The sequence below is a fragment of the Homo sapiens genome, chromosome 16 (genome assembly GCF_000001405.40).
Source record: "Homo sapiens chromosome 16, GRCh38.p14 Primary Assembly".
NCBI classification, from domain to species: Eukaryota; Metazoa; Chordata; class Mammalia; order Primates; family Hominidae; genus Homo; species Homo sapiens.
In genome coordinates this window covers 62866423-64019855 of record NC_000016.10, presented here as the reverse complement: position 1 = coordinate 64019855, position 1153433 = coordinate 62866423, and the positions used below count along the sequence as shown (strand labels likewise).

The 1153433-nt window shown below is 36.2% G+C and overlaps 4 long non-coding RNA genes and 2 pseudogenes across 9 annotated transcripts, besides 8 other annotated features; 4 read left to right on the top strand and 2 right to left on the bottom strand.

Annotated features, from left to right (window-relative positions):
* Positions 1-171308: 171308 nt before the first annotated feature.
* On the bottom strand, positions 171309-172811 carry LOC105371309 (uncharacterized). The gene is made up of 3 exons (XR_933670.2): positions 172657-172811; positions 172429-172543; positions 171309-171488 (listed from the first exon to the last, which is right to left on the bottom strand). It is a non-coding gene; the product is annotated as an uncharacterized LOC105371309 (long non-coding RNA).
* Positions 172812-263934: 91123 nt separating this feature from the next.
* LINC02165 (long intergenic non-protein coding RNA 2165) lies at positions 263935-289619 on the bottom strand. Of its 3 annotated transcripts, none has more exons than XR_933668.3 (4): positions 289544-289619; positions 289206-289380; positions 288367-288446; positions 263935-265250 (listed from the first exon to the last, which is right to left on the bottom strand). It is a non-coding gene; the product is annotated as a long intergenic non-protein coding RNA 2165 (long non-coding RNA). The 3 variants fall into 3 exon arrangements; XR_243458.5 differs by lacking the exon at positions 263935-265250 and adding an exon at positions 287881-288073; XR_933667.3 differs by lacking the exon at positions 263935-265250 and having other exon boundaries at positions 285485-288446.
* Positions 265444-265644: a silencer, noted in NCBI's record as "peak2614 fragment used in MPRA reporter construct". NCBI's record gives its function as "represses an SCP1 promoter by STARR-seq MPRAs in K562 erythroleukemia cells {active_cell/tissue: K562}" and the evidence as "EXISTENCE:reporter gene assay evidence [ECO:0000049][PMID:32103011]".
* Positions 367258-367886: an enhancer, noted in NCBI's record as "NANOG hESC enhancer chr16:63685874-63686502 (GRCh37/hg19 assembly coordinates)". NCBI's record gives its function as "activates a minimal SCP1, AML or CMV promoter by ChIP-STARR-seq in primed H9 embryonic stem cells {active_cell/tissue: H9 hESC(primed)}" and the evidence as "EXISTENCE:reporter gene assay evidence [ECO:0000049][PMID:30033119]".
* Positions 401810-914145, top strand: LOC105371308 (uncharacterized). 3 transcript variants are annotated; one of them, XR_001752232.2, is made up of 6 exons: positions 401810-402163; positions 488552-488631; positions 685189-685256; positions 714436-714509; positions 900491-900533; positions 911413-914145. It is a non-coding gene; the product is annotated as an uncharacterized LOC105371308 (long non-coding RNA). The 3 variants fall into 3 exon arrangements; XR_007065221.1 differs by lacking the exons at positions 900491-900533; positions 911413-914145 and adding an exon at positions 872959-874357; XR_007065220.1 differs by lacking the exons at positions 900491-900533; positions 911413-914145 and having other exon boundaries at positions 714436-718860.
* Positions 505773-505920: a silencer, noted in NCBI's record as "fragment chr16:63547840-63547987 (GRCh37/hg19 assembly coordinates)". NCBI's record gives its function as "represses an EF-1alpha promoter that drives an FKBP-Casp9 reporter gene in an ReSE screen in K562 erythroleukemia cells {active_cell/tissue: K562}" and the evidence as "EXISTENCE:reporter gene assay evidence [ECO:0000049][PMID:32094911]".
* Positions 630864-631467: an enhancer, noted in NCBI's record as "H3K27ac-H3K4me1 hESC enhancer chr16:63422293-63422896 (GRCh37/hg19 assembly coordinates)". NCBI's record gives its function as "activates a minimal SCP1, AML or CMV promoter by ChIP-STARR-seq in naive H9 embryonic stem cells {active_cell/tissue: H9 hESC(naive)}" and the evidence as "EXISTENCE:reporter gene assay evidence [ECO:0000049][PMID:30033119]".
* On the top strand, positions 668708-669097 carry RPS15AP34 (ribosomal protein S15a pseudogene 34; annotated as a pseudogene).
* Positions 838768-839481, top strand: UBE2FP2 (UBE2F pseudogene 2; annotated as a pseudogene).
* Positions 899050-899549: an enhancer, noted in NCBI's record as "H3K4me1 hESC enhancer chr16:63154211-63154710 (GRCh37/hg19 assembly coordinates)". NCBI's record gives its function as "activates a minimal SCP1, AML or CMV promoter by ChIP-STARR-seq in naive H9 embryonic stem cells {active_cell/tissue: H9 hESC(naive)}" and the evidence as "EXISTENCE:reporter gene assay evidence [ECO:0000049][PMID:30033119]".
* Positions 899550-900051: an enhancer, noted in NCBI's record as "H3K4me1 hESC enhancer chr16:63153709-63154210 (GRCh37/hg19 assembly coordinates)". NCBI's record gives its function as "activates a minimal SCP1, AML or CMV promoter by ChIP-STARR-seq in primed H9 embryonic stem cells {active_cell/tissue: H9 hESC(primed)}" and the evidence as "EXISTENCE:reporter gene assay evidence [ECO:0000049][PMID:30033119]".
* A 7013-nt stretch (positions 914146-921158) lies between the features above and the next one.
* On the top strand, positions 921159-963079 carry LOC105371307 (uncharacterized). 2 transcript variants are annotated; one of them, XR_933665.3, is made up of 4 exons: positions 921159-922913; positions 929534-929594; positions 951901-952103; positions 959446-963079. It is a non-coding gene; the product is annotated as an uncharacterized LOC105371307 (long non-coding RNA). The 2 variants fall into 2 exon arrangements; XR_007065219.1 differs by lacking the exon at positions 959446-963079 and having other exon boundaries at positions 921159-929594; positions 951901-953330.
* Positions 1065217-1065511: a silencer, noted in NCBI's record as "tiled region #101; HepG2 Repressive non-DNase unmatched - State 24:Quies". NCBI's record gives its function as "represses a minimal TATA promoter and a strong SV40 promoter by Sharpr-MPRA in HepG2 cells {active_cell/tissue: HepG2}" and the evidence as "EXISTENCE:reporter gene assay evidence [ECO:0000049][PMID:27701403]".
* Positions 1149580-1149739: an enhancer, noted in NCBI's record as "active region_10936". NCBI's record gives its function as "activates an Ori minimal core promoter by ATAC-STARR-seq in GM12878 lymphoblastoid cells {active_cell/tissue: GM12878}" and the evidence as "EXISTENCE:reporter gene assay evidence [ECO:0000049][PMID:35858748]".

Here is a 1153433-nt window from a genome sequence, read left to right as displayed (position 1 = left end):
CCACATTGGTTTCTTTATTAGGTACAGTTGTCACACGCAAATTTTTAACACAGGATCTTCATTTCTTTCTTCATTCTTAACGGTACTGGTTTATTAGTTTGAGTTCTTGTTGTATAATGGGAATGACCATATATAGTACAGAGACTGGAATATACCAAGCTATTAGAAACTCTACATATAGAGATTAGAAATGTATTTTGTTTCCTCATTCTTGTTCTTGCTCCACCCAGCTCTGTGCCCTAGAAATCAGGGCCTCGTAAAGAGTATCAGTGGACTTTCCATCCTCTGGCTTCAAGTTACATGGGCAGAAAACAGTGGGTGGCAGGAATGTCGTAGGGGAATAATTCCATTGACTCCCTTCATACAGTGTCACTGTTGGTTGACTGCATCTTTCTAATAAGGGTCACACTTCTTGTCAAGCAGTCCTGGCCATGTAGCTACCCTGTTTAACCCTTTTTGCTTACCCTTCCAGCCGAGAGATAGTAAAGTTTACCCACTATTACTAGTCCCATGGTACAACATCGCCATTTTCTGGTTTCCTTAAACCTGACGACAATTTATAAATAGTTTGTTTATTAAACTCTCCTTTACTATCCAATTTGAGTCTATACTTGTACAACGAATAAGTAAAATATAGGTATCACATTCAAGAGTAGTTTAACATTATGACACTAATTATTTAATCCATCAAAACAGTGGGTCAATAAAAATCACTTGAAGAGAGACATTGAAGACACTTTTAAAATTCAAAATCCATACTTACTGTAAAATGTTAGTAAAGTAATAGTTATCTTCCTTAATGCAATAAAAATGAACTTTAGAAAAAGAGAAGTTGAAAAACAAGCATTATTAATAATATAAAACAGATTAAAAGCATTCTTTAATGCAAATAATTAAGATGAAAATGACTAATCATCGTTATTACTGATCTACATTCTATACATAATCTTCAATTAAACCAGAAAAGAAGAAAATCACAGTTTTTTTTTTATGTTAAGAGTACAGTTTTTCCGGTTTTTGAATTACATGATTTTCCACCTGGGAAACCCAACAAAAGTAGCTGAAATAAAATAGGCGAAAATAATCAAAAGCCCAGTAATGGACTTGATAACAAAATTAACATAAAATTAACAACTTTCCTGTTTACACTCAAATAACTGATTAGGAAATGTTATGTAATCCCGTTTATGATAGCCATGATCAAAACAGTTCGGGGTATAAAATCTTAAATATCTACCAATGAACAATTGAAAAAAAATGCATTAGAATATTTGAGACTGTGGAGTAAAAGCTCCCATATTAGTTGATAAAAATTTAAAAGTTGGAGATGGAGTGACTTTGTCAACAATAAAGCACTTTAATGATTTGCTCCACAAAGTTATCTCTACAAGACCATGAGACTTGGCAATCAGAGGCTACTTTTTGCATTATGTATTCCCAGAATCTAGCATCTAATGTAATGTAGAAACTAAAAGTATGTTTGTTGAATTAGTGATATATGTGAATTAGTAATTGAATAAATGCATGCATGCATGTATACTGAAAGAGTGGATAACATGGCAAACGTTCAGTTTCCAGTTCAAGCTATCTTTCCCTGAAAACAGAAATTGTATATGAAATAATTATTGCATAAATATTTGAGATTGTGCAGCTCTACCAAAAATAAAAAAGGACTTACAGTGGTTGGGTTACTACCTCCAAATGCCAATACTTATCACTAGATTGAAATCAGGATATCCCCAGAAATGTAACATGCAAGCTTCATATTTAGTAAGACTCAGAGAAAACTCATTCAAACTCTGCAGTGCTCATTTCTGATTTCCCTTCAGAGTCCCTTTGGGAGACCAGACACAGCTGGAAGCCACTGTAGATGTCAGAGTGAGACTGTCACTTGAACTAAATGAGGCTAAAAATAAAGGGAATGGTGCTGCCACGTGAAGGATTAGCCATAAAGGACTCAGGCTTCCCTAAGAATTAGTTATCTCTAAAAAGCTGTTTGAACTGATACTGTAAGTGGGAAGAAATTCTGACAACACAACATAAGGGATTTTCATAGAGAGATTAACTGTATTGGTTCATGAAACTCATATTTCAGTGGGTATAGGAAAGGTTAGAAATTTTAGGTTTTATTGAAAAGAAAACTTTTTCAAAAATTAGACCCAAGTTTGTCAAAAGGTGAGAGATTTAGGAATGAATATTTAATTATTTATTATTAAGTCTTAGAGTAGGGTGAAGCTTAATATATACCGGGGTAAACATAATGTTTTGGAACTAAAAGACCAAGTACAAAGTCCCGCCTCCCACGCTGAGCTATGTGGCCTCTGTTAATTCATTTAACTATCCCAAGTTGTGCTTTTCTTATCTAAATGATAGAGTAATAATGCTACATTAGCTGTCTTAGGGCAGATTATTCAGACAATTGTAAAAGAATAATCAGATTAAATATTCTTTCTAAAAAAGGATGTCCTTGCATTCCATTATATCGAACATGGTGGGCTTGAAAAGAATTATAGATCCCAGCCCCTGCCTGCTGGGGTCTTAACTCTAGTTTGGAAAAGCACATTCCCATTTCTTAGACCACCCTACCTCCTTTCTCCATCCTTCTTTCCCCCTCCATTTTCCTGCTTGCTTTCTCTACTCATGCACACATTTATTGAGCACCTGCTGGAACCTGAGCAAGGTGAACAAGGCACACCTACATTCACATCCAAAGCCTCTCATTCACTCCCACCAAATAGTGTGGGAACCTAGTTCATCACAGTGTAATTCCAGCATTTTCTTAAGAAATTGATATTAATTCCTCAAGTTCCCCCATCACCCTCTTTTACATTTCTATCTCATGTTCTATATCCTTACAATTTATGTGTATACCTCATGCTTATTTCTGAATATAGTAGTACATGTGTGCTAAAAAATGAATACGGAAATTTCCTAATAATTTAGTATCAAGGGTAGTATTGTGTCTTCACATACAAGCATCTCAGTTTTGTTTGAATAGTTGGAGAGGCAGTAGAGTTTGATGCTTTATAAGCTAGACTTGCATAAAATAATCTGTCTCTGAATCCCAATGATATCATTAGCAGCTGTGTGACCTGGGGCACTTTATTTAGCTCCTCTCTCTCAGATCACTTAACAGAAAATAACTGGGCACAGTAACAGTACCTAAACCAAGGAACTGTTATTAAAGTTAATGGATTAACATCGCTAAAGAGCAAAGAATAGTGTTTGGCAAATAATAAAAACAGTAATTAATTATTATATAACAATATACTTATTAGTTATATATTAAATCTGAAATATATGTGTTTACTATATATATGCATATATACTTTTTCCTGTATAAATAGAAAAAGAGAGAGAAAGCAAACAACTATATAATGTAATGAACATTATTTTCCAATAGAAGAAACCTTCATTTTTGTATTACAAAATTATTTCTTGAGTGTATACTGGGTGCAAGCTATGTATTTAGTGCTAGGGATACAGGTATAAACAAATAAGATGTGATAAGCATGCAACCGTGACAATGAAGGATTAAATTCTGAGAGCCAAACAAAGAAATCAAGCATGCATAATTAAGGCTGTCAACTAATTCCTAAATTTTATTTGCACTTTAACTGTTGTTTTTGTACAATGAAGAAGCGCTAAGATTAAGTATGAAGATCTACTATGAATCAGCAAAATGCAGGAAACACCATTATATGAAGAAGCATTCTCAGCCATCTTTCCCATTTTAGAAGACATCACTTTACTACTTAATGAGTAGTTTTAAAGGATAAATGAGATTATATACTCATGTTTTTAGCTCCCTAAAAAAATCATTATCAATGCTAAGTCCACATAAATTACTTTAGAAGAAATAGAATAGAAATGGGGCTAGTGGTTACCAAAGTTAATCTGGGTGTAGAATTTGGCATCTATAAAAATGTATATAATGAATCCTAAAACTCTACCCTTCTCCCCAAATTGCCATAACAGACATCAGACTTTTTCAATAAGGTCCATTAGCTAGATCTGTAAAACACTCTTAGGAGAAATACTGATTTTCAGTACATTCCTCAAATTGGGTAATTTGAGGGGTAATTTAAGAGTTTTGAAATCATTAAGACTACTTAATCCAATTATATAGCTTCTGCTTCACAATTACTACTTTAAATTTTCTTTTGCCTATCATAAAATGTAGCTTTTATCTATATTATTTATAAGTGTAAATAAAAGCAAACCAACAATATTTTTTCTTTTTTGGGGCCTTTATGTAAGTAAAAACATGCTTATTTATTGACCACTCCATTTTCAATTTGTAGAAAATAAAAAGGAATACTTCTCATAAGATACATATTCATAAAATAGAGATCTAGTACTACAACTTGACTAAATTTTTGAATCATTCTCTGCTAAGTGTCTGTAGAAAATCAGGTACTGTTTTCTTTATAAGATTGTTTTCTTTGATCATGGCCCTATATTTTATCCCTAGATCAAGCTGTTTTATTAGATTTTCTCGTCTGCTTTCATTTGTCTAATACCCTGCTGTTTGCTTCACTCTCATTAAATGTTGCTGGTTCCTAAAATGCTATCAGTTTCCTTCACTTTGGTTTATCATGGTCTTAAGCTGTTTTTTTTTTCTTTCTTTCTTTTCTTGTTTTTTTTTCTTTTTCTCTTTTTATATACTGAATTTCTGTTTGCTGAAGAACAAAATTAGAGAGCATTTCCAAAAATGCTCCCTGCTACTTATTGAGACATCTAAGTTAATGTCCAGTTAATTTGATGAAAAAATAGTCAAATAATTTTTCAAATGCGACGTGTAATGCAAGCTACACTCCCACAACCTTTTGATTCTTTTTGTGGTGAGAGTTTAGGGAATATGGAGGGAAATTTAGGTTACTGCAAAAAAAAAATTTTGGGCAACAGATGTATAGAGATTCAAATTCCTGAAATGCACTGATACTTCTTATTACGATGGGAACAGTCATAAGTGCCCATTGCTTCCAGCCTAATCACAGGGGCAAGTCTGTTATGCTACAAAACCATGGTTAAAGGAAATCACAGCTTGGAGACCTAAACATACGTGATGAACACTTCTTGGAAAAGAAGAGATCCATAGCTGCTTTCATGTCTGGTAGAGTGGTAACAGGTGGAGAAATGTGCTACAGAAAGTGATTGGGAGAAGAACACCAAGCTTTGATCAAACCTTAATGGCAGCATGTGAGCTGACATGCATCCCTAGGAAACTCAGCTGAGGAGCAAGCCTGTAAACATCCACTGATTCTTTCCCATGTTTCTTCACTGAATCCAAGAGGGTAGTATGCAAAGTATGGTGGAGGGAAAGAAACTGAGAAAGATTCCCACCTGAGGCATAAGGAACCTTCACAAAGGGGGAAGGTGATAGGCACCTGGATGTTGGGAGAAAAGAAGGAGAGCCCAGAGAAATCCTTCTGAAAGATACCAATGCTTTGTCCCTTAAAAAGTCCCTTAAAGTCTGGATAATAGATCAGAAAGAGATCCATGGATATAGAAAGTGAAAGCGAAGAATGGAGAAAAGGAAGAATTCACCAACATTACAAAAATATGACATCTGGTCTGTAAAGTGGAAAGAGATTTCCTGTTTCGGAAACCCAGTAGTTGTGAGGTAACACTTAAAGACATACCCAGAGTTGTGCCAGTGCTCAGATCCCATGCCCAGCTAAGGAAAAGCACTGTCTTCAAAATATTTTAGCCAGTAGTAAACTGAATGTAACTAAAGCTGCCAAAAACTCTACATGCATCTCTAATATAGATTAGATTGAGTCAGCCTACATAATAGTAGCCTGAAAGAAAATAGAACTGTGTTGGCTCCTACCCCTCACTGGGGTTAAATCATAAATACTTCAGTCTTTACTGTTTTCTTAACACATTCTCTCTGACATATAATAAAAAAGAATGTCTGACAGAAAACAGTCAGCAGAATTTGACTCAAAGTCAAGAGAGTTTACACAGTAAATAAAAGTAGACATAGAAATAGCCAGATAAGAGAATTATCACAGTGGGATTTCAAAATAAAAATGAAAAATACATTAAATGATCCAGGAGATGGTAGACCACATGTATGAACAGATAAGAAAATTTCAGATAGGGGCACAAAATAGAATGTTATAAATTAAAATATAAGATGTTAACCAAAAAGTGTATAAGGCAAGTCTCAAATGAGCAATTTATTTAGCGAAGGTTGAGGATGCTCCTGGAAAAAAGAGCATCACAAGAACATCCGTGATCTTTCCAAATGGAGTCTTGGAAACTTCATTTATTTATTTATTTATTTTTTGAGACAGGGTCGTATTCTGTCACCCAGGCTGATTGCAGTGGTGCAATCATGGCTTACTGCACACCCAACATCCTGGGCTCAAGCCATTCTCCCACATCAGTCTCCCAACTAGCCGGGACTACAGGCATGAGCCACCACACCTGGCTAATTTGTTTTTTAATTTTTTGTAGAGACAGAGTCTCACTAGGTTGCCCAGGCTAGTTTCAAACTCCTGGACTCAAGTGATCCTCCTGCCTCAGCCTCCCAAAGTGCTGCAATTGCAGGCATGAACCACCATGCCCAGTTGTGGGTTTTCAGTTTTTTTGTTTGTTTGTTTGTTTGTTTTTGAGGCAAGATCTCACTATTTTGCTCAGGCTGGTCTCGAGAGATCTTCAGTATTTAAAAGGGAAAGAACAAGCAGGAGAGCAAGAGGATAAGAAAAAGAGGGAGAGTAGGCATCGAGGCAGATGGTTACATTTGTATGAGACTCATTAGCCTAAGTAAATTGACATTTTACTTGTGAAAAGAGAAAGTAGGAAAAAAGTCAGTTATCCATCGTCTCACTCTCTGTAATTCTACATTTTACATAAGATAAAGCATGCTAAAAGAGGGAGTAGAGGAAAAAGCAAATCATGAATTTGTCTCAGGGTAGGTGGAAGAATGGTTTCTAGTCTTATCCTTGTCTTACACCTATGAAAATAAACTGGTAATTGACATTGTCAGTGTGAGATTCAACAGAACGTGATTTTAGGGCTGGTTCCTGGGGGGGACGTGTATCCTGAAAGTTGCAGAGGCTCACAGGGTACTTTCTGGTGAGAAGTTTGTGAGGGAGAGCATTTGGGGAGACATGTGGCTTTCCATCATTGTGGAAACCTGGCTTATGGATAAAGCTATGACACAGAGTTGTAAAATTACAGCTGTTTGGGAACAAAAGGAAAGCAGTATTGTGAGACTCTGTTCTCAAGCTTAAACTTTCTTTCTGTCATAATAGCTTAGGGTCCCAAGATTCTATTTTCTTTCACAGAGGTATCAGAAATGAAAAACTCATTTGAGAGATTTAGCATCATATCGGACACAACAGAGAAAAGAGGCATTGTATTCGTTTTCTATTGCCATGTAACACTTATTACAAATTTAGCTGCTTAAAATAACACACATCTATTATCTCACAGTTTCCATGAGTCAGTAATCTGAGAAATGGCTTAGATGAATCCTCTGCTTAAGGGCTCACAATGCTGCTGTCAGAAGCTTGACTAAGAAAAAGATCTGCTTCCAAGCTTCCTCAGGTTACTGGCATAATTCATTTTCTTGCAGTTATAGGACTCATGGCAGCTTGCTTCTTCAAAGCCCACAATCAACAATGAATGGAGGGAGGGGAAGAAAGAGAGAGAAGGACACAGATGGAGGAAGAGAGACAGGAACTCTAGCACAGTGGATAACAGAATATTATGTGATCACATTTCTGTTGGTCAGAAGCCAGTCACACGTTGTATTAGTCAGTTTTGCGTTGCCATAAAGGAATACCTGAGGCTGGGTAATTTATAAAGAAAAGAGGTTTATTTGTCTCATTGTTCTGCAGGCCATACAAGCATGATTCCAGCATCTGCTCCTGGTGAGGCCTCAGAAAGCTTACAATCATGGCAGAAGGTGAATGGGGAGCAGCGTATCACATGAGTGAGGGAACCAGAGAGAGGAGGAGGTGCCAGGCTCCTTTCAACAGCCAGCTCTCCTCTGATCTCATTATCTTGGGGAGGGCACCAAGCCATTCATGCGGGATCTGCCCCCATAACCCAAACACCTCCCACTAGGCCCCACCTTCAACACTGGGGATCACATTTCAGCATGAGATTCAGAGGAGACAAACATCCAAACCATGTCACAGTTCCTAACCATACTCAAAGGCTCAAGGAAAGAGGTTTACACAAAGGTGTGGATACCAGAAAGAGGAGCTCCTGAGGACCACCTTCGAGTCTGTCAAAGCAATCAGTGAACTTCAAGAGGTCAACTTAAAAAAATCCAAATTGAAACAACAATATAAAACTCTTCAAGATCTGCAGCACAATGTTAAACTATATAGCAAATGTGAAAGTAAAGCTCCCAAATTAGTGGAAACAAAGAAGAGAGCAGAAGAAATATCCAAAAACATAATAAAGTTTCTAAAACTTGAATGATTTTTAAGTATCAATGTACAAAAAAAACCTCATCAAATATCATTCAGGATAAACACAAAGATAAAGAAATCTTGTCATACCATCTGTAAAATGCTGAAAGCCAAAGATAAAGAGAGAATGTTTTAAGTCAGCCAGAGGGTAAAAAATGAGTTATTTTAATCAGGGAAACAATGATAAGAATGGCAGCTGACTTCTCATCAAAGACAAAATGTAGGACAGAAGATAATGGAAGGACATTTTTAAAGTAATGAAAGTAAATAAAAACGACCTCACAACCTGCAATTCCACAGGCAATAAAAATACACTTCAGAGCTGAAGGTGAAAATAACATATTCAGAATCACCAGAAGAGAATTTGTATTAATTACAAAAAATAATTAGAGAGCTTTTTTATTCTTAAGGGATATAATATCAGAAGTAAGTCCCAGTCTGCAGAAAGAAATGAAGAGCATCAGAAAAGAGAAATAAGTAGTTTAAAAAACAAGAATTTTTTTGTATTTTTAAACTTCATTAAATGACTTTTATCTGTTTAACAGAAAAAGCGATACCTATATCTTATGAGATTTATAACATACGTAGAAATAAAATGCATGCCAAAAAGCGCAAAATTGAGAGGAAAGAGAAATTAGCTATAATTTGTAATATCCCAACATTATTTATGAAGTAGCAAAATATTATCTGATGATAGTGTGATATGTCAAAGATGCGTATTGTAATCTCTAGTACAGCCACTAAAACAGAATAGTTTTAGCCAAAATGTCACAGCAGATCTAAAATACAAAGGGTATATATGCATATCTTTAACTGATTCACCCAAATGAAGGAAAGAGGGACAGAAAAATGAAGCAAAAATAAGGCATATAAAAACAAATCACAAAGTGGAAGAATTATGCATAAACATATCAATAATTACATTAAAAGTTAACGGACTCGCCGCAAAAATTAGAAGGCAGAAATTACAGTCAGTATAAAAAGTAAAGCTCTACTATATGCTGTGTACAAGATCTACAGTTTAAATATGAAGACACAAAGAGATCAAATGGAAAATAATATGACATTCAATAAGCTAATCATAAGAAACCTGGAATGGCTGTGTTAATATCAGATAATATAAACTGCAACACAAAGATTAGTACAAGAGAAAAAGGAAATTTTATGATAAAAGAAAGAGGTGGCTGGATGTGGTGGCTCATGCCTGTAATCCTAGCACTTTGGGAAGCCAAGGTGGGTGGATCACCTGAGGTCAGGAGTCCGAGATCAGTCTGGCCAACATGGCAAAACCATGTCTTTACTAAAAATACAAAAAAATTAGCCGAATGTGGTAGTGGGTGCCTATAATACCAGCTACTCAGGAGGCTGAGGGAGAAGAATCGTTTGAACCCAGGAGGCGGAGGTTGCAGTGAGCTAGGATGGCACCACTGCACTCCAGCCTGGGCGACAGAGCGAGACTCTGTCTCAAAAAAACAACAAAAAAAAGAAAGGTATAAAAAGGCATAGCAATCTTAACTGTGCATCTTAGTTACGGCTCTTATAACAAGAGTACCATAGGGCAGGTGGCCTAAACCAGGGGTCCTCAACCTTTGGGCCATAGACCAGTCCCAGTCTGTGGCCTGTTAAAAACCAGGCTCCACAGCAGGAGGTGAATGGTAGGTGAGCCAGCAAAGCTTCATCTGTATTTACAGCCACTCCGGATGGCTCACATTACCACCTGAGCTCTGTCTTCTATCAGATCAGCAGCGGCATTAGATTCTCATAGGAACATGAACCCTATTTTGAACTGCACATGCAAGGATCTAGGTTGTGTGCTCCTTATGAGAATCTAATGCCTGATGATCTGTCTCCCATCACCCCAAGATGGGACTGTCTAGTTGCAGGAAAATAAGCTCAGGGCTCCCACTGATTCTACATTATGATGAGTCGTATGATTATTTCATTATATATTACAATGTAGTAATAACAGAAATGAAGTGCACAATAAATGTAATGCACTGGAGTCATCCAAAAACCATCCCCCAACTCTGGTCTGTGGAAAAAATTGTCTTCCATGAAAGCAAAAATGTTGGGGACCACTGGCCTAAACAACAGAAATTGATTTCTCACAGTTCTGGAGGGCAGGAAGCTCAAGATCAAAGTGCCGGCCCATTCAGTTCCTGGCGAGGGCCTGGTTTGAAATGGATGCCTTCTTGCTCTTTCCTTGCATGGCAGAGAGAAAGGTCATCTCCCTGGTTCTCTTCTTATAAAAAGCACAAATCTCATGAGGAAGATATCCTCATGACCTAATTACCTCCTGAAGGCCCCACCTCCAAAAACCATCACATTAGGGATTAGAGTTTCAACATATGAACCTTGGAGAGGCACAACATTCAGGACCTGGCACAGTGTAAATAACGAATACCATTGATTAAAAATAGGGAACTAAAATTGAAAGAAAGAAATATACAAATCAACCATGACAGTTGGAGATTATAATAATCTTTGTCTTTTAGTAATTGGTGGAGAGGTAAGAGAAACACCAATAAAGATACAGAAAATTTGAACAACAGTATTTTAAACTTACGTGATGTTTATAGATATCATACCCAACAGCTGCTGAATACACAGTTTTATCATGTGGAAATAACAAAAGCTGAAATACACTTCGTGCTGATTCTTCAAACAAGTTCCAAATATTTCAAATAATTAAAACCACAGAATATATTCTCTGACCATCACAGTATTAAAGTACAGATATAAAAGTAGTAAAGTACAGATATAAAAGTACAAAAATTTAGAAAGTCCTCAAATACTTGAATATTAAGCAATACACTTAAGTAATCTATGTATTAATAAAGAAATAAAAGTAGAAATTTGAAAATATTTCAACCTGAATAATACTGGAAACTCACCATATTATAATTTGAGAAAAAATGGTAAAAGAAGTACTTTGAGAAATTTTTTAAGAATGTAAATGTTTGTATTTGAAGAGAAGGGTGTAAAACCAATAAAGCTTTTACCTGGAGAAGATTTTTAAAAAGCCAATTAAAATCAAAGTAGAAAAAGGAAACATTAAAACTGTTCTATCTATGCTAAACATGAATTTATACTGCCTCCAACTGTAAGCCAGTGAGTAACACAAGCATTCATTCTAACCTTCTCCCCTGACTTATTCGTAACTTCTCTTCTTCCTCAGTGAGAAACCAGGTTCCACCCCCACCATTCATTTACTTATATTTTCAACCCTAGTGCACATGTAACATAGCTCAGAATTGTTGACCGATATTTCCATGAGAAACAAATCTGCCAACTAGAGTACAATGTTTATATAGTTTATTTTTTCTTAAGTCCTACACAAAATCTTGTATGCAATCCAACATTCAAAGAAAAGCCTATCTGCTTGGGAACAGAAGGAAAGTAACTTAGGAATTTATGAGTCCCCTAAGTTCCCCAACTCTGGAAGCAACTAAAATGTCCTTCAAAGGGTGAATCGCTAACCAAACTGTTGTATCCTTACAATGGAATACTACTGAGTAATAAAGAAGAATAAACTGCATGGATAAACCCAAACATGGATAAACCCAAAATACATTAAGTGAAAAAAACCAAACCCAAAAGTAAATATATTGTATGAGTTTACTATCATGACATTCTGGAAAAGGCAAACATAAAACAGATTTAGTTGCCAGATGTTTCCAGTGGAGGAGTTGTTGGCAACAAAGGGAATGGACAGGGAACTTTTTTGGGTAATGGGACTGCTCTGTGTGGTGCTGGGGTGGTGGGTACATGACTCTGCACTTGGCAAAATTCATAGAATCACAAAGAGTGAACTTTAATTTATGCAAAGTTAACAAACAACCAGGATGTCTGGGGTTCTAAAGCTGAATAAAGACTTAGACCACCCCACCCAAAAACATACAACTATATTACAAATTATATTAGTCGGCTTGGGCTGCCATAAAAAATACCACATTCTGCCTGGCTTAAATAACAGAAATTTACTTATCATAAGTAAATTTGGAAGCTAAGAAATCAAAAAATAAGGTGTCAGCCAGTTGGGTTTCTGATGAGGACTCTCTTCCTGGCTTACAGATAGCCACCTTCTTCTCTCTGTGTCCTTATATTGCCTTTCCTTAGCAGTGTGGAGAGAGAGAGAAGTGGGGGTAGGGGGAGGGGGAGGAGAGAGAGAGACAGAGAGAAAGAGAGAGAGAATGTCTCTTTTTCCTCTTATAAGGCCACCAATACTATGACCACATCCTTAGACTTCATTAAACTTTGATTACCTCCTAAGAGCCCCACCTTCAAATATATTCAAATTGGAGTTAAGGCTACAACATAAGAATTTTGGGGGTACACAATTTAGCCCATAGTATGAGCACACCTCATTGAAGGAATTGGGGAATAAAGAGCTGACCTAAGTAACCTTGGAAAATGATGTTTTTGCTCTTTGACTGGAAATAATAAGTTTAAAATTAAAAATAATTTGGTAATTGATACACAGATTTAAAATGTTCCTTCATTTTCTCCCTTCTCTCCAAGAATTGTTATTAATTTGATGGTGCATCTTAAAATTTATGGCATTTAGTGTCTTACAGAGATTAATTTTATAGCATCTTTAAAGCTTCTAGTACATCCTCTAACACAGAATTACCACTTAATTAATAGTAGCTGTTTACACTTCTTAAACCTTTAACGTAGTTAAAATCACAGTGTGTATACAATTCTGTACTCTGCTATTTGCTATATTTGAATGTCTCTTTGTTTTGATGGTGATAATAGTAATAATAAATTTTATGTTATAGCTTTCCATAGAGTTGATGCACAATTATTCCCCTATTCTCAGACATTCAAATTACATACAGTTTTGTGATTTGTTGCAATTTCCTTGTGGACACATAAAACTGTTTTTGAGTACCTAAGCTTAAATGGAACTGAAGCATCAAAAACATGCAATAAATAAATTTATTTTGAAATTTATCTTAAAAGTTAATTTTGAAAATAATGACAGATGTGGATAATTATACTTGCTACTTCGCTAGGAAATAATTCTCATGGTCTTTTAAATGGAATTCTTAATATTTATCCTATTTTTCCATAGTTTAATCAATCTCTATCTCACCTCATTAACCATTTATCATAAAATTGTTATTCTTTATTTTCTTTACTTCTAAAAACAGCTTCGTTGAGATACAATTCATATATGAATTATGATTCATTTAAAGTGTGCAATTCACTTAGTGTAATGGCTTATGCCTGTAATCCCAGCACTTTGAAAGGCCAAGGCTAGGGGGGATCACTTGAGGCCAGGAGTTGGAGAACAGCCTGGGTAACATAGCAAGACCCCATCTATTAAAAAAAAAAATTACCGACTGTGGTAGCACGTGCCTGTAGTCCTAGCTACTCAGGAGGCTGAGACAAGAGGATTGCTTGATCCCAGGAGTTTTAGAGGAGTTCTAGGTTACAGTGAGCTATAATCACATCAATGCACTCCCAGCCTGGGTGACAAAGAAAGAACCTGTCTGGGAAAAAAAATAAAGTGAACAATTCAATAGCTTTTAGAATATTTGCTGATATATTGCAACCATTACCACAGTAAGAGTTATTTAAATATTATGAATGCATGTCTTATCAGATATATAATTTGGAAATATTTTCTCCCATTTCGTGGGTTGTCTTTTCATTTTCTTGATGGTGTCCTTTGATTCACAACAGTGTTTAATTTTAATAAAGGTTAATTTTTTTTTGTTCCTCCTGATTTAGATATCATATCAGTAAATCCTTTGCCAAATTCAAGGTCATGAAGATTTTCCTGTTTTCTTCTAAGAGATGTATATGTTTAGCTCTACTATTTAGATATATCTATTTCGAGTTATTTTTTCTACATGGTGTGAGATAAAGGTGCAACTTCATTATTTTACATGTGGCTACACAATTGTCTTAACACCACTTGCTAAAAAGATATTTTTGCCCATTGGATGCTCTTAGCACCTTATCAAAAATTGATTAAGCACAGATGTGTGGGTTTATTTCTGGAATCTCAATTCTATTCCATTGATATATATGTCTACTCTTGAACTAGGACTGTCTTGATTACCATTGGTTTGTAGCAAGTTTTGAAATAGGGAAATAGGACTTCTGTTTTATTAATCTTTCTCCAGGATTGTTTTGGCTATTCTGGAGTCCTTACAATTACATAGGCATGTTAGCATCATCTGGTAAATTTCTGCAAATAATTCTACAAATCTTTATCATTTTGGGGGAATATTGCCAGTTTAGCTATGAATATGAATATTGAAGACTTAAGTCTTCAAATTCTTGAATAAGAGATGTTTTCCCAATTATTCAGAACTTCTTTGATTAAACAATATTTTGCAGTTTTGTTTGTTTTGAATTATTTTGATAATTTACCAAATATTTCATTCTTTTTGATGCAATTATAAGTTGAATTTTCTTCATTTTTTGAATTTTCAAGTGTATAGAAATATAATTAATTTTTACGCATTGATTTTGTTACCTGAACATTTGCTAAATGTGTTTATTAATTCTAATAGTGCTTTGTAAATCCTTTGGAGTTTCTATATACAAGATCATGTCATCTTTGAATAGAGATCGTTTATTTTTATTTCTTTCAGTTTAGATGATTTTTTTTTAACCTGATTTTCTTGGCTATAACCTCCAGTACAATGTTAAATATAAATGGCAAGGGTGGATTTTTCTGTCTTACTTTTGATCTTAGGAGGAGAGTATCTGGTCTTTCACCATTAAGTATGATGTTAGCTGTGGAGTTGTTATAGATGTCCTTTAGCAGATTGATGAAGTTCCTTTCTTTCTGTTCCTCATTTGTTGAGTAATGTTTATCATGAAAGAATGCCTATGTGATTTTTGCTTTATTCCATTCATATAATGTATTAAGTTAACTGATTTTCAAATGTTGAACCAACATTGTGTCCCTGGGATAAAGCCCACTTACTCATGGCGTATAATGTGATTTATATGTTGCTGGATATAATTTGCTAACATTTTGTTGAAGATTTTGTGTTTATATGCACAAGATTTATTGGTTTGCAATCTTCTTTCATTGTGATGATGTGAGAGGAGAGAGAAATCAACTAGGCAGATAGTTAGGGCAAGGGTCCTTGGTAGAATTTTGTTCTAACAAAAAGCAGTCTCTTTTCTGACAAGAAGCAGCCCAAGAGGTCATTTTTCCCTCAGCATAGAGCAGCCTGAAAGATAAGGCTGCAAACACAGATAAGGAAGGCAAGCTCTAACACAGAAAGGGGTCTCCTGTGTGAACAGACAGACAGACAGTGGGCCCCAGTAAGCACAGTTCTCTCTTTTCTTGGAAATCCTCAGACAAGGAGGCTTGTGCAGGGAGAGGGCCTGCAGCAGCACCCATAAGAAGAGTTACCCTGAACCAGGCACATCCACTCGAAGTGTTCTGCCCCGCCCGTTCCTTTTGTTCATTTTTTTACACCAGAGCAGCAGGAAGAGATAAACAACATGGAGTAACTCGGTCTAAGAAGTCCACCTGCGCACTAGAAAAGGTAGAGGCGGAAACTCAGAAATTCGCGCCTTAGGCAAATAAAGCACCCCTCCCCTCCAGCTTTTCTATAAAAACTCTTGGGCTGGGTGCGGTGGCTTACACCTGTAATCCCAGCACTTTGGGAGGCTGAGGTGGGCGGATCACGAGGTCAGGAGATCAAGACCATCCTGGCTAACATGGTGAAACCCCATCTCTACTAAAAATACAAAAAATTAGCTGGGCATGGTGGTGGGTGCCTGTAGTCCCAGCTACTTGGGAGGCTGAGGCAGGAGAATGGCGTGAACCCGGGAGGCGGAGCTTGCAGTGAGCAGAGATCACACCACTGCACTCCGTTCCGGCCTGGATGACAGAGCGAGACTCCGTCTCAAAAAAAAAAAAAAAAAAAAAAAACCACTCTTGCACTTCCCTTGTAAAACGGCCACCCATCTTTCTGGAACCCCTCTCTGCTCCAAAGAGCTTTCTTCCTTTCGCTTATTAAACTTCTGTTCTAACCTCACCTTTAAGGTGTCCGCGTCCTTAATTTCCATGGCCATAAAACCAAGAACTTCGGGTGACACCTCAGACAAGGAGGCCAGTTTTGATGACTTTGTCTGCTTTTGGTATCAGGCTAATAATGGCTTCATAAATGAATTGGGAAGTGTTCCCTCCTCCTCTATCTTTTGGAAGAGTTTGTGAGGAATTGGATTTGATTCTTCTTTAAATGTTTGGAAGAATTCAGTAGTGAAGCCATCTAACCCTGGCATTCATTTCTTTGTTAATCGGTTGTTCATTTGTTTTTTGTTTTTGTTTTTGTTTTTTAATTTTATTTTGTAATAGATACTGTGGGTATTTTTTTTTATTAGTGCTTCAATTTCTTTACTTCCTATATGTTTATTCGTATTTCTCCTTAATTTAGTTTCTGTTTCTCCTTACATTACTTTCAATAGTTTGTGTCTTTCTAGATATTTTGTCCATTTCATTTAAGTTATCAAACATGTTTCCATACGGCTGTGTATAGTATTCTTTCATTATCTATTTTTATTTTTTTAGTATCTAGTAATAAGGTCTCTCATTTCCAATTCTAGTAAAGTGAGTCTTTTTTCAATCAGTCTTGTTAAAGATTTTTCACTTTTATTGATCTTTAAAAACAGCTGGTTTTATTGATTGTCTGTATTGTTTTCTGCTCTCTATTTTATTGATTTCTCCACTAATATTGATTACTTCTTTTATTTTCTTGCCGGGAATTTAGTTTGCTGTCAATAAGTTATTGATTTATTTCTTATTAATACAGATATTTATAGCTATAAAATTCCCTCTAAACACTGCATTTACTGCATTCCACAAGTTTTGCTATTTTTTGTCTTTATTTTGACTTATCTCAAAGCATCTTCTGTTTTTTGTTTGTTTGTTTGTTTGTTTGTTTGTTTGTTTGTTTTTTGAGGCGGAGTCTCGCTCTGTCACCCAGGCTGGAGTGCAGTGGCGCCATCTCGGCTCACTGCAAGCTCCGCTTCCCGGGTTCACGCCATTCTCCTGCCTCAGACTCCCGAGTAGCTGGGACTACAGGCGCCCGCCATCACGACCGGCTAATTTTTTGTATTTTTAGTAGAGACGGGGTTTCACCGTGTTAGCCAGGATGGTCTCGATCCCCTGACCTCGTGATCTACCGGCCGTGGCCTCTCAAAGTGCTGGGATTACAGGCGTGAGCCACTGCGCCTGGCCGTATCTTCCGATTGTTTAAAATTTATTTTTTTTCTCAGTGGGTATTTATTAATGCTTTAATTTATTTGCACGTTACCCAGTTTTTTTTTAGGCTTTTGATTTTTAATTCATCCCATTGTGGTCAGAGACATACTTTGCATGATTTCAATTATTTTAAATGTGGAATTCTTGTATGGCTTATTATATCGTCTGTCCTAAAGATGTTTCAATGTACACTTGAGAAAAATAAATACTCTGTTATTTGGGGATAGTGTTTTATACGTGTCTGTGAGATCTAGTTCTCTAATAGTGTTGTATAAGTCTTTTGTTTACTTACTGATTTTCTTTCTAGTTGTGCTATCAATTATTTAAAGTGAGAATTGAATTCTCCAACTATCATTGTTGAATTGTCTATTTCTTCATTCATTTATGTTTGTTTTCAATTTATTTCAGTGCTCTGTTTTTAAGCTCATATGTTTATAATTGTTTTGTCTTTATCATAGAGTGACCCCTTTATCATAATAAAATTTCCCTATCTATCTATACTGAATTTTTGGTTTTTTAAAGCCTAAGTCAGGTATCAGTATAGCTACTCTTGCTTTCTTGTAGTCCTGTTTTCTTTTTTTTTTTTTTAATTTTTGGGACAGAGTTTCACTCTGTCACCCAGGCTGGAGTACAGTGGCGTGATCTCGCTCACTGCAACCTCCGCCTCCTGGGTTTAAGTGATTCTCTTGCCTCAGCCTTCCAAGTAGCAGGGATTACAGGCACTTGCCATCACCACCTGTATAATTTTTGTATTTTTAGTAGAGACGGAGTTTCACCATGTTGACCAGGCTGGTCTTGAACTCCTGACTTCAGGTGATCTGCCCGCCTTGGCCTCCCAAAGTTCTGGGATTACAAGCGTGAGCCACCGTGCCCAGCCTACTTCTGGTCCTGTTTTCTTTACATAAATATTTTTTTCCGTTCTCTTACTCTTCATCTCTTTATACTATTGAATCTAAAGTGTATGTGCTATGGGCAATGTAAAGTTGAATACTGCTTTTTTAAAATCAGCCTGACAATTTCTGTCTTTCAATTGAGTCATGTAATTTATTCACATTTAATGTTATTATTGATACAGTTGGAGTTGTACCTGTAATTTGACTTCTGGTTTTCTATATGCTTCATGTTGTTTTTCTTTTCTATTCTTCTTTTATTTTTTGCACTAATTAAATATTTTCTAATGTAGCATGCAAAATTCTTTACTAATTTTTACCATATTTTTGAGTTTTTAAGTGGTTATTATAAGGTATATCATGTGTTCCTTAACTTATTCAAATCAGCTTCTAATTTATATTAGCTCAATTCCAGTGATTTTTAGAAATGTTACTCATTAATAGCTCTATTTCCTTTCCCCCATGTTGTCATACTACTGTCTTATCTATTATATCTGTTTATTGTTTCTTGCCCAAAAATACATTGTTAAAAGTATCGCTTTACCATATATAGTCATTTTCAGGAAAATACAGCTCTGTTCTCTCTCATCTCATTTGACTCTATTGGCAAATACATTGTACCCATATTGCATTTCCCTGTAATATAAGCCCAAAAATTCATTACACACACACACACACACACACACACACACACACACACAAATGGCTTTTAAGGCATTTAAGAAAAGAAAGAAGAAAAATAGGCTTTTTTGATAGTTTTTTTTGTTTAATAATTATGTAATTGCCTTTATTGGGTGTGTGTGTGTGTGTGTGTGTGTGTGTGTGTGTATTAGAATTACTATCTGAGATTACTTGCTTTTAGCCTAAAGAATTTGCTTTAGTACTTGTTATGAGGTGAGTATCCCAGCAACATATTCTTTTTCTTTTTGTTTATCTTGAAAATACTTCATGTTGCCCTTATTTTGGAAAGATAGCTTTGTTAGAAATACAATTCCTGTTTAGCAGGACTTTTTTTTTCTTCTGTTTTTCCTTGGCCACTTTGAGAATATTATTCACTGCCTAGTGTGGTGTCCTGTGTTTCTGCTGAGAAGTAGCTGTAAATTTTATTGGTGTTCTACTGTAAATAACTAGTCATGTTTTTCTTACTGCTTTCAAAATTTTCTGCTTGTTATTAACTTCCAGAACTTTAACTATGCTATGTCTGCTCATAAATCTTTTAAAACTTATCTTTCTTGGGGTTTGTTGGGCTTCCTAGATGTGTAGGTTATTGTTGTTTGTTTTGTTTGTTGGCAACAGAGTCTTCCTCTGTCACCCAGGCTGGAGTGCAGTGGGGCGATCTGGGATTGCTGCAACCTCTGCCTCCCAGGTTCAAGCGATTCTCCCACCTCAGCCTCCCGAGTAGCTGGGATTACAGGTACACACCACCATGCCCAGCTAATTTTTGTATTTTTAGTAGAGACGGGGTTTCACCATGTTGGCCAGGCTGGTCTCAAACTCCTGACCTCAAGTGATCTGCCCACCTCAGCCATCCAAAGCGCTGGGATTAAAGGCATGAGCCATTGTGCCAGGCCAGATTATTGTTTTTATGTGGGAAATTTTAGCTACTGTGGTTATTTTGAATCGTTTTTCTGCTTTATTCTCTCTTTCCTCTCTTCCTTGTGCTTCCATGATATGTAAGTTGATGTAATTAATGATGTCTCATATATCTGTGAGGCTGTCTCTATTTTTGCTTTTCATTCATTTTTCTCTTTGTTCTTCAACTCACATCATCTCTGTTGATTGATCTTCTGGTTTGCTTATTCTTTCTTCTGCCAGTTCAAATCTACTGTTGTGTCCTCCGAGAGAACTTTCCATTTCAGTTATTTAATTTTCAACTCTCCTTCAATTTGAACCCTATTTCAATTTTCAAATTGAATTCTATTTCAATTTTCATAATTTTTAAAAATATTTTTATCTTTTAATTGATGTTTTCTAGTTTATACAACAGTGTCATCATACCTTCCCTTCTTTAGCTTTAGTTTTCTGAACAGTCATGAATATATATCTATATAATGGCTCATGTGGAGTCCTTTTCTGTTAATTCTGATATAGTTTCTCTCACAGGCAATTTTTGTTGCCTGTGTGAACACTGAAAATTTGATCCAGGTCTCAGTTTATTTAGAAAGTTTATTTTGCCAAGGTTAAGGACATGTGCCCGGGCCACAGCCTCAGGATGTCCTGATGCAGCCTCAGGAGGTCCTGGCTACATGAGCGCAAGGTGGTCAGAGCCAGTTTGGTTTTATACATTTTAAGGAGATATGAGACATCAATCAACATATGTAACATGAACATTGGTTCTGTCTGGAAAGGCAGGACAACTCAAAGCAGGGAGGGGCCTTCCAGGTCATAGGTAGATAAGAGACAGAAGGTTGCACTCTTTTGAGTTTCTGATTAGCCTCTCCAAAGGAGCCAATCAGATATGCATTTATCTCAGTGGGCAGAGGGGTGGCTTTGAATTGAATGGGAGGCAGGTTTGCTCTAAGCAGTTCCCAGCTTGACTTTTTCCTTTAGTGATTTTGGGGGCCCAAGATATTTTCCATTTACACCTGTTTTGTTTTGTTTTGTTTTGTTTTGTGCTGGTGTATGGGTAGTACTTTTATATTTAGTTAGATGCGTCACATTTTTGCTGTTGTTGTTAGAAACTGGATGTTTTAAATAATACATTGTAACAGTTCTGGATATTGTCTCTCTCCGATGGTTTGTTATTGTTTCTGTTTATTTACTTGTTTAGTGACTGAATGGTTTGTTTTGTTAAAATCTATTCCCCCCACCCCCACTCACCCACAGTATTCAGCTTTTTACACTCCTCCGAAAGGCCCAGCTTTGTGTATGCCCACATCACCCTAGGAAGACAGTGGGTTTGGAAGGGCTCTCTTCTCTTTCGCTGACTCCACTGAGCTGTTTTACTCTATTAATTGTGGGCTAATTGCTCTATTGTTGTCAACAATGCCCTGTGGCATACATTGCTCTACAAACAAATCCAGTCCAAATCTGGCACTTTTGAAGAAATTTCTTTTTTATTTTTTATTTTGAGACACAATTTCACTCCATCAACCAGGCTGGAGTACAGTGGTTTAAACTTAGCTCGTGGTACCCTCAAATTCTGTGGATAAAGTGATCCTCCCACCTCAGCCTCCCTGAGTAGCTGGGACTACAGGCTTGCACCACCATGCCCAGATATTGTTATTTTATTTTTTGTAGAGATGAGGGTCTAGTTTTGTTGTCCAGGCTTGTCTCAAACTCCCAGTCTCAAGTGATCTTCCTACATTGGTCTCCCCAAATTCTGGGACTACAGGCATGTGTACAACACGGAGTTAATTTTTGAATTTTCTGCAGAAAAAGGATCTCACTATGTTGCCCAGGCTGGTCCTGAACCCCCAGCCTCAAAAGATCCTCCTGCCTTGGCCTCCCAAAGTGCTAGGATTACAGGAATGAGCCTTGGTACCTAGCCCTGAAGGAATAATTTCTAAGAGCAGTGTTTGATTTTTGTTCTAACCCAATGAAGTCTCATCTGAGCTGTCTTGTTACCTGATTTTTCTCTGCAAGCTATCAGACCTACAGTTTGGCTTGTATCTTGAATCTGGTCCCAATTGCCTTTCACCACAACCTCCACTGTTTTTTAGAGCACCTTTAGGCTTGAAATTCTTCACTCTCTGTTGCAAATTAAATCAGGTCCTTTGGGAACAGATTAGAAGCTAACCTTTCTATAGACTCATTCTTCAGGAAAGATCTCTGGAGTTCAGAGTGGGAAGAATAACAAGCTTCTCTTTAAGTCAAGTTCTTAACCTATAGCTGAGTACTCCACAGGGAGAAAGTGGAAGCCTGAGCCTTCCTCAGATTGTCTCTTGTGGCATGGGATCACTACTTCATGAGCTGGGTAAAGAGTAAGTAAAGCCCAGTGTTCTCAACACATTCCATCTAATATAGAAACTTTTTTTTCTCAAGTTGTGTCTGGGAAGAAGAAGGCAGTCCCCACCGCTCAACTATGTTCCCCTGGGACTTAGCTTCTGCAACATGTAACGGGGATAGAGTAAGAAACACGGACGTCCTGCTTAACCCAGGAAAAAATATCTTGTTCTGATTACTATGGGGAACAAGAACTCAGTGTAGTCTTAATTCAAATATTAGAGACTCCTGCATTTTTTTGCCTATTTTCATATAAGTTCCTGAACAGATATTTCTTCATTTGCCGTTCACCCTTAGGGCCACTTTCAAAAATAGTTCTCACCTGTTGCACTGGGGTGTGTAGCTTTTCAGGCTGCCATTCCAGAACCTTGCCCAAATTACTGTTCTTGAACAGTATGTTAAAGGGATCCCACCTACCTCCCTGTGATAATAATGTGTATCCCTTTTCTATTCCCTAACAGAGACCAACTGTAGGATCTGGGTCCTGTCAAATTCCAACTTTATTATTTAATAGCTACTTCTTTTTAATTGAATGATACTTCTGCCCTTCATTTTCATCATCTGTAAAATGGAGAACCACTGCAAAAGAGAACACTAAAGAAGAATCCTATTGATGAGACTGAAAGTACATTCATAAATAATATTGAAATCAAGGCAAATAAAATAAAGCAGGCTCCGAGATCTGTGCCTGTGGACCTTACTAATCCGTTAAAAGCCGTTTTGATTTTACTTTGGCTAAGCACTAAAGTGTCTTGAGTTTTGAAATAGATTTGTTGCTTTTCAACTTATAATACTGGGAATTGACAAAAAAAAAAACAACATTTACATAGGTCCAATTAATATAACAAAGACCTAAATTCTTTTTATTTTGATACGATTTATTGGAGATATATAGAAATCAAACTGGGGGATACTAATTATCTTATACTGGAGCTTTAAACTCTACATAATTTATCTCAATGTCGTAAAATCTAATTCTTGGCCTAGTGTAGTGGCTCACGCCTGTAATCCCAGCACTTTGGGAGGTTGAGGCAGGATTGCTTGAGTTCAGGAGCTTGAGACTAGCCTGGACAACATAAAGAGACCCTGTCTCTACTAAAAATAAAATATTAGCCAGGAGTGGTGGTACATAACTGTAGTCCCAGCTACTCAAGAGGCTGAGGCAGAAGGATCATTTGAGCCCGGGATGTTGAGGGTACAGTGATCTGTGATTGTACAGCTACACTCCAGCCTGAGCATGGAGCAAGCTGATCTCTAAAGAAATTAAAAATTTAAAAATATCTTGTTTTTCTTATTAGTAATGTCAAAGTATTTGGAATTCTCTTCCACTTTTTTTTAATATGAAATAAAGACATTTCTGTCACAAGAGATTTCATATATTTCAAGAACACATAGCTGCTAATTTAATGAGAACACATTAAAATGAGAGGTTGCAAAATGTAAATTATTATGGTCAAATGAAAATTTTGTGATCACACAGAACACTGGATGGGCACGTACTCTTCTTTGTTTGCTAGAGCTTTAGTAGTTGTTTCTACTCATGTTAAAAATGTTTGTATATATGTCTAGTTGCAATTTCTTTTCCATGCAGTACTCCAGATACCACACAAAATAAGATTACTAGTGGGTACTCATTGTTGAACCACAGAGTGCATTGTAAACCAGATACACATTTTCTCCCATGCCATTCCTTCTGCAGGTTTTTCTAGATTCCTTGGTGGATACTTGTATCTTGTGTTTATTTTCCTCTCCTGCCTCAGACGTGATGCCTGGTGCTGACTTTTTAATTTTTTTTTTCTTACCAGAAAGTACTGAGCTCAACTGAAACAGTGATTTTAAATAAGCAGTGTTCATGGTTTTGTTGGTTAGTGTGTCTTTCATTTTCTGGCCCATTATTGAACTCCTTTCCTAGTTTTACTATAAACTTTAAGTTCGATGGGAGAAGGATCAAAGAAGACAAAAACACAACGCATTCCAGTTAATTCAAACAATATTTCGTGAGCACATCATGAACTTAGTCAATGTGATGATCATCAAAAACACATCTTCAAATAATGCGTAACTAGTCCTTTGCCCTGCCCTCAAGGCGCTAAAGATCTGACAAGATGCTGTCTTGCTGGCCGCAGGAATCTGGAGTTCAGAACGGAGGTCTAGACACAGCGGGAGGTGACATGAAAAAGGTAAAAGTAGATATTATAAAGAGAGAATAGGAAGATAAAAAGCCAGAGAAACCTGGGAGCCAAAGGCACATGGAGCTAACATGGTTGAACTGAATGTGCATAGGAAGGGAAAATGCTAAACTAATTGTTACATTAACATATTCAGAGCGTCAGGGAAATAGGCATCTTACAATCTCCCATTAATAGTCGTGAATTTACATGTAATACTCTAGTTGGGGACTGAAGGCTTTCTTCAGAGTAACTCAAGCAGGCTTCCATATAAACATACACGTTGTCAACTCCCCCTCTCCCCCAATTAATTTGTCATCTCTTAAGAAAGGAAAGCACACAGTTCAAACTTTGGATATCTTTCCTCGCTTGTTCCCTGGGGCTAAGTAACTCTATATATATAGTTTTCCCAATAAATCTACTATATATATATATATTTATATACATACATATATATATTTATATACATACATGTATATATATACACACATACATATATATATACACACACACATATATGTACACATTGTTTTTCCAGTAAGTCTCTGGAGCATCTCTTATGGGCCATGCCCTGTGCAAAGTACTAAGTATACTACAATGAACAAGATCTTCCAGCCAGGCACTGTGGCTCATGCCTATAATCCCAGCACTTTGGGAGGCCAAGGAGGGTGGATCACCTGAGGTCAGGAGTTTGAGACCAGCCTGGCCAATATGGTGAAACCCCATCTGTACTAAAAATACAAAAATTAGCTGGGCATGGTGGCGGGCACCTGTAATCTCAGCTACTTGGAAGGCCGAAGCAGGAGAATCGCTTGAACCCGGCAGGCAGAGGTTGCAGTGAGCTGAGATCTCATCATTACACTCCAGCCTGGGCAACAAGAGCAAAACTCCATCTCAATTAAAAAAAAAAAAAAAAGTTTCTTGCCATCATAAAGCTCGCAGATCTGTCTGAAGAAGTACGTATGATTGAACTGTGCTTTATTTCTGCTCTCCAATATGGTAACCACATGCCACATGTAACTATGAGCATTTAACATGTCATGTAACTATGAGCATTTAACATGTCATGTAACTATGAGCATTTAACATGTAACCAGTGCAACAAAAATTATGTTTTTTAAAAAGAAAAATTGACTAATTTAAATTTAAATAGCCACGTGACTAATGACCACCATAGTGAAAAGCAGAGCTATAAATTTCGTTTAAGATACCTGTGGCTATACCATAATCTAGAGTGTGGGCCCTTCAGTTGGATTGCTTGGAGCCCTGATGTTTAGCTAACCTCTATTAAAGTCCAATATAGGAGACAAAGGAAATCCATGGCACAGGACTCAGCAATCCATTGCTGCTTCAAGAGGAACAGGCCTTCTTTTTATTTACATTTATATTAGTTACATTTCATTGAATAAAATAACTTTTAAAATATTTACCAGCTGATGAGCTTGAAGCAATCAACCGTGATCTAAATTGGATCTCAGTGTCCTGATCTTTAGTGTTATCTAATGAAGAGAGTGTTGTGATTCTTAAGTCAACCTAGGCCTAAGAATCCACTTAAAACCTATTTATTGGAAATGTAGTGGTTTGAGTAGTTACAAAGCATACTATACGTAGAACTTACATATGTGATATTTCTCACCCGATAGATTTTCAAGCATTGAAACCCATCATTTAGTATGATTTATATAAATTCAATATGTGTTGCTTTTTATATAATTATACAATTTTCCATCCTTGTTGTGTGTATAAATGCATCATTGTATAAAAATCCTGTCATCACATGAGTTTCTGGCAACAGAATCACTGATCCAAAAAATAAGACAAGCTGATTTATGTCTTCCTAAAGTGTCCATGGGCATGATACAATAACAATAATTTAGAAATAACTTTATGGTCGTAAAATACCATTAAGATTAATCTTCAACTGTTCTTCAAAACAATTGTTTAAAAAACTAAAACATCTTCTGGAAAAAAAAAATACAGGGACTTGGATGGTATTCAGGGGATTCCTGGTAGCTGCTGTGATTTTAATCAATTAATTGAGAAAAGTAGGTAATGCTTTACTATAGAAATGGCTCACACAAGTATTATTTCAATGATGTCTTAGCCTTGCACAGAGCAAATATATATTGCTGGGAATTATTTTTAAAGTAAGATAACTATCAGGAAACCAGTCTAGAAATCTGTCTTTTTCACTTTTATTTAAAATGATGTTGTAAATTAGGCTTACTCTGATAATGGAAGCATATAGTCAATTCTGTTAACATGTACAGCAAAACAGTATATCTTCATGACGGTGTTTAACCCATTATACATAATAATGCAGAGTCCAAAAATTGAGTTCAGAAATTGCTACAAACCAACTTGGTTGTTTCAGACCAAAAACTTAAATTATCTCTATTTATTCATGCCATTACCTTTCAAGTAGGCAGTTGTATTTCCTTGAGGATGGAGAGCTTAAGAATAGAAGTGATGCCCATTGAATATTGATGTGATAAAAAAAATACAGTCCTTCCTCTTATGTGATCTTCCTACCTTTCCTAATCATACTCAACTGTGCTGTTCATGCCTCACAAGTCAGTTGAAGCACTTACTTACAGTGGTTTCATATCAGCATTGATAATACTGAGTTTCTAGAGCTCAACTTCATGTTTTATCCGTAAGTCTCTGGATTGAAAGAGAATAGAAAAAGGGGAGAGAGGAGAGGGGCGAAAGAGGAGAGAAGAGAGAGAGAAAAGAGGAAGAGGAGAAGAGTGGAGAGAGAAGGGAAGGAGGGGGAAGAAGAGGAGGAGGAGAAAAACGAAGAGGAATAAAAGATGAAGATGGAGAAGGAAAAAAGGAAGGAAGGAGAGAGAGAAAAGGAAAGAAGGAAAGAAAGGGAGAGAGGGAGGGAAGGAAGGAAGGAAGGAAAAAGAGGGAGTGAAAGGAGGAGGTGGTGGAGGGAAGGAAGGCAACAAGGAAGAAATTCTGTAGAGTCAAGAAACCAGAATTGGAAATAAGCAAAAGTACACAGCTATGGCATACCATAAGAGCACTGTGGCTTTCAGTGAATTTCCTCTCTGTGAATGTTGCATACTGAGATGAAGGCACTGTGGTAGTGGCTAGGAAAGTTTACACTAGACACAATTTCTTCTTGAAAGATATGTACCATATCTTAGTTCTTAACACATTAAAAGAGAACAGAAAAAGGAGAGGGAAGAGAGAGATGTACACAAGGCTGTGATCACAGTGAGGGCAGGATGTCTGTCTAAATTTTTGACCACTGTATTCCCAGTTTTTAGCACAGACATTGCTTAATACTTAACAAATGTGTGTTAAATGGTGACTGTTGACTAAATATTTCTTCTGAAACAGGTGCAGAGATCAGTACAGTAGAACAAGAAATATTGAATTTTTTTGTTCTGTTTTGTTTTTTGTTTGTTGGTTTGTTTGTTTTGAGACGGAGCCTCGCTGTTGTCCACCCAGGCTGGAGTGCAATGGCGTAATCTCGGTTCACTTGCAAACTTCGCCTCCCAGATTCCAGCAATTCTTCTGCCTCAGCCTCCCGAGTAGCTGGGATTACAGGCACTCACCATCACACCCGGCTAATTTTTGTATTTTTAGTAGAGACGGGGTTTCACCATTTTGGCCAGGCTGGACTCAAACTCCTAACCTCAGGTGATCCACCCGCCTCAGCCTCCCAAAGTTCTGGGATTACAGGCGTGAGCCACCGTGCCCGGCCAATGAGAATTTTTTGAATGGACTATATCCAACTACATGAGGTTAATTAGCTATGTAAAATAACATGATGGCATTTCTATTTGAATCTAGTTTTTATGACTGCAAAGTAGTGAAACAGAAATGCAATTCAAATCAACGAGCATTAAAACACTCTCTCCTTAACCCTACTTCTCTCCATCTTCTTGAATATTTGTTATCTTGATACCCCACCTTTAAGCTCCCATTTTTTTCCAGGCCTTGGTTTAGACAAAAAGCCCATCATCCAAAGGCCATTACAATTCAATCATATTGTCTTAAAACTGGTCTCTGCATATTACCTGGAATATTAATAAATAAATTATTACAATATTGACAATATATTAAGGAGAATAAAAGTTTCTTTAATGAAGTATTACTATATCCAACATTATTATCAAATCATTGTCATTAAATATTAACTGATTATATATACACATAAGCCATTATTATTAATGTAATTCAGAAAAAAACTACAATAAATTTCATATTGTTACTATTATTAAATACTAGAAAAACTGTGATATCGCTATTATTAAATATACAGAAATAGGTAATTTGGAACACTTTCTCAGCCCATTCTCCCAAATACTGTCTACTAAAAACTGGTAGTGCTTATTATACTCATCTACATAACCAATACCCTTAATGTTCATAAACACTATATTAACTATAAAATGAGACTATTCATGGTCACTTGAACTAATTTTTAAAAGTTTGTTCTAGGGAAGTCACTGTCCCTGGATTGCACTGGTAAATTTGTCTCTGATTTTGTTCATTTTGTCCATTGCTCTAAAGTATTTGAGCTCTGCATTGCATATGACTCTTCCCAGTCTTCACTGTGAGTGTTTACGTGACTTCGCTTTTCGTAGAACAAGGCCACCAACTCTATCCATTAAATTCCAACTTTCAAGTGCCAAACATATTTGCAGAAATATTTAGTTGCCTATAAAATATTACAGCTTTTAATATTAAACTGGTGGACATGCTTGAATATGCTTGAATATAAGCATTGAATGGGTAGACAATGATGAAATTTAAAAATAATTCTATTTAAGAGAGTTACCTTTTTCTGCAAGCTTTATGATTGTTGCCTGTTTATAAAAGATCATCTGTCAACAATATAGGCTGAAAGAAAAATACTCTCGTAAGAGTTGTATCTCAAATTCATTAGATACATTTTCATGATTAAAATTATTTCCTATTTAATGGTCAAACTTTTACTTATTAAATTATCCTAGATTTTGAGTCTGTGTTACCAGCTCTGTGTTAAATCATACATTGAAAACTATTCTTAGACGATGCATAAAGCGACTGCAAATGATTTTCTGAGAACTGGCTAACATCCTTGTCTGAGTACAGTCTCCTCTTGCAACACATCAATTAGATAGAAAATACAGATTTAAACTGCTCAAACTGAAAATCATAATTAGTATTTTTAAAATCCTAACCATTCAGAAAGTCTTTAGATTGAATCATGCTTATAAGTTAACAATTATAAATACACACACATATACATTGACGTATATAATACATACAATATAATAATTGTAATAATACAATATAGCTGTAATAATTATGATAATACAATATCATATACATATATCTTCATAAATTCAGAAAAATCTACATATTCTTATAATTCGGAACCTATTAAGTTCTGTGTGCCAAATTGTAAGGACAGCTGATATCATTTAGTGGAACAAACACTGCTGGGGGCCAGATGATCTGATTTTGTCTGTTTTATTGTTCACTATATTTTAGTTCTTGGAGAAGTTCTTTTAGGTGTTTGCACTGCACTTTAGTTTTCTTCTTATGTGAAATGGGGGTAATAAGCCCTACCTCAAGGGTTTTTTCATAAGGATTAAATAAAATGGCATCTGTTAACTTTTTGCAGAGTAAATGGCACATTGTAAGAACTCAACAAATGTAAGCTTACTCCACTCATGAGTTACTGGGCAATCAATACTACATACAACACATGGCTTCTGGCTCAAAGAAATATACTGACTACTGATACAAAAGTCAAGGGAGGGGCCAGGCACGGTGGCTCACGCCTGTAATCCCAGCACTTTGGGAGGCCGAGGCGGGTGGATCACGAGGTCAGGAGATCGAGACCATCCTGGCTAACACAGTGAAACCCCGTCTCTACTAAAAATACAAAAAAATTAGCCGAGCGTGGTGGCGGGCACCTGTAGTCCCAGCTACTTGGGAGGCTGAGGCAGGAGAATGGCGTGAACCCAGGAGGCGGAGCATTCAGTGAGCCGAGATCGCGCCACTGCACTCCAGCCTGGGCGACAGAGTGAGACTCTGCCTCAAAAGAAAAAAAAAAAAAAAGTTAAGAGAGAATCATAGAAGAAACTGAAAAGCCACTCAGAAGGGAAAAAAAAAAACCTGCCATTGTCAACATAGCAGTAAAGGCTTCCTTCTGTATTAGGAATTAATGGGAGGAAGAAACGGTTTTCTAGAATAGCCTAGGGTAGCTCACTGGTAGAAGAATTTAGTAAATGGGTCAGATTTGGGTAGGTAAAAATAAGCAACAACTGAAGTCACACATAGGAAAATTAGGCCTCTGTTTTTGTTTATAGTCATAATGTCCCAATAACTTTTACCTATTGAGAAGTAAAAGTTAAAAAATTTTTGCAAAATAAGTTAGAAGAAGCTGTTTCTTTTGAAAACTTAATACTGAAGAAGTCCTTGGCAAATATTACATTCATAGCCATGTTCAATAAGGAAGAAAGAGACCAAGTAGGAAAAAGTCAGTGGAGATTGTATGCTGATAACATAATTCTGTGGATAACTCCTGATTAGACGTGGTATCCTCCCTTAGCCACACGTTATCTAATGACAATGAAAATGAGCTTTCTCCATCTTTAAGCCTCAGTCTCATCATCTGTGGAATGATGTTGTTGCAATTCAGAACCCTTGAATCCCTTGCAGTTCCAGTACACTTTCAGAATAAGCCCAACTCCTATTGCCAAAAACTCTTGGCTATCCAGTGAGCTGTGAAAAGGAAACCTATTAGAAACTAAAACACAGGAGAGAGGGTGAGATAATTAGGTGAGCAAGCACAACAGGGAAGAGTTAATAAGAAACACTGTGCATCAGAAAGCTGGAATTTAAAACCATGAAATCAGTTCCAAATGAGAGAGAGACAGAGAGAGAGAGAGAGAGAGAGAGAGAGATGGCCTTTAAGACAGGAAGTAAAAAGATGTATCTAAGTTCACCATTAAAACAAATACTCACTACCTCTTTTCAGGATCCTTTTTTCTAGGACACTTTCTCTTAGTTAATAGATAAGTGTGACTAGAAGTGGCCTCTAGAGAATGAATTAGAGGTTGCTATCACTGTGAGGGAAAGGAGGACTCCCCCATTTCTCCCCCATTTCTCACCCTCTTAAGAACAACCTTGAGAATATTTTCAAAACCACACAAAATACTAATAACATTCTAGGGAAGTTTACTTAATAACCACAGGTGACTATCCCCCATATAATAAGAATTGATGTTTTATGGGCTATTCAAATGCTATCACTTAACTCTCCTCCTTCAACTGTCCTGTAAAACTTACAAATTGCATTGATCTTGGCCACACGGTAGATACAACTAAATGAAAAGAAAATTGTAAAAGAACAATCGTCACTTAATGACGATTATTCTTAATAAGGTTTCAGTGACAGCATGGTGGTTCTGAATTTGTCATTATACAAACTTATAGCTCAGGTCATTATATTCTCTTTTTAATATTCTTATATTAGATGTTAATATTCATAGGTATTGATATTTCATATCAAGACAAAGACAACCCTTCTTTATATGGTTTTCATCATGGTAGAAACGGTTTCACTTTTCTTTCATTTTGTTATCCCCCTCAATTTGGGAGGATTTGGGAGGAAAAAGTTTTGTGTTCTGATTCCATTAATTGGAATATGCCTATTTGACATTTTGTTTTGGGTTTCGGTTAATGTGAAAATCTTGAGCTTACTGTGCTTCATCTTCGTGTTAGCTACTATAAAGCTTCTTGCTGGATTTGTTCTCCACTTGGTTTGTTTCGGGGTAGGGTGAGCCTCAAAACAGCAGCTTGAAGAACAAGGCATTATTTATGTTTTTCTCATGTATTTGGGCAGTTAAACAGGCCAGGTCAGTAGCTTAATTGCAATCCTCACAATCGTTCAAGGACCCAGGCTCTTTTTAGTTATTGATAAGCCACACATAGTTCCAATAGGATTATCAACATGTTTGAAGCAGAGTCATCACCATGTGTGGTTTCCAGCAGGTGAGAAAAGGAAGGAAATCATGGGGAAAATGGTGCAGTGGTTCATGCCTGTAATCACAGCAATTTGGAAGACCAAGGCAGGAAGATTCCTTGGGCCCAGTAGTTCAAGACAAACCTGGGCAACACAGCGAGACCCCATCTCTACAAAAAATAAAAACCTTAGCCAGGCAGGGTGGTGCACAACTGCAGTCTCAGCAACTTAAGAGGATGAGATGGAAGAATGGCTTGAGTCCAGGAGTTTGAGGCTGTAGTGAGCTGTGATTGTGCCACTGCACACTGCACTCCAGCCTGGGTGACAGAGTAAGACCCTGTCTCAACAAAAAAAAGAAAAAAGAAAAAGGAAGGAAAGAGAGAAATAAAGAAGGAAAGAGATAAAGAAGGAAAGAGAAAAATCACATCATGGAAAATTAATGCTTATTGTCATAAAGTAGAAGTTTAAAACTGGCACACATTACTTCACACCAAATCCCACTGTGAAAGATCACCACCATGATCGTATGAAGATCCCTGGGCTGGACTATTGAATGATGAGAGACCATATGGACACAGGCAACAGAGAAAGTTGCTCTGACAATTGCAAACACCAACAGCCAGACCTATGACTAAGGTCAACTTGGATCTTGTGGCCACAGGAGAACCTCCAGAAAATTTCAGCCACATCACTGATCTCAGATGATACCAGCAGAAGTCAAACTATATTTCAGAAAGGAGACTGGGGAATAATGCTGATGGATCTAGCTAAAATTCTCTGTGAAAGATGTGGATTTTTATAGACGATTAATAGTCTCTACCTCACATTCCTTAAACGGTAAGTTGGTAGTAAAAGTAGTTCTGGCTTTAGGCGGCAAGGGAAGGGATTGGGGAATATTTTCTGATTTACTAAGCTGATGAGCTCTCTCTTGTAAATCCTAGTTTCCAGAGAATGTTCCATTCCATTTGATCTACTAGACAAGACTTAGCATTGAATCTATGCGTTAAAAAACAAAGTAGGAAAAATTTGGCATAAATTGGCTAATATGACCGCAGAGGAGATTTGTATGAAAATAGAAAGGATATACACAGAATTCAGGCTTTAGGAAACTAGTTGTCTCCTGGGTGGGATGATCATGGCCAAAAATTATCGGCCATAGGACTATGGGTCAGGGTTTGAGCATATCTTGTAGGACAACGCAAAACACACAAGTAAAAGTGGGGGTGATATGTTCTTGGACAGAAACTCAAAATATGCATCACTTGTGAGTAAAGAGTGGAGATAACAAATGGTAAGGGAGGAGGGATTTAGGGTCAATAATGAGTGTTGAAATTGTCCTGTTGGGAACTTTGTGGGTATTATTGGTCCATGTTGGTACCAGAACACAACATTCTTGGCTAAAGTGTGGGTGTGTATATGTGTGTATTATATGAGTGGCTTGTGAATCTGTTGAAGTGTATGTATCCTTTCTTATGGGGACAGAGGGAAAGGAAAGGGCAAATGGATCTTCCATTTTTATTAACTACCTACTCTGGCCTTAGCACCATGCTCAATTATTTTTTATAGAAATCTCATTTAATTCATACAAATGAAAAAGTAATATACATTTCTTTATTTCCCATATGAAGTTATGTGGCTGAGGTCACTTGGAAGTCAATAAATTATGGCCCTCTGATGCCAAAGCTTATGCTTCTTCAATTCTAGGACACTGGCTCATGCTTGTATTGTTCAGTCCAATAATTTAGCCTGAAGAAGAGATGTCTAGAGATGCTAATATACAAATAGCATGGACATTAGAATTAAGGACAACAAAAGAGAGTGCTGAGAACAAAAGCAGAAGAGCCATATTTGAAAACAAAAATGAAAAATATTACTAAGGATTTAAGAAAGCTGGCTGGATGCAGTGGCTCATGTCTGTAATTCCAACACTTTGGAAAGCTAAGGTAGGAGGATGACTTGAAACCAGGAGTTCAAGATGAGTCTGGACAGCAAAGCAAGACCCCATCTCTACAAAAAAATTAGATTTTAATTTGAGCCCAGAGTTCGAGGGCACCACTGCACTCCAGCATGGATGACACAGGACACAGAGAGACCTTGTCTCTACAAAAAAATAAAAATAAAAACTAGCTGAGCATGGTGGCTTGTGGCTGTAGTCTCAGCTGCTTAGGAAGCTGATGGGGGAGGATCGTTTGAGCCCAGGATGTCTAGCTGCAGTGAGTTATTATTGTGCCACTGCACTTCAGCCTGGGTGACAAAGTGAGACTGTCTCTTAAAAAAAATAATAATAATTAAGAAAGCATCCTATTTGAGATGGCATTTTAACCAATCTCTTAAGATTGATATCTGCATTTGACGAATCTAACACCTTGTTCCATGTTCTTTGCCCAAGGCCGTACTTGACTCAATACCATGGCAAAGATTCAAGTACTAACCCCCGAACTAGCTGGCTCAAAAACTCTTTGTCAATAAGTAATATGATCTAAATCAGATGAAAATATGCTTTATACTTAAAGCACAGGAGCCTCTTGAAAGAGTTAATTTACTGTAGTGCCAAGAAGGAAGCAGGACTACCAAGCCAACCTTTATGGGAGACGTATGTGAGATAAGTCTGACCTGACTTTGGGGCAAGTTTAATTGATCTGAGAATTTGTCTTTTAATTGATAAAATGGGGATGATAGCACCTATATAAATGCCTGTGAGGATTGTCAAACATATATATGCTGGCTTTAAAAACTGCAAATATATAGAAGGCATTAAATATAGTGTAATTCATATCCATTTCATTAATGTTGCTATTTCAAGTACAAAATCAGCTCAACTTAGCCTATGCTAGAATATCTCTAATAGTCAGGAATGATGGGTAATGGGAACTCTTGATTCAAATTAGCTGACTTCAAATACTGACCCTTCCCTACCTCTCTGATGTAGGGCAAGAAGACACTTTGTCTCCCATGCTTCGTTTTACTATGCATAAAATGGGGATAATAAATATTTACCATATCATGTTGCTATGATAAGTTAAGGGTAAAGCTCATATCATCACATTTATCACATAGTAAAATCTATAACATTGGTATAAAATATATGCAATTTTTTTTCCAGCATTAGTTTAATTAAAGATTCAAGGTCACCATCCATCCAGGCTGCACATTTAATCACCTGGAATGTCTTCTACTGATGCCCAGGTATCACTCCCAGAGCAGGGCTATCTAATAAAAATATAATGCAGATCACATATTTAACTAAATTTTCTAGTAGCTACCTTAGGAAAAAAGTAAAAAGAAACAGGTGACTAATAATATATTTTATTTAAACCAATGTATTCCAAATATCATTTTAACATGCAATCCATATAAAAATATTGATTTTAAAAATATTCTTTCATATTGTTAAAGAGAAATTCTTCACTGGAAACTTGTTAAAAAGAGAAAGATAGATATTATTCAAAAATATTACAATAAACAAGTGATTGAGCTCAACTCTGAATACAACCTAGACAGCTGGCAAATTACAGCCAATGAGCAGAATCGAGGGGTCAGTGGATAAAAAATTTTTAAGAGGCAAAGTCAAGTATAGACGAATTCTTGCAAAACTGGTTCAACAGGTTTCTTTCTAAAGGCAGGCCAAAGACATTAAGGGTAGATGGGGAGAAACTTGATCAGAAATCAAGGGTGATTAGCTACCAAGGGTGGAGAGATTCTTGCTAAATTAAATTAGTAGGATTTTTACTAAAACTGGGCTTGGCAGATTGGTTAAGGAGAGGGCTCAAGAACAAGACCTAGTTGAAAAGATTGCTCAGAGGAGCCTGTGTAAAGATAGTTCAAAGTCTTTGTCAGCATATTGAGTCTTTGTCAGTATATTGAGTCTGTCAGTATATCGGTTGGTTTCAGAGTAAATATTTGAAATCCAATGTGAGTTTTACACTTACAGTGCATCTTAATTCAGGCTTCTCACCTTCACCTGCTCAGCAGTGGTCCTGGGCTAGTGGCTCCTGTATGGAACAACGCAGTCCCAGAGACTCCAATTCATTTTTATCTAAAGTAGCTCCCAGATATTCTTATTTATTTTTTTATTTATATATATATTTTTTAATTCTTGAAGTGATACATTGTGCAGCCATATTTAAGAACAAGGATTTGCTCCAGCTTGCATTCTTCATTGTTGCTTTTATGAACTTTTGGGTTTTTCTAGACCCAAAACGTCACCAAGAATTTTGTAACACATTTTGGCACTCTGTCATGTTTAAAACCTTCCTGGCCTGTTTAATGACGTGTGAATTATATAGGAAAGTTCTATTATAAATGCAGTACACAGGTTATTTCAGGAAATCAGCATGCCCTGAACTTTTTGAGCTCTGGCAATGAATCCTGTTGATATTTAAAACCAAGCATATGTTCTCAGAAAATAAACTAAAACTGCAGCTTTGAGAAAGCTGATAACTTCGAGTAAATCCACTGTTATTTATCAAAGATGAAACTCATCACTACATTTTAGATATCGAAAATACCCTTTTAAATGAATCTTTATAGTGTTAAATTGAGTTTAGCCTAAATTTGCCTCTTTACATATTTTAAGTTCAACCTAAAGGTTTCTCTTTACCTAGTTTACTGTAACCTAACTGGATGTGTAAGCAGATTTTAACCTACCCCTCTTTTTTTCTTTTTTTTCCAGAGATAGTCAACCCCTTTGTTGCCCAGGCTGCTGCAGAGCAGTGAGCAGGTCATAGTTCATTGCAACCTCAAATTCCTGAGTGATCCTCACACCTCAAATTGTAACCTACTCTTGTAACAAATAGCTTACTTTCAGCCAATCACGGTAGCCGGTTTTTGGCTAATCACAGGGTCCCACTGTTCAAACCATATTCAAATAAGGCAAACTCCAAGCCGTAACCAATCCAGTCGTTTCTGCTCCTCACTTCCCTTTTCTGTGTGTAACTTTCCTTTTTCTATCCATAAATGTTATTCAGCCATGTAGCGGCTCCTGAGTTGTTCTGAACCTATTCTGGTTCTGGGGGCTGCCTGATTCACAAATCATTCTTTGCTCAATTAAACTATTACATTTAATTTGTCTAAAGTTTTTCTTCTAACAATAGAAACCTGAGTTTCAACCCAAGTCATGTTCTGCACAACCCATGAATTAGAGTTTGAGTATGTACTGCTTTTCAGCCTTTCTAAGTTTCTGTTAATTATTCTTGTGTAAATTGGGCTATGTAATAACCACCCCTGGAAAGCTCCTTTTTCCTCCCAGAGCTGGAGTTGCATTTCTCAATCACAAGCACAAAGGCTGTTTTATACACAGGCTAGTCCTCAACTATTGTGTAACCGTACACAAAAGCCATTAGTATTCCAGAGGGAGGATTTGTGTTTTGTGTTCAAGGAAGCTCACATTAGACTCGAGATCTTAATACTCCTTTGAGGCCTCTCAGGCCCCCATGGTGACTCTTGAAAAGGCTTTTATTTCTTCAACATATGTAAATTGCAAAGGGTGAAGTCAAAGTGATTTAAAGCTAACATCTCCTTAGGAGTTCAGAGGAGACAGAGGCTTTATGAAATGAAATAGTAGAGAAAATTGAAGTTCCAACATTTCAATATAATGTGATCATGAAGATGGAAAATAATATTTAGTGAAATTAAAAGTTCAAGCTCAGAATGTACATCACTCTTAATCTACATCTGTTCCTTTTATTTAATTTATCTGACATGCTTCGATCCTTTCAAGAGAATTCTCAAACAAGATATATTGGATAAAGGGATATTAGTGAGATGACCTTGGGGTTCACATTGCAATTTATGCAACACTTTTTAAAGAATGTTTGTCAGGCTTAGATGAGAGCGTATTTTAAAAGAGCATGTAAATAAAGGTTTATTTAACACACTTAAACCTTTACCAAAGCTTTGCATTGTCATTTGGCATAATATAATGATTTATAGTGATAATCCTCACTTTGTTCTTTTAAATTTCCTCAAATAGAAGAATCGCTTTTCTTCTTAAAAATTTAGGTGGCAGATAGATAGATGATAGATAGATAGATAGACAGACAGACAGACAGATAAATGTATCACAGCTGTGAACTACTCTCATTTGAGAAAGTAATTGTGCTTAACATTCAGTGAGAAAACAGCAAAATGTGTTTTCTTTAGGTTAAAATGTGTTTTCTTTAGGCTTTATGAGACGCTAGTGTTGATGTTTCATCTGTTCTTAGGCACTGTTGTCACAGGTCTGCATTGCACTGTATTCTTAAATAGAAATCCGACTCTAGCAGCAGTGTGTTTGCGTTGCTGTGTTGTGTGTTAAAGAGGAATGCAAGCCCTTTATTCCAATTGTATAAAAACAAAGCAAAAAAGGAAAAAAGTGGATCTGCTTATATAGAAATGCCCTTCTCACTCAAATGGCCTACAAATAAAAAGGCAAACTGTATAGAGAACCCTTGACATAACTAGCTCATCTTAGAAAAATACTCCATTTTATATTTCACAGGGCATTTTGCCAATAAGAATAAGACTTTCTGCATAATAAACAAATAAAAAATAAAGATTGCATCCAACCAGATAAGGCCACAAACAAGCACACTCTTAACCACCAGTTCTCTGAGAGGACTCCATGACTATAAAAGAGCAGGCCTTCAGCAACTAAAAATGGTCATCTTAACTGACATCACACTTGTAAGAGTGTGGCATATGCCACCAAAGGCTCTGCCACCTCAAACACTCTTCCCTGAAGACCAATTGACCACCTGGCCCAGACCAGGACTCCTTTTGTCTTCTTAGCTTCCCCTGGGCTGGTTCATTAACGCTTTCTCCTGTCTCCTTTTCTCTTGACTTTAAATGTTACTTTGTTTGTTGTGGAATGTCTATAATATTTATATATGAGTTAAGTATACTGTTACGTGTGGTTTGCAATATTGACTGACTTGTGGAGTGTCTTGCATGTTCCTGTGGCTCTGACCTCTGAGTGAATGGGAAGTACCAAGGAGAATTTTGCCTTCTTGGAAATTCCATGTTGCTCATGGCTTTTGTGATTGGAATAGCATTAATAAGAACCTGACATTGTGGCAAGAAACAAACAGGTATGCACCTGGTTATCTCTAACTTTGCACCTCTTGTGACACAAACACTTCCAAAAAGTTGGGGGTGGCAGGGGGTGCAGAATAGAATCAGTGATGTGTTTAGAAAACTGGAATTTTTATAAACATACCTGACTAAATTCAATACTGTAATTTTTAACCCACATTTACTACATATGAAGATGTTACACGGGTTCCAGTATGATTTATTTATTTATTGTTTCATATTCTTTTAAGAAAGATCTCATGTGTACCTACTATGGGTCAGAGTCAGGGCCGAGTTCCAGAGGTTGAATTAAAAGCCCACCAGAATAAAGAAAATGTGACACATATACACCATGGAATACTATGCAGCCATCAAAAAGGATGAGTTCATGTCCTTTGCAGGGACATGGATGCAGCTGGAAACCATCATTCTCAGCAAACTAACACAGGAAAAGGAAACCAAATGCCCCATGTTCTCACTCATAAGTGGGAGTTGAACAATGAGAACACATGGACACAGGGAGGGGAATATCACACATTGAGTCCTGTTGAAGGGTTGGGGGAAAGGGGAGGGAGAGCATTAGAACATATACCTAATGCATGCAGGGCTTAAAACCTAGATGACAGGTTGATAGGTGCAGCAAACCACCATGGCACATGTACACCTATGTAACCTGCACTTTCTGCACATGTATTCCATAACTTAAAGTAAAATTTTAAAAAAACCCACCAGACAAAATCCCTGTCTTCATGGAGCTTAAAGCCTAAAGGAGGAAAGAGCCATAAAAAATATGTAATTTAAAAATAATAAAGGCTGGGTGTGGTGGCTTATGCTTGTAATCCCAGCAATTTGAGAGGCTGAGGTGGGCAGATTACCTGAGGTCGGGAGTTTGGGACCAGCCTTGTCAACATGGTGAAACCTCATCGCTACTAAAAATACAAAAATTAGCTGGGCATGGTGGCATGTGCCTGTAATCCCAGTTACTCTGGAGGCTGAGGCATGAGAATCACTTGAACCTGGGAGGCAGAGGTTGCATTGAGCCAAGATTGCACCACTGCACTCCAGCCTGGGCAACAGAGTGAGACTCTGCCTCAAAAAAGAAAAAAAAAAGAAAAAAAAAAGCAATAAATAGAATATAAGCACCGGTGACTACAGGTATAAAAGGTATGAGCTATAGGTATAAAAGGGCTTAGCTTACCCTGGGGAAATCAGAGAAGTCTTCCTTGAGGTAGTGACTTCTAAAGTAAGCGCAAAAAATTGAGTAGGAGCTTTCAAACAGCTACTTATGAAGAGACATTTTTCAAGGCCCAGGGTTCAAGGCTAATGTTAACAAAGAAAGCCGAACTGTAAAATATTTAGAGGTTTGTTCTGCGCCAATGAGTGACCATGACCCAGGGAATAGTCTCCAGAGGTCCTGAGAAAGTGTGCCTGAGGTAGTCAGGGTCCAGTTAGGTTTAATACATTTCAGTGTGAGAGAAGTTACAGGCAGACACATAAATCAATACATGTAAGATATGCATTGGTTTGACTTGAAAAAGGTGGACATCTTGAAGAAGGGGCTTACAGGTCATAGGTGAAGGCAAAGATTCTCTTATTGGCAATTGGTTGAGAGAGTTAAGCTTTGTCTAAAGAGTTAAGGTAAATGTTTGAATTAAGGTAAGGGGGTTTGTGAGAGCCAAGGTTCTTGTTATGCAGATGAAACCACCAGGTAGCAGCCTTAGAAAGAATATGGTAAATGTCTCTTTTCAGACCTTGAAGTGTCAAACTCTCCTTTAATCTCTCTTAGATCAACAAAAGACTTAGAAAGGGAAGAAGATTATAGATTCAAATTTAGCATACAAAAGATGGCTTTGCAGGGTTGTTTCAAAATGTGTCAAGAAAATATGCTTTGGGGTAAAATATTTTTATTTCCTTTAGGGTTGGCTTGCTTTCCTGTGATGCCATACCAGAGTTAGATTGGAATTTGGTACCAAACTCATTGCTACAAAGAGTCTGTTTTATCAATTTTATGACCCCTATGTCATAGTCATGACTTAGTATAGAGATCATAAGATGATGAAACAGACTCTCTTAGGTTACTTGGGCCTAAGCCCCAAAAGGGAGAGGGTATAGTGAGGTGTGTCCACCTCCCTTCCCATCATGGTTGGGAGTTCAATTTTTCAGGTTTTACTTGGCCCAGAGTGGGTCCATTCAGTCAGTTCAGGGAGCTTAACATTTTATTTTTGGTTTACACTAAGACCTGAAATCTACACAAGAAACATACATGTACACAAATGACTACATTGCAATAAAAGGAATATTATAATTTAGGCATGAAACAAAATGCAATTAAGATGATGGCTTTTTTATTTAAAGACTAAAAAAAATTTTTAAAAACCCAGCATTGCTTACTGCTTTAAATACATAATGTTGAAAACCTTCCCTAAAAATATACGTTAATATCTGTGCTAATTTGGGTATTTCCATCAGAGCTAACTAGTTGGTATTGTGTCCCTTGCCCAGATTTCCCTAAAACATAAAATTATTTAATTTGTCCCATTTCCATTGATCTTTCTTCCTCTTTTCAAAGTAATTAATACCTTTACCAACTAAGACAATATCTCAAAGCTTGTGGAGGAAATTAAATGGTGCATAGAGGCATAAATATTATTTTAATATTACACACGTTAGATTTTCTTGAAGAAATCTTTAGTAAAATGCTATTGCTTATTAGGGAGTTTTCCAAAGGACTGTTTGCACATATTCAATAAACTGATATACTAAACTTAAGATCACTGAACAAAGTCTGCTAAATATTAGGTTTTAAAATCCATGTATGAAAGATAGGTTTAAGGGACTCATTCTTCAGCCTAAATGTGCAGTTCTAATAACATTGTCCATGATATGTCACTGCTATTAAGAAAGAAGATACAGAGTTCTGTGAAAAGTGAACACATAGTTTATTACAGTTTAAAATAACTTCTCTTTGGAAAAAATTGACATTTTAAATGTTTACAAAAATAATCTCATGATTTTCATTGGTGAGACATGAAAAAGATATGAGCACTGAGAGCTGTATATTTATTCAAATTTTATTCAAACAAAATGAAATTTATTTTCAAATAATGTGTTCATTGATTTAAAATAGACAATATTTTAGAGATCATCTGTTATAAAGTCTAACCTCCTCATTTTGTACACAAGCACTTGGCACAGATAGGTTTATGGCAGGTTTGAGATTATTCTGCTGATTAATAGCGGAATCAGGAAGAGAATTCTCTTTTTCTGACTGTCAATTTGATGTTATTTCCACCTCACAGCACAACTGGCTTCTCTTAATTACTCGGTCCATATTTCTAGGAGAATAACAATCGCTTAGAAAGAGGAAGGGTAAATTGTTGATCTATTCGTGCGTATTCAACACAGTAAAATCAAGCAATAGTGTCTCTAAATAAAACAGAAAGTAAATGTTCATGTTGCATTAAAAAAAAGCTAAAGATTTGTGTAATTCTTTAAGAATCTGCTAAAATACTCAAAAGAATTGACAGTATTCTCTTCTCTTTAGTCTGTCGATCCTGTCAGGAAACTCAGACAATTTAGATAAACATCATGGTTCTAGAAGATTGCAAATCTGTATTGCAGGGCATTTTCGCAACAGGAGGTTTAGTGTTGCTCGGAATTTAACATGTAATTGGATGAATATGTTTAAACTGTCAAAGGCGGTCCTATCTTTACCAAAGAAGAAAGAGGATAAATGGAGCTATGTCAAGACTGTGTTCAGGTAAAAGGCAGATCCAAACTAAAATCTCCTTCATTTGACCTAATCCTATATGACTCAGGGAAATAAGCATTTGCTTTACTGACCATAGCCTGGTGCCTCTCTAGCTCTCTTCCCTCCACTCCCATCTCCCACTCAGATGTTGTCTGTTTTTTTTTTTTTAATTTTTTTACATTTATAACATAAATCTCTCTGACCCCCATCTCATCCTTCCACCTTCAAATATGCACACGTATATCTCCATGAACTTTACAACTTGGTATTTTGTAGGCAGCCCCTGCCTCCCCGTACATGGACAAGTACTTCCAGAAGTTGGCTCTCTTGGTGTTCCCTAATTCTCACTTTAATACCTTGTCCAGAGGACAGTCTAAGCCGGTGATGAAGTGTGAGATCTAGAGCTGGGCCATACTGTTCTGAATGTCAACTCTACCTGCAATGATGAGCTCCTCGGCAAGAGGATTAAATAATAAAAAAGCTAGGTTTACTCACCTGTCAAATGCACACTTGAAATTCTGGGAATGGATGACAGGATAACCACTAACTGAATGAGATTACAGCAGCATAATAAAATGACAGTAAATAGCAGTTATTTGTTATAATCTTGGTATAATCCCAATCATTTATCAACTTCACTCCTTTCTACTCATCGCATTTTATAGAACTCAGATATACCTAACCCTCTTCACACAAATCTAAATTTTGAATCTTGGGCTTTATTATAAAGCTTCTTATTTAAGCACATATTTCACGGCCCTCAATTGAGACCTAAGATAGACCATGGTCTTTCTATTATAGGTCTGTGTAAAATATTTTAATGCTGTTGGCTGGGGGAAAAAATGGGGGGAAAATGCTTGTTGTGATTCAGACTTTCTTTCTTTTTTTTTTTTTTTTTTTTTTTGAGACGGAGTCTCACTGTCTCCCAGGCTGGAGTTCAGTGGCGCGATCTCGGCTCACTGCAAGACCCGCCTCCCGGGTTCTCGCCATTCTCCTGCCTCAGCCTCCCCAGTATCTGGGACTACAGGCGCCCGCCACCACGCCCGGCTAATTTTTTGTATTTTTATTGGAGACGGGGTTTCACCATGTTAGCCAGGATGGTCTCTATCTCCTGATCTCGTGATCCACCTGCCTCAGCCTCCCAAAGTGCTGGGATTACAGGCGTGAGCCACCGCGCCCGGCCGTGATTCAGACTTTCTCAGGTTGTGGTCATATCCTTAAGGTGTAGTGCCATTAAAGGGGACACTGGTTGGCATAGAGAAGCAAACATATTATTTCTCATTCATCCTAGATTTATGGCTGATGCCCCTCTGACAAAAGATTAACAAGAGAAAAGCATACACATTTATTTAGTATAGGTTTTACATAGCACAGCAACCCTTGCCATGAAATGAATACTCAGAGAAATGGTAAACCTGTGTATCTTTTTTACATTTGGTTTTGTGAAAAAGTAGGTAGTCCTATGATCGCATAAAATAGTGTAACGTAATGGTAATAAACTTAACGGTAATAACGTAACGATGGGGAATTTGGCAAGGCTTGTTCGTTCAAATTCTTCTTTATGTCCCTGTATCTTCAGACACAAAAACGGTCTTTTCCTACGGGTATAGGGAGGGCACTATTCACATGAGGGTCTTATGATCTCCTTCAGAGGAACGTAAGAAAATCACTCCTAGGTTTCATGACTGCTTCATGAGACACGCGTGGAAAAAGTTCAAAGAATGACCATCTGGCTGGCTTCAGCTGCTTTCTCAAATGTCAAGGTGTCACATTTTGGGGGTAGTATTAGTTTGTTGCACAAGTAATTGCGGTTTTGCCATTACTTTTAACTGCAATTACCAACCTAGTATGTTTTGAACCAACCTAATATGTTTTGAACTCCATCATTAGAGACCGTCCTAAGTCAGAAGTGATAACCTGATGTCACTTAAATGTAAAGAAAGGAATGGATATGTGATTCCATAAAAGGAAGTTTTGTTTTGCCTTTTTAGAATACAAGGCCACCCCTTAGCACAATAAATATGAGGGATCAATAGTGGAGTCAAGCCTCTGAACTCAAATTGAACAGGAGGGCGAGTGGTATAAAAATATAAAATCCAATTATAAGATTTCTCAACCAGATTAGCTATATGCATAAAGTGCTGTTTCATTTTCTTTGTGTTTTGTTTTTAATTTGTTGTTGTTGTACTGTTAGTGGTGGTTTTTTCTTTTTTCTTTTTTTTTTTTTTTTTTCGTTGCTAGCAGCAGAAACTGACTGTGGCTAATTCAAAAGGAACAAGAAAAGTAAACTAAAGAAAAGGAAAGGAGATAAAAGAAACAAACATAAAAAGAAAACAATTCACCTAAGTTTATGGGAAAGTTCAGGAAGTCAAAGCAAAGCTGAAGAATCAGATCTGAGAAAGGACAGCAGTCAGGAGCTAGGGCAGGTTGGGGATTTAAGGTGAGTGCACCAGGGACAGCCTTCTTAGGGACCACCTGGGATGGAGCATCTACAACACGTGTGGTTCTTACTGCCACTGCTTAAGGTTTACATTTCTGGAAGAATTAATCAGATGTTCTAGTCATAAGTCACATGCATAAGTTTGACCAAGGAAAGTCTAAGCATTTTGATTGCCTTTTTCACAAAGACCTTAAGCAAGTCAAGAAGAGAACCAATTCTCCAAAGGAGAATTGAGCTGCTAACATCAGAAGAGAATAAACATAACTTAAGCCAGCCAAATCAACAAATTAACACAATGACCTTTCACATAAGGATCTGTGCATTCTGAGAAAATCCATATTTGATAATTCTGCTGGAAAAAACAGTGAAACATTACACTGGCAAAGCTATAAAATTATTGTTGAAGGGTGGGGGACCACCATTAAAAATCACATTAAAGCCAATCAAATCATATAAAGACACTGTAGAAAACATTTATATCACCGCATTATCTCAAAATTAATATGTTCCTTTAGGTTGTAGTTTCAACACACCCAATGAACACAAAATATCACAAACATCTCTTGAATATTTATGGGGTGCAAAAATTGTGATCTGCATGGGCTCTCACCACTGGCATGTCACAGTTATTGTCCAGGAGCATGTACCAACTACCTGCCCCTCTATAGACACACACACACACACACACACACACACACACGCACACACACTCTCTTTCTCTCTTTCAGATTAATATACATAAGATTTTCCTTCTTTGATCATTTAAGTAAAATGATTCAATTGTTGCACTTAGTGCTTAGACACTTCTAACGAAGAGACTAAATTCATAACATTAATCTTCAGTTTAACATGCTTAATCCTGAATCATAAAATCACCCATATGTTATTTTTATGTGTTATCAAGGTATATGGGGCTGAATTACATGCCATCTAAATTATTTTTGTCAATTTCTTTGTCATTTATATTATTGAGTTTCTTTTATAATTTTATGTATTTTATTTATGGACTTTTGTTTTCCTTGTATTCTCCAGAATAGTTACTGGAGTCTACAATGTGTGTAAAATTGGGGTGGAGGGAAATGTAGTATTTGACAATTTTTTTTGTCATATTGCCATTACACTGGTAGAATAGTAAGAACACACAAATAATTATGTAGGGACTCATAAGACTAGGAAATAGAATAGTGACTTTTGTTACACACACACACACACACACACAAAAGTCTATGTTATTCGGGCAGATAGAACACTCAGTTTGCATTTTCAGACGCAAACTAGAACTGATATTCTAGCTATGCAAATTTAAACATTATGATTGAGATGTTATTTTTCCTATGTGTAAAGTCGTCATAATTAAAACTTTTCTAGCTACATCGACTAACAACCAAGGATTCAATAATCTCACAAAAAAGGGACATATGTTTTGTAAAGTTCTAGTCATATATTAATTTTAGTACTACAGGGCTTTTTTTGTGGCATTTTGTAAATGAATGTCAGCCTAAGAGGACAGAATTTTACTTGAATACATTTTTCAGGTTTCAAATTCAAAGGTTTAATTTGGAAATGATGTTTCCCTATGTGCATAATACCTTTCCTTCCTCAGTCCAATTCCTACTCAATTATTGAAGTTTCACTAAAATCCAACTTGTATACATTCTCTATTTCCTTCATGTTAAACTGATGGCTCCGTGAGCTTGCTTTGCACATATTGTTAGGGCTTTCAAGTGATAATTTTATGACAGGTAGTCTAAGGACTGAGGTAATCTGTGATTTCACTACTTTGAACAGACAGAGAGCATGGAAAAATTCAGGACCAAACACAAGGGAAATCTAAAAAAAATTATTTTATTTTGGAGACTGGACCAACTTCCATCATTCAGAGAGACAGTGCCCCAAATTTAAATCTGGCTGGAGTATTATTGTTCAGGGAAATGTTGGTGTCATGAGTTCTCATATAACAGCAGCCAGATCATCAGTATTTGCTTGGACAGTACCCATAGTTCCAGGATACATGCCTTTATGGAAGGCAAATGGGTAGATCAGCAGAAATATGGATGCTAAATTAAGACACCAGCAAGTTCATATCCATTGACCATTCTTGAGAAGTTGTGGATGGCTTGACCTCTCTTAGCATCATCAAAATTAGCTATGAAATTGGGATAATTCCTACTCAATATGCCTTAAAATTAATGGAATAATGTACAAGTAGATAATACATTAAAAGGTTTATAATAATATTGGTCCCATCTCTTCTCTGTGTACTACAAAGACATAGAGCCCTGGGTGATATCTAAGGATGCAACTCTAGGCATAGAAGATGAAATGTAGAGTGCATATGAAGAACCAGCGCCCCAGACTAAGTGGCCCGTTTCTAGAGCTACTCTCCAATTCTTTCTTTATTTAACTTTGCAATAATTGATGTCTTGTCTTCTCATGTAAACTCGAACACACTCTCTAAAATGATCTTTCCCAGTAATCAACCTTCATTTTTTATGAGTTGTTGTTTATATAGTAATTCTGTCTTCAGAATCTACCTACATTATGCCAAAATTGTGTCCAATGTTATTGAAAATTTGAAGATGGTCTATACTCCTTTATAAGCAACTTTCATTCTCACCGCAAAGTGAACAACAATGCATATCAACTAGCAGAAATATATTTAAATGTTAACTGTTTCTTTGATTTGGAAGAGATGAATTTTTAAATAAATTGTTAATACAAACAAAGTGGTATCAAAATAGGTAAATAAGTGTCCTCTAGATGACAGGGTAAGTAGTTTGAGCTCTTGAAATATTGCCTGTAGATAAATAATGTTCAGTTAATGTTATTTGAACAATTAATATACATATAAACCCTTTTGGAAAGCATTGTGAAGGTCTAAAACATGAAAGATTGAAACATATTTTATATATTTTGATCGAAGATAGACACAAAAGACATATGTGTTCTTATTTAACATATAAAATTGATTAAAGATATATACCTTTCAATCATATATTCACTGTTCAGAATACTATGCAGCTGCTGAAATGGTAATTGTATGTTTGAAGCAACTACGAAATAATATACGATAAAAATTTGCATTTTTTTCTTGAACTTGATGTTCTATTTCTGCCTGTAATTAAATTTTGTGCTGTTGTAGTTTTTAAATAATTGCCAGACGTTCTTTAGAAAAGTCAGCAAATAGATAAAAAATTAAATATATAGTGTTATTTTGTATCGAAGCTGTTTGTATTTAGCTTTAAACTTAACATTATAAATGTGTTTTCTAGTTTATCTGCAGAGCACTTACAGTTATATTAAGGATTATACAAATGATATTCTTTCATTAGCTGTGCATGAAATGGTAAAGAGATGAGCTTCTTCCAAGATGTGTTATAACTGAAATTCAGACAGAAATTAAATAATTCTTATAAGGTCTACAGCAAAGCCCAACTTTTTGCCTATAATCAAACTCTTTGCATGCAGACACATCAACCAACACTTTCTCTTCAAATTGCAGTTTTTTGCTAAGTCCCAGAATCCAGAAATTTTTTTGTGGCAGAAAACGCGGGTTTTCCTGTAAGATAAACCTTCCAAATCATGAAAGGCAGCAATGAACTCCTTAGACGATTTGGATTCCAAGGCATTCGACATTTTCCTGTGAAGATAACTTACACAATGTTGTGATATAGGGAGTTGAAGTGTTTATTACTAATGATGAAATGAATAATCCCTTACATTAATACCGCACTTTACAGATTACATGGCACTCTAATATTTTGTCTTTCATTTAATTCTCTCAAACACCTTATAAAGGAGGCAGGATGAATTTTTATTATCCCTATTTCATCTGGGTGCAAATTGAGGGTAGTGAGGTTAAGCTAATGCCAAAGCTTGCAGAGAAACTGGAGGGGTTGGCACTTACTCTTGACCTTTGACTTTAAGAACAGTAACTGTTCTTCCTACTACAGTAATATTTCTCAAACTGGGAATCTTTCTAAGAGCAAAAATAAATTAATGATCTATAATTGTTTCTATATGATTAAAATAAACACTCACATGAACTACTTTAAATATCTTAGGCTTTAGCCTAAATAAAATTATGCATAAAATACTAAAACAATAAAAAGTTTCTCATACATCCATTGCACCCCAAAGTAAAAAAAAAAAAGGGTTATAATTTACTGGAATTAAATTATTACTCAGAATGCAAAACTAACACCAACTGCTAACAATAAAGTTTCTTTGAATTGCATAGCATATATTATTATGGGTGTCACATCAAGATTTATTTCTTCCTTACATTGTCTCTTTTGAAATGTTGAGAAAACTTCATCGGTTGAGTTCATTCTGTTCTGGTTCTGGCTTGATTGCATATGATTGTATCTTTGTACCTTTGCATTAAGTTTGTACCTTTGCATTAACCTTTGCATTAAGTTTGTACCTTTGCATTAAGTTTACTTCAGCTTTTTGTGCATTAACAAAATAATACCATTTGATATAAATACTTTCATAAATCCAAATGCAAATTTAGGCGCTGAAATCTGGGGACAATATTCAGTTATATGGTGGGTGATTTGTAGAACTAGGGTATGTTTATACAGTTTATCTGATTACAATCAAAGTGAGTAAAACAAAATCAATGTACAGCGGATATGTATACCTTGGAGAACATTTGTGAAAAACTTCTGAAATTAATATATATTTTTAGGAATGTTTTATTTTATATACTGTGTCTCCTTAGGGTAGAACAATTATTCACTAACTACAGTGAATTTTCCCACCAGGTATCATAACTTGTGCCTAAGTTCTCACACCCCTTAGTGGAATAAATATTATCTGAATCTTACCAGTAGATGGAATGAGATTGAGAAAAGATAAAGCAAATGCTGAAACCAGGGTGTTAAAGTAGATTTATGTGTGCCCCAACTACTTTCTTTCATCCATGTGCCTCTAAGTCTGGGAATGATCTCTGTTTAATTGACCAAGAACAGTTTTGATTTTAGCCAACATCCAGCAAAACATTCTTAACATACAGAAAAGAATATCAAATATTGATTCCTTACTATTAGACACTACTTCAGTAAATTATAGTGCATATAGACCTCAAGGCAACCTTGAGCATGAGATACAGTTTTTAAGTTCAAGGTCAGTACTTACTAAGGCTTTGGGACTATGTTTCTTTGAAACACAAGTAATATGTCTTGATGTTGCTTGCTGAAATGTTTGTTTCTGTATTGAAGGAGAATGTGATGTTCTCAAAATGTTAAAAAGTGTGCCCTGTAGGTTTGCCAGAAATCTGTGGATGTTAACAACATAAAACTTCCAGATTCAATGTAATAAATATTCCAGTACAGTTACACATAAGATAGGACAATGCCCCCATCTGGGACTTATAATTTTTGGTCAGAATTTTAAAATCACTTGGGAAGTGTATATTACAAGGATACAAGTTTACTTACGAAAATCTTTATATCTAATATTTATGTTAAATGAACATAAGAAACTTGGGCTACTAAAATATAATCTAGTTTTTTTGTGCATAAATCATCAAGTCAGTCTTTCAGACAATTTTCATTTAAAGTCCCTTCATTAGTATAAACTTAATTATAAAATTGTATATATAATATCCTATTGTGTATATATATATATTTTTTCCTGTCTTTATTTCACATAATATACAGATTACAAGGTTTTTTTTTTTTTTTTTGGTCTGGTCTAGTCCTATTTCCAGATGGCTGATTTCTTACTGATTTCATAACTCACAACACTGATTCTTACTAAGCAGGTCTTGGCCACGACCCTAGAGACACAGGAAAATGTGATACCCACTCTTACTATAGATTAAGAGATTTTTTTTTTATCCTTTCTCCAGCAATCAAATATTCTAGCCTTACTTATCTCATTCCTGGATAACTTTTCATAAGCACATGCCATTAACATTGTTTACATATATTTTAGCTTTTTCTCTTCAAAGTTCATTTGATTTTTTTCTCAAACCACATTGCAAATGTGTTTACTCTAAATCTGTTACACTGTATACTCAGTTTTCCGGTTCTCAATTTCAACTTCTCTTTTGCTAATTATTCCAAGTAATTGGTGTGCCATTTTCTCTTAATAACATCAAAAGTCTGTTCATACGAATGGGAATTTGGGTCTGATGCTACTAAATGTTGGAAAGTTATTTTTCTTATAGATAGGAAGATATTCAGTTGGACTGCAGATTTTACATCCCACTGGTGCTGATTTGTTAATGGGTATTTTGTCTCACTTCATTGTGAAATTAACAGGATCAGGTACTATGCCTATAGTGTTAGAAGCACAGTATTGAGTCATACTCAATATTCTGTAAAAACTATTTTTATATAAATAAATGAGTATTTTTTATTTATTAACCTATTCATTTGTTCAAGCTATTAATCAAAGCTTCATTTCTGTTGTTAATGTCTTTCAATTGGTAATTCAGTCTAGCTTAGGTTCTTTGTTTGGAAACTCTGTGAAGTTTGTTCTATTCTTGAGTAACTCTGGAAATAAGAGCCTTGTTTTTTCTTTGCCAAAATCTGGCATGCAGTTTCTGCTGATTAATAGTATTTCTAAAATTAAATGATATTTCTAACATCATATGATGTTGAAGACTTATTAGGGCTTAGAAATATCTAAGGTGAAGAAATGTTCAATTTCCAACTTTTTTCCATGGTGAAGATTCTTCGGATTTTGATTTCTAATTCATTTATAATTGTTACGATTTTAATCTTATTATGTTCTAAATTAATTACATATCTCTTGAAAAGTAATCCGCAAAAATAGCTCCCTCTTCCAGCCAAAGTCTATTTGATTGTCATAAAGAAGACTGGACTCTCACCTCCAGCATTCGGGAAATTATATTATTTTAATAAATCCAGTATTTGTTCTACTTTCTATTCTATTCTATAACAATAATCAATTTATCCCTTATAGGGTCATCAATTAATGTTCCTCAACCAGATGCACATACCAGCAATTTTATAATTTTTAATATATTATTTTAAAACTTAATACGGAAACTAATATTCATCCAATTTTTCCATTTACTCCATTATTCTCTATGACATGCAATCGCAGTCATACAGAAAATGAAGAATAGATTAGAAATTAATCCTGAAAGATTTTTGAAAAAGTTTTAAAAAATGATAAATTAAGTTGTCATAGACAACACCAGAGAAAAACATAGTTACCAGATAATGTCTAAGTATTGATTTCTTTATTTTTATTTTACTGTATGTGCTCCTATAGGATTCTCTAATTGTGATGTTTGCTTTCACTCATTCAATTTTGTATTCTGGTTAAATCTGGCTCTGCCTAAAACATGAAAATTGTGTGTTTTTATTTTTTTGAGACAGAGTCTCACTCTGTCACCCAGGCTGGAGTGCAGTGGCGTGATCTTGGCTCACTGCAAGCTCCACCTCCCGTGTTCACGCCATTCTCCTGCCTCAGCCTCCCGACTAGCTGGGACTACAGGCGCCCACCACCACGCCTGGCTAATTTTTTATACTTTTAGTAGAGACGGGGTTTCACCCTGTTAGCCAGGATGGTCTCGATCTCCTGACCTCGTGATCCACCCGCCTTGGCCTGCCAAAGTGCTGGGATTACAGGCGTGAGCCACCGCTCCCGGCCAAAATTGTGTTTTAAAAATAAAAATTATGGTATCATTTTACATTCTTTACTCAAATCGCAACTTTAGTACTTTCTAGTTATACATACATGTCTGATATTTTATCAAGCCTCAGTATATAGAAATGACATTGGAAAATGTCATACATTAGACAGCATCAGAATCACATTGTACCACAAATGGATGACCTTCATATTAAATGTCTAATTATGAATCTAACATATAATAAGGGATTTAATACAATTATTTAATGGTAACTCTTCCAGTGTTCACTGAATTATAAAGACGAAAATCAGAATAGAGAAAATCAATGATAAGCCAACACTATACAGACATGGTTATGTCTATGTTGATGCTTAGTGATATTTATATCTACTTATATCATCTGTGTTCAAGATGAGAAAACAAGAGCAGGAGTAAAATCTAGAGAGAGACATATGTATATAGAGAGAGATTGAGATTTTTGCCTCTTATACATTTTTCTCTTACAGTTTAGCCTGTTGTAGAGTAGAAACATTATAGCCTTGGAGTCAGAGTGTTAGTCTCACCTTTGTGTGACTACTTCCTTTACAATTGCACGGGTTGTGTAGGCTTTATAAATAATTTATCCGAGATCCTCTTTGCTCATAATTAAATTTTAAAAAGAGGGCAGTGAAGGCTAATACTGTGAGAAGTATTAATTATATATATTTCCTATCTATATATTTCATAATATATCCTTCAATATAGTGTCTGAAATGTTGTAGATACTCTCTTTGCTTCATCACGTGCCACTCTGTTTTGTGCACATCAGGCAGTGGTGTTTTTTTCTGAATGTTCATTGCCTATGATGTTTCCTGAGCCAAAGTGGATATGAATTATGTGATATTTACATCTTCTAATGTATTTAGACTTAAGGTAACTTCCTAATTCAGGTATAAAGTTAGCTCACTACGAATCAGTGGAGAATTACATTCATGATCTCGGATATCCCTTGGAAATCTCTTGAGGATTATTCCTGTTTCCATACTTTCTCCTCCTTCTCTTCAGCATCAAGTAGAACTGGTTCACTGAATGCAGCTCTTACCTCAGTTGGTGATTTGTAGAAACATTGAAACCACCATTGCAACATCAATCTATGAGTTACAAATTTTGTCTCCCATAGACAGACCCTCATATTATTTATACATGTTTCGGTTGTGATCATACTGTAGACCATCTTATTACGGACAGAGTCACAAGTGGGATTTCTGGGCTTATTTAGTTTGGTTCAATGGTCTTGACTCAATCTCTGGATCCTCTTAGTATCGTAAATGGATGTAGAAGGCATTCGTGTTTGTACTAATTTTCTCTAAATTCTGACTACATCTCAAGTTAGGTTTCATTGTGCTTTCCAAAATTATTTTAGACCATGTGTCACATGCTAAGTGGAATGTAGGAATACAATGAAAAGCAGGTCCCTGCAGTCTTAGCAGTTAATATTCTAATTAGTAAGTACACGAATCAGTGCATAGTCACTAAGATTAATATGGTGAAGTAAAAGTGTTTTTCTGTGACACTGTATAACAAAAAGATCTGATACAGACGGGGGCCTGAGGAAAGTTCTCTTCAGACAGCTATGTTTTATCTGTTGTTCAAAAGATGAGGAGGTAACTAGGCAAAGGTGGTTGGTGCAATGGAAAGAAGCATATTAAAGGTAAGATATTGTATAAAGCTTCCAAGGCAGGTGAGTGATCATACACATGTTACAAAAACTAAAAAAAGGGATGTATGGGTGGGTAGAACTGATGTTCTAGGAGTACTCAATGGATAATGGGAGGATTAATTAAGCCATGTTAAAATGATGAGGTTTTATCTAAAGATCAGTGGAAAGACATTGAATGGTTTTGTGCATGGAAGTGGAATACAGGGATTTGCATGTTGAATAGATATTTGATAGGGAAAGTGAAATGTGATCCAGAAATAGATATTCAGGGAGGCAAGTTAGATAGAGGATGTGGATATCTAGGAGAGAATTAATCTTATTTTGGACTAAGATGATGAAAAGAAAAATGGGAGAAATATCACAAATAAATACACACTTTAAATCACTATGTATTTTAAAGTATTGGGAACACCTTTTTGGAGTAATGATTCCACCCATGGACAGAACACTAGTGATACCATGCTCAAATTTTGCAGCCTGGTGACTACTACAAATAATATTTTTTTGTTTTTTCTGGAATGGCCCTAGACCTTGAAAAACCCTAGAAAGCTTGAACACCATCTCAGAATCTGCAGAATCTTGAAAATGAAAATTTTGCACTGTGCACCTCATAAATAAGTTAAATGCTGTCTGTAGTTGATGAATCAGGCATGCCACATGTCAGGTTCTGTCAACAGCAAAGAAGACTATCACTTCCTCCCTCACTGCTTAAATAAGCTTAACTTGAATGGACTTTTAAAAGCACTAAGATGAGGTACATTGACTGGAAACTGTAATTGAATCATTCCCATAAATGATTAAGGCAATGGGAAACAAAAGGGAAAGGACTGAAGATTTTATAACCATTTTTGGATGAAATGGAAGCAGCTAAGCCTGCCCCCAACCCCCTGTATTAGGGTTCTCTAGAGGGACAGAACTAATAGGATAGATGTATATATTAAGGGGGGTTTGTTAAGGACTATTGACTCACAATCACAAGGTGAAGTCTCACAATAGCCTGTCTGCAAGCTGAGGAGCAAGGAAGCCAGTCTGGGTCCCAAAACCTCAAAATAGGGAAGCCTACAGTATAGCCTTCAATCTGTAGCCAAAGGCCTGAGAGTCCCTGGCAAATCACTGGTGTAAGTCCATAGTCCAAAAGCTGAAGAACCTGGAATCTAGTGTTTGAGGGCAGGAAGCATCCAGCACTGGAGAAAGATGAAAGCTGAAAGACTCAGGACATCTCTATTCAACTTATCCTGCCTGCTTTATTCTGGCTGCACTGGCAGCTGATTAGATGGTGCCCAACCAGACTGAGAGTGGGTCTCCCTCTCCCAGTCCACTGACTCAAACGTTAATTTCCTTTGGCAATGCCCTCGCAGACACAACTAGGAACAATACTTTCCATCCTTCAATCCAATAAAATTGATACTCAGTGTTAACCATCACACCCCTACAGATAGCACCTTATAGCCTCATCCCAAAATAATAATAATTGTTGACATAAAACAGTTGTTTACTCTGTGTGAGGCACTGGGGTAATCGCTTTACATAGATGATCTTAATCTATTGCTCACAAAAATCCAGTAAAGTAATTTTTAAAACTACTTTTTTCAGATGAAGAAGGAAGTCAAATGGCTTGCCTAAGGTCATAAAGTTTGTAAGCAATAGAGCCATGAAGGCTCATTTTTTTCACACTTAAGCAATACTGCTTTGTGTTATGTGGTTCAGGAGTTCTGATGTCTTGCCATAGAAGTGAGCAGTCTCCATGAGGGAATGTATAGTGTGTATTTGTGGCATCTGCTAATTCAACAGTAACTGAGTAAGCACCTACCATATGCCAAATACTGTGTTCATGTGTGTTCGTGTAGTGAGCATGACAAGTGTAAAGTCTGCCATCCTACCACTTGTAGACAAGCAGGAAAGGCAGAAAATTGAATGAGGATTAGTTTTTAAATATAATAAAGGCTATCAAAATGAAATAACAGAATACCCTAGAAATTTATAGCAGAACCAAGTATCCTACCCATTTGGAGAGAAATTTTGAAAAAGGAAATTGTAGACAGACACTAGAATAGTAACCAAAAGTCGGGCAAGAGGCAAATAAGAGAATGTTTGTGAAAGTTTTCAGGTGAGCAAGAACAGGGCATGTTTTAGGAGTAAATGAGTACATTGTGGCTGGGGAAGAATCAGTGAGAGAGAACATTAAGTGGTTTGATAGGTAAACCAATTCAAGACCATGGAAGACAATGTATGTTATATTAAGAAGGTTAAATTTTCTCCTAAGGACGGTAGGAAGCCACTGAAGAAGAAATAATAGGCATAGAATTTTAAGACTCTGGCTGGGTGTATTGTGTCCAATGGATGAGAGTGAGGGGAGCCTAGATAATCAGTTATTCAGATTTGCAGTAGTTATAGGATGAAGGTGACAGATTACAGTTATCTGCTAGTTAACTGCTAGTTAGGCTGGGAAGAAACAAAATTTGAAATCAGCAAGTCAGAATAACAGTTTTATGGTGGAGAATGTGTGGGCTAAGGGAAAGGAAAGGCTCAAAAAAGACATACAGGTCTCTGTATTGGGTAAATTACTAGATGGTGGAGCTATGCTCTGAGATGAGAAACAAAAAGTATAGGGGAAACGATGACTAATTTCTTTTTTGATCAACCGTGTTTAAGCATGCCCAATGAGGGTATATCTCCAATGGGCATTAACAAATAAGTCTGGAAGTTAAGAATGAGGCTCTTTCTTACCAGAACTGAGAGATGCCTAATGGATCAGGTTGCAAGCTAAGATTGTGACTAGGACTATAGCTAAATGTTTTGGAATTAGGCACAGTTAGGGTTCTGATTTTCTATAAAGAAAACAGATGACATAGATGTTAGCTTTTTGGAAAAGGTAGAGTACAGACTTTAGTTACATAAGGGAGTCTTAGAAGGTAGAAAGGGAAATAATAATACATCTGCCAGAAATTACAACCTATGGGTTGCTCCAACTGTGGAAAGAAAAAGGGAAAACACATTAGGGGATTAAATGGTTAATTTTTGGGAACCTAAGGTAGTTTGACCCCAAAGAAGGCTTGGGTAACAATTTGATAAGGATATGAATAATATTTACTTAATCCCACTACATTACAAATATAGGAGAGAACCATATTAACCCTTGGGTATGGAGCACACTAAGCCTTTGAGTTTGAGTATTCGTAGACATACTACTACTATGCATGAGTTGCAATTGTAGTTTTGAGGTTGGGCACTCAGTGAACTTAGATTAGAGAAGGCTGGATATGGCAGAGGGAAAGTTGTTATCCAGGAATCTGGCTATATCTGGTCATTATGTACTAGTAACTGTGATTGTCTCATGTAATATTCACAAATAAGACAATTGATGCCCTGAGAAATGACGGAACTTGACCTAAGTTAAACTGTTTATGAATGACAAAGCAAGATTTTGGCTTGGGTGGGGAATGGGAACCAAGACTGGCAATATTTAAAGGCTGATCTCTAGGACAGATCAGAAACTGTTTTTCTTGGAAAGTTCCTCCTCACCCAAACAAGTGAGCTTCCTTGAAAACTTAGGCGGCATTCCTTAAAGCCAACATCTTTCCATATTAAAGGCAAATTGCCAGAAACCTGATACATATATAAGTCATTTCTTTCCAAATCATGTTTTAAATCTCGTTCTATGGTGTTTTGTCAATGATTGCCCTCTGACATCTTTTTTCCAGGTTGGAATATTAAAAATAATAAACAAGAGCAAAGTCATGCCCTAGATAAAAAGGGTACAACGTCTAACTAAAATCATCAATATTAATATTTATGGAGAGCTTTCTATCAAAATACTAGCTGATGGACAGGACTTGTATTTTATATGACAGATGAAGATACTGAAGTTCAGAGACTTAATTGATTATTTTTATAAGTAAAATAAAGTGACTTTTTCATCATTTGCACATATCATAGAAAAAGAAAAAAATTCAAACAATTTTACCCATTTAGAGATTATGTTTGGCATGTCTCACCCAACATGTGATGAACTGGCAGAGCCAAATTTCACTTGGGCAACTGTGGCTGGGGGAAATTTTGTAGCTACTGGATGGAAATTTTATACTTACTTATAGCATGCCAGTTATCCATGAGTATTTTCCAGCTTCCCATGCAGTTGGGTTAGAGCCATGCAACCAGCTCTGATTCATGCAATGCAACCAGAAATAATTCAAGTCACACTGGGACAAAGACTATTTAGAGAAAACTTGTCTTCTCCATCTCTTTTCCTCCTCTGTCTCAGTAACCTTGGAAGCTCCACATTAAAGAAAATACTAACTACAAGATGGAGTCACCCTAGATAATTGAATACACAGTTTGAGGAGAGTGACAGAAAAGCATATCTCTATTCTGAAAAAATAAAAATAAAAAGATTAATTGTTCAATTAAATGTTACACTCTTAAGCCACAGAGATTTGAGGATTCTTTGTTTTGCAGAGTAGGCTAACCTATGTAGATGCAAACTATAGATACAAAGCAGCTTAACCTTAGAGACCTTAGGAAATCATAGCAAGTTCCAATGAAGAGAGCCATGCTGTGTATATTCAGACACCATGGGCAGAGAACAGTTATGCAACTGTTGCAAATAAGAGCCTCGTGTTCAAAATCACAGAGTTACGTGATATTAATAGTAAATATTACACACTGAGTTCTTCAAGAAGTTGACTCTTAGATGGATATTTTAATGCAATAAGTTTATTGAGGAGTGTTTTCAGGATCAACATGGTTGAGGAAGTAATAAAACATGATTGAACAAAGAGAAATGTAAACTGAAATGCAGTGATAGCATTTTCCTGAAGTTTTTTACAGGGCCCTCTGGAGCTGAAATGGATTTCCAAAAATGTCTTGAATCAGGTTATGGGTGCCAGGCCTTTAGACCCCACATAGACCAGTAAATTGATGCAGGATGCTGTCAGAAAGAAGGCATGACTTTGTCAAGGCAGCTTAATTCCACTGGGGTTGCATCCCCCCCGCCAAAAAAAAAAAAAAAAGGGAGTTAGCTGAGATTTGTCGACTGTCAACACTCATCTCAGCAGCCCCAGGAGTCATTGTTGCAGTCTTGGAGGAGCACGTATGCAGGGAAGACCATGGAATCCAATACAGTAGGTATTGAAGTGAAGTCAGTAGCCTTCTTATGTGAGCATCTCTATATAGTTGGCAAGTTGAAACGCAAAGATGCCTAGTCTGTAGGGTTTTGTTTGTTTGTTTCTTTTGTAAATCTAGACAGAATATTTCAATGCTGTAATGTGTCCACAACCTTGTAATGGCTCGATACTATGATTAGAGAATTCCTGGCCCAGTCAACTCAGTCATTTGGAGACTATATTGACTTTTTATTTAATTCCACCACATAGTTAAACATAAGCCTGTGACTTTTTGGTGTATGAGAGAAAGGAGGCTCAGCATGTTTTCCTTAATGAAGCATTCTCTTCAGTTCCTCATTCTAACTGCTGATGCAGATCACTATCCCTCCCTTCTACCATCTCTTTAGGATAATAAATCTCTCTTTCTTTTTGAGAAAAGTATTAATATTTAATTGCAAAAACTCTTAAAATGTTGGGAAAATATTAAACTAAGCACTAAATAATGCCCAGGAGAGTAGGCAGCTTGATTTGTGCAGTGAGGTTTAGTTGTTCATTTGCATTTTTTTCTAATAACAGTGACCTACTAAGTGGATCTTTTTCATGTTCTTTTTCAGAAGTAAAGTTCTATTGAATAAGAAAATAAGTAGCAAAAGGGAATATCGGTTTACATTTCTGTTCCAAAGTGCCCTTTGAAACACTGCTTATTTGAACACATTAAATTTGTTCCAAAAGTATTCGGGTCATGCATAATTAAATATGTAGCTTTTAGCAATTTTAGCTCTTCCAAAATATGTTGTATACTATGTAATTCGTACTTTTTACTAAGTATTACTATTTCATCCTTCCAGATGTCTCTGTAATTTGCTATTCAAAGGTTAATTTTATGCGAGTAATGAAGGTCAAGATTTAGTGGAATTTTAAATGATAAAATGTACGTGTTTCAACACATACCATTGTAAAATAAAGTTAGACACAAATATATTCAAGGGATGGCTCAAGATTAAAAAGGATTAAGGGCTATTTTAACATACAAAATTTAATGTATTTTATTGATTATACTGAATTATTTATATCACCAAGGTTATGAGTGCAAAGAAAGAGCATAAGTTCTGGAGGTCAGTCAGTGTCCATGAACAGTAGATTTTTTTTCACATCCACACAAAGATCACTCCCACATTTCATCAGGAATTTTTGGTGTATGGTGATGATTTATTTAACTTATACAAATCTCTGAATAGGATATGCAATACCAAAAAAACTCCCAGTATTAGTAATAATAACAACAACAATGATAATTGTGCCTACTATGTTCAGGTAGTATTTCTAGTATATTCACGTATTTGTCTTCCTTTGATTCTCTCCAAAAATAACAGGTTTGCATCTTATCCTAATTTGATAGGTGAAAAGTCCCAGACACAGAAAGGCTCCATAAGTAGCCTGAGGTTACATGTCTAATAAGAGGCATAGAAGGGTTTTCTTTCCTGACTATTACAGACTAAATATTGTGCCCCCTGCCCCAGATTCATATACTGAAATGCTAACCTTCAATATAATGGTATTTGGAGGTTGGGCGTTTAGGAGGAAATTAAGTCATGAGGGTAAATCCCTCATGAATCATTAATGGGATTAGTGTTCTTATAAATGAGGCTCCAGAGACCCCTCCTGGCTTCTTCCATCATGTGAAGACCCAGCAAGAAGATGACAGTCTACAACCCCAAAGGAAGCCCTTACCAGATACTGAATCTGCACATGTCCTGATCTTAGACTTCTCAGTGTCCAGGACTGTGTGAAAAAAGAAAACAAAAATGTTTGTTGTGTAAGGATCACCCAGTCTGTGGTACTTTTGTTCTAACAGCCTGAACAGACTATGGCACTAACAAAGAATGACCTTAACTTTAGGACAACTTGCTGATTTGTATCTCCTTACCCCCAAAACCCAGAACAGCACTAACAATTTCTTTATTATTTTTCTTCTCCTTTACAATCTTGATAGTCACTAGCGGCACATAAGGGTGAGTGGAAGCACAGTAGATCCTAGGAAGGAAGTGACACAATGTGAGGTACTCCAGAAAGATCATCCCAAATAATATTATTTGCCACTTTAATTATTATGTTACCATAATAAGAAAATTATTTTTAAAATTATCTCCCAAAATGAATAGAGCCTTGATGTATGGTGTCACAATTAATGTTACTTTCTTGAAGTACTATGTTTCAAGGTCTTTTTTTTTAAATTTCTTTATATGGGACATCACAGAATGACACTGAGAGTTAATAAAGGAAAAAGATAAAGATGAATCCAATTCTGATCATATGGATTATGTTCATCTCTTTGCCACTGCCTGATTATAAAGATCTACACCAATGTGCACTCCCATGAAATCAGGTGGTACAAGGCAGTGTAATGATATTTTAAAATAAACATGATAATGCACATGCACATATGTGCACATGCAAACACATATATACGCATTCTCCATGTGTTCTTTATAAAGTAGAAAATAATTCATTGCATGTATTTATGATCAAATATGAAAGATCCACAAGCTTCCACCAATATTGAAAGCAATATTCTTTCTTTCTGAAGGCTAAAAAACATAACAACATCTGTATAATGAAAATATATTTTCACCCTTAGGGAAATATGGATTTATTATAGCAGAGTTCAAATGAAATTCTCAATATCCAATTAAGGCAAACCATGCCTCATTAACTATTGACTTTCACCCATTGATTGAAAATCAAATTGATCAGAGATTAGAGTGGCCTGTTATTTGGAACTTCTGATCACCAGCATAACACTTGTCAAAAACATGTATATTCAATACCCAGCCCTTTAGGGTTGCTTGGATTAAAGTTATTCAATGCAATCTGTGTTCTCTGTAGTTGCGGCTTAACGAGTTTCATGTGGCTGAAACATGCATGTGTTCCTTACTTTGAAGATGAGTCTATCACAATTAGACATATAACAATAATTATTTGGATTTTAGATTTCTCCTTTTAAACAATTAAAACAACAAATTTTTCTTTACGATTCTAACACAAATTGAACAACATACTAGCATTCTGTCATAATTCAGAACATGATTTTTAAAAAATGTTTGAAGCTTTTTTGATGAGGAGGTAAATAGCTGAATGATCACAACCTCTCCCTACCCTCCTTCCACCTCTCTGTCTTTCCTCTGCCAGCCAAAAGACTCTAGAAACTCTTATATGTTTAACTCAGTGCATATGTATACAAGTGGAAATGGGTCAAACAGCCAGTGACAGACAAAATTTAAGAAACAAGTTGATATGCATTTTCAGGGAGAGAAGAGAAAAGAATACATTTAGGAAATGAGGAATAGGGTAATGGAAATCAAGTGCCAACACACACTAGGCTTTTAGAGAGGTGTGTGAAAATTTGGCCAAGGCAGGTAGAGATGGAAATGTGAATGGTGGTGCTAAAAAGATTAAGGACAACTTTGTCCATGAATTGGACTTGCAGAGAGGGAGAAGATTTTTGAAACCATTGATTTTTCCCCATAAAGGGAATTACCTATTTTTTTTTCCTAAGAGATTACTTTGAATATTCAAATTCATTTTTAGCTCCTCTAAGATTGTCAGAAATGATGCATCAACTTGAGTTTATGAAGTTGCAAGCCAATCTTTACCTAATATTTACCTGGCTTATCATCTTTGGCCACTAGAGTCTTGAATGATATAGTCAGCTGGGATACATTAAATCTAGACATAACTTTTTAAATCTTTTTGTATCTATGCTCCTAAGAAGCGTCCAAGAGGTTGTTTCTTCATTAATAGACATTATGTAGATAGAAAGGAGGAAGTATTAAGCTAAATAAATAAGGTTAAACAACTCCCAACAACTTTGCATGATGCAAGAGTTCTCAGTACTTTTCATATATCCTTGGACATTGCAAATCTCTAAAAAGCTAATAAAATATGCATCATTTCTCAAAGATAATTATCAATTATTTCAGCACTGTGTGTGTTCATGCACATGTACATGTGTGACACATGGCATTAACATTATATGAAATATACTTGGGATTGTCTAAATCAGCAAGCACTATTTTTTTTTTTTGAGAAAGACTGAAGTCATATCCCAGACACTAACTATAATTGATTAAATATAAGCTTGAACAGTTTACATATGTGTGCATGAACATATACACACACATACACACAGGAACAATGCAAATACTGTATCTAATACCATTCTAGTATCAGTTTTCAACATCTAATAAAATAACTTTGTGAACTTCTTAGCATGCACCGCTAATTGAAATATTTCTCCCGTGGTCTGGATTACTTTCTTCAGTCCTTGCAATCAACACTATGTTTCAATTTCTTGATGTGTTCCAAAGCCAATTTTGGAGGAACTGAACTTTGCTTAAATGTTTCTCTTCTTTTTTTTTTTCACCTGAATCTGTTTTTATCTCCAAATATGGAATACTCTTAGTCTATCCTACCATTTCAAACTTTCAGACTTAAAAAGCAAGGGTTGTGTCTATTGTTTCATTAATTTTGTTTGCTTTTGTTTCAATTTACAATAGTCTTTGCAATGGTATTCCATCCAGTAAAAAGTGGAATATTTCTACTTTTTTCCATCTAGAAACATCTCCTCTTTTCTGTTCTGTAAAACATAGGCTGCTGCTTTCATCTGAATGCTATAGGTTATAGTTAGTTTAACCCTAATTCAGATCAATTTAAAGGGTGGCATAGTTTTCCAGATTTTGCCTGGAATAATAGTAGTCTCCTGGCAAGAGAGCAACCTGATAGCAGGTCCTACACTGGGCACTCACAGACTGCCCATCAGTAAGCATCATCTCTTTCCAGCTAATTCAGGCATTTCTTAAAACACACTTATGGGGTGAATCATTAAATATCTTCAATTAAGTCAGACAATTATCAAATTTGGAGAATTTACATTTAATAGTTTCTAAAGTGGTGGTGGATGGAGAAGCAGGGGTTATGATTGCAAAGCCTACGTAAAATAAAGCATTAGTTTTAAGTACATTTAGGTACTTAAAACAAAATTGTGGAGCAAATTAAAAGTTATCATAATTCAGGCACCAGAGATAGGTTAAAGTTTGAAATCCAAAGAAACTAATCTCTTTTTCTCCCCCTCTCTTCTTCTCTCTCTCCCTTCCTTTCATTTTCTCTGTCTCCAAAGCCATAGAAATTCTTATGCAGAAATCGTTATTTTATGATGGTTTACTGTTAATTTACTCTTATTATAGAGAAAATTTGGTTATCAGATGTTTGAATTCAACAGGAAATCCACAGATACACTTTTGAACAGAGTTAAATAAGAACTCAAAAGGCCTATTCTAAAAGAAGACATTATCTTCAGCACAGAACTTCTGAATGAAGGAATGTATGAATAAATGAATCACTTGGAGGAAAGTTTATATAAGGACACAGTTCAGGAAAATATCAAGAAGCCTAAATATGGAATCAATTAAAAATAGAAGATTAAAGAAATTTAAGGAGTATACAATCTAAAAAGGAAAAGCTTGAGTAGTTTAAGGAGTTTAAGAATCACTGATTCTTCATTGAGAAAATAACTTTAATTTGTGTGTGAAAACTGCACCTCTGAAGTGGCCAAGTAAGCTCCTACCAAACCAACATTCCTATGTTTAGACTATGAACTCTGAATGAAAATAGAAAAAACAACTCAAACTACTGGAGAGCTAAACATTACTGACACATTGTGGAGTGCAGTGAACACCTAAAACAGGAAATAATTGGAGGGCGTTTCCTCTTTTAAATGAGATTTAGCCTGGGCACAGGTCAAAATCAGTGCCTCATGGAGGGGCTAAAATAGAACACCAAGTATCTTTCCGTTCTGAACAACAACAACAACAACAAAACAGAGAACAGAGTTCTGGGTAACCATAACTACTGAACTACTGACAGTGAGGGAAGGGAATCCCAGGAAAGAGCAAGTCAGAGGCAAGGAACAAATTCTGATCTCTGAAACCTGCATTTGTGAGGTAGATTCCAAGCAGCACAGCTAAGGATGAAGAAACTGACCTAATATTAAAATGACGTCCAAAAGGGTTTGCAGTTCCAATCCAACCAAATTAATTGCCTATTAATATAAATAAGCAGAACAAAACACACAACATTGTTGGGGGGATTATAACATTGTTGGGGGGATTATAATTATCCAAAGTTTCTTTAACACAACATTCATAAATACAACCCTACACTGATCAATTTTTGTTCAAGTGATTTTTATGCAAAAATTACCTCAAAAGTAATCAAGAATTTAAATGTGTGAGCTAAAAGTATATGATATTTGATATGGTTTGGCTATGTCCCCACCCAAATCTCAACTTGAATTCTGTTTCCCAATATTCTCACGTGTTGTGGGAGGGACCTAGGGGGAGGTAATTGAATTTTGGGGGCTGGTCTTTCCCGTGCCATTCTCGTGATAGTGAATAAGTCTCACGAGATCTGATGGGTTTATCAGGCATTTCTGTTTTGCTTCTCTCTCATTTTTTCTCTTGCTGTCACCATGTAAGAAATGTCTTTTGCCTCCCGCCATGATTCTGAGGCTTTCCCAACCATGTGGAACTATAAGTTCAGTTAAATCTGTTTTTCTTCCCAGTCTCAGGTATGTCTTTATCAGCAGCATGAAAATGGACTAATACAATTATTTAAATATATTTAAAAAGTTGGAAAAAAACACCTGTTCATGAAGAAATAAGCAAAACCCTGAGCAAATATAAGATTGAAATGAACTTTCTTGATTTGATACAAGGACATCCACAATAATCTGCAGGTGACTGAAGTTACTTAATAGTGAAATATGCAATGCTTTTCTGGCCAAATTCAAAAAGTAATGCATGCTTACTACCCCACTTCTATTCAGAATTGTATAAGTTGGTCTTAATTATTGAAAAATAAGAGAATAAATTTAATGTCATAAAGATGTGAAAAGAAAAAGTAATATCTCCATTTGCAACTGACATGATTACTCATGTAGAACATGTTAAGAAATTCACAAAATCTTAAAACTCACAATGAAATGTATCACAGTCCTAAATTACAAGTTAATGTATATAATTATTATATTTTTGTATTCTGGCAGGAGTTAGAAAATAAGATAAAAAGTAAACATTTCAACCTAAAGTATCACAAATAATTTGGAAATAAATTTAACAAATATATGAATCTCTTTAGACTCAAAAAACAAAATGATAAGTGAAAATGAATACCAAAGTGAATAAAGAGATATACCATAGTCATGGATTAAAAAACTCAATATTGTCAATATGTCAATTCTTCCATAACGCCAGCAGCCCTTTTCTATAAGTCAATTTAAAAGCTTATTTTAAAATGTATTTGCAGGCACTAAGGGCATAAAATTAAAAAAAAAAATTAGGAGGAGCAAAGTTAGATAAATTATATAATTTCAAGATTTAATATGAAGAAAATGTAATTTCAGAACCACAATATTAGCATAACAATAAATAATTCAGATGTAATAAAAATACATCCCCCAAAGAGTCACTTTATATTACTATTTACATTTTCACCAAGAGCACCAAAGTAATTCAATGGGTAAAGATAGAGCCTTTCAACAAATCATGCTGGATGAAATAGATGTTCACAGGAAAAAATAGCCTCAATCTCATAATACATAAACTTAATTTAAAACAGAAGATAGACCTCAGCATAACAATTGTAATAATAAAGATTTTGAATAAAACATAGGCCAATGTATCCATGTATTTTGGGTACTCAAAAGTTCTTTGAAAGGACACGGAAAGTAATCACCAAAAAAGAAAAAAATAATAAATCAAGTGTCATCATAAAATAAACTTCTGTTCATTGAAAGATAACATTAAGAACATAGATAAGTCACAGGTTATGAGAAATATTCACAATCTATATTTTTGGAGACACAGACAAAGGACTGGTATTCAATCTAAAGAAAGAACTACAATTCAATAATAAAGACAATTGAATAATAAATGAGCAGAGATTTGAACAGATACTTCAAAAACAGTTATGCAAATGGCCAATAAGCATGTTTTAAAAAGCATAATAGCATTTGTTATCAGGTAAATACAAATTAAAATCATAATGAGATAGCACTATTTAGCCACTTAAATGGGTAAAATTAAAAAGCCTGGGTGTTACTCAAAGTCGGCAGGAATATAGTATGACTACAACTCTCATAAATTGTTGGTGGAATATACAATGATGCAACCACTTTGCAAGACTGGAAATTTCTTTTCAATATTAAGCACACATTTCTCTATGTAAGAGACATTCTTCTAGATATTCACCCAAGAGAAGGCAAAAAAAAAAACCCGACATTGGCTTACAAAAAGAATTATAAAAAGGTGTATAATGCTCTATGCATATTAGCCTTAAATGAAAAGTTGCCCAAGTAGTCATCAATAAAAAAATTGACTAAAAAAACACATTATATTCATACAAAAAAAACCATCAGCAATACAAGGGAGTATATTACTGATACACACAATGATATGGATGAATCTCAAAATATTGTGGTAACTGAACGGTGACTTACACATTAAGCACATAAAGTATGATTGTATTTATATAAAATTCTATATCAAACAGAAACAAATCTATGTTGGAAAAATTCAGAAAGGTGGCTGTTGCTGAATCTTTAGGGCATGTGTTAAGATAATTTTCTTGAGTAATATTCTATAATTTGATGTCCACGTATGCATTTGTCAAAACTAAGTAAACATTCACTTAAGTTTTTAGTTTCATAAATTTATCTAAAAAGTAAAAATACTGTAAATAAATATCTTACACTGGGTAACGATGTGAATCCTAAAGTATTTAGTGTACTAATGTAACAATTTACACTGAAATATGTCCAAAAAAATCAAAACAGATGGATTCATGGATAGATAAAGCAATTCATAAATTGATAAATATGGTGTTAATAAAAGTTATAGTAAAATTGTAATTGTAGAATCTGGTGGATATATATGTATTCACTATAAATTTATTTCAACTTTTTTATGTATTTGAAAATGTATAATACGTAAAAAATTGTGTGTATTTTAATGATATATTTTGGTTTTAAAAGACATGTCAGCAGGAATAATTTATTATACATCATGCATTCACAATTTTAAAACGTCTATCTTTTAGGGGAAAAGTAAAAAATTTGCATTAATTTCTACTATCAGTTGCTACAGAAAACCAACTTTGTGAGAGTCTATACATAAACCCAGGACACTATTCTCAACCTTCAGTTTGGGAGGAAGCAACAAACTCTGGTTTTCAAGTCATGAAACAAAATACATCAAGTATCCTAAATATCAAGTGTGAATCTTGCTTTGCCTGACGCCATTTGAATAAAACTTCTCTAACAAACAAAATAGCATCAGAAAAGTACAGAATTTTATAAACAGAAATAACAGTAGAAATAGAAATGTATACCATTAAAATTAGATTCTCTTGTTGACTTGTGTTAAGGTTTAGGGTAGGGACCCTCCATCTGGGCCCCTAACTCCTTCCCCACTGTGGCTTCTAATAAAATCACAATAATTATCGAGGGTTCTCTACATCACACATAGAAATTACAGATCCAGTTTTATTCCCTTGTATTTTAAACAGAACACCAAGACTCAGAGAAGTAAAGTGACTCACCAAGTTCACAAAATGTAGTTCTCTAATTGCCAGTTGAATTTCGATTAAAATAATAATTCAGACTAATATGGTAACAGAACAGTTGCTTGTGTGATTCAGTTTTCACTTTCTTGCAATTATTGGTAGACTAGAAAACATACAGTAGCTTTTCTTCTTCCATTTCCTGAATAACTTAATAATTTTGCATAAGTTTAGAATAGATTAAATGAAGAAGAAAAGGTACTCTTTCCTTGTGTTGTACCTGTGAAACAGTTTCAGTGAATTTGCTTAAATGATGCCAATTCCCCAGTGTTGCTTTTAATAATAATATTTTCTTTTTTTTTTTTTTTGAGATGGAGTCCTGCTCTATCACACAATCACAAAGGCTGGAGTGCAGAGGCACAATCTCGGCTTACTGCAACCTCTTCCTCCTAGGTTCAAATGATTCCCTTGCCTCAGCCTTCAGAGTAGCTGGGATTACAGGCGCTTGCCATCATGCCCAGCTAATTTTTGTATTTTTAGTAGAGACAGATTTCACCATGTTGGCCGGGCTGGTCTCGAGCTCCTGACCTCAAGTAATCTGGCCACCTCAGCCTCCCAAAGTGCTGGGATTACAGGCGTGAGCCACCACACCTGGCCTAATAATATTTTCAAATACCTTACTTCTTCATGCCGAATTCAGTCCTCATATATATTATTCACACAAAAGTTGTTACTGTAAAAAGAAAATGGTCTCAAATATCTAACGCTCAGCTCAGCTCAGCTCTCATTTCCTCAAACTGAATAACTGCTAACATATTTAAGGGCTACCTTTTCTTCATCTATTTGCTTTTTAACCATTATCAGCCACTTAATATGATAGGACAAGAGTACCACCATCTTCACAACACCCCACCATCTTAAGCTTTAAATTTCTGTTTGGCCACCTGGCCAAAACGGCAAATGTCAGCCCTTCCCACAGCTTCAACAGAGCATAAGGGCGCTAATCCTCACAGAATCCTCACAGAACAGCCAGCACTTTGCCAACCCCTCCCTAACAGAATCTTGCTTCGAAGCACACTTCTCCATTGGGCCCTTTAAAAAACCCTTGGGCTGTAAGAGAAGCTTGCTCCTGACCTTGCTGGCCAGAAGCCCTTCTCAGGTTTACTTGCAATTAACCTGTCTCAACTGGAGAGCCGCCTTCTCGCTTCTTCTTCCCTTAGTCTTTCTATCTCAATATGCATAAAGACTTGCAATTTCAGCTATCAAATGGGAATATAAGAACATAAGGGTTAATTTGAAAACCTCGAGAACACACTATACAGATACCAACACATTTCTACCTAAGCAACCGAGCTATCTGCCTTTATCTTTCTGTTAGGGAAAATGTTGGCAATTATATATGATGGAACAGCTTTTTGGTATTTCTACTCTTCTATTGTAATTATTGAAGTTTCACCTTTGAAATCTGAAGGGAATGGACATAATTTCAAGCTTAGAAAAACACAGAACCTCACTTTGGCATATATTCACCCTATTTTAAGAAATTTCCCAATAGATTAAAAAATAGAACGAGTGTTTGTTTGTTTGTTTGTTTGTTTGAGATGGAGTCTCACTCTGTCACTAGGCTAGAGTTCAGTGATGAGATCTCAGCTCACATCAATCTCCAACTCCCTGATTCAAGTGATTCTCCTGCCTCAGCCTCCGGAGTAGCTGGGATTATAGGCACGTGCCACCACGCCCAGCTAATTTTTGTATTTTTTAGTAGAGACGGAGTTTCACCATGTTTGCCAGGATGGTCTTGATCTCCTGACCTTGTGATCCTCCTACCTTGGCCTCCCAAAGTGCTGGGATTACAGGCGTGAGCCACTGCACCTGGCCATGAGTGTTCTAATGGACATGTTTCTATACACGTATTCTGAAACTTTAGCTTCTATCTAAAACACCCAGAGGGTTTGATAAATCACAAATTCCTGGGCCCCAACCTTAGAACTTATTCAATAGTGCTGAGTAAGAATTTAAGAGTAGGAATTTGCATTTCTACCAAGTCCCCCTGGGGAGGTCCCTGTGATCAATACACTTGAGAACTATTGCTTCACACTAATCGCTCTGTGAGATAGATTTAAGTCATTAGATTCTCTTAAAGATAATTCAAAAAGACTTAATGAAGTTCGAGGTTACAGAATTTTTTTTCTCTATTATCCTCCATGCTCAAGTTACATGAACAGAAAAAAAAATAGAGCAAAATGTGTACAATATATGAATTAAATGTATAGTCCATTTATAGAGATTCTATTTGATATTTGAATCTCAAAACATCTGATAACACTGAGATCTAATTATTTTCACTTTTTTTTTCTAATTTTTAAAGCATGATTTTAAACAATGTTGAATTTGGGTGTTTTTGGTTTTTATTTTATTTTCTTCCCTCCTTCCTTCCTATAAAATAATTAAATACTTTTTTTTGTTTATTTGTTTGTTTGTTTTTAAATATTCAGACCAAAGCTGAATCCCATTTGCAGGAGTGTGGCACAGGAATATAGCTTGTAGTTGCTGGAAGTTGGATATTATTACAATGTACATTCATATCCTCACTTGTGAGATTTAACACCTTCACAATGCCAATGGGAAAGCACTGAACAACTAAATCAGTTACATACATATGGAAACATGTCACAGTACTAGTTGCCCTGAAATGGAATGAACACCATAAATGGGGCTTCAAATTAGATGTTTTGAAAAGCGTAATCTTATATAAAACCTTCCATGTCATTTCACTTCACTTGTGACTTGGAAATAGGCGAGCACAGAAATGTGAGGAGGTGGGAAATGTAGAGATGAATTTCTCCCATCATCTTCCACCCCACACTGTGAGTCTATTTTAGTAAGTTTTCTTCCTTTGGAAATGTAAACGAAGAGCTGGTGAGGCTTGGCAAACAGTATAATTTTCATTTGTTTCTTTCTTGCTAAAAGTTCACAAGAATAAATATATAGTTTAAGTCTTTTTTTCTTTTTTGAGATGGAGTCTTGCTCTATTGCCCAAAGCTGGAGTGCAGTGGTATGATCTTGGCTCACTGCAATGTCGGCCTGCCGGGTTCAAGCAATTCTCCTGCCTCAGCCTCCCATGTAGCTGAGATTACAGGCACCTGCCACCACGCCTGGCTAATTTTTGTATATTTAGTAGAGGCAGGGTTTCACCATGTTGGCCGGGCTGGTCTCGAACTCCTGACCTCAGAGGATCCACCCGCCTCGGCCTCCCAAAGTGCTGGGATTACAGGCGTGAGCCACCGCGCTGGGCCACTTAAGTCTTTTTTTCAAAAGACCTGGGATAAAATATAAATAACTGTGCATGCATGTGTGTGTGCATGATGTACATGTATTATATATTATATGTGTGTATATATGTATATAAAATAATATCTTTGCAATAACAAACGTTTTCTTGTTGACCGTGAATATCAGTTTTCTCACATATAAAAAGGATGTGGGAGTGGATTAAATAATTTCTATCTCTTACATAAAATATTTTTATTATTTTTTAATACTTTCCTTAAGGCATGGCAAATGATGGTAAATAAGATATTGGGAACCCATTTGGTCAGTTTGTTGAAGACGGTACTGAACCCATCTGTACATATTTATTTCAGGTGTAAAGCAGTAGCCCCTCACATGTGTGGTTGTTATGCACCTTATTTCCATGATGGCTCTCTAGCAAATAAAGGCTTGTGATTTTTTTTTTCTTCCCCAGATGTGACTTACATATATATTTTTCCCCTATGTGTTTCTGGAAAAAAAAGTGTTATTCCTTCTGCACAATAATGTACAAGTGCCTGAAATAATGGAGAATGCTTCTCTATTCTGACACAGTATGCTCTCATCTTTTGGCAGAAATCCTACATTCTTGGTACTACTCAATTCATTTTAGCCACGGCTGTACTGCTTTTAATCTGACCATGTTTTTTTTTTACTGATGATCCACAACCTTAAAAAAATGTAGAAGAATTGGAACTAAAATACTTGACATATTATGTGAAAACTACTGATGAATGTGACTTTGGTATTTAGTTAAAATTCTAAATTTTAATATAGGTTCCTGATATTTATTAGGTTATATCTATAGCAGTATCAGATTCTTGCATGTTGTAGCATTATTTTACTTATTAATTTTTGCTCTTGAAAAATAGAGTCACTTTTTTCAGCCTCCAACTTTACAAATCCCTGATGAGATCAGTGCTTTCTAAAGCAGAAGGCAATTTTATTCACTCTAAATGAACAATTAGCATAAATTCATCTTTCTTGCATAGGATGAATTCTCCGTTTAGAGCACCATGGTTTATTTTAACATCTTCTGTACACTTCAATAGCTTGAAGAATTCTGCATGCTATTATCCCAAAATGATTTTTGGTTTTCAAATTGCTAAACTTAATAAGATGGGCTTTCTTCATCTCCTGTATTACCATATCATACCTAATGAAGTAAGATGCAACCAATCAAATTCTTGCATGGCTGACCTTTATTAACTGTAATTCAAAAACATGATTTCAGAACGCTCTATCTTATAATGCAAAAAAAAAAAAAAAAATTACGCAAGTAAGATTGCCTCTCATTGGCCAAAGAAATAAAAGGTCCTCTGGAGACCAGCCAAAATTAAGCTTCAAAATATGACAGAATGATAGAGAAACAATGTGTATCCTTCCATAAGATGACATTATTTGAGCTACTTTAATTATATGGCTTTATTGTGTTTTCTTTATTATCCTTGGGTAATGTCAATGTACGCTTGAAAATTGTGATAAAGTATTTATTATATTGACTCTATTCAGTCTTTTGCAAGGAAATACAGTTTCTTCTAAAGACATTCATTTCAAGACACAATACACGATGTCTCCGTTCTTTCATCAAGCATGTTTGAGTTGTATTAAGTATAAGTTACTATATAGGTGTATGGGGAATACATTCAAAGCTCTTTACCAGTCACCTTCTTTTTGTGAGGGACTAATATGAGCACTGGAGGTACAGAGAACCAGTCTGTACTCTCAAGAATATACAGTCCAGGATGAGAAATAAATTGCCATGTTGTGCTTTAAATGGTAAGACAGAATAAATCATTGTAAGCGGGGACATTCTCAGGTTGCACTGTACTTTCTTCTCTTGTTCTGGGCCACTGTGACACTGCTGTACACCCTATTCTTCTTCCCCACTTGCATTCTGAGTGAGTAGTTTTGTTTTGTTTTTGTTTTTGTGTTTTTGTTTTTTTTTTTAAGCCAAAGATTCCCTAACATTAGCTAGTTAAAAATCACAGACCTTTTTGGTTAGTTAGTTTTAGGGATTTTATTATAAATTGCTACACAGATAAAGATCAAACACAAAAATTTAAAATATGGAATATTGCTAATATTTTGTGACTTTTAAATTATTTATAGTCCTAAGTATTTATCCATGAATAGGAATACAAATCTGGCACGTATCCTATCCCAAAAGTAAATTTTTAGGAGAGGCAAAGTTTCAATATAAATAAGTAAGGTGTATCAGTTAGGAATCTAGCAAGAAATGGATGATACAGTCAGACTGAGTAATTGAAAAACAGTTTGTAAAAAGTTATTTATTTAAATAGGTGTGGCAGGGACTTCCCCTTATAAGAAGATAGACTAGACATACATTTCCTTATTCTTTTCTCTAAGGGAACTAATAACCTTGGGCATTGCACTTAAAACAAGCATAAGAAGCCTCGAAAAGGCAAAAAGAAGAAGGCTCACAAACTACACAACTTGGGACTCAAGGAACAGCACAGTGGGGAGTTCCTTTAGTTTTCTCTTTGCCTCATATATTCCCACACTTAGAGGAGAAGAAGCCAGCAAGTCCGAAATGCCATTCAGCACAGAAGAAAAAATACTATAATAAAAGCCTGCTCTTCTAGCCAAAGGACCAAGAAAAGAGTAGCTTAGCAAAACAATATTTACATAATACTGGTGTACTTTAGCCAAACACCAAAGGAAAAGCTGTGGCCCCACCCTCGTTCACACCAGAAAAGGCCCAGCGGAGAAACTAGATGTCCATCTCGTTAGGCTGTAATGAGGTTTCATAGCCCTACTACTGGAGTGGTGTCAGAAAAGCCATGTTGACAGCAGATACTTTCATCCCCATCTGATTGATGTTGAAACCGATACCCACACACCATGCGGGTATGTCAGAGGAAGCCTAGTGATGAATGGGTGTGGGTTTCCTAAATACCAGTTGGGAATGAAAGTCCTGGCTGCTTACATGCCTTTTCTGACACTATCCTCCGTAGCAGAGTTAGGTGCCTGTTTCAGCTTGGCATGGATAAAAGTCTAGGTTCCTGAGAACTTTCACTACTGCACAGTGCTAACAAGGCAATACTCTCCCACCTTACCATTGGTGTCAGTAGAGATTGTATGGGTAGGAGCAAATAAAGTACTTTTACCTTTTCCAGTCAAAAAGTATCAGTGGGAATCCAGGTTGCATACCCCAACCCATTAGTAATGAGGAACAGCCTCCACAGTGTCAATAGAGGCTGACTGGGAAACCTGGAATTCTACCCCACCTGATTCTAATGAGACAACAACCCTTTCTTTGCTAGAGCTCTGTCAGGAGAAGCCAGTTAAAACAAAGTTTAAATAAAGTCCAGAATCTCATAAGACCCCAAATATTCAGATTTCAATTAAAAGCCACGCTTCATACCAGGAATCAGAAGGCTCTTTCTTTGAGAAAGAAAGTCAATAGATGCCAATACCAAAGTAATAGAAATGTTAGAATTACCTAACAAAGATGTTAAAGTAACATACTTAAAAGCAAAATGCTTCAAAAAGCAAGTAGGAAAGTATCTGAAATTTTTTTTAAAAAGATAATTACAGCAAACAAATGAAAAGTTTTGGCAAATAAATAGAAATTATTAAAAAAAGGAAATTTTAAACTGATCAATATGGTAACCAAAACAAAATAGTGAATGGGTGCAGCATAAGAATGAGAGGGCAAAAGAAGGAATCAATAAACTGGAAGAACAAAGAAATTAAACAATCTCAGCAATAGACTAAAGACAACAAAAAAGACTAGAGTATTAAAGATCTGTGAGACAATAATATGTAACATTTGTGTCAGCAGAGTATTTAGAAAGAAGAAAGAAGAGAAGAGTCTTTAGATAGGAGAAAGAGCTGAAAAGTACTCCAAATTATAATATCTGATACCTTCCTAAATTTGGCAGAAGACATAAACCTATAGATTCAGAAAACTGAGCAAATCCCAATTATGATAAACTCAAGTTTACACCAAGGCACATCAGAATCAATCTCTGAAAATCAAAAGACAAAGAAAAAAATCTTGAGAGAGAGAGAAATAACACCTTATAGGGGAAAATAATTAAATGACAGAGAATTTATTACTAGAAATAATAAAGCCACAACAAGATAAAAGTGGCACAATAATTTTCAAGTGCTGAAAGAAGACTATAATCCAGAATCCCATATCCAGTACAAATATCCTTCAAGAATGAAGAGGGAAAACAAGGCATTTTCAAATGTAGAAAAACCAGGAGAATTTATTACCAGCAAGTCTATTCTGTAACAATGGATAAGGTCAGTTTTATAAATAGAAGAAAATGACTGTATTAGCCTGTTGTCACACTGCTAATAAAGACATACCTGAGACAGTAATTTATAAAGGAAAGAGTTTTAATTAACTCACATTTCCACATGACTGGGGAGGCCTCACAATCATGGCAGAAGGCAAATGAGGAGCAAAGTCAAGTCTTACATGGCGGCAGGCAAGAGCGCTTGTGCAGGGAACTCCCATTTATAAAACCATCAGACCTTGTGAGAGTGATTCACTACTATGAGAACATTGTGGGGGAAACCACTCCCGTATTCAATGATCTCCACTTGGCCCTACCCTTGACACATGGGGATTATTACAATTCAAGGTGAGATTTGGGTGGGCACACAGCCAAACTATATCAGTGACAAAAGGTGAATTCCGAATACCAGGAAAGAATTAAGATCTTGATAAGCAAAATATGGACAATGCAGCAATGCATTAGACTATTTTTCCTTAAAATTTCTAAATTATGTGTGATGATTGAACCAAATATTACAGCACTTTTGATGTGGTTTTAAAGGTATGCACAGAAAATACTTAAGACAATTATATTATAAGTGATGGATAATAAAGGCACATAAATGTAGTTGATTTTTCTGTGTCAAGTGTCAAGATACAAAATCAAGGTACAAAAATCAATAGCATTCCTATACACCAATGGTGTCCAAGCTCAGAGCCAAATCAAGAATGCAATCTTATTTTCAAAAGCTACAAAAAGAATAAAATACCTAGGAACACAGTTTACCAAGGAAGTGAAAGATGTCTACAATGAGAATTACAAGAAACTGTTGAAAGGAATCAGAGATGACACAAACAAATGGAAAAACATTCCATGCTCATGGATAGGAATCAGTATTGTTAAAATGGTCATACTGCCCAAAGCAATTTACAGATTCAATGCTATTCCTATGAAACTACTGTTGTCATTTTACACAGAATTAGAAAAAAACTATGCTAACATTCATATGGAACCAAAAGAGAGCCCAAATTGTCAAAGCAATCCTAAGCTTAAAGAATAAGGCTGGGGGCATCAAAACACTCAACTTCAAACTATACTACAATTAATACCAGGCTACAGTGACCAAAACAGCATGGTACTGTTATAAAAACAGAGACACAGACCAATATAACAGGATAGAGAACCCAGAAGTAAACCCATGTACCTACAATCACCTGATCTTCAACAGTCACAAACAATAGGATAAGAACTCCCTTTTCAATAAATGGTGCTGGAATAACTGGCTAACCATATGCAAAATATTGAAACTGGACCCCTTCCTTTCACTATATACAAAAATTAACTCAAGATGAATTGAAGAACTGCATATAAGACCTATAACAATAAAAACCCCAGAAGAAAACCTAGTAAATACTGTTCTAGACATTGGCTTTGGCAAAGAATTTATGACTAAGTCCCCAAAGGCAATTGCGACAAAAACAAAAATTGACAAGTGGGACCCAATTAACCTGGTGTCATGTTGGCAGTCAAAAAGTTTCAGATTCGGGAGCATTTCACATTTCAGATTTTCATTAGAGATGTTTAACCTGTACTAAATAATCTATGGCTCAAATAGGAAGTCTCAAAAAATGTTTTAAATACATGAAACAATAAAAATGAATGTGATATATCAAAATGTATGGAACTCAGATAAAGCAGTGATGAGAGGAAAATGTGTAGTACAAAATGTATACATTACAAATAAGAAAAGTTTTAAATAAACAATCTAAACTCCCACATCAAGAACCTAGAAGAAATAAACCAAAACAACCAGAAAGAATGAAATTAATAAAGAACAAAGACAATAAAATGGATGCAAAAATGATAGATAAAAATCAATGAAACAAACAGCTAGATCTTTAAAAGGTTATAAAATTGAAAAATTTCTAACAAGAGTGATTTAAAAAAGAGAAGACACAGATAATCAGGAATGAAACAGAACACATTATTACAGATTTTGCAGACATTAAAAGAAGGAAAATGCTATGAGTTGCATGACAAAGGTAAACTTGACAATTTGGATAAGATGGGCTAATTTCTCAAACAAAACAAGACAAACAAAAAATCATAAGCTACCACAATTCACTCAACATGAAACAAATATTCTGAACAGTCCCCTATTAAAGAGATGTAATTCATAATTTAAAAACTTGATAAAGAACATCTATTAAATAGTACAGCTAATATTATATTCAATGGTGAAATTCTTAATGCTTTCCCACTAAAATTAGAAACAATGTAAGGATGTTTGCTATTGCTGCTTTAATTCAGCCCAGAGCTAAAAGCTATAAACAGGCCAATAAGGCAAGAAATAAAAGATACAGAGATGAAATAAGGAAATAAATCTGTCTCTATCGCAGATCACACAGTTGTCTACATAGGTAGTTCCAAGAATTTAGAACGAATAAATGCACTCGGTAAGAGCCAATTTAAAAATAAAACTCCCTGAACTAATAAATGGGCTCAGCAAGGTCACAGGGTATAAGAAAATAAGCAAAAATCAATTGTATTCATATATACTAGTAATGAACATGGAAACACATATTAAAAAATATAGCACGATTCACATTGTTTCAAAAAATAGGTATAAATGTAACAAAACATGTTCAGGACTTGTATGCTTCAAACAATAAAGCATAAAACTTTGGCGAAAGAAGTTATAAGTAAAGGTCTAAATAAATTCAAAAGTGTACAATATTTATGGATTGTAAGTCAACATAATAGAGATGTCAATTCTTCCCAAACTGATGTGTAGATTTATACAAATTCTCTGAAAATACCAGCAAATTTGTTTGTTTATATAGGCAAGATTATTCTAAAATTATACAGAAGATCAAAGGAACTAGAATGGTTAAAAAAAGTGTGAAAAGGAATAAAAAGGGAGAAATTATTCTACCAAATTTCAGACTTATTATATAGCAGCAGTAATCAAGACCATTTGATTATCGTGGAGGAATAATAAATGTATGTATCAGTGGAAGCCAGAAATAGACACACACACAAGTGCCCACTTGATTGCAAAAGCAATAGAATGAAAAAATAGTCTTTGTAACCAATGGTGCTAGACACACACATACACATACACAATTGTCAACCTAACTCTCATACCTAATATATATATTAAATCAAAATAGATTATAGATTTAATGTAAAATATAAAACTGTAAAATTTTTAGAACAAAAAGAATTGTGGAAGCAACCCATATGCCTAGCAATAAGTGAATATTTAAACAAACTCTGGTTTATCCCACAGACTACTACTGGGTAATAAAAAGAAACAAGCTATTGATACATATAACAACATGGATGAATCTCCAGAGAATTATGATGAATACAAAAAGTCAATCCTGAAAGATTAGGTACCATAAGATTCCATTTATATGACATTCTTAAATCACAAAAATATACACATGGGAACATAGTATTGGTTGCCAGAGGTTAATGAAGGCATGAGGCAGGAAGGAAGTGGTTGCGGCTTTAAAAAGACAACATGAGGAATTCTTGTGGTGATGGAAATGTTCTTTAACTCGAATGTATCATTGCCAATAACCTGGTTATAATATTGTACTATACTTTAGAAAGATGTTATCGTTGGGTGAACCTGGATAACATCGCAAATCTTTGTACTATATCCTAAAACTGCATGTGTATTTACAATTATCTCAAAATAAAAATGTCTAATAGAAAATTAATTTATGATGAAAAAACAGAAAACAAAAAATAATAATATCCTAGTGATTAACCCAAAACTAGTGAGAACAGAGAGCTTGCCATGTGTCCACTCTATGCCCCTAGGCTCAAAACAAAGAAGGAATTATTCTAACCAAGAGAAATAACTGTATTAAAAAGTCTACACCATAATTAGTATGGCTCAATGAAAGAATATTTCAGGGAGGGAAATGGGAAAATACAGATTCCAGCTTCCCTTTGCTCCCATCCTGTGATATGTGGATAGAATATCCTAGCGGGTGCAACAAATTGAAATACAAAATCAAATGAGTCTATTGGATTAGACTTGGACAGAGAAGCAGGGGGTGTGTAAGCTCAAATAGACTTTGGAAAATCTTGATGCTTTCATTCCAGGAAAAATTTGTTCAGAGATATGCTTTTTGAAATTGTTGTCCACAGGTCTTGGATATACTCATAATATGTAGCTTTTAGTTGCACATAGCAAAACTCAATTCTTTACCTGAAAATGGGAAATATTCAGTTCAGTCTCCAACATTGTAACAGATATTAGATGAGAAAAACAAAATGTAAAACATTTAAAATATCACCTGGAGCAACAAAAATTACCTAATTTTTTTCTCTTATAACCTGTTTCCTTGAGTCTCTTCTCATCCTTTGTCTCTTGCTTACATATAAATTAAGGTAATGAAAATTAATCTATTTTATGCAACCTTCATGTTTATTTTTGCATAGTCTCCTCTAGACCTTGTTTTAAGACGTCTATGACTGTACATAGTGACAGGTATATTGTTTACAGAGACTGATGCCCATATAAGTAACAACAGATATTCTGAAGAGAAGAGAGATTGACTGCTCAGACAGACTCTTGGTGGGTAGCAACTCAACCATCATGGAGGTCAAGGCCTGGATTTAACTCTGCAGGGAAAACAAAATCCCGCCCTACTGGCTACCCACTGAAGTGAAACCTCATATAAATGTAACAAGGAGAGAGTGAAAAAAATGGTCAATATGTGAGAGGCAGAGGCCCCAAGACACTAAAGTGTCAAGGAATGAAAGGAAGAGTAATAGTCAAGATGAGAAGCATAATTAACTGTCTGAAATTCGAAGGTTGGGAACCAAGAAAATGACCACTGAATGCACTGAAAAAAATATTGATGGCCTGCCAGGAGTTAATTGAGTTAGAGATTACATGAGATTATATAAGAATCAATGAGATTTATATCTCTAAAGAAATAAACATCTTAATGTCTGTATATTTGCTATATCATTATTGATCATGATGATTATAATGACAATAATGATGACGACGATGATGTTTTATATATGAAAGTAAGTGTAGTACTGTTTGTTCATTCTTAGAGCCCATTCTTTATCCTCTGATTTTTGGTTTATATTGTCACTTGTTACTATGGTAACTTAAGGAGATAGGGAATACCAGTTTTTAAGAACACACCCTGAGAATTGGGATTCTTCACACATAAACATGAAATTTTTCCAGTTTTTAAATATTTTCTCTTAAAAGTATTTCTTTCAATATTTCTGTTATGCTATATAAGCAAATTACAATTACAGCTGTTCTCTAGACTCTTATTATTCCAGTTCCACTTTGAGGAATTGTATTTATAGTTGGTGGAGGGGTTGGGTATTTTCAAGAAGTTTTAAATCATGTATGTGAAAATTTGGTGTACAAGGTTCTTTTTTTTTTTTTTTTTTTGTGACAGAGTCTTGCTGTGTCGCCCAGGCTGGAGTGCAGTGGCGTGATCTCGGCTCACTGCAACCTCCGCCTCCCGGGTTCACGCCATTCTCCTGCCTCAGCCTCCCAAGTAGCTGGGACTACAGGCGCCCGCCACCACGCCTGGCTAATTTTTAGTATTTTTAGTAGAGACGGGGTTTCACTGTGTTAGCCAGGATGGTCTCGATCTCCTGACCTCGTGATCCACCCGCCTCGGCCTCCCAAAGTGCTGGGATTACAGGTTTGAGCCACTGCACCTGGTCCACAAGAATCTTTAATAAATTAAGCCTAAGAAAAAATTCAAATGAAGTCACAATTATGTGGAAGTCTAGTGGGTTTGGGATAAATGATCCATCTTACTACTTATATACATTGGTACATGGTATCAATTTATTCATTAACTTATTCAACTGTTCACTAAATTGTCATCACTACGGGCAAGCATTCCCTTGGGATTTATGGGGAAGCTACTTAATTGAGCTTACACTTTTGAGAGAGAGAACAACATTAACACATTTCTAATGTAGCCGTAAATGCTATGAAGACGAAGTGAGGGAAAGGTCTACACAGAATAGTGTAAGCAATTTAAGGAGACTATTTTAGATTGGTTGCTGAGGAAGAGCCCTTTAGAGGAGCTGGCATTTCACTGTTTATATGATTGAATGGACGGAGCATATAAAGCTATCTGAAGAGGGAAATATTCTAGGCAGAGGAAGTAGTGAGTACAAAGCCTCTGATAAAGACATGAGGTATTTCCAGAAGCAGAAATACAATGAGTATGGCTAGAGCTGAATAGGAGAGCAGGAGAGTTTCAAGTGATACAGTCAGAGTGATACAGTTAGAGGATATATTATACTTGACCTAGTCGGCCATGTAGGGAATTTTAGTTTTATTCTGAGTGTGATGAGAAGACACTGGAGTGTTTTGAGCAGGTAAGAAACATTGGATTCACATTTAAGGGATTCATCCTGACTGCTGAATGGACAGTACATTGTAGAATAGCAAGAGAAGAACCAGAGAAACCAATTAGGCTATTGAATAGTTCAGATAGGAGGCTATAGTGGATTAGACGAGGATACCGACTTGAAGGTTATGGGTAGATATTCTCTTCTGTACATGGTTTGAAGTATGAATCCACATGATTTTCTGACTGATTAGATGGCTTTGCAAAGAAAAGAGAGAAATCATAATAAGATTTTTGGCCTGAACAATGGAAAGAAAGGCAATGCCAGTATTTAGCTATTACTTGAAATACATATTTTTTGTTTTAGCATCACAGTGGGTGATAATCATCCCTGAAAATCAAAATCATGTTTTGATTCTCAAGGAATGGAATGTATATGCCCAAATTTCTACATTATACATATGGGCAAAAATCCATACATTATGAGAAATGAATTAAGTTTATCAATATGGAGTTTCACTTTTTAACTTTTGAGTTTGGGTTGATGCCTAAAGTCATACACTTAAAAGATCCTATTTTAGATTCAATAGTGCAAGAGTTCATGATAGTATTTTAAGATGTTAAAAAAAATAAAAAAGAAGTTCCAAAATCTATTATCTTTTTATACTGCTTAATAATTATGACTATGACTCACTCAAATCAACCTTTCAAGTAACTTGTCATAAAATAAAGGACAAGTCACAGGTACATTAATAAGAAGTTAGTAAAGAGAATAAATGCATTACCCTGCAGCTTTCACTTAAGTTTAGAACCCTCCAAACTTGTCATTAAAGTTAATTTCTGATAACATGTCCTAAAGTTGCTCTTTCAAATTAATTTTCACCTTATACTTCATATTAAATTCTAAAAAATCTTTTATGATGTGTATTAAATGGTTATAGATTTATAGCAATTCCATTCCAGGTTTTCATTCAAAAAGCAGAAAGATGAGATGTGGTAATTTACATATGGCCATATAATTATCCTGGCACAGAGATTCAGAAAAGACAGATTCCAACTCAGTGTACAATGACACAGAAACGGAAAGAAATGACACACCACATAGCTTTAATAATCACTTCATTATCAATTAGTGTCATGAATAAATTACCTTCTTAAGTGAGAAATTATAGACAGCCTTACATAGCTGAACAAATCTGGCAGTGGATGTCTTCTGCAGATAAAGTAGAAATACTGTATTTAATTAGCTTCAATTTTAGGAGCTGTTATGAAAATAAGATTTTAAAAAAAAAGACAGTTGAATATAAAAACATCTATCTGGTATGTATAACGACACACCTACCAAGACACCTGGTTTTTGCCCCACGGAAATACCTTAAACATTCCTTGATTACATTGCAAAGTCTTTCCAGAAAGCTTAATTTTAAGATTAAACTTGTTTGCCTGAAATGGTTGAACAGAAGGATGGAAGACTAGAAAATATACAGCACGTTTATCAGGCTCAGGTTGTATCCTGATGGCCCATTCTGATCATATATGAGTTAAAAAAAAAACTCTATAAAATGAAAATAATCACAGAAAGTAGCTACAACTTTATTGTAAGGCATCCATGAGTTAATACATATCACACATTTAGATATTAATTTTCCTAATTATAATGCCTTTATGCCAAATTCATAAACATGCACAGTTTTGAATTCCGTAGCAGTGTATATAACTCAGCACAATTAATAGCTTAGAGCCCTCTATCGTCTTCCTGTTTTAGTTCATGCCTCTTTCTTCTAGGGAATATTCTGAAGTTGCTCTAGGAAATAATGATCTTTCCTCCTTCAGGACTAGCCCTTAATATGCAGAGCCATATAATCTCCATGTCAAAAAGGGTTTTAATGGCTATGCTGAATGGCCTCCCTTTAGTAATTTCCCCTCTATGATGACTATGCAAGTAATCACCGGGTTTCTACCCTTCTAGAGCAAGAGAACAGGTTCCATCTGATGTGGTGGTGGTGGAAAAAGAGCACTGGTCTAGCAAGCAGAAGTGGTTCTTCTCTTACCAAGTGATATGGTTTGGCTGTGTCCCCACCCAAATCTCATCTTAAATGTAGCTCCCACAATTCCCACATGTCGTGGGAGGGACTAGTTGGGAGGTAATTGAATCATGGGGGTGGGTTTTTTCCCATGCTATTCTTATGATAGTGAATAAGTCTCATGAGATCTGATGGTTTTATAAAGGGGAGTTCCCCTGCACAAGCTCTCCCTTGCCTGTTGCAATGTAAGATGTTTCTTGCTCTTATGCCATGATTGTGAGGCCTCCCCAGCCATGTGGAACTGTGAGTCAATTAAACCTCTTTCCTTTATAAATTACCCAGTCTCAGTTATGTCTTTATTAGCAGTGTGAGAAAGGCTAATACATCAAGTTTCCTAAGGTAGTGCTCCTTATTACTGTAAACCTATTCTTCGTAAAATTTGAGGAGACTTCAAAGAGTTCATGAAAAAATGGAAATAAATGATAAAATCAAAAAGTATAAACTTTATTTCTCAACATAAGCTCCATCTAGGTCACAACAAAACATGTTGTAAGCCACAACATCAGCCATTTAGTTTAACCCTAAAGAACTGAGAATTCTGAGAGTTTAACCATACCAATGAAGTATTTTGTAAATTATTAACTGAAAAAAATGGGTCATCTTTACATTTTAAAAGAGTATTTTACCTTTTATTTTGTATTCAGGGGTTATATATTAGGTTTGTTACATGGGCATATTGTGTGATGCTGACATTTCTGGTACAGTTGGTCCCTTCACAAAGGTAGTGAGCATAGTACACAATAAATAGTTTTTCACCCCATTCCCCTTTCCCCTCTCCCCTCCTAGTAGTCCCCAGGGTCTATTGTTCCCATCCTTATGTGCATGTGAACTCAATGTTTACTTCCTATTTATAAATGAGAATGTGGTATTTGGTTTTCTGTTCCTGCATTAGTTTGCTTAGGATAATGGCTTCCAACTGCATCCATGTTGCTGCAAAACACATGACTTCATTCTTTTTTGTAGCTGCATAGTATTCCGTGAAATACATGTACCACACATTCTTTATTCAATCCACAATTGATCGGCACCTAGGTCAATACCATGTCTTTGCTATTGTGAATAGCATTGTAATGAACATACAACTTCATGTATGTTTTTTGTAGAATGATTTATTCTCCTTTGGGTATATACCCAGTAATGGGATTGCTGGGTTGAATGGTAGTGCTATTTTAAGTTTTCTGAGAAAACTCCAAACCCATTTCCACAGTAGCTGAACTAATTTGCACTCCTACCAATAGTGTATAAGTGTTCCCTATTCTCCACAGGCTTACCATCATCCATTATTTTTTGATTTTTTAAATAGTGCTGGGATAACTGGCTAGCCAGATGTAGAATATTGAAACTGGACCCTACTTTTCACCATATACAAAAATTAGCTCCAAAATAATCAAAAATTTAAATGTAAGACCTCAAAGTATAAGAATCCTAGAAGAAAAGCTAGGAAATAACCTCCTCATCATCAGCTTTGGCAAATAATTTATTCTTAAGTTCCCAAAAACAATTGCAACAAAACAAAAATTGACAAGTAGGACCTAATTAAACTAAAAAGCTTCTGCACAACAAAATAAATAATCAACACAGTAAAGAGACAGTCTAAAGAAAGGGGAGAAAATATTTGCACACTATGCATCCAACAAAAGTCTGATATCCAGAATCTATAAGAAACGGAAACAAATTAACAAACAAAAAACAAATAATCTAATTAATAATAGACAAAAGGCAGGAATGGACACTTTCCTAAAAGAGACACACTAGTGGCCAAGAAACATGAAAAAATGCTCAACATCACTAATCATTAGATAAATGCAAATGAAAACCACAATGAGATACCATCTTGCAGCAGTCAGACTGGCAATTATCAAAAAGTCAAAAAATAACAGATGCTTTTAAAGACTTTTTAAGCTTAGGAAGCAAAAAGTAGTCAGAAAGAGCCAAATCGAAATTGTAAGATGGATGCCTAATGATTTTTCATCAAAACTGTAAAAAAAAATCACCCTTGTTTGATGAAAGGGATGAACAGGAGCATTGTTGTGGTAGTGAAGGACTCTCTGATGGAGATTTCCTGGGCAATTTTTTTCTGGTAAATTTTTGGCTACATTTCTCAAAACACTCCCATTATAAGCAGATGTTATCATTATTTGGCCCTCCAGAAAGTCATCAAGCAAAATGCCTTGAGCCTCCCCAAAAGCCATTGCCATGACCTTTGCTGTTGACCAGTCCACTTTTGCTTTGACTGAACCACTTCCATCTCTTGATACTCTTTGCTTTGATCATGCTTTGACTTCAGGATGGTACTAGTAAAGCCATGGTTTATCTCCTGTTCTAATTCTTCCAGGAAATGCTTCAGGATATTGATCCCACTTGTTTGAAATTTCTATTGAAAGCTCTGCTCTTATCTGTAGCTGATTTGGGCACAAGAGTTTTGGTACCCATCCAATGAAAAGGTTGCTCAACTCAATTTTTTAGTTAGACTTGTGTAAGCTGAAGCAATTGAGATGTCTATGATGTTGGCCATTGTTTGTACTGTTAATAGTCTTCTTCAATTAAGGCATGAACAAGATGAATTATTGTCTTCCAAATTGATGTAGATGGTCTGCTGCTGCAGGCTTCATCTTCAATGTCATCTAATCCTTCTTAAAATGAGCTATCCATTTTAAACTGCTGATTTTTTTGGTAATTGTCCCCATAAACTTTTGTGAAGCATCAGTAATTTCACCATTTTCCACCCAAGCTTCCCCACAAATGTAACATTTGTTCTCCAATTTTTTATTTTATTTTATTTTTATTTTTTTGAGATGGAATCTCGCTCTGTTGCCCAGGCTTGAGTGCAGTGGTGTGATCTCGGCTCACTGCAAACTCTGCCTCCTGGGTTCACGCCATTCTCCTGCCTCAGCCTCCTGAGTAGCTGGGACTACAGGTGCCTACCACCACACTGGCTAATTTTTTTTTTTTTTTTGTATTTTTAGTAGAGATGGGGTTTCACCGTGTTAGCCAGGATGGTCTTGATCTCCTGACCTTGTGATCTGCCCGCCTCAGCCTCCCAAAGTGCCGGGATTACAGGCGTGAGCCACCGTGCCTGGCCCTGTTCTCCAATTTTAGTAAAATTTATGTTGCTGTGAAAGAGGCTCTTTTCAAGCGAATATCTTATCCTTATTAGTGCCTCAAACTAGACCCTGTTCAGACATGTTATAAAAAGTTTATACAGCTTTATTTTGGTGCAAAAATTTTTGAAATGTATGCATAGTTTTATTATAATATGCATTTTCCATGAACACTTTGAAGAACCGTTACATGCTTGTCTGTAGAAATGACCTCAAAATATTCCTTGAGCACTATGATTCTGTTATCTTGAGGTATCTCATTTCATGTTTTATCCTCTGTTGTGTAGAGTTCTTTAAACATACATAATCAATAATGGAAGAAATGACTTATTTTGATACAGCATTAGTGAGCTATTGTGCAGTCAACAAAAGGACAATACAAATACACATAACAATTTCAGAATAAAATGTTGAATTAGATTTTCAGTGATATGTTACAAATATTTTTAAAATACTTGTTAAAGAAATGGTTATAAAAGAGCATGCAAATATGAACATGCTTATAGAGTGAACAATTATAAGAACTTTCCACATTTTAAACAGTATTTCTATAACTTATGTATAGCCCTTAACATTATGGTACAAGGAAATAGACACATTTTTATATTGAGCCAAAATAACCACCCTGCCACTTTCAACAGACTCTTCTTTTCCCTCTCAGCCCCCTGAGAGAATCTAGTCTCTGTAACATCAGCTTTCCAGTAATTTAAAGGTAAATTGCATACTGGTCTATGTTTTATTTTTTTTTCCCAAATGAAATCTCTGATTTCTTTGGTTATTTCTCTTAGGACATTATTTTTAAACCAGCACCATTTTGTTTTATTTAATGTCCTTTTAAAAGTGAACACAGTCTTCCTGTGGTCATCTGACAAATCCAGGGTTGTCATTATCCTAGTTCTAATGAGTATGCAATTTCTATTACTATAGCTGAAAATTAATTAGCGTTTGAAGTAGCCACATCACATGGTTGACTAGATTTACTGTCATCCTTAGCCTACATTTTTAAACATGCATTGCTTCTCTGCTTTTTTCCCATCTCATATTTTATTTTAATCCAAATAATTATTTTGTATATATTTTTTACGTATTTTTTCTAATTCTTCTTCCCAGTGGAGTCAACAACTTGACTAACTTTATATCCCCTACAAATGCAACTCAAATGGAAAACAAAAAAATTTTAAGCCACCGAAACAGGGGTTATCAAAATTTTGAATGAAAATTCATCAAGTAAGTAACCTTTTATAAATACAGATTTTTAGGCTCAAGTTTAAGAGATTCTTATCAGTCTGATACAAGTGGAGCCCTAGGAATTGCTTTTGAAGGCATTGCCAAGATGGTTTCGAAGCAGGTGACCTAGGGATCCACTATCAAAAACTGTTATCAAAAATAACTATTTTCTGAGGTGTTCTCAGGCACTAATTACACTAGTTATTTAAATAGTTTTTAGATTTCACCAAAGACCCTGCTAAATAGACACGCAGAAGAGCCTCCAAGTCCTGGAATTTTAGGATGGAACTTGCTCACTTAGTTTCTACTGCATACCTGAGCACAGAGAGGTCTGAAATACTTGATTGCATCAAATACTAAGGCTTTTGGTACCTATCTATGAGGATATACACATCTATCAGTATATCCATTTGTTCATTCGTCTAACATTTATTCATTGAGTGTTTATTATGTACCAGGCACTATTCAAGTCTACAACATAAGATGAACTCTTCTTATTCATAAACAAAACTAAACAAGCAAACAAAGCCACAGCTAGTCACCAGCCATTCTTAGACTTTATCACATTAAAGGCATAGAAATGTCCACTCTCATTGTTCTTTGGGTATGAATATATGTTCTAAGCTTATTTCTGCTCTCCCAGTTCTGTCCTATATATTGTTTCCTTGTTGGCTTTTTCATTTTCAACAATCTCTTTAACTCCATACTGCCTTCTCAGGTCTCTATGTGTCATTTTTTAGGGTTCTTCATATATTCAAACAATGATCTATTTGCTCAGATTCACCATGAATATCCACATGCTACAGATCAGGACACATGGGCAAAGAAGAGGTAGATACCTTGGCCAATGGAGCAAAGATACTAAATAGAAGAAAAGTATTAGAATGATGCTCTTACTTTCGACTCAGTCTATTTCCTCATGCTGCTTTCAAAACTGCATGGTGCCTGGCACATTTTCACTTGACAGATGCTCATGATAAAAAATGACGCATTTTGATATGCCCCTGACAATATTAGGCAGTTTAGTGCTAAGACTTATTCCAAGTGAATATTGATGGCTCGATTCAATGTATAAAGGTATTGCATTTTGAGGTCCACACGATAGGTAATAAGAATCCAGAGAACTTGGAGTGAATTGGACAGAAGTAAATAAGCATATAATATCCCTACAGGACCTAACCCTTTGCCTTACGCTCAATTGAGCCTAACCTTTCATGCTCGTTAAGCTATAGCCACACTAGCTTCCCTTGTATTCTAAGAACTTGGACTATGCTCTTTTTCACCTCAACGCTTGGAGGTACATTTGTCTCTACCTAAAATACTCTCGGCCCTCTTCATCGGATGGCTTCTTCTTGTAATTCAGGCCCCCACACAAATTTCACCTTCTAACTGGCATCCTCTGTTGCCTACTATTGATTCCCTCTGTTATTTTCTTTATAGCACTTTAGAACGTCCGAAATAATCTTTATTTGGTTATTATCTGTCTCCCTCACTAGAATATTGATTAACAAGTAGAAATTTTTGATTTATTTGCAAGTATAACTCTATAAAAACAGAATCTGCTAAGCAATAAGCAGTCAAATATAGAGGTGAATGAATTAATGAATATGAAGCTGTTATATGCAAATAACTATGTGTGCTCAGAAACAGAATAAGGTGAAATGAAAGATCACTATATCCATTATCGGAAGTTGTATGTTTGTTTCTTTGAGGTTGTTCTGAGTTATTGCAGGATGAGTAAGACTTGCATAGTAGTTATTAAATCCCATAATGGCTATTTACTTAATCTTTGATTAGAAAAATAAAATAAAACATACTTAAGGATACACTGTATTTCAAGAATATTCCTCCAAATAAGTAACTACTACATATTTCAGATATATTACAATTTTTCATTGTTCAAAATGAAAACACTTATTCTCACATCTAAAAAATTTGCCCTTGAATCACGTTATCAGTTACTATTATTGCTTCTAACTCAAGCTGGCTATTGAAAGGATTAAAGGGAATAAATAAGTATTACATGTGCTAAAAACTTTTGTTTTTCCTTTTCAGAAAGGATCACATGGTTTGGAAATCATTAAAACACACATACACACATGCACATAAAAACGCCCCCCAGAGGCCGGGCGCTGTGGCTCACACCTGTAATCTCAGCACTTTGGGAGGCCGAGGCGGGCGGATCACGAGGTCAGATCGAGACCATCCTGGCTAACGCGGTGAAACCCAGTCTCTACTAAAAATACAAAAAAATTAGCCGGGCATGGTGGTGGGCGCCTGTAGTCCCAGCTACTCGGGAGGCTGAGGCAGGAGAATGTCATGAACCCAGGAGGCAGAGCTTGCAGTGAGCCGAGATCAAGCCACTGCACTCCAGCCTGGGCGACAGAGCAAGACTCCATCTCAAAAAAGGAAAAAAAAAACAAAACAAAAAACCCACATACATACATGCACATAAATATACACACAAGAAATGCAATTTATTCAACAGTAACTCTGAAAAATCTTCCAATTGGTTCCAATTTTATTGATTATGCTTGTATCAGTCTTCTTACATTAAAGGATCAGGTGCTTCTGTTTTTCAAGGAGACGTGGTTAGTATTACGGTATTATTTTATGCTCAGAATAAAACGTTTAAGTTGTATGTGGAAACTTATGAGAAGATACTGAACACCACTCTAAGTCGAGATAAGCCTTCTTCTGAAAGACCTCAGATGGATGGAGACCCAGAAGTGGGTGTTTTAATTGAGGATTTTTAAGATTGAGAATGCCTCTTCAATGATTCAGAGAAACACAAGATGAAAATAATAATTTTATGACTTGCGGGTCTTGGGGGTTACACAGCATGTTTGGAGGCCACACACGTATTTGTTTCGAGGGCATTATCTAAACAGGTTTCCTGCGGGAAGGTTTAATTGATGGTTTAAAGCAAGCAGGCATGAGTTCTAGATGTTCACACTTTAACAGACAGGTGGTCACAGATGTCTATCTACACAGTCCATGTGGGCCAAGAGGGACCATTCAAGTAGGTTATATCTAGTTGTTTCATAGGGAAGTGACAACCAGGAGGAGGTTGTATTAGGCAGATATCTGGATTGACCACCCCGAGGAACTGGGAGGAAGTGTAGAAATAGCCACAGTGTGAAGGGTGACTGACCCCTGCTTCTGGTCTGAGAAAGTTGAACTTATATTTAAAATGGATGTTGATGAGATGGATGCAGCTATCAAAGCTAAGCAGATAAGGGAGCAACTTTAACCAGAAGATGAGGGTGGTGAAGAGGATATCGTAGCAATCTAAAATTATAAGAATTCACTACAGTGAATTTCAAGTGGAAGGTTTCAAAGTCAAAGAAGAATTGTTTGCTGCCAGGTGCAGTGGCTCATGCCTGTAATCCCAGCACCGTGGGAGGCCGAGGAGGGTGGATCACGAGGTTGGCAGTTCGAGACCAGCCTGACCAATATGCTGGAACCCCATCTCTACTAAAAACAAAAAAAAATTAGCCCTGCGTGGTGGTGTGCCTGTAATCCCTGCTACTCAGGAGGCTGTGGCAGAAGAATCACTTTAACCCGCGAGGTGGAGGTTACAGTGACGTCGAGCCACTGCACTCCAGCCTGGGTGACAGAGGGAGAACCTGTCTTAAAAAAAAAGAAAAAAAAGAAAAAGAGTTGTTTGCTCTAGTGAAAGACTATTGTTGCAAATAGAGACTAGAATAATCAAAGGCACGTATCTTTGACAATTGTTTTGTTTATTATTATTATTATTAATTTAAATGAAGATAGGGTCTTGCTATAGGTTGCCCAGGCTGGTTCTGATTGCTGGCCTCAAGCAATTCTCCCACCTCAGCCTCTCACAGTGCTGGTATTATAGGCATGAGCTACCACACCTGGCCACATATATTTGAATTTAAAAGAAAAAAAGTTGAAATTTAAATACCCTAAATTTTAAAAAAATTGAATCAAAAATACTTCTGGTCTGAGACCTGAGATGTCAGAGTCATGCAGAGTGAAACTCGTCAGCAGATGAAATTGTTTCAAATAGGTGTTTCATAGTAACTGACATAGTTCTTGGAATGTAATAAAAGTGTCAACAAATAGATTCCCGTGACAGAGGCCTGCCAGCATACGGATGCTGTCCTGTGAGGGAAAGTTTGAGTGGAGAGGAACATATTGTGATTCCATTTGGTAGTCAGCAGGAGACAGAGATCCTTTGAATTGCTGAGAATAAAATAGACATTCTCATTAGGAGAAAAGCGAGCTTTGACTTGGAAGTTTTCACTATTCTCACCCAATTCAAGGAAGAGAAAGGATATAGAAGAAGAAAAATGTTTCGTCTGATTGAACTCAGATTGATATTTAGTTTCACTAGAAATCATAATGTAAAGTAACAAGTGACTTTGGGCTCCGGCTTCCTGAGGTATGAAGTTTAGCTCTTACACTAACCAGTTCCACAGATCTCTACACACATTTTCACTGGATTTCACACATCATTATAAATCTATTGTAATATAGCATAATGTTTGTTATTTAAATAACATGCAATAGCCAGGCACAGTGGCTCATGCCTGTAATTCCAGCACTTTGGGAGGCCGAGGTAGGTAGATCTCTTAAGCTCAGGAGTTCAAACCCAGCCTGAGCAACATGGCAAAACCCTGCCTGTACCAAAAATACAAAAAGTTAGCTGGGCACGGTGGTGTGCACCTGTGGTCCCTGGTACTCAGGAGGCTGAGGTGGAAGGATCGCTTGAGTCTGGGAGGTGGAGGTTGTGGTGAGCTGAAATTGCACTGCTGTACACCAGCCTGGGTGACAGAGCCAGACCTCATCTCAAAAATAAAATAAATAAATAAATAACAAAATACACATTTATTTTATTTTCCAGAAAATATTTTTATGTAAATAATTATTCCAATATTTAAAAAAATTGGTAGCATTTCTAGACTCACAGATCATACTAAGGTGCTCAAAATTTGCAACATTAATCAAACAGGTGGAAAAGTAATGTTAAGTAGCTGTAGAAAAGTCTTCATTGTAAAAGATGATACTGACTTAAAAAATAAAAAGTTTCCCATTTGAGGAAGTCATCATCATGCAGACAGAATTCAAGCATTCTGTGAGAAATTGACTTGGCCTTTTGGATCTTTGTCAGGTCTAATATTTTGAGTATGTGAAATTACAAACATTTTGTTAAGAAATTGTAATCATATGTAATTATGGGGTACAGAGTGATGTTACGATGTATGTATACAGTGTGTAATGATTGAATCAAGCTAATTAACATATCCATTACCTTAAATACTAATGTGTTCCCCTGTCTAACTGCAATTGTGTACCCTTTGATCAAAATCTCCCCATTTTCCCCACCTCCCAGCTGCTGATAACTACCACTCTACTGTCTGTATCTATGATTTCTACTGTGTTAGATTCCACACATAAGTGAGATCATGTGTATTTGTCTTTCTGTGCCTAGTTTATTTCACTTGGCATAATGTCCACTAGGTTCATCCATATTGTCTTTTGTTTTGTGTGTTTTTTTATTTTACTTTTATTTAAAGTTCAAGGGGTCATGCCTGAGTTTGTTATGTAGGTAAACTCATGTCACGGGGGTATGGTATACATATTACTTCATCAACCAAGTACTCAGCACAGTACCTGAGAGGTATTTTTTTCTGATCCTCTCCCACCTCCCATCCTCCACCATCAAGTAGGTCCTAGTGTCCATTGTTCTCCTGTTTGTGTCCATATGTTCTTATTGTTCATCTCTCACTTGTAAATGAGAACATGGGGTGCTTGGTTTTCTGTTCCTGCATTAGTTTGCTGAGAGTAATGGCCTTCAGCTCCATTCATGTTGCTGCAGAGGGCATAATCTAATACTTTTTTATGGCTGCAAAGTATTTCCTGGTGTATATGTACTACATTTTCTTTATCAGGTCAACCATTGATGGGCATTTAGGTTGACTCCGTGTCTTTGCTATTGAATAGCACTGCAATGAATGTACACGTGCATGTATCTTTATGGTAGATTCCTTTGGATATATACCCAACAATGGGATTTCTGAGTCACATGGCAATTCTGTTTTTAGTTCTTTGAAGAACTGCCACACTGCTTCCCACAATGGCTGAACTAATTTACACCTCCACCAGCAGTGTATATGATGAGATGTCCTGATAGTCTTGATTCTACTTTCATTCATTCAATATATATTGTTGTAATCCATACCCTCATGAAGTTTATAATCTAGAAGAGAATATGGTTAAAAGTACATTTAAAAATATAATTAACTAATTTCAACTTTGGCAAGTGCAAAAAAGTACAAGTGATGTTATAACATAACACAGGCAGGCAATTTTGTTTAACCTAGGAAAGGCATGCAAGATTAACTCTAACTTATAAATAGGTGTTGGTCTAGAACTATGCTTGCAAGGAAGGATAGAGGAAAATAAGTTTAGTCACGAAGCACAGATGTTTAAAAATTTTAAACTGAGAAAAATAAAACTTTCTGTAGCAGGGTAAATAAAAGATAACTCAACTACCTGTTGCGCAGAAGAAGAAAAGGCAGAAAAGTATCTCTAAGTCATGACGAGGGGTTTGGAATTTTTTTTAAGTTCAGTGGGAAGCAATTAAGTAATATTAAGAAGGAGAATGATATAACCAGGGCTGAATTCAATAAATTCTAGTAATGATTAATTGACAGTCATTTCTCCTCTCTTTTTCCATTTCCTCACCTGTAAAATGAGAACATATGGTCATTTTTAATAGTTGCATTTTTTATAGTCTATTATACTGTAGATTCTTTTCTGGCCACACACAGTAAATCAACCTATCCAGACACTAGGCATTTTATGAGTCATGGAAGAGATGTAACATTTAAATTTCATTCAGACCTTGCCATTAGCAAATGTAGTGGTAAGAGGACAGAGCAGGAATTGTAGCTTCCCACTCACTGGCTATATGGGGGCCTGGGAAGTTACTCAACTGCTCAACATGCAATTGCCCTATTTTTTTTTGTTTCATTTGTTAAATGGAAGGATAGTAATATTTTACTGGTAAATTTCTCCATACATGAAGCGATCTTTTTTAATGGCTTATCCCATTCCCTTCTCTGAGACATTTGAAAAATGTGATTCAGTCTCAATTGGAATTATTTCCCCCTTTCATCCTGCCTCCTGCCAATGTCTACCATTTATTTTTTTGTCAAACCAAAGACACTTCCAAGCCTTCTAAGAAAAAAATGGTGTCACATACTCACATGAAGCCTAGATGTTTAAAAATCTTAAGCTGAGAAAAATAAAACTGTCTGTAGCAGGGTAAATAAAAAAGAATTTCACTACCTGTTGCACAGAAAAAAAAAAAGGCAGAAGAGAATCTCAAAAGGTCTCCTGAGTCATGGTGAGGAGTGATGCCTGTGAATACGATGGAATTTGGTGTCATTCATACTTTTGGCGAAGTAGAGCATAGGGGAGTTCCAAATATTTAGGTTTTAAAAATGCAAAACGCAAAACACAAAAAACTAAGGGGAAGTTAGTCATTGCCTAACTTAATAGTCTCATCCTTGAACTGTGCCAAGGCACTACTATTTTTTACTATACCAGTGCTTGTGTGTGAGCCTGAGGATATCTGCACATTTCTGTGTGGTTTGACACTGATTCTCTCTGATCTGAGCTACCATGAAACCCACAGGGCCATCTGTGTGTCCTGTTGACAGGCTGGAATAAAAGCCTTGGCTCAGGTTAAACACCAACTCTTTTTACTCCTGTTCAAATGGGTTTACAATGGTGATTCCTGATCTTTTACCACTGCCATTTGTTTTCATAAAAAGTCAGAGGCTAAAAGAGATTTCTTCCACAGCTGATGTGATGTAATTATTTTCCCCTAGTGTTTCATGGTGAGAGTTTGTCTTCCGTTTACTGACTTACAGCTCTAGTGTTTTACCTGGTTTCATTTAAAGATGTACCTCAGTTTTCAGGGTAAAGAATAAAATACCAGACACAGTGAAATATTAATCACTTGCCCCAAGGGGAAATGTGAAGGAAATTTCGGGATCATAACACTAAATAATATGTTTGTTATATGTTTTGTGTGTGATAGTAATAAAGTTCATGATACATACATAAAAATTTAAATAATTCATTTTCTTCTCAAACATCCTCAGAGAGAAAGAACATCAAAAGTTGACATCTGAACCATAGCATATTTACAAAATGTACTAATAATTAATAAACATCACTGAGATATGATGTTTTCAACAGTTAGGAGGTCAGCCCTTTATGTTTGTACATGGTTCTGTGCCTGTATACATTCCCTAGGAAGGCTTAAAATATTATTTGCAAAAATAATATTCCCCTCTTCCTGATATATTATTTTCGAGAGAGAGTCAGATAAAGTGGACTTTAGAAGGGGTTAAGGATAGAAAGACATAAATTTAATGGTTAAGAATGGAAAGACATACATTTGAGGACCAGATGTGCTGTGAACCCTTTGGAAAGACAGTCTCTTGCTCAATCTGGGCCTCACTGGTGTCATTGGTAACTGTAGAGGATTCAGCACATGCTCTAAAAGATCCTTTCCCAATTTGAATATTTACTAATTTTTTTTGTTTAATCTGTAAAAGCCTCAACAAAAACACAACCAGAGTAAAATATAAGAAACTTAATTTACAAGAACGTTCTGATGAATTTTATTTGTAATTTGTTCTAGACCAGTGTTAATTTTGAAGCATTTAAATGTTTAACTCTCATGACGTTTTACAGAAAATTATTAAGGTTGCTGAAGCAACCAATATCAGAAACAGTAAGTTTTCCATGATTTCATCATGTTTTCTAAGAAGCTTATTGAGATTTGAGAAGAAAGATACTTCAGCCCACAAAATATATAGAATAAAATATAAACCTCATTCTACAGTATTATGTATTCTATGTGCTAGTATTAAAAATCCAATAAAAATAAAAGGTGAAATAGAAAATAAGTCATGAATAAATTAAAAGGACATCAATGTGTTTACTTGTGAACTACCACAATAGTCTCTGAAGATGCTGGCCCTTTATATATATATACACACACATACACACACACACACACACACACACATATATAGAGAGAGAGCATATAATATATGTATCTACATCTAGAGAGAGTATATAATATGTATAATATATGCTGATAATGATATGGACAGTGAAATTCAGACTGATATGGTCTCAGATGGAGATGAGGAACGTGTTGGGAACTGAAGTAAAGGTGACTCTTGTTACGTTGTAGCAAAGAGATTGGCTGCATTTTGCCCCTGTGCTAGAGATTTGTGGAACTTTGAACTTCAGAGAGATGATTTAGTGTATCTGGTGAAAGAAATTTGTAAGCAGGAAGGCATTCAAGAAGTGACTTAGGTGCAGTTAAAGGCATTCAGTTTTAGACAAAAAGCAGAGCACAAAAGTTTGGAAAATTTGCAGTCTTACAATGTGATAAAAAAGAAAATCCCATTTTCTGAGGAGAAATTCAAGCCAGCTGCAGAAATGTGCATAAGTAACGTGGAACTGAATGTTAATCCCCAAGACAATGGGGAAAATGTCTCCAGGGCATGTCAGAGACCTTCACATCAGCCTCTGCCATCATAGGCCCAGAGGCCTAGGAGGAAAAAGTGGTTTTGAGGGCTGGGCCCAGGGTCCCCATGCTGTGTGCAGCCTAGGGAGTTGGTGCCCTGCATTGCAGCTGCTCCAGCCATGGCTGAAAGGGGCCAATGTAGAGCTCAGGCCATGGCTTAAGAGGGTGCAAGCCCCAATCCTTGGCAGCTTCCATGTGGTGTTGAGCCTGCAAGTGCACAGAAGTTGAGAATTGGGGTTTGAGAACCTTTGCCTAGATTTCAGAGGATGTATGGAAATGCTTGGATGCCCAGGCAGAAGTTTGCTGCAGAGGTGGGGCCCTCATGGAGAACCGCTAGGGCAGTGCAGAAGGAAAATGTGGGGCCTACGGTCCCACACAAAGTCCCTACTGGGGCACTGCCTAGTGGAGTTGTGAGAAGAGGGCGACCATTCTCCAGACCCAGAATGGTAGATCCACTGACAGCTTGCACCTTGCGACTGGAAAAGCTGCAGACATTCAATGCCAGCCCATAAAGGCAGCCAAGAGGGAGGCTGTACCCTGCAAAGCCACAGGGCAGAGTTTCCGAAGACCGTGGGAACCCACCTCTTGCATCAACATGACCTGGATGTGAGACATGAAATGAAAGGAGATCATTTTGGAACTTAAAGATTTGACTGCCCCACTGGATTTCAGACTTGCATGGGGATTGTAGCCCCTTTGTTTTGCCAGTTTTTCCCATTTGGAATGGTTGTATTTACCCAATGCATGTACTCCTACTGTATCTAGGAAGTAACTAAGTTGCTTTTGATTTTACAGGCTCATAGGTGGAAGGCATTTGTCTCAGATGAGACGTTGGACTGTGGGCTTTTGAGTTAATACTGGAATGAGTTAAGACTTTTGGGGATGGTTAGGAAGGCATGATTGCTTTTGAAATGTGAGGACTTGAGATTTGGCAGGGGCCGGGGCAGAATGATATGGTTTGGGTCTGTATCCACATCCAAATCTCATCTTGAATTCCCATGTGTTGTGGGAGGGACACAGTGGGAGGTAATTGAATCATAGGGGCAAGTCTTTCCCATGCTGTTCTCACGATAGTGAATAAGTCTCACAAGATCTGATGATTTTATGAAGAGGAGTTCCCCTGCACAAATTGTCTCTCTTTGCCTGTTGCCATCCACTTAAGAAATGACTTGCTCCCCCTTGCCTTCCACCATGATTGTGAGACCTCCCTAGCCCTGTGGAACTGTAATTCTGTTAAACCTCTTTCTTTTGTAAATTGCCGAGTCTCAGGCATGTCTTTATCAGCAGCATGAAAATGGACTAATACAGCTTTTCTTTTTAAACCTCCCTTTTAAAGTAGGGGTAATTATTCTCTTTATTTCTCATGCTTTCACCCTCAAGTTATTTTATTTTTGGCCTATCATCATACTTTTAAATGTATTTGTTTCTATGCCAGCTCCATATTATCTCTGTGTTACATGTTAAGTTAAATTTTAATTGTATTTAAAACTTGAAATGGGTGAGATGAGAACCTAAGAGTTGTTCATATTTACTTAACCCTTACTGTGAACTGCAGACTATGTTAGACACTATACAACATTAACCCATGATATATGGAGTGAACCCAAATTTGTGTCCTATGTTATTAGGAACACAATGATTTAAACACACACACACACACACAAGAGGAGAAGGACATTTTTGTTATTGTTTACTTAGCCTTTCCTCTGATAATTAAGCTATATTTATGAGATGTGTGTCCAATTATAGGGGCTGGGATTAGTGAAAGTTTTTAGGGCATCCAAATAAATGAATAATAACAATTTAAAATGATTAAAATAAAAGGATTGAAAAACTCACATAGAATATAACATAAATTACATTCATATAAATTTTACATTGTCCCACAAATACACCTAAATGCTAATGGTAACACTTACTTTACTTTGTGTGTAAAACTCATGGGATCAGGAATTATATTGTCTCTACTCTTCTAAAATTTTCAGCATAGTTATATTACTTTTACTATTGAAAAGTAATTATTTTAAAATAACTTAAAAATCCCACATGGTTAAGTGATTTCCTTGGTTCAGGAAAAATATTTCTATATAACAGTGTGCTTAGCAATTTTTCTAACTGTGTTTATCCATTCAATTTTAGGCCTGTAGCTGCTCTTTTTTTCAAACTGAACTCTTTCTCAGGAATGGCCCCAGTTTAGCTCAAATCAAATCGCCTGAGAAAAGGGTTTACAATACATTATAGTTGGCCAGTTACAAAACTCCTTGGGTTTTTTTCTTGTGGCTTCTATTGTAGTTTACTCCATATGGTAAACCAATCACTCCACACAGCCCACCTTATCAAAGAGACCTACACAATCTTCCTCTGCACAGTCAGGTTTCTCAGATAGGAGATCATGCCTGTTGAGCAATAACCTCTGCAGATATTCCAGAAGGTCACAGAGAACTTCCCCATCTCTTGCTGCAAGAAGCAGCAATAGAAAACCTACCTGTGAACATTGTCAAATTCAATTGTTTTTAATAAACGCACATGTGCTTTCATGAATAACACCTTATTTTTTAAAAAGTGTTAATTGATGGAAACCAATTTAAAATTAAAGTTACAATTATGGGAAAATTCCACTTGCCTAAAAATACATAAACACTCTACTAGGCTATCTGCATTTTCCATGTACAGACAACAGCATGAAGAACTGACAAACCATAGACTCTGGAATTATAAGAAGCTAGATTTGAGAGACAATGGCATCATTTAGCAACTGGTTATCTTACATTAAAGGTGCCTCAAAAACAAGACTCTGGAATCAGTATGAGAAAGAACAGGTAGTTTAGTTGGAAATGATAACAGGACACACCAGAAGGGAGTAGATAAATGGCAAACAAGAGGAAGAAAATAATTCAGGAGCACAGAGAGGCACAGATGAGTATTAAAGGCAACTGGGGCTCTATTCCATTGGAAAATTCAGGGAAGCATTAGAGAATGTGCTTTAGAGCTACCCCTTCAAAAAAGCAAGAAAGTGCATTACACTTATTCCTATCACTAATTGGTGAAGAGAAATAGGGAAGCTAGTGAGAAGGTGCTTAGTGCATGTGAATGCTCCCTGGCATATAGTTTGTGATATGCAGATGCAGGTGTTTTTTTTTTTTTTTTCAACATTCCAGTTCAAGGTGTTGACTCTGGACATTGTTCAGAAAATCTCTCCTTTCCCTTCTCTTAACTGCTCATCTTTGCCTAGTTTCTAACTAAAAATCTTTGAAAACTGATTGAAGAAGGCATATCAAGTGTTTCCTAAGTAGTATATAATATACATAGAGTATGAGTTCAGGACAAGCCAAAGCTGCTCATGAATGGCAAAGATTGCTCAAAGCCAGTTGGTGGGTCAAAGCCAGTCATGGCCAATCAAAATCAATCAGAGCCAGTCAAGGCCGGTCATAACCAGTCTTAACAGCTCTAGACTGGTCGAAGCTGGTCATAACCAGTCAAGACTAGTCAAAGCCAGTCATAACTGGTCTAGATTTCTCAGAAACACTCATAGCCTTTGAAAGCAAGTCATAACTGGTCTAGATCAGTCAAAGATTATCATAACCGGTTGTCAATTAACTGGACCAACCAGAGCCAGACATAATAGGTCAAAGCTGATCATCAACAATCTAGACTGATCAAAGCCACTCATAACTGGTCATTACCAGTCTAAGATGGCCATAGCTATTTATAACTGGTGTAGAGCAGTCAAAACCAATTATATTTATGTGTAGCTGATCTAGACCAGCCAGTCAACCATAACTGAGCAAAACTGGTCATAATCAGTCTAGACTAATCAGTCTCTCATAAATCATTCATGGCCTGTCAAAGCCAATCATGTCCTGTCTAGACCCATCAGAGGTGGTCCCAGCTGGTCATGTTCAATCAAAGCCAGTCATAACTGGTCAAGACTGGTCTAGACTGTTCAAAGCCAGCCAAGATGGATCATAACCTATCATAACCATTCAGATCCCTAAGATATAATAATCCAGAATCTGTTATTTTCTGTCTTATTTTCAATCTATGAATATTAAAATTTGACAAATACTTTGCGCAAATAAAGTTTTATGTGAATTGGAACTGTGTAAGGTCAATAAAATAGAGATTGTTTACTTTAGGCAGGGGTGCAGAGACATAAATCAACACATACATGTTCCCCATTACCCTATACGTAGACACTTGAGGTACATCTGAGAAACTCTGGAACCCTGGAAATTCATTAAAGTAGGCCTAATCAGCTGGGCTAGTCCATGGCTTCCTGAAGGTGAGGCTAGGGGTGGAAGCAGGCATTTGTACTTCTGAATGGCATTCTTCCCAGTACTCAGTGCAGTGCACCTAAATGCCTGACACAACTGTCTGGTGAAGGAGGTCCTATAAATCTCCTTGTGGGCTTTCATAACACAAATCATTCTGGGTTAAAATTGTTCCAGTAGGATTTAGAGGCAAGAAAAAAGCACATTTCCTAACATGACTGTGAAGATGAATTGTTCCAAGAAGAGACATGTGGTCTCAGATACGCAATATCATAGTATACAGCCTCCAAACAAAGTATACGACAAAGACAGACCACCAAAAAACAACCAAAATAGGGGGAAGAGTTATTTTATCTGGAAAGCAGAGAATGTGAGGCTAAATAAATAAATAAATAGTGTGAAATATGGTAAAAGGAGAAGAGGCCATTACTGTATTACAGTAACTATTATCAATGCCAAAGTTGTAAAAAGGAAATAAACCAATATTTCAGATAACACAGCTGCTACTTCTGGATTCAACATTTATAGAGTTCTAGATTATACTCTATAACTCAGAAAAGGCAGTATAACAGATTTTTTGTGCCCTGAAGTTATTGAAAGGGGATTTATATAACAGATAAAATGACACCATAAAGACAGTATAAAGTAGCTCTTCATTTTTTTTTATTCTGAATGACAACAACACCTATATCAGAGTTTTCTCAACAAAAGCCCAATCACTTTTGAGTCCGATATAGGTTCTCAAGATTCAATACTTTATTGTTGTCAGTGGGTTGATACCTTTCAATTTCTCATAGTTTTGTGAAATTTAGTTCTGCGTAATTACATAAAAAACATAAAGTTTTTATTTTTCACATTTTGAAATCTAAAGGTCTGTATTAATTACCAATGGCCAATACACTTCAGCATTACCAATAGTTTTGAAATCTGTTTAAAGTTTCAAATTAACTTGTTTTCCATGGTTTGACATATTTATAATTGATTTGTCTGATTTGCATGCAGAGAAATGATTATTCGGATTATCATGTATTATTAAATTTCTTGTATCAGTTATCCAACCTACTCATTTAATTACTTATTCAATTATTTAAATATTTGTATTCCTAATAAGTATTTATTGAGCCTCAATTACATGTCAGGCACTGCAATACAACGATAACTAAGGTAGGAAAGATACTTACATTAATGGACCTCACATTTAATTGATTCAAGTTTTAGTTTTGGTTGGTTGGTGTTATTACTAATTTTGTTTTATAGGGAGACTAAATTGTGTCTAATTATCTTGACATCCTTGCAAGGTGGCATTATCATTTCTATTTTACTGGCTTGGAAACCGTAGGCTCAGATAGGTTCAAAGATGTGTATACGGTAAAACTGCCAACTTAGTGACTAAGAAATACATGGAACCAAAGTCTTTTTGATGGCTGAAAAAACTGTACTATCATATCACACTAATCTTAGAATTTTCCAAGGGTGAAAAATGATGACTAAAAGTCTCACAGACTGCAGTAGGTAATTATAGCTTAGCTTGGGAACAGAAATACTTGTAGCTCACTATTGTAGTTTAAAGCTATGACATGGTATTAATAAAGTCACCACACCACTTTTTACTTAATAAATGATAACTTTACAAAGTAAAAACTGACTCTTTTGTGGACACCTCTGAGATTTGTTTTGTCTTTTCCTTCATTCACATGTGAATGTGGTGTAACTTTACCACCCCATATTACATTCGATTTTATTGGTCTAGAATCGAGCTCCTGGCCACAGGCCTTTAAAAAAAATTGTTTTAACATGAGAGTCGAGAAAGCTTTGCAGGAATTGTCCTCTCATAGTTGAAAGTATTCAACAGAAAACTTAAAAAATTGTCAATCATCATATTTCCCAGCACGTGAAGCAGTATCTGCAGAGAAAAAATAATGTGACTTTAAGAGACAAATGTGACTTTAAGAGACAGAAATTAATTTAGTGCCATTCAAGACCTTTATTCCAGTTGTTTTAGGTGTCCAAACTTTTAGATGAAATTTTATTGGATTTTGTAAAACCTTTATGTAGCTTGTTTTTGATACATTTAATGTAACTTAGCTTTACTTTCACTTGAATCTAAGGCAATTCTCACTAATAATGAGGCTGCGTATTAACACACCCAAGTATTATTCTCAGACCTGTCACTTCCTATTTGAGTGAGATTATCCAAGTGATGTCATACCCTCAGTATCTCTTCTCCAATCTGCAAAATCCTTTGCTATGGCTATTACATAGTGACATGAGAATTCAACTGGATATTGGACATAAAAGCACTTGATAACCATCCATCATTTGCTTATGCACATGTAGATAATAAGAAATTAAGCAGTCAAGTATGTGAACACCTTGAATGGCCTCCTATGGTATCATTCATGAGGCCCTTTCAAAGTGTGCATTTCTTTGCTTCTTCAGTCTATTCTCCTCCCAACCTGTACTTCAGTCAATGACTTTTTCATAATTCCCTAAATACCTCCTTTTGCCTTTGCACACACTTTTTCCACTTCCTGAAATGTCACTACCCCTCAATCCCATGCTGATTTCAAGATAAAATTGGTGGCCTCTCTGTAAAGACTTGTGTGACTTCCTTCCTAAAAGCAAGAAGAGATAGTACCTTTCCCACACTCTTTGGAAATTACTGTTTTCTAGAACACTTTTGTAGAACACAATGCTAATCAATAGTTTACTTGCAATTTTTGTGCCCTTGGTTAGAATCTTTGGAGGTAGACACCATCTCTTCTTAATCTTTAATTATAAACATACACACACACACACACACACGCACACAAAGCGAAAGAGGCATTAAATGCAGATTCAAAGTGGATTATTTTTTTCTTGAATCTTCCTTTTTTTCTTCTCCTGGAACACTCCCTCTAATGTTGTGATACTTCTATATTTGTTTTAATTTCCTGGAACATTTTCTTCAGCAAGCGCATTAATATCTCAGGAGAATCTATAGCTTTGTTTAACTTTAAAAGAACTACATTCCTGCTGTCAACTGAATCGTAATGGGACACTAAAGGACACACATGCCTCTATTTATCTTTAGGAGACAACTGCTTTCATTTAACTTTGTTATATTTTAGGAATCTCAATTCAGTTTGGTTTATGCACCGTGTGAGATCAAAAGGGATTTGTTCCACATTTTTCTCCATAAATGATTATTACTTCTCAGTGAGTAAATAAACTAATCATCCTCTGAAATAAGTGTGACCACACCCTAATACTGCTCACTTTTCCAATAGAAATGCTTTAATATATCCAGAATCCATGCTAGATAATTTGTGAAGCAGGGAGATACTGGTATGTAATTACTTCCATAATTTATTGTATTTCATCCTCACACTAATACTATGAGAATTATATTAGCATCTCATCTAACAGATCAATAATTAGAGCCTTTGTCATGATTGAAATCACATGGCTTTTTTCCTTCAAGAAAAAAATGAGTGCAGGGTTGGAACATTGACATTCATTTTCAACAATTCAAAACAAGAAAAATCCTTTCCCTATTCATTAATTTTTGTAGAATCTTATTATCCTCATGTGTCCCTTTCCGACTTGTTAGCTTCTACCTGTCTCATGGGTCTAGCATAACTTCCTTGGCCATTGGTCTAGGTGTGGTACTCTTTGATTCAGCTCCCATGTCCACTTATCTTCAAAAAAATAAAACAAAAGTTATGCTGTAAATCTTTTATATGATGGCCTGATTCTAGTCTTTTGAGCTACTACAAACTAGGAATGAATCCTTATATACTTTGTATTCTTATTACTTGGTACAATACATAACATATTGATTGCATTCAATAAATATTTTTCAATGAATGAAATAATGTATCTTTAATTTCCAAGTTATATTCTCAGCCTTGCAATACTTAATCCTACTGCCTTACCTGATCCTGTTACAAGGTGTGACCAGAAACATCTCCAGATAAAAAATGTTTGATTACCTATTTGCTTTACCTAATATCTAGTACCCAGTATCTAGTACCTCATTTCTAGTATCTAGTCCTACAGAGTGGCCCCTACTCTTTAATTTAAAGCCTGGGCCAAAACCAGGCCCGTTTGAACACTCATGAACTTTTTTTTCCCATTAAATCTATCCCAAGTTATTAGCTTTCCTGGGCAGAGCTTATCTAAAGAAAATAGAAAAAAAATCTAACTTCGTATTTGTTGAGTTGTATGAAAAAAAAACCAAGACATTACTGTCTTTTCCCTTGTATTTAAAATTCCAATGAGTGCATCTCATCACATTGTGTAACCAAAAACAAAATGGAGAAACATCAAAAAGCACATTCCTTTTTGGGACCAGCATGGGGATGGTTAAGATACAGGGTTTATATAAAAATTACTAGGATCGTTTAAACCTCTGCTATGTGGCAGGTGTTCTATGCCTTACCATAGAGAATTCTTATAATAGACACATGAGGTAGACAGTATTCTCCCATGTTAAATATAAAACCAAAATGGGAATCACTGAAGATAAGTACGTACTACAAAAGACAAAAAATAACTCTAGAATTCAATCTCTGTTCTTTGTCCCCAAAGCTCAAATCTAGTCACTTTGACTAGATTATATCCACATGGCAACTGCCAGGATAGTTGAATAAAACTGACCAGTGTGATTATTCAAATTACAGGTTCCTGGGTTCCAGCTTACTGAATCAATGCCTGAGAGACCTCAGGAATCTATATTTCTAAGAATTCTTTTCTTGTTGATTTTATTATGTATGCAGGTTTGGTGAATTGAACTGTATTACTAATGTTCTCTAAAATAAAATTACCTTTAGGTTGTCCAAGTCAATGTAATTAATTTAAATTTGTTCAACAGACATGGAGAGCAAATATGTGCCATGAATTTGTTCAAGACTTAACAACAAAGTGACTAAAACACAAAAACCTCTCAAGTTTTCTGTTTCTACTACTGCTCCCAAGTTTGACCTCTCACAGTGTTCTTTTTCACGTCACTGGCAATTATGCAGTCTTCTTTTTCTTTTCTTAAATCCTCTAGAGTCAACCCGACATAGATAGTAACTATAAAGAACATACGTTTTTTCCAACTTTCTTGAGGTATAATTGACAATTACAAGTTGTACATAGTTAAGATGTATAAATTCACACATCTATAGTCAACTGATTTTTGACAAGGGTGCTAAAAACACACAACGAAGAGAGGATGGTCACCACAATAAATGGTGATAGAAAAACTAGATATCCACATGCAGAAGAGTAAAATTGGACGTTGTATCACATGTTTAAAAAATCAACTTAAAGACTTAAATGTGAGACCTGAAATCATAAGTTTACTAGAAAAAAGAAAAACAGAAAAAAACCTTCTTGAAATTAGTCTGGAAAAGGATCTTTGGATAGGACATCAAAAATATAGGAACATACGTTCTTGAGTCAAATGAGCTCAGCCACAATTGTCTTCTGTTTTGTCCCAGTGTTTTGAGATTGAGAAGTAGCTTCACCACTTATATCCTCAGTTTTTTCTTCTATAAAATGGGAATAGTAATACCTAATTATCAAAGATCTATCTGGATTCATAATGACATACACCAAATACCTAGCAGATTGCCTCATAAAGCAAGTGTTTCTCAAAGAATAAATATTCCTACTAATGGGGTCTTCTGTTCTTTTGAGGTAAAGATGCTGCCTAAAGGAGTATGCATGCATTGATCATAATACTTCCAATATGAATTCAAAGATTTGTCTCATTTGGGGAAGAGAGGATTGTAGGCTGTACTGCAGCTCTGCAGACCAATCCTAGGATCCTTGCTTTTGAGGATACAGAGTGGCTTTGTCAGTGTCATCACTGAAGAGAAAAGAAAATGAACATGCTAGAAATATAAGAACTATCAAAAACAACACATTCTGGAAAATTTCTATAGCAAGACAGGGCAAAGTATTCTATTTAGTCCTGTACATTAATTATTATGAAAATATCTGAATATAACCCATTAATTAATACCACTGAGACCTAAAACTCTGGGAAGTAGTATTTTTCTTGTCTGATTTTAACTCAGTCTTCTATAATCCTTATATGAAATTGGATGAATTACAGCAGCTGAAAAGATAAAGTGGCTGTAAGTTTCTGTAAGGAAAGCTGATGACAAAAATTGCCCTGGACGAAAATACCAGTTATAATTACCAACCAAGTGATAAGGAGGAGGAAGTGCTATTCATCTCTAATTCCAACTGTTAATTACCTAAAAATATATATATTTCTTACTTATATTTTTGGCATATTATGATTTAATGAAAACACGGCCTGTCATAAGTTTAAGAAAAGCACATTCAATTTTTGGGGTATTTTAAATAGTGTAATACTCCTGATGGCTGAGTAGCAGGAGACATACAAGAATAATAGAGGAACAGACAATATTTAGTGTTGTAAAAATACTAATATCCCAAATTAGGTGCCAGATGACAGAATGCTATACTTACTTCTAACTTATTTTACAATTTACATGATAAAATCTGAGCTGCCTCTTGGCAGGGTGAGAAAAGCATTCTGAATGGTTGGGCAGAGCAATTAGAGGTGTGTGGAAGTAATGTCTATAATCATCAGGTAGAAAATAAACTCCGTGCAGGATCGGTCACAAAGGATATACGTAGGTAAAAAATATTTACACAGTGTTATCTCTACTAAAAAATACAAAAAATTAGCCGGGCGTGGTAGTGGGCTCCTGTAGTCCCAGCTACTCAGGAAGCTGAGGCAGGACAATGGCGTGAACCCAGGAGCCGGAGCAGTGAGCCGAGATCGGGCCACTGCATTCCAACCTGGGCGACAGAGTGAGACTCCATCTCAAAAAAAAAAAATTATATATATATATATATATATATATATATATATATGTGTGTGTGTGTGTGTGTGTATTTATTTACACAGTGTTAAAACATCTATTACAGCACCCATCCGTTGTTATGTATATAATATTGGGAGAGATGGCTTTCATCTCTAAGTCTCATTTCCTTGTCTGTGAAATGGAGTAATATAAATATGATAATAAATTTCAAATAATATTCCACAGTATATTATTAATTATAGAGTATATATTGTATATACTTATTTTATACATAAATCACTGAGTATTCTCAAATTATCTTCATCTGTAGAAGAGGATACAAAAACAGAGATTAAGGGGCTTGTTCAACCTCATGTAGCCCTCAGTGGTAAAATCTGAATGTGAACCCAGAAGACAGACACTGATTCCTGCCTTCTTTACTATTACTTAATAGAGTCTCATATACAGTGAATATAAGTAAGAGCAACTGGCAATTGTAACTACAGTGATTATTACCTAGGAAAGAGGATGAATGTTGTTGCTGAAGTTGGTAACCGTCTATCATACAAATACAGATTTCACTAAGACATAAAACCCATACATACACACGCACACACTCACATATGTATGTATGTGTAATATACACGTATACTTCTTTCAGTTAGAAGAGGCATTTGAGTTGAACCCTGAATAATATGCACATTTTCCAAATGAAAAAAAAAAGTGTGGTTGTTGGAGGAGAAAAGGAGGTGGGAAAGACGGTTTCCAATCAGTGGGAACGTTTGTCAGAAAAAGGTACAGAGTCAGGAAAAGACAGATGAAACTAAAAGAAGGTTGTAAAACATAGTCTGGCAGAACCTGAAACATTATTATGTTAGGAAGTGCAAGAGATTATACTTTGCCAGTATTTGACACCAGACACGGAAGTACCAATCAAAACCACTGGAGTTTTATCATTCTATAATTCAATGACCAACCAAACTTTTAAGTAGTAAAATCATGATGTGATTTAAAACGAAATTTTAATAAAATAATGAAGTAAAAATATAAGTAAATTTTTTTTTAGAATTACATGCTATTCATACTACTGAATGTCAACTGGAGGGAAAAGAATCCTTTAGCAAGGGGAATCAGCTGTTGATTTGATTTCTTCCATTTGTCTCTTATCAAATCATACAGCTTCATTTTCTATCAGTGACTATCTCTATTGCTCTTAAGTTTCCTCAATGACAGCACTTCTTCTAGATTTTCCCAGCTTTTTACAGTTTAGAAAAAAACTTCAGAATACTGAGTTCTGTGCTCATGGTAACTGTTGAAAGTGATCTTATTTTGACCTAATGTGTGGGCAGCTATAAAAAGACAGTTTTAAATCTAGCATAGGAAGATGTTCTAATGGAATGAGTTGTACAGTATTGGGGCTTGGTATTTCTGGAGTCAGCCACTCCCTGTGAGCATAGGCGAGGTCAGATGGGAGCACTTAGATTTCAAACTCCAGTGTACATTAAGCATCACTTTGGGAAACCGTCTTAAAATTTTTCTGATTCCTTTATCCAGTTCCAGAAATTTAGTAAGTGTTCATGGATCCCATAAATATTTAAATTGAATAGGGCTCTTAGGTGCTTCTGATGCAGATCAGCTTTTACCCTATTTTTAAGAAACAACATCTTTGTTATTCTCTTTATTCTTTTAACACTTAAACTCAGTCACCAACATGAGCCCTTTGGATCCTGGGCCACATACTCAGAACCAAATGCCACTAGGTGGGGGAACTGTGTAGTGTGATGGGGGTGATGGTGGTGGTATCTAATTTGAACTATACTGTGCTTTCTTCTTTGCCTAGAATTATTTTAAGCTTTAGTCTAATAAGTGTGACCCAGGGCCAGATTATGAAATTTTAAAGGGGCTCTTTCTCCCCAAAACAAGAATTCCTTAAAAATAATTACTTATGTTAACATGACTTTGAGAGCATGAAAAGTTGATTAGACTTTTAGGAAGTTGATCTTTGCTTTACACTCAGAAGGTATGAAAGATGACAGAGATCTCTGTGGTGCAGCTGAGTGTTGACCAAAAAAAAAAAAAAGCCCCACTCTTGTGCCAAGTTCCCATCCTGCCTCTAAGAGGTTTGTGGAATTGATAATATTCTGCAGTATTGTTCCTTTCAAATTAACGGAAAAGATTATGACAAAGATTATAGGCACTCCGACGGGGATGTGGGCTGGGCAAGCATTTTGGAAATAATAGCAGGACAATGATAAACATTGCTGGTGAAGTGGACAAGAGTTTATTTAAAGTGATTAAAACCAGTCAACCTTAGAATCACTATATACCTACCTTTGCCTATTGACTCTTACTCTTCATTTGCCGTTGAAAGTGCGCCATTACTTGCCAGTGTAGTATGGTTCTTTTAGTCTTCGAACCCAGTCTTGTTAACAATCATACCTAGAAAGCCTTCTCTGCACTCAGCCAGAGTAATACAGTAGAAATTACGTGTTATTTTCTAGCAAGTAGAACCGTGTTTGGATTTCAACTGAATCACAGTGACGTATAATATGGAACATGACCTTGTGAGAATTACCTAAATCCTCTAAAATTCAGATTCTTTGTCTGTAAAATAGAAGTAATACAACTATTCTTGTAATATAAGCTTATTTTGTTGAATATCATCCAATATTTGTGAACCTGATTTTTTTTCTTTTCTTTTCTTTTCTTTTTTTTTTTTTTGAGATGGGATCCTGTTCTTTTGCCTAGGCTGGAGTGCAGTCGTGCAGTTATAGCTCACTGTAATCTCAAAGTCCTGGGCCCAGACGATTCTCCCACTTCAACTTTCCAAGTTGCTGGGACTACAGGCATGCACTACCATGCCCAGCTAATTTTTCTTTTTTCTTTTCTTGTAGAGTTAGGATCTTGCTATGTTGACCAGGCTGTGGAAACCAGTTTTTTAAAATATATCTTCCATAAGTACGACCATACAAGAAGTTATATAAACAATACATACTATTTCTCCTCCAATGCTTAATTGATACCTAACATTCACTCTTTAGTCAATTTAATAAACATTTATTGAGTACTTTTTATATTTTAGGCATACTACTAGGTACTGAGATTCACTTTCAAAGAAACACGTAAGATCTTTCCTCTCTTGGAAACATACTTTAGTAGAAGACAGTGACAACAAATGGGAAAACACTTGAGTAAGATGTCAGTGGAATCTATTATTGTTACCTGTTGATTAACTGGTTTCTGAGAGTAATGCCAGCAAGATGGTGGTGGAATAGGACTTTCCAGAACTTGTCCCTTCACAGACACATCAGTTTGAAAAACTGTTCATGCACATAAATACATTCCCAAGAGCAAAGGAATCTGTATGAGACATTACAGCAGCTGGGTATAATGCAGAACTAAGAGAAGACATAATAGAGAAAGTACAAAGGAGTGTTGTAAATTACCCACATCACCCCTTCTCAAACGTGGGTAGCACAACCTAGAGAAAAATATCCTCTGTTTGGGGGAAAGAGAAGAAAATGAGCATTCAAATTTGCTGCGAATTCCAGCATCAGGCCTGCCCCAGTGACACTTGATTCCATTTCAGTGCCCATGGCCCCAAGCTACAGTTTGGTACCCACAGACTCAGGCTCCAGGCTGGCTACAATTCCAGGTCAGCCCCTGTAACCCAAGACTCTATGCTGGCACCCATAAATCCAGCCTCCAGGCAAACCTCACATCCAGGCCGGCCCCAGTGGCTCCAGGCCTCTAGCAGGCCCCCACAGACTCAGGACCCAGGACCTTCCAGGGCTCTAGACCAGCCCCAGTGCCAGGTTAGCCCCAGCAACCCCAGGCTTCAAGTCTGCCCCAGTGCCAGGACAGCTCCGTTCAGTACTAAGCTCTAGACCTGAGTTCCAAATTCACAAATCTCCAGGCTGGCCCTAGTGGCCCCAACTGCCCTTGGGTGCAGGATGGTCACCCACCTCAGGCTCCAGGCTGGCCCTCAGGGATCCAGCCTCTAAGCTGGTAACACTGTCAGACCAGCTTTAGTAACCCTAGGCTCCAGGCCTTCCCTAAGCCCAGATAATTCCCCACCTTCCAGCATATCTGGGATCCAGATAAGTTCCAGTAGAGATACTGGCATTAGCCTGGCCCCAGTGGACCCAGTCTCCAGGCCAGTCACTGTGGGCCCTGAACAAAGACCCACACCCGTGGATCCAGCCTCTTGACCCGAAAACGGAGACTTCTACCCATGAATCCAGTCACTGTGGCTCCAGAGCACAGACCTATACCCATGGATCCAGACTGGCCCTGTGGCTCCACGGTCCAAGCCAGAGTGAGGATCTAGTATCTAGTCCAGAACCCACTGATCCAGCCTTCAGACCAGTTTCCAAAGACAAAGCCTTCAGTAGAACCAGGATCCAAAGCCACTCTAGTTGCCAGGTAAGTCCCTGCAGCCCCAAGCTCCAGGCCAGCCCTTGTGGGCCCAGGCCCTGTACCAGCTCCTGTGGACTCATGCTTCAGTTCCACCCTGTGGACCCAGTCAACAGGCTGACCCAAGTAGATCCCAGTGCCAGGCCAGCCCCCATTGGACCCAAACACAAGGCTAGCCCCTGTGGACACAGGTGCCAAGCCTGCCCACCTGCACCCACCAGGCACCAGATCAGCCAGCCTGAAGACTCTATCAGTAAGCCTACAGGCAATCTCTTCCTGATGGTCCATCTATAATCCCTAGATAGGCTGAATGATGATGGGCTTTTCCTGCCAAAGCCAGTGTGTAAAGACTGATATAGATGCCTACTTCTTCAAATATATAGATGCAAATGCATATTCAGAAGGATCATGAATAACCAGAAAACAGAACATCACCAAAGGAACAAAATAAAGCACCAGTAATCAATCCTAAAGAAATGAAGCTATGGACGGCCTGACAAAGAAATTAAAATAACCATTTTAAAGAAACTCAGTAAGCTACAAGAGAATACAGATAGACAACAAAACAATATCAGAAAATAATACACGAACAAAAATTAGAAGTTTAACTAAGAGATGCCATAAAAAGAAACAGATAGAAATTCTGCAGCTGAAGAACATGATTATTACACTAAAGATTTCCATTGAGAGCTTCAATAGCAGACTCAAATAAGTAGAAGAAACAATCAGTGGACTCAAAGATCATTTAAAATGATCCAGTCAGTGAAAAAAAATAATGAAAAAAGTGAAGAAAGCCTAGAGGACTTATGGGAAACTGTCAAGCAAACCAAGATATGCATTATAGAAATATCAGAAATAGCAGAGAAAGAAAAGAAAGAAATTTTTTAAAGAAAAGATTATTTTAAAAAATGAAAGAAACTGTTTGCAAATCCAGAGAGGAAAATGAACATCCAAATCTAGAAAGCACAAAGAACTCCAAAGATACTTAATTTAAAATAAAAATAAAAGATTATCTGGTTTTGAAATTTTAAAAAATTTAGGCCAGGCACAGTGGCTCATGCCTGTAATTCCAACACTTTGGGAGGCCGAGGCAGGCGAATCACAAGGTCAGGAGATTGAGACCATCCTAGCCAGCATGGTGAAACCCAGTTTTTATTAAAAATACAAAAATTAGCCTGGTGTGGTGGCATGTGCCTGTAATCCCAACTACTTGGGAGGCTGAGGCAGAAGAATCACTTGAACCCAGGAGGTGGAGATTGCAGTGAGCCAAGATCACGCCACTGCACTCCAGCCTGAACAACAGAGCAAGACTCTGTCTTAAAAACAAAAACAAAAACAAAAAAAACAGAAAAGGCCAGGCATGGTGGCTCATGGCTGTAATCCCAGCACTTTGGAGGCCAAGGTGGGTGGATCACGAGGTCAGGAGTTTGAGACCAGCCTGGCCAACACGGTAAAACCCCGTCTCTACTAAAAATACAAAAAAAGTTAGCCAGGCGTCGTGGTGCACGCCTGTAATCCCAGCTACTTGGGAGGCTGAGGCAAGAGAATCACTTGAACCTGGGAGGTGGAGGTTGCAGTGAGCCGAGATTGCATTACTGTACTCCAGCCTGGGCGACAGAGAGAGACTCTGTCTCAAAAAAAAAAAAAAAAAAAATTTAGAGGACTGTGTTGACATAAACCTACAATTTTAGTTGTATGCTTCTGATCCTCTCATCCACACCTATTCACTTCACAAACAAAATCCCAGTATGGACTCTGGTCTTGTTATTTAATGGCTTTAAAGTTTCCACTTGATCTTATGTAAGCAACAGACCACTTCTTTGGAATAGCTGGATAGCTATAGAGAAAGGAGATACCATACCAAATAATGAGTTGGGAGACAATCATATTCTTGTTGTAACAGATAGCTGCTGTGCAGTTCCAAAGAACTTAAAAGCACGTGCACACACATATATTTGTATATGTATATTCATATTCACAATTATGTTTCTATGATTACACACCAAAGCATTGTTTAATCAAGCATTATCTTCAAAAATGAACTTTAAGAATGAAGCACAGAGAAGAGGCTGTAACAACTACTTCTGAAACTGCAGCCTCTCTTCTAGCCACACTTAGCTCAATATATATAACGCTCTCATGTCGATTATCTCCTGTTTGCCTTTCATGTCTAATTTTTTTCCTTCTCTATACTACTCTGTAACAAAGATTTGACCTGTATAAAGTCCATCAATGAGCTTTCATGCTTCTGTGTTAAGGCCGTGTTAGGACAATAGGAAGCCCTGGCAGGAGATTAGGAGGAGAAAGGAAATTGAAGTTGGTATATTTGGGTCCGTAATTTCCTTCTTGCTTTTCATTATGGGCTTGCTGTGCTCTCCACCAAAGGCTATTTTTTTTTCAAAGTGCATTTTTTTTAACACAACACTATATTTAAATTACCATTTGCTACCCTATTCTAGCACAGGACCAGAAATAGTAACAGCTCTTCTAGCACTAGCCCGATGTTTCTGCATCATTCACAATGCAATGCAATACTAAATTACCCTACTATTCACACTTCAAAACATTGTCCCTGTTTAAGTAAACTTTCCTCAGAGTATCCTAATGTGAGTATATCTTGGATCCATTAACTGAGGCAGAGTGTGTGTAACAGAAGTGTGTTGAAATTAGAAATTTAGGATTTGAATCATGGCTACACTTTCTGTATGTGTGAACTAAGGCAAAATACCTGGGTTCTCTGAATTTTAAATCTCTTACACAAAACAAGGATATTAATGTTTCAACTGCAGCATTAAAATATGAGCCAAAGTTATTGTATGTGCAAATAACCTACATGGGGCCTGAAAACCAGTCAACATACATAGTAGTGTTAGCATGTATAGCAATATTAGTAGTCCTTATATGGCATATATCCCTGATTTCACACATTTTATAATATTGAACCAGTAGCTATTCTCAATTTACATTTTACCCTTATAATTCTAATGTGGGGCATGTTGACAATTCTATGAATAAGGGGGTATGTAAACATCTAACACCATACAGCAACTGATTATGAAGATCTACTATTGGAAACATTTTTACAGCTTTTTTTGAAAATGTAAATTAATTAACACTTCAAACATATTTAAATGCCTGATACTTGAGCTGAAAAAGAAATACTAAAGTCTTCAGTTGGAGACTGACTAATTGCCCGGGGAAGACAACTGTCACAGGTAGGGAAGCATCTGTCTATCTTGTAAAATATTAAAAAGCCAAGACTTCCTGTTAAAATGTAATTGGTTTCAATGTTGCAAGTCTTTAAACTTTGTTAATATAAAATGTTGAAGTTTTTTCGTACAGATAATGTATTTATAAATCAGACTAACACAATTATTCGGGTATGGCAATTCTGTGGCCCAGTTTACCACCACGAGCAGTTTCTAATTATATCAAAAGGAAGGAGCCCAGTAGAGGAATTTGTTCAACTCCCAAAGAAATTCAGACCAATGTTCTCATTCTTCTCTAAATAGTAGATACATATATAATAAGATTTTATTTTTTCTAAATTTAGGTGATTTTAGGTCTGTTTTGTGTCATGAAATTGTGGTTATAAATTGTTGCAAAATTATTTAGAGTGCAACTATTGATAAAAATAATACTTCTTGAGTGCCTCCTCTGTATCTGGAGCTAGGATATGCTGCTTTACATGAATGACCTAACTGAATACTTGAAACAACTGTTTAAGAGAGGCATTAATTCTAAATAAGGATTCTAACTCTGGCATTAATTCTAAATGAGGATTCTAACTCAGGCAATCTTATACTAGACCAGTGGTCTTAACCATAAAGCTATAAAGATATACCTACTTTTGTTAATTATATTCCCATCTTGTGCCAAGATAAGATAGTTACCTTTCTATTTTCAAATGAATTGTGTGACCTTGTTTCATTTTGTTCTTGACACTTAGCTTCCAGAAATATCAACTATCTTTATTTTTCAACATCCAATGAAATACTTCCTCAATCTAATGCCATTCATTATTAAGGCTCCCTATCACTTTGGTTGTATTTTGTGATGTTCCTAATGCTTGCCTGGTTCTGGCTAAATGAAGATGATTATGGCGTTTAGTCCTGATGGCTTTTGTGATGACCTTCTATCTTTCTGCATAAAATGCACCCATTCAATACTGATTTTTGGACAACTATCTGCCTACCACTCCTTCAACATTTGAGCTGTGTTATATACACCTCCCAGAATCCTTTTGGCTAACATGGTCAGCCTCACAGAGTATTAGTCATTGCTTCCATGGCCACCATCCACAATGCCTAACACCTCAGTCTTCCATGCAATTACCCACTCTTCCCATCTTTGTCAGTGCTTGTTATCCTGTCCAGGACCCCCGTCATTCATGGAAATGTCACAAGCCCAACCCATTCCCTTTCTCTGGAACATGATCTCTTATCCAGGTTGAGCAACTCTCACTTTAAATGAAAAGTTAGAGTTAATCAATGTATTTTCAGTGGAGAAACATTCAGTTAAATTATTTTCTGAGCTAGCCTTGAATTATAAAGCCCTTAGGGTATCCTCTTTAAGCTGATTCCTGAAATGCAAAAAAGTTGCTATCTCCCCAAGGGTAGGGTGATCTGTATAATAAGGAGAGCTCAGATCTCAAATCACAGAAGTAGTAGAGGAAAAATAAAAGGGGAGAGTGGCGAAGAAAGTAGGGTAGGATTGATGTGGAGTTTTAACACTAATTCTTTAAATAATGTATGGCTTTGAGAGGATGATTTATTCCTTCCCCTAACAATTGATTCACTCTCCTGAGTGAAAAAGGCATGACTTTGTAGCTGACTTTAATCAAGTCTTGATATAACTGAGGGATTTTACATCAGAGACATGCAAACAACTTACATTTGAATATTAGGGATCTAATTCAAAAAACTCAATTACTTATTCCACTGTACTGCTTAAGTCTTCTCTTTCTCTGTCTTTCTATCAATAATTTGTATCAAATCTAATGTTCTCCTTTTGCTTTGTAGTAAAAATTACCTTCAGGCTCCCTATTCATCTCTGTTTACCTTTGGATACACAGACATTGATTATTGTGCTTTATTAAAAAGCAGAAACTATTCTAGGTCTACCAAATGGAGACACAAATCTAGGTACAGAACAGCTAGAAACAGCTTGATAATCGCATACTTCTTCCTCTTTTATTTGCTGGTGTCTCGTAATAAGAACAAAAATTTCATCATTATAATGAATTATTTATGCTTTATAATATAGAAATAAGAAATTTTGAATTTCAGTTTCTTTTCCAACTACCCTCAACACCATTTTGATATAACTACAAGTTAGATATTGTTATCCAAATATCACTAACATGAAACAGAGATTGATTTGCTCAAATCTCACATCTAATAAAGTTCAGAAGTTGGGTTTGAAACCCAGACAGTTCCATTTCTATCTATTTTTACTATATGACATGTTTCCAGTCCACAAAAGTAATCAAATATTCAACATGAACGATGCAGAAAAAAGTAATTTTCAGAAGTATCTTAAAACTGGTAAAGATTGGTGTTAGTTTCTAGCGTGTCATGCAGAATGAAGTTGGAAATGGTCAGAGGTAATTTGTGCACAGATATTACTCTTTCCCTAACTGCATTAGAGTTTCTGAATCATGACCAGAAAATATTTTAAAAGTTCTTGAACTTTGGAATGATACTAGTGTTCAAATTATGTCTCAAATTGTATGAAGTTTATAATTTTGAACAAATAACTTCTTAGAGTTCCAGTTTCTCCCTCTAATAGATACAGATAACACCTGTCCTACAGTACTTTTAAATTTAATTTATTTTTTTAGCTGAAACCTATTCATTCTGCCATGAGGAAACCACACTAGTTTTTCAACAACCTTCTTCATATCCCCCACCTCTCCTCTAAACATCCCCCCTTTTTTTTGACTCTTGCCTTTAGTCCCCTCCCACATCCCTCATACTACTGGGCAAAGAGATGAGGGAGTCTTCTCAGTACCCTTTACAACTGCTTCCTAGAAATTACCCTGCTTTCTCTCTCAAAGCCCCCAAAATTAAATGCTATATTATTATGCCAAGATGCACTCTAACGCTTTTATGGTAGTCGAGTTCAGATTATGAGACCTTCCTCTTTATTGCTTAATGGCATTAATGACTTACTTTCTCTCTCTCAAACACAGCTGCTTTCAAAACTCTTAATGATTGTAACATCTAGGTAGATAATCCCTTCGAGACCCTAGCCTCTCAGTTTCTCTAATTCTCTTCCATTAATCTTGTCTTCTGCCTTACTTCAGTCCCTACACTCCTAGCTCATGTTTGATATTATTAAAAGATGCATCCTCTCCTTAACAGAAACGTTAAGCAGTTCAACCTGCTATCATTCTAGTTCACTTTTAAAATATGCCAACCTTAAATATTCTTCAAACCACCTAGACTTTTAATACTTTGGCACTATTACCCTTTAGTTATCTCTCATTACCCCTCATATTCTCTCTTCACTTCTTTCCAACCTTAGATTCCATGGCCAAACATTATATTTATACCATCAATTCCTTTAGTTCTTTCTCCCCTTTTACTACTCCTCTGCCAAGCTCCAATATTGGGTAACATCATCTTTATTCTTGCAGCTTAATAAAAATATAGGGAGTGAGGAGGCACACAAAACTACTGAGTGGTCTCACTTTAAAATTTACCATGCTAACGATAAGCTGGACCTCAATTTCACCAGACAATCCTATTCTATTTTCTAGTTCATTTTTTTCTTCTATTTCCTACTAAACACCCGTTATGCCTTTGTTGAACTTGAGTATGTCCTACCTCATCTTACTCTAAGCTGATGCTCTTGTCTTCTAGTTCACTAAGAAAAGAGGAAGCAGTCAGAAAATGATGTCTATAAGCTTCAATTACTATATCTCTCTAAACACTGTGTCTATACCACTGTACTCAATCTTCCCTGCTATCACTTTGGATGAATCATCTGGACTCTTAGCTAATGCCATTTTCTCTGCCTTTGTACTGCTCTCCATACCCTGCAGCCTACCCAACGCATCTCTTCAGGAATGTCCCATCTCTCTACCGTGTTATAAAATTTTCCCTACAAAGCATTATAGCTGTCAGCATAGAAACATGGTGTTATTTCTTGCATCTAAATCCATATTAAATACGTCACCCACCAACTATCACCCTATCCCTATATTCTACTTTATAGCAACAATATGCTCTTGAACTCACTTCATTAAAACTCTTGTATTCACCTTCATCTCGATCCATCAACATTGTTTTTGGCAGTCTCCAACAGTCTCAGGATGGCCTAACACAATGATCAACTCTTAATCCTCATTTTATTTGACCTATCAGGTTTATTTGACATAGTTCATCAGATCTTCTTCAATTATCCTCTAGGACATGGTCTGTCTCAGTTCTCCTCTTCCCTCACTGGCTTCTCCCTCCACCATCTCCTCTGCTGTTTCTTTCATCTAATCAGAGTGGAAATAACAGCTTTTCTTCTCTCCTTACACACACTCCACAGCGCCTAGGGTCTGGGTGATCTCATCTACTATGTTAGCTTTAAATACTATCTGCATTGAGTATCTGTCTAGTTCCCTGTTTGAATGTGGACCCTGATCATAAAACAAATATATACAACTGCTTACCCCTGTGGAAAGCTGGATATCTGACTTCTCATCCTCTCAAATCCCATTCCTTCCCAGATCTATTTCAGTAAATAATAATTTCACTCTGTCAATTTCTTTGCCATAAATGGTGACCACATTTTCTCATAATACTCTGTCTTCTAAATGTTTTTCTGTTCTCCTGTTTTTGCTCAGTATTACCCAGTCTATTTTTACCGTAAAGCAAGAATTATCTTTTAGAAACATAAATCAGTTAATTTCTCTGCACAAAGCCTTCCAGTGGCTTCCTGTCTTACTTAGGTTAGATGATTGGTTATGATTGCCTGCAAGAGTCTAATCTCCCCCTACACTTTGACCTTATTTTCCAGAACTCTTTTCTTTTTTCATTTACTCTAGTCACACTGTATTCCTTGCTATTTTCCAAAAACAGAAGCATTTAAACCTAGGGGGTATTCTCTAGATTTATTTGTTTATTCGAATATAATCTATGTCCCTGTTTGTAACTAGACTATAAGCTTTACAAGGGGTAAGGTAAAAGCTGCTACGTTCTCTGCTGCATCTCTAGAACCTTAGAAAAATGTCTACTTCATTGGTCCAATGAGGAAAAGTGTGAATAAATTATTCAATTCTAAAATTAAACATAGTATAATATACACGTAATTTTTCAGTAAACCTCATTTTTTTTTTTTTTTGCTTCCAAGGAAAGGTATCCAGCTACCTTCTGGACATAGAAAAATTGGGAATGTTAGCTTAAATAATTCTTCAGAAAAGTTATATTCACTTTCTGTAGTTCATATTAACAGTATTTCTCTCTCTGTATATATATATATATGTATATATACATATATTTAAAATTTTATACACACAGACACTTCTATCATATAATTTATCTCTATATATAATTTTATATACACACAGACTATCTATCTATCTATCTATCTATCTATCTATCTATCTATCTAGAACATACTTTTCTGGGCCTCCCCAAAAATTAAACAGATATTTGAAATGTGTTGAACTAGTTGTTCTCATAAATTTGTTTTGTGGGAAATCGTGTTATGCCCTTGGTCCAATTCACAACTTTTTAGGTTATCTGACAAGGATGTCTCATTGTTTCTTAATTTAACCTATTCATTTTTACTTCTCATCGAATTCATCTAAGTTCTTTCCACACTCACTTTCTAAGCTATCCCAACCAACTTATAGAAATCAGCAGGTATCTGTCATCTTATTGACATATGAAGGACATTTCTACACCTACTTTCTAGTTATTGCTGCTCTGCAAAGGGAAGGGTGAATGTAGGTCTTGCCATGGGAAGATGAAATGACAAATTGTGTTCCTATAGACAGCGGTAGGAGTGGAAATGTCATATGTGAAAGAGAGGATGTGTTCTAAAGGAGCTTCCACTCTAGGCTGCAGTTAATTTATTTTCTAGAATACATAAAATCATATTTTGCCAAAATAAGAAATAATTTTTCACAAACCTCTAGTTAGTTTATATGAGAAAATCACGTGGCTTCGAATAGCACTACATTTCATAGAAAGCAATCGTTTTTAACCCTGCCCTTATTACACTAAGAGGAGCATCTTGTCCTCTACATCCTCTGCCCCCCTAAATTACTGCACAAAATGTTTTTCGTTAACTTGCTATAAATGGTATCCTATCTAGATTGTTTCTTTGGGGACTCGGGAGAAGATATAAGTCCTCCCAGATATTGTCATCATACTTGTCTTCACACAATTATTAAGAAAATATTTATTCTTTGCTTTCTTTTTCTATCAGAGTATATTAAGTAAATTATTTTAGATCCAATGAAATAACTCATAGTGGTAAAACAATAGGGAAGGTTGTTCATAAGACTGCCCCCTGCCTAACAACTTCAACATCTTTGAAATAGAAGGAATGAATGTGCATTTGTCAAGAAAAAATTGAGACCAGTGAAAAAGACAAGAAAGACTATTGGAGGCTTCTGCAACAGAGGAGAGATGCTGAAATCTGCAGAAACAAAAGGCAGGAGTGTTTTTAAGCACTGGGTAATACAATGGAAAAGTGCTGGAGGACTTTCAGAGGGGAGCTTGGTCAGTGTCACTAGGCCATGATCCATGTTTGCTGATTGGCACTTAATGGAAGTTGGGCTTCTACCCTGTCACAGAGTCTGGGAGATAGGAGTGCTAACTTCCGTAATGATTACATTTTTAAAACATGGCTCCCAGATTCTTGAGAAAGACATTTCTGGGTTGTAAAATGGACAAAAGACTAGAATAAAATTTACATCTCAAAGGAACAGATAAAGACTACAATAGTGCTTTTTCTAGAATAAAGCCACCAGGAAAAATAACATCATAAGCCAATGGCCAGGATGAAAAATATCTGAAGTTTGGTCAAACTGAGGAAAACGTTATAACCATCACACAGAACTACATTCCTGGAAAGCAGGGAATATAATACACACACACACACACACACACACACACACACACACACACGTGTTATATATGTATATATAAGTATAATATACATACTACACATAATATTATATATATATTATGTTATATATGTATGTGTATGTATAATATACATACTACATTCCTAAAATGTAGAGAATATAATATATACATTCCCTATTTATGATATTATGTATATTACTGATTATATTATATAATATATATTCTCTACTTATTACATTATATATTCTTTATTATATTTTATATATATTTTCCTATACTTATTGTATTATATATATTACTTATTATATTATATATTATATATTCTCTACTTACATATTATATTAATATAATATGTATATTATATTCCCTACTTTCCTGGAATATAGTATGCATATGATATATGCATGTACATGTATATAATATGATGTATATATTATTATGTGTGGTACATATATATATATAAGGGTAAAAACATTCCAAGTGTAAAGTGGCCAGCCTAATAGAGAAAACAGATGAGAGGAAGATTCTCTCTCAATTGGTGTAAGGGAGCATGGTCTCCTTAGCCATCCTGGACCACGTAATCTCTTCTGTCAGAATTGCATAAAATGCCTGTGGAAGCCACATAGAACTCCTAGGATTGCCTTCTCAGTTAGCTAGGCCGCAACATCCACAACACTTTCTGCTGAACAAAAATGCTTTCTAACTCTCCCCAGGTCCACCCCACTCACTCCAGACCTCTTTTCCCTAAGGTTGGGCCCACCCTGAGCTTACTTCCCATTTGGGAAAGATGGATGCTCTCCTTCCAGCTCCAGGTGGCCTGCGTCAAGCATCCTTCTTAAATAGCAGCTCACTTCAGACCTGGCTGAGTGCTTTTTAAGTGACTATCAAGGAAATCACTTTAGGGAAAATGTTTTAGGGGCAGGAAAAAGAAAACAAAGCTACCTGTGACAAGACCTTTTGGCTGGTGAAGGTAAGATCAGGGAAGACAAAACTCAGTTCTATAAGCAAATATATTTCTCCCACAACCACCTCTAATTCTAGCTCCAGCAGATTTTTAGTCTTGAATACTGGGAAAATTCCACATGTTTGGAAAATTTCCTCTATCCTGAAAATTATTTTACAATGTAACCATAATAGGCTCATTGCCCAACACACACAGCAAGTCAGTATGACAAGACATCAGGCTACAACAGAGAAAGAGGTTTAATCATAGGGTCACCCAGTGAGGAGATGGAAGGAAACCTCGATTCCATCTCCCCAAAGAATTTGGGATTAGAGAGTTTCAGAGGGGGCTGAACTATGATGATTATTGACTGGTTGAAGAGTGCAGGGTGAAGTCATGGGACAGGGAGAGGAAGAAGCTATATTTGCCTGCTGATCTCATTCTTCTGTGGGGGTCTTCAAACTGGTTGCTGGAATTTGGGGTCTGAAAATCATCTTAAGTGATTCTTAAACAAAAGCCTTATGATTTTAATGTCAGAAATCCTATCTATAGAGACAACGGAGATGCAAGTCATCAATATCTAATGCTACCTGACATTTAACAACAAGGAAGTGGGCCAGAACGCAGGTCTATTGATGCTTAATTATAACCATATTTCTGTCCAGAATCTGGCACGCAATTCTTGTGAATCCTGTGGGGACAGTTTCAATAATTTCTATTTCCAAATGAATGCTAGAATAAATTACTTTATTGGTTAATTAATACCCTTGTTATGATAAGCTGTGGTTGTTTGCTAAGTCAAAGATGTAATTGAATATATATATACACACATAATATATATATGAAATATACTATATAAAATATATTATACATATAATATATGTACTGCCTGAGGTTGTAGAATGGGAGGTAAGCCAATTTGTGGTGAATTTGACTGCACAGCATGTGATTCTATGTGATTTAGGTCACAGCTCTGTGTTTATTTCTCAAGAAGGCGTATTTGAACCTGGACATGACATACAATTGTGATTGCATAGGATTGTATAAACTTGGCTTTTGTGAGAGTTAACAGAGCAATTCAACAAATATTTATCAAATGCCTATTTCTTTACCTCTCTGATCCTTCCTCCATATTCTCAACTAGAGTGATCTTTTTAAATCAAAAACTGGATGGTGTCACTCTTATGAAGTCCCAGTGGCAGGCTGTTTTTTAGCTGTTTCTTTAACTGGACACAGATACTAGAGATATAAAGTGGTCTTCCAGGGTATGCAATAGCATAGGATGAGCATGGAATTGATTTTTCTAAATAGTAGGACACTATAGAGCTTTCATAATAAAGCTAACTAATCATGGTTAAATGCAACATTCACACAAATGTTTGAAGGGAAGTACCATATTTTTAAAAACAAATGAGCTTATTGCTGGCTTTTGAGGCTGTATCTGAAGTCCTCTGAGGAATGCATTCTAGCTATTGTCTATCAAGAATATTTAAATGGAAAAATTTGAGAATCATTGCCTTGGGTGAAATCCAAATTCTTCAGTAATTCACACTAGTCTCTGCACTATTTAATATTGACTATTTTGGCACTATCACCTTTTTACAGTTCTGCATCCTGTTTTATTCTCTACCAGTTCCCAACAACTTCCGGTAGCCAGAATACAAGACTTTGCTTTTGTGCAAACTGTGTTACTCACCTACCATGCCTCCCCTTGTCCTTGCTCTTCCAATATATTTCTATGTGTGCATCAAAACCTTGCTCAGAACCCTGCTTCTCTCTTGAGCCTTGTCTATAAACCTGAAATTTAATGAATTCACTATCACCTCTTTGAAAACGCTGTTACTACCATATACTCTACATATTTTCCTTATTGCCATTTTATATTCTTACACAGGTTTTATACTTTTGATTCCCAAGAACCAGAAGTGTAGTAAGGAGAGAGACCCCATTCTCTCTCAGTAATCCCCATTTCTCTAATGCTTTCAAGGTAAGCATCAAATTCTTGACCAGCTCCCAAGGCCCTAGCCATCTCTCTGCTCTCACCTAGAAAATCTCTCTCCATCCCTCTCTGTGTTCAAACCCTACAGGCTTTCACTCACTTTCTTAATTAGACCGTCTCCCTTTGACTCATGGATTTTATATGTGACAGTTCCTGGATCTCCACCTGGATGCATAGAACACTGGCCAAACTTCACCCACACCCAGTACACTTTCCAGTTAACTTATGATTAGCTTTTGAATCCCAGTGCTGCTAGTGTTTCCTTGAAATAGTTCTTCCTAATATCCCCAGTTATATGCTGCCAATACTTTTTACATTATTGATTCATAGTTATCTATTAATATGAATATTTTCAATAATGTGCATTTTCTTTTCTGTAATCCACCACTGGGAAAAAAGAGACCACACTTATTTTGCTCAGCACTGAATGACTAGGCATTCACCTAGGCAGGACTTGTGGATGCCTTGGATATGAGGTGTGAAGGGGAGAGCAGATTAAAAGAAAGTTATGTTATTTGCCAAGTCAGTGATTTTGATCACTCTTATTGGATGGAAGAGATTGGGAAAAAATAGATTTAGAATGGGTTGGAGAATTATGGGTAATGAGAACCATTTGTACATGTTGTCTTCTTTTATCTACACATTTAAAGAGGTCAAATTATAAATGGGATATATAACTCTGTATTAAATAAGTGAATGACTTCTTGAAAGCTTAGACAAAAGCTAAATAGATAAAGTGATGTTAAAGTTCAATTCATATAAATAGAATTCTACAAACGTCATACATTTTAAGTATCTCTCGATTATTAGGCCATTCCAGCTCTCTCCCAATCACAGTTAAAGCACAGTTCTTTTAACTAGCAATACCAATATAGAGATTGAATTTATAGTTGCTTTGCTCTTAAATTTTTGTCTTCTGATCCCCTGTCTGTATTCATGTGTGTTTCATGCCAAAATAAGAAAGTCCCAGTTTCCAGGAGAATCACAAGAAGCAACCCTGGCATGGGCCCTTATGCAGCATGGTTGTAGTAACTGGAAAAAGTTTAACTTCATCTTTAACCTTTCCTTTCTCCTGTGAATTGTAGGTATGTTTGGGTGTGCACACTGGTAATGAGCTTGGAAGCTCTTGTTTGACAAGATTGTTTGTGGAATTTTGGCACTGTTGTACTTCCCAGTGCACAGCATGAGTCATCTACACCGAGGTTGCCAAGATTACACAGAACCTAGATAACAAATGGCTGCAAAATGAAGTTGCAAATTTAACTATATCCTAATTACAAGGATGATTATACAATATCTTTGTGATAACAGAAGGGCCTGCAAGATGGTACAAAGCACAAAGCAGCTCTAAGTATGAACTGAAGAAATGCTGAGAAAAAATAAAGAAGCATCATGCTTGGGAGAACACTGCAAAGAGAAAACCGTAACACATTTACCACAATCACCTCAAAAGAACAGTAACAAAAACAGTAATAGAAAAAAGAATACCAACAGAGAGACAGGCCAAAGACATTAATTGGAAAAGTTATTGCTTTTGATCAATGTCTGGGAGGTAAGATTTCCTCCAGTTTCTTTATTATCCATTTTTAAATTTTATTTTTTAGATTTCTGAGCAAATTTTAATTCTTTCCTCATATCCATCATTTTTCTTTCATAAAGCCACTTCTCTCTTATAGTAGAACCATATGTCTTCTATATTTGAATCAAATAACATTCCTGCATGACAGTCCTTCCAGTGCACTCTAAACTTCAGGCAAGAATGAAATAGTTCACAAGACAATGATTTACAAAACAGAGTAGGTATCAAATCATTGTGATATAGTAGCCATCCTTCAGTCATTAGCATTTCTTGTAAACATATAACATGTATATATCATAGGATGTACCTGCTGTTACCAGGTACTCGATCTTTTTTCGTGCCATGCATGTAGTATAGCAATGAAAATAAAAATTACCCAAATAATAGTATAATTGATTTTATAAATAGGGATATAGGGGGTATTATAGAAGCTTGATCTTTGGCATAAATATTCATGGGATTGGGTCTTTGAATGTAAAAGTCCAGATTATTTCTTACTGTCAGAGTTAATGGTTACCTCAAATAGACAAAATTTTGAAAAAGAAGAATAAAGCTGAAGCACTCACATTTCCTTACTTTAAAACTTACTACAAAGCTACAGTAATCTAAACAGTATGGTACTAGCATAAAGTCAGGCATATACACTAGTGGAGTAGAATAAAGATTCCAGAAATAAATCCTTGCTATATGATCCAATGATTATTGACAAGGAGAATAAGATCATTCAATAGGAAAAAGACAGTCTTTTCAGCAAAAGTTGAACATAATCAAAGAAATATGGAACTATGTCACATGGCTTTACCCATAAAATAATCAAACCCAGAAGGACAGTTTGCCTGGAATTAAATGTAACATGGTTAAGAAATGCAGGTTCTAACATCATTTAGAATATTGGTGTGGAATGTGTCTTTCTTTTTTTGGTGTTGGTGTCATTTTTGCCATCTTTCTTGATACCCTTATACCAATAATTTGAGAGCTTTCTGAGAATTCCTGGGTAAGATCTTTAGAAATTTTGTGAAGGTTTTATTTATCTTAGTCTCCTAGATCCTATTGGGAATTGAGCATGTATTTCTTAAGAAGCCACCAAGAAATTAACAAGTTTTAAAGAACTAACCTTGCATTGAACACAGATGACATAGAGAACAGGGTCCATGGTTTTTTTTGTTTTGTTTTGTTTTGTTTTGTTTTTTTGAGACAGAGTCTTGCTCTGTCACCCAGGCTGGAGTGCAGTGGCACAATCTCGGCTCACTGCAAGCTCCACCTCCCGGGTTCACGCCATTCTCCTGCCTCAGCCTCCTGAATAGCTGGGACTACAGGCACCCGCCACCACGCCCAGCTACTTTTTTTGTATTTTTAGTAGAGATGGGGTTTCACCATGTTAGCCAGGATGGTCTCGATCTCCTGACCTCATGATCCACCTGCCTCGGCCTCCCAAAGTGTTGGGATTACAGGCGTGAGCCACCATGCCTGGCCAAGATATTTAAATCCTTAATGGCAAACCTAGGCCTAGCGTGGTATCTACATATCTGTACCTCTTTATATCTAAAATGGTATTATTCATGCCAATAGGATTTTAAAAGAATGAGTGGTCATATTTATTGTACTCTCTGAATCTTAGTTTATTTTTCTGTGAAACAGGGAAATATCAAAAACATCCCAATAGGTTATCATACATAACCTATTGGGCATATTATGCATATCTGCATAATAAATAGCAGCCCCTATTATTGTTGTATGATCACGTTTCTACATTTCTGTCTGTTTTTATTTGGGGACTTCTGGAGTCAGAAACATTGTTTTATTCAACTCTCTATTTCCTATGCCTATCATAATCCTTGATGGCCTTTAAATATGCCTTGTACATGATGTTTCTAACAAATGTAAGGAAAAATCCTAAGGTATGTTTCTTATAAAGTTTCTTTATTGATTGAAGTTGCTAGACAGATGATTGGCATATGGCAAGTGCTCAATAAATATGATTTTAAATTATTATCTTCTATTCTTTCCCTGTAGCAGGTCATTTTCCCTGTGTCATTAAAATGGAGAGTTGGTAGTGGATACTTAGTTGATTGTCCATTCTCACCACTAAAGGGGTTTGAGGATGGGTCTGTAGTTTGGGTGAATGACAGTGTCCAGGAAACCTGTCACATATGCTTAAAACACCCAGAGGAAAGTTATTTTAGAAAAAGAAAAACAGAGTATTAACTACAGCTGGGATCATAGATGCATTTGAAATGCAATTATCCTGGCATTGGCTTTTAGCCAGATAACTTGGAACTAATGATAAAGTGAATTTATGTAAACCTCTCCTTTATCTCTTTCCTCCTACTCACCTCCTCTACTTTTCTGGTTAGGCTCTCTCAGAGGAGATCTTAGAGGGATTGGGTTGGGAAGGAAATAATTTATATCTAGACTGGGTATAAGACATTTCATATACATGACTTCATTTAAATCTCAAGATGCTTTATGTCTTATTCACTTAATTCCTGTACTTAATAGTGCAGGAATACAGTACTTGAGGTTCAAAGAAACTAAGCAATTGACCCACACTAGAGTGGCCTGATCACGATTGGAACCTGGGTCTTTCTGTTTTTGAAGTCCTTGCTCTCTCTATGTTACCACTCTTCCCCTGAGTTTGCCATCTGTCTCCATAACATCTGCTCAGGTACTGCTAAGTGACAATTGCCCACATAGTGCAAAGAATATGAGGACAAGAGGTCCTGAATTACTTTGTTAATTATATTTCCCATATCTCCTATGTATCCAGCCAAAGACCATTACACATCCAGGTGGTGACCTTGGAGAAGCAAAGTCTTTAGTTCTCCAGCTTCTGAGGAATGTGGATGACTCAAGAGAAGCCAGTGGCTCCACCAGGGACTGCCATGGGGACTGGTGGACTATATCACTTAGTCCAAAACTTATAATAAAATGAGCTAATTACAGTGTTTCATTTAGCTATTATGGACATTACATATTTTTTGCTTGTGTGAGTTCTTTATTATAAAGAAGAAGAAAAATAGTGTCATCCTTTCCTTTATTTGCCAAGACATATTTTGGCAAAAACAAATTCTGAAAGAGATAATATGGATGTATTTGTTAAGACTTTGGCTGTAAATTAGATAATAAAAGCAGGAGCTTACATGAAAAGGAATGGTTCATGAGCAGGACACTGAAATAATCTCACGAAATCACCAAGCCACCTGAGGAAGGGTGGGCTCAGCCATCAGGGCAGCAGTTACAGAGGCATAAGCCTTTTTGGAGCTCTCAGTTTTGTGCTGTGGTGTCTAACTTCAGGGCATTTTCATAAATCCTAGTTTCTGTGCAAGACAGTTTTTTTGGTGTGTATTTTTTTGGTGGTGTTGTTAACATGATGGAAAACACAGCCCCTGACAATTCTGAGTAGTATAAATTCAGCTTCTGTTTTTCCATCTCCAGTCAGCTCAGGGAGGAAATTATTGGTCCAGCCAATGCCCAGGTCTATAGCAAGGTGGTCAGTGGGAGTCAGAATACTATGCTTGGCCCAATTTGGGTCAAGTGATCATCTGTACATCAGTGAACTACAGAGCAGGGTCAGGTAAGTTCCTAGCTCATCTCCTAACAATTATACAACAAGGCACGGTGCGATCACTAAAGTGGTGTCTGACAGTAGGAGCAAGGGAGCAATGGCAGTGTGGAGTCCACTGGAATATAAGGACAAGGTGCCCTGGACTTCAGTCATTTGTCTTTGCCACATCTTATTTTTCCCTAAAAGGATTCTGGCTCATTCAGCAAGATGGCTAACTTTTAGGACTCTGGCTGCTTAGCTCTATTAAGCAAGGTTTTTCAAGCGGCTGGTGGGAAACTAAGATTCAGTGATGAGCCAAGACCCTTGGGGTATTGCAGCCCAAGTGTGCATTCTGTGTTCTTTTATCCACACCAGAGATTACAAGCAGGGCATAATTTGAAGGACTCTAGGAAATTGCCTGTGCCTAAAGATGTGCTTCTCGGGATCCTGAAATTTTATCAGAGAATTACAAAACTGTTGGATATCAGGGTGGAAAGGAAAATAACCATTTCAGATCTTCTTTCTCAGCTGGCTTTTAACATTTCACATAACCTAATGAAGATCACAAACTTGCTGGTTGTGGGCCACCAAATCCAAACAAAGTCTTGTAGTATCCTAAAATTATTGTTTGTGCATGAACAATTTATAAGTGCCTACCTAATACAATATAAAAACGAATCCTTTATACGACATATATTCTCCATAATCGGTCAGTCCTCACTAATCTGCATTCATATTTGTGAACTGTCTAGACCCTGACCATTTGAATTCGAACAACCAGGAAACCATTTTTTTTTTTTTTTTTTTTTTTTTGAGATAGAGTCTCACTCTGTCACCCAGGCTGGAGTGCAATGGCACGATCTTGGCTCACTGCAACCTCCACCTCCCGGGTTCAAGTGATTCTCCTGCCTCAGCCTCCTGAGTAGCTGGGATTACAGGCATGAGCCACCACACCCAGCTGATTTTTCATATTTTTAGTAGAGACGGGATTTCTCCATGTTGGTCAGGCTGGTCTCGAACTCCTGACCTCAGGTGATCTGCCCGCCTCAGACTCCCAAAGTGCTGGGATTACAGATGTGAGCCACCACGCCTGGCCCAGGAAACCATTTCTAAGAATTCTTTAAGTTTGAGTGTGAAGGCTTCCAGTGGCAGGGAACTCTCTATGTCTGAAGTCAGACTTTTTCATTATCGGCCTGTTTTGATCATTAGGAAATTACTCCTTGCAGTAATATGGGTTATTCCACCCTTTAACTTTCTCATAATGATAATTGTTCTTTTCTCCCATGGCAATCATGCAAGATATTTTCCTTCGTAACACATGGAATAGCTTAGAATAGTTGAAGCTATTATTGCTCCTATGAGTGGCTGTATTTCCACACACTTTTGGATTTTGTAGACCTTTCAAGCTTTGTTACATTTTTTTCTTCTAATATAAACCTTTACTGCACCCGTGTTTTTTTCCCATGTCATCATATCCTTCAGTAACTGACATTCCCTCTCATCATAATTTGTATCTGCTTTGCCTACTAAACTATCTATGGCAGGTAAGGATAGGGTCTCCTTCTCCTTTTCATGACTGTTACTGAATGCCTTCTGCAGTGCCTGATATAATGTAGTTGCTCATTGAATGTTTTGATAATCAAATGAATGAAGAGTAGCTCATCAGAAGCACTGTGAATGACTTTCACTTATCATGCAAATGGGAAAACATCAAATTAAATATTACAGCGAAAAAAATGCTAACTTTGTTGAGAGTTTCTTTTAAAGCCAATGTCTACAAATTGAACTAAATTTTGTAAAATTTTCTATCAGTTATCCAGGGATGCACTTTTGTATTTTTCTACTCTGAGGGAGTAAACTGAGTTGAGTTCCTTTCAATATTCCAGTCTTTTCATGGACTTTATGCCTCTGTCAATTTTAGCATAAGCTCAGTATATCCTTTCTTCTCACTTGCTCCTCATATATAATCTATTGCATTTCCATCAGAGAGTTCATCAAAATTGTTCTTGCCTCTTCATCCCTCTGCTGCTAATGTCCAAAGGTCAGCTAAGGTGAAGATGGCTTGAAATATCTTCAATTTTGATGACTCAACTTCATCATCTGTGGTTTAAAAAATGTATTTATTTATTTTTAAATGGAAAAATAAAAATTGCATATACTTACGATGTACAACATGGTGTTTTGATTTATGTATACATTGTGGATGGCTAAATCAAGCTAATTAACATACATTACCTCCTATAGTTTTTTTGGTAGTGAAAACACTTAAAATCTATTCTCTTGCAAAAATAATAAATCCATTCTCTTCAGAAGAAATGTAAGATTATTTCTTCTGAATTAATTGAGATTTTTCTTATAACTCTCGTAAGTTTATAATTTTTTGATAACTCCCTGATAACCAAAGACTAATGCCTTGGATATCACATTAAAATTGTCTTCATGACCCCTACTAAAATAACATTAATTACATATTTCTTTGGGTGCTTATTTTGAAGTATCTGCCTACTCCATTAGAGAATTTCTTATTCTCCAAGAGGGTAAGGACCACATCTCTTTAAATCTTACTGTACTACAAGCAACTTGTAGAGAAGCAGATTAAGAAAAGTGTGTTGAATAAACGAGTCAGTTAAAATTCCAATTCAGGAGTTTGTCCAAAAATGTAATTCTGTAGTTTCCTATCTAGCACTTTTCACACCCCATCTATTAAGTATGTTTTGCTCTAGTCATTTAACTTATTCTTAGGGGAAAACAAAAACAAAAATAAACAAACAAACAAAAAAAAACACCACTGCCTTTGCTAGTCGATTTTCTCCCTGAAAATTCCTATTTCTAGTTCATATTTTCTAAGTCTCTAACTCCAGCTCATTTTTAAATGTTCAGACTTTGTCCATTTGTATGAAGTTGTCCTAAAGACTCTTATAGCTGTGTTTTTATTAGCCTGTGATATCCCTGTGATACAACCTAACATGCTCAGTGCAATCACTCATTTATATGCTTATTTCCCCACTCCATCTCCCATGATGAAAGCATTAAGAACAGAGAGCCCTTTCTTATTCCATATTCTAACCAGTTAGCAACTTGCTGAGTGCTTAAGTGAATGCTAGGTGGTAGAATTGCTAAGTGAATACCTCAGAGGGTCTTTTTATTTTTTCATATCACCTGTCTTCAGATGATGATTCCAGTAAATGTTGACATAAACTAGTCTAACAGCCCTCAAGATACTTAGAATCCTTCTGTCTTTAAGTTCTAATATTATTTAGAGTACTAGTAAAAATGGCAGCCTAATTTTACAAGAACCATTTAGTTCACAGAACGTTTATATTTTCCTATTTATTTATAAATGTTTCAATAACATTTTTTATTTTTTCTATCCTTTAAAAGAAAAAAAAGGCAACAGAAATTTTCACATTCAATATGTCCCATCTTCTTCTGACAAATGCACCAGAACATATGTCATCACAGAGAAAGGGTGAAGGGAGGGAGGGTGCAGCCTTCACAGGAAGCAGCCCATCAGGCATCCTTAGCCATTTCTGGTAATGAGACTATCTGTGCAGAGAAAACCCAAAGGCTACAAATTGACACATTTCTGTATGTAAATGCTCCCCAAATGCATTGGAATACACCCTTCAAGATGCTGCAGAGCAGTTTTCTAGCCAAAGAGGGTGCACTATATTTTTGTATTCTTTAGATTTATGTCTGTGTGTGTATGAGAGACAGAAAGAGAAATAACAGTTTTAATTTTTTATGACACCTTGGTGTTGACAAACAACTTGACTTTGCAGAATGATATGTAATGAGAAGTATATTTGGTTAGACTGATGATCTTGTTCAATATTATGGTCATTTTGAGATACCTACCACCAGAAAGCTGCGGAAAGAGGCTCAGTATTTTCTCATTTTCTAACACTCCGTGTTTAGTTAATGTGTCTGGCTTAAGATTTGCTCTTTGTTTTCAGACTAAAAAGTCACATATTTAAATTGGAATATGGACTAATATAATATAGAGTCGAAGATATTTGAAAATAAGTAATCTTGGAATAAGTTAATAAACATGGGAAATAATATCATTGCTATCACTACTGGAAACCTTCTTTTCATCCATATTAATAGTCTGACTTCAAAGAGCAAGGGCAATTGAAGAATACTATTATATTTGTAGTTAGCCATCCTAACTTTAAATCCGAAATCTACCTATCTGTATGATGTGGCAAAAAATCAATTAACGCTCTGGAAAGGCTTTCTGATGGGGCCAAAGATGCCTGTCCCTTTTCCATATCCAGGTGGTGCTGAAGAGCAACTGAGACAGTGTAAATGAGTTTTCTATACCAGGAAATATGATGGAAACACAGGCTACAGTAACATCTCAGTGAGAAGCAGTAACCTAGGGCACAGCTGGGGATCAGCCTCACTGGACTATCCCCTTCGACACTTTGTCCTGCCTTCCTGTCTGCTAAAAGCCTGAGATGAACAAAATTCCACTCTATTTGTTTCACTACACCCATTCTAACCACCTCTGAAAAGTTGCTGGTTCTTGAATATTCCACATTTTCAGGCATGAATGTCTTTTTTTTATTTTACATAATTTTTCTCTGCATAAAATACTCGTTTAATTTTCATTTCTGTTCCATTCTCTGAAATTCTGCTCGTCTCCCAAAACTCAGTCCACCTCTTCAAATCTTTCAGTGGTTTTCTTTGAATGCCTCTCCTACCCAGGCAGAATTATGACAACTGCTGCTTTCTTTATGCTTGGTCAGTATGTTGCTTATGCTTCCCGATATGATTTGGCTGTGTCCCCACCCAAATCTCCCCTTGAATTGTAGCTCCCATAATCCCCACATGTTGTGGGAGGAACCCAGTGGGAGGTAATTGAATCATGGGGGTGGGTTTTTCCCATACTGTTCTCCTGATAGTGAATAAGTCTCACAAGATCTGATGGTTTTATAAAGAGCAGTTCCCTAGCACATGCTCTTTTGCCTTCCACCATGTAAGATGTGCCTTTGTTTCTCCTTCGTCTTTTGCCGTGATTGTGAGGCCTCCCCAGCCATGTGGAATTATGAGTGTATTAAACCTCCTTTTCTTAATAAATAACCCAGTTTGGGATGTTTCTTTATAGTAGTATGAAAATGGACTAATGTACCTCCATTATGGCATTAATCAATTATTTTATTATTATTTATTAATAATAATAAATAAACATTTATTAGTTATAATAATAAATAAACTATTATATCTGGATTTTAATGGAATGGGACAGGTCTTAACAGCCATAATGAATTAAATGCCTAATCTGTGTTTGGCAACATATCTACACAATTATAGTTTTAGAAACAACTCAGCTTCTGACTGTGGGTCCTTCATAAATCAAGCAGGAAGTGATTTTAAAATGACTCCATGATGTTGAAATTGGCACTTAGACACTATTTTCGGAGAACTCAATAGGAGGAGCTTTTCTCTGTAACTTGGGAGGACCAGTGAACTCCAAGTTCCTTGTGGGCAGGCACCACACTTGACACTCGTCTCCTTCATACCTCTTAGCATACTGCATGTGGCAGATGCTTAAAGAGTCACGATAGATTGTGATTATCTGCATCAGTTTTTGTTCCTTTTTTGCAGTATTTAAGATGTGAGGTCAAGTCATTATATTGAAGTGTCTTGCTGCTTTACAACATTATACATTTCCCAGGGTGTAGATGCCCAGTGCCTTGTCTGTTAGAGTACTGCCAACATAACAGATGTGACAACAGTTCACAGCTCTTTTTTTTTTTTTTGTCCCCAGGCCACTCTGTTTATGTGTGGTTTATCATGATTAGTTTGATAAATGACTTTAGTTCTTAGGGAGCCAATTGCTTCATCTTCTCTCAAACACAGTAGCATTATAATTGTATACAAAGAAATGAGAATGTTTGTCTGATTCTTAAAAATATGATCTGCATGTCCTTAGAAAAAAACTTTTAATTTGAGAATCTGGGGAACTATAGTGACATTCAGGATTCAAGTAGCTCTGTAACCTTAAACTGAATCTTGAATACTCTTTTTTGTTGAGGTACACTTTTCCTTTTCTTTGAGAACAGGAGCTAAATTTGTTAGATTCCAAAAGATCCATTCATTTGAAAAAGATAAAGGAACAAATATTTACAGGAATGTTACTTATGTTAACTTTAGGCTGAAAATACACTACCCATCAATGTGCAAATGGACAAACAAAATGAGATTCATCCATAAATGGAATACTACTCTACAACTAAAACAAAAAATAATTACAGATAAATGTAACAACATGGATAAACCTCAAAAACATACTAAATAAGTCAGACACAAATGAGTAAATATTGCATAGTTCTATTTATATTCAACTTCAGAAGAGGCATAAAGTAAGACAAAGTACATCAATGGTTGCTTCAGGTTGGGATGGAAGTAAGAATTTACATGCCAATAGACATGAGAAAACTTTTTTTTGTGGTGATGAAAATATTATCAAACTGAATCACGATAATGTATAAACTTACTGTATATAAATATCCTAAGAATCATCAAAATGTTCACCTATGGTGGGTGAATTTAAGTTTTATAGTTAATAAAAAAGTTAAGATAGGCCAAGCGCAGTGGCTCATGCTGTAATCCCAGCACTTTGGGAGGCCGAGGCGGGTGGATCATGAGGTCAGGAGATCGAGACCATCCTGGCTAACATGGTGAGACCCCATCTCTACTAAAAATACAAAAAATTAGCCGGGCGTGGTGGTGGGCACCTGTAGTTCTAGCTGCTTGGGAGGCTGAGGCAGGAGAATGGCGTGAACCCGGGAGGCGGAGGTTGCAGTAAGCCAAGATCGTGCCACTGCACTCCAGCCTAGGTGACAGAGCGAGACTCTGTCTCAAATAAATAAATAAATAAATAAATAAGATAAGAACTAGAACTTTGGAATATATTGCTTCACTTACAATAATCAGTTTACAAAGCCACAAAACACAGGTTCACCAATACTAATATTTTTGGCAAATAAAGTTTAGAAATTAATGTATCTGTCAATGAGACAGTGAAATTAAATCATTCTTTAAAGAGTACAGGAACTATAAATCATTGTAGAAAATGGAAAAACACAGGGTCAGATACAGCAGTTTAATATTTTAAATAAATTACACACACACACACACACAGACACATTCAATTAAATAAAATCTGTTAGCATTTTACTGAAATATTTAGATTTGCCAAAGACAGAATTGAATACTTACAGAAAAATAGTGTTGATACCAGGCATTCAGAACATGACATGAGTTTAATAATAATATTGTAATAATGGTACATTCTATGTGTCAGGCACTATACTAAGCACTTTTTTTTTCTTTTCCTTTTTTTTTCTCTTTTCAACTTTTATTTTAAGTTCAAGGGTACATGTGCAGGTTTGTTACATAGGTAAGTGTGCTCCATGGTGGTTTGTGGCACAGATCATTCCATCACCTAGATATTAAGCCAAGCATCCGTTAGCCATTCTTTCTGATGTTCTCTTTTACCCAACCCTCCCTTTTGGCAGGTCCCAGTGTGTGTGGTTTCCTCCCATATCTACATGTGTTCTCATTATTCAGCTCACATATATAAGTGAGAACATGCAGTGTTTGGTTTTCTATTCCTGTGTTAGTTTGCTGAGGATAATGGCTTCTAACTCCCTCCATGTCTCTGCAAATGACAGTGTTTCATTTCCTTTTATGGCCACAAAGTATTCCATGGTATATATAGGCCACATTTTCTTTATCCACTCTATTATTGATAAGCATTTAGGTTGATTCCGTGTCTTTGTTATTGTGAATAGTGCTGCAATGAACATATGCATGCATGTATCTTTGTAATAGAATGATTTATATTCCTTTCAGTATATACCCAGTAAAGGGATTGCTGGGTCAAATGCTATTTCTGCTTCTAGGTCTTTGATTAAAAAGTGGGCAAAGGACATGAATACACACTTCCCAAAAGAAGACATACATGCGTCCAACAAACACTAAAAAAAGCTCAACATCACTGATCATTACAGAAATGCAAATCAAAACCACAATGCAATACTATTTCATGCCAGTCAGAATGGTTATTATTAAAAGGCAAAATGCAACAGATGCTGGTGAGGGGGTGGAGAAAGAAAATGCTTTTACACTGTTAGTGGGAATGTAAATTAGTTTGACCACTGTGGAAGAAAGTGTGGCGATTCCTCAAAGCTCTATACTAAGTACTTTAAGCACATTATCCCACTCAGTCCTTACAGTAACACTATGATTTAGTACTTCTCACATGTTATGTTTTCAGAAATTGAGTTTCAAAAGGGTAAAATTAACTGGTTACAATTTGAACCTCTTTGACTCCAAAGTCCCTGCACACAGCTTCATTTCCTTATGCTACCCATTTTCTTATTGCCTTTCATAATAAATTATATATTACATATGTGTATATATACACATATGTGTATACAATCTATAGATACAGAGATACACCACCAGGTTGGCAGAAGGGGAAGTTGGATCTGGAAAAAAGAGGCAGCAGAATCATTATGCAGTTCCAAATTCACATTTCGGAGGCACTCATTGCTAATATCAGCTACCAACATGAAGCTTTTCCTGAGGTGTTACCACTCCTGCTTTAACACATGGGTCCCAAAATAGACCAATCTCCCACCCACCTTCTGTTTAGAAAAGCTGAGATCTTTCAAAAAGACTAGTTAACTCAGATTCCTCCTTCAAGAAACCAGGGCTAAGAGGGTGAGCCAGGCATCCTTGTTTGTGGGGATGGGTGTGGCATGATTGTCAGTGGGTGTTGAATTTCATTTCAATTCCAACAAGGTCTCGCATACACACCCACAGGATTGAGGATAGCTTCCTTCACACATATTCTTTTTGCTGTTCAGGAGTATCTCAGTTTCTGGGAGAAGCAGAACCGTCAATCTCAAGCTGAACAGGGCAAAGGATCAAATGTCAGTCAGAGCCTATAAACTAAACAGACTCACTACCAGAATAAAACATCAACATCAGATAACTCAAAAAAAATTAAAAAGATATGAATGAACCAGTAAATAATCTAAGGAAATACTTGACAGTTTCTATTTCTCCATTTGGTTAACGAAATCCCTTCTCCTTCAGGCTGAAAGTTGTCTCATTAAGAAGGCATGGGAAGATCAGTAGTTATAAACAATATTAGTTGTCTTTGTCAGTGATCCATGCTGGCCCAATTACCATTACTCTAAAAAGATTTCAGTCACCAGTTGAGCTTTATAGAAAGAGAAGATCAAAACAAGCTTGCAATTAGACATGTAATTTTAGAGTGTTTTTTTATATTAACACGTTATTTGTGCCTCCTGATAAATTTCCCTTTTGGACTTGTGTAGAGGACAAGCTGTCCTCATTAATAACTTTCTTTTTAACATTATTTAATGTCCAGAATGAGATGATCATGTTTCAAAGAAATTACATACCTTTATTTTGCATTGCAGTTAAGCCGAAGATAAGATGATGGAGGGAGAAATGCTATTATTTGAGCTGCAATAAGGGTACTTTTTAAAGTTGTAACAGCTTAAGGTAAATGTAATCACAGAACAATTAGCAGGTAATTATGCTGTTACTAGTTAAATTCATGTCTGGAGTGAGCAAAGATCCTGAATTTCAGTCTGTGACAATTTAGGTGAATTATTTATTTTCATTGAATAACTATCAAGGAAAGCAAATGAGGCAAGAACAGAGTATCATCCATTCAGCTGACAAAGCTAAGTGTAATAGTCAGACTATATACTAAATAAGTGGAAGTCTATTTGAAAAAGATTATTTACATAACTGTTCCCTTGGAAAACAATTACATGGTAAGATATCTTTTTCCAAAATAATGTTTTAAATTATAGCTTGGCAGTTTTACTTTAAAAAAAAAAACTAAGTTATTGTGGCCAATATACCATTTATCTTGAAGTTTTTTAGGCCTTACCACATTGTTTTCAAACCCTATAACACTTCTGTCTATGAGGTGTGCACATAACTCTTTATTTCCCCAGGGCCTGAAAGATTGCCTAACACATACTGCTTGGTAAATGTTTGTTGAGCAATTGGACTTCATATTCTCCAATCTCTCAGTTATTTCTCCAGTATTGGCTTCTCTGTTGAATGATTTGCTGTTGGGAAACCTCCATATTCTTGCCTTCACAGGGTTTCTAGCCTGGTGGGGTCAAGTGATTCATAGATAGTAAACACATAGATGTATCTCTCAGGTGTGAATTTTTTCTCAACAGATATGTATTAAACCCCCCCTGTGTTACAGGTACTGGCATGGCTACTTTCTCATATGATATGTAATTCTTATAAATGTCTTCCAGGGAGGTTCTCATCTTTTTTTTTTTTTTTTTTTTCCTGAACAGAGGGGTTTAGAGAGGCTACACTGATCAGTGAAAGCACAAGGCCTTTGGCTCTGTCTGACCTGGGTTCTAATTCTTACTCAGTACGTGGCCAAGGCTGTTATTTACAGCTTATTTACAGCTATAATTGTGGATTTTAACCAATTACAATATGGAGGCATTGGGAAAGTTGGTATTAGGTTCATGAATCATGTTTTCATAGAGCCCAGCACAGAGCTTGCCTCATGGTAGGCACACAATAAGTGGAGAATATTTTATATTATTGTTCTCTTTTGGTAATAACACAGTTGTTAATCATGATGACTGGTGAGTTGGCTGCCCATACACGATGCAAGGTGTGAATTAAAATAATGTCTCTTACACTTATTTGCAGAATCAAATGCCAGATCTATTTTTACTTTACATAATCACTTGCTTCTGAGATTAGTGGAGAACACACACACAAATGTGCCCACGCAGGCATGCAAAAAAATAGAAATCATCTAAAACTGGCAAAGTAACCAAAGAAAAAACACATCATATATTTTCTAATCAATATGTTCAGAAAATACACACATCTGACCCCTTCAGGAGTTGCTAATGTATATTACTATGTTAAAATTACTGATAAATTATTATTTTAAAGAGCACAAGCTTTGTTTGTCATATTACCAATATATATGTAAATATCAGATATATTATTGCAAGCAACTAATAGCAGATATTAATATAAATTAACAGATTTATGCACAATTTTAATGACAGCAACAATCACCACAACCGCCACTACCAAAACAACTACCACTGCAACGACAACAACTATATATCTATACTAATTGCATACTATAAGAAGAGTATAAAGTGTAAAACAGGTGGATGCAACAGAGGGAGGTAAGGGAAGGCTTCTCTTTGGATCTGACATTCAATCTTAGATTTGAGGTAAACAGGAGCTAACTTATTGAATAGAAGGAAGCAAAATCTATGAAGAGAAAATGCATTTGTAAATGTCATTGTTCTGTAGTTGTGTGGAGTTTATAATAAATAGAAAGAGAAATATTGGTTTTCATAATAGAAAAAGAAACAGAGCTTTCTTTCTCGAATAGAAGAGAAAAAGAAAATGGTGGTTGATTTGCATCTCCTATTAAGTTCTACTATCAAAACAATGTGTTCTATAATTTTTGAATGTGTAAGAAATATTTTATGAAATGTTCGTTTTTGTCCAGGATTAATTTTTGAATTTAAAATTTAATTTGTAATTAAAATCTTAAATTTTAAAACCAGTCTGGGCACGGTGGCTCACACCTGTAACCCCAGCACTTTGGGAGGCTGAGGCGGGCGGATCACGAGGTCAGGAGATCCAAACCATCCTGGCTAACACGGTGAAACCCCGCCTCTACTAAAAATACAAAAAAATTAGCCGGGCGTGGTAGCGGGCGCCTATAATCCCAACTACTCGGGAGGCTGAGGCAGGAGAATGGCGTGAACCCAGGAGGCGGAGCTTGCAGTGAGCCGAGATACCGCCGCTGACCTCCAGCCTGGGCGACAGTGAGACTCCGTCTCAAAAAAAAAAATAAGGAATCTATAGACAAAATTTTAAAAAAAGAATCTATAGACAAAATTAAAAAAAAAAAAGAATTCTGTAGACAATTTTTCTTTTTTTTTGAGATGGAGTCTCGCTCTGTCGCCCAGGCTGGAGTGCAGTGGCACTATCTCGGCTCACTGCAAACTCCGCCTCCCGGGTTCACGCCATTCTCCTGCCTCAGCCTCCCGAGTAGCTGGGACTACAGGCGCCCGCCACCACGCCGGGCTAATTTTTTGTATTTTCAGTAGAGACGGGGTTTCACCGTGTTAGCCAGGATGGTCTTGATCTCCTGACCTCGTGATCTGCCTGACTCGGCCTCCCATTGTGCTGGGGTTACAGGCGTGAGCCACTGTGCCTGGCTAAGAAAAAAAAAGAAAAAAGAAAATGAAACGAAATCTTCAATTTTCTTTGCATCTCATGTGCTTTTCTCATCTTTGCCGATTCCTCAACATTTTCTTTCTTTGTTTAGTATTTTCAAATATATCTCATCTTGGATTTTTGACTTCTTACTCTTCTTTGAATGAGGCTGGGGGAAAGGGGCATTTTACTCATTTTAACTGTTTATATCTAAGGTTTGGTACTACAGTTTTCCCATGAATCCTCATTATTTTACAGTCATCTACCATAGGATAATAAGACCTAGACATAGGGTCAGAGAGAAACTATTCAAGTCTCTTTTGTTTTATTTCTTTGTTTTTAATTTGGAAATCTACTGAGTATTTTTTGTTGTTTTTGTTTATTTGTTTTGTTTCTTATTTTTCTTTTTAAAGCCTAGTCAACAAAAGCAAAATATCTCTTGTCCTTCCCTTTAACTGGCAGGGATAATCTCAAGGTTAGTAATGTGATATAGGGGAAGAAATCGCAGTTCAATAGAGAGTAGAGTGTTGAACAAAACTTCTAAATAAGAATAATATCAAACATGAACATACCTCCAAATTTTATTGATTTAAAACTTACTGCTATGTCTGCAGGAAGTGGGTGTTATATATGTTTATTAGCTCATTGCCTGTTTTTTAAAAATTTGCTTTGTGTGTTTATGTTTTTTGATTTGATAATAGTATATATTTTTTACAAATGACTGTACTAAATATTGATAGAATCTAATTATATATTATGAATGTTTGGTTTTCTGTCATTACAAAGGTTTTCACCAAAAGTAAGATTTTGAAATATATACCTCAAACACGTTTTCTTATTCATTTAAGATTAATATTCTTAAAATATTGTGTTTATCTGGAATTTATTTTACCGCAGTCTTTTGTCTAAAATCCTAACCAGTTGTTTCAACTGCACTTATTAAAAAAGACATCTTCTCTTGTTGATTTTATATGTTGGCAATATATTCTGAATTCAGTTTATCATTGGAATTGGGATCTCAGATATATTATGTTAACAGCTAATTCCATCTCTATACCAGGACCAAGGGATGTGTGTGCATAACTATGTGTGATACACATGTATGTTTTGTAATTTTACCATATATTCTTGTACTGCATAATGACATTTCAGTTAAAGATGGACCACATGTGTTATTGTGGTTTCATAAGATTATAATATCCTATTTTTACTCATCTTTTCAATGTTTGGATATGTTTATTTTTTATTTTGAGACTCAATTTCGCTATTTTTGCCCAGGCTAGAGTGCAATGACACCATCTTGGCTCACTGCAACCTCCTTCTCCTGGATTCAAGCGATTCTCCTGCCTCAGCCTCCTGAGTAGCTGGGATTGCTGGCCCCCACCACCAAGCCCAGCCAATTTTTGTACTCTTAGCAGACATGGGGTTTCACTATGTTGGTCAGGCTGGTCTTGAACTCTTGACCTCAACTGATCCACCCACCTCAGCCTCCCAAAGTGCTGGGACTACAGGTGTGAGCCACTGCGCCCGACCTTAGATATGGTTAGATACACAAATACTTATCAATGTGTTGCAATTGCCTACAGTACTCAGTACTGTAATATGCTGTACAGGGTTGTAGCCTAGGAGCAATAGGCTATACCATATAGTGTAGGCGTGTAGTAGGTTATACCATCTAGGTTTGTGTAAGTATGTGCTATGATATTTACACAACAACAAAATTGCCTAAGGATGAATTTCTCAGAACGTGTCCCCTTCAGTAAGTGATGTATGGCTGTATATGGTAAAGCTCTCCCCTCCACATTATTCTTCTTTTTGTTCCACCTCCCCAAATCCTGTTTGTATGTTTCATTTTCACCAAATGGACTTCTTAATTTGATTGGAGAATATCTTTAGGGTATTTTTATTGTGAATCTCTTGGATTTATTTGTTAAATTAGGTATGCTTTATGTCTTTATAATAGTGTGGCTTTATATCCATTGCTTCAAGCCTCCCTCCATTACTCTTTTAGAAAAATTAGTGGGAGTGACATGTTAGGACCATGGCAAATAACCTAGGCCAAAAAAAAAAAAAAAATAGAAGATCTGAACTTGGAAAATGGCAAATTGTAGAGAAAAAATAAAGGATTAGATTAACAGCACGTTTCTCAAGTAAACATAATGAACCCCTTGTGTAATTGGTTAAATTTGGGGTTTTAAGAAATACTAATAAACTAATAAGATTCATTTTATTTAAAGAGCAATTGTTTTACTCTAATGTTAATGGTATGGAAGTAGTAATAAAAACAGGGATCTGTGACTTTTGTGGCTATTTAACATATTTTCCTCACTCACCCCTCCCTCTCACAGAGCAGATGGAGAAGTGTAAGAGTGGGTGGAGAGAAAGCGAGTGACCATTATTAAATAAATAATTGTCTATTCAGTTTGCAGAAAGAAAGTTTTGTGTGGCTGTGAGCCTAGGAAGCTTTAAGCTTAATTGTCCTATGTGCAAATAGTAAGAGAGCTTCTAATAGAAATTTATATTTGTGGAAAGTGCAGAGAAATGGCTTCATCTTGGTGAACACTTAATAATTTATATGTCTATTATATAATATTTGATATAAACACAATATCTGCAATACATTTAACTATTATAAAGCATAATAATAAACTGAAAACACCCCAGCTTAAGAACATATACATTATCTATATCTTTGCAGATATTTTTGTGTATTGAACTCTATTTGGCCACATGGGAGGAATATGTGTAAAATTATACTTTATCATTTTCTCTTCCAAATCTGTTTCTCTATTGTCTGTATTTATCTAAATGGCATGCCATCCACCTAATCACATACAAGATCATGTTTAGCTGCTTCTCTTTCATCACTTACCTACTGAAATGATGAATGAAATATAAAATTTGCTTTTTACTTCTGTCTTCTGCAAAACTCTGCAATTGCATCCTCAGAGAATTTTTTTTCCAAGCAAAGTATGTATTTCAAAAATCAACAGAGTGTCATTTTAAAGGCAATCCCTACATTTATTGCTAAAGTCAAGAAACAAAGTTATAAAGACAATTTTAAGGAAAGATAAAAGCATGAGTGGAGTCAATGAGATAAAGGCAAAACAAGTAGAATGAAGCATGAAGATTACATAAAGGAAATTAAATAGAAACAGAGAAATGACAGATAAAAGAATGAAGAAACTAAGAAAGACCTATCCATGACAACAAGTGTGTTTTGATACAAATGTTAAAAGCAGTTGATAATGGGCAGAATGCTGTCTACGTGAGGGGTGAATGCTGAATGTGACGTGCATGTTGCAAGCCCATGTAGAATGATTGGAAGGCAGTTTGAAACCAGACTGGGATGTAAAAAATGGATCAAGATGATAAGATATGGGTTTTAGAATCCATTGCATACAAGTAAGTATGTAAACTTTGAACATGAATTTAAGATGGTTATAAAATTTAGACCGAAATAAAGAAAAAAGGAAGTGACAGTAAGGAAGCAGCCTTATGTAAATAATGAAAGAAAGAGTAACAGCTATAGGATAAATACATTTTCAGAGCTACAGAAGATGTGTAAGAAAGAGCAGATTTGAGAATGTAAAAAGAAAACATTACAATAAATAAAGACAACAGTATAGAAATTATGAGAATTGAGAGGACATTATTATAAAGAATCACTAGGTTCTCTTTCACATTTGAGTAAATGGATTCCATTGGGATATGAGGTTAGTTAATTGCAGGAGGTGAGAATGTAAAAGTGGCCAGTGGAGACTAAGGTCTTATAAAAAACCTGTTTTCATTTCAAGAGTGACATCCCAGCCATCCCAGTATTATTATCTCCTAACAATATGACTGAATTTTCTAGATTGTAGAAATTTTTATTTTAAAAGAAATAACAATGGTCAAGTGGGTTGTCTCATATTATCACAATCTATAGAATGTATCATTAACTGCACACCATGTGTCATACTGATTTTTTTATTAAGAAAACTAATTTTTTTAAAATTAACTTTTAATTTTAGAAAAGTTTTAAAGAAAAATTGCCAAGGCAGTACAGAGAATTCCAACAAATTCCCATCCAATATCCCTTCTCATTAACATCTTAAATTACTCTGGCATAGTTGTCACAATTAATGAGCCAGCATTGATATTATTATTAACTAAAGTCCATACTATATTTAGATATTCTTAGTTTTTACCTAGTATCCTGTTTCAGTCCTAGGATGCTATCCAGAATATCACATCACATTTAGCCACATTACCTGTAGACTCCTCTTGGCTTTTACATTTTCATAGACCTTTCCTATTTTGATGAACTTAAAACTTTGGAAGTGTACCAGTTAGGTGTTTTATAGACTACCCCACATTTTGGATTTTCCTGATGTTTTTCTTATGATTAGACTTGGGTTATGGGTTTGAGGAAGGAAAAACATGGGGATAAATTGCCATGTTAATGATATTATATCAAAAATACCTATTATCAACATTACTTATTACTATTAACGTTAATCTTGCTCACCCAGCAGAGGTACTGTATGAGGCTCCTCCAACATAGTTTGTTTTTTCCCCTTCCCTACTATAGTCTTTAGAAGAAAGTCAATATGTGCAGTCAACACTTGAGGAGGGTGGAGTTCTGCCTCACCTGCTTGAAAGCAGAGTATCTACATAAATTATTTGAAGTTCTTCTGTACATGATATTTGTCTCTTCTCTCCCATTTATTTATCCATCCCATGATTTATTTATGCCAGTATGAATTAATTGATTTTTGTATTATACTTTGGGTTATAATCCAAACCAACCTTATTTATATTATTGCTCAAATTATTCCAGCTTTGGCCATTGGGGACTGTTTCATTTGACTCCTGTGTCCCTTTGAAATACTCCCATTATTTGATTCCATATGAAATTTAAAGTAGCTTTTTCCAATTCTGTGAAGAAAGTCAGTGGTAGCTTGATAAAAGAGCCTGCATAGCCAAGACAATCCTAAGCAAAAAGAACAAAGCTGGAGGCATCACGCTATCTGACTTCAAACTATACTACAAGGCTACAGTAACCAAAACAGCATGGTACTAGTACCAAAACAGATATATAGACCAATGGAACAGAACAGAGGCCTCAGAAATAATACCACACATCTACAACCCTCTGATCTTTGACACACCTGACAAAAATAAGCAATGGGAAAAGGATTACCTATTTAATAAATGGTGCTGGGAAAACTGGCTAGCCATATATAGAAAGCTGAAACTGGATCCCTTTCTTACACCTTATACAAAAATTAACTCAATATGGATTGAAGACTTAAATGTAAGACCTAAAACTATAAAAACCCTAGAAGAAAACCTAGGCAATACCATTCAGGACATAGGCATGGGCAAAGACTTCATGACTAAAACACCAAAGGTAATGGCAATAAAAGCCCAAATAGACAAATGGGATCTAATTAAACTAAAGAGCTTCTGCACAGAAAAAGAAACTATCATCAAAGTGAACAGGCAACCTACAGAATAGGAGAAAATTTTTGCAATCTATCCATCTGACAAAGGGCTAATATCCAGAAGCTACAAAGAACTTAAACAAATTTACAAGAAAAAAGAAAACCCCATCAAAAAGTGGGCAAAGGATATGAAAAGACACTTCTCAAAAGAAGACATTTATGCAGCCAACAGACATATGAAAAAATGCTTTTCATCACTAGTCATCAGCAAAATGCAAATCAAAACCACAGTGAGATATCATCTCACACCATTTAGAATGGCAATCATTAAAAGTCAGGAAACAGCAGATGCTGGAGAGGATGTGGAGAAATAGGAATGCTTTTACACTGTTGGTGCGAGTGTAAATTAGTTCTACCATTGTGGAAGACAGTGGGGCAATTCCTCAAGGATCTAGAACTAGAAATACCATTTGACCCAGGAATCCCATTACTGGGTATATACTCAAAGGATTATAAATCATGCTGCTATAAAGACACATGCCCATGTATGTTTATTGCAGCACTGTTCACAATAGCAAAGACTGGAACCAACCCAAATGTCCATCAATAATAGACTGGATAAAGAAAATATGGCACATATACACCATAGAATACTATGCAGCCATAAAAAAACGATGAGTTCATGTCCTTTGCAGGGATGTGGATGAAGCTGGAAACCATCATTCTCAGCAAAATATCGCAAGGACAGAAAACCAAACACCACATGTTCTCACTCATAAGTGGGAGTTGAACAATGAGAACACATGGACACAGGGAGGGGAACATCACATACCAGAGCCTGTTAGGGGGTGGGGGCTGGGGGAGGGATAGCATTAGGAGAAATACCTAATGTAAATGATGAGTTGATGGGTGCAGCAAACCAACATGGCACATGTATACCTATGTAACAAACCTGTACGTTGTGCACATGTACCCTAGAACATAAAGTATAATATATAAAAAATGACATACTTCCATTATTAAGGGCTTTTCTTCCCTGGCACTTACTTACTTTTCAGTACTACGAAATACTCCGGGCTCACCTTGCATAATTTCTGTCCAGTCATAAAATCAGCAGCTTCTCCAAAGAGTTCTTGTTCCCTTTACCAGAGAACTGTATTAGAAAAACAGATCTCTAGGTTAGATATGCTCATTGTTACTGTAGTATTGATGCATCTATACCTCTCAGCTATCAGAGCATGGACATATATGTTTGTATTCTAAACTCTGTGTATGCACATATCCATAAATATTTCTATATAATCATATGTAGTTATATGAATCCAAATATAACTTCATACAGATATTTCCAACCACGATCCATAACCACATGGATTACTGCAGGCTCTTCTATTTGTTAACCAGCAACCTCCCACTCCGACAGTAAGAAATCTAGCTTCCACCATTGGCCATGTATTTATATAATTGTTTGTTTTGAGCATATCTATATCTATATCTATATCTATATCTATATATAAAGAAATAATACCACATTTTTTAGCCCATACTCTCATGATAAACAGTTTTATCAACTACAGCCTAGTGTTTATGTAGTTTCTTTTGCCTTTAGTGTATTTTAAAAGTATTTTTATTATAGTAAGAACACAACACACGATCTACCCTCTTAAAAGATTTTGAAATGTACAGTGAAAAGTATTGCTACCTATAAGCATGCTGCTGTACAGCAGATCTCCAGAACTTACTCATCTTGCATAACTGAAATTTTATACTCCTTGTCTCCACTCATTTCCAAAGTTACTTACGTAACTTTATATAAAAAGATATTATACCTTTATATAAAAGCGTGCCATATCCTTTCACCCAACATTTATCAGTGAAGTTGCTTCATGTGTTTATACTATATTTAGATTGCTTTGTCATGTTATACATTCCGTCCAAGTATTCCATGACCTTCTCAATGATTTTTAAATTTGCATACATTAAAGTTCACTCCTTGTCCTAAGTTCCATGAGTTTTCACAAATGCACAGCTTCATACATCAACCCTTAGTAAATCATACAGATGCGTTTCACCTAACATGTCTTTTGTGCTTCACCTATTTAATCCCATCTCCTGCTCTCAAACCCATGGGAACCAGTAATTTTCTTTAACCATTATTATAGTTTTGCTTCTTCCAGAATGCCATACAATTGAGAGCACAAAAATGTACCCTTTTTAGACTGGCTTTATTCACGTTTTTGTGCAGGTTTTTGTGTATTTGTGTTTTCAAGTAAGTTGGATAAATACCTGGCAGCATAATTGCTAGATCATAAGTTAAGATCACGTTTTACTTTATAAAAAATTGTCAAACTATTTTGCAAAGTAGCTTTAGCCTTTTGCAGTCCCACCAACAAAGATATGAGCCCCTGTTGTTCCCCATCCTCTGCAGTAGTAGGTAATGTCAGGATTATTTGGATTTTAGCCACTCTAGTAAGTGTGAAGTGGTGTCTCGTTGTTGTTTTTCTAATCTTTAATGTGTGTGGGTACATAGTAGGTGTGTATGTGGGGTACATGAGATGTTTTGATACAGGTATGCAATGTATAATAATCACATCAGGGTAAATTGGATATTCATTTTCCCTCAAGCGTTTATCCTTTGTGTTACAAGCAATCTAATTATACTTTTTTGTTGTTTTTTAACAATGTACAATTAAATTATTATTGACAATAGTGACCCTATTTTGCTGTCAAATACTAGGTTCTTATTTGTTCTTTCTAATTTTGTGTGTGTACCCATTAACCATTTCCACCTCTCCCTGACCCTCGTAACTTTCCCAGCTTCTGGTAACCATTCTTTTTCTCTCTATCTCCATGAGTTCAGCTGTTTTGACTTTTAGATCCCACAAATAATGAGAATCATTAACTTGCAGTTCTTTAATGAGAAATTATGCTTATTTTCCATCTGCACATCTTCTTTGATGCGGTGTCTGTTCAGAGCTTTTACCCATTTTAATTGGTTTCTTATTGTTGATTGTTAATAGTTCTTTGCATATTTTGGATATATGTCCTTTATCAAATATGGTTTTGCAAGTAACTTGTCCTAGTCTGTGGTTTGTCTTTTCAGTCTCTTAACAGTGTCTTTCACAGAGCTAAATTTTCCAATTTTAATAAAGTTTATCTTACTACTTTCTGTTTTTATGGATTATGCTTTTGGGTATTGTATGTAAGACTCAACACCAAATGGAGATTCTTTGGACTTTCTCCTATGTTTACTTCTAGAAGATTTATAATTTTGCATTTTACATTTAGATCTATGGTTCATTTTTATTTCTTTTATCTGAAAGTTATAGTCTACATCTAGGTTCCATGTTTTCCAATGGTTACCCAATTTTTCCATCAAAATTTGTTGAAACAATTATTATTTTTATATTCGATTGCATTTGTTCCTTAGTCATACATTAGTTGATTATTTTCGTGTGGGTCTACTTCTGGGTTTTCCATTCTATTTCATTGATAAAGTGTATTATTTTCCCAATTTCCTAACACTACACCATTTTGATTACTATAATTTTATGGTAAGCCTTGAAATAGGAGAGATAGTGTAAGTCTTCCAACTTTCTTCTTTTTCTTCTCCCTTTTCTTCATCTCCTTTTCTTTTCTTTTCCTTTTTTGTTTTTTGTGTTTTTTTTGACAGAATATTGCTCTGTCACCCAGGCTGGAGTGCAATGGTACGATCTCAGCTCACTGCAACCTCTGCCTCCTGGGTTCAAGCAATTCTCCTGCCTCAGCCTTCCAAGTAGCTGGAATTGCAGGTGCACACCACCACGCCTGGCCAATTTTTGAATTTTTAGTAGAGATGGGGTTTTGCCATGTTTCCCAGGCTGGTCTCAAACTCCTGACCTCAAGTGATCCACCAACCTTGGCTTCCCAAAGTGTTGGGATTACAGGTGTGAGCCACCGTGCCCGGCCTGCATCTCCTTTTTTGTATCCTTTTTCTTCTCCTTCCTCCCTTTTTGTGAACAGAATTCTTTATATAAATAAACATTGTAGGGCCTCCACCTTCCAAAATGTTCTTAAAATGGCCTAGGAAGATAAGAAGGACACTGTTCATGGAAGAGCAGGAAGAAGGTTCAAAAAATAATAACAATAGAGATTCATGAAAGGGCATTGCAGATATAAAGATAAATCAATGGTCAAAGGAAGGGGAATGTAATTATGTGCATTAGTATATTCACAAATTGATTGATATGGTTCTCCAAAATATTTGCTTCTTTTCTGTTTAGACTACATAGGAATTCATCTTAAATGAGATGCACCACATGCTAAGGACTATTATTTATCTGTGTTATCTCATGTAATCATTAAACCAATCCTACTATGTACATATTAATATTCCTTACTTGAAGATAATGCACTGGGGATCAGAGGGGTTATGAAACTTACCCGACATTCTAGAAAGTGCACAAAACCAAGATTCAAAGCTTTGTTTGGCTAACTCCTTTCATGGTATATTTGGGTAATGTTTCCACTTTAATATTGAATGTAGGGAATCCATGGCCCAGAGCTATTTGAGTATGCTTAGCAATGACTTTTTGTTCCACATAATAATAACTAAATGACTTTGGCCAATTACTGTGGGTACAGAGTGACTGCCTGTAGGTGGCTACAGGAAACAAATAGACCACCCAAGTTAGTATAATTGGAGGAAAGTTTAATCAAGGGACTATTTATAAAGTTATGCATGGAGAGCAGAGAACCCCTGCCCCCCCCACCCAAAAAAAAAACAGAACAGAAACCTAGAATTAGTGAAAACAGTGATTTACCTACTGCTAGACCTAAAGAATTGAGGGAGAGAGTGGTTTCTAAAACCTGGAAGGTGAGATGTGGAGGTAAGGCTCCCTTAAGAGGAACAGTGACCTTTATATGAGGGACTCTATACACTTTACTGACTTTCTTCCTTCTACTCCTGCCATTGCCCCCTTTTAGCTAAACCAAAACCAAAGCAACATATCAAGGGAAGTTGCTGATGTGGTCCATTTACTCAGCCTCTCAGGGCATAGAGCAGGAAAGAGAAGGAAAGGGACTAGACATGGAACAGCAGATAGAGATCCAGCAGAGCAACCTCTTCTGTTCTAAAAACCAAGCCTAGGCCACGCATGGTGGCTCAAGCCTGCAGTCCTAGCACTTTGGGAGGCTGGGGTAGGAGAATGGCTCGAGCCCAGGAGTTCAAGAGCAGCCTGGGAAAAATGGCAAAACCCATCTCTGCAAAAAAATAGAAAAAATTAGACTGGCATGGTGGCACGTGCCGATATTCTCAGTTACTTGGGAGGCTGAGGTGGGAAGAGCACCTGAGCCCAGAAGGCCGAGACTGCAGTGAGTCATGATTTTGCCATTGCACTACAGTGAACTCAATCCTGGGCAATAGAGTGATACCTTGTGTCACACATACATACCCCAAGCCTAAAGCATTGTGTTACCTAGTTAATCTTCATATCATTCTGAAATGTATTACACACACACACACACACACACACACACACACCTTGGTGCTCCCCCAAATGAAGCTAACATTCCATTTTAAAAGCTGAAGATTTATATAAACGGTAAATATATTCCCTAGAGAGAACTCAATTTTCACTTTTAAATAAATCACACTTAGTGTTAATTTATATGTTTAAGAACTCATGTAAAAATAAAACAAAACATTGCCAAAGATTTATATATATTATAAATACATACATATACTTTTTGTGTGTGTGCAAAATTTTAATTATCTTCCTTTTATAATTTCTAGGTGCCCATTTTCTTAAATATATTATAAACATCAAACAACAATTTAACAAGCTGACCATTAAATTTTACCTGACATATGCTAGGTAATTTTCAGGTACAATTTAACATTTCAATTCACTCAACAAACGTATATTAGAAGTTCAACATGTGCCAGACATTATGCTATGTCTTGATTTATTTCATCAAACTAAGTCACTTGGATGGATTCTCTGGAGTTATTTTCCAGGTTTAATGGCAGGGGGAGAGGGAAGGCACTATATTAATTTAGATCTCGTAAAAAAGGATTTGATTGACAAATCCAGTGATAATGTGAATGTGTGTAGATGTCAGGAAATAAAAATAAACAACCATTTTCAAGTTAAAAATAACAAACCCTAATTTAGTCAAGACTTGTTTGTGGGCTTTTTCTAAGGCAGTTCGATAGTTCTGATCCTTGCGTAATTCACAACTCCTTTAGAGAATTTTCTTCTCAGTTGTAAATAAAACAACATATTGAAGTCAGTGAGCTAGCATTGTGTAACATTACAATTTATTTCCACATGAGTTAGTCAAGAAAACATGAGCTACAAAGTAAAAGTAGAAAATATACGTGGAAGTATCTCAATTTATGTTAGTGGCAGACTAGCTTAACTCAGAACATCACTATCTCTAGAAATAGCACCTATCAAATACTAAGTTAAAAAATAAATAAAAAATCAAAACAAAAGCAGAATTTGAAAAAAAATATTTTCCATGCAAATTTTGTGGGAAAAAAAAAAGCCTAAAATCAGAAAGGTATGTAGAATATAGGAGCACCAAAACTACATGTATTCTAAATTACTCATCACGAATACATGTTTTGCAGTTCCCTGGTCACTCTGAGCCAGAGCCAGAAGTAAGGACCCAATCCCGAACAGGGGTGAGGTTGTAATATCACCTTCCAATATTGATCCAATATTGATCTGGGGTCTTAATGTCTATGTTCTCAGGGTGAGAGGAAGCCGAATCTATAATTCCTTCCTCCTCTCCTTTGGCCACAATATTTATGTCTATTCTGAGAATTCATAGCCTTGTGATCAAGGGACTCTCAAACTTTGAACAAGATTGGATGCAGTACCGTTAACAGTGACCTTACGTGCCCCTAGGTGCTTAGCAGAAACAAATACACAGCCTCTTTATAGAATAACGTATCAATCTGACTTTCCAGGGACACACACAAAAAATAATTTTGAGGGCAATAGCAAGCAACAACTGCTAGGATTGTAGGGAAAAAGACAAAGAACATATGATAAAACTAACGAAATCCAGGCCATCTACACTGTTAACAAAAATAAAATGAAAAAGGAAGTTAAGGCAAAATTCATTACTAGACATAAAGGAAACTGTTATTGATAATGATAAATTGTGAATTAAATTCACAATTTTAATTACTTTTCTTATCTAGTAATATGGCCTCAAAATATACCAACAAAAGCTGACAGAACTGCAAGAAGAAATATGCAAATTTTAATGGGCATATTAAAAAACATGTTGAAAAATCAGTAGAAAACCTTGATAAAATATTACAAATATTATAACATAAATACCATTATTTAAACATTTAAAAAATTGAGTTTTATAGAACATTGCATACAATAACCACCAAATCAACTTTTTTTTTCAAGCATTCACAGAACATTAAAAAGGTTGATCATGTGTTTGGTGATTAAGCAACTCCCCCAAATTTCAAAGTTTGCCCTCCATCAATAGTGCAATCAGTCAGATTTCAAATGTAAAGATAAAACTAACATTGTGTTATGTTTGGCAATTAAGAAATTCATTGCTCAGGCCGGGCGCGGTGGCTTACGCCTGTAATCCCACCACTTTGGGAGGCCGAGGCAGGCAGATCACGAGGTCAGGAGACCGAGACCATCTTGGCTAACACGGGGTGAAATCCTGTCTCTACTAAAAGTACAAAAAATTAGCCGGGCGCGGTGGCTGGCGCCTGTAATCCCAGCTACTCAGGAGGCTGAGGCAGCAGAATGGCGTGAATCCGGGAAGCGGAGCTTGCAGTGAACTGAGGCAGCGCCACTGCAGTCCGGCCTGGGCGAAAGAGCGAGACTCCGTCTGAAAAAAAAAAAAAAAAGAAATTAATTGCTCCATAATTCATGGGTGAAAAGAGAAAATGAAAAAAAATAGTTTATATTTTGACTTGAGTAACAAATAAAACAAAACATTCCAAAACCAATTTTTATCAAAAGCAATACTTAAAGAAAAATTTAAAGCCTTTTATTTATGCTATAAAAAGGAAAGGGAAGAACAGTTTAATGACCTTAGCATTGGAAACAGAAATTTGAGAAAGTATATAGCAAAATAAGTTCATAGAATGTATAAGGGAAGAAATATTAAAGGTAAGAGCAAGAGTAGGAGGAAGAAAAAGCAAAATATACAGCTCATCAATAAGACCCAAATTTGGTTGCTTGCTTAGTTTTTTGAAGGACTAATAATATTTACAATTCTATAATATATCTTACCAAGAACTTAAAATAAGAAGGTCATGAGAAGAAGGCATGGCTACAGATGATGCAGTGAATAAATACTTAATAGAATAATAATTTTAGGTAGATAAATTTGAAAATACAGATGAAATGGACACATTCTATGCATACAGTTCCAAGAAAAAATAGAAATGCTTATACAGTGATACAAAAATTAAGCAACTATAAAAAGATTTTAAATGTTGATACAAAGAAAATTCCAGTCCTACATTTCTTCAATGAAGAATTTTACCAAATATTTAAAAACTAATTTCAACTTTGGATATATTCTTCCATATATTAATAGAAAGAAATATTTCTCAACTTATTTCATGAAGACAGAAAAACTTTTATCCCCAAAATAAATGAGTAATCATGTTCAGCATTATTGATACAAATATATTAAGCAAAATATTAGCGAAGTTACTCCAGTAAAATATAAAATATGTTAATATATCATGACCTAATTAGTTTTTCCCCAAGAAAGACTTGCTTAATGTTAGAAAATCAATGTGATTAATCACATTAAAAGATTAAAGTGATTCACTGTCTAATTAATTTCACAGATGCATACAAAGAAGATTTATAAAACAATTTAATGTTTCTTCCATTTATGAAAAATAGGAGATTGTGTAGCAACTTGGAAGATAAGGGTTTTTTAAATTCTAATAAAGAATATCTACAATAAAACTTAAACATATTTTGTAGAACATGGAAAACTTTCTCTTTGAAATAAGAAAGGAGAAATTTCTCTACTATTACCTCTTACAATAAACTTTGCATTAGAAATCCCTGCCTGTGCAATAAGGCAACAATAAGAGACAAACTGTATGAGAATTAAAAAAAAACAAACACAGCAAATGAAATTTTCTTATTCATATGTGGTATCATGGTGTACATAGAAAAACTATGGTTCCTAAAAAAGAATCAAACTTTAAAACATTTTCAAAGGAGAAATCAGTACAAAATAAAACAAAATTTAAAAGGAACATTTTAATATCACTAAAAATCAAGAAAAAGTTGTAAATCTAATAAAACATGTTTGCAAAACATTTTTCAGGAGACATTTGAAATGACTTAAATAAATAGAAAGATGGTTTATGTTTATAGATTAGAACATTCACTATTATCAATACATCATTTCTGCCTATATTGATTTAGCGATTCTATCAAGGCCAAACAGAACCCTAATCTTACTGTATTGTTTTGTCCTGCTTATTTTCAATTTCAAGAGCCAAGATGCCATTGTATCAAAACACTTGTATAGAACATTGTATCAAAACACTGTTGTATAGTTGTATAGAACAGATCTTATAACTACAAAACTATAAAATTGTGAAAGTGCAATGATAGAACCAGAATAAACAAATAATAAATGGAACTAAAGAGAGAACCCCCAAAATAGGCCTTTCACATTTGATTTCTGAAAAATATAGGAAGTATTAGATATAGTCTGGGTTTTGAATGAATGAATAGATCTAGAATAATTGGGTATTTTTATGTTTAAAAATGCTTCCCTATTTTATATCAAACCACAAAATCAATCAAAAACAGATTAATATCAAAGGGAAAAAGTATAAAGCATTGATAAAGGATTGTGATTTTGATCTTATTAATAGATAATGCTTGATCAAATATATACATGCAATACCATATCCTCTTATTATCTATCTAGATAACTGCCAAATAATATATATGAATGTTTCCATATTTAAATATGTATAAATATATATTAATGTATTCATATATATGAATAGCTCTTAAATATTCATATATATGAATATATCATATATGTTCATAGCTCTGATATATGCACATACTTTTATTTATACATATATATGCATATGCATGTGTACATATGCATATACTTTTATTAATATTAATAAACTTGAAAATATCAAAGAAAATAAGATTTAGAGTTATTTTTAAAATAAATATCTGTATTCTTCAGAAAAATCAAGATTATGTAAGGCAAAGAAAGACTGAGAAAATTTCCATTTTACAAGAGACCAGACTTTTTCTTTCTTTTGCAATGAAGACAGTAGTGGGGCAATTGAAAAAAAACATTAGATTGAAAAAATTAGATAAGGCCTGTGTTTTAGGTGATAATAATTTAAGAATATTAATTTCCTGATTTTAAGTATACTATGATTATGTAGGATAATTTCCTTGCTATTAAAAAATAAACTGAATTTCCTACGAATAAAGGGGAATATGTAAGCAACATCTTTCCAAATGATTCAGAAACAAAGTGTATGTATGTACCTATTATCCATTTGTATGTGTTTGGAAAAATGTGTACTTAGGTACTTTGTCCATTTTTAAACCAAATTATTTATCATATATATATTTTGCTATGTAGTTGTATGAGTTATTTATATATTTTCAATATTAACTCCTTTTAGAATCATGGTTTGCAATTTTTTTTGCATTTCATAAGTTGACTTCTCATTTTTATTATTTTTTTTTCTGTGCAAAAGATTTTAGTTTGATGTAGTTCCACCATTTTTTTTAACTGTGTTTTTGACATCATATCCAAAAAATTATTGCCAAAAGCCAGTTCTCAAGAGCTTTTCCCTATATTTTCTTCTAGAAGTTTTATGGTTTAAGATCTGACATTTAGGTTCTAAATCCATTTTTAGTTCACTTTTTTGAGTGGCTTAAGGTAGGAGTCCAGCACTGTTCTTCTGCATATGGATATGCAGTATTACTAACACCATTAATTGAAGAGATTATTCTTTCCTCATTGTGAATTCTTGGCTTTTGCCAATGATTTGTTGACCTTAAATATGTAGGTTTATTCCTGGCTTCCTATTCTGTTCCATGAGTCTACTTTGTTTTTGTTTTCATGTCTGTACCATGCTGTGCTAATTACAATTGTGTTGTAGTTAAACTTGTTTGGGTTGATGGTGTCTCAAAGTTCCATAGACTTTCTTCAATCTAATTCAAACTTTTTTCTTTTTCCCTTTCTGACTTGACAATTTCTTATTACCTGTCTTTGAACTCATTTTTTTCTTCTGTATCACTGAGTCTGCTGTTGAAATAGTCTATTAAATTTTTGAGCTAATAAAATTAATGAGAATAAAATTAATTCTTCAGCTGTAGGTTTCCAAAAATTGTTTGTTGAACTCCTCCTTTTGCTCATGTATTGTTTTTCTAAAGTTGATTAGTTAATTATAGTTCTCTGACAATATCTAAGAGGATTATCTTGAATTTTTTTTCAGTCAAATCATAGATCTCTATTTCTTTAGGGCAGATTATTGGAACTTTATTAGTTTCCTTTGGTGGTGTTCTGTTTTTCCAGTTCCTTCTGATCCCTGTATTCTTCATTTGTGTCCAGGCATTTGAGAAAGTGACCACTTTTTTAAAAACTTCAGAGCCTCTCCTTGTTAAGGAACAACCTTCAACATTCAGCACAGCCTGGGGTTCTAGACAAGCAACCAAGTAATGTCCGTGGGCAGGTGGGACTTGCTGCCAAGACTCTAGTCAGGCAGAGACACTGTACACACTCTTGAGGTCAGGTAAGGCTGCCAGCTGGCCTCTCCAGCCAGTCAGCATAAGTTGAACTTCATAATTGGGCATAATCTCAGGCTGGGCTCTGGAATCATTCATGTTTGAGTAGTGCTACAGGCTAAGTGGTATTTCTGGCTATACTCTGTGCTCAGGTAGTACTGCAGGGTGTATGCTGCAGTCAGGTTAGCAGGCAGGGACATTATCTATGCCCTTTAGTAGCATGGATTTGTTTGCCAGGCTTCTTAGTCAGCTGGGCCTGAAGGCTATGCTCCACAGTTGGTTGGGTTATAGGCCGGGCTCCATAGCCAAGAGAGGCCACAGGCTATACTCCATAGTTGAACTGAGCTGCAGGCTTGCTACCTCCCTAGTCAGGGCTACCTGTTGGGCCCAATTCCCAGGCTAGACCATTGGCTGGCTAACTTAGATAGGACTGCTGAACATTCTCCCTTGCCAGATGGGGCCATCGGGCTAGGCTCCATGTGTGGGCAAAATATCTGGCTGGTCTTTCTGGTTGATTAAGGCAACCGATGGGGATACACACGAGCTAACTAAGAGTTAGCTCTGTACACCTTCTTTGTTCCTAGCTGATCCCAGGTGTTCTAGCCTTACCAATTTCACCAGTGCTCCTTGCAGGATGAGATAAAAATGGTTATCCTGGGAAGTTCCCAATAATGCTATGGAAGTTAGATTTCTGTCTCAGGTTCTCTTTTTCCCATGGAAAACCTGTAGCCTCAGGGTATCCTCCTCAGCGTGGTGCTGTGAAGCCTGGTGAATAAGTGGCACCTTTTCTTGGTTTTTGAGCTCCAAGGGGGTACTTCAGCCTTATCCCTAGCTTCTGGGATTTTCACAGAGGTGTTCTTGACTGTGGATAGCTAGTCAGTAATTTTGTGAAGGGAACTAGAGCTACAGATCTCCAGTTCCATCATTTTGCTTACAACCACAAGATATTTAATTATAAATAGTGACAGAAATTAGGTCAACTATAATTTGCATACAGCAATATGGCAATCAATGAAGTCTTCGAAAATATTTTTTAAATGTTTCAGAAATAGCATAGCTAGGAATTGCTTATACATGATAATTGAACTTGTCAAAATTTCTCAGGTATCTGTATACTTCAGTGTTATTTTGAAATTCAATAGAATTTTTTTTGCCTGTTTTGAAGTCTTATGTACATAGTTTACTTGTTTACTGATGCCACATTAAAAAACTTATATTTATGGCTTCCATTCAAAAGAAGAAATCTGGCTACAGCGAGCTCTCATTTCTCCATGGCAAAAATTGGCTAGTACATATATTCTCCAGCTAGCCAAGGTCCCTGCCTCACTTGTGTATATGACTGTTTCCTTCATGCAGTTCACATGCATTCTTGCCACTTGTAGGAATTTTAGTTTATGATTTCTGCTTAAACCTTTCCATTGCAATCTCATATATAGAAAGAAAGAAAGATATGTTTTGTAGATGTTTTGTAGATGAGGACATTGAGTGCTGAAAGCTGATTTGCCTTGGTCAAGGTTACACAGCTATTAATGACAGATTTAGAGTTTGTGACCAGAATGGTGTGTCTGTGAAGTCTCAGGTTAGTTGCTTCTAAATAAAGCAGGTATATACAGGAAATGTTTTTTCTGTACGCTATGAAGTGATTTTAGAAGGATGTAGTAGCCTGAAGAATTGCAAATAAAGAACATTATTATTTCAACCATTCTCATCTATTCAATAAATGTTTCTTCAGTGTCTATTTCATGTTCAAAATCCTGAAAAATAGAAAATAAACTGTAACTTTTCTTCTTTGTGTGAACATGCAGATTATTATATTTATTTTAAAGCTAGAGATAACTTCTAGTGTAGCAGATAAGGTGGTGGGAAATTTTGGGAAAATATGTAGATAATTATAGGCAAAAGTTCAGCATAATGTCACAGTAAATTTTATAAGGTAAGCTTCATGGAAGTACAAAATAAAAATCTAAATTAAGCCTGAAGTCTCAATAGTAACTCTCTTTCTTTCCCTTCCTCCTGCATCCCTTCTGCATGTAGATTATCCCATGTCTTCTCTTTAACAATAATTTATACATTTTTCTCTAGAACTTCCTATTTTTGATCCATGCACCAAAAGTTTCTGTGATAAAATAATATAAATAAGCCTTAAAGATAAGTAGAATACTTAATGGAGCTATTAGCTACTGACAATTGATTTGATTTAATAAAATATAAGAACTATGTAAAATTTGTAAGACAAAAGTAATCAAAGGAAATTTGGATAAAGGAATAGGTAATTCACGGAAGAGAAAAATTCCAGTTGCAAAATCAACACATGAACAAGTGCTTAATCAGGACACACACACACATACACATACACAGACACACAAATTACATGGGTAAACAAAAAGGCTGTAAATATTGATTGGACTAATATAAGGTGGTATGAACATTTTTATAATACTGGAAAAAGTGTAAACATTGAATATTGGTTCCAAAATGTTGGATAAAAATTTGTCACTGTCTGATAAATGTAATAGGTATATCACTACTACTGAGAAATTCTACCTTTTAGCATATACATGTATACTTACGGCAGCATTGTTTTGTGATAAATAGCTAAAAATAAAGTGAGAACAATATAAATGTCCTGTATAGGGGAAAATTTAATGACATGCAGTTTATTGGGAAAATAAATTTTTAAAAATGATCCTGATTGCTGGCAGCTGGTTGCTCACAGTTAGGAGATGACAGGTCAGCAGTATTTCTGACTGAACATAAAGAGTATGCACAGAATATGAGCAGTGCTACCACAGACACCGTGTAACCATGATGAAACAAGAGGCAGATACGAAATCATCAGTGAAACAAGACGGAACAGACACCATGCAACAACCAAAACAAACAACCAAAAAAAGAGAGACACAAAAAGAAAGAAACACACATACACATAAATGAAAAACAAAAACAGTGAACATCATGGTTTTTGATTAACTGGCTTATCGTTTCTTGGAAATAAATTGTATAAACTCTAGATAAATGAAATATAATGAAAACTCTAGCTGCACATTAATAATCCTTCCTCCTATATAAAAAGTAAAAGGTATCCAATCACTGGATTGTCTCTATTTTTTTAATCAGACCCAATTAAAAACTGGCCATTACTTTTCTAAATCTTCCTTAAAGACCCTTGGCACAAGAGAGGCTAAGGATCCCTTCTAATTATGATTGTAGCTTCACTTATTGACTTTAATCATGACACTTATTACACAATTTTTATTACATTGTTGTGTTTCTATGCCTACTTTTTCTCAAGAACTTGAGTCTCTGAGGAAACAGATCTTGTATTAGTTTGGCACCTTGTGCCCAGCACAAGAACTGAAACGTATATGTTCAAGAAACATTTCATTGGCTCAATGAACAAAAGAATGGATTCATTAATGCATTATTAACCAAATAAACACAATCACCAAAGAACAATCTGCATTTTATTCCATGCATACAATGTTGCATATAAAGGAGATATTATAGATGAGTTAAGGACTAAGTAAAAGTAATCTGGTTTTGTTTTTACATTTCCTTATATCATCTCACATCTCTCCTCTCCATAATCCCACAAAAGGAAAGGTGTGGAGATGAAATATAAAAAGATGAGAGATATTGCAGTTTATTGATTTTCAACCATGCAGCCTCTATTTACAACTTCTGAAGCCCAATTTTGAAAGTTGTATGCACAGTAGTGTATTAATTGTGGGGATTATGAAACCCTGTAGCTTGATGTGTTGAAACAGAAGAGGGTTTTAATTTTAGGAGAACTCTCTCTAGATTTTCATGTAAGATAAAATTTCTTGCATCGACCGTGCACTAATGAAGATCAGAATGTTCTCTTAGTGTGATCAGAGCTACTCCCATGTTGATTACCTCTTAGTGAGCTGAGAGGAAATGGAAAAGCAAAAGCATTGATTTTGAAGAAATTTCTCATCTTGCAAACCACATATTACCCAAATAGATTTAGTCTTAATCTTTTAATAAACTGAAACAGTTAGTGATTTCTGCAAATGGTGTCTCAGCTTAATCTCACAGAAGACTCTACAGTTCTGCAGCGGATTAGAAAAGTCTCCCATCTTTCAATATTTGTCTTTGTTCCTTTCAGTAGCTGAATTTCATTCTTATTATCCTCAATGACAAGGCAATTTCAGATGATGAAATTTCTCATGTGAAACCTACACCTTTCAAATAATAATTCACAACTTCAAATTGGATGTGTGTGTGTGTGTGTGTGTGTGTGTGAGCATGAATGCATACACAGCTACCTGAAAGATGACAGTCTGATTTGTGAACATATAATTCATTTTATAGATTAAAATATTTTAGACATAGGAAATGAAACACCATTGTTTGCAAGAAAAGATTAAACTGACATTATTCTCAGTTTCATAATAAAAGATGAAGTTTCAAAAGTAAAAAATAAATAAATAAATAAAAACTTCACATTCTAATCAATGTGGGTGAGCCAGTAATATTAGGTGGGTATGAAAGGCTAGTGCTCCTTTTTTTTCTGATTCTTGTACCTCACTAGTTCAGATGAGCATTATTTATTGCTTAGACCCTATATATATATATAAAATCTTCCTAATTGATTCCCCTATGAAATTTCACCAGACTATCTAACCATCATATCTTTTCTATTAAGTGGTCTTTCTAAAACCACATTAAAAAAAGACTAAAACAAAGATGAAATTTTCCAGCTAATATCTAAAATATTAAAGTTCTTAACCATGTACAGGCATTGTTATGAATGTCACCATCTATTTTGATTTTGACTATCACGGCTTCGACATAGATATGATTCTCCCCTTTAACAAAGGAGGAATCAGAGATTCACAAAAGTTGGGATTTTTAGAATATAGGCTACAACAAGATTTCTCAGTAGCACCATTATTGGCATTCTAGGTTGGACAGTTCTTTGTTTTGGATACTCTCCTGTGCACTACAGCATCCTTAGCAACTTCACTGACTTTCATCACTCTGTGCTAATAACATGCCCTTACCCCTTGATGTGAAAACCAAAAATGTACCCAGACATTGCAAAATATTCCCTTGCCAAATTCCAAGAATTTCCCCCAGTTGTGAACTACTGGGAGTTTAGATGCAGTGTTTCTTTTATAATAAATTAATTCACAGTTAATGATAAAATAGACACTCCCAAATAGCCATTAATTAATTCATTCTTTGATTCAGGGTTGGGACATGTTTAAGAACTTGGACTCAGTGCTAGCCTGCCTTGGTTTTTACCCCAGCTCTGTCATCCACTGGTTTTATGATCTCTTGTCAATTCTCAACCCCTCTCTGCTTTAGGTGGCTCATCTGATTTTGGGAATGATGAACAACACACTTAACCCATAGGTGTGTTCTGAGTACCAAACTAGGTTTTCTACATAAAGATTTTAGAAATAGTGTTTTTCTGGATTGGTAATCATGGTGATCAAGATAAAATATCTCAAAGTTTTCCATTAAACCGCTTTTTTATCCACCCTTACCCTGGGTTAACCATGTCAAAGAGCAGAGAACCCGTCCAGTGAAGTAACCCCATTGAGATGTCAGAAGATATCAGTAAGTGCCTTCTCTATCACCCTCACCAGAACTCCTGCCAAAAACATATCATCACTACAATGTCTGGTTACCATATAACCTGCCGTAATTACTCCTTTCTCATGACACTCTTCAGCACACTCTTATCACTGGAAGGGTTACCAGAGTTGTTACATTTCCAGCAAATAAGAAACAGGGATCTGCTGTCACATCTTTCCTTGAGAGTCTTGGATAATGTCTTATTCTGCATTGTGAATCATTTTCCACTTGCTTATTTTGTGTGAACACATGTGCTGATTCTATCAGTTTTGGCAGACTTTTTAATCTTTCTAGAACTAATGATCTTCTCTTTACATCTTTATTAAACCCTTCTTACATATTTGGAGTGGCAGTGTACATTTATCTGTAGATTAAATACAGAAATGTCTTAACAGAAAAAAAAGAAGGCCCATATGTACTTATAGTTAAGGGCCATGGAAACCTTATATGATGTTTGCAATTAAACCTAAATGGAAGAGTCAGTATTAGCCAAAAATAAATGAATGAGCCAGTGAGAGAATACCCTGGCAAGAGAAAGCCAACAAAATACTAAGTACATGAGTCCACAGGTAAAAAAGCATGCATACTCAAAACACTGAAGCAAAATCAATGTACATATATCGGTGAAATAAATGAATGTTTTGGCATTTGATATATTGGAAGATCCTAGTTGAAGACATGTCTGATTTACGCACTGATTCACATAAAATAGTCCACTCCCACCTTTCCCACCTCCATTCTTTGTTCTTTCTATGACCAGCTCTGTTTCATCTTTCAGAGGTCAGCTCAAACTGACCTCCCCAGAAAGTTCTTCTCTTAATACTCTGCCCTGATATAACAGTTTCTAATAAGTGTTATGGAGAAAATCTCCCAAGAAGAATTCTTTGTTTGGCTGGGTGTGGTGGCTCATGCTGATAATCCCAGCACTTTGGGAGGCCTGGGTAGGTGGGTCACTTGAGGTCACGAGTTTGAGAACAGCCTGGCCAACATGGTGAAACCCCATCTCTACTAAAAATACAAAAATTAGCTGGATGTGGTGTCACACACCTGTAGTCCCAGATGCTTGGGAGGCTGAGGCACAAGAGTCGCTTGAACGCGGGAGGCGAAGGTTGCAGTGAGCTGAGATCATGCCATTGCACTCTAGCCTGGGCGACAGAGCAAGACTTTGTCTCAAGAAAAATAATAATAATTATTTGCTTAACTTTGTATTGATTGTTTTCTAGCCAATACACACAAATTTCCTGAGAGCAAGGATCTTCTCTGTTTTGTTCACTTTTGCATCCCCAGTGCTTAAAACATTATCTGGCGCACAGTTGGCACTCAAAAAACATTTGTTAAATGAACGAATGAGTGAATGAATGAATGGGTAAAAGTAGCCTTCTGCAATGCCACCCACCAGTTGCATTCCAGCAACCTGAGGCTTTACCAACAACTCAATACCCTGTGATGCTAAGGACATCACTCTGTTCAGAAAGGAGAGAAAAAGAAAACTTCCTTTCAATAAGCCTTCCCCCCAATACCCCTTTATACTGTCTTAGTCAAGAATCTGGCTTTTCCATTCTTATCTAATGCCAAGAATAGGTGTGTGCCAGGCCAAGGTATTGTACATAGGCTTAATTTGGAGTTATCTTCCATTTCTGGAGGCTAAAACAGGAGCACTACACAAATTCATTGACAGCAGGAGATTAGGCCCAAACACACATTTTTAAAAACAGAAATTGTTTATACACTAGATTTACATTAAAATACACACAAGATTTTTCTAAAGATCAGTTGCCATTTTGGAGGTTCAGGGCTGTGTGATTTAATTTTTTAGGTAGCTAACATAAGCAAAATACATATGGAGGGAAGCTCTGTTTTAAACGTGGGCGGGAAGCAAAATTAAGTCCTGTACTACGTACCACATTTTAGCTATACTAATTTGCTCAGTTTCATGGGCCTCATTTTTTTTCTAATTATCATTAGGAGTATAAAATGAGTGCATGTGAAGTACGTTTCTTCATGAGTCCAGATTTCTAAGGGTCTCGTATAGTAATATGTACAATTTAAAATGTATTTCCAATTACAATAGTTTCAAAACTCTATGAATACAGTACAATAATGGATTTTTTTTTCAAGCAAAAACCAGCTAAAGTCTAGCTCATATATTTGCCATTTTCATTTCTGACCCCTTTCTGCAGATGTGGGTCCACGAAGTCATGATTCTGCTGAATTCGTTTTCTATTACACTTCCTAGAACAGTGTTTTGACCACGTCTGATTATATAGCTCAACTGGAGTGGAGGAAATTACCCGATAATTTAGAAAAGAATTCCCTTTCAAAGCCTGCAGGAATCTGCTCTTCAATTTAGAAAGAAATTTACAGAATCAGGTTGTTTGTGTGAGTTGTAAGTATTGTTTAGTGTTTTGACCCAGGGTTGCTTGATATGTCATTCAACCAAATATGATTTTATATCTGCCTCTTTTTCCTCCTCTCTGTGATATGAATTCAGATCAACTCAGAATATCTTCTCTGCCATCAAGTCTTGCACAGTCTTTCTCTCTATAGTGTTATTATACATTTCCAGTAAATGTATTCAAACCAGAACTATAATAAACAAGATTCCCACTTATAACTTTGCTTAAAGTAAGAGATGAGAGCATTTTCTATTTTCATAAGACTGCTTTTTAAAGATATTTCCATTTTTAGAAAAAGAAAGAAAAAAATCACAAATGCATATGTTAACAACCTGTGTTGATTGGAAATGCCCGAAGGTGTTTGTGAAATGGAGCCTTCATGAGATCAATCTTACTTCCTTTTATGTCTTAAACTTCATCTTCATTGCAAATTGCCTAGCCCTTGTGGAAGATTGCTGTTGGGCACACATACGAAGAGGTTAATTACTACCTTATCTCCCACACATTTCTCTATTTCACAGCATCTAGGCTTTTTCTCTGTTACTCAGTGGGGATGCATTAGATTTTGTCCTTCAATTGCTGAAAAGGATTCTGGCTCTATACAGAACTTGGAATAGACCTTCCACACAGCATCATCACACTTTCTGCTTTTGCCATGCTCCCAAGATCAACCTTTTAACATGAAATGCTAGGCACTCTATGTTCACCAATAACTACAATATGCAATTCTGTCTAGTGAGATCAGGTTGGTACATTGGCAAAATAAAACATCAAACTGCAATGTCAGGAATGGTCACTCGGCACAGCAGACAGGGAAGAGTGTGGAAAAGGAGATGACTGACTCTTCCTGAAAGGCTTAGGATATACGAGACTGGACTTTGAAAGGAGGCAAAGGGAGGAAGGACATTTTGCAAGGAGGGCATAAAATATGTGAAGCCATGATAACCTCAGAAATATAAGATTTAGTTGGAAATATGAAAACGTATATAATATTTTAGCATCTCAGGGCTCAGGTGGGGGAATGAGAGTATCACATTTGAGAGCAAGGATCAAAACATAGGGATATGTCATAAAATTTTCAGATCTTATCAATCCATATTCACAGAGTAGACCAGAAAAAAATCTTAATAACTATTTATTTCTGTAATAGAAAGAATACAGGGCTTGAAATCAGAAGTCCTGTGTTCTCACCTGCCCACTGAGTTATTTTGGGCAAACCGTCTTCTCTTTGGCCTTAATTTCCTCAACCGAGCAATCAGGACAACATAATCATTAATATCCTAAGTCTTTTTGTAAATTGTATGCAAGTTGAAAGAGTTTTGAAATTTAAAAAATTCCATTCAAATGAATGTTCCTTCATATTACTCATCTACTCTTGAATATTTGACTGCTTACCACGTATAAGGCATGGAGCTACGCATGGCCAATTTATCAGTAAGCAAGACAAGCAGATAGGACTCCTTGTTTTCGAAGCTCAAGATTCTCTTTACTGTCACCTGTAATCTGAGACCTGTAAAAGACAGAGGGAGAAAGTGTTTCAGGCAGAAGAATCAGAAAATATAAAGACCCAAAAGCAGAAATGACATTGGTATAACACACACACACATACGCATCCGCACACACATGTACAGAAGATGAGAGGGGCTGCAGTGCCCTTCAACTGTTGAGTCCCTTGGGAAAGGACTGAAGCAGTGGAAATTTTATATCCAACTCTTATAATTGCAGCTATAGGACATATGGGCCATGAGGCCAGCGGTGTAGGTGCCATGGCTTTAACCTTTGACACCCTCTCACTAAAACAGAAGAAAAAGTTTGTGTTGCTAGGATACCTCCGCATTCTAGATTCTGCAATGCCTTGAGCCTTTGACTCTTGAGTTTTATGTCTTATTTCATCTGTGAAGGTTCTCAGATGAAAGGAGGGTGTCAGGAAGCCCTGCATTGGCATCTTGCTTTGCAAGATACAGATTGACTTCTCTTATTGCTTCTCTCACTTACGAATTCTCCTTTCCTTTCTTCTACTTGGTTGCAGAAGTTCTTTATACAAATGTCATATTGGGTGAACAATGGCAAATGTGTGCTAAGTTAAGTGCCAGTTCTGCCCCATTGTGGCAGCTGCCTAGAAAACTGTGTGAAGAAACATTCTAAGCTAAGGTAAAGGGCACATCAGGCAGTGGGAGAGAAAACTAGTCAACATCTTTATTGAATTAGGTCAGTAACAAAGTGGCAAACTTGGGCTAGATCTTTCTTAAGGAAATCTGCTTTATTACCCCTTTTAAGATTAAAATCACAATCAGATTGCTATGTTCTTGAACATATTTCATTTTCAATATATTTTGTTAGGTGCCAGATAAAAGAAAACTTATCATAGTTGCCTTAAGTAACAAACATTACTGCCAAGAGTGTGGCCTAAATGACCACAGGTATTAATATTATTGCTTATGGTAGTTTTTTCCCTTAATAATAATTTCACATAGCCCACCACTGATATTCTCAGCTTCTTGGACATTAAGCAAATGACTTAACATTTCCTAGCCTGCATTCTTAGCTGTATTATGGGGGTAATAATAGAGCTTACCTCCTACATTTGTGAAAATTCAATGAGAAAATTCCCTTAATATACTTGCAATAAGACTAACACTTAAAAATTCCTTAGTAATTTATTAATAAAATTTAAATATAGTGATGATAATCATATCTCCTATGCTTGTGAAATTAATTCTCCCCAATTTCAACCCCAAAAAGGAGAAACTAGCCAATTCCTAAATCTAATCTCATAAAATAGGGTAATCACATATTTGAGACTTGTTTATTTACTCCAAAACCCACTGGACTTCTCCACCCAGCTGTCATTAGAAGAAGTTAATTAACAAGACATTCATGATTTCTGCCACTCTCTGTCCCTGTTTTCTTTTAATCCAAGTTTGGCTTCCATTACATCTCCTTCCTATTTTGTGTATGTGCTACTTTTTCTCAACTGTAGTAGATGAAACTAAGAGTTAAATCATTCAGAATTAATCTTTATAAGAAAGAAAAAATAATAAAATAAAATATAATTTACAAGATAGCTTAACTTTGTGGAAATATAGGTAAATCTAATCTGAATTGAAAGAGTATTTATAAAACGGACAAATTAGTTTAATGTATAAGTTACTAATTTATTATCTAGGTATCAATTGTTGTATTTCCATGTTTTGACAGGGTCTAGATCAGTGCTGTACAATACAAATAATAGACCAAGATACATACATAATTTAACTATTTTAGTAGCCTCAGTAAAAAAGTAAAAAGAAACCTATGTAGTTGTAACAATATATTGTGTTTAATGAAGTATATGGAATATATGATTCTTTTCAACATGTTGTCATTAGATAATGTATTCATGAAATATTTTAGGTTCTTTATATATTAGGCCTTGAATATGCAGTTCTGCCTTTTATACTGTTAGCATATCTCAATTAAGATGCTGCATCTTCATCAAAGAAACTTAATCTGTACTTAGATTTTCTAAGATTTGCAGCTGAAGAAGTAAATCCGTATGCCCTAGTGTTCCAAACATATTTTAAATTTTTCAGTAGCTGAATAGAGTGCCCCCAAATAATTTTCTTTGGATATTCACATTGACAAAACTAAATCAGCATTTTAAGAAGAACTGATATGACTTTGAAGCAAAAACCAATTAATTTCAAAACTATATATTCCTAGTTAAGTAAATTGACGAAATCTTGGGTCAACTCATTATTTTAAACATCAAATTAAAAGAAGTGTTAAATAAATTGAAAAGCAATACTACATATATCAATATCAAAAAGTATTCATCATTTTCTCTTGTAGCTTTATAGTCAATTTACATGATGCCATTGTTTACAAATACAGTCTTCTGCGCTGATTCTCATTACACAGTGTAGTAAATCATAGCCAATTATCTGTTTTATGAAGAGTTTCAAGTCTAACATAAAGTCTCTTCCATAGCAAAATCATGAATAAGTTTACTTTTTCCTTGGAGCTTCACATTTATCTCTTTAATATTCAGCTTAATGTCAACAAGAAAACATAAAATAGGCTGTTGTTTTTATCTTTGATTATTGAAGATTTGGCAAACATTCTTCTATTTCAAGAAAATTTTGAATTAAAATTAACAGTACAGTAGATCTTTGTGAATTGCTTGACTTCTCAACCAATGACATAGCAAAGAACATGAGACCATTTAATTATCTTTTTATAAGCATTTCTGAAATATTTACATAAATATATCAATGATATTTTTCAGAAAACTAAATTTACTTTTTTTTTTTTTCTGGAGACAAGAGTCTCACTCTATCACCCAGGACAGAGTGCAGTGGCACAGTCTGGGCTCACTGCAACCTCCCCATCCTGGGTTCAAGTGATTCTCATGCCTCAGCCTCCCAAGTAGATGGAATTACAAGCATGCACCACCAAGCCTGACTAATTTTTGTATTTTTTGTAGAGACGGGGTTTCACCATGTTGGCCAGGCTGGTCTCGAACTCCTGGCCTCAAGTGATCCACCCGCCTCAGCCTTCCAAAGTGCTGGAATTACAGGAATGAGCCTCCGCACCCAGCCTCTAAATTTACTGTTGAGTGACACAAGGTGAACATCAGTCTCTTGCTTTAAATTATAATAACTTTAATTTTTAACTTAGCATAGTTGGAGCATCATTCATCTTCATAGAAACTTTGGAAAATAATTGAAATTATTTTTCAGATGCAAACATTTCAAATGTATGTGTGTCATGAGTTCAAATTTTTAGGCCATGAATTGACTTTTTTTTGAATTTGGAAGTCTTTTGATTAAAATGTACTCAGATATTAATTAGGCAGTATCTCTTATAGCAAGACCAAGTTAAACTAATTTTGAGTCAAGTGATAATTGATATTGTTAGAAATATTTTACTTTTTACAGGCAATTATTTGCTGGCTTAATCGAGGATTCGTCATTTTAAGTGAAACTTTTAAATGTTTTCATTGTAAGAAAATTTCAAAATAATTATTGCTTTTGCCATCTGTCTATCAAAAAATGATTTTCTTTTTTCGTGTACAAACCCAACCATTTTTACGTCTGGTCAATATTACAAGGCCATATCATTTTATAAGTCATTATGATTTTTGTCATTATTGGACATTTATTTATGATTTTAAGCAAACAAATTTGTCAATTCTATTCTGACTCTTGAGAGAAACAATTTTTAAATTTTATCTAGTTTATTCTCGTAATTTTTTAACATTACAAACAAATGGTGTCTTCACTCTGCCACAGTAAATTGTATTTGCTATCCAATGTGATTTTTTTGTATATACCTATTTCTCATTTCATTTTTTTCTTCAGTCTTCTACATAGATGATATGGTTTGGCTGGGTCCCAACCAAATCTCATCTTGAATTGTAGCTCCCTAATCCCCACATGTTGTGGGAGGGACCTAGTGGGAGGTAACTGAATCATGAGTGCAGGTTTTTCCCATGCTGTTCTTGTGAGAATAAATAAGTCTCATGAGATCTGATGGTTTTGTAAAGGGCAGCTCCCCTGCACATGCTCTCTTGCCTGCCACCATGTAAGACATGCCTTTACTCCTCTTTCGCCTTCTGCCATGATTGTGAGGCCTCCCCAGCCATGTGGAACTGTGAGTCCATTAAACCTCTTTTTTAAAAAAAATGACCCAGTCTCAGGCATTTCTTCATAGCAGTATGAAAATGGATGAATACAACATATCACAGCTACTCTGCTGCATTTCCACTCAATTATGCATCATGGATATGCTTTTGCTTTAATCTAAAAATGTGTTCATGCTTTTATGCTGGAAACATTTACTTTATATTAAAATAATAAGTACCCCAATATAATTACCAGTTACTATTGCATTGGTGCCACCATAACTCCTGTTTTCTTCATAAACTGTTCAAATAAACGTGTTCCAACACATTAGAGACATACCTACAAAAGGTCATTTAAACTGAAGCAATCTATTAACATTGTCTAGATTAGTGATGGGTTTTTTTTTTTTTTTTTGAGACGGAGTCTCACTCTGTTGCCCAGGCTGGAGTGCAGTGGCACAATCTCAGCTCACTGCAACCTCCACCTCCCAGATTCAAGCTATTCTCCTGCCTCAGCCTCCCAAGTAGCTGGGACTACAGGCACTTGCCACCACACCTGGCTAATTTTTTATTTTTTAGTAGAGTCGGGGTTTCACCATGTTGGTCAGGCTGGTCTCAAACTCCTGACTTCATGATCCACCCGCCTCGGCCTCCTAAAGTGCTGGGATTATAGACGTGAGGCACCATTCCCAGCCAGTGATGTGTTTTACATAATATTTCAAGTAACACACATGTGTATCATGCATACCACATGGAACAATATCTTTTGTAACATATATACATCAAATAAAGTCAAATGCACACCTGAGGGAGCAAGAAAGATACGTTCAATGGAAAAATAAATCATGCTGCTTCCTTTTTTAATGTAAATGTAAATTAATTGAAATGAAAGCAAAATAAGAAATGCAGTTCCTCAGACACATAGCCATATTTCCTGTGTTTGACAATCATATGTGGTTAGTGGCTACTTTCCTGGTTATTCCAGGTCAAGATCCTGTCATAGCTAGACAACAAGGACTTAATAGAGTGGCCATAGGTGATTAGTATCAAGTATATACTTACAAATATTTATAATTATCAAATATTTGCTTTAAACATGCTTTGCTGTGACAAGTGGTTGTAGCCATTTGTTATTTTAATATTTTAATTTTTAAATAAATATATGATATACGTGTGCAGTTTTGCTGCATGCATAGATTGCACAGTGGAAGTCAGGGCCTTCAGGGTATCCATCACCCAAATAGTGTACATTGTATCTATTAAGTAATTTCTCCTCATTGACCCCCTCTCCAAACACCTCCCTTCTCAGTCTCCACGGTCTATGTCCATTCTCTATGTCTGTGTGCACATTATTTAGCTCCCACTTTTATGTGACAACATGAAGTATTTTTCTTTCTGCATCTGACTTGTTTCACTTAAGATAATTGCCTCCAGTTCCACCCATGTTACTGCAAAATACATGGCTTCATTCTCTTTTATGACTGGATAGTGTTCCATTGTATATATGCCGCATTTTCTGTATCCAGTCATCCTTTGATGGACACTTCAGTTGACTTCATGTTTTTGCTATTGAGAATATTCAGATTGTAACCACTTAGACTGAAAGAAAATCTCCACTGTATCATGTTGGAAGAGATAACAGAGAAGCAAATGCATACCTTTAGTTGATTTTGCCAACCTGAGTGCTCTCAGAGTCATTGTCAATTAGGACAGGTAAAAGTTAAAAAAGAACATCCAAAAATGTGGGGGTAGCTGTGGGTGGAATCTCTGTGAGGTAACCTCTCCAGCTTAATTCAGATCTATGATTAAATGTCATCACCTTAGGAATATTCTCTCTTATTACTTCTGTCACCCATTTCCCTTACGTGGTTTAGTCATCTCTGTATCAACAGTCTAGAAGTTTTTAATATATATATATGTGATTTTTCTTACCTTCATTCCCATAAAAAATAACTCCATGGAAACTGAGAGCTGGGGCACTTGTCCCTTTTAAAATTTTCTTTCCAACTTTTATTTCAGGCTCAGAGGTACATGTGGAGGCTTGTTACATGTGTAAATTGCATGTTGTAGGGATTTGTTGTACAGATTATTCTGTCACCCTGGTGATGAGTATAGTATCCAGTAGGTACTTTTTTGATCCTTACTCGTCCCCCACCCTCCACCCTCAAGTAGGCCACAGTGTCTATGATGTCTTTCTTAGTGTCCACTTGTACTCAATGTTTAGCTCCCATTTATAAATGAGAACATGCAGTATTTGATTTTCAGTTCCCACATTAGTTCATTCAGGATAAATGACCTCTAGCTCTATCCACATTGCTGCAAAGGACATGATTTCATTCTCTTTTTTATGGCCATGTAGTGTTTCATATGATATGTACCACATTTCTTTATTCAGTTAACCATTGTTGGGCATCTCGTTAGATTCCATATCTTTGTTATTGTGAATAGTGCTATGATACACGTACAGTTGTATGTGTCTTTATGGTAGAACAATTTATATTCATTTGGGTATGTACCCAGTAATGGGATTGTTGGGTCAAATGGTAGTTCCGCGTTTTTTTGAGAAATCTCCAAACTGCTTTCCACAGTGGCTGAACTAATTTGCATTCCCACCATCAGTGTATAAGTATCCTCTTTTCTCTGCAACCTCACAAACATCTGTTGTTTTTTTGACCTTTTAATAATAGCCATTCTGACTGATGTGAGATGGTATCTCATTTGTGGGTTGATTTGCATTTTCTTAATGACTACTGATATGAGCACTTTTCCATGTGCTTGTTGGCCACATGTATGCCTTCTTTTGAGAAGCAATTGCCGATATACTTTGCCTGTTTTAAATTGAGTTGTTTTTGCTTGTTGATTTATTTAAGTTCCTTATAGATTCTGTATACTAGACCTTTGTCGAACATTTGAAAATATTTTTTTCCCATTCTATAGGTTGTCTGTTTGCTCTGTTAATAGTTTCTTTGGCTGTGCAGTAGGTCCTTAGTTTAATTAGGTCTCATTTGTCTATTTTTGTTGTTTTGCAATTGCTTTTGGAATTTTCATCATGAAATCTTTACGAGGGCCTATCTCCAGAATATTTGCTAGGTTTTTTTTTCCTAGAGTTTTTACAATTTTGGGTTTTATGTTTAAGTCTTTAATTCATCATGGGTTGATTTTTGTGTATGGTGAAAGGAAGGGGTCCAGTTATAATCCTCTGTATATGGTTAGCCAGTTATCCTAGCATCATTTATTGAATAGGAAATCCTTTTCTTATTGCTTGCTTTTATCAACTTTGTCAAAGATCAGATGGTTGTAGATTTGTGGGACTTTATATCTGGGTTCTCTAACGTGTTGCATCAGTCTATGGTTCTGTTTTTGTACCAATACCATACTGTTTTGGTTACTATAGCTTTGTAGTATAGTTTGAAGTCAGTTAGTGTGATGCCTCCAGCTTTGTTCTTTTTGATTAGAATTGCTTTGGCTATTTGGGCTCTTTTTAGGTTCCATATGAATTTTAGAATAGTTTTTTTCTAGTTCTGTGAAAAATGACATTGGTAATTTGACAGGAATAGCATTAAATCTGTACATTGCTTTGGGATGTATGACCATTTTTAATTCCTATTCATGAGTATGGAATGTTTTCCCATTTTTGTTGTCTTTGATTTGTTTCAGTAGTGTTTTGCAAATCTCATTGAAGATATATTTCACTTCCCGGTTTAGCTGCATTCCTAGGTATTTTATTCTTTTTGTGGATATTGCAAATTGGATTGCATTCTTGATTTGGCTTTCAGATTGAACATTATTGTTGTATGGAAATGCTACCAATTTTCCTACACTGATTTTATATCCTAAAACTTTTCTGAAATTGTGTATCAGATCTATATGTCTTTGGGCAGAGACTATGGAGTTTTCTAGGCATAGAACCATACCATGTGTGAAGGGAGATAGACTGACTTCTTCTCTTCCTACTTGGATGCCACTTATTTATTTCTCCTGCCTGATTGCTTTGGCTAGGACTTCAAGTACTATGTCGAATAGTAGTGGTGAGAGTGGGCATCCTTCTCTTGTTCTTGTTCTCAAGGGGAATGCTTCCAGCTTTTGCCCATTCAGTGTGATGTTGGTTGTGGGTTTGTCGTAGATGGCTGTTAATATTTTGAGATATGTTCCTTCAATGTCTAGTTTGTTGGGGATTTTGAACATGAAGGGATGTTGAATTTTTTCAAAAGTCTTCTCTGCATCTACTGAGATGATTATGTGGCTTTTGTCTTTAGTTCCGTTTAGGTGATGAATCACATTTATTGATTTGTGTATATCGAACCTTGTGTCCCAGGAATAAAGGCTATTTAACTGTGGTGAATTTGTTTTTTGATTTAGTGCTGGATTTGGTTTGCTAGTATTTTGTTGAGAATTTTTACATCTATGTTCATTAGAGATTACCAGCCTGGTTTTTTGTTCATTGTGTCTCTGCCAGGATTTGGTGTCAGAATGATGCTAGCCTCATAGAATCGGTAAGGGAGGAGTCCCTCCTCCTAAAATTTTTAGAATACTTTCAGTGAGATTGTTATCAGCTATTCATTTTACAACGAGTAGAATTTGGTTGTGAATCCGTCTGAACCAGTGCTGTTTCTCCTTAGTAGGCTTTTTATTAATTATTCAATTTTGAAATTCCTTATGGGTCTGTTCAGGGTTTCAATTTCTTCCTGGTTTAATCTAGAGAAGTTGTATGTTTCCAGGAATTTATTCATTTCTTCACGTTTTCTGGTTTGTATGGATAGAGGTGTTTGTAATAGTCTCTGAGACTTCTTTTTGTATTTCTGTAGGGTCAGTGGTAATGTCCTCTTTCATTTCTGATACTGCGTATTTGAATCTTTTTTATTTTTTTCTTAATTAGTCTAGCTAGCACTCTATTAATCTTATTTATTCTTTCAAGTAGAAAACATTTAGTTTTGGTGATCTTTTGAATGGGTTTTTGTGTCTCAATTTTATTGAGTTCAGCTCTGACTTTGGTTATTTCTTTTCTTCTGCTAGATTTGAGATGGGTTTGCTCTGGTTTTTGAGCTCCTCTAGGTATAGTGTTCTATTGTTAATTTGAAATCTTTCTAACTTTGTGATATAGCCATTTAGCATTATAAACTTTTCACTGCTTTAGCTAGGTCCCAGAGATTATGGTATGTTTTATCTGTGTTTGCTTCATTTCAAAGAAATTCTTGATGTCTGCCTTAATTTCATTTTTTACCCAAAAGTCATACAGGAATAGGTGGTTTAATTTCCATTTAATTGTGAAATTTCAAGGAATCTTCTTGGTATTAATTGCCATTTTTATTGAGCTATTTTCATTTATTTTTATTATTTTATCTGAGAGTGTGATCGGTGTGCTTTTTGTTTTCTTGTATTTGTTGAGAATCTCTTTATGGCTAAGTGTGTGGTTGATTTTAGAGTATGTACCATGTGCAAACAAGAAGAATATGTGTTCTGTTGATGTTGGGTGCAGTATTCTGTAGATGTCTTTTAGGCTCATTTGGTAAAATGTCAAGTTTATGTCCCAAATATTTTTCTAAGTTTTTTGCTTCAATGATTTGTCTAATACTGTTAGCAAGATATTGAAGTCTCCCACTATTGTTGTGTGGTTATCTAAGTCTCTTCATAGGTATTGAAAGCTTACTTTATAAATCTGTGTGCTCCCATGTTGGGTCCATATATATTCAAGATAGTTAAGTCTTCTTATTGAATTGAACACATTAATATTATTTAATACCCTTCTTTGTTCTTTGGATGATTGTTCATTTAAAGTCTGTTTTGTCTGAAATTAGAATAGCCACCCCTGCTCTTTTTTGTTTTTTGTTTCCTTGATAGGTTTTTCCCTATACCTTTACTTTGAGCTTCTGTGTGTTGTCAGCTGGTTGTTATGTAGACTTTACTGTATAGGGGCTTTATGGCATCAATGACCTATGTACTTAAGTGTATTTTTTTTGGTGGCCAGAAACGGTCTTTCATTTCTATGTTTACCACTCCCTTAAGGACCTCTTATGTGGTAGGTCTGGTGGTAATAAATTTGTTTAACATTTGCTTATCTGAAAATAATTTATTTTCAGATAAGCAAATTTATTTCTCCTTTTTTTATTAAACGTAGTTTGGCTGGATATTACGTTTTTGATTGGAGTTTCTATTCGAGAATGCTGATGACAGGCTCCTAATCTCTCCTGTCTTGTAGGGTTTCTGTTGAAAGTTTCACTCCTAGCCTGATGGAGTTCCCTTTGTAGGTGACCTGCCTCTTCTCTCTAGCTGCCTTTAATATTTTTTCTTTCACATTCACTTAGAGAATCTGATGACTATGTGTCATGGGGATGGTCATCTTGTATAGTATCACTGAGTGGTTCTCTGAATTTCCTGCATTTGAGTGTCAACCTCTCTTGCTAGATTGGAAAATTTTTTGTGGACAATATGCTCAAATATGTTTTCAAATTTGCTTGCTCTCTCTTGCTCTCTATTAGGGATGTCAATGAATCATAGGTTTGGTCTCTTTATATAATCCCATATATTCATGGATGTCTATTAATTCTTTTTTATCTTTTTTTTCCATTATTTTTGTGTGGCTGTGTCAATTCAAAGAACCAGCCTTCAAGCTCTGAGATTCTTTCCTCAGCTTGGTCTATTAATACTTATGATTGTATTATAAAATGTTTGTAGTGAGATTTTTTTTTAAGCTCTATCAGATCAATTTGTTTCTTTCTTAAAATGTCTACTTCTTTCAGCTCTTGTATCATTTTACTGGATTCCTTATATTCCTTGGATTGGGTTTCAACTTTCTCCTGAATCCTGATGACAGTCATCGTCATCCAGGTTCTGAATTCTATGTGTGTCATTTCAGGCATTCCAGCCTAGTTAAGAACCGTTGCTGGGGAGCTAGTGCAGTCATTTGGAGGTAAGAAGACACTCTGGCTTTTTGAGTTGCTAGAGTTCGTGCATGAGCTCTTTCTCATCTGTGTGGGCTAATGTTCCTTTAACCTTTGAAGTATCTGTTCTTTGAATGGGACTTTTTGATTTTATATTCTTTGATGCCCTTGAGGGTTTAAGTGTGGTGTAAGTTGGGTGTATTCAGTCAGTTTCATTTCTGGTCAATTTCAGGGGCCTAAGGCTCAGCTCAGAATTTCTGAACTGCATGATCTTACCCTGAGTGGCTGGGATCAGGCCCACAGATTCATTCTCTGGCCCCTAAAGTTAAGCACCTGCTATGCTAGAGGAGCCAAGGTGGTCCTGGTTTGCTGGCAACAACACTTCAATGGGGGAGTGCCAGCAAAACCTTTTTGTCAGGGCTGTGGCCATGGGGTCTGCACATATACACACACACGGGCCAGTAGTGGTAGGGTGGCAGCACACTGGGATCTACGTACACCCATGCTTTGGCAGCAGGTAGGACATGGGGTCTGTATGTATGTGCTGACAAGAGCAGGGCAGTGGTAGGTTCCTGTGCATGCATGTGAGCAAGTTAGAAAGGGGAGGCTGTGGGCAAGTATGTGCTGGAAGGTACCCATCTGCTGAAGCTGTCTGATGGTTAAGCAGAGTCTCTTGGCAAAGGAGCTATGGTGGTGACCACTGAAAAGTGCCCTGGTTGGGCATGCAAGGATGTGCTACAAGTGGGTGCATCCAGGCAGGGACCCCAGGAGAGGCCAGCAGACAGGGGAGTGCTCAGATTTGACTGACCTTGTCCAATGGGCAAGACATCCCAACTCTGTCCAGGTCAAATAGTCAACAAAGGTCAAAGCCACCTAGAGGATCAGGACAAGCCTTGGGGATGGACGGCCATAGCCATGCTCCACTGCTGCTCTTCCCATGCCAAACCCTCCAGGCTCTGCATAGATCAGAATCTTGTCCCTGCCACCTCTCCTGGCAGCTCTCCCTGACAGCTGAAATGTCTATGGGAGCTGTGAAGGCTCCTACAGCTAGGATTTCAGAGGTACACAGTGAGAGTGGGCCACTCCATGCCTCTTTAATTCATTTCTTCCTAAGAGCCACTCAGGGACAGGAATGAGTTCTGGTGCTTGGCAATCATATGCAGGGTTCCAAGCTTCCTCTCCTTTACATCCAGGGTCTAGATCCCCTCTCTATCCACTCTCAATGCCTTTCTTGTGATAGTCTGCTCAGAGTTTGCCCATCCTCTTGATGGGCTGGTCTCTCAGTAGAAGAAGGTCTTCCAGACTGTGTCTAGTTGACCATCCGGACTCATCTCCAGAATAGATCTTTTCCAAGAAATAGTTTGTATCCTTCCTTGAGGTGTCCAGGAATCAGTGCAGGAGAACTCAATGGCACAGGGACTGCCCATACACTCTGAGCCTCCCCATCTCCTCACGGCAAGTCAGTTGTCACCCAGCATGCGGCTTGTTACCTCTACCCAAACCCGCATCTGCTCATAAAGTGCTCAGGTCACCTGCGATTGGGCCAAGCTAAGCACCCTGTCCACCTGTCAACCACACTCCCTCTGCCTCTTCCCTCCATACACTGCCCAGTGACTCAGCTGACTCTGCTGCACACCAGTGCATATGGCCTGTGATGGCCTGGGCACATCCAAGTGTGAGGCATCACCAGGCAACTAGAACTAGGCACTTGCCAGCCCACCCCAACATGTGTCTTTCTGTCTTTCTTGCACACTGTCCATCTGCCTCGCCTGCCACATCCACCAGTCCAAGGACCACTGAGGTGTGAACTGGCACCACCCAAAGGTGGAAATCAGCCCTTACCCTTTCTACCACCCATGTGCTAAGCCTAGCACTGAGATTTTCCCTTTTGCTCATGACTGTATTCCTCAAAAGTGGAGGAATTTCGGGCCTCTGTTGAGCAATCAATACATACACAAACACCCGTGAAATGAATTAATACATTTGCTAATAATGAATCCTACATGCTTTAAGATTGATGTGCGTATATATGTACACATACATACAAATGTCTGTATCATGTGAACATGTACATTTGTGTATGTGTTTATATATATTTATATATTAATTCCTTTATTCATTGACATATCCACTATAAGAAAACAATGAAATGATAATGTTGAGGAAACAAACTTAAGAGTGTCTGCCTTTAGATAACTTAGAATCTAACTGGTGAAATTTATGTAAATCCAACTATCACCCAAAATGATCATTTCTAGCAATGGTGATTGCTAAGAAGAAAAGGCACACCATTTAATAAGGACACAAAGGACTTCAGCTTTATCTTGAATATCCGGGAAAGCTTATCTCATGAAATAATACTTGATCTGAAATATGGTTAATAAAGATAAGTAGGCAAAATAGAGAAAAGGGAACAGCACAAGCAAGGGCTCTGTAGAAGAGGTCACATGGAGTCCTTAGAGAACTTTCAGAAGGACAGCAGCTGAAGCACAGAAAGCAAAAGAGCATTATAAAGGTGGAGCTATAGAGCCACGTCCATTGTGTTGAGACTTGTGTAGGCAACACTGAGTATTCTGACCTTTACCCTAAGAGAAATGAGAAGCTATTGAGAGACTTCTAAGCAGTGGGTGTATGGTGTTTATGAAATATGCAATCAATATAGATACCTTGGATTAGAGAAGTTATAGCACAGATCTTTTAAGGCCATGCGTAAATGAAATAGCACAGAAACTGCCCCCATCTTCCTAATAGGATATTCACCATGTCAACTTGAAGTTTTGCTTTCCAGACTTCAATGTTTTACCTGTATTATTAAAAAAAGATTATATCATTCCCCAAACAACCACTCTAAATGACAACCAGAACTCAAATCTTAACTGTCCTCTTCTTAATAGTGCTTCTCTGAATTCACACACAGACTTGCATTTATCCTGAATATAGCAATCATACTTAATACTCTGTAACACTAACATAAAGGTAGTATTATCCATCTTTTGCTTCTGTTAAAGAATTATTCAATTGTCCACCTACCCTTTGAAATAGGTGATATTATTCTAATTTTACATATAATGAGCTGAGGCATGGAAGTGTTAAATAACTTGCCCAACTGCAAAGAGCAAATAGAAGCCAGAATTCAAAACTCGAGATTCAGTTTCCAAAGTGTAAGCTTTTATGAACCATACTGTACTGTTTTGCATACAAACCATCATTTTAAACTTCACAAAATGTAATATATACATGTTGTTAACCTAATTTAATAGATGGAAAAACATACCTCAACATATGAAACAGTTTGTCCAAGACTGCACAAATAGAAAGCAGCAGGACTGGGTTCTAAGATTCCCAATGTTAATGGCTACATCCATCTACATGTCTCTAATAAGAAGATGGCTCTCACCCTCCAACATTGTGATCATATTCAAGATTGGAAACTCATAATATACAGCCCTTCCAGAGTTTTACCTGGAAGGCATGTCATTATTATCTTCTATAGGAAAATATACCAGGCAATGGTATGGTCATAAGTCCATGTTTCATCAAATGCATGGTGAAGTGAAGCAGTAGAGAAAGTTATAAAGTTTCTTTAGAATGTATTTAAGCAGAACAATGCCTCAGGATGTAGGCCAGCTAGTGGGGCCAGACATCAGATGAGAACTGGAAACAAAATATTAAAGATATTCATTTATTTCTTCAAATACATCTCTTTTTAAATGACCATGATAAAGTCTAGGGCTAGAAGATAATTTTATATGGGGCTATTTCATCAACAGCAGCTTAAGTTTTCCCGGCTATGCTTAAGAAAGGACCAAGGAGACTAAAATAGAACATAATTATCAGTAAGGTACTTTTAAACTTAGGCATTAGCTTCAGTTAACTACAGAATAATTGTTTTAGAATTACTGAGGGATTCTGTGCTGGATGAGAAATAAACTACAAGGTCACAAGGTTGTAATATGCTTTTATATTCTTTCTCCTCTCTGACCTCTTTTTTGTTTTCACCTTTCTTTTTTCAAAGAGAGATTTAAAGAAACTCATTAGCAGCTGTGGTAAAAGGTTAGAGGCTGACAGACCTTGGTTTAAATTCTGGCTACTCTACACAATAGTGTGACCTTGAACTAGTGAGTTAACCTTTTAATTTCTTCATCCTCAAAAGAAAAAAATGGTAAAAAAAAAATTACTGTGCAAAGTTTTGAATTTTAAATGATATAGTGCTTTACTAAACTATCTCAGACATAACAAGTGTTTCTTGGTAAATGAATGATTGAATGATTTCATGTTATTTCCCTTACATTTTTTATTTCCAAGTTATTTGCAGGAAGAGGCTAAGATAAAAAAAATTGAATAATGATGAAGTAAAGAAAAATACAAATAACACTTGGGAAACCCATCTATGTTACACCATTCTTGCATTCCTGTAAAGAAATATCTGATATGGGGTAATTTATAAAGAAAAAAGATTTAATTGGCTCACTGTTCTGCAGGCTGTATAGGAAGCAAGTGCTAGTATTTGCTTGGCTTCTGGGGAAGCCTCAGGGAGCTTTTACTTATGGCAGAAGGTGAAGTAGCAGGAATGTCACATGACTAGGGCAGGAGCAAGAGAGAGAGAGAGTGAAGGATTTGCCACACACTTTAAACAACCAGATCTTGTGAGAACATACTACTATGAGGACAGCAAAAAGCCATGATAGATTTGTCCTCATGATCCAAACACCTCCCACCAGTCCCCACCTCCAGCACTGGGGATTACATCTCAATATGAGATTTAGAGAGGACATCCAAACGATATCACCATTCTTTTGTAATCAACGTGTTCTTCCTGCCCACTTCATCAACAAAACCAGTTCACTATTGCAGTAAAGAGTTTAATTAACTCTATGCTAGCCATGTAAAGATTGAGTTATCACTCAAGTCATTCTCCCTGAAGGCTTGGAGGTTAGAGTGTTTCAAGAGTAGTTTGGTGGGCAGTTGGCTAGGAATGGGGATTGATTTGTTGAGGTAAAATAATGGAAGTGTTGAAAACAGCCCTCTTGCACTCAGTCAGCCTCAGGGTGAAGGTCATAGGACCACCTGAGTCTTGAATGGTGGGTCTGGGTGGAGTCAGCCAGTCACTAAAAATGCAAAAGTTTGAAAAGTATCTCAAAAGGCCAATCTTAGATATTACAATAGTGATGCAATCTACAGGAGTAACTGGGGGAAGTTACAATTCTTGTGACCTCCACAACAATGGTTGGTTATCTGCTAACTATGCCTGTAACTTAGCAGAGTTCAGGCCCCTCTCATAATTCTACCTGGTGACCTTTTGTTAGTTTTACAAAGGCATTTTGGTTTGGGAAAGGGCTTCTATCATCATCCTTGCTTTATAGTTAAACTATAAAATAAGTTCCTCTGGTGGTTAGCTTAGTGAAGACAGCCAGCCTGTGAGGCTAGAAGCAAGATAGAGTCAGCCATGGTAGATTTCTCTCACTGTCATAATCTTTGCAAAGGCAATTTCAATCTCCCCTTAATTTTCAGCACACTCTAATCCTGAGGTGTGAGTTATGGAGGTGGGAAAAGGCCAACAATCACTCTAACTTTTTCCCTGTTGACAGATAGCATAATAGGGGTAGGGTTTTGTATTAGTCCATTCTCATTGCCAAAAAGAAATACCTGAGACTGGGAAATTTATTAAGAAAAGAGGTTTAATTGGCTCATGGTTCCACGGGCTGTGCAGGAAGCTTGGCAGCATCTACTCAGCTTTTAGGGAAGCCTCAGGAAACTTACAATCATGGTGGAAGGTGTAGGGGAAGCAGGCCAGTCTTACATGGCCAGAGCAGGAGGGAGAGAGAAGGGGGAGGTGCCGCATACGTTTAAACAAACCAATTTTGTGAGAAGTCACTAACATGAGAATAGCACCAAGGAGATGGTGCTAAACCATTCATGAAAGACCCACTCCCATGATCCAATCACCTCCCACCAGGCCCCACTTCCAACATTAAGGATTACAACTTGACATAAAATTTGGATGGGGACACAGATCTAAACCGAATCAGGGATGCTCCCAGGATAAGAGGAGTGAAACTGGTTTTTTAGTTGTCTTTATGTATTCATGAGTGCCTGGCTGGGATCCCAAAGTCTGCATAACGAAAACATTAGTATTTTAAGCACAGATTTAGTACAGCACGTAAGTGAACAGCAGACTATAAGACAAATAATGAGAACTATTATGAATAGCAAATGTCCTAGTTTCAGTAGTCCCTGTAGAACTGACCTGAAGCCTTGAGGGGTTCAAGTGAATGACCTTGAGAACCAATCAGATACAGTGTCATCAGCTGAAACGCATAAACAATGGACAACAACAAGTGTACTATACGTTTTGTCTGAAATATAATTTTTGTCTCTCCAGCTCCTCATTTTTACCAAAGACAAATTGCAGTAGAACCCATTTATTTGCAAAATAAGTTCCAGCCTTATTATATATGGCCTGATTATTTGCATAAAATTCAGCAAGAATAATTACTTGCCATATTAGCTTTTTTGTTCTAAATTGGCTGTGCTGGATTTTTCTTCATATGAAATCTCAGATTAGACCTTTTAAAAGCCTCTTGAGCCCAAAAGAAGCTTTATTTATGTCTGTAGATACTTACATGAATTGGGTGAATTTCTCTCTTCTTGAGGTCCCAAAACAACTTGGGGTTCCTAGGCCTCTCAGAAAGTAACAATTCTTACTTACCACAGGTCAGGAAACCTGTATGGGACAAGGTACAAGGCCAGTTTCTCTAAGGGGCTATTATCATCTCTCTAAGTCAACATCAATTCCTCAAAGCAGTGGGAAACCTGTAATTCCAGTCAAAGCCTTGGTTAACATAAACTTTGTCTCCAATTTTATCCTGTTAGAAATGAAAACAAATTCTTATTGAACTTATACAAATAACTATATTGCTGTAAAGTAAGAATACTCACAAATGATTTTCAAATTCTTGAGAAATCAAATAGAGAGAAAAAAATGTGTTTTACATTTTGCCCACAAGTATACTTTACTCAATGGTTAAAAGCTGTAAATAGCTGAAAATAAAAGTTTTCTTGACTCTGAAAGATGAAACAAAAAGTATCAGCAACACTTCAGGCAAAGAATTGTAAAAATATTATTTCAATCTTTTATTAGTTCAGCCCATGCAGTTAACTCCTGTTCTGCTCAGTATTCATGAACACATTAGCTGTCCATGAGAGTCCTGGAAGTTTTTCCCTCTATTCCAATGGCATAATCTTTACAAACTTATCAGACACCTGCATTCAAGACTACCTGTCAGAGTTCTATAGCTGACAATATAACTATCTTTTGAAAAGGATCAAAGTAAAACAACAATTGTGGATGGTAACAGTCTCAGGCCACCTATGGTTAATAACACAATTGACAAAAAAAAATTTGCTTATTTTTCTGGCATACAACAATTTACCCTAATAATCATAGTTATTCCTAATAATATATACAAAGTCAAATAAAATTATTGGAGTCTCACACAATTCTGGAACATACATCAATAGCACATTTATACAAATACATCCCCCAAAAAAGTCAAACACCATCCTATACTTGACATTGCTCTCTGTATGAATTTAACACATGAAATGAATCAAGCATAACTCTTTTAGGCTTCAGGGGACCTAATAGCTAAAAAAAAAGGTAAATGAAGTTAAAAGGACTGAATTTGGAACTTGAAATTTTGATTTTGGAAGGTTTGTCATATATCAAATTTTAAAATACTTGATATTACAATATAGGAACAGGTGACTCATATAGCTGAAATAATATCTCAAAAAATGTCAAAAAGACAAAAACCTTTGCTCTGACAGAGAGAAGTCTCAGTGTTTCAAACAAGAAGACCCAATAAAGATAGCATGAGGCCAATAGAATCTTTCTTTTCTCTTTTCCCTCTTTTCTTTTCTCTGTAGTTTACCTAAAAGGCAAACAAAGGCCGAGTGCACTGGCTCATGCCTGTAATCCTAGCACTTTTTGAGGCTGAGACAAGAGGAATGCTTGAGCCCAGGAGTTCGAGACCAGTTTGGGCAACAGGGTGAAACTCCATCTCTACCAAAAATACAAAAAATAAAATAGACAGGTATGGTGGTGCATGCCTGTAGTGGTGGCGCATGCCTGTAGTCCCAGCTGCTTAGGAGGCTGAGGCAGGAGAATCGCTTGAACTTGGGAGGCAGAGGTTGAAGTGAACCGAGATCGCGCCACTGAACTCCAGCCTGGGCGACAGGCCGAGACTCTGTCTCAAAAAAAAAAAAAAAAAAAAAAACACTTAAAACAAAAATCTGTCATTATCTGTCAATATTCTCCATGTTACAATCTTATTCAAATGGGAAAACCAAATTTCTCCTTAGCATTAGTATAATGTTAAACCCAATTTTTCATAAAACCTTATATATAATCTATCCGATCTTAATCAGTTTGACCATAAGGTAAGATTTCCATAAACCTTTTACAACTCCACAATTTTTTATTACAGAGCAGATCAGTGCAAAAAAAAAAAAAAAAAAAGAAAGAAAGAAAGAAAGAAAGAAAAACACCTGTTATTTTGATACATGACCCCAGATTCTGGCCCTGCATCAGTGTAGTTTTTATTTTAATATTTGATTTATAGAAAAACTAAATAACCTCCTTGGCTAACTTGCTCACACTGATAGAACTTCTTTTACAAGATCTTTCATAAATCTTCTATAACTTGATTAAACCTTCAGTTTTGTCTTATTATTTTTTAATTTAAGGCAATCTTTAAAACTTCTAAACGAGATAAAATTCCTTTTCCTTAAAAAAAAAAAAGCCATATTTCCATGGCTTCTTGTAACCTTTTCTCAAAACACATTTTCTTTTCTTTATATACTTTGCATGTAGAACTGTTCCTCTAGTAGTCTCACTACATATGTTACAATGCAAACTCCCAGCAACTTTTATTTTTAGTGAAAAACCTGGTAAGTAAACAATAACACTGCGTATGAGATGCAGAGCACAGGATAGGGACAGAGCTTCAGAGAATGTCTCTGGTTCTTTTCAGCATAACCAGGGGACATGGCTAACTACAAATGTCCCCTGACTTTACCTATAATTTAATGGCAGTAAAACAGAAAAGTCAAACAATTATCAAAAAAAGTCATAGAAACAGTTATAACTTTAAAATATCTAGCAAAGACAGTATCTGCCCTGCCTAATTCAGTTTCTAAATTCTGAAGACATTTTTATTTTGTTTCACCAATGTTACTAAAGTCACATGAACTGAAAGGCATTAAAATTTATATTTTTGTGTGAAAATATGTGATTTAAGCACTTGCTTTTTCTTTTAAGCCAATTAATTAGATCTCTTTCATATATTTTGGTAGTGAAACAGCACACACATGACACATATAAATACCCAGACAGAAGCAGATCTGGTGGAAGTTGGAAGATTCCTCATTTGCCCAGTTTTTAAGTTTCTATTCCCTAATTTAGACCATCAGTTTCTTGATTACCTGTTCTCTGCCCTAAACAATTCCCAGCTGGACAACTCTAAATTTGTATTTCTAAAGAGACAATTCTTAGGTGAAACAAGATACAAAATTCATATTTTACCCAAACCAAGGAAAAATGGTGTGAGTAAAAGTTCAATTAAGAAGACCAGGAAAAGCAGACACCCTTACACATGGAGATTTCCTTACAGATGTAACTTTCTTAATTGAATTACTGGATATAGGGTGGAGTCTTTTAAGTAACAGGGCCAAGAAAGCATTCAGTTTCTAGGTCCTAACAGGCAGGGGTAGCTGGAAGGCAGAAGCATTCAGTTTCTAGGTCTTAATAGGCAGGGGTAGCTGGAAGGCAGAACACATGCCCCCAAATCAAGGGTCCCATTTTTATACTAAATCCTGGGTCCCCAAAGAGAAAGTAATGCTAGGGGATGAGAGACTACAGTATAGTTCGTTGTAAGACCACTTCCTTGAGGCTGCCGGGCAACCCAGCACCTATCAGACCACTCTTGAATCAGTCAGTCCATTCCCCATCCCATACCCTCTAGGTGCCTAAGAGTGTGCTGTGTTTATCCAAACACAAAAAGAACTGAGTATCCCCCTTATCACTGCCATTAACCATCCCTAAAAGTGTATCTCTCATGTAGCCTTTATATACCAAGGCTAAAAGTTCTCTTCTAATGCAAAGTAGCTTCTGTTGTACCCAAAATTCAAAAAGATCAGGCAAGGCAATGCAAAGAAAGCAGAGCCTTAGATTTTGAGAGGCATCTCTCCACTTACAACTCTTGGGGTTCCATAAGGAAAACAGAGGTTACTCTAAAACTGGAGTCTGTGGTACCTCTCTTTTTTTTCCCAAGGTGTCCCAGGCTATCAGAAATTCCCTTGGGTTCTCTCATATGGGTATTGATGGTGGCAAGAAGATAAACAGAAGTAAATAGAGAAACAGAATTCAGTGAATTGGGAAGGAAAAAGAAATTTTTTTTTCAAAAAAAAATTAGAGAAAAATCATAAAAGCTTTTTAAATACTTAAATATTGATGTATGTATATATATTTAAAATATATATCTGCTTATATATTTTAAAATATTTATTTATTTATAGTTAATCAAAAAGCTTATACATCTATATGACTTGGATATCAGCTTTTAATTAAGCTTGTTTTTAAACCATGGAGCTCTTTTTAAAAAAATCCTTCCAAATCTGTTATTAATAGACACTAGTGGGGACAAACAGCCAACACCTCTGACTTTTACACCTTTTCTTTTCCTCAAACATATTTTCCCAAGTGAAATCAATAAGTCTTAAGTTATGACTTAACTACAGATGCAGAAGGTGTGGGCAGAGATGGAAAGAGGTTTTTACAGGATCTAGAATCACCCAAAAGGTAGCTCAGAGAAAGAAATTCAAGAGAGGAAATTAGAAGCTATCCATGGAGGGAAAAATAATAAATGACAAAAGTCTCACAACTATCAAACCAGAAGGAACTCATTCCTTAAACCAGGAATTGAACCCTGGTCAGCATGATGAAAGGGCAAAGCCTTAGCTGCTGTGCTATAGCATGGGCAGGTGCCATTGACCTTGCCAGAAGGAGTCTAGGGTAGCCGTTTTCGAGCTTGCAAAAGGATTTTGACTGCTCAAGAGAACTTTCTAAGGCTAGCTATGACATTATTAGGCATCTTCCTATTAATTCAAACCTTTTATTTCAATTGTGGAAAATAAGATCTCTAAAATCCTTTTTATTTCAATAGTATACTTCCAATAGTGACTCAATCTAAAAGCCTTTTTAAAGACCAAATGGTACTTTTCCAGGTTTTTACCGCATAAGGAAGAGATACTTCTAAAGAGGGAGTAGAAGAGGTGTCCCCATGATCCCCAAGAATTCCGTCAGAAATTGTAAGACAAAATGCATTCAAAGGCTTGACACGTTTGGGTAAAAGAGTGAGCTTTCTCGGTAACAGAGGGAGACTCTGCGACAGAGAGATAGAGAGAGAGAGAGAGAGAGAGGAAGGGAGAAAGGCAGAGAGAGAGAGAGAGAGAGAGAAAGAGAGAAAGAAAGACCTCAGACCTCAGTCCTTTCAGACTGGCCACCTGATAGGAACCTGAAAATTCTTGCCCTCCTAATGGCAGAGTCTGAGAAAGAGGACCTCCACATGGTCACCAATCAAGCTCCCAAGGACATAAAGCAAGATGAGAGGGAAACCTCATTCAGTTTTTGTTCAGGACCCTTCAGCAAAGTTGTAACTGAGCAGTCTGCAGGGCTGGCTTGAACAGTAGGCTCATGGAGAACATAGGCCCACATTTTATCTTATGGTAACTCTCTTTATGACAAAACAACACAGAAAGGCAAATTCATAACACAATGTACACCAGATTCACTACAGCCTCAGACTAGTGTCATAAATCCATCTTCCCACTAGTCATAACCTTATATAGGAGACAATCAGTAATTTTTACCATTCACTCAACTGGCTTGCACAGAGAGAGAGAGAGGGAGAGAGAGGTCAAAAGCCCTGCTGGTAAGAAATATTATCCTTTTGCTAGCTTGCCAGGTTTCTGGGTTCCCTTTCTCTGCAGCTTCCAGAAGAGCAAATCTGCTTTTGATAACTCTGTGCGCTGCACCATAGCTGTGGGATCCAAGCCACATTACAAAAAAATGGTTCTTTTTCTTTTTTATGGAACCATAGGCAAAAACATTCCAGTTTTGCAAGTTGCAGCCCAACAGTCTGCCTGAGGGAACTGAGTTATCATTCCCCATTCCTGCCAGAGTGATATACACATGACAAAACACAGACACTAATCACCCTGCTCGGTGCCCAGGTATCAATGTAGCAAGGCTCAAACTTGTCCTTGTTGGTCCTTGGCATCTTTGATCTATTCAAGGTTTGGAGGGATGACCTCCAACCGGGAGTTTAAATGGGTGGTCTGTGGGCAAAATGGAAAAGCTGAAGGTCACCCTGAGCTAGCTTCTGCTAACACTTCCTTCAGGGCTCACCAAATGTGACTGATCAGACAAGTAGGAGAGTCTGCTGGATGTCCATCAGCAATTTCTTCAGAGATCTCCTTTATACATATAAGCTCACACAACAAAGTGAAAACACGCAAAAGGCATTCCAAACCAAGATCCCAGACCAGATTCCAATCCAGAAGAGTATTCTTCCAAACAGGCCCCCTTTTTCTGCTCTAAGTGGGGAGAAATCTCCCTAGCCTTAGATTCTTGCTGAAATCCAGGGAGAGGTGAACAGTCCCGGGATGAGTCTACAGTACTCCAGAAAAGCCAACAGATCAGAAGAAGGAAGGGGGTATTGACTGTGCCTAGAATATTCACTAGACTGGTTTAAAGACATTTTCCAGGAACTTTCTTTCCACTGAAATTAGGCCCAGGAACCATGGGTTGACAGTGCCGGTATGGACAGAGCCAGAGATGGCCCATCAGCTCGTTAAAAATAAGCAACTGCCAGAGTTCACCTCCAGGTCTGTTATTCTGTGGTGGCTGACAAAGTGTTGGCAGGCACCCGCAAGGGGTGACTCCAGATGAGTCCTCAGGTTAATAGTCTCCAAAAGATTTCTCACTGTCCACTGCACAGACAAAACCAAATTACCAGGACTCTGGTATTGCATTAAAAAATGTAATTGACACTAGGGTAGTTATGTGAAAGATAGCATAATATTGCTCAAATCAATCTCGCCAAAGGTTTGGAGGGTTGTTCAAGAAGAATTTGGTGGGCAGGTGACTAGGGAATTAGTGGGGAATGTTGATTGGTTGGAAATGAGATCACAGAGGTATGGAGAATAGTCCTCATGCGCTGAGTCAGCCTCTGGGTGGGGGCCCTAGGACCAGTTGGGTCATGGGTGGTGGTTTTGGGTAGAGTCAGTCAGTGACCAGAAATGTGAAAGTCTAAAAGTCGTCTCAAAAGGCCAATCTTAGTTTCTACAATAGTGGTGTTATCTCCAGGATTAGTTGGGGAAGTTGCAAATCTTGTGACCTTCAGAAGAATGACTGGCTATCATTTAAGCATGTATCTTAGCAGAATTCAGGCCCTTCTTATAATTCTACCTTGTAGCCTTTCATTTGCTTTACAAATGTAGTTTAGTTTTGAGAAGGGTTACTATAACTTTGCTTTAAAGTTAAACTATAAAGTAAGTTCCTCCCATTGTTAGCTTGGCCCAAACCCAGGAATGAGTGAAGATAGCCAGCCTGAGGCTAGAAGTGAGACAGAGTCAGCCATGTTAACTTTCTCTCACTGTCATAACATTTGCAAAGGTGGTTTTACTTTTTCTTCATTTTTCTTGGGCAATGCTATCAGAATTTCCAAGTTATGGAAATTTAAGTAACTATTATTATTATTTTTTAAAAGAAAAATATTATGTCTGAATGTGGCCTGTCATATTCACTTACTTAATTCAGACAGGAATTATCTGGCCCAAATCCTTTGCGTGTAATTGGTGGGTTGAATAAAATGTCTTCCTTGGTGTAATTTTTCTTTAACAGCAGGTAGCCGGGTTTTGGATTCTGTCCCATGTCTAGTTTTTACTTCTAGGCTGAAATTTTGTGAGCACGAAACTACTTTCCATTAGGTAAAATTATACTTATTATGTAGCATTAGAAGAAAAAAATCCAAGTATGTTCAGTGAAAATTTACATCAATTGCTAATAGTTCTTATATCCTTAAAAAATATACATATACCACTTGCCATTTTAGGATTTTTATTTCTAGTATGAAAACCCAAATACCAGATTAATTCAAAGAGCTGTAGCCCCAAAAGGACCTAGCTTCTCTTAATGAGGAGGAACAAACTCTGATTAGTTTTGATTAAATTAGAAGTATCACATTGCTTTCCTGAGACATAATAAGAAGACACATTTTATAGGTAGTGAGACACTTAACTCCACCCTTAACCAGCTGCTGGGCATTACTGATTCTGGTGGAATTTAGCTGTCTTTGGAAATTAACAGAGCTGGATGAAATTAAAGACATTTTCTATTTTTTTTCTGATCTAAAGCTTTTTTTTTAAATTATATTTTAAGTTCTAGGGTACATGTGCACAACGTGTAGGTTTATTACATATGTATACATGTGCCATGTTGGTGTGCTGCACCCACTAACTCGTCATTTACATTAGGTATATCTCCTAATGCTATCCCTCCCCACTCCCCCCATGACAGGCCCCAGTGTATGATGTTCCCCACCCTGTGTCCAAGTGTTCTCATTGTTCAATTCCCACCTATGAGTGAGAACATGGAGTGTTTGGTTTTCTGTACTTGTGATAGTTTGCTCAGAATGATGGTTTCCAGCTTCATCCATGTCCCTACAAAGGACATGAACTCGTCCTTTTTTATGGCTGCCATGGTGTATATGTGACACATTGTCTTAATCCAGTCTATTATTGATGGACATTTGAGTTGGTTCCAAGTCTTTGCTACTGTGAATAGTGCCGCAATAAACATACATGTGCATGTGTCTTTATAGCAGCATGATTTATAATTTGGTGAATGTGACAATTATGTGTCTTGGAGTTGCTCTTCTTGAGGAATATCTTTGTGGCGTTCTCTGTATTTCCTGAATTTGAATGTTGGCCTCCCTTGGTAGGTTGGGGAAGTTCTCTTGGATAATATCCTGCAGAGTGTTTTCCAACTTGGTTCCATTCTCCCCGCCACTTTCAGGTACACCAATCAGACGTAGATTTGGTCTTTTCACATAGTCCCATATTTCTTGTAGACTTTGTTCATTTCTTTTTACTCTTTTTTCTCTAAACTTCTCTTCCCGCTTCATTTCATTCATTTGATCTTCAATCACTGATACCCTTTCTTCCACTTGATCGAATCAGCTACTGAAGCTTGTGCATGCGTCATGTAGTTCTAGTGCCATGGTTTTCACCTCCATCAGGACATTTAAGGTCTTCTCAATGCTGTTTATTCTAGTTAGCCATTCGTCTAATCTCTTTGGAAGGTTTTTAGCTTCTTTGCGATGGGTTCGAACATCCTCCTTTAGCTCGGAGAAGTTTATTATTACTGATCGTCTGAAGCCTTCTTCTCTCAACTAGTCAAAGTAATTCTCCATCCAGCTTTGTTCTGTTGCTGGCAAGGAGCTGAGTTCCTTTGGAAGAGAAGAGGTGCTCTGATTTTTAGAATTTTCTGCTTTTCTGCTCTGGTTTCTCCCCATCTTTGTGGTTTTATCTACCTTTGGTCTTTGATGATGGTGATGTACAGATCGGGTTTTGGTGTGGATGTCCTTTCTGTTTGTTAGTTTTCCTTCTAACAGTCAAGACCTTCAGCTGCAGGTCTGTTGGAGTTTGCTGGAGGTCCACTCCAGACCCTGTTTGCCTGGGTATCACCAGTGGAGGCTGCAGAACAGCAAATATTGCAGAACGGCAAATGCTGCTGCCTGATCCTTCCTCTGGAAGCTTCATCTCAGAGGGGCGCCCGGCTGTATGATGTGGCCTCTATTGGGAGGTGTCTCCAAGTTAGGCTACTCAGGGGTCAGGGACCCACTTAAGGAGGCGGTCTGTCTGGTCTCAGATCTCAAACTCCATGCTGGGAGAACCACCACTCTCTTCAAAGCTGTCAGACAGGGACGTTTAAGTCTGCAGAAGTTTCTGCTGCCTTTTGTTCAGCTATGCCCTGCCCCCAGAGGTGGAGTCTACAGAGGCAGGCAGGTCTCCTTGAGCTGCTGTGGGCTCCACCCAGTTTGAGCTTCCTGGCTGCTTTGTCTACCTACTCAAGCCTCAGCAATGGCGGATGCCCCTCCCCCAGCCTCACTGCCAACTTGCAGTTCAATCTCAGACTGCTGTGCTAGCAGTGAGCAAGGCTCCATGGGCGTGGGACCCTCCGAGCCAGGCGTGGGAGGGATATAATCTCCTCGTGTGCTGTTTGCTAAGACCGTTGGAAAAGCACAGTATCAGGGTGGGAGTGTCCCGATTTTCCAGGTACCATCTGTCCTGGCTTCCCTTGGCTAGGAAAAGGATTTCCCCAACCCCTTGCACTTCCCCAGTGAGGCAATGTCCCAGACTGCTTGGGCTCACACTCTGTGGGCTGCACCCACTGTCCAACAAGCCCCAGTGAGGTCAACCCGGTACCTCAGTTGGAAATGCAGAAATCACCTGTCTTCTGCATCGCTCATGCTGGGAGCTGTAGACTGGAACTGTTCCTATTTGGCCATCTTGGAACCTCCTCTTAAAGACATTTTCTTAGGAGAAACAATTACATGTATTTTTTAATCCCTTGGATGACATTTTCACAGTTCTTCCTTTGACATAGGATAGTTCTTGGCTGTAATTATTACTCCATTGACCCAGAAGCCCACAGAATTTTAACTGTTTCCCTCTAGCCCCCAGTAAAAAAAAAGTTTCCTGTACTGTTATGTAAGAAGTATTGACATAAGGTCAAAAGTCTAATAAAGAAGAGGAAATGTAGAGGCCATCTTGTCCAATATTTCAAGTGAAGTTTGAATCTCCTTAACACACTTAAAGAGGTTTGTGCTAGAACATCTTCCTCCACAGTGACACTGCTACCTTTTAAAAGTATCGATGAACAAAAGGAGCAGTCACCATGACTTTCCCATGAGGTCTTATGTCCAGCCTACACGGCTATATATAACAATACTCTTTCAAAGATGCCTTTTTGTTTCCTTAACTCCACAGGCATGTCAAACACATGAGAGGGTGTCAATAGGCAAGCCATCACTGGGAGGAAGACTCTTGATTTTAGCTAACCATGAACACAAATGGTCCATAAGTTGGTGCACAGCATGAATTACCTTTGAGTACATTCACTCTATTTAAGATCAATGTTTGGCTGGGCGTGGTGGCTCACGCCTGTAATCCCAGCACTTTGGGAGGCCGAGGCAGGCGGATCACGAGGTCAGGAGATCGAGACCATGCTGGCTAACACAGTGAAACCCCATCTCTACTAAAAATACAAAAAATTAGCCAGGCGTGGTGGTGGGCACCTGTAGTCCCAGCTACTTGGGAGGCTGAGGCAGGAGAATGGCATGAACCCAGGAGGCAGAGGTTGCAGCAAGCCGAGATCGCACCACTGCACTGCAGTCTGGGCGACAGAGTGACACTCCATTTCAAAAACAAACAAACAAAAAAAGATCAATGTTTAATAGGCTTATTTTCCTCTGATCCTCTTTCCTGTTCTCCTCTCCCTTTGTTCCTTTTCATCTTTTGGTCATTAACTCAACGTTAGCCTATTCCTTTCTGGAAAGAATCCTTAAGGTTCTTGACTTCATCTTGGAGGACTGACCAAAATGGTTATTCCAGATTCATTGAAATTGGTTCTTCATTAACAGACATTTTTTTTTCTAATATTGGCAAGCTCTACTTTAGATTATACTAGTTGAAGTTTAAATGTATCAACAGAGTTTCTGAATCTTAGTCTACGTACCCACTCCAAGAAATGTGTTGTTTTAACCACGTTTACTTAGACTTCATATTTGTTTATTTGCCATCCATTCATCACAGGGTCTGTTATGTTAATTATATTTTCTTATATTCTTTATTCTTGATGCCCTACCAGAACTATTCAGTTCTTCGAGGTAGTAAAGGGCTCTGCAGAAGTATGAATTTCATATGCAAGCCAACCAGTCGGCAGTCTCTACCCTCCAACTACCCTCTTTATTTAGTTCTCCCACACCAAACCAGTATGTCCCCTGCCCTAAGTCAACCCAGAGTGAGGTAGCAGCCCACTGGAGACTCTCCCTGTAGCCCAGAGCCTGTCAACTGTATTCATATTGGCCAACCTTAAGTTCTTTATTCTGCCCTGCCCTGTCTTTCCTGAAGAAACCCCAGTAGAGGCTCTGCCCTAGTTTTCTCCCTCAATCTTACTTCTTGTCTTGACCAAAACCAGATGCTTCTCCTGTGGCCCTGAATAGCATTGGATGCCCCGTCTTTAGGGAGATATAAGTAGTAAAAATATTTTATGATGATTAGCCTTTCCATGGCATCAATCAGTCACCTTTATAAATGAAGATCCAGGCACAAAACGTGGACAAGAAAGAAAAATAGAAGGAAGGAAGGGTGTTATTATAGGAATAGAGAACAACTAGTTCTGCACCCTCATGAAACCGATAGGACATCTGATGACATAAAATCTACTTCCAAGAGGGCTACCTTTAGACACTCCGAGTTCCAGTCTCATGGATTTGAGAAAGTGTATTACTTCACAATTTTTCCCCTCAGATAAATTCCAGAACAAAGATATCATGCTTATGTATTTGGCATCTTGATCATGTGGTCATTATTTTGTCAGCTGAATTGTCTTGTAAAATCTCATAACTTATTCTTGGTAGGCTATTGTACTAGTCCGTTTTCATGCTGCTGATGAAGACATACCCAAGACTGGGTAATTTACAAAAGAAAGAGGTTTAATTGAACTCATAGTTTCACGTGGCTGGGGAGGCCTCCCAATAATGGTGGAAGGCAAGGAGAAGTAAGTCGCATCTTACATGGATGGCGACAGGCGAAGAGAGTTTGTGCAGGGGAAATCCTCTTTTTAAAACAATCAGATCTTGTTAGACTCATTCACTATCATGAGAACAGCGCAGGAAAGACCTGCCCCCATAATTCAATCGCCTCCCACCGGGTTCCTCCTATGACACGTGGGAATTGTGGGAGTTACAATTCAAGATGAGATTCGGTTGGCGACACAGCCAAACCATATCATCTATCTTTCTTCAGCCCATATGTGTCCCTATCTTCTTCTCCTAATGTAGCCTATTTGAACATAATATGAAGAACTCTATAAGTGAAAACTATGATATAATATGCATTATATAAATATATAGTAATACTAAAATACCAATACTCTTTTTACTAAGGTATAGATTGACCTGAAATTTGTCTTTTTATGTTCTTTTACATACTTGTACAGAGCCTGGAGCCATTTTTCAAAATAATTTGTTAAGTATAAGGAAAAAAAAGGGTGTTCTTCCTAAAATATTTGACTCAAGAAGGATCTTCACCCACTTTTCTTGGCTAAACACATCAAACCCAGAGCTGCACAGGTTCCTGGTGACTAAACTTCTACTTTGTAATAATTGCTGTGCCTGGACGGTGTCTCAGTAGTGACGGTGGGAGGGCTGGCCTGTGGGGTGCCAGGGGTGCTGAAATGCCTTGCTATAGTGTATAGATGTTCCTGTCTTCAAAGGATAGCTGTTGGAGAGAACAGTGTCTGAAAGCGTTAAGAGAATATGCCATGAGAAAATGCTCATTTAAGAATTAGTTATCCTGATAAAACATTACAGAGGCACGGGGAAATAGCAGATTGCTGACTTGAGGCTTGTTAACAAGAATCTGCTGTAGAGATGCAGAAGATCACGGCCCCCAACTAATGAATATTGTAGCAGGGAAATGGCATGACAAGTTCCTTCTTGTTCCAACTGAGCCTGCTTCTTCAAGAACAAAAGGTCAGTTGTGCTAAAGATATTGAGAGAAGCTTAGTTTGGACATGTCTTTCAGTGCACCAGAGTTCGATGGCTGCTGTGGAATTGATTTCTTACACCAAGGCCAGATGGTTGCAGAAAAAAATGTTAGAATATGACACTCTATGCAGCAAGGAAAATTTAGAACAAAATCACTCTCAAAAGAAGATGTGAATCTTCAGTGGGCCACAGAGGTAGCCTTTTATTTAAGAATAAAATTGGCTCAGTGAAATGCCGATCAACCTATTGCATCAAATAGAGTTTTTAATAATAAATAAATCATTATTTAAGTCAAGGATATTTGAAAATAATAAAATGAAGCATTCTTCATACCCAGCTGCTTTTTGGCATTCTGAACAGAATTTTTTTCCTTCATTTTGAGTGTTGCGTGTAGATATATATGTAATTGTATATATTTTTAAAATAGCATTGCTTCATTAAGAAATTTTTTAAAACCCAAATAAACAAAATAAAAGAAAATATAGTTCAACTATCCCTGCATCTCAAAACAGACACTATCCTTTCCCCATGCAGAGCTCTTTTTTTTTTCTTTTATGTCAATCCATATAGATTTTCTTTAGTTCCTCTCTTTCATGTTGGTGAGGGGAAGGAAATAGATTTTTTAATGTAGATACTATTTAAAATAGTTCTTATTTTTCTGATGCTTATAGAACTCTAGGAAGCTAATCTCCCTGTGTTCATGTCCTAAATTTTAACAGATTGTCTTATAGAAGTTACGTTGTACCACCACTGTGTGTTTACACATACAGAAGCACATGTGTTTACAGCAGGTCCTCTAATAACATTGTTTCATTCAAGGTCATTTTGTTATAAAGATCAACTTTAATTTTTTCCCCCCATCAAGGGGGAAGAAATTGCTTCCTGGTCAGACCACTGTCTGGGTACAGTTGACAAGTTCTCCCCATGTTCAGGTGGGTTTTCTCTGGGCACTCAGATTTCCTCCCACATCCCAAAGAGGTGCATTGGCATGACTAAACAGTCCCAGTGTGAGTGAGTGTGGGTGCCCCTTTCAAGGGAATGTCATCCTGTCAAAGGAGGTCTGCCTGGAGCCCCATGCTGCAAGGGATAGGATCTGACCACCCATGACCCTGAACTGAAATAAGCGGGTAAATAATTATCTTACTTATCATTAGTCTTTCTTAAATGTATGCATAGTTCCCATTTATTTCAATGTTTAATATTAGAAGTGTTTTGATCTTTATGTACAAGTTTGGTGATGTTTTCCTGACCAGAAATATGCTGTAAGAGCTTAAGTCTTGTTTATATCAATTAACCTATGGGAAAATTAGTTTCATTATACATTCTTTTCCTGAAAGTCACAATTTCCAAGAACCTATGGATGACATTAAGTCAAGACTTCCTCTGTTTATGTGGTTGTGTGTATGCGCATATGCAGAATTTTAGTGCTCAACTGGGTCATTACAAATTGTTTATTGTTTAGTCCTAAACTCACAATTACAGAAGAAAAAAAGCCTAAATATGTTAAATAATTTTACATTCATGTTTGTAGTAATTAAGGCTAGATATTCCTTTTCACTTGCTTCTTCATTTACCTTTCACAATCAGCTGAGAGCACATACCTAAAATTGATATGTATTTCAGTACGTGTGTAATGTAATGTTCCTTTTAGAATATGGCAAGTGCCATGCTGAGGTAGAGATATTCTAAAATTCACTTTGGGCTCAACATACATCATTATCTGCAAAATGTGTGGTACCAGCAATATCATAAAGGGAAAAAGGTACAGACTGAGGCAACATTGGTTTATAGAATGTCATACAGTATTTAGACATACAGTTTGTAGATTTTTCAGTTTGACTTCTTTCACTTAGCAATGTTGACTTACATTCCTCTATGTCTTGTCCAGTCACCCATTTCTATCACTGAATCATATTCCATTGCATGCATATACCACAGTTTGTTTATCCATTAACACACTGGAGGCCATCTTCCTTATGTCAAATTTTAGCAATAATGCATAGAACTCCTATAAACACCCATTTGCATGTTTTGCATGGACATGTATTTTCAATTAATTTGAAAGGAGCACAATTGCTGAATCTTGTGATAAAAGTATGTTTAGTTTTGCAAGACACTGCCAAATTGCCTTCCAAAGTGGTTGTACCATTTACATTTCTATCAGCAATGAATGAGAGTTCCTATTGCTTCATGTCCTCCCTAGAATTTGATTCTGTGTTTTGGATTTTAAGCATTTTAATAGGTGTATGGTGGTTTCTCATTTTTACTTGCAGTTCTCCAATAAAACATGAGGTTTTCATTAGGGAGCTGCAAATAAAAGTTGGAGTTTTATTTGCATCTTTCATATGCACATCTGCTATCTATTTATCTTCTTTGGTGAATTGTCTGTTTAGAACTTTTGCCTATTTGTTAATTGGGTTATTTCTTCTTGTTGATATTTCTAGGGGGCTTGGGGGCTAGAACTAAGTATTTCTCTTGCTCCAGATTGGTTATTCTTTGGTGCAACTCAAAACTGTAAGGGTCTGGCAAAATAGTTTCTTTTGCAGGCAGACTTTTGTTAAAGAGAACAGAATACTCAGAAGTATTTAAAAACTATTACTTTTCTTTTCCACCTGATAAATATGAGGGGATTTTTTTTTCATTCTGCATACCAAGAACCTAGTGGGGTTCCTGGAGGTAAAACTCAAGAAAGTTTGGGGCTCCCTTAAGACTAGGCCCCCTGGAGTATTTAACTCTCAAGTTTTTTCACACTGAGCCTCCAGTCTTTCACCTATTATGATTTAAGTTTTTCTACCCCATTACTTGCCTCAGTGGCAGGTTGATGCAAGCGGGCTTCTCTGATCAGCAATGACTCTCTGTATTTAACCATTTCTACAATTGTCACAGTCCACACTTTTGTCTTGGGACTTGAGTTCTCCCTTGGACCCAAGAAAAGTTGTGGATTTTCAGTTTCTTCGGATTTTTTCTTCTTCTGTCCATGCAAGTGATAACTTCCAAGCCCCTTACATCTTGAAATGGTAACCAGAACTTTACCATTTTACTTTTAATTTTTCTCCTTTCTTATACATAGTTTGTGACTTTTAGAAAGAGGATGTAGTTGATTTTTTTTTTCCTGTCTGAAAATCTTATTTTTTTGTTGAAGCATTCATGTATTTATATTTAACATATTGACTTATTTTGGTTTAAGTCTATTATTTAAATTTTTATTTTCTCTTAGTTCAATCTTTCTTTGTTTCTTCTAATCTTTTTATTAATGAAATTTATATTTTAGTTATTCAATGTTTCTACTAGTTCCTAAATATGCATGCTTTTACTCTAATATTGCTTGTGTTTTCTTTAAATCACATTGAATATTCTTGACTCTGTAGGGTCTAGTATAAATTAGTAGGTTTACCATTGACCAGAAAATGTAAGTATTTTGGATATTTAAGCTCCACTTAAAAGTTGATTTTCTGTTAATGTTGCCATGTATTCTATTTCTACACATATTTTAAATTTCAAGGGATATTATAGTTTTGTGTAAAATAGATAATATACTTTTAAATTAGCAGCATATTTAACCCTTTGAGATGGTCTTTCTTTCTCTTCATTTCTGATTTTTTGTCTGGGATTTTCTTCTGCTTTCATGCTTGAAAAACATTTTATTTTCTCCCAATTTCTTTACTGTAAGTCTGCTCTTTTCCAATTCTCTAAGCTTTTGTTTGTCAAAATGTCTTTATTTTACTTTTATTTTTGAGGGATACTTTTACTGGTTATAGAAATCAACCTTGCAGTTATTTTCTTTTAGCACTCCAAAGATACTATTTTTTTATATCTGGGCTCCATCATTGTTGCTGAGACATAACCTTTAAAACTTAAAGTGGTTCTTTTTTTGATAATGTATATTTTTCTTTTGTCTGTTTTTAACATTTTCTCTTGCTTTTGGCTTTCAGTACAGTTATATCCCTAAGGTTTTTATGTTTCTTTGTTTTTGTTAGGTGTTGCTTTTGGTTATAGTTTTGGTTTTTCCTCCTTGGAGTTCCTAGAATACATTAAAACTACAGGTTGTTGGTGTTTACCAATTTTGGAATATTCCAAGGAATTAGCTGTTTAAATACTGCTTCTTTGTCAATATCTCTCTCCCTTTTTTGAGTTTCTAATTACATTTAGTTACTACCTGTAACCATTATCTTATTGTCTCTGACATTATTTTCTATGTATTCTTTCACTTTCTGCTCTTTGTGATTCAATCTGGATGTTTTCTTTTGGCAGATTTTTGGATTCACTATTTTCTTTCTTTCCTTTTTAATCTGCTATGTCCGCTCTGTTGATAAATCTACAAACTAAAATTTTATTTTTCAGTTTTAAAATTTCTATTAATACTTAAATATAGATTCCAATTTCTGTTCAAATTTTTCACCTTGTCATCTATTTCCTTAAAAGTATTTGCCACTTTTATATTAAGATCTGATCATTAGAGTGATCTAGGTCCCTGTTTTGGCTTATTACCTAAATTTCTTTACTCATTGGTATTTGTTCCATACAGAGTAGGAAGTTAAAAGAATAAAAAGAAATGTACCTCATAGAGGTTGAGAAGCTCAGCAAAGATTTTAGCAGTTACCTAGTGTTGGGGGAAATATAAATGGAATTCAGAGCCCATTATGGGTTAAGAATCCTGATAAATTCCACAGATACTCAGGTGTGATGTTGAACTGTGCAAGCCCAAGTTAAGGGCAAGCATGATTGGGCTAGATCTTTTAAACACTGGCATCTAGCTTTGAATTAGCTGGATACTCAATTCTAATAAGTATATAAATATATCATCTTCCATAAAAAATGACATCTTACAGAACCTCTTCAGTTTTTCATACATGATATTTGATAATCAATATTTTAAGGTGAAGTAAAAGAGATTAAGAGGGGATTAAAAAAAAAGCAACAGGTGAACAGGTGATCTAAATGCTTTGATAATCTTTTTGATAAGCCAGTATGTGACTGTGGGCAGAAGACTCAGGTCATGTTTGTTCATGCAAGACTCCCTCTTTTACAAGAATATTTTTAAGAAACATGATTGATATACATAGTAAAGAGTTAACAAACACTTGATAATTATAAAATGAAATGTTTTCACTTCAAGGCAATAAAAGTCTTCAAAATGTTTACAAAATTATTTCTCAATTCTATTTGCTGTTGTAGAATATTTTGGTTTTATTTTCAATGCCTCATATTGATCTTGAGCCTCAAATGAGTGGAACAGTGACATACTAGTGATTTGTAGGCATTTCTTTGGACCAGACAAGCATACTAACAGGAAAGCAGATAAACTAGTTCTGCCAATAGATTAAGGAGTCTACATAGAAAGATTTAATCTGCAAATACTTTTTGGTTTATTTCCTGAATTGATAACAATGAACAAGAAAATATTATATCTTTTCTCTTGAACTTCAGAATAAAAACATGTCAAAACATGTATTTGCAGTCACATACCTTGGAAATGTGATTCCAATGTAGATTTTTTGCCTTGGTTCCAGTAACTTACATACAATAGTATTGTGCCTTGAAATAATCCTTTGTTAAATAGGAATATGAAAATGAACTTCCTTTCACTGCCTTTGCTTGCTACTCTATGTGCAGGTTGAAGGCAGAACAAAATCCTGCCACATCATTTTTGTGAACTATTATTCCATTATGAGCAGAGGGATTCAGATCCTGTTAGAATAAATTCACCCAGAATGTTTTTTTTTAAAGCAAAGGAAATTAAAAGTATACTACCAGAAAATATGTTTATAATATATATCAAAATTCTTTTGTTTATGCTTTCTAACTTAATAATATCACAGGAAATAATCTCAAATGTGAACAATTTGAAGAAAAAGATATTTTTTGCAGTCATGTTTAGAATTGCTAAAATCTAAATCCACCTAAGTCATCAACAAGAAACTAATTATAATTCAGCCACGTGATGTCTTTTCATACAGTACTGTATCCGTATTAAGGAGTAATTCCTTTAAAAATGAAAGCCTATGTTATAATTTTCATTGAACAAAGCAAAATAAATGATGATGTAATTTGTATAGTACATCAAAATTATCAAAATGATTTAATATGAAGCGATTGATGATATTACCAGTTGTTTCTTTTGTGTCTTTGTGCAAGAAATGTCGTGTAGCTTTGGGGATAAAAAGAGAAATCTAGTTGTCATTTGGAATCAGGAAGTAAATAATTATTTCCAGAGAGATTTAAAATGGCTTCTACTTTTACAGTGGAGAACATGTAGCTGTTAGATTTATGCATCATTATAATAAATACAGTTTTGGGTTGGAGACAGACCTTAAGTATCGGAGTCCCTAGGTATAGCTACACCATGCAACCCAAAGCTGGTGAACAGCCATGGATTAACGCAAATGTTCCAACATAGATTAGGTCTTCTAGGATAAAATTAAGTGAACTCTGGTCATGAGAAACACATCATTTTATACAAAATCCAGTACTGGATGTCCTCAGTTTGGACAGTAGTGCAGAGCCGCAAACATATCCATGCACATAGAGAGTGAAAAGTGGGGCCAGGTGTGGTGGCTGATGCCTGTAATCTCGGCACTTTGGGAAGTTGAGGCAGGCAGATCACGAGGTCAGGAATTCAAGACCAGCCTGACCAACATGGTGAAACTCCATCTCTACTAAAAATTCAAAAATTAGCTGGGCAAGGTGGCATGCGCCTATAATCACAGCTACTCAGTAGTCTGAGGCAGGAGAATTGCTTGAACCCGGGAGGCGGAGGTTGCAGTGAGCCAAGATTGCGCCACTGCACTCTAGCCTGGGCAACAGAGCAAGACTCTGTCTCAAAAAAAAAAAAAAGTGAAAAGTGGTTTTAAAAATCAGTTGGAAATGTTGTGATTGTCTGTGATCTTTATAAAAATTGTCAAAATGATGAAAACTCTCTTACTTTTGATCACAGATATATCTGGGAAATAAAAAGAAAGTAGTAAATCGAGATTTATTTTGTGTGCTCTAATGAAAACACTGGAGACTTATGCATTAAAATGTTTTATTTCATGCCAAAAAAAATAAACTAATCAGGTATAGTCTGAACTGTGCTTATTCTCTTCTTGTTGTATAATTTACCATATAGGGTATCTTTTCTAGTATTAATAAATTATGATAAACCTTTCTACATTTGGATCTTCCCCAACACTTTATTCTTCATACTTTATATGTCATAAAATGCCGCTGAACTAAACTTTTAAAGGAGCTATTCTTTTACTGTGAAGTTTTTGTGAGTATCATTTCCTCTGGGTTAGTTTCATCTTTTTTGTCACAGACACGTTCCTCATGTATGTGAGTAAATTTACCTTCACTAAGTTTCTCTGACTGCATACCTAGAGTCTCTTAAACTGTGGCAGTGGCAGTGTTCCCATGGTCAGCTATTTATTCTATAACTCCATTTCATGTTCAATTCAAACAAAGTACGGTAAACACTTCTGTCATCTTGTATACATACTGTTGTTACTTCCTCCAGGATGCTCATCACTTTGCTGTTGCCATTTTCAAATATTCTAATCAAATCCAGTTTCACTTTCAATGCTACCACTTTTTGTTTCTTTTCTGCACATTCATCCTTGCTACCTAATTCTTTCTTTTGATTTTCAAATTTTGTAAAATGTTACCATGGGTTCATCACTGGAAGATAAGGAGGTGACACAAGTACATAACTTCTTTTCTATGCATGACCTAAAAAATAGATGTGCAGTGTCCAGTCACTGCCAAATGTGATAAGAAGTAATGTGATTGATCAGTGGATCATGATGCACATTTGCCATTCATGTAGTGATTTGTGGACTCAAGAGTTAACAGTGAAGTTTGTACTTTATGCAATTGCTCACAGTTAATAGACTGTGGTAACGGACATTTGAACTGTGTTGTTGAGGGACTGGTGTGTTATTTTAATAAGGCATTGCCACTGGAATATCCCTATTGAAAACGTACAAAGCAAGGACTGCCTTTAATTAGTTCTGAATGGTAGGATTTGGCTGATTATCATTTTCATCTTTATACATTAATGCATGTGCATATTTTTCAAATTAGGTACTGACTACTCACTTAAGAAGAAAGAAGTACATTATAAAACAAAATCCTTAAATCAACAACCAATTCCTGCTGTTATTTTTCTAATAACCTTGGCTGCAGTTATTAGAAATAAGATGCTATAATCTTACCATTAGAACAGTAAAAGATCTTTTCTAGAAAAACTCACCTGTAACTCAAAAATATGCACATTGTAATCTGTTCCATGTTATCCAAATCACTTAATTGGGTTGCTTTACTTTTCTGTAAAATTATAGTAATGTTACTTACTGTTTTATGGTTGGTATGAGGATACAATGAAATAACAAATGGATAGTTACAGCACAGTACCTAGTTCATAGTGGGTATTTGATATATACCATCAGACATCCCAATAGTCTCTACAACAGAAATATCAAGAGACTGAATGACGTGCCAGATGAAGGTACAGGAAATCTCAGAGTCCACTTCCCCTTGTAGAAAGTTCAACTAAGAACTATCCCCAGACCAGAACATCCTTGCGAAATGTCAACAGAAATTTGTCAATGTCTCATCTCCCCATTTTGTTGTGTAGTGGCCTCTACAAGGCAAAAATTAAAGGTCTTTTCTCACTAGACCATGTGTGAAATCACTATATAATAAAAAGCCTTGGCTCTTATACAAAAATCCCTTTGGCAAGTCTTCTGACGGCCTGGAAAATTCAATAAAAAGGTCTTTCAAGGTATGTTAGTTTAGTCATCAAAAACAATCTAATGGAGCTCCAAAGCACTAGACAGAAATTAATCTGTGTGTGTATAACAGCAACATAAAAAGGAGGCAGTACATTGCAGCCACTAAGCAGGCAAGCAATTCTGGAAGGATTTCACATGATAATAATACTCACAGAGATTTCTCCTTTTCTTTCTGTGCTTAAAAGCTAATAAATGCCTTCTGTTAAATGTCACAGTAACCACATTCTCTGACACATTCTGACACCTTTATGAACTGGGTCTCTATTTACCTTATTGAGCAATGGAAGTAACCTTATATATACTCTGTGTGGTTTAAAATGGGAAACAGTGCCAATAAGACTGTCTCTTCTTTGCTTCTCTATGAGTCCAAGATTAATAGGAGAATATCATCATGAATCAGATACATTCTGAGAAATGCATCATTAGGCAATTTTGTCGTTGTGCAAACATCATAGAGTGTACTTACACGGACCTAGATACCATAGCCTACTATATACCTAGGCTATATGGTATAGCATGTTGCTTCTAGTTTACAAACATGTATAGCATGTTATTGTACTGCACACTGTAGACAATCATAATACAATGAAGCATTTATGTATCTAAACATACAATAAAAATATGGTACAGAAGATTTAAAGTGGCACACCTGTATAGGGCATTTACAACGAATGAAGCTTGCATGACTGGAAGTTTCTCTGGGTGAGTCAGTGAGTGAGTGAATGTGAAGACCTAGACATTATTGTACACTAATGTAGACTTTATAAATACTTTACACTTAAGCTACACTAAGTGCACTAAATGTATTTTTATTTTATTTATTTATTTATTTATTTTTTGAGACAGAGTCTCACTCACTTGCCCAGGCTGGAGTGCAATGGCACAATCTCGGCTCACTGCAATCTCCGCTTCCTGGGTTCAAGCGATTCTCCTGCCTCAGCCTCCTGAGTAGCTGAGACTACAGATGCTTGCCACCATGCCCAGCTAATTTTGTATTTTTAGTAGAGACGGGGTTTCATCATTTTGGCCAGGATGGCCTCGAACTCCTCACCTCAGGTGATCCACCTGCCTCTGCCTCCTAAAGTGTTGGGATTATAGGCGTGAGCCACTGTGCCTGGCCCACTAAATGTATTTTTAAAATATCTCTTTCTTCAATAATAAATTACCCATACCTTACACTGTAACTTTCAAACTTTGTAAACTTTTAAATTTTTTAAATTTATTTGTAAGAATACTTAGCACATGCTGCTGTATAAAAATATTTTTCTTTATATTCTTATTCTATAAACTTTTTTCTACTTTAAAATGTTTTAATTTATTTTATTGTTACTTTTTAAACTTTCTGAAAAACTAATACACAAACATACACATAAGCTTAGGTCTACACAGGTCAGCGTCATCCATATCACTGTCTTCCACTTCCACCTCGCGTCTCACTGGAAGGTCTTCAGGGGCAATAACAAGCATGGAGCTGTCATCTCCTGTGGTAACAATGCTTTCTTCAGAAACAGTTTCTGAAGGACCTGCCTGAAGCTGTTCTACAGTTACTGTTTTTTTAAATAAGGAGAAGAGATAGACTCTAAAACAATAATAAAACATGTAGTATTGTAAACACATAAACCCGTAACAGTTGTTCATTATCACTATCAAGTATTATGTACTCTACACAAATGTGTTAGACCTTTATATGACTGGCAGTGCAGTAGGCTTATTTACCGTAGCATCGCTACAAATACCTCAGTAATGCATTGTGCTATGACATCACTAGGCGATAGGAATTTTCCAGCTCCATTAAAATCTTGTGGGAACACCATTACATATGTGGTCCATAGTTGACCAAAACATTATTGTGTGTCACATGACTGTACTGCTAGATAAATAATACCCTAATATAAGGTCAATATGAAAAATTCCTATGTGAACAAGAAGCAAGAATTTAAGAAAGATCTCTAGATTTACTTTCTAAGAGTGAGAGAAGATAGAACAGGGGGAAGGTAGAATTAATTAAAATTAAATTTTAAGGCCTGGCGCGTGGCTCACACCTGTAATCCTAGCACTTTGGGAGGCTGAGGCGGGTGGATCACAAGGTCAGGAATTCAAGACCACGGTGAAACCCCATCTCTACTAAAAATACAAAAAATTAGCCGGGTGCAGTGGCAAGCGCCTGTAGTCCCAGCTACTCAGGAGGCTGAGGCAGGAGAATGGCGTGAACCCGGGAGGTGGAGCTTGCAGTGAGCTGAGATTGCACCACTGCACTCCAGCCTGGGCGACACAGCAAGACTCTGTCTCAAAAAAAAATAATAATAAATTTTAATTAAAATTAAAATTAGATTCAAAAAGTTAGTGGGAGAGAAAAGCAGAAAAAACTAAGAGAATTGAATAGTTAAAGATTTTGGGGACATCAAGATATGTTTGCTCCAGGACTTACATATGGTTGGAGTTGCAGTGATACAGTGGAGACAGGATATAACTGTTGTGAACCTAAAAAGAAATACTATTTAGTCTTTAAACGTTAAATATTTATGCATTAGTGTCAGATGTATTCAAGTGTCAGCACCAAATACATCACTAATAGTATAATTATTTCAAACTTTATACCAATATATATTCCAGATATTCCACAATGTATGATTATAATTATTATATGCATGTATGCTATGCTTGATAATTAGAGTGTTATCAAGTTAATATGAATTTGTAATATTATTGCAAATAATAATAATAGAGTGTTACCAAGTTAATATGAATTTGCAATATTATTTCAATGCCTAGCAAGTACTAGACACTCTTTAAAGCACTTTACAGGTATAATCTCATTTCATGCTTACAAAAACCTAAGAATTATCTATACTGGTAACCTTCATTTTACAGACAGAAAAGCTGAAACACTGAGCCATCAGAAAAACTACTCATGGCTCACACAAGTGGTAAACATGAGAGTCTGGATTCAAACTCAAGGCATCATGAGTGTAAAACTTAAAGACAACGAAGCAAAGGAAAAGAGTAGAAACAAAATAAAACTATAACATATTGCAAAGATCCCAGCTATACATTAAGTATGGTTATCTCTGCTATTTAGGAGATTACTGTTTCTCTGGAGAAGCAACAGAGATTCAAGAAAGACTCATAATACAAGAAAAATACAACATGAATGTCAAGTTCAAATGAGTCAGACATTGCTTTTAATCATGTGGTGAAAAAGAACTTGAGGAGGTCCAGTGTGAGTAGAAAATTGGAGCAGATGTACATTTATATTCCATTTCTTAGAAAAGGGGAACAAAGTGTCAGAATAGAATAATGCTAAGATGTCAACTTTACCTATCTTTGGTTCTCTAATCGCAGAGAAAACACTTTGAATCAGAAGAGCTGCAACAGTACCTGTCTTAACAATATCATTTACTTTATAGAGAACAATGAGACGCTTGATAGGCACTCAGTTTTTTTGTTTGAAGGCATAGATACACTCAGTAAAAATTGACTTGTTCTTTCTGCAATATTATATTTGTCATTTTCTTAACTTTTGAAGATGTAAATCCTTCCCAGAGGAATTAACATGTGAACTACTACATATTAAACACCAAGTAGCAAATGTCACTCTTAGTATTTAATAATATTTAAAATCCTAAAATCCACCTAAAAGAAATTCCCTGATGAAGCAAATTGGAATTTCCGATTTCACCTCTGACTTCTACTATGGCCATGAAAAACTTTTCTTATCTATGAACAAAGAAAGTTAGACAAATTTTAGCTCCCTTTTTTAAAGGTCCAGATGCTTGAGTCTAGGTCCTAAATTGAATGCATCTTTCCTGGCCTCTTACTTTAAAAGAACCCTTTAGTTGGGTTTTTTATTTAATGGTAAGAACAATTCCGAACAACTTAGCATCCCTGCTGCGTCCATTGCAATTGCTTCCTATTTTCCTTCTGAAAGGAAGATTTAGCAAATTGGACTTTAGGCTTAATGTCCTTCAGAAGATATCCCCTCTATATTTTTTTCTTGATAAACTACTTCAGAACTACTTAATACACCATGAACCAACATTGATTAGTATTCATCTTAGTGTTACACATTTCCTGAAAAATAAAATGGTTGCATGCATTTAGTTTGAAATGTTTTACAAGTTGTTTTAACAGCTTTTGAGTAGTTTCACAATATGATTCCATTTAAGAGGATAGAAAATAATAGGCAATAGAGATAAACTGAAGTAGTAGCTCAGAGGAAGTTAACACTTTAAGTGACAAAGTAACCTGGTGAAAACACATACGTAGTAATTATTCCCAAACTGGGGTGGCATCCAACTTTCTTCACTGGTATTCTTAGCAAGACATTGTTAAGAGGCAACCTCTTGATGATAAACTTTATATTGCAATGCCAGAAGATGAAGCTGCGCATTTCTTGTCTGGGTAAGAACAAGCTAGGGCAGGCAAGGCTTCTGTGCTCTCAGAAGCATTCAGTTCTTAAATCACAAAGCCACTTGCAGGTGTTTCTCGGAATCCCTAACAGTAAATCCTTCATTTTACACTATTGCTAATTTATTTTTCTCTTGCTCTTTCAGTCTTACTTTTGATCTCTTTAATATTACCTTTAGTAGTTATTTTTAAAATAGCCAATTGGAGGTGGAGCAAAATGGCTGAAAAGAAGGCTTCACTAATCACCCCACCCCCACAAAGACACCAATTTAACAACTATCTACACACACCAAATAAAACCTCAGAAAAAAACAAAAATCAAGTGCGCACTCATAGTACCTGGTTTTAACTGCACATTACTGAAAAAAAAAAAAGGCACTGAAGAAGTAGAAAAAACAGTCCTGAATCACCAATGCCATGCCACCCCCACCCCCAGCAACCCCAGCATGGTGTTGAGAGTATTTCTGTGCACTGGGAAAGGGAGAGCACAGCAATTGTGAGGCATTGAACTCAGTGCCGTCCTGTCCTGTTAGAACAGAAAGAAAAACTGGAGGAAACTCAGCTGACACCCACCCACAGAGGGAGCATTTAAACCAGCCATAGGCAGAGGGGAATCACCGATCCCAGTGATTAGAACTTGAGCTTGTACAACCCTTACCACCATGGGCTGAAGAGCTCTGGGTCTCTGAGTAAACTTGAAAAGCAGTCTAGACCATATGAACTGCAACTCTTGGGCAAGTCCTGGTGCTGAACTAGGCTCAGGACCAGTGGACTGGGGGGTCATATGACTTACTGAGACACACACAGGGTGGCTAAGGAAAAATTGGCATCACCCCTCTTGTAAACCCAGGCTGCACAGCTCACGGCTCCAAAAGACAACTCCCCTTCCTTCCACTTGAGGAGAGGAGAGGGAAGATTGAGGAGAACTTTGTCTTGCATCTTGGATACCATCTCAGCCACAGCAAGATAGGGCACCAGTCAGAGTTGTGAGGCCCCTATTCCAGACCCTAGCTGCTGAATGACATTTCTAGACACACCCTGGGCCAGAAGGGAACACACTGCTTTGAAGGGAAGGACCCAGTCCTGGCAGCATTCATCATCTGCTAACTGAAGAGCCTTTGGACCCTGAATAACTAGCAGTAATACTCAGGTACTACAGGGAGGGCCTTGGGTGAGCCTCTGAAACTTGCTGGCTTCAGGGGAGACTCAGAACATTCCTAGCAGTGGTGTCTATGGGGTGAAACTCCTTTTTCTTGAGAAAAGCAGAGGGAAGAGTAAAGGAAACTTTGTCTTGCTCCTTAGGTACCGGCAAGGCCACAGGAGGGTACATCACCAAATGGAGTCCCTTATTCCAGGACTTGACTCTTAGACAGCATTTCTGGACATACCCTGGGCCAGAGAGGAGCCCGCTGTCCTGAAAAGTGAGTCCCAGGCCAGGCAGCATTCACCACAAGCTGACTTGAGAGTCCTTGGGCCTTAACAGAACATCAGTGGTAGTCTGGCAGTACTCCCCGTGGCCTGTGGTGGCAGTGGCCATGGGGTGAGGATCCTCTGCCTTTGTAAAGGGGAGGGAAGAGTGGGAAGGACTTCATCTTGTGGTTTGCGTCCCAGCTCTGCCACAGTGCAATAGAATACCAGATATATTTCTCAGGTTTTTGACTCTAGTCTCTGATTCCCACACAGCCCACAGCACCTCTGGACTCTTCTAGGGCCTGAGAGAACTCACTGCTCTGAAGGGAAGGACACAAACCTTGTTGGCTTTGTGACTAGCTTACTGTAGAGCCTCAAGGCCTTGAGTGAACATAGGCAACAGCCAGGGAGTAGTTACAGCAGGCCTTGGTTGACACCCAGTGCTGTGCTGGCTTCAGGTCTGACCTAGTGCAGTAATAGTGATGGCCACATGGGTACTTGTGTCACTTTACCCCCAGCTTTTGGTGACAAAACAGAGAAAGAAGCTCCATTCATTTGGGAGAAAGTCAGGAAAAGGAACGAGAGTCTCTGTCCGGTAATCCAAAGAATTCTCTTGTATCTTGTCCAATATCATCAAGTCGGCAACTCGATGAGTCTGCAAGAACTACAGTGTTACTGGGCTGGGGTGCCCCCTCAAGCTGATATAGCTTATATCACAATACCCAATTCCTTTATAATATCTGGAAAGCTTTCCCAAGAAGAAGGGGTACAAATAAGCCCAGACAGTCAGACAGTAAAGACTATAGTAAATACCTAACTCTTCAATGCCCAGATACCAAAGAACATCTACAAGCATCATCACCATCCAGGAAAACATGACCTCACCAAATGAACTGAATAAGCCACCAGGGACCAATCCTGGAGAAACAGAAATATGTGACCTTTCAGACAAAGAATTCAAAATAGCTGTGTTGAAGAAACTCAACGAAGCTCAAGATAGCACAGAGAAGGAATTCAGAATTCTATCAGATAAATGTAACAAAGACATTAAAATAATTAAAAAGAATCAAGCAGAATTTCTGAAGCTGAAAGATGCAATTGGAATACTGAAGGATGCATCAGAGTTTTTTAATAGCAGAACTGATTGAGCAGGAGAAATAATTAGTGAGGTTGAAGAAGGCTATTTGAAAGTACACAGAGGAGATAAAATAAAAAGGAATAAAAAACAATGAAGCATGCCTACAGAATCTAGAAAATAGCCACAAAAGAGCAAATCTAAGACTTACTGGCTTTAAGGAGGAGGTAGAGAAAGAGATAGGGGTAGAAAGTTTATTCAAAGGGATAATCACAGATAACTTTCCAAGCCTAGAGAAAGATACTGATATCCAAGTGCAGGAAGGTTATAGAACACCAAGAAGATTTAACCCAAAGAAGACTATCTCAAGGCATTTAATAATCAAACTCCCAAATATCAAGGATAAAGAAGGGATCCTAAAATCAGCAAGAGAAAAGAAACAAATAACATACTATTAAGCTCCAATATGTCTAGCAGCAGATTTTTCAGTGGAAATCTTATAGGTCAAAAGAAAGTGGTATGATGACATATTGAAGTGCTGAAGGAAAAAAAAAACTTTTACCCTAGAATAGTGTATCTGGCAAAAATATCCTTCAAGCATAAAGGGGAAATACAGACCTTCCCAGACAAACAAAAGCTGAAGGATTTCATCAGCACCAGAAATGCTAAATAACTCCTAAGTAACTAAGTTTTAAGGTAGATTGTGCTCAGCAATAGGTTATTAATATACCCTCCAATAAAGTTATTTCCAAACTTCCACCATAGTTCAATTTATATACCTGCCACTTGCAACCACATAGTCCTGACTTGAATATCTTTATTTACCCAATTACTAGCTACATTATGTTGTGCAAGTGACTGTTAAGTTTTCTCACCTGTGACAAGGATAGCAATGTTTTTGCTTGGTGCGGAAGATATGAGGATTGAAATAATGCATTTGAGGTCACCATAGAAAGAATAAATTTAACAAAAATTATTATACCTGTTATTATAAATTAATCTTTTATCATATACTTAGAAGATGATAGGGAATCTGGTACAGAACAGGTGCTTTACTGAATGAATTAATAGAAGTCATTTGTTGATATATTTAGATTAAGATTTGTTTTAGGAAGACACGAATATGATCTAAAAAGAGAATTCACACACATACAGATACACAAAATTATGCATATAGTGTAACCACACGTTCTTAAACATATTTAAAATTAATGCCTGTAGATTTGCATACTTAGAATTTGTTTATCTACTTTAAGTCTCTACTATAATCAGTTAATAAACATTATAGGACATCACATTTATTTTACATCATATAATAGAAATTGATTTGCTATATTCTAGTGAATTTAGCTAATTATGTTCTGCCATATTAATTCAAGCATTTAAAATGTTATTAATAGGAATGGAATAGACAAGTTGAAATGGAAGTGAGCACAGAATATCTTTTTTTTTTTTTTTTTTTTTTTTTGAGACGGAGTTTCACTCTGTCGCCCAGGCTGGAGTGCAGTGGCGCGATCTCGACTCACTGCAAGCTCCGCCTCCCGGGTTCACGCCATTCTCCTGCCTCAGCCTCCTGTGTAGCTGGGACTACAGGCACGCGCCACCATGCCCGGCTAATTTTTGTATTTTTAGTAGAGACGGGGTTTCACCGTGTTAGCCAGGATGGTCTCGATCTCCTGACCTCGTGATCCGCCCGTCTCGGCCTCCCAAAGTGCTGGGATTACAGGCGTGAGCCACCGCGCCCGGCCCAGAATATCTTTTTGAACAGACTATTTAATGAGTCATATCTTTAGATTCACAAAGTGGTATGTCCTTCTATTTTAAGGACCTAGACAGAATTATACCTTATAATCCAAGAATGGAAAAATGATGTTGATTTATTTTATTTTATCTGTTTTTATTGATACATCATAGATGTACAAAGTTTGGGGATACATGTGATAATTTAATACAGTCATGTAATTTGTAAAGATCAGATCGGTATGTTTGGAGTATCTATCACTTTATGTTTTTTTTTATGCTCCATCAGTCAAATTATTATTTTCTAGTTATTTTGAAATGTACAATAGATTATTGTAAACTATATCCACCCTACTATCTATCAACCACTAGATCTTATTTCTTTTATCAAACTGCATTTTTGCACCCATTAATCAACATCTTTTCATTCTCTCTTCTCCCCTACCATTCCCAGTCTCGGGTAACCACAAACCTCCTCTCTATTGTCGTATGATCCACTTTTTAGCTCCCATATATAAGTTAGAACATGTGATATTTGTCCTTCTCTGCTTGGCTTATTTCACTTAAGAGAGTGACCTTTAGTTCTATCTATGTTGACTTTTTATGGCTGAAAACTATTCTATGGTGTATATATACAGCATTTTTCCTTTATCCAATTGCCCATTGATTGATAGTTAGGTTGATTTTATATTTTGGATACTGTGAATAGTGCTACAATAAATGTGAGAGTGAAGATATATCTTTAATATATTGATTTCCTTTTCTTGGAATATATACCCAATAGTGGAATTATGGAACCATATGGTAGATCTATTTTTAGTAATTTGAGGAACCTCCATACAGTTTTCTATAGTGGCTGTACTAATTTACATTCCCCTTTCTCCACATCCTTACCAGTATCTGTTATTTTCTATTTATTTCTTTTATGAAAGCCATTTTTACCTGGGGTAGGATGATATCTTATTGTGATTTTGATTTGCATTTCCCTGGTGGTTAGCGGTGTTGAACTTTTTTTTATATACTCGTTGGCCATTTGTATGTCTTCTTTAGAAATTCAGATCTGCATATTTTTTAATTGGATTATTTGCTTTTTCTGTTACTGAGATGTTTGAGCTCCTTATATATTCTGGTTAATAATTCCTTGTCAGAGGCTGGGAGTGGTGGCTCACGCCTGTAATTCCAGCACTTTGGGAGACCAAGGTGGGTGGATCACCTGAGGTCAGGAGTTTGAAGCCAACCTGACCAACATGGCAACATCCCGTCACAACTAAAAATACAAAAATTAGCCAGGCATGGTGGCGGGCACCTGTAATCCCAGCTACTAGGGGGGCTGAGACATGAAAATAGCTTGAACCTGGGAGACAGAGGTTGCAGTGAGCTGAGATCATGCCATTGCACCCCAGCCTGGGCGACAGAGGGAGACTCTATCTAAAAAAAAAAAAAAGAAGAAGAAAAGAAAAATAATAATTCCTTGTCAGAAGGATGATTTCACAAAATTTTTTTAAATAAGAAGCTATTTTTACTACCTGAATTTCTATATCCTAGTTGGTGAAGAGTTTGGGAAAATCCAAAATCATAGAGTTTAATCAAATGTGACTGACTATGACATATGTCATATGCACATATCTTTTTATTTGGCTTTGGTTTTAAATATATTGGAAAAATAAGACTAATGTCTTTTAACAAAACAATTACTTAGCTAGAAAGCCAACCTGCATAAATAATGTAAAAGGTAAAAAAGCTTTATACAAAATATTATTATTATCCATGGTGTTAAAAATAAAGAGGAAAATAAGGCAAGTGGTCAAAATATAAATTACTGGCTAGATAAAATAAGGTATATACATTTGTGTGTTTTTAGTGCACATTAACCATATTAAATGCATAGGTAATAAAACAGGATATTATTTTAGAAGTTAAGGATACAAGCCAATGCATAATATAATGACAAATATAATATAAAACTCAACAGATATGCAGATACATATTTACACAGGAAAAAATATCTAAAAAAGCCACATGCCACAGTAAAAGCACAAATAAGTTATTTAATCCCACTGTGTGGTTTCCCTCATCTATAAAAGAGAGATACTAGTTTCACTTACTTTGCAAAGTAAGTACAAGGATTAAAAATAATTTACCTGAAACACAAGGACCATAGTGAATAGTCAATTAATTAATTATTATTATTATTGTTTCTATTGCTGGTAATTAGGTGGAGTAATTGGTGGGGATTTATTTCTTCTCTTTTCATCAATTCCATACTAATTACTTTTACAGCGAAAAGCCTATATGTACAAAGAAGGAAACTAGAATTCAAGCCTTGATAATGCCTCTTGTTTTGATGTCAAATCAGGTTTCCAAGACAAGAAATGCCATTCTTCATGTGTCAGGTGATCAATTACATCCTCAATTACACATCTGTACTTTTTCTTTCCTATAAGTAGAGCATAAATTTCTGACAGGGACCCAAACCTTATGAACGGCAGAAAGTACTTGAGAGGAATATGGTCACACGTTCTTAGTCCCATCACATTGAATTTTTCAAAAGTAATGCCAGTTACATCACTTCATCTTCCAGATATACAGCTACATAAATGTAAATGTCACAGCACAAAATATCTAAACTATCCATATAATCAGTGCTTCACAGACAGGAAGGAGACTCAGGGACAGATTCGCCGGGTAAAGCAAATTAACTTTCACCTTCCTGCTATTTTTTTTTTCTTCTGTTGTACTGTTGAAGTTAATTACAATTATTATTTGAAGTGTATTTGGTGGATGAGAAGTTTTCATTCCAATCATCTGTCATTAAAAGTCAGGCCTTCCCCACCAGTGAAAAATCCACCAGGTAACCTTAGAGGTCATATAGAGGTCACACAGCAAGTCACATAGAGGGTGACTTTTTTAAATGATTTTTTTTCTATATTTTTCTGTCTAAGTTCTTCCATTTTCTGGTCTAAGGTTTCTAAAAATGCCTAATGTCAGATAAATCCAAAAGTTTTTACTCAGGAACACTATATTATTATGAAATTTATGAATACCCACATTTTTATTATATGATTCCTATGACTTTTTTCATTGCACAATTAGTTTCCTTACACACTGTATGTTGAAATCAGCTTTCAGTTTTGTTCTGATAGATACTTTTTTAAAAAGTAGACTAGGAGAAAGTTATCATTAAATGTTACTTCTCAATTTAACTGGTATTTACACAAAGAAGCTTTTTCTGATCTAAGAGAATGAGCTTTTTTCTTCCTGTTACACTGTATCATGCCAATTTATGTTTTATCTTCCACTCTTCCTCTGTCATTTAACTGACCATGTTGCCTCTTATCACTGGCTCTTTTCTCCTCCCACCTTTTGGAAGATTTTTCCCCCCTCCCTCTTCAATAAATTAATTTCGCTAATTCTTAAGATCTGAGTTTCATTACTGCTTCCCCATCAAACCTTCCCTGAACTCCATGACTATGGAAAATCTTTTTTTTTTTAAGGGCAGTCACATGAACATGTACATCTATCTCATCCACAGCACTTTTCCAGTTGAATTTTACACTGGTGTATAAACATTTGAATAATATCTTTATCACTATTAGACTATTAATGTCACAAGGGCAAAAAATGAAGTCTGTATTTGCTAACAATTATATCCCTATTGTCAAGGACAGTGCTGAGAACATCGAAGTCACTCAGTGAATAGTTATTGATTGAGCAAATGAAGATTTTTAGCATTAAATAAAACCATATATGTAGAAGATCTGGTACATATTAAGTTATATTTTGTAATTAGAGTAACTTCTTTTGGACGTAATTTGGATTTTGTAAAATATCAAATGATAGTTTATCAAAATCGATCACTATGGGTAGCTAGAGTAAATTACTTTTTAATGTATTACAAGAAATAAGAGTTGACATCAAAGATAGAAGAGGCAGTGATCCTTTTGAAAGGAACAAGGACGAAGTGTGAGCAGTGCATGCAGACTGGCTGCTGCATTGGCAGAATATGTCACCTTCTGAGTGGGATCTGCTGGAAAACACTATATTTTCATCTTAAGTAGTTCTAGAAGATTATTTTTAAAACAAACACACACACATTATGGTTTAGCATCCGAAAAACCACGGATAGTAACATGGATATCTATCCATGAAGAGAAATATTATGTGGTGCAGCAGAAATGCTTTGGGGCAAGATTGATGTGTTTTTGAAGCTGAGCTCTGTCACTTTCTGTTTGTTAGTCTCCTCCCATATAATAGGGAGGCCGTGATACCAGTAATCAAGGATTCCTTACAAAACTAAATTAATATGTTTCTCAAATGTTCTGAGCCACATAGTAACATAGATAATGATCCTTCTCTCCAAAAATCAAACATACAATCAATCAAAGGTAGACATACAAATGTCAGTTAACTAGTTGTCCCAAAAAGGAGGAAAAGGGGCAACATTACATGTTAAAAAATGTAACATCTACAAAGCATATTCATCTGAATCATCTAATATCCTCATAAACAGGCTGAGAAGTTGATGCAAGAGAGGAAACTGAGCTCAGCATGATTAACTACACCGGTCCAAATTCACAAAGTCTTCTTTTCAAAAGAAAGAGGTGAAGCCATAACCTGTGAGGCATATTCAAATTCTGTTGACATAAATATTTTAGTAGATAAACCTACACTCAACAGAAATGAAATCACTTTAAAATTCTAGCAAAGGAACACACAGCACTTTTTTATATTCCTGGTTTTTTTTTAATTTTCTAGCAAATCAATCTACTAATTGTTTAACAAACAAAATAAAAGCATATGAAAGGAAAATTCAACATCAAAGCTATGCAAGGAAGTTATCATCTTGGTAAAACCACCAGTATTTCAAGCAAAGACTTTATCTTGTTGAAGGCATTAAAACATCCAAGTTGAGCAAGTGCCAAAACAAGTTCATGTGATGTAATGAAATTATTTGCTTTTTATGACAAAATGATGAATATTCCAAACTAACCTCAAAAACTTCTAGCCATAGGATCTTAACCTTATAGTTAAGGTCAAAGAAAAAATTATCCTGGTTCCTATTTTTCTCTTTTGTCATCAATATGAATTTTAGATGAGAATTACCAATATAGTATTCACATACAAGGTGACTTGCACAGAGTCAGTGCTCAATTAAATAGCTATTAAGCTGCATGTTAAAGTGTCTCAAAGACAATGCCTGGCACACTTTGAGTGCTCACATTGCTAATTCCCTAAATAAGTGAGAGAATTGAGAGCTTATTTTACTTTTACCAAATTACGACCTGCCTCCTACCATCTAAAATGGACCAAGGCACCCAAATGAATGAAGACAGGTAGCGTAATTACTAATTAAATCGCTGTAGCAATTTACTTATATTTTCTAGCAAGAAATAAACATTTACATAGCAAAAATCTTAACCCAGAAAAAAAGAAAAGAACTTTATATCTAGAATGAAGTAACTGGGCTGGAATACTAATGCACAGAAAGCAACCTAGTAGTGATGTTGGCCAAACCAGAAATGCAGCATATTCATTGAATTCCACTGAAAGTAGAATTGTGTAAGCACTCACTCAGTCTCAACAAGATTTGCCTAATAACAGGAGAGTTACTTTGTTCATTTCTTCAACAAATTTTTTATATGTCCAATTATTTCCAAAGCTCCAGATAGAAATGAGGGAGAGAGCTCAACCTGAAAAAAAAAAAAAGTCCAGGACATTACTATCTTGTGGCATCTGCACCAGAATGGCTATATCAGAATTCCATAAAGGGGACAACTCATAAATGCCATAGAGAAAACACAAAATCTGATATGCTAGTCCCTGAGCAAAGGAAGACTACTTAAAAATTTGTTTATACAATAAACTTTATATAACATTTATAATCTTAAACTTGTACTTTCTTGATGATTCAATTCCGTTACCATAGCAATTTTCATGTATTTCATTAGATATTGATGGGTTCTTTGTATTGTCTGTCATTGTTAAACAATTACAATCTGTACATGCATGTAAGAATAATTTGGATTTAATCTATAATAATTAATATTATATGACCTACTTTTCAAAGCACCTTTCAAATAGCAAACACTTTTATGTTCATTGACTTTATGTTTATTGATAGTAAAATTCCTGAAATCCTGTGATATATAAACCACAGATATAATAATCTGATTTCACAGATGAGAAAACTGAGACTTAGTGTAAGCTATAAAATATGTTGATGCTCTTATAGAAAATTAATGCAAAAGCTGGAAAGGAGCCATATTAGTCGGTGTTCTCCAGGGAGATAGAAACAATGGGAACCAATGTTTCTCCAGAGAAACAGAACCTATATACGTGTGTGTGTGTGTGTGTGTGTGTGTGTGTGTGTGTGTATGTGTGTGTGGAGAGAAAGAGACAGAGAGAGAGAGACAGAGAGAGAGAGAGAGATTTCTTATGAGGAATTGATTTATAAGACTGTGGAGGCTGGGGAGTTCAAGATCTGCAGTAGGCAAGCTGGTAACAAAAGAGGTAAGACTGACGTAAGTTCTGCTCTGAGGCTAAGTGCGAAGTCAGAAGACTGATGTCCCAGCTGAAAGACAACTAAGGGAAGAAAGAATTAATACTTACCCAGACTCTTATTCTATTTGGACCTTCAATGGATTGGATGAGATTCACCTACATAAGGGAGGGCAATCTGCTTTATTCAGTCTACTGGTTTAATGTTAATATTATCCAGAAACATTCTCTGAGACACATCCAGGAATAATGTTTAACCGCATATACAAGTACCCCATGATGCAGTCAAGGTAATATATAAAATTAACTATCACAGGAACCGAGATATCTAGGCATTCAATGGAAAATACAGGGTAATCAATCAATAGTTTTTGATTACTGTGTATACATTATATAGTCCCAAATAAAAGAACAGCTTATGGATGACTTCATATTTGCAAATTTATTTCTAGAAGGAAAGATTCTCTTAGTTTAGCGAATCACAGGAAGTCCAAATCATTGAATCCTCACCACCAGCCTTTGCCTGAGAGTTGTTTCCACTGAGGTGTACAGCTGAAGACTGCTCATTTAACCCGGCCATATGTCTTCTGGTTCCATGCATTTGACCATATGGGAAAAGCACAGAAAACTGGATAATCAGCCAAAAATCTTGGAAGAGTTTTGTTAAAAACTGAGCTTTAACAGTCAACATTACAGATTTGCTGCCTGTTTAAATCTTTGTAATAATGCACATTTGTATAATTTGCTCCCAATGTTTATTCATGGAGCATTTAGTCAACAATATTTATTGAATATTTTCTTGGTGAATTTATAGTAGAGGGTGATGCTAGTGTTAGAGGATAAAATATTATCTATGCCTCCTGGGAAAGTTAAGTGTATTAAGATGTTTTCCTTTAATAAAACACAATTGCCTGACTAGAGATATTGTCTGCCTGCTACCTGATAAGATTCCCTAAGGAAAACTCAGTTTATTCACTTCGGTGTTGTTTCTGGTGCTAATTAGATAAAAACTAGAAGCTGGATATTCTTGGTACCTTCTAAATTTGGACAGACAGTTGCTGACAGGCCACTCATAACTAATACCGCATGAGCTCAAGTTTCATACGAAGGGCATTGTATTATATTATTTTGAGTAATATATTTTCCACATATCCACATAGCCCTAATAAAAATCAAATCAGAGTGTTCAGTGGAGGTGAAATTAGAGAAACTTAAAGGGACCATTTTAAAATAGATATTTTTGTGGTTGGAAAAGTAATGCCTATTAATTAGAGAGCATTAGAAAACCTAGAAAATAGAAATAAAATACAAAGATTGGACCACCTAAATATAACCATTAACAGCCATAGTTATTAAAATATGCTTTTAGTTTATATACATGACATATAAGATATCTAGTATTTATGAACTGCTCTTCTGCTGCAATTTCTGTTCACAACAATTTACATTCATTATCTCATTCCATCTTTTGGACTATCTATTTTTAGTAGTTCTACCTCATAAGTAATAAAAACAAAGCAGAAAGAGATAACTTGCTCTAGTTAGTCATATCTAGTTAAGTAAATAAACTTTTTTGCAGGTGAATTCAAAATGTGTGCCCTTAATTATTATATTCTAATGAATATTTATACTCACAGACATACAAATTCATCCATGTTCATAGCTGGGTATTTCTGTAGAAAGCAAGAGCACTGTGTAAATTCTGTTTGTAATATGCTTTTTACAAAATCGTATTATAAAAACATTTTGTTATTTATGCACTACGTATGTTTTCAGAGTCTTAAATTGTTCTAAAGGATAAACTAGAGCTTTTTGTAACACACATGGTACTTGGATTTTTATTTTTAATGTTTTACTATGATTTTTATGAAGTATGTTATCTCAAAAAATATTTCTATTCTTTTCACTCTTTTAGAAAATGAGTAATCCTTTGGAATACCTACTAAACCATGGTGAGTCCTAATGAATTAGAACAGAAAGGACCTTTTGGGGAATGTGAGGATTCGTGATATCCCAGATCCAGGTTAACTCTTCAGGGATGGTGTTGTCCACGTACTGAGTGCATTTGCTCCTGTTTTGAGCATTGACATATCTAAAAAGAATAGTGTAAGTTATCTTTTTTCCACATGACACTGGGAGAGAAATGATAGAAGGTTCAAATAACCTCTTTAGTCCATGCTGTTTTCTTTTCAGTTGACATATAATAATTATACATGTTTCTGGGATACACAGTGATATTTTAATATATGTAATGATCAAATTAGGTTAATTAGCATGTCTGTCACCTCAAACATCTATTATTTCTTTGTACTGGGAACGTTCAAAATCTTCTCTTCTAGCCTTTTGAAAATACACAATAAATTGTTAACTATGTTCACTCTACAGTACTATAGAACAATAGAACATATTTCTCCTATTTAGCTGTAATTTTGTATCTTTTATCCAACCTCTCTCTTTATCCCTCTCCTCTCTAATCTTCCCAGCCTCAGAAAAACACAATTCTACTCTCTACTTCTATGAATTCAATTTATTTCAGCTCCCACATTTGAGTGAGAACATGTGATGTTTATCTTTCTGTGCCTTTTTTTACTTAACATAATGTCCTCCAGGATCATATATGTTTCTGTGAATAATAGTGAGGCAGGAGATCAGCTGGACTTACTTTGTAGTCACAACTTTGCTAACCAAAATAGGATCTTGTCCTGACAAAGTGAAGATACCACAGGAACCAGCAGATGGCGATGAAAGCAATCCTCAACTGCCCTCACTGCTAATTAGCATAAGATACTCCACCAGCACCATGGCGGTTTACAAATGCCATGGCACAAACCCAGAAGTTACCACCTTTTTTCATGGCAATAACCTAGAAGTTACTTCCCCTTTTCTAGAAAGTTCTAAACAACCAACCCACAATTTGCATTGATCATCCCTCAGTTTACATGTACTTGAAAGTGGGTTTACATGAGTATAAATAAGTTTGCCAGCAGCCCATATATTGTTGACTCTGGGCACACTGCCCATGAGTTACCCCTGCTCCACATGGAGCAGCCCTGGTTCAATTAAAGATTTCCGTTCAATAACACTGGCTTGCCCTTGAATTCTACCCTGAGAGAAACTAAGAACCTACACAAGATAAGCCCCAGTTTGGGGACTCACATGTCCTGCACCATTTGGTGACCATGAGGGGACAAAGAAAGCAAGTGACGGACAGTGACTGATACCATTGTGAGACACAGCAGAGATGGCAGTGATTGGGTGGTAAGATGGCAAGTCAGTGCTGATCAGCAGAGAGGGGGTGAGACTGCAGTGATTGGTCACCAGTGGAGATATGGTGAGGTGGCAGTTGATGGGATGGCAAAACAGTGAGAGGCAGCAATTGGTAAGAAACAGTGAGATGGTGATCAATGCTATAGAGTTGTAACACTAGCCAAAGGCTCCTTTAAGAGTCATCATCTTTCCTGGCAGGCCATGGAGCTGAGCAGATGAGTGAGTGGCCCTAATGCTACTGCCTCATATGGGACCCACTGCTCCATCCATTATGATGAAGCTATAAAAGCAACAATAATACCTCAAATCTCTATGAGTCAACTTTTAATATGACCTTTAGAGTTTAGAACAAAAGGGACAGGGCAAAAGAGGTGAGAAAAAAAGAACAAAAATAACCAAAAAACACAACTAGTAACAGTTGCTTTAAGCCCCTGGCACCTGAGAATTACCCATCCCAAGAAAGTGTTGTGTGATTGGCATCTAGGATAAACAGATAAGAGCCCTCGATTTTCTGGCCCCTGGGTCAGAATCAGTGTGCTTACTATAAGAAAAGGTGCTACTGACAATAATAATGTCCTAACCATCTCTCTGGTGAGAAAGAAAAAAAATAAATAAACTCCCCGTCAATATTAAGGCCAACCTTCTTCCACTAGCCCCAACATGCTGACTTGCTCAAGTAAATTTACTGCAGGTCTTGGGATCTTGACCCAATATTTGTGTAATGTGTGTTTTGTCTAGCATGCTATCAAACTGGCTTATAAATAAAAGGACCCTCATAATTAAACAAATAGGATTAATCTGAACTTGTTAGGCTGAAGAAAATGTGTTTTCTAAAATTTAAGATTTTTACCTAGGTAAATCACTAATGTTTGTAGGCTTTAGAATGGTTAAAATGGCTTTAAATGGCAATTAACTTTTTATTACTTTTTATTAAAAGTAAAAAACTTAAACACATTTGAATAGAATGGATAATTAAATAGTGAACTTGTTGTGTCATTTAAAATCTTAGAATTACAAAATAGTTCTCATGTATAGAATGCCAGTTTCTCATAGGCAGTTCAGAATTTCTTGCTTCCTAGGCTTATTCAAAATGTGCCAAAGAAATATATTTGTTTATTGGTGGGAAATAATTTTTGTCTAATTCAGAAGTTATTAAAAGGGAGGATCGAATTATGAGGGAAGCAGTGAGAAGAAAATAGAGATGTAAAGAATGTTATAGATAAAAAATGTATTTTTTTATGCTTTAAGTTCTGGGATACATGTGCAGAATGTGTGGGTTTGTTACACAGGTATACATGTGCCACAGTAGTTTCCTGCATGCATCAACCCATCATCTACATTAGGTATTTCTCCTAATGCTATCCCTCCCCTAATCCCGCATCCCATGACAGGCCCTGGTGTGTGATGTTCCACTCCCTGCATTCATGTGTTCTCATCGTTCAACTCCCACTTATGATTGAGAACATTAAGTGCTTGGTTTTCTGTTCCTGTGTTAGTTTGCTGAGAATGATGGTTTCCAGCTTCATCCATGTCTCTGCAAAGGACATGAACTCATCCTTTTTTATGACTGCATAGTATTCCATGGTGTATATGTGCCACATTAAATTTATTTTTTTGGTCTGGCATGGTGGCTCACGCCTGTAATCCCAGCACTTTGGGAGGCTGAGGCAGGTGGATCACGAGGTCAGGAGATCGAGATCATCCTGGCTAACACGGTGAAACCCCGTCTTTACTAAGAATACAAAAAATTAGCTGGGCATGGTGGCGGGCGCCTGTAGTCCCAGCTACTTGGGAGGCTGAGGCAGGAGAATGGCATGAACCCAGGAGGCGGAGCTTGCAGTGAGCGAAAATCATGCCGCTGCACTCCAGCCTGGGCAACAGAGCAAGACTCTGCCTCAAAAAAAAAATTTATTTTTTTGCAAGGAAATATCTAAGAAAGAGTAATTTTGTACAAAAAGAATATTGTGTAGTAAATTCTTGTCCTAGGGTAAAATAACTGGTTATTTAAGAAAGAAATAGTATTGGACAAGTCAGAAAGTCAAAGCATGTTGTAGATGGTCAGTGTAAGTGATGGCAGGGTTTATGAAGGGGGATTTATGAAAGAAATTTTGCATGTGATTAAGCTAGCTATAATTAAAAGAAAATTTTTATAATAGAATTTATTAAAAAATGGTCTTCATGTTAAAACCAAACTTTCTTAAAGGATTGGTTCACCAAATTACAGGAAATATTGCTTTTAATGCTATAATCATCGTCTCTTAGTACATCTCATATTCGTGTCTCAAAGATTCAACTGTTATTGTGTCTTGCTTTCAGCTCTTTCTCCCTTTAGAAAGGCCTGGGGTAGGGACAAGGCATGGTGGCTCATGCCTGTAATCCTAACACTTTGGGAGGCCAAGGCGGGCAGATCATGAGGTCAAGAGATTGAGACCATACTGGCCAACATGGTAAAGCCTCATCTCTACTAAAAATACAAAAATTATTTTTGTGATGGCATGTGCCTGTAGTCCCAGCTACTCAGGAGGCTGAAGCAGGAGAATTGCTTGAACCCAGAAGGTGGAGGTTGTGGTGAGTCAAGATTGTGCCACCACACTCCAGCCTGGCAACAGAGTGAGACTCTATCTCCAGAAAAGAAAGGCCTGGGGTAATGGCTCTCTCCTTTAGCTTCTTTGTCAGCTTTTATAACTTGTTCTCCTCCAGTTCTGAGTGTTATTTTGGCCTGATGATAAAATATTTAATCTTAGTGGTCTATAAAAGCGATCTTTCTCCAAGTATAATTTGATTCTATACTCTTGTGTTTTTTTTTTAAGTGTAACTTTATTTTTGGGTTTTGGTTTTGGATTCTTATATTGCTTAAAGGGATTTTAAGTGTTAATCAGTGCCTGCTCACCTCCATTCCTGCCTGGTCTAGAATGTTTAATTGGCTATAAATCTTTGACTCTGTGTCCCTTGGCCAAAGGAAGTCCCAAAGAAACCTGAAAAACTAACTTAAGCCATTACAGGAGACTTCACTATGCCCCCCTTGATATTTAGGCCAGGTTCATGATGCCTTTCAAAAGTAATGAAAACAAACTATTCCCCTTTTCCACAAAGGAGAAAAAATAGCTCCTTGTTCAACCAAAAAATTTAGTCATACTAATAATTATAAAAAATGTAAAAATAAAAGATGCTCTGGTAATAAATTACAACCAAAATAAAAGTGCCTTTCATTATCAGATATTAGTAAGTACACCCATTGCAATTAAACTTCAGAAAGTCACTACTTGAGTACACTTGTCTATGATTAAACCTGTTTCTTATGAGTCCCTGCAGGCAGAAAAGGTGAACTCCATAACCTATACTTATAAACCCTAGAAAACTTAAGGCTGTTTTTTTTCAAACATATAAATAAATAATGTGGACACAGGAGCATTAATTTTTTTCTTGTTTTGAATTTTAATTTTCTTCTTCAGCCTCCTACTAAAGTTTGTATCTTCTAGATTTCACATAAAGATGATGCTGGCACAAGGATTTCAATCCACCCCATTTTCTGATGCAGAAAATTAAGACATCCTTCCACTGAGCTCCTTAGATCAGGTATCCAGAGAAAGTTTACTCCTCCAATGCTAGTCCGGGACTGCACTCATAAAATCAGCAAGAAGCAGTTATAGAAGGTAGACGTCTGCCCTGCTGCAGCCCCATTAATATTAAAGAGGAGTATTTAACCTCTGAGGTAGGGAATAACATAGGAGACAAGCAGAACTTATTTTCTGGTCACAACCCTGCTGACCAAAACAGGATCTGGGCCAGATAGGATAAAGTAAAGAAACTAGCAGCAAGCAGCAAATGGAAATGAAAGTGATCCCTAGCTGTCCTCACTGCTCATCAGCATTAAGACATTCCTACCGGTGCTATGACAGTTTACAAATGCCATGGCAATAAACGGGAAGTTATCACCCCTTTCCAAGGCAATGACCTGGAAGTTATGGCCTGTTTTCCAGAAAAATCTAAATAATCCACCCCTTAATTTGCATGTCATTTAAGCTGGGTTTATGTGAGTATAAATACAGTTACCAAGAACCCATACCTTGCTGACTTCAGACACACTGCCTCTTAGCCCTGCTCCACATGGAACAGCTTCGGTTCAATAAAAGATTGCTTTTGAACAACCCCCAACTTGCCCTTGAATTTTTTCCTGAGAGAATCTTAGAACCCTTACAGGCTAAGCCCCAATCTGGGGGGTTGCATGTCCTGCATCAACAGGATTTCATTTTTTAAAGAGTGAATAGTGTTCCATTGTGTATATATACCACATTTTTTGTTATCTCTTCATTTGTTGTTGGACACTTAGGTTGATTCTATATCTTGGCTACTGATATTTCTTTTCCAAAGGAAAGAAAATCAATATATTTAAGAGATACGTGAACCTGTAAGTTTATTGCAGCACTATGCATAATTGTCAATGTTTTTAAAATCAGTGCTCAGGATTCTAGAGGCAATCCTGGATTCTTACATGTTCTGGTAGGAATAACCCAGTCAACCAAATAACTGTCTGCAAAGGTAAAAAAGGATCATATGTAAAAGAGAGGGAGAGACATAGTGAAAGAGTTCAGAGAAGAAAATGAGTCCTTCAGGTGAGCTGAATAGGAGAACTCAAGAGGAGGTGACATTTAAACCTAGAATGAAAAGAAGCCTCTTTAGCAGAGCTGTACTGTGTAATACTAGTGACAAAGAAGCTTTTTCATTACTGCAAATGTTTGTACACAGCTGAATTTCTAAACACTAGCAATAAATGACTTAAAACCAAAAATTTTGAAATAATTACACCTATAATATCTCTGAAACATAAAACTTTTAGGTATATACAGGATCTGTGTGCTGAAAACTTACACAATTCTGTAAACAAAATCAAAGAAGTTCTAAATAAATCAAGAGTATATGGATTCATGGATTGGAAGACTCAACATAGTAAAGATTTTAATTCTTCCCAAATTGATCTATACCTTTAATGCAACTCCATGAAAATTCCAGCACAGGGAACAATGAGAACACATGGACACAGGAAGGGGAACATCACACACCGGGGACTGTTGTGGGGTGGGGGGAGCGGGGAGGGATAGCACTGGGAGATATACCTTATGCTAAATGACGAGTTGATGGGTGCAGCACACCAACATGGCACACGTATACATACGTAACAAACCTGCACGTTGTGCACATGTACCCTAAAACTTAAAGTATAATAATAATTTAAAAAACTTAAAAAAATTTAAAAAAAAGAAAATCTTTTTTTTTTTTTTTTTTTTTTTTGAGACGGAGTCTCGCTCTGTCGCCCAGGCTGGAGTGCAGTGGCGGGATCTCGGCTCACTGCAAGCTCCGCCTCCCGGGTTCACGCCATTCTCCTGCCTCAGCCTCCCAAGTAGCTGGGACTACAGGCGCCCGCCACTACGCCCGGCTAATTTTTTGTATTTTTAGTAGAGACGGGGTTTCACCGTTTTAGCCGGGATAGTCTCGATCTCCTGACCTCGTGATCCGCCCGCCTCGGCCTCCCAAAGTGCTGGGATAAGAAAATCTTTTATCACTGAGACACGGGTAGGCACAGTATGTCTATAGACGCATGACCAGATCATGCTCAAGCTCATTCGTCATTAGCAGTATTTGGGAATACTACTATAAAGTGTGTTCTTCATTTTATAAAATACAATCTTGAATCATACACATCCTTAACAAATTTTAATAATTTATCACAACCTCTGGATGCAAATTAACATATAGCTGTATGCACAGAAATATAATTTAAGTAATGATTGGAAAAGCTGAATGAAAACATGACAGCCCCAAATCCCATTTAATTCATTTAATCAAAGAAACTATTACATGTGATCCATTGATAAAAACTGATAGGGTTAGATATTTTCAAAACACCATAATCTGGCCAGTGGTTTAGGTAGTAATGAGAAAACCTAATTTGTGGTTTCCAATTTAACAAATGATATAGCAATATTGAGAGAACTATTAGCATATACTGCAGATAAAATTGTGGACTGAGCAGTTATATAACTATCTAGATGCATTTTATTTACTAAGAGCAGTGGGCCTTGTTAACTTCAGTTCTAAGATCGATTTAAGTATATATTATCAATAAGCTGAAATAGAGTTGGAATAATTATCTGACCTATAGAATCTTACTCTTTACTCTTTGGATTTAGCAATCTTTCCTCCTCCTTCTCCTGTCCACAAAATAAAGAGTCTATGAGGTAGACTTTAATATTAAGATCTCTTTTTAGAGAAATTTTCTAAAAAGTTTCTTGACATTAGAAGATTTAGTTTCTGCATCCCAGATCTACTTATTTGTCCAGAACACTAGGTTGAGGCTCTTTTCATATGTCTTAATTCTATTGATTTCCCTAACCCATACCATCTCTGCAATGAGACAGATTTGGGAGGGGTTTCCCAGCAAATAAACATGAGCTTTCTACAAGTATTACAAGTCAGGCATCAGAGCAACATCTGCATTCATCCTCAGCTAGTCAGTCACTGAATTTAATAAATTATCAGGCTTATGTGTAAAGTAGTGTCCATGCCTGATTTTCTCTGACTACCCAGCCAGTGCCTATTTTTATAAGTCAGATAAGAGAAGATAGAAATCTGCTCCTTCTACAAAACTGCAATATAGCAGATATTGATAATAAAGTATTTCTCATGAAATATAGGATTAATTCCACTTGAGAGAAAGTTGGAAGGACTGGATACAAATCTGAGTAATTCCTTTATTTCTTTTTGCTATGATTTATTGAGTGAATATTATGTGCTAGACCTGCTACATGCTGGAGACACAAAAGTGAGCACATCTCATTGAGGACCTGGTCTTCTTGGAACTTACAGACTAATAGGTGGATATACTTTACTATATTCTCACCTAGATAAATGTAGAGTTACAATTTTTATAAATGTTTAAAAGAAGTAAATGATGCTGTAAGTATATAATGAATTCTTTGTCCTCATAAAAGGTTTCCATGAAGCCTTTCTATTGCATCACCCGCAAATTCAAAACAGCTCTATGAATGTTTTTGAGGAGGCACTGTATAAATTACAACTGTCTAATCATGTGCACATAGCAGTACATATAAAATAGTATATATACTAGATACATTATTTAGTATATATTTAGTACATATGAGAATTTTATAATACATTTATTTAGATATTTATATTTCACACATAAGCAACTTCAAAATTTTTTAGAAGAATTTCAACCACTTATTTATTTGATCTTAAACAGCTAAGAGTTATGCGCCTGCATATATTGCTTTCAAAGAGTTTTGAATTTAAATGTGTTGCCATGAAATCATATATACAGTGATATATGAAAAATCATTATAACTGAACACATTATAAACAAATCTAGTGTAATATACATGTCTTAGTCTGTTCTCACACTGTCATGAAGAAATAGCCAAGACTGGGTAATTTATAAAGGAAAAAGATTTAATCGACTCACAATTTCTGATAGCTGGGGAGCCCTCAGGAAACTTACAATCATGGTGGAAGTCACCTCTTCACAAGGTGGCAGGAGAGAAAATGAATGCCAGCAGGGAAAATGCCAGATGTTTATAAAACCATCAGATCTTGGGAGAACTCACAAGTTCATGAGAACAGCATGGGGGAAACTGGTCTCATGATTTAATTACCTAAACCTGATCCTACCTTTGACACGTAGGAATTATGGAGATTACAATTCCAGATGAGATTTTGGGTGGGGACACAGCAAAACCATATCAATACACAACCCCCACATGGAGATGTAGTGTATCCTCCTTGCTAGGGAGGGCATGGGCTGCAGAGTCATATAAATCAATGCTGTATCCTTGGCTCTGCCACCAGTTATGTGACCCTGGGTGAGTTATTTCCCCAATCCAAGACTCAGCGATTTGTTGAATTTGTAAATTTAAAAACAATTAGACTATTTTTAGGCTTATAAATACTATATGAGTTTCACCCATAACAGTGTTTTCTTCTAACAGAGTCTTTTTGAAAAGTTAGCAAACAAGATTATTGTACACTATTGAGTTGGTTCTATTATCGAGGTTACTTTTCTCCCAGTAGAAAACCCACATACATAATCAAATCACATCTCTGGTTTATCAGACAGCCTATCAACTGAAAAAAAAAGTCTTTGTTAACTCTTAAATTAAAAAAGAAGAAATGAGCCTACTTTCCTCCAAGCCAAATTCTAGCTGAACATTTTTCTTTACAACATGGTTTATTGATTGAATATACATTGCAGCTTGTTTGGTACTTCTTTCTGTAACCAGCACAGACAGTGTTCTCCATGACATGTTAATACAGCAGATGCATAGGATTTTTATCTGATGCCCAAAGGAACGAAAGTCTGGAGGTCACCACATGCACTTTTGTTCCTAACATTTGTTTTGGTTTTGTAACTTTGTTTTAAATCCTTTCCTTATAAATGGGTATCAGGAAGTCTGTATTCTAACTCCGGCCCTGCTTTTGTTGTTGTTGTGTGTTGTTGTGTGTTGTTGTTTGCCCCTAGGCAGTTGATTCCAATTTTCATCAGTACCATACGCAGGTTGGATTATTTTGGGATGGTAGATTGATATTATTTCTATGGCATTGTAAAGGAAGCATAAGATAGAATAATAGAAAATAACTGTGAAGCAAGGTACCTGAAAATGGATAAGTTATGTCTTCCATGAGAACAAGAAAGGGACACAAGAGGAGGTACATTGTGCATTTTTTACATCCTCCACTAGCTGCTTTTAAGGGTCCTCGCGGCATAGACATTTTATGATGAAGCTAATCTGTGAAGACAATTAGCACTTTGTTACATCTCCAAGGGCTTTTGGTGGAAATAATATACATTTTGAATACTATTTGTAACTTCTTGTATTCTAAGTGCATAAAAGTGAACTCTTTGAATCATGATTTTTCTTCTCTTGCTTCTGTCTCTCCCTAAATTCATTTCACTTATTTCCAGAAAAACAAACAAGATAAAGAACGCTTGCACATCTATGCTAAGAACATCAAGCTATTTAAGACATAAACAAGTGTGAAAAAAGATGAATTAAAAATTTCTAGTCTTGAGATTAATAAAAATATTAATAATCTACACATACACAAAAAATATATTAGCACTTCTCTCTCTTTTACAGCTACTAGACATTGCTGATAACAACTCCATGACGTGGATATTATCCTTATTTTGCTGGTACATAAACTGTATACAGGAGGGTTAAAATGACTTCTTATGGTCATGTAACTAGTAAGAGGTAAAGTTGACACTAGCCTCCATTTTAACTATCAGCTCAGGATTTCATAGCTTCTAGTTCACTTACTTTCAAATTAAGATGCCACTCTCTGATATTTAAAAATATCTCTATGTGAAACTTTTGAATATATCTCCTCGGACAGCTTCCACTGGCGTCATCAAAGTCTACATAAAATTTTTAAAAATAAATACATAAATAAGTGACATGCCAACGTCTTTGAAAACCCTAATATTCCGTTTTATAAAAGCCATGCCATATAGGAGGATTGCAGGCCTGATAGTCATCCTGAAAATTTTCCAAGGTTCCATGTATGTTAGTGAGACTAAATAATCCCACTTATGACAGGCTATTTTCTCTCTGAAAAATCCTATGCATATGTGCAGAAATGTACTTCAACTTTCTCTCTCTCTCTCTCTCTGTCTCTCTGTGTGTGTGTGTGTGTGTTTGTGTGTGTGTGTAAATTTACATAAGAATTTTGGAGCTTGAGGAATCTTTTTATGGAACCAGGACACCTTTTACCTTTAGATCCTTCATCTCCAACGATAGTCTCTTTGAAAATAACACTAGTCTAAACTGAATGTCTATCACAGGGCCTTCATGTAATGATGAAAACTAAGAGCATCAGAGTTGAGAAGGAAGAGCAAATATCAAAGATGCCAATTTGAGGTGCCTGATATATATTATGTGACAGTGCCTTTCTTTTTACCAACTCTAGACTTCCCAATAAGATGAGCCAAGAACTTCTCTTTCATGGATTGGCTGGTCGCTGCTGGCAATCGAAAGTATCCTTAAGAGCAGAGATGCAAAGATACAGAACTTCAGTTTTCTGGGCCTTTAAGCAACCTTCAGCCTACCAGTGTGATATTTGTGTGTACAAACAGCAGCATCCCAATGAGATTCTGAATGGGAATCTTCAATTACTGGATGGCAAAATACAATGAGAAGTTCTTAACAATGTGAATTATGGGAGATAGAGGATTATTACTCAGATTTATTACTCCAACCTTTACATTTCATAGTCACTTTGAAATGACTCTTCTGGATCCTCCAGAGATCAATAGTGTATCAACAGTATGTGTATTATCATCGTCATATTTTCAATAATTAGTACACTTGAATGTTTCATATGTGCCAGGTACTTTGTTCTAATGATGAATAGACACAAGATGTGTTCGGGAAATATATACACTCTGCTGAGAAAGACAAGGATGTCAACAGAATATGACAATAATCAGTGATATACCCTCTGGTAGAAGAAATATAAACAGGGATTGTGGGAGCACAAAGGACAAAAACATTTCTATGAGTATTAGACTTTTTTTAGCCAATTAAAGTTTAGGAGAGTGCAGAAACTGTTCTAAAAGAGAACAGCCAGTACAAAGACATGGAAGCATGAAGGAACATGAACATTTTCAAATAAACAAGTACATTCGTATATTCAATGTAGATTTACAGGGAATTAGGATTGGGAGGGGAGACTAGAGAGGTAGAGAAGTACATGAGAAGGAAGGAAGGTCCACAGTAAATACAAATAAAGCAACCAAAGTGTTTAAAAGAACAGCTTTAGCCCTTGGTACAATGTGGAGAATGGATTGGATGGTAGTGAGCCTGGTATTGGTTAGGTGTTTTAGGAATCCTGATAAAAGATGGTAAGGACTACAACCAAGTAATAGCAATGAGTCTTAGAGCACTCTTTATAATAACTTGTGATGACATCACATTTGCTATGTGCCTGCAAAAAGTTATTACCATTTCTGAATTTCAGTTTGCGTATACAACCCACAAGATCACCTGGGCCAGATAAATCCCAAAGATTCTTCCTTTTCTAAAATGTGAGACTCTATGACCCATGTATCAGGTATGTGAAGAATTCAAAGCATTCATAGGTTGGCTTTATCCTAAAAACTCAATTGAGTTCATCAATTCAGCTCCAATAATGCAAGTGACAGTTCTGCCTATCTACATTGAGGAACCTAAGTTTATTATGTCTCCATTAATTTCTATAAAGGTGCTAAATTCACAATTTACTTGAATATAAATTACCTTTTTTAGTACAGCTGTGATTTTCTACTCTTACTCCAAAGCCTTCTTCTCTGCACAAAGATCTATCTCTGTGTGTCTGTCTATCAATATTTGACATAATTAAAGTCCTTATTTTTATGGATAAAATGGTTGGTACCCTGCTAAGATCCCATGAAATTCATTTTAGCACATCTTTGGAACCATCATTCAGCTTTTCTGTGCTTTGCCCTTAACGTCTTAGACTTGCAAATTGCTGAGGGTGGCTCTTTGGGCACTGGAGTTTCCATACCCATGGGAAGACCCAGAAACACTTGAGAACTTACCGTCCCCCTTTCCCCAATTCCAGAGTGGCCCACACCCCATGACTGGTGGGGGAGTACAACAGCCCACTTCCTTTCTCTCAGAATGTGGTAAATGCAGGTGTAATTTATTCTTCAAAGCTCTACTGGGGATGATGGTGCATCTGGGACTTCACCTGAAATCACTTCTTTGTTGGCTTCTCTGCCTCCTAGACTGGCTCTCCTCACTCCCTTGCTATTAACAGTTCTTCCTAGGATCATTTTCTTAACACATTTCAGTTATACCTGAATCGTTCATCCAGGCTCTGCTTCTGATAGATGCCAATTTAAGACACCTGAAATGTTCAACATTAGTCTTTTGTGTGGCTTTTGTTAGGCAGTTGACGCTGGAGGTATGATTACAGTATTTGGAAGCATAAGGGACTAATTCTTAAATACTATTATCCTGTGCCTTAGAAATTGATGCTAAACAAGAAAGAGATTGTGAGTAGAAAATGATTCTGTTCAGAAAGACTCCACTAATCACAGAAAACTAGCCAAGTGGAAATCAGAGAAAAGTGTCAGAGGTCACTTAGATCTCTGCAGAGAACATGAACACTGGTGGAAATAAACATTCTAGACACTGTCTTATTTACACAGGCCTCAGTCCTCTCTGGATGGAACATCACTCAAGATGAGCTGCCTTTGTTCACATTCTGTGATTCCCAAATCGATGACTGAGAAATGTGGAGAAAGGAAGTGATAGTCCAGGGAAAAGTAATTCAGTGACCAGTTCTATCTGGTTCTAAGATAGTCTTTGTTCCAATTTTCCAGCCTTGACACTATTCTTGAAAAATCTCTTACTTCTTGCTAAACCTTTCCTTGGTGGCATCATGTAAGATACCTTTCCCTACTTCTGGGTCCCAGAACCAGCCTTTAGCACCAGAACTTTCCATACCTATGTCTGGGAGAGTCCTATGAGGATGCTGTCAACCACCAGAATGTACTACTAAACTATTACATCAAGCTTCATTTACATGTTCTCTTGGAAAAGAGACTACTCAGCACATCTCTGTGTCCTAATACATCTCCATATATAAAACACAGAAAAACAAAACATGACATGACTTGTAGTCTTGCTGCTAAACAGAATTTTCTGCACCAAGCTGTGGCTTGCCATTTTGTAGGTTTAGGCAAATCTATTCCACAAAAGAGAAAAACCTAGATGTGTTAATTAGTGTGTATTAATCATCCCACAATGTAAACATGTATTTAAATATTACATTATACCCTGTAAATATGTACAATAATTGTCAATTAAAAATAAGAATTCAAAAAGAATATCTAAAAAAAGGAAAAATCTGGAGTCCTTGCTATTCAGGCTATTTTATTAAGCAAATGGTTTATGATAGAAGTCTCTAGTGATGCCCTAATCACAAGTTAGCAGCTGAAGTAAATTGTAAATGCATGGTCAGCTTTATTTTTTTTTAAGATTGAGCAAATTTATTCTGTCATTTTATATAAATTAACTCATATCTCTACCAACACTCCAAACAGGGCACATGCCCTCTGTCTTGGATGCATTCAATTTGAAGATGCATTTTTGGTCAAATACATACATTGGCCAGTTTGATATTATAAAATTTGGACTCTGTCTCACAATTGCAACCCACAAGAACTCATTAAGCATATAGTTATTATAATCCTAAAAGAAAAGTTACTCACTTTTGCAAATTCCTAAAGTTGTTCATATATATTATCTGAATATTTTGAGCCAATGCAGATGTAGCTATTCTTTAGAAAGGCTCTTAAGATCGAAGAGCCACTGTTTCTAGGCTCCAAGGGTGGGCCTGTTACAGTTTACATTAATTATTTAAGCATGACTTTTCTAAAATGCCTGTTCTCACATCAAGATGTCTTAACAATATAAATAAATTAGCTTAAGGCTGGACTAGGGCATTAATCTTTATGCAGTGTGAATTGGGGCAAGGAACTATGTCCACATAGGATAGATAAGACCTATTAAGTAGCAGACTTTCAAAAAAGGCGAGATACTTATTAGATGTCATATACACATTTTTCAGTAATATATGAGTTTACAAATAATGATGATATAGATTTCAGAATGCTTTGCTCCTTATATAATACGTATGGTTAGAAACACGGAATATGGAAAGAGTATAAGCATGAGAAAAAAATCAGTTTGTAATCATTTAATGCACCACACTGGTCTATCCTAAAGTAATAGGCAGTTGAAAAGAGTGCAGGATATTCCATTTCTCTCACTGCTCACTTATGAAAAAATATTTGGTTGCTTCCATTTTTCAACATTATGCTAATGAAATGCAAATAGAAATGGTAGAAAGGAAAACTGGATGGCAAGATGAGACTTTCTGCTGGGTTCAACATTTTAGAAAAAAAGCCCACGGCACAAATCTCATTTTCTGTGTGAAGCAAGAAGGTTAAAATTTGTATTTAATCATGGATTGGACTTGCTACAGCTCTGAAAAGCCATCATAAAGCATTGCTAGCGTGGGCACATTTGTTGACCGGATAGTAGCATAGGATTCAATTTTCCACCCTTTGCAGTTCAACACAGATAAAAAAGGAGTGAAATGTATAAATTCTCTTCCCCAAAATGATATTTCTAGTTGATGATATTCAGCTGTATCAGAGTCTGCAAAATTTCTTGGCTTTCCAAAGGCAATGACTAAAAAAAATCGGAAAGTTGACAAGTTGGCAACCTTAAAATAAGTAGAGATAAATTTTTAAAAGAGAAATTAATAAAAATAAATACAGAAAGAATGTATATGTCCAGGGTGTAAACTGTCCTGCTTTTCAGCTGCCCAGGTCCTTGATTCAGCAAGGACCTGGCCAATGAAAGCTCAGTCCTTGTTGGCCCTGAGAAGTCCTGGTTTAGCAGAACATTTTCTCTGAAATAGCACAAAACACCAATGATGCAAAGTGATTCTAAGTTTTTAGGAAAATCCAAGTATTTGGATTTTTCCAGCACCACATGTCACAATCAGGATCAAATGTAGGACCCTGACTGTGATGAGATCGGGAAAAGTGAAAAAGATCCCAGAGAATTGGCAGCAATAGCAGACAGGCATGAAGGGCAAGCAGTGGGGAAGACGGTTAGTGAGGTCACAAAAGGAGGGCTTAACCAGCTAACTGGCAGAAACACTGAGCCAGTTGGAATTAGCATAACTTGGCTGATGGAGAGATCCCAGATGTTAAGCCACAATGGAATCGAATTGTAGCTATCCTCCTTTATGGACTGACTAACTGTACATTTACAATCTCCCAGCATTGTAATTTCATCCATTTTAAAGCAGTTTCACAAATTTTTAAATGTGAGAATTAAAAGAAAAAAATGTTTACCATATATCTGGCTTGATTCTTATCACATAGGATGTCATAAATAAATATTTTCCTCCCATTTTACTAGAAAAGACAGCATAAATTTTACTTAAAAAGTTTATCATGGATTTGCATTTCCTCTGAAATATCAATTTGAAAATGCATTTGAAAACTTTTGAATTACAAAGTGTAATGTCTGTTCATTTACTGAGACTGTTGGGAATATTCAAACCATCTCTTGAATTTATCCACCAGCAAAAAGCCACAACTTTGGAGAATAATCAAATCAAGATAAAATATGCTAAAGAATAGTCCTCAATTCAATTCCAGAAGTCAAATATAGGAGATTAAAGATGGAGACAGAGGGTGTTCCTTAGATTGCCAAGATCTTAGCCGAGGGCCTGTGGCATGGCTAGTGTATGTGCATGATTTGAGAGTGTGTCAAACTTATCATAAAGCTATAAGTCCAGCATCTATGAAACAGGAAGCAAAGACGACTATATCATGACTGCTGACGGAAACCCCAAACCCATTATTCAATCACTTGTTTCTAATCTATTTTTATTTTTACCTGTTGTCTAGTTGAGCTCCTGATACTATTGCCAGGCCTGCAACTTCATGGCAATCGAAAAGAAAACAAAAAAACAAACAGTATTTAAACTTGGCTTTGTTTGACATAAGCACAGATACTGAGTTCTTGAATCTGGAAATAGCCATGATTTCCTTTTACTAGGAATTTTAATTTGGAAGACATAGAAATGAAAATGAAACTACAAAACCCCTGTTTGTGTGTTTCTTTGGTAGCTGTTTAGTGGGGCATTTTATCTAGTCGGTGTGGAATAACCTCAAGCTCCAGGGACCCAAACCCAAGTCAGCTTTCAACATGAGAAAACTCATTTTGATTCCCCCATTTGACAGAGGTGACAAACCTGTGCTGACCTTGGTGACAATTACAAGCAGGAGATGGGCACAGGGTTTAGAAACAGCAGGCATCAGTGAGTCGGTTCTCAGAGGTAATGAGCCAAAGATGAGACTCTCTTTCAATTCCTTTGGGAAATTGCTAAAAATAGAACCTTTGCTGACTATAAGTATAAAACTAAAATAAGGATCTGGGAATATTGAGGCCATGAGATTCAGACATAAATTTAAGACCTGTAAAATGAAACAAATTTCCAAAGGTGAAAAGATTGATTCTTGAAGAAAATTAAACTTGATTGAAAGTGACAACAAAATCCATGTAGCCATGGAGTATCATAGCTAAAAGGTCCCTAAGGAAAATAATTCACCCCCTTGATTTTACGGAGGAGGAAAGAAGCCCCGGAGAGCTTATTTAACTTTCTCAAAAAACTGAAAAAGTTTGAGGCAGAGGCAGGTCTAGAACCCTGCAATTTGGAGTAATAGTTTACAGTTGTATCCCACTATCATAAATTGCTTCCTGTGTAGAAGCTACATGTTGTTATTTTCTTAGATATGATAGCGGTTATATAAAATATTTTAAAGTGATACAGATTATTTCAAATATTGGAAGCTGTATTCACCTTCACTAACATTCAGTCTTGTCCTTGACACATAGGAATCATGACATTCATGGTGTTCAGTGTATGTGTGTGTTGAGTGTGTGGGGTTCTAATAACTTTTTGGGGGGCCTCTATGGATGTAAAATGATTAAGTAAGTGAATTATCAGTTAGTATTCAATTTTAAATCTTGTTGACTAACCCACAAATTTTAACTGAATTAAATGGACTTTAACTCTAGGCATAAAAATACAAAAACACATTCTTGCTTTATGAGCAAAGAAGAAAAGACACAAATTGTAGTAATTTACCAGCTGACCATTCTCATCTTTGGCCCCAGAAAAGAATATTGCTTTCCCTTAGCATGAACATGGCCTTCAGGCATATGTTATGTGAAACTCCACACTGGCCACAGCTTCACTTTGCAGATCTCCATTTTTCCCATGCAAGGGAAATCCAGAGATATAGGGTTTGTCTTGGCATTGTCCTAGTGGAATGGAATGCCCAACATGCAGAGTTTTTATTATACAGTATGCTACTTGTGGCCAAGACATTTATTTGGCTATGTCAATATTTGTTTTAACCTTCTACCATAATAATAATAACAATAGTAACATTTTTGGCTGGTCACATGTTAAACATGAGCAAAGACTATACCTTCTCACTAGTTTTGTCTCGGTAATTAAGTTCTTAAGAAGATGAAAAAGGGAATGTTGTGGGATTTCTGATTCTTGGTTAGAGAAGGAGTTTACCTCTATTTGCCATTATTCATTTTTTTCTATTCTGTTTCTTGAAACAGATGTGATGGTTGGAGAGCTGGCAGTCATGTTGGATAATGAGGTTGAGATCCGTAGCCAGGTTCTTGAGGGATTCCTGGAACCACATCAGGCATAAACTGCCTATAGCTGGCCTAGGTTGAAGTGGAGAGTACTATCTTGTCAACTTAACCCATTGCTTTTTTTTTTTTTTTTGAGACGGAGTCTCGCTCTGTCGCCCAGGCTGGAGTGCAGTGGCGGGATCTCGGCTCACTGCAAGCTCCGCCTCCCGGGTTCACGCCATTCTCCTGCCTCAGCCTCCCAAGTAGTTGGGACTACAGGCGCCCGCCACTACGCCTGGCTAATTTTTTGTATTTTTAGTAGAGACGGGGTTTCACCGTTTTAGCCGGGATGGTCTCGATCTCCTGACCTCGTGATCCGCCCGCCTCGGCCTCCCAAAGTGCTGGGATTACAGGCGTGAGCCACCGCGCCCGGCCTAACCCATTGCTTTAAGTTATATATTGCATGGAGATAAAACTTCTAATACATCACCTTTCATCAGAGAAATGATGATTTCTTATTGGTACTTCTCTCTGGGGCGTCAAACGAAAGCTAATATCTGTCTAAAATCAATGAAAATAGAGGGTCTTATTATTGTTGATTCAATAACTTTGTTTAGGAATTTAGTCCTAATAAATTAGAACAGTGTTTTGGCTGTACCTTGTTGATCAATTAAAAAAAAAAGTTAGTTTATAGCTAGGTGCAGTGGCTCATGCTTGTAATCCTAGCACTTTGGGAGGCCAAGGCAGGCAGATCACATGAGGTCCAGAGACCAGGCTTGCCCACATGGTGAAACCCCATCTCTACTAAAAATAAAAAAATCAGCTGGGCGTGATGATGCATCTCTGTAATCCCAGCTTTTGGGGAGGCTGAGGCATGAGAATTACTTGAATCCCAGAGGCGGAGGTTGCAGTGAGCCAAGATGGCACCATTGCACTCCAGCCTGGGCAACAGAGCGAGACTCTGTCTCAAAAAAAAAAAAAAAAGAAAGAAAAGAAAAAGCTTTTATTCTTGTCACATTTTATAACGTTGTATACTGAACAATACACTCAGTTTTCAAAGGGAGGGGAAATATTTGCCTAAAAATATCACTGGTTAAAATATTAACTACCTTATAATTTCAACTAAAATGTTAGATAATCATCTATAGAACATAATATAAACAAAAATCTCTCTACATTCAACCCAATCAATATTATACCATCATCTATTGGCTTCTTTATTGAATAATTTATTGAGCACCCTGCTCTGTGCCAGGCACTGCACTCTGCATCTTGGATATTTTGCTCTACTTCAATGCTCTTGAAAACCTAGGAGATCAACTTAGTTTTGCCAACTTTTGATTAAGTTCACTTTTCAATGGACTTTAATTAAGGCTTCTCTTGATAATATTACCCTAATTTGCTTGCAGGAATTCTGCATGATCCAGGCTTTCTTTGCCATCCAATATGGCTTTCACATGACATTGAAAGAGAGCAAGAGAGAGAAAAAAAAATACAGGGAGAAAGAGTGAATGCTGGCAACTGTTTGTGTGTGGTTGTGTGGAGGGATGTGTCAGTGCATATGGTCAACCTTACACAGTACTCTTAGATTCTAGAAAGCAACATTTACAAGGGTGTTTGAGTGCTACAAGTGCTGACATCCACTGCCTTAGATTTGTCAGGCTGGTTACAGGGTTGCTTGGGCAGCTGGAGGGTTGCTCTTATTTTTCTGGCACTGTAACTGTACCTCCCGGCTGGGCTCAATATGGTCGGTGACTTTCTCAAGCCCCATAAGACTTTGTAAATTTGAATACTACAAGAAGATCATGAAATTTTAAGACCTCTGTGCTATCTCAGTGTCAGCTGTGCGTTCTTGTGACAGTCTTTGCATCCCCCGCAAATAAATGTATAATTTTAAGACAGTGCTAAGGTCTGGGCTGCCTAGTGTTTCTGTTACCTGGGTTAACACTGATGGATTGGGTAGGCTCTCAGCATGGTCAAGAATCATTCTTTTTGTTCACCAGCCACAGGTACCTGTCAAACCAACTTCATTAATTTGAAATAATAGTGTCTTAAGAGCTGACTGTGTCGAAGTAGTAAAACACCTGAATTATTAAATATCTTAAAATATTTAAGTATGGATTTTGTTTTGGGAAGGTATGTTGCTTTATTCCCTTCAAAAACACAGTAACTCCAGTGAATTGCTAATACTGTGTGGTGAAAATCAACTTTGATATTTAGATGAGGACTGCAAGACTGTTTTACTAAGAGATAAAACTAACTATGTATATTTATGTGTAGCCATAATGTGTTTCAACATTTAGTTTGCTTTCATGTAGTACGTGCCAGGTGGGGGCTTGTGAAAAGTGCCCTACTTAGATATAGAAATCAATTGCGTATAGTTCCAGGCCACAGGCAACAGGATGACAAAATTTAAATGAATAGCATTTGAAGTTAGATTTGGATTCAAAATTCGATTCCTGTATTTAAAACATTTTTGTTTTGGATGATGTGTTATTTCTCTGTGTCTTTATATGAGCATCAGATATTTGTGGAAAGAAGCATTAAAGTCAGTTCCAAGGTCAGGGTATTTGTGTAGCCTTTGTTAGTTCCCTTCCAGTTCATAAGAGAGAGGAAAATTTAATGACCTGGGAATTTGAAGGATGGCATGATCCCTTTTGGCAATCATAGACAGAAAAAGTTATAACACGACAAAGTATTGGGACTAGAGCTTGAAACAGGGATATTCTGCTTGGAGAAGTTAAAATATGAGTAATGTTTGGAAGGGTAAACTTTGGTTGACAAAAGGGAATCATTTGAGAAAAATATTGGAGACAGTAATGCATGATGCCTGTGTAGAATGTGTGCATTGTCAAATTTACTTGAAGCATAATTTAATTATCTGAAACTATTTTCCTCTGCAATTTCTCCATCTTGTTTAAAATCTTTGTTGCATCATTAAGCCTATGTGTTTCATGATATTATTAGACTGGGTATTTCAAATAGCCAGAGCCTGAATTATCACACTTTTTCAGTTAATGGAATCTACATGAACAATCAGTGAATACTGAGCACATGACAGCCTAAGAATAAACTTACCACCTTCACTGCCTTCAATAAGCGCTTGACATGCACAACTCCAGAGAAATAACACAATGTCTCTGTCACAATATCTTTTTTTAAAAAACTTGGTCTTCCTTTCTTTGATATAAATATGCAGAGAATTGTTTATAAGATGAGATAACCTGGCTCTCTTTGAAGTGTTTACAACAAAGATTCCCCAGGCTGTTAAAGAAAGATTATAGAAACTATCAAAGCCTTGTTAATGACCATCAATAAAACTATGGCTTAGTTCATCTCATGTTAATCTAAACAACATTTTGTGATCCAAGGTCAGCCTTTCATCTTGGTTAGGCAATCAAACCATGAATGAAAATTCATTTTAGCAGTTACTGAGTGGCATAGGTGTTGGTATCAGAAAGATCTTGATTTGAATCTTAGTTGTACCACTAACTAGTTTTACACATATAAATATGTTTTTATACATATATATGTTCTAATTTTTATATTTAAAATGGGATGATATCTTTCTCATATAGTAGTAACATTTTCAAGATATATTTTTTTAAAAAATCTGTCACAGGGCCTAATAGTAAGATTTTAGTAATTATTTTTATCTTAATCATGTACAGAACATGTAGTATGTGCATGTATACACTAGACCCAATCACTATCTTAATGGAAATTTATAGTGGAGGAAGGATTCATTTATTACCAATAAATTATGGTAGGGTAAAATTAATCTTTAATAAATTCATAAGTGTAGTTCTGGAAGAGTGCAGATGAAAGAATGATTAATTTGGGCTTGAGAAATTAGGGCAGGCATCCCAGCAGCATTGACATTTGAGTTTAGCCATGAAGGATGAATATTCTAATAATCTGAGAACGAAAGAAAGGGCATTTCAAATGAAGGAACTGCATGGAACTCAGGAACAGGAATAGCAGTCCTCATGAAAATTGGAATGGAGAAAAGAGATTAGTATTATGGTCTCTAAGAGACAATGACATTCCTTATATTTGCTTCCATCTGAGAATCTGCTACAGCTACGTTGCCATCTTTGCCTTCCTCCTTCTCCAACTTACACTTCCCTTACCTCTCTCTTTTTTTTTTCCATTTTGCATTTCATAAAGTCCTGCCACAGCTGTGTTTCCAGAAGACCTATGCTTAGCAAAGGAATCACCAGTACACATCACTAGCACCAAACATATTTTTTGGGAGGAAAAACATACAAATAGAGGAATAGTAGCTCAGTAGCATGCACGCCACCCCTCCAAACTTTAATTAAAGCACATCATAAAGCAGTCATAGATGTTTATACATTACAGGCAAAGTTCCAATGGAGAGTATCCCTGCACCCATGATTTTCTATATATTATAAACACAGGAGGTAGGGAATATTGATATGTTTATATGATGATGGAAGCTCACCGGTCGGGAAAACTGCCTTGCTAAAAAGAGGAAGAAGCTTCTGTACCTCATTGAATGCCTTCAGCTGGTTCCTCCATTTAGCTAACTCAGAAACTTTGAACTAACTGTCTTCTAAGCAACAGTATTCAGATTTGTCTTTTATGCAGCCAGCTTCCAGCTCTAGCCCCAACCATTGATTAAATCTCTGCTATCCAAGTGTAGACTTTCTTTCTTCCTTCCTTTCTTTCCTTTCTTTCTTTCTTTCTTTCTTTCTTTCCTTCTTTCTTTCTTTCTTTCTTTCTTTCTTTCTTTCTTTCTTTCTTTCTTTCTTTCTTTCTTTCTTTGTCTTTCTTCCCTTCTTTCTTTTTTTTGACAGAGTTTTACTCTTTTTGCCAAGTCTGGAGTGCAATGACATGATCTTGGCTCAATGCAACCTCTGCCTCCCAGGTTCAAGTGATTCTCCCGCCTCAGCCTCCTGAGTAGTTGAGATTAGAGGTGCCTGCCACCACGCCCAGCTAATTTTGTATTTTTAGTAGAGACGGGGTTTCACCATGTTGGCCAGGCTGGTCTTGAATTCCTGACCTCAGGTGATCTGCCCTCCTTGGCCTCCCAAAGGGCTGGGATTACAGGCATGAGCCACTGCGCCCATTTTCAATGAGAAGCCTTGATTGTCCTCACCTGGGTTATGTGAACACTCAGCACTCATGGTGTGGTTCAGGGCACTGCAATTAACTTGACTGGAAGAGAAAACCTTATATGACCAGAAATACGAACCAATGTATCTCTCAAGACTTTCCAGAACAATGGGGAAATGATATCCAGAAGGGTATGAAGGAAGAGGTAGCACTGCAAGTTTTAGAGGAATTATAACTCGGTAGCATAACTCAAGAGCATAAAGATATAGTCTGGGAACTAATAGTGAGGATTACCAAATGCCTCGCAAAATGGGGCAAATATTATTAATTATGCATGGTACTGTACTCCTGAAAACTCTTGAGTCTTTAGAGCCTTTCTCAAGCCAACACTACATGCAACCACCACAGATTGTTTCGAGTCGATTTCATTAGACAAAACGTATCTGGCATCCTAGAGTTCTACACTACAGTCATAGAGGAAGTGAATCTCTGTGGATAGTACAGATATAAAAAGTTCTTTAGCTTCTGTGAATCTCTGTGGATAGTACAGACATAAAAAGTTCTTTAACTTCCCCTCTCCTCGTTTCTACCTCCTTGGTGCTTATATTGGTTAAAGATTTTCTGTGATAAAAACGTTAATCTTGCTATGACAAATGGGGATCTACACTTGGTTTTTATTCCTATCACTAGATTCTCATCCTAATTTGTAACAGCAGGGTAAGTGATGAAGGCTGAAGGGGAATATGAAAGGTCTGGACTAAAAATAATTTAAAAATGAAGTTAAGGGGGGAATAAAAATTAAAAAAAAACTGTCTGAAGAACCTAGAATATGAATGTCTTATAAAATACCATACATATATAAAATGGCATAATGATACTGTAATTAAAAACATCTTAGAACATCATTTGGCTTCATTAACATGCTTTATAATCAGGTTTCTGAGCCATACTTGTTGGGTTTGACATAGGAGCTCATATGAGCAACATGGGCTCCCCATTTCTGGAATTACCCATTAGATAAGAGCAGTAAAACACAGGACAAAAAACATGTGTTGATCACATCTCCTTTATTTTCAAACCACAGATCATAAATAAAGATTTCACTTTCAGTAAACTAAATTGAGTACATGGAATCTCTAGATTTGTTAAGTCACTAAATTAATGGAGGGCTCACTAATTCAATATAGAATGTATATACACATTCACTATGTACTCATTTTCACTATTTACCTATATTTACATCAAATAGAGGGTTTCTTAAACTTATTTTAAGCACTTACTGAATAATTATAATCTTCATAAATTAATCATAATTATAAATTAATCATTAACTGATTAACCACAGCATTGGTCTTATTTGATGTATTTGACAAGAAAGAATTATTAATAAAGGTTTTATATTGCTTTGTCCATTGGGGATTTGTCTCTGTGGATTTTGATTGGCCACAAATTCAAATACCCAACATTTTCAGGCTGCTACCCAGATATGTGATTCTAGACTGCTTGGATTTGGTAGATTTGCATAAACTTTCATAGTCTCATTTAATAAACTTATGTAACACTTTATCTAAAAGTTCATTTTATAAACTTTTAAAAAATAAATAAATAGAAGTATTATGGGGAAAGAGCATGTTGTCCTAGATATTTAGATTCCATCTAGATTTATAATTGTACAAAAATAGGCACTTTATTTTTCTCTGTTTTTCCAAGGCATGGAGAAACCTAGGAGAAATAATCCATATATATTCAAATTGCTATTGTAGTTATTTTTGTATGCGAACAATAAAAGAGTTGAAATTGGACTGTAATATTGATTGTTGCTGAATCCATTTGGAAAGCACTAAGTGCACTTGCAATTTAAATAGCACCATTTTATAGTGTTGATTTAATCCTTCATATAAGTATGGTTTACTAGACTTCTAAGAAAGGGAGTATAAATGGATAACGACATATATGGAGTTTAACATTACATACTTCACACCCACAAATAAATTAGATCAAGGGAGCTTTGAAAAGCCCACTCAGAATTGCTCTCCAAGAATAGAATACAAAAGTAGTAATTGATAGCTCTTCGTGGGGACCCTTCCTGAGAATTCCCAATAAAGCATGATAATTACAAACAGGAGATCAAAAACTGGTATACTGTTTCTGATTATTAGAAATTGCTCAGTTTCTCATACAGTAGAGACAGATTATAGCATAAAAGCCAAAAGTGAAAGCCTGTTTTATTTTTGTTTATTTGTTTGTTTGCTCCCCACACTCTGATATACACTAAGCACCAACCACACTGCTTGGCACAAACTAAAAATATTTCATGAAAATCTTAATAGGCTGGTTTTCAAAAAGCAAAGAGCTATGGAAGGAGAAATAATACCTATTTATAGTGTTTTCTTTAAATTTTTGTTGATAAAATAGTCTTTTCAATTCTGCCTTCTAAGATGTTAACTACACATGTTTACGTTTTTTCTTTGCCAGGAATTAATAAGTCGTAGATTTTTAGATGTGTGGGACTGCATTACGGTTCTTCAGAGAAACAGAATAAGATACGTAGATAGAGATAGATAGATAGATAGATAGATAGATAGATAGATAGATAGATAGATAGATAGATATTATGAGATTTGCTCTAGTAATTATGGAGGCTGAGGAGTCCCACAATATGCCCTCTGCAAGCTGGAGAACAAGGTAAGCCTGTGGTGTAATTCAGTTTGAGTCAAATGGTCTGAAAACCGGGGCAGGTGATGGTGTACTCTCAGTCTAAAGCTGAAAGCCTGAGAAACTGGAGGACCACATGTGTACATTCCAGAGTCCAAAGGCCAAAGAAACTGGAGTTCTAATGCCCAAAGGCAGGAGCTCCAGAAAAGAGCAGATTCACCTTTCCTCTGCCCTTTGGTTGTATTTGGGCCCTCAACAGATTAGATGATTCCTCCTCACATTGGGTAATGATGGATCTTCCTTACTCAGCCTACTGAGTAATGCCTTACCAGCTATATGGGTATCCCTTAACCCAATGAAGTTGACACATAAAATAAACGTTAAGCTCTTCAGTAATCCTGTGGCTCAGGAATTGGTCAAAATAAGTCAAAAATGTCATTAATAATACAAAGATAAATGCTTAACTACTGCTTCATAAACTCTGTAACTTAGGAAGTTTCAAAAATAAACAAAAGGCTTACAATCTAAACAAATTACTAAATGAATAAAAGAAGTAATACTCAATAAAGCAAAACTATCAAGTTATAGTAAATATATCTCATGATTATACCACTCTTTATTGAAACAATTGCATTATGTGAAGTTTAAACACAACATGAGCACATGTACATGAATGCATGCCCCACTTTCATATTGAGCAGCGTTTACTACTATGCTTACCTAAGCCTTGCTAAACCAGCTGACATTGATGCTATTGTCCCCCTGAGAGCAGCATCTCATCTCTATCCTGATGTGCAGTATCCCTTCTAATGCAACTACAGCACATTTGTGTTTTTGTTGCTGTGGTTTTGTGTGCTGTTAAATCCTCAGTGGCCCAAACGGTGTTGGATACCTAGTAGGTAATCAATACATTTTATAGAATGAATGAAGATGACAAAATACTTCAAATCCTGTAAGTAACCATTGGTATGAATAAGCTTCACATACTTTCTTGCTCTTAAAGCTGGACTCAAGTCCAAGAGACCAATTCAATATAAGCTTATGTATTTTCCTAATACATTGCTCTATAATATTATCTTACCTTCCACAGTGACTTTTTCTCTGGTGATTATTTAGCAAATAATAATGCCAAATAGGGTCTATTTAGCACCTCCTGTGTATTGTAAGATGTGTTGGCATCTTCTTAAAAGAGTCAGGTGCCTCTTTTCAAGTTATATTCCAGCTATTCTTAACATAAACCATTTATGAAAATAGAATATTGGGGACACAATTATTCTGCCACATCTGAACCAGAACTGACATTTAAGTTGGGTTTCTAGAAGCGCTTAATAACTCTGGAAGTTATTTTCCCAAAAAACTTTTTTTACTTATCTTTGTTACATTTGTTTGTGTCTTGTTGCTTGTTCCTAGAGGCTATTTTTTAGGAAAAAAAAAAAAAAGTACATGGCTTTTATCAGCAATGCAGAAAACAAGAACTTCAGTGCTATTGTTATACAAATTATTTAAATAGAACATATTCTACAGAAAAATATCGAGATTGCAAAATAGCTGTGGCTCCGTGGTTTTGACTTTGGTGACGAAAACTGAATAATCAATGTAAGTACCAGAAACTTTTTTTTTTTTTTTTGAGACGGGTCTCACTCTGTCACCCAGGCTGCAGTGCAGTGGTGCGATCTCAGCTCACTGCAACCTCCGCTTCCCGGGTTCAAGCAATTCTCCTCTCTCAGCCTCCCGAGTAGTTAGGACTACAGGCACACACCACCATGCCTGGCTGATTTTTGTATTTTTATTAGAGACAGGGTTTCACCATATTGGCCAGGCTGGTCTTGAACTCCTGAACTCAAATAATCCACCCACCCTCAGCCTCCCAAAGTGCTGGGATTACAGGCGTGAGCCACCACCCCTGGGCTAGCAGGAACTTTTTAGTAAGTAGGCTTGCACTCTTATCCCTGATAATTTTTAGCTTTGGAGCCTTGACCAAATTACTTACATTACCTTTTGACTCATAGTTTTCTCCTTTCCTAAATGCAATTAAAAATGCCTACAATAAAAGGTCATATAGTTTTGTAGAAAATGTATGCAAACATGATTCTCAGAAAATGATCAGTGCATGACTTGGGCTATTGTGATTGTTTTAGAACCCCCTTTTCTGAAGAAAAGGAAACACTTAATTTATCCCCATTCACATGTTAGCCACTTTCAATAATGTAAGTTGCATTCTATCAAATAATTGGTTCATACTTACAGATTTTTTTCTTAAAAAAATTTTTTTATTAATGCATATGAAATGTACATATTTTTGGAATGTATGTGATAATTTGATATGTTCATGCAATCAAATCTGGGTAATTGGGTAATTCGTCACCCTAAATATTTATTATTTATTTTTATTTTTGCTGGGAACATTTGAATTATTCTGTTCTAGCTATTTTTCTTTTTTCTTTTTTTTTTTTTTTTGAGATGGAATTTCATTCTTGTTGCCCAGGCTGGAGTGCAATGGCAAGATCTCGGCTCACCGCAACCTCCGCCTCCCCGGTTCAAACAATTCTCCTCCCTCAGCCTCCCGAGTAGCTGGTATTACAGGCATGTGCCACCATGCCTGGATAATTTTGTATTTTTAGTAGAGACGGGGTTTCTCCATGTTGGTCTGACTGGTCTTGAACTCCCAACCTCAGGTGATCCACCCGCCTTGGCCTCCCAAAGTGCTGGGATTACAGGCATGAGCCACTGCGCCCCGCCGGTTCTAGCTATTTATAAATGTGCAATAAATTACCGTTAACTATAGTCACTCTAGTGATCTATCAAATACCAGGTCATATTTCTTCCATCTAAATGAATAGTTATACCCATTAACCAACATCTCTATCCCTCCCTTCTCTCAACCCTTCCTGGCCTCTGGCAACCATCAATCTACTCTCTACCTTCATGAAATTCACTTTTTGAAGCTCCCACATCAGGGAGAACATGAGTGAGAACGTGCGATATTTGTCTTTCTGTGTGCCTCGCTTGCTTCATTTAACACAATGACCTCCATGGGTGGACCATGTTGTTGCAAATGACAGGATTTCATTATTTTTTTTACACCTGAGTAATATTCCATTGTGTATTTATACCATATTTCTTTCATCCATCCACTGATGGACACTTAGGTTGATTCCATATTAGGCTATTATGAATAGCGCTGCAGTAGACGTGGGAGTATAGCTGTATCTTTGACATATTGATTTTGTTTCTCTTCGATATATACCCATTAATGGAGTTGTTGGATTATATGGTAGTTCTATTTTTAGTTTTTTGAGAAACTCTGTACAATTTTCCATAATGACTGTATGAATTTACATTCCCACCAACAATGTACAAGGGTTCCTCTTTCTACACATCCTCACTGGCGTGTGTTATTTGCTATCTTTTTTTGATAAAAGACATTTTAACTGTGTTGGGGAAACTAGCGCCACACCACCAGGCGGGTACCCCAGTCCAGCAGAGACAAAGGAGTTAGAAAGAGACAGAATAAGAGTTTAAAAGGCGGGTCCAGGGGACCTGAGCCTCCGAAGCTTGCTTACAGCCCAGAGCTCTTCAGCTCCGCCTAATTTATTGATATACAAGCTCTTTGTTCTTAGGGAAGATGGGAGGGGTAGGAAGGGATGAGGAAAAGGATTAATTGGTTAAGGAGAACTCGTGAGTCATTCAATAAGATGTATAGCAGTGGCGGTTTCTGTGAATTTCCTTGAGCAAAGGCGTGTGTCTAAACTACTTAAGATCTTTAACTTATTGGGAGTGGAACGGGTGGGTGCGGGTTTCAGGAGGGGGAGTGTTATCTCGCCGAGCAACCTGTGGAATTCCGCTGAGCGGTTATGCTCTGGGGGCATAAAGACAGGAAGGCAATAAGGAGACTTTTCTCCCCAGAGGCCGCCCATGGTTCCCCATGGGTGTCTCACACAGGGGAGACCAACTCATCTGGCACCCTGGAAACTCTCTTTCCCACAAACTGGAGTGAGAGGATATCTTATTGTGGTTTTAATTCGCATTTCATTGATTATTAGTGATGTTGAACTTTTTTTGCATATACCTGTTGGCCATTTGTATGCCTTTTTTTTTTTTTTTTTTTTTTTTTTTTTTTTTGACACAGGGTCTTGCTCTGTCACCCAAGCTGGAGTACACTGGCATGATTATAGCTCACTGCAATCTCAAATACTTGGACTCAAGCAGTCCTCTTGCCTAAGCCTCTTGTGTAGCTAGGACTATTGGCACATGTCACAAAAAATTGGTTAATTTTTATTTTTATTTTTTTTGGTAGAGATGGGGGTCTCATTATGTTACCCGGGCTGGTCTTGAACTCCTAGGCTCAAGCCTCCCCATTCTCTTGCCTCAGCCTCCCCAGCTGCTGGAATTATAAGGCTGAGCCACCCCACCTTGCCTGTATGTCTTTTTTTGAGAAATGTTTGTTTAGATCTTTTGCCCTTTTTAAAAATGAATTTTTTTTTTTTTTGCTATTGACTTGTTTGAGATCCATAAATCCTGGTTATTAATCCCTTGTCAGATAGATAGTTTGCAAATATTTTCTCCCTTTCTGAGTTGTGTCTTCATTTTGTTATTTCCTTTGCTGTGCAGAAGCGTTTTAACTTTGTGTAATTCCATTTGTCTATTTTTGTTTTGTTACCTGTGCTTTTGAGATATTACACAAAAAAATCTTTACCCTGACCTGAAGAGCTTCTAGAAGCTTTGTAGTTTCAAGTCTTAGATTTAAGTTTTAAACTCTTTTTTACTTGATTTTCATATGTGGTGAGAAATATATGTCTAGTTCCATTTTCTGTGTATGGTTATCCAGTTTACCCAGCACCATTTGTAGAAAAGTTTGTCTCATTCCCATTGCATGCTCCTGGTGCTTTTTTGTAAAATAAAATAAAATAAAATAAAATAAAATAAGTAGGCTGTAAATGTGTAGATTTATATCTGAATTCTGTATTCTGTTTCATTGGTGTATGAGTGTTTTTATGCCATGCTGATATGATTACTATACATCTGTAGTATATTTTGAAGTCAGATAGTGTGATGCCTCCAGTGTTGTTCTTTTTGCTCAGGAAGGCTTTGGCTATATGGAGTTTTTATGGATTGATGTAAATTTTAGGATTTTTTTCCATTTCTATGAAGAATTAGTTGGCATTTTGATAGAAATTGCAGTGAATATATAAATTGCTTTGGGTAGAACTGTCATTTTAACAATATTAGTTCTTCCAAACCATGAGCTTGAAATATCTTTCCATTTTTTATGTCTTCTTAAATTTATTTCATTAGTGTTTTATAGTTTCACTTGTAAACATCTTTCACTTCTTTGGTTAAATTAATTCCTAGGTACTTTATATTTTTGTAGCTACTATAAATGTGATTGCTTTCTTGATTTCTTTTTCAAATTGTTTGCTGTTGACATATATAAATGCTACTAATTTTTGTATATTGATTTTTTTATCCTGTAACTTTACTGAATTTGTTTATTAGTTCTAGCAGTTTTTTGGTGGAGTCTTTAGATTTTTCTAAATATAAAATCATATTGTCTGTGAACAAGGCTACTTTGACTTCTTCCTTTCCAATTTGGATGTCTTTTATTTCTTTCTCTTGCCTAATTGTTCTGGCCAGGACTTCCAGTATTATGTTTAGCAAAAGTGGTGAAAATGGGCATCCTTGTCTTGTTGCAGGTATTAGAGTGAAGGCTTTTGAATTTTCCCCATTTGGTATGATATTGGCTGTGAATTGGTCATATATGGCCTTTGTGAATTTGAGGTATGATTTTTCTCTGCCCAGTTTGATGAAGGTTTTTTTCATAAAGGGATGTTTAATTTTATTGAATGATTTGTTTAGAATCTTAAAATGATCACATAGTTTTTGCTCTTGATACTGTTAATGTGACGTATCATACTTACTTGTTTGCATATGTTTAACCATCCTTGCAACCTTGAGATGAATCCCACTTGATCATGTTGAATGATCTTTGTAACATTTGATGAATTCAGTTTACCAGTATTTTGTTGATTATTGTTGAATCTATGTTCATCTGTGATATGGGCCTGTAGTTTTCTTTTTCTGTTGTATTATTGTCTCATTTTGGTGTCAGAGTAATGCTGGCCATGTAGAATGAGGTTGGAAGTATTTACTCCTCTTAATTTTTTTTGAAGAGTTTGCATAGAATTGGTGTTAGTTTTTCTTCAAATATTTGTGAGATAAGATTTGGCAGCGAAGTCATCAGGTCTTGGGCTTTTCTTTGATAGGATTTGTGGCTTTGATCTTATTACTTGTTGTTGGTTTTTCAGGTTTCTTATTTGTTTCTGTTATATTTTGGCTTTGATCTTATTACTTCTTATTAGTTTTTCAGGTTTCCTATTTGTTTATGTTATAAACTTGGTAAGTTGTATGTGTCCAGAAATTTGTGCATTTCTTTTAGGTTTAACACTTTGTTGGCATACAGATGTTCATAATAATCTCTAATGATTCTTTGTATTTCTGTGGTCACAGTTGCTATGTCCTATTTTGTTTCTGATTGTATTTATTTGAGTTTTCCCTTTTTCTTAGTTAGGCTAGCTAATGGTTTGTGGATTTTCTTTACTTTTTCAAAAAACAACGTTTTATTTTGTTGATTTTCTGTGTTTTTCTTTAATCTCAACTTCATTTACTTTTGTTCTGATCCTTAACATTTGTTTTTCCTATACTAATTTTGGGTTTGGTTTGTTCTTGCGTTTTTAGTTCTTCCAGGTCCATCATTACATTGGTTATATGGAGTCTTCCAACTTTTTTAACATGTGTTTATTGTTGTAAACTTCTCTGTTAGTACTGTTTTTGTTGTATTCCATAGATTTTGGAATGTTTCATTTTTATTTGTTTCAGAAAATAAATTTACTTTTAAATTTCCTTCTTGACCTATTTGTCATTCAAGGGCATGTTGTTTAATTTCCATGTGTTTGTATATTTTCCACAGTTCCTCTTGTTACTGATTTCTAGTTTTATTCCATTGTGATCAGAAAATATTCTTGATATAATTTCTACTTTTTTAATGTATTGAGACATATTTTGTGGCCTAAAATATGTTCTATTGTGGATAATGTCCCACGTACTGATGAAAAAAATGTGTATTCTGTCACAGATGGGTGAAATTTTCTATAAAGGTCATTTAGGTCTATTTGGCCTAGTGTGTAGTTTGACCCTGATATTTCTTTGCAGACTTTTGTTTAGGCAATCTGTTCATTAATTAGAATGGGTGTTGAAATTCCCTACTACTATTATATTTCAGTCTATCTCTCCCTTTCAATCTATTAATGTTTGCTTTATATACTTGTGTGTGTAGATATTCACAAGTATTAAATCCTCTTGCAGAACTAACCCCTTTATCATCATATAGTGACCTTCTTTGTCTTTTTACAGTCTTGGATGAGCAGTCTATTTTATCTGTATAAATAAAGCTACTTACTCTTTTTTGGTTTGCACTTGCATGGAATGCTTTTTTTCCATCCCTTCACTTTCAGTCTATATCAGTCTTTATAGGTAAGGTGAGTTTCTTGTAGGCAGCATATAGTTGGATCTCATTTCTTAATTCAGTCAGCTAGTCTGTATTTTTTAATTGGAGAATTGAATTCATTTACATTCATTGGTATTATTGATAACTAAGGACTTACTACTGCAACTTTGTTGCTTGCCTGCTTTATTTTGTAACTCTTCCTTTCTTCCTTTCTTAATGCCATTCTTTGCAGTTAAGTGATTATATCTGATAATATGTTTTTAAGGGAGGAGACCACCCCTCATATTGTCTTATGCCCAATTTCTGCCTCCGAAGAAAGAAGACATAAAAACTAAAAGACAGAAATGAAATCCACAGGCAGACATCCCAGCACCACACCCTGGGCCTGGTAGTTAAAGATTGACCCCTGACCTAATCAGTTATATTATCTATAGATTACAGACATTGTATAGAAAAGCACTGTGAAAATCCCTGTCCTGTTCTGCTCCATTCTAATTACTGGTGCATGCAGCCCCCAGTCACGTACCCTCTGCTTGCTCAATCGATCATGACCCTCTCATGCGGACCCCCTTAGAGTTGTAAGCCCTTAAGAGGAACAGGAATTGCTCACTCAAGGAGCTCGGTTTTTGGAGACGTGAGTCTGCTGATGCACCCAGCTGAATAAAGCCCTTCCTTCTACAATTCCGTGTCTGAGGGGTTTTGTCTGCAGCTCGTCCTGCTACATTTTAACTTGTTGAATTTTGTTTTTAGTGTACCTATTATACCTTTTTGCATTGTGGTTTCCATGAGGCTTACAAAAACCAGCTAATAGGTATAGTAAGTTATTTTAAGGAGTTGACAACTTAGATCATGAAATATGTATAAAAACAAAAGCAAACTCAAACCAAAAAATCTCAATTTTAATTCCATACCAAACATTTTGACTTTTGGTTGTCTCTATTTACATTTTTTAATATTGCCTATCTTTTAAAAGGTTGCTGTAGCTACCATTGTTTTTAACAGATTTGTCTTTTAGGCTTTAAATTAGTGTTATAATTGGATTGCACACCACAATTACAGTAATACAGTATTCTGGGGTTGCTTTTGTACTTAATATTACCAGTGAGTTTTATACCTTCAAATGCTTCATTTTTTGCATATTATTGTTTATTTGTTTTTTTTAATTTCATATTGAAGACTTTTTAAAGATTTTTTTATAAGATGGGTCAGGTGGTGGTGAATTGTCACTGTTTTTGTTTGTCTAGAAAAGACTTTATATCTCCTTCATATCTGAAGGATAGCTTTGTTCTATTCTCAAATGGCAGTTTTTTCTTTCAGCACTTTAAAAATGTTTTACTCCCTCCTGGCCCATAGGATTTTCACTGAGAAGTCTGTTGGCAGAGGAATTAAAGCTCCTTTATATGTTATTTGCAACTATTCTTTTGTGCTTTTAGGTTCCTAATTTGTCTTTGACCTTTGAGAGTTTGATTATTATTTATCTTGGGGTAGTCTTATTTGCATCAAATATGTTTGGCATTCTCTGATTTTCCTGTAACTGTATATTTCTATCTTTCTCATGTTTGGGAATTTTTTGTTATTATTTCTTTGAGTAACTTTTCCACCTCTTTCTCTTGTTCAACTCCCGGTAGAACACCAGTAGTTCTTAGATTTTTTTGAGATAATTTTCTGTATCTTGCAGGAGATTATCATTTCTTCTCTTTCTTTTTTTTTTTCTCTAACAGTGTAATATCAAATAGCCTGTGTTTAAGCGCCCTGATTCTTTCCTTTGCTTATTCCATTCTTCTGTTCAGAGCCTCCAATGAGTTTTTCAGTTTAGCAAATTCATTTTTGATTCCTAAGATGTCTATTTGATTTTTAAAAATTATTTCAATTTATTTGTTAAATTACTTTCATAAATTTGTGAATTGCTATGCACTGCATATTCTTAAAACTTCTATTTTAAATTCTTGGTCAGAGAACTCACATATTGCTATCTTGCTATGGTCAGTGACTTTTTTTTTTTGGGTGGGGGAGGTTATGGTTCCTAGTGGGCTGTTGTTTCTCATGATGTAGGTCTGTGTCTTTGCACTGAAGCGCTAGTTATATATTCCAGTCCTCTCTGTCTGGTTTGAATTTTTTCCTTCAATACGTTAGAGGTGTATTTAGCTAACATTGAAGATGCACCTGGAAAGAAAAACACACAAATTACAGTAACACTTGTAATCTATGCTTTTTCCAAAGGGGTTTTTGTGAACTTCAATATTTAAATGGGAAAGAGCAAGCAGGAGGGGAAAAAAAGATAGGGAGGGTAGGCAGTGAGTTAAATGGTTACATTCTCATGAAGCTCTAATTAGTGTATGTAAATCCACATTTTACATGTGAAAAGAGAGAGTAGAGAAAAAAAATCAATTATGCACTGTCTCACACTTAGTATATCTACATTTTATATAAGATAAAGTAAACATATGAAAAGAAAAAGTAAAGAAGAAGTAAAGGAGATGAGGCTATGACATGTGGTTGTAAAATTACAGCTGTCTGGGAAAAAAAAGAAGACAGCTTTGATGACTCAGTTCCCAAGCTTAACTTTCCCTTTGGCATAGTGAGTTTCATGTCCCAAGATTTTATTTTTTTTTCTAATTTTCCCCCATTCTTCAAAATCTTTCAGAGAAAACATTGCAGAAGAAATATATATATATATATGTATATAGTCTTTATGCTTCTTCTCTTTTGAGATCCTGTTTTGGGTAATTTTTTTTTTTTTTTTTTTTTTTTTGAGACAGAGTCTTGCTCTGTCACCCAGGCTGGAGTGCAGAGGCGTGATCTCGGCTCACTGCAAGCTCCACCTCCCAGGTTCATGCCATTCTCCTGCCTCAGCCTCCCGAGTATCTAGGACTACAGGCGCTCGCCACCATGCCCGGCAAATTTTTTGTATTTTTAGTAGAGATGGGGTTTCACCTTGTTAGCCAGGATGGTCTTGATCTCTTGACCTCATCATCCGCCTGCCTGGGCCTCCCAAAGTGCTGGGATTACAGATGTGAGCCACCACACCCGGCAGCTAAAACATTTTTAAACAATTATGTACTTGGCACGTCTGTTTACTTCCTTTCTTAAAATTGTTCTATTTATTTTTAATCCACCTTATTCCTCCTTTCTGCTATCTTTAGTTTCTTTTGCATTGCATTGCATTGCAGCTAGCCTCAGGGATATGTCCTTACAGTCAGGTACACTGTGAAAGCATTTTATCCTGTGGCATTTTCCTCTTTGGAGGAACCCAAGATTTGATGTAAAAATAGGACCCTTGATTTTTGGGGGATCTGTGTTCTGCCTTCCAGCTGTGCTTTCTTCTCACGTATTTAAATATTAGGCCCTAAAATCTACATGTTTCCTTCCCATATTCACCACAGGGCTCCACCAAGAAGCTGGTATTCTAATTAAGAAACAAGCTAAGTTTGAGCACCAAAATATAAATTTCTATCATTTAGCTGACTCCCCTCAAACACTTTTGTACAAAAAATTTACATCTTTATAAAGGTTTCCACTTGGAAGGGTGTCTGCCTGTGTATGTTAGAAACTCATAGCATTGTTTTAAATTTGTAAGTAATACCTTTGTTTAAGGTACTTTTCCTGGACATCTCAACTGAACTTTTACTTATACCACTGTTTTTCCTTGGTTTGAGCAAATGGCAGTACAATATTTAGGCCTAATATTTTGATTCTGTGCTTTGAGACATAAATGTTCTACCTTGCATCACTTACGAGTTGTCCCTTTAGAAATTCAAATTCAGGCTTGCCTAGGGAGCAATTATTTGGGACGGAAAACAGAAAATCAAGAGATAGGGAGTCTAAAGTGTAGGACAGAAACTAAAAACTGGCAAATGAAGAATCTTATAATCTGTAAGATATGCTTCTATTTGCCTCTATGTCTATATATTTATATGTGCCTCATGTATGTGATGTTGCAGTACCAAAAGATATGAGCTGTAATTAATTGGCTTAAAATAAAAGGAAGCACTCAAATCAAATATTTTATCAAAAATATAAAAGCTAGCTCAAATGCCTTTTAGTTCATGGAATTATAGTAATCTTTGGTTAATGAGACAGTTTTAAAATTATTGGTAAGATAAATTATAAAAGACTTCAAAATTTAATTTAGACATTTGGTCTGAATTAGGCAGGTCAGATTTTGTCTGCTGGATGGTTTAATTTTATAAACTACTTCTGTGATATTTTTGATAATTGTTTAACTTGTCTGTATTAGAGCCATTAGATTCTAGGCTGTAAAACAAATGGCCATGACAAGGCCTAGTGACATGTGGAGCTCTCCTGGGCCTAACTCTTCCTCCTGGCTATGCTGGGAAGGGTCAGCCCTTATCTGCAGCTCTGCCCTTTGTCCCAGACTCTGCATCTGATTCATAATTAAAATTTCTTACTTCCTAGTTCTTTCACTAAATATAAGTTAACATTATAACAAATGTATGTAATTAAAACAACTACATATAAGATACAAAATTCTTCATGCAAAATATATAAGGAAAGTAAGATGTGTTTTTAGTTAAAAAAAAAAAAAACATAGTAAGGCAGCATGGGAATGTGGTTTTTGTTAAAGTATAGTAAATTTGCCTAGAGTTTTTTTGTTTTTTTTTTTAAACTAAAGGAGTAAAAAAATGATAGATAAAATTATATGAATATAAAAAGTTAGAAAAAAAGTATATTTATATATAGGCAAGATGATCTCTGAGTATAAGGAGAGGTTATAGCCACCTGCAATAAACTTTCACCTTCTGCTACCAAGTCCCAAAATGAAACACAAAACCAGCTCCTTACCTGAAGATAGAATCATTATTTAAAAAATATTAGCTTCACACAGTCACCCAAATTTTTATTTTATTTGAGATAGTATTGAATTTAGCAAAGATTAATTACTATTTGTATAGTTATAAGGATGCTAGTTATTAGAGTTGTTACTGAAATTCAGCAGTGTATGGATATTTTTCAACTGAATCATTCTATCTTCCAACTTCTCTATGAAGAAGAAATATGGTCACATTAGCTACTTAATGTGCCATACCTAAATATTTGATGAAACAATGGAAAATTTATATGTTTTCAAAAATGAAATGGAATAATGATTTTAATTGAATCTTCAGAAATAAACTATTTTATTTATCTGAGCATGTAAAATGTCAGATTGGAAATTTCTAACCAACTTATTTTTTAATGGAATTAGCCGGATTTTGAAAAAAAAAGTCCTCTAGAAAATATGAAGTATTATCTTGATTTTTCAAGTAATAATGTATAAAATAGTCTTGCTATGACCTTTAATTATTTGGGGGTTATTTATCAAACACAAAATGTCATTCCAGTGATTAGATAATACTGTCAAAGTAATAATTACTTAGGCAGAAATTTGTATGGCAAATTATATAATAGCGTGTTTCTTAGTCCGTTTGTGTTGCTATAAAGGAAGGCCTGAGGGTGGGTAATTTATAAAGAAAAGAGGTTTATTTGGCTCATAGTTCTGCAGGCTGTACAGGAAGCATGGTGCTGGTAGCTGGTGAGGGCCTCAAGGTGCTTCCACGCACGGTGGAAAGGAAAGGGGAGCTGGCATGTGCAGAGATCACATGGCAAGACAGGAAACAAGAAAGAGAGAGAGGAGGGAAGCGCTAGGCTCCTTTAAACAACCAGCTCTCACAGAAACTATGAGGATGCTATGGGGTTGACACTAAGAAATTCATGAGGGATCCACCCCCTTGACCCAACCACCTCTCATTAAGGCCCACCTGCAACACTGAGAATCAAATTTCAACATGAGGTTTGGAGGGTCAAATGTTCAAACTCTAGCAATCATGAAGTAGGTATTTCCGTGTACATAATAAGAAAGCCCTGCATTTTGGGAAGAATTGAATGCAGGAGCAAAGAAACAAGCTAGTAAACACAAGGTGTGAAGATGGAATAGTTAAAAGAACAGGTTAGAATTGCCATTATGGTATGAGAAATGACTGGAAGCCAGATGTAAGATGTATCAGTACAGAAGACATTGGGGTTTTAAAGACTCAATTTATACATAACTGTAGGAAGTAAAAATCAGGGTTTGACAAGATGAGAATGAGAAAATACAATAGGATTTCAAATTTTGTCATCTATCTACTTAGTATCCTTGTCTGGCTATCTTAAGAACTATGCGTGTTACAGTAGATAGCTAGTTGGACATGAGGAAGGCCGAAGCCTCAGCCCCCCAATCAGGAATGTCAGGAAACCATCAGGTGATAGTCAGGCAGTTGTTATACTGTCTGTCTAAAACAATAACTGGTCGCAAACAGCATCAGGGAAAAGCAGTCTCCCAATAGCTAGAAAAAAACAGAAACGGGGGATCAGCAGCTTCCCAATAAAATCTCAGGAATTAGGTGAGTGGACTCAAGCATGGGCATTAAGAGGAACAATGGTGGAGTTTAACTGGTATATGACCTTCTGGGAACATTTGGCTGGTAAGGGAAGAATGCCTCAAGTGAGCATGCATACAACTCTAGGAAACACACTGCACATGTGGCCCCTCTCAGGTGCTGGAAAGCCGCTGTGCATGCAGACAGCTTACCCCAAAGGAAGATTCAGGGGAGGAGAGAGGCAGACTCCGGAAGAATACCAACATAGAAAACTCCAAGTAAAACGTCAAACTGCATATGTCAGTCTCTCAAGTCACACACTTGGCCCTCTTCCAAGTGTATTTTACTTCCTTTCATTCCTGCCCTAAAACATTTTAATAAACTTTCACTCCTGCTCTACAACTTGCCTCAGTCTCTCACTCTGCCTTATGTTCCCTTGGTCAAATTCTTTCGTCCGAGGAGGCAAGAATTGAGGTTGTTGCTGAGGAGAGACAAGAATTGGGTTGACCCATAGGAATTCACCTCTGGTAACATGTGCAGATGCCTTTTCTTTAGATGAGATAAGATTTTGCCTGCAACCCCTACATGTTATGGAAAATTCTAACACCTGCATGCAATTGATTTAATGGGATTTTGCTGATACTTAGCCATAAAGCTTCCCAACAGGAAAGCTACTTTCCTGGAATGGTATACATTCCTGAAGTCTTGGCTCAAGCTTACACTACTTTTTACAATCAGAAGAATTACTGTCAGAAATACCCCAGAAATACTGTCAGAAATACTGACTATACCCCAAGAAGTGTTGCTAAAATTTGAAGTTTATTGCTTCACATCAGTCTATATGGTTTCCTTCCTAAGTTTTAATTACCTCTTGGCTTCATTTGAAGTGTTCCTCATACTGACTAATCAGAACTTCTGTACTGCTCATTTCCTGTCCTTATACACTTTCCATACCCCTTGCCTTTTTCACATATGGTTTGGCTCATTTTGATTTGTCTTTTGGTGAGAGACTCTTTTTTTTTTTTCAATAAAAGTCTTTCCTTCTCCTCTTTGCCCATATGTAAGTGATGTCATGCCTATAAACCCCAACCTGTGCTTGAGTTGCTGTAATCAGCTTCCTTCATAACAGAGGACTGTCTTTCTGAAACTAAAGCTCCAGAGGGACTTTTCTACTACTGAGGCTGAGACTGTTTGTTTTATTACACCCTTTCTGTTCTTTTCCATTTTCTACCTAGCCATGCAGCAAGACTATATTTTTGTGCTCTCCTTGCAGTGAGTTGTGATGTTGTAACTGAATTCTGGCCAGTAGAATATAGGCAAAAATGGCTCTTAAACAACAGCACAACAACAACAGCAACAACACATTCCATAATCCTTCATGATCTTTCTCCCACTGTGCTGACCTAATGCAGGGAAGCTATTGGAGGATGCCAAATCTCTTGGTGATGTCAGATTTACCAGATACAAGATGTAGGGGTCCTTGCTGACTTGAATTGCACCCTGAAAGTGGAAGAGAAATAAATTTCCCCAGTATTATGGCACTGAGCTTTTAGGTTTGCTACCAACAGTTATCTCTGTGAATTATATAGCTGAGCACTACTCGGCCAATAGCCTGGAGCTAGACCTGAAGTTGCTGGCAGACCCTGCACAACTCACTGAACTTGGCTGAACCTTAGCTTCATTAGCTGAAAAATAAGAAGAAATAAAGAAAGATAACATTTACTCTTTCAGCTTATGGTGATGTTATACACTGAATGTTTGTGTCACTTTAACCTACTGTCCCCTCTACTCCATGGTATTTGGAAGAAGGGCTTTTGGGAAAAAATTTACATGAAGATGAGGCAATGATGATGGCATTAGTGGACATATAAGAAGAAGAAGAGAGAGGCCAGATCTTTATTTTTTCTCCACAATATGAGAACACAGGAAGAAGGCAGCCATCTAAAAGCCAGGAAGAGAATTCTCACCAGGAATCAAATCAGCCAGTACCTTAATCTTAGACTCCAAACTTCCCAGACTCTACAACTGAGAAACAAACGTCTGTTGTTTAAGCCATCCAGTCTATGGTAGTTTGATATGGCAACCTGAACTAAGATGAGAAATAAATAATAGACCATTACTAATAATATTTACCACAAGGCCTAGAACACAGTAGATTAGTAAATGTTACTTTCCTTTATTCATTCTGCTTTCCTGGTTAAATATTCCAAGTCAAGTATTTTATTACACATTTTCCTGAAATAAGAGTCAAAAATATTTACTTTATTTTTCTTTAAAATTTAACAGTTTACCAAGCCACATAATTTACACTCTAGTGATTATATTTTTTCTCATTCCTTGCCACTGCCCTGTGGCTTTTTATTTTTAATTTTGAAAGTAGACTCGGTAGTAAAATCAATGGAAAAAAATTTTAAATATCTCTTAACTTAGTCGCTCATGAATAATAAAAGTATTTTATAGTCGGCATTATAATTTTTATCAAGAAACTACTTTATTAACCATTCTACATAATCTGCATTGAAAAAACTATTTCAGGATAACATGGGATGGTGGCTGCTATCACTCTGGCTTTCTTGATCCACCTGAACTCTTAAAGATGGGAAGGTTTCAAGAGTAGACATGCAGATTAAATTTGGCTAAGTATAGTCTTTGCACTGGAAAAAAAATTGTTACTGCCTTTTTACTTTTTATTCCATTAGACTGTGAGTAACTTGTAGATGAGCGCTATTCTTTACAAGTTTGTCAAAAGAATGAATAAGTGATAGACAGACATATACATTTATACTTTGTTTCCTGTTTCTCTGGCTCCCATGTAACTGCATTTTTTAAAAATGCTAATAAACTTTATTTTTTAGAAAAATTTTAGATGTACAGAAAAATTATGAAGATAGCAAAGGAAGTTTCCAAAACTCTAAATCCAGTTTACCCTATCATTGAGATCTTCAATTATTATGGTGTACTTCCCCATAGTACAGTATTGATTAATAAATCAATACTGATACATTGTTATTAAACAAAACCCACCCTTTATCTAAATTTTCTCAGTTTTTCCCTGTTGTCCTTTATGTGTTCCAAAATTCCATCTAGGATATCACACTACATTTAGTAATCATCTCACCTTAGGCTCATCTTCACTGTAACAGTTTACCAGGCTTTCCTTGTTTTTGATGATCTTAATTTTAGGGAGTACTGGTCAGGTTATTTTATGGAATGTTCATTAAATTGGGTTTGTCTGATGCATTTGCTGTGATGAGATTGCGATTATGGGTTATTGAGAGGAAGACGACAGAGGTTGTCATTTCATCACATCATGTTGATGATGCATACTAACAACCTTTGTTATCACCACTGATGTTAAACTTGCTCACATGGCTGAGATAATGTCTGTCAGATTTCTCCTTTTTAAAGTTACTACTTTCTCTCTCTTTCCATACTGTATTCTTGTAAAAGAAGACACTCTGTATAGCACAAACCTGAGTGGGGAATTATGCTCTATCCCCTTTAGGGCAGATTATCTACATAAATTATCTATATTCTGCATGTGACATTTGTCTTTTTTGCCTCATTTATTTATAATGAATTATTATTCATCACTTATCTGTATATATGGGTTCATAAATATTGCTTTACTACTTTGGGCTATTATTCTATCCTACTGTATTTGTTTTGTTGCCTAAATTGTTCCAGCTTTGGCCATCTGAATGCTTTTTCATTTGAATCTTAAGTGACTTTGTTATACCTCCCCCCTTGTGTTTTGTGGGTTTTTTTGGGGTTTTTGTTTGTTTGTTTTTGTTTTTTGTTTTTTTTTTATTCTTTATTGAGACGGAGTCTCGCTCTGTCGCCCAGGCTGGAGTGCAATGGCGCGATCTCGGCTCACTGCAAGCTCCGCCTCCCGGGTTCACGCCATTCTCCTGCCTCAGCCTCCCAAGTAGCTGGGACTAGAGGTGCCCGCCGCCACGCCCAGCTAATTTTTTGTATTTTTAGTAGAGACGGGGTTTCACCGTATTAGCCAGGATGGTCTCGATCTCCTGACCTCGTGATCCGCCCGCCTCGGCCTCCCAAAGTGCTGGGATTACAGGCTTGAGCCACCGTGCCCGGCCTGTTTTTAGTACTTCTTTACATTTGTCACTACAAAATGCTATAGGCTCAACTTGTATATTTCCTGTTCCCCAGTCCTAGAATTAGTAATTTTTTTTTTATAGATAGTTAGCTAGCTATTATGTGGTTGCTTTATAGTGTCAATGGTCTATGTACTTAAGTGTGTTTTTGTGGTGGCTGGTAAAGGTCTTTCCTTTCCATATTTAGCACTCCCTTCAGGACCTTTTATAAGGCAGGTTTGGTAGACAAGTATTTGCTTGTCTGAAAAGTATCATATTTTTTCCCTTTGGTTATATAGCTTAGTTTGTCTGGATATGAAATTCTTGGTTGGAGTTTCTTTTCTTTAAGAATCCTGAATACACACCCTCAGTCTCTTCTGGCTTAAAGGGTTTCTGTTGAGCCTGGTGGGAATACGTTTTAACTGATCTTGGCCCTTCTCTCTAACCGCCTTTAATATTTGTTTTTTCATGTCCACACTGGAGAATCCGATGACTATGTATCTTGGGGATGGTCGCGTGCTATAAGTATGTGGTAGGGATTCTCTCCATTTACTGAATATGAATGTTGGCCTCTCTAGCAAGGTTGGGGAAATTTTCATGGACAGTCTCTTCAAATATATTTTTCAAGTAGCTTGCTCTCTCTCACTCTCTCTCTCGGATGCCAATGAGTCATAGGTTTGGTCTCTTTACATAATCTCATTTTTCTCAGAGGCTTTGTTCATTTTGCTTTATTCTTTATTTCTGTCTGACTGAGTTATTTCAGAAAATCAGTTTTTGAGCTCTGAAATTCTTTCATCAGCTTGGTTGATTCTGCAGTTAATACTTGTGATTGTATTATGAAATTATTGAAATGAGTTTTTTAGCTCTATCCGATCAGTTTGGCTCTTTCTTAAAATGGCCATTTCATCTTTCATCTCCTGTATCATTTTACTAGATTACTTAGATTACTTGGATTGGATTTTTACTTTTTCCTGATTCTCAATCCTATCCATATTCTAAATTCTATTTGTGTCATTTCAGCCATTTGAGCCTGGTTAAGAACTATTGATTTGAAACTAGTGTGATCATTTGGAGATGAGAAGAAACTCTGGCTTTTTGAGTTGTCAGCGTTCTTACAATGGTTCTTTCTCAGCTGTGTGGGCTGATGTTCCTTTAATCTTTAAAGCTGCTGTACTTGGATAGGGTTTTTTGCTTTTATGTTCTTTGATGCCCTTGGGTGTTTGATGGTGGTACAAGGTGTTTTCAGTTGACTGGCTTCATTTCTGGAAGACTGTAGAGGGATAAGACTCAGCTCAGCACTTCCAGGCTGCATGCTGTAACTCTGGTGGTTTGTATTGAGCTCCTGGTTTTGTTCTCTGACTCCTTGAATTTAGGAACCTGGTGCACTGAAGGGGCTGAGGTATTCCCAGTTGGCTGGCCACAACACTCTGAATGATGTTGATGGCTCACTTTGTTGGGGCAGTGGCAGCAGGATTTGTGCTCGCTTGCACATGCCAGCAGTCGCAGCAGTGTGTCACTGTTCACATGTGTTGTCTTGGGTCAGATACCATTAGTAGCGGGGCTGTGACATTCCTGCACTTGCTCACATGAGCAGAGACAGAGCATTGGCAGGAGTGAGGTGGCTGGTGTTTGTGCTTGCACTTGTACCAGTAGCAGCAGCAGCAGCAGCAGGGTCAGGGCACTGGTGGGTGCGAGGCTACCAGCCTCCATGCGTGTATTTGCACTAGTGGCAGTGCTGGTGCAGGGCGGGTGGGGCCACTGGCATCCTTACACGCATTCACCCTGGTAGCTGTGGCTGTGTGGGGAAGGAGAGGTGATGGGATTGCCAGAGTCTATGCACATATTGGCACTTGCAATTGAGGTGTGGTCTGGTGCCTGTGTGTCAGTGGGGAGAGAGAAGACGGTTTGTTGTGCTTATGCCAGCAGCAAGCAGTGGCACAATGCAGTGCATGGGCACATATACACTGGAGGGGGAAGGTACGCTAGGTCAGCCTGTGCCATCCACCAGCAACGTGATGGGGTATGGCTGCGGTCAAGTACATGCCAGCAAGCAGGTGTGGGGGAGGCTGAGGTGGTGGGAGGATGTGGGTGGGCTGGTGTGCATTGGTGGGGGTCCCTCTACTGCAGCTCTCCAGTGGTCAAGTGCGGTCTGCTGGCAAAAGAGCTATGATGAAGGTCCCTGGGAACAGCCTGTTTGACCATCTGAGGCTGTGCTACAAGCAGGCGTAACTAGGCTAGGGCCCTAGGAGAAGCCAGCAGACTGGGAGGCACTCTGATTGGACTGGCCCTATCTCATGGGCAAGACTGCTCTGCTCTCTGTCCAGGTCTGATTCATGCTAAGGCTAAAGTCTTCTAGAGGAGGATGGTGAGCCTTGGGTACTTGTTATTCCAGGCTGTGCTCCACAACAGACATTCCTACACCAAACTCTCTGGGCTCCATGCAGACTGAAGTCCTGTCCTTGCCACCTCTCTAAGCAGCTTTCCTTGTGAGCTCAAGTATCCATGGGGGTCATGGGGTCTCCTGCTGCCAGCATTCTAGAGGTCTGTGGCAACAGTGAGTCACTCCTTACCTGTTCTACTCACCCCTTCCCAGGAGTCACTGGGGGCCACGAACAAGTACTGGTGCTTGTTAGTCCCATGCGGTGTTCCCAGTTTCTTTCCCCTTTAGCCTGGCATCTGTGTCCTCCCTCCACCCATTCTCAATGTCTTCCCTCCAAAGAACTGCTTGGAGTGTGTCAGTCTTCCTGATGTCCCAGTCTCTCAATGGCAGATGTTCCTCCTGCTGTGTCTCGTTGGTCATCTTGGCTCCCAAAAAGCTCAGCAATTTTTCTAGGGAGGCCTTGCCTGTTCCTTTTGTTTAGTAGCAGTATTAGAAACCAAGATCAGGGTGCTGGATGAATTCATTGCTACTGAGGTGTTGTTGCTTCTAGACTCTCTCAGTTGAAAGAACAAGAAAATAGATGTGTGTATACACATGTCTATATTTATACATAAAATCTTCTTTATCCATTTTGATCCAAACATTATTTCATCTTCGTGTCCTCAACTCTAATCCCTATATAATTGTTATAATCATTATAGGCACTTCCACTTACTTATCCCTAAACTCCAACTCCAATGATGGGAAGCCTGGCTACCAGTATGTATTATTTATGTACTTAAGTGTTCCATTACATAATTCTTTTATTTAATTATCTGAATTGTTAAACCTACCTCTATGAGAACTGACTATATCAGCTAGAATACAGTGCTTTTTTATAGTTTTTATTTTCATAGTTGTTTTAGTTTTATAGATTCCTCTCATTTCCGAAGTTTCTTAGGTCACATTTTTCTCTGGCCTTTTCAGTGAGGTTGTTCCATATATTTGTAATCCAGTAGACTGTTTTGCTATTGTCTCCTTACCACATAGGATTCTCCAGACCTTCTAGATTATATTATTTGTAACTTTCCTGCATTAGGGTTCATTCTTTGTGCTGTACCATGCTCTGTGTTTTAACAAATGCCTAATGCCATTTGTCCACAATTTCAGTATCAGAGGAAATAGCTTCACCATCCTAAAAATTGCTGGGTGATTAAACTCTTCAGTCCTCTCCTCTTACTGATCTGTTCGTTGCTTGTTTATTGCTTTTTATAGAATGTCATATCATTAGAATCATGCACTATACAGTCTTTTCAGGCTTGCTTCTTTGGACTAGCAATGGATATTTAAGCTTCATCCCTGTCTTTTGTGGTTAGATAGCTCATTTCAGCTTATTGCTGAATACTCTTCTATTGCATAGATGCACCATATTTAGTTCACCCATTTACCTATTGAAGTTTATCTTGATTGCTTATTACTTCTTACAAACTTTTTGGCAATTATGGGTAAACTGATATAGACATTCATGTGTAGGTATTGGTGTGCACATAGTTTTTAATTTTTTTTTTTTTTTTTGGTAAATAGCTAGGAATTATATTGCTGAGTCATATGTTAAGACTATATTTAGTTTTGTAAGAAATGGCCATACAGGCTTTCAAAGTGGTAATATCATTTTGCATTCCCACCAGCAATGAATAAGAGATTTTGTTGTACAGCATCCTCATCAGAAATTAGTATGGCCAGTGTATTTGGATGATCAAGATTTTTGTTGTGGTTGTGGTTGTTGTTTTGATATTGTCATCATCTTAAGGTCAATTTTTAAAAACAATTCTAATAAGTATGTAGTTGTATCAATTTATTATTTTAATTTACAATCCCCTAACAACATATGATGTTGAACATCTTTTCATTTGATTGTCATGTCCATATCTTCTTTCTTTTATGAGGTGTTCATATCTTTTGATCACTTTTAGTCAGATTGTTTGTTTCCTTATTTATTTTAAGGGATCTTTTTTTAAGTAAAGTGGTGCATATTTTGCATACACATCCTTTATTAAAAACATGTTTTGCAAAAATTTTCCTCTCAGTTTGTGGCTTATTTTTAAGTCTTCTTAACAGTGTTTTTCTTATAGCAGAAGTTTTCATTTTAATAAAGTGTAACATCAGTTTTTTCTTCTTTCATTGATTATACTTTCAGTGTTGTGTCTAAAATGTCCCTATTATATCCCAAGTCACCTATTCTCCTGTCTTTTATTCTAGAAGTTTTACATTTAATGGTTAAGTCTATTATTCATTTCAGATTACTTTTTGTGAAAGGTATAAGGTCAGTGTCTAGATTTGTTTTTTTGAATATAGATGTCTAATTGTTCCAACATCATTGATTTTTTTTAAAAAACTATCCTTTTTTCATAAAATCGGCTTTGCTTCTTTGTCAAAGATGAGTCAGCTATATTTGTGCAATTCTATTCCTGGACTCTATTTTATTACCTTGATTGATGTCTCCATTTGTCAATACCATCATCTTCATTATTTTTGCTTTATATTTAGTCTTCACGCCAGGAAGTGTTAGTTCTCTAACTCTTGTTTTTTCTGCAGTATTGTGTTGCTTATCCTAGGCCGTCTGATATTTCACATACTCTTTAGAATCAGTTGTCAGTACATACAAAATAGAATATTAGGATTTTGATTGGGATGGTGTTAAATCTATAAATCAAATTTCGTTCAGTTTACATCTTAACAATATTAAATCTTTGAATACATAAAAATGAAATATCTCTAATTTATTTGGAACTACTTTGGTTTCTTTAATCAGAACTATGTAGTTTTCTGCACATAAGTAATGCACACAATTTGTTAGCTTTATACCAGTATTTTTTAATCTGGTGTTATTGTAAATGGTATTATCATTATTTTTACTTCAAATTCTGATTTCTGTGCTGATACAAAAAAAATAAGTTTTTCTATATTAACTATAGAAAATATTCAGTGGCCTTGCTATGCTTGCTTATTGTTTACAGAAGTCATTCTGATAACTCATCTGCGGTTTTCCAAATCTTACTTTTGATTCTGTTTACTTTTTCCTTCCCTTCTTTTGTATTTGAACCGTCCGAAATGTTCAGTACAATACTGAACTGAATTGGTGAGATAACTTTCTTGCCTTTTCCCTGTCCTGTTCAGTCTCGTAGCATTTAGTATAATGTTAGTTTTGTTTAATTTTTATTCATTTGTTTGTTTGTTTCTTGGTAAATGTTCTTTGTTAAATCAGGAATGTTTGCCTTTATTATTAATTTTCTGAGACTTTTAAAAATATATTATTGTCAGATGTCTTTTTAAAAAACAATTGATGTAATCATATAAATTATCCTCCATTATCCTGTTCACATAGTTCATTGCAATGATTAATCTATGAATTCTCAACCGGCCTTGCATACCCAGAATAAATCCCACTTGTTGGAGGTATATAATTCTTTTTTTATTTTGTGTAACTTGATTTGCTTATATTTCACTGACAATTTTTTGCATCCAAGTTCATGAGAGGTATAGATATGTATATTTCCTTTCTTATAATGCCTTTGTCTTGTTTCAGTATCAGGATAATGCTGGTCTCATACATTGATTTAAGAAGTTGTCTCTCTGTTTCTATTTTCTGGACAACTTTGTGGAGAATTGGGGTTATTTCTTCAATAAATGTTTGGTAGAATTCACCAGTGAAACGATCTGGGTAGGGGGCTTTATTTTTTGGAAGGTTATAAATTATTCATTGAATTTTTTAAATAGACATAGGCCTATTCAGATTATATATTTATCCACATTCGAGTTTTGTGTTTTATGTCTTTTAAGAAACTGGTCAATTTTATTTAAATAATAAAATTTAAAGTCACAGAGTTTTTTGTAACATTCCATTGTTATTCCTTTAATATCCATAGGGCCATTAATGATTCATCCCCATCTCAGTTCTGATGTTTGTAACTTGTATATTCTCTTTTTTATTCTTGGTTAGCCAAGTTTACATTTATCGATTTTATTTATTTGTTCAAAGAATCAACTTTTGGGTTTGTCTATTTCTTTTACTGTTTTCTGTTCATTAATATCTTTTATTTCTGCTCTAACTTTTATTGTTTTCTGCATGTTTTAGGTCTAGTTTTTGCTAGTTTTCTAAAGTGAAAACTTTTACATTATTTATTTGAGATCTTTATTCTTGTCTAATATATGCACTGGATGCAATAAATTTCCCTCTAACCTCTAATATTGTTATATCTCACAAATTTTGATAAGTTGTAAATTCATTTTGATTTAATTCAATATATATTAATACCTCATATATATATCTCAGTGTATTATATAATGTGAAAATTGTATATAATATATTAACATATCTTAAGTCTTTTTTGTTATGTATGTTCTTTAGAAGTTTTTTTTAATCTCCAGATGTTTAGGAAACTTCTAGTTATCTTTCTCTTTTTGATTTTTAGTTTAATTCCATTGTAGTCTAAGAACATACTTTGTATAACTTCTTTCTTTTAAGTTTGTTAACGTGTGTCTTATTTGCCATAATATGTTCTATGATGCTGAATATTACCTGAGAAGTTTGGGAGAAATGTGTATTGTGTTATTGCTGAATAGAATATCCCAACAAATGTTCATTAGATTAAGTTGATTGATAGTGCCTGACAAGCCAACTATTCCCTTAATGATTTTCTGCCTTCCTATTATATCAATTACTGAAAGAGGCATGGTGAAGTCTTCAACTATAATACTGTATTTGTCTATTAATCCTCACAATTCTATCAGTTTTCATCTGACATAGTTTATCACAATTCTATCAGTTTTCATCTCACATATTTTAATATTCTGTTGTTAGGTGTGTACACCTTTAGGATTGTAGGTGCATACCTACACCTAGGATTCTAATGACTTTTTGGAGAACTGAACTTTTTGGAGAATTGAATTATTATATTAATGCCATATTTATCCCTGACAATTTTCCATGTCCTGAGATTTGCTTTGTGTGCAACTAATACAGATACTCCAGCTTTGTTAGATCAGTGTTAGTATGAAATATCTTTCTTTATCCCCTTACACTTAACATATATAAATATTTGTACTTAAATTAGTTTCTTGAAAACACCATATATTTGGCTTTCTCATTCACCTTGACTGTCTTTTAATTAGAATTTTATATTATCTATATAATAAGTGATTATTGACATATTTGGATTAATATCTATATTTTTAACTATTTCTTATTTGTTACAATTCTTTGTTTCTTTCCAGCCCTCAACTTTTAATGTCATCTCTGCTTCTGATTATTTTATATGATTCTATTTAATCTAATTTCTTAGCATACCAAGATATTTTCTTTTTATTTTTAGTCATTACCCTAGAGTTTACAATATACATTTTTAACTAAGCCTATCTTCATATGAAACTGTAACTCTTCACATGAAAAAATATATTTTATTCTTCTTTCATCTATTATTTTCAGATGCTTCTTCTATATTTATGTAGATTTAAGTTTCAGTTTTTTTATTTAAATCATCCCTAAAGAACTTTTTGAAAATTTTTTTGCAGGACAGTTCTACTGGCAAGGAGTTCCCTCAGTTTTTGTTTGTCATAGAAAGGCTCTATTTTCCCTTCACTTTTGAAGGATAATTTTATTGGGATAGAATTCTAGGTTGGAGGGTTGTTTTTCTCACAAAACTTTAAATATTTAATTCTACTCTTTTCTTGCTGGCACAGCTTCTGAAAACACATTCAGCGTAATGGCTATTTCTTTAATTCTATAGGTAAATAAAAGGTTTATTCCCTGTCTTCTGTCACAATATTATCTTTGTCTTGGGTTTCTATAGTTTGCATATGATACAACTCTTTTTTTTTTTAAATCCTTCTTGGTGTTTTCTGAGCTTACTGAATCTATAGTTTCATGTTTGTCATTCATTTTGAAAAATTCAGTCATTATTACTTCAAGTATTTCTTCTGTTGTGTTCTTTTGTTTCCTGCTTCTGCTATTCCAATTGCATGTCTGTTAGACATTTTGAAATTATCCCACTGTTCTTGGGTGTCTGCTCTTTTTTTTAACTGCATGTTGGAAGGTTTCTACTGGATTATCTCAAGCTCTCTGATTCATCTCTCTGTCATGCATTCTACTGATAAATCTATGAAAGTTCTCATTTCCATGTTTTGTTCTGATTTTTAGGTTTTCTTTGAAACTTTATTATACTTTCCATCTCTCTGAATGCCTACTGTTACTTCTTATCCCTAGTTCTTTGTTTACACTGTATATTCAATTTTTTGCTTTAATGCAGCTCTTTTTTACATATTTGTCACCCACCTATTATGCCAAACAATGTACCAGGTACTAAGGGTATGGAGAACATGATCTATGCACATCTCACTCTAATATAATTTGTTTCTCTGTGTGTGTGTGTGTGTGTGTGTGTGTATGCACACACACACACACACAAGCACTGTGTAGTGGAGTTGGAAGATGTAAAGACAAAAAATGATAACCATATGAATGCAAGCTTATGTCAGAAAATAATATACGTTAGGAAGAAATTGTATCATGTTGGTCTGTTACTGAGGGAGTCTTGTGAAAGGGTACTTTATAATGTGTAATCATTCAAGAATATCATTGTGAGGAGATGACTTTAAGCTGAAATAAAATTGTTTAGAAGAATCCAATCATTTGAAGAATCGAGGTAAAACATTCCAAGCAGAGGAAAGAATGAGCCTGATCTATTTAAAAAGCAGAAAAAATACCCATGTGAGTTGCTAGAACACAGCAAATGCAGTGAAGTATGGTATATAAGATGGGATTTTCAGAGTGTACTGGACGAAGATAAAATAGGGACTTGGAAATAAGGTGACTGCATTTTTATCATATGTAGAAAGGCAGTAACTGGGAAGGTTTAATTATGTGTGTGGGGAGGCTGAAGTTTTCTTAACTGATTCACATATTTCTTATCACTAATAAAAGAAACATTCTCCCATCTGCTACCTCTTAGGTTAGATGCCTACATTTGCCTCCATAAAAATATGAACTTTGCTGGGCGCAGTGGCTCACGCCTGTGATCCCAACATTTTGGGAGGCCAAGGTGGGTGGATTACCTGAGGTCAGGAGCTCGAGACTAGCATGGCCAACATGGTGAAACCCTGTCTCTAATAAAAATACAAAAAGTAGGCAGGCATGGTGGTGGGTGTCTGTAATCCCAGTTACTCGGGAGGCCGAAGCAGGAGAATCCCTAGAACCCTGGAGGTGGAGGTTACGGTGAGCAGAGATTGTGCCATTGCACTCCAGCCTGGGCAACAAGCATACGACTCTGTCTCAAAAACAAAACAAAACAAAACATAAAAAGCAAACAAAAAACTGTAAGATAAGTTTATTCTTTCTCTCCGAATCTCTAAAACTGGCCCAGTGCTTGCATACTAAGTGATACTCAATAAATGCCTATTCTTTCATTTAAATAAGTAGATCTACTTAATTATATTGACAGATTTCTTACTCTAATAAAAGATGAAGGAGACATAAAAGTGATTTGTTCATTCATATCCTGAGATGATGGAGGATATGCCACCATAGTTTGCATACCTTGTTCAGTGCTAGCTATCAGCATGAACAGGTGAGCTGACTCTTTCCTTAGGAATATTATCCATGGTTTTCTCTAAAGCCACCTACTACTCTCTGCCTAGTAGGTCTGAGATTTCAAGGAAATGGATTTTGTGAGAATCACTTATTATCAGAGGCAAAAAGTAAATTAAAGGTTATTTAATCCAGTTCTCCACAGCAGTTTGAAGTTGCCTAACACTAACCCAATTTGGTGATTTTACATTCTATCATAAGGGAGTTTGCTGTCTCCTAAGACAGCCAATACTATTTCTAATGTGAGTTCTTGGCAGTTAGAAGTAGCCATATATGGGCCTCCTAAAAAAATTAGAAAAGAACTCATGCTAGTATTAAGTAACTTTAAATTTGAGAATAATTTCCTTATAATGAGCCTAATTTATTGTTGAATTATAATTTGCATCTTATTCCTGTCTACGGTGGACATAAAGTTCAAGTCCAATCTGTAGCTACTCTGCACATACTATTTTATGAAGATTTCTATTTCTTTCCATAGAATTCTAGTGAATGACTCATGGACACTCTTCAATATGGGACACCACGAAAATAATATAGTTATCTTAATGAGCTTGTGCAATCTTCAGATGTTCTAGAAATTTTTGTGCCTTTAAGAAGGTTGAAGTTCCTGCCTGGTTTTTGAAAGAATAACTAATGCTGGATTGAAGTAATGATTGTGCAATCATTGTGGTGACATTAAAAACAACAATGACCTTGGAGCCAGACACACCTAGTTGAAGTTCTGAAGCTACACCTTATTAATTCTGCAAGTGAGATCAAGGGACTTATTCTTTCAGAACTTCATGGACAATATGAAAAATGAAGACTTGTTTATCTGGCCATTTGTAGGAGCAATAGATACTAACATGGTTTTAAAATTGTAATATTCACACACAAACTATTATGTCATCATTGTTACCTTTGTCAACATTATCATTATCTTTTGTGGTCGTTGATTTCTCATGAAGCACCGAAGTGAAGAAGACTTTTGAAAATAGTAAAGTGACCATGAAGTAGTAAAAGGGGCATTGAAAAGGTGGTGTAAATTATAGGATGTAATTAATGAGTTAAATACATATACTACCTCCTTCATGGTTTGCCAAAATACACAACAACCCCCATGTAGTCCTTTTTTGGTTATAAGCACCTTACCATCTCTTGATCTGTTATTTTTTCACCCAGTGTGTGGTATGAGGCAAAACTAAAATATTTGTTTTCCTTGACAATCCTGAGGATGAGCAAGAATAATATTTTGCTTACTTTAAGAATGTGGAGGCTGGGCGCGGTGGCTCATGCTTGTAATCCCAGCACTCTGGGAGGCTGGGGCAGGTGGATAATGATGTCCGGAGATGGAGACCATCCTGGCTAACACAGTGAAACCCCATCTCTACTAAAAATACAAAAAATTAGCCAGGCATGGTGGCACGCACCTGTAGTCCCAGCTACTCAAGAGGCTGAGGCAGGAGAAAGGCTTGAACCTGGGAGGCGGATGTTGCAGTGAGCTGAGATTGCGCCACTAAACTCCAGCCTGGCAACAGAGCGAGACTCAGTCTCAAAACAAACAAACAAACAAACAAACAAACAAACAAAAAAAACTGTAAACTGGGGTTTTAGAATCTAGAAAATAAATATGAAGTCCCAAATTTTGTTTTAAAGATGAGCTGGAATCCAATTCAAAAATACAGAGAATTTATTGTCACGCTTGTGCCAAAGCTCCTGTCCCTATACAACATGGCTTCTTGCCAAATGTAGGTCACTTGATGCTCCATTTAATCCCATCAGTTTGTGAATATGTCAGTTTCTTACAGTACAAAACAGCTAGAAACTCATGGGTAAGATTGTCTATGTGCTACTGACACACTCAAAGTCCCCTAGGTTTCAATAACCCTTTTTCATCCTGAGGGCAGAGTAATGCAATCATAACAGTTAAGCAGGGAACATATCTATCCCAACCTGAAAAAAAACAGTGAATTCTGGTTTAAATGTTTATTGCACAGAATAAATGTTTGGACACATTCTAATTACATAAAGAATGTCACATTGCTCTAATAAGCTGTCATTCCACTCTGGTTTTAGATATATAGTTTAAAAAGTGAAAGGGTGAACCACCTACAACCCACGGGTGCTTAGTTTCTCTAGCCATTGTTTTGGTAGTGGTGATAAGCTTTTGGACTCCCATAGGGAATACAGACATAGTTTGGTTCAGTAGCATTATCAGGAATGCTAAAAGGAATACTCCTTCAAAGGAGAGAGATTTCTTATACATCTGTATGTGCACATGTATCATGTACTAATAGTGCATAATAATTCCACTACAGAGTATGGCTTCCATTTAGAGAGTAGAAAGAAGATTTGGGTCTGATTCTCTGCCAACTAGTGACCATTTCATGAACTGGAAGGCACGAAGGGGCCACAGAAACTCTGGAAGAAGAAGAGGCTACACTAACTTTTACCAGTCCCTTAAAGGTCATCTATTAATCTTAAAAGAAGAAAAACAAAACAAAACATTCTTTTCTTCCTAGAAACATTGTCTGGCAATGTGCCTATGGTTTTACCATTAGCATGGCAAAATCATGATTTTGCTTTGGGAAAAGCAATGTTGCATACTGCTGGAAAGGTCATTTGGCTTTTGCCTCCAAGAGACATGAGTTTTGTGGCCAAGTGCTCCAGCTCAGGGCATTGTATAGTCATACTAAAGCATCTTAGAGTTCTCATGCATCACTTCAAAATCTTCTTAGTCGTTCATAGTTTCTGTGACAACTGATTTAAGTAGGCCTTGACTAGTTTCCTGGAGGAGCAACTTGAACAGCACATTGTCTTGGTCCATGTTGTAACTATTTCTGTTTCATACTCTGGGGATTCATTTGATGTGTAAAGATGGGACTGTCATAGTAAAAGTCTCTGCAAGCATTCATGTGCAACCTGGAAGTGCGGGCTCATGGACCCACCCTTGGCCAATGGGAACAAAATCTGATAGAAATTTTCCCCCTATTATCCCCAAGGCAGCAAATTTTGACATATATTTCATAAAGCTCTGCAAAAATTCCCAGTGGGACTGGTCACTAGTTATTCACACTAGCGGCCAACTTGATCATCTATCCTTGTATTGGCTTTTATTCCTTCTCTGTGTCACTTACCTGCCCTGTATTCCTATTCCCTGGTATCATATTACCAAATAAATCACCTTCACATAAACATTTTTCTCAGGCCCCAGAAGAAGACACTTGCTTTAAGTCTTTGTTCCTTGAAGTATGGTCTGTGTAACATCAGTATTGGCATCACCTGGGAGCCTGTTAGACGGACAAGCCTTAAGGAGTATCCTGGACCTAGGGAATTTCAACCTACATTTCAGCAAGATCTTAGGTGCTCATTAAAACCTGGTAACTTTGCCTTAAAATTCAAATATCATAGCAGTTTCTATCAGATGACAAATTCAAATGCATCAGAGGCCAGACAAATTATTTAAACAAGTTAAGTTGACTGATTGTCAGACAACAGAGAATATTGGAGTCTTCAAATTGGAAAGCATACCTACTGTGCTATTTAAAGGGTGAAGCCACCACATGAGCATTGAAAACTGGAACCATACAGTAACACAAGTCCCACTTCTTGCAAAATGTTCTAGAGACACAGCAAATAGAAGCTATAAGCACTTTGTGGGCCCAACAAAGACACCTAGAGGTTGTATATAACTTAAAGTCTCCTACATGGCCTCCTTCTCTCTAGACATTTAAGCTATTGTACTTATGAGGCACCAGCAAGTGAAGGGACACTAGAAATGGACAATCCAGGAATTTTGTAAAGGTATCTTTCTAAATCTCAACTTTCTTCCATTTTAAACTTACTAATTCCTTCTACCTCCATATGCTCACTTGTCAAATCCATTGTCATGTATTTCTCAGATTTCTCTCCATGCTCTTGAAGGCACAATCTGGCCTCTCAGTTTGATCTTATTCTATGGTCTTTACTCCATAAAGGAATCAACTGTCCCTTTCTCTTTCAACTTTGTTTGAGGGGATATGCTATCGTAGACCCCACTGGAATCAACTATGACAATCACCTCCTCAGACCTGCTAGGTTTTCTTGAAGGTCAGGAATTATTTGGATTTCCCAGAGAGTTGTTTTGCTTGCTATTGTTACCACTGTTGTTTATGATCATACACTCTGCACATTTTCCCATTTTTGAAATTGAACAAATTCAGTATTAGCCGTTATTTCTCAATAAATACAATGTTACTACATTAGAAGATATTCTAAAAACATGGTGACCATGTAGAAAAACAGCAACAAAAATGTTCCAATTCAAAAAATAAAATGTTCCTCCCCTTGGAAGGGAAAAAATAATCACTGTGCCAGGTTATCACTAAGGATCCTTTAATTTTTGACTTTTCATGATTTTCTCATTCACTGCAATTTATTCTTATCAGCAACTTACGAGGTTCCCTTGGATAGAAAAATGGCATGCACCACGGTAGGATTATTTCCTCTTCCCATTTGATTATGAATTTTGTTATCACAGTGTAAGCAAATTCTACACTAAGCCTTGTGATCTGAAGATGGATAATAAGAATCAGAAAATCAATACTTAGTAAAATAATTTAGCAAAAAAAAACAATAAATTTTTGTATTTGAAGATTCACTTAGTTGTTTGTCTCTCCTTATGAAATTACTTTTGTTCAAGGCCTACTGTGCAGAGAAGGCCTTAGGGAAATAAAGTGGCACATTTTTCATTGTCTTCAAATCTATTTTCTGCTTGAATGGAGTCAGCATTAAATTTAAAGCAAGAAAATCACTCGTTGATGGAAGTCTTAGCATACAAAGCATGGTAGAAAGTTCCACTCACTTCTGCTTGGTCACTCAAGGGCACATATCCTGACCACATAAACATCAGGGATGTGATTTAACACAGCTTGAACACCTAACCTGTACCACAAAAAGAGGAGATTCTTATTTTAAGAACAAGGAATATTGCTATTTTTCAGTAATCTGGTAGAACAAAGAGCCTCACCTTTTCTATGTGAGAGACCTGGCTTTAAATCTGTGCTCTTATACTTATTAGCCATGTGATCTTAGATAACACACTGAACGTCACTGAATATTTTGACTCCTATAATCCCTGGTATTTCTATTATATTAGCATTTGTTTGCACATATACAATTTTTATTGCAAAAAGATTAAGTAAAATCTTTTTCTAAATTTCCAGTATTATATTCTGTGCCCTCAGAGTCCATAACATGTCTGTTCTCACCCCATAATACTTTATCCTACACAAATACCCCTTGAATTTCTAGAGCTAGTAGTCTATTTATCAGATAGTGACCTACATAAATCCAGTGTCTGTTTTTTTACATATCCATTTCCCTAAATTAAAGGACCTCTGGAAATTAGTTGTTCCTTAATAATTATTGATTCTTCTCCTTCTTAGTCCATTTAAATATAATATAGTTGTCCCTTGGTATCCATGAGGGATTGATTTCAGGACACTTCATGGATATTATATTATGCAGATGCTACAGATCCTTATATAGAATGGAGTAGTAATTGCATATAACCTACACATATTCTTCTGTATACTTTAAATCATCACAAGATTACTTATAATACTAATGTAATGTAAATGCCATGTAAATAGTTGTCATACTACGTTGTTTAGGGGACAGTGACAAGGAATATGTGTTTACCTGTTCAGTACAGAAACAACCATTCTTTTAAACTTTTCAAACATTTTTTTATCCATGGCTGATTGAATCCACTGATGCAGAGTGCATGGCTATGGAGGGCCAACTGTATACAGTAGTACTGCCTTATCCATGGTTTTGTTTCCCATGATTTTAGTTTCCCCTGGTCAACTGTGATCTGAAAATATTAAATAAAAAATATCAGAAATAAACAATTTATACATTTTAAAGTGCACGTCATTCTGAGTAGCTTGATGGAATCTTACACTATCCAGCTCCATCCTGCCTGGGATGTGAATAATCTCTTTGTCCAATGTTTCCATGAGGCAGATGTGACTTACCCATTAGTGATTGACATCATCTGTTCCTGATATCCAACTATCAACATCTTCATGGCTCCATGATCCAGGATCATCTGAAGCAAAGGATCCTCCTTTGGCTGTATCCCCGGAAGGTCAATAGTAGCCTAATATTATGTCACAATGCCTGTATCATTCACCTCATTCATCTTATCGTCACAGGCACTTTATCATCTCACACCATCACAAGAAGAAGAAAAGAAAATATGACTAAATTATTTTGAAAGACCACATTTTCATGATGTTTATTACAGTATATTATTATAATTTTCTATTTTATTATTAGTTATTGCTGTTAATCTCTTGTTATGTCTAATTTATAAATTAAACTTTATCATGGTGCATATGTATAGGAAAAAGTAATATATATAGAATTTGGTACTATTCCTTGTTGCAGGCATCCAGTGGGGGTGTTAGAACATATCACCCATGGATAAAAGAGGACTACTATGTGTTCAGTAAATGTAGACAATTTCAAAGTAATATTATCTGCAGATTATATCTAGCTTTGGAGTTCTCTGCTTAAAAGAAAGGTGAGAGAAATAATTCAAAAAGTTGAACAGCATTTTATGTTAGAGAAAGAGCTGTAAACAAGCTAGTTGTTACTAAACAGTGTCTCAGGTTGATGGCTCAGTTTTTTTCTCCTTTTAACTGTGTTCATTTCTCAGAGTAATACGTGTTGCTGGAGGGACAGAAAGGTCATATGTAGCATGAGACATATGTCACCTCCTGTGTCATTACTAGGAGAGTTTACTTTGCCTTGTTTACCTCTTGACAAGCTCCTACTTATTTTCCAATTCTCACTCAAGTAAACTTGTTTCGAGGGTAAAATTCAGGGAGCAGTTCTAGAGGAAGTAAGAAGGCAGCATGGATGGTTTTCAAACAATTGTGCATGTGAAATTCTTTCCATGGGCGAATATTCAGCTTTGTATCCTGCTTTTGAGTGTAATTCATCCAGCTGAGTGACTGCATTGCAAAAATGAGGCCCAGGGAAATGCAATTTGTCTCTTTGCTTAACCCAATATTCTGGTTAACAAAGTTGTTTGATAAACAGTGAATGTTAAATTTTGATTAAGAAGAGAGGCAAATACAAGTAGAAGAGAGAATAACATGATTGAGATTTATTCACCAACTCAGCTAATATTTAATAAGCAATTATTTTATACCATACACATAATTGCTGGAATTTTGGTCCATGCTGTGATGACAAAAATTGTCTAGTTAAAAGAAGAAAGATAACTATGCCAATAATTAAAAATAATTATAAATTGGAAGAGTTGATATAAAGGAAATACATAAAGAATGTAATAACTAACGACATGAGGGAAAGGTAAGGAGAAGAAAGTTCATAGCAGGCCTCTTTGATGCAGTGAAATTTGAGTTCAGCCCTGAAAAATAAAATATTTCTGCTTTGATAAAAATGAAATAACAAGGACTACATTTACCTTTGACCTAAAATAACAACAAAAATCATAAAAAGCAAAATAGATATAGCAACGGTTTTTCATGACATGGGACATCAGGTAACAAAGGCATCAAAAACATCAGGCCTGAGAGATGGCAAACCAACTCAGCAAGTTCTACTATGAGCCTACCTTACTGCCTTTTGAAAGTTTCCTGGCAGCAATGTACATAGTAAAGGCCAGGCTGCTTGCAGCTATCCCCCTGAATTGGGGAGACAAGGCCAAGAACGTGAGATCCGTTGATAGACAGAGTTCCCAGAACCAAGGAACAGAAGAGATAGCTTCACTCAGAGAAAATTATATGTATCTGTAAAGCATCCTCATTAAGTATCAGAGCATCTATGAGTTGCAACAACCTGAGACCAGGGAAAGAACTACCCAGAAATGTGAAAGGTAATAGTGTTGGCACTTATAGAGAGCTGGAAATAGTGCTTTTTCCCAATAGCCATACTGGAAAACTTTACAATTCATGGAACACTGGGTACAATACACAGGGGAATAGCCCTAGACTGAGCACTGATACATTCCCACATAAGAAATGGTAAAAGTAAGACCTGGAAGGACATATGTAAGCATTTCCACATTCCATAACTGTGTCCCAGAACAAGATTTAACAATATTTACAAGAATATAGAAGTAGCCAGCACATACATAGTAAAATTTACAATGTCTGACATACAATAAAAGGTTATTAGGCATATTAGACATGCAAATAAGTAGAAAATATGACTATAACGAGAAGATAAGTAAATTAATTGACACTGACCCAGAAAGCACACAGGTGTTAGAATTAGTAGAAAAGAAGATTAAGATGATTTTCATAACTATTTTATATGTGCCAAAAAATAAGTGGAAACAAAGAAGTTATAAAAAAAGAGAAGTCAAGGGCGGGCGCGGTGGCTCACGCCTGTAATCCCAGCACTTTGGGAGGCCGAGGCAGGTGTATCATGAGGTCAGAAGGTCGAGACCATCCTGGCTAACAGTGAAACTCCGTCTCTACTAAAAATACAAAAAATTAGCCAGGCATGGTGGCGGGCACCTGTAGTCCCAGCTACTCGGGAGGCTGAGGCTGGAGAATGGCGTGAACCCGGGAGGCGGAGCTTGCAGTGAGCCGAGATTGCGCCACTGCACTCCAGCCTGGGTGACAGAGCCAGACTCCGTCTCAAAAAAAAAAAAAAAAAAAAAAAAGTCCAATTTCTAGAGATTAAAATTATAATTTCTATGAAGAAATATACACTGAATGGGAGTTATGGAAGATACAATATTGCAGAAATATAAATAGTGAATTTGAAGGTATAGCAATAACAATCATAAAAAACGAAACAAATATAAAATTAAAATGAAAGAAAAGATAATCTATGAGTTGTGAGATAGGTTCAAATGACCTAATGTACATGTAGTTACAATTCTGAAAATGCAGACAGACAAGAGAAAACTGGCTTCAAAAACATGATGAATGAATAATCTCGAAATTAGTTTAAAATAAAAATAGATCCTAAAATCTCAATAAGCCCCCAGCACTAAGCCCCACAGTAATTGAATTGCTCAAAACCAGTGATAAAACAAAATACTTAAAGGTACACATTATGGGCCGATGTAGTGGTTCAAACCTGTAATCCCAGCGCTTTGTGAGGCCGAGGCAGGCAGATTACTCGAGGTCAGGAGTGCGAGACCAGACTGGTCAACATGTTCCCTGTCTCTCCTAAAAATACAAAAATTAACCAGCCTTGGTGGTGTGCACCTGTAATCCCAGCTACTGGGGAGGCTGAGGCAGGAGAATCGCTTGAACCTGGGAGGTGGAAGTTGCAGTGAGCCAAGTTCACACCACTGCACTCCAGCTTGGGTGACAAAGCAGGATTCTGTCTCAAGTTAAAAGGAAGGGAGGGAGGGAGGGAGGAAGGAAGGAAGGTAGGAAGGGGAAGGGAAAGGGAAGGGAAGGGAAAGGAAAGGAAAGAAAGAGGGAGGGAGGGAGGGAAGAAAAAAGAAAGAAAGGAAAGAGAGAGAGAGAAAGAAAAAGAAAAAAGAGAAAGAGAAAGGTAAAAATGGACAGCAGAAACTTTGTTGGAAATAAGATAAGCAAGAAGATAGTGAAGCGACATATTTAAAGTGCTAAAAGAATAAAACTATCAACTTAGAATTCTTTTCCCAGCAATCATATCTATGAAGATAGAGATGAAATCAATACTTTTTCTGACACACTAAAGAAAAATTAATTAATCACTAACAGACCCACATTTCAAGAAAGGTTAAAAAGTTATCCTTCAGACAGTAGAAAAATCATTTAATCTAAAAATCTACATTTACGCAAAAGAACGAAGAGTAACTACAAAAGTAAATATATAAGATATTTTCTATTATTTTAATCTCTTTAAAAGATAATTGAGTGTTTTTACAAAAATAATTTAGTGGGGATGTTTATTTACATATATAACAGCAAATTCTGTGACTGTAACAGCACAAATTTCAGGAGAAATGAAAGGGGACTTCAACAAGTTTGTGAAAAATTAAATGAAAAGAGAAAATAAAATACATAAACTTTACTTCTCAATACAAGCTCTATCACGGTCAAGACACTTTTGTAAGTTATAATACTAGCCATTTAGTCCATCCCTAGAGAACTGAGGGTACTAGGAATTTAATCATGTCAACATAGTATTTTTTATTTTATACACTGAAAATAAATGGGTGGCCTTTAAAGAATTTTTTAAGATTAGGAAACAAAACGATGTCAGAAGGAGCCAAATCAGGACTGTGAGGTGAGCGCCTACTGGTTTTCCTTTAAAACTGTCACAAAACTGCCCCTTTGATGAGCCAGGAGCATTGTTGCAATGGAGAAGGGTTCTCTAGTAAAATTTTCTCAGGTGCTTTTCTGTTAAAGGTTTGGCCAACTTTCTCAAAACACTCTCATAATAAGCAGATGTCATTGTTCTTTGGCCCTCCAGAAGTTCAACAAGTGACATACCTTGAGCATCCCAATAAACTGTTGCCATGATCTTTGCTCTTGACCATGTCACTTTTGCTTTGACTGGACCACTTCCACATCTTGATTTCCATTGCTTTGACTGTGCTTTGTCTTCATGATTGTACTAGTAAAGGTATATTTCATCTCTTGTTACAATACTTTGAATTAATTCTTCAGGATCTTGATCCCATGTATTTAAAATTTCCATTGAAAGCTCTCCTTTTGTCTGTGGCTCATCTAGGTGCAATGGTTTTGGCACCCATTGGGTAGAAAGTTTGCTCAACTATAATTTTACAGTCAAAATTGTGTACACTGAACTAATTGAGATATCTACGGTGTGAGCTATTGTTTGTGCTGTTAACCTTCAGTCTTCTTCAATTAGGGCATGATTAAATTGAACTTTTTCTTTGAAAATGGATGTGGATTGTCTGCTTCTGTAGACTGCATTTTCAACATTGTCTCATCCCTTCTTAAAATGAATTATCCATTTCTTTGGAGCATTGTTGCAACATAAAATTTTAATAAAGCATCAGTAATTTCACCATTTTTCATCCCAAGCTTCACTATAAAATTGGTGTTTGTTTTTGCTTCAATTTTAGTAGAATTCACATTGCTTAGGTAGGAGCTCTTTTTACACTGATGTCTTCTTATGACCTCAAGTTAGATCTTGTGTAGACACATTACAAAAGGAAGTATGAGTTTATTTTGGTACAAAAAATTTTAAATCCATGCATAGTTTTTTATAATATGTTCTTTTCATGAACTTTCTGAAGACCCCCCAATATACTATGATAAGTTTCTTATATTATGCATGAAGTGATATTATATTACTCTAAGATATATTTTGAAAGGCTATGATGGAGGCTATAAACCCTAAAGCAACCACTAAGTTAATTAAACAAGGAATTGCAGCTAATAAACCAAAAAAGGAGATAAAATAGAGTCATAAAAATTTGAAATCATTCAAAGAAGGCAGGTAAAGATTAAAGAAACCATAGGACAAATAAAAAGCTAGAAATAAAATGATAGCCCTAAAACTAATCACACAACTAAATGCAAATAGCAAATATCCCATTAGATTTTTTTTAAAAACCTGCAAGACCCACCAACATGCTAGCTGAAAGAAATTATCTTTAAAAAGACAAAATTAGGTTACAACTAAAAGAATGGAAAGAGATATACCATGCTAATATTTATCAAAATAAAGTTGGATATCATATTATATAATAGTAATATTTGACAGTATATTTTGGAGCAAATATGTTACTATGGACAAAGATGATCATTTAATAATTATAAAGGAGGCAGGCCTTCAAGAGACTATAACAACCTTAAATATTTATGTACCTAATAACAGAGATTTAAAATGCACAAGTCACAAACCGATAAAACTGCAAAGAGAAATAGACAAATGCACAGTCAGATATTGCAGTATATATCTCTCAGTAATTGATAAGAAAAATACACAGAACATCTGTAAGGATTAAGATTTAGACAACACTTTCATTTGCCTTGACCTAAATGACATTTATGGAACAATCTTTTCTAAAACATGAAGGGGTGATACCCAACAAACTCCAAGACAAAATATCTAATGAAGACCAAAAAAAAAAAATACAATTTTGAATTATTCAAGCCTCTTCCAGCATTAACTTTTACATGCCTGTACTCCTGAAGTAGTCTCTTACTTGGACTCTCTGGGCTTTTCTCATTTGAATCCTTCTTTTGCATCTCTCTCCAAAGATTATCTTCTAACGTCTTTGGTTTTTCAGTTCTCTCTCCGCATACACTGAAGAGATTTGTTCTAGAGCCAGGTGCTGGAAGTTCCATTCATCTACATTACTCAAGGGTCTGACTATATTCCTCATGGACTTCCAACATTACTCCTCTGGTCCTACCAGATTCTGCCATATTCTAAGTAAATTATGTTAATCCTTGAGAGCCAAGACCTTTTCCCCAATTCTTCTTTTCACACTCCTCTTCTCATCACCTCCATGAAATCTTTAATTCTAAAATAGCATCTGTGTACATTTAAGTCCATTCCACATGATTTATATTGAAGTAAAATAATCACATTCCATTTCCCATGACCAAGATATAAGAAATCTGATTTCGAGGGAAAAGTGTTTGAGTAAATATAGTTCAAAAGCTTACTAAGTATAAAAGAAAAATAAATAAGAACTTTGAATACTTCTTACCTGGGATTTGAGGATGCTGTAAAGTGAGATCAATTATTCAAAATTAGTATGTTAACCTAGGAATACAGCTAACGAGGGATGTGAAGGACCTCTTCAAGGAAAACTGCAAACCACTGCTCAAGGAAATAAGAGAGGACACAAACAAATGGAAAAATATTCCATCCTCATGGATAGGAAGAATCAGTATCTTGAAAATGGCCACACTGCCCAAAGTAATTTACAGATTCAAAGCTATTCCTATCAAACTACCATTGACATTCTTCACAGAATTAGAAAAAAACTATTTTAAATTTCTTGTGGAATCAAAGAAGACCCCATATAGCCAAGACAATCCTATGCAAAAAGAACAAAGCTGGAGGCATCACGCTACCTGACTTCAAACTATACTACAAGGCTGCAGTAACCAAAACAGGATGATGCTGGTACCAAACAGACATATAGACCAATGTAGCAGAACAGAGACCTCAGAAATAACACCACACATCTACATCCATCTGATCTTTGACAAACCTGACAGAAATAAGCAATAGGGAAAGGAACTCCTATTAAGTAAATGGTGCTGGGAAAAATTGCTAGCATTATGCAGAAAACTGAAACTGGACCCATTCCTTACATCTTATACAAAAATTAACTCAAGATGGATTAAAGACTTAAATGTAAAACCCAAAACCATAAAAACTCTAGAAGAAAACCTAGGCAATACCATTCAGCACATAGGCATGGGCAAAGACTTCATGACAAAAACACCAAAAGCAATCGCAACAAAAGCCAAAATTAATAAATGGGATCTAATTAAACTATAGAGCTTCTGCACAGCAAAAGAAGCTATCATCAGAGTGAACAGGCAACCTACAGAATGGGAGAAGATTTTTGCAATCTACCCATCTGACAAAAGTCTAATATCCAGAATTTACAAGGAACTTAAACATATTTACAAGAAAAAAACAACCTTATCAAAAAGTGGGCAAAGAATATGAACAGACATTTCTCAAAAGATGACATTTATGTGGCCAACAAACATATGAACAAAAGTTCAACATCACTGATCCTTAGAGAAATGCAAATCAAAACCACAATGAGATACCATCTCATGCCAGTCAGAATGGCGATTATTAAAATGTCTAGAAACAATAGATGCTGGCGAGGCTGTGGAGAAATAAGAACACTTTTACACTATTGGTGAGAATGTAAATTCGTTCAACCATTGTGGAAGACAGTACGGTGATTCCTCAAGGATCTAGAAGCAGAAATATCATTTGACCCAGCAATCCCATTACTGGGTATATACACAGAGGAATATAAATCATTCTACCATAAAGACACATGCACACGTATGTTTATTGCAGCACTATTTATAATAGCAAAGTCATGGAACCAAGTCAAATGCCCATCAATGATAGGCAGGATAAAGAAAATGTGGCACATATACACCATGGAATACTATGGAGCCATAGAAAGGGACAAGATTATGTCCTTTGCAGGGACTTGGATGAAGCTGGAAGCCATCATCCTCAGCAAACTAACACAGGAACAGAAAAGCAAACACCGCATGTTCTCACTCATAAGTGGAAGTTGAACATTGAGAACACATGGTCACAGAGAGGGGAACAACACACACCAGGGCCTGTTGTGGGGTGGGAGTTGAGGGGAGGTAACTTAATGGATGGGTCAATAGATGCAGCAAACCACCTTGGCACATGTATATCTATGTAACAAACCTGCACGTTCTGCACATGTATCCCATTTTTGTTTTTAGAAGAAATTAAAAAATAATAATAATAAAACCCAAAATTAGTATGTTAGAGACATACCCAGTGGTCATGATATTCTGACAGACATTTACATAGGTGTGTACATTTGTGTGCGTATATGCATATGTATATATTAGATAAATCCAAGTTCTGTTGTACATAGACTATAAGTACTTGTGTGAGTCATTTAACTTCCCTGATCCACAGTTACTACAGCTATAAAATGAGCATAACTCCTGCGATGCTGCCCTCATGGGATTGTTATGAGAGATATAACAGAAATAGGACATGAACGGTCTTTGAAAATATGCTCTTTTTTACATGCATGAGAGATTTTTATTGTGTGTATATTTGAAATATAATGAAAGTAATAAGGTAGTGAATTTCAAAATTTTATTTGTAAAACTTAGATATCAAACTAGATGATAATTAATCAAAATGTTCCCAATCTGTCAGTGGTTTATATGAGAGTATTTAGGTTCCTATCCTGGTTATACCTTTTATTGTTTTTGTATTTCACTACCAATTATTGTTTATCGATTTTAAGCTAGTTACTTAACTTCTCTGAACCTTAGTTTCAACATGAGTTGAAGGTAATAAAAATATCTGGTTCAAGAATATTTGTGAGAATTAAATGAGATAATGTAAGAATCACCCCTACAGGATATACACAACTTAATGGGCTTCATATGTAGATATATAGACAAAGGCACAGAGCATGTGGAAATGTAAATTATCTAGCACATTTTCTTGATCATATTAGACCCTTAATTCATTTTGTAATACTATGGTTCTCACTGTTGCCCCCAAGAAACATTTGCCAATATATGGAGATATTTTTGTATCACAGGCAGGGGCAGAAGGGTGCTAGTGGCATCTAGTGGGTAGAGGTTAAAGATGCTGCTAAAAATGCTACAATGCACAGGATAGCCCCTTGCAACAAATTATTCAGCCCAAAATATCAATAGTGCAGAGGTTGAGAAATCCCATTGCAACGAATAAATAAAGCAGCTATGCAAGCTTCTGTTCCCCATATATGTACAGCTTCTAACAAATGAAAAATTTATGTATGCAGAGAGAGAGAAAGAGAGGGAGAAAGAGAGGGAGAGAAAGTAAAGTAGAAGCATACGTTTTGTTATTTACTTTGTCTCTTTTGTTTGCTTATATTTTTTTGGTGGGCTATTCTTTAGTTTTGTCATGGTTAGTGGTCAGCAGGGTCCAATAAAGCAGCCACATCTTATGCAGAAGCTGTGACTACTGTCGTAATAAAACTGGAACATTGTGCCCAGCATGGTGACATTATTCCTGATTCATTTTCCCCTGTATCTTTTTTCTTGGAAGATACTTAAATTATTTCTTAGAGACTTTCTGTTCTGCCTCCATAAACTAAATCAAAATATAGGCTGGTTTGGGGTAGAGATAGGCAGCCTTCTCAGTTTTGAATTCTATTCCTAAAGACACTAGCAGGATTACAACTTTCGACTCTGATTGGTAGGATCATTAATATCCTTTGTAGGCTAATTTCATCAAAATTAAGAAATTAAAATGAAAAACAACCCTGAAAATGTATCACAAATTCTCGTATTCCACATCTAGACGAATAACAATTTCTGGTTGCGTGAGATAGATACCAGATTGTCAATGATAATCCCAGATTCTAAATCCTGTGCACACGACCCATGAAGAGATGCCTGATCTCATTATAAATCAGGTTATTGCTCCTCCGACGAGAATTCATTCAGGTGTGGCAGCACAAATGAACAGAGGTTCAAAGTCACGAAGACAAGTGACAACGCTGCATTTTTAGGGCAATAAACATTACACGAATGGCATGAGAACAGGTATCTAGATGAAAACAGTGGAAGCGTGATCCTGGAAAGAAAGCAGGAAGGTTATTTTATGTCATGTTTTCGTCAGGGAAGTCATCTGGCTATCTTATTATATTTTATGGCAGCAGTAGGGATAGAGAAAAGATTGATTAGCCATGAGGTGGGAACTCACAGTGTTTGTCAAGCATAGTTAATTATTAATAATACTTGGGTGGCTACTTAAGATGAAACGATGGACTTCCCATTGTTCTTAGAGTAAAAGCCAAAATCCTTTATATGATTTGCAAGGGTAGCTTTCTTTCAATGCTGTGCATCTTGCCCTCCACAACTAGGGCCTTTTCTTAAGCTCTTCTTTCAGGCAAAGTATTCATGAAATAAGCTCCTATTTATTCTTCAGATTGTGGCTTAGAATCTACCTGAACATCTTCTCTGATTCCTAAAAATAGTATACGTATCTCTCCTTTATATTACCTATTAAATTTTAATACTATATTAATCAATGCAGTAATTTGGTGAATCACCTACATGTTATATAATAAAGGCAGAGGCTACAACAATCTTAGCTGATCAGTTTATCACCAATGTCTATACATAGTACCTGCTCTTTATTGGGCCCTCAGTAAATACATTTGAAATAAAGAAATAAATAAGTGAATGAACATATGAGTCTACACACCCTTTGTGTTTTCTCAGGCCATTCTAGGCACAGAAAAATATGACAAAATGTGTAAACTGTATTTTTGTGGAAGTATCTCACAAGCTAGTAGGGGCTCTGATATGTGAACATACAAAGCAAAAATAAATATGAAAATAAATAGATATAAGAACAGTGAAGCAGGAGTATGTATAGATATTTGCACCCCTCATCCCCCAGGGAGCAAGGTGTGCATCATCTTCTACCAATTTCAATTTGTGTATCACATTCCAATAAAACCATTCTTCTGTTGTTATTTTTCTTTCAAACAGAACAAATTTGGTTCATTTTAGATCTTTCGTATTCCTATATCACGCTTTTGAAATCTCTGTCTCTCCCACTCTAGCTCCCTTCACTCATTCAGTTCAAGAAAAGGTTCCTAAAAGTTGCCTCCCTAGGCCAGGCACGGTGGCTGACACCTGTAATCCCAGCACTTTGGGAGGCTGAGGCGGGCAGATAACGAGGTCGGGAGTTTGAGACCGGCCTGATCAACATGGTGAAACCCCGTCTCTACTAAAAATACAAAAAATTAGCCGGGCATGGTGGCGCGTGCCTGTAATCCCAGCTACTCAGGAGGCTGAGGAAGGAGAATTGCTTGGACCTGGGAGGTGGTGGTTGCAGTGGGCCGAGATCACGCCACTGCACTCCAGCCTGAGCAACAGAGCGAGACTCCGTCTCAAAAAAAAAAAAAGTTGCCTCCCTAACAACCAAGTTTATGACACTCATCCCTTTTCCCTGGCATTTTTACATTATAACCTTGGTTTTATTATTGTACTCAATATTATCTTAAAATACATTCTTACTTATTTGTTAATTTTTAATTTTTCTAGCCTTTAAGATATAAATGCCATGGGAGAAAAAAAAAGCTTTTTTGTGTGTCTTTTTTTTTTTTTTTTTTGGCATTTTTCTTCCTGACATCTCAAAGAGAGCCAAGGACCTAGAAAACACCCTCAAATATTTTTCGACTGAGTATATGGATTGAGAAAAGATGAATGCATAAGTTAGGAAACTATAGAAATTCTAAAATTTAGATTTGATCTTGCAGGGTGAAAATGGTTTCCTATTCAAAAAGAGAGAGCTAAATCTGAAGCAGAAAAAAAAAGATATACACTGAGTCACTGAGGCATAAAGGAAGTTATGATATATTAGAGGATTGTTGTTGTTGTTGTTGTTAAGCAGGGAAGCATCCCACTTGTCTTGATCAGGGGCCAGAGACAAGGCTACACAAGTAGAAAGGTGAGGGTAGGGCAGATTATGGAAAAACCTCAAAGTTAATGAATGTATCTTCTCTTCTCTAAGCAATAGGAAGTCACAGAAGGCATTTAGACTGCTAAATGAAATGATGCATTTTGCATTTTAGGAAGATCAATTCAGCAGTTGGATGGAAATGAAATGGAGGAGAAGGTGGCTGCTAGCCAAGACACCAGCTAGAAGACTGTTGCCAAAGTCTAGGGCATATTTCTAAAGTGCCTCCTTTAAGACTAGCAGTTTTGTTTTCCTTAAAATATAGACCTGACAATATTTAGTATTATGATCAGCCTTAAAAATGTATCCCTCTCATACTATTTTGTTTCTTTTATTTTTAATGCATTTAATAGCTTTTATTCCAAGTTTATAAATGTAGGAGAATGCAAAGAGACAAAAAAGGATCAGAGACTTTTTAAAGCCTATTCTATTTAATATGCATGTTATCAAAGGTTAAGCTATATAAATGCATTCATAAATAAAGGATAAAGAGAGACCAAGGTAATACACAAACAAAGGCTAAAGCCAGGGTGTAAGGAGGCCAAGAGAAGGTCAATATTACCATATGAGACTTAAGTAGAGATTATAGGATGGCATACACAAAGAAAAAACAGTAATATTAAAATTAAGAGCACTGGTAGGTATCAGAGGACAAAGATGGTCATGAGGGCAAAGATGTTGATACAAATGCAACAACATGCATGAACCTGGAGGGCATTATACTAAATGGAATTAGCTAAACATGGAAATACAAATACTGCATGATCACACTTATATGTGGAATAAAAAAAAAGAAAATTCAAACTCATAGTAACAAAGTGGAATAGTGGTTATCAGGAGCTGAGGGAGAGAGAAAAGTGCAAATATTGGTAAAGGTACAAATTTTCAGTTAAGTTCTGGAGACATAATGTACAGCATGGTGACTGTAATTAATAATAATTCTTGAAATTGTTAAGAGAGTAGATCTCATGTTCTCACTGTGTAAACACACATGTATGTGCACACATACAAATGGTAGGTAAGTGAGGTGACGGATATGTTAGCTTGATTGTGGTAGCCATTTCACAATGAATATATATGTCAAAACAACACATTTTTACACTTTAAATGTATTTTTATCAATCATATCTAAATAAAGCTGGAAGAAAACAGTGTAATGAGCCAGGGACTCAGCTCCATCCAGTCTCCAGTTCTAACTGTGGTCCTCACTAGCAGTGTAACACTGCGTGAGAATACTACTTTCTCTCCCTAGAATTTACTTCTTTTCTCTCTTAAAATAAAGCATTGGTCTCAAGGTGCTATTAAAATTAGGGGTTCCCTGCTTTCTAAAAGACTGCTAGCTAAAATTAGAGCTAGAGGTATGAAAACCACATGCATCATTTCAGGACTCTAAAAGGAGTTCTACGTTTTCTGATGAAAATGCTACAGCAGGTATTGCAACATCAGAGTCCCATTTTATGTCTGAAAATATGACTCATTGTAGTCATTTTGCATTGTTGATAGTTCTGATTAGTGATTATATATTTTGTGTTCATAAAAATTGAAACATTACTGCTGTCTTCAGGTGATTTATTTTGCAGACAAAAGTTTATCATACATGGACCAAAAAGGAAACATAAATAACTGAAAAGATGCCCAAGAGACAGGCTCAGATTTTCAGTGCCAAATGATGAATGACGATCATTCCAGCTATTTTACCTGTTTCCTTCTCATAATGTTTGGGTAAGAAAAACAACAGAGTTTTCATTTGATAGCCTCAAAGAAGCCCCTGTCAGAATATTTCCTTAGCCAGATCCATGAGGCGTTATTATTATGAAATGTTAATTTGTGATAGGCAAAAACATAACTAGGAATCTTGGGGCTCTTTTGTCGTTCTTTCCCCTGAAGTTTCCTATGGGTGGTCTCTGGGATTATAGGAGCTCTGCGTGAGTTTCTCTTAGGCTTTCGGAACTAATTTGTTGACTTTATGGATGAGATAAAATATTCTATTTCCAAAATTTCTCATTTTCCCCAGTGGTGGAAAATGAGTTACTTGGCAAAAGAGCCTATTTTCCTTTTGATAGAAAATAATTTAGAGCATGTAGAAATGTTGGTCTTTGGGAAAGCAAATTTAGAAAGTGTATCTTGGGCATTGCAGGACACTATTTGAGGAACAAATAGAACCTGATAAACTAGAAAAACGTGGAGAGGCAGGGCCGGGCGCCGTGGCTCACGCCTGTAATCCCAGCACTTTGGGAGGCTGAGGCGGGAAGATCACGAGGTCAGCAGATCCAGACCAGCCTGGCTAACACAGTGAAACCCCGTCTTTACTAAAAATACAAAAAATTAGCCGGGCGTGGTGGCAGGCGCCTGTAGTCCCAGCTACTCGGGAGGCTGAGGCAGGAGAATGGCGTGAACCCGGGAGGCGGAGCTTGCAGTGAGCTGAGATTGCACCACTGCTCTCCAGCCTGGGTGACAGAGCGAGACTCCGCCTCAAAAACAAAAACCAAAAAAAAACGTGGAGAGGCATTAATTGGCATGAGAACATGCTCAAGTGCCGTCTGAGGAGTGGCCTGGTGTTACATATGCAGGATCAACACATATTGGACTCTTTTGGAATCATCCTGGTTTATTCCTTCTCTCAAAATCTGACTATTATTAGGGCCTTCACACACTTCAAGAAGGGTCCTAATTTGGATGATATACTAAATATGCACCCTATATACATGGGATTAGGTGCAGGAATGAGGTAATTTTGAAGTGTCTTCAATCGTCTGGGGTAATACCCGAGGTTTGTTGCCTCACGCCAAGGAAATCAAGAACACAGACACACAAGACGTGAGTTTAAGAGTGGAAGTTTAACAGGCAAAAGAGGAAAGCTCCCTCGTGCAAAGGGAGGGGGTTCTGAGCAGATCTTCCCGTTAGTGGGGAGATGTAGTTGATTTTATAGATGAGCTTGAGGAGGCAGTGTCTGATTTACATAGGGCACAAGGGATTGGTTGGACCAGGTGTGCCATTTACATAGTGCTTGAGGAAGCTGGCCACTCTCCCCTAGTCTTTTATTATGCAGATAGGTTCTCTACCTGGCCGGAGCCATGTTGTCTGCTTCTTTACTGCACACTTGGCAACAAACAAAAGGGAAGAATGAGCCTCCATGTTGAACATACCTGGCTTCCAGGTATCCCTTTTCTGTTGGCGCAGCTGCTGGCATTTACTTATGCAAGCTTCCTGCTTGCTTAGCTATGTTTGCAGCTTGATTTTTCAGGCTGCTTTTTGTTAGAAAAGAAATTACTTTGGGGCTGCTTTTTATTAAAAGGAAATTTCACAAAGGTCTCTCTTACCCTCACTATCTGCCTAAATAATTTTTTTAAGCCCTTGTATCAATTTCACAGGCTTCCCACAGCTTGTACTTCAAAACTTGGGTATATCTATTAGGGGCCATATCTCTGTTGTTTGTCACCTTTAGGGTGGTAGCTAACTCTACCTCTTTAATTCACCTGATGCTGATGTTTCATACCTGAGAATTTGATTTGATTTGCCAGATCTAGATTTGGAAAGGGGTTTCCTCTTTTTTTCCACCAAGTAAATAGGAAGAGAAGGGTGGTTACTTTCTCTAGCAAATATTCAATATTTACTATTTGTTCTTCACATTGTTTTTTCTTGGCCCAGCTCTGGTTAGTTATTGTGGAACTGCATGGGTATGGATACCAATTTCCGCCTGTTTTAGACCGTCAGTTTCTTGTTAACACTTTCTAGTGGAGAGTTAGACTTTGGATCTCAACTCTAAAACTGATTTATTCTATCAGTTATTTACCCCTTCACCAGCTGTATTATACTAGAACATCATCAGTTTTAAGTAATGTTCCATTATTTCAACTCCAAAAAGAAAATAGTGTGATATGACATTTTGGGGGGAAAAAAAATAAAAATGTGGGCCAATCACTCACCATAGTACATGACATAAGTAGATATTGATTAAATGTTAGTTCTAATTTTTCCTAATTCAAAAATGCCAAATAGGAAAAAAGAGATCAGGGAATTGACATGTGGCTACTCAGCTTTTGACATTCCTGACTTAAAATATCAGAGTAAAAGAAAAATACCTAGGGTATCATATAAATCGGGCTAGAATCTGATTTTTTGTTTCCTATGATGGCATGATCAAAATATTGGGATATTGGAGAGGCTTGGATTATGTATAAAATGAACATAGCTAAATGATTTGTTAAAGAAAATGTATGTGAATTGTCAGACACATAACATTTGCATAAGATATTTTTCATTTTGCTTTCCTCATTACAGAAAACACACAGGATTTGGAGTAAAAAGTGTGATGCCTTACAAAGCAGAAATCCAGAATATTTAATGCCCCTGCATTTGGTACATTCTAATTCAGTAAGGTGTCCTGCGGTCTACAGAAACTTCTTCATTATCTTAAGAAGAGTGCATTTTTTATTGCGTAGAGGATTACCTGCATGAGGCAATTGTGATTTCATACAAAGTGCAAAGTTGTTTAATAAAAAAGCAGGAATAATCAATGATAATGACTGAGGGAGAATATAAAGTCACATAATATGAACTGTAGTATTCAAATAAACATTAAGGCCTAAATGAATACATATAATGGAAATAAATTAATAAAAGCATACAGGAAGTGACAAACTTAAATAATGCAAATCAGGAGATGTGATTAAGTATAGAGTTTATTCAAGTGCCAAGCTTGAGGATAGCCACCTGGATAACACTGACTGCAAAAGAATGGAATGAGTGCTTGCAAGTGAGAAGTAAAGATTTCACTTATACAGGGAGAGATAGAGAAATTTAGAAGTTGCAACATTTTCCATTCCAAGGCCAATACATAAGTTGCAGCTACGTGATTGGTTACAGTTTGCTACATTCCAAGGAAAATTGCTTTAATGTTCCCTAAGGAGGGTTAATGGGCTCAAGGGGGGGTCTTATCTCTTTCACCTTTTAGTCTTTCCTAATCATCCATAGTACAGGAATAAGGGTGGGAGTTAATCTATAATGACAGAAGCAGAATTTGCAGCTGCATTCTATGTGATTCAGGCTACATAGTCACATTCCTCTCAAGGCTCAAATAATTTAAAGTTTCAACAGCTTTATGTTTAAATTTTTTAATTTCAAATTTCTTCCTTTTCATCAAGATCTTTCAAAGAAAACATCATAGATGAATTCAAGCTGTTTTGGCTCCTTTTATGTTCAGAAGCTTAGTCCCACATCGCTAGGAAGGCTCATTCCTAGAAAGTCATATCCCATAGCAGAAGGAATTTGTCAGGTTATAAAGCTGATGTGGTATAAGACTAATTTAGAGCAACTTGAAGGACATGCTTGTGTGACCTGAATCAGACTACACAGCTGTATCTCTTCAATTAATGCAATTCTTTGCCTGATAATTATTTTGTTTTATTTAGTTTTGCATTGGGTCCACTGCAAACAAATACCACAGCAGCAGTAAAGGCAAAAACAGAACGAAACACAACAAATGATTATAATTCCTAGAATAGGTAACAACTTCTTCTACCAGGGTCCCCAAAATCCAAACAAGCTGCTTAGCCAATTGTTTAGAAAGGACTGGTTATTTGGGTTTTAATGTCAGCCAGTAATTTAGTGATGTTGTCTTATTCATTTGGGATATACACACAACACCCAGCTTTTATGATAGCCCAGCTTCTCACTTAGGCTCCAGTGAGTATGTCTAATGCCATATGGGTCTGTAATGCAGCCTTTCTCATAAGACAAACTTTATTGTTGAATAACAAGATATCCATGAGGTATTGTTTCAGGCTTTTTTCTATAATTGTTTAGGGCATCTATATGCCAAGTGCCATCTGTAGTACCCAGTTGTGGCAGAAAGATAGAAGCTAAATGATTATACAGAATGAACCCGACAAGATTGTTAGTAAGGAAAATGGGCGTGCTTTAAAAGAGTATGAAATATTTGAACCTGTACCTAGGTATAACCTAGAAAATAAAGTCCTAAATAACCTCCTGGTAGCCATGACCATAGACTGGTGCTGCATAGCCAATAGGCTTTATTTGGAGCTAGTGATTAAACACCCAGTCACTCTTCCCACACAATAGCATGTCAATCAGTACTTTTAATATAATGGTGTGGATACACTGTTCCCTTAGGTATCCTTCCCATAATTCTAGTGCTATCGGGCCATGTGTCTTTGATGTGATTCTTTTGTTCCCAATCTGAAGGAGCAAGCTCACTGAGCAGACCAAAAGACAGGGTAGACCAAATAAGACCATCTCAAATTGTGTTCTATCCTCCTCAAATTGAGTGGCCTTATTGCTCAGTTTGATCAATGCTATCATTAAGGCTAAACAATTGGTTTCATTTACCAGAAATCTTTCCCTATATCCTTTACTTTGTAAAGTACTATAATTAAGCCAGTGATGTATAACATCCTTGGTCATATAAGTGTTAAGCACCAATGACTATCCTTGAGAAACAGATATATTTCTGGTGTTCTACCCAATCTTGTCTTGGAACAGAGATACCTACCACAGTAGGCCGGACTCACTGGAAAGAGGCATGAGGCTGTATACCCAACAAGTGGTTTTCTGTAATCCATTAGTCTTGAGCCCATTGCAAAAAAAGGTTTGCTTCATTGGCAACAGCTGATGATAGTAGCAACAAAACATAACGGTGTGGTGTCTTGGAAAAGCTGTCTACCTCAGATGTCTTTTTCTCATCTTTGCTAGTTATGGAGAATTTCCATTGTAGATCACAGGTTTGAGATGAAGTACAAATTGGCAAAGTAACTTTCTTTAAATGGGTGATGTGTAAATAGAAATCAATTACTTTTAGCTTAGCAGCACGAGGGTTAGTTTGAAGCACCTGATAATGTCCTTTCTACCTCGGTTGGAGGGAGTCCTTTAAAAGATTCTGTTTCAAATAGACAAAGACTCCTGGTTGAATCCCAAGGTCCTTGAGGTCCAGGAGCTCACTGTAGAGTCTTGTTCTAAATTACAGTTTTCAGTTAGCTGTTTTTAAGACCACATTCTCTTTTAATATCATTGATTCAAAATTTTCCTAGAGACATTTTCAAAGATCTACCTGTTACAATTCCAAGTGGAGACAGTTGGTGCTTACTGAAGGGAATTAATCTTAGGCTAAGCAAAACTAATGGAAAATATTTTGGCCAAGGAATTTTAAAAACCTCAGTTAATTTTGCCATTTGAGGTTTTCATTCTTATTTATTTAAGACAGCATCTCACTTTGTCTCCCAGGCTGGAGTGTAGTGGCATTATCTTGGCTCATTGCAACCTCCACCTTCCCAGTTCAAGCCTCAGCCTCCAGAGTAGCTGGGATTATAAGCACGTGCCACCATGCCCAGCCAAATTTCTATATTTTTAGTAGAGATGGGGTATCGCTATGGTGGCCAGGCTGATCTTGAACTTCTGGCCTCAAGTGATCCACCCACCTTGGCCTCCCAAAGTGCTGGGTTTATAGGCATGAGCCTCTGCTTCTGGCCTATTTATTTATTTTTGAGAAAAGTTCTTGCTCTGTTGCCCAGGCTGGAGTGCACTGGTATGATCAAGATTCACTGAAGCCTTAATTTCCTGGACTTAAGCAATCCTCCCACTTCAGCCTCACAAGGAGCTAGGACTACAGACATGTGTCACTATGCCTGGCTAAGTTTTAAAAGTTTTTTGTAGGGACAAGGTCTTTCTATATTGCCCAGGGTGGTTTCAAACTTCTGGCCTTAGTCTATCCTCTTGCCTCAGCCTCACAAAGTGCTGAGATTACAGGTGGTCAATTGAGTTTTAATTATTTTGTTTGTGCATTCCACTAATTCAGATGACTGGCAGTGATAGGTATTTTTCATACTGACTGAGTTATTTGCCTACTGAAATGAGCACCTCTGTCAGTATAAAGTTCTAGGGGAACTCCTCAGGTTGGAATACTTTTTTTATCTAAGATAATTTTACTTGCTGCTAAGGCTATTGCTTTTCTGTTTGAAAATACTTCCACTCAATGAGAAAACATACAAACCATCATTAGAACATATTTGCATCCTTGTAATAGTGGTAGATGAATAAAATATAATTGCCATACTTTGAAAAGGCCTTCTGTAAGAAAAGGACCTTAAAAACTATGAAAGCTTTCCTGGGTTATGTTTCAATGAGTTGGAAAATATACTAAGAAAGATGACTATAATTTGGTTAGAACTTTGGGTAGACCATTTGGTCCATACCACCGTCAGTTTCAGAATATTATGTTCCCCTATCTTTCCCAATTTTCTTGTTGTGCTTTTGGAGCTTTGGATTGAGCTAATTTTATATTAGAATCAAATGCTTTCTTAAAAGCTAAAATGGGTTGATTTTCCTGTTCAGATACATTTAGAGCAGCTCTTTAGACCATGTAATCTACTAATTGATTTCTCTTGCTTTCTGCAGTGTTTGACTTTGTATGGCCTGGAATCTTGATAATGGTAATGATTTTGGCAATAATTTGACTTCCAATAATTGTAAAACAAGGTGTCCGCTTTTTTATGGACTGACTGGAAGAGGTCAAAAAGTCCTCTTTGTTTCGTAGTATTCCAAAGTCATGAGCTACTGCAAAAGCATATTAGCTGTCTGTATAAATATTAGCAGTTATTACTTTTGACAATTGACAAGCTCTAATTAATGCTATTAACTCTGCTTGTTGAGCCAAGATTGCTTCTGGAAGATAAGCACTTTCTATTTCCTCAATTGAATATACTATAGCATAACCTTCATGATGAATTCTACATTTATACTTCAAGTAAGATTCATCTGTCAACCAAACATTAGTGTTTATGGGAAATAGGGGTTGTAGGTCTGCCCTGGGAAAGAGAAATTATGTAATCATGTGGCATTTCTTCTGATGGCAGGGGTAGAAGAGTGGCAGGATTTAGATTATTACATCTGGAGATTATAATATGGGGAAAAGAAGGAAGAAGAACTTTTTAAGAAGCCAGCCTAGTCAGTGAATAGCATTGAGTGTGGTACAAGTTTAGAAGCACTTTCACAGAATGAGGAACAAAGACCCTACAGGGGCATCTCATCACTATTTATTTGATTTCTCTGTGCTCTGATTAACAGGGCAGTAGCAGTTATTACTTTCATGCAAGTTGGAAATCCTTTAGCCATAAGGTCCAGTTGTTGACTACAGTATCCGACACATCTATTTTGATTTTCATGTTTTTGAGTCAGAATTCCTAGGGTGTTTCCCTGATTTTCATGAGTAAACAATGAAAACTGAATATTATAATTTGGATATCCTAATGCTGGAACATCTATAAAACTCCTTTTAATGTGTTCTCGTGTTAACTGATTTTTCTCTGTCCATTCCAGGTGGTCTGGCTTATCTCATTTTAAAAGAGTATATAAATATTGAGCTTTCAAAGTGAAATTTGGAATCCAGTTTCTGTAGCATCCTGTCAACCCTAAAAGTTCTCTCAGTTGTTTAACAGTTTTGGATTAGGGAAGGCTAATATTCCTTTTATTCTATACAGATTGATAAAAAGAACTTCCTTCAATACTAGATGACCTATACATCACCTGTTTTTTAACAGAACTAAAGTTTTTCTTCTGAGACTTTGTGTCCCTTTGAAGCTAATTACTGTAAAAAAAAAAATTATTACCTATGGAGGCTTGCTTATTCCCTGAGCAGAGAGTAAATAATCTATGTACTGTATCAAGGTGGATTTTTTAGGGAAGACGACATCAAAAAAGTCTTCCTTTAATATTTATGAAAAATAAGTTGGGCTCTTCATACATCCCTGAGGCATGACTGTCCATGGGTATTGTCTGTCTTCCCAGGTGCAAGAGAATAGAAATTGACTATCTTTACCCATAGGAATGCTAAAGAATGAACTACATAGGTCTCTTGCAGTAACAGTTGGGATGACAGTCAACAATATATGGGAGTCTGGTATTCATAGATGCTGAGGAATAACAATATTATTCATTTTTCTCAGATCCTATAAAAGTCTGACATCCTCTACTCTTTGGTTTTCTTATAGGGAGGATTGGAGTGTTACATGGGCTTGTATGAGATATAATCAAGCCTCTTATTATATAATTCAACAATATAGGTCTTATCCCTTTCAAGGCCTCTGATCTTAGAGGGTATTTAAGGTTCAGAAGAGATTCTGTTAGATCTCTTTGAATTTTAATTGGCACAGCTGAGATAATTTTCCCAATATTGATGGGGGATTTTAACTCCATCAGGTACTGATGATCACATAGTATTTTTAACAGTTCTTGTAATTTTTCATGATTTAACATTTTAGTTACTTCTATGACAATATAAATAGTAATCTGTGAATTAAAAAGATCTGAGTTCAAAGAAAAATTTTTCCAAATGATTCTATTTTGTCTTCTAATTCTAAATACATTTCCCCTTTCTGAGAGAAAGAGATGAGGTATTGTATAATTCTGAAAAGGGTCTCTCTATCAAATGGATAGGGGCTGAGGGAACCAAGAGTAAAATATGTGTTCCCCTAGGGGATCTGACTGAAAATTGTAGGTTGAGGTATACATGCTGTTATAGGAATATTTGTTAATCTCACCATTTGTATTGTTTTGTGATTCTGAAGAATGAGACCTTGTAATAAGGTGGGATTTATCACTGCTAAGGTAGCTCCTGTGTCAATAACAGTTTTGTTCATTTTCCATTTAAAATAGTTTAAATTTACACTAAGGTATAAGTGAGGAGAAAACAGCAGGTCCCTTTGGTTTTCTTGAAACATTCCTATTCTTCCTTTTCTTTGGCCTCTTGTTGTTCTTTCCATTTTAATTTTCTACAGTCTTTTAAAAACTATCCAGGCTTTTTGCAGTAATTGCAAACCAGGGAATGGGTTGGTTCTGAAATGTACTAGGCTGTTTAGGGGATACAGATTAGTTGAACAATTGTTCTAGGTTTAAACTCATGACCGTATTTGCCTTTTCTCTCTATTTATGTTTAGTTTTCCTTTCCTTTTCCTCCTTGGTTAGGGTACAGGACATTTGGTTGGCAGAGTTAACATGGTCATGAGTTTGACAGACAGCCTAAAAGGGTTGTTGTCTCTTTATTATAATTGCCAGTTCTTCATCTAATATGTTTATAAAGTTTGAGTTAAGCAGTGTTTCATTTTGGTGGTAAATATAACTTTCTTCTGACAGGTCTGAATATTGTTTAAACTTTTTTTCCCCAAAATCTTCTATAGTATGTTATTACAGGCTCTTCAGTATTTTGTTGGCTTTGTTATACTTTGTTTCGATCAACTGCTTTTCAGAAAACTCAGGGGAAAACATCTAGTAGAGTTTTGGCAGGATTGTTGGGGCCATTCATGATCTGCTTTAGAAAATTTATTGACATCCTAAAGCATTTCTTTAATTTGCCTTTTCAATCCAATCTTTGCCTTTACTTTCTGACACTAACATGTGAACTCACTGATATAAATCAGGGAATCTGGGATCATACATTCAAATATTTAATTCATATTTCCTAGTAAATCAAATATGGTGCTGAAGAGGATCTGAGAATTCTTTAATTATGTCTTCAAGTTCTATGATGGCCCATGGTTAGTAAACCAAGGCAGGATTTTCTCTAACAGACATGGTGTTCCTGAAATGGAGTTGGAACACAGAAGAAGGAGGAGCAGAAGGAATGGGAAGTGAGTCCCCTGAAAGACGTTCTGTCAGTGGGGCATACAGAGAAGGAGGAGCTGAAGGAAAATAAATTTCAGCAGTCTTTTTCAATTCAGAAATTGTTTTAGTCAATTTTTTGTTTTCCTTCTGCAAATAAATGATTTTATCAGAATGTCTTTTAAAAACTTCTAAGTACCACTGAAAATAACTCTCCCAGGTATTTCATTTTATTTTAGAGATTATTTTCTAATTGAATACACAGATAAACTACTTTAGGTATTTCAAAGATACCCCATTTTGGACATTGCAATTTCAGGTCATTGAGAGTTATGTGAGACCATTTTTCTAAATATTTGCATGAAGAGACACCGTAAGTATTATACATGAATCCAGCAGATGTTTCTAACAATGAGTCTCTTCCTTAAGGAGGAAGACTTGGTTTTTAGAAGTGCGATTGCCATAATTTAGATTTTCCTTTTGAAATTTAACAGAGTTGTCAGAAGACCTAGTGGGAGGTTTTAAGATTGGGTATGCTGCTTGTGGGAATAGCTCCTAAAAAGGTCACCCTTGAGTTGATTCCTCCCTTTTATGTGCCTTGGTGATCCCAAGAGACTTGAGAGGTTTGTTTTGTTTTGTTTTGTTTTTTGTTTTTTGTTTTGTTTTGTTTTTTGAGACAGAATCTCCCTCAGTCGCCCAGGCTGGGGTGCAGTGCCATGATCCTGGCTCACTGCAACCTCCTTCTCCTCCTGGGTTCAAGTGATTCTCCTGCCTCAAACTCCCAAGTAGCTGGGATTAAAGGCACCTGCCATCACACCTGGCTAATTTTTGTATTTTTATTAGAGATGTGGTCTAACCATTTTGGCCAGGCTGGTCTAGAACTCCTGACCTCAGGTGATCTGCCCACCTCGGCATCCCAAAATGCTGGGATTACAGGCATGAGTCACTGCGCCTGGCCGGGACTTGAGTTCTTAAGGTACTAGCTGATCAGCATTTACATGTGCCTCTCAGATTAAGCATAGTTCTCTGTATGTTCTGCTTAAGGGATTTCCTATGAGACCATTTCACGTCATGAGCTATGAGCTCCAATACCCCCATAACACCTCTGTCAGCTATAGTGTCTTTTAGCCAGGAGGAACAATGTCTCATCTTCAGGATGTAGTTTGTCCTCATAAAGAATGTTTATGGCCAGGTGTGGTGGCTCATGCCTGTAATCCCACTACTTTGGGAGGCTGGGGCAGGTGGATCACGAGGTCAGAAGATCGAGACCATCCTGGCTAACACAGTGAAACCCCGTCTGTACTAAAAATACAAAAACAAAATTAGCCTGGTGTGGTGGCGGGTGCCTGTAGTCCCAGCTACTGGGGAGGCTGAGGCAGGAGAATGGCGTGAACCCGGGAGGCGGAGTTTGCAGTGAGCATAGGTCGCACCACTGCACTCCAGCCTGGGTGACAGAGTGAGACTCCATTGCAAAAAAAAAAAGAATATTTATGATTTTGGTCACCAAAAATAAAACTGCAGATTTGTCAATTGAACCTAGCTTCAGAATCTGGCCAGTTTAAAAGATTACAGTTTTTTCACTTAAGTCACAAAGATTATCTTTCTCTTTTTAAAGAGAAATCATTTCCTCCCTGATCAAAATTTTGAATGAGAGAAAAGATTGTAAAAACTCTGAGTAATTGAAACAAACAAACAAAGAAAGAAAAACTTGGCCTCACAAAGTAGTGAAAATCATAAATCTACAATGAGCAAAGTATTGAGAGAATAGCAAATGAAACTTCTACCTTGCAGGTAGCGCTTCTATTCCAACCCCGTCAAAGTAGGAATTTGTACTGCTTGAAAAAGTCTGAATCTCAACCAAGCCCGGAGATTCAAACTAAAGAGGGGCCTTACCAGAGAACCTTGGTGACTCCAGCAAGGTCTCATGAACCAAAATTACTCATGATGGTACCAAGGCTCTTGTTGTCAGTGAAATGATGGGGATGACTGGAGGTTCACTCTGACTCCCTTTTTGGTAACCAAAATGTCAGCCTTGAATAATGAGATTCAGAAAATATGATTAAGTTTAGAGTTTATCCAAGGGCAAAGCTTGAGGATAGGCACTCAGGTTAACTCCGATAGAAAAGAGTCAGCGCTCCCAAGGGGAAGTTGATGTTTCACTTATATAGGAAGAGATAGAGAACTTTAACAGAGTTGCAATATTTTCCATGTGAAGAAATACATAACTTACAGCAATGTGATGGTGACATTTTGCTGCATTCCAAGGAAGGTAGATTGCTTTAATATTCCATAAGGAGAGGTCATAGATTTGGGGTGGTGGTTGTCTTATCTCTAGAGCCTTTAGATCTTTCCTCAGACCTAAAGGTTTTTATTTTTTTACTTTAATTACCTTCCTTTATTTAAATGATCTGTATGGATTTGGTGATGACATTGAAGAGCTCCTGACACAGACTGCAGGGTTTCAGGGCTGATGGAAATCAGGGCTGTTCCATGATTTCCTCCTCCATTTCCATGGGGCCTTCTCGAACCCTAATCCAGCAATGTAGTGGGGCTGAGGTAGCCAGTGGGTATGGCCGATGAGTGTGTCTTTCTGGATTTTGTTCACCATGGCAACCAGGTACCCGATTTTATTTCGGAAAAAGAGTAATTTGGTCCCAAAAAGAACCTATTCCAACATGGACTAAATAATCGTCTTGAAACCATCCTGAGAAATGCTGACATCTGCTGTTACACAACAGAAGAAATGCAAGCCTTCCCAGGCCCCGCCCCAGGGGAAAGTGGAATAAAAACGGCAGCTGGCGTCCATTATCTGGCTGAGAACTTGAACCATCGGCTCTAACAAGTGACATGTAGAAAATGAGGTCTTTCCAGGATCTCCGAGCGGCCGCAGCTCTTCATGGTCTCCAGGTAGCAGCAGATGAGCGCATCGGTCTTCACCTTGTTCCCCCATCAGTAGAAGATTCCTGGCTACAGCTCGTGGTGCCGGCCCACAGAGCACTGGTCCTCGTAGTAGACAATGACCTGCTGGCCCCGGGACCACAGCTGCCACAGCGTCAGCACCTCCTGTCAAAGGGCAGGACCTGTGGTCTCTCAAAGGCGGAGTCACCTTTTCCTGGGGATCTGTATATGCCTTGCTAAATCAGCTCTTGCCATCCACACATTCCCCACATACTTCTGCTTCCTACAACTTGCTGAAATGAATTGATGGAATCTTGACCAAAATTGGATGTGGATTTAACGTCTCAGGCTTCCTGCACACAGGGGAACCTGTGTGAAATCAGAGTGGAGCTGCCACAAGCCAGGAGGCACCTGCTTCTGGAGAGAGGCCAGAGCACCCTCTATGGGCGCCTTGATTCTGTCTGCAGAGGCGGGCAGGCACACGTCTCTTCCTACAGTACAAGAGTAAGGGAGGTAGTTAATCTATAATCAGAGAAGCAGAAGTTTCAGCTGCATGCTACGTGACTTAGGCTACTTAGTCACATTCCTCTCAAGGCTCAAATAATTTAGGTTCCAATGCTTTAAGTTTGAATTATTTAATTTCATAGAACACATAAAAGAAAAAAAATAGTCTGTCCTTTCTCTGGAAACGGAATATTGATGTGCACCATACACAATGTTATGTATGTTCTTTCCCTATTTACTTACAAGAAAAATCAGGTATCCCTACTCTTTCTCCTCCCACATTTCCATTTGTCTGCAGTCACATACTGATATATGAAAAATTCAAATCTCAGAGGCTATTTATATTTCTACAAAAAGTCCTAGAAAGCATTAAGGTACACTTATTGAAGATGTGTTGATGGGGTGACTGAAGATTTACAAACTTACAGACTCTAGCAAGGAGATTTTATTGGAACTGGCAATAAAAACACAACTTGTTTGTAAACCACTGTATTTGCTGGTGGTTCTCATTTTTATCTTGCTCGTATGCAGGTCATTTGTTAAAATACAGTTGGCTGTCATGTTACCTATGCTTATCAACTCAACTGGTAGGAACAAGGCTGAGGCATCTCACCCAATCCCCAGGCCTCAATGGTCCCTGACTGATTCCTCTTTTTCTTTCTTTTATTCTGAGATTTTCTTCCATGTGGTGATGAAGTAAGTTAGAACAATAACGATAACATGGCATCATGAACATATGGTGTAATTAAGGTGTTCATTACTGTGTCAGGTGGATAATGAAAGGCTAATACTTTTCCAGGACATTCTGTGGCATGCAGTATAAATGGCTGCCCCACAGGTAGGTATTGATGGAAAGGTTGAAGTCTACTCTTAGGGGACAGTTTTGTTGTTTTATTCCCATAGCCCTGAGTCAAACACTCACAAAACACACTGATATATTTTTGTTTATTTTTCACTAACTTTGGCTCTTTAGTAACTCAATGGTTTGTCCATTTCTCCCTCGAGGCTGTACAAATATCAGCTCATTTGGTCAGAATTGACTAATGCCCGCTGGATAGCGTAAGTGTTCATGCCCATGTTCCTCTCTCCTTTTCAGTTTCCACTGATGGTTTGGACTTTGGGGATGTTCTTTAATTTCTTCTAAGTTCAACTAGGCAATAGAAAGCACTTTTATTATGTTTATTCAACATTCAAGGGGTTCCATAATGTTAATTTTTCAGGAATCTGGTCCATTGTATTATTGAAAATGATGTCAAATTATTCTGTTTCTACTAATAAACACAATATTTTTAAATAAATTCCAAAAAGAAATGATCATGTACAGAATTTCTTATAAAGTGAATTTCCTGGAAAATTTGTTACTCTTTTAAATCAATGAAATTCTTTCCTGGGGGATAGTACCCATTTCTAGGTATACGATTTCCAATTCTGCAACGCATACCCAAGGTCTTAACAGAGTGCCAAAAAGCTTGTCAATGCTGCCCTGGCTACAGCTCCCACCTCGCTCACCTGGACTTGCCTCATCCTCTGGTAATACAGTGCAGCTAACACTTACCACTTCTCACATTTCTGCCTTATCGTTCTCTTTATCTTGAAAATCTTGCTGTTCTTCCTCATATAATAACATACGTCTGGGTACATGACTCACGTCGGTAATCCAGCACTTTGGGAGGCTGACGGGGGCAGACTGCTAGAGCCCAGTAGTTCAAAACCAGCCTGGGCAACACAGCGAGACTTTGTTGTTACTCAAAACACAAAAAATTAGCCGGGCATGGTGGCATATGCCTGTAGTCCCAGCTACTCAGGAGACTGAGGTGGGAGGATCATTTCAGCCCAGGGAGGTCGATGCTGCATGGTGCGACTGCACACCAACCTGGGTGACAGAGTGAGACCCTGTCTCAAAAAAAGAAAAAAGCAAGTCCAGTGACATCTTCTACAAAAGCTTCTTGGGTTTCTAAAAAAACTCTTCAATCCATATGACAAACACGCTCTCTCTCAATAATTGCCTATGTAACGCTAAGAAAATAATCAAAGCAATGCATACGTTATTATTCTTTAATTTCTCAAACTATATTCCATAAATTATTTTTACAATAATTTTGTATTTCTTAATTGTACATATTAGAGATTGTTCTATATCATATAATATGATATTAACCAAAAAAGCATTCAAGTTACTAGCTTAGACATTTGCTTTGTAGTTGGACAATTTCCTTCTTTGAAGACAGGAGATAACTTGCTCATCTATGTATATGGAGTGCCAACAAGGGTAGCAGTTACGGGGACATTCAGGACATAGTTGTTAAATAAATGGAAGTGGGTTAATTTCTACTCATTAATATGTTTTTATTTCAATGGGTAATGTTCATACTGTATCAACTATCTCAGAAAATTCCACTATTATGTCAATGTTTCAGCTTTTAGGGACAATGCTTTTCACCTTAAATTGTGGAGAAAATTTTGTTGAACTCAATGTCAATGTGGCTTAAAAAATATACGTTAAGGATTTGAAGTACCTTGAATATTGTTTCATTTGAGAAGAGAAAAAAAAATAGAAAGTTACCTCTAAAATTCTCCTGTACAGGCCCAACCTGCAGGCATATAATCAGCTTTGCCTTTCTGAAAATTTCTAGCTAACCTTTAGAAAAAGCTGAGTTTTGGGAGCTCTGCAGTAATAACACAAAGTGTTGCTACTACCATTACGAATTTTGAACAAAGAAAAACTCATGAAATATTTAAAAAGATGGCCTTAGTTACTAAACAATTATTATTTTTAAGTTCATGAATAGAAATGGGATTTTAAGAACAGGAATATTCAAACATAGATACCTCTCTCTTGCTCATGCCTGTTTATGAGTGTTTTTTTCTTTTTTTTTTTTTTTTTAAGTTTCAACTTGCCACTTACTAGTTGTACTGGTTAATCAATTTCTGCAACTCTTTCCCCTATTTTCTTACCTGTAAAATGACAATAATTGTAGTAAGGTACACAGCATAGTATAATCGGAATCACTTAATATTGAATCAGATACAAAAGTTACCATGCACATCCCCTGCCAGATGGTGCAACCCAGAGGAAAGACACTGTCTGGTTAATCAGAGGATAACGGTTTAATTCTGGCTTTGCGGCTAACTCCCTTTTTATCCATTCCCCTTTCATGATCAAATGAGAAGTGTGGACTGAATGTCTACAGAAGCCTTTTTCGTTTCTTCAAGTTCAGCAAGTGCTCGCCGTGGAACAATATCGTATGGGCTTCCTCTGTATCCTGCCAGAGGTGTGGCTTCTCATTGACCTTCATTAAAACTTCTTAAAACACATTCCTTTCACATGGTGTGTGCGCCTGTCAAGAACTTATTGAAAAATCTACTGCTTCAAAATCAGGAAATTTACTGAGGAAAAATAAAACAGCAAGGAAGCGTCTGATGAAAAAATCAATATTAGAAAGAAGTGAGGTGAATTCCAAAATGGCAGCTGCCTGGTAGACCTGGAAAGCAACCAGTGTTTTCTGGAACAAGGAACTGTGAGAGTCTAGATGGAGGTCTTTGAGGTAAAAACAAACACATTTTTAAGAAGTAGCCGGCGTGGTGGCACACACCTGTATTCCCAGCTACTGGGAGGCTGAGGCAGAAGAATCGCTCGAACCTGGGAGATGGAGGTTGCAGAGAGCCGAGATCGTGCCACTGCACTCCAGCTTGGGCGACGGAGCGAGACTCCGTCTCCAAAAAACAAAACAAAATAAAGAGGTAATAAACTATCTGAATTTTTGACAGTACCACAAGTTATTTTTAAAAGGCATTTTAGAGAGCCCTTGGGAAGTATAGAAACACTTAGATTTTCAAAGACTATTGAGAGAATAAAAATGAGACAATATTATGTATAAACAAAACAAAAACTAACACTTGTTCAAAATGTGGAATGAAGCCACAGTTTATTTCTTGGTTTAGTAATAAATACTACTTATATAGATATAGCAATAACAATATAAATATTCATTTATCGGAAAATGGAGACATAATTTATTTGGTAGAAGAGAGAAAGGACAGAAGTGTGAATAAGCTCAATCTACATCTACCTTAAAACAACACATAATGTGGCTGGGCGCGGTGGCTCAAGCCTGTAATCCCGACACTTTGGGAGGCCAAGGCAGGCGAATCACCTGAAGTCAGGAGTTCGAGACCAGCCTGGCCAACATGGTGAAACTCCGTCTCTACTAAAAATACAAAAATTAGCCAGGCGTGGTGTCAGGAGACTGTAATCCCAGCTACTTAGGAGGCTGAGGCAGGAGAATGGCTTGAGCCCGGGAGGCAGAGGTTGCGTGAGCCGAGATCCAGCCATTTGCACTACAGCCTGGGGTACAAGAGCAAAAGTTTGTCTCAAAAAAAAAAAAAAAATACATAGTGTCTAAATTTGATTAGTCAGTCAGGAGACAATTAGAATATACATACTATTTAGATATATGGAGGTAAATAAACATTTTATTACGAATTTTAACCACATATCTGATCTTCAAAGCATTATCAAGTAGACTGTAGAATAACAAATACAAAAGAAATTGTTAATTAATGGCATATGTAGAATGAAATTTCAATCTCATGAAAAACATTGGTAGTAAACATACGTTTTCATCTGATTTTTTTTTTTTTTTTTTTGAAATGGAGTCTCACTCTGTGGCCCAGGCTGGAGTACAGTGGAGTGATCTCGACTCACTGCAACCTTCGCCTCCCGGGTTCAAGCGATTCTCCTGCCTCAGCCTCCTGAGTAGCTGGGATTACAGGCGTGTGCCACCATGCCCAGCTAATTTTTGTATTTTTAGTAGAGACGGGGTTTCACCATGTTGGTCAGGCTGGTCTTGAACCCCTGACATCATGATCCACCCACCTCGGCCTCCCAATGTGCTGGGATTACAGGCGTGAGCCACCGCGCCCGGCCTTCACCTGATTTTTCACAGACACTGTGTATGGTGTAATTTATTATTATTCCGTATTGTAGAGGAAGAAAGCCAGGCCTAAGGAGATAGTGATATTAGCAAGATGATAGTGACAGGAATCATTTCCAAATCTTTTGACATTAAATAAAATGTAATTATCCTTGCAGAGCACTGCCACTTTAACATGGGCTAGATCTCTCTACTCCTAGTTGAGATTACAAGGACTTTGGAGTGCTGCTGATGCCTTCTATACCCACTTCCAGATAAACAGGCTTACTTTAGATACAGTGTCCTGCACAAGTCTCTGGGGTAGTTTGAGGTCAAGGATACAAGCCCTAAGAGCCTCTTGCTATGTTAAACGTTATGGCAATAGTCTTGCAGTTTAACAGATTAAAAAAGCTATATGGCAAACACAAGCATGTTACCACCATACAGTGATTTCCATTGTGGCAGAATTTTATTTGCTGTCCCTGGAAAAATACAAATAATTAAAAACAATCTGCACAAAACTGACCTGACCGGTAATTAGATAATAATTTTTCTAGCTGTGTGTTTGGATATTGTGTTTGCAATTTTCTCCTCCAATGCTTCTGGATATTCATTCACCTTTATTGATTGTTGACAATAGTCATCATTAGCAAAAAGATATTCCAGAGACCAAAACCTCAGTGCTTCTGGCAAAGGAGAGAATGTATGCATTATAAGAAAGCACTCACACTTCTACATTTTTAGTAGTCTGTTTCTATACAAATATTTCAAATAGGATGGAGTCATGGGGCATTTTTCCTCTGGATTATAAACTCCTTAGTACCTGATACCTGATATCTTTAGGTTCTAAGGCTAACTATTACAGTCAGGGATGATAGCAATACAAAAGGAAAATGTCAGAAAGCTATTATTGTGGCAACTTTTTTTTCCCTGGGACACCTATTAACACACAAAGTCTAATACAATTTGACTGCAATCAATACTTATTAATAAGTACTTTTATCTTCTAAATGATACCATTCATTAATCCTTGCATGCATGGATGGATACATTCACCTATTCAGATGTTTAACAAATGGGTACCCACCACATGCCTGAACTAGTTCTGTGCCCAAAGGATACAGTTATGACAAGCATTGTTCGTACTCTTTATATAAGGAGACAGAATGGAAGGACATGGTTTTAATGCAAAATGACAGATGGGATAATCGAAATGGAGGAAGGCCCCAGCTTGAGTTCAGGGTAAACTCAGCTCTGTCCGCTGTGTTAGAATTCCCTGTACGATTAGTACTGCTGAACATTTCTTTTCACAAGAAGGAACAGAGGGAAAATTCAGAAAATTGGACCTAGTTCCAAGAGAAGGGGTGATTCAAATCATGTCTGTATCTTGCTTCTCTGATTGTCCTCCAGCCCAGGTCTCTCCAGTTCTTGCTGAATACTAACTAACGTGAGGACTAACACCAGATGAATGAATAAGAATTGTAATGTCTCTTCCCTCTTCTATGTCGTCTCCGTGAGTCTTATGTTGAGAAAACTGGGAGAGTCAAATGCAGAAGTCAGACAGAGGTCGGACATGGTGGCTCACGCTTATAATCCTAGCACTTTGGGAGGTTGAGGCGGGTGGATCACTTGAGGTCAGGAGTTCAAGACCAGCCTGGCCAACATGGCGAAACCCCATCTCTACTAAAAATACAAAAATTATCCAGGCATGGTGGCACACACCTGTAGTCTCAGCTCCTTGGGAGGCTAAGGCGGGAGAATTGCTTGAACCTGGGAGGCGGAGGTTACAGTCAGCCAAGATCATGCCACTGCACTCCAGCCTGGGCGACAGAGTGAGATTCCATCTCAAAAGAACCAAAAAATGAAAAAGCAGAAGTCAGACAAAGATCAAAGCCCAATTTTACCCTAAGCATATCCTTTATGGGAAATATCTCCTAGAATTTTCATCAAACACAATATCTTCAAGATATGCCCAAATATCATACTGTGAAACAGACCTTAAATAGGTATTACCTGCCCTCTGAGCTACAGGTAGAGGGCACATAAAACAATGGCGAGCCTGTTTTTCTCTTTGGCCTTCAGTAACTTTAAATAAGAATAGGATAACACATTTAAAGAATGTTAAATAATACTAGGATACCACCTAAAACATTCTTGGTTTACCTTGTCCCCATAATTTAGCATATTATTAAATGTAATTTATTAGCTTAGTGATCCCTATGTTAATTTAGAAACTGGGAGGAGAATTAGGGAATATATTCAGAGTCAAAGCAAACACTGTTGTTTTTGTTTTAACAGCTGTTGGGAAATAACAATTTTAAGGAGAATTACAGGCATAAATTGGAGAAGAAATACTACTTCTGATATCCCTTGTATTTCTAACTTAAACACATTTCAAAGCATCTTCAAATATTGATGACATAAAGCTACTGTTTTTACTCTCCCAGGACAAAAATGAAAGATGTTTATCTTACACAGATTTTTGCCTTACTGAACAGTTTTTTTTGAAAAAAGTGTCCTTTCATTGGTTTAATAGCTGAACAAATGGTGCTTTCAATCTTGTGTAATTTGGTCTAAGTATCTGTCATTTCCTAGGATTAATGCCAGATGGACCCTGGGAACATTTCTAAGAGTTCACTGCTAAAATAAAGACAGAGTACAAATACACACCTGGTCACAGGTGATAAGAGTGTGTGGGTAAGAGAGGCATCTGTTCAACAGGAGGCTATGCATGTGGCTTTGCAATAAAGGTATGAGATCGAGGCTGACCTCTTAAAACAAAATGCCACAAAGCAAAAGCCAGAAGGCTGGTTTATCTGTCCTCTTAAGTGACTGCTTGATTCACTTCACTGAGTATTTACTGTCTACTGGGCACTGAGCTAAGCACAGTCCTTACAACGAGGCTCAATGCTCACCCTCATTTTATGGATGAGAAAACAGACTCCAAAAGATTAAAGACAATCCCAGATTCATGTTAAAAAAGATGGCAGAGGTGGGGTTTTAATCCAAAGCCCTCTGATCTGAAACCTATGCATATTCCACTCATTTTTGGAAACTTATAAAATCTTATAATTTTAGGGCTGAAAAGGATGAAATCATTCATAAATCTGTCACCCCTATCTTTCACCAGAATTCCTTCCACAACATCAGCAGGAGATCATCTAACCTATTCAAATACCTCTACTGCTTATGCCTCTGAACATCTTTTCAAACATCGCATATTGTATTTGCTCACTTCTTTGCTCCTTCATCCACACTGCCGCCAGGCTGACCACATATACAGACCACAGGAATGTTTTCCCCTTCCAACCTCTTGATGGCTCTCCTTTGCCTATAGGATACATTGTAGAACACTTCAAAATTTGACAAAAATCTGTCTCTCTGGACTCTTTCTGTTCCCACATATTGTGGACAACAGTGATTAACATCAAAAAATACAGTTGAATTATTAAAATGCATATTATTATTTTAGATTCAGGGGTACAGGTGTAGATTTGTTACATGGGTATATTGCATAATGCTAGGGTTTAGGCTTCTATTGAACCTGTCACCAAAATAATGACCATCGTACCCAATAGGTAGTTTTTCAACCCTACTGCCCTCCCTCCCTCCTCCCACTTGGAAACACTTGGAGTCCCCAGTGTCTATTGTTTCTATCTTCATGTCCATCCATACCTAGTGTTTAGCTCCCACATCTCACAGTATTTGATTTTCTATTTCAGCATGAATTCACTTAGGATAATGGTCTCCAGCTGCATCCATGTTGCTGAAAAGGACATAATTTCAAATTTTTTATGGCTGCATAGTATTCCATTGTGTATATCTGCCACATTTTCTTTATACAATCCACCATTGTGGGTACCTAGGTTGATTGCATGACTTTGCTCTTGTGAATAGTGCAGTGGTAAGCCATGAGTGTAAGAAATTATTTTGATAGAGTGATTTCTTTTCTTTTGGGTGGAAGCCCAGCAGTGGAATTTCTGGGTTGAATGGTAATTCTATTTTTAATTATTTGAGAAATCTCCATACTGTTTTCCATAGGGGTTACACTAATTTACATTCCTAGCAACAGTTTACAAGCATTTCCTTTTCTCCACATATTTGCCAACATCTGTTATTTTTTGTCTTCAAAATCGTTTCTAAATTTTGTGAAGCTTTGCATTCCTGTGTCACTGGTTATCCTTTTTCTGCCTGGAATTGGCTCCCTAGACCTTGCCATCTGTAGAAAGACTATTCATAAATCATAACCCATTCTAATGATCAACTTATTTGAGAAGTCCTGTTAGGTTCTTCAATCAAAATCAGTCTCACTGAACAATGAGTTTGATGTTTATTTGCTTACAGAATTTTGTAACAAAAGAAGCAGCATATCCTGACTTATTTCAACATGTTTTCTTTCCCAGAGGATCGTGAACATCTTGGGGACAGTTTCCATATTATCTTTTGTGCCTCACTGTGTTGCCATATATCCCTGGAACATGGTAAGTAGTATTAGTATAATACTAAGTATAGCTTAGAAATTATCCGATGCGGCCGGGCGCGGTGGCTCACGCCTGTAATCCCAGCACTTTGGGAGGCCGAGGCGGGCGGATCACGAGGTCAGGAGATCGAGACCATCCCGGCTAAAACGGTGAAACCCCGTCTCTACTAAAAAATACAAAAAATTAGCCGGGCGTAGTGGCGGGCGCCTGTGGTCCCAGCTACTTGGGAGGCTGAGGCAGGAGAATGGCGTGAACCCGGGAGGCGGAGCTTGCAGTGAGCCGAGATCCCGCCACTGCACTCCAGCCTGGGCGACAGAGCGAGACTCCGTCTCAAAAAAAAAAAAAAAAAAAAAAAAAAGAAATTATCCGATGCATGAATTTAACTTGAGCTATACAGCTGCAGACAAAGTTATATTTTTCTTGAACTTCATTTTCAATCTATCCCCTTCTGTTTAGGCTCTCATTTCATTATATCTGTACTACATTCTAGCTTGAATTCTTTCTAAATCATTCTTAGGTATACACAATGATTAGCTCATCTGGGTATGGTTATCACATGATTACACCTCCACATAACTCATGCACACACACGTGGAAAATCAAACTCATTGATTTATGAAAATTTATAGACAGTGATAGGCACTAGCTAGGCAATGACTACTTATTAGAAACATTTTCCATGCTAAATATTTATTTAATTTTTAAAAAAAAAATTCTAAAATTCCCACAATGTGCAACTTCACAACATTTTAAGAGTATTTGAAGATTGTTTATAAGGATTTTGTAAAAATCTTTACAAAGCACTTTGTCTTTTTATTTAACAAATTTAACAATTTTATATGATTTAAACATTTGGGGTTTTTTTAGTAAAAAGTTTAAATACTTGAAAAGTGTGCAACTAGTATTACACTGAAAAATATTTGGGGATCAATACATTGCATATGTATGTGATTAAAGTAAAAACTGACAACAGTTAAGATAACAGAAGATGCAATGAAAGAGAAGAACTGTTAAAGAAAAGGAGGGTAGGCCAGGCATAGTGGTTCGCACCTGTAATCCGAATAATTTGGGAGGCTGAGGCAGGAAGACCACATGAGGCTAGGAGTTTGAGACCAGCCTGAGCAACATAGCAAGACCCCATCTCCACTAAAGATAAAATAAAAAATTAGCCAGGTATGGTGGTGCACACCTGTAGCCCCAGCTACTTGTCAGGGTGAGGTGGGAAGATCACTTGAGCCTGAGAGGTTGAAGCTGCAGTGAGCTCTGATTGCTCCACTGTACTACAGCCTGGACAACAGAGTGAGACTCTGTCTAAACAAACAAACAAACAAAACAACAAAAACATGAGAGTGGAATGTCATAGTGCTAGCACTAGTCAACTAACAAAACTAGCAATCTAGGTGTAAACAGCCAATGAGCTGCAGTCAATCTGAATATCCTAGTAAGGGAAGTGTGTATTCCAAATGCCAAATGTAAACACTGAGATGAAAGCTACCAGGGATGAAAGTTAAACATGTGAAATAAATACTCTGAGTTTTCTCCACCCAAACTGTGGAATATCTGAACCATATAACTGCTATTCAAGTTTAAAATAAGAGCTTCTAGAATATTATGTCAGGTTCAGATATTATATAGAGTATATATTCTAGTTTTTGTCATCTATTTCCTACATTTTTCACCTTTATCTTTTCTTTCTCTCACAGGAAAAATACACTTTTTTATTTTTCATTTTTTTGAGATGGAGTCTCGCTCTGTCACCCAGGCTGGAGTGCAGTGGTGCAATTTTGGCTCACTGCAACCTCCACCTGCCGGGTTCAAGCAATTCTCCTGCCTCAGCCTCCCGAGTAGCTGGGACTACAGGCACACACCACCATGCCCAGCTAATTTTTTTTTTTTTTTTTGTATTTTTAGTAGAGACGGGATTTTGCCGTGCTGGCCAGGCTTGTCTCAAACTCCTGACCTTGTGATCTGCCTGCCTTGGCCTCCCAAAGTGCTGGGATTACAGGTGTGAGCCACTGTGTCTGGCCGACACTTTTTAAAATGAGAATTAAAGTAAAACCTAGACACAGGTGAAGGCAGTCAGTAGGGTATATGTCATGAGTGTTAAGACAGACTAACCATCTTTCTTCTTTTAATCCACCTTTGGCTCTTCCTCCTTTATAGCTTCTGATTCCTCATTGCTAACGTTTCATAGTCCCAGCACTAGATAACAGAAAGTAATATATATGTGTTACTGTATTTCAGTTCATCCACATACTGTCTGTCTGCATTTCTGCCCAGAAAGCTACATGCATTTATTCAATCATCAAAAAAAGCCATGGCACCTACTATAGGCAGTAGACTACTATAGACACTGAGTAGATAGAGATAAATAAAAATATTCTCCATCCTCAATGGAATCATAGTATTCTTGCAGAGTGCTAACTTCTTCTGTTTTTTTTTTTTTTTTGAGACAGAGTCTGGCCCCATCCCCCGGGCTGGAGTGCATTGGCGTGATCTCAGATCACTGCAACCTCCACCTACCAGGTGCAAGCGATTATCATGTCTCAGCCTCCCGAGTAGCTGGGATTACAAGCACCTGCCACCATGCCCGGCTGATTTTTGTATATTTAGTACAGATGGAGTTTCGCCATTTTGGCCAGGCTGGTCTCAAACTCTTGACCTCAGGTGACCTGCCTGCCTCGGCCTTCCAAAGTGCTGGGATTAGAGGCCTGAGCCACTGCATCCAGCCCAGAGTGCTAACTTCTAACTGAATGTTAGAACCTAAGTAGAGGAAATCTCAGGAAATGAGAGAGAAAGGCATTTAAGTTAGACTAGAACATATGTTCAGGGAAAGCATTATATATGAAGATATATATATAAGCTAGGTTGTTAGAAATAAATAAGAGTTTTCTCTTTGAAAAAAATTCTCAACAAAGCAGAAGAGCGTGGCAGTTTTACTGTTATTAAAGTATGCATCACCCCTTTTTGACTCTATGCATTACAAATGCTGACTTCTTTATATAATTTCATCTCTCCCACCATATGTGCCCATTAATATTTCAAAATTAAGTAAAAATGCAAATTCCTTTAGATTTGAGGTTTGCTCAACTAGTTAAACTGTGATATTTGTACCGTCATCTTTAATCTGGTAGTCAAAACGTGTAATACATATTCTTTGTAGTGGATTCTGTAGTGTTGCACCAAGATCCTCTCTTCGTGGTCAAGAAAAACTACACACAGCTGCTGGGAATATCTGCTGTTGATGGCCCACAGCTGTGTCTTTCATTATTCGGTTCACTCAGCTGCAGGAAACAGCCTTGTACCTTCTCCTATGGGTGGCCCGCAGTCACGTATTGGCTGAAGGGGAACAGAGGGCCATTTCTTTTATTTAAATTTAGGACAAGTAAAAATATTCTTTATGAGCTGAGCTCCTTTAGACCCATCAAGTGTTAAGGTCGGGTGAGTTCAACACAAATTGGAAGCAGAACAACCAGGATCCAATAAGAAGAATAAAAAGCCCAGGTAAGCTGCAAAAGCAGGCAGTTTGAAACTACCTGCTACTGTTGTGCTTGTGCCTCACCCTCTGCTTATACCTATGTCTATATGGGGAGGTGGATGTTTCTTATCACCAAGTGATGGAAGAGGAAATGGGATGGTGTGGTGTGTTTTTTTTTTGAGACGGAGTCTGGCTCTATCGCCCAAGCTGGAGTGCAGTGGCACAATCTCGGCTCACTCTCTTCCATTGGTCTATGTACCTGTTTTTATTTTAGTACCACACCACTTTAATTGCTATAGCTTTGTAATATAATTTGAAATTAGGGAGTACTATGCCAGCAGCTTTGTTATTTTTTCCTTGAGATTGCTTTATCTATTTGGAGTCTTTCATGGCTCTGTGTAAATTTTAAAACTGTTCATTTTTCTGTGAGTAATATTATTGAAATTTTAATAGGGATTACTTTCAATCTATAGATCACTTTAGGTAGCATAGACATTTTAATTACTCCAATCAATGAACACAAGATACTTTTTCAATTATTTGTGTCTTCTTCAGTTTTTTACATCAGTTTCTTATAGTTTTCAGTGTACAGCTCATTGACCTCCTTGTTAAATTTATCCCTAAGTATTTTATTCATTTTGATGCCACAATAAACAAGATGTCTTTCTTAATTTATTTTTCAGATAGTTTATTATTCGTGTATAGAAACACAACTGAATTTTGGATATTGATTTTGTATCCTAAAACTTTACTGAGCTTATTTATTTTTCACTGATAACACTTTATTTTTCTTTCTCCCCCGCCTTTTTTTTTTGGGTGGTGTCAAAGATAACCTAAAGGATTTTTATGTGTAGATTCGTGTCATTTGCAAAGAGACGGTTTTACTTTTTTCTTTCCTGTTTTGATGACTTTTATTTCTTTTTCTTGCCTAATTGCTCTCCTTAGAACTTCTAGGACAATGTTGAGTAGAGGCGGATGGGAGGGTACTTGTCTTATCTTGTTCATTGTCTTAGAGGAAATGCTTTAAGATTTTCACTGCTGAGTATAACATTAGCTGTGTGTATAACATATATTGCCTTTATTATGTTGAGGTAAATTTCTTCTATATCAGTGTTTTTAGAGTTTTTGCTGAAGGAATGTTGAAATTTGTCAAATGCTTTTTCTGCGTCTCCTGAGATGATCATATCATTTATCCTTCATTTTGTTAATGGGGTATATCACATTTATTGAATTGTATATATCAAAACACCTTTGGATCCTAGAGATAAATGCAATTTAATCAAAGTGAATGATACTTTTAATGTATTGTTGAATTTGGTTTGTTAGCATTTTATTGAGAATTTTTTCATTTATGTGAATCAGGGATATTGATCTATAATGTTATTTTAGTTTTCTTGTTTGGCTTTAGTATTAGGGCAATGCTAGCCTTATAAAATGAGTTTGACTGTGTTGTGTTCTATTTAACTTTTTGAAAGAGTTTGGGGAGACTCAGCGTTAGTTTATTTATTTATTTTTATTTTTATGTTTGCTAGAATTTACCAGTGAAGCCAAGTGGTCCTGGACTTTTCTTTGATGAAAGATTTTTGATTACTGATTCAATCTCCTCACTCATTATTGGTCTGTTCAGATTTTCTCTTTTTTCATCACTTACTCTTGATAGGTTGTAGCTTTCTTAGAATCTATCCATTAATTCTAGGTTATCCAATTTGTTGTCACATGATAGTTCAAAGCAGTCTCCTACGATCCTTTATATTTCTGTGTGATGGTCATAATGTCTCCTCTTTCACTTTTGATTTATTTTGGTATATTTGAGACATGTCTCTTTTTTCTTAATGTAGCCAAAGTTTGTCAATTTTGTCCATTTCAAGAAACCAAGTCTTAGTTTTATTGAACTTTTGTATTGTTTTTCTAGTCTCTATTTTGTTTATGTATTTTTTTATTTTTATTATATCCTTCATTCTGAGGACTTTGTGTTTAGTTTTTTTCTAGTTCCTTGAAGTATTAACTCAGGTTGTTTACATGAGATCTTTCTTGTTTTCCTAATGTAGGCCTTTATCACTATAAATTTGTCTCTTAGAATGTATGAGATGCTTTTCCTGCATCTAATAAGTTTTAGTATATTGTGATTTCAATTTTTATTTGAATCCAAACTTTTTAAAAATAGTCTATTTTGGTTTCTTTGACTCGATGGTTATTCAGAAGTGTATTTGTACATATTTGTCAGTTTTCCAATTTTCCTCATATTCTTGATTACTAATTTCATACAATTGTGGCTGCAATAGATGCTTAAATCATTTCAAAATTCTTATTAAATGTGTTAAGATTTATTTTGTAGCCTAATGTATATTCTATCCTGGAGAATGTTCTTTGTGCACTGGAGAAGGATGTGTATTCTGTTGTTGTGGGATGGAATGTTCTATATATGTCTGTAGGTCCATTTGGTTTAAACTTTGGTTCGAGTCCAATGATTCCTTATTGATTTTTTGTCTGGGTGCTCAATCAATTGTTGAAAGTGGGGTAATGCAGTCATGTACTATCTGTTAGTATTTGCTTTATGTATTTATGTGCTGTAGCATTGGATACATATATATTAATATCTATAATTATTATATCATTTTGTGGAGTTATTCCCTTTATCAATACATAATGACCATCTTTGTCTTTTGTAAAAGATTTTGACAAAGTCTATTTTGACTACTATAAGAATAGCATCACTTGCTTTCTTTTGATTTACATTAGAGTGAAATATCTCTTTCCATATCTCCACTTTCAGTCTACGTGTGTAGTTAAAGCTAAAGTGACTTTCTTTAAGCGGCATATGGTTGAGTATTGGTTTTAGCCATCCGTTCTATGTATTGTGATTAGAGAATTTAATTCACTTTACATTCAACATAATTATTGAGAGGTAAGGACTTACTACTCCCATTTTTTGTTGATTGCTTTTTGTCTGCTTTGTTGATTCTTTGCTTTTTTTTTTTTTTTCCCCTTCCTTACTGTATTTCCTTGTGATTTGACGATTTTCTGTCATGGGATTCTTTGATCCTTTTCTCTTTATCTTGCATTTATCTACCATACGTTTTTGCTGTGTAGATAGCATGAGGCTCACATAAAACATCTTACGTTAGAACAGTATATTTTATACTGATAACAACATTGATCATATACAAAAGCCATGTGTTTTACTCCTCACCACATATTATTTGTTTTTGATGTCATAATTACAACTGTGTATATAATATGTCCATTAACAAATTATTGTAGCTATTGTTATTTTTATAACTTTGTCCTTTAGCCTTTATACTGCAGTTATATGTGATTTATACACCAACATTACAGTATTAGGATATTCTGAATTTGACTATATATTTATTTTTACCAATTCATTTTATACTTCCGTATGTTTTTATATTACTAAGCAGCATTCTTTGGTTTCATCTTAAAGATCTCCCTTCGGCATTTCTTTAAAGGCAGGTCTAGTGGTGATTAATTCCCTCTGATTTTGTTTCACAGGACAATCTATATCTCTCCCTCATTTCTAAAGATAGCTTTGCTGGGTAAATTATTGTTGGTTGGCTGTTATTTTCTGTAAACACTTTGAATATATTATCTCTCTCTCTCCCTGGCCTGTTAAGTTTCTATTGATGTCTACTAAAAGCCTGATAAGATTTCCCTTGCATGTGGTGAAACTCACTTCTCCTGCTTTTTTCAAAACTCTCTGTCTTTGATGTTGACAGTGTTATTATAATATGTCTTGGTGAAGTCTACCTTTAGTTGAACTTGATTGGAGAATTTTTAGCTTCATGTACCTAGATATCCATATGTCTCCCCAGATTTGGCAAGTCTCCAGCCATCATCATTATTATTATTATTATTATTATTATCACTCAAGACAGAGTCTTGCTCTGTTGCCCAGGCTGGAGTGCAATGGTGCAATCTTGGCTCACTCAACCTCCACCTCCCAGGTTCAAGGGATTCTCCTGCCTCAGCCTTCCAAGTAGCTGGGATTACAGGCACCTGCCACTATGGCTGGGTAATTTTTGTATTTTTAGTAGAGACAGGGTTTCACCATGTTGGCCAGGCTGGTCTTGAACTCCTGACCTCAGGTGATCTGCCCACCTTGGCCTCCCAAACTGCTGGGATTACAGGCGTGAGCCACCGCGCCCAGCCCATTATCTTTAAAACAAGTTTATTGCCCTCATTTTGTCTTTTCTCCACTATAATCTCTATAATGTGAATATTAAGTCTATTAATGGTGTTCCATAAAATCTCATAGATGTTTTAAAATCCCTTTTCATTTTTTTTCCATTTTCTCCTATGATTAGACAAGTTCAAATGATCTGTCTTTATATTTGCTGATTCTTCTGCTTGAAGCTCTCTATTGCATTTTTTTTGTTATTTTTTTAAGGTGGTTTATTTTTTTTTTCTTCAACTTTTATTTAAAGTTCCAGGGTACTTGTGCAGGATGTGCAGGTTTGTTACATAGGTAAACGTGTGCCATGGTGGTTTACTGCACATATCAACCCATCACCTAGATATTAAGCCCAGCATGCATTAGCTGTTCTTTCTGATGCTTTCCCTCCTCCAGCATCTCCCAAGAGGACCCAGTTTGTATTGTTCCCCACCCGTGTTCCTATGTTCCCATCATTCAGTTACCACTTATAAGTGAGAATATACTGCATTTTTTATTTTAGTTACTGTATTTTTTAGTTCCAAAATTTCTTTTTGGTTTTTAATGTTTTATATCTCTTGAAATTGTTATTTTTTCTTGTATTGTTTTCCAGATTTTATTATATTGTTTATATGTATCTCATATTAACTGAGCTTCTTTAAACCAATTATTTTGAATTATTCTTAGGGAATTTGTGGAACTCTATTTCTTTGGGTTTGCTTATTAGAATTTTATTTTATTCCTTTGGTAATGTCATGTTTTTCTGATTTCTTACAACTCTTGAAGACTTGCAAAGATGTCTACACGTTCAAATAAATAGTAACCTCTTACAGACCTCATAGATTGCTTTGGTAAGGAAAGACGCTTACCTGTGGGGTGGGAGCCTGGCTGGAGTGTGCTGTGTTACCAGACACAAAGTATGGGGTCATGCAGAGGCTCTCAATCCACGGCGTCACAGTGTCTCATTAACTCAAGCAGCTGGAGTCTGCAACATCTGCATGGTTTTTGGCAGTGAGGGCTGCTTCAGGGGTCTGCAGTGGCTGTAAGGTCTTTTGGGGTCTTCGGTAGCATCTCTGGGATCAGTAATGAGGGGTTAGTGCTACTGGTTGTGGAGACTGGGGACAGTAGTGTATACAGTCTCTGTTGTAGGGGCTGGCTAGCTGTAGGCATGTACATAGCAGCAGGGGTCACTTGTGAGCACATGCATAGCTAGCAGCAGCAGGGTCCTGTGGCTTGCATAGGCTGTTACAGGGACTGGGGCTAGTGGCAAGCAAGTACATGACTGCAAGGGCCATTTCCAGGAACATGTGTGATTGGGAGGGCTGGCAATAGGGGTTAGGCCCGTTATGTGCATAAAGTAGCTCCTGGGGCCGAGGCTAGAAATATGCACATGTGCAGCTGTAAGGGACAGCTATGAACTAGCACATGGTGGTGGGGATTGTTGACAGTGGTTAGATTGGCTGTGTGGACACACAGTGCTGCAGAAATTGGGGCTGGTGATGGGCATGCATGTGTCTGTAGGAGACAGCTTCGTATACCCATACAGAAGTGGGAACTGGGACCACAAGTAAACGTCTAGGCCATTTGCAGACACAAATGCAGTGACCTTGCTAGATTCTGGGGCAAAAGCACACTTGGCAGCACCAGCTGGAGCAGCTCCAGAGAGTGTGGAGGGAGAGGCATGGCTCAGACAGAGAAGGCAAAGAAACTGCAGGGCCCTCCCTGGTAAAGACTGAGTAGTCCACAGAGGCTGTGCTGGCTGTTGGTTTCCTTACCAGTGAAAATTCTTGGTTTCCTCTGTGGCGCAGCTCTTTGTGGTCCATGATGGTGAACCCTGGGGGTTCCTCAGCAGTGAAAGCTGCAGAGGATGCACATAAGCTATGAGGGATTTTGAGGCCCTCAGTGGCAAATGCTGTTGGGATTCTCCGTAGAGTAGACCACTGGAGATAGTCGGGGACCTGCTATGTGGCTGAAACTGATAATCCTTGCCTTTCATCTTTGTTCTTAGCTGTCTTCAGATGTCTCAGCTATTTTAATTTCCCTTGCAATCTGAATAGAGTATAATCAAAGTGGGTCCTTTGGAAAGTATTCCAAAAAGCTAGGGAAATTGGTTACTCATCTTTCTCTCCTTTTCCCTGTGAAGGGAACTCATGGGTTGGGCATTCCCACTCAGTGCTGTGCTGACCTGAGGGATGAGATAATGCAGGGTAAATGAAACTACTTCTTCCTATTTGTTTTGTGCCGCTATTCTCAAATGTGGTTGTCCCACTGTGTTGTTACAGCTTCTTAAATGGACTCCTGAATTCTCTAGGGATATTTTCATTTATGGCTAGATGTCTAATTGTTGACTTTCATCAACAAAAAGGCCCCTAGCACTCACATGAAGGTCTTTCCCTTGGTGGTGACAAAGGCTGGGATCCCCTCTTCTGCTCTCTTGCTGATGTCACTCCTTTTTTTTTTTATTTAGGAAGATAATTTAAAATCTGCAATATCAGAGTTTCCTGTTTGTTGTTTTATAGTCTGCTTTGTTTTGCATTGTTAAAATTTCTGAACCCAGGTAACTACATAGCAATTATGAAACTGAGACTATAGAGCTGATTAGCCTACATTCCTTATGGATTCCATATTAATTAATTTCACACTAAAGAAAACTGATTCATCTTTACCATTGATGCAATCAAGAATTATGCATTTATTTTTTGGAGAGGCTTTGACACAGTCCAAAAAGCCTACAAGAAACTTTAAAAAATAATAATGAAAATATCAAACCATCCTTACCAACAAACACAAGATGATATGTTCATGTTATGGCTATTTATGTGTGTCAACCTGGATATACTATGGAGTCCAGGTATTTGGTCAGTCAACTGGTATGAATGTTGCTGTGGAGGTATTTTTGATGTGATTAACATTTATCTCAGTAGACACTGAATAAAGCAGATTACCCTCCATAATGTGGGTAGTCCCCACAGTTGAAGGTCTTAGAAAAAAAGACTGAGGTCCCCTGAGGAAGAAAATATTCTATTTCCCGACTACTTGCAGACTCAAAATTGCAATATCAGCTGTTTTCTGAGTCCCTAGCCTACCGGCCCACACTGCAAATTTTGGACTTGCCAGCACCCACAGTCATGTGAGCCAATTATTTAAAGTCTCTGGGTCTCTCTTTAATCTCTCTTTCTCTCTTTCTCTCTCCTCTCTCCTGTCTCTCTCTCTCCTTCTGTCTCCAGCCCACCCTCATACAAACGGTTGGTTCTGTTTCTCTAGATAACCCTGACTAATATAGCTCAGTAATAAAGAACAACTCTAGAAAAAATTCCAGAGATGACAATGATCAACTTCTGTCACTGTAACATAATACTACAATTAAGCATGTAGTTTATCAATTAAATTTGAATTATTTATATTTTAGCAAATACTGTGGAGTTGTTTGGTTTTGGTTGCAGGATTTTGTTTGTTTATTTTTTAAAGCACAGTTACATTTTTTAAAACAGGCACTCCAGTATTTTTGTGATGCACTGTCTATGACCATCAGAAATCTATTTCTAGATAATCTGCTTAAGGATTAGAAGGATTAGTCCGTACTTCTTATTAATCAACCCTTCAGCTTTCAATTAATTAAAAACCCGTTTAATTTGAATATACGTGGGTTACTTTTTATCTCTTTAAAAAACAATGAAGAAAAATATTTGTGAAAATGAATCTGGACTTTGTGTTCACAGTGGTTTCTATTTACAGTTGCTTTTAAAATTGAAGGTGATATTGTCATAAAAATGTTAATGTAAATTGGTTAAATTTTTTTAAGTGTTGAGCGTCTTTTAAAAATCTGTGTTTTATTTAGTTTGTGATATGTTACTTGGGTAAGTTATTGCAATGAAAAGGGGTAACTGCATCTTTATACTTCAACTACATTTTTAGAGTAATAATACAAATTACTTATTTTCCAAAAAACACACAAAGAGGTGATTTCCCTCCAGGGAGCTTGAATTACTGTTGATGTAGATCAGTGACAGTCTGTTGGGACATGCCTGGTCCTTGATTCTTGATTCTGAGTGTTTGGAAACAGGAGCAAGACTTACTTTTGAGTATCTCTTTCCTAACTTTAGATATATAATTATGTGTTAAATTGGTCAAAGCCCAGATGTCAGACATATATCAAATGGCCAAATATCAAGATTGGGCATCTGTGTCCCACTAAAGCAGTATCATTTGCCAACCATGCTTCTTGGGTTTTAAGAAGATGCTTGCCATTTTATCAACAGTCACTGCTGAGATAATGCAGTAGAACAAGTTATACGAGAACCTGAAGGAGCTATGGGAAGCGATATAATTGTTTTCCCTCAAAAAGCCAATTTCCTTTTACAACAAAAAGATAAGTGTTGCTTTCCATGATTTCAGTAATTCGGTAACACACCAAATAACTGACTGGTTAACAACTGGTTATTAACAATTAAAGTGCTTGACCTAAAATTTTGATTGAAATGTTGACATTTTCATGGTTTCAGGGAAAATTGGGATTAAATTAAAGCAGCACACAAACCATAATAAAACTTTTTTTCAAATGCATTCCACATCTCTGCTCCTAGTGCCTGCCTGTGGAAGTGTATGAGTAAAGTGTGCATGGTAGACTAGGTAAATGATGCCTAAGATCTGGGATAGCATTGCCATAGAGCTTCATAGTCTAACTCTCACCAGTTCCACAAAAGGCACAGAAGAGTAAGCCAAAGAGCATGCATCTGTAAGTCCTTCTAAATCAGAAACTCGCTATCTCAGAGATAACAATCTGTCCTTCTTGCCTATGAAGTACATCCTTCGGAGCTAGAGAAAGGTGGAACATGGCCCAAAGGTATAACTCTCTTAGAATTCAAAATACATTTATTTAATGCAACTTTCAATCAACTCCTCAAGGAAGGTGAAATGAACTCATTCTATAAGTGGACATACTAAACAAGGTTCTCAATCATCTCTAAACCCAATGGGTCTGACTAGATTAGGGGTGGTAGGGGGAAAAAAGGTAAATGGAGGAAGTACTTTACTAATTCTGTGCAAGGTATCATACTCAGTAATTTTATTTGCCTCATTTCATTTTCAGGCAAAAAATTCTGAAGTTTATATATTATCTTTATGATGCAAATAAAATGACAAATTTTGGAGAGTTTAAATATTTTGCCTATAGTTACAACATGTATCTAGAATTCACATGCATGCATATTTTACCCAACATCCATGTTCTTTCCACGGTACTATAAAGTCTTTCTGTATGACCAGTCAACTCATATACAACATAAGTGGAAAGATTAAGCTTTTCTGAAAAGTCGAAGGACATTGTTAAATATTGGAAGTAACAACATTAAGGACATTGAATGTTGTCCTGCATTGAATGAGGCCATAATTATGTACATCTCTTTTAATGTCTTTCTAGTGACCATAAATTATAATACTATTTTAGGGTATTGTAATAGAAGTTCTAGGTATCCATAAAAATTATAGTTCTTGTCTTCTTGAAAGTACATGGGAAAATTAAAATTTCCTAATTTCCTGAAATTGGGATGATTAAATATCTAATATTTTGTCAATAGAATACATGAGAAGAAGTGGCCTGCCACTTCCATTGATATGGACAGGAGACAGAGAAACAATGGGTAGAAGAGAGTAGTCCCCTGAGAAAGGACCCACCTTCAAGCCTGGAGACCCACGGCCCTACATAGGGACAGGTGTTTCTGTTTTATGCCCCACAGTTGCCTTTTGTCCACCTTGCCCCCTATCCTGTACCCATATAAACTCTGAACCCCAGGTTCCAGAGGCAGATGAGCAGACAAAGAGACAAGGAGGCATGCAGATAAAGGGCAGAATGATGTGACAGAGAAAGAGAGAGGAGGAGGAACATCTGAATGCTGAGAGGAATTCAGCTGGGGGTGGTGGGAGAGGAGTTTGACTGTTAGACGGCCAGGCTCCAGAAGAAGATCATCTCCCCACTCCATCACCATTTCTGGCTCCCCATCCATGCTGCCAAGAGCCACCTCCACCACTCAATAAAACCCCCGTATCCATCCTTTCAGTCCGTGTGTGAACAAATTCCTCCAGGACGCTGGACAAGAGCTCAGGATACAGAAGGCTGTCACACTGGCCCTCTGCCCTTGCAGAAAGGCAGAGCGTCCACTGAACTGGTTAACACTCAAGCCATCCATGGACTGCAGGCACACTGTAACACATGCCCACTTAGGCTCCTGCACCTGTTCCTCTGTATGTTCCCCTTCTCGTCAGGGCTTTGAGCAGCAGCAGCAGTGACCAAACAGGTAGGCCACACCCCCGCCACCCAACCTGTGAGGGGGATCAGGGAATTTACCTGTTTCACCAGGCCAAAGCATTTAATTGACAATATTTGATTTTTCAGCTTTCTCTTTCTGTGTCACAGTGAACGTCACGGCACATGTGTGTGATTGCATCATAAAATGGCATAGGGTGATGTGTGGACACAAACCCACTACCAACTTGTGTTGAAAATATAAAGCTTAATATAGTTTAAAATAAAGTTTAATTGTGTTAAGCTATGAAGAAGTTTGATATTTAGTTACTGCAGCATAGTCTAGCTTCTCCTGATTGATGAACTTAAAATGAATATATTTCTCATTCATTATTCCTTCCTCACAAAGTAGAGAAGTACATTAAATAGCTTATATGGGTAAAACATCAGAAGGAAGAAAATGTTCCCATGATCATTATTGCATTTCATCCTTCCTACAACCTATATTTCATCATCTCATTTTGAAGAAGAGGGTGTTCAGATTCACGGGGGCAAAGGAATTTGTTCTGTACTGCACAGCAATTACCTAGAGTCTGGATGTGAATGCGGATAACTTAGCTTTTAGCCCAGGATTTCTTTCTTTTGTCCTTGGCCATTCCCAGTTCTTAGAGCCAAATCCAATAAATGTGTTTTAGATCTAAATGGACTCTTTTAGTAGGTTTTTCCGTTGCTTTTGACATTATTGATGTTGTCCTCCTCAAAATTCTCTATTCTCTTGACTTCTGTGACACTACCTTTATTTAAATTCACTCTTTTATCTTTCTTTGCTTCCTTCATGGACTTGACTTCCTCTGCCTGTCTCCTAAATATTCATATTTTTATGTGTTCACAGCTAATTTCTGTCCTTTTTTCTAGCATCTCCAACTGGGTGATCTCATTCACTCTTATGATTATAATTCTCAGTTTTATGCTAATGACTTTGTAATTTATAGGCAGGTACAATATTTTTTTTCTGAAATTCAAAGCTCTATAGTCAGTGCCACAGAGGCATCTCTTTTCGAACATCCCAAGGCCACTCAAATCCATTATACCCAAAATAAATGCACCTTCCTTTCCACCTGCAAGTTACATGGTTCCCCGTATTTCAAATAATGTCATTATCATTCACTTAGTCATTTAATCCTGAAGCTTGGATACCACTCAAAACCCATTCATCTTCTTCATCACAACCCAGCCTGTCAAACTGTAAAATATAGTGATTATAACTTCTGGATATTGTAGGGGTTTTGTGCCCATTTTCTTCCTTCTGCCAAAATTCCAGATTAGTTTTGTTGTTGTTTGGTCCTTTCCATTGAACTTCTATACAGACAATAACTAGGCATTGTGCAGCCATCTCCAGCTTTATTTCTCATTCAATCACATTGCTAACAGTGTGCTGTCCTTAGAGCATCTTTTAATCAATTTTATTGAAGTATAGTTAATATAAAATAAAATTCACACACATTTAAAAAGTGTTTAATATGTCTTAATAAATGTAGTTGCCCATTGTATTCACCACCTTGGGCTGCCATAACAAAAGTATCATAGGCTGGGTGGCTTAAATGACAAATATTTATTTTCACACAGTTCTGGAGGCTAGAAATCTAAGATCGAGGTTCAGTTTTCAGTGAAGTCTTTGTTCCTCATTTGCAGACAGCCACCTTCTCTCTGTGTCCTTATGAGAGAGAGACAGAGACAGAGACAGAGAGAGACACAGAGAGAAATAAGAACCTGATGCCTCTTTATAAGTATACTAATCCTACAGAATGAAGGCCACATCCTTATGATTTCATTTAGCTTTAATTACTTCCATAGAGGCCAGATTTCCAAATACAGTAATGTTTTGGGTTAGAGCTTCAACTTATGAGTTCTGGGGGTACACAGTTCGGTCCATAAAACCCATGTTTTCACCACTGTAGTCAAGATATGTAACATTTGTTTAACCATGAAAATAAATTGTGCATCTCTTCACTTTCAACATACTCAGTGTCACAAAAAACAAATGAGACAAAACTAAACTAGTAAACCACTTGTCTGCTTTTGGTTCCTATATTACTTTGTCTTTTTGAGAGTCCATATAAGTGAATCATACAGTGTTTATGCTTTGTGTTTTGCTTCCTTCACTCTGCATAATGTTTCTGAGGTTTATTTGTTTTGTCTTGGCAATCAGTATTTCTTTCCTTTATATTGCTGAGTAGTATTTCATTATATGGAAACACCATGATATCCTTATGCATTCATCTGTTGACTGAAATATGGGTTGTTTTTACCTTATGGCAAAAGTGTATGTTGAAATTATATGTTCAATTATGGTCTGATTACCTTGTATATGTTAGTTTTTATATTTTATTAGTGGGCATCTATAGAAAGAGCAAGGTATTTAACTTCTGAAGGAGTGAATGGCACTTTATCTAAGCTAAAAATCTTACCAAGTCTTAATTTTAGGCTTTCTTTATGCGGAGAATACATCTTACTTGTCTGTGTGATCTTTACTCTGAAGTCACAGCCTTTATTGTATCCTAAATATTGCCATATTGGAAATAAGTTAATACAGGATCCTGTCCACTCTGCCAGGGACAGGATCCCATGTCCTTTCCCATTACCCTTCTCTAAGCACTGCCTGATGACTAATATCTCCCCTGCTTTCAAATCTACAGAAGTTTACTCTGGTAAGGCTCAGGTAATCCATTCTGTACATACACAATATAGCCCTCAGCAACAAACATGGGGGAGACCCCATATGGATTTCTGGGGCCCTCTTTGGTTCACCACTGTCTTAGTCAGTTTGGGCTGCTATAAAAAATTAAAATGTCATAGACTGGTTGGCTTATAAACATCAGAAATTTATTTCTCACAGTTTTGCAGGCTGGGAAGTTCAAGATCAAGGTACTGGCAGATTATGTGTTTATTGAAGGCTCTTTTCCAGGTTGTAGACTGCTGACTTTTCTTTGTATCCCGACATGGCAGGGAAAAATAATGGTCAGAGGCTCTCTAAGATCTCTTATGTAAGGACACCAATCCCATTCATGAGGTCTTTACCTTAATAATTTAATTATCTCCCAAAGGCCCGACCTCCTAATACCATCACATTGGGAGTTAGGATTTCAACATACCAATTTTTGGGGGGAGTGTTATGATCTGACTGTTGTCCCCCAAAATTCAAATGTTGGAATACAATGCTCAAAGTGCTAAGATTAAGAGAAGAAACCTTGTGGGAAGTGATTAAGTGCCCTTATAAAAGAGGTTGAAGGGAGCTTCATTGACCCTTCTGCTGTGTAAGCCCACATAGAACGTGTCATCAATGAGGAACAGGCCCTCGCCAACACCAAACTTTTCGGTGCCTTGATCTTCAACTTCCCAAACTCCAGAAATATGAGAAATAAATTCCTGTTGTTTATAAACCAGCGAGTCTAAGGTATTTATGTTATAGTAGCAGAAACAGACTAATACGGGAGGACACAAATGTTCAGTCTGTAACATACACCTCTCAGACTCAGCTGCCCCATCTCTGATCTCCACGTTCTCAGCTCAGAATACAGCAGTGTCCTGCTCAGACATTATCCCTATATGATGAGAAATTTCCCATAGATAGATATCTAAGCAATGGGTCTCACCTGTGAGCTCCCCGTCTCTTAGCGATCTCATGGTGCACTGCATATTGCCGGAGCCTGAAATACATCATGTATCTTTTCCAGTTTTAGTTTTAATGGTGCAGTTGATGGCTAGCCTGGAAAATTTTACTACCTGAAACATATAATATAATTATATATATATTATTTCATAATATTATTTTATTTTTTATTTTTATTTTATTTTATTATTATTATTATTATTATTATTATTATTTTGAGACGGAGTCTTGCTCTGTCACCCAGGCTGGAGTGCAGTGGTGCGATCTCGGCTCACTGCAAGCTCCGCCTCCCCGGTTCACGCCATTTTCCTGCCTCAGCCTCCCAAGTAGCTGGGACTACAGGTGCCCGCCAACACGCCCGGCTGATTTTTTGTTTTTTGTTTTTAGTAGAGACGGGCTTTCACCGTATTAGCCAGGATGATCTCGATCTCCTGACCTCGTGATCCACCCGCCTCGGCCTCCCAAAGTGCTGGGATTACAGGCGTGAGCCACCACGCCCAGCCCATAATATTATTTTAGATATATTATGTCCAAGCTAAAAATCCCTTAAATTTTATGTATCAAAAACAGCTCGGTATGTTTTTGTTTTTCAAGGGCCTCAATGTTTGACTCCTTGGCTCTATTCTTTAGCCTCTTCTAATCTCCATTTCATGCCTGAAATTTTAAATTGCTTACGAAGACCATGATGCTGCTAGGTCCCATCCATTCCAACACACATTTTATTGTTTGACAACATAATTAATTCCTTGGAAATTGGTTATGATCCCCAAAATGTTTCTGACATCACTTAGATATGTTTACCCAGTGTTTGACAATAGGCTACTGTGAGCACATACAACAACTGAGTTAACAAGAGTTTTATGAATCTCTCCAGGTGTGGGAATATAATCTTTTAAATCTTTTAAGCAGTAAACAATCAAATGTCAGCAGTATCTTTCAGATAAACAAATGATGGCAAGTTCTCCTTTGTTCAAGGTGGGGAGCATGCCTGTTCCTTTGATTGTAATGAATCAAGTATAAGAAAAGCCATTTTAAAAATGTTCTTATGAAATACTAGCACTAAATTGGAGGTCAGAAAAAAGTAATGATCAAATATGTTAAAAATAATAAACTTGGCTGGGCACAGTGGCTCTCGCCTGTAAATCCCAGCACTTTGGGAGGCTCAGGTGAAATGATCGCTTTAGTCCAGGAGCTCAAGACCCAGCCTGGGCAACATGGTGGGGCCCATCTCTACAATTAATTTAAAAATTAGCCAGGCATGTTGATGCATGCCAGTAGTCCTAGCTACCCAGGAGATTGAGGTCGAAGGATCACTTGAGCCCAGGAGGTGGAAGGTGCAGTGAACTGTGATCGCACCACTGAACTCCAGCCTGGGGGACAGTGAGACCCTGTCACAAAATAATAATAATAATAAACTTAGAAGTACACACTTTTAAAGCCTTTAGCATATAAAACTTTGTACATTTCATTCATGTATCTATCAAATATTTATGAATCACCTTTAACATATATAGTACTTACCAGGGATACCCAAAGATGACTGAGGCATTCTTCCCCAAGAATGTCTTTTTAAATTGTTTCCTGAACATATCGTAAGAAAAAACTCTTCTCCTAAATTGAAAAGTCCAAAAGTAAATTCCTTGAAAGACAATCACTTATGGGCGGGAGCAGTAGCTCACACCTGTAATCCCAGCACTTTGAGAGGTTGAGGCGGGCCGATCACAAGGTCAGGAGATCGAGACCACCCTGGCTAACACGTTGAAACTCTGTCTCTACTAAAAATACAAAAAATTAGCCAAGTGTGGTAGTGCACGCCTGTAGTCCCAGCTACTCAGGAGGCTGAGGCAGGAGAATCGCTTGAACTCGGGAGGCAGAAGTTGCAGTGAGCCGATCTCGCGCCACTGCACTCCAGCCTGGGCGACAGAGTGAGACTCTGTCTCAAAAAAAGAGGAAGGCAATCACGTATGTGTATCTCTCATCAGCTTAGCAAAGAGATGAAATGAGAAATGCTAGATTTGTCATCATGGAAGGGAGCCACTTAAGGTAATTTAATAAGATTTTGCTACCACAAAAGCTTAATGATTTAACCAAAAATAACAACAAATAGCATTTGGTTAAAATTTTTCCTTCAAACCATTTTAGTATTCATGTTATTTATGCCTGAAAAATATTTACACTGGACAGACCATGAGTTATTATTCCTGTTTTATGGACAGAAAATTTTGGATTTTGTGAGTATAGGCAATGTCAGCACCTTATCTGTATGTCCTTAGCACTTACCATTTTTATATACATTCATGGTTTTCTGCTTCCAGAACTTGTGACATTTGACTGAGAGTTTTGCAATTGGAGCAGGCTCACCTCCATGGAGCAGCCCAGAAATGATAGGGATTAATACTTCTAGAGCATTCCCTGCTCTGTGATGGACAGGAGTTGGTAGAGAAATGCTCCGGCTTCTTCACTCTTCCTGGGAGACATGAGGTTTTAATTGTCCTTTGCAAACTCCCAAAGATCTCAAGTGGGACTGAACCCTGTTTGCCTACACTGTGACCGGCATTGACTTCCTATTTCCCTACTAAGATATCTAGGATGATTCAAAAAAAAAAAAAGAAGAAAAGAAAAACTTGCTCACAAATTTTTGTCACAGGTCAGCTTGCCGAGGAAACAACTTATGAAAATCAGTAACTACCTTAAATTCACATAGTAATAATTCATGGATGTGGGACAAGAATACATGTCCTACCCACGCATTTTAGTTTTTAGCCCTAAGAATTGAACTCAGATAAAGGTCTTCTTACCAAATTGTCCTTTTCTGTCATCCTCTTATCAAGTGGTTCTTCACTTTACAAATAAAGTGTGGGCATTTAGCTTACATAATTTGACCTCCAGTTCAGCTCTATTTCTCTGTAATATGTGCTAATTAACTATTATTTTTGAAAGACAGTGTAAGTTAATGGAAAAATCAGGGTTTTGAAGTAAGAAAGAACTGAGTTTAAATCTTTTTTCCACCTCTTATTTGCTGTGAATATTAATTTACTATTCTGGTTTTTAAACAAAAGTTTCAGGAGCCTCTTCTATTACATGATGCAAATAATAACAGTATCAAAGTCATAGGATCTTGGTATGAATTAGATGAAATAATGCACATGAAACAACATGGCTTTGTTGGCACTAAATATGTGGAACCTTTTGTTCTGATGATGATTTCTTCTTTGAGAGTAAGAAAAAAAGTATTTTTCATTCAGTTTTGTATTAGTGGCGAATGAATGCTTAGAATAAAATCAAGAGCTGGATTTATTGATCTCTTTGAGTAAAAAGGCAAACTTAAGACTTCTTATATGAAGGAAGTGACTCTGAGTTTTTTAATGCACAGGTAAAAGCTTCAGCAGAACAGAAACCCTCTTACAAACTTTGGGAAATCTGGCTATAGAGCCATCAATTCACAGGCCCAAAGACACTTAGAGAGCAGATAACCATATCTATTTATACCAGTTGGTTTCCCACCGATACTCTCTCTGGCCTCAGGTGACAACATATGAAAGTTGAGCTTATCTGGAAGGCGTTAAATTACTTTTGTTTAAAAAACAGAATAACAATGTGATTCTGTCTAAGCAGGATTATTTATTCCTAAGACTCCATAATGTGCTTCTATGAATAGCCAAGCCTTATAACTTTTGGCAATGCCAGTATAATAGCTATCCACCACTAGGTGACTTCAAGGTTTAAGGTCCTTTATATATTTTATATAAGTTCTTACAATGTTGATGTAATGTGGGTAGGAAAAAAAAAACAAACTTCGAGTTTGTTAAATTACTTTTTCAAGGTCAAACAGCAAATGCTTGACAACAAAGTTTGTTTTAATCCTGCTCTGTGTGATTTTAAAAAGTGCTATGGTGGAAAAATATGATGGGGAATGAAACTTACTTGAGGATTCTGAGAAGTCTTCAAAGAAACATTGATTTTGAGTCTATAATATTGTGTGTTTTGAGTTCGTACTACAAGCCTGGTACCTTCAAACTGTTTTATGTACATCAGCTCTTTCATTTCTTTTAATAAACATGCGTATTGAAGGAACAATGCCATTTTTAGACCACTAAGATATAAATTAGAGGCAAAGAGAAATTAAATGACTTTGCCAGGGTCTTACAGCCAGTAAGTGGTACAGAATTTGGGCCTGAGCAATCTAGCTCAGAATCCAGTAGGCTATGCTAAACTCACTTTTAACAACAAGAGGATGAATTCATGATATGTCTATCATGAAGAAGCAAAAGGAAAGAGGAGATTCTTTTTTTGGGAGAGGGGGAGTGGGGAAGGAGTTTTGCTCTTCTTGCCAAGGCTGGAGAGTAATGGCGCGATCTCAGCTCACTGAAACCACTGCCTTCCAGGTTTAAGCGATTCTCCTGCCTCAGCCTCCCAAGTACCTGGGATTACAGGTGCCCACCACCACACCCAGCTAATTTTTTGTATTTTTAGTGGAGACAGGTCACTATATTGGCCAGGCTGGTCTCGAACTCTTGACCTCAGGTGATCCACCCACCTTGGCCTCCCAAAGTGCTGGGATTACAGGCATGACCCACCGCGCCTGGCCCAGAAAGAGGAGATTCTAAGGAAAGGGAGCAGCATATGCTGCAAGTGAAGGAGTCCTCAACATAAATAGTGGTGTTTCCAAACCATGTTCTATCATGCACTGTGGGCTAAATTACCATTACATTTTGATGGATACATTCAAGAAACAGCTAAATACACTGAAAGTAGCTACTTATTTGAAAGCAGCATCCTTGTGGTTTCAAGAGGAACCACAATTTCTAAAAAGCCTGAATTATATCATGTGCATCTGGAAGGTTTAAAAGTACAAAAAAGAAAAAGAGAAGAAAATGGCATCCTATCTATAACAGATTGCAAGAACTGGCCCTTTAAGTTTATGGAAAACTGATTACTTAGACCCTGGCTTATTTGACCTACGTATTGATTTGCATCTCATTCAAAACCTCTGTCTCACATTTTTTACTTTTCTTTTCTTTTTTCTTCTTTTTGTTTTTTTTTTTTTGACAGGGTCTCCCCTGTTTTCCCAGGCTGGAGTGCAGTGGTGTAATCATGATCATAGCTCACTCCAACCTTGAATTCCTGGGCTCAGTGATGCTCCTGCCTCAGCTTCTGAGTAGCTGAAACTACAGAAATGCACTGTCAAGACCAATTAATTTCTTGTTAAAATATTTTTTAGTAGAGACAAAGTCTTGCTATGTTGCCCAGGCTGGCCTCGAATTCCTGGTCTCAAGTGATCCTCCCACTTCAGCCTCCTGAAGTGCTGAGAAAACAGGTGTGAATCACTGTACCTGCCCTGCATGACTTTCTTAATTTCTCTCTTTATTTCCTTTCTCCCTCTTCTTTCTTTCTTTCCTAAAGAACCTACTTAGACCCAACGTAGAAAATATAGCACACATCCTATCTTTCACATTTATGTATCTGTACTATGTTGAAGTTTCAAATAGCCAGTTTTCTTTAAAACTGAATTTAAAACATAGGGTTCAATTTTTTCCATTTTGAGAATGCATGATCTTTTTCTTCTAATCTCTACTTGTCTTTAACCAATGGCCTGAAATACTATCTTTCATTCCATCATCTCCTGTGGACTGACTGCTTAGGAATTCAATACCATTCTTGACTTCAACCTTATATCATTATCAATCACTATGAAATAAATGACGCCAATAGTTAACAGCTTGAAACCACAACCATTTTACTATATTTCATGATTTGGGGATCTGGCAAGAACAAAAGCCATGACACTTAAAAGGTGAAAAAGAAAGTGTGTGTCTATAAACTCATATAGATATATATGTATATATATAAACACACAGATATAACAGCTAAATATTGTGAATTTAATGTATGCAAAATGTTGTTCTAACACACTGAATTATTTATGAACAGATGGAGAACTCAAACACAGGTATATGTGAATAAATCAAACACAGAGTACATACATACATATACATGTGTGTATTTTTATATTGCACTACCTTGCTTAACATATATTTATGCATTATAAGAACCATTATATAAAATGCTGTATGTTATATAAATATATCTGTAGTAATTATGATAAAAGTATTGCAGAAGTACACACATGCTCACATACAACATTTGGTACAGAAATACTATAATAAATAAGAAAAAAAATTACTGCTTCCCAAGAATGGCTCTATATAGTTTTGAAATATATAAAAATAGACTATTAACAGTGAGATCATAAGAATGATGTGGGTAAAAAGTATCAATATATTTTTACATTGTTCTTCCTTAGTGAATTTACAACCTTTGTGCACATGAATGTTTCTATTTGACTAAATGAATATTTTTTTCTCACTTCTTAATCTGTGTCTGTTCTAGGTTAGTATCATCACCCAGGAATATGACACATGGTTTTTAACATGCACCAGTATTCTTATATGTCTGCCTCATAAAAACTTCATAGTGTTTAAGTACCTAAAAGGAAATGAGGAAAATTGGAAAAATTGCTTACACCTATAAATCACCCAGTGTAGGCTAGAGTATGGTAGGCACTTTACCCAAATCATCTGATTAAATCAACCATGTAGTTTAATAAGACAGATATTTTTAGTCTCCATATTGATATGATAGGTAGACTCATGTCCTTTCTCCAAAGATGTCCACACACGAATCCACAGACCCTATGAATATGTTATCTTACATGGAAAAAGTAATTTTTCAGATGTGATTAAGGTTGTAGACTGATATGGTTTGGATCTGTGTGTCTCCACACAAATCTCATGTTGAATTCTAATCCCCAGTGTTGGAGGTGGGGCCTTGTAGGAGGTTATTGGATCTTGGAGGCAGATTTCCCCCTTTGGTGCTGTTCTTATGATAGAGTTCTCATGAGATCTGTTTGTTTAAAAGTGTCTGGCACTCCTTCCTCTTCTTTTCCTTTTATTCTGGCTATGTAAGACGTGCCTGCTTCCCCTTTGTCTTCTACCATGATTCTAAGTTTCCTGAGGCTTTCCCAGCCATGCTTCCTGTACAGCTTGTAGAACTGTGAGCCAATTAAACCTCTTCCCTTTATAAATCATCCAGTCTCAGGTATATCCTTATAGCAGTGCAAGAATGGAATAATATGTAGACTATGAGATGAGAAGATTATTTTGAGTGAGATTTCTAATTACACAGGTCCATGAAAGAAGGGAACCATTCTCAGCCATGATCAGAGAACAATATAAGTATAAAATAATGATAAGGAAAATGCCGTTACTGATCTCAAAGATAGAGCAAGGGAGACAGGAAAAATAAGTGTAGATGGGCTTTAGAAGATAGAATGGACAAGAAAAAAAATTATCTCCCAGGGCCTCCAATAATAAATGTAGTTCTGCCAACATGCTGATTTTAGTCCAGTGAAACCTGCATCTGACTTCTGGCCTGAAGAACCATACTGTAGTAAATTTGTGATGTTTTAAGCCAGTAAGTTTTTGGTAATTCATTACAGGAGCAATAAAAATACTACTGAGAATGAGACAGAGGGTCAAAGAAGGACACACACACATATACACACATCCCAGACTTAGACATATGAGAGTCTTACTGTAGGCCCCATAATCTCTTCATCACTCCAACTCGTGTTGAGAGACTATATTTTCTCTAGAAGCCTCTCTTTTGTGGATCAAGGACAGATTTTATGGCACTAGAAGACATAATTCCTGCAGCCGACAGGAAAATACCTTCACAGAGTAAAGATATAATATTATGACATCAGATTTTATGGAAGGTGAGTATAAGAGACATCATTTTGAAGAGCATGTCTGTATCTTCTTTAAACTTGTAGTAGAATATATTGTCTATTAAGCCTGATGATGCCAGTTATATTAGGACCTGACTGATAAACACTGTCTTGCTGTTTCCTGAGAGAAGACATTGTGCTAACTGAATTAACTAATAGTACCACAAAACGGCAACCCCATACTGCATTGTGTTTCACATTACCCTTGTTTCTCAGTCCAAAAAAATGAAGAAAAACATTCACAATTTTAAAATATGAGAACCTAAGAATGAATATTAAACAAAATGAATTCTAATAATTAAATCTAATTTCATAGGCTTGATCAAAATTATATCACTGCTTTGTATTAGTATTTTTGTTCTATTTTGAATTTCTCTGTTTTGTGGTTTCTTTGATGTTGAATGCTAACTCAACCATTGTGGATATGTACATATATATGTATCCATGTATATACATAGCCAGTTTTCAAATAATTATATTACATGCACTATAACAATATATGTCACTATGTAATATAAAATTATATTTTGAATGTATTCAATAATAAAACATAATTCAAAATAAATTTTGTGTGATGCCATAGTATATGTGTATGCCTGTGAGCACTTATCCTCTCCCATCTCTCGCCACACACGCATTACATTTAGGCTTACATAGTATTGGAGTTACTGGGTATGACAGAGATTTTTATTTCCAGTGGTGACTTTGGATATTTAGTAGCAATTTTCAAACATGCTATATAGAAAAAGATTCAGAGGCTCCTTGTTCATGGCAACATACAGGCATAATAAGGGATGCTGTGGTCATGGTAGGGGGAAATTGCTGGAAGTAAACATCTCATTTGCCAACTCTAATATAACAATACACATATATTTCTATATTCTGTGGGTTCGAGTGGGTGTATAAGTGTAGTTATTTTATTTCAGGAAGTGATCCTAGGGATTAGGAGTGAGGAATTAGATAGGGTAAAGAGGGAAGAACAAAAAGCCAGTCTAAGGGTGTATTATAAAACTAGTCCTCATTATGGGCATCTGAGCTTCTACATCTCTAAGAATATCTAAGGATCCATGTGGAATGCGTCTCTGAGTTGTGTGAGCAGGGGACAAAATTAAGAGGTGTCATCTGCTGGGCGTGGTGTCTCATGCCTGTAATCCCAGCACTTTGGGAGGCCGAGGCGGGCAGATCATGCGGTCGGGAGATGGAGACCATCCTGGCTAACAAGGTAACAAGGTGAAACCCCGTCTCTACTAAAAATACAAAAAATTAGCGGGGCGTGGTGGTGCGCGCCTGTAGTCCCAGCTACTCAGGAGGCTGAGGCAGGAGAATGGCGTGAACCCGGGAGGCGGAGCTTGCAGTGAGCCGAGATTGCGCCACTGCACCCCAGCCTGGGCGACAGAGCGAGGCTTGGAAAAAAAAAAAAAAAGAGGTATTATCTACTGTTTTGTGTTGTTGTTTAATCCTATGAGTTAAGGATTGACCATGGGATGTAAATCCCTTCCTTGTCCAGTTTCGTACTGCATGGGAATAGATACCTCCAGACATCCCATCCTGTGGCATCAAAGAAACCCTAAGACAGCAAGAGAGAGAAATGTGGCTCAGCTGAGACAAGCTATTCTAAATGTTTTTCTAGAAAACTTGTCATTGCAGCAATAGCTGGAATGAAAGATGGGGTATGAGAGGTGGCAGAAACATATATATGTAGATACAACATTCATATGCAAACCCAGCCTTTTTCAAGAAATGATTTGCCTGACATTTTAAAGTGCGTATGTGAACATCCCAGCACATTTACGCACGAAGGCAAATAATTTCTGTGAATGATTTTTCATGGCTTAAACCAAGAGTGAGCAAACATTTTAGACAATACTTTAATTTAAAATGTATAATTACATTAGCATTATCTAGGGGCATCTTAGTACACTAAAGCAAATTGGACACATACATGGATTAACACTAATATAAGGGCCACGTTCAGAGTTAGAACTCTAAATTCTCTATGGCAGGAGTCTGTAAAAGGCCAAATTATAAATATTTTAGACTTTGCAGGCAATGAAGTTTGTGTTGCTGCTTCTCAGCTCTGCCATCGCAGGAAAAAAGCAGCCATAGACAATACATAGACAAATGGGTGTGACTATCTTTCAATAAAGTTTTATTTACAAGAGCATGTGGTAATTTGCTGAATCTTGGTTTAAATAACAGAACAACATAATGTTTGTAATATAAGGTTTCCAAAAAAGTACATGTTCCGGTTTTTTTTTAAATTAGATAATAAGATGCTTGGAAAATAGAGACAATGAACAGGAATTGCCAGGCACCATCTGAGCATGAGGTATTAAATCCTTTAAAGTCAATGTAGAAAGATAAGAGGTCATATGTTGAGAGTATAGGAAATAGCTCTAAGTTAGAATCAGGAAACCTGACTTCTAATCTTTTGTTTCCTACTTCATCTCTATGATTTTAGGAAAAAACACTTAAGTTGTCTGTACTTAAATTTCATCACTTGTAAAATGGAGACAATATTAGAAACTTCACAAAATTGTTGTGAAAGTTAAATGCAACCATGTGGAAATGCATCAGCTCTGTGCCTGCCATATATTAGGCATTCAATAAATACATGTAAAATCTCAACCAGATATAGCTTGCACAGGAGGTGCGAACATTCTAGTCACTCTCATCACTGAGAATAATCACTGTGCCTACATAATCTGTGTGGATCTGCAGCAATTAAGAAATTTTGTCTAAAATCACACATCAGCTGTGGTACTGTCAGCAACAGCAGCTCTTGCTTGGGGTAAGGTTCTAACAGAGGCCTTACAAAGGAATACCTGGGCAGAAATTCAAGTACTCCCATGACACCAGCTGATTTGTGATGCTTCTCTGAAATGTGGAATAGTATGATTCTGAATCCCACTGCTGATTGCTGTTAGAAAATTTAACAATATTAAACTTTTTGACTTTTAATAAGTAACTTTATGAAGCAGAAGTTACCTTAAGTGCTTTCAAAGCAGAAATATTAGCAAGCAATTCATTTTGGCAAGTAAGAGCATGGCATTTCCCCTCCTCTAAGATTACTGCCTAATGGATCTGCTTCCCTGAGAGACAAGTAACTATGTGATTCACTCGAAATGGACCCACATCCTGGGAAAAAGCCTTTCCAGGAATACATCACTAAAAGATGGGGAGGCCTTATCAATTTGTTCAATAGAGTCAGCTTAGTGGGTTAGGCAGGACTTCCTTTAGAATGGGTTTTGCTTTAATATCGTGGAGGGAGACTTCACAATTGCACCATTCACTTACCAAGGATCAATAAGCTTCATTCTAAAAACTCTTTCATCAACAGCAGGGAGGGGAATCTCCCTACCATTGCTTTCCTTCTTGGCTGCTGTTTTGGAGTGCCTGCTGTTGCAAGGAATGGTATAAGCCCCTCTCAGAAGTGAATGGAATTCAGCATGAAATCACTCTTCTCACAACATCACTTTGAGAAGATATCTCCAAAGTCATTAAAGGTTTTCTAAGTTTTCCTTAGAATACTGCTGATGTGAGACCTGGCAAAGAGATGCAGAGACAGAGCTTGGAGGAAAAAAGAAGCTGGCATCATCTGAATTTACCAAGATCAGGAAAATATTTCAGCAAAAAGTTCTGGGCAGTTTTATTATAATTACACCACTATTCAGTTATTTAAGTGACGTTCTTGTTGCTGCCTTATGATAATTTTTCATTCATTAATTCAACCAACATTCATGGCCACTTATTCTGGCTCAGGTCTTAAACTAAGTACTAGAATTAACATGATAAAGAAAATGCCATCTCTGTTTTCAAGAAGCTCATATTGTAGTCAGGAGGAATACATAAAAAAGAACTATAAAATACATTATGAAGATGGTTATGTAATGGAAATATTTCTTTGCTGTATAACTGACCCTCTATATAAATATTTCTCAACAAATAGGCACAGATAAAAATGGGCATAAAATTTACAATTGTGTTTTTGACAACTTAAGTTCAGAATTTTTCTAAACCACCTGCTGATTGCCGACTTTTTATTTATTCAGTTGACTTTTCTGTTTATTTCTTATTTCCCTTTGACCAATACTTTTTGTCACTGTAACTCAGCGACTATTATCATCTCAACCTTATTGTTTGGAATTTGGATGGCAACAACATATATATTCTGATTTGAATGTTGGCACTATTTCAGACATATTTTTAAGTATCAACATCTGGCATTATATGTCAACTTTTCCTGGAAGAAAAGCAGAACACCCCACCCTTTTCCAGGACATTCATCCTAGGAACTCCCTACATTTATCTATCTCTGCTAAACCCATCAATATGTTAGAAGATCAGTCCAAAGAGGATGGATTAAAGAAAAGATAAGAAGCAAAAGGCAATTGCTAGAGTCAAGATGCCAAATGACAAGGGTCTGAAATACCATTATATAACGATCTTCATAATGTATTTTATACTTATTTTTTATGTATTCCTCCTGACTAGAATATGAGCTACTTGAAAGCAGAGTATTATGGATGGACAGCACAAAAAGATGGGTTATAAAAATATTCAAAAAAATTCAGTTTGTGGAGCCAGTAGGTCATATTGGTAGATAACAAGTTGGCAGAGCTACTCATGGATTGGAAGGTCAGAAGGATTCTGATTTGAAGACATTTATTTGGACATTTTCTGCATAGGCATAATGGCTAAAATGATTACAGTTGCTGAGATTGACTAGGGAGAATGTGCTAAGAAAAGAATGTGAGAAAAGAAGAATATCAGGGATGCAATCTGGAGACCTTGATCATGAACCACCATTCATTCATTCATTCATGTAACGTTTATTGATGGGCAAGATTGGTTAGCCTCAAGCTTCCAATAACAGGGAGAGAGGGGAGGGCCAGGAGAGAGAGAAATGAGAGAATGCAAGAGATACATTTAATATTTAACATCTTTTAAAAATAGGAACAAAATACAAGGCACCAACACCTGAGTTCACTTATGAACTCATCAATTTATGTAAAGATAAACTTAGATAATACCTTTTATTTTGTCTGGCACTGTGCCAAGCAACTAAGATGCAGCAAGTAAAGGGTAGAATCACAGATTTTATGTGTGGTGGCAGAGAGACAAGTGTATGTGTTGTTTTCTGTGTTATCACATGACTTGCCCAAATGGCCATATCTGGCACTTGCTATTTACATAGAATGACGCTTGTAGAATAATGGATATTACAATGAATAATTATAAAAAATAAAATTGGACCGGGTCTGTGGCTCATGCTCTAATTCCAGCACTTTGGGAGGCCGAGGTGGGTGGATCAATTGAGGTCAGGAGTTTGAGACCAGCCTGACTAACATGGTGAAACTAATCTCTACTAAAAATACAAAAATTAGTCAGGTCTGGTGGCACACACCTGTAATCCAGCTACTTGGGAGGCTGAGGCAGGAGAATCGCTTGAACCTGGGAGGCGGAGTTTGCAGTGAGACAAGATCATGCCACTGCACTCCAGCCTGGGCAACAGAGTGAGACTCCATCTCAAAAAACAAATGACAATGTAATAAGTTTCATGAGAGAAGCACACAAAAATCTTCATTGCATTCTGCAATGGAGGGGCTACATGGGTAAATTCATGTGTTAATAAAAACGTAGGCTGGTGTAGTGGCCCACACCTGTAATCCCAGCACTTTGGGAGGCTGAAGCAGGTGGATTGCTTGAGCCCAGAAGTTTGAGACTAGTCTGGGCAACATGGCAAGACCCTGTATCTGTGAAAAATACAAACATTAGACAGACATCCTGGTGCACACCTGTAGTCCCAGCTTCTCTGGAGGCAGAGATGCGAGGATCACTTGATCCTGGGAGGTTAAGGCTGCAGTGAGCCATGATCGCACTGCTGCACTCCAGCTTGGGCGACAGAGTGAGATCCTGGCTCAAAAATGCAATAAAAATAAATAAATAAATAAAAACTATTTCATTCTGCCAGGTACTCCCCCCCTTCAGAAGTAAAACTCATCCTTGGAAACAAAGTAAACAAGATTCCAATTGTGTTGCCCTTTAGACTTTTACTAGAAAAGACAGCTGATGTCATAAGAGATTATAATGTGCACCCTCACCGAAGTTAACCCTCCATCACTTTCCATAACTAACAGACTCTTTTTTTTTTTTTGAGATGGAGTCTCACTCTGTCGCCCAGTCTGGAGTACAGTGGTGCAATCTCGGCTCACTGCCAGCTCTGCCTCCCGGCTTCATGCCATTCTCCTGCCTCAGCCTTCCGAGTAGCTGGGACTACAGGTGCCCGCCACCACGCCCGGCTAATTTTTTGTATTTTTAGTAGAGACGGGGTTTCACGGTGTTAGCCAGGATGGTTTCGATCTCCTGACCTCGTGATCCGCCCATCTCGGCCTCCCAAAGTGCTGGGATTACAGGTGTGAGCCACCGCACCCAGCCAACTAACAGACTCTTATAAGACATAACATTGCTAGCATTAAACAAAGATTCAGATGGTCAGTTTCCAATTGTCTCTCTTATAACAAAGGTGCCAATTTCATCTTTCAATGCCTCAACTCCTACTTATGAAAATGTTGCCTTGTTTAAAGGAAGAAGAAGAGAAAAATATCAGTTGCCTATTTTGTTCAACTGCATACAGTCAGCAACTGTGGTTTTCTGGGCTTATTCTGAACACATAGGAATTATACTGAAGTAGGACTTGTTGGAATGCACCAAAGACAGATGAACAAATGGTTGCTAAGTTTCAAGAGTCTTCTGAATTCAAGGGCCAGTCCAAGTGGGAGCCGATTATACCCACAAAAGACACAATCCTAAATGCCAAATCCCAAATATTGAAATTCTGAAAGATCAAAATCCCTAGGGTCAAAAAATCACAATCTCAAAAGATCAATTATCTGCCAATATAATTTTGAATAAAACAATTTAAAAGTTATTTAAAAGATGATTATTTATATTTTTAGAAGGGGATTCATTTCAGAATCATAAAAACACACAATAAAACAGGTGATAGTAACATACATATTGCTGCAAGCATAGGCACTCAGGTACAGTAAAGACAGTCGCATGGGTGTAATAGTGTAATAGTTATAAGCAGACAAAACATATTTTTAAAGAAATAGGTCAAAGGGAAATGTATAAACAGATATTATTATAGTTGGTAACTGTGTACACCCAGCATCTGAATTATTGTGAAGAACAACCAAAGTCTTTTGATAGATCAATCAAAAATGGCAATGTTGTCACCTCTTCATATGCAGTTAAAGAGCCAAGATCTCTAGAAATTTTATCTTTCATAAATGCAGATGGACAAAAAGGACATCTCTTCATTTACTGAGGAAGTTTCAATGTTTTTATGTACATGCATGATGCTTACACACAAAGTCAATGTTGTGATAATACACTTTTGCGGAATTAAGTTTGCAAAAAATGCATACTACAAATTAGAACTCTCTAAAAGTCTTTAAACAATTTATACCTACACTATTGGAAATAGAGATGAAATATGTAGCCATAGCAAATTACAAAAAAAAAATACTGCTTACAATTTAAAATAGTGAAAAAATACTAAAACCTAACAAGATAATTTGACATATGGAAAAGTGTATTATGGGGATAGGTGTTAGGAAATTGCACGAATATAGTCTGTAAGAGCTGGCCACTTTCATGATTATTAGCATATTTTGAAGTCTTGCATCACAATGAATAGCTGCTTTTTATTTTTTAGGATGTAGTTATCGTCAAAGAATTATTTCACATTATTTTCCACAATGCCCTCCTCTTTGAAATTCTTCTATGATTCGATATACACTGACATGAGCATTCCACCGAATCCACTCAGACTCACACACTAATCTCCTCTCAAAACACCCTCACAGACATACCCAGAATAACGTTTACCAGGTTTGTAGGTATTCCATAGTCCAGTCAAACTGACACCTAAAATTAAGTTCGCAAGTCCGCCCCTTGTCCACTTGGCACCCATATGCATCTCCTGAAACCATACTTCATTTTTAAATAAAGACGATAACAAGGTAATGGTTCTACCTAACATGTTGCCACTATCCTGGGATTGAAATTTTCACGATGTTAGGTGTTAAGGATTTGAGACTTTAGGGATTTATAATTTAGGGATTGTGATCTTTTAGGATTTCAACATTTGGAATGACGGCATTGGGATTGTGTTTTTCAGGATTATGATTCGAACCTGTCCAAGTGAGCAGTGGTCACATTGCATACATGATTTTGTGTCCAACATTCAAAACTACCATTAGTAGATGGTATTTTTTAATATGTGAAGCCATGATTATTATTATTATTATTATTATTATTGAGATGGAGTTTCGCTCTTGTCTCCCAGGCTAGAGTGCAATAATGTGATCTCGGCTCACTGCAACCTCCGCCTTCCAGGTTCAAGCAATTCTCCTGCCTCAGCCTCCCAGTAGCTGGGATTACAGGTGCCTGCCACCACTCCCTGCTAATTTTTGTATTTTTAGTGGAGAAGGGGTTTTGCCATGTTGGCCAGGCTGGTCTCGAACTCCTGACTTCAGGTGATCCACCCACCTCGGCCTCCCAAAGTGCTGGGATTACAGGCAAGAGCCACTGTGCCTGGCCATGAAGCTATTATTATTATTATTATTTATTTATTTTATTTTTCATTATATTTTAAGTTCTGGGATACATGTGCAGCATCTGCAGGTTTGTTACATAGGTATACATGTGCCATGGTGGTATGCTGCACCCATCAACCTGTCATCTACATTAGGTATTTCTCCTAATGCTATCCCTACCCTAGCCCCCCATCCCATAACAGGCCCCGGTGTGTGATGCTTCCCTCCTTGTGTCCATGTGTCTCTTATTGTTTAGCTCCCATTCATGAGTGACAATATGCAGTATTTGGTTTTCTGTTCTTGTGATAGTTTGCTGAGAATGATGTTTCCCAGCTTCATCCATGTCCCTGCAAAGGACATGAACTCATCCATTTTTATGGCTGCATAGTATCCCATGGTGTATATGTGCCATATTTTCTTTATCCAGTCTATTATTGATGGACATTTGGGTTGGTTCCGAGTCTTTGCTATTGTGAAAAGTGCCACAATAAACATATGTGTGCATGTGTCTTTTTAATAGGATGATTTGTAATCCTTTGGGTATATACCCAGTAATAGGATTGCTCAAAGACTTAAATGTAAGACCTGAAATTATAAAAAAACCCCAGAAGAAAACCTAGGCAATACCATTCAGGACGTAAGCATGGGCAAAGATTTCTTGACAAAAACGCCAAAAGCAATGACAACAAAAGCCAAAATTGACAAATGGGATCTAATTAAACTAAAGAGCTTCTGCACAGCAAAAGAAACTATCATCATAGTGAACAGGCAGCCTACAAAATGGGAGAAAATTCTTGCAATCTGTCCATCTGACAAGTGGCTAATATCCAGAATCTACAAATAAACAAATTTACAAGAAAAAACCAAACAACCCCACCAAAAAGTGGGTGAAGGATATGAACAGACACTTCTCAAAAGAAGACATTTATGCAGCCAAGGAACATATGAAAGAAGCCATTTTTAAGAACTTCATACAGTCTGTCTTATGCATATATTATTTTTATGTAGGAAAATGTCTTGGTTACCAGTTTTTATCCAGGTTTTTTTTTCTTCCTGTCGTTTGTCTTTCTTTTCTTCCTATTTTCCTTCTTTCACCAATTATACATGATTTATTTATTATTACAATATTTGCCTCTCCCTGCCACTTCATAAGCTAGAGTGCCAGAATCAGAATTAATAAAATAGGTAGCATAAAAATGATTCTTATTCATATTGCCATATTATTTTTTCCAAGTGTTGCATCCATTTTCTTCCACAGGGATGTGTTTGACTACTTTTCCTCCTGTTTCAAGCACTGAAGATAATTTGGAGTTGAAAAATGTTTACTTGTTTTCCTGCCTTAGAGTAGTCAATCTGGTTTTCTGTGCCAGCCATTTAAATTTTCACATCTGTGTTTTATATGTCGTTAAGTTTTCTGTTTGCATAAGCAAAAACGTGTGACTCCTATGCCCCTCATTCATGTAACTACATATTTTAAAATTTTCCTTTCAAATCTAATAATTTGAAACTGAGATCAATTTGTTGTTTCTTTCAACATTTAGATGTTCTTTGCTTTTTTTTTTTTTTTTTTTTTTGAGACGGAGTTTCGCTCTGTCGGCCAGGCTGGAGTGAAGTGGCGTGATCTCGGCTCACTGCAAGCTCCGCCTCCTGGGTTCATGCCATTCTCCTGCCTCAGCCTCTGGAGTAGCTGGGACTACAGGCGCCTGCCACCACGCCCGACTAATTTTTTGTATTTTTAGTAGAGATGGGGTTTCACCGTGTTAGCCAGGATGATCTCGATCTCCATCTCCATCTCCTGACCTCGTGATCCGCCCACCTCGGCCTCCCAAAGTGCTGGGATTACAGGCGTGAGCCACCGCGCTGGGCCTGCTTTTTTTAATTGTAACTTTCAATGGCAAAATCCGTGATAGCTTTTGCACCGATCTAATAAATATAATGCAAGGTATTGACCACATGCAGTTTAATTTTCCTCCCTTTAACCCTTCACTATGCTGCAGAAAAAGAGGAGTAAGGTGCTATTTATTTAAATGACAAAGAGAACGATAACAAGAAAAGAGCAGACCAATTTTTTCAGCAAATTTGGCAGCTAGAATACAGGTGGAGGAGGAGGAGTTGCAACTGTTACAGAAGAAAGTTAAATCATAAGTGCGTTCTGAGGGGAAAGACAGAAATTGGACAATTTGCCCTGCAGAACCCCTGGTGGGTGGTGGGGGGTTCAGAATTAGAAGGTGGATTGTTGAAGGTGTGAACACAGGGTCTTTACAAATATTCTTTTGTATCTCTCCTGCTTCTCTTTTATCTCACACACCTTAGAAATTACTCCTTCCTCCTCCAATGACTCTTTCTTTTATTATTTAGAGAAATCGGTTTATTTAGGTTTATTATTTAGAGAAATTTAATCAAAATACCTGGGTTCAGCCATACTAGTCAGAATGTGGAGGTAAGGTGAACAGGGGATGGGACAGTTAAAAGTGAAAAAGTAATGATTTACATAGTGTACTGAAGACTATTTCTTCTTTAGCCATTGTTTTCACAACATTTTGGAATTGTGGCTTATTCATACTCAAGCAAGAGATGAGAGGATTCTCTTTTGGAGATACTGAATGACCCAAACACCTCCACATACATATCCCAAATAAAATGTTGGGCTACAATATATAGACTGTAACCCAAGGATAACTAGTCATTAATACTTTCTCTATGCATGTTTTGTTGCTTTATTGAATGGATACCCAAGGACTACTAAATACTTGAGGAAATACTCCAACATGAGAGCGACCAATCAAGCCAATAGGAAATCATAAAATTCAAAGAGCAAATAAAATTATTTTTTAGTTAAGAACATTTCATATAAGTGTGTGTGTGTGCATGTATTCCTTAATCATTAGAATGCTGAAGAGATAACATCAAGAGAAGGTATTAAGAGTAAGCCAAAAGCAAAAATTAAAATATGAAAAGTAGAAGATGCAAACTTTTTTAAAAGTGTAATTGGAAGTCTCAAAATTTAATTCAAGTTTTAGATAGAGATAACAGTAAAAACACAGAAGAAGATACTTGAAAGTGTTCAAAAAGCCTAAAGGAAACAGAGTAATGCACACTCACACACACAGACAAACACACACACACACACAAACACACCATGGTATACAATCATGAAGTTTTAGAACATCAGAGATAATGATCTTCACTGTCTTCTAAATAGACTAACAGGTCATGTGCAAAATAATGTAAATGCATATAGAATAAGACTTGTCAACAGTAATATTGGATATTAAAATATATCACAATAATGCTATCAAAATTCTCATTAAAAAATACTTGAATCCTAGGCTTCTATATCAAAACCAATTATCAATCAAGTGTAAGAGCAGAGCATAAAAGGGCTAAAAATTGTATAAACATCTCTTGGTGGAAAATGTACATTAATTAAATTATGGAATAAATTAAAATGAATACATATAGAAAAGAGGACTCTATATCAAGAGGATGGCAAATGGATTTCCCAGGATATTCTGCAACCTCAAATTTTGATTATGGATTTTGGAGAAAACAACCAATATAAATTTCAGCATTAACACAAAAGGAAGAATGAAGAATTAATTATGCTGTGGGTTAGGACATGGGGAAAATGTTGCTTAGTTCAAGCAAACAAGGCCAAATGATTAAGATGCACACATGCACAGGCTTGTTAGAGCAGCATTTATTGAGATAATCTCATAGGAACAATGATGATTGCGGGCGTGTGGGCTCCTGTTGCTCACTGCTTTCACAGTCAGCACACAAAGACCTAGTAGGACTGGATACCAGACTCTGGGAAAAAGACTCAGACTTTTGTTCTGTGAGAATTTCAATATGTATGAGAGTCAAATCACTAGCCTTTCACCCGGCATCATCAGGAGTTCAATGAAATAGAAATACAATTTCGTGGTATCTCTTCTTGCTATGATAGAGCTCTTTCTGGTGTCTTGCCCTGTATAAGTTCACATATGGCTTCACATATTATTTTACATGAAACTTGAATACAAGTCATGACTTATAATAAAGAGTGTTTGTGTCTCTTAAGTCAAAATCTCACCAGAGGGAATCATATACGGTACCCATTAAGTCACTGAATTTTCTGTTACACAGACTTGCCTACATAGGGTTTATAATCTGAATAATAAAAAATTAAACAGGCAATTCCTGGCCATTGTGATGTAGATTTTGATGGGTGAATCTACAGTTAAGATTTCTGAAATTGCAAAAGTCTGAAAATTAATTAATCCAGGACCATAGTGAACAGAATGATATTATTAGTCTGTTCTTGAGTATGGTGATTAAAAATTATTGTATTAATTTATAATCTTGCATTTTTCCCCAAAATATAAATATATCCCATAAGTGGTACTTGCAAATGTAACTGTCATTTGTCCTGTGACCAGAATGGTTGAGAATCCTTAAATGCAATGATCTCTATCTTTCTTTGAGAGCTTGGAGTGCTATAAATCATAAATTTATGAGACAAATTCAGTAAAAGGGATTTCTTAGCTGATTTTTCTTCTTTAGTTCAGCACTTACATTGTACCAGGCATGGTGCTTGAACCTGGAGACACACAGGAAGAGGCTATGCTCTTTCTTAAGAAGTTTACAACCTGGTGGTGGAGGCAGACAAAATAGACAATCCCAATGCATAATTTAAAATGTTTTCATAGTGGAATTACTGAGATACCTGAATTACAGAGAGGAATTTCCTTAAAAAAGTGATGCTGGGTGGTATTCAGAACTATGAGTTGAGCTATAGATGATGAATATTGTAGGGAGAAGGGGCAATATAGATAGAAGAATAAAGGCATGGACAACATTATCAGAACTGGTCAAAGCATATTAAAGTCAGCTGTGTAATTGCAAGAATAATTTCAGGGTAAGAGAATATAAACTGCCCCTTTATGGAGAAACTGACATCGAAGTCTGTTATAGCTGCCCTCAATTTTATGGCTACAGATTTGCTGTCAGAATTCAGCTGCCTTTAATGAATCAGGAACCCTTTGTGTGTTATTTCACCCCAGAATTGTTCTAAGGGTCAACCTTACTGACATTATTTACCACATATCCTGGCCAGCTTTGCATCTTTGAATTGCAGGTTAAGATAACCTGAAGCTAGCAAAAGAGCTTCCTTTTAAGGCTACTGTGATGAAGATCCAGACTTTCACAGTTCCATTCTTCACCAACTCCCCTCCTTGAAACACATCTGAAGGAAGATCTGAGAACTAGTAGGAAGCCCTAGTGCCAGAGAGGGCCACAGAGTAAGAGCAGATCACAGCCTATGTGGGAAAGGGCCTCATCAAAGTATTGTTTTATTTATTTATGTATCTGTGTATTTATTTATTTAAGACAGGGATTCATTCTGTCATAGCCCAGGCTGGAGTGCAGTGGCGTGATCTCGACTCACTGCAACCTCTGCCTGCCAGGTTTAAGTGATTCTCCTGCCTCAGTCTCCCCAGTAGCTGGGATTACAGGTACCCACCACTATAACCATCTAATTTTTGTATTATTAGTAGGGACAGGGTTTTGCCATGTTGGCCAGGCTGGTGTCGATCTCCTGACCTCAGGTGATCCGCCTGCCTTAGCCTCCCAGAGTGCTGGGATTACAGGCACCTGGCCAAATGTATTGTTTTAAATGCGGATTTAGTTTTGAGTGACTCCTTCCATCTCCCTTGCTCAGCTTGGACTAATGTTAGGATGCTCTTGAAACAGAAGCATGGAAGGGGGCATCAAAGGGTCTCTTCTGCAGCCTTTGAGACTGTTTCCCACACTACCACATAACCTCAAATAGAAAGTTCTGGAAACACAAACCTTTAAAAAAATCAATCTCCCATATCTCTTCGTCTCCTTGCGCAGTGCCGAGTAAATACTAAAATGTTCACTGAATTGATGGTATTGGCAGCTCATTCACTTTATTCTAATTAAATTTCTCTCTCTAGGTGTAAAATGGCTTTTCATTAAGCACATTTCAGATAAAATTTTTTTAGACAGAGACAATGTAGCCACAAAATGAACTCAAATCCTGTTTGGTTTGATGAGTGCATTTTATTATCTACTGTTTGCTAGCAATTAGATACCAAAAATCTGAAGCTTTGTAAACACAAAGGGGATTATAGTAGGGCGAGCTCATCAACTACATGTGATGCTTTTCAAGGTGCTGCAGATGATCTGTTTGTTTTGCTTTGTTGTAACAGATTCTCTAGAGCATATCTGTTCTCTCAAAGGAACTTGGTACAAATGGCATTTGAGTATTTAAGAAAAGAGCCTCAGGACATATAAACAGACTCTCATTTATCCAGAGAAGGTAACCCACTTTGATAATCTTCCCAAAAGATCTTCATGTCAGTTTAGCTGGCGAATCTTGGAAGCTCATATATGTTTTGTCACAGCTGTGTGTGAAATATTATGTAATTAAATTTTACATTACATCAGTCCCAATACATAATAAAGTGTCATCTGGTTAATTCTGGTTTCCAAATGCGCTTTAAAACCAACTCAGAGTAAATATTACATGTGATTCATGCCACAAATTGTTACGTAGGCACGTACTAGCATATTTATGGTCTTATACTGCATGCCAAATTATGCACTAAATTCAAATATGGACATGCTAATTTCCCTTGTGTTGACAATATGAAATTCTAAGCATTATTCTTTAATCAGAACACAACCAGTTCACTGAAGTCGTAAAGTGGACTTCTCCCACATCTGCTTGCTTTATTCCTTTTTCACAAAGAACTAAGTTCATTAATTCTTCAACATATAAGTAGACAAAGGGAAACTTTTAAAGGTTATATATATGTAACTATATAAACAGATCACAAATATTCACAGTTCCATTAAAGAAAGGGGGTAAAGGAATAATCTGGAACAAATATTACTCATCTAATTATAAATGTCTTTGATAGTGTTCCATGCCAAAATTACTAGAAAACTGATGCAGGTAAACAAATGACTTGGGTAAGAAAAAGTACTGGGATATAGCATGGTATCTTAGAGGTAGTCTCAAACCAGAAGAAATGGGGGTATGAAATTAAAGATATACTTCACAGAAAAATAAAGATGTGCCTTTAATTTTATTCTTTTTACAAAATTTAGAAATGACCTGGAAGAGAAAATGGTTTTATTGTAGTTACATTAAGTTTTAGACATTGGGCTATTTGCTTTATACATTTAAACAAAATTTTATTGTCACTAAACCCACCCTAGTTGGCTTTATTTAAAAATTTTTCTCTTTTTGACACGAGAAAACTGGGATCAAGCCCAATCATTGGTATTATAATATTGGTGTAACTACTGAGTGGATTTCAAGATGGAATACAAGTAACAAGGTCAGTGGGCTGTGTATCAAGTTCTCTAAATTCAGTGTATTTGTTAATCAGCACCAAACTATGAGCTCATTTATGTGTTTAACAAACAAAGAGAATCATTGTCAGCAGTTCCTTTGAACATGATGAACACAATGGTGCTAGGGATAGCGGCCAAAGAGTGGTTTGGGAGAGCTTTAGCTCATCACTGCAATCCCAGCATACTATCAACAGGGTACCACTAGGGTAAATTACAATATGAATGGTCCCTCCCAGATTCACACAATGTATTTTAGTGCCTCTGCCTTTAATTTCATAGGTACTGATCCCCAAATCACCCAAGATAAATAAACAATACAAGTGAAAACAGAAAGCTTGCTATGCAAAATGGAGCCTGCAGGAAAGATCTCGAGAACACATATTGGCAACTCTAAGGTCCCCCCATATAGAAATCTTGGATTTTTCAATTTAATGAGCTACTAATACTGATCGGGACAAAACTTTTTGCCTAGATTTTGAGTAGTATCCCTGGAAATCAATCCATTTATTAAACATGTGAGTGTATTCACATGTAAATGTTAGAAAAGCTGTATGCTTAACATTTGTGCCTCTTGCTACATGTAAGCTGTACACCTACACAGACACCACACATGCACACAAACACACAAACAAATACAACCACAACAGTAGCAATAACAAATTTTTGCCATAAAGGAATAAATAATTTGGTTCACTTATATAAGTTTAGAAGTTTGAACATTTGGAAGTTTAAAGTGGTTCTTTGTTATTTATATTTATTCATTCTCATTTGTTCATTTAGTATACGCATTGTATAAAATGTGTTCCAGGTATTATCTTAGACATTATAAATGGAATTGTGGGGAAAAGAAGAGACACAGTCCATTTTCTTAGAGATCTTGCATACTAGGAGATAGGAGTAGATTAAGACAATTTAAAAATTAACTTTTATACAGTATGATAAAAATTTATACAAAAAACAAACAGAATGCAAAGGAAGAAACCAAGAGGGACTCCTAACACCATTGGGGTGTATCAAGAAAGTCTTTATGCTTAGTTATTTTTTATTTTCTTCTCTTCTTTATTTTCCTCCGTTTTCTGGCCTGTCTCGTTCTGTGATCTCTAAGGATGACATCTCCTTGGCTCCCATGCCTTCTAACTTTTGTCGAGTTTGTCCAGTAAGAGGCATTGAATATAATCCCAGCACTTTGGGAGGCCAAGGTGAGTGGATCACCTGAGGTCAGGAGTTCGAGACTAGCCTGGCCAACATGGTGAAACCCCATCTCTAATAAAAATACAAAAATTAGCCAGGCATGGTGGTGTGCACCTGTAATCCCAGCTACTAAGGAGGCTGAGGCAGGAGAATCACTGTAATGTGGGAGGCAGAGGTTGTGGGCTGAGATCGTGCCCACTGCACTCCAGCCTGGGCAACAGAGCAAGATTCCATCAAAAAAAAAAAAAAAAAGAGACATTGAACAATATAAAGTTTGGGATTATTTCCTGCTTTTCTGTGGCTCTGGAAATGACTTATTTTTCTGTGGATACAGTTGGGTAGCCTTTCTCCCAAGCTCTATTTCAACAGAATCTCTAGGTAAATCAGTCACGTCCCTTGTCCCGTACAATTTAGTTGTGAAAACTGCTTTTAGCTATTATTAGTCTGTGTGCAATTCATCATCTCCTTTTTTATTTTATTTTATTTTATTTTATTTTATTTTATTTTATTTTATTTTATTTTATTTTATTTTATTTTTGAGATGGTGTCTCACTCTGTCACCCAGGCTGGAGTACAGTGTTGTGATCTCGGCTCACTGAAACCTCCGCCCCCTGGGTTCAAGCAACCCTCCTGCCTTGGCCTCCCTAGTAGCTGGGATTAGAGGTGTGCCCTACCACACCAGGCTAATTTTTGTATTTTTAGTAGAGATGGGGTTCGCCATGTTGGCCAGGCTGGTCTCGAACTCCTGACCTCAAGTGTTCAGCCCACCTTGGCCTCCCAAAGTGCTGGGATTACAGCACTTTGAGAGGCTGAGATGGCTCCTTTTGATTTCCACAACTCTGCCTACAACTCTCTACATAATTTCTAATTACATTCTCTTTAGTTAAACCCTTTTTTGTTTTCCATCATTTTCTGCTATAACATAGACTGACAGACTTTCTTGATAAGATAAACCCTATATACTCTGCAGATTGTAACAATGAGGAATGTTAGCATCATAGTTAGACTCAAGTTCAGATACATGGTCACATGTTAACAGTGGTAGTTATTAAAATTAGTCTTTCTAAAGCTCAGTCTTTTCATCTATAAAACCATAAGATTTGGAAAACCATGAAAATAAGTTTATATCTTGTCCAGAAAGCAATACGAAGCTACATTTTTAAGCAAAGGGTGTATTTCCTGTTGTATGACTTCAAAAATATTATGCTTGAATTTGTCGTTGAGAGGAAATAATATATATAACCCTGAAAGCTAAAGACCAATACTTATTGTTTTTGTTCTTAAATTTTAGCCAGTGTAATTTCATAGGGGCAGTAAGAGAAGATTAATAAGTTGATGTTGCTTATACAAGGTCATGGGAATGGCTTTTGAGTTCATATATTGAAAACTTAATTACCATTTTGACAGTATGAAGATTGAAACCTTTAAGAGATGATTGAGTTAGAAAGGCTACGCCCTCATGGTGAAATTAATGCTGTTATCCTGGGAGGGGGTTATTACAAAACTGAGCTTATGATAAAAAGATAAATTTTGCCCCCGTTTTGCTCTCTGTCTTGCCATGGTTGCTCCCGCCCTTCTGCCTTTTGCCATGGGATGGCCTTCCTCAAATGCCAGCAATATGCTCTTAGACTTCTCAACTTTCACGACCATGAGTCAAATACATTTTTCTATTTATGAATTACCCAGTCTGTGTTACTCTGTTATAGCAGCAGAAAATAGACAAAGGCAGCGTTCATCTAATTTCTAACACTGTTTTTAAATTCTCTTTCACTACACTAAGTCAACCAATAGAGAAGTTGGAAACATGGTTGAAAGCAGAAATGGGCATGATATTTTTATTAACTTATGTCCTTAATTAATAAAAATATTAATTTTTTAGTGTTGAAAAGTTCTGGAAATTGTAGGTGAATCATTAACATGAGATAAAATTGTAAAAATTTGAAGGCTAGATAAAGATTACATTTCACAAACTTTTTTATGTGACAAGTTGCTACCTCCTAACTAATATTTATATATATAATTGCTTACAAAAATCAAAATGTTAATTGCATAGTTCAATTTTTGCTTGCATGTCATGCTGGACAACCAAAACAGTTAAAAATTTTAGTACAATATATTTCAGAGTTGGAAAACTCTACAAAATTAGCCTATTCTGAATCAGAATTGAATTTCCTGTTTCCTTATTCATATCATTTTAGTGGCCCATCTACCATAGAGTTTTCAACAATCTTTGGACTCAGGGTGAAAGAATAAATCTGATTTGGAAATATCTAGGAGTTTAAGTAGTAAGCATTAATTTACAACTCTATGCCTCACATTAATTTAGAGGTAATTTCAACTAGAATTCATAAAACATTCCAATAATTACATTTTCAATGTTAGTAGAGTTGGTGCCTTGGAAAATATAAATAATTTCACAACTGAAAAGATATCTTTAACTCATATGGTCCAACTAAACCAATTCAACTGGTATATGATGGCAATTTCAATTATGTCCCTGTTTCTAATAAGTCATTACCTGCTAAGCTTCACCATGCAAAATTTATGATGATCTGCAACGATTTTTTTTTCATTTTTTTATTCTAAGAGGTGTAGAGAAATCGAACAACTGTAAAAGATGATGAAAATTTGAGCCTATAACTTTCCACAGTAGATGAGATGGTACATGAAGTATCCCCTGACTATGCCCTCATTTGTGATGTTCGATGAATATGGATTAGCAATTAACCATGGCTACACTCAAAGCTAAGATAAACTATAGGAATAAATTCAAAGTGGATGATGTGGCATGTAATCTGTATTGATCAACTTACCGAAAAGGATCTCGAAACTACTTTCAAATTTAGTGGCTAAAGATATTTCTTGAACTAGTGTTTTGTTTAATTATTTAGGAGCTGTCAGACATGTTGGGAAATTGCTAAGGAAGCAATTAGTCTGGGATAGATTCCAGAAGAACTGTATTTATTTGGAAACTGAAAATAAAATCCATGTTCCAATTTTACAGGATCATAATGTTATTAATAGCTCAATCATTTATCTTTTCTCCCTAGATTTTCATTGTCATTTACTTACCAATTATTTTTTACTGGATGATATGGTTTGGCTGTGTCCCCACCAAATCTCAATTTGAATTGTATCTTCCAGAATTCTCACCCATTATGGGAGGGACCCAAGGGAAGGTAATTGAATCCTGGGGACCGGTCTTTCCTGTGCTATTCTTGTGATAGTGAATAAGTCTCACGAGATCTGATGGGTTTATCAGGCATTTCTGCTTTTGCTTCTTGCTTTTGCTTCTTGCTCATTTTCTGCTTTTACTTCTTGCTCATTTTCTCTTGCTGCCACCATGTAAGAAGTGCCACCAGTTAAACTTTTTTTGTTCCCAGTTTTGGGTATGTCTTTATTAGCAGCATGAAAATGAGCTAATACACTGGACCATGAACACCTTGAAGACAGATACTGTATTTTGAGTCCCTACATACCTCATACATGACACACAGTAGAAGGTAAAGGAACGTTTGTTAAACTGAATAAGGAATCTGGCATTCTCTAGAAGTTTGAAAAGTATAGAATATGTTCTCATCCTACCTATTGGATTTTTCTCAATGATCATATGGATCAGGAGAATCTTTCACGTAAAACTATTTCCAAGCCATAAAGCAGAGAAGAGGAACCATCCCTTTGCTGTTCTCAAATGTTTCTCATAGAAAACTAAAGCTAAATGAAAGTTTGAATATTGTCAATATCAATCTTTCTTTGGGGGGAAGAAGAAACTAAAGAAGAACCAATTTAACTTTTTTTTATTCAGGAAGGTAAAGCCAGTTAATCACACTCATATATATTATCATAATAAGCTCCAATATAGATGTTTATACTGATAACAGACAGCAGAATTTAACAAGATTGAATGTCATTCAAGTCCCAGGTTGTCCCTAAAAAAAAATGGAAGGAATGAAAGGCTACGTTCTTTTAACTAATAAATCTGCAGTTTCTAATGATTTGTATGATATTGTGGAGATGGTATGTATACAATAAGTTACTTGTATTCATCAATATAAGTAAAATAATGTATGTGGGAACATAAATGAATTATTTCCTCACATAATCATGTATTTTTAGGTTTGTTTTCTTCTATCCAGGGACGGTGCTCTCTAAATTTTCAAAAATAACTTAAACAGTCCAGATCCCTTTGGGATTACAGAAATTTAGAAAATTTTCTTAGACCAAATAAAAATGAAGTGTGTCTTGATTTCAGCCTAATTCATACAGGGAACATCACAGAAAAAAATATAAGCCTCAGGCTAGCAATATCTTATTAATTTCTCACCCCGGTGTCCTTCTCCATCTAAACTACATTTCAATCAAAATAATTAAGATATATTGGCTTCTGATTGATGTCTTTGGGTTCTTTTCTCTCACGTTGAAATCTCCAGGGACAGACTCAATTATTTCCATTTATATGTTTATTGTGTATTATTTAGAGTAAACAGAATCAGTACAGAATCAGTAAAACATACACACACACACACACACACACACACACACACACACAGAGAGAGAGAGAGATAGAGATAGAGAGAGAGATAGACATATAAAATAGGAATAAGCTCACATAATTATGGAGGCCAAGGACTCCCATGATCTGTCTGACAACTGGAGAAACAGGAAAGTTAGTCTGAGTCTGAAGTCTTGAGAACCAGGACTGCCAGTGTTTGAGGGTAGGAGAAGGTGGATATCCCTGTCAAACAGAGAGCAAATTTGTACTTCCTTTGCCTCTTTTTTCTGTTAAGGCCTTCAATAGATTGGGGGATGGCCACTCACATTGGTAAGGGTATCTTCTTTATCCAGTCTGTAGATCAAATGCTAATATCTTCCAGCAACACCCTGATAGACACACTCAGTAATAATGTTCTACCAGCAATATGGGCATCTTTTAGCCCAGTTAAGTTGACACATAATATTAATACCACAAGTCATTTCTACTTTTGTTGTTGTTCTTTTAAAGTCATTTTTTACAATAAGTCAGAATTATATTTAAAATATAAATTAAATCATGTCATTACTTTAAATACATTATTCAAATAATAAAAATCTCAACGTTTATTGAACATAAAATAATATTAAAATCGCTTATCAGATTAAAAAGTGTTTGAAACTCTCCAACTAAACTTTAAGCCATTCTCCCCTTTCTTCATTATGTTCTAATTCTCTATTTTTCCTGTGAATTTCCAAAATAATAGTCTTGTTTGTTTGTTTTAGAAAGGTTGGGAATACCCTCTGTTCATCTTGGAATTTCAACCCCATAACTAACTCCTTCATGTTCTAAAAGTCTTCCATTGATTTTCTTTTATTGCTTTTTTCCTCAGGTCTTTCAAAGCAAACCTATCCCAGTAGCTTTCTTTAATTAATCTTTATCAGAGTCGTATTTTGTTTATCAACACCCTAGCATTTCTTTCTTACTATCTAATTGCATGCTTATTGGTTGACCTGTGAATTGACATTCTTTCCTCATAGACACTATGTACTATGAAGTCAGGAGTGATCTTTGTTTTTCTAATTACTATGCATCAATTACGTAAGATAGTACTCAGCATATATTAGGCATGAACAATCATTTTTTGATTTAATGAATAAAATAACTAATGGATCATGGGCTCATCTACTTGGCAATCACATTATTATAAAGATGCCTGAGGGCTGGTATGGATCCAACTCAGGATATATATATGTGCCCATGTCATTACAGTGACAGAGGTATAAAATTGAGGATACAACTTTGAATCATCAACTGTATTCTGCTCCACTATTCCATCTTTATTGGCCCCCAAAATGCCCATGGTTCACAAATATAAATTATCTTTTAATATTCTTTTCAGTAGGCTTATTTTTAAAGGGTTATGAATAATTCTTCTCTGAAATTAAAAAAAGGTTTTATTATATTTCTATTCAGATCTGATTAATCTTCCCTATGAATGTGTGCTAGTTGTAATGTGGTTATACATACTTATATTAATCAACTGATAAAAGAAAGCTGTCACTTTTTTAAAAAGATGCTAAAAGTAATCTTCCCTTCTTCGCTAAGAGTTATTGATTCTCTGTGTATAACATCCTCACAGGAAATCAGATACATGTCATGCTTGGGTAAAACTGCTCAGGGCAAAGTAGCCTCAAAAGATTCCCTGAGGACTCAGAAAGAAGCCCAGACTCTGCTTCCCCAGCACTCTGAGCATGGTACAAAGAGTATCAAGGGGCCATCGTCCAAGCACCGGCAGTGCTTTACCATTCCAGAAAGCAACACAGAACAGACAACCTGTATATGTCTGTACCATAATGTGTAATAAAAATTAATGATAGATAATTTGGTTTAACTAAGTTTGAAAAATATCTCTGAAATATCTGTTTTAAAAGAATTTATTTTCCAAGGCAATTAGAATGATAAATCACTCAAGGTGTATTTATATCAGAATAGAAGAACAGTTTTACTTTGTATTATAAGTTTAACAAATATTTAGTGAATGAATACATATACCAAAAACTATTTTAACCCAGAAAGCATTTGCCTAATCATTCATTCTTCCACCTACCAATTTGTCTTTTCAACTGCTTATTTCACCATGCAAGACACTTTTGAGAAATGACTATTTTGAGGACTGGATGGGACAATACAAATAAAATATGATGCAAACATACTTAGTTCCTACCTCTTTGCAACCCATACCTGGTAAAAATCCACATTCTAAATTAGAGAATAGTATAAAGAAAACTTGGTAACAATAAATAAAATATTTTATGTCCTTGAATGTACTAACTACCTGAGGGAGAGATACACATGGACATATATAACTATGATTCAACTTATTAGATAGGCTAAGAGGTATGTGTTCAGTGTTCCAGCACCAACACTTGCAGTTGATTTAAGCATTTAGAAAATATTTCATGGAATAAGCATCATATGTTCTGGTTGAAGAAAGAGCAAAAATTTGGGTGGAAGGAAAGCAAAGAACACTTCAGCCAAACATAAAGTCCTTTTAACAAAAAATATATAAAGGATAAGGCACACAAAAATTGATAGAAATTTAGTGGTGTCTTGAATATAAAATATGTTGAAATGTGTTGATATTTTGTTGAGCAGGCCATTATAAGTCATGTGAATTTGCTATTTGCAATGGGACCTACCAAACTCTTAGGATGAGTAACAAACACACTTTTCTTTGAGTAGATCACCTTAGTGAAACAACTTTCATTTGTTTTAGACCGAGATATCACTAAAGCAACAACTAAATGTTTTGCTTATCTTATTTCCTAAAAAAGTGAGGTATAAGATTATTTTCTCCCACTTTATAAATGAGGAATTAAGTGAATTTCTGTAGGTTATCCAGCTAGCAAATTACAAATATTAAACTCAGGCCTATTTGACCACCTACACTTGTTAGTTTCTACTAATTTGTGCTAGTCATCTCCTACTTTGTTTCTGAAATTAAAGGAGATGAGAAATAAAACAAGAGAGGAGAATTAATTCCACCATATCAAGATATGGAGAGCGGCTATAAAGAAAAATTTAGTATTTTAAGAGATGAAGTAAAAAGATTTGGGAGAGGGAAGCCGAGGCGGGTGGATCATGAGGTCAGGAGATCGAGACCATCCTGGCTAACATGGTGAAACCCCGACTCTACTAAAAAATACAAAAAATTAGCCGGGCATGGTGGCGGGCACCTGTAGTCCCAGCTACTCGGGAGGCTGAGGCAGGAGAGTCACTTGAACCCCAGAGGCAGAGGTTGCAGTGAGCCGAGATTGCACCACTGCACTCCAGCCTGGGCAACCGAGCGATATGCCATCCCCCCCGCCCCCACCAAAAAAAAGTTTTGGGAGAGTGATTGTATGGGACAGAATCAGAAAAACGAGGATTTCAGAATTAATCCTCCATGGGTTATTAAGTCAAAGTGGAAAGCGATGGGGCTATTTAACAAGATAAGTAGAAGGAGAAAATACATGGAGAATGTATCCAGGAAAATCAATTCACTGATAATTTTTATTTCAAAAGGAAAGATCCAAAAAAATGAGAACTCAAAAAACCTAAAAAAAAAAAAAAGAAATATATCTCTTACATTAAAAATAATCAGGCATTTGATTCAAAAGATCAAAGATTAGTAAACAAATTAATCCCCCAAATCTGCATCCTAGATGCATTAGTAGACACATCTTTACTCCATTTGTTTAGTACACCATCTTTCAGAAAACTACATCCCATGCAATGTGGCCTTAATTGAGCTGAGGATCTTAGCAACCTGTCTAGCTTTGTGAAGAGAAGGTCCTGTGACACAGGGTCTGGCAAAACATAGGTCACTTTCCCATGGTTTTGATTGTTAATTCAAGGGCCGTGACATTGCTCGGGCTGAAAACCAAGTAGAGGAAATGTTTTCTTATGGCGTTGATCTAGAGAAATTCAATAAAGAAGCTCCATTTTTCAATGCAAGTTCTAAGACTGGGATGTTTGAGTATAGACTTATGACATTTTTTTGGCAGCTATATGTGAAAAGCTCATTTCATAGTAAAAGCAGGTAGAGCTAAGCAGAAAGACCAAAAAAGCAGAGTCATTGTCCCTTCAGGACCTAGTGCCTAACTCTGAGATGCTGGATCCTGCAATTCTCTCTTTTCTTCAGGATTGCTTGACCTTGGCATTCTTCCTAACAAAGGAATGTTGGTGAAATCAACCACTTAGACATGTCTTAATGAAAATTGTGTATTTTAGCATAATGGAAACAGTATTACAAACACTCATGCATCTTTGAAAAACTGAATCAGAGAAATGCAAAGGAATAAAATTCAGGATGGCCTCCAATTTCTCCTTGAATAGAGGCTCAGAATATATAGAACATGAAGGAGCATAAATGTTTAAGGAGACCCAAAGAAGTAGGAAGACCAAACTGGATGTGTCTCTTCTATGATATTTGAGATATGTTTTCTGCTTTCCTCGGTTAACATTATAATTCCCCAGTTCAGGCATTGTTACTTATTGTTATTTCTTCTATAATTATCTCCCTGAGAATCATTAAACTGGTAAATGTTCATCTTTCTTGTACCTGACTTTTAGGAAGATTGAATCAAATGAGACAGGACAGTTTAAAAAGTCTAATTTTTATGCTTGGCTTAGGAAGCAAATCTAAAGATATATAAACACAGCTTAAATATTGTGAAGATTGTAACTACATCAAAATCCATATTAACTTCCCACTAAACCAACTCTGACAACATCTGGTCTCTCTTTAAAATCATCATTTGCGTTTCAAAGCCATTACTCATATTTCTCACCAAGTTTGCTTTTTCTTTATCTTCCTCCTCCTCCTCCCTCATTTTCTCCTTCAGATTAACATCCACCCAAAGAAAAAAATAAATAACAAGTACATAAAGACCATGAAACTTTAGTGTATAGCTGAATGATTTAATATAAGTAATCATATGTAGCCATGATCCAGCTTAAAATATAAACTATTCCCAGTATACCAATTAGTAGTATTTTTAATACCAAGCAAGAAAGTACGGTTGTCTCTCCGTATCCATGGGGATTAGTTCCAGGACTGCTCCAGAATATCAGAATCTATGGATGCACAAGTCTCTGATATAAAATGAGGTAGTATTTGCATATAACCTGTGCACATCCTCCTGTATATTTTAAACATCTATAGATTACTTATAATATTTAATACAGTGTAAATGCAATGTAAATAGTTATCACACTGTATTGTTTAGAAGATAATGACTAGAAAAAAGTCTGCACATATTCAGTACAGACAAAAATTCTCTTATGAATGCAGTATTTGCAATTAATATTAAGATCAGAAGGCTAAGTGAAGTATCTCTGATCACTATGTTGTCCCTGTATGAAAGGGGAGGTATTTATATCTCTTAATAAGCTCAACATATGTTATTATTGCTTGTTTATAACAGCCCCATGAGATGCAAAGGCTAAAACTTGAAGTAACCTGCCCCTGTTATAAAGACATGATATGAACGTGGGTATGTGTGGCCATCAATATTTTTCTGTAATACCTCTGGACTCGCAAACCTTCCATTGAAATCTCTTATAGTGCACATCACAGAATGTAGTGCACTATACATATGAAAATCCACTAGAAAGTAACATCTTGAGCTCAAGGATCATGTCTTATTCTTACATTGCCACCACCTTCCACAGAACTCAGAACATAGTAAGATTTTAGGAAAATTTGGGGAAAATATTTGAATGGATGGAAGAAACACCAAATGAAGGAAAATAAGAAAAGTGGAAAGAAGTAAGAAAAGTAGGAAAGAAGAATGTAATAACTATAGAAATATCAGAAATTTTCTGATTCCTTTTTTTTTCTTTAACATGTTGTAAATATGGTGTTGGAAAATCTCGATAGCTCTAAAAAACGATACTGATGAATGAATGAATGGATAAATATACGAGCAAATTAAAAATGAGGAAGTGTAGGTGAAAACTCGGTAAATATAATCCTTACCCACATTCTCCACTTCCACCACCACCTCTACCCATAGACTTCAATGTCACTTCCCAGACACAGTGCATTTCTCTATGTGGACCTAACTTCTATGCTATAATTTCATTTCCTGAATCTCCTGAAAGAACCTAATTGAAAAAAAAAATTATATGCCCAGACCTGCTTTAACTTTTTGCTAAATAACTCAAGAGTGTCAAATTAAACTGTTGGACACTATTACAATCTGTTCAGGGTTGATTATGTAAAAATGGTGGTATATGGCATCTCACACATCTTCAGGAGATCTGCCTTGGTTTGGTGTTCAAAGATTCAGGCAGCATTGAGATTTGAGAATGAAAGCACTACAGTTGCTTAAAAGTTCAGATCAAATTCTATCAAAATGGGACTGAACCATTTTGGATTATATGAAAAGTGAAGAATTATCTTAGTCTTAGACAAATGCTCATCTTTCAAAACAGTCCTGGAAGTGGTGACATACTCCTTTTTTTTTTTTCAATTTAATTGACATTGCAATAGTTTTAAGAAGGGGTACCTTTAATAAGTGATTAGGCAAGAGGGCTCTGCCCCCATGGGTGGAATCGGTGCTGTTATAAAAGGGAAAGTAAGCCCTCCTGTCTCTTTGCTCTTTCATCATGTAATGACGCACCAAAAACGCCCTCACCAGATGCCTCTGGAGGTCATGAAGTCCTCATCTTTGACTTCATGACCTCCAGAACTGTGAGGAAATAAATTTCTGTTCTTTTTAAATTACCCAGCCTCGGTTATTCCGTTATGGCAACACAAAACATACTAAGATAGCACTCAACAAATGGATGCTATATTTTTTGAAGTATTACCAACTAGTGTTTATCACAGCCAGTAAATGTTGGTCTATATCTAGATACAGTGAGCAATAAATTTGACAAAGTTCCAAAGGCCTTTTAATATCTAACAGAAATTTAAAATGTTGTTTAAAAATTACAGATATGAAATTCTCAATTTTTATACAGCCCTAAGTGGCCATGGGACCTGGTAAAAGAACTTCTGACTTATGCAGCCATATTTGTTAATGAAGAGCACTATTCTACCATTATTTGATTTGGATATTTGTCCTCTCTTTTGAAAAACTGGAATAAATATTTGGGATTAAAAAACAATTTCACTTGCAATATTTTTATAGTATCTCCAGAAAGGATTGGAAATATGCCATGGTCAATTGTAAAACTACACTGCTACATATTTAAGTTTTTAGAGAAAACAACAAAATATTAACAGTAATCATTAGAGGGTGGCAATATCATATGTGACTGTTTTCCTTTGAATAATTCTGTGTATGTGCCAATGATCTAGTTAACATATATTGTATCTTTTTCAGGATGTCATGAGGATTAAGATTCTGTGTTACATATCAAAAGGCAAATAGCATTATTTTGCAACTTCCCATGTGATTCTTTCCAACTAGATGTTAAATTTCAAGTAAGCAGCAACATTTCCATTTGTATTAATGAATCCTCCAAATGATATACCATAGGTGTTCAATAAGTCTACCAATACTACAGCCTGGACCAAGATGAGTTTTTGCTTTTTCAGAGCCCACCGGAAGTCATAATAAGCTAGCTAAAAGTAGTGCTAAAATTATCTGTCAAATTGCCAAATAAACAATTACTCCATTTTCTTTCTGTATTCTCATCTTCTTTCTCTCCCTTCTTTTCTTTTCTTTCTCCTCTTTTTCCCCTCTCTCTTTTTCCCTCTCGTTCTTCATGTTCTTTATTTCTCTCTCTCTCTCTCTTTCACTTCCCCTCTTTCCCAATATTTGGTAAGCATTTGTAAATTGTGGTGTATAGGGGGTAAAATATGAACCCATGCCCTCTGCTTTCAGGGAGTTTATGATCTAGCGGGGAACACAGGCTTTAAGCAGTTATAATCACACACAGCATACACATAGATCACAAACTGTAAACTCAAACTTTTTGCCACAAATGTGCAAAGTAAGAGAGTGGGAAGAAATTGGTTGGGGGCAAAGAAATAATCCCAATTAGCAACAAATGGAATGTTTTGCCTTCAAGTAACAAATTAGTGGCCGGTCTTGCTGGTATGTAGGGAGAGAAAAATATGTTGCGAGATAAAGTGACATGATAGGAAAGAGCTAGATCTTTAAGGATAATGGCAGATGTGGAGAATCACAAGGGAAAATAAAGGAATATGAAGAAAAAGCGAGAGTCCATGGAACTGGCCAAGTTAGAAGGAGTTACTCCCATAAGCAATAACTCAGAGGTTAATGTAAGTGGTATTTTAGAATAGTTTTATCAGAAGCAACAGTTCTATTGAAAATTCTTCTCTTGCCAACAGATCTACATCTTATTTGTCCATCAAACTTTAGAGCTATGTAAAACTTATTCTTAGCATAAAACATGAAAATAAAACAAAGAAAAAATAATAGACATTTTGAGATAGTAACCTTGTCATAGCAAAAACAAAAATAGTGCTTACAAGAGAGAAATCTATATGCATACTTGCTTATTTGGATTATTTTATTTTTAACATCATTAATTAATTACTGCTATTCTACACATTCCTCCAGCCATGAAGTCAAGAGCCAACTTGCAGAGCATTGACCAAGTTTTGTGCATCTCATGGCCAAAACCATTTTTTTAAATTAATTTTATGTTGGCATAATTGTAGACTCACAGGCAATAATCAGAAACATAGAGACACCTTTTGTTTACTTTATCCAGAGAAACAGTCTTGCAAAACTATAGTACAATATTCACAAAGAAAAGTTGTGACATTGACACAGTCATAATACACAGTCATAATACAAGCAATTTCTTTTTTTTTTTTTTTTTGAGACCGAGTCTTGCTCTGTCGCCCAGGCTGGAGTGCAGTGGTGCGATCTGGGTTCACTGCAAGCTCTGCCTCCCAGGTTCACGCCATTCTCCTGCCTCAGCCTCCTGAGTAGCTGGGACTACAAGTGCCCGCCACCACACTCGGCTAATTTTTTGTATTTTTAGTAGAGACTGGGTTTCACCATGTTAGCCAGGATGGTCTCGATCTCCTGACCTCGTGATCTGCTGGCCTTGGCCTCCCAAAGTGCTGGGATTACAGGCGTGAGCCACCGCGCCTGGCCACAAGCAATTTCTTTACTAGGATTCCTTATTTTACTCTTTTATAGACATTCCCACATCCCTCTATGTCCCCACATCCATCACTGACAACTGCTATGCTCTCATCTTCACTCCTATGTTTGTCATTAAAATTGTTATATTAACTAAATCACACAGAATGTAACCTCATCATAAGTCTCTATAATTCTCTAGACCACATCAATGTGTTGTGTGCATCATTAGTTCATTCCTGTTTATTATTGAGTAGTTTTTCATGATGCATATGTACCACAGTTTGCTTAACCGTTCCCCTGTTGAGGGGCATTTTGGTTGTTTCCTATTTTTGGCTACTAAAACGCCATGAACATTTATTTACAAATTTTTGTGTGAACATAAGCTTGGATGAATACCCAAGAGCACAGTGCAGTTGATAGATTGAATGATACTGAATGTTTAGTTTTTAAAATAATAACTTACTTGTTTTCAGAGTGGCTGTACCATTTTACATTGCCACCAGAAAGGTATGGGTGATAATTTCTTCACATCCTTGCCAGCATTTGATGTTCACTTTTTTTTTTTAGCCATTTTGATAGATAGGTACGTATTGACAACCCTTTGTGCTTGCATTTCCCTAATAATATTGAATATATTTTCACACACTTACCATCTGTTTTACCTTCATTTATAAAATGACTATTCATGTCTTTTGCCCACTTACTAATTATTTTCAACTGTTGCATTTAAGAGTTATTTATATATTTAGATACTAGTCCTTAGAAGAATATGTAGTTTGCAAATATATTTTCTTTTCTGTGGCTCATATTTTGATACTGTTAATATTATATTTTTTCCTCTTTTTAGTTTTAAAATGATACTCTTAACATGATCTTTTGCAACAAAAATTTTGATGGCAACTAATTTACCATTTTTGTAATTCATTGTCTTTAACTTGTTGAATCTTTCAATCCTAGAACGTGGCATGTCTATTTATTTAGATGTTCTGTTATTTCTTTCATCAAAATTTTGTAATGTTGGGCATGCATATTTGTTCATGTTATGCATATATACTTTATTTCATTTGAAATTATCAGAAGTTATTTTGCGTGTTTAATTTGGATTACCACATGTTCACTGTTTGTTAGTGTATGGAAATTCAATAATTTTTTGCAATTATTTTTATCCAGTGAGGTTTCTGAACTACCTTGTTAATTTTAGGAGCTCATTGCCTTATAGATTTGTTGGCATTTTGTACATAGACAATCATGCCATCTGCATATAGGCTCATTTTATTTCTTCCTTTCTAATATGTATATCTTTTATTTATTTATTTTTCACTTATTTGGTGGCTATAGTTTTTATATGTGGAATATGAGTGGTGATAGCTATAGTTTTCTTACAGAATCACTTTGCTAGTGTGAAGAAGTTATCCTCTGTTATAATTTGCTGAGTGTTTGTTCTGAATAGGTACTGGAAGTTGCCAAATGCATTTTCTGCGTCACTTAATAATATCTCATATATGTTTTTCTATTCTATCTTGTTGATGTATTGAATTAGTTTGCTTTATTTTCAATTGTTGAACCGGCCTTGTATACCTAAAATAAAACTCATGCAGTCAAGCTGTATACTTCGACTTGTTTTCCTCATTTTGAGAAATTTAAAATATGTAATACATAATAATCTGTAGTTTCCTTTAAACGGTGGTATTATTGCTCTTATAAAATGACTGGGGGATTGATTCCTTCTCTTCCATATTCTGGAAGAGATTGTATAAATTTGATGCTAATTCTATTTTGAAACTTTTATAAAATTCTCCAGTGAAAACACTTGGGCCTATTGAAAATATTCACCAGCTATGCATTCGACAAATGACTAATATCCAGAATCTACAAGGAACTCAAACAAATCAGCAGGAAAAAACAATCCCATCAAAAAGTGGGCAAAGGACAAAAATCGACAATTCTTGAAAGAAGATATACAATCAACAAACATACCAAAAAATGCTTAACCTCACTAATTATCAGGGAAATGCAACCCGATAATTAGTGATAATGCAATTAAAACCACAAAGAGAGACCACATTACTCCTGCAAGAATGGCCATAATTTAAAAATTAAAAAATAAGAAATGCGGTGAAAAGGGGACTCTTACACTGTTGGTGGAAATGTAAACTAGTACAACTACTATGGAAAACAGTATAGAGATTCCTTAAAGAACTAAAAGTAGAACTACCATTCCATCCAGCAATCCCACTATTGGGTATCTACCCAAAGGAAAATAAGTCATTATATGACAAAGACACAGGATCATGCATGTTTATAGCAGCACAACTCACAATTGCAGAAATATGGAACCAAACTGTATGCCTATCAACCAATGAGTGGATAAAGAAAATGTAGTATATATGCACCATGGAAAACTACTTATGCATAAAACAGAAGACAAAAATGGCCTTTGCAGTAACTTGGTTGGAGTTGGAGGCCATTATTCTAAGTGAGGTAACTCAGGAATGGAGAACCAAACATCGTATGTTCTCACTTATAAGTGGGAGCTAAGCCATGAGGATGCAAAGGCATAAGAATGATACAATGGACTTTGGGGACTTGGGAGGAAGGGTGGGAGGGGATGAAGGGTAAAAGGCTATATATTGGGTACATTGTACACTACTTGGTGATGGGGGCACCAAAGTCTCAGAAATCACCACTAAATCACTTATCCATGTAACCAGAAACCACCTGAAACTGTTGAAATAAAATTTTTTAAAATTAAAAATGATTAATTTTAAGTTATATGAATTTCACCTCAAAAAAAAAGTACAATCAAAAACATAAAAAATAAATATATCATAAATTAAATGTAAGTAATAGTTATTAAACTATGTATGTTGTCTGTTTTATCTTGGTTGAGTTTTGGTAATTTGCAGTTTCTAAACAGTTGGACCGTTAATTTTTAGTGGTCAAATTTATGAGTAAAGCTCTTACAATATCCCCTTATTATTCTTTTAATGTTGCAGAGACTGTAGTACAATCCCTTGGTTTATTCAGATATTGGTCATCTATGTTTTCTCTCTTTTTATTTATGTATGCTTGTATAATATTCATCAGTTTTAATGGATTTTTCCCAAAGGACTAGATTTTTGTATATTATTTCAGTTCCATTAATTGACAGAGTAGGAGCACTGTCATCTCAGGCAAACACTGCCACTTTAAGTTCCAGCTTAAGTTTCTAGCCTCATGCATTTCAAGGAAATCCCTTCTAACAACAAGCAGACAGAAAGAGCAGACACTAAAACATAGATAGGACAGCTCTGGCACAGAGGGAGATGGGGGGAAAGCCTCTTACGTACCTGCCAGACTTCACCCTCATACAACGGGCCTCAGTAAAACAGTGGGACTTAATAAGCATATTCCTTTCCCTTCAGGTGCACTAAGATAGGGAAACTAAAAGCAGACTCGAGGCCAGGTGCACTGGCTCACGCCCATAATCCCAGCAATTTTGGAGGCCGAGGCAGGTGCATCACCTGAGGTCAGGAGTTCAAGACCAGCCTGGCCAACATGGTGAAACCTGTATCTACTAAAAATACAAAAATTAGCTGGGCGTGGTGGCAGTCACCTGTAATCCTGGCTACTCAGGAGGCTGAGGCAGGAGAACTGCTTGAACCCAGGAGGCAGAGGTTGCAGCGAGCTGAGATCGTGCCATTGCAATCCAGCCTGGGCAAAAGAGTGAAACTACATCTAAAAAAAAAAAAAAAAAAAAAAAAAAGATAAAAGTGGATTTGCAGGTGTGCCTGCAGCTGCAGGAAGACGTATGGGAACAGACACACAACTCTCCCTCCCAGGTAAACACAACAAAGAGACACAGAAGCAGTCCAAGTCTCTGATAAACTCTCGCACCCTAAATCTTTAAAAACTCTTAGTCTGTAAGAGAGTGTGCCTCTGACTTAACTTGGCCAGAAGCCCCTCTCAGGTATATTTTCTCTAAAATAAACCTGTCTCTGATTGTTGAGCCACTTTTCATGTTTCTTTCCTCTTTCTTTAATTTTTACATTCATCTCTTTTATCTCTATTATTTCCTTCTTCTTAGTTTCAAACTATTATACTCTTCTTTTTCTAGCTTCTTGAAGTAGAAATTTAGATTACTGATTAAAAACTCCTCTTTTAATGCATAACACACAGTGCTGTACATTTCTTTTAGTACTGCTTTATCATTTTTCCAAAAGTGTTGATGTATTGTATTTTATTGTCATTTAGTTCTAGAATTGTATTTTCTTTGATACTTCCTATTTGACTTATTGATTATTTAGAAGAGTATCATTTAGTTTTAAATATTTTAATGATTTTTTGTTATAATTAACTTCTAGCTTGATTTCATTGAAGTCAGAGAACAAATTCATTATGATTTCAACTCATCTAAACTCATTTTTTAATGGCCAGGAAAATGGTTATCTTTGAGAATATTCTGAGTTCTTAAAAATAAGTACATAGGCCAGGCACAGTTGCTCACCCCTGTAATTCCAGCACTTTGGGAGGCCAAGGTGAACAGATCATTTGAGGTTAGGAGTTTAAGACAAGCCTGACCAACATTGTGAATCCCTGTCTCCACTAAAAATACAAAATTTATCCAGGTGCATGCCTGTAGTCCCAGCTACTTGGGTGGCTGAGGCACAAGAATCACTTGAATCTGAGAGGCAGAGGTTGTAGTGAGCCAAGATGGCACCACTGCACTCCAGCCTGGGTGACAGAGTGAGACTGTGTCTTAAAAATAAATAAATTAAATAAATAAATAAATAAATATATTCTGCTGTTGTTGTTGTGGCATGTCCCATATATGTCAAATGGACACTACTGGTTTATTTTGCTTTCTAGATCTTGTTTGAACTTGCCTGCTTTTTTTGTTTAGTACTTCTATAGTTACTAATATGGGGTGCTAAAATTCCTTACCATGGCCGCGCGCAGTGGCTCACGCCTGTAATCCCAGCACTTTGGGAGGCTGAGGTGGGTGGATCACCAGGTCAGGAGATCGAGACCATCCTGACTAACACAGTGAAACCCTGTCTCTACTAAAAATACAAAAAATTAGCTGGGCGTGGTGGCAGGCACCTGTAGTCCCAGCTACTCGGGAGGCTGAGGCAGGAGAATGGTGTGAACCTGGGAGGAGGAGCTTGCAGTGAGCCGAGATAGTGCCACTGCACTCCAGCCTGGGCGAAAGAGCGAGACTCTGTCTCAAAAATAAAAAATAAAAATAAAAATAAAAATAAAATAAAATAAAAAAATAAAATTCCTTACCATAATTATACATAGCTATATCTATTTGCTTTTTCAGATTTGTCAACTTTTGCTATATATACTTTGAAGTTCTTTTATTCAGTGTGTAAATATTTATGATTGTTGCATCTCCCGATAGATACTTTTGTCATTATATAATGTCCCCCTTTATCTCTAATAATTTTCTTTGCTCTTATGTCTACTGTAGCTGATATTAATATCATCATCTTTTTTTTTGAAAAAAGTATTGTTTTCATGGTCTTTTCCGTATTATTTTAAAATTAAATCTATCTATGTAGTTATATTTGAAGTGAACTTTTTGTAAACAACACATTGTTGGATTATTCTTTTGTTTCTTTATCCTCCTTTCTTGTCTTTGCTCTGTTTGTAGTGTATGCAGACCATTGATACTTAAGGTAATCATTGATATAGTGAGGCTTAACTGTGCCACCTTATTTGTTTTTGGTTTGTTTCCTGTGTTTCTCTTTCCTCTGTTTGTCTTTTATTGCCTTTCTTTGGGTTATTTAAACTTTTAAAATTATTTTAACTCAATTTATTTACACTGATTTTGAGTATATCATTTTATGTACTTTTCTTAATTGTTGCTCCAGGAATTACATGGTGCATATGTAACTAAATATAACCTACTAATATTGATGCCTTACCACTTTAGATGAAGTGTAGAAACATTACTTTTATTTAGGTTATATATGGCCCCAGACTTGAGAGATAATTGTCTTAAATATTTATTTTGTATACATTGAGCATCCCTTCAGATGGTGTGGTTATTTTAGCTTAAATCACCAAAGATTGTTTAAAAATCTCATTAGAAATAGCATATTCTATTTATCTACTTTTTCTTTAACCCATTGTGATGTTCCTTTCTATCTGAAGCTGTTAAGACTTATTCTTTATTGCTTCCTTTTATTTTGTTAGAAAAAGTCCCTTTAGTCATTCTTTAAAGTTAAGTTTGATAGCAAATTTTTAGTTTTCTTTCAGTTGACACTATCTTTATTTCTCCTTCATTTTGAAGAATATTTCAACTGAATATACAATTTGCAGTTAACAGCTCATTTCTTACAGTACATAAAAATATTGTGGCATTTCTTTCTGATCTTTATGGTTTCATTTATTTATTTATTTATTTGAGATGAGTGTGGCTTTGTCGCCCAGGCTGGAGTGCAGTGGTGCGATCTCGGCTCACTGCAACCTCCTCCTCCTGGGTTCAAGAGGTTCTCCTGCCTCAGCCTCCCAAGTAGCTGAGACTACAGGCAGGCGCCACCACACCCAGCTAATTTTTGTATTTTTATTTTATTTTATTTTATTTTGAGATGGAGTCTTGCTGTGTCATCCAGGCTGGAGTGCAGTGACGCGATCTCGGCTCACTGCAAGCTCCGCCTCCTGGGTTCACACCATTCTCCTGCCTCAGCCTCCTGAGTAGCTGGGACTACAGGCACCCACCACCACGCCTGGCTAATTTTTTTTTTTTTTTTTGTATTTTTAGTAGAGATGGGGTTTCACCATATTAGCCAGGATGGTCTCGATCTCCTGACCTCGTGATCCGCCTACCTCAGCCTTCCAAAGTGTTGGAATTGCAGGCGTGAGCCACCGCGCCTGCCCTAATTTTTGTACTTTTAGTAGAGATGAGGTTTCACCATTTTGGCCGGGATGGTTTCGATCTCTTGACTTTGTGATGCGCCCGCCTTGGCCTCCCAAAGTGCTGGGATTACAGGTGTGAGCCACCGCATCCGGCCTGATCTTTATGGTTTCAAATGAGCAATCTGCTGTTATTCAAATTAGTGTTTATCTGTAAGTAATATGTCTCTCTCTTGCTGCTTTCAGGGGTTTTTATTTTTACTTAGTTTTCAGAAGTTTAATTATAATCAGAAGCATAAATTCTTTGGTTTTAACTTGGTGTATATTATTATGTTTGGTTTTAACTTGGTGTATATTATATTCCTTGAATCTGTGGTGTATGTCCTTTTAAAACTTTGGGAAGATTTTGATCACTCTTTTGTCGTTCTTTTAACCTCACTCTCTTTCCCTTCTCCTTCTTTAACTCAAATAATGTAAAAGTTGGATTTCTTTTTATTATTCTACAAGTCCCTGATATTTGGTTTGCATTTTTTAAATTGGTTTATTTCTCTCTGTCGTTCAGAATGGGTAAATCCTATGGCTATTTCAATTTTACTTCTATTCTTTTTACCTCTAGTATACCATTTAGCTCATCCAGAAAAATTTTTATTTCAGTTATTGCATTATTATTTTATAATTCCAGTTAATTCTTTATAACTTCTGAATCTTTGTTGGTATTTCTGCTTTTATTTGTTTGAGAATTCATAATTGTTTGTTGAACCATTTTTTATGATAGCTGCATTGAAATTTTTGTCAGATAACTCCAACATCCTAATTTATCTCAGTGTTGGTGTCTATTAGTGGTATTTTCTCATTCATGTTGTGATTATCGTGGTTTTTGGAATACTGGGTGATTTTCAATTGTTTTCTCTTTGACATTTTAAATTTTATAATATGAAGCTTGGGATTCTATATAATAATATTTTAAAACTATATAGAGATGTTTTATAATGACCTTTAAAGTCTCCTGTTCAGATTTAGTGGAAACGCTAAATAGTTGTTTATGTTTAGCTTTGCATTGGGCCCATTCCGCATCACACTAGCAAAAGTGAGGCACTGATTCACAGTGCCTTAATACAGATGGGTGGTGTGGAATTTCAGCTGACTTCAGCCCCACAGACACCTTCCCAATAAAACTGGACCCAATGACTTGAACCATCTCACTACTTCAGAGTGAGGGTGTGAGCTCAGCTCCCCACTGGGTCTCTTGCCACCAGGTAGGTAGACACAGAGAGCTGGTTAATATCACTTTTACTGCAGATTGGCAATAGAAAGTCAGCTCTTTGCCAGGCCCCACTGATACCAGAAGTGGGAGGCTAGAAAAGGACTGCAAATAGCCATACCTTACATCACTTTGTTCCATCTTGTTGATGTTGGATGAGAATGGAGGTTCATTTTGCCACTGGGCCTGCTTACATTAAAAGATAGGGGAAAGCACACTGCTCCCTAGCCTATACCCATACCAGCTTTTCTGACTTATTGATGATACAGCTTTCCACAAGACCCCACTGTCACTTCCCTGGTAGTGGAATTAGAACAATATCTGCTTCCACCACCTGGAGAATAGAAGAACAGCCCCCTGCTCAGCCTCATTGTCCCTGCCTCAGCAGAAGACTTGAAATACCAGCACCTGCTTCTGGTGGGCAAGGGATGAAAGATAAAATCCTTGCTTTGTCTTGCTATTCTCACAGGGTTGGGAAATAAAAGCACTGCTGCCTTTTTCTGCAAGGTGGTGTGAGGAAGGGCCAAAGATAACTCTGTGCTTGGCCCCACTGAAAGCATAGTAAAGTATACATTTCCTGTTGGTTTGTGGCTTGTAGTTGAGCATGTACTGCCAAAAAAGAATGTCTTATTTTGGTTAGGTCACCCTCTTTTCTATGGCCAGGAGCAAAAATATTTTATTTGGAGCTTCTTTTATTTTTGCCCATTAGTGGTAAGGGGTTGGAGTCTTCTGCAACTTTCTGTATGGGGTGTATGCAAAGCAATAAAAACACCTCAGGGGATTCACAGAAACGTAATTCAAGTCTTAAGCTTCTTAGGCAGCCAGGCTTTTTTCCACCTTTCAGAGACTATCTATGCTCCTTTATTATGTTATTCCCACAGTTCTTGAGTTGCAAAAAGGAAAACCTAAGAGAGATGTTTAGTTACCACTTTGGACCTAGGGTGGCTAAAAACTTAAGATAATCCACCATCCTTTGTGGTTTAACTGAGACATTGCTATGTATTTTGAAATGGTGTCTTAAGGCCTCCTCAAAATATTGTAATTTCTGTGTTTCATTTGCTTCTTGCTAGGATATTAATATAGATATACTTTTAAAGAACTTCTTGTTTCATTCTTTATAAAAACTTTTCATAAGAAAATACATTTATTTTTTAAACACATACATATACATTCACATGTATTTTCAAAACTGAAATTTACAAACTCAAATCTAGAGAAATTGAGAGAGAAAGATTTTTGAGGGTCCAATCCTCTCATTTAACAATGGAGAATTAATCACCCCTAGGTCATAGTGTAAGACAATGACCAAGACAAGACTGTAATTTTGACCTTGAAAATTCTATGAAGGTTGATGCTTTTCTACTGTAACTTTCTTCTGCGAATTGCAATATTTATACAGTTGAGAATTCCATACCTCTCTATCCATAAAATTGTATTGTATTCAGTGCATTTTTCACAGAAACATACTTCATTTTATACCACACGATTCCTTTTGGTTTTGAACCATAATGATGTAGTATAAAGTATAAATAAATAGCTTCACTTAAAATGCCATTTTCAAAATTACTGCACTTTTGTTCCACAGTGGAAAGAATTTAAGTCAGAGCAACAATGGGTTGACTACAAAGAATATCCCATTTGACACGTATGAGCTCTGAAGTACAAATATATTTTGAGTTATTCTTAGACATGCCCTCTTTCTCTTCAGTGACCAAATAGATTGTCTGTGACAAATTAGTCTAGTCAGGCACAGAATATACCCAGTATTACAGTATTTGCAGATTTCTTTTCCTGCTAGGTATCAAACTGATGAGGTGTAAGTCGTCTTTACTGACTAAAATAATTAGAAAGACCCTTATCCATGAGGAATTTTTACATCACACAAGCCATGAAAGATCACAAATACATTTCCTTTTCTTTCTATGCTAGCATTTCATGGCGTTTTAAAATAATATTAATAATTTATTTCTTACGTACCTTTGAAAAGTTCACTAAGTACTTATGTACATAAGGCAAATCCAGTCAGATATAATTATTGTTGAAGCAACATTCTTTTGGGGGTAAAGGGACTGAGCTCATCTTTGATTAACCCTTCTGGACAACTGGGTTTTTACTTAGTATCCACATATGCTGCCCTCACTATTAGGACCTGTGCTGTCTGTAAGGATTTTAAGGCATAAGGATAACAAATTCATAAACTGAGAATGTCTTGTTAAACTTCATAATGAGAATCAGATGGAATTCACTATGACTTTTATATTGCATAATTGTAAAAGCTAAAAATTGACTATCATCTAACTTATTTTGATATTAAGTGTTAATTCCTCCTCTCTAAAGAACTAGTGGGAATTTTTGGACAATATGGCTGAAACTTGTTTAATGTGGTCTCAATATTTTTGTCTGTTTTTTTCTGTCATCTTTTTGTGTCCCATGTCTCCCTTATTCTACACCTCTATATCTTTACTGGTCATTTTCAAAATCCTTTAGTGTGATTTCAGAATCCTTTAGTATCATCCTTTAGTATGAAACGTATTTTTGGTCTCCACTGCAATTTATAAATGTCCCCTTTTGTTGTAATATTCAATCAACTTATTTCTGTGGATGTTTGCTCATTCAATTAATTTAGCAAAATGCCTCACTCTAGCTATTTATTCAGAAAAAAGTTTCTCTCTATAATTTAATTGCTTCCTCTTGATATTGATTCACAACATTTATTGTGATATTTTATTATAGGGCAGAGTCATACTCTGAATATTGTCCAAGCTGAAGGATGCACCTGTTATTCAACAACAACAAAAACTACATTTCCAGTACACTTTTAAACACCTGGCTACCACTCTTACTTTCTCACCTCAATTCCTCCATTTCATTTTCACTACCCCACTCCAGGAGAAAATCATGTTTGTTCTTTGCTTGTTTGTTTGTTGTTTCCTGTTTCGTCATTGAATGTTAATATTAAGTATTCTTCCATTGTACTATTTCGATTTGTTCTTTTAATGTGAGAGACATATAGGCAAAATTAATCCTATAATAAATGAGAGACAATACAACCTTAGAGTTTAGGTGCATTCCTAAGAGTATTTTGGAATTGGTTTTGCAGTAGCCACCCCCTACACTAACACATTCAATTTATTTCTTGTTGCAGCATTTCTGGTTTATTTAGATCATAAGTAATGAGTCGACCCAGGAAAGATACACACTGCCTAAACTGGTTGTATGGTTGGTTTTACAACTTTTGCAGGCATCAGAATCACTTGGAGAACTTATTCAAACACAGATTTCTGGTCTGCTCTCAAATAATTATTAATTTGTACTATTTTTAGAAATTTAATTCTTTTGACCAGGTTTGCTCTAAGGAAGTGCACTTTACTCAATTCTGGGTAATAAGAAATTAGTTAGCTAGAAAGCGATTCTCATCTGATATAAAACTATAACCTCTTTCTACAATAAACTGTTGCACTTTTACCATGCTTGCTTCTTTCTGCTATGGAGTAAAGATATATTAAGATATGCAACAATCAACTTCAGCAATGTCATGAAACTGTGAGGGGATAATCATATGATATAAACCTACTACTTCTAGGATGATGGAACACAGAGGTGGAAATAACTTGGGTCCTGGATGATCTTATTCAATCTCTGACCTAGCTTGGGGTCGCATCCTTGGAAGTTATAGTTTTGTTATGACCAATAAGCCTCTGTTAATTTAAACTGAAGTTAGTCACAAATTCAGTCACTTTCTATCTCAACATACATAGGTGCTCAATAGTTTAGAGTAACTTGGATTTCAAATCGGATTTTCAAATCCTAGTATACTCTTTTTCTCTTGTAGGCTACTGATGTCTTATTATTGGGTCAGCTATCCCTGCTGTCTATTTTCCCCACATTGCTACCTTTTCCTCCTCTAAAAATATTCCAAACATTGGTTTTGTTAGAGATCCATCAAAAAATGTATTTGAAAAAAGACAACTTTTAAGAAATAAGCATCATTTAAATAATTGCTTATTAAAATGTCAGAACGGAGTCTTATGATGAATTAAACATGGGGATGAGTTTAAAATCTCTAAATCATGGCAAGACAGCTATTTAGGTGCTATTGTTTACTATTGGAAAACATATTCCAGCTGTTCTAGAAAGCATTACAACAGCACAATCTGGCAAAGAACTCTGATCCTAAGCATGTTTTACTCCAGGCTATTGCCTAACATATGGATGGAAATTCCTACAGACATCAGCCTAAGCCTGATTGCACAAACAAGCAGAGTCAGGCATAGCTCCACTTAACTCAGTAACTTGGTATAATACAGTAAGTGTTGTACAGTTTACAACAGTTTATAGTGTTATCTTGAAAATCTTTGCCTGTCACACAATTCAGAGACATAAAGAAATGATAATATCTTCATTCATTTTTTAAACAATTATTTTTGCTGTCAATTTATAATTAGAAAAACAAAGCCTGCATTTTATAGTTCTTAGAGTAATTTTGTATCTGCTATTTCAAACGTGAAACAAATCTGTGCACAACCAATGTGACAGAAAATATCAGAATTTTTCAACTGAAGAGATTGGGAATTGAAATTTTAAAATATTGTGGGAAAAGGATCTTTGAAGGTATTATTTTCTTCTATGAATGAATGGAGCATTCATACAGCAGATCTTCTGGCCACTGGTCTGATATATTTTGCTTAGCAGACGTAGGGACTGGCATGTAGTCACTACTGTAGTCACTGTTAGAACTAAAACTAGAATCCAGATCAACTGACTTTTAATGTAGTGTGTTTCAAACAGGTGATGATTCTTTCCGTGTGACGCTGATATTTGACGCTGAACTATGGTCAAAGGTCTCTTGTACTGTGTCACCAGTGGGTAATTAATACCCTCAAGAATTGCTAGAATGGTAGAGATGGAGGTACTTGTATCGGAAGGCTTGTGCTATCTCTGGGTGAGACCAGCAGGGGAACAGCCTGAATCATAATAAAGCGTATTTGAATTGTCATTCCGTGTCTGTTAAATAATCAGACTTTCTCTGACACAACAGAAGAAATGTTAAACCAGGTAGAATTTCCTGTTGATGAGGCTGTAAAATACAGAAATATAAGTATAACAGAATGATGAGATCACCTCCCCTTATATAAGATAGTTTACCTGCTAGAGGAAAAGTAAATAGTGAACAGTTGCTGGGATGATTCCATTATAGATTTTTGATTGAGATACAAAGGTAACCAAAGAAGGTAATTACTTTACAAAATTTTTTCAAGTTTAAAAAAACTTTCTAAGTTAAGATATATAAGTTAAGAGAATTAGGAAAATGAGCTAATGCATGTTGGTCTTAATACCTAGGTGATGGGTTGACAGGTGCAGCAAACCACCATGGCACACATTTACCTATGTAACAAACCTGCATGTCCTGCACATGTACACTGGAACTTAAAAAATTTAAAACAAAACTAACATAAATAAATAAATATAGACGTTGAAAGATACATCTTATCTTATATGAAATCTGTAGACATAGAGAAAGATCTACCATTATAATGAGTTATTACCTGGATTGTGAAGCAACCCAGTGCATTTTTAAAATATTAATTCAAGTGGCATTTAGTGAGCTTCTCCTTTGCACAAGGCCCAGAGGGAGGCATTATGGTGTATGCAAAGATTACTAATACCTTGCTCGTGTCTCTATTATAGGGTTCATTGTACTGTTGCAAATACGTTTTGTGTTCTTACCAGACAGTGGCTGCGATGGGGGAATCAGACCATAACTGATACTTCTTTGTTTCTGTGGTTCCTGGCCAGTGGCATGATGAAGGGCATATATTTTATTTTTATCTGCCCACAATCTTGTTATTGTTGTCAAGATTAGGAGAGACATATCAGAAGTCAAACAGAGCAAACACAGAAGTCTTTCTCTGAGTTATAGAGACCTTTAAATTAAATGTTCTATGACGGGATAAACAAATAACTCCAGCATATATTCCAACTTTTCTTGTCCTGTTTTACTTGTGTTGAATAAAGAAGCAAAAACGTTCTTATTATGAACTACATTTTATGTAACACTTGTACATAGTAAGACTAAAAATATCAGTCTTTCAATTTATATTAATGGGCCTCATTAATTTTGTACATCATTTAGAAAAGATATATTTCCAAATTGCGTGGGAAAAGTGCTGGTGTGCACAAGCAATAGCATGAACCTGACCCTTCTCCCCCACAATATGATAGAAAACAAACAAGGACCATAGCAGAAAATGTAAGTTTGCATATAAACATAGACACACAGAAAAACACACACAGACAGACACACACACACACACACACACACAAGCATAATTGTTTTTACTAAGATGATAGGAAATATGTAAGATTCATGGTTAAATTGTGTTTGTGTATAAACACACACAGGCACACACAATATTTTTCTTTTCTCAAAGAGGAAAGTGACCATGCTATCAAGATATTATTTTTGAACTGTTTGTTTTCACTGACAGTGAAAGTGTTCACTGACAGATTTTGCTTAAAGACATCTCAATTAACTTTGAAATCTGTGAACCTGGTGACCATGTTGGTTAAGATGCTAATGCTAGATGACAAGTTAGTGGGTGCAGCGCACCAGCGTGGCACATGTATACATATGTAACTAACCTGCACAATGTGCACATGTACCCTAAAACTTAAAGTATAATAATAAAAGAAAAAAAAAAGAAACAGAAAAATGTGGCATAAAGATACTGGCTTATGTACCTTTCAATTGTTGGGTTATTCAGGGATTTAAGCACAGCTTGATTCATGGTCCAAATGGTAGCATCAAGTCTCAAGTCAGGTCCAACCTTGGGTTGCCTTCCTTTCCATTGTCTTCTCTTTTTCAGCCACATAGTTGCTAGAAGGAAGCAAAAACCCTTACATATTCAGAGGTTCAAGTCCATATGACTTGAACATGTTTGGCTTTTTTCCAGAAAGCCCAACATTTATTGATTCCATTGGTTTTATTTGGACATCAGCTCATTCCTTACCTTTAAGAAAAATAACGTTTCCAGCCTAGCTACACAGAAAGCTGAGATGGGAGGATTGCTTGAGCCTAGAGATGGAGGCTGCAGTAAGCCATGATCGTGCCACTGCACTCAAGCCTCGTTGCCACAGTGAGATCCTGCCTCGGAAAAAGAAAAAAAAAAAAAAAGTAAAAGAAATAAAATAAAAAATTTCTAATTGGTCACATTCTGGTTTCATCTCTAGAATTCTGTTGCCTGATTTGAGCCCAAGTTCCCTTGATTATTGTAACTATATTGTCTTGATCAAGCTACTTCATCTTTTTTGCTTCCAATTTGCATATATAAAGGGTAAATAGTAATATATAACTCGTATTTTCAAATAACGTTTGTGTGCCTGGTTTACAGAAATTGCTAGCACACCCTATGTAGGGATGTCTTCAGTAAATTTCCACCATCATTATTATCACTGGTGAGCTCTAACTCATACAAATTCCATGAATTAAGAGTAGAGGATGAACAGACCTCCAAAAGGAAATTGAGTTTTTTTTAAAAGGCGAATAATAGGCCACACCAAAACATATATGTATAGCAGTAAATAGAACTTTATGTGGTTATACTTTATAAAAATGTGTATTACAGCTCCTTTTTTTCAAAATAAAGCCAAAAATAATAAAATAAAAGTATATAAAAATGTACACACAACAAACAGATTTATGGTCATTCTACTTTGCTACTTCTAGTTGCTATTGGGGCAAAGGCTCTTTTACCATTGCACTACGTGGAAATCACTATTCTATTATATTGGGTAACATTTTTTTTGTCAGGAAAATAGTTGCAAGTGGTTAATGGACTTTCTTCATCCAATAAGAAGACTCTAAAGGTAATATTATTAGTTCTTTGGAGCTTGTAATTGGTATATGATGATTGACAAATCTCAAAAATTAAGTCAGTTGAATCCCAGAAAATATTTGCTTGACTAAATCCAAAACTTTTCATGATCTAGTATCAATTTATTACACAGGAATTTATTAATAAAGATAATGATGGACAGTATTTATGAAGAAAATATTTGACTATACTGGGGTAACCTAGTGACAATTCTACTTTCACTAGGGGAAATAATTCGATGGTAAAAGGGCTCTCTGTTATGCTCCTCACCACTCTCTAAACACAAAGATGATTCAAAATTTACTTTGGTCCCAGAATATTTGACATAAGTGTCTTCAAGATTGTGGTGTTTCCACGGTGGTGCCTGAATGTTCTGTACTGTTGTGAAAAGTAATAGTGTTGAAATGCCCTTGCTTTCTACTTCCATAGATCCTGTACTTTCTCGGTTATAGTTGTTATCACATGGTGTACACATTGTCTGTTTACTTCTTGTCTGAACTATCATATTTGAAGCTGTGAAGTGTAAGATAAATGTGCATCTTCCACAACTTTGATCAATGGTAACTAACATGATTGAAGAAACCAAGTAAGTATTCAAGATTAAACGTGAATAAATTATTGGGTAAATGGACATATTAATTTAAATCTTGAGATATTTTAATTTGTATAGACTTGATGCTGGAGAAAATCTTTTAGGGCACCCAGTTCAGCTAATCTCTAAAGAAGAAATGGTATCTTTCTCATTTCCTTTAGTCAGTGAACCACACTACTTAGTCACGGGCACCAAATTAAACTACTGTGGGACAATTCTTACTATTTCATCCTTCTCTTTTTTCCTTTTCTTTTAGAGTGATCCAAATTCTTCCTCCTTTTAAATGTACTTTCCTTGGGAGCAGGATAAATAGTCCCCAGTGTCTCTTTCCTGTTAAATTCTGTTAAATTTCAGGTATTTGTAATGGTGACATGGATACCTTATTTTTATTTATTTATTTATTTATTTTTATTTTATTATTTTTTTTTTTGAGACAGAGTCTCATTATGTCAACCAGGCTGGAGTACAGAGGTGTAATTTCAGCTCACTGCAACGTCTACCTCCTGGGGCTCCTGGGTTCAAGCGATTTTCCTGCCTCAGCCTCCCAAGCAGCTGGGATTACAGGTGCACACCACCATGCTTGAGTGGTTTCTGTATTTTTAGTAGAGATGGTGTTTCACCATGTTGGCCAGGCTGGTCTTAAACTCCTGACCTCAAGTTATCCACCCGCCTCAACCTCCCAAAATGTTGGGATTACAGGTGTGAGCCACCATGCCCGGCCAAGACTTTATCTTCATACCCTGAACAGCTCAAATTTCTTCAACTTTAATACCTCTGATATTGTCTCAAGGTCAATTGTTATAATCATTCAATGAAATTTTATTGGGTATCTGTAAAACATCTCAAAATCAAACTGAGTAATCATCCTGCTTATCCTCCTTTATTTTTGTTCTAATTAAAGTAAGAAGCTAAAACTATTAAATTTTACTACAGAATTTATTGTCTTGAGGTAAGTAGCAAAAGAGAACTCTACTATGGGATAAAATGTCATATTTAGGCTGGGCACGGTAGCTTATGCCTGTAATACCAGCACTTTGGCAGGCCGAGGAGGTTGGATCACCAGGTCAGGAGTTCAAGATCAGAAATTAGCCGGGCGTGGTGGCGGGCACCTGTAATCCCAGCTACTCAGGAGGCTGAGGCAGGAGAATCGCTTGAACCTGGGCAGCAGAGGTTGCAGTGAGCCGAGATCACGCTACTGCACTCCAGCCTGGGCGACAGAGTGAGACTCTGTCTCAAAATAAAAAAAATTTAAAAATTTTAAAAAGACATATTTTTAGTGAGAAAACTATTTATATAGTATTATTATCCTAAAATAGATGCTTCTTGAATATTAAGTTTTTCTTATTCCTGTGGAGAAGCTGTGTATTTCTATGGTGGAGAATAATGTTTGGTTATTATTTAAACCACTACACACACACACACACACGCATGCACACACACACACACACAGACACACACAGTGGTTCTAATGATTTGAATATGATGAGACTATTTTAGAGAATGACCAGATAGATTTGAGCAGCTTACCTGGAAATACAATCTTTTTCCATCTCTCTCTAGCCCTTTTGATACATTTGTTTTGACCACAATTTCATTCTGAGAAATGAAGGTTTAGCTTTTCCTTTCAAAGGACATTAAAAGAAGTGTTTCAACTTAAATTCCCCAAGAATTATCTAGGTCACATTCACAGCCTTTAACTGGCATGATGAAAACCTTTCTTTTTCCCTCAGACGACAAAGGCTATGAAAGTGTGTAGGAAGATGGATAGGGAATTATGGCTTCTCAGTCTTATTCTCACATTTTCTTCAGTCCCAGGGGTGATTTTTCAGCTTTTCAGATTCACAAACTTAATTTCACTGGTTTACAATGTGAGAAGTCTCTAGCCTTGGTGAATTGATTCATGCTATTTTAAAACACAAGAGACTGCTACGGAAACCACAATGTTAAGACTTTAATTTATATTTTTAGAAGTACCTAAGGAAGGAAGCATTAGTGCCTGCTCATCAAAACCATCTGCCCTCAGGAGATAAAAATCATAGGTATCTATAGTTATATTGTTCCTCAAACAAACACTGAACATGGTTATTTAACTTGGAGTCCATTGCTGACGCACACTGACTTTTACAGGAGACTCTGAATTCAGTGGCATCACCACTTTGTATGGAGCCACAACACAAAACTCCCCATTGAATAATTTGACAATTGCCCAGTTAAATAGAAACTCAATGAGAATATCAGCCCCTAGTTTATGGAATACCTCACCTTATTCAATATTGATGGCAGTGGTGGCCATCTGTGAAGACACCGGCTGCTGCAGGGGAGGCACAGCCAAGTATGTGCCCTCCATGGAGCAGGTGGGAGCTTGGAACAGGAGGGAGCCCCGTTCCCTTCCGAGTTGGCAGGGTGGGAGACCCACCCTCCCAGGCACAGCTGCAGGCGCCCAGTCGCGGTTGTGGACCCAGGCATTCCTGTGCTCTCGGGGGCCCAGGAAGCCCCCTGCCCTAGCAAGCTTGGAAGTGCCTGCTCCCTCTGCTTGATCTCTCTCTGCTCCCAGTGCCTGCTCTGATTTCAGAGCAAAGTTGAGGCTGAGACCCCACTGTTGCAACCTGCCCAGGTGTGCACATGCTTGGGAAGGCACTGACATGGCAGCCCCCTGCCTCCGCAGCCCCCTCCAGATTTTGGGTGCCAACAGCATGGGTGGGAGGCCGCGGTGAGGCTGAGAGTGGCTTGGCGCAGGCCTGCAGGCGTCCCTTGGATCAAACAGCTTGGGCGCTGTGGGCATGATTGATGGTGGCAGGAGGCAGAGAGGCTCCCGGGCAGAAAGGGGTGGGTACCTAGTGAAGCCCCAACTTCAAGCCAGGGACAGCCTGAAGCCTGGGGGCTGGGCTGTCAGTTGGGGTGGAGTCCATGGCTTGGAGTGAGAACTTATAGGTGCTTTTTCCAGGCCCGCCCATGGCCACCCATGGACCAATCAACACGCACTTCCTGTCTTCTGAAGTCCATAAAACTCCAGACTCACCCAAACTCACAGACATCTGGGCTGCTAGCTGCATGAAGGAGCTACCCGCTGTGGGTCTCCTCTTTGCTGACAGCTGGACACTTGACAGAATGACCTGCCTGAACTCGGGACCTGCAGAATGATGGGACTGAAGAAGCTGTAACACAAACAGGGCTAAAACACGCACTCTCCTCCCCCTGCTCCCCACCGCCCCACCCACTTGCCACATTGGAGGTGATGAGAAGGAGAGAAGAGCTGTGGCCTTTCAGGGAGCATAGTCCCAGGGGCTCCCTGAGCCAGGGCTGTGAAACCCTCTTCCGGGCACTGCAGTTCCTGGCATCTCCAAACTTCTGAGTGCCACCGCATTCCCCGCGTCCGGATGCAGGTAAGAGGTGACAACGTGCTCGCAGCCCTCGATCGCTCTCGGCGCCTCCTTGGCCTCGGCGTCCGCTCTGGCCGCGCTCAAGGTGCCCTTCAGCCCGCCGCTGCGCTGTGGGGGCACCTCTCTGGGGCTGGCCAAGACCGGAGCCGGCTCCCTCTGCTCGCGGGGAGGTGTGGAGAGGGAGGCGCGGGCGGGAGGCGGGGCTGCGCGCGGCGCTCGCGGGCCGGCACGGGTTCCGGGTGGGCGCAGGCTGGGCGGGCCCCGCACTCCGCCAGCTGGCTGGCCCCAGCTGGGCTTGTTGTGGCGGGGTAGGGGGGTGGCGAGCTCCCTCTGGGCTGCGGGAGTGCCCGGGCTAGGTGCTGCAAAGTCCCGCGGTGAGTGCCACTGGGAGGTGAAGCCGGCTGGGCTTCTGGGTCCGGTGGGGACTTGGAGATTTTCTGTCTAGCTAAAGGATTGTAAACGTACCAATCAGCACTCTGTGTCTAGCTAAAGGTTTGTAAGCACACCAATCAGCGCTTTGTGTCTAGCTAATCTGATGGGGACTTGGAGAACTTTTCTGTCTAGCTAAAGGTTTGTAAACGCAGCAATCAGCAATCTGTCAAAACGGACCAATGAGCTCTGGGTAAAGTGGACCAAGCAGCTCTCTGTAAAATGGGCCAATCAGTAGGATGTGGCTGGGGCTAGTTAAGGGAATTAAAGCAGGCCACGGGAGCCAACAGCTGCAATGCGCTCCGGTTCCCTTCCACGCTATGGAAGCCTTGTTCTTTTGCTCCTTGCGATAAATCTTGCTGCTGCTCACTCTTTGGGTCTGCGCCGTCTTTATGAGCTGTAACACTCACGGGGGAAGGTCTGCAGCTTCACTCCTGAAGCCGGCGAGACCACGAACCCACCAAAAGGAGGAAACTCTGGACACATCTGAACATCTGAAGGAACAAACTCCAGACACACCATCTTTAAGAACTGTAACACCGTGAGGGTCTGCAGCTTCATTCTTGAAGTCAGCAAGACCAAAAACCCACCAATTCCGGGCACTCAGGTACCTCCAGCAGAAGCTGCATGTAGTACATCTGCTCTAGCCACAGCCTCCATGGAGCTGGCCACTGTGCCAGTGCCTGGAGCCACCCAGCTGCCACAGCAGCCAGTGTGCCTGGCTGTGTGCAGTGGCCGAATCCCACGCTTACTCGCCCACACACCCCTTGCCACTCTGCCTGCACCTGACTAGCCCTTGGCAGTTGTGGGATCTGGGCTGGTAGCACGAGCCAAGCACAGCCTGCTGGACCAAGTGGGTGGAACGAGGTCAGTGGGCACAAGCAATACTCAGGCAGAAGACACTGCCAGCCACAAAGGTTTCCAGCTAGCGAAGCAACACCTCAAGGATCCCGTGACAATATCACTGTGCCGTGACTCCTCAGAATTATCTCTGTTTAACTTACTAGATAAATCTAACCAGGATACATTAAAAACTGTACATTTATTCTGGCATTCAGTGAGGGCTAGAAATGATATTGTGATCATAGGTTTTTATATCCTGGTTGAAGCCATAGGTACTTGATGGAGCTTTGGTCTTAGACTTCCTCTTGGTTAACTATAATGGCTTAAAAGAAAGAATGAAACTATGTTCTTTGCTGCAACATGGATGCAGCTGGAGGCCATTATCCTAAGCAAACTTAATGCAGATACAGTAAACAAAACACCGAGTGTTCTCACTTATTAGCGGGAATATACATTGGGTGTACATGGAGATAAAAATGGGAATAATAGACACTGGGAACTACAAAAGAAGGGAGGAAAGGAGGTGGGCAAGGGTTGAAAAACTACTCATGGGATACTGTGCTTACTATCTGGGAAACATGTTTAATTGTACCCAAAACCTCAGCATCATGCAATATACCCTTGTCACAAACCTGCACATGTACCCCTTGAATCGAAAATAAAAGTTGAGGCCGGGCGCGGTGGCTCACGCCTGTAATCCCAGCACTTTGGGAGGCTGAGGCTGGTGGATCACGAGGTCAGGAGATTGAGACCATCCTGGCTAACATGGTGAAACCCCATCTCCACTAAAAGATACAGAAATTAGCCAGGCATGGTGGTGGGTGCCTGTAGTCCCACCTATTCGGGAGGCTGAGGCATGAGAATCGCTTGAACCCAGGAGGCAGAGGTTGCAGTGAGCTGAGATCACGCCACCGCACTCCAGCCTGGCAACAGAGCGAGACGTCTCAACAAAAAAAGAAAAAAAAGAAAAAAGGAAAAAGGTGAAATAAAGGCAACTGTAATAGCTTACTAAAGCATTTCTATAGCAGGCAGGCATATATATTTTTGTTATACAACAAGCAGTATAAATTCTATATCCCCTAAACTTGAATTCAAGACCTTTTTCTCAAAACTAGCTTTATAAGTTGTAGCTCATATCTCAGTGAATGGAAACTTCATGTACAAGATACACCATGTTGTTATAACCCAACGTACTTTTAAGGTTGGAGTACATAATAAAAATACATTTCTTTAATAAAATAGCAATGACTTTGTATTCCTACAACTCATATTGGCATGAGACCCAGTCTTTCTTGGAGACTTGCTCACCAAATATTCCATGGGTCCTACGAATAAACACTTCCCAGAAAGTCTATGGGTGAAAATAATTATTTCCATCAGCTTAAGAAAAAAACATAAAGCCATCTGCTTCCAGCCACACAAGAGTATAACTGTTACAAGACTTTTCTTCATACTGAAAGAAGCTATACAGCCAGAAAAAATATGTAAATTCTCTATGTTCAGACAATGAGCAACAAGTAGCACATGCTTGTAAAATTTTAGAGCAAGCAGATTAGGTGAGTCCAACATATTTCCTGGCTTTCTGCTGTAGGCCTGTAACATGCTTCAGATCAAGGAGATAAAGGCTAGACAGAGCATGTGGAACCAGAAGAGACAGATCAGTGCTCTGAGGTACTGAAGTAGCTACAATGTTGGAGTAAGTTACCAGAGAATAGGGAACTGGAAAGAGAAAGGATACAATTCTGCATGAGCATTTATTATAGATCCTAGGCTGAGGGGTGTGTTGTTTTTGCATAGGCTGAGTCACACGGAGGACTGGCAGAAATGTTAATAAAGAGCTGAGAACTGAATAGAAATAGCAGAGTTTATGTAGGCCTCCAGACATAGAAATTCTGGTCCAGTCAAGGTTAAGAGACCTTATTGAATATCTTAGGCATTTCACTGAAACTCATGAAAGACCAAGCAGGTAAGAATCGCATACTACTTGGTCGGGCACGGTGGCTCACGCCTGTAATCCCAGCACTTTGAGAGGCCGAGGCGGGCGGATCACGAGGTCAGGAAATCGAGACCATCCTGGCTAACACGGTGAAACCCTGTCTCTACTAAAAATACAAAAAAATTAGCCTGTTGTGGTGGCAGGTGCCTGTAGTCCCAGCTACTCGGGAGGCTGAGGCAGGAGAATGGCGTGAACCTGGGAGGCGGAGCTTGCAGTGAGCCGAGATCTCGCCACTGCACTCCAGCCTGGGCGACAGAGCGAGACTCCGTCTCAAAAAAAAAAAAAAAAAAAAAAAAAAAAAAAAAAAAAAAATCACTCACTACAGTTAGAGTCACGTTTTAGAAGCTAGGCCAAAAGATAAAGAGAACTAATAAAAAATAGAACTAAGACTGAATGCTGACCAGGAGATAACAGTCAGTTACCAACAGAATACAATCAACATCCTTTAAGGGAAGATGGCCTCTGGTATTCCCCACAACTTATTACTCCCAGAGTCCAGCAAGTAACAATGAAGTAAAATATAAACCAAGGTTAAATAGGAAGACATGAGTCATACTAAAAGTAAAGTCAATAAAACAGACCCTGAGATGACTCAGATGTTTAAATTAATGGAAAAGAACTTTAACACAGCTATTATAATAGAACTGAAATAAAAACACTTGTGATATATAAAAAATGGAAAATAACAGCCAGGAAATAATAAATATAGAAACATACTAAAAAGTGCAGTATAATTCCAGAAGAGTAATGAGATGTTCTATAGACCGACTCATTAGTGAAACTCATAAAAATTATACAGAAAGAAGCACTTGAAGTCTCTGGAAATGGGCCTAATATCATACAACAAATGAAGAAACATTTATTCAAGAGTGTCTACTAAAACACAAGGAGAAGAGAGTGTGTAGCATTTGAACCAGTCGTTTCTTCCTTATCCTCTCCCAGCTCCCAGTGTGACAGAAACTCCATTCTAGATGAGTGCAGTCAAGAACACAGGAGTTTTACTAACTCTAATTGCCTGTGTAGGTCTACAGTCTCTTCCAATAAATGGTAGGACATCATTAGATACGTTAAAAATACTGAGTTTCAGATGAGTGTGCCCAGGAAGGAGATGTATTATTTTTTCACACAACCTCCACTCATAAGATGGAGAGTCTACCTTGGGCATGGTTCACCATGAATACTGGAATTCTGGTTATTCTTGACCCGGATCTTTAGTAAGGTGGAATGCCCCATGCTGGAAGAGGTAAGATGAAAAGACTAGAGGCTACTGACTTCCCTCTGTCAAATAACCCGTTTCTAATTCAGAGGTGTCATGCTGAAAGAAGTGGGCCATTGTGTCTGTTTCCAACTACAAAGTAGTGATTCAGGGATTTTGCCCAGATGGAGAGACAGGTTACAAAAAGGAGTGCTACGAAACTTCCCCCAAAGAACTGACTTTGCATCAGAATGTGGGGAAGTTAAGCTCAGTGGTTCTTTCAAAAACAATGGAGATTATGGTGAAAAGTAATTAAGAGAAGACTGGTACCTTCATTACAGATGAACTTGCAAACTAACTTGCAGGCTAACTAGTCTATCAGAGAAAACCAGGAAAATAGACTGGTAAAAATAGCCTCCTGAGATCAGAACATATATTGAGTACTAACCTCAAAATGTATCCTGCAGGGGTCCAAATTGAATTGGACAAGCCTGTATAGAATGCATTCCCCTAGACATTGTTGCAAACAAAAGAGCAAACAGCAGGCAATTAGTGGAGCTTATCTGCTACATCATGAGGGGAAGACAGAGAAAAAGAATGCTGAGGAAGCCACTGCCATCTGAGGGTGACTATAATTGTGTTCAAGACTCCACCCTCTGTGGAGCAACATCAGAAGCATTGTACTTAGGGGAAAGAGTAATGACTACAGTAACAAAAGGAGTCACTAAACAAATATACAAGCAAGAAAACATAAGTCTTGGAGGGCTCGGTGTAAGTAGAATTCAAAGTTGCTACAATATATCATAGAAAACATCCTGTTTACAACCAAAAATTGGGAGTCAGGCAAAGGAGAAAGGAAGCCTGGCTAGTACTCAAGACAAAGTATAGGCATTAAAAACTGCCCGTGAGAGCAACTCTGGGTCAGATAGACAGTGACTTCAAAGTAGCCATTATAAAAATGTTCAAAGAACTGAAGAAAACTATATTTGAAGAAGTAAAGGAAGTATATTGGTAATCTCATCAAATAGAGAATATCAATAAAGTAATAGAAATTATAAAAATAGAAGCAAATAAAAATGAGGGGGTTGTAAAACACAATAACTGTTATGAAAAGTTCACTAGAAGTGTTCAGCAATAGACTTGAACTACAAGAAGAAAGAGCAAACATGGAGATAGATTAATAGATATTATGCAGTCCAAATAACAGAGTAAAATAATGCAAAGTAAATGAAGAAAACCTCAGAGAAATGGGACACCATTAAATGAACCTACAGATATGTAACAGGAATGACAGAAAGGAGAGACATGAAGGAGCAGAACACTGTATTTGCAGAAATAATGGCTGAAAATTTTCTAAATTTGATAAAAACCCACCTATACAAATAAAAACTTCACATAGGATAAATACAGACAATTCACCACAGACACATCATAATAAAAGTATTGAAAGCCAGATAGAAAAGAAAATCTTGAAAGCAGAAAGATAAAAATGGCTCATTACTTACAAGGAAATCTCAATGACAGCTATGTTCTCATCAGAAGCAAAGGATGTTAGACGGCAGTAAAGATATTCAACATTTTCAAAAGAATAGTACTGCCAACCATGTCCCAATAAAGTCATCTTTCAAACATGATGTTGAAATAGACATTCCAAAATGTAAACAGAAGTGAGAATTTGTTGTTAGAAGACAAATATGTTAGAGAATTTATGTATTTTTCTGGCTGTATCTTGTAAGAAATTGTAAAGGAAGTTCTTCAGGGTAAAAGCAAACGACCCCAGAGCATAATTAAAATTCACACGGAAAACAACACTGGTAAAGATAATTATGTATATATAAAAGGCTTTATTAATATATATTTATTTTACTTTCTTCTCCTAACTGACTTAAGAACCAACTGTACCAAATAATATACATTTGTATTTTGGAGGTTTTTAACATATAAAAATGTAGTATATTTGAGGATAACAGCACAAATAAAGTGAGTAGAAGAAAAAATGGATTGTGGTAAGAATTTGAAACTAGTAAGAACCATATGGATTTTAAAATAGTTTTTCTAGTTCTGTGAAAAATAGTCAAAACAATCCTAAGCAAAATGAACAAAACTAGAAACATCATGCTACCTGACTTCAAACTATACTACAGTACTACAGTAACCAAAACAGCATGGTACTGGTACAAGAACAGTCACATAGACAAATGGAACAGAATAGAGAACCCAGAAATAAGACTGCACCCCTACAACCATCTTATTTTTGACAAATCTGACAACAACAAACAACAGGGAAAGGATTCCTTATTTAGTAAATGTTTTTGGGCAAACTGGCTAGCCATATGCAGAAAAATGAAACTGGACCCCTTCTTTACACTGTATACAAAAATCAACACAAGATGGATTAAAGACTTAAATGTAAAACCCAAAACTGTAAAAATCCTAGAAAAAAAAACCTAGGTAATACCATTTAGGACATAGGCACAGGCAAATATTTCATGATGAAAGCACCAAAAGCAATAGCAACAAAAGCAAAAATTGACAAATGGAACCTAATTAAAGAGCTTCTGCACAGCAAAAGAAACTATCAACAGAGTGAACAGACAACCTACAGAATGGGAGAAAATTTTTTCAATCTATGCATCTGACAAAATCCTAATATCCAGCATATATAAGGAACTTACACAAGTTTACAAGAAAGAAAGAAACAGCTTCATTAAAAAGTAGGCAAAGTACATGAACTGACACTTCTGTAAAGAAGACGCACATATGGCCCACTATACATATAAAAACTCCACATAGGAGAAATACAGAAAATTCACCACAGACACATCATAATAAAATTATTGAAAGCCAGATAGAAAGGGAACATCTTGAAAGCAGAAAGATAGAAATGGCTCATTACTTACAAGGAAATCTCAATGACAGCTATATTCTCATCAGAAGCAAAGGATGGTTCTCTATTCTGTTCCATTGGTCTATGTGTCTGTTCTTGTACCAGTACCATGCTATTTTGGTTACTGTAAACACTATTTTAGTGAATATGCGGAAATATAAAAACTCTCATACATTGTTGTTTGCATACAAAAAGGTACCATTGTTTCACAAAACAGTCTTCCAGTTACTCAAAAAATTAAACATAGAGTTGTTTGATCCAGAAATTCCACTTCTGGGTATATATCAAATAAAAATGAAAGCAGGCCAGTTGTGGTGACTCACGCCTTTAATAACAACACTTTGGGAGGCTGAGGTTGGGGGATTGCTTGAGTTCAGGACTAACCCGGGCAACATGGCAAAACCCCGTCTCTATAAAAAAATAAAAAATTAGCTGGGCCTGGTGGTGCTTGCCTTTAGTCCCAGCTACTAGGGAGGCTGAGGTAGCAGGATCCCTTGAACTTGGGAGGTGGAGGTTGCAGTGAGCTGTGATTGTGCCACTGCAGTCCAGCCTGGGGATACAATGAGACCTGTCTCTAAAACAATTAATGAATAAAAATGAAAGCATACATACAAACAAAAACTTGTACACAAATGTTTATAGCTGCATTATTCATAATAGCCAAAAAGTGCATAGAACCCAAATATCTGCCAGTTGATCAGTGGATAAATATGTGGTGTTTCAACATGATGTAACATTCAACAATAAACTGAAACAAAGTACTTACATAAGTTATGGCATGGGTGAACCTTGAAAACAGTATGTTATGTTAAAGGAGACAATCACAATAAGCCACATAATCACACATTATGTGATTTTATTCATGTGAAATGTTCAGAATAGTAAAGTCGATATATAGAGAAAGTAGATTTAAGGCTGCCTGAACCTGGGTGAGGAGGGAGAGAGATTGTGTGTGAGTAGGTCGTCAGGGGGCTGTTCCCATAAAAAGTACAGGAACTACTTCAGGGTGATGAAAACGTTCTAAAATTATATATCAATAAATCTGCTACAAAAAAAATAATCCAACACAGCGCTACGCAGTGGGGATGCTGGTCACGTAAGGACACAGTTAAAATAGGCATGCTGATCATGATGACATAAACAAAGCCAAACAAACAAAACCTGCCTTCTCAAAAGCCAAGGAGAGACCTTGCTTTTGTTTTTGTTTGTTTGTTTTCTTCTTTTTCTCATTGCAGAGCTGAAATCACTAAAACTCAGTGTGGATAACTGTCTTGCTATTGGAGACCCACATATCTTGAGCTCCAAAACACTTCATATCAATAGTAAAGCATTTTCAAAAAGTTAGCATGGTTCCCATTTTGAGTTAAGAATTTTACATATAAAAATTTATTTGGTCCTCACAACAATGCTAAAACATAGGCATTGGTATTAGCACCATTTTAGAGATGAGAAAAATGAGGCTTAGAGAGATTAAGCAACCAAATCAATGTCTGATAATCATTAATAACCAGAGGCCTGGTTCTAAATCTGTTTTTTTTCTTTTCTCTCTAAGCTAATTTCTTCTCTTCTGGAGCTTGCTAGTTTCAAATATTGTAACTCAGGAAAAATACTAATCTGTTATAAAATTTGATTTGATAAAATATAATTCAATATGAGAAACATTAATATGCTTGGTAATTTGGGAGAAAAACATTGAAAGCTACTTGGATACGTTGACATCCAAGCAGGGCCTTAACAATATTCAAAATTAGACCCACAGACACAGAGAAAAAGACCATTAGTGCATATATAGATTGTCTTCAATCTATATATGAAAATATTTATGTATATTTAAAACATGCCATGATCTCGTCTTACTGCAGTTTTTAAATAATTAACATTTTATATTAATTCCACTTTCATTTAATCAGCTTTTCATTGATAATTTAAAAACCCTTATACTTTTAGAAAAATCCAAAATATATCTACTAATGCAAGTTCATTGAGTTGTAATATGGAGGCAAAAAAAAAAAAAAGGAAAGGCACTGACACTTCTGTCTAATGGACAGAGATGTAAATGAGCAGTGGTAGATCAAAGGAAAAAAATAAGCACCTGAATTTGAACACTGCCAGCCTGGATAAGAATGAGAGAGTCCATCTGTCTGAGATGGTAGAAATGTGTGACCCCTGGAAGAGATGGAGAGGGATCCTTTAAACATGAGAAATAAAAATGTCACCAAATTTTTGAGGAAATATTACTTCCCAAGAGGAGAGTAATGAAGCAAAAGCAAAGCTCCAACTGCCAATAGCTGAATTATTAAAGGAAGAAAAGTAGAATCTGTGGACAGGTGCAAACTTGTCCAAGAATTGAAGAAGCTTAATCCAACTCTTCAAGAGAATCACAAGGAGCTTCATTTGACTTTTGTCTGGATACCTTAATGGTTCATTTGCTTTAAGATTGTAACATTTTTAAGAGTTCAGTTCTTTTTTTCATGCGTCTCTATTGATTCTCTCCCAAAGAGGAATAGTCACAAATCCATGTCAAGATAGGAAAAATGGGAAAATAAAGTGTCTAGTGTTACACCAGGGCACTCATCTTATAGGTGCTCCCAGTTAGCTACCTCAAATACAAGTATACCTTTGAAAAATTTTCCTAGTAGGTGGAAGAGGATTAAAACTTGCACTTTGGGTCAATAGAACAAGGTTTCATCCTGGCGCTGCAAAAATATTTCATATATGATCTTGGACAAGTTAATCTAAAATCTTTAATGTGGATTTTTTATTTGGAAGTGCCTTTTGATTAGGGTGTATTGTGAAGATTAAATGGAATAAAATATAGAGAGTACAGCTGTTTTTCTCTTTTTCTTTCTCTGAAATGTCTACTCTGCTCTGGTTCTGCCTCTCGGAACTCTCCCCAGAGGGGCAGCTTGAATTCTCTATATCATTTTCCTAGGCTACAGAAGAAACAGTTTAAGGCTAAGGAAGAAGTCAAATTCATGAATTATAGTTTGTTGGCCTATGTATAAAAATAAACAATTTGTTCAACTGTGAACATACAATCAGAGGCACTCAGAAGCTTTATTTATTTTCTTTAATAGTGGTAAACATGTACAATTTACACTATCATTAATCATCTAGATGCAGGAATTCAGAAATGCTGTCTATAATGGACAGCAATCAGTTGTCCTAATTCAAGGATCTAAAATAAATTTAATGCATGAACACATTTATTTCTGCAGTTGAGGAATTCATTAGCTTTTTCAATGAGTCTCTTACATCTGGGAATAGCACAGATTACATAGAAATGCACATATATATTTTTGCATATGTAAGTATGTGCATTAAATATTTTATAAGGTGTTACTGTAGTAACTGTCTTTAATTGACTATGCTGTAACCTTATTTGATATTTATAACAATATATTTATGCATACAGTAGAGTACGTATGTGTATGCATACACATGCATAATTTATATTATTTCACTTATGAATTAAAGAAGAGTTTTATAATTACTGTGGAGCATCCTGTGATGCACTGCACAGATTGCCCTTCAGGAACTAGAGGCTCATTTTTCCATCTGAGGGAGTGCTTCCAAGATGACCCTTAGCTGTCAGTTGTCAGCCCCCTCCGTGGATTGTCTCAGATGTAGAAAACAACATCATTCAGGGGTCGTGTCTCTTTCCTGGGCACCATGGGAGTCCAAAGACTTAGTCCGCAAATCTGAACAGGCATCCAGCTTTCCATCTGGCCAACACCTCCCTTTCTCAGATGCTTATCCTAAGAATTCTCCCTGCGAAAATATCCTGCCTGGTTATCTCTATCTCAGAATCTTTCCTCCAGAGAATAATACTCGAAACAAAGACCCAGAAGGAAGGGTCAGCTGAAATGGCGTAAATATAGACAGTTAAACAAAGGCAACAAAAACAAAAACAAAATATGATCATTGCTTTTTTTGAGGATAAAGAGGAATGGAAAGGGCTATAATAAAACATAGTGAGGGTATCTTCCCTAATAGAGGGATGATGCCCACTTTACATAGAACACATTAGTTAATTGTGCTAGCACTAGAAATTGTTTATTCTGACTATTTGGTTCCGCCTCTACTTAGCTGTGTATCTGTGGGTACGCCGTGTAAGCCTTGGAATACCTATGGTGATCAGGTGAGAGCACTCTTGGCACCTAACCCCATGTCTGACAATAGCAAGAATTAACTAACAGCTAACTAACTAAATAAATAAATAAAAACAAATACATTATAAAAGCTATAATTATTAGATCTTTACAAGTTTATCCACAAAGTAAACTTATATATTCAGTTATTTTTAAGTATCTCAGATGAGCAAATGGATTGATAATGAATCATTTTGAAATTGAGAGGCCTCAAACAAAGGTTCACTTGTACTGAAAAATGCCATTTCTTTCCATTGTTTTCCTACTGATTACCTCTAAGCCAAAATAGACTTTCTTGTTTCAGATAACTTGAAGAAATAAATGATAAACATTTTTTAAACACACAATGAGAAAACATTAAACCAAAACCAGCTATATTTGCAAATATGTTCACCACCCCCAGCTCAAAACAGTAACTTGCATACAAATCACCCCAGATTGAAAATCATAATATAAATGACAATACCACCAATCCTTTAAGTATCATGTAAGCACTAAAGGGAGTTTTATGAAATAACTAATAATACGTGGTGAAAGATTACATCTTGATGTTAGGTGAGAAAATATCAGGATGTATATTTTAAAATATGAAAATTTCTAGAAGAAACCATAACAACTGTGGGTGTGATTTCACCCAAGTTGGAGGGTATGGGTGGTATTATTTACTTCTTTACATTTTTTGAACTTCCAAATTGTTAATAAATGAGCATAGAATCCATTGTCGGAAACATATATATAATTGTCCTTTTTTAATACATTTATTTTAGGTTTGAGGGTACATATGAAGATTTGTTACACGGGTGAAACTGTGTCACAGGGTTTGTTGTACAGATGATTTAATCAGCCAGATATTAAGCCTAGTATCCAATAATTTCCTTTTCTGCTCCTCTCCCTCCTCTCAACCTTCGCCTTCAAGTAGATCCCAGTGTCTGTTGTTCACCTCTTTGTATTTGTGAGGATTTATCATTTAGTTACCACTTATAAGTGAGAACATGCAGTATTTGGTTTTCTGTTCCAGCATTCATTTGCTAAGGATAATAATCTCTAGCTCCATTCGTGTTCCCACAAAAGCCATGATCTCATTCTTTTTATGGCTGCATAGTATTCCATGGTGTATGTGTACCACATTTTCTTTATCCAATCTGTTATTGATGGGCATTTAGGTTGATTCCATGTCTTTGATTTTGTGAATAGTGCTGCAGTGAACATTCACCTGCATGTATCTTTATGGTAGAATGACATATATTCCTCTGGGTATATACCCAGTAGTGAGATTGCTGAGTTGAATGCTATTTCTGCTTTTAGCTCTTTGAGGAATTGCCGTACTGCTTTCCACAATGGTTGAACTAATTTAAACCCTTACCAACAATGTATAAATGTTCTATTTTCTCTGCAACCTTGTCAGCATCTTTTAAAAAAATAATAGCCACTTTGATTTCTAAAGTGAAGAAAAATTAAAAATACAGCTTCTAAATACAGAATTTTAAAAAATGTAGTCAAGGAGGTAAATTTGCTCTAAGCATGTAACTAAACTGGTTGTGGCTGTGAAATGTTAAAGAATGGATGTTAAAGAATGAAGTAAACACTCCCAAAATAACTATGCACTTTTTTGTAATAAAAATCAAAATAGTCATAAAGTCTTGGTTAAAGAGAATGCAATAAGCAGCATCCTAATTTCTTCTAAATTATGCTTAGTTAAATCACTGATTTTGGTATTAAATTAAATCATTTTATAAGAAGCCATATCAGTTCAATATAAATTTTCAAAGACATACAAGTACTAATGTAACAATGCAGGAGATTTCAGAAAAAAATCACTTTAATTCCCTGGGATTTAACTCAGAGTCTTTTTGTCCCTGTGACATATTTTTATTTCAGCATTGTCAGAGAAATCATAGAAACTTGGCTTGATGTTAACATTTTGCTATGAGTAGAAAAAAATGCTTTAATAAATTTTTGGAGGGAGGAGTAGATATATCTAGCTTACATAAAACCGTAAACTTTATTCTAAGACATCCTGTATCGGCAAACAATAAATCACAAAATATTTGTGTTATTTATGATGACAGTATATCAGGAATTTTCCATTCTCAATTGGGAAACTTTGGTACTTCTACTCTCCCTGGTCTAATTTCTTCCAATTTCCCTTATTTCAGAAATGCCTAATATACTGTGGGGTATAACCTTTCCTGACACACATCCAACATATCCATTCCTTATTAATAAACATACAATATTTCTTCAAGTGGAGGGGAGTAAATCTTCCTTTGCTATTTCAGGTGATTTTTGTTTTCCATAATTATGAATAGCCTCATGATTAATAGTGACTTATGTTGATATTTTCATAATGTAAACATAAATCAAGGCATTCGTGAATGGTCAAAATAATTGCAGAAAAAGTATTAATATTTTTAATTCAAAAGAGTCCAATCAACTGGGCTTGGCCTTCCTTCTAGTTTCATATCCCTTGAATTCTGTCCTCAAAATATTTCCAGCATCTTGAAGTCTCAATACCCTACCTCAAATATCTAAAAGTCTGTTTTTCTACCTACTCTTTCTTCTGCCTAAATTGTTCCAAGCTTTATTTCCAGCCACTAAAATTTTTCTTTATTTTCTCAATAAACACAAATGTAATCTCCTGTGTAAAGCCTTTTCTGCATATCCCACTTAGGATTAAATACTTTTATTTTTATTCCATAGAAATTCACATACCTATATGTTAGCATTTGCCAAATTTTACGGTTATTATATGGTTGTGATTAGCAGATTTCTTAGACCCAGTTTCTGCAGATTTGGCTTGGAGGGACCTTGAACTTTGTATTTCTTATGTCACAGTCATATTTCCTTAGGAACTCTAGGGTTAAGATAAATGCAGAATATAGTGGTGCTTCACTTGCTACTTGGTGACACACCTGGTTTTGTAGAGCTGTGTGGTCAGGACAATTTTAAACCTATGTGACTCAAATAGCATAAAAGATTGGTGGAAGCCTGAGGTGGCTTCTTTTCTGTATCAAAGTGACTTGCAGATATCTTGGGTCTTATTTATAGAAGCCATGCATGGCCCATATAGGTGAGGAGATGAAAGAGGCTATGTGCTCACTCTAGAAGCTGTCAGGTCTCTCAATGATGAAGATGCTATACTTGATGCATTTATTGCCCTGCATACTTTCATAAAACTAAGCTAACATAGTGTAAGATGAAAGCTTATTTTTGTTTTATGAATCTGATTGTCTATTGCAAATAAAAACCCATACCATAGCTTTGGTTCTCTAAGTGTATATATATGTATACATGTGTCCCCAAGTAGCAAGTGAGGTTAGGATTGTGGAAGTGGGGATGCAGATGGAAGTGAGGTTGCGTATGGGGATGGGGTGGACAGGAGTGTGTGTGTGTGTATATATATACACACACACATATACATATTTATTATATATTCACATATATATTTATATATACTATATATAATATATGCATATTATGTATATACTCCTGTCCCCACACCATCCCCTCCCCAACCTCACCTCCATCTGCATCCCCACCTTCACAATCCTAACCTCAACCCCATCCTCACCCTATTCCCATCTCCACCCCCTCGTTTCCTCCAACCCCATTCTCACCCCCCATCCCCACCTCCATCCCCATCTTCACACCCACCCTCATCCACTCCCCTACCCTAAACCCTGTCTCCATTACTATCCCCGTTTTCACCCCTGCTCCCCAAGGAATGCCCTAAATGGAAGCATCACCATTTGCTTACATTTCTGTTTTTTAGTAAACTATGTGCTGTGCTGTTTTCTTTAGACAATGTTTTAAATCACTAATCCTAGATGTATCATATATTTGGTTTATAAAATAACTTATTTTTAAAGAGTGCTTTTATAAAAACAGGAAATATGTTGAAAAGATGCTATTATGTTTCCTTTGTTTCTAGTGGTTTTGTTTTGTTTTTCAATGCAATTGTGACCTCTTTTATAAGCTATACACAACCTCTACATCTACTTTGACTCAAACTAACACTGTGGGAAACGTAATTATCCAAAATGACATTCTGTAAACATGCTGTAATGACGTTCTATTATATTAACTTTGTTGCTTCCATTATCTCGATCACTCAAGAGTCCTCCCGAATGCCAAAGGTAAATCTTGTCTCTTACCTTAATGATCCATACACTGAAATTATTGCCTAGATTTTGGCATAATCCTTTGTGAGGTTTGAGGACACAATTAGATAACAGAATCCAGAGACATGTTTTGTGCTCAGCATACAAAAATAGATGATGTAGAAAGGTGAATTTTTTTTAAGTTCATCTTGCTATGTAATTCACACGTTGGCAGATGAATAGGAAGAATATTTAGCCACGGTATTACAGTACCTATTATTAAGAGAGCTGGGGCAATTCTGGCTGAATGCTAGGTAATTAACTATGATTTGGGTTGATTTCTGTAGAATTAAGGCTGGTAAATAGAGAAAATCTTAGAAATTATATAAGACAAAGAGGAAAGATAAATTGTATGCTAGTGAAGATACAAATAAGAATCAGTAGAATGTCAAGTTAGGGCATCATATAGATAAAATGCACCTAATGAAGTAAAAATTAAGCCAGGTTAGGCATAAGTTTAGGGAGAAAATGCTTCCACATTTGGATGAAAACATATGTATGTATAAGTGTATTCAACTTTTATAAATGACCCAAAGCTATTGGAAACTGGAGATAAGTATTAGTCATTAGCTCATTTCATAAAAGAGAGGATTCCTGATTCTGGCAACAAAAATTCATTTGTTTTTCTTTATTCTTTTGGTGTTTACACATTTTGCTAAGAAGCATCTATAGTTTATTTCCAATGCTTAGCAGAGATTGGTCTCAATTTCAGTTCCTAGGGATTTCCAGGCTTTAAAAATTTCACAGAATACTAGCAAGAGAGTCCGTGTATTATTTTTGATGAGGATAAGGGCATATTTAGTTGGGAAATAACAGCAACCCAGTCCCAAAAGCAGTAGAATCATATTTCTAGAGATGATATACAAATGATGATATGGTAGAACCAGACCTGCCCCATGGTAAAAATTAAGAAACAAAACAGTTTTTGATTAAAGCTAAGGTATAAAACATCAACATTTAGAGTGAAATCAACAGAAGTATCAAAGGAATTGTACTATGCTCATTGGAACTCCTCTAGACTCAAAGCTGAAAAAGCAGAAGACAGAAGCAAAATGGATTAAGAGTTCAGAAAAATTACACATTAGACATATTTCTCAGAAACCTTAACATAACTTTTCCTTGACCCTCAAAACAGATAAATGGTTAAGGGGGATGATGGAAAAGTCTGTTATCAAAGTTTTTACATTATATGGATGTCCGTGATTCTCTAGTTTCTAGTTCTAGTTCATGAGTCTTATTTATGTTGAATCTTTCTGTAGCAGAAGAACCTGGTTCATTTAGAATAATGCCAAAGATCTTAGAAACTTTTATCTCTTATTAATAACCACATTTTGAATAAAAAATCCTTAATTCTCTAATTATCTCACTGAGGCATGAATCTCTGGGGACTCTAATTGGACCCAGCATCTTTCCTAATTTAACATCTCCTAGAACATAGTTAACCCAATCTAACTACAGTATGCCCTCTCATTATTTTATCTTTAAACTATTAATACAAAATGGTTAGTATATTAAAATAAATATGTTTATCTTTTTTTTTCTGACCATCCTCATTTTCTTAAGAGAAGAATATTGGGAACAATCACATCACACATTTGTGTTTTTAGCAAACATTTTTCCTGAATTTCTTGAATCACTAATTCCCAGATTTCTACATGTATAAGACTAACTTGATAATGTTGATAAAATGGATAAGTATAACCTCAGATATTCTGAATCCAATATTTTGAACTACAGACTATGATTCTACATTTTATAAAGAAATCTCATGACTCTGATATTGGTGGCCCAGAGACTGTGCCTAGAAAAGCACTTGTTAAAACATAGGCATTGTTTAACCATTTCAAAATTAAGATATGTTATGCACATACTCTGTTTTCAAGGAGCACCCCAGGAAGGAAATAGAAATCCGGGAAGAAAGAAGGCATAAAAGGAACTGTAAGAAGAAAACATATGACAAGAGCGGGGAGAGATAATATAAAATATTGAGTAGAGATAATATAAAATATTGAGTACATTTTATCTTCCATGCACTCTATAGGGCATTTCATATATGTTATAGATTTTAGAAAAATGGAAATGAGTTTTCATTTTTGCCAATGAAGAAACCAAGGTTGAGTTAACTTAATGAATCAGTCAGAGGTCTCATAACTCCTAAGGAGCAGAATATGAATCTCACCCGATGTTAGTGCTTGTAAAATATCAATGGTCTAACCTTGACAGAGCAGCAGATGGGAAAATGTGTACACCTTTAATTATAATGTACATAAGACATAAATAACTCCAAAATACAGATACAACCTACTTACGCGGATTAGAAAGTAGCACAGTGGCTGGGGTAGGGTAGGCATTCAATAAAAGTCATTTTTTGCTTTCTCTGATTGAAGAGGTTAATTGAGGGCTCATTCCATAAGACCAGTGTTGGGCTGGCATAGTGGCTCATGCCTGTAATCTCAACACTTTGGGACACCGAGGCAAAAGGATCACTTGAGCCCAGGAGTTTGAGGCTGCAGTGAGCTAGGATCCTGCCACTGCATTCCAGCCTGGGTGACAGAGAGAGCCTGTTTCTAAAAATAAATAAGTAAATAAAATAAAAAAAGACCAGGTGATATGGCAAACATATTTGGCTTCCTAATTATTAATTTCTTGTTAACATTCATGAGAACAGGATCCGGGTACACTGAAGGAAAGTTAAATCCTGAAAAATCTCAGAGATAAAACCAACTCTTGCTTTTTATGATCAAATGAGTCTCAGACAGTGTAGATAACTTGTTAAACATCACAATGAGTCTCAGAAAGCGTAGATAACTTGTTAAACGTCATTAGCTCTGCTAGCAAGACTTTTCATAACATGTTTCCCCTTTTTCCTCTAATACTCCCCCAAACACAGCCTGACGTCCTTCCATACCAAATGTAGTGAGTATTGTGCCGTTCCTGCTACTCAGATCTTCCCTTTTGGACCAAGGCACTCTTTCTCCAGTGGAAGCTGAAAGTGTAAATGGCAGAGGGCTGTCAGTTGGTCTTCTTTGGGGAATTTTTCCAAGACAGCTGCTTCATCCAAGATGCCCCTTTAATGATGAAGCCTAGCTGCCTCATCTGAAGGCAGGACAACTCTGATGGGCCGACCCATCCCCAGTGTTCCCCAAGCTATTGTGAGCCTTTTACTGCAGCTCAATCACAGTTGAATTCCCCCGTGTCAGACCAACCCTACTGCCTTCACTCCCATACGAGTGTTGATCCTGAGAATTCTCTTAATATGTAAGCCTCCAACTATGAACCTGCTATCCTAGGAAATAGACTTAAGACATCAAATTTTTAATTATTCCCTTGAGGTTCTCTGATTTCCTGTATATTGATGACTATGAAATGCCACCTTTTCCGATAATCTCATTTCAAGGACAGCTTTGCACCCCTCTCTACTTAAATTGTACATTAATTAGCAGGAATTAATGATATATTCATTTATTATAATTTTAGGAATGTTTATTAATGGAAATGTTTAATTATTATTATTAAGACAGTGTCTTACTCTGTTGCCCAGGCTGAGGTGCAATGGTGCTATCTCAGCTCATTGCAGCCTCCACCTCCTGGGCTCAGCAATCCTCCCATCTAAGCCTTCTGAGTAGCTAGGACTACAGGGACTACAGGCATGTGCCACCATGCTTTGCTAATTTTTAAAATGTTCTGTAGAGACAGGGGTCTCACTATATTGCCCAGTCTGGTCTGGAACTCCTAGGCTCAAGCTATTCTCCTGCCTAGGCCTCGCAAAGTGCTGAGATTACAGGTCTGAGCCTCTGTGCCTAGCCAACAAAAAAATTTTAAAAGATATAGATGGAATGCATGGGAAATACCAGGGATGTCCCTTCCTGAGCTGTGGGGATAGTAACAACAGGGTGGTTGCTACCCATAACCCCAAAGGAATGAGAGTAAAGAAAGTATATAGAAGAAAAGCTTGTAGGAAAACCACATTGAGAAGAGGTAGGGCTGTTAGCTGAGGGAAACAGTTCAAATGTACTCTGAAGGGGAGAAACTTAGGAAGTAAATACATTGACACTGAGAGCAAGGTGTTGGGTGTATTTGGAAGGGAAAAATGAAGAGAAACTGACCACAGAGAATAGGTATGTGCTTAACACCATAGATTAATAAGTAGTAATGTCAGTTAAAACCACCCATAAGAGTGTCTATTCCATTATTTGATATACCAAATAAATATATACTATTTTATAATCATGATATATTTCTACATTTAAATCTTAGGAGGATTTTGAGCTTTCTATCGAGAGGGGCTAAATGCTACTCATATCATATTTCTAACACCTAGCACAGCACTGGATATAAAGCTGGTGCTTATGTCTTGTTTATCTTTTACCAAATAAGAGTAAACCTGCCTCTTTCTAAAAAGCTTTTTACTCTTTTCTTTGTATGATAATTTTCAGGGGGATGTACGTGGGGATGTTTAAGAGAGTGGAACATCAGTACAGAAACTCAGAACAGGTGACCAACCTTGGAGGTGAATGGGAAGATGGCTTTCATATCCATAATGCCATTATATTCAGAAAAAAATTTTTAAAAAGTTACATGACTGAGTGGCTGAAAGGAGTTAATGACACAACTAGGATGAAAAATGAGTTTTTTCATTTCTAGCCCCACCAGTTCTTGATAACACATGGTAAGACCTCCTTAAAGGAAAAAAAAATATATGAGTGAACTACTAGTGTCTCCAAGAGCAGACAAATATATTGAGACATCATGTCATTAAAACATTAAAACACAATCTACCTCTCTTTGAAAATAAGGAGGTTACCAAAATATATTGTCAGGGAGAATTCAGCTTTGATGAAAGGAATCAGAATAAACAAATCTCTGATCTTAATTACTCACTGTTGAGTCTATGGCCGTGTGTTGAAAGGATGAAGGAAAGTTCATCAAGAAAAAAAACCAACAAACAAACAAATGAGAGTCATTAGCTCTTGAGAGTTAATCAGATAATTGTACACAAAGTCCTTCTTATTTTAGGCCAGGGTGGAAAGAGAAAGGGAAATATAGGCCTACCAGGGAAAGGCTCTGCCAGGCTTCACAGGCCAAAGAAACAGGCCCCAGATGGAGTCCCGTGGAGTTCTGCCATCTCTTTGGCTGAGCTGAATTGCTGCCATTTGCCTGCATCTGTCAGTGCAAAAAGCAAAATCTCTCCCATCTCACTCTCCTCCTTTTACCTAAACCATCCTCCCCAGCATTTTCAAAATATATTTCATTTATTGTCTTATTATTTCTTAGAGACAAGAGCTGGGACTCCTTCCCCACAAAAAGCAACCCACTTCCCGCTGGATGGGCACTTTTCTGCCTGGAGCAGGTGTTATTTTTAAAAAATACCAAACAAAAATCCTTTAACTACTATAAAAAGCATAGCTTTAGAGGATTTATATAATTTTCAGAGCAAATGGCATTAAGAAATTTGCTCTTGCACCTGCCTACTCTTCAGATTTGCATAAATGCTGGTTGCTGTACCAATGAAGCATGGCATTTGGTTCTATTTAATGCAAAAACAGAGCCCTGTCCATCTGTAAAGCATCTTCCAAAAGAGTCACAGACACTTATTTTGCTTAAACACACAAAAGAATAAGGGAGGGTTTCCAAATTTCATAGTAAAAGAAATTTTTAAAATGCAGAATATTAGAAATTGACAGGAGAAGCCTATGTACATATTTTTGTCTCCATAAAATTTAAGTGTCTACCTGAATATGTTACATGCCAGATACTTGGCGTTTAATTGTGGTAGAACTTCCTTAATAAAATTAATCAAACAAGCCTAGTTTGAAATTTATAATGTGAGCAAATGTTCTTAAATTCTACTACCATCAGTGATGATCTCATCCAACAAATTGTCAAGGACCCAGAGTCTTCAAAAGTTAAAATATTTTAAAAGATAAGGAGAAAAAAATAGCAGGGAAGTTCAAGCTGAAATAATTGAAATAATAACTGCTCTAGGTACATAAAAGAAATATATATTTCTTTACATCTTGCTTCAAATGTAAATCTTTTCATATATGTTGCACAGAGTGAGGTAGTGAGCTTTCCTAAACTTTCATCTCCACTACATGCTATTGCATGTAAATTATTGTGACTAATAGTATAATTATAGTTATATAGCATTCAATATTAGTGAAAACAAATGTATCTTCTATATTTCAGCTTATAGAGTTATCCTGGAAATAAATATAAAAATGTAATTATTCTGCTAAAATGATATCACTTCCCATCCATCACACATAAGAAAATGTTAAAGCTCCATATTTGGGTTTGCTGACTTCATTTCTAACTTCTTTTCCTACTGACCTTCTACCAGCTTTCTTTAAATCACTACTGACATTTTGAGCTGAACCATTTTTGCTGTTGGGTAAAGGAGCTGTCTTGTGCATTGTAGGATGATTGGATGCATCCCTGGCCTCTACTCACTAAATTTCTATAATATTGCCCCACAAGTCATTACAATTAAAAACGCGTCCAGACATTACCAAATGTCCCATGGGCACAAAATTGCACCTCACTGAGAACTACTGATCTGAGTTTCATGGAACTCACATAGATCTTCAAACACACAAAACCATTTACACATGAGTTGTCTTACTTACCAATACTTTTTTTTTTTTTTTTTTTTTGGAGACAGAGTCTCGCTCTCTCACCCAGTCTGGAGTTCAGTGGTATGATCTCAGCTCACTGAAATCTCCGCCTCCCAGGCTCAAGCGATTCTTGTGCCTTAGCCTCCCAAGTAGCTGGCATTTCAGGAGTGTGCCACCATGTCCAGCTAATTTTTGCATTTTTAGCAGAGACAGGGGAGCGCCATGGTGGCCATACAGGTCTCAAACTCCTGGCCTCAAGTGATCCACTCGCTTCAGCCTCGCTAAATGCTGGGATTAGAGGTTTAAGCCACCATGCCCACCCACATTTCTATTTATTCATTACCATCCAACTCATGTGCCTTCGCTTCTGTGAAGTTTTCTATGATTCTTCTAACAGTTAATTCTTTGCACCACCATAGACATATTCCTATTTTATTACATATTATACTGTATTGAAACAGGTTTTGTCTTTTTCATAAATATCTAAATTTATCAAATGTAGAACTTTTATTTTTTTATACAGATTTTGTGTGTGCTATTACCTACTATAATGACTGCCACATGACAAACAAGAGCTTATGGAATATATTTGAAAAGGTGATTGAGTGATCCAGTGAAAACTAAATCAATCAATAAATATTAGTCTATTTGCCACGTCCTGGCACATAGTAGATGCTCAATAAATAAACGTTGAAAGAAAGGATGAATGAAAAATGTAATGTAACGTGACTAAGAATGGTGGGAGCCTGTATAATACAGATGCCACTACAGCAATGAATCCCACAGCTTTCCTGGATAGTCATTTCAAATTATAAAACCTCTCAGAATATTAGCTTTTAAGCCTAAACTAAGCTGTTCACGTGAAAAAGTATCTTCATTTCATTGTGGACGTTCTGAATGAAATACACCCCTGTTTGAATTTATCTATTCTAACCTTTACTAGAATAGAAGATGAATCTTATGTGACCCCGAATAATCTTCAATCCATGAAAAATAATTACAATCCATTTACCTTTTCCTCTCATTCTTACCCTTTTGTCACAGAGAAATTCTATTATCCTTAAATTTTTTGTGTGGTTTAACATAAACTAATGACTGCATATTTGTGCGGTGAGAGTTCATAGTCAGAATCATGGTAAGAATGCCTTTCAACATGAATTTGTATTGTGCGTATTTAGTAGAGAAAATACAGAGAAAGGGAATAAGGTAACGGAATGTTTGTAAACTGTTTCTTCTCTGACATCATGTAAGTCAGAAGTAAGACAGGTCATAGTTGATGTCTGGACCCTTAATAACATATAAATTGGTGAAACTTGAGGAAAAGATAAGGGGCTTGTCTTTATCCTCTTCTCGTTCCATTTCAGTTTTTGTGACAAGCATAAAATAAGCCCCTTTTCTTCCACATGCTCTCGGTGAAGTAGCCACAAAGACTCTTCCTACGTGATTGCTGGGATACTTAGGAACTTTTTTATTTTGATTTGAATTTAATGCATTTCCAAAATGGCAAGGCATTTTGCAGTGACTTGAACATCAGCAGATATAAGTACAGCCGATTAGTGTAGGATGAAAAGATAGCAACATCATTGAAATAAAGAGAAAAAGGATTGGTGAGGCATATAAAGAGAGAAAATTTAGGTACTCATTTCCACTTAAATGTAGGTGCTTAATGATAAATCAAATAGAAGACACATATATATTATTATTATGGGTAAGACCCATTAGCATATAATTCACAAACCAGCTGGGATGTAGCTGAGTTTAGAGTCTCTAGGCACAGTTTGAAATCTTGGCTCATTCAATATATCATCTTTTTTTTTTCTTTCTTGAGCTCTAGTTATTCTGTTTTGGACACTGTATTTTTATATAGTTCTTACAATGTATACCTGTTGATGTAACAGTGAATAAAGATTGCCTTATTTTTGAGAATCTAGTACAGTTTTTGCTTTAGAGTTCTAAAAATAGGGTTACAAATATATATGTGTGTGTGTGTGTGTGTGTGTGTGTGTGTGTGTGTGTGCGTGCGCACCCACCTTTTTAGGTAGGAGCTGAAAATATCAAAAATAGTATTTTCTCCCATAGTCATTTTTCATGATTTTATGACCTTTTTGTTCATGAGCAATCAGCTTTCCTCCTCTTCATGTTATCACATAAATATTGTGTTTGTGAAGATAAAACTCAATGGCTTGATTCATATATCAATGTATCAAATAACTTACACAAAACTATTTTCTAATATTGAAAAGCAAGGGGAAAAGTTATTTATCTCCGAAATTACAATTTGTTTGTGATTTATCATCAATGTGTACACAGTTTCAGAAAATCCCATAACCAGATTTGTTTTTCCAGAAGTAGTGTTGGGAAGATGACGTAATCAGCTTTTCACATTCTAGAAAAATGGTTGCTCTGGCAGGACAACAAAAGGCAGCTTAGAAAACAGTGAAATGCAAGCAGATTGGGAAGCAGTGAACTTAGATTTTAGTTAGACTGTCAGGGTATATTAAAACATTCCAAATGAGGCAAATATAATCACAGTATCTTCTACCGTATATTGAACTGATATTTTACAGGTGTGTCTCTTCTACTTGATCATTCTGTTCCTCTGAATAGAGATCTTGCCATAATCAACTTTATAGCATTTTATGGCACTACCCAGTTGCTGGAACGTAGGCAGACAATAATGATTTTCATTTTTGAAAGAAAGAGGACATGTTTTCACTGAATTTATAGAGTTGAGAAAGGAAAATAAATTTTGAACCATCCGGCCCTTCCCACAAATCACTAATCTAAAGGGAAAAGTCAAGCTGGGAACTGCTTAGGGCAAAGCTACCTCCCTCACAATTTGCCCACAAGGAAATTCCTGTGGATAAAAGACAGACAGAACTCAAAGTCATCCTTCTGAGGTTCACCTGAAACAAATATATATATATATATTTATATAATTTTTTTTAAGCTCGTTGCCCAGGCTGAAGTGCAATGGCATAATCTTGGCTCACCGCAACCTCCGCTTCCCGCGTTCAAGTGATTTTCCTGCCTCAGCCTCCAAAGTAGCTGGGATTACAGGCATGTGCCACCACGCCCCGCTAATTTTTATATTTTTCATAGAGATGGGGTTTCTCCATGTTGGTCAGGCTGGTCTCGAAGTCCCGACCTCAGGTGATCCGCCCACCTTGGCCTCCCAAAGTGCCAGGATTACAGGCATGAACCACTGCGCCCGGCCCTTCTGCCCTATTTTTTATGTAAAAATGCAAACTCACTGACCCAGACTAAACGTGTATTCAGTGGAAGGCTGATCAAGGACTCAAAATAATGCAACCTTTTGTCTCTTATCTACTTCTAACCTGGAAGGCCCCACTTCCAGTTGTCCTGCCTTACCAGACTGAACCATTGTACATCTTACATATATTGATTGATGCCTTATGTCTCCCTAAAATGGATAAAAGAAGCTGTACCCTGATCACCACAGGCACATGTCCTCGGGATTTCCTAAGTCTGTGTCACAGGCGTGTCCTTAACTTTGGCAAAATAAACTTCCTAAATTGAGATCTGTCTCAGATATTTGGGGTTCACATTCATATAACTTGATTTACTCTATGGAAATAGGGTTCATAACATTTACTCTGCCTCTCATCAATGCTTATTCTTATGCGTATATTGCAAAATGTGTGCTCACACATGTGAACACACACACGCATTATTTTCGTTTTTAATTCTCAGTAATTATATGGCAGTTTTCTTGCCATTATTCAGGAAAATGTATTCTACAATTGCTTTTACTTCATAATGAATCCTCTGTAGTGAGGAAGAAGTGTTAAACCATGGAATCTGGAATGGAAATGATGTGACCCAATGAATTAACAATCTCATTTCTTTCCTCTCATTGTACAAGCATCACAAAATTTTCTAATCCCATTTTTATTCTGAATATTCATAGTCCTTTGATTATGAGGGGCTTTTTTTTTTTTTAAGAAAAGAGAAGCTTCATTTGTAGTAGATGTTAGGGTGGGTCTACTTATTCAGAATCACTTCAGGTAATTTAATAATTTACATTTTTTTCATGTGTGTTTGAAAAGTATACTCTGTTACAGTCAATAGGTACTGAAGTCACTCACATCAAACCTTGCCTTCTCATTCCCTCTCCTGTGAAATGAAAAATATGAATCAAGAATTACCTTATCTTAGAGGCTCAGACTGTTAAATTATGCCAATTTTCAAGGCAGCTCAAATGGTTAGATAAAATGTATTTGAAAATCAGCATTTTGTACCAATCACTTGATTCAGTCTCATTAGATAGCATTGCCTTACTCCCAGGCATCAATTAATGCAATGGCTAGAGGATGGATTTCTATATATTCCTGGCCTTACTTTGCCATCAAATTAGGTGCAGAGAAAAATGAACACAGAACAGTAGGCATGCAAAGAAAAAAAACAATTAAAATGACTTTGAATGTGATTATATGAAGCAATAGAAACATTCTGAAGCCAGAGCTGAAGTCATGGGCATCTCAAAGCAAAAATAATTTTATAAGGGATTCATTCATATGGCCCTTGGCTTTTTTCTGGACAAGAAGAGAATCTAGGTAGACTAAACTTATAATTTCAGAAATCGCCAAATGAGCCTTTTTATTTTACTAGTGAGGAAACCTGGGTCCGAGACTTGGTGATAGTGAGTAATTTTTGGAAAGACAGGAGGAACTCAGCAGGAACAGGATAAAAAAACAGATCCTGAGTGTTCAGTACTTGTCACCATCTTATGGCCACAGCCAAAACCAAGTCCCTGCCTCATGCAGACTTTCCCTTGTACCAAACTAGATAAGGGGAAGACATACTGTGCATTTTCTCCAAGGAAAGAGCTCTTCCTTGTTTGCATCATCTATTTAAATTGACCTATTTGTTAAGGGAAGGACATTTGGAAACCCAACATGAGAATATTCACCACCCTATTGCAATATGTTATTTATTTATTTTTCCAAATAATGTTTTTAACAAAAGCAGAGCACTTTTTTAGACAACATATCTTTTTTCCCATGTGTTTCCATGCCATCCATTATGTTGAATGATGTTGATTGTTTTCTAGATTATGAATTAAAATTTATTCTCACTTTCATGCAGGCATGCACCCATCCATCCAAATCTCTACCCACCATCAAAACTGTTGAGCACATCTGATCATAGCAGTCAACCGCGTGGCTCCAAACTCTGCCACTTGCTCACTATGAGACCTTGACATGGTCTTGAACCCTTTTGAACTCAGCTCACCACTCAATTCTCTGATTTGTGATTTTCCTTCTGACACTGTGTTCATCATAAATTTCACCTCTCAGTAATCAGATTTGGCTTCTCGCTCATTCCTTCTTCAAAGAGTTGTTTCTGGATACTTTGTCTCTATAGCAGTTCATCATCTGAGGTACCTATTTAGCTATATATCTACACAGCAATATATAGACCTCTTTTCTGGACACACTGAAACCAGGGTTTAAAAAAAATAAAAAGAGTTGGTCCCCTGTCTTGAGATTAATGAAACTGAATGTTCTTCCAGTAATTGAGAGGTGTGGTAATAACTGAGAAAATAAATGAGATATTGAAGTTTCTTACCTTGATACGCATGCTGATTTCTAACAGGACACAATTTCCCAAAGTTTCAGCAAGTTTTAGTAAAATGAGCACTGTGTCAGTATTTTAAAAAATATATATATTTCTTGCCTATATTTCCTGTAGTTTCTTGGGCATATCACTTAACATCTTTAGGTTTCCATTTTCCAGTAGGAATATAGGGCTGAGAATTTGCTTTGCCTATCTGGAAAACAGGGCGGGATAGGTTGACATACGAAAAAATATTATTTTGTATAGAAACAATTACATTGTCTGTTGTTTAATACCCACTATATCCTTTGAATTTATTTAAAAAAAAACTAACAATCTTTTAAGTATCAAAAAGTTAATATTGCTCTAAATTAGGGATAGGCAAGCATGCATATAGATATTATGTAAATGAATGACTATGGATGAGTTACATTATTATATCTTTTCATGAATTTAGAAAATAAAGAAAGAAGAATTCCAGATCAGTTTCACTACCTGGAGACAACTTTTTATTTTGTAAATTTGGGATTCTGGTCCAAGGCTCTGTGGTCACAGCCAATTAGAAGCCTGGTTTCTTTTTTTGACAGCAAAGACAAGCTGTGAAGGCAATAGTATCCTGAGGCCTATTTCCTAAGTAAACTTAGGCTCTGACTCCTGGATTGTGTTTTTTTGAGGAAAAGCACTCATCCAGCCTCCTATGCTCACAGGACTTTTAAAAATTGAGAGTTTTACAGTCTTTGTTTTCTTATTTCCACGTGTCTTCCATACAACTTAATATATATAAGAAAGGATCATAATTCCTGATGTGTACTGAATGCAGACCAAATTGTGCCATTAAACAGGATGTTCTAAAATATATTATCTTCATAAATCCTCCCCCAAAAACCTACTCGATAAGGAAAATTATACTGTATTTTTAAAAATAATTAAAGTTAAATTTTGAGAGTTTAGGTGGCATGTCTAAAGTCACACAGGTAGGAAGACAGAGATGGGATTGGAACCAGAGATTTTTTGACTTGTAATGTCATGACCTTTTCATGATGCTATACTCCTTAAACAGTTAAGATGGGGAACATAAAGTTTTCCTTAATGAGTCCATATTGAGCTCAGTATACTGGACATGACATTCTTTCTAAGTAAAAATGGAGGTCCGAGTCACTTGGCATTTAGAAAATAAAGTATAAACTAAGACTTTTTCTTAGTAAAAATCACTATTCCTACCCTAAGAGTCCCTTGGAGAGATGAAATTCTGGCTCCTGCAAGGTTGACTAAATAACTTATTCTAAATAAATATACATAGTCCCTAGTCCTGAAGTTTCTGTTTTAGAATGTCCATGCTGAACCCTGAACATCCTCATGCTCTCCTCGCTGCCACCACTGGGCAATTCCCAGGAATAACTGAGATGAGGAATTACTGCTTTATTTTGTACTTTTCATGTCAGATTAGGCCAGATTCATACTTACATGGAAACAATATCTGATATGCTTGCAAAGACCTTAAAACACATTGTGTTATTTTCTTGAGGAGTCATATTTTGGACATCTGGTGAGACTGTATGTTATGGTCACTAAGAACAGGGATACTAAATTCAGAAAGGCTGGGTTGTAATGCTAGGTTTATAACATTATATTTTTATTTCAATATGTTAAGTTTTCTGTGTCTAAGGATAATACAACATCTATAGTTGTAGGCAGATCAAATGAGAAAAGCTATGGTAAGCATTTGACAACCTATTACTGTTATTATGAATGCCATGGGCACCAGTGCTATACCTTTAAGCTACCACCCAAATGATATAACAAATAATCCTCAAACTGAGTGGCTTACAGTAGTAAGCATTTATTCTCACACTCAGTGAAGGGGGTACTGGTCAACTGTGATTTTGCTGAGCCTGTGATGGTCTCAGCTGGGTGGCTTTGTGTCAGGATGCAGATCCAGTTGAACATGGCTCTGGGCTCTGGGTTACATTTAGAACTGTTCCATGAACTTTTGTTTTGGGGCCCAGATTCTAAAAACAACAGGTACCTGGGGCATAGTTTTCTCATGGTGAATCAGTAAGGTGCAAAAGCCAAGTTAAGCTGCACAAGTACATACTGTATATTAATTCTGCATACATCACTTTTGCCAACCTCCTATTGGTCAAAGCAAGTCATACAGTCAAGGACACATCACTTGAGAGGGAAAGTAGAATTCATCAACCTAAGATCAGGGACAGGAAGAGTAATAATAATCTAAACTATCAAAAACTATAATTACAATGATCTCATTTAATAAAAATGATGCTTTTTAACATTTATTGTGAGATTACCATTTTCCAGATATTGTTACACTTTATGTAAATTCTTTTAAAGGTAAAAGAATGAAAAACTACCAAAACTGTTACCGTCACGTGATGAGGACTGTCTTTAACTTTTTCTACTGTGAAAAACACATTCATATTATCACATTGCTTTTACAAGTGGCTCAGAATAGTTTATTATTAGAATAACTGATTGATTTCAGGCCCTGTCCTCAAATTCCTAGAGACATCTCAGATGGGGAAATGTAACTGAGGTGCTAACACTCTGAGAGCTAGGTACTATCTTTAAGAATAAGCTGTCTGGGACCCCAGGAGTGGGTGGCCATGGTGAGTTGATCAGTGCAGCAAATATTTCTTGTATACCATAGTAATCCTGGGCTCATGCCAGATAGAATTTAAAAGTGAGTTTAGAAATACCACAAGTTTTAGTTAAAAAGTTAACAAAAGAAAAAGTAAAAACTTAAAAAAAACTCACATCATAGAAGGGATTAACTGGCAGATTAAATAGATTAGAGTTTATGGTATAGGTAATAGAGAGTAGATACTAACACTGGCTAGCAAATGCTAGGATACATGAGATTAACCTGGGGTATTTTAAATAAATATAACATTGGTCAATTAACTAATTTAATTATAAAGGACAAATTAAAAAATAGAAAAAGGTGATTGAAAATCCTACAAAAATTGAAAACATGTGAACAGTCTCTTCAGTGGCAAGAAAATACAAAAGACTATACGCATTTGAAAGACTCAACTTCAATACTATTAAATAAATGCATAATATAAAAACAGTGTGCTGGCTTTTAAAAAATTCTTTAGGCCGCGCGCAGTGGCTCACACCTGTAATCCCAGCACTTTGGGAGGCCGAGGCTGGTGGATCACGAGGTCAAGAGATCAAGACTATCCTGGCTAATATGGTGAAACTCCATCTCAACTAAAAATACAAAAAATTAGCCAGGCGCGGTGGCATGCTCTTGAAGTCCCAGCTACTTGGGAGGCTAAGGCAGGAGAATCGCTTGAACCTGGGAGGCAAAGGTTGCGGTGAGCTGAGATCATGCCACTGCACTCCAGCCTGAGCGACAGAGCAAGACTCTGTCTCAAAAAAAAAAAAATGGTTTAAAGGAGGAAATACTAACTCATGTTCATCAGCAGCAACAGTGTGGGGCAAAGGATAGTCTCATAAATTCATAGTCAAAATGTAGAATATCCCAGTATTTTTAGACCAAAATATGTCATCATCTATAGAAATTTTAAATATGCATTACCTTTGCTTAGTATTTACATTTACTGGTATTTATCAAAGGGAAAAACAATAACAACAACAATAAAAACAAAAATAAAGCAAATCAAACCTCGTCCATGTATGATAAAAGGCAAGCCTAAATTTTATTGAAATCTTTCAATAGCAAAACTGGTACAGTACTATAAACGTTCACATTTGTAAAGACATATACACTAACATCCATTCATTACATAGAATTCTATACAATATTTAAAAACATTTTTTTTAAAACAGGGTCTTGCTCTGTCTCCCAGTCTAAAATGCAGTAGGGCAATCATAGCTCACTGTAACCTCAAGCTCCTGGGATCAAGAGAGCAACATTTTAAAAAAGATTCTGATCTTCAGAAATATCACAGATAACCCAACATCTTTTATGAATTAAGCAACATTGAGAGTTGTTTTACCGTCAATATTTGTAAGTTCACAGCATTTCAACTTTTATTTTTTTCTTTCATTTTTTTCCTTTGAAACTCATTTCAAATATTTAAAATATGGCTAATGTATTGTTACACTCTGAATACATACAAGACACTGTGAAACTGGACACACATTTCCAAAGCAATAAAGTAAAATGAATGAGACATGTAAACTGTTGGCTTGAATTGCTAACGACTTAAAACTAAAATCAAATCTCCTTTCCAGGTCTCTGTCAAGAAGAACTGCAGTGGCCTTTCCAATTAATTATCATTGATACAAAGTACTTTGAAGTTAAAAAGGAAAAGAGAATAGCTTTAATTAATGCAAGCAACAGACAAGGCACTCATTAACATTGCTTCTGTATCATTTGGTGGAGCACGCTTTTTTTCCTTAAACACTAAAGAGCTAGAGAAACATCTTACCCACTTGTTTAATGCCTTTAATCAAACCTTAATCTTTAGATTCACTCAGATCTGAAACAACTAGCTTTATAAATTAAAATGAGAGCCCTAAATTCTAATTGATTAGTTCAATGTTTATGAAAGCTATTGTGTTTTCTCAGCTGGAGGGCTACCAGGAGAGTTTACCTTCCACATTTTGGGGGGGATGGCAAAGGGAAATGTGTAATTAAAACACAAATAGTAAACGAAACAATGAAAATAAACAAATCTTCAGAGAAATCTGCAAAGGGAGATACGGGTTGTTACCTTTTGCATTAAATCATTGTACATGTATTGATTACGGAAACATAATAGCATAGTTGTTTCAGGACAGTGGGAGGAAAACATGCTAAAATCATCTCCCTCCTACTTGAACTATAATATTTGTTAAATTGTTAACACACTGATATAGAATTTATTCAAATTTATAGATAAACAGAGCTAAAAAAAATTGGCATATCCATTAAAGAAGGAGGCATATGGATGGCCACAGCAATAAGTGAGACCACTGAGGCAAGCTGAGGCTGTGTGGTGTGTATGTGTGTGTGAGTCAGTGTAGGGGCTACTATATATATATATATATATATATATATATATATGTATATATATATATATATACGTGTATATATATACACGTATATATATATGTATATATATACACGTATATATATATATGTATATATATACACGTATATATATACACGTATATGTATATATATATATACGTGTATATATATACATGTGTATATATATATATATATATATATTTTTTTTTTTTTTTTAATGGAGTCTTGCTCTGTTGCCAGGCTGGAGTGCAGTGGCACCATCTCAGCTCACTGCAACCTCCGCCTTCCAGGTTCAAGTGGTTCTCCTGCCTCAGCCTTCCGAGTAGCTGGGACTATAGGCATGTGCCACCACGCCCAGCTAATTTTTGTATTTTTAGTAGAGACAGGGTTTCACCATGTTGGCCACGATGATCTTGATCTTTTGACCTCGTGATCCACCCACCTCGGCCTCCCAAAGTGCTGGGAATACAGGCGTCAGCCACCGCACTGGCTGGATCTACTATTACATGAGTGCCCTAGTCTGTTTTCTGTTGCTAAAACAGAATACCTAAGACTGGATAATTTCTAAAGAAAAGAGGTTTCTTGGCTCAGGATTCTCTGGAACTGAGAAGTCCAACAAGAATGGCGCCTGCATCTGTCTGGTTTCTCCTGAGGATTTCATGCTATCTCATAACATGCTGGAAGGTCAAAGGGAAAGCAGACAAAGCCAAAGGAGCCAAACAGGAGGGGAGACCTTGATTTATAACAACCCTCTCTCTTGGGAACTGATCCATTCCACCAAAACTAATGTCGTCTCTGGAGAGAGAGGATTGACTCACTGCAGGACTCTGTCCACAAGGGTGGAGGCCCCATGGCCCAGTGTCTACCATTAGGCCCCGCCTCTTAGTGGTTTCACCTCCCAACATCTCTGCACTGAGATTAATGTCCCAGCATGAGTTTTGGTGAGAACACTCAAACCATGGCAATAACCAACTTTGAAGCCATCAGATAGGAAGTTAAATACCTCCAGCTTTTTTTCCTTTTAATTTTTGTGGGCACATAGTAGGTATATATATTTATGGGTTATGTAAGATATTTTGATACAGGCATATAATGCATAATAACCACATCAGGGTAAACGGGATATCTGGCACCTCAAACGTTTAACCTCTCTTTGTCTTACAAACAATCCAGTTATACTCTTTTAGTTATTTTTAAATGTACAATAAATTATTGTTCACTGTAGTCATCCTGTTGTGCTATCAAATACTATATCTTTTCATCCTATCTGACTACAGTTTTGTACCAATAAACCATCCTCACTCTCTGCCCTACCTCTACCCCCACTACCCTTCCCAGCCTCTGGTAATCATCATTTTACTATCTCCAGCCTTTTCCTTATGTCTGTCTGTCTATCTATCTATCATCTATCTAGCTAGCTAGCTAGCTGTTCATCTATCTAGCTAGCTAGCTAGCTGTTCATCTATCTAATCTACCTGCCTGCCTACTTTTCTACCTATCTTCCTGAACTACAAGTTTTTCAGGTGTAGGGCAAAAATAAGGCATTATAATCGCTCATTTGCTACCCAAAAAACCAATCGAATTAGGTATTTTCTTTAATTATGTATTGTTCACACTAGACTCTGAATTTGAAAGAAAATGGGGCATTTGTTTTTAGTGATTTGAACATAGAAGCTAGAGCTGACATCTACCACCTAGGCTACCTAGTTACTTACTATTTGTCTTTAGACATGGTACACCAATATTCTAAGAAAATTCAGTTTTGCAGGTGAAGCGAGTACTAGACAGACTACCTGGCTTCCATTTTCAGCCGAAGGAAAAAGGAAAAGGTCAAGCTACATCTCAAAGTATCATCAGAAGTAACAGTTCCTTCCAAGACCTAGAACTGGGTCTTACTATAGTGTGGACTCCAATTCTTAATAGAAGAATGGCCCTACTTTTCATTATTCAGTCTCTTCCGAGATTGTTACCTTGAAAAATGATATTGTTATTTTATGTACTTAGGATCTAATAGATGCAGAATTCTAATGTTTATTTGTTAAATCTCCTTGAGGCTGCTCAGAATAATGGCATTGTTTAGGGACTCAAACATTTTTGTGCTCCGTAGTAACTGATTATTACTTTTCCTTTTTTTTTTACAAGTAGTTGCAGTTTTAACTCGGCTGAAATATGCTATTTTTTGCTTACTTCATAAAATAAGGTGATCACAGAAATTTAAAATTTTATCAATCATTGCAGGTTACAACATCTTTATTTTTCATGTTAAACTTCATGAAATAATTTATATGTCTTCTTCAAGTCCTGGAGACAGAGTTGAACAGTTAGTTTTCTTTGGTTCTAAATCAGTGCTCTTTCCTTTATTTCATACCTTCTCCGTATTTATAAAATACTATTATCTGGATCACATAACATAATGAATGTAAAAGTGGTTTGTGAACTAGCAACTGCTATTTGAATGGAAATAATGATTATGGAACAAGGCGAAATGTGTTCTTTTATTTAGAAGTTAGCAAAATCAGACCCATTTTAACAACTTAATAAACAGATTCTTAAACAACCATAATCTAAATCATTAAATCCTGAAACTGCAGTTTAATGTATTTTTAAAAACTTTTTATTGCATGTCCTTTGCATTCACTTTTCAATTTTGGCATTTTAAACAATGTAAAGATTAAGATATGACTCCTTCTCTCAAGAGTGGAATATTCTGAGGGGAGAAAATTAGGCACATGATAACTGATTTACAGTCATGATAATAATGCAACCACACAACAATTGAAAGTAATATGAATCATTAAAAGAAAGAGACTAAGTCCCAGGAATGAGGCATATAGAGTTTTAGAAAAAGAATCTCTTAAGGAAGTAGCTATTGCCTAAATCTTGAAGAAGTCGTATGATTTGAACTTGATCTCAAGACACCCAGTATCATCTCAGTGATTTAGTGGGGATTCACAAACAGCTGTTCATTTATTCTGTTCCTGGAATTGTGCAAGACATTGGAACTTCAAAATGCAAAGTCACATAGTGCCCTCAAGAAGAGAGACAGACACTTTACAGATAACTGTAATGACAGTAAGTACTAAAAAAAGAATGTGGGCCGGGTGCCATGGCTCACATGCCTGTAATCCCAGCACTTTAGGAGGCCGAGGCGGGTGGTTCACCTGAGGTCGTGAGTTTGAGACTAGCCTGAAACCCTGTCTCTACTAAAAAAAAAGTACAAAATTAGCTGTGCATTGTAGTACATGCTTGTAATCCCAGCTACTTGGGAGGCTGAGGCAGGAGAATTGCCTGAACCCAGAGGCAGAGGTTGCAGTGAGCCAAGATCACATCATTGCACTCCAGCCTGGGCAACAAGAGTGAAACTCTTGTCTCCAAAAAAAAAAAAAAAAAAAAAAAAAGAACATGGACATGGTGTCATGCAATGCAAGTACAGAGAAGGAAACAATTTATTCTTCCTTGAGGAAGAACTAAAAAAGTTAAAGAAGCATTTAAGGCAAACCTTGGAGGATGGTAGAGCAGGATGGGGAGCTACATCCAAGAGGAAGATAGTGTGAGCAAAGATATGAAGGCATGAAATTATAGGGTTTGAGAAAGCATACATATTAATGTTAGAGACAATACCCACCAAGGGCTCTTCTTCTTAGCTCCAAATAAATACTAACATTTACAAGACTATCACAAGCTATGCCTAGCTGCAGCTACTCAGAAGGATTTAGTCCAGGAAGCACACAGCATACTAGCCAGTCAGTATGCCCTTGTAGAAGTCCACTGTTCACACAGCTAGATAGGAAGTATTTTTTGCCAGATTCCCTTACCTCTACCAGGTGAAAGTTCAGGTAATGAAAGAAAACTCATACCTTGAAGGTGTGTAATCCAGCCTAATTTAGAAACTTATCTCCAACATGAGCCAGTATCAATCACTCCAGAGCATGGCTTCCAGAATTTCCACATAGGACATTACAGTTAGAGTCCTCTACTTATGGAATTCCAAAGTTGGAGCTCTAAATCAAATTTTTGTGTGATCTATATATAGAAACTCCAATTCAGACACAACTTAATAATCAGGGGTTGTTTTTGCCATAAGCCATGTTGCTTAATAACACATGATAATCTACCTTGACCAAATCCCCAGAGGAGTGGAGAAAGTTAACCAAAGGTCTTATTGTCATTAGAAAAGGGAGAGAGTTTGTTAACCCACAGAAGACATTACATCTTAAATTTTAGTTTGTAAGCAGAGAATCTCTGTGTTAAATATTCATACTCTCGACCTGAACCTGACTTTATGGATAAACATCAGAAGACATAGGGCTTGCACATCTGAATGTTAAGACACTTTCTAGGAATATTCTGAAGCACACGATGATTTGAGAACCATTGCCAGTGGGTAATTGGAAAAGAAGAGAGGGAAAATGTAGTTTAGATAATTTATTCATTCATCTACTGCACATGCATTTAGTTATTTTGCTGGAAAATGTAGGCAGGATTATAGAATGGGTCTGTGTTCTTGTGTAGAATTAACAATCTTAGCTTTAAAGCAATGGGGAATTTTGTCTGAGGCAACATCATGATAGGATTTCGTTTTTCTTTAAAGGATAATGACTGTATGAAAATGACATATTTGATAAGGACAAATATGCCCCTATTTGGACATATGAAAACAGGTGGGGGATTGAAGAGAAGAGGACCAGCTAAAGTTACATGTATGGTAAGAGTATGAGGAAATAATCAGGTTGATGCTGTGGGTGAGGGAAAGCAGGAAGATCCCAAAAGATCATCATAAGTTCACAATCTTGGTAACGGGGCCTAGGGAATAAGACGGAGAAAGTGGTTGATTATCCCTGACAAAATTATACTTTGGTTTGAGCTGGAAAATGGGTCTCAGAGAAGAGAGATTAATATGAATCTTGTCTCCAAGCCATCTGCTGCCATGATTTCTTCAGCAGTTTGCTTTCCAACCACGTTGATCTATTTCTCACTGAAATATGCCATATTACTTCTAGATGTAGAACCTTTGCACAGACTTTTCCTTCTGTGTGGGATAAGCTCATCATTGTCATCATCAACAGGCACATCATGTGTATATATATAACATACACGTAAACATTATAAGGATACACACATTGCATATATATACACACATTATGTTACATATCACACATTCTTTCTTCTAGGAAATTGCCCCTAATTTCCACTGGAGGAGTTCTCCCTACCCAGTGGCCTCTGGGTATCTTATTCCACAGATTGTAACATAATTTTTTTACAGTAATTTAAATATATCTATATTTTCCTCAAGGTAATAAGCTTCACGAAAGTGGGAAAGGTATCAGTTTTGTGCCTTGCCCAGTTATTGTCACATAATGAAGTCTAGTACATTTTTTTTGAGCTGTCCAAATTAGAAATGAATGTAGTAATCAAATAAGAGATGTTCTGAAAGAAAATTTTAGTAGTGGTTTAAGAAATGTATTATCAGTTTGCACATGAATTATCCATAAGATATCCAAATTTGAAAAATGTTCCATTAATAGTGAGAAGTGGATGGGAGTAGAGATAAGAACCTGAGAGTGTAGTATATAAAAAAACTGTAAAAAGTCTAAAATAATCATGATCACTGAGGTTTTAAATACCTAAAATACAAGAAATAAATGAGTGATGAATGAAGTTTACTGTATTTTGAAGGAGAAATTCCTCAGAAAAGTGTTTGTGAATAAATGTAAATTACCAGTTGTCTTGTAAAGTCTGGTAAGATGTTGACACCACTGCCTTTGTTGAATTCCAAGTTAAACAAAAGAAAGTAAAGATAGTTCCTACCACATGCTCAGTACTTTTTACTGGACAATGCCACTTTCGTAACCTCTTTTAGTCATCACAATAAGATAATTGTGATCCCATTGTCCTCTTTTTGAGAGAGAGGAAGGAAATAGATATCAGAAAGTTAGCAAATTTGCTCATGTAGCACAGTAAGTAAATAAAAATGGTATGTTGCCAAAACAATATTTGCTAGCTCCAACATCTATTTTATTTCAGTAGGTGCATTTTTAACATTTTTCTTGTATTTCTTGATCTATTCAGATACCTTTCAATTACCAGCTCAGGTAGCTTTATATACGTGTGTGTGTGTGTGTGTGTGTGTGTGTGTGTGTGTATGTGTATATCTATATCTATATATATCTATATCTATCTATATATATGTGTGTGTGTGTGTGTATATATATATATATATATATGTATTATATTACACTTCCCCAAGATCAGGATAGTTAAGCCTTTGCAGGTTTTGCTCTTCTTATAAATGGAAATATCCCACTGACTCTCGTATTTTCTTGGGGTTTTCTATAAACAAATATGTACCTGTCAGAGATCCTGGCTGTAGCCTGATTCAGATGAATCAGTGTCATTTCTTTGAGGGCAGGTAGAGTAATGTTTGTGCCTTTTTCTCATCACCTGCTCTCTGCTTCGATTATTTCTAATTTGGAGAACTCTCTCTCCATTCATTCCTCTTAGATCAATCTTTTTTCCCTTGTGCAGGGTGAGGGATCACAGTTCACATACACTCATGTCAGGATGCCAGATTACCAGTTAGCAATTAAGGAAGCTCATTCATAAACAGACATAATCATTCAATTATATGAAAGTCAGAAGAATGATCTCTTCCATGATGCTGGCATTCCTAAGCCACATCAAAGAGGCTGGTATTTATTTCAGATCATTATAGCTTGATGACTGATCAATTTGACCATCTTCCTATTCTGTGGGACAAACAAAAGGAATCTTTGTCTGTATTTCATGGCCATTTATCATTCCTCTGGCTTTCAAATTGCAAGGATGAGATCAAAGAAAGGGGGAGGAGTGGTATTCAGCAGACTAACACCAAGAGCAAAGCATGATTATACCTTAGTGTTTTCTAATTGTTAAATATCACCTCTGCCTACTCTGTATTGTGGAATAAACACACACTGCCACCACTAAGATAACTAAATCCTTCAAATTCTATTTAGATCAAACTCTATTTACTCGCTTTGATTTCAGAATAAAAATAAGACCCAAATAATCAATCCAAATGTGGCTTTCAACTTGTATATTCCTTGACTCTATTGGGAGTTTGCTGTGTAATTTCACCTGGTAACCTTCCTTACCTTGGCGTAAGTTTTCACAAGTATAGTATGAAGGAACGGGGACTTGATTATTTTTGATATTTTCATTAGCAAGGTAAAGACCTAGATTTGCTATTCAAGTAATGCTTCAAATTAATTCACTTGTTATTATAGTTGTTTTAATTCCACAAGCACAAAAGTTATAAATATAAGAAGAGTATGTTATAAATATGAACACAGGGATTTTTCCACCGAGAATATACACCTGTGGGAAGACTTTATGCCCGTATCATTCCCATAAAATGTAAAATCTTGAAGTAAGGTCTAACCCTGTTTTGTTTGTTTAATCACAAACTGCGTAATATGCAGCAAAAGATATGAAAGTCTCACCTAAACCCTCCAAGTCTTCTACTCTCTAGGGATAGCCACCTTTAACAGCAATTATGTATGTATATTTGCATATTAAAATGTATGAAATGTATAGCTTCCTGTGTCTGGATTTACTTTTTTTTTACATTAATGAAGTTGTACATTGTGTATTATTTTGTGACTTTCCTTTTCCCCCCATTTATCAATATGCTTTGCAGTGCATTTATGTTAGAATATATAGAATCTCAATCATTTTCTTTATCAATATATAGTAATTAGTGACACAGTCATTCTTCATCTGTTGATATACTTTGAGGTGTTTAATTCCCTTTAATTTTACAATGACAAAAGTGCTGGGAAATGTGTTATTTTAAAAGTTTAATTTCAACTGGGTATTTACATCTTATTTATTTATTTATTTATTTATTTATTTTTATTTTTTTTTTGAGATGGTGTTTCACTCTTGTCCCCCAGGCTGGAGTGCAATGTCACAATTTTGGCTCACTGCAACCTCTGCCTCCTGGGTTCAAGCAATTCTCCTGATTCAGCCTCCCAAGTAGCTGGGATTACAAGCACAAGACACCAAGCCCAGCTAATTTTTGTATTTTTAGTAGAGACGGGGTTTCACCATGTTAGCCAGGCTGGTCTCAAACTCCTGTCCTCAAGTGATTTGCCTGCCTCAGTCTCCCAAAGTGCTAGGATTACAGGCATGAGCCACCGCACCTGGCCATCCTTTTTATTTATAAGGGACATCTGGTACATGGGTTGTTACTCAATATATACCTGATGGCTAATTTATGGCAGATAATTTTTGTGTTAGCCTAATAATAAATTTATATTTATAATTGTGGAATTAAACCTCTCTACCACTTTTAGGTGTATACGTTATAACTGGAGGGAGTCAGGAAGACAGCATCAATTATGAACACGAGGAAATATAAATAATAGAAAAATTAAGAAGTGCTTTTGCAATGCCTTACCCACATGGAAGAAAGATATCTAGTAGCCCCTTCCCTCCAAATTTCTCATCTGCTTTCAGAAAAACTGAAGGAATTCCAAGTCTAGAAAAACTCAAAGGAAAATGAAAAGACTATTAGGAAATTTCAAACCATCCATCCATCTATTTTTTTTGGCTTATTATTTATTCATTTTCTCATTCATTTCTTTTCCCAGGAAATGTTTCTTAAGCACTTATCATGTACCTGTCACTGTACCAGATGAACAAATTTATATTACTTGTTACCAAGGATTCTAGTAGAAAAATAAAATAAGAAGAAAAAATATTATTTATTGAGCACTTAATGTGTTTCATTTGCTTTGCCATGTTAATTTATTTCTGGTAATAACAGCAGAAGTTAGAATTTTGATTTTAATGATGTGGCTGTATAAGCAGAAGTTCAGAGAATAACTTCTGCCTGTGTATGAGAGTGTAGTATTTGCAGTCAGACAAAATTGATTTTGGATCCAAGCTAAGCCAATAACAAATTATGTGTCTTTCTTTCAGACGTTTGATTTCCTGATCTAGGAAATGGAAATAGTACTAACAAGTCCATCTGGTAAAGTTGAGCTAAAGGTCACACCTGAGACACCATAAATGAGATAGTCATGATTACTGTCACTTTCATTATTGTCTCCTACATTGGACACTTGAAGTGGCCAAGAGCTGTTCAGAGGAATGGAAGCAGAGGTTGACTGATCAGCTTTGCCTTGGGGTCTGGACAGAAGGAAATGCTGCTATTACCTAGCTTAGCTTCTGAGAGCAAGAAAGAAGTCAGAGAGTAGAGAAAAACGTGGTTATGAAAATGTGGAGAATGACTGCCCTGTAGAAATCAGTATCTGTGTGATGGGAAAGGACTCAATCAAATTCAACAGGGGAGAGGGAACCTAAGAGCTAAAGACTCCATACGCTGCAAAGCCCTACACAAAATTGTGAGAATTTGCTTTTACTATTGTTTATGTAAACCTTAGTTTGAAGTTTATGCAATATCCTTTTAGATAGATTGTAATGGGTAATAACCCCTTGCACTAGAATCTCCTCCAGCTGGCCTTGCTAAATATCAGAGCTGAAGACTCACACGTCTGAGAAAGTATTTGCATATAAATGAACTCAGTAGTTATTCTGGACCTTTTGACCTGTTTCAATCTCTGTGGGTGACAACCCTTAGTTATTTTAAATAGCTTTGTTACTCCATGCTAACATGACTTGTATTTTCAAACCTTTAATAAGCCTCTTAAAACACTCTACCTCCAGTCATAAGAGGAGAGCCTGAAATATAATGTCACAAATTCTTTAGAACTTGGGTTTAAATACCAAGGAACAGAGCTTTGGTAGTCACTGAAAATTATGATCCCTATTATTACAGGAACCACCCAATTGTGTCTTTTGAATAAAACCAACTTGTGTGCGTGGGGTGTGGCATAAACCCAAAGATCATACTTTAAACGGCTTTCAACAATAACCCATATAGTTTTGTGATAGGACTGCTATAAAATCAGTTTGACTTTATAACCAGAATTACTGAGATATAGTTGCTTTATTACTTATCATATCTGACTAATTACAGAGAGGATTTTACAAAATGAAGATAAATAGCCTAAAGAAAGTGGAGGGAAATGAGGATATTAGAAGGAAATAGCTTCAAACACTGCAAGATGTTCAATATGCTTTTAAGAATTTTGAAAGTAAAGAGAGATGAGAGAAGGAGAATTGAGGATTGCTTTCTCCCTCCTTTTTTACGTGACTAATCCCTCTTCCTTCATGAGTCACTTCCTTTTATTTTTTATTTCTTTTAACTTTAATTTTTTTAATTTTTTGAGAAAGGGTCTCACTCTGTCACCCAGGGTTGGAGAGCAGTGGTGCGATTATAGCCCACAGTAGCCTTGAACTCCTGGGCTCAAGAGATCTTCCACATTAGTCTTCTGAGTAGCTGGGACCACAGGTGTGCACCACCACACTCTGCTAATTATTTTTTTATTATTTGTAGAGATGGAGTCTTCCTATGTTGCCCAGGTTGGTCTCAAACTACTGGGCCCAAGAAACTCTCCCGCTTCCATCTTCTGAAGTGCTTGGATTACAGGCATAAGCCACTGTGCCCAACATCACTACAGTTTAGAATCTATGCTTATACTCCATTTAGTCTGGAATAGGTTCTCTTCTTTTACTTCCTTCTCATAGGGGACTTTCCCCACCAAAGCACTTTTCACTGTGGGTTATAACATCCTACTTTCTCCTCTGCTGGTCTTCAGGACTGTGTTGTATGCATCTCCAGAATGTCTGGTTTATAACTGGATCTTTAGTGCCTAGCATATAGTTGATGTTCATTATATCTGAATTAAAATAAAGTGGGGGCAGGATTTTATAGTACAGTGAGATCTTAATGTCCTTAGAGTATTTTAATTTAATCTTCCTAAGATTTATTCTCATTATGTGTTCAGTGATAATGTATAAATCATGTCAAAATTCCTGGTCAAAGGGATAAAGGAGTATAGGGAGATACATCCCCAACCATGAGGAGATCATATTTTATGATCTTCCTAGTCTTGTAGTTAGGCCAATGTGTGAGTTTCCTATGAAGGGCTCCTCTAAAATGTATTTTTTTAACTAGAACGTCACTTGCTTGGGAGTAGGATTCGAATCATAGTCAAGGAGAAGGACCAGGTCAAAATGGTGGAAGTGGTCCAAGTGAAATGAAACCAGGGAAAGGGATATTAAAAGAAATTAATTCAGAGTCAAGAATTAGCTCTGAATGCTATTCAGCTGAGCAGATGAATTGAAAGATGATGTTAGAATTTGGCTTTTACCGATATCTCTGGGTGTCACCATTGAAGAGGGTGTATTATGCATACATTAACATTCTAGTTGCATAGTTAGGAATAGGATGGTGCAGATTGGCTTAAATAACCTGTGCATTTCAGGGAATTAGCAGAAGAGACAGACTTGAAAATATCCATTACAGGCCAGTTATAAGTGCTGTTACAGGGACATGAAATAAGCATGGGACGTGGATCAAAAAAAAGACTCTACCTTGAACAATTGGGGAGGTTTTCCCCAAGGAGGGCATTATTAAATGAGGTCATGAAGAAGAGATCAACATATTTAAATAAATAAATAAATAAATAAATAACATCAGTGGTGAGAAAGTGATGCTATAAAATGTGGATTTATCTCTAAGATCTGAAAGATTATATCTTACAGCCCCACCATAGTACCTGTAAATACTTCTTAAATGTCTTAAAGATGTCATGCTTCTTGCTTCAGTACATGGAGGATTAGCACAAACAAGGTGTGCCCTTAAAACTATGGATTAAGTCACCTTAATTCTAATCCTTCATATGCACATAGAATTATCCAGTTTAAAAAAGTGCTGGATCCCCTGTAATTTGTGGCACCAACCTCTTCCCCCACTCCCAAGCCTTCCTGGAGGAGGTAAGGCAAGAACAATTATCTCTAGTCTAGAGAGGAGAAAAGGAACAAGGAATACAAGGCCTTGTCTGATGTTCTGCAAGCTTCATATCCCATGATTCAAAAAAGAATTTTCCATTTGAAACCCTCTGGGTGCTCTGTGTGTGTGTGTGTGTGTGTGTGTGTGCGCACGCATGCAACATGCTATACCTTTCCATGGATCTCTAATGCTTTTTTTTTTTTTTTTTGACAGAGTCTTGCTCTGTCGCCCAGGCTGGAGTGCAGTGGAGTGATCTCGGCTCACTGCCACCTCTGCCTCCTGGGTTCAAGTGATTCTCCTGCCTCAGCCTCATGAGTAGCTGGGACTACAGGCACCCACCACCATGCCCAGATTATTTTTGTATTTTTAGTAGAGACGGGAGTTTCACCATATTGGCCAGGCTAATCTCAAACTCCTGACTTCGTAATCTGCCTGCCTTGGACTCCCAAAGTGCTGAGGTTACAGGCAAGAGCCACTGTGCTCAGCCTCTGATGCATTTAAATACAAACAGTGGTGTAAATGAGAAATTAAAATCTTTCAGAAAATGTAGTTGTTTTATCTTCCAAAAGAAGGATGATAATTTGATAAGGAAGTGAATAAAATAAAATTTAAAAAACCCAAGTGTTACTTAGAGATGGCCCTGTACACATATTACATCTTTTAATACAAAAGCCATAGAAGATAAGTAATGTTACACATCTTTCAACATGGAAACACTGCATTCTAGCTGGTTGAAATTCCATTTTCTTTCAAAAGCAGCATAGATGTTGAAACAAGGTACTTTGTCAGGATTTCAACTGAGATGTAGCGAGGAAGAAACACTGCTATCCAAGTTTAAGGCTACTTTAAATCAGAAAGAGTTCCTTGGAGGAAGAGGAGTCTTTGATGTGATTACTCAAGAGGAGATTCTGGTTCAAATATAGGAAGTGCTTCCTATGAGCCAAAAATGTCAGGCTGGGAGTCAGCAAACATGGTTTCTACTCCCTGGAGTTATCACTAAGTGACCCTAGTCTAAATATGGTCTCTCCTCTATGAATATAATAAAGTGTTTGATAAATTTTTTGTTAACTTACTTTCACAATCTGTATTGGTTTTCTGTGGCTGCCTTAGCAAATTTCTACAAACTTTGTAGATTAAAGTAACAGAAATGTATTCTTTCACATTTCCAGAGCCCAGAAGATCAACAACTACTTCACTAGCATGAAATTAAGGTACCAGGTTTAGTCAGGGCCATTGTCCCTCTGGAGGCTCTTGGAAAAAATCCATCCCTTGTCTTTTCTAGCTTCTGGTAGCTGATAGTATTTCCTTGCTTTTGGCCACATGGGTCCAATCTCTGCCTCTGTCTTCACATCAGTTTCTTCACTTTGGCATGTACAATGTCCTTCTGCCTCCCTCTGACAAGGTCAATGGTCAATGGATTTAGGGCCCTTCTAGATAATCATGGACAATCTCTCCTCATTTAAAACATTTTTCAGGTTCTAAGGACTAGGTAGGGGCCGATATTTGAGTGGCCATTATTCAGCCTATTACACTACTGAACATCTCATTATTATAATAGTTTTAAAGCATATTATAGTGGATAAGACAACAATATCTTGAGCCAGACCTTGCAAATTCCAGGCCAAAGTGCTACATTTTTCTCATTTGTAAAGTGAAAATAAAAACTGAACCTATCTTACAGGCTTGTTATAAAAATTAGAAATACATTACTTGTAAAGCACTCAGAACAGTGCCTATCACATGACAGGTGCCCAGTAAAATCTAACTTTTATTATTAGCTGTTACTATCTTCCACCCATGAAAAGCCTGTGTATATTGAAAGATCTTGTCTACCAAAGACACTACATGTATTCAGTAATATTTAATTTGATTCCCAATGTTTTATTAATCAAAGACATTCATCAGTGCTTGTCAGAGCTGATTCAGCAAGAGATAACCAGTGTGTCCATGGTGAGGTGACATACTCCAGCCAAAGGAACAGGCATTTTACATTTTAACCACTGCATTCATGATCTGAGCCAAAGTTCAAGCTCTTTTAATACTTGTTGAAATAGTGAAAATATCCCCTTTACCTCTAATAAGGGATCTCAACATTAGATTTTTTATCTAAAGATCCCTAAAATCTTACTTAATTACCCATTCTTTTATTTCACATTTTCCATTAATACGCATGGTACCCAGAAGAACAAAAGTAGATATCGTTGAGGATCCTAACCTTAGGCAATGTGGTTTCCTTAAGAAGACAACCACAGCTCCATCATCGCACTAGAGATTCTTCATCAGCCACCACTGGAGAATGTGTGGGAAGATGAGGCTATCAATATGAAAGTTATAATATTTACTGCTGTCCTTTAATATAGTCGTATCAGAAAGCCAGCTCAAAGAAGCTCAGCTATTAATTCCATTGAAATTTACTGCTGCGAGGAGAGAGGCGAGACAGAGCCATGGTCAGCATCCCATGAAGTCTTTAAGAGAGAGACAGAAATATGTTCCTTTTACATATTAGATGCTCGGATGATATAATTGCCAAATCCATCAACGTCTATCTGTGGCTGTTTGGATGAGATCTGACTTACTCTGCAGCACGTTTTACAGCTCTGTAGCAACTTTCATCTCCTTAAAGTCCTTGTAAAAAAACGAGGATTCCTATCCTCGGGAGGTACAGATATCTGACATGAGGGCAACAGTGCTATTGAAAAGAGGAAGTCAAGGCAAATGATCCAATTTCCCACGTGAATGGATTCATTTGTCTCTATGCACATTTTAGTGGGATTAAAATGGGAAATTAATGCAAAATATGAGATATGTGTGTCTTACTTCCTACTCCTAGAGATGGGGCTCCCTGTCTTTTCCATTCTCCAGGGCTGCTGGCACCTACAAGACACCAAGGATGTCTTTCAACAGATGGAGGCAGGTAGGACTCAAATCTAAGTGAAACAGAGACAAGGGATGAGCCGAATTTGCAGACCTATTCTGTGAACTTCAGATAATATGTTTTGAACACTTATCTAATGTTAGGCATTGTGTTTACATGTGATCACTCACAATAAAATTACAGCTGAGAGAATTGAAGCTGTAAGTGGTAAATAACGTAGATAAAACCACATAAGAAGCAAGATGCAGAGTAAAACTCAGAGTTTAGGCTTAGTCTTCTATATCACCTTCTGTGATGTCTTGAACTGCCTGCCTCCTTTTCTTTATTCCCCTTTCTCATTTCCCATTCTCTATGAGTATAATGACACTAATCATCCATATCTATCTGACTGGTTTCTGGCAACTTCATTATCTACACATTCCCCCATCAATAATTTCCAATTTGATTCGGAACACCTGTTTCCCACTTGCCCATAGTACAGAATTATAACCTACTGCAAATAAATTAAAGCATGTGACCTGTGAGTACTACTGAAATCTTGCCTGAGGATACTAACCTCTGACAATCACATTATGAGGACTAGAGTATAAGACAGAATCCATAATTTCACATTCAGATGTGATATTTTCTATATCTCTTTATCTTGTGGGCATTTTAGTGTGTTTTATTATACCCCTATGTTTTATATCTTGTATTTCACTGAATGGTAGAATAGATAAAAGAGGGTACTATAGCCCCCCCTTATCTGTGGGGGATACATTCCAAGACCCCCAGTGGATTTCTGAAACCACAGATAGTACTGAATCCTATATACGCTGTTTTTTTTTTACTATATTTACAAATGTATAATAAAGTTTAATTTATAGAGTATGCACACTAAGAGATTAAAAACAATAATAATAAAATAGAACAGTTGTAACAATATACTGCAATAAAAGTTATGTGAATATGATCTTTCTCACTCTCAAAATATTTTATGTAATATTTTCAGATCATGGTTGACATTGGGTAAATAAAACTGTGAAAAATGAAACCATAGATAAGGGAAACTACCCTGTATTAAAAAGAATAAACAAAATGTATATTTGAATTTCACATGGGATTGCTGTTAGCCATATTTTCATGAGTTTCCATATTTCATCAGTAAACTAGTGATTATAATGCAAACCCAAGGGTCATTAAATAGATTGGATAAGAAAACATTTATAAAGCAGAGAATACTGTACGAGCAACATAGTATGCCCTCAGTAACTCCTAGCAATTTAAAAAACAAACCATATTTTTCTTAATCACAAAGTTTGATTTTTAAAAATATGTATTTAATGTTTCTCAACATTAAGCCACCTTACTTCTGTTTCATCTTCAAATCTTCCTCTGGTACTTGGCCTATCACAGGCATTCCTTATGCAGTGGTGAAATTGAATTTCTGAGAGTTGTTTATACTTCAAATGAACCCACAGAAATTCTTTCTAGTTTGAAAATTTTTGCCCTTATCTAAGATTAAGTCCTTGGAAATTGCAGAGGAAAGAAAGATGGGGAAAATTTCAAGTAGAAAAGAAAGGAGAAAAAAGATTATCTGTGAGATGTTTATCTAAACAGTCTAGCAGTGAGAGTGGCAGGCTGTAGATGATCTTCTGGTAAGGGAGGGAAGATGAATGGTTTCCAGGGAACGCTGGTGCTGTTCCTTAAAAGGAGCCTGCTGAGACCTGAGCTAGCCTTCTTGACCCTGTTTTAATGAAGGAGGAAGGATGGAGAGAATCATAAAAGGAACACGCACTCTCACACTCCTACAACAGTTCTCCTGGAAATAGTGGATCTGTTAAGGCAGCTGGGATGTGAGGATGCATGGTGTGGTAAAAAGCAAATTCGATTCTGTTGCTGCCAGTCAGTGACCACAGACACATTATTTGGTTCTCTGAGCTCTTTACTAATTTGCAAATTAAAGAAAATACCTCCAGGGCTACTCTGGTGGTTAAATAATACAACCTGTATTAAAGCTATGAACGAGTTTATAGATCTATTGTGCCAGTGGCTATAATCAGCTGTGTATTACAGATACTTATTTGAGGCTAAATGTGAAGGATAGTTTTGAGGGGATGCACGTTTACTGCTCTTTATTGAAAACTGACCCTTATCTGAAGTGTTATATTGGTGTCAGTGTGTTTACCATATAATCCTGTTCTCTTGGCCAGATTTCATGGAACCATAGTTGCATACCTGATTTCAATTTAGTGATTCATATTTTTTCTCTCCTACGACTTAGATATGAGGCAAAGGTTTATGTATAGATGATGATGGTGATGATGATGATGTATGTGAATGTGTGTTTGTGCATGTGTGTGTGTCAGAGAGAGAGAGAGAAGAGGAAAGAAGAAGAAAATGAACTTGAAACATCCCATTAATACCTTTTCCTGGGAGCATTCCTTCAATAAATCACTTTCACAAGAATCCCAGTCTTAGACTCTGCTTCTAGGAAAGTCCATTTAAATCAACTGACATGGAAATTACTTGCCGGAGATTAACCAGCTAAAGGTAGATGTAGGTGTCCCTAAAACTCACACTGCAAAGGCCATTATGATTTAAGAAAAAGAGTGGTCTATAGAGTGTGACAAATTTGATCAGACATATTTATCAGCTACTAAGTATTAGACCTTGAGAAAATTACTTAACCTCACTGTGTCTTAGTTTCCTATCTGTAATATCGTTCGCACAGGACTATTTGGAGGAATTAAATATCATACATAGGAGACTTCCTAGATGTCCTGGTATATCATATAAATTTAATAAAGAGCAGCTGTTTTATTGCTATTACTACCACTACTACTGTTATTTCTCTGTGAATGATTCTAGCTCAGGGACTGCTCAAAGCCTTCTTCGGTTGTACAATTTTGCCATTTACAACTGTGTTATCCTAACTTACAGTAGAGCTAGAGTTAGAGAGAACTCTCAAAGTCAGTGGTTAAAATGGAAAAACATTAGTGTAAACACAATTGGAAGAGAAGGGTTGCCATGGTGATGCTTTTGCCAAAGTAATGGAGAGGTAAGTTAAATGGCAAGGGAGGCTGTAAAAAAACGTACCTGAATTTTTAACTGCATTGAGTGTGATGGATAGAAGAAAAATCTCAAATTGTATTTAACAGACACTTATTCTGCCTTTAAAATTTGTATTTGGAAAGAATGTATTTGTAGTTTACTGCTGATGTTACCCACAGAAATACTGATCTATCATTGGCAAATGTTTCTGCAGAAAGAAGATACTATCACATGATGGTTTTAGAATCAGTCATCCTGGGTTTGATCCCTAGTTCTACAGTTTTTTGTTCTCAAGATTTTGTCCATTCACTAAACTAGGACTCACTTTCCTTATATATAAAATGTAAGCAATAATAATGACTGATTCATATACTTGTCTGAGTATCGTGTGACTTAATTCATGTGAAGTATTTAGCAGAGAGCCTGGCATTTCGTGAACATTAAGAAGTGCTAGTTATTATTATCAAATTGGCATCATCATTGTTGTCATTATTATCATTATCCTCATTATTCTGGAATAGTAGAGCTTGAGCAGTCCTGGGGGATCATTTAGTTAAATTCCATCATACTATAAAGATTATTTGCCATATATTAGATCATGGTCTTGGCTTATACATGAAAAATTAATAGTCTCTGGCCTTAGGGAACTCATGGACTGAAGGTTCCCTTATATCCAAAAACTTTGGGCTGACACGGTGACCCACATCTGTAATCCCAGCACTTTGGGAGGCCAAGGTGGGCAGATCACTTGAGCTCAGGAGTTTGAGACCAGCCTGGGCAGCATTGCAAAACTCTGTCTCTACCAAAAATACAAAAATTAGCTGGGTGTGGTTGCACATGCCTGTTGCTCCAGATACTCCGGAGATTGAGGCATGAGAATCACTTGAACCTGGGAGGTGGAGATGGCAGTGAGCTGAGATTGCACCACTGCACTCCAGCCTGAGCAGCAGAATGAGACCCTGTTATTAATTAGTTAAATTAAGTAAAAATAAAAATACCAAAATGTAAGGAGTTTGAGTCTTAGTAGAGCAACTTGCTTAGCATTGTGCCTGACATAGAGTAGGCATTCAATAAATATATGTTAAATTAATCAGTGAATAGAATAGTAACTGATTTAATAAGTAGGTTGATGGGAGTTTTGAAGTAGAGCTCCAGGGCTCTGTGCAGCATAACACAAAGATCTAACCTAGTTTGTGGTTGACATCAAGGAGCACTTCCCTAACCATAGAGGAGTTATTCTCTAGCCAATGAGAAACCACCACTTTGACTGGCCCCTTCTTCTCTGGCAGTAATGACTGCTGTGGCTTTCTCAGGACTGAACAGGTAGAACCATGGTACACACTTTGCCTAATACATACCATGATATCATCTTTCAATTATATCATATTTCTTTAGCTCATTTACCTAGTCCAAAAGTGAATGGCTTGATCCCTGTTTCCTGACCCACTAACCTATGGCTTCTCACTGACTCTAACTTACTCCCAGGAGCTACAAGTAAATTATATCTACTGTGTCTTTATGGCTTAGTTCTACTTAGTCACAAGTTAACTCGCCTTCACCTCCATCTCTTTACTCTCTGAGAAGACATTTGTTTTAAAACTCTGCCATATATTAGGGCTTCTAACGATACTCATCTGCTACAGAATTTTGGCTGGATATGAAAAAGATACATGTAGTGATCTAGAAGGGAAAGTTTCATAGGGAAAATTTATTCTAAGGTGCATTGTTCACACTTTAATAGCTTTTTTCATAGATTTCACCTAAATTTCCACATAGTTATATAAAACAAAACTAAAATTTAACAAGAGGGATAATTTGAAATGTATAACTGGTAAACAAGGTGAAATTTGAACTTACTAAACAATTGCTTTTTCTACTGAGCATTTTGAGAATCTGTTTGCTAGGTAGTTGTCTCCCTAATCCTGAGTAAACAGACATTCATGTGTGCACACCCATGTGGTTTGTGTGTGTGTGTGTGTGTGTGTGTGTGTGTGTGTGTGTAGTATTTAGGTACAGGGATTAGAGGAACTTGATCATTGTGTAGCCCTTTTATTAACTAAGTGAATTATTTCTTTGTAGATTTCATTGTTATGACCCCTTCCTTCCACATCATTCCAGAGCACTAATCCATATTGAGCTTTATCAGAAATGTTTCTCCCATGTGTTCTGCCTTGCTTGACATCCAAATGACTCCTGCTATACTTGGCAGCTTTGGGGTCCCAGGAAAATAAGTCTTTAGCTGAGAACTCTGGCTTGAATACTGGCTAACACATTGAACTTTAACTTATGCAAATCTGCCCATAGCTTTTCTTCCTTTATAAACTGTGTTTCCATTACTTGTAGGGCACAGGGCTGCATAGTAGTGGGAACACCTTCATTCTGACCATATGCTCTGTGATTTTGTCTCCATTACTTGCTAGAAAGCCCATTACATTAATCTCAGGTTAAGAAACCATGGTTTATTGGACCCTCAATTTATGCATAAATAGATATTAAATTATCTTTTCTCTATTATTTCGAGGAAATGGGGAGTAATCTAATGTTTTATTGGTTAGAGATGTGTCAGGTGCTATGTTAATTACCTTTACTTCCTTTACCTAAAAATGTTATCACAACAGCAGGACAGATGTGTCTGCCTATTTTACAAACAAGAAAATATTGTTAGAGAAATTAAGTAATCTGCCTGACAACATATGAATGTGTTATTACTGGCAGAACAGTATGTTAAAATATGCACATTCTAGATACAAGAGTTTCCAGCTTCCATAGAACCATAGAAGCAAAGACTTAAGTTGAAAACACAAGTAACCAAGTGCATAGGATTTAAAAATGGTGAAATCAGGATACAAACCAAAAGTTTCAGTTCTGTTCTGGAGTTGTTTTCATTTATGTCCTGGTTTCACTAAGAATAAAGCAGGTGCTTACAGACTGAATATTTATTTGCTCCTCCCCACCATTTATATGTTGAAACCTAATCCTCAAGTGATATCATATGGAGGCAGGGCCTTTGAGAAATGATGAGGTCATTATCCCAATGACCTAAGAGTTAGCTCTTGTAAAAGAAGTCCCAGTGAGCTCCCATGTCCTTTCCACCAAGTCAGAACACACCAAAAATACTAGAAAGCCAACTCTCACCAGGGATCAAATCTCCTGATACCTTGTTCTTGGAATTCCAATAATGTGTCAATATATTCCTATTGTTTATAAGCCACTCAGTCTGTGTCTTCTGTTACAGCAGTCTAAACAGACTAAGACAGCAGGTAAGAAAAATGGCTGCTTACTTAAGAGTATGACCTCTAGAATGAAATAAAGGTATTCAAATTTCAGCAGTGCCACATGCTAGCATCGTGAACTTTGGCTAGTCAACACTTAAATTAGGATATTGATACTATCTAAAACAGAGTCTATTTAAATATATGATTAGGCATACAAGGTACTCAGCATAGTGCCTAACATATAATTTGTGCTCAACAAATGGTATTTGTTATTACTCATTATAATATGATTTAGTTTTGATGAAACTGTAAATAACTATGAGTGTATAGAAGGCACGTGATGGTTGAAATTAAAAGAAAGCCTTGCTGTTGAAATGATGGAAAATGCGCCCCACCCCATGTGTTTATTATGAAGGTGTTTATTACTTTCTTAATGGGATATTAATCCCTGTCAAGGATTTGGAAGCAGATTAAATGACCTCATCATTCCACCTAAGAAAGTCATTTCTTCTGCCCAGGCTTCCTGCTGAGCCAGCATCTTTCAATGATACTCATGCAATATTTAACCAGTGTAGGCACTGGAATACATTTGATTCAAAATGGCCTTTTCCTTAGAACATACATAATCCAGTCAGAAATTTTTATTTTCAATTCTCAGCCAATACAATTACCAGTTAATCACAATAGTGATTGACCTCTGTTGGTTGGATTATACCATCTGAGAAATTTTACATATATATTTTCTAGTTTTAAATACTCTTAAAACAAGTATTTAATCCTGAACACTTCTATATACATTTTAAAATAATAATATTGATTGGGGTAGTGTGTCAGGTTGTTCTACTGTTGCCATAAAGAAATACACAGGACTGTGTAATTTATAAAGAAAAGAGAATTAATTGGCTCACCATTCTGGAAGCTGTACAGAAAACACGCCACCAACATCTGCTTTACTTCTGGAGAGGCCCCAGGGAGATTTTACTCATGGCAGAAGGTGAAGTGGAATCAGGCAGGTCACATGGTAAAAGCAGGAGCAAGAGAGAGTGGGAGGTGCCACACACTTTCAAACAACTGGACCTTGTGTGAAATTACTCATTACCAAGAAGATGGTGCCAAGCCATTCATGAGGGATCCACTGCGATGATCCAACACCTTCATGATCCACCAGTCCCCAACACTGGGGAATGCATTTTAACATGAGATTTGGTGAGGTCAAGACCCAAACCATAACAGTAGGTAGATGTTTATATAATAGGTCAAGTCCATTATTATTGCTGACTTTAAAAGTGCTCTCCATATACTATAACTTCACTTATCCACACGTATACATACATGCTTATTGATATAGATTGGCTGTGTGTCCCCACTCAAATCTCATCTTGAATTATAATCCCCAGGTATTGGGGGAGTGACCTGAAGGGAAGTGATTGGATTGTGGTGGTGGTTCCCCGACACTGTTCTCATTATATTGAGGGAGTTCTCACCAGATCTGATGGTTTTAAAAGTGGCAGTTTCCCCTGTGCTCAATCTTTCTCTCTTCTTGCTGCCATGTAAGACGTGCCTTGCTTCCCCTTCACCTTGCACCTTAATTGTAAGTTTCCCGAGGCCTCCTCAGCCATGCAGGACTGTGAGTCAATTAAACATCTTTGTTTATAAATTACCCAGTCTCAAGTAGTATCTTTATAGCAGTGTGAAAACAGGCTAATACAGAGAACTGGAACCAGCAGAGTGAGGTACTGCTATAAAGGTAACTTGAAAATGTGAAAGTGACTTTGGAACTGGATAACTGGCAGAGGCTGGAAGAGTTTGGAGGGCCCAGAAGGAGACAGGAATATGTGGGAAAGTTTGGAACTTCCTAGAGACTTGTTGAATGGTTTTAACCAAAATGCTGATAATGATATGGGCAATGAAGTCCAGGCTGAGATTGTCTCAGATGAAGATGAGGAACTTATTGGGAACTGGAGTAAAGGTCACTCATGCTATGCTTCAGCAAAGAGACTGGCAGCATTTTGCCCTGTCCTAGAGATCTGTGGAACTTTGAACATAAGAGAGGTGATTTAGGGTATCTAGCAGAAGAAATTTCAAAGCAGCAACATATTTAAGAGATAATTTAGCTTATTCTGAAAGCATTTAGTTATATGCATTCACAAAGAGATGGTTTGAAATTGGACCTTTTGTTTAAAAGGGAAACAGAGCATAAAGGTTTGGAAAATTTGCAGCCTGATCATGTGGCAGAAAAGAAAAACCCATTTTCTGGGGAGGAATTCAAGCAGGCTGCAGGAATTTGCATAAGTAAAGATGAGCTAAATGTGAATAGCCAAGACAATGAGGAAAATGTCCTCAGCGCATGCCAGTGACCTTCATGACAGCTCCTCCCCTCACATGCCCAAAGGTCTAAAGGAAGAATAAATGATTTTGTGGGCCAGGCCCAGGACCCTGCTGCTCTGTGCAGCTTTGAGACATAGTGCCCTGCATCCCAGCCACTCCACTTCCAGCTGTAGCTAAAAGGGGACAAAGTACAGCACAGGCCATTGCTTCAGAGGGTGCAATCCCCAAGTGTTTGCAGCTTTCACATGGTGTTGTGCATATGGGTGCACAGAAGACAAGAGTTGAGCTTTGAGAGCCTCTGCCTAGATTTCAGAGGATGTTTGGAAATGCCTGGATGTCCAGGCAGAAGTCTGTTGCAAGGGCAGAGCCCTCATGGAGAACCTCTACTAGGGCAATGCAGAGGGGAAACGTGGGGTTGGAGCCCCTACACAGAGTACCCACAGGGGCACTGCCTAGTGGAGCTCTTAGATGAGAAGGGGGCCACTGTCCTCCAGATCCCAGAAAGGTAGTTCCATCTACAGCTTGCAACATGCACCTGGAAAAGCTGCAGGTGCTCAGTGATAGCCTGCAAAGCCAGCCACAGGGGCTGTGCCCTCCAATCCAGAGCTGCCCAAGGCTGTGGGCACCTGACCTTGCATCAGTGTGCCCTAGATGTGAGACATGGAGTCAAGGAGACTTTGGAGCTTTAAGATTTAATGATTTCCTGGCTGGATTTTGGACTTGCATGGGAGCTGTGGCCCTTTTGTTTTTGCAAATTTCTTCCATTTGGAATGGGAACATTTACCCAATACCTCTACCTGCATTGTATGTTGGCAGTAACTAACTTGCTTTTGATTTTACAGGCTCATAGGTGGAAGGGACTTGCTTTGTCTCAGATGGGACTTTGGACTTGGACTTTTGAATTAATGCTGAAATGAGTTAGGACTTTGGGGGACTGTTGGAAAAGCATGATTGCTTTTTAAATATGAAGGGGATATGAGATTTTGGAGGGGCCTGGGGCAGAATAATATGGTTTGGCTCTGTGTCCCTACCCAAATCTCATCTCAAATTGTAATCCCCATGTGTTGGGGTATGGGTCTGGTGGGAAGTGACTGGATCATGGGGATGACTTTCCCCATGCTATTCTCCTGATAGTAAGGGAGTTCTCACGAGATCTTATGGTTCTCAAAGTGGCAGTTTCATTTTGGACAATACCAGTATAGAGACAGGGTAAGTATTATCTTCAGTTTACAGACCAAAAACACAAAGATCACATAATTTTAAGTAAATTGATTAAACTCCCATATAGTAAGTTGAATAGAATGTACAGTTTTTCTTTATTTTTTAATTTACGTACTTATTTATTTATTTATTTACTACAAATGCAGTGCACTTTTCAAACTACGTGATTTCCCTTCTCCCCAATTACAAGAGTGTAAAATAGGGTATTGAAGCAGAGATCATATTGAAAATTATATAGTGAATGATCAAATTCATTTGAGCATCCAAACACTTGCTAATTTCATCCCTAATATATGACATGCCCCATATATAAAACGTCAGTTCAGATGACAGCTCCATATAGCTTTTTACACCCTTTGCATGCAAAATTAATGAAAGACATTTTAATTGTACTCATTTTCTCAAAGTTAGGCTATAGTACATTACATATTTAGGGACCGGCCTTGGTGTTTACCATTAAATTTGTTCTCAGTCTCTTAATGTACTTTCTGCATTGCCAGCGCCTCTCCGTAAAGCTCTTTGTTTCAGTATTACTTGAGTCTATATCTGGTTTATTTTGAGCTGTGAAGCTACCCAGTCCTGGTTTGCAATCTAGACATTAGTCATATGGACGTGCAACATTATGCTAATCTCTATAAGCCTCAGATCCCTTATTTATAAAATGTCAATAACAATAACACCTGCGTCACGTAGATATAAAGTTTAAGTGAGATGAGGCCTACATATGTTTTTAACAATTTTATCTATCAAACTTTCTCAGAGCTATCAAATTTAACTCAGCAAAGGCTCAAAACTATTATCCAGGTTTCACAATTGTTGGAAGAAGTTTTGTTTCTGTTTAAGTTTTTACACCTTGATATAAAGATCTTATGAAGAAAGGTTTTGTAAAATAAAAAAAATCAGCTGAAAGGATGGACTCTTAAGCCTTTGTGATATTGACAGGTTATAAATTATTTCCTCCAAGGTGAAAGAGAATAGTCACTAAGAAAATTTTTAAAAAGAGCATACCTATGGGATTCTGGTATATAAACATTTGGTCTGGGAATGGAAGTATAGGGCCATTTTGGTCCTTGGGGAGAGAGTAGGGTATGGATGGGAAGCTAAAATGGCATGTTTTCCATACACTGAGTAATTTATACCTTTAGATGTTCTGTTAGTAACAATAAAAGGAACTGTGAAATGACACTGCTGAGACAAGTTATGAAACTACTTGCTATTTACCAAGAGTGACAATGGTGTGGCCCTGTGGTGGTGCTGCTTTGCAGATGAACATAACACTTAGAAATGAAATAGAATACAATTGCCCTTGTGTTAGTCTGTAATTCTTAGGGCTTGGCTGTATTGATTGCACTGGGGATATGGAGCTGGCTTACTCATTCCTTCAAAGATGATGAATATATATGTTTGTGTGTATGAATGTATGTGTGTGCGTGTACATGCATATGTATAAATAAAAAATATATATTTTATAATATTTAGGTGTTTATTAGTTTATGCATATACACACATACATACACACAGCACACAGTCCCTAATTTACAATTCAACTTATAGTTTGACTTATAATTTTTCTAATTTACTATGGTGCAAAAGCAATACACATTCAGTAGAAACTCTACTTCTAGTACCCATACAATCCCTCTGTTTTTCATTTTCAATATAGTATTCAATAAATCACATGAAATATTCTACACTTTATTATAAAATAAGCTTGCTTTAGATGATTTTACCCAACTGCAGGTTAACATGAGTATTCCAAGCACGTTTAAGGTAGGATAGGTTAAGCTATGATGTTTGTTTGGTTGGATGTATTAAATGCATTTTAAACTTAAGATATTTTCAACTTATGATAAATTTATCAGGCCATAGCCCCATAGTAAGTTGAGGAGCAGGTGTTTGTGTGTTTGTGTTTGTGTGTGTGTGTATGTGTCTGTCTGTGTGTGTGTGTGTGTACACTATCCATCACCTAGTAGATTCTTGTTCTTTGACAATCTGAGACCATCTACACAAGAATAAGGAATGAGAATTAAGCGTACATTTGAAATGGACAGAGTCATGGACTATTCTGATTTTCATTCCCTTTTGGTTTCTCCATTGTCTCTTAAAAGTTTTCAGGTTTTGTAAATTTGCATCAAGATTCTCATCTTGTATTCCCTGAAGAATTTATACCACCAGGCCAGGTGACACACTCCTTAAAATTCAAACCACATTCAAGTGTGATTGCATTTACAAAACCAGCATTGCAATGAAGTTATGTTGCAGTTTAAAGAAGAAAGTTCATCAAAGATGTAGTGGTATTAGTGGTATTGTCTCCTGATCCACCCAACTTATTCATTTTTACATAAGCAAGTGAAATATTTTTCTTCCAGAGCCTAAGATTTTAAGATTTTTAAGTCATTCTTCATTAATAACCAAGATATTTCATTCTGCAACTAAATCCTTTCTCATAGTTTCATTGAATAAAAAAACCATATGGTTCCATAGGTCTGTAAATAATATCATATGGCATTTGAAGGGGAGAGACTATACCACCTTTGTTGCTCTCCCTTTCTCTATCATTTTGCAGCTCTAAATTATGTAAATTCTACCACGTAAGTGAGTTGAACATCACCACTGAATTCTGACCATTCTGTCACTACCCTATTTGAAGACTCCATTATTTCACCTTAGGCAAGTCTAATAATCTGTTAAGCTATCTTCATTTTATCAGTTTCATTCTCCATCCTCACTTCCAGTTCTCTTAGTTCACTCTCCATCCTTCAGAGTGGGCTGACTGAGAAACAAAATAATGACCAGCTCATTTTCTTGTTCTTCCATCATCCTTGTCTTAATATCTACAAGAAAATAAAAAGTGCGAGCATGTAATGCAAAACATCTAAACATGTAATGGAAAATGTCTGTTTTGTCAAAGTCTAGTTGTCTTGCTTCATCTTTTACTGCTCCTGAAACATTTAATAAATTAGTGAATGAATGACTCAGTGAAAGTATCTCAATTTTCAGTATGCTAAATCTTTGTAAATTTTACAAACGCATGCATCGATACTCTCATATTTGTGGAATAAATTGTAACTGGCATTCAAGTCACTAAAAATGGCAGGAGTATCCAGTCTGTCACTCTTTCTAGTTCCTTCTTTAAAGGCTTTAAAATCAACAATATTGGCTTATTGACTATATGCTTCATTTCATTACTGAGAAATTTCACCATCATATAGTGGAAGAAACAGTTTAGGAAATGAGAACTTCTAACGTTATTATTCAAATGTTATTATATTTTATTGTTTTTATATGCTCATTAATTCTTTGGAATTTTTTTCAATGAAAAACAAACAAACACATAGTAACTTGGCTTCAGGTTAAATATATAGCACCAGAAACATATCTCTGTAAATAAGCAAACTTTAGTGGAAATACTGTTAAGGGACCCTGTTTCTCCGTTCAAACTCTTGCCTTTGTTACTGTCAAAAAGAAGATGAAAGAAAAAGAAATCTTGATAAAGATAAGAAAACTGAATAAAAAATTGTTGGAGGGATTTAATTTAACTTGGGAATAATTGTTTTATGTAGTCCAACAGAGGGTAATTTAAATTCACAGAGAGTAGGGGATACATGTCTGACCAAAAGAAGCAATGTAAGGCTAGAGTTACTCATCACTTAGAACCTACAGACATTAAGACACCTTGCCAAGAACTCTAAGCATATTAATAATAGAAACATGGTGTAAAGATTTTGTCCCATTAATTTTTAAATGTTGGGACTCTAATATCTGGCCAGAGATTATTATTAAAGGCAAGCAAACTTCAAGGTAAATAAGATCATCCTATCATCTAGTTTTGGCATTTATAGGACATAGCTGCATAACCGTGTCTAATTAACCTAATATATCTAATTTTGTGTTCACTCTGGGCCAGGCACTATTCTAAGCAAAGTGCCTACTTACAACTGCAATCTCTCTAGAAACCTGAGCTCTCTGTATAACACTATTAAACTAATGGCATATCATAATGCATTATTGGATTCTGGTATCTTCATTTCTTTGTTCTGTCCTAGAATGCCTCCTCCTCCAACCAATCTTTGTATTGAGCAAGTTGACTCCTAATCTTCTGTAAGGTCATAACTCCTTTCACCTCCTTCAGGATGCCTTGCCTGTGTTTGAATTTATTGATGCTTTCATTTCTCTAATGTGTCACTCTAAGTAAATTGGCACTGTTTATCACATATATATATATGTGTGTGTATATATATATATATATATATATCTCAGAGTCTTAGAGCTAATTGCTTCTTTCATGTTTTCATGTTACAAGTTAAGAAACTTTCATTTTCTGAGTATAAGTAAGTTGTCAAATGTCACAAAATGAAACTAGGATTTAAAACCAATCCTCAAAACTCTCCAGTGAGTAAGCGTCCATTCCTTACTGTACAGCAGAGAATTGGGTTTGGTTAACTCTGGCTTTTCATGCTCTGTGTTTACTTTGCCTTAATTAGGCTTTCCAAAACTTGCGGTTTTTGTCTCTCATTCTTTATAAGGAGTAGTCACACATACACCTAACAAATACAAAAAATGAATACTTAACTAAAACACCAAAAATTGACTGTATATATATTGTTCTCTTTCTAACTTATTGTGAGCCTGGCTTGAGTAATGCATGTAGTGTGAAGCTAAAATCTGCACTGCTGTTATATCCACATACATAGCTGTTATTTGAAAAGAAAAAATTCTCTCAGGAGCAGACTAGCAAAGTTAAATTGGAAGGAGAATCAAGACCTAACATCTTATGTAAAATGAATGACTTTGGAATAACTATACATTGCATTGATATTTAATATTTTACAGATGCATGTATTCTATTTGTATGTGCTATTACTCGAACAGAAGCATTTGATGAAATTCCTCCCTCAAGGTCTGGAGGGTTTTTTAAATTTTCATGTTACAGTGAATTTCTCAGATCAAGTCAAGGGTAGCAAGAAAAAAAATGGCTCTGAGAAATTTTTTTTGGACCTTCTAATACAGTTAAAGTTGTCTCTATTTTTCAGTTACTCAATGTCTTCATTAAGGTCATCCTGTCCTTTAAAGCACTTATTGATTTCCACATATGTTAAAGAAAGAGGACTATGGGAGTTATGAAGTGTTAAGTTATCTGGATTCTTCAAAAATTCTGTCTTTGGATATACTAACAATAAAAATTGTGTTGTTAATTAACGTATACATTAAATTAGAAATGTGGATGGCTAGGAGGATATATGGATGAATGTACTGATGGGGTGGATACTAGTATTCCACTTTTAAACATTTATAAAATGTTTTGCTCACAGCAAATGCCTGTGAGTGTTAGGGTCTATTTCTATTTGGCTCAAAAAAAATGCCTGAAAGTGTTAAGGTATATTTCTATCTACAGATTATCTATCAATCCACCGATCTACCTATCTTTATCAATAGTGGTTGTATTTGGGAGGTAGACTTGTAATTGTTTTTTCTTATATTTCTTTTAGTTATTTTATAATTAACATATATTCATTATCTAATCAACTATTGTTTTAAATTACAGAGCACTGTGGAGAATTATGCATTTAGTTTTTATATAACAGCATTTAATGGGTATTACATGTTTTAATTCCTAGACATTTTTAGATGCTACCGAATTTAACCCTGAATATTGCGTTGTGATTTTAGCTTTCTAGTCTTCATAATATTAAATGACTTGCAATTTGGCTAAGTCCAAATCTCAGTTGATCAACTCTGACTCACTTCCTTCATCATGTCTACCCTCAATGACTGCAATTACAAACTAACATCTCCTTGCTGTCCTTCTGATCCCCTATAATCTCTTTTCACACATATATCTAAAGGGCTACCTGTCCTTGAGGACACCAGCATGGTTTCTATTTCAAGACTTTTGCTTTAGCTCTTCTCTTCACCTGGTGTAGTCTTCCCTGGACCTTTGCATGGCTCAGTCCTTCATTTTACTCAGGTTTTGTTTGCAGAGGACAATCTTGACCAGCTTTTCTAAATTATCCCGTTCACTTTTGAAAGTCCTTATTTCACAATCCTTTTTCTGTCTCCATTATATTTTTGCTGAGTTAATCAATTAATGAATTAATTGCTGGTGATTGGCTCTTTTTCCTATTTGAATACACTATCTTCATGGATAGGGACTTTTGTTTCTCCATCATCATCATAGAATATGGCTCTCATGTAGTACTGACCTGACCTGTGTTTGTTGAATAAATTAATAAATAGAGAAACTAATATAATTCATTGTTTTCTATCCAAAGCAATTTTCAGACTGATAATATATTCAATGTTTATAATACCCCACAGAGTGTAAACTTGCTATTTTCATTTTATAAATGATGAAAATGAGGGATAAGATTGTGAAACAACTTGCACTTGTTACGTGGCTGTAAAGTTCAGATCTAGATTTCAGAGCCTGTGGTTCATAATGTCTTCTGCTGTCTTCTCTGCTAACGTTCCTTCATTCAGATCTTTATGTACCTCAACTGTAAGGTAGATGTTCCTAACTTACTGAACTCATGGCAAATTATACCAGGGATTTCATAACCACCTAATTCCAATACCTCTCGAATAGGTTTGAAATTTTCATCAAGTAATCAGAGAGTAAATGTTTCCATCTTTACATAAAAATTGAAAATCATGAAAAATATTCCTTAATGTTGCTCAGTTTGGACTTGTGACTATGCAGAGATTCCAGAAATTTGTATGGATATCTGGAATTTCTCCAGTTAGAGAAAAATGTACCAGTCTAAATTTATTTTTATATTATGGTAGAGCAAATATTCTTGTAGGTATCTAGCTATGCATGTTTTGTTTTTACACAGATTAGTAGAGAAGTAATGTCCTATTGCACTGGTATTTCTAGAAGTCTATGTCTTAAAGGGATTTGTTTTTACTATGTATCAGGCCAATTTGACACTTGACAGCACATAAAAGAAAGTTTTTATACTGCTCATCTGTATACTTAATTTAATTGATCAATTGTTATCATTGAAGTGGGACCCAAATTACACATGCATCCATTGTCATCTTTATAGAAATTGTTAGAGTTACCACTCCTGAGACACCTGCAATAGATTCAATTTTTCCTTGTTGCTGCTCCGAGATAGCTTCAGGCTTTGGCATTATATTGTTCTTGTGTGCTTAGTGTTGCTGTAGTCCTAAGATGACAAAATTCTTAATTTTTCTCTTCTTTTCCCAGTGTTACACAATTTTTAAGTTGAACCACATTCCTCAAATCCTCAAGACAGAAATCTGTTAGTCATATCTCATTTTACCTTCTCTTTTTCTACATTCAATCAATCAGAAAAGTTTGTCAGTTCTACAAATCTATATTTGTATTCATATAAACATTCACATCCACATCACATACCTATATCTATATATCTACATTTCTACCAATAGCAATAACTATGTCTATCTACATATATATATAAATATATAAATGTGTTTGTATATTCAAGATCTGTTCCTGTCACTACATGTTACCATCAAAGTCATGCATTTTATCTCAGTAAAATAGCTGTAATAAGTTCTTTACTGTCTCTTCACTTTTTTAACCCCCAGCTATATCTTCAATAATCCATTTTCGACCCAGAGTAAAATTACTTTGTTTTAAAGAGGATACTTTTTTTCATTTAAAATTTGTTTTATTATACTTTAAGTTCTGGGATACATATGCAGAATGTGCAGGTTTGTTACATAGGTATACATGTACCACGGTGGTTTGCTGCACCCATCAAATCGTCATCTACATTAGGTATTTCTCCTAATGCTATCCCTCCCCTTGCCCCCCACACGACAACAGGCCTCAGTGTGTGATGTTCCTCTCCCTGTGCCCATATGTTCTCGTTCAACTCTCACTTATGAGTGAGAACATGCAGAGTTTGGTTTTCTGTTCCTGTGTTAGTTTGCTGAGAATGATGGTTTCCAGCTTCATCCATGTCCCTGCAAAGTTTTATGTTACTTTTGGACTTAACACATTCCATGGATTTCCACTGAGTCAAGAATAAATGTATATTATTGACCATAGATTAAAAGGTCTTTTCTACTTATCCAATTCTTTCTCCGCTAACTATCTGATACGGTTTGGCTGTGTCCCCACCCAAATCTCATCTTGAATTGTAGCTCCCATCATCCCCACATGTCATGGAAAGGACTCAGTGGGATAATTGAATCATGGAGTGGGTCTTTCCATGCTGTTTTCGTGATAGTGATTAAGTGTCACGAGATCTGATGGTTTTATAAATGGGAGTTCCCCTGCACATGTTCTCTTGCCTGCTGCCATGTGAGATGTGCCTTTGCTCCTCCCTCACCTTCTGCCATGATTGTGAGGCCTCCCTAGCCATGTAGAACTATGAGTCCCTTAAACCTATTTTTCTTTGTAAATTACCCAGTCTCAGGTATTTCTTCATAGCATAATGAGAATGGATTAATACATTCCCTTTTAGTTGTTTGTTACTTTTTCTTTTTGAGTACTATTCTATTGTTAAGATTTACCACAGTTCACATGGTCATTTTCCTGTTGATTTCCATTCTGCTGTGAACACTCAGAAAAATTTGTGAGGACACATGTAATTATTTATCTTGTATAAATAATTAATTATTGAATATAAGGTTTTCACTTAATGAATTAACTTAAGGTTTCACTTAATGACTATAAGGTTTTGCTAAGGAAATTTTCTGCATATTTTCAAAATGTCTTTATTCCGTTTTGTGGTACACATAGAAAGCCTTTGCAGATGGACACTGCACAAATAAACTGTATAAATATAACCAGTTTTATTTATTTATTTATTTATTTAGTTTTTGAGATGGAGTCTCACTCTGTCACCCAGGCTGGAGTGCAGTGGTGCTATCTCGGCTCATTGCAAGTTCCACCTCCCAGGTTCACGCCATTCTCCTGCCTCAGCCTCCTTAGTAGCTGGGACTACAGGTGCCTGCCACCATGCATGGCTAACTTTTCTTTTCCTATTTTAAGTAGAGGCGGGGTTTCATGTGTTAGCCAGGATGGTCTCAATCTCCTGACCTTGTGATCCGCCCGCCTTGGCCTCCCAAAGTGCTGGGATTACAGGCGTGAGCCACCACGCCCGGCCTATTTATTGTTTTATACCTGGATAGATCATTAGACAGAGCCATATTACTAAAGTTCAATTATCAGTATCTAGGACCTCAAAATATTAAGGTGTTTTCTTTTCTTGGTGTGGCATTTAATAATAAACACTGCACTACCTGTACTGTTAGATAGATACTTTGAATGAATGCTTTGCTTTGAAAATGCATGTGTTATGCTCGAGCTGAATTTATCTTGTATAAATACCTAAACGTGAAATTCTGGGTTATAGGATAAGTATATAGTCTAGTGGATAAAGGTCTAGATGTTTGTTGTATCATTTTGCGTTCCACCAGCAATGCATTTATGGTCTAGTTTTTCCACACATCTTTCCTAATAATTGGTGTTGTGAATTTTTAAAATTGTATTCTTTTTACAATAGTATATATAACAATACAGTAGCTAAATCTTATTGTGATGTTAATTTACATTTTTTTTCTGATGGCTTAATATATTAAACATCTTTCCTTTTTGACCATTTCAATTTCTTTTGTGAAGTTTCTACTCAAACCATTTGCTGATTTCTATTGTGTAAGTCAGATTTTCACTCTATCCTTTTCAGAAGTAAAAGGGCCTTAATAGTATTACAAACTGCCAAATAAAATTTAAATTATATTTAAAAAGCCAAGTATTTTACATATCACCTAGCTGCCATTTAGAAGAAATATTTAAGGAAACACAAGTGTTGTAACTATTGAATTGTGATATAAATTGGATCTAGTTCAATTTCCTTTACTTCAGGGATTCACAATATCTTATTTTATTGCACAATATAGCCTCGTTTCAGTAAATTAGTGAGATAAGGGCAAGTGGCTTTCCTTCCTTTCTCTAGCACCGAACTATACAATAACTTGCGCATTTTGTAAATGAGTACTTTTTCTGTGAAATGAAAAGAGGAAATCATTTCCTGTACATCTATTGAATCCTAAGTACTATATTAGTTATATTATATTATTCACTTTTTAATACACAGGACAATATAATTGTCATTGTAACCATTTGCCAAATGAGGAAACTGAGATGATATGAGTCACTTACATTGCCCATGGCCAAATGACTGGTAAATAAAAGAACCGAGATTCATACCAATTACCTACCTGCCTTTGTGAGCTCTTGGTCTTCTCTCAATATTAATCAGGATAGCATCATCCTTTTGAATGAAGTGGTTGTCCACCTTCATGTGAGCATGTCCAGTGGGATGTTCAAGAGTTTTTGTTAATTTGTTTACTTGTTTTTGCTATAAAAGCTCAAAATTTGTTATATCAAATGCTTTAAGACTTTGCTCACTTAATTAATATAAGGTTTTGCTAAGGAAATTTTCTGCATATTTTCAAAATGTCTTTATTCTGTTTTGTGGTACACATAGAAAGCCTTCGCAGATGGACACTGCACAAATAAACTGTATAAATATAACCAGTTTTATTGTTTTATACCTGGATAGATTATTAGACAGAGCCATATTACTAAAGTTCAATTATCAATCTCTAGGACATCAAAATACTAAGATGTTTTCTTTTGGTGGTGTGGCATTTAATAATAAACACTGCACTACCTGTACTGTTACATAGATACTTTGAATGAATGCTTTGCTTTGAAAATTCATGTGTTATCCTCAAGCTGAATTCAATTTAGCTTTTGTTCTGACGGATGGACAAGCTCTTTCACAGTGCTAATCCTTGCTCAGAATTCTCACTAAGGGCTACCATGTCAACTCTTTTTGGTTCCTGTGAAGAATACATGTCCCTATGCTTTGCATTTATTTGACTCTGGAAGGAGTCAAATGAGATTGGAGAATAATTTAATTAATGGTGTTTTTAAGGTAGAAAATAAAGTCACAACTAACGGATACATTTTCCTATGACTGCAGAATTGATAATCACAAAAATAGTATCTGAATACAAAGTCAGCAGGAAAATAGAGCAGTCTAAATATACTTATTGTAGGTGAGAACACTGGGGCAAGTCAAGAAAGACCCCAAACAACATAGGCAACACTGTCTTGATACTGTACCAATTATAAAAGGCTAGAGTTAGCAATGTATGCATGAAAACATAAACTCCCCAAAATTAGAACAGCCACTCAGTCAGTCTTAAAAGAATCACTTATATTATGATAGAAATTATTTCTATTAGCACATTAGGGCTCAATTTCAAGGTATGAGCATTATGATATCATTCCTCCATTCCTAGTACATCCCAATGTATGCTCTGTGATCACTTATTTAATGAGTCTATTTTTTAAAAGAGAAAGATATAGAAATAAAATTGACACTGATTTTTACTCATCCAGTTTGTGCCAACCCCGATGTTCCCATAACTAGCTAGATGACTTTTGGCTTAATGCTGAATGTTTTATCTTGAGCTTATTTCCTTGTCTGTTAAATAAAGTTGTTTTCTACTCAAAACACTAACTTATTAAGAAAAAGTAGTATTTATTCAGTAAAATGAGTTTGGGGAAACTCTGGGTAATGCCCATTTGAAAAATTACAAGAATCATTAATAAATTAAAGGGTTTAAAAATCCTGAAGGTAAAGGCATATGTTGCATATTAGTTAACATTTTTCAAAGCTTATTTGATAAAGACATTCATTTGTATCTGCCTTCTATAATACCTGTTAATGATGCATTAAATGCATTTCCATCAAAGAGGAACAGTTTGCCAGCTCTCTTTCCAGATGATGTATTCTAAGATTTCTGACTCTTCTCCCATATGATTCAGTATGTTACCAGATTCCATTTGGATATTCAATGAGTGAAAGAAATTACTTCCTTCCTAATTGTCACTGGTGAATATTCCTAATAACTTTACAGAGTGGTGGAGGTTTTTGACATCGAGACTCATCCTTTGAAAAAACTCAGACCAAAAAATAAGTAAAGCACCCAAAATGCATCATAGAACTAAATGTAAAATGCAAAACAATGAAACACCTAGAAGACAATGTGGGAGAAGATCCAGATGATATTTGGTTTGTCAATGTGTTTTTAGATACATCACCAAAGGCATTATCCATGGAAAAAATAATTGATAAATTGAACGTTATTACATTTTTTTTTTAAAAGCAAACCGAATGACACTGTCAAAAGAAAAGGAACATGCCACAGAATGGGAGAAAATATTTGCAAAAGATCTATCTTATAAAGAACTATTATCCAAAATGTATGTACAAACTCTTGAAACTAAACAATAAGAAAATAATCTGATTTTAAAATGGGAAAAATATATGAACAAACACCTTGCTATAGAAGATATACAGGTAGCAGAGAAACATGTGAAAAGATGCTTAACATCATACATCTTTAGAGATTTTGAAATTAAAACACCAGTTAGGGGCCGGGCACGATGGCTCAAGCCTGTAATCCCAGCACTTTGGGAGGCTGAGGAGGGCAGATCCTGAGGTCAGGAGATCGAGACCATCTTGGCTAACACGGTGAAACCCCGTCTCTACTAAAAATACAAAAAAAAAAAAAAGCCAGGCGTGGTTGTGGGCGCCTGTAGTCCCAGCTACTGGGAGGCTGAGGCAGGAGAATGGCGTGAACCTGGGAGGCAGAGCTTGCAGTGAGCTGAGATCGCCCTACTGCACTCCAGCCTGGGCGACAGAGCAAGACTCCATCTCAAAAAAATAAAAATAAATTAAAATAAAACAGCAGTTAGATATCACTACACACCTATTAAAATGGCTAAAATCCAAAGCACCGCAAACACCGACTGCTAGTGAAAATGTGGAGCAATAGAAATTCTTATTCATTGCTGTTAAATATGCCATTTTGGAAGACAGTTTGGGAGTTTTATTAATAAAACAAAAGATACTCTTGCTATATGATCCAGCAGTGATGCTCCTTGGTATTTATCCAAAGGAACTGAAATCTTATGTCCACACAATAACTTGTGTATAGATGTTTGTAGCAGCTTTGTTCTTAATCGCCAAAACCTGTAAGAAACAAATATTTCCTTCAATAGACAAATGGATAAGTAAATTGTGGTACATTCCAGACAATGAAATATTATTCGGGACTATAAATAAATGAGCTATTAAGTTGTAAAAAGACATAGAAGAAAATTAAATGCGTATCATTAAGTGAAAAATGCCAATCTAAAAGCCTATCGTACTATATGATTCCAACTCTATGATATTCTGGAAAAGGCAAAACTATGGAGACAGTAAAAATAGTAATGGTTATCAGTAATTTGTAGAGTGGGAGGGATGCATAGGTGGAGCACAGGAGACACTTAGGTCAGCAAAAGTGTTCTGTATGATACTAGGGATGGTGGATGCATGTAACTGTATATTTCTCTAACCCATGGAATGTACAACACAGAGTAAACCATAATATAAACTAAGGACTTCAGGATGATGATGTGGTGATGTTGGGTCATCAGTTCCAACAACTGTACTCTCTGGGGCATGATGTTGATGGTGGGGAGGTTGCACATGTAGGGTGAGGACACATATGGGAACTCTGTTTTCCACTCAACTATTCTGTGAAATTAAAACTTCTCTAAAAAATAATGTTTACATAAATAAATAAATACTTCCATAAAATCCAAATACGGATGACTATTATACAGAGAATAAAATTCATCATGTATTTTTCCATTGTACCACCCTGATAAATAGAGTTCTTTCAGATCTATTAAAAATGTTTGAATACAATAAAATCAAGGATAATTCATTAATGATACAAAAAAAAGTCTCGACTTCTCTTCAACATCATCAAATTGAATCATCTGCCATCCTGATCACTGGGTGGCATTAGGCCTCAGCTTTTTCATTTATAAGATGAGCAGTTTAGACTAAAAATAAACAAGGGTATCTTCAGCTCCCTTATTGTATTTTTTTGTTGTTGTTGCTGTTAATAATCCTCCATTTTGCTAGCCTGACCAATTTTTTTGTACCATTGAAAAGTACATTGAAAGGTAGGTTGATGAAAAAGTAATTGAGGTTTTTGCCAGTAAAAGTAATGACAAAAGCCTCAATTACTTCTGCACCAACCTAACAATAACTTATAAGAAAATATGTAAGAATATCCAAATATAAATAAGAATATAATAATGTAAGTTTCATTGAATGATTTTGGAGTGGAGCTTTACTTTCATCACATGATGATGATTGAAGGGATTAAAATATTACTTAGTCAATTTCAGCAATCAGAGTTAAACCCATCTCTACTTTATATAACTACAGATTAGTTTATGGACCTACACAAATTCTGCAAATTATTTGTTAATAGAATCATTTTAGAGTTGTAAAGCTGAGCATCAGAGTATTTAAGGAACTTAAACGAAATCACAAATCTAGAAAAGGAAGAAATGACAATTCAGTTATTATTTAATGTCAAAATGTGTGAAATTTCAGATACAATATACTATATCCAAACTATATAGCAGTGTATTTTGTATGTCAATATGCCAAATATATCAATACATATCTATCCTAAATAGTCAATCAAAGAGACACAAATACTTTCTGGAATTCATCTTGGGTTTCAAGAAATTATTAAATGTCTTGGAATTCAGAGTCAGGTTAGAACCACAATCAGAAATATATTCTCATTTTGTTTTAGTTTTGTTTTACACATTGTTTAATTAACTTATTAATGAGTAACTAAAATATATTACATAGTGGTCCAAGTACCAGTTCACAACAATTCACTGTCCTTAGCTATTACAAAAAAAAAAAAAAAGAGCCGTTCTCATATTTTTGATGACTGGCTATTGTCAAAGAGATTCAAAATGCCACATGTCAGTTTTGGAAAGAAAACTCAAGGTTACCTTTGAAAAACATTTTCATTGAGAACAACAATAATGATCCCAGTGCTGCCTAACATATAGGATCCTAAACTCATAACTTCTCCTTTTGCTTATTATAGCTCCATAAATTTTGAAACATTAGTAATATCGTATAAATGAGAAAATTGCTCAAAAATATTAAGTAGACTACCTTCATCACAGATTCAAGATGTATTGATCATATTCTTAGGATTTTAGTCTCTCAGCTAACATATCAACCCCAAATTATTGCATGCAAACTGTTCATATTACTGCAACTTAAAGCATCAAAAGTCTTAACATATTTTCTAGCCAAATTATCACTGGAGGCAACACTTGACCTTTCAAATGGTATGTGACTCTTCAAAACATTTTAAACATTTGTTTATACATCTTCTTAAATTTGATCCACATATTTTGTACTACATGTGGTTTCACTTTTTAGGTAAACTATTTGAAATATTACATAAAATAAAACACAGAAGCCTTAGTATACAGCTTGCTAATTTATTACAAAAAGGAAACACAACAGAAACACATGTTACCAAAACCATGAACATAACAGAACTCAAGGAGCCTGCCTGAATCACATGATACAGGGTTTGCTCTTTTGTGTTTAGTCTCTTTCACACAACCTTATATTCATGAGATTTATATTTATAATTGCATATAATATTAGATTCTGCATTCTCATAGCTGTATATATTATATGTATATGTCACCATTTATTTATCTATTTTATATTCTTGATAAACACTTTTAAATTTGGGACTATTATGAATATCGTTGCTATAAATATTTTTGTATATGCCTTTGTGGTACTTAAGTATTTCTCTAGCTTCTAAATGTAAGTCGTGTTGCTAGATCTCATATGTCTGATTTTAAAAGATAATCTCAAACACATTTCTAAAGTCGTTATTCCAAGATGAAAGTTGAAATTGCTCCATATCCTCACATGCTTAGAATTATATTAATTTTAGTCATGCAAGTGGTTTAGTCATGTAAATTTATTGTATTTTTAATTTCAATTTCTCTGTAGATCAGTGACATTGAGAAACTTTTCACCTATTTGTTGAACATGTAGTTATACAATTTTTGTAAAATGGCACTCAAGAACTTACCAATGTCTTCCCTCCCTTCTCCCTCCTTCTTTTTCTTTGTCCTTTTCCAACTGCTTTGCATTTATGTTTTTTATTGGTGAGAGTTTCATATATGTATGAGTATATATATTCTAGATAGGAGACCTTTGCCAAATATATGCTTTGCAAATGTCTTTTCTTACTTGGTGGCTCCCATTCTCATTCCTTAAAGGCATCTTTTGATACAAGCTGAAATTTTTATTTTTAATGTAGTTCACTTTCCTTTTATGGTTAGCACCATAAAATTCACTATGTGTTAGCAGTTTTTGCCCATCCCAAGTAGTGAGTTAATTATTCTATATGTTGCCTTCTAGAATCCTTATTGCTCCACTTTTCACATTTAGATCTATAAACCATCTGGTATTTATTTTGTTTATGACATGTGGTAGGAGTATAAATTTAATAAATTCATTTTGTCTAATACAAATACACAAGTGCATGTTTACTATTTATTGAAAGGACATCCATATTTCTAATGCTCTGAAGTGATACATTTGTTGTGAATCATTTTACTGTACACATGTGGGTGTGCTTCTGATGTGTCTATGCTCTATGTTTAACTTTAGACCATGTTACACTACTGCCTTAATTAGTATGTCTTTATATTGTCTTGATATTTGATAGTTTAAGTTATCCAGCAACGTGCTTTATAAGGATCTTGGTTGTTACTCATTTCATTTGCATATAAAATGTAAAACAACTAGTGGATGCACAACAAACAAAAAAGACAAAACAAAACATAAAAATCCTTGTTGAGAATTACGTCTTTTAAAAATAGATTATTCTAGCCTATTATATATTTATTACTTTATTTTAGTCTTCTTTGTTCTGTCTTTCTCTTTCGCTTTGTAAAGGTATTGCATATCTTAAAAATTACATTTTCCTTGAGTGTTTGATGTTACGTTGATACTATTGCAACAGTTACCCTTTCTTTTTCCATTTCATATTCTGATAGCTTGTTGCTAGTGCATGGAAATGGAATACCTAATTGTGTAAATAATGGAGTTCTTAATTTCTGTCTTTCCCATCTCTGTCTATTTTTATCTGTCAATAGAGATAGATAGAAATAGACATATACATATTTTTTTCATGTTTTATTATATTGGTTAGATTATCTGATAACATTTTTTTTTATAAAGTAGCAGTAATGGAATCCTTTTTCTATTTCCCAGTCTCTGGGAAAATTTTCAATAATTTACCATTAAGTACAATGTTATCTGTAAAGTGTTTGGTGCTTGTAGCATCTCTTTATCAGATTAATTTTCCTCTTATTTCCAGTTCATGTGGAGCTTATTCATAAATGGGTGGTGAATTTCATGAAATGCTTTTTCAAATGGTTTGAACTAAGCACATTTTTGGTATGTGGTAAATTGCATTGACTGAAATTCAAATGGAAACAATCCCTACTGCCATATTGTATATCATCTTGTTTAGATAATACAGTGTTCATTTTTAATGTTTTATCAAGATATATCCAATTATGTGCATATGAGACATTGACTTGGAAATTTTTATTCTTCCAACGACTCTGGTATTTGAATCAATACATATATGCTACACACTGTATAATTTTGTTTAAGACTGGTGCTATTTATATTTTAACTATTTGAGTAACTCATAAGTAATGCCATCTGGATCTGGAATTTTATTAGTAGGAAAAGTCTGACTTAAATATTATATTAGCTTACTAAATATAGTCTCTTCAGATTTTCTGCTTCTTGTGTCAGTTTGGCATTGATGTTTTTCAAATAAAGTATCATATTAGCCATAAAAATTTTTATAGGTTTTAAATGTCTTTAGGATTTTATTGATGTTCCCATTCCTGATGCTGGTAATTTTTGTCTTTTCTTTCTTTCACAACCAATAGCCATCCAATTTTGTTTTCCCAGAGTTTTCCTTTTAGATACATAGTCTCTACTTCATTTGTTCCTGCTCTGATTTTTATTTCATTCCTCTTAATATATCTAGCAGTCATTCTGATTTTTATCGTGACTTTTTTTTGTGATCCATGCGTCCTTCAGAATGTTCTTGCTTAATCTTCAATATTGGGGAATTTTCTAGGTATATTTCTATCACTGATTTTAACTTAATTATATTGTGTTAGGATGTTAAACTACGCATAATTTTAGACTTTTAAAATGTGTTCGGCCTTAGCTTATGGTCTAGCATATAGCCAGTTTTCATAATATTTCTAAATACAGTAGATAAGGATATGCATTTGCAGTTATTCTTTGCAATGTTCTATATATATCAGGTATAGCTGGGAATAATGACTAGCACCTGTAGTCGTAGCTATCAGGAGGCCAAGTGGGGAGAATCACTTAAGCCCAGGTGTTCAAGACTGCAATGAGCCATGATTGTGCCACTGCACTCCAGCCTGGGTGACAGGGTAAGACACCATCTCTAAAACATAAATAAATAAAATACAAAATATATATGTCAGTTATGTAAACTGCATTAATTATTGTGCTACTATTTTATGATCTTAAATTTTTTTTGTCTTTTTAATTCATCAAATATTTATAGAGATATGTTAACTTATTTTTCTAAGAGTATGAATTTTTCTATTTTTCCTTTTAGGTCAGTGAAGGTTTCTTTCCTATATTTTAAATTATGAGCAAATAAATTTTTAGATTATTATATCTGTCTGATAGATTTGTTCTTTTAACATCATGAAATGCCTCTCTGTACATCCTGCAATATGTGTTGCCTTAAAGGATAACTTTTCTAATATTAGCACATTTGTGTAATTTTATGTTAATCTCTGCATTGCATATCTAAATCTAAAAACTTTTTGTTATTATACTTAAATTTTGTTTCTTATAAACAATATGTCATTATGTTGTTTATTTATCTAGAATCTAGACTGCCATTCATTGTCTTTTAACTGGAGAAATTACAAGTATTTGGTATAATTCAGGAGTGTCCAACCTTCTGGCTTCCCTGGGCCACAATGGAAGAACAATTGTCTTGGGCCACACATAAAATACACTAACACTAACAATAGCTAAAAGAAATTACAAAAAAAAGAAACATAATGTTTTAAGAAAATTTATGAATTTCTCTTGGGACACATTCAAAACCATCTTGGGCCGCATGTGGCCTGTGGGCCTCGGGTTGGAAAGGCTTGGATTTATTTATTTATTTGTTTATTTAATTTTTAAAAATTATTATTATTATTTTTGAGACAGAGTCTCACTCTGTCTGCAAGGCTGGAGTGCAGTGGCACAATCTTGGCTCACTGCAACCTCTGCCTCCCAGGCTCAAGCAGTTCTCCTGCCTCAGCCTCCTGAGTAGCTGGGATTACGGGCATGTGCCACCATGCCCAGCTAATTTTTGTATTTTTAGTAGAGATGGGGTTTCACCATTTTGGCCAGGCTGGTCTCGAACTCATGACGTTGTGATTCGCCCGCCTTGGCCTCCCAAAGTGCTGGGATTACAGGCGTGAGCTGCTGCGCCCACCGGAAAAGCTTGGATTTACAACATTTGTGTTCAAAGTACTTCAATTATATGTTTTTATTTGTTCCAAATTTTTTTGTTTTTATTTATTTTCTCTTTTCTGCCCTTCTTTAGATTTACCTATTACTTTTATTTTCTTACACTCCTTAGATTGTTAGTTATATATTATTTTATTATCATTATTGTTACTGTTATTGTCGTGATTGGTGGTAATGATGTTGTTACCTATATCTCATACATATTATATATTATTACTAATTACTACCTTTCAAATTCCCAGAGAGTGCAAAGGTCTTACAGCCCTTGAATTCTTTCATGTGTGTTGTTTCTGAGATAAACATAATTTCTGGAGATAGCGAATATTTTTATTCATATATGACATAGAGGTTCACATCTACCCCTTGCTCTAGAGGCCTAACCCATGGCTTTTGCCCACCATGTAGCTGTCAATACAGTAATATAGCAATTATATTTTTTCTATTCCTCTTTTGATAGGCATTTAGTTTCCAGAGTTTCACTACTAAAGCAATTCTGAAACGAATATCTTTGTGCCTGCCTCATAGTACTCAAGAGGCTTTCTGTCAACATTGGGTTCATAACAAGAGGGAAACCATATTAGTTATTATGGGGTCTTTCTAATCTTTTGACAGCAAGTTAAATTATGATTGGTAACTAGAAATCACTTTGCGTCAGTAAACAGTAATTGGAAGTGACTGTTTTTATTATTGTTGTTTTTGCTTACTTGTTTTCTCTTAATGTTATGATTTGCCACCTTTCACCCTTATTCCTTGTTTACTATTTTAGCTCATTTGTGTTCTCAAATTGCATATTGCATAATCCTTTCCTCCAATGGAAACAGAAAGAGCAGAATGCTTGCCACTAGTTGGCAAAGTTTTGATTCCATTGCAAACCATGCTTTAAAGGTATTTCACAGATGTCATCCATATTATTCTTCAAAGCAGCCCCATAAGAAGAGTGATGCTTATTTTACTTAAAATTTTAGGAAGCAGATTAAGAGACATCCGACATTCTTTCAAATTACCAGTTTCACTTGAAAGCTCACTCATTTTCCACACCACTTGCTGAAGAAGCCCACTCAAGGGAGACTCCCTCTGCTCTGCATCTGTTCAACATCTTTAGGCCAGAGAGAAATTTTAGGGGCAATAAAACATGCCCTTTTACCCCACATAAAAAAAAAAAAAAAAAGTAAGACTGCTTTGGCACAGTGTGGATCATTGTTTAATAATGAATGTCTGTAAAACATCCTCACCCTTATCTGTGCGTTTTTCCCCTAGGACCTCTGTAGACCATGAATCTAGTGGGGGTAGACCCATGGGCAGATCTGGTTATACAGCCTCACTTTATAAATGAGGCTGTCAAATTCCAATCATTTGACTGGCTTTGTGGCCGGACAACCTGTGAAGAAATATATTTCTTTTTCTTTTTTTTTGGATACTGTTCAAGTTATCTCATCTCACAATAAAACTATCCATAAATAATGGCAATACTTTATTTTCACAATAACTTAGACTTTTTTTCTGTCTGTGAAATCAGCATATACCTATTGTGGCAATAGAATAAAAATACACAAAAATATGAAGACAAATGCATTTAGTATTAAAAGTAAAACAAAATATTTACATTTTTGCTTTTATTTTCATCCCTCATTTATATTATGTACTTTTTGTTTTCTGAGACAGGGTCTTTTCTTTTGGAGTGCAGTGGTACAATCACAGACTCATGATAACCTCTGCTTCCTGGGGCTGAAGTGATCCTCCTGCCTCAGCCTCCCAAGTAGCTGGAGCTACAGGGGCACACCACCACTCCTGACTAATCTTTAAAATTTTTTTTTAGAGATGAGGACTCACTGTATTGTTCAGGCTAGTCTCAAGCTCCTGGGCTCAAGCAGTCCTCCTGCCTTGGCCTCCCAAACTGCTGGGATTACAGGTGTGAACCACTGCACCTCGCCTGCCTACTTTATTTGTAGTTTGAGTATTTACTCAGTTGAAATCCTCTTGCATTATTATTATATTTTGCTTCCTTTTCTTGATGTGAGAAGCTTTTCCCCATGTTCACAAATTCTAAATTTTTTATAAAGTTCAATTTAAAGGCACTATAATATCCTCTAACATAGATATATGCTACTTAGGTTATTTATTGCCTAGTTATCATGCATTTAATGATTTCCACTTTTTTTCAGTTCTAAAGAATGTGGAAATAAATATCTTATCATATAAATATTTCTCCTGGTTTTACAGCATTATTATATATTTATATTTAGGGATGTAGAATTTCTGGGCCAAAGGGAAAATTATATTTATGCTATATGCATTTTCTAAAAATGCGCATTCTGTAAAATTATGCATATAATTTTTAGTTTGGTGGCTAAAACATAGGCTGTGTCATGATGGGGAAGGGATCAAGGATCAACAGTCAGACAGAACACAAGATTATCTGAGGCAGGGGTAAATGAAGTGTGACACTGGCCCTTCTTATAACCTTGAAATCCCCAAACATAGGCAGTTTTGTGCTCTGTCTTGTGAAGGAGACAAGGTTCTCATGACGGAGCTATCTACATACATATTAAGAATATCATCTTTATTCTTTGATTTTCTCCCTACCCTGTCCTAACAACTTGTATCAGGCAGCACCACTGTCCTGCACTCTTATTCTTAGCTCAGACCTCCCTTTCTCCTTCCAAATATGCATGCTGAGCCTCACTATGTTTGTGGACAATCAACAATTACCTTCTCTCCCTTTAGGGTAATTTCTTTGCTTTGAAATTGCAGGAAAACCTTCATTTAATGTTTGCATTTGGTTGAAAAGCCTGAGAAGCCTCAGCAAGGACAAGCAAATGAATGTAAAATAGAGGAGGAGAGATGGAACAGAATAAGAAATAAGATTCAGTAGCATTGTTTTCTTTTTCTTTTTGAAAATCAGAGAAACACAGACACACCACCCATACGTGTGGGTCACAAAATCAGAAATTCAAAGATGATGATTTTGAATATCAATGTAAAAGTTAGTCAGACAAACTCAGACAGAATGCAGATGTTTCTCATTTATATGGGTGACTTCTCTGACTTAGATAAACACATGAAATGCTGAATGCCTCAGTGGCAGCCCTGTGTGTTCAGTTCTCTGTCTATAGATACAATTTAGGATGAGAAAGAAAAAATGAGAGAGACCATTTGTTATCATAATTTGCTAATGTTTCACAAAAGATGACCATTTAGTTTTTAATTAAATCTTATAGGACTTACTACCCTCATTTTTTAGGCAAGGAAATTGAGCCAGGTCAAATTAAGTAAATTGCCCAAAATTCTCACTGTTTTTCCAAGTAATTTTAAAGAGTGACATCCAGAAAATCTGTGACTTCTAGGAATACATTTAGAAAAACATATACCAGAGGGTTTAATTGCAGCATTGTTTTTAACAGCAAAAATTGGAACTAAATACACATCAATTGGATACAGATAAATAAAGTATGAGATATTCATGGACCAGAATCCTGTGCTGTAATTGAAGTGAATGAACTGGCAATGTGTGCACCAGTATCCCCAAATTATAATATTTACTAAAAAAAGCAAAATGCTGAATGATTCATGCTGTATGATAACATTATATAAAGTCTGAGAACATGAAAAGCAACTGCAAACATAGATTATAGCTGCATAAATAAATAATAATAGTATAATAAACATTTGTAGGAATGGAATAGAGAAAAACATTAGGAGATTGATTACATTTGAGTAGGGAGATGGGAATAGAATCAGGGAGAATTTACAAAGGAAATCACAATTCCATTTTAATAACCATGAAGCCAATGGCAAAATCTTACCATTTTATTTAGTCAGGCTGTGGCACTCAGATGTTTATTATATTATTACTTTAAAATAATTTTACTGGATAAATTATTGAAAAGTAAAGGATTGAATGCAAATAGTATTTCTCAAATAGGAAGACAAACACCCTGCCTCCCAATTCCCTTTGTTCCATGTGAAAATCCACATGTGTTTATTCTACTTCAAATCAAATAAATCTGCATCTGTGGAGAATATATGCAGAAAAAATACTCTTGTATACAGGCACACACCACACACAAACAAAACACCACCCTGAGATATGTTGTGTGTTATTGCATAAAACATTTTGAAAACCATAGATCTGAAAGAACAGTCATTGAATTATTTGGAGCCAAACAAAGAATAAATATTACCCTAAGGACCTCTTGGATTATCTATTCAACTTAACTCTTAAAGAGAAAAATGTAAAAAGAGAACAATTAAAAATCTATTGCCACAGTATAATTTTTAGCCTTGCTCTGTCTACATGCTTAATCTCTGTCCTTGTTCCTCTATAAAAAGAGAGGAATGGAGTAATCTATTTCAATGGCATTTGTTTTTAATGAAATTATCAGTAAACCTGAATCATCTATGGCTTCCTAACATTGAAAAGTGATTATATCATTTCATTTGCTGTATCAAGTATTAATTAAAGGTTTAGCACAAACTATGCACTATATTAAAGCTCAATTCAACACTTACTAGAGACCTGCCTTGGTACCTAGATGTGGGACTGTGTGTAGTTCTCTATCTCAGCATGAAAGAAAGAGCAGGGATAAGATCCATATATTATGTGAGACATAATCCCAACAAATCATTGCAATCACTTTGAAGAATAAATATATGTCTCTCTTTTTTTACAGTTGAGGAACCTAAAGCTTAGTTATATTAAATAGCTGTTCACGGGTATGAAACAATAATATGAAAAAGCCAGGATTTGAATTATGTCCTACAAAGTCTAAACTCAGGCCCCTTACGTTGTAGTTAGTGTTGTTAGGAGCAATGATAATTGTTCTTAACCTGATATTGTCAGATTCAGCCTTCTGGTACTTGCTGGAGCCCTAGTTTATCACAATTGATTTGTAGTGCTTCTTGAAAATATTTCTGATTCTTCCATTGTGTGACATTCTAAATTTCCCCTGACTACACCTTCCACCCCTCCTGTTAGAGTACCATGTTGGAATTACCTTCTGTAGCAACCTTAGCTGTGATATCCCCTATCATTTTGAAATGAACACCTTGTCTCAGAAATCTCCACTTATTCCAAGATTCTTAGACTCCGGGCATGCACTGATACTAAAAACAATTTTAGTGATCACCCCAAGATGTTCATTCAAAGTAAATAAAATAGTACTCTTACCCTTGAATGTCTTAGTCTCATAAGAGAGAATAGCATATAATTACCAACATAGGCAGTGCACGATGTGAGGCACAGGATAGGAATTCCTGTCATTTACCAGTTTAGAAACATGCTCATGTAGATAACATGATATTCTTTCCTAGAGGGCCCTGAGTTGTCACTATAAAACATTGTTTAAATGCTGTCAAAATCAACTTTTTTAGGAAAAGTCAAAGACCCCTATGGATCTGAATATATAAGACGATTATGATGTTGAGAAATAATATAGTGGAAAAAAAGCCATAGATCATTCTACTTTCCACTGTGGGTTATTTCTCAGTTCCTTCTTGGTAACTTGGTTTTCCTTTTTTTCCTTTCTGCTAATGTCAGAATCTCAGACTGTCCTGGTAGCTGCCTCTTTCTGTTCTAGTCTTTGCTAACTCCCTAACTACCACCCTGGATATATAGAGTCTTTGTAGTTTTCCAAAAGGAGAAGAAAAGAACATGTAAAGATTTTTTTTTCTTTTTTTTCTTTTTTTTTTTTGCACCACATAAAACATCTAAAACCTCCGAATCTGTCATCCAAATTGTAAACCTGGTGAAATTCTATCTGCTTTTTAACTCTCTTACCAAACAAAGGCATACCTCATTTTATTGTTTTTCACTTTATTGTGTTTCAAAGATATTGCATTATTTTACAAATTGAAGGTTTATGGCAGCCCTGCATCAAGCAAGTCTATTAGCACCAATTTTCCAACAGCCTGTCATCACTTTGTGTCTTTGAGTAAAATTCTTATAATTCTTTTAATATTTCAAACTTTTTCATTATCATTATACATTTATGGTGATCTGTGATCAGTGATTTTTCATGTCAATATTGTAATCGTTTGGTGGGGCATCACAAACTGTGCCCATGTAGGAAAGTGAACTTTGTCAATAATATCGTGTGTGTTCTGACTGCTCCACCAATCAGCAGTTCCTCCATTTCTCTGTCATACCTTAGACCTCCCTAATTCCTGAAACACAACAGTATTGAAATTAGGCCAATTAATGACTCTACAATGGCCTCCACGTGTTCAAAGTGAAAAGAAGAGTCACGTGTCTCATTCTTAATCAAAAGCTAGAAACAATTAAGCTTAGTAAGGAAGGTATTTCAAAAACCCATACAGGACAAAAACTAGACCTTCTGGTCCAATCAGTTGTCCAAGGTGTGAATGCAAAGGAAAAATTCTTGAAGGAAACTGAAAGTGCTACTCCAGTGAACATACAAGTTAAAGAAAGCAAAATAACCTTATTGCTGATGCGGAGAAAGTTTGAGTGGTCCGGATAAAAGATCAAACCAGCCAAAGCATTCCTTAAAACAAAACAATCTAATCCAGAGCAAGGCCCTGGCTCTCTTCAATTCTATAAAGACTAAGAGGTCAGGAAGCTGCAGAAGAAATTTTTGAAGCTAGCAGAGGTTGATTCACGAAGTTTAAAGAAAGAAGCTATAGACACAACATAAAAGTGCAGGGTGAAGCAGCAAATCTTGATATAGAAGCAACAGCAAGTTATCCAGAAGATCTAGCTAAGATTATGTTGATGAAACAGTCTTCTATTGAGAAAAAGATACCAACTAGGACTTTTATAACTAGAGAGGAGAGGTCAATGCCTGTCTTCAAAGGACTGACTGACTCTCTTGTTAGGGTCTAATGCAGCTGGGGATTTTAAGTCAATGCCAGTGTTCATTTACCATGTCAAAAATCCTAAGGCCCCTAGTAATTATACTAATTCCACTCTGCCTGTGCTCTATCAATGGAATAACAAATCCTGGAGGACAGGATATCTGTTTACCACATGGTTTCCTGAATATTTTATGCCTACTGTTGAGAGCTACTGCTAAAAAAAAAATTCTTTCAAAATATTACTGTTAATTGATAATGTACCAAGAGCTCTGATGGAGATACAGAGGGAGATTTATTTTGTTTTTATGTCTGATAACACAGAATCTATTCTGCAATCCATGTATCAGAAACAATTTTGACTTTAAAGTCTCATTATTTAAGAAAGACATTTTGTAAAGCCATAGCTGCCATAGGTAGTAATTTTCTTGATGGATCTAAGCAAAATACAATGAAAACTTTCCGGAAATAGTTTACTATTCTAGATGCCATTAAGAATATTCATTATTCATGGAAGGAGGTCAAAATATCAGCATTAAGAGGACTTTGGAAGAAGGTGATTCCAACCTTCATGCATGACTTTGAGGGGTTTAAGTCTTCAGCTGGAAGAAGTAACTGTAGATGTACTGGAAATAAACAGAATACTAGCATTAGAAATGGAGCCTGAAGATATGACTGAATTGGTGCTATTTCATGGTAAAACTTTAATAGATGAGGTGTTGCTTCTCATGAATGAGCAAAGAAATTGTCTAAGATGGAAACTACTCCTGGTGAAGTTGCTGTGAATATTGCTGAAATGAAAGCAAAGGATTTAGAAGGTTATATAGTGTTAGTTGACAAAGAGTGGCATAGTCTGAGAGGAATGACACCAATTTTGGAAGATGTTCTACTGTGAGTAAAATGCTATCAAACAGCATCACATGCTACAGGGAAAATTTTTGTGACAAGAAAGAATCAACTGATGTGGCAAACTTTATTGTTGTCTTATTTTAAGAAATTGCCACAACCATCTCCAGCTTTAGCAATGACCATCCTGATCAGACAGTGGCCATCCACAGTGAGGCAAGACCCTCTACCAGCAAAATGAATGCAACATGCTAAAGGCTCAGGTGATTGTTAGAACTTTTGTAGAAATAAAGTATTTTTTAACTAAGGTGTGTACACTTTTTTACACAAACTGCTATTGCACACTTAGTAGACTATATGTAGATTTAATAGACTTATGATATTTATAAACACCAAAAAAGAAAAAAATCTGTGTGACTTGCTTTACTACAATATATGCTTTATTGTGGTGATCTGGAACTGAGCCTGCAATACCTCTGAGGTATGTCTATGTTGACTATCTGTGATGCCTTTTGTCATCACTATTAACCATGACTATTACACTTTGCTATAATAATTGTGTTATTAAACAAAAATTGTTTCAATGCCTGCCTTCCCTTTGTACTATAAGCATTTTGAAAACTGAGGTTATAACTTATTTATCGTAATAATTCCAGGACAAACAGAATACACAAAGTAGGTGGGAATTGAACAATGAGAACACATGGACACAGGAAGGGGAACATCACACACCGAGGCCTGTTATGGGGTGGGGGGAGGGGTGAGGGATAGCATAGGAGATATACCTAATGTTAAAGGACGAGTTGATGGGTGCAGCACACCAACATGGCACATGTATACATATGTAACTAACCTGCACATTGTGCACATGTACCCTAAAACTTAAAGTATAATAAAAAAAAAAGTAGATGCTAAGTTTATATTTGTTGCAGACGAGTGTCAAAGCAAACACTAAGTTTTCCACTTTTAAAATCCCTTAAAGAAAATACCACATTTAACTTACGCTCTATAGATAGTTAGTGCCTATAACCTCAAGGAGACAATTTTCAAACAATAAAATTATCATATACAGATAAGTTAAAATGGTTTTGCAATCTAACAAGGGTTTTGTAAATCTATACCCTAAAGTAAAATGAAAACTTTCTCTAGCTTCTGACTTCTGAATTTAGTTATTAGGATGAGTCTCATGATTCTTCCAGATCAATGTTTGAAATGGATCTCATTATTCTCCCACTGACTCTACTACTCCTTCTGTAATTCTAACCAAGTCCATTTTCAGTTCTTGGCTGGCTGAGGTAAAGAATGGAGAATAATTGGTGACCACTTATTTTAAATGGACAGTTTGCATCTGGGGACATTTTGTGATGACAGTCCTTTTACTAGGACTCAGTACCTCACAGCACAAGCACATGTAAAAATAATCACATCAATTCATAATAACAACTAAATGGATGTCTTAACACTTTTTCAAATTATTCAGTAAGACAAAGACATGAGAAATCACAATACACATAATATCACAATCTTAATAAACCTCTCTCATTGTGCCAATCATTGTGTCAAGCACTGCATACATCATCTCTGATGCTTACAAAGCCTTTTGCTATGGACATTATTACCCTTGTTTTACAAATTTTAAAAAACCTAGGGTTCAGCATCAGCTGGAGTGATATCCTAAGTCTGAATGACAAGATGTGGCAGAACAATGAAAGCCATTTTGTTTTATTGCAGAAGGGAGGTTCAGTATTTTTTTAAATTTATTTTTTTCCTTTTAGGTCAATGCACAGAAAGAAATCTCTCTCCTGACTTTAGTACAATGGCACGATTGGTGGCCACAGTCCAAGGATGGTTGCTGGTGAGTAGTTACAGATACCCCGAGACACAGCAGGAGTGAGTAATTGGGTTTATGATGGGCAGCGACTCTGGTGTTCACTGCAAGCTAGCACTGGTGTTTTCTGGATGACCTTTGTTAGCTGTGCGAAGAGGTTTCCTTTTTTAATGCTGCTGCTAGATGTCATTAGTAGCAATGGCTGTGAATTTTGTCTTGTCACTTGCACTAACCCCAGAAGAGAATTTTCTAAGGGACCTATATCAGAGAAGGTCACTAGCTCTTTCTGTCATCAAACTACTGGCTTGTGATTAGAAAAGGCAGGTGGGACGTCAATGGAATGGTAAACTGTAGATTTGGGAGAACACAGGAGAGTAAATTAGAATTAGGCTTCAAGACCAGGAAATCAAGACTACTATTGATCAGAAGGACAAATAAGTGGGGGCCAGGAGTAGGGAAGAGGGAGTGTTATTTTGTTCTCCTTTTCCATCAGAAAGACAAATTAAATTTTACAGTGTTGCACCAAATACATTTAGGTATTGATTTTGAAATCTATGCTTGACATTTAAGATAACAGAAAAGATACAAGAAAAGGGATGGGGATGTCGCCCAGGCATATGGTAAGATGATGGTCTTTTATCAATAGTGATTTTAAAGATCTTCATAAAAGTGGGGCACAATGTGGATATTAAAACAATTTCTGCTTTTGGTCTTATGTGCATTATCTCAAATATTCTTCTCAAAAATCACATTGGATCTCACAAGGCGTTAGTTCTTCATTGAGGCTGTGAGATTGTGGCTCACTGAAAGGGAAAAATTTCGGCCCTAGAATTGAGGCTGTCAGAGCTCCCTCTACTGCCTCTCCTTAATTCTAAAACCACATAGCTGTGTTCTGGTGAAAGCTAACAAACTGATCCAGAGGTGAAGTGATTATGGGATTTTCCTGATGCCATTAAAGTAAGAAAATATGTGGAAAGAAGTGCTTCCATGAAAAGTGTCTTTTCATGGAGCACATATTAAACTGATTAGAGAAGGGGAGGGTGGAAGAAGTGCTAATGCCTCATAGGCTTAAGGATTTTCATTGTTAAAATTGTGCTTCATGTTTAAAAAGAAGTCACTACTAAATATATGTGCCTTTAAAAATCTTACCAATTTAAGCAACTGTATTGCTGGCATTTTAATCTCTTTGAAGGACTTCTAAAGATGACAGACTTTCATATGTTTCTAACATTTGAGAAACTCATGAACAAAATTTCCAAAATGCTACCCTTTTATAGCACACTAGAGGATACATACATCTGTCATTCATTTTTATCTATTTGATGATGGGGCTATGTTCTGAGAAATGCATCGTTAGACAATTTCATTATTGTGTGACTGTCACAAGGTGTACTTACACAACCTAGGTCACTTAGGCTATGTGGTATAGCCTATTGTTCCTAGGCTATAAATCTATAACATACATGTTACTGTATTGAATATGGTAGACAATTGTAACACAATGGTAAGTATTTATGTGTCTAAACATATCTAAAAATAGAAAAGATACAGCAAAATTATGGTGGTATAATCTTATGGGACCGCCATCATGTATGTGGTTTCTTGTTAACCAATACATCCTTATGGGCCTGGCGCGGTGGCTCATGGCTGTAATCCCAACACTTTGGGAGGCTGAAGCGGGCAGATCACTTGAGGTCAGGAGTTCGAGACCAGTCTGGCCAATATGATGAAACCCTGTCTCTACTAAAAATACACAAATTAGCCAGGAGTGGCAGGAGGCACCTGTAATCCCAGCTATTCGGGAGGCTGGGGCAGGAGAATCACTTGAACCCAGGAGGTGGAGGTTGCAGTGAGCCGAGATCACGCCATTGCACTCCAGCCTGGGAATCACAGAGAGACTCCTCAAAAAACAAAAAAACAAAACAAACAAAATCCTTATGTAGCACTTAATTATATAGCGTTATGGTGAGCCCTACTATATGACAAGCTTCTTAAGACTGGATTCAAATATTATCTCTCTGGTAAGTTTGTCTTCATAGCTTCCTTGTCTTTCCAGCAAAATTTATTTTCAAACAATGTTCCCACTGCCCACATTTTAAAACCTTAAATAGTATGTAACTAAATTTATTCCACTTCCACTGACTGCAGTCTTTTAAAGGGTGTTTCGGAAAGTAAGACCAGTGTTCATAGGATCCAAGCCAGGAAACCCTGTATAGGAAGGACCTGGACATGATCAGGAACTGTTCAGTTTGCCTGAAGCACCAAAAGAGAGGCGATGAGGAATGAGATGCTACTGAAGAAGTGTACAGGCCATGATTGGTACTGGGCCACAAAGTCTATGCTAATCTTTGATTAAAAAGCAGTGTAAAGCAAAGGAAAGGTTTTAAGTATAGACATGCTGAAATGGGAAATGATGGGACTGGTGTTTTTAAGATTCGTTAGCCATGGTCACAAGAAGGGGGTGCAGAAAAAAGTAGTTGAAAGCTCTAAATAATGTTTCTTGGCCAGGCAGAGTGCCTTACTCTCCTAATCTCAGGGATTTGGGAGGCTGAGGTGAGAAGATCGGTTGAGCCTACAAGTTGAAAAACAGCTCGAAAAACATGGCAATACCCGTCTCTACAAGAAAATTAAAAATTAAAAAAAACTAGGCAGGAATGGTGGTGTGTGCCTGTAGTCCCAGTGACTTCAGAGGCTGAGGAGGGAGGATTGCTTGAAACTAGGAGTTCTAGACTGCCGTGAGCTAGGATTCTGCCACTGCACTCTAGCGTAGGTGATAGAGCAAGACCTGCCCCCAAAATAAATACATACATAAATTAATTAAATAAAATAAATAATATTTCCTATCTTCAAGACACTTTCAGTATGATATGTTGGAGGTGACCTGTAATGCATGTTAAATAAAGGATTTTATTTATTTTATTTATTTATTTTTTGAGATGGAGTCTTGCCCTATCGCCAGGCTAGAGTGCAGTGGCGCAATCTCGGCTCACCGCAACCTCCGCCTCCCGGGTTCAAGCAATTCCCCAGCCTCAGCCTCCCGAGTAGCTGGGACTACAGGCACGTGCCACCACACCTGGCTAGTTTTTTTGTATTTTAGTAGAGACTGGGTTTCACCATGTTGGCCAGGATGGTCTCAATTTCCTGACCTCGTGATCCACCTGGCTTGAACTCTCATTTACTGGCACCCTGCCCAGTAAATAAAGTATTATGTAATGTAAATTTTAATTACGCTTTTAACTTTGAAGTAGTTGTAGATTGGTGTGCTGTTTTAAGAAATAATACAGAAAGATCTCACATATGGTTCACACAGTTTCCCCCAATAAAAATCTCTTATAAAACTAATACAATAATATCACAACCAATATATGCTATTTGTACACTCAACATACTGAGCATTTCCATCACTGCAAAGATCCCCTATATTTCCTTTTTAAAACGAAACTCCTTCCCTCCTGCCCAATATCCTCTTTAAGCCCTAATTAGGTCTCTTCTTCATCTCTGTAAATTTGTCATTGCCATAATGTTACATGAACGAGATAATACAGTATATAGCCTTTTGGAATTAACTCTTCTTCACTGAGCATAATACTCTGGAGATCCATCTAGATTATTGCATATATCAATAGTATGATCTTTTAAAAATTGCTGACTAGCATTTAATGGTATGGATGTATAATAGTTAATGTCAGCTTTCATCCATTGAAAGATATCTGGGCTGTTTCCAATTTGTGACTGTTACGAATAAAGCTGCAATAAACATCCATGAAAAAGTTTCACGCTAACACAAGCTTTCCTTTATTTGGGGTAAAGGGTGAAGAGTACAATTGTTTGGTCTTGTGGTAGTTGCATTTTAAATTATTTAAAAAACATATTTTCCAGTGTTTCCATGTCATTTTAAGTTCCCATATGGAAAATATGAATGAATCAGTTTCTCAGTACCCTCATCAGCATTTGTTGTTTGTCTATCTGTCTATCTATCTATCAATCATCTATTTATCATCTATCTTCTATCATCTATCTATCTTCTATCATCTATCTATCATCTACTATCATCTATCTATCTTCTATCTATCTATCTATCTATCTTTCTATCTATCTTATCACCATTTTAATAGATGTTTGATGATGGCTCATGTGATTTTCATCTGCATTTCCCTAACGGGTAATAATATTGAACTTTTTTTTAATGCGATTATTCATCTTTGGTGAAATGCGCTTTATATCCTTTGACTATTTTCTAACTGGATTTTTTAAAATGTTGAGTTTTGAGAGGTCTTTAGATAGCCTAGAGACTAGTTCTTTAATGGAGGTATAGTTTATACATTTTTCTTCCAGTCTGTAGCTTTTCTTTTCATCCTATTGCCAGAGTCCTCACAGAGTAAAGTGTACTGATTTTGTTGAAGTAGAGTTTATCAATTTTTCATGGTACGGATTGTGATTTTGGTATCTAGTCAACGAACCCCAACCTTACCTCTTCCATAGCCCTTGATCCCAAAGATTTTCTTCTGTTTTTTTTTTTTAATAATTTGTATTTTTTTTAAATTAACTCTAGAATCTATTTTTATTTAATTTTTATATAAGATGTAAAACTTAGATTGAGGTTCATTATTGCCTGTGGAGTTTCAATTGCTCCTGCACCATTGATTTAAAAGTTATCTCTACTGCATTTAATTGTTTTTTACATTTTTGTCAAAAATCATATGTACATATTCATGTGGTGTTAGTTCTTGGCCCTCTATTCTGTTCCCTTCAACTACATGTCTTTTCCTCCAATAATACTACAGAGTCTTGATTACTGTAGCGATTTAATAAGTGTTGAAATGAGGTAGACTTTTTCTTTCTCATTTTACTCTTATTTTTCAAAATTGTTTTAGCTATTCTTGATTAGTTTCCTTTTCCTATATATTTTAGAATAATCTTGCCTATATTTCTAAAAGTTCTTGTTGAGATTTTGATAGCAAATGAATAAAACTTTTATATCAATTTGTGGATAATTGATATACTACAAAGTTGAATCTTCCAGTCTATGAACCTGAATTTCTTCATTTATTTACATCTTTAATTTCTTTGATCAGCATCTTGTAGTTTTCAGCATATTACTCCTGCATGAGTTTTTCAGATTTATATGTAAGTATTTTATTTTATTATTTATTCAATTTTGGTATCCACATATTTATTGCTAAATAATAGGAATAGATTTGATTTATGTAAGTTTATCTTATGTCATGCAACCTTATTGAAATCATTATTGAATACATTTTCTTGGTAGGTTTCCTGGAATTCCCTATATAGACACTAATGTTATCTGCATATTGAGGCATTTTATTTGTAATTTGCATGCCTTTTATTTTTTTTTGCCAGCCTTATTGCACTGTGTTGTAAAAGAGTGATGAACACAGATAATCTTTCATTGTTCTCAACCTTAGTAGGAATGCATTCAGTCTTCTATCATTAAGTAAATGTAAGCTGTAAGTTCCATAAATGCTCTTTATCAAGTTCAAATGTCTTCTTAATCATTGGCTTAGTCATTTTATGATGTCACTTTAAAATCTTTGGAAGATAATTCTAATACCTCTGTCATCTCAGTGCTGACATCTTTTGGTTGTGTTTTCTGTTCAATTCGTGATGTCTCTGGCTTTTTGTATTAGATGTAACATCATGGGATGTGCCTGTGGCCTTATTACTACTTGGCGTTGGTGAAAGTCCTTTACTAGGCTTCCTCTGACACCACCCCAACTGGGAGGTTGCCGAGACCAGCTCGGTCAGGGAGACCCTAACCTAGCGGCGCTAGAGGAATTAAAGACACACACAGAGAAATATAGAGGTGTTAAGTGGGAAACCAGGGGTCTCACAGCCTTCAGAGCTGAGAGCCCCAAACAGAGATTAACTCACGTATTTATTAACAGCAAGCCAATCATTAGCATTGTTTCTATAGATATTAGATTAACTAAAAGTATCCCTTATGGGAAACGAAGGGATGGGCTGAAATAAACGAATGGGTTGGGCTAGTTATCTGCAGTAGGAGCATGTCCTTAAGGCACAGATTGCTCATGCTGTTGTTTGTGGTTTAAGAACGCCTTTAAGCAGTTTTTCTCCCTGGGTGGGCCAGGTGTTCCTTGCCCGCATTCCGTAAACCCACAACCTTCCAGCGTGGATGTTATGGCTATCATGAACATGTCACAGTGCTGCAGAGATTTTGTTTATGGCCAGTTTTGGGGCCAGTTTAAGGCCAGATTTTGGGGGGTCTATTCCCAACAGGAGGTGAGGGGTGCCTTGTTACTGCTGGCATGGGGGTGCGGGGCTGGAAGTCTAGGCTGACCATATGTCTCTTCTGATACCATGTGAGAAGTGGAGATGAAAGCTACCATGTGATAGCGATGAAAGTTCTGGCTCACTTTTCTGATGCTACTCTGGTGCAGGTGTTGGGAAACGTCATTCCAGCGTGGTAAATGAGGTGGAAGTCTAGATTTATCACTCCAACTCTGCTAGTGTTAATGAGAGTGGGGCCACAGTTTTGTTGTGGTGTTTGACTAAAGTAGATTATTTTCTAAAATGTTTCTTTCTTGCTAGAAGTTCCTTTTCTGGCCTTTCAGCTAAAGATAGCAGACTTTAATTGGGGATTTTTGTCTGTAGCCGTTGGCATTTCTGGGATGGTGGCTTCTTTAGCTCTGGGTCTGGGATAAATAAGGTGAAAAGGAAACCCAAGGAATTCACTACTGTGGCATTCCTTAGGCCCAGGGTTCCCCAGCACTCTTCTCTTCTTCTCTCCTTCACAATGTTTTTATATGTGTCTTATATATAATGCCCTAGGTTTTTAGTTGTACTTAGCAGAAGAAATAGAACAAAGTATATCTATTCATCTGTTCTGTGTTTCGAGAAAGGAAATTCTCAAGAACACACATTTTCATAAAGTCTAGACTCCTTTAGCAGCTCTTGTGAGATAAAGCAAGAAAGATATCAGTGTTAGAATACATAAAGTGAAGAAAAAGAGGGTGTTTGAAGGATTTCAAACACAGCAAACATTTTGAGGACCAAATATTAGTTTATAAATATGTGATACTGATTGCAAACCAAGAGTAGCTTTACTTGATAACGTTAACCATAGCTTTGTAAACTTCATAATGTGAGCCTTGGCTTTGTTTGCTTGTTTATTTATCCTTAATCACTTCAGTTCTGATACTTCATATATTTCTAATTATTACATATTGATTATTTTGAAAACACCTACAGTTAGAACAAAAGGCATTATAGGACTGTAGTATTTTCAGGATTGATGTTACAGAAAACAAGGAGAAAGAAAATAGGGAACAATAAAATAATAATTTCACCCTTTTAGAGAGAAACATGTTGTTGATATGCTGAATTACAACACATTCTATGTATGTACTGCAATACACAATGGCAGAAATGCAACTGTAGTTGTTATTAAACATCAAATATTTTACTGTGATGCAATCACATTATGTTATAGAGGAGTGAATGGCATTTTCAGTTTTTCTTGGGCACTCGGTGCAAATCCAGTTATATTAAAAGCCAGAGTTGGAAAATCAATGTGGCACTTTGCTGGTTGATTCCAACGTCAGTGAGAATTGTTAAGACAACAGTCAAGGATCTAACAGTTGTACTTAATGAGATCCAATGAGACTCAATTTGATCTGTGGAACGCTTTTGGTCCATGCTGACACTCTAAGGTCCATATCAACAAGTGAAAAAGAAAAACAATTAAACAATTCAGAATAGTAGAAAAAGTCTGCTTTGTACCATAGGTAAACTTGTTTAGGTAATGTAGAAGAACATGTTGTCTAAAATATGCAGAATGATATTTCATTACCACATGCTCTTGTGGTATCTGGCCAGAATGGAGATTTATTTCTCCTCTCTTTTGTTACTGCCTTAATCACAGAATGGAGATTTATTTCTCCTCTCTTCTGTTACTGCCTTAATCAATATATTGTAACAGAAACGACTTTGTATAGGATTCATAGCTATGTTATTAAAACAGCATACCTTTGGGAGGCCGAGGCGGGCGGATCATGAGGTCAGGAGATTGAGACCATCCTAACACGGTGAAACCCCGTCTCTACTAAAAATACAAAAAAGTTAGCTGGGCGTGGTGGTGGGCAACTGTAGTCCCAGCTACTCAGGAGGCTGAGGCAGGAGAATGACGTGAACAAGGGAGGTGGAGCTTGTGGAGTGTGAATGCAATTAGGAGTCAAAGTACACCTGTGACATGGGAAAATTATTTGATCTGCTGAACACTGGTATTCTGCTAAAAAAAGAATATCTATTGTTATGGTTGTTATACAAATTAAATAACACGATTGCCATAAATTGCTTATTAGAGGGCTGTGGATATTCTGAACATGAAATAAAGCTTGATATCCTTTCTTCTTTGTATATTTAAACATAACTGTGATGTTTGAAGTACAGTAGTCTGCCCTTATCCATGGCTTTGCTTTCTGTAGTTTTTTACCTGTGGTCAACCATGATCTGAAAATACTAAATGAAATATTCCAGAAATAAGCCATTCCTGAGGTTTAAATTGCCCGTTCTTCTAAGTAGCCTGATGAAATCTTGCGCCATCCCGCTCCTTCCTGCCTGGGATACAAATCATCTCTTTGCCCACTGTATCCACGCTGTAGAGGCCCCCAGAACATTAGACTTAGGAGGCTTCTTGGTTATCAGATCAGCTGTTGCACCATCACAGTGCTTGGGTTCAAGTACTCTCCACTATTTCAGCAATCCCCTAGGGGTCTTTGAATGGTTCCCCTGTGGGAAAGGGCAAATCATGTAATTTAGATAGTCTGATAATAGAGAATGTGAACTTCATTGAAAATAGGTAGATAGGTTATGTTAAGAAACTTTGAATTCAGGCTTCAGGGAGCAAAACAGTGCTCTTTTACTTGTTTTAATGCTGCTGATAGAGAAAAAAAGACAATAAAGAGAACCCTTTAAGACAATCCTTTAAGGTAAATGTTATGGCAAATCAGAAAGGGTAGAGAGAAAAAAAATGAAATTTTTGGGAGAAGAAAGGATGACAGTAAAAAGTCGAAATGGATTCATCTAAGTCTAAATTTGGAGGACATACTTAGGTCTCAGAATTGATGCCTGGAGAAAACAATGCACTGAAAATCACATTAAACAACAACAAGAGAAAGAGAAAGGACAAATTAGCTAATTCTAGGGTCTCGGGGTTAAAAGGTTCTGATAGGTTTATCTGAAATCTGGCACTTGAACGTCTATGAATACATAGATTCCCATGTATTTAAGTGGTATCCCAAACCACTGAGACATCTTTTTCCATTTCTGGTTGTTTTAAGTGTTTGCTTTCCATTATATCAGTATGTTTTCCTGAATACATAGGGCATTTACTCTGTTTTAGAGTCACAAAGATAGCATGTTATTCTTTCCCATGAAACACTGTGATGGTTTAAGAAAATCGCGATCTTCATTAAGGGTTTTCTTTTTCTTAGGAAAATCAAAATGAAAAAGTACTTTCAATGACTGCGTGCAGGGCTTGCTTCGAAATCTTCTCACATCCTGATATCCTTCCTTCGGACATGCTCTGTTTGCACTAAGATAATTGAGTAACACGGAATATATATGTGATTTACAAAGTATAAACAACAGAAATTATGACTGTGACTTTACAAATGTATTCAATATAGATTGTATTTGTTATTTATAGAGTGTATAGGTCTGATTTTGTGACTTCAGAAATACAAATTGTGATGACTGTCAGGGTATAATCTTGGCATTCTATTAAATGACTATTACTTGAATTTAGAAATGAATTTCAGTGTACTAAAGAAAAGTTGGGGGAAGGGTTTTATATTATAACATGTCTTGAAAAAACACTTCTCCCTCATTTGCTAATTGATAAAAACATTTTTAAAAACAGTGATCACAAGTTCACATGTTGGAGATATTGCTTTGATTATGGTTTCTTTAAAACTCTCGTGATTATTTTGTATTAACAGTGAGTAAGAAACTCAATTGGTCACGGACAATCGATTATTATTTGAGAGATGATTATTTGATAAGCATTACTGCTACATTCTAGAATTTCACAGTCCCTGAGAAACTGATTGATGTAAATGATGACTGCAGTTGTGGCTAAGAAAGAATTCTAATATAAAAAGATATTTCATGTGATATTGACCCATTTCCCCCTTTCAATGTAGAGTTTTTTCAGGAATAGAGGTTTCCCTATATAACATGTCAGAAAAGACAAACATCCCAAGCTAAATTATTGTAAAATATAATAAAGATATTATTATGATGTTGCAAAAAAGTAATTATCTAAGGCCTTTGACTAAAGAATGGGAAAGCTGAAATTTGTGAGACACATCTGGTATAAAGCCCATTTCCTGCTATACTATTTTATTTTTAAAACACTTTTGTTTCATTATTGTAGCAGAACCAACAATAGAAATGCATTTGAGTTGTTTTGTTTTTCAATGTAAAAGGAAGAAAATTATGCTTTTTTTTTTTTTTTGGCTATCCGAATGCCAGATTTCAGATAAACTAAAAGTGAAAAATACGTACTAAAACAAAAAGAAATGCAAAAGGCTAAGAGTTTATTAAATAATGCTTAGTAAGTTCCAGGGTGTTTTAGTCTCATGGTTGAAAGCGCCCATTTTTATAGATTAGCAACAGAAGCTGAGGATCAGAACTAAATATATATTTTAAATGCTATGGATTTACTTTATTCCCATGACTGAAAGGATATGCAGTAACTATGGAAAAGAAAAATAAATGCATTGATTCCAGATATTCCTGACTTATACATCTTCACTTAATAGCTTCACTTATTAGAATTCTTCACTTATTAGCTTATATGAGAGCCTGAATTATCTTTTTTTTTTTTTTTTTTTTTTGAGATGGAGTTTCTCTTTTTTGGGCAGGCTGGAGTGCAATGCCATGATCTTGGCTCACTGCAACTTCCTCCCCCCAGGTTGAAGTGATTCTCCTGCCTCAGCCTCCTGAGTACCTGGGATTACAGGTATGCACCATCATGCCCAGCTAATTTTGTATTTTAATAGAGACAGGGTTTCACTATGTTGGCCAGGCTTGTCTCGAACTCCTGACCTCAAGTGATCTGCCCGCCTCTGCCTCCCAAAAGTGATGGGATTACAGGCATGAGCCACCACGCCCAGCCGGGAATTCTCATTTTTTATGAGTATTACAGGTGAAATATCCAGACACCTAACAGGGCAGAAGACTCATTTTTATCAAAGAAATAAAAATAAATTTTTGTTTTTTTGGAAATACTGTGTAAAGATTCATTGTAAAATTTTCCTCAGCATGTTAACAGAGAAGGTGTTCACTCTCCTCTGTGCATTTTTTTTCCAGTTTGAATTGACAAGGAGCCAAGTTTCTCTTGAAGGCACAGAGTAATCTATATTGAAAGATTCTTATTGGTTGAAAAAGGTGCGGAGGGCAGAGTTATCTCGCTTTCATGGTGATCCAATCTACTTTGTTGGCACACTTAGATTCTGATCTACAGATGCTGTTTAGAACTGAAACCAAGCATACTCTTTACATGCTATTTTCAAAATTAGAAAAAAAGAACCTGAGTTAATATTTCTATAGTGTTGAGCCTATTTATGTGGGAGCAGTCAACTTCACTAGCATTTAATGCTGGTCAATATATTAGAATTCCTTAGCCTTGTTCACTTATTATTTTTTCTTTTCTTTTTTTTCCTTTTATTTTACAAAAAGCATTCTGTGAACATCTGATAAGTGCTAGGTTTTGTGTACCTATACATAAATCAGGAACAATACAAAAGTGTAACTATTTTGAGACAACTCCCAGCATGGTTGTAGGATAACCTTCATGAATCTGGTCCTCTGTAAAACTGTAACTGTTGACAATTATTAAAAATAAACACATAAAGTGTATGAAATCTATCTTGGGGGCTTGCAGCAAATGAAGGAACATTCCTTCAACAGAACCTACTAAATTCCAATGAGAAGAGTGAGGGTTAGTGGAACATGACCCATGACTCACTGCTTCACTCTTCTTTACCCCAGATTAACATTATAGAAACTCCAGGTTATGTGGGCAAAAAAAATGAGGCTTCCTCCTTCTTAGATCTCAAGTAGGCACTATAGCATCTCATCAGGAGGAATAGGCCACCAGAATTTTTTATTCCCACCCCTCAGTTTCATATTGCAGAGAATAAGCTTCAGATGAATGAACCCAAGAGATCAAGGGCTCTGTTCTTACATCTATCCCACACTCATATAATGGAGGTCCTATCCAACAAATAGCAGATCATCATTTCTGTACTATAATGTAAAATTATGTTAGTTTCTATAAAAAAGTATACTAGAATCTCAAAAGTGTATCTGAATTGAAAGAATAAATAATCAGAAATGCAGAGACATATTGATACAGATTATGGAATCCAAAAGACAATGAGGGGAAAAAACTAAAGAAGAATAATCAGAGCTTTAGAGAAATTTAGGACACCATTAATTAAGTGTGTCAGTGTATGTACAATGAGAGTACCAGAAGAGAAAGAAAAGAGCAGAAAAATACTCAAAGATACAATGGCTGAAAATGTTTCAAATTTTGGGAAAAACCTGAATCTACAAATCTAAAAACCCCATTGAACTCTAAGTAAGATAAACACAAAGAAATTTACATCTAAAAACATCACAGTAAAAATAATAAAAAACAAAAACTATGAAAAATATCTTGAAATTAGAAAAAGAAAACAATTCATATGTACAAAAGGACTCCAATAAAATCAAGAACCAACTTCTCATTAGGCAAAATAAAGGGTAAAAAACAGTTATATGACATACTCAAAATGCTACAAGAGAAGAAAAACATCAGCCAAAACCCAGCAAAACTATATTTTGAAATTAAGATGAAATAAGAGCAATTCATTGTAAATAAAAACTGAGGCAATGTGTTGCCAGCAGACTTGTAAAACATATTAAAGAAAACTTTTCAGGATGAAAGCAAATAAAAAAGACAGTAATTTAAATTCATTAGGAAATGAACCAAACAACACTGGCGTACCAGTAAAGGTACTGTACATAATATTTACCTGCCTTTATTTTCTTAACTGATTTAAAAATCTCTTGTCGGGAAAAATAATTATAAAATATTATATGGTGTATATATTACATAGAGATATATTTTACAATAATAGCATAAAGAAGATGGGTGGAAGCAAAGATGTGTAATTGTAAGCATGTGGCATCAGGTGGTAAATATAATAAATAAGAATAATAAAATAAAAAAGAATAGATGAAGAGAAACAGAAATGGTAAATAAAAGCATAATTTAATAAACTCTAAAAGCACATAAACTATGTCAATAATTACCTGAAATAAAAATTGAATAAATTGTTCAATCCAAAAAAAAATTGTCAGCCTTGATAAAAAAATAAAATTCTGCTCATGTTGTCTACTGGAGAAACCCATTAGATTTAAAAACACAAAAACGAAAAAGTTACCATATGACACAGCAATTTCATTCCTATCTATATAAGCTAAAGAATTAAAAATATATGTCAACATCACAACTTATACATAAATATTTATAACAGCATCATTTATAATAACCAAACAGAAATAATTTAAGTGGTAATCTATTGATGAATGGATGAATAAAATGTGACATATCCCAATGATGGAATATTATTAGTCAGCAACAAAAGAATTGAGATAGTAGTATATGCTACAAAATGGATGTGCCTGGAAAACCCTATGCTAAGTGAAAGAGGCCAAGCACAAAAGACCGCATATTGCACCTTTTATATAAAATGTCCACACCAGTCTCTGGAGATGGAAAGGATAATAATGGTTCCTGATGGCTGGAAATATAGGGAATTATGCAGTGGGACTGCTCAAGTGTACAGGTTTTTTTTTTTTAAGAGTAATAAAAATATTCTAAAATTGGATGTAATAATGTCTGCTCAACTGTGATAATATACTAAAAAAATACCCCACTGAATTGTATCCCTTAAATGGTTGAATTTTATGATATATAAATTTGATTTAATTAGGTCAGGATATCTCTATTGATCTATAATTACTATTCATTATTTACTATTCATTTAAATAAATTTATTTAGATAATAGTATCTATTACTATTATAAATACAATGTTTATATATTTATTATATTTATAATATGGCTACATTGATTTAAAGTGTGGTAAAATATATGTTATAATTTATGAATACATTATTTCCACATATAATTTATATATTATATATTTAATTTTATATATTATACTATAAATAAATTATGTATATAATTTATGTATACATAATTTTAATATCTGTCATTATTTATCTTTATTATAAAAGATACCTGTCTTTATGGAGCTCTAAATCTAATAGTGGTATAAGGAAAATAACAAGGCTACAAAAAAAATCTGTCTGCAAGTATTTTCTTTCCAACCTCTCCATTGGTTTTTCATTTTATTTTGCGTTGCGTTTCATGTTGCTTTATAGCAGGCATGTCTGTGGATTCTGTCTTTGCTCTCTTGTTTTACCTCATTGAAATATTTATAATGTAGAGCTTTAACAGTGTTGAACATTTCTACTGTCAATTTGCATTTTCTTCCGTGGACTTGAGCTCCAATGGCATTCGAAGAGACTTGAATCTGCTCTACTAATTACTGTCTAAAGATGATTGAGAGACTTAAAGCCAGACATAGTACATTAAAGAAAAGCCAGACTTTCTTTAAACCCATTTGCATGCTCGCTTTCTCTCTCTCTCTGTCTTTCTTTCTGTCATCTCTCAGATCCCTTTAGGCATCTGCTTATTTCAAACATTGGATTTAAAGTGCTAATGTGTCTTGATTTCTTTCTCAATCAGTCAATTCTTGGTCCATTAAGCAAAGACTAAAATAAAAATGAGAAAACTTAATGGACACCTGAAAAAACTTAGGAATAACCCTCACTATTCACCAGTAGCTGGGTAAAGATAATTACATAATATTAATCAGAAAATTATGTATACCTTTTCACTTGAAAAGCCCTCGATTTTTTAGTAAAAAGCAAATATCTATGTTTATTAATTAAGCTAGTGTTACTAGTAGCTGTGTTTTTTTGTAGAATTTATTATATACTAGTCTCTGTTTTACTTGCTTTGGATTAACTCATTTTAAAGCTAGTTTTTCTGATAAGGCAACAGGGATTGATTTATGAAAGTGGAGAGAATAGAATCTTTTTTTAGTGATTTTAAAAGAAGCAGTCAAATATGTTGGTACTTGTCTTAGTGAGAGATGGAATCCTTCTCACCTCCTTCCCCTTGAAACCATGTGGGCTCAGGCTGTTTCAACCAAGAGCCTGTAATACAAGCAATTGTACATTAGGTCAGGATCAGAACCCAGCTTTCATTTTTCTCTCAGGTAGTGTCTGTCCTCAGTGATCATAACTGTTATGTAAGCTGTCTGACTGTTCTGAGCTCACCATGTTGCAAGGAAGCTCAAATTATTCCACATGCAAAAAAACAAAAAACAAACAAAAAAAAGCACATTGGTTCTAAGACTACATTAAGAGAAAAAGATGCCCAGCTCTCTCAGACCTGCTCTTCTAGCTCCAACCACCATCTGACTGTAATTACATGTAAGATATAAAGTCAGAACCACCAATCAAAGCCTATCTTGAATTATTCTACCACAGTATTTGTGGGATAGAATAGTTTTTGTTCATTTTAGCCAATAAATTTTGAGATAATTTGTTATTTATCTATTGCTACTCTGAATACTAAGTTCTGTACTTTCTAGTACACCCACTTTATTTACAAAACCTTAAATCTTGATAAAGCCTTTAAATAATACTTACAATTTGCTACTTTACTTGAGATTATTCCAAACAATTTCCAAGATATTTAGAGTCGATTTTAAATATCAGAGTACAGCAGTTCAGAGTCTTGAAGGATGCCAAGTTCCAAAATGCTTACAACTTAGTAACAACTGGGGCTCAGGAGATAGACAAGTCAAGGACTACAAATGTGGGCATACCAGAATACAGGGTCTTTTTAAGATTTCACTAGTTGCAGTTTGTATCATTTATTAACAATGCTATGTTCTTGCCTTAAAATGCATGATCCTATGTAATTTCATTTTAAAAAGAAACCTTACAGACAGTAGTACCTGTCACTCAGGCAAGATATAATAAGCATAATTGCCCCTACATTTGAAAGGTAAGAGACTTGGTGCTGAAAGAAGTTCTTCATTTTACTCATGATACAGGTCAACCCAGTGGCAAAGGCACAATTCAAGTTCACATCTACAGTTATCGTTATGACACAAGTGCTTCTAGATGGGGGAGTAAATAATAAAGTCTCTGTTTCTCTCTTTCTCTCTCCCTCTGTCTCTCTTTAGTGTTTTTCATCCAACAATACCTATGGCTTGACAACTGAGTCCATTTCTCAGATCTGAATGAACCTTACTCCTCAAGGAGTAACACTCCTCCGTACCCAGAAGCAAATACATTGATGTGATGGGTCAGGCACAAAGTTTGGAAAACTTTATTGTCCTAAGGAGATATCAAACAACAGGTCAGTTTAGGTTAAATGAGGTCCATATTTTGTTTAAAAAGATTTTTCTGTGATGATATTAAATATAAATAGGGCCTGAATTTCCTCTGCCAACTCTTCTGTGACATTCACAAACAGATCTACTTCTGAGCTCTAGTAAAACCCTTCCTTCTTTTCCCTCCAAATCTTTGGAGTGATAGTGCCTCCTTGTTTGCTAAATTCTGAGTTGTCTCATATCTCTTCACTAACTTGTTGTTTCATTCATTAGCTATGTAAACAATTTCCTGTAACAAATATCTTTTTAAAATATATACTAGTTTCTTATTTTTTGAAAGGCAGTATAGCTATTACTATTCCCATTTTACAAATTGAGAAAAAAAGAACAGGAGGAGGTAAAGGAAACAGTTTTCCTAAGGTCACGACAAAAGTTATCAAGAGAATCGGGTTTATACAGTCATGTCCCACCTAAGAATATTTTGGTGAACAAAGGACTTTATGTGTAATGGTGGTCCCATAAGATTATAATGGAGCTGAGAAATTCTTATCATTTAGTGATGTCAGAGTGGTCGTAATGGCATAGCACAATCAGTGCATTACTCGTGTTTGTGGTGATGCTCACGTAAGCACACCAACTGCGCTGCCAGTCATACAAAAGTCTAACACTTAAAATTATGTATAGTATATAATACTTGATCATGATAATAAATGACTTCGTAACTGATTTATGTATGTACTATAGTATGATTTTGTTTTTTTTTTTTTTGAGACGGAGTCTCGCTCTGTCGCCCAGGCTGGAGTGCAGTGGCGTGATCTCGGCTCACTGCAAGCACTGCCTCCCTGGTCCACGCCATTCTCCTGCGTCAGCCTCCCAAGTAGCTGGGATTACAGGCGCCCGCCACCTCGCCTAGCTAATTTTTTGTATTTTTAATAGAGACGGGGTTTCACCGTGTTAGCCAGGATGGTCTTGATCTCCTGACCTCGTGATCCGCCTGCCTCGGCCTCCCAAAGTGCTGGGATTACAGGCATGAGCCACTGCACCCGGCCTATAGTATGATTTTTATTGTTATTTTAGAATGACCTCCTTCTACTTATAAAAATAAACGTTAACAATGAAAACAGCCTCAGGCATGTCCTTCAGGATGTATTTCAGAAGAAGGCACTATTATCATAGGAAATAAGAGCTCCATGTGTGTTTCTATCACTGATAACCTTCCAGTTGGAAAGATGTGGAGATGAGCCAGTGATACTGAGGACCCTGACCCTGTGTAGGCTTAGGCTAATGTTTGTGTTACTGTTTTAGTTTTTAACAAGAGTTTACAAGCTAACAAATAAAATTTAAAAATTAAAAATATTAGAAAACTTATAGAATAATGACATAAAGAAAAAATATTTGGTGCAGCTGTCCAATGTGTTTGTATTTTAAGTCTAAAGGTTATTATAAAAATAGTTTAAAATTAAAAAAATAAGAAATTAGAAAGTACAAAATTTGCAATAATATGAGGTTAACTTATTATTAAAGAAAGAAAAATATTTTTTAAATGAATGTGATGTAGCCTAAGTGTGCAGTGATTCTGAAGTCTACAGTAGAGTACAGGAGTGTCCTCGACCTTCACATTCACTCACCACTCACTCACTGACTCACCCAGAGCCACTTCTAGTCCTTCAAGCTTCATTCATAAGTGTCCTATACAAGTGTAGCACTTTTTATCTTTTATGTCATGTTTTTATTGTAACTTTTTACATTTATATATGTTTAGATATACAAATACTTACCATTGTGTTATAATTGTCATAGTATTTAGTACAGTAACATGCTGTACATCTTTATAGCCTAACAATAGACTATACCATATAGCCTAGGTGTATATGTAACTGTAGGTATGCATATATATGTATGAATTTAATTTTAATAATATTAATTTTGTCCCTGAAATATGGAGAGTGAATGAGAGTGTGTGTTAAATTTTGAGGACAAAAAAGGCTTCTTCTCAACATATAAGAATTCCATCAAATATTTTTTTTCCTAAGCTGCTGTAAATGAAGTTATTTAATTTTGGGCTTTGTCTTTTGACTATATGACTATTCAATTAATTATATTCAATTATTATATATATACACATAGAATTATTTCTATTCAATTAATTACATTCATTATTCATTATTCATATATTCATAATAGAATATAATATTGAATAGTAATAATTCTATTTTACAGTGACAATCATATAAATACAGTTATCCTCTTAAAACTGTTTTTCATGATTGTTATTCTTTATTAAGTTGTCTCATTTTTCCAAATAAAACTGTTTCACTGATTTCTCTATGATCAATTATTTTAAAATTTATCCTAGTATGAATATATTTTGTGATAAACTTTTTAAGAAAAATCTAACAACTCAATTTGCTTTTTTATGAAGCTGCCTATACATAGTCCAAAGGGAAATAGATTAGAATTATGTCAGTGAGGATGATGGAGTAAGTATCTCCAAATACTTGTTACTTCATAAAAGAAAGACAACACAGATTAAAATGATCAAAATCAATTCTTTAGAACGCTTTAACCATTTTTTTTGCGACAATCCAAGAAGTGTTTATTAAAAAACAAATACAAAAACAAAACAGCTGAATCTTGGTAGGGGTAATGAGCTTTGTAGTATTCTGTCTTATTTCCATCCCACTCTATCGCCTCCATTGTAGCCTTGGAAACCAGTAGGCCCATGATCACAATGAACGCCAGCAGCCAAGCAGACATTGGCAGGGATAAAACAGGACTGAAGCTTCCCAAATGCTCCACTCCCAGAGAATTGTCATTATTTGATCACTCTGGATGCTTCCTAGGAATTCCCACTCACAGGGAGGATTTCTTGTTTTATTTGACCTTAGTCCTCAGTCAAGGCAAACAGTCATTTCCCTGGAGGGAATCTGTTGAATCCAAAGAGAGATAATGGTTCTGCACCACCTCTTTCTGAGGTAGTGATAACAGCGATAAAAAGAGGCTGACTAAAATACCCGAAAGAGAAGGCTTGGGAATGAAATGTTCATAGCAGGCTTTGGATGAAGCTTCAAATGCAGGTATAGGGTTGTGTGCACATCAAGGAGTTTTAGCATAAAACAGAAAAACCTGAGAATATCCAAGGCTCTCAGCTCTGGTTTACTTTGAGAAAGTAGAAAGTAAAGAATAAGACAGAATTTTATATTTTCTGACTGAGCCTTGAAAGTAAACCTCAAGACACCTAGAACCCTCTGCAAATGCAGGAAGACTTATTGATCAAAGGCCTTTGAGGACATTACTGTCCAACCATTAGCTGACCACTAAGCTAACTTAGCAGAAACTTTAGCAGGTATACACTACAAAGGATAGAGGCGTCATCGAATTAATTCATGAAATTCACTAAATAAGCAAACAGTAATACCGACAGCAATATAAAGTAACAACAGATCAAAAGCTTGGAAGGGAAGAAAATATGATTTTCAAAGTTGCCACATTACATATTTTTAAATAGCTACTTTTTAACAAAAAGTCATTAGATATGCAAAGAAACAAGAAAGTAAGTCTCACTCACAGAGAGAAACAATGCAGTCAACAGAAACTGCATCTCAGGAGGCCCAAACAGTAGATTCAAAGTAAAAATATTGTTGTTAATATTTTAAATTTTATTAATATTCCTAATAAAAAGTTATTTAGAACAGTTATTTGAAATATGTTCAAACAACTACATATAATCATGTCTAAATATAAAACATAAAAATTTAGAAAGAAACAATATCAACAAAGAGATAAAATTTGAAAACAAATAAAAATTGTGGAGTCCAAAAGTACAATAACTGAAATAAAATATTCGCTAGTAGGGGTCTATAGCAGATGTGATCTGGCAGACGAAATAATTAGTAAACTAAAAATGTGTTGATTATCCACTTAACGGAAGAACAGGAAAAAAAAGAAAAATGAACAGTCTCAGATCTCAGAAAAAAAAGAAAGAAAAATAAAAGAAAGAAAAATGAACAGAGCTTAAGACCAAAGACCTCAGATAATATATCATCAGACACAAAAATATATGCATAATGGGAATTTTAGAAGGAGAAGAGATAGGAAATGGGAAAAATTAATATTTGTAGAAATAATGGAATAAATTTTCTGAACTTGAAAGAAAACATTAATCTATAATTAATAGTTAATCTATAATTAATGGATTAATAGATTAATCTATTAATCCAATCATTCATGAAGCTCAATATAAACTTCAAGTCAGATGAACTCAAAGAGATCAACAACAAACAAAGATTGTTGCTAGTACACTTGCCCTATAAGAAATATTCAAAGGAATCTTTCAGGCTTAAGTGAAGTAATGACATCGGGAAATATGAGAGAAAATATAAATGTATTTTAAAAAACACCTTACTGAGGTGTGATTGACATTTAAATAGTGAAACATATTTAGTACATACATCTCGATGAGTTTGGGGATAAGGATACACCTGTGAAACCACCACCACCCCTAAAGAGGGTGTGTCTATCACCTCTCAAAGTTTCTTCCCACCTCCTTTATTATTATCATCGGGGTTTTATGGGTATGTGTTTATTTTTGGTAGGAACACTTTATATAAGATACAGCCTCTTAGCAAATTTCAAGTATACAATGAAGTATTGTTAGCTATAGACATTATACTTTATAATAGATATCCAGAATATATTTATCTTGCGTAAGAGAATCTATGTGTCTTTTAACCATCACTTCTAATTTTTCCCTCTCCCTAGTTCCTGTCAACCACTATTCTATTCCCTGCATCTGAGTTTCACTATTTACTTGCCACATATGAGTAAGATCATACAGTGTTTGTCTTTCTGTCTCTGGAGTATTTCACTTAACAATGCCTTCCAGGTTCGTCCATGTTGTCACAAATGGCAGAATTTCCTTTTTATTAAAGGCTAAATAATATTCCATGATATATATACATAATGGAATTACATATATAATTATAATTATAAAACTGGAATTATATATTATAATATATATTATAATTATATATAACGGGATTATATGTAATTTATAAAAATACATTATTTTTTGATATAAAATACTATTCTTATATATTATAATTTTCATTATATATTCCATTATATATAATAATTCCATTATATATAATTATAATATATAATGAAATATTATTTGACTTACATAAAAAGGAAATCCTTTTTATTTATGTCATCCCATCAATGACTTAGGGTGTTTACATATCTGGCTAGTGTGAAAAATGTTTAAATAAATAAGGGAGTTCCAATATATCTTCAATATATTTATTTCAGTTTACTTGGATATACACCCAGAAGTCATATTCCTACACCACATGAAAGTTCTATTTTTAATTTTTTGAGGAACTTTAAACAGTTTTCCATATGGCTCTATCAATTTACATTTACACTATTGGTGTATAATCATTCCCTTTCTTCAACATCCTTGCTAAACACTTGTTAAATTTATTACTTTTTTAATAATAGCCATCCTAACAAGTGTGAGGTGATATTCATTGTGGCTTTGACTTGTATTTCCGTGATGATTAGTGAGTTAAGCAGCTTTTCATATACCTGTTGGACATTAGTGTATCTTCTTTGGGAAAATATCTATTCAGGTTCTTTGCCCGTTTTTATTTGAATAATTTGGGTTTTGTTTGTTTGATATTCAGTTGTATGAGTTTCTTGTATATTGTGGTTGTTACCTCTTATCAGATATATAATTTGAAAATATTTTCTGCCATTCCATAGGTTGCCTTTTAATTTGGGTTGTTTCCTTTATTGTATAGAACCTTTATAGTTTAATGTAATCCCATTTGTCAGTTTTTGCTTTTGTTGCTTGTGCTTTTGATTTTAAAAAACGTATTGCCAAGACCAAGGACAAGGAGACTTTTTTTCAATGTTTTCTTTTTTTTTTTTTTTTTGAGACGGAGTCTCATTCTGTCGCCCAGGCTGGAGTGCAGTGGTGCGATCTCGGCTCACTGCAAGCTCCGCCTCCTGGGTTCATGCCATTCTCCTGCCTCAGCCTCCCGAGTAGCTGGGACTACAGGCGCCCGCCACTAGGCCCAGCTAAGTTTTTGTATTTTTTAGTAGAGACGGGGTTTCACTGTGTTAGCCAGAATGGTCTCGATCTCCTGACCTCGTGATCCACCTGCCTTGGCCTCCTAGAGTGCTGGGATTACAGGCGTGAGCCACCGCACCTGGCCTCAGTGTTTTCTTCTAGAAGTTTTACAACTTTAGATCTTACATTTAGATCTTTAATCCACTTTGTGTTGATTTTTGTGCACTATGTAAGTGTCCAACTTTATTATTTTTCATGTGGATATCCAGTTCTCCCAATACCAGTTATTAAAGAGATCAGCCTTTCTCCGTTGTGTATTCTGGGCACTTTGGTGGAAATATACTTGGCTTTATATATGTGGGTTTATTTTTGGGATCTATATGGTGTTTTATTGGTCTGTTTTATGCCATTACCATACTGTTTTCATTACTATCACTAGCTAATATAATTTGATATTAGAAAGCATGATGTCTCCAGGCTTGTTCTCTTTGCTCCAGATTAGTTTGGCTATACAGGGTCTTTTGTAGTTCCAGAAGAATTTTAGTAATTTTTTTTCAATTTAGATTAAAAATGTCATTGAAATTTTGATAGGAATTGCATTAAATTAACCATTATACTAGATATTAAATGATTTAGCACCAATATTGAAGCATTAGAGTTTTCTGAATTTGATAATGAGTTTAACTTTACCAGTGAGTTTTATACTTTCATATGTTTTTATGTTACTAATCAGTAGCCTTTAATTTCAGCTTGAAGAACTTCCATTAGCATTTTCTCTAAGGCAGGCCTAGTGGTGATGAAGTTTGTCAGCCTTTGCTTTTCTGGGAAAGACTTTATCTCTCCTGCACTTCTAAAGGACAGCTTTTCTAGGTTAAGTATTCTTAGCAGATTTCTTTTGATTTTTAATATTTGTTTGTGTTTTCTTTCAGCACTTTGAATAGCTCACTCTGAATACCTCACCTTCAATTCCAATCTGTCGTGGTCCACAAGTTTTTCTGTTGAGATATCCATATGGAGCCTTAGGATAGTTCCTTTATGTGTGACAAGCACTTTTCTTTTGCTTTGTCTGTAGCTTTGACAAATTGATTATATTGTGTCTTGGTGAAGACCTCTCCATGCTGAAATTATTTATACTTCTTTGGCTTTTATGGGTCTAAATATTTATTTTCATCTCCAGATTTGAATAATTTCACTTACTTTTTAAAATAAGCTTGTCCTCTTTCTCATTCTCTGTTTTTTTTTTGGAACTTTCATAATTCATATATTGGTTTGGGGGATGGTATCCAATAAGTCTTGTGGGATTTCTTCATACATTTATATTATTTTTTCTTTGTGTATCTCTAAATATGTAATTTCAAATGAATTATATTTGAATTCACAGATTCCTTTCTTTGTGTAATTGAGACTGCTTTTTGAAGCACTCTGTTAAATCTTTCAGCTTAAGCTTTGTATTCCGTAGCTCCAGAATTTATGTTTGGTTCTTTTCTGTAGTTGTTATCTCTTTATTTAACTTCTCATTTGTCCTTGTGTTGTTTTCCTAGTTTAATTTAATTAACAATCTGTTTTCTCTTGTAGCTCACTGAGCTTCTTCAAGATGAATATTTTAAATTTTTGTTAAGCAATTTACAGACTACCATTTCTTTGGTGTCAGCCACTGGAACTTTATGTTCTTCCTTTAGTGGTGTCATATTCTCTTGACTCTTTATGTTTACTAAAGACTTGTATTGACATATTCATATCTGAAGAAGCAGTCACCTTCTCCAGTTTTTTTCTGACTGTGATCACGGTGAGGATCTTTTCTTTCTTTCTTTTTTTTTTTTTTCTTTTTTTGAGACAGGGTCTCCTTCTCTCACCCAGGATGGAGTACAGTGACGCAATCATGGCTCACTGCAGCCTCCACCTCCCAGGCTCAAGTGATCCTCCCACCTCAGCCTTCCCAGTAGCACCAGCATACCCAGCTACTTTTTTTTTTGTATTCTTTGTAGAGACAGAATTTCACCATGTTGCTCAGACTGGTCTCAAACTCATAAGCTCAAGCAATCCTCCTGCCTCAGTATCCAAAAGTGCTGAGATTACAGGTATGAGCCACCATGCCTGGCCATGAAGGTCCTTTTCAAGTAAAACAAACTTTGCTATGAGCCCAGCTTGAGATTCTGGTGATTTCACAGTCCTTTACTATGGTTGTGCTTGACTACTCCTCTTGTTTCCTCTTAGGGGAACAAGTTTTAGAATTATGTATCTTCTCTTGATCCTGTAAAGCCAGCCCTGGTGCTGAGAGCCTCCCATTATTTTCACTAAGGAAGTACTTTGAAGTGCTTAATGTTACGCATCTTGTCCCACACCAGGAGAATAGAGCCACCTGTTAAGATTCACAACTGCTGGTGAGACATGGGTGCTTTCACGTGGAACTCATATGAGCTATGCACCAAGACATGGACTTGATGTTCATAGAGAGAGCCTGTGGGGTGCTGGGAGAATGTGTCAGCTGTCGAGGGAACCCTCAGACTCATCATCCTGCAGGTTTCATGGGTTGGCCTCTTGGCAAAGTCTGCAAGCAGGTTAGCAGGACCCATGGCTAGGTGTCTGGAACCATACACTGGTTTTTGTGTGCTCCATTTTATTCTCCCTACTTCTAGCTGTCCTCAGATGATTCCACTCTGTGACCCCTCAGTGTTCTGGATGGGGTGAGACAGAAGTGAGCCTCCTGACAACATCCTTCAAGGCTGGGAAAGGCAGGTGCTCACTGCTCTGCCACTTTCCTTCATGAGAGAAATTATGGGCTGAGTTCCTTTCTTGGCTGTGTCAATTGCATGGGTGGGGCAGGACAATGCAGGTAAAGTGAAACTGTGCTTACCCTCTTGTTCCACAGGGGTGCTGGTACCTCAACTAGACTGGAAGATTCTCATAAAATTATTCTTATTCATTGGTGATTGCCAAAATAGTTGTTTATGTGTGGGGATGAGAACTGAAAGCTGATATTCCACCATCTTGCTGGTGTTACTCTCCAGCATGAATGCATTTTTTATTGTAACTCTATTTTATCATAATCAGACTTAAAAGACAACTGTATAAATAAGTAATTATTTGTCTGTATTGATGGGCACATCACTTCAGTTTTCTAATACAATTTGATATCAGGAGGCATGATGTCTTTAGCTTTTTTTGTTTGTTCAAGATTACATTGATTGTTCAGGGTCTTTGGGGTTTTCATATGAATGTTAGGATTTTTTTCTATTTTTTTTGTGAAAAAAATGCCATTGGAATTCCTACATCTTTGTTTAATATATACTTATGTTATTTGTGTGACAGTAATGGTAAAAGAGGCAGGGAGAATGAATGGAGCTATACAGTAGAATTGTACACTATTGAAATTGAGTTGGTATTAATCCAAATAAGATTGCTAATAACTAAGATGTTAGTTATAATTCCTAGAAAGTCCACTAAGAGAAAATTTCAAAATGATTGTAAAAAAAGAATAATTAAATAATACTTTAGAAATACTGATATTACACAAGAGAAGGCAGTCAGGAGGGATTGAGGACAAAACTAAATAAGACATACAGAAAACAAATAGCAAAATGGTAGCAATTATTGTTTCTTTATCACTAATTAATTTAAAGGAAAATGGATTAAATTTTCAGGTCAAAATTGGAGTTGGCAGAATAGATCTAAAAACTTAGTAGAACTATATTCCTTTACAGAGACTTTAAATTCAAAGAAACAAATTGATTTAAAGTAAAAAAATGCAAATAAGTATACCATATAGACAGTAACTAAAGGTGCATTAGGGTAGCTACACTAATGTCAGACTAATGGACTTTAAGGTAGAATTTTTTACAGGAAACAAAGTAGTACATTTTGTAATGACAAAAGTAATAATCCATCAAGAAGATCTAACAATTATAAACCTGTATGCACGTAACAACAAATATTCTAAATTCATAAAACAAAAAACTGACATAATAGAAGCAACAATAGGCATTTCCTCTCTAATAATAGAGGCTTTAACATTTTTCTTTTAATAATGTATTCAGTGATTAGACAGATAATAAGCAAGGAAATAGATTTTAAAAGCAATAACAAGCAACTAGAACAAATATATTTCTATATAGCACTCATGTAAAAGTATAAGTATACACTTAATGTTTTTCAAGAAAATATAAATTAGTAACCACAGAAAATTTGGGCAATTCACAAATCGGTGGAAATTAAACAAACAATAAACACAATATAAATAACCAATTGGTTAAAGATGGACTAGTAAGATAATTATAAAATCATTTAAGATAAATGGAAAAAGAACATACACAAAACATACAAAGTTTATGAGGTGCCACAAAATAAGTACTCAGAAATTTATAGCTGTAAACTCCTACACTAAAAAATAAACATATCAAAATCAGTAACCTTAAGCATCTACATTGAATACTAGAAAAGAAAAGCAAACTAAACCAAAGCAAACAAAATGAAGGAAATAAAGAGGCAAGGTTAAGCGGAGATAGTCAAGGCCAGATTCCACTTAAAATGGTAGATATTCGACCTCATAGCTACATTTCTTTTTCAACCTGTCAATCATGATGAAATGCAGACCTGCCAGTTCCTTTAACTATTTAATTTGTTTAAGTAAATATACTTCACAAGAACACACAAGCTGAAGTCATTCTAAGGAAGGGGACATTTGACAATTACCAAACTACCTGCTTGCTTTTTGGCGCACTGGTTCCTGAACACGGCTGCATATTATAATCACCTGAAAAATTAATACTAATACCTTAGGCCAAGTAGAGATAAAGGTGTGTATTTAGGATGGCGCTTAGCATAAGAAATATTTTCTGTCATTGCATGAGTTAAACGTTGACCATGTATTATACCTAGTGTGCTTTAAAATTAGTGTGAATTCATTACTATTTAGATAAAATTTTGTTTCTTTCATTTTCCATTTGATACATGAGTGCAACAAAAGGAGCTATATTGGCCTTTAGTATTTTCCTTGTTCCCGAGGATGGGCTAGAAACACTATAAGTGAAACTCCTCAAATAAGATATTGAAGTACTAAAGTAGATGCAAATGAATATATACATTTGGAAGTCTAATTAGTTGTTAATACTTTGGGATGAGGCTTAGCCTAGTGACTGGAGAAGGCATTACAGGGCTTCTGTGGTACTAATAATGTCTTATTTCGTGATCTGAGTAGTGAGTCTCAGCTGTGTTCATTTTGTGATATTCATCAAGCAGTATACTAATTTGTTCAAATTTTCTGAATGTTTGGTATATTGCAATAAGCAAGCTAATTTTAAAATTCATTTTTAAAAATCAGCACCACATTTTAAATGTCTGCTTTTTCACAAGTCTTTTTCACTTACAAAAGACTGGCAAATGTTCTAATATCTTAAATCTCTGATTATTACTTTTTTACTCTGTACTACTACCAAATGCTAAATTTGAAAGTATGCAATGCATTGGTTTTGCTCTGACACTAACGCAAAGAGTGATGTCAATAACTTGGCAGATTTTTTTTTTAAATCCGTTAAAAATACAAAAAAAGCACACAGCTGTTGACATTAAACTACTGGTGTAAGAATAAATATATGTGAGGGAGAAAAAAAGTCAATGGCTTAACTGAAGATGTTCTCTCTACAATCTCAATGTTTGTAAACCTCTCTTGGCCAAAGGAACAGAAAGCGATCTTCTTTGGCTATTGTGTCTTTTGCTTACTGTACGGGACATCAAAATGCAAGGGATGTAATTTTTGCTCTTGATGGTCTTCTCTATTGCTCTCTAGTTTGTAACCCTGAACTTGTAAGAAGCATATATATGCTTTCATTTTCTTTGTTTTCTTCTCTTCCTGTTTTGGCTCCAGAGAGTTTTGCAGTAAAGAAAATCTCTTAATTTCACATTCTAGTACTAAAATGAGATGAAATCAATCTTACTGACATGACAAGTATTTTTTTGTTTGCCCATTCTAGATGGTTTTTATGGCTCACTGAAAAAATTGGTTTACCTAAATAAGGTAATAGTAATATCGGAATCTGTGCATTTAAAAATATTTCTTAGAGAATTGGGAATATTCTTCCCTGATTTTCTAGGATCATTCTTTCCCACCATTGTAGTTGTCTGCCCAGGACCTTTTTCTTTCTTCATGCTCAGTTGTTTAGAAATTTCTCAGGCCCCATGGATTCAACCTCCATTCATGTGACTTAAGTGCAACCTCAAAGTGTTAGTTTCATGACATAATATCAAAAGAATAATAGTATATATGGGTACCCTATGTATATACTCTGGCCCCTGCTTGGCAGCTCCTCAAATTCCAGTCATTCAGAATATTAGATTGTTAAATGTTTATACTATTTACCATCATCTTAGTTTTCATGCATATTTATGTTTTTTCTCTTTTGTCATGTCACACCACCTTCTTATAATATAAATACTATAATATAAAAATCTTGAGGACAAGGGCTGTATTATTATCCCTTGGTGTCTAGTATTGTGCCTGACCATAGGACACATACACACATAAAATTCTTGAAGAGTAAAACACACGTCCTCAACTTATGCATTATTTTTTGTTTCCCCATCTATGATGCTATTGGCATTGTCATAGTCTCAGAGCCAAGTAAACTCCTCACTATTGTTTATTCCCCACATCCCAGCTTAAATGTGGGTATATGAGTGTACAGACAGGGCAATACTCTTCCGTTTTTCTCTGTCAGTCTCCTAAACCTGCATAATCCAAGAAAGTCTTTATGTAGAGAATATCAGTAATCAGGTTTGAGGGACCCTCCATAGTATACGTTAAATCAATACTTGTAGAATTTACATTATGGAGTAAGTGAATGATATATTCAAAATGTAACTTACCTTTGCCCTTCTAAAGCAACAGTAAACCCCAAAAAACAAAATTCTCTAATTTATAGAATTTTTCAAAAATAGCTTATGATCTGTTGTTAAAATTTCAAGATTGTGCATTTTTCTCACAACTAGACCATATGGACAAACTAAAATGTTAAATGTGGGCCTGGTTTTTAAGCTAAAAGTTATACTGATTCATTTTAGACAAGTAATCTTCTTATGCAAAATATATTTCACATAGTATGTTATATTTGTATTAACTGTTAATACAAATAAAATACAGCAATCAACAATTTTTCTAAGGAAAGAGGGGGATAGCAAAATAAGATATTTTGGTAAAAAAGGAAATCAATGATTATTCAAGCCGATTGTTAAAACATGGATCAGAGATCAGATTTATTTTATAGTATGTCCCAATTTAAAGAAATTCATTAGAAAATTCTAGCAAACCATTTCAACATATGTCTTTTTGGAAAAACCATGTTGCTGAAGAATGAGTGTCATTGCAAAAGAGCATTCAATGTTAATCTGCGAGTTATAGAGTTTATAATTCCTTGGAGTAATATTTGGATCCACAATGCTGTTTGCTTCTCTCAAAAACCATTAGACAATTCAATAGGCAGAGAAAAAGCCAATTCTGTTTCTTGTTCATTAGCATGCCTGAACTTATGTACATTTGATTTTATTCTGGCAATTAAAATATGAATCAGACACATCGTCACCATGGGTTTCTCCATGGGAGACATATACCTTATTCCCTGCTTTATTAAAAGCCATTTACTATACCATCACCTTCAGCTAAAATTTCATTTTGCATTTATTCAGGCATAAAATGCATCAAACTGCCTGATACATGGCAGTAAAACATTTTGTATACTGTCAGTTTCAACTTGTTGAACAAGTATTTCACATGGAAAAAAGTACCTACAATTGGCAGGTTAGTTCCTAGAGTAGAAAAATCAGTACCTAAAGTAACTTTATCTATCTAATTTTCCCAGACTCTTCCAGATACGCCTGAGATCCTTAGTCTAAAATGATGTCTCACTTGTTTGCAAGTAGCTGGGGTGGCCAAATGTTTTTACTATAATAATGGATCAGTATTACCTACTTTAGCTTCCTTTTCAGGAAAGAGGATGGCCCAGGTCCTTGAAATCTGGCCTTTGGTGATTTGGGATTTACAACTTTAGAGAATATGGAAATTACCATCTGCTATAGCTATCTGAATCATTGCCACATTGATCAAAGCAATACGCAATAATGCATAGAACAACTCATGGTTTTAAATCTTCATGTTTTCCATTCAGCCATTCATTCACTCAACAACCATTTACTGATGTAATGGGTATTAAAGTTAGAATGTTAAATAAAATCATTTTCTTATATTTCTGTTTATCTTTTTTTTGTAGGAGAGATAAGCCTGTAAATCAGAGAGCAGAATAACAAATATTTGAATAAGTATAAAATTATTGTGGTAATAAAGTGAAAAGAGGAAAAAAATATAGCCTTGCCTTTAGTTTGAGTTTTCCCAAAAACATGACACTAAGTTAAGGCCTTCAGGACAGGTACTTCAACTGAGAGGTGATCCCAGAAGTTACAAGTGAGGGAGTGGGTAAAATGAGAAAGAAAGGAAGAAAGGGAATAAAATAAAGGGTGTGTTAGTTTTACTTCTGTAAGCAAATGAAGCTCAAACAGTAAGGAGCTGTTGAGAAATGGTGTAGTGCATGCTCATAATCACAGGATCAGAGGACAAGAAGTTGGGCCATCTATACTCCAACTCTCATTCTTTAGTGGCAGGGGCTTGCACCATGGGTGTTAATTTCTCATATTTAAAAATAGAGAACTGCTTTCAATTTAGCGACCCTCAGGAGTATTGGAGAACATCCTTGGACAGAGAAGCAGAGATAGTCAGGCACTTGAGTTTGGAAGCTATCAGCCTGTTGAAAACACATTACAGTTACAGGCAAATTGTATGAACCAGTGTCTATGAACTACACTATTTACAGTATTTTCCATGCCCTTCCCTATGTTAGTATTTAATAATCATGACAATTCGAATGTCAGTATTAATTTTCTTAGTGAATACATATGAAACCAACATGTTTTTTTTGAATCATGCTTTAATTTACTATTTTAGACAATACAAATTTTGAATGGAAGCTTCTTTGAGAACTTTGCTATTGGTCCATGAGCATAATTGAAATGAATGGCTTCTAATATCTTACTGGTCAATGTATACCTCTGTTTTATTGTTTATTTCAACTCCCTCCAACACAAGTGATAAATTTAGAGAGGTATTTTGATTACTGTGGCTAAATGTTGAGGAACATCACCAGACTTCTCAGCTTTGTTATTTCTAGAGAATTATCATTCTAAGATGTTTGCAGAGGTAAAACAAGTTGATCATGTACTGATGCATGAGATATTTCCTGTTTGGCTGTGGAGTCACTTAAGGAACCTAGGACTAGACATGCTGATTTACCTCTGGCCTTGGGGTAAAATTGGGAAGAAATATTATATTGTAACATGGGTTTTGCTAAATAGTCATGCTTGCATCATAATTCAATTCTATATTGACTCTGCATCTTTTCTAGAGGCAAGATTCTTCAAAGCCTAAGGCTGTGCTATCCCTCCTAGCTTTTCCGTCTCCGCTCTCTACACTGCATGATTCCTGAGCAAAAGAGCTGGGACTCTCTTCGTGCTTGGATTATTCTCACTTATTTCTTGCTGGTTGACCTCAATACACAAGACTTGGCATAGCACCTCACAGGTAGTTTGTTAAGTGAATGAATGAAGGACCAGTACTTGCAGCTGTTCTACTCATACTACCACCTAATTCCTCCTATCAGAACACCATAGGAATGGAGTTATATATTCATTGCTTAGCCTCATGCACTCTCATAATATAAAGTAAGGATGAACTAAGCAGATACAGCCAAATCTTGCTTGTCTGAATAAAATCAATTTCAAAAGGATATTATACCTCAAGGCATATTCATGAATTAGCAAGTAATTCAACTTAATAGGAATATGGTTCATATGAAAGAAAATAGATACACATTAGGAAAGGCAGAACATGAAGTTCTTTGGCTGAGAAGAACAATGTTTATTTGGCTAGCAATAGGGAAATACTGATAATTTTAACCCTTAGAAATATCCCAAATTTTAGGATGTTTCAAACTTCTTAGCCAATGGAAATTTTGTACTTTTGATTAAAAATTATGCAATTGGTCAATGTGTACCTCTGTTTTATTGTTTACTTCAACTCCCATGACCCATTGAAAAATCTGACCTGACCAGTTAGAGTTAAATGTTGTCTTCAAAACAAGTATATGTTTTATCTGGTTGCTATATTTTCGTCAACAGGGCTGCTATTTTATGGTACAAGTATTATAATTACCTGATGTGTGTACACTGGTAAACCATCACCACAATAACTTAAAAAAATCCTATTAGAGATAATTTTGGGACTAGGGAACCTGGCTTTATGGGGAAATTCAGGATTCGAAATATTTTATTTAAGTCTAACTGACTCTCACTGGAAGCAGGAGATATCTGTGAAATGCTTAGACAAATGTGGTTAATATAGCCTATCATTAATTTGTCAGGTCTAATTAATGGTATCAGTTACCAGATGAAGAGGGAGACCATTACACTTCCTAGGAGTATAGAAAGGCAGTCAAGGATGCTACAGAAGCCCATATTCTCCCTGGATCACTGGAAGTAATGGGGTGAAAAATAGTAAGTCAAATAGAATACTTATCACAGATTGAGAATATGCGTATTGTTTACTCTTTATTCAACTGCGATTAAGGGTAAGCCCAAACATCTAGGGCTATAGTAAGAAAAAAAATCCAAGCAACGCACTTCTAAGTTATGACACACGGAGGTTAACATCCATATGGATCTTGTCTTTGATTTTTCCTGTTTTCTAATTGTTTCATTCATGTCGATGGTGAGCTAGTTGAATTGATGGGGCACTAAGGATATCTATATATCTTTATAGATATATAGATATACATATATACTACATACATTACATATACACATATAGGCATATATGTATGTATATGTATTTAAACATATACATACAGATATATATACATAATATACGTCATATATAACATATATAATATTTTATGTATCTTAAGCAGACTCAAGATGTCACAGCCTTCTTTTTAAGGCCCCTTGAAGCCTGGCTCCTTGCCAAAACTTTTCCACATAGCTTTTCTGAAGCTGCAATTAATTATAATACTTGTACCATAAAATAGCAACCTTGTTGACAAAAATACAGCAACCAGATAAAAAACATACTTGCTTTGAAGACAACATTTAACTCTAACTGGTCAGGTTCTTACTATAACTTGATCACAATAACACTTCAGTTTAATAAAGTGCAAGCCGTGCTTAGCTCTGTTTTCCTCTTTTTAAAAAAATATCTTTGCTTCGGCTGGGCGCAGTGGCTCACGCCTGTAATCACAGCACTTTGGAGGGCCAAGGAGGGCAGATTATGAGGTCAGGAGTTTGAGACCAGCCTGCCCAATATGGTGACACCCCGTCTCTACTAATAATACAAAAAATTAGCAGGGCATGGTGCCGCGCGCCTGTAGTCCCAGCTACTGAGGAGGCTGAGGCAGGAGAATGGCTTGAACCCGGGAGGTGGAGGTTGCAGTGAGCGGAGATTGTGCCACTGCACTCCAGCCTGGCGACAGAGCAAGACTCCATCTCAAAAAAAAAATCTTTGCTTCTATAATAATTCATATACCTGACTAAATGCTATATAACTGAAGTGGAGTTTTTTTTTGTTGTTGTTAATATACTAACTTATTTTTAGTATTTCCACTACTTAACCTTGATGCCTCTTCCTATTTTTATTCAGTAGGCCCCTTCATACATCCCTTAGTGATTGACATCTTTATATTCAATATATATGACTTTGAGCTAGATATAAATTCACACACATGTATATTTACATATATACAAGAAAGGACATATATGTGTGTATATATTTATACTTGTATATATACACATATATGCTTTCTTTTTGTATGTGTGTATATATTCACTTATATATACACACATGTATATATTCACTTATATATACACACATGTATATATACTTCCATTCCTTATATTTCTTCTCTTTTCTCTTTGTTTTTCATGTCATTACTGTGTTAACTCAGGACTCTATTATTTTTGTTCAAATAATTGGAAGTTTCTCCTGACCTTGTTTCCTGATTCAATCCTTGACCTTTACAATCATTTGACAGACTGTGATTGTGTCAGCCACCTATTAAAAACATATATAGTCCTTGCCCAGCCGTCAGAATCTTTCACTGCTTGAAATAGACTTCACCTTGTTGGCTCTGTCTGTCATTGGATCCTGTCATCATTTTGTGCTCTATCCACATGGAACTTCTAACTCAGTTGCTGTTCATCCACTGGGTTCTATTTAAGTTTTTTTTTTAATGAATATCTTTCCTTTCTTGTTAACTTGTATAAATGTGATTCATCTTTTAAAAATTATTCTAGATTATCTTCTAAGAACCCTAATATAACACTGCACCATAGAAACACTCAAATTTCATATTCTTAAAATAAACTAACTTGCAATTTTTGGCTCTGAATTTTTATTATCTAATTTTCTAACATCCCTAAGTATAGTTTATGCAATTTTAATCTTAGTTTCTTATTTTATTAATTTTTTGTATTTGTCATTGAATGTGACAATATGTACATAAAGCTTTTGCACAATGGCATTGATACAAATCTAGGTTGGTGAAAAAGGGGGTGTCTATACTAATGTCTCTTGAGTGCCTTCTATTACCCAAATACTGCAAGATTTTATATGTATATATTCTAATTAGAACCTCAGAGTAGCCATGTAAGTAGACCATATGATTTATTGTCCAAACAAGAATACATCTTAGAATGTACTGCAAACAACACTTTTAGTTATATCACCGGAAAAACAGAGGTACACTGGATTTTTCTGGGTAGATCAAGATACATAGGCATTCTAGCTATAAGAGATGTGGAATTTTACTTTTCTTAAAGGTAAAAAGCCTTTCTCAAGGGATGGAGCATAAAGGTAAACTCCAGGCAGTCTGATCCAAACTCATACTTTTCTTTCCTTGATCTTTCAAGGCCATGTTATTTTGCAGTAAAAGTCTATTATAAAATTTTTTTGCTATATAAAAAGCCCTAACTTACAATTTTTGTGGTAGGGAGAATTCTAAGATGTCCCTCAAGATCCAGGAACCTGGGATATATGCACTTCATCCCAGGCATTCAAACACTAACCTAGGTGCTCCTGTGAAGGGATTTTGCTGATGTGATGAAAGTCTCAAATCAGTTGCCCTAAAAACAGGGAGATTATGCTGGGTGAAGGTGACCTAATTAAGTGCATCCTTCGAAAGCAGAGCATTACTTTCAGCTAGTCCTAGATAAAGACTTTAAACAGTCTTATTTCTGCTGGTGTGGAAGAAAGCAAACAGCTTTGTTGTGAACTGATGTTGGAAGCTGTCTGGCTAGGCACTGTGAGCAGTGTTGGAAAATGAGATTTGTCCCTGTTAATTGCTAGCAAGAAAATAGGGACCTCAGTACTACAACCACAAGGAACTGAATTTTTCTAACAATCTGAATGAGTTTGGAGTAGGACCCAGAGACTCAAATGAGTTGTGGTGTGACTGACAGCTTGATTGTAGTTTTCCAAAGCCTTGAACCGAGAACATGTCTATACCATGCTTAGAGATATAGTATACCTAAAGAAACTATGAGATAATAAATGTGTAGTGTTTTAAGCTACTAAAATTGTGGTTATTGTTACATAGCAATAGACAACTAATACAATCTTTAGTTATCTAAATAAATTAACAACAGAATGTCTGGATATGGATAAAATCACACATATGATTTGAAGGTGAGATATTAATGAATTCGCATATCAATTATTCATAAAACAGCATCATCATGAGGCTATTCTTCAATGTAAGATATACTGTTCTATACATGTTTAATATAAACCTGCAAAAATTCACATAGTGGAAAAGAATAGGAAAGACACTTACTGGCTATTTAAATGCAAAGCATTTTATTATAGCCTGGTGGTAAAGGTTAATATTATTATTTTCAAGGGGCTTAGGTCAAATGGCACGTTCATAAAATAGGTTTTGTTCTGCAATTCCACTTGAATTTGTAAGCAGCAAAATTGATGAAAATATCCTATAATGTGTATATACTGACTTTTCTTATTTTTAATAGTTTAATTCATGTTCCATCTAGTTTCTTCAACATCAGTTGTCACTGTGCCGAAAATTGTATGGTTAAAAGTCACCTCATTCTGCATAGAATATACAAGCCTCCATTATACTTGCCAACTTCTTATTTAAAAAGTCAATTTAGCATACTGTTTTCCAACTACTCTCTTTTTCTTTGATTCTATTTTACATATATATTTGTCAACTGCAGGGTCTTCTTTTTTGTCATTTTAATTTTAAATTTCTATTCCAATTTTAATTTTAATTAGCACCATTATTTCAAGGCAGCAAGTGTCAAAATTATATTTGAATCTCTGGATAGTTTAAGAAAAGGTAGTTATTTTGTTGAAAATCACCTAAAGCAAGGAGAGGTGTGACCTCTTATAGCTGTAGATTCTAAGTACTTTGAAACGTGATCTTGAATAATAAATATAAAACATACCGTCATATGGAAGATGTGACTATTTGAGTCGGAAAGATATACTTTGCTACATTTATTGGAGATATTTACAAGCTAGCTATTCACAAATAAAGATACTAATCTATGAACATAACTAATATGTTATACAACACATTCTCTGTTTAATATACATGCAGTGCATATGAAGAAAACATTTAAATTACGGCAACAGATGCTTGTTTATACATATTTAGTGCCATTATAAAAAGGAGCCTGGAGAATATACAACTGAAAATTCTCATGTATATGCCCAGTGCTGAGGGAAATGGATTTGATTTCTGGTAATTTAAGAAACCTAATCACTGTCATTAAACAAATAAGGATTCATTACATGCGCAAAAGAAAATCACTGTGAACACAGTAAAACTTGGAAATAAATGTGATCTAGAACTTTAATTTCTATGCACATTTTATTTGAGCACAATTTATTTAGGAGGTTTATGACCTGTGACTATTTCTCAATTTAATATAACTAACAACTCCAATGGTAGGTCTCAACCACTTGGATAATTGGAGTGAAGAGGAGGTTAGCAGCAAAGGGGAAAAAGTCTCTGTATATTAATATCTTGCACAGACACAGTTAAGCTTGGAGGTATCAACTGCTTTAATGAAAGAGGAGGTCATTCAGAGACATAATGGTCTGGTGTATTGAGACATAGAAAAGCCACTATGGAAGGCTCTGAGAAAAAAATAAACTTAATAAATGTCAAGCATAAGAAGTGGAAACCAGCTCAGAGTTCCAATCTTAGGAAAATATCCAATGGTTTCTTAAGCTGTGAATAGCCCTCTCACGCATCAGTCTTGTAGAAATATTATAGTAAGACTTTATATTTAGAGAAGCCTGATATAAATCTCATCTTCACCATAAATGAACTTCCTGACATATGCACAGGTTAATTCTTAAAGCCTCAGATTTCTCACCAGTGACAATGTTTAGTATTTTGTGTAGATTAGTGTCTACAAAAGTCCAGGTAAATTCAATGTATGTTCGTCTCTCTGTTTGGCTCCCTAATTTGAATAGGTGAGGAATAGCCCATCTTTAACAAAGACACCCTCCATGGATACATTTAATAAGAGAAAAATGGAGGTTACCTAGAGACTTGTGTATAATAAACCAAAGGATAGTCAGAAACAACAAAAAATTACCCTTGCAGCTCACTTCAATGGATCATTCTAGAGTATTAAGAATTAGATAAAGTGTCTAAAGAGAAAATGAATGAAGTAAAATGTATAAAAAAGGAGTTAGAAGAAAATGTACCAAAGAAAAGCAAATTTGAAGTTTAGATAAATGTCTTATTTCTAGCACATTTGCCATCATGCTAGAATATGTGGTCAGAATATGGTCAAAAGACGTAGCAATGTATTGTGAAGGAGGTATACGCATGTAGGGACCAAAGCAGGGAAGTGCAATCATCTACTTGTAGACAGAATCTATTAATTGCTCATAAATATTAAAGGAATAAATGAGTAAATGGGTGGATAGATGGTAGGATTGAAGGACGGATGTGTGAAAGCTTTGGTCCCAAATCCCACCTCTGGAATTTTAATAAATGAGAGTTGTGATTTGTAAGGAGAATGGCATTTTCCTACATGATACATGGCTTTATTGCTCTAGGCCAAAGAAAAATGTATAGATGGCTTCTCCATATGCCACCAATATATACACCTGGTTGTTAGATTCTCATATCTCTGTCCTTTTCTAGACATTTCCTCTAGTTGTAGAGTTAGATGCATGACACATATATATGTATGTACACACACACACACACACACACACACACAGTGTCTGGAACTTCCTCCCTAGACTAACAGCTTCAGCATCACCTGAGAAAATCTTAGAATGATATATTAACTCCTGGGCCTTCCTATACCTGTTAAATGAAACACTCTGGGGTGGAACCCAGCAATCTCTATTCTAATACATTCTCCAGGAAATTCTAATGACAATAAAATTTGAGAACCAAGCTCCAGCGCAAGCATGACTCCAGCTTCACTGGATTTTCAACATTTTTAAAAGAAAAACGTAATTTCCTAAAAGATAGAGATAGTCAAAAACAACATGAAATACTTCTTTCCACCCCCAACACCCACTCCTGCATAAAGTCAAGCAAGAAAAAAGTTACAGCGGGTGTCTTGATTGAGTATCATAATTGGAAGTACACTCATGAAAAAGGAGGCAGACAGAAATTTCATTCTAACTACAAAAGCTTATCCAAATGTTCTATTACATAAAGCTCAGAAAAATTAACAGTTGAATGTCTTTTGTGGGCTCCTATCTAAAGCTGAATTTCGTTGGCCACACCTGTCAGCTAAAGCAAAGCTTTCTATCAATGCTTTTCTGAGTTAGAGGGAGTCTATGAAGTTATATTTGAGGATATGAGCACTTTTAATTGCAGGACAGATAGGATATGATAGTATATATGAATACACCCTTTAACCTCTTAGTTGTTTTTCTTGTGTAACTGATGTACTTTTGTGCCCTCTGATCTGAATAGGTAAACCCCTACCTCGAAAGGGGCTGTTTCCAAAGATGAATCACATCCTAAAGGCTGTTTCTGTCAGTACTTCAGAGAGCACAATGTGCCACCTTCTCATTTCAGTTTTTCACAGAACCTACAACCGCTGTGGTTTTCTGACTTCTGCCCAATTTAAATGATCTATCTCACTATCTAGCTGAACTCTTGTTATATCACATGGTAGAATAAAAATTGCCTTGAAAGAACTTATGGTGGGAATATGGATGTTAAATGTGATTCTGGTGAGGTCTCATATGGAAATGAGAACTATGCTGTTGGAAACTGTAGGAAAGGTAACTGTTATAAAGTGGCAAATAATTGGGCAAAATGTATTATTGTGTTTAATGGGAAAGTAGAAATTGAGGGTGATGAATTTAGCTATTTAGCAGAGGAGATTTCTAATTGAAGTATTGAAAGTAAAGCTTGGTTTCTCGTTACAGTAAAATGTGAGAAGAAAGAGATAGATTGAAATATCACTGAGCAAAAGAAACCAGAATTTGAAAACTTGGAAAATTCTCAGATTATTCATATTGCAATAAATTAGAGAGTGCATTCTGAAGAGAACACCAGGAGTATGGCTGGACAATTGCTACAAAAAGAAATTACCCATGATTTAAATCAGCCATATAAACAGCACCAGGAATGGATATTGAACTACATCAGCAAAAACACTGCAATTTTGGACTAAAGAGGACAGAGAGGGGATAAAATAAATGTAGGCTTTCAGACTCTTGGGATTCTCAGGACAGGACAATAGAGTTATCTAGCTATGAACATGTCTTACCCATCAGGAAAAGGGAAGGATGCCCCCTAGGGTGATTCAGTGACAAGGCTGTCTCTGCCTCAGTTTCAAAGTGATCTCTTCCTTGGTTTGGGTTGGGCCAGGCTGGCACTGCCCAGTGATTCAGGAATAAACTGCCACTCAGAGCCTTGGAAGCAGGACCAACAGCTATAGCCTTGGAGATGGGGCCACCACCCACTTAGGGGGTAGGATCCATGCCTAAGGCCATGGGGGCAATTTTGCTGCCCCAGTGGGCCCAGAAGAGTATTCTTGAGCCTTAAGATCTAATGGAATTTGTCTTTCTAGGTTTTGAACTTGCTTGGGACCCATTACACTTTCTTCATTCTGATGTTTCCCTTTCAGAAGAAAGTAGCGTCTTTCGGATGCCTGTCTCACCATTGTATTTTGGAAGCATATACCTTGTTGGTTTCATGGGTTCATAGATAAAGAGAAATTATGCAAAAGATGAACCGTCCCTCTGGCATCATCGATATCAGATTTTGATGATATTTAGATTAGACCATGTGTTTATAGTGGATGCTAAAATGCATTAAGACTTGGTGCTTTTGGGGGTGGAGTAAATGTATTTTTCATATGAAAAATACATACATTTCAGGAGTTCAGAAGGCAGAAAGTTATGAACTGAATTGTGTCTCTCCGAAATTTACAACTTAAAGTCAGAACTCTCAATGTGACTTTATTTGAAGATAAGACCGTTGATGAGATAATTATGGTTAAATGAGGTTATAAGGGTTGGGCCCTAATCCAATACTGATATTCTTATAAAAAGCATGGATGCACATGCACACAAAAAAAAGCACACTAAGAGAAGGTGGCCATCTTCAAGCCAATGAGAGAGACTTCACCAGAAACCAACCCTACTGGCACCTTGATCTTGGACTTCTAGCCTCTAGATTATGAGAAAGTAAATTTCTATTGTTTAAGCCACCCAGTCTGTAATATTCTGAGATGAAAACTAATGTAGATTTGGGGTTATTTTATTCTTAGTCTTATAAATCACCATTCTCCCAGTCTTTAGTGCTATGTTTCCAGGTCCTCCTACCCTTATGTTCTCCTTGCTCATTCCTTTACAATCAATCATCTCAAGAGTCCCCTGTAATATGAATATTCCCTTGAATTCTACCATCAGAATTAAATTTTCCCTAATTGCTATCTTCACATATTGCTATTATGGTACCTACCACAATGTGTTGAAATTATTTGTCTTCTGTGTTTACTGATTTAGAACATAAACTTTTTGAGGGAAATGAAAATTATTAATTCATCTCTTCTTTTTACCATATTTTGTTCATAATATACACCTAAAGCAGGCACTCAACACATTTCAAATGAATAGATGATTAAACAAATAAGTGGCTTACATTGAATCAATCCCTATACAGATAAGTAAGCAGCTCTAAATATACTGTTGAAAGAGAAAGAAAAAGGGGAATTTAAAAAAAGAGCTGACTTTAAATGTTTTTTTTTCAAAAATAGGAATAATGGAGTTATTAAAGTGAATTCCAGAGAACATGTGAATTACTTGACTAATACAAGGTTAAAGTTTCTCTAAAGTAATTATCCAACAGAACAAGTTGAAGATTAAACAAATTCTTTGACATAGAAAAATGAGTAATACAAAGATTGTTGGGTGCAGTGCAATTGGAAGTGATCAAAGCAAAGGTCATGTGACTTCAAAAAATTTCATATAAACTAAGAGACACAGCAGAGAGAGAAAAAGCATCAGTTGTTGTTTTTTTTAATTTTCCTCTGATGGCAAGTGAAATGATCTACATTTCCACAGAGGAAAAAAACATGCTGTCTGGTATCACTCAGTGAGATTCCAGGAGTAGAGAGACAAATATAGTCAATATCTGGGACAAAAAATTGTCTCAGGTCTCATCAGACTTTGGCTCCACCTTTTTGTCATCAGTGTGAGAGCAGCAGAGGTTAAGCATCTTAGAAGTAAGAACCCAGAACAAATAAGAAACAGTTGCTTTTCCTGCACATCAAGAGCTATAGCCGTTGTGTCAAGAACATGATAAATTATTTTGAAACACACATCCTCCTTTTCTGGTTTGACTGTCAGGTCCAAGCTGAGTGACTTTGGATAAATCACTTAGCCTCTTTGAAAGTTTTCTGTGTGGAACTTTGGAGAGAAAGCATCACAAAACACATAAGCCACAACATGCTGTGCCTCCTCTATATACTGCTCACTTTAATCTGTGAAAATCTGACCCAAACTGCCTAAAATATCCAGAATGGCATCAGCTCTACTGACAAAAGAGGGTGGGATTCCACCATTTCAGATGGATGATGAAATGGTTCCACAGCCAGAGAATTGAAAGAGAAAAGAGGCCTCTTTTAAGTGTAAACTTTCTCATCTGTAAACTAAAGATTATCATGTCTGCTTTGTTTCTCAATCAAGTTACAAAGAACAAATAAAAAATAAATTCTGAATATAACATTTATAGCAAACTGTAAAATGGGTGTTAATGTCAATTATTGCAATTGTGACTGTTTAATAATAAACTTGTGAAATTTAGAGACATATACATGTAAGTATTAAAGAAGCGTAAATACATAATATTAGCCTTTGTAGACAACTGGATTTTGATCTAGACATATCTGTGTTTAACCACAAGATTCATTACTTAGCTGTATCACATTGGACAACTTACTTTACCTTTCTGAACCTTTATTTTCTCAACTTCTTATGGCATTTTGATATGCAGGTAGTTTTAAGGAATAAGTGTGATAATACATGTAAAAGACATAGCACAGAGCTGATGATATGACAATTTCCTTCTTCCTCTATTGTTCTGATTTGTTGCAATCTAACCTCAGTATGATTTCTAGAGCTATTACTCTTTGTGGTGATATTTTGAGACAATCCACTTTCTTCTATTTGTCTCAGACAGCCAATCATCTGCACTAAATACATACTACTTCCTGTTTCACTAGGTGGCTCTCATGTTGCAAAGTCATTATTTGGAATGCGTGAATGTTTATTAACGATAATTCAGATTGTGCTTCCTTTTCTAAATGGAAGACAAAAATCTGAATATGCTAAATATGATTCTAACCTAGGAGGACTAAGTAACTCTTCTTTCCAGATGATAAATCAGACAGATACATTCCAAGCATCTCTTTATTCATTAGTTTATATAGTCATATATCCGTGGCTTCATTATACATCTAGGGTTTATCCTTTCGTCTGAGTAGTGGATGTTTTAGTGCATGACTGAAATCCACCTCCAAGAGAAAGGCACCAGTTCTCCTAGTAGTTAAAAGTGTCTGCTGACTGCTGATGGGCGAGGATTTCCCCTGTAATTGCTCTTAACAGAATAAAGTGATTCATTCCTAAGAGTTCACTTTTATGGGAAGGAACTCAATTTAACTGAGTGCAGGGGTTCAAGACCTACCTTCCTGGCTCAGTTTGGGACTTTTCTGAAGGGCCATCCAAGTGACAAAAGTGAGCTGCTTCCAGTAAAATTTTCTTTGTTTTATTTTTATTTTTTATAAAAAGGAATATAACTAGTATCTACCTTTTGAAAATATGGGGAATATCATATGAATTAATACATCTAAAGTACTTTAATAGTGCCTAGAAGATAGAAAGTGTTCAAGAAATGTTACCCGAAGATTACTTAATTTAAATTGTTTGATTAAAAGCTGAAGAGGGCACTTTATTAAGCTTATTGTATTTCTGATTGCTTCAAGTACCATTAAGTGATCCAGCTTACCTATTTGTTTAAAGTAAAAAAGTATTTGGAAGAAGGTATTACTTATCAGAAATCTGTTTTTCACTGATAAAGAATATCTTGCAACCATCAGCTTTTGATTCATTTTCAATCATCCTATGTTTCCATGCACGTCCTCCTGTTCAGTCTTCCAAATGATCTCAAAAGTGTTCTTAGTGAAAGGTGACATTTGTAGACCAAATGAGAACTGGCAATGGTCTCTTCAGCATGATCCAGGAGAAACACTGCGTGGTGGCTAAAGGAGCTATGTGGGGGAAATGCACTGTTGTCTATGCTAGAAGCAAGATGAATTCAGATTGAACTCTGGCCTCCTGGGCAGGCCTTGTGAACCTCAGTGGAAATGAGATGAGCTGTCATTTAAAGTTGCTGCCTGTGACCCTGTCTAAATACTTCACTGCTTATATTCCCATTCCTTATTTGAGAAATAAAGACAAAACTTTATTTTATTTTTATTTTTTTTCCCTGAATGGGTTCTCAAAATTTTTACCAAGTTTACATAATTTCTGTAAAATTACAATGTGTTTTATGCATTGTCCTCAATCTTACCCTATTAGGTGGATGCAGATTTCTGGACATGAGGAAAAAAATGTTTTCCAAATAAGGGGAATGGATATTTAATTCATTGTGTAACTAGACAGGAGACAAGTTGCAGTGACTGGCAGAATCTGGCTTTGGGCATCAAAGAATGCAAATAGAGCTAAGAAATGTTAAGGAATGTGGAATGCATGTAGGGGTAACTGTCCTTGGACAAAGAGTCTTTGCCTTCTGGAACACACCACCACTGATCTAGGTGAGTGCTCATGGGTAATTACTGATCAATCAGTCCTGTTTCACATATATTGACTAAAACATTAACCTATAAAAAGGATAATTTCAAAACCTCATGGAGACATCTGGTTAATTAGAACTGTACAGACAGAGACATTTTCCATGTAATTTCTGAAACTGAATACAACATATGTACAGATATGGTCAATTAAGTGTCTAAGACATTATGGGTTAATAATGGGTCCTTTACTGTTGAAATGCTAAAAAACTTGGTTTAAATATTTAATAAATAAATAAACTCATCTTTAAACATAGGGTTGCAAGAGGTATCTTGTTGATTAAGTATATTCCATTATTGTTTAGTAATTATAATATATATTTGATTATCCATAGTTCACATTAATTAATAATATATCAATATTATTTCAAAAATTAAAATAGGTAGATTAGAGAAAAAATAGAACTCAGAGTTTCTGAAATTATAATAATTATATGTAATGAGTTTCCATAGACTGTGATTTATTTTGGAAAAAGGTGCTCTGTGACAGTATAATGGCTAGCACCATTGGCTACTGAACAAGTATTAAAGGAGCAGGATGCAATGTAACACAGATTTCAACTTTGAAAGAAAAATAAAGTATAATTTCTACAGTTTATCTACTAGGAATATGGACTTCTTAATGTACACAGCACTCCAAACTTTCCTCCAAATAGTGACCACTAGAGCAAGAGAGGAGGTATAGTTAAGTAATAATTAGATTTTGAGGGATGACTGTTCAGGATCTATGAGGACTACATCTTAATCTTACTATTAGGTTGGTGTAAAAGTAATTGCAGTTTTTGCAATTTAGTGGCCAAAACCACAATTACTTTTGCACCAACCTAATACTTGCAAGATTTTTGGGTGAGAGAAGAATCCTGTGCCTCTTGTCAGTAGGGTGAAGGCATCCACAGAATTAAGCAGCATGCTATCCATTTCACTGACTCCGTCTGGTCTATATGTCAGCATTCCTTGTGTACCTGATCTTCCTGTTCCTACTGCCTCTGATATTTAGTAGGCGGCTTATTTAATTAATGCTTGACCCTGAAAATGGTCATCTCTGGATGAATCACTCCCCTTTTGTCTTTTGCTAAGCAACAGAAACCTTCTGAATCCCTATTACTTCCTCCATCTGGTGTGCTAGTTCTAGGGAGTCCTTCTCTGGGCTTTGATGGCTCCAAATACACCATCCATACGAAAGAGGAATCCAGGGAGACAGGAGGTTTTAGATATTTTACTTATTTGCTACAAAATGGTTATAATATTTCTCCCTCCCTGTTTAGTGGTGAACATTAAATAATAAACATATTTCAACTAAAAGTACTTAGCATTGTACTTTTTTATAGATAAAAGTAATTAAATATATAATAATAATATAATGAAAAGGGTCACTTCTTTACATACAATTGCAAAAAGAAGAAAAAACCAGATGCGAATGGGCATGGGAAAATCTGAGTTCACTTTATCTCTTTCACTCTATGTGCCCTTCAACCATTTTTTATCTCTCTGCAGCCTCACCTTCCTTTAATATTGACTCCAGTAAGTTCTCCCTGAAACACTGATATCTATTTAAGTTGAAGAAAGGCCAATACATGGAGAATTTCTGCCAGGCAAGGTTTTAACAGCTTCCTAATTGCTCAATAAGACAATAGCAGCAACAATAGAATAATAATAGCAATGACAAAAAAAAGCTTAATTAAGAAATAACTTGTCGTTGGTTCTGTTTATATGCTGGATTATGTTTATTGATTTGCGTATGTTGAACCAGCCTTGCATCCCAGGGATGAAGCCCACTTGATCATGGTGGATAAGCTTTTTGATGCAGAAAAGGCCTTTGACAAAATTCAACAACTCTTCATGCTAAAAACTCGCAATAAATTAGGTATTGATGGGACGTATCTCAAAATAAGAAGAGCTATCTATGACAAACCCACAGCCAATATCATACTGAATGGGCAAAAACTGGAAGCATTCCCTTTGAAACCTGGCACAAGACAGGGATGCCCTCTCTCACCACTCCTATTCAACATAGTGTTGGAAGTTCTGGCCGGGGCAATCAGGTAGGAGAAGGAAATAAAGGGTATTCAATTAGGAAAAGAGGAAGTCAAATTGCCCCTGTTTGCAGATGACATGATTGTATATCTAGAAAACCCCATTGTCTCAGCCCAAAATCTCCTTAAGCTGATAGGCAACTTCAGCAACATCTCAGGATACAAAATCAATGTGCAAAAATCACAAGCATTCTTCTACACCAGTAACAGACAGAGAGCCAAATCATGGGTGAACTCCCATTCACAATTGCTTCAAAGAGAATAAAATACCTAGGAATCCAACTTACAAGGGATGTGAAGGACCTTTTCAAAGAGAACTACAAACCACTGCTCAATGAAATAAAAGAGGATACAAATGGAAGAACATTCCATGCTCATGGGTAGGAAGAATCAATATCATGAAAATGGCCATAGTGCCCAAGGTAATTTATAGATTCGATGACATCCCCATCAAGCTACCAATGACTTTCTTCACAGAATTGGAAAAAAACACTTTAAAGTTCATATGGAACCAAAAAAGAGCGTGCATTGCAAAGTCAATCCTAAGCCAAAACAACAAAGCTGGAGGCATCATGCTACCTGACTTCAAACTATACTACAAGGCTACAGTAACCAAAACAGCATGGTACTGGTACCAAAACAGAGATATAGACCAATGGAACAGAACAGAGCCGTCAGAAATAATGCCACATATCTACAAACATCTGATCTTTGACAAACCTGAGAAAAACAAGCAATGGGGAAAGGATTCCCTATTTAATAAATGGTGCTGGGAAAACTGGCTAGCCATATGTAGAAAGCTGAAACTGGATCCCTTCCTTACACCTTATACAAAAATTAATTCAAGATGGATTAAAGACTTACATGTTAGACCTGAAAACATAAAAACCCTAGAAGAAAACCTAGGCAATACCATTCAGGACATAGGCATGGGTAAGGACTTCATGTCTAAAACACCAAAAGCAATGGCAACAAAAGCCAAAATTGACAAATGGGATCTAATTAAACTAAAGAGCTTCTGCACAGCAAAAGAAACTACCATCAGAGTGAACAGGCAACCTACAGAATGGGAGAAAATTTTTGCAATCTACTCATCTGACAAAGGGCTAATATCCAGAATCTACAATGAACTCCAACAAATTTACAAGAAAAAAACAACCCCATCAAAAAGTGGGCAAAGGATATGAACAGACACTTCTCAAAAGAAGACATTTATGCAGCCAAAAGACACATGAAAAAATGCTCATCATCACTGGCCATCAGAGAAATGCAAATCAAAACCACAATGAGATACCATCTCACACCAGTTAGAATGGTGATCATTAAAAAGTCAGGAAACAACAGGTGCTGGAGAGGATGTGGAGAAATAGAAACACTTTTACATTGTTGGTAGGACTGTAAACTAGTTCAACCATTGTGGAAGTCAGTGTGGCGATTCCCCAGGGATCTAGAACTAGAAAAACCATTTGACCCAATAATCCCATTACTGAGTATATACCCAAAGGATTACAAATCATGCTGCTATAAAGACACATGCACATGTATGTTTATTGCAGCACTATTCACAATAGCAAAGACTTGGAACCAAGCCAAATGTCCAACAGTGATAGACTGGATTAAGAAAATGTGGCCCATATACACCATGGAGTACTATGCAGCCATAAAAATGATGAGTTCATGTACTTTATAGAGACATGGATGAAGCTGGAAACCATTATTCTCAGCAAACTATCGCAAGGACAAAAAACCAAACACAGCATGTTCTCACTCATAGGTGGGAATTGAACAATGAGAACACATGGACACAGGAAGGGGAACATCACACACTGGGGACTGTTGTGGGGTGGGAGGAGGGGGGAGGGATAGCATTTGGAGATATACCTAATGTTAAATGACAAGTTACTGGGTTCAGCACACCAACATGGCACATGTATACATATGTAACTAACCTGCACGTTGTGCACATGTACCCTAAAACTTAAAGTATAATAAAAAAAAGAAATAACTCATACAGATTATGGTACAAGACGCTGGTAACAACATTCTACTTCATTCTTAATCATCCTGCAGTTCAGTCGTAATCATCCTCCAGGTAATTTTTATGATATCATCTGAGCTAGAAGTTATATCCATCATGAAACAGTAATTTACTGCAACTTTTAAATCTTCACCAAAGGCCATTCCAAAGACCAGAAGCCAAAACTATCCCTACAAGTATTACTGAGACACAGGGCAGAGTACAAGCCCTGCCATTCACATTTTCTTGAGATTTAGGTAACTCATTTCCTTTCTTTCTGCCCTGAAGTCCAAATCTAATTTGAACTAGAAACAGATAATTTAAAAAGTCCCTCCAAGTTTCAAAATACTGACTAAAAAAAACACTTTTAATTTCAACATTAAAAATAAATACATAAAACAGGAATATGAATGTTGGTACCTTATATATTCAAATAAATGTGTTGATAATGGATATATTATGGGCCTTAATTCAAGGATACCATGAAAACAGATCTTTTTACTCCAGGAACTAATAAACTGTGATGTAAAACAATGGATTGGATTTTGGTTAATTAGAACTAACAGCTGACTAAATAATGTCAATTGTTGTGTCTGATGTTGGTTAGGATTTCCACTAAGGCATTACTTGTCTGTGAATAAATAAATCTGTTAGTTCCTTGCTAACTAGGGCATGTTTGGTGTTGTGCTGAGTTTGGTGGGGATACACAAATTTATATAATAGGTTGGCTACCTCTAGAAGCATTCAATGAAGGTTACCAGTTAATAATATTAGATTGGAATCTTAATCCCATCTCTTACTTGTTATATAATTAACTTCTAAAACTTAGTATTTCAGAAATAGGGAGTGGATACTAGTAGGATTTAATAAACTATTGTATTGAATGTTCTTTTAGAGTGGTACATTGAGTCATACCTAGTGAATCATAACAAATACTAGTCATCATCATTATTGTTGTTAATTTTCTGGTTTGAAATAATACATTTTTTTAGAACTTGAGATGTTTCCCTTCACACATGTATTTTGTTTGACTTTCAAATGAATTATCTGAGAAAAACTTTGTTATTTCATTGTAAACATGATGAATTCACAAAAAGAAAGGCATCTGTGATCACTTAGGTGGAAAGTGGCAAGGCGAGTACTACAACCTGGGTCTAAGATGCTATTTTCTGTTTCACTCTGTTTTAGTCCATTTGGACAGCTATATAAAAACAAATGAACAAACAACAACAACAACACCAAAAACCTTATACTGAGTAACTTATAAACATCAGAAATTCACTTACAGTTCTAGAGGCTGGGAAATCCAAGATCAAGGCTCCAGCAGATTTGCTGTCTGGTGAGCACCTGTTACTCATGGATGGCACGTTCTTGCTGTTTCCTCACATGCTGGAAGAGGCCAAAAGTGGACGCTCCCTTCAGTGTCATTTTTAAGAGCGCTAAACCCATCCATGAGGCTGAATGCCTCATGACTTAATCATTTCCTAATGTCTCCACCTCTTAATAGTATCATATTGGGCATTAGATTCCAACATATAAATTTTTGGAGGACACCAACATTCAGGTCATAGTACATAGCATGTCATTTCTCAACTGTAATTGAAAGGATATGCCTCTCCACCATATATGCTTTTTGAGATTGTCTAACTTAGTCAAAACATTGCCTATAGCTATCCTTCAAAAGCCTCTTAAACGACCTTCCTGCATCAGCACCTGTTCTACTTAATCTTTTTCCTGAGCACTAAGCAAGAAGGCAGTGGTGTGTTTGTGTAGCATCAAATGAAGAACAGAACAATGAGGTTTCTAAAGACTGCAGAGGTCACTGTGCATTGGGATGCTTGGGGGTGGCTCTGAGAGGGTGGAAGGCTGAACTATAGTTTAAATAACAAGAGAAGTTCTAACACAAAATATATTATGCTATTAGACTTTAAAGTCTCAGGGGAAATTAGGCAGGTGGATCACCTCAGCTCAGAAGTTTGAGACTAGCCTGGGCAACATGGCAAAACCCCGTCTCTACTAAAAATGCAAAAATTAGCCAGGCCTAGTGGCAGGCACCTGTAATCCCAGCTCTTTAATGTATGTGCAATTACTCTTTCAACTGTTAAGACTGTACAGACATTCAATATTTAACACCTATCCATTATTTGTTGAGTACCTATTATGTTCACAGCCCCTATTCTGGGTTCTAAAATTAGACAGCAAGTAAAGTATACTAGATTTTTTCCTATCATGGAGCTTCTCTTCTAGATCGGAGAATCTGAAAATAAATAGGGAAACAAGTAAGTAAAAGAGAAGATTCATAGTCTGATGAGTACAATTAAAAAAAATAAACTGTGGTGATGTGATTAAAAGTGAGCTCAAGGTCAGGGAATTTGGGAAGCATGGTGTCTCTCGACTGAATTGTCACCAATTCAGTCTGATGGCCAGACATGGCAGTCTCTAGGAAGAGTGTGACAGGCATCAACACACACACACACACACACACACACACACACACACACACACACCACAAAGTGCACAGAGGACTCAGAGAGCTGAAATAGGTTTGGAAGGGTCAAGAGTGAGGTCAGCTAACTACATGCTGGGGGAGAAGGAGATTAGAAGAGAAAAAGTGAGAGAGAGAGCAAAAGATAGGTTCGACCTTTGCATAGAAGTGAAAGTAGTATTTCTCAAACTATGCGCAGTAAAGGGCAAGTGGTTTTCTGTTTTGTTTTGTAATTTCCAATTTAACGTTAGTCTGATAATCTTGCAAAACCCAATAAAATTAAAATAAAACTAGAGTAGTAGTGAGAAATTCTCACAAAATTCATTCCATACTCACATTTATCTTATTATGGACTAGTAATAAGATGTTCACAAACCAGAGCAGGTCTACCTACAGCAATTTACATACCTCTGATTGAGAAGATTTGAAGCAGAGTGTTAATATACTATATAAATATAATAAATATGTATGTATGTAAATGTTTGCGTGCTATATGTTTGTGTGTTTATAAAATCACTGCTGGATCTTACAGGCTAAAGTGATGAGAAATTGAATCCCTATCATTGGCTAGTTGCAGAATTAATCACTTCCATGCCCAGGGATCTCAGAAGAAAGCAGTTTACATTAAAGTTTGTCTGAGTTTTATAGTTGAGTAATAATTTTTAGAAAACCATAAAGCTGATGTCAGAGAAAACAATACTCCTGCCCAGTTGGAGTCTCAACACTCATATTCACTTGTGGGTCTAAGCCCAAACTCTTATTTGTAAATTAATTTATTTAAAATCTGTTCACAAAAAGTGAACAAATTTTAGTTCAAAAGCCTCTTCTGCTTTTGGCTACTAAATTGTAGAAGACATTCAAGATAGAAAAAGGCATGTGAGTAGCTGATCCCAGACCATGTGAATTTGTTTTGCTAATTACAGTTAAAACATGACACAGGAGCCCCATTAGGAATGTTTATATTATTCTCATTGCACGTTGCAGAGAAAGAATCTAAAATTCATAAATATTAAGCAGAATATCCAAGAGCTTGCATAACATTGCAGAACTGAATTTTCAGAAGTTCAAGATCATAATATATACATCTTATTATATATACATTTTATTCCCCTGTGAAACAATAAACTCCTTGAGAACAGTAGTGACTCCAACAATGTTTCACTTGCTGAATTAGTGCAAATTTAACACATAAAGAAATGTTCTTCAGGGCAAAAACTTCAAAGAACTTTTCCAAATTAACTTTTCTCTATAAGCACTGGATTAAGTGATTTTTGCATTTCTAACCTGTAGAAGCCAACAACACACACCCCCATCCCCACCACTGCCACACACACACACCCACACACATGCGTATACCATGTATGATCTGGTGGTGCAAAGAATAGAGCCTACTATTAATTTAAGATTTAATGGTACAGACCCGTTTTTGAGATGAAGGAATCATTTTTTTTTACTCAGTTTTGCAAAGAACTGGATTTTAAAAATTTCATTGAGGATAACTCCTTATATTTATTTAAAAGAATTTTTCCCACACTGAAATATGAAACACATTTCTTTTTACCACTCTCTTCCCACTCATTTCAACATGTACCCCTTATGTTTCTCCAATGAAGAAAATAATGAGAGATTTTAAATTCAAGTCCAGTTGTCATATGTTTTCTATAATTTTCAGGTGTATTTCATATGGCATCATAATCTTTTGCAGTGTTAGTTTAAGAAATGAAAAATAATTGTTTAAAAAGATATAAGGAAAGTGATCCAGATTTGGAAGAATGAAACAATACATTTATTTTGTGTAAAATAAGAAATTAAATGATCAACACCGATTCAATATATGAGGTACTTTTCCTGCACTTTCAGAGGCCGAGGCGGGCAGATCACGAGGTCAGGAGTTTGAGACCAGCCTGGTCAACATGGTGAAACCCTATCTCTACTAAAAATACAAAAATTAGCCAAGCATGGTGGTGCGTGTCTGTAGTCCCAGCTACTCGGGAGGCTGAGGCAGGAGAATTGCTTGAACCCAGGAGGCAGAGGTTGCAGTGAGCCAAGATCGCGCCGTTGCACTCCAGCCTGGGCGACAAGAGCATGGTTCCGTCAAAAAAAAAAAAAAAAAAAAGCCACGATTTCATTTTCATTATACTCTAACAGCATGTACAGTTTTATCTAAAAACCTGTTAGCTCGCATTTATTTGCTCAAAAAAAAAACCAGAATATGAAATTAAGAATTCTGCTTAATGAGAGAGAAGCTTTTACCAAACGTGATGACATGAAATTATGAATTGGTCTTATTTATCTATTTTGAATTCCATATTTTGTTTCATTATGATAGGTATGAGCGAAAATTTTAAATATCCCGTATTTACAGAGTATTTTATGCATTTTAATTTTTTTCATACACATATTTATATAAATACATACATTTAATGTCCAGATCAATTTAGGATGTAAGAATTATTACCCCTACTCAGTCAAACACATTTCTTTTATTTCACTTTTTTAACACTTTCACACATAATGCTTTATTTTGAATATACTAAATGCGAATTCATCATGTAATCATTACAAAATCTTGATGCTTATTATCTTTGTTATATTTATAGAAGGTTCATACCAATGTATAATTATGAAAGCCTAAAAATGAGTTATTTTTAAAATAAAATGTTAAAACATCATAATCAAGAAATTAGAATCAAATAATGTACACATAATAAAGAATACTCATTTTTGATTTTTAAAAACATCCCTGAAGCACTAAGAGGTTAGTTATGTCCAAATTCTTCCACCCAGAAAAAGGCAAAATTGAGAATAAATTGGTTTGTTTTTGGTCTTGCTAGTTAGTTATTTCTAACCCAAATATCCCATAGTATTACTTATTTGGTTTAAAAAAAGTTGACTTCATTCCCTTTATATTTTACTTTTGGTTGCTCAAATACATAAAATTTTTAATGACGCCACTATTTTGTAAGTAATAAACCAAGCATGTGCCACTCAGATTTCTCAAAGAAAATCACTTTCTAAGTGATATTAAAAACTGCGTAGCTTTAATAAGGAATCTGGAAAAAATAATACTTAAAGATTATACATGATATCCTCAGATCTCACATGCCCCATTTAGCTTTTCAAATACTAGAACTGTTGAAATCTTAATAAAAGTTGATTTTATTAATTAAGAGCATTCAAGCCATCAAGAAGATGAAGATGTATTGATTAAAATATGTGTACAATGTTTTACTTGCGTTGGACTTCCCCCATGGAACAATGTTATAAATGACAAGGAAATGCAAACAAAATTATGAGGACACTCTTAATATGACTAATGAATAATTAAAATGAGTAGTAAGGAAGACAAAAAGCATATAGCATACAAGTTACATCTTAGTGCTCTAAACCAAGGGCTTATTCAGTTAACATCTCCTCTTGTCAAATAATGCTAAATCATACTTCATATTAAAACTAAGAATACCAGAAAATGTTTAAGACTATAGAAGTATGACTAATTGTTGTTATCAAATGTGGCTTGTGTATTCTTCTCGAAACCCTTCATTTTACATTGGGTATGCAGGTCTTTCTCCCAAATGCGTTCCATGCTTAGCTAAGATGTACAACCTGTCTTTAAATCAGTGGTTCTTCTCCATTTGCCATGATGCCCCAATCTCTGTCAATGACTGGCTCTATTTTCTACCTTAGGAGAAGACGTGTCTCTAATATATTTTTGACGACCTTATTGTTGTTGTTGTTTTTTATTTCTTCATTTATTTTTCATTAGACTTAAGGAACATACTAAGCATCAATTTTTATTTTGTGTTTTGGGAACGTTCTTTATACTCTGTGAATATGCTTCCTATTCTAGAAGATACCCTAGATCTCAAAGGACCCCACAGTCAGATTTCTTAAAGATACATATCAGTAAAGATCATATATTGTAAATCTGAACCTATTCAAAGAAAAAACTGTATAACAAAATCAAAGCAGATACTAAAAATACCATGATAGCTGTACCAGACTGGTTAAGAGTGAAAGTTTTGTTTAAATCCCAGCTCAGCCATTTAATAACATTGAATACTATAACTTTCAGCCAGGCGCAGTGGCTCATGCCTGTAATCCCAGTACTTTGGGAGTTCAAGGCGGGTGGATCACTTGCGGTCAGGAGTTTGAGACGAGCCTGATCAATGTGGTGAAACCCGTCTCTACTAAAAAAATACAAAATTAGCTGGGTGTGTTGGCGCACACCTGTAATCCCAACTACTTGGGAGTCTGAGGCAGGAGAATCACTTGAACCCGGGAGGCGGAGGTTGCAGTGAGTCGAGATCGCACCATTGCACTCCATCCTGGGCAACAACAGCGAAACTCCGTCTCAAAAACAAAACAATCAAACAAAACTATAACTTTCAAAAAGTTATATAATTTATATTTCATGACCTCCAAAATAAAATTGTTAATAACTAGCTAAGGAAGGCTTGTTAGGCAGTCTAAACTCCCACCTTCATTGAGACACTAGTACTGGATGTTGACAAAGAAATAATCCTGCTAAATGTGTTAATACATATAAATCATTTTAGCTAGTACTTACATGCTATCTACCCAATAATACATATAAATCATTTAGATAGTACTTACATGCTATCTGCCCAATAATTGTTGGTCATTATTGGCACTGGTAGTAGCAATAGGAATAGAAGCAGTTGTGCTAGCATTACTAGTATAATAGTAGTATTAGTTATGATGCTACATCTATAATACTCTATGCTAGCAACATAGTGAATGTTGAATGAATAAATGAATCAATAGATGAGGAGATGAATATTTTTCAGGAACAAATAATATATATGATAATGGAGAAGCAAACAATTTATATAAACTCTCATTTCAAAGTAGTTGGATTATACAACCTAAAGCAACTTAACAGGTTGTATGGTTCAATTCCCTCACCTATGAACAAAACCACTGGGTACAAGAGACCTAATATTCTGTCCAAAGTCACATAGCTTATGGCAGAATAAAGTTTCTTGGATTCAATTATGTGATAAGCCAAACACTCCAGGATGTATAATGCATTTCTCTTATAATCGTGAAAATATTTTGTAATATAAATATAAATTTGAAACATATCTTATGCTTTTATGTATATTATAGTAATAGTAGTATATATGGTATAGTAATATATATATATAACTCACTATGAGATTCTGTTTAAACTCCTGTAATATAATATTCATAAAAGAAAGATTAGTATATGTCTGTTATCATACTATGTTGCCAGAGATTATAAAGTTTGCTTCAAAAAGCAATAGTTGTTTTTATGAAACTTTATGTAGTTGAGAAAAAATGAATAAAATATTGAAAAAAGGTCAGTTTTATATTTATGCATACATTGTTCCTATCCCAAACTCATATGCATATTTCCTTTTAGTGAACCCATAAATATAGGACAACTGCTGATGAGTATTTTGCAAAATCTTGTTTTAAGCTGATGATCAATAACTCCCTGATAATTGGAAGTCTTTTTGATCCAAGGAGCAAAATTAACCGTTGGAATTATCTTACTGGTTAAGCTTATATTCTTATAAACAGGCATCTGATAAAAAGTAGAGAAATGTTTTGATGGTACTGGCAGAGAAGGAATCCTCTGTTCTGTTTTCTCTTGCTCCTTATCTCCAATTCTTTTTAAGAGGAATGCATTAGGCTCAAGCTTAGCTACCCAAATTCCTTGATTCATTAATTATTTCATTCACTCATTCCATAAATTCTCATTGAATGACTTCTCTGTAAAGCACTGTGAATGTGACTGCTAATAAAAAAGTCTCATGTAATTGTAAATTCCAGTCCTTATGGAATTTACAATTAAATGGATCAAATAGATGAGCATCTAATCATTGAGGGTGATCAATAAATGTCATCACAGTAGTAAGTGTACTTTGACAGCTCATAGAAAAGACACCTAACCCAGATATAGGGGACCATGGAATGCTTCCTGAAGAAAATGCCTTCAAAGCGGATACTTGGAGTAGAATGAGCTAAATAAAGGGTATCTTGGGCAGAAGGATCAGCATGGGGTAAAGTCTAAGAGCAGACAGAACACACAATTTTAGAGCTGAAAGGAGGTAACAGTAAGATGTGGGGAACTATGAGAGGTATGGCTAGAGAGATAAGTAGGCATTCAGTGAAAAAAATGTTCTAAGATGTAATAAGGTAGTAAATTGATTTTGAAGCTAACAAGGAGTTTTAGAAAGAAACTAAGTAGAGGAATAGTGTAATTTGATTTGTCAAAAAGTGATCTCAGTAGGTACTCTCAGAAGGAGTGAATTCAATGGATTACAATCACTATGATGCTTCCTGCTTGCCCCAGATTTTAGGGACTATCTTGGAAACGTACATAGATTTTTTTTTTCTTAACTTTTGGCTATTCTGTTAGAAACAGTCAGCATGCCAGTGATTAATAAATAAAGCCCAAGTCATTGAAGCTACCTCCCTCCAGCTCTTCGTGCTTTTAATTTTGTTAGTATGCCTTGAATGTAGACTCATCCTTGGAACTTGTTTCCCTGCATTTCAACTATAGACATTTTTTGTAAATTTTCCAGAGCCAAACTGAGACCCTTTTAGTACATGACTGGTCTTGTCTTTAAGGCTTGGCTTCCAGGGATTTTGAAATAATATCTGTCTTAAAAAATCAATTAGCCAATCATCTATATGGCTAACTATTCCTAACTGTACTTAACACACAAGAAAACCTTTATTAGTACATACTAGGTGCTCATCAAATAATTAATGAATAAGTAATAGTACTTGAAAATAATGGTAGCACAAGAATCACAGAAGCCCAGAACCTTAAAGAGCAGAAACCTAAAGCTCCCTTTATCTGTGATACTAAGTTCTGCAGTTCCAATTATATAACATTTTCTTCAGTGACCAGAAAATTTTTTAAATTGTCTTCTATATTTAGATTTTCACTAGTCCTTACATTCTGCCTCTCTTTCTTCATGAATTCTTCATGTATTATAAATGAAATGCTATAAATATATTCCGTAACAATTTTTTCTAGCTTGGAATTTGATCAGAAGAACACTTTACTTTTGTTTTGATGTAGTTGATGTTTGTTTTTGTTTGTGTTTGGCATATGACTTTAATGTTAGTATAATTTTCATGGATTCTATGAATTGTAATATTGTATGCTTAAATAGGCCTTTTATATCCATTCTAGCCAATGATTCCCTCCGTGGTGCAATCGAACTTTACAACAAGCATTCAAAAGCTAACATATAGATGTTCAAATATTTAAAAGAAACCATAAATATAATCAGTATAGAGTTCACCAATACAAATATCACCTGAGTTAATCTCTGCTACAAGTCTGATCACAATAGTTCTCCTGTCATTGTTTAGATGCTAACATAATATTTATATCCATTTTTGTTTATTTAACATGGGAAAACATGACTTTATATTTCATTGAAAGTGAAATTTGGTTGAGAAAATCTTACAAAATTTGATGTTTCTAAAATAAAAACAAAACGTCTCCCAAGTGATGAAAATATCTGAAATCACTCAGCCATTGAATTCTTTATCCCTTTCTGCCACTAGCAGTATCCTCTCTATTTTTTAAAAAAGTGTTTTGATTATGTCTTATATGTATTCAAATTCTGAAATAGACAGTTACAAAAAGAAAATATAAATTTTCTGTAGTCTTGCCAGTAAGAGATAATTTTCAGAGTATTATTTGTTTAAATCTGGTATAAATATTTTACTACTCTGTTAATACCATCCTAAGGATCTCACACTGTAAATTGTGTTTTAAATATCTTGACTTGGAATCAAAGTCTTTGGAAATCTGTAGCCTGTCTACCATTGTAGCTTCATGGATGTCTCTCTTCCCCAGGACCCTGTGGTCCATCCAAGCTGAATTAAAAGCAATTCCTGAATCCCACTTTGCTTTCTCCTGTTTCCTTGCCTTTGCATACTTGTATACCTTTGAATTATGACTCTCCATCCCCTTCTCCTTCATCAGCTAAGTTCCTATATTTTTTAGCATAATTTTTATCTCTTCTACTTAAGTCTTCCCTCAAACTGCCTGGGTTTTCACAACATTGTCTTCATGACTGTGTTATATGACATAATTCTCTCTAGTACCTTATTCAGCTGTCCTTATAATTAAAATTACATTGAACTCCCATAGGGCTAGGAATTGAGGATTATATAGCAAAATCCCCGGCAACTTTTATATTACCTGCATAGAATGGATGCTATGAGGTAATCGCCATGAGTATATTTTAGTTCATAGCTAGGATGATGAATTCTGTTACTAACTTCCAAAATGGCTGCCACTGTTTCTGATACTGACCAAAGACAGGCTTTTCCTTAAGTGACCCTACAAAATGAAATGTAGTACATATAATCTCCATCCAATCTCATTCTTTTAATATAAAATTGATGTTTAACATAATACTAAGGAGCATATCATGTCACTTTCTGCCACATATATAAACAGTGAGATTACTACAATGGTATAGCTCTCCCACTATCTGGAAGTAATATTAGACAATTAATTTTGGAAATCAAAATTTCCACTGGGACAAAACACAACAAAAAGCTTGGAGAAGAAAACGTTATTTTAGTTGGACTAAAATTACAGCCAAGAGTAGGAAAAACTTCTAAACTACAGACTAATCTAAGATTATTTTTTCAGCATAATGCAGAAAGGTGTAGCATTAAAATTTTAGAAATAAGTAAGTAAATAAGTAAACACATAAAACCACACATCTTTGTGTGTTTTTAAAACGTTTTCTTGTAATGCACTTTCTTATGTGCCTGCTCTTATTATTAGATTAGGGAAAAGAGAAGATAATTAAATATTTTATTCTTTATGATAGACACAAATGTGCAGTGGGAGGCTAAATGTATGGTATCTACCACATACTTTATCTCCACACGTACACATTTATTTAAACTATAAACATTTTGTTTACCGAAAAATATTTTAGAAAGACAGCCTCCTCAGAGAATAATATCTAGAAAAACATTTACCATCTATTCAAACTAGAGATTCATCCATTGAAAAAAAATTGTAATTTTAAGGATTTTAGAGAAACAGGTAAACAAGCAGTTTTCCAACACTATTTGGTAGGTTGGTAGATTATAACAATGGAACACATTTTTCTTTTTTTTGTTTGTTTTTTTAACTTTTATTTTCTGTTCAGGGGTACAGGTGCAGGTTTGTTATATAGGTAAACTTCTGTCATGGGGGTTTGTTGTACAGATTATTTTGTCACCCAGGTATGAAGCCTAGCACCCATTAATTATTTTTACTCATCCTCTCCCTCCTCCCACCCTCCACCTTCTGATAGACCCCAGTGTGTGTTGTGGAATCCATTTTTCAAATAAAATTTTTGCTAGAGTTCAAGATGCAAAAATGATCAATGCCCAGCTGCATTGGAGTGTGAGCATGATGCCAATTACAGTGTGAGTGTGACACCATATCATTTCAGACTATGTGTTATTTACCTGTGCATTTATATCCTCTATTTCTTCAAGTCAGGGAAGAGATCATGTCTCTACATTTGGGAATGTAATTTCGTGTAGTAAACGTTGCAGTTAAACTGAACAATATTTATTTCATAGCTCCTTGCATTTTAGCTGGAGTTTGAACATTTGATTTCTGAGGGCTCTGCTTGATCATTATGAAATGACAAAAATAAATCTAACTTAAAGGAAGAAGTGGAAGTAGCCCTGAGGATAAGTCATGTAAAGTGGGACATAATTAGGCAGTCAATATTGTGGTAATTTTTTTTTCTTTTTCTCCACTATGACAATATGTATTTTATTTGTTTTTTAGCTTTATTTGATCATTATACAGTATATACATGGATCCAAACATCACACTGTATCGCAGTGTATCCTACTGGAGTATGAATATACATATACATTAGGTCAGGGAAAAGAAGAGATACTTAGGGAAAAAAGAAGATAATATCCTAGTAGATACAGTGTGATTTTTGATCCATCTATATATTGTGTTATGTTCAAATCAGGGTATTTAACATATCTATCATCTCAAACATTGATTTTTTCTTTGTGGTGAGAACATTCAAAATTCTCTCTTACTGCTGTTTTGAAATATGCATACAGAATTGTCAATTACAATCACCCTACTTTGCGAAAGAGCATGAGAACTTATTCCTCCTACTATAACTTCGTATCCTTGGAAAACCTCTCCTTCACTCTCCTCAACCCTCAATCTCTCTCTTATCCCCAACCTCTGATAACTATTCTATTCACTACTTCTATGAGATGAACATTTTTAGATTCTACATATTAGTGAGATCATGTGGTATTAATCCTCTGTGCTTGGCTTATTTCAGTTAATGTCTGCTAGGTTCATCTACATTGTCACACATGGAAAGATTTTATTCTTGTTTATTGCTGAATATTATTCCATTGTGTATGTATACTCCTTTATTTTTATCCATTCATCCATTGATGGAAACAGGTTGATGGCCTATCTTGGCTATTTTAAATAGACCTGCAACAAACATAGGAGTGTAGATAGATCTTTGACATATTAATTGTATTTTCCTTTGGAAATATACTCAATAGTGTTTACTTCAAAAATTTTGAGGAGCCTCCATATTGTTGTGCATAATGGCTATACTAATTTACATTCCCACCAACAGTGTGTGTAAGAGTTCCCGTTTCTCCATATCCCCTCAAGCAATGAAGGTATTGTTAAAATAAGAATAAAAGTTTATAATATACTTTGTCAGTGTATAACGTATCTTGAAAATGCCTGTAGTTGCCTTTAAAAAATGGATTTTTCCAGGGAAATCATATTTTTGTTAACTTACAGAAAACCCTACTTAAATAAATCTACAAAGATTTAGAAAGGCTGAAATCCTAGTGAGAAAACTTAGTAGAGAATAGTAATTCCTAAAGAAAATCAATAGGTGAAAGACTAAAAAATAATACGTGTGTGATATCATGTAAGTGTACATATATATGCATTCATATATACAGATGTACATATATAAATATGTGTGTGTGTGTGTAGCTCGGTGAGAAAGAGTGTATGTATACCTAGCACCTGCCATATTGGTACTTGATATGCAGAACCTCAATCATGGATTTCTCATGGCAGATCTTACAATAATTAATAATCATCTCTACTTCTTTGTGTAGTACATCTTCAATTGCTTCTGAACAGCATTTTTAAAAATCTGTCTCCCACAATGCTTTCTGGGTAGTATATTAAATATATGTTAGACGCATTTTTCACATTTAATCTTGAGAGAAACTAGCAAAATGAGAAATCAAGTAAAGACTACAATTATTGTTCATGAACTTTTGATAATATTGTCTGGAAATGTCTGTTCACATTCATATATGAGCAGAAGCCTTCAGGAAAATGGAGACATATTTTTCTTCCATTTAAAGATTGTATTATTTAACATCTATTTCTAAGGTCTTATTTAAAATGACAGCATTTCAAAGGGCATTCTTGTCTGATGTGATGGTAATTTCCTGAGTTGAAAAGCCATTTGTTTCAACAATTATTTATGGAGAAACGCTTTCATAGAATCAGATTGTACAAAGGGTGTGTTTACTGGTAGAACATATAAAGATAACTTTACTCTGAAATGAACAAAATTTGCATTTCTCTGTGATGAACAAATGGACAAAACTATCCCCTAATGTAGAAGATGATGAGATGCAAATAGAAAGAACAATTTTATGTTCTTATGATATAGTGCTTTACTTTCAAACACAGTATCACATCTGAATCTCTTAGAGGCATGCATAGTAGTTAGAGCAGGGCTTTCCACATAGGTTTAAGATTCTTCTACATGATATTACAACTGCTCATCCAAACCTAACACAGCTAACTTTATCATGCCCTATGCCAACGTTCAACCTAATTTCAAACCACTTGCTCACTGCTTAGGTATCATCTGAGGGCAGGAGAAAAATAATATGGGTCAAATGTGCTATTTCCAGGTCAGAACTTATCTCAATGCATTATGATGACTCACTGCTGCTACCACTGCCCAAATATAATTCCTTCATTCTCAATTGTCATAAATGTGACGGATTGTGCTAAAAAATGAAATTAACTACATAAATTATAAAGGCAATATTAAAACAATTCATTCTGTGAAAGTTTGAAATTAATAACAAAATTTTATAGAACAAATTTATACTACTTATTTTGGCCAACTTTATGCTAAATGCCATGCCAAGAAAAGATTTTTCACCTCCTTGACAAATTATATTGCCTAATTTGTTATATCTCTACTTTGCTCTTTATTGTAGTTATCTTGTTTGTGTTAACCATAATTTGCCTCACATTGTTATTTATTCTTTAATTGATTTTCTTTTCTATATAAATGTATAAATCTTAAGATATTCCATAAAAAGAACTACAGCAAGAAAATATGCATCTATAGCAGCAATAATAACTGAAATTACAGAGTTGCATTGTCTCATACCTAAAAAAATAGTTATTTCAAAATGTCACCCAATATTGGTGATGTGACAGACTGGTACATTCATTTACTGGCTGTAGCATTTAAACTATTACATTCCTTTGTAAAGCAATATTGTAGTTTGTAGCAAGAACTATAATGATGTTTCTAACCATCCATCAAGTTATTTCACTATTTTCATTTATCTTAAATATATATTTCAACAGAAGCAGAAACTACATTAATGAATTGCTTCATGCAGCATTATGAATAATACAAGAAAAAAGACAATAATCTAAATTATTCCATAAAGAAAGAATTATTTAATAAATACCATCTGTCAAAATACTAGAAAACATTTCATTCATCATAGAAAGATGACTGCTAATTCTGGAGATCGATAGTTGAACTGGATTGTGTCAAAGAAAATCAGTGTTGGACAGAAGTTAAAGTGGAGTAAACCCATTTTATTTTTGACTATTGTCATAGGGACAGAGAGACCCCAGCACAGAACTGGCCTCCATGCCAAGTATAGCAGAAACAACTGGGGATTTATAGTTCAGAAGCAGAGGAGTTGGTGGATGAAAAATTACAAAGAACAAATATTAAATCCAGTGGAAATTCTTGCTAAACCAACCAAATAGGATTCCTGCTGAAGGCAGGCTAGCGTGATCAGATACCAAGGGTGGGAAGATTTTATCAGGTGTGAGGGTTATCATGTACCAAAGGCAGAGGTTCATGGTAGCAAGGTTATTTGCTATACTGAATTTTACAAGAACGTGTACAAATGAGCCTTAGAGAAAATTTAGAAGCCTAAATAAATTTAGGTCAAGCAAAGAATTTTTGACAGAATCCCCCTTCTTGCTCAATGGAAGAAAATGTATTCTTTTTTTTCTGAATAATATGAGTCTGTTTCTCATTCAGTCACCTTTTGTTCGTTTAGGAACAGCTGACCATCTGTTGAGACTTGGCTTTTGACTTGTGTATTGTGTCACCCATGAGACATTTAATGAAAAGGATACTTAAGCTTATAAAGAGAAGGACAATGATTACAAGCTGAATCAATCTGTATGCACAACTTTGCACACCTTCAGGGATCCACCAGAAGAAGTCCTGGGACCTGTATTATTTCCTCAGTAATTTATGCATAAAGGCCATGATGCGTTGCGTCTCTTAATTCACCTCTGGAGCTTTCCTGATTATTAGAGAAACATCAGAACGATTTTCAGGACCAATCACTTCCAACCACTACACAAGTGCTTCTCTCTTCTGTAGCCAGCATCATATTTATGGCAATGGGGCTGTGAGAAGAGCATACTGGGTTTCTTGCAACTGGTGAATCACTGATTTAAGATCAGTAGTGATATTGTCTAGGGACATGGGGAATTGCTTCAGTAATGAGTAAATGAATCTGTAGTTGAGTGTAACTTCTTAGAGTGATAGATTCCAAGGGATGGTATCCAAAAGATGGCAAACTTTTCCCAAAAATTAATGAGATTATTGATGGAATTTATGCCCAGTTCTGCAGCTATTTTTTTCTAAATCATGTCCTCAGGAACCAAGATCACCTATAAAAGTCTTTGTGATCTTTTGGACACTGCCTTTGTCTTTATAGTGAGAGTAAGGTGAACTGGAGGGGATGGGTGATTACTTTAGAGATGGTTCAAGATAGGAAGAAAATCTCAGAAAAACAAGCAATATGAAGAAATTTATAAGAATGGAAAGATAACAAGATCCAGTCTGGTTGGCTGGTAGCTATCAATAGACACTATCAATAGACTTGGGCTCCACTTACAAAATAAGAATTATTAGTACCTAATCAAGGGTGATATAAATAGTTAGCTGATGTCTGAACATGACCAAAGACTGCAATTTGAGAGTAGGAAAAGGATTTGAAAGAGGTTGTCTATGTGTGTTTCGGTTGAGTCAAAAGCATTAGGCTAGGAGGGACAATGGGGCCACTTCCATTTATTTGAGGGATATCTAAGGAGTCCGTAGCATCTTGGGGCCTTATATAAGATTTATTGATTGCTAGGTAAATGTAATGACAAATGCTCATTTCCAAAAAGGTGCTAGTGGTAAAATTATTACAGAAACAAACCTGTTCCTTGTGAAGATAGATTGGAGTTAGTGTGGGGGGTTTGTCACAATGTAACTGCCCAGTTTAAAATAATGGAGGGAATGGAAGGGCTATAGCAAAACAGATATACTGATTGATGAAGAGGATTGGGGAAATACCACATGTGATCATGGATAAGAATTTGTAATACTAACAGTCTGTTGTATTTTAAAAAATAGTGAAGAGTTGGTCCCAAGCTTTCCAAAGCTTCTGTGGGTGAAGTTGTCTTCCTGAGAGGTGACAAAAGGAAAGAAATGGGGGATGAGCACAGGAGCTTCTAACTTTAAGGACAAGAAAAGGAAGGTGAAGACTAATCTCAGGTGAGAAAAAGTAATGGTGAAGAAAGGGAGTTATTGTGGTAAGAACAGGAAAGTCTCTAGGCAAACAGTAAGGATAAAGAGGCAGGATATAGGCTGGGTTTGGTGGCTCAGGCCTGTAATTCCAGCACTTTGAGAGGCCGAGGCAGACGAATCACAAGGTGAGGAGTTCAAGACCAGCCTAACCAACATGGTGAAACCCTGTCTCTACTAAAAATACAAAAAATTAGCCGGGCCTGGTGGTGGGTGCCAGTAATCCCAGTTACTCTGGAGGCTGAGGCAGGACAATCACTTGATCCCAGGAGGTGGAGGCTGCAGTGAGCTGAGATCTCACCACTGCACTCCAGCCCAGGCAACAGTGTGAGACGTGAGACTCCGTCTCAAAACAAAAACAAAACAAAACAAAAAACAAAACGAAACAGGAAATAAGGAGAGAGGGGTATTCCATTGGATCTTGTTTCATGGTGTTTTGCTCTGGATGTCACCTTGTGACATCATCCAGTTGTTCTGAGGTTCTTGGGGTAGCTGTCTGCTTGTGGCTGTCATCTAATTCTGAGGTCTCTGGAAAAAACCTCAGTTTGAATTCTCCAGTTTGAATACTTCTACAATTTGACTAGCTCTTGTATTTCTTTAGTTGCAAAGCAAACTGAAGGTTGAACATCTTGGAATTTGACAGCAATGGTTGCAATGAGTAACAGTATAAGATCCCTTCCATTAGGGCACAAGATTAGTTTTTCAATTGTGGAGTTTCTAGAATATCAGATCACCTAATTATAAGTTGTGTAAGAATTGATCAGGAAGTTCCAAAGAGAAGGCAGCCTTGACTTAGGGCCTGCAGGTTTTGAGGAATGACAACATTCAGACAAATCAAATTAACTAAAATAAAGTAAATGAATCAACATACATGAAATGTGTACCTCCTTCATGTAAACCATGCTTACCATATGTGATTTTTTTTCTGACCTTTAACATCGTAGTGTTTGCCCTGCCTTTAATTCTGATACTGTTTTTTGACAACGTCATTAGTCAACATCTCTCCATGTTTCTATGTAGTATATCTTGCTAATGTCAATTTCACTGGGCCACAATGTGCCCAGATATTTGCTCAAACTCGAATGGGCAACATTGTGCTCAAATATTTGGCCAAATATTATTATGGGTATGACTGTGATGGTGTTTTTGGATGAGATCAACACTGAATTGGTAGAATGACTAGAAGAGATTTTCCTTCTTGATGTGGGGAACCCTCACCCAATCAGTTCAAGGCCTGAATAGCACAAGAAGGCTGATCTTCCTGTGAGTAAGAAGAGGCTCTTCCTGCCTACCTGCTTTCAGCTGGGACACTGGTCTTTTCCTGCCTTCACTCCAACAGAAATATCAGCTCTTCTTAGGTCTCTAGCCTGCCAGATTTCAGACTGGAACTTAGACTGCTGGCTTTCTTGGCTCTCAGGTTTTTGGACTTGGACTGGGACTATATCATTAGCTCTCTGGGGCCTCCATCTTGATGTCTGTAGATCTTGGGACATGACAGCCTTCATAGGTGACTTTAAAATTCTTTGTACCACATCCCCTCAAATGGTTGTCTAGTTTCTATTTGGCACTACCATAGACAGGGTGCTGGCTACCTGCTGAGGAGGCTTCCAAAAATACATACATATTTTTAGAAAATCACTTTCTTACCTTGTTCAGAAATTTTCCTTTCAGCTTGGCTTATTTATATCATTTCAAATAATTCTTTTTAGATTTTCACTTAACTAGCTCAGTTTTTCGTTTAGCCACCATTTCCTATTACCTTTTCTTATCGATCACAGAATTGTTCATTCTTATTCGTTGTAAATTATAATGCCCTCTTATTTGAAGCAGAAAGTACCTTTTATCAAAGGTGTCAGTACAAGTCCGTGTATCCAGCTTCCTCCTTTGTATTTTCTTTCTCATCATTCATTAATGACATTCTGAGACTGTCTTCTAAATCTTTATAAGTTTCATCTTCCATGTTTTATGAGATACAGAGCCATGTTATAGACCCATCAAAGGCTTCATGATCCCACATTTATGTGAAGCTGTATTAAATGTTCTTTGCCATTTATAAATATTTAAAAAGCCATTCTTTCCCACCTTCTTTTTTATTTTAACTCTGTCACACTCCCTACTATGGCTTTTCTTTTTCTCTGGTAACAAGATTCCTTCTGATTTTTCAACACATATATGTCAAAAACTGAAGCTATGCTCACTATTTCATCTGTGCCACAGGGGACTCTCTCAAGGTTGTTGGCAATTTTAATTAATCAAATGGGTGGAGTTGGAGGCTGCTTTTTTCATTCTCAAGCTCCCGTTACTCAAGACAAGAAGATGTTGAATCAGAATTTTACAGCTTTTAAATACCATTAGAAGATAAGAATCTGAGATCATAAGAAGCCAATTCATTTTGTACTACTGTTTCATTTGTTTAAAAATGCATTCCAATTTATTCATAAAGTGTCCTGATTAAGGGTAGGAGGAGCTCTTAGGATTTTCTGTATTTCTCATTCCAGTCACAATGCTGAGCATAGCGTAGTTGTTCAAAACATGTTTATCAAACAAAGTTACTGATACAGGGTATTTGAGAAACAGGACTAAAACTCAAGGTGTCTTTGATATTTCTTGTATTACAAGAATTATAAATGTAAAAAAATGCAAATGGCAAGTAAAAGAGCTCCATGCTTTTTATTGTAGTCAGTGTATTTTTAATGAAAAGGAAAGTTACTGTATGAAAGGATGGAGCTCTATTAGCATACATTTAAACTTTTTCCAATGTTAGCACTGTATTCTGTTGTGACCTACCACTGGTTCTGATCCCAGTCAGCAAGCTGAGACGTTTTCCTTTGCCCAGCTAAGCCTCAGGAACGCACTCACTCACCAACCCCCTTTTCACCTCTCTTTCCATCCTCAATTTCTCCCTTTCTTTTTTCACATCTAAGTTCTGGACCCTGTGCTGTAATTCATCCAATGCAGCAGCTATTCTCATTCCCTTCTCAATGATTATACCAAGGACAGAAAATGCCCCTAAATTAATCCATCTAATGAGTGGGAAATGCCAAGAATGATCCATTATCACTGCAATTGGAAAATTATAATAGGATAGCTCAGCCTGAGCAACCAGTAAAGCAAATATCCAAAACATACAGGGACGGCCAGATGTGGAAAGCAATCGGGTCCGGAGCTGCCTCAGTGGGGCACTAACTGATTTATATGTCCACAGAGCTATGCCTATCCACCTGTAGAGACATTACCCCAGAGTACCTGTGTGTGCTTATTCTGGGTTTTGAAAAGCTAGATTATGTTCCCTGAGTTGACTCTTAAAAGGTCACTTTACCAAAATGCAATGCCACAGTGCCCTCAAGTGGTCTCAAATGCTTAGAATACTTATTTCCCTGGATGGTAGGATTCTTGCTAATATAAAAATCTTAAGAAATTTGTATGTTTGATTTTCAGAGAAGTTAAAAGATATGAAGAACAACAATAACAGTAGCAGTAGCAATAACAGAACATTAATAAAACCTTCTGTCACATGCTTACTCTCATTTTTTAGTTGGTTTCCTTGATGCATAATTTTATCTCACTTTTCTCCCTACCCCATTCTCTCTTTAATACTCCTGTGTTCCCTTAAGCTCACTCTGTGAAGGTAGCGAAAGAACCATTCCACCCAAGGTCTGTTTTGTCAGTGTTGTAGTCTGATGAGTAAGTAACACTACTTTCCTCCCCCACCAATTGCATGAAATAAACTCAGGAAAAACAGAAAAACAGACTCTCAGGTAAGTAAAAAACAATGTGAAGACAATCATAATAGTATCTTGGCAGCAGATGAATATGTACATTGTATATAATGTAAAGAATAATGCAAATATATTTTAATTGTTGGCTTTATTTGATTAATCAATTTAGCAATTGCATTAGTCATTTAAAAATTTTGTTTTGAATATTTTTCTAATAATCAAGCCTCACAGATTTCATTAGGAAGAATGTAGTGGCAATTTTAAGGATGACTTTTTTTTGAGAAGAGTTAGGTGTACCCATTTCTCTTTATTTTAATTTTAAAATACTATGCAATTCTAGTAAATTCTCGAAGAATCACTGATCACGGAATTATTATCAATGGTAAAAGTCTAGATGTCATGTTGAATAGTAATGAAGAGTAAAAATAAATAAAGTAAGCTAGGTTAGTAAATTGTATAGATATATATGTATATAATGTAAATTACATTTTATTTAGCTTACATAGATATATAATCTCTCTCTCACACACACATCAGCTATACACCTGCAACCCCTTTTGAGAAAGAAAAGAAAAATAAAATAAAAATAATAAAACTGCAGAATATTGTAATTGCATTCACCACAGAAGTGAAGTGGGTGCGAAGTCAAAGTTTGACCAAATAAATCAGACAGTCTACATGAAGATAAAGGATGCTTGTACTATCCCCAAATCCTAAGTCATGATGCTCTTAGCTTATATGAATGATAATGAGAAAAACTAGAATGCAAATGTTTAGGTATTACTTCTAGACCTTATTTTCTTGACTATTCTTCCACCAAAAGAAGAAAGGATTACTTTTTATTCACAAGGAGGAGGTTGAAGTAGCTCAGTAGCTCAACAAGGTTACCTTTTGAGCTGGTCTTTAAGGACACCCATATTACACAGCAGTTTAGAGCAAAGTCATCAGCATTAGATAAACTAGGAACAGAATCCAGACTCTGAAGTTTATTGCCCTGTGAGATTTTTTTTTTTTAACCTCATCTCTTCTTACATAAAAAAATACTTGGGAATACTTACATTGTAAGATTCTTGCAAGAATTCAAAGCCACAATATCTGTAATTCTATGAACCTAAAAAAAAGGCTGGCATGTGTAAGGCACAGTTCCCAATACAGTAAATACTCAACCAGTTTAATTTTAATTTTAATTCAACTTTATTTAAGATCATTTCAGACTAAAGGCAATGCATAAACAATTCATATATGTTGTTTGCCATATTAAGTACATTCCATGAAGTTCCAATCACAGGAAATAGATGAATGTTTAGTTTGGCTTGGTCTAAGTCAGAATAAAAGTGGATAGTGGAAGAAAAACTATTTTTAAATGATCTCAATTTATGGAACTTATTAATGGTTGCATGGTTTACTTGTGTTTTAGTGCTTTCATCTTAAAAACAAGAAAATGAAAAAAATAAAGTATTTAGGAAACTCCTGGGATCATTTCAGTTACTAAAATATTCAACTTATTAATTTATTTGATATATATATTTAAATATCTTAACATATATTTAGTATATAAAATATTTAAATACAAGAGATATGTCACATTACAAAGCCAGAATTAGCTCTCACAAAGTATACTATTATGCTAAATAAGCAGCTAAATAAGTGTTTGAAAATCTCATATTTCCCTCTTGATGGAAATAGTAATTGTAATTATGGTAAGGTAGTACCAAAATCTTTAAAAGTATATATTATATGTGACAGATTCTCTTAATTTTATCAATAAATAGTCAGTGACTGATGGTTACAAGGAATTTCCCTTTTTTTTAAAGAGTTGTTTGCTCACAGATTTTGTTCAATCATATTATCTAAGCATAGCAACCCTCCAGCTGTGCACCACAGCGGATCTACGTGAAGCATGTTCGCACATCACGCCAAGCACTGCGATGCTAGCCTTCCTCAGATCTCTTTAAATGCACCTTCTACTACTTCCATCTTTGCCCCTCTGGTCCAGCTGAATCTCACTCTTTATCTCTGTCTGATCTTGACAGGCCATTTAATATCTCAAGTCATTGCTCTTGCTGTCCTGTCACTATACTGCTATTCTCCTCTTTTTATACAACATCCTATTATCTGCAGCACTCATGCTAACTCTTTTATGTTGACTTCTCAAATCTCCTCAGTCAGATTTAATTGTTCTTTCCCTTGCCTTCTTAGAACACTTGGTGCTTTTCACTAATAATTGTTTTGCTTAGACTTATACAAATGACTCTATCCGTACATTTCATTCATCCATAAATCCATCCACTCATTCACATCTGGTGTTGAAGTAAATATTTGCTTTGCTGTGGGTAACAGAACAGTCTAAGGATTACGACCTCAGCCTTTGATTTCAGAGAGACGTGCCATGAGCTCTTACTCCTTCATGTACCAGTCTGAACAATTTAACTGCTTCAGTAGTTTACTCATCTGCAACATTTGGGCCAAATTCAATATACTGACTTTACATGGCTGCAGAGAAAATTGATTTAAATGTTTTTAAAGCATTTCACCTGGAACTCAGCAAATACTCAATACATGCTAGTAGCTGTCATAACTATTATTATTACCATTATATCTTTATATGTCAACTACCAATTTTATATCTGTCATCTAGACTTCACTCTTCAATTTGAAACTTATACATCCAATTGTCTTCTAAGCAACTCCATTCCGTTATCTAATAGGTATCTAAAATTAACCTCTCAGTGTTGGAACTCCTGACGATTTCCCTAAAACAAAAATTGCTTTCATTTTATCTCCATTAACTACTATATATATATATTTAAAATACTTCTACAAACTTAATGTATTTATTTATTTCTCTCAAATCTGTTATCTAATCTATTGGAAAATCATATTGGTTCTTCTAACAAATATATCTAAGATCTTACCATGGTACTACACTCCAAAGTGCATGAAAACCGCTTTGATCTGAACCACTGTAATTCCTGACCTGGACTATTGATTTTGCTTTTCTGACTGGTCTTCTCGATTTGGCCTTTGTTTACTTAAACATATCAACCAAATATATTTTGCTTTATTTTGTTTACTTTTACCAACTCTGCCAAATTTTAGTTTACATGTAATAAACTACACATAATTAAACTGTATAATTAGATGTTTTAACATAAATATACATCTGCAAGACCATCACCACAATCAAAATAATGATCTATCACCCTCAGAAGTTGTCTTCTACACCTTTGTAATTGGTCCCTCATTCATCCCTCCCTCCCTCAAAGCCAACCAATAAATTGTTTTCTTTACCCCATACATTATTATTCTGAATAACAGAATAAGTAGTAAGGCTGGATCATATAGCAGTGTGTGGATAACTTTTTAGGAACTCCTGAATACTTTTTCAAAGTGGTGGTATCATTATTTTATGCCCACCAGTAGCATTTGAGAACTCTTAACTGTTCAGTATCTTAGCCAAAAGTTGGTGTGCTCCCACACAAATCTTATCTTGAATTGTAGTTCCCATAATCCCCACATGTGGTGGGAGGGTCTAGGTGGGAAATAATTGAATCATGGGAGCAGGTTTCCCCATGCTATTATGATAGTGAGTAAGTCCTCAGGAGAGCTGATAGTTTTATAAGGGTCTTCCCCCTTCACTTGGCTCTCATTCTTTTTCCTGCTGCCTTATGTAGAAGGATGAGTTTGCTTCTCTTTCCGCCATGATTGTTAAGTTTCATGAGGTCTTGCAGCCATGCTGAACTATGTCAATTAAATCTCTTTCCTTTATAAATTACCCAGTCTTAGGCAGTTCTTTATAGCAGCATGAGTATGGACTAGTACAGTTGGTATGCTCAGTCTATTCAATTTTAGCCATTCTACTCTGTGTGCAGTTTTATTTCATTGTGATTAAAATTTACAATTCCTTAAAAAGGGTGGTTCCAACAGAAATAAAAAATAGAACAGAAGATACTAGAGGGTAGGAAGGATTGAGGGAAAGAAGGAATACGTAGAGATTTGTTAAAAGATGCAAAATTATAGCTAACTAGAAGGAAAAAGTTATATGGTTCTACAACACTGTAGGATAACTATAGTTAGCAGTAATATATCATATGGTTTCAAATGGCTAAAAGGAGGATGTTGAATGTTCCTAACCAAAGACATGATACATGTTGGAGACAAGGGATATGCTATACATTATATATATTGAAATATCACCTGATAAATATGTACAATTATTGTGTGTCAATTAAAAAAATAAATGAATTTGCATTTCCATAATGACTAGTGGTGTTGAGGACATTCTTATGTGCTTATTTGATATTCATGTATGTTCCTTGGAGAAGGCTCTTCTGAAATTTTTGCCGTTTTTATAGATTGTTTTCTTTCTTGTTGAGTTTTGAGAGTTCTTATGTGTGTGTGTGTGTGTGTGTATATATATATATATATATATTCATCTGTGTATGGGGATTCGTTCCAGTACCCTTGCAGATAGGAAAAAATCCGTGGATGTTCATGTCCCTTATATAAAATGGCATATTAATTTCATATAACCTACATTCATCCTCCTGTTATACTTTAAATCATTTTTAGATTACTTATAATACTGAATACAATACAATGCCATGAAAATATTTGTTATAATACATAGGTTTTTGTTTTATATTTTTTGTTGTTGTATTGTTAATTTATATTTTAAATGTTTTTGATCAGTGGTTGTTTGCCATTGTGGATGTGGAACCCACAGATACGAAGGGCTGACTAGACATGTACTACATACACATATAGTTATGTATTTATATTGGTTGTAATCTATAACCTTCCTAAACTCTCTTATTGTTTCTACTCTCTTTTTGTAGATTTAATGGGTTTCTCTACACAGACAATCATGTTGTCAAAGTGAATACACATTTTTTACTCTGTTTTATTTTCTTGCCTTATTTTACTGGCTAGACTCTCCAGAGCAGTGACAAAGAAAAGGGGTGACATCCTGATCCTGCTCCTGATCTTAGAGAAAGATAATTTAGTTTTTATCCATTAAGTATGATCTGTTTTGTTTTGTTTAGGAATAATTGTTGAAGTCTGTCAATGTTTTTTCTGTATTTATTAGATGTGTATATGTTGTTTTTCTTTTAAAATTATTAACAAATTAAAATAGTACATTTTATTACTAATTTTTAAATTATAGTTGAAACTTATATTAAATTTAATGCCATTAATTTAAATTAATGTGTTAAATTAAATTAGATTGAATACCACTTGGTCATTATGAATTAGTCTTCTGTATATTATTAGATTCTATTTTTTGTAATGAATTTGTTTAGTTTTAATAGCAATGTAATCACAAATTGAGTTGGAAAAAGTGTTTGCTGTTTAGATATCTGAAAGAGATTATTTAGAGTTGGTATTATGTTTTCCCTAAGTGTTTACACACATAGCTGCTATTTTTATATCCTTTGCTCCTGTTTGTAGATCTGTATTTCCATATAACATTTTCTTTCTGAGAAAGTCTTCTTTAACAATTCTTAAAATACAAGGCTGCTCAGTCTTCTGGCAATGAATACTTCCAGCTTATATTCATCTGAATAAGTCTTTTTATTGTCTGCTTTTTAGAAAAAATATTTTCACTGAGTATAGGTTGATGGTCTCTCCGCTCCTCTCCTCTCCTCTCCTCTCCTTTCCGTTCCGATCCTCTCCTCTCCTCCTCTCCTCTTCTCTTCTCTCCTTTCCTTACCTCCCCTCTCTCATCCTCTCCTCTTTTCTCTCCTCATTTTTTCTCTTCTTATCTATTCTTTTCTCCTCTTCTCCTCGCCTCTCCTCCCCTTGTCTTTTCTTTTCTCTTCTCTCTCATTGCTCTAGTTGTTTCACTCTCTTTTTACTTGCCTTGTTTCTGATAAGAAATTGGCTGTTAGTTTTAACTTTGTTTCTCTGTATATAAACTTCTCTGCATACTTTTAGATTATTTCTATTTTACTGGCTTGGGGAAACTTGATACTGTGTGTCTTTATGTTGTATTTTGTGACATTTTTCTTTGCTGGTTTTTACTTGACTTCTTTTTATCCATGGACTTATATCTGTTACCAAATTTGAATCTTTTGAGCCTTTTTTTTCTTTTCCATACTCTTATTCCTCTCTGGAAACTCCCATTAAAGTATATTAAGTTTCTTGAATTTTTTTCCAGAGCTCACCAATGCTCTCTTCATGGAAACTCTCTCATTGCAGTAAGCTGGTTAACATGGTTAGGTTTGCCTCATTTGATTTTCATCTTTGAGTGCTTACTGTTCCTTATTACCTGGTGTCTAGAGTCTTGATATTTATTGATTCATATATACAATATGGATATCCTTTATCTGAAATATTTGATACCAAAATAGTTTTGAATTTGTACGTTTTTAAATTTTGGATATTGCATATACATAATGAGATTTCATGGGGATTGGACCCAAGTCCAGACACAAAATTTATTTTATATTTTATATGCTGAAGATCATCTTATAAAATACTTTTTATTAATTTTGGGCATGAAACAAAGTTTTGTACATTGAACCATCAGAAAGCAAAGGTGTCATTATCTAGTCAACAATGTGGGCAATCTGTGGTTTTTGGCATTATCATCATTCCTGACTCTGAATTTATATGCTACTGATAAGCAATCATTGTTTAATAATTATTCACAGGTAAATGCTTAACAGTAAAATATATGACATAGTATTAATATAGTGAAAAATAATGTGTTCCAGTTCACTAAACAGCATAGTAACATCACCAAAATATCTGTATCTCCTGTCAAACAATAGCAACAATGAACAATGGCAGGCTTTCAATCTCCACATCCAGTGCTGTGTTTTGATTGAAAGGTTACTATACTATGCATTTTATTCTTTATTGTTTTTGGTGATAAGAAACATCAGAAACAGTTGAGGTATCAGGAAGTGGGTGCTGTAGGGATGAGGAGGAATTCTGCTGGAAGGGCTTTTTAAAATGCTTCCTCCAGAGTCATCTATGAATTATCTACCTCATTAACATGTTTGTCTTAGATGTCACTCTTTGATTTTATAAATTGACATAATTTCTTGTTCTGTTATAAATGCACATTGCTATAGTCCTTCAATAAACCCACCACAAATTTTTATCATGAGGCACTTTTTCTGCAGAGTTAAACAATGTCATGTTTATAGTCACTCTTACAACAATCACCTTGATGCAGAACCACCTCAGCTATTTCACCATTAGTCAATAAACAAACAAATAGAGCCTCATTATCAATGTTAAAATTTTCTTTGATATCTACTTCTTCCAGCTTACAGACACCCTGAAGATAAAAATTTTGTACATGTAAGGAAGTCAGACATCATTTTTCTTTTCTCACTGGACATATGGAATCCTTCAGTCACCTTCTTGTTCACATCATCATTGAACTTGGTTGCAGGCCAGAGGTTATGCCTGGCATACACAACTGTCTGTATCCACTGTGTTCCGCATGCTAGCAACAGTATGCATACCACCCTTCATGCTAAGCTCCTTTTGAAATTCTTCCACATCCGTGCCTCTGTTCACTGATGCTAGCATGCTGTTCAAGAAAGTGATTTCATATTTACTCTTCATTAATGTAAGTATACCATGGCCACATGGCTGAATTAACGAAGTCATATTTGGAAGAAACCACATGGCATAACCATTATTTTTTATGAGAAGTTCAGCTGAATGATGAACAGAACAGTTATGAAGAGATAAAACCTTGCAGTTATCATCCAGTCCAGCTTCCCTGCAGTTAGCATGAGCTGCTGGTAGAAAATGTTTGTGAAACAAATCCCAACACAGATATTCAGTCCTTGGCATTTTTAATTCCTGTAGGGGCTGTCTCATCAGCTGTAGTCAGTATCTTTCTGGAGCAATAACATCAAAACAGTGATGTTTCATCAGCATTATAGACTTGTTCTGGTGTCAGATTTTCTTTTCTTTTTTTTTTTTTTTTTCCTTTTGAGACAGAGTCTCGCTCTGTCACCCAAGCTAGAGTGCAGTGGCACAATCTCAGCTCACTGCAACCTCCACCTCCTGGGTTCAACAATCCTCCCACCTCAGCCTCCTAAGTAACTGGGATTACAGGCACACACCACCACACCTTGCTAACTTTTTTGTATTTTTCAGTAGAGACGGGGTTTTGCCATGTAGGTCAGGCTGTTATCAAATCTTGGCTTCAAGTGATCCACCCACTTTGACCTCCCAAAGTGCTGGGATTACAGGTGTGAGTCATTTCACCCAGTCTGGTGTCAGATTTTAATCAGCGATGACTTTGGCAAACTCATAAATGAATTTCAGTACTATTTTATGGTCAGTTGACACTTTATTACCACAAATCTTTACAAACATTATTTTGTGTCTTTTCTTAAAATTCTACAACCAGCCTGTTGAATATTTACAGTTCCCTTCAATTTTCAATTTATCATAATAGGTCTTTGCTTATTTCATTATCAGCTTACCCTTAGGTGGCATGTGTTCACTGTGATGTTAATAAATTCACTCTTTCAATACATGATGATCTTCATTTTAAACTTTATTCAGTACTTTTCTGCTTTTTATTAAATTATGTTTATCACTTTTAGCATAGGACTTCGACAGTTTATAACTCTGATTTCTTCAGACCCTATATGGTGGTCATTGCAAAACCATATTCTTCTGTAGAATGTTTTATACTTACATTATTGTCCAGTTTTTCCAACAGTTTCATTTCTGTGCTATAGATAAATATAAACACTTCCTACTTTTCTTATCACTGTTACCCATAAATGAGAGTATCTTTATACCACAGAGCAAAGTGAGTGATGCATTTAGATCTTGGTCCCGTGTGCATCTTTGTGAGGGACATGCCATTAGTTGCTCTGCCCAGCACATATGATATTGTATTAGCCTTTGTGGGCATGCTTTCGTGAGGGAGACTTGTGGTGTACAGCAAAGACATACCCAGCTGAAAGGCTGTGGGAGGGTCTATTTTCCCTTGGGAATGCTTAATAAACTGCATGTTGTGAGCTTGTGTTTTGACTGCAACCAATCACAGGAGGCCAGGTGTGGAATTTTCCACTTGTGACGTCATGTCGGTGCTCAAAAAATTTCAGATTTTGAAACATTTGGGGTTTGGATTTTTGGTTTAGGGATTCTCAACCTGTACTTATATTTACTTTTTATGGTGGGGTAAGGTAAAAATGGCTTCCTTTCTTCATCTAAACATAATATTGCCAACAGTACCTTTAAATTAGTACAACAGTCATACATTTCTCTGCTCAAAATGCAGCAATGACTTCCACTTCCTTCAGAGATAAAATCAAGTTTCTACTAATAATGGCCTACATGCCTATAGAGATTTTCTCTACTATTTTCTTTCTAAACTTATTCTTACTATTGCTAACTCTACTTCAGCTACATTGACCTTTCTAATCTTACACAAACATTTCAGTCATTCTCTATCCTGAGAGTTTTTGCACTGGATAATATCACTATGTGGATAGGATCTTCTCCCTCCTCCCAACCTCCTTTGTTAACATCTCCTGCAAATATTTGCTCATTTGTCACTTCTCTATGAAGTCTACCTTGACAACATCTCATTTAGCATTATAAGCTCGCCTCTTTTCTCTTTTTCTGATCCATATTACTCTAATCTACATTTCAACATTTTTTTCTATAACAACACGTATAACTTTGTCACACACTAATTAATTTAACATGCTAATTATTTAGACATTTTTTGTCTTCACATATAACCATCCTCCTGCCAGCAGGTATGCTCCATTAGGGCAGGGTTTTGTGTATTGTTTTTTCCATATGCATCTCTATCCTGTTTGCTATAGCTCAAAATTATTTGCTGAGTAAATTAGTAAATCCTGCAATTTTACAGGACAATTGCTTAGTATAGCACATTCAGATGAATACCTTATACACTGCTATCAAAAGGCTTAAAACCTAATGGAGGAAACTGACGATGACATTAAATGAGACTTAGTAGAGTGTTTTTGCAAACTCAACTCCACAGTTAGGGCATGATCTTCTTGAAGATAGAAAATAGGCCTATTTTTCCTACAGGACTGGTGATCTCCATATAGTAAATTCTTGACAAGGCCTTGATGTATTTATTTTATTTTAATTTCTTGCAGTCTTTTTGTATTAGATGCACTTCATTGATGCAAAAGCCTTCTTAGAAGAATACAGCAGAACCTAAGTGTAGAATCTCTGATTACCGGAAGGGGTACTACCAGGAATAAAGATTTAAGGACTAACCATAAACTCTAGGTATACGTAAGGATAAGAATAATTTACTTTATTTACTCTTTTTAGACAAAGTAATGAAATTGAACTCCTATCTTTTGAACTCCTATCTTTTGTCATATACAAAAATCAACTTAAATAATTTAAATACTTAAAACCTCAAAGTGTAAACTCGTAGAAGGGAGCATAGAGAAAAAGTTTCAGAACACTGGTTTTGATAATTATTTCATAGATATGATACCAAAAGCACAGGAACAAAAGCAAAAATATACAAGTTAGACTACATCAAATTAAAAACTTTTACATGGCAGAGGAAATATTCTGTAGGTATAAAGGCAACCTACACAATGGGAGACAATATTTGAAAACCGTATATATCAAATAATGGGTTAATTTCCAAAATATCTAAGGAACTCCTACACCTCCATAACAAAAAACCAAATAGCATGCTTCAAAAATGGGCAAAGGACTTAAATAGACATTTCTCCAAAGAAGACATAAATAAAAGCATACAGGTGTATGAAAAGGTGTTCAATAATGCCAACATGAGGGAAATGCAAATCAAAACCACAATGGGATATTACCTCACACCTGTTGGGATGGCTGTTATAAAAAATAATATAATGATAAGATAAAATTGTTGTTGATATTGTGCAGAAATAGTTCTTGCACACTGTTGGTGAGAATGTAAAATGATGTAGCTGCTATGGAAAATATTATGGAAGTTCCTCAGAAAAAAATACTTAAAAGTAGAGCTAGTATATAATTCAGCAATCCCATGTCTGGGTTTATATCCAAAATAATTAAAATCAGGATCTCAAAGAGATATATACACTCAGTTTTCACTGCATAATTTTTTGCAACCAAGACATAAAAGCAACCCAAATGTCTAGCAGTGGATTAATGAATAAAGAAAATGTGGCATATATATACAATGACATATTATATTTGGCCTAAAAAGGGGGTACTCTATGTTTGCAACAATATAGATTGATCTGGAAGACATTATGCTAAATAAAATAAGTCAGTCATAGAAGGACAAATGCTACATGATTCTGCTTACATTAAACTCTTAAATGCAGAAAATAGAATGGGGATTTCCGGGATATAGGGGAGGTGAGAAATGGGAAGCTGTTGTTCAATGTGTAGAAAACTGCAGTTACACAAAATAAATAAATTCTAGCTATTTGCTGTATTCCTATATATAACAATATGGCATTGTGCTTAAAAATATCTTAAAAGGGTAGATCTTATGTTAAGTGTTGTTATCACACATGCACAGAAACACACAAAGTGAAGGAATACACACATGCACACACACACAAATGTTTGTACATAGTGAATATATCTATATTCTTCAAAGTGGTGAGAATATCAAGGGTGTATATGTATGTCCAAACTCATCAAATGATATACATTAGATATATGTAGTTATTTTTTATATCCACTATACCTCAAGAAAACTGTAAAATAAAAAAGAGTTTGAACTCTGTTTCAATAGTTAGTATGACATTGGGGTCTGGAAAAGATTGCTGTTGCTGAAATTGTTTACTCCTTTTTGCTGCAGGCCTGAATTTTTGAACAATCAGGGTAATAATAAACCTAGTTAAAGAGAAGAAAATGTGTACATTTGGAAAACCAGAGATAGTAGGAAATGGGGTCAGATGTTGCGCAGGTACTTTTGATACCACAGGAAGCTAAATTTTGCACTCAGTACTTGGAGTTTTCACCAAGTTGTAGGTTGGTCAAAATATTTGGGGTTCAGTAGGTTGGTCAATACATGATGTGCAATACACATCATATATTGTGGAGGCTCACAGAGTTTGTATTTACAGAGCTGCTAACATATGTTGTGCTCTTGACCAAGTGCTGAACAACGTATTCAGATAGGAAGGATGCTCATGGTTGGCCCTGACATTGTTCATGCCCAACCAACTCCAAAGTCTGTTCTGTTCAGCATGTATTGAGTAGCTAGCACTGGGGAGACAATATCTGCTCCAGAGTTACACAGGTAACACTTCAGAAACCACCTTCACCTCTTGCCTTCCCTTTGCTGGACTCGTATAAAGAAATAGCATATTTCCATGTTTATTGCTTTCACCAAGTTCCATCCCATTGGTAAATTCCTAAAATTGATAGATTTTTAGAAGTGAAAACCTCATCTGCATGACAGATTCAGATAGAAGAGACAGTCTGGTTAGTCTGGTTTTACAGTTAGTTTTTCCAACAATACTCTTTCTTTGATTGCCTCCTGCACTCTAGCATAAAAGAGGAGACAGTGTCCTTACCTACTCAAGGTATCTGTTTTAGAGTGTCATAGCCCTTTATCTTTCTCAGCGTAGTGGAGAAAACTCAAGACGGTAAAGAGAACTCAAAAATAAAGCAAAACATTGAGTTGAGAGAAAGATAAATCGAGAAAATATACACTAGGCCAGACATTGTTCTGGGCTCTGGGAAGCTAAAAGAATAGATAACTTTTATAAAGACCTCAGTATGCATCTTCAGGCATGACTATAAGTGACTTTTATTTATTAAGTCCTTAAATCTTCACAACAGCTCTGTAAGGTGAGATTTCTTTGTATCCCCATTGCCTAGATGAGAAAAGGCAAGGCACAGGGAGGTTACATATTATCCCCAGGGCTTCACGAGTATAAAAGAGAGGGAACCCACAAGCCTGACTGCAGAGACTGCCTCTTAATTAGTCTATGCTCCAAAGAATTCAAAGTGCTCAGCATGTAGTTTTAAGAGCTTTCAAAGCATAGAAAGGAGACAGATAAATATGTATTTTAGTGTCAACAGTTATGGATGGCATGAATGATGACCTCTGTGGACACGAGAGTGTGTTTAAACTATCATTCATCTGTGTCTCTACCTCCTCTCTGTTTTTCTTTTCAAATGAAATATTTACTTTGAAGTGGGTTTCTAAATGTCATCTGTTACATGCTTTCTGCACTAGTCTTAAACTCTTAAATGTTGCTTGCATTTGCGTAGGAGATTCTGTGCGGGAATGCTGGGCGAGAATGAAATATTTATTTAATAAGCTGAAAATTGACATTTCTTTAAGGAATAATTTGGTTCGTGGGCATTTCTGATCATTTCCTACATAATTAAGCCATATTTTTTTCAAGAAGATAATGGGCTGAATTCTACCATGAGAAGTAAGATCAAGGTAGCATATAAGTGCCTGACTATTATGTCAATAAGTTTGTTTTGGATAAAAATTTGATTTTATATTTTTATTATTATTAATCATTGTTAGCCAGTTACCAAAGGGAAATTTACTTTTCAGTAGTGTCAGGAATAAAGAAGACATAGATTTTATTTATTTTGTTTTGTTTGTTTTTTTATGAAGAAGATGTAGGTATTAGATTCAGCTTTTCCATAAAATCATTTTGAAAAACCATGTAGGTCTCTCCCCTCTCAATTAACTTGTCTTTAAACAGGTCAGCACAGACTGGAACAGGAAGACATAATAGGATTCTAGCAACCTTCACAATAGCCCTCTTGTGAGAGAGATAACGATCCACTTTTCTGTTAGCTTTTGGCAGGGGAAAGTGATAGAGGAAGTATAAACTACCTTACCTTCATGTTTTGGGCAGACTTCGATTTTATGTAGCAGGATCTGAGTAATTTTTAAAATAATGTGCCTATTATATAGGATTCTTTTTAGCTTCTGGCATTAGATGACTATTGCTTGTTCTGGGAAATTGGTCCTTGTTTTTCAAACTTGTATGTTTTATTTCTATGAATATTTATCTATTTTTCTTTTATGAGAATTTGAGAAACACTGCATTGGAGGTAGTTAATCATGGGCATTGTTTAACCAGAAGCCAAATGATTTATTTTAATATGATATGATTCTGCAATTTTCATCATTATGCTCTTATGACATAATTCTACCTCCAACTTTTACTTTATATTTTGTCTTTACTTACTAGATTTAACATTTTTTAGGTTACTTCTTATGACAGTGTTAATTCTCCTGTATTTGATTACTTTATTTTTCTTATTTCCTTTAAGCACTGAGTGCCAGCTTTCTAATTAATAGAAACAATAATGATATTGATGATGACTATGTATATTCAGCATGTGTTGGGTTGCTAAAGCCTACATAAATGTAATTTTGATTCTTAAAATAGTCCTATAAAATAAGAAACAAAAACCGTAAATGTTGATATATAGACAGATATACATTCTCTTAGAATATATATTTCTGTGAGTGTGTATGTATGCACCCAGAAATTAGTAATATAATTTATGAACAAGATCACTGTTGGCTTCATGTGCTTGGTATTAACATTTGCATCTTTTTTTTTTTTTATGTTTTTTTTTTTTTTTTTTTTTTTTTTTTTTTTTTTTTTTTTACAATGTCATGAGAGATATTATCTCATGACTCACAGATTTTGGAGAGACCAAAATGCCATCAAATATTTCAATTTTAACATCTCTTTTTATGTTATAAGAGATTGAATATTTTAAAGCATTGACCTCTGTATATCTTTAAAACAACCTTATACTGGGGGCAATACTTGTGCCATTGTGTTCAGTCTGTAGTTGAGGAAGCCGACTCAGAGATATCAGATTTTCCTTAGGTTGCTGAAAACTGACCCCAGGCTACTGGGTCCAAACCTTATCTTACTCCCCTGTGCTGCTCAGTTATTATGAAACAGTTTCAAATTTGAAGAAACAATACATTTAGTGTAATTTGGCTTGCATCTTCAGATACCTTTAAGACACATTGAGAGACATAATATTGATAAAATATAAAACCAAGATTTTGAAAACTTGCAATTCAATATGAAATAGCTCTCACAATCTAACAGAGATAAGAGCTGTCTTGATAATTCCAAACTATGGAAGAAAAAAATAGGATTAAACTAATGTGTCCAATAAGTCATCAGCAACTGCAAGTTAACCACACTCATACATTTTGGTTATAAGTGCAGACTATTAGTTTGCTGGCTTTTGACAGGCTTCCTCCAAAGTGTGTGTCTACCCACAACTAAGAAAAGTTGAGAAAGTCTGCAAAAATTAAGTCAGGAAATGGGAAGCTCTGGCAAAAATAAAGTCAGGAAATGGGAAGCTCTGTTTTATGAGAAATATATATATATATTTTTAATGTTTTCATTTTATAAATAGTTTTAAAAATTCAAAATTTTAAAATAAATACAGCCCCATTGTAAAAAGAATGCTTAACATTCTGATAGCACAAAATGCAGAATGTAATTTGTATCCTAAATGCTGAAAATATTATTTTCTACTAATGGTTATCAACTTCATTAAATGAACCAAAAATATCACTTTTTCTTCTTCTTTTCTTCCTATCTGCCAACATGCCCCATAGAAATTTCCCCTTGATGAGTTTTTGAATGTGTACTACCTCCACATAACACCAATTCGACCATCTCAAAGTTCTTCCCAAATTTCATATAAAAAGAAAGTTGTTCAAGGACATCGCACTATAAGCACTATAATGGAAAAGTCTAATTTTGTGGAGCTAAAAAATGTAATCCATATAGAGCATTGGGTAAAATTATTAACAACCACTAGTGTGAGGAATGTAGAGTATCCTAATTAAAGAAGGACAGATGTTTCTCTATAAAAATAAGAATGCCAAATGAGAAACGTCTAGCACAGTTATGCAGAGAGCAGTGCAAAGAACCATGGGTAGAGAAAAATTAACCCTTGTTTTTTTTTTCTTTTTTTACTTGCAGTTTGTTTGGATTTTGTCATATATTTAAAAATCTGCAATATAATAAAGGTGTCTGTTGGTAATTTATGATTCATAGATATGTGTCTTTGACTATCCTCATAGTATCATTTAATCTGGGCTAAATGTTTAATGTAATTCTGAAGTTTCATTTCTAGGTAAATTTATTAATGGTTTATTCTTTCTTTACTATAATTTAAGTTTTAGGGTACATGTTCACAACGTGCAGGTTAGTTACATATGTATACATGTGCCGTGTTGGTGTGCTGCACCCATTAACTCGTCATTTAACATTAGGGATAACTCCTAATGCTATCCCTCCCCCCTCCCCCCACCCCACAACAAGCCCTGGTGTATGATGTTCCCCTTCCTGTGTCCATGTGTTCTCATTGTTCAGTTCCCACCTATGAGTGAGAACATGCGGCGTTTGTTTTTTTGTCCTTGCGATAGTTTGCTGAGAATGATGGTTTCCAGCTTCATCTATGTCCCTACAAAGGACATGAACTCATCATTTTTTTTATGGCTGCATAGTATTCCATGGTGTATATGTGCCACATTTTCTTAATCCAGTCTATCATTGTTGGACATTTGGCTTGGTTCCAAGTCTTTGCTATTGTGAATGGTGCCGCAGTAAACATACATGTGCATGTGTCTTTATAGCAGCATGATTTATAATCCTTTGGGTATATACCCAGTAATGGGATGGCTGGGTCAAATGGTATTTCTAGTTCTAGATCCCTGAGGAATCACCACACTGACTTCCACAATGGTCGAACTAGTTTACAGTCCCACCAACAGTGTAAAAGTGTTCTTATTTCTCCACATCCTCTCCAGCACCTGTTGTTTCCTGACTTTTTAATGATCACCATTCTAACTGGTGTGAGATGGTATCTCATTGAGGTTTTGATTTGCATTTCTCTGATGGCCAGTGATGATGAGCATTTTTTCATGTGTCTTTTGGCTGCATAGATGTCTTCTTTTGAGAAGTGTCTGTTCATATCCTTTGCCCGCTTTTTGATGGGGTTGTTTGTTTTTTTCTTGTAAATTTGTTTAAGTTCATTGTAGATGCTGGATATTAGCCCTTTGTCAGATGAGTAGATTGCAAAAATTTTCTCCCATTCTGTAGGTTGCCTGTTCACTCTGATGGTAGTTTCTTTTGCTGTGCAGAAGCTCTTTAGTTTAATTAGATCCCATTTGTCAATTTTGGCTTTTGTTGCCATTGCTTTTGGTGTTTTAGACATGAAGTCCTTGCCCATGCCTATGTCCTGAGTGGTATTGCCTAGGTTTTCTTCTAGGGTTTTTATGGGTTTAGGTCTAACGTTTAAGTCTTTAATCCATCTTGAATTAATTTTTGTATAAGGTGCAAGGAAGGGATCCAGTTTCAGCTTTCTACATATGGCTAGCCAGTTTTCCCAGCACCATTTATTAAATAGGGAATCATTTCCCCATTTCTTGTTTTTATCAGGTTTGTCAAAGATCAGATGGTTGTAGATATGCAGCATTATTTCTGAGGGCTCTGTTCTGTTCCATTGATGTATATCTCTGTTTTGGTACCAGTACCATGCTGTTTTGGTTACTGTAGCCTTGTAGTATAGTTTGAAGTCAGGTAGTGTGATGCCTCCAGCTTTGTTCTTTTGGCTTAGGATTGACTTGGCGATTCAGGCTCTTTTTTGGTTCCATATGAACTTTAAAGTAGTTTTTCCAATTGTCTCAGCCCAAAATCTCCTTAAGCTGATAGGCAACTTCAGCAAACTCTCAGGATACAAAATCAATGTGCAAAAATCACAAGCATTCTTATACACCAATAACAGACAAACAGAGAGCCAAATCATGAATGAACTCCCATTCACAATTGCTTCAAAGAGAATAAAATACCTAGGAATCCAAGATACTCAGGAGGCTGAGGTGGGAGAACCGCGTGAACCTGGGAGGCAGAGGTTGCAGTGAGCTGGAGATCACGCCACTGCACTCCAGCCTGGGTGACAGAGCGAGACTCCATCTCAAAAAAATAAAAAATAATAATAATAAAAAAGAATATCAAGCAGCATGAAAGTATGGTGGTCTTGTAGAGGTTTTCATGTTTTTAATGGCAATAGCGAAGATAGCTTTCCTAGAGTCTGGGATGTGTGACTAGCTTAGTGTTGACAATGATTGTCAAGAATTATATAGGACATACTTTAAGAAGGACCATACAAAGACTTTCAAATATATTGAAAAGCAGTTGGGGAGTCACATAAACATGTTATAAAGCAGAAAAATATGTCAATATCTGTAGTGGGTAAAATAGATTGAAGAGAGCACATACACTGGTTAGTAGGTGAATCAACAAAAAATCTTTCTTCTGTTGCAACTGTCAGAAAATTCCAATCTGTACCAAATTAAGGGGAAAGAAGTGTGTTCATTAATGAAATTAAAGTTTGAAGGGCAGCTGAATTCAGATACTAACAATAGCATCAAAATGTGTTTGGTCTTTTTATACGTAGGTTAAGGTATCAGCTTTTGTTGCATAACAAACCACCCCATAATTTAGGTGCTGAAAGAACAAACGTTTATACAACTCGTGATTGTGTAGATCAGTAATTTGGCCTGGCTAGCTGGGGAGTTCTCATCTCAGCTGACCTCATCTTTTGTTCTTGGTTTGTTGCCAGTCAGCTAGATGGCTTTACAGGTTGTCAACTGAGGCTACAGGAATGACTAGCCACATGCCTTTTTATCATTCAGCAAGCTAAGCCTGGATTTGAGTACATGACTGCCAGAGTTAAAACAAGCAAGAGCAGAAGAACACAGAGCATCTTGAGGCCTAGGTTTAGGCATAAAACCGGTCCAATGACACTCATACCACATTCCGTTGCTTAAGGAAAGTCACAAATCTGGCAGGGCACGGTGGCTCACGGCTGTAATTCTAGCACTTTGGGAGGCCAAGGCATGTGGATCATGAGGTCAGGAGTTGAAGACCAGTCTGGCCAACATAGTGAAACCCCCGTCTCTACTAAAAATACAAAAAATTAAGACGGCATGGTGGCGGGCGCCTGTAATTCCAGCTACTATAGAGGCTGAGGCAGAAGAATTGCTCGAATCCGGAAGGCAGGAGTTGCAGTGAGTGGAGATCGTGCCACTGCACTCCAGCCTAGGTGACCGTGTGAGACTCCATCTCAAAAAAGAAAGAGAGAGAGAGAGAGAGAGAGAAGAAATAAAGAGAAAGAAGAGAGAAAGAAAGAACAGAGAAAGAAAAGAAAGAGGGAGAGAAAGAAGAAAGAGAAACAAAGAAAGAGAGGAAGAAAGAAAGAGAGGAAGAAAGAAAGAGGAAGAAAGAAAGAAATGTCTGTCACAAATCTAATCTATATTATGGGGTAGGGGAAGTTGAGTTTATAGTGGGACCTGCAATGTAAGAAAGAAAGAAAGAGAAAGAAAGAAAAGAAAGAAAGAAATAAAGAAAGTAAGTCACAAATCTAATCTATATTACGGGGTAGGGGAAGTTGAGTTTATAGTGGGACCTGCAATGTCACATTACAAAGAAAAATAGATATAGGGACACACATAATTTTGGCCACTTATGCAAACAAAAGTACTACAATTGTTCTCTCCATCTCTAAATAGTATTCCTTGCAACTTCTGTGTATTCCCCCAACAATGGTCAATTGGATGTTGAAATTCAGGCTGTGATTTTTCTCATCTCAGATTGAAGTGAAAAAGAGAAATTGCTTTGTAGTATTTCTCTAGAAAGAAAAGATGTATTTTCTTAGGACTTATTTCCACTCCTAAAACATTCCAGAGATTAGTATAAAACTATATATTAGTATATTAGTATACTAACTATATAATTTTAGTATAAAACTAATCTGGAACTATTTCAGCTCATGTGTTTATGTTTAGTCAGACTTTTATTCCTGAAATCTGGATCATGCACTTACTTTAGATGGGTTAGGGGTGAGCTTGGGGAGTGATCCTAACTCAAATTCCATGGATTCAGAGTACAAAAGGTATTAGACCTTCAGAGAAAAACTTAGTTTTTTTTTTCTCAGATATAGAATGATGAAAAACAGATAGGCAAATAGAAAATATCTACCAGTAATCTAGTGAAGAAATTCTTAATTCTGTGCTTTTGATGTCCGATTATTTCTAGTCCTCTATTCAATTGGTTAGAATGATCGAAGCAACCTGCAAGCAGGAGGATTGCTCTAAGATTCTTATGATTATACATTGAGTCTCTCTTTCTTTCTTTTCTTCTTTCTTTCCTTTTTCTTTCTTTCTTTCCATTCCTTCCTTTCTTTTTCTTTCTTTCTCTTCCTTCTTTCCTTCCTTTCCTTCCTTCCTTCCTTCTTTCTCTTTCTTTCTTTCTTTCTTTCCTTTCTTTCCTTTCTTTTCTTTCCTTCTTTCCTTCTTTCTTTTCTTTCTTTCTTTCTTTCAGGCAAGGTCTAGCTCTGTTGCCCAGGCTGGAGTGTAGTAGCATGACCATGGCTCACTGCACCCTCGACCTCCCTAGCTCAAGTGATCCTCCCACCTTAGCCTCCCAAGTAGCTGGGACTACGGTTGCACACCACTACTCCTGGCTAGTTTTAATTTTTTTTTTTTGGAGAGATTTGGTCTTGCCAGGTTTCCCAAACTGATCTCAAAAGTCCTGGGATCGAGGAATCCTCCCACTTCAGCCTCCCAACGTGCTGTGATTACAGGTGTGAGCCACTGTGCCTGGCCCTGTGTTGACATTTTTAATTATACTTTTGTATGACCTATAGTATTATCTTTGCTTTACATTCATAAATAGAAAATCTTTGGGTAATATCAAATATAGTATGCCAAGGAAATAAAGGAAAAACCAAAATACAGAAATGCATATTACGTTAGATAAAAATATATCTCAGAAGGATAAGATATATTACCTAAATACTGTTCATTAAAAATAATACATGCAGATGAAATATTGAGGTCACATTAATTGCTGAATTCATTTTTAAAATGAAGAGATTTTAGCATCTCTCTTCCTCCCTCCATATGCATTACGGCTAAAGATTAAACAGAGTATGCTGTCTATAGCAGTTACTTATTTAATAACACATCGGAGACCATTTGCAAGGGTAAGGCTCTCTAGCACTGCATGAAGAGATTGTGCTTCTTACCTGAAACCCAACACATACTTCATATTTTATTTTGTCTGGCTTTCTTGCTACACTGTAACTGTATACCTAAGATGGTTCTAGGTCTCTGACTTTTAAATTCCCACTTGTTTGTGTGTCTTACCATCAACTATGTTTACATTTAAGACTATGCTGATCTGCACTTGGCTTTGGAGACATGCTACCCTACACCTAAAGTTAGTTCAAAGATAGTACTGACATTTCTAAAAAGAGAGAGACTATAAGATTCTTTCAGTACACTTGCATTTTTAGGCCTATGTCTAGAATCTTTCTGGTCCCTCATACCTGAGCTGGAGAGAAATTTTAGTCTTCTCTAATCCTAAAATCGACTAAATTGCTATCACTTACAACAGTGCATTCTTCATAGTACGTATCCAATAAATGTCTGAAGAATTGACTTAACAAAGGGTTTAGAACTATAAACAATGATTCTGTCCATGAACTAACTAGTAATCTTTCACTGCTATAGACAGCATTCTCTCTTTAGTCTTTTGCCATAATGTACATGGAGTGAGAGAAGATAGATACTAAAATTTCTTCATTTTAAAAATGAATTCAGCAATTACTGTGACTTCAGTATTTTGTTTGCATGTATTATTTTTAATGAACTGTATTTAGGATGGTATATCTTATTCATATGGGATATATTTATATCAAAGTGATATGTGTTTCTGTATTTTGATTTTTCCTTTACATCCTTGGCATATTATATTTGATACTACTCAAATTACAGTCATCCCTTGGTATCCATGGGTAATTTGTTCCAGGACCTCTGTGGATACCAAATCCATAGATGCTTAAGTGCCTGATATTAAATAACACACTATTGCATATAATCTATGCACATCCTTCTGCATACTTTAAATCAACTCTAAGTTACTCTTAAGTAATGCTATGTGAGTAGTTATACTGTATTGTTTAGGGGAAAATGAAAAGAATAAAATTCTGTGGATGTTCAGAACAGAGGTGATTCTTTAAAAATATTTTCAATTCATGGTTGGTTGAATCCACGAATGTAGAACCCATGGATATAGAGGCCCAATGCATGATTAAGCTTTCATACACTGTGTTTGGATAGTCCTTTTTTGAAACTAGAGCTCTCAATAGATTTTTCTCTATAGCTTTCTAATTTCAGTTCTGTTTTTATTTTGTAATTGAATGTTCTATTTTGATGTCTATTCTTCATCAATGATCCATAAGTTCCATGAAGCAGTTTCTCGTATTTGCTATATTTTGCTCATTACTATAATACATAATACACAAACTGACTCACTCCTCAGGTATTCATTGGTTTTAGAATTATATGTCAAGACCTATGTTGGATGATGGGGAGAGAGCCAAAAACAAGGAAGGCATGACTTTGGTTTTTGTAACTTTATAAATAACAACACTACAGTGTTCCATGTGCGCTCTAAATGAAGAATAATATGTCTAGGCCTCTTTCTTTGAGATAATTTAACATGTGGATGGACAATTACAATGCTACACACTATAAGTTTATAGAACTATGGGCAAATGTTCTGATTGTCACAGAGAAAGAAATACTTCATTGTGGATATGTGGAGGTCAAAGAGGATAATGGAAAATGCTATCATTAAAATACTTTGTAGACTTTGTCAAATAAGACAAGGCATAGAATAGCACCACAATAAAATGAATACATAAAAATCACTGTATGTGTGTAGGAGGGAATGTGCATTTGAGGATTTAGTGTAATGGGATGTGACTAGTAGTAAGGTCAGTAACTTTCACAGCAGCCAGATACTATGGAGTCTCACACAATACAGTGTGTGGAATTTACACTGACATTGACGTGGGACTTTTGGAAGAAACATGTGTTTTTCATAACTGAAATTGAGTAGATATTGTAAAATATATTTCCTTGATAAACTACTGCACAACTGAAAACCCTATGCTCTGTTACTTACACCTATGTATATGTGTGTGTGTGTGTATATATATATACATATATATTCTACTTAAGGACTTTCTACCAAGTCAAACAAAAGCAGTAAGAAATGATTCCAAATATTTGGTGTAAGAAAGTGTCCATTACAAATTGATAAAATAAAATTGGCAACAAATACACTGGTAACTACTGAATATACTGATTATTTCAGATATTGAACGACTAAGACTTTATGTGAACAAATATCTACCACAGCCTAAGTTAAGATCAAGTTAGGAGACAACAAAATGGAAAATCATGAATTAGTGATGAATATATGTGGAAAGGAATGAAAGCAATCACTATGGCTAGTAAATTTATAATATGGATAATACTGATGTGATATTGAACCAATGCTCCTTGGATCATTCATCCACATATTTTCAGCTTTCCACACCCATTGAAATCAATTCTTCCACAGCTTTGGGGCATCAAGCTCAGATAAATGGTCCATTGCTTCTGTCTGAATTTTAAATTTTATAGACAGATTTGTCTACAGTGAATCAATTGTCTTGAAAGCAGGCTCTGCGGAGAAATACACGGTTTTCAATATTATAAAATATTTTTTCAGTAATTGAGAGAAAAAAGCTATAAAGCATGGTAAAAGCAAATATAACATAAGGGAATTTATAATTAAATAAATCCTTTACAGTTCTGGATGTTGAAAATAGAAGAGCAATGAAGAAATGAAAGGGTCTATTGCATCTACTGTAATCCATCTCTATTGATCCATCCCTGCCATCAATTCTGTGGTTTGCCAACTTGGTTGGTGCTCATTGGACAGTTTTTCTGCTGGTTTTGGCTAGATTCACTCACACATTTGCCTTCAGCCAGCGGTTGAAGGCTTCATTCATATATCTGACAGTTGGCTGGTAATTTGCTGACTGCTGGCCAAGGGACAGGGGAACTAGGCCATATGTCTCAAATCATATAGCAAACTAGCCTGGACTCATGCGCATAGTGGTGGTGGCAGATCTCCTGTGAAGCACTATGAGTGGAAATTAAAAGGTCTCTTAAGCCCTAAGACCATCATTTTCTCTTTCTATTGACAAAATAAAGTAGCAAGACCAGCCCAAATCCAAGTTTTAGAAAAACAGACTCCATATCTTACTGAAAAATCTCAAAAATATTATAGCCAAATTTTTCAATGTCCCATAAAGGCTGTCTTAGTGGAATCAGCAAGAACTCAAAAGAGAACAATCAGGCAACAGGCTCCTCCCACCTCCCAATGCACCAAAAGGCATCACACATGCTCTGACTCCTGAGAAAATTAATGCAAAGACCCAGCCAAAGTCAAGCAAAGGAAAAATGTGCTAATAAATATTTTGAAAATAACAATATGTACTTAGTATCAATTGCCCTATACCAAATGTACAACAGTAACCAAAGAAGGTTACAAAGCACATAAAAATATGAGAATCCCAACAAAGGGCATCTGTAACAAACTTCATATTTAATGGTGACAGACTGGCTGCTTTTCTTCTAAATCTAGTAATAAGACTAAACAGTTTTCTCACTTTTTCTTTTCCATATCACACTAGAAATCCTACCAAGTGCAAGATGGCTAGAAAAAAGAAAGAAAAGAAAAAGACAAAACAGACAAATTGGAAAATACTCATGAAAACTGTCTCAATTTGCAGATCACATGTTAGTTTATGTAGAAAATTTATCCCTCCCTCAGTCTCCAGAAAATGCCCTTCAAGCTAAAAAAAAAAAGTCAACCAAGATATTGGGGATAACCCAGGGTGTAATGCACATTGTGACAAATGTATCTAACTGTATTAATAATAAATGGCACTTTGAAAGAGGTAATAAAGATAGGAACTAGCCTAAATAATTTCAGAAAAGAATGTTTTGTCAAAATATAGAAGGCCAACAGCAAAATGAACTGCACATAACACTAATATAATTATGTGTTTATTTATCAAAGGGGTAATATTTAGCAATGATGAAATAACTACATTTATCCTGTTGTTAATAAAATAAGTAAATACAGTATAGTTACTGAGTGCTGAATTTCTCACTGTCAGAGAAAAGACTTGACAAGTAAGTAAGGAGAATGTTAGAATAAATCATGTGGTGCTGGAATATAATCAGATTTATCAGTCTAAAATTATTTATTTTTGTAGATACATAGATAAAAACCAAATATTAATATATGTGTATATATATTTATTAGTGAACATACATATTTTTTTGTAACTCTGTTCTCTTACAGAGCTTATAGGCAGTAATGCAGCAATACCAATGATCATACTTAGTATCCCCAGATCATGGCTTCTAAATACCATCCTCTAATACAAGGAAAAAAAGAGAAAACCCCTTGCAGAAACGTTGATTCTGAAGTTTGGGCCGAGAAACCACACACTGAGCTTGATCTGGATTTTCTTGTATTGCCAGAAACTAAAATGCTTTACTAAACTTACAATACATTAATAGGACACAAGCACTAACTTGAAAGTGTTTCCAATAAGCACAGGGGGTTGGAGGGGGCAATGAACAATAAAATAAATAGCAAAATTATTGAATTATGACCAGAGAGTAAATAATTACATTTGAGACAATAGTGATGTAAATACATGAGTGAATAAATAATGTTTTAAAAATTGAAAAGGACTTAAATGGCTTAAGAAAGAATAAAGCAGAAACAGAGTAAACTCAAAGAGCCAAAATGAACTGCAATTTTAAATATGTCTGTACCTTTCCTGTCATCTGTGATTAGAAAATAGGGAAATGAGCAAGATGAGAGCAATTATAACTTTTTTTTTTTCACTTTTGAGTTGTGATGTGTAAAATTTCACTCTACAATTTTGGAATAACTAAAGTTGTAAGTAGGGACATGGGGTTGGTTGTGGCTCCAACAGAAAAGATATTCTAAACATATTTGACTCTAAGTTTGCCTTTGGGAGAGCTGGTCTTTGTTGTTATTTTTTTGTTTGTTTTCCATCCTTTGTCTCTTTCTCTTTTCTGTCATGTAAGTAGAGATGATTTTATGATAGCACTTAAACTCAGGAAGATAATGGTCCCTTTGATATTTCTCAAAAAGCCCATTGGCTCATAAGACTACATACTAGATATATTGAGAGGAAAAAAAAACATATCTTTGTGTGTGTGCTCTGGGATTTGAGTAAATTCTGGGAAGAGGGAGAACTGTTTAAAATCAGTCAGTGTGTGTTTTTTATTTCCCTAATGTTCCACATGATCTGTACCACTCCAGTGCCTACAACTCCACGAAGGATAGTCAAATTTTATATTGTATTTATTTGAAGATCTGTGTGGCTGCCTTTGAGAATACAACATTTGGAGTTGTTGAAACATTATGCAAATATATATCTATATATATCTATATATATATCCTAAGTTGTGCTTTATGTCATTCCTTTCTACCCATATACATAAAATGCATTATGATGTTACATGATGTCCACCTAATTTTAATAATTAGACTAACATAAAATAACTGGATTTGAATCATTTGTGTAACATAATAGAAACCAAAGTAAGGCAGTTACAGTGATGTGACCGGTACTAGAGAGTTCATTGGAAATGACAAAAGTAATTTGGTATTAGAGTGGGATTTCTTTCAAAAAATAAGTTGAGTTAATATTTTTTAAAGCATGATAATACCATTTTCTTTGATTTAATCAAAGGATCTTATAGAAAAACATCTGTCTCTAATGTTATTATGTCTGTTTTTCATTTGGTCTAAAGTCATTAGAGTGCTGAATAGCTCAGGCAGCCTATAAAAAGTGCTATGTGTGAATGATACAGTATATTCTTTGGAAATCACTCATCCATGCAAAGTAGCAGGTGATAGAGAACTCTTTCTGAATTCAGATGAAAGGACAAATAATCGTCTCATGATGCATTTGATATAAGCCTAATTCAGGATGTATACCAGCTTTTCAGTTGAAAGTTTAAATGATTTGTTTGGTCTTTTTTCTACAGATGTTTACCATTTTAACCAAAGAAATATCTTCAATCTTAGTTGGAATATTCCGTATCATGGCTCAGCCCAAAAAGCTCAGCAGTAAAGTTAGAAGATATAAATGTAATATTGATGCAATGCAGCTTTTTGTCTTTGAGGACTGTTCTTAATTCCTTTGAGTTTAGATATCTGTAAACTAGAGAAAGAAATAATGACACAATATATTGAAATAATTATTAGAGAAAATGAATGATGAGAAAGACAATAAAATATAAAACATTTATTTAGTCATAAAAGTGTGGTATCTTAGTCTTAACTAAAACTTCTAAAAGGTTACAAATATAACTTTTAGATGACTACTGTGTATTCCCAAAGTGGGGTAAGAAGGCTAGATAACTATACATAACTGATAAGCTCAATGAATTCTAAACATTTTTAATTATTTTTTATTGTTTTATTAAACAAATATTTATCCAACCAAACTATGCACTATTGTGTTACTCTCATAGTATTTAAACATAAATACAATAACGTTTTTAATGATAGTATAATAGGTAGAAAATTGAAAACAGTTTTCTTCTACCTGCAATTTTGTATTCAATTACGTACAATAACATTTCTCATTTTTTTATGGCTGAAAGCTCATAAAAATTTACAGATTGTTTCATTTATAAAATACACATTTTCCATGCAAAAAAATCATAATTGTATTCATTTTAAATTTCCTCATATCTAAATTACTTAAAAGTAGTAGCAGCAGCCATGGTGGTAGTAGAAGTAAAAATAATAGTAATTTTAAAATATTTGTATATAGAATGAAAATGTTAAAAGAGACAGAGATCAAGATAAAAGAAAGAGAAAAGAAAGAGAGGAAAGAATAAAAAAAATATGGGAGTTACTCAGAAATACATAAAGAATAAAGGATAAGAGTGAAGAGATAAAAACATAAAAGAGATAAAGAATAATCCTGGATGCAAATTAAAGAGTTCTGATACATGTTTCAATAGCGTGATTGTTTCCTTACTCTAGATAGACAGTAATTACTTAGTTCTTTTAATAGGAATATTCTTGGAAAGTTATTTGGGAGTTAACTCAAGTTAGACAGGCAGATATACCTAAGCTTTATCAGAAGAAAATTTCAAAATCTGGAGAAATTCTGAAAATACCCCAATTTTAAACATAAATATAGAAAAGAAATATGATAAAACCTGAAGTATTCTTTTTTCTTTTTCTTGAGATTTAGCATAATACCTTTGTGTCTTGCATTATATAAGAATACACAGAATTATAGCTCATATAGTTTTAAGCTTTTTATTTTGAGATAATTACAGATTCCCAAGATGTTGCAAAATTTGTACACGAAAGTTCTGTGTACCCCTTACTCTGTCTTTGCCAGGTAACAGCTTATAGGACAACAGTACAATATCAAACCCAGAAGCTTCACATTGGTACACTCTATATGTATAACATGCCATTTTATTATGTGTAGATTTCAGTAACCAGAGATGGAATCAAGATACAGAACTATTCCATTACTGCAGAGCTCTCCCTTGTGCTACTTTTTTATTGTATCATAAGGGGATTTTCAATTGTATCAAATATTTTCTCATTATCAATTTGTGATCTCACAATAATATGCATTTAAATGCATAAAGTTAAATTTACATATTTACACATGACTGGATAGTTGAGTGTGCACACACACACACGCACATCACTTTTTCAAATGAAATACCCTTTTTGAAAAACAGAGCTGGAAGATTGATCCAAATCACATATTTTGTGACCTGACATTTTTATAGCTTAAAATTTTCTCTTGATATGGGGCCATTGTATTACTATGACCTCAGTGCAGTGGATGATATAAAGGTCTTTTTCTCCCTACTAGGTATATTTGCCTATGCCGTATTAACTTGAACACAGCAAATATATATATATGAAACCACCGTCTATGCTTTTTGTGGTTCTATACCTACCTATGGACAGACAAGTTCTGCTGAATTTAATTATTTGATATACAAGTAGGCCTTTATGAACTTTCAAGCTTTATCACATTGTTGTCTCAAAATGTGTAAATGTTTTTAGAGTTGCCTAAGTAGTAATACAAATAAGTTGTATTGTGCTTTTTTTCCTGGGGAATTTCTAAGGACTTCGTGGAAATATTTCAAGTATTAAAATAAAATACGAAAAATAAAAGCTGCTGGGCACAGTGGCTCACAAGTGTAATCCCAGCATTTTGGGAGGCCAAGGTGGACAGATCCTCTGAGGTCAGGAGTTTGAGACCAGCCTGGCCAACATGGTGAAACCCCGTCTCTACAAAAAATATAAAAATTAGCTGAGTATGGTTGTGCACTCCTGTAATCCCAGCTACTTGAGAGGCTGAGGCAGGAAAATCACTTGAACCTGGGATACGGAGGTTGCAGTGACCCAAGATCGTGCCACTGCACTGCGGCCTGGGTGACAGAGTGAGACTTGAAAGAAAGAAAGAAAGAGAGAGAGAGAGGAAGGAAGGAAGGGAGGAAGGGAGGGAAAGAGAGAGAAAGAAAGAAGCTAATAGTATAAAGGGTTGTGAGGATACATAGGAACTACAAAAGCATAGGAAGACTGAAAAACTAATATGTTTGTATTTGTAAGCCACTTTTACAAAATATTACTGTAGTAATAAACTTTCTTCAGTGCATGACCTCTGCAACTGTGGCATTCAGACACACCAAGAGGATGACTACATCCAGTTTTTCCACTCAGATATGGCTCTGCCTAAAAGACCTGTAACTGATGTTCAAAAAATTAGGTGAACTTCCAACTAAATATCTGAGTAGGTTATTTCAATTTTGAATGTCATATAAACCAAATACCATAGTCCCTCTATACTTACATATGGAGAGATGAGTAGCAGAATTTTGGCAGAATCTGCAATAGAAGATGTTTGGCCAGGATAAAACAGAAGCATGAGCAATTGTGTCAAGTTATTTGAAAACTAATAGCTATTAGGTTGGTGCAAACGTAATTGTGGTTTTTGCATTGTTGGAATTTGCCATTTTATATTGGAATACACTCTTAAATAAATATGGTTATGTTATATATCATTTTAATGGGCCTTTCTTACTTTATGATTTTTAGTTAATGACTTATTACTTGCTGTTTATTTTAGACTATGGAAATGATGTTAGACAAAAAGCAAATTCTAGCGATTTTTTTATTCGTGTTCAAAATGGGTTGTAAAGCAGCTGAGACAACTTGCAACATAAATAACGCATTTGGCCCAGGAACTGCTAATGCATGTACAGTGCAGATGTTGTTCAAGAAGTTTTGGAAAGGAGACAAGAGCCTTGAAGATGAGGCGCATAGTGGCCGGCCATCAGAAGTTGACAAGGACCAATTGAGAGGAATCACTAAAGCTGATCCTCTTACAACTACAGGAGAATTTGCTGAAGAACTCAAGGTCGACCATTCTAAGGTTGTTGAGCATTTGAAGCAAATTGGAAAGGGGAAAAAGTTCGATAAGTGGGTGCCTCATGACCTGAGTGAAAAATAAAAAAAAATCATCGTTTTGAAGTGTCTCTCTTACTCTACGCAAAAACAATGAGCCATTTCTCCATCGGATTGTGATGTGTGATAAAAAGTGGATTTTATTTGACAACTAGCAAGAAAAATCTTCAGTGGTTGCACCCAGATGAAGCTCCAAAGCACTTCCCAAAGTCAAACCTGCATCAAAAAAAGGTCATGGTCACTGTTTGGTGGTCTGCTGCCAGTCTGATCCACTACAGCTTTCTGAATTCCGGTGAAACCATTACATCTGAGAATTATGTTCAGCAAATCGATAAGATGCATCAAAAACTGTGATGCCTGCAGCAAGCATTGATCAACAGAAAGGGCACAATTTTTCATGACAATGCTCGATTTCACGTTGCAAAATCAGCGCTTCAAAAGTTGAATGAATTGGGCTGTGAAGTTTTGCCTCATCCGCCATATTCACCTGACCTCTTGTCAACTGACTACCACTTCTTTAAGCATCTTGAGAACGTTTTGCAGGGGCTATACTGGAATAAACAAACTTATTTCTCATTGGCAAAAATGTGTTGGTTGTAATGGTTCCTATTTTGATTAATAAAGATGAGTTGGAGCCTAGTTATAATGATTTAAAATTCATGGTCCAAAACCACAATTACGTTTGCACTAACGTAATATTACATTCTCATAAAGTGCTTAGTACTGGTGTAACCCATTTACATAAATTATCTCAGTTATTCCACATAAACACTCATTGTATCTCATTTCCCAGGTAAGGATATTGAGACCGCAATATATTATCTAGCCAGATTTTGAATATTGGAAGGCTTTTGGGGTCTAGAAGTGCCAAGTTTAATATAAAATGCCAAATATTAGCAGAAGCATGGCCTGTAAGCTGGCTTAAATGTACGGAGTTGTAGAAAACAAATATCCTTTTGGGAAGTAACACTTTTTTGATGTTTGTTTTCAAATGATCACAGGGGAAAGTACAGCAAAGAGAACAATCATCTGATCTCCATTCTCTTTTTTTTCTTTTTTTTAATTATACTTTAAGTTCTAGTGTACATGTGCACAACATGCAGGTTTGTTACATAAGTATACATGTGCCACGTCGGTGTGCTGCACCCGTTAACTCGTAATTTATATTAGGTATATATCCTAATGCTATCCCTCCCCCTCTCCCCCCACCCCACAACAGGCCCCGGTGTGTGATGTTCCCCACCCTGTGTCCAAATGTTCTCATTGTTCAATTCCCACCTATGAGTGAGAACATGTGATGTTTGGTTTTCTGTCCTTGCGATAGTTTGCTCAGAATGATGGTTTCCAGCTTCATCCATGTCCCTACAAAGGACATGAACTCATCCTTTTTTATGTCTGCACAGTATTCTATATGTGCCACATTTTTTTAATCCAGTCTATCATTGATGGATATTTGAATTGGTTCCAAGTCTTTGCTATTGTGAATAGTGCCACAGTAAACATATATGTGCATGTGTCTTTATAGCAGCATGATTTATAATCCTTTGGGTACATGCCTAGTAATGGGATGGCTGGGTCAAATGGTATTTCTAGTTCTAGATCAAAAAGTGGACGAAGGATATGAACAGATACTTCTCAAAAGAAGACATTTATGCAGCCAACAGACACATGAAAAAATGCTCATCATCACTGGCCATCAGAGAAATGCAAATCAAAACCACAGTGAGATACCATCTCACACCAGTTAGAATGGTGATCATTAAAAAGTCAGGAAACAACAGGTGTTGGAGAGGATGTGGAGAAATAGGAACACTGTTACACTGTTGGTGGGACTGTAAACTGGTTCAACCATTGTGGAAGACAGTGTGGTGATTCCTCAAGGATCTAGAACTAGAAATACCATTTGATCTCCATTCTTAACATTAAGTTGGCCATCTGAGAGTCAGGCAGAATTCTATGAAGAATCAATTCTCAAGAACACAGATGAGCTTTGAATACTGCTTGGGTAGCATAACGGACTTTTGATGGTTGCTTCAATTGGTTCACAACAGACCCTGTCCCTTTGGGTGTTAATGAGCTATTGCAGAACATCAGTGACAGAAGAACTGCACTTAAGGGACATTTAGCTGTGATTATGTTCTTATATGTGCCCATCTTTCTCATCTTTCTCTGTAGGAGGAACTCCCAGGAACCACTGGGAAACACTGGGCAGTGGCTAAGAACCAAATTTTAAGTTCTCGACTCATTCTAAGATTTTTAAAATTATCTGTATGCCTTCGAGGGGGTATTTGCAGGTTGAATTAGAGGGTAAAAATGTGTTAAGAGGTAGAGAAGAAGAGAGAGAGAACACTAATAAGAAATGTCCTAGAAGGCTGGAAAAAATTAGTTGCAGCAAAGTATGTTATAAATGCCCTAGAGAGAATGAAATAAAATAAGTCAAGTTCATTTTAATACAGTTTATTTTCAGAAAAGATCTAGATTGCTTCTCAGCCTTTTGGCTAAGTTCAAGTTCAGAATAGGTCTAGATTTACAGAAATGTGAAGATGCTGTAGAGAGGGTACACAATTTGCTGTAACCATTTTTTTTTCTAACCTTTGAGGACATTTTATATTAATGCTCTCTCTCTCTCTCTCTCTCTCTCTCTAATTCAACCTGTAACCACATTTTCCACACCCAAATTCCATTGTTATTAATACTGTACTTTACCATGGTGTATTTTTCATAATTAATAAGCCCATCCTTATACATTATAAAGGCCCATATTTTGTAAAGATTTCCTTAGGTTTTACTAAATGTCATTTTTTCTGTCCCAGAATCCCATTTAGGATATTTAGGATACCAGATTTCATTTAGTCATCGTGTCTTATTGGGTACTTCTTCACTGTGATACTTTTGCAGACGTTCCTTGCTTTGATGACTTTAAACCGTTTGAGTACTGGTCATTACCTTTTAGAATGTCTTCCAACTGGGGTTCGCCAGATGTTTTTCTTATCGTTAGACTGGGAATGGAGGTTTTGTGGAGGAAGACAACAGAAGTAACATTCCATTTTCACTGCATCATGTCAAAGGTACATACTATTACCATGATTTAACATTGTTGATGTTGACATTACCACCTGGCTGATATAGTGTTTGTGAGGCTTCTTCATTTATCAAGTTACTCTTTTATCCCCATTTCCACCTGTTCACTGGAAGGAAGGCATGATGTGCAGCACGCTTAAGCAGTGAGGAATTGTGGTCCTCTTCCATGAGGATCTGGTGTTTCCAAAATTATTCTAAATTCTTCTGCATGATTTGTCTCTTCTCCCCCTCCCTTCATTTATTTATTCACTTGACACCTTATTTATCTCAACATAGACATATGGATTTATTTTATACTTTGAGTTGCAATCCGATGCTATCTTATTTATGTTATTGCTTATATTATTCTGTCTCTGATCACTGGGGGCTCTTCTAGTGTGCTCCTATATCCTTTCGATGTAACCAAAGTTGTCCCGTTTATTTTTGTTTTGTTTTTTAAGCACTTCCTAACTTTTAGCATAACAAGATAATCCAGGCTCACAGGTATATTTCCTGTATCAGTCCTAGAATCATTTATTTTTCCAAATGAATACTGGGTTCTTCATCCGGAAAGATAGTATTAGAAAACAAGATAAATCTCTACCCAAGCTAGCAATAACAAAAAGAGAGAAAAAGTCTAATCACTAATATTAAAATAAGAGATCTTATCACTTGTGCTTTCTTAGACATTAAAAGGGTAAAGAAATTTTATGAATGACTCTTTGCCCACGTATTTTATAATTTAGATTAAATAGTTCAAATTACTGAGACAATCTTCAAAACTCACATAATGGCGATACAGATAACCCAAATAGTCATTATCTATTAAGGAAATGGACTTGGCACTTGATATCTCAAGTTGCCCACTTGGCCCTCTTCCAAGTGTATTTTACTTCCTTTCTTTCACTTCTGCTCTAAAGCTTTTTAATAAACCTTCACTCCTGCTCTTAAAATTGCCTCAGTCCCTTAAAAAAAATTGGCTCAAAACTTCTATTATCCTTCAAAAAAAAAGCAGCACCAAGCCCAGATGTTTTCACTAATTCAGCAAAACATTTTAAGGAAATATAATACCAAGAGGGAACATTTCCTGCAGTGTGATTCCAACATTGCCTAATACCAAAACAAGATAAAGACATAAGAAAAGAAAACTGCAGATAAATAACTCTCGAGAACATAGATATAAAAATTTTTGAAAAAAAATTAGCAACTAAAATCCAAATATGTATACAAAAGAATTATCTACTACAACTAAGTAGAATTTATTCCAGATATGCAAGAATGCCCTTGCTCCCCAATGCCGCACAACACTGTACTAGAAATTAGCTGGAGACTAAAAATAATAGTTAGAGAAAGAAGATGAAAAACTAATAAAAGGTGTACCAAACAGACAGGAAGAAATAAATAAAATTGTTTTCATTCACAGATGGTATGATTGTCTCAGTAGAAAGCCAAACATTCTAGACGTACCTCCTGCAACTTAAGTGAGTAATAATAGGGTTGCAAGATGAAAAATCAATAAGTAAATGTCAATTGTTTTCCTGTACATTAGCAATACATAATTAGAATTCAATTTTTTAAGACAGAAATATTTAAGTATGACAACATATATAACATAATCTATGTGAGGAAAAATAACACGACTCTGAAGAAAGAAATCAAGTACATTCTAAGTAAATGGATAAATATCCCATGTTCATACATTGGATGACACAGTACTGTTAAGATGTCAGTTTTCACCCAATGGATATATAGATTCAATGCAATCCAAATTAAAATACCAGCAAGTATTTTTGTAGCTATTTACTAAATAATTCAAAAATTTATATGAGATGGCAAAATACAACGAATTTGTATTGATTATTGCTTAAGATTAAGTTGGAAAATTCATATTACACCACCACAAGACTTATAGAGTAAGACACTGTGGTGTTGGTGAAAGAAGAGATAGGGATTAAAAGAACAGACCATAAGGAATTGCACTGTATTTCAAGTTTGATGTAGCTGTAGTTGTCAGAGGATTCAAATTTTCATAAGTTTTTCTTTTCTTCGTTTATTTTTCTCTTCCTTTTCCTTTCTTTGCTTCCTTCCATTCTTTTTTGTTTTCCCTGTTGCCTTTGGAGTTTCCTAAGTCCTCCTCCTCCTTAGAGATAGTCTGTAGCTTGAAGCTTTTTCATCTATAATCCACCATAACCATATTGGAGTCCTATTAGTGTAGAAGTAAGATGTGGGGGTGGAAGAGTATTTCACAAACTTCTGATTAACTCTCAAGCTTTTAGTGGAACTGTGTCTCCAGTGTGACCTTCACAATTTTCTCTTTAGAGATGTGGCTTCTTTTTTTGCACCCACTATCTACCCCTTTCTTTGACTGTAGCATTCTCAATCAATTATCTTTGAAACTAACAACCCTGTTGACTGTGACTTTGCCCCTTTCCTCGGTAAGACAGCAAGGCTGGAAGGGGTTGGAGTGGGGTTCCCTTCTCCTAGGCTGGATGATTTTATGAAATAGAACTTTCTTCTGGAGAGTACGCATTTGTTAAGGAGAAGGTTATTAGTGTATTTTCACCGTGATTACTCTTCCTCTTTTGTTTTTAGAGCCAGGAGGGGATATTTGTGAATTATCCACTGGTGAAGTTTCTGGTGATAGAGCGCAGGAAGGTATGGAGGCCCTCCTAAGACTGCCCACCCATATAGCCCTGGGAGACTCTCACTTTCAGACTAGTTCACCCTTCACTCTAGCAATTCATTGACATTAGGAAGGATTTGTTGCTAGCAGTTTGTGGACCTAGCAGCTTCTACCCCTGGTAAGTGGATCACAATATCTCTCTAGCTGTGTTTGTTTCTCCAGAGTACACTGTGGCAGTTTTCCCTGAGAACTTACTTCTCTGGTGTGTCTGAGAAAAGTCGATTTTCAGCTTGTGTAATTTTTTGTTGTTGCTGTAAAGGTGGGCAGCTCTTTACATATTGAAGCTGTAACCTGAAATCCATTATTTTTTTTATTATACAATGTTAGCTCTAGGTGTAATGTAAAAGTAACAGATGCATGGTCTATTTTATTATCTTCTAACTCTCCACTGGAAAATACATATCACTTTATGGAGTTCAAACTACTTTAAAGAGTTTATGCAATTAAATTCTTTCTTGTTGTATGAACATAAGCTTTTGATCATTTTCATAGTAATCTAAACATTTGAAACATAAAATACAAAATTGAACTTATTCACCTTACCTACTTTAAATGGATATATAATTATGTCTTTTTTTCTGAAATAATATCTTTAGTCAAAGGATTTGTATTTTTTTCAGCTTTCTGTTTTTTAATTTTGATATTATTTTCCCCACTTGAATTCCTAAGTATAGAAATAGAATCCCATTATTAAAATGCTGATATCTGACTAGATTATCTCTAAAGAGTATTACAAGACCCAGTATTTCATGATTCTATAGTCGTTCTATATTTTCTTTTATACTCAGAGTGTGAACTGGATCTTAGTTATAGAAATATGTAGATCTAGTTTATTTCAGGATGTTGGTAGAAACGGGGACAAATTATTCACCAATCTTCATCCCAGGCTCAGAGGAAGATTATATATCCAAGTTTTCCACTATAATTAGGTTGGAGCCATATGACTAGGCTCTGGACAAAAGGACAGTGGAAATACTAGGCATCACTTTTAGGCATGCCACACCTTGGGTATTCTAAGCCTCCAAGACCCCTTAAAAATGTTAATGATTATACTCTCACAGCAGGAAGCAACATATGGTCAATGGGTGTGTGTGTGTGTTTGTGTGTGTGTATCTAAGTGGGCACAATAGATATATTTGGACTTGGCAATTTTAAAATTAAAATTAATTGATTAATATAATAAGTTTTTTTCCAATTCAATAGCACTTTATAACTTTTTTTTTATTTTTCTAAAAGTGTAGGAGTTGGGTCACCTCAAGTTTTTTAAGGCATATTTCCATTTCTTAACCTGCTGAATCAGAATCTATGTGAATGGAACCCAAAATTTTGCATTTTAAACAAATAATCTCTCTATAGGCTAAAATTAGGGAAATGGTACTTAATTTTACAGGCTTTTTCATATTACCCATTCATTTAATCTACATATAAACCTTCTTGTTTTACCAGGAGTTTAAGACATTATTTTTGTGCATTTATTTAATTATGTTATTCCTTAGACTAATGAAAACAAAGAAAAAATAGGAGGATTTTAAATATTCATTTAACAAAATGAGGTTTTTGTTTTGTTTTGTTTTGTTTTTTAGAGGAAATTGAGCTAAACAATTCCAGGGAGTAAAAATATGATGAAGCCAATTAAAAGGTTAATATGTAAAATGTGTGACAGATGGCAGGCCCTTTCTGGTCCCCTAGAGTTCCAACAAGGCTGACTTCAAGCTTGGGATCTGACTGTGAGCTTCAGCTATGACCACCTTTCAGAATTTCAGATGCTACATCTATGACACTTCAAGGCCCTTGATTTTACCTCTGGGATATAGTCCCTTATAAATCTGCTCCATTTAAAAAAAAAAATGAGATTTCTGTGTGAGCTTGAAGAGATTTACCCTTGCCTCCGGAGTCCTACCCCTTTACAGAGAACAGACTGTGAATTCCTCTTTCAAACCAGAAATCAGTCTCTGCAACAGTCCCCTGGAGGAGTCTGGAAAAAAAAAAAAAAAAGCCTGTGCTTCTGTTGCCTGCTTTGTTAATAAATAGCAGATTACATTCTCTGGGGCTATGCTAAATTTATAAAGAACATGTTATGCCAGACAAACTTGATTGCTTTTTCAATAAAGTCAGTAAATTAGCGGATAAAGGAATAGAGTGGATGTAAAATATCTTGATCATAATAAAACAAGTTGATAGGAATTCACACACACACACAAAAAGATCTTGCTTGAAAATTTAATCCAAATTACCTTAGCTTCAAGGACTGTCACATAGATTAAACACTGAAAGAAGAATGACCGTAAAGAAAAGATAATGAAAAATGCTAACAAAGAAATCTATTATAGGCACTTAAAATCTTAATGAATATTATATAAAAGAGACTAAATAGCCCAAGCTTTAATTTCTCACTTTGCCTACTCAATTGAGAGGCTTAGAGAATAATCAGAGAAATTGCTATACTTCTTCACTGTTTGAAAGCCTATCCTATTTAGAGCAATTGGTTCACTCAGGTTTACTAGAGTGTAGATATTAATGCTCTGCTCTAAAATTTTAGTCATTTTAAATTCTAAGGGAATTGTGACAAATGCAAGGAATATTTTAGTAATTCCATCTATACTGTTTCATGTTGGGAGTGAGTGAATTTAAGAGAGGTGGATCTGGACTTGGTCTCATTATCTTAGGTGCAGTATCTGGTATTCTAATGTGAGACAGGATACTACAATCGCACAATTAATTACATAACCCATGGTGTACCTGAATCATAAAGACCCAGTCTTCAAGCTTAGGGTGCTACTGCTTTTGTTTATAATGGAATTCTCTAGTTCTCTTCATCTAGAGGAAGCATGGTATATAGTTAAGATCATAGTTTTGAGTCTTGGTTTGCCTTTTAGAAACTGAATAAACTTGAAACGTCCCATAACAATTCTTAGCTTCTATTGACTTACATGTAGTTTGATGATGATGACAAGAATTACTTACCTCAAGGAGTCTATCACATTGAAGGTACAAAACATATGCTATGATAAAGTTAATGTATAGGTGTCTATGGGCCTTAATGTGTCAGATATGTACCATTGCTCAGTGATTTACCTAATTCAAAATAAGTATTTAATTATTGATGATTATCATAATTAGAATGGTACTCTTGGAATTGACATTAAGTCTACCTGGCTAGTAGTAGCCTGATATTCTGTTTTCTTATAACAGAAAAGTTGGAATATGCCCCTTTCTCCTAATACTATAATTTATCTTCATGTAACCATTACAGTTTTGCCTATTTGATTGAGTGCAGTTGAGCCTGTTCAACCTGTTAGACACTTTTAAATTACTAGCCATTTCCCTAAGGATCCCAAACATTTGCATTTTTAAAAATTCTTATTGTCATCCACAATTCTGACACCTTTCCCTTATCTTTTGCACTGTGCCAGTGAAAACCCATCTATCTATGACAGTTAAATGGCATTAGAAATAAAATAATTTGCCATAGATACAAAAAGCCAGCCATGCCTACATCAATAACAGGTAATATACTAACTGACCATTTTCTAATATTCAACATATGAAGGTAGTTAATACCATTGTTATTTTGAATAAACTGAACCAAATTTTTAATGCTTAAATATGTTCATATTCTTTGAGGATCCATTTCTTCATTTGTAAAATGGGAATAATAATCAACAACAACACAGGATTATTATGAGACTCAAATTATTACTCAGAAGTTCTTTGAAATCCCTAAAATAATGTAGAAGGTTGAGGAGGCTATTAAGTGACCCACTTATTGAGTAAGGAAAGATAAACCCTAACTCTCATTATTACTTTTATAAACTCCAAACAGGGATATTTTTGGCTACAATAAGGTTTTTATGTGCATTAGAAGTAGTTTCATTTTGCAACGCTAATGAACAAACCAGAAATAAGATAATTTGGAAGTAAATATAATGGGTTAAATGTATTTTAGAATCTCAAAATTTAGAATATTGTTATTGCAAGTTCTTACCTTTTACAATATTACAGGATTTTTATATATATTTTCTGTATTGAAGATAGCTTCCCTAACAGTCAACTCCAGATGCTGTCATAGTTGATTCAAATTAAGCCAATTTTCAAAGCTTAGGAAGAACACAGAATTTGGGCAAGAGAGACATGGCATTGATTTCTCATTCTGCAACTTATTAGCAATGGAGGCCTTCAATAAATTACTTAACTTCTCTCAGTCTTAGTATGCCTTATATATTAATTTGGATTTTAACATTTTTATAAGCTGTTAAGCTGTCTACTGAGATATATTATTAATGTTGCTCAGTGATAAGCCAAAAGTAGGAATCTAACCAAGGATACATACCTTAATCTGTATTAAGGTAAGTTGCCAGGGCTACTGGGAGTAATAACAAATTTAAACCATTCCCATCAATATGGAAACTTGTGAGACAATTATGCATGCTGAATTTTATCTGGGAGAGGGGGTAATTCATGTAATCACTTTTTGAAATTAATGCCTACTAGGAATACCTTCTGTTTTTCTTTTAAGAAAGAGATTTAATTGTCAGGTTAAGAGTAACTTAATGACTGAGTAAAAGGTCTACATTCATAGGAAACAATTTACTTTTGTGAAAAAAGTGAGCTTTTTGTGAAAAAAAAAAAAAAACTGAGCTTAATGTCAAAAGAATATATTACTTAGCCCTTGATAAGTATTTTCCTCTTTAAGTTTCAATTGCTAAGTTTGATAAGAAGGAATAATATTACCCCCGTAATACTGTGGGAATTGATTAATTAATGTATACAAATTTTAAAAACATATGAGGATGTAATCAGCTTGCAATGCATGTTAATAGCCTTCTCGTTCTGCCATAGACTGGGTTAATCCTTAGGAAGCAGAACCTGAGTCAGAGCTTTCAGAAACAATGTTGATGTGGGAAACCTATGCCAGGGAAAGAGAGGAGGTGACTGGACAGGGTGAGGTGGGAAAGAAGAAGAGCCATTTTACAATGAGCTTTGTGGAGATGTGTAGTGCTTTTGGCCATTGGGGATCACATCTCCCTAAAGACTTAGAGGATAAATGAGAATGAGTAAGTATGAGCTTCAAAATTGTCCTCCTGAGAGATGGAAGTAACATGCATTGATTCGATAGCTTTCATCCCTTTTTGGTCCAGAGTTGTCAAATAAGGTGTTACATTTTCTGTGTTTCCAGATTAGTGAGTGCTGCAGTGCTGACTGAGAGCCTGCTTGTGTCCAAAACTGCAGTATCAAAGAAGCTCTGGGGGAGTAAGCCCTGGTATAGCTAAGGTACTGCCAGGTTACATCTGAGGAAAGCTGCCTGTCTTAGTAGTTTCGAGAGGAAATCGTTGCCCAAAGAGCATGTCAAGTATGGACATAATAGGGCACTACTCAAGTAAATGCAATTAAATTCACTGTCTTCTCACCTACATATACACTTGGTGCCACTCGTTGCTGCCTCTATTCTTCCTTATTTAACTATTTTAAAATAGGTTATCGGGATGTAATTTACCTACAGTCACATCACCTTTACAGTAAACAAAAAGGGTGAATTCACATTTGAAGAATGCATGTAGTTTTATTACCAGCACGATTCCCTTTCAGAAGTACATTATTATTAGATTAGCCTGATAGCATCCAGTACAAATTTCCTGCCATTTTATGTCTTTCCTTTTCTTATAACAAGCCTCAAAGGGCTAGAGAATAGAAAAGCACATTCTTTCCAGAAATAAGAAGCAAAATATGCCTTGGATTGGCAAAATATTCTTAACTACCAAAACTGGGAAAGAAATACATGTTTTCTCTGAGCCTTTTTGTCTACCTTTGTGTATGACTAAAATGTTTTCATTTTCTTAGGACTTGCTTGTGAAAATCCCTCTGCAAATTAACTAAAATGTTTCACTAATGGAATTTTGAGAAGTGGGCATACCTATGTCTACAATGTAGAGAGCCTGTGACTAGAGAAAATACTGGAATATGTGGTAGTGAGAGAAGAATTCCTGACAGAGGTAGCTTATTCTATGAAAAGCCTATAGCTGAAAAGGCTTTTTAAAGTTTGACATTTGTTTCATCGGCAAAGACAAATCTATTCATTCTAACCAATCCAGGTTTTAAAGCAAATGACAGCCCAGGTATCACAGTGACCAGAACTAGCTCTTCCAGCAGAAAGATTTTGTGATGTTCATTGTCTGAGGAAAAAAGAAGAAATGAAGATAAAAAATAGCAAATGGTCATATGCTACAGGCCTTTTATTTCATAAGCCTCCAACAATAAATCTAGTGACCATTTTCACAAAAACTCTTTATTATAGTTTTAATACTAGCTAAGTGGGCAGAAAAGCCTAGTCTTTCCCTGGATACCAATAAGACACTGTCCCTTCTTACATACACTGGAAAAACATATGGAATGTGTTTGAGTTGTGATATACAAAATAAACTCCTGCTTTTAACTGTTAAAATTCCATGATGGCAGCTGTAAGGAAAATGGCTGAACTTCAGTCAGGAGTAGGCCAAGGTGGACATCCGGTACAGTATGACACACTGGGTTTGAAGTGCAGGCACACAACCCCACGCTTTACATAATCACATTTATGTAGCCGTTTAATGTAACCTGTTTGTGTGAGCTCATACCTGGCTTTGAGTCACTATTGTACTGTACTGCTGACTCTGTAGGCGGGAGAATAAAACCAGGTCCCAACTGCCTCGAGTGTTCATTCAGCTACCCGCCACCCTTCCACCAACTCCCCTTGGACCCCAGCTCGAGTTGGAACCTGACAGCAACATTTAAAAAAAATTAAGCTGATATAATTATTAAAGTAGCCCTGAGAGACAGATAGTGAGAGGTACCTTCAGATGAGCTCAGAGAAAACCATGTACCCCTCATCTCTCCTAATAGAGAAATTGAGGAGTCAAGAGTTGAAGTAACCTGACCAAGTTCAGGCAGATACTATGAAAGTGCCCTAACAGTCAGCATCATGAATTTCAATCTCTACCTCTTTCCACTGCACGTGGGTAGGTAAAAATATATAGCCATATTAAGTAACTTTTCAACTTCATAATATTTAAAGAGGAGAAAAGGTCATATTATTTTGTAAACAAGTCAAATAACTGTCTTCTCAAAAATGACTAAGATTTACTCTGTTCTTTCCTGTGTACCCAGCTGACGTTATGTGAAGCCTCTTGCCTCTTTTTTGTTTTCCATATAACATTTTAGACACTCTTGCAAAAAGTTTTTTATTGAATGAGAAATGGGATGACCCACATTTCACTTGATGTCTGTAGAAAAGAATAGTGATTGAGAAAGATCTTTATCTTCATTCAAAAGAGCAACGAATGGTCTCGGGTTACCAGAAGAGGAAGCCATCTTGAAAATGTCATCAATGAAAATAAAACAGACAAGCAAATACAAACAAAACTAAATCCATTCCCAATGCTTGACTAATTTTGAAACAGATGGCCTAATTAGAAACTCTGAAAGAACAAGAGAGAACCATGTGCCAAAGGGAAATAAGATGCATTACCTCTGGGAGGAAAATAAGTGTGTTAGAGATATAACAACTATTAGTTTAATGACTTTGGATAGTCACCTTATAAAAAATCTGGTTAATCTAAAATTGAAAGTGTAAATTCCCATTGATGGTTATATTATTTCAGTAAACTGTAAAGGAGCTTAAACAATGAAAGGTCTGTTTCCAGCCAGAAAACTATTTCCTTTTTAAAAGTACTTGAATCAAATTTAGCAACATTTATTTGGGGGTAGAAGTAGAATCTTAGAGCTTCTAGAATGAACATGATATCCGAAGTCTTATAAAATATCTTTGTCATCTTCATATGTAAACAATGTCAAGTTAGAACTGGCAATAAAAGGAAGAAATCAAAATTTCTTGAACAAACTGACACAAACTAGAACAGGCTGAATTACAAGTTAGTGGGTTTTGACTGTCGCCAGAGTATTCAAATTATGGGTGTGGTCGAAATTCAAATATCAGAGAGCAGTTGAACTCACTGCTTTCCAATATCCCTTCTAATCCTAAGATTTAATGATGTGATGAATATATTGAACTCTCTTTGCCAAAGAAAGAGAATAACACAAACTTTCACAATTATTTCATTTTACAAGTATTGCCGAGATGGTATACATAAAACATTTACCTTCTCTAACCCATCTGAACCACCTCATGAATAAAAAGGATATTTTTCATGAGGTACTTGTTAAGTGCAATGACAATCCTCACAGAAATGTCCTTTTGTGTGCTCCAGTCACCAACATTGCTATTGTAATTTAGAAAGCAACATATATTTACATATAAGTATGTAAATACTTAAGTTGTCTTCATAACTGGACATGAATACCTAATAAGAAATTTAAGCAATAGCAATGTAAAGGCTTTTTGACAACCTTTGGTGACTTTTTAAATTGCCCTAAGTTACCATTTTAGCATTGAGCATAGTGTCTCACGCATAATAGATGTTCAAGATGTCTTGATAAATAAATGAAATAGTATATACCTAATCCTTGGTAATTGAGTATCTTTTCTGTTGTTCCTAAAACAATTATTGAGGTCCCACTTTGTACCAAGCCCTGAGATGGAGGGATCATTGAATGATTTCTAAAATGTATAACGGACACTAATACAATGCTTTTCTGTAAAAGGAATACTTGTCTAGTGGGCATGTGGAGAAAAGTGGAATAGGGTGAGAGAACTCAGACATGAACAATTGAGAATACAAATGGAATTAGTGATGTTAGAAAAGTTTATATAAAAATCAAAAAAACAAATAGATGACAATTCCAGCATAGGTTTATTTGGCTCCATAGGATTGTTCTGAGGACAGTGTTGATTGCTTTATGATTATTTTTTCTCATTTGGTTTCTTTTTCACCTGTATTATTTATTTAAAAATAAAGTTATATTTGTGTTTTCCTCAATTTCCTAGAAGTAATAAATTATTGCTTAGCATGGGTGTGGTGGCTTGTGCCCACAATCTCAGCACTTTGGGAGGCCAGGAGTTCAAGACCAGCCTGGGCAACATAGTGAGACCCCATCTCTGCAAAATAAATTAACCAGTCATGATGGCACACACTTGTAATCACAGCTTCTCAGGGAGCTGAGGTGGGAGATTGCTTGAGCCCAGGAATTCCAGGTTAAAATAAGCTATGATGGCACCACTGCCCTCCACAGAGGAAGACCCTGTCTCTAAAAAACTTTTTTAATAAAATAAAGATAAGTACATAAATAAAAAAATTGCTTGGAAAAATAGAAATTTATGGTAGACCACTGTTTAAAAACCTGTTAAAGATGTGTTTACTCTGCAATTCACATCTGTTTAAAATTTACCAAACATCAGATGAATCAAATCCTACTTCCTGAACTGGATTATGGAGACAATAAGATACATTATTTTCTTTTGTTTTATCTTGTCACCACACACAGGCCCTAAAATAGCCTCTTTTTCAGGTCAAAATAGTCACAATGGAAGGTTTTAGTTGCTTTCCAGGCACGTATTACAGTTACAGAAGATTTTCACATAATCAAAGTTGAGTATTTCAAGAGAGATCAAAAGAGACAGTGAAGTGGAGAGCAGGTGTGCCGACATTCTTAGAGGAGCTGAGAATGCAATTAACCAGCAAATGAGCCCTTGTACAGTCAGGCTTCCTGAACAGATGAGCACAACAAAAGCTACCCAGAAATAAGGTGGCCAAGGGCTACTCCTGAATGGAGTGTGCACATGGGCATCTGCCCCTGTTCTTGAACTTTAGGAAGAGAGAGGGAGAGATATTCAATAGGGGCAGCAGAGCCAAAATAATTATGCAAATACAGGAAACTGCAGGAGGACATAAAAGTTTAGACTGCTTTCACAAAGGATCTTGTAACAGAGATTCTCTCTTCTCTCTCCCAATAGCACCAACTTAGGGCTAAAACAGGGCAACAGAAGCAATTCAAGCAAAATTAAAAGCATCGTGGTTAAATCACTTGACATTAGTAGGGCAAATCCAAAGGCCATTTTGATAGCATTCGGAGTTACCAAATTTGTTTAGCTTTGTCAATTATGAGTACTGTGAACGAGAATTAGTTACTTAACCTCTCTGAGCTTCTATACTCTCATTTATAAAGTGCTGATATAAATAGTCATCACAGCAGTAGTAAAATAATGTTAAAAAATGCTTCCTTTGCTGGACTGTTATGAGAATTAGAGACAAGTATGTTACTGACATGGATCATGGCAAGGATTTATGTAATAGCTGCCATCGTAATTCCATGGTAGTAGTGTACTTAAAATGTATGGGTTAAGCCACTACTTATAATGCACAGAAGTTACAATGTTGACATAGTGCCTGCTGTCAAGGAACTTATTTCTCGCAGGGAAGCTAAGGAATATTAACAGGTATAAGAAACAGGTAACCCAGTCTTATGGTAAGTTGAAATGCATATTAGAGGTAATGTTAAATTGCTCATGATAAAGAGGTAGTGGGAGATAAAGGAGGAAATTAACCACCAGAGAAATATCATGTGCTAACACCAAGAGCTAAGAGATTATGGTTCACCTATAGGATGTGGCATAGCATAGCATAAAAGTTGTTGTGCCCCCTGTTAGCTCCCACAGGGATGATGCCAAGCTGAGAAGGCCTAAGAAGAGACCCAGAGCCAACAAAGGAGACATACGTTTTATTAGCAGGAGACTTACAGACAGGGAGATCCAGTGTAGGCACGCTGGACAGGGGAACCACATAGCCCAGTGGTGATCGGCGGGGCAAGAGTACCATAGTTGCTTGCAAAAAGCATGCACTTTATATGGCATTTTCACTTAGCACCCTCTCCTAACAACCTCCAGCTGGCAACCTTCATTTAACCCAAAACAAAGAGCTTGGCTCTCTTGTATGTCCCACCATTCACAGAACAGGCCAGGAGCTCAGATAATCCTCATAGATACTCTGAGTTGACTATTCTCAGATTCCTTAGGTTGGAACTCTAAGCACACAACATTCAGGTGCATCTTCTATTCAGGGTCATTCTTGGAGTCTACTTAAGTTAGGTTATTGTTGTCAGCTATGTCTACCATCCACAAGGCTACTTAAACTTGTTCTTCCAGACTTTGGTCAATATCTACTAGCTGCATGTTCTTGATAATGTAATTCTTAGATATAGGTTTCTCATCAGTGAAAGAGGTATATCAATAGCAAATTAAAGAGTTGTTGAGCGATTAAAAGAGATATTTCCTATAGTATGCTTAGTATAATGGTAGCTATTATTATTTTATAATTAAGATTGCTGCTGTTAGCTTATTATTATTCAGGGAACTATAGTATGTGACTGGCAGGGAATGGGTTAAATATGAACCCTCCATGCTGACATTTCACATTTTGTTCCTATGGCAACCCATCCATCAAAATGACACTATATATATGTGTGTGTGTATGTATGTATATATGTAAACATATACATACATAAATTGTGTTTTTATATGTGTGTGTGTGTGTGTGTGTATAAAATATATACTGTCCAATTGTGAACCTGTGAGAAGTCGGATGACATTGCCCAGGGCTCCTGCACCCCTTATATATGCTACAATACATCTGTACCTCATACCTCCAGGTATCAATCACAGCAGGTGTCTAGCTTCAAAACTAGGCACTGATCCCAGACATCAAGTGAAGTGGGGGATTTCCTACTCAGGATACAGAGATCAGCAATTGATATTTTCCTACACTCTCATTGTTAGAGCAACATAGCAAGAAACTACAAGTCCCTCTATTTTTTTTAAATATTAAAGCAAAAATGAACTTTATTATTTTGACACAAAGAGACAGAAAGAAAGGTATAATCATTCCAATTGTGTTGATGGCTTTTCTTTACAATCATCATCTTCAAAATTTTTTTTAATTCCTCAAAAGATTCGGATACTTTATGATGCATAATATTTGCTTTTCATCCGTACAAAAACTTGACAAAATTAAAATTACCTCACGTCCTTGTCAACTTGTTGCTCTTTGCTTTGCTTTTAAGGAAGATGATTATGTATTTGAATCTTGACCAGTCTACCTCCTGCATTGTGTTTTCAAACTCATATTCAGTAGCCACATTGCCTGTGGTTAAATCCTGACTCAGTGATTTGCTACCTGAGTAATCTTGAGAAGGCATTTAACTTCTCTATGCCTCAATTTATTTATGAACCAAAGAGGGGCGATAATGACACTTGCCTCAAAAACGTTTAATACATATTAAATGAGTTAGATCATGTTAAAAAAATTGAGATCGTTGCCTGACACATGTTGAGATATTCTATTTCTCTAAATTGGTCACTTAAAATTATATTGTCTATTTTCTCATCTCAAAAAAGACAATAAAAGGCCTGCCTGCAGAGTTATTGGAAAGCATACAAATCTTTGATAAATGCCATTTACATTAAAGAGAACATAATAAGTACTCAATGAATATTAATTTTATTTATGAGGCACGTTAATATTTATGTCTTAAGCAATATTTCATCTAAAACTGTTCATTGAGAAAGCTTTAGATTTGGACCTTAAATACAATCTAAAAAAAGTGTGTGATACTAGTATCCCTTCTTCATACACGATAGATTTAATTATTGGACCTAATCATTTCAGCTTCCTTGGTAATATTGTAAATCCACATCCTTGCCATGGTCTTATGGTTCAAAGAGTACACCAGCCAGCCTGGGAGACTGGGCTTGGCCATGTGACTTGTTTAGGTCAATGGAATGTTAACAGAAATATGTAAATTGTGCATTTTGGCTTACTCTCTTGAGCCTTTTCCACTGCCTTAAAATATGTCATGAGTAGCTGCTGCTCCTCCAATCTAATCCTCATAATGACATACATGGAACAGAGCCACACTAGTTGATCTTCAGGTCTATAACTCAGTAATAAATTATTCTTATATGCCATTGAGTCAATGTGTTTGTTTTTTTATGCAGATTTTTTGTGACAACAATTCATACTTCTACGTTATTAACAAAGAACATAGCTGTAGCTTCCAAGGAAGCTGCTTACATATTTTTACTAAGAGAACACCCCTTTACGTATGGAGTCCATAACAGTTTCCTCATGTAATTTGGCCCTCTGGCTTATAAAGAAGCTAATTTGTCTCTGAGTTTTTCAAAAGTACTTGAAAAACTAGCACATGTGGCTAGTGATATGAGTCAAAAGTATGGTAATGTAAATGGAGTTCTTTTTTTCTTTCTTATTTTTCTCTTTCTTTGTACATCTGATTCATAATATGCACTCTCAGAAGATAACTGTACAAAATGTGTACATATTTTCACAAAACTTTGCTGTATTAATTTTTTCTCTTACGATAAATATAATTATGTAACTTTAAACTCCTGGAGAATATGGCATATTCCACAGTAGTCAGTGATGTTTGTTCAACATTTCATGTTAGAGAAAGGGTTTTAGCTCTGAGAGTTAAGCTATTTGCCTTTTGTCTCATAACAAATTGGTGGCAAAATAAAGAAAAATTTAGGTCACCTGACTCACAATAAAGTGTGTTTCCTTTTATAGTGATTGTTAAATGTTAAAGAAAACAATAAAATCACATCTTTTATTTTGATTGTCATATTGTCACTCTGACATGGTTACAGATGGACATTTACATTAGCCAACAGTTTGGCAAAAGAATCTAATGAAAAGCCTATTTTGTAATAAAGTGTTGAAAATCTCATGTAGTATATTGAATGTTGTAGCGAAAGTGAAAAACAGAATGGTTGTAAGGGTACCCAAAGTATGGTTTCTACTGAATGCATATGGATTTCGCACCACAATAAAGTAGAAAAATAGTATGTCAAACCACCATAAGTTGGGGACCATTCTTATATACATGTATTTTTATGTTCTTATATATAAAATAACACATATGTATCTTATTTTAGAAATATATGGCACCTCCTCAATTATTTAAATCAGCAATGTCTCTATTGTCAAATTTATCCAAATGGCCAAAATTGTTCACATTGAGTGACATTTTTTTCAATTGTGGTAAAATACAAAATTTACCAATTAATGATTTTTAAGTATACTGACATTAATTATAGTCACATTATTGTGCAATCATCATTATCATCAGTTTCCAAAATTTTTAGTCAACCCAAACAGAAGCTCTGTAGCGATTAAGCAGTTGTCCTCATTCTGCCTTCTTCTCAGCCTCTCATCACCTTATTCTACATTCTGTTTCTGTGAACTTGACTATTCTAGATATCTCACATGTGTGATCATACAAGTTATATTTTTTGTGTCTGGATTATATTACTTAGCATAATGTTTTGAAGGGATGTTGCATAAAAGTAAAAGTAGTAATATATAAGGAATATGGCACTGTTAATTTATATAGATTCTTCAACATGGTTGATGACAAGAAAACACACACATATAGGCACACACAGAATGTACTGATTTGTTATTAATGAGGATTTAAGTTATTTTTCTTATTTTATGGGTATTAAGAATGTTAAATATCTTCTTTTTCATGTGTTAGATTCAAATATCTCTGCAAAATAGTTAACTCAGTTTATACTCTCATAAATAGTAAGCAAAATTTCCCACATTACTTTGTATTTTCAGGCCACTAATTTTAATTAACATGTAGGATGTGAAATAAAATCTCATTTTTTGTTAAAATAGGAATTTTGTTTGAAGATTACTGTTTCCTTCAAATAAATTCAGGTAAAATATATATGTTTTTATTTTTGGGGAAGAACTGGATTGTGCATTGCCTATTTTTATATTTTTATTATTTTCATTACATTAATATCCGCTCTAACTGCCTTAACTCTTTCTTCTCAATTATTTGAGTTTTCCAAATTATTTTTCTAGGCTTTTAACTTGAATATTAAATTAATTTTATAAAACTAATTTAGCTTTGTTTATTGTTTGCCTATATTATTCAATCATTGAAATGTGTTATTTTTTAACTTGAAAGATTTGTGAATTATGAAAAATTTTAGCACCATCAGTGGCTTTTGATATGCAATTCTAATCCATTTACAATTAATTTAACAATTCATTATTTTACTCATTTTTACATATTTTAATTTTATTTTTGCCACATTTATTTCCTTCTTTTATTTTCTACTTAAATTGACCATTTTTCATAGTGCTTTTCCTCTTGTATTTATTACCTACAGAATGTATTTTACATTTTACTGAATATCCACATACTTTAAAATATATTCTAATTTACATTTTCTTTTCTGAAAAATGTATTCGCGTCAAAATTGTACTTTCTCTCCAAATGAGAAATACTAGGTAATTTATATGTCAATTGAAAACTAAGGATTCTGTGAACTGTAATCTTTGCCATCTTATCCACAAAAGGCATATGTGTTAAACACTTTCTGGGTTAGGCATTATATTTTCATCTACCATTCTTCTCTACGAATTATTTCTCTTACACATTCCCATTTATTTCCAAAGAAATGAATCTCTGCTTACTGTGCATTAGATAACTCATCAGTGACAAGAACTAGTCATCATAACCACATTGCCTCCCTAGTCCTTGAGAACATAATGGGAATAAGCATGAGATCAATTTCTGGCCAATGGGTCATACATGGAAGTCTAGTTTAAAGCTTCAATATTATTTTAAATTCCTGTATAAAAGACAGAACTTTATTAACTGAAAACTTTTTATCTTTTCCTCTTTATTACTACTTATAACCTGTTGTGTAAGAAGCTGCAGGAACCATTTTGAAATGATGAAATGACATTTTTAAGTGCAAGGAGTCAACATAATTTAACTGTTTGGAAAGTGGATGCAGCATGTGGCAAAGCCAGAAGATAGAGTCCATGATTTTAATAACTTCCTTAAGAAACGGCAGAATATTCAATATGTCTGGAGTCTGTATGTGTGTGTACATGCAGATGGCACACACACGAATGCAGGATAATTAATGACTTCAATATTTAAACCTTTGTTGATCAGTCACTTTTTTGCTTTCAAATAAACATATTCTGAATAGACAAAATTTCTACATAGCTAGACTTTCTTCTAAAAGTTTATTTTTCAGGCCGGGCGCGGTGGCTCACGCCTGTAATCCCAGCACTTTGGGAGGCCGAGGCGGGCGGATCACGAGGTCAGGAGATCGAGACCATCCCGGCTAAAACGGTGAAACCCCGTCTCTACTAAAAATACAAAAAATTAGCCGGGCGTAGTGGCGCGCGCCTGTAGTCCCAGCTACTTGGGAGGCTGAGGCAGGAGAATGGCGTGAACCCGGGAGGCGGAGCTTGCAGTGAGCCGAGATCGCGCCACTGCACTCCAGCCTGGGCGACAGAGCGAGACTCCGTCTCAAAAAAAAAAAAAAAAAAAAAAAAAAAAAAAAAAAAAGTTTATTTTTCAGCTATTTGTAAAGTCTAAGGACTGTGAGCATTATATATAACCTGGGCATTCCAAGCAAAAAGTCATTGTGGAGTGTGAGGTCAGCCAAAAACAAACAAAAAAAAATGTAAAATTGACAGATCCAAGTGTTCATCTTTTCACAAACATACTAAAAAATTGAAACAAAAAGATAATCAACTTTGTCAGAAAGCTGGAAAATAGTTAACCATTTACAGAAAACAAGTAAACACTGAGTCAAGAACAAGGTAACTTAAAAATTATACAAAATATTTGCAGCATTTTACTTGCCCTAGTCCTACTCCCTTCAGCAGTGGTCTTGAAGATGGTATCCTGAATTTCCTGTGTGGTACTCTGGCCCCAGTTCTTGAGATGCCAAAGAAATTATGTTTATTTGTCTGTTTCAACCTGTCTGGGAATTTCCTAAAGGACTTCTGCAAGCTACGTGCCTTTTTTTTTGCCTAATTTATAATTTTTCATGTTTAAAAGGAGCTAGGCAGAGGAAAGTCTTTAAAAACATTGTAAGGTAAATTAACAATCCACTGCAACTTGGTGCAAAATATTACAACTGAGGTAAACTATAGCCATGCTGAAAGCCGGAGAGAGTTGTTCTTTAGAAATTAGGTAATTGAAAAGCACATGCACATACCAAAGAAATTAGAAGGCAACATTCATTCCCATGGCTACACATATGCTCAGAAAAGACCTGAGATGACCCTCAGCTTTCCAAGTGGTTTATCTTTAAGCTGTGCACAAGCAGGAAGAGAAGGCTAAGACAGAGTTGCAAATGATCTGTCTAGGCATTGAAGAAGTGTTCCAGCACAATGTCAATTTACAAAGATTAGAAGAGATACATGTATATAAGTATGTATGCATCTATCTATCTATCTATCTATCTATCTATCTATCTATCTATCTATCTTTCTATCTATCTATCAATCAATCATCTAGCTAGCTAGCTAGCTATTTATCTGTCTTTTTAATCTATCTTTTCTTCTTTTTTTTTTCTTTCACTGCAGGGGTTCAAGGAATTTTATGAGAAAATACTAGCTAGACATGAGATAAAGAAACATATACCTCAGAGACCACCCATAACAAATAATACGGACAGTAAAAACAAACAAAAAAGTCTTTAAAAAATACAACCACAAAAGAAAATCTGAAGATCTAAAGAAGGGAGAATCATATAATTTTTATAGTTAGAAATTACATTTGCAATGTCAAATTTTCAAAGACAAATTATAAAGCATGCAAAGAAAGAAGAAAATACGGCCCAATAAGAGGAGAAATGAATAGAAACTGCCCCTGAGGAGGCCAAGCATTAGGCTTACTACACAAAGACTTTGTATCAAGTTTCTTAAAAATGTTGAAAGAGCTAAAAGAAACTGTAAATAAAGAGCTAAATTAAAGAAGAAGAATGGGATTTCAATAATTATTTATTCTGGGGAGATGAAAATGTTTTCTGAAACATTTCATAGTGGTTGTGTTACACAACATTGTTAATCTACTAACTGCCAGCGAATTGAACATATTAAAATGGTTCATTATATTTTATTTGAATTTCATCTCTACTTTAAACCAAACAAGCATTTTGCAGTTTTATTTATACTAAGTTTTGGCAGATTTAAACTAGATTATTGTCTCAATTTATCTCCACAATCCTTTTTTTTTTTCTATCTGAAAAACTACCTTTCCTGTTTTCATGGATAACTTTCTGTGTTTTAGGTTCTATTCCTAGATCAACGAGTTTCTTCCCTGACAGTTATCCTCTATTGGCTTCAATATTCTCCCTAAAAATTACAGCATTTGACTTAACGATCACAAATATATTGTTTATATGAATCTTTGTATATACATAAAAAATCTGGGTCTATGCTTCTCCCTCTGCAAGTGTTAACTAGGATAATTTTGGGCAAATTGCTTAACTTACCTGAGGCTGATGTATCTTATATGCTACCTTTATTTTACTACTGCTTGAATAAAAATTTCTCTAGGGCTCTTTTTTTCAGATCAAACTGTATTATGTGAATTTTAATAACTAAAAATCTATAATATGGTGATGTGACATTAATATGCTTTACTCATTCATTGACTACTCTGTACCTATCCTTCACTGTCTCTGGAAATCCAAATAATATTGAAAACAAACATGTCTTTTAATCCACTGGGTCTCTTGTTGTCACTTACTGTATAACGATGATGGTGAGGGGGAAAATATTTATTACTGTAATTTATATATCTTTAAGAAAAAGACCAATAGATAAGGGCAATTTTGTCTGCTATGTTATCTGTACTTTTATTTGAAGAGGCAAAATTCAACAAGGATGATGTAAAACTAGTTTGTAAATCCATTATTTGCTGCACAAATATGTAGATAGCATTTGCATATTGAATGAAAACAAGCAAAGTTTTCTGAAGAGATAATTCCATTGGACCCATTTAAATTACCCATCCAGCACATTGTCTGCTGTGTAATAGATATTGGGTGCTTTGAATTATTTATAACTGAGTAGTCATCCCTCCAAGCATCTCTAAAGCAATCATCTAAGAAAGCAATTTGATTGGACTCAACTTGTGAAACATTTGTTATTATTTATTGTAGACTACATACTAGATATTCAGGGTATGAGATCAGTATTATGGTGCAGAGAAAAGCTGCACACAAATGTTATAGTATCACAGACAGAGTTAGAAAGTAAAATTTCACAATGCAGAAAAAAGTTATTTAGGTAAGATGAGACTACCACTACATTGGTGACCGGTGCTTTTGAGTTATGTGATATTTGGGAAGTTAGTTAATATTTCTGAGTCACAATTTAGATCTCTACAAGTATAGGCAAAACACAAATTTATATATATTGAGATAGGACTTTTTGCTAGACTCTATAACCAGGCTTTGGCATTAGGAAGCTATACTAGACTTAATACCTATCTTCAAAAAAGCTTCAACATACTGGGAGAAAAAGATATACATAAATTGAAATAAATAATGATACTCCTGTAAGGGAACTTGATCATTTGATATTTTTTCCAGATATAAGTGTCACCAAATCCAAACCAAATAATTGAATAACCAAGTATATTTATGAAGACATTCAGAGATGTACAGGCTTCAGGGGAAGTGAAAAAAATGATTTGACGTTTCTTCAAAGTTCTAGGTTCCTTAGAGCTTTTTACTCTTAGAATAGCTATTTAATTATTTGGCTGGTCTTCTCTCATGTTTATAATATGGTTATTAATAACAATAGGAGCCATGAGTTTCCCTGTACATGTGTGGTGCACACAGCAAGCCTGGATCCTACTGAATATTTTATTTATTTCAAAAGAGGAAGTTCTTTTCCCTGCTCAGAAACTCCAGCATCTCTTATTTACTCATTTATCTGACTTGGCTTAACCCTGTCATCCTCAAACCAATCTGTAGAAAGATGTGAAGAGAGAGAGAAGTTATGAGGTTTGGACTCATCAACTGAAATAGAAGAAATAATTGGAAAGAAAAGCACAAGGCAATCACATGAGTTTGGAGATAACAGAAAGGCATATCAAATTTAGTCTTGAGGGATATCAGAAGACTTCTCAGAATGTGGGACTGCAGATAATAAGTGAAAAGCATGAGTCAGCTAGTCGCAAAGTGGGATGGGGTCACAAACTGCTTGCACCAGAAGAATAAGATTTAACAATAATTTATAAAGCATTTTGGAAGTAAAATAAAAAATATTTTGAATACACATAATTTTATTTAGCATGTAAAGTTCTCCTATCCATTTGAATAAAATAATTTTGAAATAGGGTGAATTCAGACAAGTAAAAATAATCTAAATAAGATGCATGCCACAACTCTTGGAGCATCAGCAGCAACAACAGCAGCAACAGCAGCAACAGCAACAACAGTGGCACAACACCAGATTTCTCATGAACACTGTTCTTCATGGAGAACTTGCAAACTTTTAAGTAACCTGAAGATATAAACCCAGGAAGCACGATTTTCTGAGGCATCCTCCGTATTTAGGACTCTCAGGAAATGAGGAATCTTGTTTTCAATAAAACAAGTTTAAAGTGATATGGATATAATATTCTAGTGAGAAAATTCTAGATGCCAAAACTGAGATTAATGTCTATAAAGATTAAGAGAATAGAATAAAGACTAGGAGGAGGGGAATAAACAGTCTCTGAGAAATATGGGACACCAAGTTAGAGTAGGTATTTAGACAGACATGAGCAGGGCAGGAGAGGGCCCCCAGAAATGGCAGGCAGTCATAGGGTGATGGTCAGATCATAAAACTGTCCCTCTGAAATGACAAGTGGTCACAACTGGCTCCAAGACGAAGAGGTAGAAAACAACTTCCTCAACAGGTAGCAAACATCTGGAGCCAGCAAACCTCAAGTCCCTGATAAGGTCTTAAGCATGCGCAGTAGGCGGCAAAATGGCAGAGTTTTAACTCGTACATAACCTTCCTCTGCGGGCGCTGGACCAGAAGGGAAAAATCGCCCCAAGTGAGCAAGTGCAGAACTTCACTGAACACACTGTGCATGCGGCCCCTCCCAAGTGCTGGCCGACCATTGCCATGTGGCAACTGAGCAACAGCCCGCCCCAAGGTCCAAGGGAGGGAGCAAGTGAAGAGAAGCAAACCCCCATAAGAAAGCCAATGTATAAAAATCCCAAGCGGCTAAGGACAGTGACTCATGCCTGTAGTCCCAGCATTGCGGGAGGCCAAGGCTGGTAGATCTCTTGAGCCCAGGAGTTTGAGACCAGGCAGGGCAACATGGCAAACCCCCAACCCCAACCCCCTTGCCCCGCCTCCCCTCGTCTGGCCCTGTCTCTACTAAAAATACAAAAAATTAACTGGGCCTGATGGGTCGTGCCTGTGGTCCCAGCTACCCGGGAGGCTGAGGTGGTAGTATGGGAGTATCGCTTGAGCATAGAAAATTGAGGCTGCAGTGAGCTGTGATGGCACCACTGCACTCCAGCCTGGGTGACAGAGCCAGACCCTGCGTCAAAACAAACAAACAAAAACATTCCAAGCTATAAGCGGTGCACTCTGAAGTCCCCCACTTGGGCCTCTTCCAATTATACTTCTTTCAATAACCCTTTGCCTCTGATTTTAAAACTTGCCTAGGTCTGTCGGTCAAAATCTTTCTTGTGAGAGGACAAGGAAGAAGCTCGCTGGGACTTGCCGCTGTTTCTCCACTTGCCACCAGTAACAACCATAATAAAAATATTAGGAAAAGAGAAGAGATAGAAAAAGGAAGAAAAATATCCAAAGGAATATTGGCAGAAACGTCACAAATTTGATTTTTAAAAACATTAAAGTACATATCCTAGAAGCTCAACAAATTCTAGGTAGGATAGAGTGAAAGAGACCCACATGGGGAGACATCATATTCAGTTAGTGAAGCTATAAAGACAAACATAAAATCTTGAAAGCGGGAAAAACAAACAGTAAAAAACGTATCATGTACAAGGGGAACTCGATAAGATCATCAAAAACAATGGAGAGCAGAAAGTAGTGGGACAACATGTTCAAAGGGCTGAAAGTTAAAAATAATCAACTAATAATTTTACATTGAGCAATATAATTTTTCAAAAATGAAGCAAAGCGTTATGGTTTCAGCTCCATATAAAGCCATTTCTATCATCCTTGCAAGGATACAAAAGCAGAATAAACTAACTCATCAAATAAATGAGGTAGGGCAAGCCACCCTCAGGAAATCTGGAGTGACAGGAAAATAGATATAATCACAACAAAGTTATTCTTACCTTGAGCAGAAGCTACTGGAGCCATGAAATAATAAAAGCATTTAAATGGTAATTTTCTAAAAAATTGCTGAAAGCTGAATGCAGACTAGCATAAGAATTACCATCTCTTTAGGACCACAGTAGTCGAGGTCTCCACACTTTTTATGCAGTGTATATCCCGAAAACACCATAGTTTCTCACAGCAAAGAGCCAAACAAGGTCCACTCATGGCTGTATCAGGGAAAGGTAAAAATATCCATTTTGAAATATGTCCATGATATTCTCTGCAATAAAGTCTCAGTACCCAGAATAAAAGAATTTTCCAGAGTCTTATCTTAGAGTGAAAGGATATGTACCCAGCTTCAGTTCCCTCTAGCTTTCCTATATCACCTAAGAGGCAAGGGAAAAGATGCTTATGATGTGTGTTGCCAAGACACATGCCCACCAAAAGACTGAGATTTAATTAAAGGCTATAGGATTAATCTCCTCTCTAAATCTTAGCACCGTATCATCGGGGATCCAGTATTATAACGGTGGATTATAGCTAGAAGGACTGAGAGGTCCTGAATCTGATTAAGAAGGAGGTAAAATTAAAAACACCAAACAAATTTGAAGCAATTGATACCTACAGCTACAGAAATCATTAAACATAGCTCAACCGCAGCCAGATTAAAATGTAAAGGCCTTCATCTGTGTTCTTGTTACCCTGTAGATTACACCAGGTTTTCAACCAAAAATTTAAGACGATGAAAAGACAAGAAGAAATACAGTATAAAGAGACAAAGTGAATATCAATGTCACATTTAGAAATGATACAGATGTTGAAATAGCCTGTGGATAATATATGAAAGGCCGTAAGGGAAATTAGGAAACATGTAAGAGCAGATGGGTAACGTGAACAAAGATCTGAAAAGTTTAAGAAAGTTCCAAAAGAAAGACTTCAAATTATACTACAAGTTTATAGTAACCCAAATAACATGGGTTTATAGTAACCCAAATAACATGAGCCAAGATCACACCACTGGACTCCGGCCTGGGGACAGAGTAAGACTCTGCCTCAAAATAATAATAATAATAATAATAATAATAATAATAAGATGTAAAAATAAGTATTCTTGATGAAAAATGCGATGAAAATCGAGCCCTGTTTATAATAAAGACCATAATGCTTAACATTTTGTGAGTTATTGCTGTTTACCAATGACTCAAATTAGCATTTTAAACATGTTACTATATTAAATACTGCATTGGTATGATATCAGTTTACCAGTAAGAAGATGCCACCTTGGTATCATACCAGTGTATCAATAAGAAGCCTCAACAATGTAATGGTAAAAAATAAAAATATAAAAAAACTAGTCAAATTTTTCACAAAACTAGTAAGTGAATGGTAGGCCACAATTCCTACTGGTATTTGAAACCTGCACCCTGAACCGCTGTGCTCTTCTGCCTCTATCTTTGGAACAGTACTAAGAGAAGACACCTTGATTAAACTTACCAAAAAACAAAAAGAATAATAAAGTAACAGTGAGTGACTTTAAGCAATATTAGCTGGGGAGAGGCAAGTCTCTGTGCAAGTCGATATAGAAAATGACAGGAAAAAGTGTGTTCTCCTAAATAGGTGTTTTCTGTTTCTTTCCCCACATGATAGGCACATTCTGGTCTAGCTGCCCTTATTGATATAGGAGCAAGACTTCTCATCTACCTTTGTATTCCCTAACTTTTTTTTTCCTTCCACTCTTAGTTAACCCTGAGAGTCATCAAAGTGGTTCCATGCATGTGACATTCAACAAGTCTCTCAAGTATATTGAAGATAGTGTCAATTCTATCTTTTAAAAATTACTTCTGTTTGCCAGTTGCCTACATTTGCTGGCTATAAAACCACTTGAGGAGCAATAACTGCTGATTGTGAGAGTGGCTCTGATCGTATCCGAATGAGATCTCTAGATGCTCCAAAATTTTGAAAACCCTGGGAACCAGAAAGAAGAGAATTCCTTCCACTTCCATCCCACTGAGCCATATATTGAAAGTTGAGTTCCTCAACAATTTTTCTGCCGAAATCTTCAACATCCATATTGATCAATTTAATCTGCTTTGCCGCAAGGCTCACTTCAACATATAAATCTAAAAAAAACTTTAAGCTCTAAATTCTGATTCCTTTTATCTAAGGTTCTTCTTCACTACAATTATTTTTCTCATCTTATTTAGAGCAAGCTAGGTAACAAGCAAAGTGATAACATGAACGAAGACACGAACATATTGGTATTTGTTAGTGGAAAAGAGACGATGTTCGTGCTGGCAAAAGGAAGCCAACAATAAATATATTTTGGTATAAGAATAAAATATCATGAGTGTATATACATGAAGCCATTATTCTAAACTAGTCTTATGATAGTTAACAAAATTAATAAGAGAGAATCTGGTTATAGAATATTGAAGATGCAATTATTAGGCAGTAAAATCTTGACCTGTTTTATTCTGGAAATATTTCATGCTATAAACCAGTAAGTTGCCCTGTAATTCTTAGTTTTGCATGTGCTCATTAACTATTCTGGCATTAAAGCTATTCCAATGTTTTACTCTAGGAGTTTTATGGTTTCAGGACTTACGTTTAGGTCCTGATTCTATTTTGAGTTTATTGTGTGTATGGTGCAAAGCCGAGGCCCAATTTTCTTTCTTCCTTTCCTTTCCTTCCCTTTCCTTCCTTTCCTTTCCTTTCCTTTTCCCTCTCCTCCCCTCCCCTCCCCTCCCCTTCCCTTCCCTTCCCTCTTTTCTCTCTTTCTCCTTCCTTCCTTCCTTCCTTTCCATGCGGATATTCTTTTTTTTAAACACATGAAGAAGAAATTAACCTTTCCCCATTGTCACCCTTTTTGGAGATCTGCTCACCATAGATGTGTAGATTTGTTTCTGGGGTCTATATTTTGTTTCAGTGACCTATATGTCTGTCTTTATGTTAGTACCATACTGTTTTAAACCAGTAATCTTTTGATTACTATAGCTTTGCAGTATATTTTAAAATCAAGAATGCTGTGCCTCAAGCTTTGTTCTCTTTCAAGATTGCTTTAACTATTCTATGTCTTTTGGGATGCCATATAAATGTTAAGATTTTTTTTTATCTGTAAAACAAAATCCATTGGGATTTTAAAGGGGATAGCTTAGATTGTTTTAGTTGAAATAGTCACTTGAAAAATGCTAAGTGTTTTAATTTATGAACCTAGGATATCTTTCCATGTGTCTTTAATTTCTTTCATCAATGTTTTGTAGTTTTAAGTGTACAATTTTTTTTACCTTATTGGTTAAGTTTATTCCTAAATATTTCAGGGTTTTATTGATGCTCTTGTAATGGGATTGTTTTCTAAATTTTATTTTTAGATGGGCGTTTTTAGTGTATAGAATCATATTGGCAATTACTTATTGGATATGACACCAAAAGCACAGGCAACAAAAGCAAAAGTAGATAAGTGGGACTCATCAAACTAAAAAGCTTCTGAACAGCAAAGGAAACAATTAACAAAATGAAAAGTCAATCTGTGGAGTGGAAGAAAATATTTGCAAGCCATATGTTCGATAAGGGGTTAATTTTCAAAATACATAAGAAACTCCTACAATTTCAGAAAAAAAGAAAAAAAACTACAACAGAAAATTCAATAGCGATTGCCAGGTGCTGAGGGCTGGAGGCAATGAAGGGTTTTTCAATGGATGTAAACTTTCAGTTATACTAGATGAATAAGTTCTATAGATTTATTGTACACAATAGTTCTTAAATTTAACAATACAATATGCTGTGTTTAAAAATGGAATAAGTGGGTACATATTTTGTAAGTTTTCTGATCACAAATAATGGTGGGAAAGAGACCTGAGGAAACTTTGAAAGGTCTATTATGGCTTTGCTGGGGTTTGACTTGCTTATTTATCCTGTGCTGGAACCACTCTTGGGATGATTGGGATGGCTGCAGCCTGTCTTTGCATAATTTCTTCTCCGGCAGCAAGTCAGCCTGGGCTTGTGAACACAGTTGCAGAGGATTTCCATACAAAAGCCAGAGAGAGGAGAAGTTCCAATAAACCAACATTTTGGAAGTTTTTGCTTGCATTTTATTTGTAAATACTCCTTTGGCCAGTGCAAGTCACACAGCAAAGAACAAATTCAGAAGTTAGAGAAATAGATTCTAACTCCACATGAAAGGAACAGCAATGCTGCAAGGGACAGGAAGAAATATTTGGCCATTTGTAAAAAAACAATCTTTCATGGTGCTCCATTGATAAAATCCCTTGTCACTTTGGATTTCAATTTGAAAATATCTTCTCATTCTAAAAAGTCACAATCCTACACAAAACCATGGACCCTAAATAGAGGATTCTGGGTGCAACAAGTATTCAACCCAATGTGAGTTTTCAGAATTCTGTATTGATAGCTTTTTGTTGTTGTTGTTCTCTAAACATGCTGATTTGTTTCCCCATATTTCTGGATCAGCAGAAGAGGATAGATGCTCATATTGTTTATTTACAGGTATAATATCTTAATTATTCATCACAATATTTCCTAAGATAAGACTATATTTTCCAAAATGTATTTAGCAAAGTGAATGGTTACATTATTGTGGTTGCATAAGTATGTGGATTACTGAGTTAAAATTATGTAGGCTTCTTTATTGTAGAAATGCTTAAGAGATTTTGATATGCTGATGAGCATTATACTTTTCCAATGAGGAAATATAATATGCATTGTTTTCTAAACATGATTTCCATTTTGCAGATGAAGAAAATAAGGGCTAATAACTATTATTTGAAAAAGACTTTTGTTTTAGGGATGCAAGCAAAGGAAGCAGGGTGCCTTAGACACTGAGATAATGTTTTCTGTATGTTCTGTTGTGCCTAGTACACTATAAATGCTCAGTAAATATTAATGATGGGAGGCAGTGAGTCTTGATGATAAGGGTGAGAAACTGAAATCCCAAAAACTGTTTTGTTGCTTGTTTTATTATGACCTCAGATTAAATTGGGAAATATTGGCCCTTTTGAATAATTGTCCCAAATATTACATTCAAATAAAAGTGCAATGGAGAAAAAAAAGAAAAAGAAAAAGACTTTTGTTCTAGGCATTTGCATGTTCACAAACTAATTCAATGTTTACAATTGAAACAGGTGTTATTATAGTGATTAGAAAACTGATGAAATGAAAGATAAGAAAAGCTAGTTAACCAGCATGACACATGTATACATATGTAACAAACCTGCACGTTGTGCACATGTACCCTAGAACTTAAAGTGTAATAAAAAATTAAATTAAATTTTAAAAAAAGAAAATGATAGATTTGGGTAAAAAAAATATGGTCTGACTCAGAACACAACTGAATCAAAGTATCTTGATTTCAGATGATGCTTCATCTAACTCCCATCTCTAGCAGCCAAGGGGGACTTTGTTTGCTTCTCCCAAGTCTATAATTCTGTTCTGGCCCCAAGTAGGGCACTCATAGTGTGCATACTCATGTGATGCTTTCTTGCCAGGATGACTTGGAAGCATCCCATCAAGCATATACTCTTCCCTCCAAGTCCAATTCCCAACATTGCTCTCTAAGAACACTCTACACAGCTAGGCAGCAAGGCTTCATATTAATCATGTTTTCTAATTATTTATTTATTAGGACAAGGGAGCTGAACACCTGGCAACATTTACATTTGCAATTAGGGAGGCAGCCTCACTTTAGAAGAAGTCTGATTTTATTACGTGCCTTTTCTTTGTAACAGCAAGTTGGCTCGGTGGTGGAAAAAGTTATATTGACATAAACATAATTCATAAATTATGAAATACTGGGAATAGCCTTTTTCTTCTCTGAAATTGGTATATTTTGGACAAATTTTATACTTGAAAGTTATGAGGCAATTATTAGTGAGAAATAAACAGTATACTATTATATTAATCCCATTCTTTCACGAATAAATACATTTTAGTTGATCACCTACTGTATCCAAGTGACTATGACTGGCACTGTGACATAATATTCAGATTATGTTAGGATTGGGCCCTGTGTAAATATTAAGACTTGTATATCTGTATTCTTTAAAACAAACATGTAATAAACTACCTTCCAAAGGAGTGGGTTATATGTAATCAATTTCTGAGCCTAACTAAACACTCAGAGACTCCATGTTCTTACTATAAAATAGAGCTAGTGACTACATCATAGGTGTTTTTGAGGCTTAAAATCTAATTCATATGTGAGTCATACCCAAAATCAGTCAGCTGCTTGCCCTCTACTAGTGCATGGTAATCATGCAGATGAAAAGAGATAACCCATGGCCACAGGCTTTGATGTGAGAGGGGAAGACAAGCTACAATTAAAATTTGCAAAAATGTAAAGTATAAACTGATTAATATAATGAAAGCATGAAGTATCTATGAGTAAAAGGTAATTTTGGATATGGACATAGGAGTGAACATAGTCAAGTTTTCTAAATATACAGTATTTAGGAAAATAACGGAGATAGGATTAGAAATTTAGATAATGAATGGCTTTAAAATGAGCCTTAGGTGGCTGAAATTTATACTGTAGCCAAAATTATTCTATCAAGAGCCAAGACTCATGCTTTACCAGATTTAATTTAGCCATTGTGTACCTTGTGGGAAGGCCATTGAGATGAGACGAGAAAGCCAATTGGAACGTTGTATGAATGTAATTTCTTAGATAATGCCAGGTCCTCCAACTTCCTGGATTCACTCTAAAACACAAACTCCCCAAAACAGCATTTCTTTCCTTTGGAAGAAAATTTTAGGCTTCTTAGAACCAGCAGTTCTCACTCCATCAGATGTTAAAATTAGAATATTTCTGTCCTGCTGGAAGGACTTCAGGGTAGAGATAATAAGAATCCAAACAAGGACAATGAAAATAAAATTAAAAAAAAAAAGCATATGAAGACCCCATCTCCCATACAAGCTCTAGATACAGCCCTGTGTACAATTTAAGACTTGTACATCTGAAATCCTTAAAACAAACATCTGGTAAACTACCTTCCAAAGGAACAAATAACACTTAGGCTTATTTCTGAAACTACTCACAAATATATTGAATAGAGGGCACATTGAAACAAAAAAGGACAATGACAAATCAGCTGTGTTACTTTGGACAAACTGATTTACCCTTCATTTCTATGAGGAAAAATGTTAACCTATGGACATTATATATCAATAAATATATGAGGTCATGAACATTATATTAGACATACAATACATTTTCTATAAAATTATGTTCTTATGAAATAATATTGAATCTATGATTATATTAAATATATTTTATGGACCTCTGTTGACCAGAAAAATTTCAATAAAGTTTTTTCCACCATATAAAGAAAAAAAATCAATGAAATAATGACATGGAAATACTACATATTTATTAATCCATGTTATGCCCGAAAAATAAAAGACATAAGTCCTACCTGTAGTGAATGGAAAATAAGCAAATTTATTTTTACAGCTCAAGATTTTAATAAAGATGCACTTAAGAGAGATACCAGACAGCTGAGTTGTTCACTTGGTGGGGATCCAATTGCCCTACATGGGAAGTGCTAGCTACCTGCATGGAGAGCAGATGTTACCACTTCTACTTAATGTGGTAGCAGGAAGTTGGTAAAGATAAAAAGTCTATGCTATCTCTAATGATGTAATTTCTATGGTTTAGTAGCTTCTCAAATCTGTATACCTGGAGGAGACAAGAACACTTACTCATTACTTTCTTTGCTGTATCCACATACCACACCAACTTTAGTAGACTCTGAGTATTCATTTGCATCAATACGTGAATGCCAGCAAAATATCCTCCTCCTTTAAGGCACTGACTGAATTTCTGTAGACCTGACCTTCTTTTGGCGAGGTTATTCTACCCAAAGACAACACACCTGAAAACCTTCCCCTATGCTGCATGGCTTCTATATGGACAAGTTCTATGACTGCCTTTAACTTTATCTAGAATAATAGATAGTACCTCTGTATTATCTAATTTTAACCTCTATTATGATCTCTAAGAACATTACTTCCTCTTTTACAATGATTGGAAAGACTCTCAGTTCTAAAATCCCTCCTAATAAAGTCAGACTGGTTATACATCAGCTTTATTATTTCCAAACTATCTTATCATGATAACAATAATAAAAGTAATAATAATGATTGTTATCATTTCTCAAACACTTTATTTGTGCTAGGACATGTACTAAGTATTTTACCTATATGATCTGCTGTAATGGTAACTGTTATTGTCTAAATTTAAAGGTGAGGAAACTGAAGAAAAAAGTAATCTGGTAAATACATCACATCCAGAAGGAGACTAGATTGCCTCTAAAAGAGTAAAGACACAGAAGTGTTTCCAAGCAATACATAAGCTCTCTCTCAGGAAGTAGCAAGCCTCAACCCTGAAACCAGATTGCCTGTGTTTAAATTCTGGCTTCAAAAATAGAACCTCTCTAATACGTACCTGTCATACTTTTAAAAAATTTATAAGAGTTCCTACCTCATAGGGCACACCTTCGAGGATGAAATAAGGAACATATGTAAAGTACTGAGAATAAGTAGTAAGGGATAAGTACATTGGTTATTATTAATAATAATATCATAATTAGGAATCATAGCTAAGGTTCTTCTTTGATTTCATAAGTTAATAATATCGAAGAAGCAATAAGCTGTGAAGCATGAGGCTTTCTTTTTTTTTATTATACTTTAAGTTTTAGGGTACATGTGCACATTGTGCAGGTTAGTTACATATGTATACATGTGCCATGCTGGTGTGCTGCACCCACTAACTCGTCATCTAGCATTAGGTATATCTCCCGATGCTATCCCTCCCCCCTCCCCACACCCCACAACAGTCTCCAGAGTGTGATATTCCCCTTCCTGTGTCCATGTGATCTCATTGTTCAATTCCCACCTATGAGTGAGAATATGCGGTGTTTGGTTTTTTGTTCTTCCGATAGTTTACTGAGAATGATGATTTCCAATTTCATCCATGTCCCTACAAAGGACATGAACTCATCATTTTTTATGGCTGCATAGTATTCCATGGTGTATATGTGCCACATTTTCTTAATCCAGTCTATCATTGTTGGGCATTTGGGTTGGTTCCAAGTCTTTGCTATTGTGAATAATGCCGCAATAAACATACGTGTGCATGTGTCTTTATAGCAGCATGATTTATAGTCCTTTGGGTATATACCCAGTAATGGGATGGCTGGGTCAAATGGTATTTCCAGTTCTAGATCCCTGAGGAATCGCCACACTGACTTCCACAATGGTTGAACTAGTTTCCAGTCCCACCAACAGTGTAAAAGTGTTCCTATTTCTCTACATCCTCTCCAGCACCTGTTGTTTCCTGACTTTTTAATGATTGCCATTCTAACTGGTGTGAGATGGTATCTCATTGAGGTTTTGATTTGCATTTCTCTGATGGCCAGTGATGATGAGCATTTTTTCATGTGTTTTTTGGCTGCATAAATGTCTTCTTTTGAGAAGTGTCTGTTCATGTCCTTCACCCACTTTTTGATGGGGTTGTTTGCTTTTTTCTTGTAAATTTGTTTGAGTTCATTGTAGATTCTGGATATTAGCCCTTTGTCAGATGAGTAGGTGGCGAAAATTTTCTCCCATTTTGTAGGTTGCCTGTTCACTCTGATGGTAGTTTCTTTTGCTGTGCAGAAGCTCTTTAGTTGAATTAGATCCCATTTGTCAATTTTGGCTTTTGTTGCCATTGCTTTTGGTGTTTTAGACATGAAGTCCTTGCCCATGCCTATGTCCTGAATGGTAATGCCTAGGTTTTCTTCTAGGGTTTTTATGGTTTTAGGTCTAACATTTAAGTCTTTAATCCATCTTGAATTAATTTTTGTATAAGGTGCAAGGAAGGGATCCAGTTTCAGCTTTCTACATATGGCTAGCCAGTTTTCCCAGCACCATTTATTAAATAGGGAATCCTTTCCCCATTGCTTGTTTTTGTCAGGTTTGTCAAAGATCAGATAGTTGTAGATATGCGGCGTTATTTCTGAGGGCTCTGTTCTGTTCCATTGATCTATATCTCTGTTTTGGTACCAGTACCATGCCGTTTTGCTTACTGTAGCCTTGTAGTATAGTTTGAAGTCAGGTAGTGTGATGCCTCCAGCTTTGTTCTTTTGGCTTAGGATTGACTTGGCGATGCGGGCTCTTTTTTGGTTCCATATGAACTTTAAAGTAGTTTTTTCCAATTCTGTGAAGAAAGTCATTGGTAGCTTTATGGGGATGGCATTGAATCTGTAAATTACCTTGGGCAGTATGGCCATTTTCACGATATTGATTCTTCCTACCCATGAGCATGGAATTTTCTTCCATTTGTTTGTATCCTCTTTTATTTCCTTGAGCAGTGGTTTGTAGTTCTCCTTGAAGAGGTCCTTCACATCCCTTGTAATTTGGATTCCTAGGTATTTTATTCTCTTTGAAGCAATTGTGAATGGAAGTTCACTCATGATTTGGCTCTCTGTTTGTCTGTTGTTGGTGTATAAGAATGCTTGTGATTTTTGTACATTGATTTTGTATCCTGAGACTTTGCTGAAGTTGCTTATCAGCTTAAGGAGATTTTGGGCTGAGACAATGGGGTTTTCTAGATATACAATCATGTCGTCTGCAAACAGGGACAATTTGACTTCCTCTTTTCCTAATTGAATACCCTTTATTTCCTTCTCCTGCCTAATTGCCCTGGCCAGAACTTCCAACACTATGTTAAATAGGAGTGGTGAGAGAGGGCATCCCTGTCTTGTGCCAGATTTCAAAGAGAATGCTTCCAGTTTTTGCCCATTCAGTATGATATTGGCTGTGGGTTTGTCATAGATAGCTCTTATTATTTTGAAATACGTCCCATCAATACCTAATTTATTGAGAGTTTTTAGCATGAAGGGTTGTTGAATTTTGTCAAAGGCTTTTTCTGCATCTATTGAGATAATCATATGGTTTTTGTCTTTGGCTCTGTTTATATGCTGGATTACATTTATTGATTTGCGTATATTGAACCAGCCTTGCATCCCAGGGATGAAGCCCACTTGATCATGGTGGATAAGCTTTTTGATGTGCTGCTGGATTCGTTTTGCCAGTATTTTATTGAGGATTTTTGCATCAATGTTCATCAAGGATATTGGTCTAAAATTCTCTTTTTTGGTTGTATCTCTGCCCGGCTTTGGTATCAGGATGATGCTGGCCTCATAAAATGAGTTAGGGAGGACTCCCTCTTTTTCTATTGATTGGAATAGTTTTAGAAGGAATGGTCCCAGTTCCTCCTTGTACCTCTGGTAGAATTCGGCTGCGAATCCATCTGGTCCTGGACTCTTTTTGGTTGGTAAGCTATTGATTATTGCCACAATTTCAGCTCCTGTTATTGGTCTATTCAGAGATTCAACTTCTTCCTGGTTTAGTCTTGGGAGAGTGTATGTGTTGAGGAATTTATCCATTTCTTCTAGATTTTCTAGTTTATTTGCATAGATGTGTTTGTAGTATTCTCTGATGGTAGTTTGTATTTCTGTGGGATCGGTGGTGATATCCCCTTTATCATTTTTTATTGCATCTATTTGATTCATCTCTCTTTTTTTCTTTATTAGTCTTGCTAGCGGTCTATCAATTTTGTTGATCCTTTCAGAAAACCAGCTCCTGGATTCATTAATTTTTTGAAGGGTTTTTTGTGTCTCTATTTCCTTCAGTTCTGCTCTGATTTTAGTTATTTCTTGCCTTCTGCTAGCTTTAGAATGTGTTTGCTCTTGCTTTTCTAGTTCTTTTAATTGTGATGTTAGGGTGTCAATTTTGGATCTTTCCTGCTTTCTCTTGTGGGCATTTAGTGCTATAAATTTCCCTCTACACACTGCTTTGAATGAGTCCCAGAGATTCTGGTATGTTGTGTCTTTGTTCTCGTTGGTTTCAAAGAACATCTTTATTTCTGCCTTCATTTCGTTATGTACCCCGTAGTCATTCAGGAGCAGGTTGTTCAGTTTCCATGTAGTTGAGTGGTTTTGAGTGAGATTGTTAATCCTGAGTTCTAGTTTGATTGCACTGTGGTCTGAGAGATAGTTTGTTATAATTTCTGTTCTTTTACATTTGCTGAGGAGAGCTTTACTTCCAAGTATGTGGTCAATTTTGGAATAGGTGTGGTGTGGTGCTGAAAAAAATGTATATTCTGTTGATTTGGGGTGGAGAGTTCTGTAGATGTCTATTAGGTCTGCTTGGTGCAGAGCTGAGTTCAATTCCTGGGTATCCTTGTTGACTTTCTGTCTCATTGATCTGTCTAATGTTGACAGTGGGGTGTTAAAGTCTCCCATTATTAATGTGTGGGAGTCTAAGTCTCTTTGTAGGTCACTCAGGACTTGCTTTATGAATCTTGGTGCTCCTGTATTGGGTGCATATATATTTAGGATAGTTAGCTCTTCTTGTTGAATTGATCCCTTTACCATTATGTAATGGCCTTCTTTGTCTCTTTTGATCTTTGTTGGTTTAAAGTCTGTTTTATCAGAGACTAGGATTGCAACCCCTGCCTTTTTTTGTTTTCCATTTACTTGGTAGATCTTCCTCCATCCTTTTATTTTGAGCCTATGTGTGTCTCTGCACGTGAGATGGGTTTCCTGAATACAGCACACTGATGGGTCTTGACTCTTTATCCAATTTGCCAGTCTCTGTCTTTTAATTGGAGCATTTAGTCCATTGACATTTAAAGTTAATATTGTTATGTGTGAATTTGATCCTGTCATTATGATGCTAGCTGGTTATTTTGCTCGTTAGTTGATGCAGTTTCTTCCTAGTCTGGATGATCTTTACATTTTGGCATGATTTTGCAGCAGCTGGTACCGGTTGTTCCTTTCCATGTTTAGTGCTTCCTTCAGGAGCTCTTGTAAGGCAGGCCTGGTGGTGACAAAATCTCTCAGCATTTGCTTGTCTGTAAAGTATTTTATTTCTCCTTCACTTGTGAAGCTTAGTTTGGCTGGATATGAAATTCTGGGTTGAAAATTCTTTTCTTTAAGAATGTTGAATATTGGCCCCCACTCTCTTCTGGCTTGTAGGGTTTCTGCCAAGAGATCCACTGTTAGTCTGATGGGCTTCCCTTTGAGGGTAACCCGACCTTCCTCTCTGGCTGCCCTTAACATTTTTTCCTTCATTTCAACTTTGGTGAATCTGACAATTATGTGTCTTGGAGTTGCTCTTCTCAAGGAGTATCTTTGTGGCGTTCTCTGTATTTCCTGAATCTGAACGTTGGCCTGCCTTGCTAGATTGGGGACGTTCTCCTGGATAATATCCTGCAGAGTGTTTTCCAACTTGGTTCCATTCTCCCCATCACTTTCAGGTACACCAATCAGACGTAGATTTGGTCTTTTCACATAGTCCCATATTTCTTGGAGGCTTTGCTCATTTCTTTTTATTCTTTTTTCTCTAACCTTCCCTTCTCGCTTCATTTCATTCATTTCATCTTCCGTTGCTGATACCCTTTCTTCCAGTTGATCGCATCGGCTCCTGAGGCTTCTGCATTCTTCACGTAGTTCTCGAGCCTTGGTTTTCAGCTCCATCAGCTCCTTTAAGCACTTCTCTGTATTGGTTATTCTAGTTATACATTCTTCTAAATTTTTTTCAAAGTTTTCAACTTCTTTGCCTTTGGTTTCAATGTCCTCCCGTAGCTCAGAGTAATTTGATCGTCTGAAGCCTTCTTCTCTCAGCTCGTCAAAGTCATTCTCCATCCAGTTTTGTTCCGTTGCTGGTGAGGAACTGCGTTCCTTTGGAGGAGGAGAGGTGCTCTGCTTTTTAGAGTTTCCAGTTTTTCTATTCTGTTTTTTCCCCATCTTTGTGGTTTTATCTACTTTTGGTCTTTGATGATGGTGATGTACAGATGGGTTTTTGGTGTGGATGTCCTTTCTGTTTGTTAGTTTTCCTTCTAACAGAGAGGACCCTCAGCTGCAGGTCTGTTGGAATACCCTGCCGTGTGAGGTGTCAGTGTGCCCCTGCTGGGGGGTGCCTCCCAGTTACGCTGCTCGGGGCTCAGGGGTCAGGGACCCACTTGAGGAGGCAGTCTGCCCGTTCTCAGATCTCCAGCTGTGTGCTGGGAGAACCACTGCTCTCTTCAAAGCTGTCAGACAGGGATATTTAAGTCTGCAGAGGTTACTGCTGTCTTTTTGTTTGTCTGTGCCCTGCCCCCAGAGGTGGAGCCTACAGAGGCAGGCAGGCTTCCTTGAGCTGTGGTGGGCTCCACCCAGTTGGAGCTTCCCGGCTGCTTTGTTTACCTAATCAAGCCTGGGCAATGGCGGGCGCCCCTCCCCCAGCCTCGCAGCCTCCTTGCAGTTTGATCTCAGACTGCTGTGCTAGCAACCAGCGAGACTCTGTGGGCGTAGGACCCTGCGAGCCAGGTGCCGGATATAATCTCCTGGTGCGCCGTTTTTTAAGCCCGTTGGAAAAGCGCAGTATTCGGGTGGGAGTAACCCGATTTTCCAGGTGCCGTCCGTCACCCCTTTCTTTGACTCAGAAAGGGAACTCCCTGACCCGTGGCGCTTCCCAAGTGAGGCAATGCCTCGCCCTGCTTCTGCTCGCGCACGGTGCACTCACCCACTGACCTGCGCCCACTGTCTGGCACTCCCTAGTGAGATGAACCCGGTACCTCAGATGGAAATGCAGAAATCACCCGTCTTCTGCGTCGCTCACGCTGGGAGCTGTAGACCGGAGCTGTTCCTATTTGGCCATCTTGGCTCCTCTGAGGCTTTCTTTTACTTCTTAGCTTAAGCTGTATGCTAGAGAGAAACAATTTTTCTTTCTTTCTTCCTTTTTTTTTGAGATTGAGTCTTGCTCTGTCGCCCAGGCTGGAGTCCAGTGGCACGGTCTCTGCTCACTGCAACCTCCGCCTCCTGGGTTCATGACATTCTCCTGCCTCAGCCTCCTGAGTAGCTGGGAGTACAGGCACCTGCCACCACGCCCAGCTAATTTTTTTTTATATTTTTAGTAGAGATGAGGTTTCACCATGTTAGCCAGGATGGTCTCGATCTTCTGACCTTGTGATCCACCTGCCTTGGCCTCCCAAAGTGCTGGGATTACAGACTTGAGCCACCGCGCCCAGCCAAGTGAAACAATTTTTCATACAGTAGTCCCCCCTTATCTGCAGTTTTGCTTTGAGCAGTATCAGTTACCTGCATTCAACCATAGACCGAAAATGTTAAACTGAAATTTCAAAATAAATAATTTATGTTTTACATTGCATACCACGTACTATGTACATGTGCATAAATACCTGTATGCACACCATGATTTTACCTTTGGTTAAGCTAAGATAATCTCTTATTATCATTAAATCATGGCTTAAGCAGCTTCACTTTGACACTGGTTTAAATGAGGATAATTAATTCTAGCTGCCACTTATCTCAGTTGCTTAACACAGTGTGATTATTTCTCATTCAAAGTCCATGAAGTTACAAGGGAGGTGGGGAAACATAGTTTCACATAGTTTTTTGGTGGGCAGTAACTTTTCTCTGCCACAGCTGTCATCTTCCCTACTTAGTTCTGAAACCTCCTCACCCTTTGTAAACCAAAAGAAAAGGTGTTGCACTTGCAAACTTTTTTGGAGGCAATTCACAAAGGAAATGAGATAAACCACCAATGAGTACATGAAAGGTATTTATTCTTGCACCTAATAAAATTATGTGGAGATGTATTTAAAATTATTGTCAATATCCAGTGGTTACTAGAATGCGGGAAAATAGTTTTCAGATATGGTTGGTGAGAATGCAAATGAATACATATTTTAGAAAAATAAATGGCTATATGAAACACAGTGTAAAGTTACAAATTTTGGAGTGAGCAAATCCAGTTTTAAACATTTCTCCTAAAGTAGTTATTAGATAAATACACCAGGATATGTGAGCATGCGTGTGTGAGAAAATGTTCACTCTAACAATGTTTAAAAAAAACCGAAAACCTAATTGATTAATTGAAAATTGATATTAATTATGGTGCATACATAAAATTTAACCGTTTTAAATAACTATGGAATTTTACAGATAGGTAGGTATGTAGGTAGATACAGATCTGTAGGTAGATAGACAGGTTAGATAGATACACAGATTGATACATAGATAGATAGATGATAGATATATCTGAGATATATTATTAACAAACGTGATTATAAAATGGCTTCCTCCAATCATTCAGCTTAACATTGGTTAAGAAAGTAGTGGATCAGCTACTATTTACTGATCATCTATTATACGCTAGGGACATATTTAGTCCGTATAGCAACTCTATAATATGAGTGTTAAAATCTACGATTTAGAGTTGAGGCAAAGAGTTCAATTCACAGAGCCTGAAAGTGGCAAATTTGGGATTTCAACCCAGCTCGGTCTGATTCCAAATCTGATGCTCTTTCTACTGAATCAGGCTGCTTCCACAGCAGTTGGAACTTGTCTGCATCTGTTCCATACTTGTTTGCATTTTCCCATTTTGAAGCAGCAGCCACCCCCTGTCCCACCATGCACAGCAACACTTTGATTTCCATTCTCATGGCTGAGGCAGATCTGCTCACCTCCCTGGCATTCGTGAGCAGCTCTGCAGAGTGCTGGAGCATCTGGCAACCCACCCAGCCAGAGTGACTGGGAAGCGCAGAAAATTCCTCCGAGAGCAGGCAACATCTGTTTGATAGGCAATGAAAAATAAACCCGTAATAAACTCATTTTAGGGGCAAAAAATGGCTTCTCAAAGTGCTGATTTTTCATTTTATGCAAGCATAGTAATGTCGGTCTACTTGACAAGCAGAAAAACAGCATGTCCAGAAGCAAATGATCACAGCCAGAGGGTGAGACTGCTCATACCAGGAGCAAGCACAGGCGATGGCAGATGAGGAAGCATTTAGAAAGATGATACAAGAAAGCCAGCACCACCTGTGGCTGGCTCTTGGCACAGAGATGTGACCCAGGTGGTTGGATAGGGTGCATACGTGTCAGGAATGAGTTTCAATTCAGCAGCAGTGACTTCCTCAGTATTTCTGACTGCCAAGTAAGTTGCTATTCATCCATTTAGCCATCAATGCATTCTTTCCTTTATTCATCCATTCATTGTTCCTATATTCCAATATTTATTACATGCGCTAATGAAAACATTGTTTTTATTACTTGATGATTTTCCTGGATGTTGTAGTTACTATTAGCTGGGTGTTTAATAGAAAGTTGGTGGTAAGAGATTTTCCATTAATTTATTGAATTTAAGTCTCATAAGATGAAATATAATGAAAAAGGAAAGAAAATAACTGAAGAGTAAAATCATCTTTGGTAATAATTACACTACATAGAAACTAGTCCACTCACTAAGTTGTGACTGCAGACTGAAAAAAATACAAAAAAAAAAAACAAACCTCCTTTTTTCTGTGTGTTTGGTTGAAGAGGGACTCTCTTATTGTTTTTCTCAGGCAAAGTCATTATCTATAACTGAGAGGACAGAACAGAACCTTGGCTAAAAGCTGTCCATCATTCTTTTATTATCCTGTATGTTTCAGATTTTACCTTTATGCTCTGATCTATCACATGTAACCTGTCTGAGTAGAAAGGTCTGGGTCAGAGACAAGAAAAGATGAGAGAGAAAGAGAAAAACGGAAACACAGAATCTCCCAGACATAATAGGTCATGATAGCAACAACCAGAACATGATTACAAGTCAATGATAAATCTATGAAGATAGAGGCATGATAGTGTTGTCCAACCAGCCCCCCACACTTTGTACTCTTGACGTTGAAGACTTAGCATAATTACTTTATAGAGGATGGAGTATTGTCCCTGTACTTTATATATGTGAGAACTGGCATTGATATAAAGACACATGCAATCATGTCATCCGTCCCTTTGTTCTTGCAGCATCAGGAAGGTACTATTTTGTACTGGAAAAGGTATGGCTTTTGGAGCTAGAGAAACTTGGGTTGCATGCTGCCCTCCACTGTTTGCTAGCTCTACATCCCTGCACAAGTTACATACTCAGCACTCGCATCTATAAAATAGATATAATAACATTTGCCTGATATGATTGTAGTAAGCATGAAGTGAGATGATATTTATGAAGTACCCAGAAGAGTGAATGATATGTACTAATCATTCCGTAAACAGTAGCTGTTATTCCTATAATGATGACTGTGATTATTTTCTCTGAGCCTGTGCCTTCATTAGTTCAATTTGAATAATGATACATAAGGTTGGAGTAAACAATGAATGATGTGCAGCATTTTATGCATTCTAAGTGATAACAGTGTTCATTCTAGCTTTGAAGATATAGAAATGAAAACATATGGCTTATCTAGATATGTTTACAAAATTGTATACATTACAAATAGCAATGAGCATTTAGATAAATTCTTGTGGCAAAAGAAATTCTCACATGAAGGCCCTGAGCTAGATTGAGACATGTTCAAAATGAAAGAGAATCCATATCCCCCAGATTGAAGTAAGGTTTAATAAATAGAGAAACAAATGGAAACAATTTATAAGTCCCAGGTTTAGATGTTCAGCAGTTTACATGTTCAGTGTAGGGCAGGTTACAATAAATTATCATGAAAATTAAGCCAATCCTACCAAAAAATGTTCATATCATTGATTTGCAGAGGTGCTATACCTCATCTCATGAATAATGCTTTTTTATTAGGATTGTGCTGATACTGTTTTTCCATGCAGAGGGATACTGCTAGGACCTTTCCTAGGCTAGTCTCACAGGCTGAGTGGCTCTCCCCTCTCATTTCTCCCAGTTCTACATTTTCACATCTTCATAAGCCAGCTAATCTCTTGCACACACTTTTCACTCCATAATTAGTCTGTAGGTCATCTCATCTGCTATTTTGTATTATCCTATAGTTACTTTCCAATAACACTTGCCTTACTTCTTGGTATTTCATTTTATTAAATCTATTTATCCATTGGATTGTGAGCTCTTTAAGAGATAAATACTGTTGCCTTACCTTTTTCATTTCTTCAGTGCATGTATTACCAGCTACTGTAATATTTTAATTTGGCTCATATGTTTTGTATCTACCTTTTGAAAATGTTTGCTTCATGTTAGCAGGGTGATTGTCTCTCTGTTCTCTGCCATGTTCCTAGAACCTAGAAGTTTTCTTGGCACATAGTAGGCACTAAATGTATATTTGTAGAATATATAAATGACGGAGTCATAGCTATAGAAACTGTCATAGTGCCTGGTTATGGTAGTTATTCAGAAAAGTTCTGTTGAATTCAACAACTGAAATAAACCGTGGTGGAATAATATTAGCTATTCTTTAGATCTATGCAGTTTGCACTGATATGCAATACTAGTTATCAGAGTAGTTATACAAATGGTTTTTTATACATTGTCATTATACATTATACAATGTGTTTTAAACATTGTCACAGTGAACATTTTCTCACACACGCATTATCACATATCCTGGTGTATTTATCTAATAACTACTTTAGGAGAAACGTTTAAAACTGGATTTGCTCACTCGAAAATTAGTAGTTATACTAGTTATACAAAGGCAAATCTCAGAGATGGTGAAAGGTGGTAAAGGAAGTTCACATAGAAAGGACAACTTGCTGCAAAGCCACAGGGGCACGGAAGAGAGAGGCCTGCCAGGGATGTGTAGCAAATCTTGCAAGGTGAAGATAGTTCTTAAAAAATTCAGAGGCAGTGAGAAAGTGCAAGCACTGCTGTGCTGTATTACCAAGTCTACGTTTGAGACTTCAATAACACAGCCATAGTAGTTTTCGATCAGTCAATTAGGAGACTTTGTTTATGCTCTGATCAGACGATTGGCTATGGTCTGTTCTTCTCTTCTTCGGTAAGCAAAATCAGCTTCTCTGAACTTACAAACACCATAATGAGGTGCAAAGAGGAACTAGGGAATATTGGATGGCAAATGACAGAAAGCAGAGCTTTGGAATGACCTTGAAAGGAACCACATGTGTTGTTGCTTTCTGGGTGCTTGGGGTCACCTAAACATCATCTGATAATGCTGTTTATTCCCAGCAAGGAATAAATAATTTTCTTATATTCATACAGTTCCTATGCCTCAAAGCCAAAAAGTCACAAATAAAGTCCCTCTTTGTAATTTCAATAAAGACTGATTAAAGATTATTAGAATCTTTAGTCTTGTGATGGTCTTAAAAAATAGGGTTTGGCAGCCAGGCATGGAGGCTCATGCCTGTAACCTCAGCATTTTGGGAGGCCAAGGCAGGCAGATTACCTGAGGTCAGCAGTTCGAGACCAACCTTGTCAATATGATGAAACCCCATCTCTACTAAAAATACAAAAAAATTAGCCAGGTGTGGTGGCAGGCGCCTGTAATCCCAGCTACTTGGGAGGCTGAGGCAGGAGAATCACTTGAACTTGGGAAGTGGAGTTTGCAGTGAGCCAAGATCGCGCCATTGCACTCCAGCCTGGGCAACAAAAGTGAGACTCCATCTCAAAAAAAAAAAAAAAAAAAAGGGTTTGGCAAATAAGATTTTCTAGAGAAAATGAGTCTGAAATACTTGCTATTACTCTTCCCTAGTTGAGTAAAATAGATAATTATTATAAAATTTCCCAATTAAATTCAGTTCCACATACTCTTCCCTAGTTGAGTAAAATAGATAATTATTATAAAAATTCCCAATTAAATTCAGTTCCACATACTCTTCTGAACTATATTCTTTTATTTGCATATTATTGTGTAAGGTACATGAAGAGAAGGAATGGATATAGTTACATAAATAATTTTTATATTTATATAAGTATACATATATATTTACATAAATATTTATACATATATAATTATATATTGTGTATTATATATAAAGCTTTATGTAAACATTTTATATATAATTGATATATGTGATATAGCCATTCTGATAAGAATGTAACTTTTGCCCATTACAGAAACATGTATATATTGAATTAGGTTAATTAGAATATTATTATAACATGACTTTGGGGAAAAAAATATTAAAATAACAGTTCAAACATCTTTTATCAGAATAGTATTCAGTTCCCCTTCAAAACAATTCTGATTCCAACCACAAATACCGAGCAATATACCAATAAAATACCTAAGGACTCTGAGAAAAATACAAAAGCAGGCAGATTAGTTGATGATGGAGGGCAGGCAGCTGGAAAAGTGACTAGTAGGGTAGAAGTAAATGTAAAGTAAACCACGCTTACACATATCATAACAAAACTGCTGAAAACCAAACTATTAAGGGAAAAAGTATTGAAACAGCCAGAGAAAAGAAAGATATTTTATATAAGGAAACAATGATTTGTATACTATAGATTTCTCATCAAAAAACAATGGAGTAACAAATATGAAGGCTGGGCATGGTGGCTCATGCCTGTAATCCCAGCACTTTGGGAGGCCGAGGAGGGTGGATCACCTGAGGTCAGGAGTTTGAGAGCAGCCTGGCCAACATGATGAAACCATGTCTCTACTAAAAATATAAAAATTAGCCGGGCATGCTGACATGCGCCTGTAATCCCAGCTACTCAGGAGGCTGAGGCAGGAAAATCGCTTGAACCCAGGAGGCTGAGGTTGCAGTGAACTGAGATCATGCATTGCACTCCAGCCTGAGAGAGAGGGCAACTCTGTCTCAAAAAACATAAAATAAATAAAATAAAATAAAAATAAAGAATATGGGAGACAGTGCAACAAAATCGCTTTTGCTATTACTATTAATCTTTTTATTTTGAGGTAATTTTATCACATGTCAAATATAATACACAAAGATCCTAAGGAAGCCACGTTGCTGTTATCCACTTTTCACCAATGGCAACAGGTTGCAACTGTACAGTACAATACCACCACTAGCATATTGACACTGATAGAGTCAAGATACAGAATAGTTCCATCAGCACAAGGATGCTGTATGTGTCCTCTTCCAGCCACACCCACTTCCTCCTACCCTCCCTCCCCCATTTAACTCCAGCAACCATGAATCTTTTCTTTTATTCTGTATTTTTGTCATTTGTAGATGTTACATAAATGGAATCACAGAGTAGGTTTGAGATTTGGCCTTTTCCACTTAGCATAATTACTTGAGGTCATCCAGGCTGCTGAGTGTATCAATAGTGTTTGTATCTTTTTATCACTGACTAGTGTTCTGTGGTATGATCAGAGTTTATTTACTCATTCGCTTATTGAAGAACTTCAGTCATTTCCATGTCTATGCCATTATGAATAAAGCTGATAATGTATAAACATTCATATAAACACTTTGATGTGAGCATACTTGTTTATTTCTCTGGCATAAATGCCCATTAGTGCAATTGTTGGGTCACATGGTAGGTGCATATTAACTGTTAAAAAGAAACTTTCAAATACTTACCCAGAGTGGCTACATCATTTTACATTTCCACCAACAATATATGAATGGTCCAATTTCTCTTCATGTTCATTGGCATTTTGGGTTGCCACTTAAAAATATTTTTGTTTTCATTTTAGCTATTCTGGTAAGAATGTAGTGATAACTTTTGTGATTTTGATTTTCATGTCCCAAATAGCTGATGATACTAAAAATATTTTCATTTGATTATTTCCCTTCTATGCCTCCTCTTCAGTGAAATGAATTTTGATAACGTTTGCCCATTTTTTGAATTGAATTATTTATTTATTTTACTACTCCATTTGGAGAATTCTTTGTATATTCTAGACATTAGACCTTTACCAGATACGTGGTTTGCTAATATATTATCCAACTCTGTAGCATGTTTTGAAAGCAAATATTGAGTAGGTCTTCTCAATTTTTTTTAAATATGGGAAAACTGAGGCCTGGGGAGGTATAATATCTTCTCAACATACAAGATAAGGAAGTGACTGAGATGTGGTTTGAATTCAGTTTATTGTGCTATTCACCTCACAGTGCTTCCTTAACCAGAAGTCCTTTATTAAACAATAGATGCAGAGAATCTACTTTCCACCATAATTTTGAGTAAATCAAGAATATTGAGTATCAACTCCTGCTTGTTTTGATTAAATATATTCTTAATGGTTTCCACTGTTTTCAAAATATCTAAATCAAGAGATCCAATTAAACATTGTGCAAATAATTACTGATACTATCCAAACTATCCTGATGAAGAGAGTTATTTCTAAGCATTTTATATCAAAAGTAAGATGCATAACAGTGTACATTATACATTGTTATTTATGTAAATAAAATATACATGTATACACTGGACTGTGATTCTTTTTTGAAGGAGGATTGTCAAGAAACTTTTTAATGATGTTTGCTTTGGGTAAGAGAGAAACCTTCACTTCTATTCTGGTTCATGCTTTTTAAACTTTTAAATTTGTACTCATTGGCAGGAGGATCATTTGAACCCAGGAGTTCGAGATCAGCCTGGGCAACACAGGGAGACCCCGCCTCTACAAAAACAAAACAAAACAAAATAAATAAATAAATAAAAACTAGCTGAACATGGTGGTGTGTACCTGTGGTTTCATCTACTTGGAAGGCTGAGGTGGGAGAATCTCTTGAGCCTGGGAGGTTGAGGCTGCAATGAGCCATAATCCTGTCACTGCACTCCAGCCTGGGAGAGAGAGCAAGACCTTGTCTCAAAAATTAATTAATTAATAAAAATTAAAAAATAAAAATACTCATAAATTGCCATTACTTTAAAAAATATTAAACATATTAATAAAAAGATAAAACATTGCATATGTAACAAGCAATAAAGATAAATTTTGGTTTTTAGCATCAAAATGTTTTAGCATAAGTCTTCCAAAATGTGATTTTTTGGATGAAAATTTTGATATGTCTTGGGACAGGAATTAATGATGATATCCATAGGATCTGGTATGTTTGATGAAAACTAGACTTTCAATTTATAAATGAAGACACAAGCTCAGAGGGATCAGTTGGATGTCCAAACTCACACATTTAATCAACTACGGAGTCAGAATATATGCAAAGATTTGAATGATTCCAAAGCCCATGATTTTTATATTTCCTCTCTTCCATGAGTATTTCACCTCAGATTATCCAGTTGTTTTCAGGTAACTTTACCAAGTGGCCTCACTCCTCAGTTGTCCAAGCTGATGTAACTTGGAAGAGGCCGATAAGTTTATTTGAATATGCATCCAGGTTCTGTCATTTACTTGGACACCATTTTTTAACCAAAAATTTTATCTTGTAAGTGAATAATTTTACAATTTAATCTTCTTCAGAGTCACCTTATTCTGATAAAGCTTCAGCAAATAGCTTCTTTCTGTAATCATGCAGACAGAGAATTTATATATTCCATTATATTACATGAAGCAATGCAAAACTTCTGGATTGGATTCTATTTGGGAAATGTACTCTGTTGCTAACAGATGATGGTTCTGGTCCCTATTCATTTTCAAACCTTTCTTAGGATATAGGATAAAACACTGTCGAACTACTGCCTTATTTTATTTCTATAGTTAACAGGTTAATCCTAAAATTCTGTAGGAGACAGCTTTACAACTTTTTATAAATTAGAAATTTACAGTTGTTAAATTGATATATATTATTTTCTTCATTATATAGAAGAGTCAACTCAGAAGGATTAGATGGTTTTGTCAAGACACTTAGGTAGTGTCTAGGAATTTGTTCCAGCTCTGTTAATTCCACATTGAATTTTTTTCTCAAATATGCCATTCAGACTTTGTTGCTTATTAAACATTAAAAGTTGATAATAAAGCAGTTCAATTTCTGGAATGCATATTACATATGTGGCATTATTTATTTAGGCTTCTTGGTGTGAATTTTATCTTTGGCTCAACAAGCAGATTACTTTATCAAATGGTTTCTATGTGGGAAGTCAGTGTGTCTGATTCAGCAGAGGTTTACCATTTACCTGTGTTCCAAGCTTAACCTAAAATAAACTTTGAAGCTAAACTCATTTTTTAACATCAAAGTAAATTTTAAATTAAAAAAGTATTGCCTTCACATTTCAAGCTCTCTGATATATCAGCATCCCAAATAAAAGAAATTGATTTCAGTTTATAATCTCTTTGACTTCAGTTTAAATTCTCTCTACTTTTACCAGATGGAAATGTCACCAGATAAAGATGCTAACCACACGTGATGTTAGTGTAAGAATGATAGGTTAATTATTGTCTTAAGTGCTCACATGCTAATGGATTATCAGCAATTACTGATACCATTAAAATATACCACCAAGAAGAATGATTCATAAATCCCATACTACACTGGCTGGGATATGATATACAATGACTTCTAAAGATAAGACATGTTATTGACACTCTGGCCTCTTTGCATGTAAGCACAGGGAATGACACAAATCAAGGGAAGTTAAGAAATAACACCAACATTTGAAATGTCTCCACAGTATCTATATGCTGTGAGAACCAAACTGGAAAAAAATTTGATAAAATACTCTCAGCTGTGTTTCCACTTACGTATGAAACATGGCACTCCACATAGTTGTTAGAAACATATCCCATACTGGATCCTGTATTGTTGTAGACAGATCATCCTATGAACTTGAGGACACAAAACTAGATTCACAGATATATGGCATTAGAAGGAAATTTAAAGATATTCTCCTTCAACTCTGTCATTTGATGAATCACCCTGCACTATAGTTCCATCCTTTAAGCACTCTGAATTTATACCAGCGTATGACAGTTCCAGGAACCCAATCCTAAATTCATTATTTTTAGGGCCGTTGGCAGGCCTTTCTCCCCAATTCTCCTTAGTCTATTTTATGCTGTTATAGGCTCTTCATTTTTGTCTTTTGTGACTAGATTTTTGTCAAATAGTCCTTTTCTGTTATCTCCTCACTAAGGACGAGAATTACAAATCAAAGGGCATCAAATTTGATTTCACAATACTTATTAGGCCATACTTTCCAGCAGATTGGAACACTGATGATTTTTTTTTTATCTCTGCTTCTTCTAGCAGTGAGAAATGCTTTAGGATCTATTGTTTGTATTTGGGAAATATTAGAAGGAGATTTGGATTAGGCTTTATAGTTTAATAATTGTGTCAAAGATTTGTCAATTGTATATCTTTTTAAAATTGTTTTATTTTTAATTCTGTGGATGCATAGTAGGTATATATATTTATCAGGTACATAAGATGTTTTGATACACTAATACAATATGTAATAATCACATCATAGATAATAATGTATACATCAATAATTTTTCCTGTGTGTTACAAACAATCCAATTCTACTCTTTTAGTTATTTTAAAATGTACAATTAAGTTGCAATTGATTATATTCACCCTGATGTACTACTATTAAATAGTAGGTCTTATTCATTTTTTAAAATTACATTTTTGTACTCATTAACTATCCTCACCTCCCTTCAAACCCCTACTACACTTTCTAGCCTCTGGTAACAATCCTTCCACCTACTATGTCCGTAGTAAGTAAGAACATGTGGGATTTCTCTTTATGTGCCTGGCTTATTTCACTTAACAGAATGACCTCCAGTTCCATCCATGTTGTTGCAAACGAGATGATCTCATTCTTTTTTTTCTGGCTGAATAGCACTTCATTGTGTATATGTACTACATTTTCTTTATCCATTAATCTGTTGATAGACATTTAAATTGCTTCTGAGTCAGCTACTGTGAACAGTGCTGCAACAAACACAGGAGTGCAGATATGTCTTCAATATACTGATTTCCTTTCTTTTGGGTATATACCCAGCAGTGCAATTGCTGGATGATATAGTGGCTCAATTTTTGTTTGTTTGTTTGTTTGTTTTTTTGAGAAACATCCAAACTGCTCTCCATAGTAGATGTACTAATTTACATTCCCACCAACAATGTACAAGGGTACCATTTTCTCCACATTTTCACCAGTATTTGTTATTGTCCATCTTTTGGATATAAGCCATTTTAACTGGGGTGAGGTAATACCTCATTGTAGTTTTGATTTGTATTTCTCTGATGATAACTGATGTTAAGAAAATTTACATGTCCCTGTTTTCCATGTGTATATCTTCTTTTGAGAAACAGCTATTCAAAATTTTGCCCATTTTTTGATGATATCATTATATATTCTTTCCTATAGAGTTATTTATGCTCCTTATATATTCTGGTTATTAATCCCTTGCCAAATGGGTAGTTTGAAAATGTTTTCCCCCACTCTGTGGGTTGTCTTCACTTTGTTGATTGTTTCCTTTGCTGTGAACAAACTTCTTAACTTGATATGATCCCATTTGTCCATTCTTACATTGGTTGCCTATGCTTGTGGGGTATTGCTCAAGAAATTTTTGACCAGACCAATGTCTTAGAGATTTTCCCTAAAGTTTTCTTGTAGTAGTTTAATGGTTTGAGGGCTTATATTTAAGTCTTCATTCCACTTTGATTTGATTTTTGTATTTGGTGAGAGGTAGGGGTCTAGTTTTATTCTTCTGCATATGGATATCCAGTTTCCCCAGCACCATTTATTGAAGAAACTGCTTTTCATCCAATGCATGTTCTTGGAAACTGTTGAAAATGGGTTAAGAGCAAGCATGTGGATTGGTTTCTAGGTTCTCTATATGTTCCATTGGTCTATGTGTCTGTGTTTATATGAGTACCATGCTGTTTTTTTACTATAGTTCTGTAGTATAATTTGAAGTCAGGTAATATGAGTCTTCCAGTTTTGTTCTTTTGCTTAGGATAATTTTGATTACTCTGGGTCTTTTCTGGTTCCATATCAATTTTAGGATATGTTTTTCTATTTCTGAGAAGAATGTCATGGTATTTTAATAAAAATTGTATTGAATCTGTAGATTGCTTTGGATAGTATAGACACTTTAACACTTTTGATTCTTCCAATCCATTAATGTGGAATATTTTTCCATTTGTGGTGTCCTCTTCAATTTCTTTCATCAGTGTTTTACAGTTTTTATTACGGACATCTTTCACTTCTTTGGTTCAGTTAATTTCTAGGTATTTAATTTATGTGTGGCTATTGTAAATGGGATTCCGTTTTTTCTTTTTCATACTGTCCACTCTTGACATATAGTAATGCCACTGATTTTTGTATGTTGATTTTGTATCCTGAAATTTAACTGAATTTATCAGTTCTAATAGTTTTGTGGAGTCATTATGTTATTCCAAATGTAAGATTATATCGTCTGCAACAAGGTTAATTTGACTTCTTCCATTACGATTTGGATGCCTTTTATTTCTTTCTCTTGTCTGATTGTTCTAGCTAGGGCTTCCACTACCATGTGGAATGACAATGGTTAAAGTTGGCATCCTTGTTGTTCCAGATCTTAGAGGAAAGGCTTTCAGTTTTTCCCATTCAGTAGGATGCTAGCTGTGGGACTATTGTATATGGCTTTTATTATGTTGAGGTATGTTCATTCTATACCTAGTTTTTTGAGGGTTTTTAAAATGAAGAGATTTGGAATTGTATCAAATGCTTTTCAGCATCAATTGAAATGATCATGTGATTTTTCCTTCATTTCATGGATATGATGATGTATCACATTGATTGATTTGTGTATGTTGAACCATTCTTACATCCCTGGGATAAATCCCACTTGTTGGTGTTGAATAATTTTTCTAGTGCATTGTTGAATTCAGTTTGTTAATATTTTTGTGAGAATTTTTGCATCAATATTAATCTGAGATATTGATCTACAGTTTTCTTTTTTGATGTTAATTGTGTATCTTCATGTGGACTTTTATTCTAAGAGAAGATCCCTAGAAAGCCATGGAATTAAAGTTTGTGCAAATATCATAATATGATAATGGAAATAGGATGTTGTTCTACAAAAAAAAACCCTCAAATATGAGAGATGATTAAAATTTTTTTATTCTTTTCATGGTTGCTGTGAGTTTGGAAATTGGCAAGGATGTAATGTCAAATTTTCTGTTTCAGAAAATCTTTACATGACTCAAGGTGATTCATCCACTAGGGATTTGGAAGACTAGGGACTGTGAGTGCATTTTCATGGTGGTTTCTTTACTTATATGTCTGGTCCCTGAGTTGTAATGGTTAAATGATGGACTCAGGCAATACTCTTGACCAGAACAAACCTGGTCTGCTGAAAAAATTTTCGACAACTATGGGTAGTTTTCAAAAAGTTTATGAAAATACTCATTATTAAAAATTAGATACATATATTTAAAAATAATTGGAATCAAAATAAGTTAATACTGACTTTTTATAACACGTCTAAACAAGGTCTAATTTGAGGCACTAAGAAAGATAAGACATCAGTTTGAAAAGGGCCTTTATCAAAGTAATATGAAATTCTGCTGATATTATAGCAAAAGCAAACAGCAAAATTATGGTGAAGCTTGGGTGGAAGATTGGTAAAAATCATTGACGCTTTATGAAAAGTTTATGGGAAGATCTCAAATAAATGAGCAGTTTACAAACTGATAACTTTAATTTTTCAGTCAGAATTGTGTAAGCTGAACCAGATGAGATGTCTATGGTGTTGACTGTTATTTGTGCTATTGCTCATCAGTCCTCTTCAATAGGGCATGAACGAGATAAATATTTTTGTTCACAAATTGATATGGATGGTTTTCCACTGTGGGTTTCATCTTCAACACTGTCTTGTTTTTCTTCTTAAAATGAGTTATCAATTTGTAAACCTTTCCACTCAAATGCAAAAACTATTGCACGCAGATCAGCTGCAGACAAGAGAAGAGCTTTCAATGGACATTTTAAACAAGTGAGAACAAGATTTTGAAGCATTTCTTTGAGTAATTGTAACAGGAAACAGTTTTCTGAATTTTTATAGACATGTAAATCTTACTGATGAAAAAGAAATGCAAAGCAAACCAGACCAGTCAGGAGCAAAGGTCATGGCAAGAGTTTCTTGGGATGCTCAAGGAATTTTACTTGTTAGCTTTCTGGAGGGCCTAAGAATGATAACATCTGTCCATAATAAAGAGTATTTAGAGAAAGGCAAATATTTAGCAGAAAAGCTTCACCAGATGGTCCTTCTCTATGACTATGCCTCTGCTCACCTCTCCCATCAACAAAGACAATTGTGTGAGAGTTTTGATTGTAAATCATGAGGCATCCATGTGACAGTCCTGATTTGGCTCCTGCTGATTTCTTTTTGTTTACTAATCTTTACAAAAATCTGTAAAGGGCACACATTTTTCTTAGTAATTTTAAAAAAACAAAACAAAACTGCATGGATAAATTCCCAGACCTTCAGTTCTTTAGTGGTTGACGAAATGGCTAGTATCTTTGCTTACAAAAGTGTTGTGAACTTGATGGAGCTTATGTTGAGAAATAAAGTTTCTGTTTTTAAAAGTTTACATTTTAATTTCATTTTCCACAAAGTTGTTGCCTCTTTAGCACGGCAGTCTCAAAGTAGTTGGACTTCCTGCATGGCAGCTTGTCAAATCTCCAAGACCAAGTGTTAAAGTAAATAAGGTAAAAGCTGCATGACATTATATAACCTACGAGTGGAACTCATTTAACCCTACTTTTTTTTGACTGAAGCAGTGACATGCCCACCCAGATTCAAGGAGAGAGAACATACATCTCATCATTAAATAGAAAAATATCTAAGAATCTGCTTAAGTTTTCTGAATTTTTATAGACATGTAAATCTTACTGATGAAAAAGAAATGCAAAAGTGTGTATGTGTGTGTGTGTGTGTGTGTGTGAGAGAGAGAGAGAGAGAGAGTATTAGGATGGCTTCTGATTTAGCCATTCTGGTCCTTATAATGCAAAATAAGGCAATGGTAATAAACTATATTTGTACATGTATGATTATAGTAAAAACTATGGAAGGATAAATGACAAACAGTTAAAATATGGTTACCTAAGGGAGAAGAGGGTAGAAAATGCTATAAACACAAATAAAATAGTAAATTTTATTTATTAAATTAGTTTCAAACTGGTACTACTTAATGAAGTATAGTGTATTAGGGTTCTCTTAGAGGGACAGAACTAACAGGCTATATCTATCTATCTACCTATCTCTATCTACCTATCTATCTATCTATCTATCTATCATCTATCTATCTATCTAGAGGAGTTTATTAAGTATTAACTCACAAGGCCCCACAACAGGCTGTCTGCAAGCTGAGGAGCAAGGAGAGCCAGTCCATGTTCCTAAACTGAAGAACTTATAGTCTGATGTTTGAGGGCAGGAAACATCCAGCACGAGAGAAAGATATAGGCTGGGAGGGTAGGCCCTTTACTCCTTTTCACATTCTACTGCCTGCTTTATATTCCCTGGAAGCTGATTAGATTGTGCCCACCAGATTAAGGATGGATCTGCCTTCCCCAGCCCACTGGCTCAAAAGTTAATCTGTTTAGGCAACACTCACACAGACACACCCAGGATTAGTACTTTGTGTCCCTCAATCCAATCAAGTTGACACTCAGTGTTAACCACTGCAATAGAAACTCAAGAAAGAAAGAATGTGGAACATATTTACCTTAAAAATACAGGCCATGTCTTATTTGAAACATCAGAATTGCCAGTGTTTCCTAATGATCATTTATCCACGTGGACTCGAATCTTATTTTAAAGGAATAAACAAGCAATGATCTTTATGGAGAGCACAGAGATAATTACAGAAGAATGTAACTAATGTAGAACAAAAGAAATATTCTACCAAGATACATAAACTCTCTATAAGAGATAAAAGTCATATTTTTGATAGAACAAATCTATATGAGAAACTTAAAAAAATAGTGTTGCATTAGCTGGGCGTGGTGGCGGATACCTGTAGTCCCATCTACTCGAAAGTCTGAGGCACAAGAATTGCTTTAACCCAGGAGGCAGAGGTTGCAGTGAGCCAGGATGGCTCAACTGCACTCCAGCCTGGGAGTCATAGTGAGACACTGTCTCAAAAAAAAAAAAAAAAAAAAAAAAAATGTTGGGCCAAAGACCTTAACAGACAGCTGACCAAAGAAACTATGCAGGTAAAAAATTAGCATATAAAAAGCAGCTTTACATCATTTGTGTGTAGGGAAATGTAAACGTAAGCCACATGAATTATCACCACACACCTATTCCAATGGCCCAAATCCAGAACACCGACATAAAATGCTAAAGATGCACAAAATGCTAATGATATGGAGGAAGAAGAACTCTCACTCATTGCTGGTGGGAATGCAAAATGTTACAACACATCTTCTACTTTGGAAGACAGTTTGGCAGTTTCATAGAGACCTAAACGTACTATTACCATGCAATCCAGAAAGTGCACTCCTTGATATTGACCCAAAGGAGTTGAAAATATGTCCACACCAAAACCTGCACACAGATGTTTATAAAAGCTCAGTTCATCATTACCAAAACTTAGAAAAAAAACAAGATGTGCTTCCGTAGGTTCATGGATAAATAAATTGTGGTACATCCAGACAATGGAATATTATTCAGAGCCAAAAAGAAGTGAGTTATCAAGCCATGAAAAGATACTCAGAAACCTTAAATGCATATTACTAAGTGAAAAAAGCCAGTCTGAAAAGGTTATATACCATATTCCAACTAGATGACATTCTGGAAAAGGCAAAACTAAGATCAGTGGTTGCCAGGGATTATGGGGAGGGAGGGATAAACAGGAGGAACACAGAATTTTTACAGCAGTGAAAACTACTCTGTATGTGACTATAATGGTGAATACACATCATTATAAATTTGTCCAGACCCATAGTAGGTACAACACTAGGAATGATCCTTAATATTTGCTATGGACTTAAGGTGATAACGATGTGTCAGTGAGTTCATTTGTAACACATGTACCCCTTCGCTGAGAGATGTTGATAGTGGGGGAAGGAAATGTCTGGCGGGGTTGGGGGGTATGGAGTGAGTATATGGGCCATCTCATACTTTCTGCCCAGTTTTTCTGTGAATTTAAGACAACTCTAAAAAATAAATTCCATAAAATCTTAAAAAGTAATTGTAGCAATTTTATGAACTAGTCTTTATCAGTTAATCCTTAGGAAACTGAACCAGATAGATAATATGTTAATCATAGGAACAGTTTTTTTTTTTTTTCTTCTGAGTGTGGTCCAAGGTAAAACAATATCAGTTTAACTTTCTACACAGAATTGAGCTTTTCAACTGCAGAAGTATATTTTCAGGCTGGGAGCGGTGGCTCACGCCTGTAATCTCAGCACTTTGGGAGGCCGAGGCGATGGATCACGGGGTCAGGAGATCGAGACCATCCTGGCTAACACGGTGAAACCCGTCTCTACTAAAAATACAAAAAATTAGCCGGGCGAGGTGGTGGGCGCCTGTAGTCCCAGCTACTCAGGAGGCTGAGGCAGGAGAATGATGTGAACCCGGGGGGCAGAGCCTGCAGTGAGCCGAGATCGCACCACTGCACTCCAGCCTGAGCGACAGGGAGACTACCTCTCAAAAAAAAAAAAAAAAAAAAAAAAAAAAATATATATATATATATATAGCTTAAATATCCTGAAATCCCAAAAGTTAACTATGCACTCAACTATATCCGTTCTTTTCCTGACAGTTTCTAAGAGATAGATCCTATGTTGAATACACTTCAGAGTTTGGCTCCAGATTTCTAGATCGTCTCCTCCACCTCATTCTCCCTGAGCAGCTACTTACTCTTATCCCCAAAGTAAAGACCATTCTTTCTTCTCCACCTCACTCTCTGAATATTCTCTGTGGTCCCCTAGGAAAGAAAGGCTTCCTTAGGGGACCACAGATAATATTATGTATTACACAGATAATATTATAATCATATATTTATATTTCAACCTGAAATAACCCATTCCCAGTTGAATAATATATCTCCCTCATTCCTCTTGGTAAGAAAAAGACTCATTTAAAATAATAGTCTCAGTACTAAACAAGAACGTAAACATATTCAATAACTGGAAATATACAAATTCAAAAGCCCAGCAATCCCACTCTTACATAAGCACTCAATGCAAGCTCATACATATGTTTACCAAAACAGATATACTAGAGTGTTCATAGTAGCACTATTTATAATTATCAAAATTGGAAACTACTCATATATAATCATCAACAGTAGAATGTACGCAAAAATCACATTTTATGTGCACAGTGGAATACTATACGGCAAGGACGATGAAAGAAACCCAACTGCATTTTAATGGATTGGTGTTAAAGGTACTGCTTGGATTGGTACTTGAGTAAAGTAAGGGAAGAAGCAGGATTGGACAGAAAAGGAAGCCCACTTAGTTGAGGCAGTCCCAACAGATTATTCTATCAACACTGCAAAGAGTTTTGAAGAGCATATGGCTGTTGGAGGTTTCTGGAAATGGGGCAAGAGGGCTGATTTTGTCTACTCTAAGTTCATCAGTCATGATGCTGGCCACCCTGAAGAGTGGCCAAGACCTTAGGTGAGGTTGTATTACTCAACTGAATCAATTTCAGAAGGGAGCTGACAGCTGAGGGCTGTCTCCTGGTAACACTCCCAGCAGCAGGGGTAATAAATCCTTTACTCATAGAAGGGCTTATATGAATGAACCTCAAAAATATAATCCTGAATGAAAGGCTTCAGGTGCAAATGAAGAAGTGCTATACAACTTCACATATATGAAATACAAAAAGAGGCAAAAATCGTCGTATAGTGCTAGAATTCAGGATAGTGGTCACTGTTGAAGGTTAGTGCACAGAAGGAATTGTCTGTAGTGTTCCCTTTCTTGGTCTGGATGCTAGGTATTAGGGTGTTTGCAGTCAGTGTGAGCAGTATTTGAACTGCATACTTGGTATTAGTGAACCTTTCCATGTTCATTTGATAGGGCAAAGATGGGGACACTCTGAGTAGGAGGGCAGAAATGTCTGCTTTTTAAAATCTGTGTATGAAACTATCAACCTATCTATCACCTAATGTGCTATCTATAATGTGTTTATGACTGTATTGGGGATGTGAAGCATAGTATTTATTTCATTTCTGCTTTTCAGTGACACATTTTTAAAAACGAGTATTTGCAACAGTTTCTGCACTTTCTGCAGTTTCCATTCTTAGATGCAGCCAAACCAGAATTTTCTGCCCTGCATGTTGTTTTTTTAATCTAAAGTAGGTCAATATAGCAACTGAAAAAAAATTATGTAAAATTAGAAGTTCTGGTTCAAATTGAAAAGTTTATCTCCAAAACTCAGAAAGACATTTATCTTTTAAGTCCTATCTAGAAGTAAATATGTAAAAGGGAGACTTCTGGATGTTAGAGATATAAATAATATTTTATATTCACTTTCATGAATTCAGGAAATCTTTACATACCTGCCTAAATTTATACATACATTCACACACAAACACACACATTATAGAATCTCTGTGTATGCTAGAGAAACAAAGATGAATATGATTTATCATTTCTGATCTTGAACAGCTCCTATTCCAAAAGAAGAGACAGATAAATAAAGAGATAATTATCATATCACAGGGAATCTTAATCTAAAGTTCACTGACCCTTAAGTGGAAAAGGGGGCTTTGGCTGACATCAGTGTTTACATCAAAATATCATATTAGTTTTCCAAAAGGTCATATCATACTGCAAGCAATTCATCTCTCTAGAGCGTAAATACTTTGCCTCATCTTCTCACCGTCGCAACTGGAACACATACACACACAATGGTGAAATTCATTTGAGAAAAATTGGTTCAAATAGGAGACCATTGTTATATATAACTCACAGTAGGCCCACATGTTAACTCATACTTTTGGGTTGTTTTCTCTGTTGCTGGCCTACTTCTAAAAGGCTTGCTTAGCTGCTATCTGCACACCTCAGCTAACTAAATCCTGTTTCTATTCCAGTAACTAGTTAGGTTTAATGAGCACAAAATCTGTTTACTGACAATCTTCGTACCAGTACCCATGTTGGATATTGCTAAGAATCAAGACACTCTTAGCCACTGCAAATATACTTTCAAAATTCTTATCAACCCAGTACTTTAGCCAGGCATAACCAATCGATCAGTGCTGGCTCATAATGTGACACATTGTAGCCAATCCCACCTTCTGGAATTGAGTATGGATTATTTGAGAAAAAAATTACAAGTGGATTGTCTGATAGACATATTATTTCCATAGTAGAAATAACAATTTTTGAGTCCATAATGTTTGGGAACATTTTTATCTTTGAGGAATCAGTGTCTTTTACCATTTTCCAAAACTGTGCTGTGTGTCAGGCATGGTGTCAGCTCCTGGAGAGATAAAAATGAGTAAGGACATTCCCATGACCTTGAAGAACTAACATTCTCACAAGTGAGACAAATAAACTAATTGTGAGATGATGATATAGGTACTAGGGTATTGATAGGTGTGTGGTACACAGCTAACCTTGTCAACGGGTAAAGATTTTATTGAAATAATTATGGGATACTTTACAGAAGTGGCCCCTAAACTGTCTTGAAAGACATTTGGATTAGAAAATAGCAACAAAAAAAAAAAAGAAAAGAAAAAGAAGGGATTCTAGGATACATGTGGAGGCCAAAGGTGAGTAAGGTCAGTCAAAAATTCAGGGAAACTTGAATGCAAAAGACTCATTTGAGTGCATGGATTTATATTCAACATAAGACTCGAGAAAAGTCACTCTGTATGAAGCTCTGATTCCACGTCAAAATCGTATTCCAACTTCCTTCTCCTGGACAAGTGGTATTTTTTTCCAGTTGCTGAAAAATTACATTCTACAGCTTTCTTTCTCCAGTATTGACAAATGGTTAAATGGAAAGGGAGGTCAAAAAAGAAAATCGATGCAATTTTACACAGTCCTCATTACTAGGTCAACCATGTCTTCTCTGTGCATACTCAAGTTGGTTTCCTTGCTCTGAGTAAGGCTTTTAAAAGGTTGCTTGCTGGCTGAACTGTCAGCCCAGGGAAAGAAGAATTAGTTTTCAAAATCTATCTACAGTACAGAAAAAAAAAAAGACAGTAAAACCTCATGTACCACATCTATGATTCTATTTTTAATTATCATTAATGCTAAACCAAACAGGAAACGCTTACTGTCTAGTCATTTCCATTTGAAATAAAAAACTGTACAGATTTATAGCTGGAAGGGTCTTTAGGGATTATCCACGTCAAACATCCTTTCTCCCTTTATTTTGTAAAAATGGAAATTGGTGCCCAGAGAAGTCAAGTGGCTTGTGCAAGGTGACAAATTAAGCTAATGGCTGAACCTGAGCTTGGTCCCAGTAGAATGTGCTTAGACGCCCAGGCATTTGAATCTGCAGAGCAAGGGAGGGTAGTCTATTTTCAATTACAATTTGTTATTCTGTTAAAAAGAAAGCCTTTTAAATTTTAAGTAAAGTGTTTATATGGCTATGTCATTGTGCCTATTTATTTGTAGCCACAAATCTCTGTGTTTGAGTGTGTGCTGGAGTGAAAACATCTACTTTTTATTATTATTATTTTTTTTAATCAGCATTCTCCAACACAGTGGTTCTCTAAACTGGCTGCGCAGTAAAATGACTTGGCGAACTTTACAAAAATCAATGTCCAGGCTCCACTCCTTAGAGATTCTAATTTAATTGGTCTAGGATGGGATCCTAGCTTCTGTATATTTAAAATTCCTAAGGTGATTCTGATGCCAGTTCAGGACAGAAAACAACTGCTCTGACCTCGCATCATAATCAGGATTCAGTTGTTCATAAACCTCCCCGTATGCATGAGCTCTCTGTACTGCTAATCATTATTATTATTTTATTTATTTATTTTGAAACAAGGTCTCACTCTTTTGCCCAGGCTGGAATGCGGTGACACGATCTCGGCTCACTGCAACCTCTGACTGCCTGGTTCCATCAATCCTCCCACCTCGTCAGCCTCCAGGGTAGCTGGGACTACAGGTGTGAGCCACCATGCCTGGCTAATTTTTCCTTTTTTTTTTCTTTTCTTCTTTTTTTTTTTAAGAGATAGGGTTTCACCAGCTTGCCCAGGCAGGTCTCAAACTCCTGAGCTCAAGCAATCTGCCCTCCTTGGCCTCCCAAAGTGCTGGGATTACAGGCATGAGCCATTGTGCCAGCCATAAGGTGCTAATTATTTAATGTGTTCCTCCCTTTGGCTAATATTTAACCTAAATAAATTTATTTTCAAATAAAATTTATGTGACTACTATAAACTATAAACAATCAACCCTTGCTATAAAATCTGAAATATAAACTAACCAAGACAATATTATTAAAGATTGGCTAAATACTACTGTTTGAGATTTTGAGCCTGAAGCCAATTTCTTTGTCAAATTTATGAATTAGTACATATTAGGGAAATGGTAAAAAATAGCCACATAACACCAAGACATTCTTCTTGAAATAAATGGATAGGTGAGTACAAGAAAATGCTTTTCTAAAAATCTCTGGTATTTTAAAATTGAAAATTACCAGTGATAAATATCCCATACTTTGAGAATCTATGCTTTAACCTGAAGGAGGGAGCAGAGAATTTTGTCTTCATTTCTAAATCTACAAGCTGACCAGGGCATCCCCTTGTGTCTTGGTCTTTCCTGCTGCTCTCAGCTGGGATACAGGTCACCCTTCAGGGCCTCAGGAGGGTGACTCCTCCAAACTTAGTTCCCAGGTTTGGTGGCTCCCTCTTTTATGAGGAACCCCATACAAAATAGGGCATGGGGTATCCACTCACCTTACTTCTTTATTTCTCCAGAGTTCCTAAAAGTAGCCCACTAGACTAGTCAGGTCTATGCAAGTTGCTCTACAGTTGGATTTGAAGAATTACAAGGAGGATTTGAAGGTCGAATATGAAAGTCAAGTCTCTAGCAGGTGGCAATATTCTGCAATCTCATAATTGCAGACATTCAATAAAATAGGTCCTGAATGAGAAGGAGGTGCCATGGATATCTGTCCTTACTAAAACAGGGACCCCAATAAATCACCATATCTCGAAGTGAGAAATGGCCAAGACATGGCTTTATGCCCGTATGTGGATGTGTTAAAGGGAAGGACAATGTGATCTGCTACACAGAAGGGTGTGCCATGTACATACACATCACAGTCACATTCCTAAAGCTTTTCAGAGGATACATTACTGATTAACTTTTGTACATGAGGAACCCTAGTCAGCTTCATCAATGTAAGATGATCAGACTTGCCTCTTTGTGGCTAAGGCTAATTCGTTTATAACATTAACTATTTTTGCACTGTCTGCGGCTTTTCTTTCCTTTTTGTCTGTGTTGTATTGTTTTATTTTACCTTTCTTTTCTCTCTCTTCTTTGCTTTCACTTTGTTACCTGTCCAGACTTCATGGCTACCTCTCTCATATACAGGCAAACAATTAACATATGAAATATATTTGAAAACAAAAATATGTATCCTCACCCCAAAGCCTCACCTTTCCCTCAACCCCAACTCTGCAAGAAAAAAATCAAACTTCCCAAATCCTTTCCTGTTTACTCCCTTGGAAGCAGGTCTGCAGTGTGAATTCTGCTCAGATAGTCTGCAAGTTTGCCTGTGTCTATGGGACTAATGTTCTCTCACATTGCAGAAAGAAAGGTGGACAAGGGGAAGCTAGTGGCAGGTCCCACTTATCATGGTGTCTTATCATGTGACCTCATAGCTATATTTCCTTTCAAGCTTCCCACAGGATGAACTAGAGGCCTGCCAGTTCCTCTAAATATTGAACTTATTTAAGTAAATTTGCGTCACAAAGATACACAGGCTGAACTAATTTTTAAAAAGGGACTAGTCCCACAGTTAGCAATGTATATGCCTCCTCCTTGGTACCATGTTTCTCAATCTTAATTGCACATTATAATCATCTGAAAACAAACACGAATAACTTAGAAGCACTAGAGATACACAATATTAAATCTGCATATTTAAGACAGCTTAACATGATATGTTTTTAAACCATCATGTGATTTAAATATGTAACAGGTTTTATACCCACTGTAATTTTAAATTTGTGTGTTAACATTATTATTTAGAGAAGATTTTGTTTTCCTTATTTTTCTATTTTAGTGTTTATGAGTAATGTATCGATTACCCTTTAATTGGCCTTTAGTATTCTCATAGATTCTCAGTGAAGAACAGGAGGCAATCTATAATATACATATACATAAAAATATACATATATTTTAAGATCCAACAGTCTCCTCTGTTGTTAAAATGTATGATCTTATGTGATGTGCTTATCCAAATTCAACATGTATTCTTTTCTCCTTTCCTCTTGGGCTTCAAACACTTAATCCTATTTCATTTTGTGGAAGAAACAAAGTTCCATATATATTTAAAGACTGCCTATATTGTCCCGTAGTCCTGAACAGCCACACCATCTCCCCCATCCCCACCATGATCCCTCCACCCACCCCACCTCTGAATGTTCAGAGTCATTCTCCAAGTCTCAACCTAAATATTACCTTTTTGAAGAGTCACCACACATCCTAGTTTTTGATACCATGAAATTTTAAAGCAAGTTTAATATGAGTAACAGCAATGTCCCTCTATCACAAGCACCTCACAAAGAAAAGTGGTTTTATAGATACTTTTTTAAAAAAGGAGGAAAAGAGACAGACAGACAGAATGAGGAAGAGAGAGAGAGAGAGAAGGAAAGAAGAAAAGAAGGAAGGAAGAGAAAAAATAAAAGACAGGAAAGAAAAGAAAAAAAGAAAGAAAAGGAAAACAACCAAGGGTATCAGTGAAATAAGCTATTCTCCTTCAAAACAGAACATTTAAAATGTCTCCTTAATACACATTAAAAACATACTCTAATCTCCCAAAAGTCATCCATCCTGAGAACAGAATGTTTTGGGGAGACAATATTATATCTACATAAATACCCAGATTCTCACTCATTTTAAAAATGAAGAAATAGAATCTTTTTATACCAACAATGAACTTAGAAGTACATTTGAATGGTAATTAAACATTTTTAAAAATTTCTTCAATCTTTTATTATTCTTGGTCACCTCACCGTAACTATTGCTTCTCTTCCCATCCACCCATCCATTCCATAAAAAAATTTTACACTGTACCACATGCCACTCCGTTTATCAGATATTTTGATAACTTTAGCTAACAGTAGCACAATCTGTTAGCAAATTTGGGGAAAATAAGAACAGAGAGCAGAAATGTTTGGATTCCCTTTAGGTGGTTAAATGAAGGTGGTAGCATGCTTGGCTAAAACATGGACAAAGACAAGCCATTTATGAAATGTTCGATATATTGCATGGCTCAAATAAATAGAGTTCTGATCTCCATGCTGATTCCTAGGCTGGCCAACATACCACTACTGGCACATTACTGTAGATGAATGAAAAATGTTTATTGGTTGACAGCAGAGAAATGTCTTTAGCGGATAAAATTGTGAACTAAAATGGGATTATCCTTACCAGTAAATGTAAAACAAAACAGACACCACTTTCAAGTATTTGTATGTGGGAAAGGAGAGTGATGGTGATTGCCCTGTAAGGACCTGCCTTTGCTAAGGGATGCACAGCTATTAAATGTAGGGCTGCAATTGTGTGAAATGTTTTCACTTGGAGAAAGGGCAGGTTTGTGGTGTACAAAAAAGAAGCTCTATTTCTTGTTTCTTATAAAGAAATTGTACCACTAATGCTCTTTGCTCTTTCCCCTTGCCGTCTGCCTCTGAAATCTCCTTATCCTTTTCTGATAGACAGACACAAATTGAATTACCAAACAAAAAAAAAAGTATTTTTTTTTAAACCTAGACACCAAGAACCTGCTATCATCAAACACTGTCTTGCTATTGCCATCTAGTGGCCAGGATACTAACATGCAGTTCTTCTGGCCAAATCAAAGACACAAGGTGTCTTCCAAGGAGTTAAGAGTTAGAAAATGAGAAACTACAGAGATTCAAAGAAACTGATGTCTTCAAGGAGTTAAGAGTTAGAAAATGAGAAACTGCAGAGATTCAAAGAAACTATGTAGGTCTCTGTTGTCCTCCTTCTACTGAGTGGCATCACTTGATCTGGAATATACATATATATATATATGTTTTATATATATAAATATGTTATATATATGTTTTATATATATGTTGGTATAAAAATATATATATAAAACATGTTTTAATCTAGAAAAATCTTATATATATGTGTGCATATATGTATATGTATATATGTATATATGTATATATATGATTTTTATAGATTGAAACAGTATTTAATTGTAGACTTACAAAATAGCACATAGTAGGGTCCCCTGCCTAATAAACTCATGATATGCACTATAATATAATATACAGTGATACAGTGTCATAAATTATTTAAAAAATTCTAGGAGGCCATATGCCCAAATATTGCTCATGATAGTAGTAATAAGACTATCTGAGCCTCTTATTTTTTCATACATATAACTGCCTCACCACCTCTCACTTTAGCCTCGTCTTTACTTTTCCCTCTTTTCATCCTACCCCTGCATCCACCTATGTATTTATAAATTTGTCAATTCAAGTTTAACGACCAGTATCTTGCCTAGGGAAAAAAAAAATCCTGATTGTCTTTTGACAACTGAAAAATATGCATTATTTTTCCTAAAATTCTAAATCCTCCATATAACCTTAACCATGATCCCAAGACTGTCATGCCCTTACACATAGAAGGCTATAGAGTGAGCCTTCTCAACAGTGCCACTATTGGCATATCAAGAGAGGTAAGCCTCCACAGTGGTGACAGTGGTGATGATGGTGGGGCTAGCCTTTGCACTACAAGTGCTGGGGATGGTTGGCAGCATCCCTAGCATCAAACCACTAGATGCCAATAACATGCTCGCTCTCACACCAGTGAGACAACCACATCATGTCACCAGGTGTTACCACATGCCTTTGGGAAGAGAGAGTGGGGAGATCACTCATCTCTGTTTGAGAACCATTGCTGTTAAGAACCAAACTTCTGGCTATGTTCATAATACATCCCGTTCTGTCTCTTATTTTCCAAACTCTCCGTGACTTTTTGCTCACGTCTGTCTCTCATATTAATTGCAGAAACACTTCAAATTTCTGAAGATCCATACATGCCCATAGCTCTTTAATAATATTTAATCTTTGATTTTATGTTCTTGGAATAATTTAATCTCCCTTATTAGACAGTCGCTATCATGTGACCCAAAACAAAGCATCCCCACCCCCTTTTTTTTTCTATAAAGCTGCGTTTCCCAAATATATTCCATGGAGCACTGGCACTAGCTGTTTGATATTTGTAAATGTGGTGCTTGTGCATGTGTGCACACGTGTGTGCATGTATTCGTGTGTGTGTAAAGAGTTTTATGGTGGCTCATGCCTGTAATTCCAGCACTTTGGGAGGCCAAGGCAGGTGGATCACCTGAGGTCAGGGGTTCGAGACCAGCCTGACAAATATGGTGAAACCCCCTCTCTACTAAAAATACAAACATTAGCTGGGCGTGGTGGCAGCCACCTATAATCCCAGCTACTGGGGAGGCTGAGGCAGAAGAATCACTTGAACCTGGGAGTCAGAGATTGAGGTGAGGTGAACTGATATCAAGCCATTGCATTCCAGCCTAGGCGACAGAGTAAGACTCTATCTCAAAAAAAACAAAAAAGAGATTTTTAGTCAAAGTTGAAAAAGTAGCAAACAATATCCCCAACATGGATTTTCACAATTTACATTAATTAGTGTAACAAAGACTATAGAAGTTCCTTTAATTAATATCACTGTTTAGCAGTTTTTCTCCTCAAATATATTTAACTATTTTTTTTTTTTTGAGACAGAATCTCACTCTGTTGCCCAGGCTGGAGTGTAGTGGCACGATCTCGGCTCACTGCAACCTCCACCTCCCAGGTTCAAGTGATTCTCCTGCCTCAGCCTCCTGAGTAGCTGGTACTACAGGAGGGCACCACTATGCCTGGCTAATTTTTTTTGTATTTTTTAGTAAAGACAGAGTTTCACCATATTTGCCAGGCTGGTCTTGAACTCCTGACCTTGTGATCCTCCTGCCTCAGCCTCCCAAAGTGCTGCAATTACAGGCGTGAGCCACCGCACCTGGCCTGATATTTAACTATTTTAATAAATTAAAAAATTGATTGAAGAACTTAGCTATGTCCAAGGGTCCTTCAGACCAATCCTTCTCCTCTTGGCTTTTGAAAAGGTCATTATAGGGCCTTTTCATTTAGGCTTATGTTATTTCTGTTTGAAGATAGGAAGGTGTTACTTAACAAGAAACTACTGACCTACTTTTGAACGGTGTCTGCAGTGTGCAAGGGGAATTCTGGAGTTAGAAGTGAACTGGAAAAAGAGAATAAATGGAATATGAAAGGATAGAGGGCCCCTCACAGAGGGCTCCTCACATTGTATGGTGGTTGAAAAGGACTTGGAACGGTGTCCAGATAAATTGTTGATAATTAAACTCTGGCTAAGTATGAGTTAACATTGGAAAAACACTTTACTTTTCCAGAAAAGTTTCATCAAATATATATTGAATGGTTTGGAATGGTTAATTACTCAACTTTTCTGTGGTTTCATGTTGTCTGACCGTAAATTGGATGCTGAGAGGGTTGAGATGGGAGTCTAGCTTGCTCGAGTGATTTTGGACTTCTTCTTGGTTATATTTTCATGCTTTTGGCCTTCATGAAGCACCAAATGGGTATATTCTGTGCTTGCAATAGGCAACTACTTAAGTGAAATTAAATATTTCTTGTGGGCCTATATTAGATTTAGGGCTTGTGGATAGGGGGAATCACACAGGATAATTCTCAACTGGAAGAAGAATACCAGGAAAACATGGAAAACAGCTACTTTTATCTTCTGTTATTTACATCACTCCATTTAGATGTGCAACCTCCATTTCTTATCAATGCTTATTCTAAAAAGACTATGTTTAGCTTATAATATTAAAAGCGAAGATACTAATGCTAGCTTAAAGGAAGACTTTTTCTTCAGTCAAATTAAGGCTAAAATTTTAAGCTGCAGGGTAATATTACTTATGGCGAATTCTCAAAATAAATAGGGAAAACATTTTTCCAAGGTAGGAACATTACAATTTACCTTGTCAGACTAGGAGTTAAAACACAGGAAGGAAATATCTCTCTATTTTGTGTTTGTTTAAGATCCAACCCTTGTTTTTATTTCCACCCATGGATTTAGAAAATAGGACACAATACATTTGTGGTGTCACATGCAATTATTACCCTAGTGAATTGCTAATGAGACAACTCCAGCTCCAAAGCAGCATTTTAAATAAAACCCAAGAATACATCACATCTTCACATATTGCTTTTATAAATTAACAAATACATTCCCATGCATACAAAAATGGGAACGTATTCTGCAAACAAGCCCTGAGCAGCCACCATGTGTAAAAACTAAGTTAAGCACTAAAGATGAGGCAAGCAGAAAGGTTTATGGTCTTAGTAGTCACAGAACTCATTAGTGCAGGGATAGACATAGGACATCACACTAGATTATTGAAGTAAGGAGAAAAATTCTGTTTTAAAGGGATAGGCATAAAGCTGGGGGCAAGACAGGTAGAGTCAGAAGAGTAAGTGATCAGTTCCCACAGATGGGTCATGCTGGTATTTGAAGGAGTACCAGGATTTTCATAGGCAAAAGAGGAAAAAGAATATCTCAGATAAAGGAAATAGAACAAAAACAGGCAGTTGGAAAAGAGATCGGGAAGAAGGAGACCCTCTCTGTGAGGCCACAGGTTGCCAGAGGTTATTATGAAAGGTAGAGCTAGAGAGTAAGTTTTGACATTAAAATTACCTGAAGAAATGTTCACAATTTTAGTTAAAGGTGGTCCATATACTTTTGTAACTGAATATGAAAAGAAGTCCCTGTCTGAACCAGTTATAAAATAATAAAAGAAATTACAAGAGATTATATCTCAAAATTTTTAATGTTGAGAATCCTTTTGATCACATCTCATTTAACAGATACAAAAAATTAGGTGGACAAGCAAAATTCAGATCAGGGATCTAGCACAAACTCTTGATAAGACTCTACAGCAGTGCTGGCCAATAGAAATAAAATGCAAGACAATAACCTGAGCCATATATGCAATTTTAATTTTTATATTAGCAACATTAAAAGTTTAAAAGGAAGTAAAATTAATTTAACAGTATAACTTACTCACAAAGATACCTAAAACACTGTACATTAAATCAATATAAAATTGAGATATTTCACATTATTTTTTCAATTTCAGCTACATTACTTAGATCTAGAAATTTAGTATTTTATACTAAAAGAATGTCTAGATTTGAACTGGTCACATTTCATATATTTAATAACCACATGTGGCTATTGACTACCACATGTGGCTATTGACTACCACATTGAACAGCACAGCTTTAGAGTAATGATTCTCAAAGTTGGTTCTTTTTCCAAGAGGACCAACATCACCTGAGAACTTTCTAGACGTGAACATCCTTGAGTCATACTCCAAAATTATTCAATCAGAAGTAGTTGGTGATGGGAATACAGTTTGGCAATTTCACGTTCAAAAAGCTCTCCTGGACGTTCTGATGCACACTTAATGTGATACGATGGCAGAACCTGGGAACAGAAAGTGTGGCCCTGGTCCATCAATATCTACATCACTTAGGAGCTTGTGGGCGGGAAGCCACCCAGGTGCCGAGGCAAGAGACTGAAGGCACTAGCTGTTCCAGTATAATAAAGAAAATATATACAATAAGAATAGTTATACAATAAATAGATTATAGATATGATTACATATGAATATTATTAATCATTAGTTTGTAGCATTACTCTTTATTCCAAATTATAATAATCTTTGTTCTACAATTACAACCTAGGAAAAAACAGGCCATACAGAGATAGGAGCTGAAGGGACATGGTGAGAAGTGACCAGAAGACAAGAGTGTGAGCCCTCTGTCACGTCCGGACAGGGCCACTGGAGGGCTCCTTGGTCCAGCGGTAATGCCAGTGACTGGGAAGGCACCAGTTACTTAGCCGACCTTGGTCTAGCAGTAGCGCCAGTGCCTGGGAAGGCACCCCTTACTTAGCAGACCAGGAAAGGGAGTCTCCCTTTCACGTGGGGAGTTAGAGAAGACTCTGCTCCACCACCTCTTGTGGAAGGCCTGACATCAGTCAGGCCTGCCCGCAGCCATCCGGAGACCTAAATGTCTCCCTGTGATGCTGTGCTTCAGCGGTCACACTCCTGGTCCACTTTCATGTTCCGCCCTGTACACCTGGCTCCACCTTCTAGAAAGCAGTAGCAGAATTAGTGAAAGTATTAAAGTCTTTGATCTCTCGGAGAAATACATAGAATAAATAATGACGTAAGCTGTCCCCTCTCTCTCTGCCTGGGCTACCAAATAGGGAAGGGCCCCCTGTCCACACGTGACTTGCGTGACCTTACCTATCATTGGAGAAGACTCACACGCCTTACCCTGCCCTCTTGCCTGCAGCCAGGCATTTGGGGCTACTATGGGTCTCCGTGTCTTGGTGGTAGTGGTCCTCCGGGCCCACCTATCTTCTCTTCTATCTCTTTGTCTTGTGTCTTTATTTCTACCATCTACCGTCTCCGCACACGAAGAGAAAAACCCACAGGCCCTGTAGGGCTGGACCTTACAGAAGCTTATTGAAAATGTACAATTTCAAAACCTGGACTTACTAAATCAGAAAGTGCATTTACAACAAGTCCAGGTGAATTATTTGTGTACAAAGCCTTACATCAGTAGTTCCAAAATCTGAAGGTACGTTTTAATAACCTGGGAAGGTTCTAAAAATATAAATGACTATTACACCAATCAGATTAGAATCAAAGTAGAGCCAATACCTTCTGTTTTGTTGCATTGTTTGTTGTTGTTGCAGTTGTTTGTAACTCACAAATCATATTTATGTACAGTAAAATTGGAGAACCTTTCTCTAGAAACACTATTTACCAAAATGAAGTACTTCAATTGTAAATGGACAGCTCAATATTTTTATTTATTATTATTATAAACAATTCTAATATATGACAAAATTGAAAGAACATTGATATAATGAGAATGTGCATACCCAACACCCATATTCTACTAATTGTACTATATTTGCTTTATCATACACTCATTTTTAAGCCTTTCCTCTGTGTTTAAGTTGTATCTCTTAATCATTTTTAAATTGGGCTGTTTGGGTACCTATCATTGAGTTGTAAAAGTACTTTATAATTCAAGATCCAATTCTGTTTTATATTTTCAAGTCAAGTCCTTCCATTTCTGTTTTCTAAGTTTTGCTTTTTCTGAGAGCAAATCTTACTAATTTTGTTAAAGTCAAGTTTTTCATTTTATAAAATATTTATGTACAGTGATTTCTGTGTTCAACATAAGAAAGCATTCCTTACCCCAAGGTTGCAAACACATTATATTATGAGTTCTAAAATGTTACATTTAGATATTGATATCTCACATAAGCTGTTGCTTGATATAAGCAAGCATTCAAAATTGTTTATAACTTTACTCACTATTCATTGATCATGTATGTGTTAAAATATTTCTGGACACCATTCTGTAGCTCTAAATTATTTGTCTTTCAATGCATCAATACCACATTGTTTTGATTACAGTAGCTTATTTTAGCCATGAGATAAGATAATTCAAGGCCTTTTAATTTGATTACTTTTTACAAAATTATTTTGGCTAATCTGGATTCTTTGAATTTCCATACAAGTCTTAGAATTGAGTTGTCAATTTTCACAAAACAAACTTCTGGAAACTTAATTGGAATGGTGTTCAATATATCATTTAAATTTGGGGAGGATTGGCATTTTAATAATATTGAGACTTTTAAAATACATACATGGTTTGTAACTCAATTTATGTAGGTCTTCTGCAATTTCTTTCTGTAAAAAATGTTAATTTATTTAATTATTTATTAAAAACCTATGCTTTCTTTGCATATTTTAAATAAAACCTATTGTTGAGTGTTTTGATTTGATGCTATTATGAATATATTTTAAGTTTAATGTTATTTCCCTGTGTTGTTGAATACCTATAAATACATACATATATTTATACACACATATATTTACATATATATTTCATGCTTTTCTATATTGGTATTGCATCCTAGAATTTTGCTAAATTCATTTCCTATTCATAGCTTTGTGTTTTTATTAGATTTTTAGATTACTAGATTTTCAGTGTAAATTACTAGATACTTGGCAAATAAATAATGTTTTACTTCTTTTTATGAAGGCCTTCTTCTTTCTCTTGCATTATTGAAATGGCTATAAACTTTATTACAATGTTGAATAGAAATGAAGAAAAATACCCTTGTCTTTCTTCTGGTAATAGAAAGAAAGTGATCAAAATTAACTAAATTATGATGTTGGGTGCAATCATAATTGCCTTTATATGTTCTGAGAAAGTTTCATTCTATATCTAGTTTGCTGAAAATTTTGTCATAAATTGGTGTTGAATTTTTTCAAATGCTTTTTCTATCTGTTGACTTTTCTCCTTTATTCTGTCTTTTTCTCCCCTGAATGTTTGTTAGAATTTAGCAGTGTGTTATGAAAAATATGGGCAAGAAATTATACTCTCCTTTTCTTCATTACAAAAGTATTTGGGTAAATTAAATATTATTTCTTCCATAAATATTTGACATAAGTCCCAAATAAATTCAATCTTGGGCAGAAACTTTCTTTGTGAAGTTTGTAATAAAAATTTAAGTTATTTAATACTGTTATCATCCATTCCATCTTATATTCCTTTTGTTAAGTTGGATTTTCAAGCAATACATACATTTAATGTACCTTATCAAATGTAGTACATATTTTTACGTAACATTTTCTTTTTATTCTTTTGTTCTACATAGCACATGTAGTGATATCCCCTGTATTGTTTTTATATAGATAATTCATTTCTCTTTTATTGTTTGTTGATTATTCTAAATATATATTTATCACTTCATTTGACCTTTTCAAATAATCAAATTGCAGCTTTGTTGATTTTTCTCTATTGTGTTTTTTTCCTGTTACATTAAATTTTTCTTTATCCAAATGATTATCTTTTTTATTCTTATTTTGGAATGTGCATATTATCTTTTGATAGTTTCCAAATGTAAAAGCTTAGGTTATTATTTTGAACTTTTATCTTTCATGTATAAATATATAGCTATAAATTTTCCACTAAGGACTGCTTTACCTGGATCATGTTATTTAATATGTTGCATTTTTATTTTTATTTACTTTAGAATATATTTTTAATATTTATTTATGGTATTTATAACTCTAATAATTTATTGATTTCTAATTTATTTATTAGTATCACATTATATTTCCTCTATTGGTTATATACACATGCATAAACACATACATAGAAACATACAAACCATACATTAATATATGCAGATAAAATGCATTTATATTTTATATATTGCATATAGTATACAAATATAAATATTACAAGCCTATGAATATATAACATAATATAATTATACTAATTATTTATGTACACACTTATATATAGAACTACACATTCCAATTTAGAGTGATTGGATTAAATAAGGCTATATATTGAATTCTTCAGAAGAGCAACAATTGTTACTACTACTGCATTTATTCACACATGTATGTATTTATTCCAACCTACTTATATGGATATAATTTTTTTAGTATAATTGGGTACCCTTAGAATTGTACTACTATTATTTTATGTAGTCTAATATTCTGTATATGTTAGCTTTGTTCTAAACTGCTAAAAAATTAAAGAAGTTAAGAAAAGATACAAAAATATAATTTTATATTATCTACATGTTTGTCATTTTTGTGATCTTTCCTTTCAGTAGATCATAATTTCATTTTGATATCATACTCTTTCAAACCAGAGATTTCCCTTCCATATTTCTTTTCGTGCAGGTAGGCCAATGATTTTTTTCCTTTTACTGTGCTTGTAAATGCTTTTATTGGAGCTAGTTTGTCCCCTGTTCCTGTTTGAAGTCTCACATAAGTCTTGCTCTTCTCTGTTCAATCTCAGTTAATAAGTTAGCTTGTCATTTCCAAGCCTCCACAGCAATAGTTTAACAATTAAAATGTTGACACAAGTGTAACAACCAGCACTCTGGTCTTAATTTGTAGTGGTATCTTCTCTACTCTCCCAACTCTGGCTCACAATGGGTAGAAAGTCTGCATTGTGACCTGGGGTTGGGTTTACATTATCTACTTCCTTTGCATTCTTTCCCCATTGCCATCTTCTAAGTTTTTAGCTGCACATTTGTTTTAATTTCACCAGGTTCTGAGTATGTATTTGTGTATTGGGAGTAGGGAGGTCATGCATGGTAGTTAAGAGGGCAAAAAATAAAGATCTAACTTGATTGACACTGCTGTGGTTTTTGTCACCGAAATCTTCCTGGAGACAAATTTAACATTGACTACATTTTTTCATGGAGTGATTTTTGAAGTGTGTTTTAAAACATCACTATGACTATCTCACTTTCCTATCAATGTATCAGATGAGAATACACTCTTGGGAGGCTTCTGATTCTTGGTCTCTGGTTCTTAGAGGCCCATATGAAACAGAATTCCCCTTTTCAGGCCCTCATAGCCTCTCTCAACAATGATTGATCTCTGTAACATTTTCCCCAGCCTCTTCTTTCTAGCATTAAAACTGGAAATATGATGTAGATGGTCAGTGGGCAAAAGATTACTTCCTACAGTGTAGTTTGTTATGCTCTTGCTATGGACTTGCCTTGTAACTCTAGAATTTGGGAGCATAAATTAGAAACCGTATAGTTGTGTTCCCCCACTCCAGGCTATCCCTCTAGGTTTGAGTGAGGAAGCATCTACTCTGTCTGTTCCAAAGCCAACTAATTTCTCATTTAAAAATTACCCTTTAACCCTTCCTGCCATCTTTCTGCGCCACAATGGCGCACATGAATATCCTGACTGATGCTCTCAAGGGCATCAACGATGCTGAAAAGAGAGGAAAATGCCAGTTTCTCATTAGGCTGTGCTCCAAAGTCATCATTCGGTTTCTAACTCTGATGATGAAGCATGGCTACACTGGCAAATCTGAAATCATTGATGGTCACAGAGCTGGGAAAATTGTCGTGACCCTCACGGGCAGGCTAAACAAGTGTGGGATGATTAGCCCCAGAGTTGATGTAAAACTCAAAGGTCTAGAAAAATGACAGACTAATGCGATCCCAGTCCGCTAGTTTGGTTTCATTGTACAAACCTCAAGGGTCATCATGGACCATGAAGAAGTAAGATGAAAACACACAGGAGGAAAAGTCCTGGGATTATCTTTCTAGAGATGTAATACATGTTTACAAATAAAATGCCTCGTGGACTCTGAAAAAAAATTACTTTAAATTAAATTAAATTACTACCTCAGCCTTTCTATACCGTGACATTTACATTGAGATAAGGATAACAAAACTGGTTTCTGATCAAGTTTTAACGATATCCGTGTCTGTGAAATAAGAGTCTAGGCTTTCAAGGGACTATTTCAAATGGAACAATATTCAGTTGTATATATGAGCTTACAGATTTTAGATAATTTAGTCACAATAGTTATTAGTTATCAACTAATATTAACTGTTTAAGTTATCCTTTTAAATTAGCTTGCAAGATCAAAAATATTACAAAATTGATTATCAGTATTTTGATGTTCTCCTTAAGACTTATTTCATTAACGAGAAGGATTTTCATCTCAGGCAACTGTAGCCCTGGTGTGTTCATTGTTACAGACACCAGATGCTCCCCCTTTACTTCTCATAGTCATTTCCCTTTTAAGATTGTCTATCCATCAATATCATCAGACTAAATCACCTTGGACCAGGCCCATCAAAGGCTCCTTTGGCAATGTCACTGGGACCATTTGCAACCTAATTAATCTATCTTTGTGGTGCCTCAAAACAGCACACACACTGCCTTAATTGCTACAACCTCACACCCATTGGGGACCACAAACAGAGAATAAGCAGACTCTGTTACACCCTGCAACTCCTGCATTAGCATCATTTACTGCAAGATTAATGAGAGAAGCTGAGAAAGCCAGAAGTGTGGAGCAAAGCCGTAGATTTAGGCTTTAGAAAACTTCCCATGCTACTTAAATAGAGCAACAACTTGACTATTAAAGTAAGAGTTAAAAAATTTACACACTTTAGACACATTACTTACTGTCAATGAACTTTACAAAGCTTTAAACTTGATATTATTATTATTCTAAAAACCTTCAAAATTAAAGCTCTTTTTCCTTAAATGTTTAAATTGTACTTTTATGTGAGCCAATCACATTTTATACATATATATTAATTTTGTTGAGGACATAATTTATTATGATTAATGTGTTGGATGTAGTGATTCTGAAAGGAAAACATGTTTAGACAGTAAACATTTCTAAAAATAACTATATTAAAAATGATATAGTGAACAACAAAATTTTTAACTACCCAGTACATTCAACCAAAAGCAAAAATAAATAAATATCAACAGCAACAAAAACACAACAGCAAAAATTCCTGAGTGCTTGATTTTGAATCGTGGTTCTTTGAATTTGAAGTCTTCTCATGTTAATATTTTAGACTTGTTATGTAAGCTGTATATATAAAATCTTGTATACCCCAAAAACAACATTAATATATGTTTTAATTTTTCTAATTATCAAAAAAGAAATATTTGTATTACTTAAAGTACCAACTCATTTCTTGAAATGAAAGAGTCCCTTATTGAAGCATGATTCAACTTTATGTGCCAAAATTTCATTGACTTGTTAAAAAATACATATGTTTAATAAAGTCAGATTCACATTTAGATTGTGGTTTCCTAATGGAGTGGAAAAAACAGAGGATGTGATGCTTGGAGTCATGGGCTTGAGCCTGTAAGTCATCTTCACTTATGATCACTTCCCCGATATTCAGGGGTAGGGTAGAGAAGAAGGACATTTTGCTTCACTGAATCCCCATATCTTCCTAAGAATCATTGGGAGAATGGATGCTAATGTAATTAGAAACCATGGAGTCATTCCCAAGTGGTCATTTATTTTAAAAATCATTTGCTTTCTCAAATATACAAAGAAATAGATTATCCCCATCTATTTTCCAAATTACGAGATAACGTGGGTCTAATGATCCTAACATATAAATAAGCTAAGATGGTTCCAGTGGTAAATTTCAAGATAATGATTATTTTTTATTTGTCATCATAATTATGTGATATCTATCGATTATCTATCTATCCATCTTTCTATCTATATGCATCTGTACCTACTAGCTAGCTAGCTAAGATAGATAGCAAATAATGTGAGAAATACAGAAAGTAATCAGATACATGAAATGTGAAAACCTTGGTGATCAAAGAGAAAGCAAGGTGGATTTGAAGCAAGATAAAGAAAAAATACCAGCTAGTAGAAAAGAGTTTATGCTATTTAAAATGCGTATCTGTGTGCACACATATAGCCACAAATGCACACACACACATATAATTACTGGTGAACCAAAGAAGTATGGTGTTAGACTTAATAGAGATTACAAACTAGTGAGCAAGAAGAGAAAACAAACAAGTGATATAACTGTAAGTGCTCTAAAACATATTAAGATTAAAAAGGGTAAAGTCATCTACATTTTATTAATCTTAAAAGAGAGGCACCTTATAAAGGGAAGTGCATGTTATCATAAGCAGGGTAGTAATAATGATATATTTTGGGAAATTGATGGTATGTTCTGCAATAGACAAGGGCTTTGATGTATCAGGAAGGAAGGGCCAAGAGGAAGGATAAAGACTATATGAGTAGCTTAATGTGAAGATGCAGAAGGTCTTGTGTGTTAGCCTATAAGGTTAGTATACATAGTGTGGGCAAAGGAAACCAGTAAATGATTTCAGGCAGTGACATTCCAACTTCATGTGTGCTAAGATCATTTTTGCCCACCAGGTGGGAAATGATTTGCGGTAATTAAGTTGAGATGTATGAGACCATTAGATGACTATTTCCGTAGTTTGGATAATAAATGATGTTCCTAAAACTGATTTCATATAGTGGGATAAAGGGTCACAAAGATATGTGAAGCAGAATGATGCAGATGACTTAAACAACTGGACATAGGGTAAGAGAGAGATAAATTATTAAATATAACCCCTTTACTCCACTGCTAAAAAGAGTAATTGAAAATCCCATATGATTTAAAGGTGCACATTAGATTTGGTGATATCCTAACATATAATTCCTGCTAAACAAAGACATTCTTGTTCAATTGCACCACTAATTGTACAAAAGTCCTGTGAAAAACTGTATTCTCATGCTGGCTTAAGAAGGTAATTTCTTATCTTATAACTACAACATTGAAGGCATTTTTCATTGAAATTACTGACTTTTGCCATAATATGTTATAGGAACTAATCAGTACTTTAAACATACACAGTTACATTTTTAAAAGTTTTGTTTTGGTTTTTAATGCACCAACTTCTAAGCAAGTACAAGCACAAAAAAAATATTGTATGTCCCACATAATGTGGGTGTTCTGACACTTCAGTAAAGTTAAATTAATTGTAATAAACAAAAATTGTCACTAAAGTTCTCAGTTTATACCATCTAATACTGTGTGAATACATTTTATTTCCAAACATTATAAAACAGCCAAAAGTATAATAAATTACTTACCTAAGCCCTTTGAGCATTTTTGCATAATTTACCAAAACAAATTGATTTTAGTGGAAAAGCTGCTAATTTACATGGGTAGGAAGTGTTTTCCTTGGTGTGATGAATTTAATTTCAATTTCCCTGTTTGCATGAGTTCACTCCAGTAATTCATCACTGTTACATTAAACTACAACTATGTTTTGCCTGAGTAGGCCCCTAACATTCAATATACATGAATGAAAATAAATTGTCCTCAGAGTTTGGTTATATATTTTATATAATACATGAGTGTTAAGGTATCTTTTTAAAAGAATCAACAATTTTTTAAAATAGAAAAACAATGACATGCATTCATTTAAAATTTGGGAAAAGCAGTTTTGTACCTTTACTAAACTTGATTTCAGGGTTTTGTTTTGTTCTGTTTTATGTTTTTTTTAAAAAGAAGGAGACACAGATTTATAAGACACTAAATATGCGCCAGCTTTTGCCAAGGGTAATTTACATTTGTCATATTATTTTTTCCTTTTGACATTGTTGCTAAATAAATAAATAAAATATAAAATGTTTATGGTTTAAAACAACATGAGCCAGGCGCGGTGGCTCATGCCTGTAATCCCAGCACTTTGGGAGGCCGAGGCGGGTAGATCACGAGGTCAGGAGATCGAGACCATCCTGGCTAGCACGGTGAAACCCCGTCTCTATTAAAATACAAAAACTTAGCCGGGCGTGGTGGCGGGCGCCTGTAGTCCCAGCTACTCGGGAGGCTGAGGCAGGAGAATGGTGTGAACCCGGGAGGCAGAGCTTGCAGTGAGTGGAGATTGTACCACTGCACTCCAGCCTGGGCGACAGAGCGAGACTCTGTCTCAAAAAAGAAAAAAAAAAAAACCAACATGTATATATCACACAGTTTATAAGGTTGAGAATCTGGGAGGAGCCTGGTCTAGGGTCTTACAAGGTCACAGTTAAGCTGTTGGCTGAGGCTTCATTCATCTCAGGATTTGACAGAAGCTGGATAATTATCTGCTAAGCTCACTCATGTGGCTGTTGGCAGGTGTCAGTTTCTCATTGACTTTTGGCCATAGACCTCTCTTCCTTGCCATGTGAACCTCTCCATAGGCAGCCTAAGTGTGCTCAAGGCATGGCAATTTGCTTTGCCAAGAATGTATAATCAGAGAGAGAACTAGCTAGCAAGACAACATCCGAGACAGAAACTACTATCTTTTATGACCTAATCTCGAAAGTGGCATACTATCACTTTTGCTGTATGCTACTGGTCACACAGCCCAACATCTTGTACAATGTGAGAAGAAATTGTACAAAGGCATGGATACTGTGAGGCATTCATAATCTTGAAGGCCGGCTCCCATGAGTATCAAGTTTATACATTTCAACAGCAAAACTAAAATGTCACAGGTAATATAAAAGAGTCTATACGAAAAAAAAACTTGTCTCTAAACTTGGCGATATCATCAGTGGTTCAGAAATGAAGTTGATCTCTTAACATGTAAGAACTGGACAATTACCATAATGTCATAGTCAAAATATATGATAATACATAAATGTTATCTGTGGAACAAACTCCTTTTTTAAAAATAGAAAAACAATGACATGCATACATTTAAAATTTGAGAAAAGATTGAGAAAAGACACCAAAAGATTTATAAGATTCCCAGAAGCTATATTTGAAACTTTTTAGTGACACTAGAAAAATGTGTCACCAATCACCTCTCCTGCATACAGGGTGGGGGTATATGTATGAAATTTCTCCACCCTTTTAAGTGGAGATACACACAGGATAAGGTGTTTGGAAAATGGGAATTGAGTCTCCACAACTCCCAGTTGGTCCATCCCTTGAGCAATGGTAACTAGAACACATTTTGATAATTGTGGTGGTAATAAATCTTGTCTCTCGGACCCCTTCACCTGCATGTCAGTAAAGAATTCTTTCAATTTTAGCTAACATATAAGTCGATTACAGTGTCTCAAACACATAATGGGTTTGGGTTCAGTAAGAACTTGATGTCAAATGCTTCTTCTTTTCAACTCTCTTGAACTTCACTCCAGTGTTTACATTTTTATAAGAAGTCCGTCCTGTGTGTTCCAGCTGCAGGCGTCCATTCCAGATTCACTGTAGCTATTCGAAAGGTGGTGTAGTACCAACCACAACTTTTGATTTTATTAGCAAAGTAAAAGCTTTCTTAATATTAAAGTTGACTTCCAATTCCATCTTCTTTGCCAACATTCACAACAACAACAAAAGTAATGATACTGGCTTTTCCCTTTATAGCATGTATTACGTGCCAGGTATTTTTCTAAGTACTTCACATATAATAACTCGTTTACATATCTAAGAGGTAGCTATTCAGATTATTCGTATTCAACAGGAGAAAGAACTGAGATACAGTGAAGTCATTCTGTGCCCCAAATCACATAGCTGGTGGATAGAAGAGACAGGATTTAAACTCAAGCATTTGCCTTCAAAATCCATACTGGTAACCATAATACTAGTAAAATATGTCACCAGTCACCTCTGCTGCAGACAGGGTGGGGCTATGTGTATAAAATTTCTCCATCATTTTAAGTGAAAGTAGACACAAGATAACATATTTAGAAAATGAAAGTTGGGTCTGCCAAACTTTTGTCTACCACAGTAATATTAACCACCCTGTGTTAGTCTATTAACCTTGTGTAAAGTTAGCTTTCTCCATATATAAAATGGTGAAAAAATGCATCCTTTTTTCTTTACTTATTTTGGGTCACACAAGTATTGCTTACTTTTAGGTTAAATGGAAACTGCAGTAATAGATATAAATTATTATTGTAATAGATATAAATTATATATAATAGATGTTTATTATAGAATATAGAATATAGATATATAGAATAATAGATATAAGTTATTCTAAAGTGTTATTATATTACGAAGATATAGTAAAAATATTAAGTGAGAGATGATTGTAACTCCTTAGTTGATTGCAAAATACATGAGCTTATATTGTATCAGCTTTAAAATTTTCAGTCCAACAAAAAAATGTTGTCATATCTTCTTGTAGTTCCTTATGTATGCCTCTTCTCTCTAATGTCAAGCATTTTGGTGTCTACTTGATAGAGACAGAACCAGTGAGGCATAAGGACTTCTTTTCCTCCAGAATGTTTTTATCTCATGTGCTGGTAACAGGCCAATCATGTGTTTGCTGAGCTCTCATTATAACTGGCAGATAAACATCCCCATCAAAACAAACATAGCATCACCTTTGCCCATTAAGTATGTATTGGGAGGCATCTTTTACATCTTTCAAACATTGAATGAATGGCTTTTGATAATCTTATTATTAATTACTGGGGCAAGAGAGAAATTATGGGAATGTGTGTTAAAAACATGAACCAAGATATTGGAAGCTGCAGTTATATATGATGCTCGCTGATCTATATTGTCCGTGTTAATGACCATGCCTTGACACTGAACAGAGAACCTTACATTCACAGACCTGATGTCATTAGAGCTAAGGTGTGATTACATACTCAATCGAATATGCCCAGTAAACAGAAACAGTGACACATAACCGCTTTATCTTATTATTAGACTCATTCATATGTATTATGGCATAGGGGTGAATCCATAGTGGCCTTCAACTAATCAAAGAAGATTTAGTGAGCTCTAATTTTATGCAGAACACTGCATTGCAAGAATACTTAAAATATATTTCCAACTCTACCAAGATAATTGAATAGTTTACTAATGATTTACTGGTCAGTTGATTGAGAATTAGACTAAACAAATGCAAAGTTCTTTGGGTAACCATTCAGTCAAAACTTCACTGAGTACCACTTTCCCCAGCCCTAAATGCTCAGATATGCAGCTCCTGTCCCAGATGAGAGTTCAGAATCTAATAGGGCGACAAACACATATGCATTTAATATGTCTGAAATGTCTGATGCAGGAGCAATTCTTAAACCAGACCTAACTCTAGGAGGAAAAACATCACGGGTATTACTACTTTCAATTATACCCTCAGTTCCAAATATAAAGGAGGTGTTCAGTGAACAATTATTGAATGGAAGGATTAATAAATGCGTCAAAAGAAGTAGTAAATAGTGTATTATTGGAGCATAGATGAGGGTGTTTATTTAATAATAGGGACAGTCAGAGAAGATATGTAAGAGAAGGGTTACGGTGATGTTGCCTTGACAGAGAAGGAAAGGTGCAATGAAGAAGTGTGGAGAAAATAACTGATACAATTATGCTCTGTGTCCCCATGCCGTTCTCCTATTCACTTATAATCCCTATAATCTTCATAATCCCCAGGTGTCAAAGTCAGACCAGGTGGAGGTAATTGGATCATGGGTGCGGTTTCCCTCATGCTGTTCTGATGATAGTAAGTGAGTTCTCATGAGATCTGATGGTTTTATAAGGGGCTCTTTCACCCTCGCTCCGGACTCTTCTCTTTCCTGTCGCCACGTAAGAAGGTCCAAGTTTTCTTCCCCTGTGAAGATGTGCCTTCTGCCACGGTTGTAAGTTTTCTGAGGACTCCCCAGCCATGCGGAACTATGAGTCAATTACACCTCTTTTCTTTATTAAATTACCCAGTCTCAGGCAGTTCTTTATAGCTGTGTGAGAATGGACTAATACAATAACCAAGGCTGAGAAAATGCATGTACTGGTACACACAGGTGAGCAAGCCCGTGCCAGATTGAAGAAACTGGATGCATTCCAGAAATGAGTGTTTCTGTCCCAGGCTGAAAATAATGGACTAGGTATACCTAATAAAGACAAGCAGAAATAAATAAAAATCCATACATAATGACTAACGTTCACTATTAATGAAAGGGTTCATTTTACATGAGGTTATAAACAGACAGCCATATCGTTTTATAATCAGAGGGTAAATAACTTCTATTTCTCTTTCAGTTAACCCTCATTAAATTCACATAGGATGCAGCATTTCACTGATGAGAAAAAGGCTGGGCAAGTATGGTAATGTTTAAACATGTCGTCAACAATTTTAAAAATGTAAGGTCAAAAACACATTTCTTTAGTCATTTGCATAATTACAGAATCACTTTAATCCTGCTGAATATGTTGTCCAATGAATATTTAAATATTTCCCCAAAACAATATCTAATGCAATCTTTATCAATAATATATCTTAGACACTTAGCAATAAAGGTGTCACACAAAGGAACTTTAAATTGCTAACATCTATAATATGCCTATTAAGTTTCAAAGGGATTGGGAAAATGGGCCATAAAAGATGAATAACAATAGGTTTAGAGTGATAAAGAAATCGCAATTTGGGGGCAGATGTGGAGAGGTCGAGGACAGCACTACAAATTAATGGCAATGTGTTATAATAACTGATACCACCAATAAATGTGTAAAGAGCTAACATCATAAAGAGTGAGGAACAAATGATCCCTAAGAATAGTAGGGAAAACTTCACAGAAAAAAATATTTAAATTAGTGAAAAAGATGATTAAAATTTCAAGACACAGAGGAAGAAAAGGGCATCTCCATAAAAGACTATCCCTTGTACACAGGATAAAGTCAGAGAAATGCAGATATTCAAGAGGAGTTAGTAATGTGGCTCAGGGGAACTATTGGGTGTTAAGATGTCTGAGAACAAGCAGAAAAATACATTAGCGTGTTTGATGTGTATCTATCTGCCTGTGATGACTTAGATACAGTAACCATAAGGAGCGGTTTAAGCAAGTTCTTCCTAGTCCTCAGTATCTCACACATCTGCTTGTTGTTAATATCTAGACAGTATGGTACATTCACTCTTGCAAGATTAAATCAGAATGCTTGGATTGGCACTGAAGGAGAGATGGTAGAGCAGCCTGATCTAGTCTTCATAGACAAAAGTACCTACACCACAGACAGGGAACGTGCTGGCCGTTGGTATTAGTCATATTAGTTTTATTTAAGAACGGCACAGCATTTCTCCAAGAGATATTACATGCTGATATTGAAAAAAATCAAATTTGCTAGTATTTTTATACAGATAACTAACATGAAAATGTTTGGGACAAATTTCTAGGTAAAAAGAACTGCCTGCAATAACTTAATCTGCACAAGACTTCTGCATCAATACATAATGAGATGGGTACTTGCAGAACGCTGTGTTTATTTAGCTTTGGCCTTATAAAGAAACAATAATTTGCATATTTCTCTCAATTAAGTATTATACTGACATACTTAATTAAAACTATAAAGGGCACTGAAAATGTTTCATTCTCTTAATGAAAGAGGAGACATATTACGCAGTTCAGAATGTCTCTGTATTTAATTTTCCCGGCTTTTTTTTTAACTGCTCAAACTGTGCTCTTCCTACAAATGTTGTCAATTAGGATGAAAAGAAGGAAAATTAAAGTCGCTCTTGAAAATGCACTTGTGTTTGTTTGTGACATCTGTATACGTTCACCAAATTGTGATTTGCATATTTCATGTGTAATTAAACTAGGAAAAGTGAGCACTGGAAAAGCTAGGGCAGTTTCACCCTCTTGCCAGTGTCTTCTTTGTTATTACTGGGGATTCATGTCTAAAGACCTCATCTCTTATCCAAAAACATCATACTCATTTTTTTTTTCTCAGAGAAATACTTTAAGGATTCCTTTAAATTCCCACTATGTATATTTGAATATATTTAAGGACATACGTAATGTGGCGCTGCTGGGACCATGAGTGCTGAGATAAACACGGTCTAACAAAATATATACTGGATTAGTTTCTGGAAAGATGAGTGTGAATCACAACCCTTCCAGTATAATTATGAAAGGTTCACATGGGCCACACTTATACCATTAATAAAATGAAAATAGCGACACATATTTCACTTACTGTATTATAAAACGGAGAATGCCAAACACTTCATGTACATGTAAGCATTTTGTAAGCTGTTACACATCAAACAAATAGAATAAAAATATTTTTCTGAGACTGAATTTTCCTGAAATGCGAGAAGAAAGAAAAAAATTAATGGTCCCTGGCCAAAAGAGACTTACAAGTCTAGTGAGAAAGATAAGTGTGTAAGCCACCCCACTTCAAGTTGAATAGAATGTGTAATATATTAGAGAAATAAAGCAAATACATAAATATGACAAATCTGCCTACAGTTCATTTCGCTTCTGTGAGAGGACTTCTTAGAGTAAGACTACTGGGAGTATATCAAGACTAGAAGAATAAAAATACATTTCCAACAAAGAACCAGGAACACTTTAAAGGAATTAACCTTTGATCCCAGCATTGAAGGAAACATGAGATTTTAATATTTTCAGAGAAATACATTGGCTAAGTCACCTGCCAGTGATCCAAGTTTCATTAGCAGTGAGTTTCCGTATACATAGCTAGGCTACTTCTGGTTCTTTGTCAGCTCCTGTTTGAACTGCCGTGAGTGGCCAACAATAAAACATTTTCAATGAGCTTCACCAAGAAAGAGGGATATTCTTAGATTATCTCTTTCTCACTCTTTTTTTCTCTCTCTTTCCTTCATCCCTCCCTCCTGTCAACCGCTGACAACCACAAATCTTTTTACTGTCTCTATATTTGTCTTTTACAAAATGTCATATGGTTGGAATCATACAGTATATAGGCTTTTCAGATTGGCTTCTTTTTTACTTAGTAATATGCATTTAAATTTCCTCCATGTGTTTTTATGGGTTGATAACTCATTTTTTTTAGCAGAGAATAATATTCCATTGTCTAGATATACCAGAGCTTATTAATCCAGTCACCTACTGAAACACATCTTAGTTGCTTTCAGGTTTTGGAAATTATGAATAAACCTTCTATTGATATATTTTCATATTTTTGTATAGACATGTTTTCAATTTCTTTGGGTAAATATCAAGGAGCTCAATTGCTGGATCACCTGGTAAGACTATGTTTAGTTTTCTAAGGAGCTCTCAAAGTGTCTCCAAAGTGTCTGTAATATTTTGCATTCCCACCATCAATAAACAAAAGTTCCTGTTGCTCCACATCCTCATCAGCATTTGTTGTTATCAAATATGTAGTGAAATCTCAGTGTTGTTTAGATTTGCATTTCCCTGATGATGTATGATGCGAATTATCTTTTTATATGTTTATTTATCATGACCGTATCTTCTGTGCTAAGGTGTTTGTTCAGGTTTTGACCTACTCTTTATTTGGGTTGTTTCCTTACTGTTGAATTTTAAGTGTTCTTTGTATTCATTTAAGATACTTTGTTTTCACAATAGTCTATTATCAGATGTATCTTTTGCAAATATATTCTCCCTGTATTTGACTTGCCTTTTTATTCTCTTCCTGGTGTCTCACAAAGCAGAAACTTTTAATTTTAATAAAGTTCAGCTTATCAATTACTGCTTTCATCAATCACGAAAGAACTTAAAAGAGAAGTAACATTCGACCCAGGAATCCCATTACTGGGTATATATCCAAAAGAAAATAAACCATTCCATCAAAAAGACAAATGTACTCATATGTTGATCGCAGCATTATTCACAATAACAAAGACATGGAATCAGCCCAGGTGCCCATCAACTGTAGATTGGATAAATAAAATGTGGTACATGTACACCATGGAATACTTCAAAGCCATAAAAAGAAAGAAACCATGTCCTTTGCATTAACAACAATTCAGCTGCAGACCATTATCCAAAGTGAATTAATACAGGAACAGAAAACCAAATACTGCATGTAATTACTGATAAATGAGAGCTAAACATTGGGTACTCACAGACATAAAGATGGCAAAAATAGACACCGGGGAATACAAAGGAGTGAAGGGAGAGAGGTGAAAAAATGTTGAAGCACTAATTATTGGGTTCTATGCTCACTATTTGTGTGACAGGATCAATTATACCACAAACTTCAGCATTGTGCAATATACGTGTAACAAACCTGCACATATATACCCTGAATCTAAAATAAAAGTTGTAATTATATTTTTAAAGTCATCATCAAGCCCAAAGCCATCTGGATTTTCTTCTGTTATCTCCTAGAACTTTTGCAGTTTTGCATTCTACAATTATGTTTGTAATGCATCTTGAGATTTGTTTGAGTATGTTTATGAAGGGTGTTAGCTCTAGGTCTAGATACATTTTTTAAGGTAGATGTCTAGGTGTTCTAGCAGCATCTGTTGAAAAGATTATCTTCTCTCCATCGTATCACATTTGTTCCTTTGTCACAGATCAGCTGGAAATATTTATGTGGGTCTATTTCTGGTCTCTATTATGTTCCATTTATCTATGTGTCTATTCTTCTTCCAGTACCACACCATTTTGATTATTGTAGCTTTAAAGTAAGTCTTAAAATCTAGCTGTGTCAATTCTCCAATTTTGCTCTTATCCTTCAGTATCTTTTTGGCTTTAGGTTTTTTGCTTCCCCATGAAAATGTCATGATCACTCTAATGTACAAAAAATTGCTGCAATGTTGATTGGGATTCCATTGTACCTAAAAATCAAGTTTGAAAAAACCGATGTATTAACAGTGTTGCATTTTCCTATTCATGAATATGGAATATATAGATTCTGTAGAACTATTTTAAAGTCTCAGTCTTTTACTGAGCCTTTTCTTCTGTACTGTGACTCTTTTATGTGTTTCTCATTCTCCATTTCTGCCCCTTAGGTGGTGTGCTAGTTCATTTGCATTGTTACAAAGAAAATCCTGAGACTGGGTAATTTATAAAGAAAAAGGTTTATTTTGGCTCACAGTTCTACAGGCTGTACAGGGAATATGGTTCTGGCATTGCCTTCTGGTGAGGGCCTTAGGAAGCTTCCAATCATGGTAGAGCATGAGAGAAAACCAATGTGTCACACAGCGAGAGTGGGAGCAAGAGAGAGAAGCAGAGGTGTCAGGCTGTTTAAAACAATCACCTCTCACATGACCTCAGTACTGCAGGGAGGGCACCAAACCATTCAAGAGACATTTACTCCCATTGCCCAAACACCTCCCACTGGGCCTGACCTCTAACATTGGGGATTACATTTCAACATGAGATTTGGAAGGACAAACATCCAAACACTGTCAGTTGGACATGATGACTAGTGTGAGCTGGAGTTGGGAGTTTCCCTTCCACCAAGCCAGTTAGAATCTGATAAAACCCCAGCACTGTGGACTCTGGTAAAATAGTTTCTCTTGAGGGCAGACCTTATTAAGAACAGAGTGATCTGGCTTATTTCAAAATAGTTTATTTTCTTCTTCCTTGGCCAGAAGCACAAGGGAAGTTTTCTTCAATATTTATTATGAAAGCCTGGTTGAGCTCCTGGACATACATTTCACAAAAGTGTGGAGATTCCTCTGAAGATTTTAATGCTCAGAATTTTCCACACCAAGCCCCCAGCAATTCATCAATTACGGGTTAGTCTTTCTTACACTGACATTGGTTCCATTAGAAGTTTCAGCTCCTGGGTTTCTGCACCAGTAACTTGAAATTTTCCATATCTGTCTATCTTTCTCTTTCATTTTTGGGGGAGTGGTTTTCCACTTGACCTGAATTCTCTTACAAATCTGAGAAGAGCTGTTGATTTTTCAGTTAGTTCAGCTGTTTACTTATTTTTGGGATGGAGTGGTGACTTTCAAGCTCCTTACATGAAAACCAGGGCCCAGAAGTCCATCAATCATCTTTTAAGGTCAAGTTTGACGTGGTTTGCATTTCTGTTCGTACGCAAATCTCATGTTGAATTGTAATCCCCAGTGTGGGAGGAGGGACCTGGCGGGAGATGACTGGATCATGGGGGTGGATTTCCTCCTTGCTGTTCTCATGATCGTAAGTTCTCAAAAGATCTGGCTGTTTAAAAGTGTGTGGCACTTCCCCCCTCTCTCTTCCTCCTACTCCAACCATGTAAGATATACCTGCTTCCCCTTTACCTTCTGCCATTATTGTAAGTTCCCTGAGGCCTCTCCAGAAGCAGAAGCCTGTACAGCCTAGACAACTGGAAGTCAATGAAACCTCTTTTCTTTATAAATTACCCAGTTTCAGGTATTTCTTTATAGCAATGCAAGAAGAGACTAATACAAAGTTCTTATTTTAGAAGAGTGAGATGAGGCAATTTTTGACTTAGTGATGAATATAAAGCAACTTCTTAATGTAACAGATTCTAAGTATTTTATCTTTCAATTAATTAATAACTGCAAATCACTTATTTTAGTTGATTAGCATCCATTTTTGTTTTCCCTTATTGGGCATATCTAAGCATTTGACAGGCTTGTTGAATTGAAATGAACTTTGAACTGTTGTTCTATATTTTTTTTCATATGAAATTATATGATGATATCTATCACCTTTGGTCCATCACTGTGCATTTAATGTAAGTGTGGAATGTTGTCATATCTTTCAAATGAACAATTCAAATTGGGAGCAGGATGGTCTAAGACTGGGGCACTAGACAAAAGAAAAGGAAAAGAGTGCCCTAGTTTATAATATTCAGGTTAAAACTGACAATGTATGGCCCATGCAAGAAGACAAGAAGCAGCAACACTAACAATCCAAGGGTGAAAGTTTATCTAACATATAGGATCAAAAGCATGAGAAGTGGCTGATACTTACATATAAAGAGTGAAGCAAACATGGGAGACAAACTTGATAGGCATATATCATAAAGATTCTGATTTACCTGTAGCTTTCAACTACATGAGGAATAGCAGCTTGAGGGTCACTGGACCATGTCTGTTCTTTGCTGCGCCTTGTCCATTATGTGTAATTTGAAACAACTGGGTTTTTTTGGAAAACTTAAAATTGATTTTCAAAACACTGTGGTCAAATTGCTTTAGATGTTGGGAAAACTTCTCTTAAACCCCAAGAATATGTTCTTACCTTCTTACCTAGGAAAACCTTGCTCTCTATTCTGAGGTAAGAGTAACACAAAATCAAAGGAGAGATTCTAAGAAATGATTATATTGGTGGTTCATGTTTGAAATTCATTAGATTCCTTGGTTCTTTGGGATTCCACCATAGACAGCAAGACAATAGTCATTGAGCAATTGCTATGACATAAGTAATGAGCAAAATGTTTTAAATGAAAAGCTCATTTAATACTCTCAGAGAATTAATGGAGAGACCAGAAATGAAACTAGAAGCTACTAGTTTCATTTCATACATTACCAAACTCAGACTTTGAGATAATCTTCCTAGAATCAAGATTTTCCTCAAAGAGTAAGAATACAGAGCTGAGTCAATATTCTACAATATTATATAGTTGGCTACTTGGTTACCTGATATTTCTGAGAGTTTTGATTAAAAAATGTGTAAAAGATTCTGATAGGACACAGGCTTTTTAAACTGCTTCTCATTCCTTCATCCAAACTCCTATTTCATAAGGTGCTACCTGCTTCCTTTGCCTTTTCTGAAACTCAAGTTTCTTATGTTCCAGGGTACCCAGGAGTTCTGAAGGGCATTTCACATTTTTAAGCAATACTGTCTGTTAGACATCCTGCAAAGTACACCTCCAAGGTAGTTCACACTTTAAATATTAGATTATATATTTTTATGACATCATATCTTTACAAGAATGCCACAAAAATAAATATGAAATAGGAAATGAGGTTGGTGATATAGTTAAATTCCAAGGTTTGAAAAATTGTACCTCATTTAATGGGCGCACAAACCCCATTAGCAGTTCATTGTGGTTAGTTAAGAATGAAATTAAAATGTTATATCTTGTTTCAATTCATATGCATTTTTTTAAAAAATGGCCATCAAGTCCTTAGGACAAAAGTACAGTACTTATTAGGTTATTTGAGCCTAACTCTGCAGTAATCTGAATTTTTATGTATTTCTTTTGGCATAGGGGCACCAAGAGATTTCTGACAAAGGGCATTAAAACTGAGAAAGTTTGGGAACCTCTGAATGCTGTAGGTGAGTATAAGTTCAAACTCGGGGCCCCAAAGGTCAAGTTATATTAATAGATAATTAACTATTTTTTGTTTGTTTGTTCGTTTTACTTTTTATTTATTTACCTTTTTTGGGACTTACACATATGTCCACAAGTCTTCATGAGTGTCAACCAAAGGGCATATGACACAACAGAGCAAATCTTGGACAGTAGTAAGTGGCAGGTGCGATGGGGGCATGTAGGTAGATTCCTGCTCATTTATCTTTTTTTTGGATCACTCTAAGGTGCGTTTTTTTTTTTTTTTGGTAGTCCTTTGAGATAAAGTTCTGCAGATCACGTAAGCACCTTCAGTAATACAATGGCTGTGTCTTCTTGAAGCTCTCAGCTTCATAGCTTTCCTTGACTCGGTTTTCATTCTCATCATCATTACTGTCCTGGTTTTTAATCTTATCAATACACTGTCATCACTGTAAAATTTTCTCCAATTCCAATTTCTAAATAAGCCAGACTAACACGGTACCGTCATCCACCTCAAACAACAAAAGTATTAATTGATAGTTATCATGTGAATTAATCCATAGACATTTGACTATAGGTCCTCAAAAATATAGAGATTACAAAAAGGAGTTTGAATGTAGAAAAATGAAATATCAGTTCCTGGAATCTTTCCTAAAATGTCCACACACGAGCACACTGACAAATTTTAGTAATATTAAGCTATGTTCTTAGATATCTCCATTTTATTTTTCTGAAAATCTTAGCAATATAGTCACTATTTGGCTATTTGGTTTAAAATTAGTCATCAAAATAATCAAGTAAATCAAAGTTAGAGTTATTTTACCCATCTGATGTTAAAAATGAGTCATATTTTAGTCTTGTCAGTATCAGAAACGTCCAATAGAATCAAAGCAGGAAAGCACCTAGCCTTTGTTAAGTGTCAAGTTCGGATACCAATGTAAGCGCTACAAGTATGTTATTACATTTCATACTCACGTATCACTTATGAGATAGGTACTACTATTCCTGTTTTATAGAGGACTGCACTGATATCAGAGTTGGTAAGTTGCACGATCTCACAACTAAAAAATGAGCAATTTGGTTTTATAGCTAGGTTCATCTATTTCAAAACAGGGTTAAAAAATGAGCACTTTAGGGGGTTATCAAAAAGTTACACACTTTAAGTTGCTAATAATCTGCTTACACAATGGTTTCTAATAATGAACTTCAAATGATATATTAGCTCATTCATTAAATGGGGGTTTGTTCTGCCACAGAGGGCAAAAAAGATACAGATGCCTCTCCTTATTCATTGCTCCCACAACGTTTCTTCACACTGAGTATCCCCACTGACTTCTGAGACACTGAACACTGAAAGCAGTAAAAGGACAAGATCAGATCTTGCTTTGCCCCCTGTTGGGCTCTTCTGAACTCTCTTGAAGCTCCTGGGGATTCAATATGAGCTCAGAGTTCAGTTCAACTTCACCAAGAGAAAGAATGTGCTAAGAATTTGGATCCCATAAAGGGTTCTTTCCCTATGTCTTCCCATTAGTGTTCATTTACTTAAAAGTCTGAAGTCAATATTTTTTAGCTTGAACCTTCAATCATCAGTCAATCTCTCCTTTCTTTTCTTTAATCTAAACACCCATCTGAACTGATGTGCTATTGCAATGGCGTTTATCCCCAATTCTTTCAGAAATCTATTTGGTTAATGATTCTGATTCAAAAGCCATACTGTTAACAACCACTGATATTTTCCTTTTCACATCTCAGCTTTCAGAAGTATTCAAATAAAATGATTTGATTTCCCAAATGACAATAAAAATTCTCTTTACAAATATCAACTGAATTTTCAGAATTTTGTCAGCTGATCTATTATGGTGTGTGTCACCAAAGTCATTAACACAGTGTTTGAAGCTCATACTCTTTGGGTTGTCAAAGGTGTCAAAGATTTTTGTAGATAACATTCAATAAACTGACACACATTCCTTTTGATTATCATATAAATCACATTGACCATCCTCTATGAGAGGTATATGCTCTGTGTCACTGCTCCTCTCTCATATTTTTTTTTCCTAACTATAAATCTTCCCTTTTCTGCCTTTGAATTCTGGATTTGATGACACCAAGACAAAACAGATTAGTTTATTCTCGTGATTAGCACATTGATAAATAGTAGCTATCACGAGTTTCACGAATGAATTAGCTGCTCTGTGTACGCACATATGTCTTGATGATTATCATGCCTACTGTTATTCCTTTGTTTCACTTATTTTATCCTCAAACATAGACACCGTGCAGGAAGGAACCAGCAAGGAGGATGTATTTTTAATATAGAAATAGCCTAATAGGAAAACAGCATGAATTTAAACCAAAATGAAAACTTACCCTTACCACCTCTACCTTGCAGAATTTCATTAACAAAAATGATCTACAGGACTTAAAAGAGAAGTGATATTACTGAAATTAGCACTATATGTTGTAGGCTCTTAAAAACATATGTCTGCTGAGATGTGGTCAACCTGATTGTCAGGCCATTGAGGAAGTAAAGGAATAACAAGAAAAGAAAGCACAGAGTGTGGGATCATGGAGACCTTGGAATTTATCCCATGTGGTATTCCTCCAAGGATTCCACAGAGTCTCTAGTGACCTCAGGAGTATGTGCAGTTTGCTCCAACACTGAAAACTTTAAGAATAGACAGGAATTTAAGCAAACTCACAAGAAAAAAAAAAAAACATTAAAAAGTGGGCAAAGGATATGAGCATTTCTCAAAAAAAGACATACATGCGGCCAACAAACATACAAAAATAGCTCAACATCACTGATCATTAGAGAAATACAAATCAAAACCACAGTGAGATACCATCTCATGCCAGTCAGAATGGCAGTTATTAAAAAGTCAAGAAACAACAGATGCTGGCGAGGTTGCGGATGAATAGAAACGCTTTTATACTATTAGTGGAAATGTAAATTAGTTCAACCATTGTGGAAGATAGTGTGGTGATTCCTCAAAGATTTAGAACTGAAAATACCATTTGACCCAGCAATCCCATCACTGAGTATGTACTCAAAGGAATATAAATCATTCTATTATAAAGATACGTGCACGCATATGTTCATTGCAGCACTGTTCCCAAGAGCAAAGACATGGAACCAGCCCAATCAGTCAATAATAGATTGGCTAAAGAAAATGTGGTACATATACACCACAGTATGCTATGCAGCCATAAAAAGGAATGAGATCATGTCCTTTGCAGGGACATAGATAAGGCTGGAATGTATTATCCTCAACATACTAATGCAGGAACAGCAAGCCAATCATTGCATGCTCTCACTTATGAGTGGGGGCTGAACAATGAGAACACATGGACAAACGGAGGGTAACAACTCTTACTGGGGCCAGTCAGGGGAGAGTGGTACGGGGAGAGCATTAGGGAAAGAGCTGCTACATGCTGGGCTTAATACCTTGGTGATGGGTTGATAGGTGCAGCAAACCATCATGGCACACGTTTACCTATGTAACAAGCCTGCACATCCTGCACATGTACCCTGAAACTTAAAAAACAAAAATAAATAAATTTGAAAAAAACAAGAATAAATATTTTAGATCATACTACCAGGTTTCAACCTTACCTTTACCACTGTCTAGATCTGTAAAATGAAGTAAGTTACTCTGTTTTTGAAACTCAATTTTCTCATCTAATAGTGAAAATAATAATAACTCAGAGGTTTATTTAGAGTATTAAATGAAAAGATACATTTGAAATTATTGGTCTATTGAAAGCAACATAGTTTGCACTCAATAAATGTTAGCCTTTCATTATTGTTTTTGTAAATCAGTTTATATTTACATGCCTTTCTATTATTGACTCTTTCTCTTGCTGTATTTTTCTTCTTTTTATGACTCCAAAATACAGAATGCTTCAGGGAAAATAAATAAATAAATAAATATTTTTCATTGAATTTCTCATGTTTCCCATAAAAGAGTCCTTGCAGGCAGACTTGGTGTACAAGTCACCTTGTAAGCTTACAATCTGTTTGCCCCACCTTCTGCCTTAGTTACATTATAAAACATGGTCCACTGAATTGAAGCCATGCTCATAGAGCCACATGGCAGAAAGCATTGTCTCTTGTGTGTGAGGTATTGCCTCTGATTATTTCTCTCAGGAGAAAGGACCAGAAGTTGGAACTTCACAGATGCCTCTGTAATGCAGTCATCAATCCTGTTGGATGACAAATATAATTACTGCAGACATTCAACACACTGATTATATTAATGAGAAGTTATACAGCCTTCTTCCAGTACTTTTGTGAAGCCTTACTTAAAACATTTCATCTTAAAAAAAAAAGCCAAGATCTATGGGGCATATCCTCAATGGGTTTTGAAGAGGGAGCCCTGGAGGAAAATAATAGTGTAGAAGGAGAAAATGTTACCAAAGATAAAAGTTAGTTAGTCTCCCCAAAGGAAACAAACAAACACACAAGCAAAAATAGGTCTAGAGCAGAACCCAAAGTGGCCTTTATACAGTCAAGTCAATCTATCAATCAATGGCTTTCCTGGAACCAGATCAATACCAGGCTAAATATTTATTTGATGACAAAGACTGTGTGTGTGTGTGTGTGTGTGTGTGTGTGTGTGTGTTTGTAGAAGGTGATAAAAATGGGTAAAAGGAAAGTTTTCCTGTAGTGTTATCCCTAAAAAATTACTATAGAGCCCAATTACTTTAGACCCTATATTTGTTGGAAAGTATCTATAAAATCATTTTTTAATATAGAAAAAAATCTAGCATCCAGGAACTAAGACAAAGACCAAGTATCACATATTGCAAGTAAAAATGAGCATCACCATGTCACATACCTAACTCCAAATTTCCCTTACTTGCCTCAGATTGATTTCTTTGTCTTTCTGTTTCTTTGTCTTTGAATTTCTTGATGAAATTCTGTTCAAGAATTTTGTAGTTACAAACATCAGGTAAACATGGAGATAGAAAGATGATCATGCATTATTTCTTAAGTCACCAGTAATGTAAAGAAGGCAGACTTGTAATGATTCAGAATAATTTGATTGAGGAATATATAGGATACTGTGGAAGCAGGGTGAAGATCTCATGTTTGAAATCAGATGTGTTGGTTATGTGCTTGTTTAGATTTTGTTTTCCCAAGAAAACATATTTTTTCCTATAGTTTAACTTGGTACTACTTTGCTTACACGACTTGGATTGTTCAAAAATGAACAGTCTTTCATTTGATTACTATCATTTTAAGAATGTGTAAGTAACCAAAACAGGTTTTAATACCTTAGCAATTTTAATACATAGATACTGTAGAAGGGAAAAGGTTCTTTTTTTTCTTGGAATGTTACATGGAGAAGTATTGAAGTTGGAGCTGACAGTGGCAGTCTTAGTCAAATGCAGACAGTTTCTTTTCGGAATATAAACATTAGAGAGTCAAAGAGATATGAAAAGGAGAGAGAGAGAAAAAGGAAGGAAGAAAGGAAACTTGTACCAAACCATATCTGGTTTTCCCATTGATATAAAGTCAATAATACCTCTATTTTCCTAGAAGTCTGAGCTGAGTATCAGAAATTATCAGTCACAAGTGTTCTGGCTATAAAAACATTGACACATTATTATTAACTAAAGTCTAGACTTTCTTTGGATATCACAAGTTTTCTAACAGTGTCTTTTCTGTTCCAGAATCCAATCCAGACTACCATATTACAATAATTGAGCTTTTAAAGAATACTACACAATACGTTCATACCATACAGGTACAAGTTACCACAGTAAATTGTTATTATTAATGCCACCCATATCCAAAATCTCAGGTTCCTTTCGTCACAGAAATAGGATATTTCAGTGCCAAATTATTTGTTGTTTGTCAAAGTTCTGAGCATATGCACACAATTTAAAAATATGTCACATAATTAATCTGATGTCTATTTATTAGCAATTTGTTAGTGTTATCAATTAAAATCTGTTCCCATTGGAAATACTTTCTTGAACAGTCAACATCACATTATCAAGTATGAGAGAGTGTGAGAAACCACTTTGGCAAACTTCCTCCTATTCATGATAGAATCCCATAACTCAGATCTTAATAGGAATGGATTTAAATTTGCGGTCATTAAGGCATGTCTCCACTTTGTATGAGGGTTTTAATTTCATATTTGTCATTTAGGAAAACTGATTTGTATTTTAATGGGAAAATCACTAGGTAAACTTTTGGAACATTTCACCTAGAGGTTGACAGGAACGTCAAAAGAAGTGAGTTTACAACTTTAAAAATGAATGATTTGGACTCTATAAACTATAATTGCTTAATTTTTTCAAATTAGATACTCTATCGGAAATTAAACCAGATTTGAAATCTCCCTGCATGTAAAGAGCATTATAATGCACTCAATTTTCAAAATGTGATAGGTGGTTACTTTTCCAATCAAATAAAGATATATGCTTTATTCATATTTAAAATACACATTTTGTAAGTCTTTTCTATCAGTATTACAAACTATATCAAAAATTGACTTTGTCTCTTATTTTTATAAATATGCTTTTTAAAATTATTTTGTCTACAAAGTTGTGTATGTGTCGTGTTTCACATCAGGAGTTCAAGAGAATTCCTGTTGTGTAAGTATGCATTTATTGAAATGATTTCTTTTTTTTTGGTACAGTGAGAAATATTTTAGCAACAATAAGAAACATAAAAAAGGTAGTTTCAAATGAGTCAGATATAAGCTATTGACCAATTTTCTAAAGCAATTTTCTAATACCCCATGAAAACATTGGGTTTTAACATTCATTAGGAGAAAATTAGTCATCAGTATAAAACTAGAAATTAAAAATTTCTTTAATTATCTAAAGTAAGATGTTTTGAAAGAACTTCAGGCACTTGGATACATTATTTATACATTTCGGTTTCCCCGTAGTATCTATATCTTAAGTCTATCATAAAGATTATCTGGAATGATAGTTGTGAAGTGCCTAGCATGGCTCCTGGCAAGCATTTGATTAACAGAAATTATGTTTACATGTTTCTCCATTGTGTGAATATCACTTATTAGGTCAACTGCACATATTACATCAGGTCCAGGTGATGCAAAGGACACTACTTCATTCTTAATTTTGACACAACAGTCTGTACATTTCCACTTTTTTGCTAGATACATATTGTTCCAATAATGTTTTATTATAGCATTGCCCCTCTGATACAGCATATAGTTTAGGGACATGTTTTGCATTTAGCTGTGTAGTATCTTTACACTTCTTTTATCTGGAAGTGATTCTCAGCATTACTGCACCATTCATGACACTGACACTTTGAAAACTACAGGTCGATTATCTTACAGACTGTTCCTCAGTTTTGGAGCTGTCTGGTGCTTCTAGAGATGAGATTCAAGTTGTGGATCCCTTGCCATCTTATGGTTCAAATGAGCCAGAATCCTTTCTCATGTATCACACACATTCAGGAGTAGATGGTATCTGGCTGTCACTCAAAGCAACATTTATCATAATCCTCAACTCATTGTCAGGCTTCTCCACTGCATACAACTATATTTGACTTTCCACATAATAAGCAGTCTCCAGGGAAACTTTTTGAGATGAGGCCACACTGGTATCATCAACCCTCACTCCCCATGACAATTACCTGGAACAATTTTAACCATGAGAATTGCAGAGTAGCAATTTTCCACCTCCTCCTCTCTCATCACCTTGAAGAGTTGAAATGCCACTGTCAGAATGTGTTCTCTCTTTTTCATTGTTTCCTTTCTTATATACAATTTATCTGTCAATCTTTATATCTATCTGCTTATTGTCAAAGCAAAATCACACATTCCCCTTTTATTTAAGAGGTTATAATCCGTCACCGTCTTTATCTATTTTGATGACAAAATTATTCAGATTTGGCTACAGAGGCCCCTTCGAGGCATCTCTTGTGTCTTTTTGTTATGTCCCCATCATTTCTGGATCCGCTGGCATAACTAGATGTCCCAGGCTCATTTTGCAATTTCGTTGTCCTCGGTCCACAATCTATTATGTCTTGAGGATTTCTGGTTTCTTTTGGTAGTGAGTAGAAACCAAATTCTGAAATCTTAGAAACCAAATTCTGAAAACTAGATTTGCTCATTACTACCAGAATTAGGGTCGTTTCTAAGCCACTTCAGTGAATAGGAAAAAAATGCAACATAGATAATATAAACACATATAATATACACACACACAATCATGATTATATATATTTGTAGACACAGATATTTTCTTCTTTGGTAAACCACAGCTTTTAACAACAATGCTTTAGCTCATTAGTTCAATTGTACAGTACTTGAAGGAGTTTCCAAATTTCTATACCCCCAAAATTACAAAAATTAAGCATACTAAGAAAAGTGAAAGTTTTTTTAAATTTCGTTTTTTAAGGAGGACTTTTTCCTCATTATTTTTTACTTTTTTCCCTCTCTTATAAACAAAAAGCAGCATACAATATATAATTTTGGGCACTTTTCCTTCTCAATTGAACAACACATTTTAGAAATCACTTTCTATTAGTAAATAGACATTCTCATTAGTTTCAAGGCAGCACTGTACTACATGGTGTACAGTACATGATGTATAGAAATAATTTGTTCAAGAAATTTCTTATGTTTGGGCATTTAGGTTATTTTCAATGTGTTGCACTCACATATAATACTGCAGATAATAACTTTGTACATTGTACAATTTTTTTATATTGCTGCAAGTGTTTCTTCAGAATAAATTCTTAGACATTCGATTGCTTGGGCAAAGGACAAATGAACATATAGCTTTGTTAAATGTTGGCAAACTCTTCCTATAAGTGTTTTACCATTTTGCATGTGAAACATGTGGGAGAACAGCGCAGGTTCTCTATATTCTAAACAAGACAGTACATTGTCAAGCTTTTGGAGTCTGGCCAATCCAATGGGTGAGATGCAATATATCAATGTTTTAATTTGCATTTCTCTTATTACATGTGATATCTTATCTATTCATATGTTCAATGCTTATTTTAATATCTTTATTTGAGACTTGTTTGTGTTATTGGCCCACTTTTCTATATGATTTGTGAGCTATTGGTTTCTTAATATTTAACTGTTCTTTATATATGAAGGTTATTTTGTCCTTGTCATTCTCTTCATTTTTCCCAAGTTATTAAAGAATTTTGCCCTCTGCTGCTCCTTCCTTCCCTGCCAACTTCCCCTCCTCCTCTTAGGTCTCTGATTCATTTAGGGTTTTTTCTTGTGTATAATGTGAGGAATCGATTGAATTTAATCATTTTTCTAATTGCTCTCTTGTTTCTCCAGCACTATTTTTAAAAGTTCCACTTTGAGTCAGTGCTTTGAGATATTTAGCTATGCTGGATTTTGTACTCCGTTATGTATTCTTCTGGATGGTATTCTGTTTCACTCTTTTGTCTGCTTTTGTGAAAATACTACATCTTTTTAATTTAATTTTATTTTGAAGAAGTTATCAAGCAGATTTTAATATGTGACAGGATCCGTCCTTAATTATTCTGTGCAGGTTTTTTCTAAAAGTTTTTGTGTGCTTATTTCTTCTAAGTGTGGTATAGTATCAACTTACTACTCTAAAGAAAAAAAAATATTGATTGTATTTTTAATGGAATCAAAATAAAATTATAAATTAAACCAAATTAGGGAAAACTAAAATTGTGATGTTTCAAGACATTTAAACTAAGAGCAAGGGACATATCGTTCCATTGGCTCAAGTCTACTTTTGTGTATTTCAAGAGTGGTTTATGCTACACACATGCACACACGTAGACTATGGAGATATGATATGTGTAATTGCCCAATGGACTTATTTTACTCACCAGCCAGAAAAGCCCATGTACTGAGACACTCTTATTGCAATAAAGAAATAGTTTAATAAGTACAGAGCAGGCTACATGGGAGATTGGAGTTCCATTATTACTCAAGTCAGGCTCCCCAGAAATTCACAGGCTAGGTCTTTTTAATGGTAGTTTGGTAGGCAAGGGCCTAGAGAATGGGAAGTGTAGAATGGTCTACAAAAGATTGGGTGGCTTGGGGATGAAATCAGAGGGACTCGGAGCTTTTCTTTTTTGGCTGAGTCAGTTCCTGGGTTGGGGCCAGAAGACCGGTGGAGCCAGTTAACTGGTCTGGGTGGTACCAGCTAGTCCATGAGAATGAAGGGTCTGAAAATACCTCAAACACCAATGATAGATTTTACAACAATAATGTTATCTACAGGAGCAACTGGGGAAGTTAGGATTCTCGTGGCCTCTGGCTGCTTGACCTCCAAGACATAATTTCTAATGTTGTGGTTAATCTGTTTGTTTTACAAAGGCAGTCTGATCCCCAAGCAAGGAGGGAGTTAGTTTGGGAGAGGGGCTGTTATCATTTTTATTTCAAAGTTAAAGTACAAAGTAACTTCCTCCCATAATTAGCTTGGCCTATGCCCAAGAATGAACAAGGACAGCTTGGAGGTTAGAAGCAAGATTGAATCAGTTAGGTCACATTTCTTTCACTTTCATAATTTTCCTAGGTCAGATTTTTCTGTCATAATTTTTGTAAAAGGGGCTTAAATGTGTACAGAGTTTTTCTACCTCTCTCTCTCAACCACCTCAAATAGGCATTTCCATTACATGTGTCTTTTGTTGTAATGAATAACACATTGAACTAAGTCTGTGACAGTTCTAGAAAACATTTAATATTGACAAAATATCTACAACCCACCACAAATGTTACCACATCCTTTACATTATTCTAACTATGATTCTTCCTTTTTGCCATCAGACAAGTCATTTCTAAAATGGAGATATTATACCGAATAATCTGAGTTCTGTGGTGTTAAACGAGAATCCTTCAACACCACAATTCTTGATAATGTTCCCTTTAGTTCATTATTTACTTAACTTCTCAAATACTTTGTACTAAAAGGCTTACAATATTAGGAAGAGTATTTTTATAATTGTTAAACTATTGCCTATTTTGCTATTGAAATTAGTGGCTAGATTTCAAATGCGTGTTTTGTTTAATTCACTAAGAAGATGGGTGGCATTTTATGTTTTTAATTATAAAGATGGCCTGTAGGGAAATAGCTAATTATCCTAAACATCCTTAAAAACTCCCAAAAGGAAATACAGAAAACCCTATTTCAAATGCATCTGTTAGAATAGCTTAAAAGTCTTTTGACAAACTCAAGGTTCATCACAATGGTGGGATTTATTAGGACCCTTTATGGACATGCTACACAAAGAAAAAGCAGTATTATCCAATGCAGAAACCTGTAGCTGCAAGAGAGGGAAATACCATTTAAATGCAAATCTTCTAATCCAGGAGATTCACTCTCTAAATAGAAGTGAGTCTTCAGGGTGACTCATGAAGTTAGCAATATATGACCATTCTTCCGGGATTACTTATTTTAAGAAATTTAATAATCTGCTTTATTATGTGAGGAAACCACATTTCTACCACTTATCTCCCAGACTTTTCACAGTGACTGTTGCTTATAATATGTGGATTTCCTGGTTATTAAAAGTTTCAGTGGCTCCTTAAGTTATAAATCAGGTACCAAAAATCTCCAGTTCTAGCTACATTAGTAAATGGTCTATGATAATTACATAGTATATATTCTTCAGTCACAATTATTGGAAACGTATTGAAGAATAGCATCTTACAAAGACGCATGAGTACGAATATTTGAGATAATAATCTTTCATAAGAACATCTCTGTTACTGGAAGGGGATCTGGATCCAGACCCCAAGAGAGGGTTCTTGGATATTGTACAAGAAAGAATTCAGGGCAATTCCACACAGTAAAGTGAAAGCAAGTTTATTAAGAAAGTAAAGGAATAAAAGAATTGCTACTCCACGGAGTAGCCCAAGGACTGCTGGTTGCACATTTTTATGGTCATTTTCTTGAGGATATGGTAAACAAGGACTGAATTATTCATGCCTCCCCGTTTTAGACCACATAGGGTAACTTCCTGACATTGCCACGGCATTTGTAAACTGTCATGGCGCTGGTGGGAATGTAGCAGTGAGGACAACCAGAGGTCACTCTTGTCACCATCTTGATTTTGGTGGGTTTTAGCTGGCTGCTTTATTGTGACCTGTTTTATCAGTAAGGTCTTTATGACTTGTATCTTGTGCCAACCTCCATTCTCATCCTTGGACTTACAATGCCTTAACCATCTGAGAATGCAGCCCAGTAGGTCTCAGCCTCACTTTATCCAGCCCCTACTCAAGATGGAGTTGCTCTGTTTCAAATGCCTTAGACAGTTCCACTGCAAGATATACACCTATGAACTTTTTCCACAGATTACACTGTATATACACTTAAAAATTACCATATTCTATGGCATAGATAACTGTTTGTAAGCTATGTTTGTGATGTTGTTCCAGAATTTTGGTTTGTAAGAAGCAGCCATCTTCAATATCCATAACTTTTATGATACTCACTTGTAAGTAATCAATGACTCAATCTCTTGGTGATGTCAAAGAAAAAGATATAAGGTGTAAAGGAAATTTATTTCTTAATATAAGTTTTACTTTTGGTCACATAATTAGGATTGGAAGGTCTGAAACTGACTGATTTCCTCTACTAAAACCAGCGTCATGCTTTAAAAATCTCCAAGAAACAGAAAAACCGTATGAGTTTATAAATTAGTTTACATTCCTTGAAGGATTATAGGCATGTGTCTGGCTAGGTAATGAAGTGTTTCAGTGAAATAGGGCAGAAAGGGATTTCAGGTCAGAATCATAGCATATGCAAGTCAAGGGAGGTTTAAAAATCAGATATGTTGATTGAGGTATGTTGGTGAGGACATAGAAGAAAGGAAACCTTTGTACCCTATCGAAGGAAATGTAAATTAATATAGCCATTCTTATTCTGGAAAACAATATGTAATATCCTTGAAAAATTAAAACCAGAACTACCATATAATCCAGCAGTCTCCTTACAGAGTGTATATATGCAAAGGAAATGAAATCTATTATCTTGAAGAGATGTCTGCACTCTCATGTTCATTTTTGCATTATCCATTATAGCAAAGAAATGAAATCAACCTTAAGTGTCCATCAGTGAATGAATGGATAAAAAAATTGTGGAATATATACATGGTGGGATGCTATTCACCTTTAACAAGGAATGAAATTCCGTCATTTGTGATAACATGGATGAACCTGGAGGACATTACTTTAAATGAAGTAAGCCAGGCACAGAAAGACACATTTTACATGGTATCACTTCTGTATGGAATCTAAGAAAGTAGAACTCATAGAAACAGAGTGAACTGGTGATAACTAGAGGCTGAGCGGTGGGATGAGTGGAGAAATGTTTGTCAAAGTATATAAAAGTTCAGTTAGGAAAAATAAGTTCAAGAGACCTATTGTATATCATGGTGAATATAGTTAATAATAATAATAATATATTGTACGATTGAAAATTGCTAAGAGTATATTTTAACTATTTTCACCACAAAAAAAAACTATGTAAGGTAATACATATGTTACATAGCTTGAGTTACTCATTCCACAATGTGTAAATACATAAAACATCATGTTGTCCACCATAAAAATATACAATGTTTACTTGGTATATTAAAATAAATTAAAAATAAACAGATTTGATGAAGACAAATGACATAGAGGACAGAGGCAGGCAGAGAAGAAGGAAGTTGAGAAGGAAGAGACTGAAAGCACGTGTTAGGTTCTAATTATGTAAGAAAATGTCTTTGAAATCTTAATCTAAAATTTTTACAATTGACTATTCTGAAGGAATTTTTCTTTACTCACTGTTTTTCTCAGAGAATAACATGATATGTATTGTAGGAAGATAACTTTGTTCTAGGAGCAAGTGGAATAAATTATAGAGGGGAAAAACAATATTTAGGACACCAATACAATCACTAGGTCATAGATTATGGAGTCTCACCATAGCTATTGAGATTGTGAAAAATGACTTGAAAAATAAATATGGTGGGATTAAAAGCATTATGCAAATCAATATAGACAGAGAGAAATCAGAGACATTTCTTTATAACTTTGAAGACTAGGCAGATGGTAGCATTATTTGCTAAGTTATATGCTCGTTCATTAAAGCTTTATATTGAGGACCACGTGAAAGGTCTGTAGGAGGGGGCAGGGAAGTTTGGCATGCAAAGAGTCAGGTTCCTACCTGTGTAGAGTAAACCAGCAGGTTAGCAGCCTATCTGAGTTTGTAGGAGAGCAGAGATGTCTGCACCCATGTCCAGACTACATTATCATCAATTTATAAATCAGATTTTCTGCCTATTATAATTATCTGAAAATATACTTTAAAATGTATACCAATGCCCTAGACAGCTTTCTAGTGATTTTGAATTTACCCACATGTAAGTCCTTGGTATTTTTCTTATAAATTCCTCACAGTTTCTAATAAGTTTCTAATACTCCGAATGAGAATCACTGGTATAAACTATAAACAGTAACTGAGGAGAGTAGACACCTGTTTTATTTACTCTCTTTTGCGATCTTCACCTGCATAATTATTTGTTTAATATTTGTCTCCCTCACTATGACATGTAATAACAGAGACCAGATGTAACGTAGACACAGTTTTTTTGTTTGTTTGTTTTTTGAGACGCAGTTTCGCTCTTGTTGCCCAAGGTGGAGTGCAATGGCACGATCTTGGCTCACTGCAACCTCCGTCTCCCAAGTTTAAGCGATTCTCCTTCCTCAGCCTCCCAAGTAGCGGGGATTACAGGTGCATGCCACGACGCCTGGCTAATTTTTTTGTATTTTTAGTAGAGACGGGGTTTCACCATGTTAGTCAGGCTGCTCTCGAACCCCTGACTTCAGGTTATCCGCCCACCTTGGCCTCCCAAAGTGCTGGGATAGACACAGTTTTATTTCTTGGAATCCATTACTGTGAACAGGTTAGGGTAAACTGCTCACTCTCTCACTCATTCACTCATAATATCTTTTGAGCAAGGCTTGTGGATAACTGCTGGGAAAATGATGGAAAGTAAGATCCTACCCCATCCCTCACCTCACGGAGTTTACAGTTCTTTACATACAGAAAGAATGAAGGAAGCAACGAAAGAAAAGAGGGAGAAAGGAAGAAACCTGAAGTCAATATATATTCCGCCAAGGTTATGTTCATTTTTATATCTTATGACTTACTACAGATACATGGGATTTCAACATTATTGAATAAATGAAAGGCACATTTGGGGGACAAACAACGTGTGTGTGTGTGTGTGTGTGTGTGTACATGCAGTTTACTGTAAAATCCACCCATTAGCTTTTTACATATTTTTTTTCCTTTATGGCTGATCTGACAAGAAGTGTTAATAATCTGAATAAGAGGATGATGTTAACTAAGATGCATATGTTTATTTTTAACAGGCAAAATAACTTCTGCTAAGGACACTAATAATTCATGTTTCTCACTGTTTGTTCCCTAGAGGAAGCTGATTATTGTGAAATAGAGCAGAATCCTTTCTGTTTAGAATAGCAAAGTAGGAATGGTTAAATTATCCCAGGTTTCTTAAAAGGTGTAGATGCATATAAGTCATTTTAGAAGGGTAAATCTGCCAAAATTTCAAGAGTTGTGTTACGTAGAGCATTGGAAATGATTGGTTCGAGTTAAATTCTGTATATCTAACAACAATGCTTCTTTGGCCAAACTTCAGAATGAACTGTGTGGCATATAGTGTGATGACTATTGAGAGCTTCTTTAGAGCTGGATATGAAAGCAATATAAAGTGCGTAAAGGTTTGGCACATCTTTCAACAGAAAAGCAATATAAACATCTTTGTGGGGGCCAGGCCCTTAGAAAAAGAATATATAAATTTAATTGAAAAGTTAAAGAAAATACAGAAAATAAAATTTACAAAAATCATACTTGAGATCACAGAATCAGAATACCTGTGACCTGAGAAAAGCCTTTGAGAGTTTATCCCTACATGTTCAAGGGTTTTTTTTTTAATATATATTTTTTAATATATTTTTTCTATCAGTTTTGTTGAATTTGAATTGACATGTCATAAAATCCACAGTTTTATTTGTCTCATTCAATAATTTTTAGTAAATATAAAGAGTTCTACAATCATCACCCTAGTTAAGTTTTAGAACCTTTCAATCAACCCCAGAGATTCCATGTGTGTATTTGCTGACAATCTTTGTTTCCACACCCAGCCCCGATAACCACTAATCTACCTTCTCTCTCTATGGATGTGCCTATTCTGGATATTTTCGATAACGGAATCTTTCAATGCTTCGTCATTTGAGTGTGGCTTCTGTCACTTGGTATAACAAATTAGGCTCATGTGCAAGTCATTCTGGTTTTTTTGTTGTTGTTGTTTACCTTTCTTTTGCCAAATAATATCCAACCACACCAACCCTTTGAATTTAAAGGTGAGGTAACTGAGATTAAGAGAGGCAATGTAACTACATCAAATTCCCACAGCACGTCTGCGGCTCTTATTTTTCTTCTCTGGATATGAAACTGTCCTCAGGCACTGGACGCTAGACAACCACCCTGACTTCATCCTAGCTGGCTTTGCTTACCGGGGAGAGACATCACAATATTGAACATGATATTTTGTTGTAGTGCAACTGTCACTTTGCTAAGCCAGGAAGCTTGGTACTCCCCGTTATGCAGGCTTTTATTGTAAACTGCCATCCACAGAAAGCAACAGCCCCCTAATATCAATTTCTTTGGAAAAGTAAGCACATTTACTTTGGTAACTATTTCAGAATTATTTATCTATTTATTTATGTTTCTTCCACATCTAGCCTATAAGCATTCCAATGCCAAGGAGCTCACCAAGGCCTAGGGTTATAACCGACACACAGAGCTGTTTGGCTACAAATACATTTCTACCCAAATTCTTTGCTTTGTAAATAAAGAAACTCACCAAGTTTAACTTTTCTAAAGTCTCACAGTTTGTGAGTAGCAGTGATAAGTAAAGTTTTCAGATTTTGTTTATTACATTGATACTAGATTATACTTTCTTTGGGCAACATACAAAAGCTCGGGAAAAAGCTTATTATCATGCTTCCTAAAGTATAATATCCTATAAAATTAAAAATGAAGGCAACATGTAGAACAGGAGAAAATATTTGCAAATCATATGTCTGATATATCTGATAAGAGGTTAATGTCCAGAATATATAAAGAACACCTAAATCTCAACAATGACAATATTAATCTGATTAAAATGTGGGTGAAGGAGTGAAATAGACATTTCCTTCATGAAGATACACAAATGACGAAAGGATGTATTAAAAAATGCTCAACATTACTAATCATCAGGAAAATGCAAGATAAAACCACAATGAAGTATCACTGGACACCCATTAGAATGGTCAATAAAAACAAATGCCAAAAAATAACAAGTGCTGGCATAAATGTGGAAAAATTGGAACATTTGTGAGAATGTAAAATTGTGCAGCCATTATGGAAAGTAGCATGGGGTTTCTTGAAAAAATTAAAAATAGAATCACCAATGATCCAGTAATCTTACTTCTGCATGTGTATCTAAAAGAGCTGAAAACAGGATTTTTTTTTTCTTTGAGATGGAGTCTTGCTCTGTTGCCCAGGCTAGAGTGCAGTGGTGCAATCTCGGCTCACTGCAACCTCCGCCTCCTGGGTTCAAGTGATTTTCCTGCCTCTGCCTCCTCAGTAGCTTGGATTACAAGCATACGCCACCATGCCTGGCTAATTTTTGTGTTTTTAGTAGAGATGGGGTTTCACCTTGTTGGTCAGGCTGGTCTTGAATTCCTGACCTCGTGATCCGCCTGCCTAGGTCTCTAAGTGCTGGGATTACAGGCGTAAGCCATCGCACCTGGCCAAAAATAGGATCTAAAAGTGATATTTTGAAACTGCAGCATTATTCGTGATAGCCAAGAATTAAAAGCAACGTAAATGTCCATCCACAGGTGAATGGATAAAGACAATATGGTATATTAATACAATTAAATACTATTAAGCCTTAAAATATTAGGAAATTCTGCTACCACATGGATGAAACTTGAGGACAATATGCTAAGTAAAATAAGCCAGTCTCAAAAGGACAAATACTGCATGATTTCACTTACATGAGATATTTAAAGTAGTCAAACTCTTAGGAACATTAAGTAGAATGATGACTGCCAGGGTCTGGAAGAGAGGGAAATGGGGAGTTAATGTTTAGTGTATATAGGGTTTCAATTTTGCAAGATGGAAAATTTCTAGAGAGATGTTGCACACCAATGAGCATACATTAGCACTACTGAAATGTAAACTTAAAATGGTTACATTTGTAAATTATGTGTTTTATAAAACAAAAAAGAGAAGAACTTAATCATTGTTAAATGGATTTGAGTATTTGTTTATTCAAAAGGTATGAAATGTAAAACATGTATTTTTGCCAAAGAATATGCAATAAGGCTGGGCACAGTAGCTCATGCCTGTAATCTAGCACTTTGGCAGGCCAAGGTAGGCAGATTACGAGGTCAGGAGTTCGAGACCAGCCTTGGCCAATATGGTGAAACCCCATCTCTACTAAAAATACAGAAATTAGCCAGGTGTGGTGTCACGCACCTGTAGTCCCAGCGACTCGGGAGGCTGAGGCAGGGAGAATCGCTTGAACCCAGGAGGCAGAGGTTGCAGTAAGCCAAGATCACACCACAGCACTCCAGCCTAGGTGACAGAGCGAGACTTCGTCTCAAAAAAAAAAAAAAAAAAAAAAAAAAGAAAAGAAAAAGAATATGCAATGTATTAAAACAGGTATAATGGCCTATGTAATGATTGGCAATGTGATTTCTTCACTGACCAGATTTGGAATATAGAGTTTTCAATAAAAATATTCCTAAGGACACTATCATTTTAAATGTATCATCAGCTTGTATAACTCATATATTATCTTCTCTCCAATGATGTAAATAATTAGCAGCAAAGAGAATGCACAAGCATATTCTTTGGTTTGCTCAACAGAAAAAAAAACTGAATAATTTTGTTTATCTGTTACTCACTACATGAGGATCTTCAGAAGACTCAAATGTCTGGATTTTTCTGAAATGCCAAATTAAAAATTTCAGAAAGAATTATATCTGTGGCTTTGCTACATGCTCATAGAAGTTCTGGGTTTCTAGCTTATTTTTGTTAATCATTCAAAGCAGGGCTGTGTGTAAACATGTGTAATGTAAACATACGCTGTCCTTGGTGGATTGTTTAGACTCTATTTAGAGTAGACTGAGAGGTGTGTCACATTCCAATACACCAGTAGGAAGCTATGGAAGGCTCTGTGTGAACAGCCTGTTCTCTGTCCACTCTGGCATGCTTCTGTCTTCCTGAGTTCCTCATGTCCCCTCTTTGGTACACCTAAAGATCCAGCTGGCTTACAACTTTCTGATTTATTCATAGAGTGTGTTTGAGTCTTGGTTGCACCCCTTAGTGTCAGTATCTTAACTTCTCTCAGCCATCATTTCCTTATATATAAATAACTCCCATGGCTATAAATTTATCTTAACAGGGAATTACAAAGACATAGAGGTTTTGACAAAGACTCCTTTGCATCTGTCTATCCCTGGTGTACAATAATTACATCTGAATCATCTTTTAATCAGCTAGCTCAGGCCCAAAGCATAATAGGACTTAAGAAAATGTTCATCACATAAATACAGTTTTGTGGATGTAGAGTAGATAAGGTTGTGGGGTTGGAAGATGCAGATCCGAAATACAGCTAGAAGGATTTTGGTCAAACTATGTATGTCCCTGGTGTCATAGAGAAAGAAGGGAAGGCAAATAGTGTGTAAGATGTGACACAATAAGCTAGATTTATAAGAGATATCCCTGTTATCTAAATGCAGATACATGAATTTTATAACTGTTGGGTGTTTAGTAATTACCTAAGAGCACACTGTCCTCTCTACTTAGAGTTAATGCTTAAAATGTCATTACAAACTGGAAAGATTACACATTAACTCAAATGAATCATTACGGGGGAAGAAACTTTGTTATATTTTTCTGGGTCAGGGGTATCAGCTTTTTTTTAATGTTTTTTTTTAAATGTTTATTTCAATAGCTTTTGGTGTACAGGTGGTCTTTTTGTTGTATGGATGAATTATATAGTAGTGAATACTGACATTTTAGTGCATTCATAACCTGAGTAGATTACATTGCACCTAATGTGTAATTTTCTATCCTTAGCCCCTTTCCCACCCTCTATCTTCTGAGTCTTTAAGGTTTATTATGTCACTTTGCTTACTCATAGCTTAGCTCCTCTTTATGAGTGAGAACATGCGGTTTTTGGTTTTCTACTCCTGTGTTAGTCGACTTAGAATAATGGCCTCCAGCTCCACCCAAGTTGCTGCAAGAGACTTTATTTCATTTTTTTTAATGGCTGAGTAGTATTTCATGGTGTATACATACCATATTTTCTTTATCCACTCATTAGTCAGTGGGTACCTAGATTGGGTCCACATATTTGCAATTGTGAATTCTGCCCTTTTTAACATATGTGTGCAAGTGTCTATATAATGACTTATTTTCCTTTGGGTAGTGGGATTGCTGGATTGAATGGTATATCTACTTATACCTATTAAATGAACCTCCATACTCTTTTCCATAGAGATTGTACTAATTTACATTTCCACCAGCAGTATATGAGTGTTTCCTTTTCCCCACATCCACACTAACTAACATCTATTGTTTTTCAAAATTTAATAATGGCCTTTCTTGCAGGAGTAAGGTGGCACCTCATGGTGGTTTTAATTTGCGTTTCCCTGATGATTAGTGATGTTGAGCATGTTTTCATTTGTTTTGGCCATTTCGATATCGTCTTTTGAAAAATATCCATGTCCTTTGCCCACTTACGGGTGGTATTATTTGCTGTTTTGTTTGAGTTTCTTGTATTATAGATTCTAGATACTAGTCCTTTGTCATAGAGTGATTTACTTGAGGAGTATGGTTCAGAGTGCACAGACAAGAATTAGATTTCAACTGAATGCAGAAATAATTTCATAATAAGTGCTTTTCAGCTATGCAAGGGAAGTTATTGCAAAGGATACTGTGAAAATGCTTCTTCAGCAGTCCAGGTAAGATGCAAAGAAATCTCTTAGAGAAGGTGAAGTGTTTGGAGAAACATTTCTTTCATCTTGCAAACTATATTTTACAATTGCGTAGTTTTCCTCTGGTAAAGAAAAGTTTCTCTCACAGGAGAATTAATGACCTCTTTTAAAGAAAATCAGAGAGAGAGAGAGAGAAAAAAAACAAAGATGCAAAAAGACAGAAAAAGACACAGATACACAAAATACCACAGTTTTGCTTTTTGTTTTTCCTACATACACATACATCAGGTAAGTTGTCTTTGACATTTCAAACACAATATAATTATCTGCATGTAAAATAATTTAAATGACCCTTAATCACTCATTATTATGCACTCTTTAATATATCACCTAGTCACTCTTTAGTACAGCCAGGATCAATATCTTGTGAGTTTTTGTGCTACCGTACAAAATTTCAAGTTGCTTAAAGATTTGCTATTTTTACTTGCTTGGTAAGTATTAATTTATATTCCTTATTTAGATAGTAATAAGTTAATGATTTTAAAACACATCTTCAATATGAATTGCTGGAAATGTCACACACAATGGAATACTCATCTCTCTGCCACGAGTGTGGAAAATGCAATCATACATCTTTAGTCATTATAAACCAGTGTCCTGTCATTCAGCTCAAGTACACAGATGTAATTTCATATTTAATAAAGTGACCTCATGATTTATAAACCCTGTGAAAAAAAGAGTCATAATTCTGTTTTGTCTGTGTCTCCAACAGCACAAAATCCTCTAATTTCCTACAGTGAATTTGCATACAGTCATACCATGTTTCGGCTGTAAAGATGTATATACGCCTCATCAGAATGGGGATCTCGAGAAGTGTTACTGGTATTTTTCTCCATACAAACAGGTTGTACTCTTGAGTGGGCTCTTTTCTTCCTCTTGTCAAGGCTTCTGTGACCATCTGTCATTATTTCAACATCTGGAGGAGCAGATAAGCTGTTCCAATTGGAACATTGCAGTCAGCAACTTTCTCCAGGAAACTAAATTTGTCACTTCTGCAAAGCATTTGTCTCTTGCCAGCTTTTGACTTCCTATCCCCAGGCCAAACTGAAAAAAATCAGACCTCCAAGTTTGTAAGGCTGCTGTGCTATGGACTAATTCAGCTGTGGAATAAAGGATGACAAAGGGTGGAAAGATCATGATTGATTCAAATTAATTTCTAGAACAGCAGGAAATCTATCTAAATATGATATAAAGATTTAATCTTAACTTGATGCCTCTCCAGCCATTACACATGACTTTCTTCTTAAAGAAATATCGAATGCTATACATTTTTGCCTGACAATTGCTTATAGACTTACGGTCTCTCTTTGATTTGAGGGACAGGTCATATTTTCAAATTAACCAGAAAATGGCCAGTTGCTCATACGGAGGGTGATATTAAATAAATTCACAAACTAATCACCCATTTCTTACTTTAATCATTCAATTAGAGTGACAATTAAATTGCACAAACATAAAATTATTTTAAAGCAAATCTGATCATATTTCATTCCTTCTCTAATCAATAATCTTCACTGAAGTCCTTTGCCCAGAGAACATCTTGATGCTTTATGAGCTTGTAAAGGTGTTATCTTCTGGCTTTTGCTTGATTCTCCAGTCTTGCGTTTTATTCCTACTCTGCCCTCTGACCACTTGAAGTTCTCTATATTATTCCTTCTTAATGTTTGTGTTGTTCCCATTTCCCAGGTGCTTCAACTGCCTAGATGCTTCTCAAAATCTGTGTATGCAAAATAGGCGAGGGGGTCTTGTTAAAAGGCAGATTTGAAGTTAGTAATTCTGGAGTGGAACCTGAAGCTGTGTATTTCTAACAGTCTTCTAGGTGATGGGAATACTGCTGAGACCTGTAATACACTTTGAGTAGCATGGTCTCAGAGCTCTGGTTTTCAACCAGTGGGTGATTTTGTGCCCCAGGGTCATTGGGAAATACCTGAAGATATTTTATGTGTCATAACTTCTGTTCTTACTGGCACCTTATAGATAGAGGCCAGAGATATTGCTAAATATTTCACAATGGCCAGCAGAGTCGACCAGGACAAATGCTTACTCAGTCCAAAATGTTTGTAGTGTGAAAATGAAAATCCTTGATCTAGAAAGCATGTAGTTTTCAGAAACCAGCTCGGCCATTGCCTCTTCTCTGAAGTCCCTAATCTCACCTAAGCAACCCTGATTCTTACTGGCTTCCTCTGTCTACTCGACTCCTCATCCCCCACACACCAAATCCAATATACTCATTGCTTACCTGCTCCATTATCAGTTACTTCTTTATCATGCTTCATTTCCCTTAAATTTGTAAGCATCTTGAATGCAATTATTGTATGTGTCATAGTAGACAGCAACTTTATTTGTTCCGTTGTCAATTTTAGGACACTTATTTATTTGATTAAAATGAGATGTTTAAAAAAAGATCATTAATGTTTTCAAAATGCAATTTAGCAATGACAACAAGAAGCAAAATAAGGTGTCATTTTGCTTAATCTATCGATATCACAGAAGAATCTACTGTTTCTGTAAGAGTTGAGGAAAATTAGCATTCCCGTTGTTCATAGGCATGTTATCTGGTTCACTATCACTTAGAGGTAAATTGCTGATAGTCTTTAGAATACACTGTTCTTTGACTTCTCTTGAACAGGTCGCTTTTCACCAGTAAACTTGGAACCTAATAAGTCTGTTGACATAGAGGAGGAATTCTTATCCATGAGTATGTGCTAGGGACTCTGACTTCAAAAGGGGGAAATCGTGCACCTAATTTAATATTTTTTATGCTTCATGTAGGAAACAAATCATAGAATCATTATTAATACAGTTTGCCATTCCTGGCCACTGCAAATATGTTTCAATCTTATTATACTGTTTTAAATACATTGAAATATTACTTATAATAATAAACTAACAATAATGAAGAAAATAATAATAATAAGAAACCTACCAGTATATTTTATTTAATGTATTAATGGGGAAGCACTTATAATTCTATATCATTATAAAAATACTTCAGTAATTTGTATTTCAATATAATTAACTTTTGTTGTAGTTCTGTTTCTTGACCTGAAAATATTGTTTATTGTTCTCATAATTGACCCATAGGCTGCAAGGAAAACCAAAATTAAGAGTGAAAGCTCTATCCCAATTCAATACTTCAAACCCTATCAGTTTGAATAATTTATATGTCTGAAAACAGTATTTCATGTCTATGCTTTTACTTTTATGTGGAAATTTATTAAAATTCTCTATCATTGGGTATTCAGAAAACACTGTGTAAGGACTATCCTGCAAGACAAATGAAATATATAACATGCTGTATTAGTTTTCTATTGCCACATAAGAAATTACCCCAAATTTACTGGCTGAAATCAACACACATTTATTATCTTACATTTCTGAAAGTCTGAGGTCTGATACATACCTCATTGCAATACAATCAACCTGTCAGCAAGCTGCATTCCATTCTGGAGGCCATAGAGGAGCATCTGTTGCTGGCTCATGGAGCTGTTGGCATAATTCAGTTCCGAAGGGGTGGTGGGAAAGGGGTCCAGGGTTTTCCTGCTGCTTGTAAGATGAAGGGCCATTCACTGCTCTCCTTGGCTAATAGCCCTTCCTCCATTTTCAAAGTGACCAATAGCAAGTCCAGTCTTTTTCATGTCACATTCTTCTTCCATCATTTTTCCCTTTTAAAAACTCATGTTATTAGGGTAATCTCCCCATCTGCAGATCTGTACTCTTAATCTAACTGGAAAGTTCTCTTTTGTTATAGCATATTTATAGGTTCTGGACATTAGGACATGGTTATCCTTGGGGAAACAATATTCTGCCTGTAACACATGTTCTATATATAGGTATAACCCTACGTCAAGTTTTACCCATTCTTATCATTAGCTAACATTTTGAGAGCAAATTAGTCTGGACACAACTAGCCCAGGTGCCTAGAAATATCTCACAATGAGCAGAACATTCTTTATCTTCAAATTTTATTTATACCTTATAATTATCAAGTGAAGATACCTGAATCATATGTCCACCAATGAAACTTAAGTACATTTTATTGTAAATAAATATAATATATGTAGATCTATTATAATCAGCTCTACTACAAAATTCTTACTGAAGAGGATGAAAAAGTCTTTGCTAATATACTCTTTTTAAGTTTCCTTTCTAGACCATCTTTTTCTAACTTCCATTAAAAAATTCTATATGCCCCGTGTATCAAACTTTAAGTGTGACATTGTTACGACTTAATGCAAATTGAGTTGTTTTCTCCAAAAATCTCGGAGTGCTGATTATTTGCTTCCTTAGGTAGAACTGCTCAGCATGCCAGCCACCCCCACCTTTTTTTTTTTTTTTTTTTAAGATGAGGGCTATTTCTCAGGATAGATATGTTAAGGGAGAATATATTAAAGATGGGATTTTTTTTTTTGCATGATGACTACTGAGTCACATATTTTCTTACACACCTATGTCAGAAATATTTTACTCGAAAAAATATAAACTTCAATTATTTTCTTTCTCTTTGCCTTCGTAACTTGGTATAGTAGTGAGATTTTTCATACTGCTTCTCATATTGATTCATCACTTACAAGACTGCAGCAAAAATGAAAAAAATGTGGATTTTCAAAGTCAGAAAGATTAGTACTTAAAATTTAACACTAAAAATTAGTGGCTTGCACAATTAATTAAACTGAGGGTCAATTCAATATTATTATCTCTAAATTTGAGATAATATATATTTGTAAGATTTGGCAATTAGGGAATATTCAGGACCCCCACAGATACCAAAACTCACAGATGCTCAAGTCTCTTATATAAAATTATGTATTATTTGCATGTAACTTACATATATCCTCCCATGTACTTTAATTATCCTAGATTATTTATAATACCTAATACAATATAAAGACTATTAACGTTTAATAGCATTTAAAATACAAATAGCTGTTATTATGTGTTTTTTATTTGTCTTATTTTTTTTTTTCTGAGTATATACTATCTGTGCTCATTGAACTTGTGGATGTAGAACCTGCAAATAGGGAAAGTCGACTGAATCTGATAACAGATATAAATTATGAAGGAGAAGTCAGGGCCAGCCTGGAGTTGATACTCAGATTATTTAAACTCCAAAATATCGCATTCCATAATATATATCTTTTGTAAACCAGTTCTACTACAAATTACATTGGCAATACCTTTGTTAATTCTTAAATGCTTTCATCATTTCTCTATTACTTTTTGTCTTGGATCAAGCTCCTACAGGGTCCAGTCTATGTTTAACATTTCTAAATTTTACTCGCAGTCTATTTAAAATTATATTAGACCTATATTAGAATTACCCGCTATAAACTTTACAAATAAGCAAACTAAGATTCAGTGAAATGAAGTAACATTTTCCAGGATAGGAAAGCTACTTGCTGGCAAAGCAAGAGCTGAAACACAATTCTAACTCACTGAGAAGTTCTCCTTTGAACACACTATTAAAAAAAAAAAAATCAGGCCTGGGTGCGGTGGCTCATGCCTGAGGCAGGCGGATCACGAGGTCAGGAGTTTGAGACCGGCCTGGCCAATATGGTGAAACCCCATCTCCACTAAAAATACAAAAATTAGCTGGGTATGCTTTTGCCTGCATGCCTGCAGTCCCAGCTACTCAGGAGGCTGAGGCAGGAGAATCGTTGAATGTGGGAGGCGGAGGTTGCAATGAGCCGAGATCACACCATTGAACTCCACCCTGGGCAACAAGAGCGAAACTCTGTCTCAAAAAAAAAAAAATAATAAATAATTGTGTTAATAATCACATATTTTTTTTTAATTTTTCAAGCAATTTTGAAGATGCAAAAACCACAGTAGAATAATAAGGCTCATATGAATAGGACATATTGTAGTAGATATTTTGTTTTAAAAAATTTTTTAAATCAGAAAGTAAGATATGTTCCCTAAGTTTTTATCCATCACTAGCACAAAGATGTTATTATCATTCCAGCAGTACTGGGACAAACTATTAGAGTGATTTTACCTAAAACCAGAACACATAGGAAATGGAAGTTAGTAAACATTTGAGTTATGTACCATAATTGAAATAATAGATTCTAGATTAAAAGAGATAAGTGAAGACAAAAAAACTAACAAGTTTTTACAGATCATGAAATAAAGATTAAGCCTAACAAATGTCTGAAGAAAGGACGTGTAAGCAATGATAATAAATAATATTGACAGTAACAATAATCATGGTAACCAACAATAATATATTTAATGCTTACTATGTGTGAATCACTGAGATAAAAATATGGCTATTTCTATCAGCTTTTACCACTAAACTATGAAATAGACAATATTATTATTTTCATTTTATAAACATAGACCAAGACAGTGAAAGACACAGAGAGTACGTACATTGGCCAAAGTTTTGACTAGTTTTAAATAAATGAAATCAGCATCATGAGAATTATTAACCTTAATCAGTATGTTCTATGCAATATGAAAAGAATAAAGCCCTATAGCAAGCATGTGCAGTGTTCAGTGTGGAGAGAAAATGAATCTTGGAAACACAAATACCCTCAGCAGAGTTATATACAGAGTGGTCCAATAGGCCCTCAATACTTTGAATGAATTTTCCATTGATATTTTCCATTTCCTTTTGCTCATAAATGCCTGAACACTGAACAATAATGAGTATGTGCCAGTTCATATTTAGTTGAGAAAATACTACCCTGGCTGTCAATGGCTACCAGCCAGCATAGAGATAATATATTGATAAACATTTCTTGAACACTAATCCAAAGATACATACACACACATATATATGTATATATGTGTATGTATATATGTGTTTATGGGTGTGTGTATGTATAATCTTATGGATCTTAATATCTTTGCATATTGTGTGTGTTGTCTTTTTTTTTGAGATGGACCCTTGCTCTGTCGCCAGGCTGGAGGGCAGTGGCATGATCTCAGCTCACTGGAACCTCTGCCTCAAGGGTTCAAGTGATTCTCTCACCTCAGCCTCCCAAGCAGCTGGGCTTACAGTGCCCACCACCTGCCCGGCTAATTTTTGTATTTTTAGTAGAGACGGGGGTTTCACCATGTTGGCCAGGCTGGTCTTGAACTCCTGACCTCATGATCCACCTGCCTCGGCCTCCCAAAGTGCTGGGATTACAGGCGTGAGCCACCACGACTGACCCTTTTTAAAATATCTTGGTATTTATGTACAATGTTTTTGTATGAAAACTTTCTTGGAAGTAAAATTCTGGAAATTGCTTATGAGAAGATTTTATTTTTCAATTTTGGACTGTCTTGATGGAATCCTACAAAATTATATTGGTCAAAGAACACTTGAATAAAGTATCCTCAATAATTACCTATGTTTATTGGGTGAAGATTGCCCCCCGCAAAAGAAAATTAGGAACACATACATACAGAATATGTGGGATATAAGACTTACATCATTAGTAAAACCCTCCTGGTCTACATTTTTGAATACTACTCCAACATGACAAAGTAGATTATTCAGAATGTTATAAGTCTCTGGAATATTTGAATCACAGTGTACACTAGCCACAGTTAAGCGGCCAAAAAAAAAAAAAATTAGAAAGAAGGCTGTTAAGTCTAGAAGATTGAATTTGTACAAGAATTCCTTCTTGGGGAACCACAGGTAAAAGTAGAAAATGAAATAAAATACGAATTACAAAAGGGGAATGAGAAAAGCAGTTTATGGCTTGCTGTAGTAAACAGCCCTTTAGCCATGCTCAAATTGTTCCCTTTCTCTTTAGCGTTTTTCAAACCAGCGAAAAGGATTGGTAAAGGAACTTTGGAACTAAGAGCTGTTTGCACTAATGAGTCTCCTGACACTGTCCCAAGTGATGGGCATGGCAGAATTCCATCAATAAAACATTAAGATAAAGGACCCACGACCCTTAAGGTAGCAGCCAAATCTCATTCCAGGGACTTGCATTTTTGTGTCAATTAAAGAATAGACTTCAAGAGGTGAAATTCACTTTACTCAGGCTTGTGGGATACCTCCGGCAAACATTAGCACAACAATCGCCATCTTTTTTGCAACTCTCAGGTCTGTGTGTAATGACCATCTCTCTCATTTCTCATTGGTGTACTGTTGTTCTAATTTACTCACCAGGACTTGCATTTACGTTCTAACTGAGCTTGTTGGACACTGAAATGGAGGAAGAATCACAAGCCATTTTCAAACCTGTAAGTATTTCCTATCTTTATAAGTAAGCCTCAATTCATTTTTTTCTTTGCTTCCATCAGGACAGTTTCAAGACAACTCTGTGAGGTAAGATAATTTTTTTTAATGAAACATTGCTTCTATAAGTAAATTTAAATTCTGGCTTCCTTCTGGGGCGATCTCTTTCTCCACTGTTTGGTTCTTGAATTTCAGGGAAACCCACAGTGAAATAGGTAGTAGTACCACTAACTCACTCTGATTTTTTAAAATTTGTTACAGCAGCAAATTATTCTATAGTATAAATATTAGAATGGAATTTACATTGAATGTTGGTATATTTCTGCATTTCTCATTACATTTAAATTAACTAAAGGGTTTTTGTTTAAAGCATCCCTTCTCTTGAGGAAAATGTAGGTAGAATTATAAAATCTTGTGGTTTTACATATGGGACTTTCTTTCACTTAATTTGCATTAAGCTGCCACATTTATGTCTTTAAAGAATAAACAAATTTACATTTTTGCATACAACTTGCCTCATCAGAAAAAGCATTGAATATTCAGATATGTGTAATTTGTCTTTGCTGTCACATTGGTTTAGGGTGTGATTTACCTGCCTTTTCTAAGATATTTAAGTTATACCATGATTAAATAACATGAAGGTGATAGACCAATGGAACATTTTAATCTCACGAAGAAAACAGGTGCGCAAATGTTAGAGAGCACCCTACTCCCACTCACCCTGCAATATACCAAATTCAAGTGTTGCCTATGATAATATTCAACCTCCAACCTGTTCCCCAGAGGCATGGCACTGCCAGGAGCAACTTCTCACTAGCAACAGGTCCTTTTACCTCTGACACTTCCAAAGGCCCTGTCACCATAAACAAGCTCGTTTTTTCTCTCTTGCCTGATTGCTCCAGTTACAAAATAATGTGAGACTTGGGAACTTTAGAGCAAGAAACAGTGCCTTTGTTACCACCTCTATTTCATAAGTGATGGAATGTATTTCATCTAAGCACCAAAGATGCCAAATAATCTATCTGAATTGAATAGTCATTTGGGGGCAGAACTGAGTTTAGAAAACATATTTCCTAATTTTCGGAATAGAACATCTTCTAATATATTGTTCCATGTTTTTGAAATTTAGAAAAATGATTAAAGGATTTTATTGTGAGTGGATTAGATACCTGAGCAGGATGTAAATAGACAATAAGAATAGAAGGCAATCCATTAAAGACCAAAAATAGTTCTTCACAAATCAGAAGACAACAGCCCTTCAGCCTCTATAATAACAGAATGTGAGGAATCTTGCCATTCAACTTCCTTTTCAGATACTAGGAAACAAAAATTTAGATTCAGGAGAATGACTTCCCCAGGTCGTGCTTTCAAAAAATGCTGTTTTATTGATTACCCACTCTAGGTCTTGCATATAACATATTACCCAGTGCATTAGGAACCAGAGATATCAATGCCTGATCTGTGCTTTGCTAGGAATATAGCTCTAAACAAAGTAGAAATAATTCTTGTGCTCACAGTATCTTTTGCCTAATTGAAGGAGAGAAAGAGTAAAGATATTTATGAGTAAATATCTACTAATGAATTGTAGCTATGGTAGGTTTTTAAAAAATAATTACAAGTTGAAATGAGATATGAAGGGGGTTGCCAGAGGAGGTCTAAAGATTATGAAAAGCTCATTTTGAACAACTACAGTTGAAATAAAACCTAAAATTTAAATAGAAATTGGCTAGGCCAAAACAAAAGGAAAACAAAAACATGAGTGAATGATAGGAATGTAGTCTAAGCAGAGAGAGAAAGCAAAGTCAAACCTGCAAATTGTAAGGAGGACAACATAATCGAAGAATTGTAAGAAGACAAAGATAGCTTGAGAGTTTTGAGATAAGTGGATGCTATCAGAATATATTGGTAATGAGTGCAAAGGCCAGTCTGTATAAGACCTTATTTCAACACTAGGTCCTTTAATTCCCATTCCATAGCTACGGTTTGTTAATTCTTAAAATTATTTTTCTTTTTTATGCAACATGACATAGAAAAAATTTGGAATTCAAAGGTACTTTACATTTGCATGTATTCCACACATCAATCTCGTGCTTTTCTTGCAAACTTTCATTTTGATTGTGTAATCAAAACTATTGGCAGATATGGCCAGCTAAGTAGAGTTAAAGAAATTACACTACATTACATCCAAACATGATGCTCTCAGCCAACGTACAATCCCTTATCATCAAACAGTTTGCAGTGAGCATGTATTTTGCAAGTTTCACTATCTCAATCTGTATTTGCCCTCAAACCTTCCTCAGGCTCTGTCTACACTGTCAAATCTAGAGTTGAGCAGTCTCCCAGGGAAAGGTATCAGTGGAGACAGTTCAGGTCAAATGAGTCACCTTTTCCCAGATTCTACTCTGTAATAGCCTCATGTCTCCTCTTCAATTTGCCTGCATAAACAGAGCCTTAGGGCAACTGTGAGACTAGCAGGTACTCTAAACGTGCCTCAAATAATATTACAGATTTTGAGGTCTTGTCTACAAAGCATATTTGACCCATAATATTTCAACACTGAAAGAGAGGATAGAAAGATTCTATCCTAATTTTGTTTTGTTATATTTGAAGAAACTGAGGCATATTGAATCATTAGTGCTGTTACGTGGTAGCACAGAGACATTCCTTGGAGGGAGCAGAACTGAATACAAATAGTCTGACCCTTGATTCAGAGGGTTTTCCCTGTGTTTCAGTACATTGTGACTGGGATCCATTCATTCCAACAACCATTTAGCAAGTACTTAATATTTTCCAATACTGTGGGGCTTCTGCAAGACAAATAATCAAAGCTAACCATAGTTTATTTCAAGTAGGAATTGTGCTCAGTGATTTACATGTAATTCTTCTAATTGCCACACTATGGCTAGGCAGGAGAAATGATTATTAACCCCATTCTGTATAAGAAGAGAATGAAGATTTAACGTTTAAATAACTTTTCTCAAAATGACACAACTATTTGGGTGGAGGATAAAATTTCATCCCTAGCCTGAAGTCTTAAGCATTATGCTATTCTGTCTCACAAGTAAAGATTTAGGTATTATATGGGGAAAATAATTTTAACTTATATATTTAATTTAATCAATATTTTCTGACTCCTGCTATGCATTTGGGATTATGTTTCTTGCCGAGGGTGCTGTGGGGAAAATAATACACATAATTCTAATATTTATAAAGTGTATTAGTCCAGTAGGTGAGAACTACATTTAAAAATTGTTAAGTACTAAGAGTACTTTTAATTGTATTTTAATTGTAATCTTAACTACTAGGGATTAATGGGAGGCACTGTAAAACAGTATAACAACTCAACAGTGGTGCCCAGGAAATTGTTGTCGAGATCAGGCTTAACAGTTGACAACATAAAAGCAGAAGTGAAGAAAATTAGAGGTAGAAAGAACAAGGGTGGGTGTAAAGGTGCTGGGCTGGAAAACAGCTGGATACATTCCAGGCATAGAAATGATCAATGTGATCCCAGTGTATCGAACAAAGGGACCAGTGCTGCAAAATTGGCTGAAGAAAAAGACAAGGCATGGGCACTGAAAGATTTTGGTCCTTCTCCTAGAAAGTGTTATGTGATTATGGGAAATTTTAGTGGGGAGGTACCACGGCAGGATTTAGGTTTTCAGAAGAATGTCTTGATTGTTATGTAACAAAGAGATTATAGAAGTGCAAGAGTGAAAGATTCCAAGTGGTGACATTTCATTCATTTACTGCCATATTGGCAACCTGCAGTACAAATAGAGAAGGGCAAGTATGTTTGACAAGGCTCCAGAAATCACTGCCATTTAAATATTGTGGAAAGAATGGGGCATGTTTACTCTTGAAAAAGAAACCAAGGGGAAAGCAGGCCTTTTTTAAGGAGAGAATAGAAACAATGGGATGAATTTCCAAGGAGACATATGTCAGCTCAATATGACAGAGTCATTATTATACAAAGAGATTGCCAATGATATAATAGTCAGTTCTCTGCCACTGAAGATATTCAAGGAGATGTTACACGTTTTTACTTTTTGGATATTATAGAACTGATGCCATTACTGGAAGGAACTTTTGGGCAAGGTGCACTCCTGCGAAATTGAATGCTAAGTTCCTTCCTTTGCTTTATAAAGCTAAATTTCAAACAGCCTATTGCTAGAGATGAAATAGCATAATTTGTTTCTGTGTATAATTCTGATGGAATTGTTAAATCTTATTTACAAAGTGAGGACCTACCTACCTTCAGAAACTTGCATGGACTTTTTGGCACAAAAGTCATGACTGCTCACACCTGTAATCCCAGCACTTTGAGAGGCTGAGGCGGGTGGATCACGAGGTCAGGAGTTCAAGACCAGCCTGGCCAAGATTGTGAAACCCCTGTCTCTACTAAAAATACAAAAATTATCTGGGCGTGGTGGCGGGCGCCTGTAATCCCAGCTACTCGGGAGGCTGAGGCAGGAGAAACACTTGAATCCGTGAGGTGGAGGCTGCAGTGAGATGAGATCGCACCACTGCACTCCAGCCTGGGCGACAGAGCGAGACTCCATCTCAAAAACAAAAAACAAACAAACAAAAACAAAAAAAAGGTCATGACTGACTCAGTTCAGCTGGGTACCTGCGTGTAAGTGGTGACTGGCCACATAACAGCATAAACTGTGTAGGAAGAGCTTCCATTTAAAAAAGATTTGCCGCTCTTTCTGTTTCTTTTCTACCAGTGATTATGCAAGTACCAAGATTGAAAATATTTTTTATTATTAGTTGTAAAAATAAAATGAAATATTATCTAGAAACTCAAATGTAAAGTAAATTTTTTTCTCCCTGTGCTTTTTGTTCAGTTTTCATGATCTCTTTCACTTGGCCCATCACATACAGACTTCAGTGCTCCCTTCCTTCTATGTCCCGTTTTGTATGCTATGCCCTGCTCCTCCTTCCTCCTTATAGCTGCTAGTGTGATCTTTCTTACACGCACATCTCCTGTGCCTTCCCCATGTTTAAGATATGCATACACAGTAAACTTCTTTTCAGTGCTGCAATGTAAAGCTTATATAGTTTTACTTTGATATAATTTTTTTATTATTTTAATCTCATGTACTGGATCATTCTCCCATACAGCCTTTTTTTTTTTTTTTTTTTTTTTTTTTTTTTTTTTTTTTTTGAGATGGAGTCTCGCTCTGTTGCCCAGGCTGGAGTGCAGTGACGTGATCTTGGAGCACTGCAAGCTCCGCCTCCTGGGTTCACACCATTCTCCTGCCTCAGCCTCCCGAGTAGCTGGGACCACAGGCACCCGCCACCACGCCTGGCTACTTTTTTGCATTTTTAGTAGAAATGGGGTTTTACCGTGTTAGCCAGGATGGTCTCGATCTCCTGACCTCGTGATCCGCCCGCCTCCGCCTCCCAAAGTGCTGGGATTACAGGCATGAGCCACTGCTCCCGGCCACATCCTTTTTTTCACTTATTATAATGTATTCAAGTTACTGTGAACTGCTTTTTATTTACTTTTCAAGCAAAGATGTAGAAGCAGTGGTTATTATATATCAAGCATGTAGATTATACATATAATATAATATGCCTGTATAAATATCTATATTATTATTAATAATATATCTATATATAGATATATTGTATTCATCATAAAGACAGATGTTTATATATTATTATTAGTCTCAGTTATGGTAAAAACAATGGCTGCCATTTGAGGATCTTGATATAAAGCAAGCACTCTAATAGGTAATCTACATATGTGGCTTGCAATTGTTTTTTTTAATTCATTTATTTATTCAACATATATTTGTTACAGGACACTCTTGGGCATTAATCCAGGAATTTGGAATAGTGCAATGAACAGAACAGATAATGTCCTTGTTTCAAGGAGCTTATATTCCAGCTAGTCATAATATTAAATTGTACAGAGATAAGTATTATTCAATATTAATTCTGTCTCTCTTCTACTTTTCTTCTTATTCTAAGTCCTACATAAATATAATTTGCCTTAGGAAAAATAAAGTATAAATAAACACGTTTTCTCCATATGTGCCCCAAAATGAAAATTCAGTGCTTAAATAAGCAACACATCTTAATATGTCTATTAAGGAATGTTACAGCTGCCAGAACAGAAATGGGTTTCTAACCTTGTTTTGATTCAGTAACCTACATTGTCAAGGAGATATGCCAATTGGACTGTATCTTTGAAGCTTTGCCTCCACCATCTGTATTCATTTTAATGTCATGCCATCAGTGTGTCTCTTCAAGTGGAGACCATCTTATTCTTAATATAGTAAGGTAGCAAAGAGTGCTTTTCATTTTGGGAATTGCAAGAAGTGCAAGATGGGGGACTTTCTGGGTTGAGCAACAAAGTCCAAGGGAAACCCCTGGTGAGCCTGTCAAAGGCAAAATGTAAGGAGATGTGAGAAAGTGTCACATGTTATCCAAAAGGAGGATGAGTGATTGGCAAGGTCAGGCTGTGTGCAGAGATAGCATTTGGGCCCAGTTCAATTGAAACATGAAAGCTTAGATAAGTCAAAGGGCTGTGAGAGTGGGAAATTGAAAAAAGAGTCAAGTTCTTCCTTATGGTAACTTGGTAAGAAAAAGAATCATTTATGTTAAAGGAATTAGGCAAGTGGAAAGAGAATTATAAAAGGAATCTTAGTATATAGTCCCTAGAATATTAAAAACACAACAAATTATATAAGTCAATCGAATGATTAATTGTGAATGTGTGCAAGGGTTGGGAGTGTATTTCCAAAATATCCGAAGAGAGTATGACCAGTTAATGTTAATAATCGCTTTTTAAAAATCTCACGAGGCAGTGCCTGTCAAACTGTGATCTTTGAACAGTTTCAATCAGAATCACTTGGTAAACTTTTAAAACAAAAATGCAGCTCCCATGGCCATTTTTCTTGCCTGTTCCACCCACATATGCCAGGGGTGGGGCTTTTTTAGCAAGTTCCCAGGGGTGAGGAATAGGCCTTCTTCCTTTAATCAAGAGAGGTATTTTTCCAGAATCTCATTTGTGTCTTCACAGCTTAGTTCTGCTTATTCTCCTCCTCGGCTGCACATGTGCCTCTTGCTGTGTTTCCACTGTGGAATCCACACTCCAGCCACACTGACATGCAGATTGACACCAGACTCTAGGTTTTCCACCTTCCACGATGTCACCTGTTTCTTCTTTGCCTGCAATATTATGCAAATATCTCTCCTTTCCTTTTACCTGACTAGTTTCCATCTTTCTTTCAAAACTCAACCTAGAGTCACTTTCTCTGGGAAGTGTGTGACGAGTATCCCAGGTTCTATGTTAGGCAGCCTTGTCCTGTGCTTCCCCAGCTTTTGGTGGTTGCAACTATTCTTTTCATCCCAGGGTGCACTAACCCATTTACATGGGGTTTTTTTTTATTATTTATTTTGGAATTCCTGTGAAGGGTAGGTTTGGTCTCAGGCAAAATGCTGGTCAGTAACCTCATGTAGTGTCTAGTGAGGAAGATCAAGAGTAAACGATTACAATAAAGTGAAAAGATTGAAATGATAGGAGAAACGCAGGACACTATAAGACAATACTATGGCATCCCAGATCTTATAGACTGCCTGTTGCGCAGTTCAAAACTTACATGTCTGCAGCCCTCCAGAGGCTATTGGTTGCTTGAATTCCAATTTCTGCATACAGCCTAAATTGAGCATTCCTCCACAATCTCAATAAATTCTGTAGCCATTGCTAGAGTAGTCTCTTCTCCAGCTGAAGAAATTTTAGCACCCATCTATTTTGTACTTAGCATTGCCTATGTGCTTTGAGTAAGAATGGGCAAAAACAAACAAAAAATACAAAAGCCATGTTGGCCTTAGCCTCAGGTTAATTATGTGCACTAATTATGATAGTATCTGCTGAAAGACATAGATTATTTAATTTATGTCAGCCCTTAGTGTGAATTATATCACCTAAACCTCCCATCATTCTTATGGAGTAGGTTGTGATTTTAATCTCCATTTTACAGATGAAGAGACTGAGGTTCCAATAAATAGACCCATTTGTATATAGCCACAGAGTAATGAGAATATAAAAATGTTGAACTCATAGAATCAGAGAGTAGAATGCAGGTTTCCAGGGTCTCTGGGGGTGTGGAGGTGGGGATGGGAAAATGTTAGTCAAGGGTACAAAATTTTAGACAGGATAAATAAATTCTGGAGATCTAGTGTACAGTATGGTGACTATAGTTAATAATTTATTGTATATTTGAAAACGGCTAAGACAGGAGATCTTAAATGTTCTTACCACAAAAAATCATAAGTATATAAGCTGATGGAGATGTTAACTTGATTTAACCATTTTGCAATGTATACAGATGTTACAACATCACATTTTATAACATAAATATATACAATTCTTATTTGTCAATTATATCTTAATAAATTTGAAATCCCTTGATTTCAAAACTATGAAGTTTGACTCCAGAACACATACTCATATCCATTAAACTGTCTTTCCTGCAATTGGATTCCACTTTAATATCCACTGTGCTTTAGATTGAGGTTTTATTCTAATCCTGTCATTTCTGGAGAGAGGCAACATAGCAGAGGATCTAGGATCAAAATGCTTGGTTTTAAATCTCAGACCCAGTACTTATGAACTAGGCAGGCTTGAGTGTATCAGTCAAGCTTTCTGTACTTTAGTCACTGGCAAAGTGGAAATAATGAGAGTACACAATTTTTAAAGTTGCCTGGATTAAATAAGTTAATACATAATAAATTATTGCAACAGGACTTAGCAAATAGTAAGCACTCAATTTTAGTTACCATCACTACTATTACTATCATTGCTATTATTATTCTTACGACTATTAATAGAGCTACTATTACTTCCACCATAGTTGGCTGGTGAGCACTCAATAGATCAATTAGAATCAGTTTTCCCACCTCATAATGGGCATTTAAATCTTCATTGCTCTCCCTACACGATTTCTTTGAGGATGAAAATAAAAAGTGAGTATAACATTATTTCAAGTTATCTGACTCTGACAAAGTACTTATAAATACAACCCTTCAATTTTTGCTTTTATTAATTTCTTGTTTTGGATGATTCTGAAAGATATATGATAGGACTGGAATAACATTCTAAACTCAGGAGGAAAAAATCTTCAAATAATCTCATTTATATCTCCATGACATCAGGTTACCCTTAAGAAGGGAACATAAAATAAAAATAAAGGAACAAGAATAATGTCAAATGATCCTAATGATCAGCATGTGAAATATGATGAAGCTGCCTGATCTCTACCTGCCTATCAAATATACACTGGACCCTGGACCCTAAATATACATTGGGCTCAATGAGAAAGAGGGTGCTACTTTCATTCATTAATGCAGGAACTTTCACCTGCATGCACTGGTTGTTTTGTTTTGTTTTTTAACCTGTGTTCTCCATAATATTATGAAGTATAATACATTATCCCTTCTCATCTTTGGTTGACAAATTTTCAGCTCTGAGAGATGAAACAAGTTACGTATAGACATATTAATAAATGGCAGAGTTCAATGATTCCAGAGTTCAGGCACTTTCCACTAGGATATGACACATCCTAAATATGCTGTAAAACAACTAACAAACAAGTTAATTCACCAGCCCAAGAAAATAATGAGTGTTTTAAGAAATGGCATAATTGATGGTTAAATTAATGGACAAATGGTACAGAAAGACAGATATGAAGAGGATGGTTGGAGATCTGTATTTCTATTACATAGATATATAGATAGTTAAAATCCTCAAATCATTCTAGGTTCTAGAGCCTGAAAAAGTGTGGCATTAATTTGCGTGTTCTTACCCTACAGTAAAGTCCCATGTCTCTATGTCTTAGTTTCATAATCACATATTCTTTTTCTTCCTTTCAATAATTACAAGATTACAAATGCTCCATATGGCAAATTTTGGAAAAATTTGAGATGGAAAGCAAACTTACAGATTTTCAAAAAATTCATAACCGCTGTTATATTTTCAACACTTTATTTTATAAGCTCTTTTTATTTGTTCTGTTTTTTTATATTTTCATATTTCTATATTCTATTCTTTGTTGATCTAGATATTCCTACATCTGGTCTTTTTTTTTCTCCAATTTAGTGTTCGGCAATTTTATTAAAAAAAATTGATACGATTACAAAAAATATGTAATTTTCTATCTTGAAGATTGATAGAGATTTAATTCACTTATTACTCTTTTGTTATTTCCAAATTATAAATAAAATGTATTATAATTTAAGTTGTCATAAAAATACCTTTGTTACTGAAAGCTTCTCTGTATCAATTTTATTACAATAGAATATATTCCTGATAATTGAATATTAGAAAAAGAAAATAGACATATTTAATATCTTAACATATATTACTAAATTGCTTTCTGTAAATGCAATAGTCATAGCTGGGAGCCTTCAAGAGAAGGGGCATTTCAGAGGGAAAGGCAATATGGGAAAGGCAAGGAAAAGATAGGATATAGATTAAGAAATTTGACAGTAAATGTAGAACTAAAGTATGGAAAGACTGAGCAAAATAATTAGAAAATATCTGTCAGCATTCGTTTTAAATTCATAGCCAGCCAGAATCTAGAAAACATAAAGTGTGTAAGGTTTTTAAATTTGAGACAATTTTTTTTTAAAGAAACTGAGTGAAGGGATTGTGAACATGGTGTTCAACTACAACAGAGAAGAGATCCCTGACAGCCCATGTTTGGCATCCTGTGTTCATTGAGGTGTAGGCTCACGGAATTTCCTGGCCTTCAACCCTTCAACACAAAGGTTACCTGTATGTTTTACTGAGATGCTTTTGAAACCGGGCTGAAATTAACTAACAAAACGCTAGCTCATCTCGCACAAGATGTGTACAAATAACTCCACCAATGTTCAGGCTGGTTTTGGCAGCTCAGGGCAATCAAACATTCGAATAATTGAACCTTGATGCAATCATCAAGGCACTGATTTCTTTACTGTCACAAGTCACCCCAATAAAGATAAAAATGATGGCCTTTAATTATATTTTAATTTTCAAAACTGAAAAACACAAAATAAATAATTAAACAACATAGTGCCAATTATACATTTTTATTTTGGGGGACGGGTGGCATTGAAGTGTTTTTCTTTCATTGTGATTTCAATATTGCCCTGAGGGTTTTTTTCTTTTACTTTTTTCCTAAATGTGTATTTATGAAACTCAATTTATCAAAAATAATTATAGATGACAGTCACAGATAAAATTATTTGATTAACAAGTATGACCCTTTAGAAAATCACCACAATTGTTTAAGAATTACTAGTGGTTGGGCAAACAGATTTAAATGGACACATTCGTGAACACATTTAACAAGTGATTACCGAGATTAAAATTAGAGAATATAAAATTAATTGTATTCTCTGTTTTTGAGAAGCTCACATTCTGATGATAATTACAGGTAAGAATCACATATTCTGCGATTTTTAAGACCAGTAGGGAAAAGACCTCTGTCTTGTTTTTTCTTCTTGTATGCTATGAAGCTCTGATGATAGAATGTATAGGGTTTTCAAAAACCCCAGAGAAGGCACATCTAGTAAAGCCTAGGGAGTTAAAAAAAAATCAATTTCAGAGGGCAGGTCATTACTTAGCTGAATTACCCAGGAAATGATGGCAAACCACGATCCAGCAGGATAAACCATCACTTGCAAAGTCATGGAAGTGTCAAGGAGTTGGAGAGTTGGAGAGTTAGAGAATTCAGAATATCTGAAATTTGAGTTTGAGGTGAAATTCATGAACTAGGCAAGAGACCAAATCACACATGAATGTTATAAATTTGGACTCTGTTGTTAAGTATTGTTGGAAGATTTTACACAAGTAGCAGTCATATGAAAAGTTTAGAAAGATCTCCCTGGTGGAAAGATGGAAATTAAATTTGGAGAGTTTAGGAAGTGAGAATGTCATCAGGGTAATTTATTAGACTAGTACAATAGTTCAACTGAGATGTAAAGAGGCCCTTTTCCATGATAATAAATGGAAGAACAGAGACTAGAAAATATATAAAAGATATTTATTGTCAAGGATGTAGAACATGAGTTTGTTTCAAAAAACTCAGTTTTTTTTTTTTTTCGTTCTACAGATGTACAGTTGGGCATCTTTTAAAACAGGGACTGTTAAAATGAGAAAGAATGAAAGCTAAATTGCCTTCAACTTAGAATAATTTCTTTTTCAGCTCTAATTTTCCTACGTTCGCTGTGGAATTAGGTATTGAAATCCACTCAAGTTTCTAATTTTCAGCTTCCTTGCACCAACACAGCCTCACAGCTGTGAATTTGCTAATATAATGGATTCCCAGTTAAATCTAACAGTGGGGTCACTAAACAAACATCCTTGCATGGTGTATTTTCATATTAATAAAACTTAGATCAAAATATGGATATGAATAAACTTAGGGGTGTGTATTTCCACAGAATGGTTCTTAAAGCTATTCTAATTCAACATGTTCCCTTGACCAAGTTGTGACAGATCTAATTTTTTTCATGTGATGTTAAGGGATTGCTATTTTAAATACTTGGCACTACAGTGATGTAGCATTGGTGCAGTTCTTAGATATCTCCTAGTCTAAAATTTAAACAGAGGTATTTAAGTGAGGAAGTGATTTAAAAAAACCCAGATACTTCTAATTTATAATCCTGGGATTAGTTCCCTTGATGAGTCCAAATTAGAACATTCCCCTCTTAAAGCCTGAATTGTTGTTCACTTCAATCATGAAACCCAAACAAACATAGTAAAATATAATGCATAATCCTACATGTCTATATTATTGGAAAATCTGGGGTTTGGAACCTTGGAATCTGTATTACAGTAAAAAAGTAAACCAGGTGTATTAGTCCATTTTCACACTGCTATAAAGACATACCTGAGACTGGGTAATAAAAAAAGAGGTTTCATTGACTCACAGTTCTGCATGGCTGGGGAGGCCTCAGGAAACTTACAATCATGGCAGAAGGGGAAGCAGGCACATCTTATATGGTGGCAGTGAAATGGGAAAAGTTTCCTGGTCCCCCTCGCAGGGCATGCGACAGGGGGAGTGGCTCGCTTCTTCAGTGCCCCGCTGATCACACCTCTAGGGGAGCATACAGATGGGCGGGTCGTGGGGCTCTGACCCCACAGCAGTGTCTAGGTCTGGATGTTGACAGCTCCCGAAGCCCCAGTGGGTGTGTGCTACCGTGTGCTCTTTTAGTTTTGCCATCTATAGGCGGCTTGTGTTAACCAGCTCAATTAGACCCTCTACTCTGTGACAAGGACAGAGGGCTTTCTGTATCGCGGGTCCTTGCCTTGGTGTACTGGAAGAATCGGATCACACCTGGGCTTGGAGAATGAGTGCAAGGTTTTATTGAGTGGAGGTAGCTCTCAGCAGATGGGAGAAGCCAGAAGAAGATGGAGTGGGAAGGTTTTCCCCTGGAGTCGGGCTGCTCAGTGACCTGGGCTCTCCTCCGACTGCCCCAGCCAAACTCCGCATCGTTCTGCCGGTCTATGGCCTGCTGGAGTGTCAGTGCCTGTTGGTGCATTACTCTCCACCTCCAGCCGCTTGTGTGTTCCTCCGCTGACGCGTTCCTCTCGAGGTGCAGCTGCCTGTGTGTCTGCCTGCTAGGGTCTCGGGTTTTGTTTTGTTTTTGTTTTTGTTTTGAGACGAGTCTCCCTCTCTCGCCAGGTTGGAGTGCAGTGGCAAGATCTCGGCTCTCTGCAACCTCCTCCTCCTCCCGGGTTCGATAAATTCTCCTGCCTCAGCCTCTGGGGTAGCTGGGATTACAGGCACCTGCCACCACGCCCAGCTAATTTTTGTATTTTTAGTAGAGACGGGGCTTCACCATGTTGGCCAGGCTGGTCTCGAACTCCTGACCTCAAGTGATCCTCCTGCTTCGGCCTCCCGAAGTGCTGGGATTACAGGCGTGATGAGGGTCTCGGGTTTTTATAGGCACAAGATGGGGGCGTGGCAGGCCAGTATGGTCTTGGGAAATGCAACATTTGGGCAGGAAAACAAAAATGCCTGTCTTCACCTAGGTCCGTGGGCACAGGCCCAGGGGTGGAGCCATAGCCAGAGACCATGCCCTCCTCTACCCAGCACTTCCCTTCCATATCAGCAGGTGAGAGACAGCATGTATGAGCACAGGAAGAACTACCGTTTATAAAACCACCTAATCTTGGTGAGAATTCACTCCCAAATTCCTGAGAGTGGCATGGGGGATCTGCCACCATAATCCAATCATTTCTCACCAGGTCCCTCCCTAAACACATTCGAGATGAGATTTGGATGGGGTCACAAAACCTAACCACATCATTCTGCTTCTGGCCCCTCCCAAATGTCCTCACATTTTGCAAAGCCTAACCATACCACCAGGTAATAATTTTCATGTATGCCCAAGTTGCCCAAGTTTAATAGTGACTACTCTAAGATCGTGAGAATCTCTATCCCTTTAAACTCATTGGAATACATGATTTCAGTGAAAATGTTTTTACTGAGAACAAATATTTGAAAATCCAGTGGCTGCCTTGACAGATCTGTCTCTACCCAGAAACTGTTGAAAAAGATAAGACAGAGGAAGACTTAGACATGTGGTTAGGTTTGGATAGCTGGGCTAGGGGTAGAGGGACAGACCATAGTATATTCCTGTCTGTATCCCTAGTGCTTTGCCCAAAGCCTGAGGCATGGCGGGTATCCAGCAAAATGAATGGGAAAAATTAAGGGATTTGGAAATCAGTGACTTTCCTCTCAGTAGGGAAGTAGAGGAGGTAAGCTTTGGCTTCTGAAAGGAAGTCTGTTTGTTTGTTTGTTTGTTTGTTTGAGACAGAGTCTCCCTCTGTCACCCAGGCTGGAGTGCAGTGGCACGATCTCGGCTCACTGCAACCTTCGCCTCCCAGGTGCAAGCTATTCTCCTGCCTCAGCCTCTGGAATAGCTGGGGTTACAGGTGCGTGCCCCCACGCCCGGCTAATTTTTTTTTTTTTTTTTTTTTGTATTTTTAGTAGAGATGGGGTTTCACCATGTTGGCCAGGCTGATCTCGAACTCCTGACCTCAGGTGATCCACCGGTCTCTTCCTCCCAAAGTGCTGGGATTACAGGCGTGAGTCACCGCTCCCGGCCTGACGTGAAGTCTTGAATGCTGCCAGTAACGAATTCTGCAGTCGCCTCTTAATGGGAATAGAAAGCAACTCTTTCACAGACAGCCTGTAAGGGGTTATATATTGAAAAGTGAAGTAATAATTTTGTCGTTGATCAAATTAAACAGGTGGGCTTCCTTTTGTTTCTTCCGTGTGCAGGATTCCGGTTCACCTCTAGATGGTGCTGCTGATTCATGGCTAAGCAGCCACACACTTCAACTCATAGTATGAGTGCAGAGCTCCAACCTGAGGCGCCAGCTCTACACTTGTATCTCTGACTCTTGCCAATTTGCAGGAAGCTATATTTTAAAATGCATTCACTTGGCCAATTCGGATCACCTTTCCTTCCTAACTCTCCTCTCATTACCTTTGTTTTCAAATTAAGGAACATGTTTTAAAATAGTCTTAATAGCATTTCTAATTATGTTTATGCTCTTTTTATTTGTGATGTGTACAGTGGAAGGACAGACATAACTGACCCATGGTTGGGGGAAAAAGACTGTTTCTAACTGGATAAATGTCATGTTATATTCCATATATATATATAGAACTCTATCCTTAGATACTCCATAGGTAACTTTGCCCAAGAGGTTTAATCTTTGGGAGTCCAATTTTTGCCATCTTTAAAAGAAACAGCTTAATGCTAGAAATATAGCATTATGAAATAGAAACACTCAGGACTGAAAAAGATGTGGCATCTGCATAGCTGTTCTGTTCTTTCCTTCTCAGGACAGACACCAGTATTTTTTTCATGGTACTTTCTCCCAGTTAGCAAAATCTGGGATCAAAATTCATTTCCAATGCAGAAATGAAGGTGGATGCGTGTCTGAATATACTTTAAACCATGTATTAACCCTGGCCTAGCATAATTCCATTGTTTTATGTTAGTTATGTGGGACCTAAAGAAGGTAGGTGACCTGCCCTTATTCCCATGAAATAAGTTGCAGAACTAAAATTAGACCCCAGATACACTGACTCCAATTAAGATATACACCATGCTCATTAGGTCTATTTTATCTCTAAAAATCCAAGCCAGAGTCCCAGTACCATTAACACACAGTCTAGGAAATAGACAACAATTCATTCATTAGTCAATATAACTTATTCAGTAATTACTATGAGCTCAAAACTTTGCTAAATAAATTGTGCTAAAGTGATAAAAAGATATGTTGCCTGCCCCCAGAAGCTATCATTATTGGAGAGAAGAATACTTATAAAGTATTGTTATATGCAATAGCTGTATCTCACATATTGCTATGTGAAACATGTGACATAAAAGGAATGTGTACCAGATGCAGGGACGGGGGGGCATGTGATGTGATAAGCATATACACAAGGACCATAATTAATGCTGTGTTGGGTGACAAAAGCATGACTCAGGCTCAGCTTACTGAAACTGGAAAACATAGTCAACATCATTTCTTTTTTTTTCCCCCAAGAATGAGCAGGAAGTTACCAGAAGTACTGGAGGTAGATGAACGCATTTGTTTAGGTTGTAAAAATATAAAAACAATAATGATAGTAGCACATGTGAAGTTGGTATTCCTATGTGATAAGTGTCATTTAATTTCCACACCATTGCTGCTATGCCTACCTGTATGTGACAGCCACTTCCAATTTGACAGATCTGGTAATTGAGACTCAGAGATGTAAAGAGGTTGACTTGAAGTCATGCAACCAACTGCAGAAGTTGTTTCAAAGCTCGTGCCTTTAGTCTCTGCATTAGACAGTCTTTCTTATTTTATTTATTTATTTATTTATTTATTTATTGAAATGGAGTCTCGCTCTGCGCCCAGGCTGGAGTGTAGTGGTGCGATCTCCGCTCACTGCAACCTCTGCTTCCCAAGTTCAAGCGATTCTCCTGCCTCAGCCTCCCGAGTAGCTGGTATTACAGGTGTCTACAACCATGCCTGGGTAATTTTTGTATTTTTTTAAGTAGAGATGGGGTTTTGCCATGTTGGCCAGGCTGGTCTAGAACTCCTGACCTCAGGTGATCACCTGCCTTGGCCTCCCAAAATCCTGGGATTTACAGGCATGAGCCACCATGCCCGGCCTAGACAGTCTTTCTGATTGCCTTTCGAATAGAATAAAAGAAGAAAGTAATCAAATGCCTGTAGCAGTCCATAACCAAAGTTATATCTTAGTTTCAAAAACAAGATGTGGGATGTTTTCCTAAATCTCAGAGAAGGAGTCATTCACGGAGGATTGTGGGAGGACATGTTCATCTGTCTTACTCAGATAGTTTATCTGGACAACTAAAAGCAGACCTGTGCCTGAGCAATACTATTCCCAGAGTGTTTAACTTGCAAAGAGCACCATGATCAAATGATATGGTGCAGAACCCTACTTTTTAGGTGAGTTATCATGTATCTCTCTCTCTCTCTGTCTTCATTTTCTAAATAGAAAGAAAAACAATATAGTATATTGACATATGAATTAGCACTTTAAAAGCCTTACATGCTAAAGCATATAAATAAGCAAGAAACAGTTCAGCCTGAGCATCCTCAGACCAACAGGATGTCAGAGCAATCAGTGCCTGGAGACCCAGCCACTCCATCTGTGTCGTGCTCTGTGGGTGTTGGTAACATCACTGATTATTCATTCACAGACCTGTTCATCCCATCACCACTATACACTGGGCACAATTGCTCATTGTTCTCCACTGATTAGAATGCTGTGATTTATAAACGGATGATGTAAAAGAAAAATAGACCAAGGCCATTACTTGCAGGTGGATTTTTCTAGTTCCTAGATTCTGGGGTAATCAATCTTCTGTAGAATGTCTCCTGCCTACTTACTGTTGGGCTTTTTAAGGAACATTCTCCACTGGCAACTGCACCAAACTCCAGTATGTCCAATTCTAAAAGGCAGCTTAAATATTACTTTTTTTCATGATAGTATAAATATCTAATTTACTCTAATACTGTCCTTTGTGTGAAAACTATAACATGTGAGTCAAAGACTCTAAATGGACAGACTAAAGGGGCTGAGTAGCAAGTGTGGGTATCACTATATCAAGATTGTCACTGCTAAAATACTCAAACTGACTCACGTCCATTAATTGCAGTTGGGCAAAAATTTAGGCTGCATAAGTACTATTAAATTAGAGTGTATTTCTATGCACTAGTTTTCAGAGTTGAACCTGTCTTTAAATATTGCCTTATATAATCACCTCCTCTTGACAGGCAAAGAAGACAAAGAAAGGAGAAATCACACAGTTTGAGAAATGGAAAAAAAAGTGTGCTTTCTTAATTTCCATCCTGAGTTTGAACCAAATAATGCTCACATGCTTCTTAGAGGTGGGAAACCGTGCTTTGTGGTTTCCTGGCTCTCTTGTGTGTCTCATGCAGCACACAACCCACTGCCCTGAACAAAGCTGATACTCATACATAATAATCATAACAATAATTATAGAATGTATATAGTGTGGAAGAATTAGGGAGGTGGGGATTAATTAAAGTCTAAAAAGAAGTGGGACTGTGAGAGAAAGAGAAAGTTGCATTTATGGTTATAGGCTCCTTATGCCTACTTATTTCAGTTGGTGTGGAACTTTATCAGCCCATCTGGCAAACTGAGATTTGGCAGATGAGGTCTTCTCAGATATACATGTATAAACAAAAATATCTTTTTAAAAAAAAATCAATAATGGGAAAGATAAATGATATATTTTTTTCTTTTTTGAGAGGGAGTCTCACTCTATTCACCCAGGCTGGTGTGTAGTGGTGCAATCTCCGCTCACTACAACCTCTGCCTCCAGGGTTCAACCAATTCTCTTGCCTCAGCCTCCTGAGTAGCTGGAATTACGGGCACGTGCCACCATGCCCAGCTAATTTTTGTATTTTTAGTAGAGACAGCGTTTCTAATTTTAGATATTAGATATCATTAGAAAAGCAATGGTAGGGAGTCAGACCAGGTAGACAAAGGTCAAACTTCTTAACGACTTATTTCAGCTCGTTCTGAAAACTCATGTGCTGGCCAGAAATCCTGCAACAGTGTTCTGGGTTTATGGGAAGTTTTCACATTGGGAATATGGAAAATGCACTAAACATTAAGTACTGAATCAAGGAAAGCCAGAAATGGAGGGAGGTAGAAGAGAAGAGGGTAACTGCACAAGGCTTCTTTGGATAAATGAGAAAGTAAACTCACTTTTATTCTGTACCATAACTGTCTCTTACAGAGATGCCAGAAAAAATAAAAAATAAAAAAGAACAAGTGCCTGTTTTTAAAGATGCAAATAATATAGAATGTGGACTTAAATCTAACTATCCTTAATGTTTCCAACCTCACAGCCCTGGCCCATTCCACTGTCATTCTATAGTTAACCAGTTTGATGTCAAATATATTAAAAAAACACAACAAACATAGGCAAAATACAGTACATAAACATGATTGTGCAGTCAGTCTCATCAAGCAGTTTGCTTTTCTGGCCATGCTTCAGATGTGTGAGATCTTTATATTCTGACATATGTGGATCTACTTCTTTACTTGTAATGCTGACATAAAATTCCATTTCATGAATACTGTTGAATTAACTATTCCTCTAAAAATTATTCTAGTTAAAGAGTTTTGAAATATTTGCTATTTTTATAGTCAACATTTTTATTTAATATGCATAGTTTACCATTAGTTTTTGATACTTTTTAGAATTAAAGAGAATATGACTTTTGGAAGGCCGGGCATAGTGGCTCATGCCTGCAATCCCAGCACTTTGGGAGGCTGAGGCGGGTGGATCATTTGAGGTCAGGAGTTCAAGACCAGCCTGGGCAACATGGTGAAATCCCATTTCTACTAAAAATACAAAAAAAAAAAAAAGATAGCCGGGAGTGGTGGTACATGCTTGTAACCCCAGCTACTTGGGAGGCTGAGGCAGGAGAATTGAACCCCAGAGATGGAGGTTGTAGTGAGCTGAGATTGCGCTACTACATTCCAGCCAGGATGACGGAGTGAGACTCCTTCTCAAAAAATAAAAAAAAAAAAATTAAATATTAAAAAATAAAGAGAATATGGCTTTTGAATAACAAAAATCTCCTCTCTGGATATATCATGTAATATAAAAGAAAAACATATTCTTAATCTTAGACTTTAAGAAGGTGACATAAGTTTAAGTCTTGTTTCATTATTGACTGTGCAACATTAGAAAATTGATTTCTCCCAGTATCCATTCCCTCATCTGCAAATGGTTTAATAATTGTGTAAGCACAGTAAACAAAATGAATGTATTTAGTATAATTAAAGAAAGACTTTTAAAATTAAAAGCAAACTCTGCCCATTGGAGTCTTTTTACTGAGTATTGTGGTAGTGTCAAGTAAGAATTCTTGTTGTAATTCAGCAAATATATACAGTACGATAATGCTCTTCACCTTATACTTAACCTTTGCTATGCCTGGTGGTCAAAAGCAAAAGACACACTTCCTTGCAGTATATGCCAGAGAAGATATAGATGGAATAGATAAAGAGAGGGAATATCTCAAATCAGAGGTATTTCAGGGCTTATTGGCAACATTAAACTGTTATAAATGATATGTCTTCCAAGCCACAGAATCTCAAAGATAATGTTCTTCCTGGAACATTTTCCAAAGTATTTGCTTTTTATCTTCAGATTGGTAGGGATATTTGCAGAGAAGATTTGGTAGAAGCATTTCCAATATTCAGAAAGAAACTGTCTCCAAATATTATCAAGTATACTCAAAAATACTTATTTATATTAGAAAAAATAGTACAGTGGTACGATTTTTAAAAAGAAAGAACAAATGATGTAATCTGACATAATTTATGCCTTAGAAAAATAAAACTAATACAGTTCATGCTTATTCAGAATGCATTAAGATGCTTTCATTAGATATTTAATGTTGATGTCTTTTGATCTGTAAATTCTTTTTTCATATATATGTGTATATATTATTTTTCCTTTGATGAGGGGTATTTGCTGTAGACAGAGATATATAGCTGGAAGCATGTATTGGGATCCTAAATTGCTTCCCCTTAAAGATGTTCATATCTTACTGATATAAGTGAAGCTTATATACATACCATCATAAATTATATATTCAGACCATCAGTGATAAATCTGGCTGTTAACTTAAAAATCTTTTAAATAATCCAACTCTCACTTATATATGGTATGGAAATTGTGTTATTTTCTACTTCTCATAGCAGCTTGGAAATTGTACAACCTACTTTAGTATTCTTTAGTTTTTAACAAGTAAGACTGGGAATTGAGGAATAATCAGTAATGGTTACCTGCCTTTTCCTATTTAAGAACAATAATGGTGCTCACTCATCCCGAACAAGGCCTTTAATTAATCATTGTAGCTATGCAGGTTGAAGTCCCAATGTTATCATCACTGAAGCATAGCAGTAATATAAACTCCTGCTTAAGTGCTTTTGTTCTGTGAAATAAATCTTTGCATTACAACCATTCCTAATCACTAACACTTTGCTATTATCATACTTGATTGTGATGTTTTTAAGCCATTTATTTGTTTTATCTCTTTGCCAGCACAAATTTAATTTGCTAGAATTTTTAAGCATATAGTGAATTTGATAGGATGGAGCAGGAGATTTCTCTATAAAAATGAACTCTCACAAATACAAATAAAAGTAAAAGCAAAGCTAAATTTACAGAATAGAAAAATTAATCTGAATGCCTAAACTAATTAGTTGCTCATTGGACATTTGGAGTAAATTTTAAAGGTGTTTGTGTTATTGGATTCAGCTATTCAACATGACTAAAAGAAACAACTGATGATACCGAGTTAACCATATTACCTGAAACAAATAGAACTTTCTATTGACTTTAAAGGAAAGTTCTTCTCTAATTTGGAAGTTGAGGTAATAGCCTAATTTGCTTAAATGTTAGTAACTGTGAATAATTTAAGTGAAATTACTACTTTATACTCTCATGGTACTCATAATCCCTGGGAAGACAACTTTTTAAGAGACTATCTTACCATGTGCAAGTGGTTGCTTTTTAACTCACACAACGAACTGAAAAGTCTTATGAGGACTAATCATTTATCAAGAAAGAACACACCTGAATACCTAGGATGATGCTGTGTGCCAGTCCCACCCCCAGAGCAGCCATGGAACAGTACATGATTTCCTGACACTCTTTTTTAAGCACACATTGATTAAATGCCTGAATGGGGTCTAATACAGTTTATGAGGAAATGTAATATCACTAATTGTTAAACAAATAGACCAGAACTTACACAGCCAAGCTAGTGTTGCTTTTTTGAAACAGGTACCTGGGGAGGCTGCAGACTTATTTCAATATATTACCTCATTTAAACACTTTTCTAGAGTTCTCCTTTAATATCATTTCAGTGACCCAGCCAATTGGATCATGACATTTTTATCCAAGAGATTGGAGACTTTTTCACAAACACAGGTAGTTTGAGATAGATTCACTACCACGTTCTGAAATTAAACTACCTGATTAATCAAAATAATGTTCACTAATCAATTCTATAATTTACTGCCTGAAAGTCTTCAAGCAGTCATTCTGAGTGACCTAATGAATGAAGGTTTGAATAAATTAATGTATGGAACTTTTACTCCTTAATCAGAAAATCTCTCCTTGGAAATAGTGACTCCAAATTTTGAAAATAAAATGGGCTAATGTATTAAAATAATTTTAGTACCAAGAATACTTATTCCTTCCCTTTCTCATTTAAACATGCCTTGGGTACCTACTCTATGCCATGCATTGCATTAGGTGGAAGAAAGAAAAACATATGCATTGCCTGTCCTCCAAACTTCATTGTCTAACAGAGAAGACAAACAAGTAACCAGAATACAAGAATCCTGTCTGATTCAAGCTAGAACAGAGCGAAGCAGAGGATGTGTGGGACTAATAAGAGAAAGAAAAGGGAAAGTTTAAAAAAGGCTTCCTAGAGAAGAATTTGTGGGCCTGGAAAAATACATCCTTGTAATCACACCATCACACTCTTGTCTGGGGAGGACATTAGTATCCAAATAAAAAAAAAATGAATCTAGGTTTGAATGACTTCTTTCTCACAGATTTTAACTGTGAGTTATTTTAACACAGATCTAGAGAACTACGGTTCAGTTAATATGAAGAAAATATATACATTCTGCATTATCTAGGAAAGATCCAATTTATACTTGTTGTCCTGAGGAAATTGTGACAATCCCTTCCTTTTACTCTGAAAAGTTATGATAAGTGATAGCAAATTTTATATGTCAATCAGACTGGGTCACAGAGTGCCAGGAGGTCTTGTTAAGTGTCATTTCTGGCTGTGTCTGTGAGGGTGTTTCCAGAAGAAGTTAGCGTTTGAACTGGTAGATGTAGTAAGTCAGAGTGCCCTTCCCCATGTGGGAGGGCATCATCCAATCTGTTCAAGTCTCAAATAGAGCAAAACAGTGGAGGACGGGAAGATTCACCCTCTCTGCCTGTTTGAACTGGGACCTCCATCTTTTAATCTTTAACCCTCCAGGTTCTCAGGCCTTCATATTCAGACTGGAATCTACACCATTAACACTCTGGCTCTCAGGACTTTGAACTACACAATTTTTCTGGGTCTCCAGCTTGCAGATGGAAGATTGTGGGAGTTAGCTTCTGTAATTACATGACCCCATGCCTAGTACAAAATGTATTTATTTATTTATATAAATATATAGATAGATTTTATATAAATATGTAGATATTTATGTAGATAGATATTTATATAAATATAGAGATATTTATATAAATAAATATGTAGATTCATAAATATATAGAGATATATGTCTTTTAGTGTATATATACACACCATACATGCTACTATGTTATATATATATGAGTATATGTATATATGTATACATGTATATTATATATACTCTGTATTTTTTAATTTTTTAATTTTTTAAATTTAATTTTATTTTTATTTCCATAGGTTTTTGGATAATAAGTGGTGTTTGGTTACATGAGTAAGTTATTTAGTGGTGATTTGAGAGATTTTGGTACACGCATCACCCAAGCAGTATACATTGTACCCAATTTGTAGTCTTTTATCCCTCACCCCCCTCCTACCCTTTCCCTCAATTCCCCAAAGTCCATTGTATCAGTCTTATGACTTTGCATCTTTGCAGCTTAGCTTCCACTTATGAGTGATAACTTATGATGTTTGGTTTTCCATTCTTGAGTTACTTCACTCAGGCTAATGGTCTCCAATTCTATTTAGGTTGCTGTGAATGCCATTATTCTATTCCTCTTTATGGCTGAAAAGTATTCCATGGTGTGTGTGTGTGTGTGTGTGTGTGTGTGTGTGTGTGTGCGTGTGTGTATGTGTTTACCAAAATTTCTTCATCCACTCTTTGATTGATGGGTATTTGGGCCGCTTTCATATTTTTGCAATTGCAAATTGTGTTGCTATAAACTTGCGTGTTCAAGTATCTTTTTTGCAAAACGGCTTCTTTTCCTCTGGGTAGTTACCCAGTAGTGAGATTGCTGGATCAAACAATACTTCTACTTTTAGTTCTTCAAGGAATCTCCACACTATTTTCCATAGTGGTTGTATAGTTTACATTCCCACCAGAAGTGTAAAAGTGTTCTCTTTTCACTGCATCCTCACCATCATTTTTTTTGTTTGTTTTTTGATTATGGCCATTCTTGCAGGAGTAAGGTGCTATAGCATTGGGGTTTTGATTTGCATTTCCCTGACAATTAGTAATATTGAGCATTTTTTCATGTTTGTTGACCATTTGTATATCTTCTTTTGAGAACTGTCTATTCATGTCCTTGGCCCATTTTTTTAAGGGATTGTTTATTTTTTTCTGGCTAATTTGTTTGAGTTCCTTGTAGATTCTGGATATTAGTCCTTCGTCAGAAGTATAGATTTTCTCCCACTGTCAGATGAAGATTTTCTCCCACTTGTGGGTTATCTGTTTACTCTGCTGATTGTTTCTTTTGCTCTGCAGAAATATTTTAGTTTCATTAAGTCCCACCTATTTATCATTGTTTTTGTTGTATTTGCTTTTGGGTTCTTGGTCATGAAGTCTTTGTCCAAGCCAATGTCTAGAAGAGTTTTTCCAATGTTATCTTCCAGAATTTTTATGGTTTCAGATCCTATATTTAAGTCCTTGATCCATCTAGAGTTGATTTTTTTATAAGGTGAGAGATGAGGGTCCAGTTTCATTCTTCTACATGTGTCTTGCCAATTATCCCAGCACCATTTGTGGAATAGGATGTTCTTTCCCCACTTTATGTCTTGGTTTGGTTTGTCAAATATCAGTTGGCTGTAAGTATTTGGCCTTATTTCTGGGTTCTCTATTTTGTTCCATGGCATAGAAGGGACATATCTTAATGTAATAAAACCCATCTATGACAAACCCACAGCCAACATAACACTGAATGGGGAGAAGTTGAAAGCATTCCCTCTGAGAACTGGAACAAGACAAGGATGCCCATTCATCACTTCTATTCAACATAGTACTGGGAGTCCTAGCCAGAGCAATCAGACAACAGAAAGAAATAAATGGCATCCAAATCAGTAAAGAGGAAGTCAAACTGTCACTGTTTGCTGATATGATTGAATACCTAGAAAACCCTAAAGACTCCTCCAAAAATCTCCTAGATAAATGAATTCAGAGAAGTTTTAGGATACAAAATTAATGTACACAGTTAAGTAGCTCTGCTGTGCACCAACAATGTCTAAGCTGAGAATCAAACCAAGAACTCAACCCCTTTTACAATAGCTGCAAAAAGTAAAATAAAATAAAATAAAATAAAATAAAATAAAATAAAATAAAATAAAATAAAATACTTAGGAATATACCTAGCCAAGGAGGTGAAAGGACTCTATAAGGAAAACTAAAAACACTGCTAAAAGAAATCATAGACAACACAAACACATGGAAATACATCCCATGCTCATGGATGGGTAGCATCAACATTGTGAAGATTACCATACTGCCAAAACCAATCTACAAGTTCAATGCAATTCCTGTGAAAACACCACCATCATTCTTCACAAAACTAAAAAAGACAATCCTAAAATTCATATGGAACTAAAAAAGAGCCTGCATAGCAAAAGCAATGCTAAGCAAAAAGAACAAATCTGAAGGCATCACGTTACCTGACTTCAAATACTATATGGCCATAGTCACCAAAACATCATGATACAGGTATGCCCTATATGTTTATATGCATATATTATGTACATGTTTGTGCATATATATATGCATATTCAAATATGTGTGTGTGTATCCTATGGTTCTGTTTCTTGTGAGCAAATTATTGAGCCTCAGAGCCTCAATTACCTCATATGTTTAATGAATAGGATGGGAGAATAATGGATGAGGAGAAGAGGGAATGTTTTATTCTGAAGATCGAATATGTTAATGTGTGTGGAATTTGTAGCACTCTGCCTGGCATATATACCAACTACCTATATCTCAGCTACCATTATACTGTTAGCTACTTTTCACCCATTTATTCTTATAATCACATCCACTGAGAGCAGCAGTGCATATGATTTAAAAACATGCTCTGGAGCCAGACTATGTAAATTTTAATCCTGGATTTTCCAGATTCTGAACTTAAAAGCTATGAAGCCTTCAGCAAATTATGAAATCTCTTTGTACCTCAGTTTTCTCATCAGTGAAATAGAGATATTAACAATAGCATCTACCTCATATAGTTATTGGCAGCATCTAATGTTCATATAAAGAATATTTTTTAAAAGTTTCCACAGTATAGAAACTAGTGTCACAAATATAATCATTATCATCATCACATTTATTTTAAGGCTAGTATGGGTTAATATTTGAGGTAATTACAAAGACCCCAGAGCCTAAAGAACCTATATATTTGTACTAGCCATTGCTAATAATAATTTTTGTAATTCTGTATTTGGTATCAATAGCCCATAAATTTTATGTAACTTTTAAATTAACAATTTTGCCTTTCATTCTATTGGACCCTCACTAAGTATGCTGGGACTTGGCTTCCTAGTGTGAACTTGATTTTTTTTCTATCCACCCCTTTCATATTTCACTCCAGTGCTCTCGGGAATTATTAACAATTAAGATGGCTGTTGAATATTACAGTACCAAGAAGCACCCACCCAATTCATTAATGGTATTTGACATCTGGCAAATGCTCAGAAGTACTGACAGGAGCAGAAACACCTATTTTTTTAGCATCTCTGTTCTTCCCTCACTTCTTTTTTTTTTTGGCCAAATTTACTTATTCTTTCAATTCTGGTGAAATTGTTAGCTATGATGTAAAATGACACCTGGCATTTGAAAAGGATGAATAAATGAAAAATTAAGCTCTCACCAGGAAGCCGAGTCCCAGATGTGTAGTGAAGGTCCAATATATTGAAAAGCAAAGAAAACTTCTTTGCCTTCTAACTTCCACTTCCAGCAAGAATTATCCTACCCTCCTCGATGCCTAGTTGGAATTATTCATCTTAGTTTTCATCATAGCTGCATGCAGACAGGGTTTCTCTATTCAGTTGTAAGCTATTCGATAATAAACAGACTACTTTTGTTTTATGCTTTTGTGTAGTTCTTGACTTACTTTCACTGCATTCTTCAGCAAGGTGTTGCAAACTTTAAGAATACAATAAATATTTGTTAAATAAATGACTATGTGACCATAAAATAAAATTAATTCTGATGGTTGACCCCAGCACTCCATTACTCACCCAGAAACTCTATTTCTATGTGTTTGGGCACATCTATACATATATATATATATATCTATAATTAATTATACATAATAATGTACACATAATGTATTCCTGTTTTTGAACAACATTGTTATTATTTTATTTCAATATTGATTTTGCAAACACAACAATATTTGTCTTAAAAATTAGAATTGTTTTAAATTCTTTCTTGCGCCCACATGCAAGACACACACACACACACACACACACACACACACACACACACACACACACACACACTGAAAGCAGCCAATAATGCCCCTGTGATGTTGCTTTTGATAGAAAAGCACAAAATAAGTTAGGTATGCTGAACAGGTGAATATCAAAGGCAAACTTCGCCCTGCTGCCATTAACTACATGAAAGCTTTTGGAAGTTATTCTTTTTCTCATTTTAGTGGTTTGTATAATGAGATGAGAATTCAGAAACTCTGGCAACTCTTGGATCCATTTGTAACTGTTAGATAAAGAGAGACGCTCTGCAGAGGAATGATGATTCTATTTGAAAACACTGAACATCCAGATTCCTGAAGTGGCCAACAATCACCCCTGCCTCGTCTGGTATCACACAGTGTCTTGCCTTATGTAGTATGCTTTACTTTTCACTTTTTCTTTTCAGCTTCAGTAGCATAAAAACACCTTCTCTCCATGCTCATTTTGGCTCACTGTGAAATACAGTCTTGAGAGCAGAAAAATTGAAACACACTTATGCCTCTTAAGAAAGATTGTAGGAAACCAAAGTAATCACACCGCACGTACACACACACACACACACACACGACGTAAACAATATCCAACAGCAAGAAATCTGGCCAACTCACTGTGTACATCTTTAAACATTCTAGAGTGTCTTTGGAATGCTGACTAAATTTTGAACTTTTATGCCTGTATTTGCCTATCTTTTTTGCCTTTGTCTTGCCATTACAAATAAATAGCACTTGACTTAGAACCCGATGCCAGGACTGACTTGACTCTTGGTGATTTCTGTAAATGCACTGTTGTATTACCCTCAAGTACATCTTCTCAATAGTATGGATAACTAATATAGCACTACATCTGATGTCAATACCTGAACAATCCCCTTTTTAGGTAAGACTAGATTATGAAGACTGATGAAAGAAAACAGTTTGTAACTAGACTGATGATACTTCCAATGTATTTGGAGAAGTGTCAAGCAAGAAACAGTTTCAAAAGGCATCGATGGGTTCTGATGGTGAGGGGAGTATTCTACAGAAGACATTTATTTTTCTAGCCTAAGGGCCAGTAGGACAATAAACTCCCAGAAATGCTAGGTGGGGATTTGGAAGTTCACATAACTATATGAATAGTTCTTGGTATTTGGAAATCTTGTGTCATTAATCTTACTTTGGAAAAAAATAATTCTCATATTAGTTTACATTTGCATAATTGGTTGAATTTCCTGGCATTAGTTATTATTTTTTTTATCATCCAACATCTTTCCTGAATATAAATGTAATACACGAGTTCTCTTCTCTGGGTCAAAATCAGTGTCTTATAACTTTGCAAGCTCACTGGCTTCCAAAAACCTCAGCCCTGGGAAACAATCCTCCAAAAATCTTGTATACAGACATCTCCTGGGGATCAGTCAAAAATTGGGTATCATACATACCCTTGGTGCATTCCAGCAGTGTCCTTTTTAGGGTGTCTACTTTTCCCCACTGATCAATAAAATCCAAATCCATGCCAGTTTTGTTGTCATAGTTATCATTAATATCCCAGTTTACTGATAAAATTATCCTAATTTTGACAACACATTATATGAGTACTTTAATCCCCATTACATATCGTATTTCCTAAAACTATGTTTTTCAAAGTGTAGTGCACAGATTAAACTCATTAGTACAGCCTAAAAATACACTTTTACTGTATTTAAAAGTGTTTTTTGTTTGTTTGTTTGTTTGTTTTTTAAAAAAAGCAAAATCCTGTATCTCCGTCCCAGAGATTCTGATTTGATTAGGTCTACTTGATGCTCATGAAGTTGTATTCATACAATTAATATTCATTGAACACATAACCAGATTCTCTTTTCAGGGCTGAAAATAATCAATAAACAGGACAAGTTATTATGCATTGTCAATGATTCTGCTAACTAAAAGATTTTTATAAAAATCTAAAGCAAAAATTAATGAAGTCATAATATATGACAGCTGTAAATTATCTCAGCAATTATTTAGCCCAATTTTTTCATATTTTAGCTAAAGAAAGTAGAGTTGAAATATAGCAATAATACTAACAGCAACAACATAAACTATTATTTATGGAGTGATACTGTTGTTATAGGCACTGTCCTAAGATTTTTATAACCATTGTTGCTTTCTAGCCTTTCAAAACACCAATGAGGAGGGTACTATTAACTATCCTCATTTATTAAATGGGGAAACTGAACTCAGAAATATTAAGGAATCTTATCAAGATCATAGAAATAATGAGAAGGTGAAGCAAAACATTACCCAAGCAATATGACTTCAGAGCCTGAGTTCTTAAACAATATGTGCAACTCTTTTTTTTTTTTCTTTTTAATTATACTTTAAGTTTTAGGGTACATGTGCACATTGTGCAGGTTAGTTACATATGTATACATGTGCCGTGCTGGTGCGCTGCACCCACTAACTCGTCATCTAGCATTAGGTATATCTCCCAATGCTATCCCTCCCCCCTCCCCCCACCCCACAACAGTCCCCAGAGTGTGATATTCCCCTTCCTGTGTCCATGTGATCTCATTGTTCAATTCCCACCTATGAGTGAGAATATGCGGTGTTTGGTTTTTTGTTCTTGCGATAGTTTACTGAGAATGATGATTTCCAATTTCATCCATGTCCCTACAAAGGACGTGAACTCATCATTTTTTATGGCTGCATAGTATTCCATGGTGTATATGTTCCACATTTTCTTAATCCAGTCTATCATTGTTGGACATTTGGGTTGGTTCCAAGTCTTTGCTATTGTGAATAATGCCGCAATAAACATACGTGTGCATGTGTCTTTATAGCAGCATGATTTATAGTCATTTGGGTATATACCCAGTAATGGGATGGCTGGGTCAAATGGTATTTCTAGTTCTAGATCCCTGAGGAATCAGCATTCTTATACACCAACAACACACAAACAGAGAGCCAAATCATGAGTGAACTCCCATTCACAATTGCTTCAAAGAGAATAAAATACCTAGGAATCCAACTTACAAGGGATGTGAAGGACCTCTTCAAGGAGAACTACAAACCACTGCTCAAAGAAATAAAAGAGAATATGTGCAACTCTTTCCCTTTTGCCCTCATCATCATTCCGTGAACTATGTTTGGATAAGAACCCAGGGTTCTTGATTTCCCAAGACTATTTTCTTTCTGGTCTATCATGTTTCCTCAAGTGAAACATCGTCAAAATTATTGCTACACTTCATGCCAGGGAACTTCTCACTTTTGTAAGTGAAAGAATACATTCTAACTCCCTGGCAGCAACAGTTAACCAATTGACTTAAATCTTTCTCTTAATTTATTGATATGCCTTGCTACCTGCTTTAAGAAATATAGTGTTTGACTACTATGGTGGATTTGAAAAACAAAAGAAGATACATTGTGAGCAAATGTTGGTGAAGGTTTTAAAGGCTGTGTGTCTCATTTGGTGGGACAGCAGAAATCTGTCCAAAATCATACAAAAGTAGCAGCTGAGCAACTCTTGTTGGGATAGAGGTGATTTTTAGTTTAAGGTTTATTGTATCTTTCGATGTGTTACCTCCATCTTGGCAGTGTTTCTACATTAAGAGGCAATTAATCTTGCCAAACATATAAGCATAATTTAAATGAGGAGATTGTGAAGTCACTGAAAGATGTATGAAATCATGAAAATACCAGAAAATTCTAGAGTCCTTGCCACATATGTCAGAAAATATGCTTTTGCTTTGTTTTGTTGTTTTCACATTTACTAAACAGCAATTCATTAATTCATCACACAAATATCTCATTAGCAATTATTGCCAGTTTTCAATATGAGAAAACTAAAGGTCACTCTTCAAAGACACAGGATTATAAATGGTGTCATTGGGATTGGAACTCAGGTTTCAAGAAATCCATCTGGTGCACACAATTTTCAATTTATTTTTTTAATTCTTTAATAACTTTCAAACTGAAGATTGATGCTTCCATCTATCTGCTTAATCTCTAAGAACTGTCATCTAGAGAGCAGGAAACTGCAGCACAACAGCATGGACTGAGAAAACGAATTATATCTGAAAATGTAGGTCTGTCATCTCTAGATATGAGATCACTTTCGAGTTCTAAGAAAATGTTTCAACATTAGAGTCTATAAATTTTCAAATTTTTCTTTGTTATATTTTTATTGTCAAAATGAAGTTAACCCAGGAGTGTTAATATGCATTGGTTGCTTTTACTGTAGTTAAGGAATTTTTTTTTCCTGAATTTGAATATAACTTTATTACTTAATATGTGTATAATTGTGTGCAAGATATTTAATTCTGACTTAGTTTTCTCATTTGTAAAATGGGAATAGTGTCCATAAAACATCATAGAGAGTTGGGGAAATGAAGCAAAATTTTATGTATAACATCCAGTGTGAAGCACATAATAAATGTCGGAAAAAAGCTACAATTTTGTAAAACTATATGTGTGTGTGTATATATGTATACACAAAGTTATTGCTATACTTTATGCCACTGAATTTCTTACATATATACATACACATATACATATGCATTTATACACACACATACATATATTCACAATCCACATCGATAGTGTGTACATTTAAAGTATACACTAAATCTTAGAAAAATACAAATCTGTTGACTTCCTAATGGACTTATATTACACATTTGAAAACAGTTTTAGATATAGCTACTCTTTACTTGTGTTAATATTACCAATATGTTGTAGATATTATTCAGTGGCATTATTGGATGGTAGATTCTAAGGAATGTAACAGAGTATTAAAGGATTTTTTTCTCTTTTATTAAGGTCAGTATTTCCCAAACTTTAGGTGTTTGCAAACTGTCATTATGATTTGGGCTACTTCTACATACTATATCAACTATTATTTGTTGATATTTTACAATCAAAACCTCGCTTACCTTGATATGTTTAAAAAGAAACTTTTTATCATTACAATAAATGGAAAGCCACCTCACTTACCTTAAATATAAGATACTAAAATTAAATGAAAGAACAAAATATATACCTTTGTCATGCTCTGTTAAAGGCTTTGAGCCTGAGCTACACTCTATCTTGGTTACAATGGCAAGTGTTGAAGTTGTGTTAAAGACCCATTTGCAACATACTGATTCATTCTCCTTGATGTATCCAGAGGGAATGAAAGAAAGTTGAGAAGAGAATAACTTTCTCACTATAAGATTCAAGGTTAATTATTGCCTTTTCGACATACCGTCTAAAACCATCTCTTATTTCAATAAAAATCACTCTGATTTACATCCTAGTTTTACATCCCCCACTCAGGCAAATTCTGTACTGTCGATATCTACTTCTATTTCAAAGATCCTACCAATCTTTTAGGATGTATAAGTGTCAAATATTAAAAGAAGTAGAAAGGAAAGTTAATAGTGAAAGTTGTGGGGTTAACTGTAAGTCAAATGGATTGAGTAAAGCCATTGAATAATGTCTTTATAATTGACATGGAGTGCGATACAGTTCAGCCCTTAATGCGATTGTCTTGAAAAGTTCAAAGACAAGAGACTACTTTTCCCTTTTTGGTACACATATCAAACAGTTTTGTAATAATTCATGTGATGATGGACTGAGATTGTTTTATGATTGATAAACTCAGGGGATATAATGTATCATTTTTGAAGTAGGTGTTATGGTGATTGGTTTAATAATGATAGGAGGTGTCAAAGATTAAAAATATCAAGGGAAATGTCTATATAATATGCAAATGACTGTTAAGTGCAAGCATTTTTAACTAGATGGAGACAGAAAGCACATGCGCCAAAAAGACTAGAACATCATTCTGTCTGGAACCCTCTGCTTCATCCAGACACCTGGAATACTTTAAAGTTCATTTCTGGAGTGAGTTTATCAATCTCTCAGAGAACGTTCTCTCTCATAATTCAGAGATATAAATACAACATTGCAAAGTTGACAATCTTGTAAAAAAGTAGTAAGTAGACAGAACATTTTTTAGCAATATTCTTTTTTTAATAAATGCTTCTATTGGAAGAATAATGAATTCTTAATTAAAAATAGCAATAACAACAAAAAGAGACTGCCTGAATGGAATAATTCTATTTTGCCCCTTTCTCTGTAGTTGAGCGTTGGAGTGGCTATTTATATGTCTATGTCGGAGGGATAGGATAGTTGAATACATCTAATAAGATATATTATCTCATGCATGGGATATCCACATCCATGGCAAACTATCCTGTATTCAGGAATCTCTGGAGTCCCACAGGCTTAATAGATGACATGTCAACTGTCAAATCACTTTCCTAACCCTCATCCCCGCCTTTGTTACGGGGAAAGAAGCCCATGTCATATAGTAGGATATTCAAATATTTTTTGGAAAAAAGTTCCATGCCAACTAAGTAATTTGAATTTGAGTGGGATGAAATATTACAACTTTTAACTGTTTTACTTTACGTACAATTTCCTGAGGAAATTTCAGATAACTCTGTTGGCCCTAAAGACTCACTGCACTGAGCTGGCTCAATTTGCTTTACATATTTTGAAGCTATTTCATGAGTTCTGAAGGGTCCACTTTGACTTATTAAACAAAATTATCCTTCATGGGGTGAGTTGGTTGCAGATAAAAATAAGAAAAAAATATTTAAAAAGTATCCTTGGAGCAAAACTTCCCCATCTTCTCAATCATCAACATAAATAAAAACTAATACATTACCTTCCAAAAATCGTTTTTTGGCTTTAGTTGGAAACTCTGTAAGAACTAACAGATAACACCATGTTCCTCTGCTCTTTGTAGAAGGAAAGATATCTTATTCTTCATTCTTCTGACTATGTAATAGCCACACTCTTCAGGTAGATGACATGTCCAATGTACTTTACTTAAGTCAGTGGGATATCAAATTATTCTCTTCTGTATAAAACAATCTGTCTTTAACTATCAACAAGCCCTATCCAAGTTCATTGGATAGGGAAACCACATAATATATTAATTTGTTCTGTCTCCCAGGGAGAAAGATCATTTTAAATCCTTAGATTTTGAGTTCTCTTACCAACTGAGACTTTGAGAATTCCTAAGACTTCACTATTTATAAAACATTTTATGACAGTAACTGTATAAAACTTCTCTTTACAATTTAGAGAAGTCCAAGAATGCCTCTTCTCAGACTGCAGAGTGGAAGAAGCTCTCCTACTACTGTCTCTGCAAGGGTTAATGGAACTAGCATTGGTCTACTAAAACACTAACTTCACAGGCAGAATGGGACAGGAGCAAAAAACTATTAATTATTTATCAGGTTGATTCAGAGTAAGATACCAAAGAGAAATTTGTCTCAACTTGGGAAAACTGTGATATAAATAGGCCTATACCTCCAGCTTACTTTATGGCCTTGGACCATTTGCTATACCTTGTGCTCCTTCATCTTCTCCTCTAAAATGTAAGTCTTAGAAATATATTATTTCTAAGGCACACCAAGTGATGAAATTCTATATTTTATTCAACAGGGGAAACAAAACTCAGGATAATTATATTGGAATCAGGATAAAATGAATAATAGCTAATACAGGTATATACTTTAATTTACATTATTCTAACACTCTAAATTGCTGTGAGGAAAGAAATAGATGTTAATTACAAAACTAGAGGAAGAAGACAAATTTCAGTATTTGTAGATGGTATGATAATCTTGGAGGATGTCACTGAACCAACTGGAAACCAATTATATTAATAAAATGAAATTCAGAGTGCTTAGAGTTTATAACACACAGAAAGATAAAGCAATAGCTTTCCTGAACATCCACAAAGATTGGTTCAGAAGTAATAAAAAGACTTCTGCAAAAGTAAAACATATATTAAAAATAACAGAATATGTAGGGCATGTATAAAGTACATATAAAATGTGTTTAGGGACCTTAAAAAGATATTAATAAATTGAGGGTTATACTATATTTCTTGCTAGATTTGGGGGTAATTAATAGAAATTAAAAGTTGATTCTTCACTACTGATACATGGATTTAATATAATTCCAATGAAAATCACAATAGGGTTAATGAGATTTGGAAGAAACTTGAATACATTGTTACATTTCATGTAAAATAAGAAAGAAAATAGAATACTCAATTTTTATTTGAAATAGTGTGAAACTGAGAAAGGGAAGCTTGCCATGCCAGATATCAAAATATACCACATTAATAGCTAATATTACTCATTATTCTCTATATGGCTGGTCCTCTTCTAAGCATGCTACATATGTTAACTCATTTTTTTTTTTAGCACAAATCCTTAAACATAAGTTTAGCTTGTACATGAAGAAACTAAGGGAAATAGAAGAATGAATAATGTGCCCTATTATAAACAACAAACAAGTAGTTTACCGAGGATCAGAACCCAGGTCATCTGACACCGGATTCTGTGCCAGTAACCACTATAGCATACTGAGAGTTAGAAAAAGAATGAAATAGAGAGGAGAACTGTAAGGAGATAAGATTGTAAAAAGACAGGAGTTTGATCAGAGAGAAGAAAATACACTAAAATCACATATCTGCCAATGGACAGCATCACTAAAATGAACTTTAGATCTCCGAATTGACAAGAACCTAGAATCATTCATAATTCTTTACATCCTCTCCTTCATTTTCGCTGCTTTGCCACATTAAATGTTCCAGATTTTCACCATAAAAATTGGCAAAATTATTTTCATGTTCTCTTATTTTCCTCAAATAGGTTTTCTAAGTTTTTAAATTTTGTCAAAAATAGGCAAGACTCTGGCCTTCTGCTTTCTGCATATTGGAATTTTAAGAAGAGATTTTAGATAGTTTAATAATGTTTTTGTCATGCACGTATGTGCACACACGCAAGTTTGCTGCAAAGAGGTAGATTCCTCATTTTAAATTACTGATAGAATTCAAAACAAAATTTGTACCTCTGCTTTGAAAATGGTATGCAGAGGGGTCATTGCATATGTACAAAAGTGGTAGATTTTATTTAATGAGATTTTACTATGGCAAGTGATTTGCTAAGAATTTACATGTGTTGTCTCATCCACACTTCTCACAAAATCTCTTGATAGAAGCAGCATTATTAGCCTTATATTATGTTTTAGGGAAATGGTAAGCAGATAGGCAACACACTCAATTTATACTAGTTTTTATATAGAATTGAACACAAGGTTTCCGAAACAAAATTTAATTTTTTTTTTCATTTTTAAAACCCATATTATTAAACACTACACTGCAGTCTTTGGAAATAGATAATTTTAAAATGTGAGACAATTTTATTAATGCCCACAGATGTATGAAGGTAGTACAGAATGTGCTTTAAAATATGCTGGTGGTATAATTAAAGCATGCTTGACTATGGATGAGGATGCCCAGCATTGTCTTCTGTGGAGGGGAGAGGTTCTTGCTGGAAGTCCACTTTTCAGCACAGGTGATTAATACATGTGGAATTACCTTCCTGTTTTGGTTCTGCAATATCTGCTTCTTTCTTTGAAGAGTTTTATTGTCTCATGTGAGACTAAAGAGGCAAAACAAGGCAAGAGTAGAGAAAACAGCTCTTACAAGTGTGCAGGTTAAAAGTGGTCACTCCTCTAGGAAGGTGCTCTAGAAGAAATCGTGTTTATGTATAATATATTGTAGAATGTATAATATTGATACACATGAGGTTAGTGCCTGCCTCCTGATGTACTTTATCATGGATCAATCATGGATCAAGGCAGATACTACACATAGAATAGCCAAAAACCAACCAAACAAACAAGAAACAGAGAAAGAGAGAAAAAAATTACTCAGAACAAAACCGAATTTTAACAATGGCGACTTTTAAGAAAAAAGGAAATAAGTAAAAAAGTGCAAGTAAAGAAATAAAAGAGGATTTTCAGTTTTAATGGAGTATATTGATGTGTCGAATTGCTCTGTGTAGAATAATTTAGTTTCCAATAGCAATCTGTTTCTTCCTTCATTGAATAAATGTTTCTTGAATGACTATTCTGTGTAAAGAATTGCCATAAGTGGTTAAATGTAAAGACAAACAGCTTTGTCTTCTTATAGCTTAAATTTGACTAGGTATGTGGGTTGAAGATATAACAATGATAAATCTAATAAATAAATGAATAAATTATGTGTTTTCTTAGAAGTAATTAATGCTATGGGGAAAAGGGGTTGGGAGGGAGGAATATAGAAACATAAGAGACATCGTCTGGTGAGGGGTGAGACAAGAAAAAGTAGAGAAATTAATGTGGGGGGGGAAGAGAAATTACAGGGAGAAAATACAATTAAGTAGATAAATTACTTGATAGTTGTTGCCACGTTTTCTGCCGATTTCCAAGCACAGGATTATCTAATATTTTAGCCTAACTTTTATTTCTGTGTTGTTGGTTTTTGATGATGTGAATTTTATATCTTCTCCTCCAAAAAACTTCGTAACATTATAAACATTTGTGCAATGAAAAAATTATGTTTCCACCTATTGTTGAAGTTTATGTTTCTGTTGTTGATGTTGTTTCTCTTATTGTTTTATTGTGGAAATCAGGAAAAGGGCATGAGTTCTACCTTTGGATTAATAAAAAGATGGGGAGGCTGAAGACACAAAAGGAGAGGCTGAAGACACAAAACCATAATAAGAATTCAGTAGAGTCCTTTGTGATCAGAAGATAAGACTGCCAGAATGCATAGACAACTTCAGAAGAACTTTAGCAGCAGTGACATAAGATCTAGTAGCACTTTTGTTTGACATATTTAGGAAAGTATAACCTCAATCAGTGTCTATATTATACTTGGGAGGGAGGAGAGGGAAGGAGTGACTAAGGTATCATGAGTAAAAATGACATCCATATCATAACATATCTACTTACTGGTTGAGTAAAACATAAATCTTAGGTCCCCTGCATCCAAGACTGATTTGCTTTTTACTTCTCCGTTGAATTCTTATTAGCTTCTTCCCAGTCATTGTTCATGCTCACTTGGCCTTTGTCTTCAAGATATGCATAGTCATATAGCATGATAAAATATTCATTGGCAAAATTATTTTGAGCAGGCAGAAAATAATAATAAACACCAGGCCGGAAAGAAAAAAATAATAAATGGGTATCTTGAACAAAATATGTTTACCATTTCACAATCTGAGTGTAATCTTTATTGAGAAACTTATATTAAATCTAATAAAAAGTATGTCAGAAACTTTATGACCAAATGTAACACAAATCATGAATGAGTGCTACAGCAAGTATGAATGAATTATGTCTGCTGTCCGAGCAATATAGGAGAAGGCAATAAGACACTTTTAGACTCATGTAAGTTTCAAACTATGACTCTAAAAAGTTCTTGCTAAAGTACATGCATTCTCCCAGTGGCTGCATATGTTTGCCTGACAAAACCCACAGTTGGACAATGAGTCCCAAGGTGTTAGCATTAAATTCCCACTCACATAGTAAGTTCTTCAACCAAGCGGCTGAGCTGACAGCATTGTAGAATGCTTTTCCATAAACAAATTCCACTCTATAGCCTGTTTTTCTCTTAGTTTCTGAAAAGAATTGTAATAGTGAGCTGAGACTCTTAAACAGAACAAAGAAGGAAAGAAAAATCTTTGATTAAACAAAATCCTCAGACAACAGATTTTCCTTTATAATATTGTGTCACCTGAGATTAAACTACAAATCTCCCTTCTTTCACACTAATTGTTAAAAACTTTATTAAAATGTTTTTGCACCCCACAATAATTATAGCAGAAGGAAAATGCTCTTGCTTAACAGTGTAGCATAGTATTTAAACACAGAAGGTCTGGATTTAGGCAGATCTGAGTTTAAATATCAGATCAAGTTCTGTGAAATAAGGAAATTTTAACAAAAATGTCGATAGCAAAGGTTAACCATCTATAAAATGGTACTAATATTTGCACGTAATACAAGGGTGTTTGCAAATTTTGGTCAAGATCTTTCATGTAATACACTTGCCATAGATTTGTCAAACTAAAATTCTCTAAAAACACTAGCTACTACTATAAATATATCACCTTCTAGAACTAGTGGGTACTTATTTAAAACAATCAGAGATAGTGCTAGTGTCACAATGAACATAAAATGAGTTAATATGTGTAATAGCACCCATGTTGATATTCATGCAAATAAGGAATTTAGCCTGGGCCAGGTGTGGTGGCTCACACCTATACTCCCAAGCATTCTGGGAGGCTGAAGTGGGTGGATCGCTTGAGCCCAGCAGTTCAAGACAAGTTTGGGCAACATGGCAAAACCCCATCTCTACAAAAAAACACAAAAATCAGCTGAGCATGGTGGCATAGACCTGTAGTCCCAGCTACTGAGATTGGTTGGCTGAGGTGGGAGGATCACCTGAGTCTGGGAGAGGGAGGTTGCAGCGTGCCAAGATTGGACCACTGCACTTCAGCCTGGGTGACAGAGAGAAACCCTGTCTCAAGAAAAAAAAAAAAAATTAGCCTGGCATTAAATGGTGGTTTCTTCATACAAAGACTGATACTTATTATTAATATGATTTTTTTGTATAAATGTATGAAGTACATGAGAAATGTTGTTACATGTATATAATGTGCGGTGATGAAGTCAAGGTATTTAATATGATTATTTATTAGGAGGCATTAGGAAGAGTCTACTACATGCTGAGTATACACATATTTCAATTAGAATCTCAACAATATATCCTCAAATATCTTGTTAACAAATTATTAAAGAAGAAACTGCTGTAAAGATATGCACAATACCTTTTTCAAAGTTACACAATTAGTTGCTGAAAGAATTATAATTTTTACTCTAGTTTTTGGGACAAACATACTATTCTTCTTTGAACCAATTATGACTATGTCATTCATAAATTTAGGAATGTGGTATGTGCTATCTAGGGAATAAATATCATTAGGAGAAGTTGTGAAAAGTAATGTTGGAAAATTTACAAAGTGATTACATTCAAGATGGCTAACTAGAAGGAGCTGGTGTTCACTGCTCACAGGAGGGACGAAAGAGTGGCAAGTAAACACTAGCTCTCCAACTGGATATCCAGGTGGACACATTGGGATTCATCAAAGAAGCAATGTGGCCCCACGGAGAACAGAGAAGAGCAAGACAGGACAGCCGACCACCCCACCCAGGAATGGCCCAGAGCCAGGGGAGGCCCTCCACTGTGGAAAAATGGTGAGTGATTGAGACTCCATGGGTACCCACACTTCTGTTGTGGACTTTGCAACCCTGGACTCAGAAGATCCCCAGTGTCCCCCTTCCACCAGGGCCTCCAGACTGACAGAGAGCTATGTGAAGTCTAAGCAGAGCCGCCATCAGGCACACACAGAGTCCCAGGAAACTTGGATCCCCAGGTACCCACAATCCCAGAGGCTGCAGCTCCAGCCATGGCTTCCTCATATGACTCCAAGATAGAGGTGGAATCCACAGGGCTGAGCAGCAGACAGATGGCAAGCCTCACCTCCACTGCATCTCACCAGACAAGGCCCACTGGCCTAGGACCCTGTGCAGCTAGCTACCCCAACCCCACCTGAGGTCTCAGCTCTGCCCTTCCCTGGGATGGGGCTCCCAGAGGTAGCAGGTGGGCCACTCTTTTTGCTGCCCTAAAGCCCTTGCTCCTCTTGCCCTCAGACTTGGGATGGAGTGCAGTGATTAGGAACTAACAGGGACCCACAGCACAGGATAGCTGCCTTCAGGAAAAGTGGCCAGACTATCTTGCACGCAGGTCCCCACCCCTGCTACTCCTCACTTGTCATGGCCTCTCCACCTGGGCCCCTAGAACAACCACCCTGCCCCTGCCTGAACACCTCAGTTGGTTGTAGCTCCACATTTCTTTGAGGAGGAAATCCCAGAGACAACCCATAGCCCTTCTGACATTGCAGCTGCAGTGGTACTGCCATTACTGTCCTTGGGCTGGGGAAGGAACAAAGCATGGTTGCTGTGCTGGCACCTCCAGCATGCTTCAACCACCATGTGGAAGAGCCCAGTATCTCTTGCATTTGAGCTCTCAACCTCTAGCTCTTCACCAAGCAAGACCCTCAGCTCAGGCCAGCATCTCAGCAACCCCATCCCCTGGCTGAACATTCCCATTACCCGAGGCTCTGCATTTCTCTAAGATGCAGTTCCCAGAGGCAAGTGAGAGCCCCTCTGCCACTGCCACTGCAGTGGTACTACCCTTGCTGCCCTTGTACTGGGAAAGAAACAAACACCCTGAGTGCTTTAGTTGCACCTCCAGCAAACCACAGGCACTCTAAGAAGAGGACAGTTTGTCTCCCCAGCAAGCAACTCACCTCTCCTGCTCTTCACCAAGCAGAGCCCTCTGGCTTGGAACCACAACACAGCTGCCCCACCTGAGGCCAGTCGCACTGATTGGCAGTGGCTCTACATTTCTATGGGGTGGAGCCCCAATAGACAAGTGAAAGGTCCTCTGTGACAATCACTGCTAAGCTCCCTTCCCCTGCTGCTTCCATAATGGGGAAGGAACAAAAAGCCTAAGCCTGCCCCAGGGCTGCTGTGTGCAGCCCAGGATTGCCAACTCAAGATCTGCAGCCAGGACTCTAGTGGGAGAGGAGCCCACACTTTCAGAGCGTTCAGAGAGAGCACGGCTGCAAATGTGAGGAAATACAGAGGAGCCACATGGCTGAGCAAGAGCTTACCTACAAGCCATTATGCTTAATCTACCGGATCATGGCCCAAACTTCAACACCAAAAAATATTTTGCTAACATACCCTCCTATGAAATCAAGAACAAGAATTTGGCTACAAATAAAGACTTGCATAAAGGCTTGGCCCTATGAAAATATCTATAAAAGAAGTCAACTGACTGTATTCAAATTATACCACAGTTACAAGAACATCAGCCAACACAGATGAGAAAGAACCAGTGCAAAACTATGGCATCTCAAAAAAGGCAGAGTGTCTTCTTTCTGCCAAATGACTGTACTAGTTCCTCAGCAAAGGTTCTTAACTAGGTTGAAATGACAGATATAAAAATCAGAATAAGGATGGGAATGAAGATAATTGAGAGTCAGGAGAAAGTCAAAACCTAATCCAAGGAATCTAAGGATTACAGTAATATGATACAGGAGCAGACACACAAAATGGCCATTATAAGAAAGAAACAACCTGATCTGATACAGCTGAAATACACACTGCCAGAATTTCCTAATACAATCACAAGAATTAAAAGCAGAATAGGCCAAGTTGAGGAAAGAATCTCAGACCTCAAAGATTAGTTGGTTCTCTGAAGTAACTCAGATAAAAATAAAGAAAAAAAGAATTAAAAAGAAGGAACAAAATCTCTGAGAAATATGGGATTATATGGAGAGACCAAATCTATGACTCACTGAATTCCCTGAAAGGGAGGGAAAGAAAACAAGCAACTGGAAAATGTATTTGAGAATATTATCCATAAAAATTTCTCCAGTCTCACTAGAGAGGCTAACATTCAAATTCAGGAGATGCAGAGAATGTTTGCATAATGCTCAGATTCTCCAAGGGCAACATGAAAGAAAAAATATTATAGGCCACTAGAGAGAAAGGACAGGTGGCCTACATAGGAAAACCCATTAGGCTAATAGTGGGTCATTCAGCAGAAACCCTACAAGCCAAAAGAGAATGGAGCATGTATTCAGCATTCTTACAGAAAAAACAAAAACAAAAACAAAATCCCACACAACTCTAAAAAAGAATTTCATATGCAGCAAAACACCAAAGGAGAAAGAAGATCCTTTTCAGACAAGCAAATGCTAAAGAAATTCATCACCACCAGACTTGCCTTACAAGAGGTACTTAAGGAATGCTGAATATGGACATGAAAGACCATTACTGGACACCACAAAAACACACTTAAGGCCAGGCACAATGGCTCATGCCTGTAATCCCAGCACACTGGGAGACCGAGACAAGCAGATCACAAGTTCAGAAGTTCAAGACCAGCCTGGCCAACATGGTGAAACCCTGTCTCTACTAAAAATTAAAAAATTAGCTGGGTGTGGTGGTGGGCACCTGTTATTTCAGCTACTTGGGAGGCTTGAACCTGGGAGGCAGAGGTTGCAGTGAGCCAAGATCATGCCACTGTACTCCAGCCTGGGTGACAGAGCAAGACTACATCTAAAAAAAAAAAAAAGCACACTCTTAAGTGTATAGAAAATTGATAGTATAAAGTAACGGCACAATCGAGTCTGCGTAATAACCACCTAACAACATGATAACAGGATCAAATCTGCACATGTCAATGTTAACCTTGAATGTAAATGGGTTAATGACCCAATTAAAAGGCACGGAGTGGCGAGTTGGATAAAGATACAAGACTCAACTGTATGGTGCCTTCAAGAGATCCATCTCACATGCAATGACATCCATAGGTTCAAAGTCAAGGAATGGAGATAAAATTACCAAGGAAATGAAAAGCAGAAAAAAAGCAAGGTTGCTATTCTAACTTAAGGTGAAACAGACATTAAACCAACAATAATCAAAAAAGACAAAGAAAGTCATTACCTAATAGTAAAGGTCAAAAAGAAGACCTAACTATCCTAAATATATATGCATCCAACACGAGAGCACCCAGACCCATAATTCAAGTTCTTATAGACTTGTGAAGAGACTTAGATAATCACACAATAATAGTGGGAGACTTCAACAAACCACTGGCAATATTAGATACATCATCAAGGCCTAAAATGAACAATGATATTCAGGACCTGAACTCAACACTTTACCAAATAAGCCTTACAGGTATCTACAGAACTCTTCACCCCAAAACAATGGAATATACGTTCTTCTCATCTACACGTGGCATGTATTCTAAAATTGACCACACAATTTGCCATAAAACAATCCTTAGCTAAGTAAAAAAAAAAAAAAAAAAAAAAAAAAAAAAAGTGAAATTGCAACAAACATACTCGGTCCACAGTACAATAAAAACAGATATCAATACTAAGAAAGTTGCTCAAAACTATACAATCACATGGAAATTGAATAATCTTCTCCTGAATTACTTTTAGATAAACAATGAAATTAAGGCAGAAATCAAGAAATTCTTTGAAACCAATGAGAACAAACATACAACATACCAGAATCTCTGGGACACAGCTAATACAGTGTTTAGGAGGAAGTTTATAGCACTATAACACTCACATCAAAAAGTTTGAAAGATCTCAAATTAACAACTGAAGATCACACCTCACGGAACTAGAGAAACAAGAGCAAATAAAACCCAAAGCTAGCAGAAGAAAATAAATAAACAAAATAATAGCTGAACTAAAGAAAATTGAGACACAAAAAATGGATCAAAAAAACAGAAGTTGGTTTAATGAAGGAAAAAATAAGATGGGTAGACGACTAGCTAGATTAATAAAGAAAAAGTGAGAGACGATCCAAAAAAACATAATCAGAAATGACAAAGGGGATGTTACTATTGACACCAAAGAAATACCAAAAACCCCTTAGAGGCTATTAAAACACCTCTATGCACACAAACTAGAAAAACTAAATAAATGGATAAATTCCTGGAAATATTAAACCAGGAAGAAATTGAAACCCTAAAGAGACAAATAATGAGGTCCAAAATTGGATCAGTAATTAAAAGCCTGCTAACCAGAAAAAGTACAGGATTAGATGGATTCACAGCTGAATTCTACCACATGTATAAAGAAGAGCAGATACTATTCCTCCTGAAACTATTCCAAACAATTGAGGAGGAGGAACTCCTTTTGAACTCTTTCTACAAGGCCAGCATCATCCTGACACCAAAACGTAGCAGAGGCGCAACAACAACAACAAAAAGAAAACTTCAGGCCAATATCCTTGATGAACATAGATGCAAAAATCTTCAACAAAATACAAGCAAACAAAATAGAAGCAAACAAAATCCAGCAGCACATCAAAAAGTTAATCTGCCACAATCAAGTAGGCTTTATCCCTGAGATGCAAGATGGGTTCAACATACGCAAATCAATAAACGTGATTCATCACATACACAGAACTAAAATTAAAAAAAAACACATGATCATTTCAATAGATGAAAAAAGACTTTTGATAAAATTCAACATTCCTTCATGTTAAAAATCTTCAAAAAACCAGGCATTGAAGGAACATACCTCAAAATAATAAGTGCAATCTATGACAGACCCACGGCCAACATCATACTGAATGAGCAAAAGCTGAAAGGATTTCATTTGAGAACTGGAACAAGACAAGGATCCTCACTCTCAGCATTATACATTATAGTACTGGAAGTCCTAGCCAGAGCAATCAAGCAAGAGAAAGAAATAAAGGGTATCAAAATAGGAAAAGAGGAAGTCTAATTATCTCCATTTGCAGATATGTTTCTATACTTAGAAAACACTATAGTATCTGCCCCAAAGCTCCCACTAGATCTGATTAACCACTTTTGCAAAGTATCAGGATACAAAACCAATGTACAAAAATTAGTAGCATTTCCATACACCAATAACATCCACACTGAGAGCCAAATCAAGAACACAATACCATTCCCAATAGCCACAAAGAGGATGAAATACCTAGGAATACAGTTAACCAGAGAGGTGAAATAACTCTAAAATGAGAATTACAAAACACTGCTCAAAGAAATCAAAGATGACATAAACAAATGGAAAAACATTTTATGTTCATGAATAGGAACAAACAATATTGTCGAAATGGCCATACTGCCCAAAGCAATTTGCAGATTCAATGCTATTCCTATCCAACTACCAATGGCATTCTTCATAGAATTAGAAAAAACTATTTTCAAATTAATAGGGAACAAAAAAAGAGGCTGAAGCACCAAGACGATCCTAAGCAAAAAGAACAAAGCTGAAGCCATCATGTTATCCAACTTTTAACTATACTACCATGTTACCCAACTTCTAACTATACTACAAGTCTACAGTAACCAAAACAGTATGGTACTGGTACAAAAACAGACACATAGACCAATGGAATGGAATAGAGAGCCCAGAAATAATGACATACACCTACATCCCTCTAATCTTCAACAAAGTTGACAAAAATAAGCAAAAAGGAAAGGACTCTCCATTTAATAATTCATGCTGGGATAACTGGCTTGCCATATGCAGAAGATAGAAACTGGACCCCTTTGTTACATCATGTACAAAAATTAATTCAAGGAGGATTAAAATCTTAAATGTAATATCTAAAACTGTAAAAACCCTGGAAGATACCCTAGGAAATAACATTCTAGACATAGGCCCTGGCAAAGATTTTATGACAAAGATGTCAAAAACAATTGCAACACAAACAAAAACAGACAAATGAGACCTAATTAAACTAAAGTGCTTCTGCAGAGCAAAAGAAACTATAAACAGAATAAACAGACAACCTACAGAATGAGAGAAGATATTTACAAACTAGGCATCCAACAAAAGTCTAATACCCAGACTCTATTAGGAACTTAATCTAATAAGGAACACACACACACACACACACACACACACACACACACACACTTTAAAAAGTGAGCAAAGGACATGAGCACTTTGCAAAAGAAGACATCCATGTGGCCAAGAAGCATATACAAAAACTGCTCAACATTACTAATCATTAGAGAAATGCAACTCAAAACCACAATGAGATACTGTCTCACTCCAGCCATAATGGCTACTAATAAAAAGTCAAAAAATAGCAGATGCTGGCAAGGTTGCAGAGAAGAAGGAATGCTATACACTGTTGGTGGGAATATAAGTTAGCTCAGCCATTGTGGAAAACCATTTGACAATTTCTCAAGGAACTTAAAGCAGAAATACCTTTAGATCCAGCTATCTTATTAGTGAGTATATATCCAAAGAACATAAATCATTCTACCATAAAGACAGATGCATGTATATTTTCACTGTAGCACTCTTTACAATAGAAAAGGCATAAAATCAACCTAAATGCCCGTCAAAGGTAGACTGGATAAAGAAAATGCGGTACATTCACACCATGGAATGTTACACAGCCATAAAAACAAATAAGATTGTGCCCTTTGCAGCAACGTGGGTGGAGCTGTAGGCCATTATCCTAAGCCAACTAACCACAGGAACAGAAAACCAAATACCACGTTCTAAATTATAAGTGGGAGCTAAAAAGTGAGAACACATGGACACAAAGAAGGGAACAAAAGATACTGGGGCCTACTTTGAGTGGGGAGGGTGGGAGTAGAGAAAGGTTAGAAAAACTACCTATTTGCTATTAGGCTTATTAGCTGGGTGACAAAGTGATTCGTACACCAAACCCCTGTGACACACAATTTATGTATGTAACAAACACACACATGTACCCCTGCACCTAAAATAAAAGTATGAAAAAAGTCTTATAAAACTGAGAAACTGGAAGGATTTAATAACAAAACAAAACAAAAATAAAAATATATAACATTGATAAATGTAATCATTTAATATTATAAAAATGCCAATTATCCTTCATAAAATTATAAACATTTGGAAATCCAATACAATTTCTACTGCATTTCTCTGGAAAATCTACATTAAAAAAGGCTTATGAAAGCTCAAGGAAATAATAAAAATCATGAGTAAACACAGAAGATTTATTCTACTAGTTTTAAAATATTTTCCAAAAGTATAATTAAAACTATTTACTTTAGCTGACAAGACAAATAAAGAAATGAACAGGAGACTCAGAATTGTATCTTTCCATGTGTAAGAACTTAGTTTATCATAGATATACATCAAGCTCATGTATGAAAGAACTGATTAGTTTATGAATACATTGACAGAACCTTCATTATATGGAAAATAATAACATAAAAGCTTCCAAATATGCAAAATTAATCATATAGGGTTTGCATATTTAAATATAAAATTTAGAATTATAAAGAGATGATAGAGGAAATTATAGTATACCATTGTTTTTTGAGGTAAAATATCCTATATTAATTCCTGGAAAATATAAACTAAGAAAAAATGATGGATTAAACTCCACTGAAACTGAGGATTTGTGTTGGAAAATTAAAAACACAGACAAATATAACAGACAATGACAAATTGGGACAAGTTATTTGCTAAACTTAAAACTGCAAATTATTAACAACTTGAATTTTATAAGGTTTTGCTGCAAGTCAAGCAAATGACAGGAAATAAAGTAAAATAGATACGTTATATCAATTGGTAAGTCACGTAAGGGAATACAAATGTATGACAATTATATAAAAGTAAGTACATTCAAAGAAATAAAAATTTACAGAACAGAGGGAGATCAAATTGCATTATAATTTATGTAAGCTATAAAGCAAGATAATGCTTGAGAAAGTGTAGGAATGAAAAGCCTCTGAGTAGTGCTTAGATTGCAAGCCAGTGTTGCCATTTGAAAAAGCAGTGGCCATTCGTACATATATGGCCTTGACTAAGAAAATCACATCCCTGATATATCATCTATGCAACATTGTCACAAATAACCATAAGAATTCACATATAAGAATATTCCAAGGGTATTATTCTTACAAATTATGTGAGGTGGAATTTCAACTTAGGTGTTTCTCTGTACAATGAAGTAATTCTCTCATACTATCTCTAAACATTTGATGTATTTGTGAAGCCTTCTCTTCATAAACCACATTATCATCTTAGGCAAGCTTGTGATAGGAAGTAGTTGGAGGTAAACAAGATTTTTATCATTAGGATAATCCATAAATTAACTGTAGAGTGTGCATTTGATTAAATAATAAACAGCAATATTTTGAAGCATTATATTGGATTTGCATAGATTGGATTTAAATATAGCACTAATGCTGTTCATTACACGTGTGCTTTGGCAAGGTGGGGTAATTAACAAACCCTCAGCAATAAAATATTTATCTTTGGTGTAATTATAAAGTAAATGATATTAATTATTTATCCATTTTACCTGCATACAGTCACATATATGAAATTAAAATTCAATATTAAATAAAAAAATCTAAAAGACATACTCTATGATCCAGAAAAAAATCACCACAAACACATATTTGTGTGTGTATGTGTTTATATATGTGTATATATATATGCACAAATATATAAGTATCATATATATACAAAACGCTTTTTGCAAATTTCACATACTAAATAAATTGCAGAGAATATATATGCATGTGTTTTTATACATGTATATATGACATGAAACGGATAACAATTTTTGCATACTTATAGTGAGCTAGGAATTTTTCTAAGTACTTTACATATACCAAATTTATCCTTTGGGTTAGATGTTACAGTCAAAGTCAGTTTACAAAGAAGGAAGCTGAGATACAGAGAGTTTAAGTATCTTGCCCAAAGTTACAATATATAATGGCAAATATGAACCTAGGCAATCCAGTCCCAAGATGCATCTTAGCTATCACAGTCTGACAGTGCTGAGTCCCCACTAGTTCCAATAACATTTCCTAAGAAAGAAAATCAAAATTGTGTGCCCCGATTTTAAATTTAAAAAAAAAAAACTTAAATATCTATATTTCATGTCAAAAGTATTGACTTAAAAACTTTGGAAAATAACACAAATTTAATTTCAAAATATTCTAACAACAAAAATTAAACATTTCCTCAGACAGTAGGCTCTTATTCAGATAAATCACAGAGTACTGGCAAACTAAGCTACAAATTGGACATAGGGTGTACCTGAATGACTTTAAAACTCCTAGAACAATTCATTAAAAACTCAGCAACATTTTTAAACAGGCCAGAGATATACATATAGGAAAAGAAACACCGAATACCATAAGTGAAATACAACTCTCACTTGGACTGAGCAATAACTAATTTGAGCTGTGACAAATGTATGTTATATATTCTAGGACTTTATATATTTACAGTTCTAGAGTGCTTACTTAATTTTATTTCAATAGTTTTGGGGAACAGGTAGTTTTTTATTATATGGGTAAGTTCTTTAGTGGTAATTTCTGTGATTTTGGTGCACCCGTCACTTGAGCAGTATACACTGTACTCAATGTGTAGTCTTTTATCCCTCACCCCCCTCCCACCCTTCCCCCCGAATCCCCAAAGTCCATTAGATGATTCTTATGCCTTTGCATCCTCATAGCTTAGCAACCACTTGTAAGTGAAAATGTATGAAATTTAGTTTTCCATTCCTGAGCTACGTCACTTAGAATAATGATCTCCAACTCCATCCAAGTTGCTGTTAATGCCATTATTTCATTCCTTTTTTGTGGCTTAGTAGTATTTAATGGTGTATATATACCACATTTTCTTTATCCACTCATGGGTTGATGGACATTTAGGTTGTCAGGACTTTCATTTTTTGAAACTTAGCTCCACAGAAGCAGAAGAGAAGGGAAATTATCTGAATCCCAATGTTCACTCTTTTTTTTTGAGATGGAGTCTCACTCTGTCACCCAGGCTGGTGCAATCTCAGCTCACTGCAACCTCCACCTCCCTGGTTCAAGCAGTTCCTCTGCCTCAGCCTCCCGAGTAGCTGGGATTACAGGCGCACATCACCACACTTGGCTAATTTTTTTGTATTTTTAGTAGAGGCAGAATTTCCCCATGTTGGCCAGGCTGGTCTTGAACTCCTGACCTCAGGCAATCCACTTGCCTTGGCCTCCCAAAGCCAATGTTCACTCTTTATGAGGCGGTGATATGGTTTGGCTCTGTGTCCCCACCCAAATCTCATCTTGTATGGTACTCCCATAATTCCTACGTGTTGTGGCAGGGACCTGATGGGAGATAATTGAATCATGGGGGCAGTTTCCCTCATACTGTTTTGTGTTTGTGAATAAGTCTCACAGATCTGATAGTTTTATCAGAGGTTTTCTCTTTTGTGTCTTCGTCATTCTCTTTGCCTGCTGCCATCCGTGTAAGATGGGACTTGCTCCTCCTTGCTTTACACCATGGTTATGAGTCTTCCCTAGCTATGTGGAACTGTAAGTCCAATTAAATTTCTTACTTTTGTAAATTGCCCAGCCTCAGGTATGTCTTTATCAGCACCACGAAAGCAGACTAATACAGGGAGTTCATGAGTCTCCACAGTAAATGAAACCTTCTGAATCGTAGACTCATATACAAATCTATTACATGTTTATTTATTCATTTAATCAATACTGAGTGTCCAAAATGTAAGGCATTTTGTATATATTGATATAAATACAAATAAGAGATTTAAAAACATAGTTTTTTCTTTTTTCCCATTTGAAAAGACAAAATAATGAGAAGAAAGTAGCATAAACAGGTTTTATCAAGTATCTAGTTTGTAAAGTTTCTCATTTACTGTAACATAGTGGGAAAGAGCATAGACTTAGAAATAGTAGTAATAATTTAAAAACTACTTTTGCTACTTAATATGTGATAGTTATTCATCATGAGCATAACTCTATTATGATGTAAACAGAAGATTATGATCCAAGTGTACAAAAATCTGAAGAGTATTAGAAATATCCTAAGTAGAAGACATGGCAAATGGACTTTGACATATAAAAGACCATAAATATATATTGGTTTCTATGTTTTAATTAAAGATTTTGGAATGAGGCTAATTGAACTCTGATCTGTGTATCAGACATTCATGATTCATCAGTTGCATGGGGATGGCAAATGTTCCTACTTTGGGAAGTTTCAATGATTTTTGATTATGATAACTCCTATAAAGCATTTAGTACAATGCATGAGTCATTATGTGTCCTTATCAATGTTTAGCTAATATTTCTATTTGTATGTCCGCATTTCTCATGCCAGACCTAATTGAATTAATTCAAAAATTATTTTAGATTAATGAAGTCTTGATATCTGCATTTCAGTGATGAAAACAAATACATTCTCTGAAACATAAATTAATTTGCATTGTGAGAATTATTAAATTTGTGGTCTATGCCAGACATGAGTGGTCTATTCCATGAATCCAAGTACCTAATAAACTGTGTGGTGTTCTGCTTTATTTCCTTGGCCCAGAGACCTGAGCAGGTGCATTTCTTGGCCATTGAGTATATTCTTTATAATATTACTTGGACTTCTCATCCCTACCTGCTTTGTGACATTCTCTTGTCATTTTTATATCAGAGCATAAAAAGTCATATCCAAAGTGATAAATTTGCACCACAAAAGATTTCAATCTGTCCTGTGTCATCGCACACATCCCATCATCTAATATTGGAATCAGGCATTGACTTTTAGAAGGTCCTCCCTATGTTGATGTATCTGTGGATTTACCTTTAGCAAAAGCTCCTTGCAGCCAGGGATCCATGACCAGATAATGGGATCATTCATGCTGCCTGATTTATGTAGCAACTCTTGAACTGTGTCATCATGAAGCTCTTTCATTCCTTCCACCAAGACGCACTCAAACAGAAATGACTCAAGCCTTTTGAAGGAACAAGCCTTGAGAAGTTATCATTTAAGATAGTAAAAAAACCCACTTTATTCACTAGTTCTTTTTCAACTCTCCTCATAAATATAGCTACTTGAAATTTTCAAAGGTGGGTTTTATACGGGGTCAACTCCTTTCCTTTGAATTTCCCGTTCCTATAATAGCATAGAGTGCTTTTATTACTGGAAGTTAATGTGATGTTTTATAAAAGAACGGGATTCAGAATTAGGCAAATGTAGTCTTAAATCATTCTGTCACACTTAATAAACTTCAGTTCCTTAGCAATTTATTTATCCTATTTTACACTTGTTTTCTTCATCTTAGAAAATGGGAATTCAAGTATATTTTTACAAAGTCACTTAGAAGATTAAATGTGAACCTGTTTTCCAGTGCTTTGCCTGTCACTTTGAACACATTCCACAAATGGTGGCTGAAATTCTTTTAGGAAAAACCTGTGTGTGAGCCAGTTAGTTTTAAAATCTCCTTGGTACTATGAAACAGAGAAATGTTATACTCTGCAAATCTATAAATAAACGTAGTCCACCTCCTACTTCCCATCACCTTCCCCACCACACACATAAACCTTATGTTAGAATGGTTATAAAGAGAGGAACATGGATTAGATATTCTCATCACAAATGACATAGCAGCAAGAGTAAGATAACAATGGCTTTGAATTCTAAAAGCCTAGGTTTGAATCTAGTTGCTTAAAAGAAAAAGGCATTATCTATGATTTTTCAAATTTCTCATTTCTCAACTTCAATATTTCAGAAGTATCACATATAATTTTCCTTCTATATCTACTCTTTTACATCCCCATTGCCATTTTACATATCTTGGACTCCATTATGGTTTCCCTGAACTATCTTATACCCTGGTCTTACCTCCCTTGGGTCCTTTGGATCAGAATTATCCTACCAACACAAAAATACTATCGAGTTGATTATTGGCTTCCAATTCATGGAAGATTTCCCATTATCCTAAATGTAAAGACTAAACCTTTTAAAATAGCTTATGAAACCCTTAATGAAATAGCCCTTCTCTGGATGATTAGATTCATATTTTACCACATACTTTCTCAAGCTTTCCTCTCCAGGTATACCAAATGTTTTTCAGTTCCTAAGACATATCTTTGCTTCAGAATGCTTCCAAACACCTTTCTTGTAATGTTCTCATTCCCCTAAATCACACCTTACACATTCAGCTGAGTAGCGCTCTCATGTGAACACACTCTCTCTCTGTCTAGATAAATGATAGATAAATAGACATAATTTTACAGCTATTTTAGATTTATGAAATGATTGTAAAGATAGTAGTGAGACTTTCTGTATACTTTATACCCAATTTTTCTCCTCCCCCTCTCCCTTTCCCTCCTCCTTCCCCTTCCCCTCCGCCTTCCCCTTCTTCTTCTTCCTTAATGGAGAAGGTCAAGCTCTATTGCCCAAGCTGGAGTGCAGTGACACAATCATAGCTCACTGCATCCTTGAACTCGTGAGTTCAGGAAATCCTCCCACCTAAGACTCTAAAGTAGCTGGAGCCATAAGCACGCTCCACCATACCTGGCTAATTTTTTACCCATTTTTTTTTTAATAGAAGAAATCCCATTTTGTTGTCCCGGATGTTCTCAACTCCTGGCCTCAAACACTCCTCTCTCCTCAGCCTCCTAAGGAGCTGAGATTATAGCCATGAACCAATGTGCCCTGATCTATTTTTAAAACTTTATCCTGGTACACTGATCACAATTAATAAAACTGATCTTGATACATTATTGTCAACTTAAGTCCATAGTTTATTTGTAATTCCCCAGGTTTTCCCTAATGTTCATTTTACATGTCAAAAGCTCCTCTAGAATACATTACATTTAGTAGTTGTATCTTCTGAGGCTCCTATTAGTTATGACAGTTTCTCACGCTTCCCTTATTTTTGAAGACCTTGACATTTTTGAGGATTACTGGACAAGTATTTTATAGAATGGCTTTTAGTTGGTATTTTTGTCTCATGGTTTTCTCATGATTAGCCTGGGGTAAGGTTTTTTGGGAGGAAGACAGTAGAGATGAGGAAGTGCTGTTTATATCGCCTCCTATAAAAGTGCATGCAGTCAATATAACTAATCACTGTTAATGTTAACCTTGGTCAGCTGGCTTGAGAAGTTATTTATCAGGTTGTTTCACTATGAATTTCTTCTCTTTTGTTCTTCCTTTCTATACCACATTGTCTGGAAAGACAATCACTATGGATAGTCTATACCTAAGGAATGGCAATTATGGTCTACCTCTTATTTACAGACTGTAATTTAAAATATTTTGAATAATCCTGTAAAGAGAATTCTCTTTATTTATTCAATCATATTTATATAAGTATGGCCTCATGAATATTTATTTTATATTTTGTGTTATAATGCAGCACTACCTTGTTTTGTTATTTTTTCAGCTTTGGTCATTGTAAGCTTTCAGTTGACTCCTGTATCCATTTGACAATCGTGCCATCTGCAGATAGAGATCTTTATTTCCAATCTGTGTACATTTCCTTTCCTTTTCTTATCTTATTGCACTAGTTAGGACTTTCAATAAGATGTTGAATAGGAGTGGTAAAAAAAAAAAAAAATTGGCCGGGTGCGGTGGCTTACACCTGTATCCCAGCACTTTGGGAGGCTGAGGTGGGCAGATCAGGAGGTCAAGAGATTGAGACCATCCTGGCCATCATAGTGAAACCCCATCTCTACTAAAAATACAAAAATTAGCCGGGCATGGTGGCACGTGCCTGTAGTCCCAGCTACTAGGGAGGCTGAGGTAGGAGAATCGCTTGAATCCGGGAGGCAGAGGTTGCAGTGAGCCGAGATCGTGCCACGGCACTCCAGCCTGGTGACAAAGCAAGACTCCATCTCAAAAAAAAAAAAAAAAAATTTTTTTTTTGCTTTACTTGTGCTCTTGCTTTCCAGGAGACAGTATCCAGTTTTTTAACCTTAAATATAATGTTTTATGTATGTTATTTGCAGATGTTCTATATCAATTTGAAGAAGTTCTTCACCATTCTAAATTTGCTAAGTTTTTTTAAAATCATACATATTTGTTGAACTTTTGTCCCTTGTTTTTTCTGTTTATACAACTTTTTTCACTTTTAGTTTGTTAATATGGTAGATACACTGTTTGTCTTATAAATGTTGAGGAATGCTGTGTTCCTGGAATAAATCTCAACCAGTTATGTTGTAAAATTCTGTATATCTATTTTTGGATTCAATTTGCTAATATTTCTTGAGGATTTTAATGACTATGTTCATGAGAGATATCAACCTGTAGATTTTTTTCCTTCTTATACTGTGTTCATAATGTTTTGCTTTCTCTATAATGCCAATCTGGTTTGATATTATTAAGTCTGGCCTCAGAATTATTTGGAAAGTTTTGCTTTTGCCTGTATTTCTGTAAAATATTGTAGAAAATTGGTATTATCTTACTTAAATGTGGGATAGAATTCACCAATGAAACCATCTGTCCATGGTGGTTTGCTTTTCAGAAGGTTATTAATTATTGAATACTCTTCTTTAATAGATATAGGGATTTGCAAGTTGTCCGTTTCACTTTGTGTGAATTTTGATAGTTTGCATTTCAGTCAGATGTCGTCTTGCTTCCATGGTTTCTGGTTAGAAAGTCACTGTGAAATTCTTATCCTTGCTCCTCTATATGAAGGGAGTTCTTCCACCCTGCTCTGGTTTCCTTCAAGATTTTTTACTTGTCTTTGTTTTTCTACGGTTTAACTATGCTACATTCAGTTATAGTTTTTGTCTTTTTCTGCTTTGTGAGCCCTGAGCTTTCTAAATCCATAGTTTTGTGACTATAATAAATTTTGGAAAGTTTTTAGTCATTATTACTTGAAGTATTTCTTTCTCAGTTTTCTCTTTGTTCTTCTGATGCTCTAATTATGCATTTGTTACATCTTTTGTATGAGTAACATGCTTTTAGTATTTTAAATGGGTAACATACATCTTTCCTTCTCACCCCAGGATTATACTATTAATGCTGAGTATGAGACTCCCTTCATGCCCAAACACAACTCAGAAGTACAATAAAGTTAATGCCACGGGGACTTAATGTTTGATATGTGAGGGATAAAGCTGGCTCATATATTTATTTTCTCATGCCTTATCCTGAAAGGACTACTAAATGCAGTGCTTAAGCAGATTCTCAGAAAACTGTCCCATGATATACTGGCTGTCTTGCCTTCTCCGATTTAGTATTCTTTTTGTTGGTCTGCTTCCTTGAACTGTAGTCCCTTTTCCTCCAGTTCTAGTTTCTGGCTAATGAAGCTAAAACAGGAGTTATCATCGCTATGAGTAAACAGAAAACCATATACAGAAGTTACCAAGGCCAGAACTTGTTCTAAGTTTCATATATATAATATATGATATGCATCATATATATAGAGACAGAGAAATTTTAGGATAAAATATTTATATGTCTATATTTGTCTGTCTACACATACATGCAGGCATATCTATTACATTCTTTGAAAAATCTTATGGGATCCTCCTTATTATCCACATTTTACAAAATAAACATGAGAGAAATGGCTTGGCATGACTAGCAGAAATGTCATGGCGTGACTTGGCTTTGGGGTCATTAGGGTAATAGATGTATGGACCTTAAGTGAATTTAGGTCATCTTAATTTAATATGCAGAAATATTGAGAATACACAGAGTGAAATATTATATTTGGCCTAATTTAACCCTCATAAACTAACAACTTAGTTACAAATGTTTTACAGTGAACACTGACAATTTCTTTCTGGTTGATTACAAAATACGATTATGTGTGATTTTCTACATCCTTCATGAGTTCAAATAACTTAAGGGCTCTGAAAGATTATTTGATAATTAAATATTATAAAATGCCAGTTATCCACACTAATAGAATCATAAGAGTTTTTAAACTTCATTCCCAGGGAATCTTTTAACTCAAAAAGAAAATAAGAGATGAGAAAAGCAAAAAGTTAATGCTCATTATGAATTACATAGATATTTATCATTAGCTAAATTTGCTTTGGCTTATACTTGCAAAGAAAAAAAGATCATTGAAGGAGTGAAGCTAAATATCTCATATTTGAGTTAATATATTTTGTTTATTCAATTTTATAATTAGCATTTATTGGCCACTTCATATAAATTAAGTACCAGACAAATCTTTGAGAGACATAAGATGTAAAATAAGTCTTTTCCATCCTGGACAAACTCAGCACACACAAAAATATGTACAATAATTATTATGTGAAATTATGATTAAGTTAAACGCATATTACTTAGTAAGTCAGAAACACTAAAGAAAGAACACATGGTAACCTGAGATACACATGGAGAGAGAGATTCTTAGATAAAATAACAGAGCTTGAAGCTATTTTGATGGACTTTAATGGGTAAGAGGCACCTACCAAGCAGATAAAGGCCCAGTAAGAAGACATTTTTAGTAATGATACACATGCAAAATCAGTTATTTTGGTTATGCTGATTAAACTCAAGACATGTTTATTTACTCACAAAAAATACAGGTAATGACTCGATTATTACAGTCAAAAAAAGAGAGAAATAGTATTTATTGAAAATATTTTAATCATAAACCTTCTATTACCCACACATACCTGTCAAAGTCCTTCTATTTTTGACATGCTCTGCTAGTGATAATTATTTTGCGATGGTAATTTTTTGTATATTTTAGGTAGTGATATTTTTCTTTATATTGCTTCGCATTAATATAATTTGCATACCATTGTATTACCTCCATCTTGTAAGTTTTAAACAAATATTTTTTAAAATAATGAATCAATCTATCAACATAATTTAAAGAAACTGTGGCTCTATATTATTCTGAACATTTTTATTACACGTGAGAGGACTCAAAATCAGCTCAGGATGAGAGGGACTTTGTTGAATCACAATATTGGAAAGTCCAGTGTCCAATTTGGGTGTGTCTGAATAGAATTTCCGAAGTTGGGCAGTTGGGAGTCCCCCCTTTTACTATCTTCTCCCCTCTTTTCTATGCTTTGTTTCTCTTACCTCTTTGTCTCAGCTCTTCTTTCTTTTTATTGGCTTTATTTTCTACTTGGAAACGTCTTAGTTCTGAAAAAAGAGCCTTCAGAAACTTGACCAAAAGGGTCCCTACAACTAGGGAATTCCCCTCTAAGAACATGACATAATCTATATTGCTAAATCCCTCTGTTAACTCTTTGGAAAGAGGATTTGGACTGAATCCATCAGGTTGATAGGTGAACAAGGCACTTTGACGGATAATTTCATTAGAACACAGGAAAAGGGGGAGCAGTTCCTTAATGGATAGATGAATACTGGTTGAATTGTTTTTAATCAATGTGTGTGTGTGTATGTGTGTGTGTGTGTGTGTGTGTGTGTGTGTGTGATGGATTTTCGCTCTTGTTGCCCAGGATGGAGTGCAATGACTCGATCTCGGCTCACCACAGCCTCTGCCTCCTGGATTCACACTATTCTCCTCTCTCAGGCTGCTGAGTAGCTGGGATTACAGGCATGTGCCACCGTGCCCAGCTAATTTTGTATTTTTAGTAGAGACAGGGTTTCTCCATGTTGGTCAGGCTGGTCTCGAACTCCAGACCTCAGGTGATCTGCCCGCCTCGGCCTCCCAAAATGCTGGGATTACAGGCTTGAGCCACCATGCCTGGCATACTTATTTTTCTTTATAAGATTGACTCCCTGAGAGATGTAGTCGGTCTGATTACATGAATCTGTGTCACCACAGGAAAATTTATTACCCATTTCTCTAACATGGGAAGGAAACTTACTAACTCTTACAAAACGGCTACTGATCATCTACACCCTCACCACCTATGGCTGGCCTCTTTTAGATTTAAGCAAACACCCTAACGCATTCATTTTTACTTTTGCCCTAGCACATAAACCATCCATAGACAGAGCCCCAGTTCTTTTCAAATGGTCTCTGGTTATAGAATATTAAACATCAGGAATTTTGAGTTCCTCAGGTATAAAAAGTCTTCTCAAATGGAGCTGTGAATTTTATGCAGTCACAGGCTACACAAATGTGGTCTGGATATTTGCATAATCTTGCAGCCTGAGTGAGTGTGAGTATGCAGCTGAGACCACCTCCAGAATATGTGTGATCTTGCACATCGGTTATTAATTTAGTCTGGCAAACTGTCAGTCAGACAACTGACCGACCTCTGAGCTAGTGTAGCAGGCAGCTGTGCAACTTGTCATCCCTTTAATCGGGCACTTAGCTAGTCAGGAAACCATCCCTGCAGCTAGCCAACCAGTCAGCTAGCAAGTTAACTAGCCAGTCTGCCAGGCAGCTCTAGTCAGCCAGCCAGTCAACCCCTGAGCCAGGGAGGGATTGAGCAAGTGAATAAGTCTCCTCCGTCAGCTTGGCAGCCATGAATATTTCTGTTTGCCAATCAGTCATCCATTCTATCAGCCATTCGGTCCTAAACCTGGCACTAGAGGTGGATTGCAGGGTAAGGATTTTTATTTTTTTGATTTTTTTAAAGGTTTGCTAGGGTTTACTGCTTACTCATCTTAATCTTTTTAGCCATCATGAGCAAATCAAATCAAATCATTTCATTATAGATTTTCCAAATAGATAGGATATTTAAGACAGCACAATACTGTGAATTCTAATAATTAGAGCAGACACTGTACCACAGAAAATTAATAGCAGGGTTGCAGAACCCATCTCAAAATACTTAGAGAATGCTGCCTTTAGGAAGACTTATTTACTAAGAAAATCAAAGTATAATATCTATAATTACAGAATTATCTTTTTAATACTGTAAGTCTCTCTGGCATTCTATGTAGCTAATATTTCTTAAATAATTTAATATTTTGAAAATAAAACAGAAATTTGCTTTTCAAGTATTATCAAGTTTAAAATTTGAAGTCATTAAGATATGCCTTTTCAGTAATTTCAAATGCATGAACTCGCTCTATGGAAAAAGAAAAGTAAATTCAATGTGTGTTTATTCTTAAATTCAATCATTCTACAATCATTTGCGTGTTGTAAAATAGATAGCGTTTAAACCCTCAAATTTTAAAGAGGGAAGCAAAGCAGAAAAACAAAAACAAAAAACAGAACAAAACCAGAAAAGCCCCGCCCTGAAGGAGTACATAAATTTTGACATTGGTGAAGACAAATATTTAACTCAGTAAAGGTTCTAATCCTAACAAAAATACAAATCTTTATGTGGTCACCTAGGAGTGTTTCCAGAGGAGGGGATGATGCTGAGCTGAATTTTGAGGAGCAGGAATTGTTAGCTTGTTCATTTGGTGTGTAGAGTGAATTCAAGGCAGAAACAGCAAGCCCTCTGGGAAACAGGCTGGGGTCTTTCAGAAAAGTACCCTGTGTTCTGTCTTTGGGGATCCTTCTACGTGAGTATGGAAAATAGAACCCAGGAAATGAGGCTGCAGAAGTCATTGAGGCCATAGGGTGTTCCTATGTGAACTTCATCCTGAGAGTTTCAGAGGAGGCCTGGAACGACTTTGTAGGACAGCAGGAATTCTGTGCTCGTCCACATGGTGACAGTTTCTAGATAGCTACTTTTATGTTCTCAGACAGTGGTCTTCAACTTTTTTGTTTGTGTATTTCCAAATGAATTCTGAAAACCTCACTCCCTTTCATGTATTTAAATTGACAAATAACATTTCATTTTAAGAGCAGGTAGTTGCAAGTGTTGTAATAATACTTGGCACACTTTAAATACTAACATTTTTAAGTAAGACATTTAAATCATTCTTATAAAGTGTATCCAATGAAATGAAAATCCTATAGCAAGTTGATAACCACTATTAATCATTCTATACATTCACAAAAAAATTTCTTTACCAGAAATTTTATATTCAGTTTTCTCTACTTGAGTTCTTATTTCTTCTATCTTCAAAAACTTTTCCTAATGGAATTGCTTATTCTTAAAATTATCTTATTTTTAACCACATAGTCAAACTTTACAATAAAACATACATGTAAAATCATTATCAATTATTCATGTAAAATATTATTTTCAGATTACAGCATCCTATAGCCAAAATCTCTATTTATAATTATTGTATTAATATTATATTATAATTAATATGAATACAATTTTTTGATAAATATATTCATAAGAAAATTTTCAAATTGGTCTGAATAACATGAAATAAATTTTTAACAATTAGAGTAGAATGAAACAGAGGCCAACACCAGGAATAACATTTTTTTTAACAGAGGTAAATGTTAAGCAGACATCTACACAGATAAGCAGTGGCTCACTGCAACCTCCGCCTCCTGGTTCAAGCAATTCTCCTGCCTCAGCCTCCTGAGTAGCTGGGACTAAAGGCACCCAATACCCCACCCGGCTAATTTTTGTATTTTTAGTAGAGACGGGGTTTCACCATGTTGGCCAGGATGGTCTCGATCTTCTGACATCGTGATCCGCTGCCTTGGCCTCCCAAAGTGCATAAAAGCCACTGTGTATGTGTGTGTATGTGTGTGTGTGTGTGTGTGTGTGTGTGTGTGTGTTGTGTGTGCTGGGATTACAGGCATGAGCCAACTCGCCCAGCCCACACTTTCTTAATTACTGACCTTTATAGTAGGTCTTGAAATCAGGTACTGTAAGCCCTTGACCTTGGTGTCCTTCAAGATTACCTTGGTTATCCTGTGCATTTCCATAGGAATTTTAAAACTTTCTCATCAATTTCCAGAAACAACAACAAAAAATAACAGACCTTCTATTGCTATTTTGACTGGAACTGTTGTGAATCTATAATAAATTTAGGGAGAATAAACATCTTAAGAGTTTAGATCTTCCAATGGAATAGGTACATCTTAAGGTTTCTTGCATCTTTAGAATCATGCAGTACTGGGTACTATTTCCTACAACTTTGTTAGTAAGTCTTAATCATGAATTATTTACATAATCTTCATAACTGCCTGTGAAGTTCAACAATACAAAATTAATAATCATAGAAAGCTAAAACTCATTCTTTCGATTTTTTTCGGAGTGTTTATGTTTGTTTATTCGTTTTGCATTTGTTTCTTCTTTCTTTGAGCTCTATTAAAATTTCCTATCTAAATTCTTCAACCATTTTGGTACTAACTTCATTCAAAATAATAAAGGCTCAAGACTGGCCACTAGCATTACTTCCAGTGCTAAGAAACAACCCGCATTTGTGTTTACAGTAGAGAGTTATAAATTACATTAAAATATCATTCAGTTAGAGTCATTCTCCAGGATTGTAAGAGATGGATGGTCTCCAGGGGAGGGTTGTCATAAAAAGGAAAATCAAACCAGCTGAATAATACCATAAGTCTCTATATAAAGCTAGCTCAGCCAAGCAGGGATATGAAAGGTGGCAGCCTTTGAGGAGATGGCTGACAGATTTCATTTGTCAAGGATCAGATCTTGCCCTGGTGCCACATGTCATACTTTCCCATCACCCCTTCGGTGTTGTACAGGAACCTTCTCCAGGTGCTGTCAGGGGAATATGCGGAGGCTGCCAGCTAGAGACCAGGCGTGATTAAGTCAAGTGTCTGAAAAGCAGCTATTTTCTCCTCTCTCTTCCGGCTCTAAGGTTCTGTCTCCCCTGTTGATTTACTAATCATGTAGAAAGAAAGTGAAGCTAAACTAAAAGTTTGACTTTTCTTTTATTTTCCTTTTTTTCTTTCTTTCTTTCTGTCTAGCCTCTCTATGCCTTTTTCTTCCTGGTTGTTCTCTTTTATATTTTCTCTTCCTTAACTATTATTTAGCCCCCCCAACTTTTTTAAATTTTATGTAATTTATCCTCTCTCTCCTAGTTCGTTTGCCTGATTTCTCCTCTTTCTCCTTACAAATAAATACAGATTTTATAATAATTCCTGTATGTTTGTGATTTTATTAATATGATTTTTTTTATTAAATGGGAGGAAATCCATCCAAAGGTGGTTTAAAGTTCATGCTTGCTTCATCAACTGTCTTAAATAATTTCCTTGACCTTTTCATTCAATCTTCTTTTCTCATGCCCTCCTTTCACTCTCTCTCTCTCTCTTTTTTTTATTTTTTATTTTTTTGTTTTGTTTTGTTTTTGAGATGGAGTCTCGCTCTGTCACCCAGGCTGGAAGTCAGTGGCACCATCTCAGCTCACTGCAACCTCTGCCTCCCGGATTCAAGCGATTCTCCTCCCTCAGCCTCCCAAGTAGCTGGGATTACAGGTGCATGCCACCATACCTGGCTAATTTTTGTACTTTTAATAGAGACGGGGTTTCACCATGTTGGCCAGGCTGGTCTCGAACTCCTGACCTCAGGGGATCTGCCCTGTCTCAGCCTTCAAAGTGCTGGGATTACAGGCATGAGCCACTGCACCCAGTCTCCCTCTGTTCTATTTTTTATCCATTTGTGTGTGCATGTGTTTGTGTATGTGTATGTGTGTGTGTGTTTGTGTGTGTGGGGGGGGGGGTGTACACTTTCTTTAGCTCAAGGCACTGTGCTAGGCACCAAAATCTAAAAAATGAGCAAATTTTTGTCTCTTAACTAGAGCATTTCACCAAGTTATTCCTTCAATTGCCTCTTAGTCTTGACAATTAAGAACTTCAATCTATGTGTCAATAAGGAATCCAAGCATTCACTATAAGGAATATACAAAGCTTACTCATACACTTGAAACATGATATTCAGAGCACTGCAAGCTATGAAGAGGACTTTAAATAAATTTTGTGATTTACTCCCCCAAGGAAACAAAAGAACCTGGGATTTGGTTCAATCTGAGGTTCCAATACCTGGGTCTCTGTGTGAAAGTTGACGGTTCTCACCAACTCTTTTCCTGACTTTACCCTTTTCTCCTTCCTATCTTTGACTCAATCACTGAAAGCACAATTAAAATTCCCAAAATTATTTCAAAAAACATATTTGAGCTATGAAGCAAAGTCAACCAACCAAACAAAACTTTCTTATTTACCTTATAAAACAAACTAGACATTCTAACCACTTGTCTGCATTGTATCTGCTACGTATTATGTGCAATTGATTTTCTCACACACACACACACACACGCACACACAGAACACATATTATATAACGTTATACAATTAGCATAACACAATAAATTTTGAGAAATGTTGCTAATAAATACATGAATCAATAATTACAATAAATGTATTTTTCACTGTACTATTTTTATAAATAATACGTTTAAACAACAGAAGTCAGAATCTTCAAATTATAAGTAGGAACCTAACTTTTAAACACTACACTGCTTTGAAAAACATTGTAAAAACCTTCTGAGCAACGTTTACATTTATACTTGGAATGATAATATCTTTCTTAGTTAACTTAAAGTTTGAGGAACTAAAGCAACCTTTTGAAAGAATGCTTTGTCAACCATAACATTATCATGATTTATGTCACTAGTTATGATATCCTTTCATAAATATTTGGGAAAATATTTGAGAACATGTTGTTCAAAGTAGTCAACCTGGAATATTTATGCAAGATATAAAACCTTGAAAACTTTTTTCTGCACTGGGAATCATTCTTTATTTATAACATGATAAAGTAAGTCCAAATACTCTATGACAGATACTGACAGAAGATATGAACTTCTCACTCAGAGACAAAGAATTTCATTACTCATGACACAGCAGGTAGCATGAGTATTAGCATGTTTCTGTTAATTCCACTTGCCTCCCAAATCCATGCAGAGGGCCTACACAGGTGCCTGCATAAATCATGGATTGTATCACAAAAGAGGATTGCTAAGCTTAAGAAATTCTCTATTTCACAGTGAGCAGTCAGCAAATAAGCCTTTGTTCCTAGGGGAGATGTTAACTCATCCCTCAATTGCTTGCTGTAAACATTACACTGAAAAATGGTCCAAGGTAAAGAGTGGTCAATGTCTTGAAGCGTAGCACACAGCAACACATGTAGGAATATGAAAGACCCAGGGAGAAATGTCTTGCAACATTTTTCTCTTTTAATTTTGCATTTCTTTTTGAAGAAAAGTAATGCTGAACTCTAAATAGCTTGGTATTCACCATAGTTACTGACTTTGTTTAGTATATTAAACCTAGGTTCAATAAAAACTGTCTTTATTTTAGCCAAGTTGGATTCCAATTCCACTAAAATTCACTTGATACCTGCTATGTGTCAATTATTGAGCGGGGTGTCTTATTTCATAAGAGACCATTCAGTACTTAGGAAAATACTCCAATATAAAGGCTTTTAAAAATAGTCTTTCTTTCTTTTCTTCTCTTTTTCCTTCCTTCCTTCCTTCCTTCCTTCCTTCCTTTTCCTTCCTTCCTTCCTTTCTTTCCTTCTTTCTTTGTTTTGATGAAGTTTCACTCTTGTTGCCCAAGCTGGAGTGCAATGGTGCAATCTCAGCTCACTGCAACCTCCACCTCTCAGGTTCAAGTGATTCTCCTGCCTCAGCCCCCCAAGTAGCTGGAATTACAGGCATGTGCCACCACGCCTGTCTAATTTTGTATTTTTAGAAGAGACAGGTTTTCTCCACGTTGGTCAGGCTGGTCTCGAACTCCCGAACTCAGGTGATCCACCCACCTCGGCCTCCCAAAGTGCTGGGATTACAGGCCTGAGCCACCGTGCCTGGCCCAAAATACTATTTCAAACAGCATTGTGTGAGAAGAGGTAAGGCAATAAGGAAGCTGTTGTCTAGCCTTGATCAATTTTCAGACCATTTCAAAATGCCTCTGGTGATATCCTTCTCATCATCTTATAAAGTTTTGCAAGTTGTTAGGAAGAGAACATTAAATCACCGGGTCAGTAGAGCCGTTTTCTTCCCTATAATTCATATGAATCCACTAGGTACAGGAAATGTTCATTTAATCAATGTGATGCCATTGTCGTAGAAAAAGCTCAGTCATTTTTTTTTAGAGTTACATTACAAATGTTGCAGAATCTGTTTATTCATTAGAGCAAAAATGTCACAAAACACAACTCCTATCTTTGTAGAGAGTTTATACCTGTATATGAATGGAAACACACACACATGCATGCATATTCACACACGTGCCCAGATTGAAGATTTTCCCTATCACTCTTCCGGTAACCATTCTCCTAGCAAGAGATATCAAGTGCAATAGCCAAAAAATTATTCTACACTTTTCATATTGATCTACTTCATTCAATTATTCATTACCAAAGTCTTAGGCAGATTGATCTTCAAAATGTAAATGCAATCATTTATCACCACCCTAAAGCCATACAATGCTTTTCCATTTTAGTTAGGCTAAAGCAAAAACTCCTTAACAATGTATACAACTCCTTAGATTTTCTATATTAGGAGTCTGAAAATTATAACACAAAAGCCAAATATATTTACGACTTTATTTGTAAGTGAAATTTTATTGGAGTATAGACATACATATTCATTTATGTACTATCTATGGCTGATTTTGCACTATAATGACATAGTTGACTAGTTGCAGCAGAAACTGTAATGCCCAGTAGTTAAAAAAGAATTACTATATTTACTGTGTTTGTTTTCTATTACTGCATAACTAATCACTGCAAAATTATTAGCTTGAAACAACAAAAGTATGTTATTTCCCAGTCTCTATGTGTCAGGAGTTGGCACAGTATGACCGTGTTCTCTGTTCAGGGTCTCACGTGACTGAAATCAAGATGTTGTCTAGAGCTACTGTATTATTTAAGATTTAGGGTCTTCCTCTAACTGCCCGTTTAGAAAATGCAATTCCTTTGAGTGGCAAGACTCCCAGTTGCTTAATAGTTATCATTAGTGGCTGCTTTCAGCTCCTAGGGCTGCCCACAGTTCTTGCCACATGATTTCTTCCATATTAAAGGCAGCAATGGAGAATGTCTTGTGAGTTAAATCCCCTTGTGCTGGAAATCTCTGAATTCCTCTATTTCTGACCTCTAGAACTAAGATTTAAATGTTTATGTGATAGGTCAGGCCCAAAAGGATAACCTCTCTATCTTAAGGTCACCTGATTTGGGACCTTAATAACATTTCCTTTCCAGAAGTGGTTGGATTCATGTTTGATTTAATATTTGGAACGAGGAGCCTATACAACAATTCTGGAAATCTTTAAAGCTGTCTTACAATTTTTTATACCATATGACACTTTATAGAAAACGCTTGCTGAGTCTGGTCTGAATCCTGGTGTGTAATTCAGACGCATGTCTCACCATGAGCCGCTTGGTTCGTGGGCCCCAGCCACACTGACTTTGTATAGCTCTCACACTAAACAAGCTATCTTCTACCATGATCCTTCTTAAATGCCAATTTCACTACATAAAACTTTTCTTCCAATATGTATCAGGTGAGCACCTCCTCTTTCTTTGACTATTTTTTCACATTTCCTTTCTATGGAGAATACACTTTAGACCTCCAATCAGGCCCTTCACCATCATAGAAATCTGTAACTTCATGCTTTTCTGTCTTTTAACAATAGTGATAGCTGTAATTCTGTATCTATCATATGATTATTTGATAGGCTTACCAAGCATACCATGTTGAATTGGTACTGAGGGAGTTCCTGGGAGGTAGACTTTCCTTCTAAAACAGGGACAGTCCCAGAAGAACAGGAAGAGTTATTTTTCCTATTATTTAATTAATATCAACATCTGCTTTGACTTTTGTTTTCTAAGCTTCATAAGTACACATAACATATTGTTAGAGTTGACCAATGACTTGTTTGTTTTACTTATAGTAGAAACTCAATAAATATTTTTTTAAAAACTGTCTTAGAGAAGGCCGAGCAAGATGGCTGAATAGAAACCCCCAGCTATTTTTACCCCAACAAGAACAACAAATTGAACAACTCTCCACACAAAAAGCACCCTCATAAAAACCAAACATCTGGTGAGCAATCACAGCACCTGGTTTTAACATCATATTAAGAAAAAAGGCACTGAAAATTGTAGGAAAGACAGACCTGAATCACCTAGATTTGGTCTATCATATAAACCAAATGGATCTGATAGTTATTTACAGAACATTTTATCCAACAGCTGCAGAATACACATTCTTCCTCCTCTGCACATGAATCATACTCAAGGATAGACCATTTGTTAGGTTACAAAACAAGTCTTAACAATTCAAAAAAAATTGAAAGTGTATGAAGTGTCTTCTCTGACCACAATGGAATAAAACAAGAAATCAATAACAAGAGGAATTTGGAAAACTATAGAAACACATGTAAATTAAACAATATATCCCTAAATAACCAGTGGATCAATAAAGAAATTAAGAGGTAAATTAAAAAATTTCTTGAAACAAAAAAAAAAATGGAAACAAAACATAACAAAATGTATGGGATACAGCAAAAGCAGTAACAAGAGGAAACCTTATAGCAATGAACACCTACATCAAAAAAAAAAGCAGAAAAACTTCAAATAAAAACCTAACAATGCATCTTAAAGAACTAGAAAAGCAAGAAAAACCAAACCCAGAATTAATAGAAGAAAAGAAATAAAAAAGATCAGAGCAGAAATAAGTGAAATTGGAGTGAAAAAAATACTAAAGATCAATGAAATGAAAAGCTGTTTTTGATAGGATAAATAAAGTCAACAAACAACAAACATTTAGCCTAACTAAAAGAAAGAAAGAAAGAAAGAAAAGAAAGAAAGAAAGAAAGAAAGAGAGAAAGAAAACCCAAATAAATAAAATCAAAGATGAAAATTAAGGCCTCAAAACCAATTCTGTGGAAACACAAAGAATCATTAGGGGCTACTATGAGCAACTATATGCCAATAAATTTGAAAATCTAGAAGAAATGGATAAATTTCTGGAAATACACAACCTATCAAGATTGAAACATGAAGAAATACAAAACCCAAACCAATCAATAACAAATAATGATATCGAAGCCATTATAAAAAATCTCCCCTCAAAGAAAAGCCAGGGACCTGATAGCTTTACTGTTGAATTTTACCAAACATTAAAAGAACAAATACCAATCCTACTCAAACTGTTCAAAAGAGACAGAGAGAGAGAGAGAGAGAGAGGGAGAGAAAGGTAGTACTTTCGAACTCATTCTACAAGGTCATTATTACCCTGATACCCAAATCAAAGAAAGAAACATTAAAAGAAGGAAACTACAGGCCAATCTCCCTGATGAACATTGATGCAAATATCCTCAACAAAATACTAGCAAACCAAATTCAGTGACACATTAAAAAGATCATTCATCATGACAAAGTGGGGGTTCTGCCAAGGATGCAAGAATGGTTATATATACACAAATCAATCAATGTGATACACCATATCAACATAATAAAGGAGAAAACCCACATGATACTTTCAATTAATATTGAAAAAAGCATTTAATAAAAATCAACATCCCATCATGATAAAAGCCCTCAAAAAAAAAAAACTGGATATAGAAAGAACCTATCTCAACACAATAAAAGGGATATATGACAGACCTACAGCTAGTATCATACTGAATAGGAAAAAAACTGAAAGACTGCTTCTAAGATCTGGAACACAGCAAGCATGTCCACTTTTACCACGATTATTCAACATAGTGCTGGAAGTCCTAGGTAGAGCAATCAGACAAGACAAATATATAAAGAACATCCAAATTGGATAGGAAGAAGTTAAATTATCTTTGTTTGCAGTTGACATGATCTTATATTTGGAAAAACCTAAAGACTCCACAAAAAAAATACTATTAGAACTGATGAACAAATTCATTAAAGTTGCAGGATACCAAATCAACATACAAAAATTAGTACCATTTCTATATGTCAACCATGAGTAATCTGAAAAATAAATAAAAAAGTAATAGCTTACTTTTTTACACTTATAATAGCTTACAATAGCTACAAATAAAATGAAATACCTATGAATAAACTTAACCAAAGAAGTGAAAGATCTTTACAATCAAAACTATTTTAAAAATTGATGCAAAAATGAGGAGAACACAAAAAATGAAGACATTTCATGTTCACAGATTAGATAAATCAATGTTGTTAAAATGTCAATTTTACCCAAAATAATCTACAGATTGAATGCAATCCTTATCAATATACCTGTGACATTCTTCATAGAAATAGAAAAAAAATCCTAAAATTTTTATGGAATCACAAAAATCCTGGAATAGCGAAAGCTATTCTGAGCAAAAAGAAGAAAACTGAAGGAATAACCTTACCTGACTTCAAAATACACTATGGAGCTATAGTAACCAAAACAGCAAGGCAGTGCCATAAAAAATATACACATAAAATTAATGGAATAGAATAGAGAATACAAAATATAAACCCATACATCTATAGTGAACTTATTTTTTACAAAATTGCTAAGAACATACATTGGGGAAAGGACAGTCTCTTCAATAAATCGTGCTAGGAAAATTAGATATCCACATGCAAATAATGAAACTAGACCCCTATATTTTGCTGTACACAAAAGTCAAATCAAAATGGATTAAAGACTTAAATCTAATATCTAAAATAATGACTCTACTCCACAAAAAACATTGAAGAAACTCTCTAAGACATTGGTTTGGGGAAAGATTTCTTGAGTGATTTCCCAAAAGAGTAGGCAACGAAGGAAAAAAAGGAAAAATTGGATCACATCAAGTTAATAAGCTTATGCACATCAGTGCAAACAATCAACAAAGTAAAATGATAACCATAAGAATGGGAGAAATTATTTGCAAACTATTCATTTGTTAATGGATTAGAAAGAGAATATATAGGGAGCTCAAACAATGGAAAAAATACTATAATCTAATTTTTAAAATGGACAAAATATCTGAAAAGATCTGTCTGAAAAGAAGACATACAGATAACCAACAGGTATACGAAAAGGTGCTCAACATCATTGATTATCAGAGAAATGCTAGTGAAAATTACGAGATATCATTTCAGCCAAAATACAGCAGTCTATGAATCAGAAAGAGGGCTTTCTCTAGACACCTAATCAGCCAGTGCCTTAATCTTGGAATTCCTACCCTACAGAACTATGAGAAAAAAATGGGTTGTTGTTTAAGCCACCCAGTGTATGATCTTCTATTACAGCAGCCCAAACCAACTAATACATGTAATTTGCCTAAAAGCCTAATGTACCTTAGGTATTAAAGGCAAAGCTGAGATTGCAATTTGAGATATCTGGCCACAAACATTATATTCCTCCTTCCTCACCAACTACCACTTGGCTTCAAATCTTTAATTGAATTTTCTTTATAATTTAAGTTTCATGTTTCATTGAACACTGTTCCAGATGATCATAGGGGTGCCAAGGCATGGGGAGTAGGGATGGCAGGTAGACCTTAGTTGGCAAATACATATGAGAAAGCTAGCACCAAATAAGCTATGTAGAAAGTAACAACACACCTCTTCATAATTTATTTTAAAGGATTTAATTAAAAACAGGTTTCCGTTTATTTTTAATTTTTATGGGTACATGGTTGGTTTATATATTTATGAAGTAGATGAGATATTTTGATACAGAAATACAATGCACAATAATCACATAAGGATAAGTAGGGGCCATCACCTCAAGCGTTAATTCTTCATGTTACAAACAATCCAATTACACTCTTTTATTTATTTTAAAATGTATTAGGTTGGTGGAAAAGTACTGCGGTTTTTCCCGTTGTTTTTAATGCGATAAATTATTGGTAAGTGTAGTCACTGTTTTGCTATCAGAAAAGCAGAAGAGAGAGAGAGAGAGAGAGCACACACTCTGGGGTTGCAAAAACAAAGCAAAACAACAAAAAAAACCCTATTATTATCTTTCAGTGATGTGGTCTCCCTCTGTCATCCAGGCTGGAGTGCAGAGGTGTGATGATAGCTCACTGCAGCCTCAAACTCCTGGGCTCCTTTGATCCTCATACGTAAGCCTTCTAATTAGCTGGGACTACAAGTGCACACCACCATTTTCAGCTAATCTTATTATTATTATTTTTTTTTGTAGAGATGGGAGTTTTGCATAATTGCCCAGGCTGGTATCAAACTCCCGGCTTTATGCCATCTTCCTGCTTCATCCTCTCAAAGTGCTGCAACTCGAATCACGAGTCACCACACCAAGCCTTCTGAGATCTCTTTTATAAGACACTAACCCACTGATGAGGCTCTACCTCATGATCTAATCACTTCTCAAAGTCTCCACCACCAAATATCATCACACTGAGGGTTAAGATTTTCACATACAAATTTTCGGGGGCATCAACACTCAGTCCAGAGGATTTGATATCTCTAAATCTCATTTTACTAGTCTACTATAGGAAAAAGTGTGCCTACCTCACAAAGCTCTTGGGAGCAATAAATGAGGTGGCATATTGTAAAGCCAAGAAAACTAGTTATTTAAGAACTATAGGTTTGTGTCTTGCTTGCTGACTTTTGTGGATGGCTTCATCTCTTCTATTCCTGATTTTTTTTGGGGGGGCGGGGGGTGGGTATGTGTTGCAGTTAGTCATGTTAGTCATATTCCAGCAAACTAATATAATATGAGAAGCAGCCACAGTACTGGGAACAGAGGGGATGAAAAGCTCTGTTTGTTTTTTGTTGTTGTTGTTGTTGTTTTTGTTTGTTTTTTTTGAGACGGAGTCTCCCTCTGTCACCCAGGCTGGAGTGCAGTGCCACAATCTTGGCTCACTGCAACCTCCGTCTCCTGGGTTCAAGCGATTCTTCTGCCTCAGCCTCCCAAGTAGCTGGAATTACAGGCACTGGCCACCATGCCCAGCTAACTTTTGTATTTTTAGTAGAGGTAGGGTTTTACCACGTTGGCCAGGATGGTCTCAAACTCGTGACCTCAAGCGATCTGCCTGTCTTGGCCTCCCAAAGTGCTGGGATTACAGGCGTGAGCCATCATGCCTGGCAGAAAACCTCCGTTTTATGCCCCCTATAACTCATTAATTAAAGTTTGAAACCCATTCATTATAAAGTATTTACTCTGCCTAATTTTTGTATATTATACAGCACTGGGATTCTTGTTTTTGTTTGTGTGCTTTCCTTAAATAATTCTAGAAATTCTCTAAGAATGACATGTTTCTTGGGATACCTTAAAATTTGCCTTTCTGGGTCTTATGCCTTACATGCTAGATCTGAACTTCTAGGGCTTTTTCCTTTTCTTATGTAATTTTTAAGAAAAAAATATTGAGAAGATTTTCTAAAGACAAAATAAAATTGTTTATTACCAGTTTAATGAGGATTTTCTTTCCTCTTAAGTCCACTTAGAATGTTGCCTATTCTCAAAACAAGGAGAGAAAAGAAAAGCAGAAGGATGTAAACAGAGAAGCCATTCCAGTGTGTTAGGCACTGCCATATGTCAACTGTAGGAAGTGATGAAAGACCATACACACTGAAACATCACAGGCATAAAGACTGAGAACCTTCTTTAGCTGTCAGCTGAGATCAGAGTCAATCACATTTTCATTTAGAAATGTCCCCTACTTGCTGAAGGATTGTATTACAAATGGGAAAGTAAGTTCCCCTCGTGGAGCCTTTAAGGATCATTCCCACACTGCCCTGGAAATTACACTCTCAGAGGCATATGAAATAAAATGATTTATTACACTCATATCTTAGAGAGAAAGGAGTGGCATGCTGCTCAAGAAGCCGTATGGGAGTAGCTCCAGGGAAGTAGGCTCAGCCAACCAGGTAGAGCTGAGAGAGAGAGGATCTATGGGCAACTGCTTTATTGGAAACCTGGGGGGTGTACACAAGCAAAAAGAATGAGAGAATTTCGTTAGTGTGTTTGAATGTCACTAGTTCAACAGTCAGGGGAGGGCAAGAAGGGAAATTGTGGCAGGTACCTCCTTATCATTTAGTGCACCTGACCACCTGGGCAGGGTGTTCACAGCTGCTTATAAGGATGTGGAGGCAGGAGGAAAATATGACATTTTAAAATTTTACAATATAAAGATATACAGTGTCCTGGACAAGATAAGTGGCAGGTTAATATGTTGAAATAAAGTGATAACAATGCAAATATTTTACATGACTTTGAAAGATGTAATATAAATCATAGAAAGTGGGATTTACTTAATGACATAATTAGTAGAAATATGGAATACAACTAAATAATAAAAAGGAACAGACTATTGGTACATATAAAAATTTTGATAAATTTCAAGGGTATTATTTGTGCTGAGTGAAAATAGCTATTATATATGCATATAATATGAGTAAATTTATATAACATTCTAAAAATAACAAAATTATAGAGATGGGGAACAGATCAGTGGTTGCAAGGGGTTAGGGAAGGAGAGGAGATGCATATATAAAACAATTCTGGTGTTTTGAGATGTGGGAGTTTTGAGATGAGATGATAGCTCTGTATCTTGATGGTGATCGTAGTTAACACAAATCTATAAATGTGATAAAATGTAGACCTATACACAAACATGTGCAAAAAAAAATGAGCACACAAACTCATGAGATCTAAGTCCTCTAGTTGTTTGGTTCCAATAATGTCCATTTTCTGTTTCCTAGTGTACTATTATGTAGGATGTTAGCGCTGGAGTCAACTGAATTACAAGTACACAGGACATCTCTGTAATATATTTGTAACTTCTTGTGGCTCTATACATACGTCAAAAGAAAAAAGTGAAAACAAGATCCAACATATGTGCCAGGCATTATCATAACAGCTGGAGATTCAAGCAGTAAACTAGACAAGTTCCTTGTCCTTATGGAGCTTACAGTCTAGCAGAGTAAAACAAAAAAAGTAGAAATCAGATAAATATGTAGTGTAATGTTGAGAAATGATTGCTTCTGTGAAACAAAATGTAAAGAGATAATTTGATGGCTGGGCTCAAGGCTTTATTTCAGAAGGAGTATTCAGGGAAGGTAACTCTGCGGAGGCGACATTTGAGATTTAAAATATTTGGATTTTTGGAAGGAGAAAATAACATTTCTACTTAATGTATTATAAAACTGCCAATATAAATCTAGTTGGGCATTCTTATATGTCAGGTCTGAAAATACAATAAAAAATAAAGTGGCCTTTATGATATAATATGTAAGGTTCTTCCCCTAAGAAATATATTTCTGCAAGGTAAACCTGGCTCAATTTTATTCTTGGGAAGAAAATAATGTGTGGATTAGAATAAAAATGGTTTTTTGGATTTTACTTTGAAGATTCATGCTTGCAGATAATAAAATGGAAAGTATTATAATCATTCATAATACATAAAATTATTGTGTAATTAGTTTATAATTTTATTATTACAGTTACTTTTTATTAGATATTTGGCATAATCTAAAATAGAAATTTCCTCACTTGATTTGATCTTCACAACCACTCTGTAAATTCTGTGTTATACTATGAGAAGCCACATTTGACAGATGAGGAAACCGAGGCTGATAAAGTTAAAATAAATTGCCAAAACACACAGATTCTTTGGCAGAGACAGAATTAAACCCAGCACTGTTGGGCTCCAAAGCCTGTTTATAACTAGGGTTTCCCATAAGAGATGGAGGGAAGAATAATCCAAAAAGAAGCACGTGCATTTGTGAAGAGATGTAACGGACTAAGTGAGACATGAAGTACCTGCAACTCATTAAAGCTGTGCTAAAGCTCCCAGTACAGCAATAAAATAATGGGGTACTGGGGCAGACAATTTATAGAAACTACAACACTTATGTAATGATTCCCCAACACGAAGAGGTGGATGTTAGCACTACTTAAGTATTAAGGAATGAAATGAGGAAGTCACTTGGCCAACATTACATTGCTGGTAAGGAAAGAGCTAGAAATTACAGGCACGCCTCTTTTTATCATGCTTCACTTTATTGCATTTCACAGATATTGTGTTTGTTACAAATTGAAAGCTTGTGGCAACCATTTTTCTAACAGCATATGCTCACTTCATGTCTCTGTGTTGCATTTGGGGAATTCTTGCAATATTTTAAAGATTTTCATTATTATTATATCTGTTATGGTGATCTGTGATGAATGATCTTTGATGTTCCTATTTTAATTGCTTTGGGGCATCACAAACTATGCCCATATAAAACAGCAAACTTTGTCTATATATATTACATGTATTCTGATTGCTCCACCTACCATTGCCCCATCTCTCTCTCTCTATTCCCTGAGATATGACAATACTGAAATTAGACAAATTGATAACCCTACAATGGCCTCTAAGTGTTCAAGTGAAAAAAAAAAAAAAGAGTTGCACCTCTCTCACTTTGAATCAGCAGCTAAAATTGATTAAGCTTAGTGAGGAAGTTGTGTCAACAGCCTGGAAATACCAAAAGCTAGGCCTGTTGTGTCAACCATTAGCCAAGTTTTGAAAGCAAAGAAAGAGTTCTTGAAAAAAATTAAAAATGCTACTTCAGAGAACATACAAATGTTAAAAAAGTGAAACAGCTTTACGGCTGATATGGAGAAAGTTTGAGTGGTCTGGGTAGAAGATCAAACCAGCCACAACATACCTATAAACCGGAGCCTAACCCAGAGCGAGGCTGCAACTGTCTTTAATTCTAAAAAGGTGAGGGAAGTGAGAAAACTGTGGAATAAAAGCATGGAGGTAGCAGAGGTTGGTTCATGAGGTTTAGGGAAAGAAGTTGTTTCTATAACATAAAAGTGCAAGGTAAACCGCAAGTGCTGACACAGAAGCTGCAGCAAGTAATCCAGAAGATGTAACTAAGATAATTGATGAAGATGGCTACAGTAAACAGCAGATTTTCAATGTAGACAAAATGGCCTTCTATTGGAAGAAGATACTATCAGAACTTTCACAGCTAGAAAGGGGAAGTCAAAGCCTGACTTCAAAGCTTCAAAGAACAGGCTGATTCTCTTGTTAGGAACTAATGCAGCTCGTGACTTTAGGTTGAAGCCATGATCATTTACCAAAAATCTTGAGGCCCTTAAGAATTATGCTAAAGGTACTCTGCCTGTGGTCTGTCAATAAAACAACAAAGCCTGCGTGATGATACACCAGTTTATAGCATGCTTTACGAAATATTTTAAGCCTACTCTTGAGACCTGTTCAGGTAAAAAGATTCCTTTAAAAATTACTGCTCATTGATAATACACCCAGTCACCCAAGAGCTCTGATGGAGAGGGATAAGAATGTTTATGTTTTGTTTTGTTTTTGAGAGGGAGTCTTGCTCTGTTACCCAGGCTGGAGTGCAGTGGCATGATCTCGGCTCACTGGAAACTCTGCAGGATTCTTCTGCCTCAGTCTCCCAAGTAGCTGGGACTACAGGTGTGCACCACCATGTCCAGCTAAGTTTTGTATTCTTAATGGAGACTTAAGCCATGTTAGCCAGGCTGGTCTTAAATTCCTGACCTCAAATGATGTGCCTGCCTCAGTCTCCCAAATTGCTGGGATTGCAGGCATGAGCCACTATGCCCAGCAGAGATGAATAAGGATAGCAATGATGTTTTCATGCCTATTAACACAACATCCATTCTGCAGCCTATGGAACGAGAAGTATTTTCAACTTCCAGGTACTGGAAATGCATTTTATAAGGCTATGGCTGCCATAGATAATGTTTCTTTTGATGAATCTGGGCAAAATAAATAAAAGAACTTTCTGGAAAAGACTATTTTAGATGTTATTAAGAGCATTTGTGATTCATAGGAGGAGGTCAAAATACCAACAATAACAGAAGGTTGAAAAAGTTGATTTAGAACCCTCATAGATAACTTTGAGAAGTTCAAGACTTCAGTGAAGGATATAATTGCACGTGTAGTAGAAATAGCAAGATAACTAGAATTAAAACAGGAACCTGGAGATGTGACTGCATTGCTACAATTTCATGATAAAACTTGAATGAATGAGGAGTTGCCATTTTTTTTTAAGACAGAGTCTCACTCACTCTGTTGCCCAGGCTGGAGTGCAGCAACGCCATCTTGGCTCACTGCAACCTCTGCCTCTTGGGTTCAAGCGATTGTCCTCCTTCAACTTCCCAAGTAACTGAGATTACAGTCGTGTGTCACCATGCCCAGTTAATTTTTGTATTTTTATTAGAGACAGGGCTTCACCATGTTGGCCAGGCTGGTCTCCAACTCCTGACCTCAAGTGATCGACTCACCTCGGCCTCCCAAAATGCTGAGATTACAGGTCAGAGCCACTGCACCTGACCAGGAGTTGCTTCTTTTAGATGAGTAAAGAAAGTTATTTCGTGAGATGGAATCTACTCCTGGTGAAGATGCTGTCAACAATGCTGAAATAACAACAAAGGATTTAGAAAATAAGTAAACTTAGTTGATAAAGCAGTGGCAAGGTTTGAGTGTATTGATTTCAATTCCTGAAAAAGATCTACTGTTGGTAAAATGCTATTAAATGGTATTGCATACTACAGAAAAATCTTTCTTAAAAGAAAGAGTTGATCGGTGTGGTAAATGTTATTTTATTATTATTATTTTGAGAACTTAACATAGCTACCCCAGCCTTCAGCAACTACTACCCTTATCAGTCAGCAACATCAAGGCAAGATCCTCCACCAGCAAAAAGTTTATGATTCACTAAAGAGTCAGATGATCACTAGCAGATTTTAGCAATATTTTTAATTAAGATATGTGCATTGATTTTTGGACATAATGCTATTAAACACTTAATAGATTACAGTACAAATGCAACTTTAATATGAACTAGAAAAGCAAAAAAAATCATATGATTCATTTTATTGTGATATTCGCTTTATTGTGATAATCTGGAACCAAACCTGCAATGTCTCTAAGGAATACCTGAACCAGAATAAAAGCCACCCCTTCCACCTGCTCCACCCATGTTAGTTAGACCTTGCTAATTGATCCTGGTACCTTTTTTGATAAATTGCATCAGCAACCTTTCTCTGCACATGGCTATTGGAATTCTGTATTTATGGATTAGAGTTGCTGCAAGAGATAAAAATTATTTACTGTCCCATGAATAGAATAATCATAATATGCAGCGTTCCATGATTCTTCATTCTGTATAGTGCATTAGGATCTGCTTTACTGAATTTTTTGTCCATTTATTTTCCTCTGGCCAGTGTATAGCTATAATGTGGCTATAGACCAAAGCAGAAATTAAAAACAACTTATGACTTTGTCCTTTCTATGCCCCTGAGGAGCATTAGAATTTAATATGAAAACTTGTAGTTAATTCTACAAAAAAATTAAAAAGAACTCATTATGGGGGAAAATTTGACATAGCAGAGAAAAGCATATATTGCAAATTAGACCAAAGTGCGTTTCCCCTATGATCTGTATAACGTTACCCAAATAATTTAACCACACCGAGACGCACTTTTCTCGTGTGAAAGAATGTTACAATATTGCTAACTATCATATTGCATTTTTGCAGAGGGTTAGTGTTATATCACAGATAAAGCTGTGAGTACTGTTTGCAGGTAGCATAGAGTAAATGAATATTTGTGATCTTCATGTTCCATTTTGTATGTTGAAAAAAATGGAAAAGAGCATGTGATTTGCACAAGATATGCAACAACATCAGAATCAGAATGTTAAGGTAGAAATGACCTTGTGATCATACTATAGTGTCTTCCTCTTTATGGCAGGGAAGAGAAATTGGCAATTTCTTTGTAGTCTTTAATGCCTTGTATTAAACTAATGCTTTATCTACTTGAACAGCTATCTATTCAAATCCCTACTACTTAGACTAAAAAATGCATAGTATATTAAACAGAAAATAAAAAAATGTGATTTCTAGAGGACCTAGATTATGTTGACTTCCAGAATGCTACATTTATTCCTCCTTACAGAGTGTCCTTTTTAATAAAATATTTACTTTAAGTAAGTTTTTGAATTTTCCTTAAAAATCAGATAAGAAAATCTCAAAAGAAATCACATTTGTTCTTAAGAAACCACATTCGATTTTGAATTTTCATTCGGATAGAAAACACTTACCTATTTTTTTTTCTGTTGATCATTAGGTAAATTAATTCTGAATAAACTTGAATTCAAAAACATGAGGAAATAGCAGTACTTTGAGTCTAAAATTAGGTTTTAATTTTGTATTATGTTGCATTGGTTGATTGTCACTCCCTATATGGTAACTTCCCCCAAAAAAATGAAGATGCAGGTGTGGTTGGTGTCAGGACAGCCTGTTATGATGTAGCCTGGAAGAGTAGTTCCCTTATCTGTTGCATAGTTAAGCCCCTGGGGAGTGTGCATGGCAAGTACATTAAAATGCAGCATCCAGAGCTTTAACCCAGGCAAATCTGATTCAAGAGGTCTGAGCACGGTGCCTTCAATCCTGTATTATAACAGGGAATTGTCAATGATTCTGGTGCATATGTAGGGTTGCTTTTCTATGGTTAATAACAATAATAACACAATTTAAAGATTAGCTTAGAGAAAAAAATGTTTTCTCTGTCTACAATGTTTTCTCTCAGGCCATACAGTTGTGCTGCTTAACATTATTACCAAAATTAGTAATGAGCAATAAGCGATGTGCTTTCAGATAACAGTGCCTCTAACCTGGAATCTCCTTTTGAGTAGTCCATGTTCTTCAATAGTGACAAAGCAGAAGCCAGAGCAGAGGACATCTATTGTGGCATTGTGTTTTGTCCCTTTACAGTGAAGTAGTCCTTCCAGGAATAAAACAAACCACTAATCTGCAAGGTATAGTTTGAATTTATTACACCATCCTGTTTACATGGGCTAATGCAGTAGCTTCCAAATGGTTCCTGCTGGCATTCTCACATCTTCTCATTCATTCATCACCTGACAACCATAATTATCTTGTAAAATGGATCATGTTAATTCTAGCCTAAAATCAAAAGAGCTCTATGAATTAGGATCACTCATGATTCAAATCCTTCCTTCCATGTCTCCCAATTTCTCTAAAATTATCACGTCTTTCTTTCCTTTACTAATTATGCTTTTACCTTCTTTTTGATTCTGAGTTATATTGAGACCTTTCCAACTTTGGAGGATAATGCTCACTGTTTTTTTTTTTTTTTTTCGTTTTCTTTCCCATCACTCCTTTTATATGGCTTCATAGTCTAATTTCTCAGGTCAAAAGTCAACTTTTCTCGAGAGGGCTCCCTGACCATCCAATTGATATTCATTCTTTTCAACCAATGTTTTTCCTCAAGGCACTTTTTTTTTTTTTTTAATTATACTTTAAGTTTTAGGGTACATGTGCACATTGTGCAGGTAAGTTACTTATGTATACATGTGCCATGCTGGTGCGCTGCACCCACTAACTCGTCATCTAGCATTAGGTATATCTCCCAGTGCTATCCCTCCCCCTGCCCCGCCACCACAGTCCCCAGAGTGTGATATTCCCCTTCCTGTGTCCATGTGATCTCATTGTTCAATTCCCACCTATGAGTGAGAATATGCGGTGTTTGGTTTTTTGTTCTTGGGATAGTTTACTGAGAATGATGGTTTCCAATTTCATCCATGTCCCTACAAAGGACATGAACTCATCATTTTTTATGGCTGCATAGTATTCCACTATGAGATATCATCTCACACCAGTTAGAATGGCAATCATTAAAAAGTCAGGAAACAACAGGTGCTGGAGAGGATGTGGAGAAATAGGAACACTTTTACACTGTTGGTGGGACTGTAAACTAGTTCAACCATTGTGGAAGTCAGTGTGGCGATTCCTCAGGGATCTAGAACTAGAAATACCATTTGACCCAGCCATCCCATTACTGGGTATATACCCAAATGACTATAAATCATGCTGCTATAAAGACACATGCACACGTATGTTTATTGCGGCATTATTCACAATAGCAAAGACTTGGAACCAACTCAAGGTACTTTTTACAAGCCGTACTGACATAATTTGACTTTGTGTCTCCACCGAAATCTCATCTCGAATTGTAATCCCCAGGTGTTGAGGGAGGGACCTGCTAGGTGATTGGATCATGGGGGAGATGTCCCCCATGCTGTTCTCACGATAATGAGTGAGCTCTCATGAGATTTGATGGTTTTATAAGGGACTGTTTCCCCTTCATGCTCTCTCTCTCTCATCTGACGCCATGTAAGATGTGCCTGTTTCCCTCCCATCATGATTGTAAGTTTCCTGAGGCCTCCCCAGCCATGTGGAACTGAGTCAATTAAACCTGTTTTCTTTATAAATTACCCAGTCTTGGGCAGTTCTTCATAGCAGTGTGAGAATTAACTAATACACACACTTTTCTTTTTTATGTATGTGATTTTATGTTTCTTAGCTATCTTCTCTTCTAGATTATTTATTTCATGATAGCAAAGACTGACTTATCTTGTAAACACTACATCCCCGGTACTTAATACAAAGGCTGGCATATAATAAGTGCTTAATAAATGTTGTGGTTCAAATGAATAGATGACATAGTTACACTGCCTTCTTAGACAAAGAGAAGAAAGTCATTTAACACAATTGGTAAAGAGCATGAAGAACCTGGAACTGAAAATCAAGTTTTTAATTCTTATTTTATATATTAAATTGCTCAAATAACGGCAATATATATCAATTATATACAATTTAGAAAATGCAGACTAGTTATTAAAATAACAGCATTCATTTCCTTTGGCAATGAAATGAGTCAAACTCTGTAAAATATTTGCAGAGATTTATTCTGAGCCAAATATGAGTGACCAATAGCCTGTGACTTGGCCCCAGGAGATCCTGAAAACGTTTGTCCGAGGTGGTCGGGCTCCAGCTTGGTTTTATACATTATGAGAGATATTAGAAATCAATATACGTAAGATGTACATTGTTTTGATATAGAAAGGTGGGACAACTTGAAGAAAGTGGTGGGGATGGCTTCCAGGTCATAGGTGGATTTAAAGATTTTCTGATTGGCAGTTGGTTTAAAGAGTTTATGTACAGACTTGGAGTCAATAGAATGGAGTGTCTGGGTTAAGATAAGAGCTTGAGGAGACCATGGTTTCTTCTATTACCATATGAATCCTCCAGGCAGCAAGTTTCAGTGCAAATAGATTTTAAATGTTTTCTATCAGACTTAAAAGAATGCCAGAATCTTAGTTAATTTTCTTCTGAATCAGGTAAAAAACCTGGGAAAGGGAAGGGATTATTTTCAGAATGTAGATTTTTCCCACAAAAGACAGCTTTGCAGGACTATTTCAAGATATAGCAAATAAACATTATTTGAGGTAAAATACTTTGATTTGTTTCAGGGCCTGCTATCTGTCATGCAATGCTGTGCTAGAGTCAGGCTGTAATTTGGTATCTCATTGCTACAGATTCAGCTTTGTCAGCTGTAAGATCTGTTTTATTGTTAATGCTGATCAGCTATGCCTGAATTTTGAAAGGAAGTGGGGGATAATGAGGCATGTCTTACCCCCACTTCCCATCATGGTCTGAATAGTTTTTCAGGTTAACTCTGGAATGCCCTTCCCAAGAAGAAAGGTCCATTTAGATTGTTGGGAGGCTTAGAATTTTGTTGTTAGTTGACACCTTATGATCTAAAAACCCAGTGGAAGCCACCATTAACTGTTAGATGTATTTTTCAGATTTTTCAGTTTTTCTGTATGGGAGTCATGCCATTAGACAGTATTCACATATCTGTCTAACAGTGCTTATAACAAATAACTTACATATGTTGTTATCCACATACAATGTTTGTGTGAATACAACCCTAAACCATCTTTAATCATTTGAATTGTTTCTAATAGCTTATATTGCAAAACACACCACAAGGATCTTTATGTATGATTCTTGATATGCTTCCCTGATTATTTTTATGCCACTTTCTCAGTGATTCCTTGATATTATCATCCAACACATTATCAACTAAAAGAGTCAAACTCTGTAACATATTTGGAGAGATTTATTCTGAACCAAATCTGAGTGACCAATGGCCCATGACACAATCCTCGGGAGATTCTGAGACCACGTGCCCAAGGTGGTTAGGCCACAGCTTTGTTTTATACATTTTAGAGAGCCATAAGGCATCAATCAATACATGTAAGACATACATTGGTTCAGTCCAGAAAGGTGGAGTAACTGGAAGTGGGGGTTTCCAAGTCATAGGTGCATTCAAAGATTTTCTGATTGGTAATCTGTTGAAAGAGTTATCATTAGAAATGAATGCCTGGGTTACAATAAGGAGTTTTGGAGATCAAAGTTTAATATGCAGATGAATACTCCAGTTAGCAATCTCTAAAGAGAATAGATTGTAAATGTTTCTTACCAGACTTAAAGAGTCTGTTCTATCAGTAATTCCAAAAGGGAGGAGGATATAATGAGGCATGTCTGGCTCCCCCTTCCCATTATGTCCTGAACTGACTTTGGAATGTTCTTGTCCAGGGGAGAAGGTCCATTCAGATGGCTGAGGGCTTACCATTTTACTTTTGGTTTACAACATGTATAGGTTTTAAATTTTTTATTAATTTAAGCTATCGTATTTTGAATTTCCTAGAAATATTTTGTATTTCCTATTTATTTTATACAGCCTCTTCCTTTTGTTTCTTGGTTGAAACTTTTTTTTTTACTTTCTCTAAAAATATTACATATTCCTGTTGATGTAAGGTTTTGATTGTCCTCTCCAAAGACTATATGCATTTCCTATTCTTTTCCTTCCCATTCATTTGTTTTGGGTTCTAGCTTTATAATAGAGACCCTCCTCTAATGTCTGGTGATACTTGGATCACTGTTCATATTTAAAAATCACCGAGTGTGTTCTGGAGCGCTCTGGTTCAACAGTTGCTATTGTCAACTGGTAGAACTCAATGGAGGGTGAAGAGGGAAAACTAAAAGATATTTCCCTAGAGGCATTTGATTTCTGAAAGAATAAAAAATAATAATAATAATAATAATAATAAAAACCTTCTCCAAGTTTCCAAAATGGGCTCTGTAAATATGGCTGCCAGAATCCTGGGAGCTCAATAGCAGGGATAGATTTTGAGTAAGATGACGTTCACATTTCAGTGAATAGAAGTGCACTTAAGCACTCCTTCCATTTATGATTATGTTTCTCCCAGATCTTCTGTTGTGCCTCAAGGTCCTTGCATCCAGACCATCTCTGGTTCAGTTTCTCCTGAGCAGAAACGTGGCATACATGGGTTTTGAAGGAACAGTGGAAGTTGGAGTCTGACTATTGTTCATGTATCTTTTAAACATCACATATTCCTGCCTCCAATTTCTGAGCCGGCTAATTCTGGGTGAATCCACTTATTTTTTTCTTACAGCATTACACTTTTTAATTTTTAATTCTCTACTTTCTGTTAAGAAAATTAACAATGATTTACCTGCTATAAATATTTTAAGTATGTGCTGAACTATTCACGTACAAATATCTTTTCTCATTCTTCTAGTACTTAGGTGTATTAATTTTTTTAAAAAAAATGAGTCATCTGCTATCATTTTAGTTGATATTTTGATGGCAAATGCATGCATTTAATAAAATATGTTAAGCCTCCTTTTTTATTCTATCACAATAAAATTCAATTGGACATGCATTAATGCACTGTAGGTTTACATTCTAAGTTAAATAAGAACTCTTTATTTGAGATGAACTCCATGTTGCATCTTATAATTTCTAAATATTGAGTTGCAATCAAACAGAGTCATTTCTGTTTAGAGATTTATAGTTTAGCAGATGCCCCAACTATTATATCTCTCTGGTTTCCACTCTATTAATTAAAAGTCTCATTTCTTCTGTCCTTGGCCATAGACCACTGATCTGAACAATTACTCCAGGCAGAATCTGCTGCTAGCACCAGCTCAGGTGAATAATAAAATAGAAATACACTGCAGTTAATTTTGAAGCCTGTCAATGCCACCATATGAAAATATATATATATAATATTTTAATATTTTACTTGTTGATTGCATACAATAAAGAAAGCACTTTTTTTTCCCTAAAGGCATCTTTGTGCTATACACTAGGCAAAGATATTTATGTTTCTTAAGTGACCATCGCAACAACACTTCAAACGTATTAACATTACAAATGATTTATTCTTGGATCTATTTGATAAAGACATTGAGGCTTAAAAAATATAAGAACTTGATTAAATGCACATGTAGTTGTGTTAATAATAACAATTAAACTATTCTAAGTGTTTAACCTGAGCTGATTACAATAGAATTGTTTCATTTATTAACACATTTTATTTATAAACACATTTTGTTTATTAACACATTTAATCTCCACAAAATTCCTTAGCAGTGGGTAGGATTATACCCACTTAGATAATTTAAAAAAAACTGTAATTAGAGAAATTAAGAAAACAGCAACAAAACTTACTTAACACCATAAAACTTAGGGAGATTTGAGATGAGAAGGATCTATTGCTAAAATATATGTTTCTCCAATATCCATCACACAGCTTGCTCCAAGTATATACCTGTGCACTATATGGACTTTCACAAATATATCAACAAATAAAATTTTGAATTAAAAGAAATGATTAGAAACCTACATGTTTCTTAGGCCACCTGGAATGTTGAATCTGTTCTCTTTTTTGGTAATAAATTCAAGATCAAATTTGAGTCAAGGACACACACTTTTGAAGAAGAAAGCAACTATCTAGGATTTCATCTGGCAGAAGACACTTCAATAGAAGCCCTTTTTTCTCCAACTGTGTTTCACACCTTTTGTCTAAGGTACATTCATTCAGTGTTGACACCATTCACAACTGTGCAAATGAAATTATCAGATTGTCAGGCAAATTGATGCAATTATCTCATGAGTCTTAAGTAATGCACACATTGACATATATTTGCCTTTTGATAACAAGGAATGAGCTGTCAGCTGAAAAGCAGCTCTATCATTGAAATTCTTCTTAGATATTTATTTCATTTCCAGACAAATGACAACTTTGGCAATAAACAGTGATATTCATTCACTTAAGGTGAGTTTTAGGATTAGAGAGCTGAGTTAGCACTGGCAGCTTGGCACATATTAGCATATGAAAACATTCAGCATTACATCTCTTGGGAAAAGTAATTAATCATAGACAAACAAATTGTAAGTCTTATTATGCATAATAGTGAAGAAGTAATATCTTAGCTTCACACAGACTGGGTTTCATTGTGTGATGAAGAGCTAAGAACTGCACAGTGGGAAGCCTTGTAAGACTGTCTGAACATAAAGATCACAGTGTGATGCATTTCTCAGACAGAATAGAGCAAAACAAACCATGAAGGGATAAATAATCATAATTAACAGCCTGAGTAAGATTCTTCTCTATTACTAAAAAATGTGGTCAATTAATGATCATTTATTTTCAATACATGTTTTAAAATAACAACAGTGTAGTCCGGTACAAAGAGAAAGGCAAGGATTGTCAATTTCTGGCATGTAAAATGAGATCAGTTTTATGTATCACATGTCCAGTTCCTGACACTATTCCTCTCCCATGTCTTCTTGCAAATCAGTGGCTGGTATGCGTTTGGAACTTAGGCATTCTCTAAGTCCACCCTTGAAGATGATTCAGCATTGTCACAAAGCACACATTTATTATGTGAACATATTTTCACTGATCCATAAACTTTGCTCAAATGTTGAACACCAGTTTAGAGTCAGATTAATACAAAAATACTATATTTCATAACTGTTTTGGTATGAAGACAGCTATCATCCAGCTTGATTTATTCAGTTTATATTTTGATTTTGAAATGAATTAAAATATTTTCATGCATCCCTAAAAGCACCATGGGCCTTTGGTCCTGTCCCTACTCTGCTTCATGGTTAAATCTGTCCTGTCAAGAGGTCCCATAGGCCAATTAGACCTTTCATCTTTATACACAGTAACAGAACACATAATCAGTTTCAGATTCTCAGCTCATTTTTAAAAAAGTAGATTCTGAACATGGATGTTAGCGTCAATTTCAACTTGTATCCAAGGATCTCCATTGCAATATTTAATGTCTTGCTTATGAAAGTAAGAAAGATAAGGTTTGCTTGGACATCTTCAGTATTGTCAAATAATTCTACGAAGTTAGTAATTTCAAAAGAAGAAAATATTGTATTTTCTTTTACTGGCAACAAAGGATATTTTCTATTCATTAATGGATTTTTCTGGCTAGAAGGTAAAATACAATTTCAAGATTTATTCTAACTTGCATTTATTTTATTTCTATGTATTATTTGGATTTTGATATTTCTTTACTGTATGAAAGAATGTATATGGCTGGGTACAGTGGCTGACATCTGTAATCCCAGCACTTTGGGAGGCTGACGAGGGACGATCACCTGAGGTCAGGAGTTTGACACCAACCTGGCCAACATGGTGAAACACTGTCTCTACTAAAATTACAAAAATTAACCGGACATAGTGACACACACCTGTAGTTCCAGCTACTAGGGAGGCTGAGGCATGAGAATCACTTGAACCCAGGAGACGAAGGTTGCAGTGAGCCGATCTCGAGATAGTGCCACTGCACCCCAGCCTGGGTGACAAAGTGAGACTCTGTCTCAAAAAAAAGAAAGAAAGAAGGAAGGAAGGAAGGAAGGAAGGAAAGAAAGAAAGAAAGAAAATATATTATTAACTTTTAACTTTTACTTGAGTGATTCTCTCAAATTTGTACACATAACAACTCCAATTTCTTTTTGATTACCATCTCAAATATGATGGCTTGTCTCTGTGATATTCAACTTTATGTTCTTCTGAAAAAAATATATTTGGTAGTGTGTTCTACTACTTGCTTTTTAAAAATAAATATATGAATAAATTAGTGACTTCGTCTTGATATGAGCTGAATATTTGGTTAGCAAAAATATATTGGCTAAAACTCTTCGTATCTTTTTTTATCAGGATGAGCAACTCTATAGTCAAATTATGGCAGTATAGCAGAGGTTTATGTTTCTATTTATTTGAAAACCTCTGTAGCCATGTTTTAAAATGATAGGATTCTTTACATGTTTTGAAAATAATGCTTAGCATGCCTTTGAAGGCAGTTCTAACAAATATTCTAAGCTACTAGACTCTTATAGAATAGAAAATGCAGATGTTTGATCTGATTTTGCAAGCCATATATTTTGTAGTATTAGGCATCGATAAGGAAGGAGGAAGACATAGGTCTCCTATATTTCAGGCAGAGGAAAAGAAAAATAAAACAGAGTAATACATAGTTTTGTTAAAGTTTGCATATTGTATCTCTCTTTTATCTGTTGAAATTAGCTTTGAGATAATTTATATACAATACAAATTGCCAAATGTAGAGTTGAATAAGTTTTAACAAATAGCAGTGTAACTACCACCACAGTCATGATAGTAAACATTTCCATCACCCATGAAAAATGCTGAGATTCCAATTTGCAAACGTTTTTGCTAGCATCTTGCCCCAGCAAACATTGATCTGCCTGCTCTCGTGGTTTCATATAAATGGAGGCATGTAGTGCGCAGTCTTTTCTGTCTAGCATCTTTCATTTAGTACAACATATTTAAAATGTATTAATGTTTTAGCGTGTATTAGTAACTCATTCTTTTTATTACTAAGTAATACTCTATTCTGTGAATATATATTATAAACTTTTGGAACATTCACCAATTGATGGGCATGTGAGTTATTTGTGGTTTGGGGCCATTATGAATGAAGTTCCATTAGCATTATTTAACAGGTGTAAGTTACAAACAAAAACACATGTCTTCTTGTGACATACATTTACATTTCTTGGGTAAAGACCTAGGAGTGGGATTGCTGAGTCACATGGAAAGCATATTTTAACTTGATAAAAAATTGCTGAATTTTTTTAATGACTATTATTAACATATTGAATTTTTAGTAGGAAGGTATGAGTGTTTCTGTTGTTCCTCATCCTTGCCAACATTTGACGTTGTCATATTTCTCATTTGTTTATTTAAGCAATTATATAACCATTTTAAGTCTTTATAATAGATGTATATTCAAATGTCATTGCAGTTTCAATATTAATTTTCTAATGACAAAAATGGTGTCAAACATCTTATGTGCTTATTTACCATTGATTTAACTCTCTCAATAAAGTACCTATCATTTTATTTATTGGATTGTCTGTCACGTTGTTATTAACTTGCAAAATGTCTCTATATATTCTGGGTACAGGTCCTTTGTAGAATATATGCTTTTTAAATATTTTCTTTCAGTTTGTGCCTTTCCTTTCCACTTTTACATTTTATTTTATGATTATTATTTGTTTTTTGGAGACATAGAGACAGGATCTAACTATGTTGCCCAGCATGTAGTGTAGTGACTATTCACAGGCACAGTTATAGCTCACTGCAATCCCAAACAACTGGGTTCCCCTGCCTCAGCCTCACGATTGGCTAGGACTACAGGTGTACACAACCATGCCTGGCACCTTTTCATTTTTAACAGTGTGTTTTAAAAAGGAAACTATGGTTTGTATTGTTCTATATTGCTGTTTTGAATTTGATGAAATGTAATTCATCATTTTTAAATGGTTTAGACTTTTGTGTCTTATCTAAGAAATTTTTACTCATTTCAATGTCAGAAAAATTTTCTCCTGTATTTTTTTCTCAAAGAAAATGGCTTTGAGAAGAAAATATATAAAAAATATTTTATATTTATATATTTTCTAAAATAAAATAAGACATATTTTCGTCTCAAAGAAAATAGTTTAATTTCTATATTTAATCTTATATTTATCCTATCCATCCGCATTTATTTATATTTGTGTATCCTATGAGGGAAAGCTCAAGGTTCATTGTCATATGCATATACCATCGTCTCGGCAACTTTTGCTGAAAAGATTTTTTTTACTTCAACAAATTACCCTGTCACATTAGTAAAAAATTAATTGACCATGTATGTCTGTATTCTTAATTCTGCTTCATTATCTTTGAAGCTATCAACATGCCAACACTTCCACTTTTTAAATTATTTTGGGTGTATAGTAAAATTTAAAATTGAATAATGTATGTGCTCCAAGTTAGTTTTTACAGAATTGTTTTGACTAGTCTGGGTTCTTTACATTTTCATATAACTTTTAGAATGATCTTGTCAATTTCTTCTTGAATCTTCTAATCCACAAACATGATATATTTTCATTACCAAAAGCAACAACAACAACAAACCAGTACTTAGCAGTCGTCACCCATTCCTTTCATCCTCCCCAGTCCTAGGCACCCACAAACTTATTTTTCTTTTATATTTGCCTACTCTGGATATTTCATATGAATGGATTCATATACTATTCAGTCTTTGTGCATGGCTTATTTCATTTAACATGTTTACGTGTTTAACATAAATAGGTTCATGGATTAACTTTGAATAGGTTGTACTTTATACCTTTTTATTGTCAAATAATATTCCATTGTATGAATTTACCACATTGTATGTATCCATTGATCAGCTAATGGCAATTTGGGTTGCTTTTGGCTATTATGTATAATATTTACTTGGCCGTTATGAAAATACTTTTATGAATACTCTTTTACAAGTTTTTCTGTGGACACATTTTTCTTTCTTTTAAATATTTACATAGGAGTGGAATTTCTTGGTCATTTGGTAAATATGATAAACCTTTTAAGGAACTGCCAAAATATTTTTCAATGTGAATGCACCATTTTACATTCCAAAAAGCATAGTACGAATGTTTCAGTTTCTCCATATCCTCACCAAAACTTATTATTTGTATCCTGATCATAATCATTCTAATAGGCATGAGGTATTATCACATTGGGGGTTGATTTTTTATATTTTCATATACTTATTGGCCATTGGAAGAAACAGCTATTCAAATCCTTTACCATTGTTGTCTTTTTTAAATTGAGTTATCAGTGTTCCTTATAGATTTGAAGTACACATCTCTTATCAAATATATGATTTGCAGATAACCTTCACCATGTCTGGGTTGTCTTTCCACTTTTTTTGAAGATGTCCTGTGATGTCCAACAGTTTTTTAATTTTAGTGAAACCCAAATTATCGATGTTTTTCTGGGTTGCTTGTGATTTAGATTCTATATATAAGACATCACTGCTTAATCCAAAGCCCTGAGTATCTACTCCAGTGTTTTCAGCCAAGAGATTTATAGGCTTAGTGCTTGCAATATGTCTTTGGTTTAATCTTCGGTATCTTTATCGTCATATATTTCACTTATCTAATGTGTACTAATCAATTTTTCAGTATGTTTTCAGTTTTCAGTATGTTTATATATATGTGCAACAAGCAACAAAGTCATTATTTTCTTCTCAACAAGAAATTCCATACCTTTTAACTATCTCTTCTCTAACAACCCCTCTGCTGCACACACATGCAAGGTCTAGGCAATCCTGAATCTACTCTATCTGTATATTTTTATATTCTGGACTTTCAAATGACTAGAATCATAAAACGTGATCTTTTGTGACTGTGTTAGCTCACTGAGCACAATGTTTCAAGGTTAGTTCAGTCACATGTGTCAGTACTTCATTCTTTTTTGTGGCTAATAACCAATCGTATGTGTATCTATCACATCTTATGAGTTTGTAGTCATTTAGGTTGATTTCTCTTTAGCTATTGTGAATAGGGCTGCGAGAAATAATTATGTAGAAGTATTTGTTTAATAATTATTTTTAATAATATGTACGTATATGTAAACAAATACTTCTACACAACTGTTCATAGCAGCCGTGTTCACAATAGATAAGGTGTAAACAACCCAAATTTCCAGAAACTCACTGTGGTTTTGATTTTCATTTCCCTAATACCTAGTGATGTCAAGCATTTTATCAAGTGTGTGCTAGACATTTATATATCTTCCTTGAATAAATGTCTATTCATATGTTGTATCTATTTTTAATTGGGTTATTTGTCTTTTTATTACTGATTTCTGAGTGTTCTTTATATATTCTAGATACAACCCACTTATCTGACATATGATTTGAAAATATTTCTCCCATTCTGTGGTTTGTCTTTTTACTTTCTTGATGCTGACTTTTTGAAGCACAAAGGTTTTTATTTTTAAATTTGATTAAGTCTAATTTATTTTTCTTTCGTTGTTCATGCTTTTGTGTCATACGTGAGAATTTTTGCCTAATTGAAGGTCATGATTATTTACCCCTGTGTTCTACTCCAAGACGTTCATAGCTGTATCTCTTACATTGAGGTCTTTGATCCATTTGGAGTTAATTGCTGTGTATGGTGTGAGGTATGCAAGTGGCTATCCAGCTGGCCTGGCACCATTTGAAGGGTCTTGCCACCATTTTCGAAAATCAGTTGCTGTAAATGTATAGATTTACTTCTGAACTCTGAGTTATCTTCCATTGATCCACATGTCTATCCTTATGACAATGTCACACTGTCTCAATTCCCTGCTTTGTAAGTACTTCTACATTATTCTTACTCTTAAGATTGTTTAGACTATTTTGTGACCTGTGAAATTTCATGTAAATTTTAGAATTAACTTGCTAATTTCTACAAATAATTTAGGTGGAATTTGTATATAGAGTTCATCGAGTCTATAGATCGATGTAAAGAGTATCATCATCTTAATGATAAGTAATATAAATCATGAACTTTGTACTTGTTTTCATTTATTTAGATCTTTTAAAAATTATTTCAATGGAATTTTATAGGTTTCAGTGTACATATTTTACATTTATTTGTTAAATTATTTCCTAAGTATTTTATTATATTTAGTTTTATTGTAAATCAAATTATTTTCTTAATATTCTTGGATTATTTGTTAAAGGATATAGAAATACAATAGATTTTTGTATATTAAAATTGTATCATGAAGCCATGCTGAACTTGAGTATTGGTTCTAAGAATTTTGTTAATGAATGAATTTGAATTTTTTTATTTATAAGATCATGTCCTTCTTCCTTCCTAATTTGAATGCCTTTATTATTTTTTCTTGCCTAATTTCCCTGACTAGAACCTTCACTAAAATGTTAAATATAAGTAGTGAGAGGGGGCTGGGCATGGTGGCTCACGCCTGTAATCCCAGCACTTTGGGAGGCTGAGGCGAGCAGATCACTTGAGGTCAGGAGTTTGAGACCAGCCTGGCCAATATGGTGAAAACCCGTATCTACTAAAAATATAAAGAATTAGCTGAGCATGGTGGCAGGTTCCTGTAATCCCAGCTACCCGGGAGGCTGAAGCAAGAGAATCGCTTGAACCCGGGAGGCGGAGGTTGAAGTGAGCCGAGATCCCGCCATTGCACTCCAGCCTGGGCAACAAGATCAAAATTCCATCTCAAAAAAAAAAAAAAAAAAAGTAGTGAGAGGGGACATCCGTATATTATTTCTATGTTAGGAGAAAAGCAACTAGTCTTTAATCATTAAGTATAATCTTAGCTGTTTTTGTTTTTGTTTTTTAATAGATGGCCTTTATTGAATTGAGGAGGTTCTATCCTATTTCTCATTTATTGAATGTTTTGTTCATGAAAGTATGCTGGATATTTTCAAATGTTTGTTTGTTTTTCTATGTCTATTAAGATGATTATGTGATTTTTTTTAATTCTATTGATTTTTTCCCTCATGTAGTTTGACACTGTTATTAGGTGCATACAAATTAAGTATCATTATATTTTTTTGGAGAATCAGCCTATTTTTCATCATGTAATGCCCTGATTTATTCCTGATAATTTCCCTTGATTTGAAATTTGTTTTATCTGAAATAAATATAGCTACTTCTTCTTTCTTTTGATTAGTGTTAGTTTGGTATATTTTTAGCCATTTATTTACTCTTAATGTATATATGTATATAAATTATAAATACATATAGCTTTATGTTTAATGTGTGCTTCTGGTAGAAACATATAGATCTGAGTATTGTTTTTTCATCCACTGTGACATTCTCTGTTAATGAGTGCATTGAGACAACTTATATTCAAAGTCATTATTGACATAATTGAGTTAATGTCTACCATATTTGTTACTGTTTCCTATTTGTCGCACTTGTTTATTGTTCTTATTTTTGTGTTCTACTTTTTTCCACTTTTTTGTGGTTTTAATGAAGCATTTTATATGATTCCAGTTTAATTCCTTTCTTAGCATGTCAGTTATACTTCTTTTTTTTAATCTTTTTAGTGGTTGCCCTATAATTTGCAATATGCATTACAAGGAATCCAAGACTACTTTCAAATATGCTATACTAGTTCACTAATGGCATGAATACCCTATAATAACAAAATTTTCTCTTATCTCTTATATTATTGCTTGTAATTCATTTCACTTGTGCATAAACATACAAAATAATATACATTTATATCTAATTGAATGCATAGTTGTTATTACTATTTTGAAAAAAGTTATTGTTAGATCAGTTAGGAATAAGACAAATAAAAAATGTATTTTACCTTTACATATTCATTCTTGATGTTCCTCCTTTTGTTATGTTGATATGAGTTTCTGATCTATATTATCGTCTTTTTCTCTAAAGCACTACATTTAATGTTTCTTGCAAAGTAGGTCTACCGCCATCAAGTTCCCTTAATTCTTGTTTGCCTGAAAAAGTCTATATTTCTCCTTCACTGTCAAGGGTAATGTCACAGAGCATAAAGTTCTACGTTGGTGTTTCGCTTTGTTTTCTCTCAGCATTTTAAATAGCTAATTCTATTCTCTTCTTGCTTTCATGATTTCCGAGGGGAAGTCAGATGTAATTCTCATATTTCTTCCTCTATGGGTAAGGTGTTGTTTTTCTTTGACTTCTCTGAGAATTTTTTTCTACATCATCAATTTTCTGTAGTTTATAAATGATATGCCTAGGTGTAGTGGGCTTTTTTTTTTTTTTTGGCATTTATCAAGTTTGTTGTTCTTTGAATTTCTTGGATCTGTGGTTTGGTGTCTGACACTTCTTCTGTTCCTTTTTCTTTCTTCTTTTTCTGGTTTTCTTATTACAGGCATGTTACACCTTTCTGTATTTGTCCCACACTCCTTGGATGTTGTTGGTTGTTTTTCAGTCCATGTTCCTTTTCCTTTTTAGTTTTGGAGTTTTCTACTGAGATAGCCTCATGCTCAAAGATTTTCCTTCAGCTGTGCCAGTCTACTAATAAGCCAATCAAAGGCGTTCTTCATTTCTGTTACAGTGTTTTTGATCTCAAACATTTCTTTTTGGTTCTTTCTTAGGATTTCTAATTCTCTGGTTATATTGTTCACATGTTCTTGCATGCTGTCTACGTTCCCATTATGGTCCTTAGCATATTGGCCATAGTTAGTTTAAATTCCCAGTCTAATAATTCTAACATCCCTGTCATGTCAGTTCTGATGCTGTTCTGCCTCCTCAAAATTGTGTGTGTGTGTGTGTGTGTGTGTGTGTGTGTGTGTGTGTGTGTGTGTGTGTGTTTCCTTTTGGCATGCCTTGTAAATTTAATGTAACAGTTAAGAGAATCTACTGTAAAGAGGCTTTTAGTAATGCATGAGTAATGTGTGGGCATAGGCAAAGTGTACTACAGTCCTATGAATCGGTCTCAGACTCTTAGTGAGACCATTCTTCTGTGCTGAGAACTTCACAAGTGCTTCTCCATTTTTTTTCTCCCTGCTCAGATGGAGAAGATATCTAGAGTGGACTGCAGTTGGGTATTTTCCTTCTCCGAGGTAAGTTAGGCTCTGATGATACCCTAGCTAGCTAGACCCTTGTTAACTAGTCTCTCCTAAGGTCAAGCCATGTTAAAAAGAATAAAATGCTCTGGCGTATTTCAGAATGGTATCCTTTGCCCTTCCCCTGCTGGAAGCATGGGAGACAGGGAAGGGAGGAGATTTTTCTCTGATATTTGACGTGAGAACCTAGCAGTGCGCCTGAAGGTAAAACTAACAAAAAAAGTCCCCTATTCTTCATGCCTGGGTCCTCTAGAAGTTTTTACCTTACAGATTATTCCACACTGAGCCTTCAGTGTTTCATCAACTCCAATTCAGATTCTCCTACCCCAACACTGATTTCAGGGTGGTTTCTGCTCCTGTAAACAGTGGCTCCCTATGTTTCCCTGCCTGTCTCTCCGTTCTTGGGAGGAGATATTTGTCCTGTGTCTTCACCACTCTTACAGATCCTAGATGACTTGCTGACTTTTCAGTCTGTTCGGCTTTTTGCTTGTTGTTAGGATGGAATGGTGACTTCCGGGTTTCTTATGTGCAGAACCAGAAACAGAAGTCTTCAATTTTTTTTTAATTTAAATTTTGTATCTGTAAAAGATTAATGAGGTATCTTGCACACAGAAAATACTTAACACTGAATGAATGATTGAAGACTATAAGATGAAGGATCAAACCACCTTTCTTAGAGAATGGAGAATTTCGTTGTATATATTGCTTACAATTACAGAGATATCAGAACCTTCTCCTGATGGGGAGCTATTATTTATTTGTTTGAAGTCTGAAATTTACTGATCTCTTAGGATGGAGATGGATGATAAAGTGTGAACATAAAAGGCTACTACTTAGAGTAGTTTGCTTTCCTACCTTAATAAAATTCCCATTAAACACAGGAAAAGTATCAGGCCAACCATGCCTGTTTGGCCATTTCTTAGTTGCTACTCTCATAGTATAGTGGAGTAACTTCATCCAATGACTTGAGTTATATTCTATCATCACTAACTAAACATAATTTTAAAGAGTATACCTCAATTCTTTGGGTCTAAGTTTACATCCCTATAAAATGGAGTAGTTACATTACATAAAGTATGTGCTCACTCTTGAAAACTTGGTCAAGCTATTTAGTAAAATATTTCTTTTCTCAATCATTCACTCTCATTAGATGTACTTCCCAGGGAGAGATATAGTTCTTTTGTAGCTCACCTTAGTGAGAATGTAAAAAGAGAAATGACTCGAAAAGAGGAAATAACACAAATATCAATAATACAAGATGCAATATAATTTTATTGCATTTGCTATGACTTTTCAGAACTAAGTGAAAGCTAGCAGAAAATTCTTTATCTGGTCATTAGTTCAGTGCTCTGTATAATAAAGTACTTCTCAAGCTATAAAACTTGGCTGAATCATTTGATTTGAGGGAACTGAATATGAAGTTATTAACATATATTACTCAATACAAGTTTTCTTTTACATCTGCTTCTATGACTTGCATAATTAAAGATATGAAGATTACATTTAATATTCTATTTGTGCCAACTCATATGTTACTTTTAAAATTTATTTCTTAAGTTGTTCCCAGAGTTATGTCTTAGTATTTTGAGAAGAGTTGATTTTTAGTAGCGCTATAACTACATTTGTAGTATGTAATGGCAATGAGACACGCTGTATTTATATGATCTACTTGTTTTATAATTAGCATTGTGATGATTTATACATTACTCTTTATTAGCAGACAAGACAAATGATTATGATGTTGTTAATTTCAGATATTTTAGTTTTACTGTGAAAGAATAAAGATGCTACCATTTCTAACACCATAGGGATATTGGTGATGCAAGAATACTGATTTTTATTTTTCCCCAACCATTATGGTTATATAAAAGATCATCTGGCCAGGTGCAATGGCCCACGCCTGTAATCCCTGCACTTTGGGAGGCCAAGGTGGGCGGATCACGAGGTCAGGAGTTCTAGACCAGCTTGGCCAACATAGTGAAACCCCATCTTTACTAAAAATACAAAAATTAGCCAGGTGTGGCAGCACGTGCCTGTAGTCCCAGCTACTTGGGAGGTTGAGGAGGGAGAATTGCTTGAACCTGGGAGGCAAAGGTGGCAGTGAGCCAAGACCATGCCATTGCACTCCAGCCTGGGTGACAGAGTGAGACTCTGTCTCAAAAAAAGAAAAAAAAAGAAAAGAAAAAGAAAAAAAAGATCATCTAGTTGAATATTGTGTTTGTGCTAAAAATTCACCATATTAATTATTCATTTATTCATCCAACAAATAATAGGCACTAGCACTATCAAAGTGCTATAAATACAATAGTGGACAAGTTGAAAAAGGTACCAGTTCATATAGAACATGCAGTCCTCTGAAAGAGATGATCAGTAGACAAATAACTTATAAATAAAAACATAAAATGACAGCCATATGTACTTTAAGGAGAATTAGCAAGGTCATGTAGAGTGGCAAATGTGGGGCAAAGGATTGAGCTAGTGAAAACGATCATCCACAGATTATACACAAATCTCTAAAGGCTTTATGTCTTCTAATGATGCAGCTTCTGCACATTTTTCTAGCACACACTTCTGTCTACTAGACATCTCTACCTAGATATACTGCAAAAGCTTCAAATGCATCATGTACAGAATCACATCCATCATCAAATGCCTTAAGTTTCCAACTTTTTTATTTTTTTGAGACTGAATCTCGCTCTGTCACTCAGGCTGGAGTGTAGTGGCGCAATCTTGGCTCACTGCAACCTCCGCCTCTTCGGTTCAAGCGAGCCTCTTGCCTCAGCCTCATGAGTATCTGGGATTACAGGTGCCCACTATGATGCCTGGATAATTTTTTCTATTTTTTTAGAAGAGATATGGTTTCACTATGTTAGCCAGGTTGGTCTCGAACTCCTGACCTCAGGTGATCCACCCGCCTCAGCCTCCCAAAGTGGTGGGATTACAGGCGTGAGCCACCACACCCAGACCCAACTTTTTATCAGTCATTTCTTTCTACTGATTTATGACCAAAACATCTCTTAAGCATATCCTTTGTCTCCAGCTTCACTGTGAATACCTCACTAATGCCTTTACTTTGGGTGTTTTTAGTGAACAAGAGTTTTTATGCCACTACTTTATGAGTTGCACATATATAATGTTCACCACAAGATAGTATTAAATATCGGGTATTTGGGCTCCAGAGTTTGCTTTTTAAATCACTATTCCCTTACACACCATTTTATTTTCCCTAAACTATCTGACATCCCTGGAACATCAATCTATCAAGCATAGCACTACTAGATCAAGGATTCTTCCTCTAATATTTATTCAGAGGTTCGCTGGCACTTATATCAGCAGTACAGAAATCTGGCTGTTAATGGTGATCACCTGGGTACTTGCAAATCACATATACATGTATTCATATGTATCAAACGTGTCATATATCATAGATATATGTTTATGTATGTATATATGAATATGTGTATGTATACAAATATATGTACATGTATATATAGTACTATACATCATAACAATGTTTCAGTTAATGACACCATATACAACGGTGGTCTCATAAAATTATAATGAAGCCAAAAAATTCCTATTGCTTCCTGGTGACAACTTGAATTTGCTGACCGTGTGTAGGCCTAGGCTAAAACGTGTGTTTGCACCTTAGTTTTTAACTAAAATGTTTAAAATGTTAAAAAAATTAAAAACAAAAAAATCATAGAATAATGAGGTAAAGAAAGAATATATTTTTGTGCAGCTGTACAATGTGTTTCTGTTTTAAGATAATTGTTATTACAAAAGAGTAAAAATATTTTTGAAAACTTTAAATGTTTATAAAGAAGTTATAGTGGCTAGGCATGGTGGCTCATGTCTATAATCCCAGCACTTTGGGAGTCACGGCTTGGCGGATCCTTTAAGGTCAGGAGTTGGAGACCAGCCTGGCCAACATGGCAAAACCCCGTCTCTACTAAACATACAAAAATAAGCCAGGCGTGGTGGCTCCTATAATCCCAGCTACTGTAATCTCAGCTGCTCGGGAGGCTGAGGCAAGAGAATCACTTCAACGGGAGTGGAAGTTGTAGTGAGCCAAGGTCATGCCACAGCACTCCAGCCTGGGCGACAGAGCGAGACTCCGTCTCAAAAAAAAGAAGTTATAATAAGGTTATGTTATGTGTTATTAAAGAAAGAAAATGAACAAATTTAGCAGAGCTTAAGTGTGCAGAATCTGTAAGGTCCACAGTAGTGCACAGTAACGTCCTAGGTCATCACATTGATTCACCACCCCCTTACTGATGCACCCAGAGCCACTTACTGTCCTGTAAGCTCTATTCATGGTAAGTGCTCTGTACAGGTGTACCAAATTTATCTTTTATACCATAGTTTGAATGCACCTTTTCTATGTTTAGATATGTTTAAACACACAAATATTTACCATTGTGTTACAATTGCCTACAGTATTCAGCATAGGTTTGTGGCCTAGCATCAATAAGCAATACCATGTAGCCTAGGTGTGTAGTAGGCTGTGCGATCTAGGCGTGTGTAAGTTCTATCACATTTGCATGAGGACAAAATCGTCTAACAACACACTGCTCAGATTATATCTTTGTTGTTAAGCAACACCTGACTATGTCTGGCCCTCATCTTGCATCTGCAGAAACAAGACAAGAGAATGCATATTTTTCACTCAGGTGAAAACTGAATCTTTGGGTATGAGTTAGATGATAAACAGTGAACTAAATACATAAGTAAATATTACAGTATATTAGACTTTCATAAAACCTGACAGTCATAAAGATTTTAGTGAGTTTAGCATTCCAGACAGAAAAGAGCAAGTTGGGACTATACCTGGTGTGTTTGAGAAGCTTCATGGAGTCCAGAAAGGCCATAAAGAGGTCAATGAGGGGAAAATGTCAGGGTTGAGCTGAGATATAAAAGGGAATAGATTCTGGTAGGACTAGTGTGTGGAAAATACAGTCAGTTCACATTATTCGTAGTTGTCAAATTCTATACAGTTGCCATAAATATTGAATTAGTGAATATTGAACTACTGCTCTAAGAGAAGAGACAGAGATGCCTATTATTACTACCTACCTCTCAGCTGGTCATGGGACTTGGAGTGGCCTTATTCACTAACCATTAATAATTAACATTCAAATAAAATGACAGCCATGGTGGAAGGCAGAAGAGCAAGAGAATGCTAGAGTCAGAGAACCAGATGGGGCAGAACACCCATGTATAACAAGTCCACTCTTGTGACACATATAAATGCACAAGCACACATACACATACCTGCATTTCATTATCTCCACTCTGAAACATAACAACTGGAAGAACTGAATCCATCCTGTATAGAAGTGATTTTTTTTTTTTTAGTATTTTGAAATATATTTATCCATGTTTTAGGACTAATTTCAAAGAATTTAATTAAGAAGTGCTTCCTTATTAAATTATTTATTTATTTTGCCCTGGTATAGTCTTTCTGCTAGAGAAGGACGGAGGCTGAAGCACTTTTAAGGCCTGCCTCCTCAGTGACATATCATAGTCTCAGTCCTTATCAACCTCTGAATGTAGCTTCTCTCCAGACACTTATCAGGAGGTATAGTCTCTGATTCTGATAAATATTATGTTGCAGAAGAAATGTTTTAAGGAATTCAACATTTGTTCATTCATCAGTGTATTCCAAACATGTGCATGGGTTAAAGTAGCTGTTCAAAATAACTCATGTTTGAATAATGCTAAATTGCCCTTTATCCATTCATTCATTTGTTCATTCATTCATTTGTTCATTCATTCATTCATTCATTCATTCATTCATTCTTTCAGTCAGTTCTCTAAGTACCTGTACCTGTTATAACTTAATCTTCTTAGTACCTCCTATGTGTCATGAATTAGACTATAGCCTTGAGAAACAGATATAAATAGGATGCTCAAAGTCTATTGAAGTAGACAGATGTGCAAACAAAAATTAGGAAGCCCTACTGAAAGTGCTGATTAGCATATGAACAGCACAAAGATGGGTTGGCTATAACCATTTATTTTACCAATCAGTATGTAGTCCAACATACACCCCTACACCCAGTCAGCCAGTGAAGCAGTGAATCAATGAAGTGAACACATATTTATTGTGCCTCTCTCTGGGGTAGACCATGTGACAGGTGCCAGCAGTGATAAGAATATAGAGAATGCATAGTTCTGCTTCTGAGAAGTTCCACTTTTTTCTACTGACACCAGTACACTTCAAAAGCTATTTATTCAGAAGCCATGCCATAAAAATTAATTATATCTAGAATATATTAAATGAATCCAGTAATTACTTTTCATAGGGTCTAAAGTGCATCTGTAAACATGGAAAGCAATGCTGGCAACATTGGTTCATATAAAGAAGGGTCAAACTTCTAAAAAAAGATCTGTGAATGCTCTGATACTATGCTGACTATTGACCTAAGCCAAATATAATAAATAACAAATGGAGGAAAAAACAGAAATTAGAAAGGACTTCCAAGTCTCTGTTTACTATAAAAATAAACACACTTTACTTCTTTCTACAAATTATCTGAAAGCCAAGAGCAATAGGGGTCACCTTCTTAAGGAAGTCTTCTGCTGTGCACTGAATGTTCGTATCCATCCAAAATTTTGTGTCATAGTTTCCAATGTGTTGGTATTGGAGATGGGGCCTTAGGGAGGTAATTAGGTCATAAGGGTGGAGTCCTCATGATGGGATTAATGCCCTTACAATAAGAGACTCGGCAGGATGATCTCTCAGCCATGTGAAGATACAGCAAAAAGGCATTCATCTGCAAACAAGGAAGAAGGCCTTTGGCAGGAACCAAACTGGCTGGCACCCCTGGATCCTGATCTTCCCAGCCTCTATAACTATGAGACATCACTACTTGATGTTTAAGCCACCCAGTTTATGCTTTTTTTTTTTTTTTTTTTTTTAGACAGAGCATCGCTCTTGTAGCCCAGGCTGGAGTGCAGGCGTGATCTCAGCTCACTGCAACCTACGCCTCCCAGGTTCAAGTGATTCGCCTGCCTCAGCCTCCTGAGTAGCTGCGATTACAGGCACCCACCACCATGCCTGGCTGATTTTTGTATTTTTTGTGGAGACGGGGTTTTGCCATGTTGGCCAGGGTGGTCTCGAATTCCTGACCTCAGGTGACCTGCCCGCCTCAGCCTCACAAAGTGCTGAGATTACAGGCGTGAGCCACTGGACCTGGCTCAGTTTATGCCATTTTTAATAGCAACCCAAGCTGATTGTGCCATCTTCCTTTATTCCCACCAAGAATTCAAAGTTTTCTCTCCGACTGGGCATGGTAGCTCACGCCTGTAATCCCAGCATGTTGCGAGTCTGAGATCACTTGAGGTCAGGAGTTCCAGACCAGCCTGGCCAACATGGTGAAACCCCATCTTTACTAAAAAAATACAAAAAAAAAAAAAAACCCAGGCATGGTGGTGTACACCTATAATCCCAGCTACTTAGGAGGCTGGGGCTGGAGGATCACCTGAATCCAGGAGGCCGAATTTGCAGTGAGCCAAGATCTCTCCACTACACTCCAGCCTGGGCAACAGAGTGAGGCTCTGTCTCAAAAAACAAAAACAAACAAACAAAAAAAGTTTTCTTTCCAAGTCATTGCCGATCATGGAAACCATAGAATTCACCAAATTTGTACTTTTTGACTTTTCAAATAAAAATGATGATTTATTGAAGTATATTTGATATCATACTAGTGCTCCTAGTCAGTTCATAGCCATCTCTAAGTAAGATTTCCCAACCACTGAGAGTACATGGATAATTTCAAGAGGAGAAGATTTTAACAATTGTGACAAAGGAATTCCTATGTTAGTTTCTTATTGCTGTTGTAATAGACTACCACAACCTTAGTGGCTTAAAGCCAAATATATTTATTGTCTTGCATCTCTGTGGTCAGATATGTACATTGGGTCTATAGGGCTGCTATCCTTTTGGAGGGTCCAGAGAAGCCTTTTTCAACTTCTTCACTCAGGGGTGCACTCTCAGCTCACTGCAACCTCCACCTCCTGGGTTCAAGCCATTCTCCAGACTCAGCCTCCCGGGTAGCTGGGATTACAGGCGCCGGCTACCACACCCAGCTAATTTTTGTACTTTTTTAGTAGAGGTGAGGTTTCACCATGTTGGCCAGGCTGGTCTCGAACTCCTGACTTCAAGTGATCCGCCCACCTTCGCCTCCCAAAGTTCTGTGATTACAGGCATGAGCCACCAAGCCATGCCTCTTTCTCAGCTTCTTGAGGCTACCTACATTCCTTGACTCATAATACCTCTCTCCATCTTCAAAGTCAGCTATGTAAAATCTTCTCATCTCTTTGACCTCTACTTGCATCCTTACATCTTTTCTTTCTCACTTCTCCCGCAAAACACTCTCCTAGAATCTTCATTTTGATAGTCATCCCTTGTTATGGGGGGAATTGGTTCCAGGAACAGCCACATATACCAAAATCCTACCAAAATCTACAGGCTCAGGTCTGGCTATCTGCCCTCGGGAAAAGTAGGACTTCCATTTCTATGGGTTGACATCCTGTAAATGTTCTTTTTTTGATCTGCAGTTCGTTGAATCTGTGGAGGCAGAACTCACAGATATGGACAGCCAACTATTTTATTTTATTATTTTATTTTTTAAATGTTTAATTGGTCCAGGTACCGTGACTCACGCCTGTAATTCCAGCACTTTGGGAGGCTAAGGCAGGTGGATAACTTGAGGCCAGGAGTTCGAGACAAGTCTGGGCAACATGGTGAAACCCTGTCTCTACTAAAAGTACAAAAATTAGCTGGGCATGGTGGTGTGTGCCTGTAGTCCCAGCTACTTGGGAGGATGGAGTGGGAGGATCTCTTTAGCCCAGAAGGCAGAGGTTGCAATGAGCCAATATCGCAGCACTACACTCCAACCTGGACAGTGAAAATGAAACTCTGTCTCAAAATGATAATAATAATAATTTGGAAATAAAAATTATGTATATTCAATGTGTACAATGTGATGATTCGATATACATATGGCTTGTGTAATGGTTATCAGAATCAAATTAACACATCAATCACCTTCTTCCATGCTGTGCATTAGATCTCCAGAACTTGATCATCTTATAAGCCAAAGTTTGTACTCTTTGACCAGCACACCCTCATTTACCCTACCCTCTCCCCAACTTCTGGAAAACACCATTCTACTCTGCTTCTATAAATTCCATATTTTCACATTCCACATGTAACTAATATTATACAGTGTTTGTCTTTGTGTATCTAGCTTATTTTATCTAGCATAATGTGTTCCAGGTTCACTCATGCTGTTGTAAATGGCAGGATTTCCTTCTATTCCTTCTATTTTATGGTTTGATAATATTCTTTTATATGCATATAATACAACAGTTTCTTCATCCATTTGCTTATCCATAAGAACTTGGGTTGATTCCATAGCTTGGCTATTGTAAAAGATGCTGCAGTGAGCACGGGAATGCAGATATCTGTTTGAGATCCTGATTTCATTTTTTTTAAGGATATACCCAGAAGGGGAATTTCTGGACCTTGTAGTAGTTCTATTTTTAATTTTGTTGAAAATCTTCCATACTGTTTCTCATAATACTTGTTCCAGTTTACATTTACATTCTCACCAACAGTGTATGAGGGGTCCCTTTCTCCACAACCTTGCAAACATTTATATCTTGTCTTTTTGATAAAATCCTTTCTAACAGGTATAAGGTGGTATCTCATTGTGGTTTTCATTTGCATTTCTCTGAAGGTCAGTGACATTGAGAATCTTTTCATGTAAGTATTGGTCATTTGAATGTCTTCTTTGGAAAAGTGTCTATTCAGGTCCTTTGCCCATTTTTTAATTGGTCATTTATTTATTTATGCTACTTAGTTGTGTGAGCTCGTTACATATTTTGCATATTAATCCCTTATCATATATATGGTTTTCAAGTATTTCCTCCCATTCCATAGATTGTCTTTTCATTTAGTTGATTGTCCTTTGCTGTGCAGAAGCTTTTTCATTCGATGTAGTCTCATGTGTTTATTTTTGTTTTCATTGCCTGTGCTTTTGGTGTCATGTCTGAAAAATCATTGACAAGAAGCTTTTCTCCTGTGTTTTTTTCTAGGAATTTTATGATTTTAGAAGTTATATTTAAGTTTTTAATTCATTGAGAGATAGTTTTTATGTATGATTTAAGAGACTTTCAATTTCATTCTTTTGTATATGAGTATATAGTTTTTCCAATTTTTTTTCTAACTCTGGTTATCCTGCTTCCCTTTTATAAGAACTTTTATTGTTTAAGGACATGGGACCATTTGGATAATCCAGGATAATCTCATTTTAAGATCCATAATTTATAATCATTTATGTAAAGTCTCTTTTTCTATATAATGTAACAAATTTACAGGTTCAGGTATTAGGATATGAATATCTTCAGAGAGTCATTATTCAGCCAACCATACCCAACTAAATTACAGACTCATATATTGAATTTTATCATTTTTTTCTATTTCTGTCTGTATATCAGGATGGATTTATAGACGGTATTTTTATATATAGTGAAATGTGTAAAAAAAATCTTAATATTTCTATCTCCATGGCTTTTTTATTAGAAATAAATTCATATGGCAAGATAAAAAAGACAGAGAAGGGAATACAGTATGATGTAAAGATGAGAGGGATATTTGGTAATTTATGTGGATGTGATGTCACATTTTTTATTTAAGAAAAAATAGGCTGGGCATGGTGGCTCACACCTGTAATCCCAGCACTTTGGGAGCCTGACGCAGGTGGATCACTTGAGGACAGGGGTTGGAGATCAGCCTGGCCAACATGGCAAAACCCTGTCTCTACTACAAATATAAAAATTAGCTGGGTATGGTGGGGTGCACCTGTGGTCCCAGCTACACGGGAGGCTGAGGTGGGTTAATCACTTGAACCCTGAGAGAAGAGCTTGCAGTAGGCCAATATCACACCATTGTACTCCAACCTGGGCAACAGAGCAAGACTCTGTCTCAAACAAACAAAAAAAAAAAAAAGAAAAAGAAAAAGATATATAGCACAGATTGTAGGTTACATCACCATTTTGAGATGGCAAAACACTCCATGTTTCTGAAGAGAAATGTCATGGTGTAGGGGAGAAAAAACGTATTAGGAGATAGAGCAACTTGGATTACAATTCGGGCTCTGTCCTAAATTGCTGTGTCAAATAATCTCTGATGATTTGTCTGTATCTATCAATTTATCTATTTATCTATTTGTCAATCAATTTATCTATTTGTCTGTCTATGTATGGTAGGTAGGTTTATATATGTATGTGCATATATGAGGGACAATAATACCTATTTTATAAGTTAGTCATAAATCCTAGAGAAAATAGGAGGAAATGCCTACAATCATCATTATTTCTAGATAAATAATGTAAGAAATAGCTTTTATTTTATTTTATTTTATTTCGCCATCCATACCAGTTACTTCGTGGGACTGGCCAGTCTATATAGACATAAACAAAAGATATGCAGTGTCTAGCTTGTCTTCAAATACTGACAGATAGTGGAATTAGTCCATTTTTTATAACAGTTGTTCATTTTGAGACTGCTGTAGAGACAGGAGAGGAGGCAGGGATCCCAGCTCAACCCTCTCTGATTACCTGAAACCCTTTCTGTATATGTGGGTATTTCCATTATGTTTGGCAGGGAAGGAAGACATTCTAGTTTGGCAAATCCTCCAGTTCTGGTTTATACTTCCTCTTGTAAAATTTTGCCAAATACTGCTCCATCCCACAGGACTTCTCAGAAACTATCCAAAGGGAAGATGTGATGGGAGAAGAATAATTATTTTACCCATGGAAATAATTTTGCCCACAAATTATTTTAATGTGTCCTTAAAAACATAAAAAGTATCAGACTTGAAATCAAGAAAAGTTGATTCTAGTCCCTTTGCCAGCACTAGGTTGCATATCTGCATAGATTTTCTTTGAAATATTTATCATATTCCCTAGTTTTTTCCTAGAGTTTGGAAATCAGGGAGGCATAAAGCCAAAGGCATCTTTTCTCTTAGAAACTTAAATTCTCCATTTTCAGAGAAATGTGATTTAATAAAAAAAATCAATACCACAACTCCTTTCTGAGGGCTCTGTTTTGGTCCTTTAGTTCTTTGTCTCTGTGGCACGCTGTGATATTATCTGTCTCTCTGCAAGACACCAAATACGAGAGCTGTCTGTATGACGTGTGCTGAAGAGGACTACTTTATTCCTAAACCGGGGCTCTTCTTGGTCTATTCAAGAATGTTTTACTTTCCCCCAGTGACTTTCTGCTACTATTTCTTTGTTTGTTCAGATAAATAGAAAACAGCTGGGGGAAAAAGAGGTCAGTAGAATAACACAACAATTGAAACAGTATAAGTTCAGTGGATAAATAAAAAACTGGTATTTTCTCAATTGAGAAGTCCACATTTAAGTCTCAGTACTTGTACTTGGACCTGGACCTTTGGAATTCATAAACTGGTTTACCCTTTTTTTCTGTTCGTATAGGTTTCCTAAGATGAACAATACTTCCATGGCCGATGGAAATATGCTTATTAAACAATGAACAAATTCATATATAAATATTAGCTACACATGTGTTTGCCAATAGATGGTAAATTTCAGGAAGGGGTCACATGCCTGAAGTTTCCTGGTTTTGCAATAACCATCCTGTGATCTTTTCCCCTTCAATTGCACTGCTGTGTTCTTTGTCTCCTAGTTTTAGTCCTCACACTGCTCATACCCTCAGTGTGGATGTCATCTTTGTTCTGGACATCTGCTCCTCCTTACCTGATGTTCACCTGTTCACCTAGCAACATGACATCTGATATCAGCCCTGGATGGAGCCTTCTGCTTCCTGCTGGTGGGGTCTTAACTTAGTCAACTCTTTCACTTCCGTTCTTTTTGCCTTTCTTTGAATGCCAGTGTATTCTTTTTTTTTTCTTTTTGGTTTATCTGAATATCTAACATTATCTTCATATAACTCTATTTATATCTTGCTTCCTATGGTTAATTTCTGCTGGATGGTCCTTGGAAAGAAGGAGAGCAAAACTTGAATGTCCATGCTGGTGTTTCTATCCCCTAGGATGCTCCCTGCAGCAGGAAAACCAGAGGCACAGGCAGAATGCGTTCTCCTTATTCTTCCCTCTTTCCTGTTCTTTGCTCTTTTCCCTTTTCTTTCACTCTCATGCTTGATCTGTCTTCTCTCTCCCTCCTGCCTCTGTCTCCTGACACTTTCACCTCATTTCTCTCTGTTCTTTGCACACCTTCCCATACCTCCACACCTCTTGTTTCTCTACCACCTTCTTCTTACTGTTTTAAAATTTTGTTATTTCAAGTTCTGCCTGATACAATAGTTACAATATCTAAATTTCTGGATTTTGTAGAGCTGGGCTAATTTAGAATATCCCCGGCTATTTAAATGTACAAAACCTCAACATTTTGTGTCCAGTGTACAGCCCTCTTCTGCTTCTTGAAGTAAGAAGCAGAGCAATTTTTTAAACGATGAAAAGAAAAACCTGTAATCAGACCAATGCAACTGCTGTTCTAGAAAACAAAATTTCATTCTTTATTTTCTTACGTGATTTACCTTTTTTTTTTTTTTTTTGAGATGGAGTCTCGCTCTGTCACCGAGGCTGGAGTGCAGTGGCATGACCTCGGCTCACTGCAAGCACCGCCTCCCAGGTTCACGCCATTCTCCTGCCTCAGCCTCCCGAGTAGTTGGAACTGCAGGCGTCCGCCACCACACCCGGCTAATTTCTTTGTACTTTTTCAGTAGAGACGGGGTTTCACCGTGTTAGCCTAGGATGGTCTTGATCTCCTGACCTCATGATCTGCCCGCCTTGGCCTCCCAAAGTGCTGGGATTACAGGCGTGAGCCATCATGCCCAGCCTACCCTCCCATTTCTAATGACAGCCTATGATGTTGGAATGCAGGACTAGTATATGACTTCCTTTTGTACTCCACTTTGAGCCAATCTACTAGCCACCTAAATATTTGTAAGTATGAATTGAACATGGATATAAAAATAAGCACAAGCCTAAGGGCAAGGTCTTTAAAGAATGAATTATTAAATCAGAAGCAATAGGTAGTAGATTATGTTTCCCTAATCCAAGCTAGCTTTTAAAACAGAGTCAGATACAGAGCCTTTTTAAAACAGCGGGAAGATCTAATAAATTCTGACTTTCATCTCCTTTACTTACATGTCCAACAATTTTTTTGTACTGTGGAATAATTAACATACTGATCTTCGCTAGACACTTATATTTTCTAGATTAGCAATAGCTGGCTATGTTTTATATTCTTTGCATCAGAGCTTCCTAAAACATAGCTCAAGGATTACCTAAAAGAGTGTTCCCTGGGAAGTTAATTAAACATACAAATCACTATACTCTAAATAAAAATCTTGAGGAGAGTGTCTGATTCTTGTATACAAGCATGACAAGCTTTGTCCTACCTTCTACCTCAATGGTTTCTAAAATCTTAAATCATGCAGGGAAAGCAATGGATTGGAAACATATTTTTAATCTGTCTTCTGAAGTCTGTATATGAGTCATTACTCTTCATAGCAAAGTGATGATGGTCTGACTGGCTCAGTTTGCTCTGTTGGAATCAATTTTGGCTTTGGTCTGAGACAAGGTCTAAGTATCATTCACACAGCCGCCAACAATATTTATCATCTGTGCTGGGCGATAGGGAGGGTTGACGCATCAGAATTAAGTCCAATTCCCAGATTTGTCACAATTCTATGTAAATTACTTTAATTTCATGAGTCTCATTTTCCTTAACTATGTAGATAGAATGAACTTATCTCATATATTGGAGAATTCTTACCATAATGCCTGACTCCTTAGAAAAACACAGAAACAATTTATTCCATCAGACAAATGGCTTAATACTGTGCTAAAATTCTAACAATTCTGTATTCTAAATAACTTAGTTCACCTACTTCCCACTCTTGCTCCCTTCAAAAAGAAAAAAAGTTTGTGTCAATCACATGTGTGGAAGATGCCTGGATTAAAATAATGTTCTTACCTAGGCATGACAATGAAAGACTCTTCTCCATTAAATGTTTAGCAAAAAAAAGTATTGTGGGACCAATCAAGTTTGGAAAATTGTTTATTTTATACTATTCTTGGAAATTGATAATGCCCATGTAGCTAGGAAAAAAAATATTATGAGAAATGTACAGTAAGATAAAATTTTATTTAAATGCATATTTTTCTAAATATAGTTGATCACAGAATCTCATTGTTTTTCAATTAATCATATTTCAAAGATGTAGTATTCTGCATAATACACTTTAGTAAATGCTAGTATTTAAATTCCTTGGGGAAAATCTACCCAATCTACTTTCCTCCAGCTACTTCCAGGCCCTTCCTTGAAAGCTAATTAAAACAGTCATTTAAGCTATTTCTGAAAGTCAAATAGTAAAGAAATCACTTCCTTTTCCCCCTCCAGTGTCATGATCTTGGTTCAAATTATAATGATTAAAACCTTAACAGAAAAACATCGACTTTCAAATTGGCTCATCCCAGATGATAATACCTGGTTATCGTTGAAAATCATAACATATATATATATTCCTAAGCCCCTGCAAAAAGTGAAAGCGTCATTTTCAATATATAAGCTGCACTCTTAAGTCTGTGTTAATTGTTGCTTACTTGACACAAAGTTCTAAAGCAGAGGCACCCAGGGAAGAAAGCATTATGAGAACAGTCAGATTAGATTTGTGACAAAAATTAAGCTCAATTCTTTATTGCTTCTTCTTATTCTTAGCTTTGAAATATTTCTTGCACTTGAGTCATTTTGGCTCCTGGTAGCATTGCTGGAGAAAACAAGACATATTTATTAAATAAACAAACAAGAACAAAGCAATAAATCTTGTACTTTTCATACTATATGAAAATAAATTGAGGGTCTATAAAAGTTTGCGTTGTTTGTGTTAGGCTTTTTACAGAAAGTATCTTCAGAATTTTCTTTCCTGAAAACATGTCTTTGCAGAGTGCTATCAAATTCAAATTATCCCCAGAGGACAGGTTACAGGTGATTAAATCAACTCTCTCCAGCAAAGAATACTTTAAAACACTTTTGAGAGCCCTCTAGTTGTGGCATGACCTTTGAGAAAAGCATTTTGCAGTTGACATAGTTTGTGTTTTTGTTAGAGGTTTCTCTTAGGCAGAGATGAATTAACATCTGCCACCATAAAATTTGGGCTTAGATAAACTAAGAGCACTTAGTAATTTGCTTTACTGCTCATCTTGGGAGCTTTTTGAATTGGAGAATTCAATGTCATTGTCTCTTGATTTCATCAATGGGGCTATATGAATGAATGTGCACAGTTTATTTCATTGTCTTCAAGAATGACCCACATTCGGTTTGGAAATTAGAAAGAACAAATCCTTTCCTCAAAATTCAGTGCCTACCTTTATGCTTGTAAAGAATATAGAGATGATGTTGATGTTGTTTCCTATGTCACAGCATGTTCATCTACACGAGAAATGTTGAAATAGCTGGGGGTATATGTGAGTTGACTCTCGTCCCACCTTCCTTTCCTAGTACCAACCATATCTCTTCCAAAAGCACATATTCTCCAGCCAACCCCAGCATTTGCATTCTTGTGAAAGACAGCTCTAAAGTCTAGGGTACGTTTCGGCCTGGCACTATTGTCTCATTTAAAACTTTGCACAAAGCAAATTCTCAGTAAAGGCTTATTAAGTAAAACGTTTTAAGAAAATGGGGACACCATCGAATATGAAGTTGGAATAATCTACTCCATCTTTCCCACTAAATTTCTCTGAAAATTTATCCAGACTTCAATTTTTCTTTTCTGTAAAAGCAGGAAATTTTTATTTAAATTTTGGTAAAATGGATAATAAGCTTCTGTGTCTAATTAAATAAAGAATATTCAAATATACATTTTCTAGAAAATTCATAGATGCTCATTTAGTCATCATATATTTGTCAAGCTTGTTTGATGGGCCAGAAAGATAAATAAGATCACTGTCATTCTAAAGTAGCTCGCTATAGCAATATAATTCTGTAACAACACACTTTATTTTTGAGCATTATGCTTTACTTCCAAGGGTTTCACACACTTTAATGATTTCTTATGGCTGTCACATCTCATGATGCTACATATAATGTTTATATTTATGTACTTTTTTTCTAATTATAAAATAGTCTATGCTGACTCGAAGGAATTAGGCAAATGACAAAAGGTATGAAAAAGAAAATGATATTGTCTATAATCTCATTATTCAGAATAAATGACCTACTGAATTTTGGAAATCATATACTGCTATTGGACTGTCTACGTGTATGCATATATAATTAATGAGTGTGTTTGTATACAAGTGAGTTAATATACTATTACTTTAGGGTCATACTATATATAAAAATGTGTGTTCTGGTTCAGAGATTTTCATGTTATTTTCCTATGGTATCAAATGCCCTTTAATAGCACAATTTTGGGCTGGGCACGGTGGCTTACACCTGTAATCCCAGCACTCTGGGAGGCCGAGGTGGGTGGATCACCTGAGGTCAAGAGTTTGAGACCAGCCTGGCCAACATGGTGAAACCCTGTCTCTACTAAAAATACAGAAATTAGCTGGGCTTGGTGGCAGGTGCCTGTAATCCCAGCTACTTGGGAGGCTGAGGCAGGAGAATCTCTTGAACTTGGGAGGCGGAGGTTGCAGTGAGCCGAGATCCCACCATTGCACACCAGCCTGGGCGACAAGAGAGAAACTCTGTCTCAATTAAAAAAAGAAAATAGCACAATTTTATTGGTTGCAGAATATTTGACCATACAAATGCACCATGCTTTAAGTTCCTTATGTATATACTTCTTTAAGTTTTAGTATATTGTATATACTAAAATTAGCAAATTTGTCTTAAGATGGTCATAAAATTTTTATAAATTAATTTGCTTACTATATATAGTCATTTGGAAGACAAATTTTAAAATGTTATTTGGTTTTTTAAACAAGTATTTTTAAAGTTTTTTTTGTCTCTCTTCTTTTGGTTTTGTTTTTCAATGTAACAATTTCCATCTTTCATGTCTCAGGAACTTATCTCCAAGTCTCTTTTTCTCTTGAAACATTTGGGCAAGAAAAGGTTGATCCAAGCCATGTTGCCAATAGATGGAGCTTAGATTTTTCTTTTTCATTCCCCGTTATTATTTGGGAAGATACTATTAGCATATTAATGTCAGCCATTAGCTAGACAGGCCTTCTATTCATATGCTAAGACCTCAGGATATTTAACATATCTTATAATAGTATATGATCATGGAATGAATCCTTGAAGATGTGGAGGCAAATATACTGCTGGAAAATTAGAAGTAGTCTAAAATTTTTCCCTTGATAGAAGTAACATAAGATAAGATAGAATGAAATAAAATCATGTGATTGTCTGTGAAAAATAGAGCTGGACATTAGTTAAAGCAGTTAAAATAAATTTTATTCAGCAACTATTAACAATAGGGGAAAGAGCTTGCTCCCTATTTGAGCAGAGGCAACTGGGCATTTTAGAGGGAGGATGAAGGGCTATTGAGGGGAGGCAAGTGGGGTCAAGTGAAAAACTTACAAAAGATTGGTGAGGGCTAATGTCATTAGATCAGCTGTGTCTGCTACCTGGTAATCATCAAAGTTAGGATTTCATCCATCCACAGAAACTGAAGGAGGCTCTCTCCTTTCAGATAATTACATTTTTAAAAAAATGGCTTTCAGGTCCTTGAGAAAGACACTCCTGAATTGTAGAAGTTACATATTTTTTCTCAAAGGGAAGAGGATGGGTTCACACGTGTATGCCCTTTTTAGGTAAGTTCTCCAAGTACGGGAAGGTGTTGGCTAGAACAAACAGTAAATTCTCCTGGCAACACTGAGTTTTCTCAAGTATTTTAATGGGGAGCTGTGGTCATCCTAGGAACAAGGCTTTATGCTTCTAAAAGCCACGCTAGAGTTTGATTGTCCCTTAGTGCCGAGGTTTGGATGGAGCCGTTATGTGCTAAGCATTCCCCAGTAATATATAATTTCTTTTGTGCTCTGCTCCCATGCTCTTGTCTTTCTCTGTCCTTCCTCCAATCACTTTAGCACCATCAAATAGAATATATAGCCACCTGTCCACTTACCACCTTCTCATTGCTGTTGTATTGCAGTAAATTTCCATCTCTAATTGGATGAACAAGAGAGACGAGAAGTACAGATGGAGGTGTGGCACAGCAATAGGTCATAAAATGCTTCAGCCAGCTTCAGAAACGAGCTCACTCAAAGTAATGATATGACACCCCTCTTTTTATTCCCTGCCCCTTACCCAGTCAAAAATAGCCCAAATCTGAGGAAGTTTCAGGCATGGAGATGGTGATATATATCCTCCAAAATCTCATATTGTTTTCTTCATTTTTTCCTTTTTTGTTTTCTTCTGCCTAGCTCTGTTCTGTTTTGCACTTAAGTCAGTCAGAATTCATTCTGGAATTCACAAGGAACAGATTAATTATTAACCACCATTCCTACTTCCGTTCATCTGAGCAAAGCGGCATGCTCATAGAAGTGTGTTTCACGCTTCAAAAACCCATTTCTTCTTCCCCAACACATCTTATGAATCTCTATCAAGCTCACATCGAGAATGGTATTTTTAAGATGTCAGTCATCGTCAAGGCCATCTGCAAGACATTTTATTGTAACTCTTATTTCTCTTTTGGTTGTGGAGAAGGATAGAGCTAAAGAGAGACACACTGCCCACTTGTTTTATTGATCTAGTCCCGTTTCAGGTAGCAACATTCAAGAACCTGCTACTTACTCATCCCCCTGATCACTGCCCCCACCATGACCTGGTAACAGTGGAAGTCTGTGACATGACACTATACCAGTTGGGATGACAAAGACGTGCCATTTGCTGGATTCAACCAATTAGGACCCATACAGCCACATCTGTTAAGTTCTCACATTCATTACTCAACAAAGATTACTAACATCAACACAAGTCTTCTGATAACAACAATCAAAGCAACACAGTAATGGTAGCAAAAACTAGGACTGTATATCGATGTTGTCTATGTGCCAGGCATTCTGGTAAATACTTTAAATTTTATTTTATTTGTTCTTCACATCAACATCATATGATGGGGACTGTCATGTTACTTTTTAAAATGAGGAAACTAAGCCCAAAGAGGGAATGTATTGCCCAAACTCAACAGCAGATATGTCATTCAAACCCAGGTCTCTTGAATTCTAAAGTGTAATTTTCCTATATCCCAGGAGTGTGTGTGTGTGTGTGTGTGTGTACTTTTCATTCATTATTCTGTAACTTTCTATTAGTTCTTAATGTGTATCCTATTAAATAGGTGTTATGTCAATAGCTAATACATTTATATTATTACTGTTATGTATGTAATATATATAGTAACAGTATTTTCTCTAAAGAAAAGAATTAATCAAAATATAAAGATAATAAAAAAATTAATCAAAATATATACAGTACTAGATAATATAGTCACTTCTCTTTTCAGACTAAAAGATAATCAATTACATTTTTATTACTGCATAGTTGATCATCATTGAGCTCCTCAAGCACTAGCTGATAGTATTAATTCTCTCTATATTTCCTTTCATTGCTTCAAACCAAGGAGTCTAAAGTCATGGGGCTTCAGAGATAATAAAACAATTCTGTGCCTTAAATTACTCATTATTTCCCTAAGCTTATAGTGGAAATTGTCACATTGCTTCCTGCTAAACATGATTTTTTTTAAAGAAAATCCTCCAGCAGCAATAAACGGCTTGACATTCATATACTAGATTCAGCTCAAATATTAAATAAAGACTTATCTTACATCCTTTCACTAGAAGTTTATCAAGAATAGGCTCATTTGTAGACAATTTTCTGTTCTCTATCCAACTTTATTTCCAAAATAGAGAAGAAGTATTCTGATTTAGTGGTGAAAATGGACTTTACTTAACACATGTATTAGATTTGAAATGGACCCAGTTTACATATAGTATTGAATTCAAGATTAATTAAGCATCTGCATCATTTGGGGAGAAATGATTCAGTGTGCTTTCATGGTTCAAACTTTAACAGTATGTCTAATTTGCCCAGATAAGAGCTCAAATCCAAGGTTTTGTGTAGAAATGATATAAATTGTAATTAAAGTTGATGCAAGTAAAATAGTCAGATAAAAGACTAAAAACAAATGTTTTTTTCTCATTATATATATCTTCTCCATTATATATAAGTGTCTCCTCAAACTTTTCGAAAAATTTTTTTCATGAAAACATTATCAAAATTATTCTGACTTGCATCCTTAGCTGTAGATATAAAATTAATTAATAATAGTCCACTAGAAATAATTTCAACTGCTTTAGAATGTTTCTATTTTTTGAATGAGATATATGGCCTGTGCAGTATGAGCAAAAATAGATAATTTTTTATAATCAATAACACCCCTAATGAGATTCATACCACCTAACTCTCTTTATCTCTCCCAGGCACTTACAAATAAAGCATCCCCAGGGCTATCCAACTCTAGTATCTCAAGAAACCAGGTTAATGGAGAAATATGCTGTTACCACAATTTGGGGGTAATAATTTCTGTGCTCTCAGAGCAATTCCTCTAACCCACATTTCTAAAATATGATCCTTCTCTAACTGTAAACTCCTGGTTCTGGAGCCAATCTCCCAGGATCCAAGGTAGGAATTCTAGTCCTGCAATTCCAACTACTTATTAGACATCACAAATTTTGTGATTTACAGATCTTAAAATATCCATTTAAAAACATCACAATCTTTCCCTTTTTTTATCCCACCATTTCTCTCTCTCTCTCTCTCTCTCTCTCTCTCTCTCTCTCTCTCTCTCTCTCTCTCTCTCTCTCCCTCTCTCCCTTTCTCTTTCTCTTTTTTGTACTTTTTGGCTTTCTTACTGCCTGACTACCTCTCTTGTCCCAATATCTGCTACATTCACAGACTGGAAACCTGAAATGCATCCGTAATTCCTCCCTCTTTATAACCACCCCAGTGACAGGCCTACAACAAAATACCATGCCCTATCCATTCTAAGGATGCCTAAACATCTATGAAAATTCTGCTCAACTTTCATAATCATAGAAATGGCTTCAGAAAATCGTTCTTCCACTTCTGTGAAGCTATTTTCCCTTCTGTTAGGTTATTCCCATAGATCCTAACTGCTTATTCTCCTTCCAGTAATGACAGTTGCAAATGGGTTTATCTTCACACTGTTGTCAAAGTATTCAGCCTAGAATGGAAATGAAAGCATCCTACTGCTCTAATCAATTGAACGTCCTCTCATTCCCTAGGCTCAGTCCTTGCATATACAGTTCAGACGCCTACATTCTCTCTAACAGATCCTAAGTATGGGATCCTGGGACTCTTTGCTTTTAGAGGCATTTGTGTTTATTTAACATGACAATAACTTTCTCCCTGACTAGACTGACACCAGAACTGTTTTCCTTTGGTTTCCCTGTGACAATGCTTTCTAACCCTTATCTCATCTTATCCACCATCTTCTGCGTCAACAGTGGCTTATGAAAACCTTGGATCATAATTTTCTATTTAGCCATAATACTTATAATTTATTTCTCCAAGTATGTGGTTATTATATTGTGCTGACATCTTAGTCTTTCTGGGTTACAAACCTCGATCAGTTATTCAACATTTGCTTTTCTACAGTTCAAACAATTAAGATACACACTCACAAACACATATAAGTTTCTTGAACATAAAATATGTTATACCAAGGAAAATGTTACTTATAAAAATAAATAGGTGAGAAATATTTTTTACTAACTTCTGGAAATTCATATATAGAATAGTATCTCTTTCTCTGTCCCTGTCTCTTTCTTTCTCTCTCTCTCTCTCCTCTTCTCATTTCATTTTTTATCCTTCACTAGCAAGGAGTCTTTACATGCTATCTCTAAGTAAATGACTTTCCATTTTCTTTCCAGTAATCAAATTATAGAGTTCTAATTAGCAATACAGAATATTCTTTTTCAAAATAGTGTTCTTCTCACCTCTCTTAAATATATGTCTCTCATGTCAATAATAATGGCCCATTGGACTCTGAGATTCTTAAAAATTGTTGGTGCAGGAAATTTCCAGTTCCAGTTAAGATGGAATATGCACATCTAGCTCATCTTGCTAACTGATTACTACCAAGAATACTGGAAAAAAAAAAAGTAAAATGTCTACCAGAGGGCTCTGAGCAGTAGGTAAGAGCTGGCACATAGAGTAGGGAAATCGCCACCACCTTCAAATGACCATATAGTGGTAAATTTCCATTTGTGGTTTTTTGTTTTGTTTTGTTTTGCTTTTTGCTGCTGTCCTGATTTGCTGTGTATGTTTTTTTTTGTTTGTTTGTTTGGTTTTTTTTTTTTTTTTTGCTCATTTTTTCTTCAGTAGCTTCTTGATTAGAATACCTTATCTCAGAATTGCTGATGGATATAGATAGAAAGAGTTCTAAGAAGAAAAAAAAAACACACACTTTGTCTAGACAAAAGGATGAGATCTTGGTGTGGGGGGTTAAAGGATGAAGCTTTTTCGATTCTTCTAGCATCGTGCTAGACAAATTCCAGAAACAAACTGGATGCTTATGATGGAAGCAGCAGAGGCAAAAGAGGTGGAGGTGGCAGTGGCAACAGCAGCAGCTTTGCAGACTCTTTTATCTTGCTGTTTTACACCAACATTAACCCGGTCATAGGATGTGTGCAATAGAATGGGTGCCCTAAAACTTCAGGTTTAGTATCTGCAACAGCAGAACAGGGGCCACCGGAAATTCAACAGCATGGAGATTACAGGGTGTGGGAAAAAAGAGACACTTGGAATTTATGTACACATAAGATTTTGGGCTGTACTTTGAACTGATCACATGTGGAACTGATCAGAATTAACAATACAAAGGTTAAGACTACATATAAGTCTGGATCACTTCCAAATCCATAATGAACCTTAGATCTTTCACACACTGAATGTACCAGAATTATGCAGCAAAGCCTTTGAAAATTAAACTTATTAAAACTATGGTTCTGAAAAAAGGTGGTTCAGAATTTGTGGTCTTAATCAAAGTAGTTTCACTTTTTTAAAGAAGAAAGTAGCTGTCTACAAAGCTGTAATAAGATGCAGAGTCTCATAACAACTTTAAAGCATCTGTTATGATTATGTTCCATGAAATAATCATAGTCTTCAAATGAATAAAAATACAGAAAATTTGGAAAACAAATAGAGTCTTTAAAATAAAAATTTTGGAACCAAAAAAACTCAATAAGAGAAATTTTTTAATTACCGAAAGAGCTCAATAATAGGGCAGATGTAACATAAGAAAAGATCACTAGACATGAAAATAGATCAATAGAGATTATAATGTTTGAACATCAGAGAGAAAAAAGATTAAAACAAAATAAAAATAATTTTAGCAATCTCTGTGTGACAGTATCAGAAATGCTAACATTTGTGTCATTAGGGACTAATAGCAAAGATAACAAGACATAGATACTGACAAAATATTTAAATAAACAATGGTTGACTGCCTTACAAATTTAATAAAAGACATAAATTTACAGATCCAAAACACTCAGCCAACTCCAAGCAGAATAAGCAGAAATCAAACCATTCTGGGGCACTATAGTGAAACTCTTGAAAACCAAAGATAAAGGATAAGTCTTAAAAGCAGCCAGAGAAAAACCACACATTGCATAGAGGGAGAAATAATTCAAATACCTGCAGGTTTCTAATCAGAATTGATGGATGTGGCAAGAGAGTGGAATAGTATTTGTTAAAGTGCTGAGAGGAGAAGCTAAAAGTAAACTGAGAATTCTTATCAAGCAAAACTATCTTTCAGGATCAAAAGTGAAACACAATCTCAGATGAAAGAAAATTAGGACAATTTGTCACCCATAAACATGCTTTAAAAAATGCAAATGGAAGAGAAATGGTAATGAATGAAGAACAAAAGAAAAAGAAGGTAAATATCTGAGTAAATGTAGAGAGGGAAAAATAATGGGTACATAGGGTTTTATATATATATTTTTAAATATTTTACTTAAAGTGACTTTGCAAAGCCAGCTTTTGTTTTATTGCATACTGTTTAAAAATTTAAATAGAGAGTACAGAAATATAAATAAATATGGTCAAATAATTTTTGAAAAAGTTGCAAAGGCAATTCAATGGAGAAAGCATAGTCTTTTCAATAAATATTTCTGAAATAATTGGACATCTATATGCCAAAAAATGAGCTTGACTTAAACTTTATATTTTGTATAAACATTAACTCTAAATGGATCATGGAGTTAAATGTAAAGGATAAATCTATTTCAAAAATAAATTTTGAGATGAAAACATTAAAAAAATTGGGGGGACCTTGAATTAGACAAAATGTTATTAAAGAAACCAAAATCATGATTAATGAAAGCTAATTGAACTTCATAAAACCTTAAAAGTTTGTTTTGTGAAAGACATTGTTGAAACATGAACAGATAAGCCACAAACTGAAAAAAAAGGTTCAAGTCACATACCTAACAAAAAACTTGTATTCGGGAAACATAAAGAGAAAACAAATGAGAAAACAAACATGAAAACAAATAACCTCCCAACTTTAACGGGCAAAATATGGAACAGACATTGCACTGCAAAGAATATAGTGGTAGCAAAATATGTGCATGAAAAAATGTTCAACATCAATGAGTCATTAAGGAAATGCAAATTAAAACAAGAATGACACAGAAATACACACCTATTAGAATTGCTAAAATAAATTTAAAAGATAACAATATGACAATACTAAGTGCTGTCAAGGATAGAGAGTAATTGGAACTCTTAAAAATTGATAAAATTGATGGTGAGAATGCAAAATGGTTCAGTCCCTCTGGAAAACCGTCTGGTGTGTGTGTGTGTGTGTATATATATATATTTTTTTTTTTTTTTTTTTTTTTTTGGAGATGGAGTCTCCCTCTGTTGCCCAGGTTGGAGTGCAAGGGCCTATCTTGGCTCACTGCAACATCTGCCTCCTAGTTCAAGCGATTCTCCTGCCTCAGCCTCCCAAGTAGCTGGGACTACAGGTGCATGCCACCACACCTGGCTAATTTTTTTGCATTTTTAGTAGAGACAGGGTTTCACCGTGTTAGCCAGGTTGGTCTCAATCTCCTGACCTCATAACCACGCACCTCGGCCTCCCAAAGTGCCGGGATTACAGGCATGAGCCACTGCGCGACCGGCAGGATTTTCTTATTAAAAAGCATACACTGGGCCAGGCGCAGTGGCTCACGCCTGTAATCCCAGCACTTTGGGAGGCCAAGGTGGGCAGATCACAAGGTCAGAAGTTCAAGACCAGCCTGGCCAATTGTGGTGAAACCCCGTCTCTACTAAAAATACAAAAATTAGCCAGGAGTGGTGGCAGGCGCCTGTAGTCCCAGCTACTAGGGAGGCTGAGACAGGAAAATGGTGTGAACCTGGGAGGCGGAGCTTGCAGTGAGCCGAGATTGTGCCACAGCACTGCAGCCTGGGCGACAGAGTGAGACTCCGTCTCAGAAAAAAAAAAAAAAAGCTTACACTGACCACAGGACTCAGCAACCCACTTCTAGGTGTTTACTCTAGAGAAATGTCCATTCGTATTCAAACAATAATCTGCACATGGATGTTTATGGAAGCATTATCCTGGTCACCAAAACATGGAAAACAAACAACAACAAAAACTGTTGTTCAAAGGGTCCCAACGGCAGCCACAGTGTCCGACTCCACTTGGAGGGTTTCTGTGAGAGACAAGTTGCTTGAAGCTAATTTACCCTCTACATGTAAAGTGTCTTTTCTTGATCCAAACCAGCCTCATTGTTTTCAGCTAACTGTAACCAGATGAGGGGTTACAGGGTGGAAAATTTCCATTTGAACTGAGGTTCCCATGCGTACATCATGGCGCCTCCCAAAGTGAAATGCCTGAGCAGGATGTGGCACCACAACATTACAGAGACAGGAGAAGTATATCTGAGTTTACTGAGAGAACATTCAATTGACTACACTGGCTGGGATCCCACGAGAACATCCCATAAAGGATATTGTTTGGGGATTAAACTCTTTCTTTACTGATCTTGTGAATTTTGATGATCCACTGAATATTGAAGCTGCAGAACATCACTTGCGGGACAACTAGGACTTCCGGAATTAAGTGGAAGACTACATCGTTTACCAGATAATAAAAGGGGAAGATTGCAGGCCCATGGACTGTGTTACAGTTTGTCTCTAACATGAAACAGCAAGAGGCAGCCCCCCCTCTGTGATCCTCATACTCCTTCTCAGTGCCGATGAATCGCCTCAGTCCTGTGACTATGTTGTACTGCAGAAGGCCATCTTCATGATTGCTCATTATCGATGGAGAATTAAACACAAATACAGCAAGAAAATGTGTTTGGGCTTCTTTAAAAAATAATATAAGTAAATAAACCAATTGTGGTATAATGAAATACTACCTAGCATCAAAAGGAACAGACTATCCATAAACACAACACTTGAATCAGTCTCAAATGCATTACACTAAGTGAAAGAAACCTGTTTCAACTGTTACATATTATCTGATTCCAAATATATTACATTCTGGAAAAGATAAAGTTACAGAGATGGAGAATAGATCACTGGTTGCCTGAGTTAGAAGCTGGAGTAGTGTTTGCTGTGGAGCTGCACAAAATAAATTTTGGGGGTTATGGAATTGTTCTGTATGCTGTTCTGTTTCTGGTGATGGTGATAAAATGTATACATATGTTTGAATTTACAGAATCATAAACCAAACAACAGTGATTTTACCATAAGTAAATTTAAAATTATATTTATATTTCAAGAGTGACCATATGTAAATGTGTAGGCATACATACATATATACACAAGTGTGTGTATATATGTGTATATATGTCTATGTGGTATGTATATATATTAATATAGAGAGAATTTTTTGAAGAATTAGTAGTGCAACATTTTGACATCACTTATCCAATCCTTCATTATTTATTAATTTATCTTTCCATGACTTCACTCAGCAATATAGCCTGAGTGCCATCTATATTTATTTATATAGATGAATTAATAAATAATAAAGGGTCCCACCTTCATCACAAATTGAGTTACATTAAAACTTCTATTTCTCGGCCTGGTGCGGTGGCTCATGCCTGTAATCCCAGCACTTTGGGAGGCCGAGACGGGCAGATTATGAGGTCAGGAGATCGAGAACATCCTGGCTAACACGGTGAAACCCCGTCTCTACTAAAAATACAAAAAGTTAGCCTGGCGTGGTGGTGGGCGCCTGTAGTCCCAGCTACTGGGGAGGCTGAGGCAGGAGAATGGCGTGAACCCGGGAGGTGGAGCTTGCAGTGAGCAGAGATGGCGCCACTGCACTCCAGCCTGGGCGACAGAGTGAGACTCCGTCTCAAAAAAAAAAAAAAACTTCTATTTCTCTCCAGTCACCCTTAATCTTCCTTAAGGATGAATGAAGATTTAAAGAATTTCACACATAAATAAAAAGGGATTCTGCTACTCATTGAGCCTATTTTCTATCAATGAATTGAAGGAAAAAAAAACAAACCAATAGGACATTGGTCATTTCTTTTCTCTCTTCTTTCTCTCAGTTTCATTTGGCTGCAATGGCTCCATTCATTCTCAACCTCTCTCTCTCTCTCTCTCTCTCTCTCTCTCTCTCTCTCTCTCTCCCCCCCCCCCTCTCCTTTCACTCTCTCCCTTTCTACTCTCACTGACTCTCTCTCTCTCTCTCTTTCTACTCTCACTCTCTCTCTTTCTATTCTCACCCCCTCTACTGTCTCTTCTTTTTTGGCCATTGAATCCAGAGGCTTCCTGACTTTAAAAAGACCTATGTATTACAATACATGGCACTATAAGCCCTCACCCCTAGGAACAAATATGTTTTACTCTGTATTTTTCTTTAATATTTTCTTGTAATATGTATCAGTAATTTATAAATTCAGTGTGATAAAATAATAAAATTTAGACTTTGGAGAGGGAGAAACATTTTACTAAACTTGTTTATTGGACTATATAGTACTAGATTATGTAGCCAATACCCTTTAAAATGAGTAAGATTTACTCTGCTATTATTCCCTATACATATATTATCATAAAGTATTCTTCAGTGTGCAAGTTTGAATAATTGAGGTGCTAAAGAAACCAAAAAAAATTTTAGGTCCTCTAGATGAATACCATTTGAGTAAATTTTCTTCACATTTATGAATGTTTATATTTCCCCAATATCTAGTGTAGGACAAGACACAAAATATCCCTAGATACAGTTACCTTTGTAACTAAGGACTGAATTTACTTACTAGAAGAGTCATGACATAAAAGAATCTTAAATTCAATACATAGTTTAGTCTCCTCTCACATAGAGTATAAAAGTAGGTAGTCCAAAGACGATATTGGAAATATTAATATACTCATGGAACCAGGATCCTCTAGCTTTTTACTTCAAGCCTGAATTCTATTTCCAATTTGAACTCATAGTCTAATGTGGCTGATCCAAATCTCACCATCATATTTATAGTCCAACCCAGAAGAAAAAGATGAAGAATAAGGGGGTAAGGCCAGTAGTAATTGTCTTTTAAGATAATGTTACAAAAAATCTTCACCCAATCATATTTTGCTTGAATCTCCCTCATTGGAAGCTATTGATGTAGAAACAGGTATCTGAAAATGGAATCTGTATAAAAGTCATTGATTATATTCTGATTGAAAAGAGGAGACCAAATTTTGGGGTGATTTATATTTTCTGCAACATTTGTCATATAGTATGGCTTTCCATGTTTACTCTTTTAAATATCAGGTATTTTTAGAGGAAGTAGGATTGCTATTATTGGCTAATTTTCTGGATATTGTAGATAAAATTATTTGAAACTAAAGATATCCAATGAATACTACTTATTTAGTGTAGAAAGTAAATTTTTTACAAATAAAATATAGACATATTCAATAATAAATTTTTATCTTGTATTCACACATACAAATCTTGCACCGTTTTAATGGAAAGTTATAACAATGATATAATATGATATAATAAAACAACTTCTACCTACACAAAAGTGGTGGAATTATAATGATATTTTTTCTGGTTCTGAGAATAGAATAAATATTATATTTCAAGGAAGATCAGAGATATTCCTCTTCATTTTATATATTTGTCAAGAGGAAATTCTATGCTAGTTTTCAGCCTAACTTTCCAGTTAAAAAGAAGAAAACATGTAGTTGGTGAGCCAGCTCAATTAAGTAGGCTGGAAAGATCAGGTTCAAAAAGTTGATAATGTGGCCGGGTGTGGTGGCCCATGCCTGTAATCCCAGCACTTTGGGAAGCTGAGGCGGGCAGATCACGAGGTCAGGAGTTCGAGACCAGCCTGACCAACATGGTGAAACCCTGTCTTTACTAAATTAGCTGTGCGTGGTGGTGCATGCCTGTAATCCCAGCTACTCGGGAGGCTGAGACAGGAGAATCGCTGAAACCCGGGAGGCAGAGGTTGCAGTGAGCCGAGATTGCACCACTGCACTCTAGCCTGGGCGACAGAGTGAAACTCCATCTAAAAAAAAAAAAATTGATAATATGTTAGAACCACCATTTCGATGGAGAAAGTCCCACATATTCATGCTTAGACATTCCCAGATTATAGTAGATATTCACTCCAGTGTCAGTAAGAAAGTATTTTCCAGGGTAAGTGTTATGTCAAAAATGGCAGTAGTTGAGAAGTGGACCAACATGTTCCTGTCAGATTCTTTGGGGATGTAAACAGTAAATGGTAAATTTTTCACATGACCCAGGACAATCTAACACAATTGACAACTAGCAGTGTTCAGTAAAAATATATTGCCTCATTATTCAGAATTTTCACTTTTTTTTTAAAATTGTCCATCCTCTTTCAATCACTCAGTTTCTTTTAAACCACTAAACAAAATGTGTGTTCATTTATTTCAGTGAAAAAGAGAGGTTCATTTTCAGCTCAGAAGGTCACCTTGGACTGCTACAATACCACCCTATTTTTTTCTCAAAATGTTATGATAAAACACCTTGAAACTTTTTTCAAAAATCATTATGTTGTCAGAATAACGCTTATAGTTATTTGAGATTTAATCCCAAATAACTTACATGTAAGCCAAGTCATCTCTTTGGCATATTACTTGATTGTAACAAAATGCTGAATTGTCCATAAAACAGAAAATAAAAAGGCTATTCTTAAAACTAAGCCTGAATTTATGTACATTGTGTCTGGAATAATTGGCTTAATGCAAAATCTCAAAATATGTCAGTTTTTATTTTCCTGCTGAATTAGGAACTGATTACATAAGAGAACCTTCTTCTCAACCTCTCTAAACCTTGACTTTTCCATTGACAATGATGAAGATTCAATCATTCTTAAATCTATTTCACAAATATTTATTGAGCATCACTTATGTGTCAAGAAGTGTACTAGGCATTATAAATGTTTTCTTCTTAAAGAGAATGAGAAAATTAATAAATAATCTAATAAGCCATGTTAGCCAGGTTTTAGTTTTGACTAGGCTGTGTCTTATCTCTGTTATTTTAAAATATAGGTGTGGCTTTTCTGTTCACCTGTTCTGGTCCTGGAGTAGAAGGGTAAACCGGAAGGATGCATTGGGTTGATCTGAGGCCAACACTTTATTTTTAGAAAAACACTTATTATATCATTAAATTCCCCTCTACTTTTTGGTCCAGTATATTAATTTACAAATTTGTCCCAAGATCAGGAAAATTTCACTAAGGTTTTTATTTCCTAGAGGTCATAATCCTTTCAATAGCCTATATTCATTCAACTATCAAAATGCATATTTATCACAAAGAATCAACACACATGGCATTTAATATATTGTCTCCATAATTTTTAATTTATTGCAGTACGAAGGATTAACCTCCTCCCACACCTTCAGCTACCCTGTCTTATTAGGACCAGATATTTTATACCAACAAGAAAAGTTTACTCCTGAGACTACATTATTTATGCTTCCACTCATTTGCATTGAAAGCAATTATTATCCTCACTGTGAATCTAAACCTTCTGTCATCACCAGGACTCTTCTGATAATCACATCAGTGTACTCTGAAACTATGCAAGGTGGTCTGCTGGTAAATTATGTAGACATCTATTTTTTTCATTTTCTTTAGAGAGTTGATTTATGTTTACTATAAATATAAATCTTTCAAAGATACAACTCTGTTTAGTCCAGAGCTGTATGGAATATTTACTGTCCCTTTAAAACCCTGTTGTCTTTCCTCCAGGCATCAGAACTGAGCTGGCAGGTTAATAACCAGTGCTGACCAGTCAGCATGCAAAGAGTTTGGTCTCTGCCATAAGGTTTGTCAAGTGAGAAGGCCATTCCAATGTAGTGGTGTTCCAGAGAGAGAAAAATCATGTCTCCTCTTGTATGTCAACAGATTGTGTCAAGGAAGACAAAAGTGTTTCTGAAGGCTACTCAGAGACAAAAGCTGTCAAAATGTGAATGTTTCTCTGCTATCTTCATAAAGGCAGGTTATAGTGTTAGACATACTGTGGTTGGAAAAATAGACACCAGGCATTAGAGAAAGACAACACCAAAAGGAAAATAAATACAACAATACAGGTTGGTCATGGTGATCCAAGGGACATCTTGATCTGCTAAAATCCATAATAAGAGCTTCCAAGTGTCAAAACTCAGAATTTGATTTTAGGAGGAAAAAAACATGCCAACAGTCAAGCATGTGTCAGCCCCAGCTCTGAGATCTGCCCAAACAAGGAAGTTACAGAATAGATGGGAAGTGGGACAAATCAATCATTCAACTCATGAGGAGGAGGAGTTGCCATGGGAACTGTTCTTTCAATTCTCTTAAGAGTAAGGACAAGGTCCCTGACATAGAATGGGACTAGGGATATCAGACAGCTTTTTGATTGATTTCCTTCCCAGACTTTATTTCATGAAATCTTTACCCCTGCCATCCTTCATTCATATAGTTCAGTCAGTAGGATGCTGGGGGCTTTTATTAAAAGAGAATTCCAGTCCTACATCCTCAGTCAATTTAACTAGAGTTAGAAACTTAGTACAAGCTGGCCTAGTCATATTGGCTATTTGGTAATTGGACCTGAGTGGGATTATTTTCTCTTTTCAGGAACCTGCATATCCAACGTGTAAAATAGGGACTATGTGTGGGCATACACTATGCAGTATAAAAAAAAGAATCAAAGTAAAGTCAGTTTATCTGGACAGTAAAGAACAAAATAGTCATGCAGGATGCAAGGAGAGGCAGTAGAAAAGGGCTCCTCCTCACTTGGAATCTCTTAGTTTGGTTTGCTTTTTGTCACAAAAGCTTGGATTCCAACTAACATCATGGATTCTTATAATACACTTTACTCCATATTTTAAATCTGTACAATGAGTCTGACCTAATATCCAAGGAAGAGAGATAGTGGAGAAACAGGGTAGCTCTTGTTTCATGACGTTTGTCAATTGGATTTAAGATTGCACTTGCTATATGGCCAAGTAAATAACAAGATATATCTGGCTGCTAAATCCAGGCTGGTGATAAAGGACACTGATTCCAACACATTTTTGCTTGGGCCACCTAATTCTGGACTTCGGACTTAATTAAAAGGTCTGAATATCTAAAAATCATTTGATCATCAGGACCAAGAAATGGAAACTCCCAATAAGGGCACAAGCCAGCAAAACAAAAAGCTAAATGTTTTAGTCTGTATTATTTTGTTATAAAGGAATACCCGAGGCTGGGAAATTTATAAAGAAAATAGGTTTAGTTAGCTCATGGTTCTGCAGGCTATACAAGAAGCATGGCACCAGTATATTCTTCTGGTGAGGGCTTCAGACTGCTTTCACTCATGGTGAAAGGGGAACGGGAGCTGACATGTGCAGAGATCACATGGTACGGGGAGAAAGCAAGAGTGAGAAGCAGGAGGAGGGAGGTTCATAGCTCTTAAACAACCAGCTCTTGAGGGAACTAATAGTATGAGAATTCATTCACCCTTGTCCCAGGGAGGGCATTAAGCTATTCATAATGGATAGTCTCCCATGACCCAAACAGCTGCCATTAGGTCCTGCCTCCAACACTGGTGATCAAATTTCAACATGAAATTTGGAGAGGACAACTGTCCCAACTTTAGCAGCAAGAATGCTTAAAAAACCATCTCTCAAAAGGGAGTACTATGCAATTTGTATGCAGATCTGGAGTCATCTAATTATTCTATATATCAAAGGAGAGATAACTAATATTTGATGAGTTTATATAACTTGTTGCATTCTTATAACTTACCAGATAAAGCTCTAGTTTATTTAACAATCCAACATACACTATCATTCTACTTATTGAGATGAGCAACAAGTTTCATGGTAGTGAGGCATCTTTCCATGATCAGATTTGATACAACTCTGTAACTATACATTCCATATATAAAACCCTTCCTCTACATTTTGCTATTTACCAATAGCTACCATTTATTATCTTCCATATGCTGGCTAATACTTTAGCCAGCTAATAGTTATTTTATCTTCAATATCTAATATTTTGATCATACTGAGGTCAAGTAAGTGTGTGTGCATGTGACAAAGCCAAATTTTAAACTCAGAAATGTTTGGCTCTAATGCAGATCACATTAAACTACTTCGATTTTTAAAAATTAAGCAAAGTTGCATATTTAGCCTTTTCCTAGATGCTAGTGGTAGAAAGTCTTTGATTTTCATGAAGCTTAACATGGATTTAAGAAATCCAGATATTGGAGAACCAACTAATAGGCAATTTCAATACTTATAAACAGGAACTATAGAGTTCACTGTGGAATAATTGTCAGTGCTCTCAGAATGTACTGGAATAAAATATTTCTTAATAAGTTTAGGCTTCTCTACTAGACTTTTCTCATTTACCTTAAAACGAAATGGGGGAATCAAATATTTTAGTAATTTTTGTTGCTAGCTTTATTTAGCAATTATTCAAGAGTAAAGGTTTCGGGCACATGTTAGTTTGCTAGGGCTTCTTTAACAAAGTAACTACAAATTGGCAGATTAAACAACAGAAGTATATGGTTTCACAGCTCTGGAGGCTGGATATCCAAGACTCACTTATCTACAGGGTTGGTTCCCTCTGAGAGCTGTGAAACAGAAAATCTGCCCCATGCCTTTCGCCTAGCTTCTGGGGGTTTGTTGGCACTCTTTGACTTAGATGCATCTCTCCATTCTCTGCCTTTATCTTATGTCATTCTTCCTGTGTGTGTCTCTGTGTTCAAATTTCCTCGTTTTATAAAAACATCAGTCATATTGGATTAGGGAACTGCCTAATGACCTCACCTTAACATGACTAATTAAATCTGCAATGACCCTATTTTCAAATAAGGTCACATTCTGAGGAAGTACGAATTAAGATAGCAACATATGAATTTGGGGGAGGACAAAATTCAATCCACAACAGGGCTTTTTTTTTTTTTTCTAGAGGGGTAGTCTTTTACTTCATCTCTCTATTTGGAACTTGATTTCATATTTGAAGTTGCTTTCGGGTTTACAGATACTAACTATGTAGAAGCCAAATCTCATTAACCCCAGTTCATCCCTTCTCTATCCATTTCTAATCTTCTAGCTGTCTTCTGCTTTATCTCTTCTTCCTTGCCTCCAAGCCTCTGCCATCTTTTTCAATGATGTATATGTAGTGAGATGGTTTTTACTGGTTCATTTATACTAGGGAAAGAGATTTTGCTGACTCTATCACTTGCACCTGTTATGGATGATTAAATTTCTCTTATATTCTGACCAGGCAATAAATCCAGCATTATTTTCAGGCAATTGCAAAATTGTTCCGTTCACGTCTTTTGTCAAAGAAAAAAACCAATCAGTAAATTTTACTGGGAAGAGAGTCTGTCTCATAAATTTCTTTTACAAACATCATAAACAGTCATGCTAGGAAAGAACCAATTTTAATTCATTATTTTTATTCTATGTCACTCTTTGTGAAAAAGATATTTAAAGCTCTGTTCTGGCTGAATTCCACATGTAATATAGAAATGTTTGAGACTGCTGACTCAGCACAGGACCTATTACTGCCTCTATTGTTTCTCTTTCTTTCTTCTTTCTTTCTTTCTTTCTTTTTCTTTCCTTCTTTCTTCTTTCTTTTCTTTCTTTCTTTCTCTCCTTCCTTTCTTCTTTCTTTTAGTACATCATTAAGGGTGAAACATTTTGGTTTTATTTTTTTGCTTTGTTTTTTCCAACAGTTGGAAGACTCAAAGCACTTGCCATATACATGAAAACAAATAGACTCTAGAAACTGATATTGAGCGAGATGTAGTAAATTCATCTCAGTGTCAGGTCAGAGTAAAATCCCATTTACTCTCACAGCCCCCAGCTTCTTGTCTTCCCTTATACCTGACTTCCAGATTTGCCTAACAATTTGTGTTCTGTATAATTCTCTGTGATCTAGAGATAATAGCATTTATTTATCCTTGGATTTCTGATTATATCATTGATTCTAAAGTTATTTCCACTTTTCACTAGTCTTCCATAACTATTCTTCAATTAACCCTTACAGAAATACTATAGTGGTTTAGTGTTCAGGCAAGTGTTGCATAGATCTTTTAAAGAGGAAAATTGGGTGCATTTAGGATTGTAAAAAAATAAAGAGGATTATTCAGAAATAGAAAATTACCTTTACAGGCCGGGCACGGTGGCTCACGCCTGTAATTCCAGCACTTTGGGAGGCTGAGGTGGGCGGATCACGAAATCAGGAGATTGAGACCATCCTGGCTAACATGATGAAACCCTGTCTCTACTAAAAATACAAAACAAAATTAGCCGGGCATGGTGGCGGGCGCCTGTAGTCTCAGCTACTCAGGAGGCCGAGGCAGAATGGCGTGAACCCAGGAGGCGGAGCTTGCAGTGAGCCGAGATCGCGCCACTGTACTCCAGCCTGGGAGACAGAGCAAGACTCCGTCTCAACAACAACAACAACAACAACAACAACAAAATAAAAATAAATAAATAAATAAATAAAGAGGATTATTCAGAAATAGAAAATTACCTTCACAGCCATATATGATCATTAAGAATGCATTAGTTAAGTAGCTCTATTTTTGCCTAAGTGGAGCAAATATATTTCATTTTTATAACTCCATAGCAATTTTAATAAGCATTTTATTTGTTAGGTTTCAGTTTCTAGGAGAGGAACATCCTTAATCATCTCTAGTATATAGCAAATAATGTCTCAGTTTACTTTTGTCATCTGAAAAATAAAAATAATTTACCTGAAATCTCATCTATAATTCTTTAGTAAATGTTCAAAATTGAATCTATGTATATATGAAAGATGCCTTTATGTTGTCATTGTGGAGATTTATTATTATTTGGGTTGGGAAATGGCAGGATAATAGAAGAGAAAATATATTCAGTTTACTAAAAAATAACCCCTGTGACTAATCAGAAACTCAAAAGAAAGTAACCAGTTGTGTATCACCAATCTGTGACCTGGAAGCTCCCTCCCCACTTCCAGTCCTTCTACCTTTGCTTCGAGTTGTCCCACCTTTCCAGATCGAACCAGTGTACTTCTTACATGTATTGATTGACGTCTCATGTCTCCCTAAAATGTATAAAACCAAGCTGTGCCCTGACCACCGTGGGCACATGTCATCAGGACTACCTGAGGCTGTCTCAGGTGCATTCTCAACCTTGACAAAATAAACTTTCAAAAAAAAAACAAAAAACCCCTGTGAATTCTTGAATCTGTTCGAAACTTTTCTAGATAATCGGACTTCCTTTTGTCCTATGTCTTTGAGCCAAAATTTAATTGAGTTTTTGAAAAGTCACCCTAATGCAAACTATGGACTCTGGGTTATAATGATCTGTCAATGCAGGTTCATTGATTGTAACAAACGCGTCATTTTGGTGGGAGATGTTGATAATGGGGACATTGTGTTTGTTGAGTGAGGGGCAAGGATACATGGAAAGTCTCTGTATCTTTCACTCAATTTTTCTGTGAACTTAAAAGTGCTCTACAAAGTAAAGCCTATTAATAAAATGCATAAAGATTAATTAGACATTTTCCACTATTACTCAAAGAAAATATTTAAAATGTCATTGGAAAAATTTGAGCTTTGAATGAAAGAGTTGTAGTAGACAAGTGTATGAATTTATGACCTTTAGTTGATTGATATGATAACATGCATTAACTTTTGAAATGTGTTTTTAACACTGCAGATTACTGAGGAAAATTTAAGAGAAAGCCTTCTTTTTGTAAATAGCAGAAATAATATATTTTGAGGAAATACAAATTTATAAAATGTTGTAGTTTGTTACAGAGAAAAAAAGTAGTGGGTAGGAACCAGAAATTTTTGTTTCCTTATGCTTTTATGTTATATATGAGAAAATCTAGGTTTACAGAAATCAAGCAAAAGTCTTCAGAAAATTGATGGCAGAGCTATGACCAAAGCTGAGATTCCTGAGCCTTAAGCAGTTACTCATCCACGTGGCCTTTTGCACACTGGGTCACTTACTAAAAATAAGTAGTACATTTAGTGGACAAAAATAAATAAGTACATTGTTAAACCAAGAGAGCTACTGAAATTGAAGAGACTCATATAATTTAATGAGATTATCAATTTCAAGTCATTTTATGTGAATGAGGAAACTGAAGGCTATAGCGGTAGTTCAGCCATAGTCACTCAGGAAATAATGACTGATCTAGAAACAAGTTCTTCTTCTTATTGACCTATTTTCCCTCAAAGGAGACAGAATAAATAAAATTAGAAAAAATAAAAAGATACCTTAATCCTTTAAGCCTGCTAGAAAAAAGTATCATAGACTAGATAGCTCATAAACCAGAGAAATGTATTTTTACACAATTCTCATGGTTGGAAAGCCTAAGATGAAGGAGCTGGTGGATTTGGTAGCTGGTGAGATTCCATTTTCTGGTTCATAGATGGCCATCCTTTTGCTGTGTCTTCTTCACACAGCAGAAGGAATGAGGAAGCTCTTTGGAGTCTCTATAAAAGGTGATTCATTCTGTTAATGAGACCTCATGATCTGATCATTTCCCCAAAATCCTCACCTCCTAATACTATCACCTTGGGTTTAGGTTTTAACGTATGATTATGAGGAGGCACGAACATTCAGACCACAGCTTTCTACGCCTTGCTCTCCAAAATTAATATCTTACTTGCATGCAAAATATATTCGTTCCATCCTAATAACCCTCACAGTCTTAACTAGTTCCAGCATCAACTTTAAAGTCTAGTTTCAAAGTCTCATATAAATATAATCTAAATCAGCTGTGTAAGACTCATGGTATAATTCATACTGGCAAATTTCTATTCACCCATAAACTGTGAAATCAAACAAGTGAAGCACTTCCAAAATACAATGGTGAGAAAGGCATACGACAGACATTCCCACTCTAAAAAGAAGAAATAAGAAAGAATAAATGGTTAACATATCCCAAGTAAGTCTGAAACTCACAGGTCAAACAATATTAAATCTTAAGATGTGAGAGTAATCTTTGACTCAGCGTTCCACCTCCTGGAAATACTGGAGCAGGGATGGAGCCCTCAAGATTCTGGAAGGCCACCCTCACTGCTTTACTGAGTGCAGCCCATGCCACAGCTCTCACAGCTTACAGTCATGTGTCTATAGCTCTCCAAGACTGGTGGTTGTATCAGTATAAGTTTGTAGGAACAGTCCTGTTCCCATAGCTCCGTGAGGCATTGTCCTGGTGGGAATTTTCTAGTGGCCCCATCATTGTGGTGCCTCTCTGCTTGAGTTGCATAATAGTAGTTCTGAGTGGCTTTATCCTTTGAAATCTAGGTAGAGGTGACCACATTTCCACAGCTTGTGCATTCTGCGAGCTGGCAGAGATGGTACTGCAAAGACACCACTGAGGTTTACCACCTGTGTCCTCTTCAGAAACAGCCACCATGGCCTGCTGGAGCTGAACCTTAAGCAACCAGAGAATGTTGTGTTAGAGTATGGAGAGCACATCCTTGAGGAGGCACCAGGAAATGAGTACTGAGGTTGTGGGGTCATACACAGCTACTCCTTTGAAACCATTCTGTCCCCAAGGACAAGACATTTTAGGTCTGTGATGGGAAGGGCAGGCCTGATAATTCCTGAAATACTTTTGTGTCATATTTTCACTATTTGGGACAATAGGTTTTGACTGCTGTTTAGCAGGCTGAATAATTTTCTTATCAGATGGTCGCTTAGCTATACCATTGACATTATTTCCTAAACACACTTTCTTATTCTTTTCAATATGAATAGGCAGACAAGTTTCCAAATTTTTAAGTTCTGCTACCCTTATGATTAAAAATTCTGTCATTGAATTCTTTCTGCTCACATTTTATCATAAGCACTCAAGAGAAGCCAAGCTACAACTTCGACACTTAGCTTAGAAATATATTCAGCCAAATATCCTATTTCATAGCTCACAAGTTGTACTTTTCATAAAGCACTAAGTCACAATTCAGTCAAGTTCTCTGCCACTTTATAACAAATATCACTTTTTCTCCAGTTTCCAATAACATGTTCTTCATTTCTCCCTGAGACCTCATCAGAGTGGTCTTACTCTACATATTTCTACCAAACTTCTGTTCACAACCACTTAGGTATTCTCTAAGAAGATTGAGGCTTTCTCTACAGCTATCCTTTTGTCTTGCTGGGCCTCACCAGAATTATTCTTAACAGCCTGTTTATAGAAATACAGAGATTTTCTAGCATGAAACTCCAAACCCTTCAAGTCTTCCACCCATTTTCCAGCTCCAAAGCTGCTTCCACATTTTTAGACTTAATTATTACAGCAGCACCCCTACTTCTCAATACCAATTTTCTGTTTAGTATGTTTTGGTTGCTATATAACAGAATACCATCAAATAAACAACAGAAATGTGTTTCTCACAATTCTGGATGCTGGAGTAGTCCACAATCAAAACAGATCAGGAGATAGGGTATCTAGAAAAGCGCACATTCTGGTTCATAGATCGTGCACTCTAGCAGCATCCTCACATGATGGAAGGGCTGAATCAGCTCCCTTGGGCCTATTTTACAAGGCCACAAATCCCATTAGTGAGAACTCTGCCCTCATTACCTAATCACCTTCCCAAAGTTCCCATCTCCTAATGCTATCACCTTGGGGACTAGATGTAAACATATGAGTTTTGGAGGGACACTAACTTTCAGCCCATAGCAATATCTCTGCATATAAATAAATAAAATTTGATCCACAGAACCCCTTAGGGTCTATAATCTGGTCTCTATGTTTGTTTTGTTTGTGTTCATTTATTTTGTTGTATTTCTTTATTTTTTGTTGCTATTAAGTTGGCTTATGTTTAAGTTATTTTAAATTATTAAGAAAATGAAGATAAAAAGAATAGTAAATTAAAAATTCAGTGTGTTCTATATAATAGGATATATGCAGGGTATTTTCATATACTGTTTTCATCAATTTCATAACAATAATGATTAATTGGTTGCATTAGTTCTAACTTATAAGGTCACTTATTGAAGCTATAACTTATATAGGCTAAATACAGAGCCTGAAATTCCAACAAATACATATCCTGAGAATTGAACAGTGATTTCTGAGTCATTAACTGAGGCTCTTAACTTACATGTTTAAGCATCTGGGAAATATTTATTCAAGTATTTATTCTGTAGACATCCTAATAAATGCATTGCAATTCAAAATAAGTTTTGAAGATTTCTTAGGGTGTTAAATTGTGACAGGCAAACACCGTTAAAATAAGGAAGTCTGTTTCAAATGCAATTTCACAAACAAAAAATTTAGTTCTTAAGAAAAATCTATAAATACTTAAATTTGAAAGATGCCTTGTTACTCATAATGGAATATTGTGTAAGGTTTTACCTGCCCCATAGCTCAAGTTCACATTAGCAGATGTTGTATAAGCTTGTTAAGAACATAATCATCCTAATCATTTCATTTCTCAGTAAGGTTCCAGATGCTTGACTGTAACCATAGTTATATTCTCCAAAGATGTAGCTTATTTCTACAGAAATAGAGATAATAAATTTAAAGAATTGATCATTAATACTAAATTAAGCATAATAACTAAACATTTTGCTCTTTCTTCAAAAATGTATTGTGAATAATTTATTCATTTAGGCTTTTCAAAAAAAATGTTGAGTGTTCCTTTTGCCCCACCTTATGATAAGCAGTAGTGATAGAAGAATAACGCAGGCATGAACACTTTCTTCAGGGAATTTGCAAATTGAGACAAGAGATAGAGAAAGCTATAAAATATCAGAGATGAAAATAATATGTGTAATACATTGATCATAACAATTGCAACATCTTGAAGCATTTTTTAGCTTGTACTACATGTCAGTCAAGCTCTAAGTGTTCTATATGCCTTAACTCATTTTTTCCACATTAGATTACTATGATAAACACTTCATATAAATAATCTTTTTAACCCCCAAAAAACACACCTCTACAATTATTAATTACAATTATCTTTATGGTTTTACATGTGGAACTGAGTAATTTTAAGGAGTTCAATAAAGGAGGTATCTATAAATTCTGGATGGACTTAGAAGAGCAACAATGAATAGGGCTGTACCACTGGATTACGTACAGTAGAGAGCACAAAGTTTTGCCACTTACTTGTATAAAAGGAAAAAAATGCTCAACATTACTAATTATCCAAGAAATACAAATCAAGACCACAATAAGATATCATCTTACATCAGTCAGAATGGCTATTACTAAAAAGTCAAAAAACAACGGATGTTGGCATGAATGCAGAGAAAAGGGAACACTTACACCCTGTTGGTAGGTATGTAAATTAGTACAACCTCTACAGACAACAGTGTTGAAATTTCTCACAGAACTAAAAGTAGAATTAGCATTTGACCCAGAAATTCCAGTACTGGGTATCTATCACCCCAAAAAGAAAGTATTATATTAAAAATCATCTGAACTCATATGTTTATTCAAGTACCATTCACAACAGCAAAGTCATGGAATCATGCTATGTGTCCATCGACAGGTGATTAAATAAAGAAAATGTTGTATATATACAGCATGAAATACTACGCAGCCATAACAAAAGAACAAAATCATGTCCTTTGCAACAACATGGATGGAGCTGAAGGCCATTATCCTAAGTGAAATAACTCAAACAGAAAATCAAATACTATGATTCCACTTATAAGTGGGAGCTAAACAATGGGCACAAAGGACATAAAGATGAAAACAATAGACACTGGGGACTCCAAAATGGGGAAGGTTGGGAGGAGGATGAAGATTTAAAAAAAATTGCCTATTGATTAGAATGGTCACTACTTGGGTGAACGGTGCACTAGAAGCCCAAATCCCACCATTATGCAATATATCCATGTAACAAACCTGCACATGTACCCCTTAAATCAAAAAAAAAATTTTTTAAGAAGGGGAAAAGCAGAGGAGCCAGTTAAAGGAATTTGGAGAGGTAGTTGGATGGATAGAAAAGAGGGTCAGTGAAGAACCACAAAACCCAGAAGGAAATAAGTGAGGGAATATATATCTCGACATCTCTCCTTCTATCTAAGATCTACTGCTGGTGCCTCCGCTGACCTGGAAGTCAGAGGTCAAGAAATAATTATGATATACTCCCAAAAGGGGTTGAGATGGGTTGGAAGTGAATATGGGGCAGCAGTTGATACATGTCCAACAGAGAGGAGAAGAGAACACATTCAGAGGAAGGTAAGGATTTGGGTCTAAAAATGCACCTAAGCTCCAGATATGGAGCTGATGAAAACTCCAATCTCTATCACTTTTATATTACTTAATGGTACTTTCCTACTCATTTTACATGTTTAGCAAAATTGTTTATTCAAAGTTATAAAACATGTGAGTGGAGAAATTTAACTTAAGGGAATATTGGAAAATTATTGTCCGATAGTCAATGGCATGCACACCACTTCCATTTATTTATGAACATATATTGAATGCCTGCTGTGCATATGTGGTATTGCTCTAGACATTAAGTGGGAAAAAAATACAATTTCTTTCTTCAAAGGGCTATAAGTCCAGATGAAAAAGATAAGTAAATCAATAATTACAATACACTATGGCAAATGTATTGCAAAAAGCACAAAAAGAATGACAATATTTTGCAAACATTATGTCACTTAATCATCACTACTTCCTAATAAGGGTGATTTTTTTTTTTATATTTCACAAGTAAGTTAAATGACTCTTAAAGAAGTTAAGTAAGTTATTCATGACCTGCCTTATTAATGTCACAGTCATTCTGACCTCAAAGTCCATGGTCAAATTCCTGTCATAAAAATATCTCCCTTTGGCCGGGCACAGTGGCTCACACCTGTAATCCCAGCACTTCGGGAGGCCAAGGTGGGCAGATCACCCTGAGGTCAGGAGTTCGAGACAAGCCTGGCCAACATGGCAAAATTCCCTCTCTATGAAAAATACAAAAATTAGCTGGGCACGGTGGGACATGCCTGTAATCCCAGCTACTCGCGGGGCTGAGGCAGGAGAATTGCTTGAACGTGGGAGGTGGAGGCTGCAGTGACCTGAGATCATGCCACTGCATTCCAGGATGGGCAACAGAGTGAGACTCTGTCTCAAAATAATAATAATAATAATAATAATAATAATAATAATAATAAACCTCCCTTTGTGTCAGACAACAAAGGTAAATATTTTGCCAATAACCAGAAAGCTGAGATAAACTGTGGTTGGGGATAGAGACAATGTTATAGTTCTTAAACAGGCTATAATGTTTTCCCCATTATGTAATTTATTGTGCTTTAATACTATGATAAGTTACTGACATTTTCTGAAAAACAGGTATGATATCCAATCTAATTCAGGTTTCACTAAAGATATATGCACATATGTTCTGTCCTGCTGAAATAGTTTCATAGCCCACTGCCTATGATCAGTCCTCATATTAGAAGTTATTTATGTCCTGGCACATCATATATTATCCACTATGACCATATGACTATATATAATCCTCAGCTCTTAGCTCTGTACACCCAAATCTTTCATCTACGAACCTCCACTTCCACTAAACAAAATAAAATCATGAATATAACTCTTTATAAAGATAATTTTCTCCCATCAAATATGCGTGAGTACTTCATAGCTGAGTAGTGTAGAAAATGTTAAGCCCACATTATGAAATAGAGTAAATAGAACCTGGAAAATTGTCAGTTTTTAGTGTGTCTCTGTTTACTCAACCATGAGATCATATTAATGTTAATCTTTAAAACCTTCTATAATATAACAATAGAGAGCCGCTATGATGTCGTTACTCTGGTAGAACCTATTTGAGTTAATGCTACTTGAGTTTTGTTATAATTTTACAAATCATAAGTAACTTTACTGCAGGAGAAAAATATTAGACAAGAAAGAAGGAAAGAAGGAAAGAAGAAAAAAGAAAGAAAGAAAAAGAGGGAGGGAGGGAAGGAAGGAAGGAAGGAAAGAAAGAAAGAGAGAAAGAAAGATATCTAGCACCTACTATGTGCCAGAAGATACTATTGTCAGAATTATATATTGGAAATTATTTAGAATAAAAGCAATGCTCCTACCATTTTTTGTTTTTTTCTGCATTACCTAAATAACTAATCCAGTTTCCTTTTCACCTTGCCATATGGATAAGCCCTCAGAAAAGAATAGATTGTCAAAGAGAATAAAATGTTTATATTTTTCCTTGGGATATCCATCTCCATTTAATGTAGAATTTCTTATTCTATTTTCTAGCATAGTTCTTATTTTCATATTTGAGAATTCCATGAGATTATAATATTCTGTCTTCTTTTTTGTACTAGACATTCAGTGTGAGTTTCTTTACCAAATAGCAATGATAGCTTTTAAGACTATTAAAATTTGATGTTATGCCCAGTGTTTTACTAATTGGCTTTTTAAATTGTTATTTTATTTTAAATATGATTTTTATTCTTTATTGAAATCTGAACTCTTTGCTTCTGATTTTAGTCATTAATGATGGGAATAAAAAGACTTGAATAACTGTACAGCATTAGTAATTAATTAGTACCACCTACAGTTTTAACACCAATTTCATATTAAATATATATCTGAACTTGGTGATCTATGTTTCTCTAATTTGTTAATGCTATGGTCTGAATGATTGTGTCCCATTCAAATTTGTATATGAATTCTAATCACGAATATGTTGGTATTAAGAGGTGGGATTTCTGGAAAGTGACTCTTAAAAGGTGCCAATCCCATTCACAAGGGCAACCATCATGAAAGGGATCTGTGCCCTTATAAAAGAGGCATAAGGGAGTTTGTTTGTTCCTTCTGCCAGGTAAGGACCCATTGAAGGTGTCATCTGTAAAGCAGAGAATCGTCACCAGACACTAAATCTGCTGGCAACTTGATCTCTGACTTCCCAGCTCCAGAACTGGGAGCTGGGAAGTCCAAGCTCAAATAATAAATTTTTTGAGGCCTAATTCAAACAATGAATTTCTGTTGTTAATAAATTACCCAGTTTAAGGTATTTTATCATAACAGCCTGCAGGGACTAAGCAAATTACCATTAATGAAAGTTACACAAATAATGCTGGGTGATTGGCTTCTGAGCTCCATGGGATAGTATAATATAGTTGAAAGGATGGGTGAAAAAAAGATAGAAAGCTCTGTAGAAAAGTGTGCTTGAAGAAAAGCCAAAACAAGGAGGAGAAAAACGCATTTGAGAAACATTCATTGCTCAACCACCAATTGTAAATTACCGTTTAGACACTGCAAAATTTGATCAAAATATTAGAATTTAAGTCAAATTCTACATAAATGAATTAATGGCTTTTCTTATCAAAAGTTCCCTTTCCATAGCACTTATGTTTTGGGGAGAGAATGGGAAATATGAGAATTCCCCGAGAAGGGATAAGAAACTAAAATCAGAAATTATATTATTTTAATACGAACAAAATCAAACTCAATATAAAATAACAACAACAAAAACAACTAAAGCTGTATTTATTTATTTATTTATTGTTAGGTTTCTATAACAGCTAATTTTTATTCATTTTCCACGTCACTATACCCACAATTCTACTGAAGATACAAAAATAACTATAACTCAGCCATGCCACTAAATAATGTATTTTTTGCTTGTTTATTTAGAGGTAAATATGTACACAAAAGCCAGGTGAATTAAAGACCTACAACATAATAGGATTAGCGTCAAGTGTTACTGGGTTCAAAGAAGTGAGATCGTTGTAAAACAACATAGGAAAATTCCTAGGGAAATTGCTGTTCTGTGTGCAGTTTCATAACAATTCTAAAACAACAACAGACACATGTTGAGCATTACTTTATGTGGTAGACAGTGTTTCGTGTTCCCATTTGATAGATTAGAATACTGAGTCATAGAGAGGTCAAATAACTGGCTCAAGAAAAATGAGCTTAGAGTTACTTTACTTGGGGCCAAAACAGTGACAAAATTAGTTACAGGTGATGGCTGTAATGTACAGACTGCTTGCATAGCTATTGGCTATCATCTAGAGCAAAGACATCATGCTGGAAATAGTGAGATATAAACTTAAATACATACAGATGAGGACTTTGAACAATAGCCAAAGAACTAAAATTCAATATGGAATTAGTAATTTAGAACAATCAATAGAGACACATGAGTTGGAAGAGTTTGAGTGGTGACTGATTTTCCCTCAGGGAACCCTGCAGTAAGCTGATTTTGTTAAGTATCTAATTTTAAAATGTGGCAATGAGAACTGAGACTAACAGGTAGAACTGTGACTCAACTCAACTGAGTTGAGACTAACAGGTAGACTCAGAAAAATGTGTTAATTGAAAATGTGGATAGAGGAATAAAAGCATATGCAGAATAATGAGCCTGAGACAAGAATGGAAAGAAAAACATTGGCTAAGCATCTATTATGGACTGAGAACTATGATTATTAATTAAATCATAATTTCTTTAATTTATACTTCTCACAAAGGCTCTGTAAAAACTATTAATATTTCTAATCAATAAATTAAAACTAATATGACTCAGAGAATAACCTTCACAAGTTTGCACAGCTGAGATGTGGGAGAGTTTGATTTCCTCAAGACTAGCCCTCTGTTACTCTAACGTTAATTCCTATTCCCCTGGCATCCCTCCTGAGACATTGCAAGATGATATTGGATTAATTAAAATCATAAGAATGTGCCTAAAGTGTCACGAGTAAGGCAACAAAATGAGTTTTCTGATGTACCCTCAACTAAAGAGAAAGTTTATCAGAGCAGAGAATATCCTCAGCATTCTCTGTAATTTACATTTCATCAAATCAGCTTTAATTACAATATAACGTGCTCTCATTGATTGACTAATCTTCACTTTATACTTTCTGCCCTTACTTCATCTTGTTCTTATTTCTGTAATACTATTTGAATAGTTTCCAGATTGGACCTGAAAACATTCTATGTGGGAAGTTCTGGCTAGGACATTCATCTTAACATTTCTTCCCCTTATGGAAATGCAGATTCTGTCTTGTGCAACAAACTAATTAAAGTCCCTTCGCAACGCAATATACAAACGGCGCATAAATATTTAATGGCCTGGTTTAGCATTTTTATTAGATTCTATGATACATCAAACTATACACTGTTTAAGAGCTGAATCTAAATCATACAGTGTTTCTGAAAACCCCATCATACATGATGTATTTCACCAATAAAATTTAAAGAAAACATTTAGGCTATACTGAGAATAAACTATTATACTTTACTTGTTTTATGACTTGAACTTGTGCATTTACCAATAACACATTATGCTTTTATTAGTAGTAAGTTGTAGTGGATGAGCCATACATGATATAAGATTACCCAAGGATTATCCTACATAGTATGGCCAGTCCTGCCCCGTGCCTGTAGTATTCAATATTTTGGACATTACCTCTTCAAAAGCTTCATCTCATATATCTCAACTATCTCTACCTATTGGCCTTCCCATTGCCAATGCTCTCTTAAGATCCAGTTTTTCCTACATCTAATTTTATCTTTTCCAGACTTCAAGTCTTTCAAGTTTGTTTTCATGATTTCCAGATGGCCTCTGCTGGTACACACATCCATGGACCCACAACTTCTCAGCAATGTCTCACAACCACTGTAAGCACCTAAGTTTTGCCATTGCCTTGGGCTTATCATACCACTGACTCTGTACTTTCAGACCAACCTCCAGTTCTATGAGCAGTCTTCAATCTACCCGAGTGTTTGAAACCTGTCCGTTTTCTGTGGTTTATAACAGAATACCTAAAACTGAGTAATTTATAAAGAAAAGGAGTTTATTTCTTATTGTTGTGGAGACTGAAAAGTTCAGAGTCGAGGAATCACAATGCATCAGGGCCTTCTTGCCGGTTGGATGTTCTGCAGTGTTCCGAGGGACACGAGGTATCACACAGAAGGGGGTTGATCATGCTAGCATGCTAGCCTAGATCTCTCTCTTCTTATAAAGTCACCAGTACCTCTCCCATGATAACACATTGATCTACTAACCCGCTAATCCATTAATCCATCAATGAGTGCAGAACCCTTATTATCTAATCTTCTGTTAAAAGCCTCACCTCTGAATACTGCCCAATTAGAGGTTAAATTTCAACATGAGCTTTAGATGGGACAAATATTTATACTATGACATTTCACCCCCACCTGCCCCTGAAACTCAAGTCTTTCTCACATACAAATACATTCATTCTATCCCCATAGCCCCAAAGTCGTAACTCCTTCCAACACCAACTCAAAAGTCCAAATTTCAAGAGCGTAGACATTGGATTTTAAGATGTCAGCATAATCTTCTTTGATTCAATGTTATGAAGTATCCTCTCTACATCGGTGGGGGGGATTGTGCCTCCAGTGCCTCTGACAGCCCCACTCCTGTGGTTTTGCTGGGCTCAGAAACCCCAGCTCTCCCAGTTGTTGATAGCTTTGTGGCGGTCCCGGCTGGGGACTCTGTTGCAGCTTCAAATCCATATTTCTGCTCAGCATTGCTGTAGCAAAGCCTCTCTGTGACAGCTCTACCCTAGTGACAAGTATCTGCCTGGGTCCCTCAGGCTTTTGACAAAATCCCTTGAAATCTGGGTGGAAGCTGTCAGTCCTCCACAGCTCTTGCTTTCTGTAAGCCTGCAAATTAGTATCACATGGAAGTCTTCAAGGCTTACAGCTTGTATCTCTCTAAATGACAAGTCAAGCCACACCTGGGGACACATTTGCCACAGCTGAAGTGGCCCAGGAGCACCGCATTCAAACTCAGGGAGGAGAGACCTGAGGCGTCCTGGGAGCCTGTGGAGGGGGCCCCAGGTCTATCCCCTAAACCCATCTGCCCTCCTAGGCCTCTGGACCTGTGATGGTAGGGGATGCCTTGAAGAGCTCTGAAATGACTTTTTTTTTTCCATTCTCTTGATGATCCCCTTCTTTCCCTACTAATTTCTTTGGCAAAAGATTGCGGGGCTACACCTTTGGTTTGCTCTCTCAAATACACTTTGCTTTTCACATGGTCAGGCTGAAAGTTTTCCAAATCTTTCTGCTCTGCTTCCCTTTTAATTGTAAATTCTGTCTTTTAATTGTTCCTTTGTTTCCAAATCTCATAAGTGGTAAAAAGAAACCATGAAGCTTCTTCTGTATTTTGCTGGGAAATTTCTTCTGTCAAATAACCGCATTCATCACTTTCAGTTTGGCCTTCCACAAAGCCCTCAAACGTAAGTACAGTTCATTCAGCCCACTTCTTCGTGAATTTATAATAAGGAAGACCTTTACCCCAGTTTCTAGCACCTTGTCCTCCAGTTCCATCTGAAACCTTGTCAGAATGACCTTTACTGTTCATATTTATATCAGCATTCTGGTCTGGACCACTAACCACTTGCTAAGGAGTTCCCAACCTTCCCTAGTCTTCTTGTATCCGAAGCCCTCATCAGACTCTAGGTTTTTTTTCTAGCCTGCTCCTCCAGATTCTTCCAGTTTCTGCCCATTACCCAGCTGCTTGCCCTTTTCAGGTATTCAAGAGCAACAACCCAGTGCTCAGTGCCCATTTTCTGATAGTCTGTTTTCTGTTGCTTATCACAGAGTCCCTAGAACTGGGTTATTCATAAAGAAAATAAATGTATTTCTTACAGTTGTAAAGGCTGAGAAGTCCAAGTTGAGAGGCCACATCTGGTGAGAGACTTCTTGCTGGTGAGGATTCCCACAGGGCACAGGGTATCACATGGTGAGGGAGCTGGGCATGCCTATTTGCCAGCTCAAATCTCTCTTCCTCTTCTTATAAAGCCATTGGCTTCCTCTCCAAGGATACTCCATTAATCCCGTCACCCGTTAATCCACTAATCCAAGAATAAATTAATCCAATCATGAGCACCTTCATGATCCAATCCCCTCTTACAGGCTGTAAGTCTTGATGCTGCCACATTGGAGGTTAAATTTCAACATGAGTCTTTTTGTTTGTTAGTTTTGAGACAGTGTCTCACTTTGTCACCCAGGCTGGAGTGCAATGGCACCGTCTTGGCTCACTGCAACTTTTTCCCCCAGGGCTCAAGCGATTTTTCTGCATCAACCTCCTAAGCAGCTGGGACTACATGCACGTACCACCACGCATGGCTATTTCTTGAATTTTTAGTAGAGACAGGGTTTCACCATGTTGATGAAGCTGGTCTCAAACTCCTGACCTCAAGTGATCCTCCAGCTTTGGCCTCCCAAATTGCTGGGATTACAGGCAGGAGCCACCATGCCCAGCCAAAATTTCAACATGAGTTTTAAAGGGAGCAAATATTCAAATCATAGCAAAACCTTTGTCAAGTAGTTTAGATGTGGCCCAGACATAATTTGTATGAAATGTATTAACAGGGAGGTTGAATCAAAATCAGGCACTTTTAAAAATGCTTCATCTTTAATATTCTTGTAGCTCAAATTGTAGTTTTACCTTCAATCCTAATACAACTGTGTTGATAACTGGTTATTAAAATGGTAAATGAATGTAATAGTATGTGCTATTTAAGTAATTATTAATCTCAAGGTTACCTGCATATGTAAAAGTACATGTGACCATTTTGACACTACCCAAGAGCCTAATAGCAAGTGGAGAACAACTGGGAAAAGGTGCTAAGAGTGTGATGACCTTTAGAATACAGTTTTCCAAAAGCGGGAAAAATAAATACCCAGGTCTAACACTAACGTTTCTGATGTTACTGTTCTAATTGCATTTCTGTTACTAGAGTTGGAAACTTGTCAGGTTAGGGGCATGAGAAGAGGCGTTTTCAGATATCTTCAGCATTATACAAGAAGAAATCACCGGTCCTTTGAGTGTATAAATGGTAAAACTTAGACCATGGGTGGGTATCAGGAAGACTGAATTTGTAATGTTATGAGAATACGTTTCTGTGTTGTTATTTTTTGTTTTCTCTATTTTTTATTGTCTATTTATTTCTGCTCTTACCATTTATTTCCTTTCTTCTACTTACTTTAGATTTAATTTGCTCATTTATTTCTAGCTTCGTAAAGTAGAAAATTAGATCATTGATTTTAAACATTTCTCCTTTTTTTACTGTGAGCATTTGAAGGTCTAAATTTCCCTCTAATCACTATTTAGCTACACAAATCATAATGTATCCTAGTTTCATTACCATTCTACCCAAGATATTTCCTAATTTCTCATTATTTCTTCTTTGACCCATGATTTATTTAGAAATGTGCCCTTTGCAAAAATGTTATTATAGATTTCTAGTCAAATTCAATTTTGATCAGACAGCATATTCCTATAATTGTAATATCTCAGTATTTGCTGAGACTTATATAGCCCAACATAAAGACAATTTGCTTATTATTACATTGCATTTTAAAAAATGTACATGCTGTATTGTTTCAGTGAAATACTGAGTAGGTAAACATGGTTGACATTGTTTATCTTTACTGATTTTCTTTTCTCTAATTGTGCTACAGTTTGAATATTTGTGTCTCCTCCAAATTCATTTTGAAACTTAATACCCAGTACAACAATAATAAGAGGCAGGGCCTTTAAAAAGTGATTAGGTCAGAAGGGCTCCCCCATCATGGATGAGATTAGTGCTTTATCAAAGGGCTGGAGAGAACTAGCTAGGGTATTTCGCCCTTCCATCTCTTCCACCATGTGAGCTCACAGCAAGAGGCATCATCTTGGACATGAAGTGCAGTCCTTACCAGGTATGGAAACAGCTAGAATCTTGACCCTGGACTTCCTAGCCACTAGAACTGTGAGAAAATAAATGTCTGTTCTTTATAAATCACCCAGTCTCAGGTAATTTGTTATAACAGCAGACACTAAGATAATTTGTTCCACCAGTTATGGAGAAAGGAATGTTTACATCTCCATGTTTGACTATGGACTTATCTATTGAAACATTTAGTCCTGTTAGCTTTCCCTTCATGTGTTGTTTGGTTATTCTGCATCTACACTTTCATGAGTATTTTGTTTTCCTGGCAAATTTAAGGATGAAATCTTCAATTTCATCATAAAAAAATGTTTCTCATTATCTCAGGTTATGTGCATTTTCTTGAAATCTACTTTCCCTGAATTAATATAGATGTCACGTTTGTGTGTGTCTAATGCTTTTTGTTTGCAATAAGCTATATATATAGCAATGGGATATATATATATATATATATATATATCTCTTCCTTTTTCTTTTACTTTTATTTCAACTTTCTCTTTTTTTTTTTTTTTTTTTTTTTGAGACAGAGTTTCTCTCTTGTTACCCAGGCTGGAGTGTAACGGTGCGATCTCCGGCTCACTGCAACCTCCGCCTCCCAGGCTCAAGTGATTCTCCTGACTCAGCCTCCCAGGTAGCTGGGATTACAGGCACCTGCCATCATGCCCAGCTAATTTTTTGTATTTTTAGTACAGACAAGGTTTCACCATGTTGGCCAGGCTGGTCTTGAACTCCTGACCTTAGGTGATCCACCTGTCTCAGCCTCCCAAAGTGCTGGGATTACAGATGTGAGCCACCGTGCCAGGCCTCTTTTATTTCAACAGGGGATACATGTGCAGATTTGTCACATGGAAATATGGCATGACAGTAGTGAATAGTTTTTTTCAATCCACCCACCCACACCATCTAGTAGTCCACAGTGTCTGTTGTTTCCATATTTATGTCCATGTGTGCTCGGTTCTTAGTTCCTATGTATAAGTGAGAACATGCAGTAGTTGGTTTTCTGTTCCTGCATTAATTTGCTTAGGATAATAGCCTCCAGCTCCTTCCATGTTGCTGCTCTCAAGCTTATATATAAAATGCATATCATCTGGATGGCATCTTGTTTCATAGCTGAGGCTTGATTTCTTTCTTATCCAATCTAAAGATCTCTACTTAAATGGATTATTTATAATATTTGGTTTATTTGTGTGTTTCTCATGTTTTTTTTTCTTTTAATTCCTCTATTGGCTCTTTAATTCTGCTTCGTTTAGTTATTTTTATAGTAGTTCTGGAGATTGCAATATGTATCTTTTATTACTTTTAAAAAATATATTACTTCATATCAAATGTAAGAGCCTTTTTTATTATTATTATTATACTTTAAGTTTTAGGGTACATGTGCACAATGTGCAGGTTAGTTACATATGTACACATGTGACATGCTGGTGCGCTACACCCACTAACTTGTCATCTAGCATTAGGTACATCTCCCAATGCTATCCCTCCCCCCTCCCCCCAACAGTCCCCAGAGTGTGATGTTCCCCTTCCTGTGTCCATCTGTTCCCATTGTTCAATTCCCACCTATGAGTGAGAATATGCAGTGTTTGTTTTTTTGTTCTTGGGATAGTTTACTGAGAATGATGATTTCCAATTTCATCCATGTCCCTACAAAGGACATGAACTCATCATTTTTTATGGCTGCATAGTATTCCATGGTGTATATGTGCCACATTTTCTTAATCCAGCCTATCATTGTTGGACATTTGGGTTGGTTCCAAGTCTTTGCTATTGTGAATAGAGCCACAATAAACATACCTGTGCATGTGTCTTTACAGCAGCATGATTTATAGTCCTTTGGGTATATACCCAGTAATGGGATGGCTGGGTCAAATGGTATTTCTAGTTCTAGATCCCAGAGGAATCGCCACACTGACTTCCACAATGGTTGAGCTAGTTTACAGTCCCACCTACAGTGTAAAAGTGTTCCTATTTCTCCACATCCTCTCCAGCACCTGTTGTTTCCTGACTTTTTAATGATTGCCATTCTAACTGGTGTGAGATGATATCTCATTGTGGTTTTGATTTGCATTTCTCTGATGGCCAGTGACGGTAAGCATTTTTTCATGTGTTTTTTGGCTGCATAAATGTCTTCTTTTGAGAAGTGTCTGTTCATGTCCTTTGCCTACTTTTTGATGGGGTTGTTTGTTTTTTTCTTATAAATTTGTTTGAGTTCATTGTAGATTCTGGATATTAGCCCTTTGTCAGATGAGTAGGTGGTGAAAATTTTCTCCCATTTTGTGGGTTGCCTGTTCACTCTGATGGTAGTTGCTTTTGCTGTGCAGAAGCTTCTTGAGTTTAATTAGATCCCATTTGTCAATTTTGGCTTTTGTTGCCATTGCTTTTGGTGTTTTAAACATGAAGTCCTTGTCCATGCCTATGTCCTGAATGGTAATGCCTAGGTTTTCTTCTAGGGTTTTTATGGTTTTAGGTCTAACGTTTAAGTCTTTAATCCATCTTGAATTGATTTTTGTATAAGGTGTAAGGAAGGGATCCAGTTTCAGCTTTCTACATATGGCTAGCCAGTTTTCCCAGCACCATTTATTAAATAGGGAATCCTTTCCCCATTGCTTGTTTTTCTCAGGTTTGTCAAAGATCAGATAGTTGTAGATATGCGGCGTTATTTCTGAGGGCTCTGTTCTGTTCCATTGATCTATATCTCTGTTTTGGTACCAGTACCGTGCTGTTTTGGTTACTGTAGCCTTGTAGTATAGTTTGAAGTCAGGTAGCGTGATGCCTCCAGCTTTGTTCTTTTGGCTTAGGATTGACTTGGCGATGCGGGCTCTTTTTTGGTTCCATATGAACTTTAAAGTAGTTTTTTCCAATTCTGTGAAGAAAGTCATTGGTAGCTTGATGGGGATGGCATTGAATCTATAAATTACCTTGGGCAGTATGGCCATTTTCACGATATTGATTCTTCCTATCCATGAGCATGGAATGTTCTTCCATTTGTTAGTATCCTCTTTAATTTCATTGAGCAGTGGTTTGTAGTTCTCCTTGAAGAGGTCCTTCACATCCCTTGTAAGGTGGATTCCTAGGTATTTTATTCTCTTTGAAGCAATTGTGAATGGGAGTTCACTCATGATTTGGCTCTCTGTTTGTCTGTTATTGGTGTATAAGAATGCTTGTGATTTTTGTACATTGATTTTGTATCCTGAGACTTTGCTGAAGTTGCTTATCAGCTTAAGGAGATTTTGGGCTGAGACAATGGGGTTTTCTAGATAAACAATCATGTCGTCTACAACAGGGACAATTTGACTTCCTCTTTTCCTAATTGAATACCCTTTATTTCCTTCTCCTGCCTAATTGCCCTGGCCAGAACTTCCAACACTATGTTGAATAGGAGTGGTGAGAGAGGGCATCCCTGTCTTGTGCCCAGTTTTCAAAGGGAATGCTTCCAGTTTTTGCCCATTCAGTATGATATTGGCTGTGGGTTTGTCATAGATAGCTCTAATTATTTTGAGATACGTCCCATCAATACCTAATTTATTGAGAGTTTTTAGCATGAAGGTTGTCGAATTTTGTCAAAGGCCTTCTCTGCATCTATTGAGATAATCATGTGGTTTTTGTCTTTTGTTCTGTTTATATGCTGGATTACATTTATTGATTTGTGTATATTGAACCAGCCTTGCATCCCAGGGATGAAGCCCACTTGATCATGGTGGATAAGCTTTTTGATGTGCTGCTGGATTCAGTTTGCCAGTATTTTATTGAGGATTTTTGCATCAATGTCATCAAGGATATTGGTCTAAAATTCTCTTTTTTGGTTGTGTCTCTGCCCGGCTTTGGTATCAGGATGATGCTGGCCTCATAAAATGAGCTAGGGAGGATTCCCTCTTTTTCTATTGATTGGAATAGTTTCAGAAGGAATGGCACCAGTTCCTCCTTGTACCTCTGGTAGAATTCGGCTGTGAATCCATCTGGTCCTGGACTCTTTTTGGTTGGTAAGCTATTGATTATTGCCACAATTTCAGATCCTGTTATTGGTCTATTCAGAGATTCAACTTCTTCCTGCTTTAGTCTTGGGAGAGTGTATGTGTCCAGGAATTCATCCATTTCTTCTAGATTTTCTAGTTTATTTGCATAGAGGTGTTTGTAGTATTCTCTGATGGTAGTTTGTATTTCTGTGGGATCGGTGGTGATATCCCCTTTATCATTTTTTATTGCGTCCATTTGATTCTTCTTTTTGTCTTTATTAGTCTTGCTAGCAGTCTATCAATTTTGTTGATCCTTTCAAAAAACCGGCTCCTGGATTCATTAATTTTTTGAAGGGTTTTTTGTGTCTCTATTTCCTTCAGTTCTGCTCTGATTTTAGTTATTTCTTGCCTTCTGCTAGCTTTTGAATGTGTTGGCTCTTGCTTTTCTAGTTCTTTTAATTGTGATGTTAGGCTGTCAATTTTGGATCTTTCCTGCTTTCTCTTGTGGGCATTTAGTGCTATAAATTTCCCTCTACACACTGCTTTGAATGTGTCCCAGAGATTCTGGTATGTTGTATCTTTGTTCTCATTGGTTTCAAAGAACATCTTTATTTCTGCCTTCATTTTGTTATGTACCCAGTAGTCATTCAGGAGCAGGTTGTTCAGTTTCCATGTAGTTGAGCGGTTTTGAGTGAGTTTCTTAACCCTGAGTTCTAGTTTGATTGCACTGTGGTCTGAGAGATAGTTTGTTATAATTTCTGTTCTTTTACATTTGCTGAGGAGAGCTTTACTTCCAAGTATGTGGTCAATTTTGGAATAGGTGTGGTGTGGTGCTGAAAAAAATGTATATTCTGTTGATTTGGGGTGGAGAGTTCTGTAGATGTCTATTAGGTCCGCTTGGTGCAGAGCTGAGTTCAATTCCTGGGTATCCTTGTTGACTTTCTGTCTCGTTGATCTGTCTAATGTTGACAGTGGGGTGTTAAAGCCTCCCATTATTAATGTGTGGGAGTCTAAGTCTCTTTGTAGGTCACTCAGGACTTGCTTTATGAATCTGGGTGCTCCTGTATTGGGTGCATATATATTTAGGATAGTTAGCTCTTCTTGTTGAATTGATCCCTTTACCATTATGTAATGGCCTTCTTTGTCTCTTTTGATCTTTGTTGGTTTAAAGTCTGTTTTATCAGAGACTAGGATTGCAACCCCTGCCTTTTTTTGTTTTCCATTTGCTCGGTAGATCTTCCTCCATCCTTTTATTTTGAGCCTATGTGTGTCTCTGCACGTGAGATGGGTTTCCTGAATACAGCACACTGATGGGTCTTGACTCTTTATCCAATTTGCCAGTCTGTGTCTTTTAATTGGAGCATTCAGTCCATTTACATTGAAAGTTAATATTGTTATGTGTGAATTTGAACCTGTCATTATGATGTTAGCTGGTTATTTTGCTTGTTAGCTGATGCAGTTTCTTCCTAGTCTCAATGGTCTTTACATTTTGGCATGATTTTGCAGCAGCTGGTACTGGTTGTTCCTTTCCATGTTTAGTGCTTCCTTCAGGAGCTCTTTTAGGGCAGGCCTGGTGGTGACAAAATCTCTCAGCATTTGCTTGTCTGTAAAGGATTTTATTTCTCCTTCACTTATGAAGCTTAGTTTGGCTGGATATGAAATTCTGGGTTGAAAATTCTTTTCTTTAAGAATGTTGAATATTGGCCCCCACTCTCTTCTGGCTTGTAGAGTTTCTGCCGAGAGATGCTCTGTTAGTCTGATGGGCTTCCCTTTGTGGGTAACCTGACCTTTCTCTCTGGCTGCCCTTAACATTTTTTCCTTCATTTCAACTTTGGTGAATCTGACAATTATGTGTCTTGGAGTTGCTCTTCTCGAGGAGTATCTTTGTGGCGTTCTCTGTATTTCCTGAATCTGAATGTTGGCCTGCCTTGCTAGACTGGGGAAGTTCTCCTGGATAATATCCTGCAGATTGTTTTCCAACTTGGTTCCATTCTCCCCATCACTTTCAGGTACACCAATCAGACATAGATTTGGTCTTTTCACATAGTCCCATATTTCTTGGAGGCTTTGTTCATTTCTTTTTATTCTTTTTTCTCTAAACTTCCCTTCTCACTTCATTTCATTCATTTCATCTTCCATCGCTGATACCCTTTCTTCCAGTTGATCGTATCGGCTCCTGAGGCTTCTGCATTCTTCACATAGTTCTCGAGCCTTGGCTTTCAGCTCCATCAGCTCCTTTAAGCACTTCTCTGTATTGGTTATTCTAGTTATACATTCGTCTAAATTTTTTTCAAAGTTTTTAACTTCTTTGCCTTTGGTTTGAATTTCCTCCTGTAGCTTGTAGTTTGATCGTCTGAAGCCTTCTCTCAACTTGTCAAAGTCATTCTCCATCCAGCTTTGTTCCATTGCTGGTGAGGAACTGCGATCCTTTGGAGGAGGAGAAGTGCTCTGCTTTTTAGAGTTTCCAGTTTTTCTGCTCTGTTTTTTCCCCATCTTTGTGGTTTTATCTACTTTTGCTCTTTGATGATGGTGATGTACAGATGGGTTTTTGGTGTGGATGTCCTTTCTGTTTGTTAGTTTTCCTTCTAACAGACAGGACCCTCAGCTGCAAGTCTGTTGGAGTTTGCTAGAGGTCCACTCCAGACCCTGTTTTCCTGGGCATCAGCAGCAGTGTCTGCAGAACAGTGTTTTTTCATGAACCGTGAATGCTGCTGTCTGATCATTCCTCTGGAAGTTTTGTCTCAGAGGAGTACCCGGCCGTGTGAGGTGTCAGTCTGCCCCTACTGGGGGGTACCTGCCAGTTAGGCTGCTCAGGGGTCAGGGGTCAGGGACCCACTTGAGGAGGCAGTCTGCCCCTTCTCAGATCTCCAGCTGCGTGCTGGGAGAACCACTGCTCTCTTCAAAGCTCAGATGGAAATGCAGAAATCACCCGTCTTCTGCGTCACTCACGCTGGGAGCTGTAGATCCAGGCCAGGGGCAGAGGCTCACGCTTATAATCCTAGGACTTTGGGAGGCCGAGGCAGGAGATTGCTTGACCAGCTAGGAGTTTGAGACCGGCCTGGGCAACACGGCAAAACCCTGTCTCTACAAAAGATCCAAAAAAATTAGCTGGGTGTGGTGGCGCATGCCTGTGGTCCCAGCTACTTGGGGGCTGAGGTAGGAGGATTGCTTGAGCCAAGCAGGTAGAGGCTGCTGTGAGCTGAGATTGTGCCACTGCACTCCAGCCTGGGTGACAAAGTGAGACCCTGTAGCCGAAATATAAATAAATAAAAATAAAATAGAAAATAAATTCATGATTTATTTTGGATTAACTTTTGTATAATGTGTAAGGTTTTAAAGTTTAGATTTTGTCCATTGATGTCCAATTGTTCCTACACTATTTATTAATTCATTAAAAATATATTATTTCTAAAATTTATCTTTGTCTTGCTTTTCATCATTTTGGCTATAATATGTCTAAATGTATTCTTCTTGTATTTATCCTGTTTAGTGTTTCCTGTGCTCTTTTGATTTTTAAGTTTATGGGGTTCTTTTTTACCAAATTTGAGAAATGTAGTGCCTTTATTTCTTCTAATCTTTTGTCTGCTTTATTGTCTTTTTCCCTCTAGCACAGGCATAATTCAGGTGCTATGCAAGGATTTGAGTGGTATTTATCTTCATATTTTTGACTCCCACATCTGTGGATTCAGACTTAATAAAGTTTTTAAAGATGAAGTTATTGTTTAGTTGTTAAATTATTATTTAATAATATAGTTATTCGCACTAATTTTCCAGTTTCTCTGGCAACTCCAAACTTTATCTCTAAGTCTGAAATCCAGGAATGCTGTGATTTTTCTGCTTGAGTTCAAGGCATCCAGAACAATTTGGACTACACTCAGGCAAGAAGCATGTAAGTGGAATTATCAGACAGTGCATTTTCTTGTTTTCAAAGTTTGACAAACCTCCAATCTTTTCCTTCTTTTTTCCATTATCTGGTGTCTTAAGTGTGTGTGTGTGTGTGTGTGTGTGTGTGTGTGTATCTGCAAGATGAATAGTTTGCTACAGACTATTCTGACATTATTTGAAAAAGAATTCTAAGGATTTGGGGATCTAATGTAAGAAAGATGGGTTTGGAGAGTTTTAAGAAAGAGTGTGATATGACTGAATTAATGTGAGGAGAATATTTGGTTGGGTGGAAGATTGGACAGGAAGGGTCAATTGGAGAAAGCCAGAGAAGAGATTGTGATGACTTGCATATTTCCTAGAATAGTGGACATGGAAAAGAATTTTGGTTATATTCTTTACTCCTGGACTTTGGGCATGGCGTTTTATCAACTGACTGTAAAATGAGGCAGTGATACCTAAAAAGCCACTAGTTTGTTTCAGAGATTAAATAAACCTTGTACCACCTTAGCCATTTCCTGGAACACAATAATGCTCTACAGTATTTTATTATTTGTTATGAGTGTATTACATTCCAAATACTGAACTTTGCATGCATAACTACCCATGTATTCTTGGGTTTATACATAGAGATACAAACTAATCAAAGTATCAAGTAATACATAAAAATTCTAATGAAATAATGGATATTTAGTGATATGATTACATAAGAGCATATAATAAGGTGACAATCTAGTAGTGGGAACAATATATAAAATATAAAATTAACTCTAGTTATAACCAATAATAGTTATAACCAATAATAATAAAAGAGTGTTCAGTTTGCTGACCTGCAACAAATATCAATGATATTAAGAAGGGTAACTATTCCTGATGTTAGAGGGGAAGGCAAGGGTTAAAAAATGTCTCAGAGAGAGAGAGTTGGTGGCTCTATGGCAATACAGGCTTATTGCAAAAACTTGCAGAGGTGGGGGACCAGCTTAATGCCAGAGCCCACTGCTGCTTACAGGCTGGAGCAATTTATAGGCCTGGGTGGAAGGGGTCTGGGTGGTATGGCTTGCTGCCTGGGAGGATATTGATAAGATGCTCCTATGATCAGATGGTTTGGCCCTTTTTCCAGTGGGATGTGATAAGATGTTCCTTGGACCTGTGTCAAGCAGGATATGATGGGATGTTCTTTCAGCTGGGGCTTTGCCCAGCAGGGTATGATAAGGATGTTCCTGGCAGGGTGCTGTGGCTCACACCTGTAATCCCAACACTTAGGAAGGCTGAGGCAGGTGGACCATCTGAGGTCAGGAGTTGGAGACCAGCTTGGCCAACATGGTGAAATCCCATGTTTACTAAAAGTACAAAAATTAGCCGGCTATGGTGGCAGGCACCTGTAATCCCAGAGACTTGGGAGACTGAGGCAGGAGGGTTGCTTGAACCTGGGAGGCGGAGGTTGCAATGAGCTGAGATCGTGCCATTGCACTCCAGCCTGGGTGACAAGAGAGAAACTCCATCTCAAAACAAATAAAAATAAAAATAAAAAAGGATGTTCCTGTGGCTGTGATCAGGTTGTTAGGAAAGATGTTTCTCACAGCCCAAACCCCTGTGGAATGTTTCACTCTGACCAGGGTCTGTGAAATGGTGGGGGCCTTACAAAATGGTGCAGCTTGGACTAACACCTGAGAAAGTGAAAAGTAAGATAAGGTCTAAATAAAATTAAGATAACTTATTTAGGTGAAAAGTTTAGTTATGATTTTTTCAGAAAGACAAAAACAGTATGTGAGAAGGCCCCCTGAGAAAGAGAGCATGGAACAGGTGTACAAATCGGAAAAACAAAAAAGTATGGCTGAAGCAGAGTAAGACAATGATCAAACTGCACCTGTCGCTGGAAAAATGTGGAAGAGTCTGACTATTTGGGGCTTTGCGTGCCATGGGATAGTTTGGCTTTCATCTTAAGAATACAGAGAAACTCTTGGTGTGTTTTAGGAGAAAAACGCAAGTCAACACCAATGTAGAGAACATAATGGAAGGAAACACCATTGGATGAGGCAAGTCTCCAGAAGTGTAGGATAATGATGATGATGGTGACAGCGATGGTGGTTGTGGTGCTTCTGCTTCTGGTTGTATTTTGTTACAAGAGATTTGAAAAGGAAAAATACTAGAGAGAATATTACCTAATTTTTGTGTATCTGAGAGACACAATTTCTGCATGTCTGCTCCTGTGTGGTAGAAAAAATAGGCAAAGAAACACGATAAAATTAGTCTATTTCATACTTCATTAGTGCCAATAGTAGCTGGCTCTTCCTAAGCATTTACTGATCCTTACAGGTAAGCAAGAGTTGCTTGGAGTTAATTAGTAGGGTTTCAGTAGCATTTGAAATGTCTGAACTTAAATACTTAAAAAGGGGTTGGAATACAATTTTATTTTAACATAACATTATCTCAGCAATGACTTTGTGATAACATAATGCAGATTAGATAGAATGTTTTCTCTTCACTCAATCAGATTGAAGTTCTATGTATCAATAAAGAGAGAGAGCAATTGTACAGAGATAATCATTATAGCAGTCCCCAGATGCATCTGGGAAACTATTAAGAACCAAAGAGGAGGCTAATGAAAAGATCTCCTGTGGTTATAGAAATTACATGCTTTGGTCTTTCTCTCCCGAAACATCCTTTGTTAGTTTCTTCTGAAAGATCTAGCCAAGGCATTATTTATTAAACTGACTCCATTTCCCCAATGTGCTCTACCTTTGAGAGCCAAGAATAGGACTGTCCAAAGAAACATATAATTAATTTTCTTCATCATTTCTTTACTAGTGTGCATATTAGTTAAGGACTTGACTAGCCCTCTAATCTCCTCTTTTCTTTTTTTTTTTTTTTTTGAGACGGAGTTTTGCTCTTGTTGCCCAGGCTGGAGTGCAATGACGCAGTCTTGGCTCACCGCAACCTCCGCCCCCTGGTTTCAAGCGATTCTCCTGCCTCAGCCTCCGAAGTACTTGGGATTTCAGTCATGCACCACCACACCTGGCTAATTTTGTATTTTTTTTAGTAGAGACAGGGTTTCTCCATGTTGGTCAGGCTAGTCCCGAACTCCCGACCTCAGTTGATCCGCCTGCCTCAGCTTTCCAAAGTGCTGGGATTACAGGCGTGAGCCCCTGCAGCCGGCAAATCTCCTCTGTCTTTACACACACATATACACACACACACACACGTTGCACTTACAAATAATATAATATCAACATATTATGAAAGCCATAATTTCCAAAATGGGTATGTTTCCAGATGTCTCTGAAGTATTACATTAACTATACTAATTTTTCTTTAGGATTGTTTATATGGAAGCTGATTGATGCTTCCTGACACATGTCAACTCCACCTAAATGGAAAAATGGCATTATTCTACAGAAGAATAGATAGCACAATTAGAGTAATCACCTTTTCAGGCAGAAGCACCTTGTCTTTGTAGAAAAGTATTGAACAGTTCCAACTATATAAAATTCCATTAATGCAATCCTATTAAAAACGTCGAAGAACTGATGTGAACCAAAGAAAGCTCAATTAACGGAGCTGAGTGTTTGGTTTCATGTTCGCAATCCTCATGAGTAATCTTGGGAAAATCAATGGTCAAAATGAATATCTGGAGAATAGAGAAGCATCTATTTTTGTTCCTGATAGCCTCAACTAAAAAATAGGTGAAATGTGTGCATGTCAGAGTGGGCGGATGGGTTGATATGTAGGTGTGTGTGTGTGTGAACATGCTGAATTTTGACCATTGCTAAAACGATCACACATATAGCTTACTGTAAACATGATCAATGACTCATCAACTATATACAATTTACTATACGGAAAAGTTAAAGGTCATATAAGGTACATGCTGCTGACTTCAGACTATAAACTGGTCCTGATGCCTTGATATTTATCATAATTTTTTTAAATTTTTGAAAAAATGAAGGCAGATACTTTTTAGCTGGTTAGGTTCATGATAAAAAATACAAGTTCTTTATGTATTTTTAAATGAATTATTTTAGGGTATGTCTATTATTTGTGTTTGTGTGTGCATAAGTCAGTTCGGATTTCCCCATGATTCTTGTCTTAGTCAGTTTGGACTGCTGTAACAAATTATCTTAAACTGAGTAATTTAAAAACAACAGAAATTTATTGCCCACACTTTTGGAGGCTGGAAGGTCCAAGGTCAAGATGTCAGTAAATTCAGGGTTGGTGAGGGCTTGTTCCTTATAGTGGCAGTTTCTATGTGTCCATGTATTATTAAAGGGGCAAACAAGCTCACTCAAGCTTCTTTTACAAGGCCACTAATCCCATTCACTTGGCCTACCCTTGTGACCTAATTACTTCCTTAAAGGTGTCACTTCTCAATACTATTGCATCGGTGATTAGGTTTCACTATAGGAATTTGGAAAGAATGCAGACATTCAGATCGTAACAATTATATTTCAACAAAGTCACCTACAAGGCAAATAAGCCTTCTCCTGAAAATGATTTCAGGATGCCTTTGTCCAGGAATGCTGATGACTGAACATGGGGAGACTGTCTCTGAGTACCATCAACATTGATTATCTCCAAGAAAGGGGAGTGACAATCAAGCACTAGAACCATGTTAAAAACGAAGTCAACCCTTATTCTACCAGCTAGCATACTTCCAATATCTTTCACTTTAAGGTAGATAAAGAGTGTGAGAATTGTACTTATAGCTGAATAAATTAGGAAGAAAAGACATGAACCTATGGCACAAAAATAGGAAAACTCAATACATAAATGTTTAGTTAACATGTTAAATAATAGTTTTAGGTAAATAGTAAGTCTTAGGTAAGAGGGGAGGGGTTTAAATAACAGCTGATGGGTTTACAAAGACATACACAAAAAGCTGGGTCTTAAAATGAAAGGCAGAAGATCTTTCTATGGTGGGAAGTGTCAGAGATGAGGAGACTTGGCTTGATGGGATATGGATGATAAGTTAGCAGTCAAGAGATGGTATCTGAGGTTGCAAAGAGTCATAAGCTTTGAAAAGCAGGATATGGTAAGATAAAATAATAACAGCCTTACTTATAAATAAATAAATGAATGAATAAATAAATAAATAAATTCAGAAGATTACTTCCAAATGACTTTCTCCTTCAGCACATCCTTATAATGCTTGCTACTGAAACTCTCTTTCAATATTCACAAGGCAAAGTTATGGTGGGAAAAGGAAATAGGCTTAATGGCTGACAGTTTTGAGTTCAAATTCCAACTCTCCCTCCTTATGAGTTGTGTGACATTGGGCATACTACATAACTTTTATAAACTTTAGTTCCACTACTAAAAGGGTGATGATAGTGCCTAAAGAAGAGGCATTATAGCTTGTAGTGATGAGCACATATTCTGTAAGCAACTTTCTTGGGCTCAAACTCTGGTTCCACACTTATAACCTCTATCTCTTTGGTAAAGCTTCTTAACGCTGTGTCGTCTTTTCTTTGTCTCTAAATTAGATGATCACATAGAGATATTGTCAGTATTGAATGCATTATTTCTGATAATAGTGCCTGGACAACAGTGCCTACAAACTGTTTATTAATAATGTGTATAATATTGTTTAATTACACCATGGGTGGTTTGAAAAATAAAATGATATGTGCTTGTAATGTGTCAAGCACAGTATGCAGGGCATAGTAAAGATGCAGCAATACCACTTAATCTCATTCCTTTTTTCCTGCTAAGAAATATCAAGGCAGATTCCTCCATGTGTCATTCTCTACAGGGAATCTCATTGGCCTCCCGTTATTCTTCTCATAGTCACACTCCCTATAGAAAGAATTCCTACCAACAGTCATAACTAACCTTCCCACAAATGCCAAGAATGAACTTTCTCACTTAATTTGACCACTCAAGTCCTATATAAGTGGAGGTTGAAAATCAATTCCTAAAAGAGGCCATTCTTAGCAGGAACCTATTGAAACAACAACTCCCATTAAGCCATTGATCTGAACTGTAGACACAACTTATTTCACACATTTAAGTACATTTCATAAATGCACTCACAGAAACCATTTGTATTCTCTGTCCTATCTTTCCACTTATATCAAAACTGTGTTATTTTCGCTACATAGAAGAAAAATGTATAGCAACATTTTCATTATATTCTTCTGCACATGTACCTCTAGAATCTACAGTAAAGAAAAAAAAATAAGCAGACCATCACTTTGAAGATTTTTTTGAATCTATTTTTTATTTTCTATTTTTAAAATGTTTTTAAACTCTAGTTTTATATTTTCTATTTCTACCGTAATGTCAAATCATATTCAGTGATTTAAATGATTAAAAAACAAACTGTAATTGAATTCCAAGTACACAGAATCTGAATATATTTTCACTTAGTGTATTGAAGTATAAAAAATAAGTATTTTTTACATTTGTTACCACAAATAATTTTTTAAATATACAAAATTAACTATTAAAAACAATTAGGAATATCAGTTTAAAATAAAAATATTTAAATCAGAAAATATTATCATTATATACATTTTTAATTCCTATGCATGTAAAAATAAATAAATAGAACATCAGGCAGGCCAACTAACTTGCTTAGCAACTAGTAAGAGACAAGACACTAATTTCTGAAAATCACCTTGGTTTTCCTTATCTAAACTATATTATTTTATGTTTGGTGCTGAATTATAATTAAAATAATACAGTGTGCCTGAAATAGCAAGCCATATTCACAGCCTAAAATAAGCATATTTCTTAATCTTGTTTAAAATCTTAAAATGCTACAGCAGAATCCTAAATAATTATCTTTTTTAATAAAATAAATTTTGTTAGGGAAGCAGAAATTATCTCAACCGAGACACTGTTTGCCATCTGCTCCTGTGAAGTCATATAGACTTTAGATTTGGTAAATGGTTCATCATCCATAGCTATAGGGGCATCAATAAAAATTTCTGTAGTTAATAGATTATCTGTCAGAAAATTCCATGTGTTAACTATTTTTCTCTATCATATTTTCAAAACTAATTAAATACTTAGGTTAATCAGATGTTGAGAATTTTTTTGATGTGATTTTTGAAAAATACATTATAATATTCACTTATGGATCTTGTAACCTCCAATTGCTCACTATTGGAAGTTGAAGTCTCTGTTTCCAAAGAATATTACTCTTAAAAGTAGCTGAAAATCACACTAAAGGATATTATTCTTAAAAGTAGCTGAAAAGCACCGATGGCTCATCATTAATGTGAACTATTTGCAAAGTTTTCTCATGTTTGCAGCATCTGGAAAAGCTAATGGAAGCTACAAAAGACACATCAAGAATAAATGAAAAGACCCTGGAAAAGAGCAATGATTTTGCTCTTTGAAAGAAATGAAGATATAATCATTTAATAATTTTATAGAAAGAAAGGCACAGAGGGGATTGCCATGGGTTTGAAATGCCCGTCTTTATACAGAATGTTCTGAATTAGATCCCAATAATGTGGCATGAAGGGGGAGTAAAGAGACTTCAAAAAGCTAGGAGAAAAAAAATAAGAACTTAAGTTGCTTGTGTGACCTTGGAAAAGTCCATTTCCTTGTGAGACAGTTTTTTCTTCAATAGAAAAAAAAAAGCTTGTGATCAACAGGTTTTGATCAGGAAGGTTAATTTATCAGCAACCGTCTTAATCAAAGCCATTGACATGCATAACATTCTGCTCAGCATCTCGGAGGCGAAATTTGGGCTCTGAAATTTCTCCTTGATTCTTTATTAGGCATAAATAAATAAATAAGGGAATTCAAGAGAATGAAAACAAAAATAGCGTGTTTAATGATCTGTTCTAATGAAGACAAAAGTATATCATAAACATCAAATTAAATGTGACACACAAAAACTGATTATGATCAACTAGTGTATCTACCACAGATCTGTTGAAAACTATCACACTGGTTCATCTGTTAGTTTTTATGATGTTAAAAGAATCTGTTAAATAAGATCCTGTTAGATGATATAAGAATCTGTTAGTTATTATGATGTAAAGATTTCTCTCTCTCTCTCTGACTTTCTCATGCTTACTTTAATATTATTGTTGCAGATCTCTGATTAATTCATTGCAAAGCCTTCTGACTTTTGCTTGTTTTTCCCATCAACCCCATTAAATGCCAATTTTGAGCAGATACCCTACATCGTGGCAGAATAGATTATCCAAGAGAAGGTCAGGATAGAGTGCAGCAATGATCGGAAGTGGTGTCTTCAATAAGATGGGACTGGATATAGATGGGAAGAAGCACAATGGAAAGAAGAATATTCCAGATCTTACAAATGTGGAAAGCACTCAGTTGGTCTGTCAACGAGCAGTGAGGATCCATTTTGGTGCAGTTACCTAGATCCCTAAGAAAGAAATGAAGGAGAAGAAAGGAAAAGGATTCAATTCTAATAGTGACTCATGATGAGTCTATAGTTCAGATATTTGAAGAGAACATCCCAGAACACCGGTAACAAAGGAGAATGTCTTGCTGGGCTTCTAAAGATTGGACTGGATCTATTTAAACCTCTGCTATAAAAAGTCACAAGAGGAGCATAGCTAAGGCTTCTTAAGAGGTGAAGGAGCTTATTACAATGTATTTCTTCTCCCTTCCATAAAAATTGACCAGTGTTATTCCTCACACCTCTTGGTCTGTTCTCTGCCTTCCAAGGAGATAAAAATCTAACTAACTTGTAAAATGAATGATGAGCAGATATTTACTGAAGATGTACACACTCCTCCTCTTTGTACTCATATATTTATGTTTTAATCATTTATATTCACTCTTAAGAGAAATGTAAATGACCAGGAGAACAAATTAGTAAAATAAAAAGAATTAGCTAATCAAATGATGAAGTATTAACTGAATGTAATATAATCCAATACTTCATAATATGTATACATTATATAAATTAACTTCAAAATCTATGATACAATAATTTTAAAGAGAAGCCAGAAAATAAAATGTTGTATATCAAATGTTCACAATTATATAAACATGCCTAAAATGCTGGATTCTTGAGAGCATATCAAAATAGTACCATTCCTGGAATGATTTAGGAATTTTTTTCTTCTTCTTTTAATTCCTTTTTATTTTACAAATATGTTGTTTCGAACACATGAACTTGGGGGAACACATTCAAACCATAGCAACTTATAATTCCTCTCACTTAGACCTTCCCTCCATTTCTTAACTGTTAGTTATATTGCCAATGTTTTCTTCACTTGTATTTTGTCCTGTAATTCTATTTATCCTCTCTTCTATACAAGCTGAGCAAAATATATTCTTTTTGAGTGTGCGACAGAAATTAGAAGAAAGAACAGGAAAGGTGGATATGTATCTTTATCTGTGTCCCAATATAAAATTCTTCTTTGCAAAGACTGAGATTTACTGTAAGTAAGATAATATGCACTCAGAAATACTTAAGTTACATGTGAATTGAAATATGTCCATGGGAAAAAAATACTTATATATTTTACCCAAAAGGTTGATTACAGGATTCCATGATCATGGTATTCACAGTTCAAACCCTTTTTCATATCATTCAAGACGTTTACTGCTACATAAACACCTCGCAAATTTTATCTCAATTTCTCTCCTGAGGACAATCTTTAGTCTATCTACTTTTTATTCTGAGCACTTATTTAATCATGATACATTTAAATTTCCATATAGTATATGTTTTTCTTCTTTAAAATAGGACTTCCATTAGTGTTTTTAAAATAATATTGGTCTTATGATCATAAATTTTCTCAGCATTTATATTCTGAAGAATATATATTTCCTGTTTATTTTTGACAGAATCTTTTTAGATAAAAATATCTTACTATTTTTAAAATGTCACTCCATTGCATACTGGCTTGCATGGTTTTTAGTGGCAAATCTGCTGTTCTTTATTTCTTCCTATGTATGTGATATTTATTTTTGCTACTGTGGGCTTTTAAGGTTATTCTTTATTTATTTCTTTAATTTCTCTTTTATTTATTTATTTTTTTGAGACAGGATCTCACTCTGTCACCCAGGCTGGAGTGCAGTGGCCAGATCACAGCTCACTGCAGCCTCAACCTCTCAGGCTCAAGCAATCCTCCCACATCAGCCTCCCTAATAGCTGGGACTACAGACATGCGCCACCACACCGGTTAATTTTTGTGTTTTTTGTAGAGGATAGAGTTTTTCCATGTTGCCCAGGCTGACCTAGAACTCCTGGGCTCAGGCAATCTACCTGCCTCAGCCTCTCAAAAGTGCTGGGATTACAGACATGAGCCACTGCACCGGCCTCAAGACTATTATTTATTAATGTTTTGTTGGTGTCTTGGGATGTTATAGAAATTGACTATAATATATTTTCCTGTGGTTTTCTTCATGTCTCTTCTGTTCAAGGTTTATTAAGTATCTTGGGTATGGGGATTAATTCTTAACAAATTTGGAAAAATAAAAAATTTGGTCACTGTATCTTCAAATATATTTTCTGCCTCATTTTCTCTTTTCTTAGAATTCTATTTACATATATGTCTGTCCACTCCATGTTTTTCTGCCACTCACTAAAACCATGCTCACTTTTTTTCTCATTCATTCATTTGAATAGTTCCTATTGTTATCTGTCTTTTAAGTCCTCTACACTTTTGTTCTACATTATCTAATCTGCTGGTAATTTCATACTATATGGTTTTCATTGCAAATAATATATTTTCCATTTTTAGAAGCTCTATTTGGATTGCTGTCCATGTTTTCATCTATCTGTTTGAACATATAGAAAATATTCATAATATTTACATAAATATTCATGTTTTAATATGCTGGTCTGCAGGTTTACTTATCTCTATCATATTTGGTCTGTTTCTATTGACTATTACATTTCCTTGTTACGAGTTTTGTTTTCCTGCTGCTTACATTTGTTTTCTGGATTTTGCCATATTTCTTTAAATATTGCTGGTGTTTGTTCCTTGGTGTGTTTATATTATTTGGATTCAGTTTACATTTTTTGAAGTCTTACCTCTAATTTTGTTAGTGTAGTACAGGTAAGATAACATGACTTTACTATTGATGCTTTTCTTTTCTTGTCTTTTTTTTTTTTTTTTTTTTTTTTTGAGACGGAGTCTTGCTCTGTCACAAAGGCTGGATTGCAGTTACGCGATCTCGGCTCACCGCAACCTCCAACACCCGAGCTCAAGCAATTCTCCTGCCTCAGCCTCCCAAGTAGCTGGGATTATAGGCGCCTGCCACTGCGCCTGGCTAATATTTGTGTTTTTAGTAGAGACAGGGTTTCACCACGTTGGACCAGGCTGGTCTCAAATGCCTGGCTTTTCTGAAGATTATACCCATTGCTCCCTGCATTAAGGGATCTTTCTACTTGGACTAGTAGAAGCATCAACTTTACTAAACCTGTGTAAACTCTGCAGATTGTTTTGTTTATTAGTTTCTGATGTTTCTTTCTCAAGTCTTAGGTACTTCCCATGCATGTGCAGAAAAATGCTTAGGGTAGAATTCAAGGAGACGACACTGCAGTCTCTGGAGCTCTCTAAGAAGTTTCTCTTGTGTTTGCTCCTCAATTTCTAGCTGACATGGCTTTTTCACAGTCCAAACTCTGTCTTTTTTACTCAACAAAACTGCTGTGCTCTGTTTGGTTTGACTACCCTGGCTTAGCCTGGAAATTATCTCTGTTCAGTAAATTCATGTTATTATAGGTCTCTTTTTTCTTTACATTATCTTTCCCCAGCCGACATCATTCTGTGCTGCCTGTTGACCAATATCTGACTAACGTTATTTCACATAGTTCATCAGTGTACCTTGTAACCTCTCTTTTCTTCTGTACTCCATCTTAATGTAGGCAAACTCCTTGTAAGAAGGTGAAATATTCAAGTTTAATATTGCATATTTGTGAGTCCCCTATTTTTTTAAAAACACAACCTTTACTTCCATATGTAATGTGAAACTCAGTTTCCACTTAAATATATGGTACAGATGTTCCTGTTTCATGGCCCACCTATAACCCCAGATCTCATGTATTTAATCAAAACATTACTAAGTAGATATTTCAAGATACCAAAATTTACTTTGATAGAAATCTATGTCTAGCAAAATCTCATGAGGTCTGCTTCTCATTACCATTAACCCTATCCCACCCTTCAATCTTACATTTTTCTATTATAAATTATAGTTTTGGGGCATTTGTTTACACATATATACATATATATGTGTATATATAATATATATATTTTGTTGTACCTATTTACATGTTTCTCAGATGATGGATTTATTTATACATACTATCTAATTGGTTACAAAAAAAAAGGGGAGAGTTTTAGGATATTTTAAAGGCACTGGAACAGGAATACAGAACTGATGCTATGAAGCAAATAATTCAGGGAGGAATATGTCTATTTCTAAATGCCTCTCGTTTTTTAATGAGTATGTATAGGTTATGTTATTAATATTGATTTACAAATATATAGAATTCCCACTGCATATATTTTCTCAAATTGTCGGGAGCCCTGTTTAATTTCTCCAAGTACAATTTTGTATTTTCTATTATTTCCTAGAGCCATTTTGCAAAATAAAACAAAACCAAACAAACAAAACACACCAGACTGGGCGTGGTGGCTCACTCCTGTAATCCCAGCACTTTGGGGGCCAAGGTGGGCAGATCACGAGGTCAGGAGATCGAGACCATCCTGGCCAACATGGTGAAACCCTGTCTCTACTAAAAATACAAAAAATAATTAGCTGGGCATGGCAGCAGGCACCTGTAGTCCCAGCTACTTGGTAGGCTGAGGCAGGATAATCGCTTGAACCTGGGAGGTAGAGGTTGCAGTGAGCTGAGATCACGCCACTGTGACTCCAGCCTGGTGACAGAGTGAGACTCCCTCTAAAAAAAAAAAAAAAAATACACAGACCAAACTTCTTCCAAAAAAGATAGTTATTATATCAGCAGTAAAACTGAAACATAATTTATTATTTCTATTGTGAAATGCCTACCTAATATAGGATAGATAACTGTAAACATTATGACTATCCTTTAAATAGGAGAATACTTGAAAAATGTATGGGAATTCTTTTCATCAAAAGAAAGGCTTAAGACACAAAAAGTGAAACACCATTACTATTAAACCAATGAGAAAGGAGCTCTCTCAGGAAAATACATAACCTCACAGTTTCACTTTGAAAAGGTAGACATGTTATTTCTAAATGGATTCTTAAAATCCATTCTCTGGTTTCATGTTTGTATTACTGTGTATAATTAAAAGGTTTCCCATATGTGTAGATTTTCAATTCATTACTTGTATGCTTAATAGATAGGCAGGTTTAGAAGGGAAATATATGTTCATAATGCTTTGAAATGAGCTATTGCGGACAGTTTTATAGAAAACAAATACCTCCAGTGTAATGTGCAATTCTAATTATCTTAGAATCATGTGATATACTTAGCATAGCACATTCCTAATTTTAAGATTTTTTTTCTATTCTCATTCCATTTAGCCCAGTGTTGTAATCTTTTTTATGTCTGTGTTTTAATTTTGTTTATGTGCCCTCTAACAATGTACTTAATATTTCAAAGTGCTTTGCCATAAGCTCTAAGAGAGGAATTCTTTCATTGCCACAAATGAATTACTTTTCATAAGTTCTACTCCCCACATATTACATTAAATCCCTCTTCAGATCAGTGTTGTATCTCTCTCTCTCACACATACACACACACACACACAAATACACTCTCTATGGAAAAGGGGACAGATGCAAGATAGCCAGCTGGGTTTAACAGAGAGGACTATCCTACAAATATTAAATAGTAATGCATGCACAGAGCAACTTTGGGTATTGGTACACAGTTTTTATTCTTTGAAGAAAACCCAATCTAAGACTTGGTGAAATTGTGGCTGAATCAATACAGTGCCAGTTAGAAACTGGAGTGAGGCCTAGGTTTAAGAAAACCACTCAAGTCTGCCTTACATAGGTAGGAGGAATTTGGGGTGTCTATGATCATTCAATCATCACCAGTCCTTTGTACTGTTTAGGAAAGATGAGTCTTAATCAGTGATTTGGAAGACTTCTAAAAAATTATTATACTTTTCTGGAGATTAGTATGGTGGTAATTAAGTCAGCAAACATGGTAGCCCAAACATCTTCTATTTAACATTTTATGTAATCATACTTAATAGCTGATAAAGACATTTAATAGTTTAAAATATTTGAGAGGATAAAAATAATTTCAGCCGGTAACTCTCTCCTAAACTCTCCTTTCCTCTTCTGCAAAATAAAGGACTCTACAGGACAAATCACCTAAAGAGTCTTAACAAACTGTATTGAAAATAAATGAGTGACATCACCAGGGTTATACAACTAATTTGATGGGAATTTAAGGTTCAGAGCCATCAACTTTTAAGTATACTATTTTTGCTATTCCTGTTTTTGCAGTTGGTTTTGTCTTTATGCAGCTAAACGTATTGTTAACATTAACATTTTTATTGAGCTATAAATGAGAAACATTAAAATATATAAATTTAAAGGTTATAGTTTGATAAATTGTGGCATGTATACATCTATAAAATCATCACATATCATTTCCAAAAGTTTTCTCATGCCCATGTATAATCACCTATCGCTACAAAATAAATTTATTTTGTAATTCTTATATAAATATAATTATATACAATGTATTTTCTAGTTTTTGTTAGTGTTTTTTAGTCAGCATGATTATTTTTAGATTAATCCAGATTTATATATTAATCATCGATTCCTTTTATGTCATTCCACTGTATGGATGGACCACTATTCATTCATCCATTCATGTGATCTTGAACATATGGGCTGTTTCCAGCTAGAAATTATTACATATAAAGTTTCCATGAACATTCATGCACAATCTTTGAATAAGCATATGTTTTCATTTGCAGGGGAGATAATTAGATAGGAGTGCAGTGGCTACATCGTATGGTAGAAACATGTTTAACTTTTGGGGAATGCTGAATTATTTTCAAATAATTGCACAATTTTACATCTTTACCACCAGTGTATGAGACTTCCAGTTTCTTTACATCTTCCCAAACTTGCTACCGTCACTCTTTTACATTTTAGCCATCCTATTAGGAGTGAAATAGTATGACATCATATTTTTAGTTTGTATTTTCCTAATGACTAATGATGGGCTTTTCATGGGCTCATTTGTCATTACACCTCTTATTTGGTCAAGTGTCTGTTCAAATAACTTACCAGTTTTTAATTGGATTTTGTGGTTCTTTATTGTTGAATTTTGAGAATTTCTTATATATTTTAGATACAAGTCCTTTATTGTATATATGTTTTAAAAATAATTCCTCACATTCTATGACTTGTTTTCTCATTCTATTAACAGTGCTTAGAATAATGCTGAATAATGCTTTGCAAACAGAAGTTTTTAATTTTGATAAAACCCAATTTATTAAGTTATTCTTTTGTGGATAGTATTTTTCTTGTTGCATCTAAGAAATCTTATTTCATCAAAATTCTAAAATATTTGCTCCAAAATGAAGTTTTTTGAAATATGGTCTCACTCTGTTGACCAGGCTGGAGTGCGGTGGCATGATCATAGCTCACTGAAGCCTTGATTTCCTGGGCTGAAGCAATCCTTCTATCTCAGCCTCCCAAGTAGCTGGAACCACAGGTGCACACCCAGTGATATGGTTTGGCTGTGTCCCCACCCAACATCTCAGCCTGAATTGTAATCACCACATATTGGGGTAGGGACCTCATGAGAGGTGATACAATCAGGGGGGTGGTTCTCCCATACTGTTAACATGATATTGAGTTTTCATGAGATCGCATGGTTTTTTTGTTTGTTTGTTTAGACGGAGTTTTGCTCTGTAGCCAGGCTGGAGTGCAGTGGCACGATCTCAGCTCACTGCAATGCAACCTCCAACTCCCTGGTTCAAGAGATTCTCCTGCTGTGTCCAGAGTTGGTGGGTTCTTGGTCTCACTTACTTCAAGAGTGAAGCCACAGACCCTCATGGTGAGTGTTACAGTTCTTAAAGATGGTGTGTCCGGAGTTTGTTCCTTCTGATGTTTGGACGTATTCGGAGTTTCTTCCTTCTGGTGGGTTCATGGTCTCCCTGGCTTCAGGAGTGAAGCTGCAGACCTTTGCGGTGAGTGTTACAGCTCTTAAGGCAGTTCATCTGGAGTTGTTCATTCCTCCCGTCTGGAGTTGTTCATTCCTCCTGGCAGGTTCATGGTCTTGCTGGCCTCAGGAGTGAAGCTGCAGACCTTCGCAGTGAGTATTACAGCTCATAAAGGCAGTGTGGACCCAAAGAGTGAGCAGCAGCAAGATTTGTTGCAAAGAGTGAAAGAACAAAGCCTCCATGATGTGGAAGGTAACCCAAGGGAGTTGCTACTGCTGGCTCAGGCAGCCTGTTTTTATTCCCTTATCTGACCCCACCCACATCCTATAGATTGGCCCATTTTACAGAGAGCTGATTGGTCTGTTTAACAGAGAGCTGATCAGTCAGTTTTGACAGGGTGCTGATTGGTGCATTTATAATCCCTGAGCTAGACACAAAAGTTCTGCAAGTCCCCACTAGATTAGGTAGACACAGAGCACTGACTGGTGCATTTACAAACCTTGAGCCAGACACAGGGTGCTGATTGGTGCATTTACAAACCTTGAACTAGACACAGAGTGCTGATTGGTGTATGTACAATCCCTTAACTAGACATTAAGGTTCTCCAAGTCCCCACTAGACTCAGGAACCCAGCTGGCTTCACTTACTGGATCCCGCAGGGGGACTGCAGGTGGAGCTGCCCGCCAGTCCCATACAGTATGTCCGCACTCCTCAGCCCTTGGGCGGTAGATGGGACCGGCAGCTGCGGAGCAGGGGGCGGCGCTCGTCCGGGAGGCTCGGGCAGTGCAGGAGCCCACCATAGTGTGGAGGCTTAGGCATGGCGGGCTGCAGGTCCTGAGCCCTGCTGGGCAGGGAGGCAGCTGAGGCCCTGCGAGAATTCCAGCGCAGCGCCAGCGGGCCGGCACTGCTGGGGGACCCGGTGCACCCTCCGCAGCTGCTGGCCCAAGTGCTAAGCCCCTCACTGCCTGGGGCCCGCGGTGCTGGCTGGCGGCTCCCAGTGTGGGGCCCGCCGAGCCCACGCCCACCCGGAACTCGCGCTGGCCCACAAGCGCCACATGCAGACCCAGTTCCCGACCACGCCTTTCCCTCCACACCTCCCTGCAAGCTGAGGGAGCCGGCTCCGGCCTCTGCCAGCCCAGGAACGGGCTCCCACAGTGCAGCAGCAGGCTGAAGGGCTCTTCAAGCGTGGCCAGAGTGGGCGCCGAGGCCGAGGAGGCGCCGAGAGCAAGCGAGGCTGCCAGCACGCTGTCACCTCTCGCTGCCTCAGACTCTGGAGTAGCTGGGATTACAGTCACGCGCCACCACGCCCGGCTAATTTTTGTACTTTTAATAGAGACGCGGTTTCGCCATGTTGGCCAGGCTTGTCTCAATCTCCTGACCTCGTGATCTGCCTACCTCGGCCTCCCAAAGTGCTGGGATTACAGGCGTGAGCCACCGCGCCTGGCCGATCTGATGGTTTTATAAGGGGCTTTTCGCCGCTTCACTTAGCACTCCTCTGTCCTGCCGCCATGTAAAGGACGTGTTTGCTTCCACTTCTGCTTTGATTGTAAGTTTCCTGAGGCCTCCCCGGCCATGCAGAACTGTGAGTCAATTAAACCTCTTACCTCTATCAATCACCTCTATCAATTAAACTTCTTTCCTCTATAAATTTCCTCTATAAATTACTCGGGTATTTTTCTTCATAGCAGCAGAAGGGACTAATACACCCAGAAAACTTAGCTATTTTTTTTTTTTGAAATAGAGACAGGGTTCCCCCCCACTTTTTGTTGTTGTTGTTGTTCAGGCTAGTCTTGAACTCCTGGGCTCAAGTGGTTCTCTCTCCTTGGCCTCCTAAAGTGCTCAAACTGTGGGAATTACAGGCATAAACCACTATGCATAGCCTAAATTTACTCTTCTGTTAGTTTTACGGTTTTACGTATACCTCTAAATGTTTCAATTTTTAGTTAATTAGTGTATAAGACACCCACTATAAATTAAAGTTGCATGTGGCTTTCCAATTACCCCAGCACAATTTTCAGAAAAAAGTATTATCTTCCCACTGAAATGTATTTACACCTTTCTCCAAAGTCGGTTGACCATATAAATATAGGTTTATATCTGGACTCTATTTTTTACCTTTGACCCATTTGTTAAATTTTAATGCAAAATAACATACTGTTATTTGCATAATGTTGTTTGCATTAAAATGAAACACTGTTATTAGCATCATAAATTACTGTTGCTTTTCAATATATGTTGAAATCAATTAGGGCTACTGCCTCAACTTTGTTCTTTTTTCAATTTTGTTTAGACAATTTTACTTTATTTGCATTTCTCTCTCTATATATATATATATTGAATTGACTTATTTCTACCAAAAAGTGCCTGACGACATTTTGACTGTGATTGCAATGAATTTATAAAAATATTTGGGAAAATCAACATCTTAATAATCTTGAGTCTTCTGTTCCATGAGCATAGTATATTTCTCAATTTATTTAAATTTCTCTAAATCTTTCCAGCTATTTTATGTTTGATTTTGTGATTGTGTTTTGCATGTTTTTATCATATTTGTCATACCTTTTTATGTTTCAATTACATTGTACATAAAATTTTTAGGATTTATTTATGATCTTTATTATATAGAAGTTCAATTGTTTTTTGTATAATCATGCAACTGGTTAGAGGTTTATCCATATTACTGATCTTAAATAACCAGCTTTTGATTTTATTAATTTTCTTATTTTTTTGATTTCTATTTCCGTGATTTGCACTTATATATTTATTACTTCCTTTATTTTGGATTTAAAGGGTTTTTTTTGTTTTTTAGTGTTTTAAGTCATTTGTTTCAGATCTTTGTCTTTTCTAACTAAAGAAGTTTTATTTAAGTAGTTTTTGCTAAAATCTCATATATACATATATATATGTGTATATATACATATTTTGGGTTTTTTTTTTTTTTTGAGGCGGAGTCTCACTCTTTTACCCAGGCTGGAGTACAGTGACGCGATCTTAGCTCACTGCATGCTCTGCCCCCGGGTTCACACCATTCTCCTGCCTCAGCCTCCCGAGTAGCTGGGACTACAGGTACCTGCCACCATGCCCGGCTAATTTTTTGTATTTTTAGTAGAGACGGGATTTCACTGCGTTAGCCGGTATGGTCTCGATTTCCTGACCTCATGATCTGCCTGCCTCGGCCTTCCAAAGTGCTGGGATTACAGGCGTGAGCCACCGCGCCCGGCCCTATTTTGTTTTCATGTTCATTTAGTTCAAAATACTTTGCAATTTTTCATTTCTTTTTTGACTTTTTAAAAAACATTTGGCATTTAGTTTTCAAATGTTTTGAGATTCCCCAGATAGTTATCTGTGTGTATTTCTTTTTTAAAAATGTATTTAATTTTGTTGCTGTCAGATATTATGTTTTGTTTTATTTGAATCCTTAAACTTACTGTTATTTTATAGAATAGGATGTAGCCTATTTTCATAAATGTCTGCATGCACTTCTAGTATCTATTCTACTGTTGTTAGGTGGAACACTCTATACATGTGAATTTCATAAATATTGTTGATAGTGTCATTCAATGCTTGAATAAGCTTTTTTTTTTTTTATTAACTATAGAGAAAGATGTTGAAATATATGGCAACAAGTGGTAAATTTGTCTATTTCTCCTGCAGTTTTATTTGTTTATGCTTCATATTTGCAAAGCTGTGCTATTAGGCTCATAAACATTTAGGATGGATTATCACGCACTTAGCAGCATTTTTTGCTCTGAAATCTGTCTAATATTAATGTAATCACTTGAGCTATTTTTGATTAATGCTATCATGGACTATATATTTTAGCCAATGTTTATTTTTATCGCTCTTCTCTCTTACTACAGAGACTTCAATTACCGTATATTGGACCACTTAAAATACTTATCACTCATGTTCTGTAAATTTATTTGAGCCTTTTTTCTTCTGTTTGGGTAATTTGTTGTGCTGTGTCTTCAAGTTCATTGATCTTTTCTTCTGATAGACCTAATATGCTCCAATTCCCAACCATTACATTTTTTAAAGAAATCTCATACAATGTTGTTCTCATATCTAGAGGTCCATTTTGGATCACTTTTATTTTTTCCATGTTTTTACTCCTCATTTTTAGTCTTTAGCCTTTGAACATAGGATATGGTTACAATAACTGTACTGTTGTTCTTGTTGGCTAATTTTAGCTTGTCTGTCATGTCTAGATTGGTTTTCATTGATTAATTTTTCTCCTCACGGGTTGCATCTTTCTACTTACTTTCATGCCTTTTTGTTTTTTTTATTTTGTTTTGTTTTGTTTATTTTATTTTTTGAGATGGAGTCTCGCTCTGTCTCCCAGGCTGGAGTGCTGTGGTGCAATCTCGGCTCACTGCAACTTTGATTTATTTCGATTTTTATATTTAGTTTCCTTTTGGCAGCATGTAGGTAGGTCTTCCTTATTTTAATCCAGTCAGACTACCTCTTTGTTTTAATTGGGGTGGTACAGACCATTTAAATTTAATGTGATGTTTAATACAATCAGGTTTAAAGCCATTAACTTGCTATTTGTTTTCCATTTGTTCAATATGTCCTTTTTTATGCCTTCTTTTAGATTAATTTATATTTTTATGAAACAATTTTTCATTTATTTTGTTGACTTACTAGCTATAACTATTTGTTATGTTATTTGTGTGATTGTTTTAGGTTTATAGTATTTTCTTTTTTTTTGTTTTGTTTGAGACAGAATCTTTTTTTAAATTTATTTATTTATTATTATTATACTTTAAGTTTTAGGGTAAATGTGCACAATGTGCAGGTTAGTTACATATGTATACATGTGCCATGCTGGTGCGCTGCACCCACTAACTCATCTAGCATTAGGTATATCTCCCAATGCTATCCCTCCCCCCTCCCCCCACCCCACAACAGGCCCCAGAGTGTGATGTTCCCCTTCCTGTGTCCATGTGTTCTCATTGTTCAATTCCCACCTATGAGTGAAAATATGCGGTGTTTGGTTTTTTGTTCTTGCGATAGTTTACTGAGAATGATGATTTGCAATTTCATCCATGTCCCTACAAAGGACATGAACTCATCATTTTTATGGCTGCATAGTATTCCATGGTGTATATGTGCCACATTTTCTTAATCCAGTTTATCATTGTTGGACATTTGGGTTGGTTCCAAGTCTTTGCTATTGTGAATAATGCCGCAATAAACGTATGTGTGCATGTGTCTTTATAGCAGCATGATTTATAGTCCTTTGGGTATATAGCCAGTAATGGGATGGCTGGGTCAAACGGTATTTCTAGTTCTAGATCCCTGAGGAATTGCCACACTGACTTCCACAATGGTTGAACTAGTTTACAGTCCCACCAGCAGTGTAAAAGTGTTCCTATTTCTCCACATCTCTCCAGCACCTGTTGTTTCCTGACTTTTTAATGATTGCCATTCTAACTGGTGTGAGATGGTATCTCATTGTGGTTTTGATTTGCATTTCTCTGATGGCCAGTGATGGTGAGCATTTTTTCATGTGTTTTTTGGCTGCATAAATGTCTTCTTTTGAGAAGTGTCTGTTCATGTCCTTCGCCCACTTTTTGATGGGGTTGTTTGTTTTTTTCTTGTAAATTTGTTTGAGTTCATTGTAGATTCTGGATATTAGCCCTTTGTCAGATGAGTAGGTTGTGAAAATTTTCTCCCATTTTGTAGGTTGCCTGTTCACTCTGATGGTAGTTTCTTTTGCTGTACAGAAGCCCTTGAGTTTAATTAGGTCCCATTTGTCAATTTTGGCTTTTGTTGCCATTGCTTTTGGTGTTTTAGACATGAAGTCCTTGTCCATGCCTATGTCCTAAATGGTAATGCCTAGGTTTTCTTCTAGGCTTTTTATGGTTTTAGGTCTAACGTTTAAGTCTTTAATCCATCTTGAATTGATTTTTGTATAAGGTGTAAGGAAGGGATCCAGTTTCAGCTTTCTACATATGGCTAGCCAGTTTTCCCAGCACCATTTATTAAATAGGGAATGCTTTCCCCATTGCTTGTTTTTCTCAGGTTTGTCAAAGATCAGATAGTTGTAGATACGTGGCGTTATTTCTGAGGGCTCTGTTCTGTTCCATTGATCTATATCTCTGTTTTGGTACCAGTACCATGCTGTTTTGGTTACTGTAGCCTTGTAGTATAGTTTGAAGTCAGGTAGCATGATGCCTCCAGCTTTGTTCTTTTGGCTTAGGATTGACTTGGTGATGCGGGCTCTTTTTTGGTTCCATATGAACTTTAAAGTAGTTTTTTCCAATTCTGTGAAGAAAGTCATTGGTAGGTTGATGGGGATGGCATTGAATCTATAAATTACCTTGGGCAGTATGGCCATTTTCACGATATTGATTCTTCCTATCCGTGAGCATGGAATGTTCTTCCATTTGTTTGTATCCTCTTTAATTTCATTGAGCAGTGGTTTGTAGTTCTCCTTGAAGAGGTCCTTCACATCCCTTGTAAGGTGGACTCCTAGGTATTTTATTCTCTTTGAAGCAATTGTGAATGGGAGTTCACTCATGATTTGGCTCTCTGTTTGTCTGTTATTGGTGTATAAGAATGCTTGTGATTTTTGTACATTGATTTTGTATCCTGAGACTTTGCTGAAGTTGCTTATCAGCTTAAGGAGATTTTGAGCTGAGACAATGGGGTTTTCTAGATATACAATCATGTCATCTGCAAACAGGGACAATTTGACTTCCTCTTTTCCTAATTGAATACCCTTTATTTCCTTCTCCTGCCTAATTGCCCTGGCCAGAACTTCCAACACTATGTTGAATAGGAGTGGTGAGAGAGGGCATCCCTGTCTTGTGCCCAATTTTCAAAGGGAATGCTTCCAGTTTTTGCCCATTCAGTATGATATTGGCTGTGGGTTTGTCATAGATAGCTCTAATTATTTTGAGATACGTCCCATCAATACCTAATGTATTGAGAGTTTTTAGCATGAAGTGTTGTTGAATTTTGTCAAAGGCTTTTTCTGCATCTATTGAGATAATCATATGGTTTTTGTCTTTGGTTCTGTTTATATGCTGGATTACATTTATTGATTTGTGTATATTGAACCAGCCTTGCATCCCAGGGATGAAGCCCACTTGATCATGGTGGATAAGCTTTTTGATGTGCTGCTGGATTCAGTTTGCCAGTATTTTATTGAGGATTTTTGCATCAATGTCATCAAGGATATTGGTCTAAAATTCTCTTTTTTGGTTGTGTCTCTGCCCGGCTTTGGTATCAGGATGATGCTGGCCTCATAAAATGAGCTAGGGAGGATTCCCTCTTTTTCTATTGATTGGAATAGTTTCAGAAGGAATGGTACCAGTTCCTCCTTGTACCTCTGGTAGAATTCGGCTGTGAATCCATCTGGTCCTGGACTCTTTTTGGTTGGTAAGCTATTGATTATTGCCACAATTTCAGATCCTGTTATTGGTCTATTCAGAGATTCAACTTCTTCCTGCTTTAGTCTTGGGAGAGTGTATGTGTCCAGGAATTTATCCATTTCTTCCAGATTTTCTAGTTTATTTGCATAGAGGTGTTTGTAGTATTCTCTGATGGTAGTTTGTATTTCTGTGGGATCGGTAGTGATATCCCCTTTATCATTTTTTATTGCGTCTATTTGATTCTTCTGTCTTTTTTTATTAGTCTTGCTAGCGGTCTATCAATTTTGTTGATCCTTTCAAAAAACCAGCTCCTGGATTCATTAATTTTTTGAAGGGTTTTTTATGTCTCTATTTCCTTCAGTTCTGCTCTGATTTTAGTTATTTCTTGCCTTCTGCTAGCTTTTGAATGTGTTGGCTCTTGCTTTTCTAGTTCTTTTAATTGTGATGTTAGGCTGTCAATTTTGGATCTTTCCTGCTTTCTCTTGTGGGCATTTAGTGCTATAAATTTCCCTCTACACACTGCTTTGAATGTGTCCCAGAGATTCTGGTATGTTGAGTCTTTGTTCTTGTTGGTTTCAAAGAACATCTTTATTTCTGCCTTCATGTCGTGATGTACCCAGTAGTCATTGAGGAGCAGGTTGTTCAGTTTTCATGTAGTTGAGCAGTTTTGAGTGAGTTTCTTAATCCTGAGTTCTAGTTTGATTGCACTGTGGTCTGAGAGATAGTTTGTTATAATTTCTGTTCTTTTACATTTGCTGAGGAGAGCTTTACTTCCAAGTATGTGGTCAATTTTGGAATAGGTGTGGTGTGGTGCTGAAAAAAATGTATATTCTGTTGATTTGGGGTGGAGAGTTCTGTAGGTGTCTATTAGGTCTGCTTGGTGCAGAGCTGAGTTCAATTCCTGGGTATCCTTGTTGACTTTCTGTCTCGTTGATCTGTCTAATGTTGACAGTGGGGTGTTAAAGCCTCCCATTATTAATGTGTGGGAGTCTAAGTCTCTTTGTAGGTCACTCAGGACTTGCTTTATGAATCTGGGTGCTCCTGTATTGGGTGCATATATATTTAGGATAGTTAGCTCTTCTTGCTGAATTGATCCCTTTACCATTATGTAATGGCCTTCTTTGTCTCTTTTGATCTTTGTTGGTTTAAAGTCTGTTTTATCAGAGACTAGGATTGCAACCCCTGCCTTTTTTTGTTTTCCATTTACTTGGTAGATCTTCCTCCATCCTTTTATTTTGAGCCTATGTGTGTCTCTGCATGTGAGATGGGTTTCCTGAATACAGCACACTGATGGGTCTTGACTCTTTATCCAATTTGCCAGTCTGTGTCTTTTAATTGGAGCATTCAGTCCATTTACATTGAAAGTTAATATTGTTATGTGTGAATTTGATCCTGTCATTATGATGTTAGCTGATTATTTTGCTCGATAGTTGATGCAGTTTCTTCCTAGTCTCAATGGTCTTTACATTTTGGCATGATTTTGCAGCAGCTGGTACTGGTTGTTCCTTTCCATGTTTAGTGCTTCCTTCAGGAGCTCTTTTAGGGCAGGCCTGGTGGTGACAAAATCTCTCAGCATTTGCTTGTCTGTAAAGGATTTTATTTCTCCTTCACTTATGAAGCTTAGTTTGGATGGATATGAAATTCTGGGTTAAAAATTCTTTTCTTTAAGAATGTTGAATATTGGCCCCCACTCTCTTCTGCATTGTAGAGTTTCCGCCGAGAGATCTGCTGTTAGTCTGATGGGCTTCCCTTTGAGGGTAAGGCGACCTTTCTCTCTGGCTGCCCTTAACATTTTTTCCTTCATTTCAACTTTGGTGAATCTGACAATTATGTGTCTTGGAGTTGCTCTTCTCGAGGAGTATCTTTGTGGCGTTCTCTGTATTTCCTGAATCTGAACGTTGGCCTGCCTTGCTAGATGGGGGGAAGTTTCTCCTGGATAATATCCTGCAGAGTGTGTTCCAACTTGGTTCCATTCTCCCCGTCACTTTCACGTACACCAATCATATGTAGATTTGGTCTTTTCACATAGTCCCATATTTCTTGGAGGCTTTGCTCATTTCTTTTTATTCTTTTTTCTCTAAACTTCCCTTCTCACTTCATTTCATTCATTTCATCTTCCATCGCTGATACCCTTTCTTCCAGTTAATCACATCGGCTCCTGAGGTTTCTGCATTCTTCACGTAGTTCTCAAGCCTTGGTTTTCAGCTCCATCAGCTCCTTTAAGCACTTCTCTGTATTGGTTATTCTAGTTATACATTCTTCTAAATTTTTTTCAAAGTTTTCAACTTCTTTGCTTTTCGTTTGAATGTCCTCCCGTAGCGCGGGGTAATTTGATCGTCTGAAGCCTTCTTCCCTCAGCTCGTCAAAGTCATTCTCCGTCTAGCTTTGTTCCGTTGCTGGTGAGGAACTGCGTTCCTTTGGAGGAGGAGAGGCACTCTGCTTTTTAGAGTTTCCAGTTTTTCTGCTCTGTTTTTTCCCCATCTTTGTGGTTTTATCTACTTTTGGTCTTTGATGATGGTGATGTACAGATGGGTTTTTGGTGTGGATGTCCTTTCTGTTTGTTAGTTTTCCTTCTAACAGACAGGACCCTCAGCTGCAGGTCTGTTGGAGTACCAGGCCATGTGAGGTGTCAGTCTGCCCCTGCTGGGGGTTGCTTCCCAGTTTGGCTGCTCGGGGGTCAGGGGTCAGGGACCCACTTGAGGAGGCAGTCTGCCTGTTCTCAGATCTCCAGCTGTGTGCTGGGAGAACCACTGCTCTCTTCAAAGCTGTCAGGGACATTTAAGTCTGCAGAGGTGACTGCTGTCTTTTTGTTTGTCTGTGCCCTGCCCCCAGAGGTGGAGCCTACAGAGGCAGGCAGGCCTCCTTGAGCTGTGGTGGGCTCCACCCAGTTCGAGCTTCCTGGCTGCTTTGTTTACCTAAGCAAGCCTGGGCAATGGCAGGCACCCCTCCCCCAGCCTCGCTGCTGCCTTGCAGTTTGATCTCAGACTGCTGTGCTAGCAATCTGCGAGACTCTGTGGGCGTAGGACCCTCCGAGCCAGGTTCGAGATATAATCTCCTGGTGCGCCATTTTTTAAGCCCGTCGGAAAAGCGCAGTATTGGGGTGGGAGTGACCCGATTTTCCAGATGCCGTCTGTCACCCCTTTCTTTGACTAGGAAAGGGAGCTCCCTGACCCCTTGCGCTTCCCAAGTGAGGCAATGCCTCGCCCTGCTTCGGCTCGCGCACGGTGCGGTGCGCGCACCCCCTGACCTGCGCCCACTGTCTGGCACTCCCTAGTGAGATGAACCCAGTACCTCAGATGGAAATGCAGAAATCACCCGTCTTCTGCGTTGCTCACGCTGGGAGCTGTAGACTTGGAGCTGTTCCTATTCGGCCATCTTGGCTCCTCTTGAGACACAATCTTGCTCTATCGCCCGGCTGGAGTGCAATGGCACAATCTGCTGACCTCAGCCTCCACCTCCTGGGTTCAAGTGATTCTCCTGCCTCAGCCTCTCGAATAGCTGGGATTATAAGCATGTGCCACCACATCCAGCTAATTTTTTGTATTTTTAGTAGAGACGGGGTTTCACCATGTTGATCAGGCTGGTTTCAAACTCCTGACTTTGTGATCCACCTGCCTCAGCCTCCTAAAGTGCTGAGATTACAGGCGTGAGCCACCACGCCTGGCCTATAGTATTCATTTTTAACTTGACAGAGTCCACTTTCCCAGTAATATTTTATTTTCAATTATATATTTTCATTACTCCTAGCCTTCATGCCATTTTTGTCATGAACTTTATTTCTAGAAATATACTGTTATTTTTTTATAATTCATTTACTTTATATATTTATTATTAGCACTATATTGTTACTATTTTGGTTTAAACTGCCATTTACATAATAAAGGCTTGTGTATTAACCTATGTCTTTTATTTCCCATGTTCTTCTTTGAAAAGATACTTATTTTTATGTTGTATAATTTTTTTTCGACTTAGGTAACTTTCTGTAAAAAATTACAGCAGTGCAGAAGGTCTACTGGTGAGTAATCATTTCAATTTTTATACAACTGGAAAAGTCTCTATTTAACCTTTGTTTCTGAAAGAAATTTCTGTGGGTATAGAATTTCTATGGGTTGATAGTTTCTTTTTCTTTCTTTTTAAAAGATATTTCTACCTTTCTTTCCATTTGCATTGCTTCTAGAAAGAAATTTGCTACCATCTTTATTTTTGTATGTAATATGTCTTTTTTCTCCAGATGCATTTAAAATTTCTCATCATCACTGGTCTTGAGGAAATTTATTACATTATGCCTTAGAGTGCTTCTCTTCATGTTTCTTTACTAAGTTTCTTGTATCTATTGGTTTGTGTACTTTATCAACTGGGAAACATTTTTAGCCAATGTTTATTTTTATCGCTCTTCTCTCTTACTCCAGGGACTTCAATTACCCCTATATTGGGCCACTTAAAATACTTATCACTCATGTTCTGTACATTTATTTGAGTCTTATTTCTTCTGTTTGGGTAATTTGTTGTGCTGTGTCTTCAAGTTCGTTAATCTTTTCTTCTGATAGACCTAATATGCTCCAGTTCCCAACCATTGCATTTTTTAAAGAAATCTCATACAATGTTGTTCTCATATCTAGAGGTTCATTTTGGATCACTTTTATATTTTCCATGTTTTTACTCCTCATTTTTAATCTTTTCTTTAGCCTTTGAACATAGGATATGGTTACAATAACTGTACTATTGTTCTTTTTGGCTAATTTTAGCTTGTCTGTCATGTCTAGATTGGTTTTCATTGATTAATTTTTCTCCTCACGGGTTGCATCTTTCTACTTACTTTCATGCCTTTTTGTTTATTTTATTTTTTGAGACGGAGTCTCGCTGTGTTTTCCAGGCTGGAGTGCAGTGATGTAATCTCGGCTCACTGCAATCTCTGCCTCCCAGATTGAAGCAATTCACCTACCTCAGCCTCCCAAGTAGCTGGGACTACAGGCGCATGCCACCACACCTGGCTAATTTTTTGTTTTTAGTAGAGGCAGGATTTCACTGTGTTAGTCAGGATGGACTCAATTTACTGGCCTGGTGATCTGCCATGCCTTGTAATTTTTTGCTGATATGCGATACTGTAAATTTTACCTTCTTGTGTACTGGATACTTTGCAATTCTACAAATAATCTTGAGCTTTGTTTTCACACACAGTTAAGTTTTGTCCTTTCAGATGTTGCTTTAAGATTTGGCAGAAACACATTTAGAGATTTTTCCACACTATAAAAGCAAGAATCTTCTGAGTCCTCTACCTAATTCCCTGTGTCCCAATCTGGCTGGTGAAAACAGACTCTATTAACAAATCTGCTTGATCTTTATGTAACAACCTCTGTAATCCTTGAAGGTAGATATTCATCCAACCTTGGGATGTTTTCTTACACTCATACACTAATCAGTATTCTATAGAGTACTCAAAGGGAAACTTCCATAGGTCTCTGGAGTTTTCACTCAATGCAGAATTCTTTCAAATTATCTTCCTTGAAACCTCTAGATGCCTTAGTCTCTCCAACCTATCATTTCTATTTCCTTAACTCTTCACTCCACCATGACTCTTTCTGTCTACATAGCCTTCTCAAAATCATGAAATTTACCACAAAATTATAGTTTAATGTCAATGTAAAGATGTATATAGATAGTGTCTAAATTTTTTTTTGCCCATGTTTTTCAAAGGAAATTTATCTAGCTTATTTCTTCTTTAAATCATTTTATGATGAGAGTGTAAAACTATAGTCTCATTAGAAAAATAAACAGGCCAGATGCAGTGGCTCATGCCTGTAATCCCAGCATTTTGGGAAGCCAAGGCAAGAGGATCACTTTATGTCACGAGTTTAAGACTGGCCTGGGCAACATAGCAAGACTCTGTCTCTATAAAAAATAAAATAATAATTAGCTGGGTGTCATGACATGTGCTTGTAGCCGCAGCTACTCAGGAGGCTGAGGTGGAAGAATAGCTTGAAGCCAAGAGGTCAAAGCTGCAGTGAGCTATGATTGTGCCACTGCATTCCAGCTTGGGCAACAGAGTGAAACCCTGCCTCTATAAAATAAAAGTAAACAGATGCAGTATGTGAATATTTATAGAATTAACATGGGGAAATTAGATTCAAAAATTAATCAGGTTTAATTTTGAGCTAATTCATAAGTGAGGACAATTTGGAAAGGTACACCCTATGCAGTCATTAGGTCTGAAGGGGTATTTTGGAAACTGAGCAGGGAAACAACTCAGAGAGCTCTGCTTTGCCTATGAAAGTGATGGAGAAAGGACCTGCCCAAACCGAATTCAAACATATCCCATGTTAGAGCATTTCATAGTTCTAGGGGAACATTGCTAACTTGTACTGAGTGACAGTCTTCAGAGTCATATCCCCTTCTTGTCACATGGATCCAGTGCTTCAGGTTTCCATCTACCCAGAAAAATTCACCTAGAGCTTCTTTCTTCAATCACTTTGTGTTTCACACAGAACCCTATTGTCAATATTCTCACAGAAAACCCCAACCAAAACAGATCTAGACTTCAGATGAAATGAAGAAGTTAATCCAAATTGGGTTTAGGGTATTTTCAGATTCCTGACAAAATAAAAATGTTATTAGGACAACTAGAGCTCACTCATTAGGTGGTGTTCACTCTAGGGTATGTCTTACAAAAAGATATATTCTAATTAAAGTGATAATATGTTTCTAGTGTTAAACGAATACTGGTAAAAAGCCAATGAGAATTTCCATTAAAACTTTTAAAATAGAAAAACAAATTGAATATGTATTGATTTTCTACCACTCAATTCAAGAGAACTGTGACATTTTCATATCAGAAATAAATGTCAGTATTCATTATCAGATAAAACTAAAGATAGAATCCATCAACCAAACCTTGTGTAAATGACTCCAACAAATTATTCACACCTTCAATTGTATCAGAAACAGATTAAACACTGCTTTTTCTGATTAGTAGGATTCCATATTAAAGGGTAACAAGGATTGTGGAGTCAGAAATTACTTTAGTCATGAAAATCATTAGTTGCCAATTAAACATATTCCATCTGTACCTAGGTAGATAAACCTTGTAGTTTGTCAAAAAAAAAAAAAAAAAAATCAACCTATGAGAAGTAATTAGCTTTTCCATGACTTTTTTCCTTTTTTTTTCCTTTCTAAACTCTTTTATGATACTAAAGTTTCATGAGAATGATGTTCCAGCAAAATCTGTGCTACATATCTTCCATTTGCTCAGGGCCTTGCTTTGTGACTTGAAGTATAAACTTCATGGAAGGCATCAGTGTACTCCACTGCCCTTTGGGTTAGGTTACAGTAAGACCAATGGGATGCTCAAGTAAGATACTAGAGAGCAGGTGGAGAAGTGAGATCAGAGTATTTATTTACCTGGTTCCTCCCTGCAGTGTTAACAGTGGTTGGCTGTTTCATTTCATTAAGGTCATAGTTGTTGTTTTTTTTTTTTTTTTTCAGGAATCCTTTTCCATGTAGTTCTCTCCCCAATTTCTACTAACTACTCTTTCCATGACCTCTTTTACCCTCAAGTTACAGAAACATCTTCTCCCCTGTTACTAACCCTGGGAAACCTCACATTCCCTCATTGATTTCCCTCAAACCTGTGCACGCTTTGAAAATAATTCCTTCACTAAACTCTCATGATTTTCTAACTTGAGTTCATGATTATCTGTTTCTTGTTTATGTCTTAACTAATGTCTTTATACACTGGAAGCAGCAGAAAAGAACTTTAGATATTGTCCCTTAACCTACCCTGTGAATGAGGCACCTGAGACAAAATACATGTCATAACCTATGTCATAGGAAATCAATTTTTTCTAAATAATAGTATTAATATCACTAATTATTGTAGAGTGACAGAGATGTGACAGGCCATTATGTTGCAGATTTCCTTCTGTTTTAGAGTTAATAATATTCTATTATATGTATATAGCACATTTTCTTGATTCATTAATCTGTCAAAGGACCCTTGGATCATTTCCCCATCTTGGCTATTGTGAATAGAACCTCAATGATTAGCTAAGAAAACACAATGGAGAAATAATTGTCTCCTCAAAAAATGGAACTGAGAAAACTGGTTATCTACATGCAAAATAATAAAAATGAACTACCTTATACCATATACAAAAGCCAACTCAAAATGTGTTAAAATCTTAAACATAGTATCAGCAACTGTTAAACTACTAGAAGAAAACATAGGGAAAAGCTTAATGGCATTGATCACGGCTATGATCCTTGGGATATGACAACAAAAACACAGTCAACAAATGCAACAATAGATAAGCAGGACTACATCAAACTAAAAAGCTTCTGTACAGCAAAGAAAAAAATCAATGGACTGTAAATGCAGCCTAAACAATGGGAGAAAATATTTACAAACTATGTATGTGATAAATGATTAATTTCCAAAATACATAAGGAACTTCTACAATTCAATGGCAAAAAACAGATAACCCTATTAAAATATGGGCAAAAGGCTTGAACAGAAATTTTTCCAAATAAAGCATATAAATGACCACCAAGTATATAAAAAGATGCTGAACACAACTAATCATCAGAGAAATGTAAATCATAGCCAAAATGAGATATCACTTCACACCTGCTATGATTACTATTATCAAAAAACAAAAGATCAGTGTTGGTGAGGATGCGGGCTAGTTGGAACCCTTGTACGCTATTGGTGGAAATGTAGAATGGGAAACAGTATAGAGATTCCTCAAAAAATTAAAAAAATAGCACTACTGTGTGATTGATTCACCAATCTTACTTCTGGGTATATATATATATGAAAGAATTGAAATTAAGTTCTCAAAGATATATCTGTCCTCCCATATTCCTTGCAAATGTTTTGTAATTCTTTTCATTATATATCCAATTAAATTCCAATTATATACAGTCTAGTTCCTAAATCTTTTTTGAATCCAATTATTTAGAACGTAATGTATATTTTACTAGTTTAGAGCTTCAACATTATATTCCTGGATTATTTCAACAGCCTGATAAATAGTGTCTAGGTCTTAATTATTTTTCAGTTCAAGCCATTCGTCCATAACATCCAGGATATGTAAAATGATCGATTATATAATAATGTCTCTTCCTGAGTAAAATCTTTGGAAATGTTTTTCATTACTCTTAGTTTAAAGTCTAAATTTCCTAAGATTGTTATTACTTTCTGCTGTTAGGAAAATGGTGTTCCTCCCCAGCAAAATATGTTAAAGTCCTAACCTTTGGTACCAGTGAATGTGATCTTATTTGTAATTAGAGTATTTGAAGATATAATCAAGTTAAAATGAGGTCATAGTGCATTAGGGCAGGCCTTACATTCAATGACTGATGTTATAAGAAGCCAAAATTGTGGGCCGGGCACAGTGGCTCACATCCGTAATCCCAGCACTTTGGGAGGCTGAGGTGGGTGGATCACGAGGTCAAGAGAGAGAGACTATCTTGGCCAACATGCTGAAACCCTGTCTCTACTAAAAATACAAAAATTAGCTGGGCGTGGTGGCACGCACCTGTAGTCCCAGCTACCTGGGAGGCTGAGGCAGGAGAATCATTTGAACATGGGAGGTAGAGGTTGCAGTGAGCCAAGATCATGCCACTGCACTCCAGCCTGGTGACAGAGTGAGACTCCTCCGTCTCAAAAAATAAAAAAAATTTTTTAAAAATGTGGGAAACAATGACACAGGCACATACAGAGGGAAAACAGCTATGTGAGGATGAAGGCAAAATTCATAGTGTCTGATGCAGCTACAAGCCAGAGAATGCCAACAATCCCCAGGGAATACTTGAAGCTTGGAAGAGGCAGGGAAAGGTTCTTCTTTGGAGCTTACAAGGGAGCACAATCTTCATGACACCTTCATTTTAAATTTCTAGCCACAAGGACTCTGAGTGAAGAAAATTACTGTTGTTTTGAGTCATCTAATTTGTGGCTTAAATTTGTTACCACTCTATATTCATTTCTATAGCTGTAATTGTCATCATTGTTTCACATGCTTTATCTTGTCATGCCTTATACATCCACACACATCCTACAATTCAGATTTAATAACCTTTTTTATTGGTATAGTCTTCTCATGTTTACATTCTATTTTATCCACCTATATTCCATATGTATTCATTTGTGTGGCTGTCAGAGCAAATGATCACAAATTTGGTGGCTGAAACAACTGAAGTTTGCTCTCTCATAGTTCTGCAGGCCAGAAGTTCATTAGTTTCAGTGGACTGAAATCAAGGTGTTGTTAGGACCGTATATAACCAGAGGCTCTAGGGGATAACTTCTCTGCCTGTTCCACATTGTGGTGGCTGCTAGAATTCCTTTGCTTGTGGCTGTAGCACGCCAATCTCTGCTTCCATTTTGCAGTAATGGGATAGGTAAGCGTGTCAGTAGGTCAGCTCTGTTTGCAGGATGAAGAGCATATTAAGAGGCATTCTTATGTTGACATTGCTCAGTCCCAGTACTCAGACTCTGCAATGATGACTATGATTCCAATTTTTAAAAAAAGTATTTGACTGATGAGAACTTTTAAGCCTTGTCCTTCCCTCTTTTTCTTGTGTCCTATATCTAGACAAGCTGGTAAGAAAACCTGGGTGATCCGTGGGTACCAGCAGGAGATTCAAACCAGGAAAGTCTCTGTCCACACCAGAGAATCCTCACCCTAGCCTCATCTCCTAACCACAAGGAAAACTCATGCCATTCTTTTTTCCTAGCTCTCTCAAGCCATTTATTTCTCTCCCTTTTTGAATCATTTCTTTTTTTCTTTGATTTCCTTCTTTCTTTCTTTCTTTTGAGTCAGGGTCCTAATTCATCATCCAGGCTGGAGTGCAGTGGCATTATCATGGTTCACTGCAACCTCTGACTCCTGGCCTCGAGTGATACTCTTGCCTCAGTCTCCTAAATACCTAGGACTATAGGCATGTACCACCATACCCAGGTATTTTTCGGTTTGCTTGATTGTTTATTTAGAGATGCAGTCCCACTATTTTGCCCAGGCTCATCTCAAACTCCTGGTCTCAAACCTCCCATCACAGCCTGCTGAGCTGCTAGGATTATAGGTATGAACCACTGCACTGGGCTCTCAAGCCATTTCTAACTAACTGTCTTGAGGGGCCTGCCTTACTCTTTCCAGAGACCTCAATTATGTATCTGAAATTGCATAATTTCAATATAATAAGGAGAATTTCATACCTTCTTGGTGTATTTTTTATATATTCTTGATGTCTTTTCATACCTTCTTGGTATGTTTGTGCCATCATTAGTGTCTCCAAACCAAGTTTTGCTAGGGGAATCCATCGTTCTCTGCAGGTGATCATAACAGTCTATTTAGGGATAGGATTTCTTGCTGTGAATGGATAACCAGGCCATGTAAGCCAGTCAGAAACCCCTTTTTGAAAAGTCAACTATTTTGAGTTAGCTCTCCAAAGACCTAGCACTGCCTACGCAAGAACCAGATTGCATTTCTTATAATTCTTTTTCTTGGGCAACAAATCAATTTAAGCTTCACCATCATACTTATTTTCCAGAGTCATAGCTGTTGCTTCATGCCTGAGAAAGGAGACTTATACCCTTTGATGGGTCAATATTACAATACATGCAATGGAAGATTCCTTTCTTGTCACATTTGTGTGGTTGATGGTATCACAGGGATATTTTGCCATGTCCTATTAACCAAAAGAAAGTAAATCCATTGCAAATATAGGCTTTTTGTGGCTACTTCAATTCTAGTTGTCTCAACGTCTGCCAAGATATTCGCTTTTTAGGTCAGTGTAGTGTCCCACAAAGGCTTTTATAGATGTGTCTGAAGGCAAACGACATCTCATGAAACATGGTTCCATGGTCTCGTTAATGTATGTGACTTTCCAAGCTTAAATTGTGCCATGTTTATTTTCCTCTTCACTTGTCCACAATTTCTCCCATTTAATTTAGATTGTTCAATTACCATTAATTCCAGGCAATCTATTGTTTAATTGGATGAATTTCAATTGCAAATTAAGACTGCTGGTTTCAACCAAGAAAGCCAATTTAAACCTGACAACAGGTTTGTTTAAAAAAAATAGGAAATGGTATGAGAGGATGGAGAATAACACAGACTTTTGTTTGTGTATTAAGGTGTCACTTGTTTGTTTAATTAGAACAAAATCGTAGTTTTCTACTAACAAACTTTCTCAATTGCAGAAATAAGTAGCACCATGACTTTTCATGTGGGGAATATTATCATAAAAAGCTTACCTATCCATTTAACAATTCCAGAACAGCATCTTCTTACTTAACCAGAATCTTGTTATTTAACGAGCTCCATCTTATAATCATTCTAAGTAACAAATAAAAGGTTAAGAAGAGGTTATATGATTAAAATATGTGGCACTGTATAAAATGTAAGAGAAAAGTGAAGAAGATACTTTCTCAGTAGTACTAAAGGAGGCTCTATGAAATATTGGGTCAAGCAATAGCTCTAAAAGAATATAAAGGGCAACTCAAAGGGTGACATGAGACTATTATGAGATTCTGGGCATATTTATGGTTAGGAGAAGAGACAGAAAACTCTTCAGAATAATATACAATAATACCTGTTATCCTTCTTTGCATGATGGGTAAATGTATTTAACAGCCAGCATGTTAAACTGCTTACCCTGGAAGCTTCCTACTAAACAGACAACAATAGAAAAAGTATATAAATGAAGAAATAATTTCTTACATTACAAAATGGTGCTTAGTAAAACTTACTGAGACATTTTAACATTTTGCTAGATGCTCTACCAGTGTCCAGAAAATGTGCTTATGCAGAGTAGAATGTAGGAGAAAATATTAATGAAAACTCAGAATTTTTAAAGTGTCACATTGTGGCAAGTATAAAGAATACACAGAAAAAGAATTTCAAGTTTGAGCATTTTCAAATGAAGGAATATAATAGATTGTGATGAAAGCTTTGCAGAGATAAATCTCTGGATTCAAAGTGAGTAATATAAGTTTTTCTGGTTCTCACACACTCATCCTCATTGCCCATATCTAGACTTCTGGGGAGTTTATTAATGTTGTTGGCAATCAAGATGAAGGGTTTCACCTACAGGGATGATGACAAAATGAGGCATCATATAATCATTCTGTTCCAAGTATACATTGTAAACATTATTATATTCCAAGTATACATTGTGATTGTAGGCTGAAACAAGGGGCAGTGGGTTTTTTTAAATGTATATTATAGCTAAATAGGAACAGTAGGTATCAAAATACAGATTATTAAGGAAAAATAATGTTGCAAATGCATTGCCCAATCTGAGTATGAGAGTCTTGATTATTTAGAATGGGTGAGCCTGCCCTGCCAGCTATATATTTATAACAGTTCCTAGAGAGGATCTTAGAAGGATAAAAATTGATTGGTTGAGACTGACAGCAATATGTTATAAAAATGAAATTTATAAAGATTTTATTCTATAATAAACTAAAGAACTGTTTAGACAAATATAAAAATAGTGTTCATTGTGGTTCTGATATAAACTTCCAATTCTTTAACACAAAATGATTGGTGAAAATTGCCATATATAATTAAGTGAAAACACTTTTTCTTGTGTAATGAAAATTTTATTAGCATTCAATCTATCACTAATACCCTTTGTAAAGTATGGCTTTCTGAATTGGAAAGGTCCTTGTTAGTTTCAGGGTTATTTTTACCATATGCAGGAAACATTTATGATTGGCTTAGGAGCCTGCTAAAGACTCATGTCAAATGCAACCATTGTATTAGAAATATTAGAAGTGTTAATCTTATATCTGAGAGGTTTACCTTTTTTAAAATACTGAGCAATATGCTACCTTCTAGGAAAAAAAATGTTTTTCTAATTTTAAGGTGCTAGCTCTGTGCTTTCTAACCAGGGCCATCTCTGATCTGCAATATCATCATTCTCCCACTTGGAGTGGGGGAAGATTTCTCTTGTGTTCTTATAAAGGAGTAGCCACCTAAAGTCCCAGTGGAAAAAGGATCCCTCATTATGCATAAACTTGAAACGATGGGTACTTTCTGCACAACACTGTTAAAGATCCATCTGGACAGGACTTTTTTTTTTAAATATAGCTGTTTCACATACACTCTCATGTAGACTGCATTTATAATGCTGAGGACTTCTGAAAGAATTCTTAAAATGACAATCCTAATGTGTTGAAGCAGTATACAAATGCAGTGTGACAGTAAAAGACATTGGTTTTCTCTTCTATGCAGCCACACTAAGATAGAATCTTCAAGACAGCACATTCCACATTAAAGCTGGCTTTGGATTGATAACCATGTGTGAACCAAAAAGTCACACCTTGAATTTAATTTCACAGAGCACTTGTTCTGCTACTTGTTAGCTCTGCAACTGTGAAAAATGATTTCACCTCTCTGAACGTCATTTATAAAATACAAATAGCAGCCCCTAACTTTAAACATTCTCATAAGTAGATCAAGCTTTTTAGTACTTTGCACAGTAACTGGCATACTAAACTGAGTGAACTGATAAGTAAAATTAGGTTAGTAAAATTAGACAATTATTGCTATAATTTTTTGGAAAAGTATCCTTGTAAAAAGAGAAATATTCTTATTTTAATTGTGTGAAACTCTATTTTTTTTTTTGGAGGGGGCGTTCAATTTTTTTTTCCTTCTTTCTCTTGTTTTTTTCTTTTTATTTTTCCTTGAAACTCTATTTTGTCATAAAAGATTTGCTAACAACATTGATAAAGAAACCACCAAGGATAGTGTGTGCCTATGATCTCAAACAAACAGTTCCAGCCTATCAATTGAAAACAAAACAAAACAACTCTACATTTATTTTTTTAAAGTTCTTTACTCCTGAGACACTGAGAGACTTAGCTAAAAGCAATTTTGTCCATTGGATTTGAACAGGATCTTCAAGGGGTCGAGAAGTGGACAGAGCTCCCAGAGGCTGAGTTGATAATGAATCTCCAAGCCTTTCACTGGGAAAACTGGGCTAACACCTGGTACTTCCTCGGACTAAGTCTCTGGCCCTCTGGATGCATGAAAGCTTTGCTACTTGGGGAATAATTAAATGGTTACAAGGGAAAAAACAGAACCAAACGCTTACAGTTTTGCAAAGATAACCAGCAAGGTGAGAAACTGCCAGCAGATTTCCCTAAATAGTGAGGCTGTGGACCTTCTCGTCTTTCACAGAGATGGCACTAATAAAAAGCAGACCACACTGAGACATTGAATCCGATGTCATTCCTATTCTCTTCCCCGATTTAAGGAAATCAAGATGGAGGCAAGGATGCAGGAACTGCTGCATAAAATGAGAACTACTACACTGGAGAAAAATAATTAAATTTGTTATTTTCAAGATATAGAATTTGTTAAATTTGTTATTTTCAAGATAGAGGACATAATTAAATGTTTTATTTTCAAGATATAGAAAAAGAGGAACTAAAATGAGATTTGAGCAAAATACTGAAAGAGGAAGAACACTTTCAAGTCTTGGGATATGGCCCTCTTTATTTACTTTAAAGAGTAACACACAGGACAGAACATCCACACACATCTGTCTGCAGCTACAAATTCCAAATGTCTTGTCTGTTCCAGAGAGCACAACATTAAAGGCAATTTTAGTTTTGCCTTTTCTCAATATATAGATCTCCATCAAAATAATGGTATTAAATGGTATTGTGGTGCAGGCATGCAGTGAATGGTGCAAAACAAGGAGATGGCAGAGACAGCAAGGTAATTGTCATTGACTCTGTTCTAGGAGCCTCTGTCAGACAGGTTTCTGAAGGGTGATGCTTGTACTATTTCTTCGCAAGGGGAGCATTACTTTGCATAGCGGCTGCAAATTCCTCCCAGTATCTGTTCAAATGTGATCAGAGAGCTATCCCTGATCACCCTGTTTAAAATGTCCTCCCAGATGATGATAACTGTTTTTAATAATTTTTTCCCAGTTGCCATCAAAAGTGTATTCTATGTCACTGGTTATTTTCTTACTTATTTAGGGGGCTCTTCATTCTCTGATGCAACCATGAAGGTCAAAGAGGTGCTCTCTGCAAAGATGACTGTGCCTGTGTTCTTCAACTCTTAGGGTAAAGAGTACAACTATCTGGCGTCTGCTGGGTAATAGTTGTTTTTAGTCAAGTTATTTGGTGATGGGGAGGTCATGCTTCATGCCTGAAGATATCAAGTCCTTCTTGAAAGAAAATGGATAGACCTGGGTTATAATCCCAGAAGTACTACTTGCCTACTGGTTTGGAGGAGTTATTTGAAGTAATAGATTTTTACATTGATGGCCCCCAGTATACTGCATGTTCATCTGAAGTCCCCTTAAAACCCGGGCAATTTAACCATAAGCTATCTTGACTTTGGCTTACTTTAACTATGGCCTGTTTCAACTAATAGAATACGGTGGAACTTTTGAACTAAATTTTAAGATAGCTTGGTAGTGTCTACTTCTGCATTCTGGAGAAAGACACCTCCCAAGTAAGAAGTTTGCCTAGCGTGAGACTGCCATCCCATGAGGAAGCCCAAGTAGCCATGTGGTGAGGCACCCATGAAAGAGAACTAAGGATGTGGTGATCAATTCCAGCTGCCAGCCATATGATTGAGACCCTTTTGTACCTTCTGTTTACCCAGTACCCCTTCTGCCACAACATGAAGCAGAAAAAGTGCTGGATTGTACAAAGAAATAAATTGTGTTGTTTGAAGTTTACACACAAACACACAAATGCCCTCAACCTATATACTCTTGTCATTATCTCTAATTCTTCCTTCTTTCCATTGCTTCACTGATTTTATATATATATATATATATACACACACACACATATATTTACATATCTCATATGTAAACTATATTACATATATGTCATATATACATGTATCATATACATATATATGATGTGTGTATATATATCTATATACACACACAACTACTGAGGCATATAACTGAAAACTGTCTGTTTAGATAGGAATGGACTGAGCTTTTTTAAGTATAGAAAATATTTGAGGAGAAGCATAGAAAAAGACAAACCAACAGTACACATGACTAATGACAAATGAAACTGCTTGTTCTGAACATAGAGTGTTTGGACGAGGAATCGGGGAAGGAAGATGAAAACAGGTCACATCCATTTTTCAGAAACCTGATTGTAAGCTAGTTTTGTTCTCTTCAACACTGAAAATTTTGAGGTAGTTGGCCTATGAAAATTGTTAACTCTGTTTACTATAAGTAATACAAATTCAAGAAGATTCCTGTAACATCATCTGATACAAAACCTGTGGCAATTAAGCCTATCTTACTCTGTCATGTGGCAAAATTAAAGTATGATTCTGATCATAAGTGGACGAGGACAATATGTAGAAAGAAGAATCCTACTACACTGCTGGTGGAAATGTAAATTAGTACAGCTACTATGGAGAACAATATGAAGGTTCCTCAAAAAACTAAAAATTAAATTCCACTGCTCTGTATATATCCAAAAGCACATAAATCAGCATATCAGAGAGGTGTCTTCACTCCCATGTTTACAGCAGCACTATTTACAATAGCCAATATGTGGAATTAACCCCAGTGTACATCAACAGATGAATGAATAAGAAAATGTGGTACCTACATACAATGGAATGTTATTTAGCCATACGAAGAATAGAATCATATCATTTGCAAAAACATGAATGGAACTGGAGGTCATTAGTTTAAGTGAAATACCAGGCACACAAAGACAAATATTGCGTGTTCTCACTTATATGTGAGAGCTAAAAAAAAACTGATCTCATAGAGGTAAGGAGTAGAATGATGGTTACCAGAATCTGAGAAAGGTAAGTAAGAGTGGGTGATTAAGAGTGGTTAGTTAATGGTTATAAAAATACAGTTATATAGAAAAAATAAGATACAGTGTTTGGTAGCATAATAAGGTGACTATACTCATCAATAATTTATCGTATATTTCAAAATAACTTGAAGAGTGAATTTGAAATATTCCTAACACAAATATATGATAAATGCCTGAGGTAGTGGATATCCCAGTTACCTTCATTTCATCATCACACATTGTATGCTTGTATCAAAATTTCATATGTACCCCATAAATATGTACGATTATTAGGTATCCATAAAAAGTAAAATTAAAAAAAGAAAAGGCACATGTAAAAAACAAATGATCAATTAAACCAGAATTTGCACTCTTTGAGGGCAAGAGAAATATTTATTCATGCTCCTATCCTCAGCATCTATCGCATTACATGATACATCTTAGATTCTAAAAATATTAGAGAGTTGGAATAATTAGAAAAAGTGCATAAGAAAGAAATGGATCCACAAGATATTGAGCATAATTAAAAGGAATAAAGGGACAAAATCCAAAGGAAAATCTTTGCAGTTGGTGACATTTATAAGGACTACAAGCTATGAGTTATTTTTGAGCTACTTCAGAAATAACCAAGGAGAAGCAAACTAAACTATTGCAAATTGTACTGTTTCTGGGGAGAACATTATTTTGCACAGCTGCAATAAATTCCATCCGGTTTAAAAGGGAATACTCTGATGTCAATTGCTAAGGATCAAATCTCACTGACACACTATCTGTTACCTCAGCAATTAGCCTAAACTCTTCAACAGGCAAAGTTCTCATTTGTAAGCAGTTACAGCAAGGGTTGTAAGGATTGCATGAGACAATGAACGCAACAGACTTTGCTCAGGACTGTGACTTAACAATAGTTTACACAGATGATGCTACTATTTTTATAGATATTATTATTCAAAAGTAATAGCTGAGAGGAAAAAGAAATTCCAAACAGTGAGAGCCAAAGCAGAAAAACAGAAAATAATAGTAATCCAACCCTTTCTGCCAAAGCTAGACACCAGAGAAACACTCAATCTAGCTAGCTCCAGATGCTAAGAAAGTGGTTTGCCTAAGACCTTCAAAGATATAATGGCATAATGAAGGAAGCATGGGTTTTGGAATCAGAAATGTCTGGCTTGGGCCTGGGCGCGATGGCTCATGCCTGTAATCCCAACAGTTTGAGGAGGCCAAGGTGGGAGGATCGTTTGAGCCCAGGAGTATGAGACCAGCCTGGGCAACATAGCAAGACCCATCTCTATGAAAAATTAAAACAATCATTAGCCAGGCACAGTTGTGCATGCCTGTAATTCCAGCTACTCTGGAGGCTGAGGTGGGAGAATTGCTTGAGCCCAAGAGTTTGAGGCTGCAGTGAGCCATGATCATGCCTCTACACTCCAGCCCAGGTGACAGACAAGAGATCTTGTCTCTATCGGAATAAAAATAAATATAAATATAAAGAAATATCTGGCCTGGAATCTTCTTAGGGATCAAGGCAAGCTACTTCATTCCCTCATCTTAAAAATTCAGGAGTATTATCAGAAGTCACTGAAAAACAATAAATAAAGCACATCTTGCACATTTTAGATGCTCTTTCAACCACAGATGTTTTTAATGTAAAACTTAATAGTTTACAACATGACATAGAGAAATAGGATTTGGTTTGAGACATTGCAGAGCAGCCCCAATGCCCTGAGGATTCAGTATAGCAGTATATTCAGCTGAATAGCAGTCCAGTTGAATTTGATTAACTATATGTCCAAATTTGAATATATTTACTGCCTCTCATAAAGTGAATATATGTGAATCCATATATTCACATGCAAAAGTAGAAAGATTTGCAACAGCCAGTTCTACAAGTTTGAATCCTCTAAAGAAGGATAATTCTGTGATGATTTTTAAACTGATTCAGAAGGGAGCATTTTTAACCCAAGCTTGTATTATTTTTATTCACATATTTCTTTAAATTCTCGTAATGTGTGTAAAGTAGTACCACTTTTAATTCATCCTATTCCTAACACACAAAATACCATCAAAAATCTAATGCAAAGGGTTCCTTATGCAAACGCGTTAAAATTCTACCTGGCAGTGATGCTTTTACATATATTCTTGCAACCTATTTTAGGTCAGGTTATCCAGAAGCAGAGCCTAAGATAGGGATTCTCATATACGTGATTTATTTAAGGAACGCTCTCAGGAGTTACTCATAGACGGTAGAGAACACAGAACAGGACAGGGAAGAAGCTAAGCAAAGATATAAGTTCAGCTGAAGTCTCACCTCTAAGAAAAAGTCAATAATCTAATGGGAAACTAATGAATAGTACCATGTCATTGTCTAACCATGAGTTCTCCATATCAGTTAGCAATTGAATACAGCCTGCTCCTGGGAGTGGGACATGACTTCCAGGGCTAGGAGGCTTTGATCATTCAAGGCAGCTCTCCAGAGAAGAGTACGGCCATTAGCTAATGCAGCTGTTATGCACAGAAATGAGGGACAGGTGCACTTGGACAGTAAAGGACATCTAGGCAGGTCTCCTGAGTTATCTACCATAATTCATTCCTTACATTTCTTAGATCTACTTGCTTATCATATTCAGTTCCTTGCTTTCCACCACAGCTTCTCCAAGCTTATGGACAGTTAGTTACAATTTCTGGGTAAATTGAGTCTCTGCTGCTACAGTTGGTCCTGCTATAATATATCTGCAGTTCCACCTCTTCCTGGTTATCAAGACCATTTACACCCACCAATTTGGTAACTACTTTCCTTGCATTCAGGTTTGCTGGCTGGGTAGTTCAATGTGATCGGGTGATTATCACAACTTGAAGTTTGGTGGAACTCTGTGTCATCTCTGGAAACCAGGACTTCTAGACCCACAGAACCTAAAGTTGTCAGGACAAGAAGAGCAAGTTAAGAAACTGGGTCACTGGAAGTGATAGTGAGCAGGGTCTTTTCTTCTTCCCCTTCTTGGTTCACAGGCCTATATATTCAAACCAGTGGGCATATACTGTACCATACTGTGGCCATTGATATAAGATATATATTGTACTGTGAAGGATAGCATCTATTCTCACAGGATAACTTCTCTAATATTGTATCTCAGCTGTGTCTTCTAGAGGTCATTCTGCTAATTTATAAAGTCCAATACTTCTGGGTTGTGTTTATGTTTGGAAAAGACACTGTGAGTACTCCTTGGCAGACCTTAATAGGTAAGTTACATGGAATACATCTGTATGAGTCTTGTCAGGTTGCCATAACAAATATTCTACACTGGAAGACTTAACAGAAATTTATTTTCTGACAGTTTGGAGACTGGAAGTCTAAGATCAAGGTGCTGTCAGGGCTGTTTTCTGGTGAGGCCTTTTCTCCCAGAATATAAATGACCACCCTCATTTTATGTCCGCATGTGACCTTATTTCTTTGTTTGTGCAGTGATAGAGAGAGAGACAGAGAGAGAAAGAGAGAAAGAGACCTTTTGTCTTTTCCTCTTATTGTAAGGGCACCAGTAGTATTGGATTAGGACCCCATACTTATCAAATCATTTAACCTTAAATACCTCCCTAAAGGCCGTATTTCCAGATACAGTCACACTGGGGGTGAGCATCTCAATATGTTAATTTTAGGGAAGACAATTCAGTCCATAACAAAACCTAAGATTTAGAGTAAGACCATGCCATTTGCAGCAGAAAACTATATACCATTCAAAAACATTGCCAGGTATAAAGTAAGAGCCTGGCCAGGAGACATCAAGAGCGCATGCAGCCAGAGCTTCCCATCCTGAGTTGAGTGCAACAGAACCACTAGATAATAATGTGGACCCAGAAGCAGTCTGTGAGATGGAAGGGATAAATCTGCAACTGGCCTCGAATGGCTCCAGTGGCAATAAGTGAGATGTACAAAAAGATAGCCTAGATCCTCATGTCACTCAACACCATTACCCTTTTCTAAGTTCACACTGATGGCCTTTTACGATATTATCTAGTACCAGGTGAAGGGATAGGAAAAACTGTGAGCTTAATTCACAAATAGCTATACACGTATAAATGTTTATGTACATATAAAACACATACACATATACATACCACATATACATATATACATAGTACATATATTCATACTATATATGTGTGTATATATTTATACTTACTATATATATTCAAATATATATATTCAAAATATATATAAATATTCAAAATATATATATATTCCCATTCAACAGCTTTGCCAGCTTTTAAGAGGCAATATTGGTTAAAACAGAAGAGGATGAAGTGTGTTAGATCACCTCTCAAAGCCTCAATTTCCTCACCTTTTTAATGGAAATATTAATCCTTATATTTTACAAGGCTACTCTGAGTATTAATTTAAGTAATATTCATCAGAAAGCATAATAAACCAAGTGTTACATTAAAAACCAAACTGTCAAATTCATATACACTGAGCTAAATCTGTTTGCTCAAAAATTTATCTCCAGTTTCTTCAATATTAGAAGCACTCAATAAATAGCTGTTGAATTATATTAAAATTAATAAATATTAGCAATTATTTCTATGGTATTGAGATATTAATATAAGAAGTTAATAGATTATTTGTTTTTCTTCTACATGATAAACTTTGGTAGTATTAATCTCCTATATCTATTTAAATAAATATGTTTGAAAAACTTTTGTAAATATATCATTACTTTTGTAACTCAATGAGGTTATATTTTTAGCTGTAATTGCATAACCTTTTCTCACTTAAGAGAATTCCAGACATTTACCAAAGTAACTTTCTAAAACAATATCTGAAAGTAGACAAATGAACTCTCACTTTAATTTTGCTTTTGAGAAAAATTTATGAACTAATTATTTGCATTACATGATTTTAGTTAGAACTCTGAAGCAGACATTGCTATTCCTATTTAAATAAACTAATAAAACAGCAAGCAAAGTAAAGTTGTAGCAGATTGTTTGAAAAAAAATGGGTCCAACTATTTTCTTCCCTGTAACCACTTGTTTTTGCTGTATAACCTGGCAATTTGTTTCCCCAAAAGAAATGTTCGTTTCCCCGCCTCTAAAAGTTGGGCTCAACTTAAGACTTCTTTTGTCAACAGAATCAATGGAAGTGACACTGTGAAAAGTTCTGAGTCTCAAATGCCCTTGCCTGCTTCTATTCTCTCTCTGGAGTCCTTGCCTCTGACATTTAAACAAGTCTGGCTTCCCTGCTAGATGATGAGAGCTCAGCTGTCCTAGGCTGAGTACCCACAGATCTGAGTCCAGCCAAGGTCAACAAAGCCACTTATTTGACCCACAGCTAATGCTCAGTACCCTGCTGACACCAGAAGGGCTGTGCATCAGAGTCCAGCATGAATTATCAACCCACTGACTTGTTAGGTTAAATATATAGTCATTGTTTTAACCCAGAAAGGGTGGGTGTTTTATTTTACAGCTAACAGCTAACTGAGGCAGAGATATATGGAGATGTTGATAATCTACCAAAGTGAAACAATGGGTTGGTTTGCGATCAGGAATTCAAGTATGTTTAAGTTTCTGCCCCACTGCCTGAGATATATTGAGAACTTAGAGCCATATCTAGAGTTAAATATTATATAAAACTTCTCCAAATGGTTACATGACTTGTTTCCTCACTTCTTTTAGATTTCTGGTCAATTGTCAATTTTAAAATGAGCCTTTCAAGGCCACCTTATCTAAGACAATATAAAAACAATTATTCTTGCCCTGTTTCATTCATTCTATAGCACTTACCATCACTTGAGTTTATGTATTTGTTTGTTTTTCTGCCTCTCTTAAATCACTACTAAAAGTTAAGCTTTCTCAGGGCAGGATTTTTTTTTTTATTATACGTTAAGTTTTAGGGTACATGTGCACAATGTGCAGGTTAGTTACATATGTATACATGTGCCATGCTGGTGTGCTGCACCCATTAACTCGTCATTTAGCATTAGGTATATCTCCTAAAGCTATCCCTCCCCCCTCCCCCCAGATTTTGTCACCACCAGGCCTGCCCTAAAAGAGCTCCTGAAGGAAGCACTAAACATGGAAAGGAACAACCGGTACCAGCCGCTGCAAAATCATGCCAAATTGTAAAGACCATCGAGGCTAAGAAGAAACTGCATCAACTAACAAGCAAAATAACCAGCTAACATCATAATGACGGGATCAAATTCACACATAACAATATTAACTTTAAATGTAAATGGACTAAATGCTCCAATTAAAAGACACAGACTGGCAAATTGGATAAAGAGTCAAGACCCATCAGTGTGCTGTATTCAGGAAACCCATCTCACGTGCAGAGACACACATAGGCTCAAAATAAAAGGATGGAGGAAGATCTACCAAGCAAATGGAAAACAAAAAAGGCAGGGGTTGCAATCCTAGTCTCTGATAAAACAAACTTTAAACCAACAAAGATCAAAAGAGACAAAGAAGGCCATTACATAATGGTAAAGGGATCAATTCAACAAGAAGAGCTAACTATCCTAAATATATATGCACCCAATACAGGAGCACCCAGATTCACAAAGCAAGTCCTGAGTGACCTACAAAGAGACTTAGACTCCCACACAATAATAATGGGAGACCTTTTTTTTTTTTTTTTTTGTGAGGGAGTCTCGCTCTGTAGCCCAGACTGGAGTGCAGTGGCGTGATCTCAGCTCACTGCAAGCTCCGCCTCCCTGGGTTCATGCCATTTCCCTGCCTCAGCCTCCCGAGTAGCTGGGACTACAGGTGCCCACCACCACGCCCGGTTAATTTTTGTATTTTCAGTAGAGATGGGGTTTCACTGTGTTAGCGAAGATGGTCTGGATCTCCTGACCTCGTGATCTGCCCGCCTCGGCCTCCCACAGTGCTAGAATTACAGGCATGAGCCACCACACCCAGCCGAGGGCAGGAATTTTATGCATTTTGCTCATGGCTTGATTCCTAGGGCTTAGTGTATTCTCAATGAATATTGATTGAATTAATGTATAAATCAATATTCTACAACCAAATTCCCTAATATTCTTAGGGAATTTACCCATAAATTACCCATAGTATCTCTCATATGCCCACTAACGTCCACAGAAGAGACTAAAAATGTGTTCCAATGAACTATCTGATAGGTTGCTAAATATTTTATGGATTATTTTGAAGTTTAGTTTTCTGAGATTGCAAATTTAAAAATTTTTAGGCTTTAATCTTTGAATCACAAATTATTCTAACATAATGTACCTTATCTAGGAAAGGAAGAAAATGTTGTTTGTTTTTACTTTCTTTTTATATAAAAGCTGCATATATAAACCTAAATTTCTTGTTGGTTCCTTAATAAAATTGTGTCTCTCTGGGGTGATAACAGATAGGTCTCAAAATACATAGCAAATTATAGGCCATCAGCGAAAGCCTCTCTTTAAAGCTTTACTTGAACAAATAATGGGTAAAAGGATACGTTCTCCAGATGAATATGATAGATCACAGTGCTTTGGTTAACTGACTTTATAACTTTGGAGAGACAGATCTGGTTGGCTAGAAACACTAATAGATAGGAACATAATTATCACATAAAACCTATAAAACTCAAAATGAGTTGATCTTAATATTGCTGTCCCTCCATGGCCAGTAAGCAAACCTCCATTTTACCAGAGGAATACAGAATAAAGCCATCTGGATTATTGGAGAAAAGAGCATTCAAATGACTTAGATTAACCCAAGCCTTATTTTCTGAGGGAATAGCTCCAACCATCCAGCTAAAAAGGATGTCAATTTAGAACTCAGTTTGATGTAAAGGGATAGAAAAGATTAAGATAATTAATTGGCATCTGACCATGTTTAAAGAGTGGGAAGGTTTAGGATGGAAAACAATCTCAGTAAATTGCATTATAATTATAAGAAGAAAACAGGGTCTATCTCATCGCCTGCAGGGAGCCAGAAATAGAGTCAGTGTAACTTTATGAAGTGCTCAGAGTCTGCAAAACATGATTGCTGTTGCCATCAGTTGAGAAAAAAGTGATATATCAAGGAAGACTATAAATCTAATTTGTTAGACTAGATACCCATAATAAATGTAAAGCTATATATTTGTCTCCTTAAAAAAAAGTCTCTCTGATAGACTGTTTGCAAAAAATAGCCAGACTTTCAATTTCTGTACCCAAGCCCTTTTACAACTTGAGTTTGCACGTTCTCCCATCAAGAATGCCTATTTATCCGCCAATTGAATGTGGAATATCTATGTCTTGATTTGTCTAAAAGAATGAGTCAGATGTGACATCATGCCAGTCGACCTCACAAGGGCATGCAAACTTCTACTTGTTCTGTTCGATCCTCACTGTGCTATGAGAACAAGACTTTCTGGAGTTGACGATGAGAGACTTTTATCAGAGTCCAGTTTTCCCAGTCAAGGCTTTGAATAAGTGAGGACACTCAGCCAGCACCAAAACAAAACAAAACAAAACAGTATGAGCTGATCCGCAGGTGACAACTGATATGTCGGGAGCATTGAGCTCCACAGATAATAATGTATACCAGCTCAGGCCAAAATAACTGCCCAGTTGACCTGCAGACTGTGAGCTAAGAAACAGTTACAGTATTAAACCAGTAAGTAGTTTGTTGGTTTGCCATAAGAATTACTAATTAGACATCTAACATGACAAATTAGAAAGTACGGCCCAAAATTGTAACAGAGGGAAAAAACATTTCAATTCTAATGAAAACAATTTACCATCAGACTCTAGAAAATTTGTGATATTATATGTGGAATAAGGCAAGATGATGAAAAATACCTCGATTTTGGTTAAGATCACAATGGCCACAGATATTCTTATCCCATGCCCTACTCATCTATATTGTAGGAAACTCTATCCTCACAATCTGTTATACCCTAGGACAGTGTCTGTATTAATCAGGGTTCTCTAAAGGGACAGAAATAATAGGATATATGTACACATGAAGGGGAGTCTATTAGGATAATTGACTCACATAATTAGAAGGTGAAGTCCCACAATAGGCCATCCGCAAGTTGAGAAGCAAGAAAGCCAGTCCGAGTCCCAAAACTTCAAAAGTAGGGAAGCTGACAGTGTAGACTGCAGTCTGTGGCAGAAGGCCCAAGAACCCCTGGCAAATGATTGGTGTAAGTCCAAGAGTCCAAAAGCTGAAGAACTTGAAGTCTGATGTTTGAGGGCAGGAAGCATCCAGCACGGGAGAAAGATGGAGACCGGAAGACTCAGCAAGTCTGCCCTTTCCAACTTTTTTTGCCTGCTTTCTTCTAGCCATGCTGGTAGCTGATTACACAGTGCCCACCCACATTGAGGGTGGGTTTGCCTCTCCCAGTCCTCTGACTCAAATGTTAATCTCCTTTGGCAACACCATTGCAGACACACCCAGGAACAATACTTTGCATCCTTCAATCCAATCAAGTTGACACTCAATATTAACCATCACAGTGTCCATTAATATTTCAGGATGCTGAAGGTAACAAATGCATGAAAGTCAACTTTTTAATATAGATCTCTGCTAGACTCTACTCCTAAACCAAATTAGGATCTTGAAGTGTGAAAAAAATAGCATGATACATAGAGTTAAAATAATACAATATCAGAACTTTAGTATCATTTCAAATCTATTTGTCCATGTAGAAAAAAATGGAAATCATACTTGCCTATAAACACTAAGGCACAAATCTAAGAGTTCTATCGATGCTTCAAATCTTTCATGGTTTATTCCATGTTTAGGGAATAGAGTTCAAAATCTGTATTAGGAACTATAGGAATTGTATTACATGGTCTCTTGTCTATGACTGCAGTCTCATCTCCCATTGCTGCTACCAGGTGCTCACATGGATTTCATTTTTGCTTTTTTTTCAGGAGCATGCCACAAACCCCAGCTAATTTTTGTAATTTTAATATAGCCGAAGTTTTGTCATGTTGTCTAGGCTGGTCTCAAACTCCTGGGCTCAAGCAGTTCCATAGTCCTTAGATTACAGGCATGAGCCACTGCGCCCAGTCGCATTTTGTTTAAATTAATTTGCTAACAGTTGGCCGGGCTTCTTCTGTCATACCACAATGACTTTGATTTTGTCTTCATTTTCCTAAAATGCACGTACCTGTCTTGTCTGTCTAGAAAGCTCTTTTCATTCTTTCTGTTACAAATCACAGTGTAACCTGTGAAGACCTCCTAAATCCCCCAGAGAAGTGAAGGGTTTCTTCTGCATGCTTCCACCATACTATGCATGCACTTTAGCTGTAGCATTTTTCACACTGAATTATAATAATTGCTTCACAGATCTGATTCCTTGATTATGGCAACCATATTCCCTATCATTTTCATAACTTCACCTGATCACATAGGGCTAGAAATATATCATGGCACCATCTTTTTTGAATATAGGGATTCTCCAAACTATGCCTTCTGGGTTTCATGTGAACAAGCTACAAAAAATATGAAAATAAAGATGCATTAGCATTTATGATTTTTTATTTGTATGTCTAAAAGGAGCATGGGAGTAGGTGAGCATTTAATGAAAATTATTGAATAATTTAGTGGTGACTGTGAGACCAGCAGAGATGTAGAACAATATAGGATTGATTTCAGATAATACACAGGGGCAGTTAGGACTGTGGTTCTATAGCCTCTTCCTTGATAGGGATTTCAGATAGTCAGTACCATGGGTTATGTGGAATATCACCTTCATAACAAAAGATGTGAATGGAGACAAAAAAATGTGCATCTTTGAAATTGTGCTATCGACTATGTCTAGGTTGGAAATAAAGACATCCTGACAAAAGCATATGGAACTGAGAAGGTCAGCGATTGATATTTTTGCTTTGTACAGTCTCTGCCTGTTTTCTAAGTTTACCTTCCAAGTCAGTCAACAATTATGATGCACTCAAAATCCCCCGAATCACCTCTGGAAGTATAAAGACAGTGCTAGTATGTTTCCTGGCAGGGAGGTGTGTTTAACAAAACAGGACTACTAAAACAAATTAAAATATCAAATTTTCTTTAAAATATATTTAGAATGTCAAAATCCATCTATAAACGTTAAAACGTGTACTTGAGATGCAATTTATAAAAAATCTCAGAATTATTAGAGTTAAATAATTGTACCCCGAGGACCATCTTCTTTAAAGCCTTTATTTTTCAGATGAAGAAAAGGAAGACTGAGACAAGCTAGCTAGACTTAAATAAGATAAATAGGATCACTAGACCTAGACTCGTGTTGATCTTTTTCCAAGAACACTGATAAAAAAATAATGAGCTTTGAAAAAAAATTATAGAATTTGAATGCCCACCAAAAATTTAAGAAGGAAACATAAGAAAATATTAGCCAAATACTACAAAAGCTTCCTATTATACCTAAGGCATCCAGGTTGATATAAGCTGTCTCATGAGCAAAGTCAGTCTTGAGTGGAGTTTTGGTACAAGTACATAATGAAAAGAACTAAAAACTCCAGATGAGCTATAGGAAGTGTACATGTCAAGAAAGCAAACGCTTGAATTATTGACTTGGAAGACAAACATGACCTTTTCTTCTCTTTGTACACAAATCTTTAAATTTTCTCGATTCCTTGTCACGTGAATCACACCTTCAGACACATTCTAGACCTAACCTTTCACTTATAAGGAGAATGACCAGAGATGCTTTTCATAATTCTTTTGAACTTCAGTTTTTATATCCATCTGTGAGACAATAATCACACATGGCTTCTCTCCCATTGCATGGTTATGCTGAAGTTCAGTGAGAAGGATTGACAAACTGAGACAGAAAGGAGCAGTAAGATGCTGGGATTCGGTCCAAGAAGTTTCTTCTCATGTAGGCCAATAATAGAATACTGAAGACAAGAATTTCACTAAATTTAAAATCTTGTCTTAAATACAATTATAATAGCACTAAATTACTCTAACCTTTATTTCATTTGAATATACCTGGTATAATTCATTTCAATACCTGCTATAATAAAAGCAACTGCAGCAACAAAAATTCCTTGAGTCTGTTTATTGTATTCACATCTACTCTTTTATTTGCTCTTCATTGAATATAAATTTGTAATATTACTAGTGATAGAAGAGAAAAAAATAAATAAGGTAAGAACACTTCACCACAATTACAAAACTTATCTGAAACCTTACAATTAAGATTTTAATCCAGATTATAATTCAGGTTTTTCCTTTTATGTCTATATGGTTTTGACTCACATGTATTCTCCAAAATCAATGCATATCAGTCATCTTTAACTAAGCACTTGATATCTTTTATTCTGATCAATGCATTTATGCCAAAAAATTATAATTATAAAATTTGGAAGACTCAAACATCAATACTGTTTGGTTACATAAAAATATTCGACCAGAACATATTTTGAAACATCACACCTACACAAAATGACTTTTCAGTGTTTCCTTACAAGCAAAGTTATTAAATTCCCTGAAGAGGCCATAATTTTTCCATATCAATTCTCAAAATACTAACTTGAAGAATGAAAGGGTTATGCTAATAATGATTAAATATGCAGTTAAAATTGGGATAAATGTTTCAAGACAATAAAAGTTGAAAAGAATCTAAACAGCACTGAATTACACAAGTGTCTGGGGAAATCTATGAATTAAGTATAGATCATCATCTCATAGTAACCTTTGATAGTTCTCATTAAAACTGCAGCAATAGAATCTGTTAGAGGCCTCCAGAGAGATATTATGTGTAAATGCAGAAATTAAAAAATGAATATTAAATGATCCTATTGAGAAATTAAGGCCATTCAATTGTGTTAATGGCAGTAGAGTATAAGATCTATGTTTTCAATCTGTTCCTCTAAAAAGGAAATAAAAATCTGCATCTAATGTACAGATTTAATAAAACAATTCAAATAACATCTATTTTGCATAATAAGATTTGTATAAAGTATTATATAGAATGTGATATATTTATAATATATATAACATGTACATAAACGTACTTACATATATAAAATATTACCTCCTGGGCACTAAACTGGTCATCTTACAAACATAAGTTTACAATGTCAATGATATTCAACTCCGCATTCCCGTTTAGAATAATCTGGTAATGTGCAATTTACCATTTCAGGTCACAGATCTGCACAACATCACAAAATATCAGGATGAACAGGATACTCTATTTGAAAAAATGGGATTTCTAGAGTAAAGAGAATAAAATTAATCTATTTTTGTCACAAACACACATCTGCAGCTTCAGAGAAAATTAAATATAATAAGGCAGCATAGATATTATGCAATTCCATCCGATATTTTTTAAATGTGTAGTCACACCAGGTTCAGGGCTCTAAGTAAGCAAAAGACTATAGGGTTCACTGGGATCAGCAAAGACAGACCCCATTTAAGGAGAAAATATTTGAACTGTGTCATGTAAGGTCATTAGGCACTATCCATACTAAGAGAAGCAGAAAGTTCAAACAAAGGATCATGCAAGAAAATTTTTATAGCGATTGCTCCGTATTTTGAAGGTTTCATCCTAAAAATAAAGCTCTTATTGAGTTCATTTTCCTTATAATGTTTCAATTACTAGATTTAATTGATGATGCAAGTAAGTGCAGTTGAAGATTTTACTCCTGTTTCAATTATTCATGAAGACAGTGGTCATGGTGTTTTCTCCTGGTTCAAACACCTTAGGGTAAATTTTAAGCCCCAAAACACTCTGTATTAGGCTTTCTACTTCTTAGCAACGTTGTAAACATGGCCGTAAAGAAGGGGAGAAACACCTCGAAAATTGCCAGGCAATTATTACCTGAATAAAAGCAACTCACGTTTAGGGCCAAATTATTCCTATCATAGCAAAGTCTCTTTATGAATTTATTATATGAATTTCAGCTCCCAAAGCAAGTTTTATGAAAAGGTAATGTTTATTTTTCTCTTTGTGTAGAAACATTTGGCTTGCCATGAAGCATCTCTTCCTTTGTTGCATTTTTTATGACACTTAGTTTGGGAAAAGCAATTTTAGATGTGAAGTATGTGTAATCGTATTGATGGGTAATGGTAAAACATCAGTCAGGCTTTGGGCCAAAAGTAATCTGTGCGATAAAATAGAAAGCTAAGGCCTTGTATGTCAGCACAACTCTGTTGCTCTCCTCTACCTCAGCACCCAAAGCCAAAATCAACCTATCCACACACTTTCTCATAAATGCATGAGCTATTCTGCATGTGCACTGCAATAATTTATTGAGACTCCCTGCCTAAATACCAGAGGCAATAGGTAGTCAGATGTTCAGCATATAAAAATTTCCTTTGTAAAATATTAGCAGAGCTATAAATTTGTCTGTTCTTTTATATAGTTATGCAAACACAAACATTTAATGTAATGTTAGACACTGGCATAAATGCAAAGCATTTTTTGTAATATTAAGGGGCAGCAGCTATTCCTTTTTCCCACTCAAATGCTCAATCTTTCTTGGTCTTTTTATTCTCGTCTTCCATGTTTTTTGTGTGTCTAAGGACTCTCTGTGTCTCCAGAACAGGAAACCCTCATTGGATATTTGACAAGGGGTCAGGAAACTTTTTCAATGAAGGGCAAGATAACAAGTATTTTAGGCTATGTGGGCCATATGGTCTCTGTCTCAACTACTGAATTTTTCCATGCAAATTAACAAAATATAAACAATGGATGGATCTGTCTTCCAATAAAAGTTTGTTTTCAAAAACAGGCAGTAGACCAAATTTGGCTGATGGGTCAGTTTGCCAAATCTTGCCCATATGTAAGCTTTTGGGGGCTAGATGTTGGTGTCATTTCTTTTTATTCCGGCTTGTACTCAATTACTAGAACAACTTCATTTCTGTCTGATATCATCACAGACTACACTACTTATGACTTTTTCCAGAGTCTGGAATTCCCATGTATCTCCAGCTGATCTGAACCCTACACTGAAAATATTACACTTCTGTGCAAACTTATACATAAATATATAGTTATGCAAACTATATATATATATGGGGTACAAGCACAGAATTCTTACATGCATATATTGCATAGTGGTGAAGTCTGGGCTTTTAGTGAACCCATCACCTGAATAGTGAATATTGTACCCAATAGGTAACTTTTCAATCCTCACCTGCCTCTCATCCTTCCAACTTTTGTGGTCTCTAGTGTCTATTAGTTCAGTCCGTCAGTGTGCACCAATTGTTTATCTCCCACTTGTAAGTGAGGATATGCAATATTTGACTTTCTGTTTCTGCATTATTTCACTTAGGATTATGGCCTCCAGTTCCATCCATGTTGCTGCAGAAGCTATAATTTTATTCTTTTGAATGGTGAGTAGTATTCCATATATGTGTATGTATATTATATATATATGTGTGTGTGTGTGTATGTATATATATATGCCACATTTTCATCATCCATACCTCCTTTGATGGATACTTAGGTTGATTCTATATCTTTGCTATTGTGAGTAGTGTTATGATAAACATACAAATGCAGGTATCTTTTTGATATAATTATTTATTTCTTCTTAGGTACATACTCAGTGGGATTGTTTGGTTCAATGATAGTTCTGTTTTTAGTTATTTGAGACATTTCCATACTGTTTTCCATGAAAGCTGTACTAATTTACATTCCCACCAACAGTGTATAAATGTTCCCTTTCTTCCAAAACCTCATTAACATCTGTTGTTTTTTGACTTTTTAATAATAGATATTCTGACTGGTGTAAGATGATATCTCCTTGTGGTTTTAATTTACATGTATATTATGATTAATAATGTTGAACATTTTGTCATATATTTCTTGTTGGCCACTTATATGTCTTCTTTTGAAAATATCCATTCATAAACTCTGCTCAATCTTTAATGGGTTTGTTTTTTCTTTTTCTCTTCTTGAGCTCTTTTAGTTCCATAGGAACATTTAACAAGAAGGTAAAAAAAAAATCTCTATTAGGAGAATTACAAAACACTGATGAAATAAATCGTAGATGACACAGACAAACTGAAAAGCATCCTATGCTCATGAATTGGAAAAATCAATATTGTTAAAGTAGCCACACTTCTCAAAAAATTTATAGATTCAATGCAATCCCTATCAAATTATTAACATCAATTTTCACAGAAGTATAGAAAACAATCCTAAAATTCATATGAAACCCCAAAAAAAGCCCAGATAGCCAAAACAATCATATGCAAAAAGAACAAAGCTGGGGGCATCACATTGCCTGACTTCAAATTATACCACAAAGCTATGGTAACCAAAACAACATGGCACCAGTGTAAAAACAGACATATGGATCAATGGAGCAGAATAGGGAACTCAGAAATAAGCCATATACCTCCCACTAAATGACAAAAGTCAGCAAAAATATACCCTGGGGAAAGGACACCCTATTCAATACATGATGCAGAAAAAACTGGATAGCCATATGGAAAAGGATAAAACTGTACCCATACCTCTCACCATATACAAAAATTACCTCAAGATAACATGTAAGACCTGAAACTATAAAAATCCTAGAAGAAAACCTGGGAAAACCTCTTCTGTATGTTGGCCTACGTAAATAATTTATTACCAAGTCCTCAAAAGCAAACTCAACAAAAATAACAATAGATACATGAATCTTAATTAAGCTAAAAAGCTTCTGCACAGCAAAATAAACAATCAACATAGTAAAGAGGCAAGTTACATCATAGAAAAAGCATTTGCAAACTGTGAATCTGACAAATTCATTCTTAATTGTGACTCAAGGAGGTTATCAGTTCTATGCTTCATGATTTAGACTTCCCTATTTAGACTTAAATGACCATCTTTTTCACTCAAGGCTTAGTTTACCCCTGGTAACCCCCACTTTCTCTGTAAGCATGCAAGAAGCTCTACTTGGAATATGCGCTAACCTCATCCATCCACTAGTAATGCTTTAAATTGAATTTAAAGGAATATAGTGGCTTCAACTTGAAAAACTTGAAATTATGATAACTTGGCATGAACTCTGGAGGTGTTTCCAGGTTTTTTCATATTAGCTCATAAATATACCTAAGGACCTTAAGCCGTTTTTATCCCTCCACTATTTACCTTATAGATACAGATAGTTATTACAGCGCTAAAGATCCTCATGCCTCCATACAAGATAGATTTAAGGACCAGAAAAGGCTATGGTTTACTTCAGGAAAGGAATCCTCCAACTCATTTACATTTACATTTAAGTCTCGCTTGCTGAAAGCAGGTTATACGTTTACCCCTAAAGCAACCATCAACAATTAGGGACTGAAATTATAAGTAAACATTCAGATCAATTAAAATTCATTTCCCAGTTCTGGGAGGGACTTTTGCCTTTCCTGAGAATAAGTGTAGTTCCCTGACATCCTGGCCAAAATCAATGTAATTTTTACCAGATAGGAAAGGATGTAGAAATAGCTGAGTGACAAATTGGGGTTAGTCATCTTTTATAAGCACACAGGAGTGCTGAATCAAAAGGAAAGGATGAGAAACACATATTCAACCATTCACTTTTAGCATGACCTTGGATGTACTGCTCAGCCTCTCTGTCTGCTCAACCTCCCTCCTGTGGAAAATGAGCTTGATAAAGTAGCATCTTAGATCTCATGTAAGTAGGAGGCATTGGAATATATCACTCAGCCCCAAGTACTCAACTCTGCACAGACCGGGTATAGATCGTAAAAAGTTTGATTAAAGAGTGTACTCAAATGACACTTCTGTTATTGCTGAAAGCTCAACAGAGGATGCTATGTCTCGTCTGCAACCCACTGATTTTCTAAATTACCAATTTATAAAAGTTCTTTTCAGAAACACTCTGCATAATGTGCCTATTGTTCTACCTTTTCCTATTTTTGAAACAAATCAGCAGCAAAGAGACTTATTTCATTTACTTCCAAAGAAGGTTGGTTGTTTCAGAGACAAAAAACTGAATGACCTTTTAGTTATTCTTTGCCAAGATAATCTAGTCATGATCAACCTGCTTTTGTTGGTATTTTCCCATGAAAAGGACTCAGAGGACCTTGGAAAATTCATGAGGGTGGGAATGTGGAGAAAAGAAACAGGGGTCTTATATTTAACAATAAATAGTTTTACAAGTTTGGGACTCTATTCACTGTAGTCTTCTCAGGAAGAAAATCCATTGAGAGCAGCAATGTGAAAAAAGATGAATTCTGCTCACTCCCCTCATCAACTCGGTAATACTGAACTAACTGTGCCACTCCAACAACAATGCCCAGTTAACAGCACTCAAGTCCAAATGACCACTTCTATGATTGGAGTGCCTGGCTGGGAGAAAGTCCTAAATTCAAAGAATACGCTCAAGATTTCATTGACGGTGGGTTCAATGAAGTCATAACAATCATATCAGTAGTTGCAAATGATAAGGTGCTGCTGGGATCATCTTGGCAGATTTTCTGGACTAGTATGCCATCTTACGCTGCAGGATTCTGTCAGGTTGTTAAATAGGCAGGAGATTTCTCTCTAATAAAGCCATTCACGTTAGTGTCATCTCAGAGGAATGGGAGCAAATTCTCCTCATATTTGCAGTCGTCCCTGAATCATGGATTGAATGTCCACTTGACCACTCTTCCCAAACTTGTGGTAGAAAAGAGAGATGAAAACATTTATCCGTCAGTCCAGTCTTTTCCCTTAGATCACTTATTACCTGTACACTTCCCTACGTCTCCCAAACTAAAGTAATAAGGAAGACTTATTAAAGCAGGAAATTGTAGGGCTGATTCTTGGAGGATGAAGAAACATTTCTGTTTAGAGAATCAGAAAGACATTGAGAGCAAAAGAAACTTAACATGTCTTTCAATACACCTGGAGGTGTTTTGGGAATCGGGATCACGAAAAGCAGTTTGATTTGGTCTAATACACTGGGAGAGCTTATACAAATAAATGGTGGGAGATAATTATTAGATCATATTATCAAGGTCATTAGATTTTTCCTGAAGGTATAGAAAAATGAAATTACCTTTTATCACTATAAGGGTATAATTCTCATTTATCTTTTTATGCATGTTCACAGGGAGCATAGAACAAAATCAATAATTATTGAGGAAAAAAGCATTAGTTAAATGGCAGTATAACAAGTTACTGGACATTCTATCAATTCTTTTGAGAAACATAGTTCTAAATATACACAAAATTCTTACAGGTTAAGTCAAGTCACATGGCTGATTCCAGAAAAGTAGAAGACTAAAGTTTAGAGAAAAGCAAAATAAAATAACTATTTTTTAAAATTTACCCTTTTATGAAGCAAATTTTTATTTAAATGGAACATTTTCTTATTTTATTGAATATGCATTAGCTTCATAAAGTCATTTTTGGAAGAGTGATATAAATACGCTATTAATACATAAATGCATAACAACTCCTTGTATCTGAATAGCATTATACAAAGCAGTTTCATATCCATTAACTCCATAAACCTTGCAGCAACCTAATGAAGCAGATAAGACAAATATCATGTTTTCCAATGGTCAGAGCCACGTAGCTAGCTCAAAAAATAAGAACCTAAGTTATTGTAATCACATTCATTGAACCTTTTTTAATGGCATAATAGCATTAAAATCCTACACAACTTACAAGCACTTAGAGTAGTAGGAACAAAATAGAAATATATTTTATATGTCTTATGGACCAGAATAACAAGAATATTAATTTTTACCTGTGTCAGGACAGTCAGGTAGACTCAGAGAAAAGGGTAGGGACTTTGAGGTCTTAGGAAGCTTCTGTTTCTGGAATAGGTGCTACAATCCTAATTGGCTATTTCTGTTTGTTGAGGCAAAGGTTGATAGGGTGATATCAAGATCCCTTGAGGCAAAGGTTGATAGGGTGATATCAAGATCCCTTGAGGCACTTCAGATAAATCTGAGATTTAGGAGTGGTAATAATCAAACACTTTGGTTAGCATGTTGTTCCATTCACATGGATTCTGACTATCTCTTTCTTTCAGATCTGAGCAGAGGCAATTAGGTAGAGTGGATGAAATGACTATTAGGACAAGTAAAGAAAAAATACAAAATGCATGAAGAAATGGAGTAAGACAGGAAGAAATTAGAAGAAGGATGTCAGGGAGGGTGTCATAGGATCATTCAGAGAAAGAAGAAAATACAACGTATGACAATTCAGTAGCCCTCTAACCATCCAGAAGGAAAACGGAAAACAACCAGCACTTGGGCCTCTCCTCCCCTTGATTGGCTCAAGAGAGGCACTGCTGACTGATCATGTCGCTATTACCTACTAGGCCAAGAACACATCTCAATTAATATTCAATTAGTTTTCTCATGCAGATGAAATTCAGTTTGCATAGGTCATGTGGAACTACTGTCATTTTGTTCTGCTGGAGCTCACATCTCTAATATTCTAAAGACGGGTATACCATTAGGCCTTCATGGGAGGCAGAACTTTAAGGCCTGCTCAGAGTACTAACATAAGTGTTGGAGACATAGACATTGCACCAGTAGAAATTTAGAAATTGCCTTCACTAAACTCATGCATGCACCAGAAACATATGCAATGTAAAACATGAAGATACACCCCCAAGGAGGAAGACCACTTCACATAATATTTGTGAAATATCCTTTATGGTGTTTTTGGATGCAAGTCTTACATCTCAAACTGAGAGATATATAGGTGAGGCAGCATACTGAAGTCAGTCTTGAGAACATTGCCAGAATGGAGGTCACAACTTTCTTCCATTCATTTCTGATAACCTAGGCATCCTTCAAATCTAGAGGACTGGAGAACACTTTTTAAATTTTATTTCACAAATATTTTATTGGCTAATTCTATGAGTTAGTTATAAGTCTAGATATCTCACATAATGAGAGCCTAAACTTCTGAATTAATGACTAGCGTTCTCTTTCTCCTGTAGGTTCCTTAGATACCCTCTGTACAAAATATTTTCACTTATCTTTTAATACCCACCTCAGACACCATCTCTTTATAAAGGTTTCTCAGAATCTTCAAAAAGGATTTGTAGGGTCCTCCTCTGTGCACCCATACCAATACCACTTTATTCTCCCACATACAAGTCACACACTGCTCAAGTTTATTGTTTATGCACCTTTCAAAAGACAATTACTTTTTCAATACACACTCAAGAAAAGCTTGCAATGTGTCATAATCTAGCTGGACCAAATGTGAAAAACAAAAAAAAAAGAAAAAAAAGACCAGGCCGGGCACGGTGGCTCACACCTGTAATCCCAGCACTTTGGGAGGCCAAGGCAGGTGGATCACCTGAGGTCAGGAGCTCGAGACCAGCCTGGCCAACGTGGTGAAATGCCATCTCTACTAAAAATACAAAAAATTAGCCAGGTATGGTGGCAGGCGCTTGTAATCCCAGCTACTCGGGAGGCTGTGGCAGGAGAATCTCTTGAACCCAGGCGGCAGAGGTTTCAGTGAGCCGAGATCATGCCATTGCACTCTAGCCTGGGCAACAAGAGTGAAACTCCATCTCAAAAAAAAAAATTTTATTATATATATATATACACACACACACACACACACACACATACACACACACACACACACACACACATATCTATCTATCTATCTATCTATCTATCTATCTATCTATATACTGTGAAGTTCAAAGTACATGAGCAGGGTTAGATGTGGGGGTTACTTTGAGCCTCAAGACTCTCTGGTCCTTGTGTAATAGAAACTGCACTGAATAGAATCTCGCACTGTATCCTTGACCCTGGCTCTCCTATTTTAACACTGGGAAGCATAAATATGCCCTCATTTAAGGCCTCACCAGTTCCTGGTAGACAGGGTTTGGATAAAAAGGAAGGAAGTTACACGCAAGATTTTGAATTTTAGGGATTTTAGAAATCATCTTCTTTGCCTCTTACTATGCTATAAATGAGAAAGCATAAGATAATGCAGTTGAATTTCTTTTATAATAGGAGTTATGTCTGAGATATTTTATTCTAATTCATTACTACGATTGTCTTAATTTCTCATCTTGGATCACTGCCAAAGCTCCACCACTGCAACCTTCCTTTGTATTACTCAATAGCAACAGTAAATTCAATAGGGTTCTCTGGTAACCCCTGGTTCTTCTGTATTTCAATTTATTTTTGACAATGAACAAACGTGAGCTCTTTTTTCTTGTATGATGTCACACACCTTCCTACATCTGATAAAGGATTGCTACTAGTCCAAAATAAGACCAAAGGAAGGCTTAGTCTGTACTTCTTTACATATTACAATTGTTATGTGTAAGAAAAGAGAGAGAGAGGAAGGTTTTGTAAAGAAGTTGGCATAAATTACAGTGTTATTAGTGTAAACCTATCTTTTAAAAAAGTGCCTCATGAGGCTGGGACAATGACTCTGACTTCTTACTTACCTTTAAAAGGTATAATATATAATTTCTGACAGTGCTATTTTTTCTTTAGACTAATGATCCTGCTTTGTTATTTTTTACAAAGCACTTAGCTACTACCTTTTCTCTGAGAAAGATTCTTTTATCTCTATCTCAATAGAAAATGTTTCCTGGCTTTCCCCAAACCGCTATGACTTCTAATACGGCATTGTTCTTCAGTCAATCCCACAAGTACCCATTACAGAGGCAGAATAACATGTTTTGAAAGAAACCGAAGACATCTTCTTGTTTTTTAATGCAGGAAAGTGGAAAACAATCTCACAATTATTCTAACTGCATAACACCTACAATGAAACTTCTAGAAAAAAGTATTGAATACTAACCACTTGTTTATTCATTTTTAAATGTTTACTGGAAACCTGTGTAATATATGTTGTAAATGTTAACTTACTAATATGATTACAATCTAAAGTTCATTTCATCTACAAATTGCAGATGAAGAAAACTAAATGCAGATGAGTTTTAATAACAAGTCCACAGTTGCAGAGTTGCATCACTTACAGCTGCCATAGAATATTCTGTCCCGAAACATAGAGTATTAAAATAACAGCAACCCATTAAGCTTAAAATTCGGTGCATCAGCAATTTAGCATGGGTTCAGCTGTGTGGTTTCTCAGTCTTAGGTAAGCTACTTCATGCTTTGGGAGTCAGCTATGGGTTCCTAAGGCAAGATGGCTTTTGGAGGTTGACCGGCTGAGAATGAACGTCTCTCTGCTCTCCTCTATGAAGTCTCTCATCTTCCAGTAGACTGACTTGGCTTTGTTATTATTGAGGAGGCAAGAATCTAAAAGCAAATCTGCTCCACCATGAACAAGAGCAAGCAGAAGTATGCAAACCCTCCTCAGGCTTAGGTTCAAAAGCATTAACTTATATCACACATACTTTTTGCCAAAGCAAGTCACGAGGCCAGCCAAGAGTCAGAGTGAGTGAAAACCAGAAACTTGCATGGAAAAGGAGATAAAAATAGGGAGACTGCTATTTGGGTAATCAATGCAACCTATTTACTATGATCTGAATTTGGCCCAAATTTTTCATATCTCTTACCATGCAAAATACATTTACTCCTCCATAAATTTCTAAAAGTCTCATCAAATTACAACACCAGGTTGCGAGCACAAGCATTATGATATACATCAGGTCTGGATGCAGTTCACTGAATGAGACTCCTTTTGAGCCAGAGAACTATGAATTTAAAAAGCAAGTTATCTTCCTCCTGCACATCCAACATATAATAGTACAAAGAATATCCATAATGTCCAATCCCATTCTAAAAGTGGAAGGGAAGAATGGAAGGCACAAAGCATCACTAATTCATACCAATTCAGTAAACGCATTGGCCAAATACTGCCTGTCAACCCACCCACCCCTACCCACACACTCTAAAAGTGGGGAATGTTTCCTGGGCTCTTCTCTGTAGGTTTGTGTCTCCAGTATCTTACTTGGCACTCTTCTTTTGGTCGTTGGCTCTACTTTCTGAAATGTCCTTTCTTTTTTTGTATCCCCCTCAGAATCTTCTGAATAAATGATCTATGGTGACAGTGAAAACTGAACAGCTTTATTCTATCTCATAGAAATTTGGAATCTCAGAGGACTTCTAGATATTTGAATCATCTTGCCACTTTTTAATCCAAAATAGGCTCTTTTTTACCAATGCAACTCTTAAAAACGTTGTGAGCCTTCTGTTAATCTCATTCAACTCCATTTGCCAAATCCTTAATCACTAAGTGTTTTGAAACATGCCACAGAAACTTGAAACACGTAATATTGCTATGGAACAATACCCTTCAAATTCCTAGATGACTTTTTTTTTTTTTAAGCTACAAGGGTCTAGATCATGCCTGTCCACCCCCTGGCCCATGGGCCACTTGGAGTCCAGGACGGCTTTGAATGTGGCCCAACACAAAGTCTTAAACTTTCTTAAAACATTATGAGATTTTTTTTTTTTTGCAATTTTTTAAAGTTTATCAGCTATAAGTGTTAGTGTATTTTACATGTGGCCCAAGACAATTCTTCTTGCAATGTGGCCAGGGAAGCCAAAAGATTGGGTACCTGGGTCTCTAGAAGGTACCAGCTAAAGTTTTTTCTGATATCTTAACAAAGGTTATTATAGAAACATCCTATTTACACCCTAAGCCTGTATTTTTCTTTGAGAATCTTTTGCTAGCTGGAGAAACTGGAAATGAGATACTATTTTATTTCTAACCCAGCAAATCCTGGCACCTCTACATTCCTTTGGCATGCTACACACAAACTGGTCAGTTGTTTTGTTAGCACATGCCTTTCTTTCCTTATCTTATCATATACGACTGATAGCACTCAGCTGAAACTTTCAACTTTCTGCCTAAGGGACTTCTTATCTGGAACCATAATTTCATAATTATTTTTCCATGTTCTCATTAAAAGCTGCCTAAAATTTTGTGAATTATTTAACTAACACATAAAATGCATTCCAATATTGATTACCTTGGATAAAAACTTCCTCACTATTTTTCTCATAATTTTGCAATTGTTTGCTAACTTTTTTTTTTAACAGGTTCTACTTATTACTCCAACTAAAGCTAATGCCACATATTTTTGAGCTTGTATTATAGCATCATCTCACTTGGGTTGCCAGTTGCTGCATTATTTTGCTATTGAAGCATAACAAACTACGCCAAAACTCAGTAACATACAAAATAGGCATTTATTATTGCTTCCAAGTCTAAGGGTCAGTAGAGTGATTCCTCTTTTCTTAGAAGGGCACATTCATGTGTTAATACTCAACTATGGGCTGAGTAGGCAACTCTTGCCTGTGATCTGCATTCTCTTAACTATTTGATAGTAGAAGACCTGTAGATTGTTATGAGATGGACTTAAGGTCTATACTTGGGACCATCTTCATGTAATCACTTATTTCTATCAGAATAGCCCAGATTCAACAGATGGCCAAAGACTCACTCAACAGCAGGAAGAACTGCAAATCATAAGTAAACAGGGAGGCCATTAATCAGGACTATCAATATAAATAATCTCCCATAAGAACTAAAAGACATATAAAGCCAGTACTTCAAACACTATCATGTAAATTTAATACTAGTTGTCTTTTCACCACTGGGGGTTAGTATGTTCAAAGGTAGTAATATGAATGCTGATGTTGGATCTATGATAGATTCAAACCTCCAGCAAATCTACTGAGATAAATGACTTAATTTCTCTCTTCCTCAGTTTTCATATCTGTAACATGATAATGCTTATTGTGTTAACTAAAAAACCAGGTGTGTAAGAATTAAATGAATTAAGTCACAAAGTGTTTAGCACTTCAGCTAGTAGATAATAAATGTGAGCTACTATATTAGAATATTACATATATAAATTTTATAATTTATTACATAAATAAATTTTACATATATAAATGTTAAAATTATTAGTTTTATATTATGTATGCCTACATTGTCAATTCATCCAACATTAACTGACATTTACAAGTACGTAATAACTTTCAAATTCAAGGAAAATAAGTAAAATTAATTTCCTGAGTTAGATTTAAAAAGCAGAGTTGTGCATTTACATCCTTGTGAAATAGAAATGTTTCCTATATCTTTATTATAATGCAGACTCAAAATTTCAAAATGATATAAACATTTTAGAGAAGTACCTAAGAAGATACTATAATTTTAGAAAATCATTAAAATATACTTGGGTTCCATGTCAACATTTTTCCAAGAAAAATAATGCATGGACCAGATATGTATACATCATAGTCCCTGGAGTTACAGAACTTTAGTCATGATACAACAGTTTCCCCTTATCTACAGGGTATATGTTCCAAGACCCCCAGTTAATGGCTGCTACCATGGATAGTACCCAACCCTATATATACAACAGACACCATATAATGATATTTCAGTGGTTGACAAATTGCATAGACAATGGTGCTCCCACAAGATTATAATGAAACTGAAAAATTCCTATTGCTTAGTGACATTATAGCTGTTCTAGTGTTGTAGCACAAGACATTAACTTTTCTATGTTTATATATGTTTAGATACACAAATACTTATTAGTGTCTTACAACTGCCTACAGTGTGTTACTACACACTCCACAGGTTTGTAATCTAGGAATAATAGATTATACCATATAATGTAGGTGTATAATCAGTTATACCACTGGGGTTTGTGTAATTATATTCTGTGATGTTCATACAACAAGGAAAATCGTCTTAATGACACACTTCTTAGAACATGTCCCTGTCATTAGAAAATGAATGACTGTTCTATGTTTTTTTTATACATACATAGTTATGATGAAGTTTAATTTATAAATTAGGCATAGTAAAAGATTAACAACAATAATTAATAAAATAGAACAACTATAATAATATGCTATTATAAAAATTATGTGAATATAGTCTCTCTCTCTCTCAAAATATCTTAATATACTGTAGACACTTATTTTCAGACCATGGTTGACCTCTAGTCAATTGAAACTGCAAAAAGTAAAACTGTGGATAAGGGAGATGGCTGTACCATCATCATTATGTAATTTTAGTAAATGTGATTAATTAATTTATGTGAGACAGTTTCTTCATATAAACTAACAGAAATAATAGACCTTACCTCTTCACAGAATTCTGAGGATGAATTATAATTACATATACACATACATAGACACACATTTGCAGTGAACACTTTCTGAAACATCACAAATGTATTATTTTGGCTATTATCATCTGCATTTCCATCCTAATGTATTATTTTTCATCCAATGGGATGGGAAAAAATAAGCTTGGTCTTAAAACTTTACAGCTATATAAATCAGAGAGGTTGACAGCATTGGACATGTGAGAGACTTCAGTGTATCAAAATATATAAGAGATGGGTACTGGTATTTTACTGATGAGCTAATGGGATAATATGTATTAGAAAAAGCTACAAGTGTCATGAACATACGAATCATCTGGCATGAGTAGATAACCTTATCATGTGAAAACATGCATACTAATGGAGATGCATTGCAGAATAAGTTTACATTTGCTCTTGCTATGGTTCGAATGATAGTATCACTTCCAAAATTCATGTTGAAATTTAATCTCCATTGGGATGGTATTAAGATTTAATCACTTTTGGAAAAGTGATTACATCATGAGGGCTCCACCCTCATGGGAGTTCCTTTCCCTTTATAAGGCACTAATCATGGTTTGTGCCTTATAAAAAAGCTGAAAGGAATTAGTTTAGGCCTGTGTTTACACTTCTGCCTCTGCCCTGTGAGGATGCAACAAGGAGTCCCTCTCATGATGCTGAGTGCCAGTACCTTGATCTTGGACTCCCGATCCCCCAAAACTATGAGAACTAAATTTCTATTATTTCTAAATAACTCGGTCCCAGGTATTAGGTTGTTGCAAAAGTAATTGCAGTTTTTGCCATTAGTTTAACAGAAATAATAGACCTTACCTCTTGCATTACAAGTAATGGCAAAAACTGCAATTACTTTTGTACCTGCGTAACACTTTGTCACAGTAGCACCAACAAAGAAATCTCTATTACACATTTTTTTGACCGATCTCATCTCAGTCTCACAGAGAGACTCATAACAGGTTTCCATATCAGGAGATCTGGCTAAGTTCCTAAAAGTGAAAGAATTTGAGCTGCGACTTGGAAGCTGTGACTTCATGATGCAGCTTTGCTTGGTGAGTCCAGGTTTGTGAACTGAAAAACAAACAGCCAGTGTGTCAATAGTGGTTCTCCCACTAACTATATTAAATATGTCTGAGCCTTGAACACCACATCAGTGAAATAAGGCCCTGATAGGGCACTACTCTCACTGTATGTTTGCACACACACTTAACTCATTGCTTGGCATGCAATGCTCAGTAAATATCCATCATCAAATCATGATTATAGCTCCAGGTAGGTGGAGTTTCAGACCCTGGCATTCTTGAAAACTCCACTCCAAACTCCTTTAGCTCCATCACTGGCCTCTGCAGATTCAACTTAGCCCTAAACCCTTTGTGCTGATGGTTTACAGTGTCCACTTTTCTAGCTAACCCTGAAATGGAGTTCCTCACATGGGTCCTGTAAAATTTGCTTTTTCAGCCGAATACAGCACAGCTAAGTGTCTAGCTTCCATTTTTAGTAAGTGAGACTATCCAAGCCCCTTTTTTTCATTTTTATGATAGGAATAAACTACTATCTACCTGTAAGATAGGGATCAACTCTTAGTCTACTTATTTGGATAATTTTATAGACCGAATTGTTTCCCTCTCATCCAAATTCCTATGCTGAACCTCCAAACCCCAATGTGTCTGTGTTAGAAGATAGGGCTTTTAAAGAGATAATTAATGAGTTCATAATGGTGGGTACCGAACATGACTGGTTTGCTTATAAGAAGAGGAAGGAACATACATGTGAAAGACCCTGTAAAGACATGGTCTTAAAGATGGCTAAGGTCTTAAGGATGGCTAAGGAGGCCATCTATGAGAGAAGCCTTTAGGGAAACAGAATCTGCCGACACCTTGATTTTGAATAGCTAGCCTCCAGAACTGTAAGAAAATAAATTTATATTGTTTAAATCACCTAGTGTGTGATACTTTGTTTTGGCAGCCCTAGCAAACGAATACAAATGAGTATAAGAATCAAAGATGTGAACTTCCAGTTCCAAAATGGAAGCATAGAAGCAAGTTGGCTTTACTCACCCAAAAGAAAACCATAAACATGCATATAGCACTGAGATTTTCACGAGCAACTACCCTCAACTGGAATATGAGATAAGAGAGTTCCTGGGGGCTACAGAGAAGTGAAAGTACCTCCAAATAGGTGGTAAGAAAATTGGACTACCATATCTGCAAATTCCCTTCCTGACCCAGTCTGCTGGGCGTCAATTATGTGGAAAATCTCTCCTCAATTCTTGGTTTCTACACTGGAAAAAGTGATATTAAAGTGGTCAACCAGCTTCACCACCATCTGGGGTATCCTGGCAGGAAACCTATCCTTGCCTTTCCCCTGGGCAACACTGTGACTGCCTGAAGGAAGACGTTTCCCTGGGGACAGACAGAGTCAAAGTGAGGAGCAAGACTAGCATGCTGGTCTTGAAAAATTTGCTCCGTAATTTGGCCAAAGTAGATGTACATCAGAGTGGCTGTTCAGCAGCACCACAGTGTAGGAGGTTCTTTCCATAGGTCCCCTGGGCATAAAGCCCTAGACAGTCTCCCTGTACTGCTGGAATAATCCCTTTGGGACCACCCCCATTCAGGACAAGTAGCACTTTGATCACTTACTAAATCTGAGGTGAATCTGGGCTACAGGCACAATCTAGAGCCAAAAAGGCAGTGACATAGCGTCAAAGATTCGCCAAGCAAATATACCCAATAAAAGAACAAAACAAGGCAGATAAAGAAAACTGGAATACATAACTTCAATCCTTCAAAGCAAAGACATAGACACATGCCCAAAACAACCAACAGGAAACAGGAAATCATAAGTTCCTTTTTTTTTTTTTTTTTTTTTTTTGAGAAGGAGTTTCGCTCTTGTTTCCCAGGCTGGAGTGCAATAGTGGCACGATCTTGGCTCACTGCAACCTCCACCACCCGGGTTCAAGCGATTCTCCCGCCTCAGCCTCCTGAGTAGCTGGGATTATAGGCATGTGTCATCATGCCAAGCTAATTTTGTATTTTTAGTAGAGATGGGGTTTCTGCATGTTGGTCAGGCTGGTCTTGAACTCCTGACCTCAGGTGATCCGCCTGCCTTCATGAGTTTCTTAAAAGGACAAAGCAAAAATCCAGTGACCGACCCTAATGAGATGGTGATTTTTGAGCTCTCTCTGACCAAGAATTAAAAATAGTAGTGTTAGGGAAATGAAATTATCTCTTACATAACCCAGAGAAGCAATTCAGAAATCTATCATAAAAATTTAGCAAAGAGACTGAAATCAGAAAAAAAAAAGAAAATCAGACAAAAATCTTGAAACTGATAAATACTTTTGCTGAAATGAAGAACTCATTAGAGGCTCTCAACAGCAGAATGGACCAAGCAGATAAAAAAACCAATGACCTTGAAAACAGGATATTTAGGAATACACAGTCAGAGGAGGAAAAAAGAACAAGGAATGAAAGAAACAAGGAATACCTCCAAGATGTAGAAAGTTAACACAAAAGATCAAATCTAAGAATTATTGGTGTTCAAAAGACAACTGAGCAAGAGCAAGGGGTACAAATCTTATTCAAGGAAATAATAACGAATTTTCCAAAATTTTAGAAAGATATGAATATCCAGGTACAGGAAGGTCTGAGAAAAGCCAACAGATTCAACCCAAATAAGACTATCTTAAGGTCTATAATAATTAAGCTCTCAAAACTCAAGAGGATCTTAAAAGCAGAAAGAGAGAAGCAAATAACATATAAAGGAGCTCTAATTCATCTGGCAATAAACTTCTCAAAGGAAACCATATATGGCACAAGAAAGTAGAACAACATTTTCAAAGTGCTCAAAAATAAAAAAAAAACTGCCATCTAAGAATACTCTATCAAGGAAAATTATTCTTCAAATATGAAGGAGAGAGTCTTTCCCAGGCGACAAAAGCTAAGAGAATTCACCGTCACCAGAATCATCTTACAAAAAATGATAAAAGGAGTTTTTCAATCTGAAAGAAAAAAAAATAACCAACATGCAAAAACTTTTCAAAGTATAAAACCCAGTGATAAAGCTAAGTACATGAATAAATTCAGAATACCACATCATTGTAATGATGGTGTGCAATTAACTCATAACTTTAGTATGAAGCCCAAAAGAAAAATCTATGAAAAACAATAATAGCTACAGCAATCTGTTAAGAGATAGGTAATGCAAAAAAAAAATGTAAAATGAGGCAAGTAAAAGTCAAAATATGGAAAGGATAAAGTTGAAGTGTAGAAAGTTTTTGTATTTTTTGCCTTTGTTTCTATTATTGTATTTGTGACCTAAGATAAGTTAACAGACGTAAATATAGAGCTAGACAGGAATACAATAATAGTAGAGAACTTTAACACTCCACTTTCAGTAATGGACAGATCACCCAGACAGAACAAAAAAAAATCAGCATTAAACTACATGCTAAATCTAATAGGCCTAACTGACAATTACAGAATGTTTCACCCAAGTTCTGCAGACTACACATTCTTTTTATCAGCACATGATACATCCTCCAGAATAGATCATATTTTGGCCAAAAAAGAGGTCTGAACAAATTTATAAAACTAAAAATCATATCAAGTACCTTTTCAGACAGCAATAGAATAAAACTAGAAATCAATAACAAGAAAAACTGCAGAAAACACACAAACACATAGAAATTAAACAACCTGATCCTTGACCAATGGGTCAATGAAGTAATTAAGAAGGGAATTTAAAAATTTCTTTAAACAAATGAAAATGGAAATATCACATATCAAAATCTATGGGATACAGCAGAGCAGTACTAAGAGGGATGTTTATAGCAATAAGTGCCTATAGCAAAAAATAGAAAGACTTCAAATAAACAACCGAATAATGAACTTCAAGGAACAAAAAAAGCAAGAACAAGCCAAACCCCAAATTAGTAGAAGGGAAAAAATAAAAAAGATCTGAGCAGAAATAAATAAAATTAAGATTAAAAAATACAAAAGATCAATAAAATTAAAAGTAGGTTTTTCGAAAAGATAAATAAAATTTAAAAAATTTCAACTAGACTAAGAAAATAAGAGATAAGCTACCAATAAATAAAATCACAAAAAATGAACCATAAAATTAAAACCTCAGAAATACAAAAGAATCTTTAGAGACTATTGTGCACAGCAATATACTAACAAATTGGAAACCTAAAAGGAATTAAAAAAATTCCTGGTCACATAGCCTAAAGATTGAATTATAAAGGAACTGAAAACTTCAACAAGCCAATGACAAAGCCATAATAAAAAGATCAAAGCCATAATAAAAAGTCTTCCATCAAACAAAAGCCTAGGACCTGCTGCCTTTACTGCTGAATTATACCAAACATTTAAAGAATGGATACCAGTCCTACACAAACTTTTCAAAAAAATTGAGGAGGGAATACTTCCAAATTCATTTTATGAGGCCAGCACTGTCCTCATGCCAACACCAGACAAGGACGCAACAACAAAAAAACTAACAAGTTAATATTACTGATGAACATACATGCAAAAATCCTCAACAAAATACTGGCAAACAAAACTCAACAATACATTAAAGGGACCATGTACCACCAGGGTGAATGGTTCAACACTTGCAAACAATAAACATTATACCTCACATTAACAAAATGAAGAATAAAAACCATATAATTGTTAGAATAATAGATGGTGAAAAAGTATTCAATGTAATTCAACATCCTTTTTTTACAAAAATTCTCATCAAAATGGGTACAGAAGGAACATACCTCAGAATAATAAAAACTGTATATAACAAACCCATAGCTAACACTGTTGTGAATGAAGAAAAATTGAAGGCCATTTCTTTATTACTAGAACAAAGCAGGGATGCTCACTTTCACCACATTTGTTTAACATAATACTGGAATTCCTGTCTAAAGCAATCAGGCAAGAGAAAGAAATAAAGGGAATTCAAATTGGAAAGAAAGTCAAATTAGCATAGTTTGGAGTTTTCTTATACCTAAATAAACCTAAAGACTCTACCAAAAAAATGTTAGAACTAACAAACAAATGCAGGAAGTTTGCAGCATACAAAGTCAGTATACAAAAATCAGTAACATTTACAAACATCAACAACCTGAAGCAGAAATCAAAAACCAATCCTATTTATGGTAGCTACAAAATATATAAATCACCTAGGAATCAATCTAACTAAAGAAGTGAAAGATCTATACAAGGAAAACTATAAAATCCTGATGAAACAAAGTGAAAAGGACGCAAAAGAAATAAAAAAAATTCCACGCTCATGAATTGGAAGAATACCTGAATAATAAAATAATCTGCACAACAAACCCCCATGACACACGTTTATCTATATAACAAACCTGCATATGTACCCCTTAACTTAAAAGCTTTTTAAAAATTGTGAAAATGACAATACCATCTAAAGTAATTTACAAATTAATGCAATGCCTTTAAAATTCCAACTAAATTCTTCACAGAAATAGAAAAGAAATCCTAAAATGTATATGGAACCACAAAAGATCCCAAATACCCAAAGCAATCCTGAGCAAAAAGAACAAAGCTGGAGGCATCACACTACCTCACTTCAACATTTACTACAAAGCTATAGTAACTAAAACAGCATGGTACTGGCATAAAAACAGACACATAGACCAATGGAACAGAATGGAGAACCTAGATATAAATCCATACATTTACAGCCAATCCATCTTTGACAAAGTATACAAGAATATACAATGGAGGACAAAAAGTCTCTTTAATAAATGGTTGCGGGAAAACTAAATAACTATGTGAAGAATGAAAGTAGATCCCTATCTCTCATCATACACAAAAAATCAAATCAAAATGGATTAAAGACTTAAATCTGAAACCTGAAACTATGAAACTACTAGAATAAAAGTTTGGAGATAATCTCTAAGGCAGTGGTCTGGGCAAATATTTTTACGTAACAGCTCAAAAGCACAGTCAACCAAAGGAAAAATACACAAATGGCATTACATCAAGCTAAAATGCTTCTGCAAAGCAAAGAAAGCAATCAACAAAGTGAAGAGACAACACACAGAAGGGAGAAAACACATGCAATATATTCACCTGACAAAAATAGTTATCAGCATACATAAGAAGCTCAAACAACTCAATTGCAAATAGAACAAAGCTCCAACTAAAAATGGGCAAAAGATCTGAACAGACATTTCTCAAAAGAAAAAAAAAGACATACAAATGGCCAACAGGTATGTAAATAAATGTTCAACATCACTAATCATCAGGGAAATGAAAATCCAAAGCACAGTGAGATATCATCTCACCCCAGTTTAAATGGCTTGTATCAAAAAGGCAAATAATGGATGCTGGCAAAGATGTGGAGAAAAAGAACCCTCAGACACAGTGGGTGGGAATGTCAATTAGTGCAGCCATGATGGAGAACAGTATGGAGTTTTCCCAAAAAACTAAATACAGAACTACCATAAGATACAGAAATTCCATAACTGAGTATATATTCAAAAACAAATCAATGTGTTAAAGAGACATCTGCACTCCCATGTTGATTACAGCACTATTCACATTAGCCAAGATATGGAATCAACCAAAGTGCCCCTCAACAGATGAATGAATAAAGAAAATTCTATATGTATATATATACAAAATTGAATAGTATTAAGCCAGAAAAAAGGACAAAATCCTGTCATTGACATCAACATGCATGTAACTGGAGGCCATTATGTTATGAGAAGCCAACCACAGAGAGACAAATGTCGCATGTTCTCACTCATATATGGGAGCTAAAAAGTTGAATTTCACGAAGATGGAGAGTGGATCGGTGACTGGGAAATATAACAAGAGCAGGAGGGTGAAGCGGGAAAAATATATAAATGTGTTTTTTACTACTGAACTGTACACCTAAAGATTATAAAGATGGTAAATTGTATATGTATATTTTACCTCAATGAAAGAATAAAGAATCAAAGAGGAAATGCATATATAGCCACAGTTTCGGACACAGTACAACATATTAGTGTCCCACATAAGATTTTTATACTCATGATGGTAGAAAATAAACAACCCACCAAAAACCAATATTCTACACATTTTGTTGAAAAAAACAATGGACAAATTACAAGCAAAGGATATGCAGAAACCCGATAATTATATTCAAGGAGATGCTGAAGTTAGGCCAGAGATGAGAATCTAAGATGGTATCTGAGAAATTTGGTAATTTATTGTATAAAAGTAGCAAAACTTGGGAATTCAGTTTATAAAAGTAGCAAAACAAGATGAGAGGGCAGTGTGTTCCCAAGGCCTTGCAAATATATGTATAGTATAATTATTTGGGGTTTCTTTTCATCTTTTCAAAGTAAGATAAATATCCCACAAACACTGCTTCTTTCTGTTATTGTATCACTTACTGGTGATTAAAACATTCTTTACTAAGGTGTTTAGGAAGGCTATGAGTAGTTATAATCTTGGAGATATTCCCAACTCTTCACAGATGAAAGATGTGTTCTCACCATGTTACATCTATGAACCCAACCTGGTGTGAAACTCAGGACAAGATCCAGTACCAGTAGGATCCTGTTGATAGTGTTGAGATTCAGAATAGAGCAAGAACCCAGCCACAGCTGGTAAGAAGAGTCACCACAGGCAAACTCCTCATTAATGCTGCTTGTAATCACAACACATTTAGCAGGCCAGAATAGCAGACTAGAAACATAATGTAAGCGTAGAGCCAATATCATTGACCTCCCAAGGAAGGAAATGGAGTTGGCATCTCACTGTATATGGTGAAGCCAGCCTTGTACTAAGCACCCAGGGAGCAAGTAAGAAAAGCTGCAGTTAAGCTATTTCCCATGCACTATTTCAGAAGTCCCTTTACTATCCCCTCTGCCTAGCCACCTTCGCCACCTATTTCTCTCAAACCTTAAAAGCTCTAGGGAGACAATGCAATATCCTGAAAAAATACCTGTGCTTCTGAAAGTGTGTTAAACTCTTAGCTCTTTCATTTACCAAATGCAACTTAACTTGGGCAATTTAAATATCAAATATCAACTTCCTCATCTTCAATTTCCCTATAACATTACTCTGAGAATAAGTAAATAAATGTTTGGTTTTCTTTTTTTCTAAGATTTAATAATTTAAAAGTAAATTATTTTTGAATTGCTACAATATCCAAGTTGTTATAGGTTTTATTTAACAACTGCACAGGGGTTCAGATTAACAACCCAGAACCTTCATAGAATAGATCTTGGTATGTGTCTGAACTATTGTGTGGGCACTTCCCATGTCTCCTCTCTCAGATACACGTGCCTGCATTGTTCCCTCAAGCCTGCATCCTAAATCACTTTACAGCAAAGGTCTTCTATTCCACATCGTGAACCACTGCAACATGCATTTTAATGCAGCATGGTTGCACTCTCCAAGATTAATTTCTGACACTGGCAATAACCGAGGTGTCAATTCCTGTTAACAATCTACGCCTTGGCAGATTTTTGTCAATCCATTAATAATGTGTGTAATTGATAGCAACAGAGAGAGGCCACTGCTATTAATTCACTGCTGATTACTGATGCTTATTAAGGATGATAGTAGTGGGTTTTTTTCCTGTCAGTCAAATTGTGGCTTTTCAAAATTAGTTGTAGTACATAAGGAAAAGAACACAATATTAAGTTCTAAAAGTTGATTCATATTTAAATTAGCCACTCTTTAGAAAGTATTTGCTCTACACTAGGCAATAGACTATCTACTTTGCATTAATTATCTCCTTGCATTTTTACATTGACAATTTGAGACATGTTTCACTCTCCTATATTTCAGTTACTTGCTAAGGATCAAAGCATAAATAATATTTAAGATTCAAGAAGAGATCCTGGGGACCTTCGAAAAATATAGGGCTACATTTTAATTTATTGTCCAAGGTCATGTAGATTTACTAGAAACAGAGTAATCCTCATCCAGTAGTCTTTAACCAGAAACCTCCATAACTTCTTCCTTGATGGCAAATAGAACTTCACACAATAAAGGCAAATAAGGGATACTTTCTCAGCCTCCCTTGAAGTAAGGCATATTCACATTAACATGTGAAAAGGATTTTAGAAATTCTGTTGTAGAGAAAACATTCTGATGAAGTTTAACCCAAGTTTTCTCACAATTAATGGATCAAGAAACACCATTGTCATATGACACCAATAAATATCCCACAAAACTGAGATTCTGGATTTCACCCTTTGAAAAAGATTGTTGTCAATCCATGAGATGATAAGGAGCAAAATCACACTAAGGTGCAAAAACCACATACACATCTAGTTTAAAATCCAAATAAGTAAAACATCTAAAGTTGTCACTGTGACAAATTTTACAAATCATGAGGCTCAGAACATTTCTGTAAGAATAAAATTCTCTTGTTTAAAAGAAGCTTCAGAGCATAGAATTGCTTTTTAGACCAAATATGTATCTGTTGTGGGAGACAGAAAAGTCTCTATGAGAATAAATGGAGTTCTACAGTCAGAGAGGTTTGAACTCACATCCTGGCTGTTATGTGAACTGGGTGGCTTCCAAAAAGGTACAGTACTGTTCTGAGCTTCATTTTTCTTTCTCTTCTGTTTTTTTTTTTCCTCTTAAATAAAGCTTTAAGCGTTCCAAATCATTGAATTACTGAGAAGATTAAATGAGGGTAAAACAATCCTTGATACATACCAACCATCCAATAAGATTTGGCTGCAATCACTACTTGTCATCATCAGTGACTGTAACAGAAGCATGAAGACCATAGCAAAGAGTCTGGATACAGTGAAACAAGAAATCGAGAGCCTTGTTATTTCCTGCCTAAGGTAATGCCATGAGAAACAAACAAACAAGCAAAATCGTATTTTATAGAGCTGAAAAAAATCATTTATTTAAGGAAAATAAAGAAGACGAGGAGAGGAGTAAGGATTTGACGGGGGGAATGGAGACAGGCCAGGCAGAAATAAGAGCTTGGATTACATTTTTAATAGCCTAAAATATGGAAAGAAATGATTGAGGTTGATATATTGCAGACCTGTTTTCTTCTTTGACAGAAAATTCCTTAAGATTCTAGGATGCAAAGATTGGCAGTCAAATTCATTCAGATGTACAGACTTTATTCTTTTATAAAAAGCCATCCCACTGATATGCTTATAAAAGCAGATATACATTGTAGGGACTGTTGTGAAATTGCCAGGCTCTTGTGGTCTCTAGTAGCTCCATTTGCATGCTAATGAAACCAGAGGCCAGATGCCACTAATTACAACCCAGTCACTCTGTCCAACACCCCACAACCAACTGCCAGTGAATGGACCTTGTCATTCCATTATGCAAATGATACTTAGGAAGAACAGGAATAAGTTCTAAATAGTGGCAACCAGAGCCATATATTGGCAGGAGGTAAATTAATAAATATATTCAAGAAATGGAAATTAAAAATTATTATTCAACAGTAGATTAATCATGGCTGAATAAATATGGAACAGAACAACTTTTTTTTTTCTTAGTGTTCTGAGCAATCGAATGAAACTTTCAGTAACTTATTAAGGTGTAGTAAATTGTATTTCCAGAAATCATCCATCAGGTTGCTAAAGGGTTAAGCATTCTTAACACACTCAAGTGTTTTTTTTTTCTGCATGAGACAAACAAACAAAATCCTTAAGAGTGTTTTTCTTGGGTTACAAAGTTATGTTAAATAAAAATAAAAATGGAGGGAAAACCTTTGCTTCTGAGCCAATGGCCCACACCAGCTCAAGAAAACTTATAAAGACCGATTCTGGAAATGTCAGAAATGAAGCTTGAGCTTTATTTCCTTGTAAGCATGACTCAGCACATGCAGACAATCATCTATTACCTACGTAACCTGCTCTGATCATCCTAAAAGGAAAGATACTGTAAAATAACCAATGAGAATCAAGATGTATGAACTTCTTTTTTTCCGTTTTTTAAACCTTAACTATAACCTTTAGGAGATGAGCTTCTTGCCATTTTCTATTTTGGAGTCTCTGTTCTGGAATAGTGTGTTCTCAATAAAATATTCATGTCAAGTAAAACACTCTGACTTTTCTTTTGACAATTGTTATCTCTAAACTACAAGTCTACAGCAAAATACCTAGGTAATAAGGAGGAAAAAAGACATCAAAATGTTTGCTCTTAGTGGTTTTTGATATCAAACTTTTTCAAGACTGTCTTACGTATGACCTGAGATTTTTTAAAAGTAAACATCAATAGGGAGGTAATTTATAGAAATGAAACAAGATGGGTCAGGAGATCAAACATCTGTGTTTAGATTACAGGTAAATCAATTGTTACTTGGGAAAGTCACTTCAATTTTCCAAGCTTTACTTCTCCCCTCTCTTAAATAAAAATGCCAATATCTACTCATAGTCTAATTGCGTTAACTAAATGGGATAATGAATTGACCTCCTAGCCCTGTGCCTGCAACATGATAGCTGTTCATGTAACAGTAGCTACTATTTTGCATACATATTTTCAACTTTTCTAGACCTTCCTCCTGGACAAGCTGTGTGTCTCAACATACTTGAGCCTCTGTTTTCTGTGTGCCAAGTAAAAGCTTTGAACTCAATGCTGTCTAAGAGCCCCTCTTGTTCTTGGTAGTTAGAATTACATGGAGTCAATAAAGAGAAAATCAAGGAGTACTTGAAATCAAGACCATTCAAAACAGTGTTTTCTGAAAAGTGACTTGCCTGGAAGTGCGTTGAACACAGCAGTCAGTTGTTAAGTTTAGGAAATCATCTTCCCTAAAGATTGCCTTAGGAGGGTTATATGAGCAGAGATCAGTCTCCCTAAGGCAATGCTAGTATCATGGCATCATTTTGCATGAAAATCACAGTGAGAGTTTAAAATATATTTTCCACATCTCTATTAGCAGCCTGTTTCTCTGAAAGAACTTTTCACAAGCTCTCAATTGATTGTGCTCTTCATTTTGTGACCATATACTTCCTGTTTTTCTAGCAGTTTCTGATGGTTTGCATTCTAACCGATAATTAAGGCAACCTGTTACATTTTTAACCAGCTGTGATGAATATATTATGTGTTGTGACATTTAACTTTTACAATTCACAAATTAAGGTTTTATCAGACCGGGTATTGTGATCATATTCTCAGAGAACTTCCTTTTGTCCCCAACCTACCTTACTTCTAATAGGGCTAAGAATTCTTACTCAGAGAGGTTCCTTTAAAACAATTATAACTAATAATAGAAAGTTGAATGAAATTTCCCATCCCTAGGAAGATTGGCGGTTGGCAATTAAGGTTTGTGTTGGCTTAGGTGATTCATTATGCCAGCCATCCCATTCAGTCTTCACAAGAACATCAACGCATAGTAGGCACTCAGCAAGTACAGACTGAACAGACAACTCCATGAAATATGCAGATGAGGGTCAGGTGTGGTGGCTCACACCTGTAATCCCAGCACTTTTGGAGGCTGAGGTGGCCGAATCACCTGAGGTCAGGAGTTCTAGACCAGCCTGGCCAACATGGTGAAACCCTGTTTCTGCTAAAAATACAAAAGTTAGCTGGGTATGGTGGCACACACCTGTAATCTCAGCTACTCGGGAAGCTGAGGCAGGAGAATCACTTGAACCCAGGAGGCAGAGGTTGCGGTGAGCCAAGATGGCACTACTGCACTCCAGCCTGGGCAACAGAGCGAGACTCCATCTTAAAATAAATGCAGATGATGTATTTTCAGACACTAGAAATAGGACTTAGTAATGTTAAATAATTCCCCAAGACCATATGTTCCCTAAATAGGAGAATTGAGATCCAAACCCAGATCCCCTTGATTTCAATTTCTATCAAGGATGTTACACCAGCTCTGCTATTTCTGAGCTTCCTCTGTGTCTTATTTTTCTTCACTTTAGAACAATCTTTGGCTTGCCACCAGCAGGCAACTAAGTTTAAGTGTTTTTCAAAGCTTCTCTACTCTGGTGAGAATTTGCTTAAGAAATGAATCCATCACTCAACACAAGGAAACTTAAAACAACAACAAAAATATCTTGCATTATAGTAACTAGGACAGACAGCAAGTAGTGATTCACAGGAAGTATTTATTTGATGCTAAAGGAGGCATTTTAAATGTAGACTTACTTTGGAAGTTAGTATTTCCAGCACCAAAGAGAAGCTAAATAAAAAGGCTCCAGTACACCACACCTGGGCAGAGTGATGCATAGAGATAGGGAAGAAGATTAGCCAAAGATTGCAGCAGCCTAAGAATGAAGGCAGACAAAAAAAACTCAAAACCACATAGAATGAGGCATTCTCTTAGAAATAAGTGATTAGCAGTATTTTTCAGAACACATTAGAATAAGACTGAATATCCTTAACTCACAGAAAATAGACTCTCAAGGTAAATTATGAAAATGTGCTAAAATAATATAGACTTTGAAATTAATGGATTTTGGTACGAATACTAGCTTCATTTTTAGGAGTGGTGTGGATTTGATCAAATTATTTAATGTCTCTGAGTTCATTTCTTTGCATTGAAATGGAGATGATAATATCTAATTCAGAGTTATTGTGGAGATTAAATGAGATATTGCATGTATAACTTTGTGCCACATGCCTAAAACATCAATAATGTACACTAAATATTGACTGTTATTCATATCGTAGTAAGAGACTGAGTAATAACAGAAAATTTATGCCAATAACTGTTTTGTACCAAAAATATACTATATTTGCACAAGAGACAATGAGTAGAAAGAAGGAAAAGAGGAAACCAAAGAGAATCTTGATAGAGAAATTTTATTTTTGTTGGTCATTTTTGGATGGAAGTAGAAATATACCAGCCATGAAGTAAAATCTGAATATTGTCAGGGAAGTTTTCACAGAGGAGCCCTAAAAAGGCATAAGCACAAACCTGGAAAACAAGGTACAATTACTGACAGAGGATGTTCTCTGTACTTCGGAAAACCCGGTGTGTACCTCAGTTCTACCTCTGTAGTTCAGTAGCTGTGCAATCCACCACAAAGTAGATAATCTTTGAGACTCTATGTCATGATCTATAAAATACATGTAATGTACTATCTACATTATAATTTGGCCATAAGTTTTGATTAGGGTAATGTTTATAAAGCCCTTAGCACAAACATTGGTACATAGTAAGTGTTGGACAGGTATTAACTAATTTGATTATAAATTATTAACATGAAGTTGGGTAAAATTGTAGCAATCTATGGCCTTGATTCTTTCAATTCCAGCTTACAAATGGCAAAAGGCTCTCACTGAGAATTTCCAAACACTTTTTAGGATCTGTTCATATTTCATGGGTGCTGAGAACCAATCTCCCATGATACTTTCACAGCTTAACAATTCCACTATAAATTGGAATTTAGTCCTTTGTGATCATGGAGTAACCTTGGAAGATAGCTGATTTCAGAAGCAAAAATAAACTCATGTTTAATAAATCAATCAGGGCTGTGTTTCTAAGATCATACCTGAGAGGAAAGAGGACCCTTTGGTTCCAGCAGCCTTATCAAGGGCATTGTTGTCCACTTAATGGAAATGTAATTGCTCCTCATTCCTCTTTTCTCATTAAGTCAATCTCACGGCTTGGATGCCTCATAGTAGTGATCTACAAGTTTATAAGTAAAAGTGTCTCTTGCTGAGCTGAGAGGCTGCTAAAGCCCAGATGTATTGCTCACTCCTGAGTGCTGTATGTAATCCTCACATTAAATAATGTGCAAAAACTCCCAGGAAGCTGTTGGTTTTGAAGGCACAAAAAACAAAGGAAAAATTTTTACCCCATACCTTCACCCTCTACAGATGACAGCTCATGGAGCAACTATCCAACTAGAAATGTTAATAACTACCTTCTCTCCTTTTACCAGCTGTGTTTTACATACATTAGTTAATTTAATCCTCATTACTAACAATGCACTAATGATCATCTCCATTTTATGGATGAGGGAATTAAATCTCAGAGAGGTTAATTGACTTGCTCAAGGCCACACAGGTGGTAAATGTCTATGCCTAAAAGCCTATGTTGTCAGGTTTTACATGCTTAAATAAGATTGTCAGGAGCAGAGATACCTATATTTCAGAACAGGGGTTGGCAAACATTTTCTGCAAAGGACTTCACCATAAATATTTTAGGCTTTGCATGCCATTTGATGTCTGTTTCAACTACTCAACTCTGCCTCTGTGGGGTGAAAGCAGCTGTAGACAATACAGAAATGAATGGCTTGGCTATGTTCCAACAGAACTTTATTTATAAAAACAGGCAGTGCGCTGATTTTTCCCATAGAATGTAATCTGTGAATCCCTGTTATGAAATATTAAGCTACTTTGGGGGAAACTGGTGATTCAATGATAGAGGCAGGAGGCAGAGAAACTCTAGGCAGATTGGGATGGGTCCCTGGCAAAACCCCACCTTTGAGCTAAGAAGCCTGAAATCCATGGTCCAAAGTAAGAACTTCTATCCCTGTGTGCCTGCTCTCTACCAATTGGTTCTTTCTCGATAATGTTTTTTACCAATCAAATGTTGCCTTTTCCAAAGCTACCTGCGGCTCACCCTGCCCCCAACCTGTGCCTATAGAGACCCCAGACTCAGCTGGCACAGGGGATAAGTAGCTGGATGTAGGGAAGGAGCAGCTGGATATCGGAGAGAGGCACCTTGACTTCAGAGATGGGGGCTGGATGAGGCAGAGGTAGCTTGACTTCAGGGGAGAGTGAACTACCCTTCACGTCCCCTTTCCAGCTCCCCTCTCCACTGACCACTGCTTTCATCACTCAGTAAAATTCTCCACGTTCACTATCATTCAGTTCATCTGAGTGACTTCATTCCTTTGGGGCACCAGACAAGAATTTGGGATGTGTCAACTGCAGGTACCTAAAAAGGCTGTCACACTGTCCCTTTGCCCTCACTGGCAAAGGGCAGCCACACCAGGCAACGAGGCAAAGGGTCCACTGAGTTGATAGCACACTGCTGTCTGTCTGTGGATGGTGGAGCTAAGAAAGCATTGTAACATGCCCTCTGGGGCCTTGGGGTCATAGGCGTCCCCACCTGGAGGCTGCTGTGGGACTTGCATGGAGCTCGCTTCTGACGACACTAAAGTGGCCAGTTCCTGCACTCGCTTGCACGCTCCCTTCCACGAGGGGTGGAGAGCAATGGACCTGAGTGAGCAGAGTTTGCTCCTGCCAGTACCAAAGAGGCTGGCTGATTCCCGCACTCATTCACTCACACGCTACCCCCCAGGAAGGGTCAAGCAGGGCGGGCTGAGTAAACAGTGCACCTGTTGCAAGTCCTATGAAGGCATCCAGAAAATACTGTGCATCACTAGGATTCTAATTATGATTGCCATTAACCCTTTACCTGACTTTGGGCAAGTCATTGTACTTTGGAGGACTTTAATTATCATCTATAAAATAAGTTAAATCATTTAATGTTTCTCAAAATGTGGACCATAAATCAATAACACTAATAATATGTAGGCTTCCCAACAGCAGAGATTTAGCTGTTTTGTTTAATGACAAATCTCCTGGAACCTATGAGAGTGTCTGGCACATGAAAAGTGCTCAGATATTGGTTGTATTAATAAACAAGCTAAGTGAAATAATATGTGTACTAGATTTCAGACCATAAGATCAAACACAAAGTAACTGCTCTGCCATGGACTGTAGTCACCATTAGTAGCTTCTGGCATCCTCATCTATTTAGAGTGACCATTCACTGTGTTGTCTAAACCACACCATTCTTGGAGTAAAAAGATCACTATTAATAATTACAGCAGGACAACAGGCATTACCAAGGCCTGGCCCAACTATACCGGACCACAAAGCCAGTTTGTATCTGTTTGTACTCCAGGTTAATTTCTACCATGCCCCCACACACCTTTGTAAAAACCACTGAAGCTTTCCAGCCTTTGCACACCCAGACACTACCTTCAGAAGGAGCGCTAGAAAGATGAAAACTGAACGTTTTAGCATTTACCTATAAAAAGGTGAACTACTTGAAAAGCACATTTTACAATCAAAAGTAACTACAATACTTTTAATTAAGAAGTTAAAAATCACTTCTTTTCCATACCCAATAATAAAGCAGGATGCTTGCTCAATAAAGCAAAATAGGTCAGTTATACAAAGTCAAGAAGATGCATTTACTCTTCTCTTCTGAGTACTAATATGTAAATTTCTAACCCTTTGCAGTTCTTTCTGGCTGTAAGTCTCTGATGTTGGCAAGTGACAGACCCCTATGGCCAATGAATCACAACTTAAATGAGTACCAAGTTCCCAGCTGATATGTGAAAAGGAGCTCAGTGAGAGGTACTTATGTCCTTTGTGTACTTAAAATATTGCCCTTAATGAATAAGTCCGTGTGTTCATTTTTATTACAAAAGTAGCAGACCTATCTTACTTTCAATATTACAAGGACAATGCTTGCAAAGATGAACAAAGGACGTTTAAAGATACAGGGTCTGAAAGCTTCCGAAAGCCACATAGTGAGAGATATTAAAACAAGTTGAGAGAATTTGATGTCAAAGGCAAGATCATATCTGAAGCATTTCTCAACACTGTATAAAATGCAAAAACAAAGAGAAACAAAACTCCTTGGAGAAGTTTCTGCTCAATACGCAAGCCACCGACCCTTAGCGAATGTTCCCAATAGCAATCAATGAGCCCCTAACAAGAGCTGGAAGGACTGGGGCAGTAGGAACAACACAGACCATTTGCTCTGATTCAACGATTTTTATGAGCACCATTAAGTGAAAATGGGCAAGTAACTCTGTGGCTCAGGGCAAAGCCCCCACAGCGATGTGATGAAAAATCTTGGCAAGAACCCATGAAAGAGAACCCTTCAAATCAAATCAAACAAATGCGGATCTACTAGGAGGAAGGGCCTTGTTTTTCATTTAAAATAATCTTTTAAAGAGTAGACAATAATCCAAACACCTCTGGGTTACTATATCTTCTAGGAGAATACTGATTTTGATAAAAATATTTAAATCAAAAATTTTAGGTAATTTTACCTTCAAATAGCTTAGGCACCTTAGACCAAAGTTTGCACATTCTACAAATATTGACACAATAACACCATTTTAAATCTTTACCCACCATTTGTTGGGTTATGTCAAATGTAACTCAGGATAAAAAGTTGTTCAGATAAGTGATTGGTACAATTGGAATTTATAGATTAAAAATTTGTTACAAGGAATTAAAAGTTTTTCTTACCTAACCTCTCAATAATTTTCCAAAGAAAATGTGTGATGTGTCCCTTGCTCTGCCCTTCACTCTAGTGTTTTATTTTGCATCATGGATGCATTTCTTTTAATTTTCTTCATATAACTCTTCACATGTACTCTTGAGATTGCATATTGCTTCAACAATCCTTGCCCAGCCACTAACTTCTTTCTTAAAATAATTTTCCTGCCCCCCTTCCTTCAACAGTAATCAATGTCTACCACCGCCTCTATTAATTCTGCCACTGATTTTGTGATAACTCTTCACAAATACTGAATGATGTAACTTGAAGGCAGTTTTTGTTGTCTGAATCTGCTTGATGCCAGCTTATGGTTGGCTATAATGCTCAGAAATAGAAGCAATGATTAGACAATACAAAGAGATACTAGTTTAATGTAAGGAAGAATATTTTCATCCTTATCACTTACTGTATTTACTTTATATTCCACATTACAAGGAGCCACTTCAACATGAACACCAAGCCATCTTAAGTTTATTAAGATCCTAATAATGTTTAAGCATTGGTTATGTGAATATAGAATGATGATCCCACTTTGGATTTTACATTCAAGTATAAGAAATATCTATTAATCAACTTCTTTCAGGAGTGTTACAGATGGTAGAGTCTGTTTCAACTTTGGGTGCAGGGCTTAACACATTCTTTAACACAATAAATCAACATTACTGAGAAACAAAGTAATTATAAGAACTCTTCTAATTCTAGGAATCAATGATTTTATATCAATCATATGGAAAGAGGTAAAAGTGCATGCTTCATGTTATGTTACTTTCTTTTGCTTGAGAATGCTAAATTTGTAAAACTATATAATATGACATACTTGTGACTGAATTGTAAGAGATTTTATCTAATATTGCTTTAGAATACAGAAGTAATTGTTTCAAAGGATAAAGGATGGAAGATTCTGATAAAGCTTGCTTACTTTTTGGGGGAAGGCGTGGGGGGAAATGTCTCAGTGCCCAAGGTCAGTGGCCTTCCTGACTGAAGACTTTCCCAGAGTAGAGGATAAGAGTGGGAACAGGAAGAGCAGTTTAAAGTCATCTTCACAACATTCTGGTGAGTGACTGATTGCTTCAGCAGCAAACAGGCACATGGTAAAAATATTGGTAATGTGAATTTAGTGTTGTTACTGTCATTTTTTTCTTTATTAACTATGATTTTGCTTACAGATAGCAGTCAGAGTAGTAGTATATTGATAATAATGAACCTCTTAGGGTTGCTGGTTTGGTGTTTCAAAGTTTTTCAGTTATCCATATTAAACTTTTAAAGATATCTTGTGTGAAAATTCATTTCAAATTACATAGAATTAAGATACTATGTTATTTAGGATAGACAAATTAAGTGTGTTTGTCATGATTCTATAAATTGATCTTATTTGCTATCAAATATTTTAATTCATGAATGTAGTGTGATAAAATTTGTTAAAAATAATAGGCACACATATTTTCATTGTATTTAAATTGCAATCTGGCCTATTCAAAATTAACATAGATTGATTTTGACCAAAGAGGTCTAGAAAGCAAGACCTTTTGTAAGAGAAGTGGAAAACAGAGTCATTTCTTAGTTTCATTCCACTAACCAAGATGAAGCTGGGTCACAGATTGCTGTAGACATTTTTAAGTAACTCCGTGGATCCCTCTCCTTCCACCCACTTTTCTCTGCTATATTCACAGATAATTCTCTACATATTTATCGTTTGGGAGGGAAAATGACTCTCCAAGAGTTAACTTCAATTACACATTGGTGGGCAGTAACTGTGCTGAGTGCCAGTCAGAACTGTATGTCAAAAATGCCACCTTCTCTCTTATTAATGCTGACTTAGCAAAAACAGAGGGAATTTAGGGCAAGTCAGAATTCTTGTTTCATTGTCCTATTTTCAGTAAGAGAAGGAATTTAGGACAACTTAGAATTTTTTCTCCTGCCCTATTTTATTGCACGTATGTTTATTCATATTCAGCAAAAAGAATCCCAATTTTAGCCTTTGTTGTCTTCATGTCCAAAAAGTATTTTCCCAATTAATTTAATTTTTTTATTTTAAAATTAATATATCTGGCTAAAGACATTAGAAAAATTATATCAACTGAACAAAATTTTTAAATGACTCATAGTTCCACCGGCAAAGGAATAAACTCGGCTTTGAGTAAACTCTTGAAATGTTCCTTTGAAATATGCTTAACCTTTAATGTTCGTTTGATTGATTGTGATTCTAATACATATATAAGTTTGCTTCTTTATTATTCATTTTTATATCACAAACTCTTTTCATTATTATAAATTTTATGGTAATAATATGTTAGATAATTTCCAACCTATGGTAGGAATGTCCCTAGTTTATTTGACCTTTATGTGGTAAACATTCATTGTCTTTTAAAGTCTTGTGTATTACAATGATACGTTATTTCTAATTTTTATCTCCCCTCCATTTGTATTAATTTAGCAGAAAATAAACTTCCAGAAATAAAATCAATTTGTCAAATTTTAGGAATATTTATAGGCTGAAATGTAGAGCATATTGGGATGCATATATTGGTTGGAATTTAGAGAGAAGTAAAAATAAAATAAAAATGATTCTGATTCTGTACATATACGTTCTAACCCTATCACTTTAACTTATTTGACTATAATACCGTGCTCCTTCTCTAAATAGCATATCATCAAAATGTAATGCAAACACGCATTTCCAATCTTGTGACAATGTAGATTCTGCTTCATTCGGTCCGGGGTAGGGTCTGGGAATCTGCATTCCTAACAAGCTCCTGGAGTATGACTGAACTAATACACTTGCCCCAGAGTTCCTATTGGAACCATAGTGCAAAAGATCTTCCATAGCATGTGAATACAGGATGTATCAATATTTTTCTCCATGCAGTCAAGATTTTACACGCCCTTCTACCCTGTCTACATTATTAAATCTATCATTCATCATTTATACCCTCTTTTTAAAGTTATAGTCCCTGAAATTAACAGGCATTTATATAACCTCCCAATGTCCTTGACTGAATTTATTCAGTGCAGGTTTGCCTAATTTTAATAGTGTTTAAATTCAGGCAAGGTAGCAGATTTATTAAAATCTCCATGAATTCACATCTATTTAAAATTGGATATAATTTATTTTATTAATTTTTACAATAATAAAATTTTTAAGCTTAAAAATGACCCACAGTGCCTACAGAGGGAGGAGAGTGGAAGGAAGGAGAGAATCAGGAAAAGTAACAAATGAGTACTAAGTTAAATACCTGGTTGATGAAATAATCTGCACAAAAACCCCCATGACACGTTTACTTAGGTAAGAAACTTGCATATGTACCCCAGAACTCAAAATAATTTTCTAAAAAAGACCCACAGTTAATACCAACTCCTATATTGACTCAAATTATGCAAGTCATATTTTGTTGGCCAAGAATATTGGACTGAGTCCTTCTCACTCTGCCATCTCACTGTTCTCTGTCTTCTGCCTCCCTGTTCTACTTACAAGGACCATTGTGATTCTATCCAGGTAATCCAACATAACCTATTTAATATTTAAGTTTAGCTGATTAGTAACCTTAACTCTATCTGCTACCTTAATTTTCCTTTGTCACATAACCTGATTTTGAAAGTTCCAGGAATTAGCACCTGGGCAGCTTTGGGGGGCTTATTCTGCCCTTCACAGTCATAAACTAGTATCCTTTTATATGTTTCTGAAAATGAATTTCTAATACATATAATAATATGTAAGTCTAGGATTATAAGGGATCTTATTCTATAATTTTATTCTCTTATGATATCTTTGTCAAGTTTTAATTTTAGGGTTATACTAACTTCATAAAACAAATGGGGTACTGGTATACCTATTCTATTTATTTAAAATATTTTTGCAAGTGTGGCATTATTTCTTCCTGAAATGTTTGATGCGATTTACCAGTGAAACCATTCTGGCCCAGAATTTTTTCAGATGCATGTTTTTAATAACAGATTCAAAACTATAATTTTACAGAGATACATTCAAATATTCTCTTTCCTTTGGGAGTCACTTTTGGTAAGTTTTTCTTTAAGGAATTTGTTGATTTTTATCTAAGCTGTAAAATTATTATATAATTTTTTTATAATATTTTCCTGAAATGATGAGACAAAGCAGTCCCCCCATCCAACACATTTATCACTGAATCAATCTGCACACATCAAAATCTGCTCCTTTCTTTTGGAAATTCCCAAGCATTTCAGGATTAACAAAAATGACCAAGATGGGGATAAAACACCATATAACAAAAGCATATTTTAAGATGTAATGAATGATGTAAATATATATATACATATATATAAATATATGTATATATATATACATATATATAAATATATGTAAATATATATATACATATATATAAATATATGTATATATACACACAATGAATTTTTCAGGTTTTTTTCCTATAGTTTACTTTTTTTTTTACATTTTGAAAATGGTAATTATTTGCCTATTATCAATCTTGTTTTTTAGCATTTGTTATTTTAATAAAACTTTACCTTTATTAGAGACGGGTTTCACTATATTGGCCAGGCTGGTCTCAAACTCCTGACCTAAATTAGCTGGGCATGGTGGCACACACCTGTAGTCCCAGCTACTTGGGAGGCTGAGGCAGAAGAATCACTTGAACCCGGGAGGCGGAGGTTGCAGTGAGCTGAGATTGAGACACTGCACTCCAGCTGGGTGACAGAGCAAGACTCCATCTCAAAAACAAACAAACAAACAAACAAAAACTTTATTGAATTATAGCCTACATACAGAAAACCCTCTACTTCCTAAGCGAACAGACATATGAGCAGCCACGTCACAAAAAGAAGACACCTGTGAAGACAGAACCTTAATCAAGAGTCAGAACGTTCGCAGTTCTCCAAAAGCTCCATTTTGTACTCCCTCCTGTCATTGTCTCTTATGCCCAAAGGTAACCTGAATTCTAATATCTTGGATTATAATTAAACATCACATAAGTGAAAAGGAATTGTACATACTCTTGGTGTCTGCTTTCTTTTGTACAATGTTTTATTTAATAGATTAATGCACATCGTGTATAGACATAGTAGTAGTACATTTGTTCTCATTGTTGTGTAGTAATTATATATAATGTTTTATTCATATATTTGACTATTGACAGAGTTTCTCTCATCATATCAATAAATAAGCAGAATCTGTGAGATACATGAAACAACAGACACTGAAATTAGAAGACGAGGTATAAATCTAACGCCCACAATTTTCACATGACCATGGATAAATCACTAAATCTTTTCCTAGCACTTAATCAACCATATCTAGCTCAGAAATGGATAGAGAAAATTTAACAAGATAAATCACATATGGAAAACACTTCAAATTCTTACTAATATGCTTACAAATTGAGTATCCCTGATCCAAAAACCTGAAATCCAAAATGTTCCGAAATCCAAAACTTTTGAGCACCAACATGACACTCCAAAAAAAATGATCATTGGAGAATTTTAGATTTAATATTTTTGGATTAGGAATGCTGAGTAAAAAGGTTCCAAAATCTGAACCAATATGAAATTAAAATACTTCTGGTCTCAAGTATTTCAGATCAGAGCTATTCAACCTGTGCTTAGCTACTATCATCATTTTCACTTTTGATAAAATTAGTTTATGACTGGAGAGCTGAACTTTTTCTGTCTCAAATTTTGCCCTGCCTCTAAAATAAATAAGTAGGAATAAATGATTAAGTGATTTCCAAAAAGTGAAGCAATTATCTTCTGTCATTTGCTAGTACCGTAGTAATTTATCAAAATCATATGAATAAACCTTCAATGTTCTTGTTATAAATGAAATTTCTAAAATTTTTATACTAATATGAATTCTTTATTCATTTAGTAAGATTTACTGAGTTTCTACTGTATAAGCCTTCTGCCAAGCATTTATTAGGCACTCAAAATGAGTACAATTTTAACAAAAAAAAAACATGAATTCATACCTGGCTTATCAGGTTAAATACCTTAAACAAAACAGGAGAGTAGTGTTGAAGGCACAGGTTGTGTTGGTAATAATGAAATTAACTTGTTCTTCTCTCTATGTGTCTCTCTTCTTTTTATTCCATTCACTGTAAAATTTTGGGACTATTAGTTACTGCATAAAAGTTGCAGTAGGCATCCTTCTCATTTTAAGAAACAGGCCTTGATGCTTGGGATAAATTTTTTTTAAATGATTGAATCAGAAGCAAAATCTAAATCTGTTTGATTCTTTTTCATATCATTTTCCTTAAGACATACCAGTATTGAACATAAGCCTTGATAACTACTCTAGCTGTGGATTAACTCTCCCCTTTTTGTATTGGAGTAAGGTAGTAACTGGATAGAGGCAAAGCATTAGAGGTAATCAGAGGGATCAATGTGTCATTGTGCAAAGGAAAAGAGATGTAATTGATAGTGAGATTGGGTTAGGTCACTTTCCTCGTTTAAGGCACCTTGTGTTTTATGGCTGTAGATTTTCATTAGTGTTATCATCATCATGATTATCACTTTACTTCCTTTGCCTCAGTATGTGTATTAATAAAATGAAAATGACATCTTGTTTACATACTTCAGAGAGAGTGTGTGTGTGTGTGTGTGTGTGTGTGTGAACAGAACAAGGAAGATGGGTTTTATATTTAATGCATTCCATTGTGGTTTGCATAGGATCATACTCTATTTACTAATGAGAGGAAAAGTAATTTTGTCCCCATCTAGAAGTCAAAAATGAAGTGTGAATTGGGCATCCTGAGGAGACAACATCTATGTCACTGTGAAATATGTCTTCTCCCCTTGATCTAGAGAGAATAAGAAAATACTAAATTAGGAAAAATGAAAAACAAAACAAACTCACCGAAAGAATAAGGGGAAAATAATTTTGTATAGGAATATGCTCTAAGTAATCTTCTGTCATTAACTCTATGAGTTAACTTAAGCTTGTTTTATGTAATTTAAATGAGGTAATGGAAGATAAAATGTTCATTGTACTCTATATAAGAATAGCTAAGGCATGAACTCTACGATATAATTTCAGAGCTGAATTAAATTCACAACCTACTATGGATGCTCCTTGATTTAAACTGGGGTCACATTCCAATAAGCTCATCGTAAATTGAAAATATTGTAAGTCAAAAACGCGTGTAATATGCCTAACCTACTAAACATTATAGCTTAGCCTAGCCTACCTTAAACATGCTCAGAACACTTACATTAGCCTACAGTTGGGCAAAATCTTCTAACACAAACCCTATTTTATAATATAGTGTTGAATATCTAATGCAATGAAAGTGAAAAACAGAAGGGTTGTATGGGTACTCAAAGTATGGTTTCTCCTGGAAAGTGTGTTGCTTTTGCACCATCGTAAAGTTGGATCTTAAGTGGCACCATCGTAATCTTGGACTGTCAATATTCGCTAGATTTTGATTTTTGGAAAAAATGGTATCTTCTTGGGGATCTATCTTATTAATTTAAATTAGAGTACTAATTAATATGAATAGAATTTTCCACATCTGGTGATTTCGAAGATTCACTGAGAAAATACGTGAAGTACTTTTCATGGTGACTGAAATATAGCAAGTGATGAAAATATGATAACCACTACTAGTAGAAATGATGTTGTATATGGAGTTAGTGCTTTCCAAGCTCATTAAACCAGTTGTCTCTGCTTTGTTCTTCTTCTTCATTTGAAGGAATTTCAGATAGAAGGGCAAAGTAGTTGAAAAACTTCCTACTTTTTTTTTTTTGAAGTGGACATCTACCTTGGGCTAGGAAATAAGTTTTATTCTTCCACATTTTTCATTCTCAATAAAAACTCTTTAAAAATAATTTCAAAGTACTACATCAAAAATAACAGACAGCAGTTAGTTGCTATATCAAAAAGGTGGGTTAAAAATCAGTATTACTTCATTCCCAATTGTGACTTCATTCCTACAAAAGACAGTTAATGTGTAAAGTAAGACACTTCTGAGCATCTCTGAGCTGCAATTTTCTTAGATACAATATGGAAATAATGAATGTAGGGGGTAGTATCATTCTGGTTACAAGTAAGAACAAATTTCATTCAAAGTTAAAAAAGAAACAAAAGATAACCAGGCATTCTTTCCACCATTTTGGCTTTTCTCTAAGGCAAGCTCTCGAAAGGAATGGGTAAGTGGTCCCCAGCAGCTCTCCTCTCACATCATCATATTGGGTAAAAACATTTTCCTTCTCCTCAGTTTCAACAATATTTCCAGTTTATCTCATTGGCCTCTTGGAACATTTGTCTGTCCGTGAACAATGTACTTTGATTGACTGGTCTTGAATTACAGCTCGCAATCCATCCCTAAAGTGTGCAGGCAGTAAGCCTGATGCCAGTTTGATAGCGGAGACACATAAATGTATTCACCAGAATAAAGGGAATTGAATAATGAGTGCATAAAATGAAAAGAGCCGTCTGTAAGACTATTTACTGTATAGGAATTTTATCAGGGTTAAATGAGAAAATAAAAGCAAGATTACAACTAATGACTAAGATATAGAAGAAATTCAAAAAATGTATAAAAACACTTTAAGTGAATAATCTACTAATTAATTTCCATCTGCAAGTGAAATTTGGGACAGCAGACACCATTCATCTCTTGTGATTAATGAGTAGAAATGAGCTGAATTAGGCTTTTAGCTCTCTTCAGCTCACAAGGAAATCTCAGCCATGCATGGTTCATGAAGTATTTCCTGTCAGTCTCTAGTTCTGAGTCTTGGTGCTCTGTCACCTGTGATGCTTATTCTATGAGCACTTTCATTTTCTGTCCAGGTGCAAAGAGGTGGGGTGCAAGAGGAGCTGAGCCCAGCCAAATGTCATGTAGGTGACATTGCCTGCTACTAAGTGTGCGGGTAGAGAAAGTGGTTAAAAGCTGGAGTGCAGTATTCAAACAATCTGAGGTCTGATACAGCAGGACATACTGCTACCAGTGTGTTTTTCACACCTAGCACTTACAGAAGAATTATACCTGTTGAAACATCAGGTCAGCTCCAGACCTGCACCTGCCTTATCCCTGGAGTTGAATCCAGGCACATACTGATCTGTGCTGATTGTGTTTAGCTTATGAGAACTGACAAGATCACTGCTTGAGGCATGAGATGAGGGGTTTATTTGCAGGAAAATAAATCTAACACACATATACATTATTGTAAACACACACACACACACACACACACTATAGTATGTATTTATCAGTGCCCACAGGTTTTGCTATATGGAAAAATATTGCAGGTTTTTTTTTTCAGAGATAAAATATTTATCTTTCTTTTTTCTTTCTTTCGTTTCTTTCTTTTTCTTTCTTTTCTTTCCTTCCTTTCTCTCTTTCTTTTTTTTTTTTCTTTTTTTCTTTTTTGAAAAAGGAGTTTCACTCTGTTGCCCAGGCAGGAGTGCAGCGGCGTGACCTCAGCTTACTGCAACCTCCACCTCCCGGTTCAAGCGATTCAGGCGCCCACATAGTTGGGACTACAGGCATGTACCACCACAGCTGGCTAATTTTTGTATTTTTAGTAGAGATAGAGTTTCAACATGTTGGCCAGGCTGGTCTCAAACTGCTAACCTCAAGTGATCTGCCCACCTCGGCCTTCCAGAGTGCTGGGATTACAAGTGTGAGCCACCCCGCCTGGCCAATAAAATATTTCAAAGCCAGATTTCATAGACAGAATTGCCCAAGTATCACACAGAATGATTTTAGTGATCTCTTCCTTATCAGTAATTATTAAGCACCTACTTTGTGTCTAGAATCATGTTTTTTTAAAAAAATAATTATATCATTTTGTAAGAAAATAATTTAAATGTGAAAGATTTAGAAGGATCTGAGATTGAATTCTGGCCCTAACATCTACCTCTCCCAGACATATTAATATATTAAGGAAATGCTTTTAAGTTTTCTATTTTTTTTTACTAATTTGCAACGATAGATATAATAGTGCTGTCTATGGGAGTTTTATAAGACTTAAGTGAGATAATTTGTTTTGTGAAGTGCTAAGATGGATCTCCTCAGGAAACATTAGCTATATTTATAATTATGTCCCTGTCCCATCTGTCCCCTCCATTGTCATTCTCACAATCTTGCCCCTAATTCTAACGGCACATTCTTCTCATTCTCTATTGTAAGGTTATCAGACCTCATCCTGTTCTACAATCCATTTATTCTACACTATTCTCTGTCACAAACCTTTCCTCTATGTTCACACTTTCCTCTTTACATATTGTTTCTATGGTACAGTTCTCATATTACTCTTTTGTATACATCCTACATTTCCTTGTCTAAGCTCCCATCTTCGTTTGGCAAAACTTCAAGCACACTTGATGTTAACTCCATGCTTTCTTCATGTCTACATCTACACAGCAAAACTTGGACAGATAAGACACTCTTATTCTCTCTTTAATTTAATTAAAGAGAGAATTAAAGAGGTTAATTTAACCTCATGTAGAACCTTGGCAATCCTATGGTTTTCCCTTAGTCCACTTACCTCTATAAGTTTTTTAGAACTTTTTTAATCACTCAAACTTCTAAAATATTCCCCTTCTCTCCTCACTTTCAATTAATGATTTGAGAATAAAAAAGCATTTGGAAAAGAATTCTCACAGGCTCTTACCACCACATCTTACCATACTACCTCGATCTACATACATATATTCTCATCTATTGCCTTAAATGTACTGGCCATTATCTTAAATAAGGAGAAACCTTTCATTTTTGAAATAGATCCCTTAAACTCTCACATTCACAATCATTCAAAGGAGTTGAAGCAAATTCCCTTTATTTTTCCTCCTTGTCTTAATTTGGGTTTACCTAAAAGCAGATCCAAAGTCAACTATTTGGAAGCAAATATGTTGCTTTATTTATAGTATTTTATTTTATTTTATTGGGATGGTGTCTTGCTCTGTTGCCCAGGCTGGAGTGCAGTGGCTTGATCTCCGCTCACTGCAACCTCCGCCTCCTGGGTTCAAGCGATTCTAGTGCCTTAGCCTCCTGAGTAGCTGAGATAACAACGGGGGCATGCCACCATGCCTGGCTAATTATTTGTATTTTTAGTAGAGATGGGGTTTCACCATGTCGGTCAGGCTGGTCTCCAACTCCTGACCTGGTGATCTGCCCGCCTTGGCCTCCCAAAGTGCTGGGATTACAGGTGTGAGCCACCATGCCCAGCCAGCCAGTATTTTGCATTAACAGGGATTCCAGGAACCACACTGAAGAAATTAGGAAATGAGACAGGAAAGGGAGGAGACTAACAATTCAGATTCAATCTCCCTGGGTTCCAGAGAGAAGTTGCATAACATGACAAAATAGCATTCTTTGAGGGAAGAGGAAGCTGGGTGACTTGTCCACCAATTCCATCTCATACTAGTTAAGAGTTACTCCTATGAGTATTAACTTTCTGGAATTCTGGACTACCATGATCCAGAAATAGCCCTCCAGCATAGAGACAGAGGTACTGAAGGTAAGGAGACATCTGGATGAGAGAAAGTAGGGACCCGTCCACCACAGCTGAGCTGACCTCTAGGATGAGCCACAGGATTATGGTTAGGATGGCAACATTGCCTGCTATATTCCTGCAAAATTTCTTCTATTTCTTTTAGGTAATCATGTCAACAAAAACTGTACTGTTATTTCTCCCATCTTATAAAAACTTCCTCTGTGCATCACTTTCTTAGTATCACTTCATCTTCCTTCTGTCCTTTATAGCAAAACTCCTCAAAAAGTTGCATATATCCAAATGTGCCTAACTGACATTTACAGAACATTTCACTCACTGCTGCAGAATACACATCTTTTTTATCAGCACATGGGACATTCCTCAGACTAGATCATATGTTAGGCCATTTAACAAGTCTCAATAAGTTCAAAAAAGTTGAAATCCTATCAAGTACCTTTTCAGACTGCAATGGAATAAAACTAGAAATCAATAACAAGAGGAACACTGACTGGAAACTTCACAGATACATGGAAATTAAACAACATACTTGTGAATGACAAACGAGCCAATAATAAATTGACAAGAACGTTTTAAAAATTCTTAAAACAGTGAAAATACGTAACATACCAAAATCTATGAATTACAGCAAAAGCAGTACTAATAGGGATGTTTATAGCAATAAATACCTATATCAAAAAAGTAGAAAGATTTTTGGCCAGGTGCAGTGGCTCATGCCTGTAATCCCAGCACTTTGGGAGTCCGCAGTGGGTGGATCATTTGAGGCCAGAAGTTCAAGACCAGCCAGGCCAACATGGCCAAACCCCATCTCTACTAAAAATACAACAACAACAAAAACTTAGCCAGGCATTGCAGCATGCACCTGTAATTCCAGCTACTTGGGAGGCTGAGGCAGGAGTATCACTTGAACCCAGGAGGTGAAGGTTGCAGTGAGCTGAGATCACACCGCTGCACTCCAGCCTGGGTGACAGAGCACAACTCTGTCTCAAAAAAAAAAAAAGAAAAAAAAGAAAAAATATTTTAAATAAACAACTGAACAATACACCCCAAGAAATGAAAAAAGCAAACCAAACCAAACCCCTAATGAGTAGCAGAAAATAAATACAAATTAGACTAGAGATAAATAACATTGATTCTAAAAAGTATACGGAAGATCAATAAAATGAAAATTTGCTTTTTAGTTTTTGTTTGTTTGTTTATCCCTTGCCCTGCTTCCACTGTTCTCTGCAAGTCCCCAAAGTCCATTGTATCACTCTTTTTCCTTTGCATCCTCATAGCTTAGCTCCCACTATCAGTGAGAACATAGGATGTTTGGTTTGCCGTTCTTGAGTTACTTCACTTAGAATAATAGCCTCCAATCTCATCCAGGTCACTGCAAATACCGTTAATTCATTCCTTTGTATGGCTGAGTAGTAGTATATTATATGTAATACAATATATATACACATATTATGATATATGATATACATTATGATATATAATCATATCATATGTCGACATATGATACGTATATCATATGTCGACATATGATACGTATATCATATGTCGACATGATATGTATATCATATATCATATGATACGTATATCATATGTCGATATATGATACGTATATCATATGTCGATATATGATACGTATATCATGTCGATATATGATACGTATATCATATATCATAATATGATACGTATATCATATGTCGATATATGATACGTATATCATATATCATGATACGTATATCATATATCATAACATGATACGTATCATATATCATAATATGATACGTATATCATATATATATGTATATCATGTATATCATTTTATATATATATATATATCACAGTTTCTTTATCCACTTGATTGATGGGCATTTGGGTTGCAATTGGAAATTGTGCTGCTATAAACATGCATGTGCAAGCACGTTTTTCGAATAATGAGTTATTTTCCTCTGGGTACATACCTAGTAGTGGGATTTCTAAATCAAATGATGGCTCTACTTTTAGTTCTTTAAGAAATCTCCACACTGTTTTCCATAGTGGCTGTAGTAGTTTACGTTCACACCAGCAGCGTAGAAGTGTTCCCTGATCACTGCCACCATGACAACATCTACTATTTATAGATTTTTTTTTATTATGGCCATTCTTGCAGGAGTAAGGTAGTATCACATTGTGGGAAAAGTTGTTTTTTAAAAAGAGAAACAAAATCAACAATTTTTAGCTAGAAAAAGAAGAAAGAAGACCTAATTAAATAAAATTGGAAACAAAAAAGGAGACAGAACAACTGATACCACAGAAATACAATGTATCATTAAAGACTATTATGAACAACTGTACACCAATAAATTGGAAAACAGAAAGAATGGATAAATTCCTGGATACATACCTCCTACAAAGATTGAACCATAAATAAATGGAAAACCTGAGCAAACCAATAAAAGCAACAAGACTGATGCCATAATAAAAAGGCTCCAGTCAAAGAAAAGCCCAATAACTGATGGCTACACTTCTGAATTTTATTAAACTTATAAAAAGAACTAATACTATACTCAGATTTTTAAAACGAATTAAAAAGGGGTGAATATTTTCAAACTCATTCCATGAAGCCAGCATTATCCTGATACAAAAACCAGACAAGAACATAACAAAACAAACAAAATGATAACTGTATATCAATATCACTGATGAATGTACATGCAAAAATCTTCAACAAAATATTAGCAAAATCAATGTAGTAATACATTACAAAGATTAATCACTATGATCAAGAATCATCAAAGGGATGCAAGGATGTTTCAACCTATGCAAATCAATAAACCTGATACATTACATTAACAGAACCAAGAAGATAAACCATATGATTATTTCAGTATTGAATGAAAAAAAATTCAATAAAATTTAACATCCCTTTATGATATAAACTCTCAATAAACTGCATATAGAAGGAACATACTTCAAAACAGTGAAGGTCATAAATGACAAACCACAGCTAACATTATACTGAATGGGAAAAAATTGAAAGCTTTTTCTCTAAAACCTAGAAGAAAACAAGGATGCCAACTCTCACCACTTTTAGACCACATAATACTGAAAATCCTAGCCAGAGAAATTACGTAATAGAAAGAAATAAAGGACATCCAAGCTGCAAAAGATGAAGTCAAATTAGCCTTGTTCACAGATGTCATGTTCTTATGACTAGAAAAACCTAAATATTCCACTCCGTGCCCCCCCCCCCCAAAAAAAACCTAGTAGATAAAAAAACCTACTGATAAAAAAAATTCAGTAAATTTGCAGGATACAAAATCAACATATAAAAATCAGTACATTTATATATACCAACAGTTAACAATCTGCAAAATAAATCAAGAAAGCAATCACATTTACCATAGCTGCAATAAATAAAAATATATAGGAATAAATTTAACCAAAGAAGTGAAATATCTGTACAAGGAAAACTGTAGAACATTTTTTAAAAATTGAACAGAATACACACAAAAAGTGGAAAGATATCCAATGTTCATGGATTGAAAGAATCAATATTGTTAAAATCACAATACTACCCAAACAATTTACAGATTAAATGCAATCCCTATCAAAATGCCAATGCCATTCTTCACAGAAAAACAAAAAATCTAAGACTGTATATGACATCACAAAAGACTCTGAATAGCCAAAGCAATCTTAAGCAAAAAGAACAAAGCCGAAGGCGTCATGCTAGCTTCAAAATTTACTGCAAAACTCTATAGTAAACAAAACAAAATAGTACTGGCATGAGAACTGACACATAGACCAATGGAACAGAATAGAAAGCCCAGAAATAAATCTTTGCATTTACAAATAACTTATTTTCAACAAAGACAGCAAGAACATACACTGAGGAAGGGACAATCTCTTCAATAAATGGTCCAGAGAAAATAGAATAACTACATACAGAAGAATAAAACTATACTCCTATCTCTCACCAAATACAAAAGTCAAATCAGAATAGATTAAAGACTTAAATCTAGGAACTGAACCTATGAAACTACTAGAAAAAAAAACATTGGAGAGATGCGCTAGGATATTGGTATAAACCAAGATTTTTTGTGTGAGACTGCATTACCACAGTCAACCAAACAAAAGTAGACAAATAACATTACATCAAGCTAAAATGCTTCTGCAAAGCAAACAATCAACAAAATGAGACAACCCACAGAGTGGGATAAAATATTTGAAAACTATTCATCTGATAAGGGATTAGTAACCAACCTATAAATAAAAAAGCTTTACAAACTCAATAGGAATAAAACAAGCAATTAAATAAGTCATGGGAAAAATATCTGAATAGACATTTCTCAAAAGAAGACATGCAAATGGCCAAAAAATATATAAAAATAAAGGCTCAACATCACTAGTCATCAGGGAAATGAAAAGCAAAACTGCAATGAGATATCATGTCACCCAGATAAAACAGCTTTCACCAAAAGACTGAATAACTAATGCTGGTGAGGATGTGGAGAAAGGGGAGCCTTCATACATGGTTGGTGGGAATGTCAATTAGTACGACCACTATGAAAAGCAGTAGGAGTGTTCCTCAAAAAACTAAATATAGAACTACAATATGATCCAGCAATCCCACTACTGGATTTATATCCAAAAGAAAGGAAATCGATACATTGAAGAAATATCTGCCTCTCATGTTTATTGCAGCACTATTCACAGTAGTCAAAATATTAAATCAATATGTGTCCAGCAGTGGATGAATGAATAAAGAAAATGTGGTATATGTACACAGTTGAATATTATTCAGCCGTAAGACAGAATGAAATCCTGCCATTTGCATCAACATGAATGGAACTGGAGGTCATCATGTTAAGTGAAATAAGCCAGGCACAGAAAGACAAATGCTGCATGTTCTCATTTATATGCGGGAGCTAAGAAAATGGTTTCATGAAGATAGGGAGTAGACTGGTGGTTACAGAGGCTGGGAAACGTAAGGGGTTAGAAATAATGAATAGAGGTTGATTAATGAGTACAAAAATACAGTTGGATAGAGAAAATAATGCCTAGTATTCGATAGATGGTAGGGTGATTATAGTTAACAATAATTTATTGTATATTTTAAAATACCTAGTAGAGAACAAGTGTTCTCAGCATAAAGAAAAGAAGTATTTAAGGTGATGGATATCCCAATTACCCTGATTTGATCACTACACAATACATCAGTGTATCAAAGTATCCCATGTATCCCCAACATATGTACATCTACTGTGTATCAACAAAAAGGTGCATATACGTTGTCTACAGTTTCTCCATGTCTTTTCTCTTTTGCACACACTTCATCCTTACCAACTCATCTAAACATTTAATGAATGTTACTATAGATACTACTTTGCTAAGTCCTGTAGTCCATCTTAAGTATGCAACTTATTCAACCTGTAGGCAGCAGGATATACATATAACCACTTCTTTTATGATACTTTACATTTATTTATTTTTTTGAAGAACATCCTTTCTTTTGTGTGGCCTTTCTCAATGGACAGAGAAAAATTTTAAGAAATTGGCTCACATGATTAGTGGGTGGGGTTGGGGGAAGGGGATGCTAGCCAGTTTAAAATCTGTAAGGCAGGTCAGCAAGTTGGTAATCCAGGCAGGAGTTAATACTGTATTTTTTAATCTGAAATCTATAGGGCAGGCTGACAGACTGTGAACTCAGGCAAGAATTTAATGCTACAATCTTGGGCAGAATTCTTTCTTCTCAAGGAAACCTAAATTTTTGTTCTTAAGGCCTTCCCACTGATTGAATAAGTCCCACTCACCTTATGGAGGGGAATCTCCTTTACTTAACAGCATGGATGTTAGCCACATTTATGGCAACACCTAAATTCCTGTTTGTTGGAGTAATTGGGTACTAGAGCCTAGCCTAGTTGACACATAAAAGAATCATAGCTTCCTTTGCTGATTTGTCCCCTCATTTCTCAGATCTCTAAATGTTAGAGATCTCTAAATGTTAGAAGACTCCAGTCTTAGTTCCCAGAACTTGTTTCTAAAACCATTCACCCTCTAAATGGGGGGAGGGGGGAGGGATAGCATTAGGAGATATACCTAATGTAAATGATGAGTTAACAGGGGCAGCACACCAACATGGCACATGTATACATATGTAACAAACCTGCACGTTGTGCATATGTACCCTAGAACTTAAAGTATAATAAAAAAAAGTAAAAAAAAAAAATCTCATCTCATATCTTTAAGCACCAGCTCCATTCTGATGACTCCAAATTTACATTTCCATGACAGTATTTTTCTTGTCTGAGCTCCAGGCTTATATTTATACAAAGCTACCTACCTTAATTATTAATAGGCTGTCTATTAGAAACCACAAATTTAAGAGGGCCAAAGTTAAACTTCTGATGCACCACATGCCTATAAAAAAGATATTCTTTCTTAATTCATTTCTGTAAATGGCAGTTCTATCTATCCAGTTGCTAACAAAGTGTATCTTCCATATCAGTGCCTTCCACTCATATAATTCTCTGCTTGAATATTCTTTCCCAAATGTCACCAAAGGTTATTTTCTCATCTCCATATGGTCTCTACTGAAATGCCACTGTATAATGATTGCTTCTCTGATTATCTGTTGCAACATAGCTCCTAAATTCTCCCCCAATACACACAGACACAGAGAGAGACAAAATCATATCTGCTATTCAATAAACAAGTTGCATGACTTTTTTTTCTCTAAATCATTAATCATAATTTGTTATATTACTGATATGGTTTAGCTCTGTGTCCCCTCCCAAATGTCATGTCGAATTGTGATCTCATGTTGAAGGAGCCTGGTGGGAGGTGATTGGACCATGGCATCAGATGTCCCCTTTGCTGTTATTATAATAGTGATGTATCAAGAGATGTGGTTATTTGAAAGTGTATAGTGCTTCCCCCTTCTCTCTCCTCTATCTCTCTCTCTCTATCTCTTTCTCATCATGTAAAGAAGGTGCTTGCTTTCCTTCACCTTCTGCCATGACTGTAAGTTTCCTGAGGCCTCACAGTTATGCTTCCTGTTGAGTGTGTGGAACTGTGAGTTAATTAAACCTCTTTTCTTTATAAATTACCAGGTCTCAGATAGTTCTTTATAGGAGTATGAGAACAGATGAATACAATTACTTATCAATCCAGTAGGTACATTTTTTATCTCCTCATGGAATGAAAGCTTGGTAATGGCAGGAATTTTTTTTCCATTCATTGCTGCGTCTCCAGTGCTATTAACGTGTTTGACACATATGAGGCCCAAAAAGAGAATGTGCTGGATTTTGGTTACTGATCACTAGCTTCTAATCATGAACAATCACTGTAACAATGGTTACCTCTCAGAAGTATGAAATAGAAGAAAAAAAAATGAGAGTGAAAGGGTGTCAGAGGGAAAACAAACAAGTAGCTGGCATGGGGGGAAAGAAACAAGAAAGCAGCAAGCCATCCATCCCTGCAGGGAGCAGGGCATGCTTCCCTTCTTCTCCCACCTTCTTCTTTCCTGTCCTTCTTTCATGAAATGGGAGTGGGAGGGTGTGATCTTTAGAAAAACTGAGCAAAGGAAGAAAGACTTAAGGATCATGACACACAGGAAGTTATGCCATTAGTAGAAGTCAATATGCAGTTGTGGGGTGAAGCAAAGTAGAAGCAAAGTGACAGTTGATTGGCTGATCTTGTATGTATTTCATCCTGAAGAATTTGAAAGTCTAAAGGACTATATAAGCTAAATGATCTGGGAGCTGCTTTCCTAGGATGGAATCTGAGACCTAAGTGGAGGTATTAGGATTAAGGTTAAAAAAAAAAAAAAAAAAAGCAAACCAAACTACACTAAGAATTCAAATAGTGAAAACTAAAAATAATAATAATAATAATAATAATGTCCAAAAGGTAATCTGGGCAAAGTGCAGTGGCTCATGCCTGTAATCCCAGAATATTGGGAGGCCGACATGGGTGGATGGCTTGAGCCCAGGAGTTCAAGACCAAGTTGGCCAACATGGCGAAACCCTGTCTCTACTAAAAATTAAAAAAATTAGCCAGGCATGGTGGTGCATGTCTGTAAGTAATCCCAGCTACTCAGGAGGCTGAGGCATGAGAATCACTTGGACCCGGGAGACAGAGGTGGCAGTGAGGTGAGCTCGTGCCACTGTACTCCAGCCTGGATGACAGAATGAGACCTGTCTCAAAAAAAAAAAAAAAAAAAAGGAAAAAAAAGAAAAAAGAAAAGAAAAAATGTAATACACCACAAACTCTGTAAAGAGCCAATGGACACTGTAACAGGGAGAGTAAATAGTAAATATATGCTTTGCACCATCACATGACATTTAAATTTGTCTCTAGCACTAGCCTAATTCTTTATAAGTTGCCTAAACCTCTATTGGAAGTCAGCTTTTAAAAGACCTGCTCATTTTTATAATCTAGCACCTGTTGTAACATCTAGCATTTTATGGATATGTTTGAAACCTGTAATCTAAATGACGATAGAAATATGGTTCTTGTTTTGTGCAGGAAGTGAAGAAGTAACTGTTGCTGTGTTAAGTTCTAGCTGAATTCAAAGAGTGCAAGGCCAGAGGCAGGCTTTGTTTATAGCCTCCTATCTGATTTCCAAAAGTGAAATAACTATTTTTCAGAAAACCTCTTGGGTTCTCAGGCAACTGACCTACAAACAGAAGGTCAGACTTCAATAACTCTAGGATTCCTTTTAAATGCTGAAGATGAAATATTCAATGATCAATAATTAAGCAAAAACTTCCCCACAAAAGATCCCTTTTATAGAGTGCTTGATTTTTAAAGACGTTTTACTGTTCAACTTGGACACATGAGATTATAAAAGCCAGTGTGATATGAAATAAATCTATACACAACTACTTAGCAACTGAATCTCTGAAAAGACTCGAGCTCCCTGGAAAATGTTAGTTAAATATCCCTGAATAGCTGGCTCCGATCTCCTTTTCACACTAATACTCCTGGTGACATAGATTGTGTTTGTTCTCATTATGCCAGTCCCTCTTTCCCAACCACCAAAGCAAGACATAGATCAGGGTGCCAGAGGGATACTGTCTTTTCCTTTCAACTCTTGATAATTTCCCTCTGATAACTGACTTCTGAAGGGAGCATAGGAAACAGAATTTTTAAAAAAGTTAGCGGATTTGCTAATGATTTCACATTTCAGAGGGTCCCATTTGGTTTTACAACACACTTGACATCCGTATCAGGTGACCTGATCTGAGACTTGTAGTAAAACTTGAAACATGGTCAGGTGCACCTGTTTTCTTCCCAGGGAGGAGATTTTGACACAGAGCCAGTGTGATATATGGAAGGGCTGATGTGGAAAGGGAGGGGAGGTAGCAGCACATGTACACATACTCCCTCCCTCTCGCCCTACAGAAACGGTTCTGTCTCCTGAAATTATCTGATGAAGGGGAAATTGGTGACATTTAGTGTTCATAAATAATGTAAGCATCCCATTTTGGGTTGGCAGCATTGTCACCGGCTGTCAGAATCATTTCAATATCACCAATCTAATCTTAGGACTTTGTTTCCATTGTTTCTTTTTAAAAAGGGAATGGTGAAATGAAAGAGATACCAAGCAGAAAGGCTTTTGTTGGGAAAATCGAGTGGGAGATAGAATAGATGGAGGTTTGAAAAAGCTAGCCTCTCCAGAGGCCTCTGCTTATTAATGGAATCCTAATGAGTCTGCTGGTGCCCAGCCTGAGCTATTGGATCTAAGAAATGGGATATTTGCCACTCTTGTAAAGAATGAAAGGGACAGAAATGCATAATAATGTTATCACTTGTTTGTAGACATTGAATGATTATATCTTAAACAGAATGCAGGTGGCAGAGATTGTTCAGGGAAAAAAAAGCCTTCTGGGATTAAAATGACAAAGAAACACCTCCAGTAGCATTCCATATTAGCACCAAATAGAATAAACATAGCATTATCTTCATTTTTCTTATTCACTAGTGTTTTAAATTTGGAAACCTACTTTCCCTGTTTAAATAGAAGCTTATTCAAATTGAATGTAAATAGAGATCAACTTTTTAAAAGTCCAACTTCTACTCTGTTTTTTCCTAGAATATTCATGAATGCAAAGAAGAGAGAATAGTACAGTAATGAAATGGAAACATTTTTCAAAGCCACAAGTCATAAGATATGGAAATTCTTATTATTATTTAAAAGTTGCTGAAAGGAAGCAGCTCGCCTAATGTGCAAATTTAGTAGTTTTAAAAGTGTTTTTAAACTGATATTCAAATTCTAGGAGCATTTATCTAATAAACTAAATGCATCCTAAAGTACCTGGCTCTTCAGATCCACTAGTAATTTTCAGAATGGATTTTGAAATATAGAATTCTTACTACCACTTGTCTTTGAGAGACTCAAATTTGGATCCTTCCTGAGCTGATGAAAACAATTTTCTATTTAAAAATATTATTTTATTCTTAAGATAAAGATATTTGTTAGAACATGACATCTCTCATGTTGTAACTTTAGGAGGGCAAAAGGGACCTGAAAACTTATGAGTGTCAGTTAGTGCTTAGACTAGGGTATGACCCTCTGCTCTTTGAGTCTATTTTAGATTCTACATCTAAGTGTTTGCCAGGTGTTGTGGGAAGGGGGAGATTGGGAGATGTCGGTAAAGTTTTAGTTATGAAGATCTAATGTACACAGCATGGTGACTATAGTGAACAATATTGTATCATATACTTCAAATTTTCTAAAAGAGTAGATTTTAAGTGTTCTTATCTCACACACACACACATACACAAAGAAAGAAAATGTTAACTGTGAGGTGATGGGTATGTTAATTAGTTGGATAGTGGTGATCATTTGACAAAGTATATGTATATCAAAACATCAGGTTGTATACCTTAACATGTACAATTTTTATTTGTCAACTGTACTCAATAAAGCTGAAAAGCAAAAGAATTCTAAAGGGATAGCAAAAAATAAATAGAAGAAAAAAAAAGAGGCTCCCAAATGGTTGACCTCTTTTCTAATTTCTTATATTCCTATTGGTAAGTTAGAATTTCTGGATTGATTTAGAACTTATTAGTAGCTTTCTGTTGGTTCCATTTGTCTATCAGACCACAGATTATATTCCTCCTGTTCTAGAAATTCTTCCTGATCACTCCAGGCAGAATTATGTATTTACTACTTGAGTCTCCCCTAGTCTTTGCCTTTCCTTCTATTTATCTCTGGATAAATATCTCTGACAGAAGTCTTTACAATCACACTTGACCCCAAAATTGTGTGCCTCTAACCAAGGCAGATATGATAATACTAATCCTTCCCCCTCAGCTATACGCAAAACTCCTGAAGCATCTACAAGGCTTCACACAAGTCTTAATGAATGGATTTCAATGTGCCAATCAGTAAAAGGAAGTTTAAATTTAGCAGGAATATTTATTGAGTATTTACTATATGCTAGGCTTTGCATGCATAGTCACTTTCCAAATGATTCAGTGAGGTAGGTGACACTGTAATCTCCATTTTACAGATGAGATCACATAAATAAGAAGGAGTGGAATGAGAATTTGAACCTAGATTATCTGATAAAAGACCATCACCTTAATCATTTTTCCATCTATGAAATCTCCTCCAATGTGACCTTCAATTATACTGATCCTATGATTTATCACAGCCACTTAGCATATAGTACCCTGCTTACATTTATTTTAAAAAGAGATAAACAATTCTATCTCTTCTACTGTGCTTGAGCTGACCACACATTTTCCAAAGTGATAAACCTATGTGAATTCTTCCATGGAAAAAGTCTTAGGCAGAAAGCATGCATTACTGTTCTTCATATTCATAAATGTAGTTGTCCGGTTGTTCGTTTCCTTTACCACATCCTCCTATTAATTTTTTTCTAGGCTCTTAGCATCAGAGGATAACCTTAAATGAGCGACATTTTCAAGTGCTTTATATTCTAGGCTTCAGGATCAGATGTTGCCATTTTCAGAGACAGCTGTAGTTCCACTCACAAAAGGCCAAGTATCTTATAAAAGAAGGAGTCATTGTAAAGTAAGCTGTTCAAAGCCATATGTCTGATTCTTTCCAGGTGCAATAGGCACAGGACCTATTCAGGCACCTCCCTGTGTCAGGGTGTGCTTACTTGCTGGTGCTTCTCTAAAAATCATTTTAAATTAGTTCATTTTTCATCACTTATTATTTGTTTTCATGGTTCACACATTTTATGTGTGCCAGACACTGGGGTGATAACTGGGCTTACAAAGATAACATGACAGCCTGCCCTTTGTCTCTAAAGAAGTTTACAGTCCTTTGGAAGAGCCTAAATTCTACCCATTCTTTTTATTCCAGAAACTTCTCTCTCTGCTCCAATTATGAGGAATTGGCTCACATGATTATGAAGGCTGAGAAGTCCTATGATCTGCCTTCTGCAAGCTGGAGAACCAGAAAAACTGATGGTTTAAGTCCCTGTTAGAGTCTAAATTCCTTAGAATCAGGAGCATCAATTTCCAATGGCAGGAGAAGATGGTAGTCCAACCTCAGAGACAATACATTTTCACTTTCTCTGCCTTTTTATTTTAGTCAGGTCCTCAACCTGTTGCCTGAGGCCTACTCACGTTGGTGAGGTTGATCTGTACTGTCTGCTGATTCAAATGCTAGTCACTTCTGAAAACATCCTCACAGGCAAACTCAGAATTGTCTCACCAGCTATCAGGGCATCCCTTAGCCCAATTCAATTTGATATGTCAAGTTAACCATCATGCATATGTAGTTTCCTCTTTCACACTATGTTCCTCAACAATATTAACTCCCCACCTTACATCCTATAAATTAAGAGCCACATCATATTACAAACAGCCAGCAGCCACCAAAAATTTTATTACTACCTTTCTTTGTAAACCATTCTATTAAGGTACGATTAACATACAAAAAGCTATGCACATTTAATGTACACAACTTATTGAGTTTGGAGATAAGTATAAGAAACCATCACCACAATCTACTACTTAAACATATCCATCACCTCCAAAAATTTCCCCCATCCTCATTATTTATTATTATTATTTATTATACTAGCAAAGGGACTACACAACAAAAGAGTGATGAGGAGTCATTGTGAGTATCAAGCTTGCAGATCTGGAGCAATCATATAGTCAACCCAAGGTAATGCTTGGGTTCTGATGGACTTGTCACCATCAGAGATCCATGACCTGAGATTCCTTTCCTTGGGCGTATGAAAAGTATGTATTATATGGCACTGGAAGTAGTGCAGCAATACAATTGGAGGAGAAGTGTTTACCCACATGGTTTATGAGAAGGGATTCGGTCAAAACCTAAAATGGGCTGTACTTTTATGGTCGTTTGAAAGGAATTAGTCAAAGAGAGCAACATTGTCAAAAAGAAGGTTTTCTGGGAGCAGAAATGACCTTAACTACATAGTATGCTGATGTTATTCACTTCAAAATATTTATTATGAAAGAACGATGTACCAGAATGCAATGTGAGCACACATACAGTCACTACAAATATATTTTTTACGGTATTATGTAGCTTTCAGTATTGAGTGAGAGACAGATGATAACATGTAAACAAGAAATACAGACTATGAAAATAACCATGAATAAAATAAATAGGGAACAAATAGAATTTCTTGGAGGCCTACTTTAGATAGGGTGGTCCGTGATGAATTCACTAAGGAAACAATATTTAAACTACTACATGAATGGTGAGGTTAAGCTGAACAAGCCAAGAAGAGATGAAATATCACTCCAAGCAGAGAATATAGCATGTGCAAAATCCCACGGTTTAAACAAAAGTATATCCTGTCCTTGCAACTGGAAGGAGACTAGGGTGTATGTAGTTAGTGACCAAGTTAGTGGATGAATATGATATGAAGTCACGGAATCTTGGAATCTTGTCAACTCAAGAATGATGAGATTTATACATGTATAAAGGAGAGCTTTTTTTTTTTTTTTTAGAAAGGGTTGCAGCCTGACTGGTCACCATACTGACAGGATAAGAAGCATAGCTTCTGGCCAAAAGCCAGAAGCAGCCACTTTGAAGGCCAGAAGAATAAAACAGGGATTTATTTATGCATAAAGGGGTGGCCAAATATACATATTCAATAAGCTATAGAAGGACTTATGAATATTTATGAAAGGAGAGGCATGCCCATGTGCAATGGAGCTTCATGCCTCTCCATGGGTCCAATGTTAAAAAACATGGCAGTGTTAGCATGATCTAAGGTGGAGTTTTCAGCCCTCTGACATCAAATGGTGAAGCAGAGAACACCAGAACTCTCACTGCACATCCTCCATAGACTGGCCGGAACCACCCCAGGGTTGGTGGCCCCTTATCAGGAAGGAATGCTGGTCTGTTGTGTTGAAACTGCAAAAGGGAGAGGCAGCAGTCAGGTGGTTGGTTGAAATCAGCAGTGGAGTCTTTTTGAAAGGGCTCGCTTCTGGTTAGCCCTTAGAAATGAAGGTTGAATTGCAGTTAGCAAGAGACAGGTTATAACACGGCTTGTCTAACTTCCCATCCGGCCATGGCCTGGAACTTAGCTTCCAAGCTGAGGTTCCCTTGGCCAAGAGGGAGTCCATTCTGTCAACTGGGGGCTTAGAATTTTACTTTCATTTTTCAACTTGAATAAAAGATCATTCCTTCAGAGCCTCATCAGAGGTTTGATTGGATTTAAAATGGACTGGAAAGTTTTAAATTCTACAATGTTTAGTAGATGTAATGTAACTTACTTTAAATATAATGCCTCAGCATGCACCATGGGTTTTGAGCAAGCAGGAGACAAAGTGGCAAGAAGAACAATTTGGAGACTCTACAGGTTGGGTTCAACAGAAAGCAGACTGTCATACAGTTTGTGAGAGAGTGCTCTTAGAATCAACATCTGTGGAGGTAAAGGAGAAGATAACAGAATTGTGCAAAAAGAGAATCTGTGATTCAGTCTCAGTGGAGTCTTTAGACAATTCACAGAAAACACTGAAGTTAGGAAATCCACTCAATACCATCTTAAGTTGGAGCAAGAAATTTTGTTTTTTCTACCCCTGTTGGATCAGTCATGGGATATGGGCTGTTTCAGGAAAGGGTGTGGTCTTGGGAGAAGTGACCTTCTTTAGTGGAGGTAATTCACAAATGGTGCTAACCCGTGGACTGTGTGCCAAGAGCACTCTTGGAAACTGGGATAATGAGTCATTAAGCCTCAATGAGAGAGACCTAGGGGATTCACCACAACCCACCCTTGTGCTACTTGAATCCAGTTCTGGTGGGAGAAACCATTCAGGATTCCAATAGACCTCTCTTCCTGGGAAAGTTTGTAGGAGAAGGGGTGCTAGCTGAACAGCTGCCGGGCTATAACCCAACTCAACGCCACAACTTGTATTTGCCTCCCTGCTGAATAATCTATTTACTATCTCTCTTACCCTCAGTTGTTAGCTTTGCACGTCATGGTAGTTTGCCTAGTGTTGTGAAAAAGATCCTTATTCCTGAAGGGTCACATACTCTTCCCAGAATGAATTTGTGGGACTCATCTCTTTAACACCATAATTTGTCAAAAAGGACTCAGAGATACTCAAGTGAATCACCTTGGTATAAACATATTTCTCCCTGTTCCCATTGTGTAACAGCAGCCCTACATTTTCCTGGTGGTCAGGGTCAATAATTCTTGCTGGCACCTTGAAAGATATATCCCAAAGTATCCAAATAGCCTCTAATAGTGAATCAGAACTCTTGCTATGTGTACTGGCAGAAGCAGTATCATTTTGGGAGCAAGGACATCTAAAATACTAAGCCTAGGATTGGTGGGAAGCACAAATTCCCCAAACACATCTCTGGAAATGATGGTAAGTGGGGACACTTCTGTTCTTACCTCATGGTTTCCAGACCTGTGTATGCCTGGCATTGGTGGATGGGACACACACAACAACTTGTAAATGTCATTGATTTAAAACATACTCTGAAGTCTGGAAAATCCTACAAAATTGTCATCCCTTTTGAGGTGACCCTTCAGCTGAACCCTTCATAAACCTTTCCATCATTCCATCAGGCTAGCAACTTAAGCCTATGTGGAATGAGCCAAATGGCCACTCTCTCATCTCCTTTACTATTAAGTAGATTCCTTGGTCTGACAAAATGATACATGACCGACTGTGCCAATTGATGATACTCTATACAGTCATCAGATGGTGGTATTAGCTGAGGTCTTTAAATCTGGAAAGGCAAACCCATACCCAAAATATGTGCCAAAATAAATTGTTACCCCCTTTCAAAATATAAAAGATCCAATATAGTCAATTTGGCATAAAGTGACTAATTATGATCACTAGTGATCTCTTAGTGGAGTGGTGCAGTATTAAGGATCCAGCATTGATCTCTACTGTTGGAAGATGGGATATTTGTCAGCAGCAATAGATAAACCAGACTTGGTAAATGAAAGCCTACACTGTTGAGGCCACATGTAACTTTCAACCCCACCACCATGGCTATCTTATCAAACTACTCATTGTGCCAGCACTGCATATCTGGTGGAGGTGGGTGTGCAGGACATTTCTTGTAGTAACGTGAATAATGGGCCCCAAAATATGTCCATTTATAATTTTGGAACCTATAAATGTTTTCTTATTTGGAAAAAGAGTCTTTGCAGATGTGTTTAAGGTAAGAGTCTTGAGATGAGGAGATATTCTTTGATTATCCAGATGAGCACTAAATAACATCAAATGTATTCTTATAAAAGGGAGGCAAAGGAAGATTTGCAACATACAGAGGAAAAGTCAATGTGAAGACAGAGGTAGAGATTAGACTGAAGCAGCCACAGACCAAGAAATGCAAGGAGCCACCAGGAGATGGAATAGGCAATGAACAAATTCTTTTCCAGAGAAAGCACAGCCCTGCTAATATATTAATTTTGGCCATTGATAGTTATTTCAGACTTCTGGCATCCAGAACTGTGAGAGAATGTGTTTCTGTTGTTTCAAGCTACCCGGCTTGTAATTTGTTACAGACACAAGAAACTAATGTAAATTATGGAGAGCAGATATAAGAGAGTCTGGCTGTTGTCAACTGGCTGAGTCATTTTTTTTTCTATAACGCAGTTGAATGCGTCTTCTGTAGTGGATGCGTTCTAGTGGAGCATAGCATATAATATAATTATGTCTCTCTTTATGTTCATTCATATATGCCATCCCCATCCCTCTGCATCAGACTTCTTCATTCCTTCTCTTCCAATTTTTCTCCTTCCTGGCTTCTAACAAATCTTCCAAGCCATTCACCCTTATTCATGAGTCTATATATATTCTAACTCTGGACTATTCAGGTCACACAGAGAGGATGACCAGGTGCCCTACGCAAATGTCTAACCCTTGGGAAGATTTTCCCTTGCCTTTCTAGGCTGCCCCAGGACTACAGGGCAACTGTTATCCATTGTTGGCTTATACCTACATCGTGAGTTGACATCTGTCTATTGGTCATAGGCATATCCTATGTGGCCATAGCTATGAATTTAGGGAACTATTCAGAGAATGTAGAATGGGGAAGAGGAATCTAGGCTCTGTGCTTTTATAGCTCACTTGTGCCTTATCATCCTGCTTGGGCCGGTTCTCAGAGGTACTGCTTCTACCTTACTGTGATTTGCAGATAGAATGAATTTGCTCTGGAATCCTAAGGGTCTACATTTTCATTCCCCCAATGGGTTTGTCCTTTAAGTTCCTTTTATATCTTATGCCAATACTGACACTTTTTATACTATAAGGCCGGACAGAAGAAAAAGTCCAAGGTGCAGGGTCATGATACTGACCTACTGAAGACTTTTACCTGCACCAGACCCAACTATAATAAAATGTATCCATCTTTATTATCACCTAGTATATGATTTTAAGTAGTCTCCCTAAGTATGAAATAAGCTATTCCAGAGACTTAAGAGGCTTTAAAACATTGAGTTTTTTTCTTTATGAAGGAAGAAGCAAGATGCAACTAATGTTTTAATAATGCAGTAGAATCCTCAGCGTTCATAGGGTTTATATCTTGCTCATTGGATAGCATATGCCTTGTCAAAGCCTCCACTGTACTAACCATTCCTTGCTTTCTGGTCTGATTGGCATTATATAATTACTATACTTGTTCAATGCATTGTTTTATAGGATGCATAGTTAAATGTGGACCCTTTGGACTTCATCATAATGAAGGTTAAGATAGTTAACTTAATCAATATGTCAATGGGCACTGTTCATTTCAAGTGAATCCAAACTTTCTGATCCATTTTCCTGAAAAAGATAAAATCACATTTTTCCAAATCATTGGCTGCATACCACGTACCTAAAGTCATATTAATTTGCCCTACGAAAAATACTACATCTTTACCTACAGTTGCAGTTGTGGCTACTACTCCCATGCAGTGTGTTAGTCCATTGTCATTTTCTAATGGTTTTGTAGAGACCAGGCCGGTGACTTATACGGAGATATGATAGGAGAAGATACACCTCTCCCTCATCTATGAGGGTTTTAAAGATGGCTCTAGTTTCTACTCCTGCTCCATAGAATATATTGTTTCAGCTCCTCAGTCCTGATTGAGAATAGGGGCAGTTTTAGGGGCATCCGCTTGGGTTTCCCCACTATGGTATCTCTCACCATCCCTCCAAGAAAACAATGTAGTGGATGTACCAATGACAAACTATATGTATATTCTAACGATACCCTTAGGAACCAGAGACATGCCCACTGAGTAGGTGTATGGACCCAATAGACCCTCTAGATGCACATCTTAGCCAGAACTCTGCTTTCAGTTCTTCTTAGTGCCCTGATCAACTGGGTGAAACATGCTGCTGCCCCACATATCCAGGTAGCAATGTCATTTTGAGCCCTATGTTCAATAATCCTTAAAATACTAGGTAATTCCCTTTCCCTAGTCTATAAGTACCTAAAAAAATAGCAGCAGATCCCTTAGTGGAAGGAATGCTGGAATTACTAACATGTACCTTTCCTGCAGGGTACTTCCTCACGTATACCTGGCCTCTTTTCAAGTTAGTCCCATATTCAAAAACTGGCTCAGCTATAGACACTAGGCAAAGATTTGCATATATATATATATATACATACACACACACACACACACAACAATAATGGCTATCATCTATGTTGCTCCTAGGGGCATCATGTTCTATTAACCAGGTTTGTGACTCTGTATGAGTTAGTCATCCTTTCTGGATGCTAACAACTGTCTTGCTACTCATTATACTAATTAAGTGGGGCCTTTTCTGCTTAGGGATCCTGTCCTATCTTATCTCTTGGTATCACTGGACCCAGTTCTGCAATGGGGAACTATCCTAGCCTACAGAGGAGAAATAATGCTTGTGATGCTTGTGACCCTTTTGCTTTGGTAAGTCAAACAGGTTTCAAGCCCCTGTAAGAGCCTTTTATTTTTACTCAAAATGGAAATCTTGCTGATTAATATTCAATTATGTCTCTGGAACATCTGCACACATACATGCACATATACACATACAAGTACCACCCCTCCTCCCTTGCACATACTTTTTCGAAATATTCCATTGATTTATTTTAAGCCCAGTAGAAAGTGGTCACTATAAATTTTAATAACTGTCATTTAAATATATGACATTAAATATATGTCATTTAAATATATGTCATTTAAATCTATAATATAGTCATAATATCAGAAATTAGAAAATATATAGAAATCCAATATAAGAGACAAATGGGTGGATAGATAGATGATAGATATAGTTTTGCAATGCTAAGTATGAAGACAATAATAATAAAAAGCATGGAGATGGATTGGAACTATATAGAGAAGCCTGAACTTTAAGTGACAGGAGCCACTGAAAGGTTTTAAGCAGGAAGGAGACACATTCCATTTGTACTTTAGAATAAAGTGGAATGGGGTGAGGGAGTGAAAGGTATGTAAATGAGAGATGGTAAAGTTTTGGACCACTGCTCCCACTCGGAAATTTATTCTTCATTGATAAGTGGGGCATGACTTACGAAAATATTCAAAGCTTTGAAAAGGTTTCAGCCACATTTGGACTCCATTATAGAACTTAGATAACCAGAGGTGGGCTGGCAGCTGGTGTGTATAGGGAGGAGACTACTGGTACTGCTTCATTTAACAAGGTTTTAGTGATCATTAAAAGGTAGGTGTGGACAAAGCACATCTGCAAAGCTAATTGCACACATTGAGAACTTCAGGGGGATCATTTTAGCTGCACTTATCCTCACTTGAAAGTTGCTGTCTGCTAAATGGACACAGTTTAAGCCATCACTCCCCATAGAGGCATGGGGACTGGCTCATGAAAATTGAGCAGGCTAATCTAGGAAATAACTGCAAATTAATAAATAAATCTTGATATTATGTAGATTGATATACTTATTTCAGACTCTTGAGAAAATGCAAGAATTTTGGGGAGGGTGATTTTTAAAGAACTGTTTCAGCTGCTTGATTTAATGGTCTATTTTTTGAGCTTAAAAGAAGAACAACTTCAGAGACCCATTTCCCTTTCAAGAGAAGGATTAAATAATCTTAAAGTAGTTGATGTGCAGTTTATGTTTGCATTTTTTATCTAATCAGCCAAACAAATATAATTAATTCAGACAGTTGTCTCTATGGCTTTGGCTCCTGGTAGGAGCTGTATCATTACAAATGCAAATATATTCCTAAAATAATGAAAATGTCATTATCTCTCCGTATTCATTTAAGTGGCCACAGAGAAAACTGAAATACCATTTATTATGGAAGTGACTTTTGTAAACTATGCAGAGAACATTAGCTACTTTTCCTGAGCAGGACGTAAGTCTGGCTGTGAATTTCTTTAGTGTCACCGTGTCAATAATAGGGTATGCACATTAGGGGTATATTGTAATGAAATAGGCACTGGACCAAGCATTTTCTCTGGACTGGAGATTTTATGCTACTTCTGCCTCTGTGTCCTGTTGGCATATTTCTTAACACCTCCGAGGTTTTATTCCTTAGTAGACAAATGGACACTAAATCTATCTTCTCCTCAAAAGAATGTTGTGAGGATCACGTGAAACACATAACAGTATTCTCATTTAAAGTGTGATTGTTGCTAGTTACATGTCAGATTGTGCATATGTGTGCTTTCTTTGTGATTTTTCATTTTAGTATTCTTCCAATGCGCACAAGCTAATTTTTTGCTGCTCTCAATGCAAAATTAAGAATAACTTTTTACAGTTCTTTCATTATGTTTCTAGGCTATATCTAATTTCCCTCTTTAGAATTTTCTTCCAGGTTTGTTGCTGCTTTTGTTTTTCCCCATGTATTTGGATGTTGATTGCTTCTAGGGAACATCCCCTCTGCTTACCAGCACAATTAAGCCTTCCCTGACACTATGGTCGGTAATTTGCCTATGACCATAAAGCCATAAAGCCACTGCAGATCATCTGTCTTCTTCCTTCAAGGTCAAATGGCAATCTATACAAACTGTCACTGCCTGCACAATTCCAGTCATACCAAGCTGAAATTTGTCTCACGCCTTCGCTGACATTGTTCCATGTTTTCACTGTTGGAAGCCTATGGTTTACCTTATCCTAAATGATCTTTCTGCAGCATTTGACACAGCTCACTAGCTCCTACTTGTAGAAAACAACAGATCTGAAATCTTTGTCATAAATATTGTTGTAAACACTGTTTGTTTTAAATATGCAATAAGTAATTTGGGATTCTAGGTAGAATTCAACATTAATGGTCGTTGTTCTTTTTTCTCTTAAAGCTTAGAACATAATAATGCTGAGGAATTTCTGTTATTGTATTTTCATTTTGTTTCATTTCTGTTGTTATATTTCAGTTAGAACATAGAAGAGGGCTTGAGACGGAGTCTTGCTCTGTCGCCAGGCTGGAGTGCACTGGCGCGATCTTGACTCACTGCAACCTCCACCTCCTTGGTTCAAGTGATTCTCCTGCCTCAGTTTCCCGAGTAGCTAGCACTACAGACACACGCCACCATGTCCAGCTAATTTTTGTATTTTTAGTAGAGACAGGGTTTCAGCATGTTGGCCAGGATGGTCTCTATCTCTGGACCTTGTGATCTGCCCACCTCAGCCTCCCAAAGTGCTGAGATTACAGGTGTGAGCCACCACACCCACTAGAGCAACTTTTTTTATGTGCAAAATTAGATAAAGAGTCCTAAAACTTATTTTTCATGTTTGACATGAAATATTAAGAGAGAAAGACCTATATAAGTTATGACTGTAAAACCGACTCTGATTTAATATTAAGGAACATGGAAAAGAGCTGAGAGGCAGTGTAATGTAGGTCTTAATAAAATATACTTTAGAATCAGAGAAAACCCTATTTGATTTCCTATTTCTCTACTTTCTAGCACTGAATCCTTGGGTTAGTTGCATAATCATTTTAGGCTTAATTCTGTTTTCAATCAAATGGAAATAATAATTACTATTATGGATTAACATGAAAACTAAACAGAAAATGCTTATACAATCTTTAAGACAACTCAGTAGTAATAGTGAAAATGCTAAAAATAATTAAATTATTACTTAAAAAAATAAAACAGTAGTAAATATTCAAACTCAAACAAGCCCTCACAAGTCAATTATAATGTGAAAGATATCAAAAAAGATCTGATCATAATGGGCACTATTTCCCTAGACAAACTTTTAAATATTTCAACTTTTTTTAAAGAAATATGTTCTATCAGATATTTCTTTCACCCCCATATCAGCAGTACATTTCAGATACTTTTTAATAAACAAAATAGAAACTTGATATTTCATATAAATATACATGTCACTATTCTGGTATTCTCATTATTAAGTGTAGGTTTAATCTTCCTTTAGAAATCAATTTGTCCTATATAACATTGTCCTATATAATAGAAAGTCAAATAATTGTGTTTTGAGGTATCTTATTTCTATCTGGTTCTGCTATATGTAACACAGTTCAAGGGGCCAGATGATCTGAGTGGCAGTATCAGCAGATTAGATAGGAGAAACAAAAAGCTGAGAGACCAGTTAAACGGCTGTCTTGGAAGATCCTTTAATAGGCAAAGAGGTCCATGATACCAATAACAGCCATTGTGATCAAAAGTGTGGGATACGTTTGAAACCCTAGTGAGGTCGACTTAAAATAATTTAGTCACCTATTTTTTTATCTGGGGTTGGAACAAGATGAGCATTTCGGTTTGGGTCACAGGGTGCATGGTGAAATAGAAGAGGATATATAAGACCTCAGCTAGAAAAAGAAACTTGATTTAGAACGATTAGATTATGTATGCTGTATATTTGTATATATGTATGTATAATTATTAGATTGTGTATGCTATACATAATCTACCTATATATATACACATATATATATACATTTATACACTGTATATTCATGCTTTGATTTAAGACTTTGCCTTAATTTAGAAACAGATTGTTAAGATACAATTGATCAGCTCTGAATTTTTCCTCTGATTAGACCTTAAATTTCATGAAGTAGGAAGCAGAACTTCTCAATAATATTTTTATCAAAATATCCCTACAGTGGAAGAGAGCAAATTAATGTATTGAAGGAAGAGTTTCCTGTCAGAGTAAATTAGCTCACAGCAAAAATAAATATTCTAACATATCTTTTATCTTGAAGTATGTAACTTTCATTTTCCACCATAACATACAATTATATTTATGTAGTGTTAGAATTATTTAAGGCCTCAACTATTATTTGAGTAAAATTAACGTATCAGAAATAAATGCCATATTTTCAAAATCTTGACCATAAGACAGAAACATTTTGAGTAATACTAATTCATAGAATGGGTTAGCAATTTGTTGATTTCTTAGGTAATTTCACTTAATGATATGCAGGTATTTTGAAAAATAATGCAAATTAAATTCACTGCACATCCACTAATATAACCTAATTCTGATGAAATGATTATTTATTTCTTCATATACCCTTTTAGCCTTTGCCTGACTAATTTCAATGACAGTGTTCTTACAATTTGAAATTTTGAATTTGAATTTTTTTATGTAACATTGCATAATAACTTCCTTTATTTCTTTGTTGCTACCCTTATATTGAATTGTGTTCATATGTATTTTTCAATCATTTGCTTCATGTTGAACCTTTAAATTGTCTTTGATATTTGTCATCCATAAGCAAAACTGGGATATAAAATTAATCACAGAATTATAAGGCTAAATGTAGATGACATCTTTATGAGTCCGATATGTATTGAAACACGTCGAGCTCTCTCCAGCAAAGCCCTAAACAGTGCTTTGCTGGTTTAAAAGCAGTGTTTTTCATGGTTGAAAAACAAAAATATAAAACATGGAAGAATTTTTGCAATACTCATGATAATGAGCGACAGTAAGGATTTAGTTTGTCCCAGACATGCAGCAGCCAAGCAGGTTGTGTGGGTGGGCTAGAGTTATCACTACTAAGCATGCCATATAAACAGTATTCTAAAAAATGAATGGCTACTCATGAGCACCACTCACATATAGTTTGCAGTGGCTTGGTTAGTGTGTGCTTTTCCTTGTATATGTGGAAATGACATATATTAACAAAACAACTATATCTGGACTATAATTATCTTGACTATAACTATAGCAAAACAACTATATCTTTCTACTAGTGATGCATATTATTGAGGCATGTTATGCTAGAATTCAGAAGACAATAGAAGGAATTTTTTTAAAAAGCTACTACGTACTGAGTGTTAACTCACGGCCAGTGAATCTTACATACATGAACTTATTAGGGAGAAAATTATCATCATTTTTCAATTATAACAATGATGCATTACCCAAGGTCATACAGTGAGTATTATATTAAGAAAAAGAGAATTGGAAAACAGGTTCAAGAACAAAATCTATGACTTATCAAATGCGTCCATAAACAGAGCATTGATGAGATAAAATTGTTAAAATACACTACTTATGAGAATATTTGAGATACCTTAACGGAAGCTTTTAGAGTTTACTAGAATATGTGAAGAACTAATTAGTGCAAAGTCAAAGAGTACTCAGTTAAGAAAGTAAGCTTGATCCCATTACTATGTCAACAGGGTTAAACTTGAAGTACTCTCCTGAGAAGCAAGCTTACAATCTCATTAGTACTTTGGTATATGCATATGTTTGCTTGTGGGGAGGCTAGAGGCAGATTTGGAAGAGGTGGTGCATAATTAGGCTCATATTACCCAAATTACTGTTTCTGGGACACTCTTCTTGATGAGCTTTTTTTTTTTTTTCACTCTACTTCTGTATTTGTATTTTTTCATCTGGGCATTTAGGCAAACTGAGCCTACTTTGATATTTTGCTCAAACACTGGCATGTGAAGTGAATATTTTACTTCTTAGAACACAGCATCCTCGAGAAATACATAAATATTCATCTGGCAGGATGACAAACTAGTATGGATTACTGCCTCCTTCGCTTCCCATGGCAATACCAGTTTAGATATTCTTTTGAAGCAATAAATTTATATATTTATTTCACAACTTGATACAGAATTTAAGAAATGGATTAAGGATATAGAGAGAAGCTCACTTTCAATGTGTTCATATGTGTGTATGTGTGTGTATAGTGGAAAGTTGCCTAGAGGAAAAGATAGCAGCCTTTATTACATGATTCAGAAAGAAAACAGCAGCTCTAGTTATATTAGAATATCTGGTATTAATACCATAGCAGTTATGGAGCTCAGCTAAGGAAGGCACTTACTAACTACAGATTAAGGAAAGCATTTCACGTTTTATCTATAGACCCTTCAAGCCTCAGAACATGAATAGAAAATTAACTAAGAAAAAACCTGAGAAAGTGGCTTTTGAAACATGGTTATGGTCGTAGCTTTTTTGAAGTTAACGATCTTTCAGAAGAAGGCAAAGCAAATGTTAATTGGTTGAAATTTGGGCTGAGCTCTTGCATCAAGCTCAAAAGAAGAGATTGATAACATTATAGCAAGATAGAGAATAACTCCAAGGAACCATAAACAATTAAGGAAAAGAGAGAAGTATATGAAGACTTCACAAATATAAAACATTAGCTAGGAATTTATATTACAGTGAATACATGATTTACATGGACATAATTTTTGAAATTACTTAAAGAACATAAAAGAAAACAAAGATACAGAGAGATATACCATGTTCATTAATGGTTCAACTTAAAATAAGGTTTTAATTAACTCAAAGTTAATTATAAATTTAATGCAATTCCAATTAAGAGAGCTATCACAACTTTTGAGAAAACTTGCATACATAGATTTTAAATTTTATATAGAAGTAAACATTCACACGTAAGTACGGCAAACTTAAATAAGTAAAAGTATTTGGAGGTATTTGCAATGCTAAGTATCTTTCATCTAGCCCTCCAGATGGATGTTCTTCATTTCCATCTTTGTATGTCTTTGAATGCTGAACCCTGTGGGCCACATCTACTAGGTTCCCTGTCTGTCTGTGTTCTTCAACTTTGTTCATGGAACACCAATAGGTACTGTCTTCCAGCTCTTTCTCTACTGAAGATAAAAGATCCTACATTTACAGCTCTAGAAAAAGAATAGAACTAAATAAAACCTGCCAATGGTCCTATATTAGGTGTATATAAATGTGTTACAGCATTTGTCTCATCTTGTTATGATTTTCTGTCTTTTCTGCTACAATGTTCTCCTTAAGGGCACTGTTATCTTTATCAGTTAGTATACAAAAACATATCAATCAATTAAAACATCTTTCAGGCTGGCAAGAACATGACCTATTTAGCCAACTGTAACAAATACTTTATATTCAGAATTATTATATCACTATAGAAAACATTTGTAGGTTTAAATCTAAATAAAGTTTACTATTTAAACATGAAGCCGGCAGTTGGGAAAAAAAAAAAAAAGCTTTTTTTTCTTACATAATAGCCAAACAATAAACTCTAAGAAAGTTCTATTTCACAAATAAATGAAAACATTACTATCTGTAGTTATTGTTTAACAGAGACACAAATCCAATCTAAAAAAATATTTTGAAACCCCAAAGAAAATGCAATTGCCCAGAAAGCAATCAGCCATTTTGAATACTTTGATATTTAATAAAGATAGCTTTATCTCTGCAAGCACAATTTGATAACCAATATTGTATTCTAGATAAATGAAAAAGAACACACCAAACAATGCACTAGAATTTAATTTGAATATAGAACACTTATACTCTCCCTGCAAAATATTAAACTACTACAGAAGAAACATTGTATTTGATTTTTCCTTGAATCTCCTTAATTAGATAAGTAATATAAAATACAAATGTGAAAACCAAAATATTTTAAAATATTTCTTAAGTGAAAGATTACTGACAAGTTATAAGAATATATAAAAAGCATAAAGATTTAAAGATTAATATATTTAAATTTATAAAGTATTATTTAAGACATAAAGTCTGAAAAATCCAACAGTTCAGAGAACAATAATATACTTTGTTTTAATGTGATATAGATGTCAAATAGTGATACATTCTGTAGGTAAATAAAATTATATCAAACATTATATTTCTAATTTATTCTTTTTAAAATATAAGTTATTTTCTTTTCCAAGCACAATCCATTTGCTGATTAAACTTCTCAAGAAGTTTTTTTAATATTAAGAATTACCTGCACAGAGTTTTTCAAATGAAGTAAGCTGACAAAAACACATTTAATTTGAAGCCACATGGAAGGTATAATAGAAGTACAAAAACCAAATACAGTCTGAGTTTCAAATTTCAATTAAAATTTTTGATAAAAATAACACTTATAAGCTCTACTTGAGGAACATACTCAATTTATAGAGGATTATATTACATTATATTTGAGGCTTTGTACCTTGACAAATTCCATGTGTAGGGCCTTTTAAGTATAAATGTATTAGTGAATTAAAAAAAACAAAGTAATATGATAGCATTAGAATTGCTTTTAGTTGTACAATGTAAGCAGATATAGCAAAATCCTCATGCTGTTTACAAAATAAATCAGAAGAGATGGAAGGAGATCACCAAAAAGAAAATGGCGAATATAAGTTAATATCTTTTCCCCATTAGCTCTTTCTTTGCTCTTTTCCTGAACTTGCGTGTATTATCATAGTATTATAGGTAAAACTCACCTTCCATTTTCTTCCCTATCATCCATGAAATGTTGCACCTGGCATTCACTACCTATGCTAATTTTACCCTACATTATATTGCCAACCTCATTCTTACTATTTTCCAAGAAGTCTTGCTTAAATGTCATATTTTCCTGTGCTTTCCTGTATTTCTTGGCCACTTCATTGCTTTTAACATTGTTTCCTCCATACTAGACATGTTCTAGGTTAAGATATCAACATGCCCTTATACACTTTATTGTAAAAAGACCTCTGAAATATTACTTCCTCCTAAAACTTCTAATCTTCAAAAGGAAGTAACCCATTGGAGATACATACATACATACACACACACACGCACACACACACATATATATCATATACATATATACACACACATATTATGAACATGGTATATCTCTCCATATATACCATATATACAATTAAGTTTTCTTTTATGTCTTTTCAATATCTATCATGAGAATTTTTCTAGGAAGGGACTAATTCTTATGTGGGAACATTATCTGATAAGTCATGTGAGAGGTGAATGTCAGTGTGGGGACATAGAACTGCAATAACCAAGGCCTGCCAAAATGAAAAAGAAAAAAGGTAAATTCATCTGCATTAGAAAGGCATAAGACATTAGGGGAGGGGATGGGAAAAATAATAGGATTTAGAGGGGAGGTAAACAAGAAGAGAAAATGGCTGGGGAATAAAATAGGAAGCTAGAGTCCAAGTCGCAGCGTGTATTTGGTTGTAGTTCCCCTCGAATCTACATTGTTGATTCTTGTATTGTGTTGTCCTAATCATTCCTGCAGTTGCATCATGTTGTATTTATATTGGCTGAAACAGTGCCTTGTGTAAATGTGTAGTTTATGCCCTGCTTACTCAGTATTCTGTAAAGTAGGCTTCTTACCTTATTTTCGTTCTATAGTCATCAGGATTAGAAATTGATAATCAAACAGCCTCCATCTAATCCAGACATCTACCAGTGTATACCTCTTCCGCATAGCAAGGGAAAGACATGCCCCAGTAGGGATGAATTGTAATTGTACACAGCAAATCTGAAGTGTTGTGTAACGTCATTTCCTAGTCATACAGTTACTACGGGAACACTACTGAGACTAAGGTGACCAGCAGACCTCATGTATAGACATTTTAATATAGCTCAATATTATTTTCAACAATAGATTGAAGTAATCCATCTTCTCTGAGTGCTTTTGTTATACATTTTTCTAAGAGAAAGAATTTTATTTGGATGATGTGTTATCACTGAATGTGAAGAAGACTCTGTACCATTTCAAGCCAAGACACTGCAGAAATTACCTACCTCATGTTTTTCATAATCCAATGAGATATGTCTAACAGAGAAGAAGTGATTGTAAATTAATAGGCATGTCAAAAACAAAAACATTTTTTCAAAAGAACTCAGAGTCAGTTTCTTCAGAAATAAATCATGAAAAGGGTTAAACACTTAGAATTTACAGTTTCCTCTCCAAGACAAATATTGATATATATGTGACCAGTTTCTATATTAGGACTTTATGAAAAGAATGTATAAATGGCTGCATCCATGCTATGGTAGGAGATGTATTATAATGTGTATTTAGTAAAATTCTACACCATAAAAATTGGTTTTCGCTTCACCAAATAACTGGGTAAATATAAGATACGGTTCAAAGAAGTCCCTCCATTCTAGTCTGGTCTGTGTTCCTTTTTATTTTGAGTCATCCTTGGACCCCTGCTTCTCAGTTTCTCAGTTGTCTGTGCCATAATTCCATCTGATCTGTCGCTAGTTCATCGGATACTCTGTTTTTCAAATTATAATTCTTATTCCTAGATTGGTTGCAAACTGTCTAAAATTTCATAGTTTAATTAGTAGTATTTTCTGCTGTTTCTTTAAATCAATTGTAATTTGGAAAAACTGATTTCTTTTAAGAGGGAAGAATTCTCTGTCCTTAATTAGTTTTCAATGTGGAAATGGCTTTTCTATCTTTTTGTGAAGGTACTGTCCCTTCATCTCTGTACATAATCCCAATGTCCTTCATACAAATTTGAACTATTTTTAATCGTTTGTATTCTACCATGATTGGGAGCTAATTGTGATCTTCTAATTTTGGCAAGAATAGAACGTGCTAGCACAGGAGTTGAAAAGAGATCTCACCCTGGGGTAGCAGTATGTATAACACTGTAATTACGTTCTGTAATGAATAGAAAAGCTCAGAAAATAAAATTTTAGCAAGAAAACACACTATAACTTATTGACCATCATAACTGTTCTCTGCACTCAAAGGATGAATCCAACATGTGAATGGCATTGAAAAGCTTCTCCACCACAATCAAGTTGGCTTCATTCCTAGGATGCAAGGCTGGTTCAACCTATGCAAATTAATAAATGTAATTCATCACATAAACACAACTAAGACAAAGACTACATGATTATCTCAATAGACACAGAAAAGGCCTTTGATAAAATTCAACATCCCTTCATTTTTTTTTTTTTTTTTTTGAGACGGAGTCTCGCTCTGTCGCCCAGGCTGGAGTGCAGTGGCATGATCTCGGCTCACTGCAAGCTCCGCCTCTTGGGTTCACGCCATTCTCCTGCCTCAGCCTCCCGAGTAGCTGGGACTGCAGGTGCCCGCCACCATGCCCGGCTAATTTTTTGTATTTTTAGTGGAGACGGGGTTTCACCATGTTAGCCAGGATGGTCTCGATCTCCTGACCTCATAATCCACCTGCCTCGGCCTCCCAAAGTGCTGGGATTACAGGCGTGAGCCACAGCGCCCGGCCAACATCCCTTCATATTATAAACTCTCAGTAAAGTAGGTATTAAAGAAATCTACCTCAAAATAATAAGAGCCATTTATGACAAACCCACAGCCAATGTAATACTGAATGGGCAAAAGCTAGAAGCATTCCCTTTGAAAACCAGCATGAGACAAGGATGCCCTCTCTCACCACTCCTATTCAGCATGGTAGTGGATGTTCTGTCCAGGGCAATCAGGCAACAGAAAGAAATAAAAGGCATTCCTATAGGGAGAGAGGAAGCCAAATTATCTTTGTTTGCAGATGACGTGATCCTACTTCTAGAAAACCCCATTGTCTCAGTCCAAAAGCTTCTTAAGCTGATAAGCAACTTCAGCAAAGTCTTAGGATACAAAATCAATGTGCAAAAATCTCTAGTATTCCTACACACCAAAAGGTATGCAGAGTGCCAAATCATGAATAAACTCCCATTCACAATTGCTACAAAGAGAATAAAATACCTAGGAATAGAGCTAAAAAGGGAAGTGAAGGATCTCTGCAGGGAGAACTACAAACCACTGCTCAAGGAAATCAGAGAGGACATAAATGGAAAAACATTCCATGCTTATGGATAGGAAGAATCAACATCATGAAAATGGCCATACTGCCCAAAGTAATTTATCAATTCCATGCTATTCCCATTAAACTACCATTGACATTCTGCACAGAATTAGAAAAAAAAAACTATGTTAAAATTCATATGGAACCAAAAAGGAGCCCATATAGTCAAGACAATACTAAGCAAAAAGAACAAAGCTGGAGACATCATGCTACCCAACTTCAAACTATACTATAAGGCTACAGTAACCAAAACAGCATGTTACTTGTATTAGTCTGTTCTCACGCTGCTAATAAAGAGATACCCAAGACTGGATAATTTATAAAGGAAGAGGTTTAATTGACTCGCAGTTTTACATGCCTGGGGAGACCTCACAATCCTGACTGAAGGGGAATGAGGACCAAAGTCCTGTCTTACATAGTGGCAGGCAAGAGAGCTTTTGTAGGGGAACTCCCCTTTATAAAACCATCAGATCTCATGAGACTTATTCACTATCATGAGAACAGCACAGTAAAGACTTGACCCCACAATTCAGTTATCTTCCACTGGGTCTTTTCCACCACCATGATGGAAATTATGGGAGCTACAATTCAAGATGGGATTTGAGTGGGAGTGCAGCTAAACCATATCAGTACTGATACAAAAACAGACACATAGACCAATGGAACAGAATAGAGAACTCAGAAGTAAGCCTACATACCTACGACCATCTGATATTTGACAAACCTGAGAAAAACAAGCAATATGGAAAGGAATCCCTATTTAATAAATGGCTCTGGGAGAACTGGCTAGCCATATGCAGAAAATTGAAACTGAAGCCCTTCTTTATACCTTTTCAAAAATTAACTAACAATGGATTAAAGACTTAAGTGTAAAACCCCAAACAATAAAAACCCTAGAAGAAAATCTAGGCAATACCATTCAGGACATAGGCACGGGCAAAAATTTCGTGATGAAAACACCAAAAGCAATTGCAACAAAAGCAAAAATTGACAAATGGGATGTAATTAAAGAGCTTTTGCACAGCAAAAGAAACTATCATCAGAGTGAACAGACAACCTACAGAATGGAAGAAAATTTTTGCAATCTATCCATCTGACAAAGGTGTAATATCCAGAGTCTATAAGAAACTTAAACAAATTTACAAGAAAAAAACAACCCCATTAAAAAGTGGGCAAAGGACATAAACAGACATTTCTCAAAAGAAGATATCCATGCAGCCAAGAAACATCTGAAAAAAAAGCTGAACATCTCTATCATCTCTATCATTAATGCAAATCAAAACCACAGTGAGATACCACCTCATGCCAGTCAGAATGGCAATTATTAAAAGATCAAGAGGCCAGGCACAGTGGCTCACGCCTGTAATCTCAAAACTTTGGGAGGCTGAGGGGGGCAGATCACCTGAGGTCAGGAGTTCAAGACCAGCCTGACTAACATGGCGAAACCTCATCTCTACTAAAAATTCAAAATTAACCAGGTGTGGTGGTGTATGCCTGTAATCCCAGCTACTTGGAATGCTGAGACAAGAGAATCGCCTGAACCCGGGAGGTGGAAGTTGCAATGAGCTGAGATCGCACCATTGCACTCCAGCTTGGGCAACAAGAGTTAAACTTTGTCTCAAAACTAAAGTCAAGAAACAACAAGTGTTGGCAAGGTTGCTGAGAAAAAGGAATACTTTTACATTGTTGGTGGAAATGTAAATTATTTCAACCATTGAAGAAGACTGTGTGGTGATTCCTCAAAGATCTAGAAGCAGGAACACCATGTGACCCAGCAATCTCATTACTGGGTATATACCCAAAGGAATATGAATCATTCTATTATAAAGATACCTGCACGTATTGTATGCATATGTTCATTGCAGCACTATTCACAATAGCTAAAGCGTGAAATCAACCCAAATTCCCATCAATGATAGACTGGATAAAGAAAATGTGGTATATATACATATATACACACCATGGAATACTATGCAGCTATAAAAAGGAACGAGTTCATGTCCTTTGCAGGGACATAGATGGAGCTGAAAGCCATTATCCTCAGCAAAGTAATTCAGGAACAAGAAATCACACACTGCATGTTCTCACTTATAAGTGGGAGCTGAACAATGTGAATACATAGACACAGAGAGGGAACAACACACACTGGAGCCTGTCACGGGTGAGGTTAAGGGGAGAGAGAGCATCAGAAATAATAATTAATGGATGCTGGGATTAATACATAGGTGATGAATTGATCAGTGCAGCAAACCACCGTGGCACACATTTACTTATGTAACAAACGTGCATATCCTGCACATGTACCCCCAAATTTAAAATAAAAGTTGAAGAAAAAAAAATATGAATGGGTATAAATTATACAGTAGTTCCTCATTATCTGTGGTTTCACTTTCCTTGGTATTAGTTACCCACAGCCAACTGTAGTCTGAAAATATTAAATGGAAAATTCCAGAAATAAACAATTCACAATTTTCAAATTGTGGATTGTTCTGAATAGCTTAATGGCTGGAACCTCGCATGTTCCAGCTCCATCCTGCCTGGGACGTGAATCATCCTTTGTCCGTCATATTGATGCTGTATACCCTACCCAAACCTTAGTCATCAATATTGTTTGTTCCTTACATTCAGCCATCACCATTGTCATGACTTGATGATCCAGGATCACCCCCAGCAGATGATCCTCCATCTGTCATAGCATCAGAAGCTCAATTGTAGCTTAATGGTACATCAAAATGCCTATGCCATTCACTTCACTGCCTCTCATCCTGTAGACATTTTATCATCTCATGTCTTCACAACAAGTATATTTTGAGAGAGAGACCACATTCTCATAACTTGTATTACCCTGTATAGTTATAATAATTCTATTTAATTATTAGTTATGATGGTTAATCTCTTGCACCTAATTTATAACTTAAATTTTATCACAAGTATGTTTAAGAAAAAACATAGTGTATATAGAATTCAGTGCTATCGACAGTTTCAGAAATGGGGGTCTTGAAAACCATTTCTCATGGATAAGGAGGGATTATTGCAGTTATAAGCTTACATGTGTGAAATAACAAATAGCATTCTTTCTTTAACTCAGTTGGATTTCTATCCTGAAGTTACAGTTTTTCAAATGAGAGAGAACTTTATCTCTATCCAAGGTAAAATTTGGAATTTTTTACTTCCATACCCTTCAATTATTCATTAGTCAATTCGGATTTACAGTTCAGTTATATTGAAGTTAAAACACTACCCCAAAACTTTCCTCTCCCCACAACTATCTGTTTTTTAAAATAAATTGTAATATGTGTATTTAAGATATACAAGATGATAAGATACATATATACAATAAAATTGAACAAATTAGCATATCCATTATCTCACATAGTTATTCATGCCCCCTATTCCTTATGGGGGCATGACAAGGGCAACTATGATCTCCTCATTTAGCAAAAATCCTGAATACAATACACTATTATTAACTGTAGTCTTCATGTTGTACATTAGATCTTTCAGTGTGTTCATCCTACATATTTTTACTTTGTATCCTTTGACTTGTATCTTCCTATTCCCTACTATCTGTTCAGATTCTAAGGTCCAGGGAACTTGGTAGGGAGAAAAGTCTTAATCATGGTTTGTCTTACGTTTGCTTCCATTTATTCCTATTAGCCATGGCTAGTATGACTGGTATGACTATGGCTAGTATGATTTATCAGTCCAAACAACACATAGAAATCCCTCAGACAGATTTAGATAACCTGATTATCTTGTCTAAACTTCATTTTCAACTTTTATTATTGTGACCTCTCTGAGAAATCACAATATTCCCTTTTATCCCCAAGAAAGTGGCCCACAATTCACCTCTTTGTACCTTGACTTTTTCTCTTTTCTCTGTAAGCTAAATTCCATCCTTTGAAAGGGGCATACTGAAATTTTGAAATCTCTTCTCAGATTCTTTAGGAGCTATGGAAATAGAGGCTATATCTCAGCCAAATCATGAAGAAGCAAAGCATGGCCACCACTCCTCCTGGTCAATCTCCTTCTATGAACTTTGATATTTTTTGAGATTGATACCTTCCAATTCTTCACACAAGAATAGTGCAAATATAAGAGAAGCTTTGCATAGTGCCCTTCTCCTGGAGTGTACTGAGAGGAGGCATGGACAGAGTCCATGTACTCTGCATTGCTTCTTATTCTTTTGTTTTCCCCAAAATGAAGGGAACAGAAAATCCCAATCTGCTTCACTAGTAGAGCTTCATAAATAATGAAAGGCCCTCATGGTTATTCTACTTAAGTACAGGCAGGCTAATTAAATTCAAGGAAATTATATATGTGGTTTCTCATCAAATTGTTTAATCTGCTAAGAGATCACCAAATTATAGTCTTACACTGATAAAACACATCACATGTCTTTCACTGATAAAATCACACATCACATGTGGAAGAATGAGTGAAATGAAGATACCATGCATTGGTCAGAAAAAAAAAAAAGGCCCCTTAAAGGCATCATAGAGAGAGATAGAAATGTTTCAATAAGTGAAAATTTTACCTCCTAAATTTAAGAATCATTTTGTCAAACCTCACAGGCATATCATAAAGGCATTTCCACTATTAAGATACTGTCTTGAAAATTGTCACACAGAACTCCAGCTTCATTCAGGTAGAGTGTTAGATCTATGTTATTTCACTGTATTTTAAATGTCGTCCTCCCCTCACTAGTTGACTCTTAGAGAAAAGGGCACAATGGACTAATTGAGCACTGCTTACTTACTAGGCAAGCATAGGTAATATAGGTGCCAAGGGGCTACATTGATACAAACTGGAGAAAGGAGCTTGAGAATCTTCCCAGCACCGTATAGGGCTTATGGCTTCTTGTGTGTTATGTCACTAAATATCTTACCACCCAATAGCAGGAAAATTAACTGGATATTTTCCATTTGCTCTTCCAAATTCTATTCTTCATCCTTCTCTATCCTGTTTCGTGCCCCCAAGAAGCTAAACTGCATGTACTGCCTCATGGGCACCCTTACCCACTAGCTTCTGAGTTTGGGTAATTCAGAATGCCAGGAGATTAGAGTGAGGGAAGAGAGTAAGGTTGAGATATTAGATATTCAGCTTCCACTTAACCAGTCACTTTGGCAAAATCCTTTTGTGAAAGGCTGCTGCTCTGGGTACGTGGTCCTCTCCACACACCTACTCACTCCCTGCTCACATTAAGTTCTCTCTTTTGCCATAAATCTAAGATCTTTATTCCTTCATTTTGCTAGTCCTGGGATACAGTTCCATGTTTCTTTGTCTTTCTGAAGCCTACCAACACATTTGTAATCAACACCTTTTTTAAACCATCTTAATGAACCTGTTAGGTATGCCATCTGTCTCCTTCTGGGACCCTTATAGGTATGGGCATTATTCATATTGTGTAGTGTGCATCTTCCTCTCTGGCATACTGTAAATAGCAAAAACAGAAACCTTAATTCAATGAAAATGTATTACACCTTTGTTAAATATTCAGTGTTTAGTCTGTGTGAGTAAATAGGGCAGTGCGCTTTTGGAGACCAGTTATGTTTCACATAAGTGCCTAATGCTTCTAAAGCTACCCCATGTAACTCTTGTTGATTTGATTTTGTCTTCAAGGGATTTCATATTTCCAGCTTTACAACCTCTGTATGAAAACAGAAGGAAAAGCAAATAACATGCAAAGCCCATGCCTGAAATTGTACATCAGAGATGAAGCAATTTAAGTTGGACAATGAGGAGGGCCAGCTAGCTCAGTCAGTAGAGCATGAGACTCTTAAACTGGCATCAACATCACCAAATGCCTAATTCTTTCCCATGAAAAATGTTTTTGTTTTGTTTTACTTTTGAGATGAAGTCTCACTCCGTTGCACAGGCTGGAGTACAGCTATCTCGACTCACTGCAACCTCTGCCTCCCAGGTTAAAGTGATTCTCAAGCCTCAGCCTCCCAAGTAGCTGGGACTACAGGCGAGTGCGACCATGCTAGGCTAATTTTTGTATTTTTAGTAGAGACGGGGTTTCACTGTGTTGGTCAGGCTGGTCTCAAACTCCTGACCTCAAGTGATCCGCCCTCTTCATCCTCCCAAAATGCTGGGATTACAGGTGTGAGCCACCGCATCTGGCTGAAAAAATGTTTTAAAAGAAAATATATGTCTATGTGTTGACATAAGCAACAATAAAAATATTTTTTCAACAAACAAAACATTTATATTTTTAAGTGAGTTTATTTCTCTTTAAGGTATATGCTTAAATAGATTGTACATATTTTTCTAAGTGTAATTTGTTCATATTATTTTTGAAACTCTAATTTGGGAATTATTTTTAAAGACAGTTTTAAAAAAGTGAATGTGTTCATTGTGGTGGCTCAAGCCTATAATTCCAGCACTTTGGAGGCTGAAGTGGATGAATCCTTTGAGTCCAGGAGTTCAAGATTAACTTGGGCAACATGGTGAAACCATGTCTCAAAAAAAAAAAAAAAAAATTAGCCAGACTTGGTGCTGCGCACCTATAGTCCCAGCTACTGAGGAGGCTGAGGCAGGAGGATCACTTAAGCCTGTGAGGTGGAGGTTGCAGTGAGCTGAGATTGCACCACTGCACTCCAGCCTGGGGATGGAGACCCCGTCTCATAATAATAACAACAATAATAATAGTAATGAATGTAAAGTACACTGGCAAATTGATATCCTCGTGTCCTCCTTTCCCTGTATTTGTTTTTACAACTTTCCCTTCAGCATGTAGATGTGGATGTCACATTGCAAACTTGGAATGTCCAACAAATTCCCAGTACGCTCCATCATACCTACTTTGCTCATAGACTTTCTTATCTAATTATTGGAAAATACTTTCTTCTTGTTACTTAGGCCAAATGCCATGAAGTCATTTTGCTCTCCACTTTTGCTATCACCCACATTTAAATCAGCTAATCATAATGACTGCACTTTTAAGTACACCTGTAATCACTAGCGAGAGGGGAACTTTTAAGACACAAGTTAAAACCTATCATTCATTGCTCAAAGGTGTCCATTAATTTCCCATATCATTCAGAGTAAAAGCTAAATATGTTAAACAGCTTATAAAATCCTCTACAAAACTATCTGCTACCCGTTTCTCTACAAATACTCCTCTCCCTCTTTGTTCTCTCTTTTCCAGCCTGATAACTGTTTATGCATGTATGTACATGTGCTTCTTTGTGTATATGTATGCAGTATGTATTTTATACTTATTCCCTTGAATATAAGGGATGCACATATGTAGGTAAATTATGTAAGTGTGTATTCATTATCTCTATGCTTTATTTTTTCCTTGTACATTCAGCTCCCCTTTTTTAGAATGCTCTTCCCATATTTCACCTAATTCAGATCTTTAAGTAACAGTTTCTCAGAATGCCTTTTCTGAAATACCTATTTAAAATTGAAAGCCTTACACCCTTCCTAATTCTTCTTTTCTATTTATTTTCTCCTATATTATTAGGTTGGTGCAAAAGTAATTGCAATTTTTGCCATTAAAAGTAATGGCAAAAAAATTACTTTTGCACCAACCTAATACTTATCATTATTCAATATTCCCTCTTTCAATGTGCTGTTATTACTTAATATTTGCTTAGTCATGAAATAATTTTTCATGAGGATGGAAATTTTTATGTTTAAATTTTTACCATTCCAGTCTTATATCCCCATAGCCTAGAAAAGCAGCTTTCACATTGTAGGTGTCCAATAAATATGTGTCAAAAGCACAAAGAATAAAATGTGATGTTCAGCTATATTATCCAATATTAAATACCTCAGCAAATATGTATAAGTTTGTTTTGGTGCATTAATAGGCATCTCCTTATCTTTCTGGAATGATTTTGATGGTAACAAATGGTTTCTTATTGGTGGAATGTTTCCAAAGTAAAGTTCTGAGATAGTTTCTGACTCTATAATGACAAATTTTAATATTTTAATTGGAGACTAAAGCTATTTGACTCTAAGAACTCTGGCTTTTGTGTAGGTGTCAAGAGAGCAAAGGTTTCTTCAATTCCATTGTGCTTACACTCTTATATGCTGAAAAGGAAGCTTTTAGCTCAGAAATTTTTATAATTAGTATCAGAATAAATGTATACCTAGAGAGACCTTTCCAGACTGTCCTACATAAAATAGTATTCCACCCCCATTCAGGGTACTTATCATATTACTCGTTCCAATGTCTATAGATTAAGACTCTCTGAAATTAAATATTTTATTCGTTTGTTTAATACATTCATTTTCTGTATTATTTTTCTCTAAACAAAATTGTTATGAACTCAGGGACCACGACTGTGATGTTTATTTCAGAATCTTCATGCCTTCTAGCTTGCTTAAGAAGACATAGAAGTTGCCATTGATGTTTATTTAATGAACGAGTGGGTGGATCCTTGATTGTTCCCTGTATGATGTAAGTTAAAAAAAGCAAAATTCGCTTTTAGCAGTTAACACATGTTCTAAACTCTCAGAAAGTTATATTAAAAACAAAAGCAGAGCGTTTAAATGGGAAAAAACTCACTATGCGTCTCTTAGAATGGCAAAAATCCAGAACATTGACAACACCAAATGCTGGCAAGGATGTGGAGCAACAGGAACTCTCATTCATTGCTGGTGAGAATGCAAAATGGCATAACCACTTTGGAAGACATTTTGATGGTATCTTATGAAACTGACATTCTTATCATATGATCCAGCAATTATGTTCTTTAGTATTTACTCAAAGGAGTTATGTCCACACAAAAATTTCACACAGATGTAAATAACAGATTTATTTATAATTGCCAGAACATGGAAGCAACCAAGATGACCCATTGTAGCTGAATGGGTAAATAAACTGTGGTACATACAGACAATGGAATATTATTTAACACTAGAAAGAAATGAGTTATCAAGTCATGAAAATACATAGAGAAATGTTAAACACATATTACTAAGTGAAAGAAGCCTGTCTAGAAAGTCTACAGTATGATTCCAAATGCATGACATTCTGGAAAAGGGAAAACGGTGGAGACAAGAAAAAGTTCAGTCTTTATCAGGGATTAGGAGGGATGAAAGGATAAATCAGTAGATCACAGAGAAGTTTTAACACCGTAAAACCATTCTTCATGATAATATAATGGTAGATACATATTATACAATTGTCTAAACCCATAGAATGAACAACATCAGAAGTGAACCCTAATGGAAATTATAGTATTCGTGTAATAATGATGTGTTCATGTAGGTTCATCAATTGTAATAAATGTATCAATCTGGTGGAGGCTGTTGATAATGGGAGAGCCTATGTATGTGAGGTATGGGGGTGGGAATATGGGAACTGTCTGTACTTTCTGCTCAATTTTGCTGTCAACCTAAAACTTCTGAAAAAAAAATAGTCAATTTTTCCCCCAAGAATGCAGACTGGGGGCAATGTTAGCATGCCTCTCCTATTTGGAAACACAAAACAATGTGTAGAAATACACATGGTGAACTTTTTCCAAGATGCAATGCAAGAACTTAACGGGAAAACTGAAAGAAACCACAGACCTTTTGAAAGAAGCAGCAGGTTGCAGCCTACACCGTGAGCCAGGGGAAAAAAGGTAAGTCCCCAGAGTATAAGAAGGGGGAGAACTGCCTCTGGGAAATACACTTCCACCAGAGAACCCAGCAATCCACACCATGGAGGGAAGGCCTTAACACTTCCCAGCACTGAAGCTGATTTAGGGAGTGGTGGGGAATATATAAAAAGGAGCAGCAGTGGGGAGTGCTTTGCATGCAATCCCTGTCTCCAGCATGAATGGAGAAAAGCCATTCCTGATTCAACCTTGCTGGAATCTTGTGGAAGCCTGCCAGCTAATTCAGGCAGCGGTTGTTGGTTGCAAGAAGCTCCCAACTAAGATTTGTAATATAGTCTCCACTGAGGACAAACTCCCTTGGGCAGAACCAGTGGATGTGTGGGAAGTGTGCTGGAGCTACAAGTGCAGGATCTGGGCACCCCAGCTTCATGGGTAGACTGGGAGGGGCATGGCCTGAAAGCTGCCATTCCTGTCTCCACTGGGAAGGTGTGGCCTGGGGCAGCTTTGAGTTCTGAGCACAGACTGCCTGGAACTTAGCTAGCGTGAGACCCCCCTTGCCAACTGAGTGAGAGCTGGGTGGGAGATATGGGTTTAGATCTGTGTCCTCACCCAAATCTCATGTTCAATTGTAATCTCCAATGTGAAGGTGGGGCCTGGTGGGAGGTGAATGGCTCATGGGGATGAATTTCTCATGAATGTTTTAGTAGCATCCTCTTGGTACTGTCCTCACAACAATGGAGTGAGTTCTCCTAAGAGCTGACTGTTTAAAAGTGAATAGCAGTAGCACTTCCCCCACTGTCCCCCATGCCCCGCCTTGCTCTTGCAGTGTAAGATGTGCCTGCTCCTCATTTGCCTTCCTCCATGATTGTAAGTTTCCTGAGGCCTCCCGAGAAGCCAAGCAGATGTTAACAACATGCTTCCTATACAGCTCTCAAAATCATAAGCCAGTTAAACCTCTTTTCTTTATAAATTATCTAGTCTCAGGTACTTCTTTATAGCAATGTGAGAACAGACTAACACAGTGGGCTTACTGCTGCCTGTCACCCCTCACTATTCCTGAGAACTCTTCTGTACAGTACAGGAAGCACTCCTCCATGGAACACTACCCCAGTGGCAAGAGAACTGCCCTCAGATCCTCAATGGGGTTTGTCCCATATGTGGAGAGCTAGAGTACAGACTGGCCTGACCCAGCCCCAACCTGGCTTTGCTCCTTTATCCACCCTGGTAGCTTAACACAAAGGGCAGAAACTTTTGGGAGCTCTATGGTCCCATCCATTGCCAGAGACACGAGACTACCTCCCCAGGGTAACATAAGGCAAGCACAAATCCCACCCCTACCACTGCAGCTGGTATTCTTTTGCAAGTACCACCTCCTGGCTTGTGGCCAACTGACACAATGCGTTACAGCAGCTCTAGGTAGAATAAAACAGTGGGCACTGTGACCTTAATTATTGTGAGTGACCTTAACTATTAACATTGCCTGCAGCACCCTGGCTAAACAGGAGTTCCTTAGTCTGTCCACGTGACCACTTCATTACTATCACAACCAGCATTTGAGAAAGCCAACAAATTAAGATTATTTATAACCAGTGAATATAAAGAGTCTGTCTCTCCTCTGTCACCCTCATCAGAGTTAGTGCTGTTACCCGCTGCTGGGAGACTTGAGGACAGATCACATCACTGGGTCTCTTGCAGACATTCTGTAGCACCGGCCTGGGGTCTGGCAGCCCCACTGGGTGGCTAGACCTAGAGGGACAGCAGCATTTACAGTAGTCTGACTCTCAGGAACTCCTATTCCTAGGGAAACAGGGAGTGCACCACATCAAGGGAGTACCCCATGAGACAAAAGAATTCAGACAGCAGGACTTGAGTCTCAGAAATTTCTGCATGTGGAAAGTTTCCTTCAGCACAGGCACAGGTGAAGTGCTGGGCTCAGCAGGGAGAGTCTGTGGCTCTACGCCAATAGTCAGGCAGCCCTGGTCCTCATGAAGGGTCTTGGAGAAGGACATTTCTTTTCTTCCTCATCCACCACTGCAAAAACAGCTAGAGCTTATCCATTGGAGCTTAGAGTGGGTGCACCTGTACATAGCCTTTTTGGAACATTTCAGGGTCACTGTGTCCCCACAGGATGAGTGTCCTCCAGGTTCAGGCTTGCACAAGGAGCAGAGTCACAATCCCTCTCTATATGGAACATCAACATGAAAAAAGGTGTCTGATGAAAAAAGGTGTCTGTGTGATATGAAAAAAGGTGTCTGTATGATATGAAAAGCCAGAACACTGGGTCAGTCAGGAGTGTGACTGGAAGGTGGATTGTTTTCCTGCTGGCCTAATAGGGGAGCTGAGGTGGCTCCCACCATTCCCCCGATAAGATCTCAGTGTTTTACTAGAACTGCTTCAACTACCTCTGTCAAGCTAAGCTATGGGTGCACAGAGTGATATAATAGACTTTGGAGACTCAGAGCAGGGAGAGGAAGGGGGGTTTGGGACAAAAACCTACATATTGGCTACAGTATACACTACTCAAGTAACTGGGGCACTGAAATCTCAGATTTCACCACTGTACAATTCATCCATGTAACCAAAAATGAGTAGTACCTCAAAAGCTATTTAAATAAAAATATATTAATTTTTAAAAATTTATTACAAATTTCTATTAAAAAGAAAAGGAACTCAGATAAATACATTACAGTAGTCATGGTTTTTAAGACATCCAATTAATATAAAACCTTGTCACTACAGGTTATCAAAAAAAGATTAATTTCAGTGGTTAATGCTGAATGTCAACTTGATTGGATTGAAGGATACAAAGAATTGATCCTGGGTGTGTCTGTGATGGTGTTGCCAAAGGAGATTAACATTTGAGTCAGTGGGCTGAGGAAGGCAGATCCACCCTTAAACTGGGTGGGCACAATCTAATCAGCTGTCAGTGTGGCTAGAATATAAGCAGGCAGAAAAATATGAAAAGAGAGACTGGCCTAGCCTCCTAGCCTACATATTTCTATGCTGGATGCTTCCTGCCCTCGAACATTGGACATTGGACTCCAAGTTCTTCAGTTTTGGAACTGTGTCTGGCTCTCCTTGCTCCTCAGACTGCAGATGGCCTATTGTGGGACCTTGTGATCATGCAGTTAATACTTAATAAATTTTCATATATATATATATACATACATATACACACAGTTCTGTCCCTCTAGATAACCCTAATACATTTATATATAATATATATATTCTTTAGGTTAACAGTAATTATTTTATATCATTTTCACTATAATTCATGCTCATTATTAAAAGCATTTAAGCCAGAGTTTAAGTGGATAATATAGGGGCAAATTACAATAGCACCACCACCCCCCATATCAAAGATAGTCACTTTTAATATTTTGATATTTTTCTTTCTGACCTTATTATTAAAAAAGTCTTATTATTGTTATTTATTTGTACCCTTTACAATTATGGCATGCATACTGTTTTCTTCCTGGACTTTCTCTTTATATAATAAGTAGAATGAACATATAGTCTTTCCTTTAAAATAAAAGGAAAACTAAAAGTACTTAGTAGGTTTCAATTGGTTTGCAAAAGGCTATACTGGAACTGCCCTGAGTAAATCAAGATGTATGCTCAATCTAATACATATTATTTTTCACAACATTAGATAATTATGTAATACAATTGTCCTTGTCAATAGCTACATATAATTTTGAACTGATAGGTGATTGTATACTTCATATATTTTTGGCATTCCACTTGTTTATCAGCAGAGATTTTATTGCTTAAAATATGATCTACTTTTAGGGTTTATTATCTAAAAGTGATTCCCAGAAGTATAATTAATATGTCAAAGCTTAACAGATATGTTTAGAGTAGTTAATGCATTTTGCTAAATACACTACCAAGGATGTAAAGTTGCTGTGTTTATATTTTCCTATTTTAAAATATTTTTATTTTAACATTAAGAGTCAACTATGAAATAGCAGATATGATCCAAAATACTTCTTCAACGTATTTTGATAAATACACTTACATTTTTACAATTACCTTTTTTTATTTAAAAAATTCACCTCGTAAGTACATCTTCAAAAATAAATTTGTTAATGGACAGGTGTGACATTTAAAAAAATCACTTGCAAATGTTATCTAAAATTTACATCATCTCTGACCAAGTAAAACTAAATCTGAATTAAAGTAGTTTTTGAATAAGCTCTTGAAAAACTACACTATGTTAATTAATAAGCTAAAAGTAAATTAAGAGCATCTGTGTTCTTCGTGCTTCCTGATGCTAACTTAATTCATATACTATCTTCACTTTTGGAGAGATTTCTAACAGGGTTGCACGTTTATTTTAGAAGAAGATTGAAGACCATTATAAAATGAGTATTGACTCATTTTCTCTGAAATGCTCTCCTTTGACTCCATATCTCACATCCAGGGCATGCTGATGCAAGTGGTGGGATCCCAAGGGTTTGGGCAGCTCTGCACTCATTGCTACTTTCATGGGCTGGCATTGAGTGCCTGCAGCTTTCCCAAGTGCAGCTTTCCCATGTAAGTTGTCAGTGGATCTACCATTCTGGGTTCGGGAGGATGGTGGCCCTGTTCCCACAGATCCACTAGGCAGTGCCCCACTGGGGATTATGTGTGGGTGCTCCCACCCCACATTTCCCTTCCTCACTGCCCTGGCAAAGTTTCCCCATGAGGGCTCTCTCACTTCAGCAGACTTCTGCCTGGACAGCCAGGCACTTCCAGCCATCCTCTGAAATTCAGACAGAGGTACCCAAACCTCAATTATTGACTTCTGTGCACCCACAGACCCAATGCCATGTGTAAGCCACCAAGGGTTGGGGCTTGGACCATCTGAATCAATGGCCTGAGTTGTGTGTTGTCCCCTTTTAGCCACAGCTGGAGCAGCTGGGATGCAGGATGCCAAGTCCAGAGGCTGCACAGAGCAGAAGAGTCCTAGGTCTGGCCCAGGAAACTACTTTTTCCTCCTAGGCCTTCAGACCTGTGATGTGAGGGGCTGCTTTGAAGATCATTGACATGCCCTGGAGACATTTTCCCTGTTGTCTTGGCTATTAACATTCAGCTCCTTGTTACTTCTGCAAATTTATGCAGCTGGCTTGAATTTCTCCCCAGAAAGTGAGTTTTTCTTTTTGACTGCATCTTCAGGCTGCAAATTTTCCAAATTTATATGTCCTGTCACCTACTGAATGCTTTGCTGCTTAGAAATTTCTTTCACCAAACAACCTAAATCATCTCTCTCAAGTTCAGTGTTCCACAGATCTCAAGGGCAGGGGCAAAATACCACCAGTCTCTTTGCTAAAGCATAGCAAAAGTGACTTTTGCTCCAGTTCCCAATAAGTTCTTCATCTCCATCTGGAACCACATCATCCTGGACTCTAATTGTCCCACATTACTATCAGCATTTTGGTCAAAACCATTCAACAAGTCTTTAGCAAGTTGCAAAGTTTTCCACATCTTCCTGTCTTCTTCTGAGTCCTCCAAACTGTTTCAGCTTCTCCCCATTACCCAGTTCCAAAGTTACATCCCCATTTTCAGGTTATACTTATAGCAGGACTTCATTCTACTGGCACCAATTTAATGTATTAGTCTGTTTTCACACTGCTATAAGAAATACCCAAGATTTGGGTAATTTATAAACAAAAGAGGTTTAATTGACTCACAATTCTGCATGGCTGAGGAGGCCTTAGGAAACTTATAGTCATGGTGGAAGGTGAAGGGGAAGCAAGGCACATCTTACATGGCAGCAGGAGAGAGAGAAAAGAGCACAATAGGGGAAGTGCCAAACACTTCACACTTTTAAAACCATCAGATCTCATGAGAACTCACTCACTATCATGAGAAGAGCATGGGGGAAACCACCCCCATGATTCAATCACCTCCCACCAGGTCCCTTCCTTCATATGTGGGGATTACAATTGGAGATGAGATTTGGGTGGGGACACAGAGCCAAACCATATCAGTTAGTTTGGCTCAAATCCAGGAATGATTAAGCACAGTTTGGAGGTTAAAGGCACGCTGAGTGTTGGTTAAATCAGATCTCTATCACTGTCATAATTTTCTCACTGTTATAACTCCTGCAAAGGCAGTTTCAATCTCATCTTGTGTTCTCAACCTTATCTTGTGTTCTCAATCTTACCTTGTGTTCTCAAGGTCCCTGATGCTTCTTGTGTGTCAGATCTATCAGTAAGTGTCTAATATACATTTATCTTATTAAATATACAGGACAAATATATGCAGTCAAAATACTATTAATATTTTCAGTTTCCTAATAAGACCATTTGCATAATGGGGTTGATTAATTTGCCATACATCTTAGAATAAGTAATGGAAGCAAATCTGTATTGGTCCACAGCATATGCTCTTGACCTCCTCCTATGTAGATGCTTTTGTAGGTCTAAGTCCCACATTAACCTCAGCATAATGGTCTATGCAGTAGTGACTTAATAAATGTCTGATGTTCTCATAAAAACAAGCAATACTATTTTGTTTATTCAACAAAAATTTATTCAAACATTTAGCAAGCCTCTGTGCCAGGCACAGTCTATAATACCATCACTTCATCCCTGTGTGTATGCATATAGCAGTTTTTGAATAGCATTAGTCTAGCAGCGGAGAAAGGATGTAGGCAAATGTAAGAAATCAATGTTGTAAGAGAGTTTATTGTTTAAGACATTCAATGTGGTCACAGTGAGGAGGTTCATAACTCTGCCTAGGGGGTAGGGTGGAATCAGAATATATTTCAAAGAAGAATCGATGATGAAATGGCTCCTGAAGGTAAATAAAGATTGACAAGAAAAAGATGATGTGGTCAATGGGCGAAGCAGCAGCAAGCCAGACAAAGGGAAATGCAGATACAAAGGCAAAAAGTGTGTTTGATAGAGCACAGCACATTTGGAGAAATTAAGAAATTGCACTGACTATTTAAATTATCTTTAAACATCTTTTAAAACCTTACCTGATACAGATGTACTTCAGGATTCTGGAATTTCTGAAAGGGAGAAAAATATTTTTTGAATGCAGTAATCACCTGGATGTAAGGAAAGGAAACACTTGAGAGAGGCTTAAAAAGCTTCCAAAAGCTGCTCCAGATCTAGTGACAGACGGTTGTGAATATGTAGGAGGCCTGATATTCTTCCTTTTTGTACTGGGTTGGCAAATTTAAACCATACTTTTAGAGGTAGGATTGTCTCAAAGGAGGGGGCATGGGGCCCTTTGATGAGTCAACATGAAATGTGTCTTAATTTCGGGGAACTGTGTGGAAAGTTATTGGAAAGGTGAGCATTATATTTTAAAGTAATTGCCCCAAAGTGCTCAATTACATGTTTCTTAGTAACAACATCTGTTAGTAGGAAAATAAAGATCAAGTTCTCAGTCTCTCTAATGTACCCTTAAGTGATGAATAAACAGATTAAGGCATTTTATGAAATACATCTTGCATTTGGTGGTGACATTTTGCTGCACAGGATTAGTAAAACAAGACTGAAACAAAGATATGAGCTTTCCAACTTCTATTATTTCATAACATTTTCTTATAGTTCAACAGGACTTTGGTAGAAAGAGCCTTGGAGTCAGAGGGGTTGGATGCATGGATGAGTTATTCAATACTCTTGTATCTGTTTCCTCAATTATAAGACAAGAATAATAAAACTACCCCTCTCTGATGGGTTTGAGGGGATTAAATGAATTCGTTATATAATTCATATACCTATGAATAGAAAGTACCTATCCTAAAGCTCCATAATGGTGGTCGTTTAACAAATGCTTGCTTTCTTTCTTCTATTTCCTATTGATCTGGTTTCAAGGTAAGTGAAATGTAACTCCCACCATAAATGTAAATTATCCAGTCATGTCCTGTAGGCACAGAAAATACATTGACGACTTAAGTTTGTTTTCTCTTTTGTGAGATGGGCTTAAGATTTTAAGAAATTTCAAGAAAGAAATATTTGCCTAATTGGCCTCTGGGAAGTTCTGGATAAGAAATGAGGAGGTGCTCATGTTTTGATTATGTAGATATCAATATGAGGAAAGGTCTATGATAACAATGAGTCCCAGATGCAGTAGGCATTGTATGAGTCCACCTAGCATTAACCAGTAGGAGGAAAGAATTCACTGGTGACATATGAAAGGAAAACAAAGGAGGTAAGAAAGTCCCCAGGAGATGAAAGTGCCCTGTCTGCTTTGAAATCCATCACACTCTCAACTGACTTGACTTAGACATCACACTTTTAGCCAAATGTATTTTTTTTTTAATTTTGAATGGGCAGCAAATATATCTTCATGGTACAAAATTCACAAAGCACAAAAGGTTATGGAGGAAAAAGCTTGCTTCCCACCTCTATACTTCAGATAACCAGTTTCCCTACCTAGGGGGAACTTCTGTCATCGATTTATGGAGTATCCTTTAGAGAAAATTAAACACCTGAAATAATGGAAGATGGCCGAATAGGAACAGCTCTGGTCTACAGCTCCCAGCGTGAGTAACGCAGAAGATGGGTGATTTCTGCATTTCCATCTGAGATACCAGGTTCATCTCACTAGGGAGTGCTAGACAGTGGGTGCAGGACAGTGGGTGCAGCCACCGTGCACGAGCCGAAGCAGGGCGAGGCATTGCCTCACTCGGGAAGAACAAGGGGTCAGGGAGTTCCCTTTCCTAGTCAAAGAAAGGGGTGACAGACGGCACCTGGAAAATCGGGTCACTCCCACCCGAATACTGCGCTTTTCCGAGGGGCTTAAAAAACGGCGCACCAGGAGATCATATCCCGCACCTGGCTCGGAGGGTCCTACGCCCACGGAGTCTCACTAATTGCTAGCACAGCAGTCTGAGATCAAACTGCAAGGCGGCAGCGAGGCTGGGGGAAGGGCGCCTGCCATTGCCCAGGCTTGCTGAGGTAAACAAAGCAGCCAGGAAACTCCAACTGGGTGGAGCCCACCACAGCTCAAGGAGGCCTGCCTGCCTCTGTAGGCTCCACCTCTGGGGGCAGGGCACAGAAAAACAAAAAGACAGCAGTAACCTCTGCAGACTTAAATGTCCCTGTCTGATAGCTTTGAAGAGAGCAGTGGTTCTCCCAGCTCACAGCTGGAGATCTGAGAACGGGCAGACTGCCTCCTCAAGTGGGTCCCCGAACCCTGACCCCCGAGCAGACTAACTGGGAGGCACCCCCCAGTAGGGGCAGACTGACATTTCACATGGCCGGGTACTCCTCTGAGACAAAACTTCCAGAGGAACGATCAGACAGCAGCATTCGCGGTTCACAAAAATCTGCTGTTATGCAGACACCACTGCTGATACCCAGGCAAACAGGGTCTGGAGTGGACCTCTAGCAAACTCCAACAGACCTGCAGCTGAGGGTCCTGTCTGTTAGAAGGAAAACTAACAAACAGAAAGGACATCCACACCAAAAACCCATCTGTACATCACCATCATCAAAGAGCAAAAGTAGATAAAACCACAAAGATGGGGAAAAAACAGAGCAGAAAAACTGGAAACTCTAAAAACCAGAGCGCCTCTCTTCCTCCAAAGGAACGCAGCTCCTCACCAGCAATGGAACAAAATGGAACAAAGCTGGATGCAGAATGACTTTGACGAGTTGAGAGAAGAAGCTTCAGATGATCAAACTACTCCGAGCTACAGGAGGAAATTCAAACCAAAGGCAAAAAAGTTGAAAACTTTGAAAAAAATTTAGAAGAATGTATAACTAGAATAACCAATACAGAGAAGTGCTTAAAGGAGCTGAAAGCCAAGGCTCGAGAACTACGTGAAGAATGCAGAAGCCTCAGGAGCCAATGCGATCAACTGGAAGAAAGGGTATCAGTGATGGAAGATGAAATGAATGAAATGAAGCGAGAAGGGAAGTTTAGAGAAAAAAGAATAAAAAGAAACGAACAAGCCTCCAAGAAATATGGGACTATGTGAAAAGACCAAATCTACGTCTGATTGGTGTACCTGAAAGTGATGGGGAGAATGGAACCAAGTTGGAAAACACTCTGCAGGATATTATCCAGGAGAACTTCCCCCATCTAGCAAGGCAGGCCAACATTCAGATTCAGGAAATACAGAGAACGCCACAAAGATACTCCTCGAGAAGAGCAACTCCAAGACACATAATTGTTAGATTCACCAAAGTTGAAATGAAGGAAAAAATGTTAAGGGCAGCCAGAGAGAAAGGTTGGGTTACCCTCAAAGGGAAGCCCATCAGACTAACAGCGGATCTCTCAGCAGAAACTCTACAAGCCAGAAGAGAGTGGGGGCCAATATTCAACATTCTTAAAGAAAAGAATTTTCAACCCAGAATTTCATATCTGGCCAAACTAAGCTTCATAAGTGAGGGAGAAATAAAATACTTTACAGACAAGCAAATGCTGAGAGATTTTGTCACCACAAGGCCTGCCCTAAAAGAGCTCCTGAAGGAAGCGCTAAACATGGAAAGGAACAACCGGTACCAGCCGCTGCAAAATCATGCCAAAATGTAAAGACCATTGAGACTAGGAAGAAACTGCATCAACTATCGAGCAAAATAACCAGCTAACATCATAATGACGGGATCAAATTCACACATAACAATATTAACTTTCAATGTAAATGGACTGAATGCTCCAATTAAAAGACACAGACTGGCAAATTGGATAAAGAGTCAAGACCCATCAGTGTGCTGTATTCAGGAAACCCATCTCACGTGCAGAGACACACATAGGCTCAAAATAAAAGGATGGAGGAAGATCTACCAAGCAAATGGAAAACAAAAAAAGGCAGGGATTGCAATCCTAGCCTCTGATAAAACAGACTTTAAACCAACAAAGATCAAAAGAGACAAAGAAGGCCATTACATAATGGTAAAGGGATCAATTCAACAAGAAGAGCTAACTATCCTAAATATATATGCACCCAATACAGGAGCACCCAGATTCATAAAGCAAGTCCTGAGTGACCTACAAAGAGACTTAGACTCCCACACATTAATAATGGGGACTTTAACACCCCACTGTCAACATTAGACAGATCAACGAGACACAAAGTCAACAAGGATACCCAGGAATTGAACTCAGCTCTGCACCAAGCAGACCTAATAGACATCTACAGAACTCTCCACCCCAAATCAACAGAATATACATTTTTTCAGCACCACACCACACCTATTCCAAAATTGACCACATACTTGGAAGTAAAGCTCTCCTCAGCAAATGTAAAAGAACAGAAATTATAACAAACTGTCTCTCAGACCACAGTGCAATCAAACTAGAACTCAGGGTTAAGAAACTCACTCAAAACCGCTCAACTACATGGAAACTGAACAACCTGCTCCTGAATGACTACTAGGTACATAATGAAATGAAGGCAGAAATAAAGATGTTCTTTGAAACCAACGAGAAAAAAGACACAACATACCAGAATCTCTGGGACACATTCAAAGCATTGTGTAGAGGGAAATTTATAGCACTAAATGCCCACAAGAGAAAGCAGGAAAGATCCAAAATTGACACCCTAACATCACAATTAAAAGAACTAGAAAAGCAAGAGCCAACACATTCAAAAGCTAGCAGAAGGCAAGAAATAACTAAAATCAGAGCAGAACTGAAGGAAATAGAGACACAAAAAACCCTTCAAAAAATTAATGAATCCAGGAGCTGGTTTTTTGAAAGGATCAACAAAATTGATAGACCACTAGCAAGACTAATAAAGAAAAAAAGAGAGAAGAATCAAATAGATGCAATAAAAAATGATAAAGCGGATATCACCACGGATCCCACAGAAATATAAACTACTATCAGAGAATACTGCAAACACCTCTACGCAAATAAACTAGAAAATCTAGAAGAAATGGATAAATTCCTCAACACATACACTCTCCCAAGACTAAACCAGGAAGAAGTTGAATCTCTGAATAGACCAATAACAGGATCTGAAATTGTGGCAATAATCAATAGCTTACCAACCAAAAAGAGTCCAGGACCAGATGGATTCAGAGCCGAATTCTACCAGAGGTACAAGGAGGAACTGGTACCATTCCTTCTGAAACTATTCCAATCAATAGAAAAAGAGGGAATCTTCCCTAACTCATTTTATGAGGCCAGCATCATCCTGATACCAAAGCCGGGCAGAGACACAACAAAAAAAGAGCATTTTAGACCAATATCCTTCCTTGATGAACATTGATGCAAAAATTCTCAATAAAATACACATCAAAAAGCTTATCCAGCAAAATCAACTGGGCTTCATCCCTGGGATGCAAGGCTGGTTCAATATACGTAAATCAATAAATGTAATCCAGCATATATCAGAACCAAGGACAAAAAACACATGATTATCTCAATAGATGCAGAGAAGGCCTTTGACAAAATTCAACAATTCTTCATGCTAAAAACTCTCAATACATTAGGTATTGATGGGACGTATCTCAAAATAATAAGAGCTATCTATGACACACCCACAGCCAATATCATACTGAATGGGCAAAAACTGGAAGCATTCCCTTTGAAAACTGGCACAAGACAGGGATGCCCTCTCTCACCACTCCTATTCAACATAGTGTTTTAAGTTCTGGCCAGGGAAATTAGGCAGGAGAAGGAAATAAAGGGTATTCAATTAGGAAAAGAGCAAGTCAAATTGTCCCTGTTTGCAGATGACATGATTGTATATCTAGAAAACCCCATTGTCTCAGCCCAAAATCTCCTTAAGCTGATAAGCAACTTTGGCAAAGTCTCAGGATACAAAATCAATGTACAAAAATCACAAGCATTCTTATACACCAATAACAGACAAACAGAGAGCCAAATCATGAGTGAACTCCCATTCACAATTGCTTCAAAGAGAATAAAATACCTAGGAATCCAACTTACAAGGGATGTGAAGGACCTCTTCAAGGAGAACTACAAACCACTGCTCAATGAAATAAAAGAGGATACAAACAAATGGAAGAACATTCCATGCTCATGGGTAGGAAGAATCAATATCGTGAAAATGGCCATACTGCCCAAGGTAATTTATAGATTCAATGCCATCCCCATCAACCTACCAATGACTTTCTTCACAGAATTGGAAAAAACGACTTTAAAGTTCATATGGAACCAAAAAAGAGCCCACATCACCAAGTCAATCCTAAGCCAAAAGAACAAAGCTGGAGGCATCACCCTACCTGACTTCAAACTATACTACAAGGCTACAGTAACCAAAACAGGATGGTACTGGTACCAAAACAGAGATATAGATCAATGGAACGGAACAGAGCCCTCTGAAATAATGCCGCATATCTACAACTATCTGATCTTTGACAAACCTGAGAAAAACAAGCAATGGGGAAAGGATTCCCTATTTAATAAATGGTGCTGGGAAAACTGGCTAGCCATATGTAGAAAGCTGAAACTGGATCCCTTCCTTACACCTTATACAAAAATTAATTCAAGATGGATTAAAGACTTAAATGTTAGACCTAAAACCATAAAAACCCTAGAAGAAAACCTAGGCAATACCATTCAGGACATAGGCATGGGCAAGGACTTCATGTCTAAAACACCAAAAGCAATGGCAACAAAAGCCAAAATTGACAAATGGGATCTAATTAAACTAAGGAGCTTCTGCACAGCAGAAGAAATTACCATCAGAGTGAACCGGCAACCTACAAAATGGGAGAAAATTTTTGCCACCTACTCATCTGACAAAGGGCTAATATCCAGAATCTACAATGAACTCAAACAAATTTACAAGAAAAAAACAACCCCATCAAAAAGTGGGCAAAGGACATGAACAGACACTTCTCAAAAGAAGACATTTATGCGGCCAAAAAACACATGAAAAAATGCTCACCATCACTGGCCATCAGAGAAATGCAAATCAAAACCACAATGAGATACCATCTCACACCAGTTGGAATGGCAGTCATTAAAAAGTCAGGAAACAACAGGTGCTGGAGAGGATGTGGAGAAATAGGAACACTTTTACACTGTTGGTGGGACTGTAAACTAGTTCAACCATTGTGGACGTCAGTGTGGCAATTCCTCAGGGATCTAGAACTAGAAATACCATTTGACCCAGCCATCCCATTACTGGGTATATACCCAAAGGATTATAAATCATGCTGCTATAATGACACATGGACACATATGTTTATTGCGGCACTATTCACAATAGCAAAGACTTGGAACCAATCCGAATGTCCAACAATGATAGACTGGATTAAGAAAATGTGGCACATATACACCATGGAATACTATCCAGCCATAAAAAATGATGAGTTCATGTCCTTTGTAGGGACATGGATGAAATTGGAAATCATCATTCTCAGTAAACTATTGCAGGGACAAAAAACCAAACACCGCATGTTCTCACTCATAGGTGGGAATTGAACAATGGCAACACATGGACACAGGAAGGGGAACATCACAGTCTGGGGATTGTTGTGGGGTGGGGGGAGGGGCGAGGGATGGCATTAGGAGATATAGCTAATGCTAAATGACGAGTTTGATGGGTGCAGCACACCAGCATGGCACATATATACATATGTAACTAACCTGCACATTGTGCACATGTACCCTAAAACTTAAAGTATAATAATAAAAAAAAATTAATTAAATAATCAATATAGATACATGGAGAATACAAATTAGCAAAAATAAATCAAGCCAACCCATTTTTTCCCGCTCAGACAAAAAAAAAAAAAAAAAATTAAACACCTACAAGCAAGCATAGTTTTCATTCTTTTTATATAAATGGTAGTGTATTAGGCACACTCTTTTGGACCTTGCATTTTTCATCGAAAAATATAACTTGGAAATTAATTTACATTGATACTGAAATTACTTTCACGTTTTTAACTGAGAGGAAGTTAACTTTTTTTTTTTTTTTTTTTGAGACGGAGTCTCACTTTGTCGCCCAGGCTGGAGTGCAGTGGCGCGCGACCTCGGCTCACTGCAAGCTCCGCCTCCAGAGGAAGTTAACTTTTAACTGAAGAATATAGACCCTGGTATCCATGACACCACAAGAGCATTTCCTGATTTGGGTTTCAGTAGTATGGCATAACTGGAATCCTCACAGAGTGTGCCTTCACGTTGCCATAAATACACATTTATCATTACGTTATTTATTGGTTCGTTCTACTCAAGGAGAACTAATAGGAAAAGAAGTAGAAGTATCAGGGTATCAGTTTGGCTGAAAACAATGTTTGCTTATACATATTATGGTGCCACCAAGAGCAACAATAAAATTCCCTGATATAATGTACTCAAAAATTTGTAGAACTTTTTGTGAGCCAGCAGAGAAAAGGAAAATCTCCCCTCACAGAAAAGAAAGACACTGCCAGATGCTGATTGCTTCCACCGTTCACAGGATCATGAAGACGCCAGATCCTGCTGGCTTGCATTCTCAGAGGAGGGAATACCAGGTGGAATTGTGGCCATGCGGCATTGTCATGAAGAATATGAGATTTGCAGCTGTCATGGCAAGGAAACCCTGGAGCTTCAGAGATTTTAGATTTTATTAGATTTTACTGAATGTTTAAGGAACCATTCTTCAAGTAGAATGATGAATACAGGCAGATTCCAAAAATCTGTTAAAAAAAAAAAAAAAGAAACCTAATAGGGCACTAACACTAACATATGATTTTTTTTATTTTTATTTTTTAATAAAGATGGGATCTCGTTATGTTGCCCAGGCTGGTCTCTAAATCCTGGCCTCAAGCAACACTCTTACCACAGCCTCACACAGTACAGGGATCACCACCCTGTGGGCTGGGTGAGCCATCATGCCCAGTCCACATATGGGATATTGACATATTTAATCTAGCCAACATTCATTAAGCATCTACTCTGCACAAGATCTTGTGCTAGGTTCTGAGGATACAAAACCAAATAAAATGTATTATTGAATAAATAATAGAGAAGGATGTGATAAATTATCTAACTTAGGTTTGCACCACGTTGTGAGAGCTCAACTTCTCTAGAAGTCAACCAAAGGAAATTTCACAAAGGTGATTATTTATGAGCTTTACTCTTGAGGGATAAATGAAAGTTTTCAGACAGAGAGTCAAATTAGAAATAGAGTTAAAAAAAATCATTGCAAATTATATTATAACCAGCTGAGCACAGAGGTCCATGGGAACATAGACCACTGGTCTTTTCAAACTAATCTTAAATAAGAAGTGAGGGTAAGGGAGGAATTCTGGTAGAGGTGATACTCGAGCTTAGCAGGTGTTTAAGCAGAAAAATAAAGTGGCTTCTAGAAAGAGAATGCAAAAGGCAAAAATGGGGTCTTATCTGATTTATTTTTATTACATTCCCATCTCACAGCACACTGAGCTGATCCATGGCTGTATAAAAAATAGATTCATACGGGGACACACACACACACACACACACACACACACACACAAAGGATGTTCTTGATTATTTTTAATGGGTATGAGAAACGCTAAATGCACTTAAGAAAGAAAACTTATTATAAGCAAAAAAAAAGGAATATTTGGTCAGATCCTAGGAAAGACACTAGGTGAGGACTGAGGAAGGGACAAATAGGGCATTTGGAGCTTCCTTTAGTTGTTAGAATATAAATAAGGTACATGTTTAGAGTGCTTGTGTTATTCAACAGACATTTATTGTGTACCCCTAGAATATAAACTCCATAAAAGCAGTGATCTTCTGTACTTCATGCACTGCTCCATCCTCAATGTTTAGATGTATGAATCCAGGCACTTTTTCTCAACGTATCAATAACTTTGCTGAATAATAAGTGTACACAGTGGGACAGGGTAGGCATAAGGTACTGTGGGAGGAAACAAAGATGACTCTCATTTTCTGTCTTCAACCAGCGTTTGATCTGGTGGAAGAATTTACAATCAAGATGATACTTTCTATTTTACCCTTGCTTTATCTATCATTTCTAGAGCAATAAAAATAATAACAAGTATGTTTTTAAAAGGAGTCTATTTAGAGCTCTAGTACACATCAGGTTGCAGTTTTCCATCTGTCAACTGCAGAAACAAATCCTCTAAAATATAGTGAAATAAAGAAATGTGATGGATAAAAGAAGTGGAAAACATTGGCGAAAACAGTACTTTTTTGTCACAAAATGTCAGTGATCACAAACTCAGAGGAAATTAATGGAGAAGGTCTACGTTATTTTTTCTTAAAAAATTGAAGTCAGAATAAGCCACACATTGCTTACAAGGAATTTCAAAGTAAAAAGTAGGCCTGGCAGCCAGAGTTTGCCCACTGCTCCAAGTGCTGTTACAGTTTACTCTTCCCTATAGCTGGTATGCATGTTTCAGCTCATTTCTCACCATTATAAATAATTCATTAGACACTATATGTAATTCACAGCCTTCCTTGAACATTGGAAGCCACAGACATGCCTATGCACTGTGGTTCCAGCTACTTGTGAGTGTAGATTTTAGGTGCCAAGGATGTGGTTCAGTAAATTATTAGAAGCATATTAATTAGCTGTTCTTCATTAGGCAGTATTGCAAGAAAGATTAGTTACAAAATGTTAACTGGTAGAAGATCTGATTTATTGCCTATCGTATTAAGTAAAACCAAACAAAATTTGGTACAAGTTCATAATCTGTTGCATTAATTAATTCTGGCATTCACTAATGAATTCTAATATTAATAAATTAATGGATGCAGTGAGCATAAAAAATATTGGATAATGAAGAGATATGTATATAGTTAACTTTTTGTCTTGTCCATAGAATTTAGAGCTGGAACAAACATTAGCTGTCATTTTGTCTAATCAGATCTAAGAATGACAGAGATGAGGCCCAGAGATGAGATGAAAAGTAACTTGCCCAAGGTTACATTTCTAAATACTCAGGGAAAAAAAAAATACAAACACGAAAACAAAGGGGAAAAAAAGCTGGATTCAGGTCCCCTGACATGACCTTATTTTGTTGTTGTTGTTGTTGTGATTTGATAATCCCTTGAAACAAAATAGAAAACTGCAAATGGTCAAAAATGTTAAAAGTCCACATTTCTTTTTTCTCAAAATATGTTCCCAAAACCAAGTTCATCAAAATTGCCTAGGGAGCAGGTAAAAAATGAAAAGAATTGGCTCCCATATAAAAGTTACATAGACTTAGAATACCCATGGCTGACTCCTTGAAAACTATATGATTTTTAAGTATCAAAGGTGATTTTTATGCAAGGTTGGAAACCCACAACTCTAAATAAACTTTCCCACGTTTTATATTATTATTCAGGTTGTATTCTCTCCTCTCAGCTCCATGAAAACAGAGATTTACTCTGTTTTGTTAACCGCTATAACCTAGGTACCCAGGACAAGACTTAATACCAGGCACCTAAGAAGTGTTTGTAAAATGAATGACGGAATGCCTGAGTGGATGCATGAATGAATGAACAGGTGATGAATAACAAGTGAATAAAGCAACAATTGTCAACATAGAATTTTCCAAAAGTTAAAATCATGATTCTTATACACATGGGAAATGAACACATTTCAAAGATTTTATTCAACTCATTAACTAAGGAAGGGACCAGTAAAATGCTAATGATGGTTCTCACAAAATTTAAGGAAGAAGAATTTATCTAGGCCTCCAGCAAAAACATTTAAGGAAAAAAAATAAAAGCAGAGTAGAATAAATTTGCTAAGTTAGATACAAAGCTTTCTCTTGTCCTTCAGGGCAAAACATCATAATCATTGGGTTATCTTTTCTATGAGGCAGAAATCTGTAAGTTAACATGAAACTTTACAGTGTCTGGGCTCTAATCAAATAACAAATAGCAAAGTCAAATAAAGGTACATCTCCTAGGGAATGGAACAATCTTTGGGTTAGCCTTTTAAACCACACCCACTGACTGTGAAAGATTGTGTAGTCACACCGTTTATTTCCAAGTTTCCATAGTTTTTCTTAACATCATGTTAGGCCATATGCAAAGATGCACTATAAACAGCCTATACATTATATATGGAAAGGAATTAATTATTATGAAATGAAATCTCTAAATAGTTACAACTTTAGATAAAAATGAGGCAGCAAATCAAGGTGGAGGAGTATAAATATAGGCAGATGAAATCGTAGGAGAGGACGGAATATCAGTCTAATTTCTTTGGGGTTGTATCAGCACTCCAGAGAGAGAAAGAGATGTAGAATATGATGCTATAGCCTGGGAAATGGTTCCCAGGCCTCTATTCAGATATAGTTCTACCAGACGCTCAAGGATTAAGAAACCATGTAAGTGGCCATATAGCTCTTGAGTCAATAGAACAGATTATGTGTGCCAGTTGCATGTCTATGGACTAGACATCTTATGTGTGTCAGTTTACTCTTTAGGGGAATGCTAGATACAATAGTGCATACTTTGAAGATTAGTTTTGAGGACTGAATGAGACAGAAGCAAATGAAAGAATTAATGCATATCAGTTTTCGCTTATATCACCATCCTATTCTGAAAAGCAACTGAGACTTGGTTTTGCGAAGGAGAGCCAGTTGAACAGTGCCTGAGTCTCACTCTAGTCACCAACACAGATTTAAGTAAGCTGCTTCTCAAACCAGCTGGTACAAAGAAAAGTCCAGGTTCCTACCATACCATTAGAGTGTAGCGTTGTCTGCTGAGTAGTGAGTAGCTGGTGCAGTGCACAGGTGGCAAAAATAATACAAACAACTACAATGGAGATGGTTCCTAGTTCAGAACAGAAGTTCCCAGGACCAGGCTAAAAGTGATGATTGCAGTAGTAAAGCCCCCAAAAGTCTGAATCAGGCAAAGAATGTGAGGCAATCTAAAAAAAGAAAAACAAATAGTAACCTGCTTGCAGAGAAAAAATTTATACATGGAAGAGCTTCGCTAGACATTCAGCAATCTATCAACTACAGCCAAGCTATAGAATCACTGATTGATATGGTTTATTTGTTTGCACAATTGTTGCTTGTTCGATTTCCTTTTTTATCTAATTTTGTCCCCAGGTTTTTTTTTTCCCCAAAATGATGTCCTAAGAAACATATATTGTGTGCAGTAATGATACACTGATATTTATCATCATTTGCATAATAATTAGCAGTGGGAAGAAGTATCTTGGTCTCCTGCGAATATTTTATCTTGTTAGCACTCAATATTAACTACTTGACCTTGCCTAGCTTATAAGATCAAATAGAGCAAAGGCCATCTCTTTCAGTGACCGCATTAATCCCAGGGCACACTACATCACTTGCATATGATAGACCTTAGCAATCATCTTTGGATTGTACTAATATAAATAAATGTTGAAAACTCACACTATCTACACTGTAGTGAACACACGAATGTGTACATTGTAAGATCTTCTTTACTTCTTGAGAGAAGGTCTTATTCTGTTGCCCAGGCTGGAGTGCAGTGGCGCAATCATGGCTCACTACAGCCTTGACCTCCTAGACTCAAGTGATCCTCCCACCTCAGCCTCCCGAGTAGCTGAAACTACAGGCACGTGCCACCATGTCTGGCTAATTTTTGTATATTTTGTTGAGACAGAGTTTCGCCATGTTGCCCAGTCTGGGCTAGAACTCCTGAGATCAAGCGATCCTCCCACCTCAGCCTCCCAGAGTGTTGGAATTATAGGCCACTGTACATATCCTCATAAGATCTTCTTGTCCTCACTTCTAATTTATGCTAATTGCCACTGGAGTGGGCAGTTATGTAGTCTTTTACCAGCTTCATGAAGATGTTTGCTGCCTCCTGGACATGTCTGTTGTCCCTGCAGTGAGGAATGTCGCAGGAATTCCCTTGGTGCTCACATGTGTGCAAATAAGCCAGAATGTGGTAAAGTTATAGTACCATGGAAGAAAACATCTACCAATGTGGGAAAAGAGTTCTCACCCCTGCCCACCAAAAAAAGATGGTCCTGAAATGAATTTCCCATGCCACCACACAGTACTTACAATCATTGAATTGTCTTTTACTCTTTCCAGCGATCTCTCATTTCTGGTCTATGGGATCTTACTTCCTAGCAAAGTACTCTCATAGAAGCCTCTGTCTCATGCTGTGCTGCTAGAGATATCAGACTAAGTGTAACTATTGCTGACCTAAGCATGAATTGCAATCATTGTCCCCAGGGGAAATTCTAATCCATAATACTATGGATTGTATTTGTAATGGACATTTTCCCCTACCATTAGAGCAGCATAACTCTTGAGAATCTGAAAAAGAAAGCCATAGCTAAAGTATGACAAGGTACCTCCTCACCTACCTGAAAAAGTAATTTTCCTCAGTGGAAATTCCAATCCATAACATTATGGATTTTGCTGGTAATGAATATTTTTTTCTACCATTAGAGCAGTATAACTCTTGTGAATCACAAAAAGAGAGCCATAGCTAGGTGATGAAAAGTTATCTTTTCACCTACCTAAGGAAACAATAGGCAAGCTATTCACTCTATGACAACTTCAGGGACCAAAGGAAAAAAATGAATGAGAAGGGGAAAGAGATAAGTCTTTTAAAATATTGAATACGTTTTACCCAGGGTAACTATTATTCTTTTCATTCAGCACTCACAACTGTATTGTAAAAAGACACTGAAGTCTGCACATTATAGATGAGGAAACTAAGATGTCACATGGTGACTTCTCCTCCAAACACACAGTTGGCAAAACGCAGAGTAGGACCTTGAACATGGGTTCATGGCTACAAGGACTAAGGGCTATGGTTTTTGCACTGAACTACATGGTTACCAGAGTCAGAAACAAAGTAAGTGCCATAATGTATATGTTTATTGTCTGGGAACTGGCTAAGAAAAATGAGTGAGGCTGACTCTCTTTTCGGACTCAGCCCGCCTGCACCCAGGTGAAATAAATAGCCATGTTGCTCACACAAAGCCTGTTTGGTGGTCTCTTTACACGGACGTGCGTGAAATTTGGTGCCGTGACTCAGATCGGGGGACCTCCCTTGGGAGATCAATCCCCTGTCCTCCTGCCCTTTGCTCCGTGAGAAAGATCCACCTACAACCTCAGGTCCTCAGACCCACCAGCCCAAGAAACATCTCACCAATTTCAAATCCGGTAAGTGGCCTCTTTTTACTCTCTTCTCCAACCTCCCTCACTGTCCCTCAACCTCTTTCTCCTTTCAATTGTGGCGCCACACTTCAATCTCTCCCTTCTCTTAATTTCAATTCCTTTCATTTTCTGGTAGAGACAAAGGAGACACGTTTTATCTGTGGACCCAAAACTCCGGCGCCGCTCATGGACTGGGAAGGCAGCCTTCCCTTGATGTTTAATCATTGCAGGGACACCTCTCTGATTATTCACCCATGTTTCCAAGGTGTCAGACCATGCAGGGACGCCTGCCTTAGTCCTTCACCCTTAGCGGCAAGTCCCGCTTTTCTGGGGAAGGGGCAAGTACCCCTCAACCCCTTCTTCACCCTTAGTGGCAAGTCCCGCTTTTCTGGGGGAGGGGCAAGTACCCCTCAACCCCTTTTCCTTCACCCTTAGTGGCAAGTCCCGCTTTTCTGGGGGAGGAGCAAGTACCCCAACCCCTTCTTTCCATGTCTCTACGCCTTCTCTGCTTTTCTGGGGAAGGGGCAAGTACCCCTCAACCCCTTCTTCACCCTTAGTGGCAAGTCCCGCTTTTCTGGGGAAGGGGCAAGTACCCCTCAACCCCTTCTTCACCCTTAGTGGCAAGTCCCGCTTTTCTGGGGAAGGGGCAAGTACCCCTCAACCCCTTCTTCACCCTTAGTGGCAAGTCCCGCTTTTCTGGGGAAGGGGCAAGTACCCCTCAACCCCTTCTTCACCCTTAGTGGCAAGTCCCGCTTTTCTGGGGGAGGGGCAAGTACCCCTCAACCCCTTCTCCTTCACCCTTAGCGGCAAGTCCCGTTTTCCTGGGGGAGGGGAAAGTACCCCAACCCCTTCTCTCCGTGTCTCTACCCCTTCTCTGCTTTTCTGGGGGAGGGGCAAGTACCCTTCAACCCCTTCTCCTTCACCCTTAGCGGCAAGTCCCGTTTTCCTGGGGGAGGGGAAAGTACCCCAACCCCTTCTCTCCGTGTCTCTACCCCTTCTCTGCTTTTCTGGGGGAGGGGCAAATACCCCTCAACCCCTTCTCCTTCACCCTTAGCGGCAAGTCCCGTTTTCCTGGGGGAGGGGAAAGTACCCCAACCCCTTCTCTCCGTGTCTCTACCCCTTCTCTGCTTTTCTGGGGGAGGGGCGTACCCCTCAACCCCTTCTCCTTCACCCTTAGCGGCAAGTCCCGCTTTTCTAGGGGACAAGAACCCCCAATCCCTTATTTCCATGCCCCGACCCCTTTCCCGCTTTTCTGGAGGGTAAGAACCCCTGAACCCCTTCCCTCCATGTCTCTATGCTCTCTTTTCTCTGGGCTTGCCTCCTTCACTATGGGCAACCTTGCACCCTCCATTCCTCCTTTTTCTCCCTTAGCCTGTGTTCTTAAGAACTTAAAACCTCTTCAACTCTCACCTGACCTAAAATCTAAGCATCTTATTTTCTTCTTCAATGGTGCTTGACCCCAAAACAAACTCGACAGTAGTTCCAAATAGCCGGAAAACGGCACTTTCAATGTTTCCATCCTACAAGATCTAAATAATTCTTGTCATAAAATGGGCAAATGGTCTGAGGTGCCTGAAGTCCAGGCATTCTTTTACACATCGGTCCCTTCCTAGTCTCTGTGCCCAATGCAACTCATCCCAAATCTTCCTTCTTTCCCTCCCACCTGTCCCCTCAGTCCCAACCCCAAGCATCGCTGAGTCTTTCTAATCTTCCTTTTCTATAGACCCATCTGACCTCTCCCCTCCTCACCAGGCCAAGCTAGGTCCCAATTCTTCCTCAGCCTCTGCTCCTCCACCCTATAATCCTTTTATCACCTCCCCTCCTCACACCTGGTCCGGCTTACAGTTTCATTCAGTGACTAGCCCTCCCCCACCTGCCCAGCAATTTACTCTTAAAAAGGTGGCTGGAGCTAAAGGCATAGTCAAGGTTAATGCTCCTTTTTCTTTATCCCAAATCAGAAGCGTTTAGGCTCTTTTTCATCAAATATAAAAATCCAGCCCAGTTCATGGCTCGTTTGGCAGCAACCCTGAGACGCTACAGCCCTAGACCCTAAAAGGTCAAAAGGCCGTCTTATTCTCAAAATACATTTTATTACCCAATCTGCTCTCGACATTAAATAAAACTCCAAAAATTAAATTCCGGCCCTCAAACCCCACAACAGGACTTAGTTAACCTCGCCTTCAAGGTGTACAATAATAGAGTAGAGGCAGCCAAGTAGCAATGTATTTATGAGTTGCAATTACTTGCCTCCACTGTGAGACAAACACCAGCCACATCTCCAGCACACAAGAAATTCCAAATGCCTGAACTGCAGCAGCCAGGCATTCCTCCAGAACCTCCTCCCCCAGGAGCTTGCTACAAGTGCCAGAAATCTGGCCACCGAGCCAAGGAATGCCCGCAGCCCGGGATTCCTCCTAAGCCGTGTCCCATGTGTGCAGGACCCCACTGAAAATCGGACTGTTCAACTCACCTGGTAGCCACTTCCAGAGCCCCTGGAACTCTGGCCTAAGGCTCTCTGACTCCTTCCCAGATCTTCTTGGCTTAGCGGCTGAAGACTGACGCTGCCCGATCGCCTCAGAAGCCCCCGAGACCATCACGGATGCCGAGCTTCGGGTAACTCTCACAGTGGAGGGTAAGTCTGTCCCCTTCTTAGTCAACACGGAGGCTATCCACTCCACATTACCTTCTTTTCAAGGGCCTGTTTCCCTTGCCTCCATAACTGCTGTGGGTATTGACAGCCAGGCTTCTAAACCTCTTAAAACTCCCCAACTCTGGTGCCAACTTAGACAGTATTCTTTTAAGCACTCCTTTTTAGTTATCCCCACCTGCCTAGTTCCCTTATTAGGCTGAGACACTTTAACTAAATTATCTGCTTCCCTGACTATTCCTGGACTACAGCTACATCTCATTGCCACCCTTCTCCCCAACCCAAAGCCTCCTTTGTGTCCTCCTCTTGTATCCCCCCACCTTAACCCGCAAATATAAGATACCTCTACTCCCTCCTTGGCGACCAATCTTGCACTCCTTACCATCTCATTAAAACCTAATCACCCTTACCCCACTCAATGCCAATATCCCATCCCACAGCACGCTTTAAAAAGATTAAAGCCTGTTATCACTCTCCTGCTACAGCATGGCCTTTTAAAGCCTATAAACTCTCCTTACCATTCCCCCATTTTACCTGTCCTAAAACCAGACAAGCCTTACAAGTTAGTTCAGAATCTGCGCCTTATCAACCAAATTGTTTCGCCTGTCCACCCCGTGGTGCCAAACCCGTATCCTCTCCTATCCTGAATACCTCCCTCTACTACCCATTATTCTGTTCTAGATCTCAAACATGCTTTCTTTACTATTCCTTTGCACTCTTCATCCCAGCCTCTCTTTGCCTTCACTTAGACTGACCCTGACACCCATTAGGCTCAGCAAATTACCTGGGCTGTACTGCCGCAAGGCTTCACAGACAGCCCCCATTACTTCAATCAAGCCCAAATTTCATCCTCATCTGTTACCTATCTCGGCATAATTCTCATAAAAACACACGTGCTCTCCCTGCTGATCGTGTCTGATTAATCTTCCAAACCTCAATCCCTTACAAAACAACAACTCCTTTCCTTCCTAAGCATGGTTAGTGTGGTCAGAATCCTTACACAAGAGCCAGGACCGCACCCTGTAGCCTTTCTGTCCAAACAACTTGACCTTACTGTTTTAGCCTAGCCCTCATGTCTGTGTGCAGCGGCTGCTGCTGCTTTAATACTTTTAGAGGCCCTAAAAATCACAAACTATGCTCAACTCACTCTCTACATTTCTCATAACTTCCAAAATCTATTTTCTTCCTCATACCTGACGCATATACTTTCGGCTCCCCAGCTCCTTCAGCTGTACTCACTCTTTGTTAAGTCCCACAATTACCATTGTTCCTGGCCCGGACTTCAATCTGGCCTCCCACATTATTCCTGATACCACACCTGACCCCCATGACTGTATCTCTCTGATCCACCTGATATTCACCCCATTTCCCCATATTTCCTTCTTTCCTGTTCCTCACCCTGATCATGCTTGATTTATTGATGGCAGTTCCACCAGGCCTAATCGCCACACAACAGCAAAGGCAGGCTATGCTATAGTACAAGCCACTAGCCCGCCTCTCAGAACCTCTCATTTCCTTTCCATCGTGGAAATCTATCCTCAAGAAAATAACTTCTCAGTGTTCCATCTGCTATTCTACTACTCCTCAGGGATTATTCAGGCCCCCTCCCTTCCCTACACATCAAGCTCAAGGATTTGCCCCCACCCAGGACTGGCAAATTAGCTTTATTCAACATGCCCCAAGTCAGGAAACTAAAATACCTCTTAGTCTAAATAGACAGTTTCACTGAATAAGTAAAGGCCTTTCCTACAGGGTCTGAGAAGGCCACCGCAGTCATTTCTTCCCTTCTGTCAGACATAATTCCTCAGTTTAGCCTTCCCACCTCGATACAGTCTGATAGCAGACCAGCCTTTATTAGTCAAATCAGCCAAGCAGTTTTTCAGGCTCTTAGTATTCAGTGAAACCTTTATATCCCTTACGGTCCTCTGTCTTCAAGAAAAGTAGAACGGACTAAAGGTCTTTTAAAAACAGACCTCACCAAGCTCAGCCACCAACTTAAAAAGACTGGACAATACTTTTACCACTTTCCCTTCTTAGAAGTCAGACCTGTCCTCGGCATGCTACAAGGTACAGCCCATTTGAGCTCCTTTTTATTAGGCCCCAGTCTCATTCCAGACACCGGACCAACTTAGACTGTGCCCCCAAAAAACTTGTCATCCCTACTATTTTCTGTCTAGTCATACTCCTGTTCTCCATTCTCAACTACTCATACATGCCCTGCTCTTGTTTACACTGCCGTTTTACACTGTTTCTCCAAGCCATCACAGCTGATATCTCCTCCTGCTATCCCCAACCTGCCACTCTTAACTCTTGAAGTAAATAAACAATCTTTGCTGGCAGGACTATGCTGAATCTCCTTAGGCACTCTAATCAGATGTCCTAGGTCCTCCCAATTCTTAGACCTTTTCCATTTAGTTTTTCAATTCATACAAAACCGTATCCAGGCCATCACCAATAATTCTACACGACAAATTTTTCTTCTAATAACCGCACAATATCACCCCTTACCACAAAATCTCCCTTCAGCTTAATCTCTCCCACTCTAGGTTCCCACGCTGCCCCTAATCCCGCTTGAAGCAGCCCTGAGTAACATCGCCCATTCTCTCTCCATACCACCCCCGAAAATTTTCGCTGCCCCAAGACTTCAACACTATTTTATTTTTCTTATTAATGTAAGAAGGCAGGAATGTCAGGCCTCTGAACCCAAGCCAAGCCATCGCATCCCCTGTGACTTGCATATATACATCCAGATGGCCTGAAGTAACTGAAGATCCACAAAAGAAGTAAAAATAGCCTTAACTGATGACATTCCACCATTGTGATTTGTTTCTGTCCCACCCTAACTGGTCAATGTACTTTGTAATCTCCCCCACGCTTAAGAAGTTTCTTTGTAATTCTCCCCACCCTTGAGAATGTACTTTGTGAGATCCACCCTGCCCACAAAACATTGCTCTTAACTTCACCGCCTATCCCAAAACCTATAAGAACTAATGATAATCCACCACCCTTCCCTGACTCTCTTTTCGGACTCAGCCTGCACCCAGGTGAAATAAACAGCCATGTTGCTCAAAAAAAAAAAAAGAAAAAAGAAAAAAAAAATGAGTGAATGAGAGAGAGAGAGAGTGTGTGTTTGTGTTGTGTTTAGGGAGTGGAGTAGGGAGTGAAGGACAATGGGGAAGGAGAGAGCAGAAAAAGGAAAAAGCTTTCATGCTTTTCAGAAGGAAGAGAAATTTATAAATCTAAACGGAAGAAAACTAATATATGATTCTCTCCCTTGAAGAAAACTCCTTATAAGGTTTTGGTTTTAATCTATTTGCTTAGCTATTTTAGCTGTAGTATTTTAAAATGGAAATGGCAAGTTTAAAACTATGGACTTCCCACATTTGTTTTACTGAGTAATATTACAGAAATGGCAGTAAGTTCAGAGGGACTGTTCATTTAAAATACGTTCCAATTGTTGAAACATAAAAACTGACTAGTGACTGATTCTGAAGTCACCTAGTGACTTCAGTGCATATTTATAAATGCATAAAGTGCTAGATAAAATGCATCCAGCTCCAATGAATGATGGGGGTATTTCTTAAGGCAGAGCAAGTGTTTGGTTTGCTCTCTCTGCCTAGAACATTAACCAAGGTCAGAGAGTGCTTAGAATCAAGTTTGTGTAACTCTTTCATATGCATTCTTAAAAGTATCATATCATTATTACTCATGTCCTGCAAAGATCAGGTGATAGCCTGAACCATATTAATGCTAGATTTAAGTACATCAAATTCATAAACACTTTGTGCTGTACTTTATAAAAATAACACCTTAATTTATATAATCCATTAGAATTTCATAACATTTTCATTATTATCTCATTCAGTATCTCAAGAATCCTTGGAGTATGAACCTTTAATCCAATGATTCTCCACTGTGGGCAATTTTGCTCCCCACCCAGCAGACATCTGACAGTGCCTGGAGACATTTTTGGTTGTCACATCTCACAATGACCAGGACAGGCCCCACCCCAATTACAGTGAATTATCTGGCCCCAAATTTGAATATCGTCAATGTTTGTAAACACTTTAACCCATCTTTAAAGAAATCCTGCTTTAATCCCTCTTTAAAGATGACTAAAACAGGTACCTGAGAACCTAAATTGCCTGAGGTCACATAGCTGGTCATGTATTCTCTTTCCCAGTCTTAGGACTAGAAGCCAAATATCACCACTTATTCATATGTTACCTCCATAGTCATTGTGACTGCATTCTATATGAGTGTTTCAGTGCTCAGTCATGTTATAAAAATGTCAGATTAAAGGAAAATCTCTCCTTTTGATTTGCAAAGTCAAGGAGAAGACATGCAGGACTTGCAGGGGCAGGGTTGGGGCAGTACTCTGACAGGATCTCAGCATGGGTTGCCTTTGGTTCCTGGAGCTGTCCCAGGACTAAGGGACAGGGGGTGCCAGATGAGAAGGAACGCAGGTGAAAAAAGTCTCATTATCAAATTAAAACTTAGACGAGGGAAAAAAGGGAGAATAAGGGGATTTGTCCAGGGAGGAAGGAGAGATGATTCATGAGGATATTCGTGTGGATGAAGAAAGAACTGCCTGGAGCAATTCTTCGATTCCAGTTCAAGTGCCCAGTGGGTTTTAAGTGATGCCTGCAGGTGATGTTTTGGGTGTGCTAAGAGCACTTTCAATGATTCTAAATTGAGATGAGCTTCAGACACACAAGACAAGCTAGTTTAAAAGCAGGAAATTCTGACCCATCATCAGAAATTCTGATTCATTAGCTATGGGTTGGGGCCTGGCAAACTGTACTGTAGCACACTCCCCTTATTGATTCTGATGGTGAGGGTCAGAATAAGTCAAATGCTGGAGGTAGCCAGACCTGAAACACAGAGCGAGTACACCTGGATCCTCCTCTCTCTCCTGGTAATGTCTAGCCCAGTGTTCAGAAACACTGGAGATTTACTGCTGGTTTTCCAACTCAATTATCTGAAACCCCTTTTATGGACACTACAGAAGACACTCAGGTATATAAAATATAAAAATATAAAATACGACAACTGTAAATCTAAGTGTTTTATAACATTAGTTACCTGGAAATAGTTTCTACCTAAAGCTCCGTTTCCATCAGGAAGCAGGTATTAAAGTCTCCCCTCCTCATTCATTTTTTTCTTTGGTCCCTGAAGTTGTAGGAGAGTGAATAGCTTGCCTATTTCTTTAGATAGGGGAGGAGATACCTTTTCACAACTTAGCTGTGGCTCTCTTTTTTGGATTCACAACAGTTATACTGCTCTAATGATAGGGGAAAATATCTGTTACAAACAAAATCCGTAATATTATGGATCGAAAGTATTCTAGGTAAAGTATGAGTCTGGGGTTTTTCTTGGTCCATTTTGTTTTATCCCTTCCAACAGCTATGAGTGACTGGATATAGATGTGGGTTTGGATGGGAGTGAAGATGGCCTTGAGGGATTAGGACAAGCTGGCTAGCCCGGAGTTACCATCTTTTCATGTAGGCACTTACTGACATGCACATCTTTTAGTTTGGTTTTTAGCGGTTGCCACATCACCTTGCTGGAAACCATTACTTCTGTCAGGTCTCTGGCCTTGTGCTTCATGAGTTTGTCCCTACAACCTTGAGTCTGGCTGTAATGCTTTGGCAGCTCTGCATACTTTGGTGGTCATTTGATCTCCCTGATACAAGTATTGTCCTGGGTGCTTAACTAACCCTCATTCTTCATATAACTTCACCCACTACATCTGATTGGTAAGTTTTCGTCTTAAATACTCCTCAAATCCACTCACCTTTACTACCTTATTTCTGATTGCAATTATTCACTTGGATCATTATAGTAGATTTCAAATTGCTCCTTCTACCTCCAGACATGAAGATCCTGAATCCACGTATTGAAATGCAATACCTGGATACTCAACGTGTATAGAATAAAATACTGAAATTGATGTATTTTGGCATGACTGGCAAGTTGCCCACCTCCTTGGCTCCTGCTACATCCTACATTATATTTTAAAGTTCTAAGGTGAAGGTGCTGGAGTAGTTACAGAACCCCATGTACACCACTCTCCTTCCTGGCTCCAAACATTAGCTCTTCCCTCTCCCTGGGATGCCCTTCCTAACTTTATTTATCTGGACAAATTAAACAGACACTTTAAGATTCAGCCTATAACTCACCATCAATGTGAGATACTCTCTGGTCTTCCTTTCTCTAAATTCCTCTGGAAAATTTGGTTACTTTTATCATGACATTTACCATCTCGAATGGAAAAATGTATCCTGTTTCTAAGAAGTGGTTCCTTAAGCAAGTAAGGACTATATCATACTCATACTCATTGTTTCTTTCATTTCAGTCTCAAGCAAAATGCCTGGAAGACATAACAGTCATTCAATACATCCTTGTTGACACAGGAGGTGCTCTGAATTTTTTTTTTTTTTTTTTTTCTTTTCTGAGATGGAGTCCCACTCTGTTGCCCAGGCTGGAGTGCAGTGGCGTGATCTCAGCTCACTGCAAGCTCTGCCTCCTGGGTTCACGCCATTCTCCTACCCCAGCCTCCTGAGTAGCTGGGACTACAGGCACCTGCCACTGCGCCCAGCTAATATTTTTTATTTTTATTTTTTTATTTTTAGTAGAGACAGGGTTTCACCATGTTAGCCAGGATGGTCTCAAACTCCTGACCTTGTGATCCTCCCGCCTCGGCCTCCCAAAGTGCTGGGATTACAGGCGTGAGCCACCGCGCCAGGCCTGAACATGTGTTTAACTACTCAGACCTGACCATGTTTTGAGTCTCTAATTTGGAGTTTGTTTGTGGTTTTGAGGACTGAGAAGGCTGCCATGTTACTAAGTTGCCTCCACTTCTTTAGTATGACAGGAAACAAACTCTACCAAAGAGACTCAGAATAGACAAGCTTAAGTTTATTCTACCCACTTTGTTCCTGTTCTACTGCATAGGAAATTTTCTCTCCACTAGTTCCCCTGAAAAGTGGTAACTCTCAGTTATACTTATGTGTTTCACATTATATTGAATGCTCTTTTACATTTACTAATATATCTCCCCTTTTCTTTTGCTCCCCTTTTTTTCCTTTGTTTTATAGAATCCATCATCACCATGTCCTCTGTATTTTCCTAGTGCCTGAATGCCACCTTTGCCTTCTCAGAACAACCATTCCTTTTCCAAAACTGTATAGCTAAATGTTTTAAAAAACAAAATGTAAATGTTTTAAAAAAACAAAATTGAAGTTGCTGAAAGACTCCCCCTTATACCTGACTCCAAGAAAAGTGGCGAATTCATCTGGGCTTTCACTGTGGCTACAGTGACCTTAATGGCTTGAAGTGATTTTCCAGCATTGTAGCTCAAAAAAGATCTGTCGCTAGTCCATTCCAGAGCCCTTTATAAAAGTGAGCTATTCATTAACCCAAAAAAGGAGAAAGACAGAATAGTTAGAGAAATCACATATTTGACCTAGCAGAAGCTGTCTCTCTGGAAAATTGCTGAACTATATCAGACAATGTGAAAATCCATTCTTAAACCTTAAAAAATGTCCTTTCTCTGACATATTTGCGTAAGACACTTGAGCAATCCTGTGAAAACTATCCTCAGTGGTTTCCTAAAGTGTTGAGTGCTGGCAGAATCAGAGGCCAATTTCACCCTGTTCACACCTTCTTCCTTAGGTGCCAATTGCTATTCCCCAGCCCTGGGTCTCTACCAGGTCTCTTTTGGCATATCCCAACCCATCTGTCAGACACATCAATTCTGGGTTGTCTAAGTCTGCTGTTTTATCCAGGGATTTAAAAGCATGTTTTACATTAACTTAGCTGCCTAAAATAAAAATTGAACTTTGTGCTCCCTCTGCCTGGGGGAATCAGTTTTATAATGAGTGATCACTGTAAAAAAGTTTCACTGTAAATTCCTGATTAGATTGTATAGTTCCTCCAATAAAAAGAAAACTCAAAGCAAGCAAGATTGATTCTTATTAATTTAAACATTAACACCAAAAGACATAAAAAGAAGTGCCATGGACTATGATATTTGTTTTTAAATAAAAAATAAATATGGTATAAGTCTAACAAAATAAAAAACAAAAATTAAATGAGGAGAGGATTTCTAGGTTTTTGTCTGAACTGTCAACTAAAAAGTGGTGTGACCCAAGCCAAATGACTAATTTCATTGAGGTTCGATTTACTTATATGTAAAGGTTATGTCCTGAGGTTTATTAATGAAATTAACTTTTTCATATATAACCTTTATGACATTTTTTCCTGTTTTGCTGTATATTTAGAATACCTTCTTTCATTTCCATTTCCCATTTAGAAAAATGCTTCTCTTTGTTGAAGATTTAGTCAACCACCTATCCTATAAAAACGCTTAAGAAAGGCCGGGCACAGTGGCTCATGCCTGTAATCCCTATACTTTCGGAGGCCTAGGCAGGTGGATCACCTGAGGTCTCAAGTTTGAGACCAACCTGGCCAACATGATGAAACCCCATCTCTACTAAAAATACAAAAAATTAGCCAGCCGTGGTGGCAGGCACCTGTAATCCCAGCTACTCAGGAGGCCTGAGGCAGGAGAATCACTTGAATCCGGGAGGCAGGGTTTGCAGTGAGCTGAGATTGTGCCACTGCATTCCAGCCTGGGTAATAAGAGCGAAACTCCACCTCAAAAAAATTTAAAAAGTAAGATAAATAAAATGGCTTTTCTAGCCAAAGCTGCTCTTTTCTGGCACACTTGTTTTTCAGTTCTCCTTGCACCAATAGCACATTGCATTGTTTTGTCTTAGCACTTATTTTATTGTGCTGTGATGATCTGTTTACTTGGACCTTTACCACACTAGTGTGTACAAAGGGTCTACATTTTTATGATTTTCATCCTGGCATCTAGTGCTCAGAACTGTAGCCAGAACACAGTAAGTGCTCACTATTTGATTCTCTTTGGCTTGAATGGATGTATTCTTACCAAGCACAAATTATCCCAGCCTAACCTCTTTCTCTAGCCACTGCTGCACTGACCAGTTCTAAACAGTCTTTCATCAGCCTGGCTTGAGAGCAACCCAAAGCTCTTCACCGTGAACCTGTGTCATACATCTCTTACTTTCTACCTGAGTGCTTCTTGAATACCCTGTGTAGGATACTTGGTGCACTCATACACAAGCAAGCAGAAAATGCAAGAGAATTAGCGATCCTGGGACCCCACTTAACCAATGCCAGTTAATACAGTTTCCACCCTTTATTCCTCTAGATGCATAGCTCTGAGATAGTGTGCATACGTCTTCTCAGAATGTTCTAGAAAGGCTGAAAGCTCTAGTCATCCACAGCAGTGGCTTACTATAATATGCATCTTTATTTTGGTTTTCTCTTCTTCCCTATTTCACTTCAGTACCTTTCTTATGAATTATTTCCCAAATAAGATACCTGTACTTAACCCCTTTCTCAGCCTCTGCTTTTGGTTAAACCAAACATCCACTAAAGTTCATGATCCTGAAATGTTCAAGGAAGAATGATATCTATGTTCCTGAAAAGTAAAGGTCCATATTGCAACGTTTAAAGTTTCCCTAAATGCGTTAGAGTGTAGTTTTCCAAAATTAATCAATTTCAGTTCTACATGACCTTTACAGAACTTTGTCACTTTCCCATCAAGAACTGGAGTCCACATCCCTCCCCTTGAATCTGGTTGGACTTTTGTGACTGGCTTGATTAATAGAATATACAGGAAGTTAAGTTGTGGAAATCTCAAGGATAGATTAGAAGATGCACTTTCCATCTATCTCCCTATTGGGAAACATTACTTTGAAGCCCTGAACTTCCATATAAGAAATCCAGCCACCCTAAAGATGCCATGCTGGAGAGAACCTATGAAAAAACCAATAGAGGTAGAGATGCCAAGGCGCCCCAGCTGTTCCAGCCTCTGCTAGTGTCTCCCAATTGAGGTTTCAGGTACGTGGGATAAGAAACCTTTGAAATGACCTGAGCCCCAGCCACATTCTGAACACAAATTCATCAGAGGCTATCAACCAGAACCTTTCAGCTGGGTCACTTCTAAATCCTGACTTACAGAAACAGTGAAAGATAATAAGTGATTGTTGTTTTAACCCACCAAGTTTGGAGTAATTTTTTATGCAGAATATATGACTTTAACACTAGGTGACAACATCTTGTTTTAATTCTATATCTTTCAAATATGTAGTCTTACACCCCTCATGAATAAAATAAATTGATAAAAATAATACTAAATATTTATTGATAACCTCAAATTAGGGCAAGAAAATGTTCCATACTTGTGCCTAGCAGATACAGAGACATTTTTGCATTCTGCCAAACTAGTTGGCCACTGTGATGGAAATAAATCAGATCACAGAATTACTTTGTGTTATAAAGAACAATAAGATGAAATAAAATCAAGATAAACTCAGCTAATTCTATTTGGTTGCTCAATTTACAAATCATGCAATTGAGATCTTATGTAAGCAGTAATAACTGTATGTTCAACCTTGATAAATTTGATACTACTGTTTTCACCTTTAAATGCATTCGGAAACATTCTTTAAAGGGAAAAACTATCCAAACTAAAATATGCTAAAGCACAGCAGCAATTTGGTAATCTCCAATTACAGTAAGAATGCTGTAGTGCATTGGAAAAGAAATCCACAAATTCTTTGCTGTACCTCTTATCAATAGATTGTTTATTTCTCCATCTGTTAAATTTTGACTTGGCAATACGACTTCTACCATTATATCATAGTAAACATGACTGAAGAAGAAGTTGAAAATTGGAGCTTGCCCACTCTTCATGCAGGGAACTCTTCAACAATCATGTGAAGAAGCTCCAGCTAGCCTCCTAGAAGATGAGAAACTACATAAAGGCCCCATTTATCTTAGCTCGCCCAATAGTCCCAGCTGACATTCCATATATTTAAGCCCAGCCATCCTGAACTGTCTAGCCCTACATGAGCTGGCCCAGGCTAGAACTTCCCAGCCAATTTATAGAATTCCAAGCAAATAATTAATGTTTATTGTGTTAATTCACTAAGTTTAGGGTGGTTTGTTATATATTAAAAAACTGATACAAATGGAAGTTGCTTTTATTAGATGAATCACATAAAAATATATGCTTCCTTTTTACCTTTCCAGCACTCCCATACTCAAGTATAGTGTTGCCAGGGATAGTCTGTTTCCTTTGCACTATTCATTCCTGGAAATCACTTTCATGCTGTAATTACAGGCATGATGGCAGTGCCTGATTCCCAAGTGAGCCAAGCTGCTGAACTTAAATTCACTTGACCAGCTGGGTCAGTGAAAATAAATGGCTTTCTTTGACCAGACTTGGCTTGGCTCCCTTAATAGTATCATTTTATATCCCTGGTTCAAGGACACAATTTTGCTGGTCAGGGGCATATTACTGATAAACATGCCACAAAGAAATAGTTAGCTTGAACAGCAGATGCAATTTTTTTTTTTCCACACAAGAGATTCCAAAAAGTTTTCTTCTTCTGATTTGGCCTGAAGGTCAAACCTCATTAAAGGTTAAAATAATGGTTTGGCTAAGTTTGACTAGTAAGGAAACTGCTTAAATTCTACTTTTCAGAAGCAGTACATTTGGAACTGGACACCTTGTTCATAATCACTGTGATCGCTTGTATTCTGGGAGTGAAATTGCTTTTCTCCCATTCTTAAACTGTGCAAGGAAACTAGGTACGTATCTCATTGTGACTGGTGTACTAGAGAAAACACCTCATTCTTTATGTATTTTCAGCTTCCATCAATAGTTCTACAGCACAATGTCAAAAATCCATGCACCTTCAAACTTCTCAGGTGTCACATTGTATCAAACACGCCATAATAGATAATCTACAGGCACAGCCTTCACAATAACTATTTTGTAGCTCACAGGCATGACACAGTTAACATCACACTTTGAACTGAATAATCTGACAACTTTTCATTTAAAAATAATAAAGGGCTCACAAGGCGCATTTTCCCCATACATGTTTTATTTCGTAGCACTTCCAAACTTCTAGTTTGTATTATTCTCTCCCTGACATTTTGCATGTCATATGGAGAGTCTCCTCAGGGAAAGTAAATCAGATTTCTGCCTGGAGTGCAAACTGACTAATAATAATCATCACCATAAAGGAGTCTGTTGTGTTTGGGACCAAAAGTGCTGTCTGGTTGTTATGGCAACCAGGATTTGAAAAGGGATGCCTGGTTGTAAGGGGCAGGCACCAGCATCCCAAAACCAATTCTTCATCCAAGCTTCTCCCAGCAGAATAATTTCCAGTCATTTCTAAAATGGATGCAGAGTGATGAATTGTCAGCTCATATGAACTAATCTCACTCAGGAAAAGGACCACATTTTCATCACAGAATTTGACATTTTCCCCTTTTCACTGGACTGATGTTGACAAAGGAGGGAGGCTAAGTGTATGGCCCTGGTTAAGACCATATATCAAGACTGCTAATTGATACTACAGAGAAGATGCATGTATCTGGTAGGGCATCTCTTCCTCTTGAAACTGTGCTCTTTCTTTTTTTTCCTTCCTTTAACATTTAAATGTATTTTATTTATTCCTCTTCTCAAAGTACTTCACTGACTTCCCATTTTCTTTAACTTCACAATCTAAGATTCCCACTTAATCACCTTTGCTGTAACAGCTTCCTTTCTCTACTTAAATTTGTTATTATATTTTTGCTTATAAAGTTTAGTTCCTCTTGGATATAACCTTTTATCTGCCTAGGAAAAAATCATCTTTTTAGACTCAATTCATTTGCAATCTTTTTGAGGATTTTGTGCTATCTACCCCTATCCTCCCACCTACATACAGAATACATGCTCCTCATCTTAAGCTGCATCTATGTAGAATTTGAGAATGTATTTTTTCAATAATATATTTTGATAGTCTACATTTCTTATTATAAGATAATTTAGAAGAGATATGCTACAGAGTTAGAAGAGTTCTTTGTATTACATAGGAAATCCTAAATACATTTTAAATCAATTTATATTCACCAATTTTTATCAGAGTTAAATTGTAGTTACATAAAATTTAGAAGACATAGTAACCATTTTACCAACAAAATACTTTATCACACAATTATTTTACCTGTAACATATTTCTCTCTGTCAATTGTGTACTAATTTTATAATTTTACATAATTGAAACTGTTGCATGTGTACAATTTTACTTATAGTTTTGTCCATTAATGCTATAACACAAACATTTCCCATATTTTGTCATTTTTCACAACTTATTTTCAATGCTTCATATCCATGCATCTATGACATGACAAGGCACTGTGCTAATCATTGAAAAGGAATAGGAAAATGAAACATTAGTCCTGCTCTCTAGAAGCTCTTATTCCAGTGATTAAACAACACACTAACACAACACCAAGAAGTTCTGAGGGAGGCAGACAGGGCCAGAAGAACAGTGAGAAAGGTTCATAAAGGCATGTCTGGAGCTATTGGAAAAGTTTATGACTTAATGTCGTCTCTTTTATGTAAATCATCTATTCAGGCTTTGCCCTGGCTTCTACTAATTTTATTTTTTATTTTTTTATTTTTATTTATTTTTTAGGAGATGGAGTCTAGCTCTGTTGTCCAGGCTGGAGTGCAGTGGCGTGATCTCGGCTCACTGCAACCTCTGCCTCCTGAGTTCAAGCAATTCTCCTGCCTTAGCCTCCTGAGTAGCTGGGACTACAGGCACCCACCACCACGCCTGGCTAATTTTTGTATTTTTAGTAGAGTCGGGGTTTCACCATGTTGGACAGGCTGGTCTTGAACTCCTGATGTCAGGGGATCCACCCGCCTTGGCCTCCCAAAGTGCTGGGATCACAGGCATGAGCCACCTCGCCCAGCTGGATTTTACTAAATTTAATACCTCACCTGGCAGCTCCCTAGCTACTCCCACTCAAGGTTCTCAATGTGACGATTTTGTCCTAACATCCACCCATCCTCACCAGAAGCCACTTCATATTTCTCAATTTTTTTTCTATATTGTCAAGTTTTATAAATAATTTCTTGAAATTTTAGATATGATAAATTGCGTTATTAATATCTGACATTTATTGACCACTTAATTTATTATTCCTACCATTGTATGCCGTCCAGTCAGCCACTACACTATATATGCATAGGCATTTTAGGGGACACAGATGTTTTGTTTTAGGCCATTAATTATTATTCTGAGCAATCTAATCACTGTTCTGCAGATTATTACGCTGGCCAGATCACACAACAGGACAGAGTCAAAAATCCCCATGTAAAATGCTCCAAATATGAACCCCAGCACAAGGTGGTCCTGGACCCAATTAGCCCACTGATTTTTTTTTTTTTTTTTTTTTTTTTTTTTTTTACTTAAATCTAGTGTCTGCCTCCTTTTTAAAATCATTCAATGCATTCCAGCAAAACCAAGGTGTTGCGGAATGCATGGAGCTTGATTGCCCAAGAGGGAAGCATTAATCACCATGATCCTGATGCTTAGCTTGTTTTCTCTACCAATTTAAGAACTTAGCAACAAAACCCTAGCAATCCAGGTGTTTTAGTGAAATATCATTCTTAGTCATCCATGTTGCGAGGTAAAACAATCAGTGTGTTCTAATAAGCCCTGCAGAAACACTCTTTTGTAGTGTAACCCCCATGCTGGTTTTTTTTTTTTTTTTTTTTTTTTGGCTCAGACAAGCTCTAATAATACTTCCCCATTTCTTGATGCTTGCTGAGGGGCCACTTCACATGGCTCTTCAGACATGACAACTGCCAGTGCCTTCAAGACATAACTTCAACCCACCCCATTTGAAAACATATTGCTGACTTTCCACACCTGCAATGGCTTACAGGATGGAGGGGGGATTATTGCCTCACAGCTGCATCTTGAAATTAAAGTCCGTTTCATTTACTTGACCCTGGAGCCTTGTCCAAACAAGCTCACTTGAGCTTTACCCAGATGGTGGCCATTTACTTCTGCCTCATTCGTTACTATGCCCTTATATCATGGCCCTGAGCCAGCTGGCACACCAACATAGCTTTTTAATGGGAAGGTTGCCCATCCTTATTCCTAATTTGGTAAATACAAAAAGTGGCTGGAAAAATGGCAACAATATTCATGTTGTCTTGTTTTTCATACAGATGAGCCTGCATCGTACATCTATAATGTTTATTTAATTAATCAAGTGGGGCAATTGTGTTAATAGGAAAAATTGGCATTTGTGGACAGTAACAAAATGATATTCAGGTTTAGTTATTATATTAATTGGATATTGAAATAATACTGCATGAAAAAACCATCCTATACTCTGGGGCCTGTGAAAACCTGTGCTTATATTAGTCTCATGGATCTGTGGGGTCAATAATGGTTTGGTTTCTCTAGGATGAATTCAGCTGAGCAGTACTGCTCAGACTGAAGGTTGGGTTTGGGTCATCTCCATGTGTATTCATTCTTAGACAAAAGGTGAAGGGGAAATGGCTCAAGACATTCTTATCCTATATTAGATCACTGGCACAGCCAGTGCCAACTCAAACTGTGTAAACATATTTAAGGCCTGGACTTGAATAATGACTACTGGACAAAGCAAGTTTACTCGCCTAAACTTGAAATTAATGGGCTGGGATTATGAATTCTGTCTACAGGAGAAGGAAAAGAAGAGTGAATACTTGCTGGATAGTCTAAATAATCATAGTTGCATACAAATTAGAAGGCATGTAGTAATACTGAAACAACATAATAATTGTAACACTGGATTACTGATACTTTTATATAGAAGGAGTATATATAACATATATAGCATACATATATAACATGTATATAAATATATGTACACCACCACCATGGAAGAATATTTAGATTCTAACAGCCAATGATATGAACCTTTAATTAATAAAGGAATAAATAAAATTAGGAAATAATATATAAATCATTTTAAGAAACTTCAATGCTACCTAATATATTCATAATATTTAAAAAGAATTATCTTGCTGGCAGTAGGTTGGTGCCCACAATATTTTGAATTCTGTTCTTTCTAAACAGCTAGAAGAGCATTGGAAGGGGTCGTGTGTCAAGGCCATGATTAGAGCTGGAATGGGTGATTTCTAGGGAAACTCAGCTAGGAGATCAGCAGGACTTGTTTTCCAAGCACTGGTCACAATCTCAGTCAAAACTCTGCTAATCAGAACAGGATCTGGTCAAAATATGATGCAATGAGAAAGCCAGCTAAACCAGCTTATGGCAACAGAAGCAACTTCCAGTCACCCTCACTGCCATTAGCATAAAGACATTCCCACCAGCGGCATGACAGTTTACAAATGCCATGGCAACGGGCCATAGTAATGGCCTGGAAGTTACCTCATATGATTCCAGAAACTACCCGCCCCTTTTCTAGAAAGTCAGAATGACCTATCTCTTACTTAGCATATAATTAAAAGTGGGTATAAATACAGCAGCCAACATCCTTTATGCTGCTACTCTGGGCATACTGCCTATGGATTAGCCTCACTCTACAAGGAGCAGTACCTCAGCAACTGCTGTACACAGCTGCTTCAGTCAAGTTGGTGTCTAACACCATTGGCTTGTCCTTGAATTCTTTCCTGAATGAAGCCAAGAACCCTCCCAGGCTCAGCCCCAATTTGGGGACTTGTCTGCCCTGTATCAAAATTACCTAAGAACCAATGTGTGATGGTGAAATAAAATTTTGTACAAAATTTTATACACTCCCTCCAGATTGATGCAGTGGCCATCAGGGGCAATGCTTTCATGATATCTGGTAACTCACATGTTCTTCTGGAATGTTGCCACTTCCCCATCAAGAGGTAGCATCCCCTTCTCTTCCCCTTGCATTTGGCCAGGCTTGTGACTCATTCATAGCCCCTATAAGTTTTGAGTCTATTCATTGCTCACTGGAACACTCAGTTTTGGAGACCGCAGCTATTTTATAAGCAATATGAGAGCCTTGAGGACACCATGCTGTGAGGAAACTCAAACCATGAAAACATCTATGAAGAAAAAGCGACAATAGTTCAGGCCCAGCTCTAGCCACCATTTGACTTCAACTTGATAAAAAAATTGAGACAAAACTTTTGTTAAGCTCCTTCCAAAATCCTCACCCACAGAAACCACTAGAAATAATAAAATTATTATTATTGTTTTAAGCCTCCAAGTTATTTATTAGGCCACAGTTGTGCCTGGAAGAGATATTCACAAGTATTTCTGGCAAAATTTTTAAGTTACTTTCTTCAATTCGGGATAGAATTTTAAAACAATTTATCAAGAGCCATATAAATGTTTGTTCTCTTTGACCTATTACTGCCTTTTCTAAGATTCTAGTGTAAGTTTTATTTGTGATGAGCATATATATATATATACATGTTACATTAAAATAATGATCAGCAACTTTAGAGTACAAGAAAGGGAGGCAAGTTAGGTAACTTAAAGTACACCTTCTGAATGATTTATTGTATACATTCTAAAATCAAAATCAGAGCAAAGACTATAAGTACATGGGAAAAGGAAAATGCTGTCACATTAACTGGAAAATACCTGGTATAAGATTGTATGTATATTATAACTGTAACTACATGTAGAGAAACATAAGGCAAAGCACAAATATAATTGATTCTACCATTGAGTTAATATATTGGAATTTATGATTTAAAAATATGTTATCCAGGCTTTCTAAAACTTTACTGACATATATAATATTTGCTTCCATCTAGAAACAATAACTACCAAATATTTGGCCTCCACTCCTTATACTAATTTAAAACATGGAGATTTGACTTATTAGAAGTGGAGTGAGACTAAATTACGAGTCAAAAGAATGAGTGGCTGTTGCTGCCACATTCTGGTCATGTCATGATCTTATTTCCTTCTATAATATGAGGATAAAAGCATAGAAAAATACAGATCAACTGACATAAGGAAACTAAAGTATTTTTCATCTTATAATGGCTATGTAATTCTAAGACATTATTTTGAAAACATACAAAAAAGAATTATTTGTGTTAAGAGGTTTTTATTTCATTTCACTTACATTTTTAAGTAAATATTTAGCTGAGAAATATTTTTTCACCAAAAATTTGCTCTCTCAATCCCTTAGAGTTAATTATTTTCTCCTGAAAAGTCTACCAATTCTGATAACAGTAAAGTCTTTGAAGGAGTGTGAAGACTCAGACTGAAACTCTCAATGATCTGTGTCACGAAACCAGTCACTGTATACTGTGTGTGTCAGCAGCAAATCCATCTACTGTGACTTACTGTAACCATTTATGCAAACCCAAGATCAACTTAAAATAAGCTAACATAGTCAGTGGACTGCTTATCATGGCATCATATCTCAAGAGAGGCAACTGCCTTCTAATTTGCTTTCAGAGGCTTATCTGATTTGACATGCAGTCTCTGCATAAAGAAAATATGAAAAAATATTTGCCCGGTTTTACAAATGAGAAATTTGAGTCCCAGGAAATGTATTTGACTTCCCTAAGATCACAAAGTTACTTGTAACTCGGTGTTCATTCACCTTAACATCAAGAATTCCATGTACTGACTTGTCATAGGAAGAAAAATGCTAAGAATATTTTTCATATTCCTTTTTGAGCAAAGGATATCTCGGTCTTATATCCTTATTTTAGACACTCATATTGTCTCCAACCTTTTAGCTTACATATATGCTGTTGTTTTTCACTTTGAATATACCCATCTTTAAAAAGCAGATGAGGACCTCTGTGACCAGACAGGATGAATTAATTTGTGGCAAAGCAGCACCTTCTTTGCCCCTTTGCACAACTAGAGTATGCTGGATAAATTATAAAACCAAAATATGTACTTTTAAGGCATCAAAATGCAGTAGCTACAGGATTATATAACAAACACTCCAGTAAGGAAAAAAACCTCACTGATTCTAAAGGTACCAGGTAACTCCTCCTGACCGTGAGAAGCAGTCTATTCTGTTCGTCCCAGGCCCAGACAGCTGGGGTGAAACAAACCAGCAGTTCTTTTAGCATTGTGAAGTAGATTACACATCAGAGGGTGAAGGGCTTCTTGGACATAGTCATCTTTCCCCATAGAACATTGCCCGGGTTCTGAGATAGTGAGGGACGACTGGTAGGTAATATAAAGACATCTAAAAAGCAGAATGAAATCCTGAGCAGTCTTTAGAAACAAAGACCCAACTTGGGAGGAGAGAAACTAGCTTTCAAGCACACTACCAGCCTCTCCTTCAAGAAATTTACTGGGCATTGAAGTTGTGTGGAGCTCAAACCCAGAGAGCTGGGCTGGGAAACGCTAAATGTTACTGACAAATCCAGTCCCTCTAAAAATGGTTGTCTTTCCTTGTTTGATGCCATGAAACTAATACATAAAACAAAAAGTGAGCATCAGGTAATGCAGGCTTTATTCGATGGCCATGGGATTGAGAAGTGGAAGCTTGATTCACTGATATCCTTCTCAGCTCATGAAAGCTTAAAAATCATAGATAAAGGGAGTTTTTAATGAAAGGATGAGGCATTAAAACAAAGGGAAGATTATTCATCTTTTCTGGACATGGGCAGAGGACTTTTCAGATCCAGAGTTGCCACCTTCCTTTTTGTCCTTTAATGGTTTCTTCTGGATGTTGTCATGGTAATATGGTGATTGTCAACTGTCCTGGCACTGTTGGGAGTGTCATTTGCCATGGAAATTAGATTATAATTAAGTTAGAGGTTCTTCAGAGGTCAAGGGAGCTGCCATCTTGAATCCCACCAGTCTTAGCTACTATGGTGATGAGGGGGAAACTTTGACAGCAGCGTAGAAATTTACCTAGGTCATGTAAGCATTACACTGCATAACATAAAGGGCAAAGCTGAATACACACACTCCCCCCCTCCACACACACATACACACACAAAGAGCAAAGCTGAGTACACACACACACACACACACACACACACACACACACTCTTATGACTCAGAAATGTTTCTCCTTAACATATCCTTAAATCGGTATCTACTCTCTATGAATGACATTCATAATATACCCTCAAACACCTATTAAATAGAGCATCAATAATCTGTGATGTATTAACAATAGAATACTATATTGCTATGAGAATCAGTGATCTCTAACTACACGTCACAATATGTAGAATCTCACAATGTTGCATGCAAGAAGCCAAATACAAAAGAGAAAATACTGTGCGATGCCATCAACATAAAGGACAAGCACAGATAAAGCTTATCTATGCCATGCTTTTAGATTTCATGATATGATTTCCCTAAAGCAGGTAGTGATAACCAAAGAGCATGAGGAGTCTTCTGGGAAGTTGCTAATATTCTTTTTCTTTATCTGTGGTGCATGATGCATGGTGTATTCAGTGTGAAAATCCATTGAGCTCTACACTTTGACATAAACACTATACTTCCTGGACATTTTACTTCAACAAAACGTATGAAAAGTTGATATGTATTGGTTTATAGAGAAGGGAGATGGTTATATTAATATTTTTAAGGGAATAAAAATTAAAATAATGCTGAAAAATTAATACTTGGCAAGTCTCTGTAATTTAAACAAATTTGATTTTTAAAATTCTGCAAACTGTACAGTGGCATCTCTTTAAATTTTAAATAAGAATGTTTTAAAATCAGACTAAAGAAAGTAGAATTTCCATTGAAAAAAGTTTTACATTAAAAATTAAATATCCTGTAAAATTAAGCCTCTGGGCTGGATGCAGTGGCTCACACCTGTAATTCCAGCACTTTGGAAGGCTGAGGCAGGAGGATCACTTGACCCCGGGAGATCAAGGCTATAATGAGCTGTGATCACACCACTGCAATTCAGCCTAGGCAACAGACTGACACTCTGCCCTGTCTCAAAATAAATACATAAATAAATTAATTAAGTTAAATTAAGCCTCTAGTCTTTTAAAGAGAGCCTTGTAAGTTCGCTGTGTTTTGTGTGTGTTTTAGTTTCTGTGATCTCTGAAATAGAAGTATCTGACAAAGTGTATCATTTCATCATCTTAGACATCTTTACGTTGTTGAGAACTTCAGCAATAGCTTGAATCAGGGTAATATAAATCAACATTACAACTGGATGAGGTGCAAGCCCCTTCTATTATCTTGTGTCCTACCTTGCTCATTCCTCCATCCTGGTCTGTTTTATATTTGTATCGATGACATATGTAGTCCTGGATTTACCTTTACCTTTTTTCCCCCTGTGGCCAATTATCACTATGCTGGGGTATTTTTATTAAACTACTACTCCATATCAACCTTACTGGGGAAAAAAATGACCTACAGTGACCATCCATCCAAGGGTCTCTCCCATGAAAATTATAAACACTCTTTTCCTAGTTGTTCATATATATATACATATATATACACACATATGTATATATACACACATATACGTGTGTATATATACATACATATGTATACACATGTATACATATTTGTTTATTTATTTATTTTGTGAGACAGAGTCTTGCTCTGTTGTCCAGGCTGGAGTGCAGTGGCGCGATCTCGGCTCACTGCAACCCCCGCCTCCCAGGTTCAAGAGATTCCCCTGCCTCAGCCTCCTGAGTAGCTGGGACTGCAGTCACGCGCCAACACGCCCGGCTAATTTTTTTGTATTTTTAGTAGAGACAGGATTTTACCGTGTTAGCCAGGATGGTCTCGATCTCCTGACCTCGTGATCTACCCGCCTCGGCCTCCCAAAGTGCTGGGATTACAGGCGTGAGCTACCGTGCCCCGCCAATTTTTTATTCTCATATGAACACTATGAGGCAAAAATTCATATTGTCCATGTTCAAATGCAAGAATAAACAAACTTGTATGCAAACCACAGTCAACTCCCACACTGTATTTTTGGTCTACAAAATCATAAATACATTGTCTTACCCAAACCACCTTCAGCTGCCTGTGAGAATAAAAGCAGATACTAAATAGAAGGAAATACTTCCATGTAATACTACTGAGAACTTCTCGTTTAAAATTTCTGGAAATAACAAAAAAAGCATTGCAAAACATGTGTTAGGTTCTGATGATTTATGTTATTCAAGGTCACAGTTGAACATTGCCATTATCTGAAACATCTTCAACTTCAAAACTTCTAATTCAAACCTTATGCTTTCTGATCATAACTTATGCCTTTCCTGTTTGTTTTCACTCGCTATTTAGAGTTGTAGTCCTAAGACTCTGGTAGAAATGCAGAATATCAGGTCCCGCCTAGACTTTGTGAATCAGAATCTGCATTGTAACAATATCATCGGATAATCTGTATGCACGTTAAGTTTGAGAAGCCCTGTTTAGTGTTTCTTCTGCCATCATTAACCCCATTGAGATCTTCTTCATGAGACCTCCATTTCAAGGACAAATCTGTATTGCTAACCTCCCAATCCCTTACCCTTCTATTTTACTTGTCTCTCTTATTTCTCATTCAACTTTGAATCTAGGGCTCATTTAATTTAAACAAACAAACAGGACAAAAATATCAACAAACCTGGCTGCGTTCTAGACCAAATAAATCAAAAATATATCTGAGGATAGACCTAGGCATCAAATTGTTTTTTAATCTCACCACATAATTCTAATGTATACACACATTTGAAAACTAAATTTCGTCCAGGCTCACGCCTGTAATCCCAGCACTTTGGGAGGCCGAGGTGGGCGGATCACGAGGTCAGAAGATCGATACCATCTTGGACAACATGTGAAACCCCCGTCTCTACTAAAAGTACAAACATTAGCCAGGCATGATGGCGTGTGCCTGTAGTCCTAGCTACTCAGCAGGCTGAGGCAGGAGAATCACTTGAACCTAGGAGCCAAGATTGCGCCACTGCACAACAGCCTGGGCAGGCTATAGAGCGAGACTGTCTCAAAAAAGAAAAAAAACCTAAATTTCATCTTCCTTTTTTTCTCTTGACTGCACAGCTGCATCTGTCAGGCAAACCTCATTTCCTTTATCAGTCCATATCAATCTAATTGTTCTTTCTCCTTAGCTAATATTGACATGCTAACAAAGTGTAACTTTGGAGAGAATAGTAGGTGACTTTTTATTAACTTTTTTCTTTATTTCCTAAAGTTTTGGCAACTTCCATATACAATTTCATAATCAAGAAACTAAATAATGTATACATAAATTATTGACACTGATTATCCTGGGTCATCATTTTATAACTGGTTTTTTACATTTTCTGTGTCTTCCACAATGAATGCATAGTATTTATTATTTTATTCTAAGGAAAATAAGGCTTTTTAATGTTTGCCTTTTTTTTTTTTTTTTGAGATTTTGAGATGGGGTCTCACTCTGTCACCCATGCTGGAGTGCAGTGGCGCAATCTTAGCTCACTGCAACCTCCACCTCCCGGGTTCAAGTGATTCTCCTGCCTCAGCCTCCTGAGCAGCTGGGATTACAGGCACACACTACCACACCCGGCTGTTTTTTGTATTTTTAGTAGAGACGGGGTTTCACCATGTTGGTCAGGCTGGTCTTGAACTCCTGAGCTCGTGATCTGCCCACATATGCCTCCCAAAGTGCTGGGATTACAGGCATGAACCACTGCACCTGGCCTGTTTTCCTTCTTTCTGTCAAGTACTTATCACATTTTAGAAATGTTTGAACACTCTGAACTACATTGACTACTTTGTGTAGAATTGGTATCATTTGTTCTTTAAATGTATGGTAATATTTGGGAGTAAAGCCATCTTAATCTGCAAGTTTCATTGTTGAAAAGTTTTTAACTATAAATTTGGCATTCTTAATAGATGTGACACTCCATGTTATTTAGTTTTTCAGTGAGATTTGTTGCTTCCTATTTTCAATAAATATTTCCATTTCACGGATGTTGTCAAATTTTGTGCATAGTGTTTCTGTCTATTTCTCTATTATCCTTTTAATGCCTGTGAGTTCGTCATTATTGTTCTCTTTCATTCTTGAGGTTGGTAATATGAGTTGTATACCTTTCTCTTTCTTTCTGTCTTTCTCTTGATTAGACTGGCTGGAGGTTTGTCAATTTTATTAACCTTTCTCAAGAACCAACTGATGGCCGGGCGCGGTGGCTCAGGCCTGTAGTCCCAGTACTTTGGGAGGCCGAGGCGGGCAGATCACGAGGTCAGGAGATCGAGACCATCCTGGCTAAAACGGTGAAACCCCATCTCTACTATAAATAGAAAAAATTAGCCGGGCGAGGTGGCAGGCGCCTGTGGTCCCAGCTACTCAGGAGGCTGAGGCAGCAGAATGGCGTGAACCTGGGAGGCGGAGCTTGCAGTGAGCCCAGATCGCGCCACCGCAGTCCGGCCTGGGCGACAGAGTGAGACTCTGTCTCAAAAATAAATAAATAAAAAGAACCAACTGATTTCATTGATTTTCTCTATAATAATAGTTGGGATTTTACCTGCCCTCTCGCAGTAACCTACAGAACAAGTAGACATAAAATCAGTAAGAACATAGAAAACCTGAACAATTATCAACAAACCTTTTCAAATTGACATTTATAGAGCACTTCACCCAATAACAGAAGAACGAAATCATTTTTAAGTGCATATGAAATCTTCACCAAGGCAGATAATATCCTGGACCATATAAATCTCAACAATTTTAATCAAATTGTAATCATACAAGATGTGTTCTGTAAAAAGTAACTTTAAAAATAAATGACAGAAAGATTTCCAGAAAAAATGCCAAATGTTTGAATATTGAAGAGCAGAATTCTAAATGGTGGAATAGAGAAAAAGAGGAAGTCATAAAGAAAATTAGAACATAGTTTGAATTTAAAGAAAATGAAAACACAATATATCAAAAGTTGTAGGATGTAGCAAAAGTAGTGTTTAAGGAAATTTGAAAACATTAAATGCTTATATTAGGAAAGAAATGAAGTCTCAAATAAATAATCTAAACTGCTACTTTGAAACTACAAAATGAAGAGCAAATTAAACCCAAAGCAAGAAGAAAAAAGGGAATAAAGAGTAGAACAAAAATCCATAAAAGGAAAATAAACCATTTAAAATCATTTTGAAGTAGTATATATAGACACGTGTTAATTTCTAAAGAACACAGAATTATGTATTTGGTGACCTCAATCATCTTTTAAAAATTTCTAGAAGAAAAGCAAATTAAGGACTGAAAAGAAATGCCTCAAAATGCTAAAGAGTTATATTAAGGAATTATAGGCAATATTTTCTCTTTTTATAAATATATCAGTTTCTATTGCTGTATAACAAATTATAGTCATCCCTCAGTATCCATGGGGGATTTTGGTTCCTGGACCTCCCAAGGATAGCAAAACCCACGGATGCTCAGGTATCTGATGTTAAATGGTATAGTATTTATACATAACCTATGTACATTCTCTGGTGTATTTTAAATCATCTCTAGATTACTTATAATACAAAGTAAATGCTATATAGATAGTAATTAAGCTATATCATTTAAGAAATAATGACAAAGAAAAATGTCTGCACACATTTATTAAAAACACTTTTTTTTTTTTTTGAGACGGAGTTTCGCTCTTGTCACCCAGTCTGGAGTGCAATGGCAAGGTCTCAGCTCACTGCAACCTCCGCCTCCCGTGTTCAAGCGATTCTCGTGCCTCAGCCTCCCAAGTAGCTGGGATTACAGGTGCCCACCACCATGCCCAGCTGATTTTTGTATTTTTAGTAGAGACAGGGTTTCACCATGTTGGCCAGTCTGGTCTCGAACTCCTGACCTCGTGATCCATCCGCCTTGGCATCCCAGAGTGTTGGGATTACAGGAGTGAGCCACTGCACTTGGCCACAATACAATTTTTAAAAATAATATTTTTAAATCATGTTTGATTGAATCCATGGAGGTGAAACCCAGGTATACATAGGGCCAACGATAGTACAAATTAATCAAACTAAGACAACATTCATTTATTATCTGGGATTCTGTAGGTCTGGAGTCTGGGCACAGCTTACCTTCATTCTTTGGCTCAGGGTTTCAAGGCCAGGAGCATTTCTTTATAGAGTTTGGGTTCCTCTCGCGAGCTCACGTGTTATTGGGAGAATTCAATTCCGTTGTAGGTCTTTGGTTTTTTTTTTTTTTTTGAGACGGAGTCTCGCCGTGTCGCTCAGGAGGGAGTGCAGTGGTGCCATCTCGGCTCACTGCAAGCTCCGCCTCCCGGTTTCACACCATTCTCCTGCCTCAGCTGCCACCGGAGTAGCTAAGACTACAGGTACCCACCACCACGCCCGGCTAATTTTTTATATTTTTGGTAGAGACACGGTTTCACCGTGTTAGCCAGGATGGTCTCAATGTCCTGACCTCGTGATCCACCCGCCTCGGCCTCCCAAAGTGCTGGGATTACAGGCGTGAGCCACTGCGCCCGGCCGGTCTTTGTTTTCTTTCTAGCTGTGATCCAGGACTAATCTCAATGCCTCACCACCTGGCTTTCCCAGAGGGTTTCTCACAATACGACCCCTTCTTCCCAATCATCAGGAGAATCTTTTCAGGAAAGGCCCAGTCCTTTTTGTAAAGGCTTTCACTTAATTAATTCAAGTCCAGCAGGATAATAACCCTTCTGATAAACTCAAAATAAATTGATTTCGGATCTTAATTATATCTGCAAAATCCATTCATCTTGGCATATAAGTTAACCTAACCATGGGGTAATAGCTCATCATATTCAGAGATCCTGTCTGCGTTCAGGGAGTGAGAGTTACACAGAGTACGCACACCAGGGAGTGGGAATCTTGGGGGGCATTATAGAATTCTGCCTGCCACAGTAACTTTTGGGGTTTTCCACATTTCTACCAAAACCCTATAAAATTTCAGAAATTAAAATAAGTAAATTTGATTTTAATAGTCCATTCAGAAACATGAAACTTTTGGTGACATGCATATATACAGGCATGTATATATACATTGTCTTATTACAATTTAAAAATAGATAAAATATATATTCAATCATTATTATTTTAAAGTGTGGTCATAGCCACACCCTTTTAAAAAATTTTTGTATGTATGTATGTATTTTGCATGCTTTGTATGAATGTATGTATTTTGCACAAATCTAAAGTATTAGTGAAAGTTCTGCTGCAGTGTTCACAAAGGTACCCACATGCATTTCCAGTGCCTTAGCAATATCCCCCAAGGAGCTACTACCATCGTTTTTTGCAACTTACTGGAGCTGTTACAATGTCAATCACGTGTCTCATATACTTCCACAGAGAGAATAATGGCCCCGCAGGAGTCATTACTGTGTCAACGCGGGTGCCTGAGCCTTTATGGTGTCAACAGATATGCTACGTTAATGTCAGTGGAATGGCCTCACGCAAGTTCTACTGCTATCATAAAAATAAAGGAAAAGAAACCCAAAAAGCAGGTTATTATCTGATAAGGAATCTAAATTAAACCCTCCAAAGCAGAGTAAGGCTCCCCAGAGACTCACAGTTTGTCCTTAACCATACCTCATTCAGCTCTTTTTGGAATGCGGTAAGCACAATAGTGTTTCCAGGAAGGAAGTACCGATATCTGCTACTTTAAAACAGTTCCAAGTCTTGAGAGGCAGCCCTCTTAGTTAAAAAACAAAACAAAACAAAAACAAAACAAAACAAAAAAACCCACTCTGGCCAACTAGTCTATCAGATATTTTGATAGCCCCTACATTAAGAGAATTGACAATTGTTTTGTACTGACGCACTGCTTGCCTGTCTGGTGTAAATTCTGAAATTAAAACCCAATATAGTGTGCTGTTTTGATAGCTGATGAAATGGGGACAGCCTCAAAGGGCCTATGTGAAAGACCTTCACCCACTGTGCTTTTGTGCATAAGGTCACCTAGCCAAACAACCATCCCCCGATGCTGAGGACTAGGAATGTGCTCATTTATCCCTGAGGAGAAGCTTCAGTTTTCTGCCAGCCTGTGAAATTATTCAAGCAAGACAATTACATTCTTTCTTGAAAACTGGGATGCACCTTACCTCCTTGTAACTACAGTGTTTGCCTCCCAGAGTCCGGGTAGTTCACTCTGTTCTTGAATGGAACCACCGTTTAGCCCTATGTGGTGCAGAGTGCTCCTTCCCTGGGCTGTGAGTCTATGTGAGTTTCTCATAAACAGAGAGCACTTTATGTGAGACTATAAACTGCTCCTGTTCTCATCTGTCCGGTTCCAGCTGCTGTATGTTCAACCATCGCCTTAAGCCTAGGGTGGGAAATTCTTCCTCGACACTGGGGTAAAGAGGAGGTAACCAAAACAATTTATTATCCTGTGATTCCATAATTATGCCCACTGCCACTCTGTTTTTTTGTTGATTCTCGTCCACTTTTATTCTAGATCTTTGCTAAATCTTTGGAGTTCAAAAGAAATCTTTGATTTCAGACCCGATGATTTTAGTGATTTCTTCCCTAATCATCCCTCAGCGTATGGACTGAACTATACAGTACAACTATGACAATTGTTTTTTTAGTTTGATTGTAAAGGTTATTTCTAAAGATGCACCATGATTACACATGCATGTTTCATAAAGTCCTGCTCATTGTTCTTTTCTCTGTCACCTTGCCCTCGCCATGCTCACTCCAGGCAATAAAGATATATTTTAGCTTTACAATGCAACACAGTTATGCTATAGGAGGCAAACAGCGTGTGCAAGACAGAGCTCTGTTGTTTTTATGCTGCATTAGCCAGAATACAGCAGGCAACACATGTAAATGCAACTGGACACCTTTCTTGGTGGTAGAAGAAGGAAAGAGATCTGGTGTTAAAGTGGGCAGAAATATAAGGAGTTAGTGGTCAGAAAGCCGAGGAAAGAACATGTTTTGGCCATCTTGTAAAGCAGACTTGGTTTGGAAGACAACCTGAGGAAAGAGTAAATATTTCTCTAAACTCACAGTGTATTCGTAACCATTTCTGTTTAGAAATGTAGAGAATAATGTTTGTTAATGCCATCCAAAGATCATTAAAGTTTAGAGCTGTCAGATGGGGTAGGTGTGAGGAGCTGAAGAACTCCTTAATTCGTATTTGACAAAAGATTGTTAGGACTAAGTCTGACATTCCTTCTGATGATGGAGAATTTCTATGTATTTTGCTGGTTTTAAATAAGAAAACGTATTTTTTTTTCAATATACACATTCACCCAATGGATTAAGTTAGCAAAATAGGTCACCAGTTTGCAAAGTCCTCTATATATTAATTTAGAAATGCTTTCTCTTGGGGTTTCTTTTAAATTTTCTTTAGTGGCATTTACGCTTTGAATTTTTGCATGTAACAACACTTCTTGCCTGACTTAATCTGGGGCCCTAATTAATTGTTGTATCAGGTCTCTAATTGCTTAGGTACTTAGGGTGCTATGCATCAAATATTAAATTGTTGGCTAACCAGCTGGGTTGCACCTGCAATTACGCATTTGCAGATATAACTAATTGCCAAAATTTCATCCATGGAGAATCCAGCATTTGGTTCTCTTCCCACAGTTATAAAGGGTTCTGGTGGTTAATGGATCACAAGGTCTCATAAACTACACTTCAAATTGTAGGATATTAGCATTTATCATATTCAAAACTCTATTTAATTGCTTGATAAATATTAATATATGTGGTTGTTTAATAATCATCTTATTTTCATAATAATACACAGTATTTTGAGGGGCATGAGCCTCTTAAGGGTGTCAGCAGATTTGAATGGTCAAAGCACATCTCACCTGCCTCATGCTTTTAGAAATCCTGACGATGAAATAAAACAGCAGGGCAGAGAAGTTTAAATCTTCAAACTTGCTGAAAAGTGCCTACCAGCAGTATCCCAACTCTCAAACCGCTGAAACCATATTAAGAAGAAACTGACAAGTGGGGCAAAAACGTCACATAGAGGCCATTTTTAGCACATTTAAGACCTACCAAGAACTTAACTTTGGGGACATATTTAGGTTTATACAGCTTTTATTATAAATTACTTTTTTACAGGTGAAAAAGGAAGAAAAAAGTGCATTTAACAGAGCATTGCCTGCATTTCAACGTGTTCAGCATTTTTTCATGCCTTTCAGAGATAATGTTTCCTCAAAGCTACCCTTTCTTCCTTTAGATTGCATGAAACAAATAAAAATTTACAATTTATGTTAAAATATCTAAAATTATATATACACACACACTAAATTATATAATTTAAAATAAAAAATTATATAGAATCTATCTGCATAAAGAAGAGTGTCCATAAACTATAATCTCTGAAGTTTTTATTTCAGTCTGTGGCTCGGCACTTGCTATTTAGAGCTTAACAACTATTCTCATGGTTTACCATTATTTTCTGAATATTGCTTTAGCAGAAACAAGTGGATATTATTTTGGCGACTGAAAATTTACTTAACACTTGCTGGCTGCCTGAAATTGTAATCAAATAGGAGAATACACAATCATCAGACTGGTCAAAATAGGGTACCAGAAGAAATGTGTCCACCAGAGATGAAAATGGATATCTATAAGTTAATGGAAATATAGAGGTAGAATTCGACAAAATTTCATTTGGATTTAGTTGGTCTTAATGATTTTGAAATAAGGACTATATTTAAAAAGACAGAACAATTGAGTAACAAGATAAAAATGAAAAGGAATAAATATAATTGAGTAATTACTGTCTTTTAGGCACTTTACTGAGCAATTTACCTACTTTTTTATTGATTAACATATCCTATGAAGGAGACTCCATGATCCATATTTAATATAGGAAGAGCTAAGACTCAAAGAGATTACACAGTACGTTCAAGGTCACAAATTTAATATGTTTCAGAGCCAGGGATTTGAGTCTAGACAGACTGGAGGTTTGATGAAAGGTCAGTCTCACATTCTATGGGCTCTATAGATTTCATAATTGTATGACAATTAGCCCATTGATAGTTATATCCATTATCTTACATATGTATTGTTATAATCATACCTAGTTATTGTTATAACGATGCCTAGTTATAACAACACATATGTATATGCATTGCACATGTCTAAACTATTGAAATATTGAAATATGTATTGTACATGTCTAAACATATGAAATAACTAGGTATAGTTATAACAATACATATGTATATTGCATTGTATATGTCTAAACTACTGTACATATTGTATATGACTAAACTACTTACACTTTGGAGCTCTTACAGATGAGTGAGATAATATATACTAGTGTGTATGTATATTTATGTCCATGTCAGAACCTAATCTAAATCTATTTAACTATATCTTAATTATGTCCATCTATTTTGCAGATTCAAAAATAATTATCAACTCCTAGATCAAAGAGCTAGTAAGTGATCTGCCTGGGAGTAAACACTAATATTGTTCATTCAGGACGTACAATAGATGTCAGAATGAAGGGTATGTCTTGGCAGTCACACGTAAAAGTTAAAATTCTAATTTTATGAAAAACTTACTCTGTGACCTGGATGCAATTACCTAATTTTCCTCATCTTCAATTTCTTCATTTAGTAGATATAATTTATTCATTCAACCAGCATTCATTGAGCTTCTATTATATTGTATGACTCTGTCCTAGGTCATGAGATACTTTATTAAATGAAAACTCCGAAAAAAATTACCTTCTCTTGTGGGGTTTACATACAAGTGGGAGAAAAAGGCAATAAATTGCAGGTCCAACAGATAACTTACCCTGCTAGAAGGCGATAAATAACAACAAAAAAGTCATCCTTATTCAACACATTGTGAAGGTGAAATGAGATTAACTGTACAACTTTCCTAAGTCAGGATCCATCACACAATAATCATCCATTCATATGCGATTATACTATTTCCTTCCTATTCAATGCCCTCTGGGTCTCTTTCCATTTGCCACATTCCTTCCCCAATGGCAAGAAAAGTAAATACTTACCCGAAACAGCTCCTTTACAACTGTGAATTCCTAAATCCCCAAGATCTATTCTTTCTTTTTTCTCTTTTAAAATTGTAGTTTTCATAAGAAATAACTGTGTCACGAGCTTCAACTTAGCTTCTACAGATGTGAGTAGTAAAGAAAGATGCAAAAGAACAGAAGTGTAACAAGAAATGCCTGCTGAAATTTCCTTTGTGCCAAAAACGAAAACTTTGAGAGAGACAAAGATCAACACAAGGAAACTCATAATTACTCCGACATGGGATAATATACCATACGCCCCTCTATAACCGGGCACAAGAGGACACTGGCCAAATGGCTTTCTTAATGCACTCTATTGGGTCTAGGTACAGAACTGGAAGCCATATGGTGCAATTCAGCCCTCCACATGAACTTCCAAGCTTTTATGTTCTGCCACATTATTTCACTATTATTTTTTATTTCAATGTGCAAACTGGTTTTACGGTAACAATCAAGACTTCATGAGAACCCCACAAAGAGAGGTAACTTCTGTTTGCCTTGAGCAAGGCTGTGGGAGCTCTTTCAGCCTGGCTGCTGGCTTTGGATTTGGAAGGTCCAGAGCCTCCAGAGAGTGAGAGGTGAAATGCTGTGCAGCCAATGTGTTTAGATAAAATGCAAAGGCTCCATGTAAAAAGCAAATGCCATTGCAAGTCTGGCTCATGGTCCCATTTGCACCTCTGGGCTACAGAGGATCTCTCAAGCCCCATTGCAATTTAGACTAGCTTGTTCATGTACTTGTCCATTGATGCATCATTCAACAAACCTTAGCTAAATATCTGCTCTGTCAAACACAGAGCTAGGCTCAGGGATACACAGAGATGTAACACAGCTCTCCAGAGCTTCGTATTCTTTAAGTATGGTGGGCAACACAAACATGTTTAGACATAATTCACTGTGGTGCAATGCTCATAAATCTAAGGGAGGAAAAAGTGCTATGGAAACACATACAAAAAAAATCTAATGACTAATAGGATCTGAACAGATTGAAATATTTCAAATCAGGCATAATGGCAAAATATGTGATAATAATAAATAGAAATTCACTGGGTAGAAAATATCAGGGTGGCATTCAAGACAGATGAAACATAACTGTGAAGATATAGAGTCATAAAATTGTACTCTATGTTAAGTCATTGGTAAATTATTTAGTAGCTGAAATGTTGTTTTGTTGATGGAGATGGTTGAGGAGGCTGTGTGAGACTATGAATGCTGTGTGGGCCATGAAGGTGGAGATGATGTGGAGCTGCTACATAACTTTTTACATAACAGGAGGACTTGATAAAGGCTGAGGTTGTCTACTGAATGCATTAACAAATTATTTTTGAATTAATGTCCACCTTATTTTTGGGAAAGGAAAATCTCAGCAAATCATCACCTTATTCACTTACTAAACATAGCATCTTTACTGAAGCAGAAACATGTATTTATAATCAACTTATTATAATTTAGGATGGCTACTGTTTACGAGTGCTGAAGTTTTATCAACATTAGCTATTAAGAAAAATAAGATGAAAGAAATTTGTGGAGGAGGGGGCCACAGGGATTTCAGGGACAATTTTTCTGAAAAATTATAATGAATGGGATAGAAAATGGTTCCAGTTCACACTATGTATCCAAGAATGTGAAAGTGATGGCTTCAGACTTGGAGCAAAACTTTAAAAAAATGGCTTAGGGTGTAAAGAGTAGAGTTCAGTTCTTGAAGAGAGGGTTAGAAAAACAACTAGTCTGCGTATAATAAGGTTTCTCCAGCCCCATTGAGATGGTCCACTCTTAGGTTCTGCAGATACAGCCCACAGGGAGAAAAGTCACTGGTCCTCAACATTCCGTAAACCCATCTTGCTATTGCCGATGCGGTTCCATTACTAGGAATGTTTCTTTCCTGCCCGTACTCTTTTAAAAATATACATCTGTAAATGTCCAGGTTGAGGTTTAAAGGAAGCCTTTGTTAAAAATTTTGACCTTCCATGATCTTTCCTTTTCTTAATCTCATTTATTTTCCTGATATCACCCATTTCAACTCTTAGAACACAAAAGCTTGGATTTAGAAATAAAGGGTCTTTAGTGTCTGTCTCAGACTTGAAATAAACCCAACCTTTAAAATGTCTTCAGAATACTCATCATCTGCATGGTCACTCCAGCCGAATTTCAGACCAAGACTGTTTCAAGTCCCTAGTTAGGTCTGGGCAGACTAGGATATGAGTGAGAACCAGGAGGAAGAAAAGTGAGTAATCATTGAATGTAGACCTGCCAAGAACAGATGAGCATCATTGAGGGGAGCTCCTAATTACTGAAGTCGCAGTGTAAGTCAGCAAACAGTCCTTGCAGAGTCCTAGGTGGAATCTGAAAGGGAAGGATAATTCTTGAAAAGTAAAGACTGGTCCTAAAGGCAAAGTTAGTTTTCTGGAGTTGAATCATATTGTTAGAAGATTGGTAGAGTTGAATGTGAGACCTTCCTCCCCAATAAAGATATATTTACCCACACAGGCCGAGAGGACAAAGAGACTTCCTGACAACTTTTTAATTTATTTCTCACCTCTATGAACCTCTCTTCACTGCCAGGTCCTAAAAATAAAATGTTGTAGCTTCTGGATGACTGCTGGCCTCATCCTTTGAGTTTCTATGAGCAAAACAGACCTTCAACATTTTCATAACCCTGTATGTTCAAGAGTACATGCTTTGGAAGAAATGCTGCATCACCCAATGTAAGACCAAAATGTGGCTATTATCCCTGCCAGGGCCAACCAGCCAGCCAACTCCAAAATCATCCTGGTGTTGCCTTACTCAATATCTTCACCTTGTAATAATTACAAATATTTTGCCTTTTTTTTTTTTTTTTTTTTTTTTGAGATGGAGTCTCACTCTGTCACCCTGGCTGGAGTACAATGGCGCGATCTCATTTCACTGCAACCTCTGCGTCCCTGGTTCAAGCGATTCTCCTGCCTCAGCCTCCTGAGTAGCTGGGATTACAGGCATGCACCACCACGTCTGGCTAATTTTTGTATTTTTTAGTAGAGACGGGGTTTCATCATGTTGGTCAGGCTGGTCTTAAACTCCTGACCTCGTGATCTGCCTGCCTCGGTCCCCCAAAGTGCTGGGATTACAGGTGTGAGCCACTGTGCCAGGCACCTTGCTCTTAGTAAATTAACAAAATTAATGAAAGAAAATTCTGATATTAATTCAGTAGCCACTCATGCTAAGGACAGAGTTGGGCATCATCTAGACACAAATAGTTTTCATCACTGATTCTCTCAACAACCTTGCAAGATAAGAATTATTGTCTCTTTTTTATAGAAGAATATACTCAGACTTTCAAAGATGAAGTACTTTGCACAGGGATAACCAGCTAGCAATAGTGGAATGGGAATGAGAATTTAAGTGTATAGTGGGGGTTGATTGGCTGTGATTCTAGACCACTTGAGAGTCCATTTCTTCTATAGTTTTCTTTGATATATTGAGCAAGAGTGAAAAAAAATTTGAATTCCAATCAATATCTGTGTGCAGATGTTTTTACTTCATGGCCTAATTTTTTGCTAACTACAAGGCAGGTATGGCAGGGATACTAGGACAGACATCTGGCACAACTGTTCCACTGGCATTGATATAGTTTTTATTGGATTAATTTTACCTGTGAAATTCTGTCTTTCATCTCTGAATGCCCAAGCACATCCCCTCAAGCACTGAAGGAATTTGAATTATGCAAGGGAATGTAAGAAGTTCAAAGAGGGACCCATTTTTATCTGGGCAAAGTTTTTATTTAAGTTAATTTAATTAAAAGTGTACTTTTTTTTCTAGAGGGCTTTAGCCCTAATTCACATTGAGGTATCTTCTATTTTTGGCACTGCGATTATCAACATTGTGTCATCCAGGATATTTGGCATCTCATCTTTAATCTTTCTACCTATTTGTGAAATGTTGATGTACTGCCTTCTTAAGTTGCTCATTGGAATCAACTAGTAATTTCCTAAAACACAGATTCTATGGCCCTATCTCAGGTATAATAAACCAGAATCTCTAAAACCGAGAGCTGAAATGTAAATTTTAATGTTTCAGGAGAATCTTCTGGCATTTGGAATTTAGAGAACACATTTGAATACATTCTGTTATTTACTCTTTCCAACAAACCTTTGCAGAAAGAAGCACTATAAAAATTTTAGAACATTGAGGTCAAAATATAGAAAGTTAAGCTAAATTTTAGAAAGTTGAGGCAAATTTTCCATGGGAAGCCAGATAGGATTAAACCTCAGATCAACAACCCACGAACACAATACCTTTTCCATTCTTTCTTTTGTCAATTCAATGACTTGTATGGAAAGACCACATAGTAGAGAATCATGGTGCTAGACAGGATTTATCTAGGGGTATAGTGGGGGTAGAATGGTTGGGCTTCCTGGAAGGCTTTGTTGAGAATTGTTGTGAAGCAGCATTTGAGTTGAGATAGAATGTAATGTTTTGTGCACATGGAATCATTGCATGATGGCTCACATGCTTAGTGTTGGCCAATTGTAATATACCCCTTTAGATTCCCAAGTTCTTCTATTTTTTAAATCTGTTTTTGTTTTTTCTTCCTTCCATGTTATTGAAGTCTACTATTTCAAGCTGATTCTCCAACAAACTTTCAACAATTCCAAGCTGACATTCTTTCATAGTAATTTCATAGGTCAAACAAAGTCTATATCTACATCTGGCATCTTTACTGATACTGAAGTAAACCAGACCCATATGTAGTTTGGCTCCCCTAAAAAATTATGGTTTTTTTTGTTTTTTGTTTTTTTTTTGAGACGGAGTCTCGCTCTGTCCCCCAGGCTGGAGTGCAGTGGCGCTATCTTGGCTCACTGCAAGCTCCGCCTTCCGGGTTCATGCCATTCTCCTGCCTCAGCTTCCGGAGTAATTGGGACTACAGGTGCCCACCACCTCGCCCGGCTAATTTTTTGTATTTTTAGTAGAGGCGGGGTTTCACCGTGTTAGCCAGGATGGTCTCGATCTGCTGACCTCGTGATCCGCCCGTCTCAGCCTCCCAAAGTGCTGGGATTACAGGCGTGAGCCACTGCGCCCGGCCAACATTGATCTTAAAGAGTTAAACAATCTTCCTTTCTTGCACAAACAATGTAGAAACTTCTCACAAATTTTGTATAGAAATGTGAAAATTATTTTTATAGAAATGTGGCAATTCCAAATTTTCCCCCTTCAATGGTGTATTTTTTGAAATATTCCTTCAATACACAGTCTTCATCATCGAACAAAATTTAACCTGATTCTTTGTATTTTTACTAAGTATTTAGAAGTGAATGCATCTAGATTATATTGACATAGAGAAATATGCACACATATGCAAATATACACTCACACACATGGATCTAAAACTAGTAATAGCACATTTCCTCTTAGCCCTACTTTTTGCCTTTGTGAAATAGCTGGATGTCATATGGAATGTAAATGTCTTAAGTAGATAAATACGTGCTTTCAACTAGAGGCTCTGACCCTAACTCTAGCAGTTTGCCCTTGTGAATTAATCATAAATATGTAGACATGCACACATACAAATTTATCACCATAATCCTGTGGGGTAAATAGATTATATAGTCTAAATGAAAAAAAAAACATTCAAGGAGGATTAAGTAATATGTTAAAGGTTACATAACTAATAAATATCAGATATGGTTGAAATTCAAACGCAAATTCTTTCATAGCACAAAGTATATGCTTTTTCTACTCTACAATCATATAAACCCATGAATGTTGTATTTAAAGTCAAGGAGAGATTAAGAAAGCCAAAGGACTTCTTTACGAGTGGGATGATTTTAGAATTCTGTGAGCTCTCATTTTTTAGCAACCCTTGAAGCACAGTCCACTTTGTATACACCAATGTCCTCAAAGAAATGAAATTTTCTGAGCATCCTGCCATAACCATGTGCCATTTTGTAACTGTAAAATCAGTTATCTAAAAACAAACAAAAAGATAGAAGGAAAGGAAAAGAAAGAAAAAAAATGTGTTGTGCAAAACTGAGGACAATCTTTAGAGTGAGAATTAATGGGTTAGAGTATATAAAAGTATTTGATTTGGGCTTTCTAGGACATTTTATTCATTCAGTGTATTTTGCACACTAGATGTGATTACTTGTAATATCTCATTTAATCCTATTAATAATTTCAACAAATAAAAAAGAAAAATTAAGAAATGGGGGAAAAGAGGAAGGGGAAGAAGCAAGATAATATGTATTTTTTTCTTATATTATCCACCTTGAGTTAGCAAAACTAAGATAACTCAAATGTGGTTTCAAATAGATGACTTACATGAGAAAATTTACAGTATATTTCACCCATAGCTTTGCAAAAGGAAATTTAACGGTCTGTTAGGCAACCTCAGAAACACTGGCATTCCAAGTAGATATAATTGGCCTGTGCTTAAAAGCAACAGTAAATGACAAACACATGAGAAACAAGAAGTACTGCTGAGTGACCTTGGAGAGGATTGCCTTCAGCATGAGGCTGGGGACATTCACGTCATTATCAGGGAGTGGGAGCACCTGCCTGTTAGAATAATCAGATTTTGGAGGACATTTTCACAGGGGGCAATTCCTGGGTGCCAATCTCTCACTCACGCATTATGGCACCAGGTGCTTTTGATTATGTTAGAACAAGTGAGATCTACCTGGAGGCACATCAGGACTCCAGCTGGAGGTATTAAAATTCTTGACAAGGTAAAGCGGTGTATTAAGAGCTTTGCCACTTAGAAGCCTCCTATTAACAGAGAATCCACAACTATTCCTATCCCCTCTTACTTCATCTGAGACGTTAAATAACACTGCTCTGATCAGTTTGGGGGCAAAGTCATTAATTTTATGTTTGAAATGGTGTGGTGGGGGGGTGACAAATTGTCTTAGCTTTTGAGGCATCAAATGAATTTCAAAGAACCCTGAAAGAAAAAGTTCACATTTTCTCTTTTAAGGTTTAAGATGTTTATGAGAAAAATGACTGATTGACTGGCATTGTTCAATGACTGTTACAATTATAGGAACTCTTCCATGTGTCATGGTCTTGAATCAATCAAAGTAATCAAGAAATGTTTTAAAAGTCCCCATGACAGTAACAAGTCAAAAGGTAACCCTTGATAATACAATGGACAAAAAACATAATTCACACAAATGGTATACAATCAGACTGATAAGACCTCATACTAATCCAACTTTAGCCAAAGCTAGATGCCCTAATACTAATACTACTAAGAATGTAATAATATAATCCGTAAGGGGTCCCTTTGTTAAGCCATTTTGCTAAATGCTTTGCATGCTTTAGATAATTCAGTAATGCACATGTTCATAGCATCTACCTTAGCACCATTTGCTTAAATGATGAAATTGCGGTTTAGAGAGATTACTTAATTTTGCTATAATCACACAGTTAGTGAAAGGTAAGACTGACAAGAGAATCAAGTTTCATTTGGCAGATTGCAGACTCTGCTTTCTTAAATATCAGTTTATCATTTAGTAACTCTTTGTAAAGGGATATCATATTTCCTCCAAACACAATGTTACATGTGTTATTTCTAATTTATTTGGTTGTAGGGAATATTGCCATTGCTTTATACCATGGCCTCCTTTCTTTAAGATATATGTGAAATTTTATTTTAAATGACTAAAGTTTGAGAAGTTCCATGACATGCCTTAATCTGTTTCTTCATTTGGCTCAAATAAAATTTGGAATTTCAACTTAGAAATTAGAGGAATGATTAGAAATTATAAAAGAGAGGTTTTTTTTCTTTTAAAATATAATTGCTAGTTTTTCAAAGTGAATATACTTATCCCAGTTAGAGATGAACCTGCTAGATATTAACTCAAGATAGATTAAAAACTTAAATGTAAAATGCAAAACTATAAAAACCCTGGAAAACAACCTAGGCAATACCATTCTGGACATAGGAACAGGAAAAGATTTCATGGTGAAGATGCCGAAAGCAATTTATACAAAAGCAAAAATTGACAAATGGTATCTAAGCTTCTGCACAGCAAAAGAAACTAATGACCGGGTAAACAGACAACCTACAGAATAACAGAAAAATTTTGAAAACTATGCATCTGACAAAGGTATAAGATCCAGCATCTATAAGGAACTTAAACAAATGTATGAAAAAAAAACATTAAAAAGTGGGCAAAGTAAATAAACAAGCACTTTTGAAAAGAATACATACATGCAGCCAATAAGAATATGAAAAAAAAGCTCGACATCACTGATCATTAGAGAAATGCAAATCAAAACCACAATGAAATACCACCTCACACGAGTCAGAAGAGCTATTATTAAAAAGTCAAGGCCGGGCGCGGTGGCTCACGTCTGTGATCCTGGCACTTTAGGAGGCTGAGGCGGGTGGATCACGAGGTCAGGAGTTTGAGACCAGCCTGGCCAACATAGTGAAACCCTGTCTCTACTGAAAATACAAAAAAATAGCTGGGTGTAGTGGCAGGCACCTGTAATCCCAGCTACTTGGGAGGCTAAGGCAGGAGAATCACTTAAACCCAGGAGGCGGAGGTTGCAGTGAGAAAAAAAAAAAAGTCAAAAAATGACATGCCAGCGAGGTTGCAGAGAGAAGCAAACACTTATACACTATTGGTGGGAATGTAAATTAGTTCAACTATTGTGGAAGACAGTATGGCAATTCCTCAAGAGCTAAAAACAGAAATAACATTCAACCCAGCAATCCCATTACTGAGTATATACCCAAAGGAATATAAATTGTTCTAACATAAAGACACATGAATGCATTATGTTCATTGCAGCAGTATTCACATTAGCAAGGACATGGAATAAACTTAAATGTCCATCAAGGGTAGACTGGATAAAGAAAATGTGGTACATATAAACCACAGAATACTATTCAGCCATAAAAAAGAATGAGATCATGTCTTTTACATGACCATAGATTGAAGTGGAGGTCATTATCCTTAGCAAACTAATGGAGGAACAGAAACAAAATACTGCGTGTTCTCCCTTATAAGTGGGAGCTAAATGAGGAGAACACATGGACACATAGAAGGGAACAATAGACACTGAGGCCTATCACAGGGTAGAGGCTGGAAAGAGGGAGAGGTTCAGGAAAAATAACTAATGGGTAATAGACTTAGTACCTGGGTGACAAAATAATCTGTACAACATACCCCCATGACACAAATTTACCTTGGTAACAAACCTGCACATGTAACCTGGAACTTAAAAAATAAATAAAACATACCTGCTAGTTTTTCAAAGTTAATATACTTATCCCAGTTACAGATGAGACAGCCTAGATATTCCTGATTTCAATGTTTCCCCCATAACCACTCTGTACTTAAAGGCAAAAGTGGGATCTAGAGATCACATGTTGGTTTTTAATAACTGATTCAAATTGTAATTTAGGAGCTGGAAAAGGAGAGGAAAGGGTTTTCTACCACACATTTAAAACCACAAACTACTACTTTACATATTTCAGGTAATTTGGGAATGAGGCTATAGATATATTAAACGTTCACCATTTTACAAGCAATTCCTATACACTAAAACACTAGGGAAACTCAATAATTGCTGAACGGAATGAGAAGTATGTTTCCAATTTAGAAGAACAGAAAAACTACTGCAGAGAAGCAGTGTAAAATAATATAAGGAAACCATCACAGGGCTATATACCGGCATCAACAAAAACCAACCTCAGCTCCCCCTAGGCCATACATCACTTCAGTCGGCAGACATTGCTGGGAATTCCCAGTTCTGATGGAGAATGCAATGAGGCTGCATTGCTGAGTGATTGCCTCTCTACACAGACACTTTTAAACTGTTGTCCAGGGCCACGTGTCAGAAAGGGGCTGATCAGGGGAGAAATCTATTGTTCATTTGACTGTAACTTCAGATTCCTGTTAGTAAAAGGGAAAACATTTTCTCTTTTTTTTGGTGATAGATGTTAGGAAGATTTTAAAATGTAAATGAGGTTATAACGTAAATATCCTAATTTTCTTTAAAGCACAGTGGAACTGCCAATGAAGAAAAGTCAGCCAGAAATATCATAAAGCTAATTAAAATTATGTCAAGCGATAAACTAATTAGGACACCAGTGTACAGAGAGATGTCATTGTGACATTTTAGGAAAAAAAAAAAAGAAAGAAAGCATTGAAATGATTTTTAAAAGTTAAATGAAATAGAGAATTTTATACAACAGCAGGAAAGCAAATTAATTACTGCTTCACTCAACAATGACAGAAAGCACAATAAAAATACCATCATCGAGAGATGTGTTTAAAGATGAAAAAAAACTTGTTATTTAGCCGGCAGTTGCTTGCTTTATCCTCTGCCAAAGTGGCTCGTTACCCTCTCTGAGTACCTGAAGGAGTCATTTAAAGTCCCAGGCATATGTAAGATGAGAAAGCCCCACCAAAGCAAGTGAAATCTCGAGGGTGGGTGTACCTTTAAAGGTCTGAGTCCTTAAAATTATGAAATTCATTTGCATGAGGTACTGACAAGCTTCACTATAAGGAAGGAAAACACAAGAAACATTACAGCTCTTCAATTTCTGAAATCCATTTCTGTACATGAGCTACTGGTCATGTCTTTGCAAATTTCTTGAGCAGCATCCCCATAAAACAACAAAATTGGGCACTGTCAGCAGAAAAGAAGCATTTTGAATACATCAGTCAGAAAACAAGCACATTTGAAAACCAGACTTAAGGAAAGGTCAAATGGAGGCTCTAGATAAACACTCAAAGCTCTCATGTGAATGCCCATATCTATCTATTCGGAAACAGATATACTGCTGACTACCACAGTCTTGCATTTCACATGATTCCTCCTCATTTCATCTCCCATAGCAAAATTTAATTAAATATTTCTATGTCTGGCTTTTTGATATGCTTTTGAAACTTTCAGAATAATTCCCTTAAGCCTTGAGTACTCCCGAAAAAAATATATTTATGCATACAAAGAACTCTGCTAGAAGTCACTATGGTTAATTACAGTAAAACAATCTTTGTGATTCGTATTGTGTATAAAGTTAATTGTCTCATTAACCTTAGCTATTGTAATCTAGGTCCATTATAAATGAGAATCAAAAGACAGGCCAGAAATTTTTAAAAAAGTAATGACATCAAAATAGCGTCTATTCCTCTACTGTGATCTTTAAGATGTAAAAGTATGTCTCTTCAGGTTAATAACTAATGAGTGATGTAATGTCATAATGATAGATTGATAGAGAACTGGTCTTACTGGGTTAATGTCACCTTAGGATATCTTAGCACATCTCAGATTCACTATATTTATTTCTCTTTATCATTTCTACCTCTCAGCAACAGAAAATTAAATAAGTACTTTAAATGGAAGAAACAAGTCCCTTTAATATGAGATCTTGAAGGTAGAGGTCTCTATAGGTATAATAATGGAGAACTACTGGAAATTTCTGGTAGCCTCTGGTAGCTTCCAGGCTAGGTCCCGGAAGAAAGTAAAGCATTCTGACTTGGGGGCTGAAACACGCAATAAAGTGACAGGCTTTGACCAGCATTAAGGAGGCAGCATTATGTGGGAGCAAAAGTTCATTCATTCTTCCACCAGAAGCTGAAAATCTGAAATCTCAGAGCTTGAAGACAATTGAAGAACCAAATGATTAACTAGCTATTGAAGATACCTGGAAGTAGATTAAGGTTAATTTGTGATATTGCTAACTAAATGTCTTTCTGTATTTGTCTCAGTTGTGCTTTATTGGCCCAGATAATACGTGTCAATGTACAATATTAAAATGACAAGAGCCACCATTAATTGAATGCCTACTAAGTAAGCATCAATTGAATATTTATTTTTACTTGGTAAGTACTTCATTTACTTTTATATTCCTATTCAATCTTCAGAGAATCCTATTAGGTAATTGATTTCCCTCATTTTACAGAAGACACAGAGACTGAAGTGCCCAATCTGGCTTGGTCTCTTCTCATGCAAGAAAATGTACTGGCCATCTGTATCACTCAGAGTGCCTGGAAAGAGAAAACAGACTCTAACATGCCAACCATGCGTGAAACTTTCTTAGCCTTGCAAACTAGTAACGTGTGACTTGGCACACAATTAGCACACTGATCTCTGCCCAGTAAAATGGGTACAGGATTGTCTTAGGAAAGGACATGTGTACAGGGAGAATTTAGAAGATGTGATAAAGAAACCAAAACCCAGAAAGATTCCTTTTTCTGAAGAGACAGAATAGGACACTGGATATACTTTGTTTAGGTTTTCAGTTTATTTTCATTTAATTTGGTGGATCTTTGGTCATAGGCTCTTTCTAATGAAAATAGTACAAGAGAGCTCAGTGTAAGAAGATTTTACTGGCTGGGCGCCGTGGCTCATGCCTGTAATCCCAGCACTTTGGGAGGCCGAAGCAGGAAGATCACAAGGTCAGGAGATCAAGACCACCCTGGCCAACATGGTGAAACCCCATCTCTACTAAAAATACAAAATCACAAAAATAAATTTTAAAAATATTAGCCAGGCATGGCCGCGGGCGCTTGTGGTCCCAGCTACTCGGGAGGCTGAGGCAGGAGAATTGCTTGAACCCAGGAGGTGGAGGCTGCAGTGAGCCGAGAAAGCGCCACTGCACTCCATCCTGGGCAACAAAGCAAAGACACTGTCTCAAAAAAAAAAAAAAAAAAAAGATTATACTAATCTTATATAAAAACATTCTATTTTTTTTTTTTTTTTGACGGAGTCTTGCTCTGTTGCCCAGACTGGAGTGCAGCTGTGTGATCTTGGCTCACTGCAACCTCCACATCTCTGGTTCAAGCGATTCTCCTGCCTCGGCCTCCAGAGTAGCTGGGATTACAGGCATCCATCACCATGCCTGGCTAATTTTTGTGTTTTTTGTGGAGTCGGGATTTTGCCATGTTGGCCAAGGTGGTCTAGAACTCCTGACCTCAGATGATCCGCCTGTCTTGGCTTCCCAAAGTGCTGGGATTACAGGCATCAGCTACCGTGCCCTAGAATATATTCTTATAAAGGGAATTCTATATACTTTACACAGCAACATCGAAAATTTTTTGAAAGCCTTAATTGAAAACCACAATCATTTCATAGTTAAAACAGAATTTTTCTAGTATTATTTTTTAATAACCAGACTCTCCACTATTTTCCTAGAAAAAGCAAGAGAATGTATATAATTAATCTGGGCTGGTTACATCATTTTTAGAAAAAAAAAAATGAAAAGCCTAACAGAATGAAGCCTCTAGCAATAGGGGGAGATTCTAAAGGGCCACTGAGGTTTTTTCTCCCCTTTAAGCTTATTTCAGTGTGGCGGGTGGGAAGGGTGGCTACTGAACCATCTAGAATAAAGGTAATTGGTGAACAAGAGCCCAATTACTGTGGAGAGTGATTCTAAAACATGGCAGTGACTCCTTGGCATATAAAAGAAGTCACAAAAACTCTGCTGTTGTTTCTCTGTTATCTTCTGATTCTCTCATTCCTCTTCTCAGGTCTGGGCCACTCTTTAGTCTCATTTTCACTCACTCTCATCACTCTCTTTGTATTTTGCTAACTTTCTTTGTTCTTACTATCTTTACCTGCTTAGATTATGAAATTCACTGCATATCTTAGATACGCTTGTGAATGTTGACCACTTAGAGGACTCAATCTAGAAAATACAACCATAAAATATATTGATTGTCTAAAGGGCTCACACATGGCTCATCAGATATGCTTTCTGAGAGTGCCCCAGAATTCTTGATTGCTTTCAGGAGCCAGGACCGTGGCCTTGCAGACACCAAACATTTTCTAGAAGTCCAATATCTGCCCTTTCCAACCATGTGCTTTTGGTTGGTTGTTCTTTGAAATTAATCATTTAAAAATTTAACAACAAAAAGCAATCTTAGAATGCTGTAGTTTCGTTTCTTACTAATTAAAAAAAAAATGCTCCTTTTCTATCCCTTTCCCCAATATCAGGGTGTTTTTTTTTATTGCAACTTAAAGAAACCTATTGAAAATAGCTTATAGTAAAAGAATAGTGATTGAAGGATGCAAAAATTCAGTCCTTCAGACATCCTAAACAAAGAAACAAACAGAAAGGAAAATACACATCCTGGAGGTTGAAACTTAAATATAAAATTTAACAGTTGCAGCATTTTCCCAGTGCTCAGTTATAAAGACTACATACTCCGTTTTTTTTTGCTTGTGTGTGTGGGTGTATACGTTCATTCTCTGTGTGTGAAGGTCTGATCCCAGAATAAAAATTTAATCTGCTTATGAATAGTTTCTTCTCCAACATTGCCTTAGCAAACTAATGCAGGGACAGGAAACCAAAGTGAGTTCTCAAGGCCCTAAATCTTATCCCATCTCAATAGATAACACTGCCTAAATACAGACACTAGTTCTCTTATTTTAACTTTTAAGTGAAAATCAATTAATATTTAGACTATAAGGTTCACAGGTGCCTATCTCTGAGCCAATCAGTGCTTGCCAGTGAAGCAAGATGTAAAAACATGTCAGGCCTACCATTTTAGCAATTGCTATGGGCATGGTTACATATCAGCGAAGTACAAAAGGGATAAGGCAGGCACTCAGTTTCATGTCTATGCTATGCTGTTGCATTGCATTCATGCAGTCATGCAATCAATAAGGATGTATACAGAATACTACAGACCCTATAGAATCCTCTGGAGGTTTAGAATTACTCACTGTACATTTATTTAAGTTATTCTAAATTTTCTCCCACTGTAAAGAGGTTTTCATGTAGCAGTGCTGAAAAGTTATTAAGTAAACCAATAACATACAAACGTATCTCATTATTAACTGCAAGGCATCCAAAATAATATGTGTGAATAGATGGAAAGAGAAAATGTATTTTTAAAAAGAATAAATGGGGAAACAAGCATATTAGATATGAAAGCATATTATAAATATATCATATATACTTAAAATGTGCAATGATACTCAAGTGAATTGGGTTATTAATATCATTTTCATCAAAAATAGAAATAATATAATTAAATGTTAATTAAATATTAATATTACTCAAATTACCAAAGAGATTGTAAGTAGGTCAAGAAAATAGTTTTAATAAAGAGATTATATCAATAATTATTTATTACACATCACTTAATTCACTTAAAATATAAATATATGGTTGATGACTTGTTGCTTCCAGTTTTTGATGGTTTGATGAAAATGCACGCTGGAAAGCACTTATTGGAATGAATTTTATAGACTATATTTAAAAGCTCATATGTATGTGAATTTAGTGATTTAGTAGATTTCAAAACGTATTGATTTTAATTTGGAAAACATTATGAGGAAAATGCTTAAAGGTCTGTAAAACTTCTGTAATATTTAGTCAAAAATACTTAATAGTAAATATATATTTGCCTTGCAAAATTAATTAAATACACACACACACACACACACACACACACACAGTTACTTTGAAGCATGCAACAGATTCTCTATTGCATTAACTGAAATTGAGTAGAAAATATATTTTATACCAGAATTCTATTAAAAATCCTTCATCGCAAATTTATTTGAAGCCTATCCTTCTAAGTAATCAACATGACAATTATTTTGGGAATCTAGATTTTTTTGGTAATTATCTTTAGAAAGACTGACACTTAAAACAAATGGATAGTATCAGTTATATAAACGCTTATAGCATATTATTATACTTTAAATTTTTATTTGTCGCAGTTTTGTACAACCCGGTTGCTTATAATTTGCTGTAATTGTTCCTCAAATAGAGCATTAAGTTTTATGGCTTCATATTTTCCTTGACTAAAAGGCTTTATTACCATAACAATGCATAGAAAGTGGAAATACTGATACCCATAACCTCTAAGTAATGTTTACTTATTATTTAATGTGGGGATAGGAAGCTTAGTTCTAAGTAAATCAGAAAGTTCCAAAGCATTTTTTTTCCTGCTAACATATTATGTCTGTCTTAATAATCTTAGGACTTTTAACAAACAGAGACATTCTATTTTATGCACTTTTGTGTGTAACAAGGCAGGTGTCTCTGTTAATGTCCAAAATAAGAAAAACAGTGTTCTAAATTAAACTTCAGTTTCTTGTTTTTCTACAGACCAATGTCCTTTGCGGGAGCATAGAAATTTACAGCCAAGACAAGATCTATTAGGATCAAGACATAAAAGGAAAAAAATGACTTTTAGCGCAAAGGGAAATAACCTTTTACAATATTAATAAGGGCTCTCTATACTTACTATATATCTTTGACCTGTAATGTCAGAAATATAGATTACACCCTTAAATCATGCACTTCTATCTTCATACCAAATTTGCACCATTCGGCTTTATCACAAATGTGTCCAGATTTTTACAACATCTGGCACATTTATAGCAATTAGTTCTGGGCAGGCTGTAGTGCCGCCAGTCTCAACTGCACAGTCCAAGTACAAACACAAATTATGATTAGTAATGATTTATTCAATGATGAAGTCATCCATCTTAGTCTGCTAAAGCTTAAAATTATACGAGTCAACAGTTGTGATTTGTGCTACAGTTTTCTTTGATAACATCAAGTTCGTTCCAAATGTTAAACTAAATGGATACAAAAAATAAAAAAAAAACAGCTGAAATAAATACTGTGCTGCAGAAAAACATTCTTAGAAAGGCATTTCTCTATACTCATGGGATAAAATGATGAAATTGTGCCAATCATACCAATCTTTTTCAAAGCAGAAGAGTAAAGTACGGTGTTTGGAACACTGAGAGATCTTGTAAATTTTAATTAATTCAGTTTTATCACCAGTTGGCTAAAAGCCTTCTGTCATTTATAAAAAGTGTTACCTGTGAAAATCTCATAAAATATTTGGCTTATGATTAACAGTGGTGATTTTTGAAAGAGCTAAACTATGATGCATAATTTTTCTCTATCCTCTATATGTTGAAATTTCTTTCCCCTTTCTATAGCCTACCTATGGTCTATTCATGTTTCAAGTTCTGCCAGATGCCTTCCTTAGTAACTTGCTTGGAGAATTTTGCGCTGATTATAGAGTGTGGAATTGATTGCATTCATCTTAGTCTAACTATTTACTATTTCACTCATTGATGACATTGTAATAGTATTCATTAAGAGTCCATATCCTGTGTATTACATATGCCTCACAGTGCTGAGTATAGTACTAAGCACACCATAGGTACTTTAAAAAAATGTTTGCTGCTCTGTACTAAAAAGTACATGGGTGCTATGGTTCATGTAGACATATCTTCAGAAGAGTAAGTCTCTGCTGATGATACAACACTAATAAAATATGCAGTAAGATCTCAGTCTTAAGAAACTGTGCAGATGTACAGCTGTCCAACAAAGATCTGTGCTCCTCTTTCATCTTGAATCTAGGCAGGGACATGAGACCAGTTATCACCAATATAGTAGATGTGACTTCACTAATCAGCAACACCCACTTTGACTTTGAGTTAGAAATCATCTTGGCTTGTGTTAAGCCACTGAAATTTGGAAGTTTCTCTGAGTAACTGTTATAGATGAGACTAAATAGGGGGCATCATTATTGTTTTCTCTTTAAATTGGATTGTCTTTATTATTTGTATAGCCCAAAATAGTCTCTCATTATTTTATATTCAGAAAATAAGCAAACAATTAAACAAGAGAAGGACTGGTAATAGACTAATCTAATATTTTGGAAATCTGATCTTCATTTATTCTTCCAGTAATCATTAGCTCCACTTAATCTGTAAAAAACATATTGTACAAGAATCTGGAGTGGTACAAAGAAGTAACCAAAATATAATGTATCCCTGCCTTCAAGAAGTATACACTCTCCCACAAAATAAAAGGATTTTGCAATTCTGCTGGCAACTACTCTGTGGAGTTAGTTTTCCAAACTTACCACTTACTAACTTTATAACTTTGTCTAGTGTTTATGCCTTAATTTTCTCATCTTTAAGATGGGAATAGTAGGAGTTGCTACCTCAACAGGTTGAAGTCATAATTGTGTATGTTTGAAATGTTTAGAATAGTGCTTAAGATACAAGGTACACTATGGCCCTGTGTGTTCTGTGCTAATATATATGTTTAAAATTTTCTAGATAAGTAATTTAGGTCTATTGGAATTGAATAATATAGAGTGTGGAATTGATTGAATAGTAATTGTTATTAGATAGAAGACTCCAGATTGAAACTCAGTTTTTCTGATACTAAATCTTTTTTTGATGCAACTCTAACGCTTGGTTGGGGAAAATCAAACATATTTAAAACAGTGAACTCTTAAATGATCCAGGTAATTAAACCAATTTTTTTAGAACATTTATCTGGATACTTGTGACCATTTTTTGTTTTATTCCACTTATACAGATGTGATCACAAACTACTCTTGTAATGATTTATAAAAGAAGTTATTCTCTCTCTTTGGGCACTAATTTTTTTTAAAATTAATATCAGATTATTCTGCTTGCAGAGGAGTAGGATTTTTTTGGGTTGCTATTTCTTTGAGCTCAATCTGTATGAGGCTAAGAAAGAAATACATTAATAGATGAATCAGTTTCCTTATGTTAAAAAGGCAAAAAAAATGGAGGGATTTTTCTTTCAGCCTGAATTGATCTACTAACCACATGGACCACATATGATTGACAAGTCTAACTTCCTGACAACTACATAAAGATGACAGGTAATTGAGTCACTATAAACTTCAGCTGCCCAGAACTGCTACCCCAACCAATTCCGACACAAAGGAAAATCTCCCTCTTTGTTAGTCTCCTTTTCAGATAATACTTTCAGCCATTTCCAGATGCCAAAACATGGTTGTCAGTCCTTCTTTTTTCCTTCCTCTAAAAAAATGAATCTCATAATGCTTCTCAAATGGGAAACATGCCTACACTCCCAATCTGGCATGCCTTAATTCAAATCTTTATTGGTTCTCACTAATATTACTTTCTTCTCCATTCAGTTATCAAAAACCCATCCCCTATACTAACTACTGAGGAATATTAGTAAATTTAAATTGTGGTCACAAAAATGTGCTGCTAATTTCTAATGAGAGCTTTCCCCCAATTAGGTCATTAGCTCCTATATTTCAGGCCCTGTTACTTAACTATCTTTGATGCTCCTGTGTGAAGAATAGTGCTGGTACGAAGTCGTTCCTGTAAATAAAGAGTCTCATCAAAGGGAAGTCTGTAATTTTTTTTTTCAGAATTTGACTTCTTTACCTTTAATCCTGTACTATACTAGGCAAATCTATTAAAGAATTTATTACCCCCTAACTAGAGTTTAGCCCCTCTTGCAAGCTCTGCCATTGGCTTTAGTTGACTAGAATCTATATAGGTGATTTTCTGGCAAAACAGAACTTGACTGTTTTTAAGGTCATATTGCTGCCTATGCCTTTCTGTTTATCTCTTTTTATAGTTCACTTGGCTTTTGACAAACAGCATTGCTTTCTAATCTAACAGCTTCTATTATTTACTTTGTTTTGTTCTCAACTTGTCTTAAGCTATTTCTAGAGTCCTTATGTTCGGATTTTTCCTTATTTCTGGCCTTTGGGAAGTCCCTATCTATATCTTTACTTCTTAGACTCTCTCAATCCTCAGTTGCAATATTGCCCCCATTATTACCTGTTATTCACTAACGTTATCTCTAGATTTTGTCATGATAGTGTACGACTTGGGAAGAGACCACATACTTAGTGTCACCTGGCACTATGATCTAGCAATAATAGCAGACCCATATCTTGGGAAGGCCAGGTGGAATTTTAAAAGTTAACAGCAGCCAGTAACTGTTCCAGGAGTTGCCAGTCCTAAGAATAATGGAGTAGTCAAGGCAATGGTGCTAAGTAGAAACTGAAGCAATTGAAATTGGAATTATTGAGAACTGAGTCTCTCACTAATGTTGGGAAAGCTCAGGATTATAAACCAATTTAAAAGACTTACATTCAAGAGCCAGATTTGAAAGACAGCATTCATGGCCAAATTCAAGGTCTTAGACATGAGGAACTAAGAATTCCTTGTTAATTTAGTATAGAAGAGTCACCACAGATTCTGTGATACAGAAGGAAACTAAAAAGCTTTCTTTCTTTTCCTTTGTCTATCCCAGTATCTTGTAAGTAATTACCAAGCAGGAAAAACAGAATTCTTATTTAAGGGGACAAGTAGACTTGGAACTGGAAAGTCCAGTATGTAAAATGGAGCTGCAACGATAGTTCAGTTCAGTCAATAGGAACCACAAATATCTCTAGAGAAGCATTCTCCTCTGCAGGAATATTCCAGGTAGATAGCTAGATAGAGATAATTTGTCCTTCCATGTTTTAGAAGATCTCCACCATCAATAGCATCTTACTGCTAACTTCAGTTTGTTGCTACATATGTTTGGCTCTCAGCTATGTGGACAAGGAGGAAAAGAAAGATATTTTATCACAACAGCTAAGCAACCTAGTGTGTTTCTGCTATTTAAAGGGTCTTTTTCCCTTTAGGTGAGGTTCTCTAAGGATTACACATTTTTGCAGGAAGGACACTGGATGCACATCTTTGAATAATCAGCTAGGAGAACATAACGGACCAAATATATTCTTTCCTTTTGTGATTGTTAACTGTTCTCAATGCCTGTTGAAAAAAAAATCCCATTCTTCCTGGTTTTGTACAGCACTGAACATACTGTCAATAAGTCATAAGAATTTCTGCAACTTCCTTCCCTTTCTATTCTTCTGCCATGCATTACATGTCAACATAGTCAGCGAATGAGACAAGTTAGACATATTACATCAGGAGACTAAATTCTCTAGAGTTGATGATATCCTTAGGGGAAGACGCTCGATATTCTGACAGGTGCCTCTCTTAAATTAGACTTTTCCTGTGTGTCACATTTTCAGTAGCCACTCAGGAGCAGAGGAAGTGGGATTAGATTGATTTTTGGACTGCTAGCAATATAAATAACAATTAACTCTCATGTCAGCTTTTAGCAGGCAAGCACAATTGCAGAATGTCTGCATTTCAAGAAAGAATAAAGACATTTTCCTTTGGGCTGAATGATGTAAGAGAGCATATGCCAGAACCAGAAAGATATTTTTACAACCTCACTGAAATCCTCCAACATGATATAAGACAGACCTCTAATTCTTATTGCAGGTCTATTTATGATGGAGAGTTCCAAATTCCTTAGCATGGCTTAAAAGGCACGGCCTGACCCCAAACTGCTTTTGTAGACTCACCTCCAGATAGGGCTCTATAGAAGAAAAAAGGAGTATCTGCTCACCTATGGCAAGTTTCATGGATCACACTCCTATAACAAAAGACAGATTTATAAGAGAAAAGCATGATAGATTTATTTAAGTGAAGATTTATGTGCCATGAGAGACTTCAGAAATGGAGACCCAAAGACCCAAGGAAAACTGGGTATTTTTGTGGCCAGTCATGTAGAATTGTGACTGAGCAAAATGGGGATATGATTTAATAGTGATAAAATGAGAGGCATTTAGCAAGTCCTGTTTCTTCAGATTCTTCTTAGCCTCAGGCTACAGGAAAGAACCCCTCTGGAATAAGGGTCTTCTGATCTACTTTCAGGGGAAATAAGAGAATTCCTTTATGACTATGCTTCAGGGGAGTAAGGTAGGAGAAGGTAGCACTGATCTTCTTGCTTTTGAAGTTTTCTCAGTTGTTAAAGTGCCTTATTTGGTGGCATGTTCGGAGCCCTGAAAGCTCCCATGCCCCATATATTCTAGAAAAAAATAAGTGATCATTTTCTGATATTTCTATATCAAACTCGTATCTTGGGAAGTGGAATTTTAAAAGTTAACAACAGCCAGTAACAATTCCAGGAGTTGCTAGTCTTAATAATTACAGAATATTCAAGGCAATGGTGGGCTGCCCTGGTCTTTATTTCATATTGACTATTCTATCGTTAGACTTAGATTCAGCAGCAAGTGAAAAAATGGCTTAAAAAAGATTGACACTTTTTTTCTTCACGTGTTAAAAAAAAAAGTCTAGATAATAAATTTTAAAAAAGAAAATGAAGAGTCCATAGGACTGATGAGATGGGCCCATGGATATCAAAAGTCTTAGTTTCTTCTCACTCATGGTCATGCTATTGTCAATATATGCTAAATGCCTTCTTGTCTTGTGGATCAATATGGTTGCTTAAGCTCCAACCATGAGAAGTGGAAAGAGAAAAGAAACGCATGTTTATTTTGAAGGCACTTTCCAGAGCTACCTAGATTCCATTGTATCATAACTTACAATGGAATCTTGTTTTACTGAGAAAGTAGCTGAGAATGAATATTTGGGAACAACATGTAGACCCTGTCCCAGCCAGTTGGTGAACTTTTACCAGCTTTTCCTGATCCCTGAAGAAAAAAATTAATCCTGTAACCATGTTCAAATAGAAATATGTTAAAACATTATTTTAACATAATATAGGCTCATTTTAATTAAATCTTAATGACTTATATAAAAAGAACAAGTTGACCCATAAAGAAGATGAATATGTTTTTTGTAAGACATGTTACCTTGCTTTAGGAAATTTCTCTCTCTCTCTCTCACACACACATACACACACACACACACACACACACACAACCTTAAACATAAATATTCTGAAGTTTCCTCCTCTAAAAAAAAGTGAGTAGTAGTTAGTTTCCTGGATTCTTCTTGGTATTTTAGACAGGTTTAAAAGGAGGTAATATCTGAGAAATTCTTTTTCTAAAATGTAGGATGCATTAATAATCTTTCCTAAATGATGATGAAGTGAAGAATGGACACTAGCATACTCCAGGTATCGCAGTTCTCTTAGGATCTAAATGGGAAATGCCATTAAGGGAACTAATTCATTTACAGAACAAGAAGCCACATAGATTATATGGTTTGAAGTTCCCTTCATTTATGCAGCAAATACATTTTCAGCATCTATTATGGGCTGCACACTAATTTGGGTCCTGAGCTACAGCAGATAATAAAACATATAGAAAGCTTGAACTCATGAAGCTCATGATTGAAAGGTGAACACACATTCCAATAATGATGTAATGATGTGCATAGTTATATTTTGAAGGAAAAGTATTATATGAATGTGTATTTCAAGGGTAAGTGTTATATGAATGTGTATTTGAAGGAAAATTAGCATAAGCATGTGTAAAAATGGCAGAGGTAAAATTGTAGGGATATGTAGAAAATGACGACTTCCTGAGGCTGTGAGATTTAAGTAGAAATCTGAAGGCTGAGAAGGTGGTAACTATGCAAGAGGGAACATCGGTAGGACATCAAAGAACAGGAGCAAATTCCAGGCAGAGAAAACAGCATGTGTTAAGACCTTGAAAGGAGAAGGGGGGTGAGGAAATTAAGGATATTGGCATATTCACTTTAATGTTCTTAGCCCTAGTTTATTGGTTTACAAAATAGAAATAATAGGAATTACAATTTTCTCATAGAAAATAAAGTATAAGAAATGATTTGTAAACAACGAAATGCTTCAAAAACAATAATTATTTTGTTTACCTAATATAAATGATAAAGCTCTAGGTGGTTCACTTACTATATGGCTTGCAAACCTCCTGCTTTGCCCCCTAAAAGCAGGGTTAGTATAATACTTTACTTAGACTATACTTAATGGGTTCATCTCTTTGTGATTATTAGAAAGAAAAAAAAATAAATGTTTAAGTTTGGTAGGTAAAAATAATAGAAAGTACCACTCCAAGAAGTATCCATGGATGCCCCATTATTAGGGTCATCTGAGAAGAACCAGACCCCAAACTTTAAATAATCCTGATTATCTTGTTTATTTGAAAATACTGGTGGAAGGATGGGAGGCTTAGGGATTATATTTCCAAACATTACATCATGATCAAATACCTAGTGCCTGTATTTCCAGTTAGTCTCGTGACTTTGTTTGACGCAAGACAATAAGATATTGCTGTGACCTCTTCACAAGAACCATATTTCATTGAAATCCATCTAGTGTGATAGACTTAACACCACTGTAAGGAATACATTGGCCACTACTGAGTACTAACATTGTTGGTAGGCCATAGAAGGACAATATGGTATGCCCCTAAGACCTTTGGCTCTCTGACTGCAATTACCTGATTCTAAATTTAATAGCAATCAGACAGACAGAAATTCCCAACGTGCCACAACATTCAATTCAAAATAAAACTCAGGCTTTCTAAACCCTTTTTAAAATGTGGCATGTTATTCAGAATTAACAATTATAATGAGTGCCTACTATGCAGAAAGTGACCTCTTAGCTGCTTTCACACAGTCTGCCTGATTTAAATATTCCTAACAAGCCCTGTGATGGATCAGATCAAGCATTAGTGTCCCCGTTTTGCAGCTAAGAAAGCATATATTGAGAAATATTAAATAACTTGTATAAATCATATCGCTCAGGAGAAGCAGAGCCAGGATTTTAATTTAAGTTTACCTTGCTCCACATCCAGTGTTTGTTTTCTTATAATAAACTACTCCCTTCTTTGCATGTATCTCCTCATGCCTCCACCCTGCATAAACTCTACACTAAGTTATACAAAGGTTATTGAGAAGATGCAATGGACTTGCCTGTTTTTACTACAATCATCCTCATTAAAGTCATGACCCCTTAGGTCAATGTAGAGAAGAAAAATGGTTTGACTTGCAGAATTACGATTTGCTTTTGACATTCTGATACTGGAAACATATCTCCACACTAAATCTCAGAATGAATGCTTCATAGACTATCTTCAGACCCCTTGTAATTCAAGCCTCACTGTAACCATAATGACCCTCAAATTGTATTAAGCTATTAGACCCCCCAGGCAGTAGTAGAACCAGAAGATTTTTAAAGTCTCCTTTTGGGAAATTATTATTCAAATATTTACCTTCTCAGGAATTCTCAACATCTAAAGATCTATAACATTACCAATTAAGTTGTTCAAATATCACACAGCGGTAACAATTTCAGTCTTCCAGGAACCCAATTTAATGATCTGTCTTCTCTCTGCAGCACATAATGTTGTATATCAAATGTCTGAAGAAAAAAGATTTATGGGCTGGGCGCAGAGGCTCATGCCTGTTATCGCAGTACTTTGGGACGCTGAGGTGGACAGATCACCTGAGGTGAGGAGTTGGAGACCAGCCTGGCCAACATGCGAAACCTCATCTCTACTAAAAATCCAAAAATTAGCTAAGAATGGTGGCATGTGCCTTCCAGCTACTCGGGAAGCTGAGGTGGGAGAATCACTTGATTCAGTGAGGCAGAGGTTACAGTGAGCCGAGATGGCGCCACTGCACTCCAGCCTGGGTGACAGAGCAAGACTCTATCTCAATAAATAAATAAATAAATAAATAAATAAATAAATAAATAAATAAATAAAATAAATAATAAAGATTTACGGATCAGATAGAGCAGGTCCTTGTTATTAATTCAGACTATGTATTTTAAAAAGTGGACAGAAGAGATGTAAGAGATGTAATCTTAAGAAATCTCACAATCTATAGTTCACATAATGTAAGCTGTATCCTAACAAATATAGCTAAAAATTTCTCTTTCCAACAAATATGCCACTGCCCTGTGGAAAGAGTGGTAACGTAATATACCATTCTGATGTCTGTTTGCTTGGAAAATTTTTGTTTAATTTTTTTTGTTTGATCAATTATTTTTATTGTTTTACATTATTCTTCTAAATAGATAATTTATGGACATAGTGCTTTTTCTTCTTCAAGTTCACATAATACAAATTTACATACCATGCAATAATATTCTATCTGTATTTCTCAACAAGGAACAAATACAAGTATGGACAGGATCACGACACTCATTCCACGATATTTAACATCCCTGAATTTCTCCTCTAAATGTCAATGACATCCCCCACACCAGTCATTGTCACAACCCAATCTCTTTGCACATACAGTTTTTTAAACATTCCCTGAGTAAGGGATACTGCTCCCAGTTGAGAGCCACTGAACCAGATGTTGAATAAAACCCCACAACATTTTAAGCAAAGCAACACAAAGATAGTATTTATGGTAAGCGGGGACTGGATAAAGCTCAGATTTTTTTTCTCGTGAGAAGCCAAACTCATTGCACATACACATATATACTCCTGTTGAGTTAGTATAGCAAAAGAGAACGAACAAATGTAAAAGTGTGCTACCTTTCATTAGTTATTTAGTGTTCTAGGCTTCCTATGATTGGCCCAATCCTTTTAAGCATATGAACCAAAGACTTTATGACATAAAAGTCTTCTAACAAGTTGGACAGGCAAGTTTTAATTATTCTGTGAATTGGAGATTTCATATATGTTTTAAATTCTCTCTGTGAATAAAGAGAGGTCAGAGAAGTTAAGGCAAAAGTTAACATGTAACATAATGAGGAAGACTATATAGTAAGGAGCTTATACTAATGCACTAACATTGAACGAGACTGTGAACCTAAGAAATGAGTTGCACAGCCATGAGGAGTGTCAAGGACATAAAATTGGGAAAAGGATAGAAAGTTCCCAAACTGGCATAGCCAAAAAAGAGAATCCAATAGTTAACATAAACTAATTTTCAGAGGTAGGTAGGGTTAGGATAGGGCTACCAGGACAAAGATGATTGGAATATTGGCAGCAAAAATAAAAAAGAGATATGCACCACTGAAAAAGTTATTATTGGAAAGACTAGTGCAGTAATTGGAAGCTTGGACTATGGGAAAATAAACCAAAGATGCTTTCAGGTTAAAACTAGAAGGAAAAAAAATCAAGAGGGCTGGAGGTTCTAAGCAAATGCACAAGCCAATACTGGATTTGAAAATCAGAGCCAGGGTCTTTAACTTGTACATGTGTGCTCTACAGACCAACAGCATCCATATCTCTAGGGGTTTGTTTGAAGTACAGGTCCCAGTCTACAACTGCTAAATTCACACTTTAACAAGATCCTGGGGGTAATTTACCTACACATTAATGTTTAAGAAACACAGAACTAAACAGTCTCTAATAACATTGGACAATCATATTATTCCATTGAGCATTTCCTCCCTCACTTAATCAGAACCACCTAGTTATCCAAGCAAAAACCAGGGAATCACTACCAGCTCTCTCTTTCCACCTTTTATAACTATGCAGTCAATAAATTCTATCCAATATGAAATAGCATTGTATGACCTTTCTCTATCACTTCAGTCGTGGTTCTCTGTCATTACCTTGATTGACTTCCTTACTGTTTCGTGACTGAACTCTTGCAATAGCATCCCAACTAGTCTCCCTGCCTCTCATGTCTCCTCTAATTGCTCTAAAACACAGATCACATCATGCCTCCATCTGCATAAAAACTTATATCGTCTCTATTAAATAAAGAACAGGTTGAAAACATCCTTATTTCAGTATTGCAATACACATGAACCTTTTAAATCATGCCTCATCTCTAAATACTCCTCTCTGTACTACCCTTGCTGCAATGTCTTTCTCTTTCACAAGGAAGGGTCTTTGCACATGCTATTTTTCTCATATGCTTGATACTCTGCCTTAACTTGGGTTGCCCTAAAGCAAATACCCCCAGATATGTTGATAGACTCTTAGGTAAAGATAAATTTATTCTGGAGGTGATCTCAGTAAACAGGAATAAAGGAGATGGCAAAGTAAAACAGAAAATGGGAGGCAGAGGTGAGGGGAACAAACAAAAACACACTCAAAAACAATGGATGGTGTACTTATGAGCTGGTTAGCTCTGGTTACCTCATCAGAAGATAGACATATAGACATTTGTACCTTGACTCACATTCCCCATTTTTGGAGAGCTGTAATGGAAAGCATTCATCTTCCTTACTGTTGGCTTGCTCCTAGGCATGGCTGAACAGCCTTCTACAGCTGTAAGAAGAAAAAACAGAGAGATGAGACCCTGTGGTGAATGCATCGTATGGACAATGGGCAACAGTACATGGATTGTACACCTCGGCTGTGATGAAACCAGGTGGTCCAACACATTGCTGTGCAGGGCATCACAAAGGTATGCTGCATACTCTTAAAACACTGACAAATTCTTTTATCCTGTTCCCTCAGTATCCATGCTTAAAATTGTACTGCTATACTCATGATACTGTGGTATAATTACTGTGTTGATCTCCTTTCCCCAATGCAATGCTATAGAGATGAAAACGATACACAAAGTATCACATTATTTTGATTTTTAGTTTCTAACCAGATTGTAGCCTGGAAGAAAGACACACGCTATTTGCGTTTCACAAAAGGAAGCTGTTATGGATTAAGTTTTGTACCCCTAAAATATATGTTGAAGTCCTAACTCCAAGTGCCTCAAAATGATTTTATTTGGAAAAAGAGTCCTTGCAGAATTAATTAGTTAAGTTCAAGTGAGGTCATACTGTAGTAGGATGGACCTTTAATCCAAAACAACTGCCATCTTTAACAGATGTGGGAAAGAGAGATCCAAAAGGAAAATGGCCATGTAAAGACAGAGGCAGAGATCAGGTTTCTGCCACCAGAAGCCAAGTAATGTCTGGAGCTACCAGAAGCTGGAAAAGGCGAGAATACCTTCTCCCCAAAAAGCTCCTAAGGGAACACGGCTGTGCCAACATTTTGATCTTGGACTTTTCATCTCTAGATGTGTGAGAAAATAAACCTCTGTCATCTTAAGCTATCCAGTTTGTGGTACATTTTCATGCAGCCCTAGGAAACTAATACAAAAATTACATGTTATAAAGTGTTCTTTAAAATCAGTAATGTTTATTAAATCATAAATACGCTATGGAATAGAAAAGGGCTAGGTCGAATTTCAGAACATCTGGTCCTGTGTTCAGCCTTTTCATTTTACACATGAGGAGTTTGCAACTAAGAGAAATTAAGCAATTTATCTAAAAATGCACAACTAGTCAGTTGGAAAGCCCAAACTAAAACTGAGACTTTTGATGCTCAGTCCAAGGTAGCTTCTACTCTGCCGTAGGACTCATCTGCCTGCCATCCCTATCCAACTTCAGTCATATAGTCTCATCCTTTTCTGACAGGCTCATGGAGGTTGACCTAAACACTCACCATTTCTGATTGTCACAGAATAGAATACCCCTTTTTCCTAGCAAACTGCTAGAACACAGGATCTAAGCATATTTAATGCAGTGGTTACCATGGCACCGATGTAATTTAATTACCACTCTTTTGTGAATATTTTAAAATAAAGTTGTTAAAAGATCAAACAGCACATTCAACATTGTATGGCTATAGAAATTATAAGTAGCTTTTTAACTGAAAATGTTCTGTTCCTGTAGGGAGTTGATTATTTTTTATGAGTTAAAATTTAATTATAGTATTGGATATATGTGTGTTTCTTTAATATATTACTATGCTTCAAAAGTTAAATATGACAGAAACATTTTACCTTTTAATTTACAACTCTGACCAGTCACTTTGCAAACCTCAGCTACAATTTTATCACCGTATTTTATATCTTTCTGATTAGAGAAAGCCCCAAGTGCATACAATATTCAAGAATGTCTCAGAGAAAATAAAGAATTCCAAGGAGTTTTACCATTTGGCATTGGAGATTTATGAATGGATGACAGCATGCCCATCGAACCGTTTATTTATATATAAACACTGATGTACCTATAAAGCACCAAATTCAATGCCAGGAAGTTGAGAAACAAATAGAAATAAGTAACTTTTAAAGTCTCACTACTCAAAGTGTGGTCCAAGGACCTACAGCATCAAATATCAGCATTACCTGGGAGCTTGCTAGAAATGCAGAATCACAGACCCCATCCCAGACCTATTGAATCAGAATACATATTTTCACAAGATCTTACTGGTGATCCCCTATACACACTCAAGTTTGAGAAGTCTCGTTCTAAACAACTCATAGTTTAAGAATGAACAAAACTTGTACATAATTGCAAATGAGTGTTGCATGTGCTGTAATGAGCTATGCAACGGGTAGTGTGATTGAAATTACAGACGTGGAAAGTGCTTAGAGTGCAGAAGAAAATGGATATGACAGGGGCAATATGCAATCTAATAAGTAGTGTTTGCTTGGGATCTTGAATGATGAATGGTAGTTTGCCAAGAAGACAAAGGTAGGGGACATCACTGAAATTAAACAGGATAAATAGCAATTACAAAGGTAGAGAAGGATAAAGGAAAGACTATTCTAGGAAATGGAATTGGTTCAGATTGATCAGAGTATAGAGGTTATCAGGATCCTGGCAGAAGATTGAGTTCTTAGACAGGAGCTAAGTCATATAGTAATAAAGCATTTAGATAGTTGGTTAATATCAAACTAGTAATTATTTTAACTTAGAATATTATAAATTATGTGGACCAAATTTATCAAGAAGGTTGGCAATCATAAGACCTAGAGGAAATTTACTTTGGCTTAAATACTTGTCATTTTGTATCGTGTTTAATTTTGTCTAAATTGCCTTTAATAGTAAGTATCTGTTAATGTTTTGCACATCTGGACTGTAAGCTCCCTGAACTAAAGGAACTTCTGCCTTCATTGCTTTATCCTTCATACTTAACTCAGTAACTGACACATCATAAGTACTCAACAAATATTTGATATAAGTATCAAAAATTTCTTCACCTAAGGGTTGACTACTAATTGGTAAAATTTGAATTATATATATGCCACATAAATTTGACATAGATAAATACGTTTTAATAAATGCAGAGTATCAGAGAAATTAAAGATATATTTATTAACAATAGTTCAGTTTCACTAGAATTTGGTTCCAGGAGATGCATAAAAGGACTTTGGTAGCCAGACTATGTCCTATGTCAACACAAAAGACTGTGCAGCCTTAGTCCACAAAGTGCTTATAATAGTGGGAAGTTCACAATCCCATTGTCCTTCCTTATTTCCATTATTTATACAGAGAACTGTGAGCTGCCTTTAAGTATCTTCAGATGGATACAACCTGTCATGTCCTCCCTTGTGTGATGGAGATGAAAGTATATACTGTACTTTGCAAATCTAGAGTGAAAAACAAAAGCTTGGAGAATTTCTGAATTCTATGGCATTCACAGGTGATAGATATGCACATTCTAAAGAGAAAGCCTCTCCATGAGGTGGATTGCCTTCTCGCCACTGTCAGCCTAATTAAAAACAGCTACAATCCAAATTGGTCAAGACTGTCACATAAGAGTAATGATGTTCTGGAAGTTTGAGTCTAATTCATGGCAGTACATTGAGCCCAAGGCTCCAGTTGCTTTCCAGTATTCTGGAAAGAAAAACGTTGGCACATGTTCTTCCAAGCAATTTGATTTCCTTTTTCTAAGTTGAATCAAAAGGCCTTTACATCCAGATATGTCTGAGCTATATATATGGCCACTCTTAACTAACCCATTCCTTCTCTATCAAAATTTAAACACACAGCCATTTCCCAGGGCACGTTCTGGACCCAGGTGACCAAGGATCCCCCTTAAAAAATTCTAGAATCACAGTGTTCCCGGTTTCTCCCTGGTGAACAAGAACCCAGAATCATTTTAACCTGTTTTCATTTGGATTGCTTCAGAACAAGACTCTACAAAACCAATAACCTGATTGTAAGTAATATATTTGGATGTGATTTTATGGAATGCTGGTAAGTGCATAACAAAATAAGACAGAAAATGGGGGAGTCCGAAGACTGGTGTGTGATGAAGCAAGTTATCACTCAAGGTAACTAGAGCTGAATTCTACTGGGGAACTCTGATACAGAGTATAGATACTGGCCTCACACTTACCGCACTTGAGGGGTGAAGAAGCTGAGAAATTTACACAATTCTTGTCAGTCATTGCTTAATAGCTGCTCCTGGGTGGGGATAGTGCTACAGCACTTCCATTCTGCCATGCAGATAGGAGAGCATGCTCCCATAGCCAAAAGAAACCAGCCAGTAGGAAGTTGCAGATCTTAGTAGCTCTAAGTTGGTGGCATGAAATAAAATGAGAATGTGACAATGCTATATGGTCAGTTGCAAACTGCCTGATACAATCCCCAAATAACTCTTTCCTAAAACCTGAGCTTGTTTTCTCAATTTATTTATTTTTAAAAATTTTGTAGATGGGGTCTTGCTCTTGCTCATTATCTCCAGGCTGTAATGCAGTGGAACAATCATGACTTATTGCAGCCTCAACTTCCTGGACTCAAGCAATCCTCCTACCTCAGCCTCTTGGGTAGCTGGGACTACAGATGGACAACACAATGCCTGTCTATTGTTTTAAAAAAATTATTGGTAGAGATGGGGTTGGTCTCACTTTGTTGCCCACAATGGTCTTGAACTCCTGGGTGCAAGTTACTCTCCTGCTTCAGTCTCTCAAAGGGCTGGGATTAGGGGCATGACCCACTGAGACTGGACCTCATTTTTGACATAAAATAAGCTATTGTTCAATAATAGTATTCTTTCCAGAAAGAAAGATATTTTCTTCAATGAATATGTGTGTGTGTGTGTACATATATATATATATATATATATATATATATATATATGTAAACTTCACCTTTTGAGTGAAGTTTTAACTTTTGAGAGAGAGATATATATACACATACATACATATATATATACACATACATATATATATTTATATATATATACACATACATACATATATATATAAAAATTCAGCTTACTGACTTAATAATTACACCACTAAAATAAAAGGCCATTCACCTATTTCTACAAAGACAAGAAAAGTTATTTTTAAAAGATCACCTCTGTCTCTGCCTTTGACTTGATTCTGGCTGCAATCTCTCACTAAAAATAGTAAACAAAATGAAATTAATTCCTGGTGGAATTCTCATATGTTAGGATCTCTGCTTCAGATATTTTAGTAATTATTTGATTTTATTTGTGAAAGCATCAACAATAAGGAATGCCAATTATTTACGCTTCTTCATCTAGGTTCTAACCAATGAAGAGTGGATGGCAGATGCCATATGGAGATTTATAAGTATTTAAGATTTATAATTACCCATTTATAAGTATTAATCATTACTGGAAAATCTATAATGAAGAATATGGTTTGTGCATGATGTAAACAAGGTACACCCTACTTCCTCTTCTGTTTCTTCATCACTCAATTTCTTCTTCCCCAAGGGAAGAAAATCACATCCACTGAGAAGTTCCACATAATTTGCAGCTAACGTTAGGTAGGAAATCTAGCCAAGATAAAGAGCTGAAACCATGAGACCTAGCTTGCTTGCATATAGCACAGGAACTGGAAGCCTAAGAGAAGCCATTACATCTGTGCTCAAATAGTCTAAAAGAAGAAGCAGAGTTAGGAGTGCCTCATTTGAGTAGGAATCTGAAACCGATTTCCAAGCTGGCACAGAAAATATGATTTGCAAATGTTTGGCTGTCACCTATCTGTCCATGTATTTTGCCTTAGAGGGAAACAAGTTAGAAAAGAGAAATAGGCTAGCACTTCATGGAAGTGTGGAGAAAAAAAAAAAAATTTCTTCGTTAAGAGTGCCCCTTGGCCGGGTACGGTGGCTCACGCCTGTAATCAAGCACTTTGGGAGGCCGAGGCTGGTGAATCATGAGGTCAGGAGATTGAGACCATCCTGGCCAACATGGTGAAACCCCGTCTCTACTAAAAGTACAAAATTTTAGATGGGTGTGGTGGCACGTGCCTGTAGTCCCAGCTACTCAGGAGGCTGAGGCAGAAGAATCGCTTGAACCCGGGAGGCAGAGGTTGCAGTGAGCCGAGATGGCGCCACTGCACTCCAGCCTGGGCGATACAGCTAGACTCTGCCAAAAAAAAAAAAAAAAAGAAAAAGTGCCCCTTTATATAGAGTAGTAAACACGAAAGGAAAAGAAAAAAAGTGATTTTATAGATATACTGTACAGAGTGTTCATCTCTCTAGTGGAAAGAAGGTTAAGTGGACTGCCTTTAAAGTCTTCATATTCAATTTTCGTGAACTGACAGGTATCAGAGTTGCTGTCTGAATATGTGGACTTATCCTATCTTCACTATATATTGGCCTTGTAACTTTGAGCAAATCCTTAATCTCTCCGACCTTAGTCTGCTATTCAATCAAACAGATCCTTAAACCATTGCTATAGGGTTAATGACATTAAAACTGGGTTTCACTGAGCCCAAGGGTTTACTGAAAGCATGGCAAAATGCACTGAAGCAGTGAGTGCAAGACCAAATGATTGGGGTCGCAAGATTCCTGGTCTTTTTCCATGCAGAGTAGCTCCATTTGACATAGTTTTAGCCTTAGGATCACAGACAAGATTTAAAAGTAACAGAATTTTATTACAAAATACTTTTCTCCTGAAGAATATTTGAAAAGCAATGAATTAGTGCATAAGAAAACTGCTCTGTAAACTCTGTGTCATTATACAAGTGCTAATTTTATTTCTCAGCACTTGAAGATAGGGTGTCATGCATATAAAACAACCCATTGTTGAAAATTAATGACAATTTTTAAATGCAGTAACACTATAAAGTTATTTGAAATTTCTACCTTCTAGCATTTCCCATTCAATCATAAATACTTCCTTTAAAATGACTCTCTAATGTTCATGTACAACTTCCAGGGTTTAAAATGTTAATACAGTAAAGGTAAAATGGAAACAGAGGGCTTTCAATGTTTGTTTGTTTTTAATCAAAGCAAGTTATTTTAGTCTTTGATAGTGTATTTTCAATTTATTTAGAGAATATTGGCACACCAAATGTGAAAGTTGGTGGTATACTTAGAAATTATCTGGTCTTTTCTTTAAATTTTTTATGATAAACAAAAATGAATACTCAGTTTAGGAAGGTTAATTTACTTATTGTCTCACTTATTCAGGAAAGGTTTGTTTAGCCCTTATAATGTTTTACCCATACTATTGTGTACACAGAAACAAGATGATTACCAAAGAGTCTCATCTTGACAGTTAATAGTCTAGAGAGGAAATGCATACAGAAAATGATTGTATTACAAGACTCTGGAAGAGTTATAAAACATGTGTGGGTTTCTCAGCTGTCACAAGGAAAGAATAAAAATAAATGTGGAGAAGTCCTAGATAAAATTGTAAATTGCCTGAATAGCCAGTGATACATGAGCAAGTAATAAGACAGGATACAATGAGGCCTCCTAACACTCTCTGTGGGAAATGACAGCTGAGTAAACTTTTGAGGGTCTCATATTTAGTCTCCGGGATAACTCTTTCCTAGTCCAGATATATGAAACAGTTTTTTTTTTAAGAAAAATCCTTTTAAGATTCCAGCTCACATTTTTCTTCTGTAGAGCTACCCTCAGTACCTACTCTGCCTTCTATCGAGTGAGAAACAGTTTGCAAAGAAACCTCTTGACTTCCTTTTTCTCCAGGGGAAATCCACACACCTCTTAAATATTTATTTTGTTATTTTTATTATTTTCGTTTTTCAGAATATACAGACTCTAAAGCTTAGTCTTTATACTATGTTTCTGGATTAGCTTTCTTAGATTATTCCACAAAGCCTGGCATATTCCAAATTCTTAACCACAAACACTTCCCTCTTATCCATAGGGATATGTTCTAAGTCCCCCAGTGAATGTCTGGAACTGTGGAATGTACCAAACCCTCTATACACTACATTTTCTCCTGTACATATATGCTATGATAAAGTTTAATTTGGCACAGTAAGATATTAGCAACAATAACTAGTAACAAAATAGAATAACAATATACTATAAAAATCATATACATGTGACTCTCTCTCTCAGAATATCCTATTGTAGCATACTTATCTATTTTCAGACTGCAGTGGATCTTCAGTAACTAAAACTGCAGATGAGGGCTATTAGATCTAAGAGAAAGCCCACATCTCCTCTCGCTTTTCAAAATTCTGTAGGTCTTACCGTATTCTTTCACTTACATATTATTAGCAGACATTTTCAGGTAGAAACAGCTGAGTATTTGAAGCTCATAAATCTTCAGGTGGGATATGTAGTTGGATCCAATGGGATCTTGAGAGTGGGGCTACCAGGCTAATCCTTAATGATTTATATTTGACGGGATCTCAAATTATGTGATTTTCATCTAAGTGTCATCTTATGACTCATACAGCAAATCTGCCCCTAAAAATCATTCCAGTTCTGAGAGGTTCTGTAAGTATCTAGAGGATCATGCAATAGCAAAAACATGTTTGTAGCTTATCAAGGCTGTTTGGGGTGCAAGAAATAGAAAACCATTCAAACTCGCTTAAGCACAAACCACTTCAGATCTGTATTCTTTACTATATGTAAACAGATTATATCTCTTTTTCCAAAATCCCATCTTAAGATGTCCCTTTCACCCTCAAAAGTATCATCATTTGAATAATATATTATAGGTCACCTCATCAATCAAGGTGAGATATGAAATTGATTGTAAGAATATGGGGGAATTAAATAAGACCATAAGACATTAAGGTCTCTCTTCTCTTATTCTGTCCTTCCCTTTCATCTTCTCTACATATGGACAGAGAGCTTGTAAAAGGTAAGGTGAAGAGTCAATGAACTTGATGATTATTCATTGTGCAAAAGCTTCTGGAGCTCTTATCAAACCAAATATTTTGCAAGACACAGAGTAAACAATATAAAGTCACACATGGTATTTGTCTGGCTGATACTCAGTCCAGTGAAAGAGTCAGATAAATAGAGAATTAACTGTAACACAGAATACCAAGCCCCTCAATAGATGTAAGTACATTGTGACAAGAAACAGAGAGAAGAGGAATATCAAAATCAAACTGAAGGAGATACGAGATCTGAAATTTTATTGAGCAGCTATTAATTATAATTTTATTTTTGAGCATGCTAGGGGCATTCTAAACAGAAATATATCAGTGGTTTGGTATAAAGCACATTTGAGAGATTTTAGTACACTACAATGCAGCTTTTGGTTTTATTTTGTTTTTAACTCAAAGATATATAGTGGTAATTGGGTTTCCAGTCATTGGGATGGTAAAAAAATAGAAACTTCACTTCTTTGGAAGATATAGTTGGATGATTCATGTGTGTATGCATGCATGCAAACAAGTTTACAATGAGATACTATTCATCCTCTATATCATGACAAAAATTAAAAAGACTGTCCATACCAATTGTTAGTGAGGATATGGAAAATCACTCATGCACTAGTGAATGAGAACTGAAAGTAAAAGCGAAAGTACAATGATTTTCAGAAACTGGCTATATACATGTATGGTATATTTATATACAGATATCTATATAGTATATGTAGATATATTTATACACATAAAACCACTGAAAACATGTTTACATGCATATATACATATACGTGTAAAAAAAGTCATTTCATGCCTGAGTATATACCCAAAAGAAACTAATACTTATGAGCACATTTTGTAATTGTACAAAATTATTTTTAGCAATGTTATATATAACTGAAAATTGGAAAAAAATGAATAGATAAATCAATTGTTGTATATTTATAAAATAGAATCCACATAGTGATCTACATAGTGATGAAAGGGATGTACTACTGCTGCACGTGACATCATGGAGGACATAATCTCAGACATAATCTTGAAAGAAAGAAAAGCTAGACACACAATTTTATTTATATGAATCCAGTCTAATATATGCATAAAATTATTCCACAGTGAATGTGGTCAGAAGTGATAACATCTTGGGAGCTGATTCACTGAGTGCAGTAAAGAAACAGCTTATCAGAATGACAGAAATAGTACGTATTTTGTTCTAGGTGGTGGTCACATGAGTGTAAACACATGTAAATATTCAGTAAGCTGTACTGAAGGTTTATGCAATATTCTATATGCAATACCTCAATTTTTTAAAAAGTCCACCATGTTTTTAGGGAGATTGATTAGTTCATTCATCCAAGCATTTGAGCATTCAAAAATACCAAAAGCAATGCCAATAACTAGCCATATGTGGAGAAAAGATATAATTGAGGGCTTCATAGAAAAATTAATGGGGGTTGGAAAATATTATAATCAACAAAAATTCAATTCTCAAATACTATGTTTCAACACATGATGCTGAAATGGTTTGCTTGTGTCCCCAGCCAAGTCTCACCTTGAATTGTAGTTCCCATAATCCCTATGTGTCATGGAGGGACCTGGTGGGAGGTAATTAAATCATGGGGGCAATTACACTCGTGATGTTCTCATGATAGTGAGTTCTCATTAAATTTGATGGTTTTATAAGGGCTTCTCCCCCTTTTGCTGAGCACTTCTCCTTGCTGCCTCCATTCTCCTTGCTTCCCCTTCTGCCATGATTGTTAAGTTTTCTGAGGCCTCTCCAGCCATGCTAAACTATGAATCAATTAAATCTCTTTATAAAATATCCAGTCTCAGGTATGTCTTTATTTTCAGCATGAGAACGGACTAACACAGTAAATTGGTACCACAGAGAGAGGGGTGCTTCTGTAAAGATACCTGAAAACGTGAAAGCCACTTTGAAACTGGGTAACAGGTAGAGGTTGAAACAGTTTAGAGGGCTCATAACAAGATAGGAAAATGTGGGAAAGTTTGGAACTTTCTAGAGACTTGTTGAATGGCTTTGAACAAAATGCTGATGGTGATATGGACAATGAAGGCCAGGCTAAGGTGGTCTCAGATGAAGATGAGAAACTTCTTGGGAACAGGAGCAAAGATCATTCTTGTTATGCTTTAGCAAAGAGACTGGCAGCATTTTGCCCCTGCCCTAGAGATCTGTGGAATTTTGACCTTGAGAGAGATGGCTTGGAATTGGAACTTACGTTTATAAAGGAAGCAGAGCATAAAAGTTTGGAAAATTTGCAGCCTGACATGCGATACAAAAGAAAAACCCATATTCTGAGGAGAAGTTCAAGCACGCTGCAGAAATTTGCATGAGTAATGAGAAGCCAAATGTTAATTGCCAAGACAATGGGCAAAATGTCTCCAGGGCATGTCAGAGATTTTCACAGCAGCCTCTCCCATCACAGGACCAGAGGCATAGGAGGAAAAATGGTTTTGTGGGCTGGACCCATGGCATTGCTGTTTTGTGCAGTCTTGGGACTTGGTGCCCTGTGTCCCAGCTGTGGCTAAAAGGGGCCATTGCATCAGAAGATGCAAGCCCCAAGCCTTGGTGGCTTTCATGTCATATTGAGCTTGTTGGTGCACAGAAGTCAAGAATTGAGGTTGAAGAATCTCCAGATCCCAGAATGGTAGATTCACTGACAGCGTGTATCATGTGCCTGGAAAAGCTGCAGACACTCAATGCCAGTCATGAAGGCAGCCTGAAGGGGGGCTGTACCCTGCAAAGACACAGGGGTGGAGCTTGCATCAGCAAGACTTGGATCTGAGACATGGAGTCAAAGAACATTATTTTGGAACTTTAAGGTTTAATGACTGCCCTGTTGGATTTCAGACGTGCATGGGTCATGTAGCCCCTTTGTTTTAGCCAATTTCTTTCATTTGAAATGGGTTTATGTATCCAATGCTTGCACCTCCATTGTATCTAGGAAGTAATTAACTTGCTTTTGATTTTACAGGCTCACAGGTGGAAGGGACTTGCCTTGACTTTGGGAGACTGTTGGAAGGGCATGATTGTGTTTTGAAATTGAGGACATGAGATTTGGGAGGAGCCAGAGCTGAATTGATATGGTTTGGCTGTGTCCCCACCCAAATCTCATCTTGAATTGATAATCCCCACAAGTTTTGGGAGGGACCCAGTGGAAGGTAATTGAATCATGGGGGCAGTTACCCTCATGCTGTTCTCATGATAGTGAGTTCTCATGAGATCTGATGGATAAAACCCTTATAAAAAGGGGGCTTTTCCCCCTTTTTCTTGGCACTTCTCCTTGCTTCTGCCATGTGAAGAAGGATGTGTTTACTTCCCCTTCTGCCATGATTGTAAGTTTCCTGAGGCCTCCCCGCCTATGCTAAACTGTGAGTCAATTAAACCTCTTTCCTTTGTAAATTGGCCAGTGTTGGGTATGTCTTTATTAGCAGCATGAGAACAGACTAATACAGATGCTGAACTTAATTCCAGTTTTCATTCAAAATACAAAAATGCATTGATTGTCTCATGAGTTCTAGGCACCATATTGAGAAATGAGAATTCATAGGTGCAAAAGAATGACCTACTCTCTTACTTTAGGGAACTCCCTTTCACTTGTACCCCATGGTGCTGTCAAAATGTCCACATTTTATCCCAATTTAATTAAGCACCAATGGCTCCAGCCTTATCTGCCATGTTTAAATAGCTATAAAGGTAAAAATATATTCCAAGCTCACTATTTACTGTCAGTTATTGTATTATGTTATTAATATATCTTCTCTTTTATCTGAGCATATATGCCGGCACTACTGAATGTTTAGAGCAGAAATACATGTTTAAGGCAAAAAAATAAAAAATAAAAAAACCCAGGCACCATTGAGTATTTAGAGCAGAAATACATATTTAAGGCCAAAAAAAAATAAGTCTATAAAACTAAAACTGGCTTGATGAATAGATCCAGAAAAACTCTACTGACATTACTGACATTAATAACTATGTCTTTTTTCAGATTTGAAAAAATTATTTAAAATGTTTATGATAATATCTAAATTAATGAACCCAAATTCATAACTGAAATCTGAAAATAATTTAGCAAAAATTTGATAGCTCTATATTATTCTCTGAAGTATGCATTTCAATTGTGCATTTGGAATGATTTCTCTCTCCCTAAGGAAAAAGCTTTTTAAACAGTTATAACATGGCTCTAAAAGATCTAGGTAATAAGAAAGAAATACTTTCTATAAATTTCTTTCCATACTGTACTGCATGCCACAGACACGTAGAAGACTCCTAAGCTGTCAAGAACTGACAAATGATAAAAGGGAAAATGATGAAAAGAAATGGAACCTTGGAGCTGACCTCCTAAAAGCCAAAATTTCTCCTGGGATTTCCGAATACAAAAGAGAGGCTTTAGTACTTCTCAAAGAACACCGGATCACATTAACTTATTCAAATATGAGGTCAGATCTCAATGTTTAGGTTTAAAGCTGTCCCATTTGTGCCTTGATAAAGGAAAAAAATTGACAAATCACACCTTTGAATAAATTCATTTTAATCCCTTTCTTCCTTTTGATGTAATAAAAATAGTCTTGTCATGTATCTACGATTGCATTTAATGGTTGTCATTTACAGAAATGGAAGAATGATATCTGAGTATAATGCCTTCAAATATGGCTAATAACATTTTTACATAAGGAGAAAAATACTTTTATTTTACATGAATAAGACCATTGCTTCATGATGATGATTATTGAAGATTCAGCAGCTTCTCTTATTATAGGATAATGATAAGAACAGCTCCATCTCTTCTCTGTCAATTTATGTTAAAAAATGGTAATTCAGGCAAATCTATATTCTTAATGTTTGCTGTAACCCCATTAGTTTTCAGAAAAATTATTGTCAAAGTCTTGCCTAATTACTGCCACTTTACCTGATTTTAATCTCATATTTTAAATAATAAAGATGTCTTGATCTGTTCACATTTTAAGATGACCTAGTAAATGCTGTTTTATTTTTCTTCCATTAAGCATTTCTTAAGCACATAACTTGTCATTTCTCTACTAATTTGCTGTAACACTCGTTGATAAGTGGACATTAATTAATGTTAAATTACAATGGAATTTTTATGGAATTACAGGTGACATCCACATCAGCACTAAATGAGTTCATCATGATTAAACTTATTACCATTTCTAATTAACCTTGAGTGCCCCTGGATGTTAACTGCACAGTGTACATGCAGTCTGCAGCTTCTGTTGAAAGCAAACTCTGAACATCACACAGCCATTAAGAGTTTAAGAAAGAATGTCACAGGCCACATTTGTACTCATTGGGTGTGCAGAGGATCAGAGAATGAAAACATCAACCATAATCTAGAGACTCTGGGCAACAAAATTATTACTCTCAAAGCAAAAGTCAGAAAGAAGCCTTCCGGAAATCGAATTCACTTTGAGTGTCATGAGCATGCATAGAGAAGGTTTACTTTATTCCCTATCATCAAATAAGACCTGTTCCTTACTGTTCTCACTCCCACTCCCAATAGCAAAGTTTTCTCTGATGAATATTGCGTGACCACAGGCTTTACACCTAGAATCTGTTTATCTTCTTCATGACCTGAGAAGTGTCACGGACACTGAGAAGAACTGATCTGATGTCTACACCTGTTTCGACTGACCTACTGAAGCAGATTCTAGCGTACAGCAGGAAGTCAAAGAGGTCCATTGCAGACGACTCCTGACTCTTTAAGCACCATTTTCTCACCATGGAAAGGTGCTGCTCAGAGTATCTGCTGGAGGTTATGTAACTGAATGACCAATTCCGCTGCCATCTCTCTGGATCCACCACTACATTTGCTTCAAATCCAGTCAGTGACTGAGCATGACAATGTAACTAGAGCAGGATCATTCCAGCAATATGTGAGACACCTCTAAAGGTCAACTTCAGCATAAAGACTCTCTGTTGTTTCAGCCAAAACTTTCGTGGAATTGCGCTGCAGTCTGAGACTATCCCAACACCATCCTCCTTCCTCTCTTCTCTCTTTCATGGGGGTAAAAACTCATTCTAATCTAAGGGCTGTCTCTGCTTTCTCCAGCCTATCCATTTTCATCTTGGCAAGTGTTTCTTAGGAGACCCAAGTTAAAACACCAAATCAACCCCTTCTCTACCAAAAATAAAAATAAAAATAAATAACCAGGAGTAGTGGTGTGTACCTGCAGTCTTAGCTACTCCAGAGGCTGAAGCAGGGGGATCCCTTGAGTCCTGGAGTTTGAGGATGCAGTGAGCAAGGACTATGCTACTGCACTTTAGCCTTGGTGGCAGAGCTAGATCCCATCAGGAAGAGAGAGACAGAGACAGAGACAGAGAAAAGAGACAGAATACCAAATCATTAGAAAACATCTTAGATTCTGATGAATAAGCATTAATAATCTCTGTTTCCAGGATGAATGGCTAATAATGGCAAAATAGAAAAGGGTTTGAAAATGTGATAGAAAAGAAGGCAGAAGTCCCTCAAAATAAACTTTTTGGTTAAAAAATAAATATGACCAGGCAAGTATCAATTTGATTTTACTAGCAACTATTAAAATGTCTCTGTACGCTATATTGCTCAGCTTAACATGGGAGCTGTCAACATCAAAACCCAGTTACTTTTTTAAAAATTTAACTTTTGTTGTAAGTTTATGGGTACATATGCAAGTTTGTTATATAGGTAAACTTGTGTCATGGGGGTTTATTAAACATATTATTTCAGCACCAAGGTATTAAGCCTAGTACCCATTAGTTATTTTTCCTGACCTTCTTCCTTCTCCCACCCTCCACTTTTTGATAGGCCTAGTGTCTGTTGTTACCTTCTATGTGTCTATGTATTCTCCTCATTTAGCTCCCACTTATAAGTGAGAAAAAGCAGTATTTGGTTTTTTGTTCCTGTGTTAGTTTGCTGAGGAAAATGGTCTCCAGCTCCATCCATGTTCCTGGAAGAAATGTGATCTTGGGATTTTTTAATGGCTGCATAGTATTCTGTGATGTATGTGTACCACATTTTCTTTATCCAGTCTAACACTGATGAGCAGTTAGGTTGATTCCATGTCTTTGTAATTGTGAATAGTGCTGCAATGAACATACAAGTGCATATGTCTTTATGATAGAACTATTTATATTCCTTTGGATATATACGCAGTAATGGGATTGATGGCTTGAATGGCATTTCTGTTTTTAGGTCTTTCAGGAATTGCCACACTGTTTTCCACAGTGAAAACCCAGTTCTTGATAAGTTGTTAACTCAGTTTGAGGTCAAATCTATCATATCTGAGTTATATCCATATGTCCATCAAAAACCAGTATATTTTATACATGTCTTCTGTGTATACAATATTATTAAAATTCAGGGACTCCATAAATTGAGGAATTCCAATATTTAGAAGAACGGACATTTTAATTAAAATTTGAAGACCCTACTTTATGAGGTATTGAATGTGGAGGATTTTATTGCTATCACATACATTTTTATATTACAGTGCCCAATACCTCACAGGCAAGATAGGTGTTACCTTGAAGCCTTCATTTTCTGGGTAAAATTACCATTAGGATTATGTAAAACTCTTGAATTTAGATAATCCTATCCTATACTAACTTTACCTTGCAACTCTTTCAATATTGAACTCCAATTTTTTCAGTTTCCCAACGCAGTGGATAGAACATACCATCCCTTGTTTTGTGAAGCTGGCTTTACCACTAGGATCCAACTTTGAGATGTTTTGATCTCAAACACTCCACTTCAGAGCAATCACACACACACACCTAACACCTGGTACACAATCTTGACCCTCTCTTTCCCACTACCCTATTAAATATAGATTTTATTTCATTGCTAATGCCCTCTGCCCTGGTATCCTGAAAATATATCTATGGATAACATATCCTACCATGTTAGTTAGTAAATAAAAAATGGAATGCCCTAACTCTTCTATAAAGAAAAAATAGAAATGTATTATAAAATAATTTTAAAATTTAGAAATAATTAATCATGACTATACAAAAACAGAATGAAGTAACCCGGTGCTTATTTCTCTCTCTCTTTTTTTTTTTTTGTTGAGACAGAGTCTCACTCTGTCGCCCAGGCTGGAGTGCAGTGGCGCAGTCTCGGCTCACTGCAAGCTCCGCCTCCCGGGTTCAGGCCATTCTCCTGCCTCAGCCTCCCCAGTAGTTGGGACTACAGGCACCCGCCACCACGCCCGGGTCATTTTTTGTATTTTTAATAGAGATGGGGTTTCAACGTGTTAGCCAGGATGGTCTCGATCTCCTGACCTCGTGATCCACCCTCCTTGGCCTCCCAAAGTGCACCCGGTGCTTATTTCTAAACACGGAAATATCATGAGTGTATCAGCTATAAAGTCAGACTGATACAGTTGAGTTGGTGACTGAAATACAAAAAGCAGCACTCCTACTAAAAAAAGAAAAGAAAGACGATATTCTGAAATACTGAATAACCTCCTAGACTAAAACACAACAAAGTAAATATCTCCTCAATGAGCAGAGTAATCTTCCTCCAAAATTTAGTGCATATTAAACCCATGCAAACATACTTTCTTTACATGGAAAAGAGAGTTACACTACAGACCTAGATCATTTAAAATATTTTCTCCTCTAATGGGTGTTAGGAAAGATATTCCCTAGTTGTGATGGATATGGGAAAATTCCTTCTTTGAATAAAGCTGCCCCACAATTTATTTATTTAGAGCCAGAGTCTCACTCTGTTGCCCAGGCTGCAGTGCAGCAGCAAAATTTTGACTCACTGCAACCTCCACCTCTCAGGTTCAAGCAATTCTTCTGCCTCAGCCTCCAGAGTAGCTGGAATTACAGGCGCGTGCCACAACACCGGGCTTTTCTTTTTTTTTTTTTTTTAAGTAGAGACCATGTTGGCCAGGCTGGTCTCGAGCTCCTCACCTCAGATGATCCACCAGCCTTGGTCTCCCAAAGTGCTGGGATTACAGGCCTGACCCCTGCTCCCTGCCAGCTGCCCCACAACTTAAATGAAGGTTGAGGGCCACATCATTGTGCAATGAAAAATATCCTCATATATTTCTGAACAAACTTTCCAGAAAACAGTACCCCTTCTGTTAAAAATGGTTAACTTAACTTTCATTTAGCCCTAGTTCTTAAGCCTGGGTCAAATCCCTAGCCTTCTTTGAGAAAACATAAGGTCAACTAGGCATAATATATATTTTGGCTGGATGAATGACTTATTCTTTTTTTTTTTTTTTTTTTTTTTTGAGACGGAGTCTCGCTCTGTCACCCAGGCTGGAGTGCAGTGGCGCGATCTCGGCTCACTGCAAGCTCCGCCTCCCGGGTTCACGCCATTCTCCTGCCTCAGCCTCCCGAGTAGCTGGGACTACAGGCGCCCGCCACTACGCCCAGCTAATTTTTTGTATTTTTAGTAGAGACGGGGTTTCACCGTTTTAGCCGGGATGGTCTCGATCTCCTGACCTCGTGATCCGCCCGCCTCGGCCTCCCAAAGTGCTGGGATTACAGGCGTGAGCCACCGCGCCCGGCCGAATGACTTATTCTTAATTGATTCTTTCTCTCATTAAAAATAATACATTACAAATATTCTAAGAAAAATACAGAATTATACAGACCAGGTAGATTTCCAGCTTGCCAAATACTATTTAGACACATTTCATCAACTCAGCTTATAGTAAAGCCCCTTTCCCTCCTCTTCATCACTTACTTCTTCTTTCTTCACTTCTTTCTTTCTTTCATTACTCAGGGGTAAGGGCCTGGAAACATCCCATCTGGTTTTCTGCACTAATCTCACCCTGACAGAATTTCCTAATAGCTATTTCAGCAAACCAATGGTATGCACTGGGACACTTTTGCGATTGCAAAAAAGACAAACAAAGCCTTCCTCTGAAAGGCTTCAAGCAGACCATGAGCAATGACTCCTTTCTCTCAGCCATTGTCTTTCCACTCATAATCGTTTACGTGCAGACTTATTTTTATGTCAATCCTTGATTGGATTATCATCAATTTCATACCGCGGGGTCACAAGGGCACAAGAAACCTTTAGCCACAGTCTTCTTTTGTAATAGAGTCTGTACCTTTTCAGACTGCTGAAATAGGATAAAAGGATTTGCTTTTCATCATAGGACAAATTAAATTTTAATTGCCTGTTAAAACACAAATGTCACAAGCAAATCTTAAAGGCAGGGTTGCAGTCCTCTCATATATCATGTTTTAGTCCCATTTGCATGCAAATTAATTCTTTTCTTCACTTTAAATATGTATTTTCACAGAATATGTTAAAGTTTTATTTCAAAACATTATACAGTGATGCAACCTTAATATAAACATAAATTACACATATATATGCAGAGAAGACAAATTTCTTATTTTAAAAACAAAATCATTTTCTATATTTATATTGAGTATAATGCATCAGGTAATCATCTCAGGTAAATATGGTCCTATTAAATAGAAGAGTTTGTAAAATATTACACTGTACATTAATTAGAGTTTATATATTTTTTGGTCTTCAGGTATTACCTTATTTTATAATACATTAATATGCTTCTGATGAACCTCATCTCTCTTACAGCTTCTATTACACTGTCTTTATTCTGAAAATGACAAGGTTTTCTTGGCAACAAGTTGTGTACTGCTAGGTACACAAGACTTGAGAGTGAAAAGTAAAAGATACATTCTTAAAATCCTACCAATGCTGATGTGAACATAATTATTTAGTCTCATTCAATTATCACTCAAATATGGCATGTAATTGTGAAACTTATGGAACTATGAAAGTGGATATTTATAATGATGCAGGCTTAATTTCATTAATTTAATGCATAAAGCACATATTACACAGAGACAGACGTCAAATTAAAAACTCTCAGACTCTAATTAGCTTTAGAAATCTCTTATGTCTAATTGATATGGCTGTCATAATTAATTTAAATAGTGATTTCAAACTGACTATGATGCAGAAAAATAACTCTCATTAATAATCTTTAAAGAGAAAAACGTGATACAGAAATATCTATATATGTCTAGATACAGATACATATAGATGTGTGTATATATATTATTTTCTATATATCCTTTTATTCTACATAGCTAATGGATCACATAATACAGTTCTAAAAATTTAATCTCTATGAGTACATTATCATGTCATATTTTAAAGTCCTATGATTAACCCAAGGTTTTTAAATTCACAAAACATTCAGAGCATTTATTTTCATCACTAGTTGTGAATTTATTCTATCTAAATTATGCATGTGAATTATTTGACTGATTGATGAGTATTTCATAGAATTTTAGCTTTAACAGATATTTTAGCAAAAGGAATAGATAAATAGACAGATGATTGATTCATGCTAGGTAGACATATAGAGCTAATGTGGGCAAAAGATAAACAGGTTGGTGAAAGAAAAATATAAATCTAGGCATAGGTTTTGGTGATGTAGAATAATTAGGTATCTTAAATAATAAATTAAAGTATTGGATTTAATTCTGGAAGACAGAAACACATATTTCATTATTTGATTACCTGGATACTCAAGGATTATGAAAATGCTCACCTAGCTACACAGTGATTGCCTCTTTATTAATGTGTTTACCCATGTCTATAAAATGTCTCCAAATTAGATGGGTCCTGATTAAAAGTATATGTCTACATTATACCTACATTAGACAATAGGTAAAAGTATTCATTTAGATTAAAAATGACTGTAAGAAAAAATATAAAGCAAAACAAAATGAACAAACAGAAAACAAACAAAAACAGGCAGTAGGCCTTACTAATAAAGAAACTTAGAAAAATAAGTGTCACAATCTGACCACATGGCTTTCTTAGGACACAGCTATATTACAGTGAAGAAATGGAGACCTCTAAATGAAAGACAGATCGCTGAATTCAGAGGCTTCACCAAAACATAGATCAGATTTTTCTTTAAACAATCAAAACATGGAAGAAGTTGCCACCACTTCATTTCATCCTTTGAGATGTCAATACCTGATCTAAGTCTTCCAGAAAAGAACAGGAAGACAGAGTCACTATGCCCCCTCCTGTAAGTCTTCAGTTCATTTTTGGAGTGTGATGGTTAATATTGAGTGTCAACTTGATTGGATTGAACCATGCAAAGTATTGTTCCTGGGTTTGTCTGTGAGGGTGTTGCCAAAGGAGGTTAACTTTTGAGTCAGTGGACTGGGAGAGGCCGACTCACCCTCAATCTGGGTAAGCATTATCTAATCAGCTTCCAGTGCAGCTAGAATAAAGCAGGCAGGTGGATTTGGAAGAGCAGTCTTGCTGAATCTTCTGGCCTTCCTCTTTCTCCCATATTTGATGCTTCTTGCCGTCAAACATCAGGCTCCAAGTCCTGCAGGTTTTGGACTCTTGGGCTTACACCAGTGGTTTGCCAGGGTTGTCAGGCCTTTGGCCACAAACTGAAGGATGCACTGTTGGCTTCCCTACTTTTAAGGTTTTGGGACTTGGACTGATCCATCACTGGCTTTCTTGCTCCTCAGCTTTCAGATGTCATGTCATGGGACTTGTGATCATGTGAGTCAATTCTCCTGAATAAACTCCCTTTCATATATATATATATATCTATATACATATATAGAGAGATATATACACACACACAAACATATACACATATGATATATATATATATATATATATATGATATATATAGACACAGTGACCTCAAGAATGCCTTCCTTTTCAATTACAGACATCCACGATCTTCATAACCCTATTTTTCTCCCATCTTCCTTCAAATTGGTTCACAGGAATGAATGCTGTATCACTTAACAGCCCAAGCTTGACTCAAAGTCACATTTCGTTCATGTAAGGAATTTGGAGCAGCACATTTTCTCTGTGTTTTCTGAGAAATTAAATGACATCGTTTTCTAACAGTTTCTTGTAGTACTTTTAAAATTCTAATTATGTAAATTAGATTTCCATCATTACTTTTTCCTCTGTGAAATATATTTTCTATTTTAATGTGCATATATATATGGACCAGATTCCACAGAATGACCTTGCGCTTTCTTAGCAGTATTGGAGGATTCTTCACTGCATTTGTGTGGTAGGCTGAAAAATAGCCTCACTAAGATGAATTCACTTCTTAATCCATGGAACCTGTAAATATTACCTGATATGGTAAAACAGTAAGGATTTCCTTATATGGGAAAAACATGATTAAGAACCTCGACAGGTGAGACTTATCCTCTCAGAGGGAGTTTTCACATGCCTGCAGCCACCAGAAGCTGGAAGAAACAGGAAACAAATTTGTCTCTTGCTCTTCCAGAGTCAGTGCACCCCCATTAACACTATGGTTTCGGATTTGTGGTTTCAGAGCTATAAGGGCATAAATTTTTGTTTAACGTACTATATTTGTGGCAGTTTGCTAGAGCAGCTTCAAGAAACTAAAACAATGTGATAAAATATGGACTTTCGGGTCAGCTTTACTCCTTGACTTTTTGTGATCTTGGGGAAGTGATTTCTTATTGTCTTAATTTTCGCATCTGTAAAATTGATGGAAAATAGTTCCCATTCCATGGTGTATTAGTCCATTCTCACCGTGCTAATAAAGATATCCCAAGACTGGGTGATTTATAAAGGAAAGAGGTTTAATTGACTCACAGTTCAGAATGGCTGGGGAGGCCTCAGGAAACTTACAATGATGGCGGAAGGTGGAGCAAACACGTCCTTCTTCACGTGGTGGCAGCAAGGAGAAGTGCAGAATGAAGGCAGGGAAAAGCCCCTTATAAAACCATTGGATCTCATGAAAACTCACTATCAGGAGAGTAGCATGGAGGTAACTGCCCCCACGATTCAATTACATCTCACCAGGTCTCTCCCATAATTTTGGGGGATTATAGGAACTACAATTCAAGGTGAGATTTGGGTGGGGGCACAGCCAAACACATCACATGAAATTGTTGTGAATGTTTTTAAAGCAAAGTACTATATTAAAAGAGATAAAGTGAATGACATAAAATATGGATAATCAGTAAATATTAGCTATTGTTATTTTTATTATTAAATTTATTAAATTAAATAATTAAATTTAAAAAATACCAAAGATGCTTTTGAATTTATTCTCCACACATGCTATAGCAGAACAAACCACTGACTTAGATATAATCCTTGAAAATTCCTTTGCAGTTGCCATGTAAACTGGCAACTACATGGGAAAATTTGCTTCACTCAGTGTTTTCATGTCAGTTGACAGAAATGCCTGTTTTGATATCTTCTCAAAGAGATTCCCAAGCTGAATAAAGACAAGACCAGAAATGTTGCTATTCCAACGACATAAGAGAGAGCTTCCACCAAAACAATAGGAGAGCTGAGTTCAAGGAAAAATGTCATGTGGCATATTTTGGGCTGTATTCCACCCCAAACTATTAAAAATACTATAGTTATCAATGGACAGGACATTGTGTTAATTATATTAAATGAAAGAATCTGCCCCATTATCTATGCTACTGTGCATCTAATTCCTTCGTACACACAGACACTTTTCTCATTTCTCCTGCCATGTCTTCTTTCCACCAGGCCTTGAAGCCTGGACCAATTAACACAAATAAATGTTCACCTGGAAGGATGACAGTGGTTGTCCCTTTTATGGAATTGCTAGGTATGAAATATCTTCCTTTCTGTATATTCTAAGAAAATTAACTATTCTGAAAATTGCAAGACAGTAGACAAAATAGATCCTAATGACTGAAGTATAAATTATGGCTGTTCCATTAAGGTTTGGATCTCCAAACTTCCACTCCCAATAATTTTTTTTTTCTTGTCTATGTTCGTTATAGAAGCTAGAAATGCTAAATAGTCATTTGTCTGCATTCTTGAAAGACAGATCAGGCCCTCTGATATAATTTTGCCTGTAGAATACTGGCATAATTTTCCTAGGCTGGCACTGCTACCTAGTCCCTGCTTTCTAGTCTCTGCTCTCTGTTCCAAATGTGGATGTGATGTCGGGACTGGGCAGCTGTCTTACAACTAATAAGCTAAAAACACAAAGCAAAGGCACACACACACACACATATATTTCAGCAGAATTCCTGCCTTGACAACATGAGCTGCTAAATCATCAACATCACCCAACTAAAATATTTAGCCCCCGTTTATGTTATTACTTGCCACTGAATGCATTCTCAACTGATATATCATAGGAAAAATAGACCTGTGGAAATGTCCATCATTTATGAAGCAGTTATTCAAAATATATGCAGACACCAAAGGCTTGTTCCCACCCTCAAGGATCTTATAGAGTGGGGTTAAAAACATCCCTATGTAAAGACAGTCATGTTTAATCATTATTTTACTAATGGTATCTACAAGGCACAATGACAGCATGAGGGAACAAGAAACACGAACACTAAATAATTCAAAGAAGGCTTGACATATAAGGCAGTACTCAAATAGAGTCTTAAAGAATCACCCCAGATGCATAAGTAGAGATCAGCTGCTTCCAATATAGGAAACATAAGTACAAATGCAAGCATGACATGTTCTGGTAATTGTATGTGGTTTATTGTGCTTAAGTATGGCACTTTGGAGAGGGCAGAGGAAGTTACAATAGATAAACTGGATATACTGGCAATTGTCAAGAGAGAGTATGAACAATATACAAAATTGCTAGAATTTATACTGTGAACTGTAGGCAGACACTGAAAATTTCACACTGAAAATGTTCACGTTATATTGTTTTTAAAAAGATGTCAATGAATATCAAGAACCCATTTAAAAGAATACAGAAGGGATTAAGATAAATCTAGCAGCGACAGAGTTCCAGTGGAGTACCCCAATTTTATGAATTATACAGAACAATCAGATTTTAATTTGCCTGATTCAAATCTTACATTTATCATTTGTAGGCTGAGTGGCATCATAAACAACCTCTCTGCTTCAACTACTCATCTGTGAAATGAGAGTAGTAACAGTTACCTTTCATACAATTGTTATAAGGATTAAATGCATCAATATTTGTTAAACACATATAACAGTATTTGGCAAAATATAAGGACTACGCAAGTTTGATAAATAAATAGTAAATCATGTATGCAAATGAAGCATTATCATAAGGGATAAGAGTTAAAACTTTTTCAAGTTTTCTAATAGCTAAACTCTGGTTCTCCATTTAATCCTTCAAGAAAGTAAATCTTCCCATAAAATATAAAAAATTATTTTTCCCCAAAATTGATTATTTTTGTTTTAGAAATTACTAATTCTTCTAGTTTACAACCAGAAAGAAATTTAAAAGTATCAGCTTTTTAATATAAGAAATTATTATGGCAGTCTGTGAAACTTTAAGCAATGTTAAAGCTCCTCAGTGTAATTAATGGTGTCACAAAGCTGGGTATACGCATGCACACACATAGAGAGAAAACCAAGAGGAGAAAATTACTTTCACAATATTTCTTAATATTCAGAAGATTAAACTTTTAATTTTATTTTCTAGAAGGTATGTAGTAACCAAGGAAATATTTTAACAAAAGGAAAGAAAATCACATGTGTACTTATGTGCTTATGTGCCCTTTTGTATCTGCCATTTGACCCTACCAGCCAAAATTTTTCATGTCTTTTTTTCAAGGAATTAGCACCTGCATGCGAATTTCCATTTTGAAGTTAGCCTTCCAGTGGTGAATTTGATAATTGTATGAAAATGAAGAGCTTTAATAAGCTGTGGCAACATAATAAACTGTCATAGAGAACTAATTATCACTTAAGGAACTCACAATAGCTGTCATCTTTTCATTCTGAGACTGCAAACCCTATACAACCATAGAAAAGGGAAAAACAATCCACTTCTACAGAAGCATGCAAAAGAGCTATTTTCTGCCTTGCTAGAAGTAATAAAGGAACTAAATGTGAATAGTCATTCATCATGTAAATGAGTGAAGTCGTTTGTTAGAATTATATTTAATAGAACTGAAAAACACTCAAAAGTCACTTTATTAAAATTTATAATAAAGTTTTTTTTCTTATTTTTATTTCTATTTTCAAAATGAACTTTGCTACTTCCTAAAACATCTCCCTGGTTATTTAAGTTTCCTTGGAAACATTAAGATTCCTGTTACTTTTTAAAAATGTGTTTCTTATTACATCACTAGCTTCTGATTATTGAAAAATCTGCCATTTAGAAATGTCAGAGTATTTGTAAATGAGTAATAAAATTATATAATTATAAGACATAAAGAACTGAAACTTGATTGTATAAACCAAAAATGACAGAAGAGTATTCCTGAACATGTACACTTCACCAAAACAATTATAAATCAAAATATTTATTTACCTCCGTTATTCTCCAATTAAGCATACAAACTTTCAATTTTAAGAGATTCGTGTTTTGTCTAGCTTTGTTCCTTGGTCCCAGACTGGGTAGGATTATGGTTTGTTTGTTTTTTTCCTCAAAAAGCACAGAAGTAAAAATGCTACTTCCGGGAAGAGTATGAAAGAACCAGAAGACAAAAATAACCCAAGTAAAATCAAGAAAATATAAAAATCAAACATAGCTAATGAATAAGGAGTGCTATGGTGAGCTAATTTCCAGAGAGAAGAGATACAGGATCTAGTTGTGGACAGGCAGAGACAAAAGTTCATCAGATAAAGGGAGATTTAATAGATGGGCAGCCATTTGTGTCACACCTCCCCTCATTGTTTCAAGTCACTCCCCTTCCCGTTGAAATGACTTTTGGGGTATTTAAAGGGCTAGGATTTTTTCTCCCCTTTTTCCCTTTTTAGGAGTAAGACCTTAAAGAGTAGGACATTCAAAAGCAGCTGCATCCATGGGGAAAATTAGAAAGTGACTGTGTATACCCAGGGAAAAGTCACAGACTCAGAAAACAGCTGATAGGATCTTAAGTTTACACCTCATACTGATCCTGGCACAGGGACAACCTACAACAATCAATCAATCAATCAATCAATAATACAAAACAACAAAGAATAACAAAAAACACAAACCCTAGGGAAGGAAGAGAATCTGATTTCCAGAATTACGCTACATTATCGGATACAAACAGCTATCTTTTATTAAAAAAACTCACAAGTCTTATAAAGAAAGAGACAAGCATTGCCAATTTCAAGGAAAAATGAAATCAACAGAAACTACCCCTAATGAGAACTAATGGCAAGTCTGTTAGACAAAATTTTAAAGCAACTCTCTTAAAGATGCTCAAAGAACTAAAAAAATGATGTGGCAGAAGTTAAGAAAATGAAATAAAGAGACAGAAAACCTAAAAATAAACTTTATAAAGTTCTGAAGCTGACAAATACAATAACTGAAATAAAAAATTCACTAATGGGATTTTGTCCTAGTCCATTTGTGTTTCTATAAAGAAGTACTCGAGGCTGGGTAATTTATAAAGAAAAGTCTATTTGGCTCATTTTTTTTCATGCTATACAAGAAGCAGGGTGCCAAAATCTGCTTCTGATGGGAATCTCAGGCTGCTTCCACTCATGGCAGAAGGGGAAAGGGAATGAGTGTGGGCAGATTGCATGGTGAGAGAGAAGGCAAGAGAGGAAAGAGGAGGAATCAGCCTCTTGAAGACAGCCAGTTCTTTTGGGAACCAAGAGTGAGAACTTATGCACACGAGAATGGCACAAAGCCATTGATGAGTAATTTACACCCACAACTCAAACACCTGCAATTAGGCCCGACATCCAACATTGGGGATCAAATTTCAATGCTAGATTTGAAGAGGAAAAATAAACCATGTTCAAACCATAACAGATTCAAAGGCATAATTGAGCAGACAGAAGAAAGAATCAGAGAACTTGAAAACAGGACAATAAAAATTGAATCTAAAGAAAAGAAAGAACAAAGATTGAAAAAGGTTAACAGAAGTTAAGGATCCTATGAAACATCATCAAGTGAACTAACACACATTTTGAGAGTCCCAGAAGGAAAAGAAAATAAGAAAGGAGAAAATATAATATTCAAATAAATAACAGATGAAAACACAACAAATTTAATAAGAGACATGAATATTAAATCCAAGAAGCTCAACAAATTCCATGTAAGATGACCTCAAAGAGACCTACACCAATATACATTATAACCAAAATTTACAAAGAGAAAGACAAAGAATCTTGAAAGCAACAAGACAGACAGCGAGTAATTATATACAATGATTCTCAATAATGCTATCAGCAGTTTCTTCACAAGAAACTTAAAATCATGATGCAGCAAGCTAATATACTCAAAGTGCTAAAAGAAAAAATCTTATATTTAATAAAACTGTTATTCAAAGATGAGGAAAAAATTAAGACATTTCCAGATTTAGAAAAAGCTGAGCAAATTTGCTACCACTAGGACTTCCCTAAAAGAAATGCTGAAGGGAATCCTGCATGGTGAAATGACAGTATGCTACACAGCAACTCAAAGCCATTTAAAAAAAATAAAGATTGCAATAAAGGTAAATCCATGGGCAATTATAAAAACTACTATTATTATAACAATTTTAGCTTGTGTTACACTCAGTTTTGAGAGTTGACAGGAGTTTGCACAGCTGCATTGCCTCAGTTTGTAGCTCCACTTCTTTATAAAAATGATTTAAGAGATAATATATTTAACAAGAAACATTTTAAAAATTCTAGGTGACATCAGTAAGGTGGCCAACTGGAGTTGCCTGATGCTTATCTCCCACCACATAATAAAGGAGATCAAAGCAACAAATAAATAAATAGATCTTGACTGAAATTACTGAGGAAGTATGCTGGAGAGAACCAGGGGAGTAGCAAAATTCCTATGGAGCATGGAATTCCAGGTTAGCATCGTAGAGAAGAAAAGAAGACACCCAGACTGTGGCACATTGTCTTCGCTGCTGGAATTGGCTTAGAGTCAGGGGGTACTTGTTATTGCAATAAAAAGCTAAGATAGAGACCCCTAGAGGTCTCCACTGCCACCACAGATGTCAGCAATCCTTGCTAAAGGAGACTCTTCCAGTCCTCAGGCCCCAAATTCAGTTTGGAGAGTTGTGGGAGTTTGCATGGCAGCACTTCCTCAGAGTTAGAGCCTATATTAAGCATACTCTCACCCCTATGAACTAAGCTGCTACAGCACAGTATCATCTTGAAACCAAACCTACTGTTAAGAGTATGTCCTGTACTGGTCATCAGTAGTCACTAAATCTTCATCCCAAAGGCCCCACCATTATTCCATGACATTCACACAGTAGTGTATAGCAGCACAATCATGGCTGACTGAAGTCTAGGCTCAACAACAAAATAAAAGTGAGCCTTGTTGTCCAAACCCACTTGGCACACTACTCCACTGAGGAACAAATGAAAAAGCACAGTAGGGCAGCCACTGAAAAGCTAGCCAAGGCCTCATGCGCGTGTGCACCCAAGCCTGGCCTAACAGCTAGTCTGGTGGTGGCTTGCCTCCCTAGGGATCCTATTGCACAGCCACCTGATCTGCTGTTCCTATGCCCTTTCATATCTGGACTTACAGTCCAGGGGTGGCCTTTCCTCCTCAGAGAGCCTATTGCAGAGTCTGTCAGCCCATAAATCTTGCACAACTCTGAAACCACAATCAATCTAGTGCCCCAGCTACAAGCAAAATCACACCACCACTGTCACAAAATCCACAGCCTAGACCACTGAGAAAAATCACAGGCATTACAGATGACTATTATGGCTGAAGAAACTGCATGGAAACCAGGCTTAGTAAACCCACAAGCAAACCACTGCATCATACTCAACTGACATTTTAGGACCCTTCTACAGGAAAAAAGTCTCTCCCTACAAAAGCTACTCCATCAAATAGAAAAAATAGGCTATTTCACTAGATGTGTAGACATTAACATAAGGACACAAGAAGCATAATAAAACAAGAAAATATGATACTACTAAAACAAGATAGTAAGACTTTAGTAATACACCTAAAAGAAAAGGATATTTATAGAATATCTGAAAAGGAATTCAAAATATGAAACTCAGAAAGATACAGAAGAATACAAACAATGCAATAAAATCAGAAAAAAATAATAATCAGAATGAGAAATTCAACAGAGATAGATATCATGAAAAAGAACCAAAGATAAATCTTAGAGCTGAGGAATTTAATGAATGAAATTTTAAAAAATACAACTGATAGTTTCAAAAACAGGCTTGATCAAGCAGAAGAAATCATTTTTAAACGTGAAGAAGGATGTTCTGAAATAACCCAGTCCAGGAGGGAGGGAGGGGAATATAACTAAAAAGTAATGAAGATATCCAATGGAACTTATGGAACACCATTAAGCAAACATGTTTTCTAAGAATAACAGAGACAGAAAAAGGCATAGAAAGACTAACAACATAATAGGTAAAAATTTTCAAGTCTTGGGAGTGATATGAACATTAAGATGCAAAAAGTATAAATTTACCAATTAGATTAGACCCAAAAGGATCCTAAGGCACATTATAATCAAACTGTCAAAATCCAAAGACAAAGAGAGAATTATAAAAGCTATAATAGCAAAGTATCAAGTCATTTATAAGGAATCTTAATTACACTATCAGATATCTTAACAGAAACCTCACAGGCCAAGAGACAATGAAATGATATATTCGAAGTGCCAAAAAAAAAATTTAGTCAAGAATACTATACCCAGCAAAGCTGTCCTTCAGAAATAAAGAAGAAATGAAGACCTTCTTAGAGAAATAAAAGCTGAAGGAGTACATCATCACTAGACTGGCCTTATAAGAAATGCTTAAGTTAGTGCTACAACTGGAGATAAAAGGATGATAATTACTATCACCAGAACACATTAAACCAAAACACTCGTTAGTAGAGATAAATTCATTATCAAACTCAAAATATACCAATACCAGAATAGGGCAATCCTCTCGTATGAAAGTTTTAAGTAAAAATGATAAAAGCAATGGCTACAATTAGTGGCTAAGGAAGACATAATAGAAAAAGATGTAAATTAAGGCAACAAAAATACAACCTGTGGGGAGGTAAATAAAAAGTCTAGAATATTTTTGTGTAACTAAGTTGTTATCAGCTTAAAACAGTTTATTATAACTACAGGACTTTTTACGTTGGTTCCATAGTAACTGCAAAGAAAGAAATTGCAGCAGATGCACAAATAAGAAAAAAAAAGAAAAGAAAGCATAGCAGCATTACCACCAAACCACAGAAGTAAACAAGAGAGGAAGAAAAGACCAAGGAGTCTGTAAAATAACCAGAAAAAAATTAAAATAGCAGAAGTAATTTTTACCTATCAGTAACAACCTTGAATGTAAATGAATTAATTTCAACAATTAAAAGATAGAAGAAAAGAAAGCAGAAAAAAAAGTCTTTTCCAGACAAGCATAAACTAAGAAAACTCATTAGCACTAGACTGGCCTGAAAAGAAATGCTTGAGGGAGTCCCATATCTGAATGTGAAAATATGATAATCACCATCATAAAAGCATGCAAAATTATAAAATTCACTGTTAGAGCACATACACATAGGAGAAATAGAAAGGAATCAAAACTTATCACTACAGAAAATTACCAAAACACAAAGATAAACAATAAGGATGCACAAAGAAACAAAGGAAATAAAAAACAATGACAAAACAATTAGCACAATGACAGGAGTAAATCCTGAACTATCAGTAATAATCTTGAAAGTAAGTGAATTAAATTTCCCTTAAAGACATAGACTGGAAAATGAAATTTTAAAAAATCCAATTATATGCAGCTTAGATGAGACTCTTACCACTAAAGACAAATATAGACTGAACGTGAAGGGATGAAAGAAATTCCATGAAAATGTAAACCAAAAGCAAGCAGAAGTAGCCATGCTTATTTCAGATAAAATAGACTTTAAGTCAAAAACTGTAAAAACAAAGATTAAAAAAGGTCCTTATATAATAATACAGGAATAATTTCAATAAGAGAATGTAACAATTATAAATATATATGCACCCAACACTGGCACACCCAAATATATAAGGCAAGTATTCCTAGAACTAAAGAGAAAAGCAGACCGCAATACAATAATAGTAGGTGACTTTACCCCACTTTCAACAATGGACAGATAATTTAAACAGAAACTCAACAAAGAAATATTGGACTTCATCTGCACCATAGAACATATGGACCTAATAGGCATTTACAAAAGATGCTATCTAATAGCTGCAGAGCACATGTTCTTCTCAACTGCACACGGAATATTCTCCAAGATAAATCATATGGTAGGCCATAAAATAATTCACAACAAATTTTAAAAGATAGAGAACATATCATGTATCTTTTCCAACCACAAAGTATAAAATTAAAACAAGAAAAACTTTGGAAAGATATGGAAATTAAACATGCTTCTAAACAACCAATAAGCCAGTGATAAATTTAAAAAAACTTAAAAATTTCATGAGACAAATGAGAATGGAAACACATAACACAGAAACCTCCGAGACACAGAAAAAAATAAGTTTATAGAAATAAATGCCTATATTAATAAGAAAAAAAGGCTTCTGAAAAACAACCTAATGATGTACCTCAAGGAATTAGAAAATAAAAAAAAATAATAAAAGGAAACTAAGCCCAAAATCAATAGAGGGAAGGAAATAATAAAAAGCACAGAGCCAATATAAATGAAATAGAGACTTAAAAATATATTACCAGATCAACAAAATGGAGAGTTGTTTTTCTTTTTTTTACAAAAAAAAATGTTAAGAATCAAAACACTTTTAGGTAGACTAAGAAAAAGAAAACAATATTCAAAGAGATGAATTCAGAGAAAAAGAGATACTGCAATGGACACCACAGAAATACCAAGAGTCACAATAGTTTATTATAAACAACTATACATCTACAAATTTTATAACGTATAAGAAATGAATAGATTCCTAAACATATACAACCTACCAATTTTAAATTGTGAAGAAGTAAAAATTCTATATAGACCAATAATGAATTAGAAAATTAATTCAGTAATAAAATGTCTTCAAAAAAAAAAAAAAAAGCCTAGAACCTGATGGCTTCACTGTTGAATTCTACCAAACATTTAAAGAAGAGCTAATACCAATTTTTCTCAAACCACTCCAGAAAACTGAAGAGGAAGGAATACAACTAAGCTCACTTTATGAGGCCAGAATTACTCTGATTCCAAAATCGGATGAGGACACAGCAACCAAAACAACACTACAGGGCAGTATTCCTGATGAGCACAGATGCAAATATTCTCAACAAGATATACAGATACATAGACCAATGGAATAGAATGAAGATCTCAGAAATAAATTCATGCACCTATAGCCAAATGATTTTTAACAAAAGCCAAGAACCAACATTAGAGGGAATAGAGTCTTTTTAGTAAATGGTGCTGGAAAAATTTTATATCCACATACAGATAAATGAAACCAGATGCCTACTTCTCACCATGCACAAAAACCAACTCAAAATGAATTAAAGGCTTAAATGTAAAAGTTCACACTATAAACCAACTAGAAGAATACATTGGGGAAATGCTGATGATGTTGGGCTGGGCAAAGATTCATTTCCAAACAACTCAATAATAATAATAAAAATCTGATTTAAAATTGGGCAAAGACCTTAATAGACATTTTTCAAAAAAAAGTCATACAAATGGCCAACAGGTATATGAATAAAAGCTCGATATCACTAATTGTCAGGGAAATGAAAACCAAAACCACAATAAGACTCTACCTCATAGCAGTTAGGGTAGCTATTATCAAAAAGGCAACAGATAGCAACTGTTGGCAAAGATGTGGAGAAAAAGGAACACTTGCACACTGTTGGTAGGATTGTATATTGGTAGTCATTGTGGAAAACAGTATGGAGGTACCTCAAAAAAAACTGAAAATTGAAATACCGTATAATCCAGCAATCTCACTACTTGGCATATGTTTAAAAAATGAAATCCGTATGTTGAGGAAATATGTGCACTACCATGTTTAGTATTTATTTAAACATTTAATAAATAGTATTTAATAGTATTTATTTAATAAATTATTAATAATTATTAAATTTTAATTTAATTATTTTAAATTAAAATTTTAATTTAATTATTTTAAATTAAAATTTTAATTTAATTATTTTAAATTAAAATTTTAATTTAATTTAATTATTTTAATTTAATTTAAAAATTTAAATTTAAATTTAATTAAATTATTAAAAATTATTAATAATTAATGATTATTAATAAATTATTAAATTTAAATAAATACTATTAAATAAATACTATTTAGTATTTATTTAAACATTTAAAATTATTTACAATAGCCAAGATTTAGAATCAAGTGTCCAATGATGAATGGATAAAAATATGTTGTTTATTTTGAATAATGAATATTATTCAGTCATAAAAAAGAATGAAATACTGTCATTTGTGACAAAATAGATAAACCTGGAGGACATGATGTTAAGTGAAGTAAATCAGACAAAGACAAATACATATGATCTCGGTTGTATATGAAATGAAAAGGAAAAAGTTGCTATCATAGAAGCAGAGAGTAGAACAGTGGTTTCTAGGGACTGAGAAGGTGAGGAGGAAGGGTGAATAAAGAAAGGTGGGTCAATGAACAAAAAGTTACAATTACATGGGAGAAAGAGGTTCTCCTATTCCATTATTCTATTATAGAGTAGGGTTACTATGGTTAACAATATAACATTGCATATTACAAAATAGCTAGAAAAGAAGCCTTTGCATGTACTCACCAAAAATAATGATAAATGTATGAGGTGATTAATATGTTAACTAGCATAATTTGATTATTGTATATGTGTGTTGAAACATCAAATTGCACCCCATAAATATGTACAAATTCAATGTATCAATTAAAAAATTTAAAAGAAATGTAAAAATAATTTTAAAAAAATTCTTAGTCTAAAAGCTAATATTATTGTAACTCTGGTAACTTCATATTTTGTTTTTCTACATAATTTAAGAACCTAATGCACTTAAAAGAAATATTACTTTACATTTATGGGCAAAAATGTGTATAAACATGTAATTTTGTGACATCAACAACTAAGAGACAGGAACAGACCTGTAAGGGAGTAGAGGTTTTGTATGTTATTGAAGTTAAGCTGGTATAAATTCAAATGAGAGTGTTATAACTTTAGCATATTAAATATAATCTTCACAGTGACATCAAAGAAAACAGTTGTATAACATGCACAAAAGGAAATAAGAAATTTTTTAAGTATTCTATAAAAAATCAACTAAATTTAAAAGAATATAGTAATGCAGAAAATAAGGTACCAAAAAGCTACAAGAAATATGTGAACAAATAGCAAAATGACAGATGTAAGTTCCTCCTCATCAGTAATTGTTTTAAATATAAATGGATTAAACTCTCTAGTTGAAACACAGAGATACCAAGAATGCATTTTTTAAAAATGATCCGGCCGGGCACGCTGGCTCACACCTGTAATCCCAGCACTTAGGGAGGCCAAGGCGGGCGGATCACGAGGTCAGGAGATTGAGACCATCCTTGCTAACATGATGAAACCCCATCTCTACTGAAAATACAAAAAATTAGCCAGGCGTGGTGATGGGCACCTGTAGTTGCAGCTACTTGGGAGGCTGAGGCAGGAGAATAGCGTGAACGCGGGAGGCAGAGCTTGCAGTGAGCGGAGATCACACCATTGCACTCCAACCTGGGAAACAGAGCGAGACTCTGTCTCAAAAACAAGCAAACAGACAAAAGATCCAACTAAATGCTGTCTACAAGAGACTCACTTTAGATTCACAGACTCAAAAGACTGAAAGTAAAATGAAGAAAAACATATTCCATGGAAATAGTCACCAAAAGAGAGCAAGGGTGCAAAATAGACTTTGAATTAACAAAGGTTGTAAGAGACACATATTAATAAAAGGTTCAGTATAGCAAGATGATATAACAATTGCAAACATTTATTCACCTAATAACTGTAAAAATATATGAAGACAATCTGATAGAACTAAAAAAATACTTTGCAATAATAGTGGGAATCTTCAATGCCCCTCTATCAATAATGGACTGAAGAATCAGAAGATAAGTAAGGAAATGGAGGACTTCTGAAAGGCATATACAGAATGCTGTCATTGCCTCTAGCCAACAACAACAGCACATACATTCTTCTCTTACTCAGTCTTTTTGTTATATTTGGTCCTTCAGTGAATAGGATGAGGCCCATCCACAATGGGGATGGCGATCTGCTTTACTCAAGCTACCATTTCAAATGTGAATCCTATCTAGAAACACCTTCACAGACACACCCAGAATAATGTTTAACCGAATATCTGGGCACCCCATGGCCTAATTAAGTTGACACATAAAGTTAAAAACACACACATATATATCTTAGTGCTGTTAACTGAGATAGAGTGCTGTTAACTGAGATAGCCTAGAAGAAATGGTACTCCACTAGCAATGAGAACACCTAGCACTCAGATCTTGGTATTTTTTTTTTAGTACCATTCTCCAATAAAACAAACCATTACTTTTTGAAGAAAGAAGCGACACCAAAACAAGAGCGGGGAAAATATGCAGTACAAAATGGTGGGGGAATATTCTGAGAACACGGAAGCCAACTTGAAAGAATTTCCAAGAAATAAATTTTGGACAATTAGAATAAGAAAATACATGAAAATAATGTATTATGATCAATAAAATAAAATAAATACCAATCAATCAATACTCTTATTGTACAATACCAATTAAAATGTATAAAAATAGTGACAAAACACTATTAGCAAATACTCAAGTGATTATTGCTGCAGATAAGACATCTGAATCAGTTGGAATTGGCAAGTGAAAGTCTAATGAGAAGGTACATTCAAAGTCTCAAACAAAATACAGATTAATGACAATGAAAAGTAATAAGTTTAAACTAAAGAAATAAAAAAATCAGAGTTAGCATTATCAATAATAAAACATGTTGACATTGTGTATCTCTGACTGTGAAGTACCTAGAAGGGCAGAACACAACCTTGCTTCGGTGGTATTTTTGCCACAAATGCACAGCCTCTCTCTAATCATTAAATAACATCAGATGATCCCAAACTGAGAGACACTGTACAAAATAATAAGTTGATAATCTTCAAATCAGTTAAGGCCAGGAATGAGAAATAAATATTTAAGAAATGTCACAGATTGGAGGATAGGGTATATAACAACTACATGCAATATGAGATCCTGGATTAGATTTTGGAGCAGGCAATGGGCATTAGTAAAAATACTAGTGTATTAGTTCATTTTCACACTGCTGTAAAGAATAACTGAGAGTGGGTAATTTATTTAAAAAAAAAAAGGTTTAATTGACTCACAGTTCTGCATGGCTGGAGAGGCCTTGGGAAACTTAGAGTCATGGTGGAAGGTGAAGGGGAAGTAAGGCACATGTTACATGTTGGCAGGAGGGAAAGAGAGCAAGAGGGGAACTGCCAAACCCTTTTAAACCATCAGATCTCCTGAGAACACACTCACTATTCCAGAATAGCATGGGGGAAACCACCCCCATAATCCAATCACCTCCGACACATCAGGATTACAATTAGAGATGAGATTTGGGTGTGGACACAGAGCCAAACTGTATCAACTGGAAAAGTTCAAATAAGGTCTGTAGATATAATAGCATTATGTCAACATTGTGTTGCTTTGATAACTGTACTGTAGTTACATAATAATGTTACATAACAACTTCATAGAAAACTAGATGAAAGGTATATGAAAATTATGTAATATTTTTGCAATCTTTTAATTAGTTCAAATTATTTAAATTTTAAAATATGAGCCTGTTATTATTCAGTATGAGACATGCTGACACAAATGGTAGGGTGCATCTAAGAAAGGGATCTAATCATTTCTTTCAACAAATGTTATTTTAATCGTACTGGGACATCTACAGTGATCTTCATGTCAAAGCACTTGTAAAGTAATGAGACAAAGTCATTATAGCCTCTTAACAAGATGCATCCTGAGATAATAAAAAAAAAACCATATATGTTAAGGTCTTCATTAGTGAAATTAGGAAGATTTGGCTTAGAATTCTTGCACTGCTAGCTGTTAGTCATGTGATTTACAGCAAATACCTTAATTACACCAAGCTCCAGTCTCCATTTTTGCAATATCAGGTTATTATTGTACCTACTGCACAGAATTTTTGGTCAGCATTTATTGAGATGACTCTGAGAAGTCTATTGAAATATGGTTGGAAAAAAGTACTTAGTATTTATTAATGTATTATGATTTGTTTTTGAAAAATTAAAGGGAATTTTATTATTTGGTTACGTAAGAATTTGCATTTGCAAATAACACCAAGACTCTTTTAGGGGATATTAATAAGGCTTTGAAGAGAAACACACAAACACATTCACATCTCATATAATATGAAACAATTAATCTACAAAAAAATACATGAGTAGTGGTAATGGAGTCAGCAGAAGTGGTTGTAACAAGGGAAACCACCTCTCCACAATGATTGTATCTGACACTGAAGACGACTTTGCAACTGACACTAGCGTGAAGTCACTGTTTTTAATGATAGTGACACAGGTAGAGTTCTTTTTCCTGAAAGCACCTGCTGTTCTTTTGCAACAAATACACAATTTTCTGATTCACTTTTGGTATGAAAACACTGAGAATGGTAATAATCAAAAATTATTTTAGGTCTTAATACTTCTTGGCAAAGCATCACATTGGGCTTATTATTCAGCCCTGACTTGAGGAAGGTATAAAAGCCTATGTTTTTTTTATTTTGTTGTTTTTTCCCCAAATTGACAGATGACACGAGGCTTAAATAGAGAATACGATGGCTAACACAGCCAGACTCCAAAGAACACTGAAGTTATATGCCTTAAATAGAAGATCAAATTAAGAAAGAGAACCTGGCTTTTCATGAATTTAGAATCAGTGTTCAATGACCAAAGCACAGGGTAAGAATAGAGGAATATGCTTCTTTTTTACCTTCTCGTTATATATTAAAATTGATCATCCAAAACCCAAGGGGCATTTAGCAAATGTCACTGAACCCACAAATTCTGAGTTCTGGTATGGGGTTCTGAGACAGAATGATCTGGTTCTGGGGTTATTCTTGCATTAAATAGAAGTGCTATGTTCTAAAAATGAATGGTCTAACCCACTAAGATTTTAAACGACCTCAGTGTATTGAATGGGGAAAGTTGAATTAGTTTATTTTATGCATGAGGGACAGGAGTAAGAACAAGGTGAAGCCCCTGAGTATATCTGAATACCCTAGACACTTTCATACAATTTCTCACAGAGCATTACACATACACACACACACCCTCTACATATCTGCTTTTACCTTTCAAATTAAGTGAGAGATTACTTGAGAGAATTTCTGTTGTGTTCTTACTTGCTTCAACATTTCTGACGAGAGAGAACTGCACTCATAAAGTTGTATGCCATAGGTATGCAGTAAATATCAAAATTCCTGGGATGCTCTCTGGTGGCTTCCTGACTGGGGTGAGTTTGACAGACTGCATTGTTACAGTTGACATGACATACACAAGAAACACTCTGTGCAGGATCATTGGGGGTCATGGCATTTGTAATCTTCAGAAGAGGCAAGAAGAAAGAAATTTCACGTTTGGAAAATTGTCAAGAAAAAAGGCGGTATTGAGAATAATACCTAGGGGAATAATAGGACTTTCAGAGAATTTTGAAGACAATACGGAAAATGTAATTTAGAAGCGGAATTAACAGGCAAATACATTACGCTTTTAACTATAATTGTATTGTATAAGGCAGTGTTTACTTGTGTTAGATAGTTCTTTTATGTTGACAGAGAGACCTGAAAATTTCACATATCTACGAAGATGAAGAATTAGTGAAGCTTGCTTATAGTCTGTAAGTAACTAAATATTTGTGAACGAAGATAATGATGGTGATGATGATAATTTATAAGTGTATTTGATGCATTTATCTATAAAAACCCATCTAGCCTGAACTGATAGGAACACACCATTCATTTTCACTTGTGGTATTAATAATAAGGCAAAATAAGAAAAAGTTCCCAATTTCAAATATTTCAGAGAGTGAATATTTGAGGCAGGGAGTATTATTCCTTTAACCCAGGCTCTTCTTCACAGAATTGTCCAAGTTAGTTCTTCATGTAGCCAATCTGACTATGCCGCTTTTCTTTGGCTCTCAGTTATCTATGAGACTATGTCTAACTCGCTGTGTGTAGCTATCTGGCTTTTCTCCATGTGACCTTGTCTCTGTAGCTCTCTGCCTGGCATCCTCTTTCCCCATCTTCTTTAGAATTAATGGCCATGATGAACCTCTGTTTTTGGAACTCTGATTTTGGAAATGTTGTTTTTCTGTACAACAGCAGTTTTCAGCTGGGATCAATTGTGACCCCATACCCATGGAATATTTAGAAATGTCTGGAGACATTTTTGAACTTACGACAGCTGCAATTGGCACTTAGTGGGCAGAGGGCGGACATGTTGCTAAGTATACTACAGAGCCTAAAATAGCCTTCCTCGTCCTTCTGCTCCAGCAAAGATTTGTTGTTCCAAAATGCCAATAGTGCTAACCTTCAGAAACTCTGATGTAGAATGAATATATCCTCTTTCTGTAATGAATCAAATTCTCTTTATCCTTCCACACTCCATTCTAATGTTACCTCCTCCATGAAGCCTCCCTGAGTATAATTGATCCCATAGTTGTGCTTCAAATAATTGTTTTTGTCTCCTATACTACATATATGATGCTGTACTGAAATTATTTACACATGTGACTAATCTCCATTGCACACTCAACTTATTCCAGTGCTCAGTACCCTGTCTTGGTACACGGTAGACATTCAAATCTTATGGGTTCCTGAATCAATAAACACACTTTTATACCCTTGGGACTGGTACAGTGTTTTGTTCACAGTAGGACCTCATCTTTTTGTGCTTGTTTTTTGATAATCTGAGATATTTTCTTTTTTTTTAGGCGGAGTCTCTTGTTGGCCAGGCTGGAGTGCAATGGCATGATCTCGGCTCACAGCAACCTCTGCCTCCCGGGTTCAAGCGATTCTCCTGCCTCAGCCTGCCTAGTAGCTATGGATAACAGGCATGTGCCACCACGCCCCACTAACTTTGTATTTTTAGTAGAGACAGGGTTTCTCCATGTTGGTCAAGCTCCTGACCTCAGGTGATCCTCCCGCCTCAGCCTCCCAAAGTGCTGGGACTACAGCCGTGGGCCACCGCGCCCAGCCAATAATCTGAGATTTTATAATGACCATTCTCATCTCTAATATGAGCAGATAAAAGAACGTACATAATAGTTGAATTGGGTCATTGCAAGTAAACCATTTTAGTAAGGTCTGTCACAGAGCAAGTACTGTATAAATATTAGTTTTGTTGTTTTTAAATATTGATTATTCCTAACATTTATGGATTTTACTAAGAATTATTTTACTGTAAACCTAGCTCTAAATTGTAGAATCACAAAATCGTATCTCCATTCATGTGTAATAATGCTTCAGTTATTCCTAAAATATTTGTACCCAATATTTAGCAAACCTTCTCAGGAAAAGAGCTTTCATTTATGGATAGAAGCAATGTTCTCTTTTGTCAGCCTCAAGTATATTATTTAGATATATAACAAATTCATTTTATTTTGAAAAAAAATCCTCCAGACGTATCCTTCTGTTTAAGTCTCAAATCTTAGAATATCAATCTATGTGAATAATATGTTTTAGTCTAATTGTAAATATTTCATTTTTATAGCGTTGACCATTGGATTTGGGGCTATTCAATGGCTTGGAATTATGCGGCATAGCATAAATGTAAATAAGAACTCTCATTCATTTTTTCTCTCTGGATTTTTTGGTAAATATTGAAAGAGATATAATTTGGATCTATTCCCATGTCTACCCAGATAAAATCGTGACAATTATTGTTTCAGTAGCAAGCTGGGAGATGCTGCATGCTGAGTAGAATTAAGGTTATGCACACCATTCTGTCCATAAACATTGGAGGTCACGTGGTTAGGTTTGATTTTAATAATGGGCTCTAGATGGTCAGGTAAATATTCAAGATCTGACGTTAGTTTATTGAATTAATGACTTGTGACATGAGAATAGGGACTCCTTAAATGAGTTTGTTTCTGGCAATCATTTCAACATCTCAAAATCTCCCAACCTTATCAGAATTGTGAATTACTTGACTCTAAAAATATTAGGCAAAAACGTAATAACCACTCTCTAGAGATAACTGCTTCTTCCTGGTTCACTTATGAGAAAATAAAACAGGTGAATCAAGTGAATAAGAGAGATAATCAAATTCAATGTGTCAGTAAACTCTCAAATCCATTCTTATGTTATCATAATTGCATTATCCAGACTCCTTGTGTGAGTAACTGAGCAGAAATTCTCCTGCCTTCAATCCTATTATTGAACACAGGAAAATAAAACAATGAGAAACAAAGTGAAAAATATAAAAATAATTAGTCAGATTCTGGACTGAAGACCTGAAAAAGCGTAGTCATGAAACCCTCTCTTTCTTATCTTTTATTCCTCTTTCTCTTTATTCCTCTGTTTTTCTTTGTCTCATTTCATCCCTTCCACTCTCACAATTTTTCTGCAAATATATACTGATATCATAATAGTATTCTTTGTAAATCATGCAGTGTAGATGCAGGATTCACAGAAGAATAAGAATTTATATTTTTCAGAAATTTAGATCAATATACTTAATGAACATTTGTTGACATTCTTTCAGCACCCATTGTTCTTTGTATAGTCTTCACAGCCAGATTTTGCTTGGAGAAAAAAATCTTATTTTATATCTACAACAATCAGTGTATTCCATTCCTTCATATGAGTGGATGTTTGGACAATGGATATGTGAATCTATAAGTTCAGAGATTTATGTTAAAATGATCAAGAAAATACAGTTCACTTTTTGCAGAGTTTTAAACCAGAAGGATATAAACCTGGAAATTCTGTAAGCCATTTTTCCAGTTGCAATGGTGAAAGTCCCTGTGCAAAATAGTATGACAGAGGAAATCAGAGAAATGCATTTCTCTGTGTATGTATATATGTGTGTGTGTATATATATAATTTTTAAATATATCTAATAATTTAAACCAATTAATTATTCTTTTACTTTTTTCTTCATTTTGAGTAAGTAAATTAGTCAGGATCATATTGACTGCAAATAACAGAAAAGAGAAGATTCAGTTCATATTTTCACGAGCAACAGGAAATCTTGGGACAGATTGTTCAAGTATGGATCTATAGGAGACATTGTCATCAATACCTCACACTCCTCTCTTTTTGACCCGTTGTTCTTAGCATATTTCTCTCAACCTCATGCTTACAAGTTAACTCTTGTCCATATTCATCTTCCTCACACTTAAATACCTTGATCATATTCCATACGGAAAGAAATAGGGGAAAATGAAGGCCAAATATATGTTCATACTCATCAAACTGACACTATGAACAAAATCTGGGTCCTGTTAATAAGGAAAAAAGGCAGTGCATACATCAGTAAGCAATGGTCAACATATTTTCTACCAAAGTTGGGTCAATAGCAATAAAAATAAATTCTTATTAATTAATTCAATATATAAAAATTATTTGCAATAAAAATGATACATGATCCAAATGAGGTAAGGGCTGAAAGGTTGCACAAGTCTAAAAAAGAGAGAGACTACATTGAGAAAATATTCACAGGAAAAATAATGCATGAGCTGAATATTAAAGGTCAGGAAAAAGTTAACTAGGAGGAGTGACAAGAAATATATTACAAACAAAACAAGCATCACTTGAAAAGTTATTGAATCAAAAAATGTATTAGTCTGTTCTCAGGCTGCTAATAAAGACATACCTGAGACTGGATAATTTATAAAGAAAAGAGGTTTCATTGACTCACAGTTCCACATGGCAGGGAAGGGCTCACAATCATGGTAGAAGGTGAATGAGGTGCAAAGGTATGTCTTACATGGTGACTGGCAAGAGAGCATGTGCAGGGGAACTCCCCTTTATAAAACCATCAGATCTCATGAAACTTATTCACTATCATGAAAACAGCAAGGGAAAAACCCACCCCCATGATTGAATTACCTCCCACCAGGCCCCTCCATGACACATGGGGATTATTACAATTCAAGGTGAGATTTGAGTGGGGACACAGCCAAACCATATTATCTTACCCCGGCCACTCCCAAATCTCATATCCTCACATTTCAAAACCATTCATTCCTTCCTAACAGTCCCCCAAAGTCTTAACTCATTTGAGCCTTAACTCAAAAGTCCACAATCCAAAGTTTCAACTGAGACAATGCAATTCCCTTCCGCCTATGAGCCTGTAAAATCAAAAGCAAGTTAGTTACTTTCTAGATACAATGGAGATACAGGCATTGGGTAAATACACCCATTCTAAAAGGAAGAAATTGGCCAAAATGAAGGGGCTACTGGCCCTATGCAAGTCTGAAATTCAGTGGGGCAACCAAATCTTAAAGCTCCAAAATGATCTTGTTTGACTCCACGTCCCACATTCAGGTCACACTGATGCAAGAGGTAGGTCCCTATGGTCTTGGGCAGCTCCACCCCTGTGGCTTGCTGGGTACAGCCTCCCTCCTGGCTGCTTTCATGGGCTGGTGTTGAGTGTCTGTGGCTTTTCCAGACACACAGAGCAAGCTGTCAGTGGAGGTACAATTCAGGGGTCTGGAGGACAGTGGTCCTCTTCACACATCTCCACTAGGCAGTGCCCCAGTGGGGAATCTCTGTGAGGGCTCCAACTCCTCATTTCTCTTCTGCACTGACCTAGCAGAGGTTCTCCATATGGGACCACCTGCAGCAAACTTCTGCCTATATATCCTGGCATTTGCATACATCCTCTGAAAGCTAGGTGAGGGTTCCCAATCTTCAATTCTTGACTTCTGTACACCCACAGGCTGAACACCATGTGGAAGCTGCCAAGAACAGCATGAAGAAACCCACCCCCAGGATTCAATTACCTCCCACCATGTCCCTCCCCATGATACATGGGGATTATTACAATACAAGTTGAGATTTGGATGGGGGCACAGCCAAACCATATCAAAAAATAACATAAAATATTCAATGAAAAGCAAGATATTTGGAGAGGCTGGTGCAAATTCTACTTAAGAAGAAATTGTAATTAAGGTTGTAATAACACAACCTATCATATGTGTTATCAATAAATCAGCCATATTCAGTTTCATTTAGCAGAGTTACAAATTGCTCCATAACACAAGGCTCAATTGACTTATGTATCCTTAGTATAAAATATTTTACTATCTTTGCTATTCCTAATTAGATAACATAACTTTGGCCTACATATTTACGTACTTTGAGCTCAAAATGGGCTAGAATTAAATTTGAATACATAGTAATATTAGTATTCAATTAAACAGTCACATGTTTTGTCACAAAGTCACTCAATCGTGGCTATTCAGTATAAATATATATATATATACACACACACACACAGCTAATATATCAAAATAAATTGCTACTATAAAATATAATGTATCTCATTTTTAAAACTAAAAGCCACTTTTAATGTATAAAAATCACATGTAGAAATTATATCTACTTAGTAACAACTTTATTCAGTGGTGGAGAAAAACCATTAATAGTTTGTGATGATCAATTTTATGTGTAATGGGATTAGATCACGGTGTTCAGATATTTGATCAATCATTATTCTGGATATTTCTGTAAAGGTGTGTTTTGCATGAGATTAACATTTAAATCTGTGGACATTGAGTAAAACAGATTACCCTTTATAATGTGGATGGATGTATTAGTCCATTCTCTCATTGCTATAAAGAACTACCTGAGACTGAGTAATTTATAGAGAAAGGTTTAATTGGCTCACAGTTCCACAGGTGTACAGGAAGCATGACTAAGGAAGCCTCAGGAAACTTACAGTCATGGCAGAAGACAAAGGGGGAGCAGACATGTGTTACATGGCTGGAGCAGGAGAAAGAGAGAGAATGGGGAGGTGCCATGTACTTTTAAACAAACAGATTGTGTGATAACTCACTATCAGCAGAACAGCACCAAAGGAGAAATCCATCCCTGTGATCAAATCACCTCCCACCAGGCCCCAGACCTCCAATAATGATTATTGCAATTTGACATAGGATTTGGGCAGAGACATAGACCCAAACGCTATCAGTGGGCCTCATCCAATCAGTAAAAGGCTTTAAAAGACCAGATTGACCACCCCTTAAGAGAAAAAATTCTGCCGGCCGACTGTCTCTGGACTTCAGCTGCAACTCTTCCCTGGATATCCAGCCTTCTCACCAAAGCTGCAAAATCACCTGAGCCAGTTCCTTCATATGCATATGTTAATACTCTTGGTTCTGTTTATCTAGAGGACCCTATCTAATACAGATTTTAGTACTATCGCATTGCTGTAACAAATACCTAAAAATGTGGAAGTGGCTTTGGAACTGGGTAATAAACAGAGGCCGAAGGAGTTTTAAGGTATATGTTAGAAAAAGCCCAGCTTCCCTTGAAGAGCCTGATGTTGGAAATATCATCTGGTGAGGTATTAGATAGAAATAAGGACTGTGTTATTGGAAACTAGAGGAAAGGTAGTCCTTGCTATCAAGGGGCAAAGAATCGGGACAAACTGTGTTCTAGTGTTTTGTGGAAAGTTGAAATTAAGAAGTGAAAAACGTGGATGTTTAGATGAGGGGATTTCTAAGCAAAATTTTGAAGACACAGCCTGGCTTCTCCTTGGTACTTACGGAAAAAAAAAATGTGAGAGAAGACAGATAAATTGAAAAAGAACATTGTTATGCAGAAAGAAACCAGGGAATGAAGATCTGGAAATTGTCAGCCTATCCATGTTGCAAACACTGAGGAAGTATTTTGTGGAAAGAATACAAAGTGTTTGGCTGAACAATCACTCCATAAACAGTTTATGGGTGTAACTCATGGATATAATCAGCAGAAGCCTAAAATAGAGATGGTTTTGTGCTAGCAGAAACATTGCCAGCTTCTACTAAGGAAGATACAGAACAAAATGAAGGAAGGGTGTTGGACTCTTGTATTCTGGAGGATTGTACAATAAAGCTATGGAGCTTTAAACCTGAATTATCCTTCAGGAAAAGGGAAGATCAATCTCCAAAGGCAATTCAGAGATAAACAGGACTGATACTCTTACCAAAGACTGAGTACAGTGAGGTAGGTGAGGGCTGGCAAGGTTGCCTTTTCCTTGGTTTCAGGGTCTGGGGTCCTCTCCTCAGTTTTAATGGGTCAGGCTTCCATCATTCAGGGTCTTATGCCAGGATAGCCACTGAAAGTTGAAAGTTGCAGGGATGGGGCTGCTGTCCAGGTCTGAAGAGAGTGATAATGGTACCCAGAAGGCCTAGAATGCAGACCTGCCACCCCACTGCACTTGAGGACAGAGCATGGAGCCAAAGGGGATTATTCTTAATTCTTAAAATCAAATGTACTTGGCCCTGCCAGCTTTTGGACTTGCTTGGGACCCAAGACCTTTTCCATCTTTCTGCTTTCTTTCTTTTAAAATGAGAATGTGTGTCCCATGCCTGTCCCACCACTGTATTTTGGAAGCAGATACTTTTTTTGGTTTCACAGGTTCATAGCTGGAGAGGAACTTTGCCTCAAGATAAATCATACCTGAAGTGTCATCCAAGCTTGATTTAGCTGATGTTGAGATGAGATTTCGGGACTCAGGGTTGATGCTGGAATGAGTTAAGATTTTGGGGCTGCTGGGATGGGACTGAATGTATTTTGTGTGAGAAGAACATGAATTTTAGGAGTTGAGGGTGGAATGTTATGGCCTGAATTGTGTCTGAAAAATTCATGTTTTGACATCTTAAACCCCAGTACATGAGAATATGGCTGTATTTGCAGATGGGGCTTTAGAAAAAGTGATTAAGTTACAATGAGGCAGGTAAGGTGAGCCCTAATCCAATCTGACTAGCTTCCTTTTCAGAAGATGATCTTAGAACAACACATAGATACACCAGGAAGGCACAGGCACAGAAAAAAGACCATGAGAACAGGCAGCCAAAAAGCAGCCATCTGCAAGCTAAGGAAAGAGTTCTCCGTGGAAACCAACTCTGCTGGCACCCAGATTTTAGATTTCCAGGCACCAGAGCTGTGATAATACAGATATCTACTGTTTAAGCCACTCAGTCACATGATGGTCATAGTGACAATCATGAAGCAGGTCCTTTTAAGTCAAAACCCTCCCACAGACAAATGCTACAATGTTTTTAATCTCTAAGTCTCTTCCCATTTCACGGGCATAACTTGCAGGAGACAAGCATGGCTTGACTACTTACAGAGTTATTTTCATGACCAACATCTTCAGCATCCATCACACTGCTGTTAAATAAATAAAATAAACTGTAGTTTAGATACAGTCACTTAGAGTTGGAGCTGAAAATATAGAGTCTATTACTGGAATTTGTTGAAATGGTAAAAATTTTAAAAGTTATGGAATATACATGAGGCTTACTGAGGAAATAATTTCTCTTGCTCTGTCTCCATATATACATGTCTGTGTGTGTATTACACATGTATACCTATTTCTCTCTCCGTGTGTATTATACATATATACTACAAACACACACACACACACACACACACACACAAATATATATATAGGGGTGACTTTGGGGAGCACTTGGCCTCAGGCTATTTCTTGCGAGTATTCTAAATGTGCAACAATCTCAAAAGCAGTAAGGCATCCTCTTTAATTTCTGCCGCAGTAGAATTGTCCCAAATCGTCTTTTCAGGCAAGCATCCCGCCTGAAAAGGGTCCTTTTCCCTTCTTCTCCTGGCTCTGAAAAACTTGCAGCCAGTCTATAGTGTGAATCTGGTCCATTGTCCTGTGAGTTCTTCCGGTAAGGAACAAGGCAGCAGGCACTTGCAGAAATATTCCCTAATTGTGGAAGAAGGAGCTTACCCCCTTTACTGACATATTTTTTCCTGTTGATCTCCTCACTCTGCTCTTGTTTGCTTTGTTTTGTTTTGTGTTGGTTGTTTCCTGTTGAGGCAGAAATATGGCTCCCCGTTAGCATAATGCTCTTTACTGCTAGCTTACAAAACCCACGGTTTTTTAAAGGTCCTCTTCATAATATCCATGGGCCTCAGTGATATTCTTAAAGTAGGCATTGTTTCCATTATTTATCCTAGAAAATAACAACAATGATAATGACAACAAAACGGAAAGGCGGCCAGCTTCAGTTGTTCTTTAGGCCAAGTTATGAGATCAGCCAATTCAGGCTGTGTTATGCAATCTCACCAAATAGTTTATTATATTTTGCTAGAACCTCCATGCAGACATTTTGCTTTTTATTTCAAATGCTCATTTAATATTAGTTATTTGGCACAATTATTGTAGTGCAATGGAAAGGGACCAATAATGGGAGCCTATAAAGCGGGTTCCCACACTGGTTAAATTTTATTGTTCAATTACTAGATTTTAGTGTCTGTGCCAAGATCTTTTCCTGTAGTATCTCATTTAATCAGCACAATTTTCTCAGCTACTGGTATTATTAAATTTATTTCAATAAATAAAGAAACTGAGGTTCATAGGGATGAAATGTGCTTTCAAAGTTTTCAGAACTAAAGTCTATGAAGCCTGGGATTCAAATCCAGATTGTCTTTAGATATCTGATTTGTTTATTCAACTGCTATGCTATGGTGTCTTCTTAGTTTTCTGGTACCAGTTTTATTATAGTTGTGTGCTTTGAGACAACCATGCCTTTTCCTTTTGTCTCAGTGTTCTCACTTGTCACAGTGAAAGCAGTGAGCTTCATAAAGTTTAAAATACCAGGTGTGCCTTTGCATTCTGTTTCTGTGGAACACTCCTTGGCACCTACTCATTTCTGATACTTTCAATGAGAGATTTATTTTCCCCAATGCTGGCCATGATTTTGTATTCAAATTATTCCCTTATGCTTCAAATGTCCTTTCTATGATCACCATGACATCTACTCAGAACATCAAAAATTTGTCATCAAATTCACAGCATCAGCCATTTTCAGGGGCAATGGTGTTTCCCTCTTGTGCTCATAAAACCTTTACTGAATCTTAGGGAGTTTAATTTCTGTTGTTAAGAAAGCAGCATAGCTACCCTGAAAGTTTCTAAAGTGAAAACACTTTGAATAAATGCATCCAACAACCAAAACCCAACAATTACATATTTGAAGATCAGAATGAAATTAGAAGGTACTCAGTGCGCTGAAGAAATATCAAAACTTCTAGACAGATGGGAACCCAAAATGATTACGCATTACCCACTACTATAACACTGATTCTGAAAGGACTCGAATGGAGCCATACTGGAAATGGTATCGTCTTCTATAATTTTTAAAATATTGGACTAATATATTACTGTTCATCTTAAATAGGGTTTGAAGCAGTTCTCTCTTCAGCACCAATATCTTTGTGATTATAGAAGGGAATCTCACCTTCAGTGACACGCAGATGCAAAGAGTCAAGTCACAAAGACATTCCCAGAATTAACTTATAAACTCAGCAACCAGGGATTTGAAGAGAATATAGACATTTGTGAGGTCTTCCATGGACATCAATTGATAGGATTAGTTACTTAAAGATTATACTTGAGTAAGTACATTCTGCGGTTCAGAATAAAGATCATGAAGCAGGCCCAGTGCAGATGGTGAGTGGCATGGTCTGCACTGACAAGAAGATAAATTAATTCTCTTATCTCACAGAACCACTCCCTTTTCCACACTGGTGAAGGGTACTGCCAGTTCCATAGAAAAAGAGACTGGAGATAAGTATCAGAAACCACTAATGAGCATTTATACTTATTTATATTAATGAATACAACAGAAAAACATACAGGATTTTTTTTACAAAGTCTAGAATCAATCATTCCTAACTTTTTAAAAACTATTTTTATAAACTTATGGATTTAAAAAAAATCCTACAATTTTATTTTTATTTTGGAGTTTTATTTTAAATAGATTAATTGTTCCTGATAGACACTGCTTCACTGTTATAATCAAATTCTGATGTCAAAGTTGGGAAAAGTATAAAATTCAGTATCCTCAGTGAGAATTTCTTCTTAGATGTCTTTCATGTTACAGAAGCAACCCTACATATTTGGTTTATTCATAGCAGAATCTACTTAGACTCTTTCATAGTCTAAAGGCTCTAGTTTTAAGCATGATTTTAGCAAGTTCCATTTTGTAAATTCTACTTCCCGCTGCAAACAGAAAGCACTACATTTCAAAGAGGAAGGTAAGTTGATACACTGATAACTCAAATTTTTACACACACACACACACACACACACACACACACACAAATGCAATACATTCCTATTTAAGATTCAATCTTAGAATTATAATGAATTGATAAGTCATGAGACATCTATGAATTCTAAAAATAAGTCATAACTTAATTTGCATATTATAATGTTAAACAATACGTACCTATCATATTAGGGTTCTCTAGAGGGACAGAAGTAATAGGAGATATTATATATATATATATATATATACGTATACATATATATACGTGTGTATATATATATATATATAAAGAGGAGTTTATTAAGTATTAACTTATACGTTCACAAGGTCCCATAATAGACTGTCTGCAAGCTGAGGAGCAAGGAGAGCCAGTCCCAGTCCCAAACCTGAAGAACTTGGCATCCGATGTTGGAGGGCAGGAAGCATCCAGCACAGGAGAAAGACGCAGCCTGGAAGGCTAGGCCAGTCTCTCTTTTTCACGTTTTTCTGCCTGCTTTATATTCGTTAGGAGTTGATTAGATTGTGTCCACCAGATTAAGGGTGGGTCTGACTTGCCCAGCCCACTGACTCAAATGTTAATCTCTTTTGGCAACACCCTCACAGACACACCCAGGATCAGTACTTCATATCCTTTAATCCAATCAAGTTGACAGTATTAACTATCACAGCTATTGACAATGAGAATGCATAGCTATGTAATAAATTAATATTTATATCTGGTAGTATAAGAGGTATTTATTTTCTTTTACCAAAATTTTCAGGTTTTGTGATGCTGTCACGTAAGTTATCATGATTACTTGTATGAGAAAATCAGCTTTTTCAATGTTGTTATACACAGAAAAAGTTCATTTGTTTATGAAAACATGTTCTAGAAATAGATTTGTCTTACTCAGTTCAAAATATGAGTGTATAGTAATTTCATTACCTGTTTCATCACCTACAATAATTTCACTTTTATCTAGCAGAACTAGGTTAGGTCCAAAATCATCAACCTGCTTATAAAACACTTTCTACTGTACAAGGTAGGAAATTATTTTTGAAATTTTATTTCATTGAGATCAATTTGATTCATCCATGGGTAATAGTATAAAGAAATTATTTCTAGCTGCCCATTTGCTACATATACACCTAGCTTTACATAATCAATAGAAATATGTGCTTTTGAGCTGAATATCAAAAAAGAAAAAGAAAAAGAAAAATAGGTCACTAGATGGTGCCATAATGTTATTTTTTACTTTATTGTCAGGGATTCTGGAAAGGTGTTGTAATCATTTTTAAGAGGCATGTTGTCAGATGCCATGAAGAATAAAAAGTAAACTTAAAGTTAACAATTTGGGGAGGAAATATTATTAATCTTAAAAATGAGTTATATTAGATGTATTGTGTTAAATTGAATTAAAATACATCAATGAGACTGGGAACAAGTTTTGACAATATCAAGGTAGAAAAATGTTCCTTTTTAGGTTGAGGTGATTTTGTTCCTAAAACCATATGTAATTACTCATTTACATATGTAAGGCCATACATAGGAAATAGTACTGTTTTCTAGCTACTCAAAGAGGTGACGATACCTTTCATTCCTTAAATAACCAAGTGTATTTTTAGGTGACTTCTGTTCAATCAATAGTTTTCTCTAATAATTGAAGCTGGCTCCTGTGCTTTCTGTTGTGATTTTCATTGTTGTTAAACATAGACAGCAATGTATATTATTTGTTGACAGAACGTTTCTCCATATCACTGATACTAGAAAGAAACTGCAGCCCAAGTGACAGTTTTTTCAAACAACCGAAAATATTATACCACGTCTGAAACAAATTGAGAGTAATATTCTTGTTTTGGGAAATGCTAGACCTTGTTGCAAGGGTTATAGGTAAAAATACTGTGCACACAGAAACAGACACATATAAGCAGGAGAGAGGTTTATTTGCATTTCTGAACTTCCCCACTGACATAATTACTCAGCAGAGAAAAAAAAAAAGTTTCTACCTCTCCAATCTTCAACGACCATTTACATTCACAATGTTCAAGAGATCTAACACTTTTAGGCACTTTGGAGATTTAACGGTGGAGGAGAGGAGAAAGACTTAAAAGTCTCAAAGTGCTTCTGTATTTCTCTCATTATTGGAAGCAGTTTAACAGTGTACTTCCAGGTCTCTCTTTTACCAGAGTTTGCTCTTTTCAACATTATTATTCAACATGAAAACTGATTTTTCAACCCAAATAGAACAAGAAACCTTTCCAAAAAGGTGCAAATTTCAGTGTCAGATTTAGATACATCTTGATAACAAAATTTCATTTTTCCCAAACACTGATCTGGGATGTTTCTGAGGATAGGCCCATTCCTTTCAGAAAGAATTTGTATAATGTTACTGAGATCACCAGAGATCACCATTTCTAACTGACACAATGCAGGATCTTGGATTTTGGAGGGATTTTAGAATGAAAACAGTGAACAAAGAAAGAGGGTCAGACTGTTTTCAGGGAATATTTATTATCCATTTTAATTAAGCAAGGTAACTGTTTTTCTCACCCATTTAAATTATTACTCCACCCTAAACTTGACAAATTAATATCTAATAATATATTAGCACATGAGAAGCAATTATAGCCTTTCTGTTTTGGGATGGGGTTTTTTGACGTAATTTACAATAAGGTTGGGCTTCTCTCTGACTTAGGTGAAGATGTAGTTAATATAGATTATTTATACAGCTGCTTGACACTCTATTTTACAGCATGTTTCCCTGGGGATGTTAGTTTGTAACAACCTTTTCCTTCCTTGATGGCTATTAATGATACCTGGCACTGCTTTCTTTACTTAACAGGCTATATATACAATTAAACAGAGGCTTTGACATTTTGACTATGCCTTGGCTGAAATGATATGAATGCTGATAGTCTTATACTAATTCACAAGACTTTTATGCAATAGACACAGGAGTAAAAAGAAATAAAGTACTCTGAGTTTTTGTTTAAAATATTGATCTTCAGCCCAAATCATTGCTTAATTTGGATCAATGTATTGAGCTGAGGTTTCCCCAAGATTGAGTGCCTTGCTTTCTTTCGTGCCGTCCAAATAGTTTTATAGATACCAGTGGGACGTTATGTATTAGGCAAAGTGCTAATTGCTTCACATGCATTGGCTCCTCTGCCGGTACTGAGTAAAGGGCTATTATAACTTTCATTTTATGGGTGAGGAAATAGAGGTTTGAAGGTGACTAAGTGACCTCCTTAAAGGCACCAATTTAATCTGCAATATAGCAAAAAGCAGTTGCTGTAATCCAGAGCCCCAGTGGACCTGGGTTCTGTGCTTTTTGTTGTCATTGTAATTGTTAAACATAGACAGCAACGCATATTATTCGTTGAAAGGACAGTTTTCCCATATCTCTGTATACGATATTGGTCTTAGGATGACAGAGTGAAAGAAACATTAAAATTTATCTGTGGCTGGAGAAAAGAGAAGTCGTTTTGATAACATATAATAAAACAGACAATCACCTGAGAGTTTTTCTACTTCATCCAAAAATTATAATGGGTACCATCTTATATAAATTATTAGTAGCTGTTCAGAGGTCTCATTTAGAATATGATTTTTATTCTTTTGCTCTTTTGTGTTTTTCCCTTCCCTCATTTGTTACCGTCTTCGGGGCTGTCAATTAAGGTAATCCAACCCAACCTGACCAATGTTGGCAGGTGGCTTCAGTTAGTCCAATCAAATATTCTTCTCAAATAATTATATTTTCACAAGTAGGACTTACAGACTCAAATTAAGTGGGGAGGGGCTAATCATTCTGAATATCGTGCCCCAAGGAAATTTCCATCAGTTCCTGGTAAAAGATCCTTGTTTCTCAGCCTTCAGCAGCCCACTTCTTTTCCTTTCTTACCACAGGTACTTCGTACTATTTACAAACCTAAGTTTCCTTGTCAATAGGAAGTAATAATAATTTAATAAACCTTTTTTTTTTTTCAGACAGGTTCTTGTCTCCCTCTCTTGGCCATGCTAGAATGTAATGGCGCTGTCTCGGCTCACTGAAACCGCCGCATCCCAAGCTCAAATGATCCTCCTGCCTCAGCCTCCCAAGTAGCTGAGACTAAAGGCACGTGCCACCATGCTCAGCTAATTTTTGTATTTTTTGTAGAGATGAGGTTTGGCTATGTTGCTCAGGCTGGTTCCAAACTCCTGGACTCAAGGGATCCACCTGCCTTGGCCTCCCAAAGTGCTGGGATTATAGGCATGCGCCATTGCACCAGGCCCTAATAAAACTTCTGATAACTTTTTTGAGGATTAATTAATTTGAATAATATAAATAAAATGTGGGCACAATATCTGACATATAATAATAGTTCATACATTAGTTGCTCTTCACCCCCTAAAATCTAAAAAACATCCTCCCATCACCACCAAGAGAAAACATTTATACCCTTCCAATCATAGTCCTATCAAAATACCTATGATCTAAGCACCTTTTGGTCCTACTGCATTGTAAAGACCGAGGACTGGTTCCATTGTTTCTAGATTGCGTTGTCTCCAATGACCTCCTCATTTTGTAATGAGGAATTGTTTCAACTACATAGAATTTTCTATGGTTTTCTAATTTAATTTTGAATAAAAAGGTTATCAATTTCTTGAGATTGAGAGTGTCATCATGTGTCCAACAATAATAAAGATTGGATGGTGTGAGGGAGAGTGAAGGTCTGGAGAAGTGGCAGGGTGGTGGAGGATAACATATTTAAATTATATTAGAATTTAAATTAAAGCATGTTCTGAAAAGGCAACCATTACTGTTTATACAAGGCTCTTTAGAAAAGAATTTAAAGTTACAACATACAAATTAGCTCCAGACATTCTCTCGGCCCAGCTCTGCACATACTAATCAATGAGGCATAAAGATATAATTAGTTCACAGACGCATTTGTTGGACTGTGTTTACTAGGCTCTTAAATACCACATTTAAGTTTTGAGCTTAAATCATCAGCAAATGAATTTCAGCATAAAAAGGGGAGTTTCTCTGATATTTTTTAAATGTATTTGAAGATTGATATGAAAAGTTCCCACCACTCCATTCTAAAGAATTTATTTCAAAGCATGTCATAAAGGAATTAAGTAAAATGCAATTTGGCAGTAAAATATATTTATGGAAAAGCCCACAGGCCTCTACAGAAATCATCAGTGAGGTAGATTTTTTTTCAAGTATTATCTGTTTGCGCTTCTGGGTTTAGTAAACATCGTAACTGTCCATAGCAAGAGGAGCAGAAATTGAAATTTGGCAATGGGTTTAGGCATTGTTTCCTGGATGCCTCAGTCTTATTCTAAATTAGCCACCCTACAAATCCTCTGGAGAGGTTTTCAAAGGAGAAAATGCTTTGAACTTAAGTTCTTCTTCTAGCTGTAATTCTTTGGACCCAAATCCCTTCCAGAAGGTCCTTCTTTCTTCCCTATTAACAGCTAAATCATACTTTTTAATCTAAGCACAACAAACACAGGCTCCCCCCAGAGCCATAGCAGGTGTAGTGACTCACAACAGTCTCTTCAAGTAGGACCTCA